Source organism: Lissotriton vulgaris, chromosome 1_1, assembly GCF_964263255.1.
Source record: "Lissotriton vulgaris chromosome 1_1, aLisVul1.2, whole genome shotgun sequence".
Classification (NCBI taxonomy): Eukaryota; Metazoa; Chordata; class Amphibia; order Caudata; family Salamandridae; genus Lissotriton; species Lissotriton vulgaris.
The window spans coordinates 377,756,487-378,909,919 of record NC_141685.1 but is presented as its reverse complement, the minus strand read 5'-3'; the positions used below and the strand labels follow the sequence as shown (position 1 = coordinate 378,909,919).

The window sequence follows — 1,153,433 nt, the reverse complement described above, 5'->3', positions numbered from 1 at the left end:
TGTTCATTAACCTGTTCTCTGAGTTCTCTCTATTTGAAATAAAATTACAATGGTGGAACCACATTTTTTAATTCTCTTTTTATACCACCTATCTGAGAAAGCCAATAAGCTAGACCTGTCTTGGTCATGTTAAATGAATCTCCACAATTTATCATTGTTCCCAAAAAATATATTTCGTCTTGCAACTTGAAAGCACACTTTGCCAGGTACAAAAGCTTTAACCATTCGGTATACAGTAAAATGCTCAATCCTATATAAATCATTGTCTCTGGGTTCCACAATCAAATGATTTAGTATGATTTTCAATTTTGTAACAGTTGCTAATTTGTGGTTGAGAATGTTTGTCTATTTACACAAACGTAATGTTCTTAAAGCACTAGATATACTGTACTGAATATGTAAACACGTCCAGCAAACCAGCTAAACGTTCCTAGAAAGTTCATACTGTGACTCTTTGAACAACCATACCCAACTAATCTCCCATAGGGTAGACTGATGCAATGCCAAGTAAGCAGGGCTAATTAAGAAACTGATCCATAAACCTCAAAGGATACATAGCAATGTGTCTAAGGCAGGTTTTAACCTCAACAAACAGAATCACGTCTCCTGCCCTCAAACTGGTTTCTTTAGCCCTACTCTGTGTCATCAATAAAACACAATGCATTTGGAAGCCTAAAGACCAACTAGCATTTAAAACAAAGTTCCAAGCAGCGCAGCAAAAGGTAAAGATAAAATGTATTGAAAATGAGTCTAGTATATATGTTTTTATTTTTTTGTAATAGAAGTCGTGACAGAAATGTGTTCTCTCAGTGAAAACATATCTAATGAGCAGGTGTCAGAATCTTTTCCCTGGGGAAGTGCTGGATGTTCCTGAGAACAAAATCTCCTTTATTCATAAAATACTAAGCTCATTATTCTCCTAAAATCATATTACCACTTGCCAGCTTTCAAAGCAAGGTTGCTATGCTCGGAAATGTGCAGGATATAACAGGAGCCTTATGGCTTGTGGGCCTACTGGAGCCGTGAGAATTAGCAGGCATGCTCAATGACACTGGAAGCCTCAAACTACTATAAAACAACATCCATATTTGATTAACATTATTGATACCTTCTGGGCTATGTATGTGGGTACTAATACTGCAATATAAAGGAATACCTGAACATGATACAAGCAAAGCATAGGTTTTCACAACTGGCCTCTGCTGGATGATAGAAACAAGTCCAAATTATGTGCACCATCCTTGAAGCATTCAGAGTAAAGAACCTTAATTCACTTCTAGAACTTCCAGCCCTCCTCCAACTCACCAATGACTTAAGTTATTATACTCAAATTTGATCCACTCTGAACTTAATTTGGGCTGGTGGTCACCTCTTGTAGTTATAGCAGGTGGCCAGGACTCTTTCTAGGTGTCCCACTGGCAAAAGTCCTGCTTATCAAGATTAAAATTATTTTGTTGGATTCACTGTATAGGAAATGCCGACATGGAGATGTGTTAGATGTGTGCAAACATCAGGCCCATGTCACCCCAAAGTCAGTTTGTTTTTTGTGGCAGTATGGGGTGTGGCAACAACACATTGACTAGTCACCATACAGATGCCAGTAAAGCATGTGTTTGATTAGCCAGTACATTAAAGGTCAGCAACACACTGGAAGCCCCACTGTGTGTGAGTGTGTGGCAGTGGGACCACTTGGAGATAAATGTCGCTCAGCCACTGTTCATTCCAGTCTGAGTAAAGGCTGGAGTCACTTGCTGTGCTACCCCAGGACAGAACCCTCCCTTCAGTATAGGACAGGACTACAGAGGATACCAGACATCCTTCCCCCAAAGAATGAGCAGTATGAGGTAGGGGGACTCAGAGCTCTGCATAGGCACATACCTGCTTTGTATCAAGGTCTGCCCCATTTCTTCTCTTACTGCTTTCTGCAGTGCCTTCCAAGATGGCTGCTTCTGTTAAAGTGGGAAGATCTGGACCGCCGGCTTGCATTTTGGGGGCCAAAATTGGGACGATAGAGGAAGAAGTCTGGAATTTGCTGCGTCCGCTGGTCTGAAGTCTGCCTGCAGCCTTGTGCCTCAAATTTAAGGTTTCAGGTTTGTGGAGGGCAGTCCCTTGCACTTTAGGCTGCGAGCAACAGGCAGTATACAGACCAAGATGCAATTCAGGACCTGCAGGAGCTATATGGGTCCAACAGTGTTATGTTGTATTGTTTCCTAAAGCTCTCGAAAACCCTGAGGTGTCTTGGCACTGGCTTAAAAGCTAGCAGTGTAATGGGTGGACCCAAAAAAAGAAAAAAACTACGGTCTGTTAAATAACCAGGTTTTTAAAGACTTCCTGAAGTGGACAGTTTTCCACTTCAGCATTGTTCCTGGGGGATGTCCTCCCTTCCTTTTCCACAGGTCATTCTGCCAAAGCAATATGGTTGTTGTGCTCAAAGACATTTAGGGCCTAAGGAGTCCAGATAGGCAGTTCAAACCGTTGGGCGAGAACAAGTTTTTTGCCTGCTTGGTGGTGAGTTGTTAGAACAAGAGGACTCCATAAAGTGCTGTTGGGTGGAGTATCTGGAGGAACTACTACTACACTTATTTCATTGTTTCATTTCATAATGTTTTAGAAATTGGTTTGTGCTGACATGTTATTGTGCTGTTCTAATATATCTTCATATATTCAGCCCTGTGGGCTTTCCTGATGTGGTATATCTGGGCTCCTTCATCACACTCTTTCCGTACGATTGTTGTCGTACCTCTGGTGGATACTAGCCTCTTTCTACCCACATGGCCTATATAACTCCTCTAGTATGTTATGTATAGTGGCCCATTCTTTAACGCGTGTGTTCACATGCATCGTCTTCTATATGCAGTTCCTCTTGCACATTTACACTGTCTCCCATCCACACTTCAGTGGGACCGCCTGTAGGTGACATGTTTGTATCTTAAAGATGGCACTTAACCTGCTGCCTATCGGGCCCGAAGACACCTCCTCCTTTTGGGAGTTCTAAATTATCAGTTAGTACACTCTTCAGTTGTTTTAGATTCCCTGATCCTGGTTGCCACATGTCTGGGCTGTAACCTTACACTGCTTTTGCATGCGCTTTTGCCTTTGAAGTGATACAACACTATGCGTTACCCTTTTTGCTCCCTTTTCAGGAGCATTATTTCCTCTAGTGGGCTTTGTATTTGGCTAGGTTGGTTTCCTCACCATTATCCAGTAAGGCGACTGCTTTTTGTGTGCTTTTGCCTTGGAGTGGTGTGATGGCCAGCGTTGGTAGGCTTGCCTTTTCCTTTCAGGAGCTTTAATTCCTGTATTAAGAATTTTCCTGGCTATGATCTTCCATTGTCCATCAGCGTTAGAGGCGCTAGCCTCCTGGTTACTTCTTCCTGTTCTTCTACTTTCTCATTCAAGCTCTTGTTCTTTGGGGGGACGGTCCCTTTCTTTTTCTGCTTCTATTGCAGATAGTTTGGACTTCATTTTTTACGTTATGGTCCCTATTGTGGCATGGTTAGCTACCTTGTATTACATACCTGCTTATTTCTTCCTTACGGCGTCATTGCTACGAATTAATTTATTCCTTCTGCGGTCTGGAGATGTTTTTTCTGCGTCACCTTGTCGCTTCTATTCGAAACATTTGTGATCATGTTTTTCTGCACTTGAGGTCCCGCACTAAATAGTGCTATGGGGGCTTCCTTCAGTTGCACCTTTTTTCTTATTACGTTACCTGCTTTTATGGTGGTTACCTTGCACCTTTCTCTCCCCTTCGTGGCAGACATAGGGTTGCTTTCTATGCACTGTATTACTTCATTTGCTATGTTGTCATATTGGTGTGTTGTGCCATTATTCCTGCCATTCTTCCATATTATTTGAATATCTTCCCTTGAGGTAGAGTAGCCTTCTCTTGTGCTCTTCCCCCTTTTTCCAAGGGGATATAAGTGTATGCTGGATATCCTTTGAGTATCTTAGTAAGATCCTATGACTGTATACTTCCAGACATAAGTATATTTCAAGGAATTATTTATAGCTCTTTATTATATTTATGGAAGTGCTTCTTGCTGGTAGTTAATGTGATTACTTATTTTCACTATCATGAATACTCCGCAATATTAGCAGATTGTTCATTAGTTTTTTGGAGGTTCTTTGCTCCCCTTTGTCCTATTCAGTGTCCTAGATTCACCCTATGATTGCCATGGGCTTATTAGGTACATTACTGGCATTTCTTCTTGCCTTGGATAATTTCCCTTTACACTGTGGGCTTATCTTGTCTGCCTGTGTTTGTTTCAGTTGTGGTCAACTGATATACCTGGGTCAGATGCTGTTGAGGTCAGAACTTCTTGTTTTTCACTGTTGTCTTTCAGTTGGCTTGCTGTGACAGGTCAACAGGCACTCTATTCCCATGGTTTCCGATGTACAATCCTTCAACTTCTGGTCCCTTTTCGGTGCTTGTGGTGATTGAGTTAGTAGGTGCTGGACGTTTGACTGAGTGTGATATTCTCCTCAGTCATCCTTTTTCCCTGGTCTTTTGTTTTCTGACCGGATTCATCATACTTGTACATTTCTTGTAGTCCCAGTTCGCAGACCCTCCTGCAGGATGGCATGGCTTGGGTATCTGATTCTAAGTAAGGAATCTGCGGCTAGATGTCTCTATCAGATGAACAAGATACTTCAGTAACAATGTATCTGGTAGAGACAGGATCTAGCTGCAGTTTCCTTACGTCCCTTCCAACCTCCCCACACTGCAAACCATTTTTTCTTTCTTCTTCATTTATATTGAGTCTGTGTTTGGGATGTCCTATTGTAGGTATTCTTCTTGTGTTGTAGGCTCCTGAGATATCTTTTCTGGTGATGTCATGGTGTTGCTGGTTCGTTCCTACTTCAGAGTCCTATGTTCATTACAGTGGTACCTTGGTGGTTTTTCCTATTTCTTGGAGGGGAAGAAGGTCATTGCTGTTCCTACTTTTTGCCTCAAGTTTTTTGGACCTCTTGCGTTCTTGACTGTTTCCTTCTTTCCTTTTCAGTCAACAGACACGTCACACATGGTGCCTGTGGTATTGGCACACTGCTCACAATATGAGGTTTCGGCATGTGGCTCCTCATTTTGAGTGCGGATTATTATCGCGAAGAAACTGACATCAGCGTGTTAGTGGAAGGGTTATATGGACTCTGCTGACATTACATCTGGGGACCACGTCGCTACGGAGTCAATAAACACCCTCTGCCGACCAGCAGATGTACGGTGGGGAAAAAAGTTTCCGGATCCAGTCTGGAGCCAGTGGAGAATTCCTAGTAAGGACTCTGTGGCTAGATCCTGTCTCTACTAGATACCTTTAAAAAGGTAAGTAACTTGTTTGTCTGTCCCAAGGGCTTCTGGGACCTAGAAGAGGACAATAGGAGGAAGGTGGTTGGCGGCTTCAGGTAAGTTCTTTTTTCCATTATCACTAACACCCCCCACAGCGCATACCTTCACCCACCCCACCACCCTTTGTTAGTGGCGGCCGCCAATGCAATTCAAGCAAGCTTGTTGGAGCTGGAAGAGAGAATTTTATTTTTGTAAGGTAAAAATTTATGACAGTATTTTTCAGTTTGTATCAAGACTTCAGAATGTTGTTAGGGAGTGAAGGCAATGACAAGTGAATTAGGGGGCAATGCATAAAAAGATTGATATTGTGCTGTTCAGAAGTCAAAATGGGAGGACATAGGCACTGCAAAGTATTGGAGCTTACTATAAAAAGAAAGACCAGGAGAAAGACGAGAAGCACACAGTTTACCAGATGATAATGTTTGATAAGATTATGGGATGTACTGATACACGATAAGGGGTCTCTTGGTAGCTTACATAAAATCCTTTGGATTGATACCGGATTGTGCTTAACAACTGTCCTCCTGCAACGTCAAAGTGTGGACGTGCTTTTGGAGACTTCTGCACTCAGTGTATAGGTGGACACATATGACAGCCCTGAGACAGATAAAACTCCAAAGGACATGGACACAGCACCTGATATCTTTCCCTCATCTGATCGGAATGGAGACCAAACCAGAGGTCATGCTGTAAAAATGGGGGCTGCAAGAGACAGTCGACCGATTTTAAAGTGGAACAGAAAACCAGAAGGCGAAGAATTATCAGAATTCATCATAGAGAAAGATCAAGAGCTGAATTCATATATTCGGAAACAATTAGATACAAAGTCTAAGGACAGAAACTATCCTCCCACTAGTTCAGAGAGCAATCGATGTAGTCAAGAAGAGAAATTGCCTTACAGCAAGGTTTTTACCACATTGTGCTTGTATCACACATTTTTTACCACATAAATGCCCTTACAATGCATTGCTTTTACCACACATTTAAGGTAAGTTGGGGCGGGGGGTCTCTCCCCACAAATCCATTTTCAAAAATATATATAAAGATTGCGTGGCAACAACATGTGTTGAAAAAACATATTCATTCTATGTGGGGTAAAGCATGTGTTGTAAAGGCACGCAAAGTATTTCCCTACTTTGTTCCGTCATACAACTGGTAAAGAATCACAGAGAAAATCAAGGCAAGACTCCAGATTCTTCAGGCACTCAAAGAAGATTCCACAATGCAGACAAATGGAATACTAAGCTAAAACTCCCCATAACAGTAGTAGTGGATCATAAGAACAAAAAATGTCACCCTGAAATAAGCTCATAAGCCTCGCTGCCTGCACGGAGTCCTGCCCCTATCTCTCCCCTAATCCTTGCCATCAAATTTTGGAGGGTGGCTGTAACTTCAAAATATTTTGCTTTAAGGGGCTCGATAAAAAAAAATTGAAGATCTCTTCTTTAGGCATTAGCAACATAATTTGCATGTGAAGATGGTGCTACATTCGGTACATTTGATGGCCGTTAGAAGTGGTGCTGGGCTACTGGTAGGCTACAACTTCAGTATGGGCAGCTGATCAGCCCAGGCGGTGCAAGTTTAAAATAATGTCTGGGTGCAAAAATTGGAAGGAGATTTTGCAAACACTGGAGCGGATAACTTCTCAATTGTGGCTCCCAGTATTAATTGTAAAGCTAAGTAGGAACCATTTTGGACACTTCTGGTTTGAGATATCACAAGATAGAGGACTTTCCCGTGCAGTTGAAGTGTATTGCCTCCATTCCTGTGGTTGGAGGTCGGAAATCCACACACTGAAATTCAGTAAAGACTTTGTTAGCAAGGGGCTGCTGATTAGACTTCCTGGAGCACTGTCCTTTGGTAGATGGTAAGAGTGAGGGGTGGAACTCTAGATTCTGTTTTTTAACTTGAAGAAGGGCAATTAGGTGATGACCAGCCTTCTGTCTGCATTGATCAAACCTTCAGGTGGGCTGATGTCAACCAGTGCAAAACCTCATACAAGATGTGTGTGATTCTGCTGTGGGTGCTCCAAGCCGGAAACTATCCTGCTGTGAGAGATATCAAAGCCTGTGTCTAGCGAGCAGGCTGGAAAGGACATCTGAAAGGAGAGCCACCCCAGTATAACTATTGTTTTAAAACACTCCCTGGCTATGTTAAACCAGCAGTACCAAAACCTAACACTTGGTTACACGCTTTTAACTCATGGATGGTCTGAATTTCTGAATATTTTTTTGGACACATGGCTCTATTATATTTTCTAGATTTCCAAGAGCATCTGCCAGAACAGTTTGTGGTGACATACTGCACGTTCAAGGCACATTCTCATTCGCGCCGAAGCAAGCCTTCACTCTCTCGTAGCACCTGCCAACATAAAGCTACACCATTGAATTTTTGGGTAGATCCATACAAAGGAAAATTGCAATCACGAAGTTAAACACACCTTCAGCAAGGCGCCAAAAAGGAACCCACAACAACACTAATGTACAGAACTACTACTTGCAATCAATTGTAATATGGAACCCTGAGACTGAAAAACCAAAGTAAACATCTGTGTTGATAGATACCCCAATGCACATAACTGTATGCTCGTAACATGCTTGTTTCCAACAGGGACAGGGTCTATTCAGCCTTCAACTCATACAATTGGTATAGCTGAACTAGCCACTAACTGTGATACATTTGGTATTTTAATATGTATACTTCAACAACGGAAGGGAACACATTATTAACATTGTAGGAAGGTGGATATCTGACTATGGTTGCCCCCAACTTTTTGCCTAATGTTTTGCTGGTTTTCGACTTAGTTGGCCTGGGATCCTGCTATTCAAGACCCCATGCTTCCTGCTCTCTCCGATAATGGACTCCATGTACCTTAGGTACATATCTAATTAGATACTGGGTCACCTTATCAGTCCCTGTACAGTGTACCTTCGGTACCCAGGGCATAGGTGCACTCAGAGCCTACCAGGGGCTGCAGCATGTATTATGCTACCCCTGGCTGGCCATCCAAATCTGACACAACTGGCTGATCAATCAGCTGGGGCAAGGTAGTGTAATCACCCTTTGCTTTAGATATAGTATACCTATATCTAAACCTAGAATGGACACATATACTCCTATGAGTCACTCCTATGGCAGGCCTTAACAATCCTGGAGGCAGAGTGCTTGGAATTATGTGAGATAGTGCCCCTGCATGAGCTGAGCCTGTCTACAGCTTTCGGAACCAAGTCCTTTAGCTGTTTCCATGATAACGCTATACCATATACTCTTAAGTGCATTATAACCACGCAGTTATTGCTAATTTTGGCATAGCATTATCAAAACATGCTGAGTAAGGTGTCATATGAATTGGAATACTATACTACCCCCTCGCCAATTCTGGCGACGGGGGTAGTATTCCACCCTTTTAGAGGGACACGACATGTACCTAACTGTGGACCCCGGTTAAAGTTAACTCGAGCCTCAGCATCACAAAATGGATGCTGCCACCACGGACACAAGTCTGACCTCTTGCTGCTGGGAGTCCTTCCAGCGAGTGAAGCTTGGACAAAGAGTTTCCTGCCTTGGGAGGTGCTAGCACCACCCCAGACAGGATTTTGTGTATTAGGTAGGACCGGGCTGAAAGGAATGAGACATGCCTGGGGCACACAAGGTGCCCTGTGCATACACCAGTGTAGTAATCCACTCCAGGATAGTTGATAAAAGAAGATTTATTGCAGCAGAGAAACACAGTACAGCATCTGCACAGCAGGACAGGTCCAGTAGATATACAGTCTGGAACCTAGAACCCTTAACCCTTAGTAACAGATTGTAGTACAAGGTTTGTAAGGCAACAATAGGCAGAACCTACTTAAAGAGATACATACCTAATTGCATGTGAAATACAACACATCTTATCCCTAAAAAGAAAAGAAAAGAAGAAAAGAAGAAGAGTAGCTCAAAGAAAAAGAAGTGAAAGAAAAGGATAAAAGAGAAGAAAGAGAACAGAAGAAACATGAAGAAATTTGACGTATGATGGAAAAGGCAAACATTTTTATAACATAATCAAAACGTGAAAAACATAGAGAACTGAATCAATCTCTAAACCTAAGTGGTACACTGACACTTCTCTTATTAGTTTTGACCCTAGAAGAAACAGAATCATTTTTTACAGGTGGCTTAACATTGTCAGAACCAGGAGAGTGAAGACTAGAACACTTAACGACTCGTCTGACATTCCAGACTTTGCCATCATTAGTTATAATGCTATGGGTGTTAACTTTTACAACTTTTCGAATAGGCCCAAATTTGGAAACACCCTTAATCAAAAACCCAGGTTTGCGTATCCTGACAAGATCTCCCACTACAAAATCAGGAACTCTCACATTGTACTTAGAATCATGATATTCCTTCATTTTTTCCTGATGATGTTTGACTCTCAAAGAAGTGCTTCGCACATCAACAGGAGAAGAAATAGCAGAAGAGCTAAACTTCTCTTTCATCCACCATGGACACAACTTTGACACGGGTTCCCTTCCCCTCAATAAACGGAAATTACTAAGCTCAGTAACTGAGTGAGGAGTTATTCTATACAACCATAACCTTTCTCTGATAACTTTTTTCCACACATTGGGAGTCTTTCTTGCCCATTCAACAGCATCTTTCAAGACGCGATTAAACCTTTCTACCTGTCCATTACCTTGTGGTTCGTAAAGAGGTGTAGTGATGTGTTTAATCCCACAAGACTTGAGATAATCCTCTACTTCAGTAGAAATCAATTGTACCCCATTATCGGTAATCAGAACCTCAGGGCTACCTTCTCTTGCAAAAACTTCTCTGAGGAATTCCACAATCACCTGCGAAGAAGCAGAAGACACAAACCTAACTTCAGGCCATTTAGAATGGTAGTCTATTAACACCAATGCAAAACGGGCATCTTGAGGTAGACAATTGAAAGGACCGGAAATATCAAGTGCTAGCTTCCTCCAAGGATTCTCTGGCCAGGAAATAGGTATGAGTGGGGCAGGATAGGTCTTCAACATTTTATCACTGCTGACACATATAGAGCATTCACGAACCACTCTGTCAATCATCTTATCCATTCCTGGCCACCAAAAACTAGTTCTCACTAATCTCTTCATGGAAGACATACCTAAATGGCATTCATGAGCAAGCCTAATAATTTCCTCTTGCATATCCTCAGGAGGCACACATTTCCCGCTTTTAAAAACCAAATCATTGTCAACTTCTAATTCACTAAGAACTTGATGAAAAGACTTCAATTCTGGAGGTACCATGTTGCCACTAGGCCAACCCTTCAAGATATACTCTTTAAGAGTACTCCAATTCTTGTCACGTGTGACAGCATTATCCCAAACGGATTCTGAAATGGAAGAAAATTCATCTCCTAAAAAGTCCCTTAAAGAAGCAACAAACTCAACATCCTCTTGTCCTCTGTCATCTGCAATAGAATTAGAGTCACAAGGAAGCCTTGAAAGACAGTCGGCTGTAACATTGCTCCTTCCAGGAAAATACTCTACCTCAAAATTGTACTCTTGTAAGCGAGACATCAGTCTAGCAATCCGTGCTGTGGCGTTCCGACCACCACCAGGGGAAAGTATGGAAACTAGCGGTTTATGGTCCGTTTTCAATAGAAAACGACTACCCCATAGAAAATTCCGGAAATGTTCTATTCCCCAGACACATCCTAAAAGCTCTTTCTCAATGACAGAATACTTCCTTTCTGTTTCACTCAAAGTCCGGGAAGCGAAGGCCACACACCACTCATCATTCCCACACTTTTGTGATAGAACACCTCCTAGCCCATACTCACTAGCATCAACAGTAACCACACACAGTTTATTGACACAGAACGGTTTCAATGTAGGAGCATTGGCAATATCATGCTTAATGATTTGAAAGGCAGACTCTTGTTTCTCACCCCAGTAAAACTCTACTTTCTGTCTTGTCAACTCTCTCAAGGGTTCCATTTTAGTTGCAAATCCTTTAATGAACTTGCTATAGTATTCACACAAGCCATTGAAAGAGAGCAACTTTTCCTTGTTGTCAGGACATGGTGCTTTAAGTATAGCTTCAACTAAACATTTCTTGGGAACAACACCATTGCCCGTAAGGGTATGTCCAAGATATTCTACAGACTCACAAAACATTTTGCACTTGTTGTCCTTTAGTGTGAGACCATGCATTCCCAACCTTTTACAGACCTCCATGACATGATCTTTGTGAGACACATTATCGGGAGAAAACACAAGAATGTCGTCTTGAAAGCACCTCACAAACTTGTAAAGATCTTTAAAAATATGATGCATAGTACGTTGGAAAACTGATGCCGCAGAGGCCAAGCCAAAGGGCATTCTCTTATACTGAAATAAACCCTCAGGAGTGAGAAAAGCTGTCATCTGCTTGGATTCATCTGCTAACACAATTTGGTGATATGCTGATCGCAAATCAAATGTGGAAAAAACCTTCGCTCCCTCTAACATGCATACAACCTCATTTATATTAGGAAGGGGATGACAGTCCACTATGATGTTTGAGTTGAGGGCTCTCAAATCTACACATAGCCTGAGACTTTGATCAGATTTTCGGGCTAAAACGATGGGCGAAACCCATTCGGAAGACTCAACTTCTTCAATAATGTCATCATCAATTAAATTTTTCAAAAGTATTTTAAGATCATCTCTGACATTTATGGGAACATTTCTTAACTTTTGTGTAAGAGGAATGGTTCCTTTCTTGAGTCTGATCAAGTGTTGAAAATTATGTAACTTTCCCAGTTTCTTAGAAAAAACTTTTGGAAACAAATTAATGATCTCATTTACCCATGCCTCAGTACCAGTTATAGCTTTAACAGAATGAGTTTCTTTTACACAATCATCAATCATGACAATAGGATCTAATTTCCTGGGATTGAGAGTAATACCGAAACTCCATTGATCCCTCCATCCAAGCACATTCACTCCCTTTGTAGCAACATATATCTTAACAAACCTCATTCGACCTCTAAAAAGCATGTCTGCTCCCAAATATCCTTCCATAGGGATAATAGACTCAAGGAAAGTCTGGCAATTATGTCAGGAACTTTAAGATCCTTAAGATTGACAATGCCCTCAAACATTTCAGTGAAATACTGCTTAGTGATGATTGTCCAAGGTGATCCTGAGTCGGCCATTAATTTAAGATCTACACCTAAAACATGTACTATACACTCAGGTTGTTTAAGGTGAATCAACTCTTGTTCATTGGCATCGACAATTGAAACAACTATTCCTCTTTCACAAACATTCTCATTATCTTCCCCAGGAATATCAACTTCTTGCAAAGAATCAGTAACAAAAGAAACTCTATTCTTATTAATATTTCCCGAAATGGTTCCTGTAGTGGTCTTGCATAAATTGCTGAAATGTCCTTGTCTACCACACTTGTTACATTCCTTTCCAATAGCAGGACATTTAGGAAAAGACGCACCATGACTAGGACTACCACACCTGAAACAATGGAAAAATTTGTCATTCTTTTTGTAAGAACGTTGAAAAGAATAATTGGCACGTTGAGTTTTGTTGGAAGATGACGCAGAAGAGGCGGATGACGCAGAAGAGGCGTCAGATTTGACAGCACATACTTCGGAGGAACTGTCTTTGTCCTTTTTATCCAAACATTTTATCCATTTGTCTGATTGTTCAATAGCTTTAGCTGTAACAATAACATCTTTTAAATCCGTATCTCCCATAATCCATAACTTTTCTTGGATTTTCTTGCTTTTGGTATGGACTATGATTTGATCTCTGATCATCTCATCAGAGATAGGACCAAAATTACAATTAGTAGATAAATAACGTAAAGCTGTTAAAAAATCATCAAAAGTTTCAGACTCTTCTTGAGCTCTAGTATAAAACTTATAGCGATTCAAAGCCACACTAAAAGTAGGTTTAAATCTGGCTTCAAGACGAGTCATAGCATCATCAAACACATTTCTGTCTCCTCCCCCATCATGTAAAGGAAGTGTTCTGAATACTACTTGACCTTCAGAACCCAAGGAATGTAATAAAATGTTCTTTTTCCTTTCTTGTGAAAATCTCTCCCCATCTATGGCTTTTAAGAATGTCAAAAATTCCTCTTTCCAACGAATCCAAGGAATGGGAGGTTCTCCTTTGTTTTGTAGAAACTTAGGGGGGGGTCAAACTGCATGTTTGATAACGTGTTTAAGTTAATGAATATTTGTGAACTCAAAAAATTGTAAATGTGCCATGCAAAATAATGTTTAGTAAGATTACGAGTAAATAACAATAACAAAAGTCAAACCTGTAGAAAATGACTTTCCTTGGAAAAGAAACGATCTTTTTATCTATCACTCGAAGAGTTTTATTCCTTGCGCAAAAGAAACGCGCTAAACGCGATGCAGAGCTTCGTTGCCAAGCAACCGGTAAATAAAGATGGCGTCGGCGTGCGCGTGATGACGTTGAGCACACGCGTAATACCAGTGAGTTTAGCTTGGTAGACTGTCGCGCGTGAAGAAAACAATGGCAGGCAGTTGAGAGCGAGGCGAGGAGAAGCCGTTGTGGAAGCAGAGCAGCAATTCAAAAGTAAGCGCTCTCACATTTGTATAGAGAACAATGCCAAAGTTATTAAAAAGATCGGAAAATACAGCAAGGCACTTGTGTCAAATCGAGATCGTTTCCGAGAGATAGAAATTTGCGAGGCACTCGTGTAGAACTTAAGCAGTGCACGGAAAATTTCAAAAAAAATTTCTCTCAGCCGGGAAACGAATAAAGTCAATAGAATTGTTGAAAATAGTTCGTAAATATTAAGAGTTTTGCGTGGTAAGTAAGAAAATAAGTATACTTAACATGAAAGTCGTTTTGTAGAAGAATAAAGTATACTTAACAGGCAAGTCCAAAAACGATGATTATAATGCAGCGTAGGTAAAATCCTTTGGTTGCTCCTGTGTTTCCAAATGTAGCAAACCAATGAAATCGTCGCCAATTTTGTAGTAATCCACTCCAGGATAGTTGATAAAAGAAGATTTATTGCAGCAGAGAAACACAGTACAGCATCTGCACAGCAGGACAGGTCCAGTAGATATACAGTCTGGAACCTAGAACCCTTAACCCTTAGTAACAGATTGTAGTACAAGGTTTGTAAGGCAACAATAGGCAGAACCTACTTAAAGAGATACATACCTAATTGCATGTGAAATACAACAACCAGTTCAAACCAGTTGCTGGGGCACTCCAGCCCCAGCTCTGGCGCGACACCGGACAAAGGATAGGGGGTGTAACCACCCCCTTCCTGGTCCCACCCATAGGAGGGACCTAGTGATAGTACAGCCCCCTTTAACAGGATAAAGGTAGGAGCTGGACCCATTCCAAGGCAGATTAATCCTGAACTGAAATTCTGCAAGAAGAAACTTTGGACTTCGACTTTCTACACAGAAGACTGAAGAAATCTCCCTTGTGGGCAAGGTGTGTCCACCATGCACGAGCAGGCACCATCAGCGTCCAGCGGCTTCATTTGTCGTCTTCCCTCGAGGATCCAGACTTCAGAACCCGACGAGACCCGGATTCCCAGACCTCTCCGACCTCTACCTACATCTGCAGCACAGCTGAGATCCGTGGGTGCGACGAGACACGTGGGACCGGCCATCTTGGAGAGACTGCACTTCGCTTCCAGCACGACTTCTGAGGTATCCTCGACCAAGTGCCTTGGGGACTGAGAAGCCCCAGCCCGAGCAGCTCCTGCATCGAAGACCAGCCCTCCAGCATCCACGAGATCTGCGTGGGGCCCTTCTGCCAGTTTGCTGCTCGACGCGTTGTCTGGTCACTTGCCGGCTGGCTATTGGCCTCCTGGACGACGATCCACGACATCAACACCGCTGGTCTGGTTGCTCCAGACTGGCCCTTGCTTCCTTCCAAAAGAGAGGCATCCCGGACCCTCCTTGTCCGCACCAGACGTCTTTTCCACTCACCGCGTGTGTTGCCTTTGCCAAGGCCTGTTGACTCCAAATCCGGATCCGACACCGCCGACAGCGAGAGCCTGCGTGGGACAGCTCGTGCCTCCATCCTGGTCGTCAAAGACACCACCTGGTCCACGTGGCTGCAGAGTCAAGCGTCCACTCTTCACCTGATCGCGACGACAGCCTCTGGTTCCTTCCTGGTTCTACTCCAGTCAATGGCTAGTGACTTTGAACATTGTCCCCTCTGCTTTCAGGTCTTCTTCTTCCTCGATCCACCCTTGGGTCGCACCGGACATCTTCCTCCTGGTCGCCTGCAGCATTTTCCTTTCAGGCTCCATAGACTTCAACGCAGGAACCCGACACAACTTCGCACCTATGCACCCGCAGCCCGTGGGTGAGGTAACAAGAGCATTTCGGTGCTCAAGGGTAGATTGACTCTCCTAGTGTCCAGTTTCACAGTCGTTTTAGTCCTAACTAGTCAGGATTGTCAGTACTCACCTTTTTCTTGAACTGTACTGTCCATAGACGTTGTTACGCATCTCGCGTGTGAGTTCACACTCTGCACACGCGTTCCGTGGGCCTCCAATTACTTACCTAAAGTTAGGATAGTGTAGTCCCAGCGATCCTACAGCCTCTGGACAGCTCCATTCCTTCTATCGACTTCCTTATACCATTTACTTAGTATAAGGTTTGTTGTGCCCCTAGGGCAACATTGTAACTCGTGCAGCTTAACGTATTTTTCTTAAGAGTCTTGTCATGTGCTTAGCCCTCTGATCTCATAAAGGGTTCAGAGGTGTATGTTAGTTAATAAATATCTTGTTTATTTTCATAACTACCTGTGTGGTGTCATTTCATTTGGTATTCAAGGGGTTATATGTGGTAAAACAGCTGGCTTCACATGCCAAAAGAGTTTAGCCTAAGACTGCTTTGTCCATGCTACCATTAGGATAGCTGGTCTATAAGGTTGACTTACAACCAATCACCATAAGGGTTGTTGGGACTGATACAAGGTGATCACTAGAACTAGTGAGCATCATATCTCAGGCCAACTTCTCACAAACATGTGGAACAATCTAGACTTTCCAATCCTGTTTGACTCCCTGCGCACTCCTGTGTGTGCTCTGCCATACTCGTGGATTTTTTATGATCTCAGGGATGCCCGCTGCTCAAACCTATTTGTAGGTGTATAAATGCTTCAGACAAAGCCTGCCATTGATATAGGGTTCCCTGGCTTGCATTACTTCCTCACTACAATCAATCACCACTTTTACTACTGGTAGTAGTGTCTGGTAGGTCATGTTTATTGGCTCTGCATAGTACTGTGATGAGCCTGCTATTCGCAGACAATCCCAGCAATGGTGACAGCGTTTTGGAAGTAGATGGAAACGTCACACATATTTTTTGTTTTGCAGACTGTGTTATGTTAATTAATTTTTGTATAGTGCCAAATCACCGGCAGGTCTCTTAAGGGCTTTAGAGAGAGAGGCCTGACGCCAGTTGGTAGTAACATAACAGCTGTGCAGGGGAGGGGTAGTTTAAACAGTACCTAAGGCCTCCCTGAATAAGACAGTTTTGAGATGTTTCCTGAAGGGGAGGAGTGCAGGTTCCCTCCGAAGGTGGTCAGGTAGTTGGTTCCAGAGTTGTGGGAGTAGGACCGAGAATGCTCTACCCCTTTTGGATACAGTGTTGCAGCGTGGAGTGGTCAGGCGACAGGCCTGCAATGACCACAATGTATGGTTCGGAACATAGTTTAGTAGCTTGCCGTAGTGTAAGAACTGATGTTGCCTGACTTTAATAGTGATGTGGGCCTGACCTAAAGAATATATATATATATATATATATATATATATATATATATATATATATCTCCTGACTCCAATTAAAGTAGACCGAGGCTCCATTTTCTGTAGAATCGTCAACATGTCTGCCTTTAATGTAGATGTCATCTGTCTTTATCTTTCCAAGACTTTGTCACTCTGATATAGATATCAACAAGACACCTGATGGCCCATCAGTCTGGAGCAAGTGCATTCTTATCTCAATTTCAAGATCCCCTAAGAACAATGGCCTCCAGAAATGGGAAACCCTCCAGCTAAGTCCCAAACAGTAAAAAGCCTAGGAATCACTTTTAACGAAGATCTTTCGCTTAAAAGTCAGGTAGGGACCGTGGTATCTGCAAGTTTCTTCCAACTTCGTAAGATCAAGAAGATTGCCCACCTATTAACCCACCCTGCTCTGATTCAGGTCATCATTGCTCTTGTGCTGTCCCGCCTGGACTATTCCAATAGCTTGTATTTGGGTCTTCCAGCGGGGCAGCTCAAGAGACTTCAACTGGTTCAGAACCAAGCGGCCAGGTTGATTTGTAAGATTCCCAAGTGGCAGTCCATCAGGCCGGGACTGGCCAGTCTCCACTGGCTGCCAGTAGCGCAGAGAGCAGCATTTAAAGCGGGATGCATTATCTTCAGGGCTCTACAAGGTAAGGGCCCTGGATTCATTAGCAGCCTGCTTGTCAGTTACACCCCCTCTCGTGCTCTCCGCTCAGGTCAAAAGAACTTGTTAGTGGTGCCTCGGATCAGGAAACAACGCCAGGGAGACGGATCTTTTCACTTCTTGGCCTCCTCCCTGTGGAACTCTCTGCCACTGACGTTAAGGCTTCATGTAGACCTGTTAGCCTTTAGACAGGCTTTTAAAACTTGGCTCTTTAAGCAAGCTTACCCTTAGTTAACTCCGTTTCTTTCTGTTACATGTTATTTTTTTGCCAGTCTTCCTACAGCGCCATGCAGCCTACGGGCGTACGTGCGCTTAATAAATTTAATTTAACATAACATAACATAACATAGCCACAATAATGTAGTCTGAATTGTCATATTTTTACCTCATTTGTTTAAAAGAATGTGTCTTAGACTAGCATGTTGATGCTCATTGGTTATACCAGAAATTCCAGCTGCAATGTTGAAAATTCCATCTCGAATTAGATATAGTATAAAATGTCTCCCACCTGTGCCCCAGATTATCGTGCAAGATACTGCCAGAGATGATCATGCCTGACAGAGATGCTGCTGTATCGCACTTTCTACTGAAAGCTGATATTGAGTCTGGGAGGTGCTCATGCTGATGTGACGCATGTTTGCCGTTTGCAGGGAACTCAGCCCCTTGGCAACTGATAATTACAGTGCTTGGTTATACACAAGTGCGCTCATTCTCCCTAAGAAAATCTAGATGCAGGTTATTGTGCTCAATGCTGTACTAGCGTCACGCATAGAAGTAGGTTTTAGGGTGTTAAGTTTTTAGATGGAATTTTTGTTAACATGGAAGAAATGCTCCTTTTATTCACATTGTTCACAACATGCATTTGTGCTCTTTTAATCTAGTTCTGTTTGGTTATATTAGAGATGTTAAGCAACAGGGTGCACCTGTTGAAATATACATGCTTTTTAGTTAGTGTCTTTTTCTTAGCTCAGTTTGTGTGTGTTGTATTGAAGAGAACGAAAAAGGTTTGTTTCTAATCACCACGGTGTCCCTGGATCCCTTTTTAGTGAGTGTTAGTAATCCAAAGCATGGATGCAACTCGACTATGTATTGAGTGGGGTTCTGCAGGGCTACAAAACATGTCTTTCACATTTGATTGTTGGTGCATTGAACTTGGATCACTCATGTCATCTGTGGGTTTGAAAACAAACGTTGTAGAGCTGAGCCAGAGGTTCAGTTAACGCAACATTGGTACCCAACGTCGGGGGCTGGATGCTATTCCCATTTTGTGAATTTTCTAATTCTATGATTCCGTATTCACTTGAATCCATTCATATGGCAGTGTCTATTGTGATAGGAGCCAATTACATGGTAGCAGTTACTCAGCTCAAGATTTAAGGTGTCCCCGGATCAGGGGCGGGGCAGTTATATTTGTACTAGCTGCTCTTGCAGTGTTGCCTTTGAGACGTTTTACTCATGGGTGGAGTTTGAAGCTATAGTTCTCTTCCAGGGGATCCTCATCAATAGTCATAAGCACTGAATATTCCCGCCCATGTGCGGGACCCCGGAAACAATATAAAAATATATATGTATAAAACACATATATCTCGCTCCACATATATCTATGTACATAAATCATTTTTCTCACATCAATGCAGCCCCAAAACTGAGGATAAAACAATGTAAACACATATACATGAACTGCAATTAGTAAGGAATCAAAAAACACATTAGGTCAAAAAACCCTTGAACTTTGTGTTTTAATGAGTCAAACCACTCATAAATCCTGAAAATTGCTTATAAATAGACATTTTTAGCCTCAGGCTGCATTGCAAAACAATATCATAGAAAATGAAACCATTTTCACAAAAAACTGGCACCGTGCCTTTAAGGCAGCCATGACCCCAGGCTTCCCATCATGCCTCAGGGGTGACAGTTAGGTCAGTTGTTCTTTCCGGCTCCTTCAGTCAGGACCCTGGTGAAACAGCTCCTTTTCTTTTTGACTTTCTGTCAAAAAATATTCAACTTTAACTACAATTTTTGCCTTCACTCAACGTCTTTTAGACATAGAGTGCTGCTTAAACCTTTTTTAGGCTTAAAAAAGGTATTTTTCCTGTCAAAGATGCCTTCTCTTTTTGACAAGTGTCCTTCATGTGGAAGAAGAAGGCCAAGACTGACACTCATTCAGTCTGTATCCTGTGCCTACCAGACTCTCATTCCTCTAAAACCTGTGAACACTGCCAGGTTTTAACTTCCAGGACTCTTAAAGAACGGGAGAGGATTAGAGTTTATGGGCTTTCTGAGAGAGGAAGATCTCCCAAGAAGCAGAAAAGTCGGAAGACGCGGTCGACGTCGAGAGAAGCCCCGACTGGTTCACATTCGACGTCGGGATCGGCGTTGGAGAAGCAGTCGACGGCGACGAAGAAGATGTCTTCAGCGTCTACATCGAAGGTACCTCCGCTTCAGTCAGCGTCGAGGGACAGGTCACCGTCGAAGCGGAAGAGCTCGACGTCGAGCCGTATGACGTCGAAACAGCATCGTCATGCTGTGACGTCGAGGCATTCTCCGTCGACGCCGGGCCATCGGCGTTCGGCGTCGAGCCATTCTCCGTCGACGACTAGTCATGGTCATCGGCGTCGAGGGAGCCTCTTTCGACATATCATCGGTCGACGTTGATGCAGCCAACGTCGACGCCTGGACAAGAGCGTTCGACGTCGGAGCGGCATTTGGAATCGAGGCACGCCCAGTCGCCTTCGAGTCAACGGCGATCGGCGTCGAAACAGCCTCCATCGACGTCGAGCAGACAGCCTTCAACGTCGAAGGACAGTCATCGCCACCCGAGGTCGACGTTAGAGAAATCACGGTCGACGTTGAGAGAACGCCTACCTGCTCGGCGCTCGGCGTCGATACAGCCACCGTCGAGGGATCAGCAAAGATCCAGGGAACGAAGTTCTTCACAGACAAAGAACATTACTCCTGCAAAATCAAAGGAGAGGTCACCTTTGAATCAGGTAGTTCGGGACAAGGAAAGTGACTTATTGGACCAGACTCACGTCCTAGAGCCACAGTTGGGTTCTCCAGGTTCAGCATCGGCTGCGGAGGTGGAACAATCTCCAGTGCAGGTTCCTCCTGCCAAGAGACGGAGGATCGCAGAAGAAAGATCTCGGTCGAGGTCTTCCTCTGGATCTCTGGTGAGTCTTTCCTCATCTTCCTCTTCATCTCGGAGTGGCAGATGCTCGGATGGACAGAGCGGCGCATCTAATAGGGGGAGGTCCAAATCCCCTACAAGATCGCAACAGGATCGAACGGATCAACCTCCACGGTCACGTACACCTGTGAAGGATCCCATCCACAAGTCTCCTTCTGTTCATCTTTCCCCAAGGTGGAATAGACCTCTTCACCACTGGGCAAAGGACAAGGAGACGGCAGATCGCCTAAAGCGATATTGAGACCAACCTCTTCCCCGCAGAGAACGGTCTCGTTCTAGGCACTCAAGTAAGAAACATTCTCGTCACAGAGAGCGATCTCGTTCCAAGAGGCGTTCAAGCAGAAGATCTAGGTCCAGGAGGACACGTAGTTCTTCAAGTTCGTCGAGAACACGATCTCACAGGGAGTACTCCCCGACTCTTACAAACAGTCCACGCTCAAGAGTGTCTCCAACTGAGGATATTTTCTCGTTCCAAGATATCTTGGGCAGGGGAGCCCTGAAGCTGGGAGTACCGATGACAGCTCCACAAGTCAAGACGACTGTCATATTCGAAACCCTGCAACATAGAACAGCACCCAAACCGTTGTTGCCGTTGGTTCCGGGTATAATGGAACCTGTGAATGAAGTCTTCCTCACTCCGGCAACGGTGAAGTCCGTTCCAGCGAGGATTCTCAAAAAGTATCGTCCTCCGGAAGAGGATCCTCTGTTCCTCAGAGCTGATCCCCCGCCAGATTCAGTGATCATTACGGCGGCAAGAAAATCCAATGCGGTGGCTTCCTCATCCACGGTACCTCCGGATAAGGATAGCAAGGTGCAAGACTCATTAGGGAGAAGGGTGTGTAACACCTCAGCCTCTTTCCTCAAGGTCTCCAATGCGGAAGCCCTGCTCGGCAGGTATGACAGGTCTCTGTGGGACTCACTTCAGAGATTTACCGCAAAACTTCCTGAGGAAGATAGAAATGACTTTGAGGAGATTCTGATGGAGGGCAGTCAAGTCTCCAATCAGGTTATAGGAGCGGCAGCAGATGGGGCATCACTGGCTGCGCATGGCTTTGTGCACGGAGTTACAGCAAGGAGAACATCTTGGTTACGCCTCACAGCATTAAAACCAGAGGCGCAAGCAAGGATCCTAAATCTTCCTTTTTCAGGCACATCTCTTTTTGGAGCAAGTGCGGATGAGGAGATGCAGCGGATGAAGACCTAGTTGGACACCCTCAAAGCGGTGAGACTCGAGAAGAAAAAGGAATTCAAGAAGAAATTCCGTTCAACAACAAAGGTTATTCGAAGCAGAGGGTTCAAACCCCTCAATGGCAGAAAGGCCAGAACCAGCAGGGCCAGCAAAAGGCACCGTACAAAGGCAAGGGCAATTCCAAGGGAAATGGAAATCAGCGCCAAGGCAACAACTTCAATAAAGCTCAGCAGAAGCAATGAGTCTTCACTTCCCCCAGCGCCGTTACCCACTCCAGTGGGGGGACGCATTGCGCATCACAGGACAGAGTGGCAGGCCATTACAAAAGATCAATGGGTGTTGTCTACGCTGCAGAATGGGTACTGTCTTCATTTCCATCGTCTACCTCCACCCGTTTCCCCGATGTCAACATCAAGCCACCAGCTACAAAGGTTAAAGACAGAAGTAGCGACACTCCTCGAAAAAGAAGCCATCGAGAGAGTGCCGGTGTCCCAAAGGGGGAAAGGAGTGTACTCGAGGTACTTTCTGGTCAGAAAAAAGGGCCAAAAGGAAGAATACAGGTCCATTCTGGACTTGAGAACACTCAATCTGCATGTCCGAAAAGAAAAGTTTCGCATGTTGGCGCTTCACCAGATATATCCACATCTCAGGCAGGGGGATTGGATGTGTTCGATGGACCTTCAAGATGCGTACTTCCATATACCAATACGGCAAGATCACAGGAGATTCCTTTGATTCCGGGTGGGGACCTCTCACTACCAGTTCAAAGTCCTTCCGTTTGGGTTGAAGTCGGCCCTCAGGGTGCAGGGCTCGAGAAATTCACTCGACCACTCGCATTTGCGAGTGAGATTGATTAAGGACGAGCTATTTTTAGGTCCTACTCGCCCTTTCTGGCGAGTAGGAATACAAACTTGACACTTGACCTCTGCCTCTGAAAGCAGAGGAAATGTGACAAGAAAGCAAGATTTAAAGGCATCTTTATTGCTCAGGAAGTAAATGAGCAATAAAAATGCTTTTAAATCTTGCTAACTTGTCACATTTGCTCAGTTTTCAGAGTTTGAGGTCAAGTTCATTTAAGTTAGGTCGAGGAGATTTTGTAGTTTACTAGACCTGCAGGTCTAGAGCATTTTATATGATTTGTCGAGCCCTGGGGTGTTCTCCAAGTGTGTCGCAGTGGTGGCGGCAGCTCTACGCCGCAGGGGAGTCTTCGTATACCCATACTTAGACGATTGGCTGTTGAAAGGTCCAACTCCAGGCAATGTAAGGAATCAATTCCAGACATGCATAGAACTTTGTCAGCGTCTAGGTCTACATGTCAACTACAGCAAGTCTGTCTCACAGCCCACTCAGAGGATCCACTTCCTAGGAGCTCTGCTAGACTCCGAAGTAGGAAAAGTGTTTCCTTCGGAGGAGAGACAGTTTTTCGATAGCCCTCAAGTGCCAGCAAGTTCTTCTCCACAGGTCCCAGAAAGTGCGGAAGATAGCCTCACTCTTGGGGTCGATGGCTTCCTGCATCTTCCTAGTACCGAACGCCAGACTTCAGATGCGTCCTCTTCAGCAGGATCTGGAGGACAGTTGGGACCAACACTCAGATCGATGGGACGATCGGATCACTTTGTCGGAGGTAGCTCAATCTTCCCTCCAGTGGTGGACAAAGAGACAGAACATGCAGGTGGGAGTTCTCTTCCATCAACCTCCTCCAACACAAATGATCATCACAGATGCATCATTACAAGGATGGGGAGCGCACATGGGACCCCTACAAGTGCAGGGTCTGTGGTCTCCCAAGGAAAGCACTTATCATACCAACTTGCTGGAATTGAGAGCGGTTCACCTGGCTCTCAAAGCGTTCCTTCCCTCGCTTCAAGAGAAAATGGTTCTAGTACAGACGGACAACACCACCACGATGTACTATTTGAACAAGCAGGGAGGAACACACTCAAGGACTCTGTCACTGGAAGCTCAGCGCATCTGGCATTGGCTTCTGGCTCGCAAGTTGTCTGTTCAGGCAGTCCACCTCTCAGGAGAGCAGAATGTGAGAGCGGACGCACTAAGTCGGCACTTCGAAGACAGAGAAGACTGGGTTCTCAACGACGAAGTGCTAGACGGCATTTTCCAGTCTTGGGGTCGTCCTTCAATAGATCTCTTCGCGGACGACGAAAACACCAAATGCCCAAGCTTCGCCTCCAGGTTCTATCGACCAGGAACGAGAGGGAATGCTCTTCTAATAGACTGGTCAGGGCAGTTTGTGTACGCCTTTCCACCCCTTCCGCTGATCCCGAAGGTGGTGAGCAAGCTGAACCACTCGTGCACAACAATGATCCTGATTGCCCCCGACTGGCCGAGACAATGGTGGTACACGGACCTACTTCACCTATCAGTGTCTCCTCACAAGAGGCTTCCATGCAGGCAGGACCTGTTGTCGAAGATGAACGGGAGGATTCACCATCCCAACCTTCCGTCACTGAACTTGGCAGCATGGCTCCTGAGGTCATTCAGTACGGCCATCTAGGGCTGCCACAGGACTGCATGTCTATTCTGAAGGAAGCACGACGTCCTTCCACGAGACATTCTTATGCATGCAAGTGGAAGAGATTCTATATGTGGTGCATGCAGAATGGTCACAATCCGGTAAAAAGTCAGGAAGAAGCAGTTCTCCATACTTGTTGTACCTGGCTAAAGCAGGTTTGAAGTTTAACTCCATTAAGGTGCATTTAGCCGCTATTACAGCTTATAGGCGATCACCTTCACAAACGTCTTTTTTTCAGCTTCCAGCAGTGAAAGATTTCCTGCAGGGTCTAAAGAAGGTGTACCCTCCTGTACGGCCTCCTGCTCCGCCTTGGGAGCTGAACCTAGTCCTATCGAAATTGATGGGCTCTCCTTTTGAGCCCATTCATAAAACTACTTTACAGCATATTTCCTGGAAAGCGGCTTTTTTGATAGCGATTACGTCAGCCCGTAGGGTGAGCGAAATTCAGGCCCTATGTACTAAAGAACCGTATACAGTCTTTCATTTGAACAGAGTGGTGCTTAGAACGCATCCTTCTTTCCTGCCGAACGTGGTATCAGATTTTCATGTCAATCAGTCTATCTCTTTACCCACTTTCTTTCCTAATCCCTCTACTCCAGCTGAGAGGGCGTTACACTCTTTGGACCTGAAAAGGGTTTTAAAGTTCTATCTGGACAGGTCCAAGTCTATTCGACATTCTGATCAATTGTTTGTTAACTACGGATCGATCAAAACTGGTCATGCAGCCTCGAAACGTTCTATCTCCAGGTGGATCGTTTGGTGTATCAAGCTTCCTTACCAATTGGCGCAGAAGCCTTTAGGGGGTACCCCTAAGGCGCATTCTACTAGAGGTAGAGCAGCCACGGCGGCTTACCTGCAGGATGTGCCCATGTCTGAGATTTGTAAAGCGGCGACCTGGAGGTCTGTCCATACATTTACCAGACATTACTGTCTAGATTCTGACACGAGAGCAGATACCCAGGTGGGCCAAGCCTCCCTGAGGAATCTGTTTAACAGCTGAAGTTTTTTTGGCTGTTATGATTTGGTTGGGTCATGTACTTCTCATTTACCTGCAGGTGGTTGATGGGCTTGCTATTCTATTCAGTGCTTATGACTATTGATGAGGATCCCTTGGAAGAGAAGGATAAGTTACTTACCTGTAATCCTAGTTCTCTTCCAGGGGTATCCTCATCAAAGTCATAAGCAACCCACCCGCCTCCCCCGGTAAATGAGATTGGGTACTGTTTTCAATCTTGTGGTTGAGCCCTGTCTTCAGGGTTATGCAAAGAACAACTGACCTAACTGTCACCCCTGAGGCATGATGGGAAGCCTGGGGTCATGGCTGCCTTAAAGGCACGGTGCCAGTTTTTAGTGAAAATGGTTTCATTTTCTGTGATATTGTTTTGCAATGCAGCCTGAGGGCTAACAATGTCTATTTATAAGCAATTTTCAGGATTTATGAGTGGTTTGACTCATTAAAACACAAAGTTCAAGGGTTTTTTGACCTAATGTGTTTTTTGATTCCTTACTAATTGCAGTTCATGTATATGTGTTTACATTGTTTTAGCCTCAGTTTTGGGGCTGCATTGATGTGAGAAAAATGATATATGTACATACATATATGTGGAGCGAGATATGTGTTTTATACATATATATTTTTATATTGTTTCCGGGGTCCCGCACATGGGCGGGAATATTCAGTGCTTATGACTTTGATGAGGATACCCCTGGAAGAGAACTAGGATTACAGGTAAGTAACTTATCCACACTACCTTCAGGCAGTTTCAGGCTTATAAGGCTTTACAACCACCCGCAAATTATAGGGCTTATCAAGATTTGGAAATCTCACCAGAACTGTTTGCAGGTACTGTTGCTGGGATTCTCTCAGGAACAGAACTATGGTTGGGACCATAGAACTTCAGTAGGTAGGGACTGAGTCAGCCATACCACCTCAGTATGGACTGAGTCAGCCATACCACCTCAGTACCCATGAGCCAGAGTCTTACTAGCTATAGTGTCTCACTTGCCCCCCAACCCTATCCAGTAAGACGAGTGAATTGACACCCCAGAACACAACACTCCAGACCTTCTCAGGGATCGTGGTAACAAGACATCCCCTTTCGCTCTCACGCTTGTACTCGTCCACAATAAGATATAACATAGAGACAAAGGAAGTTTGAAATATTTTTTTAACTATTGTACTCTAGAATGCGTTATTCTTGCCACAATTAGAAAACAAAGGCCTAACGAAAATAAAGTCAGTAAACCATATATTGTGAGAAGCCCTGTCATATTATAAGACAGATTAGCCTACCCCACTCCCCTTTTACAGAAGCAGAATGATTATACAACAAACATCTCTGGGATTAGTAGCTGTTGAGGGGTGAATTATCCCTCCTGTGGTGGACACAGGCCACTGAAACACTGTCTGTCTAAAAGTAATGAACATCGATGTGAAACAAAGGTCTTATGTTGAAGTGGTACTTTTATTCTTCAAATCATTAACACAGCAGAGAATCTTTTTATCAATTCATTAGCTCCAGAAAGACTATTCAAAACTACAATTGTAATCAGCCAGAAATAGCAACACAAGAATACATGTTTATGACGCTCAAGTGCCTAGAAGGCATGCCCTTAAAAGAAAAAATTAACCATGCAAGAATTTACAATTTCAAAGTATATTTAAATGCAATGAAAGGGTGAAATGTCATGGTCCTGGGGCACTGAACCAAGGTAGCTTAATTTGAGGGGGTACTTCTGCAAATTAATGACAAAGTAGACGTGTAAACGATAGAGAAAAATAGCTTTCTGATGTATATGAAAGAAGAACCCTTTTTAAGATTTAATAACGAGCCTGGGAGTCTTAGCAAAGTCTTGGTATTTAAATACACATTTCTGGAGTGAAGAACAAACTCATGCAATGCAAATATATCTTAAATCAATGGAAATACTTTCAAAATGCAACATACACTTGACTGCAATGCTAGGAATGCACATGTTAAGTTAGAAGGAACAACCGTTATTGCTTTTTAGAATAAGGGCCACCCAGAGGAGAGAGAAAGAGACAATTTCAAAGTACAATAAGCGATTAGAGCTTCAGCCAAAGATGCTTAGATAGAGGGCTGAAGGAAACCACACAGGCGTCAGACCCAAGGGGTCACTGCAGCGGGATAGTCCGGAGGAGCAAATCTTTATACTCTTTCAATGATGAACTATTGACCACAAAATGATGACATTATCAGGTGCCTTTGACCTATAGGACATAACGCATTTTGGTCACTTCTCGGAAATATTTAAGAAAATAGAAGTGCCACCCACGCTACAAGAAGTTTCTCAAAAGGTCACAGGATGTTTGACCATGAATCATAATGAAATTGCACATCTATTGAACAGGATTTGCGTCACTTCAGGGAAACTTTTATAACAAAGTGGAACATTTAGGAAGATATTGGTTGCATGTCTTAGTTACATTAAAGCTAGCAACCGATACAATAATATGAAAGATGATAGATAGCAAGTGGCCCCAACTATCAGGTATTGCATGATGTCTCTTTTAGCTTGGGAAGTTCCCTATTCTTGCGGTATCTAAGTGGGTGTAAGAGACGAAGAGCGCATTGAGGAAGTGGGGGCCCCAGGGGAGCTGGGCCTCGCTGAGGAGATTGTGTGTGAGAGAGACACTTTGGGGCCTATTCATAGAAAAAGAACAGCTGGGACAGTTTGGTCAACTTAACAGATTCCTTTTATGCTAGCTGGTGGTGGCTTATCATGTCTCATGCCTCAGTTGTGGGCAGAATTTTTTATTTTATTTTTTTACTTTATTTATCATTTTCCAAATAAAAAATAAGACATTGTTGCACCTTTTCGTTACATATTGCCGTATAAACATATTATCGGAAGAGAAGTGCGTACACATATAATATAAATTAAAACATCTCGCGGTGCTCAGGCAGCAGAGAATCTGCAATTTGCATCATTGGAGAACTGTTGAGACACAGAATTCAACATATAAAAATAAAAAAATCAGGGAGAAGACAAAAAAGGGGGGGAATTCAAAGACAATACAACAGCGATCTACATAAACACTTTAAAATGCCATTCCATCCATATACAACGCACAAATAATTGAACGATAAAAATAACCCATCAGTCAAATGAATTACAAATCTCAAAATACAATAATACACAACTCCTCAGCCCACTCCTTCCGGAACAATGTGGTTTTCCAGCTGAGACTGGCGTTCAGCTGTAATCTTGGCTATGTATGAGCGATATGGGCCCCAAATGTCAGGGTGTGGGGAGAATTGGCCTGGGGTACTATATGATAAAAAAAGATCCTGCTTCATAGCTGACCCCGTAACTTAGCATACACAGGTGGACGTTCTACATCTCAGGGACAGCCGTGATCTCCTCTCTGAAAGTCTCTTTCTCTGTTTGTTACATTTCTGTGCATACCTTTATGACAGGGCTAATATGCTCACAAACAGCTGCACTCATGTGTTGTGTCTAGGTGCTAGTGCCTTACCAGAACGAAATAACAAGGGACATTGTTGTTTGACCTGGTCTGCTGTGTGCAGACTAAATCCCAGGAAAGAACAGAACACGAAAACAGCTGCAAATTCTGTGTGAAAGTACAATGTGACACAGAAATAAGTGTTTATATAGTAAAGTGCACAAAGCAAATGCAGCCGATATCATGCACTGTTAGGTTAACATAGGGAAAGCCACCATGGGCCATGCACTGAACTCATGACATTGCCACACACGCACAGGATTGTCCATCTGGGAACCTTGAGCAATGAAGAGGCTTCGTGGCCAGTGTTGGCTGGTTACACACCTGCTCATTGTTCAGACACCTTGGTACTTGTTGAGGTGGTAGGGGTCTTACATTGTAAAGTTTCCTTATACAGGAGACTTGTACAGTTTAGTGTACAGGCTTTCCTGTTTTTAGTTTCTATTTTTGGTAAATTATGATGGGGTTTTTTCAATATCTTAAAAAAACATTGGTTACACATTTTCGCTCCGTTAAAAACAACAGAAACAGTGTTTTTCCGGTGTTTGTGGAATTTGAATTTAATTTTAATTATTGCTTGCCTTCCACACTGATAGTGCATATGTATAGACAGCGTGTGCACAGGGTATATGAGGTCCAAATACATTTTTATTACACCAGAATGGACTACAAAGTCACCAGCATTCTTTTTTTTTTTTTTTTAAATTTTTGAAAACCTTTATTGCGCATGTAATAGGAAAACAAATACGGGCCTACAACCATCCGGCCGGCCACAATACTTATGAGCACAGGTGCTAGCAATGCGGTCCCTCAGCGGCATCAGGTGATATAGCAGCAATTAATAACAGTTACACTGGAAAGATCATGTCGCCAAGGAGAAGGAGCAGTAAAGGTTACATTTTAAAGTTTTTCCGATTAAATAGAAAGCAATGAAGGATAGGTGCAAAGGAGATCTGAGTCCGTACTGTAGTTCCCCCACATGAGTAGGCAGCAGAAATAATAGCAGCAATTGCGTGAAGCACCCCATCAGAGTGGCAGTACAGTAGAAAAACAAATTGGACAACAGGAACCATGCTCGTACCACTCCCAGCGCCACCCACTCCCAACCATCCCCTACCAGCGCCACCCACTCCCAACCATCCCCTATCACAGACCCAGAAAGGAAAATAGGACAAGAAAGCGCAGAAAATTGAGAAAAAGGCCCATAGAAACTAAATAAGGAAAATTAAATCTACCCCCCCACCCTACACCAATGCGGAGGCTACGGCCTACCCCCCCCGACAATGTGCCTGTCGCCCATTAAAGAACCCGAAATGCAGTTCAAGTAAAGAAAGAGAAGAAAGGAAAAGATAAGAAAAAATAATAAAAATGTTATTCTTATATATAGAGAGTGAGAAAAGGCCATCCCAATCTACAACTCTCACAAAATACAAGTGAAACGGGAGGAGGAGCAATTCCGAACGGTCCCAGCCCCCCAGTCAACAACACCATCCCCACACAGTTTGCGACAGTTGAAAAACAAGTATTAATACAAAAACAGTTGAGGATAGGCGTTATATCGTGCATGACTTGAACAAGTGTGTAACATTTCTAATCCCAGTCCAACCAGCCAAGCAACCGACAGCATATAAAGAACCTAGCCCTGACCCGACCTCGGACAGATCCCAAAATGAGGTGCATGAAGAAGGCCCGCCCCCACCAAGACAAAGAAACAATATGGCCGCATAACGGAGGAGAGTAAACCAATTACACAAAATGGCCATCGAACATCACCAGTGAATCCTTTGTCCTTCCCAATCAAGTCCCATAGGCCATCGGGGAAATATAGGGTCTCCAACGTGTTAAACGAAGGCCACAATGGGAAATCCATCGAGGGGGTCAACTGCTGCAAGTCCCGGTCACGAGGCAGAAACATTGTTTCAGGTAGCAGAATGGCAAGTCCCGGAGATAAGGGAAACAAAGTATCGCAGACAAATCCACTGGATGGCCGGTGGCGGGCGTCCGTAGAAGCAGAGACAATCACGTCTTCTCCACAAGGAAGGAAAAGCACTGCATTCCCAGTAGGTTCAGATGAAGATATTCCCAAAGTTGGCTGGCCCCCCACACTGCGCTCCCTCCGTAGATCAGACACCATTGTATCGAAGCAGTCACCCAGCACTTGAAAACACGCACACATGTCCGCTCGAAAGTCAGACAGGGCGGCCAGGATAGTTCCATAAGAAAGCGGTGGTTGGAGTTCCTCGTCTTCATGCTCCCGGGAAGAAATGCGCGAACTGACCCCCAGCGCCCGCCGGGCGGCACAGCCGGCAGACAGGGACGGGTGCTCTCCCCCGGTCTCTGAAGCAACAGACCCCGCCATGATGATTGGGGCACAGAGTGAACTCCAAGGCGGGTGCAGCGTGCTCAACCAGTAGTACAGGGCTCCAAGGCCCGTAAAATCGATGAAGGTCGGGCTATCTTCACTGAGGACCTTAGCGTTGCGGGCCGTCACACCGGACCGAGGGAGCAGGCACCCAACGCCCTTTAAGCATGGCCGTGTGTTCCTTCTCTCTCGCCGCCCGCCTCAAACAAAGACGCCGTATTTGCAGAGCGTCTCGAAGGGCAATTGATCACAGGGCGCAGAGTGCAGCGTTCCCCGGCAGGCAGCACAACCAGGAGTCCGTCTCGGGAGGATATTGCCACCTTTCCAGTTTCGGTGTTTCGCGGGCAGCCCGGCCGCCCCTAAGCCTCCCAGACTCGGGGACGGATGGCGGTGTAGTCCCGGGGCCAGGGCTCGGAGTCGTCTCTCACCTATCTCTGGCTGTCGGGCGAGTTGAGAGTCCCGGGAAAGACGATGCAAGTCAGCACAGCGTAACGCACATTCCGCCGCCAAAAATGCCAGGATAGGGTTCAGGATATCAGCGCGGAGGAAAGGTAGCTGGTGGAGCCGGGAGCCTACACGTCTTCACCAGTCGCCATCTTGGCTCCTCCCCCCCGTCACCAGCATTCTTAATTTTTGCTGAAGCTTGTAAATATGCATTCAGCTGACCATCTACCAAGTGACAAGGGTCTTTTTCAGGGAAGCACTTCAGCTCAGCTATCGATTTTGACAGGCCATCATACAACTTTTTCATATACGTAGCTGAATTACTGCAAATAGAAACACTATCACTCCAATCTTTATTGAACTTGGTAGTAACTTTTTCCATGTGACACTGTTTCTGGTGTCATGCTTTCATCACTATCTCAGATGCTTGGTGACAAAATTCTTTTCACATATACCTGTCACTTCATCTTGCATTGAATGTTTAAAGCCTGGGGTGTTTGGCAATTCACTTACAATCAGTACTGACTCACTAGAAAAGGGGTCCGATGTATCAAAGGATTTTACCTATTCTCTATCTATGGGTAAATGTGATGCTACAAAGATTCTTATGAATTTGACCTATCAGTGAAATCAAATATAGCCAAAATATCACATATGATTTTGATATTTCCTGATTCTCTAGAGTTTATAAAATAACTAAGGCCTAAAACATGCATCTAAACACTGCATCTTTAGACCAAAGACCACAAAAATGAAAAAAGCAGAAGGAAGAAGAGACAATCTTTTTGTGACAACCCTAAACAACAAAACTCAAGCAGTGAAATGTTAGCCCGTTCTTTCTTGATGTATTGGGCCCTTCAGGAAAAAATAAAAATGACTCTTACACTCATCTTTTCCATTCTTTGAATGGCACTTAGTTTGTGGTTGTAAAGGTGTTTTTTCAGTGTTTATATGTTTACATCAGTGATGGCTATTTTCCTTATGGTGGGGTTTTATCAGTTATTATAGCTTTAAACCTAAAACCAGATATCCTAAATTTTGTACTTGCCATGAATTCTAGACCTGCTTTTGCAGTAGGACCAGCAGTTCTGGAACGGATACAGACTGTTCCCATAGCATACAAGTCTCACTTGTATTGTCCGACTGAAGCACATTTTGTTTTCATTGAAATAAATCCTTAAAGCTGTGTAAACAGCTATCTTGAAGGAGCGCCCTTTGGCACAGGGAAAACAAATGATTTAGGTTTCTTTCTTACCAGCATGAGAGGCAGCCACCAAGGCAAGCATTCTTTTTTTTTTTTTTTTAATTTTTGAAAACCTTTATTGCGCATGTTGCAGAAAAAACAAATACGGGCCTACAACCATCCGGCCGGCCACAGTACTTTTGAGCACAAGTGCCAGCAATACGGTTCCCCAACGGCATCAGGTGATACAACAACAATTAATAACAGTTACGCTGGAAAAGACATGTCGCCAGGGAGAAGGATCAGTAAAGGTTAAATTTTAAAGTTTTTTCCGATTAAATAAAAGTCAATGAAGGATAGGTGTAAAGGAGATCCGAGTCCATACATTAGTTCCACATGAGTAGGCAGCAGGAGAAATAACAGCAATTACGTGAAGCACTCCATCAGAGTGGCAATACAGTAGAAAAACAAAGCGGACAACAGGAACCACGCTCGTGCCACTCCCAGCGCCACCCACTCCCAACCATCCTCTATCACAGACCCAGAAAGGAAAACAGTATGAGAAAGCGCAGGAAAGTAAGAGAAAAGGCCCATAGAAACTAAATAAGGAAAATAAAATCTACCCCCCCACCCTGCACCAACGCGGAGGCTACGGCCTACCCCCCCCCCGACAATGTGCCTGTCGCCCCATAAAGAACCCGAAATGTAGTTCAAGTAAAGGAAAAGAAGAAAGGAAAAAGGAAGAAAAATAATAAAAATATTACTATGAAATATAGAGAGTGAGAATAGGCCATTCTAATCTGCGACTCTCAAAAACTACAAGTGAAGCGGGAGGAGGAGCCAATCAAAACATTCCCAGTACCCCAGTCAGAAACACAATCCCCACACAATTTGCGATTACTGAGAACCAGATATTAATACAAAAGCAGTTAGGGAAAGACATTATAACTTGTGCGACTTAGACAAGTGTGTACCACTTCCAATCCCGGTCCAACCAGCCAAGCAACCGACAGCATAAGAAGAACCTAGCCCTGACCCGACCTCGGACAGACCCCAAAATGAAGCGCATGAAGAAGGCCCGCCCCCACCAAGACAAAGAACCAACATGGCCGCACATCGAAGGAGAGTAAACCATTCACACAAAATGGCCATTGAACGTCACCAGTAAATCCTTTCTCCTTCACAATTAAGTTCCATGGGCCATCGGGGAAATATGGGGTCTCCGGAGCGCAGAATGAAGGCAACAATGGGAAATCCACCGAGGGGGCCAGCTGCTGCAAGTCCCGGGCATGAGGCAGTAACACTGTTGCAGGCGGCAGATTGACAAGTCCCGGAGACAAGGGAAACAAAGTATCACAGACAAATGCATTGGTCGGCCGGTGGCAGGCGTCCGTATAGAGGCAGAGACAACCACGTCTTCACCGCCAGGAATGAAAGGCACTGCATCCCCCGTCGGTTCGGTTGAAGATAGACCCAGATTTGGCTGGCCCTCCACATTACGATCTCTGCGTAGATCAGACGCCATTGTATCGAGGCAATCACCCAGCGCTCGAAAACCTGCACGCATTTCCGTTCTAAGGTCAGATAGGGCGGCCAGGATAGTCTCGTAGGAGAGCGGTGGTTGGAGCCTCTCGCATTCATGTTCCCGGAAAGGAACGAGCAAACTGGCCCCCAGTGCTCGTCGGCCGACATAACCAGCAGACAGGGATGGGTGCTCGCCCCCAGTCTCTGAGGCAATAGACCCTATCCTGATGAGCGAGACACAGAGCAAACTGCAAGGCGAGTGCAGCGCGAGCAGTCAACAGCACAGGGCTCCAAGCCCGTGAAATCGATGAAGGTCGGGCTGTCGAGACTGAGGACTGCAGAGCTACAAGTCGTCGCACCGGGACATGGGAGCAGGCATCCAACGTCTTCCCAACATGGCCGTGTACTCCTTATCTCTCGCCACCCGCCTCAAACAAAGACGCGTTGCTTGCGAAGCGTCTTGAGGGGTAATAGACCACAGGGCGCTGATCGCGGCGTTCCACAGCAGGCAGCACAACCAGGAGCCCGACTCGGGGGGAGATTGCCACCCTCTCGGTGTCAGCGGATCGCGGGCAAAACGGCCGCCCCTCAGCCTCCCAGACTCGGGGACGGCCGATGGCGTGGTTCCGGGGCCAGGGCTCAAAGTCGTCTATCGCTTATCTCCGGCTGCCGGGTGAGCTGAGAGGCCCGGGAAAGATGAAAGAAGTCAGCACAGCGTAGCGCACATTCCGCCGTCAAAAATAACAGGATAGGAGTCAGGATACCGGTGCGGAGGAAAGGTAGTTGCCGGAGCCGGGAGCCTACACGTCTTCACCAGTCGCCATCTTGGCTCCTCCCCAAGGCAAGCATTCTTAATGCGCGCACCCTACATCCGAGGTGGATGTAGTGGGCCTCTATTTTAAGTGCAGTGGATGTAAAATTTCAGTATGACCCCACTCTTCGTACACCGGCTTTTCTCCAATATGAAAAAAATGTAACTTCAACTACAAAGGCCTTAACCATTGAGTCATATCGGAGCGCAGTCTACACAGATGGCTCTGCTCAACCAGCGGTAGGAGCAAAAAATAAACACTCCACTGCCTGTGCAGCAGTGCAAAGTGTAGAAAAAGATGGTGAATTCTGTCCGCAGCACACTCACACTAAGATCTTGGGCAGCAGCACTGTGCAATATGCAGAACTTCATACCTTGTTGCTTGCATTACAAAAGGCTAATCCATCAGTTCCCACACTCAATGTCGGATTCATCCTTTTATGTGCAGGGGTGCAATGTTGATTTGTACCATTGGCATTTGAATGGATTCAAATATTAAGAATAAACATTTCTGGGGAAAGATAGCTGTCTTACGAGTTAAGCTTCCATTGGTCCTTGTGAGACTCACTTTGCTATCAACGTGATGGATAAAATGCAAATTGGAACTGTGCGGCCGACTTTCCTGCCAAAGCTGCGATTCAGACTGTCAGAGTAGCACCCTTATGCACATTTCAAACGAAGATCAGCGCAGCTACTTTAACATCCATTCATGCCACTAAACAAGGTAGAAAGCCTCTCGCAGTCTCCTCCTAAATATTCCTACTCTCTTAATTTAAACCACACTCCTATTTTTACCCTACTGGTAGTGGGAAATAGGATAATTCCTAACAAGCTATCCAGATTAGATTTAATCAGGGTAGCGCATGAGGGATTGGCATCTGCCCATCCTGGAGTAAATGAAACAGCAGCAGTTCTACAGCAACGCTACTGGTGGCCTTCTTTGTATAAACAGACTACAGACTATGTCAGAAAATGTGATATTAGTAAACAGATCAAACCATCTACTGTTTAGAGACCCTTGCCAACTCCCCTCACAGTCTTCTACATCCCATCCTGGGTAATTTATTTGGGCCATATCAGCCCAATAAATTCTGTTAACCAATATAAATATATGTTGGTAGCTATAGAGTCATGTTCTCTATTCCTCTGTGTGTCACCACAGAGACATATGCATGTTTCAGTGGTCATAAAAGGACTTGCAGTGCTCGGTAGCGGCGATGGGAGCCCTACATTCATTTCACTCGGATAAGGTTCCTGCTTTCGCCTCCAAGTCTGAGTTTGCCTACAGTTCATCAACCTGTTTAGAGCTGTGTCTAGCGGGTTAGTTGAGCTTGCTAACGGCATGATTAAACAATCTTTGACCGCTAGGGTACTTAGTTCAGGACTTAGTTTATACCGTAATAGGTATGGCGTCCACAGAGCATTAAATAAATTGCCTAGAAGAGTTTGGGGGGCGGGGGTGCATTCCATAAGAGGTTCTCGTCTGGGATTCCTCTATCCCTAGCAAATAATAGGATCTACTGAGACGTTGCAAAATCATTATATTTTGAAAGTTTTAATGAACAATGTAATAATTCTTGGTACTATTTTAGTTGACTGGGATACACAGACTTTTAAAAAAAAAGTTGCTTGGCTTACAGGCATATTCCACTTTTAACAATAAAGATCGTTACTTGAATTCGTCAATTACAAAAAAAAAAGGAATTGTTATTATCACTTTGCACATTCTTACATACATAGAACTATCTACCCAAGGGAAATATAGAGTTACTCAAAATAAGCACAATGTGAAGTTCCACCTCATATTAGTCACCCAAATTTGTTAAAGAAATTTCCTTACTTCCAAAATGATGGTAGGTCACATTCCTCAGCTTTCTATTGTCGCAAAGTCCACAACGCCTTCAAAAAAGTTCAACCAGCATGAAAAAGCTGATCTATTCAGATGAATTTAGTCAGAAACTGGCCATCCCAGGCTCTGAGTATTGGAAACATAATATTGATGAGACAAATATTTGGTAGCCAAGAGGCGGTTATTTCAGGTCTGCATTATAACTAAAGAAAAGATTTTTGTGAACAAACCCTTCAAGGGGTTCCCTTGTCTACGATTTGGTACTATGAAAGACTTTAAAATACCTGTACCTACAATGGTGGCCAAGAGAGACATTGCAACCAAGTGGAAAAACCCTATCCCCCCCACAATTTCCCAAAGGTGCAAAGGACTGGACTAGTGTGCCGCCCAAGAACAACCGATGTATGAAGCTCAGGGGTGTCCAACTAAACACAGAAGAGTATGCAGCAAATGGCTGGGCCTGCTGGGTTAATAGACAAAAAAATATTGGTCTAATTCTGAATTTGGGATCTTTGACATATGGACACTTTAAAAGGCCTGGGCAGTGGGTCACTTGGAGTACCTAAACTGTATATGCCAAGCTGTGTGGGAAATAATGTCATGATCTATCGTGTCTGATGATTTTTAGGTCTCGTGGCGTTAACCGCGCAAAAGCGCGGTCTCGCCAGAGACCTATAGTGAGCGACTCAGCTTTCCAGGAGACAAGAGCAGGCCACGCGCATCTTCCAAAAGGGGATCTGAGCAGGCCGCGCTGTGGCCATCTCCTGTCTCCTGGGAAGCTCCAACACACACACAGCCACACCTCCCCCTGCACACATGCCCACACACAGAGGCACACACACGAGGCACACACACGAGTGCACATACACGTTCGCACACATACAGAGACAGCCCCCGCCGCACACATAGGCGCCGGAACTGACCGGTATTAAGAGGAACTTGGTCTGTGAGCAGTTTGAGGAACGGGCACTGATGGGTAATTCTTAAAAATGGTGATGCGCTTAACAAAGAGCACATACACTCCCCCCACCCCCCTCTATCACTTCTGCGCTACTGCTCACCCTCGGTGGATCTGAATATTGTAGCTATTAGGTGTCGACGGCGCTCTTTCATTTGTCTGGAGCAATGTAGAAGTGTACACATATACTTTTCTGACACACTGAAAATCACCCAAAATCTCACAGAGAACGAAAACAATCACCTAAATTCTTAACAGCAATGATTACAATTAAAGAGGCGCCCGTGTTTTGATAGAAAAATGAACCATTAAAGGTAAAAAAAAATAAAAAGGTATACAAATAAGGTGCTCGCACTCAGCCTAGGAATATGGCCAAATATTAGAAAAAATGCGTCTTCCCGTTTCAAACTAAAGTTAAAAAGTTCATGCGACGAGAGGCGCACCTCCAGGGACTTACAGCTCTGGAACCGTGTCGGAGGAGTGTGCCTGTCTTTCCCAGACAGAGTGAACCGATTTACCAGCAGGCAGCTCGTCTGACAGCAGAGGGGCCGGGGCTCGCTCTCTCTAAACATATGTATTCGTGTGCACGTTTTCACCAGGAGACCCCTCGGCGAGGGCCTCTCACAGTGCATAAGTGAAAGCACTGTACAGGAGTAGTGAACAGGCTCAGCTTCATTCAAAAACAACGTTTATATACCAATTTCAAATAAATAAAAAAATTCATGCAAAGCATTGTCATTTACAATGCCAGTAACTCAAACTTTAATGCTGCGAGACCTATTGCATTGCAAATGCTTGTTCACCTTGTTAATACCCAATAAAATTGAGTATTAAAAAACAAACTATACCAAAAGTTAATTTGACTGTTTAATACTTGGCAATCACAAATGAACATTTCTGACTCTGACGTATATGAAAAGATCCAGAATGGAACATTTAATTCCACTCAGTTACCACCATATTGCCTAATGATCCAAAAACCTGCATATGTCGGTTTCTGTCCAACACCCCTGGCCCTAGAGCTAATCGCCCTGATCCACGATAGAGCACACAAAAACCTGTAGTAGTTACTGCATACAGTGTGGGAAAACTATGCCAATGCTGTTTAGTACATTCAAAACCTTCGGTTGTAAAAGAACATTTATCCTCAATCAAAGAAAACATGGATTTTTCTGACTTTCCACTGAGACCACATCTCACTAGAAATAAACGATTTATAATGACAAGAATATCTGTCATTTATAACGAATGGAATAAATACTCTGAAAAAGAAGTAGCAGAAAGAATTAGGCAAATAGATCAAGAAAACCTGCTTTTTAAAGTTATCAACAATGGCATGCAGACACTCCTTAAAAGAGTGTATTCATTGAATCTGAAAGAAACAGGTTAGTATTAGATTCCTTACCTTAGAATATCCCCAGGCGTCAGACTGGATCCGGAAACTTTTGCGTAGCAGTTCCCTTGCGTGTAGGTAGGCGTCGTCTGTGGCTCCGCGTACGTCGTCGGCGTCGTTGGCACCGGGATGACGTCACCCGGAGTACTTAGACGCCGCCCTCGCGCGCTGACGTCAGTTCTTCTTTTTTCCGCACCAGCAAGCGCCGATCCGGAAAAAGTGGTACCCTGAGTCATTTTTTGACTAAACTTTTTCAATCATTTTTCAAAGTCTCTCGACTCCGACGGTGCCGGTAGGGATGCCCGGGTTCAAACCCTGCGTCGACTTCAACCGACTAATGTCGGTTACCGACCCCCATTGCCGGTGCCTTCACTGTCTGGGCCCCAACCACGACGACAAGTCCTGCTCCGACTGCCGGGCCCTGACGTCCAAAGCTCGGGGTCCCGGTCCGAGAGGAGGCTGAGGGACCGGTCGCGGGTTCGGAGTCATCATAGCTTCGGGAGTCATCATAGCTCCGGGAGTCATCACCAGTCTTCGGCCTCGAAATCCTCGGGTAAAAGGCACAAGAAGTCGAAGAGGCGTCATCGCTTTTCCGACTCCCCCCCTACGCTCGCGCGACGCGGCCAGGGGTTCGGGCGACACCGCCCACGCGGCTCCTTCAGAGCCGCAGGCGTCGCGGCCTGCTTCCTACCCGTCGGTCCCTGGACAGAACGCGACGCCGGAGTAGATCGAGGCCTTCCTCATGGCCATGAGGTCATACGCTCCTCAGTCGGGTTCCGCGGTGCCTTCGGACCCAGCGGCCAAACTGGGGGCCCCAGCGGGTCGGGTGCTTCGGCCCCGACGCCGTCTGGTGCTTCGGTCTCGACGCCGCCGGCAACTTCGGTCCCGGTGCTGCAGGTCCCCGGTGGATCCGGATCCGGGTCGTCGCCGGTCGACCTTACGACCTCGCCAACGCCGATCCCCAGGATGTCGCCTCAGGCGACGCCGTCCCCGATCCCAACCTCGATTCGGGTCCGGCGTTGTATCGGCGCCGCTCTCGACGCCGATGGGGATTTCTACTTCTATGACCCGGTCCCATCCTTTGGCCCTGAATTTCAGGAGATGGGTGGCGAGGGGGATTGGGAGGGGTCTGAGGACCCTCTAGCACAGGAGTGCCAGTCTTATCAGGACTGACAGGTGAGCTAGGGGAGGCCAGTGGTCTGGACACCTCGCCAGACACTGGTTTTGTCTCCCCTCCTACCCTGGCTACGGAGGAGGGGGCTGCCTATAGTGTTGTGCTGACGCGGGCGGCCAAGGCCTTGGGCCTGGTGCTCCCCGTCTCGGCCGTGAGGACTAACCTCCTTACTGAGGTCCTTAAACCGCAGGCAAGCTCTGCAGAGCCTCTGCTGCCGTTTATTGAGGCCTTGTCTGACGTTCTTCTGGGCACTTGGTCCAAGCCCGCTACAGGTCCGCCTCTAGATAGGAACGTGGCCAGACGCCACCGCCAGGCTTCGGGCGACCCTTACTTCCTGTCCACCCACCCCACCCCCCAGAGCCTGGTCATCCAGGCCTCTAACATCCAGACCGCACTCCCGACGGCTTCCCCCGATCGGGAATCCAAGAGGTATGAGCAATACGGAAAAAAGGTATTCTCCTCCCTGAGTTTGGGGTTGCGGTCAGTCAACACCGCGTGCCTCTTGGGCCGTTACACCCACTCTCAGTGGGACACGGTCGCGGACGTGCTGCCACAATGTCCGGAGGAGGTCCGGACTAAACTCGCCCAAGCTCTTGCTGAGGGTCGATATGCATAAATAACAATTGATGGACAGAATGCAGAACAATGTCATACTTTCACCCCAGTACAGAGATCTGGGCCTAAATCCATCGTTTTTTTTGCACTCCACACCACCCCAGTTCAGACATGGCCATATGCAAATCAGCCTTGACCCTGTGCCTCATGTGAACAGTCCAGCCCAAACTGCCAAGCCAGGTCTTTCCTGGACCGGAATCAAGTGTTCGGCCTTACCAGCGCCCCACGGGTGTTCACGAAGGTTATTGCGGTGGTCGCAGCTCATCTGCGCAGGTTAGGGGTTTCAGTCTTCCCCTACTTCGACGACTGGTTGTTGAAGGTGGGCTCAACCCAGACAGTCGTCAGCCACCTCCAGACTACGGCCGACCTCCTGCACCAGCTGGGATTTTCCATCAATGTGCCGAAGTCACACCTGTGCCCCTCTCAGAAGCTCCTCTTCATCGGAGCGGTTCTCGACTCGGCGCAGTTTCGGGTGTATCCTCCCGAACAGAGGGTTCGGGATATTCAGGCTCTGATTCCGATCTTTCAGCCTTTATCCCGGGTCTCTGTCAGGTTGACGCCGCGGCTTCTGAGGCTGATGGCCTCCTGCATCCTTCTGGTGCATCACGCCCAGTGGCGGATGCAGGCTCTGCAGTGGGACCTGAAGTTGCAGTGGGCCCAGCATCAGGGCAACTTGTCTGACCATGTCTTGATCTCGGAGGGCACTGCAAGACAGTTGCAGTGGTGGCTCACGGACCGCGATTGGGTCAGCGGCAGATCCCTCTCCCTGCCCCAACCGGAGCACGTAGTTGTGACGGATGCGTCCCTCCAGGGCTGGGGGGGCCACATGGGAGAGGCGGAAATCAGAGGCCTCTGGTCTCTGGCGGAGTCCCGGCTCCACATCAACCTCATCAACGGACTATTCTCAACCTTAGACCTCCTCAAAGGAGACGTAGATCTGTTACAACATGGCCAGTCTTAGTTAAGGGCTATTATACAAATACATTTGGCTCTACAAGCACTCAGATCAGATTATGTGCTTCTAAAGGAAACAGCTATTTTTTAGCCTTATAATTTGACCTTAACACAGAATACAGTTGCTTAAAGAAAATCCACATATACCTTTCTGAGTATTGAACCAATGGAAGAAATACTATTCTCAATAAGTGATCATCCACCTGGCTAATACATGGCATTATTTCTCTGTCAGTCACAACTTTTCACTTTCATGTCTGCCAGAAGTGCAAGTCTTGTGGCTAGAATGAAACTGCACAATTCACATTTGTTCAGTTAATGAAAGGTTGCTATTTCTTACATGTGCTTGAATGAAGATGACCCTGTGCCAATTAGTACATCCATCTGTCTAAATCCATTAGTTCCCTCCCTTCTGTTTCCTTGCATGGAATGTGTAGCATCTTGATGCCAGGTTAAGTTGTATTTTATCAATCACTCCTACCATATCCATCGCCACACACCATAAACTACTGTTCAATGGCTCCTATTTCATGCCAACTAACATTACTTGTTGCGGCTTGAAAAAACCAGGCCTACTATATCTGATCACAGCTTCTAAAACAATAGTGCTGTGAAAGAACCTTGTACCCACTGTCTCAACATGTAGTGAAAAATATCCCTTGGTCTAGTATTCATATAAAAGAGGCATGCGTTTTGACTTTATGGATATAAAAGCCTTTGTCCATTGACACAACCCTCCATACCCCAGTTTTCAACCTCACATATCCATGTCTTTCAAGACATTTCCAAAGTTGACCAATGCTCACGGGTGGCTTTCTAGGGCATAAAGTGGCATTGTTTGCCTCCACTGGAATTCCATTCTGATCCGTTACAGCTCATCTGACTCCCTCTGTACTGGGGTGAGCTGTTGTTCTACTAGGATAGCATTCTGTGCGGCCATTTACAGCAGCATCATGTCAGCTCTCTCGTCTATTTGAAAACCAGCCTACAATAAACTTCAGTTGCGCCATTAGATACTGTACCTGGTGCCTGCCTACTACCCTCTTTGTGCTTCAGTTTCAGCATGAACTTAACACCGCATCACTTCCCACCCACCTGAGGTTGACAGTTGCATCCAGCTCGGTCATAGATAAAGGCTGTGGGACAGAGCCACATTCATCTGCAGTGATATCTGGCCTGCCCATTACACTGCTGACTTATGGAGATTGGCTACCATTCTTGCCAGATTAAGATCATACCTTTCCGTCTAAGTGGTTTACATTTAAGTTTATACTGAGACCCATATATCTAAATACAAGTGTCTCTCATTTACATGGCATGGTTGGCAAACTGCTGCCCATAACTGAACATAGTGAGCCCAGTGAAGTGCCAATTTATCCCATTTGCTCTTTGGTCTTGACAGTCTGCCAGATCTATCTAGTACTGACCACCGTTGTTGCCAGGTGTCTGATATTTATGAGCATGTCATCAGTAAAAACTGAGACAAAATGTTTAATGGTTTGTGCTTCATTGCCTTTGAGTGTCACAGAGCTATGTAGATTGCACATTAAAAATATTCTCGTCGTGACTTTGCCTCACGAGATCTGAACTTGCCCCAGTTTTGTAGCAAAATTACTTTCAGAATTTCATGTAAACAAAGTGATTGTTCTGCCTACTCTTTACACAATTTTGAAATTTCCTTAGCGATATGTTGCATAATCTAGAAGGCACCCATTCTTTCGCTTCTAGCTAAATTGGACCACAGATCTGCACTTATCACAATAGCTTTTTTGTGGCCTTTAGGAGCAATTACGCTTATTGAGTAGTTGCTAAGGTCACCTTTTCTGGATGGATAACTATTGTATACTTTGCATAGAGAACATCCTCCTTTCGGTGTGAGGCTGCTGTTCAATGGGGTGGGGTTGTATCTTTAGAATTTTTGAGACCTATATCAGATCTCTACACTCCACAAACTATCAAGGATTTCTCCTGACTCAATGCAAAACTTGGACTGGATGTTTTCAGCATCCTGTTTACTGGGCAAAAGTTGACGGATGTTGCCATTCTTTTCTCTTTCTCATTCTCATTCATTATAAAACCTCCACCAGGTTGAGAATGAGAAATATCTAGGATGTAAGAGTAGGTTAAAGTTACCTTCACAGTGACTTGCTTTCTCTTACTATGCACGTTCTTTCTCATTTTCAACATCCTTTAGTCGACCCATGAACAAATTCATCAACCAGGCAATTTACACTGATTGGCTCCTTTTTAGGTATCGACTACAATAGATCTTGTAGAAGATATTTTGTGAAAAATACAGTACATAGAGTAGAGTGGACTGTTAGTCAGTCCCTTATACAGGATTTGATGGCTTTCTTTCTCACGTCTCTTTTCTTGGTTCAGTGGCTTTCCCCCATATCCTTGTATTTGTACTGCCCAGGGAGCACTTCAATACTGCCCAGGGAGCACTTCAGTCTTGCCTTGTTTTGAGTAGATGGTGCTGCAGATGTCCGATCTAGAATTGAATTAGAGAGACTATTGTATTTCCTCTCTCTCCCTGCTCATCTTCTCCCTCTTTAAAAAAATGGCCCCCACAGCACCCTCCTGCTCCTCTAGTCCCTTCACACTCACAGTGCCTTCTGCCATTTTAATTGTTTTTAACCACTCCAAGATGGCCACCTGTGTGTGAAGATGTGTGCACTTGTGTAACCTGCATCTTTTAATTAACTTTCTCATGCTCCTCGGCAGAAATATTCGAATTAATTTTGATTATGGTTTATGAAAATCCTTTTAAAGAACTCAGATAGGCACACCTATCCTCACCATTTCGAATGGATTTTTCTTAAAGCATAAGAAAATGAATTAAAGTATGGCCACCATTTATCTGCACACATATGGAGTGCATATAGGGGAAACAAACGATCATCTGCAAAGCCAATAAGTTTCATAGGCAAGGCTTATTGATGTTGCCAAGGCTTGTAAGGGCAGCTAGTAAGGTCATGCCCCTATGCTGGAATGATGCACATAGGACAAACTTGTTCTGGTTTGCACATCTATTAACCTCTATAAGAGCAATTCCCAGATCTAACACACGGTGTCAAGTAAACACATAGTTTACCGAAAGTAAGGAAGTTGACATAAAGGTAACGTTATCCTTTTTAAGACTTATTTGTGCACAGTATTATCAGATCAAGTATCTTATTCCCTCCATTATCTGCAAAGTCTGTTTTTAGTATATTTTTTGTGTGCCTCCCACGAAAATCTTTGGAGAAATCTTCAATAAATTGAATTATGAAAAGATCGAGAGTGTACTCTAAATTATCATTATTATGTTTCCTGTATTTGTTGTTTATGGATGCATTTTGGGCTTGGTTGTTCATTGTTGAATGTATGTGATCTGTCTTCGGAGTGCAGATGAATAATCCTTCCAACAAAATGATAGAAGCTAAGTTGGTATGTATCTCTTCTTTTATCATGGCAGCACGACTGCCTCTGCAGCACTGTTCCTCCAAACACAATAGCAATACGATTCATACCTCCATGCCATTAATACATCAGTGTACATGAAGACAATTCTTTGTTCAACCAGTTGATTGAAATTCAGGTCTTGCTCATTGCTCACAAAGTAACATTTGTTTATTTCTTCCTAATAGGTCTTTTTTCTTCAGGAGTGACAAATTGGTTGGAACAGCACAGTTAAAACTGGACAGACTTGAATCTGAATGCGAAATCAGAGAAATAATTGAGGTGCATCATTTCTTAGTGATATTTGTTTCTTAATAAAAAATTGCAACTGTATTATAAAAACTTTCCACAGTAATTTAATTTTGTAAATTTCAGTTGTGTCTCCAACCTTCCCGAATTGCAAGAAAGGCAATGTCCACATAGAGCATCAGAGTTAATCTAGATATAGGCAGAGGAAAGGAGAAGGATATAAAGGCACATAACCAGTTTGCTCATTATCTGTATTGAAAAAGAGGAAGTTATAAAAGGCACCTAACCTCTGCATTCATTATATGCACTGAAAAAGACAAAATTGTCTGCAGCTCATACCTCACTGACTTACCTGGCTTGAAGTTATAAATGCACTATAGGCTCTAAGCTATATATTGGGTCTGTCATGCAGTCCTCTCCGAAAGTAAGAATGGAATTAGATTTTGCTGATGCTTTTTATTCACTCTCTCTTTAATGATATAAAAGTTCGCATGCTGCACTGGTCTGAGGAAAAAAAGGATGTCCCCAAATGGTCCAATCCGACAGCACACCAGATTGTAGTCTCAATTCTCAATATCTGAAACTATCATTTCTATTTTGGTCAGCTGCAACTTATGGTGGTCTAGCTTGTAGTTTCCTGCATTACCTGGGAAAGACAAATATCTTGCTCCCATTCAGGAGTAAATGGCTGTTCGTGTTGGATCATTGGGTCATGCTTTTCCCCTGCTTGGAGCTCCCCACGCCGGTTTTGATTACCCTGCCTTCCTGACTTTTTGCCTTCTGAGCTCTTTGTGACAATCCTGAAAACTCCATGCTCTTCAGTTTACCAAAGTAGTCAACTCCATACACCTCTGCATTTAAAAAATATTACATCTTCAGTAATGTTCAGGAACGTGTCATTTCTCTCACTCGACAAAATGTTAAAACTATACGATTTTGAAAATGTACAATTTCTTCAACTTGTGGTGATCTCCCGCAGTTCGTGCAATACCCTGTCCCAGTAGTTTTGCAGTTAGGCGCAAACCCAAGTCACATGGAGGAAAGTTGCTGGCTCCACCCTATAGCGGGCGAAGCGGGGGATTATGTGGTGTTAAATCTATGCAGTCATTGAGGAGTTAAATAGGTGGGGTTTAAATGAAAAAATTAGGTTAGCTTGAACCAGGCGTTGCTGGCATCCTCCTGGACCTGTGCGCTGCCAACAAGGAGTCCCAACATTTACTGTCCACTGGCACCGTCTGCCCCTCAACTTCTGTGAGGGGCTCCAGTAGTTTGGCCTACCACCTGCCACAAATTCCCATTGCATCTAAACCTGCAGACGGCGTTCAAGACTTTGTATATGCTGGAGATCAGGCCTCTGAAGGAGTTTGAGTTGTGCTGCAGCGTCCGTGAATCCTCCGGTTCTGCTGCGAAATTGACCCAGACCTGTGTGCATAATCTTAGCATAGTGTAAGAATTGACCGTGTCGTAATTGAAAGATTTCCAGCGCCCCCTCCATTGTGAGGAAGGTACCATTGAGCTACAAGCCCCCAACCGTGCAGCATCCCTCATCGTAAAACTGCGTTTGATCCACTACGGATTGTATTTGCTCTTAACAGGGAAACCATTGAAGGGGCATCAACCTGGCATAGGGGGAACTAAGAAGCATCAGCGTAACCGATTTTCCCAAACCTCTGCGACCTGGCAGAGGATTAACAGGCAATAAACCAGTACCCGTGATCAGGTGGTCTTTAAAAGTGAGCTAATGCTGGCCTGTGTACTCACCGGCTGTCTCGGTGAGAGTATGAGCGGGCCGGCTTTCCCCCTTTAGCAGCCATGCCAGCAATCTCCTCGACTTATCACCTTCCTGATGCAACAGCTGTCGGACAGTCCCACCTTTCCCAGATATTTCCAATCCGCCGCTGTGCTGCCAACAAGGACTTCTGATGCTCACTTTACACTGGCATTGTGTGCTCATGATCCGTCAGGACCCCCTCAGCCAGCTCCAGCTCAACCAACTCTGAAAAAGCATTCCTCACACCTCACCAGCTTCGAGGTGTCCTAATCCAGCCCTCTCCAAGAGGTGGACAGGGCATTGGAATCAAAGTACCAGCTAGTCACCGCGTAGAGTTTCACTGAGAACAGTGTGTGACCCAGTGTCTCCGGGTGGAGCTGCCAAAGTGGGACCCGTGGCCTGGCACCGCCCACACCTCAATCCAGCAACAATGGCACATGGTCAGAAAGCAATCTACCCAGGATTTGGATCTTCAGTATGGCAGTCGGCATATGGCCAGACACCAAAAGCCTGTTAAGCCGACTAGAAGTCTCATGCAAAGGGACATAGCATGTGAATTCCCGCGCATCAGGGTGTTTTACACGGCAAGCAAGATGCAACAAGCAATATGCAAATGGTAACATTATATTGTTAGGGTGCTTGTTACTGTAGAAGAAACACCATGCAGAATTTATTAGACATGAAAAGGGTGCTTGCCACGTGTGCTGAGCACTGTGCAACAAGCAACAGCAATAGAAACTTAAATGGTTACTGATCTTGACACTTGTAGAAGACACTCAAGTAAAAGTGTGCTTTTCACCGTAGGAGAAACACTGCAGCAATTGTCAGACATGCTACAGTACTTGTCACTGCAGAAGAGGCCGCGTTGTGAGGTGTAGAGAGGAGACCAGGCCTGAGGGGAAAAAATGCGGCCACTGAACGCGCGGCAAGGATCACAACAAATAAATGCTATTGCCAGTTGGGCTGGCACAAGAACAGATGTGAGGAGCTCAATCTAATTCTATGCTGTACAACGACAGAAGACCGCGACCTCATTGACCTACTGTTGACTGCCGCAGTCAAAATAATCCTAAGCAACTGGAAAGACACCACAAAAGCGACACCACAGGCATGGCTCAACTGGGTCACTTTCCTAAGAGGGGCAGATAACATTACAGCGAAATATACACCGAAAACTCACAGGCAATCAAACATGTGGAGGCCCTTAGACCTCTACCTTTCATCACACAAACCCCCCTAGGCGCAGACACCAGACACTAGACAGCCACCAAGGGACACAGTACAGGGACCGACACTACAACAAGAGAAACCGGCTAGGAAGTACACTCTCCTATCATCTACCTCTATCACTCTCTATCCTCTCTATCGTCCGGGGTGCTATACCCACCAGGCAGATCAAAGGGGGGAAAGAAGACCACGCCAAGCAAGACTCGGATAACGGACTTCTTCTTCCTTCTTGGACTAGTAGATCTACCCGAACCCACGCACCATGGCAAGGAACGAACTATTGCAGGACAATATTACTATACCCCCCCCCCCCCCCCCCCGGCGCCTCCTTTTTCTCTCCTTTCTTCTTTCTCCTCTTTTCTTTCCGCCACTCATGTATGCTCCATGTAAATATATATTTTTTTTATATACAATAAAAAATTACGGAAATTAATTCTATGCTGTATTGGCAGCATGTATGCTACAGCTCGAAGCAGAGTTAAATATGCTTTAAAACCCCCGGCTGAAAGTTGCTTTCATCAGATGACAGTCAGAGACTCCCGGCTGGAATCATTGCCGTCGTGAGCTGAGACGCAGATGTGCACCGATAAACATGGAAACTTGCAGCGACCTGTAAGAAGATAAATAGAAGTGCTTCCCCCATAGCTTGATAGCTGTTCAACCTGGTGCCTGTGAATATGTCTATTGGTCACTAGATGGTCGTGCAGCTTAAGGAGAGGAGACTGAAATTGGAGGAGCCAGGAAAACATTGTGCCTTACCATGGCAGCAAGGATCATGTCTGAGTCTGACTGTGGCGTCTCGAAGGAGCAGAGAGGTAGGCCCTCTGATTTCAGCAGGAAAGTAGGCTATGTATTCACTGCATACCGCGCACCAGGGGATAGAGATATCGGCCCTGTAACAGCTGCTCTCCGCGCCCCAGGGCGTTCTGTCAAGACAATCTCTCATTAAATCGTAGCGGGAGGCCCAGCTGTTTGGAGTTTGAAGAGCTTGATGAGACCAAAAGTGGCCAGAAAGGATCTCTTTGAAAACCCGCCCCGCAGCTGCATCTCCTGATGAACGCACCATGCAGTTTGCTGCGGCGGAGAAGCCAAACGAGTGGCAAGCAGGGTTCAAAAAGCCGCTCTAGTCGTCGCCAGCAAATCTATGGCGATTGACTACAGACCAGGTATAGAACAAAAGCATGAATTAGTTTATTAAACACCAAGTAAAGAGATGTCCTCGGATCCTGTGGTGATTGAATTAAGTGACCGTGCTGATTCCATCCATACAGAAATTCACGAGCTGACCACTACAGCTGAGGTCTCCAAATATCTGCGAGCCATGAAGAACGACGGTGCCCCAGGGCCCAACGGCCTCCCTACTGGGGTTTTTAAATGTGCCCTGGTAGAGTGGGCGGAATGTCTGACCCCCCTATATAACAACGTGTTTAAGTCATGTCAGCTACCTGACTCCTGGTTAGGCTCGATCCTGTGCCCCATATTTAAGAAAGGAGACCCCACGTCACCGGCCAATTGTCGACTTATCCCCCTACTAGATCTAGAGGCAAAGGCATACGCCCGGTGTCTTCTAAGGTCACTTGAAAAATGGGTCGCAGAAAATAACATCATACCCTATTACCAAACAGGGTTTCGGGCATCGGCCTCCACAATAGACTATATCACAACCCTAGCCATTCTGAGTCAACAAGCAGCACAAAAAAACCATCTCCCACTTTACTGCTGCTTTATAGACTACAGTACGGCCTTTGATAAAGTATCTCGAAACATCTTATGGAGGAAACTGAACAAGTGGGGGATTCCGCAGAGCCTTCTAGGAGCACTCATCTCCCTGCATAAGAACACGTGGGTGCGAATTAAAACTGGCCCAAAGACTATCTCTTCAAAAATTGCTACAGAAGACGGACTAAAGCAAGGCTGCGTTCTTGCCCCTCTCTTGTTCAATCTTTATACAGCCGACATTGGAGCATTCTTGGAGAATAGTAATCTTCTTCCACCAAAACTGGGCCCTGCAAAAAGGTCTTTGCACATATTACAATACGCTGATGACATTGTAATAATGGACCAAGCAAAATCGGGTCTCCAAAGATCCTTAAGTATGCTCCACATATACAACACCGTCAACGCCCTTAAAATCAACCAGGAAAAGACCAAGGTACTGATATTTGGCAGATGCAAGAATAAGAAAAGCTTGAAGTGAATTTGAATTTGAATTTAAATTTAAAATACTTATAAAGCGCTACGTTCACCGTGCGGTTTCTTGGCGCTATGGAGACAAATTTAGCAGAGAGAGGCCGTAAATAACTGGCGCAGTGAAATGGGTTGGTCATAATTTACAGAGAGAAGGCCTGTTTGAACAAAAAAGTTTTAAGGTCTTTACGGAAGGAGGAGAATTGTTGAGCAGACCGTAAGTGGTCGGGGAGGGAATTCCAAAAAGTAGGAGCCAAAGTTGAAAAATTGGCTCCTCCCCACTTTTTGCGTTTGTAACGCGGAATTTGCAGAAGTGATTGGGACGATGAGCGAAGCTCTCTGGCAGGGACATACTCCCTAATCAAGGAGGAAATGAAGGCGGGAGCAGAGCCCTGGCGGGCCTGAAAAACCATACAGCCAGTCTTAAAAAGGGATCATTCCCTGACAGGAAGCCAGTGGAGCGCCTTTAATAAAGGTGTTGAATGGTGAGAGCGGGAGAGGCCATACACCAATCGGGCCGCCTGGTTCTGAACCATCTGGAGCTTCCGTAGGCTGTACCCCGGGATGCCGTTGTACAGGGCATTGGCGTAATCCAGCCGGGAAATAACCAAAGCGGACATGATCAGTTTAAGTGCCAGGGGAGAAAAGAAACGGGAAACAGTGTGAATAGTACAAAGAGTGAGAAAACAAGAAGAAACAACAGAACTAATTTGTGAATGTAGAGTGAGATGATTGTTCATTTTGATACCTAGGGTCTTGACTGTGGAGGAAGGAGTGGGAGGGGGACCAAGGGAAGAGGGCCAGAGTAAAGAGTTCCAGGGACTGGAAGAACCACCCATGAGAACCAACTCGGTTTTGTCCGGGTTCAACTTCAGATGGTTGTGGTTTATCCAGTCCCTGATGAAAATCATAATAGTCTGAAAGTTAGAAACAGAGTGAGAAGAAGAAGAGAGATTGAAAATGAGCTGGAGGTCATCCGCATAGTTATATACGGTGTCCTCCAGCTGCTGGAGTGCAAAAATTAAAGGATAGATATATAGATTAAACAGTAAAGGAGAGAGAGAGAAACCCTGGGGAACACCACAAGTGACCTGAAGTGGGGTGGTCGTGAGATCCCCCAGCCGGACCGCCTGGGTGCGGTCCCTCAGGAAGGACGATAGCCAAACCAGGGCTGAGCCCTCGATTCCCGCCGCTCTGACACGTGAAAGCAAGATGGAATGGTCCACCGTGTCAAAAGCGGCGGAGAGATCGAGGAGCACCAGGGCCTGGTGTTTGTTTTGGTCCATGCCCTCCCTGAGGTTGTCCAGGACCGACACCACGACAGATTCAGTAGAGTGCCTAGGGCGGAAGCCGGCCTGACGAGACGCCAGGCCACCATTTACTTCTACATGGGCGCTGAGTACCGATGTAACATGGCGCTCAAGCACCTTGCCCAGGTAGGGCAGTAGAGAAATGGGGCGATAGTGAGCTGGGACGGAGGGGTCAGCACCGGACTTCTTCAAAATAGGCACTATTGTGGCTGATTTAAGTGCAGGGATCACAACCCCCTGGGCAAGGGAACTGTTAAGGAAAGTGATCGGGGGCTGGGTGCAAACAGAATAAATCTGTTGGAGAATACGTGCCGGGCAGATGTCGGCCGGAGAGCCTGATTTTACCTTTGGGAGTATCTCTAAGAATATTTCTTCGGTAAGGAGAGGAATCGAGGAGAGACAGCACTGGACAGTAGGGGGAGAGGGTTCAACGAAAGTAAGAGAGGGGGGAGGGATATTGGCCTTGATAATAGCAATTTTTTCCAAAGAGTACGAATTTAACGAATCACACAAGGACTGGGTGGGAGGGGGTTTAGGTTTAGCCCTGTCAGAGTAAGCTAGATCGTTAATTATTGTGAAAATCTCCCTAGATTTGTTCTCTGCCACCAGAATTTTTGTTGAAAAGTAGGCAGTTTTAGCAACTAGTATAGCTTTTTTATAATCACTTAATAGTGTGGAGTAGTGAATTTTTAATGAAGGACAATAGTCCCTTCTCCATTGCCTCTCAGCCTGTCGTAGGGCCAGCTTTTGTTCCTTCAGGTCTTCACTGAAGGAGATTAGGGCATGGTCTGACCAGGGACAAGGAGATACAGACATGGGGGAAACAGAGATGTTGAGAGACCAGACCTGGTCTAATATATGACCATGTATGTGTGTCGGAACATGTATGTGAGGGACAAAATTCAAGGATTGGAGTGATTCAGTGAACTGTTTAGAGAAAGTGCACTCAAGGGGGTCCGAGGGCCAGTATTTGAAATCGCCTAGCACTAGGACTGAGGCGTAGTTGACCGCCAAGGTTGCCAGTAGGTCCTGGAAAGCTGGCATAAACAGAGGGGAAGACTGGGGCGGACGATACATTAAGAGACAAGTAATCGAGGGAGAAAATGTAAGAGAGCGGACTACAAGATGTTCAGTGGGGGTAATGAGGGGGGAGGGAAGAAGTTGAAAATTATATTCGGACCGGGCAATTAGAGCCACGCCACCCCCTGTCTTACCCGCTGGGCGGTCTGCACGTAGAGCCACGTAGGGAGGGGGGAGAGCAGCCAAGAGTGAGGGTAGAGAGGAATCACAAAACCAGGTGTCGGTCAGGAACAGTATGTCGGGCTTGTGAGAATCAAGCAGAACAAACAGCTCGTGATAGTGTTTAACCGCTGACCTGGTGTTAAGCAGAATAATAGATAAAGGAGAAGTGGGGGGAGGGGCGCCAGACAAAGAGGGAGACGGCGCCAATGGTACAGACAGGGGAGCAGAAAGCTGCGGGGATGAGGAAGCAAGGCCAAGCGAAGAAATGTGGCTAATGACAGAATCAGATAACGGCCAATGGCCCTGTATAGCTTTTAGGTCCTCCGCTGAATACGACAAGGAATTGGCATAAGGACGCGCCCCACGGACGGGCGCATACGGGCTTGATTTAGGCTCGACTTCGGCGCGCCTTCGTCGCGCCTGCTGCGCTCGTCCGCTGCGCTTCTTCATTGGGGGCCGTTTAAATAGGGGCAGAGCGCGGGGGTGTGGCGCCGAGCTAGGTCGCCTGAGCAGCCCGATCTAAAATGGCGCCCACATACCACCGAGTCCTGAAAAGATAAAGTAAGTTATTGACCTGTTGATTTTCAGGGAAGTTAAAACAAAGTATTGCAGATAAAAATGCAGTGCCCCTGCTCTCAATCAGCAGGGCGCTGCTATCGCATTCAGGAATCTAGTGAAGCTCCTGCCTGCAGACGCGAACGCTCTGCCACCGGGATCGCCTGCCTCCAACAGAGAGCGCTGCGCAACCACTCCTAAATAGGGGCGGAGCGCGGGGGTGTGGAGCCGAGCTAGGTCGCCTGAGCAGCCCGATATAAAATGGCGCCCACATACCACCGAGTCCTGAAAAGGTAAAGTAAGTTATTGACCTGTTGATTTTCAGGGAAGTTAAAACAAAGTATTGCAGATAAAAATGCAGTGCCCCTGCTCTCAATCAGCAGGGCGCTGCTATCGCACTCAGGAATCTAGTGAAGCTCCTGCCTGCAGACGCGAACCCTCTGCCACCGGGATCGCCTGGAACATGGGCCTGCCAGGATTAAAACAACCCTAAAATATAACTACCTGAGAGTCTGGTTCAACGAGACGTCTAGACGAGCAACTCATCTAGCCGCCTTGAAGAAGAGAGCAGGAACAATTACATACTCCCTGACACGATTGAACCTGTCCCTGAGCAGCCCCTCTGCTGAACCCATTTTGAAGGTGACCAAAGCCACTCTACTTCCTGCCCTAACCTACGGGCATCAGGCCTTCCCCGGTGCATGCTCTGTTAGTCTTGATCTCGCTCAAATTTCCACCTTTAAAAAAATCTCCCATCTCCCAAGTTTCATCCAGCGGGCAAGACTACGTTTGGAGCTGGGCTTACAAAGACAATCAATCTACTGTGCGGCAGACACACTGAAATATTTTATAAGGTCACTAAAAGCCGGTGATAATACCTTAAAATCCCAGCTAAAAGAAACTCTTTCTAGTCCTGGTAACCCCTGGAACACTCAGATTGAAAAGGCCATAACAGTGCTAGAGATTGACAACTTATCTCTCCTTTCAGGCACCATTCCATACTCAGTCTGAAAAAAACTTATCAATAAGCAGGTCAAACTAATCTCCCATCGTATGGACCTTCAGGCTGTAAAAGCATCTACCAATTTGTTTCCCTTGAACAATTTCTACCTTCCTGGGAAATCGCAACCTTATCTCCAGGAAAACTTAAATGCAGCAGCACGGAAGAACATAATGTTTATGCGACTCTTAGGCCTGCGTTCGACGGCCTTTAACAGATGGGCTCCAACAAGCGAGGGGGGGGCTTGCAGACTGTGTAATTACCACTCCGAATCATGGCTGCATCTCTTGTGCTGTTGCCCCGCCCTGGCTGCCCCCAGAAGGTCTCTCTTAAAACCTTTGTATTTAAAATGGGGCATCAGAACATGCTGGGAGGCATCGGCCCGTGCTTTACGTCTACAGACATTCAAGTACTTGCAAGGTCTGGAAAATATGTGAGACTTTTGGACAATCTTTTTTTACCTCCTTTGATCCCTGTGTTTCCATCCCCTCCCCCCAAAAAACTCATCACAGACTTTTTCTGTCACCCAGTTTAGAATCTTATGTTATAATTTATTTTTTATTTTAGGTATAGCAAAGTAATATGTTTACCTTGGCAAATATAAGACTGTTTCCTTTACAATTGTAATGGTCATTAAGCCTGGAGAGTTGTTTTTTAGCTTTGTTTCTTTTAATATGATAAACGTGGTAATGCTGACTTTTATAGCAATGGTTTTAAGTAACTGTGCTAAAGTAATAAAAACAAACAAACAAAAAGTAAAGAGATGTCTATTCTAGGGCCTACATCCAAGTACTATTGTCTCCCCCTAGTCTCAAGCGCCAACTGGCAACCCACTTCAAAACCCAACAATACCTCATGGAAAGCATAGAGCACTGAATCTCTTACCGAAAAATAACGCTCTTAACACAATAAAACTGGTTAGTTCGATATAACAGAAATGTACCTAAATGAATACCTGGTGTGTAATCGGTGACTAACATGTTCACTTCTCTAACTCCATAATTCACTATACTAATTCACCACTTTATGGGTTCCAGAGTAGCTTGAAACTCGCCAACAAAGCGCTTCAGCACCCCAGCAGGGGTAACAGGCGCTATATAAATGCAAAACTTTCTTTTCCTTCTATCCCTCCGCTATCCTTCTCACTCCAAATAACTGACTAATATCCACCACTCAAAATATTTTCATTTTTCATCATACTAATTCACCACTAATCCTTTATAAGTTTCCGGAGTAGCGTGCTACTCCCCAAAAAAAGTGCTTCAACACCCCATCAGGGGTAAGAAGCGCTATATAATTACAAACCTTTTTCTCCTCTTCATCCTTCCTGATCCAAATAACTGACTAACATATCCACCCCTTAAAGTTTCCTTGCATGTTTCACTATACTAATTCAACGCTAATCCTCTATGTGTCACGGAGTAGCGTGCTACTCGCCGAAAAGCGCTTCAACGCCTCGTCAGGGGTAGTAAGCACTATAAAAATGCAATTACAATACAATACATATACATAGGGTGAACGGTGGCTCTGCCTTAGAGAATTATTGCTCTCTCACCTCATTTTATTGACTATTTGGTGTAGCCGAGGCAGTACTTGCTTTTTAATGCATGGCTGACTGTTTCACATCTAAAAGGTATATTCAATCATCTTTTATTCAATTATTTGTTAGTAAGTTTAGTCTGGACCTCCTTCTCAGTCATTTGTGTTTTTTTACTGCCTTCAGCTCTTCATGGTTCAGCAATAACCTTTCAGAAACTGCTTGACCTTTTCACTGCAAGATTCCTGTGAATAAATAATTAAAATGATTCTTGTAAATATGACACGACCCAGTAGTTTTTCTTCTGGCTGCTGAATTTGTTACCACTTTTCTATTTAAACCTGTATTTTGCCAAAACATGAATATGTTTTCTTTTTAAAGAGTACAGGTCCTGGCTCTATGCCTCTCAATGTTCTGCTGCACTGGAGGTTCTCATTATCCCATGGTGCTTTCAAAACATGTTCTTCACAAGAATGTAGATCCCATTCCATAGTTTTATTAAACTCTTTTATTTATTCTTCTTAAATTTGATCAGCTTGAAGATTCTCTGGGACATTTTTCAGTCCATTATATTTCTTGATCTGAACTATAAATTATAATGGACTAAAAGCTGAAACCTCTCCATTTTCCCAGATCACACCGGCGTGCCCTCTTGGAGGAGATTGATGATTCCGCTTCAGATGCTTTGCCTATGGAGGATAAGGGATATGATGGAGGATAGTGAGTCAGAGCCTGATCTCTCTCCTCCTTCTACTTTACAGTACTGATTCTGGCCTTTACTTGAACATAAAAAATGCCAGTGACATAGACACTTTATCGGACCTACCCCTCTGGCACTGCTTTGGAGGAGGTTTTACAACAGGCATCTGGAAAGTGACCTAAGGTCTGGAATGGACTTTCCAGTAGTAAAATCTAACATTCTGATGGAAATCATGCAGCCTTTGACACAAACGGCAGAACCATTGCTTCCATTTAATGAGGTCTTCCTGGACCCTATCTTGGCTCCATGGAAATAACCTTTTTCGGGCCTCCAATCCACAGGTAGGTTGACAGACACCATAGTCCCAGTCTGGATGACACACACTTTTTATTTAGTCACTGAAGCATCTAGTTGTTCAAACATTGTCATCAAACGCGAACCCCATTGCCTTTCTAATGACTCTCCTGGACAGGGAGGCAAAAAACCCTTAGGCTTTGGGTTGTAATGTGTTTGCCTTCTGTAGTTTGGCCCTCCAGGCAGCAAATGCCACCTGGCATTTAGGTCAAACGTTCCATTTCTTGTGGGAACTGGTGAAATAGCGATCAGAACATATGAAAAAGCCATTCTTTGACCTGAGTGATGGCCTGGGTGCCTTAAAACAGGCTAGACTCTGTGGACACCATTTCTCGGTCTTTGGGTATGGTTGTCCCTTCGCATCAGCATGTTTAGATCCATTGCACTGAATTTTCATAAGATGTTCTACATTTGTGTGCATGCATTGTGATGGTAAGTGCTTATTTGTAGACAAGGCCTATTTGTCGTTGGAATGATTCAAGAACAGAAAGCCTGGCCACTACTGCACAGCATTTTTACCAACAATATTAGAATTTCCATGGTTTTTCTGGGGTTGTCTAAATAAAGGCAGCTTTCTTGGCCCCTTCAAACTCCACTTCAACTATATCACTCTATTTAGGGCCAGGGAGGATATAGGAGTGTCGCCAGCAGCAGCAGATGCAATCCTCGCTATCCACAGTCGTTTTCAAACCCCTCGGACTGCTCCCCACAACAACACCACCTTTTGGTGGGAGTGAGGGTTTTCCATTGTGGTATCCATTTGTAGGAAATCAGGAGGGCTTGCTGGTTCGTCCAATCGCTGTACTAGAGCTAGTCTTTTCCTTCCCTAATCTCCCCTCCAATCCCCCTCCCTTTCTTCAGGTTGTTCTCCCCAGCAGGCTGGAGTCAACTGCTCGAATACCAGTGAAGTCTCTTGGCTTGGGAGCAGACCTAGTTGGTGCATTAGGATCTGCTCTGGTGGGTAAATGCTTAAATTACCTGAAGGATCACCCCTTTTGCCTTCTGTTGGCTGAAGATACCAAGGTCACAGATACCTCCAAGCTAGGCTTGGATGCTCATCTGGCCAACATGACAGAACGGGGCCTCTGGTCTACATAGGAGTAGCTCCAGCTCATAAATGCACTTGAGCTGTTTGTGGGAGGTCTTGCCATAAAGTGCTTTCTTTCTTGCATCTCAAGAGGCAATGTGCAGATGTTGTCGGACTACACCAGTTGCATCCATCATAAAATCAAACAGAAAGGTGTTGGGTCATGAATCCCATGTTGGGAGGTATTTTGCCTGTGCACACTGGCAAAGGAACCAAAGTCTTCTCTCTAGCTAGCCCTTTCACAAGAACTAGCGCTCTCATCGTCCTTTGCGGCATCCTACGCAGGGGGGCCAGGGCTCCCGTAGCGCGGGAAGCCCTTTGAGTGAACTCACACTTGCCAGCAGCGTTGCCATCACCCCAGACTGTGTGGGGATTGTTGAAGAGCACCACCACCTTTTCCCGCAATATCGCCGCTACCCCAGCCAGACCGGAGACCAGAGGCCGGGTAGGAGAGCCAGGAGCAAGAGAACTACCGCTCCCGTCGTCCTTTGCGGCATCCTACGCAGCGCTGCATCGCCGTCACCGCGCCAGGAGGCTCCAAAAGGGGGGCCAGGGCTCCCACAGCGCAGGACGCGCGCTGGCGTGACCGGCCCACGCCCGGCCAAGGGCGTGCCCGTTCGTGTCCGTCAGAGGCCGGAGGAGGCTCGGCTGGGCCATCCCTCTAACAAACAAGGTACTTGGAATTTTTTGTATACTGACACACATTAAACCATTCAACCCAATTATAGCTCGCACCTCAAATGACTCTATGCTGATAACAAATTTGGATTATTCATTTTGCACGTATTTTCTTATGTGTTTGTTCGAGTTCTTGCACAGACTCTGTGCTGTTTTATCTTTATTTTCTAAGTGGTAGAAAACAAATTATATTGGTGGTCACCCGCATTGTCTCTAATATTGTGTCTGTAGATTCAGGTACTTTAAGTGTACTGGTCCCAGATAGTGCCCCGTATTAGAGGTTTCTCCAACAGGTATCCCAGTGGTTGTGTAAACCCACAGAGTCTTGCAGTAGAGATTTGTAATATTAAGCATCTGTGTCCTCTCTAAATTTGGAGCCTCCTAATCAACGCTAGAGTCTAACCTAGGGATACTGCAGAATGGGGAGACGAACATGCGTTGAAAAGAAACAGGCCCCGGCTATGCCCAAATCCAATACCAAACCAACCTCTATTGATTGGATGTTGGAAAAGGCTTTAGGAGCTGTGGCCACCGAAATAGAGCGGACAGAGAGACGACTGTCCTTAACTCCAAACCTAGAAATCGCAACGACTGACCCTAGCACCTCACAAATTATAGGGGTCTTGATAACTGATTCTCCCAGTGACCAAACATCAATAACTGAAGTAGTTAACCCCAAGCAATCTAGGGCTGTCACATCTAACCAATCGGGCAAAAAAGGGAAACCCAAACCCAAAGCGAGACCAGCAGTAAGAAGGAAGAAGCCTGAAGGAGCGATTTCTGATAATGGGAAATCTGGGAATGGTGATCCAGAAGACAGCACAGAAACCACAAACGATCAGCCAGTGTGGGACACAAAGCTAGTGGTGGATTTGCAGATCCAAATGTGGGATTTAGTCCAGGATGAACTCAGACCATTACAAGAGAGGGTCGAAAGGTTGACTGTACTTTTTATTGACTGTACAAGCACTAGGGGGGTAACTCACTGTAACGCTGGTCCTGAAAGTAGAATAAGAGACCAGTCCACTGCAAGTATTGCATTGGCCATTCCAGACCCTAAGTCCAGTCAGCAACCTCCGCTACTAGCACTAAATAGGGAGACACACACATTAGAGGCTGCCACTCGAGACAGTATTGTAAGGCCTCCAACTCCTACATCTAATCAAGCCAATTGTCCACCTTTACTCCATAAATCTAGAGGACAATGGCAAACAAAAATACAGCAGGTAGGGGCAGGCACCCCCACATGCATAGAACCCGCCAATGGCCTCGTTCCTCCCCCAGTCATAAGTCTACCTCCTGCATCAACCCCTTACGTACTTATCCTTGCAGGCATCCCTGAACTTAGAAAGGACCATTATGAATCCCACTAAGAATTAAAGAATAAATGTATCCATTGGCTTGCAAACCACAGGCACTTTAGTTACGACCATGTGGAAGAGATTTTAACCACACGCAGGGTGGGCTGGATATGCAGGCGACACAAGGATTTGCATGGAGACTGCATAGTAAGTAATTTTAGAAATCCGTTGATGGCCCCTCTAGTGGCCCACAAATCGAACTGCCCCAATCGCCCAAAGGCAAGGGTCCTATTGAGGATCTGAACAACAAGTTAGATGACCCGAACTGGGGCATCTTTATTAAACAACATGAGATCTGCATGTTCCAGGAGACGTGGGCCGGAGGGGACATTTCCAAATTGGTTTTTGCCACCTTTAGTATTCCAGCAACATCAGGAGGAAAAGGGAGACCATCGGGAGGCCTTAGCATATGGGTGGGAGTCCACTTAGGCTGTAGGCGAAGCAGATTGGCACAGCATCCAATCATATTCTGTGTGTTGTACTGTTTTTTCCATCAAAGATTTCTGTAGCGCTCCTAAATGTGTACTCCAGACCAGCCATACAGGGTAAGGAGTCTAAAACGCTGGAAGAACTAACTACTTTTTTAGCTACTATTGCAGATAAACATAGAGTGATCCTAGGAGGGGAATTCAATTGTCAGTTTGAGCCACTAGAGGGAATGCTCCAGGATAGCCTGTATGATGAGGATACATTTTGGACAATCCCGGAGACTAGGTGTCCACCAGTTAAAAAAATGGTGCCCCCTGGTGATCTAGATGAACTGCCTTGTTCTGAAACACTCCTTACGAGCTTGCAACGGTAGAACCCTGTCTGATACATCGAGCAGTTATACCTTCCATAGAAATGAGCGAGGCTCTTTATTAGATTATATCTTAATTGACTCCAAATCCTGGGACAGGATAATTGATTTTAAGGTTATTCCACGGCTCGATAGTGACCATTATGCTCTAGTACTTGAACGACATGAACTTAATCCCGGGAGAGTCCCAAATATTGATAATCCTACTGATGACAGGTTGACACTTTCAAACTGCAGGAGAAGAGATAACAAGATAAACTCAGCACTGTATATGAAGCCCTGCTTCTGACAGCATCTAACTCAATATCTCACCATGGGAATAGTATAGAATCAATCAATCAATCATAACATTTGTATAGCGCACTACTCACCCGGAAGGGTCTCAAGGCGCTTGGGGGAAAGGGTCCGCTACTGCTCGAACAGCCAGGTCTTGAGTTGTCTCCTGAAGGCGAGGTGGTCCTGGGTCAGCCGAAGGTGGATGGGGAGGGAGTTCCATGTCTTGGCCGCCAGTTAGGAGAAGGATCTTCCTCTGGCGGTGGCTCTTCGGATGCGTGGTACGGCGGCGAGGGCGAGGCTGGTAGACCGTAGCTGGCGGGTGGGCGTGTAGAAGGTTAGGCGGTCGTTGAGGTACTTGGGGCCCAAGTTGTGGAGAGACTTGTGTGCGTGGGTGAGGAGCCGGAACGTGATCCTCTTGTTGACGGGGAGCCAGTGCAGGTTTCTCAGGTGGCCGGAGATGTGGCTGCGTCAGGGGATGTCCAGGATGAGTCGTGCGGAGGCGTTCTGGATGCGTTTGAGTCTTTTCTGTAGCTTGGCTGTGGGTGATTGTCTTCCTGGTTTCCGTCGGGATTCATCGGAATATCTTGCGAAGCATGCGCAGGGTGTGAAAGCACGATGAGGAGACTGCGTTGACTTGTCTGGTCATCGAGAGTGAGGAGTCCAGGATGAAGCCCAGGTTGCGTGCGTGGTCTGTTGGCTTGGGTGTGGTGCCCAGGGCGGGGGGCCACCAGGAGTCGTCCCAAGTGGAGGGTGATGGTCCCAGGATGAGGACTTCCGTCTTGTCTGAGTTCAGTTTCAGGCGGCTGTTCTTCATCCAGTCGGCGACGTCTTTCATCCCTTCGTGCAGGTTGGCTCTGGCGGTGTCAGGGTCTCTGGTGAGGGAGAGGATCCGCTGGGTGTCGTTGGCGTAGGAGATGATTTTGAGGTTGTGTTGGCGTGCGATGGCTGCAAGAGGTCTCATGTAGATGTTGAAGAGGGTGGGGCTGAGTGATGATCCTTGCGGTAGGCCGCAGATGACTTCGGTAGCCTCGGAACGAAACGGGGGGAGGTGGACTCTCTGTGTTCTTCTGTGTTCTTCCAGCGAGGAACGAGATGATCCACTCCAGTTCCTTCTCTTGGATGCCGATGTTGCTGAGGCGCTGAACTAGTGTGCGGTGGCAAACAGTGTTGAACGCTGCAGAGAGGTCCAGGAGGATGAGTGCCGCTGTTTCCCCGTTGTCGAGCAGGGCTCGGATGTCGTCGGTGGCTGCGATGAGGGCGGTCTCGGTGCTGTGGTTGGCTCTGAAACCGGACTGTGAGGGGTGGAGGGATCCGTTCGTCTCGAGGAAGGCGGCAAGCTGTCTGTTGACGATCTTCTCGATGACTTTAGAAGGAAAAGGGAGGAGCGAGATGGGGCGGAAGTTTTTGAGGTCGGTGGGGTCCGCTGTTGGATTCTTCAGTAGGGCACTGAGCTTGGCATGCTTCCAGCTCTCCGGGAAGGTGGCGGTGTTGAAGGATGTGTTGATAATGTTCCGGAGTTGGGGTGCGATGGTGGAGTCGGCCTTGTTGAAGACCTGGTGGGGGCCGGGGTCGGTTGGAGATCCGGAGTGGATGGTGTTCATCGTGCGGGCTGCGTCTTCGGTGGTCACCGTGGTCCAGGTGCGGATGGTGGCGGTGGGGGGCGTTGGTTCGACGGTTGGGTGCGTGGATGGTGCGACGAAGCTGTTGTGGATGTCGGTGATCTTGCGGTGGAAGAACGAGGCGAGGGAGTCGCAGAGATCTTGTGACGGAGTGATGTTGTTGTGGCCGGTGCTGGGGTTGGAGAACTCCTTGACGATGGTGAAGAGTTCCTTGCTGTCGTGGGCGTTGTTGTCCAGTCGTTCCTTCAGTGATTTCTACTTGGTGGTGCGGATGAGCTGGTGGTGCTTGCGGGTGGCGTGTTTGAGGGCGGTCATGTTGTCTGTGGTCTGGTCGAGGAGCCCGGCTTTCTCGAGGGTGCGGCAGGTCTTCTTGGAGTCCTTGAGTTCGTCGGTGAACCAGGATGCCTTCTTGCTTCTGGGTCTGCTGTGAGGGTTCTTCAATGGCGCGAGGTCTCTCCAACTCCAAGATGGTTACAATGAACCATGGCAGGTTAGGAGAAGTCACATTAGACTTCTTTTATCCTAAAAAAACGACTCGGCCAAATAGGAAACCCCCCCATCCCTGGTACAATGAACATTGTCGCAATGCCAAAAGATCTCTGGCACTGTCCATCAAGGCCAATAATCGTCCACTAATTAAAACTGCAAGGACGGCCTATAAGGCCGCCATTATTGAAGCTAAAAAATGGTGGGAAATGGGCAAGTGGGATACTTTGGGAAGCTCCTTGGGATCTAGGGATATGAGGACTTTTTGGAAAGTTGTCAATACAGGTAGCTCCGGCGCTAAATCACTGATAGAGCCGAATCTGGAAGCAGAGGTCTGGCGGGAACATTTTGAATCTCTCTACTCCAAGGGAGATATATCGAACGATGAGATAACTGAGGGATGCCCTGGGGGCACTGACTATCCTTCCAACTTGGGGGGAACCACTGAACACTATGACGATAGCCCTAGCATAAGTTTAAATGAGATTAGGGGAGCCCTCTCTAAAATAGCTCCAGGTAAAGCACCTGGATTAGATAAAATCCCTGGGGATCTTTTTCACAGTGAACCATCTGTATGGGCACCATCCCTTTTGGTGTTATTCAATGCTTTCAAGGCATGAAGATTCCCCCCAGCTGGGCCGGAGCCGAAGTAATCCCCATTTATAAAAAAGGTTAACCGCTATTACCAACCAATTATAGGCCGATCATCCTCATAGACATTATGCAAACAAAAATTGTGCGGGTGCTGCTGTTTCGGTTAAAAACTTGGATGGAGGAACGGAAGATACTCACTCCCCTACATGGCAGGGTTTAGAGAAAAACTGTCTACTTTGGAGCAAATACTCACGCTACAACTATTACACTGGAAGACCGTGTGTCTAGAGGGTGGCAGCTTCTACTTAATATTTGTAGACCTGAGGTCAGCCTTTGATTTGGTCCCAAGGGAAAAGTTATGGGCAGTCCTCCACGAGATGGGTATTCCAGCATATTTATCCCAACTCATAAAGCGGCTGCATGAGGAAAATTTCACCAAAATTAGGTTTGGTAAGGATGGAAAACTAACCGCACCCATCCCGATTAAACGCAGTGTTCGACAGGGCTGCATGCTTGCCCCTACTCTCTTTAGTCTATACATAAACAGCATAATAGATTATTTACTTGCAGAGAAAGATCTTGGTGCACCCAAGCTGGCCTCGTGCACAATCCCGGCAATGATGTTTGTCGATGACACTTTATTAGTATCTAAATCACCTATGGGGATCCAGAGGGTACTTTATAGATTTGAAGCATTCTGTAGTGAACGAGGATTACAAATTAACCTACAGAAAACCAAATTCATGGCGTTTAACAGCCCAAAAGCACACGAGCAAACCCGTCCCTAAATGTAAACCCCTCGAGAGAGAGAGAGTTTCCTCTTTCGATTATCTCGGCATTACAATCACAGAGACTATGTGCACTAGGGGGTACAAATTTAAAAATCATCTCTAAAATTGGCGCTATTGTCAGGTGGTATCATGAAGGTTTTCTGTAAGTCCAGCCAGAAACCAGTGAGCCCTGCCATCGAAATCTATAAGGTCCAAGCCCGGGGAGGGGCGCTATATGGCGCAGAACTGTGGGGCCACTGTAGTTCGGAGCACTTAACCCAGACAGAGAACAACTTTCTCAGACAGTTGTTAAATCTCCCACAGAGCACCCCGTTATCTCCGCTCCGATTAAATCTAGGTGTTAGGGCAATCGGCGATGAATCCATCCTTAGACCTTTATTATATTGGCGTCGCTTGTGGGTTACCCCAGAACCTCTAGCATACAGGAAGGAATTAAAAGAAGTGATGAACCTGCGGGGGCAGCCAAACTGCTATGGCTTGTGTATATTAAACACACACTAGCTTCTTTTTTTAATTTTTTTTATACCTTTTTATTTGTGGGTATCACAGGCAGATTTAAACAGAATAATCAGAATTTTGTTGTACATAACTTCCAGTGTCTACAGAAATATTACAAAAAGCAGTTAACCAAAACTTGTAAATAATAAACAACACTCAGACGGGCAAATAAATACAATACAGGAAGGATTTACACAAATAAATACAATCTTATCTAAATTAGAGTTAGACACAGCTTCAAATCAAGTTAGTTAGTTTCGGATGTATAAAACATGCCTCCCCATATTCTCTTTACTTTAATCATTGCTTTCACTCCTCTTTTTCTGGCTAGAGATAGCTTCATACCACCACCATTCATTCGCATTAGGTGCTTGATCAGCTATCCAAGATCTAGCCAGGACTAGCCTTGCACATGCCAGCACAATAAAAATTAGATCTTGAAAAAGTGTAGGATTGGGCTGTATACATAACAGAATCATTTCAGATGTTAAAGGTGCATCAATTAACAATTTCAATCTCAGTATCTTTCCTATACTGTCCCAGAACGCAACTAGCGCAGGACAAAGGACCAACATGTGTTCTAGATCAGCAGCCTGTAGGTGGCATTATGGGGTACTGAGCGGGAATATCGTCGTAAAAATATCGGCTAACCTAAATATCGCCGCAAAAATATCTACAGGAAGAAATATCGATGACAAAAATATAGTTTGACCAGAATATCGACAGACGGGTAAGTAATATCGATTACATTAATATAGTTGTAATAAATATCGTTTACAAAAACATAGTATACAAAAATATTGTTTTTTAAATAATTATAAGTAATGTAGTGTTTTTAATGAGTATTTGTTGTCAAAGTGTTATTTTTTTGTAGTATTTTATTAGTTAATAATGTATTTTATGTTGAATTTAGTGTTAATAGTTCCGTAGCGGGTTGTGGGTTTATAGGGGAGTAGGGTGGGAAGTCATTTAAATATAATTAAATAATAGATTAATTAATGTTTTAAATGATTATAAATAGTGTAATAAATAATAGTTAATTAATTTCAATTAGTTAATTGATTTATAATTATGTAATTAATTATGTTAATAGTTTAATTAGTTTTAGCTGTGTGTACTGGAATCGTTTAGTGAAAATGTAGTGAATTAATTACATTTTAATTGAATAATTATTTAATTAATGATTAATTAAATAAAAATAAAGATTTGTTATTTTATAAATGAGTAAATACATTTAGTAATTTTTACACCTACACTTAGATTAATGTTTTAAATGATTATAAATAGTGTAATAAATAATAGTTAATTAATTTCAATTAGTTAATTGATTTATAATTACGTAATTAATTGTTAATAGTTTAATTAATTTTAGCTGTGTGTACTGGAATTTTTTAGTGAAAATGTAGTGAATTAATTACATTTTAATTGAATAATTATTTAATTAATGATTAATTAAATAAAAATAAAGATTTGTTATTTTATAAATGAGTAAATACATTTAGTAATTTTTACCCCTACGCTATCCAACGCTTTCCCTACTGTTGCACCCTCTGGAGTGGGAATAGTAATTTTTACCCCTACGCTATCCAACGCTTCACTACTGTTGCACCCTCTGGATTGGGAATAGTAATTTTTACCCCCTACGCTATCCAACGCTTTCCCTACTGTTGCACCCTCTGGAGTGGGAATAGTAATTTTTACCCCTACGCTATCCAACGCTTTCTCTACTGTTGCACCCTCTGGAGTGGGAATAGTAATTTTTACCCCTACGCTATCCAACGCTTTCCCTACTGTTGCACCCTCTGGAGTGGGATTAGTAATTTATACCCCTACGCTATCCAACGCTTTCCCTACTGTTGCACCCTCTGGAGTGGGAATAGTAATTTTTACACCTACGCTATCAAATGTTTTAACTAATAATATATTGTATATTTTAATTATATGTATGTATTATTGTTGTTATATAAAGTAATGTGTTAAATATATGTATATGTACACATTTATTAAGTTTATAATGAAAACGTGTAGTTAATTTGTTTTCAATACTTTTAAGTAATGTAATCTATTTTGTTAATAGTACTTATATTTATTTCTTATTTAATGTAATTTTAATTAATTTAAAAAGTCGATATTTTTTACATCTATATTTATTACAACGATATTTAGGAGTAGATATTTATGTACTTACCTGTTTAAGTATAGGGTGTCGATATTTTTGTAAACAATATTTTTACAACTATATTTATATCAACTATGTTTTTGTAATCGATATTTCAACACCCTACCGCATTTTGGGCATTTGGTTCGATCATTAAGGGCATTATTCGGGGACCATTTGCTTATTTGTAGAGGAGTGTGATAAAGTTGGCATATTGTTTTATATGCTTGCAGTTTTAAACTTGAAGAGTAGACTAGCGTATCAATTTTCTTTAAAGAGTATGATATTTCATTCGAGGTGATACCTATGGGAAAGCATAAGGCCTATTTCTCTGCTATTTTTGGACACTCATCTTGTTTATTTTCAGTAAGGCACTTATATCCCTCGCTAATAGTTACTTTTTGGTTTTCCTCTCCCTTGTACTAGCATTGCCAGAAATCCGAATCCAGAATCTCGTTCAGTTTTAATTTTCTTACAAGAAAATCACAAATTTGTACATATTTAAAATAAGTGTGTTCTGGTAGTTTATATAATAACCTTAATGTTTCGAACTCCAAAAAACCTGAGGAGCCGTAAAGATCCCCAAGTTTCAATATACCTTGACTCGCCCATATTTTACACCCAGAGTCGAAAAAAATGCTAAGTAAACCTGGGTTGTTCCATAGACTTAAAAGAGGATGATAAAATGATAGCTTATTCTGATTCATAAGTATCCTCCAAATGTTAATCATGTTCTTTGCGGTCTTGAACCTCACTCTTTTGAAGTAGTTTGGGTCATTACTTCTAGCCAAAAACTGCAAGCAATCTGGCCCCAACATAAATTGATGGAAAAAATATGGGTTGCTGGAATTAAACAAGCTCTGTAGCCGCCCCAAAAATGATGCAAAATAATATAATCGGAAATCTGGGAAATTAAGCCCTCCTTTTATAAATGGGAGTTTCAGAGAGGAGAGTGCTCTTCGGTTCTTTTTATAACCCCAAATGAAGCTGCCCAATATGCCATCTAGTTTTCTTAAAAAGACTGTGTTTATTTTCAGCGGTATTCATCTAAATAAGTATAGATAAATGTTCATTTTAATAAGGTTGATTCTCCTGATAAGATTTAAAGGTACCTTATGCCATTTTTTAAGGAGGGCCTCAGTTTCTTTTAATAAAGCATCATAGTTCAGTAAAATAATTTCCCTTATATTAGATGTTAGCTTAATGCATAGGTAAGTAGCAGCATAGCATACTCCCATCACAGGTATTGGCGGTTTATAGTTGGCTATAATTTGGGTTTTGTCTAGGTTTAGCTTATACCCCGAAACTTTTCCAAAGATTTCTGCCTCTTTAACTATACCTAACATGGATTCAGTCACATCGCTTGTATAGATTGCCAGATCATCGGCGTATGCTGTTATTTTAAGAGAGTTTGCCCCAAATGTAAATGGTTTTATCATAATTTGAAGCTGTATGGCGTTAATAAAAGGTTCCATAGAGAGGGCAAATAAAAGGGGTGATAAAGGGCAACCCTGCCGAGTTCCTCTTCTTATGGGAAATTTGGTAGAGAGTAGGCAGTTGTATCCAATTAATGCATTAGGTAAATAGTAAAGTGCTTTTATCTTTGTAATGAACTTGCTTTTAAGCCCCATTGCTTTCAAAACTGACCACAGGTAATCCCACCCCACTCGGTCAAAAGCTTTTTCAGCGTCAAGTAGTATAATACCGAGTGGGGTGGAGTTAACTGCGGCCATGTCAAGCACTGTGATGGCCGTATTTACATGCTGCGTCGTATCTCTACCTGTTACAAAACCATGCTGATGTTTGCTAACCAACCTCGGCATAATAGGGGACAGTCTCAAGGCTAGTAATTTGGCAAACACCTTGGCATCAGCATTAATCAAAGAGATTGGACGGTAAGATCCGCATTCCGTAGGAGTTTTATTCTTTTTTAAGAAAAATATAATTTTGGCGGTGTTCCAAGATGACGGGGCCCCATCATCTGTAACAATCTGATTAATAACCAAACAAAGTACAGGCACGAGTTCTTTCCAGCATAATTTATAAATTTCAATAGGGAGGGTGTCATCTCCGGCAGCCTTTCCAGATGGGAGGGAGAAGATGGCTAATTTTAATTCTACCTCAGTATAGTCTTAAGAAAGAACCCAGGCTATTTTCTTTTCCCAGACACCTCTTATCTGATAACACGTTCATTCCTTTACTGAAAGCTCACATAAAGGAATTTTTAGAGTTTAATATTGATTCGACTAAAATCACTTTAGTTTGGGACTGTTGTAAGGCCAGTATTAGAGGATTTGCACAGCAATATATTATACAGCAGAATTTCAATCAGAAAACAGAGACTCAATGCTTAATTTCAGGAATTAGAGGGCTAGAAGAACACCTGGCCGAGATTGCTAGAAAAGAAAGTGCAGGAGCCCCTAATAATTTAAACAAGGACAGACTTGAACTTAAAATAACTACGCTGCGCTGCGAGACTAAAAAATTCTCAAGAGATAAAGTTACTGCTAAACTACACAAATATAAAATTACACAGTATGAGAGCGGTGACAGAATAGGAAAGATACTTGCCTATAAAATAGCCGACGAACGAGCCACCTCTCTAAGAGTATAAAAGGAACAGAAGGTACTATTTATACTCGACCTGATAAGATACTGCAGCAATTCGCTGATTACTACACTAAGCTGTATACCCCTGAGAGTGTGCCCTCAACTGATCTGGTGGAGAATTATATCAGAAACAACTGGCAATCGGAGAATGATTCGATAGGTATGGAAGAGTAAACACACACTAGCTTCTATGGGGCTGGGGGAACTCGGGGCTGACCCGGATCTCGCTTGCACCTCACTTCCCAGGAAATTATTAAAGGCCCATTATGGGGAGTATAAACTAGCAGAGCTTTATAGTAACCCTCAAGTAGGCAAATTAACCTCAGCCTTTCTAGAAATCAAAGACAGGTACAGCCTTGAGCCGGCCCTGGATGACATCAAGCCGGCAGCTGCTAGAACGCTTTTTCTTCAGTTTAGACACAGGGTCTTGCCTCTACTGTCTTTTACACACAAGTGGGGGGGGTCCGCAAGTCCTGAATTGCCCAGCATGTGACTGCCCCGCAGAGTCAGTCCTCCACGTGTTTTTTAGCTGTTCTGGTTATCACAAGGCAAGAAAACGATGGTTGGTGCAGATTTATAGAAACCTTGGAATTTGGCGCTGCTCTGAGGCTTTCAAGATACTGAAATGCGATTGTAGTATCCCGATTGTATACTCAGTTGCATGTTTTCTATTTTCTATGTGGTGTACCCGCAGAATATTCTTAAAACTATCCTTAAATAGTTAAGACAATGATTCTGCAAGAAATAAACCAGGGCACCCTCGAGGACACCTTCTTATCACCAAATACCTGGAAAAAATATCCACCTATGGCCACCCTTGACATCTTCAAACGTCGGTCTTATTTTTAAACAACTAGCTGTACCTGAGCTATGTGTGTAATTTTTTCCAATTATGCTATAGGAAAAATTGTTTTTTTTCTTCTTTGTCTTTTAATGTGTGTATATTTTTTATATGCTCCTAATGTTTTTTAAATGTCAGTACTGTTTCCTGCTTTGAGTAGTTTACTAGTCTACTACCATCATTGTTGTGACAATCCCATGCTGAAGTAGCCTGTATTGTGGGGTCCCCAGTGTTAGGTCATGCCAATTGTCGCAAACAACTAGTGGTAATACTAGCGGTCATCTTTTTATGATAATTGTTTTTATCTAAATAATTTATTTATTTGCACTATGCACTTTCAAAAGTGAATCCATGTCCCCTGCTTTGAATAACCCACCATCATTTCCGCTGCCTTCACTTTTTTTGGTTAAGTAATCAGGATAGAGGGCATCTTAAAACTGAGCTTGGAAATTATCAGCTTCACACGTGTGTCAGCAGTGTCTACTTTTGTTTTTATCATTTGTCTTAAACTACATGCAATCGATTTTTTCTGTAGTTCTAAATGTATTTGTATGTATTGTGTTTGCACTTTTAAGATCATATTGACCGAAATAAAGTTTTTATTGAATTATTTGTTCTAATCACTTCATAGCAGGATCTGACATGCCGATCTGTTGCCCCCACTGTTCTCATCCCACACAGAACAACCCTACTCTTGCTACAGAATAGTCCAGTTCTCCACCACAGTTCCCAGACACTGCACATGTGGATATTTAGCTGTACCTGCTAGAAATCTTTTATCTTCCTGATGAGTTTACATATATTATTTTGGCGTCCAGGAAGAATGTCACCAAATTCATTGACACAAGTTCCTGGAACAAATTTGTGCAATATTGTGAGTTGCAAAGCATTATTCCTTTTACAGTTTGCCTAGCAGTATCTACAGTTAATCGTATACTGGTAGCTTTCTCTAAATATGAGTCTTCATGACCAACCATCCCGGTTTCTCACCGCTGGTAGCTCATTTTCTGAAAGATGTGCTTTAGTTGTTCCCTCCCACTCCTTTTATTGTTCCTCAGTGGAACAGGAATTTTGTTTTGGCTTCCTTGCTGGCATCTCCATTTGTTCCAATGCCCAGTAGCCTGGTTCAACTTCTAACTCTGAAATCAGTGATGTGGGCAATGATTACTTCTACATGTAGGGATATAGAACTTCAGGCCCTTTCAGTTTGTCCTGCCTTCAAAGTTTTTCATCTGGATAAGTTGGTCCTCCACACCTTTCCATCCTTCTTACCCAGTTTAGTGCCTGCATTTAATGTGGGCTCGTCCATAACCTTCCCACCTCCAAATTCAATCAGGGAAGAGAAACTTCTGTTTTGTTTAGATCTCTAGAGTGGGACCACATGCCGTGAAGAGTGTTGATGATGAGCTCTTTGATGGATTTAAGGAGAGCAGTTTTCACTTTTAGCCACCCTCTGTACCAATGAGCTCTGTGCCCTGACCAATCAAGAGTCTTTGGAGGGCATCCATGCTCATTCATTCGAGCCATGGCTGCTTTCACGTTCTTTCCAGAAATATTCTGGTTGCTCACATCTACCAGGCAGTTTCAGATCATCCTTGCATACTTTTACAAAGCATTACTATCTTGTGTCTCAAGAACTCCGTGCTTTGCCCGAACTGCGTTGTATGATTTCTGCGTTTCATTGGTACTAGGGAGGTGCTGCTTTGGGACTCTTTCATAAAGTAAGAAATCTGTGGGAAGATGTAGCCATCAGAAGAAAAAGATACTTCAATTCAATAACAATATTACTGTTCGAAAATCTTCCTGCAGAATACTCGTGGCCCTTCTGCCCTCCCCCAACAAGGTAGTGCATTAATTAATAAGATACAAGGCTATGTAACCATGACATGGTCTACATTTGTTGCTTTTGTGGCTCTCGGTCCCTCCTTAAACACCTCAGTGCATTATGGAAAATAAACACCAGGAAATGACGTCCGTGTGGAGGTTGGCACCTTTTCCATTCTTGCTCAAAAGACGTGTAGATGGCATCAAGAATTCTTTTGTTATAGACCTGTGACACTTAAGGGGACTTGGTACAATGTGAAAACATTTTCAAGGTCCTCAGCCTGTGGTGAAACCAAATTCCAAGTGAATGAATCTGTTAGGAGTATTTAGATTGAGTTTTATTGTAATGGGTAACATTTATTAATCCAGACATTATGAATTTTATTTCAGATTTTTGATGGCAGGAAACCAACTGGTGGGAAACTAGAGGTAAAAGTGAGGCTGAGGGAACCTCTCAGTGGCCAAGATCTTCAAACAGTTACAGAAAGTTGGCTTGTACTTGAACAAAGTGTTTCTACGGTAGGACTTTTTACTTTTAAATAGTCTAGCATTTAAGTCTGTTGCTGTGCAAATAATAAAATGGTCTCTACAAGCATGTTCTTAACTAAGATGATATGATATATTAGTTGCAAAGATAATTACTCGCATGTTGATGATTTTGCTTTGTTCAAAATATGGTATACTTTAGGTTTCACACAATTTAGATTTACTCAGCATTTCATCAGTAAGAGGTCATTAAAGATAGTGCATTGGAGTTTGATAGTGGTATTTGCTATTAAAACTTGCAGTGAAAATGTTTAATGCAAGTTAAATCATACAAATAAAATTACTCTTTGAAACAGATAGTGAATGTAATAAGATATTATGGAAAACCTTATAGGGTGCTTCATCTATACTGTCTTCAGCTAAACTTTGGCACAGTTCTTGTTGTCACTTCTCAGACATCCTTTGAAGGGGTTATCCAGTGTAGAAAAAAACAATAATTCTGTTTGCCCTGTTCAGCATTTCTAGCAAAAACATGTAATGAGAATAAAACATCAATTGACAAACATTCGATTAAAAAAGTGGCAGTTAATGAACTCATTAACTGCCACTTTTTTAATCGAATGTTTGTCAATTGATTTTTTTATTCTCATTACATGTTTTTTAACTTTATAGTGTATTAATTGATATACATTATGTGATATATGATTTTTGATTTTAATATGTATGTTTAATAAATAAGAATCCAGCTTGATATTAGATTGTTTTCTTGCATGTTTCTTTTTTTGCAACCTTGTTCCCTTGTTGTTATTCTGTTGCCTAGGATTTTATACACACAATTTGTTTTCCCTGTCCTAAGAATAGCACTATTTCTCATTCAGGGGGTCCTTGTTGTTTACATATGAATATGGCTTGAAGTACAGTAGAAAAACATTCTGATACCATAAGATTCTTACAGAATGACTCCCCAACAAGAATGAGGATGTGCCCCTAGCATAGGATTTCTTTCAGACATGGTTCACAACCACATCATATGCATAACAAAACATTACTCCACTATTGGCATGTACCTCATCATTGTGCTGTCTGGCTCTATAGAACATCTGGTATGATTGTTAGATTATTATATTATATGATATATTTGTTCTGTCTTCTACATCTGTGCTTGGGGTAGCCATTGACACTGCCTTGCAGGGTCTGTTTAGCATACCTTTCTTTATTGTGTTGTCTGTATTAGAATGACAAAAGAAATAGGTGGAAAAAATCTCAGAGAAAATTCAGAAAATTAAGTTGAAAAACTGCAAATTTAAAGTACAGGACAAAACTCTACTTAACATCACCTGCAACCTAAAAATATGGAACTTGCAATTCAGAGTTACACATATGTAGAACGTGGGTTTTAAAAGATTGAAGATGTCTTCTCTTCCAAATCAAATGGCTGAAATACCCAATAAATGAAACACTTTGATTCAGATTTAAAAGCAGGAAAAAAGTTATATAACATGAAAAATAATTTTAAAAACCTGGCAAAAAGATACTGAAAGTAAATGGCCCACAAAACATATACACACTTTTTAAAATAATTTTTTTTGTAAAATTTTTATTTGTATTTTGCAAAGTTGAAAGTAGAAAAAAAAGGAATAGAAAGAAAGAACAAAAAGAAGGGAGAGGAGAAAAAAGGAACAGGCGACATTCTCCCATATAACCCCACACAGGGGGTGCTGAAAAACATTATTGCAAAAGAAACCCAAAAGTACAGCAAAAGGGACGGCAGCCAGCAGAGTCAGTAGGAGTGCTAATGATACGGAACTTCAGTCTACATTGTCCGAAGAGGTGAAGCGCACGCAACGCCGAAGGGCAAACTGCCGAAGGCAAACCACGTGACAAAAACCTTACCAAGGGGCCCCAATTGAACATGACGTTTTTAAAGTTCCCTAGGAAGATATCTGAAAGTCGCTCCATACTCAGTAGTCGCCATAGCCGTGCATGCCATAAAGAAATGGTTTTTCCAAGCGGCTGCCAAAGTCAGCTTGGCCGCCCCCAGACACAGCCACATAATGCGCTTATCAGCTCTAGTTTGATGTTCGAGCTGCGGATCCCTGAGGCCCAACAAGACAAAGTCCATTGAGTCCGGGAGTGGGTATCCCAGCACATCTTTGATGTGGGAGAGGATCTCGGACCAAAATGGCCGGATGGTGGGGCAATCCCACCAGTTGTGGCTGAAGTCACCCAACATCCTGCAGCCTCGCCAACACTTATCTGAGGTAGTCGGGAATATTCGGTGCAACTTGGACAGATACAAATACCAATCGAATATAAGCTTCATATGAGCCTCTCTGAGATCAGTAGAGTGATTATTGTGAAGTAGTGTGGCTCACTGGTTAGAGGCGGCAGACCCGAGAGCAGAGGACGGCCCGGGACCAGGGTTCGATTCCCGGCGCTGCAGGTTTCTGGACCAGGGTCAGCGGACTCGATAATTCTCTCGCCTCGGTGCCCACTCTGATCAGCGATCACACTCGGCAACTCTGGGCATTAGCTTGCCTCATCTTCACTAACGGCCCCCCAGACCGCCGGGGATGCCTGGTCTCACCCTGGAGATACCCATTAAGGGACCATCTCTCAGGGAAGCCAGGAAGGGTTTCGCGGCGGTCGAAGCGCCAGGACGCCTACGGGTAGCAGTGCGCTATATAAATGCCTACACATTTACGCTATATAAATGCCTACACATTTACACACATTATGTGCCGTCACGTCCCGCCATAAGCTACTCCAGTCGCTGTCGGAAATGTCCCTCCCAAGTGTACTCTCCCAGTGATCCATATATCGAGGTCGAGGGGACATCGCTGTGTCCAATAGCAACCCATACAAAAAAGAAATCGCCCCCTTCATGGTGGATGTGCGAAGAATAAAGGTTTCAAATTTCGTCAAAGGTCTAGTAGCTGCATCCACCACTCCAGGGGACGTCGCCCAATGAAGGAGCTGAAGATGACGAAAGCGTTCGGTTGGCAGAACACCGTAGTCCCTCATACAATTATGGAAAGTAAGGGGTGTGGCACCGTGGAACAGATGAGTGAGGGCCCTACAGCCACCCTCCCTCCAGACACCAAAGGGTCCCTCCGTCAATGCCGGAGGGAAGGCCGGGTTGAAAGGGATAGGGGTGAACGGGGACGGGAATGTAGTCCACCGATCATCGCTACTGACCGTGTCCCAGACCTTTAACACCGTGCTGGTGGGGGTGCTAATGTACGCGTTTCTGGGCCGGTCCACCTTAGGTTTCCAAGCTAGATCCCAGATGGATCGACCCGCAACGCTACGATCCATATGGAGCCAGTGCTTCTCCGAAAGCTGCTGGGACCATTCCACCAGGACTCTCAATTAGGCAGCCTTATAATACAAGTGCATGTCCGGGAACCCCACCCCCCCCCTCCATTCGTGGGCGCCGGAGAACCGCATACGAAAGTCGCGCCCGACCACCTTGCCAAACGTATTTCAACATCAAGGTCTTAAGCCGACGGAAGTAATCCACTCTTATCGGAATGGGTAGGGCTTGGAAGAGATACAGGAATTTAGGCAGGAGGACCATTTTAAGCGCATGAATCCTACCCAACCACGAGATATATTTCGGTTTCCATCGTTCCAATTCCGCACGTATCGACGCCAGCATCGGAGGGAAGTTGGCCTGAAACAGTGCGCCTATGGTAGAGGTCAGCCGTACGCCCAAATATAACAGAGAGGAGGTCGACCACGAGAGCGGGGTAAGCGACCGAATCTGGTGTACCTCTCCAGGCGGTAGGGTCAAGTTCAAAATGTATGACTTATCAAAGTTAACTTTAAACCCCGCCACTGTTTCAAACTCGGAGAGCAGTGTATGGATATGGGGTAACGACAGCGCCGGATCCCGAATTGACAGTAATACGTCATCAGCGAAGAGCGAAATCTTATGCTGCTCACCCGTAAAGGGGAGGCCCAAGATCCGCTCATTCTCCTGAATCGCTAATGCCAACGGTTCTATGCTAAGCGCAAAGAGAAGTGGCGAGAGTGGACAGCCCTGACGTGTTCCACGAGAGTGGTGGAAACTCCCGGACCTGTGACCGTTAACCAACACCCGAGAGGTGGGACTGCTGTAATTGGCCTCAAGAATTCTTATGAATCGGGGTGAAAACCCGAAGGCTACCAACGTGCGGTGTAAGAAACCCCAACAACGCGATCAAAGGCTTTTTCCGCGTCGAGCCCTACCAACACCGCCGGTATACGAAACCGCTCAGCCTTCTCAATCAAATGGATTACGCGCCGCAAGTTGTTGTGGGTCTGTCGACCTTTTATAAACCCGGACTGGTCCGGGTGGATCAGAACCGGCATCAAGTCCTGCAGCCTGCTAGCAAGAATAGATGAGTACAACTTAGCGTCCTGGTTAAGGAGCGCTATCTGGGCCGGTCCACCTTAGGTTTCCAAGCTAGATCCCAGATGGATCGACCCGCAACGCTACGATCCATATGGAGCCAGTGCTTCTCCGAAAGCTGCTGGGACCATTCCACCAGGACTCTCAATTAGGCAGCCTTATAATACAAGTGCATGTCCGGGAACCCCACCCCCCCCTCCATTCGTGGGCGTCGGAGAACCGCATACGAAAGTCGCGCCCGACCACCTTGCCAAACGTATTTCAACATCAAGGTCTTAAGCCGACGGAAGTAATCCACTCCTATCGGAATGGGTAGGGCTTGGAAGAGGTACAGGAATTTAGGCAGGAGGACCATTTTAAGCGCATGAATCCTACCCAACCACAAGATATATTTCGGTTTCCATCGTTCCAATTCCGCACGTATCGACGCCAGCATCGGAGGGAAGTTGGCCTGAAACAGTGCGCCTATGGTAGAAGTCAGCTGTACGCCCAAATATAACAGGGAGGAGGTCGACCACGAGAGCGGGGTAAGCGACCGGATCTGGTGTACCTCTCCAGGCGGTGGGGTCAAGTTCAAAATGTATGACTTATCAAAGTTAACTTTAAACCCCGCCACTGTTTCAAACTCAGAGAGCACTGCATGGATATGGGGTAACGACCGCGCCGGATCCCGAATTGACAGTAATACGTCATCAGCGAAGAGCGAAATCTTATGCTGCTCACCCGTAAAGGGGAGGTCCAAGATCCGCTCGTTCTCCTGAATCGCTAATGCCAACGGTTCTATGCTAAGCGCAAAGAGAAGTGGCGAGACTGGACAGCCCTGACGTGTTCCACGAGAGTGGTGGAAACTCCCGGACCTGTGACCGTTAACCAACACCCGAGAGGTGGCACTGCTGTAATTGGCCTCAAGAATTCTTATGAATCGGGGTGAAAACCCGAAGGCTACCAACGTGCGGTGTAAGAAACCCCAATCAACGTGATCAAAGGCTTTTTCCGCGTCGAGCCCTACCAACACCGCCGGTATACGAAACGGCTCAGCCTTCTCAATCAAATGGATTACGCGACGCAAGTTGTTGTGGGTCTGTCGACCTTTTATAAACCCGGACTGGTCCGGGTGGATCAGAACCGGCATCAAGTCCTGCAGCCTGCTAGCAAGAATAGATGAGTACAACTTAGCGTCCAGGTTAAGGAGCGCTATCGGCCGATAAGATGCGCAGTTGGTAAGATCCTTCCCCGGTTTGGGGATAATAGTGATCAGGGCCTCGGCCATGGTGTCCGAGGTTCTTCCCTCAGAAGCCATCGCGTTGAAAAGGGAAACCAGGTAGTCGCAGATGTCTGATGCGAATGTTTTGTAAAACAGGGCTGTGTAACCGTCAGGACCGGGGGCCTTGTGTAGTTTCAGAGCCTTAATGGCGTCCAGTACCTCCTCCCTAGAAACGGGGGAAGACAGCAACTCGTTCCATTCCCTGGAGACCTGTGGGATAGGAAGACCACCCAGAAACGCAGACTGGGCCTCTGGATCTAGGTCGTCGCTCGAGTAGAGATCCGCGTAGAAGCGACCAAAAATGGCCGCCTTGTCTACATCCTTATGTCGAATAGAACCTGTATGGTCCTGTATGCCCCCGATGTAGTCCCTCTCGCGCTTATCTCGAAGCTGCCGGGCAAGGTGGCGCCCAACCTTATTTCCCTGGGAGTAGGAGACGCGTCTGAGACGCAGGAGGGAAAATTCAGCCCGGTTGTTGTAGTGGGCTTTCAATTTCCCTCGTACCGCCGTAAGCGGGCGGAGGGTCACCCTAGAGGGGTTCGACTTATGCGCCTGCTCCAGGGCCGCAAGCTCCGACTCCAGAGCCTCCCTCTCCTTCCGCCGAAGCTTATTAAGATTTGCGTTAAGGGCGAGGCACGTACCCCGTATTGAGGCCTTGCACGCATCCCATGTGGTATACACTGACGTATCAGAAGGTGGGTTAAGAGCAAAAAAGTCTCCTATAGCCTTTCGCAGCTCCTTACAGGACACCTCATCCCGTACCAACGCAGCCGGGAAGTACCACTTCCGCCAGCCGCCCCCACCGACCAATGCAACCCAAGCACCACTAAGCTATGGTCCGACAAGGAGAGCGGGAAGATATCAGCCATTCGAATATCTCCCCTGAGGGCCTGGCTAACAAAAATGTGATCTATGCGGGAGTACGAACGGTGGACGTGAGAAAAGAAAGTATAATCCTTGGCCTGAGCGTGCACAAAGCGCCAGCTATCCACCAGTCCTAATTTGCCTACTTGACGTTGCGTTTCCTCCGAAAAGATACCAGTATCTGCCCTGCGCGCCCCCGAGCTATCCAAATCCCTGTCCCACACCATGTTGAAATCCCCCAGCAGTATCAAGTGCCCATCCACAAAGTCCCCCATCTTGTCCATCAAGCATTGCAAAAACCCATTTTGGCCCGCATTCGGAGCATAAACCACAACAAATGTACACTGGCGGCCATATAGTGACCCCTTCACCATTAGCCAACGACCCTCCTTATCACCGCTCACCCCCAGGGGTTGAAAGTGGAGAGAGGCCCGAAAGAGGAGGGCCACCCCTCTATGCTTCGTGGGTGCAGATGCCCTGTAGATAAGGGGGAAATTCCTATGACGGAGTCTCAGTTCGTCTCTCCTGGCCAAGTGGGTCTCCTGGAGGGCAACTACATCTAGATGGTTTTCTGAAAGATACTTCCAGAGCTTCTGGCGTTTCTGTGGGGAGTTGAGACCCTTCACGTTCCGCGTACCTATACTAACTGGCATGATGACGACATGAGACTCCGTTCTATGCGTTTGCTAAGGTACCCAGAGTCCAACCTCCGAGCCCCACCATTCAGCAGTCCACCCCCCCCCGGATCAGGCCCCCCTCCCAACAGTCCCCCCACATTCTGGGCCATCCCTCCCACCTCAGTAACTCCAGCGTACCACACCTCCGAACCTCACTGGCAAGACGACAGGATAAATTCTGTATACTGAAAGCAATTGTACAAAGACAGCAAGGGTGAAGCCCCAAGGACCCTCCGGTCATGGGGGACCGCATACACCCCTCCCCAGCGTCCCAGAGAGGCCTCCCCCTGTAAATCATAGGAAATGGAAGGAGCACATTGTAGTGTAAGATAAGCAGTGCAAAGAAGAACACCACTAATGCCAACAACATCACATTCACACCATCCTCGGTCGCCACCACACCCCCCCTCCCCCCAGCCCCAACAGTTCCCTTGCAGTACCAACCCCAGAACTCCCTCCTTCCCCCCCCCCCACACCCCCCCCCCCCAGCAAACCAAAAAACAAGAAGACAGAGCTCAAGGCACTAAACCTGAACCAAGCACTCAGCAGTTCCAATGGGCCACGGGCCACAAAGTCCACATCAGACTGGAATCGGGGTGGCGGCACCAGTTCGAGGGCCCCCAGGACCACGGCCCGGGGTGTCTTCTCCAAAAGTACCATAGTACCCCTGGACCTTAGGGCCAGAGACCCTCCGGCGCCCAACCATCAAGGAAGTCGGGGATCATGCTGCTCCAGAGCTCTGCTGAGTATCTGCTAGCGTGGCCGAAGCCACCGATGCCACCGCAGCTTCCCTCTCTTGCAAGCTAGCAGTGCGGTCCGGACGCCCCCGGTCCGGGGAAGAGCCAATTCGATGCCATGAGGAAGATCGATGCCGTCGCCTCGATGGGGAGGGATGCGCCGCCTGAGAGGAGGGAACGTCCTCCAGCCCCAGAAGATCCTTCGCGGCCTGCAGGGAGCGGATTTGCACCAGCCTGTTCTGCCATCGGAATATTATACGGAAGGGGTGCCCCCAGGAGTACGAGATGTTACGCTCCCGCAAGAAAGCAGTTACTGGGCGGAATTCTCTCCTCTTTTGAAGCGTAGATGCCGCTAAGTCTCGGTAGAGTTGCGGACGGTGGTCTCTGAATTGTAAGGAGGTGATGGCTCTAGCTTTCCGTAGGATACGCTCCTTCGTTTGAAAGTCATGCACACACACAAGGATGTCCGGGGGGGGGGGGGGCAATCCCTCGTCTAGGCAGGCCGACTCTGTGCACCCTATCCATTTTAATTTCCTGCACGTCCTCCTCATCCAAGATTTGCAAGTACAGGGCCTGGACATACTCTCGCAAGTCTCCAGCTTCACCGTCCCAAGGGACCGCCCGAATACGAATATTGTTTCTCCTGGAACGATTCTCCAAGTCCTCCGCGTGGGCCTGCAGGTCCAAATTCTGTTCCGTAAGGCGAATAATATCCTGTTGTAGTTGGTGCACATCATTCGCCACACTCAAGTCGTGATCTTCCAGGGTTGCTACCCGTTCACCAATGCCATCGACATCCCTCCGCACCTCCCGGAGATCCGACGCCAGCTGGGCGCGAAGCTCAGAAATGTCCTCCTTGATAGAGGCGAACAGCTCCGTCATGAAGGCCTTGGTAGCGGGCGCCTCCTCGTCCGACTGCCTAGACGAACCACCGGCCCCCTGGGAAGATGGCTGATGCGACGATTTGGAGGCCCCGTCCTTAACCGTCCTTCCTTTGCGTGGTAGATTGGACATCTCGGAGGTCCGGTTGTGCCGTGGGGCCAAGGTTATCGTACCTTCACCGGGGACGAGGAGTGCCCAGGCGTAGCGTAAGGATTCACTAGAAATGCAGGCCTCCCCGCTGCCGCGCAACTGCGCCACGGGCAGCAGCCACCTGATCAAGATGGCGGCGCAGAAGCCAGAGTCCAAGAAGCAATGCAGGGACTGTGTCGTCCGGCAATCAATCCCGGGATTTCCTCCTCTGTAAATCGGGCCCACAAAGGCAGACCCCCTGCTCCAGCCACGTGCCCCCGCCGATCCTCCAAACGATGCTGTGGCCGCCGGTGAGGGGACAACGCGGGCCAGACGGTCAGCTCGCAGGGCAGGATAGGCTTCTAGTTCCGTTCACACGTCGGGCCGGGGCCCACAGCGCAGGGTCAGTACCTTCGGTTCGTAGCTTCACGCCACGGGCTCCACCTCAGGGTGTTAGGCTGCTCGCAGGGGCGAAGAGGACACCCCGCTGCATCAGTGGTCGCAATTGCAAACAAAACAGGTGATGGACTGAATGTGGATCAATGTCACACATTCATCCCAGTCCAAGCAGCCGTCTCTGCGCCGTCCAGAAATAGCCGCTCCCGGGAGCACACAGCTCCGCTGATAGTCCGAGGTACACCCTCCACGTGGCCGGTCGTCCGCCGGGGCCCTCGGGTCCGTTGCAACAGAGCGCCCAATACCGCCTCAGTGCTTCGATAGTGCGCAGCAATACTGGCAGCGATAAGAAGGCAGGAGTGGTCTGCTGCTCTGCGATGCCACGCCCAGCCAGCGTCGGCTCCTCTGCACTCACAGGCCGGCCTCTCCCTCACGCAAGACCGATGCTTTGTAGGCCGGGCGATGACCCTCCCGCAATGGCGCTTTCCGGTCTCCTATGGCCTCGCCGGGGGCTCCGGACCCCTCCACTCGATGCCGGTGATCTCTGCGGGTATCTCGGAGTCAATTGGCACCCCGTAGGCGATGCTGTACAATGCTTAGCAGGTCGGGCGCCGGAGCGACTCGAAAGCACGTCTTACTCCGACGCCATCTTGGCCACGCCCCTTTAAAATTATTTTTAAACAGCTCACAAGAATTTTCACTTGAGTAACAGAGTGGCAATGTGATTTAGAACAAACATCCTGAAAAACAAGCAGCAATAAGGCACAAAATAATTTCCTCTTTGAATACTTTGGACAAAAAGGCCAAAGATTGGCAATAAATGTGCCCAGGCAAAATGCAACAAAACACACCACTAGTAAGTATGCAGGTGAGGCGGGAAGAAGCGTCACATAAAACCACAAGTATCCACCTATGTAATATTGTAGCCACAATCTGCACTCCCACCTCCTATGGTCGTGGTTCACTGGTCCTTCTTGAAAAGAAAGACCATGCACCTGGCTACATCCATGCTGCATCTGGCTACATCCAGGCATTGTAGTACTGCAATAGGCGACACCAGTCCAGCTGGGATTTTGGGCCTCCAAAGTCAGGCCAGTTCCACAGTAACCCAGAGAAACAGGTTACTAATAAGTCTGTGTTTCTGTGGTGTACTGTTTCCAGCACATGCTCATCACTGGTAGAGTATGTGATCCTCCCTCAGCACAACACTGTTCAACATTTACATGGCCCCACTTGCACACGTCGCCCAACAGCACGACCTCAACATAATCTCCTACGCCGACGACACTTAACTGATCCTCACCAAGGACCCCATCACCGCCAAAGCCAACCTCCATGAAGGAATGAAGGCCGTCGCCGACTGGATGAAGATCAGCCGTCTGAAGCTGAACTCGGACAAGACAGAGGTCCTCATCCTCGGCTCCTACCTGCCAGCCTGGGACGACTCCTGGTGGCAAACGGCACTGGGGCAGCCCCGACCCCCACCGACCACGCACGCAACCTGGGAATACTCCTCGACTGAATGCTCTCAATGACCAAGCAAGTCAACGCCGTCTCCCCCTCCTGCTTCAACACCCTCCGCATGCTCCGCAAGATCTACAGATGGGTACCGACAGATACAAGAAAGACAGTCACCCAGGCCCTCGTCAGCAGCAGACTTGACTATGGAAACACCCTCTACGCTGGAGCCCCGACCAAGCTCATCAATCGACTACAACGCATCCAAAACGCCTCGGCACGACTAATCCTCGATGTACCACAACACGGCCACATCAGCCCCCACCTGAGGAACCTGCACTGGCTCCCCGTCAACAAGAGGATATCCTTCAAGATCCTCATCCACGCACACAAGGCACTCCACAAGACTGGCCCAGCCTACCTCAACAGACTGTTCTCTTTTTACACCCCCAACCGCCAGCCACGCTCCGCCGACCTCTCACTCACCATCGCCCTGCGCATCCGAAGAACAACCACCAGCGGGAGATCCTTCTCCCACCTCGCCACCAAGACATGGAACACCCTCCTAGACCCAAGATCTGCTGACCTTCAGGAGGATACTAAAGACCTGGCTGTTCGATCAGTAGCCCCCCCTCCAGCACCTTGAGACCCTCGCGGGTATGTAGTGCGCTTAACAAATGACTGATTGATTGAATGATTGATGAAGATAGCAGTTTTCCTTTATTCATTCGATGCACTGTCTGGCATATCCCTGATACAACAAAAGACGGTAAACTGAGATGCAAACCAATACTTTGGGCAATATTTTCACTCTGGCCAATAACCTTTCATGCTGTGCACCTACCCAAATGTCCCATTTCCACCAAAATGTTTACGCTTTACTGGTCTCACTAACACCACCAATCTTCGCTTGCCCCTCTGTGATCTTATTGGCTAGATAAGAGAATGTTGCAAAGCTCCAAATTAGCACACATTCTCAGCACTTGAACCTGAAACAAAATATAAAACTAAGGCTTGATTCCAGTTGAGGCCGTCTCTCCAGAACTTGAGGAGCACAACAGTACCTGGTTACTGCCCACATCAATAGAAACACAGCCCAGGCAGCCTGTACTCTTCTCCCTCACCCTCCAAAGAAGCCAGTACCTGGTGTACTTCTTCATCCTTTATAGAAACTCCCAGGCATTGTGTACCCCAAGAAAACAGAAGCCTCTTTGATTTACTGGCCCTCTATCCTAGTCCTAAACCTATAGCCATGGACCCCACCCAGTTCCCAAAATAGAGTTTGGAGGTTCTCTTTCAAATCCACTTGCTTGGTCTAAACAGCCAGTTTCTCTGAGAAAGCATACATTTGATTACAATCAATTATCTTTGGATGCACACACAGGTGGATCTTAATTTTTATTGGCTATTTGTTCCTCGGATTCTTTTCATGAACCTCTTTCTCAACTGCCATGTTGAAGCATGGACATTTCCAAGCAGTTGCATTGCACCAGTGTCACATGATTCTGAACTGTGTTGTCTGTGGAAATCACATGATGACATTGGATGTGGCGTAGGCAGCATATGTAAGTTCCTTTTTTCTCTTCACCTCTTCAGTTGTGGCATCAGAAGCACACCAAGTTTTCTTGGTTTTCCTGTTCCTCAAATTATTTCCAGAAGTCCTCATGTTTGAAGCTGTGCGATAGGTGTAGGAAGGAGAAACGGTGCTCACCATTAAATCTCTCAAAAAGAAATCTGAGACCTATTAAAAGTTTTCTGTCAAAGGTGCTTCCCCAAACAACCTCACAGCAAACAAAAGCATTCTTCTTCCTCTTCCCACAAGGATAAAAAGAAGTGAGCAGTGCTGGCGGTCAAGGGATCAATCCAACAACACAGATTCTTCTGCTCAACAAGCATTTGTGCTTCCACCTGTGAAAGTGGTGCTAAGATTTGTGTGAAAATGCAGTAATCTGAAGAAAGAAACAGAGAATTATTATTTGAAAAGCCATATTTTTGCTGATCCTTTATGAAAATTAGAAAGAGTGAGTTGAGACTGCTGGGACTGTGGGAGAGAATTCCAAAGTCTAGTAGCAGCCACTGAAAAACCCTTGTCGCCCGAGAGTGAGTTTAGCCATAGGGAGAAATATGAAGACGAGATTAATTTGTGGATTATAGCAAGTGAGCGTACAACCTAAATTTGTAGTCCAGAAAAGGTGAACAGTTGTTAGACATTTAAACGGTTGTGCTTATTTAGACAGTAAGTACCCTTGTGGTTACATTTTCTTTTACTTTATATGATTAAGAGATGATCCAGAAACTTCCAAGTAGATGATGTTATCATAATCTGACCTTGATTGGATGATGGCAAGAATGACTTGGGTGTGAAAGGTTGAATCCAAGAAAGGCAGAATGTGACGAAGAACTTCCAGGTGGAAAAAACCCAAAAGCTGTCTACTGTGGATATCTGAGATTTCAAAGGGAGCTTTTCATCAAGAGTGTTACAGAGATTGTGGAATGTCTCAGTTGTGGAAAGTTTAGCTTTAGAAAGTTTAAGGACATCCATCATCACACTGCCATAAAGTGGGAGATGAGGTTACCCACAAATGAACAAGATTGGGTGAGATTGAAGAAGAGTTGAGTATTATCTTCATAGAATTTGGCACCAAGTGTGTGCTGCAATTGACAGAGAGGAACATTTAAACATTGCAAAGGAGTGGCAACAGGATAGCACCTTGGGGTGCACCGCATTTCATGGCATGTGGAGATGGAATGGAAGGACACTTGTAGAGCGCATGGCTACCCGGAAGCATCAAAGCGGCAACAGGGTCAGAGCTGATTTGCATATCGCCATTGTCTAACCCAGGGTGGTGTGGAGTGCAAAAAAACGATGGATTTGGGCCCAGATCTTTTGACTGGGGGAATGTGTGACATTGATCCACATTCGGTCCATCACTTGTTGTTTTTGCAATTGCCGCCCTAAGTGCGCTGGGGATGCCCAGACGTGGGTCCCAGGCACTCCACACCACTTGGAGTCAAGCTAGCCGGGCTGATGAGAGGTGTTACCTCGAAACCGGTCCGGTCCTCGGATGCTTGATTCCGTTCTGGGAAGGACATGGCTTTTGTAGTTCGGACTGGACTGTTCCCATGGGGCAACAGGGTCAGAGCTGGTTTGCATATCGCCATTGTCTAACCCAGGGTGGTGTGGAGTGCAAAAAAACGATGGATTTGGGCCCAGATCTTTTGACTGGGGGAATGTGTGACATTGATCCACATTCGGTCCATCACTTGTTGTTTTTGCAAGCACCGCCCTAAGTGCGCTGGGGATGCCCAGACGTGGGTCCCAGGCACTCCACACCACTTGGAGTCAAGCTAGCCGGGCTGATGAGAGGTGTTACCTCGAAACCGGTCCGGTCCTCGGATGCTTGATTCCGTTCTGGGAAGGACATGGCTTTTGTAGTTCGGACTGGACTGTTCCCATGGGACAACAGGGTCAGAGCTGATTTGCATATCGCCATTGTCTAACCCAGGGTGGTGTGGAGTGCAAAAAAACGATGGATTTGGGCCCAGATCTTTTGACTGGGGGAATGTGTGACATTGATCCACATTCGGTCCATCACTTGTTGTTTTTGCAAGCACCGCATTTCATGGCATGTGGAGATGGAATGGAAGGACACTTGTAGAGCGCATGGCTACCCGGAAGCATCAAAGCGCTAGGAACTGACACGGAGGAGACAGAGAGCTAAGGAAACAGCATGGTCTTTAATTGCTTACGGAAAGTCAGGTGATTGGAAACTGTGTGAAGGTGTAAATGCAGAGAGTTCTCGAGTTTGGAGGCGTTATAAGAAAATAGCCAACCGCCACTTCTGGACCAATTGATCCTAGGGATCTCTGCTAGATACAGGTCATCTGACCGGAGATTCATATTGGCTTTATAAGGACGTATTATGGTAGAGGTAATGGGTGGGCCAATTCCCTGCATTGACTTATGTAATAGACACAAGGCCTTGAATCTAATACGTTCTTGCACTGGGAGGCAGTGAAGGGAGCGAAGAGCAGGTTTTGCTGATAGTCTATTGGTGGTTCCAATCAGAAGTCTGGCGGCGCTGTTTTGAACCGATTGGAGTTTTGTGACAGCTGAGATGGGGGCGCCCAAGTACAGAGCATTCCCATAGTCCAGTCTCAAGAGTATGAGTGATTAGACCAGCACTCTCCTATTCTCAAAGGGCAGGAGAGGCAGAACCTTTCGAGCCATTCTGAGTAGGCCATAGCAGAGGGCTGCCGTCTTCCTAGCCTGCGTCCTAAAACTCAAGTCTTGGTCCAACCATATACCCAGGCTCTTAATTTCTAACTTCGGGGCTGGACCCATACTGGGGGGCCACATGGAACTGGGTTTAAAACTAAGGGTATTGCCCAGGATCATAATCTCGGTTTTTCCTCCATTAAGATTGAGCTGGGATGCGTCCATCCAGTTAGAAATGTCCTCTAGAGCGGTATAGAGTATATGAGTTTTTAGTTCTGCTTGGTTTAACCCCACCACCAGCTGTGTGTCGTCGACGTATGTAATCATCCCGATTCCATAGGGGGCCATATAAACATTAAGATGAGGACAACTAAGAGAAAACAACTTTTTGGGATCATTGGAAAAGAAAAGTCTGGCCCATGATAAATGCCTACAACAAAAGCAAGAATGTTCTTGGTTTCTACAAAGGCCGGCAGCTGGGAGGCCACAGCTTTTTCTAGTAAATAACCAAAGTAAGAGAGAATAGAAATGGGTCTATAATTGGTCATGGCTGAAGAATCAAATACAAGTAACCCAAACCGGTTTTGCCATTATGATGGGCTCATCAGCCGGTTATAGATTGATTCCAGTGGCGCAGTGAGCATGGGATCCACCGCTGGGCATACCTGTCACTTTTAAGGAATCAAAAAAATAATGTGATAGATGGAATGCTTGAATTAATCTCAGCCACTGATGATTGCTTAGGCCACATCCAAATCCATCTTTTTTCATCCACTATACGCCTCAGTTTGGACCCAGCCATTTGCAGACCGGCTTTGGCCCTGCTCCAATGGGCATAAGCCAGCCTAAACTTCCAGACCAAGTCCTCCGTGAACTGGAATACAAGCACCACATGACCAGTTTTGCTCTTATTAAGGGCTCATCAGCCAAGTAATCAGCGATGTCCTTTCATCACTTTTTGTATACTTTAGTTAGTATGTCGTCTTAAGTGGGACGGGTATGCTCAGATGTCTGTTCTGTGCACACTGTATCACAATAACCAAGCTGTACTCTGCTAAAGAGCCCATAACAAGATCTAAACCTGTCCTGGGTTGCTTGTGTTGAGGGAGGACCTGTCTTGGCAGTTCGGGCTGGACTGTTTCTAATGGAGCAGGGTCAAGACTAACTGGGTCTAAACTGAGGTAGATTAGTGTGCAAATAATAATAACCAGGGGCTGAGATTAATTCAAGCATTCCATCCATCCATCACTTTTTATATACTTCAGTATGTCATCCCTGGTAGGACGGGTAGGCCCAGACATCGGTCTCATGCACTGTGTCACAGGAACCAATCCACACCCCTCTGATGAGCCCATAACAAAGGCGAAACCAGTCCTGGGTTGCTTGTGTTCTGCTTCAGGGAGGACCTGGCTTGCCAACTTAGGGCAAACAAAGCAATACCAAGGGTTTTGCTTTGTTTGCCCTAAGTTGGCAGGGTATGCCCAGACATGGGTCCCTTGCTCACTTTGCCACTGGATTCAAGATAGCCTGGCTGATGAGGGCTGTGAACCCAAAACCGGTCCCAGGATGCTTGTTTCCGGTCCAGAGAAGACATGGCTTGGCAGTTCGGGCTGGATTGGTCCCATGAGGCACAGGGTCAGACTGATGTGCATATAGCCATGTCTTAACTGGGGTGGCGGAGTGAGCTTAAGAATGATGATGGATTAAACCCAGATCAGTTGACTGCGGGTGAGTGCTTGCAGCGTTCAACACTCCGTCCACCATCCCCTTTGGTTTTGATTTTGCATTGCAGCGCTTTAGGGACAGTTTAGGTCGACCTGACTCTTGAGTCTGTCTATTCTTGTACTGGCTCCCTACTTCCGCAGTTACTCTAGTTGTAATAGAGGACACTCTTTTTTCTTACAGATGGGCCAATGGGGAGGTGGATTCCTCTACTCCCCGTTGTGAGTGGGCTTCATCTCCCCTCCACGGCATACACCTGTATTTTTTTCCCATTCATAGTACCCATCCACCTTCTGGTGGCACCAAGTGTGGTGTTTCTGCCTTGTGCAGGTATTATTATTTCTTACGGCCTGTCGATGACCGCTTTTAGCACCTGCTCTCTGGGAGGTACTTTTTTTGTTGGCCCTGAATGGGTTTATCACCTGATGGCACAGGGTTTTTTTCTTTTTCTCTGAAGATGGGCTTTAGAGTCCTTACAGGGAGCTTTTTGTTGCAATTACCTGGTAGACTTTGTACAGGGCTCACTGCTTTACACTTCAGCCTAATTACGGTGCATCTCCTGTTTCTCCTTGCTTCACTTTATGGAGCATTACTTATGCTTCTTGCTCTGGGGCTATCCTACGTCTCCTGGGAGGTTATGTCAAGTCAAGTCATAAAATTTGTATAGCGCACTACATACCCAGAGCGTTTCAAGGCGCTTAGGAAGGGGAGGAGGATTATTTGTCAAATATCCACGTTTTAAGCTGCTTTCTGAACGCTAGGTGGTTCTGGGTGAGGCGAAGGTAAGGTGGGAGTGAGTTCCATGTTTTAGCAGCCAGGTATGAAAAGGATCTGCCTCCCATGGTGGTCTTGTTGATGCGAGGTACAGTGGCGAGGGCTTGGTCGGAAGAACGTAGTTGGCATAGCAATGGGACAAGTGGTAACGCCATTCTACATCACTGCGTCCTTGCACTTCTTTACCGAGTTGCTCGCACTATAACTCCTCAGGATGGGCTCTTACCGCTGGTCTCTCTGGCACTAGTGGTACATGGGTTCAAATTCCTTCTTGTGTTATCTATGAAAGGGTATTTTTCCTTCCTCCTTTCACCCTGCTTCTCTTCCTTGTTGTGGCATCTTGCCTCCATTTCCAGTGTATGCGGGTCTTGTTTCTTGGCGCTCTTCTCTTGTGCCGCCAGTATTGTTGTCATTATACTGACTCTTCACCACAAGGTCGTCTGTGATACTTACTTATTGCTTAGAGGCCAGGTTGTACGCTTCGGCTGCCACTGGCAACTTTGATGCAAATGTCTTGCACCACCCTGGTCATCCAGATGTTTTAAAAAAAATATCTTATGGTGCTGCAATATAGCCCCATTTTCTGTGATGTCTGTCTTCCATCTTACGGTGAATACCTTATTGTTTGCACATATTCCTACAACATTTTAGTTCGGAAACCTATATTACAACGCAGGAATTACATCACAGTACCTTTACAATGCAGTCAGTACCATATGGTGAGACATATGGCGCGAGTACCACCCCACCGAGCTGAGCTACACTTAAATGACCACAGTTCATGGTTCCCTATCCCGTTTGGACTAAATGTTTACGCCATGTAGCTACATCCATAGATTCGCTCAAGTCTCCCACTTCACTAGGGGGCTGTTGGATCACTTCCCGGTCTCTGTTAAACTCCACACACGCTCCCAAAAACCTCCCTTTAGGTGGCGAATTTCCACATGGCACCTCCGCGATCCTGATTACCAGGAAACTCTCACTATGGCAATTCAGGAATGTCGACATCAGTTATCGCACAAATGAGAAACATAAACATTCCGCCCAATGGGCCGAATTGGAAGCCCGCTATACATCCCTAGAGTTACAATATATACAGGAACCCAATCCCCCACTTCCCCCCACCCCCCTCCCCTCCATCGCAGCCTGCTTCAAATGCAACAGCAGATACAACAGCACCTCATGGGTAAGGCAAAAGAAATCTAGTTGGCTTCGCAACACCGTATTTATCAATGGGGGGTCAAATCCAGCAAAATGCTTCATAGATTGTGTCAGGTGGTGAGATCCCTGGTCGCCATCCCAATTATTCGGGGCACAGATGAGGGTCTGCATTTATCTCCGGGGGCGGTAATCAAGGAATTCGCACATTACTTCTCTGCATTGTACGTGCGATAAGAACCGTTATCGGAAGCGCTCTTCAGGAGTTCCTTAGAGATATCCCCCCGAAAACTTATGGACCAGATGCGTGATCCCCTAGATGCCCCTAACACCAATGACAAACTAAACCGGGCACTTGTAGCAATGCGCCCCGGGCAGGCCCGGCCCCAATGGATTCCCCATGGAATTTCTTCGGCCACACATGCCTACATTAGGCCCTCACTTGTTACAGGCAATACATGACGCCTTTGAACAACAACCGTTACCCCGGGATTGGCTGCATGCTGAGATTGTCCTCTTCCTCAAGCCAGGTCGCTCTCCGGAAGATCCATCCTCATACCGTCCCATCTCTCATCTAGCTAATCGCCTGCGGGCTTGCGTACAGGACCTTATCCAGCCAGATCAATCTGGCTTTATGCCACACCGGGCCACCCGCCGCAACATTCGTCGGGTCCACAATGCCATGGCTGTGGCCCCGGAGCTAGGGTGCCCAGCAGCTATATTACTAGCCGATATTGACAAAGCGTTCAACTCTCTCAGCTAGGTGTACCTTGTCTAACTTCTCGGCGCAGTCCATTTCGGCCCGGTCTTTCTAACATGTCCACCTACTGTTTACAAATCTCACTGCCTCAGTCCACATGGCAGGACACCTTTCTACCCACTTCCCGGTCTGTCACCGTACGCGACAGGGCTGCCCCTTGTCCCCACTCCTATTCGCCCTGGCTGTGATACCTTTGTTGGCGTGGGTACGCAGCGACCCTGAGTGGCCACGGTCGCAAACTGACTGCATCGTGTTATATGCAGATGATATCCTCTTCTTTATGACCGACCCATGGATCTCAGGCCCACGAATCCTGCAGATCCTCCGAGTATTCGGCCAGTCTACCTGGCTCCATACCAACCCTTCTAAATCTGGGCTATTCCCGGTATGCGGAGACCAGGGATAATGCACCTTGGCGGCCCAGTTAACCCACGCGACCGAGGGCTTTTAATACCTGGGTATTTGCATGTCAGCCTGCAAGAAGACTTCATGGGCGCACAATAAAAATCCACTCGTCGCCAGTCTTCGAGATGAGACAACCATATGGTCCTCTCTTCCTCTCTCACTGTACGGGCGATTTTCAAAATGGTCTCGCTAACTAGAGTACTATACCCACTGCAGAACTTCCCATATCTTATACCACATTCCTGGTTTGCACAAATAAACGGCATCCATAATAAATTCCTATGGAATGGTGGGGCGGTTCGGGTGGCATACAAACTTATGCTGTGTCATCACAGCAGCAGATGTATATTCCTATTACGCAGCCTCACCTTTATTGATCATAAATGAATGGAGGTATAACTCACGACGGACCCGGCATTTGCACTGGAGTATGTGACGATGGAGGGTGCCCCCTTCTTCAGCTATTATATAGTGCACAAAACCTTGATTTCTTACCTCATGCTAGCAGAACAGTGGTCTGGCTCTTGATACACGGTTGGGCAGATGGGCTGGCATGGCTGCGTGACCCAACCGACCCTCTTGTGGCATGGCACCTATGCGTCAGGTGATTGCTGTAGTGGGATTTCGCAAATGGGACCTAGTGGGCATATCGACATTGGGGGATGTTATGCAGGTCGCTGCTCTAAAGTCCTTCCACCAGTAACAGGTGGAATTTTAGCTGAATAAGATGCAATTCTATAAATACCTTCAACTACGTCACGCTCTTACCACCTTGATATTCTTTCTCGACACCGTGCCTGAGTTCCATCCCCTCGAGGGCTGCCTGCTCATGGGAGACCTGGGTGCCCATGAAATCAGTCAGATCTATCATACCCTAACAACACACGCCAGAACCACATTACATAAGACTAGATAGGCGTGGCAGGATGACATACCAGACTTGACAGATGACGATTGGGCCAAAGCTTTATCTAGCCCCGGGGGAGCGGCCGTGTCTTCTCGATACCGGTTCATCCAATATAAATACATACACCGTGTGTACGAAACCCGACTTCGCTTCTTGAAGATGGGGGTCGTCCAATCCCCCCAGTGTTTACATTGAAGAAGGGAAGAGGGATCATTGATACACACTGTGGAGATGCACCCCACTACAGCCCTTCTGGCGCAAAGTCTCAGCCTGCAGGGTATTATCCTTGGATTTCCCGTTCGACCCAAAATAATTTCTACTACATGTAAATAAAAATGTAAAAATGTAAAAAATAATTAAAATAGTACTGACGGGATAGGAGGGAACCGGTATAAACAGCATCTGCTCTTCCTGGCCCTCACTATTGCCAATTGTGACATTGCCCAGTTATGGAAGGGGGCTTCTCCCCTGACATGGGGGAAATGGAGGAAAGGCCTAGACAGCTGCATGGGAGCGGAGATTGCAGTATTCCAAGCACGTGGCTGCTCCCAGAAACATAGGAAAACATGGTCCCGATGGGCAACATACCGGGGAATTGACTTTCCCTCCTCCCAGACCCCGTGATGGGAGATCCTGTCTGAGCTCACCTGGCAACACTATATACATTGGACCTCATCACTGCCTATACACGTACCCATTATGAAAAATGAGGTGACCCAATCTGGTCGTGGACCTGGGGTACGTATAGTGTCAAAAACAATGGTCCAGACCTAATAATCAAAATTCAACTTAATGCATACTAGTAATCAATATTATTTCAACTTAGTAAGCCTTCAAACATTTAGGCTCTGCGGTCTCAATCCATCCACTAGTAACTCTGAAAGAAAATATGCAACAACCTGACAAGCGACATTTTAGATGATAAGAAGCAGTTTTAATCAGTCACTCTATCATTAAACTCAATTATATACATTTTAATCATACATTTGCGGTACAAAGGGTGCAAAGAAGGAATGTGCAGTGAGTAGGAAGGAGGTGAAAAGCTAGTAAAACTCGTGACACCGAAGTGTAATGAAAATCCAATTTGAGCTAATTTTGATAAAGCTGGTTAAAGAGTTCCAGCCCTGTGGGCAAAAGGCCAATCCTTGCTATACTAATACTTTAATGTTATTCATTTACATTTATACAGTCCCAAACATGAATTTCAAGATAACATGTAAAATGAGATTGGGTAAAGGGTGGTCCAATTTGCAATTTGAGAGGCGTCGACGTTTCGACCCGACTAGGGGCTCAGGGGTAAGTGAGGGCCTCAGCCTGCGGGTCTTCTTCAGGACGAAAAGGAGCAGCCTTAGTAACGTGGTTGTGACAGAGTCACATACCCATGAAGGTTCGTGGGTGGCCTGGTCCTCTAAGTGGTGCCTTTAGCGATAAAAGCTCACATTGGAACGTGGTCCTTATCCTTGAACAAAGGGTCTACATCGTCTTCTATGATCGTAATCGTTGTGTATGAATGGCCGCTGCTGCGGGGCAAGTCGTGTCTAGATCGTCTTCCTAGGCGTTTACATTGTGCTTGAATCAGCAGGATTCCTCACCGCGCGATCGACTGACAGCGGTTATACTGATTCTGATCAGCGGCACTTCAAGCACAACGTAAACCCCTAGGAACGCACTTAGAGGACCATGCCGCCCACCAACCTTAATGGGTATGTGACCCTGTCCATGTTGTGGAGATTAAGCAAGCTATTGCACAGATTTGCAGAGTGGGACTCCATGATTGGATTAGGCACCGAGGCGAGAATTATCAGGTCCGTAGAATTTTGAGCCCAAGACCCTCCGAGGCGGGGAATTGAACCCTGGTCCCGGGCTAGACCTCTGCATCAGGGTCTGCCGCTCTAAACATTGAGCCACACTTCTCCACTTCTTTCAGAGTTACTAGCGGATGGATTGAGACCGCAGAGCCTAATTTTTTGAAGTCTTACTAAATTGTAATAATATTGATTACTAGTATGCATTAAGTTGAATTTTGATTATTAGGTTTGGACCATTATTTTTGATACTATACACGTACTCAGCTGAACTACTTAAGATACACGGGTATTGGACCTTTCTGCGTCAAATTGTCTTTGTTGATATGGATATATGCTTTGCAATTAATACGGTATACATGCTTGGTACACCCAAATTATTTTTGTCTTCACTATGTATATGCTGGGCTGCGGCCTAGAATGTACCATGGAAATCCAATAAAATGTGTTATTAAAAAGGTCCGAAATTCGAGATCGGCAGATGGATACCTCCAATTGTTTAGTGCTCTGCGTCCAAGGGCATGGAAAAAGTCAAGAAAGAGACTGACGTCAGCTCACAGAGGTGGTTCTTTTATGCAACTCTGCTCTGTCACTTTCAGGGTGAAACAAAGTGATGTGGAGGCATACTGTTGTGAAAGCTTCTGGATCCTGGTTAGTCACAGGGGATAATCTAAAAGTGAAGAATACAGCGATGGCTCTTCCCCCCCCCGCCCCCCCTTTCAGCAGCCAAAAAAAAAAGCAAAATAAAACGATAATAAACTGTGGTTTATTATCATTTTATTTTGTGTCTTGGGGGGTGGGCCAGGGGGGATATCAGGCACCCATAGGTAGTGGTATTTACTGTTATCAGTGTGCATTACAGTTTGGCCAGATGTCTCAGGCCAAACAGTCATGCGCACTTTGCATGTTCTCCACCCAGGCTGCATTACAGCCTGAGTGGAGAACAAGCCCAGGTCTCCAGTCCCTGGCTGAGCGCTGAAAAACTTTGCACAGACCAATCACAATGCTGCCCAACCACAACACTGCATTGCAGTGTTGTGATTGACTCAGGGGAGCCTCAGTGTTTACCAATCACAACACTGATTGTCTATGGGGAGCCTGGGTGCTTCCTGAGAGAGCAGAGGGACGATAAGGAGAGAGAGGTACGTTTTAAACCTTTTTTACTGCTCCTGCCCCCCCAATCCCTCCCTCCCCACCCCGATCCATGCCAACCGATACTGGAAGAATCTACGGTTAGATAGAGTATCCACCAGAAAGAGCATTGCCAAAGGTAAGTAAAGTAAGTGAGGTGTTATTTCCAGCATGTGTAATGAGGTTTCCTCTGTCTGAGAGCCTTCCCGTATCTGGATAATTGAGTTTCACATGCTGCTTTCTACTCGGGCGCATTCAGCTTTCTTAGTGATCAGTGTAGTGCCTTTCAGAAATTCTGAAAACCTCTGTTTTTTAAGGTTTAGGTTGCCTTGTGCAGCACAGTTTCCCGACTATGAATTGGTCAAATGATTCATGAAGGTAGTAGTACTACAACAGGTTGTTAGGTCTAAGCACAAGCGGGCAGCTTTTAGAGTTGATGCATAAGGTAATCAATTGTGGAAAGTCCATATTTTTCCACATCCAAATAGAGGTGCGGCTTGTTGGTTATTCTGAGCTACCATCCCATTGTGTGACAAGCTTGAATTGAATAAGATAATGGTTTGACGAGCCCTGGGAGTTAACCTCCAGATTAGAATAGTCATTCTGAAAGAAACACGTTAGTGTTAGATTCCTTACCTTAGAATATCCCCAGGCGTCAGGCTGGATCCGGAAGGTTTTCGCCAGCAGTACCCCTGCGCATCGGTAAGCGTCGTCCTGTGGCTTTGTGTCCGTTGTCGGCGTCGTGATCGCCGGAATGAAGTCGCTGGAGTACTTGGAAGCCGCCCTCGCGCGCTGACGTCAGTTCTTCTTTTTTCCGCAGCAGCAAACGCAGACCTGGGAAGAGTGTACCCTTTGTCATTTGTTTTACTAACTTTTTGGACATTTTTGTCTTTTTCGAGTCGACTCGACTCCTGGTGCCAGTAGGGATGCCCGGTTTAAAGCCGCGTAACGCCTGTCACCGACTGATGTTGGTTACCGACCTCCACTGCCGGTGTCTCTACGGGTTGGGGGCTGACCACAATGACAAGTTGTGCCCCGACTGCCAGACCTTGCCGTCGAAGGCTAGGCGGGAGCGTTCCCGTAAGCTCCTCGAGCTCTGGCAGTTGGCTCCACGCTGCTTAAGGTCCCGGTCGAGGAGGAAGTCGAGGGACCGGTCGCGGAGCCGCAGTCATCACCGATCATCTGGATCAAAGTCCTCGCACTCACTCGGGTAAGTCGAGGCATGGTAAAAAGAAGTTGAAGAATCATCGTCGTTCTTCGACTTTCCCTCGCCGGTCGCGTGACTCAGCGGAGGGTTCGGGTGGAGCTGCCCACGAGGCTCCGGCAGTGCCCGCGCAGTCGCATCCAGCCCCACACCCTGCGGTCCCTGGACTCGATGCGACTCCAGAGCAGATTAGATACTTCCTGGTGGCCATGAGGACTCTCTTCCTGCCGTCGAGACCCGCTGGCGCGCCTTCAGGACCCGCAGGTCCGACTGGGAGTGCTAGCCCTGATCTTCAGATGGCTTCGGCCTCGGCGCCGCCGGCGACTTCAGTCCCGGCACCGCAGGCCCCCGTGGGATTCAGGCCTGGATCCCGGTCGACGCCAGTTGATCTTACGACACCTCTGCTGGCGCCGACCCCCTCGGTGCCACCTCGGGTGCCATCCTCGGACGATGCCGTCCCCGGTTTTAGCCCCGGCGCGGGCTCGACTTGGGAATGGCGCTGTCTCCGACGCCGACTGGTGAGCTTTCCACCTATGCCCCGGCTCCGTCATTTTTGCCTGTTTATCAGGACACGGATGAAAGGGAGGACTGGGAGGGGTCTGAGGACCCTCTGGCACAACAGTGCCAGTTAAGTCAGGACTGGGCAGATGAGCTAAGGGAGGCCAGTGGTCTAGACACTTCGCCTAACACTGGTTTTCTCTCTCCTCCTTCCGTGGCTATGGAGAAGGGAGCAACTTAAGCTGTGGTGCTGTGCTAGGCGGCCAAGGCCTTGGGCCTTGAGCTCCCTGCAGCGGCCTTGAGGACTTACCTCCTCACCGAGGTGCTTCAACCGCCAGTAAGCTCTTCGGAGCCTCTGCTGCAGTTTAATGAGGCCCTCACTGACTTTCTGATAGGCACTTGGTCCAAGCCCACCACAGTCCCTCCTGTGGATGGGAACGTGGCGCTGTGCCACCTCCCAGCTCTGGACGACCCCAGCTTTCTGTCCACCCACCCCACCCGTGAGAGTCTGGTTATCCAGTCCTCCACGTCCCAAACCGCATTCCCTACCACACACCCGGACCGGGAATCCAAAAGGCTGGAACAGTTTGGCAAGAAACTGTTTTCTTCTGTCAGTCTAGGGTTGCGGTCCATCAATACTGCATGCCTTTTGGCCCGTTACACCCACTCTCTGTGGGATACGGTGGTGGACGTTTTGCCCCAGTGTCTGGAGGAGGCCAAGACACTGCTCGCCCAGTCTCTTGCTGAGGGTCGGGATGCACCACGGTACTCCATTCGATGTGGACTTGACACCACGGACTCGCTGGGCAGAGCGATTGCAACAACGGTAGCAAACTTCTGCCTTTCGCTTCTTTCGTGGCCACAGAAGGGGTACACCTGCACGTTCGTCCAGCCACAGGCCGCAGAACCAGACTCAACACGGTCGCGGACGTGCATTCCGACGTGGCGGAGCAGGGGGTCAGAGAGCCCGTCAGTCCACATCCCCTCCCGCAGCATCTGCCTCAAAACCTTCCTAGTCCAAGCTTTCAGGCCCATTCCAGCAAACTTCTGCCTTTCGCTTCTTTCGTGGCCACAGAAGGGGTACACCTGCACGTTCGTCCAGCCACAGGCCGCAGAACCAGACTCAACACGGTCGCGGACGTGCATTCCGACGTGGCGGAGCAGGGGGTCAGAGAGCCCGTCAGTCCACATCCCCTCCCGCAGCATCTGCCTCAAAACCTTCCTAGTCCAAGCTTTCAGGCCCATTCCACGCCAGTGGGAGGCAGAGTTCATCATCACCTGCTCCACTGGCGTACCATCACTTCGGACAGATGGGTGTTGCAAATCGTCCGAAGGGGCTACTCCCTCCCCTTCGAGACAACCCCTCCAGCCATGCCACCGGAGTACCACCGCATGTCGGGGAATCACTTGCAAGTTCTGCAGGAGGAAGTTACGGCCCTCTTGGCCAAGGGGGCTGTCGAGCGCATTCCTGGCCCAGAAGTAGGGCGTGGTTGTTACTCCCACTACTTTCTGCTTCCCAAGAAGGGCAAATGGGGCCTGCGCCCTATCTTGGACCTCAGGAGCGTCAACGTCTTCCTCCGGAAGGAGAAGTTCAAGATGCTGACATTAGCTCAGGTTCTGGCTGCCCTAGACCCTGGAGACTGGATGGTGGCGTTGGACTTGCAGGACGCTTATTGCCATATTCCTGTCCTGCCGCCGCCCATCGACGTTACCTGCGGTTCACGGTAGGCCACAAGCACTTTCAGTTTACCGTGCTCCCCTTCGGCCTCGCCAGTGCCCCTCGGGTGTTCACGAAAGTGATGGTGGTTTTCGCAGCTCATCTGCACAGATCAGGAGTTCCAGTCTTTCCCTATCTCGACAACTGGTTGTTGAAGGCGAGCTCATCCCAAACAGTCGTCTCCCACCTCCAGCTACGGCCAACCTCCTGCATTCGCTGGGGTTCTCCATCAACGTGCCGAAGTCGCTCCTGAGCCCCTCCTAGAAGTTCCTCTTCATCGGAGCGGTTCTGAACTCGGCGCAGTTTCGGGTTTATCCTCCCGAGCAGCGGGTTCTGGATATTCAGGCTCTGATTCCGATCTTTCAGTCTTTAGCCCGAGTTTCAGTCAGGATGACCCTACGGCTTCTGGGACTGATGGACTCCTGCATTCTGCTGGTACATCACGCGAGGTGGCGGATGCGGGCTCTGCAGTGGGACCTGAAGTTTCAGTGGGCACAGCATCAGGGCAACCTGTCTGGCCACGTCCTGATCTCGGAGGGCACTGCGAGACAGTTGCATTGGTGGCTCACGGACCGCGATTGGGTTAGTGGCAGATCCCTCTCCCTTCCCCAACCGGAGCACACAGTGGTGACGGATGCGTCCCTCCTGGGATGTGGGGGCCACATGGGAGAGGCAGAGATCAGAGGCCTCTGGTCTTCAGCGGAGTCCCAACTCCATATCAACCTTCTGGAGCTGCGGGCGATCCGGCTGGCACTGAAGGCATACCTTCCCTCTGTCCGGGAAAGTGTAGTGCAGGTGTTCACGGACAACACCACCTCCATGTGGTATTGCAACAAACAGGGCAGGGTGGGGTCGTGGAACAGCAGGGCATCACCCTGGTGGTTCAACACCTGGCAGGTTCCCTGAGCGCAAGGGTGGACAAACTCAGCCGTCGGTACATGATGGATCACGAGTAGCGTCTGAACTTGGACGTGGTGCAAGGTCTCTTTCTGCAGTGGGGAGAGCCTTGGTTAGATCTATTCGCCACCGAAGAGAATGCGCAATGTAATTAGTTCTGCACGTTGGAATTTCCAAGGCGGCACTCGCTCAGAGACGCTTTTCGTAGCGAGTGGAGTCTGTTGTACGCCTTTCAGCCTATATCACTTCTGCCCAGAGTGCTGAAGAAGATCAGGCGCCACCGGGCCCAAGTCATCCTTGTGGCTCCGGATTGGGCACGAAGATACTGGTATCCCGAGCTACTCAGTATGTCAATCGATCCCCCGATTGGTCTGCCTCTTCAGGAGGACCTTCTGCCACAACCTCCACCCGAACCTGTCCAGCCTCCACTTACATGCGTGGAGATTGAGCGGCGACAGTTGATGCCATTTGACTTGCCTCCTGAAGTCTGTGATGTTATTCTGGCAGCCAGGCGTCCCTCCACGAAAATGGTATGCGCCTGCAGGTGGAACAAATTTGTGGCATGGTGCACAGCAAAAGCTGTGGATCCCCTCTCTGCCCCTCTTTCAGAGGTTCTCCTCTTTCTTCTTTCCCTAGCCCAGCAGAGCTCTGCTCTGGGCACTATCAAGGGATATCTTTCAGCCGTTTCAGCCTTTTTGAGGCTTCCTGATCAGCCTACTCTTTTCAAGTCCCCTGTTGTAAATAGATTCTTGAAAGGCATTACTCACATGTTTCCTGCTGTTCCCCTTGTAATGCCTCAGTGGGACTTGAATCTGGTGTTAACCTATTTGATGTGTGCTACTTTTGAGCCCTCCACAACTGTCCCTTAACACCTTGGCTGCTAGGCGTTTCCCCCCCCCCGTGCTGGAAATTGCTTTATTACTTTATTCATGACGAGCTCAGCTCGTCATCAGCACAGCTCAACTGTGCATCATGACGAGCTGAGCTCGTCATGAGCATCGAAAGGGTTAAGTCTTCTGACTCTAAAAACTGCTTTCCTGGTTTCCATCACCTCTGCCAGCAGAGTGAGTGAGCTCCAGGCTCTTTCCTCTAAGCCTCCTTTCCTTTCTGTCCATCCGGACAAAGTTGTTCTGACGCGTCCTTCTTTTCTACCCAAGGTGGTTACTGCCTTTCACATCGGTCTGACCATTACCTTGCCCACCTTCTTTCCGCCTCTACATTCTTCAAAAGAGGAAGAGAGGCTGCACCGTCTGGACCAAAAACTTGCGCTCTCTTTTTACCTTAACCGCACACAACAGTTCCAGGTGAAAGACCAACTTTTTGTAGGGACGGGCGGTGCACAAGCGGACCATCTCTCTGTGGGTCGTTTTGTGACTCAAGATCGATTATTCCTTAGCTAAAAGGAACCTCCTGTGGGGCTGCGCGCTCATTCCACTCGGGCCACGGTGGCTTCTACTGTCTTGGGACGGTGAGTCCCTCTGCAGGACATTTGTCAGGTGGCTACGTGGGCCTCGCTGCACACGTTTGCCAAGCATTACTGCCTGGACAGCCAAGTCCGGAGAGACGGCTTCTTTGGCAGTTCAGTTCTCTAGGACTTTCTGGTGTGATTTTGGTTCGCAGACCCACCACCGGGGTTGGTATCGCAGACCCACCACCCGGGTTTGTATTGCTGGGGTATCTATTCTAAGGTAAGGAATCTAACACTAACGTGTTTCATTCAGATGCACAAGTTACTTACCTATAGTAACGATATATCTGTAAGAAACATTAGTTAGTGTTAGATTCCTTACCGCCCCACCCATCCTCCCCTTTCTGCGAACCGATATCTAGGGTTAAGGACTTTCCCTGTCAGGGCCCTAGTTTAATGGCACCAGTGTCAGTTTCTTGCACGGCTCTGCATTCCTGGCACGGAAAGCTATGTACAGAACTGACGTCAGCGCGCGAGGGCGGCGTCTAACTACTCCAGCGACGTCATTCCGGCGATCAAGATGCCGACGACGGATGCGGAGCCACAGGACGACGCCTATTGACACGCAGGGGTACTGCTGACGAAAACGTTCCGGATCCAGCCTGACACCAGGGGATATTCTAAGATAAGGAATCTAACACTAACTAATGTTTCTTGCAGATGTATCGTTACCGAAGGTAAGTAACTTGTGCGGTAGCACCCAATCAAGATTGCGGTCCTTCTCATGTGTGGGCCACTTGTGCACTAATTTACACAAATCAAGGGCTTCCAGTGTTACCAAGTCATCAGTGGGAAAGTTAATCTTTCCCAGTACCGTACCATTACTATATTACAGGAAGGTTAAGCCTCAGTAAGGTGTTTCACATGTCGGCTCCAGCATTTGGGAAGCAGCATACCAACACAAATGTATGATCCATGTTAGGCAATAACTGACCTTGGTAATCTTTTAGTTCAGACTACAGGGCATCCATTCTGGGGATATGGTTACAAGCCAGTGCGTGTTTAAATAGTAGGACTGCTCCTCCCTCTGGACCTGGTAAGGGACGGGCATGGAGAATCATATTGCCAGGTTGCCACAAGGAACAGCAGGTGCAAATAAAGGATGTTCACCTGGACCTGCCAGTTATTTTGGCAACTAACTCTTATCGTATATTTGCATTTTGCACTTCCGTTATTGCTCTGATTTGGCTATCTGAAAGAGACACGTTAGTTATAGATTCCTTACCTTAGAATATCCCCAGGCGTCAGACTGGATCCGGAAAGTTTTGCGTAGCAGTACCCTTGCGCGTCGGTAGGCGTCGTCTGCAGCTCCGTGTCCGTCGTGGGCGCCATGATGACGTCGTCGGAGGACTTAGACGCCGCCTCCGCGTGCTGACGTCAGTTCTTCTTTTTTCCGCGCCAGCCAGCGAAGATCTGGAAAGAGCAGTTCCCTAGTCACTTTTTGACTAAACTTTTTGTGATCTTTTGATCCATTTCGAAGTCTGTACGACTCCGACGGTGCCTTAGGGATGCCCGGATTCAAGCATTGCGACGAGTGCGACCGTACCATGTCGGTCACAGGTCCCCACGGCCTGTGCCTGATGTGTTTGGGCGTCGACCATGACGACGAGGCCTGCTCCGACTGTCGGGCCCTTTCGAGGAAGGCCAGGCGGGAGCGGTCCCGCAGGCGATTCGAAATCCGCCAGTCGGCCCCGCGCCGTGTGAGGTCCCGGTCCCGGTCCCACGGGAGGTCGAGAGACAGGTCGCGGGGACGGAGCCGTCACAGCTCCGGGAGTCGGCGCCACTCCTCCGGGTCCAAGTCGTCAGGTAAGAAGCATAAGAAGTCGAAGAGACATCATCGCTCTTCTGACTCCCCCCGACGCTCGCACGATGCGGCCGGGGGTTCGGGTGACACCGCCCACGCGGCTCCTCGGGAGTCGCGGGCGCCGCGTCTGGCCCCATACCCCCCGGTCCCTGGGCTGAACGCGACGCCGGAGGAGATCGAGCGTTTCCTCATGGCCATGAGGTCCCTTTCTCCTCCGACGGGTTCCGCGGCGCCTTCGGGCCCAGCGAACCCGTCTGGGGGCCCTAGTGGGTCGGGGTCTATGACCCCGACGCCGTCGGGTGCTTCGGCCCCGACGCCGGCGGCGCCTTCGGGCCCGGCGCCGCAAGGCCCCACGATCCCGACACCGCCGGTGCCCTCGGGCCCGGCGCCGCAGGGTACAGCGGCCCCGGCGTCGTCGGCGCCTTCGGGCCCGGCGCCGCTGGACCCTCCTCAGGCGATGGATCGTCACCGGTGGACCTTACGACCCCCCCGGCGTCGGTCCGTGTGGTGTCCCCTCCGGCGGCGTCGTCCCCGATGCCTCCTTTCAATCGGTTCGATCTCGACGCCGTTCAGAGATTTTAGTTTCTATGAACCGACCTCATTCAATTACGACCCTGAATCTCAGGAGATGAGGGATGAGGAGGATTGGGAGGGGTCTGAGGACCCTCTGGCCAGAGAGTGCCAGTCTAACATGGACTGGACAGGAGAGCTTGGGGAGGCCAGTGGCCTGGACACCTCTCCAGACACTGGATTTGTCTCTCCTCCTACCGTGGCTTCGGAGGAGGGTGCTACCTATGGTGTGGTGTTGATGAGGGCTGCCAAGGCCTTGGGCCTTGAGCTCCCCGTCGCGGCCGTGAGGACTAACCTCCTCACTGAGGTCCTTAAGCCGCAGTCATGCTCCATGGAGCCTCTGCTGCCGTTTAATGAGGCCTTGACGGACGTTCTTTTGGGCACTTGGTCCAGGCCCGCTACAGGTTCACCTGTAGATAGGAACGTGGCCAGACACCACCGCCCGGCCCCGGGCGACCCATGTTTCCTGTCCACCCACCCCACCCCCGAGAGTCTGGTCATCCAGGCCTCTAACTCCCAGACCGCCTTCCCGACGGCCCCGCCTGACAGGGAGTCCAAGAGGTACAAGAACTATGGTAAGAAGATCTTCTCGTCCCTTAGCCTGGGACTGCGGTCTTCCAACACCGCATGCCTCTTGGGCCGTTACACCCACTCTCTGTGGGAAACGGTGGCGGAAGTGCTGCCAGAGTGTCCGTTGGAGGTACGGGCCAAACTCGGCCAAGCCCTTGTGGAGGGCCGGGACGCAGCCAGGTATTCAATCAGGTGTGGACTGGATACTACTGACTCGCTGGGCAGAGCGATGGCTACGACGGTGGCGGTACGACGCCACGCCTGGTTGAGATCCGCCAATTTTTCGGCAGACGTCCAAAATACACTCATGGACATGCCGTTCGATGGCCGTCGCCAAGGCAGACCACGCGCTTGAGCGCTTTAAGGACTCCAGGGCTACGGCCAAGTCCTTGGGCCTCTTGGCCCCGCGCCAGCATATGGGTGCCTTTCGCTCCTTTCGTGGCCAAGGAAGGGGCGTCCCCACACGTGCCGCCAGCCACTCGCCGCAAACTGTCGTCCAGCGTGGCGGCGGCCGTAGAAACCGCCGTGGAGGCGGTCGGGGAAACAAGCGGAGTCAGTCCACACCTGCCCCCGCAGCATCCGCCTCTAAACCCTCCTAGTCCGTGCTTTTCGGTCCATATGACGCCAGTGGGAGGCAGGGTTCGCCATCACCACTCTCACTGGCGCACAGTCACTTCGGACAGGTGGGTGCTGCAGATCGTCCGAAGGGGCTACTCCCTCCCCTTCGAGACGACCCCTCAAGCCATGCCTCTGCAACACCACCGCGTATCGGGGGGGGGGGTACATTTGCGGCTCCTGCAGGAGGAAGTTTCGGCCCTCTTGGCCAAGGGGGCCATCGAGCGCGTTCCTGGGCCAGAAGTAGGACGTGGTTGCTACTCCCACTACTTCCTGGTACCCAAGAAGGGCAAAGGGGGCCTACGCCCTATTTTGGATCTGAGGAACGTCAACGGCTTCCTCCGGAAGGAGAAGTTCAAAATGTCGACACTGGCTCAGGTCTTGACTGCCCTAGACCCAGGAGACTGGATGGTAGCGTTGGACTTGCAGGACGCATATTTCCACATCCCCGTCCTGCCGGCCCACCGGCGTTACCTGCGGTTCACGGTAGGCCTCGAGCACTTTCAGTTTACGGTGCTCCCCTTCGGCCTTACCAGCGCCCCACGGGTGTTCACGAAGGTGATGGCGGTGGTCGCAGCTCATCTGCGCAGGTTGGGGGTCTCAGTCTTCCCCTACCTAGACGACTGGTTGTTGAAGGCGGGCTCGCCCCAGGCAGTCGTCAGCCACCTCAGACTACGGCGGATCTCCTGCACCAGCTGGGGTTTTCCATCAATGTGCCGAAGTCACACCTGTGCCCCTCTCAGAAGCTCCTTTTCATCGGAGCGGTTCTCGACTCGGCGCAGTTTCGGGTTTACCCACCCGAACAGCGGGTTCGGGATATACAGGCTCTGATTCCGATCTTCGGGCCGTTATCCCGAGTTTCGGTAAGGTTGACGCTGCGGCTTCTGGGGCTGATGGCCTCCTGCATCCTTCTGGTGCATCACGCACGGTGGCGGATGCGGGCTCTGCAGTGGGACCTGAAGTTTCAGTTGGCCCAGCACCCGGGCAACCTGTCCGACCCTGTCCTGATCTCGGAGGGCACTGCGAGACAGCTGCAGTGGTGGCTCACGGAACGCGATTGGGTCAACAGCAGATCCCTCTCCCTTCCCCAACCGGAGCACGTAGTTGTGACAGACGCGTCTCTCCAGGGCTGGGGAGGCCACTTGGGAGAGGCGGAGATCAGAGGACTCTGGTCTCCGGCGGAGTCCCTGCTCCATATCAATCTGTTGGAGCTGCGGGCGATTCGTCTGGCACTGAAGGCATTCCTCCCGTCTGTCCGAGGGAGTGCAGTGCAAGTGTTCACGGACAACATCACCGCCATGTGGTACTGCAACAAACAGGGCGGAGTGGGGTCGTGGACCCTTTGCCAGGAGGCTCTGCGTCTCTGGCAATGGCTGGAACATCAGGGCTTGACTCTGGTGGTTCCACGCCTGGCAGGTTCTCTGAACGCCAGGGCGGACGAACTCAGCCGTCGGTGCTCGATGGATCATGAATGGCGTCTGCACTCGGACGTGGCGCAAGGCCTCTTTCTGCGATGGGGAGAGCCATGGTTAGATCTATTCGCGACCGAAGAGAACGCGCAATGTCATCAGTTCTGCGCGTTGGAATTTCCAAGGCGGCACTCGCTCGGAGACGCTTTTCGCCGCGAGTGGAGCTGCGGTCTGTTGTACGCCTTTCCGCCTATACCACTTCTGACCAGAGTGCTGAAGAAGATCAAGCACGACCGGGCACAAGTCATCCTTGTGGCTCCGGGCTGGGCACGAAGATACTGGTATCCCAAGCTACTCAGTATGTCAGTCGATCCCCCGGTTCGCCTGCCTCTTCAGGAGGACCTTCTGTCGCAGCAGCAGGGGACGGTCCTCCACCCGAACCTGTCCAGTCTCCACCTCCATGCTTGGAGATTAAGCGGCGACAGTTGAGGCCATTTGACTTGCCTCCTGAAGTCTGTAACATCATTCTGGCAGCCAGGCGTCCTCCACAAAGACGGTATACGCCTGCAGGTGGAACAGATTTGTGGCATGGTGCACAGCAAAGGCTGTGGATCCCCTTAATGCCCCTCTCTCTGAGGTTCTCCTCTTCCTTCTTTCTCTTGCCCAGCAGGGCTCTGCTCTGGGCACTGTCAAGGGCTATCTTTCGGCTCTTTCAGCCTTTCTGAGGCTGCCTGACCAACCTTCTTTGTTCAAGTCCCCTATCGTAAATCGTTTCCTCAAGGGCATCACTCATACCTTTCCTCCTGTTCCCTTCGTGATGCCTCAGAGGGACTTGAACCTGGTTCTAACGTTTCTGATGTGCGCTCCCTTTGAGCCACTTCACAACTGTCCTCTTCGCCTTCTTTCTTTGAAGACTGCCTTCCTGGTAGCCATCACCTCTGCCAGGAGAGTGAGTGAGCTCCAGGCTCTGTCTTGTAAGCCTCCTTTCCTTTCAGTCCATCCAGACAAGGTTGTATTGCGGACTAGGCCCTCCTTCCTTCCCAAGGTAGTCACGGCCTTCCACATTGGGCAATCCATCACATTGCCCACCTTCTTTCCGCCTCCGCACCCCTCGAGAGAGGAGGAGAGGCTCCACCGTCTGGACCCAAAACGTGCGCTCTCATTTTATCTGAACCGCACACAACAGTTCCGGGTGGATGATCAACTCTTTGTTGGGTACGCGGGCGCTAATAAAGGGAAAGCGGTGCACAAGCGGACCATCTCCCGGTGGATTATCTTGTGCATCCAGGCGTGTTACTCCTTGGCTAAGAAGGAACCCCCTGTTGGGCTGCGGGCTCATTCCACTCGAGCCACAGCCACTACTACTGCCTTGGGCCGGGGTGTGCCCTTGCAGGACATTTGCCAGGCAGCTACGTGGGCCTCGCTGCACACGTTTGCAAGACACTACTGCCTGGACAGTCAAGTCCGGAGGGACGGCTACTTCGGCCGTTCCGTCCTCCAGGACTTTCTGGTGTGATTATTGGTTCGCAGACCCACCACCACGGGGATGGTATTGCTGGGGTATCTATTCTAAGGTAAGGAATCTATCACTAACGTGTCTCTTTCAGATGCACAAGTTACTACTTGTGTAACGATATATCTGTAAGAGACATTAGTTAGTGATAGATTCCTTACCGACCCACCCATCCTCCCCGTTCTGCGAACCGATATCTAGGGTTAAGGTCATCCCCTTTCAGGGCCCTAGTTTCTTGGCACCAGTGTTGGTTTTTGTCATGGCTCTGCGCTTCTGGCGCGGAAAAGCTGTGGCTAAGAACTGACGTCAGCACGCGGAGGCGGCGTCTAAGTACTCCGACAATGTCATCACGGCGCCGACGACGGACGCGGAGCCGCAGACGACGCCTACCGATGCGCAAGAGTACTGCTACGCAAAACTTTCCGGATCCAGTCTGACGCCTGGGGATATTCTAAGGTAAGGAATCTATCACTAACTGATGTCTCTTACAGATATATCGTTACACAAGTAGTAACTTGTGCATCACATGGTTTGTCAGTAATCTCAGTGCTATAAAACAACCAATTGAATTGATTTGGAATTTGAAGACTTGTGAGACATTCCATAATGTTTCACAACACGCTTGATGGTCTCTGGGACTGTAATTGGACAAACCCTATGCCTTGTTTTAAGATTTGATAAATATCACACCAGAATCTAATTTGTGTGACAAGCATTGAGAGGTGGCATTTAAAACGGTTATTTAGCATCTTAGGTTTGTTTAACATTATTATGTAAAAATCCTTAAAAGACCCACAAGTCATTCCTCATTCTGATCAGAACATGTCACTTAAATCAGCAATACAACTATGATTCTTTTTGTTATGTTGGAAAGATAATTTATTAGACAACCTCTTTTTAAGTGTTCTATCTTTCATCCGTCCTAGAGTCATATAGAGTTTTGCCCCCTTAGGACTTGAGTACAAGTTAAGCAGAGCAAAATTAAGACTTTTGTTTGTGCTTTAATTTTGAAGCCAAAGCCTCAAGCTATTTTCCCAGCTGAAAAAATCAGGTCAGGTTCTCCCACACCTCGTAAGATGTGGTGTGGAAAAACCTAAGAAGCATAACCAGGGAACTCTAGTCTTTAACAGGCTACAACCTTTTGTGGAGGCTAATACCATTATTTCCAAGCAGGCTTTAGACCAAATCATTGTTCATAACCGGGTATACTCACTCTTCTGGATTACCTAGGGCTGATGGTCAGTGACAGAGGTGTCAGACTGCTTGCCTTAATATATTTGTCAGTGGCCTTAGTTTGATACCCTTGCGCAAGTTACGATCTTCACAAGAATTCAGGACGGGGGTAAGGGGAACACCAAGATTCAATCTTTTCTCACTTCCTGGACACAACCATCTATCTTCCACCTTACAGATCCCACCCTAAACCCATCAGGGAGGGTAACCCACAAGGTTCAACCCTTTATCCTCTTCTGTTTAACATCAGTATGACCCCCATTGGCACAACTCTCTTAAAAGGTGTCCACTTCTACATGTATGCGGATGACACACAGTTTACATTTAGACCTTTCCACCTTGCAGTCGTCCAACAATGCCTAGATCCTTCTCAAAGCTCTGTGTTCCATGCTGTGACCACAGTCTGTCACAGTATAGCTGCAAAAATTCCTGATACTCAATCCTGTAAAAAACGAGCTTCTCATCAAAAAATGAGACCAACAAATGGGACTTTTTTAGATATCCAGAAGTAATGGGATCACCTCCATTCTCTCCCAGAGTGGTATGTAATCGGAGCATCTACTTAGATTCCGATCTCTAGCTTGACCTCTAAAGTTTGAAAGTAGTCAGCTCCTGTTTCTCATAGTTAAAACTACTGAATATTGTGTTGTATATCGACTCTATCACACGTGCCTTAGTGCAATCTTGCCTTGACTACTACAGCTCTTGTTGCTTGGCTCTTCCTGATAAACTCATCAGATGTTTATAAGAAGATATAGCGGCTCTTCTCATTTTATTCAGCCATCGATGGGATCATATCACAGCAATTCTTATATAGTTCAAGTGGCTGCCATCAAGAAATGTGTCTTATTCTAAGTCCAAAATTGTTCCTTCTGTCGTTCATGGTAATGCCCTGTACATTGAGACTGCTAAATTCCATCTTTACCTTTCCCTGTAATCCAGTCAAACTACTGTCCAGTGTTTGTTAAATATTCCATAAACCTGCACATTGAAGTTTGGGACAAAGTATTCTCACTACCCACAACTTAGAAATGGAACAGACTTCAAATTTCCTTACTCTCCATTGCCTCACCATACCTTCTTTTGTGCCTCTCTTTTATATATGTAATTTTCTACTGCAGCGTCAAAAAACATTGGTGTATATGCACTGTAGGAATAATAAATAACATAACATTATCATCAATCCAAGGGTAGTGGATGTTCAGATTTCTGTAGTGGCATTCCAAAGTTGTTTTGCTTTTCGTCTCATCCTTTGTTTTATTTGAAAGAGTTCAAGAGAATAAATTGAACCTAGATATTTTGAACTTTGAGGAGCCTGTATATGTCAGGAAATAAGTGTAGGAGAGTAGGGTCTGCAATCCTATGATCACCCCAGATTTTTGCTTTTTGCTTCACTGGTTTACGACTTCTCTGGCTGTGGGCCTGCTAATCAGACACACAGCCTTGCTGTTCTCTCACTAAATTGACACGTGTACCTTAGGTGCATTTACCAATTGGTACTGGGCCACCTTATCAGACCCTGTAACTCAGGGCATAGGTGTACCCAGGGCCTACCAGGGGCTGCAGCATGTATTATGCCACCCCTGGCTGGCCACCTAAATCTGACACAACTGGCTGCACGACAGCTGGGGCAAGGTGGTGTAATCACCCTTTGCTGTAGATATAGTATACCTATATCTAACCCTAAAATGGACACATAGATTCCTATCAGTCACTCCTATGGCAGGCCTTAGCAATCCTGAAGGCAGAGTGCTTGGAATCATGTGAGATGGTACTCTGGCATGAGCTGAGCCCGTTTGCAGCTTGCGGAACCAAGTCCTAATAGCTGTTCCATGATAACGCATACCATATACTCTTAAGTGCATTATAATCCTCGCGGTTATATGCCAACTCTGGTATCGCTTTATCAAAACATGTCGAGTAAGGTGTCATACGAATTGGAATACTAACCCCTCGCCAATTCTGGCGACGAGGTTAGCATTCCACCCTTCTAGAGGGACACGGCATGTATGTAACTGTGAACCCCGGTTAAAGTTAACTCGCGCCTCAGCATCACAAAATGGATGCTGCCACCACAGACACAAGTCTGACCTCCCGCTGCTGGGAGTCCTTCCAGCGAGGGGAGCCTGGACAAAGGGTTTCCTGTCAGGGGCGGTGCTAGCACCGACCCGGACAGGGTTTTGTGTATCCTAGGTAGGCAGGGCTGAATAGGAAGGTGACTGCAAGTGGCACCCCGGTGCTCACTATGCATCTGCCAGTCTGAACCGGTTCCAGGGGCACACCAGCCCCTGAGCTGGGGAAAGTCCGGCATGGGAGGGGTGTAACCACCCCCCTTCCTGGTCCCACCCATGGGCAGGACCTAGTCCCGTACCAGCCCCTTTCTTTAGTATAAAGGTGGGAGCAGGGACCCCTTCCAAATTAGATAATTCCGAATCTTGATGACTTTCCACGAAAGAACTCTTGAACCTTTCAGAAGACTCTCCCTTGTGGCTAAGGAGTAGCCACCCTGCACCCGCAGGCACCATCCAAGCATCGCGGTTTGCTGTAAGTCTCTCCTCCGGATCAAGACTGCCCAGCTCGACGAGAACCGGCTTTCCTGGCACCTCTGACCTCTACCTGCATCATCAGCCCAGCTGAGATTCGTGGGTGTGACGAGACCTCGAGGGACCGGCCATCTTCAGGACTGCACAACGCTTGCCCAGCACGACCGCCGAGGGATCCTCGAGTGAGTGCTTTGGGGTGTAAGAAGCCCTAACCCTGAGCAGCTCCAGCACCGAAGTCCAGCCCCCCAGCATCCACGAGATCTGCGTGGGGCCCTTCTGCTCTTTGCTGCTCACCGCGTTGTCTGGCTACTTGCCTGCTGGCTTGTGGCCTTCCTGACGACGAACGACGACATTTCCAACGCTGGTCTGGTTGCTCCAGACTGACCCTTGCGACATTTCCAACGCTGGTCTGGTTGCTCCAGACTGACCCTTGCTCCCCTCCAACAGAGGAGCACCCCAGACCCTCCTGGTCCACCCCAGACGCCATTTTAAGTCCACCGCGTGGGCTTGCATTTGCCAAGACTTGTTGCCCCAATCCTGGGTCCAGCGACGTCGACAGCAGATACCATCATGGGACAGCTCGCACCTCCATACTGGTCGCTGACAACGCCTCCTGGTCCGTGAGACTGCAGAGCCCAGCGTCGCCCACTCACCTGGTCGAGGTGACTTCAGCCGGTGCCATCCTGGTGCCCATCTAATCACTGGCTAGTGATTCAGAACGTGGTCCCCTCTGCTTACAGGTGTCTTCCATCTTCGATTCAGGCTTGGATCACTTCGAACTTCATCACTGGTCGCCTGCCAGCAACTTCTTCTTTCAGGCTCCATAGACTGCAACGAGGATTCCCGACGTCTTTCCAGACCTATGCATCCGCAGCTCCTGGGCTAGGTAACCTCAGCACTTCGGTGCTCCAGCATAGCTTAACTATCCAAAGGTCCAGATCCTTTTTCGTTTCAGCTCTACCTAGTCGGATTCGTCCGATAACACTAACTTTACGAAATCTAGCATCCATAGACTTTGTCCCACATCCCGCGTGAGAGTGCACACTCTGCACCCGATCTCCCTAGGCCTCCTGCTAGTAATCTGAAAGTTCAGTAGTCCAGTCCTAGCGATCCTAAAGCCTATTAGAGTAGTATTTACCTGCTAGTAATTTCGCATTCCACTTTAAGAGTATATGGTTTTTCGTGCCCCTCGGGCATTTGCGTAAATTGTGCGACTTTTTGTATTTTCTATAAGAGCTTTGTATTGTGCTTAGCGCCCTGTCCTCATAAAGAGTCCAGGACTGTTGTGTTCTAAATAAATATACTTTATTTTCATAACAACTTGTGTGGTGTCCTTTCACTTGGTGTTCAAGGGGTATATGTGATGGTATAACAGCTGGCTTAACACGCCCTCTAGAGTTTAGCCTAAAGACTGCTCTTGTCCATGCTACTAGGATAGCTGGTCTAACGGTTGACTTACAACCAATCATCAATAAGGGTCGTTTGGAATGATACACAGTGATCACTAGAATAGTGAGCACTACATATCAGGCCAACTTCTCACAATAAGGTTCTAAGAATCAGTTTGTCTGCCTCATTTTAGAAGTCTACCAGATGTGCAGTCTATCAATTAATAACAAATTTATTTTCTGACTTAATATCAATTTTTATGGCTTGATGAACATAGATTAAATCGGAGTCCTTTATAACTAAAGTTACTGTCTCTGCGGCCACGGTTATACCGATTTGATTTACTGGGGCAGAAACAGTGCATATATTAGTAATAGTCAAATCTGTCTGCCGGAGTGCTGCCCGTATACTAGCAAAAGGCCATTTTCAGGTATCTTGCAGTTATTTGTCACTGACACAGAGCGGTGTACCATGGCTGCTGCCATACTATCCATTGCGGAAGGATAGCCACTGCCATGTAGACATCAGTTGCACTCGAAACTAGAGTTGAAATATGGGCAACATTTGCTAGATTGCCGAGATAAAAGACTCCAAATGTGTTTTTAAAGTTTCCCAACCAGTCGTGCATGACATACTCTTTTGAAGTACTGTTAGGCCGGTGCTATACACTTTCCCCAGTGTACATCTATGTGATAGTATGCTCTCAGTACTTTGAGTCTAATTCTTATGTAGTGATTTCACAAGTTTCCTTATATTACACCACCTCTGCTTCAGACTGGTATCATCTCTTAATAAGTAACTTGCTAAGTGTGAGAACTCAATAAGTTGCAGTATGCTCATGGTCTTTTCAAAAATTCTTTGGAGGTGGATGTATGGGAAACTCTACCCCTTGCATTTTCACTACTTCAAAACTGCCAATATTAGTTTTTTTTCTATTTGAATATCCGTATGTAGGTGTGCTTAAAGATTCTCTAAATTAGAAGACATGTTGTTACTATACATTTATCAGTGTTGGATGATTTTGGTGATGTCCAAGATTCTTGATATTCAATTTATAGCCTGCAACCTAAAGTAACAGTATGAACATTTTTTTGATGTTTAATTATGTTTTTCAGGTTGGAAATTCATGAGTAAAGCACTCTAATCTTCTAATGCATAATCGGGTAAGTCTTTCATATAACAATAGTGATTATCATAAACTGTGTTAGGTCTATTTTTGTAGTGGTTAAACAATGACCACTTAATGATAATATATCCAACGTGACTGTGATTTTATTTCTCTTCTACAGATGTGGATTGTGAAAAAGGCTGCATGACAACAGATGTGGTGATTCAAACTTAGCTACAAATGCAAGCGCCAAAGATGAAGCCATTTGCACTACTGAATGTAGCACAGCCCCTTAGCTTGACAACCATTATGGTGCATCACAACCACGTGTTTTATATGGAGGCAGTCAGAGTGGCTGAGAAGGTGTCATAGAAGACCAGGAGAATGTGCTAATGGTACATGATGTAAAAGCATTTGGCTCTACAGACTTGACTGACTGAATGCCATCTCATTACAATGTCTGCTGTCAAGCCAATGCAGTGTACCTCCGCGAGTAGCTGTGGTTGTGCACAGAGTTGTGTGTCTGGATATTGCACTTCGATACATAATGATGACAGGGACTCAATGAGAACATTCTGCATACAGGGAAGTTTCTAAAACAGAGGTATTCAAACCTGTGCTGGTGACCTCATGCTGCCCTTACGATAACTGCCAACATTTATTACTTTTTATTACATAGCACTAAAATGACGTTCTTATAGTGCTGCAACAACAGAATCTGCCCTCTTGTTCCAGAACGTATGCGAACCTCTGCTGTACAAGCACCTTGTCCTCTTTCTACATCACAGGCTGATTTCCCGTTCAGAAGTCAGCAGTTAAGATTTTATTAGTTTACATCTAGCGCCAGCTTTGCCTGTTTTATGTGCCTTCATTATAAGACTGACTGTATTTCACTTTGACTTACCGCTTCATTGTAAATTCAGAAGTTGTAAAAGCATAATTATCATAGTTTTATTATTTTTTATGGGGTGGGGGCAGGTTATAACATTTTGTGTACTTCAAGACACTATGAAAGTAAAACGACTGTTACTGATTAAAACAGAATCTGTTATTTATTGCAAACGCTGGACCAGAGTTGTTAAGATCATGTGTGTAGATACAGTTGTATCTGTACTGTGTTTATATATAAAATTTTATGGGATACAAAACTGTTTTCTGTTTTCCTTTATGCTTTTCCTCAGAATACCTCTGTGTACTGTTATTTAATATCATAGGACGTCTGCCATTGGTAATAATATATAATATCTATATCTATATCTATATCTATACTACTATTATAAAGGAAGAACTTTGAACCTTTGAGGCGGGTAAACTCGGGAACCACAGCGCCAATCCACACACCCGATACATTGTTGTAATCGTCAGGGTGTGCAGATGGACATAGGCTACATAAACGTAATAAATATACGTTATTTAAAAAATGTACCGAAAAAAATAGTAGTCCCTTGGAAGAAGCGCCGGCCGCGACGTGCGTGCCCAACGTAAGGAGCGCGGGGTGGAGCGGCGTCCAGGAGCGCGAGGAGGACCGGCGGACATGGCGTGGGGAGGAGCAGTGATGAGCGGCAGACAGGCGGTGAGGAGCGGCGGACAGGCGGTGAGGAGCGGCGGACAGGCCTGGAGGAGCGGCGGACAGGCCGGGAGGAGCGGTGAGCGGCGGATGAGGTAGGTGATTTATTTATTTATTTAGGAGCGGTGAGCGGCGGAAAAATGAAGCAAAAATGAAAATCATGAGCAAGAGGAAGCTAACGGAGCATTACAAAAGTGAGCCAAACGGTGCATTCCAGGAGGAAAAAGTTACGTGTGCAGGTTAAAAAAGCGTATATCGTGAGCGAGAAAGCAAACGGAGCATTACAAAAGTGAGCCAAACGGTGCATAGCAGGAGGAAAAAGTTACGTGTGCAGGTTACAAAAGCGTAGAAAGTAAACATAGAGGTATAGGAGGAAAAAGTGACGTGTGCAGGTAGCAAGAGGAAGCAAACGGAGCATTAAAAAAGTGAGCCAAACGGTGCAAAAAAAGTTGTGTGCAGGTTACAAAAGCGTACAAAGTAAACATAGAGGTATAATACTGTAATATATGGAGGAAGGCTCCGGGGGACCCACGGACAACGTCGGGGCGGGCGGGGGCCCTGAAGCCTAATTGCTCCCGGACAACGTCGGGACGGGCTGCTAGTATATATATATACATACATATATGGCATGTGAACAAGGGCTTTGTAAGCCCGAAACGCGTCTTGCCCTCTTGCCTACACCTTTCCTGCAATAAAAGGACCTGTGAATTTAGACTAGCGGTCCGTCTCCTGCTTGCCTCGCTGTTCCTGTTCCTGGGTTGCAAGTGGCGTTCTCAGGAGTATGCGTATATATATATATATATATATATATATATATATATATATATATATATATATCCACGCGAAACTCCTCTGTAAACGAAAACCCAGGAGACAGACCACAGGACCAGATGTCAGGTTTCTTTTTTATTTGCTCAAGTTCATGAGAGAGTGCATAACGCGTTTCGGGCTACTAGAGCCCTTGTTCACATGCAACCATTGTTTGTACATTTTTTATTTTTATAGTGCACATTTCACCCAATCACCTACGCCCACTCCATATATCACGTGATCATGGAAATAAAAGACATATTCAAAATAGAAGTGCCTATATGACCGTATAAATACATAGGTACATAAAAATAGAGTAACATGTATATACAAGTTTAAATCAGAAGTCTCTGGATAAATCTATCAAATACTTGTATCTAGAGGGGGGCAAGAAAAAAAGGGGGGAGTGAGTTATAAAAAATCCTTCTTTAAATAGTTAGAATATTTATATATTGATCAACAAGACCAGAATAATAAATGGGTAAGATCTTATAGTGCTATTTTTAAAGTACAAACAGTGCATGTCCAAAAAGTGCAAAAGACCAATTGTGACCAATATTTTGTCCAGAGGAAGAAAAAGTGCCAATGTGCATGAAAAACCAGCTTGTAAACAATTTGCCTCATCATAATATTTCCGACAATTGGGTTAAGAACCACATTTTGCTTAAATTAAAAACCATGATAAAAGCATTTGATAATCCAAGCAAGCATAATCATAAATAGATAAAGATTATAAAAACACCCTGTGTATAAAAATTGTGTAAAAATACAGAATAAATATAGGTAATAAATTACATATATTTACAGATAGGGAATGACCCAAGAGAATTTCATAATTTCCGACTAACAGGGAACCTGACTAGACGGAATGAAGATGTGATAATTATTCGGAAAAACTGTTTTTATACATGAAAAAAGCTAAAGCAACCTCCAGGCAACAGGGAACCTGACTACCTGGGAGCAAAAGTCAGTTACTAACAATCAGACCAAAAAAGAGAAAATCATTATAGAAGTACATAGGGATTTTAAAGGAAAGTGTGCAGATCCTCTGTGTTATTAAGGCCATTCGGACTTTTACTGTCGAATTCCAATATCATATTTGATTCCAACTGCCTTAATTTTAAATCCCTATTACCACCTCTTCGTAATTTTGGTATTGCCCCCACAACATAATAAGATAGACAATTTACATCCCTATTATGTATAGACTCGAAGTGGCGTGCCACTGGATAACTAGAGTCATTATGTAAAATTGCCCGCAAATGTTGCAGGATCCTGACGTGCACTTGTTTGCTAGTACTGCCGATGTAATTGAGGCCACAAGTGCACGTCAGGACATATACCGCAAATTCAGTTTTGCACGTATATTGACCTACAATCGGGATTGCGGTCTCACTGAATGGGGTAGAGTAGTGGGTTTATTAGTACCAAATTTACAGGCCCTGCAAGTTGAGCATTTGCGAAATCCACCTGCTGTCTGCATCCAATTCGCTTTTTGCTTAAGTTCTGGACTTGGCTGGTCCAGAACGGCTCCCATATTGCGTGCCCTGCGGAAGGTTATCGTGGGTTTAGAAGGTAGCGGTGCACCTAAAACCGAATCTGTCATTATAATGGGCCAATTTTTGGTAATGATCTTCCTGATTGTACTCTCCTGGTCACTAAATGCTGTAATGAACCTGGTTTACAAAAGGGGGTGGTGATGAACAGAGTGTCTGAATTGAGCAGACCACTCTTACCCAGTCCAAAGATCAGGGCTTGATCCATCACCGTTATTTATCTCACTGCCCCATCCCAGCTCAGAACCTGGCTATATGCAAATCAGTCTGTCCCTGGCCCAGTGCATCATGGGAACAGGGCAGACTAAACTACCAAGCCAATGAACCTGGGGCATGTCTCATTGTTGATGTCTCTTTTAGAAGAAGAATCTTCTATGACATGATCGACCGGGAGTAGGCTATCTCGAGTTCTCAAACTAGCTTTTTTCAAAGCCTGGTCAAAGATCTTCTTAGAGTAGCCTCATTCCCTTAATCGAGTTTTTAAATCCCTCACACAGTTTGTAAAATCTTCATTGGTACTACAGATCCTTTTCAATCGAAGGATCTCTCCATAAGGGATGCTATGGATGGTCTGTTTGGGATGAAGACTTGATGCGTGTAGGGTGGTATTCCCTGCGGTTGGTTTCCTAAATAGTGTCGTTTGAATTTTGTTGTCATTATCAATATACACTTTAACATCTAGGAACTCAACCTCCTTCTTACTGATGTGGGATGTTATTTTAAGGTTCAAATGATTGACATTGATGTCATTAACAAAGGCAATAGCCTCCTCGATTTCACCCTGCCACACAATGAATACATCATCAATGTATCTGAGGAATTTGATTATTTTTTCATTCACCCATGTTTTGTGTATCCTGTTGAGGACCTGCTCCTCCCACCAGCCCACGTGTAAACACGCGTAGCTGGGTGAGAAGCAGGCCCCCATTGCTACACCTCTCACCTGACGCCAAACATCCTTTTCAAAGGCAAAAAAGTTATTGCACAGACACCACTCTATTAGGCTTAATATAGCCTTATTGTGTTCATAGAATTGCGCAGGCCTAAGGCTCAGAAAGTGTTTAACAGCATTGAGACCGTCAGTATGGGCTATGCTTGTGTATAATGATTCGACATCAAGCGTCATTAACACCATATCTTCCTGCCATTCTACTGTTTCAAGTTTTTTCAAAAAGTCAGTGGTATCTCTCACATAACTCGGTAGTTGTTTCACAGGTTCTTGCAAGAAGAAGTCTATATATTGGCCCACTTTCTCACCCAAGCTGTTTATTGCTGAGCTGATTGGTCTCCCAGATAAGGGCGAGATACCTTTATGAACTTTGGGGAGAAGGTAGAAAACTGGCTGTGTGGGGAATTCATTGTACAAGAATTTGAACTCCTCTCCTGAGATTAAACCTTCTCTTCTCCATTTATTTAACAACTTATATAGGTTATCCTTGGCCTGACCATACTCTTTATTGCTAGACTTGATATAGCACTCGCCATCATACAACTGTCTGTGCGCTTCAATAATGTAGTCCGATTTTGGCCAAAGGACCAAGTTGCCACCTTTATCCGCTCTTTTAATCACAATGTTCGGATTGGTACCTAGCTTCTTCATTAAAGCAAATTAATTTGCCCGTTGCTGACTGAATTCTTGTCTCTTATTTCTGTTAACTTTCTTATAGAGTGTTTTTACCTCTGAAATAACACAGTCATGAAAAGTATCTATCGCATCCTTAGTCATTAATGGTACAAAATCAGACTTGCCTTTGTATGGAGTTAATCCAGCACCTTTCTGTACCATGTTGATTTTACTCAATCGTCTTTGGGTTGAGATTTCTTCATCTTGAGTTGTCGATTGCGAGTCCAATGTTGCATTTAAGTCATGCATATCCAAAAATAAGGGGACATCAGCTGCCACTATTTCAGGAGCCCCTGAGACTGTAGCTGCAGTACGAGTATTTGTGCCGGTTTTCAATTTTTGCAGAGCAAAGAACTTTTTTAGTTTAAGTTTTCGTATATAGCAGAACACATCAACACGAGTTGGTGCATATTTGAATGATTGTGCTGGGCAGTAATTTAGGCCCAGGGCCAGCAGTTGTTCCTCTGCTTTTGTCAGAACAACATCCGAAAGGTTAATGACGGAGCTATTTATTGCTGTTTCTTTTTCCGCCAACCTTGTGGCTTCTTTTGCTACACTTTTTTGCTTTTGCTTCCGTCGTCTCTCGCGTCTTCTTGTGTTCCTGCGTTTCCGGCTAAGTTCTTTTGACGCGGTCGGAGTGTTGAAAGTCTTTCCGATACTAAAACATCAAGCTCCTGCTCTATATTGAATATTGTCTCCGGTTGTTGTTGAGTAAGCAGGTCCACACTTGAGACATATATATATATATATATATATATTATACACACGCAAGGATGGCGTTCTTAAGCCACTTTAAACGGCGGGCTCACGACGGGGTTCGCCAGCCCCTCGATATGCACACACTCCTGGTTCGCAATCCTTTCCACAGAAAAAAATCAGAGTCGGAGCCCAAATATAGTACGGTGCTTGTCAGATTTAATCAGCAGAAGAAAACACCCAACGCGTTTCGAGATCAGCCGATCTCTTGCAGCTTACCGGTACCATCATTCATTTAAAGAAACAAACTTTGTTTTGAATTGCACCAGGTGATCATAGACATAGTGAAAACATTTAGTTAATGCAGTGTCACCAATGTTGACTAAATAAAAGTTTTGTGTAAACATTCCTATCGTGTCATTGTCCAAAACGGAAAACATACACTGAAAGCCACATTTCTTTCGCAGCCGTATTCACAATGCAACAGTCAGCATCAAGGTATATTTGATTATAAACAAAAGTCTATAGTCATGTGAAGTTTCACAATGTCAACATGCTCGGGCTGAGTATCCCCCGGCAACAGTAGCTATATTTATGTTGAAGCACACAAACAGTGAGCATATAATTAGTCCTTGATTCACAATACCGCCCCAGTGGGCTTGTGTCGCATAGTTCAAATTCGCCATTTACAGTGACTTTGCCAATTCAGCCCAAGTGGGCAAAATCACAATAGTGCTCCCGTTCCTGCAAGGAAAGAAAAGAGGACATTGCTATATATAACAGATATTTCTTTACAGATCCGTGTACTGTTAAAAACATTTAAAATACCAGAATTCAGTTACCTAAGAAGCAGCAGCTTAACAATACACCAAGTATAACTCATTTCAGTTTTGGAGGTGAATTGCTAACTCTTCCCTCAAATTATGTCCTACAGGCTGCATAGTGTTGTACATGATAATGTACTTCGATTCCAGTTTTCTCAACTCGAACCACCTGTTACCTCCCCTCTCATTACTCCCAACACTATCCAGGACACAAAATTTCATCAAGTTGGGATTCTTATTATGTTCCTCAGCAAAATGCCTGGCTACGATCTTTTCGTTTGGGGTGTGACGGTGTTTACTCTTTGAAAGTACAACAAATGAATGTACAAGGTTAGCGAGACAACAAACGGATAAGTGTCTTTACACTTGAATTCGAGTAAGATAATTAGCTGCTTTCGTGGTACACAAGAGGTTATAATTTGCATAGAGGTCAACATAATCAGGTTCGCCCCTGATGAAGGCACTAATCTAGTACCGAAATGCATTGGGCTTCATAAAAACTTTGTGATCATGAAAGAATGTAAAACTGTTATATTAAGATACAATTGAATTAATGTAAATTTTGTTTGCTCTTCTAATGTCACAGTTGATGAAGATTATTATTTGAATATTGTAGAACTGTTGATGACAGACTGAATACTGAATAAAATAAACAGAAAGATAGTAAAATAAGGTGTACATTGAATAAGCCAATAAGCTATAGTTAGGTGCGGAAGCATCGAGTGAACAGTGCGTGATTAGATGGGTCAACAAACCCACTATAACTAACTATTGAACCAAGGAGTGACTATCCTTATTAATCACAGCACCAGTGGATTAACAACATAACTTTGAGTACAACGGAGTGCTCCACACAAACCCAATAACTATCACTGTCAGAATCAGAGGCATGCTGGCATTGCGGTTCTTCTAGGGAGCTTGACCACCTACTCTTTTACTGCAAACATTTTAAACCTCTATAGAGAGAGTTTGAGGTTACCTGCAGCAGCTTTTTTTGTTGTGTATTTCTTTATTGAAATTTTCATTTTACATGAAAAACAATTAAATACAAAGTACCCTACTCCAGCATGAATACTTTACTAAATATGGCTCCAAAAAGGAGCAAAAAAGAACTTCGGTAAGAATGAATGAGAAATCGAAAAATTTAAATCCAATAAGGAACACATGAGCACTCTCACTCAACAAATACAGTTGAAGCAATGCCTAAGATAACCTATCCACACACGTAACATACATCCAAAAACAAAATTAATTAAGACATCAATTTCGATGAAAGAACTCCAATAGCCATCACAGTTGAATGGATAAAAGAAGTACACCACAGACAAGGAAGATAGTTAAAATTCACATAAGCTCAGAAATTGCCCCCAAATCTCGTCAAATATTTGGACATTTGATGTTGAATCTTATAAATCAAGTGTTAATACGAAGCAAACCGATAAAGTTCAGCTAGCCAATCTTGATGTGTGAGCACCTTTGCTATACACCAGTGCCAAAATATGCAGATCTCAGCCACTATAAGAGCTGTCAACATCGATCTTTGCCAATAAGAAATCGCACTATCTGAAGAACAAAAATCATGTAACAAGGCCAGCTTGTCCAACCCTTCGAAAGGAATAAAACCAGTTGAGGGTATCGTCTCCCATACATAGCACAAATATATATCCAATACTGGGCATGATGCAAATCACATGCAACATGTGGACACCTCCAACTTCCAGAACTTGGAGCCAGACGAGCCTAATAAAAATTGAAAGGAGACCAATACCAGTTATGGAGGGTTTAGAAATAAGCATACTTTACTAACTCTTCTCTGAGCGAGTGATCATGACAGTGTAGGATATCTTTCCAGTCACCATCTGAGTACGCTACACCAAGCCACTCCTGCCAATGCGATTTAACCTCAAACCAAATATCATGTGAGTAGAGACTGTCACTGAGAATTCGGTACATATTCAACATCCCTTCCTTGGAAAAGCCTCACAACTTGAGTTAGTCTAGAATCTGTGAAGGCAAGAGATGAATCGGATCCTGTCCAAGCTTACAGCTTATACAATGCCGCACTTGCCAATACCTCTAGAGCTGTGACTGGGGAAGCGAAAATGTTGATTTCAACATCTCAAAGGAACTAAATGAATCTCCCTGGTGAAGATCTCCAATCGTTTTAATTCACCCCTCTCTTACCATAAAGACCATTTTATTGGCTGTCGGTCTACAGTGATTACCTCATTGTACTAAAGTGGCGCATCTTTATGAACTGTTCTGTCAACTCTCAAGAGTCAGTCTGAATCTTTCCATGCGTCCCACTTAGCCCTTAACGATGGAAGACAGAGCAGAGCTGCCAAAATGTGAGTATTGTAGAAGATGCCTTAACCCACATGAGCCTGGTCTTTTTTTTTATTATAAACCTTTTTATTGGATTTTAACATGTTACAAGTCGTACAGTAATCGGCTTGACCATTTCGGTAGCACAAATTAACATTATCAGATTTATGACGAGGGTAGCGGAGTAAGCAGTCACATAGTGGATTCGTTGGTGGAGGGGGGGTACCCCTCCCATCATCTCCACCGAAGGTGCCGGAAGGCATCGGGGAGACAGTTAGTGGTAGGATTCCCGCCATTCTCCGACCCCTATGACCGTCTCTGATCCAAAACCCCTGTGAAGGGTATCATTCATAGATAATCCAGTTTTCAAACTAACCTTGGGGGTGTGTAACTAGGTAACTATTGGGGGGGGGGGGAGCCTGGGGTCGCAGAAAGCGTGGGTCAGTGTAGAGGGATCCCATATCGTTATGCTAGCGTCGTGCACTTTATCTACTCTCGGCCAGTGCTATGATTCCCTGGGGATGACCCGGGTGGAGCTGTCTTGTCGTGGATGAGGGGCAGAGGGAGGGGGTGGAAGACAGGACGCGTGAGTGGACTGGGATGCAGGTGAATCTGGTGTCACCTGGGAGTTTTGCTTGTGCTCTGTGCCATTTGTATGCGCTTGCCTAAAGTCTTGTAGGAGTGTCGCCCATTCTAATGAGAGAGGTCGCCGTCGTATACCACGGGCCTCCTCTTGCCCAATAAGATCTTCCTCGGCTGCAGACCACTTCTGCACCGCCCCTCACCATGCAGCTATTGGTGGCCCTTCTGCTGCTCGCCAATGCAATGCCAGGGCAAATTTGCTCTCTACTTTCTTCCGTTTGTTGCGTTTAAAAATGCCTAGGGCACATGCCTCCCATGTGTGGAAGTCTGTGAGTCCTTTGACTGTCTGCAGGGTGGTGTACACTGTCGTCCAGAGGGTTTGTATCACTGGCCATGACCAAAACATATGAGCAAATGTGGCTTCCGGGGTGTGACTTTGGGGGCAGTCAAAGTGGGACGTCGGGTAAACGCGTTTGAGCTGCAACGGTGTGAGATAGGCTCAGTGTAATATGTTGAACTGGATATTTTTTAACCTCTGATTGCAAGACACTTTTTATGGTGTTCTAGGGCCATCCAGAATTCACGATCATGGAGGGCGCGTCCGAAATCATCCTCCCAGTGGAGCCGTAATCGGGTCAGCGGTACCTGTGTGAGTTCCATAATGGATTTATAAATCCATGTGATGTGATGCCTGCCCGCCCCCATTCGTAATAGTGTGTGCAGCACCGGGTGAGTCTTGGGTTCCCCGCTCCCGAGGTCCCAGGTCCGCTTACAGTCTGCCATCAGCTGCCTGTGCAGCAGGAATTGGCCAGCAGGAAGCCAGATTTCTTCGATTAGTTCTGCGAACGGGATCAATTGGCCGTCGGAGAACAGGGTCTCTGTTTCGGTGAGTTGAAATTCGGTCCAGATTCTAAGCTCTCCTGCGGTGTAGAACCCACGCCTCTTAGGGAGGCCATCCAACGGTAGTAATGGGGAATACAATGGTGCCCCCTTGGACATGCGGTGAACTCGCATGGTACAGGCTCTGGCTGCCTTGACCAGCAGCGGTTGGGCTGGATCGGGTCTGGTGCCTGGTAGGAGCATTCGGGTCAGCTGCGGAACTGTCATCTGTCTGTCCTGGGACACCGTTTCCCCGAGGTTGCGATGTGCCGTCCACCACGACATCCACTGCAGCTGTGCTGCCAGAAAATGGGCTTCAAAAGATGGGGCGCCCATCCCTCCCGGATCGAGAGGCAACTGCAGGGCCGAAAGGGCTACTCTGCTGCGGCCCCACCCCCATATCAGGGAAATTAGTAATGAATTGAGCTCCTGGAAGAAGGCCCATTGCGGAACAGCTGGAATATTGGTGAAGTAATATAGAAGCCGGGGTACCATGATCATTTTAGATGAGGCTACCCTACCAATGAGGGCCAGGGGTATGGCCTGCCAGAAAGCAACTTGGCTCTTAAGTCCCCGTAGGGCCCGATAGTGGTTGCCCTTCAGGAGTTCTCGGGGCTCATGATAGAGTCTGACGCCTAAGTACCGCGGGGTGTCGCCCGCCCATGCTAGCAAGGCGTTTCCAATATGTATCTCCCTATGCGGGGTGTTCGGATGTAGGGGATAGAGAGAGGATTTCTGCCAATTCACTCGGAGTCCCGCAGCTCTCTCGAAGTCTGCGAGTGTGGTCCACAGGGTGGTAGGGTCCACTGTGATGTCTCTAACGTATATAAGGAGCTCATCCGCAAACAGGGAGACGCAATGTGTGCGACCTCCCAGAGGGATGCCCCATTCAATTAATCAATCAGGACATTTGTTAAGAGCGCTACATACCTGTGAGGGTCTCAAGGCGCTTTGCTGCTACTGATCGAAGAGCCAGGTCTCGAGGAGTCTTCTGAAGGCCAGTAGGTCTTGGGTCTGCCATAAGTTGGTGGGGAGGGTGTTCCAGGTCTTGGCGGCGAGGTGGGAGAAGGATCTGCCACCGGCGGTCGTTCTTCGGATGCAAGGGACTGTGGCGAAGGTGAGACCGGCAGAGCGGAGCTTGCGGGTAGGGGCGTAGAAGCTCAGTCGTCTGTTGAGGTACACTGGGCCAGCGTTGTGGAGGGCCTTGTGTGCATGGATGAGGAGCTTGAAGGTTATCCTCTTGTTGACTGGGAGCCAGTGTAGGTCTCTCAGGTGGAGTGTGATGGGGATGTCGAGGATCAGTCGTGCCGAGGCGTTCTGGATGCGTTGCAGCTGTCTCAGGAGCTTGGTTGATGTTCCTGCTTAGAGGGCGTTTCCGTAGTCCAGCCTGCTGGAGACGAGGGCCTGGGTAACTGTTCTTCTTGTTTCGGTGGGGATCCACTTGAAGATCCTGCGGAGCATTCGTAGGGTGTTGAAGCAGGATGAGGAGACGGCGTTGGCCTGTTTAGTCATGGAGAGGGTGGAGTTGAGGATGACTCCCAGATTGCGTGCGTGGTCAGTGGGTGTTGGGGCTGTTCCCAGTGAAGTCGGCCACCAGGAGTCGTCCCAGGCTGAAGGGGTCAAGTCAAGTCAAGTCATAGAATTTATATAGCGCACTACATACCCGGAGGGTTTCAAGGCGCTTAGGAAGGGGAGGAGGATTACTTGTCAAATATCCACGTTTTAGGTTGCTTTCTGAATGCTAGGTGGTTCTGGGTAAGGCGAAGGTAAGCGGGGAGTGAGTTCCATGTTTTAGCAGCCAGGTATGAAAAGGATCTGCCTCCCATGGTGGTCTTGTTGATGCGGGGTACAGTGGCGAGGGCTTGGCTGGAAGAACGTAGTTGGCGGGAGGGGGTGTAGAAGGACAGTCGTGAGTTGAGGCATTCTGGACCGATGTCGTAGAGTGATTTGTGTGCGTGGGTAAGCAGTCGGAAAGTGATCCTCTTATTGACGGGTAGCCAGTGAAGGTCTTTAAGGTGACCAGAGATGTGTTCGTTGCGTGGGATGTCTAATATGAGTCTGGTTGAGGCGTTTTGGATTCGTTGAAGTTTCTTCTGGAGTTTTGCGGTAGTACCTGCGTAGAGGGTGTTTCCGTAGTCCAGTCGGCTCGTGACCAGAGCGTGGGTGACTGTTTTCCTTGTTTCGGAGGGGATCCAGCGAAATGTTTTTCTGAGCATGCGAAGAATGTTGAAGCAGGAAGAGGATACGGCGCTGACTTGTCTGTTCATTGAGAGTGAAGAATCCAGGATGACGCCTAGGTTCCGTGCGTGGTCTGTCGGGATGGGTGCTTTTCCGAGGGCTTCCGGCCACCAGGAGTCGTCCCATGCAGAGGGGGATGTGCCTAAGATGAGGACTTCTGTTTTGTCTGAGTTCAGTTTCAGACGGCTTTGTTTCATCCATTCGGCAACTTCTTTCATTCCTTCGTGTAGGTTGGTTTTGGCGGTGCTGGGGTCATTGGTGAGGGAAAGGATCAGTTGAGTGTCATCCGCGTACGAGATGATGTTGAGGTTGTGTTGGCGTGCGATGGCTGCGAGGGGGCTCATGTATACGTTGAAGAGGGTGGGACTGAGTGAGGATCCTTGTGGTACGCCGCAGATGACTTCAGAGGCCTCGGAATTGAATGGTGGAAGGCGGACTCTCTGGGTTCTTCCGGTGAGGAACGAGGTGATCCATTCAAGTGCTTTTCCTTGGATTCCGATGTTATTGAGGCGTTGTAAGAGGGTGCTGTGGCAGACTGTGTCGAAGGCTGCAGAGAGGTCGAGGAGGATGAGGGCGACTGTGTCTCCATTGTCCAGTAGAGTTCGAATGTCGTCTGTTGCTGCGATGAGGGCGGTCTCAGTGCTGTGTTTTGCTCGGAAGCCAGATTGTGAGGGGTCGAGGGATTTGTTGGCTTCGAGGAAGGCGGCGAGCTGGTTGTTGACAGCTTTCTCGATGACTTTGGCCGGAAATGGAAGAAGCGAGATGGGGCGGTAATTTTTGAGTTCGGTGGGGTCCGCTGTGGGTTTTTTCAGAAGGGCGGGGAGTTCAGCGTGTTTCCAGTCTTCCGGGAAGGTGGCAGAGTTGAAGGAGCAGTTGATGACGTCTTGGAGGTGCGGTGCTATGACGGAGTCTGCTTTGTTGAAGATGTGGTGAGGACATGGGTCTGTGGGGGATCCTGAGTGGATGGAATTCATCAGGCGGATGGTGTCCTCAGTGGAGATTGGGTTCCAGTCGTTAAGGGTGTTCATGGGGGGAAGATGATCAGCAAATGGTAGGGTGGGTTAGTTTCCGGGTTGGTTGTCAAAGCTGTTGTGGATGTCTGCAATCTTGTTGTGGAAAAATGAGGCTAGGGAGTCGCAGAGGGTTTGAGAGGGGGTGATGTCGTTGGAGTTGGCCGAGGGATTGGAAAATTCCTTGACGATGTTGAAAAGTTCCTTGCTGTTGTGAGCGTTGTTGTCAAGTCGATCCTTGAATGCTGTTTTCTTGGCTTTTCGGATTAGTTGGTGGTGAGTGCGGGTGGCGTTTTTGAAGGCGTCCTTGGTGCTGGTGGTTGGGTCTTTTTTCCAGGCCATTTCAAGGGAGCGGCAGAGTTTCTTGGACTTCTTGAGATCATCGTTGAACCATGAGGCCTTCTTGCTGCCAGGTTTGTTTTGACGTTTTTTCAGTGGTGCTAAGGTGTCAGCGGTGTTGGATAACCATAGGGTGAGGTTGGCGGCGGCTTCGTTAGCGTTAGAAGAGAGGGCTGGGGTGTTTTGAAGGAGCGATGCGGAGATTTGGTCCGTGGTGATTTTGTTCCAGTTCCTTTGCAGGGTAGGTTGGAGGTGGATGCTGCGTTTTGGTTTGTTGTAGGTGAAGTGAACGCAGCTGTGGTCAGTCCAGAGGAGGTCCGTAGTGTGGCTGAAGGAGACATGGTTGCTGGATGTGAAGATGGGGTCGAGTGTGTGACCTGCGATGTGGGTGGGGGAAGTGACTAGTTGTTTAAGTCCGAGGTTGGCGAGGTTGTCCACGAGGGTGGCGGTGTTGCGGTCGTTGATCTTTTCGAGGTGAAAGTTGAGGTCTCCCAGAAGGATGTAGTCTTTGGAGGGGAGCGCGTGTGGGGTGACGAAGTCCGTGATGTCTTAACTGAATTTTGCGCGGGGTCCTGGTGGTCTGTAGAGGAGGGTGCCTCTGAGTGTGGTTTTGGGGTCGATGTGGATCTGGAAGTGAAGGTGTTCGGAGTTGGCGAGGTTGGCGTCAGAGCTGGTTGATATGCGGATTGATTTCTTATGGACGATAGCGATTCCTCCTCCAGTGTGGCTGGTGCGGTCTTTGCGAGTGATCTTATAGTCTTCAGGGATGGCAATGGTGATGTCTGGTGCGGAGGAAGTGTTCATCCATGTTTCCGTTAGGAAGGCGATGTCTGGAGAAAGGGTGTCTAGTAGGTTCCATAGGTCAATGGCGTGTCTGTGGACCGAGCGGGTGTTGAGAAGGATGCATTGTAGGTGGTTGGGGTCGGGAGTCAGTGGTGTGGTCGTAGCGGAGATGTTGTCGGTGCCGCTGAATTTGCAGGAGTAGCAGGAGAAAGGTCCATGGGTTTGTCCAGGAGCGGCTTGGACGCAGTTGGTGGAGCGGCCGGGGTTGAGGGCTAGGAGGGTGGTGGCATCGTAGGTAATGCGGGAGGGCTGGGCAGCGCGAGGGGCAGGGGGTCTGGCGCTGGGCGCGGTCCAGGCGCGGACGGGCATAGACGGGCTTACCTTTGGCGCACCTTCGGCGCGGGTTGGGCGCGGTCGCTGCGCGTGAATGCTGCGCGCGGGAACTACTGTCATATATGGGTGGTGGAGGGGGCGGGGGCGAGGCAGGGTCAGCTGGGAGGCGGGCGCGGGGTGGAGCTACGGTCAGGGAAACAACAAACAACGAAATGGCTGCAACTACGGCGAAATCGAAAGTAGCCTGGGGATGATTATAAGGCACAATCGGGCACAAAGTGAAGCGCAATCTGTAAACAAAGCGCAGGCTTGGCGGAACAGCCCAAACAATTCACAGCGCACAGTGCATACAATTCAAACAACAAGTACAATGAGCTAAGCAGGCAGCGGCAGTGAAGCGGAGCAAAAGGTCGCGCTGGGGTGTGCTTGTAAAGCGCTACGATACCACAGAGTCAGAGCGTCGAGGAACAGCTTGTGAGTCACAGAGTCAGAGCGCTACGATACCACAGAGTCAGAGCGCCTTGCGAGGGTGGGGGAGCGACCTCTTCCGACCAGGTCAGGAGAGTCACGGCGCAGGGAAGGTGGAGTAGGTCCACGACTATCTGCGGGAGGCAGGGTCAGCTGGGAGGCGGGCGCGGGGTGGAGCTACGGTCAGGGAAACAACAAACAACAAAATGGCTGCAACTACGGGGAAATCGAAAGTAGCCTGGGGATGATTATAAGGCACAATCGGGCACAAAGTGAAGCGCAATCTGTAAACAAAGCGCAGGCTTGGCGGAACAGCCCAAACAATTCACAGCGCACAGTGCATACAATTCAAACAACAAGTACAATGAGCTAAGCAGGCAGCGGCAGTGAAGCGGAGCAAAAGGTCGCGCTGGGGTGTGCTTGTAAAGCGCTACGATACCACAGAGTCAGAGCGTCGAGGAACAGCTTGTGAGTCACAGAGTCAGAGCGCTACGATACCACAGAGTCAGAGCGCCTTGCGAGGGTGGGGGAGCGACCTCTTCCGACCAGGTCAGGAGAGTCACGGCGCAGGGAAGGTGGAGTAGGTCCATGACTATCTGCGGGAGGCAGGGTCAGCTGGGAGGCGGGCGCGGGGTGGAGCTACGGTCAGGGAAACAACAAACAACAAAATGGCTGCAACTACGGGGAAATCGAAAGTAGCCTGGGGATGATTATAAGGCACAATCGGGCACAAAGTGAAGCGCAATCTGTAAACAAAGCGCAGGCTTGGCGGAACAGCCCAAACAATTCACAGCGCACAGTGCATACAATTCAAACAACAAGTACAATGAGCTAAGCAGGCAGCGGCAGTGAAGCGGAGCAAAAGGTCGCGCTGGGGTGTGCTTGTAAAGCGCTACGATACCACAGAGTCAGAGCGTCGAGGAACAGCTTGTGAGTCACAGAGTCAGAGCGCTACGATACCACAGAGTCAGAGCGCCTTGCGAGGGTGGGGGAGCGACCTCTTCCGACCAGGTCAGGAGAGTCACGGCGCAGGGATGGTGGAGTAGGTCCACGACTATCTGCGGGAGGCAGGGTCAGCTGGGAGGCGGGCGCGGGGTGGAGCTACGGTCAGGGAAACAACAAACAACAAAATGGCTGCAACTACGGGGAAATCGAAAGTAGCCTGGGGATGATTATAAGGCACAATCGGGCACAAAGTGAAGCGCAATCTGTAAACAAAGCGCAGGCTTGGCGGAACAGCCCAAACAATTCACAGCGCACAGTGCATACAATTCAAACAACAAGTACAATGAGTTAAGCAGGCAGCGGCAGTGAAGCGGAGCAAAAGGTCGCGCTGGGGTGTGCTTGTAAAGCGCTACGATACCACAGAGTCAGAGCGTCGAGGAACAGCTTGTGAGTCACAGAGTCAGAGCGCTACGATACCACAGAGTCAGAGCGCCTTGCGAGGGTGGGGGAGCGACCTCTTCCGACCAGGTCAGGAGAGTCGAGAGCCGAGGATGAGGACCTCCGTCTTTTCAGAGTTCAGCTTCAGTCTGCTGTTCCTCATCCATTCGGCGAAGGCCTTCATTCCTTCGTGGAGGTTGGTTTTGGCGGTGTGAGGATCTTTGGTGAGGGAGATGATCAGCTGAGTGTCGTCGGCATAGGAAATGATGTTGAGGTTGACGTGGGTAAGGGGTGCCATGTTGAACAGCGTTGGCTGAGGGAAGAGCCCTGAGGTCTGCTGCAGATGATCTCTGTGGCGGTGGAGCGGAAGGGTAGGAGGCGGACGCTCTGAGTTCTGCTGGAGAGGAAGGATGTGGTCCAGTCCAGGGCCTTCTCTTGGATCCCGGCGTCATGTAGGCATGTTCGTAGTGTGCGGTGGCAGATCGTGTCGAAAGAGGTTGATAGGTCCAGGAGGATGAGGGCTGTTGTTTCTCCGTTGTCGAGCAGGGTCCTGATGTCGGTGGCGGCGATGAGGGCGGTTTCGGTGCTGTGGTTGCTGCGGAAACAGGGACTGGGAAGGGTCCAGGATGTTGTTGTTCTCAAGTTAGCTGGTCAGTTGTTTGTTGACGATTTTCTTGGTGACCTTCGCCGGAATGGGAGCAGAGAGAAGGGACGGAAGTTCTTGAGGTCCTTGGGGTCCGCCTTCGGCTTCTTGCGTAAGGTGTTGATCTCTACGTGCTTCCAGCTCTCCTGGAAGGTTGCTCTCTCGAAGGAGATGTTGATAGCTTTTCGGTGATGGTGGGGCGAAGATTGTGCTGGCTTGGTTTAAGACGTGGTGTGGGCATGGGTCAGACAGGGATCCAAAGTGGACGGAGTTTATGATTTTGATGGTGTCATCGTCGTCGGACCATACGATCAGGCGGCTGGTGGACGCGGGGTTGGAGGTCTCGGTGGTTGGTGGGGCGGTCGTGGTGTTGAAGCTGTCGTGGATGTCTGAGACCTTGCGGTGGAAGTACGTGGCCAGTGAGTCGCACAGGTCCTGCGAAGGGGGGATGCCGTTGGTGTTGGAGCTGTGGTTGGAGAGTTCCTTCACGATGCTGAAGAGCTCTTTGCTGTTGTGTCCGTTGTTGATAATAGATCATCGCCTTCACATTGCGAATAGTTCAATTCTATCCTTGATTAATGTCTATTGACCCTGGAGGAGTCTCCGATCATGCCGTGACAGTGCGGGAATTGGATTTAGGGCATGTGTCTCCAGTATCTAAGTGTTGGCGCCTGAATCTCTCAAATAATCATACTCCAGAGAGCAAACAAACTTATTTATGCCAATTCTTATTATATAATGAATCATCAATCAATCAATCATAGACATTTATAGAGCGTTCTACTTACCCGGAGGGTCTCAAGGCGCTAGGGGGGGGAGGGGGAGTGCTGCTACTGCTCGAACAGCCAGGTCTTGAGCTTCTTCCTGAAGGCGAGGTGGTCTTGGGTCAGGCGCAGGTCGGGAGGGAGGGAGTTCCAGGTCTTTGCGGCCAGGTAGGAGAAGGATCTTCCTCCTGTCGTCGCTCTTCGGATGCGGGGGACGGCGGCGAGGGCGTGACTGGCTGATCGGAGGTGTCGTTTGGGAGCGTAGAAGTTGATGCGGTTGTTGAGGTAGCTCGGGCCTTGATCGTGAAGGGCTTTTTGTGCGTGGGTGAGGAGACGGAAGGTGATTTTTTTGTTGACCGGGAGCCAGTGCAGGTCTCTCAGGTGTCTGGAGATGTGGCTGTGTCGTGGGACGTCCAGGATGAGTCTGGGTGAGGCGTTCTGGATCCGTTGGAGTCTCTTCTGGAGCTTGGCGGTGGTTCCGGCGTAGAGGGCGTTGCCGTAGTCCAGTCGGCTGGTGACGAGGGCCTGGGTGACCGTCTTCCTGGTCTCGGTGGGGATCCACCGGAAGATCTTACGTAGCATGCGCAGGATGTTGAAGCATGACGAGGAGACGGCGTTGACTTGTTTGGTCATGGAGAGGGAGGAGTCCAGGATGAAGCCCAGGTTGCGTGCGTGGTCTGTCGGTTTGGGTGCGGTGCCCAGGGCGGGGGGCCACCAGGAGTTGTCCCAGGCGGAGGGCGAGGATCCCATGATGAGGACTTCCGTCTTGCCCGAGTTCAGCTTCAGGCGGCTGGTCGACATCCACTCGGCTACCTCTTTCATCCCTTCGTGAAGGTTGGCTCTGGCGGCGGCGGGGTCGTTGGTCAGGGAGAGGATCAGCTGGGTGTCGTCGGCGTAGGAGATGATGTTCAGGTTGTGTTGGCGTGCGATGGCCGCGAGGGGGCTCATGTAGACGTTGAAGAGGGTTGGGCTCAGCAAGGATCCTTGGGGTACGCCGCAGATGACTTTGGTGGCCTCTGACTTGTACGGTGGCAGGCGGACTCTCTGTGTCCTTCCGTCGAGGAAGGAGATGATCCATTCCAGTGCCTTCTCCTGGATTCCGACGTTGTTGAGGCGCTGTGCTAGGGTGCGGTGGCAGACGGTGTCGAAGGCCGCGGAGAGGTCTAGGAGGATGAGGGCCGCTGTTTCTCCGTTGTCCATCAGGGCTCGAATGTCATCGGTGGCAGCGATGAGGGCGGTCTCGGTGCTGTGGTTGGCCCGGAAGCCAGACTGCGAGGGGTCGAGGGATCCATTTGTCTCGAGGAAGGCGGCCAGCTGCTTGTTGACGGTCTTCAATCATCTATTTCTGTGTTAAATTCACCAAAAAAAGAGTTCTTATAGATCTTTATAAACGAAAATTCAAAATATTTAATAGAATTTCTCATTTGCCCAAGAAGTCTGATCCCTGAAGAGGGCTAGAGTACCTGGCAGGGCCACTTGGCTTCTACCCTTTACAATATAAAACACAAACATAGGATCATAAACGTCCACAAAGAGAGCAGAAGCGTTTGTGTTAGTTGGTGCTTTAAACAATGTATGAGTTGTCTCTAACTGCAGTTCCAGGTGTCTGCTGATGTTAGGTAGAATGGAAAACCGACCTTCGAGAGCCATCTACTTGAAGGGGCAGCACTGCTTTTGAAGGCATGGCACTGAGGATGCAATGCTAGGCATTGATAGTGTCTTTCCACGCCTTGCTTTGCAAGAACAGCACCTCTCTCACGTGCTTTATGAAGATTAAATAAAGATTGAACTTCAAAAACAACATCATTGATTCTGCTATTGAATGTTTCACTACCTTGATTGATAAGCTATGGTCACTATTGTATAATTGAAAAAGAAATTTGTATGCTGGATCAAAATTTGTTCGAATTGAAAGTTGGGACAATTTGTTGTCCTGGGAGATTTAGGGGATATAGAATCTCCGAACCGTGGCACCAACAAAACTAAATAAGGCAGCACTTAGGATAGGTGCAATTGTGCTTAGACCCCTTTCCCCAGTTCTTTTGTTCATAACCTCTCCCACATGAGCAGATTCATTCATAGAGATGCACCCTACAATCATGCGGAGCCATTTCTATACAGAAAGCAGAGAAGCAAGCAGAGGGCATTGGTGTTTTACTACTAGCACTGTAGGGCACTGTTGGACTTGGCCCTTTTTGCAGGGACATCCCTAAACTCTTTGCCTTTCTCCTAGCCTTTTCTCTGACTTGGTGTTGGTGGTTTTAGGACTCTGGGCACTTTAGCACTGCTGTCCAGTGTAAAGTGTGTGTGCTCTCTGTGTTACTTAAGGTAAGATTGGTCTACATCTGTTTGGCCTAATTAATTTACCTGTCAGTCCCTTGTAAAGTGGTATCTCATATACCCAGGGCTTGTAGATTAAATGCTACTGGTGGGCTTGCAGAGCTGGTTGCGCAACCCACCAAAGTAGAATTTCAAACCGATCTCAGGCCTCTGGCATTGCAGGGCCTGTGCGCACAGCGTGACTGCCACTGTGACGTGGCACCTAAAGTGTGTGCCATGTCTGTGACCCCCCTTTTACTGCATGTCAGTCACCCCAAAGGTAGCTCTAGCTACCCCAATGGGCAGGGTGCATTGTTGGTAAAAGATTGGATATGTACCTTAAATGTGTATCATGTCCTGGTAGTGACAAACTGACATTTTGATTTCTCACTACTGTGGGGCTGCCCTCCCATAGGAATGCATTGGGGATTACCTTATAAGTGTTTCAGTGGTAATTCCTGATATGAGAGGCGCAACGTGGTCACGTTTAGTATATTTGGAATGGTAATAATAAATGCTGCGCAATGAGAAGTGTGGCTCAATGATTAGAGCGACAGACCCTGATGCAGAGGTCTAGCCCGGGACCAGGGTTCAATTCCCCGCCTCAGCGGGTCTTGGGCTAAAAAATTCCACGGACCTGACAATTCTCGCCTCGGTGCCTACTCCAATCATGGAGTGCCACTCTGCAACTCTGGGCAATAGCTTGCTTAATCTCCACAATGGCCCCCACAACGCTAAGGATGCCTGGCCTCCACCTTGGGGGTGCCCAGGAGTGGACGCCTCACAGGGAGAGCCAGGATGGGTTCCACAGCGTTATTCGTACAAGCGCCTTGAGACCCTTGTGGGTGAGTAGTGCGCTATACAAGTATCAATTTACATTTACATTACATTTACAATGATGTACGCAGATTTATTATAACTATTTTCTTCTGCTTTCCTCTCTTTTCTCGCGGAGACCCAGCCCCTACCTAGTAACACTCCAGGCGTCAACACCTTGGACACTAATATCGCTCACTGGCTCACGACGGCTAGTGACCAATTTGCCCCCCTGTCCCGTTTCCCTCGCTCACGTCATAGCAAATCCCATAAATGGTTCAACTCAGCTCTGAAATTACAACACCTCGAGCTGCGCCAACTGGAGCGCAGGTGGAGGCGTAATTATCTTAGTACTGACAGGGAGGCATACGTGCTTGCACGTAAAGAATATAAAAAAGCTATCACCACAACTAAGTCTGCTTTTGTCTCCGAGAGAATATTAACTGCCCCTAACAAATCTAAAGAGATATTTAAGGTCCTTGGCGAATTAACATCGGACGCCAGGACACTCCCGAATCTGCCCCCCTCCGCTGAGTCATGTAATGCCTTAAACACCTTCTTTATTGATAAGATCTTGGCAATCAAAAATTCCATCCCCTATTCCCCTTTATCGGCTATAGCTGCAGCCTCCCCTATTAACACCTCTACTCTGACTTGCTTTCCCATACTTGATCCCGACTCCCTAGCCAAGCTGGCTACTCAAGTGAAATCTGGCTCCCCCAAGGACTGTTGCCCTCCCTCAGTGCTTCATGACATCTGCCATACTTTACCGCACGAAAATTAAGGAAACAGGGGTGGTTGGGCCCAGTGGGAAGGAGGGTAGGCAGGGCCACAATTGTATAAACCAAGGGATTTTTGCCTATGCCTCCAAATTCCAAATTAAACACTGAATGGTTAAGGATAAACAAAACTTTATTAGTTTACCCTGACATTGATTTATGTCTTTTAATTATAACTCGGTTAAAGAAAGCTGTTTTTTCTTATACAAACCAAACAAAGATCGCCTTCAACTTCATGTCTGGCCATATATAGTTTGAAAAACACTTTGTGCATATATACAGTGCAAAAAATCAACAATAAACATGTAAAGCAATATACATCAACAGTGGATGCGTGGTTATAACATGGACTGCTAAGTCATGGACATTGTGAACAACATAAATTTTGAACAATGAAACAATCACAATCAACAATGCACAACTTGGGAGAAACAGAAAAAAAAATTTCAAAGTGACATCCCAAGACCTGAGATAGAATAAATCATTGCAATGCAGGAAAAATTGCCCATTTTTGCATCAGTAACGTTAGCATAATTGTCTGAGAGGGAAAAAATGCCGACGCGTTTCGAATCCCGTTACATGGTTTACAGGATTCTCATCAGGGCGGTTTGATTCGGGTCCATGGGAACTATTTGTAAAAAGGAAAAGGATAGTTTTTAGAAAACGGGGTCCTCAAGCCAAATATATTACTGAAAATGTGCGCATCTATGGATGCGACATACCATGTGTAGTTCTTGCCCAAGGTTGCTCTCTTTTATTAAAGGGTTCGTCTATGTCGTGGAGTTTGAACTGCAACAGAATGAGATTTGGGTAAGTGCCCCAAACAAGCGGGAATTGCTCACCTAAGTCGGTGTGTGCGGGATGAGGTGATAATTACCTTTGCTTCTCTTGGTCCAGCGGCAAGTGTGCTGATGCCCGGGATTAAGTCTGTATGTTGACCTGGTTACATTTCTGTAAGGCAATTTGCAAAACATTGGGATTGGTCTTAGTCCGCTAACCCGTGTGATCTCTATAAACACGTGGTATGGAGACTTACTTGTAAACGATTCTGTCGGAGCGGGAAAATTTCTCCGGTGTTTGATTGATTTCTGTTTAGGGTTCTGGGGGGGCAAGGAGGAGGAAAAGTATCACTCACTGGTTGAATACTTTTAGCGCGAGCAGGAGTCACAGTGTCAAAGGGTTCGGGCTTACCGTAGAACTGTGCGTAGAGCACCACTAGTCTGTCTCACTCCAGTACGGCACACTCTGGTTGTAGGTGTCCACGGCAGTGCCGGTTCTGACATACATATCCCATGGGATTTGCATGGGATTTACTCTAACCAATCAGAGCCTGTGGAGACTTGAGATGCCTTCTGGGATATGAAGTTGATCAGTCTTAAGCCCTGTTGATTTCACTGAGACTGTTTAAACCCTTATTGACACTGTCAAATTTGAGAATCAGGTATGCCTCCTTGCGCAATAGCATTGTCAGATTGGTGTTTGGAATCTATCCAAACCAGTGTGGTCCACTTAAAGTCATTTTCGCTGTGGTTGTTGTTTACAAAATGTTCAACCATTGGCGCGGACATGACTTTTTTCTTTATGCGCGAGCGATGTTGGGTTATTCGGGCATTGATGGGTTGGCTTGTCTTGCCAATGTACATTCTGTTGCACGGACAAACCACCGCATAGACGACATTTCGGGTTTTACAGTTTGTGAATGCTTCGTGTTTCCATTTAGTGCCATTATGGATAAAAATATCACCTTCCAATGTTGTAGAACACGACACACAAGTGCTACATTTGTGATGCCCACATATAGGTTTTAGATTCCACTGTGCTATGAGGTCGCTTTTTGGTGGCGGAATATGACTATCCGCTTTTATGAGTTGTTGCCCAATACTTTATGTTTTTTCGCATGGCGAAGATGGGTTTTGATAGAGGGTATTCAAGTGTTTCCAGTAAGTGCCAATTCTTTCGAATGATATTTTTGAATTGGTTTGTGTGTTGACCAAAAGTGGTGACACACACCAATTTGTCTAATTCACTTTTTTCTTTTGTCTGGAGTAATGTCTCCCTTGGAGTGAATCTGGCCCTGTTCCTTGAATGTTTTAATAGTCTTTTGGGGTACCCTCGTGTGGCCATTTCGCCACAAAATGTTGTTGCATGTGACTCAAAGTCAGACAAGTTTGTGCAATTACGTCTTATCCTTAGTAGTTGACCATAAGGTAAGTTTTCTTTTAAGCATTGTGGGTGTGAGCTCGTGTAATGAAGAATTGTATTCCTGTCAGTTTCCTTTTTGTGTAAAATTGTTGTCAACTTAGATTCGCTGGTACCTACAGTGACGTCAAGGAAGGTCATTTTTTGTGGACTGGAGTTCAGCGTGAATTTGATGTCGGGGTGCCGTGAGTTGAGCCATACATGGAATTGTTCGAGTTCCGTCTGGCTCCCCTGCCACAGGAGCCAGACGTCGTCGATGTATCTCAGCCATTGGTTGATGTGACCTGAGAAGGGGTTGCCATTATATATGAATCTTTCCTCATATTGTGCCATGTACAGCACTGCTAGCTCCGGCGCATATGGACTGCCCATGGCTGTCCCTTTGATTTGGATAAAAAAATCATTTTCGAACTTGAAGTAGTTGCTCCGAAGGGTGATTTCTGCCAGTGATACAATAAATGACGTGGGCACCCGATGGGGCCTGTCTCGTTGTTCAAGGTAAAGCTCAATTACTTCGACTTTTACACTTCGGGGGAGTCAAGAGGTGCTCTAAATACATTCCAGGGCAGGGGGGGGGGCGTGGCCAAGAGCCGACAATGGCGGATGTGTAGTTGAGGAGCTCCGTCCTTAGCCCCATATACAAGCACTTTATCCTGGTGACCTGCAACACCAACCACCCCGTTTTTCGACACCCGGAGTCTCAGGAGGCAAACGGCGAATAACTGCGTAGAGCCGCCTCTTCTGGACAGCGCCGACACCCTGGCGAGCGGCGACGACCTCTGAGGCCTATAACAGCGAGGTGAGCCGCGGACTCAATTTGCGCAGGAGGCCGGGCTGTGGCGCGACCCTGGCGAGCTGAGGAGAGACCCCGGAGGTGAGCGGGTCCACTGAGCTCGGGCAAGCTCTCCTGCCTGACGGCGGACGCGGCCCCTGCTGCCGCTGCATTGCCTCCCTCCCACCCGACAAGACCGAGGGGCCGACCCTGACCTGCCTGCCCTGATCGCGGCCCTGGGACTCCGGAGCCGACTTAGCGCCCGCCCGGGCGGGAGGGAGGCGACCGTGCCCGCCCGGACACCGGCGACAGGAGGGGGGTCCGGGGGCAGGAAAAACAGAGGACGCTGGTGCCTAGGGACTGTGGCCGATACCTGAACACACCGGCAGCTCACTGCGGCCTCCCACCAGGGCAGTGCCATAGCCGCCATTTGCCTTCACCCTGCCATCACCCTGGGCCCCCGGGCAGTCAGCGCGGAACCCTGCACTATGGAGGCATAACGGCGAAAGTGCCGCAGCCCTCGTGTCACCCCATCCCACCACCACGGCCCCTGCACCCGCAGCACGGAGGAGGAGGCCCCTAGGCACCGCCATGGAGCACCACTACATAAGGCTCCTACAGTGGACCGCAGGCTGCAAGGTACCTTTTGCTAGACAGGTACATAGCACCTTCCCTTCTGCTACCCGCTGACGGGTCCCCACTAGCGACCCAGCACCCGCACCCGCCACACCACAGAGGCCGGAGCTGCAAATAGGAGGAGGATCCTCCGTGGAACACGGCAGCACGCACTGCTGTCGCTTCAAGGCTGTTGGCCTTGCATCGCCCTGAGATATATCACCATCACGCCTACCTCCTAGAATACCACGGGTGCCTGCGCAGACGTCCTGCAGACGTCCTTTTCATCAGAGCGGGCGAACCGGGAGCGGTGAGCGCGCCTACTTCCACGCCACCCTGTACACCAGATCGATGGGGAAACACAGGGGCAAGACCCAGGACCACAACGCACCCTCAGATATGCAATCCACCGGCTCTGAGGACCCTCTCGCCTCATCTAATGCAGACATTATCCCGCCGACCGGTAAAGGCTCGCAGGACGCCAAACTGGATCTCATTCTTAATGAAATACGGGCCACACGGGAGGCGCTGGAAACACGTATAGACAGCATGGCGACGGGCCTCTCATTACTCCGAGCCGACCATAACAAACTTGCGGAAAGGGTGTCGGAACAGAAAATTGCGCTGAATGACCTCATACCTCAACAGACGGAACACTCTGCGAAGCTGGAAGGTGTGGAAAAGCAACTCAAGCAGCTGTGTGACAGGGTGGATGATGCGGAAGGGCGGGCGCGCCGCAACAACGTCCGCATCATAGGCGTGCCGGAACACAGTGAGGGGAAGAACCCTACCGAATTTGTGGAAAACTGGATCAGGAAGATGGTGGGTCCGGAAGATCTCACGGCGCTATATAGCGTAGAGCGAGCGCATAGGATGCCATCAAGACCTCCACAACTAGGGGCACCCCCGCGCCCCTTAATCGCGCGCCTCCTCCACTATAAAGACCGTGACACAGTGCTGAGAGTGGCACGAGAAAAAGCGCCGGTCCGATATGAAGACAAGAACATCTCCATATATCCTGACTTCACGCCCACAGTGCAACGGGCGAGGTCCACCTTCATGGGGGTGAAGCGCAAGTTACGGGAGAGAGACCTGAAATACGCCCTCCTGTTCCCCGCACGCCTCAAGATTATACACGGGAACAAATCCTACTTCTTTGACTCGCCAGAGGAGGCGGAGGAGTGGATGGAGGTGACACTAACGCCGCCGACCTCCCAGGACCCCTTCGAGGACGCCGGGAACGGCAGACAGCGGAACTCCTTGGGACAGAGTCGCCCCACTTCCAAAGCTGGACGAGCCACCGCATCACGCCCACCTCCGAGGGGACAGGCTGCAGCGGACCCACAGACAGCTCGATCGTCGGTGGTGCAACTGACAGAGGAGGCCCTCGCCGCTCATGACGCGGACACAGCCAGGGGCCAGACCAGCGACTCTGATACACACACTGAAGTGTCCGGGTCGGCGGACAGCCTACAACTGTTCCCCAGGATCACGGCGCAGGCAGCCGAGGACCTTTAGAATCAGCGGCTCGCACTATGAACGAAGCCCGGGTGGTAATGTATGGACAGTGTCTCTCCTTATACAATTGGGGGTTGTTAGCAGGCTACATTACAGTGGGCTGCCGTACCATCGCAAGCCAGTACAAGTCGGGCACGAGTGGCCCACTTCCCCCATCGTATGCACTTGGAACTGTTTAAACTCTGCCCACGTTGGGCACTTTGGTTTGGATCCCGAGTCCGTTGGCCCGGGGACCTCGATGTTCAGGGGCTAACTGGTTGCACGACACTCTTATCCTACAGCACGAAGTACTTGGCATGGTCACTCACGGTCCCATCATGGCCGTACTACAAGCTCAGTCATGGGGCCGCTTAATGTTTATAACTTGTGCACCTGGAACGTGCGGGGCATGGGCTCGGTCCACAAGAGGCACAGGATACTGGCCCAGCTCAACCGCCGGGGAATGATGATAGTCTGCCTGCAGGAAACACACCTGAACTGCACCGAAAGCACGAAGCTGAGGAAGAAATGGAAGGGTCAACTCTTTTATAATTATAACCACAATAGGTATCCAGGAGTCAGTGTTTTACTCGAGGCTTACTACTATGTGACTTGGGCTGTGCGCATTCAAGTGTTAACCAACATTCAGTGTGCAACTAAGGGCAGGAAATATTCCCATCAGTTGCCGTTCTGTACCACCATGTTTTCATCATTTGGGTACTCCATACCCTGGAGTTAGTACACAGAGCTGATCACACTGTGAGTGGTGTGAAGACCGTGTGAGTATGAAGACCGATGTGAGTGATATCTTAAGAATGATGTCGGCAAGGTTTACACTTGAGGGAAGCAGTGCAGTGAGGGATGAGTGAAAGTGAGTAAAATTAGGTGGACTCGAGTAGAAAAATGATTTATTGGTTTCTCTCGGACCCCTAAGACTAAAAACAGGTGCAAAAAGGGTAGATTTAACAATATATCTACATGCAAGTGGTCAACATGTTTCTGCATTTATCAGGAGTGTTCCCTATGCATTCTTCAGGACCATGGTATTGCTACTGCTTGCTTTCAATAGTGAGAAATAAAATTTAAAATGGAAAATTTCACCTGAAAAGCAGGTGTAGAATCTCCGCCACAGTCTAAAAACAAGTCACATAAAGAAAAACGAAAAGAGAAAAACAACATAGAATTATGGAATGCACTTACAACATTACGCTATTCCTGTGCTCACGTATATGCAATTTTGCACGAACATGGTAACACTCACCCAATACTTGTGGGGATGGCGCCTCACCTCACCTGGCGGGAGCTCAGGTAGAAAAGGAGCACTGCTCTGTTAGCAAAACAACAATCACAGGGACATACAACCGTGTCAGTAGGACAAGGCAAGACAAAACTAAGTTGGTAACATTATATTCAGTGTCAGACCGAGATAGCTACGTGTAACAATAAGGGCCGTAGCAAAGTGTACGATGCCTATATTGTTGCTCGAGGAGGACTACCAAAGGCACTCACCTCTCCGTCAGTGTCTCCAAACGTCCCTCTGGGCTCTACTGGGGAGGCACCGAGCAAGGGAAATGGGCGGGTAGGTCTGTGGAGATTATTGGGCGAGTGTGATGCATGATGGGAATTGTAGTTCCTCGCTAGACGGTAAACAGTGGTGTTGGAGTTTTTGAGGAAGACTGTGTATTGTTATAGTGACATCCATGGAATGGGTTCGTTGAGACCATCTTTGTCACTATTCAGTTTGTACACCCATTTTTGCTCAATCTTGAATAGGAATTTACCGACATCCGGACAATGATCGGGTATTGTCGGTTGCTCTAAGACGGTCCATTGGAATTCGCTCGGCCCATGTCCTTTCTCTAGAAAGTGTGCTGTTAAGCGAGTAGCTTGTTTTCGACAGCGGACTGTACTTTTGTGTTCTCCAATTCTAATTTTTGTTTTGCGGGTTGTCATGCCGACGTACCTCTTTGAACAGGGGCACGTGATCATGTAGATCGTGTTTTCGCTGTTACAGTTGGTGAACTTGCGCTGTTGCCAGGGGCGCGATGTTCCAATGTCAACACTGGTGGTTCTCGTGGTTTGGGGGCATGCTGAGCAGTTGCCACAGGGGTGGTGTTCTTGTACGGGTGGCATGTCCCATAATGTTCCGATTTGTCGGGGTGTTCTATTTTTCGGTCTGGTATGGACCAAGTGGTCTCTTATGTTTGGTCCTCTCTTGAATGCAAAAAGGGGTGGTGGTAGTGTGTCTCCACTGGTGTTAAGAATGGACCAGTGTTTTGTTATGATCTTTCGAACTTCATTGGACCTCGTATGGAACGTGTTCACGAAAGTCATCCTCTGGGTCTTCTCTTTCTGAATGGCAACCTCTAAGAGGGCTTCTCTGTTATTATTAGAGGCCCTTTTCTTGGACTGGCGGATAATTCTCGCCGGATACTTCTTTTCTCGCAAGAATTTGGAGAGTGTCCCGGAATGTTTCTCAAATGATTCTTTAGTTGAGCAGTTCCTTTTTAGTCTGAGAAATTGTCCAAATGGTAAATTTTCTCTTAAGGACCTCGGGTGGCAACTTTCAAAATTGAGCAGCGAGTTGCGTGCCATCGGTTTTCTGTACAGTTCTGTGTTGAGCCCCTCTTCTGTGACTACAATTAGAAGGTCAAGGAATGGCAGTTCCCTCTTACTGCATTCCACAGTGAATTTCAGAAACTGGTTACAGTTGTTTAACCAACCGTGGAATTCCTGAAGGCTGGTCTCAGTGCCTCTCCATACCACTAGGATATCGTCTATGTATCGCTTCCAAAGTCGGAGCGATACATAGTGAGGATTGTCTTGATGCAGGATTTTGGTTTGTTCTAAAGCATGAACATACAAATTCGCCAAGCTCGGCGCAAAAACGCTGCCCATGCTGGTGCCAGACGTCTGGAGGTAGATGGTATCCTCAAATTTGAAGTAGTTTTCCTTCATTGCTAGTTCTGCCAACTCCATAATGAATGAGACCGGAGTGATTGTTTGTAGGTCTCTTTCTTGGAGAATGTTGCCCACTACTTCCAAGGTTTCCGTTTGTGGGATAGATGTATATAGGGACTCTACATCGAAGGATACTAGTAGGTCCAAGTTAGGGTCAAATTCTACAGTTGGTAGGAGTCGAAGTACATCTTTTGTGTCCTTCAGATAGGTTGGCATTTCCTTCACAATGGGATTAAGGAAAAAATCAACAAAGGTTGATAGAGGCTCCAGTATAGACCCAATTCCAGAGATGATAGGTCTACCCGGGGGTGGTCTCTGGGGTTTGTGCACCTTTGGCAGACAATAAAAATAGGGGATTGTGGGATGAGAAGTGCACAGAAATTGTCCTTCTTGAGGGGTAATCCATCCTTGTGATGTGGCTTCCTCAACCAGATGGTTGATTTTATTCTTCAATCTCTCGGTTGGATCTTCTTTTAGAGGTCGATAGGATCTGTGGTCCTGTAACTGTCTCAGGCATTCCTGTCTGTAGGTGTCTCTGTTTAAGATGACAATCCCCCCGCCCTTGTCTGCAGGCTTAATTATAATTGATTCGTTGGTCGTAAGTGCTTGCAGAGCTAGTTTCTCCTTATTTGGCAAGTTAACATAGGATCTATGTTTCTTTGTTTTAAACAGTAGGTCAATGTCAGTTTCTACTGCCTCCTCAAAGGTTTGGACCCTTGTTGGTAATCTAATGGTAGTAGGGTTGAAAGTGGAGGGTCTCCTAAAACCAGTGTTGGCAACAGATCCAATGTTATCACCTGGATTTTGTTTTGCAAAAAAGTAGTGCAGTCTCACCTTTCTAAATAATTTTGAGATCTCAATTTGGGTATTGAACTGGTCACCTTCGTAAGTGGCCACAAAACCAAGCCCACGATTAAGGAGATTCTCTTCATCAGTAGAGAGGACATGGGAGCTCAAATTAATCACGAGGCTGGGTGGTCGGATGTCCCGCTCGTTCCTGCTCCCTCTTGTGGTATCCTCTTGCCACTCCTCAAGTCCATGGTCGGTTGTTGTACCGGAGATGCCCAGCGGACTTGTGGTCCTTGACCTTGTCTTCTCCTCCCTCTGTTGCTCCTCTGGCCATACCCTAAAAAAGGCTGCTGTCCTTGGATTTGTTGCATTTGTGGTGGGAAGAAAGGATGTCCCATTGGAGGGAAATTGGGGCCATACATCCACGGACCCGGTTGCCAAAATTGTTGGAAGTTATTTTGACCGAAGTTATTGCCTCTGCGGCCTCTTCTGTTACCACGTCCTTTTGAAGGACCTCCACTACCTCGTTGCGATGTATCGGAGTCGCTGGAATTATCATCCGAGCTAGAGGTGGCATAGTTTGAGCCTCTTCGGCCTCCATTTTGATTATACGTGGGTGGGACATATGAGTCACTAGTATATGGATATACTTTCTCTCTGGAGAACTTGGCTAGGTCTTTTTTGAATTTCTCCATTTTCGTGAAGAGTATTGATTCCTTAAACTCGGTATTTTTCTTATTGGTGTCGTCCTGTCCAGGACGAGGCCGCAGAGGCAATAACTTCGGTCAAAATAACTTCCAACAATTTTGGCAACCGGGTCCGTGGATGTATGGCCCCAATTTCCCTCCAATGGGACATCCTTTCTTCCCACCACAAATGCAACAAATCCAAGGACAGCAGCCTTTTTTAGGGTATGGCCAGAGGAGCAACAGAGGGAGGAGAAGACAAGGTCAAGGACCACAAGTCCGCTGGGCATCTCCGGTACAACAACCGACCATGGACTTGAGGAGTGGCAAGAGGATACCACAAGAGGGAGCAGGAACGAGCGGGACATCCGACCACCCAGCCTCGTGATTAATTTGAGCTCCCATGTCCTCTCTACTGATGAAGAGAATCTCCTTAATCGTGGGCTTGGTTTTGTGGCCACTTACGAAGGTGACCAGTTCAATACCCAAATTGAGATCTCAAAATTATTTAGAAAGGTGAGACTGCACTACTTTTTTGCAAAACAAAATCCAGGTGATAACATTGGATCTGTTGCCAACACTGGTTTTAGGAGACCCTCCACTTTCAACCCTACTACCATTAGATTACCAACAAGGGTCCAAACCTTTGAGGAGGCAGTAGAAACTGACATTGACCTACTGTTTAAAACAAAGAAACATAGATCCTATGTTAACTTGCCAAATAAGGAGAAACTAGCTCTGCAAGCACTTACGACCAACGAATCCCCTATTTTTATTGTCTGCCAAAGGTGCACAAACCCCAGAGACCACCCCCGGGTAGACCTATCATCTCTGGAATTGGGTCTATACTGGAGCCTCTATCAACCTTTGTTGATTTTTTCCTTAATCCCATTGTGAAGGAAATGCCAACCTATCTGAAGGACACAAAAGATGTACTTCGACTCCTACCAACTGTAGAATTTGACCCTAACTTGGACCTACTAGTATCCTTCGATGTAGAGTCCCTATATACATCTATCCCACAAACGGAAACCTTGGAAGTAGTGGGCAACATTCTCCAAGAAAGAGACCTACAAACAATCACTCCGGTCTCATTCATTATGGAGTTGGCAGAACTAGCAATGAAGGAAAACTACTTCAAATTTGAGGATACCATCTACCTCCAGACGTCTGGCACCAGCATGGGCAGCGTTTTTGCGCCGAGCTTGGCGAATTTGTATGTTCATGCTTTAGAACAAACCAAAATCCTGCATCAAGACAATCCTCACTATGTATCGCTCCGACTTTGGAAGCGATACATAGACGATATCCTAGTGGTATGGAGAGGCACTGAGACCAGCCTTCAGGAATTCCACGGTTGGTTAAACAACTGTAACCAGTTTCTGAAATTCACTGTGGAATGCAGTAAGAGGGAACTGCCATTCCTTGACCTTCTAATTGTAGTCACAGAAGAGGGGCTCAACACAGAACTGTACAGAAAACCGATGGCACGCAACTCGCTGCTCAATTTTGAAAGTTGCCACCCGAGGTCCTTAAGAGAAAATTTACCATTTGGACAATTTCTCAGACTAAAAAGGAACTGCTCAACTAAAGAATCATTTGAGAAACATTCCGGGACACTCTCCAAATTCTTGCGAGAAAAGAAGTATCCGGCGAGAATTATCCGCCAGTCCAAGAAAAGGGCCTCTAATAATAACAGAGAAGCCCTCTTAGAGGTTGCCATTCAGAAAGAGAAGACCCAGAGGATGACTTTCGTGAACACGTTCCATACGAGGTCCAATGAAGTTCGAAAGATCATAACAAAACACTGGTCCATTCTTAACACCAGTGGAGACACACTACCACCACCCCTTTTTGCATTCAAGAGAGGACCAAACATAAGAGACCACTTGGTCCATACCAGACCGAAAAATAGAACACCCCGACAAATCGGAACATTATGGGACATGCCACCCGTACAAGAACACCACCCCTGTGGCAACTGCTCAGCATGCCCCCAAACCACGAGAACCACCAGTGTTGACATTGGAACATCGCGCCCCTGGCAACAGCGCAAGTTCACCAACTGTAACAGCGAAAACACGATCTACATGATCACATGCCCCTGTTCAAAGAGGTACGTCGGCATGACAACCCGCAAAACAAAAATTAGAATTGGAGAACACAAAAGTACAGTCCGCTGTCGAAAACAAGCTACTCGCTTAACAGCACACTTTCTAGAGAAAGGACATGGGCCGAGCGAATTCCAATGGACGGTCTTAGAGCAACCGACAATACCCGATCATTGTCCGGATGTCGGTAAATTCCTATTCAAGATTGAGCAAAAATGGGTGTACAAACTGAATAGTGACAAAGATGGTCTCAACGAACCCATTCCATGGATGTCACTATAACAATACACAGTCTTCCTCAAAAACTCCAACACCACTGTTTACCGTCTAGCGAGGAACTACAATTCCCATCATGCATCACACTCGCCCAATAATCTCCACAGACCTACCCGCCCATTTCCCTTGCTCGGTGCCTCCCCAGTAGAGCCCAGAGGGACGTTTGGAGACACTGACGGAGAGGTGAGTGCCTTTGGTAGTCCTCCTCGAGCAACAATATAGGCATCGTACACTTTGCTACGGCCCTTATTGTTACACGTAGCTATCTCGGTCTGACACTGAATATAATGTTACCAACTTAGTTTTGTCTTGCCTTGTCCTACTGACACGGTTGTATGTCCCTGTGATTGTTGTTTTGCTAACAGAGCAGTGCTCCTTTTCTACCTGAGCTCCCGCCAGGTGAGGTGAGGCGCCATCCCCACAAGTATTGGGTGAGTGTTACCATGTTCGTGCAAAATTGCATATACGCGAGCACAGGAATAGCGTAATGTTGTAAGTGCATTCCATAATTCTATGTTGTTTTTCTCTTTTCGTTTTTCTTTATGTGACTTGTTTTTAGACTGTGGCGGAGATTCTACACCTGCTTTTCAGGTGAAATTTTCCATTTTAAATTTTATTTCTCACTATTGAAAGCAAGCAGTAGCAATACCATGGTCCTGAAGAATGCATAGGGAACACTCCTGATAAATGCAGAAACATGTTGACCACTTGCATGTAGATATATTGTTAAATCTACCCTTTTTGCACCTGTTTTTAGTCTTAGGGGTCCGAGAGAAACCAATAAATCATTTTTCTACTCGAGTCCACCTAATTTTACTCACTTTCACTCATCCCTCACTGCACTGCTTCCCTCAAGTGTAAACCTTGCCGACATCATTCTTAAGATATCACTCACATCGGTCTTCATACTCACACGGTCTTCACACCACTCACAGTGTGATCAGCTCTGTGTACTAACTCCAGGGTATGGAGTACCCAAATGATGAAAACATGCTGGTACAGAACGGCAACTGATGGGAATATTTCCTGCCCTTAGTTGCACACTGAATGTTGGTTAACACTTGAATGCGCACAGCCCAAGTCACATAGTAGTAAGCCTCGAGTAAAACACTGACTCCTGGATACCTATTGTGGTTATAGTTGTACGATTGGGGCATGTATCCAGTATAGAGTCGTAAAACAGCCCTCAGACCCTCCCCTAAGTAGTTTTGTTTCGTCAGGGTCAACTCTTTGCCACGTCCTACTCAGCATTCTCTAGGGGGGCCGCTATCTGGCTCCGCAACTCTGTTCCCTTTAAGCTGCTTGAGCAGAGACTTGACAAGGAGGGCAGATATGTGTTTGTGAAGGGCCTGTTGGATGGGGACACCGTTGTCTTGGGCTGTGTGTATTCACCAAATTCAGGCCAATTAGATTTCCTAGTAGAAGTCAATAGGGTGCTTGCGGATTGGGCAGACCACCAATGGGTGATTGGAGGGGATTTCAACGCTGTTTTAGATATTGCACTCGACAGGTTCCACCCCCCACTATATGCCACCGAAAGCAGAAGGCAGGCGGACGCACTAGCGCACTGGGCGGTGGGTTGGGATTTGGCGGATGCATGGCGCAGCATACACCCTCTGGATAGGGAATATACCTTCTTTTCCCCACCACACCAACTGCACACCAGAATTGACCGCATATTCTGCTCTCGCTCCCTACTAGGGTCAGTCGTCCAAGCCCAGCATATGGGGAAGACCCTTTCGGATCACAATCCTGTTGAGCTCTCCTGGCAATGGGGCCGGGTGCTAGCCCCTATCCCGACTTGTAGATTACCCACGGAACTGCTTGAGGACTCGGTCTTCAGGTCATCCATGACGGACGCTGTTGAGACCTACTTTACCACAAACACTAACACCGCCAGCTCTAGGAGAATAGAGTGGGACGCCTTCAAGGTCTGCATCAGGGGAGAAGCGATGGCCTCCAGGGTGGGCAGGAGGAGGGAGGTGATTGGTGATTTAAAGGAAGTGGAAGATAAACTGGCAATGCTAGAAAGCGAGGCTGCGGGCACGAACACACACTTCACCCCATTGCAAGAGGCGCACATTAAACACGCTGAGCTGCTGGAAGATTTGAGATTACTAGATTACAAGGAGTAGACTAACAGACAGCACACACAAGCAGATAGGTCAGGCCCCCTACTAGCCCGTATTATACGCGACTCCCCAATTTCGTGCCGGGATGCCCCCGGGTAAGCTGAGCGCGTTACAAGTTTCATATAATAATAATAATGAACGATCCGATTTTAGAAATACTCGATCAGGACGGTGTACTGGCTTCGACCCAAATAGGGATAAATACCGCATTCCGGGACTATTACACTACACTCTATGGCCCCCACCAATGTCTCCCAGAGGCTGCGCTAGAAGACTTTATGAGGGGATTAATCCTACCCCAACTCACCACTAGGCAATGTGAGGACCTGAAGCGACCTATTACTATCGCGGAGAATAGGCAGGCCATACGCGCCCTCCCGAGGAGCAAAGCCCCTGGAACGGATGGCCTACCGGCTGAGTTCTATGCTACGTTCATAGACCTTCTAGCCCCACGCCTACACGCTGTCTACCTGGAAGCACTACGGACGGCCATGCTACCACAGTCCTCTCTACAAGCTTTAATAACCTCTCTCTTAAAACCGGGTAAAGATGGCATGCACCTAGATAACTACAGGCCGCTGTCCCTCCTTAACACCGACTCCAAAATTCTAAGTAAGGTATTAGCAATGCGCCTGGCGCAGTACATCCCGCACCTGGTACACCCCGACCAATGCGGGTTTGTGCCGGGAAGGAGTACGGCCATGAACCTTAGAAGGCTCGCCCAACTGATGCTGCGAGACCCGGCGGACTTGGGCTCTGAAGGCTGCATCTCGTTGGACCTGAGGCAGGCCTTTGATTCCCTCAGATGTATTTTAATGTTTGCTGCGCTCGAGAAGTTTGGGATTCCACCAGAATATATTGCATGGGTCAAATTACTTTACACCCGCCCTACGGCCCGGGTGCGCACGTCCAAATACATCTCTGGGCCAGTGGACATAGCCAGGGGCACCAGACAGGGATGCCCGCTCTCCCCACTCCTATTCATCCTAGCCCTTGAACCGCTACTCTGTAAACTCAGGACGGCAGCTCCCCGCTGCGGCATTCGAAGGGGCGCGACTACCCACATGGTGTCCGCCTATACCGATGACATTATCCTATATCTCCGCGATCTGAGGGGAGACCGGGCTCCTATAGCTCAGATATTCGAGAACTTCAGACACTTGTCGGGCCTCACCATAAGCGAATCCAAGTCCTACGGGTTCGCGTTTGCCGCCCCTGGCCCACTCGCACCACTACCCTTCGCACCGCATACCTTTCAGATGGCAGATACCACCTTCCGCTATCTCGGGATACAGATCTACAGGGATGCCGATGCCATGCTAGATGGCAACATTGGCCGTGCTATTAGAACGCTTACATCGCAAGTTCAATTCTGGTTGTCATTGCCCCTATCGGTGGTCGGCAGAATAGCCATCTCCAAGATGGTGATGCTCCCCCGCCTCATTTACTATTTTACCAACTTGCCGTTTCTGATCCCTGCATCGACATTCAAATTGCTGGATACGCTCCTCACCGAACTCGTATGGGGCTCGGGGCGGCGGCGCATAGGCCTTCCCAAACTGCAGCTCACTTCTGGAACCGGAGGCATGGGAGTGCCAGACTTCAGGGCCTACAACTTCGCATGTCAGTTGCAATGGCTAGCATACTGGCTAGCTGGTCGGAACCTACAAGAAATTGACATGACGGAGGAAGACCACTCCAGAGGGAGGGTCCATGCCTTGCTCCTGCCCCACTCGGACCTACCCAGGAATACTCCTCCGCTTCTCCGGCTTGATGTCCGATACTGGCGGAAGGCGTTGAAGTACACAACACCGGCGACATCCTATGCCCCTACAATCCCGCTACTAGGTATCCCGTTGGAGATGGGCCCGCTCACAACGCACGCACTCACACCTTGGCTCGATGCTGGGGTGGCAACTATAGGGGACCTCTTTGCTGAAGGGCGAATGCTGTCCTTCGGAGACTTTAGGGCTACACATGGTGTCCCCGGGGGATCCTTCCTTCTACATGCCGGCCTCCGCCATTACGTGGCTGGGAAATGGGCACACGAGGGGGTGGAACCGCCCACGAACCCCTTACCATCGATGCTGTACCTTATGGGGACGGGGAGCCACCTGACTAAATGGCTGGCTGTTAGCATCAGAACGGGGAGAGCAATCCCGCTCCTACCTCTCAGGGTAATGTGGGAGGGTGATGTGGGTAGACCGCTAAGGGACAAGGAATGGGAACGTATTCTCCAATTTACCAAGAAGGTAGCCAGAAACCCCAAATTTAAGTTCATCCAGCTCATGCTCCTCCATAGGGCTTATCTGACACCTCACCACATACACGCTATGTTCCCTACTGCAGTAGACACTTGCCCACGATGCACCGCAGATGATGCTTCACTAATCCATATGTTGTGGGACTGCCCCAAACTGGGCTACTACTGGACCACTGTCAACGAATCCCTCACCAGTGCAGGTGCCCTACCACACCCGCTCACTCTGGAGTATGCGCTGCTGGGGCTGGGACCCACGGCGCGCACTAGAAGTGTGGCGACACGCTTTACTGACATGGCCATACTGCTGGCTAAACGGGCAATTATGATGAGGTGGAAGTCACCCAAACCACCTGATCCCGAATGGTGGAGGGCGGAGTTGTCACGGTGGGGCAAAGCGGAGGGGGTGGCGCTGCAGCGCGAAGAATGCAGGGGCCTCAGGAAAACACTGATTTCACTGGATTGGTTTGCTATATTGGGGATGTTCGAAACGGAGGGAGATGGGGAGTCTGTTGAGTCGATGCCATAGCACTGGACTGAGTCCTGCCACACTGGGCGCACATGTGCGGCACCGCAGGTAGTACACTAGACAATGTCACGGGATTCCCCGTGCTTTAATTACTGCTGTCCATGACTAACTATATAGAGTGCTACTAATGGGAAGAACGGACCCAAGGGTACAGCCAAGTACGATCAGACTTATAAATGTATGTGCTACGAGTGTCGGGGGGGATTTTTGCGGGTGGGGGGTGGGATTTTTCAGGTTTTTTAAGGGGATCGTTTACTTGTTTAGTAATACAACAAAATACAAAATGTGTGATGATTCAGCTGGTATTATGTCAACGGGAGCACGGCTCACTCTGCTTTGAACTCTACTGTTAACTCTGTAGTGTTGCTCGAACCACTATGCTAATAAACAGATTTTCCAAAAAAAAAAAAACATTCCAGGGCAGATCAAGAAATAGATTTATAACATTTTCTGATACCACTTCATCCGACTCTTCCCCTGATTCCAGGCAGACAAATTCCAAAAAACGAGGTGCAGCAGGAGGATCCACTCCTTTTTTATCCAAGGGCGGCCAAACACGAGATCGCTTCAAACAACCATGGCAGATGCGAACTCGCAACAAATACTACAACAATTAGAAAAGTCTACTATAGTGAATCTTTCTGATAAACAATTATCGAGAGATGAAGAAATGCTTTTAAACCTGGGCCTCAAATTTGTTCCTACCAAAAGAACTGATTTCACGAAACTGAAATTAGAGGCACTTGATTTCTGCCGTAAGATTAGGTTGAAAACTTACTTTGCTGGTTCCGAAATGACGTCAACGCAGGAAACTACTGGACTTAGAGTCAAATCTAGGTTCACTCCCACAACAAACATTCCGAAACAGATCATTGCTTTTGAGCAAGCGGTACTGTCCTCTCTCACGAAACTCGAGAAAAATAAAAGTTTTGTAAAAAATAACATCAGCAAAGGACTGAGCAAAGCAATCTGTGATCTCAAATCAGACACATCGATTGTAATAAAACAGGCAGACAAAGGCGGGGCTGTGGTTCTATGGCCCCGTACAATGTACCTTGCTGAAGGCCGATCGCATGTCAATAACCGAGATTGGTACAGACCATCAAAAGAAGATCCTGTCCATGCAATTCAGGACAAAATCGCAACAATTACAAAGACAGGACTGGATGAAGGCTTCTTAGGGCCCAAAGAGTTTGAATTTCTAAACAAGAAATCACCGAGAACGCCAGTTCTCTATTTCTTACCAAAGATACACAAAAATGAAAAGGCACCCCCAGGGCTACCAATAGTGTCCGGGTGTGATTCCGCACTTGAGCCGGTATCGAAATATATCAATTTCTTCTTAAAACCTTTCATTGTACAAGTTTAATCGTATCTCAGGGACACAACAGACTTCATCACCCAAATTGAGGGGCGCACATTCAATGAACACACTGAATTGATGGTGACATTAGATGTCGCCTCGCTTTACACACAAATACCGCAAGACGAGGCACTCGAAGTAATTGAGCTTTACCTTGAACAACGAGACAGGCCCCATCGGGTGCCCACGTCATTTATTGTATCACTGGCTGAAATCACTCTTCGGAGCAACTACTTCAAGTTCGAAAATGATTTTTTTATCCAAATCAAAGGGACAGCCATGGGCTGTCCATATGCGCCGGAGCTGGCAGTGCTGTACATGGCACAATATGAGGAAAGATTCATATATAATGGCAACCCCTTCTCAGGTCACATCAACCAATGGCTGACATACATCGACGACGTCTGGCTCCTGTGGCAGGGGAGCCAGACGGAACTCAAACAATTCCATGTATGGCTCAACTCACGGCACCCCGACATCAAATTCACGCTGAACTCCAGTCCACAAAAAATGACCTTCCTTGACGTCACTGTAGGTACCAGCGAATCTAAGTTGACAACAATTTTACACAAAAAGGAAACTGACAGGAATACAATTCTTCATTACACGAGCTCACATCCACAATGCTTAAAAGAAAACTTACCTTATGGTCAACTACTAAGGATAAGACGTAATTGCACAAACTTGTCTGATTTTGAGTCACATGCAACAACATTTTGTGGCGAAAGGGCCACACGAGGGTACCCCAAAAAACTATTAAAACATTCAAGGAACAGGGCCAGATTCACTCCAAGGGAGACATTATTCCAGACAAAAGAAAAAAGTGAATTAGACAAATTGGTGTGTGTCACCACTTTTGGTCAACACACAAACCAATTCAAAAATATCATTCGAAAGAATTGGCACTTACTGGAAACACTTGAATACCCTCTATCAAAACCCATCTTCGCCATGCGAAAAAACACAAGTATTGGGCAACAACTCATAAAAGCGGATAGTCATATTCCGCCACCAAAAAGCGACCTCATAGCACAGTGGAATCTAAAACCTATATGTGGGCATCACAAATGTGGCACTTGTGTGTCGTGTTCTACAATATTGGAAGGTGATATTTTTATCCATAATGGCACTAAATGGAAACACGAAGCATTCACAAACTGTAAAACCCGAAATGTCGTCTATGCGGTGGTTTGTCCGTGCAACAGAATGTACATTGGCAAGACAAGCCAACCCATCAATGCCCGAATAACCCAACATCGCTCGCGCATAAAGAAAAAAGTCATGTCCGCGCCAATGGTTGAACATTTTGTAAACAACAACCACAGCGAAAATGACTTTAAGTGGACCACACTGGTTTGGATAGATTCCAAACACCAATCTGATGTGGATACAATGCTATTGCGCAAGGAGGCATACCTGATTCTCAAATTTGACAGTGTCAATAAGGGTTTAAACAGTCTCAGTGAAATCAACAGGGCTTAAGACTGATCAACCCCCGCAAAAAAACTTCATATCCCAGAAGGCATCTCAAGTCTCCACAGGCTCTGATTGGTTAAAGTAAATCCCATGCAAATCCCATGGGATATGTATGTCAGAACCGGTACTGCTGTGGACACCTACAACCAGAGTGTGCCGTACTGGAGTGAGACAGACTAGTGGTGCTCTACGCACAGTTCTACGGTAAGCCCGAACCCTTTGACACTGTGACTCCTGCTCGTGCTAAAAGTATTCAACCAGTGAGTGATACTTTTCCTCCTCCTTGCCCCCCCAGAACCCTAAACAGAAATCAATCAAACACCGGAGAAAATTTCCCGCTCCGACAGAATCGTTTACAAGTAAGTCTCCATACCACGTGTTTATAGAGATCACACGGGTTAGCGGACTAAGACCAATCCCAATGTTTTGCAAATTGCCTTACAGAAATGTAACCAGGTCAACATACAGACTTAATCCCGGGCATCGGCACACTTGCCGGTGGACCAAGAGAAGCAAAGGTAATTACCACCTCATCCCGCGCACACCGACTTAGGTGAGCAATTCCCGCTTGTTCGGGGCACTTACCCAAATCTCATTCTGTTGCAGTTCAAACTCCACGGCATAGACGAACCCTTTAATAAAAGAGAGCAACCTTGGGCAAGAACTACACAAGGTATGTTGCATCCAGAGATGCGCACATTTTCAGTAATATATTTGGCTAGAGGACCCCGTTTTCTAAAAACTATCCTTTTCCTTTTTACAAATAGTTCCCATGGACCCGAATCAAACCGCCCTGATGAGAATCCTGTAAACCATGTAACGGGATTCGAAACGCATCTGCATTTTTTCCCTCTCAGAAAATTATGCTAACGTTACTGATGCAAAAATGGGCAATTTTCCTGCATTGCAATGATTTATTCTATCTCAGGTCTTGGGATGTCACTTTGAAAAAAAAAAATTCTGTTTCTCCCAAGTTGTGCATTGTTGATTGTGATTGTTTCATTGTTCAAAATTTATGTTGTTCACAATGTCCATGACTTAGCAGTCCATGTTATAACCACGCATCCACTGTTGATGTATATTGCTTTACATGTTTATTGTTGATTTTTTGCACTGTATATATGTACAAACTGTTTTTCAAACTATATATGGCCAGACATGAAGTTGAAGGCGATCTTTGTTTGGTTTGTATAAGAAAAAACAACTTTCTTTAACCGAGTTATAATTAAAAGACATAAATCAATGTCAGGGTAAACTAATAAAGTTTTGTTTATCCTTAACCATTCAGTGTTGAATTTGGAGGCATAGGCAAAAATCCCTTGGTTTATACAATTGTGGCCCTGCCTACCCTCCTTCCCACTGGGCCCAGCCACCCCTGTTTCCTTAATTTTCGAGCGGGCATTTGCCCGAGTGGACAGGGATTGACGTAAAAAGTGTCTTCCTCATTGTCCCTTTGAGCATTAATTCTCTTGCAGGAGTATTCCCTCCTGCCGAGCTTGGCAGACAAAGACACGCTGTCCTTCACGGAAAGCCATATCCAAAATCTTATTGAGTCCTCGCCATTCTCTTCCATTACTCTCAGTACCTCAGCCAAGCAGCAAAATGAGGCAGACAAACTAATCAGACTCCAAAAAAAGCACATAAGAACCGAACTCCACGGCCACTTTTTACTCAAACATCTAATAGCAGGGACTATTCCCTGGGGCCTCCAGGTCAAGAACATTCCTGTCATCTTTACAGAGGATGCAGACTATAAGAAAGGTTTCAGTCAAATTAACACTAAATGCAGTAGAGACTTAATGGTGCACACCATAGAAACAGCACAGCGTATTTGTAGTCAGGAAGAGAAGGAAATTGAAGATCTGATCAAAACCATCAATGACAATCAGACTAACACTGAAGCGAAGGTGCTTCTAGATAAAATTGAGAAAGAAATTGCACTATTCAAGGACCACACTTTAAATATTAAATCAGCTCAATTCGATAGAGACTCCAAAACATTTAGACTAGAACAGGTTTATTCTTTTCTCAAAGAAGACTTTTACACTTCGGGGGAGTCAAGAGGTGCTCTAAATACATTCCAGGGCAGATCAAGACATAGATTTATAACATTTTCTGATACCACTTCATCCGACTCTTCCCCTGATTCCAGGCAGACAAATTCCAAAAAACAAGGTGCAGCAGGAGAATCCACTCCTTTTTTATCCAGGGGCGGCCAAACACGAGCTCGCTTCAAACAACCATGGCAGATGCGAACTCGCAACAAATACTACAACAATTAGAAAAGTCTACTATAGTGAATCTTTCCGATAAACAATTATCGAGAGATGAAGAAATGCTTTTGAACCTGGGCCTCAAATTTGTCCCTACCAAAAGAACTGATTTCACGAAACTGAAATTAGAGGCACTTGATTTCTGCCGTAAGATTAGGTTGAAAACTTACTTTGCTGGTTCCGAAATGATGTCAACGCAGGAAACTACTGGACTTAGAGTCAGATCTAGGTTCACTCCCACAACAAACATTCCGAAACAGATCATTGCTTTTGAGCAAGCGGTACTGTCCTCTCTCACGAAACTCGAGAAAAATAAAAGTTTTGTAAAAAATAACATCAGCAAAGGACTGAGCAAAGCAATCTGTGATCTCAAATCAGACACATCGATTGTAATAAAACAGGCAGACAAAGGCGGGCTGTGGTTCTATGGCCCCGTACAATGTACCTTGCTGAAGGCCGATCGCATGTCAATAACCGAGATTGGTACAGACCATCAAAAGAAGATCCTGTCCATGCGATTCAGGGCAAAATCGCAACAATTACAAAGACAGGACTGGATGAAGGCTTCTTAGGGCCCAAAGAGTTTGAATTTCTAAACAAGAAATCACCGAGAACGCCAGTTCTCTATTTCTTACCAAAGATACTCAAAAATGAAAAGGCACCACCAGGGCGACCAATAGTGTCCGGGTGTGATTCCGCACTTGAGCCGGTATCGAAATATATCGATTTCTTCTTAAAACCTTTCATTGTACAAGTTAAATCGTATCTCAGGGACACAACAGACTTCATCACCCAAATTGAGGGGCGCACATTCAATGAACACACTGAATTGATGGTGACATTAGATGTCGCCTCGCTTTACACACAAATACCGCAAGACGAGGCACTCGAAGTAATTGAGCTTTACCTTGAACAACGAGACAGGCCCCATCGGGTGCCCACGTCATTTATTGTATCACTGGCTGAAATCACCCTTCGGAGCAACTACTTCAAGTTCGAAAATGATTTTTTTATCCAAATCAAAGGGACAGCCATGGGCTGTCCATATGCGCCGGAGCTGGCAGTGCTGTACATGGCACAATATGAGGAAAGATTCATATATAATGGCAACCCCTTCTCAGGTCACATCAACCAATGGCTGAGATACATCGACGACGTCTGGCTCCTGTGGCAGGGGAGCCAGACGGAACTCGAACAATTCCATGTATGGCTCAACTCACGGCACCCCGACATCAAATTCACGCTGAACTCCAGTCCACAAAAAATGACCTTCCTTGACGTCACTGTAGGTACCAGCGAATCTAAGTTGACAACAATTTTACACAAAAAGGAAACTGACAGGAATACAATTCTTCATTACACGAGCTCACATCCACAATGCTTAAAAGAAAACTTACCATATGGTCAACTACTAAGGATAAGACGTAATTGCACAAACTTGTCTGACTTTGAGTCACATGCAACAACATTTTGTGGCGAAATGGCCACACGAGGGTACCCCAAAAAACTATTAGAACATTCAAGGAACAGGGCCAGATTCACTCCAAGGGAGACATTACTCCAGACAAAAGAAAAAAGTGAATTAGACAAATTGGTGTGTGTCACCACTTTTGGTCAACACACAAACCAATTCAAAAATATCATTCGAAAGAATTGGCACTTACTGGAAACACTTGAATACCCTCTATCAAAACCCATCTTCGCCATGCGAAAAAACACAAGTATTGGGCAACAACTCATAAAAGCGGATAGTCATATCCCGCCACCAAAAAGCGACCTCATAGCACAGTGGAATCTAAAACCTATATGTGGGCATCACAAATGTGGCACTTGTGTGTCGTGTTCTACAACATTGGAAGGTGATATTTTTATCCATAATGGCACTAAATGGAAACACGAAGCATTCACAAACTGTAAAACCCGAAATGTCGCCTATGCGGTGGTTTGTCCGTGCAACAGAATGTACATTGGCAAGACAAGCCAACCCATCAATGCCCGAATAACCCAACATCGCTCGCGCATAAAGAAAAAAGTCATGTCCGCGCCAATGGTTGAACATTTTGTAAACAACAACCACAGCGAAAATGACTTTAAATGGACCACACTGGTTTGGATAGATTCCAAACACCAATCTGATGTGGATACAATGCTATTGCGCAAGGAGGCATACCTGATTCTCAAATTTGACAGTGTCAATAAGGGTTTAAACAGTCTCAGTGAAATCAACAGGGCTTAAGACTGATCAACCCCCGCAAAAAAACTTCATATCCCAGAAGGCATCTCAAGTCTTCACAGGCTCTGATTGGTTAGAGTAAATCCCATGCAAATCACATGGGATATGTATGTCAGAACCGGCACTGCTGTGGACACCTACAACCAGAGTGTGCCGTACTGGAGTGAGACAGACTAGTGGTACTCTACGCACAGTTCTACGGTAAGCCCGAACCCTTTGACACTGTGACTCCTGCTCGCGCTAAAAGTATTCAACCAGTGAGTGATACTTTTCCTCCTCCTTGCCCCCCCAGAACCCTAAACAGAAATCAATCAAACACCGGAGAAATTTTCCCGCTCCGACAGAATCGTTTACAAGTAAGTCTCCATACCACGTGTTTATAGAGATCACACGGGTTAGCGGACTAAGACCAATCCCAATGTTTTGCAAATTGCCTTACAGAAATGTAACCAGGTCAACATACAGACTTAATCCCGGGCATCGGCACACTTGCCGGTGGACCAAGAGAAGCAAAGGTAATTACCACCTCATCCCGCGCACACCGACTTAGGTGAGCAATTCCCGCTTGTTCGGGGCACTTACCCAAATCTCATTCTGTTGCAGTTCAAACTCCACGGCATAGACGAACCCTTTAATAAAAGAGAGCAACCTTGGGCAAGAACTACACAAGGTATGTTGCATCCAGAGATGCGCACATTTTCAGTAATATATTTGGCTAGAGGACCCCGTTTTCTAAAAACTATCCTTTTCCTTTTTACAAATAGTTCCCATGGACCCGAATCAAACCGCCCTGATGAGAATCCTGTAAACCATGTAACGGGATTCGAAACGCATCTGCATTTTTTCCCTCTCAGGCAATTATGCTAACGTTACTGATGCAAAAATGGGCAATTTTCCTGCATTGCAATGATTTATTCTATCTCAGGTCTTGGGATGTCACTTTGAAAAAAAAAAATTCTGTTTCTCCCAAGTTGTGCATTGTTGATTGTGATTGTTTCATTGTTCAAAATTTATGTTGTTCACAATGTCCATGACTTAGCAGTCCATGTTATAACCACGCATCCACTGTTGATGTATATTGCTTTACATGTTTATTGTTGATTTTTTGCACTGTATATATGTACAAACTGTTTTTCAAACTATATATGGCCAGACATGAAGTTGAAGGCGATCTTTGTTTGGTTTGTATAAGAAAAAACAACTTTCTTTAACCGAGTTATAATTAAAAGACATAAATCAATGTCAGGGTAAACTAATAAAGTTTTGTTTATCCTTAACCATTCAGTGTTGAATTTGGAGGCATAGGCAAAAATCCCTTGGTTTATACAATTGTGGCCCTGCCTACCCTCCTTCCCACTGGGCCCAGCCACCCCTGTTTCCTTAATTTTCGAGCGGGCATTTGCCCGAGTGGACAGGGATTGACGTAAAAAGTGTCTTCCTCATTGTCCCTTTGAGCATTAATTCTCTTGCAGGAGTATTCCCTCCTGCCGAGCTTGGCAGACAAAGACACGCTGTCCTTCACGGAAAGCCATATCCAAAATCTTATTGAGTCCTCGCCATTCTCTTCCATTACTCTCAGTACCTCAGCCAAGCAGCAAAATGAGGCAGACAAACTAATCAGACTCCAAAAAAAGCACATAAGAACCGAACTCCACGGCCACTTTTTACTCAAACATCTAATAGCAGGGACTATTCCCTGGGGCCTCCAGGTCAAGAACATTCCTGTCATCTTTACAGAGGATGCAGACTATAAGAAAGGTTTCAGTCAAATTAACACTAAATGCAGTAGAGACTTAATGGTGCACACCATAGAAACAGCACAGCGTATTTGTAGTCAGGAAGAGAAGGAAATTGAAGATCTGATCAAAACCATCAATGACAATCAGACTAACACTGAAGCGAAGGTGCTTCTAGATAAAATTGAGAAAGAAATTGCACTATTCAAGGACCACACTTTAAATATTAAATCAGCTCAATTCGATAGAGACTCCAAAACATTTAGACTAGAACAGGTTTATTCTTTTCTCAAAGAAGACTTTTACACTTCGGGGGAGTCAAGAGGTGCTCTAAATACATTCCAGGGCAGATCAAGACATAGATTTATAACATTTTCTGATACCACTTCATCCGACTCTTCCCCTGATTCCAGGCAGACAAATTCCAAAAAACAAGGTGCAGCAGGAGAATCCACTCCTTTTTTATCCAGGGGCGGCCAAACACGAGCTCGCTTCAAACAACCATGGCAGATGCGAACTCGCAACAAATACTACAACAATTAGAAAAGTCTACTATAGTGAATCTTTCCGATAAACAATTATCGAGAGATGAAGAAATGCTTTTGAACCTGGGCCTCAAATTTGTCCCTACCAAAAGAACTGATTTCACGAAACTGAAATTAGAGGCACTTGATTTCTGCCGTAAGATTAGGTTGAAAACTTACTTTGCTGGTTCCGAAATGATGTCAACGCAGGAAACTACTGGACTTAGAGTCAGATCTAGGTTCACTCCCACAACAAACATTCCGAAACAGATCATTGCTTTTGAGCAAGCGGTACTGTCCTCTCTCACGAAACTCGAGAAAAATAAAAGTTTTGTAAAAAATAACATCAGCAAAGGACTGAGCAAAGCAATCTGTGATCTCAAATCAGACACATCGATTGTAATAAAACAGGCAGACAAAGGCGGGCTGTGGTTCTATGGCCCCGTACAATGTACCTTGCTGAAGGCCGATCGCATGTCAATAACCGAGATTGGTACAGAGCATCAAAAGAAGATTCTGTCCATGCGATTCAGGGCAAAATCGCAACAATTACAAAGACAGGACTGGATGAAGGCTTCTTAGGGCCCAAAGAGTTTGAATTTCTAAACAAGAAATCACCGAGAACGCCAGTTCTCTATTTCTTACCAAAGATACTCAAAAATGAAAAGGCACCACCAGGGCGACCAATAGTGTCCGGGTGTGATTCCGCACTTGAGCCGGTATCGAAATATATCGATTTCTTCTTAAAACCTTTCATTGTACAAGTTAAATCGTATCTCAGGGACACAACAGACTTCATCACCCAAATTGAGGGGCGCACATTCAATGAACACACTGAATTGATGGTGACATTAGATGTCGCCTCGCTTTACACACAAATACCGCAAGACGAGGCACTCGAAGTAATTGAGCTTTACCTTGAACAACGAGACAGGCCCCATCGGGTGCCCACGTCATTTATTGTATCACTGGCTGAAATCACCCTTCGGAGCAACTACTTCAAGTTCGAAAATTATTTTTTTATCCAAATCAAAGGGACAGCCATGGGCTGTCCATATGCGCCGGAGCTGGCAGTGCTGTACATGGCACAATATGAGGAAAGATTCATATATAATGGCAACCCCTTCTCAGGTCACATCAACCAATGGCTGAGATACATCGACGACGTCTGGCTCCTGTGGCAGGGGAGCCAGACGGAACTCGAACAATTCCATGTATGGCTCAACTCACGGCACCCCGACATCAAATTCACGCTGAACTCCAGTCCACAAAAAATGACCTTCCTTGACGTCACTGTAGGTACCAGCGAATCTAAGTTGACAACAATTTTACACAAAAAGGAAACTGACAGGAATACAATTCTTCATTACACGAGCTCACATCCACAATGCTTAAAAGAAAACTTACCTTATGGTCAACTACTAAGGATAAGACGTAATTGCACAAACTTGTCTGACTTTGAGTCACATGCAACAACATTTTGTGGCGAAATGGCCACACGAGGGTACCCCAAAAAACTATTAGAACATTCAAGGAACAGGGCCAGATTCACTCCAAGGGAGACATTACTCCAGACAAAAGAAAAAATTGAATTAGACAAATTGGTGTGTGTCACCACTTTTGGTCAACACACAAACCAATTCAAAAATATCATTCGAAAGAATTGGCACTTACTGGAAACACTTGAATACCCTCTATCAAAACCCATCTTCGCCATGTGAAAAAACACAAGTATTGGGCAACAACTCATAAAAGCGGATAGTCATATCCCGCCACCAAAAAGCGACCTCATAGCACAGTGGAATCTAAAACCTATATGTGGGCATCACAAATGTGGCACTTGTGTGTCGTGTTCTACAACATTGGAAGGTGATATTTTTATCCATAATGGCACTAAATGGAAACACGAAGCATTCACAAACTGTAAAACCCGAAATGTCGCCTATGCGGTGGTTTGTCCGTGCAACAGAATGTACATTGGCAAGACAAGCCAACCCATCAATGCCCGAATAACCCAACATCGCTCGCGCATAAAGAAAAAAGTCATGTCCGCGCCAATGGTTGAACATTTTGTAAACAACAACCACAGCGAAAATGACTTTAAATGGACCACACTGGTTTGGATAGATTCCAAACACCAATCTGATGTGGATACAATGCTATTGCGCAAGGAGGCATACCTGATTCTCAAATTTGACAGTGTCAATAAGGGTTTAAACAGTCTCAGTGAAATCAACAGGGCTTAAGACTGATCAACCCCCGCAAAAAAACTTCATATCCCAGAAGGCATCTCAAGTCTTCACAGGCTCTGATTGGTTAGAGTAAATCCCATGCAAATCACATGGGATATGTATGTCAGAACCGGCACTGCTGTGGACACCTACAACCAGAGTGTGCCGTACTGGAGTGAGACAGACTAGTGGTACTCTACGCACAGTTCTACGGTAAGCCCGAACCCTTTGACACTGTGACTCCTGCTCGCGCTAAAAGTATTCAACCAGTGAGTGATACTTTTCCTCCTCCTTGCCCCCCCAGAACCCTAAACAGAAATCAATCAAACACCGGAGAAATTTTCCCGCTCCGACAGAATCGTTTACAAGTAAGTCTCCATACCACGTGTTTATAGAAATCACACGGGTTAGCGGACTAAGACCAATCCCAATGTTTTGCAAATTGCCTTCCAGAAATGTAACCAGGTCAACATACAGACTTAATCCCGGGCATCGGCACACTTGCCGCTGGACCAAGAGAAGCAAAGGTAATTACCACCTCATCCCGCGCACACTGACTTAGGTGAGCAATTCCCGCTTGTTCGGGGCACTTACCCAAATCTTATTCTGTTGCAGTTCAAACTCCACGGCATAGACGAACCCTTTAATAAAAGAGAGCAACCTTGGGCAAGAACTACACAAGGTATGTCGCATCCAGAGATGCGCACATTTTCAGTAATATATTTGGCTAGAGGACCCCGTTTTCTAAAAACTATCCTTTTCCTTTTTACAAATAGTTCCCATGGACCCGAATCAAACCGCCCTGATGAGAATCCTGTAAACCATGTAACGGGATTCGAAACGCGTCGGCATTTTTCCCCTCTCAGACAATTATGCTAACGTTACTGATGCAAAAATGGGCAATTTTTCCTGCATTGCAATGATTTATTCTATCTCAGGTCTTGGGATGTCACTTTGAAAAAAAAAAATTCTGTTTCTCCCAAGTTGTGCATTGTTGATTGTGATTGTTTCATTGTTCAAAATTTATGTTGTTCACAATGTCCATGACTTAGCAGTCCATGTTATAACCACGCATCCACTGTTGATGTATATTGCTTTACATGTTTATTGTTGATTTTTTGCACTGTATATATGCACAAACTGTTTTTCAAACTATATATGGCCAGACATGAAGTTGAAGGCGATCTTTGTTTGGTTTGTATAAGAAAAAACAACTTTCTTTAACCGAGTTATAATTAAAAGACATAAATCAATGTCAGGGTAAACTAATAAAGTTTTGTTTATCCTTAACCATTCAGTGTTTAATTTGGAATTTGGAGGCATAGGCAAAAATCCCTTGGTTTATACTTTACCGCACTGCATTCTACCCTTACTTAATACCTCCCTCAACTCTGGCACAGTCCCTAGATCGTTTAAGGAGGCCATACTGGTGCCTTTGCTAAGAAAAACCTGGCGCGGACCCAGCGGTCCTCGCCAATTACCGGCCCATCTCCCTCTTGCCTTACCTGTCTAAAATCTTGGAGGCACACGTTACTACTTGCCTCTTGCAATTCATTGAGGAGTCCAACTTCCTTGAAATAAACCAGGCCGGCTTCAGACCAGCCCATTCTACTGAGGCTGTGATCCTTGCCGTATTGGACAACCTCAGAAGCAACGCCGACAGAGGACTCCCCCAGGCATTGGTCCTACTGGATCTGTCGGCGGCATTCGACACGGTGGATCACAACATCTTACTCCACCGTGTCGAGTCCGGCGGAGTCTGCGGGCCTGCCTTATCCTGGGTCAAGTCTTTTCTAGAGGGTAGATCTCAAGCAGTTAGCTTGGGCCCCTTTAGCGCCACCAGTGCTCCTTCATCCTGCGGGGTCCCTCAGGGATCTTCTTTGTCTCCCCTTCTTTTTAATTTGTATCTTCAACCTCTTATTCACTCCCTGGGCAGGTGGGACGTCACCGTGTTCAACTACGCTGACGACTCACAATTTATTTTTCCCCTCTCCTCCCCTGACGCTGTCACCAACTTTCAGGCGGTCATGATACACATCCAGCACTGGATGAATCAAAATCAATTAAAGCTCAACCCTGGGAAAACTGAGCTCCTCCTTCCTGGGAGAAGTGCCTCCCACTGGGGCCCCCAGTACTGGCCAACCGAGTTTGGCTCACCACCTTCTCCTGCTGGCTGTGTAAAGAGCCTCGGGGTCATTATTGACTCTGAGCTTACTCTCAAGGCCCAGGTGAGCGCCGTAACATCTTCCTGTATGTTCCAGCTACACAGGATACGGAAAGTTTCCCACCTCTTGACCCCTGAAGCATTGCTACAAGTCTTAATAGCATTGGTGATGTCCTGTCTGGACTTCTCTAATTCCCTGTACCATCGCCTCTCCAAATCCCTGCTGTCTAGGCTACAGATCATCGAAAACCAGGCTGCCAGACTGGCATTCAAAATCCCTAGATGGCAGCCGGCCAAACCTTTATTACACCAATTACATTGGCTACCAGTCAGCGAAAGAATAGCCTTCAAGGTCTGCTGGCTGGTCTTCAAAGCCTTAACTGGTCCCTCCCCTGCTTTCCTGAAGTCCCTGATCACCCCCTACTGTCCTTCCCGTACCCTGAGGTCCACCCACCTTCAGCTTCTAGTTATCCCCCGTTTCAAACTCACTAAATTAGGCGGCCACAGTTTCTCTCACCTGGCTCCCAAGCTATGGAATTCTCTTCCACTCTCACTTAAGACCTCATGCTCTCTCTTATTATTTAGGAAATCTTTAAAAACTCTGCTTTTCTCACACCCCCACTAAACTCCTCTCGCTCAGCCTCAGTGTCCTATCAGCGCCAGGAAACTCATGGTGACAGTGCGCTCAATAAATTCCCCTTAACAAATTCCCCTTAACTATTTTAGAAATGCCACTTTTAGAAGTTGGCATTTCTGTGTGCTATGTGTCTGCCTGCCTGATGTGAATTGCATGTTTGGCCTTTGAGTGACAGGGGCTGGTGAGGTGTGTGTGGCTCCAGGAGGGGCAGGGCGAGTCAGCACTAGACTGAATGGGACATCTGCATTTGGAGTACCCTGAATAAGATTGTGCCTGCCCTGTACAATGCTGGCTCCTCCCCTTGTGGTGTGTCTGATCACCGTCCCCCACCTGACAGAGGGGAAGAGGAGCCTGGTAAACAGAGTGCTCCAATTCCCCCCTCATCCAGTTTTTGCTGGTTCCCCCAAGCCCTGTACTGCAGACAAAGGTGAATATGTGTATAAGTACTGGGGCTGTGACCCCATGAAGCTCCATTCCCTTTAGAGGGAATCCTGCCGTGGGGATTCCCCCGCATGTCTTTTTTTCAAAGCGAGCGGAGCCTACCGTGCTTTATGAATATATTAAAGACGGGTGCCCACCCTGGATTGTGGTGCCGCTAGAGTGGGTGCCCACCCCTCATTGATGATATACTAATGAGCGGGTGCCCACCCCGCTTTATGCATATTTGATTTGGCGGGTGCCCACCCCGCATTTCTGATTTATTAACGAGCGGGTGCCCACCCTGCATTGCTGCCGAGAAAGGGAGCGCAGAAAACGGAAGTCAGGCACCCACGCCTGACTGTGAGCGGGGCCTGCTGACGACCATGAGAGCCTCGTGGGCTCCATTTCCGCTACTTCCGACCCCGGACTGGAGGGCCGGAGGAGGCGCAGCCAGTGGTTGCACAGGGGCCCTTGTTACCGGAGAAAAGAGCCCCACGTGTCCCTGGTGACTGGCAAGAGGAGGAGAGCCCCGCAGATGCCAGAAGAGGCACCAGAAGAGATGCGAGCCTCCCCAGGATGTCCCGGTGAGTGGGGCTGAATGGGAAGCTGCATTTTATAGAGTGCCCGGTGAGTGGGGCTCACACTACACAGGACAGATGCTCCCCGAGGCACATTGCCGGTGCCTGGAATATTGTTGGTGCCAAATAAAGGCACAGAGAGGAGCCCAGTGAACGGGCTCCAGAGGCGTTGCCAGTGCCTCTTCCTTTTCCTCACAGCTGCACCGCTGTAGCGAGCAGCAGCAACGTTGGCCATAAATTGTTCTTAGGGCCCCAGTGGGGGTACAGAGGGCACTGAGGTGCCCGTGCCTGTTTTTATTTCCTCAGTTGCACCGCCATACTGGACAACTGCAACGATTGGGCACATTTGTTTTAGTTAGTCCCAGTGGGGCTTGAAGGCACAGTGGTATCCGTGTTTCCACTACTGAACCCTACTGCCCTGCGAGAGCACAGGCAGCTGCACCATGGGGCACGTTTGTTTAAGAGTCCCAGTGGGGGACCCAGAGGGCACAGTGAGTGCCAGTGCCCACAGTTACCTGCACAGCTGCACCGCAGTTAGCGGCAGCTGCAACATTTAGGCCAGCGCAGTTGCGCACTTTGGATTCTGCTGCAGTGGCAGCCAGCCCTGACATATGGGACATAGGACATTTGAGCCCTCTAAGAAGGCCCCAGGGGGTCAGTTGGGTTGGTAGGGCGCCAGGCCCTAATATGATTTATGTGGTGCCTAGGATAATTGTGATTTATGCACCATGATTTATTCCTCCGCTAAGTATGTTTAGGAGGTTATTACCTAATCTGAGGATTAGGCTTTTTATGAGGTTATTACCTAAAATGATTTCAGTTTATGAGGTTGGCGTATAATGTGTTTTACTCCTGATGTGATACTGAGTGCATAATATGATGTTATATTGCAGGATATAATGCTGAGTACAGTGTTTTGCCAGTAATTACTGGTTGCTTTTACATTTACTATTTGTGCTTTGTGATGGTTCTGACAGTGGCCCAATTGGCCCCGTCATGTGTATATAATGCCCTGTAAATAGTGCCTAGTGCCAGTTGGCACAGTGTATATTGTGTGATTACTATTCTAATGTGTTTTAGATAATACAGAGGCTATTTTTATATATAACCTTTTGTGGAGTTCCGTTTGTGGTGTGCCTAGTGTGTTGCTGCTGTGTTTTTGTTGCGCAAACGCTTTACACATTGCCTCTGGGATAAGCCTGACTGCTCGTGCCAAGCTACCAAGGGGGTAAGCAGTGGTTATCATCAGTGTGTAACTCCCTTGCCTTGACTAGAGTGGTGGTTTCTGCCTGGCTTAGGCGCAAGCTCCAGCCAACAAGAAATCCCATTTCTAACAGGCACATATGTTTTTTGTTCCTATAGATGAACAGTAAAAATGGCATCCTTACCAATGCTAGTAGATGAGGTAGAAAGAGATAACTATTTTGACAATAATCATCATCAATTCGTATTTCTATATATATTTCCAGTGGAATGGTAGAAATAATCTTTTTTTCAGCATCAAGTAATGGCGCCAGGGCACGCATGAATAAAGGTGTGTTTGTGAAAGACCAAAGCGGTGTTAATAGTTGTTTATGAGAGTAAGCGAGTTTGATGTATATAATTTTGTGCGGAGGTGCATGTTTGTGCAAACAAGTGCACTCACACATGTAAATATGTGTCTGTGTTAACAAATGTGTATTTGTGTGTGTATGTCTGAGTATGTGTGCATTGCTGTGAGTGCATGTGCAAGTGTTTGCAAAAAACTATTTTGTGTTTAAGTATGTGTATACGTGTGTCGGCTTTTAGAAAACGTCTTTATGTGCAAACGTATGGGCCCATGTGTGTGTATATATATGTGCATATATGTGTGTGTGTGTGTGTATATATATATATAAATATATATATATATATATATATACAGGTGACTATTACATGGAGTCAATTCAGACTGGCTGGAAGCTGAGTGTGCTGATTTACAAAGGTAGAAAGTGTGCTCTTCAAAATACCAAAAAGTGTATTTGTTTAACATGTGGAAGGTTTGACATTAAAACGTCACATTATAGCACTGCAATGAGAAGCACTTATTAACAGTAATAGTATTTAAAAATGAACTTAAAACCAATCTACACCGCCCCACGCTGGTGACAGTGCCATTAGTGCACTAAGAGGCAAGACAATTATCATGTAAACATGTATGTGACTTAGATTCTTATAAGCAGAGCAATAATATAGTCTATTAAATCGGACACACTAGTTTTTTTGTACAGCCGGCATCCTGATTGTATTTGAATGTGCCTAAATATGCAATAGGGAGCAAAAGAAAGGTCAAATATAATTTTTGCCTAAGATTACACAATTTGGTTAAGTGGGGAAGCCACGATTATTCCAGTTCTAGTTTTATTCCGGTTCACTTTGCACAAACGAATGAGCCACTAAATGGCTATCCATTTGTGTCTGCTTGTTACCTGAGTGGTTAACACTTTGTTTTCACCTCTGTGCATTATGAGCGTAGAGCGAAAGTAGGATGCAGAAGAAGCCATGTGAAAGCTCCGCTCGTTATTGGTGCTTTGGGGGGGGTGGGGCAGCCGACCACATGGGAGCCTTGCACCCCTGGGGGTTTTGGGCCAATGGTGCAGCCCAGGCCCAATTGGGCTCTGTTTGGGCTATGCCTTTGGGCTGGCAGGCAAGATTATCTCGGGCCAACTTCTGCTCTGTTTTTTTGTAAACCTTTGTATTGGATTTTCATAGTCAACAAGGTGTATATATTACAGCAACAATTACAGTTGGCTTGTTTTCAGTGTGTTGCATTATCATCGCATAATGTTGGTACCAAGACGATTGACTGCCTGGGTGTGTATTATCCTACGCATGTAAAATGTGTTCTTAGTGGACTTTTGGGTCTTGTGGTGGACTGCTTGGTTCTTGGGTCTGATTGATGCTCCCTCGCTGTTCTTGTACCGGGTCAGAAAAAATCCATTTATTCCAACTAACTGGGGGGGAATAACTCGGAGGATGGAGCTAGGGATGGGGGCATCCCGGGCCTATGACACTACATTGTTTTTTCGGGTCTAGTAGCACCAGGTGTGGCTCTCTCGCTGGGACAACACAGAGTTCTATTGGAGGTGGGGGCATTCAGGCAGCTTCCTGTGTGGTGTGGGGTGTTATAGGGCTTGATCCCGCCAGGTTAGCTGTTGAGGTTCCTGCGGGGGTTTCGTGTACCTGCATTCAGCTGTGAAGTAGCATTAACCACTCCATGGATATGGGGGGGGCGGCGTCGTGTTCCGTGCACCTCCACCCGCCTGATTGCATCTTCTTCCGCGGCTCCCCATTTCGTAACTGCCCCTCTCCATGCCACTATCGGGGGACCCGTAGGAGAATGCCAGTGTAGTGTGATGCTTCGCTTTGCTAGACGCAGGGCCAATATCGCGAAGCGGGTTTCAATCTTTTTCTGCTTCGGACTCTTGAATATCCCCAAGGCGCTGGCCTCCCATGTGGCCAGGCCCGCCAGTCCTATGACTGCCTGTATCGTTGTGTGTACTTCAGTCCAGTAAATCTTCAATGTGGGGTATGACCACAGCACATGGACAAATGTGGCGTCCTGCGTGTGGCATCGCGGGCATTCAAACTGTGTTTCAGGGAAGAAGCGCTTAAGTTGCGCCGGTGTAAGATGCGCTCAGTGTAGTATGATGAAGTGGATATTTTTGAAGCGTTGGTTATGGGACACTTTTTTATGGTGTTCTAGGGCTGTGAGCCATTCGTTATCATGCAACGCCGACCCATTTCTTCTCCTCGTCTTTTGATCGGAGGCGCGTTAGCGGCACACACGTGAATTCTATGATTGATAACCAAGTGATGAGGTGTTGTCCTGCGCCCATGTTTAGTATTGTGTGTAATGTGGGCTGCGTTTTAGGTTCTCCTTCCGTGAGATCCCATGTCTTCCTACAGTCTGATATGAGCTGTCTGTGGAAAAGGAACTGTCCAATGGGGAGCCTGCTCTCCTCTGTCAGGCCTTGAAGGAAGACAATTGACCTTCTGTGAATAGGACTTCCACGTCTGTGAATGCGTTTCTGCCCAGGTTAGTATGTCTCTAGATGTGTAGTGTCTGCGTCCCTAGGGGAGATCCACCAATGGTAACAGTGGGGAGTATATCGGCACAGCCAGAGAGAGGTGGTGAATTCTTAGCATGCAGGACCTAGCCACCTTCACCAGAATGGGATGGGTTGAATTAAGTTTGGTTCTCAGAAGAAGCATTCTATGTATCGGGGGAGCTGTCAGACCCTGCTTGTGTGTCCGCTTCCTCCAGGTGTCGCCCAGCGATCTACTGTGAGAGCCACTGTAACTGCACCATAAGGAGGTAGGCCTCGAAGGAAGGGGCACCAAGACCTCTGTCTTGTGGTAGCTGCAATGTCGTCAAAGCTACTCTGCGGTGGCCATTTCCCCATATCAGCATTATGAGTAAGGAGTCTAGTTCTCGGAAGAAAGCATGCAGGGGGGATCACAGGAACATTTGTGAAGCAGTATAGTAGTTCACCTTCAATCCCGCCCTTTCCCAAAGTCGTTGAGTGTGGCCCAGAGAGGCGTGAGGTCCGCAGAGATGTCTCTGATGTATATCAAGAGATCGTCTGCATATAGGGATACACTATGAGTTCGTCCCTCAAGCAGAATGCCCCAAAGTTTGCTCCCCTCCCTAAGTCTTATCACCAACGGCTCCATTGCGAGGGCAAACAGCAGTGGGGATAGGGGGCAGCCTTGGCGTGTTCCCCGGGTCATCTGGAGTGGAGGTGAAATGTGCCTGCCTAAGCTTGCCCGAGTTGTGAGGTCAGCTTGATGTGCGCCATGAGACAAGGGTTCACCCCCACCCGCTGCAGAACCACAAATTAATACTTCCCCACTAAGTTGTCAAACGCCTTCTTGAGGTCCAGCACAAGGCACACGGTGCGCGGGAACCGACCTCGTCCCCTACCTTGGACATGGAAAAGCCTTCATATATTCTGGGAGGTATTCCTTCCCGGCACAAAACCACTCAAGGTGGGGTGCACAAGGTGGGGGAGCCCTCCCGTGAGCCTATCTGATATGATCCTGCTTAGTATTTTGCAATCTGTTGTGAGCAGAGTGATAGGTCGGTACGATGACCTAAGCAAGGGATCCCGGTTCGGGGGAAGTCACCAGTATTGATTCCCCCATGGACTTAGGGAGCGTTCCCGTCTCTAACGCTGCCCTTGTAGACTGTGTCTACCTGTGGGGCTAGTTGCTGGGAAAAGGTGTTCTATTGGGAAGCCGTCATGACCAGTGGATTTGTTTTTGGCTAAGTGCTAGATCGTGCGTTTAATCTCTGCTGTTGTGAGCTGTTCATCTAGGGAGGACCGGTCCTCTTCCATCTACCGTGTCTTAGTGATGGAGTGGAAGACTTTGTGGATGTGTTCCTCCCTGTTTGGGAACGGCTCCCTGTACGGGTCTCTATAATACTCATGGAAGGTTAGCATAATTTCTGCCTGCATGTATGAGATATTCCCTGACGTATTCCTTATGCTGGTGATGGGTTGTGCACCTAGGTTCTGTTGGATAAGCCATGCGAGTAGGGTTCCAGCGCGGGTTCCCTCTCCGTGGGCTCTGGTGGCATTGGCACAGAAGTTGTATCTGCGCAGATCTGCTCAGGCTTCTGCGTACTTGGTCTTAGCTTCTGCTACTTGTGTACGTAGGGTTGCTTGTTTGTCTGCCTCTTTGGACAGCCATCTTGTGCTCTGTATCACCATTTTGTCAAAATCTTTTTATTGAGTTTACAGAAGGGTACAATCTTTATAGCTCCGCCACGCTCAAATGACAAAGGCTCAGAGAGGGGGCTTCGGGGTTTTTCCAGGCAGCTGCTATGGCCACGTTAGCGGCCCCCAAGCAAAGCCACATAGCCACATAATTGAGCGGTCTCCTTGTGTTTGGTACTTTAGGCCGGGTTCATGGAATCCCAAAAGTGTGTGTTCTAGAGAGGCAGGAATCGGGTAGTCCAGGATTTGTTTCATTTGAGAGAGGATCTCTTTCCAGAAGGGTTGAATAGCGGAGCAGTCCCACCAAATGTGACGGATGTCTCCCAAGAGCCCACATCCCCGCCAGCATCTATCCAACGTGTTTGGAAAAATAGTGTTGTTTCGGGGGTGGCGATACAAGTCATACATAATTTTGTAATGGGCTTCTCTCAAAAACATGGAGAGATTATATTTGGTGAGATCTTTGTAGAGGGACCCCCTTTGTTTCTCTGTGGTAGGAACCTGAAGTGTGTCAGCCCACACCCTTTGATGCGGGCCGAGGGTGAGAAGGAGGGCGTATAGGTAGGAGACACAGCCCTTATCTGAAGTGCTGGTTTGGACAAACCTTTCTACAGGGAGCAGGTCCATGGTTGCAGCCGGTTGCACCTGGGGTTGCTGTACCCAGTGTTTCAGTTGAACATAATGGTATTCTTACGTAGGCGGGAGCTTGAAATGGGTTGCACAGTCAGCGAACGTCCGCACTTCCCCTGCCCAGAAGAGGTCCCAAATCATAAGGCATCCCCCCTCCCTCCATTTTCAGAGGGCCCTTCCTCATGCGCTGGGGAGAAATTGGGGTTGAAGTGAATAGGACGATAAGGGGACAGGAATGCAGGCACCGGCAGTGTTTTTGTCACATTGTCCCAAACCTTCAATGCAGTGGCTGTGGGGGTGCTTAAATAGGTGTTATGCGGCCTGTCCGCTTTCGGTTTCCAGGGCAAGTTCCAGATAGATCTTCCCTCAATTTGCCTATCCATATGTAGCCACAGTTTGTTTGAGGCCTTAAGAGACCATTTCCCCAGGACACGTGATTGCGCAGCTCTATAATACAAAAGATAATCAGGGAGAGAGAGACCACCCTCCATGCGTGGCCTTGTCAAGAGACGTTGGGAGAGGTGGTTTTGCTAAATGAATTAGGTGGTCTAACTCTTTAACTCTTTGAATAGGACCATGTCAATTGTGATGGGGAGGCCCTGGAAGAGATAAAGAAGGCAAGACAGGACGTTCGTTTAATGGCGTTTATTCGACCTATCCACGTTAGGTATGCAGAACCTCATATTTTAAGGTTGGCTTTAAGTTGTCGGAACAGGGGGGGTGGGGGGGGGGGGGAATTAGCTTTATAGAGGTCTGCCAATTTGGGGGTGATGTTAATGCCAGATATGTAATTTCCTTGCATGCACACCAGAAGGGGCAAGCGCCCTCAATGCCCCCATGCATGTCTGGGTGCATTGTCAAATTTAGTACAAAGGATTTAGAGAGGTTAACCTTGAACCCTGACACTCAAAGTGAGAGAGTACGAGTTGTACCGCAGGAAGTGAAGTGGTGGGGTTAGGGGACACACTGTCATAAGTGTAACCATGCGCTTTATAAGTGTTTTTATTATTATTATTATTATTATAGTAATAGGTAGTAGGACATTGTCCACAAAGATCCAGATTTTTTGCTCGTCTGAGCAAAAACGAATGCCGCTAATATCCGCAAATGGTTCGATACTAAGGGCAAAGAGCATTGGGGACAAGGGGCAACCCTGTTGGGTACCTCGAGCAAGGCTTAAGAAGTATGTGTGCAATAAGAAGGACCAATCGACCCGGTTGAAGGCCTTACTGGCGTCCAGGAAGAGAAGGTCCACTGGGATGCATTTCTTCTGGACTTTGTCCATCAAGTGGAATACTCTACAGAGGTTGACGTGGTTCTGGCGACCTTTCATCAAGCCCGATTGGTCGGGGTGAATGAGGGTGGGTAAGACATCATCCAATCTGTTGGCCAGAACTTTAGAGTATAGTTTGGCGTCTTAGTTAAGCAAGTCAATAGGACTGTATGAAGCACATGATTGGGGGTCCTTCCCTGTCTTTGGGATAACCGTAATTAGAGCCTCCTCCATGGATGAACACACACTCTGGCTCGCTGCTATAGCATCGAAGAGTAGAGTGAGGTGGGGAGTTAGCTCAGATGCAAACGATTGATAAAACTGGGCAGTTAGACAATCTGGGCCTGGGGCTTTCCGGAGCTTAAGATAGTCTATTGCGTTCTGTACTTCTTCCTGTGCTATGGGACAGCTAAGCTCTTCATCAGTGGCCAGAGAGAACTGTGGGAGCACCAGCCAGTCCGGGTATTGGGTCTGATCTTGTTCCAGTGCGGGATTGGCCATGTACAGGGCCCGATAGAAGTCACAGAAGGCCCCTGCCTTCCCCGTCCCAGTAATGGAGACGGTGGGAGTGTCTCCCCGACCCGTTGTTCACCAGCTAGCAGAGAAAGACACAGGATTACCAGGCATTGATGCGTGGGCTGCGAGGATTTAGGAAATAGCTCTTTTTAAAAATGTTGCCGTATTATTGATTGTGATTGATTTTAAAAATCTAACTTGCCAATTGTTGCAAATACTCCTGACACTCTCCCCGCATTGCCTGGGCTCCATACTGCAGCCTGCCCGCCCCGGTCCGACTCGGCAATTAGTGCCGTAGAGCGGAGGGCGGAAAGGTAAGAGCCAGGCACTTCCGCTAGAGCAGAGGTTAGCGCTCTAGTGGCTACCTTACTCAGGGCTATTTAGATCGGAAGGAGCATCGGGCGATTGCGGTAGGGGGACGGTGGCAGTGTCTCCCCGACCCGCTGTTCACCCACTAGCAGAGAAAGACACAGGATTACCAGGCATTGATGCGTGGGCTGCGAGGAGTTAGGAAATAGCTCTTTTTAAAAATTTTGCCGCATTATTGATTGTGATTGATTTTAAAAATCCAACTTGGGGGGCGTGGCCAAGATGGCGGCGGAGTAGGACGTCTTGCTCGGTCCCTCCGTCGCCGCTTTGATTATAGCGTTGTTTTTGCCCTGCAAAGTTCCTGTCCAGAGGTCCACAGCTGCTGCCTGGCTATCGGACACTGCCTGGGTGGTCCTGGCGGAGCAAGCGTCCACTCTGGAGCGGCGTAACGGGCTTGTTATTCGCGGTCTTCCCTCGGCGCGCGACAGGGGCGTTGTGCTCTGTACCGCTGGAGTCCGCTCCCGGCGTGCCGCTACGGGAGGCCCCGGCGCTGTAAGCCGGGATCGCTAAGGCCCCGTTGGGGGTCCCTGGACGGAGCAGCGCTGCACGGAGGGTCAACGGGCCGCTACTGGAGTACCCGGCGGCGCCTCTGCGGCTGCCCGGTCCGCTGGTGGTGGGGCCAGGTGGCGCAGACCGGACCCGCTCCGGAAGACAGCAAACAGATCCTGAGGGGCCGATTGATGAGACCGCCGCGTGGAGGGCGGCGATGAACCCCCTGAGGTCCGCACTGCACGTCCACCGCCCCCCGACTCTGCAGGTTGGTGCTGGGCCCCGGCGGGAAGCCTCGCCTACGCTGAGGGGCCTGCCCTGGAGAACTGCGGTAGGAGAGCGATCGGCGCAGGCAGGGGCGGCAGGGAGGCCCTGGTGGACTACGCCCCGGTGAAGAGCGTGTGCGGCCATAGCGGACACTGTGCACCATACATTTGGCGGTCCCCTGGACGGTAGGCTTCCTCGGGCCCCACCAAGCGAGGGGGCCCTGGGCCTGCTTTCGAGCCCCACCTGTAGGAATTTGCAACGGCTCGCGCTGGCCTGGTGGCAGGGGCGCAGCTGAGGAGGGGCCGCGGGACAGATCCGTCGACGACAGGCCCCCAGAGGGTTTGATCCTGTGCCCTGGGTGTGCGGGTAGCGGGGGACACCGCACGAAATGACCCGCGGGCGCCGCGCTTCGCCCGCGACCATGGTGCGCCGGAGGAGAAGAAGCGACAGCAAGCAGACCCTGGTCTCGGTACGCCGGAGGGGTTGAAGCAACATGGCGTCAAACAGGACAAAGAAGGATAAACCCCCGAAGGACGGGGCTCCGAAGGGCTCGCCGCTGCGATCCACACCAGTGGCGGATAAGCCCCATAGTCTGGATGACAATGAAGCCCCGGCCACCAAGGCTTTTATGCGAGAGCTCTTCGCAGCCTTGAAGGAGGACATCCAGGAGCTGCGGACGCAGCTAGCCTCAGATTTGAGGGAGGTGAAGAGAGATGTCGACGCCATTGGTTACAGAGTCGCGACCCTGGAAGACCACGACCTGGAGACGGCCGGGAACATACATCAGCTTCAGGAAGACATCCTGCGCCTCACGGAGCAGAATCTAGACCTACAAGCTCACACGGAGGACCTAGAGAACAGATCCCGGCGCAATAACGTCCGTATCCGAGCAGTCCCGTGGAAAGGAGAGGGGAGAGACCTACGGGAATACGTCGACGGCCTCTTTCGCCACATCTTACAAGAAGAAGACCTCCGTGAGATTCAGTTGGAAGAGCTCACAGGATCGGCCTTCCACGTGGAGCTAATGCACCTCCCCCTGATATCCTGGTGCGCGTCCACGATTTTCAGCTCAAAGAAAGGATCCTGAAGAAGGCACGTGAGCACACTCCCCTCATGTTTCGTGACCACCGCCCGGTGCTATACCAGGATTTAGCGGCCTCCACTCTGGCCAAGCAAAGAGACTTCCGGCCGATCACCGCCTTCCTGCGGGAGCAGGGGGTCCCCTATTCCTAGGGGCATCCTTTCAGGCTGGTCTTACGGTGGAAGGGCAAGTTGATCCAGGTGCGGTCCTTGGAAGAGGCTTGTGAATTGTTGGGACTAGATGGTACTGATGCCCAGACGGGGCCCCCATCCTCCCCGTCGAGGCGGCGGCGTTGCTCCACAGAGTGGCAAACAGTGGGCAAACCAGCGAAACCCTCAGGTCCGGATTTGTCTATTAGCCTAAAGGAGAGAGGAGCGGCAGTGGCCTCTGTGGCAAAGGTGACGGAGACTCCTGAGGGGTCCTGATATCTGCTCCTGAATGATTGATCTCTGCAGGATGACTGCTGGCGTCGAAGGGACCTGGCCTATGGACTCTGATGGGTATTTTACTGCCACGTTTCCCGAGTATACTGTCCTGTATCAGGATCTGGGTGGCTGGTGGGGTTAAGTCCATGCCTGCAGCCCTTTGGACTTCTGTGACGAACTATCGTTCCCTCCTCTTGTCTTCTACATGGGAGGGCGCTGTCAGACTGTTGGGGGTTCTGTTTTTGGGGTGGTTCCTGGAGAGGGGAGTAATGGGAAGTTGGGTCGGGGGGACCTGGGGGAGGGGGGAACTTCGCATCAGCCATTGAATGCCTCCTTGTTGATACTGTACGAACTGCTGTTTGGTGGTGATGTGCCCAGCCTTAGAAGAGCTACCTGTGTTTTACCTTTGCGATGGGGAGGGATCTGAAAATTGTTAGTCTGAATGTACGGTGCCTTAACAGCCCAGCTAAGCGTGCGGCGATTTTGTCACTGTTGGAGGGTGCGGAGAAACGCATCTCCTTTCGAAGAACACCAAAAGGATGAGGGACAGGCGTTTTCCGATTCAGATGTGGTCCTCTTGCACTGCGAAGAAACAGGGAGTAGCGATACTGATCAGTGCGAAAGCGCATTGTAAGATACTATCTCAGGTGGTAGATATCAGGGGCCGATTTCTAGCGGTCAGGATCCAATGGGGCGACACCCGCCTCACTGTGGGCTCCCTCTATGCTCCCAATGTACAGCAGGAACCCTTCCTGACCTCAGCGCTTGCAGACGCTCTAGCTTCTCCGGACCCCTGGGTTCTGGTGGGGGGTGATTTGAATATGGTGATGGACTCGTCCCTCGATAGGTCCGAAGCACGCTCCCACCAGACTGGGGCCATATCCAAAGGGGGTCTGTTGTGGCTGCAGGAGGGGGGGGCTCCATGATATTTGGCGTACCTTGCACCCGCTACAGCGCGACTACACCTATTACTCCGCAGCTCATAAGACCTACGCGCGCCTAGACCACTTCCTCGCCTCTACTTCCCTGATGCCCCAGCTCTCCTTGGTGGAGATTGCCCCGCGCTCTTTATCCGACCACGCTCTTATCTCTGTGAAGGTGTCGGGGGGTAGTGGCTTGCGGGTGCCCGAGGGCTGGCGCGACTCTCTCCTCAATTCCGCCTCAGTGGTGGAGCGCCTGCAAGACACGATCACACACTACCTCGCCACTAATGATGTGGACGTCATGTCGCTAAGCTCGGTATGGGAAGTGCTTAAATTGGTGGTGAGGGGCGACTGCATAGCGATCTCGACATCGCTGGCTAAACTGCGCAGGGAGAAACGAGAGGAGCTCGAGCACGATATGCAGGGGTTGGAGGCGACCCACAAGCGAACCGGGGCGCAACGGGTCTGGAGGCAGCTGGAGACGAAAAGGTGCATGCTGAAGCATTTAGATCTTGACCGCGCCGAATACGCACTCTTGCGCCTGCGCCACAAGTTTTATCTTAGCGGCGATAAAGGGGGTAGAATGCTAGCACACCGCTTGAGGGCCCGCATGCAGCAGGCGGCCAAACCGGCTATTAGGGACGCACACGCAGTAGAACAAACGGCGGATGGCCACATAGCGGAGATCTTTCAACACTTTTATCACACGCTGTACACATGTGAGCCCCCTGAACATGATCGGGACCAGGCCTACCTAGCAACCTGGGACGTCACGCCCCTCTCCCAGAGCTCAGCAGCGTCTCTTGACGCTGAGATACGCATTGAAGAGGTTATCTCTGCTATTTCGCGCCTGAAGACGGCCAAGTCGCCGGGACCGGATGGTTTCTCAACCACTTTTTACAAGAAGCTTTGTGGGGTGCTGGCACCTTTCTTAACGCGCCTCTTCAACTCCTTCAGGGAGACGGGGAATGTGACTCCCACTATGGCCGAGGCTGTCATCATGGTCATCCCCAAGGCAGGAAAGGATGCAAGGAATGCGGCTGGTACCGCCCCATCTCGCTCCTCAACATTGAAATTGTTCTCCGGTATCCTGGCCGCGCGCCTTAGCCCGTTTATGGACAGAATCATTGAACCTGATCAGGTGGGATTCGTCCCCTCGCGACAGGGAGGTGAGAACACCAAGAGGCTCCTGCATCTGATGGACTCGGTGCACCGGTCCCGTGCACAGACCTTCTTCCTCTCCATAGACGCCGAGAAGGCATTTGACCGAGTTAACTGGTCATACATGTTTGCAGTCCTGAAAACATTTGGGCTGGGAGACACCTATGCCAACTGGGTTCGCTGCCTCTATGCCTCCCCTAGGGCGTCGGTGAGGGTCAATGGCTGCTGATCGGAGCATTTTCCCATCACACGCGGGCTGCCCCCTGTCGCCCCTGCTATTCGCGCTCTACATGGAGCCATTTGCTCAACGCCTTCGGGACAATGAAGCCATACAGGTGATCCGCTTTGGTGCTGATGAACACCCAACCTCACTCCTCCTTGAGGCACCTCTCTCGCGAGCTCCAAGAGTTTGGGGCGGTGGCCGGCTTCAAGGTTAACTTCTCCAAATCCCAAATCCTCAATCTCTCTGTGCCGGCGGAGGATGTTCGAGATCTTCAGAGGCACTTTGACTTTCAGTGGGTCCAAACGGACATCCCCTACCTGGGAATTCATTTAGCAACCACGATTTCGCAGACTGTCTCCCTCAATTATAGGCTCCTTCTTGACCAGACGGCCAAATCTGTCCCGGACTGGTCCCGGTTGCAACTGGCCTGGTAGCGATAAAGATGAGGATCCTCCCGCGTATCCTCTATCTATTCCAGATGTTGCCCCTGCGCCCTCCTCCGGGAGCCCTGAAGAAATTGCAGAGATTGCTCACCACATTTTTGTGGAATCATAAGCGTCCCTGAGTTGCATTTGCCCGAGCGACAGCACCCCGAGACGAGGGTGGTCTGGGCTTCCCTTGTGTAGAGGCATATTATCAGGCTTCCTGCCTGCGCTTTATCCTCGAATGGAACAGGCCAATGTCCAGCAAGCACTGGCTCTTTATGGACCAGACGGTGGCGGGCCGCAACATTTGGAGCGAACTATGGCTCCCACGTAAACACAGGGCATGGGGCTTATACTCGTCGCCAGTTACCTCCCCAACGATGGCTGGGTGGGATCGGCTGGCATGCAGGCGGGGCTGGACCACCTTCCCGTCACCTCTGACGCCTATAGTGGACAACCCGGAGTTTCCCCCGGGCTGAGCTTCGCCGGTGTTTCAGCGCTGGAGGGAGCTGGGCTGTAAGAGAGTAGGCCACCTCTTCCAACCAGAGGGGCTGATTCCGTTCTCCTCCCTCCGTCGAGAATACTTTGAGCTGCACGAGTCAGATGCCTTCCCTTACTCACAGGTCGCCCACTGGGTCACACTGCCCGCTAACATGGCTGATATGTCGCGCCCCATGACAACGTTAGAGCGCTGGGTTGTTTTTAAGAAAGATGACCGCAGACTTATTTCTGAACTTTATGCCCTAATTATGAAGCGTCCACATACACAGCGCACCAAGGTGCAGGTTCGATGGGAGACGCAGTTGGGCCGCCCACTGACACGCAAAGAATGGGATAGGGTGCACTATCGCGCACACCATACTGCTACTAATGTGGCTGGGGACGAATCAGCCTACAAAATGGTGTCCTACTGGTATCATACACCGGCTAGGATTCACTTGTGGGATCCCAAATGCCCGAGTCTTTGTTGGCGGGGCTGCGGTGCGACGGGTACCCTGCCAAATTTGCTTTGGCACTGCCCCAAGCTAACGCGCTACTGGCAGGTGGTTCTGGATGACATAGACAACGCATTTGGTATTACATTTCCCAGGGCCCCGGAGCATGTGCTACTAGGTCTCCCCCACCCTAAAGCGTTCCCCTTGCGCTCCCTGCGAGGCAGGCAGATAGCCCTAGCTCCATTGGCCGCACGCCTAATTATCCTTGCGCAGTGGCGTTCCCCTGCCGCCCCTGACCCGAGAGATTGGATTAGGCGGCTTTGGTTGTTGTTGGGTATGGAAAGGCTTTCCCTCTGTGTGGATGGCAAGGGGGAGACATATGCGGAGCTATGGGAACCATATATACATTTGCTGTCACGGGATGTGCGGGAGGTAACATGCCCCAAGTTCCTGCAGGTTTTGCAGCTTATCCCGTTGGAACCGGCGAAGAAGAGTCCGTAAGGGGATTGGGATGGCTTTATGAGGACAGAGATGTGATGGGGGCAGAGGCAGAGCCAAAGGCATGGGCAAGGCTGATGCGGAGTGGGAGGGAGGGAGGGGGAGGGGGGTCCATGGTGGGGGGTGGGTTGGTGGGGATGGGTAGGTTTCTGTTTCTTTGTTAGTGTTAATTTTCCTTTTTTATAAAAAGCAGCACCAGCGCACGCATTGGTTGTACCATCTGGCCGCCAGTTTATCTTCGCCGGGTCGCCCTCCGGAATGTAGACCCCATGGCTGTGTTTCAATATTGTCAAACCACGCTCTGCCGGCCGGTGGATGTAGGCAGCCCAGCTGTGTTTTTTGATATGTCACTGCTGAATAAAAAATGTTTGATTCTAAAAATCCAACTTGCCCAATTGTTGCAAATATTCCTGACACTCTCCCCGCATTGCCTGGGCTCGATACTTCAGCCTGCCCGCCCCGGTCCGACTCGGCAATTAGTGCCGTAGAGCGGAGGGCGGACAGGTAAGAGCCAGGCACTTCCGCTAGAGCAGAGGTTAGCGCTCTAGTGGCTACCTTACTCAGGGCTATTTAGCCACAACCTCACAATAAGCGCGCAGCGGTTGCGCGCAGGGGGGCGCCTACGAGCGCGCCTAAGAAGCACCAAAGATAAGCCAGTCTGCGCCTGTCCGCGACAGGACGGGGCAAGGGGCCATGGCCTCCATACCTAGGACTTCTGATCTACAGGTTAGCAATCCAATCTCTTATTCGAGTCAGTTACTACATAGTCTAGAACCAGGGTTTCCTGTAGCTTGTACTCATGAGACTTGGCCGAGCCTTGAGGGTCCTTTCTCATGTATAAACTGACGCTTCCAGGCATCTCCTTTATATTCAGATAGTGGCAACCATATAACCGCCTTTACTACAGCCTCGGTAGGGCAGCACCCTCAGATACCCCTTCTGTCTCAAACAACTTTTAGACACCATGGTAGCTACTCCGCTGAAAAGGGGTCATTAGGGCTAAAAAGCTTTATGTTGAACATTCGCTCCCTGCACAAACATTTCCTGGAGCTGTGGGACCTTATTAATACAGATATGCCAGATATTTGTTTCCTCACGGAGACCTGGCTAAAGCCTCATACAGTCCCCGCCATTATGCTAGGAATCCCCGCCAGATATAAGATTCTCAACTTAGATCGTCCTACTAAGGTAGGCGGGGGTGTAGATGTGGTATATAAAGAGAGCTTAAAAGTCTCTATACTTGACCAAAGATGCAATGCTCATATGGAAATAATGATTTTTAAAATCTCTTTTTCCTCCAAATCTCACTAGAAGGGAGCATTAGTATATCGCCCCTCTGGCCCATGCTCAGATTTCTCACTTACTCTTATGGAGCTTTTAGCACCTTATTTTAAAGCCAAGGAAGATTTTATTCTCCTTGGAGATTTTAACATTCATATTGATTTACCTAATCATTCAGACACTATGGCCCTGGTTGCTGACCTCTCAAGTTTAGGATTTATAATCCAGAACAAGGGTCCAACGCACTCGGGTGGACATACACTTGACCTAATTTTAACTAATTGTCCTAAAATAATATGTTGTCCCCCAATTCCTGTTAGTTGGTCGGATCACTATGTGATAGGATTTACCTTAATAGGATCTCATCCACCTCATCAAAAGCCACTCCCCGCAGTATGGAGAAGACAATGGCACAAAATTACTGTAGAAGAACTTCAGAAAGTCTGGAATGAGCCTTCCCTCTCTGAAGACGATGATATCGAATTAGGTCTGACTAAGTTTAACAAAGCACTCCTAGAGGCAGTGGACCTACTTGCACCACTGAAACTGCATAAACAGTATCCCAATTCTAAGCAGGAAGTTTGGTATACTGAAGATCTGAAGGTAGAGAAGCAGCAATGTAGAAGACTGGAGAAGACCTGGAGAAAAACACATACACCTGCCAGTAAAAAGCTATATCTGGAGGCCCAATCAAATTATCGCAAACATATAAAACAAGCTAGGAAAAATAGTCTTGCGTTACAAATAACAGAAGCAGGGAACTCAGCAAGAGAACTTTATAAATTTCTCCAATCATTCGTTAAGCCCACAGCGTGTGAAAGCCCTGATGATTTTACTCAAACTCTATGCGATGACATTTCCGCATTCTTTGAGAATAAGATTGAACTTATTTATGACAAAATCACCAAGGCATCAAATATCAAGAACAATGTTAATTCTTCCTGTCCTCTACTACCAATGAATGAAAGCTGCCGGTTTACCTCGATTCCAGAGGTTAGACTATCCGAAGTCACTGATAGCCAAATTAAATCAGGATCACCCACAGACCTCCTGTCTGCAAAGATGATAGTCCCTCTGGGTAGCTTACTAGCCCCGAGCTTTCAAACCCTGGTCAACCTTTCCCTTAAGGAAGGGCAGGTTCCCAGTGTCTGGAAAAGGGCAGTTGTGAACCCTATTTGTAAAAATACGGCGCTACCATGGTCAGACCTTAACAACCTTCGTCCGATTTCCCACCTGCCCCATCTGAGTAAGATGACTGAGAGGCATGTCAACACACAGGTGTCGAAATTCATCGAGGCTGCGGACGGTCTGGACCCTTCTCAATCTGGGTTCAGACCAAATCACAGCACAGAGTCAGCTCTCCTCTCCGTGACCGATACCATCCGGATGGCACAGGATAGGGGAGGCTCCATGATTCTGGTGCTGTTAGATTTGTCCGCTGCCTTCGACACGGTGTCACATGACATTCTTATCAGTCGTCTGAAGAGGGTAGGGATCGACGGAGTGGCCTTATCATGGTTAGAGAGTTTCATCACTGGCCGCTCACAAAGTGTTCGATTAGGCTCCCACTTTTCCATCTCTAGGGAGCTCACCAAGGGGGTTCCACAGGGCTCATGTTTAAGCCCCACATTGTTTAATGTGTATGTGGCCCCCTTGGCTGAAAGTTTGAGAGAGTACGGGTTCACACCAATATCCTACGCTGACGAAACCCAGCTTTTGTTCCCTTTCCAGACCATGACACCAGTAGTTAAAAGCTCCTTTACTGCAGGAATGAGAGCCATATCCAGCTGGATGACCTCCAGTTGCCTACAATGCAATGTGGGCAAGACGGAGGTCATGATCTTCGGAGATGCCCCGCTCCTCTGGTCACCTGAGTGGTGGCCTCCTGACTTAGGCCCTGCCCCATGTCCAAAGGAGACAGTGAAAAATCTTGGGGTCAAGCTTGATCGGTGTCTGGTACTTAAAGATCATGCTACCCAGCTAACAGGATCCTGTCTGAGGGTCATTGGACTATTGTGGAGGGTATTTCCCTATTTAGCAGATAGCCACAGAAAAACTTTAGTACAGACATTGGTAATTAGCAGGCTTGATTATTGCAATGGGCTGCTCATTTCCGCCAATAAAGAACAGTTAGGCAGGCTACAAGTAGCTCAGAACACAGCTGCCAGGCTGATTCTAAATGTCCCAGCCAGATCTTCATCCCGCCCTTTGCTAAACAAGTTACACTGGCTACCCATTCGCCAGAGGGTGAAATTTAAGATTTGTTGCATTATTCATAAATGCCTGTTTGGAGTTGGTCCCACATACCTATCCGAAATATTCAGACTCTATGAGCCAGGTCGCTCTTTGCACTCTAAGAGTCAAGCTCTGCTCCAAGTACCTAGGATCAAAAAGGAGAGACAGGGAGGCCAAGCTCTATCTTATAAAGGCCCTATTTTCTGGAACTCCTTGCCCCTCACCCTTAGGCTAAATTCTAGTTTGACTGCATTGAGGAAATGCCTAAAGACTCATTTTTTTCTGACCTGGTAGTCTTTCCAGTATTTCTGCCTGTGTATCCTTATTTAGTTCAGCTTATGGTAAGAACGTAAGCGCAGAGATACCCCTTCGGGGGTCGAATTCCTGCGATATATAAGAAACTAAATATAATAAATAAATAAATGTTTAGGGACCCCCTACTGTCGACTATCTGCTTGACATATAATTTTTCTTGTTTCGCTCTAAGCTGTTGCGCTAGCAGTGGGCATATTTTGTCTTCATCCTCATATCCCCAGGCCTGGAGCCTCAAGATAGTTTTCTATGCCCTGTTGGTGTAGGTGGCTTGTAGCTTCCCTTTTAATGCTGTGACTTTCCGCAGGGAGTGGATGGGTGGGGAATCTTTGTGTGCCCTCTCTGCCTCTATTAGATCCCCTCTCTAGTGTCAATCTTTCTTCCGACTGTAGCTATTTCAGAGAGGTGGTCAGTGCGATGTATTGTCTCCGTATGATTGCCTTGAAGGCATCCCAATTGTTTACATGGGAGATGTTTGCGGGAACATTGGTGGTAAAGAAGTCCTTGATCGACTTTCGTAGATCATCCCGATGAAGCCTATCTCTGCAAAGGATATTGGGAAAGTATCACTTAGCAAGTTTGGAGCATTGAGCCGGTCAGTTTAGTGGACTTGCTAGAAGGGCGTGATCAGAAAGGCTTATAGGGTGGAAATGGGCACTCTTGATGGAGTGCAACAGTGATTGGCTGTTAAAAATATAATCAATCCTGGAGTATGATCTGTGGGAGTGGGAGGGTTTAAGGGTCCTCCAGACATCCAGTTGGCCCATTTGTTTCAGAGATGATTTCAGTGCTTTCCTAAAGACCCCCTCCGTGGCCCTCTACGAGTGCGTTGTGTCTGTTGTGGGATCCCAAATAAGATTAAAATCTCTCATTAAGACAATATCCCCATTGCAAAGCCCTCCAAAGTAGAAAGAAATAAGAGAAGAAAATCAGACTGCTCCGTGTTGGGAGCATAAACCATGGCAATGGTGCAGGATCGCCCCATCAACTCCCCCCTGACCATCAGTGACCTCCCCTCCCTAATAAGTTTTGGTGTCGTGAATTGAAAGTGGATGGAATAATGAATCGGAAAGGTCACCCCGTTCTGCTTTGTCACGTTAGAGGAGCGAAAAATTACTGGGTAGTTTTTGTTTCAAACGGTGGTCTTCCCCCCTGTTATAACATGGGTTTCTTGTAAGGCAACCAAGTGTACCTGTTGATCCCCTAGAAATTTCCACAGATGCTGCCTCTTGTTAGGGGATTTGAGGCCCTTAACATTCCATGACATGAAAGTAACTACCATGGCAATGCAGAGGTGTGTCGTCCTGCAAGGACCCGAGCTCAGCAGGGCCCACAGGATCATCAGCACCCCCAACCTCGTCCACCCCTCCCAGTGATCCATTCAAAAGATACCCATATTAGACACCACAGTGAGAACACTAATGATAAACTAAACCAATAACAATCATTTTGGAAGTCCAGGAAGCCATCAAAGGGCTTCATATTCTGGTGGCTTCTGGGGAGGACCATTCTCGCTCCCAGAGCCCCGTAAGTGTTCGATTTTGGACACGAGATCTGATGAGCCAAGTTTCATAAGCTAGGGTGAGTCAAAAGGAGAGAGCCAGAGAAAAGTCTGATGATCATGTATGATGCAAAAGGCTCTCCCTTTCTCTGGATCCCAGTATCTGGGGTCTTTTGGCGTCACCTCCTCTTCATGGCGGAACCTTTACTCGGGCCGCAGTTGAGGTGTGCTCACCCTGCCCAGTGTTGGCATGTGGATGAGGTCCTGTTGTCAGCGTTTCATCGACTTGCCCCCCTTCTTATGTGTCCGCCACGGAGCAGGCGCATGTCGCTCAGTCGTCTGCTCTGGACTTGCATTCTCTGCAACTGCCTCTTGCTGCATAGGTGAGTTCCCAAGGCTAAGAAGGGCCACCACCCCCTCGACCTCCATGAAATTATGTTGTGTGTTGCTGACGGAGAAAGAAGGTTATCCCAAAGGGGTACGTTCAGCAGTATTTTATCTGGCGCTCTCGTATGGCTGCTGCAATCAGCCAGAACTGCTGTCGACGAGGTAGTGTGACCTGGGCCACGTCTTGGAAGAATGAGCATGTCACACCCTTAAAGTTGACCGTGTTGCTGCTTCTGGCTTTTCTAAGGACCAGTACATTGACCCTGAAGGAGCTACATTTATCCAGGATATCCCTCTAGTGTCCATTCTCTCCTTGCTGTAATGGGTCCACCCTATGTACGCTCTCCAGTTGCACCTCCGGTACGTCACCCCCCAAGAAGAGGCTTACCAGGTCTGATCCTTCACTTCCTTTCGCAAGGCCCCTCACCCTAATATTGTCTCTTCTGGAGTGAAATTCTAAGTCCTCACACTTTAGCAGTGCTGTGTTTAGCTGAGCAGTAGAACAAGGGGAGCTTGGCCCTTAGAGGACAAGTAAGGAGGCTGGGCCTAAATATATAGTAATCAAACAAGAGTGCCTCCCACTAATCAATCACAGCCAAAAATCAAGGCAGGTTGAAGACGCTATTTGTCGTTTTCAACGCGGTACTTTTATTTATACCAGTTACTTTTTTAGTTTATAACATGTTTGTCGTACACAACATATGATAAGCAGAAAAGACCTGTACATAACATAAATTTTAAACAAAGTTTAAATTATTCAATGCAACATATTGTCAAAATTAAATGTAGACCTGAATGTGGTCAACAGACAGAAACATTAAACATATATAACAAATACATGGTGCAACACATTTTTACATCAGTACAAGGTTTGATTAAAGCCAAAAACTAGCAAAGAAAGAAAAGATTAGAAAAAAGGAGCGCGAAAGTGAATTTGAGACTCTATTTTATCGTCAGCAATAGCTTGAGTTTGAATTGTCCTTTTCTAATTCGCAGACGCGTTTCGAATCCAGAGATTAACTGTCAGGATTCTCATCAGGGCATAGTTAATCTATCTGTGAAATTTAAAAAAAGGAGGGGGGGTAAAGGTTTCAGTGTCATGGTTTAATGCAGAGGCAAAACTCCTTACATTGTGACAATCAGCTGTGACCTACCGCTTTTGAAGGAAGCTGATTTCAGCAAGAGAATTAAAGTGCAGACTTGAAAGTGGGTCCAGAAGTGGAACGCCTACAATTAAAATGAACGGACATTTTAGCACAAATTGGACATTTAAATGCTGACACTTAGAAAACAAATTACCACTAAGCGTACCGTCATTGGTTTCAGAGTTGGTGAAAACGGCTGATTATTGCGGAATGAGGGCTCTGCAGCGTGCTCGCAGTTGAAGAGGGGCCAGTGGCGCTGTGTGCAAAAAAGTATATGTATATCGGTACTTGAAAACTGAAGTCTGGGTATTAAAACAGTTCGCTTCCGACATGTGGAAATAGTACCTTTTAAGTTTGTCACTGTAATGGTCCAAAGGGATCCTGTTGCCTGAAAGGACGTCTTGGCAAAGCCGACGTGTTAAGGTTTAATAAACGGGCTCCATCTCCGCTAAGGGAAAACGGAGTTGTTATTAGTATAGATCTTGCATCAGCCCTTTGGAGCGCGCTGGGTCGCGGCGCTTTGCCGCAGGAGCATCGCTTACCTCGGTGTGGTTCAGGTGACGGCTCACAGCATTCTGCCTGGTTTCCCAAGATGGATGCTGCTACGGTTACTATGGCAATGAGTCATTGAGGTGTTGCTTGGCATTGTGGGATTTGTAGTTTGTGCCAATGTCACGTATTTAGTAGGGGATGGCCCATGTTTCGATTAAAAACAGGGGAAAACATACTGAGACGCGACCAAGCCGGTCGTCAGGAAAACAAGACACCATTGGATCAGAGTCTGGCGACTTCAGATAAGCTATTGAGGCCCCTCTGCACACTGTTAAATTTCAATATTAAGTAAGCTTCTGTTTTCAAAAGCATCCTGTCTACATCCACATTGCTCTGTGCCGGGCGTAATGTATACAACACCGTCCATTTGAGATGATTTGCGTCATGGCTGGCGTTTATGAAGTGTTCCACCATGGGGGCAGTCATGATTTTATTCTTGATCCTGGATCGATGTTGGCAAATACGTGTGTTCACTTGTTGTGTAGTTTTGCCAATATAAATTTGATCGCAGGGGCACTGAACCAGATAAACGACATTCTTGGTCTTACAATTTGAAAAGTCCGAATGCTTCCATCTGGTAATCCCATGTTGGAACTCGTCACCCTCGATAGTGTTTGGGCATACAACACAGGTGCCACACTTGTAATGCCCTGTAATTGGTTTAAGGTTCCATTGGCTCAGCAGGTCACTTTTCTTTTTTGGTAAAGTGACGTCCGCCCTCATGATATGTTGACCTACATTTTGATTCCTCTTGTAGGCAAACAGAGGATTAGATAGTGGGCAGTCTAAATTCGCCAATAAGTGCCAATTGCTCAGCACTGTTTTTCTCAATTTGTGGGTGTCTGGTCCAAAGGTGGTGACACAGACCAACCTTTCAAGTGTAGGTTTGGGCCGTACTTGCAGTAGAGTTTCACGGGGGGTGAAGCGTGCTCTTGTTAGGGAGTGCTTAAGTAATTTTTTAGGGTACCCCCTCTCCTGCATTTCTTGGCAAAACGTCTCAGCATGAGACGTGAAGTCTCTCAGATTCGAACAGTTCCTCCTAATGCGCAACAATTGCCCATATGGAAGGTTAGATTTCAAGTTCCTGGGATGAGCACTCTTATGGTGCAAAATAGTATTTCTATCTGTATCCTTTTTATGGAGAGAAGATTTCAATACTCCATTGATGTTTATGATTTCAACGTCAAGGAAGGTCATCCTTTCGTTGCTTTGTGCCATCGAGAATTTGATGTCAATATGCCGGTTGTTAAGCCAGTCATGGAAAGCTACAAGGTCTGTCTGGCTCCCCTGCCACCAGGGCCGGTCCTAGGCATGGGCGGTATGGGCAGCTGCCCAGGGCCTCGCGCTCAGGGGGCCCCCTGCCGGCCCCGCAGAGTAGGGAAAAGCGCACTCGCGCAGGCAGTAAGGCACTTAGAGGGGCCTCACATCTTCCCTTTCGCCCGGGGCCTCAGAAGGCCTCAGAAGGCCTAGGACCGGCTCTGCCTGCCACAGGAGCCAGACGTCATCTATGTAGCGGAGCCATTGTAAGATGTGCTGTTTGAAGGGATTATTGCTGTCAATGAACATCTGTTCGTACTGCGCCATGTACAGCACGGCCATTTCTGGGGCATAAGGGCACCCCATCGCGGTGCCCTTGACCTGCATGAAGAACTCCCCATTAAATGAAAAGTAATTCTTTTTTAATGCAATTTCGGCCAGTCTTAAAATGAACGCTGTGGGTACTTGGTGGGGCCTCTCTCTCTGGTTCAGGTAAATTTCCATCACCTCTAGTGCTTCTTCTTGCGGAATCTGTGCATACAGGGAGGTGACGTCCATTGTGACTAGCAGTTGGGTCTCAGAGTTGAACGCTGTGTCTTCAACCTTGAGGAGAAAGTCAGTCGTATCGCGTAAATACGATTTGACCGTCTTTAAGAAAGGTTTCAAGAAGAAATCCACGTACTGAGATAAGGGCTCAAGACACGAGTCACACCCGGACACGATTGGGCGTCCTGGGGGATCTTGGAGGCTCTTGTGGATTTTTGGCAGGAGGTAAAGCACTGGAGTTCTCGGGTGTTTCCTTAGTAGATAGTCATATTCTTTTTTGCCCAGAAAACCACCGTCTAAGCCATTCTGTAATGTGTCTGCAATTAGTCTTTGGATGTCTTTGATCGGATCTTCTTGGAGGCGTCTGTACCAGGTTGCATTGTTCACCTGTTTGTTGCCTTCTGCTAGATATTTTTCACGGGCCCACACCACCACAGCCCCGCCTTTGTCGGCCTGTTTTATGATGATGGAATTGTCTTCTTTTAGTGTTTTGATTGCTGCGCGCTGTTTATGGCCTATGTTTTGTTGTACAAAATGTCTGCCTTTTTCCATTTTCTCTATCGATGACAGGAGGACCTGTTCAAATGCGAGAACCTCCTTAGGGATATTTTGGTAGGGGACAAACGTGGACTTGTTGCGTAGTCCAGTGACTTCTGTAGTGGGTGAGGAAGGGTGATTCCAAAAGAAGACCCTGAGGCGGATTTTACGACAGAACTCAATGGCTTCCAGCTTGAGTCTTGTGTAATCAGTTTTCCTGCCAGGCACAAATTTAAGGCCCAACGCTAAGACTGAATGTTCGTCTGGTGTTAACGGTCTGTTGGACAAATTGACCACAGCATTGGAACCCTCTACGACTTGTATGAGCGGTTCCTGGTTCGCATCTCCCACGGTTGTTTGAACCGGGCTTTTGGCTGTTGGCCCTGGTCTAAAAAAGCCACCTGTTTTTTGTTTGGATTGCGATTATCAGACCCAGATGAATCGGAAGAGGAGGTTTCCGAAAATGTTGTGAATCTATTCCTTGAGCGGCCTTGAAAGGTTGAAAGGGCTCTCTGGGATTCTTGTTGGGTGTAGTAATCCTCCTTTAAAAAGAGGTATACTTGTTCGATTTTAAAGGCCTTCACGTCTCTTTCATATTTAAAAGTTTTGTCATTAATAGTGTTGTCTCTAAAAGTTCTGATGTCTTTCTCGATTTTCTCCAATAGTGTCTTGGCGTCCGTCACAGCCAGACTGGTCTTAATCGTCTCAGTAAGTTCCTCGATCTCTTTTTGTTCTTGTAAGCACAACCTCTGTGCAGTCTCTATGGTGTGGACCATGAGGTCCCTGCTGCACTTCGTATTAATAAAGCTGAAGCCTTTTTTATATTCTGCATCTTCCACGAATATTACAGGGACATTTTTAACCTGTAAGCCCCAGGGGATTGTGCCCCCTTTCAAGTGCCTAAGGAGAAAATGTCCATGCAGTTCCGTGCGTACATGCTTTTTTTGTAATCGTATTAAACGATCCGATTCATTTTGTTGTTTGGCGGTAGAGCTGAGTGTCACATTTGAGAAAGGAGAGTTGTCAATCAAATTCTGAATATGATTCTCGCTAAAAGATAGCGTGTCTTTGTCTGCCATGTTAATAGGGAAACAGAGGTTCCCAAAGGAAATATCTCACATGTAAGAAACAAGCGACAGGGGTGTCCGTGTTTAGCTGAGCGGCAAGGCATTCAGTGCCTTCCTCTAATGGTTTCAGACAGTCTTCGAGATCCTGGCATTTAGCTTCCACATCCAGGTTGCGGGAGCCAACCAAGTCCACATTCGCCTGTAGTGCGGTTAGTTTTGTTTCCATCCCTGCTCTGAAGGCTTCAAACAAGGCACCAATGTTCGTCTTGATGTCCTCTCTTAGTTCTCTCGAACTTCTTCAGGCTAACCAGCAGGTCCTCCCGAGTGAGTGCAATCCCTGCAGCCACTGTGTTCTCCTCCTCTTCCCCCACACCAGGTCTGAACAAGCCTAAATAGCTTGAGACCTTATTGGGCAGTTTTTTTTTCAGTGGCACAGGGGTGGGTACCACCGTCCTCGCCGTGCCGCCCACTGTATGTCCTGCAGGGGTTGGATGTGGAGGCTGGGGGCACAGGGAAGTCCTTTATTGCAATATCAAGATGGCTATATGGATGAGCTCTTCAGAAGCGAAAATGTGGATCAGGACGATTGTCCCTCCAGGGTCTCCGGCTGACTCGCAGGGTGCTCGATTGGGCTGGTGAGGCCCGCCTCCCACGGCAGAGCGCCGGCCTCTCAGCCCTAATCGTAGCTAGTAACAGGCCAATTCCATCTGGTAATGACATGTGGTGCCTTGAGCTCCCAGGGCACCATGTTAGGGTCAGGCAAGGGTACTCAAACTGCTCAAGGGACTCTCAGGAACTGCCCGGTCCCACTGCTGGAAACCAATAGTACAGGGCTAGCCAGCCATGTCCTCTCATCCTCCGCTATTCATCAAAGATTCCCCACCTGGTCAAAGAGCTGCTGAGCTGTTTGCCTCCTCGGCCCGTAGAAGCATCGGGAGCGCCGCAGGCCTCACCGCGGCCCAGGGCCGGACGCCTTTCTGCATCGACACTGGAGAGAGCGGCCCTACCCGGGCAGTAGCATCGCACGGCAGGTCCCCACTGTGGCCACGGACATCAGGCAGATTCTCGTCTCGGAGTCTAGCACCCGCCACGCATCGCTGCCATCTTGGCCTCACTTCACAGCTCCACCGTCTCCGTCTTTCCCTCTATCTCTTTCTTGTGAAGCTCCCAGCTGTGTCCGCTTGTCATCACGCACTGGGCACCGGCATTCCTGTACATTTTCACTGGGTGCCGCGTACCATAGAGGCCAAACTCACGGGACTCCCCACTGAGCCGGTCGGAGTCACTTCCTCGCGGCCATGATGGTTGGCCACTCCCCCTGTATCACCATTTTGAGTTAGGTAGGTGTCACGGCAGCCGGCCAGGCGGAGGACAATTTTTTTCATGAGAGCAGCAAGCGAGATATGGGTGGGAGGGGATACACGGATGGTAAATCTGGGACTGGGGTGGAGAACAGAAAGCAATGGAGAGGGAAGGGAAAGGAATCGGTAATATAAAGCTTACAAGGAGATTGAACGCAGGGGGTTGGCTAGGTCGGGTGCACTGACATGTAATTGGTGCCGTAGCTCTCCATGAGGTGGTGCGACAGACTTCCCGCTAATGTTCTCCATTGCTGGGGAGACTGAGTCACATGCGGCTCAAAGACCCTGAGGAGAGGGAATGGTACGGCCTGGAGCGGCCAGCTGGAGTGCAGCGAGGGACGGACTCGATGCTGCCATGAAGGTCAGTTCAACACCCCAATTGGGTCAATGCGGCCTCCGGGGGCTCGGGAGGTCTATGGGTCTCAGGAGCAAAAAAGTTGGGACAGGAGGACGTACTACAGCATGCTGGTGTACGGCGAAGGACAACGAGGAGGTAACTCGGCAAAGCCGGGGAATAGCGGAGGCAGAGGTTAACAAGCAGGCTGGTTCTTGGGATGCCAATCTTACAAGGGGCCTCAGAAAGCCAGTAGAGGAAGCAAGGAGCTATATCTCATCGGTAATGTCTTCTGCCTCTGGGGCCACAGGTTCTGGCAGGACAAGAATTTGTATCCCGCCAATTCTGGCAAAGTTTAAGAAATTACTGAGGAGGCAAGGAGGGAGTGCATGGGGACGGGGTGGGAGGGGCACTGTAACAATGTTGTGCCTAGTCTGTTGCAGGCTCTGAGACGAGAGGAAGGATACCCTGCACAGGTGATGCCATTCAAACCCCTTCACGACAGGTTAGGCGGCTTGATCTGGTGCTGACACCAGTGCTTTAAATGGGGAAAAATAAGTGCAGGTACTCATCAAATTAAGCAAGGGGTGGGGCAAGGGGCGGAGCTGAGGGCGCAGCATAATTATATAAAGACACGACTGCCATCTGTCAAGTAATCATTTTGTCCTTAAATTACACTTATCAACAGTCTCACTTTGCCTGCATGTGCAAATTACCTCTGCACATGTGAACATGGCATATGAGACCATTAATAACCTGTCTCCTAATATGCCCGTTTCAACTGTGTAAGCCGCTCATTGTATTGTTATGTTAAAGTATTTATTTAGCGCAATGTTCACCGGATAGGTTTCTTGGCACTTCTGAGGACGGAGCTCTAAATGACGTGAAGACTTTCAGATGGGATAAGCTTGTCGGAACAACCACGTTTTTAACTGTTTTCTGAACTGAAGATGGGAGTGAGTGGAACGTATTGAAAGAGGGAAGAAGTTCCACATTTGGGGAGCCAATGTGGAGAACCGGATCCCGCCATATTTAAGGCGCTTATTTCTCGGGACGGTCAGAAGATGTTGACCAGATGAACAGAGAGTGCGGGAAGGGGTTTATTTCCTGATCCTTTTAGAGATGAACTTAGGACCTTCATCGAGCAGTGCTTTGTGTACGATGCAGCCTAATTTGAAGACACTGCGTTGTTCTACTGGAAGCCAATGCAGTTGTTTAAGTAGTGGCTTAACGTGTTTTCGGGCCGGAAGTTGGAAGATAAGTCTGGCCGCGTGGTTCTGTATTAATTGAAGACGTTGTGATTGATTTGCCGAAATACCAACATAAAGTGAATTTGCATAGTCCAGTCGCGAGATGATAAGCGCGAGAACAACCAATGTTAGTGCCTCTGTTGATAAAAATCTTTTTATTTTCTTTATTTTCCGTAGCATGAGGAAACAGACCGAAACCACAGAGCTGATCTGGGGTTTCATTGAGAGGTCCTTGCTTATCTTCATCCCCAGGCTTTATGCCGAAGATACTGGTCCGGCGGGGGCCCAGGGATGGAGGCCAGTAGTTGGTGTTCCAAGGATTTAAAGAGCTACCTGTCGGGATCAGCTCTGTTTTGTCTAGGTTCAATTTTAATTGATTGATGTTCATCCAGTTACTGATGTAGATCATAATAGCCTGCAAGTTGGATTCAGATAGACTAGTGGGTTGGATGTTGAAAACTAATTGCAGACCATCTGCATAATTGAACACCAGAACATCCATTTCCTTCTGTGCGGTAACCAGAGGCTGCATATACAGGTTAAACAGGAGGGGAGATAGAGAGGAGCCTTGAGGAACTCCACAGGAAAGGCGACCTTTTTTTGAGCAGAAGTTGCCTAATCGAACAGATTGATATCTGTCCGTCAGGAAGGAATGTCTCTAGCTCAGAGCCTGGCTCCCTATGCCCGCGCTACGGACAAGGTCGATCAGGATATTATGATCGACCGTGTCGAATGCAGCGGGCAGGTCGAGAAGAATCAGGGCCTGGGGAGAATCGAGGTCAGCTCCAGTGCGTAGCTCGTCCATGACTGTCAAAATGACAGTCTCGGTCGAGTGAGCAGGCCTGAAGCCAGCCTGGTGGGAATCCAGGTAGCGGGACTCCTCGACTCAGGCAGCCTGCCACGTGCGCCTCCAGGATCTTACTCAAGTAGGGCAGAAGGGATATAGGGCGATAGTTGCTCATCACTAGGTGATTAGCGCCAGGTTTCTTTAAGATGGCGAGAATCTCTGCATTTTTAAAAGAGTCGGGGACAGTGCCGCTGCAAATACAGGTGTTCAAGAGAGATATAGGGGGATCAGGGCAGGCACTGAAAGCTTCGCGTAATATGTGGGGGGGACCACTGTCAAGAGGGGAGCCTGATTTGACTCTGATCAGCAGGTTGGAGAAAGATTCTGGGGTGATGAGGGGAAAATGATTGAGTGGGGCTGGGTGGTGGCAAGGTGAAGCGGGTGGAATGGGCAGGTTACATGCTGGCTTTTATCAGGACAATTTTTTCAAAAAAGTAGTGATTTAGGGCCCGATTCACAGAATGAACTTAAGACTCAATCCTAAACTTACTACTATTTTGGTATTCACAGAATGCACTTACTACTTTCGGATTCAAGCCAGGTAGTAAGATTTTTCGACTAAGTGGGGAGGGGGGTGGCTTGGAACGATGGAGCTGTGTTAGTTAAGATAGTTTTAAATGTCTCGATACAGGCTTGACCCCAGTTCCTAGCTATCATGCTGCTTGGTCTGGTGGTTGGGGCCACAGCGATGTTCGAAATCGAACAGGTTATTAAACTGTGATCAGACCAGGTGCAAGGGCGAATTACAAATTGTGTGATATCTAGGTTTAATGTCCACACTTGATCTAATATGTGGCCTTTATTATGCGTGGCAGTGTGTGCGTGCTGGGAACAGTTTAAACTCATCAGGGTTTCTGTAAATTCTCGGGAGGAGGGACTTTCGTTTGTGTCGCCCGGCCAGTAATTAAAGTCGCCAACGATCAGCACTCTTGAGTGATTGATCACCATGTGGGCGATTAGGTCACCAAAGTCCTGCAGAATGACGGCATGAGTAAAGGTGGACGATAAACCACCACACAAGCCAGGGAGGAATGTTGGGATTCCAATTTAATTATCAAGATTTCCGTATGCGAGATTTGAGTGATTTTAAGCATGGAAAATGTAAGCTTTTTGTGAACTATTGCATTTAAAGGAACATGTTAGTTACGGCAGTTTCAGCACACACCAAAAAACATGATAAATGTATGAACATAAGTGGTTATTTCCTTACAAAAAATTACATCAAGGCCAAACAATGTGTTATGCTTTAGTTTCTGCGTTTTTTTATATTTGCAGGTTCAGTTCTTCGTTCAGCATTCATACATTCTCTTGCCCAGGACTACACACTCACACACATGCCCAAGAGCAAGCAGACATGCACACACAAAACATTCCTCACATTTTTGGTTAAAATACCTTCACATTATGTCCTGATGCTCTCTCTGTGGCTTCCGCTCTCTCACACAAAAGCAGACATTCACTGACACAAAAGGCTCACCACAGAATTGACAAGCATTGGCATAGCCAATAGGTCTCGCCTTTGGGACCTTATAAGTGTAACAGTTGATGTTGTTGCACCAGGGATATTGTGCTGCATAACTAAATATTTATAAGGTCCCAAAAGCGAGACCTATTGGCTATGCCAACACAGAGACATCTCACTTCAAGCCCAAGTCTGAAGATCCCAGAACCCAGCTCAGCTCAGGGATGATCCCAGCCTTGGGTCCACCCCAGCCAAGTCTAGAGCTAATCTCCTTCAGTGAACCAGTCCTGCCCTCAGCTCACCCCTCTTTGCAAGTGCAACCCAACCCTGCCCTTAAATCTATCCTACTCTCGGCTCAGCCCTTTCCTTCTCGCAGCACAGCCAAGAGCCAGTCTGTCCCCAGCTCAGACGAGGGTGGAGTCCAGCTCAGGGCCTAACACAGGACTCAGCCCAGAACACAGCTGTGTCCAGAAGAACCCAGTGCAGAACCCAAACCTGCCCAGAAGAACCCAGTGCAGCACCCAACCTTGTCCAGAAGAACACAACCCTGCCCAGAAGAACCCAGTGCATAATCCAACCCTGCCCAGAAGAACCCAGTCCAGAACCTAACCTTGCCCAAAAGCACTCATTCCAGAACCCAAACGTGCCCAGAAGAACCGAGCCCTGAACCCAACCCTATCTAGAAGAACCCAACCCAGAACCCAGGCCATAACCCAACCCTGCCCAGAAGAACTCAGTGCAGAAGCCAACCCTGCCCAGAAGAACCCAGTCCATAACCCAACCCTGCCCAGAAGAACCCAGCCCATAACCCAACCCTGCCCAGAAGAACTCAGTGCAGAACCCAACCCTGTCCAGAAGAACCCAACCCAGAGCACAACCCTGCCCAGAAGAAACCAGCGCAGAACCCAACCCTGTCCAGAAGAATGCAGTGCAGAACCCAACCCTGTCCAGAAGAACCCAACCCTACTCAGAATGACCCAGCCCATAGCCCTGCCTGGGCCAGAGATAGGAGCTGCTTGCGAGCCACTCCCTGTTCTTGTGAGGCGATGTGTGAGTAGTAAGTGTTGTCAGTCTGTCTTCGGTAGGGCGTATTCTTGCAGGTGGTTAGATATTCTACAGGGAAGACTGACAATTCTGTTGGGCTTCCCACCTTCTAATGTGCGGAAGGTGCGGATCTGTCCCAGTTGTGCTTTCTGTGAGCAAACTCCAGCATCAGCCTCCCGCATGCAGCCATTTTATCACCAGTTTTCAGTGCACCCATGTCTGCAGCTCACTCCAGTCCTGTTCTCGGTCCAACTGGGTGAGGGTTAATGATTCTAGTCCATTCCCAGACCAGTTGACGACCCAGCACAGCTCAGAGCCCACCCAAGTTTAGAGTTTAGTTTTTTTGTCCAGCTCAGAGCCTAGACGAGCACCTAATTCATCAATCACTCCGGCTGGGCGCAAAACCCAACCCAGGCCAACCTGTCTTCCAGCCTAAAACTAGAGACCACCCCCAGTCCCACAGAGACCCTAACTTACAGCCCAGTTCAACTTAGAAACCTGAAAAGATTTCAACTCAGATCCCACCCCAAACACAGCTCAACCTTGCTCGGATTTTCAGGCCAGAGGCCAGGCTCAGGACAGCATGGTTATTACCAGGAGCAGACCTTGGCGGTAAGCTGTGTGTCAACAGGAACAGAGCCTTACATATGTACATCTTTAGCTCCTTCCACTTTCAAATAAAGAACCCACACGATTCCTTTACTATACACCCGTTTTCATGACTCTTGTCAATAATCAGGATTCACCAGAATCCTAGTTTTATGTATGTATGTCTTGTGGTGTGCAGTATACAAACTTTAGCCTTATTATTTGTGCCCGACACTGACTGTCGCCAGGGAAGGGCCATGGGGGGGCGGAGATCAGGGTTGTACAATGGACAAGGTGTTAGTGGGGGCTAAAGTGGGCAGCAAAGCAGATATCAGAGAGGTCCGTCTCCGGAAAGGTTTGTGGGGGAAAAATACTGTGGTGAGTGCAGAGACGTGGATAATAGGTGATGTGGGGCGGGAGAGGGGGGGGGGGAGAGAGATTGAACAAGTCAGGGGTTGACGACAGAGGGGCAAGAGAAAACCGAAATAGACGCAAGCACACAAGGATGAGAAAAAGGTGGTGGAGACGGACGAAAAACAAGGCTGCAGGGTGGAAGGGCAAAAGAAAGTCACGAGTTAAGAATAAAGGGGCATATTATCAACAAAAGGCGATACATTATCGCCGCTTTTATCGACAGAAAACTGTCGATAAAACGGCGATAATGGGCTTGATAATATGCCCTTGAGAATTCCCATAGAAGCCCATGTTCTGGTGTGAACATGGGCTTCTATGGGAATTCTCAAGGAGTTATTATCAAGCCCATTATCGCCGTTTTATCAGCAGTTTTCTGCCGATAAAAGCGGCGATAATGTATCGCCTTTTGTTGATAATATGACCCAAGGAAACTATCTTACGTGGGAGTGACGGAACACCGGGGATCACTTATGTAGCAACGGAAGAGAAAATGCAAAGAGGAATGTAAGGAGGTGTTAAAATTGCTCAGGCACGGTCAAAACAGGAGTAACTAGAGTTCTCTAAGAGGCCTAGGTGCCAATGACAATAAAGGATGGGACTGCAGTTTTCCTGATTTTCGGAAATGTTTAGTTTTGGAAATACCCCTAGAGATGTCTTTATTCAAATACATGGAGCAGGTCAGGAGGGCACAGGTTACGCATGGGCCTATGCCTGCTAATACAACGAGGAGTGTAGGGCCTGGCTGGCCTGGGACCCTGAGGTCCAATGGAGGAAGATCAACTCAGATCTCAACCTGTAGGTGATGTGATTGGGTAAGTTCAGGAAACAACCTATACTGCCAGAGGTCTCCAGTCAGTATACCACCCCTGTCAAAACCGCACCACTATTGAAGGGGGGTGTCTGTGGAGATGCAAAAAAAGAATCCGAGGCTTCGAGGAGTCTGTGGGGACTTTGACCACGGTTTCTGCGCCAGAGAGTAGTGCAGAATCCAATATGAGTTTTGATATGTGTAGGATGACACCCATTTGTACAATGTTCTGGGGCGGGTGGCAACAGTCAAATGACAGCATTTTGGCCAAGGGAGCCAGCACCCTGTCCTCATACAGTGAACAGCAGGGACACCAGATAGCAGGGGGTAGGGGAGGGCATGGGGCGCAAGGTCATAAGGTAGCAGGCTAGTACGCCATTTAAATAACAATTTTTTTGATGCTTGGTTAACACATTAACCCTGCAAAAAGGATGCAATGTTGTTAAGTCGAGGGTTGTGGGAGTGGTTTACTCTAGGTTACGAGGATCCAGGTCCACCAAGATGGCAGAACTCTTAATGTCAGTCCATGCACGTATGGCTGGGTGCGGGAAGAGCAGTTCAAAGACAGTGCGGAGGGAAGAAGGAAGGCCCATTTATAAATTGGCTGATTGGAGATTTGATCATCCCACCCACCTATTGGGGTGGTTCCAAAGTAAGGAAAAGGGGTTTCAGATTGTTGCAGCACTTATCATGGCCGGAGGGAGTCCTGTCAATGATGTTATATCTGAAAAACGAACTTTGGTTTCATACTTACCTGTAAAGTAGCCAGGGGACTGGGTGAGAGAGCGGGAAAAGGGGCAGGGCTGGCATAATATGTAAAAGTTGGCTTCTTGGCTATTGACGTGCATCCCAATTACTTCCAGATATTGGGTATCCAGTTTGATGGACAAATATTTATGGACACAGCGTTACCCTTGGGTGTTCCATATCGTGTGCCTTGTTGGAGTGTGTCAGTGCAATTCTGCAACGGGTTCCTCATTGCAAACGTGTGAAGTGACGGAGACACACTACCTTGTCGACTCCTTCCTGGTGGGCCAAACGGGTTCGACGGACTGTCAGCAACAGTTGACAAGGTTCTAAGAGCTCGTGGGGTGCTGGGTGCCCCTAGCACCAGGGAAGGCGCAAGGTCCAAGCACGGTGATGTCATTTCTGGGAACTGCAGTGGTTTCGGCGACAATGGAGGCACGCCTACCAACAGATGAATAATGGCACATGCAGATGCTGCTGGATGACATATTGGCTAAACTACGAGTGACAGCCAGGCAGGTACAGGTTAGGTTAGTCCATTTGATGTGGCATGTAGAGTAGTACAGGCGGGAAGGACATTGGGTAGGAGATGGATCAGGTCATTCACGGTGCCATCACATGTGTTTCTCCGCAGGGACAAAGGAAGAGTTCCGCATGGGATGCAGGTTCTGGGAAGTTTCAAATGGCATTACCATGACAGCGCGCAAAGAATGGAATGTACTTATGTACTCTGACACTGCAAGAGCTGAAGGTTTGGTTTATACGGGCAAGGTAGAGGGTGCGCAGAAGCAGTAGCCAGGGCACTAGAAACATGGGGGTAGAAGAATCACCTTCCTTGAATTTTCCTTTCGGGTTGCGATCTCGGCATGGGAACAGGAATTACCACACAGGAAAGTCCTTTACTGGGTGGGCATTTGCAGTGATACATATGGCCAGGAAACAGTCTGCCATGGAGGAACAGGTCTAGGCTGCTGCGACTTGAGCGGTGGTCCATAGGCGACAGGTGATGCTGCAATTGGTAGTAGGTTCTCTGGACGTATTCGCTAGGTATGCACATGCCAGGCTTTGCAGGAGTTTTTTGATTGGGGGTGCATGGAAGAGGTCAGAGGTCCAGGTAAAGGAAGAACATTTTGTCCATTTAATTTTGACATTAATTGACAAAGGTTTGTCCAAATTAGGATTGCCGGCAAACTGGCGGGGTTTGCCGGCATGGGGAAACTCTTGTGAGGTTACGCTCCCTCGGCAGGTACACTGGACATGTGCATGCTTGAAGGGTGGGCAAAGGAGAGATGATCTTACCTCGGTTTAGAAATCTATGCCGAAGACAATTTTGGCAACCAGGTTAGGGTTGTGTGTTTTTTTGTTGTTGCAGGAGAGATGCATTTTTTCCCACTTTGATGTCTTGGATGTACGTGGGCACATTTAGGCAGTCCGATCGCTTGGGGAGAGGGGGAATCCAGGGTTGAATTGGTAGGAAGTTTGAGGACAGGGATATAGGTCCTGTATTGCTGTGGCTGGGACACAGCCAGATCAAGGAGGTACAGGTAACGTGGTGCTGATGAAGGATGCCTTCAATCGGCCTGGTGCCTTATTTCTTTGTTTTTTTTGGGCAAAGAAAAATATGTCTGACCTTAATTTGGGTGGTTCTTTTTCTTCAGTCTTTGGAGAGGTGTTGCCTATTTCACAACTACTGTTGGTTCATGTGGAGGGCGTTGTCACAGTGGGTAGGTCCCCCAAGCGGATTTGTCTCACTCTTTCAGGAGTGGAGTTGCTACAAATGCAGCCCAATAGGGTTGGGACAGGGATTGGTTAATGCAATTGTGGCAATTGACTTCTGATTGCTTTTGCAAATATGTTCGCGGGGGGGGGGGGGTGTATGTGTTTTGGTAAAATGTACATTTCCATGATTGACTTGTGTCTCTTTTCACGGGCAGTAGAGGGGACGGATGCAGCGGATCTGTCTACTGAAGATTTGGGCAATATTTTTGTAATGGGTGAACGGCGTGAAGTGCAGAACGGGATGGTCTGAATCTTGGGCAGACTTTTCACTGGAAGGGTAGGAGGCTTGGCACGTGGTTCTGCTTTGTTGGTCAAATTGAGGAACTGCCGCATTTGAACAGCTGTTTTAATATTGCAGGTAGGGGAGTATGATTTGGTGGAAAAAAAAAAGTTTAGCGTTGCTGATGCAGTTGAAGAGGGGTTTACTGGAATTAAGCCAGCAGTGGTCTGGGTGGTTTTTCATCTGGATGGATTTCATTCCTCAGTCACATTGGAGGGGGCAGCACAGCAAGGGTTAAGCAAGGAGGAAGATAAATAGGGACATGAGAAACTTTGTAGGGAATAATGTTTTAGTAGTGTAGAACTCCCTGAGTTGGGATTTGCAGCAGTGGAATTTTTCAGAGGAGTTGGAAGGCACGTGCTCACTTCAGGACAGAGCTGTAAGTGGTTCAGATAAAGGAGGCACTGGACAAAGCTCTGAACATAAGGAGGTACCCTAGCTTTTCCTAGTGGGGAGGTCAGGGAGGCGGAAGGACTTTTCAGAGTGGTGATTGGCAGCTAGTTTTTACATTGTTATAGGTTAAGTTTACAGTTATGAACACCAGGAGGAAGCTATAAATGAGAAGAGAAGATAGAAGATATTTAGATGGGTAGATGTTTATAGAAGTAGGTAAGAGATTACAGGGGTTAAAGTTCAACAGTTAATGTACTAGAAGGGTTTGCAAGGAAAGGATGTTGGAGGGGAACCTTAGGGATGGGGGAGGAGCCAAGCAGGTGAACAAATGTATAGTTAGTTGTAGTTTTGTCAGGCCATGGTTAACATTGTGAGGCGCACCTGTCTTCAATAAAGCGGCCCGGGCCCAATTGGGCTCTGTTTGGTCTATCAACCCATGTCTTTGGGTTGATAGACGGCATATATAACCGGCCATCTTGTGCTCCGTGTCACCATTTTGAGTAAGGTGACATGGCAGCATGGCACATTTTTTCCCTGCCACCCTTATTTTTATTCTGGGGATATTTCATTCAATTTCTACATGGTCTAGCGTATTTGTTGAGCACAGGTGCTCAGAGGTGAGATAATTGTATTTGGTTGTCGCTTGAAGCAGGTGCATGGCGTTTGGCAGCTAGTTTTTGCATGGTTATAGGTTAAGTTTACGGTTGGGAACAAGTTACACCAGGAGGAAGCTATATGAGCAGTTAAGATAGGAGATATTTAGATAGGTAGATGTTTATAGAAGTAGGTTAGAGGTTACAGGGATTAAAGGTCAACAGTTAATGACCAAGTAGGGGTTTTAGAACAGTTGCAAGGAAAGGATAATAGAGGGGAACCTTAGGGGTGAGAGAAAGAGCCAAGTTGGTGAACAAATGTATAGTTAGGTGTAGTTTTGGAAGGCAAAGGCCAGGGTTAACATTGTGAGGTGCACCTGTCTTCAATAAAGCGGCCTTTTTCACACATAAATAGCAAGCTTGTGGTCTGCGCTGCCCCTCCTTTGGCCCAAATTATTTATTATTTTATTTGAAAAGTTTTATAAAGCGCGAACAAGACCCAGACTGGTATCACAGCGCTGTACAAAGAGGAAACGTGCAGAGACAGTATAAGTACAATACAATAAAGCAACATGAAAGGAACCTGAAGCATAAAGTAAATGAGGGTGCTAGAGGAAGAAGAGGTAGTAAGTGAACAGACAGGTAAAAGCCCACCTAGATGGGGTTGAGCCGTTTCAGCATTGAATTGCTTCCAAAGAACGACGAAATACATTTTAAACTCCAAGTAAAAATGATTCTCAAGCACATATTTCAAACACAAAGTGAAAATAATTGTCAAGCATACATTTCAACATACAAAGTAAAAATGATTGTCAAGCACAAAAGGTAAGTGTCTAGCTAATGACATGGTAGAACTTCATCAACAATAGCCTCTAACAGTAGTCATTTGACCTGTTTTTGAATGAAGCAGTCGAGCGGTTGGCTCTGATCTCCGCTGAAAGGGCATTCCAGATTCTTGGAGCCAGCCCTGAGACGGTGCGATTGTAAGTTCTTTTTTTTTGTTGAATTTCGGTGTATTTAGTAGTAGGGTATTGGAGCTTAAGTTTTGCCTGGATCCGGAGAGCTCTCGTTTTTCTGCCAGGTAAACAGGGCTATTGAAATGTATAGCTTTATGTGTCAGACAGGCTATCTTGAAGCAGATCCTTGCTTCAATGGGAAGCCAGTTAAGCTGGATTAAGTCAAGTGTAATATGATCATGCTTTCTGGTGCCTGTGATTAGTCTGGCAGAGGCGTTCAGAGTAGCTCTTAGCAGAGCTAACCTAGATTTAGGAAGTCCAGCTAGGGTCACCAATCCGTATTCTACTCATGAGATAACTCAGGATTGGACTGCTGACGGGATGTCCTCAGGAGGTAGGAAGGGTTTGATTTTCCGAAGAGTGTTGAGCTGATTGGCACTCTTAATGGTGGCACTGATGTGTCCTTGCATGTTTAGAAATTTGTCTAGGGTGACACCTATAGAGCAAGCGGAGTCCACCATATGCAGGGTGCAGTTGATTGTGGAGATTTTTTTGATCCAGTTTTGCTTGGGGGCCTCCTGATTGCGGGGGCTGGTGGTGTAATTAGGAGAAATTCAGTTTTGAGGCTTCCTTCGATGCTCATGACAAGCTCAGCTCGTCATGAGGTACACCTCTCGTACACTCATGACGAGCTGAGCTCGTCATGAACAATGGGAATAAATCGGGATTAGCACAGGAGGGGAATTGCTGCAGCAGTGATGGGCCAGGCCTCAGAGGACAGAAAGACTGCAAGAGAAGGCGAGCTAAAGGGGAGTGCATCAAGTTCGAGTGCTGAAGGTAAAGAAAATAAATAGCACTGTGTTTCATACTTACCGAATAAAAGTTTAGTGAAACCTGAATAAACGAAGTGCACTTGTAGCAAAAATAATAGCTTGATTTTCATTAAGGGTTTCAAGCCGCCGTTCTGCTTCTTTTAAGCACTGTAATTATCTGACCACAAAGTGTGATACCCCCATCTTTTAAACTACCTCACCTACTTCTCAGCACTCAATGTATGTACACAGGGTCACTGAAAAATGTGATTTTGCAGCCATGGATTTTTACGTTTAAGATTGTTTCAGCCACGCTTGGCACATAATTTAAGCTGCATAGTCAAGATGTCTATAATCAATTAGCGATAGTGTCTGACATCTTGCCAATGTTAACTAGTCAGCTTTCAACTGTTGATTATTGAATGTATGTATTTACTGGACTGGCAATTCCGTTCAGATTGAGCAAATATCCCCGTGATGCTCATGGATTGGGCAGCATGAAACAAAATACTTACTTACATTAAAAACAAAGTTATTCACAGACACAGTTCTCATAGCAGTCCTTTCAAGAGAACACAGCGAACATGTCACATCTCTATTTATATATTGTGTTTTGATTCCTAAAACACCACCCTATGAAATGTACGTAATACACTTGAAATGAGCCACAATGCTTTTAAAATGGAAAGCTGTGCTTTAAAAGACCCATCAGATGAACAAAAGGTAAACATGATACTCATATTGTACTTACCATGTACTAAGAAACTATTTTCTGTCATCCTTATCCTCCCGCCCATGTGCATGCTGGGCCAGCGTAGACATTGTACCAACCAATCCAAACACTGTTGTCATGCTGTTTATGATAGTAAAGAGCATGAGAGCATCACTTGGATTTAGCAGAGCAGATCTGATAGAGAGGTCTAGCTGCAGATTCCTTACCTTTGAATTATCCTCAGCGCCAGACTGGATCCAGAAATGTTTCTGCATCAGTACCTCTGCGCGTCCGTAGAGGGCATTGAGCGACTCTGTAACTACATTGTCCACAGAATGTGAAGTCAGAGTCCATATAACCCCTCCCTTGACACGCTGTCAGTTACTTCCTTTCTCCGCTTCCACATGGATTCAGAGAGCAGTACCTCTGGTCATTTTTGGCCTCCCACGATGGAACAGTGTGCTCTTTTCTAGTTATCTTCAAGGTCCAATGGACTATGATGTTGACCCCTCATCCTATTTGCATGTGGTGTCCACGTGCACCCCCTGATTCCAAATGGTGCGGCTCATGTCTTAGGCTTTGGTCGTCGGCATTGCAGGAGCACCACATGACACTTAGCGGCAGTCGACGCCCCTGTGTTGGTCACAGTCCTCTTCTTCCTCCGAGGAACGCTCAAGGGCCAGCTCCAAAAGTCCTTCAACCTCGCTGTCGCCTGGTAAATCACACCGTAGGCAGTTGGTGTTGCGGTTTCCCCCAACTTTACCACGTACGCAGTGTCACTGACTTGCCTCCTATTCCTACAATTTTGGAGTCAGGGAGTGTGTCTATCTCACACTGTCCAAGTTTTCCAGGCAACTATGGCTCAGATGTGAGAATACTATCTATCCCTTCATGCCATTTTTGGTTCTTAGCCTCCTTCTGGTGCGCTTCTCAGACCCAAGGAGGTTGGTGAGGCCTTGACTGACTCCAAACGAGCAGGACCACCCTTGGTATCAGTGGTCCCTTTGAGTCCGTGATCAACTTAGTCTTGGCTCCAGTGCACAGCCCTTTGGGGTTCCCATGTGTGACGCCTGAGTTGGATCTGCAGACACCGACTTCTGAGTCAATGGCACCAGTCGCCTATACTTTGTCTCTCCTCCCCGACGCCGAGGTGTCGCCGTCTTGACGCCGGTCGGGATCGGCACTGATGTAAAAGTCCTCTTCGGGCTACCTTCCTCCACCTTCAGAGGAGCCCCCTGTTATTTTCTCCTTCACACAGGCAATTTGATGATGTGGGTGATCACTTGACTGAGCCTCTACCGGAGTTTCATAAGGGTTTCTGCCCTTAGTGATGCGAGTAGCCTTGATTATTCTCCATCCTCTCTGGCCTGTTTTCTCCACGTTACCTTGCTTTGGAGGCTAGCTCGGCTTTTGCAGAGTTGATGTAGTTCTAGGGGTGCAACTCCCTTCTGTGAAAATAGCCATTGATCCCCTATTTGGGGTGCTTCAGCAGGGCCAGCTGAGAACTGAACCAGCGCTTCCCTTCAGTGATACCCTCTTTGACAGTCAGTTGAGCTCTTGGTCGTAACCCAATTTTAAAGGGCCTCCGTGGACTGGTCTATAGCTCATAGGCACTATCCTGCCCCTGGAGACCCCCTCTGCCTTTCCCGTCAACCTACTCTGCACAACTTTGTGGTTCAGGAAGCTACGGCCTCCCCCTGCATCAGTGCCATGCCTGACGTCCCTTGAGACGGAGAGTCTAAAGGTCTGGATGCTTTGGTCGATATCTCTTTTCTGCTACCAGCTCCCCTTTATGGTCCCTTAATATGGCTTGTGTATTTGGCTGTTATGCTCATGTGTTGTGTGATTCGGTCTCGCGCCTTCTCCCCTCCGTCCTCAATGACTCTCTGGACATTTACTAAGCTGATCCAGGATGGCTGTCAGGTGCTACATTGCTGATTCGTTTTGGCATTTATACCACAAATTGGCCCTTTCAGTAGCTCTTCGACGGCATGCCTGGCTATGTAACTCCGGCTTCTCTGAGGCTGTTCAGTACACCTAAGTGGACATTCCTTTCAATGGTAAATATCTATTTGGCTCTCAAGCTGACTTTCATTTATGCCATTTGTGGGATAGTCTGAGTGGAGAGAAATCTTAATACCAGATCACCATACCGCCCCCCCCCCCCCCCCCCCTGTACTCGGTCGGGTGGGGAATAGTCTCCTGCATTCTCTTCTGTGTGACTGTTATAGGGCAATGCCAAAGGGCTGCTTCTTTTCACTCTCCTCTGCGTGCCATCCGGTGTGGTGCCCCTGCCCTGGCAGGTATGTCCTTTTTTTGCCTTCTTAACCTGTGGATGACAGGTTGTGGTCCATGGTTTTTGGGGGGATGCTTCTTAATTTCTGACCCTGTTTGGTGTCTACGCTGTTAGCCGCATCTTTAGTTTCTACCCAAGTTCTAATTGGGGTGTTTTCATGGTATTGTGCAGATGCACTGTTGCCTTGTTCCCGGTTCGACAGGATACTTTGTCTCTATGTCTTACAGTTATTCATCCTTATGTTTCTGACACCATAGTACCCCTTATAGGGGACTCCACATGTCAAGCTTTGGTGCAAGTTGGAAGATGGTTCATGGGGGTTCTTCCCCCACACCCTCTGTTAAGTGTTTCTCCACAGTGGCCAGGGTTTTTCTTCTCCTCCACTCTGTCTGGTGCCCTTCTTTCCTGGCAGACGCAAGAGAAGCGGCATGGGGCCATATTATCAAGGACCGGTGTTAAAACCGGTGTTAAAATTATCGCCGTTTTATCGGCAGGAAACTGCCGATAAAACAGCTATAATGGGCTTGATGATACGCCCTGGTTAATTCCTATAAAAGCCCATGTTCTGATGTTAACATGGGCTTCTATGGGAATTAACAAGGGCGTATTATCAAGCCCAATATCGCCGTTTTATCGACAGTTTCCTGCCGATAAAACGGCAATAATTTTAACACCGATCCTTGATAATATGCCCCATGGTTCTTTGCCTAAGAGTTCACTGTCTGATCCTGCCCTACGTGGTGTTACTTCTTCCTCTCTTCAGGGGCTAGCTCTTCTGCTAGTTTTCGCTATACACAGGCAAGAAGAGCTCCTGCCTTTCATTTTTCTCTTAGGTTCCTTGCGGTCATGCCTTGCCTATCTTGGCATGGGTGACTTTCTTCATCCACCCTATCTCTTCTATGCCTCTGCATGGCCTGTTTTTTCTCTACTTCTGCCTTTGCTGAAGCTACAGTTGCTTTCGCTTTTTTATTGGAGACGTTTCCAATACACCTACAATACCAACCCCAACGTTTTGTTACTGGTACGGCTGTTCTTCGGATGTGCCTTCTACCCTTTGTCGGGGTTTATGGCTATTTTTCATCTTCCATTTTTCTTTGCCATGGGTTCTTTACCTATCCACTCTGGGTTAGCTCGTAAAGTGGTTTGTGATCCCTTGGGATACTTTTCCAGGGAGTTTCCTCCACTTCTTACAAGCACAGTGGGGGTTTGTTTCCCTTGTACTAATAAGCATACCAAGAACGATGTTGGGTGACATCAGGATGATTCCTCACATTGTTCCCTGGCTTATTAGCCGGGCGCAGGTTACCCCATGCACACAAGGGCTTTCTTTTCCTTCTGGCCTTCATGCTTGTTAGGTTGTGGGCTCTGCCTCTCCATCTGTTACTTCAGTTCTTTTCACTGGCTGTTTGGTTGAGCCTCATTTCTGACATTGGTCTTCCCATTCTATTTTCTTTTGCAATGAGGACTAGTAATCTGACAAGGACTCCCCTGTGTTGGGCCTGTTCAACACAACCCTTTTTTCCAGTTCTCCCTTGAGGTCTTTATTTCTTTAGTCTAGCGGGGTTGTTTCTCCCCTGCGGTTTTCTTTTCACTTGCCTCTTGACTGCCTGATTGTACTCCTTCAGTTAGTAGTGTTGTTTCTGTCTGCTTACTTGGTTTTCTGGGGTGTGTAAATTCTACCCAACCTTCTCATTTTAGACTGGACCATGTGTCTGGTTTCCAGCTCGCCGTTGTCTCACCTTCAGCCCTTGTTGTGGTCATTTGTACGTATAACACTCAAATTCACAAAGTGGATCATGTGAACCTAGCCAGGGAGGAGGTTTTTTCAGGGCTGCCCAGATTTTGGGCAGTGCCGTCTTGGAAAAGAAAATTATTTTCTTGAGTCCCCTCACTCACCCAAGGTTGACCTTAGGTGACATGCTTCATCATTGGGGCCATCCCAAGCATCTACTGCTTGGGGCGTGCTACGACTTGCGAGGCCTAAGACGTAGGAGCACTATTAGTGAAGCTATGTGTACTGCAGTGTTTGGTGTGGTGATGAGTGATAATTAAAAATACCTAGCTAGTAAGCCAACATTTTATTCTTGCCTCTAGTTGGTATGTTAAAAAGGGGTTGGATAAAGGAAAAATAACTTATGTTGTCACAGTCCCTAGTATCCTGTCGACATGTTTCAAGTTGTCCCCTACACCTTTTCTTCAGGACAACATGAGGGCCAGCCCAATGTATGCCACTCCTTTGATTCAACCTAAATATTAAGGCAATATCATATAGACACACCTAATGTGTGTATCTGGTCAGTATACATACGGTTAACATTGTACCAATAGTATTTATTAGTGAGCAATATTGTGCCACATGGTACGCCAGGGTGGAGGGGCCTGTAGACTTTGTCTTAGGCAGCTCTCTAGTAGTTCAACCTGATGTGCCCCTGGCTTGACTGCATTTGTACGTACCCTTCTTGGATACATTTTATTGTACAGTGTTATATATATTTATATATAGTTTTATACCTTTCTTTCTTGGGATTCTTTTTTGCTCAGTCCCAGAGGGCTTTCTTGTCTCTCAAGTGTTCCCTCTACCTCATGTAATCTATGGCTACGATTGTTGTTATTGCGCGCAACCTTAAACTATTGGTTGGTGCTCTGCATTGCCTACTTCTATGGCTAAAAGCTATGGTTGAATAGTTTTAGCTATTGTCCTTAGCCTTCCGCCTCGGTCTCTTCGGCCGGTTGACCTTACGGGAGGCGTTGTAGCGCTATGTTTATAAGGAGTGTTCTCCTAGTCACCTTATTCTCTGCAAACTAGTTCGCCTTTTCTTCCAGATCCCTATTTGCACCCTTGTGCCTTTCGTTGGTAAAAATAAACAAGGGAAAATAAACCGAGCAACCACTAATATTGAATATAAGTGTCTTTCAAAGAGAGGATTCTTTTTTAATCACACTATTTCCATTGAAGTTACTATACATAGATCTGCATTTTAGCACAGAAAGTAGTGATGGAAGAAACTGAAGTCAGGGGAGGGTTTATATGGACTCTTGATGACATCACATCGAGTGGATGACTTAGTTACAAAGTCGCGCCACGCCCTCCCCCGACATAGAGGCACTGCTGTAGAAAAATTAAAGGATCCAGTATAGCACTTGGGCAGCGGCGGCCTTAGGCATGTGCAAGCTGTGCACCTGGGCAGGGCCACCAAACCCCAGGGGCCACCACGCCAATATATATCCTTAATATAATAATCCTCTGAGGATGGATACATATTTGCGTGGCGGCCCCTGGCAGGGATTTGGCAGCCTCCGGCTCTGTTCCACTTCCAAACCCCCTGACCCTGACCCCCCCCCCCCCTCTTCACTTGGCTCCGTGCTCCGCCTCACCCGGACCCACTCTTCCGGGCCCCCTACCTATGCTCCCTGCCCAGGGCCGCCATGAGCCTAGAGCCGCCCCTGACCTGGGGATAATTCAAAGGTAAGGCATCTACAGCTAGATCGAGTCTCTACCAGATGAGGCGTTACCGAAGGTAAGTAACTTATTTGTTACACCAACACTCCATGGGGGCTTGGATCATTGCAGTCCCCCAGCTCCCTGAAAGTGTTGAATAGTGGAAGCCTGGGTGCACATGTCAGACTGGACACAGCCAGACTCCTGTCCAACTGGACATGCGCACTTCAGGTCCCTGGCCCTACTTCGGCTCAACGTAACCATGCCCTAAAAGAAGAAGACTCTCATGCCCACAAGGGGGAAAGAATAAATGTATGTATATGCTGTAATTACGTATATGGAGTATATGAGGCAGGCGGCTCATAGAAAGTGGGGCGATGCTCCAGCAACCCCCTATGAAGGAGCTGCAGCATTCTGTCTGACTGCATTCGTGGTCCCTTTCATTTGCAATGCACCAATCCTGTTCCCCTTCTGCAGACATCGACACTACAGAGAAAAGAAACAAACCAATCATTTCATTTCATAAATCTTTATTTCGGTGAATTTACACCATAACAGATATAAAAACATTTCATTAAAATATTGAGAAGTAAGTTAAAAATTTAGGCTGTACAAGGTCATTAGAGTTCATTAGAACATTTCTTAGTGCAAATTTCACATTTTTGGTACAATAAAGTCAGTAACCAGCTTTAAGGCATTGTCTTCTCAGGGACCACACTGCACCTAAATATTTAGCCACTGCGAAAACGATTTGATCCGACAGATCTGTTTTCAGAACTCTGAACACGGTCAAACCCTCTGAGAATCCCAAGTTTCTGCATGGGGGACAATCCATTTTTTGCGAGTATCATTATAGGCCGGGCAAAAGAAAGTTATGTGGAGCTCTGATTCACTGGCCACTCTACAAGCTGGACACACACTGACTGCTTGTTCTCTCCACTTGCTTGTGAGTTCTCGTAGTGGGAGAGACCCGTGCCTCCATTGCAAATACAATTTCCTGAGTAGGGGAGGATATAACTTGTCTAGAGCCGGCTCAAAGCTGTAGGTGTCCTTGGTGCGTAGAAATGACTCTGTTAATGACCCGTGGTTTGTTCGACAGCTGAGTGCCGTTAATTTGCTGTCGCGATAAGCCTTTACCAGTGTCTTTTTAGGAAGAAGTGGACAAGTGGATAGAGGGTCAGACCACAACTTCAGGAGGCCTAGGCCCTCCAACTCAGTTTTGATGAATTTCAGCCATTTGATTTTCCCTGCATTAGGCATAGCAAGCACCTCCTGGAGTCCCTGCCTGTAGCTGGTCAATTCTGGAACAGACCACAAACTGCGCCAGTAAGCCAGAGGTCGCAGAGCCAGTTCTTCATCCAGAGGTCGCAACCCTAAGTCTAGCCTTAAAGGGACAAGAGGCGTACTGGGGGGAAGAGCTACCACCCTCCGAATAAAATTATTCTCCTCTTTCACCAGGTCAGGGGGGCCTTGGTGTCCCCAAAGCTCACACCCATACATGGCCGCCCCCCTTGCTTGTGCCCTATAGATCTGTAGAGGCGGGCTTCATGATTCCACCCGAGTACTGGATCAGTTTGAGGAGTGCTTTATCTTGGTGGGTGCACCAGGACATTCTCTCATTTAGTATAACTCCAAGGTACTCAAAGGTTCTCACTCTTTTGAGTCTGCTCTGTCCGATGTTAGGGCTAGAGCGGAATTTTGGTGGGGGATTAAACACCATGAATTTTGTCTTTAGGGTGTTGATTTCTAACCCATGGTCCCCACAAAAATCTACAAAGCCGTCTAGGACGCGCTGGATGCCCATCGCAGACTTTGAAAGCAGCAGGGTGTCGTCGGCAAACATGATCGCCGGCACCCTGGAGCCTGCCAGCTTGGGAGCATCGGAGTTGGCAACCCCATTCAGGTGAGAGATGACCCCATTGACGTAGAGGCAGAACAGGGTCGGTGCAAGCACACAACCCTGCCTTACCACCCTGTCAACGGGGAACCTATTCGACAAAGCCCCCTCCTTGCCACACCTCACCTGTGCGAAATTGGCAGTATGGAGACGAATTATCATCTCCAACAAGCCCTTAGGTACCCCCAGTTTGGCCAGCACCTCCCAAAGCTTTCTGCGGGGGACCAGGTCGAAGGCCGTCCTCAGGTCCACGAATACAGTGTAGAGGCTGCCACCCTCCAGCTGTACCGTTTTCCAGAAAATGAGGGCAAGCCGAAAGACCTGGTCTATGGTTGAGACCTTCTTTCTAAACCCCGCTTGAAGGGGACTCAGAATGTCATATTCCGTCATCCACTCCAACAAGCGATCCAGGAGTATCCTAGTGAAAAGCTTTTGTGAGACGTCTATCAGGCTTAATGGCCTATAATTGGCTGGGAGCAGAGGGGAGCCCTTCTTGAAAATGGGGACGATCTCTGCCCCCAGCCAAGTTGGAGGAATCATCATGCCGTTCAGGATCGCATTGAACAGCACCCTGAGATACGGGGCCCAGATTTTAACTTCGTGTCTATAAAGATCACCTGGAAGCCTGTCTAGGCCAGGCGCCTTTCCAGCGACAAGGCCCAAGATCGCCACAGTGACTTCTTCCAGAGTGAATCCATCCATGGAGGCGGCACTTTCAGTAAGTTGGACCATTGAGAGTTCGGATGGGGACACCATTTGGTCCAGGTTGTGCGCGCTATACAGGGGTTTAAAGTGGTCCTCCCAGACACCAGATGCTATGTTTGCCTCTACTGCCGCTAGAGGTTCAGCTGAGCCGTGCTTAACTATTTGCCAGAATTTTCGGCCATCATGCAATGCGAGGGCAGCTGTCATTTCGGACCAGTTTTCCTCGTCCCATTCTATTTTAGCGTTGCGTAGGATGGACTTATAGGCCATCCGCTTTTCCCTAATCTTGCTAGGAGATTCCCGAATTTTGAGGGACTCTAGTAGGACGGCCTTTGCTCTCCTGCAAGAAGCATTAAACCATGAGGCTCTTCTAGCCTTGAACTTCTTCGACCTGGCCACCGGGTTCAGTACTTCTGCTAAGTTAGAGCATAGCTCTGAGTGAATATCCCCAAGCACAGTGAACTTAGCGGCGATGGCTGGCTGGGGAATAATAGTAGCCTTAACTTTTTCTAGAACAGGGGGGTCAGGGGCAGTAGCTAGCTGGGGGATGAGACTCTCAACCTTTTCTATGGCAGGGACCACTGTCGCATACAGCCTCTGGATGTTAGGGTTTTCCAGAAGTTTTAACCATTTAATTCTTCGTCTATTGCTGGTTGCGACTAAGCCAGATGGGAATGTTGGATTTTCTTCTACAGTAACCACGGGCAGTCCCTGGACCACAAATCTCAATGAAAGTGCATTGTGGTCACTGTCAGTCCTATCTATTATCCCAAAGTCCATCACTTTATCCCAGTCCTTCACTGAAACCAGGATGTAGTCAATTTGTGACTCATACCCTGGCCTATTGAATGTGTGTTTTGATGGAATATCTCCCTTGATACGGCCATTGCAAGCCCTCAGCGAGTGGCAGAACGTAAGAGATGTTATTTGGGTGACAAGAGGTGACCAAGACTTTACAGAGGGGCCCACAGGGGTGGGAATCTCCCAAAGATCGTCCTCTTCACTAGTTACTCCTGCCAGATGATCCGGGAGAGGCTCATACTGAGTGTTAAAGTCTCCCCCAACTATAAGTGAAGGACAGAGAGTGGCGGAATCAAGGAACAATGCTAGATCCTTAATTGTCCCTGAAGTGCCTGCTATCCCCACCGCTCTTGAGTATATGTTGATTACTGCTACACTCGTACCACATGCCCACTCCAAAACAACGCACTGAAAGTCCGCTGAGTTGGTTTCAAGGATTCTCGCCCTGCATCCAGGGTGTGAACCCACCCAGATCAAAAGGCCCCCAGAAGGCCTTCCTTTCCCGCCCCATTTTGCCAGAATCTCAAAGGAAGCATATCCCGTACGGGACTGTTTTTCCCTGGCCCATGTTTCTTGAAACAAGCATATATCGTGTGCTTCAATTAATTCTGCCCACTCTGGAGAATCTAATTTATTGGCCAATCCGGCGACGTTCCAGGAAAGTATGGAGACTACGCCGGGGGCCACCCTCTTATCACTATTATTGGATACCAAAGTACACCTGCTTAACCTGAGCTGGCCCTGCTAGAGGAAGGACGGTCCTTCCGTTACCACCAAACATGTTTTGAGCGGCACCTCAGAAAGGGAGTCGTCCTTATGATTTTGATCAATTTCAGCTTTGTTTGTGTGGCTGGTTTTATCTATTGTTGGCTCAGTTAGTGTGGTGCCCACACAGTATTCACCATCATCCCCATCTGTGTGCCTAGTCTCACTTGTAGTTAGATTACAGTCTGCAGGTAGATGATGTAATAGTGGAGGAACAGATCGGCCCAGAGAATAGGCCGAGCAGCAGGATGGGTCTGCCAATGGCGGTGAGTCCATGAACCTATGTGAAAGTCAATCCACTTTCTCAAGACACCCATATCTGTTGTAAGTGGGTGCCCCAATCCACCCACCGTGTGTGTCTTGCCAATAATTGGGTAACCCGCCCTGTACCCCTTTTCTCGCCGGGATCCAGTTCCAATTCCCTTCCGTGTTAGAATGTATGCGTGGCGGGTAAAAATAAGTTAAGGGTCTGGATACTATGGGCGAGTTTGCACCGTTATTACTCCAGGAATGAATAAGATGTGCAGTATTAGGATCCTCAAATGAAACAATAACACAATCACCTGTAATAGACTTGTGCGACGTGCCTATCCAAGGGACCCGTCGCACCATAAGAATTTTACTTCTCAGGTGATTGGGTTTTGGCCTGTTGACATTGAGCCAATGGATTACTTTGTTTTTTAGTGATCCAAAGTCTTCCTGCTGTTGATATGGGAGTTCCGGCACCCCCGTTAATACAACTACATATGGTCTTACATCGGGGGGAAGGTCAACATAACCCCTATAGTGATTTTTGATGGATTTTGTTCTATGTGTAGTGGGTTGGTTGGTGTTGTGGTCTATGGCCCTCGAGGTAGCCGTAACTGTCGGAGCTAGTACAGATTGGACCAGCGGCTGATTAGTGGCCGCCGCTACCCTGTTAGCAGAAGTACTTGTAGTGCCCTTATGCTGTGGTTTCGGATGGGTTTAGCCACGGGGGCTTCAGATGGAATGATGGCAGGTAGTGGTGTGACGTCAGGTAATGGTGGGGTGTTCGTAGTAACTGGTGGACTAGCTGTTTTTTTGTCAGGTATACTCAGGGTGGCTAAGTTTAGGATGCTTTTTTCCGTCTCAAGCAACTGGGTTTCTATTCTCGAGAGTCTAACTTCGAGTGGGGAAAGTAGTTTTTTTAGTGTTTCCCACACGATTGTTAAAAATTCCACATCCTTCCCTTTTATGGTACATAGTGGTACCCCGCCATTCTCACTTTCAATTACGAGATTATCATCATCGTGTTTGCCCACCAGTTTTGCAGAGCTAGATTCTGTTTCTAAATCAGGGGGGCAGGTATTTCCAGTTGGAGGTGGTTCATGGGGTACCTGGGATAATACTTGAGTAGGTAACTGGGCCTTTGCTACTTTGGCCTTTTTTCTAGAGTAGGCAGAAGTATTATTGCGCTTTCTTTTGTGGTTGGGGCCCTTTTGGGGGGTGAGGAAGGTCTTCTCACTCATTCCTTTAAGCTTGGCAGTTGGTGCCGTCTCCAGAGGGGGCCCCATCAACTGTAGGATCCACCCCAGCCACCCAACCCAGTGAAGATGCATGTAGAGACCCCGCCTTGGGTGTGGGGGGCATTGAGGCTGGTGGCAGTTGGATATCAGCCTGTATCACAGTCAGAGTGGGAACTGAGCCCGTTGGGCGCTCAGGTGTCTTAACAAAGGCAAAGTGCCCTAAAGAAGATTTTTTAGCCATGGCCAGCTCCTGGGATAGCCTTCTAGCTGCATCCAGTTCAGTGGACACCTTGTGCTGCATTTTGTTGATCTCCATGTCTATGGCAATGTTGGTTCTAGTAATGAAGTCATCTAATGTCCCATTTTTCAGCTTCCCCTTGGCTGCCCTACTTCTATACTCACGGGTGGACATGTTGCCGTTTCTTCAGCGGGCTCGCAGGCAGGTGGGCCTCAGATAAGAAGTTGGGGCCAGAGAGTGTGGCCCAGTCCAGTCTCAACCGGTCTCTAACGGCCTCAAACGGCCCGCTCTTCGCCCGCGAGCGTCCCGCGATGCGCGTCTCGCTGCTCACTAATATTACTATTAGAGGGGGCGTGGCTCCCTGGGGGCGGGAGGCGTGTTGGAGTGGGAAGAGTCCCAGGCGCGGCTCCAGGAACGCCGCAGGCACTCCAGGGACTCGCAGTTCCACCCCAATGCAGCGCCCGGTGAAAGCAAAGCCCCTGCAGGAAAGCGAAGAGTCCAGGCAGCCCAGGGAATCCAACAGCAGGTCAGCCTTGAGTTTTGCGACTTTGAGCGGCAAACCAATCATTATCTGCTTCTCTACTGGGACGAAAGACTGCTGCTCAATTTGCATACTTTCACATGGTTTGACCATCTGTGCTTTATCTCTCAGATTCATGTGTGGAACCCTTAACTTTAACTCTCTAGGGATGTTAAGAAAAAATATAACCGCAAAAAAAGTCCCACTCACTTGTTTATGCTTTCACATTTGTAGCAGTAGAAGTGAGAGCGGAGCAGGGAGTTGTGCAGCTTGACTCTCTCCCCCCTTGTAGTGTCCTCCCCTGCTGTGCTCTCCTTGGCGTGTCAGCAGGCTTGGGCTCCAGCTTGTGTCACTCAAGAGCTACAGCGTGAAGATGACAAGAGTGGTGGAGCATGGCCGTGAGTTAGAGCAAGCGACAGGGGCAACAGGTAGGGAGGCAGGGGGGCAAGTAGACCTGAACTTTCGGGAGGGAGGGATGAAGGGGGTGATAGCACACCGTGCACCCTGGTAGGGCTCACCCGCCATGCAAGAATGTATGATGGCACAATGCATGCCATTACAACACGGTTGTAACAGCGCAAGTTCTGTTACAAAGCAAAGTTTTACCACGCACAGGCCTATACAACGAATTTCGATGTAATAGCATCAATGGTAAAGGCCATATGCGTGATCAAGGTTGCATTTGAAAATATAAGAATTTTACAGGCAAGTAAAAAAAAAAATTATATATATATATTTCCCTGTAAAATACTTACATTTTTGTGGTAAAGGCATGCATGTTAATGGCATATGTTTTCTTTAAAATATTTACAGGTATTCAGCCCCGTGAAACAGTTTTTTATATAAAAAAAGACAAAGACTGCAATGTCCCTGTATGAAACATTGGAAAGCAAATTGCAGTTCAGCGAAGTAAAATAGTTATGACCATCAAGGTGCATTCTGGGGATTGCAGTATTAACAGTCTACAATGAGATCCTGTAGTCTCAATGGGGCGTATAAAAATTATGTAACGCCGCAAATCCCATGGACTGCTCACCTATAAACAAGGCATTATATGAGCCGAAACGAGTCAGGAGGAAGTGAAAGATTAAAGCAAGCTGCCTTCATTTATTAAAGCACACTTTTTCTACAAAGACCGGTGTGCGACGTTCTTCTTCGTGGAAGTACAAAGAAGACTGTTGTGTGTGTATATATGTATGTATATATATGAGAAGCAGTTGCAGCCCATGAGTCGTGCCGGCGCTCTGTTAGCGTGGTGCATATTTTCTATGACTGGGCTAGTCGTTAAAATATTGCTCAAGATTCCCATCAGGGAAATGAACACGCACTCTCTCGTCTCTTAAGTATACAGCAGGTTATTCATCAACCAAAACCCCACCCGTTTCGCTTTTTGCAAAGCTTGTTCACGGGATGTTGAGCCAGTTTCACAGGATGTTGAGCCAGTTTCTAAGTCCTTCTTTTAACATTGTAGTACATGTGACTTCCTGTGTTACAAGTTGATGCATGCTGGTTGATGAAGTCTCCACTACATCCTCTTCACCAGGGTCTCAATTTTATGTCCTTATAGTTTTTTAAGAAAGAAAGGGGGGAGGAAGAGCATGTTTTTGTTTGCAGATAGTATTTGTGGCTCTTTGGTGAGTTTCCTCCTTTATTTTCTCAGTGTATCTCTCTGTTGAGATAATTCAAATTGACGGTATGGTGCCAAGTAGTAGTTTGTCTATTTGTTTGTCAGCAATGTGTTCACAGATTTATTTTTATTTTTGTATTTCTGTGTTTTGATTTTTGCCCTCCAGTGGGCAAGTATGAGTCGTGCTACCAACATATCTCTTCCCGCACGGGCATGTCAAACAGTAGATGGCATATGGCATGGTGCAGGTCAAAAATTTCTGTATTTTCTTCGGTATAGTTAGGCCTGGAACTTTGATGTAAGGGATTGTTTGCTAAATTTACATGCTTTGCAGCGGATGCTGCAAAGCATGTAAATTTAGCAAACGATATGTTGGTAGCACGACTCATCCGGTCAAAATCCGGATATTGGAACATATGCGAGCTATCAAGAATGTAGATGAATCTTATCCCGTAGCGAGACACTTGGACAAGGCCCATGGGCGCAACTGGGACCGGTTGTCGTACATGTGCATAGATAGTGTCCCTTTGAGTGTGAGGGAGGGGCGATCGATTACAGAGGCTCAGGCGTCTTGAGTCAAGGTATATTATAGACCTGCAAAGTAAGATGCCTAATGGCCTGAATATGCATGAAGAATTGGCCGTACATTTGGGATAGTGAGTTCAGTAAGGATTTGAATGGTTCTGTATACTCAATATATTTTCCTCTTGCTTATGAGGTTTTCTACTGTGATGAAGTATACCTAGGAATTAATTAATTGTGATTGAAGATGAAACATTTGATCAAATAACATTTATTGTTATGACTTAAATTATGGGACTTGATGAATTAGTCAATGGGTGATATAAAAGTAAACAAGTGTCAACGGACGCTATAATACCTTTAAATGTGTAGAGTTTAGTATTGGACGGCAATTAAGCCCATTCAGGGCGAGATCTTTGAGGATTTTATGGAACTATTAATTGAAGGTTATGCCCATCGAGGGCAAGGATGAATAGTATTGGAATATTGTTTACTTTATGTAAAATAAGAATGTATATACATATCATGACGTTTATTAACCTTGTTCCATAACGTTATATAATGTTTGTTCAAATGCACGTTACAATATGGCGGCGCTTTCACGTAAAAACTGTCAGTCCTCTGTTGTTGTCCATGAAAGTAAACTCGGAAATGGTGAAATAAGTGCAATGGCCACCATGCCAACTGTTATACAATTGACGAAGGCTATACGCCGAAACGCGTCTTGTTGATGTGCTGATGGTTTCCTAATAAACATCTTGGAGAAACCACCCCTGCGAGTGCTGCAATCTATTTCAGGTCGTAAATCTGTAGGATGTTTGGAGCGAAATAGAATTGACGGGTACTCCCCCGTTATGCAGGCACCCGCTCGAAGATGCGGCAGGCTGGTGTTTCTGGAGATATATATATATATATATATATACACACACACACACACACACATACATTTATTTATTTAAAACCCCAAAACTCAACCCATACCCACCCTAAAATTACCCTTGCCACCCAAAAACGCATACCCAACCAAAAAGCTTAAATTATCCTTGCCATCCAAAAATCCATACCCACCCTAAACCCTAAAATTACCCTTGCCACCCTAAAACCCATACCCACCCTAAACTTACCCTTGCCAACCAAAAACACATACCCACCCCAAAACCCTAAAATTGCCTTTGCCACCCAAAAACCCATACCTAACCTAAACCGTTAACCATAAACAACCTTATATAAATCCACTTAATACTTATAGAATACATAAAAAATGCATATGCCTTTAATCAGGCCTGGGCGTAGTTCGTGGAGTTTTGCTACGCAAAACTCTGCGAAGTTAAAAAAAAAAAAACTCTGTGAAGTAAAAAAAAAAAAAAAACTCTGCGAAGTTCCACGAGTGGCGGAGTGCAGTGCGAACTGCAGTTTGTGCTAGTATTTCTCCCGCTTGGGTAGAAATTCTACCCGAGCTGCATTTCGTGCTCACAAATGTACTGTTTGCGATGGCGAACTTATCGTTCGCGATCAGGAAAAAAACTCTGCTGCACATCGCGGAGTGGAGTTTTCTGCAATCCGCGGAGTGCAAAGTGCAGAAATCTCTGCGAACAGAGCGAAGTTCACCGCCTAGGCCTACCTTTAATATTCATGCTTTTACAATGAAATTTATTGTAAAGGCATAAGCGTAGTAAACATTTGGGTTAGAACGGTAATGCGTTGTACTGAACGCATTTTAATGGTTGTTTACCCCATTCGCTTTGACAATCTGATAAGGAGTGGGAATGCATCCTCTCCACTACAATTGAGTCAATCTTGCATTCACCTACTTGCGTCTGTGCAATAAAACAGACAAACTCTGTAATCTGAGATTCCATGTTGTTGTACCAATAGGTTAAACCGATCAGACCTATGGTATTTTTCATAATATTTCTCAATCAAACAATCATGCCCATAGCTTTTATCACTGGCTTCTCAACACACCACTCTGGCTTATTGTATTAAGCATAAACGTTGCCACAAAGCAATCATCAGCACACAGTCGTAAAAGACAGAATATGCACAAACTTAAAAAAGGTAAAACAATTTTCAATATATAATTGAAGGGTAACAGTTCACATGTTGTACGACCCGGGTTTGTCACCAAAACACTTGTCTACAACAGTAATCGGAGATTCCGTGTAACAATATATCTGACATTTCTATCTACAGGCTTTAATTTAAACACAATATAAAAAACAATACATAAAACCAATCCACCCTTAAAGGCTTATTGGTTTGATATACAGTTTCACAATAAATAATTTAGGCCTACTGACTTTTCATAATAAACAGATTATATCTATTGTCTTCACCATAGCTTTTCCAATGACCCATCTAATATTTTAAAGTATTGGTAACAATTTCTCTCCTCCGGTGTTATCCACCCCTCTGCTCACAGAGGTACTGCTTGTCTCTTGCACTGGTGCTATTAAGTCTCCCAGGTATGCTGGCCTCCTCCTCTCTCCTCAGTGTACTGATCAGTTCCTCTCCTGACTATGCTACCCACACTTTCTCTTACGGTGTACCCCTCTTAGTGTTGTTTCTCTCTCTCTCTCTCTCTTGCAGCAGCCCACTGAATCTAGTTTCCTCCATTTGGGTGTGCCTCTCGTTCTCAGAAAGGGCTTTCCTGTCACTCTCACGGTGGAACTCTTACGGCGTTGCCTTCTATAAAGGGCTATTACCCACTCTGGCTGGCACGTCCACCTCCTCATTAGTGTGGTATTCTCTCCATTCCAGGTACTGTCCTGTCGATCTGATCATGCTACTACCCATTTGGTTACTCTCTCCTCGGAGGTGGTGTTCACTGCTCTGGATTCCCCACCATGCCTCACAAAAACACACAAACTCTTGAGGTTCTCTTCTCACTGGATGTTCTGCCGAATGTGCCTCTCCGGTACTGCCCCACCTAAGGAAGCCTTCTTATGGTGCTAACGTTCATGGGGTAAGGAGGCCTCATGAGAAACCCTTCACAGGGTGCTACTTAGTTTATTTATGGTGCTGCGGTCCCCTTCATGTGAAACCCCTCTTGAAGAGCAGAATTTCTTGGTATCGCTTCCCAGTCACACCTCTCTTGGTGTATTACTCTTACTTCTGGTACTGCTTTGTAAGGGTGTTGCTGCTCTCTCACTCTGGTGTCATTTCTAAGGCACTGTCTTTTTTTCTGTGAATCCCCTATCAAAGTAATGTTCACTCTACTTTCTCAGATGCTGCAGTCTTTATAATACTGACCTCTTTTGAGGTCCACCCTGACTCTATTGGCCCCTCGAGCTAATCTCCCGTCAATTGCATCAACTTCAAAATAGTGTTCTGTCTTTCTTCTCAATGTGCTGCCCCAGCCCTGAAAATCTCTCTATGAGTAGCTATCTCCAAGTGTGCAGCTCCATAACAATGATAGTCTCCTCAGTGCACTATTGTCCCTTTAAGATCCTGAGGCAGATTTCATGTGAAGCCCTTCTCATGGCACTACTTAGAGTTCCAGCCGAGAGCGGTGTTCTCCGTGTGCCACCACCCTCTCCAATGCTATATTTAAGGTGCTCTCGCTGAAAACAATCCGGATTCTACCCTCGTTTCTCCTTCTGTATGCAGTCTTTTCTCAGGGTACTGCCCCCTTCCTGTGAAATGCCTCTCCGGGAGCAGCTCCCTCACAAGGAGCTTCTTCAACCTAGGAACAGTCCTCAGTGCACTGCTGTTACTGGAACTGGGATGGGGAGCACTGAAGCCCTTTTAGCCCAATGTGCCTGGCAACAAGGAAAGCAGCAACAACGCGGGAGGGAGGGGGAAGGAGCGATGAGGCAACAAGCAACAAAGGAGGAAGCAAGACAACATAGCAGCAACAAAAAAGTACCTCCATCTGAGCAAAAGGACATCAATGAAAACATTAAACAGTACTTGGTCCACGCTCCATCTAAAGGAGGACCACACAAAGAGGAAGTTCAGTCTGCAGGCACTGACCAATGAGAAGCAAAGAAATGAGTGACAATCAAGCCAATCTTATCCAATGGTAAGCACCCTTTTAAGAGTATTGTTTTTCTTTTTCTTAAAAGCAACAATAGATTGTTGTGCGTGCATGCGCACTGCACTGTCTGCAGGCGACACCTAAAGAGGGAACACAATATAACACGGTGTAACACAAATAAGAAACAATCTACCCTCCTGTCAAAACAAAATACGAATCTAAAGATATTTGGGAACCGGTCCGCAGATACCTTTATCACAGAATACCACAACAAAAGGCAGATTCGAGCACATGTAGGGGCAAGATGGTGTCCGAGCAGGACATGTGAGTGAAGGGCTCCGGCATTGCTCCCCATCCAATGGTGGTATAGCCGAGGGGGAAGCAAGATCGGGCCGAAGAGTGTGGCGTTTAAAAAGCAAACATAAGGATTTAACTTACAATCCTCTGGCGGTTTCTACTCCTAATCGATTAGTGGATGATGGTGGCTGGCTGCTCTGTTGGTCAGCAGGAGTGAGGCGTTGAGGAGGCGAGGCGGCTGAGCGATCACAACGAAGGGTGTTTCTCGGCGTGTTCATTGAATTAAGCTGGCAGTTCAGCAGGAGCGAGGAGGAGGCAAGGAGGCTGAGAGACCACGGTGAGGGAGTGCTGCCGTTAGAAGCATTGACAGCGTTAGTGCCACTAGAGGGCTGTAGAAAGGGACATTTTGGAGGAGCAGAGGAGAAGCAGTATTTTTGGAGGGTGTGTGGCTCAGCCGCCTGACATTTTGTGAGTAACTTCCCCGACAACAGGGAGCAGTTACATTGTTGCATTCCGAACCACTAAATCGCCAGAATTTCGGTTGAGTTTCAAAGCAGAGTTTGTCATAGCGCTTTGCTACATTGTATCTCTGTAACTGCCCTAATCGCTTGAGACTCTGTTTTGTCGGTTTCTTCTTTTCTTTGAGATTAAGCGCTCAATTGAAAAAATATAAATGGCGAGTCATAACTGGTGAACACTACTACAGCTCTCTTGATCTGTATTTAACGTTATGCCTCCAAAAACTGGCTGTGGAGGGAAAACTAAGCAACCAGCGACGAGTGAAGAGGCCAGCTCTTTCAGCAAATTGTATAAAAGATGCAGCAAATATAGTTGGCGCTGCAGGTGCTGTGACAGTTGCCGTGACGCAAGAGATGATTAATAATAAGACATCCAGGATACCTCCGATTCCCCTGATACCTCAGATACCCCAAATCTTCTTGCAAAAAAAAGCAGCAACATACTGTGATGTCTAAGCGGAGTCTGGTAAAGGGAGAAATGACAATAAGGAAATATCTATTAATGAATGCTCCGAGGCAGCACAACCGAAGGAGTCCCAGGCGGTCAGAAAAATCAAGATATAGACTATGATGCAGAACCTGTTTCAGAGGACATAGGAGGGACAGCAAATAGGACTATCTACAGGCGCAGCAACTGGGTACCAAGAGGAGACTACCACATCAGATCCAATAACAGATTTATGTCTGGATTCTGCTAATAGGGAGAGCGATTCTGGTGAAGGTAACTTCTTTTCAATGTCAGATCATTCATCTGATGAGGACGAAGAGCTAGGAAAAAAAATCTTTTTTTCTAGAAAGATCTGGAACTAGCACTGGCAGTGAGTTTAATATCTCAAATCCGGATAATGACAATTTTGAAACCACTATGATCCATCTCCTTATACTCTCTTTGTGTATGTAACCGACCAGGCGACTATGAGGGGCGGCACTCCTAGCTTGACTCCAACTGCTATAGAAGTAGTAAAGGGAGGCAATGGAGAGGAACGTCCTCAAGTTCTTAACCAGCGGGCGGAGATATCATTAGAGGCAATTTATCAATGCATTACAGAACATAGGGTTGAGGCTCGCGCAGAAAGTGCTAAAACGCATGCCGCTTGCCGTAAACAACAGAATGCTATGAGGCGGATAGCGAAATCATTTACCGAGTTTACGGAACCAGTAAATGAGGCAGAGGCTAAATCTCTACATTAGAAGATGACATGGTTAGACAAAAGTCAATGGTGGATAGCTCGCAGCAATATAAAGACGACAGGCAGGCCAAACTTCTGAACTTGGAAAACCGAATTCGTAGGCACAATCCGCAGATTTTAGGTATTCCTAAAGGCACTGAGGGACAAGATACCCGCAAATTTGTTGTGGAACTATTCACTGAAGCCTTCCCAGATCTAAAACATTAAAATTGGTCCCACGAAGAACAGAGGGCACATCTTTTTCTGTTCAAACAGAGGCCTGCAAAATCCGGTGATAAGGATGCTAGGCCAAGAGCAATTTTGATTTGCCTGAACAATTTTTTGGCACGCCAGGCGATATATGAACTGACGGCCAGATAAAAAGCGGGCAGCGAAGGGAAGTCAATTTTTTTTCCCGACTAGACTTTTGCCATCAAATTGTGGAGAAAAGGTGGCAGCTACGCCGGCTAACATCTCCTTTTCAGGAGAAAGGAGCGCAAGTGTTTTTGTTAAATCCGGCCACCCTTAAAGTGATTGTTAAAGGTCAAACGCGCTTCTTTACTACAGATTTGTCAACAGAGGAATATTTGGCTACAATTTAATGTTTCAACACATACTTTTGTTTATCTTTTCCTCCCTCTTAGCTTGGTCTAATGATATAGATTTTTTATAGCAGGCACTACTTGATGGGGTTAGTTTTACATTTAGGTTATTTGTATGGTTGGTGAATTTAGAATGCGGTACTGAATGGGGAACCCAGGCAGCATACTTCTTTTATTTTTGTGCTAGCTAGACGCGATACGTAGGATGGGGGTCACAGGGGGAGAACCCACTCTGCATCTACTGGGCCATAGGCCCAACTGCCTCAAAACGGGGGAGAGGGATGGAGGGGTGCTTGGGGCAAGGTTTGGGGGCACTGGGCAGGGGGTGAGGGTTTGGTGTGAGAATGGTGGGGGGTGCATCTTATTAAAATCAATCCATGTGTAAATATTTTTGATGTTTAAAAAGGTCAATTAGATATTTAACAAAGTATAAAAATGCGTGGTTTACTACTGGTTTATTACATGAGATATGAGGAGATATGGCAGCTAAGGAAATTCGTATATGTACTTTTAACATTTGCTGCCTAAATAACTGTACTAAAAGGCGCAGGCTAGCTGCAGAATTACGTCTCATAAAACCAGATATCCTGTGCATCCAGGAAACACATATACCATGGGCCAACCGTAAATTGATAGAAGATTTAGGTTACACACTCCTGGCTGCAACTAGGCAGTCTTCTACTAATAGGGGGGGGGGGGTAGCTATTCTGGTTTATGGCGGCATCATGGGGACAGGAAGGGTAAAGCTGGACAATTATGGGAGATGGGCAATTGCAGAATGCCTAATAGGAATAACTAAGTGTACTATATGCTCTGTTTATGGGTCAAATGTAAATGAGGCTTGTCTATTGGCAGACTTAAATGTTGAGTTGTGGGGATTTTAGAGGGGCACATTTTAAATCCCAAATACAAATATGTGGGCCGCAAACCTAAAGTTCTTAAGGCTTTAGTTCAATTATTGAGGGACCATGGGTTAGTGGATTCATGTAGGACTATTCATCAGTCAGATCCTGGCTTTACGTTTTATTCATATCCGCATCAAACATTGGTAAGATTAGATTACATATTTTTGTCTAAATCACGGATAGCTGGCGCGAAAATGCAGGTCTGGCCTTGAATTACTGCAGATCATGGCCCTCTCTTGCTGGACTTGTATACGATGAGGCAGAGGAAGTGTGGGAGGACATTTTCTTTTAATAGGAAATTATTGAATGATAAGGCATTTAGAGACCATTTGATCTGCTGGGCAAGGGATTTCCTTGATATAAACAGAGGATCTACCTTGGTACCTATCGTATGAGATACTTTTAAAGCAGGAATACGGGGTGAGGCGTTTAGTTTTGGGCTAGCTAAATTAAATCGAGGACAAATAATTATTCACCAGTTGCTGGATCAGCTCCGGGAAGTTGTATTGGAATTACTACAGGTTCTTAGGCAGGGAGTAGATGTCAAAGCTAGAATAGTAAGCTAGCAGTTGCTAAAGCAAAAATAAACGGGATCTGGTGCAAGGAAACTGCTATCCAATATAATACCTATAAACAAAATAGGTACGAATATGGCAAATCGACTGGCACAGAAACTTAGAGCTAGGCAATCCTCTCAAAGGATTTTGGCTAGGATTGATGCAGTGGGTAATACGGTCGAAACAGAGGAAGGTATTTCTTTTAAATGAAATCTATCAAGCGCTATACAAGCAATTTGACCCAGAGGATATAGAAATCGAGCATTTCGGTCATAAATTTGTATCGAATCGGATAAGTGTTGAGGAACAAGCAGCCTTAGATGAATTAATAACTTTTGAGGAAATTGAGGCAGCATTGGGACAATTGGCAAAGGGAAAAGCTGCCGGCTCAGACAAATTACCATTAGAGATTCATCAGCTGCTCAGTCATGCAAATTGATATGCTGAGGGTTTCCATGAAGCACAGTGGGGAGACTCTCCTCCTTCTTGGGACGAGGCTAATATTGTTGTGTTTTAAAAAAAAAAGGACATTAAAGAATTTGCTAGCCCCCACGATAATGATTATTACTGAAGATTTAATCAAGAACGCACAAACAAAGAAACTCTTCAGTTTGTGCAGGTATTTTATTTCAACCTGTTGAAATTAGTTTATCAAATTCAAGTTTTCATGGAAGAGAAAGATACTTCTAAACCATACTTATACATATTTACAACATTTAAAAAAACAAACATATATACAAATATTCGACAATCTTCTTTTACAAAAGCTACGTGTTCACAAATATTTACTCGTTGTGAAATATTTCGTTGCCTTTAGGAAATATTTCTCACTTATGATTACCAAGAATAGAAACAAAAGAAAGCAACCCTTTCATTGCAGGGGAAAATTGATTCAAAAAACAATTAATAATGCAGTCAACAATAAATTTATAACTTTTCTTTAAATGCCGACGCGTTTCGAATCTGAAGGTGAGTGACAGATTCTCATCAGGGCTCTTTCATTGGGGGTAATCTGAATAAAAATGTGAAAGAACATTTAGTAACTACATCTGAAACCTTACTGCTCCCCTTATTAAAGACTGATGCCATAGCCTCTATTACCTTGTTCTATGGGCTACGCGGTCCCGCGGGTCCAATATGTGTAACGGAGCTAATAGCTTCCAGGGTCCTGTTTCTATAACTGTAGACCTGTTGTGTAAAATGAGGGATATTTACTATTTCTGATCATAGCCAATCTAAAAACAGTCTGCTATACAGACAGAAAGGCTGAGGTTTCCTACCTCTAATGCTGTTTGTCATGTGGAGGTGTTTCCGGGGGTGTAGGAGATATCCTCCCTACTTGTACGGGGGTTCGCGCTCCTGAAAAACATGATGGGCAACACTTGTCAAAATATATTGCTTATTTTTTGTTGCGTGTTATTTCACAACCGGAGTCCGGCGTACCTGAGCTGTTTTAATGCTGCACACAAGGTGGTACTGTTCACGGGCCTCGTGTTGCTCGCTGTGTTAAACCTGCCGGTCAGGACCTTCACTCGGTGTCCTTAAACGGTAAACCCGGTCGCGTTTCAATTCACGCTGTAATTCTGCAAAAAGGTATTGCAGTTTTAGAATAGGGAACTAGTGCACAAGTTAGTCAGGCTATTCTCGCCCCATTTTAAGTAAGTAGCATATTCCGTTCGAGGCATATGGGCTGCAGATGGTACATTATGAATAGACTATATAGCAGTTCTCTCCCTAGCGGTGGTCGCCCGTGTCTGTTGCAACTGTCTGAAACAATGTTTTTAATACTGCTTGTCCCACTCTAGCTTGTTGTGTTGTGTGCACATCTACACAATAGTGTTTTGTGAAGGTGTGCGGTGTAACCCAGGTAGCCGCTTTGCATATGTCATCTAGTGGAATGTTTCCCAGAAATGCCATAGATGCCCCTAGTTTACGTGTAGAGTGAGCTCTAGGAGGAACAGTTAATGTTCTCTTTGCCTTTAAGTAGCATATTTGAATGCATTTTACAATCCATCTGGCAATGCCCGCTTTGGAGATGGGATTGCCTTTATGTGTGGGAGAAAACGCAACAAATAGCTGTTTTGTCTTTCTGAAAGTTTGTGTTCTTTCTGTATAGTACAATATGGCCCTTCTAACATCCAGTGTATGTAGGGCTCTTTCAGCTACTGTTTGTGGTTTTGGAAAGAAAACCGGTAATTCCACTGACTGATTGATGTGGAATGCTGAAATAACCTTCGGTAAGAATTTTGGGTTTGTTCTAAGAACCACTTTATTTTGGTGTAGCTGCATAAATGGTTCTTGAATCGTAAAAGCCTGCAGTTCACTTACTCTTCTAAGTGACGTGATAGCTATGAGGAAGGCTACCTTCCATGTGAGGAATTGTATTTCACACCTATGCATAGGTTCAAATGGTGGCCCCATTAGTCTGGTAAGCACTATGTTGAGATTCCAGACTGGGGAAGGTGGTCTTCTTGGTGGAATGACTCTTTTGAGTCCTTCCATGAAAGCTTTAATTGCTGGTACTTTGAACAGTGACAGATGTTGCCTGTTTTGTAGGTACGCCGCTATGGCTGCGAGATGAACTCTGATAGAGGTATATGCTAGGTTACATTGCTGTAAGTGTAACAAATAGCAAATGATTTGTTTAGTGGATGCGTCCAGAGGGTTGATGTGTTTACTGTTACAGTGTATAGCAAACCTCTTCCATTTTGCTGCATAGCATGCTCTGGTGGTAGGACGTCTTGCTTGTTTAATGATTTCCATGCATTCTGGTGGTAAATCTAAATACCCAAACTCTATGACCTCAGGAGCCAGATCGCTAGGTTCAGTTGTTTGGGATCTGGGTGCATTATTTCTCCATGGTTCTGTGTAAGATGCATGGGTAATAACCTTAGCTTTTGATGTGGTACTTGTGAGAGTTGTAGTAGCGTGGTGAACCACGGCTGTCTTGCCCACGTGGGTGCCACTAGTATCATTGTCATTGAATGTTGCTGCAGTTTCCGAACCAGTAATGGAATTAGTGGTAGAGGAGGGAACGTGTAAGCAAATCTGTTGGACCAATTTATCCACAGTGCATTGCCCTGGGACCTTTGGTGTGGGTACCTGGATGCGAATTCTTTGCATTTTGCGTTCTGATGATTGGCAAACAGATCTATCTCTGGTTGCCCCCATTTTTGGAAGAATGGCTGTAGTATTTGGTCGTGCAGCTCCCATTCGTGTACTTGTTCTGACTGTCTGCTTAGGATGTCTGCTATTTGATTTTGAACTCCTGGTAGGTGTTCCGCTAACAGGTAGATCTTTTGAGGAATGGCCCATCTCCATATGTCCTGTGCTAGTCTGGACAGTTGGAGAGAGTGTGTCCCCCCCTGTTTTTGAATATAATACATTGCAGTCATGTTGTCTGTTCTGATCAGGACTGCTTTGCCTGTTATTTGCATTTGGAAAGCTTTTAGTGCTAGAAATATTGCTAATAGCTCTAGGTAGTTGATGTGCAGTTTCTTTTGCTGCACACTCCACTTCCCCTGTACTGTGTATCTGTCCATATGCGCTCCCCATCCGGAGAGCGATGCGTCCGCTGTTATTATCACTTGTGGAATTGGCTCTAGGAACGACCGTCCCTTGGAAATGTTTTCTGTGTTCCACCACTTCAGAGAGCGATACGTCCGGTCGTCTACCAACACCAGATCTGTAATCTGACCGTGAGCCTGATTCCACTGTGTCGCTAGACACTCTTGTAGTGGGCGCATTTGTAGTCTGGCATGTGGTATTAGCAGTATGCAGGAGGACATCATGCCTAATAGTTGCATAAACACTCGTGCTGGTAGTGAGCGTTGTGGTTGAAATCTTTGTATTAACCCGACCATTGTCTGTACTCTGATTGGGTTGGGGTATGCTATTGCCCTTTCTGTGTCTACTGTAGCCCCCAGGTATTGCTGAATCTGGTTTGGTTGCAGGTGTGATTTTTTGTAGTTCACCGTGAACCCTAGGGGGTGCAGCAATTGAATTGTCTTCTGTGTGTTGTGAAGACATTCTTCCTTTGACTTGGCCTTTATTAGCCAATCGTCCAAGTATGGGAAGACATGTATTTGTTGTCTTCTTAGGTGTGCTGCCACCACAGCTAGGCATTTTGTGAAAACTCTCGGTGCTGTTGTGACACCGAATGGAAGGACTTTGAACTGATAGTGTTGTCCTTCTAACACAAACCTTAGGTATTTTCTGTGGGCTTTGTGAATTGGGATATGAAAGTAAGCGTCTTTTAGATCCAGTGTAGAAAGAAAGTCCCCTTTCTTCAGTAAAGGGAGTACTTGTTGGAGCGTGACCATGTGGAAGTGCTCCGAATTTATGTAAGCATTGAGAGGTCTGAGGTCTAATATTGGTCGTAGGGACCCGTCCTTTTTGGGGATCAGGAAGTATAGAGAGTATACTCCTGTGCCCTGTTGATCTTTTGGGACCTTCTCTATTGCAGGCTTTTGTAGAAGTGCTAGCACTTCTTCTCTGAACAATGTGAGATGATCCTGACTCATTGGACGCTGTTTGGGGGGGATGTTTGGTGGGGTAGCTTTGAGTTCTAGGCAATAACCATGTTGGATAATTTGTCTCACCCACTTGTCTGACGTGATGTTTTCCCAGACAGGTAGGAACTGTGATAGACGTCCCCCGACCGGTGTTATGCGGTCTGGGGGGAGTTCTATGAAGTCACTGTTTTGGTGTTGAGGCGTTGCGGTTATTATTATTTCCGCGGCCTCTTCCCTTATTGTTGTTACCTCTGTAACTGCCTCTTGAATTACCTCTGGGTGATGTTGGTGTGAAAGATGTGGATTGCTGATTCGTTCCTGTGTTCTTTGAGCCCCCTCTATAGGTGGATCTACGAAAGGAACCTCTGTGTGTTGGCTGTTGCAATGCTCCCATTGACTTAGCCGTTTCCGTATCTTTCTTCATTTTTTCTAATGTCTCGTCTGTGCTTGAACCAAACAATGTCTTCTGATCAAATGGTTTGTTCAGTAGGGCTGTTTGTACTTCTTGTTTGAATCCTGAGATTCTAAGCCATGCGTGCCTTCTTAGCATGACACTAGTGTTAATCGATCTTGCTGCAGTGTCTGCTGCGTCTAATGCACATTTAATGGAAGTATTTGTTATTATTTTACCTTCCTGTATTAATTGGTCTGCCTTCTTCTGATGTTCTTTTGGGAGATGTGTGAGAAGTTTTTCTAACTCATCGTAATGTGCCCTGTCGTAACGTGCGAGTAGTGCTTGTGTATTGGCTATACGCCAGCTATTCGCTGCCTGTGATGCTACTCTTTTGCCTGATGCATCTATTAACTTCGACTCTTTATCTGGTGGAGGAGCCTCTCCTGTAGATAATGAGTTTGCTCTTTTACGAGCGTTTGAGACCACCAGCGAGTCTAGCGGTACATGCCCTCTAATAAATATTGGGTCCTTTGGAGCCGCTTTGTATTTTTTATCAATTCTTGGGTTTAACACCCTGGCTCTCACTGGGTTTTCGAATATTTCATCTGTGTGAGTAAGAAGACCCTTCAACATAGGAAGAGTACCTGATGTTCTCTGTGCATTAGGTAGAGTCTCTAACAAGAAATCCTCTATTTGAGGTTCTGTATGTATATCTACCTTATGATATTTTGCTGCCCTATTAATGAGCTGCACAAAACCTGTGTTATCATCAGGTGGTGAAGGCTTTGAGGGATATAGCTCTGGGTCGTTGTCCTCATCTGACCCTACATCATAATTTTCCCATGGATCCTCCTCATCTGGGATAGTTTAGTCATCCCCTTGAGGTTCTCCCTCCCCTAGATCACTGTCTACATCTGACTGAGGTGTAGCTGGTCTTGGTGTGGAAGGTGTAGGAATATTTGGCCTATTGTGAGGAATAGGAGAAGAGGGTGTTACTCTAGGACGAGGAGAAGCAGGAGGAGTTATATTCGTCCCCATTGTTCTCTTTTTTGAAGGAAGAGGTTTATCTTCTGACTGTTCACTCTTTCTCTTCTTCGTGACCACTTTCCCAGTTTGTGGATCAATAAACAAGATCTTTTGTTTGGGATCTGTCTGTTGCTCCTGAATCGGTACCGAGGGTCCTGGTTCCGAGAGGTGCTTTTGTTTTCGATCGTCAGATCTTGTTGTTTTCGACACCGAATGTTTGCTCGATTCCGACTTTCTTGGTATCGAGTGTCTCTTGGGCGATAAGTCATATTTATGTTTCGACATGGAATGTTTCGATACCGAGCTCTCCTTTGTATGTAGCCTCGGTGCCGAAGTCGATGTCGCCCTTTTCTCGGATCCGACATGGTGGGAGTCCGAGTGTTTCGGTTTCAGTTTCGGTTTCGTTGCCGGGCCCGAGGGCGGGGCGTCGGAAACTTTTTTCAGCGGTTTGACCGGGCCCGAGGGCGGGGTCGTTACCGCACGGGGTCGGTTTTTCGGTAAGGGGACGTCGTCACTCACGGTTTGTTGCTCGATGAGTTCTTCAACCTCCGACTGGTCCCCTTCCGACCCCGACTGGTCCTCTTCTTCCTCGATTTGTTCGTCTCCGAACAGCTCCGGGATCGCTTCCGCCTGCATTCTGGAAACCTCGTGTCTTCGAGCTCGACGATTTCTAATCGTTAGCTTGGAGGAGAATGCTGCGCAGGCTTCGCAGTCCCTGGATTCGTGTTCAGGCGATAGACAGAGGTTGCACACCTCGTGTAGGTCCTTGTGTGGGAACTTAGCACCACACGTTGGACATTTTTTGAATGGAGTCCTTTCCATGGACTCCGGGCTTGACTGCGTCGAGAAAGGCCTCCTGTTCTTCGACGTAGATCCAAGTTTTTCTCTTCTATTTTGAATTTGTAACGCGTCGGAATGGAAATGAACGCGTTCGAATAACAATACCGTCGAAAGGGAATACGCGCCGAAAATCACTTTCTTCTGAAGTTGATCTGGAGCGTCTCGATCTTCATCCGAACCCGATGGCGGAAAAAAACAATCTAAGGATGGAGCCGATGCCCATGCGCACTACCAACCAAGGGAGGAGTCACCAAGAGACAAAAGACTCTCCAAGAGAAAAACAAAGTGCAATCATCCGAGCCCAACACCAGATGGCGATCTATTCATAATGTACCATCTGCAGCCCATATGCCTCGAACTTTGTGTTATGGGTATGAAATCCAAGCAAGTCTGTATCAATAGGGGAACAAGGCAGGGGTGTCCCTGCTCCCTGCTACTTTTGCCTTATATATTGCCCCATTCGTGCAGATGTTAGGACAAAGCAGTACGATAAAGTCATTCAAGTGTGGGGCTTATCAAATACGTGTAGTAGCAAATGCGGATGATATTATTGTTGATTCTGCTGATCCTGTACAGGCTATAAGGGAGATAGAAAGTTTAGCTGAAGAATTTGGGGCAGTGTCGGGATATAAATTAAATGCAGCTAAGACCAGATAGTATGTACTCATCAAGCCTGCCCAGTTGAGAGTCGTATAACAGATGAAGCCCAATATCTTGGCATAAAAATCAGAATGTCCCTACAAAAATTAATGGAAGCTATCTGGGGTAGTATCACCTTAGCAGTCAATCAGCAGTTAGACCGGTTGGAGTGTCTGCATATGACGCAATGTCCTACAAATGATTGTTTAGCCTAAAGTTCTTTATTACTTTAGAGCAGTGCCTTTGGAGTTAACAAAAAAACTGTTGCAAGCGCTTCAATCGATTTGTGGTAGATTTATCTGGGAACAACATAAAGCCAGGAGAGCCTTTAAATACATGATGCTGCCAATAGGCAGGGGAGGGTAGTCCATTCAGAAGTTTTGCTTCTACTATTATGTTTGTTTACTGCAAAACATGCATATTTTATTGACAGAAGACGCAGCGATAGAGGCAGAAGCTCCTTCAATATATCAATTATTGTTAGGGGTAGAAGCTAGATATGGGTTATTAAAATTTTCCGAGCCGAGTTATTATAAAAAAAACTAGGTTTAAGGTCTTGATCTCGGCCTACAAGGCTTGGAAAAGGGTATGTAAGTGGCTGAATATCTCACAACCAAATTATTATACTCCACTTGATTCTGCTATTAGGTTTCCGGAAATATTCTGGTATTTAAAGATGATGTGTTGGAATAGGCAGAGGATTAGATGTCTGGGTGATCTTAATAAGGGTGGAGTGTTGTGTTTATTTGAGGAGTTAGTTGAAAGGTATCAACTTCAACATCATGATTTTTTTTAACAATTACAGAACTATCTGGTTAGACGGCACTTGTATGAGGGAATCATGGAGCTCTCAATCATAGAGGCTATTAGAAGGAAGGTAAAGATAAAGGCACAATATCTTATGTGAATTGAATCACAAAAAGATGATTTGGCTGCCTATGATCTAAAATGAGCTTTGTGTTTAGGGGTTGAGGCAGAGGCGATTCAGACTTCTATAGATGTTGCAGGAAAAATTCTACTATCATCGAATTTACAAATGCAGCATTATAAGACTATCTTCGATTTATATCATACACCTGAACGCATGATGAAATGGGGTGGAAACAATGATGGTAAATGCTTCAGGTGTTACAGTGACGGCGCAGATAGTGTACATGTTTTTTTAAATGCCCTGCATTGTCGCAACTAAATCATCAAATTGAACTGCTTCTGCAAGAAATCACAGGTACCTCTACATCAATAACTAAGGCAATGACGATATTAGGGATTTGTACAAATATTTCAATTGAGCACCCGTTATCTATTACAACATAATACACCACCATTTTATTAGATGTTACCATATGTAAAAAGGCACTACATACCACTAAGTGTAACGGTTTTGCTATATAACAAAAATCAGTTAAGTAAGGAACAGTATAAGGTGTTATGTTATGTTATATGGGAATTTATAGCGCGTGCAACTACTCTTGAGTATCCTGGCGCGATGCAGTCTCAGACAAGTGGCTAGGTAGAAGACTAATAGGCCTGCGTGAAAAGGTGCGTTTTGAGAAGCTTCTTGAAGCATCTGAGATTCTGGGTGTGGCGCAGCACAGTGGGAAGGGCATTCCAGAGACTGGCTACTTTAACTGAGAAAGACCGGCCACCCATCCTGGTCCGACGAAAACGAAGGGGTGGCCATCAGATGATGTGCCGCCGACCTTAGAGTTCGTCGGGGAGTGTAGAAGGCCACTCTCTTCCTGATGTAAGGGGGGGCCGAGTCGGGTAGTGCTCTATGTGCTAGAACAAGAGCTTTAAATTGTACCCACTGAATCAAAAGCAGCCAATGAAGAGCACTCATTTGTGATCTAATACTAGGTCTCTTGGAGATGCCCAGCAGGAGTCTGGCCGCTGTATTTTGAATAGTTGTAATTTGTTCACCAGGTATGCCGGGACTCCAAGAAAGAGTGCGTTGGCATAGTCTAGGCGTGATAGAATGAGCGCCCGAGCAACCATCTCCTTGGCCCGCTGGGGGAGCAGGGGGAAAAATCTGCTTAAGGATTTGAGAGTCCCAAAGCATACACCCGTTAGCCTCTTGATATGTTCCACAAACCTAAGGTCATTTTCAAACCAGATTCCTAGGTTCTTGGCCGGGCCACCCTCAGATAAAGAGCGGGGGAAATCAGAGGGCCACAGAGCTTCTGTGAAGAGCGGGGGAAATTGCCCATAAAGGATGATTCCCGATTTCCCCTCATTTCATTTCAATTTGGCCTGTGCAAGCCATGTAAATATAGCGGCTAGGCAACTTTACGCTGTATCGGCACAAACATCAGAGCCATCCCAGGTGAACAAGAGCTGGGTGTCATCGGCATAAGCCATAATTTTGGCACCCAGCTCTTCGGCCAGGGAGATCAGAGGGGTCAGATAGATGTTAAAAAGTAATGGACTGAGGGTCGAGCCCTGAGGGACTCCCGTCAAGACCTCCCTGGCAGAGGATGAGAAGGGAGGCATCCAGACCTGCTGGGAACGGGAGCTCAAAAAAGATTCCAGCCAGGCCCACACAGTACCAGAGAGGCCGATGGAAGACAGGCATGAGAGAAGAAGCTGGTGAGGGACCGTGTCGAAAGCAGCAGAGAGGTCCAATAAAATCAGGCCCGCTCTGCCGCCCCCATCCAAACACTCCCTAATAGCCCCCGTCACCTCCACCAGTGCCGTCTCTGTGCTGTAGGATGATCTGAAGCCTGATTGTGCCGGATGAAGAGCCCCCGCGGCTTCAACGAATGCATTCAGTTGGCGAAAGGCCACCTTCTCGCAGACCTTGGCAAGTGCTGGCAGTAAAGATATAGGTCGACAGTTGGCCGTCGTCAAAGGATCCGCGGTTGGCTTCTTTAAAAGTGGAAGAAGCTTGGCCTGTTTCCACTGTTTGGGCATCAGTGCGGACTGCAGCGACCAGTTAACAATGGTTGTAACTTCCAGGCCAACCGTATTCGCCACACCGGCTAGAACTCTGGCCGGACAAGGATCTGAAGGAGATCCTGACTCTAGTGACCTAAGAATAGCGAAAATGTCTGGCAACTCAACCAGGGTGAACTGAGAGAATAGCCTAGTAGGGGAGAAGCAAGAGGAAGGTGCCGGAAGGGAGCGAGGAGGCGACGCAGATAGGGCCAGACTTTCTTCAATAAGTTTTATTTTGCTGGTAAAAAAAGCAGACAGCTCCTCACACCAATCAGAGGAAGCGGGGATGGTCTTTTGCTCAGCTCGGAGTGACAAAGTTCTGTACGATGGAAAAAATCTCCTTGCTGTTGTTGTTAGCTTTCATGATTCTGGTCGCAAACTGCTCACTTTTTGCTTTTCTCACGGCGGTGCAATAAATTCTCTGCGTCGAACGCAATTTAGATTTAGCTAAGGGACAATAGGCCACCCTCCAAAGGCGTTCCATCTTCTCGCAGCACAGTTTCAGATCTTTTAGCTCAGTGGAATACCATGGCTGGGAGGCTGACTCATGCTGGGACGCAATGTGCATGGGTTTGCATGTGGATTCCACCCCCTGTCTGACCCAGTTGTTAAACTGGTCAACTGCGCCCTCCAGATCTACACCAGGATCTACCTGCACATGGGATAAGGCCTCTGCCAGCCCCGAGATATTAATCTTAACGGGCTGTGGGGCCTGATGGAAGAAGTGAGCGGCGGGGGAGCTTTCCCATAGCCCATGAAAAAACACCTATCATAAAAATCTAAGATCCGCACGTAAAAACCACATAGCCAACCAGTTGGAAGAAGCAGGCAATACACCTAAAACACTATTCAATATCTTGAATTCCCTCATCCATCCTAATGCCCGTAATTCGTATGAGGAAGCAACTCAATCACTGTGTGACAAAAGAGCCAACCACTTTACGCAAAAAATAGAGAATATTTACAATAAGATATTAGCCTCTCTCACCAACATTAACTATGCCTCCCTAGTTGGACATGACCCGGCTCAAAAAAATCAGCATACTCTTAACGACTTCCCTTTGCTTAATATCGAGGACACAAAATTATTACTGCAATCCGCCAAATCAGGCTTTCCCAAAGATTTATTACCGACTAAAGAGGTGAAAATACTTGCTGCAGAATTAGCGGAGCCTATCTGCACCATCTTCAATAGCTCCATCACACAGGGCCGTCTCCCTAATGAATGGAAGGATGCGCAGATTATGCCAATTAGGAAAAATCTCAAACTCCCCCCCCCAACGAGGTATCCAACTACCGCCCGATTACCTTGCTCCCTTTACTAAGCAAATTACTGCAAAAACACATTAACGCCACCTCTCCACCTATATGGAAGCTTCCCACTGCCTTGATCAGTCCCAGTCAGGCTTTCGTCCTTTGCACAGCACCAAATTAGCTTTGGTCAATGTAACGGACAATATTCGCATGCTGGCGGACGATGGTCAAGCAGTTATTCATATACTGCTTGACCTGTCCGCCGCTTTTGATACCATTTCCCATCAAATCTTGCTGGATAGACAGAGCTATAGGCATCCAGAACTCAGCATTGGCCTGGCTTCAGGACTTTCTCAGAAATAGGACGCAAACAGTTAAACTGGGACCTTTTTCTTCCAAAACCACTCAAGTCACCAAAGGGGTACCACAGGGGTCATGTGTCAGTCCCTCTTTATTCAATGTATACATTGCCCCTCTCTTGGCCCTTCTCAGGAAGATTGGGTTTATCCCAATCTCATACGCAGATGATCCACAACTTATCCTCTCGTATAAGAAAGACACACCGAATATCCAAAAGTTGTTTCAAGGAAGGATGAGAGTTATAACTTCCTGGATGAGCAGTAACTTTTTACAGCTCAACGCAGGGAAGACGGAAGTCATACTTTTCAAGGACGCTATCACCAGCTGGTCCCCCAGTTGGTGGCCTGATGACCTGGGTCCTTCTCCTCAGCCAAAGACAGTTGTCAAACACTTAGGGGTGTTAATGGACAAGGACCTCAGTATGGACGAAAACAGAGACAATAAAAAAAGCCTGCTTCTTTGCTCTTAGTCTCCTTCGGAAAGTTTTTCATTTCCTACAGGTATCCACAAGCAAAACCCTGGTCCATGCCCTGGTACTCAGTCGTTTGGACTTTAGCAATGCCTTGCTGATTGCCGCTAAGGAGCAGAATACTGCGGCCCGCCTGGTAACCGGAGCTACCTACCGTACCCCCTCTCTGCATCTACTGCGAAAACGCCACTGGTTGCCAGTTCGAAAAAGAATACAATTCAAAATCTGCTGTATTGTTTTCAAAAGGCATGAACCAGATGGGTCCGACGTTTCTTGCAGATAAGTTAGTGAAATATATCCCTCCCCGCTCCCTCCGCTCCGAAGGAAAGGGCCTGCTCAAGGTCCCGAGTATAAGATATGCCAGATTGGATGGAAAGTCCTTCTCATATCTCGCCCCCAAACTATGGAATCAGCTACCCCCTGAGATCCGTCTAACCCCCAGCTACTTAAGATTCAGAAAAAAGCTCAAAACACTACTCTTATTTTGGTTGCCTGTCCTTTCAGCTGTCCTCAGCGCAGAGATACCCCATTTGGGGTGATTCAGGCGCTTTATAAATGACGTAAATAAATATTATTGAATACAAAAATGATCATGATGTTGTCCTGCGGCCAGTGGAGTCAACGTGACATAGTAAACCAGCCATAGTAAACTAGCAGACGTGTGCGTGCAGGCAATTGCTCAGTATGGTCTTCCCAGCTTATATAATTTGTATGGATAGAAAAGGTAGCATATAGCAGTGAATCAGCATTGTTGCTTCAAAGGCCCCCACTTGTGCCTATTTTCCGTTGTCACGGAAGAAGTGCATAACAACTAGAGATTTAAGTTTTTCCATGAGGAGCAGGGTTATCTCTTGTGCATGTTCGCATTCCGGAAAGACTAAGAAGGGTCTCCTTTCACCATTCACAGTATATTTTCGTGACAATCTAAAATATGTAGATATTTAAATTAAATATCTCATGCGTAGACCCAGTAGGAAATCTGCAAGGAATTTTTCCTGGTCACTACCTTCTTCGTCCATCAGATACTGTATTACTTGAAATTTGGTTCACTTCGGATTTTGTTGTTGTCGCTTCTTTCATCTACCACACAGACAGTCATAACAAGAACCTTAATTGCAAATGCAATCAAAATCAGATTACATACGGTAGGTTCTACTCTACCTTTCAGTTTCATCATAGTTTCAATCACACCTCAAATGTATTCTTTTACGTTGGGTTCCTCTCAATATTTGAAAAAAGTAATACTGTACTTGCTTATGTTCGCGATTTGTCACATTAGTGAATGCATTAGCTAGGGAAACTTTTCTCTCTGTCAAGGTCAGGTGGATGGTAGAGGGAAGTCAAGTTGCATTTGCCTTTCAATGTTTTCCTAAGGAAGTTCAACATTTCCTGATGTGAGATTAATCTATGTCTACCCCAAATACTCTACACCAGTAGCGGTAGTCCCCTGCCAAAGTGGGGAGACGGGCCGGAGGAGGGAGATTGGGGGTGGGGGTGGGAAAGGGGCAAACTAAAAAAAAATTACTTACCTCAACGCCACTGCATCACGCTAGTCATTCCTCTGGGCCAAGGCTCCCAGACTTCATTGCGGCCAATCCAGACACTGCCTGAAAGCAGCGTCAGGATTGGCTTGACTGATGGCAACTGGCGCTCCCAGACAGACTGGGAGCTTGTGCCTGCTCTCTCCAGACCCAGCAATGCAGCTGGGGAGGGAGAAAGCTTTGCTGCGCATGACGGTTGGCCGGCCTGAGATGGCCTGCCAAACCTTCATGTGCAGTGAAGGGAGTGCATTACCTCTCCCCTACCAGCAGCGCCATCCCCCTGGAGTAACCCACAAGACTCGGCAGAGTCCTGAGAGATTAAAATAAAACAATAATAAAACGGGTTTAAAGCCCTTTTTTTTACCGTTTATGTGAGGGTGGAGGGGGTCTCCCCCGCCCTAATGGAGGGGCCCCCCTGCTCTGTCCCCACGATTCAGGTGAACCTCCTTGGGATTTGGTGGGCCATAAAATAAGCAACGTTCTGCCAACTTTCCATTTAAGTACGAGCCACGCCCAGAATAACACTCCTTGTTTCCACTCAACTTAATCTGAGACCTTAGAGTGGACCCAATAGCTGACGTGTCCATGTTTTCCTTTTTCTCCAATTTCAGGGGCAAGCAGTACTTCATTCTCCTCTGCTTTGGGCTGCATTCTGTTCCTCAACCAGACATTTTAGCAGGAGAGCGCGTTTCATGCCACATTGCTAGGTTGCCCAGATCTCACAGTGTTAATGCCAAATTAAAGCCATAAAAAGTAAGATATAAGACTACAGAAGGGTAACTGACAATTAGTCTCGTGCTATCGCTGTAGCATCTTCAGCTACAGCAGACAACTAATTTAGAAAAGAACCCAACACATTATCCTCTTCATAGAGTTATTACTGAACACCAAGTTAAATCATGCTGCTTTAGTGGTGGTGGCATGGTATAATTTATTTTTCCAATTATAGTTAAATACTGCTACACACTTCATGATCTCATCTAGGCATTATCTTTCCTTGTACAAGAAAATGTTAAATAAGTGAGAAAAAAATTTCGTTAGATAAATAAAAATAACAGAAATGAAACAAACAAATCATTATACAAAAGTGTAATGTATTTTCTAATAATGATAGTGTTACCAGAAGCCTCAACTAATATATACTGTGTTTCACAAGGGCCAAGCAGTTGCTATAGCATTTAGGCACACCTTATAATATTTAAGGCACACCCGGATTGGGTTAATTGCCCAAAGATGTGTGGGCAAAAAAGAACTAGGATTCCCACTTGAGGAATTCAATTTCTCAGTTCAGTTTAGATCCACACTAGTATGACACTGTGTATCATTTTTATCTCATGAATCCATACTAATCTGTGCAATTTAACTTTGCTAGTCAGACTCTGAAGAGCATTCATTTGACTTCCACCAAGAACAAAAATGTAATTAAAAGGGCAGCTGTGATCCCTTTGATTAAGCCAAGAAGACTATGTCCACTCATCACTGCAGGTCTCTTGTGGAACACAGTACAATACACAACCCTTTATGCTACAAGTTCCAAAGAAATACGTCCTCCCATTAAAGATTCACTCCTCTGGAATCATTAATTTCAGTTAAAATGTCAGTTTCAGAGAGTACATGGCTAGACTAGAGAATCAAAAGATCTAGCAACTTGTAAACTAAGCTCTTTTTGAGAACTCAAGAAAATGTGCGTTTACTAAAAAGTTTAAAAGACGCCGACATCTGACTCTCCAGTTACTATTCCACCACTTCATGGCTTTTTCGGATAACTCAGCTGACAGTAGCATTGATAAGTCTTTTGCTAGCCCAATTGTAAATATGCGAGGTGTTTCTATTATCTAATGTCACAGACAGCAATATACCAACTTTTGAATAGCATGATATCAAAGCTCTTCAAAACATGGGCGGAAAGGCTTAATGGAATTTGGATGCCCGTTATATTTCTCAGCAGGAGTCTGGTTTCCACTCTTAGCAGTGAAATAAAATATATCCGTCCCACCATACCATCGACGGGAGGAACCCTTTATCACCATCTTGGAGTGATATTGAGAGTCATTGGTGTATTACAACTCAGACTAGCTTACAACAATGATGAATGACCATGGGAAAACATACTGAAAACATATTTCTCAGGAAAAGAAGTCAAGATAACAAAAAAAAAATCTTAAACATTAAAAAATAAATACAAATGAAAAGGTGGAAAAATGGAATGCGATGTAATCGCAATCATTAAACATTTTTTCCCCACAAGACATGCATAATTTCAAAATTACATACAGATCTTCCATGTCTGAGGCACAATGTTGTACAGGATTGACAGTGCCAACAAAAGTCTCCAGAAATGCGGGTAGTTTTCCTTACCATTATAAAAATAATAATAAAATTTATTCTGACAGCAACATGGTTGTCAATAATATATATATGTATATATTTACACAAAAATAACTGTCAATTTATAAGGAGCTATTTCCTCTGGATCCTGTGAGAGATGTGTATCTAATCTGGCAACGAATCATGCACTCCCCCTAATTTAGGTCTCTCACATGAATCTGACAGACATATTCTATATGTTATGGCTAGGCATCCGTACCATGCAACATAATATGGATTTTCAAAGCAAATAGCAAATTGTCTTAGATGTCTTTGACTCATGAATCAGTCAAAGAAATGTAAACCGTACTACTTTACAAAGTATGCTGAATAACCACTGGATGTGTCAACAATTAAGATGAGGTTGCATTGCATTGTAGATCTCGATTGACCCTCTGTGAACGTCTCTTTTACATCACTGCGTTCAGTTGTTCCATTAATCCGAGTCCCAAAGAAATATTTCAACCCGTTTAATCTTATAAAGTACATAGCTGTAATTAGGTCTTGCAATTCAGGTGCAGCAAGATTACCAAGAACGAGTGTGAATCATCAGCTGTAGAGGAAAGATACTCTTTTTTTCCTTTTTAGAGGATAGAAGCTGCCCTGATAGTCTTTATTATTAACAATGCATAGAAGATTTAGAGTCATGGAACATCGGTCCTCAGACCTCCCACCTGCCCGAGCCCATTTAGTAGTGTTAACAAAAGCTTAAACTTCCAGTTTTAAAGTGCAAATGATTCAGATGCAATGCAAAAGGTCCGACAGAGAACGTGAAGTCCACTTATGAGATGTTTTCCAGGATATAAAATATAAGCTCCATGATGACTGGTCCCTCGTTCAATTGACATGCACCTCCATGAATCACTGGCACTAAGGCACTGTCAAGATCGTTCATGTACTGTGAAGGCAGGGGTTGCCCGTTACTTCCAGCTTGATATCCAACCTGCAACAAATACAAAAGGTGATGACATCTAGAGTTCCCACAATAATATGCATTCATTACCTTCTAGGTTTCAATTGACATTTAACAAGTTTCATCAGACTGGTACAAAGAAGGCATAGTCCTAGCAAAATACGTCCATATAGCTTAAGAGTTGGACTGCCTTTTGCTCACAATATGGTACATATGGTGTATCTCTATAGTCTAAAGACAAACATCAATTCAATAGCAAAATATCTGGTAAACAGAAATGGAATATCTGAAGACGCACATGAGTAAACATTTCATATGATGCAAAACCCTTTTCACAAGCTACCAAACTGTAGTTTCTTCAATACTATTTTTAATTTAAATTTAAAAAACCCATCTCCAATTTGAAAATGCTACCATTAGCTTGCTGAATATATACAGACACTAATTAACATACTCCCACCATCTCAGCTATGTTTCTCAGATTCTAATTTTGCTTGGCCAATAAGAAAACTAATATTTAGTTGGAATATATATATATATATATATATATATATATATATATATATATATATATATATATATATATATATATATATATATATATATATACATATATATATATATATATATATATCTCCCAAGGGATCTTGACTCCAGAAATGTGATGTTGTCGCATTTTCAATATGTTTACATTGTACATTAGTTCAGAAGAATGCACAGTCAGGAACAAAATAGTAGATTTACACAAATTCAGTCAATAACCAGAAATGTCTCTATAGGAAATTAAAGAGAACAACTTTTGTAGCAGTAGCCAGATCACAGTGTCAAGATCATGCCATCCACTTAGATGAGTAGTTTTAAGAGGTAACTCATATCCTCTAATGATTTAATCATGGTCTTTTGATGAGAGCAAATCTAAAGCTTTCAAGTTCTATTGGATGCTACTGAACAACTAGGGTGTCGGGTCTTTTAGCAATATGACTGGGGAAAAGACCAATGAAGTGACACCAAAAGAAATATGGCTACATTATACTCAACGCTGTTAAAAAATGGATACTGGCCTAACACCCTGACTGTATTGGGCTCCAACAGCTCATTTAAAACATGTTGTGGTCAAATATTCAGTCTTGGTACGTTTCTAGGAGGGTGTGTTCCAAAAAACATAAACCTAACCTGATTTGAATTTGGTTATGTTTAATGGCATGTCTTTCAATAAGACTAAACAGCAAGATAAGAGACTCTGTATCTAAATGCGTAAAGACACAAATTCTTTGTAGCTGATAGAATACATTGCCTAAAAAGCTCTTATATGTTGAGCCATACCCAAAGGCAGGAAAACAGTATTATGAATAGAAACAAGAAAAACTTACAGCATTAGGTATGACACGTTCTTAGGTGTAAATGCATTTTGATAGGTTGATCTTAAAATGTGAATGCTTACTTTTTTACTAGGTTCCCATTCAAACTAGGATTAATAATGAGCTATAATGGTCTATTTCTTTACATAACTCACTGTATCTGTATGTGGTTAATATTTGTGGAATGATGTACTGTATAGCAATAGCGTTTTCATTTCAGTCTGCAATTGGAAAATAATTAATTAATTTGATTTTCTGCATTTAATGTTATGGTATACTATATGTTACTAATAAGACACTCAAATAAAAAGAAGTGCATGTTTCACCGTAGAAAGATGTTGAGATTGTACTGTTAAGGCAAGTATAACATTGGAAACAGTATACATTCTTTCAATGTGAATCATTAAGCGTCTAACAAGTAGGGACCACAGAAAAAAATAAAATATCCCACACTGTAGTCTAGAAGGAAACCGGAAAGTAAACAAATATGGATAATAATGTTCTTCCTTACAGAAGGTATTTCATATGTATCTTACATGCAAACGGTAAAACCCTCATTATACAAAGAAAAGAATAGCTCTCATCTGCATTACATGAAAGGCCTCTGCCATCACAGCCTTTCTTTCTAGACCACATCGAGAGTGAGTTCTTGGATATATGATAAAGGATAGTCAATTTTGTGGCATTATCACAAGCATCAAATAGAAGATATAAAAAGAACAGATGCATCCCTAATCAATTCAGTCCATCTTCCCTAAACCTAAAGAAATCTATACCACAAAAAGCTTTCTATTTCTTACACACAAGTACGAGTCCAAAATGGCAATTTTTTTTTAGGAACGTTGACTAGCCCTCGGATTTCAACAATTAACCGCCTGACCTATTCAGTACCAGTGAGTAGATTCAAAGCAAAAACAATGTGGTAAAAGATGGATTTCCCATTAAATTACTTTCATTTACTTGTCAGTCTAAAAGCTACAAGTACATCAAGAATTCCTAACTCGGGGCGTGGCCAAGACCCGGAGTGAGATGGCTGACAACCACTAGCTCCGTAATATCTGTTCTCCCCACGTCGATCCGCCACACGAATCCGGTTCCCCGAGATTGGGAAACCCACAGGAGGGCAAGCGGGATGTCTTGCGCCACCTCCTGCCGCTGAAATCTGCCTCTACCTGCATCTACGAGTCCCGCAAAGTGACGGCCTACGGAGACGGCGCAGCCAGAGACTCAATTTCTATATCCAGCCGCTGTGGAGCCCTGCAGAATCGGCTTCTGCCGTCCATGCGCACAGAGGTGCTCGCACTTCTGGACCATTGAGATCGCAGCCCAGGCCCGTGGAGAGCTCTGGAGGGATTGCTGAGCCCGGCGACTCGCTGGGGACAATGCGGGAGGCCCGGTGCAACCCCCACACACCATTCGGGTCAGAGGTTTGATGGAGGCGAGATCGGTTTGGGCCTTTCTCTAATCCGCACAGCACACCGGAGCGAGTTGAGGCGGTGGGGGCCCCCCCAAGGTGGCGAATGGAGTTTCGGGACCCTCCCCCCGGTGTCCATCGCACCCAACGCTATTCTACCCGCCTCGCAGGTGACCGACTGGAGGCGCACGGCCCGCCCCTCCCCCATCTTCCTGGAGGCATAGAAGTGACGCGGCAGGAGCAGCACACAGAGCCTGACTTTTATGGACCCTTTGTGTGGAGGCTGGGGCTCCATAGATGGCTGGATAAAGGCTTGTTTATCCTGGACAATAGCGGCGCTCCAGAAGGTGGTGAGCCGGGTTCTGCTGGGTTAAGTTTGGCCGGATCCCATTGCTTGGGTAGCACGCCACGGGAGAGACTTGAAGCTGGTTGCCCGCGCTATGGTGGTACCGCTCCTGGGAGCCGGGAACTGGGGTCCGACATTGCCCTGGATTGAATTGTAGCTGGGACTGGAGAGGGGGGCAAACTTATCAGGGGGCCCGAAGTCCGTTTGAGGCAGCAATGGAGAAGGGCAAATCAGCGGGTAAGAAAGGGCCCAAGACGGTGCAATCGAACAGACTGGACCGCTATACCCTCCCTAAAGACATGCTCCAGAGCCGTCAGTCTGGGGGTAGCTCTTCTAGTCATCAAGGAGGAGAAGACCAAGGGCTGTCACTTGAAGATGTTAACGATGTGATCACCAGGGTTAAGACTTCCCTGGAACCTAAAATGGGCACCATTACTATTGAAGTCAACCTGATCCGAGGTAACCTCACTAAACTTAACGAAAAAGTCAAACAGGTGGAAGTTACCACCTCTAGCCTGGTGGGAGACATTGCCCTGCTCCAAGGGTAAATTAAGGACATACGATCTTTTCATAAATTTGCAAACTCAAACTGGATGATTATGAAGGATGTCTACGTCGCAATAACCTACGTATCTTAGGGGTACCGGAAAAGGCCAAAGGGCAATCCCCAGACCTCTTTGTGGAAGATCTTATTCTGCAGCACTTACAGCCCAAGGGTCTCAGCAAGTTCTTCATTATCGAGAGTGCGCACAGGGTCCTCGGAGGTCGCCCCAAGCCGGGGGCTCCTCCGCGCCCGATACTGGCAAGAGTGCTAAACTTCCGGGACAGGGATGTAATTCACCTAAGCGCCTGGATGGTGGGCACCCTCCGCTACGAGAATGCAGACATATCTTTCTTTCCAGACTTTACACAACGAGTACAGAAACAGAGACGGTCATTCATTACTGTGAAACAGAAGCCCAGAGACAGGGCACTCGAGTACCTTATGTTATTCCCAGCACGTCTTTGTGTGGAAGCAGAGGGAAGAACCTGGTTCTTCGAACAACCTGAGGAAGCAGCGGACTGGCTTGAACTCTGCATGGACCGTGCCACATGTGATCACTCAGCTGGAGAAGACACTGCCTCCCAGCCTCATGGCTAACGAGGCTAGAGTTAACACAGTGGCTCCACTGAACGGACGCATTGCAGTGGTGGGCCGCGTGGTGGCTAAGGGGTTGTCCCCTTCTAATGGCTGTCACCCAGAACTGTGGTGTGTGACTCTCTTAGGGAACTTTACAGTTATTATTGGGTGGGGGGGGGGAGGTTGGAGGGGGGAAGACAAAGAGACGGTATGTCACGTCCTTAAACTTTCTACTTTTAGTTCAAACACAGGGCGAGAGGCACTCAGCAGAGTTTTACATGGGCAGTTCCGCGCCTAGAGTGCAGGGCCGCAGGGCCGCAGGGCGGGGGCTGTTGGGTTGGGGGTTCATGTTCATATGTTGTTAAGGTTTTCACATTGGTACTTGAATTTGAGTGTATATCAGAGGATGCTGAGATCTTTGCACTAACCAATGGGTACACAGGGAGACAAACATTTTAAGATATTGAATTGGAATGTCAACGGCCTTGGGGACAAGATTAAATGTAGTGTGGTGCTCCAATACATTAAACAGCAGGCTCCAGATATTGTCCTATTACAGGAGACACACCTGATTGGAAATTCATGTAAGGCGATGCACAGGTGGGGGTATAAAATGGTGACACATGCAGGATTCACTTCAGGTTCGCGAGGCGTGGGTATCATGATGAAGAATTCATTACCCCTCGCTGTGAGCTCCACATAGACGGGTGATCGGGCAGATAAATTGGAATTTCGGGCATGTGGGAGGGGCGCACATCACACTTATGTCTATATACGTACCACCAGGATTGCAGAATACCACCTTGGGGACCTGGGCTCTGTCCTACTCACCATTCCAGAGGGCCTATTAATCCTCGTGGTGACTTTAATGCAGTGGTCTCGGGCACACTAGACCGACATTCCCCGCTGGAGGTGGGGCCTTCTGCACACTCGCTGCCCGACTTTCTCTATGCAATGGGGTTAGTGGATGGGTGGAGAACGTATCATTCAGATCAGATCAGTCACAATGCACCTTTCATTCCGGGGCTCACCATAGTCTCTCCAGCTTAGATTACTGCCTAATTTCCGCAGCACAAGTCACCCACATATACGAAATCAGGTTCTTCGCAAGGGGCATATCTGATCATTCACCGGTACGGATACATATGTAGTCCTCAACCAGACCGCAGTGGGAAGACTAGCCCCCCATTAATCCATGGTACCTCCGAAAATCCGCAAAGACCTCGTCAAAACCATGGATAATTACTTTTTGGACAATGAGGGGTCCATGTCCTCGTCCCAGTCATTATGGTAAGCATTTAAGACTGTAATTTGGGGTCAGGTCTTGTCTGCACAAAGAAGTCCTAGATATTGAGGCTAAAATTCCCAGGTTAGAGGGTGACCTAGAATCGGGAGCGACACCAGAGAAGCTCCATTTGCTGAACCTGAAGCAACACGGCTATAAGGCTTTAGTGATGGATAGAACCAAGGCACTAGGCAGAGCGCGACAGGGCAGGATCTACGACCTGGGAGACAAAGAAGGGAAACTTATAGCAGTGGTTTGACAAAAGGAATGGGCGAGCAGGCTGGTTCCGGAACTTAAAATTGATGGAGCCACCTCTCTTACAGATGCTTTTTATATTACAAGGGGGACCCAACGGATAGCTAAGTACCATGGGTATAACTAAGTTATCAAACACAGCGGTCCTTAGCTAATTTACGAATCAACATAATACAGTATAGAAACACAATGGAAAACTATACGAATTAAGATTTCCAAACCCAGCCGGGAAAGGAGTTTATTTTCCGGAGACAATGTCCAATCTTAGAATATACACAAAATAGTTTGACACAAGCCTGTGCCATACATAACAAGGAAAAGAAGAATAGAGTAAGGGTGAAAGGGGTGTCTTTCAGGCAAAGGAAGAGAGCTAAGACAGGGTACTGTGAGCAGATCAAAAAATAGTAATAACAGTATCACCTGGAGTGAAGTATACACAAACACATTTACCAATATTATTAGTGTAACCCCACTTATTAGTGGTAAATGTGTTTGTGTATACTTCACTCCAGGTGATACTGTTATTACTATTTTTTGATCTGCTCACAGTACCCTGTCTTAGCTCTCTTCCTTTGCCTGAAAGACACCCCTTTCACCCTTACTCTATTCTTCCTTTCCTTGTTATGTATGGCACAGGCTTGTGTTAAACTATTTTGTGTATATTCTAAGATTGGACATTGTCTCCGGAAAATAAACTCCTTTCCCGGCTGGGTTTGGAAATCTTAATTCGTATAGTTTTCCATTGTGTTTCTATACTGTATTATGTTGATTCGTAAATTAGCTAAGGACCGCTGTGTTTGATAACCTCTCTTACAGAGCCACAGGAAATAGTAGATAGATTCGCCAACCATCTTTGTACTATTTACACAACCGTCTCCTCGCACACCGAAGAGGACTCTCAGGAATTGCTACAAGACATTAGGTTCCCCCAGCTCTCCTTAGACGATCGTACATATATGGAGATTGACTTGAAAACGGATGAGATAGCGCAAGCAATCCGATCCTTAAACCGGGGAAGGCCCTTGGTCCCAATGGACTTCCCATCGAGCTGTACAAAGTTTGACCTGATAAACTGGCACCATATTTGAAATCTATGTTTGAGGAATCCAGGGAGGGTGGAACGCTGCCCAGGAAGCAGAGGATTGCCATCATAGTCCCAATACACAAAGAAGGTAAACCCAAGACTGACTGGGCCACATACAGGCCCATTTCCCTCCTAAATGCAGAAACCAAAATTTTGGCCAAAATCTTGCCTACTTGCCTGGTTAAAATAGTTAATACTGTAGTCCACCCGGATCAATTCAGCTTTATGCCTCACAGAAACACTGCCCTAAACTTGCGCAGAGTTCACGGAGTGGTGGGTTGAGTGTCCACCATTCAAGAGCTAGCTGTGATCGTGTCTTTAGACGCGACCATGGCGTTCAAACACTATTGAATAGCCCTACCTTTGGGTAGTGTTGAATAAGATGGGTTTCGGCCCAAAATACATCCAGTGGATCCGTCTTTTGTAAAGTGAGCCTTTGGCTCAGGTAGTGGTCAACAATAAAGTGTCAGCCACGTTCCAACTTAGTCGGGGAACCCGTCAGGGATGTCCTCTTTCGCCACTCCTTTTTGCCCTCGCCCAAGAACCACTAGCGGCTTGGATCCTCAGAGACCCTATGGGACGAGGATTGAGATGGTCCCCTGATTGGGAAGACAGCATCTCACTCTATGCGGACGATACATTACTCTATCTGGCCTCCCCTAGGAAATCCCTGATAGAGGTTTCTAGATATGTTGGTGATATTCAGTAGATTTTCTGGCTTTACTGTCAACTGGGGTAAGTCCCTTTTGTACGTCCTAGCAGAGGAGGGGTGGGGGGGGGGGGTACCCATCCCTCAATAATTGGGCTTTTTGGACAGACCAATTATTTTTTCAAATTCCAAAACAAGGCTCTTAGCAGATTAAATACCCCTGGAGGAGCATTGAGAATAATAGAATGAACGGATATGCTGGAAATATGAACTTCAGTTATTGAGCATACTGGTTAATGTTAGTTTTCTTTCCAAAGACTATAGTAAACCTTTGCTGCAGTGACAGTGGGTAAGCAAGCACATAAAAAAATGTAAAGCCAGTGATGCGTGGCCAAGGTGGTGGAAGCACTGCGTTGACCTCCCAGTCGCCAAGCAGGAGCTTTAATAATCCATGGTGCTGTCGAGGTCTGCCACACTACACGTGGACCCTTTGGCCCCTCTTGATGATCAGGCTAGGCACTTGGCACAATTCCGGAGCCGAGGGGCCCACGCACTTGCAGCCTACTGTTATTGCCGCGCCGGACACTGATACGAAGCCTAGTTGTTGGCCTTCCTATTGCTCACCAACCCGATCCCCATAAGCCTGTAGGGTTTCCCACTGGGGACAGACCGCAAAGTGCTGCAGAGGGGAGGGGCCTCGATGATCCAGACGTTAGGGAGGGAGCCTGAGCTCACGGAGCCCCTGGTGAGCACGCACAAGTGTGTCTGAGGCAGCCTCTCTCCTATTTAGGCCTGAAGTGCCCAACATAGCGGGCCAAATAGAACTGCCTAGAGGGGCCTGCCACACGATAACAAACTTGGCCTTCACAAACCTCCCTCTAATCTACGGGTGGGTCAAAGTACCACTGGGGGCCAAGATTAGGTGTGTCTCTTTGGTCATCCTAGCAGCCTCACCCCCTACAGATGGCACATAGATCAACCATAGAGTCCGAAGGTGTTGACCGCGCACTGAAGGGCGGATCGCTCTACTCTCCTACCATCACCTGCCTTCCCCCTTCACGTTGGTCCACCCCTTAAGAAGGCCCCACTTGCTTGTCCTACCCACACATGGGCTGGTTGTGGTGTGGACGATCGCCTGCAGCACTACACAGTGTACAACCTGCAGTGGGGAGAAGACATTCACTGCTGATCTGCCACCTTCAACAACAGAGCCCTGCTGCACCTTGGGACATTGGTCTCCAAATTTCAGCCACTCGTCCATCTGATATACTGTGGCAGGCCTTCTGCCAAGGTGGCCTGTGCCACTTCAGCACCTTCGCTGATCGTCTCCTGGGTCTGGGATTAGCCTTCTTTATCTCCGACCCAAGCAAAGATCAACAAATTCCCTGCCCCAATGTCTGGGCACAGAATGTGGCGGAGGGGGCAGGTGGGTGGATGGCTTTGGCCACCACAGCCCCCAGTCTCCTGCCCCTGGATATTTAGATGCTATCCTTCAGGCTATTCAATCCTCCTGACCAGCACAGCAAACCAACATTGGTGAGGTACCCAATGGGCGATGAAGGGGCCTTTTTGCAACAAGAGTTACGCAAGCTACCATTCTCCTGAGGCGGAAAGCCGGGAGTACGTTCAGCTCGTGAATTTTTAAAAAATTGTGTGTGTTGTATTTTAACCTACCTGATCTCCTCTCTCTACCTCGCTCGGGGTCATACCACGCTCCTATCTTTCACCGTGCAGCGGATTTAGCGCTGACACAGGACTATCAGCAAAGCCAAACACCCCGCCGCCATCACCGGCGAGCCCGCTGACCACGCCCCTCTTCGAGGCCACGCCCCTCCTAGCCGTCCTCCTGCACATATAAAATGTGCATCTTCAGGACGCGCAGCGGGCGCGCCTAAGGCAAGCCCGTCTGCGACGGGCCGGGACCAGGGGCCATGTCCCCTGATATTTCATCCCCTGATTCTTCTATCACCTACTCTAGAAATGCCCTTCTTAGCCTCAGACCAGCACACTGTTCACACAGTCTACCCCTGAATTGTCATCTGGCCCCCATCACCTGCTCTATTTGCAACCTGTCCCTTTCCTCCCTCCCCTCTCTAACAAATATTGCGACCTGTAACTTCCCTTCCACTCAACTTCGGTCTACACATATTAAGCCCCCACAAGCTTTTTCGTTCCTTAGTCTAAATTGTAGGTCTCTAGGGAAACACAAGAGAGACATCTTTGATCTTATTTCTATCCAATCAATGGCTTTATTTCTCACTGAAACATGGCTTAAAGATCACTCTGGCCCTGATATTGCATCCGCCCTTCCCGACAACTACACATACATAGGAAAAAATAGAGTGGGGAAAGAGGGCAGCGGCATCACCATAATTTTCAACAGATTATATTCTTGTAAATGGGAGGACTTTGACATACCGAACAGTGAGGCAGGATATTTTAAACTTCAGCTGTCCCCTAATTTTACCTTTTCTGGGATGCTCATTTATCGCTCGCCTGGCTCTGCCAGCTCGTGGGCAACTGCCCTTCCCTAGCTTATTGCCCCTCTACTACAGGACTCCACGAATTTCACGATTATCGGTGACCTAAACCTGCACTTTAATGACTCATCTTGCTCAATTACATCCAATCTTCTTCAGGACCTAGCAGCTCTTATCATTTTACACAACTCTGGCCCCACCCATAAAGCTGGGAATCTTCTTGACCCCATCCTCTCCAATCTTGAATCCATTGTGTGCAGCCCATCTCTACCCATCTTATGGTCTGACCACTACTTGGTGACCTTTTCTGTCACTACTAACTGTTCGCTTAATCTTCCCTCGACCCTCACTGAATCTAGACCTTTCAGAAAATGGACTAATCTGGAACCTACAAAATTTAACGCTTATCGGGAGAATCTCATACCCTGTACTGAAGTTAACAACACTGAAGCAGACATCCCTAGTTAACACCTGGCTAACTGAAGCTGTTAATGTATGTCTACCCCTGCAAAAGAAAAAGCACAACCAGCATCACCGCCCTGCGCCCTGGTTCACAGATGTATTGCAAAAAGAAAAAACTCTATGTAAAAATCTTGAGCGCAAGTGGCGCACACACTACGACACAAGCTCTAAACAACGATACAAGACTGCCTTAAATAATTATCATACACTCTGCAGAACTGCAAAAAGAGACTACGTCAATATCACAATATTCGAGGCACAAAATCGCCCCAAGGCTCTTTGTAAGGCTGTACAAGAATTATCGGGAGCAGCATGCCAACCCAAAGCGCCCTGCCTAGACGCCCCACAGTGCAATTCTCTAGCTGAATTTTTTATTTCCAAAATTGACTCCATTCATGTTGATTTTGACAAGCCGATTTCCCCTTCCCTTTCCCCAAAACTACCCAATCCGGCCACCCTATGTGTCCCAGAGGCTTCTGTGGACAAGCTCACTACTCCTCTGCAACTGAGCAGCTCCACCAACAGGTCGGTTTCTATCATCTTTCCTGAATCCGAACACTTAGAGGAAATCCATATTCCAACTGCCCAGCAAATTAGTACTTGGAACCTTCTCAACAGCTCCTCACTCACCAACATCATCAACAATATTAAATCTGGTTCTCCACTGGATCCACTTCCCCCTCAAATATTAAAAACTCTGGACACCCCCTCTCTTAATATTATTCTGGATTTACTTAATTCCTCCCTCAGAGAAGCCAAGATCCGCTCCGCTGGAAACATGCTATGATCAAGCCACTATTAAAAAAGGCTAATGCTGACACCAACAACCTTTCCAACTTCCGTCCCATTTCTCTCCTCCCTGTTTTCTCAAAAATATTAGAAAAACATTATCACACAACTCACTCGGCATGTTGAATCCAATAAGATCCTCCATCCATCCATCTCAATCTGGTTTCAGATCCAGCTTCTCAACAGAATCCACTCTCTTGGGGGTCTCAGAAACTATTCGTTGCCGAGTGGATGAGGGGGAGACCGTAGCACTCATTCTACTCGACTTGAGTGCTGCTTTTGATACGGTCTCCCACCCCATCCTCATCAATACCCTTAGATCATCTGGCATCACCAGCTCAGCCCTCAACTGGCTCATTAGCTTTCTTTCAGACCGCACTTTTCAAGTATTTTCCCCTTCCTCTGCCTCTCAAATCTATAAATCAGCGCATGGTGTTCCCCAGGGCTCCATCCTAAGCCCCTTACTTTTCAATCTGTACGTCAGCTCTCTGGCCTACATTGCAGAACAGGCAGGGTTAACCATCTACTCATACGCTGATGATACATAGATCATCTATTCTCTCTCAACCGGTTCCCATTCCACCCCTTCCTCCCTCTGTATCGGTCTTAATAACATCGCCAAGTGGATGCACGAAAACAAACTTAAGCTGAATGGGGGAAAAACAGATCTTCTCTTATTTGGCAAGAATACTACCCTGTGGGGCCCCCAACATTGGCCGGAACAAATGGGTAAGCTCCCCGTACCATCTAAAACAGCTCGTAATCTGGGCATCACTTTCGATGATCAACTTTCCATGAAACATCATGTGGTAAAAATCTCGTCCACCTGCATTACCATCATCAAGTGGCTTCGTAAGATCATCGGGATGCTCCCTCAGGAGACCCAGAAAACCGTAGTCCAGGCCTTAATCACCTCTAGACTGGACTACGGCAATATTCTTCTCCTGGGGGCGTGCAAAGAGGTAACCCGTAAATTACAGACAGTCCAAAACATGGCGGCTCGGCTGCTCAGTAAATTACCTAACACATCTCCCACTTCCAACTCACTTCGTAAACTGCACTGGTTACATATTGAAAACCGCACAAAATTTAAGGCCCTCTGCTATATGCACAGGATAAACACAGGCGAGGCCCCACCATACCTCAGTGCATCGATACAGCCCTGCCCGTACCCTTCGATCCTCTAATCAGCATAGGTTCCAAGTTCCTAGAGTCAAGAGAGTCAGGATGGGAGGTCGCTCCTTCTCCGTCCTGGCCCCATCCCTCTGGAACTCTCCTCCTTTATCTCTTCGCACAGAACCCTGTTATCTTAAATTTCGTAGAGAAGTCAAGACGTGGTTATTCAACCAATAATGTCACTTTAGCCATCAATCTGTTTTCCCCTCACTTTTGGTCTCTAGCGCCGGGAAACCTCCGGGTAGCTGCGCGCTGTATAAGCTTAAATATAATAATAATAATAATAATAAAGCTGGCTGACAGAGTCTGTGTGGTAAAGGGATGCGTATCGGAACAGGAGGATACAGTGAGGAACTCAAATTAACAGTCTACTGCCTCTCAGCCACATCTAAAACCATGGAAGAATGAGTGGAAGACATGGAAAACAGTCCACACTGGTGCAACATCTACTTTGTGAGGTTTCAGGAGAGGGTGGAGAGTCCGACACCCAAAAAAATTATGGAAACCAGGATGCCCAAATACCAGCTCTCTACCTGCTTTGTTGTTGAACAAGCTCACGTATCCTTATCGCAGACGCCCCCTCCATGTCCAATGATCACAACCATACTAAATTTCTACTTAACTACAGGGACAGAGATGCGATCATCAGAGAAGCACATAAATCAGAGGAACTCCTCTTCCAAACATGCCGTATCATGATCTTAGTGGACTACAAGCGCCTGGTCCCACAGCAATGGAGGTTTTTTATGAAAAAGTTACAGGCCAGAGCCATGGGGTTCGACTATATGGCCCTGTATCTGGCAAAAATCAAGGTGCTTCACACATCTAAATTTCTCTTCTTGGAGGACCCACTAAGCTTGAAGTAGTGTGGCTCACTGGTTAGAGGCGGCAGACCCGAGAGCAGAGGACGGCCCGGGACCAGGGTTCGATTCCCGGCGCGGCAGGTTTCTGGACCAGGGTCAGCGGACTCGATAATTCTCTCGCCTCGGTGCCCACTCTGATCAGCGATTACACTCGGCAACTCTGGGCATTAGCTTGCCTCATCTTCACTAACGGCCCCACCAGACCACCGGGGATGCCTGGTCTCACCCTGGAGATACCCATTAAGGGACCATCTCTCAGGGAAGCCAGGAAGGGTTTCGCAGCGGTCGAAGCGCCTTGGGACCCTACGGGTAAGTAGTGCGCTATATAAATGCCTATACATTTACATTTACATTTACACATTTACATGGACCTGGGCGACAGAGTAGAGCCTGCTCAAATGTAACCATGGGGTGCAAATATGCAGCCGCATGCCATAATCCCAGGACAACAAGTATGGGGACTAAAAAGATCGCAGAGGTGCCAGACCTCATCTGCAAGCGCCCCATCGGTCTTTGAAGAGGACAAAGCCGGCAGCGGCCCAACATCCCAGGACTCCTACAACGTATGTTGCCCTCTTCTCGTAGCTGAAGACTGGGGAGAGTTATTCACACACCATTTAATGACTGTCTTTCAGCTGTCCACACTTTGTCAATACTGCTATATCCTTTTTCCTGTTACTCATGTAGAGGTTGGCATGGAATACATTCAGTGAACCTATGCCAGGTTTGATTCAGGGAGGGTGACAGAAGCTTCTGGGGAGGAAGTTTGGGAGTGGGGTGTTGTTACGAGGATGGGTATGACCTATGTGCTTTATTTGTTGGCGTTCTACAAATAAACACATGATCTCTCTGGCTACAGATGCTCTATACCATGTTGCATTGCCTGTACTTGCTGCTTCAACCATGGCTAACTCCCAGACACCATCTGGGCCCAAACAAGGACATCCACTTGGCCCGCCCTCCGCTCTCAGACACTGACCTCCCACGGTCATGTAGGCTTGTACCCTTTTGACATGGAATGTTAACGGTAATGTAAGATCACACTTATATAGCGCTACTACCGCTCCAGGGAGCATCTTGGCGCTCAACACCCAACCCCGCTGGAAAAGGTTGGTGGACCTAAGGCAACTTCGAACACATTACAAGCTTTACACCAGTGCCCTGCAGGCCGCATCAGTGAGGGAGAAAATCCATGTCTTCAAAGATTTCCTGAAATGACTCTCCTTAACTATAAGCCGAAGCTGAGGTGGCAATTTGTTCCAAGCTCTAGAGCAGGGGTCTCCAAACCGGTCCAGGAGGGCCGGATCCATGCCAGATTTTTTGGATATCCCCATTGAGATACACGTAGTTATTTTAAAAATCTGGCATGGATCCGGGGCTCCAGGACCGGTTTGGAGACCCCTGCTCTAGAGTCTAATACAAAGAGATTTCCCCCCTTTAGAGGCCAATCTAAATCTGGGGGTTACCAAGAGATTTTGATTAGCAGACCTCAAACAGCGTGCTGGCAGATAGCGTTTGAAGCCATTAGACAAATATCTCGGTCCTTGTAACTGGAAGGCTATAAAGGTAATAACAAGGACCTTAAATAGGACACGCTTATGGATGGGTAACCAATGTAGGGTCTTAAGCGCAGCCGAAGCAGATGACCTTCTTGGCCAGCGAAGTACTAGGCGGGCAGCAGCATGCTGGACTATCTGCAGCCTGTGGAGCACTTCTATGTTGGTACCTGCATACAGGCTGTTGCAATAGTCCAGTCTAGATGTTATCAATGCTACTGCCACTGTTTTCCTGGCCTCAAGAGGAAGAAGGTCAAAGAACTTCCTAAGTGATTAAATAATATGGAAGCACGTGCTAGCCACACCTACCGATTGCTGCTTAAATGATAATTGGTCATCAAACTTGATGCCCAGGTTTCGCGTAGAGGAAATAGTATTAGGCGGAGCTTCAGCATCCTCAGGCCACCATTGTTTAGGGGAAAACAGATTTTGTGATCCAAAGGGCAGTATTTTTGTCTTCCCTGAGTTACATTTGAGGTGATTGTTATTCATCCACTCAAATGTAGCCGTCAGCCAATTTTTCAAGTTTTCCTCTGCCCCAGGCAGCTCCCTGTCCAACACCAGGATCAGCTGCGTGTCGTCAGCGTACGATATGGTACTAATCTGGTAAGAGGCGATTAGCTCAATCAGGGGTACCATATAAAAATTGAAAAGTACAGGGCTCAAACTAGAGCCCTGTTGGACCCCTGCGCTGATGACTTTTTCTTCAGATTTGAAGTCGCCTAATACCGCAACCTGACGTCTCTGGGTGAGGAAATTTGTTAGCCATGCCAATACCACTCCTCCTATACCTGCGTTACTCAAACGGTCGACCAAGATAGTGTGTGAGACCGTATCGAAGGCCGCTGATAGATCGAGTAAAATCAAGACGGCCTTCTTCCCTTGGTCCAATGCCATTCGTAGGGTCTCTGCCGTAAACAAAAGGGCAGATTCAGTCGAATGTTTGGATCGAAACCCTGATTGATTGGTGTGCAGTATGTTATTCTCCTCAAGAAAACTCGTAAGTTGGTTATTAACAAATTTCTCTGTCAGCTTAAACAACGCAGGGAGTAGGGAAATAGGACGCAAGTTGGACAGAGTGGTTGGATCTGGTAGGGCTTTTTTCTGAAGTGGCATGACCGCTGCGCGCTTCTAGTCGCCTGGGATTTCTGCCGTGCCCAGTGAAGAATTAATAATACTGTTGACGGTTGGGTTTATACCCTCAACCAACGCCCGCAAAGCCATAGGCGGACAGGGATCAAATGGAGATCCAGATTTAATTGCTAAAATGGCCTGGTGTGAGTCCTCCAGAGAAATGGGCGTAAATGAGTCAAAGCGAGAGATGTTAATTGTCTCATAGCCCGTCCTCATTTTTTCCGCATTCGTCGGGGTAGATAGCACAGAAGGGAAATCCTTTACAATGTCTGAGATTTTCTTCTCAAAATAATTAGCTATGGCATTGCAGAGCGGGAGAGAGGGGCGAATCTTCTGAGAAAGTGCTGTGGGGTCGGTAAAGCTGTTAACTATCTTAAAAATCTCCTTCTGTCCCTTGCCAGAAGAAGAAATGGCCTCAAAATAATATGCCGCCTCGTAATTTCTTCGCCACCTCCGCTCAAGTGACCTCACTTCGTCTAACTCTATTTTTAAGGCTAATGAGAACCATGGGGCACTCTTTCTATTTTTAGTGCAGCTTCAGTTTTTATTCCTCTTCATTGGGTCCAAGGACGAACCAAATCTTGCCAACCACTCACAGAATTGCTGATTATCTGTCAGAGTGTGACCTGTTAATGCGGGTTTACTGACTCTTAATTTCTCCAAAAGATCGGGCCGGGTGAGGGCATTTATCCAATCCGGTTTACGGCTGACAGAGCCTGTTTTCGTATATTTCACCGGGGCCTTCTGTTTTACAAGGAGGTCAAATGGAATGAGTTTATGGTCTGACCAGGTTAGAGTATATGGGGGTTTAACTATCAAACAGTCAGAGTTAGAGCAAATGCAGTCTAAAACATGGCCTGCTGTGTGAGTGGGTTCCAACGTTAACAAAGTAAGGCCAAGAATATTAATGATGTCCATGAAACAAATAGTACCTGATTCCTTAGGGGAATCTAAATGGAGATTAAGATCTCCCAGCACCGTACAATGGGCAAACCTAAGTGTAAGTTCGCTGAGGGCATCTCCAAAAAATTCAGTGGGTGGGCGATAAATCAAGGCCCCAGAGAAAGTGAAGGAGTCATGGATACCAAGGCAAAAGGCCATGGCCTCTGCTCCTTTAATGTCTGGCAACTCATACGTAGTATTTTTTATTGTGCTACGATGAATAATTGCCAGACCACCTCCACGTTGTAGAGGTCTATCTAATCGCTGAATTGAAAAGGTATGTGGAAGAGCCACGGCTATGTCCGGGTTACACCATGGACGAAGCCAAGTTTCCGTAACAAATAGCCAGTCTAGGTTAATTTCTATAATCAGGCCGTGAATGTGTTGTGCATTTTTGCACATCGACCTGGCATTAATAAGTCCCCCTCGTAATACAGTTGAATAAGTGTCATCATGGGAGCACAACTCAGAAATAAGCTTCGTCTTACAATGAAGGCAGCAAACAGAGCCTTCCCATGTATCTGGGAATAGGGAATCGTGGCAAAAAGAGGAGCACTTATCAAAAGAGCGTAACTACTCCCTAGACTTAACTAAACTATTTACCCCAGAAACGGCGTACCTTGCCTCCACCGCTGACTTGACGCTGACGAGCGCAGACGGTCTGAATGACCAGATAAAGTAAGGGACAGTGAGGAGGGTTGAGAAAGTCCACTCGCCAGCTGCTTTATTTTTGCAAGAGACCTCTTCTGGGCACTTTCCCGTTCCTTACCCACTATGGCTATGATAGGGTGCATCATGCCAGCTACTCCAAAGGCATTAGAGGTGTAGCAATTCTCCTTCATAAAACTCTCACACTTGCCGTCCTGTGTGTACGAGCAGACTCCCTTAGGAAATATGTTGTGGATGAGGGCTCCCATGAGAGCTGCCATTACAACCTTCTAAATGTTTATGGTCCTCCATTATCCCTTCACATCCACTCTGGAGACTCTCAAATGTGAAATACTGCATTTCCCCATGCGGGTTACCATCATCGGTAGTGACTTCAATGATATTATGGACCCTGAATTGGACTCTACTGGCCTCAAGGGGTGCACGGGGCAGGACCCAGGGTGGGTTATGCCAGTGGAATGATTCCCTAGGACTCTGATACGCGCAGCGCATATGGAATCCAGGCACCTTTGCTTATCACCTTGGCTGCTAGGTGTTTTCCCCTCCTGTGCTGGAAATGGCTCTTCCCCTGTATTCATGACGAGCTCAGCTCGTCATCAGCACAGCTCAACTGTGCATCATGACGAGCTGAGCTCGTCATCAGCATCGAAAGGGTTATGCCTGCATGTCAGCTTCACACAAAACAATGTTTCGTATTGACTTACTAATGCTTTCCGCCACTGACCTCATTCACACGACCGGTTCACATATATTACCCAATGTCATTCCAGAACACACTCCTGTGACTCTCCATCTTGGTGTTTTGGGGATGCACTCTCGCTGTATTTGGAAACTCAGTGCCTCGTGCCTAGCTTATAAACAATTCACGCAATATCTGGCCCAGGAGGTGAAAGCCTGCTTTGATCTAAACAAAGATACACTGATATCCCGGGCACACTATGGACATCTGGGAAGGCAACTGTGCGGGGCAATGCTAGGTCCTAGTTGAGAAGTACAGAACGCAAGAAGTAATGACAAGCAACTGGCATGGAAATCAAGGTCTTACCCCTGAAGTTGACTACCTGAAGCCCCAGACCAAGTCAGAGCGATGGCAGTTCGACATCAACAGGGTTTCCCTGTGACAGCTCTCTCTCGGGGAGGGGCCCAATGTTGGACGTCCTTGATGAGGACAGTATATGAATAGAAGGATAAATCGAGCACACTGTTAAACTAGCCAGCCACAAGGGACACAGCCTCTCGGGGAGGAGGAAGCAAGGCCATACCTAGTCTGGGAAGGTGCTACAATCGAGAGAGATGCTTAGTGAGGAAGTCGGAGGCCACCTCGTTGTTAGGGTTCCCTTGGAGAGTGGACTGTACCTCATTCCATGTAGGAAGATTTGACTGTGGGGAGGCCACTGAGGACAGTATTGCAGTCTATGCAGACAATATCCTCTACTTTCTCCCACAACTCTCCCTCACAGGACCTCACTTGAGTCAGATGCTAACCCTTAATGGGAAGGTCTACTGACTTATGTTCAACTGGGCCAAATCCCTCCTGGACCCTCATAAAGGAGGCATATGATAGACTGACACTGGCAATCATTATTGCCTATCCTTATACTCGGCTTCCAATACCAGGAAGTACATATAGCTCTAGAGCCTCACTTGGCTTGGAATATGCACTTAAGACCCTTGATGTTTAAGACGACTACAAACCAAACTTCACTCAATGTCCTGGAAGAGCATCCCTCTTTAAAATTATGTTATTGCCATGACTGCTCTACATCCTCCAAAACCTTCACTTGCTCACCCCCAGACCTTGTTCAAAGAACTGTTGGTGAAAATGTGTACCTTCCTTTGATGCAACCAGCCTTTCTGGCTGGCTTTCGGCAAATGTGTACAGTTACCATGTGACGGAGGCATGGCGAATGTCCACCTCTACTACAGGGCTGCACAGGTCTTGGTGGTAAATGACTGGTTAAGCGGGGAGTGGCATGACCCAGCCTCCCATATTTAGGTGGCACTGCTGGACCAAGAGGCTGTTGTGGAGCTGTTCTATGGGAACCCCATACCATGTGCCCTTTCAGAAATCACCAGGGTAGTCCTGCCTGCCTGTTGCTCTATACTGAGGGGGACCAGGTGGGATAGGAGGATCATGCTTCAGATTACCCTGTGGCGAGGTAACTGGCTGAGGCACACAGTGACCCTCAAGGGCTTTGAGAGGAAGGATGTTATTGGCATATCAAACTTGAGTAACCTTTGGCACGCAACACAAATAAAGTCCTTCTCAGTCTATCAACAGCTCTTTGACATGCAAAAGTCACAATTGTATTGCTACCTACAAATATGTCATACACTCTTGTTCCAGTGTAACTCCTTTGAAATACTAACAGAGTACAGTTCACTCGAGGCCAAAATCTTAGAGTAAAAAGCTCTTTTTTTTCAGCAGAGACACAAAATGGTAGAGAATGGAAGCCTGAAAGAAGGATGAGTATTAATTAAAAATTGTCTTTTCCTGACCTTATCAGGTCACTTTTATGTGACTGACTAGTATAACGAAAGAAAATGTTTTTACATTTTTCAGTCATTGAAGTTTTTCATTTGTGCGCTGCAGAAATAGAAACCCTACAAAACCTACTCGATTGGTGTCAAGTGTAACACGCAGGCCCAGTTTGGTCATTCCATCTTCCTTTAGCAGCTTGAGGTGTGGACAGAGTGCTAAACAGAAGGCCTTGGCAACGTTTTCAGTCAATCTGCTGTGATCAGCCGGGTCACTCAGACCATTCTGCTGGTCATCGTTCTCCAGAAAGAACACCTAAGGAGGAAATGAAAAGCAAACTAATATTGGCCCTTCATACATGGCATGAACATTAATTGATATGCAGCACAAAGGTTGAGTAAAGTTAAAAAAAAAACCAGACATAAGAAAATAAATACTGAAGTCAAGAATTCTCTAGAAATTATACCAAGACAGCAATACCTTTTGATCGCTTGGAGAGTGAGTATTGGAAGTGTCCTGGGCTTAAGTAAACCTATCACAGTGAAGTTATTATTCAGTCAACTGAGTCAACATGAGGACCAGCTCTGTAGAGGGCCATTATGCCTTACTGCAATGTATTGCGTGCTGAGAGCATCTTATTGTAATACATACTTGGCATGAGCCTTCTTTATTCCCTTGATAGGCAGCTGGGGAGGAACTTGAGGGATGTTGGGAGCTCTGTTCTTACCCCTTACATTCTTAAGCAACTGAGCCCATTCCCTTACCTCTGTCCACCTAATGACTTTTCCATTTGCTTTGTATTCCGACCCATGAAAGATTTTAACACTGGTTATGGACTCCATCGATTTACCATCAATAGGACTTACAACTCTGTAGGCCGAGAAAGAGAAAAGAGATGCAAAATATTGTTGAGCTGATTTCACAAAAACTGCACAACTTTCCTACATTTACATAAGTAAATCACATTACCAAAGATAAACTCATTGGTATGGCAAAGTATTCTTTCTTCCGAAACATTACAAAACAAGACAACGCACAACCGAAAATAAATTCACATTGAAAACAAGCATCATCATTAAATTGAATCAGGCCCCAACCTTTGCATCCTTAAAATGTATGATCTCACAACAGAAATGTATAATGAGTGTGTGACAGTCAAATAACCAGGAAGCATGCATCCCTTTCGGAGGATCACTGTGTGACACAATTGCTGATGCTTGGGTTAAAGCCTGCAAGAATCATTACATATACTTTGGTGATTACAGCTTGTTATGATGCCTTCATAAATTTACCTAGCTACTGTAGATGCGATTCTTCACCCACAGTTCTTCAAAAAGATTTGGTTTAAAATTCTGCAGGCTTTTTATATTAAATACTATACCTTAATAATGACCTGAACATAAATATAAAATACAATATGGAAAAAACAAGAAATCCTTGAAAAATAGTATTAAGTAAATGATAGTCACTCAAAATAAAACGTCTCCCTTCAGCTGCTATGTCAAGCATTAAACACCACAAAACACAGACCTAAAGGGAATGCTTTCAAATAACTGCAGGGATAATAGAGTTCACATCTACAAGAGCTATTGCTGTACAGCAGCAAATCCAGCAATTTATGCTATAGTTTTGAATGAAGAATTAACAAGAAAGCCACAAAGTAATGCTGTAAGGAAATAAATGTTAATAATCAGATTTCATAAAAGAGAAAACAAACAAATCAAATACAAACTCAAATCTCTAGGCATTGATGAACCAACTGAGGTTCAGACCATGGGAGAACTTTAGTAACTATGCTAAAGCCGTGCGTGAACAGGTTTTCACATAGGGTCAAAGCAAACACAAGGAGATGCTGGACGGAGCGCTGAAACTTTTCAGACACTCACCTCCAGTCACAGATCTGGGTTGAATCCATCATCGTTCTTTAGCTCACTTTGCCACCCTAGTTCAGACCCAGCTATATGCAAATCAGTCTTGACCCTGTGTCTCATGAGAACAGTCCAACCGAATTGCCAAGACAGGTCTTTCCTTGCCCGGAAACAAGCATCCTGGAACCAGTTTCGGGGTAACACCCCCTCATCAGCCAGGCTAGCTTGAATCCAGTGGCAAAGTGAGTAAAGGGACCCACGTCTGGACATACTCTGCCAACTTCGGGCGAACAAAGCAAACACAAAGAGATGATGGACGGAGCGCTGGGAGAGTGTGGGTGAGTCAGTGCTTATGAGCAGAGCTGCCTCAGATTCCTGAAAGACATGCTGCTGGCACTGGTAGGTTTGCACCTGGCCAGTGGAAATGTTGTCTTAGCCCCGATCTTGGGTTGCTGCCTAGGGAAGGTACCCCTCAGAGAGGCAGATTGCAGGGCGCCCAAAGACTGCCAACTCCATGTCTTCCTTTCTCTTTTCTAACACCTCAGCCACCTGGGGTCCGAATAGATCTTTCATGTTGAATGGGATGTTGAGGTGTTGTCGACTTGAAACCAGATATGTGAAGGCATGTGTGGTGGCTGTGGAGGAAGCTAGTGTTTACACTGTGCAAGGCTGCAGCATAGTGTGTGCAGTGATTAGTCACATTAAATGATTTTTACTTCTGCAACTAGCTCCTCCACTCTTTTTGTAGTCTCAGGGAGGAGCAAGAACAGCAACTCCATCTTCTCCCAAAGAAATCTGGCATAGCTCAACAGCAAGCTAACTGGGTGCCCTGAACAGCTATGCCGACCACACCCTAAGGGCAGCGGTAGGCCAAAGGCTGAGATTTGTTTTTTTTTGCCTCAATGTCTGACTCAAAATTGGAGTGGTGCTCTGCCTCAACATGGGAAGTGCGCAGAGTTTTGTCCCAGGCGTAGTTTCAATAGATATGTCAGTGGTCTCAAAGAATGACTGCTGCTGCGTTTTCTAGTGCATCCAACAATGTTCTCTTTGGTACATTAAGGGCTTCTTACACTGAGAGGCGAGGCACAACTCACATCTCGTCTCCGCTCTGGGGAGAGGCAAAGGTTGGGAACGCCATGCTGGTCCACCCAAGGGTACTTCCTGTCTGCATTCTCTGAGGTGAGATATGAGGAGATTAACTGAGGCTCAGCTGAGTCAAAGAAGGTGACCAGGGCACCGGGCAGTCGAAGTGAAGCAGGCATAGTTCTTGGAGGTAGAGCGATGTTCCCATGGGAGAACCATCAAACAGATTCGGACTATGTAGCAATTTGTCTTCAATCTCGACAAATGGAGCAGTTAGGGATAAAAAAAAGCTGTGAGGATTGTATCAGTCTCAGAGTCATTGCAAAACACATATGAACTTAATGGCGGGAAAAACAATCTTGGGTGAGGAGTCGGTGCCAAAACACATTGTGGATTGAGAAATCATAACCTTATTTAGACATAGCTCATGCAGTCCACCAAATACGGCATGGCTACTTCACTAGTTCCGAAAATCCACAATGATTTCTTGGAAAACTCTGCTTCAGCAGCTAGGGACTTCCCCTTGCTCGAATACTGACTTGTCCAAGAACTCATGGAGTTTTGAAAGAAATGAGACTCTTTGATGACGTTATTATGTTCACCTTTACGTCAAACTCGGCACCTTCAAGGTATAAATATGCCCACACTTACCATAGCAAATACACAGTGGTTTGGAGCAGTTCGACTATCTACTTGCCCGACGCATCCTGCTTCAGCAAGTGCCGAAGGAAGCCGACCCTCCAGCAGAGAAGCTGTCTTTTCTCTTGCCGAGAAATCCAGCTCCAGTGTTTCCAAGCTACCCTTGCGGGTTGTTGGGAAATCGAGTCCTGAGCCTGACCACCTTTATTCTAAACAAAGGTACGGAGCGTATTAGACCCGTAGAGAAATCTTGGATAGATTCTTGGCAAAGAATACTAAATTTATGCTACACCTTACTTACTTCTTCCCTCGTACTCGACCTAGGTTAGGTACATCGGGGTAGGGGTATTTTAGAAGCACCAGTTGGGTACTTTTTAGCCTTTGTTATTTATGTATTTATCTATGGTCTAGGAACCATACAATGCTTTTACAATATTATTTTATTCTACTCTTTATTGTATGCATTATATTTTGCAACCAGTATTACGATTGTAGCAGTTCATTTCTTTTGCTTGAGAAAGAAGACTGTTCAATAAATACTTTTATTGAAAACGCACGTCTATCTACTTCTCTGAAAACTCTGGTGAAACGAAGCATGCACCAATGACTGAGTAAAATATCTATCTATTATTTCCACGACTCCTACGTCACATCTATAGGATATATTATTCCAATGCGCAGCACCTATTGGGAATATAGGAACTACACTACATGGCGCCCATCGTTTGGTAAGGCACTGATTTAACGCTAGATACTAGAGTAACTCAGTTGTGCTTTTCACAGAGACCCCTTTATCCCGTAAAATACTCCAATAGACGTCTGGAGTGGGTTAAAGGATAAAATATCCGCCATAATTCAGTAGGACAAAAATCCTATTTTTTTAGTTTTTCCTTTTGTTCAACGTTGGAGGATATAGTGTTCCAAAATATTGTGCACCTTATCTTTATTTCCTTGAAACTTGTTCTGAAAAACTTTCAACCAAAATGTCGGATACTGACGAGGATAATCCAAGGGTAAATGGAACTGCAGTAAATGCAAACCAACCAGGTCTTGACGGCACGGGTTTCCGACATGACGACCCGGAGGCTATAAACATCCCGGAAAATGTGTGGAAAACCATAGCTATAAAGCTCATAGAAAATGGCCTATCACCAAGAGGTGGTAGGGTAATTTGTGTCATAGAGGCACATGAATATCGGCAGACAGAGGCATTCTATTCATGGATTATCTTTCCACAAGCATATCCAACAACACGTGTGTTCCACTTCTATAAGATAGAGGAACATCCAGCGGAATACGTTCCTTTCGACGACATTGAAATTCCACTAACTTACCAAGAGCAAGAGCTGTGGTTTAAAGGCGCCCTACAACATCAAAATCACATTACCAGGCTCGGTCCACTAGGTAGACCAGGAGTGACATGGCCGGTACTAGTTAGCTATACACCACATCCTGCCATTGAACAAATGACAGGTCCAGAACTATAAGCTCAGCTAAAACAGTTAATTAAAATCTATAGACAAATGTTAAAATATGTCATACGGACTCTAACAGTCAAACCTGCTATAAGAATTCCACAGCACACCCCTCATCAGGGGAACACAAACAAAATTACACCACAGACTATAAAATCAGTCGTCGGTAAATTACCCACAAAGAGGGTGCAAATTCTATTCTGGTTAGCTCAAACAATTACTCAGATCGAGGCAGTATTTCCCGATAGTACCCCTCATGAGAAACACAGAATTCTAACAATCTGTTTACCAATGGGGACTGCACCACACCTCGAGGACTGTGACCGTTGGGGTACATTCTTTGCCGCAATCTACACAAAAACACATGGTGTTCCGTCCATGGCGGTAATACTAGATGTCCCGAGGTGAAGCAGCATCCTTGGCAATCCGCCAAAAACTAAAAGAACTCGATGTAACTTAGCAACCTTATGAACTGGCCAGAATAATTGAAAAATCCTATTAAGAACTATGAAGAGATAGTTTGGGAGGGAAACCGGTAAAACCTGAACTAACAGAAAATCCTGAATTCTTTTTTTAATTAAAAACATACTCACTACTCCTAAAAAGAAGTGTGAAAATGCTAGACAGACACTTCCTAAAGAAAAGCGTTCTCAATCTAGAGGTAGGTCTCCACAAAAAGGAGACCTCTGAAAAGAGGTATAACCTCAGAAACAGGGATAATTTGAGAAAACCTGATAGATATCAAGATATTGATACACGTTCCTCTCGTACCTTTCAGACTTCCTCATAGAAATCCGAAAGAGGACGACGATCAGAACACAAGGAAGAACGTGTGAAGTCCAAAGACTATCAACACGTTCTGAAAAATAAGAAAACTCAATTCACCAAAAAGAAGGTAGCAAGTCTAAAAATCAGACTTGCCGAGGGTCTTGAGGACACAACTCAAGAACGGGGAGTGGGCACAGACAATGCTGGACAGCGCAGCAGAGGTTATCATAACTCGCAAGATCCTGAAGGATCATCTGGAGACAGTGGACCTGAATGAATACATTCAGGTTGAAACTGCAGATACCAGGGTTAGTGTACCACATAAGTTATATGAAGTAACACTCCGAATAGAGGGGGACATAACTAGGAAAATAAAAGCACTCTTTTGGGAAAAACTATCTAAGGGTTATGACATTCTTCTGGCTGAAAAAGACTGGCCACCTGAATTTGTCAGGGAGTGCCCACATGGCAAAGAGATCATTATGCCAGCCTTCTCAAATCATATTCCTATTCATAAAAAATACACCTATGCCAGAAAATGGGCTGTAAATGGGCTCCAGCACTATATAAAAATCATGTGGGATGGGATGAGGATTCTCCTCACCATAAGATCCAGTTAAAAAATCAACCAACTGCTCAGAAGCAGTATCCGGTTAAACAAGAATCCAAAAAACAGGTCAGGGAGATCTTAGATCAACTTGAATACCAAGGGGTGATTGAAACATGCACCTCGTCCATGAACAATCCTTTGTTTCCTGTCTCCAAACCAGACAATACATATCGTCTAGTTTTGGACTACAGACATTTAAATTCTTGTTGCGAAACCTTTGGAGTACAAAATGCACACAGGGCAGGACTAATGAATAACATTGTGCGCAAAAAATACAAAACAACATTAGATATTTCAAACGGTTTCTTCTGTCAAAATATTGCACCTGAAAGCAGGTACTTGACCGCTTTCTCAATAATGGGGACACAACAACACTTTTGTCGTCTCCCCCAGGGATTCAAGAACAGTCCTGGATTATTTTCATCCAGAGTAACAGAGTTACTACAAACATACGATGATGAGGCATTAAATGTCAATGACATCTATCTTACAGACGATGATTTGGACAGGCACTTGACCAGGGTGAACACCATAATACTTGTATTTGCCTCTGAAGGGTATAAATTCAACTTTAAAAAATCAAGGATTGCCCACCTGAACGTCCTATTCTTGGGATACGAACTTTCAAGTGAAGGCAAAAGCCTGGCAGCCAACTTTTCAGAAAAATGTGCGCTGCTCCAACCTCCAAAAACACTGAAAAACTTAGTCAGTTTTAGGATTCCTGAACTTTGGAAGAACTTACATTCTAAATTAAGCAGAAAGGGTTAAACCTCTCTACGAACTAATCAAACCTGATTTCAAACCAACTACTTGCACTCAAAAACACACAGAAATTTTGCATTAAGTGCAAACAGACATGTTAGCAACAACACATTTACAGACACGCGTAAACGAACGCAACCTTGTAATCCGAATCATCCCAGGGAGCTGCGGATTCACATACCTAACCTTTAATGAAGGTGAAAAGGTACCTAATAGCTTACAAATCACACTTGTACACACAAGCTGAAAGGAAATTCACTTCAACAGAAAAAATTCTGACAGCGGTTCAAACTGCGGTAGCAAAAGAGAGCCCTCGCACAGGGGAAACGCATAAAAATCGTTACTTCTGTACCTGCCTTAGTGGCAGTGACAAAGGCAAGCATTCCAAATGCAAAAGCTCTACATCCAAGATGGATAAAATGGGCTAATTCTCTTTCTGCGACAGACGTTGAATACGTTTTTGACCCTCACTTTAAGATACAAGAATTTATCCAATACGAACAAGAATGTCCTCAGCTCACTGAAATTCTGCCTCTAGAACATTACGGCTGTATAATATATACAGATGGATCAGCACAACCCGCAATTGGGGGAAAACAAGCTTATAGTGCTCCGTGCGCGATTGTTAAAGGTCGCTGGCGCGGTGGTAGATTCAGACCTTTGGTCACAAAAACTCAATCTCTCGGAGACTGTACAGCTCAGCGAGCTGAACTACAGGCTTTCAAGATGGCGCTTGAAAATACAGATCGCGAATTTCCCACACTCAGTGTGTGATTCGTATTACTGCGTCCAAACTTACAATGAATATTTGCAGAACTGGGTTCAAAATGGGTTTAAAGACGCAAAAGGTGGCACAATCAAGCATAAAATGCTTTGGGAACGAGTAGTTCTTTTACAGAAGGAATTACAAAAAACTCACGTGATCCATACACTGAGTCATCAGCGTGATGGCGTTCACGTTGAAGGGAATTCATTGGCTGATGAAGCCGCAAAGGCAGCTGTGCAAACGGCTTCGTAGCTGCAATTACTCGTTCAAAAACAAAAATCGACGGTGAAACCATGCTCGCTGTCAATGCCACAAGCAAAGGCAGCGGAGCTGCGTTACCTCTAAATTATCCACTCGAATATACATACATAATTGATGCAAACTCTGTTCATTTTGCTGGAACCCCTGGAGTGGGGGATAGAGTAATCCCAAACAGGAATCAGAGAGGTGCTTTGATTCAAGAAGCACATATGGGAGAGGGTCTGATACATCAAGGGATCTCAAAATCTCTATTAGAATTGCAAGAGATGTACTGGTTGCCAGGGATGAGCGCACACATTTACGAATTTGGTATTAATTGCGATGTCTGCTACAGAGATCACAGCTTGGAGCACCACCAGTTTCCTGACTACAGTGTAGCCAGCCCAGTACAGACACCATTGTTAGATAGCATTAGACTATCCACGCTCAGACGTCCCCATGGACAAAAGCAGTCCCACAAATACTAGGACAAGATTAATCTGGATGTGGCCTCAGCGCTCGGCTGACATCCGAACTGTTATAAAAGATTTGCGAGTCTTCATACGCAATCGGCACGCTACATTCTGACCAGGGTCCTGCTTTTAGCTCTATGGCTTACAAGGAGGCCATGGCCAGCTTGGGCGTTGCATTGCGGTACTCAAGTCCATTCCATCCTGAGTGAAATTCGGTTGTCGAAAGAAACTGACATAAAGCAATCTATAACAGCTAGGGTTAGGTTCGGGTGATGGGTGGGTCAAACATCTAATAAGTTTCCAACGTAGTCTTAATATTCTGCCAAGAAATTCTCTGGTGGAATCACTCCATATGAAATCCTTTTTGGTACTAGAATGATAGTCGAAGACCGCGATCGTCATACTTCAGTGGTAGAACAAAAACCCTTTGATATCAAAGATAGTTTGGCTGTTTTACAGGACTTAAACGAAACAAGAAGAAGTCTAAGCAACATCATACAAAAGCCAACGACCACTGAAGAAAAACCACCTGTCCCAGCAAGACCTGTCTGGATTCCAAAGATTGGGGATCTGGCCAGAGAGAAAATAGCGGATAAGAAGGAATTTGGGCCTTCTTATAGAAAACCAGTACCTGTACTAGCAGTCCACAGATCAAGAACAGTGTTACTGCCGCCCCTTGCTGGAAGAAAGGAGAACCGGTTTGTGTCCATTGACCTGGTAAAACCACACCATGTGGCTGATAACAAGTAGCAGGCCCAGTGGACGGCAAAGATGTAGCAGAAGACCAAATTTGCTACCATCCAAGAGGTTCAAACTGAAAGACTCATCACCTTTGAAGAATCCACAATGAGAAAAGAAGGACTATGCAACAAAGCCATGGAACTTGTGCCTCTTGAAACCCAAATATCAGTTCGTCAAGAAACTCCCGTCGACAATGATGTAGCATCTGACTATACTAACATGTCAAGGGAACAAGCAGCTCCAGCGATTCCAAATAATCCGGATGCAATACCAACAATTGATAGAACTGCCTCTGGCTATTTCATCAACTTCAATACCTTTTCTGAGGATCCCAGTGAACCTGAAACAACGCCAACAAACAAAAACTTCAAGGAACAAGTAAAAGAACTTGGTCACCAGCTTTTAACTACATATCTAACTTCACCATGGGTTGAATTTTGAATTATGTTAGGTGTACTTTTTCTCCTACTATGGCTCATTCTTGTTTTAAGTTTGGGAAAGCTGATAGATGGAAAATATAGTAAATGGACACAGGAAGTGAGAACATCAACTTGCTCCTGAAGCCACACAAATCTGATCGTGAACAACGAGACCTGTCATCAGTGAACATCACAGCTGTTCCTCTACCTGGTGGCATAGCTTGGGATAGAACTGATTATGACATTTATGGCCCGGTTGAGCTGTTGAAGATTCCACACCAATTTAAGGTTTCCTTGAGCGATTTTGTTTCACCGAGTACATTTTCTGATGATTGGGGACTTTGCAACTGTTAATAACATGATGGCAGACTTAGAAATGTCAGCAACATTTGCAAAACATGAATACTTGGAAGGTTCATCAAATTATGAAGAAATGTATTGTTTTAATCATTTTGGTCATCATTATTTGCACAAATCTGCAAATCCTAGAAATGTTTTAACTTATAATCCATGGGAACATTGTCCAACGCCACCAAAAGGTAGCTCTAAAACATTCTACAGGAAGTTCCCATACTTTACAGGTTTTAATGTCACAAATCCAGAAACCTTTTACTTAAAATTTTTTAATAAGACCGGCATAAAAATTATGTTAACAAATACTAAACAAATTTATTCTGCTGCCTTTTTTGCTCAATTGTCGACATTAGGCTTAGACTTTTGGAAAGACAACATTGAGACAAAAACTGTCTGGGGCACAAAAGACTGGCAGGTACAAGGTTTAGAAGCATTATTCAGAGCCTGCACATCCCAGAACAAATACTGTTCTTAAATAAAACTGTTAAACAGACATCTTGTCTTGGCCTGGCTAAGATAAAAGATTTAAACAAACCTTCCATACCTAAGCCTACATCTGATAGTAATAGGACTACAGATGCGGAGGTAGACGTAAATTATATTTTACAACAAAACAGAAGTAATCCTGAATGAAAAAAATGGTTAATCTGCCCACAGACACGAATAACTGTCAAGATAGATTCCTGAACAAGACACAAGGGTTTACAGTAACTAGGACAGATCCAGGATATGTCCAGAGACAACATCCAGGGATAATAACTTACAGTGTAGGAAAACTGTGCCTTGAATGGCTCTAAAAATCCACACTCCCAGAAATAAAACACTTAAATTTACTTAAAAATGACATTGAACTACGAGAATTCTTACATGTACCTTGCAAACCACGGCATAAACGTTTCATATACGCTGGTATTTACGCTGCTTATAATGAAGCATGGAAAGTCACGCAAATGGAAACTGCAGAACGAATACGATAAATTGATTGTATTAATTTAGAGAAAGCACTCTCTGTAGTTGACAATGGATTAACAACTCTGTCGTCCAGATTTATTATTTGGACAGCATTGTATCCTCTGCCATAGACATAATGGATCAAGACTTGCTAATGTTACAACATGGCCAGTCTCAATTACATTCTATAATGCTGCTGGGCTGGACATTACAAAACCTTCGTTCTGGCTATGTGCCTTGGCGTCTAATCAACACCACGTCATTGTTTACTGTATTTAACCTTACAGATAAACAAATCTCTTTGGCACAGAGGGGAGCAGACTATACGGTGCTGAGCCTAGAAAAACTGGAAAGATTATCATGAACCGTTTCTGAGAAACCAGCCGTTGAATGGATAATACATGGCACCATCACGATACCAGTGACGATTTTCCAGTTTCAGTATTGCTTAAAACACATACCAGCAGGCCTGTATGAAAGGTTGGGTTAAAGAGTACATAAAGTCGACCTGGGATTTACCATACACACACAAATGTTGAAGTGGGAAAAAGGAGGTATTTCTTAGTGGTAAAAACTGTAAAACAACATTGAGCGGTACACTTCTTTGTCAAGGCATTATTTTACATGGAGCATGTGATGGTTCTTCAAACAACTTATCATGCCACCTGCAGGGTTCTCCGACAGCAGTGATAGATCCAATTTTTAGGCAGCTTTCCAATGGAAGCTACATAATGCTGAATGATCACAGCTGTTGTGGAATGATGCCAGGGACAGCTCATCTCATTAGTGTGTCAGCCAGGGTCACTTGTTGTATGCAAGTATTTCCAAAAACTAAGACAGAAGGGGAGTCGCCACTATGGCCTTCACTGAACATCTCTTCTATACGAATTGATACTTTAAGCAGAATGAAAGCCATTCTTTTACAAAAAACTGTGCCACTGACCTCGTCCAGAGAGACGTATGATCTGCAAGTTCCTCTGCGGAGATACATGCATTATTATCAACAAACGCCCCATACATTTTGCAGAAATGTTAGGTCGTATCTTAAACATGTCTGATACCAGTGGTATTGTACATGTATTTAAGACTATTTCTCGGGACTGTTAGCACCATTTGAAGCAGTCCTGAGCATTTTTCCTAACTTTGTGCACTCTGTGTTCGGCGGCCTGCCTCTCATCTTGGGACTCGTAGCATGGATACTATTTTCATTCCTTCTGCTTCGTTATGGCAAGTCCAGTCACCTGCGATACCCAAATTACCATGGAGAACGCTCTTCTGGCAATGAAGTATCGTGAACGCATAACACAGATCCTTGGCTTGCCTCGTTTGAGAGATCTGAATACCACGTGGTTCCGGTCATTCAGACCAATCTGGCAAGATTGCATCTTACCTGTTCTACGATGCCTGCTTTGTGGAGAGGAATGCGTGTTAGATATCTGTCTAACACTTCCATCAGCAATGCCAACGGATGTTGGCGCTTTACTGGGTCCGGTAACGGCTCATGTATTGTGTTGCCCCCAACAGTGACCAATCCTGATGACGGGCATTCATTGAGATCTCACCGGCAACTCCAGCTGTAGGTGTGATACGCGGACCAACAGGCACACAGGTACCATCAACCACGAACATTGCTAATGCGACTGACGCTGACGGCGATGCTTCTCATCTGTGAACGATTGAGCTACTAAATGAAGTGGTTCAACTTTCATCTACTGTGGTAGACTATTTCTTTGCCAGCCAAGACGAATTAATGTTTTCTTCTTACACTAAGAATAGCTTTTGAAGTTAGCACACAGCGTTCTTTCGACTCTGAAATTCGACCTTCACTTTTTCAAAACAAAAGCTTCTAACTTTGGAACTTTATTTTTTTATTTGACTTTTTTCCAAATACAATGAACTTTGGCACAAAGCAATCTGCTTAAAGTAGAAATATTCCTAGAGAACAAGAATTCTTTGAATACTTCCTAGAAACAGTACTGACCTAAATTCGCAAACCAAAATAGCTTGTATATTCTGCTATGAGATGGTCTCGGCTTTTTCTTCTGTAACTAAGAGCCATTTCATAAATGTAATTTAATGATGGATTCGGTTAGCATTTCCAATATTATAGTATATGCTTACGATGAAATCATTGCTTTTAAAATGAGTACAGTACAAATGCTAGTTTTTTTCGTGTACAACCATTTTCAAATGCATTTGAATGTGTTTTTGGGTGGGATTGCAAACACATGCTTTATAATATGTTTTAGTGCTTGAACTTAGTAATGTTGAACATGATAAACGTGGAGTGGGTGTTGTATAGCATTTTAGGACCCTAGTGTAAATTTCCTGATTCATGCACTTATAAAGGTATAAATCGCCATATCCTTATATAGGCATGGAAATCATAACCTTATTTAGACATAGCTCATGCAGTCCAAATACGGCATGGCTACTTCCACTAGTTCCGAAAATCCACAATGATTTCTTGGAAAACTCTGCTTCAGCAGCTAGGGACTTCTCCTTGCTCGAATACTTACTTGTCCAAAAACTCATGGAGTTTTTAAAGAACTGAAACTCTTTGATGACGTTATTATGTCCACCTTTACGTCAAACTCTGCACCTTCAAGGTATAAATATGCCCACACTTGCCATAGCAAACACACGGTGGTTTGGAGCAGTTCGATTATCTACTATACTTTTTACTGTATGCATTATATTTTGTAACCAGTATTACGATAGACATCACAGCTGCCGTGTAATAGAATCCTAGTAGACATTTCCATCTATGAAAGGGAAGTGGCACTCACAAAACGCATGGTGATACCTGGGTTGTTTTTGTATGACCATCAGCACAAAAAATATTTCTGAGAAAAAAAGCTCTTAACTGCCAAGTGCTTAAAGAAGCAGTGCTAACATACTCTCATGGTGCAGTAGAAAAAAGAAACCATGGCAGTGTGGATGAGCAGGTGACCATCAGCCTTAAGATTTCTGACATCCATAAAAGGGATGACTAACTTTAACTGTGACAATGAAATGTGAATCACGGCATGGTATCAGTGGGTTATCAGGCTGTAGCAGAACCAGCAGGCTAAACAATTAACACAGTAAAAATAACACAGGCTTACTACACTGCAGCTCTTACGAAAACTCTAAAGCATCGCTGACCTCAAAATATTTCTCACATATTATTTATGGTAGCCTATATCTTTTCATACCACTTGCCTTACCCATTATCCTGTACCATATAAAGAAAAATAGGAGGCATAAAACCATGTGGGTTTGGGAAAGATGATCTTTAAATCACTAAGTCTTACCTCAAATGTGGGTCCTTCCAATTCTATCACATTACTTCCTACGTTGCCCACATGCAAACATTCAACCAGTTTGACAACCCCATCTGCTAAAGATTCTATAAGGTATGCAGCTTAGAAGCATGTGAATAATAAAATAGAGAAACAAGGCTATGTTACTTAGGCAATTATTTACCCCTTGTTGACGTTTCGGTCATCATCCACCCACTGGATGTAAACATGTTCCTGAGCTTCTTCAGCATCTGCTTTTCCACAAGTGATAGTGAAGTCTTTCATTTCTCTTAGTGCCTGCCTTAGTGAATCCATGTTCTCAGCAGTTATTTGGATCATAACTCCATCTGGTAAAATCAAGTTTTACATATTAGGGGAAATCACTCTTAAGTGGTGAATGCCATTCCACAGAAATCTAATCAAAGTTATATTTTTATAATTCTGTATTATAAAATACAAACAAATAATCATTAGGCTATTTAAGCACCGGGCTGTAAGAATAGTTCACCTAACATAGATGGAGACAATCATGAGTGTGAGAATCATCTTAGCTAAGTACTGGCCAACAATATGGGCATCTATATGGGACCAACTTACATAAAAGTAGAACGGATAAGGCTCGCTTGTTTGCAAGGCACCGAGCTGTGCTTTTTCAAAGGAAGAGCATGCTATAGACATTGAAAATGTATTATTTGGCAATTTGGTGTAAGTGTTGGCATAGCAAGAGAATGCTGAAGAGGATTCTCTTCAACTTACATGCAGGTTCCAATACTTTCTGCAAGGATACCATGTTTAGTACAATATATATGGAATCCAGGTAATTTATAGTGTTTAAAGCCCTTGAAAATGGGAGATCTTCAACCTCTGTAGGGTGCCCAAGCAGAATACCTTCAGCTGGTAACAGATTACAGATTAATTCCTACAACCTCTCCAAATACAGCAACTATGTCCATGGTCTTGTGAATATGAGCGGACTTGGCAAAAACATTTAGTAGCAGGTCAATCCCCTATAAACAGATCAGAAATTCCAGCTGTTAATTATTGTTCATGTTCCACTAAGCGTTCTGTGGTACATATGTGCCAATGACTATTATAAGCATGAAGAGTAATGAGGACTGTAGGAGCTCCCAATTCCCCTCTGTAGCTTCCTCTGTACCATTCCATTTGCATGATTGACATTCATCTGTGGCAGCAGGTTTGCACCGTCAATGATACAGAGTGAAATGCGGTGCACATTTTTACCATCTAACGGGTGTGCTGGAAACAGAATGCTGTTTGGGTAACCTTTTGAATTGTGGCCATTGGCCACAAGTGTGTTTCAAAAGACTCAATTTGAAGTCAACAACGGCAGGGAGCTGTAGACATTACATTCAGATTGATAGTATTTTTTGCCACACATCTTGGAAATTGTGATGTAGACTAGAGCATTATCAATAATTACGAGAATGTTCCTGTCTGGTCGTACTCATTGATGGAAATATTATGAGGTTAGCATGTGACTATAACATTGTCAAGCTCCAGAACAGCTTTTATAGGCATGAAACCCATTTTTTTGCAGTAGAAATCGTGCATATTCCCATGTTGTTGCTTGGGCTAGTCAAAAGCACATGGTGCGGAATATGTGGTAATACAACTTCTAGCCTTGCCTAAATATTCACCCACTGTGTTGTGGATATGTACTGGGATCCAAGTGGCTGACTTGCCTATGTCTGGCAAAGACATTACAAATGACTTAAGTGTAACTGCGTTTTTTATCATGTACAATGAAGCTGCGGGTCTGACTAAGAATCCAATGTAAAAACTTTGCAATCCCTACATTATCACTAGATTTCTTGTTGGTCGATCATTCAAATACCTCTTGTTAATTTATTATGAGAACCACTCTAACATCTAATATCTACTGTTTGAAGAAATAACCGAATAACCGAGTAGTTTATAGTAAGTAAAACTGTTAATAGATCAACAGAAAGATTAACATTGATAATAGAACTACGGTAATTCAAATATCCATTTAGAGCGTATTCTGAAAACTATCATTGAGTTTTGTTATAATACTATGCTAAGTGTGTTGTAAAAGCTTAAATTGATGCACTTTAAAAAAAAAAAAAAAAAGAAGAGGGATGCATTAATATAGTCAGCACACATTTAGGTTTTCCATTGGAAGTGGTATTTGATGTGGTGAAATCTTTCCCCGAATTGCATGTTACTGATATTTTAAATAACAATATTACTTCTTTTCTATGCATGTATGCTGCTAGGGTAACTAAATATTCTCTTGTTGAATACTAGGATAACTTAGTTGCCACAAAAGCACTAGCAAATGTAAAATATCTGACTAGAGGCACTAGTACTTTAACCACCATTCTACAATTTACAATCCATGTAGCTAAATAATGAATTCTAGCTGCTGGACTCCTAGTTTACCAAAGGATGTCCACGAGTGTGTGAAACATTGCAAATGCTACTTACCAGTATGCATCTGTTCTCCCTCTGGGTATGTAGTGCGCTATACAAATTTTATGACTTGACTTGACTATATCTGTGCATAGATCGCCGCCTAGTGTTGGGTCCGGATGATTGCACATAGTTGTCCTGGAAGAGTCTTCGAAGTATCACGAGATAGGTGGCTCCTCCCCTGGACTACAGTGCGCATGGGCATCGCCTCCATCCCCAGATTGTTTTTAGCCATTGTGGCCGAGATGGAGTGAACTATGTGAGTGATGACCATGCTATGAGCATATACATGAATACTGCAGCTGCTACAGGCGCCGGGGAGGAGGGCGGGCGATATGAATGTTAGCAGCCCTACATGCCAAGAACAGATGCATACTGGTAAGTAGCATTTGCAGTTCGAGGCATGTGGGCTGCTGAATTCATATCTGTGCATAGAATACATAGCAGTCCCCCCATTATCGGCGGCCGCCCGTGCCAGCTGCAGCAGTTTGGAATAGTGTCTTGAGAACAGCCTGACCTACAGCTGCCTGCTGTTTAGAGTGCACGTCTACACAGTAATGTTTAGTAAATGTATGTGTGGTAGACCATGTGGCTGCTCTACATATATCCTCTAAGGGAATGTTCCCAAGGAAAGCCATAGAGGCCCCCAACTTTCTGGTGGAGTGGGCTCTTGGTGGAATTGTAAGAGTGCGTTTAGCCTTTGCGTAACAGATCTGAATACATTTCACGATCCACCTAGCAATACCAGCCTTGGAAATAGCGTTACCCTTGTGGTGTGATGCAAAGGCAACGAAAAGCTGCTTAGTCTTTCTAAAATCCTTGGTCCTGTCAATGTAATACATTAGGGCCCTTTTAACGTCAAGGGTGTGGAGCATCCGCTCCGCCAGCGACTCAGGATTTTGAAAAAACACCGGCAACTCGATTGTTTGGTTCATGTGGAATTGAGACACAACCTTGGGTAGAAATTTAGGGTTAGTGCAAAGCACCACCCTGTTAGCATGGACTTGGAAAAAAGGCTCTTGGATGGTGAGGGCCTGCAACTCGCTAACCCTCCGTAGCGATGTAATTGCTACTAAGAAAGCCACTTTCCAAGTCAGGAACTGAAGCTCGCAAGAGTGTAGTGGCTCAAAAGGAGGACCCATCAGCCTTGTAAGAACCACATTGAGGTTCCATTCTGGAGCTGGTGGTGTCCGTGGTGGAATGACCCTTTTGAGTCCTTCCAGAAATGCTTTGATAGCAGGCACTTTGAAAAGTGAAAGGTGTTGCCTATTCTGGAGGTATGCGGCCATCGGAGACAGGTGAATGCGGATGGAAGTATACGCCAAATTGCATTGGTACAGATGGAACAGGTAACAGATGATGTTCTGAATGGAAGCATCCAGCGGGTTAATGTCGTGGTTCGCACAATAAATGACAAACCGCTTCCATTTAGCCGCATAACATGCTCTAGTAGTGGGCTTTCTTGCCTCCCGAATGATGTCCATGCAATCCGGGGGAAGATTGAGGTAGCCAAACTCTAGGACTTCAGGAGCCAGATCGCCAGGTTGAGCTGTTGCGGATCTGGGTGCTGAATGTCGCCATGGCTCTGCGTCAGAAGGCTGGGTGTGAGATGAAGCCTTTGATGCGGTACCACGGAAAGTTCCAGAAACGTGGTGTACCATGGTTGGCGAGCCCACGTTGGAGCAACCAGGATGATAGTCATCGAGTGCTGCCTGAGCTTGCGCGCCACCAGCGGTATCAGAGGTGCTGGGGGAAAAGCGTACGCAAATCTCCCTGACCAGTTCATCCATATCGCATTGCCCTGTACGGTTGGAGTACTGATGGATGTATCTCCCACTCGTGCATTTGGTGGCAGTGCCTGCTGAGCAGGTCCGCCATCTGATTGTCTTTGCCTGGGAGATGTTCTGCCATCAGGAAAATGTTCCTCTGAATGGCCCACTTCCACATGCTCTGAGCCAGAAGAGACAGCTGCGGAGAGTGTGTGCCCCCCTGTTTCTGAATGTAGTACATGGCCGTCATGTTGTCAGTCCGGATCAACACGACCTTGTTGCACAGATGTACTTTGAATGCCTTTAAGGCCATGAAGATTGCCATCAGTTCCAATACATTGATGTGCATCTTCCTTTGCTGTAGTGTCCATAGTCCCTGCACTGTGTAGTGGAGTACATGCGCCCCCCATCCCTGGAGAGAAGCGTCCGTCGTCAGGATAATCTGTGGCACAGGCTCTTGGAACGGTCGGCCCTTGCAAAGGTTTTGTGGATTCCACCAATGCAGAGAGTTGTACGCCCGACCGCTCACCAACACTAGGTCTGTTAGTTGCCCGTGAGCCTGAGTCCACTGACGTGCTAGGCACTCCTGAAGCGGACGCATATGTAACCTCGCGTGCAGGACAATGGAGATGCAGGAGGCCATCATGCCTATCAACTGCATGAACACTTTCGCTGGAAGCGAGTGCTGAGGTCTGAATCTCTGGATCAGCGTCTGGATACTGGCGACTCTCACTGAATTTGGCTGCGCAGTGGCCGCCAGAGTGTTTATTGTCGCGCCCAGATACTGCCGTATGTGGGCGGGCTGGAGATGGGATTTTGGGTAATTCAGTGAGAATCCCAGATCGTGCAGGAGATGAATGGTGCGGGACACGTGGTTGGCGCACTGTTGTTCCGACTTCGCCTGAATGAGCCAGTCGTCCAGATAGGGATAGACGTGGATGTTTTGACGTCTTAGATGCGCCGCCACGGTCGCCAGGCACTTCATAAAGACCCTGGGCGCTGTGGTGACCCCAAAAGGCAGAACCCTGAACTGGTAGTGCTGGTCTTGAATGGTGAACCTTAGGTACTTCCTGTGTGAAGGATGCAGGGGAATGTGGAAGTATGCATCCTTGAGATCCAGAGTAGCTAGGAAGTCCCCTTGCCGAAGCAGCGGGAGAACCTGCTGCAACGTGAGCATATGGAAATGTTCTGACAGAATGTACCAGTTGAGGGGCCTGAGGTCCAGGATGGGCCTGAGGGATCCGTCCTTTTTTGGAATTAGAAAGTACAGAGAGTAAACCCCTGTTCCCCTTTCTTGCAGTGGAACGAGCTCTATTGCCCCTTTTTGCAGCATGACTTGGACTTCCTGCTGCAACAAGTGCAAGTGCTCGCCGGACATAGGACGGTGTCTTGGAGGTATGTTTGGTGGAGTGGAAGTGAGTTCCAGACAATAACCGTATTGGATAAGAGATTTGACCCACCTGTTCGTGGTGATGGATTTCCACGCGGGCAGGAACTGCTGGAGTCTCCCCCCGACTGGTGTTGTGTGGTCGGGGGGCAGTGACAAGGCGTCACTGTTTGCTGGCGGTGGAGGACCTGGAGCTGTTATTTCCACGTCCTCTGCCTTTGACGTTGTTGCCCCGGTAACCACCTCTACCCTTGTTGGTGTATGAGGATTGGGTGTTGCTTTTATAGTATTGCGTGGATTGTGACGCTTGACCCCTTGAGGTGCCTCTGTTATTGGAGCGGCGAAAGGAACCACCCCGAAACTGCTGGGACTGTAAGGCACCCATAGATTTAGCTGTGTCAGTGCCTTTTTTCATTTTTTCAAGGGTTGCATCCACTTCTGGCCCAAACAGGTGGTCTGGATTAACTGTTTGGTTTAAGATGGTAGTCTGAATGTCTGGTTTAAAGCCTGATATTCTATGCCATGCATGCCTACGCAGTAGTACGCTAGTGTTTATAGCTCTGGAGGCGGTATCAGCCACGTCCAGTGCGCACTTAATTGAAGAGTTGGTGATAAGCTTCCCCTCCTGAATCAACATTTCAGCTCCCTCTTTGTACTGATCAGGTAAGTACTGTAGAAGGGTTTCTAGGGTGTCATAGTGTGCCCTATCGTAGCCTGCAAGTAGTGCTTGCGTGTTTGAAATGCGCCACATATTAGCTGCCTGCGCAGCAATACGTTTCCCTGAAGCTTCAAAGACCTTCGATTCTTTGTCTGGGGGAGGAGCATCACCCGTGGTCTGTGAGTTTGCCCGCTTACGTGAGTTGGAGACAACCAAAGAGTCCAGTGGCAACTGTCCCTTAATGTACGTTGGATCAGTGGGCGTTGCCTTGTATTTTTTGTCAATACGAGGATTAATGACTCTTGCCCGGGTGGGCTCCCTGAAAACCTCAGGCGCATGCTTTAGCACTCCTTTGAGCATTGGCAATGTCTTGACAGTCTTTTCAGCCACTGAGAAAGTGTCAAAAAGAAAATCGACATCCACTGGGTCCGCATGGAGGTCGACATCATGATTGGCCGCAGCTCTCTTAATTAGAGCGTTGAAGGCGGCAGAGTCCTCTGTTGGGGAAGTTTTTGCAGCAAAAAGCTGCGGCTCGTGTCCTGACTGAGGGTCCTCAGGGTCGCCTCCAGCAGACCATGGCTCATTGACATCCTCTGGATCCGAGTACGCTGGGTAATTGTACTCCTCCTCCTCGTCCCCGTCACCCTCCCCAGCGTTAGAGTGAGTGGGTGAGAGCTCCAGACCTTGTGGAGATGCAGGCTCCATAGGGGCAGATGCACCCGCAGAGTCCAACTTCTTTTTAAGGGGAATATGAAAATGCTCCAACGCAGGCTCCGGGGTGATCTTCCTTTTAAGGAGAGAGAGCTTGCCTGTGTTGGCGTCGATGACAACCTCTCGACGCTCCTCGTCCGCTAGTGGCTGGTGCCGTGGCTTCGGCACTACCAAGGATGCTTTCGGCGTAGACACCAGCTTTAAGGGCACCCCGGCCCCATGTTTCGGAGCGAAAGCCTTCGGCGCCGTCTTTGGCGGCAGTGTGAAGTGAATCGGCGTTTGCGCCTTCGCCGGTTTCTGTGGAGGCTTCGTCGTCACATCCTTCGGCTCGAGAGCCACTGCCTCCTTCCGAATACGCTGAAGGGACTCCGTGACCTTCTTGGTAAATGAGGGGGAGGGCCGGACCGGCTCGAGCGAGTCCGGATTCGGGTCGGCGACCGCAGGCGCAGTCTTCGGAGCCGATACAGCACCTCCCTTTGCTTTGTCGACCGGGATCGGTGCAGCCAGAGACTTGGGGTCGTCCTGACGCTTCTTCGAGGCTTTCTTAGGGTCATCGACCTTCTTGGCGTCGACGCGGCTCTTCAGAGCGTCGACCAGCTTCGGCGCCGACGCAGCCGCGTCGGGCGTTTTCGCCTTCGACTTCGACACGGGGGTCTTCGGATCGGCCATTTTGGCGTGGCTCTTGAGCTCGGCGGCCATCTTGGATTTCTTCGGCGCCGAGGCCTCTGGAGCCTTTGATCCCACCAGTGCGACTTGCACTTTCGGTTTCGATACAGATGGTGTGGACCCCGATGGCTTCACTTTCGGTTTCTGTACCGGGAGTGGCGCATCACCAATGTCCGTGGCCGGGCCCGGAGGCGGGGCCGTGGGACGAGTATTGAGGTCTTGGGTAAGGCCCGAAGGCGATCCCTCGACCTGGGCCTTATGCTGGGGTTCGGCCCCGGAGTCAGTATGAGGATGCTCCTCCTCCGAGCTATCCTCTACGGTGGCAATGGCCCCGTCGTCGTCCCCTACCTCCTCGACGACTTCCTCGAACTCTTCGTCTCCCGCGTCGTAGTCTTCTTCCTCCGACGCCGGGTTAGAGTCCGAAACATTCAGGATGGTGTCGTCTTCAACATCTTCTTCAAAGATGTTTGCCGGTGGGGGTGCCGATAACTGGGCCTGCAGTCTTGCGGCCCGACGTAGCTTGAGAGTCTTCTTCGACCGGAACTTGGAGCAGGCCATACACCTGGCCTCGTCGTGGTCCGGCGACAAGCATCTGTTGCACACTGGGTGCACGTCGAGGTGGGAATACTTTGAGGCACACACTGGGCACCTCTTAAACGGAGTTCGATCCATGTTGAAGTAGTCTGGAGCGTCGTGTAGGCCCGTCCGCGCCGACAGCACGCGGAAGGGCAGCAAGTGTTCGGAGCCGATGAATAAACCAACCCGAACGATAGACAATACCGACGCGAGTCCTAAAGACCTTTTGGTCTCAAGTAAGGAAAGTTAAACAACTATCGATTCCGACAGAGGGAACCGAAACGCATCCGAACCCAATGGCGGAAAAAAACAATCTGGGGATGGAGGCGATGCCCATGCGCACTGTAGTCCAGGGGAGGAGCCACCTATCTCGTGATACTTCGAAGACTCTTCCAGGACAACAATGTGCAATCATCCGGACCCAACACTAGGCGGCGATCTATGCACAGATATGAATTCAGCAGCCCACATGCCTCGAACCTAGACATTCACATTATCCGCAAGACTTCATAACCAATGCTGCCGGAAACGTAGATCATGGGTTGAGATAGACTGTCAATTTCCATTGTTTTGCAGCAAACACCTGCATCAAATATTAGAAACAAATCTGTCTGGCCCATGTTTGCAGTGATAAGGAGTAGTTTCTGTCCTGTAACTCCAGTTCTGTAGTAGGGGTATCTCTGTTATAGTCATAATCTAGTGAATAGTCCCGCCCATGTGCGTGGACCCCAGAGCAATCAAAAATAATCTCTTAAGGTGTCGAAAAATGCAGAACTGCACAGACACTTAAGAGAGAATTAAAGACAGATAATGCAGCCTATATCACCAGGCTACACTGTCCAGTACTTAAACTACAAATTCCACCAAAAATCCACAAACAGCAAAGTCTGTCCAGATTTCCCTTGCTTTAGCAGTAAAAACCCTCTGGAATGATAGAGAGGAAGACAAGCCCCATAGGCTGCCATTATGTGGCTCAGAACAGGATACCGTGCCTTTAGGGAGACATTTCCAGAACTTCACAGTATCCCAGAATGCACTGCAGGTCCCTTTTACTTTCAGTTATTTTTGAAGGCGTAACACGCCAGATCTGTAGCATTCCTTACATGAATATCTCTCTCCACCGGGGAGGAGGGCGGGCGCTTATGACTATAACAGAGATACCCCTACTACAGAACTGGAGTTACAGTACAGAAACTACTCCTTCTGTAGTAGAGGATCTCTGTGTATAGTCAATCTAGTGAATAGAATGGCAAGCCCATCCCCACACCAAAGTGGCGGTGGAGAAACGAGAAATAACACTATTGTGCAAACAGATTTCACAGCGAAGCCTGCCCAACCTGAGCGTCTGCCCTGGCATCAGTGTCCAGGCAGTAATGCTTAGCAAAGGTATGGACCGACTTCCAAGTGGCCGCCTTGCAGATTTCTGCAATTGGAACATTACGTAGCAAAGCCGTTGTGGCAGCTTTGCCCCTGGTGGAATGAGCCTTAGGTCTACCCCCTAAGGTCTTATTAGCTTTTTGGTAACACAGTTGTATGCAGGACACAATCCACCCAGAGATGGACTGTTTAGAGGTTGCAAGACCCGTCCTGACTGATCCATAATTGATAAACAATCGGTCTGACCTACGAATATCCTTGGTCTTATCCAGATAAAATTGCAACACCCTTTTAACATCCAGGAAATGCAACAACCTGTCCGCTGGAGAGGAAGGATTCTTAAAAAACGTAGGTGAAGTTATGGTCTGGTTAACATGAAAATCAGATATAACCTTTGGAAGAAATTTAGGGTGAGTACGCATAACAACCTTAGCAGCATGAAATACAGTATAAGGTTCCTGGCAACACAACGCCTGAATTACACTCATCCTGCGGGCCGATGTAATGGCCACGAGGAACGCCGCCTTCCAGGACAGGTGCTGCAATGAAGCCTTATGAATAGGTTCAAAAGGCTCCTTCATCAATCTGGACAGCACCACATTCAATTCCCATGAAGGCGAAGGAAGCCTGACAGGAGGGAACACTTTCTTCAAGCCATCCAAAAAATCTTTGATCACAGGGATCTGAAAGAAGGAAGTTTGTGAAGGGCATTTCCTGTAGGCAGTCAGCGCAGCAAGATGAATCTTAATGGAATGGACATGAAGGCCAGACTGCGCCAGATGCAGAAGATACGGAAGGATGACATCTTCCTTACACGTCGTCGGGTCATAATACTTGGACTTGCACCAGATGCAAAACCTCTTCCACTTGTAAGCATAGGAAGTCCGAGTGGAAGGTCGCTTAGCCTCCTTCAGTGTGTCCATGCAATCTTCAGGTAGATTTAAAGGGCCATATTGCACTCAGGAGCCATGCCGCCAAACTCAAAGACGAGAGGTTGGGGTGCAACATCTGCCCCCCCCGAACTTCGTGCGAAGGTCCGGCCTGCACGGCAGCCATATGTGAGGAAGGAGAGACCGGTGAAGTTGGTCCGTGAACCACCACTGCCTGGGCCATTCCGGGGCAATCAGGATCATCCGCGCCCTGGACTGGGACAGCTAGATGAGCACTGCCGGAATCAGGGGAATGGGTGGAAAAGCGTACAGAAAGCTGTTCGGCCAGTTGATCCATTCCCCAGCGTCCCCTGCTGGTAGTACCTGGAGGCGAAGTCTCGGCATTTTCGGTTTTCGGCGGTAGCGAACAGATCTACGTCTGGAGTCCCCCACCTTGCGAAGACTTCTCCTAGTACTTCGTCGTTTATAACCCATTCGTGGTTTTCCTGAATCAGTCTGCTCAGTGAGTCCGCCTGAACATTCTGCACACCTGGTAGATGGGTAGCCGTTATCGTCAGTCCTCTGGCCAGAATCCATCACCAGATCGCCTCCGCCTCCTGCGACAGAGTGCGTGATCTCGAGCCCCCCTGCTTGTTGAGGTAATACATCATGGTCGTATTGTCCGTCTGTACAAGCAGAGAGTTGGTCTGGAAAGACGGATGAAAGGCCTTCAGTGCCAAGTGAACAGCTCTGAGTTCCAGGAAATTGATGTGATACGTGGACTCCGTCGGGGACCACGTTCCTTTAATCTGTAAGTCTCCGGAGTGCGCCCCCAGCCGTGGAGAGAAGCATCCGTTACGATAGTCTGAGTGGGAATGTCCTTGTGGAAGGGAACCCCTCTGAGGAGATTCTCAGCTGAACACCACCACTTCAGAGACTGAAGAGCATGCAGAGACAGTCGTATCTTGTCGTCCCAAGACCCTTTCCACTGATCCCACTGATCCTCCAAGCACTCCAACAACGGTCTCATGTGCAGTTGTGCGTGTGGCGTTAGGAAGATACAAGAGGCCATCAATCCCAGTAGAGATGACACCGTCCTCACTGTTGTAGATGGAGTGGTCATAAGAGCCTGAGCCTTCCGAAGGAGTGATAATCGTCGCTCCTCCGAAGGAGACACGCTTGCTGACAGCGTATTGATGGTGACTCCCAAGCACTGAATGCACTGGACTGGAGTCGGGACAGTCTTGGACATGTTGATGTGCAACCCCAGCTTGTTCAAGAGAAAGCACGTCTTCTGGAAGTGTGCTTGAGCTTCAGAGAAGGAGGAGGCCTTGATCAACCAATCGTCCAGGTACGGGTAGACAAACAACTTGTTCTTCCTTAGGTGCGCTGCTACCACTGCTATGCACTTTGAGAATGTTCTGGGCGCAGACTTCAGTCCGAATGGCAGTACTGTGTACTGATAATGATTGGTGCCGACTTGGAACTGCAGGAACTTCCTGTGTTTGTATGCAATGGGCACATGGAAGTACGCATCTTGTAGGTCTATAGCACATAGCCAGTCTCCCTGTTGCAACGGAGGATAAATCTGATGCAAAGACAGCATGCAAAACTTCTCTCTGCGAATCCACTTGTTTGCCTGTCGCAAATCCAGAATGGGCCTGAACCCGTTCTTGTCCTTCTTGCGAACCAGGAAGAACCGGTAGTACAGACCTCATCCTCTTTGAGACAGAGGCACGTCTTCTATCGCCCTCTTCCTTAACAAAATATCGGCGTCTGCCTGGAGCTTGCGCAGCTGAAACTGCGAGCTGACCGGAGGAATCGATGGAGGCGGTCTGGTGAACCGAAGACTGTATCCATTGCAAACAATATTCAGCACACACTTGTCCTGAGTAATTTTTCTCCACTCTGCCAGAAAAAATTGAACGCTTCTCCCCACCGGAGCGGGTAACGGATGTAGGGGAAGTAACCGCTCAGGGTCGAGACCCAGCCGGGCCTTTGTTCGCTGTAGAGGACTGCTGGCCCCCTCTACCCTTCTGGCGCTTCTGGAAGGGTCTCCGGAACTGCTGCTGTTGTTGCTGCTGCTGTCCCGAAGTCTGTCCTCGCCCTCTGCCCTGTGCACCGAACCGTCTCTGGAACGGGCGGTAGGCCTTCTTTTCTTTGGGCTTCTCCAAGTCCACAGCCGTCAGGGTCTCGGCATCCGCCTTCATGCGGGCCATCTCATCGTCAGCATGCTTGCCGAACAGGGTTTCCCCCGAGAAGGGCAGATTGGCCACCCGCTGCTGGGCCTCCGGCTTGAGTGATGTGAGCCTGAGCCAAGCATGGTGCCGCTGGTTGATTCCATGACAATACCCATGGGCCGCCAAAAGAGAGACATCCGCAGCCGCGCTGATGACCTGGTTCAAAACCAGTATCCCCTCCTTGAGGATCTCCTGGAAGTCCTCCCTCTTATCTCTTGGTAGGAGTTCCGTGAACTTCTGAAGGGATTCCCACAGGGCACGGTCATAGCGTCCTAGCAGAGCCGCATCGCTAGAGGCCTTCATGGCCGTGGATGCCGTCCCACAAGCCTTCCTGCCAGATGAGTCGATCCATCGGCTCTCCTTATCAGGCGGTACGGTTGAAGACGGGGAGGTAGAGTGTAGCTTCCTGGCCGCCGTCACTATAACAGAGTCCGGAACCGGGTCTATCCGCAGAAAAGCCGTGTCAGAATCCGGGGCCCTGTACTTCTTTAGAAGCCGGGAGGGGGTGGCCTTCGTCACTGCTGGCGTGAGGAACAGCTCCTCCGCGGGCTCTACCCACCCCAGGTACTTGCGGTAGTAAAGGTCGAGACAAATGCTTCTTGTGAAGCGTCTCAAATATCACGGACGTCGTGGGTGTTGAGCCGTCACCGTGATTCCCAATTTCGCTGCCCTCCTCAGGAGAACATCCTGGAACGTGCTGATGTCGTCCACTGTAGACACCCTTGTCCCCGGGGATTCCGACAAGGTCGGTGAATAGGTCCTGGTCCTGGAGGAGTCCGAGCGGGACGCAATCCGCGCCTCCTATGGCGCCGTCTTGACCTGGTGGAGGATCTATGGAGACTCCTCGATCTCCCCTTCTGTCCGGAGCGTGATCGTGAGCTCCTTGGCTTCGGTCGATCTGCCGGTTCCATAGGGGTGGGCGACCACGGTTTGGCTGGGGCCCTCGGCTGAGGGGTCCCCTTGGGAGGAGTCGGAAATCGGGGCAGCGAGACCGACCGCGGAGGGATCGGAGGCGGCTTGTCTGCTGGCAGCTGAGGTTGAGGTAGAGATTGAGGACGCGGAGGAAGTGGTGGGAGTGGAGGAGGGGTAGGGGCCCGCGGAGGGAGCCCCCCCGGTAATGGAGGCGGGGGCGTAACCGGCCTCTGCGGTATACACCATGTAGTACACCGAACCCGGTGATCCGCCTTCCTTTCCAGCCTGGGACGTTGGCGAACCTCCCATGGGTATTTGGCGCCTGCTAGACTGACTCCTGGCGCCAGACCTACTTCCTCATCTCTTCGGCGTCGAAGAACGGCGACTGGACGACGAGCACCAGACCCTCGACGGCGAGCGTCTTTTCCTCAACGGCGACCGTCTCTCCCTCGACGGCGACCTCCTTCGCCTCGACGGCGACCTCCTTCGCCTCGCCGGCGACCTCCTTCGTCTCGACGGCGACCTCCTTCGTCTCAATCGACCTCCTTCGTCTCGACGGCGACCTCCTTCGTCTCGACGGCGACCTCCTTCGTCTCGACGGCGATCTTCGTCTCGACGGCGATCTTCGTCTCGACGGCGATCTTCTCTTAGGCGCCAAGGATACCCTTGACGACTACCTTCTCCTTTTCGCGGATGGCGAAGTCGCCTCGACGCCGGGCCTCTCTACGTCGATCACTCGACGACAACGAAAAAAAGCGTCACAGGAGATCTCGACGGCGGTCTATTCAGTTCCCTCGACGTCGACCGTTGACGTTGCTTCGACCCAGAGCCCTGGGGAGACGGGGAACAGACTGTAGTCATCCCTCTCGACGCCGTAGTCGGTGCAATCGACCCAGACGGAGAATGGGGACGCTTGCTGGTCTTCCTGCCCCTGGGGAGCCCCCCAGAGGCCTCAGCATGGGCAGAGGAAGCCCCTCCAGACCCCCCTTGCGCCTTCAGCCTTCTTTCCTCAAGGCCCTGAAGCCTGATCTTTCTATCCTTCAGGGTCCTGCCAGAAAAGCCCTGACAAATGACACACTCCTCTGGGACATGGGAAGAGGGAAGGCAGAGGATACACACCTCATGTGGATCCGATTTGGCCTTCTTCCTCGAGCAGTCTGGACATTTGTCAAATAATGCAGGCATATTGACAATTAAAGAGTGCACCAAAGGATTACCAAGAAGAAAGGCATCAAAGACTTGAACAAAAGTGAAAAATCACCAATACATCCTTGAAAAGGGAGAGCTCAATGCTCCAGGGTCCTGCTTGCAGGAGCCGGAAAAAAGAACTGAAAGTAAAATGGACCTGCAGTGCATTCTGGGATACTGTGAAGTTCTGGAAATTTCTCTTAAAGGCACAGTATCCTGTTTTGAGCCACATAATGGCAGCCTATGGGGCTTGTCTGTCCATGTCTTCCTCTCTATCAATCCAGAGGGATTTTACTGCTAAAGCAAGGGAAATCTGGACAGACTTTGCTGTTTGTGGATTTTTGGTGGAATTTCTAGTTGAAGTACTGGACAGTGTAGCTTGGTGATATAGGCTGCATTATCTGTCTTTAATTCTCTTTTTTTTTTTTTTTTTTTAATTTTTGAAAACCTTTATTGTGCATGAGAATGGGAACAAATACGGGCCTACAACCATCAGGCCGGCCACGATACATATAAGCACAGATGCAAGCAATCCAGTTCCCCCAGCGGTATCAGGCAATATAACAGCAAGTAATAGCAGTTACACTAAGTTGAATCATGTCGCCAAGGAGAAGGAGCAGTGAAGGTTACATTTTTAAAGTTTTGACCTAAACATAAATTGGTAAAAATAGAATCAAGGAGAACTGAGTCCATACAATCAACTTCACAACATAAGCAGGCAGCAATAAGTACAGCAGTAGTGATAAACACCCAATAATATGGCAGCACAGAGCTAAACAACAGGAGCGTCAGTCCGCATTTGCGTACCACCCATAGCGCCACCCACTCCTTACTAACCCCCATCACAGACCCAGAACAGAAAGAAGAGAAAATCATAAAGGAGATCATTAATAGGCACCATAGAAACTAACAAAAATTAAATATAACCCCCCACCCTACACACATGCGAGGCTATGGCCTGCCCCCCCCCCCCCCCCAGCAGAGTGTCTGTCGCCCCATAAACCCGAAATTTAGCAAGAAAGAGAAAAGGGGAGAGAAAAAGGAAAGAAAAAGTAAAATCCGAAGTTAGGAAGAAAGGCAGAAAAAGAAAAAACGTCACATTTGACATATAGGGAGGAAGACAAGTGTGCAAACTAGTCTATAACCCCCCAAAAATGAAGAAGGTGGGGAGGAGCCAACAATCATCAAGCGCCCCCGGCTCGCGAGCAAGTCAATGGTCTCTACCCCAAACGGAGCTTCAAAAGTAGAAAATCTCGCAGCAGTTATAAACAAGCAGTCTACCTCCAGACCCCCGTTCCGCCCAGGACCAAGATCTCGACTACGAAGACAACCAATAGGATTTTATGACTGCGGTCGTGAAAGAAGGAGAACACCCACCCCCAGCGCGCAAATCACAACAAATAACATTACAGGCCAGGTCATCACCAGTCAATCGGCAAGGCAGCGTACGAACATCCTCAGCCCTGGCCAGAGCGCCGAAATACCTCCAACCATGTCCACCGCTAAATTACCCATCAGCAACATTCACCCCCGGATCCCAGCTCACAAAAATTCTACCCCAGTAAGCATGACCAAAAAGAACTGACACATAATGACAACCTGTAATGGATAAGGACTGTTAAAAGTAGCTCATACAGAGGCACAGGATAGCGTCCCAGGTGGATCTTCGTCAGCCAAGTCGAGAAAAACAGCGCCAAAGCGGGCGGAGCAGGGGAACACAACCAAGAGGAGAGTGCAGCAATAGAACACAGGCAATCCGGCACACCATAGAAGTGCAGTTCTGATGGATGTAACAGGAAAAACAGTCCGAGTCAAGTCCCACCAGCCAGTGTATAAAAAGCGGTGATAATAGCCCCTTCAGCCCTGGCCAGATCTTGACCGTCGCTTCAAAGATGGCTGACGGGGGAGGTCCGGTCCAAACGATGCAGGAAGACAAGATGGCCACCACTGGTGAAGAAGAGGGAAGCAGAGACAAAATGGACGTCTCCAGTCACTTTCGGCGCTGCAGACGCGCAGGATAAACACCCCAAAACACTGAAATCGATATCCACTCCACCTCCTGGTAAAATGTCTACGTGCGGCTACAGGTTCAAGGGGGGCCGATGTAAGCGAAGGCAAAGTCTGAAGCACTAACCTCTCAGTCGACAAAGTTGCAATGTCTGATGGAAGGGGAAACATTGTAGCGCAACTGGATATGCTGATCCGCCGTGTGAAATCAACTCGGGAAACAGGGAAAGGCAACTTCTCTCCACATGTATCCTGCGCCCCGGCGCCCACCGCCGTGACTGACAGGGGCAAGCCAGCGCAGTCCTGATAGCTGGTCGGCACCTCGGGACTCAAAAAAATGACCTCGTCGAGTCGCTCACACAGCCTTTGGAAGGAAGCATGCCAGTCTCGGCGGAGCTCGGACAGTGCGGTCAGAACGGTCGCGTACGTCGGCTCCGAGTCTAGGCTTTTCAGGTCCGTGGCAGGGGACGGTGTAGTTAGTGTAGCCTTCCGGTCATCGGTGGGCTGGGCGGCAGATTTGTAACACAGGATAGCCCTCTCCCTCTCGGGGAAGGCAGCCGCCATCGTTCCCGCCCCGGGTTGTGCACACAAAGAAGGGGCTAGGCACGGCGTGAAGGCAGCACAAAGCGGGTCTCCAACACGGACACAGCTCACGGTTCTGGAACACCGCATATAGGATGTCGTAGCCGGTCCGCCGCTAGAGAGAGGCACTCATAAGGGTGACCAACAGAAAGGAGATGGTTTCCGATTCAGTGGCTATCGGCGGAGAGGAGGCAAACGGGGCGCAGATCCAGGGTTTCAGCGGCCATCGAAGCTTGCAACGATATCTCCGGCGGGACAGCTCGCAGAGATCTCGGAAGCACACGGGCGGGCTCAGCTCGAACACAGCATCACACTACTGCGATCAAAAAGCAGGATAGTAGGCAGGATAGTAGCGCTGGATGTAGAGGCTCACGGAGCCGAGACACGGCACGTCCGTTCAGGTCGCCATCTTGGCTCCTCCCCCTTTAATTCTCTTTTAAGTGTCTGTGCAGTTCTGCATTTTTCGACACCTTAAGAGATTATTTTGATTGCTCGGGGTCCACGCACATGGGCGGGACTATTCACTAGATTATGACTATACACATAGATCCCCTACTACAGAACCAGTGGAATCTGTAAAATATATTTTATTGAAAGGGTACTGGGATAGAGTTCTTAACCCACTACAGATACAATTGCTGTTTTTCCCCCGATATGGATGAAATAATCTTCCATTACAAGCCAATTATTTACGTACGGGTAAACATGCAGGCCTTGAATAGGCAAGATCTCCACTGATAGGCATTTGATAAGCACCCACTGTACTGGTCATACATGCAAAAGGTAGGACTATCATTTGGTAATGTTTCCATTTACAATGTCTCGATCAGTGATTTCCTGGCTTTGACAAACTCGAAGCTGAACCTGATCTTGATGATCAGAAACACAAAATGGGCTACGGTTTGGCGGTTTTGAAAATGGTGGTAAAATCTCTCCTTCCCACTAAATGATAAACTATCCTTGCGGTAAAAGGGTGAAGAAAAAACATGGCTATTGTTTAACTGGGCTACACCCTTTTGAGTGTGGTTTCTTTCAAGTAACCAACTTTCTTCATAAAAGAACTCTTTTGCAGATGTTCCCAGGTTGACGGTTAACTGAAGACATAAGCCTTCTTGAGGATGTTGCAGCCACACCAAAATTGCTTCTTGGCTGCAGAGCTCCCATTGACTTAGCTGCCACTATAGCATTCTTTATTTAGTCAAATACTTCATTCACTCCTTGATTGATTCTCTTACAATAGTATGGTAACATTTGCTCACACATCTGGTTGGAAGCAAGTGACGTTCTAGGAAAGTGCCTCTTTTTGCATGGTTACCCCCAAACCCCCCTCTCCCCCCCAACACACACCTTTTGCCTGACATCTGATGCAACCTGACTTGATGTGCCCTGAGTCCTTTCCAATCAGGTTCCAAGGGCCTGTGTCCCTCCCCCCCCACCCCCCCTCCCCCCAAGACTGTACCTTTGTACCCACAATTAGCACATCTCTGGCCACAGGTAAGCCCCCTGGAAAAGGTACAATAGAAACCAAAGGCACTGTGACCAAGTAAGGCCTCTAAGGGTTGAAGCACCTATTGTGCCACCCTTAGAGGCCCTGTACCTTAACACCCACACTGCCATTGAAGACTGCGTGTTTTGGTGCAGAGAAAAGTGAAGAGAAAACATGCCATGTTTGCAACCCACTACCTCAGGCAAGTCACCCCTCTAGCAGGGTGCACTAGCCCTCAGGTGAGGTTATAGTGGCATGAGCCCTGTACTCCTACAGTGTCTTAGACAGTGTACGTGTAGTAAAGCCATAAAGAGTATATGGTATAGGGTCTAGGAGTTGGTCATTACGAACTCCACAGCTCCATAATGGCTTTACTAAAATCTGGGAAGTTTATTAGCAAACCTCAGCACTTTACACCCACACTGATGCCAGTGTGGAATTTAATGTTAAATTTACTCAGAGGGCATCTTAGAGATGCCCCCTGAACGAAGAACAGCACTGGCGTAGTTCCCGAATAGCTGCCCGCCATTTGCCAGCAACAGACAGGTTTCTGGACCCCTTGGGTAGAGATCCTCTGCTCTCTGGGGCCAGAAACAGTGCCCATCCTGGGCAGAGGTGTCATGCTTCCTCCCCCAGGATGGGCTGGGTCCATGAAGAGGAAGCTTCAAAGGCCTACCACCTTTGTAAGTTGTCCCTGCCTTTTGCTGCCAGTCAGCAACTGGCCCGCACTGGTACAGCCCCCCACTTTGGGCAGGAAAATTGGCAGGAAAACTAAGCTAGGAGGAGAGGTGTGCCCACCTTTGCCAACCCTACCCCTCAGGTGGGGGAGGCGAGGTGAAGAACACATCTCAGTCCCCTCCATAATGAAGATGAGGGGTCCCAGCCAATTAGGGAGAGGCTCATGATCCCTCCCACTGGAGGGTGGCATAATGGGGGTGTACCCACCCCAAGGAAGGGACCCATTGGTCTCGACCTGCACATCCCTTTAATACCCCTAAATTTAGTATTTAGGGGCAACCCTCAACTTTGCCTCCTCAGAATCGAGGAAGAAAGACCGAAGAGCAGTGCTGACCCTAGAAGAAAAGGTCACCTACTGCTTTGGCCCTAGCCCTACCGGCCTGTCCCGCTTTTAACCTGCCTACAATGAGAACCCCAGTGAGTCCAACAGCCAGCAAGCCACAGAGCCGGGAGGACGTGCCCTTCAATCATCTAACAGACTGTCTCCCGTGAGCACCAGATTTGCTCAAGCTAAGACTCACCAAGAAGCCGGATCCTGGTGGCCCTGTGATTTTGCCCCACTCCACACTAGATGCCCACAGCCTGAGTTCGAGTGGCCCAACACCACGAGGAGGTCCCCCAGCGATACTGACCTGGTGATCTCTGACCTCTCTCAAGCCAACGCCTGCAGCCTCAACCTGGAGGGTCCCATCGAACACTATACCGGAGCTGGTAAATAGACCTGACACCAAGAGACACCCCTGCACCTGACGCCTCACGGCCTCTGGTGGCCCAAACAACAGTGTCTGGGCATCCCCCAAGAACCCAACTTACCTCTCCACACAGTGGTCACCTTCAGGAAGTTTCCCTGACTGAGCCTGCAGCAACTTTGCAGAACACAAGGTCTCCATGGGAATCCACAGGGTTCCCGAAGTCTTCTTGGCACACTGCATCCGGCCACCTCTATGCCGCTGGTGGTGCAGCTCCTGTGCTGATTGTTGGCCCTTGCAGAGCTGACATTAACCCCAGGAGATTTGCTCTCACACCCCAGTGGCCTACTTGTAAGTAGTTCCTAACCAAAGGCCCCCTTAGTTCCATGGGCTAACATTGGGCCCCAGCACTCTGCACCCGGCTGCCCCAGTGGTGGTGAAACTTGAGTGCCTATCCAGACCTTGGGGAACCTTGGTCCCAACACCCAAAACTCCCACTCTTAAGCCGTTTACTTACCTGTGAAACTGATAGCCATTTTTATCATATAGGAAGCAATGTTATAAGTTTTTGTTCCAAAAATGCTAGAAGTGTTGAACTGTTGTTGTAAGGAAGAAAAGTAATTGTACCTTAAACATTAAAAAAGGGCTTACTTACCTTGTATTATGAGATCCCCTGGTGTGGTATCTAGGCATACCACCCGAGTGGTCGATGTAATCTTTTGAACCAATACAAAACTGTAATAATTTCAAATCCATTTCCAATTGCATTTCTGTGTTAAGTCTTACAATTGAAAGTACATTTTACCTACCTGTACCAAGTTCTGCCTAGTTCAAGAAATAAAACAGAAGTATGCTGCAACCTGCAATAGGCTCCAATGATACCATCTCCTCCAATACCCAATGCAACTCCCTGGCAAAATTCTTTATTAATAAGGTGGACCTTAATTACAATGCCTTCGACGCTAAGCAATGCCCGTCCAAACCCACAGGAACTTCCAATCCCTGGGTAGCCCCTGACTGCTTAGAGATCTTGTCACCTGTGTCCTCTGAAGACTTAGTTATTTTGACAGCGAAAGTTAAATCCGGCTCCCCTGACGACCCTGTAAAACCTGAGATATTTAAAATACTTTACAACTGCTTGCTGTCGGAGGGTAGGACATTTATCAAAAACTCCCTACAATCAGCTGGGATTCCTAATTCCTGGAAGCATGCAAAAGTTGTGCCGCTACTTAAAAAGCCTACTCTTGATTCATCCTTACCAGAGAACTTTAGACCTATATCTCTGCTTCCATATTTGGCCAAGATTATGGAATCCCATATCAACACCATCCTGACTAATTATTTAGAGTCCAATTCTATTCTGGACAGCTCTCAGAACGGGTTCCGCTCAAAACAGCACGGAATCAGCGCTTTTAGCTGTTACTGAGCAGCTCCGGCCAGCACAAAATGAGGGTAGTACATCGGCACTTGTTTTACTCGACCTTAGTGCCGCCTTTGACATGGTCTCCCATAAAATTCTTCTCCAACGTTTGGAAGAGATCGGAGTCAAAGGCAAGGCTCTGGCCTGGTTCACTGCATTCTTGTCGGAACGCTCTTTCCAGGTTCACGCGCCCCATTATTTTTCCAATATCTACCCTCTAAAGTGCGGTGTCCCCCAGGGCTCAGCTTTGAGCCCTACGCAGTTCAGTTTATATGTCCGCCCTCTAGCCTTGTTAGCCAAAGAACGTAACATCAAAATGACACCTTATGCGGACGACACCCAGCTGGTGTTCACCTTTAATAACAACCCAGTTACTGACTAACTGTAATTCCGCGAGGACGTCATGGCCATCTCTGATTGGATGACCAATAACTACTTGCAGCTGAATTCTGCTAAAACAGAACTGCTCCTGGTAGGCCGCGACACCCATAAACGGGACTCCCAATGGTGGCCCACGGCATTAGGCTCCCCCCACAACCAAATAACACTGTTGAAGATCTAGGGGTCTTGATGGACATTGCCCTTAATTTTGAGCCTCATGCAAAGAAGGTGGCCGGCACTTGATTCGGCCTCCTGCTTAGCCTCAAATCTATTCTAGGCTTTTTGGACGCCTCTACCCGTCAACTGATAGTGCAGTCGGTGGTGCCATCTCGCCTGGACTATTGCAATGGTCAACTGCTGGGCACTAATAGAACTGTCACGGCCAGACTCCAGCGTGTTCAAAATGATGCAGCACGCCTTCCTTTTGATGTACCTAGGTTATGTCGCACCTCCAATCTTCTTCTCTATCTACATTGGCTGCCCATAAGACAAAGAATTCAATTTAGGACCCTATGTATAGCTCACAAGATCATGCACAGCCAGAGTCCTCTAATTTTGCAGGAGCTTTGCCCAGCCTATGTTCCTAGTCGGGCACTGCGCTCTGCCGATTTACATCTGCTGTGCACTCCATGATTCCGCCACTGTATAACTGGAGGCCTTTCTTTTAAAGCTCAGGCACCTGCACTCTGGAATTCCATCCCCCTGACTGTGCGCAGCACCAGCGACCATCGGACATTTAGGAAGCTGATTAAAACCTGGCTTTTTACATCCATCTAGTTTCTTGCCTTCCTACCTTTCGCTCCGCTAGCGCTGGGACGCCCTATTGCCGGGGCAGCCATGCGCTCTGTAAGTCTCCATAACATAACATACCTACTTTACACTTACCCAATTGGTCTGGATCCTGTCGGAGTCCTTGATTGAGTGAATACAATAAATGCTTAGCACACCCTCTGGATAAGCCTAACTGCTCACCCACAATACTACAAAGAGAGCAGTAAGTACTTACCTAATTTAACCTCTGCTATACCTCTGGGGACTCTCTGGACTCTGTGCACACTATACCTTACTTTGATATAGTATATACAAAGCCAGCTTCCTACATGTGTCTTAGCACAAAGCCTGGAATACACTGGCAGCTTATGCCCAACATGACGGCAATAAAGTTTTTCAAACCTCCTTCACTTCTTAGACAATTGTTTAGCCCAGTCCCTTTTACCTTTCGATATTACTTTTACAAATTTGTTCAGATCATCCAACTGATAATGAGCACATCTACCCAGCGAAATGATGGAACTGGCAAAGTGTCACAGCTTGTCTACCACACTTTGTTCTCTTCGTATCTTTATCTGCAGTGGTTCATGGGTTAACAGAAACTTTTCTGGCAAGTCCAATATTTACTGAATACGAGTCTCAAATCTCCCGATGTAAATCAGGTCCTTATGCATAGATATATCTTTAGAATAAGAGATTTGGATGCACTTTCGTTATTCAGACAACATCTCTGCGTGTGTTTATGGGCGTTCAGGGTCTTTAGCATGGCTAAATGGTAAGAATTTCAATCTAAAATTTAAGTGATAAGTCATGGAAATGATTTTCTGCTTCAATGGACCATGGTTTTGAAGCGGACTCAGCCTCAACATCTCAATGTTCCTACTCATAGCGTGCCTGTGCTCTTGCTGAAAATTGTCCAGCACACAATCTCTGTCTCGACTCAAATGAAGTAAAAAGGGAAACAACTGTTGGCTTACTAAGAGATGTGTATGCTCAAATTAGTACTGTGTCTAAAAGATGTACTAGGTATTCACACAAGTTGAAGAAATGAAAGACATATGTAACAATTCTAAAGATGCTTACAGCTGATAATAACTTTAATTTCCCATGCTAATGGAAGAGAAAATCATGCTAGAGATACCATCAGGCCCTGGAAAGGAGTGACATTTTTTCTAATGGATACCCACTCATATGGATTCCGTAGAAGCCATTTACCCAGATGCTAGACTGAAACCTGAAACGTATGCACCCATCTCACTTCACCTGCACTAAGTGGCATGCTTCAAAGTCCTTTGTGGCATCATGAAACTTTGCCAGAAGTGACTTGTAGAACAAATAGCGCCCAAGCATAGCGAGCACTTCTTGTTTTAGCCGCATCTCCATTGACGGGGGATCCAGAGTAGTCAAAGATTTTCCCTGAGATCTGCTCAATGTTTTCTGCTGTTCCTAAGTCATCAGCTTCAGGCTCAGCCTGATCTACCTATGTCATTTGGCATCATCCAAGAAGGAAGAGTATTGTCAGAGTGTTGATCCCCTGAGTGCTTTGAGCCCCTACAGTGATAGAAGAGTGTTCTTAATTAGGAAAAGCAAGTAGGAAGTAAGCGATTTCTTACCTCACAGTTCACCATTTCTATTAACTGGTTAGCAAGTACTTTTAGGAAGCTTCAGAGTCCATTTGATAAGGGGTACATAGGTCACATTTCAAACAATCTGCAATGCAATAACCTGGTCCTTACCATACCTCTTCTATAAACATTAATTTCTGGCATCAAAGAATTCAGAACAGTCACAATCTGACCGCGATCTCCTGCAGTCTTTCTTACTGTAAGTTAACATGGATTTTCAGCTCACTTACTTTGGATTGCTGTGGGATGAGTTAACCTAAGAAATCTGCAGGAGTAGATATCCAGAAATAGAACAAGTCACTAATGTTCTGTAACATTCTTTCTAATGGATAAGGGAGCTCCCACAGAGGTCTTATGACCCTCAGACTTGCCCACTTGAGGATGCTTGTTGGGCTATTGATTCTCAAATACTTTTCAAAATCTGCTTTCGACGAACAACCAAATTATACAAACTGACACCTAAATGTGCTTCTGATTAGAGGTGATATAATGGATATGGTTCAATTAAAATTATAACTAGCCAATTATCCACACAAATAACGTACAGATGAGATATTTTTTTTAGTTAGACTAAAGTCTTCTGCATTCAGAATTCGTTTCAGTTTCAAATGACCAGTTTTACCAGCAGAAATAGCTAAAGCAAATATGAAAATGAAAGTAGACAGCCTTATTTTGTTCTGGGAGAGGCCGATCTACGCTGATATTCACTGATATATGAGACTAAGGAGTCATCAAAGCTAAAACCTTCATATGATACAGAGTTGACAAAAGGTACCCAATGTTAGACTGTCAAATGCTTTTTCAACATCACTGCTCAAAGCTCAACAACCCCTTCAAACTGGTTAGTTTTCCTGGTAATGTTGATAGTACTCAGTATTATTTCTCCCAAACCATTTTGAAACGATGCCGGACTATTCTTGTAGACCAATGATTTTATGGCATGTCTTATTCTAACTAGCCACATTTTTAAACTCGTCAGTTATCAGATAAATAGGTTGTAGATGGCCTTTCATTATAGGTTTTTGTCTACTGTAGGCAGAAGAATTTAAGTAATATATTTACACTTATCAAAGAAGTATCTAAATTCAATAGAGTAATTATAGACTGATGGCATAATATTGAACAGTGATTTCTTAAAGGGATTATAAAAGCTAATGGAAAACTAAGGGCATGGTGACATCACAAGAGTTAGCAAGTCTGCCGGAGGTAGTCCCCTATTTCCTCTGTATCGCACTATTCATCATGTCTTTTCTTCATCTGACAACTTTGGAATTGGCATGGCTTTCATAAACCCTTACAGCTTGGAACAATATTCTTACTTTTAATTATTTAGGGGTTGATGGTTACTTCAGAGCCCTAAGAGTCTTATCGTAAATCTGTATCAGACGGTTGAGTTGGGCATTAGAGTTTGACTGGAGTGAAGCAGTCTCATCTATTTTTCAAGATCAACAACTTTTCCTGTGTAGACTTCTCTTCAGCTTATGCTTTTTCCAAGATCATCAAATTGTTGTAAACTTAAGAGAATATAGCCAAGAGGGAGAACTAAGTCGCCTCTGCAAGTATGATGGTCTGAGAGACATGTATATCGACTAAATTCCTGCAATGCTGGGCTACGAATGCAATAACAAACAAGTTACAATTTTATCCTGCTACCTCCAAGGTTGAATCACAGTTTATAACTATTATAGCAAATTTAATATAGAAAATTATTTATTTAGACATTAAGATACTGATGAGAGAGAGAGAGCGAGAAAAAAAAGTCAGGCACAGCATCCAAAAAAACAATGTAGTCTAAGAAGTGTTTTACCTTCAACGATACTGGACTTCGCAAGGTATCCTGAAGATGATTTTAAAGCTCCACTGAACACAAAGAAGCTGGCACCAGTCACTAAAATTAATACAAAAGATGTGTTTAAGAAACACTCCTGTAGAATCAGTGACTGAACTTCTGGTGTTCCCCACCAATTCAGGATCTACTTATGCAGTCAGAAAAGATGGAGTTCTGAATCATTACATAAACATCACATTGAAAGGCAAAACAATGTTATAATAGCATATAAAAATGGTTGTAGTTGTGTAAATTAAAGATAAAAAGTTCCAATGCCATATTATTGAACCATTTCTGTGCTTTAAATTCTTTTTTTTATTTACCTTTTTTTTGTTTTATATAGCGCAAAAGAGGCTTAGAATGTTACAACACTGAGTGAGAGGAAGGTGCCCGAATGGTATAGTAAATAGGTTTAACAAACAGTATGGAGATCGTAGACAAAAACATAGCAATGTAAGATATACTGGATAAAAGCTCCAATTCATTTACAATTTTGTAGACAAAAAGTAATGCGGAATGGTAATATTGCCCTAAATACTAAATGCATGTAGGTTGCATGGGAAACGTAGTCTCAATGAGCATTTCTGTAGTTTATGCATCTGCCAGTATATTATTATGGAAGAACGAGTTACTTACCTTCGGTAACGATATATCTGTTCGAAACATTAGTTAGTGATAGATTCCTTACTTTAAAATTACCCCCAGGCGTAAGACTGGAAACGGAAAGTTTTTGTCAGCAGTTGCCCTGCGCGTTGGAAGGTGGCGTAGTTTGGCTATGCGTCCTTCGTTGGCGTTGTGGTCGCCGAGATGAAGTAGCAGCAGCTACTTAAGACGCCGCCCTCGCGCGCTGCCGTCCGTTCTGTACAGGACTTTCCGCGCCAGTAACGCAGAACCATGAATGACACTGACCACTGGTGCATTGCAACTAGGGCCCAGAAAATTATGACCTTAACCCTAGAAATCAGTTAGCAGAACAGGGAGGATGGGTGGGGCAGTAAAGAATCCATCACTAACTAATGTTTCTTACAGATATATCATTACCAAAGGAAAGTAACTTGTTCATCTGAAAGAAACATGTGATAGATTCCTTACCTTAGAATAGATACCCCAGCAATACCAACCCCGGTGATGGGTCTGCAAACCAAAATCACACCAAAAAGTCCTGGAGAACAGAACAGCCAAAAAAGCTGTATCTCTGGACTTGGCTGTCCAGGCAGTAGTGCTTAGTGAAAGTGTGCAGCGAGGCCCACGTAACTGCCTGCCACCACGTCCCAATGCCGTGGTGGCAGCTGTTGCCCTAGTGGAGGCTCCTTTTTAGCCCGAGAATTACAGGCTTTAATCCACAAGACGACCCATCGGGAGATAGTCTGCTTGTGTACGGCCCGACCTTTCTTGGTGCCAATGTAGCCAACAAAGAGCTGGTCATCCACCTGGAATTGTTGTGTGCGGTTCAGGCAAAATGAGAGCGCACCTTTTGGGTCCAGACGGTGGAGCCTCCCTTCCTCTCTGGAAGGATGCAGAGGCAGAAAGAAGGTGGGAAAAGTGATGCTCTGCCCGATGTGAAAGGCAGTGGCAACCTTTGGCAGAAAGGATGGACGGGTTCTGAGCACAACCTTGTCCGGATGGAAAGATAGAAAAGGAGGTTTACAAGAAAGAGCCTGGAGCTCACTCACTCTCCTGGCAGAGGTAATGGCAACCAGGAAAGCAGTCTTCAAAGTCAGCCGGCGAAGAGGACAGTTATGAAGAGGCTCAAAGGGAGCGCACATTAAAAATGTAAGAACCGTTATTTCTATCTTTCTGTCTTCTCAATAAAAATATCTTTAACAAAAAAAATGTAAGAACCAGGTTCAAGTCCCTCTATGGCATTACGAAAGGAATAGGAGGGAAAAGATAAGTAATGCCTTTGAGGAATCTATTTACAACAGGAGACTTGAAAAGAGACGGCTGATCGGGGAGCCTGAGAAAGGCCGAAATGGCAGAAATTTAGCCCTTGATAGTGCCCAGAGCAGAGCCCGGCTGGGCCAAAGAAAGAAGTAACAGAAGAGCTTCTTAAAGAGGGGCAGAAAGGGGATCCACAGCCTTTGCTGTGCACCATGCCACAAACTTATTCCACCTGCAGGCGTATACCAACTTAGTGGAGGGACGCCTGGCTGCCAGAATGACATCACAGACTTCAGGAGGCAAGACGAAAGGAATCAACTGCCGCTGCTCAATCTCCACGCAAAAGAGGTGGAGACTGGACAGGTTTGGGAGGAGGACCGTACCCTGCTGCTGCGACAGAAGATCCTACCGAAGAGGCAGTCGGATGGGGGGGGATCAATCGTCATATGAAGTAGTTCAGGATACCAAACTCTTCGAGCCCACTCCGGGGCCACAAGAATGACTTGGGCCCGGTTGCGCCTGATCTGCTTCAACACTCTGGGCAGAAGTGGTATAAGCGTACAGGCATACAACAGACCGCAACTGCACTAGTGACGAAAAGCGTCGCCGAGCTTGTGCCGCCTTGGAAATTCCAACATGCAGAATTGCTGACATTGCACGTTCTCTTCGGTAGTGAATAGATCCAACCAAGGCTCTCTCCACTGTCGAAAGAGACCTTGCACCACGTCCTAGTGAAGACGCCATTCGTAATCCATCATGCACCTGTGGCTGAGTTTGTCCGCCCTGGCGTTCAGTGCCAGGTGTTGAGCCACCAGGAAAATGCCCTGCTGTTCCAGCCATGTCCAGAGGCGCAGAGCCTCCTGACATAGGGTCCATGACCCCGCCCAGTTTGTTGCTATACCACATGGCAGTGGTTTAGTCTGAACACCTGCACCACTTTCCCTTTGACAGAGGGAAGTAATGCCTTCAGTGCAAAACGGATCGCCCACAACCCCAGAAGGTTGATATGCAGCCTGGACTCCGCCGCTCCCATGTGGCCCCCCATTCCAGGAGGGAGGCGTCCGCCACTACTGTGTGCTCCAATTGGGGAAGGGAGAGGAATCTGCTCTCGACCCAATGCTGGTTTGTGAGCCACCACTGCAGCAGGTGTGCAGTGCCTCTGAGATTTGTATGTAATCTCACAGGTTCCCCGATGCTGCGCCCACTGGAACTTCAGGTCCCACTGCAGAGCCCATAATATGCCATCAGGCATGAGTGACCAGCAGGATGCAGGAGGCCATGAGGCCCAGCAGCCTAAGGGTCATCCTGACCGAAACCCAGGATAGAGACCAAAAGATCGGAATCATAGCTTGAATACTGGAACCCCTGATCTACGCAGTTGAGCTGTGACCACTGCCATCACTTTCATGAACACCTGAGGTGGGCTGGTAAGGCTAAAGGGAAGCACGGTAAACTGAAAATGCTCGTGGCCTACCGTGAACCGCAAGTAACGCCTGTGGGCCGGCAGAAGGGGAATATGAAAAGACTCGTCCTGCAGGTTTAATGCTACCATCCAGTCTCCAGGATCGAGGGCAGACAAGCCCTGAGCCAGAGTCATCATCTTGAACTTCTCCATCCGGAGGAAGCGATTGACGTCCCTGAGGTCCAAGATAGGACGTAGGCCCTTGTCCTTGTCCTTCTTGTGCACCAGAAAGTAGTGGGAATAACAAACACGTCCTACTTCTGGCGCAGGAACACGCTCTGTGGCCCCGTTGCCCAAGAGGGCCGCGACTTCCTGGTAAAGAAGTGCAAAGGATCCCCGACATGCGGTGGTGCTGGGGTGGCATGGCTGGAGGGGTAGGCTCGAAGGGGAGGGAGTAGCCCCTTTGGACTATCTGTAAAACCCACCTGTCCGAAGTGATGGTGCTCTAGTGGGGGAGGTGATAGCGGATCCTGCCGCCCACTGGCGTTTGATGGGTCTGAAAGACTGGACTAGGAAGGTTTGTAGGCAGTGGTGGGCGGGGTGGAGGTGGACTGACCCGCCCGCTGGCCCCCTGACCCGCCTCGGAGGGTCCCACGTCTGCGCTGAGACTGTTGCTGTGCAGGCCTGTGGCTCTGAAGCGAACATGTCGGGGCCACGAAAGGAACGAAAAGCAAAAGGCGGAGGAGGGCGCGACCAAGGGACTTGGCCGTAGCCCGCGAGTCCTTAAAGCGCTCCAATGCTGTATTATCAAAGGGCATGCCCATCAAGGTGTTCTGGACATCCCCGAAAAAAACAGTTTACCTCAGCCAGGCGAGGCGACGGCGCGCCACTGTCGTGGAAATAGCTCTGCCTAGCGAGTCGGCGGTGTCAAGGAAACATCGAATTGACTATTTTCGCTGCATCTCTCCCTTCAGCAATCGCTTGAGTGAGCACTGTCCAGGCCTCCTCCGGACACTGAGGCAGCACCTGCGCCACCGTATCCCACACAGAGTGGGAATAATGGCCTAAGAGGCATGCTGGAATCACAGACCGTAGCCCAGAACTGGCAGAAGAAAAACTCTTCTTACCGAATTGTTCGTTTCTTGGATTCCCTGTCCGGGAGTGCGAAAGGGAATGCGCTTTGGGACGCAGAGGCTTGGACAATCAAGCTCTCACGGGTGGGGTGTTGGGAAAGGAAAATGGGGTCGCCCGGGGCCGAGCGATTTCGTTGGGCCTCGTTCCCATCCACAGGAGCCCCTGTGTTTGGGCCTGGACCAGGAGCCCAAAGGAACGTCTGAAAGTGCATCATTAAAAGGAAGCAGTAGCTCCGCAGAGATAGCCGTCGGTTGAAGCACTTCTGTCAGGAGGTTAGTCCTGATGGCCACTGTAGGGAGTTCGAGGTGGAGAGCCTCTGCCGCCCTACGCAACACTACTGCGTAACTCACACCCTCCTCCTTAGCCACAGCAGGAGGAGTTAGCAAGGTCAGGAGAGGTGTCAAGACCGCTGGTATCCCCCAATTCCTCAACCCAGTCCGGGTCAAATTCACACTGTGCTGTGAGAGGGTCTTCAGACCACTCCCAGTCCTGCTGAACAGGCCAAATATAAGGAGGCTGGACATAGGGTTAGAAAGGCCTCCTCTGCATCAGAATCCCCGTCGAGCGACGCCGTTCCGGGGCCGTTTATAAATTAGTGCTGAAACCGGGGACAACTTCATCCGGGGGCACGGGCGATGTCAGAGGTGGGGTCAACGTCGGTGGAGGTGTCACGAGGTCAACCAGCATCGACCGGGCCCTGCGGCACAAACAGCGATGCCGGAACCGCCAACAATGAAGAGCGATGGCCCCCAGTCGGGCCCGAAGGTGCGCCGGCAGGGCCTGACGGCCCAAAGAGGCAGCCATGGCTGACAGAAATTCCTGCAGCTGGTGCCAGAGTCGTGATGGACCCAGGAAGGGCGGGTAGGACGGCGGCGACTGCATGGTCTCCGCCGGAGCCGCAGAGGTTGCACCACCCGCACCCTGAGACGTGTTGCGCGACGGGAAGCCGGAGAGCGATGGCACTTCTTTGACTTCTTGTGATGCTTCACCTTACCTGACCCTGAGTGCGAAGACTTCGATCCAGACAAACAATGGTGATGGCTCCTCGACCTCGCACGGGACCGGGAACGGCGCGGAGCAGACTGCCAGACTTCAAGCAACTTTCGGGACCGCTCCCGCAAAGTCTTCGGCGCCATGGCCCAGCAGTCGGGCACGACTTGGGGTCGTGGTAGCGTCCCAGGCAGTAGAAACATACATGGTGCGGGTTTGTCATCAACATCATGCGATGACCGTCCCCGCAGGACTTGAAACCGGGCATCCCTACAGCACCAGGAGTCAAGCGACTCGAGAAACAAAGACAAAAAGGCCTTGAAAAACTCAATCAACAAGTGACTGGGGGTACCGCTCTCTCGAGATCTGTAATTGCTGGCGCAGAAAAAGAAAGAAAAGACACCAGCGCGTGAGGGTGGCATCTAAGTAGCTGCCACGATGTCATCTCGGCGACCACGACGCCAACAACGGATGCACAGGGGTACTGCTGACGAAAACTTTCCGGATCCAGTCTGACGTCTGGGGGTAATTCTAAGGTAAGGAATCTATCACAACGTGTTTCTTTCAGATTCACTGGTTAGTAAACATTCTATTTTTGATAACATATAAATCCCAGGGCTATTTCTTTTTTGTGATGGTTTATCATTTTATTCATATTGTTTGTACTACTGTTTACAATCTGGCACTTTGAAATTGGATCTTTTCTGCCATTGAATGTGCTATAGGAAGTTAATAAAAACGAAATCCAAATAAGTAAAAAAAAACTGCATACAGTTAATCGGTACATCTTAAGGAATCTGCTTATTGGCTGCCCAACAGAACCTTCTGAAAAGTAATTTTTCATAAACTTGTAAGAAAAAAGTTCCAATCTTCCTCCATCGCCTACAAACAAGAAAACTGAGCAAGGTGACAGTTATGTTATGTTAATTTTCTTAACTTTCCTTAGTATGAGGATACTAAATGTACAGATTTTTATGTGCTTGCTTTGCACAGGTGCTAAACTGAACACAAGAATTTAAAAGAAGGTCAAACTGTAACATTGAATTGGGGCTCTTGTTTTGGAGGCACACATTAACTACTGGAACATATAATAATGGCATGCAGTCTTTACCATTTGGTCTTTACCAGGTAGGACGTCACCATGCAAGTATGTACCAAGCAGGTTCTTTTTTGAAACTTTACCATGCAAGTAAGTATTATTTTTATATGTCATAATAACTATGCAATTTGTTTTAAAAAAGGAATTCAGGGTTAATGAATGGTAAGGGTAGATAAAGGGAAGATCAGGGCTTTTTAGGGTTCAGAGGGGGATAGTGGTAAAGGGAGGTAAGGTTTTTTTTTAGGTTTCCAGGACGGCAAAGGGAGGTAAGGGGCTTTTAGGGTTTATTGAAGAATTGAGGTAAAGAGTTATTAGGGCTCTTAGGCTTGTAAAGGGAGGTAAGGGTTTTTAGGGATTCGGGTGGGTATTTATTTTATTATTATTTATTTATTTTATTTGGAATTTTATATAGCACGTAGTTACCCTCGGGCATCCCAGCGCTTGTCCAGGCAGCAACAAAAAAAACACAGAGCCAGATCAAACACATCAAATAGGGAAAAGATGTGTCTTCAGAAGCTTCCGAAAACGAAGAGTACAAGTCTCTAAGCGCATTCTCAACGGAAGCGCATTCCAGAGAGTGGCTGTGTGAACCGAAAATCTTCAACCACCAGTACGGGCCTTATGAACTCCAGGAACCTGAAGCAGATGTTTATGATCAGAGCGTAGGGCTCTGTTCGCTTTATAGGGCACCACTAACTTACTTAGGATAGGGGGTCCCTTCCCCTGGAGGATTTTGTGTGCTGTGCAGAGAGCTTTAAACTTAACCCTCTCCCGCACTGGGAGCCAGTGCAATGTTTTCAAGGCGGGTTTAGCTGACTGCTTCCTTGGCACATTCGTCAGCATCCTAGCCGCAGCGTTTTGAACCCGCTGAAGCTTGCTGAACGTAGCTTCAGGAGCGCCGAGGAATATAGCATTACAGTAATCGAGCCTTGAAATGATCAGCCCCTGAATGAGTAGCTTCCTCGATGTCAAAGGGAGGAGAGGCAAAACTTTACGGGCTAAACGGAGGAGCCCGAAACAGACCCCTGCCGTTTTCTTAGCCTGGATCTTGAAGGTAAGGTCTTGCTCCATCCAGACCCCCAAGCTCTTGATCTCCTGCTTAGGTCTGGGGAGCTCGCCCAGACAAATGGGCCAGATGGTCGAGGGGAGTGAGGGAGTCTTGTGCCCTAGCAACATTATTTCGGACTTAGAACCGTTTAATTTGAGCGCCAATTCGCACATCCAAGTGTGTACTTTTGGGCAAGCATAGGCGCAGCGAATCCAGATTCTTCACCAATTGGGATAATGCACCCACCAGCTGAGTATCATCAGCATAGCTGACGATTTTTATCCCAAATGGGGCAACCACATCCTCCAGGGGGGCCATATAAACGTTAAACAATGTGGGGCTTAACGAAGAGCCCTGTGACACACCACACTGGAGGGGTATAGATGTTGACCGTTCGCTGCCTTCCCAGACCGGATAGGTACGGCCACACAAAAATGACCGGAGCCACTGCAACGCCACTCCTGCAACCCCCACATTGGACAGCCGTTGGATCAACACTTGATGGTTTACAGTGTCAAAGGCGCACTGAGGTCCAGGAGGATCACTGCCACTGACCCTCCTGAATCCAAAATGCTCCTGGCTTCCTCAACGACTGCCAATAGGGCGGTGTCTGTGCCCTGCCCTGGCCGAAAACCCGTTTGTGACCCTCGTAACAGACCGTTGGATTCCAGAAAGTCTGACAGTCGGTGATTAACCAGTCTTTCTGCGATCTTACCAAGACCCGGCAGCAGAGAGATGGGCCTGAAGTTTGCCAAATCTGATGAATCCAGATTAGGTTTCTTCAGGAGAGCCTTTACAACTGCTCTTTTCCAGCTCGGCGGCACCACACCCTGGGCAAGGGATGTATTAATCAGGTTCGTAACAGGGGCCGCAACAGAAGATGTCACCTGTTTCAGAAACCTCATTGGGGCCTGATCCCCAGGAGAACCATTCTTCATAGATCCTAGCTCCTTTACGACTTCTGCAACAGGAATTGGACCATAAGTGTCCAATAGGGCACAATCTCCTCCTACCTGACTGCCCGTGTCTGCGCTCTGCGCGACTTGAGGCAGCGCACTTATGATGTTCTCTATTTTTATGTGGAAGTACTCCGCTAGCTCCCTACACTTCTCAGCTGGGTTATCCTGAATCATCAGCGGGGGCTCAGGAATTTTGAGGAGTTCCTTTACCACTTTAAAAGTCTCTCTAGAAGAGTTGGAGGAGCTTTTTATTCTTTCCTCAAACAATTGGGCCTTGGCACAGCGAAGGGCATTTTTATATGCTCTAATTGCTGTGCGGTATTCGTCCCGACTAACCACCCCCCAATCTTTCCTCCAAGCCCTCTCCAACCTCTTACATCCTTTCCTAAGGATTCGCAATTCCTGGGAGTACCATGGGGCAGACCCCGTCCTCTTTCCCCTCTTTGCCACTCTCTTTTTAGGGAGGATGGCATCCAGGGAATTGGTCACCCACAGCTCAAAATCCGCATCAGCCGTTACCGGATCCAAGGCTAAGGGAGGGCACGAACTCTCAAGTTTGGCGATCCAGTTATCTACTGATAACCTGGACCAGGCTCTTTCCAAGGTGTAGATTCTCGGAGAAGGGGCGGTTCTTGGATCAACTTGCAGGATAACCGGGACCAAGAAGTGGTCTGTCCAGGGTAAAGGGCAAGCGGGCAGAGCCCTAAGGTGCGGGATGTTCGAAAAGATGGGATCAAGGAGGTGGCCCTTGGAATGCGAGGGTCCTGGGTTGCTTAGACTGAGATTATAGGCCTTTAAATCACCCTGCAAGTCAGCGGCCACTAAGTCCGCCGGTTCATTGAAGTGTAGATTCAGGTCCCCTAACACCATAAAATTAGTCGTCGAAGAGGCCAGCTGCGTGACCGTTTCCATCAGGGAGCTGACCAAGCTTCCCATGCCCCCTGGAGGACGGTAGATCAGAACGCCTGACACAGTTACCGTGGGGGACGTCCGCAGTGAGAACTGACAGCTCTCACAGTCCTGAACATCACTATTCTGCGCCCTACACACAAACATGTCTCTGTATATAATGGCAATGCCGCCCCCCGCCCCACAGGTCTATCCAGATGGTATATTAGGAAACCTGGGGGGAGGGCTCGAACCATGTCCGCATCTGAACTGGCTGAAATCCAAGTTTCCGTCAGAAACCGGATGTCCAGATCGTAGTCTTGTATCAGGAAATTAATTTCAAGCGCATGGCACGGGAGGGATCTACAGTTAAGCAGAGCCATCAAGAGGGCGTTCTTTCCCTTGTCCGGTTGAATGAGCTGACATGTCCTACAGGAAGAGTAAGATTTAGATCCTTTGTAGATGTACTTACACGACACCTTTTTAGGAGCTCGCAGCGACATAATGTCCTCACGAGAGTATGTTATCCGCATTTCAGGAGATTGGACCAGGGGTTCTGGCCCTAGGCCCGTCTGGGCACAGACGGGCTGGACTCTGGCGTGACTCCGGCGTGCTCACGCTGCGCGCAGGCATGACCGTTTTAAATAGCTTAGTGTGTTCTCGCCGCCTAGCACGCTGCCCTGAATGGCGCTGCCGTGCTAAATTACACCCAAGATGGCGCTACCTAAATTACAGCAAGGGAAGAAGGACCCGCAAAATGCGGTGATAAACGATTATGGAGCAAGTGAAGGGGGCTAAAAGCAAGTTACAACTAAAGTAACAGTTAAATGAGATACAAAAACGGGTATTTTAAAATTATTCACGAGTGCAGGGCTACCTGCTTCAAATGCGCTGCTGATCTAAGCGCTATGCTCGAATTTGCGTCTTGCCTGGTCAAAGGAGTAGTCTGGGGGTTTTATGGTTCAAGGGCGGGTTGAGATAAAAGAAGGTAAGGAGTTTTTTGGATTCAAGGGTAGGTAGTGATAAAGGATGTGTGGTAAAGCCCAGCATGGTATTGCAACACGTTGTATGCCTGTGAGGTACATGCTGCTTATTGGTATTCATAGGTTAACTTGTCATGTTCTAGATTCATATGATGTGCACTCTATCATCTAGTGTTGGGTTCAAAACATTACAACTTGATTTTTCTCAGGAAGTCATTGAGTTTTAGTTTCCAGCAGGTTACAGAAATATATTTTCAAATTTGAACCCTTTTCACCATCATTAAGTGGGTGGAGCAAGTGTCTGCTTTAAGAATTCTCACAAAAATTCCCTGGAGAGAAGGTATTAAATAGCACAATTTACAGCTTAAAATTGGGAGCTGCTTTTACTGTAGAACCTGAACCCATTCATGTTGGCCTTCCGAAAAGGCAGTAGCCCACACAGAGCTTTGGTGACTTATGAGCACAAGAAGCGCATGGCCAGTAGACCGAACCACCTGCAAACAGGGGCCAGTCACCCTGAATGTCTTCTAGTTAGCAAAGACTCCTTTAATCTAGACCTGTAGGTAAAAAGGAACAACCCACAGCACAACCATCAACCATGCTAACTCTCTTCCAGCTAATTCCTTCATTGCCTCTTGCCTAATTTTTGTGTGACTTTGTTAATAAACATTTTAAGTCTGCAAATGCTCTAAAACAAGTGCCTCCTACGCAAGCACCCTACCCCAATTGTCAAGCCATAGTTTCAGAGTTAACTGTTGGATCTTTAATTGAACTGTCTAATGACTGAGGTATTATCAGATTGCGAGTCTAATTATCGAAATTACGCGATTACGCCTGCTCGAGTAAATAAAAGTAATTTGGGGAAACAATTCCCACCTCAGGAGCACAGGAACAACAAGCTTAAGCGAGCATGAGGGACTGCTGGCTGTCGCTGTTCGTATCCTGTCGCATTTAACTATTTTCTTGATGCAAAATGCATTCTTTGGCCCATTTCAACCACAAGGGTGCATTTTGCGCTAAGAAAATAGCACAAATACTGGATGACGCTGCTCACGTACTTTTGTGGTAATTACTCCTAATTACACAAGCTACGCACTCCCATATCTGAAACTGTAGAGAAGCCTATGCGAAACATGGTAAAGGTAAAGCAAAAAAAACATGAAAAGGTGTACTGGAGAATCTAATTTCGGTTAGTTAGCAGTTAAATAAATGAATTACTACATTAAGAATCCATTAATAAATCAAAAGGTTCAGCTACCTGACACCACTGTGAATGACTCCAGTCACAGTGCCAGTACTTTGCTTTAAGGAAGATTGTGAAGGTGGGACTTCCAATCCATAGGTCTCCTAGCGAGCCATGTTGGAATTTGAAGTGGGGAACATCATGGTAAAGGCTGGCTTGTTAATCGTAAATTGTGACCTACATTTACATAATCTGAAAATAATAAATAGACAAGTTGGCAGCTCTAGATTGCTCAAGAGGCCCGAAAGCTTCAGAAACAGCCCATAAGTAGTCATCTCACTCATTTAAATGTTAGTCATCCTTGTCTTTATTTCCCATGTTTAACTAAGGGGATATATTTATAAATAAATACAAATTATAGGGAAATGCTTTCTGAAAATAATAACTGAAATACTGCACTATGATGTTTGGCAGTCTTCAGAAAATAGATGAGGAAAAGGGAGAGATTTTGTATGCAGTTTCCAGTAAGGTGCAGCTACCTTTGGGCACTGATGGAAATCGGAATGTACAGGTTTTCTTTAGCTTTCATGAATAAAATGTTGATTAAACAATGGACTAATCATAGACAAGTGTATAACGGGTTTGGGTCTGTCATTATGAGGAAACTCATAAGACTATTCAAATCTGTGCATGTGCTAGATTTTTGGATGAGTGCTACATGGCTGTGTTAACCTGTACAGAGGTTTGTAAAGAACAACGTTCATACCTTCGATGACGCTCTTTCTAGTAGAGACTATTTAACTGCAGATTTCTCATCTTCTGAATATTCCCCAGAAGATAGACTGGATCTGTGAACTTTTCAGCAGTACTTCGGCACGCTGTCAGGTGGTTCACTATGTGGCTCTTAATTTAGGTCATTCAGTTCCAGAAATAATGTGCAGAGCCCACATAGGCACCACCCTTGAGTACGAATATCAGCTGTTTTCATGTGTGCAGTTTCCTAGACTTGGGATCTTAATAATGGGTAGAGTCCAATCACAGAATGGGGAGGATGGGAGGGCTGGTGAGGAAGGATTAGTTACTTACCTGTAATCCTAGTTCTCTTTCAGGGGTATACTCATTAAAGTCATAAGCACTGAATAATCTCCGCCCGTGAGCGGGAACCCGGAACATATAACAATATACATATATATGTGTAATATATAATAATTAGGACATAGTACTAAACCAAAAAATACACATATACATGTATAAACCATAATATGCAGCCCAACATATTGTATAGGCTAATAAGGCCTTATTACACACTTTCTGCAGAATGAAAATACTCTATACATCAATGCAATAAACAGGCTAGAGCCTAGAAATGCATTTCATAACATAAATACCCTTTATTTTCATCAAATAATCTGTTGTAAAAGGCAATTAGCCTAACAAGGCTGCATATGAATAAATGTCTGTGTACAGAAAATCAGACTGGCACCTTGCCTTTAAGGCCCCAGAGAATCTGAGCACTTTGCCTTTAAGGCCTCCAGGAGCAACCCTGCTCCCATTATGCACCACAGGTGACAGTTAGGTCAGTTCTTTTGTACGGTACAGTAACCTTTAGCAGGAACCTGCACTTGAAAACTTCATAATACATACTGAAAAAACCTCAATGCTACTGCTCGCCCGGGGAGGCGGGAGGGTGCTTATGACTTTAATGAGTATACCCCTGAAAGAGAACTAGGATTACAGGTAAGTAACTAATCCTTCTCTTCCAGGGGATACTCATTAATAGTCCTAAGCACTGAATAGAGTAGCAAGCTCATACCCACAAGACGCGGGCGAACAGGAAACAGCATAGCAACAAATTTAACACAGTGTTCAGCTAGAACTAGCAAACAAATTTCTGAGCGATGCTTGACCAACTTGTGCATCAGCCTGTGTGTCCCAATCAAGACAATAATGGCGTGTAAGCGTGTGCACTGAGCGCCACGTCGCCGCTTTACATATCTCAGACATACACATTCTTAAGAAGAGCTGTGGTAGAAGCTTTTCCTCTCGTAGAATGGGCTTTAGGTCTTCCTGATAAAGACCTATGTGCTAGCTGATAAGCCAGAAGGATACATGACACAATCCATCTAGAGATGGATCTCCTGGATGCTGCCAAACCAGTGTTAGTAGGACCATAATTGATAAATAAACGGTCTGTCTTTCTTAAAGCTTTCGTCCTGTCTAAGTAAAACTTTAAGACTCTCTTCAGGTCCAAAGAATGCAGAGCCCTTTCAGCAGAACTAGAAGGCTTTGGGAAAAAAGTAGGTAATGTTATGGTTTGGTTAATATGAAAATCCGACACTATCTTGGGCAGGAAAGTAGGATGCGTCCTGAGTACCACCCTATTTGCATAAAAGACAGTGAACGGTTCTTTACAACATAGAGCCTGAACTTGCTAACTCTACGAGCAGAAGTAATAGCTACAAGGAACGCTACCTTCCAAGTCAAGTGTTGCAAAGAAGCTTTATGTATAGGTTCGAAAGGAGCACCCATTAATTTGGTTAACACCACATTAAGCTCCCAAGGTGGAGAAGGAGACCTGACTGGTGGATACACATTCCGTAAACCCTCCAGAAAATCCTTCACCACAGGCATCCTAAAAAAGGATATCTGAGTGGGCGACTTTCTGTAGGCTGTGATTGCAGCTAGATGTACTTTAATGGAATTAAACTGCAGGCCAGATCTTGCGAGATAAACGTTTCCACTTGAAACCATAGGATTTCCTTGTAAAGGTCTTTTTGCCTCTTTTAGAATGTGCATACAATCCGGATTCAGCTGCAAGTGTCCATATTGGATGACTGCAGGAGCCATGCTGCCAGGCGTAAAGATGACAGATTGGAATGAAACACTCGCCCCTTCTGCTTGGACAGAAGATCCGGGCGACATGGCAACCTCCTGTGTGGCACTTCCGACAACTGAAGGAGATCTGGGTACCACCACTGGCGAGGCCACTCAGGAGCAATCAGAATCATCCTGGAGTTGGTCTTGTACATTCGGTTGATTACTGTCGGTATCAACGGTGTTGGTGGAAAAGCGCACAGTAAGTTCTGATACCAGTCTATCAAAAGGGCATTCCCTTGCGACCCTTTCTGGAGAAATCTGGACGCGAAGACGGGGCATTTTGTGTTTGCCGCTTCTGCGAACAGATCGATATCTGGTGTTCCCCATGACTGGAAAATACTGTGTACGACTTCTTCGTTGAGTACCCAATAGTGAGCTTTGACGAAGTCTCTGCTGAGATCGTCCGCCTGCGAATTGAGAGACCCTGCTAGGTGGACAGCTGTTATTGACAAGTCTCTTGCTAGCAACCAATTCCAGATGGTCTGGGCTTCTAGGGACAGAGTCCTGGATCTGGTACCCCCATGCTTATTTAGATAATACATTGTTGTTGTATTGTCTGTCTACACCAGGAGGGACCGAGTCTGTAGAGATGGAGCCAGAGACTTTAGAGCAAGATGGACAGCCCTGAGTTCGAGCAGGTTGATGTGATCTCCTTTCTCAAAATCTGACAATAGCCCTTGTACCTGAAGAGGGCCCATATGAGCACCCCAGCCTTGGAGTGAGGCGTCCGTGATCAGAGTCTGCATCGGAGGGTCCTGATGAAAAGGCACTCCTCTCATCACGTGTGTTCTCTTCATCCACCACCTGATGGAATCTTTTGCAGACTGGTGGAGACAAATCCGATCCTCCCAGCATCCCGTCCTCTGCTTCCACTGATCTTCTAGGCACTGCTGCAGAGGACGTATGTGCAATCTTGCGTTTGGAACAATGAAAATGCAAGAGACCATGGACCCCAGGAGAGAGGACACTTGCCGAACTGTCAGGTAATTGGTCTGAAGAAGAAGATGACATTTGGACTTGATCGATAACCACCTCTCCTCTGAAGGACACACGTTTTCTCTTTCTGTGTCCAGCATGGCCCCCAGATAATGGATCCGCTGTGTCGGATTCATGATAGATTTCTGGAAGTTGACTTGAAGACCGAGCCTGCGCATGAGGTGGAGGCATATCGACAGATGCTCCTCCAAGAGAGATGGGGACGAACTCTTCAGAAGCCAGTCGTCTAAGTAAGGATATATGAAAATCCTTTTCCTTTGAAGAAAGGCCGCAACTACCGCCATACATTTGGAAAATGTTCTGGGTGCTGACTTCAGGCCGAATGGAAGCACTGCATACTGAAAGTGATGAGCAGACACTTGAAACCTGAAAAATTTGCGATGTTTCTTGGAAATGGGAACATGAAAATAGGCATCTTTCATGTCGATGGAGCACATCCAGTCCCCCTGATGAAGCTGGGGGAAGATCTGATGAAGCGCTAGCATCCGAAATTTCTCTTTCCGAATGTACTTGTTTAAAAGCCTCAGGTCCAGAATAGGCCTGAATTCCGCTTTCGGACCTTTCTTCCTCACTAGGAAAAACCGTGAATACAAGCCTTGATTTCTCTGCTGAGGAGGAACCTTCTCTATGGCTTTCTTTCCTAGGAGTATTATTGCTTCTTTTTGTAAAAGCTTCAAATTCCAATGTAACATTGTCTTTGGAGGAACGAGAGGAAGTGGCTTTTTGAAACGGAGATGGTAACCGTTCTGAATGATACCAATCACCCATTTGTCCTTTGTCAGTTGCTTCCACTCATTTAAGAATGACACAATGCTTCCTCCTACCGGAGTGGTCCACAGCTGAGGAGGAAGACTCCCTTCATTGTTTTTGAGGTTGTTTGGCAGCAGCGAACTGCTGTCTATTCCCTCCTCTACCTTGTCCAGGGCGTCGCTGTTGGAACTGCGATCTTTGTTGGTTCTGACCCTGGTTCTGCGACCAACTTGTTTGTTGATTCTTTTGTTGAAAAGGCCTCTTGTCGTAGGGACGAAAAGTTCCTAGACGTTTAAACTCTCTTTCCTTCTCTAGGCCTACAGCCTTTAGAGTATCCTACTCCACCTTCATTTTTGCCATTTCGTCGTCTGCATGAGACCCAAACAATGTAGACCCTTTGAACGGCAAGTTGACCATTTTCCTCTGCGCATAGCCATGCCCTGCAAGGTCCGCAGAGTCGGGAGCTGCACTAATACTTTGATTAGCAACCAAACCTCCTTCGCCTACAATTTCCAGGAAGTCTTTTTGATCTTCTTTTGGAAGCTTGTCTGCAAACCGAGCCACAGAGTCCACAAAAGACTATCATAACGGCCCAGTAAGGCTGCTGCACTGGCCACTCTCATCACCAAACCAGCAGTGCTACACATCCTCCGACCTAAGGAATCCATGCTCTTACTGTCCTTCTCAGGTGGGGCAGAGGAAACAGAAGTTGCAGAATTCGCCTTCCTGGCTGCCGCCACTATAAGGGAGTTCGGAGGCGGATCAGAACGTAAGAATATAGGATCTTGGACAGGAGCCTTATATTTCTTCGCAATTCTAGAAGGGCCTGAACCCACCGTGGATGGAGTCAAAAAAGTTTTCATAGCAGGCTCCAACAGACCAGGAACCAAAGGCAGAAGAGGTCTAGCAGAAGTCTTGTGAAGCAAAGTCTCAAAAATGACCGAATATGTCACTTGGGGAACTGCCATCACAATGTTGAACTTGTTTGCTGCACGGCATAACACATCGTTAAAGGTGCCTGAGTCATCCACTGGGGATACCCTCGAAGGAGGACTTGACGATATTGTAGGAGAATAGTCTCTATACGAACTTCTACTTGGAGATGACGATGAAGACGATGTTGTAGGAGTCCTATTTCGCCTTTCAGGAGTAACAGACTTCCGCCGTCTGTGTTCTCTAGAGCGAGATCTGCCTCTTACCAGAGACCGAGAACATGATCTCCTAGGAACCACAACCTTTTGAGGATCAGGAACTCTCATACTAGTTATATTAGCGGTCGGTTGAATCTTCCAGTGTCGTAGGCTTTCCAACCACCTCGGTGACATGCCGCACGCTCAGGAGAGCCCTCCGGCAAAATTTGCACAATCTGAATTCCCAGTGAAGATTTGGAAGACTTTGAAGAGCTACTCCGCTCAGACCGTGGTGAGCCAGATAGAGTTTGTTCTCTGGGAACTAATTGCCTTTCCTCTGACACCAACTGCCTTGAAGTCGAACCAGAGTGAGCCACCACCGAAGAATCCTGGTGCGCAACTTTTTCCTGCTGGTCTTGAGGTGTAGAGGCCCCCAAAGGCAGTGGAATCACTTCAGACCTCGACAAAGACCTATGGGAGGTCCGAGAGGCTGATCTCGAATGTCTTGATGCCGACCTTTCAGCAGGTTGGGGAGACTTAGCCACTGATACTCTCTCTTCATGCCTCAAGCCTGAAGCACGAGTAGACTTCGAACTACGTCTCGATGGAGACTCCAATCTCCTCTTCTTTTCATGTCTGGACGTCTTAACACCTTCGACGTCGATCTCACTTTCTTTGCCGACATCACTTTTCTCTTCAACATCTTTCGTCTTTCCTTCGACGTCGACCGTCGTCTCTCCTTAGACGTCGACCGTCGTCTCCTTCGACGTCGACCGCCGTCTCTCCTTCGACGTCGACCGCCGTCTCTCCTTCGACGTCGACCGCCGTCTCTCCTTCGACGTCGACCGTCGTTTTTCCTTCGACGTTGACCTTCCTTCGACGTCGAGTGCTGCTTCTCATTCGGCGTCGAGTACTGCCTCTCTCTCGAAGCCGAGTGATGTTTCTCCTTCAACTTAGAACTCCGTACCCCCGACGTCGTCCTCACCGCAACAGACACCAGATGTCTTGACGTCGAGAGACTCTTCGATGGCGACTGCATCACGTCGACTTCTGCCTCACTGGTGAGGTCCTCAACGCTGAACGAACCTCTTTCGACGTCGACGCTTCCTGAAGACGCTTTTTCTTGGTAGAAGCTTCAGGAGACGCAGATCTTTGACGATTTACACGAGAAGAGGGCCCTCCACATGAAATCAAGCTTTTAGGCCCCTTTCCTTCTCTCTCCAATCGACCTACAAGCCGCATCTTCTCCCTTTCCCTTAAAGTCCTGCTGGAAAGGTTAAGGCAGTGATAACAATCTTCCACCTTATGAGAAGAAGGTAGACAAACCACACAAACAGAGTGTGGGTCAGATTGACATTTTCTTCCCACATGAAGGACATTTATAAAATAAAGGTGGCATCACTGAGTAAAAAACTCCAACAGTTTAGTCAGAAAAAGAAAAACCACCACTAGAACTAAATCTTGTCAAAAAAGACAGGAAAACACCAAATTTTGACTGAAAAAAGTCAAGTTTAGCCCGGCTCAAGTTCCAGGTTCCTCACAGAACAAGCTGGAAAAAAACTGACCTAACTGTCACCTGTGGTGCATGATGGAGCAGGGTTGTCCTGGAGGCCTTAAAGGCAAAGTGCTCAGATTCTCTGGGGCCTTAAAGGCAAGGTGCCAGTCTGATTTTCTGTACACAGACATTTATTCATATGCAGCCTTGTTAGGCTAATTGCCTTTTACAACAGATTATTTGATGAAAATAAAGGGTATTTATGTTATGAAATGCATTTCTAGGCTCTAGCCTGTTTATTGCATTGATGTATGGAGTATTTTCATTCTGCAGAAAGTGTGTAATAAGGCCTTATTAGCCTATACAATATGTTGGGCTGCATATTATGGTTTATACATGTATGTGTGTAATTTTTGGTTTAGTACTATGTACTAATTATTATATATTACACATTACACATATATATGTATATTGTTATATGTTCCGGGTTCCCGCTCACGGGCGGAGATTATTCAGTGCTTATGACTATTAATGAGTATCCCCAGGAAGAGAATCTGCGGCTAGAGTCTCTACCAGAAAGTGTGTCACCAATGGTAAGAGATTACTCATCTTTTGAATAGATACCAAAGAAGTACTTATTTGGAAGTGGGTCTGTGAATGGACTCAAACCAGAAAGTCCTGCAGGTCCAAGCAGGCAAAAGGCCCCTCTAGGTGGATTGAACTGTCCAGACAATAGTGTTTTGTCAACTTGTGGAGTGACACCCATGTAGCTGCCTGGCATATGTCTAAGCCAGGACAGGGCGACCTAACAGTGGTAGCAGCTTTGACCCTGGTAGAATAAGCATGCAGTCCTTCCTGAGGCTGCTTTTTGGTCAATGTGTAAAAGATCTTAATGCAGAGTGTGATCCAGCAGGAGAGGTTTCTCTCTGCACTGTCATACCTTTTTTTGCTACAGAGAACGCCACGAGAGCGGATCATTTGGTGCACTTTGGTACAATAAATGGAAAAGCTGAGTGTTCTTTTGGGCTCTAAGCGGTGGAGCCTCTCCTCCTGCTTAGAGGAATGAGCTGGAGAATAGAACTTTGGAAGGGAGATAGATTTACCAATGTGTACAGCATCACAACTTTCGGTAGAAATTATGCTCGCGTCTGCAGAATCAGTTTTTCTAGGAAGACGGTTGTGTATATGGTGGTTTGACTCAAAGGGCCTAAAGCTCATTCAGATGTCCTGCCAAGGTGATGGTGACAAGGAACTCCATCTTAATAGTAAGGAGCCGTAAGTTACACCTGTGAAGCGGCTCAAATAGAGTGCACAACAAATAAATCAGGACCAGATTAAGGTCCCACTGTGCACATAGAGAGAAGGGGGAAAAATAAGTTGTAGCCCTTTAAAAATTGCATCACACCTGGTGACTTTGACATGGAGGCCCGATCTGGCAACTGTAAGATTGACGAAAGGGCTGAAAGACAACCCTTATCATGGTCAAACTTAAGTCATGCTGGATAAGAGACAACACAAACAGAACAACAGATAGCTTGGTTTGGAGGGAGTAAATCTGGTGGGTGCTGCACCAAACCACACATTAGCCCCAACAACAGGTGTATATAGTTTTCGATAAGGGATGTCTGGCAGCCAAGATGGTATCAACCACCTCCGGAGGACGGTTGAAGGTGTTCAGCTGCCACAGCTAAATCTCCAAGCATGAAGGTGGCGATTGCGATGGCCGGGTACTGAACCCAGCCCTGATGCTGCAACAGCAGGTCCTCCCGAAAGGGCAGCCTGAACAGAGGACACACGCTTAAGCCCAGGAGTTCTGGATAACATACTCACCATGCCCAATCTGGAGCTACAAGGATGATTTGGGCGCGGTCTGTCTTGATCTTTTGAGAACTTGAGGCAGGAGAGGTATATGCGGAAAGGCATACAAGAGTCCCAAATTCCACTAGAGGAAGACCGAGATACGCTTTGGAAACTCAAACACGTAGAAGATCTGACCGTGCTCGTTCTCATGGTGGCAAACAGATCAAGCCAAGGTCCTTCCTATTTGTGGAAGAGTCCTTGCACCACCCCTGTGTATAAATGCCTCTTGTGATCAGCTAGGAGCCGACGGTGGAGTTTGTCTGCCCTGGCAGTCAAAGAGCCCCCCCGGTGGTTGGCAACCGGAAAAATTCACTGGTGGTTTAGCCATTTCCAGATGTGCAGCACCTCCCGGCACAGGGCCCAAGACACCGCCTGCCGTGTTTGTCACAATTGACATGGCCGTGGTGTTGTCCATGAATACCAGAACTAGCCTCCCCTTGAAGGGTGGCTTTCAGAACCAAGCAGATTGTCTCTCAGTCCCAGAAGATTGATGTAGAGCCGGGGCTCTGCCAGAGAACCCTAATCTCCACCTCTCCAAGATGGACGCCCCAAATCGGAAGTGATCCATAGGTCACCAGTGTACGTTCTGGGTGAGGTAGAGAGAGCAATCGGTCGCTGACTCAATCGTGGTTCAGCAACCACCACTGCAGGTCTTTTGCAGTCTCCTCTGAAATTGGAACGTGGTCGGAGAGGTCCCCTTGATGCTGGGCCCACTGGGACTTCAGAACCTGCATATTCCACGTGGCATGCTCGACCAGGGGGATGCAGGAGGCCATCAGTCCCAGTAGCCTCAGAGTCGACCTCACTGAAATCCAAGACAGAGGCCGAAATAATGGAATCATGCCCTCAATGTCCTGGACTCTTACCCACTGGAAAGGCACAGAATCAAACACTGTCCACAATTTACACATTAGGGTTCACTCTAATGCAGGTAATTTTTCAAACAATTACATTGGGGGTCACTATTTCACAATTAAAAATGTATAAATATTACTATTTTAAAAAGTATTTATGTTCTTAACCTTAAACCTAAATGTTTTTGTTAAAAAAAACACTAATTCTACATGTATTTTCAAACACTGGATTGCAGGAATATTCATTTGAGCAATTTTGAATGAACACAATAAAAATATGTGGATGTTATAATCAATTAACAGTAAATATTAAACAAGTTTGCCCTTTAGTGGTGTCCGGCTTGATACCCTGCATCCACCAGAACGCTCTTTCACTGACAATTTGGGAGGCATCCCATACCCACCCGATACAGGAGATGAAGCAAAAAGGCCTATTCTGACAGACAAAACTCTCCCACTCAAAAACAGAAAAAGCCATTAATCACGCTGAACCCCACTCAATAGAGCTCACTGCTAGTGATGCAACAGAATTGGAATGGTTGGAGTGAGGACCTGGAGGTATCAAGTCTTTGGAACAGTGTTTTAACTAAGTGCAGCACAAGAGTGTGTTAAGCCTATAGCAGCTGAGGGCATCAGACTCTTAATTCATTTTGAGTGTTTTAGGTGAGGTGCATAGACGCAACTCACTTTATCATTATTCAAGTGGGATTGCATGACAAAGACATTACATTTCTTTCTGGGTCTGTAGGGTCGGAAGAACTGGTGGTTCTTTTTTCAGTAGGATGTGGGGGAGGAGTCTGTGACAGCAGATGGGCAGGATTTCATTTTTTTCAGTTCTATGAAGAGATATTTTGAACACGTGTGCATCTGAGTGATAATAAAATAGCAAAAAACACAAAAAAGACTTGTCTCCAGTTAAGCAACGCAATCTGGGAAAGCCTACTGTTTGGAAAACCATCACCGCTCCATCACTCACCCTTCCGAGGCTGGTTATGAATACTGATGGCCTGCGTTTGATAGTGTCCATCATCATTCTGCACACAGACTAGATGAGAGTCTGCTTTCTCGTTAAAGCATGCACCACCTGCAAGCACATGCTCGTTGGACTTGTTCATGGCTTTCATCATCTGAAACACACCAAAAAAAAAACCTTAGCAACCCAAGGACCTTCTTTGATTCGTCACCTTCCTTAATGGAGTCTAAAGGAAGCTACAGAATGAAAAAACACTCTGCAATACACGGTCTTCTAAAAATTATTGTTGCAAGTGATTTGGTTTTGATTGTCCAGTACACACAGTAATACTGAAGAGTTCCCACTCCTCTCAAATAGGTCTCCTAAAATATTTCAAAGCCTTTATATGATGTATTTCTTGAAACCTGAGGTTAATGGAACTTCAGCTTACCAAGTTTTAGATAAAAAATTCAACATGTGCATCTCATGATTATGGGGATGCCCATTAAATGATGCTCCTTAGTCATGAACACAACTGAATGTATAAAGACAGAAGTCTGATCAAGCAATCAGCACGACCCAAATAACCAACTAGACCGCTACAGGAGCACCCAACTGATGCCAACACTAGCTCCTCACACCAATGTACATTTGCTGGGCAGTGGGCATGCATACTGGATGAGACGATATATGTCAAACTCACAACCGACCAAATCACAACCCACATTCACCTGACCCCAGATTCACCTGACGATGGCACATTCTTTGACCTACTGACCTCACAGACTGATCTCTACAAACCTATTTAGATTTTGGTCTGCATTCGAAACCTCAGGCATTTGGGAAGGCATTCCCTGACTCAAGACAGTGCTGCAATGCCACTGTAACGCAGCACTGCTCTGACTACTAGCATCAAGATGCAAGACCAGTAGGAAATGCACATGGAGTCAGCATTTTGGATTCAGACAAGATACAGAGTAAATTCCTATGGGGTGTTTTGCTCCAAATTGAGGTAATAAGTAAAATGTATCAATGCTGATTAAGTGAATTGTGTGTCACATCAGTTGAAGATATATAACTTATTCCTACATGCCCTGTTTCACCTTCTGTTAAATAACAGCACAGTGTGTTGTAAATTGCAACAGTCAGATTAAGGCTAATGACCACATCATTCCTTGGTGAGAATGCTTCTGATTTGCCACCACCTTCTGACACTGGCCCAAATATCCCCCTGCTAGGGCAGTGATGTGCCAGGCAGCTCCCTTTGAAAGAAGGTGTCTAAACAGTATGCTCTATCGCTTCAAATAATGCACCCATCCCGTTTCCAGCATCTCAATCTGAGGCCTATACGTTGGTATCAATGGCACTACCACAAAAGGGTCAAGCCAGACCTACATCTGTCTCCTTTCTGCATCAAAGGCCCAAAAAAGCAATCAGCATAGGCCATGAGTAGCCGAAACCATGACTGTTCCCCAATATGTCCCCCTGAGAAATCAATGTTCCACCATACAGCTCTGTACTGGTGGTAGTCAATGAGGAAAACCTAGAACCACAAGAGAAACATCCTGGGAGGCCACTGTGGCACTATGACGCTAGAAAGACCAATAAAATACTTTTATTGAGGACTTAAGAGCAGAGGTTCTGGCAAAAGGAATACGTTTGGATCAAAGTTCCAGGCCAGGGAGCCTTGTGAGTTGCCCCCTAATTGGCAAGTGGGCAGCTCTGTGAAGAGGGCCACATGGGGAAGCCTGCTGTATATAACTTTATTTTCCTACAACCGACTATGCTGATATGGGAAAGATGGAGCAGGCATGGGCTCTGATGAACTCAGGAGCACCTACAGCACATTTCAGATTGTGGTCCATCAGGGTAGGCTGCATAGAAGTCAGATCACATTACTGGAGTCCCACACACCAGTTTGTTACCTTACACGGCCTACCTTCTTTGCTAGGCAAAGGTGGGGTCAGGGGTCTAGAGTGGGGAAAAGGAATGGGCTCCCACAGGTTCCAAAACCCAGGTGGTGCAGTAGTAGTAGTAGTATAAGGCTTTATTCGATAAAACACATATCTTAAAAGCATCACATTTTATAAAATACATTTGCACATTAAAAAAGGGATTTGATAGTCCATTTACACCAAGCTTAGAGTCGAAAGCAAAAAAAAAAAAAAAATCACGGTTTACAGATTAAAATCACAATTTGACCAAATTCTTTAAAATTTCAAATTAAACATTTTGTTTAAGCCTTTTTGTTCTAATGGATCATGTCCATGATAAAAATTTTGAAAGACCACAAACATACAGTGACCGAGTGTCAGACATCAAAATACGCAGAGCCTCATTATGGTGCGTAGTGCCCAACAGCCGACAAATTGATTTGAGCCAGCATTTCCTTGGCGACGCATATGCCGGACAGGCATACAGGATATGAGCAACAGATTCTGTTCTTGTTTTACAGATGGGGCAAAATGGTGTTGTTTGGGACGGGTCTTTCCAGCGAGCAGTTAAGACGCGTACTGGAAGAGCCCCGACCCTAAATCTAAAGTACAAAGCTCTATCAACAGATTTCCAAACAATGTCAAGGTAGGGTTCCCGAAATGCCACGTCCTTAAACCTTAGGAACTCTTACGTTAATCTGCCAAGGATTGAGTCAGTGCCGGTTCTGGTTGAGACCCATCTCCAGTAAAGGGTCTTAAGAGTTGCCTTCGGGGGGGGGGGGGACCTGCTTACCCAGGCTTCATTAAGGCCCAGTTCACCAAGTAGGAATTTTACATCTTTTAGCCATTTTATTTTATGCCATCCCGCCATCGACATTACTTCTGCCAACCCCTCAGCATACTTTGCCAGTTCCGGCACTTGCCACAGCCGGGCCCATAGCCGCAACGGCCGGACTTTTGCCAGATCATTGAAAGAATGACATCCTAGATCGAGAAGCAAAGGTACCATTGGGGTGCTCTGCGGGAGTGACATAGGGTCCCTTAAAAACTTATTTTCGGACCTTACCAGTTGATCTATATTAGAAATACCCCACAGCTCTGCCCCATAAAGGGCAGATCTGACTCCCCTCGCTTTGTAAATATCGATGACAGGGGCAATGGGTCTAGTTGAAGAAGAGCGCTGTTCCTTAAGCAGCGCCCCCGGTACCCTCTTATCGCTTAACAACATTTTACAAAATGTGGGGTCCACTGCATGGTATTCGAAATGCGTATACCTAGGTAATCAAATACAGTGACCCTTTCCAGGGATACGTGATTTAATACTGTGGTTCGCCCAAGTTTTTTCGGGGGGTTCAACACCAAATACTTGGTCTTATCTGTATTTATTACACGCCCTCGTTGGGTACAAAAGGCCTGAAAATTGTCTAGGAGGCTCTGGAGGCACACAGGGGTCTTAGATATTAAAAGCGTGTCATCAGCGAATAAGAGGGTAGGAATTCGCTCGCCCGCCAGGGATGGCTCATCAGATGGTTCTTGCAGCAAATGCTCAACCACACCATTCACATATAGCGAAAAAAGGGTGGGAGCAAGAACGCATCCCTGGCGGACACCTCTCTCCCCTGGGATTCTGTTTTCTGACCCTCAGTGCCCCACCTCACTTGCGCAAAGTTTCCTTTGTGAAGCCTCACTAGAATTGACAAAATATTAGAAGGAATCACCATATAGGACAACACTCCCCAGAGGCATTCCCGAAGCACAAGGTCTAGGCGGTCTTTAGATCAATAAAAGCGAGATAAAGACTGCCTTTGCCTATAACGACCACTTTCCAATAGATTAACAATAGTCTGCCTGCTCTATTGTCCCGGTGCCAGCCCTGAATCCCGCTTGATCTGAGAGAATCTCATTTTCTTTAGCCCATTGTAGGATTTTCTCAAGTATCACCTTTCCAACAACCTTCTGGGTGGAATCTATTAAGCGGTAATTAGAAGGGTCGTCCCTACGCCCCTTTTTAAAAATAGGGACGACCTCAGCCCCATTCCACGATTCAGGAATGGCGGCACCTTTATCGATGGCGATAAGTAAAGTGTGAATAAGCTTCCCCCATTTGGGCAGATCGAAACTAAGCAGGTCCTCGAGGATGCCATCCGGGCCAGCTACCTTTTGTAGCACAATGCGACTAATTGCGTATTCAACTTCCTTAACTGTGAACGGATATGTTGTGCTATCTCCTGGGGATATATGCAGATTACATGGAGCGGAATTATTTGCAGCTCCTTGCTGGCACATATACAATTTCGAAAAGTGATCGAACCAAGCTTGGCCAGTAATGTTACACGTGATAAGATCGCTATCAGGACTATTCCTGGCTCTTATGGTGTTCCAGAAGTGACCCGCATCCCTCCCATCACTGGCCTCTTTTAGTGTTTGCCAGTACTGGTCCTCCCACTCCTTTTTACCATTTATCACCAGCTTATACGCTTCCCTAGCCTGCTGGATCAAAGGTTGTGACTTCGCCTTAACTGCCTTAATTAGAGCAGACTTCTTATTTCTGCATTTAGATGTATACCACCCCTGCTTGTCCTTGGGCCTTTGAGGCCCTCTCTCAGCCCCACCTCGTATTTGTACCAAGAATAGATTTCCCACCCTTTCAGTGGTATCCTGAAATATAGCCGTCGCCCTTGAGGGGTCACAGTGATCTAAGGCAATCGTGTCCGGCTCACTTTGTGAGGCTACCAGCAATGCCCCTATAGACTGAACTTTCTCTTCATCCAGGGCAACTTTGCGCCACTTAAGGCGCCTTCCGCAGTTCGATGGATAAACTTTTGAAGTGAACTTTATTTTGCTTGGTACAACTGGGCTATTTTCACTTTGCCACAGGTCGTTCAAGCTCAAAGAGAGCAGGTTATGGTCACTATCTATGGTTGGTAATATTACCATATCCTGCACAAACTGCCAAAGCCTTAGATCAAGGAGAATATCATCAATCCTTGACAAATTTTTGACCCCGTTATAAGTATGGGCCCCGGAAGGATCTGAGATAGTTCTGCCATTTGCTGCTCTTAGACCAAACTCCATAGTCAGTGCATTCAGCTGGATGGCCGGTTGCGACCATCTTTTTATTGGCTGAATTGCAAGTGTAGGTATACCCCTCCTAGCATCGTCCTCAATAAGATCTAAGATGTCGTCTGCCGCGAGGGGGTCGAATGTGCAGTTAAAGTCCCTTGCGACCAGGACTTGCATACCATCATGACAATCTCTAAGTTCGCTTTCTAGCATTGTTACTGGAGGGGATAAGGAGCCACCTTTAGTGCCCCTGGCATATATATTAAATATTTCGAGAGTTCTCCCCCTGTGAGGGCCTCTCAGTGAGATCCTTAGGATGTCTGGTGAGTTGTATTGCTTTTGTGTAATGCTACATTCCAGGGAAATGCTCACCCAAATTAGGAGCCCGCCTGAAGGGCGACCCCTACCAGATGTTGGGGGTACCGCGGGTAAAAAATAAGTAGTGTTGTCGACTCTATGGCTGGGTTCCAGACTCCAGGTCTCCTGGAAGATGCAGATCATATATGACTCTACCAGGGTATTCCAATCTGGGAGATCTAACTTCCTGGAAATACCTGCTATGTTCCAGCTAATAATCTTTATCATTGTATCAGCCACTACTTGCTCCTGGGATCAATGTGGTGGTACACTAGGTAGATTAGTTTGCTCTCCTACAGACTCAATTGCCAAACGCAACGGGATGGAAACATGCAATGAAGGGGCATCGCTTAGATCGATAGATTGATCTGCTGGGGTCATACAAGTATCTATGGAGCCAACCTGGGTAACCTGATCACTGATCGGTCCAATCCCAGACTTAGGCTTGTTAGCTGATACCTCCACCTCGGAGCTCCAACAGATGTTCTCGGCAATTGGAAGTTCTGACCCTAGCCCCTCACCCGTTTTGATTTCATCAAGAAGAGCAAGATTGGGAAGGGTAAGGGAGATCCCGTGAGGTTTAGCTGGGGTCCAATGCCTATGGGACCTTTTATTAACATCGAGAACAGGCACGGGATTAGCAAGTGAGTGATCACTTTGTCAATACCCAACATCAATTCCATGACAATCTGGTCCTCTACCAAAGACAGAAGTTGGATGAATATGGGAGTCACCTGTAAACCCTCCCCTAAATTGGTTTCCATTGCTCTGCCTTTGTTGCCAGTATGCAGGCTGCAAATGAAAGTATCCCAAGTCAAATGTGCCAATTCCACTACCATCATGCCCATTCTGTTGATTACAAATGGACCTTACGACTCACACAGCCCTGAAATTAACAAGGATGCAATCACCTGGGATATCCCGAGTTCTGCTGCCGACCCATCTAACTCTTCTAACAAAAAGGACCTGGCCATCAAGTTGCCTTGGAAGAGGTCTATTGTTGTTTAGCCAGTATGTAGTTTTATTTTTGAGTTCGTGGTACGATTCCGATTTACCCGGCGTAAGCTGTGGAACTCCCGTCAGGACAACTACATAGGGCATTGCAAGCGGGAGGCAAATTGATATGAGTAGAACTGGTGTCAGTGATGCCTACCATATTAGGCTTTTGGGGTGGGTTAAGTTGATCTTTTCCCTGCCTTGCTTCGTTACTACGGCTATGTTCACCTTTCTGGCTCTGTATAGGTACACTATCAAGAGCTCCCTTATCCCCTTTAGTCAGTGATTGGTTTATAGGTTTACTGCCGTTATGGGTTATGATGGCTGTCGCTGGGAAATTAGTTCTGCTCTGGGGCCCAGAAACGTCTTTTCGATTTAAAGATACGGGTTCACCCGTTTGTAAGGGGACTATCGATGGAATTCGCTTTTGTTCAGCTACATCATGGCTATTTTTGGAGTGTAATTTAATTAAAGCCTTTATAGAAAAAAAGTTATCAAGGGTCCCTTGTTCGGATCAATCCAAACTTTCTGACAAGACTTTTACCCTCTCGAGTACCGGCAATATGAGGGACTTAATAATATGCTCAATGTGGGCAATAAGGGGAATTTCTTTTACAGAGCTTGAAGGGCACACTAGATTTGGGCAGATAATAGGCAACGGGGCAGTATTAGCGCTAGTTGATTCACTGCTTACTGGAATATTAGGAGGATTCTCAAAAAGAGTCTCCATTCTTTCTCTAGAGCAAGCATCCGATGGTAGACCTCTATCATTGGTTGGGGTGGATACAGTGTCAGATACATTTTTATTAGCATTCTTCTCTTTTGTTATATTGTATTTAGCAACCACTTTCTCTTGTTTATTGCCACCTACATTCCCCTTAGCGTTTTTTACAGTTAGACCTTCCCTGTTAATGCGTTTTGATTTACACCTAGCCTTCTGCCCTCTGGTAGTTACAAGCGGGCGGTCACTGTTTACACTCAGCCGAGAGTCGGAGACCGAGATTGGACTTAGTGGTGTGTAACAGCACCCATTATCTATAGGATCCTCTACCTGAGGAGGAGGATCGGGAATAACCTCGTTTAGGAAAGTAGGGGGGGTCATTGATAACCTTGTTGATAAAGGCAAGAACTCAGGGGATGCATTGCCCATCATAGGAGCAATATCCTGAATTGTTGGAATATGATGGACCCCTGGGAGAGCAACAAAAGATGGAGCCAATATCGAGTCCTGGGAGTTAATGGTGAACATCAATATATTGATGGGGGGAAGGGAACCAGCAGGGAGCGAAAGGCGGCGTTCTGTACTTTCTATGGCATTAGCCACCACCCCAATGGTTTTCTGCAGCATACGGTCAATTGCTGTCAGACTGGGTAGCGGAGGATTTAAAACTACTTTTTGTTTTGGGGCAGGAATAGATATCACAGGGTTATTCTTCCCCATTTTACCACTATGGATACAGGAGTAAATGTTGTGAACAAACGTACTGACCTGTCAACAGACACCAACAGATACAACACTAAATATTGCACAGTAAGAGGTACTAAAAGGTAATACTCATTATCCTATACACGACGATTACTATGTGTCTTGAAGACTTTTTTGCGCTGATTGCTATTAGAAAAGCCTATTAAGTATAAGAGCTACAAAAGCACAAATTCACAAACCCAAGAGGGGTGGCCCGGCCCAGCCTCTCCCGGCCACTAACTGTCACAAACGGTCCCGCCCTTGCCCAGGCTTCTCCCGGGGTGCCCCGACAAAAGTCCCGGTAAGTGCAGCAAGGAGCAGGGGGGGGGCGGAGCCAAGCCCGGCCACGGGAAGAACAACAGGTGATTCCAGCTTCCACAGCCACCCGTGATAATTACACAGCAGTATCATCAAAGAAACAACTCTGAAGGGGTGGGCTCCATCTTGCAGAACCACAACATCCACTTGTTGATGTATCCTGTGCCCCTGCTGTGTGGACCTATCAGTTACAGTGAGGTAGGAAAGACCAATTTAGGAGCCTTCGGTCTTAGCTCTTCTGAGGCAACCTTTCTAAGGAAAGAACCTGGCGCCGGCTGCAGCCATTCAAAGCTGATGTCTTCCCAGCCTACTGCCATGTGAATGAGGAGGCCCAAGGACGGCTGGGTTTAATCGTCAGCCAGCAGTGAGGCACGACCACTGCTCCACCCTTTCCAGTTGCCTGTTCTGCCTCTCACAACCAGCTTGTATGTGCATTGCTGCCTGCTATATTTGAATCCAGCTAGCATGCAGGTGCTATGACTGCCAACGTATGACCACCTATTCTTTAATCACATTGTGCTTGGAGATTCTGTGGGTTGCAAGACTCAGGGTGTGAAAAACCTCCCACCTTACCCTGAGGGGTCAGGTGGGAGGGCCCTGCACTTAAGGACTTTCATTGTAGTGTTCTATCTGTCATGAAGAATGTTGGGAGCGATTGGGTATTCTACAGGTGACGGCTGTTCTAAATAGTCGTCTCTTTATGGTGGTTGTTAAGCTGTCTTCATTGTGGATTAAATCTACATTTTCCGACCTCACCGTGTGCCGCCTCATTCCGACATGTATCATAGCTAGACCCTTTGGTTCGTGGGAGCACCCATTCCAGGAAGGAGTTATGGCTGTAACTCTTTCTTCCTGGTCTTTGCAAACTGCATCTACTACCAGAGAATAACAACCACCAGGAAAAACCAGCCCTCCCATGCTCAACCTTCACCCAGCACTCTACCCCTTCCTAACCCCCAGTAATTCCCAAGCAGACCAATGGACCAATACATATTTCCCCTTCAGCACCTCTCCTCTGTCACCCTGGTTCCCACCTTGCTGGTTCTTCAAATTTATATTTCGTATTCTTTATTGTCATTTCATTTATTAACTAAACCACGACATAAAACAAAATCAAAAAACCCAGAAAGGTTTATCTCAAACTGTAACTTAACCACTGTAATTATTTTTCCTGAATCTCTTCGGGGCTGCTTAGTGCACTATAGGAGTGCATTACTTATTTGACGTCACGCATTATACATCAAAACAAACATAACACCATGACATAATGCGTGTATTTGTAAAGCACACTTCTCACCCATGGGTCTCAAGGTGCTGAATAACAGATGTTTATTTACAAGCCATATGTGATGTGTTCTGTGCACAACTTTCTGCAGGACGAGGCTTGAACGATGAGAAAGCAGGGTCAGTTCAGAAAACCATAAATGTTGAGCTTTCATTGAGGCAACCGGCAGACTTTCTAGAAACGCTTGTTGTTCACTTGCAAATGTGAAATAATTAAGAATGGCTGACACGCCTTGGAATACTTTGGGTCACTCAAAGGGTAGGCTCTGTTTTTGGGTTTGACACATTTGTGCAGACACCTCAAGGAGAAATCTGGGGCCGATCAGATTAGTCTGCAGAGAGAGATAGATCTAAGTAGTTAGAAAGTCAGGTATTTGCCCCCTCGCCCCAGCAAACATCCCCCACCCTCCAAGTACAGTAACTTAGAGTAGTCTCTTAAAATTGTGTCGAGAAGGGAAATTTGACTGTTCTTTCTATCTCCCTCTTTTCTCCTCCACCTCATAATAATTCCAAATAGTGCTTATTGTGTTCGAAGTCGCAGTCTCTTCTCTCAAATGTCACCTCTTTCCTCAGATGCCCAATGGCCTGCCCTAGAAACAATCACCTAGTGACAAAGCCACTGACATCATGAATAGGCTTTTATTATTAGTCAGTAAACAGATCAAAAAGAAATGTAAAGCCTGGGAAATAAAGTATGCTTTCTTCTGTAATTCTATTCCCACGCAGTGACCTACTCTGAAAAATAAGGAACTTTAGTGAAGGAGACAGTTACTTGAGTTTGCAGCTAAACCGATTTATTGGCAGACATAAACAATGAAAACTAAATCATGTTCTCTGCCTTGCTTCAAAGAAGCTGATATCTGCCAGTACATGCGGGAGGAAAGTGACAGGAATTGGAATTAAGGAGTGGAGAAGGGGATCGTTTTTCCTGAAATGGACTCCATGTTGTAGACTATATTACATCTTCGATTTTGCTCTGGGGGAAAACGACAACTGTAAATGTGTGGCGTCTTTATTGCCCACTGGTGTGCGGCCCTGTCTATTCTGAGCCCAACCACCCTCAGGTGACCTCTTCATTTCTGACGTTCACAACATGGCGCCCCTGTTTCTCTTGTGTGGAATCCATTTGCTGTGAGTTCGCGACGTGGATTTATGGCGCCTTACCTAACGAACTCAACTAGAACGGAGAACATTTTTGTACTCAAGGGAACGCTGAAATGACGTGACGTCAGCGCTATTCCTTGTGTACACATACTCTCCCTTTGATTTGTCACGTGCTCAGCTGGTAACACATTCTGAAGCAGTCCCTGGCCATAATGAGTCTGAACAAAACACAATTAGCTTTTCAAATTACCGATCTATTCCAGGGTAATTTTCTTAGAACACACCATAAAGCCAACATGTGCCCCGAATATAAATTTCAAACTTGTGCCTTCATTAATGCGTCTGCTGACACATGCACGTGCTCCTGCGACTCTCATCGCCCCGAACTTAGTTTGATTGACATGCAGCCTGAAATACTATCCAGTGCAGAAAAGACATATGTCTGCTAACAGCAACCACAAGACCTGAACAATTAATTTCTGCAACATACTGACATTGTACTTCGGAAGGTAGGCATACTGCACCTCATTGTATCTGTTGCTGGGAATTTTGATGCAAGTTTTTCGGACTTCCATGTCAACCACCAAACCTTGCACCACTGTCAGCGTATACTGGTAATTTCTGAAGTCCTTGTTGTTGGCAGGATAAAGAAAGGGTAAAAATAGTCTGCGTTAGTATGAAAGGGTTGGTTATTCATCCATACACGAGACAACCTGAAAAACTGTACAATCAAAAGCAAACCCCGCAAAACTGTACAATCAGAAGCACAGTGATACCAGGTCATCCATGGCATTCTCAAGGCCAAAGGGGGCATTAGCCTAATGGAAACCGAGTCCAGAAAAAATGAGTTGGAAATGTAAACATGAAAGAGAATCTGTACTAAGGTGGCTGGCTTGTATTTTGACTCTTCCATTTATGCTTTTTCACAGCAGGAATGAAAAGGATGGGTTAAACCACTGGGCACAATGCAATTCTTATCAGCAAACAACACGCCCAAACCTGGAATTCAACAACCACCTGTTGGCCAAACTCTACCTCTATGTTTGCTGCTCTTATGGTGTGTTGTGAAAAAATCTCCAATTAGGTTACAGTGTTTAACTTTGGATACTGAGGACTGAATAACTGTATTCCGGCAAAGAGCTTTGTATATGAACATGGTTCTCTTCACACTCACACTACACCTGATCTCCTCACACTGGATGTTCTCAACTCTTGCCAGAGTGAGTGAATGCATCTTCCTGCCCTCTAGTTGTTCGCGTAATCCTAGTCAAGCTTGCAGATGATTCGGAAGCAAGCAAGCAGACCTTTCTGAATACACGCAGGGCGCGATTCAATACGCAAACATTCATAGGCACGACTTTGCAAAGTTACATGGACCTGTTCACATTGTGTCTGAACTGTCAAGTCTGCAATTTCTACAACTGGAAACCAGAGCAGGCAGCAGATGGGAACGATGACCAACTTTTTATAGGGTTTTGCTTAAGTGGAGGGATAAGGAGAAAAAGAGGAAGGTAAGTCATTAGATACGAAGGAAGAAAACAAAGTAAAAATAAAGTTATCCAGGGTCAAGTAAAGCATAAGTGCAAAGTTTTGTAGGTTTATGCGTAATCAGTTAAGCCACTACATGCTTGTTTTGGATTTTTGGAACCTGTAGTCTTATATAACGTAATTTAAAACTAGGAGTACAAGTGTTACAAACTAAGAAGAACTTGGGACTAAATAACTAGTGACATATAGACTTGGGAAACTTTGCCTTTAGGGTAACAGGCCAGGATCTGTAAGCATAGCATAAGATTATAATAGGTGTTTGCAAGAAGACAGTGTATGCTGTTTGGCAGGGGACAAATAAAAATGGCAATATATAGGTGATTGGTATGTATATATTTTATGGAATCCCGTAGAAGGGTAAAGGCAGTGTTTGTAGTGATAGTAGAAATGCTGTGTGTTTAGTGCATGCCTCCACTTGCCTAGTGGAATGAATGTTTAATAATTTCTTTTTAATTTGGTTTGAGCATTTGTTTTATTTTTTGGAAAAAGTTTTGTGCATGTGTAAATTTGCAGTTTTTTTGAGTTATCGTATTAGGCAAGTGGTGGTTACAGACCCATAGTGGTATTACACATATCACTGCTATATTTCTTAAGTGAAGTTATTATTGTATGTTTTTTATTGTAACGTTTTAATTTGCATACATGCCTGTCACGTTTAAAAAAAAGTGACTTGCCCGGGATTTGTATGGAACTTTTAAGGCCTCCTCTAATGATGTAATAGTAACATTTAAAGATATGGTAAATTGATTGCTTACTGTGATATGATATGGGCATTTAGTTGTGGTGCATGGAAATAATTATTGGCTTGATTTATTGTACATTTTGCCTACAACTATAAAATAAGTAACGTCAGAAATTCTTTACATAGGTTTCATTATTTTTTAACCCCTTCGATGCTGATGACGAGCTCAGTTCGTCATCAGCCACGGGTGACGTGTGCGGATGACGAGCTGGGCTCGTCATGTATCGCGGTTAATCGAAAACAGCCGCACAGCGCAAAAATCACAGCAGCATCGATGCGGTTAAGAGATTAAAGGATTGTTTTGTGCTATGGATGCTGGTTTGCATTCAAGGGAAGTCATAAGGAAAGCGGATGTGTACATTTTGAATACGACTGTTTATGGCAGCGCAGTGGCTATGTTGAACTCTCCATTCCTTGTGTCCTGAAAGAGTGAGCTTTGGAGATTCAAATAATGTGCAGAATATTTTAGCTAGTGATTTATGCCCTAGAACCGTTTTGGTGTTTTAATTTTTAAGGAAAGTCACTAGGAAGGTGTGCCTTGGACACACGCAGGAGTCCGATGACGCATTTGCGTCTGAAGCTGCAGAGGGAAAGCTAGGACTGCCGTGTTGGCTTGCTATTAGTTTCTACACTGAAACGGATCCGTGGCAGATAGCGAATCCGTTGTGTTGAATCACTGGGTTCGACCATGCCCGAGACATAAGTTAAGGGGATGTGTGTAACTCATGAATGGAATGAGATGTAGGAGAAGTGTAGAGTTTTACCCCCTTTTTCTGTGCGACTTCCTATATTGCTTTTGCCCAGTTGTTGTAGTGATTCTACAGTGATTTCCTGGTCGAGAGTTGACCATTTTCTTTTTGACATCGCCGACTTAAATATAGAGACGTAATGTATAATGTAGTTGCTGTTTCTCTGGAGTGCATTTGTAAAACTATTAGTACTACGATGGGATTCCAATATAAACTGTACTTAATACCCTTTGAGCCCTATGCTCAAGAGGAACTTCCTGATAGTAGTGCTGTATGCCCTGTGCATGAAATGTGTTTGTGAGCACACCGCTGTTGTACTATGGAAGATATGGCATATAGTGTGAAGTTGTTGGCATTTCTCTGAGCTTTATTTTATAATTATGCTACTGATACATAGTTGATGATATTTCTCTTTAAAGGGTTTAACACATGAATTACGGGGTTTAGTATTTGGCACATAGATGAATTGGAGGGAGTTGTGGTTCGTAAACATAAAACATTTAGTTTATAATTATATTTTGGGGCATGGTTGGGGTTTGTAGGAACAGACTAATTAGCTAAATAATGTATTTTTAACAATCTGACATTGTCTAAACTAGTTGTCTTCCAAGGAACTGTGTTTTAGGGTGTGTGAAGATGAAAGAGGAAGGAATAATAAGATGAGAGTAGATGTAGGGAAGTAGTTGGTTGAAAGTATAACCTAAATATAGGGGTTAATGTAATACAGTCTATAATGCATGAAAAAATAGGTGGAAACATGTTGAAAAAACGAAGGTAAATATTCCTCTCCAACAGCACACCAGATATTTAATATCGAACTTCTAATTTCATTTAAGTCATGCCACATATGTTCACTCACGTCGTGCCACTTCTAGGACTTGACTTTGATCCAACATGATCTTTCATCGTAATCCCCATAATCAGAAAGACAGACAAGGGGGTTGATCTCTGATTGTAGCTGTGGCGACGATGTGGAATTCTCTATCATTAGCCATTCATGCTCAAGTGAACCTTCTCACTTTAAGGAAAAAACTTAGCACATTTTTGTTTTCTATAATGGCTAAATGAAGGTTCAAGAGGCAGCTTCATCGCGCGCTTTCAAAGTTCTAGTTGTCTCTTAATACAATTCTTTATCAGTTCTGTTGTTGAGTAGGCCATGGGAGTGGGACAACTGTCTATTTTAGATTTTCCTTTTAGTGTCAGGACACCTCCTTGAAAGTAGATGTTATAAGTGGCTTCTTTCACTCATTCAATAACTTGGTTACTGCTACTTTTATTAAGTATGTTCCCTTGATAGTAGTACTACTTACTGCTATAATGTGATGGTATCTACTCTTAAAATACTATTTTCCTCTTACTTAGGCACTCTCCTATTTGAAGGAACAGTTCTCAACACTACACTCTCCTTTTTGAAGCAGCAGTTCTGCAGCTAAGCAAGCCAAACACTGCAGGCACATATTAAGCCCACTTTTATTAAGCCATTTCCGCTTTGTTCTGTCTTTTTAGACACCTCTATAATCCAGCACATTAGGAAGCACTTTTAGTATTCTTTATGAGTGAAAGTTTACCCTAGAAGGAGATATAGCTATTGAACTAGAATTGTCTGTATTTAGGTTATGATCTTTTGACAGTATGCTAGGTGTTGCTTAGGCATTAAATACATGTCCTGATGATGATCCCCATAATGTTTTAGTGGGATCGAAATGCCGTCGACATTATTGCACACCTTATACGTTTATGAATCTTATGTCATTTGATATGTAAAGGTGTATGTTTTCTCTGTTCCACCATTGAAACTGTGATAACAGTAACGTAAGCTTTTGCCTAAAAAACCCCTTGTGTTTCACGTCTACCTACTGTACGTCTCTTGAATGCTAAGGCCTGTGCCCCACCTTGTAAATTGCTGATGAAATTGTTGATATTTCCAAGAAGTAAATATTAGACCTCTGTCTGGCTGAACATGTCACACCAATATAGAAACAACTGTGTCTATATTTATTAAAGTGTATTCTTTTTCTTGTAAGGGACCACTGTTGTTTACAAAGTATGTTGAAATCTTGGCAAAACGGCCAAAAATTCCTGTACATGGATTTTCTTCCCAATCGCTGGTTAAGGAGAGAATTGTTAAAGATAAGGATTGGGATTAATCCCTACTGTGAGAATTATATGATTAAGAGGTCTATTATTGACCCAGAAGGGAAGTGCACCTGCAGTATAGGGACAAAATGCAATATTTTGCACGTTATTGGACTGTCTAAATGTTCTTGATGCACGAAAACTGTGGTTACGTCTAATTTTCCTAAAATACGAGGTTAGGAATCGGGAATAGGCTGTAGATCTGTTATTAGATTTGCACACAATAGATGTAGCATGTGCAAAAGTTGTGTGTAAAAATGAGAAATTACTTTACATTACTTTAGTGGGTGAGCAAGTGTTATGCATATGGAGTAGTACCCGAGTGTAGTATTTCTTATGAATAGGTGTAGTTGTATGTGCAAATTGCAAATATAAATTAGTAGCACACAGGGGTGCATTTAAAGTTGTAAAGGAAGAAAAAGGGCTTGGGTCATGGGGTCAAATTTATTGTTGGAATGCAAACAAATGGATGCAAGGAACGCAGTAGGAAAACATATGTATGCAGATAGCTATAAGGCAAGATGGAGGTGTCAGGGCAGAAGGGAATGGAGCAGAGTTGAGAGTTATAGCATTGGGATCTGTATCTGTTTTTTCATGGGCCAATAAATGGTACACTGTTCAAATTGTTGTGGTTGTTAAAGCCTAGTTGTGTGTGGGGGTGAAGACACAAAAGAGTCTGTTCGGAAAAGAGCAAGGTGTGATGAGGCAAATTTGCAAGTAAGAGATATAAATACAGTTTATATGCAGTTATATGTGATGAATGTGTATTTTGAAACGTGAAGTGCAGGTTTATAATAGTGTGTATGTCTGAAAGAAAGAAAAGCAAATAGAGGTGTGAGTGAACATAGAACCTGTTGTTTTGGGAGTGTTGGAGGATAGGGCAGGTCTACAGTGTTGCTTAAAACTATGAAGTGTAATATTTATTACTTTTAATTTAAGTAAACAATTGCAATGGTGAAAAAGTGCCCTTTTAGAGGAGCCTTGTAAAGTGTTTGACAGTGAAGGAGCAGTGTGCTAAGAGTAACTGCCATCTGTGCTGATTCCGTGCTGTATGTGAGTCTAAACCCGGACTGTAAACAGTCCAGGAAACCAAAAGACTATGTATTCTGTACGTTTTTTGTTCAAATATAGCCTTGTAATAATTTGCTCATCAGAGGAAGAAGGGATATAGGGCGATAGTTAGATCAGATGCCGGGAGATTCACCTTCTTACGGATAGGGATTACCTGAGCCGCCTTCCACTCCAGTGGAAGTTGGCCTTCCCTCAAAGACAGATTTATTATTGGGCAGATGGATGGGGAGCTGAGTGGATAGCAGCGAGAAAATCTTGGCTGGAACAATATCAAGAGGCGACACTGATTTGGCCGATTTCAGCATTCCTTCCACAGTGTCCACCTGAAGAAGAGTGACATTTTCTAAAAGATGGGCATTATCCTTACTCAGTGGCGGGAGGATGGTTAGTTCTTTCGAGATATCACTGGCGCTAGGAAATTTATCATGAATCAAATTCTCTTTTTCTGCAAAGTGGTTAGCGATAGCGTCACATAATGCTTGAAGAGGGAGAGTAACGTCCGCGCCATGGAGGGGTTAGTAAAAGATTTAAGAACTTTGTAGAGTACTTTGAATGAGTTCCCTGCTCAACTAAGTTGAGATGCAATGTGGCCTTTCAGAGCTTTTTAGGTCGAGCCTAGAGTCAGTGAGCATACGCTGCTCTGCAAAACTAGTTGTAGTGGAGTAGGTAATAGAAGCCCCGCCCACTCTCCACCTATATTTGCCACTGACTTGTGTCATTGTACTTCCTTAATGCTTGCTTCTGATTCATAAATAGGCTTGTTAGTCCCTCTTTAGTACCGCCTGGTGTTAATTTCTAATCTACAATGGCGACTGGCCCTTTTACTTTGGTTGTTACACAGTAGCCATTATTTAATTTGTAAGCACTATCTCTAACTGCAGGCACAACGTTCTTACATTCAGTCCGTAGTGCCTTCTTTACAACCCCACCCTCCCTCCCATTGTTCGTGTCTCTGCTGAGCAGAATCACTAAAATAAGTAAGCCATGTCTGCTTTTTTGACGAGTTTTAAAAACAATCAAACCATAGCCAAATCGTTTCAGGTCTGAAAAAATTTCACACTGACAAAGAACTATCCTATGAGACACTGGATACAGTTCACTGTTAAGGTCCATTGTATATCGAATATTGCACTCTATAAAAACACATAAATAAATACATCTCGAGGCTGCTTGTCAAGCATGCCTTGGCCCGTCCATCAGAAGGCTTGCCCCACCCTGCTCCAGGCACTGGTGTACTCTCTGTGCCATGTTGACTCAAGGGGATATGAGGCAGTAGGCACTTGGTATGTTTATGTTTCCCTTGGCCCGCCCATCATAAGGCTTGCCCCACCCTGCTCCAGGCACTGGTGTTCTCTCTGTGCCATGTTGACTCAAGGGGATATGAGGCAGTAGGCACTTGGTATGTTTATGTTTCCCTTGGCCCGCCCATCATAAGGCTTGCCCCACCCTGCTCCAGGCACTGGTGTTACCTCTGCGCCATGTTGACTCAAGGGGATATGAGGCAGTAGGCACTTGGTATGTTTATGTTTCCCTTGGCCCGCCCATCATAAGGCTTGCCCCACCCTGCTCCAGACACTGGTGTTCTCTCTGCGCCATGTTGACTCAAGGGAATATGAGGCAGTAGGCAGTTGGTATGTTTATGTTTCGGAGTGGGGAGACGGGATAATGGGGAGGGGGTGCTCACCGGCCCAGCCAGGCTTCTCTCTGCCCCGCTTCAGCAGAGATCTGCAGGGCGTATGGTGTACATACAGAGGTATGTAGAGGTGACATTGTGTTATTTGTGTGTCCTGGGTCTCTCTCTCTCCCTAAGCAACATGGCTTTCTGCACACTAGTTGCAACTGTTGAGGTGCCGGGTTTTTAGAGACCCGGTGGTGCCAGGGGACCACACCCGAAGACCTCTAGGTTCTCCCTGTTCTGGACTTACAGAAACACAGTCTTCTAGTTGAAGTCAGAGATTGAGTTTTATTGGCTGCAACCAAGTAACATGTGTCCTAGAAGTACGACAGCACGGGCCGTAAGTTCTCAGGAGACTGTTCGTTTTTACAGAACCAGACTTCTCCTTATATACATAAATAACAGCTGCAGGCAAGAATTCTTAAGTTTATGATATGGCAATACAAATATTTCCACAATAATACAAAGAGCGAAGTCATGCTGGTCAACACATATTTCAGATGTCCAGTTGGTGATGGATTACCCCGCCAGATCCAGAACTCCCATCAGATATCGATGAAATGCCAATAAGGTCGAGCACCCTCCCATCATAAGACGGGTCATAAACAAGAATCATGGACAGGTGTGTGTATGGAAAACAGGGTCTGTATGTAGTAAAGGGTTTATGACATGTCGTGCCTTGATGATATCTGGCTCGGCCACTGGGCGAGGAGCTGCCCAAACAGGCTTGGCTAGAGGCAGTGGAGTCAGCTTGGCCAGGTCATGGGGAAGTCAGCTACGGTGGACGTGTCCTTTCAGATCAAACTCGGTTTTAATCAATTGACTATATGAGGGCAAGTCATAAGATGGATGCCGTTTACAAAATGGAGTCTGCGGGTTCGAGACGGAAATCAAGATTTGAGGGTGTTAGCATCATTTAATCATGACGCAAATGCATAGGGATGATGTCCTAATCATTACCGGTTCGTAGATACCAAATTCGTCATGGTACGACGGTATTTTATAACACGAGTGTTGGACCTCGATATCTGTGGAACAGCAGGGTCCAAATTTACAGTACCACACTGTCCCTCTTTAGTTAGAGTAAACATATAGTAAGTGCTGTTAGCCACTCTTCAGTTATGGTCGCATTGTATAATTATTGGCATTTGTATAACGCACAGGTGGCGATTAGTTTGGCTGTGCTGCACTTTTTATCTCTAACCACTAGTATTTGTAGTAGATGTTTATACTTACTACCATTCTTATGTTGGTTTAGAGTTGATCGGTTTGTGTCTTTTATATAATTCGTGTACTCTGAAGTCCTTATGTAATGTAACTTGTTCTATTGTAAAGCGCTCTGACACCTTCAGGTAAAGTTTGCACTATAAAAAAACGCATAAATAAAGAAATTGAGAAGGCATGCTGACATTTTTTTAATTGTTCAAAAACAGGGCGCCTCACAAGGCCATGAAGGTCAGCGTCTTCCAATCAACTTTGAGACTAAAGCCTTTCCTCTAGCTGGAACTTGGGTCCTAGGTCGTGCGATTCAGCAGGAGTTAAAGGTGCTGTGCTTGCAACAGTGCTAGATTCTTTTGTAAGCATTTGCTAAATATATTAAGTTTCACTTTAAAATGTGAACGTTCCAAAAATCAATATTTCGTGTTGAAATGGTTACGTTACAGTTGGACAAAAAAGTTGTAATAATTTATTAACTACAGTGTTTTCTGGAGCACTGCCATGTTTTCTAATAAAATTAAATGTGAAGTTCATCACCAACGTATGACAATTTCTTACTGGCAACGCACGGGACAGATAAACCGATCAGATAATATGGAAATGAGCCTGCAGGTAAAAGTTTAATTCCCTACATGCAAATGACAAAATTCGAGCCAAATACATCTCTTGTACCACAAGTCATCCTTTAATCAAGCATTTGCAATGGAATAGGTCTAGCATTTGCGAGAGTTTGAGCTATTGCCATTGTAAATGACAATGCTGGTTATTTATGTGTTGGTTCTCAAAACTGGTAGTATGGCCGGACCATTCCCCGACTGATTTTTAGGTCTCGCCTGTCGATGCGCATGCGCATCGAGCTTGCGAGACTATGGGGGCTTATCCACTCTTTACCCAACTTGCAAGGAATCGTGGCGATTTCTTGCAGTGCACGAGAAATTTAAGCTCAATGCGCATGCGCATTGAGCTTAAAAGCGCGTGCACATGCCCCCAGCCGCCTGCCTTGCCTACTCTCTCTCTTACAGCCTCCCCCAGCTCCGCCCCCTCACTTCCTGATTGCACGGCCGCTAGGCCGTGCCTCCCCTACTCTCCTCCCCCCTCCTCCTCCTACTCTCTTCCCCCCTCCTCCTCCTACTCTCCCCCCCTGCCTGCCGTGTCGCACCTCTCAAAGATGAAACATGAACATTCGGGAAGTTAGAGCAAAATGAAAATTTGGGCCCATTTAAATACTCCGGTATTTTATTTTCTACGTATTGAGATGTAGTCATTACCTCGTAGGTCATTCTTATTTGAAGCAGCCCAGCCGTAGAATAAGTAACAATAGCCTACACAGGGCACAGGCAGACAGTCGCCAACCTTCGTCAAAATGGATTTGATTGCACACGCACGAGGTGCTGATTGACCCAGCCAAGGTGCTGATCGACCCAGCCCAAGTGCTGTACATGTTTAAAATGTTGAGGGCTGCCAGTGATCTGTAGCGTATACAATCGGGTTTGGCATGCGTGCTTCTTTAGTCACAGGAATACACCATGACAGTCTTGCTTCTACGAACAGTCACCCAGCAACACCTCACCGCACGCTCGTACGTAGCCTCTTTTCAGCGACTATAGAATTTACCTTTAGTAAGATGGCCGCTCCAGCTGCCGGGAAACCGCTGACCCTCCCCTTCTCCCATCTGCCCCCGAGCTGCTCTGATTGGCGGCACCGCTCTGGCACTTCCGGTGTCCTCGCTGGTTGCAGTTGGGAAGGTCCAGAAGTTTCCTGGCAGTAGAGATGGCAGACTAGGCTTCCAGGTCAGTGTAAGCCAAGTACTTACCCGATGGACCTTCTTTCTGTTCCCCCAAGAGACACCATCTCAGGCCCCGTAGCGTCGCTTACGTAATATACGGGTGTCGGTGAAACCTGCATCTCATGCTAGCTAGCAGTCAACTTGACCACTAACTAACCCCAGCACCATGTATGTGCATTAAGTAGCACTTAACTAACAAAAGATGCCGGTGAGTAGTCCCCATTATCTAAATAAAAAAGTTAGCACAAACGAAACAGCATCGCAAGCAGAAGCATTGCCAGGCTCCCGTTGCTATCCTTTCCTAGCAACAAACAGCCCACTGTTGACAGCACCAGCAACGTACCACATTTCCTCGTCAACAAGCCATTAGAATTTGCGTGTTATGCATGCTTTGGGCATATTTGTCGTGCCAACCACCACTGTTGTTGAAAATGAATTGTTGTTTGACTTTTGTTTTTTAATTATGTATATCTATGAGAATATCGATATTTTAACACACAATTAACTGATGTTTTATCAACACACATTGCATTACAAATGCTATAGGTGTCACATTTGCAAAAGTTAAAACTATTGACATTGTAACTGACAAAGCTATTAATTTTGCTACTTTCAAAACCAACACATAAATAAAAAAAGTGTCATTTACAATACCAATAGCTCAAACTTTCCTAATGCGAGACCTATTGCATTTCCAATGCTTGTTAGATAACTGGCACTCGTGTGGACATTGCCTCCAACAAGACCACTCACAGTCTTAGGAGACTCTTTCAAGAACGAGTTCACGGCTCTTATGATACAGGATTCAGGTGATATTAACTTAAGTTTAGACAACTAGTATGATGCTCTAAAATCAGCTACTGATATCATCGCCCCTTTAAAACAATACAAAGATTCTCAGAGGCGGCTTGCGACCTGGTACTCGCCTGAATTGCGCAAGGAGAAGTCAATTTGCAAACAACTGGAGAGACGATGGCGACTAACAACCTGAACGAGAAGGAAACCTACAAAATTTCTTTAGCACTTTATCACAAGAAAATAAACCAGCATTTACAATACAATAGGTCTCACATTTGCAAGAGTTTAAGCTATTGGCATTGCGAATGGAATGCTCTTTAACTGTTTTGAAAACCAACAAAAATAAAAATTGAGAAATTAAAAGATGCGGTAAAGATTGAAACATTATTGTTGGGGGGGGGCAGGAAGTTTGGAAAGAAGGAGACTTGATTTCGCCTCTCTTTTTGTGTAGATGATTTGAAATGTAAATGTCATTTTTTGGAGTATGGTTTAGAAATAAAGGGAAAGAATGAATGTAAGAAAATGGTGCATGTGATATTACGAATATAAATTGGTAGGATATGTTGCATGAAAGCATGGGAGAATCATAAACTTGGCGTTATGGTTCGGAGGGGGGAGGGGTGAACAAAAGTAGTATAATGGTATAAAAGTGCAGTGCATTACAATTTCAGGATGTGGGAAGATTAGGCATGAAGAAAGAGTAAAAGTTTGTCTATTGATGCTAAGTTGTAGCCTAAACTGCATGTTCCTTTTTTATCCTTGTCTCATTTTAACCAAATGAAGGGGCATGCAGAAGCATGGAAACATGGCCATGATGCGCATACAAATAAAAGAGTATTTAGAAGGCTAAAGGTTGCAATGAAAAGGGAAAGAATCTATAGTACGTTGGCACTGTCCATGTGTAATAACTGGGTTGTAGTTATAAATCTGTTGAAAGGCACTGGATGTAACGGTATATAATGTATCCTGGACAGAAGTGCAGTGGGAAGTGGGAAGCTGTATGAAAGTGAAAAATGCATGTCTGAGCATTTCTTAGGGCGAATGTGTTCAAAGAACAAATCCGCAAACGTTATACTGACAATAAATGTGCAGGCAGAAGCAAGCATGAATAAGTTTAGAAAGGCTGCAGTTTAAATAATTGGACGGTTTAGGTGATTGCAAAGGAATTATGTAAAGGACAGAAACAGGTAAATGAAGGCGGAAGCTGCTAAATATGTAATACATGCAAAACACATGTAATGTTATGCAGTGCTTTAGGAAAGTCCATTTTAATTAAATAAAGGTGCCCGAAGGCGTATGTAAAAACAGACATAGTAGGCATTGGAACAAAGCAGCATTTCTTAAGGTAAAGGTCGCTATGTAAGCAAATAAAAATGTATACGCTAGTGGTGGTGTTACAAACTATAGCAGTGGTTTTTAATCTTTTGACTTCTGTGGAACCCCACTACATCATTGCTGGAATCCGGGGACCCCCAGCAGATTATTATTGAAATCAGGGGACCCCCACTGAGTGGCTATTTTAATCATGAGACATTGGCCCAAGCAAATTTGATGATTTGAATTTCAAACAATACACAACTATACGGAAACAAGCATTCATCAAACACATACAAAATAAGATGAAATATTTAATTTACAAATAAATATAAGAAAACAATGTCATGTTGGAGCTTTCCTAAATTTAATGTAGGCCTTCCATTGTCCATGCTATATTGTATTTGATGCACTTGCACTGCTCCCACAAATTGATCTAAGGGTACCAACTTAATTTTTTAGTCTCCAATTTCAAACTCCTTCATCATTTCAGATCATCAATTTTTTTTCTCTACAATTTCCTGTTTATTCATATGTACCTTATTAATCTGTTAATGTAATTTAATTTTCTAAACATACACAGACCCCCGGAGTAGAAGTCACGGACCCTCAGGGTGATTTCAGAAAAAGTTAAGAAATGGAAAGCAGCGAGACATCTGCTGGAAGTGTCAAGTAACAATAACAAAAGAAAAAATTGCACAGGAGTGCAGCTAAAAACACAAGGCAGTTAAAATGACAAGTGCAATTATCAAATAATAAAATAAAATATTCAGGGAAAAGCTCTTAACACAGAGAAGTGTTAAATGGCGTGTTAAGGCCTCATTAACTATGCCACCAAGAACCCCTCGTGTGAAAAACAACAACATTTGATACCCACCAATCTACAAGTGTTTATATAGCAATACTAGAAATGGCCAGAGAAATTAGAGGGAACAAGGTTTCCCTTACACAGTAGTAGAGGATTCCAGTACGCTTGCATCAATCTTCTGGCTCTTGTCCTTTGAACCCTTTTACCCTCTGCGATCATCTTTCCATTTGTCACAATATGCTGATTGCACCATCATTTTTCAGCTTTTCTCTCTCCATTGTTTTATTCACTTTTTATGTCTCTTTACCTAGAACTCCCTTTCTCCTCGTAGCCCTAATTGCCCATCCATTTTCACCTGCAGTTTTCACCTTCTCCTCCTCTCGCTTTCTTTTCCACTCTGACTCTCGTCCCTTTCCACTCTATGATCCGCTTGCTACCACATTCTCCCTCAGGTCTCTTGATTTCTCTCTAATATTATTTATTCTTGTCTACCTCAATTCATCTCGCAAGTCAAAAAGAAATTCCCTTTGGGCGAATTTGCAAAAGTACATAAATACTCACAGAACATACATTAAACTGTTGACATGGAAGCAATGTAAACACTTGAAAATTACAATGTATGTGAAAACACTCTGGCAAAGAAATGAAGTATAAAACAATTTATTAAGCAAGCATTACATCAATTAAAAACTAAAAATTGGGAAACATATATAGGACGGTACAATAAACAATAAAAACAACATTCCAATTAAAAAGGAGTACACAGGGAAAAGGATTAAACCCAAACACAAGCGTTAATTTTGAATTTCTCCTTGACTTATAGTCCCTGATTAACTCCTAGGGCGTCGACGCGTTTCGGCGGTACAATCAATCAGATCCACCTTCATCAGGACATTATACAAATAATGTTTCCCAAACAAATTCTGAAATTTAAACAAGATCAACTTTAGGCATGGAAAATAGGCAAAATAGATCCAAATGAAATAACAGAAATGTGAGGCCAAAGAATATTTTAACAAATGTTTAAAAAATGTAATGTTACAAGCTTTACAGAAGAACACATCTTAACATTGCTTCCAATACGAAAGAGAGACATACAACATGATCACACATAAATATCACATTATCAGAAAAAGCCTTATATGATCACATTAGTGCTTGGCACCCAGACATGGTGCATAATCCATTAAACTCATAGTGCATCAGTTATCTTCCTACACACTATTTCTGAAGAACCATCTGTTAATAACAAGATTAGGAACCAGGCACAGATTGTTTGCCATTAACTGACACCAGATTTAGTTAGGGGAGAGGTGGCGAAAAAACCAACGAGCAGTGATACATCACCTACCTCGAATAGATGATAGATATAGCAGTGTGTCAAAAAAGGGGTATTCCGCCTCATTATCTATACGTTGAGGTTTTTCGTCCAGCGAATTTTCCTCTGTTTGTATTCAAAATATCTATTTATAACAAGGATAGACAATGTATTTAACTAGTTCAAAGGACAATTGTTCATATTATCCAATCATAGCTAGTAATCTTCTCAATATGGCTTCGTGGCAAGTATGCAAACTAGCATGTATCAGCTATTTCTAATACACCCCTCCTGGATGTGTGAAAAGTAGCCTAAATTGTCTCTTACCCGGCTTGTTATATTTATTATGCGTTTTATTTAAAGAGAGTCATTTTATACTGCTTTTCAGACTCATATATGTTAGAACAGCAAGAGACATTCTCAGACTCATATATATAAGGGCAGAAAACGACATTGTATGTTTCCTAATTCGATAAACCCAACGTTGAAATTTTAAAGTAAGTATAGGGCAAAATAAATTGCGCCCTGTCTTGCGCTATTCCATGAGTTGTTTGGCGTCTGTATGTTTCCTAATTCGATAAACCCAAAACAGGCAATGTCGTTTTCTGCCCTTATATATATGAGTCTGAGAATGTCTCTTGCTGTTCTAACATATATGAGTCTGAAAAGCAGTATAAAATGACTCTCTTTAAATAAAACGCATAATAAATATAACAAGCCGGGTAAGGGACAATTTAGGCTACTTTTCACACATCCAGGAGGGGTGTATTAGAAATAGCTGATACATGCTAGTTTGCATACTTGCCACAAAGCCATATTGAGAAGATTACTAGCTATGATTGGATAATATGAACAATTGTCCTTCGAACTAGTTAAATACATTGTCTATCCTTGTTATAAATAGATATTTTGAATACAAACAGAGGAAAATTCGCTGGACGAAAAACCTCAACGTATAGATAAGGAGGCGGAATACCCCTTTTTTGACACACTGCTATATCTATCATCTATTCGAGGTAGGTGATGTATCACTGCTCGTTGGTTTTTTCGCCACCTCTCCCCTAACTAAATCTGGTGTCAGTTAATGGCAAACAATCTGTGCCTGGTTCCTAATCTTGTTATTAACAGATGGTTCTTCAGAAATAGTGTGTAGGAAGATAACTGATGCACTATGAGTTTATGGGATTATGCACCATGTCTGGGTGCCAAGCACTAATGTGATCATATAAGGCTTTTTCTGATAATGTGATATTTATGTGTGATCATGTTGTATGTCTCTCTTTTGTATTGGAAGCAATGTTAAGATGTGTTCTTCTGTAAAGCTTGTAACATTACATTTTTTAAACATTTGTTAAAATAATCTTTAGCCTCACATTTCTGTTATTTCATTTGGATCTATTTTGCCTATTTTCCATGCCTAAAGTTGATCTTGTTTAAATTTCAGAATTTGTTTGGGAAACATTATTTGTATAATGTCCTGATGAAGGCGGATCTGATTGATTGTACCGCCGAAACGCGTCGACGCCCTAGGAGTTAATCAGGGACTATAAGTCAAGGAGAAATTCAAAATTAACGCTTGTGTTTGGGTTTAATCCTTTTCCCTGTGTACTCCTTTTTAATTGGAATGTTGTTTCTATTGTTTATTGTACCGTCCTATATATGTTTCCCAATTTTTAGTTTTTAATTGATGTAATGCTTGCTTAATAAATTGTTTTATACTTCATTTCTTTGCCAGAGTGTTTTAACATACATTGTAATTTTCAAGTGTTTACATTGCTTCCATGTCAACAGTTTAATGTATGTTCTGTGAGTATTTATGTACTTTTGCAAATTCGCCCAAAGGGAATTTCTTTTTGACTTGCGTCATTCGTGGAACCCTATCCCTTTGGTTTTGGGGTCCCTCTCTCTTTTATTAGAGTACCTCAATTCATCTCCCAGTGGCTTGGACCATTTTTCCCTATCGCCTGCTTAATAATACTTTGTTTGCCTCACTCTGTCCTGCTCCGCCGCTGTGTCCAGTCTCGCTCCTTTTTAGATCTCCTCTTTGACTCCATTTGCCTCTCCTCTATCCTTGCTTAGCTATATCCTAGTATATTTTCTGTTCATCTGTATCTGTAATTTCTCTCCCCATCACTTTACCTTGTGCTTTTTCTCTTTCCTTCAATTTATTTGTCCGATTCTCTCAATGTTCACCTCTCAAATTCTTTTCGTCCAGTTTAACTTTCTCTTGGACTATTTCTTTTTTTTAAATAATTTCTCATGTCATCTGTCTCACTCTGACACACATATATCAGTCTTCAACAGTCAATTCACTGTTACTATATGTCACTCTACCATCTCTCCAAGTCTCCCTGTTTCCTTCTTTGCATCACTATCTACAGCTCACTCTTTATGTGCTGATCTTTCTTTGTTCCGATCTCTTCATCTGCCTTCTGCATTTGCCTGTCTCTCTTATTTCCTGCATATCTCTCTCCTTTGCTTTCCTCATCTCTGCCAACTTTCCGCTTCGTATCCGTCTCTCCAAATATACCTTTCTGGCTCTGTCCCTCATTATTCGATGAAATTCTCTATTCTTCGTCCCTCATTAACCTACACTCCATTTCCAAATCTACTCCTCCTTCCATCTTTCTCCATCTTGGTCTCTCTGCACCTCTGAGAATCCACCTAGCTCTCTCGCTCTCTCTCTACCCCTTCTGAATCTATCATACCGTCTCCTGTATCTTCCCTATATCTCCACCCATCTCACCTACTCCGTCTACTAGATTACTCTCCCAGCCCCACCACAGAGTTTCCAATAAGGTCCTTTTGCTCACTCACAACCTTGCAGGTGCCTCAACAGTTCTACCTTGCATCTTCGGGTTAATCTCCTGTAGATTCTTTCACTTCATCTCCATGCCCCACTCCCTCCTGACGCTTTAAAGTCCCAATCAATGTTTATATTTCTTTTACTTTTTTCACAATTTCCCCATCGCTCTTGTGTGTGTATCTACTTGCATTTACCATTCTCTTACCATCAACCTGGCTCTTTTTGTTCTTATCTTGATAAACAATGGCAAAAACTTAACAGAGAATGGAATCGGACACATGCAAATAGTACATAATAGGACCGGTCTAAACCTGTTTAAACCCATCCATACGGAATGTCAAGCAATGTGGGGAAATTACTAGTAACAACTGCCTAAGGTAGCATCCAGGACACATGGATTTGATCATTAAAGAAAAAGATCAATCAGCCAAAGGTTTCTCAAAAGTGAACACAGTATCCTCAAATTTCGTGTTCTCAGGTAAAGCAATTTTTTATTTAAAGCTAGAGTTGCTGAGGTTGAAAATTCTTTATAAGCTTGGCCTAGACTACCTTAATCTGTTCACTTTTGAAAATAAAAAGTTGTATTGTGCCTTTCATTCAGTTTTCATTACATATGAAATTCCCCCAAAATATATTCAAAGATTCACTTACTGCAAGAAGGTTCATTATTGTATGCCCAGTCTCTCCAAACAATGGCTTCCGAAATCTCACACTAAAAAGTGGACATGGATACACTAGGAAACAAGGTACAGGATATCATTAGTTGAAACATAAGCATCTTAAACAGAAAACAATGGATATACACCTATGTTATGCTGTATGTATGTACGTAGCACAATCCTACTAATAGGATACTCTGTACTTTTAAAATCTGGGAGCCATTGATGATTCTGGGATTCTCACTAACCAGAGTAAAAGTAGTCTCTTGACGTTCTAACTCATTGTGTTTATACTGGTTAGTAGTAAGTCATATCCGTTAATGATGGCAAGGTTGGAACAGACTAATATATTGCTTAGTTATGTTAAGTTAATTAGCTTTTGTCTTGAGTGCCAGCAGTATACCACCATAGCACTCAAACAGTCTGGAGCTGTTATAGACAAACATGTATTTTGGGTGGGGGAGGTGTCATTCACAGTATGTTGAAGTGGGAAGACGTGGGTGTGTTGTTTGAGGTCCTAACACATGCTCTGGTCATACTGAAGCGAACCTGATGCTGCTAGCATGCATGACATTGTTTATAGCGGTATCTGTGAGGATAAGATTATGCTTCATGCAGCATTTATCACTGTGGTGATGGTGAAACCAGGGAACCAACAAACAATACAGTATATGGGTCTATGTGTTTGACCCAGGGTCTACTCACAGGGCCGAGTGCTAATAGGGAACTCAGGTGCGTAGATGTGAATAAATAATCCTGCGGACAGTTCGCAGTTATATTCAAGAAAAGAGAGAGTGGTGACTAAGATGTTCATAGAAACGTATAAGAGTGGAAGTCATCAGGGGAGGGTGCAGACCCCAGTCTCCACCTGTACCAAACGGCAAAGAAAGTCGCTACAGGAAGTCGTCCTTAGTGTCTCCACCCTTTATCTGGATGACTGGCCTGAGGACCCTGAAAATAAGGGATAAGTAAAGGAGAATCCAGGATTCTGAGGCTGTGTCACTTGATCAATAGGCAGGCCCTAAAACTAGGGTCTGCCCTATAATAGAGAAAGGTCTCTATGTTGTTTACAGAGAGAGGATGGGGACTGGGAGTGGGAGTGGGGGTCAGGAAGAGGCCCAAACTGCAGGCACATTAGCAGAGGTGGAAAAAGGGGGGAGCAGAGGCAGGCAGAGAATAACAAGACTACACTGGATAGGAGCCGGCTAAATCAGGTTGTCGGTAATTATGATTAGGAATGAATGTGCTAAAAGAGTTTAAGGCTTATTTTTCTTCTTCTGCGGTGTATAGTTAGAATGATCTGTGTTGCAAAGTATTGAAAAACATAATTCACTGTGCTGTTGAAAAATTTCCACATGCAAATAGCACATCTCCAGAACTGCTTATCCGAATGGTTACAAAAGATTTAATTTGAATACTTAAATGCATTAAAATTAGAACAGCACAAGCAAAACAAAGACAATACCACCACTCACGTCTGTATTCAGCCCCAAGCCTCAGCATCAGTCGGATAGGGAACACTTTTGCCCACGGAGTCTCCCATTTCTGAATCAGAATGCCAAACAAATAGGGAGGAGCCGGGAGCACCAAGTCCTGCAGAGATTGATATGTTGATGTAACGTAGAGGAAACCACCATGCTCCTTGCTGCCCAGAAAACTCTGGCTGAGAAAAGAGTGTCCGAGGTTCCCTACAACAGTGCCTGAAAGTACAATATACGAGTCAGACAGTGTGGGACAGACAGGCACAATATCTCGCGTAGTAAATAAAAAGCCAAATTAGATTTGTTAATGTAATGTAAGAGAACACCAGTGATAGGGTTTGATATGAACATAAAATAGTTTCAATTTTTCAGAAAATTACTGCCAAGAAATATGTGCATTTTACAATGCTAATTAACATTTTAGGAAAAATTACTTTGTGCTGCCACCTCAACTTCTCTTGTACAAGACGACAATTTGCTGCCTGTGCAAGCAATCTGCCATGCCTTGCTGTAACAATTGTCTTTACTAGAACAGAGTCCACTGACAGTATGTCACAAATATAGAAGATTTTGGTGACTTAGACAATAGTGAACCATTGGAGAAATGGAGCTTGTGCAGAAGCAGGACCAAAACGGGTAAGATTGAGCATACAAAGTGGAGTGAAAGGTAAAGCTCTTTCACACTGCTGCTTTACTCCTTAATACGATTTCAAACTTTTCTGAGCCAGTTTCTAACATACAAGCGTGCATGTAGATTCCCTGAAACAGGTACTGCTAGCTTCCAACATCATATACTACTTCACTTCAACTTTTTCAAATAAAACCATACTTGAATACTCCCAGATGGAAGCAGTTAGGTGGACAGAAGGCAGGAATGGAATGAAAAGGACACCTATCTATGATACAAGTTTATCAGCTATAAGATTGTGAACAAAATCCTCTCCTCCAAAACGTGAGCAGCCACCGATATCAAACCTCAGATACAGAGGAGTACTAGAATAAAGTAAACAATATCTACTATGCTGCTTCATGTTGCAGCAGCATAGTACAGCTTTCCTCGTCACCGCTTCTTTCCTGGGAGTGATTTGTTTCATCGATTACCAAACCCCTTCACTCCAATGCGGGTGAATATATCACCACTGGACTTGGTGGTGTCTCAAAAGCTTCACTAGCTCCCTCTTAATTTCAAACTCGACTACGGGAGCATATTCTACACCATCTCCTTATTGTTTTGTTGTTGAGGCAGCGGAATTAGAAACTGGACTCTTTAGGTCACTAGAATACTTTGTAAAAAGGTTTGATGAAAGAGAAGAACAAAGTTCCTGAATTCTTGACTTGCCTCTGTGGCAGCCCCTAAGGACAGGCACTTGGCAAAAAAGGACCAACTCCATTTTAGATCACCGAATCTCACCAAAAATCACACATTGCAATACGTATTCATCATGTATCTGAAAAACTGGTCTGCTTGAAGTAATACTTGCTGTGCAGAAACCACTACAAAGTTTCAATAAAAATGCTGTTTATTGAAATACATTTAACAGATTTCTGGAAAAATTCTTTAATAATGTGTTTTGGCATAAGGAAATCCACTTGTCACAGAAAAATTATCTTTCTTGGTTGTTGCCAAAACATCTTTGCTGTGCAGAACTGTAGGGTCTGCAGTGGTTTAAGATCTAACTGTAGTCATTTGTCTGTCTGAAATATCTTCAGTTTAACCAAGCATGGTTGGCAGAAAATTAATTTAGAAGACAGATCTAGGATAATTACTGGAAGGTAATTAATTGTAAACGCCACGTGTTGAGTATTTAATTACTAAATTAAAAGCACAGTATTTGCCAAAGAGAGAACCTTGACTTAGGGTAGGCGACCAACCTGAACACATAGGGGTATCCTGCAAATTCAGGAAGAAAGAGAAGCTTATTGTGGCAAAAAGAGCCATCACCATGCGTTGGAAGTTAGCCAGAGCTCCAACATTATACGTGTGACAAAGCAAATTGATCAGATGGGCAGGGGCAGAAAGCGATGCGCTGCGTAGTGAGGAGGCAAGAGGAATCAGGAAAACCACGATCTCTCTAGACTGGGATACAATGGTTGAAGCATGTAAGAACAATGCACCGGACACTCCCTCTGGCGCTTCGAGTACTCAATAGGCAATGGGGGGCAACGACGAGGGAGGACTATGTGCAGCTCAAAGCTCCTGTTTTTGTGAAAGTAGCGGCATACCCATTGCTGAAAATATAGAAAGTTAAGTGATGCAGGACGAACAACAACAATAAGACTCTGCATAACATAGTTGGAGTGGTGGGGTGGGTTCCATAGGGGAGGGGGTTGGGAGGGGTAGTGGAATGGGTGTTAGTTTAATTCTGCAATTGGAAAAGATACCATGTATAACATTTTTCTCTTGATATTATCACTGCTTCATGTTGCATGCTCTTTTGTGGGTTGCAAAGGGGACACCAAGACATCCATAGCTCCTTTTAAGCAACTATATCGGATTGTCGATGTGAAAGCTTTCACAAGAATGAATACCAATGACTGTATTAAACGTGAGACATTATGATAACAGAAACAAAGAGAAAATAACAAATAAAAAACCCAATAAAGTTTGTTTAAAAAAAACATGAGGAAGAGAATATGTTTCACATGAATAATGCAATCATCCAAATCTTTGGAATCAGCAGAGATCTTTTATTCGTAGATCTTGTTCAATATTCATGTAGCCATCGTTTGTTTCGTCGGTTTAGAGACTTCATCAGGCCTACAAGTAAAGATAAAAATCAGGGATCCATACTCCCAAAGTATGCCTAATTCATTTAGGCAAATTCATCACAGTTACTAGCTGGCGTGAGGTTGTGATTGTCACGTGCCTATTTCCGGTATATACATATCCAAAGTTCATGAGCATAGGTGCCACATCATTTCAAGTCACATTTATAATGATTAAATGAGATACAATAATATGGTTCATGTGTATCCGATTCATGAGTAACATTGAAATCGGCATGTACAATTTTGCTTTCTATTCTTTACAATTACTAATATGCATGTTAATAGCTATGAATATGTGAATACCTCACAGAGGAATACAGAGGTGCAATAAAGATGGATAAGATAGTATCAGAAAAATGCACCAAAAGAAGAATCAGGGAAATGTTGATTGTATAGAACTTTATAGCCCTGTGCAATAGTAGTTATGTGATTGCTGATCACATACCGGATTTAAATAAAGTAAGGTTAGATGATAGGTACGCTCGTACTCTGTCAGTAAGCCACACAGGCTATGTTCCTGCTGTGCCAATTGAATAGCTAATAATATGTAATTATATGTTACGAGCCTGTGGGGAACCAATAAGAGTAGAATCATATAGTATATATGTAATAGCTGCCAGCAAAGATCACAAACTATCTGAATTGCTAGTTCTCTATTGATTGCAAACAAAAAAATGAAATAAAATTTCTTAGGGGTAAATATGAAGCGACAAACTTAAGAGGTAGATGACCTACAACTCACTTGTGTGGCGTAAGATACCTGTAGCAATCCAATAATTGTTAACTCACAGTTTGTTATGGGCTCCTAGAACAAATTTTACAATTCTATTTTCCAAGAACAGCAAGAGCTGCCAGGTGTTACATGTAGCCCATCTATTTGTATAATGCTAGGTAAAATATGTGCCAAAATGATGAGCTATTGGACCAAAATTATATTAGTCATCGTGGTCATAGATTGTAAAACGGGTCCAGGGATATCGCATTGGATCTTCAGTAACGTTTAAGTGGAAATCTTAAAGCAAATAAGAAATCTGTATTTAAAGACTCAAGGTGGTAGCCGACAAGTCAATCAATCAATACATACATTTGTAGAGTGCGCTACTCACTCGCGAGTGTCTCAAGGCGATGAAGGGAGGGGGGGTGGGGTGCTACTGCTCGAATAGCCAGGTCTTGAGGTGTTTCCTGAAGGTGAGATGGTCCTTGGTCAGTCGTAGGTGTGCGGGGAGGGAGTTCCATGTTTTGGCGGCCAGGTAAGAGAACGATATTCCTCCGGTGGTGGCTCTGCGAATCCGTGGGACGGTTGTGAGGGCGAGGCTGGCGTAGCGGAGCTGGCGGGTAGGGGTGTAGAACGAGAGGCAGTTGTTGAGGTATTTGGGCCCATGTCGTGGAGCGCTTTGTGTGCGTGGGTGAGAAGCCTGAACGTGATACTCTTGCTGACGGGGAGCCGGTGCAGGTTTTTCAGGTGGGCAGATATGTGGCTGTGGCGAGGGATGTCGAGGATAAGTCGTGCGGAGGCGTTCTGTATGCGCTGAAGTCGTTTCTGAAGTTTGGCTGTGGTTCCTGCGTAAAGGGCGTTCCCGTAGTCCAGTCTAACTCGCACTGCTGAAAATTAAAGACAAACCATATCAGCATTTCACCCAATATAATTAATGTTAAAGGTCCTGGCGTAGTGAGTAAGTCTGTCAGTTCCAAGAATTTACGAAGGCGCAGGAGTCTGTGTGCGGTCCCTAGAGCGGAAGAGTATATGCTATAACATCGCAAATAAATAGAGTGCAAGTCTTAAAAGTTCCTTAAGCTTATGTGTGCTTACCTTTAATAGTCCTCTTGTGGCATGACCACTGGCGTTCTGCGTAGGGGCCAGGTTTGGTCACATTATTCGTAGATGAAGAGAAAAGTGGGCCGTTTGTTACTTAAGTAAATAAGCGCCATATTGAAATGTCTAATAATTGAGCCCAGTAGTAGAGAATAGATATAGTAGAGTTGTCGGAATACAGTAAGATTGTATATCTTGTGTGAAAGGACGAACTATTGTATATTTGGTCACGTAGTAACTTGATATTGTAATTCATATAATTCTTTTGTATATATCGAAGAGGTATCAACATTTATTTATAAACATAGGTGAAAGAAAAGGCCTATCCGTGGGATAGAAAACCAGCCATAACCTTACTTAACGGCGTACGCAACATCAAATTCATGTTGATATAGGTAAGCATGTAAGAAATTGCCACTAAACCACTTATAGCCGGGCACCATATTGAAGTGGTAAATAATGAATCATAGTGCATGAACCATAAACTTTAGAAATTAGAAAGGAAGTTATGTACCATTAAGTGATTGTATCAATATATAGGTCAATGTATAGTTTATTGTATATTAGTGTAGTAGTCAGCTTGTTGTAGGGGTCTAGCTTGATGATCACAGGGACTCCAGGGAAGGGGTCCTAAATCCATATCGGTTGATTAGAAGTAAACAACTGCATGACTAAATGGCATATCTAATATATATACGTAGGTGTTAAAATGGAACTCAGTCCTTGGTTCCCCAGAGATCGAGGTTGGTGAATTTAGGCAGAAACTCTGATAAAATAAATTGATAATCCTAAAAACTGGTTGTTTCTAGGTAAGGCTATAAGGAAAGATATGATAATACAAGGAAACAAAGAGGTTCTTAAGTGAAGAGACCGTTCAGAGGGCATAATCGTTATAGTACAGAGTATATTTACAGTGCAGGTATAGCCGAGTGTTAATTGCTTCGTATAGGTCGTCCAATACTGTTCCACATTAATACATTATGAACCTCAATGATGTATACTCTTAATCTCAGTTATCATCTGACATAGTTCATTACAGTTCAATACAAATACCCACACGTACAGGTGTATCAGATTCCAGGTGGGGATTCGTATATTCTTGGTTGTCAAGAACTCACAAATAGAATAAAATAAATTACAGCAAAGGCATATCAATCACCTAGGAAGTATTGGAGTTCATGGTCGATATTCAACCTGATTTCTACGGATCTCAATTTTAATATCCACATTGCCTCCCTACGTCGTAAATAGAGTTCCGTATTCCCCCCACAGGGTCCCTGGTTACATGACCAACACCACAAAATTTGAAACTCCTGTGTCCCTTTTGTGCCAGACAATCCATTGCGTCGGTAGCAATAGGGTATCGGTTGTCATGCGACTGGATTGCCCTCATATGTTCTCCCACCCTTTCTTTAGGGCATCTGATTGTACTGCCCACATATGTAAGATCACTTTGCAAAAAATGAGGTACACAACATTTTTGGTGTTACAAGTGATGTTATGTGTAATGTCGAAGTTTCCCCCATCTTTAACCATAAATTGCTTTGTTTTGTGCATTGCATGTCTGCACATCCCGCAATGTCCACAATTGTAGAAGTCAGGCATGTGCATAGTAAGCCAGTTCTCTTTAGGTTTATGTTTGAGATAGCTCGGACGAAGCAGATTTCTGAGAGTTTTCCTCGGTCTTACAGAGATGTGGTATTTAAGTAGTCGGTCTGTAGTTAGCAAGTGCCAATGTTTTTGTAGGCACTTCCTGAATTGAGAGGAGAGTCTGCTGTAGTTTGTTATAAGTCTAACTTCATTCTGTCCTGTATGTATCTGTTGTTTAATGGAAAGTGTCCCTGCTCTACTTGTCTTGGTGATTCGCTTTCTTGCAGTGTTCAACACCTAATTACTATATCCTCTATGAAGGAACCTTATTTCAATGTTGTTGAGTACTGTCTCACATTCCTAGTCATTACTGCAGTTGCGTCTGGCCCTGGTCATCTCCCCAAGGGGATAGCATTGATTTGACATTTATGATATGCACTCAAAGCGTGTAATATTGAGTTGCAAGATGTTGGTTTACGAAAGAGTCTGCTCTCTATTTTATTATTTTCAATGTACAACTCTACATCAAAGAAAACAATATTATCTCTGCTTTAGTGAATGTAAAGCTAATGTTGCATGTGTTACTGCTAAGGAATTTGTAATAAAGAAAAAGCAAACACTTCAGCAGTCTGCTGACAAAACACAAAGTTAATGAGTGGCCAAAAACACACATCAAAAGTATGTAGCACTACCTCAAATCAACCTAAAATATGTTTTATAGCAATACATGTAGAATTCTGCATAATGCATACGTTTGCTGAATGTATTCCGCAAAGAAAGAATAAGAACTTGCAAGGTTGGAGCTGCCTTGGTTTTGAATCCAGCAGCAAGTGCAAGACACATCATGCTTTTTCTCATTTCAGGGTCACATAATTAAACTTATTAGCAGAGTGGGGCACAAAACAAACCCGGTAATGAAATTACTTTCACATAAAGAAAATACAATCACCATTACACCGTCTCCAGAGTACTGCTAAATAAAAAGTGATGCCCTGTAAAAAAAATCGTGGAGAGATGTACCGTTCTCAATAGGATACACAACACAGAAGAGGGTAAAGTTCTCTTTGCCCTTAAATTTGGCTTCTGAGTCTTCTTATGCTATTTTTATGAGCTTTGCAGAAACCTTGGCCAATCAGAGTAGTATAATTTTTTTTTACAGGAAATGACCATTTTTATACCAGTATTAAATAGTAGATTACCTTTATTTCTGTACAATAATTACAATTCAAAATTGAAGCGCTTGTAAGTAAGGTTAAACAAAAAATATTCACATTTAACGGAAAATCTAAATAAAATGTGCAATTCTTCACAAGAAAGATTTTGATATCTTGCAAATAACTGACATCAACCACTTCCCTGGACTTCATGTAAAGGCATTTTAATACGTCTCTCTGGGTAACCTCAAGAGAGGCCCTTCATTTATTAGTCAGTTAATTGCCTGTCTGTTTTCTTCCAAGTTTGTGCAAAGCAGAGCCCGATACATCTCTATTTAATCAGAGAACAGAAATCCCCTTGTAGACAGTTCCTTCTTTCTCAGATGATGAATGAAAATCCTCATCTCAACAAGTCTTACTCTCAGTGATTACATTTGATATTTCTAGTCTTTGGAGGAACGCCTGAGCTCTTTACAGCTACCCCGAAAGCCTTTACTACACTAAGCTCAGAAAAGAAGAATATGGCCGGGTATAGACTTTACACATCACTACATTACACCCACGTTGTCCAGAAATTTCATTTTCATTTCCAAACTAAAATGAGATGTTCTCCCTAATACACTGTCTGAACATATCCTCAGCAAGGGGTCCTGCGGTTCAATGCTAAATAATGGGGTTTGACTGGAAAGTAAGAATTTTACATATAGCAACCTGTTCAAAGATCTGCACATCCATAAACAACAAATCAATCCTGGGATGAATTTGGTACATTATCCCGTGCGACAAACCACGCAGTATTTCAGACATAAAACTCAAGCAACTCAATTGTTTTACCCGCCCAAAAGGAGAGACCCCACACAGTTACACAGGCTTTTCCCAGTCTAACAGAAATGCTGAGATATAGTCACCTCCCAAGATAATCTTGTAAGCAAGCACTTAATGTTTGATGTGTTGGCCATCTCCAGTAAAAATCTGGAGTCTCAACATTCAGATGCTAATAACTCCTCATTACTTCAAAATCCTAACAAGTCACTTTTCACACCACTGAAGGGGGATAGGAGCACAATGCGTGACCTCCCAGCACAGTTCACCCCTTAGCATTATGGTAAATGCAGTTCACTTTAAATGCTTACTTGAATTTTTGCTGAAGTGTTTCACTAAAGTTGGTGCCAGTTAGTGCTGTGAATCTCTAGACACATGTTTCTGGATTTTATCCTTCATCAGTAGAGATAAACAAGCATTTACAATGCAATGGTCTCGTCCTTGGTAAAGTTAGAGCTATTGGCATTGCTCATGGCATTCTTTTTGTTTTTAAAACATATAAATCAATGGCATTGCTATTTACAATGCCAATAGCTTAATCTCTCGCAAATGCGAGACCTATTGCATTTGCACCCACACACACAGAGCCACCCCCACCCCCACACACACAGACAGAGCCACATGCAGCCACACGCACACACACACACAGACCGAGCCACACACACAGACAGAGCCACACACACAGACAGAGCCACACACACAGACAGAGCCACACACAGAGACAGAGCCACACACAGAGACAGAGCCACACACAGAGACAGAGCCACACACACACACACACATACAGAGCCACACACAGACACAGACAGAGCCACAGACAGAGACACACACACACACACACACAAGCACACACACACACGCACACACACACACGCACACACACACGCACACACACACGCACACACACGCGCACACACACACACACACACAGACACACAGACACATACAGAGCCACACACAGACAGAGCCACACACAGACACAGACAGAGCCACACACAGACACAGACAGAGCCACACACACAGACAGAGACAGAGCCACACACAGACACAGACAGAGCCACACACAGACACAGACAGAGCCACACACAGACACAGACAGAGCCACACACAGACACAGACAGAGCCACACACACACACAGACAGAGCCACACACACACACAGACAGAGCCACACACACACAGACAGAGCCACACACACAGACAGAGCCACACACACAGACAGAGCCACACACACAGACAGAGCCACACACACAGACAGAGCCACACACACAGCTCTCTGCCCAGTAACACCCTAGGGTACAGAGGAACGAAAAACCTGATCACAAGCAGGGAACAGAGGCACAAGAAGGGCACAAAGGCACAAAAACCGGATCCAAAGCAGGGCACAGAGGCACAACAAGCAACGAGGGGGCAGGAGAGCAAGCACAAGCAACAAGGGGGCAGGAGAGCAAGCACAACCAACAAGGGGGCAGGAGAGCAAGCACAACCAATGAGGGGGCAGGAGAGCAAGCACAAGTAACGAGGGGTCAGGGGAGCAAGCACAGCGGCGGGGGCGGAAAGCAAGCACAACAGGGGGGAAGCAAGCACAACGAGGGGGCAGACGCACAACAGAGGGGACAGAGGCAATAACACGGGCACAATCAGGGAAGAGAGGCAAGAAAAGCAGGCACTCACCGGAGGACTCGGCAGCTTCTCAACTTCTTCCAGCGGCAGAAATGGCGTCAGAAAAGCGCCGCCATTTTCGCATACGGGGGCGTGGTTTTTGCTGAGTGACGGATGAAGTCACGGAGTTAAAAACTGCAAAAAACGGGGAGACCGCCGGATAGACACGAATCATACCGCCCTATCTCTCTCCTAAATATAGAGGCGAAGGTTCTGGCGAAGGCGCTTGCCAATCGTCTCCTGCCCCTCATTGCCACTCTGGTCCATCCGGACCAGGCTGGTTTCATGCCCCACAGGGCCACTAGGCACAACGTCAGGCGGGCTCAAGTAGCTCTGGAGATGATGAAAGCCACTGGCACCCAGGCGGCGCTCCTATTGGCTGACATTGATAGGCCCTTCGATTCGCTGAGCTGGACGTACCTACAGGCACTTCTGCCTCGCTTGAATCTTGGCCCTCACTTCCTCTCGTATGTGCGACTGCTCTATACAGACCTGACGGCGTCCGTGCGGGTGCGATTTCCGACGCCTTTCCCATCGGGCGGGGCACCCGGCAGGGCTGCCCGCTCTCGACATACCTGTTTGCTCTCGCAATGGAACCCCTTGCGGCATGGGTGCGAATTGATGCACAGATGAGGGGGGTTCGAGTGGGAGGCTGGGCCGTCGGACCGCATCGCGCTATACGCGGACGACGTACTGTTTTTTCTTACAGACCTCGACAGGTCAGGTCCCAGAATTCTTGAGATCATGAGAGTGTTTGGTGAGGTGTCTGGGCTGAATCTCAATGTGAGGAAGTCAGTTTTGTGGACCCTGGGCAGCGGGGTAGCTCCCGGTGCCTGGGCATCGGCTCTACAAATAGCGACGGGAGGCCTTAAGTACCTAGGGGTGTTCCTGACTGACATCCCTGGGGTATCGTGGGAGCGTAATATTGTTCCGGTTTGGGACAGAGTCCGATCGGACATGAAGACGTGGTCCCGTATGCCCTTGAATCTATATGGCCGATCTGCCATCTTTAAGATGGTCGCCCTCCCGCGCCTGCTCTACCAACTACAGAACCACCCATATCCTATCTTGCCACAATGGTTCCGCCAGGTCAATTCGGCCCTGGGCAGCTTCCTCTGGGCTGGGGGGGCGGTGCGTGTGGCCCTTCGCACCTGCTTCCTGTCTACCTACTGCGGTGGCCTGGCGTCTTCGGACATTCTATCCTACTACAAGGCGTCCTATCTCATGATACTTAATGAATGGTGGTATGGGGATCGGGGCGACCCGGCGTATGCTCTGGAGAGGTACTTAATGGAACCCGACACCCTGCACACACTTCTCTACTCAGCCGGGAAAAGGAAAAAGCTCCCGGTGGTTACGCAAACTGTCTTCCAGGTCTGGCGTCGGGCACTTGGTCGCATGGGGTGGTGGAATAGGCTGACTAGGGAGACCCCGCTGTGGCAGAATGGCCGCCTGCCGGCTTTGTCAACCCTATCGGGGTTTCGAGGCTGGGACTCGATAGGCATCTCGGCGTTGGGACACGTTATAAGGGGCACGACCCTTAAGTCCTTCCAGGAGTTGAGGGACGAGTTTGAAATGCCGAGTACCCAGTTCTTCAAATACCTGCAGTTTCGCCATGCTGTCTCCCCTGCTTTGGAGGGGTTGGACTCCCTACCGGAGTTCAGTCCCATAGAGGCAAAACTGTTCATGGGTGAGTTGACGGAGAAGAAGATATCATGCATATACCAATCCCTAGTCACACACTGTGCGTCCTCCTTGGATGGCCTACGGTCTAAATGGGAGAGAGATGTGGGTGAGATTGATGAGGAAGGGTGGAGGGAGGCTCTTGCGGCCCGAGGGAGGCGGCTATCGCCGTGCGGCTACGCTTTATCCAATTTAAGTACCTACACTGGGCATATTACACGAGAGAGAAGCTGTGGCGGGCTGGACTGATTGCATCCCCTGACTGTCTGAGGTGTGGTAGGGAGATGGGCACGTTTTTGCATACGGTGTGGACATGTGGGGCTATAGCCCGATATTGGAAGCGTGTTTGGGACTGCTTGGATGAGGTCCTGGGCTGGCAGCTCCCGCGCACGTCGCAGCTGGGTCTTCTGCATGTCTTGGAGCAGGTGGGCGGCAACATCTATAAGAGGCATCTCTTGCTCCTAGGCCTTACTCTTGCTAAGCGGGACGTGGCCCGTGCATGGAAAGCTCCGGGGGCGCCCCCGATTGGGGTCTGGAAACGGGGCATGGACTATTGCATGGGACTGGAACGCCCCGTGTTTGAGGCCCGTGGCTGCCCCAGAAAACATTATAAAATCTGGAAGAGGTGGGCAGAATATAGGGGGCTGTAGCTGGAGCCGCCACCGCAGCAGGATACACTAGTGGATCAATTGCCATGAGTACCGGGGCAAGAGTGAGAGTGCATCAACATCTCTGTACAGCTTATGTTGTTTTAGATTCTGGTGACCATCGTGAACGGGGTGGGGGTGGTGACCGGGTGGGGGGATGTTGTGGGATTGAAGGGGGGATCCGGGAGGTTAATGTCATTTGTCTTATCCAGCTTTTTATGCTGACTGCTGCAACTGTGATTCTTGATTATTTGCTTACAGCCTATCCAGTGTCTGGAGGGCTGTGAATGTTTCCGCAATCCATATTTGAAATGTCAATAAAAATCTGGTTTTGAAAAAAAAAAAACTGCAAAAAACACACCCCCGAATCCGAAAAAGACTGGGCTTGAACGGAGTGATGCCCCTCTCCTCCAATGGCTGGCCTCCGTTTAGGAAGCTAGCCAATGGAGAAGAGCGGCGGGTTCAAGCCACCATACTTGTAAACATAAAATCTCGGCTGCTCGACACTGCTGCGCAGTGTACGCTAGGGCGAGACCTAAACAACGAAATCTATCTGTGGTTGCTGAGTTTTCTCATCAACTCTTGATGAAATTCGTTTTTATCTCTACTGATGAAGGATAATATCTAGAAACATGTGTCTAGAGGTTGAATAGGTTTAGGAAGTGTACAGATCCCAATGGAACACTGAAGTGGCTAACATAAAAGGACCTAACTTAACTCTCTGCGTGTGGACTTTAACAAAAGATGTAAACCAACTGATGTCAGTATCACCTCATGTGATCAACAGTGTAAGATGCCACTTACAGATCTAGCAGAATCACTGCACTGACACTGATGAAGCCAGCAGTGAAGGATAGATCATTGAATGCTGCGCAAAGCACACTTACTGTGCTGTAGCCAGAAGGGAAACAAATCCGAGGATCATGCAGCACTCCATTAGTTTCCAGAAAGGTTCAGAATTCTGTAGTCAAATCAAGGTCCAATACTTTGGTAACTGCAGATGAGATATTGGCAGGTAGTTGGCCGAAAAGTCCAGACCTGCTTTTTTTTTTAATCAGAAGGACAATATACCTATTTTGAAGGAAGTGGAACAGTGACATAAGAGAATAAAGTGGTTAGAAGAGAATGGAGGGGTATGTTAAATCCTTGCGTGCTCAGGCCGGCCGGGGGCCTTTCTACATCACGCTGGGTGTGTGCTCAGGCCGGCCAGGGGCCTACCAAACGTCGCCGATTCCCCAGCGCGGCGTGAATTCCGCGCATGCGCTGGGGATTTAATTAGTGGGCAGAGTTCGGACGGCCCCCGTTCGTTCTGCGCACACACCCAGCGTGACGTAGGACAGCCGGGGCCATCCTGAGCAGGCATGGGGTTATGCCCCCTAAATACATCCCCGCACCGCGGCAAAATTATCGCTGCAGTGAAGGGGTTAAAGATTTCATCTGTACCAAACAAAATGGATTAAAATAGGGTGCACATGAGTGCCATATTTACAGTGTCAACTAAAGGAACTGGGAAGGGCCAAAAAACCATTTCAAAACAATGACAGTGAAGTGCTTTTAAGGATAGCTTTCCCAGAGACACCCTTGCAATAAAACTGTGCCAACAAGGGGGAGAAGGCGGTCCCTGGTCATGGGCTACCTTAGGCAGGTTTTGGGAGCACAAGAGAACGCCACCAGCCCTCTATTCTGCTATCTTGGAAAACCCTAGAATGTGCTTACCCAGGAGCAAGAAGTGCTGAAAAATGTTGGTGGGGACACAATGGAAATTTAATAGAGAAATGTTCATAGGTTACCACAGATTATAACCACTGGGAAACTAAGTAGTGCTGGAATCTGGGACTGTGCACTCCTGCCACCTAAAGAAAAACAACTAGAAGGAATATGCTACTTACCAGTATGCATCTGTTCTTGGCATGTAGGGCTGCTGACATTCATATCTGTGGTACAAAAGGGGGTGGTGATGGACGGAGCATCTGAATCAATCAAACACTCACACCCAGTCAAAAGATCTGGGTTTAATCAATCACCGTTCTTTAGCCCACTCTGCCACCCCAGTTCAGACATGGCTATATGCAAATCAGTCTGACCCCGTGCCTCATGGGAACAGTCCAGCCCGAACTGGAAAGCCACGTCTTCCCTGGACCGGAAACAAGCTTCCGAGGACCGGTTTCTGGCATTCCAGCCGTCTTCAGCCCGGCTTGCTTGAATCCAGTGGCAAAGTTGGCAAGGGACTCACGTCTGAGCATACCCTGCCACACTTATGGCGGCCAAAAGCGGTACAAAAGGGGGTGGTGATGGACGGAGCATCTGAATCAATCAAACACTCACACCCAGTCAAAAGATCTGGGTTTAATCCATCACCGTTCTTAAGCCCACTCTGCCACCCCAGTTCAGACATGGCTATATGCAAATCAGTCTGACCCTGTGCCTCATGGGAACAGTCCAGCCCGAACTGCCAAGCCACGTCTTCCCTGGACCGGAAACAAGTTTCCGAGGAACGGTTTCTGGCATTCTAACCGTCTTCAGCCCGGCTTGCTTGAATCCAGTGGCAAAGTGAACAAGGAACTCACGTCTGAGCATACCCTGCCACACTTATGGCGGCCAAAAGCGGTACAAAAGGGGGTGGTGATGGACGGAGCATCTGAATCAATCAAACACTCGCACCCAGTCAAAAGATCTGGGTTAAATCCATCACCGTTCTTTAGCCCACTCTGCCACCCCAGTTCAGACATGGCTATATGCAAATCAGTCTGACCCTGTGCCTCATGGGAACAGTCCAGCCCGAACTGCCAAGCCACGTCTTCCCTGGACCGGAAACAAGCTTCTGAGGACCGGTTTCTGGCATTTCAGCCATCTTCAGTCCGGCTTGCTTGAATCCAGTGGCAAAGTGAGCACGGGACTCACGTCTGAGCATACCCTGCCACACTTATGGCGGCCAAAAGCTGTACAAAAGGGGGTGGTGATGGACGGAGCATCTGAATCAATCAAACACTCACACCCAGTCAAAAGATCTGGGTTTAATCCATCACCGTTCTTTAGCCCACTCTGCCACCCCAGTTCAGACATGGCTATATGCAAATCAGTATGACCCTGTGCCTCATGGGAACAGTCCAGCCCGAACTGCCAAGCCACGTCTTCCCTGGACCGGAAACAAGCTTCCGAGGACCGGTTTCTGGCATTCCAGCCGTCTTCAGCCCGGCTTGTTTGAATCTAGTGGCGTGGAGTGCAAAAAAACGATGGATTTAGGCCCAGATCTCTGTACTGGGGTGAATGTATGACATTGTTCTGCATTCTGTGGTTTTTGCATTTGTCACCCCGAGTGGGATGGGTATGCTCAGACGTGAGTCCCATGCTCTCCACACCACTGGATTCAAGCAAGCCAGGCTGAAGACGGCTGGAATGCCAGAAACTGGTCCTCGGAAGCTTGTTGCTGGTCCAGGAAGGCATGGCTTGGCAGTTCGGGCTGGACTGTTCCCATTAGGCACAGGGTCAGACTGATTTGCATATGGCCATGTCTGAACTGGGGTGGTGTGGAGTGCAAAAAAAATGGATTTAGGCCCAGATCTCTGTACTGGGGTGAATGAATGACATTGTTCTGCATTCTGTCCATCAACTGTGTTTTTTGCATTTGTCACCCGAGAGGGATGGGTATGCTCAGACGTGAGTCCCATGCTCTCCACACCACTGGATTCAAGCAAGCCGGGCTGAAGACGGCTGGAATGCCAGAAACCGTCCTCGGAAGCTTGTTGCTGGGCCAGGGAAGGCATGGCTTGGCAGTTCGGGCTGGACTGTTCCCATGAGGCACAGGGTCAGTCTGATTTGCATATGGCCATGTCTGATTTGGGGTGGTGTGGAGTGAAAAAAACGATGGATTTAGGCCCAGATCTCTGTACTGGGGTGAATGTATGACATTGTTCTGCATTCTGTCCATCAACTGTGGTTTTTAGGTCTCGCGACCTATCAATGCGCGCATGCGCATTGAGCGGAGCGAGAATTCAAGTGCTCAAAATGCTAGTCAAACCAAGGGCTTTTTGGTGCGGTTTTCTTTGAGTTCACGTGAATCACGTGACCAAACAAGCACGCCCATCAGCCTCCCTCCCTCCTAATTGCATTTTATCACGGCCGCACAGCACATCAAAGAGCTTCTCCCAGCGTGTGCTGTGCGGCTTCTCCTCCCCTAATTATGCATGGCTGGCCGGTGGCCGGCCGTACTTTCAGTTTCTGGCGTTCTGTATGCAGCTTTTCTGAAGTGATATTTTCCGGCCGTACTTTCAGTTTCTGGCGTTCTGTATGCAGCTTTTCTGAAGTGATATTTTATCATTACAGAGACGTTTTTGAAGGTGAGTGGATGGAAACGCTTTAATATAAAGCGGCGATTTCCACGATCGTTGTTTGTATGCGTTCCGCAGCTTATTTATTTATTTTATAAGTTTTATATAGCGCGAACAAGATCTTTGCAGATATCAGAGCGCTTTATAGAAACAAAGGGTAGGGGCAAATGGAGGGTGAATTAAACCACCTATTGGGTACAATACAGTAGTAGATAGTAAATGAGTAGCAAAATAGTATAGCAAACAAGTAAACAAGTAACAATATAATACCAAATAAGCGATCAGGTGCCAATAATACACAAATGGTGCAAAGTCTTAGATCCAGCAGTAATAGCGTTCATGTGAACTTGGCCATGAGGATGGCTTTGACCTCCTTCTTAAAAAATGCAGAGGAGGAGATAAGTCTAGTTTCAGGAGGGAGTGCATTCCAGATCCTGGGTGCCATTCCTGAGAAGGAGTGTTTGTATGTTTTTTCCTTCCGAAATCTTCGAGGTTTCAGTAGGAGATTTGTTGTGCTTCTATTGGATCTCGTGCCACCAGATATAGTCAGCTTTTGAGTGAGGTAGTTGCGAGACTTGTGGTGTACGGCCGAATGTGTCATACAAGCAATTTTCAGCTGTATTCTGGCTTCAACAGGCAGCCAGTTCAGGGATCTGAAGTCAGGGGATATATGAGAGTGTTTGCTAGAACCAGTGATGAGCCTCGCGGCAGCGTTCAAGGAGGCTCTTAGGAGAGCGATTGTTGAAAGGGGGAGTCCACTTAGGGCCACGATTCCGTAGTCTATTCGAGGGATGACTAAGGCTTGTACAGCAGTTTGGAAGTCCTTAGCTGGGAGGAAGGGTTTAAGTTTCCTCAGTGTGTTGATTTGGAAATTAGCTCCTTTAGTTGCTTTGCTAATGTGCTGCTGCATATTAAGGTTGGCGTCAAGTGTGATGCCTAAGGATTTCGCGGATTCCACAATAGTGGGTTGGACATTGAGGGCAGTTAGATGATTGAGCCAGGATTGGGTGATGTCGATTTTCTCGGGAGGTGAAATCAGAAGGAACTCAGTTTTCAGAGCATTTAGTTTGAGGTGATTATCGGCCAACCATGATTGTGTGTTACTGAGTATGGAGTTCAGGATTTTGATGTCTTCCGGGGATTGTAGTTTGAGGTACAGTTGAGTGTCATCGGCGTACATATGGAAGTGTACATTAGATGCTTGCAGCAAGCTGGTGAGTGGTTCCATGACGAGGTTGAACAGTGTGGGGGATAGGGAAGATCCTTGTGGGACGCCTAGAGTTGCAGGTACAGCTGAGGACAGTACGTTGTTGATCTTGATCTGAGACCGGTTATGTAGGAAGGAAGTGAACCATTTGAGAACAGTCCCGGATACACCCATACTGGTATATAACAACTCCAGTAGGTTTTCATGTTTGACAGTATCAAAGGCTGAGGAGAGATCAAGAAGGATGAGGAGGCAGGAATCATTGCGATCAAGGATTTTGAGGGCATCATCAATTCTGTGCGTCATAGCTGTTTCCGTGCTGTGTTTCGCTCGGAAGCCTGATTGATGAGGGTTGAGGAGGTCAAACTGATCAATGTGTTTTGTCAGTTGGAGTTGTACGCATTTTACCAGCAGCTTGGCCAGAGTGGGGATATTAGTGATAGGGCGGTAATTGTGTAGGTCAGCCGGGCCCGCTGTAGGTTTCTTGAGTATAGGCGTGACTTGCCCTACCTTGAGGGAGTCTGGGATGAGTCCTTGCTGAAGGGAGCTGTTAATGATTTTAGTCCAGAGTGGGAGGAGGAGGGGGGTGAAGTCTTTTACTGCATTGGCAGGTAGGGGGTCTATGAAGTGATTAGAGGGCTTCAAGGTGCCAAGCAGTTTGTGAATTGTTTCTTCAGAGTAGGTGTCGAAGGATGACCATGATGCGTTGTTCTTAAGTAGAGTGGTGGTCATGCTGATGTGGCTGGAGTATCGGCTTGCATCAATGAGGAGATCACATCGTAAGTTATCAGTCTTTAGTTTAAAGAAAGCAGAGAAGTCTTCACAGTGTGGAGTATCGATTGCTGTGGTGTTTGCTTGTAAGGGTTGCATCTTGCTTTGAGTTTTGACTAGTTCGAATAATTTTCTCGGTCGGTTTTTTGCTTGGTCCAGCTGGTGACTAAAGAAGTCAGATTTCGAGCGCTTGATTTTCCTAAAGTAGGCATTTCTCTTGTTCTTAAGCGTTTTAAGGTGCAGTGCTGAGGGGTCAGATCTCCAGGTGCGCTCAGCCATTCTCATAGCACGCCTGTCTTCATTGAGTCTACCATCATACCAGGGGTTCGAGTTCTTGGAGGAGACTCTTCAGTTGCAAGGGGGCGGCTTTGTTGATTATGGAGCTCATAGAATCAAGGTAGAGGTCGGTCAATGATTGAACATCAGAGGCGCCCGAAGGGGGAAGGAGGAAACTGCAGGTGTGGGGCGGCAAAGAGTTAGGGTTAAGATTCTTCATGTCCCTTTTCCAGATCTTGGATTTGGTGGGTTGAGCCGGGTTAAGTTTAACTTTTTCATTGATGAAGAAAGTGATAATATGGTGGTCTGACCAGTCACAAGGTTGGATCCCCCCCAATTGGGTAGTGCCCTCTTTGGCGATGATGAGGTTGAGGATCGAGCCTTTGTTGTGTTTCGGGCTGTTGCAGATTTGGACGAGGTCAAGCGCATTAAGGAACGATTTGAGACTATTCACCACTGCGTCTTTCTGATCGTTCCAGTGGAGATTGAAGTCACCCAGGTAGATTTGAGTGGTCTGCCGACCAGCGTTGGATGAGATCGTGTCCATGAGTTGTTGGGTGAAGGAGAGGTTGTCCCCAGGCGGGTGGTAGAAGACATGTAGAGAGCATACCAGTTTGCCCTCGCTAGAGATATCAAGGCAGAAGAGTTCACAGGAAGTGAGGGAGGGGGAGGTGACTTTGGTAACCGAGAGGTTGCTCCTAAAAATGCATGCAATTCCCCCGCCCGTCTTGCCGGGCCTGTCGAGTCTGATGATGTGGTAGTTGGGGGGGGGACTAGTATGTCCATTATAGGTGTGGAACTTTCGGTTAGCCACGTTTCAGTCAGTATGGCTAGGTCAAGATCCATTGATATGATGAGATCCGCGATGTCGGAGGAGTGTCTCGGGGCCTATCTGCAGTTGAGTAGGATGCATTTGAGTCTGGGGGTGAGGAGGGTGGACGAGTGTTCTAGAGAGAGGGGGATTTTTCTGAGATTATTAGGGACGGAACTTCTGTTGCTCAGAGTGGGAGGCCTAAGGGGATTTGTGTGAATTGTGGGTATGGGGTGGTGTGCGGTGTTTGTGTGATTTAAGGGGCCTGGGGCATATGATCTGAGGAGGGTGTATAAGTCGTGGTACGAAAGGGTATTGGGGGCGCGACGGGGGCGATAGGTGTGGTTGCGAGCGGTGATAGAGGGCCAGCGCGGGGAGTATTGATTGAGAGTGTCTGTGGGGCGGATGGGCAACTTTTTGGATGAGCAGGAGGTGGTAGGTAGGGGGTGTCTGGGGTTTGTGATAAGAAGTTCTTTGATGGTGTGGAGATCATCTTTGACTTGTAGGAGGGTGGATATAATCATGTCCAGAGTTTGATTGGGAATGGAGTTGGGGATGAGAGGCGTGGGCGATTGGTTGACCAGGAAGCTAGAGAGGGAGTTGGAGAGGGATGGTGGGGGGAGGGGGGGGGGGGGGGAGGGAAATGCTAGCGTGAGTGCAGGGTTCTGCGTTAGTAGTAAGTGGGGTGACAATCGGTAGGTGGGACAAGTTGTGGGTGAGGGGTGTGGATGAGGTAGGGGGGAGGTTGGAGTCATAGGTGAGGACGCTGGTGAGAGGAAGCGCATGTGGGTTGAGGGAAGAGTGAAGGCTGGGGACGGCGGGGGTGCGAGGAAGGTAATGGGGGCTGAGAGTGGGGGGGGAGAGCGGAAGGGGGATAAGGTGAGGGAGGTGGTATGTTCTGTGAGTCTAGTTGGGAGAGTGGGGTAGTGAGGAGAGAGAGTGGGGGGGGGAGATAGGGTGGGAGATGGACCTGCCGAGGGGCGGAGGGGATAAGTTCAGAGCATTGGTGGGCGGGGGGGGATAAGTTCAGGGCGGTGGTGGTGGTGGTGGGTTCTGCAAGACGCGGAGGTGTGAAGTGGGGGGTAAGGGGGGGGAATGGAGGATATAAGACGGGGAGTGATCCTCGCCAGTGCGTGAGGGGTGAGGGCAGGTTACATCGGGTGGGTGACTGCTTACAGTGCTGGGGGGATGGGAGAGATGTGAGTCGTTCAGCTGTTGTGATAGGTTTGGCAGATTAGATTTAAGATTGGAAGTGGGGGGTGTTGTGAGGTCTGAGGTGTTGGGAATGGAGGTCCGCCGGTTGGAGATGTGTTCCCTGAAGGTTGGGAGCAAGTTGTCGAGTAGGTCAAGGTTCCTATCAGTGGATTGGAATAGGATGGTCCCGTTGTTGTAGATGGTGATGGTGGCTCTGCCTGAGAAAACTTGGGAAGGTGTGACAGAAAGCGTTAGGCCATGAGCAGATTTTCTGGTGGATGAGATAGTAAGAATGGAGAGTAACGCTTTTCTCCACTGTGCTCTACGTAGAGTGTAGAGAATGATATCGGTGTTCGTGGCTCCATTGATAAGTGAATAGTAGGTGTCCACGAATGGTGTTTCAGGGTGGGCCTTCAGGAAGTTGTGTTTGAAGCGTTTGGCGTTTTTTTTGGTGAGCTGGGGTGGGTAGTTAATTTTGTATGTGTGCTTGCCCATGCGTTCCATGGTGGAAGAGGTGTAGGTAGACGAGGGGGGGGGGGGTGTACGTGGGTGAGTGAGACGAGGGAGGGGTGTGCGTGGGTGAGTGAGAGAAGTTACAGGGCTGTAAAAATGTGGAGAAGGAAGAATTAAGGATAGCCTTAGGTATGGGCAGTAGATGAGGATGACTAGTCAAAGATGGCCGCCAAAGTGGAGGAATAGTCAAAGATGGACGCCAATATAGCAGATAGAGGGACAAGAGAAGTAGTCCTTTGTCTATTGTTGTAGTGATTGCAGTTTAGTTTCCCTTTCTACTCTGGGTAGGTCGAATTAGTCCAACTTCCATGTTGCTTGAAGGGGAGGGGAGAGTTCAACTTCTATGCTGCTAGATGGTGAGGAGAGAGGCTTATCTCTGTTATGCTGAACCCTGACCGCATTGGTATGTACCCTCATGGTCATCTGGTGAGCAGAGGGGCGATTTATGGCTCCAGTTTATGGCCCCAGCTATATTGGCCAATGGAGAGTGAAGCGACCGCAAAGCCCGCGAAAATACAAAGCATACAGATACCGGTTTAAAAATCCGGGCATAAAGTGAAAAATCGGCATGAGTGTTTAAAATAATAGTTTTGCGTGCAAAATTCCGGGCAGAAAGTGAAAAACCGGCATGAGTATTTAAAATAATAGTTTTGCGTGCAGTTACCTTCCGAGTCGCCAGGCTGCACTGACGCTGCTCAAATCAGGCACCTCCAAAGCAGAGCTGCGGAGTGGCTGCCCAAACACACAAATAGGGCACACCGGAGACGCTCTAAATGCCAATTGCTCCGTTCTCGTTGATCCACTGGGAGGAGGGAGGGAGGCATCCAGCCGGAACGCCCTCTATCATCCGCGCCGGGTCGGTCCGCACCAACACCCGTCCGCTTGTCTCCCGCCCCGGCGGCTCCAATGACACTGATTGGGATGGGGAGCGGGTGGGGGTGGGGGGGGCTTAGGCGACGAACCCTCCGTGGCAGCAGAGCGCCCCCTTCTCTGGGCGCCACCGGGGTGCGAGGGATCCAGCCCCCGGAGCGAGCAGGATGTCGAGCCCTTTAGCCTTGATGATGTGCAGGAGCCTCTGAGTATGGCACACACCCCGATCGCCGGGACATGCAAACTCTCCGTGGCAGCAGTGCGCCCCCTTCTCCGGGCGCCACAGGGGTGCGAGGGATCCAGCCCCCGGAGCGAGCAGGATGTCGAGCCCTTTAGCCCTGATGATGTGCAGGAGCCTCTGAGTATGACACACACCCAGATCGCCGGGACATGCAGGTCCAGGCACGAGCATACAGGCACACAGACCGCCGAGATAGCCACACCGATCTCCCGGCACAGCGATGACAGGACTTCCCGCCGCGGTCCAGTCCGGGGTCCCCGGGCAGGGTGGGGGTCCAATGCAGGCGGTGATTGCAGGCAGGCAGGGCACCTCAGCACTCACGAGGGCAGTGAGATTCAATAATCTGTCATAGACGAGGGCAGTGGGATTCCGTCGTCCGTCAGGAGCCTCCCAGGCGTCCTCAGCAGGGATCCGGGCTCAGGTTCATACCCACCAAGTCCGGTGCAGGCGGGTCGGACACCTCCGGTCTCAACTCCTGGGCTCCGCCGATGCTCCGCTGCAGGCTGCAGGGGTCCCAGCCGTCAATGCTACAGGTACGTGTTTTACAACTATATCCAGTTACTTGTATTTAATCCAGTTACTTGTTTACAATCCAGTTACTTGTTTTCCTCGCCGAAGGTGATGCGTGCTAACAGGGATAATTCCAAAAAGGGATCCCAAGCACTATGAGCTCTGGACTAGAGCTCCTACCAGGCGGCCATCTTGGTGTCATTCCAATGATAAATTGACTTCCCAAACCTTGCGATCCGATCAGAATATATTTCCAGTGTTCTTATTAGATGCAATACCTTTTTCGCCAAGTAAACACTCCTTTACAGATAGAGTTCCAAAACGTGTAAAACACTGCAGTTGACTGCTGTTTCCTCCTGGGACTAGTTACTGGTGTCCTACAGTTGATTTTTTTTTTATTTCACCATATTGGTTTTTCTAACACACAACTACAGCCCTAGTATAGAAAAAAAACAGTAACCCATCAGAAGCCACTCCACTAAACATCCACCTCGACATTAACAACCGATGCCGCCTACAAATCCCTATCATTAGGAGAAGTAATTTCCTAGGAAACAGATCTGTGCAGTTGTAGACATATACCTCCAGCCATGAAACCAGAGGGCACACTAATGACGAATGGCCGCCGTGCCTTGGGGCTGGCTGCTGATTGGCGGCGGCGCGCGTCAGCAGGACCTCTGTGCGTGCAGCGCGCGCCCCGGGACGCCTTCCGTCAGCCTTGGTGTAGCAATCTGTCTGACAAAGTAAGCAGAGCGGCAATTTGAAGTTTAGTGGCCGGATTAGCGCTCTGCAGTCGGCTGGGATACTAATTACAATATATCTGCAGCTCTGGAGCGGCCTGCCTCTGGTTTAGGATGCAAGGCGTCCCCCTTTTCTGCCCCTCCCCTTACCCTCATAGGTTTTTGAGTGCAACCTCCCTGCCTTGGGAATGCCTTGGGAACGGCTAGAGCGGTCGACCTCGAACACCCTCTGCTATACAAATCCCATCATGTAATACGAAGGCAGAGCCCTGGCTTTTCCCACCAGGGCCTCGTTACCTCTAATGAGGCTGTCTTGGCACTTTCGGAAGCAAGCCCTGACCCGCGCGTGCTCCTTTACCATTCCAAACACTGGAGGTATAAAAGTAAGTGTGTTAAAGGAGACAGGTTCCAAAAGTGGTGGAGGAGGGGCAGAGTTATTACAGCAAATTACTGGTTGCTCGTAATATAATTACGTACTCAAAGCCCTGTGTACAATTGAGAAAAAAGACTTCACCCACATAAAAATCTGATGACTCCAAACAGATAAAAGCATGGCTCTGAAGTTGTTCTTTGCCTGGTGTAAGGTGTCTAGGAAGTTCTGGCATTTTAGCTCACAAAAACCTTGAGTTAACTTGGATGGCGGTGCTTTGTTTACATCAGGAAAAGTAAAAGCCACATTGCTGCTGGAAAGCTGGCTCAGCGAGCTAAGGACTTGTTGCTTACCCCTTAGGGACAGCAACCAAGAGAGCTCTCTCAGCTAGCAAGTATTCCTTCTGCCCTCACGTTGTATCTGAAACCCTATTGCACTGAGCTCTGTTGCTTTACAGCCTGCTTTGTGCTTTTTCAATATCCTGCGTGCATACATGACCGAAAGCCAGCAGGGCCAACCCAGGCTTCCATCCTTCTGAAACAGATTGGGTATCCTTAAACATTGGATTATAGTGGCACCTGTTAAATACAGAACTTACTGAAAACTTAAAAAATATTACAGAAAGCGATTTATAACACAAGATTGTTTTAGGTGTTGATGAGACCACACACTGGCAGTAATAGCTGTACAGCAACAGTTACAATTCCAAGTGCAAGGAAATAATCTGCAGGTGTGTATCAATTGGGAAATGTTTGCATAAATTAGCAAAAGGGTTCAGATCGCAACAAGGCAGCCACATTTCTCATTCAACACATGCACCGGGGCCAACTCACCACAATCCATTACAACCCATCACTAAACAGCTCGCTGGTCAGTTCTAACCTCGCAGGCCACTATCTCATGCGTCTCACCGCTAGATAGGAAGCAGAACCAAATGAAAGTTAAACACACTACTCCGAGTTGGCCCAGATTTACAAAGTGTAACAGGACCATAAAATTGCATTAAAGCACTATACAAATGCAGCTACCATGACATATTATTGGATCAGGATGAGGAAGAGTTTTTTGTTGTTGCCACAGTGTGCCTGAGACTGAGACACAGTAGCTGGGCACAGCGGGAAACAACCTTTACAACTCATGTGTTTACAACGCAAGTTGATACAACGATGAGTTGTTACATCGCAAGCCATTACAACGCAAGTCGTTACAACGACTTGCGGAAGGTGTTGGACTTTCAATCCAACACCTTCCCTACTGTTGCACACACTAGAGTTGGAACAGTAAATTATACTATTCCAAACTCAGGCGCCCCCCACCGCAAGTCACTGTAACGACTTGTTTTGTAATACCATGCGATGTAACAACACGTCGTTATAAAGATTTGCGCTGTAAACGCATGCGTTGAAAAGAGTGTTATTCACCCAATGTCTGAGGTTGTGTGAAGTCAGAACATCAGCTGGTTTTGAACAGGAGAGCAGTCCCATGGCTTTTACAGGCGAAGCAAGAATGGACCCCAGTTGGTGCAAACGTTGTCCAAATTTGATTACTACAAAATAACCTACATCAGAGCACCAAATGACCTATCCAGATATTCCAAAAGGGTCCAGATTCAATCAACTGATTAATAGCAGAACTTTGGCTGGTCAGGTCATATTCTCTAGAAAATCACACAGATCACACAGCCGCAGCTACACTCACCCTCACACACACACACACCGTCACCATAACACCCTCTACATCATACATAGGCACACGCACACACCTTCATCCTCACAACACCACACACCATCGGAATACACACACCCTCCCCTTCACACCACTTCACACACACTCACCCTCACACACAATTACACTCAAAGACCCTTACACACCCTCAATAACATTCTCAAAAATCACACACACTAACACACTCACACACCCTATCAGCATCACACATCATATCACAATCAATCACCCTTTTCAGACTCACTCACACTCTCTCACATTACACAAATGTCACAAAAAGACGTTAATATTTCACCTCTGTTCTTTTATTTTCCTCACAATAAAATACACTGAACATAATCTTCACAAAAGGTATTTACAGCAGTTTAAGCTATTGCCATTATAAATTACAATAACTTATTTAAGTATTAATTATTTAAAAAATTTCATAACCATTGATATTTGTAATATCAATACATAAGTCACGTAAATACAAAACATTTGCATTACAAATGCTATGAGTGTCACATTTGCAAAAGTTAAAAGTATTGGCATTGTAAATGACAAAACTATTAATTTCGCGATTTTCAAAACCAACACATAAATATAAAATGTGTCATTTACAAAACCAATAGCTCCAACTTTCCTACTGCGAGACCTATTGGCAACGTCAGTGCTTGTTGCATTTGTCACCCCGAGTGGGATGGGTATGCTCAGACGTGAGTCCCATGCTCTCCACACCACTGGATTCAAGCAAGCCGGGCTGAAAACGGCTGGAATGCCAGAAACCGGTCCTCGGAAGCTTGTTGCTGGTCCAGGGAAGGCATGGCTTGGCAGTTTGGGCTGGACTGTTCCCATGAGGCACAGGGTCAGACTAATTTGCATATGGCCATGTCTGAACTGGGGTGGTGTGGAGTGCAAAAAAAACGATGGATTTAGGCCCAGATCTCTGTACTGGGGTGAATGTATGACATTGTTCTGCATTCTGTCCATCAACTGTGGTTTTTACATTTGTCACACCGAGTGGGATGGGTATGCTCAGACGCGAGTCCCATGCTCTCCACACCACTGGATTCAAGCAAGCCGGGCTGAAGACGGCTGGAATGCCAGAAACCGGTCTTCGGAAGCTTGTTGCTGGTCCAGGGAAGGCATGGCTTGGCAGTTCGGGCTGGACTGTTCCCCTGAGCCACAGGGTCAGACTGATTTGCATATGGCCATGTCTGAACTGGGGTGGTGTGGAGTGCAAAAAAACCGATGGATTTAGGCCCAGATCTCTGTACTGGGGCGACCACTGCGCCTTCCTAGGCCTGGTCGCCCCACGCTCCTCTTGCCTCCTGCTCACCGCTGCTCCTGGTTTGCCGCTGACTTCTTTTGCCGCCGACTTCATTTCCCTGCAGGCGCCCCAGCCGCCGCTGAGCCGCCCGCACTCTATTTTCCCGCCGCTGCCTCCCTGCGGCCCCGCCCCCGCCAGCCGATTGGCTCCCACGCTCCCGCCACCCAGCGGACCCTCCCTCCCGGGTCCCTTCTTATAACGCCCCCACACACGTGCAGCGGTGACGCGCCGATTGTGCGCCGAAGGCACGCCAAAGGTAAGCCCGTCTGCGCCCATCCGCGCCTGGACCGCGCCAGGACCCCTGGCCCCCACCGCTAATGCAAGACTACACGACAGACCTACGACACCGCCACTCTCAACGCACTCAATGCCGGCCGGAACCCGGCCTGCTACCGAGCCACCCTGAGACGCACCCACGGACCCTTCGCCTGCAGAGCCTGCCGATTCACCTGCTACCGGACCTGTACCACCCCCACCGAGTCCAACACCAACAGCAACCACCTGAAATGCACCCGCTCCGTCCACAGGCACGCCATGGAACTCTGGGACCTGCTCGACGCGACAGCACCAGACGTCGCCTTCCTCACCGAAACCTGGATGAACGCCTCCTCTGCGCCCGACGTCGCCATAGCCATCCCGGACGGCTACAAGATCACCCGGAGGGACCGCGTCAACCAGACGGGAGGAGGCGTCGCCATCGTACACAAGAACACCATCCGCATCTCTACTAACTCCGACGAAACCTTCACCGCCGCCGAACACCTGCACTTCCAGATACACACTGACCCCAAGACCACCCTCAGAGGCACCCTCATCTACAGACCACCGGGACCATGCACACAATTCAGCGAAGACATCGCAGACTTCATCAGCCCGCATGCCCTTCCCTCCGCCGACTACATCCTCCTAGGGGACCTCACCTTTCACCTGGAGAACAACAACGACAAACACCACCGCCCTGCTGGACATCCTCGCCAACCTCGGACTCAAGCAACTGGTGAACACCCCCACCCACTACGCCGGCCACACGCTTGACCCCGTCTTCTCATCCAGCAAGCACATCTCCTTCAGCCACGCCACCGGACTCCACTGGACCGACCACAGCTGCGTCCACTTCATCTTCAGAAGAACTACGACCCACCACCACCCGCAACAGGTTCCCTACCGAAGCTGGAGCAAGATCACCTCCGAGCAGCTCACCGCCTCCCTCAGCCAGAACACTCCGGCCAGCGCAACGGACCCCAACGAAGCAGCCAGCAACCTCACCAAGCGGCTGACCGCCTGCGACGATGACCTCGCACCACTAAAGAACCCTCCCAGCAGACCCGGCAGCAAGAAAACCCCCTGGTTCACCGACGAACTCAAGGAATCCAAGAAGAACTGCCGCACCCTCTAGAAAGCCTGGCGGCTCGACCACACCACAAACAACAGGACCGCCCTCAAGCACGCCAGCCGCAAACACCATCAGCTGATCCGCGCCACCAAGAAGACGGCACTCAAAGAACGACTGGACAACACCCAAGACAGCAAGGAACTCTTCAGCATCGCCAGAGAGTTCTCCAACCCCAGCGCCGGAAACAACAACATCACTACCTCGCAAGACCTCTGCAACTCACTAGCCTCGTTCTTCCACCGCAAGATCGCCGACATACACAACAGCTTTGACGCACAGACCACGCACCCTACCACCGAACCAGCTCCCGCCACCACCACCCTCCGCAACTGGAACCTGATCAGCACCGAAGACACCACCCGCACGATGAACTCCATCCACTCAGGATCACCAACCGACCCGTGCCGACACCACGTTTTCAACAAAGCCGACGCCACCATCGCACCCCATCTCAGAGACACCATCAACTCCTCCTTCCACACCGCCACCTTCCCGGAGAGCTGGAAGCACGCCGAGCTGACCGCCCTCTTGAAGAAACCAACGGCGGACCCCACCGACCTCAACAACTACCGTCCCATCTCACTCCTTCCTTTTCCGGCCAAAGTCATCGAGAAGGCCGTCAACAAACAGCTTGCCGCCTTCCTCGAGACGAACGGATCCCTCGACCCCTCTCAATCCAGGTTTCGGGCCAACCACAGCACCGAGACCGCCCTCATCGCCGCCACCGACGACATCAGAACCCTGATCGACAACGGGGAAACAGCGGCCCTCATCCTCCTGGACCTCTCTGCAGCATTCAACACCGTCTGCCACCGCACCCCAGTGAAGCGCCTCAGCAACGTCGGACTCCAAGAGAAAGCGCTGGTGTGGAACATCTCGTTCCTCACCGGAAGAACCCAGAGAGTCCGCCTTCCGCCGTTCAGATCCGAGGCCACCGAAGTCATCTGCGGCGTACCACAAGGATCTTCACTCAGCCCAACCTTCTTCAACGTCTACATGAGCCCCCTCGCTGCCATCGCACGCCAGCACAACCTCAACATCATCTCCTACGCCGACGACACCCAGCTCATCCTCTCCCTCACCAACGACCCCACCACCGCCAGAGCCAACCTACACAAAGGGATGAAAGACGTCGCCGACTGGATGAGAAACAGCCGCCTTAAACTGAACTCTGACAAGACGGAAGTCCTCATCCTGGGATCATCACCCTCCGCCTGGGACGACTCCTGGTGGCCTCCGGCCCGGGGCACCGCTCCCAAACCAACGGACCACGCACAAAACCTGGGCTTCATTCTGGACTCCTCCCTGTCAATGACCAGACAAGTCAACGCCGTCTCATCCTCGTGCTTCAACACCCTGCGCATGCTCCGCAAGATCTTCAGATGGATCCCCACGGAAACCAGGAATACTGTCACCCAGGCACTCGTCACCAGCCGACTAGACTACGGGAACACCCTCTACGCCGGAACCACAGCCAAACTTCAAAAAAGACTCCAACGCATCCAGAACGCCTCCGCACGACTCATCCTCGACATTCCCCGACACAGCCACATCACCGGACACCTGAGAGACCTGCACTGGCTCCCCGTCAGCAAGAGAATCACGTTCAGACTCCTCACCCACGCACACAAGGCTCTCCACAACCTGGGCCCCAAGTACCTCAACAACCGCATGACCTTCTACACGCCCACCCGCCAGCTACGATCGACCAGCCACGCACTCGCCACCGTACCACGCATCCGCAGAGCCACCGCCGGAGGAAGATCCTTCTCCTACCTGGCATCCAAGACTTGGAACTCCCTCCCCACCCACCTTCGGCGAACCCAAGACCATCTCTCCTTCAGGAATCAGCTCAAGACCTGGCTGTTCGAGCAGTAACCTACCCCTCCCTCAGCACCTTGAGACCCTCCCGGGTGAGTAGAGCGCTATACAAATGCCTTGATTGATTGATTGATTGAATGAATGACATTGTCCTGCATTCTGTCCATCAACTGTGGTTTCGACATTCATATCTGTGCATAGATCGCCGCCTAGTGTTGAGTCCGGATGATTGCACATTGTTGTCCTGGAAGAGTCTTCGAAGTATCACAAGATAGGTGGCTCCTCCCTTGGACTACAGTGCGCATGGGCATCCTCTCCATGCTCAGATTGTTTTTTGCCATTGTGGCAGAGATGGAGTATAGTACAGTAAGGGATGTCCATGCCAAGAGTGAATGCTACAGCTGCGACAGGCACCGGGGAGGCGGGTGGGCGATATGAATGTCAGCAGCCCCACATGCCAAGAACAGATGCATACTGGTAAGTAGCATATTCCGTTCGAGTCATGTGGGCTGCTGAATTCATATCTGTGCATAGAATGCATATCATTATCTCCCTTGGCGGTGGCTGCCTGTGCCAGCTGCTGCAGTCTGAAAGAGAGTTTTGAGAACAGCCTGTCCCACAGCAGCTTGCTGTTTGGAATGTACATCTACACAGTTGTGTTTGGTAAATGTATGTATGGTTGTCCATGTGGCTGCTCTACAAATTTCGTGTAAAGGAATGATTCCTAGGAAAGCCATGGATGCCTCTAGTTTGTGTGTAAAATGCGCCCTAGGGGGAAACTGTTAAGGTGCGTTTTGCCTTTAAGTAACATATCGGAATGCACTTAACGATCCATCTGGCTATCCCGGATTTAGAAATAGGGTTGCCTTTGTGTTGTGGTGAGAAAGCAACAAACAACTGTATTGTTTTCCGAAATGCTTTAGTTCTATCTATGTAATAAAGTAGAGCTCTTTTGACGTCTAGAGTATACAAGGCCCTTTCAGCAACCGTCTGTCGGTTTTGAAAGAACACCGGCAGGTCTATTGTTTGATTTATATGGAACTGGGATACCACTTTTGGCATGAATTTTGGGTTGGTTCTGAGAACTACCCTATTTGCATGTACTTGAATGAATGGCTCCTGAATAGTTAGGGCTTGCAGCTCACTAACTCTTCTAAGTTAAGTAATGGCAATAAGGAAAGCCACTTTCCAAGTAAGAAATTGTAGTTCGCATGAGTGTAGTGGTTCAAAAGGTGGTCCCATAAGTCTGGTTAAAACGATGTTCAAATTCCAGACCGGTGAAGGCGGGTGCCTTGGGGGGATTACTCGTTTAAGTCACTCCATGGATGCTTTAATTGCTGGCACTCAAAATAGTGAAAGGTGTTGCCTGTTTTGGAGATATGCTGCTAACGCAGCTAGATGTATCCTGATGGATGAGTAGGCTAAATTGCAACGTTGTAGGTGAAAGAGGTAGCAAATGATGTTTTGTGTGGAAGCGTCTAATGGGTTTATGTCGTTGTTTCTGCAGTAAATGACGAATCGTTTCCACTTTGCTGCATAACATGCAGTCTGGAGGCAAGTTCAGGTATCCAAACTCTAGGATCTCAGGAGCCAGATCGCCAGGTTCAGCTGTTGCGGGTCTGGGTGTTGGATTTCGCCACGGTTGTGAGTTAGAAGACTGGGTGTTAATCGCAGTCTTTGATGAGGCACCACTGACAGTTCTAGGAACGTTGTGTACCATGGTTGTCTCGCCCATGTGGGAGCAACTTGGATAAGAGTCAGTGAATGTTGGCGCATTTTGCGTGACACTAGCGGTATTAGTGGAGCTGGGGGAAAAGCGTACGCAAATTTGCCTGACCAGTTCATCCATATCGCATTGCCCTACGACTGCGGATGAGGGAACCTGGCGGCAAAGTGTTGGCATTTTGCGTTTTCGCTTGTGGCAAACAGATCTATCTCCGGTTGTCCCCATTTCCGGAAGAATGGTTGGAGCACATTGGGGTGAATCTCCCATTCATGCATCTGTTGACTGTGCCTGCTGAGCAGGTCGGCCATCTGATTGTCTTTGCCTGGGAGGTGTTCTGCCATGAGAAACATGCTCCTTTGAATGGCCCATTTCCACATGCTTTGAGGTAGATGCGACAGTTGTGGGGAGTGTGTCCCTCCTTGTTTCTGGATATAATACATTGCTGTCATGTTGTCCGTCCGGATCAACACAGTCTTGTTGCATAACTGTTTTTTGAATGCTTTTAGTGCTGGGAAGATTAGCATCAATTCCAGAAGGTTGATGTGCATTTTTTTCTGTTGCATAGTCCATAGTCCCTGAACTGTGTAATGCAGGACATGAGCTCCCCAGCCTTGCAGGAAAGCGTCAGCTGTCATCACTATTTGTGGGACAGGCTCTTGGAACAGTCGTCCTTGCAAAGGTTTTGTGGATTCCACCAATGCAGAGAGTTGTATGCTCGACTGGTCACCAACACTAGGTCTTTTAATTGCCCTTGAGCCTAGTTCCACTGCCTTGCTAGGCATTCTTGAAGCAGACGCATATGCAACCTGGCATGGGGGACTATGAATATGCACGAGGCCATCATACCTACGAGTTGCATAAACACTCGAGCTGACAATGAGTGTTTGGGGCTGAACCTTTGGATTAAGGTTTGCATTCCGTTTATTCGTGCTGCGTTGGGATATGCCTTTGCTGCTAGTGTATTTATTGTTGCTCCCAGGTACTGTTGTATGTGGGAGGGTTGCTGGTGGGATTTTGGGTAGTTTAGCGAGAACCCCAGGCTGTGCAGGAGATGAATGGTCTTTGACATGTGGCTGGCACATTGCTGGGCTGATGGCGCGTGTATTAGCCAATCGCCCAGATAGGGGTACACATTAATGTGTTGTCTTCTGAGATGTGCTGCCACTGTTGCCAGGCATTTGGTGAATATGGGGGGGTTTTGGTTACACCGAATGGTAGGACTTTGAACTGGTAGTGCTGTCCTTGAATTGTAAACCTTAGATACTTTCTGTTAGCAGGGTGTATTGGTATATGAAAGTATGCATCCTTGAGGTCTAGAGTTGCTAGGAAGTCTCCCTGTTGAAGAAGCGGTAACACTTGTTGTAGAGTGAGCATATGAAAATGCTCTGACAAAATGTACATGTTGAGGGGCCTGAGGTCTAATATTGGTCTGAGCGAACCGTCCTTTTTCGGAATGAGGAAGTATAGTGAGTATACTCCTGTTCCCTGATGTTGTAGTGGGACTGGTTCTATGGCCCACTTTTGTAGCATGCTGATGACCTCTTGCTGCAGTAATGTTATATGTTCCTGCGACATTGGACGGTGTACGGGTGGTATGTTGGGTGGTGTTGACGTGAGTTCTAGGCAATAGCCATGTTGGATAATGCAAATGCTACTTACCAGTATGCATCTGTTCTTGGCATGTAGGGCTGCTGACATTCATATCTGTGCATAGTCCGCCACCTAGTGTTGGGTCCGGATGATTGCACATTGTTGTCCTGGAAGAGTCTTCGAAGTATCATGAGATAGGTGGCTCCTCCCCTGGACTACAGTGCGCATGGGCATCGCCTCCATCCCCAGATTGTTTTTAGCCATTGGCAGAGATGGAGTGAAGAATGTGAGTGATGACCATGCTATGAGCATATGTGTATATATGAATAAATACTGCAGCTGCTACAGGCGCCGGGGAGGAGGGTGGGCGATATGAATGTCAGCAGCCCTACATGCCAAGAACAGATGCATACTGGTAAGTAGCATTTGCAGTTCGAGGCATGTGGGCTGCTGAATTCATATCTGTGCATAGAATACATAGCAGTCCCTCCATTATCTGCGGCCGCCAGTGCCAGCTGCAGCAGTCTGAAAAAGCGTTTTTAGAACAGCCTGACCAACAGCTGCCTGCTGCTTGGAATGCACGTCTACACAGTAGTGCTTAGTGAAAGTGTGTGTGGTAGACCATGTGGCTGCTCTACAGATATCTTCTAAGGGAATGTTACCTAGAAAAGCCATAGAGGCCCCCAACTTCCTGGTGGAGTGGGCCCTTGGTGGGATAGTGAGAGTGCGCTTAGCTTTAGCGTAACAGATCTGGATGCACTTAACTATCCACCTAGCAATCCCCGCTTTGGAGATAGCGTTTCCCTTGTGGTGCGTGGCAAAAGCAACAAAAAGCTGTTTGGTTTTGCGGAAATCTTTTGTCCTGTCTACATAGTACATCAAGGCCCTTTTCACATCAAGGGTATGGAGCATGCGCTCCGCCAGCGTCTCTGGGTTTTGGAAAAACACCGGCAATTCAATTGTCTGGTTTATGTGGAATTGTGAAACCACTTTGGGTAAGAATTTAGGGTTAGTGCGGAGCACCACCCTGTTAGCATGTACTTGGAAGAAAGGTTCTTGGATAGTGAGCGCCTGCAGTTCGCTAACCCTCCGTAGCGATGTAATAGCTACTAAGAACGCAACCTTCCAAGTTAGAAACTGGAGCTCACAGGAGTGCAGTGGCTCAAAGGGAGGACCCATCAGCCTTGTAAGAACCACATTGAGGTTCCATTCCGGAGCTGGTGGGGTCCTTGGTGGAATGACCCTCTTTAGTCCTTCCAGAAAGGCCTTGATAGCAGGGACCTTAAAGAGTGACAGGTGCTGCCTATTCTGAAGGTATGCTGCCATAGCAGACAGGTGAATGCGGATGGAAGAGTACGCTAGATTACATCTATACAGGTGAAAAAGGTAACAGATGATGTTTTGAATGGATGCGTCTAGCGGGTCAATGTTGTCGTTAGCACAGTAGATGACAAACCTCTTCCATTTAGCCGCATAACAAGCTCTAGTAGTGGGCTTCCTTGCCTCCCGAATGATGTCCATGCAGTCAGAAGGAAGATTAAGGTAGCCAAACTCTAGGACTTCAGGAGCCAGATCGCCAGGTTGAGCTGTTGCGGATCTGGGTGCTGAATGTCGCCATGGCTCTGCGTCAGAAGGCTGGGAGTGAGATGAAGCCTTTGATGCGGTACCACGGAGAGTTCCAGAAAAGTGGTGTACCATGGTTGGCGAGCCCACGTCGGAGCAACCAGGATGAGAGTCATCGAGTGCTGCCTGAGCTTGCGTGCCACCAGCGGTATCAGAGGTGCTGGGGGAAAAGCGTACGCAAATCTGCCTGACCAGTTCATCCAAATCGCATTGCCCTGTGATTGGGGGTGTGGGAACCTGGCGGCGAAGCTTTGGCATTTTGCGTTCTCCCTTGTGGCGAACAGGTCTATCTCTGGATGACCCCACCTTTGGAAGTACGGTTGGAGTACTGATGGATGTATCTCCCACTCGTGCATCTGATGGCTGTGCCTGCTGAGCAGATCTGCCATTTGATTGTCCTTGCCCGGGAGATGCTCCGCCATGAGGAAGATGTTCCTCTGAATGGCCCACTTCCACATGCTCTGAGCCAGATGAGACAGCTGCGGAGAGTGTGTGCCTCCCTGCTTCTGAATGTAGTACATGGCCGTCATGTTGTCCGTCCGGATCAACACGACCTTGTTGCACAGATGTACTTTGAACGCCTTTAAGGCCATGAAGATTGCCATCAGTTCCAACACATTGATGTGCATCTTCCTTTGCTGTAGTGTCCATAGTCCCTGCACAGTGTAATGGAGTACATGCGCTCCCCATCCCTGGAGAGAGGCGTCCGTTGTCAGGATAATCTGTGGGACAGGCTCTTGGAATGGTCGGCCCTTGCAAAGGTTTTGTGGATTCCACCAATGCAGAGAGTTGTATGCCCGACCGCTCACCAACACTAGGTCTGTCAGTTGCCCACGAGCCTGAGTCCACTGACGTGCTAGGCACTGCTGAAGCGGGCGCATATGTAGTCTCGCGTGCGGGACAATGGAGATGCAGGAGGCCATCATGCCTATCAACTGCATGAACACCTTCGCGGGAAGCGAGTGCTGGGGTCTGAATCGTTGGATCAGCGCCTGGATACTGGCGATTCTCACTGAATTCGGCTGCGCAGTGGCTGCCAGAGTGTCTATTGTTGCGCCCAGATACTGTCGCACGTGGGCGGGCTGGAGATGGGACTTTGGGTAGTTCAGAGAGAATCCCAGATCGTGCAGGAGATGAATGGTGCGTGACACGTGGTCGACGCACTGCTGCTCTGTTTTTGCTTGAATGAGCCAGTCGTCCAGGTATGGAAAGACGTGGACGTGCTGGCGACGTAGATGCGCCGCCACAGTCGCCAGGCATTTTGTAAATACCCTTGGTGCTGTGGTGACCCCGAACGGCAGGACCCTGAACTGGTAATGCTGGTCTAAGATTGTGAATCTGAGATACTTCCTGTGGGAAGGATGCAGGGGAATATGAAAATAAGCATCCTTCAGATCCAGCGTAGCCAGAAAATCCCCCTGCTGAAGCAGGGGAAGCACCTGCTGCAACGTGAGCATATGGAAGTGCTCCGAGAGGATGTACCAGTTCAGGGGCCTGAGGTCCAGGATCGGTCTGAGTGATCCGTCCTTTTTGGGGATCAAAAAGTACAGGGAGTAAACCCCTGTTCCCCGCTCTTGCAATGGAACGAGCTCTATCGCCCCTTTTTGCAGCATAACGAGAACTTCTTGCTGCAACAAGGTCAAGTGCTCGCCGGACATAGGACGGCTTTTTGGTGGTATGTCCGGTGGAATGGATGTAAGCTCTAGACAGTACCCGTACTGGATAAGGGACCTCACCCACCTGTCCGTGGTGATGGCCTTCCACGCTGGCAGGAACTGCTGGAGTCTCCCCCCGACCGGTGTTGTGTGGTCGGGGGGCAGTGACAAGACGTCACTGTTTGTTGGTGGTGGTGGACCTGGAGCCATTGTTTCCACGTCCTCTGCCTTTGATATTATTGCCTCTGTAACCCCCTCTACCCTTGTTGTTATATGAGGGTTGGGTGTTACCCTTGTAGTACTGTGTGGGCTGGGATGCCTGTCCCCTCGTGGTGCCTTTTGAATTTGAGCGGCGAAAGGAACCACCCCGAAACTGCTGACTTTGTAAAGCCCCCATTGACTTGGCAGTTTCGGTATCCTTTTTCATTTTTTCCAGGGAGGCATCCACCTCAGGGCCAAACAAATGGTCAGGATTCACTGTTTGAGCCAATAACGTGGTTTGGATGTCGGGTTTAAACCCCGAAATTCTGAGCCAGGCATGGCGTCTAAGTAACACACTGGTATTGATAGCTCTTGAGGCTGTGTCTGCCACATCCAGGGCACATTTGATGGATGCATTTGTAATGAGTTTACCCTCCTGAATGAGCATCTCTCCCGCCTCCTTGTATTGGTCAGGCAAGTGCTGCAGAATGGCCTCTAATGTGTCATAATGTGCCCTATCATAACGTGCAAGCAGGGCTTGGGTGTTAGATATTCTCCAGATGTTTGCTGCCTGCGCAGCAATGCGTTTGCCCGAGGCCTCAAAGATCTTCGACTCTTTGTCTGGGGGAGGAGCGTCACCAGTAGTCTGCGAATTCGCCCTTTTCCGAGCGTTGGAAACAACCAAGGAGTCCAATGGCAAGTGTCCCTTGATATAAGTGGGATCCGTGGGCGCCGCTTTATATTTCCTGTCGATGCGAGGGTTGACCACCCGTGCCCGGGTGGGCTCTTTGAAAACCTCTGGCGCATGTTTCAGCACCCCTTTAAGCATCGGTAGCGTTTTGACTTGCTTTTCGGCTACCGAGAAGGTGTCGACTAAGAAGTCCGCATCCACGGGGTCCGAGTGCAGCTCGACGTCATGGTTCGCCGCAGCTCTCTCTATTAAGGCATTGAAGGCCGCCGAGTCCTCCGTCGGGGACGTCTTGGCGGCGAAAAGTTGAGTGTCCTGACCCGAATGCGGGTCATCTGTGTCACCTCCTGCGGCCCAAGGCACCTGCTCCTCCTCCGGATCCGAGTACGCAGGGTAGTCGTACTCGGCATCTTCCTCGTCCGCATCAGCCACGGGGGAGTGCGTCGGCGAGTGTTCCAAGGCCTGTGGGGACACGGGCTCCACCAGAACCGGAGAGTCCTCAGAGTACTTCTTGTTCTTGAGTGGGATCTTAAAAGGTTCCAACGCCGGCTCCGACGTAATCTTACGTTTGAGGAGCGACAGTTTCCCAGTGTTCGCGTCGATGAGTACTTCACGACGTTCTTCCGCCGCAAGCGGCTGGAGCCGAAGCTTCGACACCACCAAGGCAGCTTTCGGCGTCAATACCTCCTTTGAGTGTCCGCCCTGTTTAGGCGCGAAGGCCTTCGGCGCCGACTTGGGTGGAAGGGTAAAACGAATGGGCGTTTGCTGTTTAGCAGTCTTAGGTGTGGGTTGAGGCACTACAGTGTCCTGATCGGGAACCACAGTGGACTGTTGGATCCGCTGGAGGGATTCCCCCACCTTATTTGAAAAGGCTGCCGAGGGCTGAACCGGCCCGAGCGACCCCTCTTCTCCGAGACCCTGATCTCCGGTAGGCTTCTTTTTCGGTGCCGACGCCCCATGGCTATGCGCGCCGTCGTCTTGACGCCTTTTCGGAGCCGTCTTCGGGTCCACGACCCCTTTCGGCGCCGACGCAGCCGCATCGGAGGCCTTCACCTTCGGCGCCGACCCAGAGGGCTTCGGGTCGGCCATCTTGGCGTGGCTCTTCAAGTCGGCCATTTTGGTTTTTGTGGAAGTTGACGCCTCCAGAACCTTCTTCACCAACGCCACTTTCAGTTTCGGTTTCGCATCCGAGGGTGTGAGACCAGTTGGCTTCACTTTCGTTTTCTTCACGATAAGTGATGGCTTAGAAATGTCCGTGACCGGGCCCGAAGGCGGGGACGTAGGACTTATAGTTAGATCTCGGGTAAGGCCCGAAGGCGATCCCTCGACCTGGGCCGTATGAAGGGGAATAACCCCTGAGTCTGATTGGGGATGCTCGTCCTCCGAGCTATCTCCCATCGTGGCAAAAACCTGATCGTCGTCCCCTACCTCGTCGGTGCCTTCGTCAAAGTTCTCCTCACCCGCGTCGTAGGTCTCACCCTCGGATGCGGGATTAGAGTCCGAACCTTGCTAGTCGTCTTCTCCCTCGACAGATTCTTGGAAAATGTCGTCTGGTGGGGGTGCCGAAGCCGACAATTGAGCCTGTAGCCGATTTGCCCGGCGAATCTTTAGAGTCTTCTTACTTCGGAACTTCGAACACGCCATGCAGGTGTCTTCGCGGTGATCGGGTGACAAGCAGGTATTGCACACGGGGTGCACATCGAGGTGTGAATATTTAGAATGACACAGCGGACACTTCTTGAATGGAGTCCGCTCCATAGCAAAGGGTGTAGTGTAGGCCCGTCCGCGCCAAAGCACGTGGAAGGGCAGTAGGAGATCGGAGCTGAGAGTCAGAAAGAAACCCGCACGCAACTATACCGACGCCCAGCCTAAAAACCTTTTGGTCTCGAGTATAAGTTGAACAACCAACGGTTCCGACAGAGGGAACCGAAACACATCCGAACCCAATGGCGGAAAAAAACAATCTGGGGATGGAGGCGATGCCCATGCGCACTGTAGTCCAGGGGAGGAGCCACCTATCTCGTGATACTTCGAAGACTCTTCCAGGACAACAATGTGCAATCATCCGGACTCAACACTAGGTGGCGGACTATGCACAGATATGAATTCAGCAGCCCACATGCCTCGAACTTTGCCTTACCCACTTGTCTGTAGTGATGTTTAACCAGACTGGCAGGAATTGTAGTCTTCCCCCGACCGGTGTTATATGGTCTGGGGGTGGTGGCAAGAAGTCCCTGTTTGGTGTTAGTGGAGGATCTTTTGGCATTGCCTCCACAACCCCTGCCCTTTGTTTTATTTCCTCTGTATCCACCTCTGTTAGTGTTTTTATTGTATGTGGATTGCGTATTAGTTTTGTAAGCGGAGGATTGCTGCGATGCGTTACCTCGCGCCATCCCTCTATAACTGGAGCGACGAAAGGAGCCTCTGTGTTGTTGGGACTGAAGGGCTCCCATGGACTTTGCTGTGTCGTTGTCCTTTTTCATTTTGTTCAGAAGTGAGTCAACTGCTGGACCAAACAAAAAATCTGGATTTTATAGGCTGGTTAAGAATTGTGGCCTGTACTTCGTTTTTGAATTCAGATATGCGAAGCCATGCGTGCTTTCTAAGCAGCACGCTTGTGTTAATAGATCTGGCAGCTGTATCTGCCGCGTCTAGAGCACACTTAATGGAGGCATTGGTGATGAGCTTTCCCTCCTGTATAAGTTCATCTGCCTGCTCTTTGTAAGGCTCAGGTAAATGTTGGAGAATTCCTTCTAAAGTGGCATAGTGTGCCCTGACATACCTGGCCAGCAAGGCCTGTGTATTGCCTATTCTCCATGAGTTTGCTGCTTGAGCTGCTACTCTTTTGCCTGATGCTTCTAAAATCTTCGACTCCTTGTCTGGAGGAGGAGCCTCACCAGTTGTTTGTGAATTTGCACGCTTTCGTGCGTTGGATACCACCAATGAATCTAAAGGCAGTTGTCCCCTGATGTATGTAGGGTCTACTGGTGCAGCCCTACACTTCTCTATTCTGGGGTTGATGACACGTGCCCTAGCGGTGTCTTTGAAAATGTCATTTTCGTACTTTAGGACACCCTTTAACATGGGGAGTGTTTTGACACTTCTTTCTGATGTTGCAAGTGTGTCAAATAGAAAGTCCTCTTCTATAGCATCAGAATGCATGTCTACATTATGGTAGGTTGCAGCTCTGTCTATTAATGAGTTAAAAGCCACTGTGTCTTCTGTGGGTGATAGCTTAGCTGGGTATACAGTAGGGTCTGTAATGGGTAGAGGCCCCCTCATTGTCTGGCTCACCTCCATCCCCCCATGGTTGTGTATTGGGGTCTACATATGGGTGTTGTACATCTCCAAAACACCCCTCTGCATCCTGATCCTCATCTAGGTTGTAGTCAGAGCGTGCAGGTGAGTGTGGCGTGTATGGAGTAGCAGGCATAGCTGGAGAGATAGGTTGGAAAAGAATAGGAGAGGTAGCACAGTCTCTTTTCTTTTTGAGGGGAATTTTTGGCAAGCCTTCACTTGGCACTGGTCTTTCTTCCTTGTATAAACAGTCACCTTCCCAGTATTTGGGTCAATATATAGTTTTGACTGATCTTCTGTGGATGGGTCTGGATGGATGATCTCCTCTTCCACAGTTTTTTGCTTTGGCGCTGTAGTTTTTGGTTTGTCCTTTTTCGGTTCGATACCTTTATTTGGTTCGACCGCTTTCGGTGCCTGGATTGGTTTTTGAAGTTTGCAGACAGGTTTTGTCGGTCCGACGTCTTTTACTGGCTTTACCACTGTTTTTGGACCGAGCACTTTTGTCGGTTCGGTAACCTGTTTAGGTTTTAGAGTTGCGTCTGGAGTTGTTTGTCTTGGCTCAACGCCCCTTTTCGGATCAATAGTCTTTGGCTCGACAAAATTTGGTGTGGTCTACTTTTGGTTTCTGTTTCGGTTCAATGCCCGCATTGGGCGTAGGCCTTTTTTGTTCGTCGACACCCTTTTTTTCTTTTTCGACCGTCGAGTCCGAATTGCTTGAGTCGACGTGCTTTGGCTTCGAGGTCGATTCAACGGCCCTTGGCTTCGAGGTCGATTCGACGGCCCTTGGCTTCGAGGTCGATTCGACGGCCCTTGGCTTCGAGGTCGATTCGACGGCCTTTGGCTTCGAGGTCGATTCGACGGCCTTTGGCTTCGAGGTCGATTCGACTGCCTTTGGTTTCGAAGGTGTTGATGGAGCGGTAGCCCTCGGGTCGGCGCCCTTTGGCTTGACGACGTTCGGTACAAAGACTGTTGTGTCGATGAGTTTCGGTTTCGATGGGCTTGGCCTTGGAAAAAGTGTCTCAGATGGCTCTTTTTGTATGTTCTTAGCCGGGCGGTATGGCGGGGCTGTAGAACCAGTATATTGGTCTTGGCTAAGGCCTGTTGGCGATGCCTCGACCTGAGTCTCTGATATTGGTGTAGTGTCTATATGGGGCGGTGTACTCACGGTTGGCCCCTAGTCGCCATCGGAGTCTTCTTCGACAGCTACGATATCTTGGTCGTATTCTTCGACGTCGACGATTTGTTCGTCGTCGATGTAATAGTCTGAGTCGTGCTCGGCGAATTGATCTTCCTCTTGATCCGAGTCTTCGGCGTCAACCAGTTCTTCTTCGTCGTCGAAGATATACTCGGGCTCCGGTGCAGACCTCTGCATTTCTTGCCTTTGCGCCCGTCGATTCAGGATAGTCTTTGGATCGAAACTGGGCACAAGCTAGGCAGCTGTCTTCATTGTGATCTGGAGACAAGCATTTGTTGCACACTGGATGTTTATCGGTGTGCGGGAACTTAGAGTTGCACTGCGGGCAGTACTTGAATGGACTTTGTTCCATCGACTGTCGGTCCACGTGGCGTCGAGAAGGCCTAGCGCCCGATTCGACGACCTGAGTGCAAATTAAAGTTAAAGAATGTTATCGGTACCGATCGTAAACAATACCGACGAAACTGAAGGCCTTTTGGAAAAAAACAATCTGAGCATGGAGAGGATGCCCATGCGCACTGTAGTTCAAGGAAGGAGCCACCTATCTCGTGATACTTCGAAGACTCTTCCAGGACAACAATGTGCAATCATCCGGACCCAACACTAGGCTGCGATCTATGCACAGATATGAATACAGCAGCCCACATGCCTCGAACACCAGTTTTCGTTTAAATCTTCTGAAGCTCATTTTTTTTAATGGAGTTTTAAATAGCGCAAACTTGACCCGAAGGTATCGGGTATCAGAGCGCTTTACACAAGCACCAGTTGCATTACATGAGGACACATTCATTTTATTTTAGGTACAGGGAGATTAAATGATTTGCCCAGAATCACAGGATTTGCACGTCCTTGCAGAGGTTTGAGGTCGACAGCTCTAGCTGTTAGCTCAATTCCTCTCCCCATTCGCTGGGTCAGGGAAACTAACCTGCTTGACGTCCACACATAGAAGAGAACACACAGAATCTCTGCAGATGAAATATGAGGCTAGTTCACCAGGACCTTTCTTGGATCCCTGATTGAAAACGGAGGTTGAGATGTCTGCACCCCATTGTAATCTGTAACCTGATTGCATAGGGTGTGTTTGTTAAGTTTGGAAAACTTGAACCCAGAAGAAGACACTTAGATCTTTAAGAAATTTTGACTGCAAAATGTTTCAGCTCCCAAATGCTGAGCTTACTCAACAACAGGACAGCCTTAATAATAAAGTTTTCCTAGATCAATCTGTTCTAAGCCTTTTGATGCGAATTTCAATTTTTCAGCTAATAAAACAAGGTAATTGATCACAGGAAAATTTGCCAAGTCAACCCTCCTAGTGTTGCTCTGCTTAACTCCATGGCTGCTAAGGCAATTCCCCTCCTGTGCTGGGAATTGCTATTCTTCATTGTTTTATGACGAGCTGGGCTCGTCATCAGTGTACGAGGAGGCTACACCATGACGAGCCCAGCTCGTCATGAGTGTGGAAGGGGTTAAGAATTATTTTGTTTACTTAAAAATAGAGGAAAAAGGGGTGGGAAAAGTTGTTGAAGTGTGCCAAATGCCAACACAATCTTATGGTTACAGTTTTCAAGTTTATCCCACTAGGAGCTTCTGATTTCAATCTTCAAGGCTTCAGCTGGATCACAAATATCAAATATATCAGACCTAGGGAAGCCCAGTTCAGCCACAGTGTCCTCCCTTGCCCAGCTGGAAGATAACGATTAATAACAAAGACTGAGTCATAAGGTGAAAATGTTTTTCAGTTCAGCCGGAAGTGTGGCTAAGACCCAGTAAACAGTGCCACACAGTACAGCACTGAATATAAGTTATTGATTATTTTATTTAGCTGTTTTATTTACCATTTCTCTGAAAATGTATATTTCCTAAACATACAGTATGCACATACCATACTTAAAAAAATTCTGAGAGCTGCTTGGGCATCAAGGTACCAACCCTACTTTGAATCTTAACCCCTTTGGTGCGGATGACGACCTGCGGATGACGGCCCCCGGTCGTCATCAGTTACGGTGGGCGTGTGTTGATGACGTCCGGGAGGCGTCATGACCATGCCCGCGATCGGAATGTGCCGCACAGGCGCAGAATTCCGTCCGCGGCGGATGGGTTAAGTACTAAACTGTTTACATTTATAGGAACTCAGCTCCAGCTCACACCAAAATAGAGGACTCTTCCCCCTAATTATTAATCCACTTTTCTACGCAAACACGCAGAGGGAATTTAACAAGAAACAAAAGGCACCTACTAAAACACAAGATAGGTTCTCATTAATAATTTTTACCTGCAAGGGCATCCCTATAAAGCTGCACAAAGTGGCTGAAGATATCCTTGGGAAGACACTTTTCATCTTGCAAACACTGCAAAAGAATAACTATTTCGGACTGGCCTACTGCATGCATTCCCTTGGTAGTGAAACACCAGCATTTCCTGTTGACATCTGTGGAGAACAAAATAAATAAGTGAGGCTTGGACCAGCATTTATCAGCAGTATCTTTCACAAGAATATCAATGCACCATTGCAAATATGGGGCAAATGATAAACTACTTTTCACCACAAATGTAATAACCGTATTTAAGATTTGAATTAAGAAATTACGTGAATGGTTATAAAACTAATTTAATGTTCTTTTATAGCGCAAAAGAAGCTGAAATATATCTATAAGCAATCATTTTTCTCCACTGTGGGTATCTGTCATATTTAAGACCACTGATTTATCAACAACTTTATTTAAATTTTGTTCACATGGATATTGGTTATCACGTGTCACTTTTATAATTTAAAGAGTAGAGCAGGCCGCTGAGACCAAAAAGTATACATTTCCACTATTTCTAAATCTTCTGTTATGGTAAGGGACCATAAACATTGCTTATTGCCAAAGTATATCATCAGGTCACATGGCAAACATTTCACAATCCCTTCTTCCCTTAAGATGTTGGAGTAGTATCATCATATCTTGGGAAGACATCCCCCTCACACACTGGCACAGAACAATACATCAAAGGGGACAGCGGGTCACATCTCAATATTGGGATTCCCTTCATATGTGTAAAAGATGGGAGCCACATCCTCTCAACTTTGTGAACTCCTACATGTACAATAGCCAAAAGCTTTTCCATTGCAGAAACATTCCACACCTTTCCCCATCACATGTTAAGTTGAAAAGCTGTTAGCAATTTCCAGAACTGGGCAGTGGAAAATTTGTCAGACAGTAGAAAATGGGGGATTTATTTCCTTATCAGTGAGAACAAATGAAATATAATATGTCTTCGGGGCCCCCCACAAAATAATCAAGGATTGAAGTGTTAAAGTAACACTAGTTACGGCCTTCATTTCTGACACTTCCCACAAGTATCGGGTCTCGGAGACATTGCCTTCTATCTGGTGGGAGAGAGATACCACCTGATAACCTTAACAGAGTTTGCTGTATGCATTTTAAGATTTGGAAGGTATCTTCCAGATAGCCAAATAGGTCTCATCTGGGATTTCCTTCCTCAAAACTCTTTCCCAATTTATTACATATTTGTGTTTAGGCTACAGAGTTCTTTAATGTATCGATAAACCCATGTGATCCACTCTTTTCACCCAAAAAATATTACTAGCTCGCGTTTTCTTTTAGTTCTCAGTTAACCGAATAGGATATTCACGATAGACTATATTCATCTTCTACAGTCAAATCAAATCAGTCTTATTACCTCGCAAGACAAAGAGTACCCTTTTTCCAAACATTCCCCCAGCAATGGAGTGTTATTTGGGTTCCAGTGCGGATCAAATAGGCCTTTGTGGAAAGGCCAGATTATGAAATACTGGCCACCTCCTACTTTGTGCGATAGTGTTGTTCTAGTCTGGGTGATCAATCTTTCCAAATGAAACCAAGCATCATCTTTGGAATTTGGGTTATTGTTGATCTGGAGAAGTTAAGAGGCAGTGATTTGGCTACATATAGGAGGGTGGCAGAACGTTCATGTTTCGGCTGGCTATCATCCCCATCCTAGATATTTCTAATTTGCCACAGCACTACATGTATTTTTATAGTGTTTGTCGAAGAGGATGAATATTGCAGTCGTATATGCTCTTTGTAGCAGAAAGTAAAGCGATGCCTGGGTATCTATTAGGATTCTCAGCTTGTATTAAAGATTCCTAGGGCATGTTAAGTGGGTTTTCTATGCCTTTGGCCGGGGATTTCAAATAAATAATCTGCAACCCAGAAATGTCAGTGAATTGGTCAGGCTCCAAATCCAAAGCTTGCAAAGATGCCCCCGCATGGGTTATAAATCAAAGGAAACTGTTGGCCAACAGTGCTAATTTGTGCTCCACATCTCCCACTGTGAGACTCAATGTCTGGGTCATGTAAAATTCTAGAACCAAGGGTTGCATTGAAAACACAAACATGAGGGGTAAGAGATTTCCCCAGTTTCATCCCTCTCGGTCTAGGTATACTAGCTAAATATCCACCATTTATATTTCGTTTGGTGGAGGGATTTTTATAGGAGACTTGAATTCGAGTTTTCACCTTTGGGCCTAGTTGTGCCTTGTCCAAGGCTTTCATTAAGTAGGGCCCATCACCCTGTCAAAGGCCTGCTATGCATCAAGCTAGAGAAGGATAATCAGCTCATTGCTCTGGTCTGCCATCTCCTTCCCTTCTGGTTAATTGCCAGCCTTACCACCTGCCTTCCAAGTTTTGATGAAACCCAATAGTTGGATAGATATCAGTTTGGGCCATAATGAATTAAGTGTCTCTACTCTAACAGAAGCAAATCATTTCAAATCACAATTCAGCAGTGCTAATGGGTGGTTGGATCTGCAAAGCAGAGGATCTTTTTGTCAGGCTTCAGTAAGGGAGATGAAGGTGTAGCAACCATAGTGTCCACGACTTTCTTGGATGTCCGGAAATAATTAAAGTCTCTTGTGACGGCTATCTGCTAGAACAGTCATGAAGGTTTTAGAGAATGAGTCTAGGAAGCCGTCAGGCATGGTCAGGAAGGCATGTTTTTGACAGAATCCCTAGCCTCATCCACTGAAATGTCATTCTCCAAAGCCTCAATATCAGGCTGAAAGGTTGTAGCCACTGAGTTAGTCATCTTGTTTGGTTGAGTCTATTCTTTGGTGCTGAAAGTGAGTAGAAGAACAAGAAGACTGAGGATCTCGGAGGTGGTGGAATATTTACTGTCCTCATCCACTATCTAACTATTGTGGTTTTGTGCTCTTGCCTGTCTCAGTCTATAGGCAAGACGTATGTCAGCTTTATCCCCTGTTTCATATTATGTCTGCTTGACATAAAGATGGTTGCTCAAATTCACCTTTTATTCTGTGCAGCTCTCCAAGTGACCTCATACAGTGCCCTTGTTTATGACTAACCTCAGCTTGAGGAAGCAGTGCATCTAAAACTACCCTTTTCTGCTTGGCAAGAATTTGAAGGTGGCTGTAAGTAACATAAGTTCCACTCTTATCACTGTATTCACTACCTCACACAGAGTAGATTGGTTTACCTCGTCACTGCCATTCTCCATGAAGTATACTCCTATCACTTCCCTTTTGCTTACCCGTAGTGCTGGGGCTCACAAGGCTATTTCATTTACTAGCCAGGAGTGTGGGTGGAGCCCCTGCAGGGGGAGAACGCTCATCTGTAGCGATATAGGAGCACGGTCCGACAGTTTTGACACCAATATAGGAATCCAGGATTCTAGGTAATAAAGATCTAGGATTTTGGAAATAATCAATCCTAGAGTCGGATTTGTGGGCACTGGAATAGAACATGTAGTCTACATCGCTCTCGCGGTGAAATCGCAGATATCCAGGAGATTTGAATCACCAATTTCCAAATGCTAAGGGTGGCGGGGCTGTTGTAGTGCTCTGCCTCGTCTGAAATCTGATAGGATGCCCAAGTCTATTGAAACAAATTCCTCCCCCCGCCCACATTATTAGTTCCCCTCGAGCAAACTGAGCTAATCTAGGGAAAAATCGTAAAGTTGCTCTTTGCCTCATTAGGGGTGTAGATATATATTAAGGCTACAGGAGCGTGACGAATTCTGCCTGTGATTTCCACGGATCTACCCTCTATATCTATGTGTTTAGCATCTATAGAAAGGTCTACACCCCTTCGAAGAATAGCCATTGTCCTCGTCTTAGGTGGCGTGGAATTGAGAAGGGAACTAATAGGATTGTAACCTTAAAACATCTTCAGCAAGGAGGTGGGTCTCTTGAAGAAAGCCTGTATCCGCTTCCTTGCACTATGCCACTGGAGTATCACTCTGTATTTAATCAGGGCATTAAGACCTTGTACATTCATAGAAACTAAAATCAGTGGAGCCATCATCTACATATGTATAGGTTTGTGCTGTAACGATCCTGTTATCGACAGAATAGGTTAAGAATATTTTTCAGGACATTAATTGGTTTAGTCCTGACTAACCCCTTCCTGATGTTGACCCTCCGCCACACAATTGTTTATGTATTGACCTGCCCTACCTGCTAGTAGTATAGAGGAAAAGTATAACAAACAAAAACAGCAACCAGTTAAATTAACCATTTTACAGTAAACAAACAGCTTGATGACCACTGAGGGAAAGAGTATCTCCATGACCATCAAAGAGTGTTGAAGTTGTAGCTAAGGGGGATTATTGGGGCCACCTGCCCCCACAACAGAATTCCATATTCAAATAAGTCTTGAATAGTCAACATCTTTAAAAGTTATTCAAAAGAGCAGAGTATAACCAGTCATTCAAAGGTGATGTTCTAGGCTTCTTCTAAGGACAAGGGAGGGCTTTCTCTCTCTCTCGTTGACAGAGTCTTTAGCTTTCTTTAAGTCTTGCATTTGATTTATGACTGTGCCATCCGCTCGATATCATCCGCGGCAATCTGCTCAGCTTCTTGTTGAATGGATTTTGTGATCGGTAGACCAAAAGCCTCCTGTGCCTCTCACACCTGTTTTACTGCTTGACATTTCCTGCTTATCATGAGAAAGAGGCAGACGGGCTAACACCATATTATGGATTTTTCTGCCTTTGTACATGAGATTTGGCAAAATTACTTGAGGAACATGTAGTCCGGCATCTTTGTTAATTTATAGAGGATTCAGACTTCCTGTACTTGCGTCAAGCGGGATTCCGGCTGGCACACTACACAGAAGCAGTGATCATGTCAGTAGTAGATGACATGCAAAAGGAAGTAGACTGTGGCAATACTCCAGCTTTGGTGCTACTTGATCTGTCTGCGGTATTTGACATGGTCAACCATATCCTTTTGGCTGACCAGATAAGGGCCGCAGGTCTACGGAATTCAGCCTTCAACTGGATCATTTCCTTTCTGAGGGATAGATCTCAATCAGTTAGGTTACCCCCTTTCAATTCGATTCAGAAAAGGGGGTGGGGATGAACAGAGTGTCTGAATTAAGCAGACCACTCTTACCCAGTCCAAAGATCAGGGCTTGATCCATCACCGTTATTTATCTCACTGCACCATCCCAGCTCAGAACCTGGCTATATGCAAATCAGTCTGTCCCTGGCCCAGTGCATCATGGGAACAGGGCAGACTAAACTACCAAGCCAATTCTTCACCAGAGAGGAGACAAGCTACCGGGGACCGGTTTCTGGCATTTCAGCCGTCTTCGGCCCGGCTTGCTTGAATCCTGATGGTGCCAGTCACACAGAGAACAATGTTCAAAGTGTGCTGTACAGTCTTTAAGGTTTTATATATGAACTGTCCTGCCTTTGTTAAATCCAGAGTTATTAAATACTTCCCTACCAGAGAACTGAGATCCAGCCACCTACACCATCAAGTTAGTTCCTCATGCAAAACTAAACAAAAAAAAAAGGACAGCAGGACGTAGTGTTTCCGTCATTGCTCCATGAGCATGGAATACATTTGTCACTGGAATTTAGGACTACTACTAACTATGCTAGATTTAGACAACTACTGAAGACATGGCTCTTTAAACAGACCTACCAATAACTGTGGATCAATGTCGAATCAGCTACCTAGCGTTAAGAGAAGGGTTTGTTGAAAGTGTGCTCTTCTGGCAGTAAATTCATCATTTGTTGAAACACAGAATCTACTGTATGTGTTGTAGATTATCTTGTCTTCAGGTAGTTAAAGCAGCTTGGGAAAGAGGGCCTGCACACAGGATTTAAAGTCTGTGTTTGCTACTTCCTTGGAGATACGAAGGAGGTATACATTATTGCAACTTGAGCGATTTTCAGTGTCATCAAGTTTCTCTAGTATTACTTGGTGTTGCCGTTCCAAGGTATCAGTATGAAGGGCCTGTTCATCTTTTTTCATGCGCTTGTTCTGTTTTGGAGTGAGGGATCCAGTTCTAATAGCACCTTGTTGAAATCCTGAAGTAAGGAGGAAATATATTTTCTGAATTCCGAAAGAAAATATATACTTTTTAGAACTTTTATGGACAGGGCTCGAGATGCGCAGCATCCAACATTTTAGGAATCTAGGAATGCTGCTCACCACCTAGTAAGTGCTAGTTTTTTTGGGTGTGAAACATTTCTTTAATGGATTTCGCTTTGAGCATCTTAGGTTGATTTGCAGCCATAAAGAGTGAGTGGTGTGCTAGCCAAGTGGATGTGCTAGGCTTCGTGCTCCAAAACGGAGGTCAACTTAAAAATTACTATCTCACAACGTAGCTCTGTCCCCATTTTTCTATGTCCTCAGCGCAATCCAGTTCATGTTCTTGCCTTAGATCTTTACCTGAGGGCATTCCCGGGGCCCTTCTAATGGGACTGGCTTTTCATTTTCTGATAATCCGCGGTTTTATAAAGCAGTGCCTCACCATTTGGTCGCCAGAGGTGTCATACTAGAAGACTAGCGGCTTAAATCCTTTGGGGCACAGGTCAGTATGTAAAGGCAGCTCCTCACCAGTCGTAGTGTAAGCTGTCCACTCCGCTAACATAATGGAGGGAGGATTAACAATCAAACCGCCATACACCCATTCCCCTTGCCACCCATCAGCACCAGAGATTAACTGACGACAGTCCTCAATGGCTCCCAATCACCCGATGTTCCCCATAATGCTGCAATTCATCTATCCTTCCTCTGGGCCACGGTCTTTTGCTGCTACAGACATGGCAGCTGCAGTTTTTTATCGTCTGCCCCATTGCCTCAGTCTGCCCTAGTTGGCCTCCCTAAAGCTGCAACTCACACTGCTGCCATCTTGGAAACCACTTCTCAGATCCTCTGGCTCTACTTCTAAACTAGCAAATTGTCCATGTTGCTGGATGTTAAGATCATGAGGCTTTTGAACCTTTATTCTTTCCTATGTTGGCGGACTTTCAGCAGCATCGTGGGCTTTTTTTTTTTGTCCTCATCTCACCTATAAGCATATAGCAGAGTGTTACAGCGGTTGTTATGGCTCTGGGCTCCCTCCAGCCAAATGCAGTTGCCTAGGTCTCCCGACCAACTCCTTATACTGGAGTTAAGGTGTAATTATAGGACCAGGTACCTTCACTGTTGATTACCTAAAACAGTCTTAGATCCTGGCCCATGTTAATAAGGGGTTGCCAGAGGTTGATCCGAGTACTGGGGCCAGCGAGGTCAAGGCGGGCCATTGCAAATGCCGATTTGAGCCAGTCTTCCGTTCTTGGGGGGCTTGTGTCTTTCCACTTCACACAAATGTCTCTATGTGCCAACAAGATAAGACATAGTAGTAGTCCTTTATCCCTCTCTGCCAGGTCCTTTGTTGAAACACAATTGTCAGCAAAAAAAAAAAAATAAAGACCCATTTACCACAATATTCAAGTCAAAAATCCTGCACAGGAAATTCCCAATCCCTTTCCAAAACAATACCAACACCGGGCACTAAAAAAAGAAAACGTGGATGTTGTGGGCTTTGACAGGGGCCAGGATCATGGAGCTCAATGGAGAAGCGTCTTAGTCACGCCCCCAAGACCTCCGATTCAAATGCAAAAGAACAAATAATTTTAAAACGTGAAAGTGACACTCATACTGTAGATGGATGTTAGCAATTCAATGGTTCGCGGAGGGGCTCAAAAAAACCTTGCTCCCTCTATTAGGACTCTTTCCAATCACAAACTATGCATACAAACTACAGCACACTTCTCTTGCTATAGTGGCAGGTATTTTGCCACTGGCCTTGCCAACACCTAGCACAAGCACCATTCCTCAATAATATGTTCGTTAGTGGCTACGTCAGTTCAATTTGGGCCAACGTGAGGGGATGTCAACAGCTTCTACAAAAATTAAGCATGAAAGATAAACTGGTCACAAATACAATTGCCTTTATAAAGAACTCTGATCACAAGAAAGAAACCTTTTCTACATTTCCTTTTTATCATCATAATTCATAACATTTTAGAACTGAATTGCAAGCGGTCTCATCAAATATGGGTCAAGAGGATCAGAATTGCCTCTGAATTGAAAAAATTACTTCCAAAATCTGAATACCAAGACTTTTCAAAGCAGAAAATACAGATGCTCCTCCAAGTGGCAGCATTCTCTGCCTGGTCATAGCTGAGAGTACATGAGCTACTAAGCAGAGAATAGCTTACTTTCTTAGAATGCAATCTTATATGAACTCAATTTGAAACAGCTTAGAGGATGTCAGATTCGCCCTTACAAATAGTGGGAGCTACAATATATTGTATTGGTTGGCCCAAAGTCCTCTAACACCAATCACCACTGCCTACCCCAGGCCCTCTTGCCCCTGCTTACCATGCCAAAAGAGGCAAGAAATCTCATAACAACCGGTGTTTGCCAGCCATGCAATGCTGGTGCTGCATATTGACCTTAACAGAGTGCCTGCCCCTAGGTGAGAACAGGCTGGCTTGCCAACTTAGGCAGTGCTAGGGCAGGTGAGCAGTTAGAGTCTAGCATGTTCAGCCTTCAGAATGTTAAGCAGTAACCCATGCACAGGCTAGGTTATAAACAACTCAGCCACCAGAGCCAGGGCATGATGGGAAAACTAGAGAGGCATCCTCATAGCTCCAATAGGCAGCCATTCAGTATCACAACCTCAGAGCATGCCAGGAGACCTGCTGAAAACCCCCCACTTGGGTCTTGGCCAGCACCAGGCCGACCACACCAGCCTCAATTCACTACAGGCCAAGTAGGATGCAATTTATTTTCAAATTTAGGGAACGGTATGCGAGATGGGCTCTGGCATTCATGAATCTGTGCTTCCTGTCCCCCAAAGGCTAGAACTAGCAGAGTTCCCGGCTCAGGACAGGTCATAGAGACTACTGGTATGCCCCACAATTATGTTATGTTTATTTGTAAAGCACAGTCACCTTCGCGGGTATCCTGGCACTGAGTAGGTACGAGTCTGGCCTTGCCTCGGGTGGGAGATGCTAATCAAAGAGCAAGATCTTCTGCTTCTTGCAGAACTCAAGGAGAGAGGAGGTGGCTCTGATGTGTAGTGGTAAATCCTTGCATGCTTTATTAGAGATGTAGGAGAAGGCCCAAACGCCAGATCTGGTTCTGTGTATGCATGGATGTGTGAAAGTAGGAGTCTGGCAAAGGGTAGGTGTCTGGAGGGTTTGTGAAAGGAGATGCGACTTTTGAGGTAGGCTGGGACAGCGTTGTGTAGTGCTTTAAAGGTGTGAATGAGGAGTTTTAACTGGACACACTTGGTTACTGGGGAGCCAGTGAACCTCTTTGAGGTGCAATGTTAAGTGTGATGTATGTACTGCATGAATGGTTCAGACTGATTCTGAATACCTAGGTTTTGGATGGCTTGAAGTCTGGTGAGCTGTTTGCTCATCCCGGCATAGAGGGGGTTCCCAAAGTCCAGCTTGCTAAGGATGGGAGCGTGTGTAATGGTTTTGCGGGTGATGCTTGGGCACTATTAAAAGATTCTCCTCAGCATCTGTAAAGTGTTACAGCAGGAAGCTGTAACAGTCTTGACTTGGGCGGTCATGTTGCGATTGCTATTGATGACAAACCCGAGGTTTGTGGCATGGGAAGTGAGAGTGGCTCCTATGTCAGCAGGCCACCAGGTGGCATTCCATGGTGACGGGTTCCTCCTGAAGATCATGACTTCTGCTTTGTTGGTGCTGAGTTTGAAACAGTTGGCCTTTATCCAGTTGGCAACTTCAGTCATACAGGTGATGAAATTGTTCCGGTTGACAGTGATGCATCAAACAACAGTAAGCAGAGCCCATGCTAGGAACAGTGCCTAATATGTGCACCATGGCAACTGGAAACCCCACAGGACAACAGGATGTCTTTTTGTGTGTGGTTGCTTCAGCTAATTCAGTTTATGGCTTTAGGTCTGTTCACACAGAGGCAGGCCTCAGGCAGACCATGTCATGAAATAGGAGAACTGAACTGGTTCTGACAAGAAGACAGGTGCTGGTCACTAGTGGTGTCTGAGGACAAGTGTTATGGCCGACATCACAGGGGCAGTCCAGAGAGAAGATAGCCATTCGCAGAAGTAACAAGCATTTGCAATGCAATAGGTCTCGCATTTGAAGAGTTTGAGCTATTGGCGTTGTAAATACCAATGCCTTTTACTTATGCATTTTAAAAACCTGCTAGCAGTGCGGAAATACGCACTTTGTAGTTACAGTTATTGCTTGCAAGAAGCAACGCTGGCAGTAACTATGCCTCTTTTACTGCCAGCCTTCCATTTCGTAAGCAAGGACTAAAAGTCCAAAGGGCATGTTTATACACCGCTTGCAGCTTTTCCAACCACATAAATAAAAGGCATTGTCATTTACGATGAAAATAGCTCAAACTCTCAAATGCGAGACATAGTGCACTGCAAATACTTGTTTTTAACAGGATTACATAAAAAGAGAAGTTCAATCAATGTATAAAACCTAAGAAAGAGCCAAGCAAATGGCAGTAATTGTGCTTGGGTTGGTGTGAGAAAATAAAAGCTTTCGCTGTAAGTAGTGAATTGAATGGGAAGGCACCTAATGGAGAGCGCTACTGAGGCCTGCAAGTCTAGAAATACCAGACACGGAGGATAGCCGTTAAGATAATTGCGTCCACCAGTCCATGGAGTCATTAAAAGACGAGCAGGGCTGTGATTAACAAAGGTAACAAGCGCTTTGGTCAGCAGTTCTGTGCTCTCTCCCTAAAGGCTCCCTTACACTTGCTTCTTCCTAACCAGTACCCAACATAAAAAGAAACCACAAGCAGCAGATTCACCCGTTTTTGCCGATGTCTGAAACAATTTCTTTCAGGGTGCAACTTAAGCTAAGAATGTGGTTAGCATATTGTTTGGGGTTAGTTCAGCCAAGAAGAATTTGCTGTTAAAGCGTGAACAAGCTGATTGGGTGCTACACAAAACTGCCACTTTTACTTTCTGCAATTTAAGGGAGACCCAACAGGTGTTCCTCGTGTATTTGCTCTGCTAGTCTGCAGTGACTTTTTCAAGCCCCTTGGCCGGTTTTGGTCAGAAACTCTCGGCAGACGTCAGCGTAAGCGCTTTGTCGGAGCGGAGAAGTCGGCTAAGGGGGCGTGTAGCTTATCCAGTTCTGAACTTGTTCAGTTTCAAAAGCTCCCCGGAATGAGTAAGAGCAAAACTTACTTGGCAGTTTCAGTCAGGATCAAGTTATTCACCCTCCTCGGCGCCCAGAGTTCAGCCTGACGGCTTTAGTCTGCGACCAAGGCAATTAAATGAAGCCTATGATGAAGTCCGCGCCACCTGCCTCTTTTCTGCTTTCTTCAGCTTCTAATCTTCAGCTGGAAACAGACCAGCATGAGAGACTCTTCGAGTCTCAGTGTAAACAAGATCCCCACGGCAGCACACGCGACCAACCTAGGCGTAGGTGCGCCTTGTGGACACAGGTGCGTCCTCGGGTGCTCCTCCGTCATTTTAACTTTGATATCCAGTGGGCATTTGGCAGCTAGCAACAACGACTGCTAAAAGCACATTGGAAGGTTTCACAGCTTTCTTGATGCCAGCTAATGAAATAGGCCGGCCTATTCTACACAACTGAGGGGATGCCTTCAGCAGCCCAGGGTGTGGCAGCCTCAGGTGTACAGGTAGATCAGATCAGAGGGGTTGGTGGGGGGTGGGGGTGTGGGGGGGGGTGAACGTTGTCCCATGCTTGGAAATTGAGGGTGAGCAGAGGGACCTCGAATCGAGGATACACGACCTAAGCCGGACAATTGCAGACGGTCTCGAGTAGGGACTGTCACCGCCTTACACACAGTCTAGTCACACTTACCTATCCAGCAGCACGAGACAAAATGAGAACACAGAGTTCACTCATCAGCACGGCCCACGGCAAGGTTCAAAATGTAATAAAAATGCATACGGTCTCTCAGAATAACAAGAAATGGGTAAAAAAAAAAAGCAAAACAGAAAGCAACTTCACATCCGGCTAGGGGAGGAGACCTGGGAGGGCGAGGGCTGCCCGCGCATGCGCAGTACCTGCAACTTTTGTGTGCCCTGCGGCTCATGCCCAGTGGCGGCGTGTGCAGCCGGTGCAGGCAGAGCCTGTCCCCTTCCGGGGCTCTCGTGCTAAAGAGAGAGCCCCATCGCCAAAAAGGAAGAGCAGCACACAGCAGTGTGGGGCTCCCATACCTATGGAGAGAGCCCTGCGTCGTGCAGCCAGATATGTAGAGGAGCTGGAGTGCTCCGGCCGCAGCCAGCCACCGTTGAGGAGGAGGATCCTCCCCCAGACCGGGTGAGTGGGGGATTCTCAATTTGTGCCGATGAAGGCACAGTATCAAGTTTATTTCCTGAGCATACTCGCCATTGCGAGCTGCTCCAACAATGGGGCGAAAGTGAAACTGCATGCTGGTTAGGTCTCTATGCATACTGAAATTAGTTCTTCGCTGTAAACCAACAAATGTATAGCATACGAGCAGCATCAGACTAAGTACGATTTGTAATATCAGGTAAAAATTAATGTCAAATGGAGCTTCTACCACAAGGCGCCAGTGAGACGGCCGCTCATGCCCTCACAACAAAGCAGAAATTAATTATCTCGGCATGCCGCCAGGCACCCCACATGCTGCTGAATCCTAGCACGTCTTCCGGAGCGCGTTCACACTGTTGACTTATCCCTAATTAAAGCGCACCAGCTGTAAACACTTTGTGGCAAGCGCGTCTCAGAAGCGCGTCCACAGACCACAATCGGCACGTGCCCGAGTCTGTACCACTTGGGAGGCAAGTCGATAACAATAGATCTCGCTGGCCAGAGCGCTTTCGCGCTGCATCGCCAGGTGAAACCTAAAAATGACATCCACTATTGCGTACATCAGGGATTGGTTGCATAGACATGACAGTCACCGATGGGAACCTTCAGAAAAGGCTTCGGGGCATTCTTGGAGGATCTGCGGAGAGGGATGACTTGCTGTCAGGATTTTTGCCATCAGGCCTGCGTCCCTTTCAATCCTCAGGCTATTGATACACTACTTAACAGCAAGTGGGAAAGGAAACGCCCTTCTCAGCGTAAGGGTAAGCACCTGTCAATGTATATGAATGCAGCTGTAAAGTCACTGATCTGTCTGCCTTCCGATCGAGTTTGTATCACTAGTTACTGCAGTCCAACAGCTGTTGCTTAAACTGTACGCACTTCATTTATTTTACATTTTTAATTGGAGACCACATGAGCTGGTGAAACACAGATGAGTGAGCACTTTGAAGGGGTCTGTCCATTTGCATTTTTGTGGATTCAGATAAGGCTCAAGTATCCAATCTGCTCAGCATCTCATAAATAGTTACCAAGTTAAAATCCGTCCATGTAGTTAATACTTACAATTCACAATTTTCACCATAGCTAGCAAGTTTGCATTTAAGACAAACACAAGAGGGTCAGGGCCACCATCTTCCAACTGTTGCATCACAGACATCTGGGATGGCCGCTCTTCTACTGCATAGTCTAAAGGAAAACAAAAAGAAAATGGTTTACTTGGGCAAATGGGCTGAAACTGTAATTTGATTTCTTAAAGCAAATTCACCAACTTTTGATTTGTTGTTTGTTTTTATTTCCAGAGGGGAACTGAACAGAGTGCTTTTGGTCCTTTTTCAGATCAACCTTCAATATCTAAGCATGCTAGCATAATCTTGCGTGTAAGAGTGCCTGTCTTTAGAAGCTTATCAAATCAGAATCCCTCTAAGATATGTTCCTCTGTGCTACCAACTGGCCACCTGAGCTAAGGAGCCTCTGGACTTTCATCACAGAGGGTAGATGCAAGCAAACTATGTTATCTTTACCAGTGTGGTTTTACAGCAACACTTCCACATTGCACACCACTTTCAACTGAAAAGAATGTTCTTCTCTACTAGTGCTGGCACCTACAGATTCATCAAGCTGGTCCTCAGCAGGACAAAACTCAATTCAACTTCAGCCCTCGAGTGAATTGTATTCCTGCCATGTTGAGATGGTGCCTAGTATGTCTTTGTTTAACCCACAAGCAGTCTTCATAAGGATGCTTTAAGCTGCCTACTTCTAATTACAAGGCCCAGAACCTAATAAAGCTCATTAACATGCATTGTCTTCTCAATGAACACAAAAATATCCTTACGGAAAACATGTATTGTTCCATGCTTTGATATTTGATCATTTTATGTTATTTGGTAAGTCAATGTTGGTTATATGTTTCGCTTTCTGAATAACATGGATTACCATAAACAATTAGAAGGTTTCAGAGCTGGAATATTTTCTAAGTGCCATATACAAGTATGGACATAGTGAACCCAAGAGCGAGCATGGTGTTTTTTGAAGGGTGGTCGTGGCTAAGTGCTATGAAGTGCCACTTGGGAATTGTGGCCGGGGAACAGTGAAGAGAGGCATTGCTCAATCTGGGGAGAGGAAAAGAGCATTAAAATTGGACATACAGTCACTTTAGACCAATCTGTGCAAGTGTTTCATTAGTGGTGATTAAGTACACTCGCTGCAGGATTTTCTTTTTTCAGGCAATAGAGTTGGGGCTGGGATGGGGAGGCTAGGTTTTATGTCATGTCATTTACATACGTGTTGCTTTGGAGACACTTCAGAGCACTTTCCTACTGCTACTCAAACATTCAGTGGATTGGATAACTGATGGTAGAGTCACACCCGACTAGGGACACCCATCACTATGTGTTGCTGGATGGGTAGCTGTGTTTTAAGACCAAGTTTAAAGACTAAATTAAAATTGGACATGTTAAGTTGTGGATATTAACAAAGGGCATGCAGACTATAAATGACAGATCAAAGTAGGTTAAGAGTCCGCAAGGATATGGTGTTCGTTCCTATGAGGTGCTCTCAGTCACGGTGTTACACCATTATTCTAAGTTTTTGAGTAAGTGGAGGAGACTCACTCGAGGCTCTTGACCTATCTAGCCTCAATTAGGTACTGATGCGAAATTAATTGAGTATTTACTCCTCCTTGATTAACATTTTTCTGTGATTGTCCACAGAAGAATCCCATTCGATTTTTGGACAAACGCTTTATTTTATTATTCTTTTTGTATTTTCTTCTTAAACTTTATCGGTTACATCCTCATATATCCAGGTTGTTGTATGGAATACATTGCAAGTACTGTACTAGAAGGGATTCTTCTGTGGACAATCATAGAAAATGTTAATCAAGGAGGAGTAAGTACTCAATTCATTTTGCACTGTGTTGCACGTAAAAAATATCAGTTAAAGGCTTGTTTGAACTGTTTGTTTTTCAGGAATACTGTAGATCGCACATGGTTTGGTTGTGATAAAGAAGTGTGTTGAGAGCACTCCATAGTCTAGGGTTTAAACACTGAACACATTTTTCAATTGATCTACTGATAGCGAATTCATCTGGTTGACCGTAGGTTCCTGGTTGGGACATGGCGAGGTACCAGCACCTGCAATTACCCAAGACTATTAGAACAATTTTGTGTGTGACAAAGGACTTGATCTAACTAGCAGTCAGTACATATTAGCTGAATTTGTGCACTTTTATATTGATATTGACTGCCTGTAAACATTTGTTTGGGAGACTAGTATAAATAACATACTAGTAGACTTTCTGCACAAGTACTGGGGTTGTCCAAGTTATGGTCCTGAAGAACAGAATGACAATGGCCCCTCAGTCATTACTTATGCATCTGCATTATTAAGCGAGTTGTAGTTTTCTTTACAGCAGTTGCACAAATGGACCAGGCAATTTAACCATCATTCCTTTACGTTAGGTTTGTTGCATGCATTATCAAAGCCAGACTGTAGAACATGTTACTTTTATTTGGTTCTGAAAAATGTTTATATGTAGTCTTTCTTTACACACCATAATTGGATTGGCTGCCATTATTTTTTGGGGGCCTATCCTGGGAGAAGTGTTCAGTGGAGGAGCAGAGTGCTCCATTTAATCTCGATATTGTAATGGGGCAGGAGATACTCTGGCACATTTAAGGAGCACCCAATGAAAGCTCATCTATGCTGGGTCCAACCCCTGGCAGGGAGCTGCAGAATTTAAAACATAACAAAGGTGTTTTTTTCCTCCAATTCATGGGACATGCGGCTGCATTTCTATCATATAAAGCACCTGGCAGCTACCATGCTTGCAGTTATTTGGGAATGCCAAATAATTTGTACCGGAATCCATACCCACAGCGTCTTTCACAGTTATGTTTTCAAAAAGTCTATCTCATGTCCTCATAGCCAAGAACAGTCTTGGTATCGTACTACTAAGTAAGCAGAGGTAGCGCAGGTTTTGGTTAAGGCAAGTTCAGCAAACGCCACATACGTTCAGAAAATATTACCATTATATAGATCAAGAATGCTATATATTTTGATTTGATACCCCATAATAAATTTGACAGAAACAGTGTAATACATATTAAAACAAAAAGCCTTTTGTATTCACACATCTGGTATTATTTGTGATAGGCTTGATTACACTTCCCCTACTCTTGCTTGAGAGAGAAGTGAGCACAAGAGAACTACAAGGGCTATTGAAGAAAAAAAAAAACAGAGGAAGTTAAGTGAGTGCTTTGGACATTTAATTCAAGTGGAAAATTCCAAGCATTGCTCGCTTGGATGGAGGCAAGCAGAACTGCTATCCTCCTAATAGGCTCTTCTTAGACAGAAAAAATGCTTTCATTCTATGTATTGCTCTAGCGGATAAGGTCACAAGTGGAAAATAAGTTTTAAGTTGTCTAACCCCGGGGACCTTACAAATAAGCCTGAAGATGTGCCGATTGTGATATTTGCACTGGGCGACATTTAACTGGAACTGTTTGAGAATTAGATAACTTGAGAAATTATTGTAGAAAAAAATGACAATGTAAAGTTAAAGCCATGAATGTATTTGATGATTGTTACAACTGCATTAACTGATGATGGCTCATGTCAGTGCAGTGGTGATCAGTGGGAGTTTGTCTTACCGAGTTAATATTAAATAATCTGTGGGCTTACAAGTGCTCTGATGAAAAATATTCTGAGCTGGGCTCCTATGTAAACCCGAGCCCTCTGATCGTCGCCTATCTGCTTCCAAATTCCGAAGCAAAGGAATGGGAGCAGGTCCATTATGTCTCAGGAAGTAAATCCACTTAATCTACATGCTGACATTAGAACGGTTACTGCTTAACATAGTGTTTCAGGAACACACAAAAAACTTTCTATTCTCAGCACAAGCTCCCACTATATTGTGTGGTAGATTAATACGACGAAGAGGGTGACAAAACGTACAACACTGCACCGTTGCAATCGCTCTATTTTGTTTTTCATTTTATTGGCATGCCTCGTCAGCTCTGCAGCTACCACTGAACACAAATACATTTCACAAGGGGAGTACCACACTGGAGCAGTTTGCAGAGTTACGTAAAGAAATAGGTCAGTCAAAGCTGGTAGGGAGCAAACTTTGTAACGGGCAGTCTCAAAAGACTACTGATGAGAATGCCACAGATCAGGGGACATAAAAAACGACTGACATCCGCTGCTAGGCCATTTTCAGGCAATAGCAATGGGTATCAAAAAGTTGGGGTAGGGGACAGGGGAATTCATAGGTGGGGATACAAAAAAGGGCAGAATTTTGCAAAAAACTGGAATCATTAAGAGCTAAAATACTACTTTGCTGCTTCACAATCTCCAGCACATGTTGCCGAATGCCACAATACACAGGAGAATAAATGTAATAAATGGTAAATACAGCTTAACTTTAGCATAGTCAACGCAATGTGAGGTTAAAAGGATAACGTTACTTACCCAGTAAGCATCTGTTCTTGGAATGCAGAGCTGTAGATTCACATGCTTTGCATACTCCTGCCATCTAGTGTTGGGTCCGGATGTTTGCAAGTTGTTTTTGTTCGAAGAGGTTTTTCCAGTCAAGAGGTAGGTGACTCATTCTTTTGGTGATAGTGCGCATGGACATCAACTCCATTGACTGTTTTCCCACAAAGGTTGAGAATGGAGTTAATATGTATAGAATAGGGATGTCCATGCCTATGAATGTGAATTAGGAACTACAACAACTACAGGAGACCGGGGAGGTGGGGGCGCATGTGAATCTACAGCTCTACATGCCAAGAACAGATGCTTACTGGGTAAGTAACATTATCCGTTCAAGGCATGTGAGCTGAAGATCACATGCTCTGCATAGACTATATAGCAGTAAACTCCCAACGCGGTGGCTAACCTTTTGTAGTTGTTTGGAACAGTGTTTAAAGTACTGCTTGGCCTACATTTGCCTGTGGTCTTGCTAACACATCTACACAATAGTGTTTGGTGAATGTGTGAGGTGTTGATCATGTTGCTGCCTTACAAATATCAGCTATGGAAATATTTCCGAAGAAGGCCATAGTAGCCCCTATTTTGAAAGTAGAATGCGCTCTAGGGGGTACTAACAAAGTTCTCTTTGCTTTAACATAACACGTTTGGATATATTTTACAATCCATCTTGCAATACCTGGCTTAGATATAGGATTGCCCTTGTGAGAAGGAGAAAAAGCAACAAATAGTTGCTTTGTTTTCCTAAATTCTTTGGTTCTTTCTATGTAATAAAGTATAGCACGTTTAACATCAAGTGTGCGTAGAGCTGGCTCTGCTACAGAATCAGGTTGAGGACAGAACATAAGTAACTAAACTGATTGATGATATGAAAAGCAGTAACTACTTTAGGGAGAAATTTAGGATTGTTATGAAGAACCACTCCATCCTTGTGAAGTTTAAAGAAAGGCTCCTGTATAGTTAATGCCTGAAGTTCACCAACTCTCCTTAGTTAGATTACTGCTATGAGGGAGCAACTTTCCATGATATGAATTGTAACTGACATTTGTGCATTGGTTCAAAAGGTGGACCCATTAGTCTTGTAAGGACTGACATTTGTGCATTGGTTCAAAAGGGGGACCCATTAGTCTTGTAAGGACTATGTACAAGTTATACTCTGGAGCAGGGGGAATTCTTGGTGGTATTGCCCTTTTTATTCCTTCCATGAAGGCTTTACTCACTGATACTCTGAATAGAGATAAGTGTTGTCTATTTTGCAAGTATGAAGCTACCGCTATTGGATGTAAATGAGTGGATGTGTAAGCTAATCCACATTGCTGTAAATGCAACAGATAACATGATGGTCTGTACAGAAGAATCAAGTGAATTGATATTGTTGTTGTTACAATAGACAACAAACAATTTCCTTTTTGCTGCATAACATGCTCTAGTAGTAGGCTTTCTAGCCTCTGAGAATATTCATAGCAAGTTGTTAGTTTAACTTTAGGAGCCAAATAGCTACGTTGAGTTCACTGGGATTTGGATGGAGTAGTTTCTTACCGGTAACTCCAGTTCTACTTTTGGAGGGATATTTCCGTGATAGTCAATCATGTGAATAGTCCCGCCCATGTGCGTGGATCCCGTAGCACTTCATTAAATATATCTTCAGGAAGTCCTGCATCGACACTTAAGAGATAAAAAGACAAAAATGCAGCCTAACCAACTAGGCTACAATGGCCAGTAAAAGTCTCCATTTCAGTCTTCATGCGGGCCACCTTGTCATCCGCATGGGAGCCAAAGAGAGTCGTGCCAGAGAACGGTAGATTAGAAATGCTCTGTTGCGCCTCCGGCTTCAGCGAAGTAAGACGAAAGCAAGCATGTCTCCGTAGAGCAATACCGTGGCAATTAGGACTGGGCGGTAAATTCCATTCTGCTCGCGGAATTTGCGAAATTTGGGTAATTTTGCGTTCCGCGGAGAACGCGGAATTGCCCAAAAATTTGACGATCTGCAGCTTCGCAACATTTTTTGCTTGTTGGCGCTTTCAAAATGCATGTTTATGATATAATTCCCCCCCAGCACGCAAACAGCATTAGCGTACTCGAGTACCAATTCACCATCAAGGACGCCTCCTGCTCCTCGTCAACCGGTGGCCCTGCCAGTGACACCACCAAGTCCTCCGCCGCCTCCTCCACCACCACCGCCTCCTCTGCCTCAGCCTGGGCCTACAGCTCCTCAGTTCATCCGTCCTGCCGAGCCTCGAAGACCAAGGTCATGGTCTCAGCCGAGATATCGTTCTCATATACACCACCGGTCTTCCACACAATCTCATCACCATCTCAGGGCTATTCACATGATTATGACTATATACTGAAATCCCCTACAAGAGAAGTCTGATTTCTCCATGGCTCTGAGTAAGGAGACAGGGTGGTGAGTGAGGGCCCTTTTATAAAGAGAAAGGCTTGTCTTTCTCTTTTCCTTTAAACACACAAGGGCGAAGGTTGCCCATTGTGGGTGTTTCCTTAAGCTGGTTCACCGTTTTTTGGTGGGGGTAAAATAGATTAACACATATTTAAATATATTTTTCTTTCTCACTGAGTCACTCCTAAGTTGTTTATGATATATTTGATATATACCTTGTGTGGTGTGCTTTCATTTGGTACTCAAGGGATTATAATTGTTAAAACAATGCGCTTAATTCGCTCTCTGAAGTCTTAGCCTGAAGACTGCTTGTCACTGCTACCCCTAGGATAGCTTTCTAGAAGGTTGACTTTACAACCCCCATCAATAAGGGTTGATTAGTCTGGTGCAAGGTGCACACTAGAACTAGTGGACATCATATGCCAGGCTAACTTCTCACATTAGGGTCATTTCGTTTGTTGTGGGCGGCTTGGTCCGGTTTTAAACATTGGCGGGACCCCGCCTCGCCTTAAAGGGGACTTGTCAAGGTTTGTCTCCTTTTAATTGCAGGTTCCCCGCCACGGGAGTGCGTTTGTTCCTTTCGCGGCTGTCCCAGGATAGTGCGGTCATCCATTACAACCGCCATGGGGAGCTCCCGCGTCTCGGTCTCCGTGGCACGCCTCCTCAGAGGAGATTCGGTGCAAGATCAACGGTCCGGAGAGCCTTTGTCCCCTACCGCCACACCTGAATGCCCCTGGGAAGGGGGTCCGTATTTTCAAGCAAACTGATTTACACCCCGGCGGGTGTCCGTACTGCGGCGCTGCCGCGTGGACGCCTGCGGGCAAGTTTGCTTCTTTAGACTCCATAAGCCTTGAGCGCGCTGGGTGGCAGCTGAGGTCCTGTCAGGATTACCTGAGGAACTGCGCGCTGGAGGCCTGAGCACCCTAAAAAAACGAGGTTTAACCCCGTCCCAAGATCTTTGCAGCCTACCAGGCTGCCCATAACAGATAAAGGGGATATCCCCCTTTTTTCCCAGTTAGCAGGCCCCCTTTTGCTGAGAGGGAGGGTACTTTTACCTAGAGAGTCACGCTTTTTGGCTGGGGATACAATTTATTTTTACTGTCTAATGGTTTTTTAGGTCTCGCCTGTCGATGCGCATGCGCATCGAGCAAGGCGAGAGTATTGGCACTTATCCGCTCTTTATCCACACTGCAAGGAATCGTGGCGATTCCTTGCAGTGCACGAGAAATTTAAGCTCAATGCGCATGCGCATTGAGCTTAAATGCGCGTGCCACATGCCCCCAGCCGCCTGCCTTGCCTACTCTCTCTCACAGCCTCCCCCAGCTCCGCCCCCTCACTACTTGATTGCACGGCCGCTAGGCCGTGCCTCCCCTACTCTCCTCCCCCCTCCTCCTCTCCTCCCCTGCCTGCCTGCCGCTAGGCCGTGCCTCCCCTACTCTCCTCCCCCCTCCTCCTCCTACTCTCCTCCCCTGCCTGCCTGCCTGCCTGCCGTGTCGCACCTCTCCCCTCTCCGCCCCCTCCCCTGCCCGCCGTGTTACGGTGAAAGGCTTGTGTATTGATGTTGACAGGAATTGTAGTCCAGTCTCTCCCGGGTGCAGCAAACCAGAAACAGCCATACAACCGCACCACAGAATTCAAAGACACCCCCTGTGGTGGAAAGGGGCTGCTCCCACAAATTCAGACGCTCCTCTGGAATTTTCTGGGGACACGTTGAGGGCCCTGATAGCCTCTAGTCTGCTGCTCTTCTAGGTACTACGGGCTCCGAAACGTATCCCAGTGTTCAAACATCCCCCAAATCTCTGCATCTTTTCAGGGACCACCATCCCACTCTGGCGACCTTCTCGTTCCTGGCTCCGACTTTCTCCCGACTACTGCCCTTCTCCTGCTGTCGCGCTACTCCTAATTTTCTCCTAAACTTCCCCTGGTAGGCAATCTTCTCCTGATTTCTTCCGGACTCCTAATCTTCCCCGGACTCCCGATCTTCTCCTGCCTCCTGATTTTATCCTAATCTTCCCCCGGCAGACAATATTCTCCGGATCCTGCCTTCACTCTCGATCGTCCCCTGGCTCCCGATCTTCTCCTCAACTCTCCGCCTCCCGATCTTTTCCTAGCTCCTGATCTTCTCCTGCCGGGGTTCCGATTTCCCTTGCACCCCCGATCGTCCCCTGATTTCCTCTTGTCTCTGCCCTCGCCGGATCCTCGGTTTCCTACTTCCTGGCTCCCTTTTCCCGGCTTCCTGGTTGCGCCTCACCGAACCCGGGGCATCTCCCGGGCGTTGCACCCTCCGGTCGGCGGAGCCTGAAAGTGAAACCACGCGGGCTCTTCCTCCTGACGCTGCTTTCGGTTCTGAAGGAACACGTGTGCAGACTACAGATGAAAGCCATCTGCCCCGCGCCCCCTCCCCCTAGCACCCCCAGCCCGAGGCAGCTTCCCCTGCACAGACCTGCTCTCGGAGGTTCAATTATCGATCCTGTTTCCGGTGCCTTTGTGTGTCTCCGAAAGTGGGAATTGTACTGAACGTGAGAAAAACACACACAGCTACTGCTGCCTTGGAAGACTGCAAAAAGGGCGCTGACGCTGGCCACAAACTTGCACCTCTGCATTTTCTATTCTAGTCTTTTAGTTTCACTTTCATCAACGCGCACGACAGCTGGGACAGAAAACTTTCTTACAACTACATGGCCGTGCGTGTTCTTGCCGCCTTTCAGTAGCAGCAGCAGCTGCGTAATGTGGTTGTAGTTCCCCACCCACCTGCAATGCTGGGAACTGCAGCTCGGTTTACATGTGAGCAGCGGCGCGCGGGGCTGCAGCTCGGTGCACGCGGCTGGAGAGGCGCGAGGCCCGTCCCTAACGCTCAGAAAAACAGGAAACTGTGACGTCTACTCGTGTTCACGCCTTTGGTCCATGTACTTTGTAGCTACGCCTGCGTATGCAGCACCTCTTGATTGTCTCGTTTTGTATTACGGAGAACAAGCCTTGCGCTCTTAGGTGTAGGGCTGTCCGCGTTTCATTCTACTTCTTTCTTTGTTGCGGTAAAGTGTTTTGGAAAACTGTAAGATGGAAAGGCAGTAGTGACCAGGATCTCTATTTTCTAATGAGCTGACGAGAACAAAAGGGCGTTTTTCATTAAATGGACTGTAAAATGAAAGCACCCTGATACCTTTTGTGATAGACTGAGGGTTCTATTAATTATTGGCTTCAGATTGCGGCAGCGGAAGCACTTTTAAACGGTCGTTACCACTGGGCAGATAGGACTGCTAAAGTTTCGCAAGCTTCTCGCTATACTTTGCTACAAAGGCATTGGAAAGAACATTTGAATGTCGTTGTTGTTTTTGGTGGTTTTGTCTTAATCAGAAAAATCTTTATTTTGGCGCTGACATGATCAACCAGTGACAACTCCAAGTTTTATGGAGTCAATTAGTACTATTTTTGTGCCACCATTCATCACTTTTTTAAATAATTGCTTTGGTAATTGAAGTATAAATCTGTGTTCTGTGTGTTCGGAATTGATGGTCTTTAGAATGCAAATGGGTCTGCTGGAACCCTAACAACCCCAGGACAGCGTCCCCGCGGGGCGTATTTAAGTTCGGGTTCACACTGCTCTGTTTACTCTTGCTTTGGCAGCTCACCGCGGCGCCCTGCTGCCAGCCTTTCTCTGCGCTCTGAAAACAGGCACGTTGCTGACATGGCGGTCATCGATCGCCCTCCGTGGGGCAGGCTCCGCCCACAGCACTGCTCACAGACAGGAGGCGCTGGGGTCTGCGCCGACTGTGATAAAACACCCATGCCCATAAAACTTGGCTCTTTCTTCAAGGCCTAGTTGCAGAAAACAAAGGAACATGCAAAAAGAAACTTTTATCGTTAACTTCTTCAAATTATAGTAAGATTTCAATAACCCCATCTTGTATTCCTCGCTGTGTGCCTCACATTTAGGACAAATACATGCATATATATTTCAAGGGGCCGCAATCGCAACCCCTCAACCCCTCACCCTCAACCCCTCACCCACCCCCAACCCCTCCCCCTCAACCTCTCACCCTCACTCACCCTCAACCCCTCACCCTCACTCACCCTCAACCCCTCACCCTCACTCACCCTCAACCCCTCACTCACCCTCAACCCCTCACCCTCAACCCCTCACCCTCAACCCCTCACCCTCAACCCCTCACCCTCAACCCCTCACCCTCAACCCCTCACTCACCCTCCCTCACCCTCCCTCACTCACCCTCCCTCACTCACCCTCCCTCACTCACCCTCCCTCACTCACCCTCAACCCCTCACTCACCCTCAACCCCTCACTCACCCTCAACCCCTCACTCACCCTCACTCATCCTCACTCACCCTCAACCCCTCACCCTCACCCTCACCCACCCTCAACCCCTCACCCTAACTCACCCTCACCCTCACTCACCCTCACCCTCACCCTCACTCACCCTCACCCTCACTCTCACTCACCCTCACTCTCACTCACCCTCAACCCCTCACTCACCCTCAACCCCTCACTCACCCTCACTCACCCTCACCCACCCTCACCCTCACTCACCCTCAACCCCTCACCCTCATACAGTGCAATAGGTCTCGGAGCATTTGAGTTAGAGCTTTTAGAATTGTTTATGGCTTTTTTTATTTGTAATTCTTTAGCATTGGCTACAGGAAACAAAAATGCTAAAGATTTACAAAAAAACCCCATAAACAATTCTAAAAGCACTAACTCTAATGCTGCGAGACCTATTGCATTTCCTCACTCACCCTCAACCCCTCACCCTCACTCACCCTCACCCTCACTTACCCTCAACCCTTCACCCTCAACCCCTCACTCACCCTCAACCCCTCAGCATCACCCTCACTCACCCTCAACCCCTCACCTACCCTCACCCTCAACCCCTCACCTACCCTCACCCTCAACCCCTCACCCTCACCCACCCTCAACCCCTCACCCTAACTCACCCTCACTCACCCTCAACCCCTCACTCACCCTCACTCACCCTCACCCTCACCCTCACTCTCACTCACCCTCACTCTCACTCACCCTCACTCTCACTTACCCTCACTCTCACTCACCCTCACTCACCCTCACTCACACAGTGCAATAGGTCTCGGAGCATTTGAGTTAGAACTTTTAGATTTGTTTATGGCTTTTTTTATTTGTAATTCTTTAGCATTGGCTACAGGAAACAAAAATGCTAAAGATTTACAAAAAAACCCATAAACAATTCTAAAAGCACTAACTCTAATGCTGCGAGACCTATTGCATTTCCAATGCTTGTTTTTTTTAACAAACAGGAGAAAATGAGTAACAAGGAATTTTATGAAGAACAGGTCCAGTACTTACATCTAGATGACCAGTTCTTTGAGGCAGTAGATGAATCAATATTCAAATGTGTGAGTGATGTGGTGGGACCCATGGAATAGCGTCTGTCGAACCCCATCATAGTGGAATGGACCACCCTAGGTCAGTATCTACCTTGCCCACAGGGGTGGGTCCCTAAGTACCAACAAAGGGTCACATGGAGGAGGGACGGGGAGGGGAGGGTCCCAGGGGGTGGATTTGGACGCTTTCGACCGCCTCAAGATCGCATTTATGGCAAAGACGTCCCTTCCACCACCTGTGCCTTCCCTGGTCCCGACCCCCGCGGAATCCGTTGGCCCGGACTCTCCATCTCTTGATGGGGGTTCCCCAGCGGATTTGGATGATGATGCCAGGTCTTCGCGCTCTTGACGACCGGCCAGTTCTAACGCTGCATTGCCCAGGGATTCCTCAGGAATGCTTGACCCAGATAAGACAGTTCATCCACGGTCGGCAGCCTGGGGACAAGGTGGCTAAGTTCGTGGCGGGCCGCCTCCGCAAGCCCTTGGAGAAGGATGCTAGGGGTTGTTTAAGGACGGAGTGTCCTCGCCCCACCTTGGAAGGGAAGGTGGCCTACACACCGGAGCTTGACTCCAATATGGCCACCTTCCAGGCCAAATATATAAAAGACCCTCGTAAGGGTATAGACCGCTCCTGTCAGGATAAGCTCCTTGACGTGGTAATGCCCATGACCAAGATCTTAGATATGGCGGAGGAGGCGAAGATGTCGGGCTCCACCATATTTCCAGAGGTTCTCTCGAATTAGGCCCAGCGGGCAAATATCTTTTTGGGGAACACCAACTGTGCCCTATCAACTTACCAGAGGTGCTCACTCCTTATCAAATTGGATCCTAAGTTAGGGGGCTTGGCGTCCTCAGAGGCAGGAGCAGTGGTGCAAGGCAGTCTTTTCGGGGACCCCTTTGTGAAGGAACTGGGAAAATTTGTGGCCACTTTCACTAGTCTGGGCAAGACCCAGTCCAACATAAATAGGGTTTTCCAGTCCCGTTTTTCCAATAGGGCCAGTCTTGGCAGGAGCCGGGCGACTGGCCGTGGCTGACAACACAATCCCGGTAGGGGACAAGGCTCCAGGCAGGGTCAATACAATACTACTGTCAATTATACCAACTTTTACCCGACCAGAGGACAAACATTCTGTGGCCGCGGAGGGTACAAGAACACCACAGGCGGACCTATGCCCGGCAGTAAGTCTTATTTCTCCTTCTCAAGTCCGCATTGGGGGTCGGCTAGCGTCCTTTCAGGAGGCTTGGAAAGCCATCACAAACGATGCTTGGGTATTGCAGACCATTCGGGGTTTCACATCGAATTTTATGATTCACCCCGTCAAGAGGTGCTTCCTCGTCCCATCTCCTTTTCGGTGGCAGACGCCCTCCTCGTCAACGAGGAAGTTTCTGAGCTTCTACGCAAAGGGGCAATCTGCCAGTCTGTTTTACATCCCCATATTTTTTTTTTTTTTAAAACAGATTTTATTAGTCAAATAATATATATCGGGCAGTACCCTGCAAGTCCGGGGCAGCTGCAAAAACATTTTAGAACATTTTCAACAGCGAATGACTTTATTTCATATTCTTTCATCCCCCCATGAGCAACTGCCCCGTGTGCTGGAGCATAAAACAGTTTCCCACCCTTTCCCCAACTCACCCTCCCTCCCCCGGTCACACAAGTCCACAGGTCCATATTCACAATTATGCATAGTAGATCCATACAGAAAAGCACCCCCAAGGTCCCTTCCACCACCCCCTCTGTCCGCTCCTCAATATTTATACGTAGTCTCCCACCTAACCTGGCAACAAGGGCTCGTCCATCACCGGGGGATCCAGCCACAGACCCCGATACTCCGTCCACCGATTCCAGATTTTATAGTGCTTGCGTGGGCACCCTCTGGCCACAAATATGGGCTGCTCCAAACCCATGGAAAAATCAAGACCATTTATCCAAACCGCCACCGAGGGAGCCCTCGCTGCCTTCCACGCTTGCGCGATATCTCGCTTTGCCAATGTAAGCCCCAACAACAAGAGAAGTCTTTTATATATGTTGCCCCCCACCCCCTCCATCACATGTAGTAGGGCCAACTGCGGCGTGCGGGTAAGCTCCCAGCCCAGAACCTCCGAAAGGCATGCAAAGACCCCCATTAAGAAGCAATCTAGTGATGTACAGTGCCATATCGTGTGAATAAATGTGCCTTCCACGTGATTGCAGCGCAAACATACAGGTGAGGAGATCATCCCCGCCCGCCAAAGGCGTTTCCTAGTAAAGTATAACCTATAAAGGTATTTAAATTTGACAAGGTAAAGTCGCATAGCGATAGCGCCCCATGCGGGGACGCCAGGGCTTCCACCCAGTCCTCTTCCTCCAGCTCGCCAGCATCAGCTGCCCAGTCCCCCCCGGAGCTTCTGAAGTGTGGGAGAGCAATGGATCACCAGGTTTTGGTATATGCGCGATATCTTCCTGTCTCCCAAGTCCCCCATAAAGAGTTTGGCCAAGGTAGGGCTGAACTCTGGGAAATTCTCCAGGCCCTGCAGACTAGGGGAAAGCGCGTGCCGCAGCTGTAGATATTGATAGAACTGTGTCGGGTGCAATTGATACTCCTCCTGAAGATCCCAAAAGGATTTAAGAGTTGTATAAGCCACTACATCACCCAGTGTGGATATGCCAATGGCATCCCACCCTCTAAGTCCCGGTAGAGCCGTCAACTGGGGCAGCCGCCCGTTGTTCCACAAGGGGGTTTCCCGTGTCAGAACACCCCACCAACCCATACCCCGAAGCACCTGTTTCCAAATCATGAACAACACCCTTGTAGCCGATGGCGGTGCGTTACGCAACCTAGCTGAGTACAGTATTGTGGCAGCGTGCGTCGACCCATTAGACAGCGCTCCAGCGCGTACGCTGGGTCCACTCTGTCCCATACCACCAGTCGTTGAGGACCAGCAGGTGCAAAGCCTGATAGAATGAGAGGAGGTCCGGTGAGGCCAATCTCCCGCTGTAAGTAGAGAGGAAGCAAGTACGCACCGCCACCCGCACCCTCCCTCCCTCCCTTCCATAGGAACTGCCCTAACATTGAATTTACCATTCGGAACCATCAAACTGGAATCGGATACGGGTGGTTCTGTAGTTGATATAGAAGGCGGGGAAGCGGCACCATTTTAAAAATTGCCGATCTACCGAACAGCGTCAAGGGCATGCGAGACCAGGACTTGATGTCTGCCCGCACCCTCTCCCACACTGGTGCCACGTTTCACTCCCAGGCCACTGTTGTTACCTCCGACAGCACTACCCCCAGGTACTTCAATCCCCCAGCCGCCGACTGGACCTTGATCGCCCACGATCCCACCCTCGTTTGCCCACCCAGGACCCATAGTGTGGATTTGCGGGGATTCATGTATAGACCCGACGTCTCCCCAAAAATCTGCATAATACGCAGCAGCCGTGGACCTGTTCTATCTAGGGCCGTTAAAAAAAAGAGATCATCGGCGTATAGGGCTATTCTATCGGAGAGCCCCTCGGCCCACTCAAACCCATGCACCTGTGCATCTATGTGCACCCAAGCGCTAGGGGCTCCATAGCTAGAGCAATAGTCATAGCTAGAGCAAACAGGTACGGCGACAGGGGGCAACCCTGCCGCGTGCCCCTCCTAATCTCAAAGGCAGAGGATACCGCGCTCGCAACCCTGACTGTTGCTGTTAGGCCAGTATATAACAATTTTATGTATGAAGGGAATCGCGGGCCCAGGTTGAGTAAACCCAGCTCAGGGAATCGAACGCCCTGTCCATGTCAGCTAAAAGTAAAGCTGCTGGTTCCCCCAGTTGCCGGATCGCCGCAACCGCCATATGTGCCCTTCTGATATTATGTTGCGTAGCCCTCTGGGGCATAAATCCCGCCTGGTCGGGGTGTATCAGGGATGCCATGTGTGGCAGCAGCAGATTGGCTAATGCCTTCGCCAAAATCTTGGCTTCCACGTTTAAAAGGGAAATGGGGCGATAGGATGCGTGGCTCTCCGATGGGCGTCCGGTTTTATGAAATACCACCACCTCCTGTTCAAGGTTTTGATTATAACATTTCGAGCAATGCACAAAACAGGACCAATATATCTACAGAAAAAATTCAAGAGATACTGCCCAACCAGAAGCCTACGATCATCAAATTCCAATACTCTGGTGATTCCTAGGTTTCGTTTAAAAACCCGTGGAGGAAAGTCCCTGGCAGTACTGGGTGCAAAGGCTTGGAATACTCTGCCTCTTGCCCTGAGAACTCTGGATAAAGAAACAGAGTTCCGCAAAGAATTAAAAACTTGGATATTTAAACTGCAAGATAGCATGGCCAGAACTCTAGTTTGATGCTTGCCTCTGTTTTTGGTCCAACTCTGAGTCACCTTGTCATCTGGTAATTTGCCGGAGGTAGCGCCTAGATGCTCCATTGGAGCGATTGCTGCGCGATATAAATAAAATTTTACATTACATTACATTACCTACGCATGTCTCCGACTCGGGTGGGAGCGCCCCTTTATCCCGGGCCTCATCCACCACAGCCATACAGCTGCAAATTGTAACGACGGAAAAACTCGCTCGGGAACCCGTTTGGTCCAGGCACCTTCCCAGACCTCAGTTCCCCCAGCGCCGCCCTCAGTTCCTCCTCAGATAGGGAGACCTCCAGCTGGTCTCGCTGGTCATCCAACAGCGCCCTGGGCGGCAAGTCAGCTATGAATTTCTCAATTGTGGTAGCCTCCAGACACTCCTGAGGAGCGTAGAGATCGGCGAAGTACTCAGCAAAGCTCTCCGCAATAGCCAGGGGTCTGTAATCTGGTCCCCTACCATGTCCAATATTTCGGGTAGGGTCTGAGTGTGCAGGGTGCCCTGGCACAGACGGTGCAACATTTTCCCCGACTTGTCACCCCATTGGTCCACGCTACTGCGCATAGCCAGCCAGGACCGACGCGCCTCTTCCATGAGCAGGGCCACACATTCCTGTCTGGCCAGACGCAATTGCCTCACTCCCAGCTCGCACCCAGACTCTTGGGTCTGCCTCTCAAGCCGCTCTATATGAGCCTCTGCACAAGTAAGTTCCTCCGTTCACTGCCTACGGGCAGGGGGGAGGTGGGGGGTTTGGCGACGTCCGGTCATCAATCTGAAAGAATTCAAGGGATGGTTGGTGTACCAGCACTTCAAGATGGAGGGGATTCATCTCCGGGATGTTCTTCTACCGGGCGATTGGATGGCGAGGTTAGACCACAAAGATGCGTACTTGGTCGTCCCGATCCATAGCCCACATCGCCGTTTCCTACTGTTTCAATGGAGACACCACGGTAAAGAATTCTCCGCCCTTCCGTTCGGACTGTCCTCAGCATCTTGGTGCTTCACCAAGGTCCTCCACCCAGCAGTGGAGTTCCTACAGAGTCAGCGTGTTTGGATTATTGTCTATTTCGACGACATCCTCCTCATGGCGCAATGTCCTCAGACACTGTTGAGTCAGGTGCAACAGACGGTGTCTCTGCTGCAGGGTTTGGGGTTCATCGTCAATGGGGACAAGTCAGTTCTCACCCTGACGCAAAGCATAGTGTTCCTGGGTTCGTGGTGGACTCGGTCCATACGTCCTTGGGTCTACCCTCTTGGAAGATGGCCAAGATTCGGCATCTATTATGTCAGACTGTCTCAAAAACCCACATCTCCGTCAGGTTGCCCGGGTGATAGAGCTGCTGTCATCGTCCATCCAGGCAATCTTTCCGGGGCCCCTGCACTATCATGCACTGCAGCGCCTCAAAGCACACCATCTCAGGAGCGGTCTGTCATACGATCAGTTGGTTCCTCTGTCCGACGAGGTCAAAGAGGAGATGTCCGGGTGACTTGCTCACATGAACGACTGGAATGGCAGGACTATTTTCGGGGCCGCACCCGACATCGTCAGAATCCGACGTCAGCAGGTCTGTGTGGGGAGCTCGCTGCAGAGATTTTTCTACTGGAGGCGCTTGGTTGTTAGACAGAGCAAGAGCTCCATATCAATTGTCTAGAGCTTTTGGCAGGATCGTTTCAGGTCCAGTGTTGGACGAGGGACAGAGTTCGCTCGTGCGTCCTGCTGGAAATGGACGTCTCCGCGGTGAGTTACATCAACCACCTAGGAGGCTCTCGCTCCCAATCCCTAGCGAACCTGTCAAAGGAGTTCTGGAGTTTTTGCTGAGCTCACCATATTTCGGTGACAGCAAAATACCTGCCAGGCCAAGCCAACCAAGTCGCGGATTGGCACTCCCAGCATTTGCAGGACTTCAGTCAGTGGAAGCTGGATGCTCGGGTCTTCCGGTGGTTGGCTGGCCTCTAAGGGGCCCTTTCTCGGTGGATCTGTTCGCGTCCCGCTTGGACCACCAGCTTCCGAGATTTTTTAGTTGGAGGCTGGACCCTCTAGCGCATGCAACAGAAGATTTCTTGCAGGAATGGGGTCAGGAACGGAGTTACGCATTTCCTCCATTCTCCAAGACTATGCAGCTGGCAGCTCAGGTCCGCTGTCAGGAGGCGGAGGTGGTGCTGGTGACACCGCTTTGGAAGTACCAAGTATGGTTTCCAGTTCTTCTAGAACTTTCTTGGGATTTTCCAATCCTACTCCGTTTCCTCACACTCTTTGGAATCCGGACGGAGAGCAGCATTACATGGTCGCCCAGGGCACTCTCCACCTCATGGCTTGGCGCCTTTCAGGCGACGCTGGTCGCTCTCAGGCCTTTCGGAACTGGCTGAAACTCTTATCAAAGGCATGGGCTAGCAGCACCTCAAAACGGTATCGGTCCGCCGGGACGAAGTGGCTACGTAAATGTAAATGTACAGGAATTTATATAGCGCAAATCACCGAGCGGTTTCTAAGCGCTTGCTTAGGGAACCCGTCCTGGTATTCCCCTGTGAGATAACCCCGGCAGGGTATCTGCAAGGTGAAAGCCAGGCATCCCGCCGCGAGGGGCCGTTGTGGAGATTAAGCAAGCTATTGCCCAGAGTCACAGAGTGGGTTGGTGTCTTCGACGGGTCCTGGATGCCGTGGTCGCAGGAGTCATTCTGAATTTTTGGGCAGAATTGGGGACAGACGACCTAGTGTACAGAACCATCAATGCTATGCGTTCTGCTATCTCAGCGGGCCATGCCCAGATTGATGGTACTCCAGTGGGGGAGCATCCCTTTGTTTGCCGACTCTTGAGGGGTAGTCGTCTGTCATTAACCCTTGAGCCGTGTTACTCTGTCTTGTGGGATGTTAATGTGGTCCTCAACTTGTTTCTTTCTTGGCAGCCCATCAAATATCTTTTCCTTGAAAGAGAAATTGGCTAAAATGGCAATGTTATGTTTGGTCTCGCAGGGTTTCGGATGTGCGAGCACTAGACATTTCTGCACGAGTTTTCTCCCCGGATGGGGTGACTTTTATGATTGGACGGAGCCCGAAGTCTGCTTCTAGAACTATTTTGTATCCGGTCTTTGCCGATATGCCCAAACTTTGTGTTGTGCAGTGCCTCAAGGCCAACGAGGACTTAACCTCAGAGTTACGCCCCATGAGCGAAAGGCAACTCCTTATTGCTTTCATGAAACCGCACAAAGCAGTCTCTTCCCCCGCCATTGCTAGGTGGGTGCGCTGGGTCATGCAAGAAGCAGGTATAGACACAAAACAGTTTGGTGCTCATTCAGCCAAGGGTGCGATGGCTTCGAAGGAGTTTTCTCTTGGAGCTCGCTTGGAAGATTTGATGCAAGCCGCGGATTGGTCTTCGGATTCCACCTTCAAACGGTTTTATTTCAAACCAGTGGTGGATATTGCGCATTTGGTGGTAGTTAAGCTTTAAACTAGCATAATTAGAGCCTCCGGTCCTGACATAGAATCGAAATTTGCCTAGCTTAGTAATGGTAAGTTTCAATTCTATTAAGGACACAGAGGAGAGGATTATCCCCCCACGGCACGGTTGTGCGAACCCGCCCGTATGGCGGTAAGTAAACCTTTTTCCTTATGCCTGTATGATGGATATATGACTGCTTGCCTTTATGAATATTCTGTTGTTGATGTTCAGCCTTTACCAGAAACTTTACATGGTGTTTTTGTTTTAGGACATGATGGTTCCAAACAAGACCAGTGATTCTGATGCATACGAGCGAAGAAAGAGGAGGGACAACTAGGATGGAAGGACTTTCGAAGGCATACTGACACTAAGGAAGGACTAAAAGACGGTGTTGCCATATAGACTCATGGGCATTGTAGTCTGGCTCAGACTTGTTGTACTTTGTGTCCATTTCGATGGTATTTTTACCCTGATGGGGATAAAAGTTAAGCATAATCTTCACCTCCGCGTTCTTAATAGAATTGAAACTTACCGTTACTAAGCTAGGCAAATTTAGATTCATCCATAAAGCACTGCCTTTGGATGCTCGAAGTGAGAACCTGGATGCGAAGTTTGGGCATTTTGAGTTGTGTACTGTGGCAAACAGATCTATCTCTGGAAATCCCCATTTTTGAAAGTAGAGAAGAAGGACTTGGAGATGAAGTCCCCACTTGTGTACTTGCTGCTGTGTCTGCTGAGCAGGTATGCAATTGGATTGTCTACTCCTGGAAGGTGTTCTGCTAGGAGATCGATTTGCTGATGAATAGCCCAATTCCAAATGCTTTGTGCAAGGCGCGACAGCTGGAAAAAGTGTGTCCCTCCCCATTTCTGCAGATTTTATATTGCTGTCATGTTGTCCGTGCAAACTAAGAGTCTTGCCTACAAGTTGGGTTAGAAAAGCTTTGAGTGCTAGGAACACTACTAGAAGTTCCAGGTAGTTGATGTGGAGACATTTTTGATTGTCCGACCACAGCTCCTGTACTGTGTAATGTTGAAAACGGGCACCCCAACCTGTTAACTATGTGTCTGCTGTCTGCTGTCAGTATAGTCTGAGGAATTGGGTCTATGAAAGGCTGCCCTTTTGCTAGTTTCACCACTGCAGAGATCGATGGGTGCAGCTGTCTACCAACACTAGATCAGTTAACAGATTCTGTGATTGATTCCACTGACGTGCTGGACATTCTTGCAGAAGACGCATGTGGTGCCTTGCATGAGGTACGATTGCATTGCAGGGTGCCATCATCCCCAGCAGCTGCAAGAAGACTCTGGCTAGTATTGATTGATTGGGTGGAAATTGTAATATTGTGGCCTGAATATTGTGAATCCTGGCTACATTGGGAGTGGCTAGAGCTTTGAGAGTGTTGAGGGAAGCTCCCAGTCAAGATACACATGTGAGATTTTTGTGCATTTATTGTGAAACCCAACTGATGAAGTAGGTGTACTGTTGTCTGAGTGTCTAGTATACAGTTCTGGTAAGTGCCCGCTTTGATAAGCCAGTCATCCAGGTAAGGAAAGACATGTATACATTTTCTTCTGAGATGAGCGGCTACTACTGCGAGACATTTGGTGAACACTCTCTGTGATGTGGAGACGCCAAATGGAAGTACCTTCCACTGGTAATGTTTGCCTGGTATCACAAATCTGAGGTATTTGTGATGAGCGGGATGAATTGGAATATGAAAGTGGGCGTCTTTTAGAGCTAGAGTAGACAAAGTCGCTCTGTTGCTACTTGTTGAAGAATTATCACGTGAAAGTGCTCTGATAATATGTATTTGTTTAACTCTGAGATCTAGAAGCTTGTACTTAGATGGTGGTTTAGCATGGATATGCCCTGTGTCAGGGGGAATATACAGTTTTTTCTGTTTCAAATCCAATTTAAGAGGTAGAGTGTATATGTTTGGATTCGGTTGTGTTGTAGGCAAGTCTTTGCCCTTCGGCACCAAAGCTTTCAGAGCTGAGCCGGAATGTCCTTTTGGTGCGGAGGGTTTCGACTCTGAAGGTTGTTTATTGGGTTCCTGTGTCGAAGGTTTTGGTTCCGAACCCATCTTGAATTTAGGGCTCGAAGGTTTCGGCTCGGAAGTAGGCTTTGGCCGACTAGGTCCCGAGCCGGAAGTTTTTTTTTTTAGAGTGTTTCGGGTCCAAAGCCATGAGGCGGAGCATAAGAAACCTCTTCTCGTGCCGACCTTGTCCTTGAGGCGGAGGTGGTGCCGAAGCCTTAGATTTTTTTAGGGACGGTAGGAGGGGGGAGAAGGTGTTTTCGGTACTCACGTCCCCGTGTCCCTGCGGCACATCATCGTCTTCGAGGTGGATCTGTAAGTCTGATCTAGAGTCAGACGCAGCTGAAGCCAGCACTTCCTCTGCTGTCGATACCTCTTTCTGTTCGGAACCTTCAACTAAGAGGTCCAGTGTGACATCCAACCGCTGCATCTCTCGACATTGAGCCAGACGATCACAGAGAGTTTTCTTTGTTCTGAAGAATATGCACACATCGCAGTCTTACTCTTTGTGCTCGGGGGACAAGCACAAATTACACATCGGGTGAGAGTACGTACGCGGATATTTACGCGTGGCACAGGGGACAGAATTTAAAAGGAGTCCTTTCCATCGACGAGGAGCAGAGCGGACGCCTATGGGTCGGAAGGCCGCCTGCAGATCTTCCGGTCGAAATTTTGAAGTCTTGAAATTCAAATCAAACTTTGGAAAGAGAAAGCGCATTCGAAAACATTACAGAGAAGTACGCACCGAGGGGGAACCCGATGATCGATTCCAAAGAGGAGCGCAGCAATACCCGTCTGAACCCGATGGCGGAAAAAACAATCTAACAATGGAGTCGATGTCCATGCTCACTATCACTGAAAAGAGGAGTCACCTACATCATGACTGGAAAGACTTCTTTGAACAAAAACAACTTGCAAACATCCAGACCCAACACTAGATGGCATGAGTATGCAAAGCATGTGATCTATAGCTCACATGCCTCGAACATAGTATTTTAAATTGCAATCTAACAGTTTAATTTACTTCATCAGATGAAAATAATGGCAAATGATACACATTTTGGGACAGGACAGCTACAACTGTGTGCCTTCTATGATGCCCCTATCAACTTCCCTTTAACATTATTTGATCAAATGAAGATAAACATGAGAGCTCTTCAGTGATTATTATTCTGCAAAACGCCTCACTCACCTCCTTTGACTCCGGTAGAGATGAGAATTGGAGGGAGACCATCTTCAGGAATAAGATTCATTGCACTTCCAACTGGACTTCCGACCTGAGTAATACTCCCAGAGAAACCGGAAGTGTTCTCAGTCTAAGAAAGAAAAGAATTAACAGAAAGTGAGTGAAATGAGCAAGAAAGGTAAATAAAAAAGCATTTAGGTAAGCGATAAGGTTCTTAATTGTTTAACTACAACAGGAATAGAGTTCACATTCAGTATTCACTATTTGAAAATGGACAAGGACATTTGTGGAATGACCACTTGAACAAACTAATGCACAACACAGGCATACAATTCCACAGATAATCAAGGCCATACTATCAGAACATGTAGTGGAAATGTGCTTGTTAACGCCTGGCACCATGTTATATTCAATCCATGCAAAATAATCACCTTTGAAATGAAAAACAAATGCTTGAATGTAATTACTGAGATCATTTTCCAAAAATAATTTTGAGTTGTTGTCCGCAAAACCTATTTTTTCTGTCCATTTAAAAAAACCTTTGTGTTCATACGTCATTTCCCAACAGTGACAGATGGTTGTTTTATCAAATCAGTAGTTGTGATAAAAATAAAAAATTCAATAACACAGCAAACAGTACATTATATATATAGAAAGCACTGCCAGTGCTACAGATCTGAAGTTTTGACATGTTCCCAGCAGTACAATTAATTAGTCAATCATTAGAGGGAAATGAAACTCCAGTATGATGAAGTGACCTACTTTTCGCCTGAGGAAGTTGCCACAGTCCTGAAGAATTTAAGTATTTTTTAAAAAGTTCTTATATGACAAAGTGCACTATGTTGCTGAAGAAAAAGATACCAAAGTGCTTAAATCAGTTAAAAAAAATTAGCATTGAAGATTCGAAGCTCTACGTGTGTGTGTGAATCCATACAAAATGCAGTCAAAGAATTAACACACGTCCTTCAGAGCCATACTCAGCAGACCTTTGTTAACATGCTTAAGGTAAATGACTGGAAAAGTCAGCATTAAGTTATAGTGCAGCCAGCGATGGTGCACACACAAACAAAATGAGCCCAAATAACTAGGCCTGAGTGAAATTTAAAAGACCTGGGGGAAATTTAAAGTGCGCTAGTGTCATTTTGGCAATTTCGAGTTACGAAGAGCATAGAACAACACGTACAACCAGAACGTGAGCAACTGTTTGCAGAAATTGTGTTTTTTGTGTATTTCTTAGTGCAAAATGCATCCTTGCATCCCAAAAATTATGTGAGGACGCATTTTGAGCTAAAATATATGGCTACATTTTGGATGTGTTTATTGCATAATTTCACATTTCCACCAGATGTATCTTATTTACACAAAAGCAAATTATGTGAATTTCTCACAACCCAACAAATAAGTAACCAGTGAAATACTGTGTATGTTGTAATACTCAGCAGGTTAAACATATTGTTTTTTAATTCATGCAAGACAAATTAAAGTAAATGACCCACACTCTAAAAATACGGCCCACTTCTGACAGGTAGACGTTTGATAGAACACTGAGGCAATGATGACCTTACTTACCACACTGAACATTTAAAATATGCATAAAGTCCTCAATAACAGTACAAGCCAGGTAACAGTGCAAAATGTCTTACTATGGAGGGCAACATGTATAATTAAGCAGCTAATATTGGAGAACAAGCACACAATCACTTGTAAAGTCAATAAGTTTCACTTATGTGAGATCTATTGTCTTTGTATATGCATTTTTAGGTCTAGACTGGCAGCGCACATGCGCTGCTCTGCGAGGTATGCTGTATCTGCGTTATGGGATTGATCCCCACCCCTTGCACGCCCCTCACCTTTATTATTATTATTATTATGTTTCTTATATAGCGCCTGAATCGACCCCCGAAGGGGTATCTCCGCACTTGCCTTGGGAACCCGTCCTGGCTTTTCCCTGTGAGATAGCCCCTACAGGGCATCCCCAAGGTGAAAGCCAGGCATCCCGCCGCGGGGGGGGCCGTTGTGGAGATTAAGCAAGCTTAATGCCCAGAGTTGCAGAGTGTGAACCCATGATTAGGTCAGGCACCGAAGCGAGAATTATCGAGTCCATGGACATTTGAGCTCAAGACCCTGCCGCGTCGGGAATTGAACCCTGGTCCTGGGTCTGACCTCTGCTTCAGGGTCTGCCTGCTCTAACCAGTGAGCCACACTCCTCCACTTTCATTGGGTCCCTTCAGTGTCTTGTCTAAATACGGTTCTTTTGTGTGGTAAATGGGTCACATTACACCCTCCTTTAATGGTGTGGTTCACGCCCATGGCGACTGCCGCACTTACACGTCTCATCTCTCCAAGGGGCATTTAGGTCACTTGAGAAGGACTATTCTTACTTTGCGTGGCCTCGGGGGTTGGTTTGTTGATTTTTAAGGATGTTCGAATACAACCACACACAAGCAAACATAAATTTCCCCATGGCATTCCATCCGCCGTAGCCCCACCCCACTTCTGCTCTGATCACTGCTTCTATCAGTGTAGTGACCACTTCCTGCCTCCATTCGTCATTACCTACATGGGTACAACATTTTGAAGGGGCTAACGAGTGTGGATATCGCAAGATCTGCCCTTCTTCATAATGCTATGCTGAGAATAAATTCATTTTGCCTTTCTGCATGGTGGGCATATGATAGCATTAGCTAAAAAATGTGCCACACAGAGGAATAGGTGTTAACTTTTAAAGTAGCCTTCACCATAAAACACATGCACTGTTGTGACCGCTGAGAAAATAGGACCACTATTGTGACCGCTGAGAAAATAGGACCCTCTGACGAACGCCGACATTACATGAGCTACGTGTCCCTTTCCTCAAGGCATAGTGTAAAGGAAGAGCGTGGCTTTCGTCTAATATTCCTAGGCCATAACGATTTCTAAGGCTAGCGCTGAGGTAAACTCCTAATTTCAGCCGTCTTTATATAAGGTATGCGCCCCATTCCTCAAGGCATAGTGGGGAGGAAGCGCAAAACCTTCATGCAACATTCCACAGGCTGTAATGTTTTATCAAGTAGCACTGAGGTGAACTTCTGTCAGCCCATTCACCTCGTTGTCACTAGCGCCATGTTTGTGGGCTAAACAAAGTACAAATATTCTTTCTATACTTCAGTGCCCTCAGCACATAACTTATTTGTGGAAACTATCTCGTCCCCACCTCCCTTAAGGAAATCAGGAGAACTCGGGTGGTTCCCTTCCTGTACACACCCATTGTGTAAATATAGGCAATTCTCCATTGTACACACCATATGGTACTAGAATTACGACTTCTAACACACCCACTGTAATAAACAGAGAGGACTATCTACAGTGTGTTTAAAAAAACCACTATTTGGGGGATACAAGCAAGCGTACTGAACGAGCATTGGTAATTACAATAAGCATTTGCAATGCAATGGGTCTTGTAGAACTGAAAGTTTGAGCTATTGGTGTTACAAATAATAATGCAACGCTAACAGCTAAAACCTTCAGTAATGCAAGGCCTACTGCATTGCAAATGCTTGTTTAGACCGGTTGACCGGCATTTGCAACATTTGTACTTATTTTTTCTTTACCATAAGCCATGTTGAACAGCAGCCTGGGCTGCTGTGCAACATCACCTAGGACGCTGCAAGCGTTGAGGCATCATACACTTATTTTATCCTTTTAGTTAAAGTCATGTTGCACAGCAGCCCAGACTGCTGTGCTATATGCAACAAAAAAATTAAAGAGCAAGCCACACGAGCAAGGTGCAGGGAAGGAGGGAGGAAGCAGCAACAACAGCAAGCGGATGTGGAGGAAGCAACAAGAGGAAGGTGCAGGGAGGAAGCAACAGACAGCAGAAGGAAATTGGAGAAAAGCAACACAAAGGAAATGCAGTGGAGGAGGGAAAGAACACTAAACAATGGACAGTGAAAGGAGGGGACACAAGCAACATGAAGGCGGTGCAGATGAGTAGCAAGGGAGCACCAGGACAACAGAAAGTGGGAGACGGGCAGAGGGGGACAAGCAACTTGAAGAAGGGAGTAAAACTAAAGGGAGGAGACAACACTGAAGCCCAAGGAGGAAGCAGGAAGGAGCAGTAGGCGCTGACCAATCAGAAGCAAGGAAAAAAGAACGATATGCAACCCAACCACTGGTAAGTATTGGGCGGGCTTCAAGTTCGTTTATAGCTTTATTTGAATTTTTTTAACATTGACTTTAGCTGACAGTGCAGGCAAAACCTAAAAATGAGGCTCATAATTACAAATGTGCATTCTAATGTTGAAGTTACCATTTTGTTACATTAATAGAAAACATTGCCTTGAAAGTGCTGCTAAAAAGAAACCTATGAATTACTGGTCTCTTAAGGCTATAAACAGTACACTTTTGTATTTTAAGGGTTCATAAATATCAGCAAAAGGCATTAGCGGATTATAAGAAACGCCTGCATCCAAGAATTGTTCACAAGATTTAAAAGCACTGTGATTTAACAATTGTCTTCAGTTCTCATTCACTTGATGTGTTTCAAGTCAAAGTAAACACAGGCAAGTAAAAAACACGTGATGTACTGTTTGTAAAAGGCAGAAACAAGCAGCCTCTTTGAGGAAAGATTGTTATCATGCCTTAATAGCTCTGGCATTAGGCAAGAACTTTTGATTTTACTAAAATTATATGTATAAGACACTTACCTAAAGGGACTTTCAGCCAGCTCCCTTCATCCACAGGCCTATTATTGGGACATTCATATTTTGCTACAGCCCACTAAGGGATACAGCATGGTGCAATGTGCCAGCCTACTTCAGCCACTGGCTAACTTGAGTTACAGCATTTTGCTCTTTCACAAGGAGCACATACACACACAAAGTAGTTCCTTTCAGTCCCAGTGATTTTTAGGTCTCGGCTTAGCGTACACTGCGTTGTAGTGTCGCGCAGCCGAGATTTTAAGTTTACAAGTATGGGGGCTTGAACCAGCCCCTCTTCTCCATTGACTGGCTTCCTAAACAGAGGCCAGCCATTGGAGGAGAGGGGCGTCACTCCGTTCAAGCCCCGTCTTTTTCGGATTCGGGGGTGTGTTTTTTGCAGTTTTTAACTCCGTGACATCATCCGTCACTCAACAGCAAAAAGCATGCCACCGAATGCGAAAATGGCGGCGCTTTTCTGATGCCATTTCTGAACGAGGGTATCAGCGACAGGGCTTCGCCACAACCCCCTCTCTTGTGGACATAAACCAGATATGATAACAGCAACTGCCGAATAAAAATATTGAGCAATTTTAAAACAGAAAAAGAAGTTGATGAATGCCATTGATATGTACCGTCTGCGTGCACTAGTTATGCATTGACCGGTTGGGGTGGCCGATTGCGCAGGTGATATTTTTGTGAGTCTTTCTCTGCCTCTTTGCACCACATCTGCCCGCCAATCTCTGCTTTCCTCTACCCCTCCTAATTTACCTCGTTGTCCCTCTCATCTGTAACAATGTGCACCCGCCTGTGTAATCATCACTGTCCTCAGACCATTCTTACCGATGTGCAGCCTTCCCTTTCCCCCTACAGTTCTTGTACATCATCCATGTTTCTCCGCCTCGCGTCATTTCCGGCAACACCTCTGAAATCAGTTGCCAAGAGCAACTGATTTCGGGCCACGCCCCTCACATACTGTTACCAGCATTAAACCCACCAACATTTGATATAATTGCGCTGAATTTTGCCTGAACTATTCCCCCAATTCCGTTAGCGGTTTCACCTCTGAGGGAGGGAGTTTGGCCTACCCCCCCCCCCCTTTGGTTGTGCTTGCTCTCCTGCCCCCCCCACGCTAGTTGTGCTTGCTGTGCTGCACCCTCGTTGCTTGTGCTTGCTGTCCTGCCCCCTCGTTGCTTGTGCTTGCTGTCCTGCCCCCTCGCTGATTGTGCTTGTTCTCCTGCCCCCCCTCGTTGGTTGTGCTTGCTCTCCTGCCCCCCTTGCTGGTTGTGCTTGCCCTCCTGCCCCGCCTTGCTGGTTGTGCTTGCTCTCCTGCCCCCCCTCCCTTGTTGTGCTTGCTCTCCTGCCCCCCACCTCGTTGCTTCTATTTGCTCTCCTGCCCCTGCCCCCTTGTTGGTTGTGCTTGCTCTCCTGCCCCCCCCTCGTTGGTTGTGCTTGCTCTCCTGCCCCCCCCCTCACTGGCTGTGCTTGCTCTCCTGCCCTCTCCTCGCTGGTTGTGCTTGCTCTCCTGCCTCCCCCTCGCTAGTTGTGCTTGCTCTCTTGCCCCACCCTCGCTGCTTGTACTTACTCTCCTGCCCCCCCCCCTTGTTGGTAGTGTTTGCTCTCCTGCCCCCCCCCGTTGGTTGTGCTTGCTCTCCTGTCACCTCGTGCTTGCTGTTCTGCCCCCTCGTTGCTTGTGCATGCTGTCCTGCCACCTCGTTGCTTGTGCTTGCCGTCCTGCCCCCTCGTTGCTTGTGCTTGCTGTCCAGCCCCGCCCTGTTGCTTGGGCTTGCTCTTCTGCCCCCCCCCCCCTCGTTGCTTGTGCTTGCTGTCCTGCCCCCCGTTGGTTGTGCTTGCTCTCTTGCCCCCCCCCTCGTTGATTGTGCTTGCTCTCCTGCCCCCCCCCCAACTCTGTTGTTCCTGCCCCCCCTCGTTGGTTGTGCTTGCTCTCCTGCCACCTCGTGCTTGCTGTCCTGCCCCGTCATTGCTTGTGCTTGCTGTCTTGCCCCCTCGTTGCTTGTGCTTGCTGTCATGCCCCCTCGTTGCTTGTGCTTGCTCTCCTGCCCCCCCCCTCCCCTCGTTGGTTGTGCTTGCTCTCCTGCTCCCCCCTCCCCCTAGCTGGTTGTGCTGGCTCTCCTGCCCCCCCCCATGTTGGTTGTGCTTGCTCTCCTGCCCCCCTCGTTGGTTGTGCTTGCTCCCCCCCCCCCCAATCACTGGTTGTGCTTGCTCTCCTGCCCCCCGTTGGTTGTACTTGCTGTCCTGCCCCCTCATTGCTTGTGCTCTCCTGCCCCCCCTTGTTGGTTGTGCTTGCTCTCCTGCCCCCCTCGTTGGTTGTGCTTGCTCGCTCTCCTGGCCCCTCCCCTGTTTTTTGTTGGTGCTTGCTCGCTCTCCTGCCGCCCCCCTCGTTGGTTGTGCTTGCTCTCCTGCCCCCCCGCTGCTTGTACTTGCTGTCCTGCCCCCTCGTTGCTTGTTCTTGCTCTCCTGCCCCCTAGTTGGTTGTGCTTGCTGCCCTGCCCCCTCGTTCGTTGTGCTTGCTCTCCTGCCCTTCTACTGGCATTGTAAATGACAATGCCATTTATGTTTTAAAAACAAAAACATAAATAAAAATGTCATGAGCAATGCCAATAGCTCTAACTTTAAGAATGCCGAGACCATTGCATTTTAATGCTTGTTACTTTATTACGTTACAGTTGCCTTTGTTTTTAGCGACTGATATGCTAGTAGGACACATTCTACGAGCTCACTCATGCACAGGGGCACATTCCAGCTTTATCAATGCCGGTCTCCTACTAATGCTGTTGTAAATTCATTTGGAAGTTACCTTTTAACTGATTGCTGCTATTTCACATCACACCAGCTTGTGTCCATTTGAAACTGTTTTTATAAAGTTATCTTTTTTGTAATGTGCACATAACTAAGTGTGTTTATAACTGCAGGCTTCATGTCATGCTAGTATGCATTTTTAATTGAGAACTACAGTCATACTTGTAAACTGTTTTAGTCTGTATGTCTGCTTGAATGGCTTTCTAGTTTGCTTTCAGTGCTCTTGTATGCCATGCTTACATTCAACTATGATATTACTAATTGGAGCTGTGCATTTATTCCAATTTTCAGTCTCATCAATCTTGCTGCCTCTTTACACCTCCTATCTGCCCAATATATATCCAACTTTCCAAAGCTATCACTATCTCCCTATCTAGGCAACCCTATCTGTCTCGAACTTTGCAACCCTATCGATCTCTATCTTTGAAACCCATGTTATCTATCTTTGAAACACTACCTACCTCTCTATATTTCTATTTCACTAACTTTATCTTTCTAGCTACCTCTATTTCTCCCCAACTCTCCATGTCTATCCTATCTGTCTTTGAAATCCTATCTATCCATCTCTCTATCTCATCTGTCTGTGCATGCCTCTCTGTTTGTCTTTGTACACCTCTATTGGTAATAAATGTTTACAAAAACATTACAAAGGCAGCTGGCAGCCAATGTTACAGCGATTGACTGTTTAAGGTCTGGTGTTACCCAAGACCTTTCAATTTTACCATAATTAGGTGTACAACACAATTATAGGGAATTTCAGCCAGACCTGATCCATTAGTCTGTTGTGTCAGTCACATTTTTCTTCCACTCACAAGGGATCAAAGGTAATGCGTCCACTTCAGCGATTGGCTGATTTCGCTCTGAGGTATGACATGTTTCTCATTCACAAGGACCACATCCACACACAAAGCAGTTTCCTTCAGTGCCAGGGACTACTATCTTAATTTGTGCTTTTTTGAGACACTAAAAATATTTTTGCATTTAGGTTTTTATTTTTTTTAAAGATTGATGAGGTACCACAGCTTCCAAACAATACATTTTTGCAAAAATCATGACAGACCAAAACAAGAATTGCTAAAGCGAAGAGGCTTGTGACCAATACCAGACCTATTGGCTTAGCCAATCCTTGTTCAGATAAGCCACCACAGTGGAATCCCTGTGCTTGACCCTCAGCATGCCTGAAAATGCTAAGAACCTTCTTCGTGTTCACCAACGATTTTCCAGTCCAGAATGACAATTTAAACAACACTTTTAAACTAGTCGTCCATTGGCCTTAACCTGGAAACAGAGTAGCGGAAGTCACATAACTGCAGATAGTCTTTTGTCACGTGCTAAAGGAAGGCCCGATCATCCACTGTTTAACCATATTTGTAGTAGTTACCAGTGCTTCATCATCTGCATTTTGCCGAGAGGTCCTGTTTAAGAGGCAGCAGCATGTATACAGTGATGATCATGGTGCCACAAATGTAAAGATTAGTGCTTAGTATATGCATATCTATCAGCACAATGCTCAGCAACCAGAAAAAGAAATTTGACTATTACTGATAACTAAAATACATCTCTCTATTGTGCCATGGAACCCTCATCCATACGTGCGGTTTACAAATACCTATATGCAAATGGAAATAAGAGCAGGGCAACTGCAGATATTAAGAATAGTTAGTGATATGATATATTTAGTTATTACCTCTGAAGACGCAGGACTATTTGGCACAGGTTTGACTGGTTCATGTGACAATGCTAGAGATCCTGCAGCAGTAGTCCCAGTAACTGTCAATTTTGCTTCATCTGCAACTTCCCCATTGGGCAATATCCCATCAGCAAACCAGACCCGCCTCTGCTCTCGAGGTTGTGTCACTTTTGAGATAAAAAAAAAGAAGATTGAGAAAAAATACTTATAAACTTGGCTTCCCATTTAATTACATCCTTTCTGGTCACAGGTTACCACACAATCAGTTACTAAGCAGGAGGAACAGATGAATTACCGAATAAGATTCATGTGCAACTTACTTCATTGTGTGCTGGTATTACAGCATCCCCTACAAGTACATTTTTATACCCATACCCAGCTCTTGGTTCATTTTGTAAACTAATGAAAGAAACATGCAATAGCAGAAAGCAAATAAAAAGCCACCACTTTATATTGACTTCCAACCGCCATTCTATCGCCACATGACCACTTTTTAACACGTTCAAGCTTCTTGAACCATCAGCCAGACTGCTGCAGCTCTGCTGCATAGAACCACCCATCAATCCGGATACGGGATAGCGGGGCAAAATGGCGACCGAGTGAAAGTCGATCGTAGGTGGCTACCTTGGGATGGTGTGACAGAATTAAGAAAAGTATGAAAGTGGACCTGAATGGCGCACCTTCAAGCAGGATATATTGACTTTGAGAAGCAAGCAGTGACGGAGCTGGTCTTACCAGGGATTACGCGCTGGGCTTCTGTGCTGGCGGACATCGCGTGGCAGCTGATTGCCGACTGCCGGGGTCTTGAGCGTGAATTGGCCAGGATACCGAACTGGAGTGGCGGATGCAGCGCAGCCTCTAACACAGACATCATGGCTGCTAAGGCAGGAGGAAAGGGGAAAGGTGGTCCCTCTCAATCTGCCCCCTGGATTCCCCGCAGCAGAACTCTGCAGACGGGGAGATAGTATCTGCTTCTGCAATTCAAGGGCGACAGCAGCGGATGCGGCCGGAGAATCCCCTGGATGGGAAGGGGAGGGTCGCAGGTGTGCAGCTTCGGCCCACAACAATCATCAATCTGTTCCGAGGTGCAGGGACTGGATCAGCCTCCGGCCTGCCAAGGGAGCAGCTTGTCAGTATGGACCCAGTAAAGGGAGATGGTCAGAATGCCACCGTTGGACTTCGGGGGGAATCCTGAACAGGGCGAAACAAAGGCAATAAAAGCATATGCGCAGGGGGCCAAGGGGGTCATTTAAGGACAGACATTCCAAGAGGGTCAAATTCATGATACTGTTCCGGCTATTAATGGGAGAGAGGGCTTGGGAGAGATGGGCCTAGCTATTGCTTTTAAGGATAATGAGCTGTTGGGGGAAAATGAGATTCAAAAGGAGTAAGGACCCGGGCAGCATCTTAGTGTCCAAAAAACAAGGGGAGGCAGAGCGAACGTAAGGGTCCCCCAAAGCCTCGCAGGATACTGCAGGAAGGCAGGGCGAGAGACATTGCCTCTGAGGCTAATTACTTTTTTTCTCTCTCAGATGCCACTTGGTCTGGTCTGGGCTCAGAACGCGGGTCCAATTCAGACTCAAGGAGGAAGAAAGTATTTCTGGTACTGACGCTAGAGGTCGAGGCAGGATTACTCCCAACAGGAAACCATTCCCCTGGACAGGGAGAACTTGGGCTATTGTTGATCCTGTACATACTAAACACATCTGACAAATAAAAGAAAACTGTCAACACAAGAACTATCTCGTCGACTTAAATATGCCCATCTGATTTGGGTGTTGTGTGTTGCCTCTCATCCACAAATCGTTGTTTCTATTTTATGATCTACTAGCAGCAGATCATTTGAGGTGGGCAACACAGGGGAAAAAGGTTTGTGACAACATCTGGTTGTGCGGTCTCCTAAAACCCAGCTGCTTGCTCTATCCAAGAACGGATAACACTCAGCAAACTGATCTCAGATGGGATTACTCTATGGGAGATCAATTGGTGGGGGTTAGCAACAGCCTAACCTGGAAGAGGCTGCAGTAGGGTCCCCGGTGCTCGCTCCTTCCCTAGAGTCTATATTGAAGTGTGTAATGGGGCATAGGGAAGAAGCCCATCTAGAAAGGAAACGTTCCCTGAACGCCACCCGGAAACTCCAGGACGCAGTAAGAAAAATTGCGAAAACCTGCAATGATATAAGTGATCGGATGACGGAACTAGAAACAAGGACAGCCGCATTGGAAGTGGATATAGTTGGCTCAAGGAAGCAAGTTATTGCGCATGAGGAACAACTCACGGATATTCCGAGGAAATTGGAAGAAGGCGAAAACCAACAAAGAAGGAATAACCTACACTTTCTCGGTATTCCAGAGGGGAAGGAGGGGTTCGATGCACCCTTCCTTATGGTCCAGCTCCTGGAGAAATCCTTCCCAGTGCTGGTAGGATGGAGCTGGGCACAGGAAATACAAAAGGCGCACAGAGTACCCTTCAATATCCGACAGCCAGTTCGCCCAGATGCCAAACCTCGGGCATTTCTGGTCTATTTCGGCAACTTTTTGTTGAGATAAAATGTGTTCGAGAAGGCAAGACCTGAGGTACAACGGTTGGTAGATGGATTTCCGTTTTTTACTAGGCCAGACTTTTGCCACACTATTGTGGAGCGAAGATGGTGTCTGCGGCAAATGATTACCCAGTTCCAGGAGAAGGGAGAGCAGGCCTTAAGTAATTAAGAAAGATCAAATTTGTTTCTTCACATCAGAAATGAAGGCCAAGGAGTTTCTAAACACTGGGGGGTGCGCACTTCCTTCGCTTTTTTTTTTCTCCTTCTTCGAGCCAGATGAACATAAGAAATAGTTCTAGACTAATTTTTTGTTGTTGTCTCCTTTGTATACTGTTTATTGATTATATGGGTCCAGATATTTCACATGGGTGATATTAAGGCACAAATTGGTTTAACTTGTCACCCTAGGAGAGTGAGCCACCACTCATCACCCACAGACCTAGGAGGGTCTGTTGCTTCACCTAGTAGGGATGGCGGGGGGTGCAAAGGGAGTAGAGTGCAGGGGGAAGGGTGGGTGGGGTGCAGGGGGAGGGGGGAAGGGTGGGTGGGGTGTGGGGGGGGGGGCGGGAAGGTGCGGGTAGGGGGGTAAAATGCAGAAAATCCAGGAAAGCAGCGTACGGGGGCAGGTAAAGAGATGCACCAGACAAAGTACTAATACCAGAAGTAGGATAAGGGAGTGGTTAAAAGGGCAATACAGAAACCAAGAAAGTCGTAAATATGGGTAGGCTGACTATTTCTACAATTAACATTGGGGGGCTGAATGATAGAGGGAAAAGAAGCAGGGTTGGGGAGGTGTTGCGAGCACTAGGGGCTGATATTATCCGTCAGCAAGAGACCCACATCCCCTGGCAGAAAGGAAGGCTTAATATTATTTCAGGGTATTCCCAAGTTATTTACTCATCTCAGTCCACCAACACTAGAGGGGTGGCTATACATGTTTCACATCGATTTTTACACATTAAGCAAGTCAAGTTGGATAAATGGGGTCGGTGGGCTATTGCTTTCATTCCAAATCAGCTTACTATTTGTACAGTATATGGCTCAAATATCGACGATGCGGATGTGTTGTCAGAATTGGAGATCGAATTAGCCTCTTGGCCAAAGCCCTTAATTATCTGCAGGGACTTCAATATACATTTAGATAGGGGTGATTGGGATAAGGGCGGTTATACGGGGAAGAAACCTCAAGTCTTTAAAGCTTTAAAGGCACTCATGGCTAGCAATGGTCTGGCAGATATAAGGCCATTTAAAAAAATAGGGTATCCAGGTTTTACTTATTTTTCGTGTCTACACAGGAAATACGTTAGACTTGATTATTTTTTTGCCTGCGTCTCTCTTTTAGAGGGAGCACAGATTAAAGGACTCCCTAAGGTCCTGTCGGTCCATAATCCACTGGTAATGAACGTTGAGATCCTGACATACGCAAAGGTATACACAAAATGGACGTTTGATAAAAAACTGTTGGCTACAGAAGTGTTCATAGGACTCTACAGTGTTTACATATGAACAGATACAGCACATCAAGAGAAAATGTTTGGGATACAATCAATAATACAGCATAAATGTTCCTTATGGAATCATTTCATGTTTTTTTAAATTTCAAATTCGTCACATCAGTGAACACAATTCCATCAGACTCAAGTAATTTTTATCAAAACCATATATTTTAATCATAGAATTAATCTAGATACATATACACATATCTTTGTAGCAAAGCATAGGCATAAATCCATCAATCAAATCATATATGGCAACTTAATGTCTACTGCTTCATAGTTTCTGGCATATGCAGTAGTTTCTGACACTTTTTAAACACATGTATATGGACAACATTCACATTTTAGCCATATATACATTACTTATCAGTATACATACAATTCAAACACATTGATTAGTAATGATAAACAATAAAAAAAAGTGTCATAGCGTTGTTAAAGTAGGGGTTAGTTTTGTATCGAATAAATGCTCTATAAGCTGGATGGTCTTGAGCATTGAGACCGCCCTAAAACATATAGATAGATTAACGAGAGAAATAGCTGATTTGGAAAAACAAGTCTTAGAAGATACTACATCTACAGACAATCAGGAGTTTCTGAAGAAACTGGAAACCACCATAGTTGATTTTCAAAGAACAAATATAATAAAAAAGACTGAAAAACTTCAGAAGGATATAAAAAACTATGCTAGAGAACGCACATATCCTTATTTAAAGAAATACTTTTTTGCACCGAATCAATCCAATTGGGCACCAAAACATACCAATTTCTCAGATACAGTGTCCTCTAGCTCTGATGAAAATACTGACAGAGGCAACACTTCCAATTTCAGATTTGGTAGAGGACAGAACCCCTCTTTTTTAGGGAGAGGTCAAGCACCGCAGAGAGGCCGGGCTCGGAATACGCAGAGGGGCTGGTTCAGGAACCAATATAACCCTGGTTTTCGCCAAACGAGGAACAGCTATTATGAGTGGCAGAGTCTACTTTGGGCGATAATCAATCTACAATGGTCAGTCAAAATAATCTTACATTGGAAGTAGTACAAATTTTTAATTGTCAACTCATAAACTGAGCAAAAAAGAAATTGAGGTGTTAAGTCATGGTTTATCATTTGTCCCTACGAATAGAAATGATCTATTTAGTACTCCGGTTGAAATGGATATATTTTTTAGAACGACACACCTGAAATATTTCTTTAACAAAGCTCCACTACAAACACAAAAGAAGGTCACAGGATTACGTTGTCCCTCTACATTTTATCCTGCAACTAACCTGATACCGAAGGAATTAATCACCTTTGAAAACGTGGTACTAACTGAAATTGAACAAATGTTCTGTGAGAGGAAGTATGTTAGATACAATTTCTCGAAAGATGAATATCAACCCTTAAAAACACTTGCCAGTCGGAATGAGATTGTTATCAAACCGGCTGACAAGTGGGGGAGTATTATCATACAGGACAAAAGTGACTATGACCATGAAGTGTTGAGACAGTTGCAAAATAATTTACACTATGTCAAATTACCTAGAGACCCTACTGATAAGATTAGAAAAAGTATTTTAAGTCTTACCAGTTCAGGATTGGATGGCCTGTGGTTAAGCCAAATAGAATGTAATTACCTGAATAAAAAAGACTTCTCGATTCCGGCATTTTATACGCTACCTAAAATCCATAAGGCCAACAAAAAACCCCCGGTAGACCAATAGTTGCGGGGTGCCAATCTATTTTACAACCACTGGCTGAATATGAGGACTTTTTCATAAACCCTGATGTGGCTCTTACAAAATTCTTTACTAGAGAGACAGTACAAGTGCGATCAATCTTTTAGAAGGAAAATCATTCGACAAAAAAACAAATGTCCTCGTTACGATGGACATAGAAAGCTTGTACACAATCAGAACCCCTAAACGTCATCAGAGGAGTTTTAAATAAAATACCTTGTCCTCATCAGGGTCCAACAGACGTTATTGTTGAAGGTGCGAAGACTGCACTGAAGGATAATTACTTTTCTTCGAGGGGGATTTTTATGGCCAAATAAAAGGCGTGATTCAGAAAGGGGGGGGGGGGGGGGGGCAATTTTTTCTCCGGATGTAGCAAACTTTTTCATAGCCTCGTTCGAAGAGAAAGTAATTTACAACAACCCCTTCAACAGTTGCATAAGAGTATCTACGATATATCGATGACATTTGTTTAATCTGGGAAGGATCTATCTCACTTTTACAGGAATTTCATGTATGGTTAAATGAGCAGGATAACAACCTGCAATTTACAATGGAATATGATAATGATTCCATACATTTTTATGGATTTAAGAATCTGGAATGTTGAAGGTAAACTCTCCACGAGTCTTTTTACCAAACCTACAGCCAAGAATACGCAATTAAAATACACAAGCCACCACCCACGTAATTTGCATGATAATCTCCCTTTTGGACAGTTTTTACGTATTAATCATAACTGTACCAGAAGGGAGGACTAGTTTAAGGAAGCTAAGATCATACAAACAAAATTGTCAATGAGAAATTATCTGTACAGACTTGTGAAACGCTCGATGAAACGGGCCTGGTACTATGATCGACAGGCCCTGTTACAACCAAAAGTTCAGCAAGAGAATGTGTGCGATGCGATCATGTGTGACCACTTTTGGGTCAGAATCGAATATGATCAAAAAGATAATGACCAAGACATGGCACCTCATATAAAAAAATCGAACCTCAGCTTAAGTCACCATGGTTCGCTTTAAAAGATCACGGAACCTGAGGGATCATCTTGTAAAAGCATACAAGGAACCAGTTGCTAACACAATACAAAATATGTGGGGATTAACGCCTGTTGTTGGTCACTATCAGTGTGGTTCTTGTGTAGCCTGCCAAACAACATCAGTTGTAAAGTCCTGTGTCTTAAATGGAAAAAACTGGGTACTGCGAGAACATTCGAACTGTTTAACGAAAAATGTTTTTTACTGTATACAATGTCCCTGCTCCCTGCACTATGAAGGTAAGACAACACAGGAAGTTAAAAAAATAATTTTGCAACACCAGTCTCATACGTTTTAAGGTTGAGACTGCACCATTGGTGGAAAACTATATAGAAAAGCATCATTCCCCGGGTGACATGAAATGGTTCATTTTGGAAATTGTTAAAAATTCAAGAAGAAGATATAATGTGGATCGTCTGCTCACACAAAAGGAGAACAGGTGGATATGGACAGCAAAAACGGTAGAAAAGGGATTGAATTAGTTTGTGGAATGGCAAACGTTGGCCACCCTCCAGTAACTTGATTGTGACCTCGGATATATGATAAACTTCCAATAGGAATTTTCTGTTATAGAAAGTTTTTGGCAGTCTGATTCACAGTGAGATTGAAGGTTAATGTAACAACCGAGGGTCTTTTGTTTTCCGATTTTCAATACAGAGTTAGATGTCTACAGAGAGAAACTTTCCCAATTTGGGTTATACCATAATTTATGACCATTATATGTCATCCTGTCCAACTTGAGTTTGTGATAAGCTTTCACTGCCTTTTAATCTAATCAATGGTAGGCGGCTATGAGGCTTGTTTAACATTTTGCCTGACTGGCTGCTGCTTTCGATGGAAGGTCAGGCAATACATTTTGTCCCAAGATTGCTGACACGTTACATGAGGGCCAATCAAGTGATCCGGAAAGGCTCATAGAGAGTGAGAGCGATGATGGTAGCACTCTACTGGTTTGGCGAGAGAGAGGGGAACGGATTGAGACAATGTTCCATTAGTAAATTACTTGACTAATACGATGCAGAGAGGATTTGGGTCGCTATGACGATTCAATATTGTGTTTATAGCAGCGCATTACGTTTTTGTCTCCTCTGTAGATAATATATGGGCAGAGGATAGCGCAATCTTCGTGTGTGAGTACAGTTTTGATTTGTTAAGTATGTGCTGACATAATATCTTTGGATATACTTAGAGTACCGGAGACCTTTGGACTTTATGAGTTTATATCATTTTTGTTTGTAGACCTATCACATAGATGCAATAAAGAGGCGCAAGGTAAGATAGAAGGGCCAACATATTGGTTGTTCAGCGTTGGTTCCTTGTGATAAACTAAGTTGCTCATGGTTGGTTGTGATTACTTTTTAGGACATGACAGTTGAGGTTTTAATTACCTATCGTCCATGTGATTACCTAGGTTTACTTGCATATCTATGTGGTTTGTGCATGTCACAATAACATAATAGGTTGCACTGTGGTGTTATTGGACTATAGGTGTAGAGGTGTTACACACGTATTACACACATGGTAGTACTTTTGATTAGAGGTGTAGTGGTTTAGTGGTGGTGTTATGTACACCTTGGATCACCTGGTTTGCTGAGGGCAGACGATACACATTTATGTACTCAAGGGATTTTTATAATATTTTTTATAAATATGCTTCTGATAATGTATATGTTGTTTTATGCAAGATTCATGGTGCAACACATGTCCTGATGATGGTCTCGAAGAATAACAGTTTGTGAGACTTAAACGTCGACGCTATGACACTTTTATTGTATCAGTCAAGAATTGTGGGGTCAGAGGGCCACTGATCCCATCCTCGTATGCACACTATAGTTCCTCTATGGATCACAGAGGTTTCAGAGGCTTTAGGTGATGATTACAATTTTAGGTTTATTCATGAACTTCTTTGGTTAGAATCATTGACATTCTTCGTTTGCACAATGCGATACAATCCTTATGTACATCCAATGCATTTCGGGGTTATCGTACACCCCTTCATCAGGGAAAGGACACTGTAATCAAAAACATAAGCATCATAAATAATAACATAAGTAAACACATGAGTGAAAACATGACCTGAATCAAGGTGGGTGTTGGCGCTAGTGAAAAAGGTGATAGTCGTTTATGGGGTTCACCTTAATGTAACCCGAATGTTCCCGTGTAAAGAGTATTACGTGCAAGGTCGGCGGAGCTTTGCTTACGTGTATCACTTTAATCAATTGCGCATGGTCCTGTGAATCAAAACGTAGGGAGAAGTGCATTAGTCATTGGTTAATGGTGCGCGGAGTTTAACAGCGATAACGTGATTCCCGGTGTTTACAAGGTCAGACTAACCTGTGTGTTGTTAGTGGATTCCTCCGTTCGTGAATGCTGGTTCGGGCGGAAACGCCATTGACCGCGTTTCGTATCATTAAAAGGATGCGATCACGTGTGCTATCCGGAAGAGGATGGGAGTGTGCTCGAATGTTAAAGGGACAGTGTGGTATTAGTGTGAGTTCGGGTGGAATCTAAAACCAGGTACGGATGGGAGGTTAGTGTTGTGGTAATGAAACTGATGTATAGGATGAGCGAGTGTGGGGTGATTTAACCAAATACAAGCCAAAAACTATAATGTTAGGGAGTAAATTACTCGGGTAGAACAATCATGTACATTATCAACCAAAATAAATTCAAAGTATTCAGAAGGTGAATAAGATGAAAAATGATAAGTGATCCTTAAATTTCGCAGGAATTACTAACTCAGTCCGTGGGCAACTTTAGAGATAACAAGAGAGTTCAATTCTTTCGTTAAGCCCAAATGGCTTCTGTGTGGACAGTCTTTGGATCCATGTATTTTCTCTTTGGAGGAGAAATTTGGTATTGTCTCTACCCTCCTGTTTGACGATTGTTTCCAACATGGTGAATTTTAGTTGGGAAATGTTGTGTTTCTCTTCATGGAAATGAACTGCCAGTGCAGATTTGGTATTCTTCAGGCGAATGTTGGATTTGTGTTCTGTAAGTCTGGTTTTGATTTTTCGTTCTGTCTTCCCGATGTATAGTTTTCCACATGGGCATTTTAAAGCATAAATGACATTGCTGGTGTCACATGTGGCGTTGACCTGGAGTTTTATTTTATGGCCTTTCATTGGATGGTTAATTGAATTGCCTCGGATGATGCTGTTGCAGTTTCCACAATTGAAACATGGTTTGGTGCCTGAGTAGTTGACGAGTTTGCTTGGTTTGTGTTGTACAAGTTCTCCTAGGTTACGTGATCTGGTAAACGCGAATAATGGAGGTTCCTGGAAAATCTGGTTGAAGTCAGGCTCCAGATTCAGTAACGGCCAGTGTTGGTGAATGATCCTTTTGAACTTTTTGGTAGCAGTAGAAAATTTGGAGACGACCACTATGCGTGTCTGTTGTTTCTTGGCGCTTGGTTGTAGAAGTTTATGTCTCTCTAGGTTTTTGATCCTCTGTATAGAGTCTTTGATAATGGTTTCAGGGTAACCTCTATTTCGAAATTTACCTGCGATTTCTTTGATCCGTTCTGTGGCATTGTCTGGGTTTGATGTGATCCGTTTTGCTCGTGCCATTTGTGAAAATGGTAAGTGTGTTTTTAGGTTAGATTCATGAAAACTGCTGTAGTGTAACATATTGTTCCTGTCGGTGGGTTTGGTGTATAAATCGGTTTCGAACACTTGGCCCTTGATGGAAACTTTGACGTCCAAAAAGTTAACACAGTCTTTTGAAATTTCCCACGTTAATTGTATTCTTTCATCGATCTGGTTAAATTCCGTCAATCGGTGTTGTAGTTCTTCCTGTGTACTTTTCCAAACGATGAAGATATCGTCTATATATCTTGTGAAGAGTAATAGGTGATCCGTCCATTGCTTGTTGTTGAGTATGTGGTTTTCTTCAAATTGTTGCATAAAAATATTCGCATACGCGGGAGCCGCTGAATTGCCCATTGCCATTCCCACGAGTTGTTGGTACCATGTATCATGATGTTTAAAATAACTTTGGTACAGCGTAAACAGCATGAGTTCCATCAGGAACATCTGGAAGGTTGTTTCCATGTCCGATTTGAGTAGAGACTGTTCAATTGCTTCGATCCCCAAAGAGTGGGGTATCGACGTATACAGTGAACGTACATCAGCTGTACATAGGATAAGTTCGTCGTTTGTATCTAGCTACAGATTCATCAGTTTCGAAATGAAATGTGTGGTATCTTTGGTATACGTTCTCATTGTTTGTACCATTGGTTGGAGGTATTTGTCCAATAGTTGCCCTATGGGTTCGTGGAGGCTCCCGCATGTGGAGACGATTGGTCTCATGGGGGGGTCCCTTAGGTTTTTGTGGATCTTAGGAACCATTCTCAGAGTAGGGCTCTTGGGGTTAGACTTAGTGAGGAAATTCTTGGTTTTTTCATTTATTGTTCCCGTCTCATGTGCTTTGTCCAATATGTTGTTTAGAGTTTTCATATATTCCATTGTAGGATTCTTGTCCAGTTTCATATATGTTGTCGTGTCACTTATATGTTCCATCACTTTGGATTCATACATGTTCGTGTTCATGATTATGAGGGCTCCGCCCTTGTCAGCTTTTACGCACGTGATCGTTTCGTTGGTGGATATTTTTCTCAATGTACTTAAATCCTTCTGTGTGATGTTCTTGGTTTTTTTATTCGTGTGATTGATTTTAAGTAGGTCTTGTTTGACTCTATTTTCGAATAGATCCAATGTTTTGTGACTGACTGGTGATTGAAATGTACTATGTGGTCTCAGTCCCAGTAGTTGGTCCGGTTCAACTTTCGGATTAGGTGGTAACACGTTGTCAAAAAAGTGGCGAAGTCGGAGTTTGCGCATGAGTTTAAAAAAACTGACTTCAAGTTCCAAGTTGGTTGAATCGGTCGTGGGTACAAACGATGTTCCCTTTTGTAAAAGTTGGGTTTCATGTTGGGTAAGCTGGTAGTCGCTGATGTTAATAACTAATTGTTCTGTGTTTTCTTGGTCTGCTTGTCCTTGATGGTTCCCGTTGTGCTTCTCGTGGTAGGTGCAACAATTTGAAGAAAACCACATACTCAACAACAAACAATGGACGGATCACCTATTACTCTTCACAAGATATATAGACGATATCTTCATCGTTTGGAAAAGTACACAGGAAGAACTACAACACCGATTGACGGAATTTAACCAGATCGATGAAAGAATACAATTAACGTGGGAAATTTCAAAAGACTGTGTTAACTTTTTGGACGTCAAAGTTTCCATCAAAGGCCAAGTGTTCGAAACCGATTTATACACCAAACCCACCGACAGGAACAATATGTTACACTACAGCAGTTTTCATGAATCTAACCTAAAAACACACTTACCATTTTCACAAATGGCACGAGCAAAACGGATCACATCAAACCCAGACAATGCCACAGAACGGATCAAAGAAATCGCAGGTAAATTGCGAAATAGAGGTTACCCTGAAACCATTATCAAAGACTCTATACAGAGGATCAAAAACCTAGAGAGACATAAACTTCTACAACCAAGCGCCAAGAAACAACAGACACGCATAGTGGTCGTCTCCAAATTTTCTACTGCTACCAAAAAGTTCAAAAGGATCATTCACCAACACTGGCCGTTACTGAATCTGGAGCCTGACTTCAACCAGATTTTCCAGGAACCTCCATTATTCGCGTTTACCAGATCACGTAACCTAGGAGAACTTGTACAACACAAACCAAGCAAACTCGTCAACTACTCAGGCACCAAACCATGTTTCAATTGTGGAAACTGCAACAGCATCATCCGAGGCAATTCAATTAACCATCCAATGAAAGGCCATAAAATAAAACTCCAGGTCAACGCCACATGTGACACCAGCAATGTCATTTATGCTTTAAAATGCCCATGTGGAAAACTATACATCGGGAAGACAGAACGAAAAATCAAAACCAGACTTACAGAACACAAATCCAACATTCGCCTGAAGAATACCAAATCTGCACTGGCAGTTCATTTCCATGAAGAGAAACACAACATTTCCCAACTAAAATTCACCATATTGGAAACAATCGTCAAACAGGAGGGTAGAGACAATACCAAATTTCTCCTCCAAAGAGAAAATACATGGATCCAAAGACTGTCCACACAGAAGCCATTTGGGCTTAACGAAAGAATTGAACTCTCTTGTTATCTCTAAAGTTGCCCACGGACTGAGTTAGTAATTCCTGCGAAATTTAAGGATCACTTATCATCTTATTCACCTTCTGAATACTTTGAATTTATTTTGGTTGATAATGTACATGATTGTTCTACCCGAGTAATTTACTCCCTAACATTATAGTTTTTGGCTTGTATTTGGTTAAATCACCCCACACTCGCTCATCCTATACATCAGTTTCATTACCACAACACTAACCTCCCATCCGTACCTGGTTTTAGATTCCACCCGAACTCACACTAATACCACACTGTCCCTTTAACATTCGAGCACACTCCCATCCTCTTCCGGATAGCACACGTGATCGCGTCCTTTTAATGATACGAAACGCGGTCAATGGCGTTTCCGCCCGAACCAGCGTTCACGAACGGAGGAATCCACTAACAACACACAGGTTAGTCTGACCTTGTAAACACCGGGAATCACGTTATCGCTGTTAAACTCCGCGCACCATTAACCAATGACTAATGCACTTCTCCCTACGTTTTGATTCACAGGACCATGCGCAATTGATTAAAGTGATACACGTAAGCAAAGCTCCGCCGACCTTGCACGTAATACTCTTTACACGGGAACATTCGGGTTACATTAAGGTGAACCCCATAAACGACTATCACCTTTTTCACTAGCGCCAACACCCACCTTGATTCAGGTCATGTTTTCACTCATGTGTTTACTTATGTTGAACTCACGCTCTATAGGGATATTATTTATGATGCTTATGTTTTTGATTACAGTGTCCTTTCCCTGATGAAGGGGTGTACGATAACCCCGAAATGCATTGGATGTACATAAGGATTGTATCGCATTGTGCAAACGAAGAATGTCAATGATTCTAACCAAAGAAGTTCATGAATAAACCTAAAATTGTAATCATCACCTAAAGCCTCTCAAACCTCTGTGATCCATAGAGGAACTATAGTGTGCATACGAGGATGGGATCAGTGGCCCACTGACCCCACAATTCTTGACTGTTACATTGGATGTCGAGGGACGCCTGACATCACTTGTATAGCACCTTAAAACTAAAGGAAAACCTTTTCTCAAAATCGCTGTGCGCCAGCCCTACCTACATTTCACTTTTTTATTGTATATCATTACTAATAAATGTGTTTGAATTGTATGTATACTGATAAGTAATGTATATATGGCTAAACTGTTAATGTTGTCCATATACCTGTGTTTAAAAAGTGTCAAAAACTACTGCATATGCCAGAAACTATGAAGCAGTAGACATTAAGTTGCAATACATGATTCGATTGATGGATTTATGCCTATGCTACAAAGATATGTGTATATGTATCTAGATTAATTCTATGATAAAAATATTTGGTTTTGATACAAATTTCTTGAGTCTGATGGAATTGTGTTCACTGATGTGACAAATTTGAAATTTAAAAAAACATGAAATGATTCCTTAAGGAACATTTATGCTGTGTTATTGAATATAACCAGTTCCTTGGGGAATATTGGGTTGCCCTATTTTTGTGTTGGGATACATTCAATGCAGGGCTTATAGGTGAAATAACCAGCTTTGGGATATTTCATAGGAAACAGAGGGACGAGATACAGGCACTTACAGAGGACCTGAGTTTTTATGAGAAACAACATATGGTAGCCATTGGACAAAAAAAGACAGACCTACAAGCTAGCCTAGAACTTAAAGTAATCAGTACTAAGGCCAGAATTAATCAATCAATGAATCAGAGAACTTCTAAATCGCGCTACTTACCCGTGAGGGTCCAAAGGCGCTGAGGGGACAGGGGGTTGGGTGGGGTGCTGCTACTGCTTGAAGAGCCAGGTCTTCTGGAGTATTCTGAAGGCGAGTAGGTCTTCAGTCTGCCGTGTTTAGGTAGGAAGGGTGTTCCAGGTCTTGGCGGCGAGGTAGGAAGGATCTGCTGCCGGATGTCGTTTGTTGGATGCAGGGGACAGCGGCGAGGGTGAGGCTAGCGGAGCGAAGCTGGTGGGTGGGGGTGTGGAAGCAGAGTCTGCTGTTCAGGTAGGCTGGTCCGGCATTGTGGAGTGCTTTGTGTGCGTGGGTGAGGAGCTTGAAGGTGATCCTCTTGTCGACGGGGAGCCTGTGTAGGTCTCTCAGATGGGGGGTGATGCGCTGCGGCGGGGGACATTGACGATCAGTCGGGCGGAGGCGTTTTAGATGCGTTGTAGTCATCGTAGGTGTTTGGCTGGGATACCTGCGTAGATAGCGTTGCTGTAGTCCAGTCTGCTGCTGACGAATGCCTGTGTCACCGTTCTTTTTGTTTGGGTTGGGATCCACTTGTAGATCCTGCGGAGGGTGTTGTAGCAGGAGGAGGAGACGGCGTTGACCTGCTTGGACATGGAGAGGGAGGAGTCTAGGAAGAATCCTAGATTGCGAGCAGGGTCGGTGGGTGTTGGTGCTGTTCCCAGTGTGGTCGGCCACCAGGAGTCTTCCAAGGCTGAGGGGGTGGGTCTGAGAATGAGGACCTCCATCTTGTCAGAGTTCAGCTTCAGACGGCTGCTCCTCATCCAGTCGGCGACGGCCTTTATTCCCTCGTGGAGGTTGGTTTTGGCGGTGTGTGGGTCCTTGGTGAGGGAGAGGATGAGCTGGGTGTCGTCGGCGTAGGAGATGATGTTGAGGTCGTGATGGCGGGTCACTTGTGCGAGGGGGCCATGTAGACGTTGAACAGCTTTGGGCTGAGGGATGAGCCCTGGGGGACGCTGCAGATGTCGGTGGCTTCGGATCGGAAGGCGGATGCTCTGTGTTCTGCTGGAGAGGAAGGACGTGGTCCAGTCAAGAGCCTTCTCTTGGATTCCGGCTTCTAGGAGGCGTGTCATTCGAGTGCGAAGGCAGACTGTGTCGAAGGCGGCTGACAGGTCCAGGAGGATGAGGGCTGATGTTTCGCTGTTGTCTAGTTGGCGTCTGATGTCGTCTGTGGCTGCGATGAGGGCTGTCTTGGTGCTGTGGTTTCGTCTGAATCCGGACTGGGACGGGTCCAAGATGATGTTGTCTTCCAGGTGGCGGGCCAGATGCATGTTGACAATTTTCTCAATGATCTTTGCCGGAAACAGGGAGATGGGCCGGAAGTGCTTGAGGTCCTTGGGGTCCGCTTTGGGCTTCTTCAGGACGGCGTTTATTTTGGCGTGCTTCCAGCTTTCCGGGAATGACGCTGTTTCGAAGGAGATGTTGATGACCTTCCTTAGTTGGGGTGCGATGGCTAAGTCTGCTTTGTTGAATACGTGGTGTGGGCATGGGTCAGACGGAGATCCTGAGTGGATGGAGTTCATGACTTTGCGTGTCTCGTCTTCGTTGACGTTGGACCAGGAGGTCAGGCGGTTGGCGCTGGTGGTGTTCACAGGGGAGGTGGCGTCTGGCGTAGTCGGGGCGGTCGTGGTGTTGAAGTTGTCGTGGATGTCAGCGATCTTGCGGTGGAATCTATAACAAAAGAGTAGCTGAAAGATTTCAAACGGGGACATAGGATAACTACGAATATGGAGAGATGATGGGGAAGCATTTGGCACTAAGACTCAAACAAAGGGCGGCGGCAAATAACATCCTAAAATTAAGAGGGAAAGAAGGGCAGATAGCTACAGATCTACAGATCTTCCAGATATATTAAAAATACTTCGATTTTTTTATCAAGATCTATATCGCTCTAGGGACTCTCCATCAGGTACAATTGAGGTAACAACAGGTAATGTGTCCCCTCAGTTGCTGGAGCTTGAAGCTGATATTTCACTGAATGAGGTCCTAGAGCATTACGGACGATGGCCTTGGGAAAGACATCGGGCCCGGACAGAATCCCGAAGGAGATATATAAAGCCTTACAGGCAAAGCTGGGCCCCCTCCTCGTTGATTTGTTTTTATCGGTTCAACAGAAGGAGGCCCGCCATGATCTTGGCATTAGACCAATGTAGTGATCTTTTTAAATAAGGGGAAGGAGCCTGAAGACCCCGCCTCATATAGACCAATATCATTAATCAACACTGATGAGAAATTATATTCTAAGAATTTGGCTCTGAGACTATCTAAGATAATTGGGTCCCTAGTGAGCCCATGGCAACATGGCTTCATCCCAGGCAGAAGCACAACAGACCACGTCCGAAGGGTAATTTCGCTATTTGATATAGCCGAAGCCTCAGGTACACAGATGTCTCTGATACTATTGGATGCGCAAAAAGCATTTGACCAAGTAGAATGGGCATCCTTGTGGATCTAAGGGCTTCGGCCCACGTATTTTAACTGCCATCCAAGCTATGTATTTTGAAGCACATGCAAAGATACAGGTAATGGGGAAGGAGTCGGGTAGGATTAGGATCACTCGCAGTACGAGGCAGGGGTGCCCCTGCTCCCCTATCTTATTCGCGCTGTGTATAGACTCCTTAGTTAGATCTATACTGAACGACCGTGTAATCAAACCGATGGAGGTTATGGGCTAGAACGCCAAGGTGTTGACCTACGCCGATGACATCGCGGTCGTTCCCCCTGCAAGCTGCAATAGATAGATAAGATTGAAAGGTGGCTGAAGAATTTGGAAAACAGTCGGGTTATAGTCTGAATACTGACAAAACACATTGTTTGTACTAGGACCACGCAATTTCAGGATCCGCGAAGGAAGGAGTCAGCCACCTATTTTGGGATTTCTATTACAGCGGAGGTAGACACGACATGGGAAATAAATTCGGCTCCTCTCTTTAAAAAAAATGGAGGGAGATTCTAAAGAGATTGGATAATCTACTTCTAGCCATCATTGGAAGAGCAAATGTCATTAAAATGACGATGTTTCCTAAGCTGTTTCATCTATTCCGGTGTATACCTTTGGAACCAGCAACCTCAATATTCAAAAAGGCAGATGGGCTGTTTTCTCAGTTTATATGGGGGTATAAGATGATTAGGAGATCGTTAAAATTAATGACCTTACCGCAACATCGTGGGGGGTCGGCAGTTCCTAATCTTCTATATTATTTCTGGGCTGTAATGTTGCAACATATGAGTATCTTATTTAGGCCAAAAGATTGGGATTCGACTGGGGCAGTGGATTTGGACAATGAAATCCTACCATCTATCTACTAATTAGCCATTGGTAATCTAGCACCAAAGCTAGTTTTAAGACAGCTGGAGGGGAGCTATTATAAAAAAATAAACACGTTTTAAGATCTTAAGAGCGGCCTGGAATGTATGGCGGAAGGTTAGTAAAAATTTGGAAATACCCAGAATCCAGAGATACGTGTCTCTATGACGCTCCTCTGTCTTCCCGGCACCAATATATGATAATATAAGTATAATTTGGGAAAAGGCAGGTGTCAAAAATATAGCAGATATTACCGACCTGAACGGGGTCGTTTCGTTTGGGGAACTTCAGAAACCATATGGGCTCGATCCTAACACTTTTTTCAAAATATATCCAAGTAAGGGAGATAATAAAAACGGTGGTCGTACAACCTATTAACTTTGTTTGAATACCGCTTTTAGAACACTTAACGAAAAAACAGCTTTGAGTTAAGGATTTGTATTCAATGCTGATGGAGGCTACTCCGGATGATATCGCCAGGGTGGAAAGTGGGTGGGGGAGTAAATTGGATAACTCTGATGTAGATATATGTAGATCATTAGAGCTAGCTAAAAAAACGTTATCGGCAAATCCTAAAGCCCAAATCTTTGAAACTATATTTAGGCTCTATTTCACCGCAGCCAAACTTTGGGCATGGGGGAAAAGGGATAACTACAAATGCCCTAGGTGTGGTCAGGGCACGGCTGATATAGTACACAGGTTTTCTGATTGCTGTAAATTAGATGCATTGAAGAAAGGTATTAAATTGTTTTTATGTCAAAATCTGGGGCGGGCTGTTTCTCTAACTCATACCATGTTGATATTTGGATGTGATGAAAGCCTACAACTAGAATGGTCTAAAGTCTATCTATGCTTTGTGTATATAGCCATTTATCGTATAATGATTGCTTCTATGTGGAAGGATGAAGACCCTCCAACTTATCAGGCATGGTATGCCAGACTTTTTTATATATTTAATTTGGAGATGGCATTGTATAAATGTAAAGGTAGAAGTGGGAGAGCAAGGGGTCGACTGATCTAGGGGCCATTGATGGAACAGTAGGGGGGAATCGGAGGAGAATTTGTCTGTATATCTCATGGTTTTGTCTTTCTCTTTTTCTCTATATGCTTTTGTGTTAAGAAGTCTGTCCTCTGTGGGTTTATTTAAAAAAAAAATTGGTATGTGTTATAGCAAAGTATGCAACCACTGCTTCCTGGAAATAATAAAATAAAAAAAAGAACCACCCATCAATCCAAACAATTGTTACAACACATTAATTCGAAATCATGTTGATAAATTGGATCAAGACCTCCACGTAACCAATGTGAAAAAGTCAGTAAATGGGAACGTTAATTCTACCTTCTGTGTCGTTATGCAATTAAAGAGGTAATTTCAAACATCATGTGAAAGTTTGTAGAACCTCAAAGGTGCATAGCTATCTTTACTTGCAATGCTAGACAGTTTGGGGCCCTGTATGATGAAATTATTATAATATCAGTGGACACTGATTGAAGGAAATTAAAACTTGTTTATACTAACCTAGCCCCATTCTTCCCCCAGGCAGCAAAGATTACCATTCCTTTAATTATAGCTTTTTCAGTGAATATTAAACCATTCGTAAGCCCATCAATGGAATATTGCACACCTAACTGTACTTTATAAAGATTTTCAAAGTCGTCAAGGAGTTACAAGAACATAAAGAGGAACAAGACCACAGGCTGAGAGCTATTATGAGGTCATGGAACTTCAAGCTGACTTGAAATGTCCTTTTGAAGCTAGTAAGGGGTAAAATAATGCACATAGCTCCCCCTTCTTCCCCCATGCCACAGACAGTTTTCCTGGTCACTCAGATGTGGCAGGAGTAGTTAATCCTAACAGTTTTCCTTTGAATCTAGGAATTTGTAATTTACTTAGATCTAAAAGCATCCTTCTATATTCTTCAAGAGCTCCAATAACGGTAAGCAGTATCAAGCAAGGAGCATGGGTCAGGAAGGCTCTAAAAACAAGAGCATGCAGGACCTAGCTCTTGACAGCTATCCTTTGCAGAGTTCCATATGTTGGAACTACTTGTTTTCATATGGACTACCATCCTGTCACAGTCTCCTTTCTCTGTGAGAGAACAGGAATTTGAGTGGGAGACAGAGGAGAAGGTTTAATCAAGCAAACAAGCAGTCATGTTTTTGTTGTGTTGTTGCCCTAGTTTGTTGTAGGTGCTAATGCAACACAGTCTCACGACGCTGTGTCTGAAGGCACGGCTGCAAAGAGTATAAGATTTAAAATGATCAGGAAGGATGCAGCTATTTAACCAAAAGATGTGAAAGTGCATCCTACTGGAAAGCCCATGTCTGTTAGGACCAGTCTCCTAATCAGAAAGTGTGACTTCAAACATTTAGGATCCACAGATTGACATAAAACCAGCAGACCATGCCATTTTGGAGACAGTTTAAAGGCTCAGTTCAAGTTGTGAATATATTTCACTACATTTGGCTTAAGTCTCACTGACCTAATGTTGCAATAGCTCTCAAATTGCTGTTAGTAATCTTACATCTGCCTGTTAAAGTCCGAGGATCTGACCACACTGGAGATTTAGGCCATCATCATTACAAGGCATATTAAAAATGTAATTATTGTGTAAATCAAGTTAATTCTAAATGTAATTTTGTTCATACAAAATCCATTTAACTGTTGCAATGACCAATAGCCCAATTCATTTTCCTACATTTTTTTCTACACCGCCCAATTAAAATTAAGAACTGGGAAAGATAACATTTCAGATTTTTAAAGAGAGCTATTACAAACTGAACACCAAACAGAGAAAGATCTGAATATAGGTTTTAACCAAACATATTTACAGTTTAAAAGAACATGAAATTCCATACTGCAAGGTTCCATCACAAAGACAGGGACAATTCTGTCTCTTAGAAGCAAGGTTGTTCTTCTATAATGTGCATATTTATTTTGACAAATGGAAAATATCTCCATGTTCTAGTGTATTGTGCAGTAGCTGGACTTTATCTCGACTCTGATGTGCTCGAAGCCCAACAAGTTAAAATCCAGATGTGTCACTGACCAAGCCAGCATTTTGGAAGTCCACATTATGCTGTGCAGCACATGTGGTTCATTTTTAAAGCTTTCATTCCCTCTATATCTAGTGCTGGTCTTGCATCATTGCTTGGACAGATAATGTTCTAGAAATTGATGATTTTTAAATTAAATCTTTGCACATAATTGAGGACACTGAAGAACTGATGATCTTTGAGGATAAAGCACACTGATACACTTCAGTGAAGTACAGATTCTAGGCGTTTAACAATGCATGAAGTTCATTTTGTCTCACCACTTTACCCACCGCTACGCTGCTGCTTAGATCCCACGGGTCCTATTATCGCTCCATTCAATGGAATGACGCAATTGTTTCAAACGTGCACCAACATTTAATGTCAGAGAAAAGAAAATCAATGTTATGACTTACCTTCTGCCCCAGGGTGCTTCAGGACTCCCACGGGTACCATGACAGTGAGAGGAGGAGAGCTAAGTGCGCCTGATGCTTGAGCTTGCTGCAGCGGTGGGATTGTCGAACAGTATTCGGCAGGATTGTTGGGGTTAGGGCTCTGGCTGTTTGAGGCACTCATCATGTTGTCCCATGCTTGAGCTGAAGTAAACAAAGGGGAGAATGCATTACAACACCCTAACAATAACTTACTTCCAGTAAATATTCGGCAATATTAAAAAGAAGAACTCTAGGAAGTCCTATTTATGTAGAAGCGAAATATGTGATGTAATGACTGTCATGAGGTTTCTTGAACTGCTTAAGTATTAATGATCTAAAGTATCTGCTGTCCAGCGAAGTATTTGATTGCCTAAATTATGCTGATCAACCCTATCCGTCTATGTGATCAATGTAATGTCTGCAACTGTTTTTCTTCAATAAAAACAATAAAAAAGAAAGAAGAACCCTTTTACTTACCAAGGTATTGTTTCTAACTCTGCAGATCAGGCCTCAGTAATAGTATGCTTCGGAAACATCCCCGCAAATTTGCCTAAGAAAGCTGTGTTTGAAACCATAGGTACCCGCAAAATACCAGTCAACCCATCTTGAAAAGACATTTCTCTTACGACTGAAAATTATTAAATGAAATTCCCACTGAATATGTGTAAATAACTCGTAAATAACAATGAGGTTTAGCAATGCCATTAAGCACTGTAGATTATTACATAAATAATAAGTGAAAAAATATCAATTATAATACATTGGTATTTACTTCAGTATCAAGGAATAATAAATATCTAACTTTGGTTCCCTTAAGTCACTATATCCCTCATATATTTGCCTATTGTAAATGTTGCCGTGTCGTAGTGAGGATAAGAAAGTGCCTGTACAATTTTAGAATTAATCAGTGTATTTCCTGGCGTTATCTGGTCGACTCAATCTTTCCTCTTTTCCTGTAGCTCGCTGTTCCAAAAAATGTAGGCCGTCATTAAACCCTTGGCAACAGCTTATTTGGGAAGAAGGGTATCGGCAATACGAGAAATGCTGGAGCTACTAGAGTCACTTTTCAGAAGCTCCCTCCGCTGGGAATGCCCTTGACTGTGAAGTCTGAGGCCTTCTCTATATATCCCACCCCTTTTTAATATTTACTTAGCCACTGTGTTATCTATGCTGTCCAGCTTTAATGCTGTACCAGTCCTCTGCAGCCAATACCCACATCTATATTAAAAATTAACAATTCCAGAGCATCGGACAGTTACAAAACTGCCTGTTGTTCACCAAGTATTGGACGAAGACCAACAGGCTCCGATACTCACTAAGGGAAAAATAAAATCATTACGGGAACGTAAAATAAAATTTAAAAAACACAAACAAAAAAAATTTCATAGGAACCCCTCCAGGTGTCCTCAAAGAATGTCTCCAATCAGCTGCTACCACCCAGTGTTGTACTCTTGAGCTAAAACAAGCGATGCACTAAGAGAAGTAAAGATGCAATACAGGGGATGAAGACCCAATGTTCACTGGTGGCGAGTAGCAAAAGCTGAGGACTACAGCAGGCTCCCAGGCCATAGCCGACTACTGAGTAAGGCCAGGAGCATCAGTCCTTCACGTGCAAAGAACACAGCTGCTGTGGGGGTGGTGAGGAGGTGATGGAAAAGAGTGAGGAGCCATTGATGAAAATGAACCAGGAGACAGAAGCCATTTAACTGTCATCTGGCTTCCTGGAACCACTCAAGGAGAATTGAGCTTCTGTGAGATCTCAACAGCCATCTTAATTCTTCTGTAAGATGAGGACCTGTATGAGCATTCCATTTAGGGTGGTTAGATGCCAAAATGCCTTTTTAACTAGGAACAGTCCAACTGACATAAAATAAATATCACAAATAACCTTTAAAAGTGTCCACTGCAGGTCCTTGCTGGACTAAAGAAGGAACAAAAGAGAATCTGAAAGCCAGGCTTGTAAGGCATCAGTGTTTCAGACCAGACTTTGTAAAAGGGCTTATGCCCACTGAGATAACATCAACCACTTTGGTTGGCAAGTCAAAAGCATTTGTCACAGCGCAATCTCGATGCATTGAGGAGTAGGTTGTGGACAGACTGATGCAGGACCCTGTCCTGGTGCTCAGACAGGAAGTCCTCCTGCAGCCTGACTCGAAGGCAAATGCTCCGGCACTCTCGGTGCAACACCATCCTGGCTCAGTCTGGGGCTACTAAGATGATTTGTGCCTGATTTATCCGGATCTAGAGGCAGGAGAGGTAACAGTGGAAATGTGCATAACAGTCATTTGTACCATGCCCACTGGAATGCTTCTCCAAGTGAATGCCTTGGTCAAAGATGGCCAACATTGCCTCATGAAACTCCTTCTGTTGTTGAGGAGCAGTCCTGGGAAATTCAGGCTGGCATAGGGCTGGAGCTGGTTCTGTGGAATTACTTCCGGAGCAGGTCATGGAGACACAATGACGCAATAATGCCCTTTCAGGGGACATATGGCAGGATGGGGTCAGAACCTACTTTGGCTTTTTATGTTACTTCATGGACTTACTTGAAGTCTTAGATCTCGATGACGATCCACTGCAGGAAGGGCTTTGGGAGCTGGGATGGGATCTTCCCCATGAATTCAACCAACATGAATCTTTTGGTGTTTGGTGACAAAGAGCGTTGCCCTCCTGAATTGTCTGCGGGTGCATCAAGGAGCAGCTGCTACAGGTCCCAGTTGTGGTCCGACCCCCAGACACCACAAGCAAATGAAGTGGGGATCAGGCATTTGTTTGTGCCATTCCATATAAAGTATAACCCTGTTAGACTTAGATGGAGATATTTCCCTAGCAAATTGGAAAAAATAAGGAGAAAAGTTGGAAAAAAACTAATTGAGACAAAGGATAGCTCTGGATCCCCATCTATGGGTTTGTAAAGAAAGGTATTGATGTCATGCACATGGGTGGCACCTATATAGGCCAACGAGCATCAGTTATGGTGTGGAGTGATGCAGACCCACTGGTGCCACCGGATGGCGAGCATGGGTACTGACTATGATTTTCAGATACAGTCGGACGCCTGAAGAAGTATACAAAAGGTGAAGAATCTGCGGATAAAAGCATCCATCAGAAACAGGATTTACTTTCTACTGTGGATTATGTTTCTAGTGCAAGCTGGATTTCTTATCATGCATATCAGCGCAGAAAGACGAGAATGTGAGAGATAAATGCAAATTAGCGATTATGCAGGAGTTGGAAGTGCAATATCAAAGGAAGAATAATCACATGGTTACAAAGAAGATGTAACACTTATCAGAGCAAGTACATGGATTGTGGGAGGGTGGTTGTGGCCTAATAAGAAATTGAGTAGTCATAATAGTGCATCAACAAAACCATGAATTAAGACTCCGAGTCTGAAAGAAGTTCAGTCAACGCCTTTGGGAATAATAATGGTGTACCCTGAAGATCACCTTGACCCAATGGAACAGAGTCCATAATTCAGTGACACATTGGGTTGTTTAATGTAGCAAACCAATGAAATGGTAACCAGAAGCTCAGTTCTCCATGAAATTAAAAACTGAAGGAAACCACTCGTTTGAAGCATTTATGCATCATCAGATGTGATCCTCACATTTGAAAGTAACAAACATAGCGATGGGAGCAAAATTTGAATAATTCTCTGCCACTCCCATACAATCGAGCAGCATTCCAGCCTATAATTTTTTACCCACTGTGCCACTTTAGACAGGACCAGTCCATGCTCAAACTGCTAGGTAACGTCACCTCATCAGTGAAGTACACCTGGAGTCTTGTGACATAGTGAGCATGCTATTCCTATTAGAGCAGGACCAAGGATGATTTTTACATGACTGGTTTGTGTTTAAAGTGGATTGCAGCCCAGTGGCTCGGATTAATTCATGCAGTCCACTCATCACCTTTCGATTTTTTCTCACATTTCAAAGTAAGCATTCTGACTGGAGGGATGGTACAGATCAGTTTAATGTCGTTTGATGCCCTTGCCAGAGGACTAATTTCTGTAAACTCAGATTGTACAAGCATCCTCTTGCTAGTCTTCAAATTGGAGTAAATGATGGGAGTGACACTTTGGGAATTTCGCAGGGGCAAAACCGCAACCATTTACTTTTGAATCAAGACTTTTTTGTATTAGTGACTGGTAGTCACGAGGAGATAGAAGAAATCCAAACAAAGGAATGGGTAAAGTCCCATATTATGAAACATTCAGAATGATAGAAGTAATTTACATCCCCCTCTAAATGGAATACAAAAATCAAAATAGGGAGGGGACGCTGCACTCGATTGGGGAAGCGGGCACGGCTGCAAATACGTTCACACAGACACTAGACAGTTGTGCAATACTCTTCATTAACAACACTGAGTTGCAGCGAACAGTACTGCCTCTACGTGACATGTTACTCACAGGTTTAGACTAGAAGCACTATATACAATTTCATTACATATTAGATTCTAAACACAATTTTGATGAATAGCTTTATTATTCCACACCAACATCGAGCTGTGGACATTTATTTAATTATTTTCAAGTTTTCATTGCTTTCCATACTCCTAATCAGGATGTATAATTCCAGACGTTAGTTAGAAGTAGACAACCTTGGGGTGCAAAAACACAACACATGTTTTGCCCCTTATTGGCACACAAGTTTAGGACTTTTTCAAGGTTTTGGAAGGAGATCAATATGCTCCAAATACTTAATAAAGAGGATTGAGGCTGTCTGTCTTCAATATATGAATCTCGCAAAATCATCAAAGCGAAAAAATAATTTTATGAAATATATGGAATTATACAAACTGATTAGGACTATGAAAAGCAATGAAAACAGAAGAATGAACTAAAAGGCTACAACACTATATCAGCGTGAAATAATGTAGCCTTATACCCCGCCGTAGCGGGCTGTATCGACCATTAAAGGCCGGCTTCAGCGTTAAAGGCCCGAGCCAAAGGCGAGGGACTTTAACAAGGGAGCAGGACATTAATGGCCGGTATAGCCCAGCCACAGAGGGCTACAAGGCTATTAGATCATTCGGCCACTAGGTGGCAGAATGTTCTAACAAATAAAACAAAGGCCTCCATGAGCCCGAGGGGGTTTAAATTCCCTTGGGCTCCGAACAACATGGAATGTTGCTCTGTGGGCTTTTACCAGCCCGTAGAAGCACGGAGCACATCCACTGTATTCAATGGAGTGCCCCACATTCCAAAGCTCTAATTATTGTTACTATCACAATATAGCCTTAGAGCTCAACCTAGCGGGGTCTACTGGCCATTAAAGGCCCGCTGCAGCGTTAACAAGGGAGCGGGCCTTAAATGGCAAGTACAGCCCGCTAGGAGAGCTTTAAGCCGATTAGAACACCTCACCCCTAGAGGGCAGAATGTTCTAATAACTAAAAAGAAAGGGCTCTCGGAGCCTGAAGGGGTTTAAATCCCCTCGAGCTCCGAGAGACCTTTTTTCACAGCAGCAGCTGTGAGATGAAAAAAAACATTGAAACATTGCCCTGGCAGGCTTCTATCAGCCCGTAGAAGCCCAGAGCACTCCATTGTCTGCAACGGAGCGCTCAACATTCCAATGTTCTAATGGGGTTTAGATCTCAAGGTCACTGTATTTAATGTTGTATGATAAACGTAAAAATATTATTTTTGAATTAAGGTGACCGCGTTGCAAGATATAGTCCCAAAAATGACCAACTAGCTGACCAGATGGCAAAGCTGCCTTCCCAAAACTTGCTAGTTAGTTCCAAGTGTTTGAGTTCCTTTCCTCCCACTGAAGCAAGGCTTCGGGAAACCACAACATTTTATTATGAAATAAAGAGAAGGAATACATTAATTTTTGTAATTTAAAATGGTTCTTTCCAAACAAGATTTTAGCAGTTACAGATAGAGTATTACATCTCAGAAGAATTTTAATTCCCTTAAGTGCAAAGGCGTTTAGCCTGAATGCACAGCCTATCCAAGGTTTGCATGCAAACAAGGTAAAACTTGAATGAAAACCCCTGTCCCCAAGGACAAAATAGAGCATGGCTAGACCCGGCATTATCACTAGAACACCAGATAACTGCTGTGGAGGGAAAGTTCTTTACCACCTTGAAAATGTTAAAAAGACTTTCAATGTCCTTCCACTCTCGGCAAGGAAAATCATACAGGCATCAGTCACCTCCCAGTTGGACTACTGTAATGTACTCTACTTGGGAACTATTAAATTGAGATTACAGAAACTACAGTGAGTGCAAAACTCTGTGGCCTCCCTTGTCCTAAATCTGCCGACACGTGCTGCTACTAGGCCTGCTCTGGCTAGTCCACACGGGCTACCACAAAGAAAGAATCTTATTTAAAGCTATGTGCTTCTGTTACAGAATCTTTAATGAAAAGGTCCACGGTACCTCGTCTCTTTGGTGAAGTGCCACAAACCAAGCTGTAATCTCAGATCCTCTGAAACAAACCAGGCAGTTATTTCGTGTATAAGGAAAACTAGATGGGGCGGTCGCTTCTTTGCATTTCTCGCAGCTCAGACATGGGATTCCCTACCCCTCCATCTGAGGATAGTACCATCAGAGGTACAGTTCCAAAGGAGACTAAAAATATGGCTATTTCCCCTAGATCCTAGCGTAGTCATAACTCTCCGCAGACACCACCACCTCATCAGATTAGCCATGAGATCCTCCTTCAAAAACCGCCTGGATAACAACGCACACGACAGCAAAGAGCTCTTCAACATCGTAAATGAACTCTCCAACCACAGCACCAACGACATCCCACCCTCACAAGAACTGTGCGATTCACTAGCCATCTTCTTCCACCGCAAAATCGCTGACATCCACAACAGCTTCAACACCACGACCGCCCCGACCACGCCTGACACCAACTCCCCTGCGAACATCACCAGCGCCATCCGCCTGACCTCCTGGTCGAACGTCAACGACGACGAGACTCGCAAGGTCATGAACTCCATCCACTCAGGATCTCCGTCAACCAGTGCCCACACCATGTTTTCAGCAAAGCAGACGCAGCAATCGCACCCCAACTTCGGAAGGTCATCAACATCTCCTTCGAAACAGCGACATTCCCGGTAAGCGGTAAGCACGCCGAAATCAACGCCCTCCTCATGAAGCCCAAAGCGGGCCCCAAGGACCTCAAGAACTTCCGACCCATCTCCCTGCTCCCGTTCGCAGCAAAGGTCATTGAGAAAATCGTCAACGGACAATTGGCCCGCCACCTGGAAGACAACAACATCCTGGACCCGTCCCAGTCCGGATTCAGACCAAACCACAGCAGCGAGACAGCCTCATCGCAGCCACAGACATCAGGTGCCTACTAGACAACGGCGAAACATCAGCCCTCATCCTTCTGGACCTGTAGGCCGCCTTCTACACAGTCTGTCATCGCACTCTAAAGACACAACTCAAAGAAGCCAGAATCCAAGAGAAGGCCCTTGACTGGACTACGTCCTTCCTCTCCGGCAGAACCCAGAGCGTCCGCCTCCCACCCTTCCGTCCCGAAGCCACCAACATCATCTGCGGCATCCACCAGGGCTCATCCCTCAGCCCGACGCTGTTCAACGTCTACATGGCCCCCCTCACACGAGTGGCCCGCCATCACAACCTCAACATCATCTCCTACCTGGCTCTTCCTACGCCGACGACACCTAGCTCATACTCTCTCTCACCAAGGACGCACACACCGCCAAAACCAACTTCCACGAGGGAATGAAGGCCGTCGCCGACTGAATGAAGAATAGCCGCCTAAAGCTGAACTCGGACAAGACAGAGGTACTCAACCTCGGACCCACCCCCTCACCCTTGGAAGACTCCTTGTGGCCGACACCAAAACCCACCGACAACGCACGCAACTTAGGTTTCATCCTTGACTCCTCCCTCTCCATGTCGAAACAGGTCATCGCCGTCTCCTCCTCTGGTACAACACCCTCCCGCAGGATCTACAAATGGATCCCGACCGAAACAAGTAAAACGGTGACGCAGGCCCTCGTCAGCAGCAGATTGGACTACGGCAACACACTTTACGCAGGAATCCCAGCCAAACACCTACGACGACCTCAACGCATCCAAAACGCCTCTGCCCGACTGATCCTCAACGTCCCCCACCACAGCCACATCAGACCCCACCTGAGAGACCTACACTGGCTCCCTGTCGACAAGAGGATCACCTTAAAGCTCCTCACCCACGCACACAAAGCACTCCACAATGCCGGACCAGCCTACCTCAACAACAGACTCAGCTTCTACACTCTCACCCTCCAGCTCCGCTCCGCCAGCCTCGCCCTTGCCGCTGTTCTCCGCGTCTAACGAACGACCTCTGGCGGCAGATCCTTCTCCTTCCTCGCCGCCAAGACCTGGAACATCCTCCCTACCCACATACTCCAGACCCAAAACCTACTCGCCTTCAGAAGACTCCTCAAGACCTGGCTCTTCGAGCAGTAGCAGCACCCCCTCACCCCTCAGCGCGTGGAGACCCTCACGGGTAAGTAGCGCGCTCTACAAGTACACTGATTGATTGGCAGGTAGATAGACATGTGGCATTATATCTCTTTATCTGGTCACTCTCTCACAGCGTTGGGACGCGCCGATAGGCGCCACCAAGTGTTTTACAAATAGCCTAATTATTACTATCATGGACAGTAAAGGGGTAATAATCAAGAGCGAGTTAAGTACATAAGCTGCCTTTACGGTTTACTAGAAGTAATTACACACAAAAGGTCCTGAAGAATATTGTGATATCGTAGTTGCAAATCAATAAGCATGCCAAAAACATCCGAAGGGCAACAAGAAGAACTTAACCATCATGTGCAGGTTGAAAATGTCAGAGAGGCAGCTAAGATGGTGAAACCTAACAGTTAACTTTTACAAAGCTCATGGTTTTCCAGACTTTCACTATTTCGGAGCTCTTCAATATGTTTACCATTGATTGTGGGAGGGTGGGTTATAGAAAACTATAACTGTAGTGACCACTGCCAACATTATCATTGAACCACAAGCCAGACAAAGAAACTACTGAATAAAACCTCACACACTCAATTGTTCTGATCAAGTCAAACACCAAATCCTTTTCAAAAATCCTGGCCAACCGACTTAACAGTGTTCTTCCACAGCTGACAAAGGTGTTCGAATGGACTCTCTTAAAAGCAGACAAACCTAAGACAATGTGAGAAATACGGCCCTCTAATTGAGAAACTCCAACACAGATGTCTTTGTGCCACTACATTGACCTCTGAGAGAGGCAAGGCATTTGACTTAGTCAAAGCCAACTATAAATGTATAAAGTAGGTCAGAGTCAACTACAAATATCCCTAGTCAACCATCATACTTAATGGCGTGAAATTAGAATCTCTCAGGCTACCGCACTTGACAGGGATGTCCTATTTCCCCATCACTATTTGCAATAGCAACAGAACCTTTTCTCATAAGAATTCACCAGAAGCCCAAGATCATACAGGTACCTTTGGAGTGACCTGTTTAAAATCTGCCTGTTTGCTTAAAATACTCTTTTTGTGCTGTGGAAGCAAGAGAAATCTCTTGCATCCCTCGTGGGTGAGCTGGAGGGGTTTGAAATCACCTCACGGTTTAAAATAACAAGTCAATGTTTCAACTGTCAGTGGGCCTTGGAAAGGCATACAGGTTCATTACACTACTTTTTTATTTGCATATTTGTTTCAGTTGTTATTACAGTAAGCAACTTCAATAACAAACCAAACAAAAAAAACTGTGAGAATCCATAGAAGTTTGGACATTCAGCGGCTCCGGGCGTTAGCAACCCAACACCCACACTTGACACTCTTCCTTGGGGAAGATCACGAGCCCTGGCCACGGTCCCCGATTCCCCACGACCTCGGGACTTGGTGGGGTACAAGTGGCAGCGGATGCCAACAGCCAACCCAGCAGTTCCCTCAAGACGTAGCCGTGCAGCAACACCCGGAGACAGAAGCCAGGAGAAGGGGGGAGGGGGGGGAGAGCGCGAAAACTGTGAGAGCACAGAGGGACCCCCCCCCCCCCCACCCGTCCATCCCTCATTCACCCGGTGTAAGCAAGGGGCGCAAGCGAGGGATAAGTATCGGGGGACCACGGAGGAGGTTGCTGAGGGTCTGAGACTGTTGAGGGTCAGGGGCAAAGAGCAGCAAGTGTAGCAGCCGTAGCAGGTTGCCGTGAAGTGTGGCCCCCAGCTGCAGCGGAGGCGGCCTGGTTAAACCGTGCACAGTTTGTGGCACTTAGGCCCGCCGCCACTTGCTGATGGCCACTGACAGCACTCACCCACAACCGAGCATGCAAGCGCACTAGCTCGCAGCGGGCCAAGTAGAGCCCTTGAACTGATCAGTGGCTGCACCAGCCCCTGCAGAAGCCCTAGGTCCAGCCCCTCAAGTGCCGGCTGTGCAGACTCATCTGCACGCAGGGCTGAGCTGAGCGCAGAGAGGAGCGCTGAGAAGCTGTGGGCAGCCGGAACACCCTGGTACTAGCATCATTGCCAGCAGCCCAAGTTGGAGGTCTCCCCACAGTTTAGCTCAATAAATCGTGGATACGACTCAGGGGCATGACTACCCTTCTGACCCCCTGGCATTTCTCAAGTCTTCGCAAGCTCTTAGCAATCAATTACTACACATTAGTCCAGCCAGTCAAATTACTATTTGGTGTTTTATCTAGCAAGATGGGACTTAAAAAGAAGGACCGACCATGCACGACCCCTGAAGAAATGGCCAATAGACAAACCTCTACTAAAAGGATCATAAGGAGTAAATCTCTGTCAGAAAGTTAAATGAAATTCCTCAAGACGCCGAACAAAGGAGGTCGATTAGGCACTTCAAGAAAAATGGCAACCCCAGTACCAACAAGGGCATCATTCAGGGCTGGCGAAAGCACGAATCCCAGGATGCACTATTTTATGGCTACGACTCGTGCATCTTACACGAGTGCAGCACCAAAAGTCCGAGCAGAAAGCCCTCCGATTGCACCTACACCCTCAAGGGAGTATCACCTCCTAGCTCGGCGATCCGCAACGAGCCGGAAAAGGTTGACATTGTCTCTGTTCAATTTGATTGAGCTAAAATTAATGGATTACCTCCTGACCAAATTACATCTCCACACACAGAAAAGATGCCCGACCCCACAACTGGCAAGAAGCATGAAACAGCTCTGCCCAAAGAGGAACATGTCCCAGCTACAGTGGCTCAAATTTACTGGACTAAATACCAAGACCTCCAGAACGCAGTGAGCACTAATCCCTTTCTAACAGCTACCAGCCAATTGTCGCATCTAGATGACCGGATTCCAGAGTCACCAGTGGCAGGGGACCTCACAGCTTTGTTCCTCCAAAATCTGGCCCAAAAGATAGAAAGAACCCTAACACTAAAGCTGATCACCGCACCTATAACGATAGTGCAAATAAACATCTGCAGAAATTATCCACGCGAGATAAACAGCTCTACCAACAGAGCATTATTGTGGCAATCATCAAAGATGGAAGTCCAAATATACCTCGTGCAATCGATTGCAGTTTGCCTAGTCAACGTAAGCACCAGGGTGGAATACCTGGAAAACAGGACTGCTCAGTACCTGGTCTCCAACTCTGGGGAATGTTCCTGTTCCTGCTCAACCCTTATGGAAAAATGGGCGCCTCTTCCTGAGGTCCTTGTGGATATAGTGGAGATAGTTAACGGAAGCCGACTTCTAGCACCATGGACGACAGGGCAAATGTAAACTACTATCACCCGGCTGCGAGCAAGAAAGAAGGCATTGTCATAGGCCCAAAGACAACAGACTGAGCAGAACAAAATCTGGCACACCCGATGGAGAACCCTGCTCATGGGCCCAAGTAGCCCAAGGTATACAAAGGGCCAACAGCGGAGGAAGTGGGGGTAGCGATGTCTCTGCAACTGATTCGCAATAACCCACTCTCAGTACAATGGATAGGCACCCGATCCTCCTCTATAAAGAAGAGCAAAAAAGAAGCTGAGGAAACAACTGAAAAAAACTAAAATAAGGAGGGAGACAATCGCAGCTATGGAAGATTGACCACTACCCCCACAAGGTAACGCTAAGACAGTCAGTCAAAAACTGGGGTAAGAAGGATGTTTCATCTGCTCCGTCTCATGGAGACCAGCAAATGCAGACAATATTACCAAGCAACCCCGTTGCGAAGGGCTAGAAGACACTTATAAGATCAGGCCCGCCTACAGCACAGCAACCAATAGCTGGAACAAGTACCACACTGGAACATATAATTCCCCAGGCATTCACAGCCATCACACCACCGCAGCTGGATGGTTCAACACAACCCCAGCCAAGCCTCGAGAAGCAGACCGGCACCATGAGAGAACAAGGACCGAGATTCAGGTCCCAAGTAAGAAATACCTCGAATCAACAAGGAAGCTTAAGTCCTGTATCAAGCCCCGCAGAGCATGCTTCAAGAACAGGAAAAGTGGCTCAAACCTCGGGCACACCAACAAATGTCCAAGAGGTGGTTCTCACCCGAGATTTCATAGTAAGGGACAGAACAACATTATGAACCAGAGCAATATTCTTTGCTTTTTTAAATATCTTGCCACCCTGGACCAGATACAAACAGGAGATCTGGAATGGGAGAGATTATTGAGAACCAAGGGGGATACCCATGGCGAATCCACAGTGGTGGGAATGAAGCAAAAGGAACTACAAAACGCCATTCTGAACAAATCAACACAGCTTGCTGAGTGGGGCATAGATGTTCAGATTTTGCCATACCCAAAATTTCCACAAGTCCTAGCATTAAATAGCAGAGGCAAGGGTCCCTGGTCGGTCCTGCAAGGGAAAAACAGCCTAGGTACGTACAGCAGTAGTCGGACGGGCTCCAAGGACCCCATGGGCGTCAGGATTTCCTGTTGAAATAACCATAAGGCCATTTACACAAGCACTTATGCTCTGGATCAAAACAGAACTCCAAGAAGATGGCAGCACTATCCCCATCAGCTGTGGCACTAGGCTTGGTAGGACGGAGGCCAATGGAGCAATCTCATCCAAGCAGCAACTAACCATAATTTCATGGAATATTGCAGGGATCAGTAAAATCATAGAAGACGAAAACATGAAGCAGTTTCTAGAAAATGGAGACATGCTGTGCTTCCAAGAGACTTTGGCTCTGACCAGCACTCCACTTGCAGGGTACCATGAACACCATGTACCAGCAACAAAAAGGAATCTCTTTGGCAGTCCGTCCGGTGGTCTATCAATCTTCATAAAACACGGCAGCAGCCTTGCGGTTACAGACATCAAACTGAACACATCCAGGTTACAAGCTATGCAGATCGGAGGCCTGAATCTCAACTCACATCCACTCCGCCTTCTAATAATTAACTGCTATATCAAACCAGCACAGACCATCATGAAAGATTGTATACAGGCACTATCACAGAAACTAGATGATTTTCTAAATAAATATAAATTTCATCAGGTAATACTAGTTGGGGACTTCAATCTGAAGGATCTCGATAAAGCTAAATCCCCTTCTCGGGGCCAGGCGAAACCCCTCTATAATCTCCTCACAAATCATACGTTGTCCACGACTCATGCACTGAAAGGAGCACGTACGACATCCAAGCAGCAATAACCAACCTTCCGGGATATCTCAAGAATCAACTATATCATTGTCAGCGAAGCAATTGCTGCCAGATTGAAAGACTTAGAAGTTGAGGACAGGATGGAAAACGACCATAGGCAATTAAGAGCGGTGATTCAGTTGGAAGTACCGACAGCTATCATCTTCCAAGCCATTGGAGAGTTGAGAGGGGATGAAAAACACAAAGTCTTGAGGAGGATTAAATGGTCAGAAAAGATAGGCAAGAAGATGCAAATTTGGCTTGATCAGAAACTGGAAGGTATTCCAACAATGCACCTATCATCCATAAAGGATTGGGAGAATATCGGAGAGGACCTACAATTGAAGTTGGGAAGCCTGCAGCCACAACGCTCCTGCTTTAAAGTGCCACCAACAGTATGAAGTTTTCACCTAACGAAAGACATACTTTAAAGCAAACGAGCACTGCATAAGGCCCTAGCAATAAAAAGTTTGACTTTCTCCTTCATTGGACGTGTACCTGTTTGAATAGACGACTCAAGTACCATATCGGGTAACTGCTCTGTAGCGGCCCTATTGCTTTTAATATTTGGACTTAGTTACCTTGCCCCTTACTAAACAGGCTTAACAATTGTGCCAAAACCATTCCCCCTCCCATTTCTTTAGATCGATCAAAGACGATCTCCACATTGACTGTGATTCCCATTTACTGCGTCTATGCCGCATGGACTGCGATTGCTGCATTCTTTAAAAAGGTAATTTAATCACGCTCAAATTAATGAATTTGTAGCGAGCGCCTTTATACTATGGGTATCACATTCAGATCACGATATTTCATTTCATAACCCTATAGATTATATGATTCAACATCTTCCGGTTTTTAAAGCGTCTTGACAAACTGACGGTCTGAGGCAGTTTCGATGTCCATACAACACGATCACTTGGATTCTTATGAGGTAACCATACAGAATATTTCACCTCATTAGATAGATTTGTTCTAGCTTATGTCCCGCAGTTTAATTAATCTTCAGTATTACACATATGCCATTTCAGATCCATCAACTGTGCCTGCTCGTGCGGTTTCAGTTGCTCCATTAACTTGACAAAAAGACGTTCCCATAGGTATGACCAGGAAGTAATATGTCCTATTTCTAATTATAACTCAGAATTTAGGCTCTTATACAGATTCCTTTAAACTTTTTTCGTTTAGCACCGAACGCCAGAATCTAATTGTGTTGTATTAGCAACCTTCTCCACCACTCCGTGGGCCAATATTATAAGGTATTGATTTTCTTGATTCTTGTAAATACACGAGCCTTGCCTAGGTTGCTCCACTCCGTTTAATATGCAACTAGTGGACCAGCATAACAATGTAAATAGTTAGAATAGATACAGCCACATGAAATCGGTATTATTTTACATGCCGATTAGAATTCCCTATAGGACCCTCAGTTAAATACATTATCAGACTCAGAGGCCCTAAATGATGCTACAAAAAGTTTTTTCATTGTATAAAATGTAGCAAAGTGTTGTCTTTATATATTTGTATAATTTTATGTATTGTTTAGTGTAAAGTTCAGTCATTCATGTTACTTAATTATGTTTTGTTTAGTCCATGAGTAGTTTGTTATGTTAACTCTAGGTGTATGATGCTCAATGAAATCATATGATTCGATCTAATTGTAAATATTTCTTTTTTCATTTTTACAATAGGGCTTTACAAATATTAATCGATCAGTCCTGATGATGGTCTCAAGGAATTATTCATAGGAGACCGAAACGTCGACCTTTACCTTTATCCTATGGAAATTAATAACATTTACATTTTGGATAGGTGTTTACAGGCTCTACAGAGAAGTTAACTGAAATTCATTGCATTCTTCCTGTATTCCTGTCTATATATTTGTATTTTAAACCCCTTGTGACTTCTTTTGATAAAATCTAATATTTTGCATATACACCTTTTTGTTGTCTTTCTTGTTCACTGTTAAATGTTCATTAAATACATCTAATACATATGATTGACTGAACTAAACTTCATTAGGACCATTAAATTGTCCTGCATAAGAAACAATTTCAGAATATCAGAATACTCTTTTGAATAAACTCCCTTGGAGGCACTCCTTACCCATTTCATGGTGGAAATTAGACAACTGGAGAATTCCATCTAAACTCCTGAAGGCAACTAGATCCTTATATGAAGACACTTGGGTGTGGGTTAAAACAAGCGCAGGCACAGTGTCTCCTAAAACGGTAACGAATAATGGGCTCAAACAGGGATGTGTGTTGGCCCCCATCCTTTTTAATCTGCACACCACGGACCTGGGGGATGCTCTGAAAGGTGCCAATTTAGTAGCACCTAGGCTAGGAAGTGTGAGGCTACCAGTGCTACAATATGCTGATGACACAGCTATAATAGCTAGAATATGCTGATGACACAGCTATAATAGCCTACAAAGAGCCCTAAATGCACTAAATAGCTTCAACAACGACAACTTCCTGACAGTCAACCAGGGGAAGACCAAGATAATCATCTTTGGGAGCTACCATCTCAAAAGGAAAGCACAGTGGCTACTGGGAAACCTGCAAATCAGTACAGTGACTTCATACAACTACCTGGGTGTTTGGCTCTCAGAACGGGCCAAGGCGAACATCGATCAGAAACATCGGATCTCCAAGGCCAATAATGTTATGCACTTGTTAAAAACAACTGAGCCAATACCTGAGAAGCCCTTCTGCTGGACCAATACTGACTGTCCTAAAAGCGAAATTGCTTCCAGCCATAAGCTACAGCCACTTGGCCTTTCCAGAGTCGCTGGATGCCTTTTTAAATTCAGCTCAAGCCAAAGCATATAAAACAGTGCTCCTCATCCAGAGGGCAGCTAGGAAATCAAGGCTGAGATTGGAGCTAGGTCTCGCAAGGCCAGATCTGACGTGTCAGAGGCAGCTCATAAAGTTACATCTAAGGATTCTAAGGGCTCCAGTTGACACCAGAGCTCCGACACTAACCACCTGAAGTGCATCCTGCTCAACACCCGCTCGGTCCACAATCATGCCACTGAACTATGGAACCTACTCGACATCACAGAGCTCCGCCACTAACCACCTGAAGTGCATCCTGCTCAACACCCGCTCGGTCCACAGTCACGCCATTGAACTATGGAACCTACTCGACACCACATCGCCGGACGTCGCCTTTCTCACAGAAACCTGGATGAACACATCATCAGCACCAGACATCGCCATAGCCATTCCGGACGGAAACAAGATCATCCGAAAAGACCGCACCAAGCAAACAGGAGGAGGCATCGCCATCGTCCATAAGAACACCATCCGCATCACGACCAGTTCCGACGATCACCTCGCTGCCGCCGAACACCTTCACTTCCAGATCCACACCGACCCCAAGACTACACTCAGAGGCACCCTCATCTACAGACCACCAGGACCTCGCGCACAATTCAGCGAAGACTTCGCTGACTTCATCAGCCCTCACGCCCTCCCCTCCGAAGACTACATTCTACTGGGAGACCTCAACTTCCACCTGGAAAAGAACAACGACAGCAACACCACCACCCTTCTCGACAACCTCGCCAATCTCGGACTCAAACAACTTGTTAACACCCCCACCCACTATGCCGGACACACGCTCGATCCAATCTTCACCTCCAGCAAGCACATCACCTTCAATCACACCACAGCTCTCCAGTGGACAGACCACAGCTGCATTCACTTCAGCTACAAAAAGACTACGACCCACAACCTCCCACAACCAATTCCCCGCAGAAACTGGAACAAAATTGCAACCGACCAACTCTTCACATCACTGCACCAAAACCCCCCTGCAAAAACTTCGGATCCAAACCTTGCAGCCAACAACCTCACACAATGGATCACCCACAGCGCCGACGGATTAGCAACCTTGAAAAAACGTCAAATCAAACAAGATAACAAAAAAGCCCCCTGGGTCAATGAGGACCTCAAGAAATCCAAGAAGATCTGTCGCACTCTCGCGAAAGCCTGGCGAAAAAACCGAACCGCTGACAACCTGGCCACCTTTAAGAACGCCATCCGCAAACACCACCAACTGATTCGATCCACCAGGAAATCAGCATTCAAGGACCGACTCCACAACAACGCCCACAACAGCAAGGAACTATTCAACATTGTCAAAGAAGTCACCAACCCCACCGCCGGCACGAACGACATCACTCCCTCCCAAGACCTTTGCGACTCCCTAGCCTCATTCTTCCACAACAAAATTGCAGACATACATAACAGCTTCGTAAACCATGCCGGAGTCCAGTCCACGCCACCCACCTCCGAACTAAAACACCCCTCTAACAACCTTTGCGCCTGGAACCCAATCTCCACTGAAGAGACCATCCGCCTGATGAACTCCATCCACTCAGGATCACCTACCGATCCATGCCCCCACCACATTTTCAACAAAGCAGACTCCATTATCGCACCCCATCTCCGAGAGGTCATCAACTGCTCCCTCAACTCCGCTACCTTCCTGGAAAGCTGGAAACATGCCGAACTCAGCGCCCTCCTGAAGAAACCCACAGCAGACCCCACTGAACTTAAGAACTACCGCCCCATCTCGCTTCTCCCATTCCCGGCCAAAGTCATTGAAAAAGCCGTCAACAGTCAACTCGCCGCCTTCCTCGAATCCAACAAATCCCTCGACCCTTCACAGTCCGGCTTCCGAGCCAAACACAGCACTGAGACCGCCCTCATCGCAGCAACAGACGACATTCGAGCGCTACTGGACAACGGAAAAACTGTCGCCCTCATCCTACTTGACCTCTCCGCAGCCTTCGACACAGTCTGTCACAGCACCCTTATACAACGCCTAAGCATCGGAATACAAGGTAAAGCATTGGAATGGATCATCTCGTTCCTCTCCGGAAGAACCCAGAGAGTCTGCCTCCCCCTTTTAGATCAGAGGCCTCCGAAGTCATCTGCGGCGTACCACAAGGATCCTCACTCAGTCCCACCCTCTTTAACGTATACATGAGTCCCCTCGCATCCATCGCGCGCCAACACAACCTCAACATCATCTCCTATGCAGACGACACACAGCTCATCTTCTCCCTCACCAAAGACCCTAACACCGCCAAAACCAACCTACACAAGGGGATGAAAGAAGTAGCCGAATGGATGAAGAACAGCCGTCTAAAACTGAACTCGGACAAAACGGAAGTCCTCATCTTAGGCTCATCCCCCTCCGCCTGGGACGACTCATGGTGGCCAGCGTCCCTGGGAAGCGCACCCATACCTACGGACCACGCACGTAACCTGGGCTTCATTCTCGACTCCTCCCTCTCGATGACCAGACAAGTCAACGCCGTCTCATCATCATGCTTCAACTTCCTACGCATGCTCAAAAAAATCTTCCGTTGGATCCCCATCGAAACAAGAAAGACGGTCACCCACGCACTGGTCACAAGCCGACTGGACTACGGAAATACCCTCTACGCAGGAACCACAGCCAAACTACAGAGAAAACTCCAACGAATCCAAAACGCCTCAGCCAGACTCATACTAGACATCCCCCGTCAAGCGCACATCTCCGGTCACCTGAGAGACCTCCACTGGCTCCCCGTCAACAAGAGAATAACATTCCGTCTCCTCACCCAAGCATATAAAGCCCTCTACGACCTAGGACCCGAATTCCTCAACACGCGCCTGTCCTTTTACACCCCCACCCGCCAACTGCGATCATCCACTCAAGCCCTCGCCGCAATTCCCCGCATCCACAAATCCACCATGGGGGGAAGATCCTTCTCCTACTTAGCGGCCATAACCTGGAATTCTCTCCCCACCCACCTCCGCCTTACACAGAACCACCCATTCCTTCAGAAAACAACTGAAAACTTGGATATTCGATAAGTAAAGTACCCCCCTCCCTCAAGCGCCTTGAGACCCTCTGGGTATATAAGGTGCTTTACAAATGTTAAAACTTAAACTTAAACTTAAGACACCAATTAAGATCCATTTTCGAGGAGACCGGTTCGGTCTGGCACACCGGCCTTGGCAAAGCCATTAAAATACTGAAGGTAGAGGAAGCAAGTCTACAGACACCAGAAATCCCACGTAATGCTTAGAAAAAAGCAAGTGTGCAAAGTATCTTTTGATAAAGACACTAAGTCTCTCCGCACAAGCTCTCATCTTGATCCAATGAATAATTCTTATAAGTCAGGAAAAGCCCAACCCTTCCTAAGCGAGGCCCTTTCACCACAAGCCTGAGGCAAAATATTTTTTATGAGACTAATCACACTAGGAATCGCTGATTTTAATCCAGCATGGGCCCGCAGGAGGGAAATCACAAATTGTAAGCTGAGCTCCTAAACGAGGGAATCCTGGTTGCACCTCCTATGCTGCTGTCACAACCTTCACAACGAACGTTGGCGACTCCTGCGCCTGATCTGGATCATCAACGGAATAAAGACCTGCAGCAAAGAGTCAGCCTTGTTTTTTTCCAAAACAAAAACTATGACTTTAGCAAGATTGGGGAAATTCACTCATCTGATCAGGGTTGCCTTAAAGGTCTCAAATGAACTATTCTGGTGACAGGCACAACAAACCCTGCGGAACCAAGCAGACTGGTCCCTGATAAGTACTGAGGAGCGTGCCTCCCTTTTATTAGCCCTTTCATAATTACGCTTATTAAATGTTTCCAATGAGGTGTTTTTAATTAGGAGTTTTATAACAAGAGGGCGCCAGGTAAAGGAGGGTGGTATTTTGCATTTTTGCTAAATATAAACAAAAGTTTTTGTTTTGGTTTCTCCTGGTCTCTCATATAGCATATGTTTTTTGTGATTTTAATTATTTCAACAGTCAATACAATTCAATTCACATTCATGAGTAGGAACGTCAGCTGCAACTTCCTGTACATTTTATGAATATTCATCAGTCATGTATTTGGTGCACTTCACCACTATCTTTCCTTTACCTGGGTACATCCCTTTATCCATATAATTCTTACAAACAGGGCATCCTAGGAAATACCCCCAACCCACATTTCAACTGTATTAATACCAAATTATAGGCAACTCTATACAGTATGTTATATATTGAAAAAACTGCTGTATTTGTCGCTGTCATTTTCAGATACCAAGAAATACCTCAGTGGGCTCCTACTCTACCTATTTCTCATGGCCCTCACTAACCTTCTTCATTACGAACTGGAACAGTTGCAGGCATATATAGGTATGCTAAAAGGTCCAGACTATTTATATAAACCTGACAGCTCACAAACAGAGCTTGTCTCAACACAGTGCGGTACTATACAGCAAGGTCACCATTAGAGTGGCTCCCATGTGAAACAAGTAATGGCAAAGCTAATAGTTCCGTTCTAGCTGCCAGCATGTTGGCTTTGACAGTACTATTATTATGTCATGTTTTATCTAAAACTTTATTGTAGGTGGGAAAAAAACAGTGCATTGGTTAACTGCAATTAGTTTTTTTTCCGTTTCAAAACTTAAAAGGGACACATAGTCATAATAGTGCTGAGTACTGAAGGGAACTACCTTGTGTGTGGATGTTCTTTTTGTGAAAGAGCAGAATGCGATCGCTCTCAGTGAAGTCAGCCAGTGGCATGAACTGACCCACTGCCCCATGCTACATTTGGCATAAGAGAAATTTTAATGATACAACAACAGACCAATGAATGAAGAGGGGTGGCTGAATGCCCCTATATGTATGTATATTATACATATTATTTTATAACTGTTTCAAGATAAGCAGGGATCAGAGGTGTTATTGCCTCTTTGTATTGTATGGGGCCATTTCCAAAGTGGAATTATCAACACCAACTGGAAACAGTTCTGTGAAGTCAAAATATCCAACAGAGATACACTTGCCCTTAATATACAGAGCACCGTTATAAGCTAATGTTCCATGGTAGATGATACAGAACAGTCAGGTGTAAATTCTCTAATCACATGAGCTCTTGCTGAAGATACGGCAGCGGAAGAGGGAGACTGTGTGTGGGGTAGTTCTGTCTGCTGCTCCAGTCCTTCTCTGAATGACATTACTTATGATTCTAGTGAAATTCTGTTTTGCGTGAGAACAGGGGTGCTACAGTCAATTTACCGGAGAATCAAATGCTGGTACGATGCTTAGAGCTGGGGCATGGAAGCAGTCACAAACACCAACAAGTATTCATGGGTACCATACACTTTGGGAAATCTTAACACTTGAGAAGCTTACTTATCAGAATTGATATAAAAAACTAATTCTACAGGATTTGTAGTTCACAGCAGAAATATTTTTCCAGCAAAGATACTGCATTCACCTGACGACAAGAGTTCAGGTCCTAGAATATTTTTATTAAAGTAGTGCATAAAGCCAGTGGGATTAATCTAGGCAAATGTGGTTAATGGGGCATTCAGCCCTTCACAATTTCAGAAAGTAGAGAAAATGGGGGGAGAGGGGGATACTGATTCTGGAATTGGTGTGTTCTGTTTACTATAGTGTTTAATTTCCTGAATGGGGTACGTAGGTATTCAAGATAACACTGATCCTTCTTTTGATTTCATTATACTGTTTTATCGGAAACAAATAAAAAAACGATTTGGTCTAAAATACAACTTCATGGCTCTACACAATAAAAGAACTCATCAAGGTTTAATGTCACCTCAAAAAAGTGTACTGCTGTAATCGTTCAGCCACTGTCATAAAATGCCATTTCCTGATCTGGTGTTGATGTCAATATAAGGACACCAGAGGTTGAGTGGCACTTGACAGTTTCTTTTGCTAAAGACGGTGAAAGCTCTCCACTCTATTGCACAAGACAGCAATTAACACATTCTTGCTTCAAAATGTTTCTAGCTTCTTCAGACTGAGGAAAAAAGACCTACACAGTGTATTGGTCTCGGTAGAAACCTATCACAGCTGCAATTTTACTAAACTGATTAATCTAAAACATATACTTGATTCTTGACTCGAGATGGCAAAAAATCCAGTACCTGACGCTAAATTATAACTGACTGCCTCATCATCGAAGTATGGCTAACATGTAATATCAACACCATCCACATTGAATGGGTTCCATGTAGTACCATTTAATACATAGAAAAACTAGTTAAAAAGGTGAGGGAATAGCTGTGATCTTTGAAACCAACCTCATGGTTACGTTACCACTATTCAATAGCCCATTTCTACCTTTAGTAGAGTTTCACAGCATATCAAAATTCCCTGAGCAATTCTGTGCAGTTCTGAGAATTTTTATTTAAACATGGTTATGTGGAGTATTTGCTTTTGGTCAATAACATTTATCTGTCCAATATGTTGTTTACTAATTGTTTGCTATAGTTAATGGGAAGAGTATGCTGGATTTAGTTTGGTTCCAAGATAACGTAAACAAGCGAGTAAAGACCAGCAAACAGTAACTCCATTATTTTTTTTAAAAGCCTTGTACCACATTGCTAAAATTGTCAAATAAAAACTGACCTTATGATTCTTTGTTTGCTAAGCAGAGTGGCCCAAGACATGTATGTATGCAATTCAGACAGGAATTCAAGAAATACTGCCATCAAGGAAACAGAGTACAACAGAAATGTCAAAAAGTGGAGTCAGGGTCACCAAGCGATGGTCCAATGACGACATAATTTGGTTTTGTTTTTAACCATTAGCAAAGACAAAACCAAATATCATAAGACAAAACCAAGTATCATCTAACATAAATGATCAGATCAATGCCCCAAATCCTGCTTCCAAACTGTTAACGACACGCACCCCAAAACACCCTCGAAACGTTTGTGATCGGATCTCTGCTGCACTGATATATTAAAGAAAATCTACACATGGTATCAAAGAGGGATGATGTATTTCAATAATCTCATTCACTAAAACCAGTACCGCAAGAATTCAATTTTGCACTTATAACCCAGGGTACTGTAAAATATTTTATAGAACTATGAAACCCAGTAGTCCAAACATAACCACCCTGCTCCTTCGACAGCCTCTTCTTTTCCTTCAGTCTTCTTTCCAATCGTTGTGCAATTATTACACCAATCTAGTCCCAATCTCCTCACTGGTGCATTATTTGTACCATTTCAGTAAAAGACTAATTTCCACCTAGTGAATACTAACATCTACTCCATAGCCTGCCTGACAACTTTGATTTTGATGTTGATGTTTGCTGTGACAACATCTTGAAAATCTTCATTCTCCAAAACATGATACCTGCAGTCAGATATACAATGTACAGGGACAGGTGATGAATGAGAGGTCTCTGTATTCAAGATCATGAACATAAAAGTATGGGGTTCAATATCTGTGATCAAATCATTTCAATGAAGCTGTTCGTCTCGAACAGCTGTCTAAATAGGTATAGACTTGTTGACTGCAAAGCATCCTAGAGTTCAATTAATTCAAAATTAAATCCCTTCCAAAACAAAAAGACTACAACCAGAGCAATCTCAGAGCCACAAATGATCTATATATGGACATCAAAAATAGGTAAAGGGTGGTCCTAAAATACTATTTTGACGTGTTTACAGCTCATGGTCCAGTACCACAAACGTCAAAGGCAGCGCCGGACTCGCCTACAGGGTAATCAGGCAGTGCCCCGACTGTTTGTAGGCCTAATGGATAATCTGCTGGGACACTTATGATCTGCCTTTATAGCAAAGCTGTAACCAGCCAAATATGTGAGAATCACCAGGAGAGGGGCTATGGCTCTGCATTCACATTGGGAGCCAAGAGTACATATTTTGATTGGGCAGATATGTGCTTCAACAAAAAAGTGCTTGCCCTCCACACACCTGTGATCATTTGGTTTATTTATACAGCTGCTTGAGCTTGAACCTTCATGGGTGCACACACGACTTTATAATGCTATTAAAGTGTCTTAGAAAACTAGGTAATTATGTACTTTTTTTCTGGCAGCAGCACAGATGTGAGAAGGGCAGTCAATCAACCTGTATTTTTAGGTCTGGTTTGACAGGCAACCGTCACCTGACAATTTAACCTCCATCAATATTAACCCCTTGGGAAATTAAGAGTGGGCGGGGTTCCGACGGCCCCTGGCCATCTCCGCACACGCCTACCGTGACGGCCGGGGGCATTCCGCAGCACGCAAGGTGTTAATCTACAGTGGGAAGACGAGCGATGATACTCTTTAGAAGAAATACCACTTTGTACATTGCAAAAGGTGGATGTACCTCTCACACATTTATTTCGACACAGCTTTGAAGCTGTACTTTAAATCAATGACATCAGATAGGTTTCAGCTCACTTCCATCGTTGCTAAATAATCAAGGCTTCTGCAGTGGACAGCCCAGCAGATATAAAACACCACACTTCCGGTCACCCTCGGGCTGTAAGCAGTCCCCATACCCCGAACAGCCTGGGGACAAAAGCTGCTCAAGTGTCGCAGCAGCCAGCCTGCCTGTGCTTCTCACAATTAGGCCTTTATGACACAGGGTCAGACTGGCCTGCAGGGCAATCTGGTGGAGCCAGAAGGGCTGGTCTGGCAGGTCAGTATGTGGACTGGTTTTATTAATTGTTTGTGGAGACCTGTTTTATGGTCTTGAGGCTCAGTTTTACTGTATAATTTCCAGATATCACCACAAACATTGCCTGCAGCAAGAACAAATCCAAGCAGTCTTCATACCTTGCAAAATACGTATACAGTGTGTCTTTACATGTCCAAAGCTACCTTGATTTGCAAACATGGGCCACCTTTTTAGAAATCTAAATCACTAATGGGGGGACCCTTTTATTTTAGTGCCTGGGGCCTATTTGCTGTCCAAGTCCAACCCCGAGGACACACTGGCATGCGTGGAACAGACAACAGTGGCAAGTGGCCAACTCGAGCAGGCACTAAGTACTTGAGATCAAGAGACGGGCAATAAACCCATTCTTTAATAGCATCCAAAATCAATGTAGCGGGCTGAAAGATTTGTTATACATACCCATATTTCCAATAAAGATGAAACATTGGGCCAGCATGCCATGATTTCAACTGGTTACTTAAAGGCAGAGGCGATTCAGAGGATGCGAATCTCAAATTTCCGAACTAAAAATGCAGTGGGTCGCAGGGTGAATGGGCAAGATGAACAAAGTTTAGTATGGACTGTTCCCATAAAGAACAGGGTCCATAAATTTGTACTAGATGGTCCTCTGGGATGATTAAGAGTTTGGTAGACAGGTATTTTGCTGCAAACTGTGATGGAGTACCATGTACGTCAAACTCCAGGTCCGGTCTCCAAATTTTGAGTTGGGTGGACCGCAAGTTTTATGCCAATAGAGTAAACTACCTCTAAAGGGCCAAAGGAGAAAGTCATGCGGATGTTTGTCCTATTTAGAGTGGATGGCAGGACGGCTTTTTTCCCTCATGTCCGTCACCACGAGGTATATTATGGGGGTGAGGGACATTAAAAAAAGGAAAATGTCTCCCACACCATGGGAGAAAGCTCACATGGAATCCGGGACATAAGATTTTTTTTTCACTCTTTTCAAAAAGAAACTCGTGCTTTGGGAGTTTTTGTTTATTTTAAGTAAAAATCTTTTTAAAGTTTGACGGTAAGCTGTCATGTTTGACTGAGCCATCCGTCAAACTTTACCTACATAGACAGGAACTGCGATGATGGCGTTGCCAATGTATAGAGATGTCCATGAGGTCAATGAACATCTTTAATTGGGTGGGCGGAATAAAGGCAGGGAGGTGGACGTAAAGTCCTCTGCCACTCTGTTTTCTTTTACTTCACCGGTCAAACTGTAAATCCGGCACTCTGTAGAACGGCACAGTGGTTGAAAAACTGTTTTATGATAGCCAGTGGTTTTGCTATTTCCCGATATTCCTCCCATCACCTTTTAGGTGGTTAATTTCCAGTAGTATTGCCTGGAAAACTGAGACTGGTGCAACTTCCCACGGCTACTGCTGCCAAGGTTTGTATATTCTCAAAAGTAGTAAATTGGCATCCATTCAAGAAAGACTTTTTTTGTACGTGTGTGTATGTATGTGTGTGAGTATATATATATATATATATATTACCTACTGGCGGTCGCCAGTAGGTATATATAGTTAGGATTTTTTCTCTATGGGATTTTTGAAAATTCTATGTCTAATAACTTTGGCGTTTGTGGACGGAATTGGCTGAAATTTTCAGGAAAATGGAACATTTTGTTTCTGAGCAGCCCCTGACAATTTGGGGGGGTTTCATCAAGGGGGGGCCGAGAAAAAAGGGGGGTCCCAAAACGCATTTTTCCCATGTTAATTTCCATAGGGCGGTTGGCCTCACTTTTAGCTCGAACGGCTGAATGGATTTGCACGAAACTTGGCAAAATTGTAGGGACTGTTAGCCTGATGTGCCTTTGCTAGGTCTCAATATATGTGCTCCAGTGGATTTTGAGTAATTTAGGTTCAAAACAATATATATATCTGGGCGGAGCCTAACCACACATCTGATCTGATTGGCTGTCAGCACTTCATCCAAGAAGTGTTGGCAGCCATCTTGGGACCAATATACATGATAGCACCTCATTAAAAAGCATTGTAGTTAATAGAGGGTTTTAGGACTTTAGTTACATTATAAATCATTTGTTGATGGTACCATACTCGTTTTAGGAATTGTGGTGGGTTCTAAGGTGATTTTACCATGTGAAAAAACCTTCTGCTGTGATATCATGAATATTGTTTGAAAGAAAACTAATATCTCATGATTTTCCCACAGTGGTTTGGAAGGGGATCTATAAGCTAAACTGAAAGCATATTTTCTGTAAATTCACATTATCTTTCTCAGTCATGTGAAAATGAAGTCTGACATTCTCAGTAAAACATGTACATCCAACAAGGACAGAGACTGTCAGTTGATTCCTTTGTGTTCTACTGCAGCCTCCTAGAGTGTTCTAAAGAACAACTAGAGCGCTAACAGTCCTACTTATTACAAAGGTATGGCACACCTGAAGCCATCTTGATTGGAATAAAGTGGTAACTCTTAAAACATTTAATTTAAAAAGAAACAACATGAGGGGGTATATTTTGCCATAGAAAGTATGATTAGTGCTGCAGAATGAAAAATTAGGGCACATTTTGAGTGACTTCTCAAATCCTTTTCTATTTCATTAAAACATTCTGACATGCAGTCTCCCAAAATGGCCACCAGAGACAAAAGAGCCCAAATGTAGCCCAAATATCACCCAGATGTAGCCCAAGTATAGCCCAATGACAGAATGTCCCAGAGTGTTCTAAAGAACAACTAGAGCGCTAACAGTCCTACTTATTACAAAGGTATGGCACACCTGAAGCCATCTTGATTGGAATAAAGTGGTAACTCTTAAAACATTTAATTTAAAAAGAAACAACATGAGGGGGTATATTTTGCCATAGAAAGTATGATTAGTGCTGCAGAATGAAAAATTAGGGCACATTTTGAGTGACTTCTCAAATCCTTTTCTATTTCATTAAAACATTCTGACATGCAGTCTCCCAAAATGGCCACCAGAGACAAAAGAGCCCAAATGTAGCCCAAATATCACCCAGATGTAGCCCAAGTATAGCCCAATGACAGAATGTCCCAGAGTGTTCTAAAGAACAACTAGAGCGCTAACAGTCCTACTTATTACAAAGGTATAGCACACCTGGAGCCATCGTGATGGGAATAAAGTGGTAACTCTTAAGACATTTAATTTAAAAAGGAACAAAATGAGGGGGTATATTATGCAATAGAAGGTATTATTAGTGCTGCAGAAAGAAAAATTAGGGCACATTTTGAGTGACTTTTCAAATCCTCTTCTATTTCATTAAAAAATTCTGACATGCAGTCTCCCAAAATGGCCACCAGAGACAAAAGAGCCCAAATGTAGCCCAAATATCACCCAGATGTAGCCCAAGTATAGCCCAATGACAGAATGTCCCAGAGTGTTCTAAAGAACAACTAGAGCGCTAACAGTCCTACTTATTACAAAGGTATGGCACACCTGAAGCCATCTTGATTGGAATAAAGTGGTAACTCTTAAAACATTTAATTTAAAAAGGAACAAAATGAGGGGGTATATTTTGCCATATGAATTATGATTAGTGCTGCAGAAAGAAAAATTAGGGCACATTTTGAGTGACTTCTCAAACCCTCTTCAATTTCATTAAAAAATTCTGACATAGTCTTGCAAGATGGCCACCAGAGACAAAAGAGCCTAAATGTAGCCCAAATATCACCCAGATGTACCCCAAGTATAGCCCAATGACAGAATGTCCCAGAGTGTTCTAAAGAACAACTAGAGCGCTAACAGTCTTACTTATGACAAAAGTATGGCACACCAGAAGCCATCTTGATTGGAATGAAGTGGTAAGTCTGAAAACACTCAATTTAAAAAGGAACAACATGAGGGGGTTAATTTTGCCATAGAAAGTATGATTAGTGCTTCAGAAAGAAAAATTAGGGATCATTTTGAGTGACTTCTCAAATCCTCTTCTATTTCATTAAAAACATTCTGACATGCAGACTGAAACATGCACTTTGAATACCAGCAGCAGACGTCCCTGGTGAGCAGTAGCTTTACTACAGTGATCTAATGTGCAACTAGAGTGCTAACATTCAGAATTTATGGCAAATGTGTGACACATCTGAATGCCTTCTTGATGGAACCAAAGTAAACAAGCATTGAAAATGCAATAGATCTCGCCCTCGTTTAAGTTAAAGCCATTCTGTTTGTAATGAGGTGGCTTTTTAGCTTTGCTTTTATTAGTGTTTTTTCAACTTTCATGTAAATAACGCACCGTTTTCACCAAATCGACTTTGCCCAAGCACACCCTTCCCTTCGGCCAACAAATCCCAAAAATTCGGCACACCTGTCGATCCACTCTCCCTACAGCTCACCCAAGCCCCGTCCCTCTAGCGCAACTGGAACAACCCAAATTCACCTTCTCCATGCGCACCAAAAACTCCCATTGAATAACATGACAATTCGCTACTCCGCACAAAAATTGCTCTTTAAAGCACTTCCACTGCTCCGATCCGCTTCAAACTTGGCTGGACACTAGTTCCAGCGATTCCCTAACATCTCACCAAAAATCAGCCCAATCCATCCACTGGAACGGGGACGAATTTCAACCCGAATACGCACCCCCCGCAAACACAAAAAAAGCCATAAAACGGCCAAATCTCGACCAAAAACCGCCAAAATCCCTCAAAACCTTGCCAACACCAATACGCACGAAACTGAACCGGCCCCTCAGCCCTAGGCTCCGGGAACCCTACTTAATTGACCCAAAAGCCCTAAAAAAGCAACATAATACACACGAAAACGCCCTAACAACCCTAAAATGCATATAAGTATATGTATGCATGCATTTATGTTTGTATTTATATAGATATACAGATGATATATGTTTATATATGTATGTATATATATATATTCACTGAAAAAACCATAGGCTATAGACCATATATAGTTAGGAATTAGCATTTACAAAACCTTGAAAATTCACTGAAAAAAACATAGGTTATAGACCATATATAGTTAGGAATTAGCATTTACAAAACCTTGAAAATTCACTGAAAAAACCATAGGTTATAGACCATATATAGTTAGGAATTCGCATTTACAAAACCTTATTTTACTCACACAAAACCATTGAAATTCCATATATAGTTAGTTGCACTAACTATATATCGCGCACCCGCAATCCACTGCTGATGATGTCACATATTACATCATTCATGACATGGTCAGTGACATCACTGATGACATCACTGATGACATCTCAAATGACATCACTGATGACATCACTGATGACAACATCCAGTGACTGTATGTTTCTGTAAAGTTAAAATATGTCTTACATATTGAAGAATGAGTGGATGTATAAGTGTCTGGATGAAGGATTTAGTAGGTGCATGACTGACTGTACGAGTGAGTGATTAAATGTGTCTCACTGAGTGCATGGGTTAGTGACTAAACTGTCTTAATTTGTGCATCATTATGTCTGTTGTTCTGTAAACTGTTGCATGTGTTGATAAGTAGCTATATGAGTAACTATATGGGTTATTGATTGGTTGCCCAAGTATTTGTATGGGAGACTGAGTGTGTGTGTGGGTGGCTGGGAGGTGTATAACTCTGTGCATAGATGTGTGAGCAGTTGATTCACTAGATGTATGGTTTCAAAAGTGCATGTGGAAACAGCTGTATGGGCGGTTGACTGTGTGCATGAGTGTATTGGTGAGTGAATGGATATCTCAGTGCTACATGTCAAAGTAAGTACATATGTAAAACACAGTACATGTGAGAGTTGACATATATAAATAACTGTGCATAAGAGCCAGTGAATGCGTGAGTGGCTGTATGGATCATTGTGAACTTGTATCAGGGATTGTATAAGAGAGTTAATATGTGTTAGTATATGTTTGAATAAGTAAAGTTTGTATAACTGTATAGTTGAGGAAATGGAGGTGTGATTGATTCTTTGATTGACTGACTAGGTGTGTGAGTAACTCCATGGATGAGTGACAGTCTGTGAGTGTCTGTTTACACTGATTGTATCTAAGGTTATATTAGAGTCTGAAGAGGTTCATCGTATTATCACATGAATGATATCATCAGTGATGTGATCAGTAATGTCAAATGAGATGTCATCAGTGATGTCATCAGTGATGTCATTTGAGATGTCATCAGTGATGTCATCAGTGATGTCATCAGTGATGTCACTGACCATGTCATGAATGATGTAATATGTGACATCATCAGCAGTGGATTGCGGGTGCGCGATATATAGTTAGTGCAACTAACTATATATGGAATTTCAATGGTTTTGTGTGAGTAAAATAAGGTTTTGTAAATGCGAATTCCTAACTATATATGGTCTATAACCTATGGTTTTTTCAGTGAATTTTCAAGGTTTTGTAAATGCTAATTCCTAACTATATATGGTCTATAACCTATGTTTTTTTCAGTGAATATATATATATATATATATATATATATATATATATATATATATATATATATATATATATATGCAATCCATGTTCCAGTGATCCAGTGAGATGCCACAGTGCTTCCTTACAGGCGAGGTGCTTGTGATGCAGCGCTCCGAAGTTAATCAATTAACAGATTCTCACTTGTATCAAGAGAACCGCAGCACTCCAGTGATGCTACATCTAGTTATGCTTTAGTCGGAAGAAGCATCTGTGTGTAGATGCTTCTTCTGAATAAAGCGTAACTGGATGTAGCAGCACTGGGAAGTCGTAGTTTCTCTTGATACGAGTGGGAACCTGTTAATTGAGATATATAGATATAGAGATATATATATATAGATATAGAGATATATATATATATATATATATATATATATATAGATATATATATATATATATATATATATATTCGAGGTCTTGATCCAAAAAAATGAACAAGTTAAAACCTTATTGAAATCTAGAAATAACACAGGCATAGCAGACCCAACTCAGGGCCCCCAAACCTAACTAACACGCCAAGAATGCATTTACCCCTGAAGTTACTCCCCTCATGAATGTGCAGCCACAAAAGTGTCTTTTTCTTCAGTTGAATAGCAACGCTGGGAACAGAAAATGGTAACTTTAGACCGCAGTGAGTTGTTTGGGGTTATGTATATTCAGAAGTGTTGTTCTCGCCATACAACAGGGCCAGTGTCTACACAGACAGCAGAGGAACTTCAGGCAATCTATTCAAGTAAAGGGAATGTGGGTCTCAGGAAACAAATCCCCACCCTTTACCCACCCCTATAAAAACCGTCAAAGGTAAGGCGCGGGGAGGTCACATGTACTACAGGATATGACAACCCTGCTCACTTACCATGGCTTTGCTGCAGTGTCTTTATGATGTGTGCACAAAGTACCACTGACTGGCTGTCTGGGGAGAAGCAGCAAGTGCCTAGTCAAGACGCCCCTATTCTTGCGCACACTTACCATTCATGAGTACAGAATGGCAGATTACACACACACGGGCTTCCTTTTTGTCCATGTACAGAAGCTGGCATTTCAAGCTGCAACACGCTGCACAGAAGACCTGAAGCAAAAAAAGAGAAATAAAAAGACACACAACACACAAAATCTAGCGTTACCATATGATGACAAACCTCACTTCACAAAGTTGAATAGACAGAAACAAATGAAGAACATTTAAGTACAACTTGAAAAAAAGAATAGCAATTTCAAATTTGCAATGATACACAAATAAAACGCACTGTACTGCAGACAACAAAGAATGTGTTTAGCTGCATGCAGGGCACAGTTGCAGCGGCTGCTTCCGGTGGCCAAACTGAGGAGGAATAATTAATTAAAATCCATGGAAGCTCTCAACACCTACACAATAGTATGTACTATGTTCATTTCTCTCAGTCTAGTTGTGACGTCACTAACCTGCGACAGGGAAATGATATTACTACTCTACTGGAATAACTTAGAGCTCAATTCTGACGTCGCAATGCCTGCTCCATGCGTCAGACAACGTGTAAAGCAGCCCACCCTGACGCAGCTGAAGAAATAAAAATAAAGTCTATCTGATAAGAAGACACCTACACTAATACTATGTGATAGCAGAACGTTCAAAACATTAATGCAAGAATCTAGCTGCTTGTTACCACACATTTAAAATACCTGATTGAAAAACAAAATACAAGCTATTTATCTCCATAAAGGAAATTCTACAGGTATTCTGGTATCTGCAGCCAAGAGAATATTTGCATGGAAGGGAGCCGGGACCAATTACTGGAGGGTGACAGCCATGAACTCCAAGATGCCCAGCGGTATCCACCAAGCTTGGGAATGCTGCATCCCGTACAAAAGAAATGCTCTAAAATGGCGGTGCACAATAGGTTCCTGGCACTGTAAGGTCAAAACTTCGCATGAAGGCCAGCTTCGTGTGATCTTAAGCCTATTTCGTGACAAATGGCGTGTGCCTCCACTGTGCCCAAAGTGGAGCAATAGGTGTAAAAACACGCAATCAAGGTTTAGAATCGCTACGTCCACTGTAAATTTCTTTCAGCACTGCCTTCTTCTCTACCTGTACCAAGGTTTTTCCAGATGGACCGCTTCCATAGAACTCTGGAACCAGGATTATGGAAATTCATGATAGGAAATTCTCGAAGTAAAGGTGGTCTGAAATGCCCGCACACCATACCCCAAAAAACAGCCCCTGAGAACATGCCCAACCTGACTTGAGCCTCTGGTGCGTGCGTATTTTAAAGACGAAATAAGTGTCAGAAACCACAATTTTTATTAGGTCAAGTGACACTCACACTGCAACCACTTTCGGAATTCGCATCAGAGGTCTGGTGGAAGGGAGGGCCCAAAAGAAGGAACGGGAAATAGTAGTATGTGGTTGCATGGTTCACTAGAGGGCTGTCAAACAGTATACATTTATATCACAGTAAACTTCGCATGCCTTTGAGAATGGGACTGGTAAATGGCAACTGGGTTCACACTCTGTATGTATTGGGCATCGGACCATACTGGTTAATGCTATAAAAAGGGCTGTTACTGGACAACGCCCGGGCACAAAGTTGAGGTAATAAAGGATTTAAGTTTCTCTTGCAAGTAACTGTTATACCACCTCGGCTGTATTTATTCACGGATACCTTATTTTGTTTTAGAAGCATGATCATGCCAGACCGATTCCAGGTTTTAGTTGTGCCTTTCATATTTTTACCTTTTGCAAGGGGTTGTAGGTAGCTCCAGCAGCCAGAATATCCAGGTGAATTTTTATGCATTGCGTCCTGCTTTACATTGCCTTAAAACATTTCGACCAGTCAATGTTAAGCGGGAGACAAACGATTCCAATGTTAAGCGGCCACCCGCTTTGCTTTATTTTTTTTATTTGCCCACAGTGAGAGCTGTGCAGGACATCGCAGATTATAATAATGCATTTGTTCTTCCCGTGCAGCAACAGTGACCCACCATGCGAACAGGCCATATTTAGAACCACCTACTCCCTTCCCATGCAGCATCCATGCATGGTCACATGTAGATTTGTAAGGCAAGGGACGTGATGGGTATGGTAATGTGGAGATTTTGCAAAGGTGCAACGGCCTTAGTGTGGAAAATGCTAGGACTTTATGCTGGTTGGTTTGGTTATGCACCCATTAAGAAATGCCGTATGTATTTTGTGTTAACCTAAAATGTATGCTTTGAAGTAATTACACAATAGTTCAGCTCGAACAATTAAAAAGGCCAGTGCACTTGAAGTATATCAGTTTTATTTTATCAGTACTCACCCTGATGGATTCTGAATATGTTTCATGGTGGTTGTTACTAAGCACAAAAATCATCCTCCTACAAGCAGTTTTGTACTGAAAACATAATCACTAAAGTCTGTGTATTTTACTGCGCAATTTGCACCTTTTTTTTGCTGGGAACTGCCTCGGATTAAACACACTGTTGCAATATTTCTCAATAGAATGAATCATATTTTAGGTACACGAATACCACGTCCAGGAGCAATCTGCATGCCAAAGCCCTGACCACAGTCCATGCACCACATGAACAGTGAAAGCCTGAAGGAGAGTTACTGACTGCAAGTCAATCTATGAGACATCGGACATCTTGGTGGGCTGTGACATGCGGCTGCACCATGACAGTTTAGGCAAAAACGTACAAAAGAACATTTAAAAAATGCATTTTCCATTATTTGTGCCTACTATAGCAGCATCAGCCTAGAGTGCAGGGGTACAAAAATACCTCCTGGTGGCTCAACACCAACTAATACCATACAAATGAAGCAGCATCTGTAGTGCTTTAACCAGAATGCATAAAGTCAATCTTCTATACAGAGAGCACGAGATCTTTGCCCCCCCCCCCCCGAATTAAAGCAGCCTTTTACACACTATCAAGTAATCAGACGTTCTTGAATGCACCATCCCGTCCAATGGGTGATGGCCCCCCCTTCTTGTGGAATCTTCGGGTGGGTGGATGGGTTCAAGAGCAGGGGGCAGTCCTAATTGGTTGGCGGGCGTGTGGGCAAGCTTATCTATGTAGTTAGGGACATGCAGACCGTTGCCGGGTGCCATTTTCGTTCTATGGTGCACCGGCTGACAGGGACATTTTGACAAGATTTTTTTTTAAATTGCTCTGCATAGTTGCGGTGGCTTGCTGTAAGTTGTTCTGTGGCTATTGTGGCGGATACCAAAGAGGAAGTGCGGCAGGCGTGGATGATTCTTTGTGAGGCGGGTAGAGCGGACCGGTTAGTGGCTGGGGCACTGGCTAGCGTAGAGCCTGTGGCAAGTCCCCGCAGAAGATCAACAAGAGTTGCGGTGGTCAATATGGCCTGCTCATCTGCTCAAAGGAAAGTAAGGAGAAGACATTGGGAGGGTGGAGGAGTGTGTCATGCAGCGCAAGCAGAAATACAAGCTCTGCAAGGAGGGAGAGGGGGAGCCCTGAACATTATACCCAAAAGGAATGGAGGATAGCGGAGCCTGGGCCAAGCTTGGCTGGGGAAGGAGTGATGGGCAGACAGCAGACTGGGTCCCCTATTGGTAGTGGAGATTTTGTGGGGAGTGACCCAGTTGGGCAAGCTGCGAGATTGACTTCGGGGTTTTCAGTGTCTGGGGGTGGGGAGAGGAGATACAGAGACATGTCACTGGTTCCCATTGTGTGTTCTATGGCGTGGGTGGATGGGGCGGTTTTTCAAGGTGGGGGCCACGGAGGTGGGTATGGTGCCATGACCCCCTCCCCCCATTCAGTTTCACGGGCCAGCTAGGAAAGGGTCAGGGAATCAGCAGAGTTGACAGTGGATGAACCGGGAGTGTTTACTGCGGTCTGGCATCTATGGCCCGAAGTCAGAGTTTGCTTCAGTGCAGCCGGCTCTGGGATGATGGTGGACCGATCAGAGAAGAGACACGGTTGAGGATCTGTGGCCGCCTTGCAAGATGAAAGCCCATCTCAGGACCTTTATGAGGTGCTGTTTGGTGATGGCACAGTGAGTGATGGAGAGGTGCTGGACATGCGTGCTGGCAGTGGGCAAATGTGTGGTGATGGACTGGAATTGGATTATGGTGAGGATAAGGTGTAGGAAGGGGAGATTGTGTAAGAAGAGGTGGGGGACAGTGAGTCGTGGACAGCACCTCAGGAAGTGTAAGGGGCGGGGCACAGTGTTGACATTTTACAGCCTGTTATGGCTCTAATGACAGCGAGGATGGTGTCCACTCAGAAGGAACAGAGACTGGAGCCAGGACAGATGTCTTTAGTGCGAGCATAACTTTGAGGCTAGGTAAGACAGGTTCTGTGGGGGCAGTGGTACAGGAGGTGTAGAAGTTGGAGTGCAGAGGCGGTGGGAGTTGACACACAGGAGCAGGGAGAAGGGATTTTGCGTTTGTCAAAAGTTAAGTACGTGCAGGATGAAGACACAGGCACAGAAGAGCCAAGGGGGATGGGAAGGAGAAGGAGGGAGTGAGCGCAAAATCTCAGGCTGAAGGAATACGGGGTGAAGGGGACATGGGTGAAGGGGACAAGAAGGAAAGTAATGGGGATTACAAAGCCCTTAGGAGCACATCTGATGTTAGCAACTAGGGAATGAATATGGAAAGGGGAGTATGTTGAAAATTTTAAGCTTCTGCATCAGAAAATAAGGGCAAAGGAGGGCTACAGAGAAAAGAAGTAGGAGCTGTCCCGTAAGCTGAGGGTGCTTGTTAATATTGAGAAATGCTGCTGTCCAATTCTCATCTATCCGAGTGTGTATTGTGAGATGTATCTAGAGAAGTGTGTGGCTTTGTTTAAATACCTCGATGTAGTGCGTAAGGCGCAGGTTACTTTTGAATGTTGGGCTTGGGTCAGATATGAGGAGGAGTTTCAGGCACGCCTTGCGGAGGATGCAGATGGGGTATTGGGGAGCTGGATTATGAGCTATTCATCCAAACAATGATGCCTGAATGGCCAGCTCCATCGATTTATACAGTGAGAGTCTGGCCGGTTATCTATAAGCCCTTATGGTGGTGCCCCGCCCCAGCTTGGGTGGGTGAGGCAGGCAGAGGACAGATGGGGACCAGAGGGGCATGCTGGTCTTACAATAGAGGACTGTGTTCACTGGAGTTCAGTAAATACCGACACGAGTGTTCGAAGTGTGGTGGTCAGCATGGGGGTCAGTGGTCAGGTCCCAGCAAGCGGGGTAGAGGCAGGGGGACCGAATCCCATGGGCAAGAGCGCGTACTCCAGTTAAGGTGGCGAGGTTGAGGCATTGGCTGGAGTGGCTGGGGTTGCAGGCAGAACTGGATTTGTTATTGCCCAGTTTTCAGTTTGGTTTTAGTTTGTGTTAGGAGGGTCCCAGGGTGTGCCACTGGGCCACAATTTGAAGTTGATGAGAGGTCAGGAGGAATTGATATGGAGCAAACTGATGAAGGAAATGGGAGAAAGGAGGATGAAAGAGTCGTTTGCTGATTGGCCAATAGAGAACTAAAGGATCTCACGGACTGGGGCGAATTCTAAAAAAAGAGCAGGGGACGTTCATTTTTATTTATCACCTTTCGTGGCCGGATAGCTTGAAGGAGAACGATTTAATTCCTGAGGTGTGCAGGACAGGTGCATTGAATGTCTGCTGACACAGTTGTTCAGTTGGCGACTGTCGGGTTGAAAAGGCATTTTGATGGTAAAATGTGATGTTAAATCGGCTTTCCCACTACTGCTGGTTCACCCTGCGGACGAGTTGATGGGCATACAGGTTGGAGCGTAATTATTTATTGACAAGTCGTGGCCGATGGGCTGTTTAGTTTAACGTTTCTTGTTTGTAGCTTTCAGTTCCTTTTTACAGAAATTGTTTACAAATGTAGCGGGGAAAGACATCATGACACTACTTGGATGATTTTTTCTTAGTGGGCGCAACAAATTCACAGGATTGTCAGGGGAGTTAGTTGTTGTTCCAAGGGTTGATGGAGGATGTCTGCTGCTCTCCATTAGCTATCAAACTTTTATACAAAGTTTACTGAATGTAGGCATTACATTTCTTGAAATGAGGTTATTTAATGAGCACAACTCACTGACACTCACTTTATGTTATATCATCGTCGCTGGTTATTACATTCTTTGATATGTTTATAGTGCAAGCAGTTATGTAATCAGGCAGGATGTTCTTTATAGTATCTGGCCTGAGTGTTTTCTTTCTTCCTGTGTGAAACAAAAACGTTCTTTTGAAAACTTTTGAAACCGTTCCAAGTGAAAAGAAACAAAAATTGTCATTCAAGAAAAAAATGCGGTCATGTAAAGTGCTCAGTTACCCAATGGTTTGTGCCAGCGCTTTATAGAAGGCTAATAAAAAATAATGATTACTGCAGCCCTGGTTTAGTGTTTGAGCCGCTCTAGGTTGCTTTGGACACATGACAGCAGTAAGCATTTCTCTCACTATATTACGACACAAATCTAGTTAAGGTCTCATAAGAACCGCATTCCTTAATCATTGTGGAAAACAAGCAGGGGCTTATCAGCCACAGGAACCTTAAAACCTAACTTTCTTATCATAGTGCAATCGAAGTTATAATTGGAAAAAGCCCATACACTGAAAAGAAGAGATCAAACAGATTATCTTATATGAAAATATAGTAAGATTAAGTTGATTATACTGCAGCAGAAGAATATGTAATGGCTTGCAAAATATATAGATTAAATTATCTTTCAGACCGCGGGGTACTCCACCAGAAACAAAATATTTTCCTCCGATAAACTATTCTCTCAAGGAAAATTGCTACATAGATAACTGAAATGGGAATAGGCTATTCTGAGCTGGACGAACAACTACAAAGCCCTGTGTCTGGTCGGTGTTTTGAAGGAGATACGTGATGCCCTTGAAGCGAAACACAAAGACAACTAATTCGTAAAGACAAGATCTGCAAGTATTAGATCATTTTTAACAGCGAGACAAAAGATAAAGAATACTGAAATCTGAAAAGATCCCTACTTCTAGTCACTGGTTTAGCTAACAGCAAACAAACAGTTTGACTGGGAAATGAGGTGTTTCCAAAGAAATGTCAATTAGGGAGGCATTATGACAATTAAGTTGAAAGAGTTGCCTAAAAGCAAATTCTAGGAAGTCAACAGATTTGCGGAAAATCCAAGAGGCAAAATGTAGTGCTGCACATCTGTTGGCTACTCACAAATAAGAAATATGAGCCACCGACAGTGTCCTAAATCATGGTGCTCAGATCAACACTGATGTGGACTTGCAAGGGGTCCTCTGAACATCTGCATGTTCACTGACCACCTTACCGGCGTCTCGGCTCTCACAGCCATCAACGTCTTTCCACAACTTTCAGTTGAGTGAAGAGCAGGCGGCTGCTCTTTCGATAAAGTCAGAGGTTACTGTCGCTTGAACCTCCACCAACGCACATATGCGCTTTAAATTGACAATTTCACTTGACTGTTGCTAAGCGGGGACCTGTGCAATCATCAATTTAACCGTGATATAAACACAATTGTTAAAAATAACTGTAAACTCACTGACTCACGTAGATACTTTGACTGCGATGTGCATACAATTCATATAGTGCTCACTTCCTCACAGACTATTCTGTGATGCACACAGAGTTTTCCGAGTACAAATCCTAAATTAGATCTATGAGCACACAACCAAACTAGGACACCCTTCTCTATATGTTCTTCTGTAAGTAGCACACAATTGATAACAATTACTATTCCACTGACCAAAAAGGAGCACACGAGAATTTGGTCATATTTTAGTTCAATCAATTGAGTTCTCGGATACAAATACATTAACAGTCTCACATTAAGACTTGGTAATTGGTGATTTCTCCATCTTAAGTGAAATATATAGTTTTTCTACTGTTGCTTATATTTCATTTTTATTGCTCAGAAATAAAGTTTGATTCTCCTGCCAAGTTTTTGCAATCCAAAGAGGTCTCTCAGTCATGGTGCAAATATAAGAGAGTTTTTAACACATGTATATGACATTGAAGTAAACTGATGCAAAAGCATTTTATTACATTGTTTGGACTCTGCCAGCCAAAAGTGTTCAGTGCATAATCATGTATTACCTCACATGAAGGTCGAGGAAGGGTAAATGATTTTCAGAAAGCATCAGTAGTACTAGGTATTGAAATGAGATGCAAGCCCAACACCAATATCGCCTTGGAAATGTATACATTTTATACCTAAACTTGAAGACAGTGAATCCTGTGATGATTTCCTTCCAAGTTTTGTCATTTCGAATCAATGGCAGACGAGAAGGCAAGTGATGAAATAATTGTTAATTTGAGGAGCAAGAAAAACAGGGAACAGTTATGGGGATGTGGTGAGCCTTCCTTGAAAGAAGCCATTAAAACTGCAAAAGAAATCAAGCAATCAGAGTCTTGGGTCAGACAAGTCATTGAAGAAAAGTGAGAAAGAAAGAACTTCTAGTATGCAGAGTTTCGAGCAAGGTGTCCAGGGAAGACTCAAAGTGTAAGAAATCTGCTATATGAAATATGTTCTATAAATGTGGCAGTTCTTCAAATATTGCATTTTTAAAATGGTGTCCTGCTAATGGAAAGGGCTGCAGAAACTGTAGGCGATATACACTTTGCAAGAATCTCGAAATAAATAGGTGAGAGGGTTTAGGCTTCTGTTGCCTGTGTATATTAAAGTGCAGATGAAGTTCACAACAGTTCTAAAGAAGCACAGAAAGCACATGGTTTTGTTTTATCAACAACGGAAAATTTTGATCACTTTGAATACATACCCAAGCAGAAACCTCCTGCATGTGTTGTATAGATTTAAGAAAGGGAACTGAAATTAATGGTGGATTCTGTTTCTCCTTGGACAATCACAAAAAAGAGAGCTTTGGAACAATTTGGTGGCATATTCATTTAAAATGAATATATTAATCAAGAAAATCTGAGACGCATACAATGGATACTATTGGTTTCTGAAGGGTTGAGACTACATTTAAAAACAGTGTGGCATAAGTATCTGTGAAAGGGGTAGACATTTTAGGAGGTGAAATCAGTGTGATTTGGAATCCTTTCTACACCATGGAGCCAAGAAACAAGCATTTTGGGGTAGGATCATAGAGAATGCATAGAAAATACTTTCCCTAAAGCTTTTACCGATAAGCTGGATAGACTCAGAAACCTACGTACAGTATTAAACTTAAAAAAGGTAGCAAGCTGTCAAAGACTGAGAAGAGTACCTATCAGTAAAAAAGCAGAGTTCAGAGATAAACGAATACAGGAGGATATCGCAGAAGAAATTGAATCCTCTGGATGGGTTTCACCTACAGTCTGTACAACAAGCATTTGCAATGCAATAGGTCTCGCATTAGGAAAGTTTGAGCTATTGGAATTGTAAATGACAAATTTTTTTAGTTAGGTTTTGTTTTTGAAAATAGCGAAATTAATAGCTTTGTCATTTACAATGCCAATAGTTATAATTTTTGCAAATGTGACACATATTGCACTTGTAATGCAATATGTGTTGTATTTACGTGACTTACATGTATTGATATTACAAATAACAATGGCTTTTCATTTTTTTTTACATAATTAATACTTAAATAAAAGGTATTATAATTTATAATGGCAATAGCTTAAAGTTTTGTAAATAACTTGTGAAGATTATGTTCTGTGTCTTTTATTGCTACAAAACTCCTAGAACAGAAGTGAAATATTAACATGTTTTTGTTACATTTGTAATAAAGCTTGAAACATTGAGAGAACATATTTGAAGTAGTTGTTGAATGGTTGCACAGATTGATGTTGTGGTGGCGAATGAGTGATGCGGGGTGAGGATGTGAGAGGGTGTTTGAGGGTGAGAGGGGGTGTGAGGGTGAGAGTGAGGGTGAGTGAGGGTGAGTGAGGGTGAGTGAGGGTGGGTGAGGGTGGGTGAGGGTGGGTGAGGGTGAGAGGGGGTGAGGGTGTGTGTGTGTGTGAGGGTGAGTGTGAGGGTGAAGGGGTGTGTGTGGGGGTGAAGGGGTGTGTGAGGGTGAGGGGGGTGTGAGGGTGAGGGGGGGTGTGAGGGTGAGGGGGGGTGTGGGTGAGGGGGTGTGTGAGGGAGTGTGTGAGGGGGTGTGTAAGGGTGAGTGAGGGAGGGTGAAGGGGGTGAGTGAGGGTGTGTGGCCAAGGAGGTGTGAGGGTGTATGAGGATGAGTGAGGCTTTGATTGTGTGAGGGTGAGTGTGTGATGGTGTGAGGGTGAGTGTGCGAGGATGTGAGAGGGTGGGGTGATGTGAGGGTGTGTGAGGGTTGTGAGGGTGAGGGGGGTGTGAGGGTGAGTGAGGGTGTGAGGGTGACTAGGAGAAGCTGGCAGTGTAGTTCTCCGGTTCCACACCTAGTGTCACAACAGAGATCTTGATGTTACTGCAAAAGCCTATTGCCTCCAACACAACACAGCTGAGTGTTTCAGATTTAAAAACAGACAGGGATGGGCATGTAGTGCAGGTAGTGGGCACCAGTACTTATTTTTAAGGTCCAAGAATTATTTTTCGTCATCTGACTTTGGTGTAGAGCACAACAGAGAAAGGCTAAAAAGGAAGAAAGGATAAGAAAACTGGTACTAAAGCAGCAGGGGTAAGAAAAAGAACCTGGAAAGTGAGGTATAAGAGAGGAAGAGTAAAGTGGTGTAAGAAAAGTTGATGAGGTGGAATCAAAACAAGGCAGCCTCAGTATTCAACAATCCCAGCATTCAGTAGAATCTGTGGTTAACTCCCGAGAAAACTGAGCTCCGGCACTTTTATGCATATATTATTTTACAAATTAAGCGCCGGAATAAAGGTTTAGCTAGACTCTTTTCATTGTGTAAGTGTTACATCATCCTCCGGCTCAACAGCCACATCTCTACCGGTGAAGAAAAGAGAGCAAAAGAGCTTCCAACCACACACACACACAGAAGGTGCTGACTGGTTGTGCAAGTCTGCTTGTACATAGCTGTGCTCAGTCACTGAGTTCAAATACACTCCCTTGAATAGAACCAGACAGCAGGGAATCTGAAGAACTAGGGATGGATCTATGTGTGCCCACCTTGTTTCTGGCAGCAGCAGGGTAAAAGAATGCCTGTTGCACCTGGAGTGGAAAGGAAGCATGTAAGAGCGGCCTGGGGTCAAATGTCATGAACTGCAAACCGGAACAGTTAACAAGACTCAGAGGGACGCTAGTGTCCCACACCAACGCAGGAATTCCAGACACATGAAGCCACAAAACAAACAAGAATGTTTCAGCCAATAAATTACGCAGATTCTCCATGACTTGAAACGTGAGAATAACTGTGAGACTGCATGAATATCAACGTCAGCAGAAACTGGTCTGAGGCGGGGACAGAGATAATGAATGACACGCGAAGCGCCATGACATTCCCCATTCAAAATGCAAGTCACCCGGACGAGGGGCTCCCCCGGGTCTCTGCAGCGCAGGGAAACAAGGAAGTGTCAGCACAGAAAAGCGGGCGAATAAAATAAAACACAACTTTTACACATATCGAAGTCCTATGTGCTGTTGCGGTGCCCAGGGTGACGTGTCTACAGACAGGAAAGGGTTACAAAGCAAACTCACCGCAGCAGCCCGGCTTCAACAGGAAGCCAGGCAACCTTTGTTGGGACGGGGGCGGGGCCGGACACGCGACCGGCGCTTCCCAAGAGGCAGGCTTCAGTGGCTGGCGCATGGCTCCGGTGCAGAGAGGAGAGCCCTGCGTGCAGCCGGCGTCCGCCCGGGAAGCCAAGGAGCGGAGTGCCGTGTCCCTGTGCCCGTTGACGTCGGAAGAGTCCTGCGGAGTAGAAGTCCCGGTGAGTGGAGCTGCAGCGTGTGTATGTGTGTGTGTGCGCGCGCGCCTGTGTGCGTGCGTGCATGCAGAGGGGTGGGGGCTGGATGTGTCCGGTGAGTGGGGCTCCGTGCTTGCGTGTCTGTGTGTATGCAGGGGGGTGGGTGGGGGCGGCAGCGTGTGTGTGTGTATGCAGGGGGGTGGGTGGGGGGCGGCAGCGTGTGTGTGTGCGCGCGCGCGCCTGTGTGTATGCGTGCATGCAGAGGGGTGGGGGCTGGCTGTGTGTGAGCAGGGGCTGTGAGTTGATCTGCGCAAGCGCGGCTCAGACGCGCGCTCCCGCGGTCAAATCCGAGACTGCAAAAGCGCGCGTCTGAGTCGTGTCCAGTCTCCTGAATACGGGCAACATTAGGTCTGTAGCAGACACTCTCAATGCTCACGCATTGAGCGTACGTCTGCTCGACCTAAAAAAGGAGGCAAAAGTGAGATTATGTATTGTTTTTAGAGTACTCAACAATGGCTAGAACGGTCGACTTTGAAGCTGGGTAACCAGGGTCGAGCCTGGCAGGTGGCTCAAACATCCTTTTATTCTAGGCAAATCACAATCTCCCCGTGCCAAAAAATGAATGTGTCCTTCTGTAATGCAACCGGTGCTCATGTAAAGCGCTCTAATACCTTCGGGTCAAGTTTGCACTATATAAAACTGCAAAAAAATAATACAGCATTTGTCAGCCTCTACCAAGGAACAATGGGGTACTTACCGGACTGGATGGAGCAAAAGTATTTTCCAGATGAGAGTGGCGGATCACGAGAAAGAGCCGCCCAAATCCAAATCCTTGAATGCATTTATGACTTTTTATGGGTTATTCCAGTACAAGAGAATGCCATACTCCCTAGCTTCGATATTTCATGAACATGGAAAACTGCATTGAAATGTTTTCTGGATGGCATTCTGTTTTTTTGCCTCAGATGTGGTGGAGCATAAGTTACAAACTTGCAAAGTTTGTGAAAGACTTCCACAGACTAGATTAATCCTAAAACAAAATGAGTGGAGATTACGTTGTAAAGAAGTTGATTAACTAGGGCACTCTATTTCTGGCATTAAACTGAAACTTTTTTTGGTTGAACCCATTCAGAAGTCACCCCTATTTAAAAAGAATATCTTTTGTGATTACTACAGTCAATTTATTGAGTATTTTGCAAAAAAGTGTGACCCTCTGAGAATTTGGTTTATGAAATTAGCAGAATTTATTGGCGGGTAAAGAAAAGCAACAAGAATTTGATAGTAAAGGACAAACAGCAAAGGCTGTAAGGCCTGAACCTTTCTGTGTGGGAAAGAAATGCAAAGGCAGGTCAATGCAAATAAGTATGGGTTGGGCGTAATCCTATCCCCAAAGACATGTAGCTGATTAATTCCATGTAGATTTTGATTCTCTTACTTTAAATGCTGCAAAAAGAAAAAATGATGAGATTGAAAAGGAAGTCGACATGTGCATGGGCTACTGACTATTTGAGATAAAATAGAGGGAATCCGTATTTGTGTTTCAACTAGGCCAAAAAGCCTCATTGCCATTGATCAGCATTCCCAGTGAAAGATCCGTTTTCAAGCCAGGCTGCTTCGGAAGATGCAATCAAGTTTTGTTCAAGAGAGTTTTCGGGAACCTACTGTTACCAATAATGGAAGTCAACTGGAATCTGCTGAGATTTAAGGATTTTTGAAGCAGTACTGAATCAAACATGTTACACCACGCTTTAAGACCCCCAGTGTAATGGACCGATTCAACCAAGTTTGAAACGCATCTTTATGTTGATCCTACAAGATATACCGTGTTTGGAAAGAAAGACCTTATCCAAAGGTTTGGAACAATTTGCTTGTACAGAATTATTCCTCCCAGCAAGACAGAAGTGAACCCATTTAAACTTTTGAAAGGGAGGCAACAGCCTTCCGAGCTATGACCATTGTGGTTCAAGTAGAGGGTTTTAGAATTTGATGTCAACCTTAAAGAACAAGTTACTTACCTTCAGTAATGCCTTAACTAGTAGAGACTATCTAGCCGTAGATTGCTCATCTTAGAATTATCCCCAAGCATCAGAATACATCTGGAAACTTTGAGAAGTACCTCTTCGGATCTCATAAGGATTATCCACCATGGAAAAATCCTCTCGCAGAACAGGGAGGATCAGTAAGGAATCTGACGCTACATAGAGTCTCTGCCAGATAAGCTGTTACCGAAGGTAAGTAACTTGTTAATCTGATAGAGACTTGTAGCTGCAAATACCTTACTTTAGAATAGATACCCAAGCAATACCTCTCTGGCAAACAGATTTAGACCAGAAAGTTCAGCAGGACCGAACAAAGTGCCCGTCACAACGGACCTGACTGTTCAGGCAATCATGTTTGGTAATCATGTGCACAGACGCTCACGTTGCAGCCTGACATGTCCAGGACAGGGACAACTATTGTAGTGGTCATAGCCTTGGCTCTTATAGAACGAGTAAGCAAGCCCTCAGGGAGTGCGTAGCATATCTTAATGCAGACCACCATCAATCGTGAGATGCTCCATTTCTGCACAGCCTTCCCTTCTTTTGCCCCAACAAATCCAATGAACAGTTGATAGTCTACCTGAAACTCTTTGGCACGACCAATGTAGAACGAAAAGGCTCTTTTTGAGTCGAGTCAGTAGAGTATCTCCTCTTCTTTAAAAGGGTGAGGGGGAACAAGAGGCAAGTGTTCTCAGCACCAGTATGTCTGGAAAGAAAGGTGTTTACGGAGTGAGCACCAAAAGTGCTTGCAGCTCACTAATCATCCTGGCTGATTTGATGACCAGTAGGAAAGCAGTTTTTAAGGGTAATAAGCAAAGAAGGCAATTGTGCAAGGGCTCAAAGAGTGCACACATAAGAAATATTAAAACTAGATTCAGATCCCACTGGGGCATGATGGAGGGGTTTGAGAGAGAACAGATGCAGTAGGCCCCTCAGAAAACAAGTAACAACTGGTGACTTAAACAGAGAGGGCTGATCCAACAACTGCAATAATGCAGATATGGCTGACCGGTACCCTTTAACAGGACCCAGAGTCCTCCCGGGCCAATGAGAGAACAAAAAGCAACCCTCCAGGTAAGGGTGCAGTAAGGGGATTAACTTGTTTGCATGCAAGACCAAGATACAAATTTACCCCATGGCATGAGTAAGCTGTCTTGGTTGAGGGACGCTTAGCTGCTAGAATAACATCACAGGCTTCAGGGGGGAGGTCAAAAACGTACAACTGTCACCTCTCAATCTCAGCACATGAACTTGCAGAGTGCAGAACCCTGCCCTGTTGCTGCAAAAGTTGCAGCCTTCTGAAAGACAGCCAGACCGGAGGACTGATGCTCATGATTTCTGGATACCATACGCTATGTGCCCAATCCTGAGCCACAAGAAAAACATGGGCCAGTTGTTTCCGATCTTCTTGAGAACTATGGGCTGGAGTGGAATCGCCAGAGCTCCACTCAAGACGAGCGAGAGTCACCTTGGCAACTCCAGCACGCAGAAGTGCTGACATTGAGTGTTCTCAGTGGTGAAAAATTGATCTAATCAAGGTTCTCCCCAATCTCTGAGGAGACCTTGCACCACATCCGAATGGAGCCACCATTCATGATCTGCTAGGCATCGACAGCAGAGTTTGTCCGTTCAGGTGTTCAGAGGACCCAACAGATGTTTAGCCACCAGGGAAATGCCCTCTTGATTCCGCCATGTCCAGAGATGCAGGGCCTCCTGACACAGGGTCCATGACCCCCACCCTGCCTTAATTGTTTCAATACCACATGGCAGTGGCGTCCGTGAACACCTGAACTAACCTCCCCTTGATGGAAGGAAGGAAGAAAGACTTTCAATGCCAATTAGACCGTTCTCAAATACAGCAAGCTAATGTGGGATCAGAGACTCCACCCAAGATCAGAGTCCTCTGATTGCCACCTCTCCCAGATGGCAGTCCCATCCCAGGTGTTACATATCCATCACAACAGTCAGCTCTGGTTGGGGACGGGAGAGGGGTCTGCAGCTGACCCAACTGTGGTCAATCAGCCACCACTGTATGTCTTTTGTAATTCCCTCCAATATCGAGACCAGTTCAGAGAGATTTGCTTGAAGCCGCGCCCACTGGGACTTCAAGTCCCATTGCAGAGCCTGCATATGCCATCAGGCTTGTGTCTCCAGCAGGAGGCCATTAGGCTCAGTAGCCTCAGAGTCAGTCTTACCAAATTCCTGGACAAAGGCTGAAACATCCAAATCATAACCCAAAAACCCTGGACTTGCTGTTCAGGAGGATAGGCCTGAAACTGAACTATATCCAAAACAGCTCGGATGAAAGGAAGCGCCTGAGAGGGAGTCAGGTGTGACTTTTTGCATGTTTATATTGAATCCCAGCGAATGCAGGTGGTACGCCAGCCTGGAGGTGGGAGAAGACTGCCTGGGGCGAGCCCGCCTTCAACAGCCACTCACCGAGGTAAGGGAAAGACTGGAACCCCAAACATCCTCAGGTGTCCGGCAACAACTGCCATCACTTTGGTGAACACGGGAGGGGTACTGGAAAGGCCAAAATGTAGCACAGAAAACTGATAAAGCTCAAAGCCCACCATGAACAGCAGGTAGCGCCTGTGGGCCAGCAGTAAGGGGATATGGAAACCAGTGTCCTGCAAGCCCAGCGCAACCATCCAGTCTCCAAGCTAACATTAACATCTTTAATTTCTTCTTTTTCAGATAGAAATTTAGAGGATGCAGGTCTAAAATAGGCGGAGGCCTAAGTTCTTCTTGAGAACCAGTAATTAGCAGGAATAGCAACCATGACCTACCATGACGTACTTCTGATGCCAACACACTCAATGGTTCATTTAGCCAAAAGTATACAAAACGTGATGGATGGAATGCTTGATTTTTTCTCAACCACTGGAAATAACTAAGGGCCACATCTCAGTGCATCATTATTTTGCACACCATCCCACTTCAGTTTGGACCATATATGGGCTACATGCAAATCAGTCTTCACCCTGCTCAAATGGGAACAGTTCAGCACGAACTGCAAAGTCAAGTCCTCCCTGAACCGGAACACAAAGAACACAGGACCAGTTTCGTCTTTGTTATGGGGTCATCCACCAGGAATAGTTTGGTTCCAGTGACAGTGTGCACAGGACCCACTTCTGGGTACACCCATCCCACTTAGGGCGACATCCTACGGTATACAAAATGTGATGGACTGAATGTTTGAATTAATCTCAGCCACTGGTAATTACTCGGTCCACATCAAAGTCCATCGGTATTTTGCACACTGTGCAACCTCAGTCGAGTCCATTTATATGAAAATCATTCTTGACCCTGCTCCAATGGGAACAGTCCAGCCCGAGCAGCCAAGCCAGGCCCTCCTTTGGACAAAAGAGCCTGTACCTCCTGATGAAGCAGGGAGAGGTGGTCCTCAGTCAGCCAGTCTGAAGATGATGGCATGGGTAGTGAGGTTTTTAGTAAAGGTATAGAGTAACCCCCCTTGAATGATCTGAAGTATCCACCTGTCCAATGTTATGGACTGCCAGTGGGGCAGGAGATGGCGAATCTTGCTACCAACTCTGTGTCCATGATATTGCAAGGTCTAACTAAAGTGGCTTGGAAGCAGTGGCTGCTAAGGGGTAGCCAACTGGAACAACCTATGGCTGGTTGTCCCACAAGGCTTGTAGTAACTGCATCTACGGCCTCAAACCAGCTAGCCATAATCAAGGCGGCCGATGAGTAAGGCTTGGGTGAGTGTCTTGCATGAGCTTGTAATTTAAGGGAGTCTTACCATGTCACTAAAGAATATAAGAGCAAGACTGTAGTCTCACAAGAACAAAATGTCTTCAGAAAAAATTAAATAATTTAAAGGTAGACCGCTAGAAGCTTCAATTTAAAATTGAAGAGAGACTTAGTTTATTTTGAGAAGATGAATAAAGAAACAAAAACAATGAAGATCCCTGGAGAAGTTTTATAATACTAGGAGGCAGGCTAAGATTTCCGGTACCACATGTTTGAATTATATTAAGGGTGTAATTACCAAGCAATATTTTGAAGAGTATGCTGGTATTTTCCTGCAATGCAACAGAAACCCAATTTATGGGAGATATCCACAGGGCAATGTAATTAAATCAGTTTTTGATCTCACCAATTACAGTAGCGATTACATGAGGCCCAGTGAAAATTTATTAAGAAGGCTGCAGTTCTTGGTGAGCTTTTAGTCAAGGATACAGCAGTCACTGTAAATTTAATGGACAAAGCATACCCAAAATTAATTAAGATTTTCCTTAGCAGTCTTCACTTGAATCACACAGCATCTACTCTGATGCTTTCGAGAATTGAACTCAAGTACCAACATAATAGCTATTCTTTCCTCGTTTTAGCACATAAATAAAAATCAGCAATTTTATTTGGAGGCCACAAGATAAACTAGCTTAGAAGATAGCACTGTCTTAATGTCTAAGGTATGGTCAGACACACCCAGGACAGCTCTCTTTGTGCTCTTTTTGTGTTTCCTCTTCCTCTCCATAAAGGATTTTAAAACTGATAGAATTCGAGGCTGACGTTAACTGTGGTTGAGGCTCTTCATGCACAAGGGCTATAGAAAGTTTGGCCATTCATTCTTTAATGGTCTTGGTATTCATGAAGCTGCATTTGTTACACTGACTTTGAATCGTGCTTCAGCCCCAGGCACCAGAGGCTGACTTTGTGGGGTTGGCATATACATTTCTGTCCATTGCAGGAACAACAGGAGCACTACACACAACACTTTTTTAATGAACATTTTTAATGAAAACTCTGAAGACTGGAGCAAATTCACAAATTGCAGCTCTGGATCCGTTGTGATGGGTGTGGGAAAAGGGGAACTGATGTGTGTGTGTGTGGGAGGAGTGAGGGGGCGGTGGATTGAGACAAGATGCCAGTATATCGCTCCAATAACATCACACATGCACCATTTCTGGAGCAGAGATGGAGCAACCTCTACTAGTAGACAACGGAGAACGCTATGAAATTTGTTGGGATTCAGTCTGATGCCTGGGAACACTTATAAGGTGAAGAACCTTCAGCTGGAACATCCATCAGAACTACTGATGAGAAATAGACCCTTGCGTAGTTCTAGTGTAGTAGGTGCAGTTCTGATGGACTGACCTTGCAATATACATGTGACAGACAATGGAAAGATAGACCGAATACCCTTCTGACTTGAATACTGCAATATTAATAACTTTGACAGTTCACTAGAATTATGCTGCTTGAGGCCTGAGAAGGCTTATTGGCCATTCATGGATGCCAATGAAACAGGTGGCAACTGCAAATCAGTTAATCAGAAAGGAGAATGGACACTTAAAGCTTCATAACCATTGGTTGTAGAGGATCACCTTCATAAACGCTATGATGTTAAATGCAGTATATATCTGTTATCCGCCCCACGTTCAGAGTTATGGCATAGTCATCGGGTGTCCAATTGCGTGCTATATGCCGGCCTCATCCTAAGGCAACCTCTGGTTTGGGTAGCAGCGTCGAGAGATTAAGGGACACCCCCAGAGGGCAGGTGAAAAAAGAAAGAAATTTTTCAACTAAAAACAATACCTCTCCAGTGAAAAACTTTAATGTGAAATGCAGAGGTAATGTTATTAAAAAGAGTTGGATATAGTGGTCAATCAAGTTACTGGATCACCTTGTATCTCTTAACAAATGGTCGACATGTTTCTGCTCTTTCTGGCCCAGCCAGGTCTATAGAGCATTCGTCAAGACATACAAGACAACAAGAAAATACTTACACCATTTGTGTAGTATTCAAAAAAAGTGTGTGGTTTTCAACACTTGATTGCATATATATTTTTCATTCCTAAAATAGAGAAACAAAAGAGAAACAACAAAACAACACAAACATCCACATTATGAATGTAAGGGGTTTTACAATATAGCACTGCAGGTATTCTCTGTTTTCAGAGAGTTAAACAAGTACACGTGCTTCATATTCGAAGCACTCTAAAATAAAATGAGAAGAAAAAAAAAGAGAATTTGTTGTCCCAGGGGCGCTAGGTTGCGCCGGACTGCAATGGCCGCTCTGGCTCTGGCTTAAAGCTCCCGCCGATCCGGGTGGATTTCTACACATAAAACCCCATCCTGCCACCTCATATTGCTCTGCGAGTGTCACCATTCGTTATCGGAAGGTCCGCTGGTGCTGCAGACCGAAATTGGAGAAATACAGGAGCTACGTGCTGGGGACGCGGCGGTGGAGCGCAGGCTGAACGCCCTGGAGAGCTGCTCTGGCCACGAGATCTACTGGAGGCCGCTGCTGCATAGGCCCAAACGCGACGCAGCTGGTGACACAGTGCAGGGGCTCGTCTGTTGCTGGAGAACCCAGGGGGACCTCTCCCCTGCTGAACGGATGCATAGAGAAGGGTAACGGACTGCCTGCTGAACACCCTTGCTGCCATATTAAACTTCCCCCTCTGGCGTGAGAGGCGACAGAAGGCCGGAGGGGACACTCGGGACCCGGCTGAGGATACGGTGAGGGGAGCTGGAGGCTGGTGACACTGGGGGCTCTGGAATAACGGCAGGGCCCTGGGAAAGGCTGTGGCAGTGCGGGAGAGGCTGCAGGGACTCCCTACACGGGGAGGACCGGGAATTGAGGCTGGAGCCGCCATTTTAAAATCGGGCTGGTCGAGTGAACACTGGAGCTGGTGCAGGCACGCACTGGCTAGGCTAAAGTTGCAGGGAAGCTTCACTATCACCATTAGAGCTGACCCACTGGATGCTCCTCCCCTTGGCCGGCGGCCCCCCTCCCTTGTCGACCACCTCAGGGGCGGAGTATTGCAAAGGACATCCCCCCCCCCAGGAATTATCGGGCCTTCGTCGCCATTTGGTTGGCGGTACGGCCGAAAGCACTTGCGAGCGGGAGAGAACACAGACGCAGATTGCCAAAGATTCTTAGACTTGCAAGCGCCCTGTGGCCCGGACACGAGATTTGCCCGCTGCAGACCTCCCCCGGATCTGGATCTGACCTGGACTGACAGCGTTGCTGCCCTGGCCCCCCTCTAACCTGCTGGGTGGAAATACAGGGATGCTGCAGGAGCCACGGGAGTGAAGGCGGCCTGCAAGGACCCTTCCGGCACAGACCACGACTGCCTACCTGACAGCAGCCAGACTCAGGCTGACTACACCAGATCGACATGGGAAGTACAGAACCCAGACAGTCGAAGCTAACATTCGACACCCGCAAAACACCCCGCTCTGCATCTAGGGATCAGGGTGATGAGGACCCTCCATAAACCAGGGAGGAGGGATGGCAGGCCTTGCTGGTGGTGATGCAGCAGAGCCTTACCTCCATCGACTCTAAAATCGACTCCATGAGCAACAGGCTGGACAGCGGCATGGCGAAGTTGGATAAACCTGAAGAGAGGCTGAAGGAGGCGGAACACAGGGTAGCAGACTTGGAGGATGGAGCGGGTATGAGCAGGCAGCACATGCTGCAAATGGACAAACTCCTAAAGGTCATTGAAGAGAAGAACGAGGAGTTGGAAGCCCGCTCCAAGAGAAATAACGTACAAATGCTAGGCCTAGCTGAGACCACCAACACGGGGAGGCTCGAAGACTTTATGGAACGACTACTGGCCGACCGGTTCAGGAAACACTCATTCTCTGCACATATGGTTATCGAAAGGGCTCACAGATCTTTGGCGATACGTCCCCCTTCAGGAGCCCCCACCCGCGCTCGGTGATAATGTGGTTCCTGAATTACCGCGACAGAGATACTGTGCTGCGCCTGGCGCATGAAAAAGGGGAAGTGCGGTATGAGAACACAACTCTATCCTTCTACCCAGACTTCACTCACAACGTGCGGGACACCCGTCGCAAATTCGTAGAGGTGGAAAAGAAGCTGCAAACCCAAGGCATCCAGTACGCTATGCTGTACCCCGCGAGGTTACGGATCCATCATCCAGGGGCATCGCACATTTTCAATACACCGCAACAGGCGGAGGAGTACCTCAAGCGCGACAGACGATCATCTTCTGGGGAGGAGGCTGCGCGACGGCGCTCGCGATCTTAATCACCACTATCGGAGCCAGCCTGACGACGAAGGCCTGCATAGGACTATGCACTCGGCGGCGCTGCCATTGGGCCTGTACTGTATAAAGTCAGAAGTTGATATGTTGGTATAATTGGCCGCCTGGACACTCACCTCCATCCCGTCAGACCGACCCCTGTGGCCCAGGAGGTTGCGAATGGGTGCGATAGAGAGGTTGAGTGGCAATGGCAGTAGTACTTAGTGGCCCACAATTGAGGGCATTGCCCCTGTTTCTTTTTGGCATGGTTCGATGGTTGGGAGCGCGGAAGCTCTGTTTTGGGGAGGTTGACTGGGGAGGGGGGGGGGGAGGGGATATTTCTTCCTGGCAAGTTGGGGTAGCCGGTGTGGGTGATGGAGGGAGGGACGGGAGGGGGCTTAGTGAGATGAGAGTGAGCGGCGTGAGACAGAGAGGTGAATGTGACCACGACAGTACACAGAATGCACAGTACGATAGTCATGACTGACGACCACAATGATAGAGTAGCCCTACACATCATCTCCTGGAATGCGAGGGGACTGAATGACCCCAGGAAACGAAGGCAGGTGCTGGGCTATTTAGACCGCCATCAAGTCCACATTGCTCTCCTACAGGAGACTCATCTTGCACAAGGAAGCGCGCCCCGGTTTGCATCACGCTGGGCATCACATAGATGCGTTACTCAAATTACACTAGGGGAGTGGCCATACTTATTAAACAAGGAGTCAGATTTGTTGAGGGTGGGATGGATGTGGACCCCGAGTGGAGGTACTGTTTGTTGTGGGGCAGGCTACACTCGCACGATGTTGTCTTTGAGAATTACTACGGGTCTAATGTTGATGATGCTCACCATCTACTCACACTACGGGGCAAACTACACACGCTTGGGCATAGGTATGTCTTTTGGGAGGGGAGACTTTAACACTGTAGTGAACCCTAGCATAGATCGGTCAAATGTTACTGCGGCGCACTACACCACATCTCAACGCACATTGCAGGACATCGTAGCCACCGATAATTTGTTAGACACATGGCGCTATCTGCAACCTACATTGAAGGAAGGGACTCCCCATTCTGCTATGCACAACACCTGGGCCAGATTGGATTATGTGTTCGTCTCCAGAGGCATGGCACACTGGGTAGGTAAGGCGGCCCACCTGGCTAAATTCTCCGATCACTCCCCAGTGACGGTCACCGTGAAACCCCCGGTGGAACTGGCCCCCTACATCAACTGGAGGCTCAACCCCCTACACTTACAGGACGTAGTCTTTAAAGCAGAGATAGAGCAGGAGATAACGGAATTTTCCCCCAGAAATACGGTCTCAGTAGCTAGCCTGACAACAGAATGGGAGGCATTTGAAGTGACCTTGCGAGGGTGGTGCATTTCCAAAGGAGGGGGCATATTGAAGGATCTCAGACGGACCCCGAACACACTGGAGAAAGAGCTGAAGGGATTGGAGCGGGAGATATCAGTCGGGGACGAGTCAGACGCCCTAAAAGCTAGCGTGCAGGAGAACATGCCGGAGTATAAGGAGGTTGCCAAACGGGAATGTACATTTCGGGGGAAACACTGCACGGCCTGGATATATGGGGAGGGGGACAGACCCGGGAAGTCTCTTGCGGGAGCAGTTAGACCCCCTAGATTCCGAAACTATGTCACCGAGCTGCAAAACGAGCAGGGGATGACATGCAGGAACCTTCCGGAACAAAAGTCTACCCTTACGAAGTATTATAAAAAGCTTTATACGTCACAGAGACAACGCACGCTGGACCTTAGGGACTATTTCGAGGACGTAGACCTAGCATGGCTGGGAGACGTGCAACGTACATTTTTGGCTCACAAACTTGAAGTCGATGAGATCACTGAGGCTATAATGAGCATGAAGACGGGAAAAGCCCCGGGGTCTGATGGAATCCGTATAGATTTCTATAAGACCTATGTTTCCATTTTAGCGCCATTCTCAAAGCAATATTTTATGAGGCACTGGAATAGGGGTCCCTTCCAGAGACCATGAGAGAGGCCCAAATTAGGTCTTTGCTTAAACCCGGTAAACCTCCTGACCAATGAGACTTGTTCCGACCCCTGTCCCTTCTCAACAGCGATACCAACATTTTGGCAAAAGTCCTAGCAACAAGATTGAACCTCCTCCTAGAACAGTTAGTGCTGCCTGATCAGGCGGGGTTCGTGCCAAACCGGGCCACAGCTCATAACCTTCGGACCCTCCTGGCAGTTCTTCAGGATATAGACTTGCGCTGCGGTGGCTGTCTTTCTAGATGCCACAAAAGCGTTCGACTCTGTAGAGTGCGACTATGTGATGGGGATGCTGGCGCACATGGGGATGCTGGAACCTTTCGTATGCTGGATCAAACTGCTCTACACTGCGCCACGTGCCAGGGTTCTACTCAAAGGGTCACGCTCAGAAACCTTCCCTATCACTAGGTGGACGAGGCAGGGATGGCCCCTGTCTCCCGTCCTATTCGCCATAGGGGTTGAGCCCCTAGCGGCTAAGTTGCAGCAGCACCACAACCATAGAGGCCTTACAAACCCCTCCAGGCAAGTGTTAGTGTCTCTATACGCGGATGACATTACTTTGTACATACACAAACCTCAGGATAATCTTAACCCAGTCTTGAGGGAGATCACTAGGTTCCGGGCAATAGCCGGGGTACAAATAAATTGGGGCAAGTCTGCAGTTTTCCCCCTAACTGACCACACGCTCCCGCACCCACTGGACTACCTATTAACGTGGGAGGAGGATGACTTTAAATATTTAGGTATTTACATCACCAGGGATAAAGAGGCCCTACTGAGGACGAATTACGGGTGTGCTATGACTAAAGTGACGGATGACATCACGAGCTGGCTCAAGCTACCCCTTTCGATGGCTGGGAGGGTATCACTAATTAAAATGGTAATAGCACCCACATTTTTATATTTATTCATAAACATCTCCTATCATCCGGGTGCTCACTTCTTTAAAACTCTGAAAACACAATTGGTCTGGTTAATATGGGGGGGGCAAGCAAGCACGACTGAAGGTAGACACCCTTACTCTGCCGTACCATTACGGGGGATTCGATGTGCCCGACTTCGAGCAATACTATCATAGTGCGCAGGCACACTTCGCAGTGTACTGGTTCCATCCTCTCCCATACATGCCCCACCTCGCGGTAGAGGATGGGCACATGGCCCCGGTTCCCCCATCGGGCTACGTGTTTACGCCATACAAGGAGCGAGATAGGGACCCATCCACTGTAGACTGCACCGTCAAAGCGTGGCACTGGCCTGCGCAAGCTGAGGGAGTGCTCCAGCTATATTCACCCAGAAAATCACTAGGCAGCTGTCCTCTGCTGCCTGTCATGACTGAAAAGATTTGCCAAAACTTGTTAACTAAACTGCACTATGTGACTTGGGGCGACCTATATCTCGGGGGGGAATTCCGGACCAAGGACCAGTTCTTTCGGGAGGCCCTGTACTCCTTCATGGACCTCTTCCTTTACACCAGGCTCAGAAAGAGTGTAAGGGCCAAGACTCCGGATTTCCCGAGCCGGAAACATTTACCTCCTTCCACCTGATGCTTCAGACGGATGCCACTGTGCATGTCACTTCTATATTGTATGCGCGAGTACGCATCGCCTCTCCGAGTTCACCAGTGAGGGCCAGAAAAGTGTGGGATAGAGACCTAGATGACCCACTCACAGATGAACAGTGGGAGCTGGCCTGCCTAAAGACTGAAATGACGTCTGGTAGTAGTAGGCTACAACTGCTACATTTTATATTTTTGCACAGACTGTACCACACGCCAGCGCGACAATATAGGCTCCATCTTCGAGACGATGATAGGTGCTCTTGGTGCGGACAGAGCTCAGCGGATTTTATACATCTGGCATGGAACTGCCCTCAAGTTGCAGTGTACTGGAAGGAGGTTTTCTCGGGACTAGCTGAAATGCTGGGGACCCCTATTGAGCCACACCCCGCCAGAGCCCTACTGGGCCTGGTTGCTGATATAAAAAGACCACATCAAAAGTTCCTAGTTCTGGGCCTACACCTAGCCATACGACAGGTGGCGTGTAGATGGGGCAGGGGCAGAGCGCCTAAATTTAAGGGGTGGATACAGGACATGTCCACTTGGCAGGAATACTTACATGCATATGCAGAACAATTGCCGATTAAATCCTGACCGAGGGATATTTGTGGCCCCTTGATATCTTACCTTTCGGGTCAGCAAGTGGGGGATGACGTTGCCGCCACTGGATCAGAGGCTGGATCTGTTATTGACTGAGATGTGTGACTGTGAGGCGAACTGAAGGGGGGGGGGGGGGGGGGGGTGCAGATTTGAGGAGGCGCGAAGGAGGGAATGGAAGGGCGAGGGGTATCCGAGCTGCCTGGAGAAATCTATTCCTTTTATTCTGGAGCGAATACTGGATGGAGGAATGTAACTATGACATATGCGTACTGGACTCAACTAAGATTACTTTGGTCGAACTTTTTCATCTCACAGATGTTCACTTTCGAGAGAAACTATAGGGGAACTGTTGGGGGGTAGGGACGGGGGGGAAGGCTGGAAGTTTGTTTGGGGGACTGTATACATAAATCTGACTATTTCTGCAACTTCACGTATGTTGACCGGGTGGTCATTTGTTGTAATATGGAAACTGACTATAAATAAATTTTTTAAAAAACACAAAAAAAAACAATTTGTTGTCCCAGTTTATGATGGCCCTCACGGAGATGCTGTAGTAGCTCCTCCATCTCATCCCAATGGGCGCTATGCCTGGGAATTCGCAATGCGCCAGTGATTAGCTTCCTGCGCTGCTACTCTTATCCTCGCTGCCTTCATATGCTTACTCTCCTTTTCAGGAGGTGGCTTAGCCTGGCTGTTGGCCCTTTTACGAACAATAGTGGCAACTATGGAGTCTAGTGGTACCGGAGTCCCTCTGAAGAGGGAGTTGGACTGAGACACTTTATATTTTTTATCTACCCGTGCGGTAAGAACTCTGGCATGGACTGGTTCTTTGAAGATGTTGTTAACGTGTCATAACATGCCAAGAAGCATAAGCAAAAATTGTGCATCTTTGTGGGTTGATGAGAGGGTATTGAAGAGGAAGTCTTGTTCCAAAGACCCTTTGTGTAGCTCAACTCCATTATAAGTAGCTGCTCTAGCAATGACCTGTTGGAAAGAACTAGCATCTTCGGAAGGGTCAGGCTGGATAAAAATCCGGATCATTTATTGATTATTTATTTTTGAAGTTTATAAAGCGTGCGGCTACCCCCGACGGGGGTGTCCCGGCGCTGCGGACGAAAGGCAACCAGAGGGGTTCAGCGTGGCCTAGATGTTGGAGAACAGCCAGGTTTTAAGTTTACTCCGGAACAACGATTCTGATGTAGTTAGCCTAAGGTCTAAAGAGAGGCCATTCCAGTACTTTGCAGTGGCCACAGCAAAGGCACGACCTCCTGTTCTAGAACGGCGAAAACGAGGGGCACAAAGAAGGCGGAGATGATTTGATCTGAGGGCACGAAAAAAGTGGACAGGTTTGAGCCTATGTCTCAGGTAGGCAGGGCCTAGACCATTAAGGGCCCTGAAGGCAATAACCAGAGCTTTAAATTGTATGCGATAGGTCACCGGCAGCCAGTACAGCTTAGCTAGATATGGTGTGATGGAGTGGCGATATGGGATGTTACAGATCAGCCTGGCAGAGGCATTCTGCACAATCTGCAGCCGTTTAATCAGGTAAGACGGGGCTCCTACATACAAGCTATTCGCATAATCCAAATGGGAAGTAATTAAGGCATGAACAACGGTCCTCCGAGAATCAAGCGAGAGGAAAGGGAAGATTTTCTTGATCATGCGAAGCTTACCGAAACAAGCTGCAGTGACTTTGTTGATTTGGGTTTTACAATACAGGGCATTATCGAATTGAAAACCCAGATTATGAGTGGTTTGGACTGGAACTGGTGGGGGGTTTAATTCCGCAGGCCACCACAGCTTAGAGGGAGGGGGGGATTTTTGGTTGAAAAATAAGACCTCGGTCTTATCCGTGTTGAGTTTCAAATTATTGGTAGTCATCCAGGTGAGATGTTAACAAGGCAACGTCGAAAGTTGGACAAGTTGCCGTCAGAGTGGTCTCTAAATGAAAACACAAGCCGAGTGTCATCCGCATAAGAGATCACTCTGACCCCCCAGAATTCCACCACTTCCGCCGAGGGAGCGAGGTAGATATTAAAAAATAGGGGGCTGAGTGCCGAGCCCTGTGGGATCCCACATAGCAGCGGTTTCTCTGACGATACATAAGGCCGGAGAAAAACCTGCTGAGATCTGCCCCTCAAAAAAGATCTCACCCATGCCAGTGGCGTCCCCCCGATACCAATATTGCGCAAACGGTCCAATAGAATGTCATGCGAAACGGTATCGAAAGCCGCGGATAAGTCGAGGAGGACCAACATGGCCTCCTCACCAACATCCACGCACTCCCGAATGGACTCAAACACCTCCAGTAGTGCAGACTCAGTACTAAAACCTGACCTAAAGCCAGATTGGGAATCATGTAGGAGTTGTTTAGATTCCAGATATTCGGCGAGTTGCTACTGCACCACTTTCTCTAGGATTTTCGCTGGCTTAGGGAGGAGTGAAATAGGCCGATGGTTACTGAAGAGTGACGGGTCAGCCTCTGCCTTTTTAACACCTTGAATGCTACAGCAATTCATCCCGGATGCTGACCTACCTTGAATCCCATTGTTCATGGCGAGCTCAGCTCGTCATGAGCACACGAGCAGTGTACTGCATGACTAGCTGAGATCGTCATGAGCATGGAAGGGGTTAAGGATTGGAATCAGCATGGCCTGTTTCCATAAGGAGGGAAACAGGCCAGAGAGTAGTGAGGAGTTCCAGATCCCAAGAAGCGGGTTAATCAACAGGGGGGCCAGGCTGCCCAGTACCTGTGCAGGGGCTGAGTTAAGGGGAGACCCAGATTGGCACCGGTATAGAAAAGTCCGCGCATATTCCGCAGTTAGGGTTTTAAATGAGACAAATGTTTCCTCATGAGTGGTTTTGAGGACAGGCAGTGGAGGAGCCCTATTCTAATTAAATGTGGACGAAATATTAATGATTTTCTCATGAAAGAAATCCGAAAGACCATCACAAAGGGTCTGACTAGGGGCAATCGGGCAGGCCAAGGCTGGAGGGTTAGAAAATTCCTTAATATTATATAAGGTTTTTAATCAGTTTTCAGCAGCCTTAATTTTCTCTACAAAGTAATCCTTCATAGTAATGCGCTTAAGTTTGTGGAAGTTCTTGAGGGCAGTTCTATAAATAGTTTTGGCGGCCGGATCATATGACAGTCGCCAATTACGTTCCAATTTTTTCACCTACTCCTTTCCTCACGCAGTTCCGATAAGAACCATGGGGCAGACGGCTTAGATCCTAAAGAGGTTAGTGGTAGCATAGGAGCAATTTGATCAATAGAGGATGAAAGACGCGAGTTGAATTTGGACACATCTAGGTTCAGATCATTGGAGGGCTGCCCTATAAGGTTGGAGAAAGTAGGTTCAAGGGCAATACAAGTGACCTAGTGCCATTTTCTACTGTGGTCCCTGACTTTACATGGGACGCCAGGAGACACTGGCACGGTCAACTCAAAAGGGATCAGGTGGTGATCAGACCAAGTGAGGAGTAGGGAAGGTAGGATAATAAGGCCAGGGTGATTCGAAAATACAAGATCAAGAGTGTGGCCTGTTGAGTGTGTAAGGCCCTCTACCAGCTGAGTCAGGTTAAGGCCGAGCATGGTATCCAGACAATTACTAGCTCGTGAACATGTGCCCACATCTACGTGAAGATTAAAGTCACCTAGAACGGTAAAGTGGGGATGCTTTAGCGATAGATCCGCAATCGTGGCCAAAAAAGCAGCAAGCGAAGAAGGTGAAACACCTGGGGGATTGAAGACCAGGACGCCTGAAAATATGGTAGAGGAGGCATCTAGGATGGAAAAATACATCGCTTCAATGAGGCCTATGTTAGCAATTTTCCTGGTGGTGATTTTTAGATGGGATAGTAGAATAACAGCGACCCCCCCCCACCCACCTTTGTACCCTAATGATTTATTCCCACAAGATGGTAGCCAGGGGGGATGGCCAGATTGATATCAGGATTTGAGGAATCCTTAATCCAAGTCTCTGTGAGAAGCAGGATATCCCAAGCGTTGGTGAAAAGCAGTAGCCAGATATCACTGGTATGGCGGGGGAGAGAGCTACAGTTGAGCATGCCAGCTGTACTGGGGTGAATGTATGACATTGTTCTGCATTATGTCCATCAACTGTTTTTGCATTGGTCTCCCCAAAAGTGGGAATGGTATGCTCCGACGTGAGTCCCATACTCTCCACACCACTAGAGTCAAGCTATCCTGGCTGAAGACGGCCGATAGCCAGAAACCGGTCCTAGGATGCTTGATTCCGGTCCAGGAAAGACATGGCTTGGCAGTTCGGGCTGGACTGTTCCCATGAGGCACAGGGTCAAGGCTGATTTGCATATGGCGTGGAGGGCAAAAAACGATGGATTTAGACCCAGATCTCTGTACTGGGGTGAATGTATGACATCAACTGTTGTTTTTTTCAGCCGTGAAGGTCACAGCATGACTGGGTGGCATGGGGTGATTAACCTGTGCAATAGCACGTTTTCTGGGGGCTTCCAAGATAAAAGCGCAGCATCTGCATTTGAAATGAGGCAGTTCAGGCTCCTAGAGTTTGCAACTTACAGTGGGGGTGCAGGCCCGTTACTAATCTTCAACAGCTGAGACCTAGACCAGCAGCGCCGAAAGATGGAGGGGCAACCGGTAGCAAGACTGGCGCTAGGCGCGGGACAGGTGCAGACGGGCTTGCCTTTGGCATGCCTTCTGCACGCCAGCGGCGCACCTGCAGCGCGTCGTGAAGTTCATGCAATTAAACACACTAGCCCGCTAACCCCGACTCCACCCTCGTACCCGGAAGTGGGGGAAAACGGAGAGAACGCCCACACTACCCTCCACAACAATCGGGCGGAGCCCGCGGTGGACCGGGGTAGGGGGGAAGAGATGGAGAACCAGGTAAGGCAATAGTGAGTTTCAGAATAAGAGTGCCAAATTCAGTAGTAGTCAGCAAAAGTTAAAATCGTTATTAAAAACAAAGCACTGATCATGCAGCTAGCGCAAAACCAACCTCATGGAAACGCGCGTCCGCTGCGCGTCGTCAAGTTCATGCAATTAAATACACTAGCCCTCTAACCCCTGACTCCACCCTCGTACCCGGAAGTGGGGAAAAACGGAGAGAACGCCCACACTGGCACCTAGGGATCCATATCATATGTATCTCGTGGACCAGGATTCCCTAATGGCTCTCCTAATCCCACAATGTTTGATCTTGGTGCCCTGGAGGTTTAGCATCGAGAGGGTCATGATGTTGAGATGCAGGGCAAGGAGGAGGAGATGGTTATGGTGGAGGTGGTGGTGGCAGAGGAGGTTGATGAGTAGGACTGGTAGCTTTGTCCTTTTTGGGAAGAACAGGAGCGGCCAATGTGTCCTCAAAGGTTGATTGCCTCTATGGTGGAAGGGAGGCCATTATTTCTCCAGTGCATTCTAGAATATGGATCTTACGTTTTTGAACATCCATTGCTTTAAGGATAGGCTCAACAGGAGACCTGGAAACAGAGGAATGCTTTGAGGTTTTGGTCTCAAATGGTTTCGGAACCAAAGGTTTTGAGATGGATGAATGTACGTTGCTCAGTACTGAGGTTGATGGGGTCGGTTGCTGGGTCATTCCCAATGCGCTCAATCAGAGGAGGTCGACACTGAGGGCTTAGCCTTGGTGGAAATTTTGGGAGGAGGGGCATCCAAAGTGTTTTTTTCGGATCTGACCATGACCACCACAGCAGTGGTGGTCCAGCGACCTCTGATATTGGAAAGGACACATTTTTTAAGGTCTGCTTGAGTTGGAGAGCAGGGTCTGGGGCAGTAGTATTCATGCGCTCTCCGGGTGACAGTGTGTACTCTAATTCCTCCTCCACGTCTGAACCAGAGATTTCTTTTACTGAGAAAGCCCTTTCTTCCTCTTCCGCAGCTGGCGCCTCCTGGGTATGTTCCTCCCCGAAAATGTCGGGAGTGTTGTCTTCACTCTGACGAGACATTGACAACTGATGAGCCATTTGGGCACAGCGTGTCTTTTTGGGATGGAAAGACTTACAGGTATCGCAGTCGGGCTCGCAGTGGTCGGGCGAGAGGCAGAGGTTTCACACCGGGTGCTGATCAGTGTGCGGATATTTGGAGTTGGACTGCGTGAAAAATCGAAAAGGTGGTTATTCCATCAGGAAAACTTCTTGTACGTAAGACTGTGTAAGCGAGATGGTAGGCTGAGACAGGCAGCGCCCCGTAGGGCGATCGGTCAGTGTCCGAACTGACAAAGACTAAAGCGGAGCAGTAATAGAAAAGCATGATCGAGACAAACTATACCATCGAAGACAGAATAGGACCGAAGACATGTACCAAACAGAGTTGAAAATGGAGGAGAGGCACACACGTTGGAACCAGACGGCAGACAGAAAACAAAGTAATCAATGCCCATGTACAGTATTACCGAGAGGAGTCGCCGCTCGATCTCATAATCGAAAATCTTCTTCGAAGAAAAACAACTTGCACAACTCAGAATCCAACATTAGATGGCTGGAGTATGGAGAACAAGTGAATTTACAGCCACACATGCCATCGAACATATGCTTATGTTTACCTGAACAGTTTCACAAACATGGAAACAATGATAGCGTCACAATGCGAGAAGTGAAAAGGAATTCTAATACTAACAAAGAACAATGCAGAACATAAACAAAATAGAGGGTTACATATTATAACAGCAAGGGGGCATCCGTTGTTCACAATAGCTGCTAAACGTATTTACTGGGCAGCAGTGAGAAACCCAGGCATGCAGAGACAGCACCTACAGAATAAAATAATGAAAGGCTGTTCTGATTCAAAAACATAATAATACCTGCCTTGACAAACACTGAACAATTGAAATTGCACCTTGCAGCACAACAGAGGCTTACACACGTGACTAAAGAATCATTGCACAGAGGCATGGGAACCTTTATAACTGCCTTCCATGGTTGTGCCACAAACGCATAAGAGTCCCAGACATGGAGGAAAAAACACTTATTTGAACTGCTACAAGACAGACAAGTTTCAGAAGCAGCATGGCCAAACCTGCCTCAGGTACCAGACGTCTGATAAACAGTTCCTAAGCTGAGGCTTTGATGAAAGAATCATCATGGCAAAGGAACTTGACTTCCTATTCTTCAGGGTCTGTGCAGGAAAGTAGGATCAGCTTTTAAGGTTACCCGCCACTTTTTGCTTGATGTAATACTGTTTCTGACTAGTCTGACTGGGATCCTGCTAATCAGGACCCCAGTCTCTGTGCTTTATCCCCTACATTGGTTTGGTGGGTACATCCCAGATTGCACACTATGTTATGTTATGTTATAGATTATTTGTATAGCGCTTATCACCGCCGGTCTCTAAGCGCTTAACAGAAGAACATAGCATAACTGTTACCCGAGCCCTCAGCTGTCCCCCAATTAAGCCGGAGTCATTGCCTTTCTGAATAGGTGAGTTTTCAGTTTTTTTCTGAAGCGTAGTAGCTGTGATTCTTCCTTCAGAGTGGCCGGAAGCTCATTCCACAGTTGCGGTAGAATCACGGACAGGGCCCTGCACCCTCTGGTTTTTAGTTTAAATCTGGGTTGGATCAGATTGGAATTTTTACCTGAGCGCAGGGATATACCAGGAACATATCTCTTCAGACGTTGCATAATGTACTCTGGGGCTTTCCCAAAGAGTGCTTTATGGGCCACACAGAGACACAAACTGAACTCTGAATTTCACAGGTAGCCAGTGCAGCTTCTGTAGCAGAGGGGTTGCGTGCGAATTTCTGCGCACAGAGTAGATCAGCCTTACTGCGTCGTTCTGTACCACCTGCAGCTTCCTCAACAGGTTTTGCGACAGGCCGAGATATAAGGCATTGCCATAGTCTAGTCTTGAGATAACTGTGGCAGATACGATCAATTGCAGGGTGGAGGCTGATAAGATGGGGACCACCTTTCGTAGTTGCCTCAACACACCCGTGCAAGAGCCAACCACAGCTGAGACTTAAGGGGCCATCGAGAGGTCTGCATCCATCTTTAGTCCCAGACTTTTTACCACCATCCCAGGGGTAGGGGTTGTTCCTAGGTCTGGGGGCCAGTACAGGTCACACCAGGGATTCCCTCGATTGGTGATCACCAGCACCTCCGTTTTCTCAGCAGTCACTTTCAACAGTGTAACCTTAACAGCCCCTAGTACATGGTACTAACGTACCCAAGGCATAGGTGCACCAGGGGTCCACCATGGGCTGTAGCACATATTATGCCACCCATGGGAGGCCACTCAATTTGTGATTACAGGCCTGCCATTGCAGCCTGTGTAAGCTGGTGCTAGCACCACTTACACAATATATAGGTTTCTCTATATATCGAAGGTCACTGAACTTAGAACCTTTAAGTGACCCCTAAGGCAGGCTTTTCAATTATAAAGGCAGGGCGCTCAGTTCTAAGTGTGAGGGTTTCCCTGCATGAGCAGGACACCCCTACAGCCTATGGTGTCCATTACCCTGAGATTTAAGTGAGACAGCCATAAGACATATAGAGGGGCACCGCATCATTACGCGATGACCATCTCGAAACTGGCTGTAACTAACCTTATCATGTTTGGGATCAAACATGTTGGAATCATAACCTCACACCGTAAACTGTGTGGGAGGTATGATTCCATGCACCGTAAAGCTCCTTTGGGAGGCCCTTGGTGCTCCCAATACCAGTTTTCCAGACCCAAACAGCCATCTTGGGCTGCTGCCGGCCACACAAGTTTCTGCCCTCCTGCTGCTGAGCCAAGCTCGGGCAGGGGAAAGCAGAACAATAGGTATCCTGTCACAGGGAGGTTTGACCGCCTCCCAGACAGTGTTTAGTGTATTGTGGCAGGGTGGGGATGCTTGTCAGCGTCACAGAATCGGCGTGCAGGGCACACTTGATGCCCTCCATGCATAGTCCAGTTCAAACTAGTTCAGGGAGCCGTTGGCTCCCGCTCTGGCGCAAAACTGGACAAAGAACAGGGGAGTGTCCTCCCCCTTGTCCAGCCCATTCGTTGGGTGGAACCACTTAATCATCCCAACCCTTTCCTTAGGGTTCTTAAGGGCTTACCTGAATGTGGGTCCCTAGATTCGAAAGGGCAGCATGCAGTCTCTAATAGTGAAGGTAGATAATGGCTGATGCAAGCTAACCCATTTCTAAGGGAATAGGAAAAATGTGAATGACACAAACCTACCAATGGATGAATAGGGCTGGCTGAAAGCCTCTATAGGCAAGTACAGTATACATTCAATTTTAGTAAAATGAAAAGATATTGGCAAACACCACACCTGGAAGCCTGTCTTTAACTTTCCAGAGAAATCAGAATTGGGAAAAAAATCCACCCGCCTTCACTTCGTGGGTGAACAAGAAAAATAGAATATGTATCTCGTCCAAATGGAAAAAAAGCTTCTGCTTGAACTACCCACTTACGAATTAAACTGCAAATCACGGTCTTGCGAGGAGTGCGTTGCTAAGAAGAATTACGTCTGGCAGACTGCCCCAAACATATGAAACATATCAACCAATCACAATAGGGCCATGTATTAGGGTAATTACGAATAGCTGTTGGCCAACTTATCAGAATGGTACAGTAAGCATAGTGCCCGAAAATCTTGCCTGATTGTTATTGCATTATGGTGCAGTGGATGTCTGCTAAATTATTACGTACAGGTTGCCCCTACTTTTCTGATTCTTATAGTTGTATTTGGATCATGTGTAATTTGCCAATTCAAATCCCTATACCACAGACAAAAACAAGTTTATCGACCACGGTAGAGGACCCATCCCAAAGCACAGGGGGGGCAATCCTCAGCATTCCACTGGCAGTACCACAGAGAAAGGGTCACCCAACCCAGGTTCTTGGAATCTGGCATGAATCTTATACCGGATGGAGGTCTAACCTCCGCATATTGTGTCTCAGGCAGCATCTTCTCTCAGTGTCTTGGTCAATTCACTGTTCAATTCGTCACTTCAGCACAGAAACTGGCCAAGTACCTGGAAAAAAGGTTCTTTTTCGGCCACTTCTGAAAAAGACCAATACTGATGCATCATTTTTTATTAACTATAGATTTATCTCTTGATTGCCAGCAATGGGAAAAATGCTAAAAACTTTGGTCAATGCCCAGAGTACTAGTCCTATTGAAACGAGTGGCATCCTTCACATGAATCATCACTTTTAGAGGTTACAGTATTTATTTGAAGTAACTTAGAAAAAAAGTCAGTGGTCATTCTTCTTGATCTATCTGCTGCATTCGATACAGTGTCCCATGATGTCTTGCTGCAGGCGGGCATTGTGGATAAATCTTTGCAGTGGATCAACTCTTTCTTGACAAATAGACAACAAGCTGTCTTTTTACCACATTGAACCTTTTCTTTTAGAGAAATAAGATTTGGCGTTCCACAGTGGTCGCTCCTTAGTGACATATATATGTAGGCTTTAGAAGTTCAGCCATGGGGTTTCAATATAGCATCATTTGCAGATGAAACTTCGCTGATGCTTGCATTTCAGCAACTGAATGACACTACGATTGCACATTTTCAGGGGTGTTTTCAGCGATAGCAGGCATGCACAGAAGCGTCCTTCAGCTGTATTCAGACTAATCTGAAAATCTAGTCTTTGGAAAAGTATCACCGTTGGACGTGGAGACTATGGTCAGAGTTGGGGGAATCTCTAGTTCCAACATCCGTGCCCAGAAATATAGGGGTGCATTTGTACACTGATCGATTGTTTCGGCCAGAGGCGCAGTCAACTGCAGGGGTCGGTTTTACCCTTTTAAAATCTTTGAAAAAGATGTTAACAATTTCTCCCAGTTGATATGCGGAAGATTATTTTACATGCCCTAATTACATCCAGGTTGGATTATGCTAACATACTGTACCTGGCTGCACCAATTAAATTGTTAAATAGGCAGCAAAGAGCGCAAATCATGGCAGCTAGACTGGTCTTGAATATTCCTAGAGAGCGGATCATCCAGAAAGATCAGGAGCAACTACACTGATTACCAGTCAAGCAAAACATGAAGTGTAAACCTTTAATGATCACTGATAGGGTCAAAGACAAAAAAGTGGATCTTTCATACAGGAAAAAGCTTTAAAAAATATAAAATACACCTCTGAGCCAGGGCTCTTCTCTCAGCAAGTCAAAATCTACTTTGAATTCCCCAGATACGTAAGATCAGAGCGGGTGGAAGGTCCTTTGCTTTTCAAGCAGTTAATCTATGGAAATCTTTGCCTGACCAGCTTTTCTAGCCAGCTTTACAGGCCAAATTGCTAAGTTTTTTGTTTAGAGAAAAGTAGAGCATCATGGTAGAGAGTGAATATATGATGTTGTTTTCATCTACTGCTTCGCGTTGGGACTCTTCCTTTGAAACCAGCTGTTCGCGTTTAGAAATATCTTTCATACATTCAATCATTCATCTATTATTAATTTGGGAATTAATTGAGATTACTTCAGAGGGATGAAAGTCTTTTCACAAAAGTCTTCATTTGTTGGCTGAGTGGGCCACCAAAGTCTGATTAGAAAGGAGGAGCCTCGTACAAAGATTCCTTAAATTGTTATACCGTTTTAAAAGAATTAAGATATTGGCAGACAATATATTTCCGGGTATTTTTTTGTTACCGATTAATTTAACACTTTTTCTAAAATACTGAGCTTTGAACATGCAAAGAGTAACATTTAAGAATAGCTTAAATGAAAGATACTTTATTTTATTTATTTCACAGAATATCTGAAATGTACGTTAGCGAGATATGGGACACACAGGTTATGTTAGGAGACTAAGTGAATTAAGTTAATGGCCACAAGCCTGACGTTCACTACCCTTGAGCATTCCGATATACGATCAGAAAACCTCATAGAAATTAGTCTTGTAATATCCAGATGGCTTTTCAAAAAGCCACCGATGCAAAACACTAGGGCTTTCCTTTTGTGTTCGCGCAAAGCTGAATTTTATTTCTGCAGCTAAATTGAAAATGTTCCCCAAGGAAAGGAAAGGAGCACGTGGAATACGGAAAATAGCTGAACTGTGTGTCAATTAGAAACCATTAAGTAGATCCGAATTATCACACAAAACAGGATTTTTGCCTTCAAGTGTTTTCTGCTCAGAACATTTGAAGTATCAAGATTTGGAGCGGATATCCGGGTTAATATATAAGCCTCTTTGCTTATAAGTGACATACTTCTAACCACTGAATGCATTCTTGTAACTGGGTCACAGTAAACAGGGTAGTGGCTAACTGTATAAGCACTGGCAACGCCAATAGGTCTGGTTTTAATGTGTGATGCAAGTAAACAGGCATTCACAAGTGCTGTTTAGCGCAATAAAACCAGCCCTTCCAGCTCTGCCAATGTTGGAAAAAGGAATGATTTCTGCATACAAACTGTAGAGGAGATGAATGTGAGAAACTGTGAGGAATGTCTGTGTACTTTGTAGGTGTAAAATAGTCCCTCGTGCCTTTGAGTGGAAGTACTTCCCAATTAGTGTAATAATACACTAAACAGTTAAAAGTATAAGGAACGAGAAAAATATTCCTTTGAATGCAGCCAAAACACACTATGTATATTTGAAATAGCTGACATTAGTCGACCTAATAAAGCCGTGCTCAGTTAGCCGTCTGCCTTTACATGTACTGAACTCCATTAAGGTGGTGTCTGCATGTGCGAGTGGGTGAAGGTCGGGGCACATGCACGCATTTTTTTCTCCTGCATGCCCATGGTGGTCGTTTTTGCAGAAATATGCCTCCAAGTGGGGTATACATATTTCATAAAAATAATTTATAAAGTCATAGTACGAATTAGTGATAGAAAACCCTACATAAAAAAAAGAAGGCAACATTAACCGATTCAGTTTAAATTCTAAAATTCAATGGGGTCCAACCGTAGGATACACGAGGTGGATAAAAATGAAAGGAAATTAATTTGAGTAGTTTAGGTTTGTGGACTTAAATGAAACAGTAAACAGGTACTGGTTTGATCTAGTCTGATGTGAATTACCTATAGAAAGAAGTGCTGCCTCTGGGTGGGGCAGATCTAATCGGTCAAACAGAATAACTTAGGGTTTGGTGGCAATTTGAAAAAATGGCGAGCAACACTTCCAGCCGCATCAGGTGCAGAGTCGAAGGAAAAGGTAACACCCCGGTGTCTTGTGGGAGAAGGATCACACTTCTACTGTATGTGTTGCACTTGCTTGTAGCTACCTTCAGAGCACCAAGGACCCAGGGTAAGGGGGGTCCTAGCACTAGAGACGAGCAGCGAGTAAACTAAGATGTAAATACGTTTTAATGGCTTGTGAAAGCTGGGACAGCAAATGACTGAGTGAAGGCTGAGGGGGAGAGGTCCAGACTTCGGAGGTGATGGCGGAGAAAGCCCAGTTGCCCAAGCCTAGCATGGAATGCCCAGAAATGTCCAAGAGATTAACAGAGACAGAACGAGGGGCTCGACTCAGCCTCTTGAGTTTAAAATGGAAGAAATCTAAGGCATTTGCTTTGAAAATGGGATGGAGGGGAAACTAGAGCAATGGCTATTCGGAACCAGAATGAGGATAGAAGCAGTATTCTGAATGTGCTTCAGTCTGGCCGGGATTGGTATAACAACAGAAAGCGCGCTGTAATGGTCCAAGTAAGATCAAATAAATGCTTGAACTATGGTTTTATGATCTGGAATAATGGAAAAGACTTGATTACCTTCTGTCTAAAGAAGCAGGAAGCGATAGGGGAGGGGGTGTAGTGCCTCATAAAGGACTCCAGTATTGTGGGTGGATGAAATAGGATTAGGTGAAGGGCTAAGATCTTCAGACCGCCAAACCAAGGACCACACACTGGAATTTCCAAACAGAAAGACTGTTTTGTCTGTGTAGAGATGGAGAATTAATGTTTAGCCATTCAAAGACTGAAACACACACAATTTTAGAACTGGGATAGTAGAGAAGATAGGTCGCCATCAAGTCAAATGATTACCTGTGTGTTATGTGGATATGCTCTGAACTGTAGATTAAAGGAGGAAATCAGGGGACCTAGTGCTGAACCAGGTCAGGTTTACCCCATGGGACACCACAATAGACCTCACCAAAGGAAGAGTATTAGAGCGTTAAACCAGAATGTGGCATGGCCTCTTGCACAAACGTACTACTATTCCCCCACCGTCAGATACAACAAGTCTCTACTTAGGTGCTCCAAGGAAGAGGGTTGCAACTATTGCCCACATAAGCTTACTGGAAACATCCAGTCCTGTACAGTCAACAGATTATCCCGAGCACCAAAAATGTACAAAGAAAGTATTTACAGTTCTTCGTGTTTTCAGTTTGGTTTATTTCCAACAAAACTTCTTCAGAAGCCACAGTCTCTCGTCTTCAGAAACCACAGAATATTCTTCACATAGCCACAGCCAACACGTGTTTCGTCAGAGTTGATGAGTATACAGTATACATAGCTGACTTCTTCAGGGCTTTAAGTCAAATAAACACCATAAGTCTAAGCTCCAACTGGAGCATTTCATAATACTCTGTCACCTAAACACCCTGGTGTGTAATGGTCTTACACAAACTTCAAAATTGTAAGATTCATTAACCACATATCATACATAGTGAAGGAAGGAAGTTATAAGTGGTCAAATGAAAAACAAAGGCATCTAAAATTTAAGGTAGTCCTCAAGTGATCTTAAAAGATTTGCAACTTGTGTGTGTAGGAAAAAAAGACAACATGTAAAACAACATAAAAGTGAAATGCATGAGAGACATGGTTCCCTATATTACACAGTGAATAGTTTGCGCGTTCTATACCACAATTGATAACTGGGCTCACCTATCATACAATCTCAAATCGGTCCAATCGTCGCAGTGTTAATATCTAGATAATAAAAAGATAAAGAGGATATATACACATGTATTGATGACATATTACGAGGACCACTATTCGTCACTACTCAGAGTAGCAAACTATACCTCTTAAATAAATGTATTTCGTCTCACCTCAGATAGTTTCAATCTTCTTATCCAAATAAATGAATATTCAAATGTATGCTCGTTCACCTGTGGCCAAATGTATACTTTAGAGAGATAAGAAAATTCTGGCGTTGCCCAGACCGTAGTTCTCTCTCTACTGCACAAATATATATAAAATTAAATTAGACGAAAGAAATTGTGGGCATCTCCATCAGTTTCAAACACCAAATAGTTACACTACCTGGGTTAAAACATGAAGTCTATCCACTATGTACATTGTACAGCCATATCAAGTAACACCCGACATCACTCACTGCAGTCCTCCCCGGACAATAATCCTCTCTCTGTAATCTGAATTTATATGTATAGATAAACTGAATTTATCAGGGGGAAACAGGGTCACCGTCAAGGTTCCTAACATCATTCTACTTTATTCCCATCAAGTTAACTATTCTAAAACACGTATTCCATTAATTACATGTGTCACTCAAGTCTAAAATATAGTGTCTCGTTGCCGCATGGGCACACATAAAACACCTGCCACCACATACTTGTAAACTGGAAAGGACTCCTCGAACAGTCCTAGACGACGTGGTAAACAGACACCATGTCGGTAATCCTCTTTATAAAGCATTTATAAAGCGTTCAGAAAGCATGGTCATTATATCAACTACCGACCTACTTAATTCATTCCTGTTCCACCATACCTCACATAATCACTGTCTATCTCTCCAATATGGCATGTCCTAATCTAAAGTTAGGTTCACATATGTTATAATGTGTTCCTTGTAAGATAACCACGAAATGCTTACACAAGATGTCCGCCTGTGACTTCATCCTGTCCATTTATACATAATACCAAAAAGGAGTACCAGGTTTCCAGATATCAACACTCCTTTAATTCTAAAAAAAATTCTTCAGTCTGTATTTATATTCTACTCTATTGCATCTATGCTCCTGTATTACAAGCGAAACGCCTTACTTCTTTATACTGAGTTCACCAAAATTTCTTAACCGGTGATAATCGTTGCTCATTTACATAAGGCATCTGCCTCGATGCCCACCATTTGTATCTACTCAAAGATGGCGGACCCAGCAACAAAACACGTCATATTAACACCAAGAGTATCTATGCTATGTGAAAGCTCATTTCTGAATGAATCTCGTAAATGTCACAATCCTCATTTTGTACATTTTTTATAATAGTGACTTATAATTCAGAACGTCGTGGATACTCATTCTCTAGATACACTCTGATTTTAACAGAATGTATCATTTGATCCAAACAAAATTACCATCTCGCTAAAAGTCTCAAACAAGAAGTCCTCAAATTACAGTCAAGAACTGCTGTGCTACTGTTGTCTGGGATTAGACATGAGTATCCATTACAACTTAATATTTCCAATTTATCCAGACAAAACACAAAAAAATGTGTAAAAAAAGTATAATCCACACCTTGACATGCGAGCCCAGTGATCAATATGACTATTCAGATAGCAATTATCTTACAGTAGAGTCACGTACTTCAATTACAATGCGTGTTAAGGCGTATCCAAGAGGGATCACAGCATTGTCACACACTGTGTTTTGATTCTATTCATGGCAAATACATTATATCTATCCACAAGCCAGACTTCAATAAAACCTGCCTATATCCATACTTCATCCAACATTGATATCATTTCAGTTAGCATTGCTGATATCTCACATATATGTACCTAAAACGTATTGCATTTCTTGGTCAATGTTGAGCCCCTGCTCTACAGTTTTTAAAATCATGATCCATCGGGCTTCACTCTGTCTTAACAGGAGTTCCCTATTGCCCCCTCTATGGTTGCTTGGTATCATTTGCAACCCATGGAACCTAAACTGTAGATGTTTATCTTGTGCCATACATTTACACATGTTTTGGGCAATCGGGTATCTCATGTCCCGCTGTTTCACTGCTCTAAAGTGTCAAGTAATTCTCTCTCTCTCACTGGTCTGATTGTATTCCCTACATATATTCTGTCACAATCGGATACAAGTCCATATACTACATATTTCGTAGTGCAGTCAATAGGAGTCTTGATTTGCAATGTACGTGAACCATTAAAGCTGAATTCCTTGACCTTATCTAGAGCCAGTTTAGACATAGTGCAATGTCCGCACTTATAGAAGCCACTGCTTCTTGAGTGTAGCCATGTCTCACGTATTGGTGGTGTCAGGTAACAGGGGGATCAAAATATTTCGGATCGTACTCCCTTTCTTACATGTGATGCTAAGTCATGCTCTCACAAACGTTTGTAAATTCCTGTCCATTGTCAGTAAAGTCCAATGTTTGTTCCATATGTTGTACAGCTTATGTGAATAGGGATGATAGTTGGTAATCAGTCTGATCAAGCCCCCTTCTCCTGCCTGCTTGTGTCTTTCTTGTCCTTCAGTGTCAGCTCGATTCAGTTTGCGTGCTCTCGTATCTGCCTTATTAACCACTTCCTCACTGTAACCACGTTTCACAAAACGCTCCTTCATGTCCTTCAGGTTCATGTTCAAAAATGCATGCTTGGGATATGGCGAGATGGAGATCAAACCAATAGATGAGAAGTAGAGGTATTGGGAAAGAAGGTAAAATGCTGCCTTGAGAAAGTAGGAAAGCAAAAAGCAGAATGATAATGTGGAGAATGAGAAAGGTATTTTTTAAAAGTGACCAACAAGGTCATACAAAATGGTCACAAAATGATTTTGGCTGGTAGAATAATCGTGGAGCTTAGGTTAAATATTAGGGCCAAACAAAGGGAAAGTGACATGAGTGTAGGTGGATAAAGGGTTATACATTTGATGGAAGAGAGAACCTTGAAAGGCAGGTATTAAAGCTAATGGTGTGGGAAGGGTAGACTTGGAAGAACAGGTTTGTGGTAAGGATCTGAGGATTGTTAATACCAAGGTCACAGAAAGTAAGGCTACCTTAATTCAAAACTGAAATGAGTAAGTTTAACTCTGTGTGGCTGCTGGGTTTAGGAGAGAAAGTGCTTGATTTTTTATTGAGCTTGGGAAGCAAGAGATTCATGGACATTACGGGTCTTCTTCTGTGCATAAATGGTGGCCAATACCAGGCAGGATCAAAGCTTTCTAAAGACATATTGGCTCCTAAGTTCTTTTGCTCAGGCTTGGAATCATGTTTCTACGAGAACAACCTATGCTTTTCTTGGACTTACCTAGCCAGCAAATACATTCTTTCTTCTTCCAACTGTGTCACTGGTGCCAATATCTGTTATTCCGAGTGTTTGGCACGAGGAACTAACTGGAAATGCCTTGTAAGTGCCAAGCAAGAGTTATGCTGGGTTGTAAGTATTCTGATGAGTATGGGAAGGACGACACTAATAGAATGCACTCAGGATAGAATGACAAATGATCTTACAATTATCTGCTGAGCTTCTGTTAACTTATTTTATATTATGTTCATAATGAAGAGGTCAACCAACATGCTATGTATGGATGTCAAAGGCGCAGTATGTGAAAATAGAATAATTTAAGATGAGACAGACGAATGAAATGGTTCTTACCAGACGAACGCCCGATTCTAGTTTCTCATAAATTAGTAATCTCAGCATATTGTGAACAAAATACCGGTTAAAATAACACATAAATGAGGATTTCTAAGAGCCAACAGAATGTTGTCAGGTAGAAGAGTCTGAACGTCTCATGTTGTTTGTATTTTCATCAAGTTAATTTTGGTACTGTTACTTCATGTCAATTGTTTTTGTAAATTAGTTTTAGTAAAAGGTCCCAGCATAAGCTTCACAATTCCCATAGTCTAGTTCCTTTTAGAAGCCTAAATTGGGAGAGGATGTAACTTTACGGCTGGAGCTGTCGACCTTGAAGCTGGGGAACTGAGGTTGAGTCTCGGCAACGACGCTCAACATCCTGTGATTCTGGGTAAATCACTTAATCTACCAGTGCCGAGCAAAATATGAATGTGTCCTTGTGTAACAAAACTGGTGCTCATGTAAAGCACTCTGATACGTGATATCTTCTGGTCTAGTTTGTGCTATAAAAAAATATTAATAATTGTAGTATAAAAAAACTGCTCAAGGCGTGACCAAATGGCTGACAGAACTCAATTGTAGGCTACCTTTGCCTACTTCAGACTAATTAATTAGCATATGTGCAGATGCTGTTACTCTTACCAGACAGCACTCACAGTGCGTAAGCAAAGACGGACATGGCCCTTACATATGATTATAAATTATTATAGCTAGGAGTCTTCCCCTACATATTTTTGATAGAAAGTAGAAGTGGTGCAAATTGTGTGTATTCTCTTCTAAAGGTGGTTTTAAAGTATGGTGACGCCAGCTACCTCCATTTTCAAGATTACAAACTTGTTATAACTGACTGATTTAGGTCATCCCGCCAACACCTGTTTCTGAATACCCAATAACAACGAGCGGCTCCCCACATAGACTTGTAAAATCTTGTTTAAAAAGGAAAATAGACATTCTTAATACACCACTCTGTTTCCATGAAACCTTTCAAGACGCTTAAGTGTAGGGTCAAGCCGGAAAATAACATTTAACATTCCACAAAAAAAGAGGCCAGCAGAATAGTCCCTTAGAAAAAACACTTGTGCCAAGGAGATACTTGAAAACCTAGATTCTAACGTTGACCGCACACTGGCATTATTTATTACTCATGTCTGCCTCTGAAGTCGACTTACCTTCCCGCATGCTCTGCAGTGATGTCTTCTCTTTGTGAAAGTGAACTTAGCCTCACACTTCATACAGTTTGGTGCCTTTGAATCGGGTACCCACACTGGAGCCACCTCTCCCAGAGTGGTAAATGGCTTTCTTGTGGGGACTCCATATTGATCAACTAAAAGGTCATTGTCTGGACTATCAGGTGTTGCAGCAATGCAAGGACTAGTGATGATCGCAGCGTCAAATTCCCCGAAATGTTGTCCATTAGATTCGGGAGGTGGACTATTTACTGATTTCCTATCATGACATTTATCAGCTGCAAGACTGTCCCCCAATTTTGCTTTACAAAGTCCATTTTTATTTTTACTGGTAATCCCGCAGTTTGGGGGTACCAGGTCACTTTGTAAATGGTCTGACAAAGGCTTTGGAATTGGCAGTTTAAGATTTGTGGGTTGTTTAGGCCGGGCACCACCAAAAGGAACACTTGTGGTGGGCAGATTATTTGACGTTTTTGGTGATGTTGGGCCTTGCACTGATGGCGCCTGATTGCAAATATTATGTGCATAGTTTTTCTTCATTTGGTCACCACTGCTGTGCACAAGCATGTCCCTCCCTTCTAAAGACTCATCAACTCTTTGTTGTTCATAAATAGTGATGTAGCTTTCAGACTTGCTCTCCTCAATCTCTTTCTCCTCGGTTACTGAATCTTCTTTAGAGGGTAAAGTCTTTGGAATTGGAGACACCACTGAGTTTTGTATTCCATAGGAATGAAAACCATTTGACAGAGAATCTCCTGTTGATCTACTGAGAACAACAGAGAGAATGGATTCTTCAAGCTCACTCGTACATGTTTCTTCTACCTCCATACGTGGACATGATTCCATTTCGCGGTGTCCCTTCTCTCTGGGGGTGCCAGATGGCTCTTCAAAGATTGTTTTTTCCTCAAGCCTTTCATCATCTGCCATTTTCTGCTCTTCGCTCATTCCATTCAGCAAAGACCCTTTACCATTAGCCATCTGCTGAGGTTCAGAGAAGTGCTCTTCATGGCTGGATAACCCCAAGGTACATGGACTGTTCTGCTCTTTACCAACTTCAGTTTCCATTCCACTGACATGACGATCAGTAATTAACAGATTCCCGACCTCATCCCTCTCAGACACACCAGAATGCACGTCAGAGAGCTTAGGCTCTACCACTTTCAAAGGTGCTGTAACTGTTGTGGCTTCGGTGCAAAATTCACTGATTGAGCTCACCTCACTTGAATGCAGAGGTTGCTTTTTGACTTCAGATTGTGTTACCAGAGTGATGGTTCCTCTAAAAGAATCTTCATCTGATGCACAACTCTCATGCATGTTAACTGCTTCATCTATGGTTTTCTGTGACAAAGTCACTGAATTCATGCCTGGAGATTTAAGTCCGTGATGTAGAGAATCTTTACCTCTAATATTTTCACAATTCAACTCCAAGTCAAGACGTGTATTGGCTACACTGTCCACTGACTTATTACTAGAATGACTAACCAAATTTTCTTTAACAAGTTGCTCATTTAGTAATATTTGGTGGACCTCTAGATTGGCATCTCCAAAAGTAGGACTATTCCCAGTTACACTCAGCTGATCACATTGTCTATTTTTAAAGTCTGGTGCAAGACCAACAGAATCCACAAGAGAACCACTGTTGGAATTGTTACAGCTTAGCAAATCCCCACTTGGTAGCGTCCTATTGTCACAGTTGTGCGTGAATGCTACTATATGTAAATTTTTCTCTTCTGGGAAGCAGGTTACGTCTGCACACACTTTTTCGGATGTCTCTGTGGAGCTGTTGCAGAGGGCATCAAGTCTACTGCTTTTGTTATTTAATGGATCCTCTGCCATGGTCTGATCACCAATCAACATTGTGGGTTCTTCTGCCCTGCCTTTGCCATTAGCAAAATGTCCTGTACTCTCCATAGACGAAGGTCGCAAGGTGATCGATTTGATGATCTGGTGCTGTGTCTCAACAGGTACTTGACTCAAACTGGTCAGGGAAGGATTGCAAGACAGCCGGTGGGAGGGAGGGTCCAGAATTTGACTCCACTTTGCATTCGATAAGCGGGATGCGATGTTCTCATCTGGAAAACAAATATTTTAATGTTAAGCACATAGGAAATACCCTGGATAAGAAATCTGGTATATTTGCACATTTTAAATCCAAGCATTTTTCACCGTTTGGCCACCTAAAAGAGGTGCAAAGCTTTCTTGACAAAGGAAATGCTATTAGAATGCCACCACCCTTTATTGTTATAGAAGCTTCTTTGTGAAAGGAAGTCTGTGGCAAAGTCGGAGAGCAGTATGAGGAAAGGCAACATTGGTGAGTAATGAACAACTTCATTTAGTAGCGCAGAAAATACATATGTTAGCTTGACTTGATATTCTTTAAGCTTTTGTCTAAAGTTATAGATCATAGCAATTTGAAACAAATAGCCATTGCTTGCCGATTTGCCCAATTAAGTATAGATTGGTGAGGCCACTTGAAATGATTAAGAAATGTGTGGGGAAAAAGGTTAGAAATGTATGAAAAAAAGAGAACACACTGATTTGGACCACGACGTTTTTTACCTGTATAATAAAAACATTTGTAACAGCTCACATTGAATTGTTTAGATATTGAAGTCAAATTGAGCACAAGTGTTTTCAGGTGTCAAAAACGATAATAAATGGGAAAATGCTCTGCAGCCAGTATTTGGCACATACACGTTAGTATTTAGCATGTTTCCACATTTTCAGTATCTTGGATTTATCAAAACTGAGGAATGAGGTTCCAGGCGGTAGATGAAAGAACTTGAGCCTGTTACAGTGCAAAAAACACAGCCATGCAAAGGACCACTTGGTGGTGCCATGCATGATCATTGTGAAATTAATGAAGTACGTGGTGATCAGTCCTGTAGGCAGCGCCGCACGTGAGCCACATTGGAGAGTTCACATGAAGTGAATGAGTGCGTGTATGTATGTATTGCAGTGTGCAGGTGGGAGCTCATCTGTGTGTATGAGAGACACCGAATAAGCCCCTGCCAAACTAATATACACGAGGCTGGCCATATGTGCGGTTATTCGGAAGTAGAGAAGCTAATCGGTTCCCACTCACCTAAGTCACCTAACAACTCAAATTCCCCTTCCTCGATATTATCCCTGCTCCCTCCGGCACTCACTGTCCCTGATCCTATTATGTCCTCCCAGCTGTGCTCCCAGTAAGCTGCATCAGTTCTCCACCCCAGTCCTAGATCACTTCCCTGCTCCGGTCTGTTTCTCGGGTCTACTCATTGCACCCATTTTTTTGTGCTCCCAAAACACATCCTTAACTTACACTGTACTATTACCGGATACTGTTATAGGCCAAAGACCTAGCTACAATAATCAGAAATCCAATAACTATTGTGGCGCAACAGTAACAAAGCTACAAACTCTCCCTCTGAAATCAAGCAATTTGCAAGCAAGATTTGAAAAGGCACCCACACCATTTCAAATGGTAAATACTGTTGAGGACAGTTGTGACATCTGGGGTTATGATCCTGAACACATGATCAGCCACAAAAACAAAGCAACCATGCATGTGAATTCCTTTCTAGTTTTTGTCGTGTTTTATTACTAATTACAAGATCCCAGATCACAAAAGACAAAGATTTATTGATACTAGAACTGCTCCAAGCCCAGTTCAAAATCATCCGTTGCTTTTCACGCATCTGAGGAATATTCCAAAGTATTGTGTAAATTGGGGATATTACATTACAAATCAAAGTATGAATCATTGCATTTAATATGTACATGAATACTTCAGTAAGGAGCCAACGTGTTTCTATACACACATCAAAAAAGAAAAAAACTGTTAAAGGCTGATGACTTAGTGATAATTATTTATTTGTTTTTAGGTTTCGCCTCGCCGAAGGATGCGCTCTGCGCATCCTTTTCGGCGCAGGCGAAATCCTGTTGAGTTCCATAGTGTGGCTTGGTTCGGCCCTCGTCCTTGATTGGCTGGCTCCGTAAACGGAGCCTTGCCATTGGACGAGGGGCCTGTCCGTCAATGCCGGACCAGACACGGGGGCGTTCCCGACATTCTTTGGCTTTTGCCGACGTCACGGGACGCCGGGAACGCCCCCGTGTCTGGTCCGGCATTGCCGGCACTACTGCATCCTACCACTTTGCATTGGGTGGCCCAGGGAGAGTTGCCGCGCAGCCATTGGCTGTTCCCCGGAAGCAGAGGTCCGGCCCGCCGCCTGGTTGTGGGCGGGGCCGGGAGGACGTGTTGTTCCGCTTCCCCCTGCCTGGGGGAAGCCTTTGCGGGAGTTGCCGGTCTCCCGTGCCCAGAGGGAGACCGGGGAAGAGGAGAGGTCGCGTCGCCGCTGCTGGGGGCTCCCGGCGCCCCGGAGGAGAAGTGGATCGGGAGCCTGGCGGCTCCACTCGGGAGGACGACGGCGGAAGGAGAAGGCGGTGCTTCATTATGAGGAGGAGACCCGCCGCCGCCCAGCAGAGAGGCCGCCGCCCGGAGGAGCCCGCCCAAGAGAGCCCGGTGAGTCTGAGCCACTATCGAAATCTGAAGCTGTCTGAGTTTATCACCGGCCGCCCGCTCTCTGTCCCCACCGCAGGCCCGGAAGTGGGGCGCGGGGCAGCCGGGTCCGTGTTTCCGTTGGCCCTGCTGAAGATCCCAGACCCCCCCAGTTCAGCCCGCCGACGTTGCCGAAGCTGGTGAGAAGCATGGAGTGGGGCGCGGGGCAGCCGGGTCCGTGTTTCCGTTGGCCCTGCTGACGATCCCAGACCCCCCCCCAGTTCAGCCCGCCGACGTTGCCGAAGCTGGTGAGAAGCATGGAGTGGGGCCCGAGCGTTACTTTTTGAAGCGGACTGTTTGCTCTGCAGCTGAGCGAAGGTAAGTGTAGATGTGAGTTAGGTGATGGGGCTTTCATCTGCACAGGGTCATTGGGGAAGGTACGCCAGTGCTAACATGCAGCGGGGTCATTCACCCTTAGCTGCCGACATGCATTCTAGTTTTTCTAAAAGGCTACTACGTTTGCCCATTCTACTAGCCACAAAGGATCCCCGGGTCAGCTACCCACCACATTTCTTCCATCAATGTACTGGCCAACATTGTTTTCGCTCCGTCTATAAGACTACAGCGTATGTTTTCCCCGGCCTGTTTTATCCCCCACCTCCTTTGCAAAGTAATGCCCCCTCGCTTTCTGTCAAGTGTGCTCACATGTTGGCGTGCGTTTGCACAAGTAGAAGGTGTGCCCTTCCGTGCAATCTCTTTCAGACTTGAGGTGCACATGGCGGATATAGGGGAACATGACGGGGTCCGGGGGCCTCCGAAGGCACCCCCTCTGACCGGCTAGAGAGGAGGTAAAGTTAAGCAGGAGGGGCTCGGACTGGAGGGGGTGGAGGTGGGGGTGTCGGGGGAGGACGGGGCGCCGCAGCTTTCTGTTCGGAACGAATCGTGCATATGCCAGTGTTCACTGCAAACAACCCTGACGGGGCCTTTCATTGCCGGGTCCCCGCACCCCAGCTGCAGCCCCCCCCAGAACACTGTCAGACCCCGCAAAGGGGGTACCAGGCCTCTGAAGCGAGAGAACTCCGCACCCCATAACAGACACCCTAGCCCCCACCAAAAAAATGCGGTAGACCCCTGCAACAATACCCCACTGAACCCTTAATGCACCACACAAGAAAAACACGGCACACTGTCCTTTCAATGCAAAAGACCCACAAAAAGCAATTCTCAGTGACTCCCGCCTGAGACCCTCGACACTTGTCCCCGCAGAAACCCCACGCACCAGCCTGAGGCGGAGGCCCTCACGGACAGGGAAGGCGCAAGGCCCCCACAACAGACCAGCAGAAACAAATTCTTCTCATGGACTCGCGGTTAAAAGGAAGGCACGAGGCCCCCGCATGTCAGCTTCACACGAGGCTAGCTGTTTTATTTGTCTACAACAAATTCCACATTTTTTAAATTTCAAACACGTGTCCTATATAGTTACCAAACACTGATCCACAAACCTGCCTTTACCTAAAAACTTCTATTTTTACATTTCCGCTTTTCTTACACATTGCTTTCTCTTCCTTGCTTCTCTCTCTTTCTACCCATGACTGTTTCTTTCCTTGTTTGTTTTTCTGCCTCCTGCCATACTTCCTTTCTCTCTTCCGATCATTCTCCTAATTGTACCCTCATTTTCAGTTTTAATTCCTTCGTTTGCTGGCTTTCTTTCTGTTGCCCATTTTCTCTAGCATTCTCAATGTCTCGAGTACCTTTTCCCATCCAATAATCTCGAAACCTACCCCTTCTTTCCACTTCTCTGCGTTTCTATAAGTGCCGGACTCGTGACTACCGAAAGCCTGCCAGGGCTGATTGTACCTGTGTCTTTCCTACCCCAATACGCCCACTGGCACAATGGACGCACGCATCATAAATAAATGTACAGTTTATAAAGAACAGCAGCTTACCAAAGCCAAACAGAAAAAAATAACTTCAAACTAATAATATGAGCCTAAGTGCGTTTGCTGATTTTCACGCGCACTACTGCATGTACGCCTTCCATACTAATGTATCCTGGTACATTTATTTGTATGCATCGCAAGGGTTCTGTAACACTTGAATGTTTTATGCACATTACTTTTAAATGCCAATAAAATATTTGAAACAAAAAAACCTAGCAATATTCAAATGGATCAACGTTCGGGCGGGGGCAGGCACACAATATGTCATTCATACCGAACACAGAAAATGTAGATTTAATGACGTGTTGTGATATTAAAAGACCCTCCGCACTTGTAAACTACAATTCCTGGTATATGTTAGAGACATTGTTTCCCCCACATAAACCTTGGCAGTGAAACACGCACGTCGCACGTTTTGAAATTATAAATGCACTATCGTCCATATAGACACACACAGGCCCATAATTAGCTTGTATTGGAAACAGTGGTCCCAACCAAAAATTTTTTATATATATCAACAGACAAATCTGTACAAAAATGAATTCGTTTAGTGAGCTTCCTAAGTCAAACGCTCTGTTGAATCAATCCAGATTACCACTCGGGTAACCTATACACAACATAATTCTTATACAATTACCTGACACAAACCAAGGATTTATTTTGAAAAAACGAAGGAGTTTTATGCTCATTGATTGATTGAAACGTGGGGTGTGGCAGTGCCTTCAAAGGCTGGGGTGCGTGGGACTTCCTGTCTTATGGTTTGAGTTGGGGGGTACACGGCGTTGACCCTGCTAAGGGGTCCTCTCCCTGTGAATCCGTCACTGCTGTGTCAGCGCCCAGGCGTGGGGTGATGCTGTTGCCAGGATACCTTTAAATCCAGGGCTGGTAAATCTGTGCAGCCTTCTCGACAGTGATATTGATTAGATGGTTTGAACTGTGACCTTTCTCCTCATTGACTGCACCATGACCACCTCTGCACAAGTCATTCAGCAGGAACTTGAGGCGCAAGAATGAGCATCGTTAAACATGAATATGGGATAAATGTCATTATGGGTGCATGGTGTACAATTAAAAATATGGAATATGGTCTCTTTTTTAAAACGGCTCATTTGTGGTATGATAACTGAGGTGAAATAGTCTTGCAAAACAGGGTTCCCTTGATGCTTTGTTGAGATGCTTGATAAACGTACGTTGTCGTCTTAGACACACCGGGGCTCCAGGGTGTGTGTGTATGTGACTGCTCCAGAGTGTGTGTGTATGTCACTGCTCCAGTGTGTGTGTGTGTGTATGTGACTGCTCCAGTGTGTGTGTGTGTGTGACTGCTCCAGTATGTGTATGTCACTGCTCCAGTGTGTGTGTGCGTGTGTGACTGCTCCAGGGTGTGTGCGTGCGTGTGTGACTGCTCCAGGGTGTGTGCGTGCGTGTGTGACTGCTCCAGGGTGTGTGTGTGCGCGTGTGTGACTGCTCCAGGGTGTGTGTGTGTGACTGCTCCAGGGTGTGTGTGTGTGTGTGTGTGACTGCTCCAGGGTGTGTGTGTGTGTGTGTGCGACTGCCCCAGGGTGTGTGTGTATGTGACTGCCCCAGAGTGTGTGTGTGACTGCTCCAGTGTATGTGTGTGACTGCTCCAGAGTGTGTGTGTGTGTGTGACTGCTCCAGAGTGTGTGTGTGTGTGACTGCTCCAGAGTGTGTGTGTGTGTGTGTGACTGCTCCAGAGTGTGTGTGTGTGTGTGTGACTGCTCCAGAGTGTGTGTGTGTGTGTGACTGCTCCAGTGTGTGTGTGTGTGTGACTGCTCCAGAGTGTGTGTGTATGTGACTGCTCTGGGTGTGTGTGTGTGTGTGGGGGGGAGCTCTGGGTGTGTGTGTGTGTGGGTGGCTCTCTTCTGCCCTCACTCTCACCTATGCCCCAGCCGTCCCCTCTCGCGTTTCCCCTCTATTTCCTCGTTGGTTCCTCGCTCTGCCTTTCCCTCTCGTTCTTCTACTCGCACCCTGACCAGCTCAACCTCCTCCATTCGCCGTCCCTCCTGCCCGCTCACCGTTGTTCTCACACGCCCCTCTCCACTTAGTATGCCCCCTCCTTTCCTTTCTCCCTCCCATCCTCTCACATCCTCCATTGATACATTGTACTCGCCCTATCTTTCTTTTGCTTTCCTCTTCCAAATCTACCGCTTGTTTTTAAAATGTATATTGCCTGTCCACCTCCTGCCCCTTTCCTGTACCCCCCGAACTATCGCCTTCTCTCCCTTTCGTTTCACCCTTCCAGACTCTTCCCCCGTTCTCTCTCTGTCCCCCATTTCTCTCTCTGTCCCCCATTTCTCTCTCTGTCCCCCATTTCTCTCTCTGTCCCCCATTTCTCTCTCTGTCCTCCATTTCTCTCTCTGTCACCCATTTCTCTCTCTGTCACCCATTTCTCTCTCTGTCACCCATTTCTCTCTCTGTCACCCATTTCTCTCTCTGTCACCCATTTCTCTCTCTGTCACCCATTTCTCTCTCTGTCACCCATTTCTCTCTCTGTCCCCCATTTCTCTCTCTGTCCCCCATTTCTCTCTCTGTCCCCCATTTCTCTGTCACCCATTTCTCTCTCCTATTTCCCATTTCTCTCTCCATGTACCCCCCCCTTCTCTCTCTCTCCCTCCCCCCTTCTCTCTCTCTCTCCCTCCTTCTCTCTCTCTCTCCCTCCTTCTCTCTCTCATCCCCCCTTCTCTCTCTCATCCCCCCTTCTCTCTATCTCCTCCCCTTCTCTCTATCTCATGTTCCTGAGACCCATGGCGTTGGCTGCAGGTGGGTTGGCACAACTCCTGTCAGAGAAGTGTCTCAATCCTGCTGTGGATTAGGGGCACGTGCCCCTGCTTGGTCCATGGTGAGGTGCTTTTTACACAGAAAAAGGTGTCTCTGTTAAACCGTAGTTTGAGAGTATTTTTAGTTATTGTGTTTTCTTATTGTACAAAACGAATCATGGTGGAACCGGGAATCTTATGCCAGAGCATCCCGGAAAACCCAAAAAGTGAAAGTGAAAAAAACATTTTGGAGAAAAATCACGTGATGTCACAGAAATCGCTTCATCTCTTAGTGGTGTTTAATGTAGGTGCATTTACAAACACCAGCACTCACATAAGATGTCTGAAATGACTCAGACCTGGCAGATTCTCTTGATGCCCATGAGCAACAGTAAAGAGCATGTTCACAGCTGAAGAGTGACCACTTCACCATTCATCCCTTTGTGCCTGCAGACAGAGCTGAATACTTCACCTTTCACCACTTTGCATCTGCAAACAGAGCTGACCACTTCACCAGCTGAGCATCATTTGCATAAGCGTCATTGACACCCCATACTACCGATTTTTTTTATTACATATGGTTTCCACAATTACTTAAAGTACGTATGTTGTGATCGGTAGTCTGTCACCTGCTATACATTCCACCATACAGTTTAAGATTCTTTTTGGTATTTGTATTCATCCATTTACACCCTTTTATGTTAAAATAGCTATAGCTTTACTGTATAGTTGCTATAAAAGCTTATAATATGGTATAGTGGGCACTTAAAAAGAAATATCACTCCACTGCTAACAAAGCATGAATAAAAAACATTGCCATTTACAATGCCAGTAGCTCCAACTCCAACAAATGTGAGACCTATTGCAATGTAAACAACAATGCCATTTATTTAGAAGTAAAAAAAAAAAAAGAAATGTCATGAGCAATGCCAATAGCTCTAACTTTTCCAAAGGCGAAACCATTGCATTGTAAATGCTTGTTCTTTAATAGTAACAGAGCAGACCGAAGCAGAACAGCCAGCAGAACAGCAACACATGTTTCGCCCTGTCGCGGCGTGCAGGCCTGGGACATTTTCACAGCTTTGAGGCATTCAGATCAGATAATGTCTAAGTAACTAATTTGAAAAGGTATGCTCCTGAAATGTCTTCAGAAAATCTGTAACAATGGGCTGTAATTAGTGGTTCTGTTCGGAGAAGCGAAAGTAGCAGTCAGTATCCCAATCAAGGAAATGGTGTTTCATGCGGACTGTACTCACACAGACTGCATGAGACCTACTTCCAAAACACTTCGGAGTAAACCCATTTCATGAGGGATGGGGTCATACACTCAAAGGGGAGAAATATAGAGGTGTAAAACTGGCAATATTAGAATACTAGGATCCTAAGACCCCTCTACCTCATATGCGGTAGGTTTAAAATTCATCTATTCCGAATGTTTCTCTGCAGGCGAGATTTTTTGTAAAGAAAATTGGCATTCTTCACCTGATCATAATGTGAGCAAGTTTTATCGGAACCTTTAGGTGATGAATAAAAACAGCATCTTTTCATCCTAAGTAAAGGTTTAGTTTTCCCCAATGACTCCTTGCCATTGATATATTAACTGTTTACTGAACTAGACCAAATGCGAGCGATATAACAACAGCAACATTGCCTATTCTGTCCTAGCTCCTAGTAGGAAGAACGATCACTCAAACCCACATGGCCCTTTCACTGGATCTCCAGTTAGCAGATAAATAAAGGCTCACTTTTATCATAACAAATCAATTCTCAAGATAGTTTCATCTCTCGATTAAGCTAAAAGAAATTCAGGCAACTACTGCATTGGTAACAATGAACTTGCATCATGCTTACAGAACCATCCTTTCCTCCGCATTAATGCAAGTCTGGCTCTATGATTTTCCCTGGCAGCAGCCTGTTTCCACCAGATTCTTTTAAAGGTCTAACTTCTCAGATATGGAGAGTGTTCTCTTAATTGTTTTTACACAACCTCCATCCTGGTTAGTATGGTTAACTGAAAGAGACCCATTTAGGGTCTCACCCTTAAGAGTTAGTCCCCATGAAAAGGGCACTGCAGTCTTACATAAAGACAGAGCCCACAGCAATGCAGGACCAGTCACAATTCGGTTTTGGTGCATTAACTGCCAACACTTGTCCCCAGAGTCAAGGCTTTAGTCCCCTTGAATGCACAGAGCTAACTCCTGGCAGGCCGTTTGAAATGCGACGGAAGCCTCTGGGCTTTACCCAGAAATATATATCAAACCGATTAAGCCACTTAACTGGGTTTCAGCCAGGCAACATTCCATATTCAATGTAAATCAAGTTTAAGGAGTTAAAAAAAGTACCATAGTTCTGATGTAGTCCTTTCATGACAAACTACATATGAAACACTAGTCTAGTACCATTTGCTATCATCAAAGCATGGATAGGAACCAAAGGTAAATTATATGTTTTTATTAGAAGACTGGGTTGGGCGCACGCACAAGCTAATGGTCTCTGTAGGGCTGCCACTCTGCATGGCACTTTCTTTTTTAATCTGCAAGCTTCTTTTTGCCTCCAGACTAGACTAATTGCCAGGGATCAGTGAGTGCTAGTCTAGTGCCAAGACATTCAAGCAGGCAGCGGCATGCAACCATAGCTGTAGCCCAAAATATCCAGAAGTCCTGGTCAAAACAATCGAGGTCACCATATTAGGCATTAGAAAGAAAGTGTAATAACAAGCTTAAGTATGAGCTTTAATGTTCGTGCCACTGGAGAGCAAAATTTAGGAGCGTCGCTCAATGGACAGCATTTCACACAAGATAATGCAAACAATGGTAATAAAGTTGACAAGGATATTAAAATGCTAAATGTAATCTGAATACGTTTGTAAAAGGAATGTACTGTAGAAATAAAACAGGCTACTATAGAATTAAAACGTCATACTGGTGACAATATTATGACAGTACGTTAGCTGAAGCACCAAATGATCACCAGGTCTTCAAATACAGACAGTTCATTTGTCTTGAATATCACATCATCTAATGTCTAATGCATGGAGCAGGGTGTGGCAGGATGAAGCTAATGCAGCAGAAAATGGGCAACAAAAGGGGTCTTGCGGCACAGACGGAAGATTTAGCAGTGTGCGATTTTGGTGTTGGATAGATCATGCACTGGACCTATTGGGGTTGAACATTTGTTATGTCTCAAGCATTATGATGAAAAATAGGACTAAAAGATTAAAACTGATGAAAGGAAAGAAAAAAAATACTTAAGTGTTAAGGTATTTGATGTTTAACTGATTCACCTCTAATCACACAGCTTCCTGAAAACTACATGGAAGAACAGCAAATCCAACCTTAAATTTAGATGCACATAGAATAGTAATTTAATTACAACATTTACAAGGTGACAGCATCCTAAAATATTTTACGTACAACAAAGATATTAGCAATCCTAAGCAGGTCCTGACACTATATTTCGAGTGCACCTCATAGTAACGGAGACATTACTGTTAGTTTTCCCAATTACAGCAAGCCCAGTTTTCTCAAAGGAATTATTAGAGTTTAACGTCCACAAATGAGTTTCCAAATCTTCTCTAATTTATAATTCAGTGATCTATCTCCTGACAAGTAGTAGGAATGATTCATTTTGTTTAGTCAAAGCTCTTAAAAATCAGTTATTTTCGCTTAGACCATACACGTATCAGCTGACATTTCCTTTTAATAGTCTAGCAGTCTCAAAACAAAATACTGCGGTGAAACACAAACTAAAATAAATTGACAGTCGCAAGTGCATAATGTACTTTTCAAACATTAAACCAACTTCAGATGGTAATGAAAATTACGGATTGTGGAGAAAGAATGTGTGAATTAACAATCATGGTTAAATCTACAGTTATCTAAAGATGCCAAAGAATGAATCTTCCACGGTCGGTAGGTACACTACCATTAAAATGGATAACAGTAACGTGTGATATTTACAGCTCTTAAAAACAAAGCGAGTGTGGTATAAAGAGCTATTTCAAACAAGTTATTAACATTAACAAGTAACTCCCATGGTAGTGCGACATTTCATGAAGGGTGTTTTTGCCTTAAGGTCCAGCACCCCAAGTCTTCTCTACCAAATGCCTAAATGCTATATAAAACTTCAAAACAAAATAAATCTGCTCTATGTGGGAAACCGAAAACCTAACAAGCATTTACAATGCAATGGTTTCGCCTTTGGAAAAGTTAGAGCTATTGGCATTGTAAATGACAACATTTGCATTTATGTGTTGGTTTTGAAAACAGATAAATAAATGGCATTGTCATTTACATTGCCATTAGCTTAATCTCTGCAGTCACTCTGCACTCCCTAGTCACTCTGCACTCCCTAGCACTCCCTAGTCACTCTGCACTCCCTAGTCACTCAGCAGTCACTCTGCACTCCCTACCCCTCCCTAGTCACTCTGAAAAGTGTTCTTCCCTTTCTTCTCCTAGTCAGAACCTCATGTCTAGCAAAACAGACAGAAGAAACAGAGGGTATGTAGAATTGCTTGAACCCCGCCCAGATCACAGAATCGTCCTCGATTAATGCTGAGTGACAAAGGGAGTCTGTGTGGATCAAACATTCTCGAACCTGTCCTTTGGGACCATTTATCAGTCGCCTAGTGACACTCAGCATTGTAAAGTTGCTTTTTAGCCACATGATGCCTATGGTACAAATAAATACATATGCATAATTATATAAATATGGTGTGGAAAACAATTAAGAACAAGGCCCACTGAAACTAAAAAGTCTAACCAGTGTAATAGGAAATTGCATGATTTTCCCAGCTCTATAACCTTTCTATAAACCATGTAAACATATTTATTAACTGTTAATTGTAAATAAATAAATAAAATAAAGTTAGTCTTCACAAGTCAGTACAATCTAGCACATAAGAGTAGAAGGATATAGACAAAAAAAATCATACTTGTCAATAAACTTATAAAGCCTGCACTCTCATCATGATTGGACTACATGCTAACCTTAACATGCATGGTCACCGTTCACCCCACCCTGTATGTGCTATATAATGCGTCTCAAACAATGAGGCACTTACTTTTAGATATGTTCCTCAGCACTTTGCAACACTTTCAGTAGCATGAATTCCTTTCCTTTTTATTACACCACGAAATAATATGGACATGCCAAATCAGAATGTAGAACCCATTATTAATCAAGGTTACACAATAATGAACTTGTGCATATGCTCTTCAAGCAACTGAATATCTTGACTACCTATAAAAAAAATCCCCCCAATTGACTGAAATTACTGGGTCCTCATCTTTATTAAAACACGATTTTTGATCACCGGGTTTAGCTCTCATTCGACAAACTTGCAACCTAGTTACACTTTGCAGATGTAAAGCAGAAAAGCCACCGTGCCCCCCTCACCCACCCGTTTTGAAACATTAATAATAAAAAAAAAAATTTAAACAGGGGAAGGGACAGCAGTATAGTTCTATTTAAGCACAGTGCTGAAAAACAAGCGTAGCCCACATTTTAGGCAAAAACAGCAAGATGTATGTGGTTGTAAGCACTGCACTCTTACGGGGCCAAATCTGTGCCAGCCAAAATAATTTATCAAGGTCGGCACAGTTCGTCCCACTTAATACGTGCTTGAACCCACTTACACATGCTATGCGCACATCAAATGTTTCCTTTACATGATCCATTACATCATGGCGCACTGTTTGCTCACGATGACGAGCATTAATAATTATTGTCAGCACCACGCGCTGCTATTGGCAGAGCTTCTGAAGCTATTATGAGGCTGGTCTGAACTGGAAAGTCATGTCAGCTGTGGCTAAATGAACTTGCGCCGGTGTTGTGCCCAAGCTACCACACTTCCCCTGCAGAGGCTGCATCCGGAAATGACGTCACCTCGCCTTAGTCGACCAGCCACAGATGGAGCCTCACCCTTACAGTTTACAAACACCGCATTTCTACTAAGACAGATACATTTTATAACAAAATGGATCATCAAGACGGCTAGAAGGCGGGAGCAGTCAAGGGGTAACTGTGCCATGCGTAGCAACAATAGTACTACTACTTCAAATGTATATACATAAACGGAAGGCAGTGGCACAGAGGAACAAGCACCTACGGACAGCGGAAGGGGGTGCAGGAACGGACAGCGGGAGGGGGGGGCGGGAACGGGCACAGGAACAGCGGGAGGGGGGCAGGAACGGGCACAGGAACAGCGGGGGGGGGGCGGGAACGGAGAGCGGGACATCGCGCAACCCACCCCTGAAAACGACACTTCCAAAATGGCGAAAACAAAGCTTATAAAAAAAATAAATAATCCACCGCCGCATGACGATCGCAAAGGGGCGGGATGAGTAAAAATCGCAGGAACGCCCACGAATCTGCTCCGGCAATGACGGACAGATCGCTCTTCCAATGGTTAGCCTCCATTTATGGAGCTAGCCAATGGAAGAGAAGGCGGGACCAAAGCCAGTACTGTTCTAACATTAGATTTCGCCTGCGCGAACGCTGCTACGCAGCGGATCGCGAGGCGAAACCTAAAAAGGTATTTGAAACAATTGACCCCAGCTTTGAACACGTTTACTCTTTTGGCAGATTTAACCAAAGACAATAATGTTTTTTTCATACAAGATATTTAAGAAGACTTGAAAGATGTACATTGTGATTTAAGCAGCCTAAAAGAAGCGAGCTCTATAAGGTTCTTGTTGTGGCATTCCATCTCCCCAGCAAAAAACAATTAGCCTAATTCAGGAGCACCACCCGACTCGGTAGAACCGACCATGGGATATTATATAGGATTGTCTCCAAATTAACAGCCCCTAAACAGCCCCCAAAACCAGCCACGGTGGGACCTGCTTTGTGTTTGCAAATATATATTTACTATAGATAGGGATTTTCAAGGGATACTGCTGCACCACATCCTCTGACACAAAAGCAATGAACAGAGCTCACATGTACAAGTGTAGCTCATTTTGTTTTGTTATGTTCTCTTCTCCATTGTCAGTCAAATCTAAATCCCTCATTATTGGCATACACTATTGAATGGGCTAGATCTTTCCACCCCTTGATGATGGCAGTCTTGCATTGACCAATTTGACTATGCAATACGTGTTGCCTAGATTTTCACTCTTCCCAACAGCTAAAAGTCGCAATCCTGTGACAGGTCAACCCAGATTATGGGGTTAATCTGTTACAATACTTCTTTACAAAAGGGTCTGATTTTATCCCATCTCTGTGACAAATAAAATAATGGCCTAATGTCTGCATATATCATTGAACAGCCATCAGAGGCGCCTAAGAAAGCAGTGCAAAGTCTGTTTTGGGGTACGTCACATCTATCATTGATTTTACAAGTAGATTTCATAAGCATCCTTCAGAGCGTGGAAATAAGAACCCCCCCCCTCCCTCTGTCCTCCAATCTGGTATCTAAGGATAATTACAAAGAACCCTTTCTCAGTTTCTCAGTGCCCCATGCAAGTGACGTGCCACAGAGTTTCCATTTATTTTCAGTAGTAAATATATATGTTAGTGATGGCTTTCTTGAAGATTCCGCTCTCCCTCCAGGATGGGTTTGCAGTACATGCTTAAAGGTTTCCTCACTGAACTAAACCTCACTCAAGCGTGCACACTACCCACACACTCTAAAGGAGCGACATTAGACTGGATTATCTCAAGAAACAAAGTTGCAACAATCCACTCCATAACACCATGTGACTGGTCTGATCATCACGCCATAACATTCATGATACCTTCAATGAGAAAAGGTAGGATCAGGCAACCTTTCAAGGCCAAAAAATGGACCCGAGACACAAAAGAAGCAAATATGGAACTACTGGTCGAAAGCTGGGAAAGAGACTTAAAGCCACCCAACAACCTGGAAAAAGTTAACGAGCTGACGGATCACTACATAGCAGCTGTCGAAAATATTGTTAATAACACCATGCCATTAAAATTGAAAAGAATCTCAGAGAAGACTAAAAACCAGTGGTTTAACGAAGCACTAAACGAAGATAGACGCAAATTGAGAATGGCCGAAAGAAAATGGAGGCAACACCCATCATCTCCTGAACTGGAAGCCCTCAGAAAAATAAGGAACCAATATAATAAAAAGATCATCAACTCAAAAAAGAAATTTATAAGAGCAGAACTGGATAATGCCAAAAACAGACCACGAAAACTATTTGAAATCCTAAAGGAGCAATCAAACAAACTAGCCAAATCAGTGGTAGAAAATTCAAAAACACCTCTAAGCTGTGATGAATTTTCTACATTTTTCACGGAAAAGGCCAAAACACTCGAAGTAGAGCTTAGAAACTCGGCGTTGAACCTTCCTAACGAACCTCGGTCTACTAACGATGCAGACTCTACAACGGATTGCACCATGGCAAAAAACAAGGCGAGTTGGGAAACATTCGAACTGTACGACCAACACATGATTGCTAAGACGCTCTCAGGAATCAAACCTAACAACCACTACCAAGACCCTCTGCCTGCAAAATGCGTAAAAGAAATCAATCACATCCTGATTCCAATATGGACCGAAATAATAAATGCGTCACTTTCACAAGGGATCCTTCCCGACTGCCTAAAAACAGGTCAAGTCGTTCCCATAATCAAAAAACCCACAGCGGATGCATCAGATCCAAATAACTTTCGCCCAGTGACCAACATCCCTTTACTGGCCAAGCTGACTGAGAAATGTGTGCAGAACCAACTGAGCCAACATCACCAAATTCTCCTTGCTAGACGAATGTCAATCAGGATTCAGAGCAGGGCACAGCACGGAAACAGCGATTCTCCATATTATTGATGACGCGCTACAGGCCCTTGACCAAAATCAAGCATGCTTACTGATTCTCCTAGACCTGTCATCGGCATTTGATACGGTAAATCATGAAGCATTACTGACCAGGCTACGGGACAGGATGGGATTATCGGGAATTGTGCGGAAATGGTTTGATTCCTTTTTACAGAAAAGAACGCAGCGCTTCCTGGTTAACCAATCAACCTCACTTCCATGCCCTATCTCAATTGGAGTCCCTCAAGGATCGACACTATCCCCAGATCTGTTTAACCTATACGTCGAACCACTCACAGAATTTCTCCAAAAATCTCAAATATCTTATCACATGTATGCTGACGACACGCAAATATACTTAAAGATCGCATCCCTAAAAGATTTGGAATTAATGAATGAGACACTAAAAATGGCACTTCAATGGTTAACCACAAACCACCTGAAGCTGAATGCATATAAAACAGAGTTCCTACTAATTTTTCCACCAAGGAGCCATACAGAAATAAAGGAATGGACGAAAGTCGTGACTGCGCTAAACTGCACCCCAACCCTTGTCAACTCAGCTAAATCTCTAGGAATCACCCTAGACATGAAAGCCCACATTAACTCAATGGTGAAAAGTGCCCGCTTTCACTTGAAGTACTTAAGAAAATTGAAACCATTCATCACAGAGTCTGACCTCAAATTGGAAATCCAATCCTTAGTTATCTCGAGGATTGAATATGGTTGCACCACCTTGGCTGGATTACCAAAAACGTCCACAGCACCACTGAAAGCCTGCCTTTACGCTGCGGCAAGGCTTATCGCCGGAACCAGGAAATATGATCATATATCCCCGCACCTGAAAGTATTAAACTGGCTACCGTATGAAGCAAGAATCCAAATGAAGATAGCATGCATCACACACAAAGCATTACACGACAACACCCCAAGATATCTAGCCAAGAAAATTCAGTTGTCCGGTGGCAACCGACCAGCTAGGAGTGCTGAGGAGTTGCTACTACGCCCAGCCTTCTTCCGAAAGAAAAAAACCTATGACAGAGCGTTCTCAGGAGCTGCCCCCAGAATTTGGAACTCACTCCCTCCAAACATCAGGAAGATCCAGAATCTGGTAACATTCAAGCGGGAAGTGAAGAGCCTGCTGATGAATAGAAACATTACTTAGTGAAGAACACTGTTCATGGTTCTGATATACTACTGCCTTAGTACAGATCATGTACGCCATTAGAAAGGGAGGCATAGACAATACTATAATGGAATACGTATCCTATGATATGAGAACAACCTAAAGGCCACTAGTAATGGTTATTTTGATTAATAAGGAGAACAGCATCTTTCATGAACCTATACCGAGCTACCTCATATTTGTTATATATACATGTTTTTGTTATTAATTTAGTCATAGCATATTTATTTACGCTAACGTTCACATGGGTTACGAATATATATATCATCTACCTCACAGCGGTTGCTCGCTAACTGTTTATATATATGTTAACCCTTTTCCTCTCTCATGTTAAGCGCTCTGATACCCACGGGTCTTGTTCGCGCTATACAAAACTTTATAATAAATAAATAAATAAATAAATGTTGGGCTTGGTCTGATCAGTTACAAACAGAAACCTCAGGTTGTACTCATGCTTACCTTCGTTTTGCTCAAATTCATCTAACACCTTGTCCAGATTATACGACTCCGTTTGAAAGTAGTTCTCCATTTGTCAAAAAACACCATCCAGTTCTTTACCTAAACCTGACAAAAAGAGACAGATTACTCAATAAGTTTGTTTTGCAATCAAGTAAGGTTATTTCAAACAAACACACAACTGTAATATTCTAGGAATCAATACACTTTACAAATTCCACAACAAATAAGAACAAAAAGAAAACTGACAGCAGATCAAGCCAGTCAGGCTTATCAGGTTCCCATTTCAAAGACTACACTAGAATTCCAGAACACGGTCCGTTGGCCGACTTTCCCCTTAGTAACTCTGCAATACGGATTTTCAATTCATGTACTGTGTTTGTCTACACCACTTCTTGTAAAAGATTGCTCATTGGGTTTTTGTAGAGAGTCCCGCAAGGAAATATTCTTCCCTGAACAAGCATCAATTAATTGCAATCATCACAACAATGATGCACTCGTCCTTACCTCACCCTCCCTTTTTCTTTGTAATGTAGAGGCCATGTTTTTAGTGCCCAACGCCACTTAAATTATTTTTCGTTATGTCAATTTTTTGTGTTGAAATTTCCCTTGCCTCGTTCCTTACTTCTGGACGTCCGTTTTGATGACCCAATGACCAGTGAGGCTCTCGCTCAGGTGCTTTCAAAGAATGCAGGCATTTTCCCTTCCAGCACCTCACAATGATCAATAATTATCTTTCTTGTTACTTCTCCCTAAAGCTAAAAAGGCACAAGCAGAGATACAGACAGCACTTACATTGGAAATGTCTGTCTACCTGGAGTACAATAGATGCCCCATTTTCCAAAGCTGGCTTAGTCACAATGCTATTCGGCACTGATCTACTAGACTTTTCCGACCCAGTCCCGCATTTGATTCTTAATAAATTTCCCTTTCGGTATCCTGGTTCTCCAATACCTTCAAACTCTATTAGGCAATATACTCTCCAGCACTCCAGGTAAGACCACATCAGTTACATGGGAACTCACATTTTACCCTTCCCAAAGAGAAAAGCATTTCTCTTGCTCTAGGTGTGGCATTCATAATTCCTTCAGAATCTGGATTTTATTCAGGCGGCCACCCAAGATTATGTGTTTGTATTCTAAAACTTCAGCACCTCACCTTCGCCTCTTGTACAATCCTCAAAATGTATGCATTCCAAACAGAAGCCCGTGCTTGGCTACAGTTTTGATATATAACAATGGTGTTTGAAACAGACAAAATGTAAAAACACTTTAATGAACTGGTACCCCAATATTCAAGCAGGTACCCATATGCTACCCTCTGAGCTTGCAAATACAAACCTGTGCCTGGATTAAAGCAGGGATTATTGGACGATCTTCTGAACAAGGAAATAAACTGCAGCTAAAACATCAAGTTTCAAAGAATTAGATGAACCCTCCCTAGTCTACATGAGTTTAATGAGGAACTGCTGGACATCACAGACCTTTTAGTAAAGTGGCAAATGGGTTGTACGATTGGGTTCACAGATATACAACCACAAACATGTATGAAGAGAACAGCTGCCAATCACACATGGTGAGGTCTACCCGAGACGTTGGATAAGGGAGATTCAAGAGGGATCAAAGCCCATTTAACAGTTGCTTTATCTAGTGATACTGTGACAAGGCCTGTGTTAAGGGAGGTGGCTATGGGAATTATCACCTTGTTGTGATGGTTAAAACCATACAAACATTTTGAACAAACTACTGAATTTATGTCAGGTCACGTTTCTGAACATCACAGGAATTTTGGCGAGTAATCTGCACATACACAAGGAGACTGCCATGCCGAATGTCCTCATTTTTCTAGTCGCTGTCCTAAAAGTATTGTCCATAATCCATTTATAGTAGCACGTAGATATCTAGGAGTCTGTATCTTGAAGCTATGGTGACATTGCAATCAGGACCAGATACTCAAATCTCCAATGTGATGACTCTTTTGTTATGGTGACTTAGAAAACTAGTAGATGTTTCAAAGTTTGAACCCAAACATGGCTCCTCTAGAAATATTATAGGCTACTTTCACAGTTGAGTTTTCATTGAGACTTTAGACTTTCAGCATGGTTGGACCTGGCCCTTTTTGCAGGGTTATCCCCAAAGCTTTTACCTTCTTCCTCCTAGTTTTCTGGCCTTCTTTTAGTTGGCTTTAGGAATCTGGGCACTTTACCACTGCTAACCAGTGCTAAAGTGCATATGCAATGTAATGGTAATTGGTCTTTCCACGATTCAATATTTGATTTACTATTAAGTCGCTAGTATAGTGCTCTGTGTGCGCACAGGGCCTGTAGATCAAATGCTACTAGTTGGCCTGCAGCACTGATTGTACCACCCACATGAGTAGCCTTGCAAACATGTCTTGGACCTGCCACTGCAGTGTTTGTGTGTGCAGTTTTAAACTGCCACATCGACCTGGAAAGTGCACCCAGTTGCCAGGCCCAAACCTTCTCTTTTATTACATACAAGACACCACTGCGGTAGGCCCAAGGTAGCCCTATGGGTAGGGTGCAGTGTATTTAAAAAGATAGGACATGTACTCTGTGTATTACCCAATGAATTTCGAGCCATGTTGGCTCTTCGTCAGGGGTCACTCCAACACATAAAAAGGCCATTTTAACTTACTGTTCAATACAAGGATGCTGCGTAAAATGAAACACTACATCCCCCAGTGCTCCACCCTAAACAACCCTCTTGTTACCTACCCCAGCCATATCTTTTAGACAAAGTCCCCTTACTCCAACTCGTCTGAACTCGTAACCTTAACCCTCCCGCAATGTCTCACATCCTCAAAAAGTAAATCTAATAACAAATGAAAGAAAACATGCTCTCCTTTTATCACTCTAAAATCATTTTCCCAACCCCGACTTTCCGTGACAACCTGGCTACCCCATTTCACCTCTAATTCCAAGCTAACTAACGCGTGTTACCTCTTTCAGAACCTCAATCGGCAAACTGCTCCACCTCATGCATTTCACTCCGTAAAAAAACAGTAACCATCCCTACTGCTCAAGCCGTTATTTAAGGTGTGTCCTCCTACATCTGCCCCTCCCTACATCCTGATTAGTTAATCGAAACTGAAACGAACTGGTTTTTGAAGGAGTGAAATGCATGAGATGGAGCAGTTTGCCGATTGAGGCTCTGAAAGAGGTAACACGCTTAAGCTTGGAATTTGAGGTGAAATGGGGTAGCCAGGTTGTGATATAATACGACGAACTTTGGAGCAAGTGGTTTACTAATTAGGGATTATTTCCCATTTCAGCAGTGCGATGGTGGGGTTAATGAATAATGTGACTGTTTTCCACATATCTTGTTAATAGCCTGGGACGGTTCTCAGCACCCGTCAGCACGCACTACAAAGATATGATATTAAAAAAAAATACAGATAAAGTAATGAATAAATAAGGGAAGGAGTGCAATCTCTCTTACATATTTTTCTCACTTTTGGAAAGTTGTCATTTTCTTACTTTAACCATTATGTGCCTCTGCCTGTCGGCAGAATTTATGTCTGGGTTAGGATGATAGTTGGGTTGTTTGTGCATTCATGCTAGACAGCCACACAAAAGGAGCTGAGGTGGGCCCTGCATATCCTGATGGCCCATCACCAGACTGATCGGTCTTCCTGAGCTAGAGTGGTAGGAGGAGTTGACACTGACACCTGAACAGGGATGTGCCTGTCCTCACACAAAGCTGTCTCCACCCCCCTGTAGTGTGTCTGGAGCCAGGGCAGGGAAAGGCTGGGTCTTGTGCACTACAAATACTTTTCTTTGAAGTTTGCCTACTTCAGAGACTGGAATGGGTATAAGTAATACTGGACCTCTGACACCATATAGTCAGAACACTTCTGAGTTGAGGACATTCTGCCAGGAAGAAGAGCTGGATTGCTGTCAGAAGATACTGCCACTTTGGTGGGAGCTTTGCTGTGCTGGCCTGCTGTTTCGGTCCTGAGATTGAAAGGACTGGACTTTGCTTTCTACATCCTGCTTCCAAGGTTCTCCAAGGGCTTGTGTTTTCTTGCCTCCGGTTAAGAAATCTAAGGGCCATCAAAGACTTCACCTGCATCTTGCTAGCAGTACCTGGACGTCTCTGCTGGGAGTTCTGATTGCCAAGTGGTGGCACTGCCCAGACTTACACCGCTCGGGTTTTGCCGACGCAGCAAATTATCTACTCAATCATCAAGACCACTATGCACTGCCCCAACTCACACCGCAGCCCTAACCTCCCAGATTTGGGAGGCAGGGTGGGGGGGGGGGGGGCTGATATATATATATATATATATATATATATATATATATATATATATATATATATATATATATATATATATATATATATATATATATATATATATATATATATATATATATATATATATATATATATATAGAGAGAGAGAGAGAGAGAGAGAGAGAGAGAGAGAGAGAGAGAGAGAGAGAGAGAGAGAGAGAGAGAGAGAGAGAGAGAGAGAGAGAGAGAGAGAGAGAGAGAGAGAGAGAGAGAGAGAGAGAGAGAGAGAGAGAGAGAGAGAGAGAGAGAGAGAGAGAGAGAGAGAGAGAGAGAGAGAGAGAGAGAAATTCACTTTGGGATCAGCCTGCCTGCTCTGTGCCTAGCTACCAAGGGGGAATGAGTAGGGATTATCTTAGGTGTGTAACCTACTTAACCTAATTAGAGTGGCATTCCTGTCTGGCTAAAGTGCATAACCTAGCCAACCAGAACCACCATTTCTAACATTCATCAACAGCAAAGCAGTGTTTTGAAACAGCATTTTGTTAAAGGCTTATGATGTTTGTTTTTCACAGCACAAACAGCCTATTGGTTTAGTTGGTTGTATTATGTAATAGGATGGCTTTTGGAGATGTTGCTTCATTGTGCAGCGCAGCTTCTAGTATCGCATCTGCATTTTGGCTAGCAGTAGAATTAAAAGGTCAGACTCCTTGAAACATGAACAGCAAGTTGCAGTAGCCAAGAGTAAGCAAGGGATAAGCTGGTTGTTTAGAGATTGTTGTGGAGCACACGACATACAATCTGAGACGAGGCCCGAAAGGTGATGGAGAGCCGAAAGCTGGTTTTCCCAGGGATAATTTCAGGGAGGACAAATCATGTTATGTGGGTCTAATGTAGATAAAGGGAAGTAATTATGCGTAATATGCCCCAGAGGCTTAACTGCTGAACTCTGTTAGTGTATTCAGGCACAGACCTTTGGAAGACATTCCTTGACAGTAAACAGTGGCGATGTGAGAATGGTTGTGCTAGAGAAAATGGCTCAGATAATATTCCTTATTAAATTAATATATGTACAAGAGTTTGGATATCTTATCAACAAAATACTCTTTACCCTCAGAAATACAACCACATGAGGAGAAAGCAAGGTGTTAAGTAGGGCCTTAAATGGATCTCACCTTCACCTAGATTAAAAAAAAAATGGACTTCAGCAATATTTCTGCTTTACATTTGCAAACCATACCAAAATACAATTTATAAATGTATGCATCAAAATCAGTGCACTATGAACCAAGAAAATCCATGTACCACTGACTTTACAATCAATTGTGCGTCATATATATATATATATATATTTATATAGTTAATGTAGTTTCTCAGCTGCCACCAAGTGACTATGATGCACTGGGTTTAGTAACTCTTGTTGAAGGGAGCTTATTTTCCCAGCTTTACCCGTTTGACCCAGGTCCAAGAAGACTATGGGGTGAAGATGAAGAAGAAAGTGTCACTGCCGACGATGGCATTGTGGAAAACATTTAGAGTGGGCACATTTTACATCAAGTACTGCGTTCATGCTGCAGGTTTCAGTTAGTTTGATTTTCAGGCCAGCAGTGAATGCAGTGGCAATACTGTGCATAACCAGTCATAACTAGGAATTAATAAATTACAATTTTGGAGTGCTTTTGAGCAGCAATTACCAAATGTCGTCAATGAAATTAGAGAGACCTGTATAACGTGTGGGTTCCAGAGCCACCAGTCTATACAGGGAAGGGGCTAAAGGAGAGGGGGTCCCTTGCTGGGAAATAGATAACCGGGTATTGGTGTTGCATTCAAACTCACCAACACCCAGTACATTTAAGCTCCTCAGAAGGAATTTAATAAAAAGTTGAACATCATGATGTCCTGAGATTACTGCAATGAAAACGAAACTGTATAACCTATTTGAATGAAAGACTTATCACAATGAAAATTGATGAGGATTTTATTGTGTAAATGTAGAATGAAGTGCAGGCCTTTTTTTCTGGCATCCAAAGAACTCTAAAAAGTACCCTATTCAACATCCTGTTGATTCTCATTGATTTTCATTGGGGTGTCCTCTACTGAGGACATCTTCTAAGGTACCCCCACAGTGGTGGAAATCTCCTGCCAACTGTGCAGTATGCTAGACTAGCTTGGCTGAAGGTGGCTGCATTTACTAGGTTGTTGCCTTATCCGTAGAATCTGTACTCTAATTTATGAAGAATAGCCGTATAAACTTAGGGAAACTTGAGGTGCATGTTTAATAAAACGTTGCAGTTTCTTGTTGTTGGATTAATGCTATATTTTAAGAGTTAATACCCCGTGATGTAATTCAGACTTCGCTGGGGCTCTTAAAAGAAAATGAAACTAAGTATAGAGAACCTTTCAATTCCCTGATGGCTTAAATATGGGGGAAAAACATTTAGTGTATCACTATTATTAGAATTTCTTCTGATACCTCCTCATTAAAGAAAAGCTCAACTTTCATCTTGATCCGAAACTGGGTGATGGAGTAGCAGATGCTTGTTGGCAAACATACACTGGAATATTCAAAGATGTTCTAGAGATCTAATTACTCAATTAAGATGGAAATATATTTGAACAGGCAAAAGCTTTAGCTCAGAAGAAGCCCAAAGATGGTGACAACACAAACATGACCTTGAACATTCATACTTGAAAATACTGATAACAGTAGACAATGACATGATTTAATTGTAGGTTCAACAGAACAACACAGCGTGCATAATGACTATTAATTGCAACTGAAGAAATAGTCAACAGTATGGAGAGTGAAATACAGAGGGCACTGATCACATTTCCAAAGTCCTATGATCAGACATCTTTTTGGAGCAAGTGGATAGATATTTATGGACAACCTAAAAGAAAGTATGCTTGTATGGTACCCACAAGAGCTCACTGCTGCTTCTTTTGCTAAATACATTAAGTCATATAGAAAAGCACTGACCACTTTCTTAGTTTGGTAAGTGTTACTTACCTAGCCTGATTTGCAGATTTAGGACAGCCTTTTCACTTAGAACAAAGCTTTGGATCTCACTGAACCTCGGGTGCTCGACATAGCAGCCTGCTTGGGTGGCAGAGGCCCTTTCCTCTGCTCACCCATCAGAGGCCCACCTGCCACATCTTGAGATCCCTGTGTCAGTAGGGATGTCTTTACAAGCTTGCATATGCCAAAGCTGAATGCCAAGTGGCCTACTATACATTCTTCTTTCCTTTCATTTTTCACAATCGAACCCCCAAAGTAGATGTTTATTTCTAAAAAATAAAAAAAAATTAAAAAAAATGTAAACGCCCGCAATGCGCAGTGAGTTTTCTGTTTATTTTTCCTACTTGCGTCAGCTGGGAAAATATGCATCAGGAAGTCAACCTTAGCCACCCTAATTGGAAGGACCTCCAGATGCATCAGAGACAAAGGACCTGTGGTGGATGGCTTTACTGACAGTCGATATGCGGTTCCCCCACCTAAAAGGGACAGTGGAGCTTAATGCAGAGCTCCTGTAAAGCCAAACTCTAAATGAGTGCCTTAGCATTTTAAACGTATGGAAGAAAAAATGGACCTGACCAAGAAACGTCCCCTAAAGCAGAAACTCGGTGACTTGTTATAATGGACTTTGAAACCAAAGATTATCAAATCTTTTCCAGTGTGTATTCGAGTGGTGTGTGCAGAGAAGAGTGCAGAGAGTAAAGGGAGCAAAAGGGCAATCAAGGAACCCAGTACGAAGATGAGGTAAGCCAGCAGCCCTAGCAATATGACTCAATTCGAACAGTTGGGATCCAAGAGAGGGCAATCTTAGAACTATGTGCTAAAGGGGTATTTCTGGACGCTCTGCTCTTTAGAAAATGAATTTCAAAGTCTGTATGGTGCTCCGGGGTATCGCCAACAGTTGACTGGAACCTCAATGGGCAATTCGGCAGCTCCTGCCTACGCGAATATTTTCATGCATAGATTTGAACAGGAACACATTCTCAGCAAGACAACATGGATTGAACATTTGAGAATGTTTGTAAGATTCATTGACGACATTTTTTTAATATGGCAAGGTCCCGAGAGCACCTCGAAAAACGAACTTAGTCAACTAAATTCTATTGACCAACGCATTCAATTCACTTACGAAATACAAAGAGATTCCATCACCTACCTGGATTTAAAGATCAGTAATACCACCACCGGATTTGAAACAAGCTTATTCCGTAAAAAAACTGATAGGAACAACACTGTACATTATTCCAGCTTTCAGAGCCAAATGAATAACGTCCGATTCAAACAAATTCAACGAAGAGGTCAAAGCACTGACATCACGTTTTCAAGCCTGTGGGTACCCACATCAGATCCTCGAACAGGCCAAGCAACGCTGTGCCAGTAAATCCAGGAGTGACCTACTGTCTAACATCACTAAAATCAAAAAAGACTCCATCACCATGGTATCTAAGTATTCCACAGTCAGTAAAAAGTTCAAGCAGATCATAAAAAGACATTGGGATATTGTTAGAGTTGAGCCAGATTTCAATAATATTTTTGACACTGAGCCTATCTTTGCCTACACTCGAGCAAAAAATCTGGGTGAACTGATAAAACACCCCAAATCCACCCCTACTGAATTCAAAGGAACAGTCCCATGTTGGAATTGTAATCACTGTAACAGTGTCATCAAAGGCACAACTATTAACCATCCCATGAAAGGGCACAAAATAAAAATCAGAGCCACAGCAACTTGTTATGTTATGTTATGTTATTATCATTTATTTTGCGCACAGATGCTCCAGCTAAGTAAGGAGCGTCCTGGCGCAAGGAAAAGGTGAACATAACACAACGCAAAAGGAAACAGAAAAGTGCAGAAGTCAGTATAAGAGAAATTAAAACAAGTGAGTTTTCACGGCCCTACGGAATGCTAATAGATCCTCTAACAGGCGGATTTCCAAAGGGAGGGAGTTCCAGAGAGCCGCAGCTCTCACACGAGACTTGTGATACATCCAACGTTATTTACATGTTAAAGTGCCCATGCGGCAAAGTTTATGTTGGACAAACTGAGAGTAAGCTCAAAATAAGACTGAATGAGCATAAATCTAACATCAGAACCAAGCAAGCTAAATCAACAGTCGCACAACACTTTCTCGAAGCCAGCCACAGCATTAGCCAATTACGCTACTGCGCTTTGGAGACAATCAGTAAAGAAGAAGGCAAAGACAATCACAATGAACTGTTGAAACGTGAGAATTACTGGATTTTCACATTGTCTAGCATGAAACCATACGGACTCAATGATCGGGTGGAATACTCTTGTTACCTGCAATTCTTTATATATTATTTCTAACACAGTTTCCTAAGTGTGACCTAGTGGTTAGCCCTACCAGTATACTTGTATTTTTCTACCGAAGTAATGTTGATTTTTTTGCGCATTTTAACTTTAATACCTTTACCCGATTTATGTGTTTCATCACCTTGTTATATCTTCCTATTTAGCCGTCTTTGATAGGTTACGTATTTCACTTACATTCTCACCCGCATTTAACTCTTTTTTGTTTTCCACGTTTTATTTTTCGCCATAGTAAACCTTCCCGATCCTGTTCGTCACTCCTTAGCAACTAGTCACATAGCAACCTATTGCGCACACACTCTTAAGCACTTCCGGGAATCAGCCACGCCCCGACCCGGACCCGGACCCGGCAGAGATAGTCGTACCTTTTCCCGTGCACGCCACGGTAAGCATTTACCATTTGTAAACTGCCCGCCTCACTTTTCAAACTTATAGGCATGATTACGTTCCGAAGTTTAGTACTTCTTTAATCCTATGTTTGTTTCAGCACGTTTTCGGTGTTTGGCGGACATTACCTCACCACCTTAGTTACGTCGCTTTTAACATTATCACGGTTTCGATCACCGTCACAAGTCATTTTTTCCCCATAACTCTATCGTCACAGACGTTTAACACTGGGTGTTTAACGTTTTTTAACGCTTGGTACTATCTATCACTTCTTTAGAGACTCACCACAGGTCACCTTTACGGACATTACTTCTTACACGTATATTGCTTTTCTTTGTTGACAGAAATTAATCCCCAGATGAAGGCATTTTGTGATATGCAGAAATGCATTGGGACCATTTGAGTGCACCATCTACATGTGGAGGAACTTGTTTCTATTAAAATCATTCTTGTGAAAACAACAAGATGGATTAAAAAATTTATCTGATATCAACAAACATTCGTATTAACTTTATTTCTTCTAATAGTGAAACCTTCATATGAGGACTTCATAGGAGCCCGAGGGACACTTCACATTGCTTGAGAAGTGCTACCTAGTAATCTTAGAACTATCCCATCAAAAGCTGCACACACAAAAAAATGTAGAATTGCTGCCAGAGCATACTTGACCATCAGGAGAGCCCACATTTTCTCTAGATGAGCGTTGAGACAGCTAAATGTGCCCAATTGAGAACTAAAGGAAAGGTAAAGAAAGGTGGTGAGAATTTGTTCAGGCCTGGATACCAAACAAGGGATGACCATCAGCAGTAAACCACAAGTATGGTCAATAAGTGGGCACGCATCTTGATTTCAGGTTGAATTCCTAATCCAAAATACCTTCAATAATAATGAACTTAGGGTGATGGACAAAGTGGGAGTACATGTCTTTAGAAAAAGTGTTGACTGAGCAAAATATAAGAGGGATGAACCAACACAGTATTGGTCTTGGACGTCAACTTGTTGAATTATGCCTAAAAAAGGATCATATTCAGCTAACTTAAAGAGTGTCAGTAGATGAGGGACAAATCTATTCTGTTTAGTTTTTATTGTTATAGCACCGAATAGACCCACAGATCTCTTTACAATAGGAGGGTAAACTTTAAAGTGAGTGAATGTTACAGATACACAGGGAGGAGTAAAACAATATTGCATAACATAGCTGAGAGAGCATAATATTAAACATTCAAACATTAATCTTAAGGGAAAAATAGCAACGTTAATTTATTCTCAAGATTATGAAATAAAAGTTCAGAGAAAGAATATGTTTAGACATTTGTTGAACATTAAAAAGGAGGGCCCATATTTGACCTGAGTGGATAGTGTGCTTCAGATTCTAGATGCATTTTCCAAAGAAAGAATGTTCAAGAGAAGGTTTAATCAATCAATCAATTGGGGGTTTTGTAAAGAGCGCACTACTCACCAGTGAGGGTCTCAAGGTGCTGGGGGCAGGGGGGGGGGGAAATCGACTGGAGTGAGAAGCTTAGTTATGGACATTCGAAGAGCGAGGTATTGAGGTCCCATCTGAATTGGTGCAGTGTTGGGCTTCATCAGAGGTGAAGGGGGAGTTCGTTCCAGGTCTTGGCTGCGAGGTAGGAGAAGTATCTTCCACCAGCTCTGGTCCTGTAGAAACGAGGGACGGTGGCTGGGGCAAAGTCGGCTGAGCAGAGGTTTCTCTTGGGGGGTGTGGAAGGAGATTCTGTCCTTGAGGTATTGGGGTCCGGTGTTGTGGAGGGCTTAGTAGGCGTGTGTGAGCAGCTTGAAGGTTATCCATTTTTCGACGGTGAGCCAGTGGGGGTCGCGGAGGTGTTGGGTGATGTGGGCATGTCGTAGGATATCAAGGATAAGTTTGTCTGCGGCGTTCTGGATGGTCTGGAGTTTGCGGAGGTTTTTGTTGATTCCGCCGTAGAGGGAGTTGCAGTGGTCCAATCTGCTGGAAAGGAGTGCGGGTGACAGTTTTCTTGGCGTCCTAGGGGATCCACTTGAATGTCTGGTGAAGTATGTGGAGGGTGTTAAAGCATGTGGAAGGTACAGCGTTTATCTGGCAGTTCATGTTGAGGGAAGAGGCGTATATGATGCAGAGGTTGCGTGCGTGGTCCGTTGGGTTGGGTGGGGGTCCAGTAGGTGTTGTCCCATGCGGAGGAGGTGGAACCGAGGAAAAGGACTTCTGTTTTCTCTGAGTTGAGCTTCAGGCAGCTGGTGTTCATCCAGGTTGTGACGGCTTTCATCCCTTCTTGGAAGTTTTGCCGGTGATGTTGGGTTCCTTGGTGACGGAGGGGAGAAGCTGAGTGTCATCGGAATAGGAGACTATGTCAAGACCGTAGTTTCTGACAATGGTTGCTAGGCGGCCATGAAGACGTTGAAGAGTGTGGGTATGAAGGAGGATTCTCTCTGTTCTGCCGGATAGGAAAGAACGTATCCAGTCTAAGGCCTTTCCTTGGATGCCTGCTTCGAGGAGTCTGGTGGCTAGTGTGCGGTGGAAGACCGTCAAAGGCTGATGATAGGTCCAGGAGGATAAGGGCTGCCGTGTGGCCTTGATCGAGGAGGGTGCAGATGTCGTCTGTGGCGGCAAGGAGAGCAGTATTGGTGCTGTGGATACTGCGGAATCGAACTGAGAGGTGCCAAGGATGCTGTGGGTTTCTATGAAGCGTGCTAGCTGGGTGTTGTGACTTTGGCAGCAAAAGGAAGCAGCGAGATGGGCCTGAAATTATTGAAGTCTGAGAGGTCTGCGGAGGGCTTTTCTTTAGGAGGGGGTTGACTTTGGGGCGCTTCCAGTTGTCATGGAATGTGGCTGTGTTGAGGGAGTATTACATCTTGAAAGTTGATAGGCGTTTTAGAAGAAGGATTTTGCAACCAAGATGTGTAGAACCAACAAAGTGATTTTTTTGTGTAAGGTACTTTGTGGTAGAGATATGATCCGCTCATTTATATACAGGGAGAATCCAACCGTTCCTTAAATAGGTAGACATGCCTATGCACTACTACTTCTCATGAGAGGATTGCATGGAGGTGAGAGAATAACTGGTGAGGACTGGGGGCTGTAATCCGAACGGAAACACTGTATCCACTGTGATAAGCAATGCAAACAAAGAATTCAGCCTGACTGTTGAGCTAAAAACAGATGCATTGCTTAGGAGGGTAAAGGTGCTCATCTTTCCAGACAAAAAACTATATCCACAGGCAAAGACTGCAGGGTGGAGCTGCTACAACTGGAGACAGACACATCCGTTCAACGAATAATGGTATGATGGCTCTAAAAAGAGGAAACACTCAAGTTAAAACATGCGACAGCTAGCCATGTGCTACAGTGTAGAGATGGGTGTCCATATGATCACGTTAATTGTGCGGGAGGTAACCCCTGCATAAGCCTGTAGAAGCTGAGCTTTGTAAACCAATGGGATAAGGGACTGAAACGATAAAACAATGTTTTTTCACACTAACACAGTGCTGTCTCTTTACTATTTCTCTTTGTCGCTCTCAACCCCAGCCCCATTTGACAGCTATTTTCTCCTTTCCAACTGATGGAGACCATACTGGCATATAGGAAATTTAGTACTGTTCAAACCTGGGAAAGACGGAGATGCAGATATGCACTTACTAAATATGAAAAAGAGCCATGAGAGGTATAGATTTCTTAGCTGGTTTGCTCAATTAACACACAGCTATCAGCTGCTACCACCCGATGGTGTTTCAGTAGAAGAGACAACCCAAAGTATCGTAGGTAGCAGAGGGGTCCTGGCAAAAGTAAGACTAACAGTAACCCAAATCCACGGTAAAACAAATCCCGCCCTGGGTTTGCAGAAGGGCAGTCGATGTTACATCCTGTGCAGTCAACTCCTACTGTTGATATTCCAACTTATGGCTCTGTTACACGTGGAGCTGCAGCAGGCAGGTTTTGTACAAAATTAGTAGACCTTAAAAACTGTCAATATCCTTCATCAAGAGGTCGAACTTATTTTAAGGTAGTTTTTAGTAGAAGAAAATACTGCCCTTTAAGGTTAGAGCTAAAATGTATTGGCCGTTCTAATTAGGTTAGGCGGAGATATAGAAAACCAGAGCAAGGGAAAGCAGACCGTGCACAGCTGGATGCAACATCACAACAGGAATCAAGGTGCTGAACGAGGCATTGCCCTGCTGTGATCAAAAAGGAGACCGTGTCTGAATGAAGCCGATCGGACAGGAGCTGCTCAGATGACCAAAGGAGGTGCAGTGCCAAGAACATCGTCCACCAGTTGCTTGGTGTCCGAAATGATGGACTGAACCTGAATGAATATAATTAAGTCAATTATCACAGCATCAACCTAAGCAGAACACCAAAACAACTGTACACGGACCATCGCAAACTGTTCATATAAACTGGTAACACACATGATATTTTGGGTCATGTGTGGTGACCCTTGTTTTTTTCTGGTGAGAGGGGTCAAACTATGGCACCCCGTGTTGGTATCAACGAAGGAACAAGAAAAATAACACCAGATAACCAATGCGCAGCAGAAATAAAAGGGGTTGAAGGAGAGTTTACATTTCAGTTCTGAATATCTGCTGCAAAGACCTTTCATCAAAATCTACTAGAGCACGACCTCAATGTCAGGGATAATTTGGCAAGTACATCTCTTGGGTGCAATGACCCTTCGCGGGGCGGATTAAAATAAAAACAGAATTATACAGAACGGGATTTTACTTCAGAAAGAACATATTCAAGATAGGCACTGCCATGAAACTTAAATAGAACAACACATGGGGTCGGTAGACACGTCCCTGATCAAAAGGAAATATTTCTACTAGAAAAAAGCACTGAAGCTTTTCCTAACTCGCAAATGACCAGAGCCAGTGGCTGGACACAAGCAGCCGTGAAAGTTCAAATATTAACTTTACTAACATGGTACGTCTTTGTAAACTTATTTCAAACGGAATGTGCAATGAAACAATTAAGGGATACTTCACTAGGTTTAATAATAGTCACTAGGGAAACTGGGATTATTAACAGAATTAGGTGTGTAAAATGTAGGTATGAGATTTCTCGATTGATAACTATTCAATACGTAGCTAGCCCTACCTGAGTCATGATGGCCTCACAATTAAACACAAGTAAAACATAAAAAGGAGTCTTTGTTTTAACCCTGACGATTAATTTACGAAAATACACCAAGTGTGGGAGGACTGGGTAAGGTACCTGATTAGATAGTATGCTTCTTCTACAAGTATTTTAAGGAACACATGACAACCTGATGCTCATTTTAGCACCTAGCAGACCTGGTATGCAGTCCTGGGCAGGAGATCCAGGTCGCAATTCTCCTGACAAGAGCTGAACAGGATTTCGAAATGCTTCTTACCAACCAAGCGCTACACTGTGTTGGGTGACAGAGGCACACCGAATGTCACTGTGTTTAACTTGGCTTGGTAAGGTCATTCCGATTGGCAGCAGCTGACAGCAATGGGATACAGGCATGTGGGTGACTGCCTGCCAGCTTTCCCTGGTTAATCCATGAAGTAGGTCCTGGCAAGGTTCCCAGAATCCCCAGTCATATGTGGAATGCTCGAGATTGCCTGGGTACATAGGAGGTGAAGATTGCACAAAACACAGTTGATGGACAGAATGCAGAACAAGGTCTTACATTCACCCCAGTACAGAGATCTGGGCCTAAATCCATCGTTTTTTTGCACTCCATACCACCCTAGGTCAGACAATGGCTAAATGCAAATCAGCCTTGACCCTGTGCCTCATGGGAACAGTCCAGCCCAAACTACCAAGCCATGTCTTTCCTAGACCGGAATCAAGCATCCAAGGACCGGTTTCTGGCTATCAGCCTTCTTCAGCCTGGATAGCTTGACTCCAGTGATGTGGAGAGCCTGGGAGCTGGGACTCACGTCTGGGCATACCCAGCCCACTCAGGGTGAAAATTGCAAAAAACACAGTTAATGGACAGAATGCAGAAAAAAGTCTTACATTCACCCCAGTACAAAGATCTGGGCCTAAACCCATCATCCATACATAGGAGGTGGAGTACTGCAGAGGTGGTTGTATAAAAAAAAAAATTTTTGCTTTCCAAAACCGAACAGAAACAATAAAACTGTCGGCAGGGTTCAAGCATGAAACTATAGTCTCCAAGAGGCATGCAAATCAGTCATTCAGAAACATTAGATGCATCAGGTGATGAATGTCGCCTCATAAGAACACCATCCTGGCAGGGAGACATGGCCCAACGTCCCTTCACACCAGCCCTCTACAGTCTCGCCAAGGGGAGCATGCTTTCTCCCATTTTCTGGGGCAGCCAATGCTTTGGCAGATCGTTTTTACTGCCAACATGCACCAGTCCATATCATTCTTCCATTCATTTCCCTTCCTTCTGGGGATTGTTTTGACCCCCACCCCTCACTTTCGAGCTATTTTCCTTTTGGCTACTCCCAAGCCAAGGGACAGCCACAATTTGATGTACCTGGGTGGGGAATCGTCCCCCCAGATGTTCAAGAAGCCGCGCTTACCTGTATCAGCTATGAAGCATCCTGTCGCAGTCCTCATCTCCCTGCGCTCAGTCCAATAGGTTTGTATTCTGGGGCAGCTTTACGCAACGGCCCTGAGAGTATGCAGTCCTTCAGTGGGGAGGGATTCTCCAGCACTGTTTCCCTGCGGGATGTGCATCGCCAAGGCGTGTCTGAATTAAATACAGTTATAGGTTTCCAACTGTGCAAGTTGACACTTGTCCTTAATTCCGGCCAGCTCAAGTAGTGCATCCCTCCTCCACACATCTTCTAATCCAGATAATAAGATCCCATGTTGCAAAGCCCTGGAACTTCTCCCCCATCGGCCAACATATCACCCACCCACAGGGGCCTCCTTTCGGTCAGTCATCCCCTCCAACCCAGATAGGCAGTCGTCTCCTGCCAAATATGCACCACAGATTTTGTATGCACCAACAGTCTCAGTGAGGTCTTAGCCCTGTACAGCGCCCCATCTTAGCCCTCCTGCCCCAGGCCAGTCTCCCTAGAATCACTATCGGCTCATCCGAATCTGCAAAAACCCAGTCATTAATTACTGCTCATTGCGTGGCCTAGTAGTATTTTCTGTATATCTGGCAGGCCTATAGCTCCATCATATATCCCTAGTGTTAACTTCTGTATAACTATTTGTGGTGGGCTGCTGTTCCTGAGGAGTCTAAGCGATGCCTCCGTCTTAAGGAAGAACTCCCTGGGTTCCTATTCTGGAGGGCATAGATCATCCTTGACAGTGTCATCACTTTGAACATCGCCGCTCTGCTGAACTCCAGCCGCAAACCAATCTAGGATAGGAGCCAGGTTTTTTCAATAGAAAAGCTGTGGATCCTTTTGTTATGTATATGCCCAAATACCTAAACCCCTCTCCGGCCATCGGCATGTTTATGCTGCCCTGCAGGCAGGGTCTGGGACCCGTGAGGAAACAAGTGACTTATTCTAATCAATAGGGTATCCCGAGTATTCCCCGAAAATGTGGAGGATCTGCATCAGCCTGGATCTAGTGGTGGGTAATGTCTGAGACGTAGAACATGATATCATCGGCTTATGACGAAACACTCCTTCCAGGTTTCCCCCCAGCTAATTCCACCAACCAAGGGATCACCTTTAACACATAGCAAGGGGCTGAAGGACCAGGTCAAAAATCAGTGGGGGGATTGGGCATCCCTGTCTAGTCCCTCAATGGAGAGCATCCATAGATGGTTGTAGCAGGTAATATGATTTTGTGACAGCCAGTGCTGCCTCCTCCTTATCTGCGTACATGCTGCGCTGAGCTCCAAAAAGATTACCCCCCCATTCCTTCGGTAATCGGGGCAGATCAAGGTAAATGTCTAGTTTTGACTTCACAACCTTTGGATGGAGAAGGAAGGACCTTTTGTACTCTATGGTACTGGGCCAATCCAGCGCCAGCAGGTTAACTTCTGGGCTGACGAAGCAACACCTGAATAAATACTACCTGATCCAGCATACAGGTCAAGTGTTCCAGAGTGCTTCCTTGAGGAGTCCAGGAGAACTGGCTTTGCAGACATCAAAGCCTACGATCACACTCCAACTGGAACACTAGCTGCTAGTGGAGAACAACAACAGCTGTCAGTGCATAAACTCATGTGCCTTAACCCAATCACGAAACCTGTGGAACTTTTCTTGAGCCACACTGAAAACACTGTGGGGTGAAGCCAGGCAGATGTCAGTGTGAAACCCTGCAGACATCAAAGCCTACGATCACACTCCAACTGGAACACTAGCTGCTAGTGGAGAACAACAACAGCTGTCAGTGCATAAACTCATGTGCCTTAACCCAATCACGAAACCTGTGGAACTTTTCTTGAGCCACACTGAAAACACTGTGGGGTGAAGCCAGGCAGATGTCAGTGTGAAACCCATCTGCCTGCTTCCCACACTGCCGTGTGCATTTTTTGTTTCCTTCAGTGGCGCAGATGTCAATGTGAGGCCCGACTGCCACACATCTCGCACCGTGGTTTAAAAAAAACATGGATAAAGATGTTAGCGAGAAGATATCGGACAAATATTGGTACCCTAAAAGGAGGCATAAAATGATATTGTTCTAGTGGAGGCATAAAGTTATAAAAAGTTATGCATATCCTCCCCTGTGTTAAGGGCGTGTGGGTACTTGGTGTCAAGCTCGTTAATATACTTTGACTCTAATTGACGTAGCCTTTTCGCTCGGTTTTCTCCTCTCTTGTCTGGCGGGACTGTATCTATCACAAAATATTTAAAACATTTAAGAGGATTCCCATGTTCTGATTTAAAAATTAGGGCCATAGGGTACTTTGGTTCAGAATTTACGATGGCCCGTAGATGTTGCAAGATACGAACATGTACCTGTAACTTGGTGTTCCCTACAAATTTATAGCCACAGTTACATTCTAAAACATAGACCGTATATTCTGACATGCACGTGTAATGTCCTTTTAACTCTATGATGGTAGAAGAGAAAAGCGTAGTGTATGAACTCGTATTGAGTCCGAATTTACAGGCACGACGGGTGCTACACTTGTAAAAACCTTTTTTCGGAACCAACCAACTGGTTTTATTGTCCAGTTCTGGACTAGTTTTGGCCAAATCGTTATGCATGGAATATGCTTTTCTAAAAGTGAAAGCGGGTTTCTCAGGGAGCACTGTTTTCAAGGTACTGTCAGTTAAAACTATAGGCCATTGTTTCATGATTATGGCTTTGATCTCTTGGGCTTGTTTACTGTATGTGGTGATTAGTCTACACGTTGTAGTGTCTGTATTGATATTCTCACCACTGCTCTTTTTAGATATATAGATATATGCTTGGCTTTGACTTGATGTTTCGCACCTTTCAGTAAATCTAGTTATTCATTTTGTTGGCTTTTTTCATGGCTGCATCTAGTTTAAGCGTGTTATAGCCTCTTTCGAGAAATCTCTGTTTTGCTGCTTGCTGATGATACATGAGATCCCCTTCCGTGCTACATGCTTTGCGGATAGAAGAAATTCACCGTATGGAAGGCTGATGATAGTGTGGGCCAGATGAAAACTCTTTGCATGCAATAAGGTATTACCGGCGGTGGGCTTACAGTATAAGATGGTTTCTATTGGGTCTGCGGAGGCCTGTACTTTGATGTCTAGAAAATTGGTACTGGCTTGATCTATGTATGCCATGAAGTGCAAATTCACGTGCTAACATTCAATTTATTTACAAATTCCTCGGCTTCACTGACTGGCCCCCGCCAGATGACAAAAATGTCAAAAATGTATCGCCACCATTTCACCACATGTTTTCCCCATGCATTGTAATGTTCTTTGCACAGAACATGCTCCTCCCACTAGCACACATGAAGGCAGGCGTAGCTGGGAGGAGAAGCATGCCCCCATAGCTACTCCTTGTAGCTGTTGAAAAATGGCCCTATCAAATGTAAAAATATTGTTATATAGTCACCATTTGATCATGCTTAGCAGAACCTTGTAATGAGAATATAGTTCGAATGGTCTTTTTTTGAGGTAAAACTCTACTGTATTAATGCCATCTTGGAGCCTTATACTGGTCCCGTCCCGACCTTGTCCGGGCGCATTCGGGCTTCCCCTACCCCCGCCTGCCCCGACATTGGCAAGCAGCCTGTGCCCCCGCCCGCCCCGTCCCCCGCCTGCCCTGACCCCCGCCTGCCCGGACATTGCCTTTCCTCAGCCGATCTGTTTTCCCGCCTGGCCCGACCCCCGCCTGGCCTGAGCCAATGGAGGTCAGACAGTACTACCTGCACAATGTTCCACCCGTCACCTTGTTAGACCCTGTCCCCCGCCTGCCCCGACCCCGCCTGGCCCGACATTGCCTTTCCTCAGCCGATCTGTGTTGTTGTAACTCCCCGTCCCCCGCCTGGCCCGACACCCGCCTGCCCCGACTTTGTCCCCGGAGCCTTACTTCAGCTGCCGCTCCTCAGTTCACCGCTCCTCGCCGCTCTGCTCCTCATCGCCTGTGTTGTTTTAAGTCCCCGTCCCCTGCCTTGCCTGACACCCGCCTGCCCTGACATTGTCCCCGGTGCCTTACTTCAGCTGCCGCTCCTCAGTTCACCGCTCCTCGCCGCTCTGCTCCTCATCGCCTGTACGCCGCCGCTCCTCCCCCGCGCCATGTCCGCACCGCCGCTGGCCTGTCCGCTGCTCCTCAGGTCACCGCTCCTCCCCCGCGCCATGTCCACCGCTCCTCGGACGCCGCTCCTCCCAGTGCTCCTGACGTGAGCACGCACGTCGCGACCGGCGCTACTTTGGAATGACAACTTTTTTTTTAATAAAAATTTTGTAAATAACGTTTATTTTTTACATTTATATAGCCTATGTCCTTCTGCTTGCCCTGGCGTTTTCAAACATGTATTGGGTGTTTGGATTGGTGGTGTACTTTTCGAGTTTACCTGGCTCAAAGGACATAGTTCTCTCTTTATAATAGTAGTATAGATATAGATATAAGGATGTGATATCTAAAGTAAGAAACAAAAAACTCATTAGACCATATTTGCGTGCTTAGCTGTAGGAGGAAATCGTTAAAATCTTGGATATATGTAGGCAGGGAAGCTACAAACTCTTGAAGATAGTAATCAACATACCTAGATGTATTTTCAAAAATACATTTTCTGCCCGATATTATGGACCTACCCGGTACTGGACTAACCCCTTTTTGCACTTTTGGTATAAAATACATAGTAGGCATTAATGGATAAACATTGTTTAAAAGTGTTGTGTTGTGAAAAAATGCAAATTCGTCCTTGCTGATTAGGCCTTCTTTTCTCCATTGGTTGAGATCAACTTTGTAATTTTTACAGATTTTCTTTGCCTCAGCCTGATAGATTTTGCGATAACAATCCTGATCGTTTTAAATGCCGATAAGCCTACGTTTTGTACTAGTGTTTGTCCCATAGTACAATATTACCACCTTTATCACTTTTATTGATAATCACTGAAGAGTTGTTTTTTAATTTTTTCATCAGTTGGAAGTATGGTGCATTTTTCTTGGGAGAAACCTTGTTGTGTTGTTCTGTTAAGGTATACAGTTTCTGGAGTTCGCTTTCACTCCCCAATAGATTGAAAGTTTTCAGAAGTGGCACATCTCGAGCTACTAATCCCATACTGGTGCCGAAATCTGTCTGTTGGGAATCTAGGACTCCGGGGGGATTGTCGTTTAATGGTATAATATTTAGTGAGTTTGAGCTTTCTAATGAATGTAAAAACGTCTATCCTGTTTTAACCATAATTAAAACTGCTCTTAGGACAGAAACTTAAACCCAAAACAAGCAATTGTTTTTCCGCCTGGTTAAACTGTACATTTGTTAAGTTGACGATGGTTTGGTCTATATCGGTTAGCGCTTCTGTCACCTTTTGTGCTGTTGCCCTCTTCCTTTGGATTTTGCAGCATTTGCGTCTCTCTCTCTCTCCTTCTGATATTCCTTTTGTGTTTGAGGCACTTTTGATAAACCGTGGTTGTAGGGACTGTTTTCTCTGTTCCCGTACAAAAACCGTCTCCTCCGCATACGTTAGCACCTCCAAGTATGCTGGGAAGGAGGAGTTATTGTCTCCACTCAAATCTGATTCAGAATCACTTGGGACAGTGCTACTTTCGGACAATGAGAGACCTGTAACTTGGAGAGCCAAAGTTGTGGGACCGTGTTAAAACCGCTCAACTCTGACCACTTTCTGCTTTCACAACGAATCAAATTTGCGCGCAAAGGTAAACACCTGCCCCAGTTCGTAGTCGTTCTTGTTGCGCGCAAATTTGTACGCTTTCCTATTTTTGATGACCTCTGCTTGCTTTTTTTAGATGCTCATTCATTTCAATGATGCTTTTTTCAATAAAATATGTATTGCTTGGGTTTTCTCGCTTACCTATTTCAATGTTGATGCAAGCAATTTCTTTGAGGTTAGTGACCCGATCTATTTTGGCATATTTTATGAGCAAACCATGAGACGCATGGAGGCCTCCAAATTGCTCTTCGCCCATTCTTTCAAGAGAAGAGGATTCAGACTATCGAAACTAGGGGCTAGCATTATTCGAAGACCCCGTGGAATTCTTCCTGCTTCGTGGTATTTTTCTAACGATTTCACTAATTCACTTCACACCATTTTGTGAGCTCGCTGCGGTTGTTTTTTTCTAAAAGTCGCAATAAGCTCTTCACATCCACATGTATATCGGTGTCAATTTTACTCGTGCTGGCGTCGTCACGTACTTGAGGTAGATTAGTAAATAACTCCTCTGTCGCAGTCTCTTCCACGTAATGCGTCGTGAGACATTGCACTAATTGTTATAATGTTCATGTTGTGTGATATATATTCTTCCACACGTGGTTTCGGGCCTCAGAAAACAGCACCTCCCCACTTGCAAACGCTATCCACTGTAAATTTACTGCGTATACACCGGCGTCACCTTGGGTTTTCCGCCCTCCGGAAACTACCTCCGATACTGCAGTCGTAATCCGTTAGTTTTGCAAGGGGAAGCATAAACAAAGGATAAATGCTATGTTAATGAAATAATGCAAATTCTTTTAGAATGCTTTATTGGTTGTGTTTCACCCTAAGTGGGACTGGTAAACCCAGATACGGATGCGATGCTTGATCTGTCACAGGACTTGAAGTGCACCTCACTGATGAGACAAACACAGCTGAAACATGTTTGGTTTTGTTAGTGTTCCTTACGGGGGAGGTGACCTAGAATCTTAGGCAGAGTGTTTCTTTTGAGTATGGCCAAACAGTGTTAAAATTGATTTGAACACTATTGATCTTTGAGTGCGGTCACATGGTTCACAACAAAAAAAGATGAACAGGAATGAGGCTCAGATTATTGATGAAAGGCTAAGATTCATTCAAGCATTCATCCATCACGTTTTGTTTCACCAATCTGGGTCACAATCAACTTTGTTTTAGATGAGGAAAGTTAGAATTTTGTCTAACTTAGACAAAGTATACAATTTGAATGCAAATCTTGATACAACAATCTATACTAGGTTGTACTAGTAGTGGAGTGGAGAAGTGTGGCTCAATGGTTAGAGCGGCAGACCCTGATGCAGAGGACTAGCCCGGGACCAGGGTTAAATTCAGTGCCACAGAGCCACACACACACACACAGAGACACACACACAGAGCCACACACACACACACACACACACAGAGAGCCACACACACACACACACAGAGAGCCACACACACACACAGAGAGCCACACACACACACAGAGAGCCACACACACACACAGAGCCACACACACACACACAGAGCCACACACACACACACAGAGCCACACACACACACACAGAGCCACACACACACACAGAGCCACACACACACACAGAGCCACACACACACACAGAGCCACACACACACACAGAGCCACACACACACACAGAGCCCCACACACACACAGAGCCACACACACACACAGAGCCCCACACACACACAGAGCCCCACACACACAGAGCCCCCCACACAGAGCCCCACACACAGAGCCCCACACACACAGACAGAGCCCCACACACACAGACAGAGCCACACACACACAGACAGAGCCACACACACACAGACAGAGCCACACACACACAGACAGAGCCACACACACAGACAGAGCCACACACAGACAGAGCCACACACAGACAGAGCCACACACACACACAGAGCCACACACACACACAGAGCCACACACATACAGAGCCACACACACACAGAGCCACACACACACAGAGCCACACACACACAGAGCCCCACACACAGAGCCCCACACACAGAGCCCCACACACAGAGCCCCACACACAGAGCCCCACACACAGAGCCCCACACACAGAGCCCCACACACAGAGCCCCACACACAGAGCCCCACACACAGAGCCACACACACAGAGCCACACACACAGAGCCACACACACAGAGCCACACATACACACAGACAGAGACACACACACACACAGAGCCACACACACACACACAGAGCCACACACACACACAGAGCCACACACACACACAGAGCCACACACACACACAGAGCCACACACACACACAGAGCCACACACACACACACAGAGCCACACACACACACAGAGCCACACACACAGAGCGAGCCACACAGAGCAAGCCACACACACACAGAGCAAGCCACACACACACAGAGCAAGCCACACACACACAGAGCAAGCCACACACACACACAGAGCAAGCCACACACACACACAGAGCAAGCCACACACACACACAGAGCAAGCCACACACACACACACAGAGCAAGCCACACACACACAGAGCAAGCCACACACACACAGAGCAAGCCACACACACACACAGAGCGAGCCACACACACACAGAGCGAGCCACACACACACAGAGCGAGCCACACACACACAGAGCGAGCCACACACACAGAGCGAGACACACACACACAGAGCGAGCCACACACACACACAGAGCGAGCCACACACACACACAGAGCGAGCCACACACACACAGAGCGAGCCACACACACACAGAGCGAGCCACACACACACAGAGCGAGCCACACACACACAGAGCGAGCCACACACACACAGAGAGAGCCACACACACAGAGAGAGCCACACACACACAGACAGAGCCACACACACACAGACAGAGCCACACACACACACAGACAGAGCCACACACACACAGACAGAGCCACACACACACAGACAGAGCCACACACACACAGACAGAGCCACACACACACAGAGCCCCACACACACACACACACAGACAGAGACACACACACACACACAGACAGAGACACACACACACAGAGCCACACACACACAGACAGAGACACACACACACAGAGCCACACACACACACACAGAGCCACACACACACAGAGCGAGCCACACACACACAGAGCGAGCCACACACACACAGAGCGAGCCACACACACAGAGCGAGCCACACACACACAATGCGAGCCACACACACACACAGAGCGAGCCACACACACACACAGAGCGAGCCACACACACACAGAGCGAGCCACACACACACAGAGCGAGCCACACACACACAGAGCGAGCCACACACACACAGAGCGAGCCACACACACACAGAGAGAGCCACACACACAGAGAGAGCCACACACACACAGACAGAGACACACACACAGAACCACACACACACACAGAGCCACACACACAGCCACACACACAGAGCCCCACACACAGAGCCCCACACACAGAGCCCCACACACAGAGACCCACACACAGAGCCCCACACACAGAGCCCCACACACAGAGCCCCACACACAGAGCCCCACACACAGAGCCACACACACACAGACAGAGCCACACACACACACAGACAGAGCCACACACACACACAGACAGAGCCACACACACACACAGAGCCAGATACAGAGCCACACACACACACACAGAGCCAGATACAGAGCCACACACACACAGAGCCAGACACAGAGCCACACACACACACAGAGCCACACACAGACAGAGCCACACACACACAGACAGAGCCACACACACACAGACAGAGCCACACACACACAGACAGAGCCACACACACACAGAGCCACACACACACAGACAGAGCCACACACAGACAGAGCCACACACACACAGACAGAGCCACACACAGACAGAGCCACACACACACACACAGACAGAGCCACACACAGACAGAGCCACACACACACACACAGACAGAGCCACACACAGACAGAGCCACACACACAGACAGAGACACACACACACACACAGCCACACACACAGAGCCACACACACACACACACACAGACAGAGACACACACACAGAGCCACACACACACACACACACAGAGCCACACACACAGAGCCACACACACACACACACACAGAGCCACACACACAGCCACACACACACAGAGCCAGACACAGACACACACACAGCCACACACACAGAGCCAGACACAGAGCCACACACACACACACACACACACACACACACAGAACCAGACACAGAGCCACACACACACACAGAGCCACACACACAGAGCCACACACACACAGACAGAGCCACACACACACAGACAGAGCCACACACACACAGACAGAGCCACACACACACACAGAGCCACACACACACACAGAGCCACACACACACACAGAGCCACACACAGAGCCACACACACACACACAGAGCCACACACACACAGAGCCACACACAGCCACACACACACACAGAGTCACACACACACAGAGCCACACACACACACAGAGCCACACACACACACAGAGCCACACACACACAGAGCCACACACACACACAGAGCCACACACACACACAGAGCCACACACACACAGAGCCACACACACACAGAGCCACACACACACAGAGCCACACACACACAGAGCCACACACACACAGAGCCACACACACACAGAGCCACACACACACAGAGCCACACACACACAGAGCGAGCCACACACACACAGAGCGAGCCACACACACAGAGAGAGCCACACACACACACAGAGAGAGCCACACACACACACAGAGAGAGCCACACACACACACAGAGAGAGCCACACACACACACAGAGAGAGCCACACACACACACAGACAGAGCCACACACACACACAGAGAGAGCCACACACACACACAGACAGAGCCACACACACACACACACAGAGCCACACACACACACACACAGACACACACACACAGAGCCACACACACACACACACACAGAGAGCCACACACACACACACACACAGAGAGCCACACACACACAGACACACACACAGCCACACACACACAGAGCCAGACACAGAGCCACACACACACACACACAGAGCCAGACACACACACACACAGACACACACACACACAGAGCCACACACACACACAGAGCCACACACACACACAGAGCCACACACACACAGACAGAGCCACACACACACAGAGCCACACACACACACACACACACACACAGAGCCACACACACACAGACAGAGCCACACACACACAGAGCCACACACACAGCCAGACACAGAGCCACACAGAGCCAGACACAGAGCCACACAGAGCCAGACACAGAGCCACACACACACACACAGAGCCAGACACAGAGCCACACACACACACAGAGCCACACACACACACAGAGCCACACACACACACAGAGCCACACACACACACAGAGCCACACACACACACAGAGCCACACACACACACACAGAGCCACACACACAGAGCCACACACACACACACAGAGCCACACACACAGAGCCACACACACACACACAGAGCCACACACACAGAGCCACACACACACACACAGAGCCACACACACAGAGCCACACACACACACACAGAGCCACACACACAGAGCCACACACACACACACAGAGCCACACACACAGAGCCACACACACACACACAGAGCCACACACACACACACAGAGCCCCACACACAGAGCCCCACACACAGAGCCCCACACACAGAGCCCCACACACAGAGCCCCACACACAGAGCCCCACACACAGAGCCCCACACACAGAGCCCCACACACAGAGCCCCACACACAGAGCCCCACACACAGAGCCCCACACACAGAGCCCCACACACAGAGTCACACACACACACACAGAGCCACACACACACAGACAGAGCCACACACACACACACACACAGAGCCACACACACACACACACAGAGACACACACACAGAGCCACACACACACACAGAGCCACACACACACACACAGCCACACACACACACAGCCAGACACAGAGCCACACACACACACACAGAGCCAGACACAGAGCCACACACACACACACAGAGCCAGACACACACACACAGAGCCAGACACAGAGCCACACACACACACACACACACAGAGCCAGACACACACACAGAGCCACACACACACACACAGCCACACACACAGAGCCACACACACAGCCACACACACAGAGCCAGACACAGAGCCACACACACACACAGAGCCAGACACAGAGCCACACACACACACAGACACACACACAGCCACACACACAGCCACACACACAGAGCCAGACACAGAGCCACACACACACACACACACAGACACACACACAGAGCCACACACACACACACACACAGACACACACACAGAGCCACACACACACACACACACAGACACACACACAGAGCCACACACACACACACAGACACACACACAGAGCCACACACACACACACAGACACACACACAGCCACACACACAGAGCCAGACACACACACAGCCACACACACAGAGCCAGACACAGAGCCACACACACACAGAGCCAGACACAGAGCCACACACACACAGAGCCAGACACAGAGCCACACACACACAGAACCAGACACAGAGCCACACACACACACACACACACACACACACAGAGCCAGACACAGAGCCACACACACACACACAGAGCCAGACACACAGCCACACACACAGAGCCACACACAGAGCCACACACACACACACAGACACACACACAGCCACACACACAGAGCCACACACAGAGCCACACACACACACACAGACACACACACAGCCACACACACAGAGCCACACACAGAGCCACACACACACACACAGACACACAGACACACACACAGCCACACACACACAGCCAGACACAGAGCCACACACACACACAGAGCCACACACACACACAGAGCCACACACACACACACACAGAGCCACACACACAGAGCCACACACACACACACAGACACACACACAGCCACACACACACAGCCAGACACAGAGCCACACACACACACACACAGACACAGAGCCACACACACACACACACACAGACACAGAGCCACACACACACAGAGCCAGACACAGAGCCACACACACACACACACAGAGCCAGACACAGAGCCACACACACACACACAGAGCCAGACACAGAGCCACACACACACACACAGAGCCAGACACAGAGTCACACACACACACAGACAGAGCCACACACACACACAGACAGAGCCACACACACACACAGACAGAGCCACACACACACAGAGCCACACACAGAGCCACACACACACACAGAGCCACACACAGAGCCACACACACACACAGAGCCACACACAGAGCCACACACACACACAGAGCCACACACACACACAGAGCCACACACACACACACACAGAGCCACACACACACACACAGAGCCACACACACACACACAGAGCCACACACACACACACAGAGCCACACACACAGAGCCACACACACAGAGCCACACACACACACACAGAGCCACACACACACACACACAGAGCCCCACACACACACACAGAGCCCCACACACAGAGCCCCACACACAGAGCCCCACACACAGAGCCCCACACACAGAGCCCCACACACAGAGCCCCACACACAGAGCCCCACACACAGAGCCCCACACACAGAGCCCCACACACAGAGCCCCACACACAGAGCCCCACACACAGAGCCCCACACACAGAGCCCCACACACAGAGCCCCACACACAGAGCCCCACACACAGAGCCCCACACACAGAGCCCCACACACAGAGCCCCACACACAGAGCCCCACACACAGAGCCCCACACACAGAGCCCCACACACAGAGCCCCACACACAGAGCCCCACACACAGAGCCCCACACACAGAGCCCCACACACAGAGCCCCACACACAGAGCCCCACACACAGAGCCCCACACACAGAGCCCCACACACAGAGCCCCACACACAGAGCCCCACACACAGAGCCCCACACACAGAGCCCCACACACAGAGCCCCACACACAGAGCCCCACACACAGAGCCCCACACACAGAGCCCCACACACAGAGCCCCACACACAGAGCCCCACACACAGAGCCCCACACAAAGAGCCCCACACAAAGAGCCCCACACACAGAGTCACACACACACACAGACAGAGCCACACACACACACACAGAGCCACACACACACACACACACACACACACACAGAGCCACACACACACACACAGAGCCACACACACACACACACACACACACAGAGCCACACACACACACACACACACAGAGCCACACACACACAGAGCCACACACACACACAGAGCCAGACACAGAGCCAGACACACACACAGAGCCAGACACAGAGCCAGACACACACACAGAGCCAGACACAGAGCCACACACACACAGCCAGACACAGAGCCACACACACACACAGAGCCACACACACACACACACACAGAGCCACACACACAGAGCCACACACACACACACAGAGCCACACACACACAGAGCCACACACACACAGAGCCACACACACACACAGAGCCACACACACACACACAGAGCCCCCCACAAACATACACACACATACACACACAGGGGCTCCCCACGATGTGGCACAGCTGAGGCTCCGACGCAAGCAGCACATCTGCGTGTAGGATTTAAACTATGGTGTAAAGTGGTGGCAAACGTGTGCGATATTTTGTAAGTTGCAAGAAGATGGGCGCGAGAATGATGTGATCTGGGTCAACAGCAGATACTGAAAATGAGATATTTTATTTTTTTGGTGCATACACGTAATGAAGCAGATGTGGTTCTAAAGCCATGGCATACTTTTTCAAATCACCCTCCAAGCCCCAAAACGATGATGGTGGCTTTCTGATTGTTATTAATGCAATAACCGCCATCAAACCTCCACTCCCACCCATGACACAACACAAGCAGCTGGTACTGAAGGAGGACGAATACTTCAGAGTTAACCCCCACCACGCATGTACCACAAACACCTACCTATGGTTGAGATGAAGGTGGTTTTGAAGGCATCGTCGGAGAAGCGGAAGAGCACACAGGTCTTGCCCACCCCCGAGTCGCCGATGAGCAGCAGCTTGAACAGCAGGTCATACATCTTCTTCGCCATGGGGAAGTGGCTGGGGGCTAAGGCCGGTCACCGGACAGGGGGAAAGGGAGACCTGTCACCGACAAGGGGGGGAGTGGGGGTGAAGCAAGCCTTTAACCGGGCTGGGGCAGGCGGGGATCTTGGCTCTACACAGGGTCAGCTCTGGGGGAGGTGGGGAGCTGGGCCTGTCACCTGGAGCACGCCTGTCACTGGGCGGGCGGAGGCTGTCAAATGCAGAGAGTAGGAAGCCAGGCCTCTCGGGAGGGAGGGCAGGGACGCGGACTCTCAACCACAGGGGTCGAAGCAGTCTTCCTTCCCGCACACTCAGCGGAGGAGGCAGGCGAGCGAGACTGCTACAGGCCGTGACAATCCCTCATAGCTTGAGCTCTGCTCTCTCTGCCCCTTCAGCCCGGTGCAGTCGCAGCCTACTTTTCTCCGGCAGGCTCACTCGGGACAAAACACAAAGTGAGGTCAGGCAATCATTTAAAGAAAATAGTAAGAAAAATGGGACACCTAATAGATTATTTATTAAATCAACGCATTATATCTCTTTGTTACTTTATTGGCACGTCTAAATGAAGCGGTTGTCAACTTTTATAACATGGCAACCAAAAAAGGTGAGGAAACTGGCGGGGGGATCACAGAGAACACCATGCTTACATACAGGCAAAGTCAGGGCACACCGGGAGAGACGTCCCGAGAGCGCCTCATCAGGTACTACCCTACGGCTCCAGAGAAGTCGGCCCCTGTCCCGAATTGCCCAGTGAGCGTGACACCGATGCCTTGTGTTCCCCTTAATATATATATATATATATATATATATATTGCTGCACGTTTTTCTGCATCCAGAAAAGAAAGGCTGGCACACTGGTATCCGAGTTTTCAAAAATTTATTCACCAAACCCCCTCTCACCCCAAGCAGACGCGTTTCGCCTTAGCAGGCTTCGTCAGTGCAACGTTAGTGTTGGATTTGAAACACCATTTTAAAGCCATTGGTTCATTACATATTAGTCAATATGGAAAAGGGACAATTTTCTCCACATTATTATGGGCGCCATCTTTTAACGTGCAAATGCTAGTAATGCAATGGCTAAACCTGGTGATTACGTGAAAAGTGCGTAGTGCTCATTTAAAAACAAGTAACGTTGTTACACAATTCATATATTTTTTCATGATTAACATATTCACAGTACGCCAAAATAATAAGCGAACAAATGAGGTATTTACAATTCTCTCATTTTTTGTTTCCTTATTGAGCGCTGAATGGGCAATCATAAAACAGTGCAAGATAGAAAAAAGGGAAGACTAAAGGTTAGCATGATAGGCATGGATGGTTGGGAAAGTAGAAAAGTTCTTCAGTTCAGTGTTTTACTCTACTATGTATTCCCTATACTTCAGCTGTTCACAGATGAACCCAGAGTTCTTCGTTATTATTCAGACCCCACGGAGTGATGGTTTTTAGGCCAATGATGTGTTTTGACTCTAGAATCCTTAGAGACTTGTCTCTATCCCCCCCTCGTTCTAATTTGGGGGCCTGATCTATGCAGTAAAAGCTTAGTTTTTCCCACTTGCTCTGGTGTTCTTGTGCAAAGTGGCGGGCTACTGGATAGGATCTATCGTTGTTAGTGATAGCCCGCATATGTTCAAGTATCCTAAGCTTTACAGGCTTGATTGTGCTGCCGATATAGCGCAGCTTACAAGGACAGGTGAGACAGTAAACCGTGTATTCCGAGTTGCAATTCAGCAACTGCTTGATTTTTATGTTGGGTTTACTGTCGCCTGTACGATTAGGGTAATCTGTCATTTTTCGGCTGAATTTACATGCTTTACATTTAAGACAAGGAAAAAATCCGACTGACTGTGATAGTTTGATGGGTTTAGCCAAGGATTTAAAATGGCTGTGGACCAAATGATCTGCTAGAGAGGGGCATCTTCTATAAGTTATTAAAGGTCTCTCCGGCAGATCCTTTTTGAGGACTCTGTCTGCAGTGAGTATGTGCCAATGTTTTCGTAAGATGTTCACTAATTCCCCTGATTTGGTACTAAATTCTGTGATCATTCTGACCTCCTCAGGGGCTGCTGGTTTAGGTTTCGAAACCAGGAGGTCCCTCCTGTTAGTTTGCGAAGCCTTGACCCTGGCCTGATGTAAGATGTTAACATTATATCCCCTATGTACAAATCTAGTATTAGCTTCCAACGCTGCCTGTTCATAGTCTTGGTTAAGAGAACAATTCCTCTTAAGACGTAAAAATTCACCGTAAGGTAATTTTTTTACGAGACTTTTGGGGTGGTAAGATTTGGCATGCAGGACCGCATTGCCTGCCGTTGGTTTCCTGTACAAGCGTGTGTGCAAGGTGTTATTGTGCACAAATATTTCCAGGTCCAAATAATTAATGCTGTTGGAGCTTATGGTACTGGTGAATTTAAGATTGTACGTGTTCTTATTTAATGTAGTGATGTACTCTTCTGCTGATTGACGATCCCCTAGCCAGATTATGAATAGGTCGTCAATATAACGAGTCCACATGAGTATTTTATCGGTCCATTTTTGTTTGGAGTCACTCCATGCCTCGTGCTTCTCCCACCAGCCCACGAATAAATTCGCGTAGCTGGGGGAGAAGCACGAGCCCATCGAAGTGCCCCTCTTTTGTTTATACAATGTCCCATCAAATAAAAACATGTTGTAAAATAGGCAAAATCTGATCATGGACAGAATCATGGTGTTATGGCTTCTGAAATGTTGTGGTTTTAGATCTAAGAACCATTTGACCGCATCTAAACCTTGTTCGTGGTTTATGCAAGTATATAAGTTAACCACATCTAAGGTGATTAATAACATTTCTGAGTCCCACGTTACACTGTCCATGATATTAAGAAAGTCCTGAGTGTCCTTTAAGTATGATGGAAGATTGATGACAAATGGGGCCAGATAGGAGTCGACAAATCTCGAGGTGTTTTCGAGTAGGCTATTAATCGAGGACACTATGGGGCGTCCCGGAGGCATAGTTGGATGTTTATGCACCTTTGGAAGATGGTAAAAAGTTGGAAGTATCGGTGCATCACATTTTAAAAAGAGGTATTCGTCCATGGTCAACATACCCTCTTTGTGCCACTCGTCCAACATATTATGGAATGACAAAATACTTCTGTTATACTCTGATCTTTGTATAGTAGTGTAACAATCTTTGTCTTTGAGCCTCCATGAAATAATGCTCCCGGTCAAAGATGACAATGTTCCCTCCTTTATCAGAAGGTTTGATTTCGATCGTTGTGTCCTCCTTTAATGATCTAATAGCTTGCCACTCTTTTTTTGTTATGTTTGAAGACTTCTGGTTAATCTTGTTTTTCGTTTCCGATGCTATTTTGTCCAAATCTTCCAGGACTGCTTCGTTGAACAGGTCAATTGCGTCAAAACTGGATATTGGAAGTTTTTTTGATTTGTTTTTCCAGTTACTTGGATCCCGTTTTTGTTCAGTGTCTCTAGGTGATTGGGTCACCCCAATATTTTGATTCGACGTCAGTTCTTGAGTTGGTGTCAGCATGAAAAAAAAAAAACATATATATATATATACATATATATATATATATATACATATATATATATACATATATATATATATATATATATATATATATATATAGAACAATCCTCAGCAACCTCTCGCCCGGAGCCCAATGCAGGAAACCGCTGCGCAGGAAAGAAGACGGAGACCTCAGGTGCAGTGAGCAAATTTCATCTTTTATTGTACCCTCGAGGAAGCGGCACACAGCATGACGTTTCGGCCTACACAGAGGCCTTGATCACATGACGCACGCTGGGAAAAGGCTATATTTAAAGTGCTAGTGTAAAGTGGAGATACATTCCAATTGGTCAGACTGTGGTCACATGATGCACCTAACAATGGATACTGACAACAGACTTTCTACTGACAATCATATCTCGGGATAATCCCTGACTGGTCACCTGTTGCTACGGTGGCAATTGTATCAGTAAAGTGCATAAAGTAATTCATATACACACACGTAATGTAAACAAAGATGACTGGATGAATCCAATTGTGCAAATTGCAAACGATGTAAACGATGTAAAAAGTGCAATGTGCTACACATAATGTGTACAGAGATGACTGGATAAATCCAATTGTGCAAATGGCAAATGATGTAGACGATGAAAAAAGTGCAAAGTGCCACATGAAGAAACGACTTCACAGTAGTGTACTATATAAAATATACATTCTGTGCACAAGGTCATGAGAAACATCGCAATAAGTTAATAAATACAAAAATATATCATAAATATATATATATGTTAAAAACCATGACCTTAAATTGCAAATATAATAAATATGCAAATGAGCACCACATCGTTCCTTTAGGATGAGATCTATGATGTGCAAGATTAATCAAACAACAAGATGTTAAAATACTCAGATCGCAGCATCCTATAAAATAAATGCACAGCCTTGTCTACACATGCAGCGAGCTGGATAGAGGACAGGCAGAGGAGAAGTTGACCCCTCCCGAAGGAGAGAGGGGAAAACCATCGCAGCCTCTGCCATGCTTCCATCCACTAAACTCTTTAATTACTTAGACCAACCACAGCTCGGAATTGAAAGTATCACAGTGAATAGTGAATACCAAAAAGAAAATCAAGTGCACTATTTTTATGTGAAGTTTTTTTCAACTGGTTTTTTAGTGACTTTGTGACATTGTTTTCTCTTATTCATAACAATAGAGCTAAACTGTTCTTAAACAAGTGAGCAAAGTTCTTGGTACATCTTAGTGCAACCTAAGCCTAGGCTACACCTCACTATGTGGAACCATCCAACCCTTTGGTATATACAGTATTAACAGCACTAGTCTCAATTCGAGGACAGACAAGTAAAACACAGAACAGGAGCAAATACAGAAGACGTTATTGCTCAACAGGGGAGACAGAAGAAGTGTGTGACAGTGTGGAATTGTCATAAACATGTGTAAAAATCTTCTGTAGAATTCAGACCCCCCGGAGCTCGACAATCCATATCCAGGATGTACCTGGTTTCCAGTTTTCTAAGGGCACCGTCCCTGTCACCTCCTCTCCTATTGGGACCCACACAGTCGATCGCATAATAGCGCAGAAGGGAACTGTCATTATTATGATGTTCCTTGAAATGACGGGCCACCGGATATGCCGGGTCACTGGTATTGATCGCCCTGATGTGCTGGAGTATCCTCTTGTGCACCTGCAGTTTGGTACTCCCCACATAACGCAGGGCACACGGACACTCCAGCACATACACCACATATTCACTCTTACAAGTAAGTTGTTGTTTGATCTTGCGTGCCTCAGGAGTGAATGGAATAGTGTACTCTGTTTTGTTCACACCATGCTGGCAAGCCTTGCAGGATGAACATTTCCTGAAGCCCTTACTTTTGCCAAGCCAATTTTTACTGGTTAAGATTTCAGGGCTTGACTTGACCAGGGCATTCTGCATAGAGTACGCTCGCCTATATGTGATGGAAGGGGTACTGGGTATTTTGTCCCCTATCACTGGGTCACATTTTACTAAGCTCCAGTGTTTGGAAATAATCTTCCCCAGCGCGGCCTGTTGCCTATTAAAGGCCCAGATCAGTCTAACTGGTTGGTCATTGGCGGAGGTTTGTTTAGTGTGGACTTTAGGCTGCAAGGCCTGGCTACGTGGGATAGAATTAGCTCTAGCTATGGCTTTGTCCACCATTGCTGCCTGATATCCCCTAGCCAGGAATCTGGACCTACTGGCTTGCTGTGCCCATTGGCATTGGACTTCTGTACTGCTTAAGCGCCTTATACGGAGCATTTCTCCATATGGTATGCTTCGTATAAGATGAGCAGGATGGTGACTGCTCGCATGGAGGATCGTATTCCCTGCCGTCTCCTTACGGTATAGCCTAGTTTCCAGACTAGTTGCTCCTGGTGTAACCGTCATGTCCAAGAAGTGCACCTGATCCCTACTGATGTTAGAGGTGAAATGCAGATTATAGTCATTGTCATTTAAAATCTCGACAAAGTGTTCAGCCTCCTGACGAGTGCCCTTCCAGACAAGGAACACGTCGTCAATATAACGATACCACCTAACAATAGATTGTCTGGAAATGTCAGCGTGCGTGCCATGGAGAACCTGCCTCTCCCAGTAGCCCATGTGAAGACAGGCATAACTGGGAGAGAAGCAGGCCCCCATAGCCACGCCCCTGACCTGTTGGTAATATCTATTGTTAAACAAGAAAAAGTTGTGGTGTAAACAAAATGAGATCATAGTTAATAACATGCGGTTGTGGTCGGCCATGATGATAGGTCTCTGTCCTAGGTAGAACTCTATGGCTCTGAGTCCGTCTTGGTGGTTAATGCTGGTATATAAAGACGTAACGTCTAGAGTTATGAGCCACATGTCCCTACCCCATTTTATTCCCTGTATTTTTCTTACAAAATCGTTGGAATATATATAAAAATGCCCAGAAGCTTGAGGCCGCACAGCACTGCAGGGTAGTAACAACTCTATTTAAACCAAACAGGCAGCTTAACATCCCTTTGAAGTCCATGGCCTGACGCATTTCGATGCCGCTGTTTGCATCTCCTCAGAGGCCATGTCAGCGGAGGTGATTAGTGGCTAGCTGCCTGCTTGGTTTAAGAGTTGTTACTCACCTGCAGTGCTGTGCAGCCTCAAGCTTCTGGGCGTTTTTGGTTACATATTATGCAGCGGTTCCAGGCCGCAGAGGGATCGCACTACTCGAAACTAATGGGCATTAGGAGAGAGGAAGTTTCCTCTTTCCGAAGCTGCAGGGCACCTTTAATGAAGCCGGCAGAGTCTCATCCAAGGCTCAATGGAGGGCTGAGAAAAATGGTCCATAAAAAAATTGTCCATAATTAGCTGCAGCGGAGGTAACCCACAAGAGGGTGTTAATTGGCAAAATGAAACCTCAAATCCAGGCGTGCATTTAAAAATGAACTGCCACCTAAGGAGGAGCACTGAAGCCCCCTATTACGGAAACACGCAGGGGAGATGCGGTAGCCACAAATCACCTTCGCTGACAAGACCTCTGAGGAGATGCAAACAGCGGCATCGAAATGCGTAAGGCCATGGACTTCAAAGGGATGTTAAGCTGCCTGCTTGGTTTAAATAGAGTTGTTACTCACCTGCAGTGCTGTGCGGCATCAACCTTCTGGGCGTTTTTGGATATGGAGTATATGTATATCTATCTATCTATCTATCTATAGATATAGATATATCTATATCTATATCTATATCTATATATATATTTTGGAAACGCGACCTTAAATAAAACCTTGTGCCCAAAAGAAACGCTGGATTTGCGTGGTTTCTCTGTCGCTTTGCTGGCGTGGTGGGAGACTGCAGCTGATATATATATATATATATATACATACACACATTTTTTTCCCACAAGATTATATAGCGCTAACACGACCTGAACGTAAGGAGCGCTTACATGAGCCCAGTTTTTACAAAGCACCAAAAGGCACGGGAGAGAGGAGCTTTGCCCAGAAACACCAGACGTGAACGCGACCCCCGAGGCTCGAACCCTGGTTCCCGCACAAAAGTCGGCAGCGCGAACTCGTCCCAAAGTATGGAGCTCGGGTCGCTGTGTCGGTCACTCCAAAAAGGAAACTACGCGGGCCGCTCCGGAGCGACACCACTAGCCTGGGGGCAAGGGAAGGGCAAAACAGATGGCCCCATAAAGAAGATAAGAAAGCTTTTACCGCTGCAGTAAGTCAAGTAACTGTGGGGTTGTCCCTTGGTAGACACTTTCATTCAATCACAGGATTTTATCTATGGTATTGGATGTAGCGCATACCATACAACTATTACCTCAAAGCATACACAATCCAAATCAGATTTAGAATATTACAAAAGTATTTCTTTATTTAAAAAAATATTTCTTGTGTTATATGATCTGCAGTTAAAAACATATTTATTTAAAAAAACACAGTTCATAATGCCCTCTATGTGTATCATAAAAAACAATTGATCATAAAACTAATACAAATCAATATTCGCATGACAAAGAATACAAATACATATTTCACATGTGGAAACTAATAAACCCACCCTTCTACTATTCAAAAGCACAACAATAAACAGAGCGACAAAAACATAGATAATTCAATTTGTCATTCTACGCACATCGGGGGTCACATTAATGTTTCAAAACAATCCTCTTAGCATATGCCCTTAGCTTGTGTTTAAGAATTGGTCACAGTCCCAAATGATTGTGTCTATTAATGGCGTTGACGCGTTTCAATGGCTTTCTCTTTTTCAAGACCCGGATACGTCTCTTTTTCGGGCACTGATTGGTTACCTGCTGAGGTTGCGCCTGATCTCATCTTACTGCTGTATTAACACTCCTTGTTCATTGGACATGCTCTTTCTAGGGTTTACAAGATTGTTATTATTGGGAGCCGCTTTTTTTCTCAATTGCCTTCTATTGCTTAATCTGTTCCCTGATAAAATTTCCTTTTTATTAAAACATTTTTCTTCCGCTTTTGTCTTTAATAGCAATCTTTTGAAGATCTCTTACACTGCCCTGTTCCAATTTTGCTCTAGCGGTTGTGCCAAGGTTAGGTTGTTTTGCCCGCTCCCGTTTTCAGGATTATCTTTTCAGATTGCGATATTCCTTCGTTAGCACAAAGCCGCCGGAGAAGTCTCCTTCGCGTTTCCCAAAGTACCGCAGTATCCCTCTCAAATGCAGAACTTCGATTTTGCCCGGGTTATGTTGTGCCGTTCATCTCCCTCGTCTTCAATGTGTAACACTGAGCACATACAAGGGGCTACCAAAATACCTACCAAAATAGAAGGCTTGGTGTGAAGCCTAAGGCCCCCATCCCCGCTCTGCAGTAAGATGACCACGACCAGGGGAGGGGCCAGTCACCCTATGCAAACTTTGAGGAAATCTCGGCAATTGTCGCAGGCTGTGATGTCGTGATTTTCTGTTTGCCTGCCGTCCCACGTGGACGGACTCGGCCTGACTTACTGCTGCGGTAAAAGGTGCCTTATCTTCTTTATGGGGCGAAACAGATGGCCCCATAAAGAAGGTAAGAAAGCTTTTTGCACAGCAGTAAGTCAAGTAAGCCAGTCTGAAAAGGACGGGGCTTACAGAGAAAGAAAAACGTCACTAGGACCTCTTCTCCAATGGCTGGCCAGCGGTTTAGGACGCCGGTCAATGGAGAAGAGGGGCGGGGCTTACCTCGCTAGTGAACAATCCTCTATCTCATTAAGTCTCGCCAGCTCAACTGCGCATGTGCGCAGTCTTTCGCAGGCCGAGACCTAAGAAGCTGCTTATGGACTTAGACCAGAGGGATGCATTTCCCGACAACAAATATTCCCTTAAAACGTCACCCTAAACAGTGGGGACTATTTTTAGGTCGAGCCTGGGCAGTGCATGCCCTGCAAGGCATGCTGTATTCGAGTATGGAGTTGAAGCTCTCCCACTCTTCACCCTTATTTTTCATTGGCTGTGTCATTGTTTTTTGTAAATGCTGGCTTCTGATTAGTTATTAGGCTTGATAGTTCCTCCTTAGTATAGCTTTGTCTTAATTCGGAACCTCCCATGAAGACTGGTCCTTTTACTTCTGTTGCTACATAGCATGTCTTATTTAGTCCGTAAGCAGTATTTTCTTTAATGAGTTTCTCATACTGCAGGCAGGACATGTTTTCCTGCAACATTCAGCGAGCCATGCACGCTTTCTCTTTCCAAGCAGCCCGGACAATGGCTGCCGCTACTTGGATGTGAAATAGGTCTGGCATTTACAAGAGTAAAAGCTTTTGGCATTGTAAATGACAATGCCTTTTATTTATGTGTTAATTATCAATAAATAAAAGGCATTGTTATTTACGATGCCAATAGCATAAACTCTCGCAAATGCGAGACCTTTTGCAATGCAAATGCTGGTTTCTAAAGGGGCTTCTCGCTGTCTGACCAGCTCATTACAAGGTCAGGCTCGCATATTCCTGCCCCTGGAGATTGGAGTCCATAATGCTATGATGTCTAGGGGTGTTTGGACTCCATCATGCTATGATGTCTAGGGGTGTTTGGATTCCATCATGCTATGATGTCTAGGGGTGTTTGGACTCCATCATGCTATGATGTCTAGGGGTGTTTGGATTCCATAATGCTATGATGTCTGGGGGTGTTTGGATTCCATAATGCTATGATGTCTAGGGGTGTTTGGACTCCATCATGCTATGATGTCTAGGGGTGTTTGGACTCCATCATGCTATGATGTCTAGGGGTGTTTGGATTCCTTAATGCTATGATGTCTAGGGGTGTTTTAATCTGACCACTGAATATCCTGGACCAGGCGCACTTTCTTAGGGGCTTGAAGGACCTAAGTGTGCTGTATTCATATAGCAAGCACTGTACTGTTTAACTAATAAGTAATAAGTGCCAATAGCTACTGCTTTCAGAACACACGCCTCTAGGCCTACCTAGTAGACACCGGAAGTGCTGAAGTGGAAAATGCTGGGTCAGAACCAGGGCCTTGTTAAGTGGAACAAATTAGGCAAACATAGCTTAATTTCTAAAGAGAGACCTTTGCAAGGCTTGGTCCTCTCTGAAGAAGCAAAATAAACATCCAGAAATTAGCAGCGAGTTTTTGTTCGTAGATGTTTCACTTGTAGTCAGAGTCAACTGAGGGTAGCCTTAGGAGAGGGGAATAAACATAACCCACTGCAGGAAAAGTGCACGAAATGCTTTTTGTCGTATTATAAAACGTACCAGTAAGTGCCAAGGCAGGCTTGTGGATACAAATCTATCCTTAGTCCAAACTCGGCCCTCTGGACATCTGCACTGGTCATTTAGAAGCATTCTTTCTTGCACAGTTCAGCAGAGCTGCGGACATTCATGGTCACTTATTTAGGGGTGAGTGACTGCATGCACATCAAACCATTTCAGTTTGCAACTTCATGCGTTCAATAGATCTTTCAATTATACATTAATTGCCAAAGAAACTACGTGGAGACGTTCTACCCTTTTGTAGAGTAAACATAATAAACCCTTACCGCTTTCTAGCTTTTCAATTATAGGTCTGACCTAGAAACAGTTTTAGCTGTTTCACTAGCCTCATGTTTTTCATAATAAAAATCATAATACAAATACGTACAGGGGCTTTCTGTAGCCCTCTCCATCTACTAATATGCTTGTGTCAATCACATCTTGCTTCCGCCAACGGCTCAGCCTAGTTCAGCCACTGACTCTTCAATGTGAGCGACTGTATTTTGCTCTTCCAAATGTGCACCTTTCCCTAGAAACTAGTTCATTTCAGTGCCAGGGCAAGTAGGCAAATCTCTGGTCACTTTCTTTTACAAAAATACACACGTCATTTAAAAAAAAATATATATATATATTTACACATTTAATGTCTACTACAGGTTCGCCAAACCTATGAGCTGTGTCAATGTTAGTATATTTCTTTTAATAAAAACGCCTTACATAATCTGCAAAGCTGCACTCCGCCACTCTTGCCAAAAATCCTATAACACTATGTGTGAAGCATGAGAAGCAATTATAAATAAAAAACAATGAACAATCGAGGGACTCTCGGTTTGTGTGTACCACACAGGTGAGTAGCTCCGACAGTTTAGAGGGGGATGGAAATTTGGGCACAAAGCGGTAAAAGGATGTTGATTGCTATTTGCTGGGGCTGGACAAATCTTCTTTTCGTCCAATCAAAGACTGAACACAAAGAACAGTTATTTCTAAACCAGCACTTTGCCTGAACCATCAAACACTCCCTATTTCTGAATGAAGGCTGGAACCAGAAATGTGCAAAACAACATTTGTCACAATACAGAGAAAAAGAAAAGGTATAAAAATTCAATGAAACATCAGAATGAGATGGAAAAAAAACTCAACGCTTTCAATTGTCCCAATAATCTGTGAAATAGCTACACAATGAAACCAGCATTTTCAAAGGCAACAAGGGCGTTTGGTGGGGGATGGAAAACGCAAAAAACATATTTTTATTATTCTTTATTGGGTTTTAACATCATATACCACAAACTCAACGCTTTCAATTGTCCCAATAATCTGTGAAATAACTTCACAATGGAACCAGCATTTACAAAGGCAACAAGGGCGTTGGGAGGGGGGGGGGGGGGGGGGGGGGGCGGGGGAGAGGGATGGAAAACGCAAAAAACGTATTTTTATTATTCTTTATTGGGTTTTAACATCATATACCACAAGCAAAAACATCTGGCCAATAAGTGCTACAAGCCTATGCCTTATAATGCCATAGAGGCGAGCTCAAATCAAGGTATACCTGCCCTAGAATCACAAACACAGTCTCGCACACTAGGCCACATAGGACCTTGTAAGTAAAGGGGCTGTAAACGGGCTCCAACTGTCTTTTGGTCTCAAGGCCATGGCTGTTCTTCCGCGTACAGTTCAAGTTGGTCTCTGCAATATGCCAAATCAATGAGCACTTTTTAGAACCGATTTTGTCCCCCCAGTGTTCGTTCAGTGACCCGTCTCTTCGCAAAGAGGGGGGCCACTGCCGGATGTTTACGGTTGGCCAGCTGTGGTGGCTTAACCAATCCAACAAGCACATTTGAGGGTCGCACTCCACCACTATATCAGTAAGAGCATTTACTACCTGCTCCCAGGCGTGTCGCATAGGAGCGCATAGCCAAGCCAGGTGCAGAAAGTCAGTCTCCAAGGTCCCACATCGCACACAATCTGCATCCTCACAAAGCCCATATGTAAACAATCTTACAAGACTATAGTTCATTTGCTGCAAATATTTGCAATGGATAATTCGTAGGTTACAATTAGATGTGAGCATACCGGTTAGTGCACATCAAAAGCCTCACGGTATCAAGCATGTATCTAAAGTTGTGTGCAACGCTGCTGTGAAGCATTATACAACTTAGTACTAAGATTTCTACGTATGGTGCTAGTAAGTAACATTTGTAGCACACAGAGTCGGGGGTTCAGCAGGGAATTGAGGGTATCCGTCTTGGTGCTGCGTCTGTGACATGTCAGTCGTAGCAACAAAGGTCCCCCTGGGATATGCATCTCCCATTGTCTTCAACCATGCCTCCACAAGCATGGCAAGCAGCCCCCTCCATGCGTGAGTGAGTTAGCTGGTAGATACAGCAATGGGAGCGCGGCTGAATAAAGCGGAGTCTTGAAAGTTCATGCACCAAGAGCTCTACATTGCCCGTGTAGTACAATTGATGGTGTTGATCTCTTCTCAGGACCCCTCCAGCTGTCCGTGTGGCGAAATAGCGTATTGGGGAATGGGATATGAATCATTGCTTTTAACACGAAGATGTGGCATATATGTAAGGGGATAGAACCAATAGTGGGCAAATTGTGCCTGTGCGCACAAGTAATAAAGGTGTTAGTCCAAAGCCCCAAATCCACCTTGAGCATGGGGAAGTGTGCGTGTCCCAGCTAACTCTAGGCTGCTTCCCAACCCAGGCTAGGGTGATCACATGAGATCTAAGTGTTTTGAAAATTTGCTTTGTTAGAGCAATTGGCATATTAATAAAGAGCGAGAGAAACTTGGGCAGTTCTATTATTTTCATGATTGCCACCCTGTCGGACAGGGGCAGTCGAGACCACCAAGCAACCTGATCCTCACAATTCAAGATGGCTCTACCATATTTATAAATAAACAGAAGAGGTGAGGTAGAGTAACTGTTACAATCTTATGTTATATATTTACACCTATTTACAACATGATGTATTATTAATTACACCTATTTACAACGTGCCCACCTTGGTATGTTCCATCCGCCCCATGGTGATAGCGCACTTGGTAGCTTCCTGTGAAGCTACTCTTAGAATGTTCATGTGAGGTGTTTATCATTTGCCGGAGAGCGGAGCAGTGAATAAAGGCAGTTATTTACCAGACGCCTCAGTTTTCTACTTTTAACAGTGGCGACGGTCTGTGTAAGGGGACAGAATCTACTGCTCCTCCCCTTTTTAATGGACTCTGGCAGCAAGGAAGTACTAGGAAGATAAGAAACGCTGTGGACAGCCTCCATCAGGAAATCATCACAAAGATTCATCTAGCAACTTATCTGGTGAGGTCTTGTTAAACTAAACCGTCAGGATATGCATGGCGAATGAACATAAAAAGGGCAGCTGACAGTGTTAAGTCAGTAGAGAAAACGTCCGAACAGCCCCTAGTACTGCGGAGTTAATTAAAGGAAGCTCCTGGTAAGATAAATAAACACAGAGTATTATACAACTTTCATAAGCGTTGTGAGTATTAGTGTAGCGTTACCAGTTAAGGGGTGTGGTTTAATAATTTTTACATCAGTTTCCAAGGAATTCTCAGGTCATCGGAATACCCTCTGTCACAGAACCTTCTCAACCTATTCTGTTAGATCATCATGGCAGCCGCAAGTATGACACAACCTGCATCATTCTTGAATGAATGTGGGGAACCCAGTATGCCTTGGGAAGAATGGGAAAAAGTTTTTGAGTCATATCTAGTGGCAATTGGTGGAGAAAAATTCAGTGAGTTTAGGAAGCAACATATTTTATTGCACAACTTGGGTCTAACAGGCAGAAAGGTGTTTGAATCACTCCCAGAACCGGAAGATGAAGATGATGAGGAAGTTTACAACATCGCATTGATAAAACTAAGAACTCATTTTGGTGATAAAATTAACATAGTGTTAGAGAGGCACAAATTTTTCAGCCGCATACAGGGAAAGCAGGAGAGTGTTTCTACATATGTAGCTATACTTAGGGGTCTCAGCAAATTGTGTGACTTGAAGGACTTAAACGACTCCTTAATTAGAGACCAGCTCGTACGTTGTACAAACAACAAAGAAATACAAAAGAAGCTTTTGCATAAACAACCAGACCTGCAGGAGGCAATTAAAATTGCTAAGTCCATTGAACATACCGACGTGTGTATAAAAGAAATGAACAACACAGAGAACAAAGTAGCGGAAATAAGTAACACAGAGGAAGAAAATGAAGTATGTAAAATTAAGGATGATACCTACAAACCACAAAACAAGAAGGATTTTGGACGAAGCCAAACAAGTGATTCAGAAGGTTCCAAGTTAAAATGCTACCGCTGTGGTAGCAGCAACCACTTAGCAAATGACCCCAATTGTCAAGCAAAGTCGACGTGGTGCAGGAAATGTAATAAGAAAGGGCACCTGGCAAGTTTGTGTGGTTGCTTTCCAGAGAGATCGCGGAGCAATAAAGGAGAAGACAAGGCCCAAGTGAAGGAAATAATTCTACAAGTCAAGAAAGTGGGGGAGGAGAAACAAGAATATCCAGAATGTGAAGTCAACATTGATGGAAGGAAGATTAAAATGTTTGCAGACTCTTGCTCTCCATACACCCTAGTGAACTATTCTGATTTCATTGCCATAATGAGCCAGGAACAAAAGAATTTAACAAAAGCAGACATAAATCTTAGCGGATATAACAAAGATCCTATTCCTATGAAGGGAATGCTCAAATCTATAATCGCCTTCAAGGACCGCATCACAGTAGGCAAAGTTTACATTGTGGAAAAGGGACCTAACTTACTAGGGTGGCGTCACCAGAAGGAATTGGGAATTAAATTGGACCCCAATCATTCGGAGCTAGTACTATGCCTCAACCCGGAAAACGACTATGAACATGTCGTTAAAGAATTCAAGGAAGTTTTCTAGGAAAAGCTAGGGCTGCTTAAAGTCTACCAACATAAAACCTAATTGAGGCTGTAATAGAAGCCCTTGCATTGACCAATAAAGTAGAACTAAAGTTTTTAGGCCTGGCAGAGTACATGGCAAAATAACACGCAAGACACCTGTTCGCATAAAGACTTTCTTGTTTACAAATGAACTTCCTCCAGGTGATATATTATGTGAAACTGTATGGAGGGAAGTAAATATTGCAATGGTTATAGGGGGAAAGATGTGCTACAATCCTATGTTATATATTTACACCTATTTACAACATGATGTATTATTATATACACCTATTTACAGCGTGCCCACCCTGGTATGTTCCATCCACCCCATGGTGATAGCGCACTTGGTGGCTTCCTGTGAAGCTACTCTTAGAATGTTCATGTGAGGTGATCATCATTTGCTCCTAGAATGTTCCTGCACCAAGATATGTTAAACGGTTTTGAGGGTAGTTATTTATTGCAATGGTTATAGGGGGGAAGATGTGTTACAATCTTATGTTATATATTTACACCTATTTACAACATGATGTATTATTAATTACACCTATTTACAACGTGCCCACCTTGGTATGTTCCATCCGCCCCCATGGTGATAGCGCACTTGGTAGCTTCCTGTGAAGCTACTCTTAGAATGTTCATGTGAGGTGTTTATCATTTGCGGGAGAGCGGAGCAGTGAATAAAGGCAGTTATTTACCAGACGCCTCAGTTTTCTACTTTTAACAGTAACACAGAAGGATTCTTACTCCACAAACTTACTAGCATAAACAAAAGGAATCCCACTAAAGGTGTCTGGGAAGTGTTCACCACAGTGGTATGGGAGCACTTAGTGTTTTGTAAAATACCCCTCACACACCAAAAGGCCCATTGTTGTCATGCTTCATCATGGGGTCTTCGCACCCCTCTAACAGTATGCGGCGTGCTACGACTACGCGGGAGCACTTTCAGTTTCGACTATATATGGTGCATGTGACTGGGGATATTTTATGTGAGTGGTGGGACTAGGTGAAAAAATTAAAAAGCACCTGGCTCGTGGGTATAAAAACGATTTTTATTTATGACCCCGGGCTGGTAGTAGTAGAAGTGAAGTGCGAGGTAAACCTGTCGTGAGTATGGACAGTACCTCATGTGTGCGTCGACATGTTTCGGAGGCAGAGCTCCTTCTTTAGGACAGGGGCACAACTTCCCCACCTTACTCATGTTTCACTAAATTGTCCAAAAATGTATTTATGTTATTAACAAAAGTGAAATATATAAATATATATATGTGTGTGTAACTACAGGCTACTATGTGCCTACAGCGGTTTGGCTCAAGTTAATGCAATTTGCATGACCTGAGAAAGAAAAAAGAAACAATGGTCACCCTAGTAGTGGGTAGTTCTGACTGGTGCAATCACCTGGAACAAACCATGCGCTTATTAGTCCTGTGGACACTTACATGACAGACAACATAGAAACATAAAACACACTCTAGTTAAGTTATAGAAGCTAGGTTCATACTTGTCAAGTGTTGCTTTCTTGCTTCATGAGCATTCAGAAACGTCTGGGGGGTGATTGCTGTTCTGCAATCTAAATAAGGGAGAATGTAGGTTTAAGTGCGGTCCTTAACTTACTTTGTTAGCCTGAATATGCATTTAGCAAAACTCTACACTCACGAACTCGGGATTAGTTGTCCTCCGTCTTACCCCACACGCTGCTCCGCTGGACTGAAGTGAAAGCCCAGGGCGTGTGGTATTTATACCCGAGTTGCGTTATAATTGCTTTGCATCAGTAACACCCAGGCGGATGTAAATTCATGCCCATACATGGGTAATCCTGCGTTAATCAGGTGTTTGGCGTGCAAATTGAATAATTGCAAGCCCTTTTAAGGCAGATCCGGTAAGCTTCGGTGAATTTCATGGCCTCATATCCAAGTGTGCAGTATTAGCGCATGCATAAGAAGCGCCGTCTGAGCGACACAGGACGTGTTGTCTGTAACGCGCATCTGATAAAGGATCGGAAACTTGTCCTTTTTTTCCAATGATGTATATAGATACAATATAACTGGCTGTGAAAAGCTATATTGATATACAGTTAAACACATTGTTTCAAAGGGTACACACTAAGGTTGGGGATCATTGCTAAACCATGGGGGACCATTTTTGACAGCGTGGCAGGTTAGGCGGACAGCTGTCCCCAAGGAACCTCATCATTAGGTCCAATGTTTTGGGTGCCCAGCCGGAACACCCATCTTTGTTCCTTCTGGAAAAGGTCTGCTTCTGATGGAAACTGTTCAATTACTGTCCACCTTAGATCATTTACACAGTGTTTAGCGTTAAGGTAGTGTGTCGCCATCTTTGTTGTGCTCTGTCTGCAACGGACATTACTTTTATGCTCGTTCATGAATAAAAATCGTTTTTATACCCACGAGCCAGGTTCTTTTTAATTTTTTCACCTAGTTCCACCACTCACATAAAATATCCCCAGTCACATGCACCACATATAGTAAAAACTGAAAGTGTTCCCGCGTAGTCGTAGGTCGCAGCACGCCGCATCCCATTAGAGGGGTGCGAAGATCCCTATGATGAAGCATGACACCAAGGGGCCTTTTGGTGTGTGAGGGGTATTTTACAAAACACTAAGTGCTCCCATGCCACTGTGGTGAACACTTCCCAGACACCTCTACCATATTTATGGCAGGTAACTAACTCTGGGTCTCTATGAACCCAAATCACTAAATATTTGACTGGGTCCATGCTCCATTTCTAAGGAAAATCCAGCAAATGTGGCACGGTGCCTGGAATCAAAGGAAACAGTCGATTTCAACCAATTAATACTTAATCCTGAAAAGAGCTCACAGCGGATTTATTCTCATTTGACCGGCGCCAGGTACGTGCCAGGGGTCTCAGACATATAACACCATATTATCTGCGTATAACAATATGGCGAGTGGGCGCTGGCGGATTCACAGTGCAGCTGCAGCATGTCGCTGCTGAATCACATACGCCTGGGGTTCTAGAACCAACGCAAATAAAATCAGGGATAATGGACATCCCTGTTGCATGCCCTTATATATGTGCGATGCCTCAGATGTACTACCATTGACCCGCACCCATGCCAGCGGACTACTGTACAGCAGGTGTACCCACAGTAGGAACGCTGGGGGATTCCCATTCGATGCAGGACTGTGAACATGTACGTTCACTCTATGGAATCAAAAGCTTTGGCGCCATCCAGCAGGACCGCAGCCACCTGCATGGATGGGTCTAGCTGATGGGGCAGTGCAAAGAGTGCACAAATTATGCAATGTTGAGTGAGTGGGAATAAAACCGGACTGGTCCGGCAGCACCATATTGCTAAGTAAGGGTTGGAGCCTTGTGGCCAGGACTTTAGCATCCATATTTATCAGTGATAGCGGTCGGTTAGACTCCCATCCTTCAGGTTGTTAATAAGGCTTTAACAAAGCGATAATTGGGCCTTCTCTGGGGGATGGATGTAATATCTGCTTAGTATATATAATCACTTCCTTACTGCTTGAGGGAGCCGACTTTGGGCTCGTGATTACTACCGGCCTTAATCCCCACGGCGCAGACTTCGGGCGCCATCTTACGGGAGGACCAGGTCAGCGCTCTAGTGCTCCGGCCGATTTGGGGCCCAGGTACTACAAAATGAACGTCACTTCCCGTCCACGCAGGGGGCGCTCCGGAGGCGCGCCAGAGGCAAGCCCGTCTGCGCCGGTCCGGGCTTAGGGCCAGATATTTTGGTCACTTCGCCTGAGGACCGCATAAAATTCTCGCGTGAAAAGCATCTTCGATTAAAACCTAGAGGGACCCCCTCGGAACATTTGACATTTAGCGCAGATGATCCCCTTCCGAAAGGTAATCGATCTGCTGACCTTATTTTGAATAAAGAAAGCTCCGAACTAATTAAAAGACACGTGAGTCTTGCACTCTTAAACTGTAGATCGGTCCAGAAACACTGTGTAGAAATTAAGCTATTAATCCAGGATGCCAAATTAGACATATTATTCCTCACAGAAACATGGTTGTCCCAAAATTCAGAGGCAGACATTGTCAGTGCGCTACCACAAGGATTCCTTATGCAGTACCAGAATAGAGCCCAGGGGAAGGGAGGCGGGCTGGCCATAGTGTACAGGGATAGGTTTGTATGTAGGTTGCTTGAGGGCGGTGTCGCGGATTGCGAAAGCGTTAACTTTAACCTACAAATTACCCCTAACAAATCTTTATCTGGCCTTCTTATATATCGCCCTCCTGGCAGTCCAGGACAATTTGTGGGATCCCTACTGGAAACTACGATCGCTCTTGCCTCTGCATCATCTAATTTCATCTTACTAGGGGACCTAAACCTCCACTTTCACGACTTATCCGACAAAGGGGCAACAGAGCTTAAATTGGAGTTAAAATCACTTGAGCTACACCTAAAAAATATAGACGCTACGCACACCAAGGGACATCTCCTCGACCCCATATTTTCAAACATTCTACAGTTGGAATCAGGTCCCCCCCGGCCTCTACCCTGGTCTGATCATTTTCTGGTCCCGTTTGCCTGGCAAACTAATATTGACTGCTCACAGGCACAGGTGCCTCGTACCCTAGAGAGAGTATGGTCCAAGCTCTCCGTTGAAAGCTGGACCCTTATACTGGAGCAGACTGCCCCCCTTTCTGATCCGGACCCTTTGATGACTGACAATAACTTTACCAACTGGCTGAATAGCTCCCTCGGATTAGTTCTACCCAGGAAAAAAATGGAAACGAAGAAGAGCAGGGCCTTTAAATCGCCATGGTACTCTCAAGGACTTAGAGATCTAAGGAAAACCTGTAAAAAATTGGAACGCACGTGGAGGAAAGATTGGTCCTCCCATAATAAAGCAGAGTATAGAGCGGCCATGATGACTTATAAATCATCTCAGAAAGCGGCCCAGGCCATCTTTTTTGAGGAAAAGATTAGAACGTCCTCTAACTCATCCAGGGAGACATTTAAGATCATGAAGGAGCTCCTCAAAATCCCTAGCCCTCCAATGCTGCAGGGTACGTCGGAAGCCAGATGCAACCAATTAGCACTATTCTTTGAAAATAAAATACAAAACATACTAAAAACCCTGCCGCAAAGAGCTCAAACATCTGACCCGACTGAATCCATGGCCCATACTCTTGGCCCTCTCTTAGATTCTTTTGATTGCGTAGCGAGGGAAGACTTCCAAAAAGTTATGTCCTCCATTAAGAGTGGAGGCCCCAATGACCCTGCGCCTATGTATATTCTGAAATGTGTGGCATCTACCATCTCCCCCTTGGCTACGGACCTTATCAATGCCTCCTTTGCATGGGGTTCTGTTCCACCTAGTTGGAAACAGGCCGTTGTAAAGGCAATATTAAAAAAGCCAGAACTCAATCCCTTGGAGATGGCTAATTTTCGACCAATCTCATTGTTACCAGGCCTTAGCAAGATCGCGGAGGAGATTGCTAACCAGCAACTTTCCCGCTTCTTTGAAACCAATAGGCTACTACGCACCTCTCAAACGGGTTTCCGCCCAGGCCAAGGGACTGAGTCCGCTATGATAGCAGTGGTTGAGGAAGCAAGGTGCAACTTGGATTCAGGAGGATCAGCGGTGGGGATCCTCCTGGATCCAAGTGCGGCCTTTGACACAGTGGACCATAAGATCTTAATTCAGAGCTTGTCTAATCTTGGAGTAGCGGAAAGAGTGCTGTTGTGGTTCACGTCCTTCCTGAGGAACAGAACTTTCCAAGTCGGGGAAGGCAGCGCACGCTCCAAACTAACCTCCTTCCAGTGTGGGGTCCCACTGGGCTCATCATTGAGCCCCACCTTGTTCAATGGGTAAATGGCCCCACTGGAGGATGTGGTCACTCCCTTTGGGATTAAAGTAATAACCTAAGCAGACGACACTCAACTTGTCGTCTCACTCTCCCAAGAGAAGGACTGCACAGAAAATCTCTACGGCTGTCTGTCGGAAATTTACTCTTGGATGAGCAGTTCGCGTCCTAAATTGAACGGTGCAAAAACGGAGCTTATGCTCTTAGGCCAGCAGATAACATCTCTCCCTAAATCCATCTGGCCCCCGTGCCTGGGGGTGCCCCCCACCCCGAAGAACGAATTAAAAAGTCTCGGGGTATGGCTTGAGCAGGACCTCTCCTTTAGGACACAAGCAAAAAAGACTGCAGGCACCTGCGTGGGCTTACTGCTGTCAGCCCGTAAGATCCTTCCTTTACTACCTCCCCAATCAAGGAAGCTGCTTGTTCAAGGGTTAATTTACTAGATTATAGCAACGCCCTTTTTCTAGCTGCCCCAGAAGCGACTATTAACACTCTTCAACGCGTTCAGAATTCGGCGGCCAGGCTGCTTACCGGTACATCCCTTAGAGTGTCGGCTAACCCGGCCCTCAAAGCTCTCCACTGGCTGCCAATACGGGATAGGATCAAATTTAAGTCCCTGTGCATTGCTCACAGATCCTTACAGGATAAGGGACCCCTATCCTAGGGAGCCTGGTCCGCCCCTATAGGGCTGCCAGGTCCCTGCGCTCTGACCTCGGAAATTTGGCTACAGTCCAAAGAATCAAGAAGGCTCGGACGGGGGACGTCGATTCTCGGTTAACACGGGGACCCTGTGGAATGCCCTCCCTGTTAGGCTTCGCACTGAACCAAGTTACTTAAGATTCCGAAGACTCCTTAAAACGTTTTTGTTTCCCCAGAATGCGTAAAGGCTAGGGCCCTCCTCAGCTGTCCTGGTTCTTTAGCGCTGGGACGCTCCCGGGCAGCCATGCGCTTTATAAACCATGTTTCATTTCATTTCATTATATGCCTCCCTATATACTGCATGAAGGTGTGGAGCTAATATCTCCGCAAATTCTTTGTAAAGCTCGCCCTGTAGGCCATCCTTGCCCGTGGCCTTGCTATTTGATAGGGAGCGGATGGCTTCTTTGACCTCATCCACCATAACAAGCTGGACTAGATATTCATGTTCTCCCAGGCACAGCCATGCTAAAGCCACATCATCTAAATAGTTCGCTATTGCCATCTCAGAAGCAGATTCATGAGTTTCGTATAAGTGGGTATAAAAATCTGTGAAAGCGGACAGAATGGCTGGGATGACGTAACAGGTCAAACCCTCATGCGTAGTTATACTTGTAATGCAAGTATGAGCCGAGGGCTCCTTCTACTTGGTATCCAAGCTATGGCCCAGGCGACCTCCATCGTATGACCAGCCATGTGTTGTCGGGAAAGCGAGCACAACTCCTGGGCCACTGTGTCAGTGTAATTTGTGATCTCATCCGTAATTGTAAGTCATAAGTCATAAGTCATAAGCTTTTATTCGATACGCAGAGATATCTTATAAGCACATACATAGTACAATCAATACAAATATACAAAAAGTTTTATGCCATAAGAAGTCAGTAGGAATATTGGAATATTTAAAAGTGATAAAAAGGTATAAGGTCCATTAATAAATTAGCTAAAACAAGTATTAAACAGCTACTGACAATCTCTTAGATCGAATGAGCCAAAACTGTTTTAAAAATTTAGCTATTCCACAGACTATGGGAGGGGAAGTGTCCGTACTTAGGATTCGCAAGGCTACTAAGTGACTGCGTGTGCCCATGTTACGGCAGAGTGGTTTCAGCCAAAAACTCCTAGGCCTTGCATAGTCCGGGCATTCGAATAAGACGTGCGCAATAGACTCAATCTTACTCGGGCAACATGCACAGTTGGGAGAAGTGCGATCCGCTGTAGACCATTTCGATACCAGGGCACCTAACGGAAGGGAACCTACTCTAAATTTAAAATAAAGAGCACGGTCAAAGGGGAGAGTGATCAGGTCCAGGTAAGGTTCAATGGCCACAGTGTCTTTAATTTGTAAAAAGGTGGCAGTGGACCTGCAGTGATTGGAACTGGAGATTAGACGCTCTGCAGTCCATTTCCAAAAAAGCGCCTTGACAACTTCTTTTGGAGGCGCTGAGCGGGATGACCAACAATCCCCTAGTCCAATATTCTCCAACAGCTTTTTAGTGTCCTTTAACCATTTTATCTTGGCCCAACCCCCCTGGCTCATTATGTCTCTCAGGGCATCAGCATAGGATTTTAGTTCTTCACACCTCCAGATCCGTGTCCACAACAGGAGCGGGCGAAGCTGGGCCTGATCTTTAATGTTTTTACATCCCGTGTCCATCCTCACAGGTACTGACGGTGTACTCAGAGGAACAGCAATGAAGGATTTCAGTAGCTTGCTCTCAGCCGTAACTAGGGCATCCAGACGGCAATGGCCCCACAGTTCTGCCCCGTACAAGGCTGATGACACTACTTTGGCCTTGTAGATGTCGAGTACTGGGGTAAGTGATCTCCTGGCTGAGGCCCTGTATTCCCTCATGAGAGCTCCTCCTACTCTCCTGTGATTAAGGACCATCTTTTCAATGTGATTTGCCCAAGTCATCCTGTCTGTAATCCGAACACCAAGGTATTCAAATTCGGCTACTTTCTCCAGGGGAATAGAGTTGAGTGTAGGCGGGCGGCCCAATTTTTTAGGTGGGTTGACAACTAGGTATTTTGTTTTGTCCACATTTATTATTAGCCCTTTTGCAACACAGAACTCCTGAAATCGTGTTAAAAGTTTCTGTAGTCCTTGTGGGGTCTTCGAAATCAGGAGAGTGTCGTCCGCAAAGAGCAGGGTTGGGATACGGACACCTCCAAGACAGGGGGCGTCGGCTGATTCTTGTTGAAGGTGTTTTACCACCCCGTTCAGATATAACGAGAATAGGGTGGGTGCCAAGACGCAACCCTGTCTTACGCCCCTAGACACTGGTATTTTTTCCGTGAGCTCTCCGTTACTACCCCAGCGGACCTGTGCAAAAGTTTGGGCGTGAAGGCTTCTAAGAAGGGACAAGATGTAAGGTGGTAGCCCCAACTCACAAAGGACCCTCCATAGCTCTTCCCGGGGAACTAGGTCAAAGGCAGTCTTCAAGTCTATAAAGGCTAAATAAAGACTACCCTTGCCCAGTTCCACCACCTTCCACCCCAAAAGGGACAACCTAAACACCTGCTCTATAGTCCCCATACCAGCCCGGAAACCTGCCTGAAAGTCTGATAGGATTTTATTCTCCTCCACCCAATGGAGGATCCTACCAAGGATGGCTTTACCAGCTATCTTTTGGGTGGAGTCTATCAGACTTATTGGGCGATAGTTACCCGGGGTTTCCCTACACCCTTTTTTATAAATGGGGACAACCACCGCCCCCTTCCAGGATTCTGGTACAACTCCTCCCCTCATGATATCATTTAGGAGAGCTGCTATAATCCTTCCCCATTCCGCCGGGTAAGCCCTCATCAAATCACCCGGAAGGCCGTCCGGGCCCGGTGCCTTACGTGGTGCCACCCAGCCTATAACACCCTCAATCTCTAAGGGAGTGAAGAGGTCGTAGGCATGAGGTTCGATTGCTAGTGGGAGATCCATCCCCACAGACAGTTCCCCGTCTGGTGGGAGGTATAAAGACCCAAAGTGTTTTGCCCAACTTTGAGGCGGGATGCTGCAGGGTCTCACAACTGCATCGGATTTACTCCGTTTTCTTATGAGATTCCAAAACACCCCAGAATCCCTAATTTTGCTAGCCTGGAGTAGGTCTTCCCAGTAATTTTCTTCCCACTCCCTTCTAGCCAAACTAAGGGTCTTTTTGTAAGCCTTCCTAGCTTCCTGGATCGCACTCTGGGATTTAGATTTAACTGACTCAACTAGCTTTGCCTTATGAATCCTGCATGCTTGGGTATACCACCCCTCAACAGATTTTTTAGCTCCTGTATTGCCTGACTTTTTAGAATTCAGGGTAAAGACGTTGGTTAGGGCTTCAGTCAGGGAGAGAAATAACCCACTCACTTTACCCACCCCTTCTAGCGAGGATTCCAGAGATGTTAGTGCGTGGTTTAAATGGGATTGGATTTCCCCAACCTTCGCCTCGGATAGGACCAGTTTCGCCCATTTGATTCTTCTACCACATGGGGAGACTTCAGATTCATCGAGTGGTACGAGTGCCTCTTTAATGTTGGCCTTCCTTAGGGGTTGCCACCATTGCTCCATTTCTAGGGAGAGAGGGTTGTGGTCGCTTTCTGTCGAAGGGACCACCTGCATGTCCCTTACGTAGGGCCATAAGCACATGTCTATTAGGACATAATCCAATCTAGAGGTGTGCCCTGGTCTGTTGTAGGTATGTGCACCCCCCCTATCCGAGGAAGTCCTCCCATTCGCTGCCCTTAAATTAAGATCAAGAGTTAGGGAGTATATTTGGAGCGCCACTTCTGTCCACCTTTTAATCGGTGCGATGTCCAGAGCCGGGATCCCCCACCTGCCGTCCTCCTCATCCTGGTCGAGGGAAACGTCCGAGCCCAAAGGCTCGAACGTGCAGTTCATGTCTCCTACAACCAGGGTGCGGGACTTATGGGGGGTGTTGTTTAACAGAGTCTCGAGGAGAGCTATCACAGGAGACTTTCTCCCACCCTTTGTACCCCGAGCGTACACATTAAAGATGTTTAGTACAATTCTTCCCCTTTGGTCAAGAAGAGTAATATTTTGGATGTCTGGGGAACCTGTGGGAAAATCCACTACTCTGCAGTTTAGAGAAGCCGCGACCCAAATAAGAAGGCCGCCCGCTGGGCGGCCTCTCCCGGATTCCGAGACCCGCGCAGGGGAGGAGTATGAGGAAAAACCCAACCTATGAACCGGTATCAGGCTCCAGGTTTCCTGGAAGAGGCACAAAGAGTGCTTATCAACCCATGCAGTAAAGTCTGGGAGGGCCAGTTTTCCAGCAATCCCTGCAATATTCCAGCTGAAAACCTTGAAGACTAGGTCCGTCACAGCTGGATGATTGCTGGGCGCCTGAAAACCCCTGTCAGATGGGCTCCCCCTATCTATCCGAGGGGAGCAGGGATCTTGTGGAATTATTATAGGGTCTCCCATTCCATTTGCAAGGTTTATTTGGGTTGGTAGAGCTTCTACTTGCTCTGCTCTGCTCTCTGTTTCCAGTCACCAGGGGCCAGTTGCCCACGTTTGTTTCTCCCTATCACTTCCTACAAACCCAGCCCAGTTTTGGCCAAAATTAGGAGAACTTTCACTTCCTCCGTTTGGGCCAACAATTTGCCTAGGGTAAAAATATGAGAGGTCTACTAGTTTAACCCCCGGGGCCCCCATGTTTTTAATAGGAGAACAAATGGATGGCACCACTCTGTAATCTTGGAAGTTTATAATTATACAGTCTCCCTCCAACATTTTTTTGCCTTGCCCTACCCATCCCACTCTACGGACACTTAGAATAATACCGTCCATGCCCGGGGGGATTGGTTTATTTGCCTTCAGCCAGTGTATACACTTGTTCTTGAGTGATTGATGGTTTTCCAGCTGCCCATCCTTTAGGGGAGGCACATTAACCATGACTGCAACAAAAGGTTGACAGTCTGGTGGGAGATTAATTGGGGGGATCCGTCGTGGGGGAATAGAGGGGGCCTGTGGGGAGATATTTGGGGCAGAACATTGTGTTGCAGGCCTGGGGGGTTTCCTAATCGTTGGGCCGCTAGGTTTGCTGCTGCCTTCTAGTATTTGTTTACCTTCCTTATTACCGTTAGTTGTCTGTTGCTGTTTTTGAGGAAGAGATTTTGGCTTATTTATCTCAGGCTCTTTATATATTGGGGGTCCTTTGTGACTTGGACCTGGTTTCAGGTGGGGAGGAGATTTGGGAGTTGGGATTTCTGGATTGTTAGGAGCAGCTTTATTTTGGGTTGATGGGGGCCTAGGGCCTTTCTGCACTGGTAGATCATTCCCTTTTACACCCACATCCTTACTTACAGTCACTGTAGTTGCCAGTTTGATTGTTGTTTTAAGTGAGTGTATCCCATCCAGAGTTGACTGTTCTAATTTGTCAATCCTCTCCCCTAGGCCCTTCACTTGAGTTAGTAGCGGTTTCAAGAGGGTGTAAACCTTCTCCAGAATATTTTCGACCGCTACCAAATCAGCTCGCTTTGAGACCTTGGTTGTGTGAGGGCCCTTTGGTGAGATCAGTACATCCCCTTCTGTGACGGTTTCATTCAGCATAGGGGCACCCCTTATAGTTTTTATAGTAGGTACAGGAGACTTCCTTACTCCTCGGTAAAGGGCGGCCTGCCTCACTAACCTACCCTTCTTATGTTTGCGCGATTTTTTACCTACGAGGGGAAGCTCCTGCCTAGTGTCCGGTGTCACAATGATAGGTGAGGCCCCATCTAGGTTTCCATCTGGTACAACTGTGGTAGGTGTAGGGGAATTAGGGGACTCGAGATCTTTAATAGCTTCACTTGGCGGAATAAGTGGTTGTGAAATGGAGCAGTTACTGAGGCCACCGCCATCCATTGTAACTATAGGGAGGAGAGCGGCCAAGGTTTCCAGCCTATCTATATTCTGCTCAATACCAGACAGATGGAGGGGTTCTGTGGGAGCACTGACCGTGCTAGAGGGGGTACCTGCTTGAACCTGGGTGATGGCTGGTGTGAGCGACTGGGCGACTTCCCCCAATGATGAACGTCTTGCAGGGAGGTATACTTCAGATAGGCGCCGCTCAGACATGGCGATCTCCTTTTCGATCACCGCCGCTACCCTGGTAATAAAACGGTCCATTGACCCTATGACAGGGCTGGCGGCATTAGATCCCCTTTCGACCTCACCCCTGAGAGGCTTACCGGAGCGTGTAGACATGGTTTAGGCAACAGTAGGGCAACAAACACCAAGCGTGAGTCGTCGCGGTTGGTAAGAGGAAAGAGACGGGGCCCAGCCCAGCCTCTGTCAGCCCCTGACGGCCACAGACGGCCCGCCCTTTGCCCGGGCTTCGCTCGGCGTCCCGCTCGCGTCCCGCTGAGCGGCTGGCCGTTGTTAATGTAGAGGGCGTTGCAGGCGGGTGGGCGTGTCTCGGTGGGGGCGCGGCCGTGCACACCTGTGCAGCGCAGGGACTCCTGGTATTGTGAGTCCCTGCAGGCGCGCTCCCTGGGCCGGCTATCACAGCTCCCTCCACGAACCACGAACCAGGAAACACAGAAGCCCTGTCAGCCTCTACCCCTCGCCGCGCAGCGGCACCCGGGAAGCGGGTGCTGCAGGATGTCAACAGAAAGCGGCAGGCGGCGGATCCCTCCTGGGATAAGGGGAGGCTCGAACTGTGGCTTGGCAACGAAGGTCTGTAGTGGCGGCACCCGGGTCAGAGTCACCGCAAAAGGCTCCCGCAGTTGTCAGTAAGCTCCCGCCTTAAGTTGCTGGTCAGGCGGGGGGGCGTGTCTCGGTGGGGGCGCGGCCGTGCACACCTGTGCAGCGCAGGGACTCCTGGTATTGTGAGTCCCTGCAGGCGCGCTCCCTGGGCCGGCTATCACAGCTCCCTCCACGAACCACAAACCAGGAAACACAGAAGCCCTGTCAGCCTCTACCCCTCGCCGCGCAGCGGCACCCGGGAAGCGGGTGCTGCAGGATGTCAACAGAAAGCGGCAGGCGGCGGATCCCTCCTGGGATAAGGGGAGGCTCGAACTGTGGCTTGGCAACGAAGGTCTGTAGTGGCGGCACCCGGGTCAGAGTCACCGCAAAAGGCTCCCCGTAATTGTAGCTTGGTGTGGTCTCAATCATGTTCCAGGTCCCAGATATTCTGCTTTATTTTCTGTAGTTGCATGCCTAAGGTCCTCAAGACACCCGCTGGTGTACCTATACATACCTCTATGAAAGTAGCCATAACTGTCTATCAAAGAGTGTCCGCCCCATCACAGAGCCCACATTTTTCTCAAAATATTCAAGTATTGCTGTCTGCAATCCCTCTCAGGACACTGGGTCGAGTAGTGCTGTGACATGAAATCTTCATGTAAATTGCATTGGGACAAGTGAGGGTATCTCTACAACCAGTTTCATCGGTGCATGATCGGATAGTGTTCTGGGCATAAGCTGCATGTCAACTGCCTAGCTGCACACCTCCCGGGTCACCTACCAATAGTCTAGCCTGGACCATGGCCAAGCACAGAGAAAGTAAACGTACGCTCTCTTCCTGAGTTCCGCAGCCTCCACAGATCAACCAGACCAAAATCTTCCATTCCCAACTGGAGAACCTGAGCAGTGTGTATACCCTGCCAAGCCGCCATGGCAGACCGGTCAAGTACCGGGTCCTAAATATGTGTTGAGTTCCCTGCCCATATACATGTGCAGGTGACGACACAGCTGTGTATAAAATTTAGGATCATCGGTGTTTGGCCCATAGGAGGTTACTAGAGTTATCGAAGTGCCAGGTAGGTTTCCATGCACTATTGCATAGCGACCCTGATCATCTGTTTCGGAATGGCTAATCGTGAAAGGTACCCCCTTTCTGACCAACAATAGAACCCTCCCCCTAGAATAGGAGCAGAATGAGACTACCCGAATACCTGCCCAGTGAGCCTCAGATAGCACCCTACGTGTGTTGTGTGAGAGGAGTCTCTTGTAAGAGGTCAATTTGTACATGATGCCTGTATAAGTATGTAAGTACCTGATTTGTTTTCCTGGGGTTAAGCCCCCAGACGTTGCATGTTAGTAATGATTCACGACCTATGGTATTAAACATTGCAAATTCATAGTCATTAACTGAGCCCACCATCTTCCCAGGCAATTTACGGCCTGTCCCATGAAAACAGCAAATTGAAGCACATTTGTGGTAATAAAAAAGGTGAATAGCAAAGCCCCTCCCCCACCTACTTCAGCATTCCAATCATGCAAGACATCACCATATCCTAAAAGAAAATATCACACATGCATAAACAACATTACAGCACATATCAGTCGATTGCATATATACTAATATAATAAAGAGAGCCCAAACCTTTGAGGAGGGTAATCTCAGGAACCAGAGCACCAATCGCAACACCCAATACGGCGTTGGAAAGGGCAGTTGCAGCAGAAGGACATAGGCTATGCAGACGCCCACCATATACATTTAAAAGGTAAAAAAAAAACGTGCCAGCAAAGTAGTCCCTTGTGGTCGTGTCTGCATTGTGCTGGGGGCGTGTGCTGGGGGCGTGTGGTACGTTCCGCCCTTCATGCCATGTCTCATATCGTGTGCTGTGGGCGTGTCCTGTGGGCGTGCGCGGGGCACGTGATTACGGGGAAAAAAAGCTAGCATTGTGCCCAATATTTCATTGTTTTTTCTTCCCAGGTTCTGTACATTCCAGCTCCGGGTGTGCGTCCCCCGCGCTCCCAGTGATGTGCACCTGCTTTACTGTATGGAGGTCAGGCATGGCGCTATTCCCAAGGGCCGATAGGAGCGCAAACAGGGGCCATTGTGCAGGAAATGTATCCCCGCCTTAACTTCCGGTGACGCCTGAAGCGCACACTGGAGATTTTCCACTTCTGTTGCACCCATGCCTCGCGCCACGCACATCCGGACACAAGGCCCGCCTCCACAGAAATAGCAAGAAAGGGACTATCCCTCCCCCGGGAATATGTGATGATATTCGCAAACCAACATCCCGCATACCATCACTCCGCAATTCTTATAACGCGGGACTATTACTCCGCAAAGACATAATTTCTAAAACTTTTACAACGCATATGACTATCACGCATGCCATTATAACGCAACTGCATGTGTGGTAAAGTCATATACATTGTAAAAGTACATTATTAAAACAGCAAATATATGTTTGTATATATGTGTATATATGAAACGAAATGAAAAATTATATTTGTATAGCGCGTAACTACCCGGAGGCCTCGCAGCGCTTTTGACTGATTACTGTGGCGAGCTACAGGGTAGATTAACACGCTTTTGCAAACAGATGGGTTTTCAAAGCTTTTCTGAATGCCATCCGGTTATTATTCTCTCTAAGGTCCAGAGGGAGAGAATTCCAGATTCTCGCAGCGGTGTGCGAGAATGAACGGCCGCCCCATCGGGCCTTGTTGATTTTATTTGTGGTTGCTAGATGCCCAGAGCGGAGGGCTCTGGAAGGAGTGTAGGGCACAACAAGGGGAAACAGGATGGCAGGGCCTGTTCGATGGAAGGATTTATGCACAATGCACATGGACTTAAACTGTACTCTAGCAGCCACAGGGAGCCAGTGTAGTTCTTTTAGGGCTTTCTTGGCTGACTGTCAACGGGGAATGTTAAACAGTAATCGGGCAGCGCAGTTTTGAGTGACCTGGAGTCTGTTGGTCACTGCTGCCGGGGCTCCTAGATATAAAGCATTTCCGTAATCCAGGCGGGAGAGTATCAGGGCTTGAACCATGATTCTCCTCGCCTGGAATGGAAGCAGAGGGAGCACTTTGCGGAGCAATTTCATTAGCCCGACACACGTGCATGGCGCTCTGATGGCCTCGACCGAGAAGTCTAGCGCTTTATCGAGGCAAATTCCAAGGCTCTTTATCTGAGGTTTGGGGGAGGAGGAGCGCCAAGACATGTGGGCCAGATGGAAGCCAGAGTGGTCGGTGCAGGGTTGCCCAGCAGCATAATCTCCGTCTTCTCCCCGTTAAGTCTGAGACAGGAGGATTGCATCCACTTAGCTACAGCCTCTAGACAGGGGCCCAGGGTGTTGGACGACCCATCAGTGTGGTCCAGAGAGACCACCAATTGGGTATCGTCCGCGTAGGTGACAATACGCACACCGAGGGATGGACTATCTCTGCTAGAGGTCTCATGTAGACATTAAAAAGTGTGGGGCTTAGGGCGGAGCCCTGGGGAACCCCACAGCTGAGTGGTTGCTTGGGGGAAACTACCTCGCCCTCAAACACCTGGAGGAAGCGCTCATCCAGGAAGGAGGTCAGCCATTCCAGGGCCGCGCCCGACACGCCCATGCCCTTCAGACGATGTAATAGTGTGGCCTGGTTAACCGTGTCGAACGCGGCACTGAGGTCTAATAGTATGATGGCTGCTTTCCCTTCCCGGTCCAGCACAGATCTTGTTTCTTCCGTCACTGCTAGAAGAGCAGTTTCGGTTCCGTGTTGAGGGCGGAATCCCGTTTGAGAGGCACATAGCAGATTGTTAAGATTCTAATTAATCTACTAAGATGTTATTAATGTGCCTCTCAAGCAGCTTGCTCATCCAGGGGAGTAGGGAAATTGGGCGAAAGTTGGCCAAGTTGTTCTGATCTAAGGTAGGCTTTTTCAAAAGGGCTTTAACCATCGCACATTTCCACGGAGCTGGGACAGAGCTAGAGGTGATGGAGGAATTAAGGTCATCTAGGATGAACGGGCAAATGACATCAATGACCTTAGTGAGGGTCTGCGGGGGTGCTGGATCATTAGGAGATCCCGAGGTGACTTTAGGGATCATTCTGTCTAATGAGATGGAGTCTAGAAGAGGGACCCCATCAAGCGAACAGGGAACTGAAAGGTCAGAATCTGTGACGGTGGTAGTTCTCGTATCACTGCTACCAGTGGCGAATGAGGAGTAAATGGCCTGGATCTTTTGGGAGAAGAAGGTGGCTAGGTTGTTGCATCGGGTTTGCGCGCCTTCAGATGACAGACGCTCGGGGGAGGGGGAGATTAGGGACTTTGCAATTTTAAAGATTTCTTTGGGGGAATTTGCAGCTAGGTTGATTTTGGATTCATAAAATTGGGCTTGTGCAGATTTTAGTTCATTTTTGTATAACTTGATTGCGGCTCTATACTCTGCTTTCTTAGGTTGCGAATGTTCTTGTCTCCACACTCTCTCTAGTTTGCGGCAGGATTGTTTCATAGTTCTGAGGGCGGGGGAGTACCAGGGGGCAACTTTAGATCTTTTTATCGAGTGCAGAGATTCCTTCGGGAGAACTTGGTCAAGGGTATTAAGAATCCAATTGTCAAAGTTGGCAGTGGCTGTGTTGGGGTTTATCACCTTCGGAGGTAAGTGTTCGGTAAGATCCGATTTCCACGTGGAGAAGGGGAGCGAGACCCATTTTCTCCCCCAGTTTTTGTTATGATTTTGTGAGATGGGGGGAGGGGTCGGGGGGGGGGGGTGCTCGAGGACCATATAAAGGGTATTAAGAAGTGATCGGTCCAGGGCAGTGGTATGGGTAGCTCGACATTTAGGCGGTCTAGATTACTATAAATGTGATCTAGGAGATGCCCCTTGGTATGCGTCAAGTGAAAACCTTTCTGGAGCAAGTCAATGGCCTGGAGGTTCAGTCGAAGACTGTTGGCAGATGAATCAAGGGGATCGTCCAGATGCAGATTCAGGTCGCCCAGCAGGGTAAGATTTGCCTAGGTTAGCACTAGGTTGGCAGCTATATCCGTCATATTTGTGACAAAGTCGCTAAGGGTACCAGGTGGTCGATAGACTAGAATGCCTGAGAAGGTGGTGGTGGGGGTGAATTTGAGAGTGAAGTGTAGGCTCTCACAGACGGACGTAGTGGAGGGAGTGATGCGCATCTATAGTTATCTCTGTAAATGATGGCCAGCCCTCCACCTCTGCCTGTCTTGCGATGCAGTCGCTTTAGAGTGTAGCCCTGGGGGGTGGCCCATACTGTTGCAGGATCGGTTTCCAGCTGGAGCCACGTCTCCGTTAGAAAGAGGACGTCAGGGTTGAACTCCTCTATCAGCATGGCCAGTTCAGTAAAATGTTTCGGCAATGACCGACAGTTAAGAAGGAACATCCTCCACTTGTGCATGGGGGGATGTTTCCCTGAACTTGGGGTGGACATACCCCAGTTACATGTTTTACAACGGGCCTTCGTGTTTATAGGAAGGACCGAATGTAAACATAGAGGGTTGGCGGTGGGTCGTAGTGCGTGCAGGGAGGAGGCGCTGTATATGAGGAGATTTCCTACCATAGTGCCGGGCTGGGACTGGGATCTGGGCGCGTCTGGATGCGGACTGGCTTCTCTTAGGCGCCTCTTCGGCGCTCCCGCTGCGCGTGCCGCTGCGGAACAGGAGTCTTATATAGATTGGGCTCGAGTAAGACTGGAGCGTCAACCTAGTAAGATGGCCGCCGAGTATTGGCACCACCAGGAAGTATGAGCGCTCTGTTCTCCTTCCACAACAAACCGCTTAAATCGCTGCGGGGGACCGGGGAGTCAGCGCACAATTCGATTTTAGCAGCAAAAGCAATATTTTTAAAAACACAAGAACGTACTTTAAAAACACTTGCAGCAATACAAAACGGTGTTGTCACCCAGAGCGCTAGCGCAGGAGTGATCAGTTCAAGATTTACTCGGCGCGTCAGCTCTGGGAGCCTAAGTAGTCAGGGCTCGAGGAAGACTGGAGCGTCAACCTAGTAAGATGGCCGCCGAGTATTGACACCACCAGGAAGTATGAGCACTCTGTTCTCCCTCCACAACAAACAGCCTAAATCACTGCGGTGGACCAGGGAGTCAGCGCACAATTCGATTTTAGCAGCAACAGCAATATTTTTAAAAACACAAGAACGTACTTTAAAAACACTTGCAGCAATACAAAACAATGTTGTCACCCAGAGCGCTAGCGCAGGAGTGATCAGTTCAAGATTTACTCGGCGCGTCAGCGCTGGGAGTCTAAGTAGTCAATATATATATATATTGTGCTCCAAATTCTTCCCCACTTGCAAAAGAATCATCCACACTCACGGGGCTGATTTCCAAAGGTTGTTTTATTTTTCAACAACAGACACGTTCGCGTTTCGGCACACAGCCTTTCTCGATGTCGGTAGCCACTAGACATCGGCATGTATTTAAAACATTAACCCCGCAATAAAGGAAGGACTATAGCTTACTGACATTAACCAGCGCCATCTTGGAGTGATATATGTTATCAAGTTCAAGTTCAGGAATTTATATAGCGCACTACTCACCCAGAGGGTCTCAAGGCGCTTGGGGAGGGGGTTCATTATTTATCAAATAACCAGGTTTTAAGTTCTTTTCTGACGGAGATGTGGTTCTGTGTAAGGCGAAGGTTAGTGGGGAGTGAGTTCCAGGTCTTGGCCGCCAAGTAGGAGAAGGATCTACCTCCCATGGTGTATCTTTGGAAACGCGGAACTGCGGCGAGGCCTTGATTGGAGGATCTTAGTTGGCGGGTGGGTGTGTAGAAGGATAGTGGAGTGTTGAGGCATTCGGGCCCTAGTTTGTAGAGGGCCTTGTGTGTGTGGGTGAGGAGACGGAATGTTATTCTCTTGTTGACGGGAAGCCAGTGGAGGTCTTTCAGGTGGCCGGTAATGTGATCTTGGCGAGGGATGTCCAAAATGAGTCTCGCTGATGCGTTTTGGATGCGTTGGAGTTTTTTCTGTAATTTGGCTGTAATTCCGGCGTAGAGGGTGTTTCCGTAGTTTAGTCGACTCGTAACCAGTGCGTGGGTGACAGTCTTTCTTGTTTCGGCGGGGATCCAATGATAGATTTTTTTGAGCATACGAAGTACGTTGTAGCAGGAGGATGAGACGGCGTTGACTTGTTTGGTCATTGAGAGTGAGGAGTCTAGGATGAAGCCAAGGTTACGTGCGTGGTCTGTGGGTATGGGTGCTGAGCCCAGATCCGAAGGCCACCATGAGTCGTCCCAGGCAGAGGGGGATGATCCTAGGAGGAGTACTTCCGTTTTGTCTGAGTTAAGTTTTAAGCAGCTGTTTTTCATCCATACGGCTACTTCTTTAATGCCTTCGTGAAGATTGGTTTTGGCGGTGTTGGGGTCTTTGGTGAGGGAAAGGATCAGCTGGGTGTCATCAGCGTAGGAGATGATGTTAAGGTTGTGTTGACGCGCGATGGAAGCGAGTGGACTCATGGAAACGTTGAAGAGGGTGGGACTGAGTGATGATCCTTGTGGTACACCGCAGATGACTTCGGTGGCCTCTGATTTGAATGGGGGAAGTCGGACTCTCTGAGTTCTCCCAGCTAAGAACGAGATGATCCAGTCCTAGGCTTTACCTTTTATGCCGGTGTTGCTGAGGCGTTGTATGAGGGTGCTGTGACAGACTGTGTTGAAGGCGGCGGAGAGGTCGAGTAGAATGAGGGCCACTTTTTCTCCGTTGTCCAGTAGTGTTCGGATGTCGTCTGTCGCTGCGATGAGGGCGGTTTCGGTGCTGTGTTTGGCTAGAAAGCCGGACTGTGAGGGATCGAGGGAGTTGTTGGATTCGAGGAAGGCGGCGAGTTGGTTATTGGCGGTTTTCTCAATGACTTTGGCCGGGAATGAGAGGAGGGATAAGGGGCGGTAGTTTTTAAGTTCAGAGGGGTCTGCTGTGGGTTTCTTCAGGAGGGCGCTGACTTCGGCATGTTTCCAGCTTTCTGGGAAGGTAGCCGAGTTGAAGGAGCAGTTGATGACATCACGGAGATGCGGTGCGATGATGGAGTCTGCTTTGTTGAAGATGTGGTGGGGGCATGGGTCGGTTGGCGAGCCAGAGTGGATGGAATTCATTAGGCGGATGGTGTCTTCAGTGGTGATAGGGTTCCAGGCGCTGAGGTCGTTAGAGGGCGGTTTAGGTTCTAACGGAGGTGGAGAGGATTGTTCGTTGGAGCTGTTTTCGAAGCAGTTATGTATGTCGGCAATTTTGTTGTAGAAGAAGGAGGATAACGAATCGCAGAGGTCTTGGGAGGGAGTGATGTCGTTTGAGGCTGCGTTGGGGTTGGTGAATTCTTTGATGATGTTGAATAGTTCCTTGCTGTTATGGGCGTTGTTGTCGAGTCGATTCTTGAATGCTGATTTCTTGGTGGATCGAATCAGTTGGTGGTGTTTGCGGGTGGCTGCCTTGAAGGTGGTCATGTTGTCGGTGGTTGGGTTTTTTCTCCATGTTTTCTCGAGGGTACGGAATAGCTTCTTGGATTTCTTAAGGTCATCGTTGAACCAGGGGGCCTTTTTGCGGTCTTGTTTGGTGTGATGGTTTTTCAAGGGTGCTGATTCGTCAGCGCTGTGAGTGATCCATTGTTTGAATTTGATGGCAGCTTGGTTTGGGTCCGATAAGAGGGCGGGTGGGTTTTGGTTGAGCGATGTGAGGAGTTGGTCGGTGGTGATTTTGTTCCATCTTCTTCGGGGAATAGGTTGTGGGTCGAGGTGGTTTTGTAGCTGAAGTGAACACAACTGTGGTCCGTCCAATGGAGAGCTGTGGTGCGATCGAAGGAGATGTGTTTGCTGGAGGTGAAGATTGGGTCGAGCGTATGTCCGGCTACATGGGTGGGGGTGTCAACCAGTTGTTTGAGGCCGAGATTGGCCAGGTTGTCAAGAAGGGTGGTGGTGTTGCTGTAGTTTTTCTTTTCCAGGTGGAAGTTGAGGTCTCCTAGTAGAATGTAGTTCTCGGAGGCGAGGGCGTGTGGACTGATGAAGTCAGTGATGTCTTCGCTGAATTGTGTGCGGGGTCCTGGTGGTCTGTAGATGAGGGTGCCTCTGAGTGTGGTCCTAGGGTCGGTGTGGATCTGGAAGTGGAGGTGTTCGGCGGTTGTAAGGTTATCGTCGGAGCTGGTCGTGATTTTGATGGTGTTCTTATGGACGATGGCGATGCCTCCTCCTGTTTGGACGGTGCGGTCTTCTCGGATGATCTTTTAATTGTTCGGGATGGCTATGGCGATGTCGGGTGTTGATGAAGCGTTCATCCATGTTTCAGTAAGGAAGGAGACGTCCGGTGATGTATTGTCGAGTAGATCCCAGAGTTCGGTGGCGTGTCTCTGGACCGAGCAGGTGTTCAGCAGGATGCACTTCAGGTGGTTAGAGCCAGAGCTATGTTTGGGGTTAGTGGATGTGGTATGGGTCTTGTTGCTGGTGAATTTGCAGGAGTGGCAGGTGAAGGGACTGTGGGTACGTCCCGGGACAGCTTCGTAGCATTGTGGTGTGCGTCCGGGGTTAAGGGCGAGGAGGGTGGCGGCGTCATACCTTAAGCTGGAGGAGTGCGGTTTGCGGGGGCCAGGGGGTCTGGCGCTGGGCGCGGTCCAGGCGCGGGCGGGACCGCTGCGCGTGAACGCTGCGCGCAAATGCATCCGTCATAAATGGATGGTGGAAGGGGAGGGGGGGTCAGCTGGGAGGCGGGAGCGTGGTGGGGTGACGGGCTGGGATACACAACAACAAAATGGCAGCGAGCCAAAAGGGAAACAGGACGCACTGAGTAACTAGCCACAAAGCGCTATGGCAAACAATGCTGGCAGCAGAGCGCTATAACAATTACTGCAATTATTGATATAACAAATTACTTCAGGCACCAAAACGCTGCTTGGCAACAAAGCGCTATGTTAATGTAGTGTCAAATTAATTCAGGCACCAAAACGCTGCTTGGCAAAATGTAGTATCAAATTAATTCAGGCACCGAAACGCTGCTTGGAACAAAGCGCTATGTCTATTAATGCAAGGCACGCTCAGCAAAGCGCTACGATACCAGTTGGTAGGGCGGGAGGGGAGCGACCGTCTCTGATGGAGTCAGGAATGGTCACGAATGGTCATGAATATGATCGGTCTTATGTATGTTATTTGTTTTCACATACACTTTATATACTCCATTACCCAAGTACAATCAACTGCGTGAGACATAAGCAATTTATCATCATCATCCCACATGTAAAATTCTCATTTATATGTGTTGAATTACTTGGTTTCAGAACAAAATTGAGCCGTGTATTGGCTATTATCCTCCCTTTGATGTTATTCAGGTCTGTGTTCAAACAACTCAACAATTGACATACCATCTTTTTCGTATAAACATTTCTATACTTTTCTCTTATTTCATTTTTTCTCTTATCAAATTCATATTCATAGAGCTCACCAAGGCACATCTCTTGACTTGAAATGTAAATTCAAAATCAAAAGTTAATCTCAAATCCAAAAAGATAACATTATTTCATCCAAAAACACTGTTTCTTATATACATATATACAAATTGAGCTGTCACAGTCACTGCGTCTTTAGCAGTATCATCGTGTTATTATCAAATACTTATGTTCCAGTGTGCACCATGAGATCCTCCCCACTGTTCATACCCTAAGGGGTTTTGGTATGGAGGTCAATAATGTACCTCGATTCCAGTCTTCGAAGTTTCTTTAAATCGATCCCCAATTATCGGGAACTTGGTCAAGTCCAAAACAGAGTAACTGATTCCGATCACTTTTATTTTTTCCGCAAAATGTCTTGCGCCCGGATATGCTTGGTCCACCTTGTCTATTGCCCTCATGTGTTCCAATATTCGCATTCATTTTAAATGGGTGCACTGTACTACCTATGTAGCTCAACCCACAGGGGCAAACAAGACAGTACACCACATATATATATATTTTTTTAAATGCCAAAAGACCACCAGGGAGGCCGATTGTTTCGGCAATTGGCAGCCTGTTAGAAAACACTTCTCGCTTCATTGACACTTATCTCGCACCAATTGTGAAGGAGTTGCCCTCTTATGTAAGGGACACGCAGGATTTCCTGCGCATAATGGACAGTGTCTCTTGGGAAAAGGATATGTTATTAATAACACTTGATGTTGTTAATTTATACACATGCATTGATCATGAAAAAGGACTAGGGGCCACGAAGTGGTTCCTAGATAGAAAACAAGCCAAATATCGGGCACACAGTGACATGCTTTTGTGTATGATGAGATTTTGTGTTTTTAATAACTTTTTCCTTTTTGCAGGCCAACTGTATAAACAGATCAGGGGCACTTCAATGGGCTTGTGCTTCTCTCCCAGCTACGCGAATTTATTCGTGGGCTGGTGGGAGAAGCACGAGGCATGGGGAGGCAATAACGAAATGTGGAATGAGAGAATATTGATGTGGACCAGATACATTGATGATCTGTTTATTGTTTGGCGGGGAGACAGGACCTCGGCTGAGGAATATGTCTCAACACTGAACAATAATGACCTGAATTTACAATTCACCTGTACAATCAGCGAAAAAAGTGTATGTTACCTAGATCTAGAGGTGTTCGTGGAAAATGATCATCTCCACACCAGACTCTATAGGAAGCCAACAGCAGGAAATGCTGTATTACATGCGGCTAGCCACCACCCCAGGAGTCTGGTTAGGAACGTACCTTATGGTGAATACTTACGACTCAAGAGAAATTGCTCAGGGGATACTGATTTCAAAGATGCCCAGAAAGAAGCCAGCAATAGATTTCAGGCTAGGGGTTACTCTAGGAGCATCTTACAACAGGCAACCGTAAAAGCAGAAACCATCAACAGGAGGGATCTCCTGGTGGTAAAAGAGCCGGAAAAAGAGAATGATCAGGTTAGAATGATCACTACATTCAATATGAAATCAGGTGATCTGGTCCATGCTTTTAAGAAAAACTGGCATAAATTGAAAACGGATAACATCTTGAAGAAAAATCTATCTGATAGACCTATGATAACATATAGGAGATGCCAGTCACTCTCAAACCACTTGATCCATAGTCATTACTCCCCCGAAATAGAGACCCCGACCACCAACAAGATCAAAGGCTTTTTTCCATGCCTGCGCTGTAAAGCTTGTAAGCATAGCAAAAAAGTCAAAGAATACCCAGGAAGAACAGGAGGGGACAAACCAAACTGAATAATCATGAAACATCTGAACTGCAATTCAGAATACACAGTGTACTGTTTGGAGTGCCCATGCAAAAAAAGATACATAGGCAGTACCATTAAACCTACCAAAATGAGAATCCTGGAACACATGAGGGCTATCGTGAACACTGATAAGACCTATCCGATAGCCCCTCATTTTGTCGAATACCATCGTAGCAACAGGGATCTACTCAGTTATTACTGCATAGATCAGATTTCACGGTCAGAACGTGGTGGGAATAGGGAGAAAGCCCTCCGCATCATGGAATCTGGATACATTATGGACCTCAAAACCATGACACCGTGGGGTCTTAATAATGATGCAGAAATGTGGGTACACCTTTGAAATATCCTGATCTACAGCACTGACAATAATACTCTGTCAGGAATCTATAATAACAGCCTGGAAGTAAATAGAATCAACAGTTGAAGCTTTGTGAATATGTATGTTTGCTCCCCATGAATGCCTTGTAAATATATAAATATGTAAAAAGTGGTACCATACATTTTTTGGATACCAGCCCATACAGGGCTTCAAAGTAAGAACTGTAATTGAACTGTTCAATTGCTGTGTAGATAACACTTGTAAATATCTGTATAGGACTTATAGGGCTCTATACTGTAATATACTATATATGTAAATAATATCTGCACAGACGTCTGTGATAGGAATCAGGGGATACACCCCCACACAACGAACTGGTAGGAATCCAAACGGACTGAACTAATTTGTAAATATATGGTACCCGATATGAAATAGCAAAAGTGTGCACTTTATTGAAATAATATTTGTTGTTGTCAAACACTTTTAATTTTGCACTTAGCACTTTATCTTTCGTCATTTTGAACACTGTGAAAACCCTTGTATTAACAAACTACAAGATGGCCGCCACGAAAAATGTAATTGACCATCATCTATTTTGATGATATGAAGGAGGGCAGATAGTTTAAAATGGCGATGAAGTTTGCACAATACTGACGAAGCCTGTGAGCGAAACGCGTCTGTCGGGGGTGAAGGGGGTTTGGAAATAAATTAACTTTGGATCACAACATCGGAGTGCTTGCCGTTTTTCTGGACGTAACAGTTTGGAAGTGTGTGGCTATATATATATATATATATATATATATATATATATATATATATATATATATATACACATACATACATATACATATATATACATATTTTCTTTTTTTAATTTAATTAAAACATTCTTTTAAATTGCATTACTTATATTATTTTTATTTATTATTTCATTTTATTACCCTTTACACCCTAAAAACGAATCCCACCCTGCTCCCTTTAAATACCCCTCCACCCCATAACCATAGCCCACCCGTACTCCTTAAAATACCCCAACACCCTTAAACACTAACCCATCTTAACCCTATAAATATACCCTGTACCCCAAAACCCAAACCTATCCCTAAACCCTAAAAATACCTGTTCCCCAAAACCCAAACCTAGCCCAGAACCCTATAAATACCCCTGTACCTCAAAACTCAAACATACCCCGGTACCTCAAAACCCAAACCTAGCCCTGAACCCTAAGAATACCCCTGTACCCCAAAACCTAGCCCTGAACCCTAAAAATACCCCTGTACCCCAAAACCCAAAAACTACCCCTGAACCCTAAAAATACCCCTGTACCCCAAAAGCCAAACCTACCCCTGAACCCTAAAAATACCCCTGTACCCCAAAACCCATACCTATCCCTAAACCCTAAAAGTACCCCTGTACCCCATAACCCAAAGCTATATCTGAACCCTTAAAATACCCAAACACCCCAAAACATATACCTCAGTACCCCAAAACATATACCCCTATACCCATACTTACCTTATCCAAACATTTTTATAAAACATGCTTTTACCATTCATGCATTTACAACGAATTTCGTTGTAAATGTATGCGTGGTAAAAGCATATAAAATGTAATGCCATGCGTTATAATGGCATTGCGGAGTGATGGTATGCGGAAACAAAGTTGCGGAATAATAGGTGTTTACCCTCCCCAGGTAAGTACATTGGTGGCACGGGGGCCCACATCTCCAGCAACATACTCATATGTTTTCACCACCCATTTAAAAAATGCACAGGCCTCTCTCATTGATGGCCAGCACCGACATACACTTTTAGACACACCTCCCGCCACAAGTTCTAGAATTGCGAACTTTAGAGCTGGGGAGCTACGTTCGAAACTCTGCATCAGCTCAACATCCTGTGATTCCAGACAAATCGCTTTGTCTCCCCATACCTACCACAAATGACTGTTTTCTTCTGTAATATAATTTGTGCTCATGCCATGTTGTCGACTTCGCGCTATATAATATTGCAAGGACAAATAAAGTAGGGAAACTCGAGTTCACACACTACTGAGCGCGCACTCATAAGTGCATCAGCAGTGCACTGTGAATCGGAGCGTTTCACAGGTCTGTCACAGATAAGAAATGCTATCAAAACGAAATCCTACAAAACAATATACTACTGACCGGCAGCAATTCATACCCGGACAACGTCGGGACGGGCTGCTAGTAACAGTATAAAGGTGTATGGGGCGTACCCTCTCAGAGGCAGCTAGAGGCTCATAACCCCTCCAGGTGGATGGAGGAGGCTAGGATTGACAATAGTGCAACAGCTATGCAATATTGTGTCAGGTGTAGGACCTGCCGTGTTAAACTAGACCGAAATATCCATGCAGTCTACTCAGGTAGTGCACAGACCACAAACAGCAGACGAGCCACAAAGCCCCCGGACGTCCACAGCAATTGTGACTGAAACATACTCTGCAACCCCCTCACCACAAGGGGACTGGATGCCCCCTCAAGCATGAAAGCATTCTAGTGACCCCTTGGGAAGAGGTGCGTTCACGCGCTAGGCAATGTCTGCGTCAATAGAAGTGTGTTAATTAATTGTCAAGTACATCCAATTCCGATTCGGACAGCTCACGATTCTTCGAGGGGAGTCTCTTAACTTAGTCCAAATCTGCTTTGGGGGTGGCCAGTACTTTGTGTCCCACGATGATCGCTGCATAATCTAGTAGAGTAAAGCATAACATATGGTATGCCCGTCTGCTATAGTTTCCATTCTACGGCACTGCCTCAGTGATGTCTGGGAAGATCACAATGTCATTACCCTGATATTGAATGCTCTTCTTTGTCTGTGACACACGGAGCCCCGTGTCAAAGTCACAGTAATAGTAGCTTGCATATAGTTGGGCACAGAGGTGTCCCTGGAGGCAGCCAAGCCATAAGAGACTTATGTGCTCTTTCCAATACCAGCATGCTTGCCAAGTTCTCCGTTCCAATTATCTTGCAAAGCATGGTTTCTACGAAAAGCTACATCTTACTGGTGTCGGTGGATCCCGGAACTACGGTGATACATAAGTTGTTCCAGGGGGTGATTGCCTCCAGATCTTTATTTTTGGCTTGTATGACCGCTAGCACTTTTTTCACACTTGGTGGACATTGACTGCAGGTCGTTCTCAGCTGTCAAAACGTGTTGCTCCACCGTGGTTATCGCACTGACTGCTTGTACAGCTTGGAAGTCACGGGGTGAATACACACATTCAGGGTAGCAAGTTTGCCATCTATAGCTTATGAACTCTGCCGTATGGCTAGTAATATGCTCTTGAGCGCCAATGCGCTTTGGGGCTGAGGATCTTGAACATGGTCCATGATGGTGTTGAGCTGGGACTTGGTAGTGCGCCTAGCCTCAAATGTGAAGCAGGTTTGGTTTGTATCAGCTTTCCCTATCTTCGAGTCAGGCCCTAGAATGTAGCAGAGGTGAGTATAGGCAGGCACATTCCACAGGCCTCTACCAAAGCGGTGTAACCCTTAATGTCTTCAGTAAGACCAAAGTCCCAATAACTCAGGAGGCTATGCTGCTGAGCCTGTAGTTTCTCCCCTCCCCTCCCGTCACCCCAATTTCCAGATTCAGAAGCAGTTTAGGCCCAATCTATGCAGTTCAGGTATATCACTCTGGGCCGCAATGCAAACTATACAGCTGGGCACTCTCCAAAGAGGTAGCAAGGTTATAAAGTACATTATAAATGAAGCGCCCCTCTAGGGAGCTTCCGGCAGCAGCAAGTGAGTGGCACAGACCACTGCAGTCCCAGTGGGATGTGACAATGGCCGAAGCTCGATCAGGTGCATTCAGAGCAGAGCCAGCTGATGCCCCAGGCTCGAGGCTCCTCGCAGCTCTTTAGTCGGCTGCGGAACTTTTACCGATCTAGAGCCATGCTGTGGCCTCCCCAGTCTGATTTTCACCACTGGCACAACCTGCTCACGCCAGTTTCCCCGTACCTGTAATCTTGGTGGAGCGGATCACGCCCGGAGGCCAAACCAGTGAGCAGCAGCTCCTTACCACCTTGGTGTCTCCTGCTCGGCCAGCATCATCTCTGCGGCGCCACCAACAACGCAAGCCGCCCAATTCCCAATGAGGAGCTTTTCCAAATCTTTGGCAGCAATTAATCTTGCAGCAGCGTGCCGCAGCCTCACACGAAGAACCATGCTTAGCGGAGTGGCCCCTCAACACAGTAGTTCACTCGGCCACCGTTTTAGCTGCAATAGGCTTCACATGAATTTAGAAAGGACAAGGGGAGCCGATAATTGGCTAGGGACCACGGGTAACAATTCTATTAAGAGGAACAATGGTCCTTAGCAGACTGAAGAATGAAAAACGAAAATACAATATAGGCCACAATAGGTTACTATATGAATAGACAGTCCAGCCGGACGAGGAGTTTTATTCAACAATAGTTAAGATTATAGTCAAGACACTTGTAAATAGCACCACAGTTTTCCATTGTGCCTAACTTGTGTGGTTTCAATTTCTGGTTGAATTCTCTGCATAATATAATACATGCGAGTGACTACAGCTCAAAGTTTTTGCCTGTATTTATGTTTATATGTTTTGTTTGATTAATCTGTAATGTTCTACACACTCCTTTTCCTATATAGGGTACAGGCTTGTGCCCTATCATAGAAACCGTTGTTTCAGAATTATTGACTATATTCTTAACTATTGTTGAATAGAACTCCTCATCTGGCTGGACTGTGGATTCATATAGTAACCTATTGTGGCCTATATTGTATTTTCGGTTTTCATTCTTCAGTCTGCTAAGGACCATTGTTCCTCTTAATAGGCTTCACATGTGGCTCATCCTCACGGGTCAGACGTCGTGCACCACACTTAATTTTGTTACACTTTTATGGTACATGGACTCTCAGCACCTTCCTGCATGCCAGGCCCCCCATTTCTGGGGCTGATGCGTGCCAGAGATCAATAACTGATTTTGGGTCCCAGCCGGCGGAGTATGGCCATCTTGTGGGCTCTCTAGCACCTCCCCACCCCCATGCGCCAGAAAAGGCAAAAAAGTTTGTAGTGTGCAAAACAATTAAAACCATCATTGGCATAGCCAATAGGTCTCGCCTTTGGACCTCATAAGTGCTTAGCCATGCAACAGTTGATGTTGTTGCACCAAGGATATTGTGCTGCATAACTAAACACTAATAAGGTCCCAAAGGCAAAACCTATTGGCTATGCCAATGCTTTTTTTTTTACGGGAGCACACATTTTCTGCCCAATCAAACATGTTCCCATTATCACCAACATGAGGGCAGAGTCAAAGCCTCTCTCGTGGTGGTGCTTCTTAAAGCATATTTTTTAGGTTTATTACATAATGTCTGAAAACAGCCGAGCTATCAAACCAGACCTAAATCGGATAGAAACAAATTGGAAGATAAAAGAAACAGGGACACAGTGCAAAAAGAAGAAAAACGAGAGACGGGATGGAGTGTGGTAAAAAGAAATATAGCAAGCAGGGGAAACAAAGGAAAAAGGGTAATACAAAAAGGTAGGGCTAAAATGAAAACAAACATTGTCAATGCCAATACGTCTGACATTAAAGAAATGTCATATGGTAAAGTGAAGCATTACAAGTAAATAGCATGGGAATAGATACGGTAATACTGGTGTAGGTTTAAAAACAGAAACACAGGTGTCAGTTGCACTATCAAGGCAGACCTAGAACTCCATGTAGGTTAAGGACTGCTCTCTTCCCATCCGTACTGCTGCGAGAAAAAAACAACGTAAATTATCTAAGACACTGTAATAGTATTAAGCTGAAAGTTCGAATTTAGGCACCTGCATAAACAAAAGTGATCACAGCTGTGTGGAGGGCAAGCACTTTTTGTGCAACACACATCTGCCCAATCCTAAAAGAGAATAAAATATTACATATTAAATGATGTACAGGAGTGAAATCCAGAAGTCTAACACCTTGGTAGTCAGAGATAGGGTTCCAAACAGTATAATAGATCTTAAGCACTAGGTGCTATAATTTAATTAACATGGAGGCCTGTGCCAAAATTATCCAAAAGTAGGTGTTCACCAAGTCCAATATGATGCTACATGGTGCAGCGCACCCAAAATTAACCATCATTGCAAAATTCAACACAACACAGTAGACCAACTCACACTAATGCAATGCTACACTTAAATGGGTAGTTCTCTCGGTTACACTTCAAAGGAAAAATACGGATTGGTGTGAATCTTAAAGTAACTTAATTCAATTCATTGTGGTGGAATTTTTATGCAGTTTCATTGCACCTGTTACAATTTTTTTTTTTAGGAACTGGAACCACCACTGGAAGGATGAATTAGGCACCCTAAACCTGGCAAACACATTTTCTTTTTTGGGGTCACTTTGGTGATGTCTGGTAATTTGACCAGTGTCTGATGAATGAGGTAAGGGCGTGGTCTACTAGAGTCCAACTCTTCAGTACCTACTGGTATCCCAATACGGTAGTGTGAAATGTACAACAGAACATAAAATGTGTATTTGTAAAGCACACATTCACCCAACGGGTATCCTGGCGCTGAATAACAGATGTTTATTATTACCCAACTCAATGGTACTCACAAGGGATGGTAGCATTACTTCAGGGATGACGAAAATATGGCAAGAATAAGCATTTTGCCAGGAAAACCTAGAGAAAGTTTTCCAATGCCAAATATATCCACATTTGTCCAGGAATAATCATCATTATGTCCTCAGTGGGCAACATCATGACAGGCAAATATTTATTGTTATGCTAAACATGGACTAAATAATGCCTAGGTGGTTTGAGACAATGCCAAATTTCCGAAGACACTTGGAAATACAGACCAATTGTGGGCTGCTCATTGTCTTTGCCTACCACATTTGCAAGGGTCAGCTTCACTTATTAAAACGGATTTAAAAACAATACAGATCGATAACTACATCTCAGTTTAAGAGACATACTATGTTATTTTTATCTTCGCTACCACTCTCCTTAGCTTCACGATGCCATTAGGCAAACGTGCATTCGTAAAATAAATGTACTCAACTAAATAATGTGAGAATAATACGTTGCCACAGTCATTAGATGCCAATATCTACCCAATGTGTTTACAAGGCATGCATTAGACTGGGATGAATGAGCTCACACCCTACGCCTTAATGCAGGCTGGTGCATGAATAATAGAGCACAAGAGTAGGCACCAGACGGCCATGGGTACCGTTACACGTAGGAAGGTGGCTAGCAGATTAGTCACCTTTGTTTTGTCTGTAGCCCAAAAGTGTCTGCATATTTAGAGTTCCGTGCAGGTCTGGCGCCTCTTACGTAGGGGTAGGTTGAAGTAAGGAGATAAGATAAAAATAATCAACTGCAGATAAGTGGTTGAAAAGGAGCACTACAGAATGATGCGTGAGACACAACAGGCGCTTAAGGCTGGGGGCAAGGGCGAGACTGGTGAAAACCCTAAGTGCCCGCGATGATGGGGGGTGGAGGGGTGAGCCTTCATGCATTGATTCTACAAAGAGACTGACTGGCATGGCAAGCGCCGTAGGGTGAAGAGATACAAGGGCACCAATGTGTTCTAGAAAGTCATAGGCAACCAAACTGAGCTAGTACCTGAAGGGAAATTTGCAAGTTTCAGAGTCGATAATATGTTGCGCTGAAAGAAGGGGGCTTCATAAGCAGCAGAAGAAATACGCCAGCACCACAAGATCCAGTCGGGGAGCGGCAGTGTCCTTCAGAGGTAGGTCTTCCTTTAAGAAGCGAAAGGAACGGAATCCAGTAAGGGGGCAGAGACATAGAGAGAAGAAACTGAGATAGCCTGAGGCAGCGGAGGGAGGAGGAGGAGGAGATATCACGCAACAGAGGAGTAGTGGCCAAACAGGAGACTAAACCAGACAGGAGGAGAGGCCATCGCACTGTAGTTGCGAACGGGATAATTACAAGGCCCGTGGCCGCGAGACGCGCTCTGTGGTGGAGGCCCGGGAGGGGCATTGAAGCGCGAGCAACACAGAGAAGCGGAGCGAGGTGCGTGCACTTGGGAGAGCAAGAGGAAAGCTGGATGGCGCCTCTGCTCGTAACTGTGCTCGGAACCGCACGCTCTATGCCGCCCAAAAAGATGTGATCGGCTTTTTAAAGCCCACTCACTAAATGTCTCGCCAGAGCACCGCATGCGCTGCTTCAGGCGAGACCAAAAAAAGAGTGCTCTGAATATTCAATTCTATACAAAGAATAAGATTTGTTATGACAGTGTACCTTTCAGATGTACACAATAACAGTCTTTCTTGCTTTTCAATGGAGTGGGAAAGATGCACCCCATCACCAAATGAAAGAAAGTAAAATTGAAATACTACTAGGGCTGATCAAATATGTGAATGATCATGTCTCAGGCCAATGGCTCAAGCTTCCTGGGCCAATGACTAGAGATCGCTCAACCAAAGTCCCTTGGAGTAGGTATAGAGTAAAATATGTCTATCATCAATGAGGCAAGCAACATGGCACAGCACACCTAAAAATGAACATTTGCCCACTCCAACATAAAGAGGAGCAAGAGTACTGTGGTTGATCGATTCAACAGCTGGAAGGTTTTTAAACAAGGGTCTTATTCAGAACGTTGACGTGACACCTGCAAAACAGATATTTCTATATATTTTTAAATGCCAAGAATTGATGAAAAAGTGACTTCTACAAAATTAGAAAAAAATCTAGATGAAGTACTTACACAGCTAAATTATAAAAAGGTACCACAGGCTGAATTAGGTTAGTGGAGACAGAAGGAAGGTCAGGACTGCAGGAAAATAACCTTAAAGGGGATTGCAACTCAACTTCTTGCTTCTTCAAAACTAGTCAGGAATTCTAGCTACCACAAGCCAGGGTTAAACTATACTTCCCATCATTCTGCCACATTGTGCATCTGTGAGCATCACTCCGTGTGCCTGGGCCATCCTCATATCGATGTGTCAGTTACATACATCCAGTTCGAAAGTGTTAGGATGTTGCACATCATAAAAAAAGGTATGGCTAAGCAGAACAGGGTGACACTGATAAAGAAAAGCAAAACATACCGGAAGACAGTGATGTAAGGAGACAGGGACACATGGACACACCAACGCATGGATACAAGGACAGGGGTAGGTGTATGCAATGCATCCCTCCAAAATAGATTCTAGACTGCGGAAAGACATCAGTTCAAGCAGAAACACACTCCAGGATGCTGCAAAGTCAAAGAAATGGCAGAAACTGACTACACAAATGCCAAATAATTTCAGCCTAGCAAATTTCTTACTTGAGGGATGTTGTGAGTCTTTTACAGGATGGGGTTATGTGATCCCCTAAGCTCTTGACAGAAGTCTCTTCGCTGGCTCACTTTGAGTGAATGACACGAGTGTGTACTGTACAGCTGTGTAGAATAATACAGTGTGTGGTTGGTGCATAACATCTGAAGTGATTATGTGAAAATCTTGAGTATAAAACAAAGAAAATTACTCAGGGCAAAAAACAAAAAACAAAGACCATAATCATGAATTTACAAAGGGGGAAATAATAAGTAAATTATTTACAGCATAGGCAAAACGTGTGAGAGACATTTCATTAAAGAGAGAATATATAAATTCCATTTAAGATTCAAATGATTAAATGAGCTAAATATAATGCATATATATGTACGAACATTTTCAAATGATATCAAGAAAAAATTAACATTAGGATTAAAACATGTAATACAAAGTTTAATCAATTAATGGAAAATCAATAAGGTGGTAAACAGGACATACAAATGAGGATTATATGTTAATAAATATGAAATTTCAAATAAAACGCATTATGAATGAATAAGGTGTTGGAGGGGTTGCCCGGCGATTTTTCATCCTTGTAAAAGAAAAAAAAATAGTTCGTCATGATTTAAAAGGGAAAAAACGTGGTAACATTTTGCGATTCGGCAATTGAAATGAGAACGAAGTGAAGCAGGGTACTTTTGGGGTAAAGCTAAGGGATGGCAGTAATTATACCAAAAAATGTAAAGGCACTTGGGGTCTCCTGCTAGGTCTACCAGTCAATAAAAGTAAAGTAAGCATTTCATGAAAGCACCAAGTCAGCGAACCGAAGGCTGATGTATGATACCAAATTGTAGGTGCACTAATGTACTACCACCTGCCTATTTAAAGTCTTCCATCTGTTTTACCTACTAGCTCCATAGCATATACAGGCCAGCATAGAGGAAATACAACAAGAATAGGACAAACCCTTAAAGGGGTCCGCGTGTTCGTTTCAGCGCCACTGCCTGGATCTTTCATAAAGAGGTAATCGACTGATAATGTCTGAGAAGGAGAACAGCAATGCAACTGTAAAAGGTCAATATGGTGGCTTCTTTTGTCCAAACACTGCCAAAGGTTTGAGCAGCATTAACAGCGTGCGCTTGCCAGACTCCGCAATTAATATTTTACTTTGCTGCTGTAATTGATCTGAACACTGCATTGTCTGAAATGCTGATGTCACCTCTTGGAAAGGAAGAGAGATCACAAAACGGAAAACAACCTGGTTCAAATAATTCTAACACAAATTCGGATAAAAAGAAAAAGTACTCAAACATTTTGGCATGAAATCCCGGCAGCAGTTAAAACATTAATAGCATTCAAAGTTATTTTTTCATGAAAATTTGCAAATGCCTTTTTACTTGTCATATGAGCACAATCCTCTAATTTACACTCCCTCACTCGTGGACCAGACACTAGGGCCACCATTTTCCTACAACTAAACAAGGTAAGGTTTTAAATTTGCCTTTTAGTACACAAAATTAATCATGCTGCACTTTCATTCGACTTTCAGATACAGCAAAAAATATACGTATATGCATACATTTATTTCTTCTTCCAACTTTTGCCCTTCTCTAAACAATGCATGCATCTTTACAGCTAAATGTGTCTTTCTACGCTCTCTGCAACTCACTGTTGGGCAGGTGTCGAATCCACTCATACCTTGTATATAAACTGTGATCCTGAAATAATTCTACAGTTGTGCTCATGCCATATCTGTGTGACCGTCGTCTGCTCCTATACATACACTGGGGTAAGTCTCGCAGGAAAACGTACTATTCGAGACTGTCTCCCCAACACCCTCATCAACAGAGTCTACAACATAGGCATACAGCAAGATGCCCTCAAGTGGATCACCTCCTTCACTTCAGGACACACACAGAGCATCTGACTGCGTCTCCTTACATCCGCTCCCAAAAACATCATATGCGGCATACCACACGGATCATCCCTCAGCCCCACCCTGTTCAACATCCACATGGCCACCTTCGCAGATGTTGTCAGATCCCACGGGCTCAACGTAATCTACTACGTAGACAACACTCAACTGATCCTCTCGCTCACCAAGGACCCCTCCAACGTCAAAACTAACTTCTGTGACGCCATGACCAATTGAGCCAAATGGATGAGAAAACTGCCTCCAACTCAACTCCGACAAAACTGAAGTACTGATCTTTGGGAAGAACACATGCGCATGGGACGATAGCTGGTAGCTTGCTGAACTTGGACCTACACCCACACCAAACCATGCACACAACCTTGGCATCATCCTCAACAGCCAACTGACCATGAAATGAAAAGTGAACGCAGTCGCCTCCTTCTGCTTCCACACACTTCGCATGCTTCCCAAAATCTTCAGATGGATCCTAAGCAACACCAGAAAGGTCCTAATCACCAACCGCCTCGACTACAGCAATGCCCTCTGCGCCGACATCTTCACCTAGCTCCTCAGAAAACTCCAGACCATACAGAACTCCACAGCCAGACTCCTCCTGAACCTCCCCAAACAAACCCACATTGCTCCCACCTGGGAGACCTCCACTGGCTCCCCACCCAGAAGAGTTGTCAATTGAAGATCCTCACACAAGCCGACAAAGCCATCCATGACCTAGGACCTGCTTACATCAACCAATGACTTAACTTTCACCAATCCTCTAGACACTTGTGCTCCTCTTCACTCACCATCGCACAGACTCCCCTGCATCAGACGCAGCAGTGGCAGCTCCTTCTCATATATCGCTGCCAAGACCTGGAAAGATCTTCCCCTCCAGCACTGTACAGCCCCCTCACTGGCAGACTTCAGAAAGAGACTTAAGACCTGGCTCTTCGATGGACACACTGCCCAGATACCCCTAGGGGTGACAGTGTTGCACTTTACAAATGCTGATTGATTGATTGCAGATGAATGGGTATTACATGTAAATTGTGGTATTTTGTTCTGTAGCTACTTCCATGGTGCTTTAGAGTCACTAAATCAATCAACGGCTTGTAAAGCGCGGCTACTCCCCCGTAAGGGTCTCAAGACGCTAAGTGGGCACATGGGAAATGTGGATCCGCTGTCTGGTGTTGTAGCCACATCACTTCCAGGGTAAGAGGGACTACCACAAGACATCTGCTACTGGCACTATGATCTCTGGTCATGCTGTTAATCTTAACTACATCAGGCGAACCTGCAGGGCAACAAGTTTTTCAGACACCAAGATCTGCCAAGCTCCTTAAGAAGATCCTTCCAAGTCTGCTGTATTGGCACCTGCCTACTTCATTACTCAGTCTCTTTAAATCCCATTTACCTATCCTCCCTTTCAACCCTCTTTCCATTACTTACCACTCTACTTCTCTCACTTGTTCTTTTATTACTAATTCCTATCACTCCTCTGTAACTTATCCCCCTAATGTTTCTTAAACACACAGCTCCGATCCAACTCACTGCACTCCAAACACACAGCTCCGATCCAACTCCCTGCACTCCATCGACACCTTTATTCCACTCCATTCCAATGCAACAAGTTTTTTTGCCACTTCTACAGATACTTTTCAGCAGTGGCGGCCGGCAAAGATCAGGGGCGGGGCTGGTGGTGAAGGTGTGTGCAAATAAAAAACGAAATAAAAAACGTATCCGATTGCCGCATTTCTCCTCGGTCATCCCTCATTCGTCTCTCCTGGCCAGAACAGGAAGCACCAGGCTCCCCATAGCCAACCACAATACTGCAATGCAGCGTTGTGATCGGTCTGAGTGCTGTGGGATCTTGGGCATGTTCTCCACCCAGGCTGTGATGCATCCTGGGTGGAGAACATGCAAAGTGCGCACTTTGAGTGGACAAACCACTCCTCTCCCTGCTCCTGTGTGTGCAGCCCTGCCCCACCCCACCCGCAAAGCTGCCGCAGCGTAAAGACATAGAATGATAACATTGAGCTATTATCACTTTGTTTCCTTTATTTCACTGTTGCAAAGCAGTGGTGCTATACTCCTCCGCCTTAGCGAAGGAGCCGCCACTGCCATTCTGTCATGAATCCAAAGCCTGTCTTGGCAGACAAACGCTTCACAGATGCTTTAGGATTTTCTGGCATCGCACTCACTAAGTTAAACCAGGAAAATGGTTCTGCTTCTAGATTCCACAACCCCGCTTCTACCTTCATCTGAAGACTAATCAATATTATCAATACTAGTGTCACCTTCTGCTCTTTCCCATAGCTTTCAGAGGGGGAATTCTTTTTATGAGGTTTTGCAGCAAGCAGAGTTTCTAAACGGACTTTAACACTCCAGGATATCATCCTAGCTACCACAGCAGAAGCGGTTATCAAGACCAATATTCGCTTCTCTTGCAAAAAAAAAAAAAGGTTCACTCAAGATCGCCACAGATCTTACTTCAGACACATCCTAAAAAGGCACGGACTAGATATACTAACAAAGGAAAACACCAACGTATTAAAATATGTGCAGAAGAAGCTAGCAGATTTTGAATTAATCTGAATGTCCACATGGATTGCCTAAAAGTAACTCTTGCTGCAAAAGGGAAAGCTATCCTCATTCTATTGGTGTTTTCTCAAGTCTCCTTCAACACTATAGTGCTTATCTGTGGACTGAAACACCCAATGTAAGGCTCCAAAATGGAAATACAGACTTCAAGTTGTGATATATTTCTCCCACCATACTCGCCACCGCCAATGCAAAATCAGGCGTTCCATAAGGCTCCACCATAGCTCCTTTGAAATTCAATGCTTACCTCAATCTTTGCTGGTGATGAGACTGGAGAAAGACAATCACTGCACTATTAGCTGATGTTTGATGACAAATGGAAAATGGATCTGAATTGCAACAACATAAAATGCAATATCACCAAAAATGAAACACCCAAATGCAGGAGCTTTCCCTCATACCAGCCAACATTATTTACGCTGCTCACCTCTGGTAGGCAAGTCACCCTTGTATGATCCGAAAACTCAAAGATACTCTGGATAACAACTTCTACTTGGCATCTCGGCTTTAATAAAATGTGGCATCCTCCTTGAACAAGCTGTGATTCCTTTGAAGGATAATCCCTTGTCTCTGATTACCACAGTACTTGTGTTGCCCAACCAAAAAAGCACAACTGGCTGTATATAGGGGCACCAGAATGATTCCTGTACAGAACAAAAGATGCAGAAGTCTGCTGCAAGACAGCATTTGTATCTGAAAGCATAGGGCAATATCTCTTAAGGTTTACAAGATCTTTGGGGGCGCTAGAGGGCGCCGAGCAAGATGGCCGCACGTATGTGAGGCTCTGCCGGGACCGTCTATAATTTGCAATAAAATCCTGCATTTTCCGCTGCCTTCTTCCCCCAACTCGACGGCAAAGCACTCCTACGACTCCAGGGGCACGGTTGGTGAACTTTCCCTCGGCTGAAAGACTGTAGGGCTGAGATATTGGTCTCACCGTCGGCTGGCGGTTGGACGTCCGGAGCTGCGCGGGCTGGTGGCGCTGCCTGCACACCGGCTGGGGCCTTACGATCTGCTCCTATCTCCCTGCCTAATCGTCTGCTTCTGTGCGGCCTGGAGCCTGGGTGCGGAATCGACAACTGCCTGACGGCGACCTGGTGCTGAGGACTGGAGCAGTGGAGACCTTGCCCAGCGGGCGGCGGTGAGTGGGGAACTAGCCGACGCGAGGTCGGGGCTGCGGAGGTGGCGCTAGGCCTCGCGGGGTTTTTCCTGCACGCTGCGCTCATCTGGGAGGCGAGAAGGAGGCGCACCCCGGCGGCCGCTGGCTGGCTGTGCACACAGTATTGGCGTCTTTTGAAGGCTTCTCCCACGGCAGCCCTATCGCGCTTGGTCTCTTGCTGACCCATCGGCGGCTGCCGGTGCGCAGTTCGAGGGGACCCACGACCACGTGGGCGGTAGATCCTACACCCGGAGGGCCATTATAGCTGCAGCATGGGCAGACCGGACCGTAACCAGCCCAAGATCAACTTCGAGGCGAAGAAAACGGCGACCTCCTCATCGCAATCGTCGCCGGACACTGGGACCTCAGGGGCCGTTGGCGGGGCCCCGAGCCTGGAAAACACTTTGGTTGCAATGCAGAAAACGTTGCAATCCATAGAATGCACCATGGAGGCGGTCAACCATAGGCTCAACCATTTGGCAACGCAATTCGATCGACAGAATGAACGGATGGGAGAGGTGGAGCAAAGGGTGTCGGCGACGGAGGATGGTCTGGCCACTATGACCACTAAGGTATTCAACATGGAGAGGGTACTGGCGGTCATCCAGGCCAAGAACGAAGACTTGGAAGGGAGGTCCAGGCGCAATAACATCCGCGTCACGGGCCTTCCGGAGTCCACAAATATGGGCCGCATGGAAGACTTCATGGAGAGAATGCTGGTGGACATTTTTGGCGCTGAGAAGTTCTCGAAAGTTTTCATATTGGAGCGTGCACACAGATCTCTGGCTAAGCGGCCTGCGCCTGGCGCCAACCCACGCCCAATTATCGCCCGGCTCCTCAACTACAGGGACCGGGACCTTGTGTTGCGTTTGGCCAGGGAGAAGGGCACCATTGACTACCAGGGCAACCGTCTGGAGTTCTTCCCAGACTTTACTATGGCGGTTCAAACCGCGCGCAAGGAGTTCGCTCCGGTGAAACAACTGCTGAGGGACGAGAACATTCCATACGCCATGTTGTACCCAGCGCGCCTACGGATAGGGCCGCCCTCGGATAACAGAATTTTTGCTACCCCCAAGGCGGCCATGGACTACGCGAAGAAACAAAAGAAACGCAAGAGGGACGCTAATGTGCAGCAGGGTGGAGAGGAGGACGTCATGGATGATGTCGAATAGCTGTGTGTAGTCCGAGGAGGTTTGCTATGCCGTTTGGATGCGTCATGGTACATTGATTCTTGAGATCTTGACTGTTCCTGCCTTTATGCATGTTCTAGTTGGGCCGGGGGGCCACGTATGTTATACGGCTACACGCCGCTGCTGCGACGTTGGGCTCTGCTCTTATAGTTGACTGTTCACACCTTTTTTTTTGTGTTGCATTGTGCTGAGGCTTAGCGTGGGACACTGCATTCCTATCATGGGGCCCTCGTGGCATTGCTCGTAGCTACGGGCCACAGATCTGATTGTTCTTTTATATGCTACTGCTGAGAGGGACGGTTGCTTGACTGGAACCACTGGGTGGTCAAATTTGGCAGGAATGATAGTTGCTTTGCTGTTGGAGAGGGGGGGGGGGGACGGGGATGTCGACTATCGCTTGTACGGTCCGCTCTCTCGTCAGATTTCTGGCGGGAGAGGTGTGCCGCTACGTCCCCGAGTATGGGAGATCCCCACACAGTTTTGAGCTCACAGTTGGGGTTGTTGGGGGACAGGGGAGGGGGTCGGCTTTGGCAGGTTGGGGATGCTGAAGTGGGAGGTGGGGGAATGGGGGGGGTGTTTTTATCCTGGGCTCGGTCACGGTGTTGCACTCGAAGTGCTGGGAGGTATGTGTGGAACAGGCCTTGGTGGGGGGTGGAGAGGGCCTGGTATTTTTTGACGGGGTATGCTGTTCTTACTGCACTGTTGAGATCTGTACGAGGTGCCTGCTCTGCTTTTGTGGGGTGGACTGTTCTTCTTAAGACTATGTTACTGGGGTGGCTGAATGGCGGGGGGGGGGGGGTAAACTTGTTTGTGTTACATGGAATGTCAGGGGGTTGAATCGCCCTCAAAAATCTAGACAGGTGTTGGCGTTTCTTAACAGACATGGTGCGCATGTTGCTTTTTTGCAGGAAACGCATTTGTGGGGCACAGCGGCAGACACTGTGGGTAAGAAATGGGCGGGGGTTCGACTAGCATCCAGTTATTCCTCGTACGCCCGCGGGGTAATGATCCTGGTTAAAAAATCTGTGCCTTTTCTTGTTCAACATGAAGAAGTTGATGTGGATGGACGCTATATAGTTGTACATGGTACCCTGTGCGGCTCACCGGTTACGCTCGTGAATGTGTATGGACCTAATATCGATGACCCCGATTTCTATGTTACACTCTGGAATAAGTTACATATTTTGCCTCAGTCGGCTGTGATTTGCGGGGGTGATTTCAATGTGATCCTGGATAAGGAGCTGGACAGGAAGCAGGACAGACCATGGGTGCGAAAGAGGGCGACTGCTGAGATTCTAGGGGGTATGCATGAGTTGGGACTGGTTGACGTGTGGCATATGAAACACCCTGGGAAGAAAGAGGGTACTTGCTATACTTCTGCCCATGACACTTGGTCGCGTCTAGACTATTGGCTGGTGACTCGAGATGTGAGTGGATGGGTGTTGGATGTCGCTCATCTGCCACGTACGCTGTCTGATCACGCACCGGTCCGCATGCTATTGCAAATGCCACTGTGCACGCCTGCTCCGTTCACTTGGCGATTATCGCCGGGTACTCTGACTGATCAAGTGCTCCGTGAGAGGCTCAGGACGATTATCGCGGAGTTTTTTGACAAAAATGTCGGCTCGGTTGACGATGCATGTACGGTATGGGAGGCCTTCAAGGTGACTATTCGAGGGGCATGTATAGGCCTGCGCTCTGGGGTACTCATGTCTTTACGTGACTCCATGTCCCGGTTGGAGAGGGAGTTGACGGGGTTGGAAAGGCGTTTGGAGGAATGTCCTGGGGATGCCCTTCTGGCCGATATTCGGTCGAAAGTGACTGAATATAATGAATTGGCTGATCAAGAGGTTAAATTCTTGTCCAAGCACACCAGGGCGCGCTACTATGGCGAGGGGGGCAGACCGGGTAGGGGGCTGGCGGACCGCATACGACAGCCGTGGGCCAAGCATTGCTCTGTTCAGGAGATTGTGGAGGACGGAGTGGTCGTCACTGACACTCCTGGCATCTTAAACTGCTTTACCAGATACTATGAAGGCATGTATGGGTACACTGAGACGGTGTCGGAGGCCGAAATCGCTGACTACTTTGCTGACATAGCTTTGGTATGGCTCTCGAGGGGGCAGCAGGAATTCTTGATGCATCACATCACCGAGGAGGAGATGCGGGAGGCAATTGCAGCTCTACCTAACGGGAAGGCTGCTGGCACAGACGGCTTGCCGGCTGAATTCTACAAGGAATACGTTGATGTTCTGCTCCCGCATTTGGCGATGGTACTGGAGGAATCTGTGGAAAGGGGCCGTTTCCCGTCCACAATGAGGGAGGCCTTGTTGGTTGCGTTACCGAAACCTGGGAAACCCCCGGACCGCTGTGAGTCCTATCGCCCCCTCTCGCTCATGAATACTGACGTTAGAATTATAGCTAAGGTGCTGGCCACCCGGCTGCGGCTACTGCTCCCGGTGATGGTTTTACCGGACCAGTCGGGGTTTATACCGCTTCGCTCGACCACCCACAACCTCAGGGCCCTTTTCGCTGTGTTGCATCTCCTCAAACCGGACCTGGCCGCCGTGGCGGTGTTGTTAGATGCTGCAAAAGCGTTTGACTCAGTGGCATGGCGGTACAGGATAGCTGTCTTACATCGTATGGGTGTTCCCTTTTTTTTCACGTCGCTGGTGACTCTTCTATATACCGACCCTATGGCACGGGTGCGTGTTAACGGCCATGTCTCCAACTCGTTCCCGGTGAGGAGGGGTACCCGACAGGGCTGCCCTCTCTCCCCTCTACTGTTTGCACTGGTTATGGAGCCATTGGCTTGCGTACTGAGGCAGAGGTATGCTGCGGCGGCCTTGAAGTTTCCCCTTCGCTCGTTGGCTGTCTCTATGTATGCTGACGATATGGTGCTTTATGTGCGTGAGCCTGCCCTACATCTAGAGCCTGTCCTTCGGGAATTCATTCGATTTGGGCGCCATTCCGGATTAACTATTAACTGGGATAAATCTGTCCTGCTACCGCTCACGGATATCACCGTGCCATTCCCCCTGGAATTCCCTCTGGAATGGGCCGAGGACTCGGTGCGGTATCTTGGGATCCAAGTCCACCGGGACAGTCAGGAGGTTATCAGAGCCAACTATGGGGTGGCTGTATCCAAGCTGGTGGACCAAGTGGCCCGATGGATCAAGCTTCCTCTCACCCTTGCGGATCGTGTGTCTTTAATCAAAATGGTTGTCTTACCGAAATTTCTGTATCTTTTTGTTAACATTCCGATCCGTCTGACTTCTCACTTTTTTGCACAATTGCGCTCTTTGCTGATCTCCCTGGTCTGGGCGGGTAAGAAGCCTAGGGTGACGTGGGAGGTGCTGACTAAGCCCTATGCTCTTGGCGGTTATGCTGTACCGGATATGAAATTGTACTACCTCTGTGCACAGGCGCATTTTGCTGCCTATTGGATATCTGCCCCCCCGTATACCCCCCATGTAGCGCTTGAAGCCAGTGCCGTTCTGCCGTTTCCGTTGAGAGCCATGATGGGTAATACCCACTCGGTGTTTGAGAAAGGAGAGGTGGATACTGTCCGGTCCACGGCGGCAGCGTGGCATGAACTTGGCAGGGGAGCCGACAGACTGCCGCTCTATGCTCCCGCTATGCCGTTGCTGTACCATTCCGATATTTCGGTGTCGAGTGAAATTGGTGGTCTACAGGTTCTCCAGGGGGCCGGACTCCACACTATGGGGGCTCTCTTCCCGGGGGCAAAGTTCCTTCCACTACGCACAATGGCGGACCAGTCCACCAATGAGGTCATGGCTACTTTCCTTTATGTTCGGCTCCGTGCGGCCGTGCGCTCCTTGTACCCTACCTTCCCGGAAGAACCCCCGACGTTGAGCGCTTTGCAACTACTCTATAACACGACGGACAGGGTCAAGTTGCTCTCCAGATTGTACCGAGCTGCTCAGGAAGATGAAGGGGGGGGGGGGCGTTGCTTGCCAGGGCCAGGTGGGACAGGGACTTACCCAAACCTCTGACGGACGAGGAATGGACCGAATCTTGCTCCATGACCGGGGGTTACGTGGCAAACGGCAATTTTCGCTTGCTTCATTTTAAATTTATCCATCAGTGGTATTACACTCCCAAACAACTGGTTCGGTACGGCCTTAGAGATACTGCGAATTGTGTTCGGTGCGGAGCAGACGATGCGGACTTTGTGCACTTAGCGTGGGGTTGTCCTACGGTGTATGATTTTTGGCTGGCTGTGACGGACGCCCTCACTAAGATGGCGGCCACGGAGGTGCCGATGGATATGCGCCTGTGTTTACTAGGGATTGCATCCGGAGTGCCGAGTAAAGAGCAGAAACTGATTGTGCTGGCATTACAGCTTGCTAAGCGGAGAGTGGCTGTGGGTTGGGGAGGTAGGAGGGCGCCTGCTGTGCAGTTGTGGTTGAAGGACATGGCCTATTGCAGGGACCAGTTAACATGTTATGCCGAAGCTCTACCGGAGAAGTCCCGGCCCCGGGATATTTGGGCCTCGTATACTGCCTACATGCTTGGGTTGGAAGATACTGACAGCTCTGACGATGGGGATGGGGGACTCTTGCCTGTGGACGGTGTGTCTGAGGATTAGCCTGTATGCCTGTTTGATTGGTGCATGTCGAAGTGGGATGTCTTGATTTGCTGTGAATGTAGCTCCTGGGGGGTGATTTGGGTTTAGACTCTTTCCTGATCCTGCGCAACGACTAGTGGCATGGGATGCCTCGTGCCTTTGTGATGACGCCACATATCTGCTTGTTAGCGGACTCGTGCGTACCTTTTGCACTATTTTTTACTTCTGCACTACTACTACGCACTTTCATATGACCTGAGACCGGGATTGTTGGGTTGGGGGTGGGGGTTTGTTACTGTTCTTGAAAAACAATGCAAAATAAGACCTACAGGGATTAAGTGGGGAATACTTGTGGAGGCTCATTTCTATCTGGACTGTGGACATTTGTTGCCCTCTACAGACTTGGCTAGTCCCTGCCTGTTCTCCTCAATATATGCTTGCAGATCTACACTGTTACAATATTAGCAGCCGGCCCTATATGGGTTGTAGGCAAATTGCTGTGTATGTGAGCGTATTTCCAATAAAGGTCTTGCAAAAAAAAAAAAAAAAAAAAAAAAAAAAAAAAAAAAAAGGTTTACAAGATCTTTACTTTTGTTTTTATTCTAGGCACACGATTATTTGTAAGTTATTCAATGACATTGGCTCTGTATCTACAGCCTCGACAAAACATCATGACAAAAACCAGCGGCAGCTCGGAGCACTGGCTCAGAACCAGCAGCTAAAAAATAAAACTATATTTTATCATTGTTTTATTTTTCATCTGCTGGCTGAGCCAGCAGGTGTAGGAAGGGGCGAGGTCAGACCATGGTACGGAGGGGGAACAAAGTGGTGTGTGCACATTAAGTGTGTCCTCTTAGGCCGGCCAAACAGACATGCGCACTTCGGTTTCTCCAACCCAGCTGTATTGCACAGCCAGGTTGGAGAAACCACACAAACTCCCTGTGCCCGAGGGAGAGTTAAACCAACCCATTAAGGCCAATCTCTGCTCAGCTCTCATGCTATTCATATTAGCATTAGAGCAGCACAGGGATTGAAGAGGGAGTCTGATGCTGTGATGCTGCCCCAGTGTCTGCTGGGACCAGAAAGATCATCTTAGTAGTCCAGAATTAGACAATGACAGGGGCTATGTCCATGCCAATTTATTTAGCATTGGGACTGCCATTTCCTCAAATAATCACAGGCTGTCCGTACTGGATTCAATAGTACTGGAATCAATTGATCAAATGGAAATCTCACATGGAGAACAAGCACACCACTTTCACTGAAAAAGGACCTTATCGGAATAATTGCAATCGGGCTCAATCCAACTATTGGACGAGTTCACTACCTTCATTGACTGTCTAAATGCTTTGCCGCCAGTCCTGACGACGACTCTCTGTGATGTCTTTACAGTAACACATACATCCTGTGTTGAAACATCGACGTCCAGCTACTACACGTCTTTAGTCACTCCCTCTATCAAAACAATTGTGAAAGTAGTATAGGGTGGGAGTTGAACCACATTGGAATCTGAAAAGACAGAACACTGATTTTCATGAAACTTTATGTTGTTGTGAAATTGGATATTTTTGCAAATGTCTGTCACTATTTATATTATTTGGGATTGTCTAAAAAGTATTTTCAATGTCTTATAAATTTGATTGTATAGCAGCTATATTTAAGACATGACATAACATATATATGTTAATATAAGTATGTTGTGTGATGTTCCTTTGATTTTGTCTAATTAATTTGAATACGAATTACTATTGTGACAAAGTAATTGCGAAACCCAACAGAACAAATTGTAGCACGAATCTACGATACCCAGGTTCTGAGGGATGCCCTATTATATGTAATGGGGACAGAAAGCAGCAGAACACAGAGGAGCGAGGCAGTCGGCATCTTCAGGTAAGTCTTTTTTTTTTTACCACTGCACTCTCTCCCTCCCTCCTGCGTCCCTCCCTCCCGCGTCCCCCCCACCAAACCCGCTCCACTACCTTAGTGTTTGTCAGCCACCACTGACAGAAAACAAGCCTCAAACTGATTTCAAATTGGAAACGCATCCAACTTCATATCAAGAGGGGCTTTTTCAAAACAAACTTTCATTTTTCTGAACCATTTTTCTTAAACAGGAAGTTAATGATAATGTGTATCTATCTATACTAATATAATAAAGAGAGAGCCCAAACCTCTGAGACGGATAATCTCAGGAACCTCAGCACCAATCACAACACCCAATACAAAGTTGGAAAGGGCAGGTGCAGCAGAAGGACATAGGCTATGCAGACGCCCACCATATACATTTAAAAGGTAAAAGAACCGCGCCAGCAAAGTAGTTCCTTGTGGGCGTGTCTGCGTTGTGCTGTGGGCGTGTGCTGGGGGCATGGCAAACGCTGGGGGCGTGTGGTACGTTCCGCCCTTCATGCTATGTTTCATATTGTGTGCTGGGGGCGCGGGATTACGGAAAAAAGCGAGCGTTGTGCCCAATATTTCATTGTTTTTTCTTCCCAGGTTCTGTACATTCCAGCTCTGGGTGTCCACCCTGCTCCCTTTTTAAATACCCCTGCACCCCATAATCACAACCCACCCTGACTCCTTAAAATACCCCAACACCCTTAAACACTTACCCATCTTAACCCTATAAAAATACCCTGTACCCCAAAACCCAAACCTATCCCAAAACCCTAAAAATACCCCTGTACCCCAAACCTAGCCCTGAACCCTAAAAATACCCCTGTACCCCTGTACCCCGAAACCCAAACCTACCCCTTAACCCTAAAATAGCCCTGTACCCCAAAACCCAAACCTAGCCCTGAACCCTTAAAATACCCCTGTACCCCAAAACCCAAACCTACCCCTGAACCCTAAAAATACCCCAGTACCCCTAAACCTAGCCCTGAAACATAAAAATAACCCTGTACCCCAAAACCCAATAACCCTAAAATACCCCTGTACCCCAAAACCCAAACCTAGCCCTGAACCCTAAAAATACCCCGTACCCAAAACCCCAAACCTAGCCCTGAACCCTAAAAATACCCCTGTACCCCAAATCCCAAACCTAGCCCTGAATCCTAAATATACCCCTATACCCCAAAACCCAAACCTAGCCCTGAACCCTAAAAATACCCCTGTACCCCAAAACCCCTACCTATCCCTAAACCTACCCCTGTACCCCATAACCCAAAACTATATCTGAACCCTTAAAATACCCAATACCCCAAAACATATACCTCAGTACCCCAAAACATATACCCCTATACCCACACTTACCTTATCCAAACATTTAAAAAAACATGTTTTAACCATTCATGCATTTACAACGAATTTTGTTGTAAATGTATGCATGGTAAAAGCATATAAAATGTAATTCCATGCGTTATAATGGCATTGCGGAGTGATGGTATGCGGAAAGAAAGTTGCAGAATAATGGCTGTTTACCCTCCCCCGGTAAGTACATTGGTGGCACGGCGGCCCACATCTCAAGCAACATACTCATTTTTTTCACCACCCATTTGAAAAATGCACAGGTCTCTCTCATGGATGGCCAGCACCGACATACACTTTTAGACATACCTCCCGCCAAAAGTTCTAGAATTGCGAACTTTAGAGCTGGGAGCTACGTTCGAAACTCGGCATCAGCTCAACATCCTGTGATTCCAGGCAAATCGCTTTGTCTCCCCGTGCCTTCCACAAATGAATGTGTTCTTCTGTAATGTAAATTGTGCTCATGCCATGTTGTTGAGTTCGCGCTATATAATATTGCAAGGAAAAATAAAGTAGGGAAACTAGAGTTCACATACTACTGAAAGCGCACTCTTAAGTGCATCAGCAGTGCACTGTGAATCGGAGCATTTCACAGGCCTGTCACAGGTAAGAAATGCTATCAAAACGAAATCCTACAAAACAATATGCTACTGGCCGGCAGCAATTCATACCCGGACAACGTCTGGACGGGCTGCTAGTACTAATATAATAAAGAGAGAGCCCAAACCTTTGAGGCGGGTAATCTCAGGAACCACAGCACCAATCACAGCACACAATACAGCGTTGGAAAGGGCAGTTGCAGCAGAAGGACAAAGGCTATGCAGACGCCCACCATATACATTTTAAAGGTAAAAGAACCGTGCCAGCAAAGTAGTCCCTTGTGGGCATGTCTGCATTGTGCTGTGCGCATGTGCTGGGGGCGTGACAAATGCTGGGGGCGTGTGGTACGTTCTGCCCTTCATGCCATGTATCATATCGTGTGCTGTGGGCGTGTGCAGGGCGCGGGATTTGGGAAAAAAAGCGAGCGTTGTGCCCAATATTTCATTATTTTTTCTTCCCAGGTTCTGTACATTCCAGCTCCTGGTGTGCGTGCCCCTTGCTCCCAGTGACGTGCACCTGCTTTACTGTATGGAGGTCAGGCATGGCGCTATTCCCATGGGCCGGAAGGAGCACAAACAGGGGCCATTGTGCAGGAAATGTATTCTCGCCTTAACTTCCGGTGACGCCCGAAGCGCACACTGGAGATTTTCCACTTCTGTTGAACACACAGGCCTCGCGGCACGCACATCCGGACACAAGGCCCGCCTCCACGGAAATAGCAAGAAAGGGACTATCCCTCCCTCGGGAATATGTGATGATATTCCGCAAACCAACATCCCGCATACCATCACTCTGCAATTTTTATAACGCTGGACTATTACTCCGCAAAGACATCATTTCTAAAACTTTTACAACACAAATGACTTTATCACGCATGCCATTATAACGCAAATGCATGTGTGGTAAAGTCATATACATTGTAAAAGTACATTATTAAAACATCAAATATATGTTTGTATATATATATATATATATATATATATATATATATATATATATATATATATATATATATACACACACACGTACATAGATATACACACACAAATACAATTATATATATATATATATATATATATATATATATATATATCCAACGTAGTTCTTGGCAAGAAAACAAGCCACAGTTAACGGCGGGCAACACGGCAGGGAATGCCAATCCCACATGTACCAACGTAATCCAGCTATGGAAGAATAAATAAATCCACTGGAGCCATGGCCACAATTCATAAACGGTCTGTTTATTTTCGGCTTCGGGCAGACCCGACGCGTTTCGCAGTTACCTCACTGCTTTGTCAAGGGTCCCTTGACAAAGCAGTGAGGTAACTGCGAAACGCGTCGGGTCTGCCCGAAGCCGAAAATAAACAGACCGTTTATGAATTGTGGCCATGGCTCCAGTGGATTTATTTATTCTTCCATAGCTGGATTACGTTGGTATACATATATATATATATATATATATATATATATATATATATATATATATATATATATATACACATATATATATATATATTTTTTTGTTTGAATAGCTTTATTTCGATATATATTTGTCATATCATAAAAGCATTACAATAAAAAGTGAATAAAAATACAATGCAATCTAGCAATACATTCCTCACAGACAATATACATTATATGTAATCTAAAAAACAGTAAGAAAATGTCGTAAAAAATAGCATTATTGCCAGAATAATAAGAACAAGCTAGGGGATTGATCATGCAGCACATATTACTGGAGCAGCAGTTTCTTCATAGATCTAATCCGCCATACCCAGCCCAGGAATTTTGCCAGGCAGCAGGCGAACAAAGGGCGAGCATCGGATCGTAATATACTTAGAGCCTCCAGATGTGATCTAGTGCCCAGGCTCCTGCATAATGGTTTCAGCCATCTAGACCTGGGCGCTGCATAGGCAGGACACTCGAACATTAGATGGGCAATAGACTCAACCCTTGATTCACAGAAAGGGCAAAACGGAATGGTTTGCAACAATGGCTTCCAACTCGATGTTAGCTGCCCTAGAGGTAGAACACCCACCCTAAATTTAAAATACAACGACCTGTCACCCAAATTAAGAATCAGGTCCAGGTAAGGTTCTCTAGAGGGGAGCTCCTTGATTGATAGAAACTCTACAACAGATCTACATAGTTTGGAGTTGCTCGTTCTGTCATTGGCCGCCCATGTCCAATATAATTTCTTGAGCATCTGTCTGGGTGGAGCTGTTCTGTTAACCCAAGCGTCTCCTAAACCCAATTTACAAAGCAGTTGCTTGACTTCCCTAAGCCAGCCGACCTTGTGCCAGCCGGGTAGTGAAAGGAGTTCTCTTAGGGCGTCAGCATAGCTGGACAATTTCGGTACTTTCCATATCCGAGCCCATAATAAGAGGGGGCGTAGCCTAGCTTGCTCACTTATTGGGCGTGTACCTGCATCCAGTAAGAGTGGGAGTGTAGGGGTACAGTTTGGTAGCTTCATAAGATCCTTGTGGAAATTGTTTTTGAGGTGAGTTAAGGTGTCGACTCTCTGTACACCCCACAATTCCGCACCATACAGAGCCGCACTCACCACCCTTGCCCTTTAGATGTCTAATATTGCCCCAATGGGTTTGAGGGATGAGGCACGTTGTTCTTTTAGCAGGACCCCTGTAACCCTCTTATGCGACAGAAAGACTTTTTGGTGGTGGGCCTTCCAATTCATGGAGTCACAGAGTCGAATGCCCAAATAATCAAACTCCTTTACCCTTTCAAGTTGGACTGAATCTAGAGTGGGAGGGATTTCAGATTTCCTAGGGGGGTTTAGAACGAGGAATTTGGTTTTGCTTATATTGATAGCTAGGCCCTTGGTGTCACAAAAGTCCTTAAAGCTTGAAAACAACTTTTGGATGCCTGCTGGAGTTTTTGAGATTAGGAGGGTGTCATCTGCAAATAGGAGGGTAGGTATTTTTCTGCCAGCCAGGGAGGGTGCATCTGATGGATGTTGGAGAAGATGCTCCACCACTCCGTTAACATAAAGTGAGAACAGAGTGGGGGCTAGCACACAACCCTGGCGGACCCCCCTATCTACAGGAATGCGAGATGTTTTTTGCCCCTGGTCACCCCACCTAATCTGTGCAAAGTTGCTTTCAAGCCAAGAGTAGCCAAGGCTATAATACTCTTTTCCATCTCTAGCAGGTTATTTTCAATGCGTGATAGTCTCAGGTCTAGGGGAGAAAGGAGCTTCTTTAAAGTTTCCCAAACTATGCCTATAAATTCCCCATCTCTCCCATCCTGACCCTCAGAATGTAATCCAACTTCCTCTGCACTTATATTAGGGATAATAAATGCAGAGGTTGCACCATCTTTAACTTCCTCTCGGTGTACCTGTGGCACGGAGGCACACCCTCCTGAAGTGTTGGTCACAGGTACACTTCCAGCGTTAAACTGATGTGCCACAGCTATTTTAGCCTTCTTACGAGAGTAAGCGGACCTAGAATTACGTTTCCTTTTGTGTAGTTTGCCTTTGGAAGTGGTGCATGCAGGTTTACCAGGTGTTACCAGAGTAGGAGATTTGATAGTAGTATCCTGATTGGGGATGGCCACAGGTGGATTCTGGGTATCAAACTGGGTTATAGGACACAAGGATAGAGGTACGGCAAGTGGCGCCGGAGTGTAATGGACATCTGCCTGCGTGATTACGCAGCGCGGAATGGCCAGACACTCCGGAGTTATAGCAGATGCGATATGTCCCAAGGAGGATTTTTTAGAGTTAGCAATGTCCTGGGACAATCTCCTAGCAGCAGCCAAGTCCAAGGAGACACGAGTTTGCAGTTTGGAAATTTCCTTGTCTATAGCTAGATTTGTGCGTGTAATAAAATCATCCATAGGGCCGTTTGTTGGCGGCCCCCCCTTAGCAGCCCTACTACGGGTTGCACGAGTGCACATATCTAGGCAAGGTAGGCGACCCACCTATGCAAAAAACGAGCTTTATGAGTAATCCAAGTGGCCGAACAAAGGGCGATAGGGGATGGCCCAGTCCAGTCCTCTCCGTACTCGAACGGCCTCAAACGGCCCGCTCTTTGCCCGGTCTTCGCCCCGCGCTGCGGGAGTTTGAGACTGTGATATAGGGGGCGTGTTAGGGAGGGGGCGGGCCAGTAGGGAGAGCGGACCGGATGCTGGTTACCGGTCTCGCAGGGACTCCTGGTTGTTGGAGTCCCCGCACGCTCGCAGCCCCGCCGAGCCTCACACCCAGAACCGCCTAGTAGTTCTACTCCTTCAGCTGATAAAGTCACACGCACACCTGCGTATATATACACATATATATATATATATACATATATATATACACATATACATATACATACATATATATATATCCCAACAAACACCTCCACCAATGATGAAGGAAGGAGCCTCAAGCGGGGATTAGTAGAGGAGTTCTTTATTTGCAGGTAGATACGGCGTTATGCATTTCGGCGTGAGCCTTCGTCAGACGCCTCTGCCCAACTGCAAGCTCATTCACCCAGGTGTTCTCTGCCGCACCCTTTATTGACGAGTGCACGCCTCCCCCTACGACATGATCGGCAAATGCAGTTGGACTGCAACTCCCAGAATGCTTTCACCCTGGGCGGTATTGCTGGGGGAAAAAAACAGTCAAATCTTTGTAATGCCAGGCGTATGCAAAGTACGGGCGATGTTCAAAACAGTCAATATTTGCATTGAGAACGCCTCCAGTCCCCGCATTCGCTTCCACCAACAGCCCATAGGTTTGCAGGATCGTGAGCGGGTAAAAGTTCACCAGCAGCATCGGTGAAGTCACCGACTGTATGTCCAGCGTTCCTTGCTTTCCTGCTAGCTGCGGGTGAGCTGCCTCATGCCAATCCCTTGGCGGAAAACGAGAAACTGCAAACGCAGGTAACCAGAAGAGAGGCAGCTGACTTTTGAAGCGTGGGCTCCCAACCGTGTCTCTGGCCGACACGCAAAATATCCCAACAAACACCTCCGCCAATGATGAAGGAAGGAGCCTCAAGCGGGGATTAGTAGAGGAGTTCTTAGTCTTTAGTTTATATATAGTCGCTCCAAGGTTGTCCACCTTTGAGTAGCACACGAGCAGCAGCTTGATTTATGTGTAGGTGAGGACGGGGATCCGCTTGTAGATGCCGCTCCGTAATGGATCTGCCCGACGCATTTCGAAGCTCCTTATGCTTCTCTTCAGGGGCTTGAACGGAAGCGGTGTGCGCAACCGCTAACCCACTTCTCCATTTTCCATATGACACACCCACCAATGGGAGGCTCAAATGAGACTGTATTATGGGAAGTGTGGTGCGGAAAGCACACAATGAAGTCCTGTATGGACCCCGCAAGTGGGCCCGTCCTCGATCCTGTGTACGGCTGCTGTTTCACTTCCGTGACCCCCAAGGATGACAGGGTGGTGCATACTCCGCGGCTGGACGGCCGCGTATAAATTGTCGCTCCAAGGTTGTCCGCCTTTGAGTAGCACACGAGCAGCAGCGATATGAATGTCAGTAGCCCTACATGCCAAGAAGAGATGCATACTGGTAAGTAGCATATTCCGTTCGAGGCATTTGGGCTGCTGAATTCATATCTGTGCATAGACTGTATAGCAGTATCTCCTCTAGCGGTGGTCACCTGTGCCAGCTACAGCAGTTTGAAAAAGAGTTTTAAGAACAGCCTGTCCTACAGCAGCTTGCTGTTTGGAATGTACGTCTAACCAATAATGTTTTGTGAAAGTGTGTATGGTAGACCATGTGGCTGCTCTACAGATATCCTCAAGAGGAATATTCCCTAGGAAAGCCATGGATGCCCCAATTTTGAGCGTGGAGTGTGCTCTTGGGGGGACTGTTAAAGTGTGTTTAGCTTTTTGATATCATATTTGAATGCATTTAACTCTCCATCTGGCTATTCCTGACTTTGATATGGGATTTCCTTTATATTGTGGTGCGAAAGCAACAAACAACTGTTTTGTTTTTCTGAATGCCTTTGTCCTGTCAATATAATATAGCAGAGCTCTTTTGACATCTAGGGTGTGTAGGGCTCTTTCAGCTACTGACTGTAGATTTTGGAAGAATACTGGCAGTTCTATAGATTGGTTGATGTGGAAATTGGATATGACTTTTGGCATAAACGTAGGGTTTGTTCTAAGTACTACCCTGTTTGTTGTATTTGCATAAAGGGTTCTTGATTAGTTAGTGCTTGTAGCTCGCTAACTCTTCTAAGTGAGGTAATAGCAATAAGGAAAGCCACCTTCCATGTAAGAAATTGTAGTTCACATGAATGGGAGGGGTTCAAAAGGAGACCCCATAAGTCTGGTGAGTACAACGTTTAGATTCCAGACTGGTGAAGGTGTTTTTTTTTTAGGAATTACTCTTTTAAGGCCCTCCATGAACGCTTTTCTTGCTGGTACTCTAAACAGTGAAAGGTGGTATGCTGCTATAACAGCTAAGTGTAGTCTTATAGAAGAATAAGCTAGGTTGCACCTTTGAAGGTGCAATAGGTAGCATATGATATTTTGTATAGAAGCATCTAATGGATTGATTTGGTTATTGTTACAGTAAATAACAAATCTCTTCCATTTAGCTGCATAACATGCCCTAGTAGTTGGCCTTCTTGCCTCCTTAATGATGTTCATGCAGTCTGGAGGCAAGTTAAGGTATCCGAACTCTAAGACTTCAGGAGCCAGATCGCTAGGTTCAACTGATTGGGATCTGGGTGTTTGATTTCTCCAATGCTCTGAGTCAGAAGGCTGGGTGTGAGTTTTGGTCTTTGATGAGGCACTACTGGGAGTTCTAGGAACGTTGTGTACCATGGCTGCCTTGCCCATGATGGAGCAACTAGGATCATTATGATTGACTGTTGCCGTAGTTTGCGTGCCACTAGCGGAATTCGTGGAGCTGGGGGAAAAGCGTACTCAAATCCGCCTGACCAGTACATCCATATCGCATTGCCTTGTGACAATGGATGTGGGAACCTGGCGGCAAAGTACTGGCATTTTGAGTTTTCTTTTGTGGCAAACAGGTCTATTTCTGGGTGCCCCCATTTTTGAAAGAATGGTTGGAGGACTTGAGGGTGAATCGCGCATTCGTGTAACTGCTGGCTGTGTCTGCCGAGTAGATCCGCTAAACGTATTGGCCTTCCCTGGGAGGTGTTCTGCCAGGAGAAAGATGGTATTTGGAATTTCCCACTTCCATATGCTTTGCGCTAAGTGAGACAGTTGTAGAGAGTGCGTTCCTCCCTGTTTCTGTATGTAGTACATGGCTGTCATGTTGTCCGTCCGGATCAACACAGTCTTGTACAGGTGTTTCTGGAATGCTTTTAGAGCTAGAAATATTGCTAGCAACTCCAAATGGTTGATATGCAATTTTTTATGCTGGGTTGTCCATAGCCCTTGCACTGTGTATTGGAGTACGTGGGCTCCCCAACCTAACAGTGATGCGTCCGCTGTTATCACTATTTATGGAACCAGCTCTTGGACCAGTCGTCCTTTGGAAAGGTTTTGTGGGTTCCACTACTGCAGAGAGTTGTATGCACGACTGTTTACCAACACTAGGTCCTTTAATAGTCCTTGAGCTTGGTTCCACTGTTTTGCCAGGCATTCATGCAGTGGACGCATGTGAAGTCGGGCATGAGGGACAATGAAAATGCAGGAGGCCATCATGCCAATGAGCTGCATGAAAACTCGAGCTGACAGGGCGTGTTGTGGTTGGAATTTGCGAATGAGCATTTGCACACTGGCTATCCTTGCTGCGTTTGGATATGCCTTTGCCAGCGAGTTATTTATAGTAGCTCCCAGAGATTGCTGTATGTGGGATGGCTGTAGGCTGGATTTTGGGTAGTTTATTGAAAAGCCTAAGCTGTGTAGCAGCTGAAGTGTTTGAGATATATGGCTATTGCACTGTTTGTACGATTTTGCTTGTATCAGCGAATCGTCCAGGTATGGATAAACGTGAATGTGTTGTCTCCTTAGATGTGCAGCTACCGTCGCTAGACATTTTGTGAACACTCTCGGAGCTGTGGTCACCCCAAAGGGGAGAACTTCAAATTGATCGTGCTGGTTTTGGATTGTGAACCTGAGATACTTCCTGTGAGAAGGATGTATAGGTATGTGTAAGTATGCATCCTTGAGATCTAAGATTGCTAGGAAGTCTCCTTGCCTCAGCAACGGGAGGACTTGCTGTAGAGTGATCATGTGGAAGTGCTCCGAAAGTATATACAGGTTTAGGGGTCTGAGGTCCAGTATTGGTCTGAGGGACCCGTCCTTCTTGGGAATGAGGAAGTATAGTGAGTATACTACTGTTCCTTGTTGCTGGAAAGGGACCGGCTCTATGGCCCCCTTTTCCAGCATGCTTTTCACCTCTTGTTGTAACAGGGCGATGTGTTGCGTGGACATTGGACGGTTTCTGGGTGGTATGTTGGGTGGAGTAGAAGTCCGTTCTAGACAGTAGCCATACTGGATAATTTGTCTTACCCACCTGTCTGTGGTAATGTTGTTCCAGACTGGTAGGAACTGTTGTATTCTTCCTCTGACCGGTGTTATGTGGTCTGGAGGTAGTGTATTGAAGTCACTGTTTTGTGGCAGTGGAGGCTCTGTTATTGCCTCCACATCCTCTACCCTTATTTCTATTTCCTCTGTATCCACCTCGAGTGGGACCTTTATTGAAGGTGGACTGAGTATTGGCTTTATATGCCGAGGCACCTTGTAACGTGTTGCCTCGTGCAGCTCCTCTGTATGATGAGCGCCGAAAGGAGCTTTTATGCTGTTGGAACTGCAGCGCACCCATTGATTTTGCAGTTTGTGTCTTTTTTCATCTTATCCAGAATATTATCTACTGCTGGTCCAAAGAGGAAGTCTGGATTGACCGGCTGGTTTAGAATAGTAGATTGCACCTTGCTTTTAAAGCCTGAGATGTGTAGCCATGCGTGTCGTCTTAGCAAGACACTAGTATTAACGGATCTTGCTGAGGTATCTGCTGAGTCTAATGCACATTTGATGGAAGCATTTGTGATGAGCTTCCCCTCCTGAATAAGAGCATCAGCTTGTTCTTTGAATGGCTCAGGTAAATGTTGCAGTATGCCCTCTAGTCTATCGTAGTGTGCCCTATTGTAGCAAACTAGTAGAGCCTCTGTGTTAGCTATTCTCCAAGAATTGGCTGCCTATGCAGCTACTCTTTTTCCTAAAGCTTCAAGAATTTTAGATTCTTTATCGGGAGGTGGTGCTTCTTCAGTTGTTTGAGAGTTAGCCCTCTTTCATGCATTAGCTACAACTAGTGAATCAAGTGGTAGTTAACCTCTAATGTATGTAGGGTCTGTAGGGACAGGCCTATATTTTTTCTGAACCCTAGGGTTGATAACACGTGCTCTAGCTGTATCCTTAAAGATATCAGTGGCGTGTTTTAGTACACCCTTTAACATAGGGAGTGTTCTAACTGTTCTATCAGAAGAGGCAAATTTATCAAAAAGGAAATCCTCCTCTATTGGGTCACTATGCATATCAACATTGTGGTATAGTGCGGCCCTATCTACTAGTAGGTTAAATGCCACTGTATCATCTGTGGGTGATGGTTTAACTGGGTAGGAGGAGGTGTCAGGGATGGGATGTGTATCATATGGGTCTTGTTGATTGTCCCATGTGTAATCTTGTGTCTCTGGGTCCTGTGGATAGTTATAATCCTGCTCAGGATCCTCTTCTGCATAATCTACATTAAACTCCGATTGTGTAGGAGAGTATGGGGCATAAGGCGTGGTATGCATAATAGGAGAGACAGGTTCGAAAGGTCTAAGTGGAGAAGTGGCAGAGTCTTTCTTTTTCTTTAGAGGAATTTGTGAAGAAGGTTCAGTGTCCACTGGTCTCTTCTTTTTGCGGTAAACTGTTACTTTGCCAGTCTCAGGGCCGATGTACAGTTTTGTTTGTTCCACTTACATAGGATCAGGGTGAAAGAGTTCTTCTTGCACTGTCCTTGGTTTTGGAGTCGAAGCCTTGGATTTTTTGTTTTTTTGGATCGACGTTCGTTTTCGGATCGACAGTTTTTGTCTGTTTGATAGGCTTAGGTATCTATTCAGCCTTCTTCGGGTCGAGGCTTGTTTTCGGATCGACCGGACTTTTAGGTCGGACCGTTTTTTCGGAGGTTCGACCTTTTTTGGTTGTTTGTCCTTTGTCGAATCGATTGCTTTCTTCGGTTCGACTGGGTTCTTCGGAGCAGTTGTTCCCGGGTCGATTGGCTTTGGCGCAACCTTCTTCGGTTGGACTGCTTTCAGTTCGTCGACTTTCGGTTTCAGTTCGACCGCCTTTTTCGATGCGACGTTCGAGTCGACACCCTTTTTCGGGTCGACGGCCTTAGGTTATGAAGGGTTACGCGGTACGTCGAGCTTCGGCTCGGCGGCCTTTGGGTCTGCAACTTTTTGTACGATGACCTTCGGATCGTCAACCTTTGGTTTTTTGAGAACGTGACTTGGGCCTGGTGTGTCAAAAGGCTTTTTCTTGGTATTCGTAGCTCAGCTTGAATGCGGGGCTATCGGATCAGTGTCTTGATCTTGGCTAAGGCCTGTTGGCGATGCCTCGACCAGAGCCTTTGTTCTCGGTAGAGTGGGTTTCAGGGGCAGTGTACTCACGGTTCGCCCCTGCGGAATCTGCTAGTCTTCCGAATCGTCCTCGACGGCCACGATCTCTAGATCAGAGTCTTCTACGTCGACGAGCTCTTGGTCGTCGTCGAAAATGTTTTCCGGTTCTGGTGCTGGTCTCTGCATCTCTTGCCTAGCGGCCCGTCGATTCCGGATCGTCTTTTTGGAACGGAATTGGGCACAAGCCAGACAATCTTCTTCTTTATGGTCCGGTGACAAGCACTTGTTGCATACTGGATGCCTGTCAGTATGCGGGTACTTGGAATGGCTTTGTGGGCAGAATTTAAATGGACTTCGTTCCATCGACGATAGGCCCACGTGGCGTCGAAAGGCCCAACGGCCCGCGTCGACGACCGGAGAGAAGTAGGAAGTTTAACCGAGGTAATAGGCATAGAGCGAAAACAATACCGTCGAGGCCGAAGGCCTTTTGGCCTTTAAAAAAGTTTTGTTTCGATTCTGAACTTGAAGGGTAGGAAAAACATCCGAACCCAATGGCGGAAAAAAACAATTTGAAGATGGAGAGGATGCCCATACACACTGTAGTCCAAGGGAGGAGCCACCTATCTCGTGATACTTCGAAGACTCTTCCAGGACAACAAGATGCAATCATCCGGACCCAAAACTAGGGGGCGATCTATGCACAGATATGAATTCAGCAGCCCACATGCCTCGAACATATATATTTGGGTGTAACTGCGGTCATAGAAAAGTAGAAGAAGATGGTTGAACAGCTGTCCCCTACTATGTTTTGTAGACTTTTGCTACTCAAGACGATTATATTCTTGTATATCCTGATCGTGCCACTTCTTCTGGAAGTTACTTGCACCTACCTAGTGATTTCTTCAAAGTTCTTAAGATCATAGCAGCATTCCTTCTCGGGGACCATGGACCAAATACATCATGATTTTAATCCATGGATAAGGCATATGGTGACACTGGACTGACAGCGTTGACCTCTACGGTTTACTTTGTAATGACAAATGGTGGCTTACTATGATCCATCCTATAATGTGCTGCAAATCCAAACAGAATCAATGTCCACAGCTGCTTGGGATATTGTGACACTCTTAGTGAACATTTTCTGCGATAAGCTAAACACACTAAATTCTTCTAACAGTTCCTTTACTGTTTTGTTGTAAGTTCTGCGATTAGAGCGAGTGGTGTAGATTTATCAGTATTTCCTGATGAATAGATAACATTTATTTTGAATTCTGAGAAAGCCAAAAAGTGATAATGTTCAACTTAATCGTAAAAAAATGGTAACTGCGCAAGGCAGCATCCTATCCTTTGTTCACTGGACAGCCTCCCCAAACGAAAATCTAGAATTCTTCATCAATAGAATAGTAATTGTATTGATGTTTAATCTTCATAACATCATTTTAGCAAATTAGTGTCGGAATAGAGACGTCATTTAATAATTCATGTGTTTCGAGCGGACTCTAGGAGGCATAGCGTGTCTCATACAACATTACATGTAGTACTGTAGTATGCACAATGATAGTTGGACCAACTTCCCACCAGAGATTCCAATTGTACAGCTTTTCATTGGCACACGATCACAACAAACACCGTAAACCACTCCAAAACGGTCTTCTGTGCTCCCCTTCCGTGCAAGGCTAATTTGAGTACAGGGGCTGAAATCCAGGGTGGAGAAAAAAAAAAACCTTTGACAATGGACTCGGACATTGGTTCGTATTTCTGTTGGGCTCGGGTCATCTCACCAGTGTGGCTGTGTTCACTTAAAAGCATGTAGGTTCCCCAGGTGATATCAGGGGCATTGGTAGACGTGGACTCCTACACTGCCATCACCTGTCTAGCCTCAGATGTCAGCTGAATGTGTGCACTGGGTTAACAATGAACAAATTACAAGAATGTCTTTCTAAGCGACAGATATGGCCAATGGAAGAGGGAGAGTGATATTGTTTTCCTTTATATATACGAGGTCTCTGTTTAGAGGAGGACGATGATTCCTCCCTTGGTTAAAATTAGCCTGTCGTGACTGCGCAAGGGTTCAGAGACTTTCATGAGCATTACATTATTTCTGATGCGAAGAGAATTTTGAAGATACCACATGCAGCCTCGGTACCCTGCATGTTCACTATATCTGGAGTATTCTGACATACTTTGAGTGGTAAACCTACTTTTACATAATACCGACAAAAGTTTCATCTAGATAAAATGCTACCATGTTAAAAAAGAGTCAATCCAATCTTTCACAACACTGCATACAAGACAAACATAACTTAAAATGGGCAATTTAAAATGTATTTTTACATTTTATATTACCAAAAATCTATATCTTGAACCACAGTACAGCAAACTCATTTAAAGTGTGAATGTGTAATATTTCAATCAATCAATACATTTATAGAGCGCACTGCTCACCCGTGAGGGTCTCAAGGCGCTGAAGGGGGGGAGGCGAGGGTGTTGTTTACTGCTCGAATAGCCAGGTCTTGAGGGGCTTCCTGAAGGCGAGATGGTCCTGGGTCAGTCGAAGGTGTGCGGGGAGGGAGTTCCATGTCTTGGCGGCCAGGTAGGAGAACGATCTTCCTCCGGTTGTACTTTTGTGGATCCGTGGGACGATGGCGAGGCCGGCGGAGCGGAGCTGGCGGGTGGGAGTGTAGAACGAGAGGCAGTTGTTGAGGTATTCGGGGCCAATGTCGTGGAGTGCTTTGTGTGTGTGGGTGAGGAGCGTGAACGTGATCCTCTTGCTGGCGGTGAGCCAGTGCAGGTTTCTCAGGTGGGGAGTTATGTGGCTGTGGCGAGGGATGTTGAAGATGAGTCGTGCAGAGGTGTTCTGTATTCGCTGCAGTCGTTTCTGGAGTTTGGCTGTGGTTCCTACGTACAGGGCGTTCCCGTAGTCCAGTCGGCTGGTGACGAGGGCCTGGGTGACTGTCTTTCTGGTTTCGGTGGGGATCCACCGAAGATCTTTCGGAGCATGCGCAGGGTGTTGAAACATGAAGAGGAGATAGCGTTGACTTGTTGGGTCATCGTGAGGGAGGAGTCCAGGATGAATCCCAGGTTGCGTGCGTGGTCTGTGGGTGTAGGTGCGGTGCCCAGTGCTGTGGGCCACCAGGAGTTGTCCCAGGTGGATGGGGATTGTCAGAGGATGAGGACCTCCGTTTTGTCTGAGTTCAGTTTCAGATGGCTGAGCTTCATCCATTCCGCGACGTCCATCATTCCTTCCTGGAGGTTGGTTTTGGCAGTGGCTGGGTCTTTGGTAAGGGAGAGTATCAGCTGGGTGTCGTCGGTGTAGGAGATGATGTTGAGGTTGTGTTCGCGTGCGATGGCGGCTAGGGGGCTCATGTAGAAATTGAAGAGGGTTGGGCTGAGCGAGGAGCCTTTGGGTACGCCGCAGATCTTGGTGGCTGTGGAGCGGAAAGGGGGGGGGGGGGGGGGGGGGGAGGCGGGCTCTCTAGGTTCTGCTGGAGAGGAACGAGGTGATCCAGCCCAGGGCTTTTCCATGGATTCCAGTGTTGTGTAGGCGGGTTATTAGGGTGCGGTGGCAGACGGCGTCGAAGGCGGCCGAGAGGTCTAGGAGGATGAGAGCGGTTGTTTCCTATTTGTCCATCCGGGTTCTGATGTAGTTGGTGGCTGCAATGAGGGCTGTCTCGGTGCTGTGGTTGGCTTGAAATCCGGATTGGGATGGGTCGAGTGCATTGTTTGCTTCGAGGAATGCAGTCAGTTGTTTGTTGACGGTCTTCTCGATGACTTTAGCCGGGAAGGGAAGGAGAGAGATGGGGCGGAAGTTCTTGAGGTCTTTTGGGTCGGCTGCGGGTTTCTTTAGAAGGGCATTGATCTCTGCGTGCTTCCAGCTTTCGGGGAAGGGGGCTGACGCGAAGGAGATGTTAATGATTTTTCGGAGGTGGGGTACGATGATGGCGTCTGCTTTGTTGAAGCTGTGGTGAGGGCATGGGTCCGAGGGAGAGCCAGAGTGGATGGAGTTCATGACGTGGGTGGTGTCTTCAGTGCTGACGGGGGTCCAGGCGCTGAGGGTGGTGGGAGTGATTGTTGGTTCGGTGGCTGGAGGTGGGGTCTGGGTGCTGAAGCTGTTGTGTATGTCTGCAATCTTGCGGTAGAAGAATGTGGCGAGGGAGTTGCAGAGGTCTTGCGACGGTGCAATGTCGTTGTTGCTGGCGCAGGGTTTGGAGAGCTCCTTAACGATGTTGAACAGTTCTTTGCTGTTGCTGGTGTTGTTGTCCAGCCGCTCTTTGAACGATGTCCTTTTGGTGGTGAGGATCAGCTGGTGGTGTTTGCGGGTGGCGTTCTTGAGGACTGTCATATTTTCTGTCGTCTGTTTGTGGCGCCAGGCTTTTTCGAGAGTTCGGCAGGATTTCTTTGACTTTTTGAGGGCGTTGGTGAACCATGTGGTTTTCCTGTTGCTGGTCTAGCCTGGGGGGTTCTTAAGAGGAGCGAGGTCGTCGGTGCAGTTAGTGATCCACTGTGCGAGGTTTCAGGCTGCGTTGTTGGTGCCTGGGGAGTCGGCTGGTGGGTTCTGGCTCAGCGATGTGGTTAGATGGTCTGTGGTGACTTTGCTCCAGCATCTGCGGGGGATCTGTTGCGTGTGGTGTTGGGAAGTGGTCTTCTTGAAGGTGAAATGGATGCAGCTGTGGTCGGTCCAGTGTAGTCCGGTGGAGGGGCTGAAGGAGACGTGATTACTGGCGGAGAAGATGTGGTCGAGCATGTGGCCGGCGTAGTGGGTGGGGGTGTTCACCAGTTGCTGGAGTCCGAGGTTGCTGAGGTTGTCGAACAGGGTGGTGGTGTTGTCGTTCTTGTTCTCCAAGTGGAAGTTCAGGTCCCCTAGGAGGATGTATTCGGGTGAGGCTAGGGCGTGTGGGCTCATGAAGTCGGCGATGGTTTCGCTGAATTGTGAGAGTGGGCCCGGGGGTCTGTAGATGAGGGTTCCTCTGAGTGTGGTTTTGGGGTTGGTGTGGATCTGGAAGTGTAGGTCTTCGGCGTTGGTCGTGATGTTGATGGTGTTCCTGTAGATGATGGAGATTCCTCCTCCGGTTCGGTTGGCACGGTCCTTCCGGGTGATTTTGTATCCGTCCGGGATGGCTATGGCGATGTCGGGGGCTGAGGAGGCATTCATCAAGGTTTCCGTGAGGAAGGCGACGTCTGGTGTTGTTGTGTCGAGGAGGTCCCAGAGTTTGATGGCGTGCTTGTGGACGGAGCGGGTGTTGAGGAGGATGCACTTGAGGTGGCTGTTGTTGGTGTTGGGTCCGGTGGGTGGGGGGCAGGTGAATTTGCAGGCTAGGCAGGTGAAGGGTTCCTGGGTGCGCTTAGTGGTGGCTCGGTGGCAGGTCGTCCGGTGTTGAGTGCGTTGAGGGTGGCGGAGTCGTAGCTCAGTCGGGTTCTCTGGCTCCGGCGAGGGCCAACGGTACTGCCACTGGGCGCGGTCCAGGCGCAGACGGGCTTGCCTTTGGTGCGCCTTTGGCACGGCCGCTGCGCGACCTTCATAGGAGGGGCTGTGGGAGGGCAGAGCAGCTGGGAGTTGGGAGCGGGTTGGCGAATGGGACAGCGGGGGCGGCCGCAGGGACGCAGGGACGCAGCGGCAGGAAAATGGCACGGAGGGAAAGGGGGGTGAAATGGGACACAGAAGGCAAAACAGGGGAAGGGGAGCACAGAGAGGAAACGGCGGAAATACAAGGGAATTAAACCAGGCAACAAGTGAGGGGGGCACACTCAAAACTGGGGAAGGGGCGCAGAAAGCAAAATGAGGGAGGGGGGCACAGAGGTTAAAAAGTACGGCGGAAATACAAAGGGAATGGAGACAGGCAACAAGTGAAGGGGGCACACTCCAAAACGGGGGAGAAGGGGCACAGATAGCAAAACGAGGGAAGGGGCACAGGGCACAAGGTCCAACAGCAGAGAAACGAAGGAAAGGAACAGGATACTAGTGAGAGACCAAGGAAGACTCACTCAACACGAGGCAGGCAGCGGGAGCAAGGCGACAGTGGGGGGCAGCGTCGCAGGAGGACCATGTGGCGGCTTGGGGGTGGGGGGGGGGGGCGACCTACCTGCGGGCAGGGTAAAGGAAAGATCATTGCAGATAAGTGTTGAGGTTTTTAGAAATTAGGGCCTTTAAAGAAAACATGTTAAAGTGTCTCACAAGGAGTCGCACAAAACATGCATTTCAGAGGCAAGGAAGGATTTTGGCCCAAGCTCTCTCAATAACTAATTACGAGAGGGATTGAACATGTAATTTCTTAAAATATAAGCAGTCCAGTACCTCTGAACTCTGAACAAAGCTTACTGCTAACATTTTCACTTACACATCCCAGTCTATTGATGTTTGTAAGCAAGCGACTACAACACAGTTGATAAAGTTATTGATCAAAATGCAAACAAATATTTGACATTCTCTTCACAGATAGTACGGTGCACCTGAAATGACACTGAACATAGTACTCACTCTGTGACACGTTCACGCCTGTGCCACAGATTACTTGTGCAGCATCGTGAGGTTCCTATGACTGGTGACAGAACAGATAAATAAGAGGTCATATCCACACTGAAATGCTAGTCTTAATAAAGTGTTAATTTCAGATTGTCCTCCCAGGTATGTAATACATGAGTTACAAAAATCATGAAATAGCAGATACAGAATAGTCCGTCATATATAGTGCTGACTGAAGCGTTCTGGAAAACTATACATGCACACCAAATACAATGTCATCTTGTTAACTGAATACATCACAAAGCAGGGTGCACCAAAAGTACAAATCTCATTCTCTTTGTTGAAGCGACGCTTTTTAGTGGGACTAAACAAAAACCCACTAAGGGAGGAAGACCTGGCTATCGGATGTGGACCAGCCGGGGAAGGATTGAGGAGACAGAGCCTTTGATAGATAGGAGCGATGGACTTGGAACATGGATGGTGGGTGGGTTGTGTAGGGCTAGGGGGGGCGTGGGAGGGTTTTGGTTGTTTTTGGTTCTCTTTGTTTATGGTAAAAATTGTTCGCAGGTACAGTGTGCCCATTCTTGGAATTGACCCCATAGCGCGCCATGGCTCTGCTTGTGTTACTGTCTGAGCTGTCTATTTTATGATGTTCTGCGGAGCTGGGGTCATCATTGTTTATGTATGCGTCTTGAAAAGTCAATAAAGAAATCTAATACTAAGGGAGGAAGACCTGACGGCTCCATGTGGAAATGATGGAACGGCTTGGTGCCGCGCCGGCAGATGGTTCAGCAACATATGGGGAGGACTAGTTCAAGACAGTCATAACCATTGCAGAAGGCAGGCGTCAAGTGTGCTTGATTACCTTGAATATATGCACATCCGGGTGTAATTAACTGAGAAGTCAGAACCAGATCTTTGGTTGGAATGGCCCTTTCAAGAGATCCCTATCAACTTAAATACACTGCAGATAGTTCAAGCGATACGGTTCAGTTTAATAAAACAGGAAGGAGTGGAAGGAGATCCTGGGAGAGAGTAGACCACGAATTAAATATATAAAGGGCCAACACACAAAGCTTTAGAGTATACAAAGCAAGGCAATCTTTAGCCTCCATTAGCACTGGATTCTCATGAATAATTACCTGTTAAATTTGCAGGGGATACTTCATATACCATCCCATATCGAAATCGAAATCTCCACCCAAACAAACAACCAGTTAACATGAAACACTAATATGAAAACCTATAATAACCTCAGGTGAAGGAGGAACCCACCTCACTTTTTATAGACTTGCGGTACAGATTCCAAATGACGCAGATAATCTTAGATTGTTTTTTAAAAACAATAAGAAGGAAGGAAGCAACCTCCTGTCCATCAATGGGAGGCCTTCAAGGCGCTATTCAGAAGGACAGCAATGGCAATGAGGAAGGTCAGACAGCCAAAGCTTGGAGACTGAACTGGTAATCCGCCTTAAACAGGCAGAAGCTGAGGACAAGCAACATTCCACTGAGGGATCTAGACGCAAGCTCACAGGACTCGAGGGCAACGTAACCTTCCGAGATCAAACAGGGCGGAACAGGATATGCTAAAAAACAGCCTACAGCCCAGACATGCTTATTTATAATTCAGAAAAGGGGTTGGTGATGAACAGAGTGTCTGAATTAAGCAGACCACTCTAACCCAGTCCAAAGATCAGGGCTTGATCCATCACCGTTTTTTAGCTCACTGCACCATCCCAGCTCAGAACTTGGCTATATGCAAATTAGTCTGACCCTGGCCCAGTGCATCATGGGAACAGGGCAGACCAAACTACCAAGCCAATTCTTATACTGGGAAGGAAACAAGCTACCGGGGACCGGTTTCTGGCATTTCAGCCGTCTTCGGCCCGGCTTGCTTGAATCCTGATGGTGCAATGAGCAAGGGACTCACATCTGAGTATACCCTTCCACGCTTATGGTGGACAAAAATGATTCAGAAAAGGGGTTGGTGATGAACAGAGTGTCTGAATTAAGCAGACCACTCTTACCCAGTCCAAAGATCAGGGCTTGATCCATCACCGATTTTTAGCTCACTGCACCATCCCAGCTCAGAACTTGGCTATATGCAAATTAGTCTGACCCTGGCCCAGTGCATCATGGGAACAGGGCAGACCAAACTACCAAGCCAATTCTTATATTTATAAGCCCTAACAAGGACCCTCCTTGAGATTTGGGCAAATGTCACTAGAGGGAGCAGGCTCACTACCTCAGTCCCCTCACCAATCACTCCGATTACCCACATTCCACATCAGGCCCCTAGACAGAACACGTAAGGAACTGGATTGTGGGTAATTGTTGAGTACTGTCTGGCCTATTTCATAATCAGCAGATCGATGTTTATGCAATGCAAACTGGAATACAAACTCAAACAGTCTGACGGCTTACGGAATATTTAGATTTGTCACTGGCCGATGTAACACCCTAAATAATTGCAATCACAAAATTGGTAACCAGGTCATATATCCGACGCACAGCTGGATGTAAAAACAATATATCATGAAGTATGATTACCGTGAACTCCAAGAGAGAAAGGGATAGGTTACCACTCTATCCCAAAGAAACCCTGAATGAAAAATTCAGTTTGTCAAGAAACATCACTAGTTACTCCCTGAGCTCCACAACAATTCAAATCCACAATACGTATATTCATGTATTAGATAATTATTAAGTAAGTGCAGAAGTAATGTCTTTAAAGTTCTCCTTTAGTACATAATCAAAAGAATATCAAAGATGGTAGATCCACTGTTGTATAGGAATCCACAAATCCAACTTGATAAGTCGTCCAAAGTAGTTTAATAGTCGTTTTCCAAAACAAATTCTTTCGCAGCCAGTATTTTAATAGTCGTTCTCCAAAACAAATTCTTTCGCAGCCAACACGTGTTTCGTCATATGCTTAATACATGCATCAAATGACTTCAGCAGGGCTGCAACCCAGAAAGTTAAAAAACAATATCAATAATTATCTCATATACTCAACTCTTGAAACACCATCACCAAAAGAAAGAAAGATTTAAACAAATCAGAGAGACGCATAAGATACTAAGTCACCCTCTGTGCAAATCAATAAGTGGAAGTCAATAAAGACGGGAATACGTTTAAATAAATCTCTACTCGAGCCACACCGAAATTGAAAGGTGTACTGTGATGAAAAGTCCAAAAAGATCCCAGTACCAGAACATAAGAATACCTGTATAAAGTAGTTACCTCAAACAATATCCAGTCCATCCTTGGACCTATAATAGATCAGTTCAAAAACAAAATACGAATCTGAAAGAGTCTGGAATAAAGGCAGGCTATGTCCGTTACACTCAAGCTGTTTCAACAGTCGACACTCCTAGATAGATCTTGGTATTTGGGTTCTAATCTTCAACTAGATGGCGTGTTCATAGCATAACATCTCATATTTAATTAATGCCACTGTATCTCCTAAAAGTGGAAACATATCTACGAAATCATCATTTTATTAAAAACTCCAACGCAACCCAAATTCCGAATTCTTTATATATTGCATCCCGACTACCCTAAGTGATTTAAATATTATAATTCACCTCAAATCAAAACAGGGAAAACAATAATATAATTACAAACCAAATCTATATCTGTAAGTCAATCCTCCCCTCGATGTCCATACTTGCCTATCCTGCGATCACGGGCTCGCGTTGTCCTCAAGCGCCATCTTTTTATTACAACCGCTTCTACTCGAGAAACGGGAGGCGCCATATTGCACATTATCCACAGTATATATATTACGTACACAAGACCTTCTCTTGGTCGATAATACAAATTAATAAATTCCAGCAACTGAAAAAATATACTATACGTACTAAAATCCTCATCTCACGTCTCTTAACTATCTCGAATCCAAAATGTATATCAGATTCAAATTCACCCAGTTATTCCCGTACAAACATAGCATGTATATTTTCAGTTTATATACTCTAAGAACTTGCGAATACCCTAAAAATGTCTTTGCATATCGGACAACCTTGGGAAGGATACATAGTCCTCTCTCTAGTCTCAGTCGAACAACAGCCACCAGGACTTACAATATATTCAATGGATGGATACGTAGTCCTCTCTCTAGTCTCAATCGAACAACAGCCACCAGGATTAACAATATATTCGTGAAGTATTTAAATTAATTTTGAGAATTGTCGAAATTATTTGTGAAGTATTGATTCATGTACCAGTGAGCAGATAATTCACTACTTTACGAATATATTGTTAATCCTGGTGGCTGTTGTTCGATTGAGACTAGAGAGAGGACTACGTATCCTTCCCAAGGTTGTCCGATATGCAAAGAAATTTTAGGGTATTCGCAAGTTCAAGTACATAAACTGAAAATATACATGCTACGAGTGTACGGGAATAACTGGGTGAATTTGAATCCGATATAAATTTTGGATTTGAGATAGTTAAGAGACGTGAGATGAGGCCTTTTAGTACGTATAGTATATTTTTTCAGTTGCTGGAATTTATTAATTTGTATTATCGACAAAGAGAAGGTCTTGTGTACGTAATATATATACTGTGGATAATGTGCAATATGGCGCCTCCCGTTTCTCGAGTAGAATTGGTTGTAATAAAAAGATGGCGCTTGAGGACATTGCGAGCCCGTGATCGCAGGACTGTTTGTACTTTGAGATAGGCAAGTATGGACATCGAGGGGAGGATTGACTTACAGACATAGATTTGGTTTGTAATTATATTATTGTTTTCCCTGCAGCTACATGTACTCATGTATCTGGATAAATTGTATGGACAAGTTACTAATATTATTGTAACATTGGAGATTGGATATTAACGATTTGCCTATCATACAGATGAGGTGAGGCAACTCTCGGACTGTTTTGATTTGAGGTGAATTATAATATTTAAATCACTTAGGGTAGTCGGGATGCAACATATAATGAATCCGGAATTTGGGTTGCGTTGGAGCTGTTAATAAAATGATGATTTCGTAGATATGTTTCCACTTTTAGGAGATACAGTGGCATTAATTAAATATGAGATGTTATGGTTATATATCTGTGTATAATTTGGACATGTATTATGACTTACTCTACCGGTTTTGATCAGGCCGGTGTGCCTTTGTTCCAGACTCTTTCAGATTCGTATTTTGTTTTTGAACTGATCTATTATATGTTCAAGGATGGACTGGATATTATTGGACTTCATCACAGTACACCTTTCAATTTCGGTGTGGCTCGAGTAGAGATTTATTTAAACTTATTCCCGTCTTTATTGATTTCCACTTATTGATTTGCACAGAGGGTGACTTAGTATCTTATGCGTCTCTGATTTGTTTAAACCTTTCTTTCTTTTGGTGATGGTGTATCAAGAGTTGAGTATATGAGATAATTATTGATATTGTTTTTTAACTTTCTGGGTTGCAGCCCTGATAAAGTCATTTGATGCATGTATTAAGCATATGACGAAACACGTGTTGGCTGCGAAAGAATTTGTTTTGGAGAACAACTATTAAACTACTTTGGACGACTTATCAAGTTGGATTTGTGGATTCCTATACAAAAGTGGATCTACCATCTTTGATATTCTTTTGATTATCTACTAAAGGAGAACTTTAAAGACATTACTTCTGCACTTACTTAATTATCTAATACATGAATAAACGTATTGTGGATTTGAGTTGTTGTGGAGCTCAGGGAGTAACTAGTGATGTCCCTAAATAATTGGCAGTCAGAGAATTTACCACTTTAAAAAAATATATAAGGACAGACCTGGGCTCTAGGTAATTGGTATCAGGCCTGTACAAGATTCTGGGTACTGAATGCACCACACAAAACTGGAGATACCAAACCAATTGAGGAATGGCTCTCAACAAAGAAGTAACTAACAGGAACAGGAAGAAATCTGGTGTTTTATCCCCATACGTTTTAAGGCTATCTCCAAAAGGGAGGTCAACTATAAGTACTTCACTGATTGTATCTCACTCCCACAAAAACTATACCATATGCATCCGATATCCCAGGACACTTACTGGAGATGTGATACAGGTGTTGACATCATGCTACCGTACTTATTTTTTGGGAATTCTCAGAAATTGTTATTTTCTGGCAAATAATTCTGAGTCATCGTAAGAAGTGTTGGGTTACCAGGTCACAAGATCTGGGATTGATTTCCTGGGGTCCCTGGGAAAATCCCGACATTCAAGTCCATCGCTCACCTCGTGCAAGGTGACTTCTAGACATGATGGGAACAGTTTGGGACCGATTGCAAGGCATTAGAGGAATAGGAACCCCAAGCTGCCTACTGCCTCTCCAAGTTTGTCTCAGGAGTTTTACAACCTATGGCGTTTCCAGTGCCTAGAAAAACTGCCCTTCGGTCTTTGAAAGTAAGAAAAGCTGTTTTGGAAAATATGGCTTTTGTTCCTGGACTATCTAAATAGTACTGAGCTGTTAAGTTATGTGCCAACAAGACTATGAACACGCCATCTAGTTGAAGATTAGAACCCAAATACCAAGATCTATCTAGGAGTGTCGACTGTTGAAACAGCTTGAGTGAAACGGACCTAGCCTGCCTATTGATATTTTTGTTTTATTGTGTTGTCCCTTAAATTGGGACTACGCGCACATAGGCTGGTTTGTGGGGTGGAAAGGGATAGTGTACGCTTTTTCATTATAATATTGTTGCGATGTTCTTTAAAAGTACTTCTGGGGTACTCTACATGTGTTCCTTTACCTACTGAAAATATAATTTGTTTTAAAAAGGTCAAATAAAAATCTGTCCTTACAGGTTTATCAGGCGCTCAACTCGTATACCCCTTGCAAAGAAGTCCAGTTAACATTTTTTTCGAAGGTATATAGAGTTCATCTAACAAAACAAGCCCCCACAAGAGACATATAGTAGCTTCCAAGAAGAAGCAATCTCAAAAAATATTTAAAGCTTACAACTTGAATGCACCAACAAAATCTGTTGATTTGTGTGGTTCTCTTCCCAGTCCTGATGTTGGACTGCGCTTGCAGCTGCAGAAGTATCTTAAGGTTATGTTAGAGCATGGGTACTCGCACATATTGGCACAGGGGCCACAAAGTATGGTCTGTGATGTGACCGAGGACCACACTGATGCTGTCATTATTTGCAGGTTAATAAATATTTGCCCGTTTATTTAAATAAAAAAATAAAAAATCTGAATATTAGTGCTCAGCAACTAAACAGCAGCTGTTGCTGCTATTAACCAGGAGAGGAAGGGGGGCATGTAAAGGTCAAGAGGGCCACAGGCTGCCCCCAGGCCGAACTTTGCGTATCACTGTGTTAGATGGTTGTGTAGTAGACTTATTTATGTTCTCTTCTTTTTTTGCTTACACAACATATAAAATTCCTTGAAGTTATAAAGGGCTAAAGGCCGGTGTGCTAAAAAGAGAAGAGGACTCGCCTGTAAAGGAAAGACATGGTTCAAAGCAGTATAGAGGACGCCGAAGGATTGCATGGTCAAGAACAGAACGGATCCCGCCCTTTAAAACCGTCAGATGTCACTGGCTGCAATCTACATCTTTCCTTCAGCGTCTCCGGGGCCATCTTACTCTACGAAGTCCTCATATAATGTACAGTATTAAAATGAGATATCTTTCCATATGCTGGTGCCTATTATGTGTGGGTAGGTGCTGAATTCTTCTACTTGGGTGCTTACGGTCTGCCCAAAGATACCTCCAGAGAGGATTTTGCCAGAGAGCTGACTGAGCCAATAAACTGTGTTCTAAATGTTCCACACAATCTTGTGTGCTCTCTTCCCAAGGGGTGAGAAGCCTGCCAGCAACAAAGCTGGACTCCCACTTGCTGATAATCTATTATCACTCCAATGACTAAACTTCGAACCCTGCTCCACAGCATAACACAAGCCATAAACACATGCGCACCCAGCACACCAATGGATTCTCTTACCTCTATACATTTATTCAGCGACACATGATTCTATGCGTCCACGTGGCGGCGTGTAAAAAAAGCGCTTGTTCCGCTAAGCCACTATGTTCGACTTTATCCTATAAAGAAAAAGGAAACATAAGATGTTTGAGAAACTGCACAATGTATTACTCAAACATATACAATGTACTTTGAGGCGTGAGTATCTTTCATTTCTGGAACTATACTGATCAGATCAGAATACGCTTTATTCGATTTAGAAAAATAATAAACCATAAAAGCAGAATACATGTTGAAAAGACATACATTACATCAAGATAATTTGAATAAAATAGATTAAAAAAAGGACAGTTTAAGAAAGAGGGGGACCATCCATTGTCATCCGGTGTCTAACCACCCCTTTCAGATATTTGGCAATATGATCAGTCACTGGTCTGTCATTCAAATATTGCAGCTTTAGGAAGGCAGGTCGGCATTGTCTCAGGCCATACCCCTTTAAAATAGGTAAAATCATTATTTTTCTGGGCTTTGAGAAAAATTTACAAAAAAACTTAACATGAATTGTCGACTGAGCGGAGATGTTATCACACAGACAAACGTAAAGAGCGAGACCAATCGTTAAGCTTCGGAAAAGTGACCCTGATGTGAAAATTACCACGGCATAAACGGGTCAATAACAACCTATCATAAGCTCCTATGGTATTTAAAAGGTACGGTTGTATTCCTGGGTGAGTCAGAAGTAGTTGGTGTGCATTCACTGACGGTTTTGCAATATTACTAGCTAAATTAATAGACTCCAGGTGATCTAGAAATAATGATTTAAAATTATTTCTATTATTGTTTTAACTGTCAGGGTTGGGAAAATACTCGGGGTGTCCTAAATCCTCTAAGAAGTTTTAACGTAGGTCAACCAGGGAATGCGGTCTGCCCCATCAAGGGACAGGCAATAGTTAATCAAGTCCCTGTTCAGGCCAGTAGACGAACCGGTCCAGGTCTTATACCACAGCAGGATAGGCTGCAGTTTGATCAAACCTGAAAGATAGGGCAAACCCAGCTCAGCGTGGCATATGGATACGGCTGTACTGTTATGGACCGCTTGGAGATATCTTAAGAAACCTATTTTCTACTAACCACTGGCACTCGACATTAGCATAACCCCAAATGCCTGCTCCATACATGGCAATGGGTGTACATTTAGCTTTGTAGATTGTTAATAGATCAGCGATTGGGCGCCTCCCTAACTTCCTGGCAAAGTGAATCAATGCACCAGTTGCTTTGCAAAATAGCAATTTCCTAGATTCTATAGCTTTAGCCCATAGATCCCTTCTTTCAAATACAATGCCCAAGTATGAAAAGTGAGCTTTAAGTTAGAATTTCCAGTTATCAATGAAGAATTCTCTGCATCTAATACTGGGCTTGCAGCATTTCATTGTGAATTTTTTTTATGTTTACATGGACGTCGAGATTTGACATATAGGCAGAAAAGCTAGAGATCACTTTTTGTAGGCAAAGGGAGGTACGGGCCAATAGGTCGGCATCGTCCGGATATAACAATGCTTCGATTGGTTGTCTATTTATACATGGTAAGTCCTGACAGTCACTACTTAGTTTTGCTCCCAGGCTGTTAATATAAAGAGTGAGCAAGAGGGGTACTAGCACGCACCCCTGCCTCACCCCCTTCTTTACAGGGAAGCTGTGGTTGAGCTCGCCACCTCTTCCATAGTGCACCCAGGCCCTGGCATGTAGGTAGGACTGTTTTCAAAAGTTTAGGATAGGTGGATCAACCCCCCATGGTCTCTAAAATGCTCCATAGCTTCTGGTGGTTGACACAATCAAAGTCTGAACTCAAGTCAACAAAATATAAAAATAGAATCCCCTTTTAGCCTGTAGATATTTTCCTAGCAGCAAATTCAGATTCAGGCTCTGTTCGACGGTTCCCATGCCTTGACAGAAACCATACTGTAATTCTGAAATTATGCCCTTTTCCTTCCACCCAGAGCTGGAGGCAAATTAGGACAACACGCCCGGCCACCTATGTAAAAGGGTCCAATAATGATATTGGTCTATAACAGGACGGGTTGTCACGATTACCTTTCTTGTAAATAGGGACGAGTGTCTTGTGGCTGTGAATCCCAGGGTAAAGCAGGCCTTTAGGACCAGGGCCAACAAGTGTCCCCAGAGCACTGGACATGATTTAAATATACCCACTGGTATGCTATCTGGGCCCGGGCCTTACCGCCCACGCATACATTTATAGCTAAAATCACCTCCTGGGGATCAAAATCAATCTCGAACAGAAGATTATTTGAGTAGTTTATGCTTAAGGCTGCTTCGCTTTGGGGATCCACCAGATTGTTACAAAGGCCAGAGAAGTGAGTCACCCATTTATCCTTCCCTATTGTGATTTTGAGCTGGGCAAATTACCCGAGGCAAAAAAGGGGGCATTCACTGCCTTCCAAAAACCTTTTATGTCTTTTAAATCTGATGCTTGTTTTAGATTTTGCCATAATTTGAGCTTTATGGCCGACTTACGGTCCTTAAGGGACGTCTTGTAAGCTAATCTAGCCCTTTTTATTGCTCCTCGATCTTTAATGGGCTTATGTAAGGCGGTTATCAAAGCGGCATGAGCTTGTGAACATTCAGAATCAAACCAACCACTCCTTGTCAGCCCGCTTTTTGCATTTTACCCGTAATCTATTTTGTATAGACTGGGATAGGTTTACAAAGGAGCTGAGAACGTCAGATTTGTTAGCAGTTTCATCGAGGCAGATCATAAAGTCGTCTTTACAAGTGGTTAAAAGAAGCTTGAATAATTCGGATTAATTTACGCCTGCTCATTTGACTGTATAGCTGTTTTGTCTGTTAATAACAATATCTTCCGCCGGTGGGTTATCATTATTTTACTAGTTAACACCTTGGCAGGAAGATCTACAAGAATGCTAATGTGGTAGTGGTCAGTAAAAGCAACGGGTGTACTTTAAAATAGTGTATTCTAACTGCGTATGATACTAATATGTGGTCTATAACTCTGGACAGGCCACGTTCATTAAAAGTGCTACTAAAAGGAGTAGGGAGCGAACACACGTTGTTAGCAAATCCCAACGGGCACAGAATGTATAAAGTGGGACGAATCATTGACATCTAGTTCTATACCACAAAAATACCCTATGGTATGTGGGCAAGGGCCACAGTTCAAGTCCTCACCCCAGATTATGAAGTAGTCTTTGCCTTCTTTGAATCTTCTCCAAGTCTCTCTGCAGGTGCATTAAAATGTGTTGGGTATCCACAACAGGTATATTGTTATAAAAATGTATTAAAACTAAGTAATAAATGTTGTCTATATTAATTTTAAGCACCTGATAATAGATCTTGGACTCGGCGAAGTCTATCCTGCGTACATTTAACCTATAGGACACATAAGTACAAAGGCCCTCCTTGTTCCTCCCCTGACTCGAAGAGACTGCTGGGCTGAAGAATTTTTTGTAAACATTAATATGTAATATAGTATCAGTCTAGGTTTCTTGAGTGCATATGATGTCGAATTTATGAATAAATTCCAGCCATGAAGGTTTGGTCAATTTGGCTTTAAGACCTGCCACGTTCCAAAACAGGATTTCAATTGCTTCAGTTCTAGGCCCAGGCTGATATGCGCCCTTTGTGGGGGAAGGGGCGGAATAGGGGCCATCAAGGCTATTTGGTATTTCACGGTGAGTGATGCTTATGGTGGATTGAGTTATTCCATTCCGAGTATTACAATTATTAGCAATATCTCTTGCCTTGGTGTCGACTTGCTCGACGTTGAATGGGGGGACTGTGCATGGCAAGGGTATTCCCGTGGTTTGACATAGGGCTGTGTTATTGCTACTGTTACTGAGTCAATCAATGTCTTCCAGGGAAGAAAACACCAAAAATCTGTTAGACATGGGTATACTGGGTTGGGAATAATTCATGGTCTGCTGTCTTACATAAGGAGGATAGTTATTAGGAGGATAGAAGTAGCCATGGGGCAGTACATTTATATCATAATTGGTTACATGAATGGAACCCTGTCGGTGCAACATCTCTTGTATTAGGTTTGGTGTTCTAAATGTGAGGACAATGCAGTCGCCAGGGATCCTCTTATCGCTTTTCCCCACCCATCCTACTCTCCTTGCCATTTTAAATTCCCTTAATAGGACATCTGTTAGGCCGGTTTTAGATCCGAGCCAGCAGAGGGTCTTATTGCGTAAGGACTCCGAAGGTTCAGTTGATTTAGAGGTTGGTTGTGGTACATTTGCCAATATTATTGTGTAAGGTGTGGCTTCTGGTGGTAAACTTAAAGTCACCCCCTCTCTGTTTGCTCTGTCCCTTTCCGTAAGGATAGCACACAAATTAGGCATCCTTTGAGAGTCACTGTGTGCTATTTGAGGTGGCACTTTATGATGATTTAAATTAGGAGGACTCCTTTAGCCAACACTTCCCCCGAGACTGATTGTAAGATATCTGCCGAAGGGGGGGTTGGCTGACATATCGTCATTTAGTGTACTCACTGGGCGATTATGCAGTGTGTTATTTATGCCTCCACCCTGTACTTTACTCAGCAGGTCCTCGATGACCGATGTCATAGCCAAGAATTTCTCTAGTGGAATCAAGGCTGAGTTTTGATGGTCAAAAGTATTACCGGAGCCCTGACCCTCCCTAGACACCTGGGGGTTCACAGGGGTGGAAAACAACTCTCAGGGCCCCGACAGGTTAGTCAATATGCCATCCAGATGCTCTAGACGACCGTCCAATAGGGCAAAGTTTCTGTCTATGGATTCCTTAATCCGTTCAAGGGCAGTGTCCAGGGCGGTCACACCAGCAGCAATGGTGTCAGTGTTATCCTCCAAGGGGCAGGGTTGCGTTAACGATGAAGCGTCCGTGGTCTGTGAGCCTATAGAGCAGGTCCTCACCACAGATTTAGACTGAGTGTTACGCTGAGGCTCCTTTTGGTGTTTTTGTGGACCCGCACCCTTCTTGCGGTTGTTGGATGCCTTAGTCTTAACCCTTGTGCTCTCTGTAGGGAGGTTTAAAGTCCGGGTCCTAGAGGCTATACCGGGCCAGTTAGAGGTGTCCATATGTGGTGCTAACTAGACATCATATGCGAGGGCCTGGGTATCCGAGGCGGCCGGTGCTGTCCCTGGATTAAGTGGTGATGAGCAAAAGTGAGTTAGGATTTGATTTTGAGTAATGCCAGCCAGATTATGTGTTCCTAATGAGGATCTCCTCGGGAGAAATGAAGGGTCTAGAGACAGCCTTCCCTGTTAGTTCTGTTTCGTGGAAGAGCAGTGATTCTGCCCTCATTATAAAAGGCATCCAAAATCCCCTTGGCCCCTTGCTCTCAATCGCTGCGGGATTGCTCTTTTTTTTGCGTCTACGTAAATCGCTTTGCAACAACAAGTACCAGTCACACTGCACACAGAACGTGGAGGCAGAAAGTGTAATCAGGAGACAGTACGTGGAGATCGATGAAGAATTGTGGGGGGGCTGTTAGATGGGGGCCTAGCCCAGCCTCCTCCGGGCTCCTACGGGCGTGAACGAGTCCGCTCGCGTTGCGGCAGACTGGCCGCAACTTTATGCGCCTCCTGGCGCGTTGCGCTGATGCTGGCGGTGCAGGCGCTGCTCGGTATTGAGGTCCTGGCAGCCCCGGGTGATGGATCCTCCACTCACGGGACTGGGAGGACCCCTGGTGGCAGGGCAGGGCAATGGCGGCAAAGCAGGTACGTTGAAACTCCCCAAGTGACTCGCCCCCAAACTCCTGGCACACACTCCTCTTACCACAGGGGGCAGAGAAAAGCCACACACAGGCCAACTCACAGAGGTGGATATATGAATATTGGTTCCGTTTGCGTTTCCCAACCACATGTGAAGCTGGGGTCATCATAAGCTTGGCACACCCAGCCCGAAAGCTCCATACATATCCATTCAGTAGCAACAGTGATGGCAATGTATAGAGACGCTTTAGAGAACCACGTGGTGACAGCATTAAATCGGCAGGATAGTAAACTCACTGCGAGCAAAGCCGCATCGCCCCCAACGACCTTGAACGTCATCCATGACGCCAATGCAAGTAAAAAGTTAATGACTTGAAATGACAATAGGCAGCGCGAGGATGCACAGCAAATCGGCTTCACGAGAGTGGCAGCTGGTACTAGCTTTCCTTTCTGAAAATGCGGATTTTTTTGTGTTCGGTTCCCGCTCCCCGCTGCGAGCTTTAATAAATACAACAGCTGCCTGCTGGGGCCTGGTTTTACCACCATCTGATTAATCTGCTATTACATCCGTCGTAAGTGGCAAAGCGCTTCGAAGTATCACAGGCACGGCTGTTTATCTTAGGAGCATTTATATTTGGAAAGCCTCTGCTTCGAGTCACCGAAAAGCACAAAGGCAAAACCCAGTAAAGCAAAATAACCAAAGGGGGCATCTCACATTTCGTAAACCATAACAAGAATGGCAAAGAACACATGAAGCAAAAAACAGTTCTAGCACCGTATTCCAAGGCGAAAAAACAAAACGGACCCGACCAAGCTAAGATTGATAAGGTTAGGATTTAGATTGCATTTTTACGTTAGTGATTCTACAACACATTTTGGAACCAAGGGCCTACCTACTGTTCCTTTCATTGGAGTGCAGCGTGGTGAATGTTTCACGAACACCCAGGCTGAAACCGAGAGACGGCCACATCTGCACACAGCGCTTGAAGTAGTTGGTATACTTGTCAAATGTCACAAATAAATCCATCATCACCACGGCCAGTAAGTGTGGTCCCTGGCTGTGCCCTAAAGACGGCCCTCTAGCCAGAAAGAGTGAGGCTGGATGCACAAGAGGCAGTGGTTACATTGCTCAATTTATATCCGTTTCTGAGCCATACACCCGACACGGCCAGCACAGGAAATATAATTCAGAACATTAAAGGACAAGTATTGACAAAGTCAATAGGTCTGGTGTCGGATGCCAGCCTTTTGACTCTGCCTGTGCTTGTTTTTCTGGTCTTCGATTTAGTAAAATATAAGGTGCTGGGCGCTCAACAGTATTAAACAAAAACTTTGGCTATAAGCAAACATGTTTTTTAATCTCAGAAAGTACACAATGCTCTTGTAGGCTCTGGCACTGAGGGAACTACTTTGTGTGCGGATGTACCTCTTGTGGAAGGACAGAATGCAGTAATTCACAGTGAGGTTAGGCAATGGCTGAAGGTGGCTACCCTGCTGCCCATGGAGTAAACTGTAAGCGGCCAGAGAAAAATGTGAATGACGCAAATGACTAAATGAAGAAGAGGGATGGCTGGAAGGCCCTATAAGGAAGTACGTTATACATCTAATTTTACTCCAATCAATAGTTCTTGGTTAACGTCTGACCTCAAGAATGACCAAAACAAAGACGCGCAGAGCTGACCAGAGAGCTTTGAGCATGCAACAAACTACAAAACAATAAAAGTATGTCTATCTCTTACACTTCCATCACACCACTAACCAATGTATTCCCAAAACATTACATCTTGGTGATCTTCACACACGACATGGTAACACCTCCAACTAGGCTAAAGACCAAGACCGCATTCTTCCAACGAAAACCCCCATAGTACAGCATGTTGCCCTTATGGAGAGGCACTTCTGGGCCACACGGTAGAAGTGCAATACAAATGCAAAAATACATGTGGTCATGGTAGGGATCTAAGGCTATTTCATGAAATGTTCTTTAAATTAGTGCGGAGTGAATTATCACACTTGTAAATATCGTGGTGATCCAGTCTTCAAGTCTCTAACAAACACACTCTTGGATTTTCCTGCTGTTGCTGTATTGGCTGCCCTACAGTTTGGAGTGATGCCCCTTTTCCGTCCCCCGCTTTTTTTTTTTTTAACACCCACTTGATTGTTAAGATAGCTGCCCACTAGGTACTGTGGTGTCATAAGCTCTGCCACTTTTCTGATTGTTTATATCGTGGAAATACAATATTGCCAGAAGCCGATGAGAGATCTATGTTCCCACTCCTTCTGCTCTCTATTCTAGTTGTCCACAGGTCACTGTGGCATTTGGAGCTGCAGCTAGAATTGGTGTTTTCTGGAATGTCTTTGTGAAGTAGCGATGTCCCCATTTTGCAGCACACCACCAACTCAATTGTCACTTTCAGTCCTATCGCTGTTTGACCACATCAGTAGTCTACAACGAGCAGCTTCGTGAGCCACTGGCAGCTCTCCAGCTACCTGTAAGTAGCTCTTCTAGGTTCAGCCAGGCTAATAGACTAGATGTATTTGATTGGATGAATTAACATATGTAGACTAAAATTGAAAAGGGTGTATTCCAGATGAAGGAGCGGATGCTTGGAGAAACCTGGTTGAACTTCCAAAATATATTTAAAGGTTACATTTAAATGATATATCATGTGGCGTGAGCGAGGCTTATTACTCATATTACAACTTTAGTGCGAGGGGCTTTTCGACTAGGTCTGGTATCCACCCAGGTAGAGGCATTTCAAGTTGAGCAAACTTCTTTTGCATTACTGCAGGCAGGCAGGCCTGCCTGATACACCAAGGTGAGCACGGCTGACAATTGGACCACGGGTGCCCACTTATGTGGTCACTATACAACACGAGTAATATTAGGAGCTCCACATGACTTTCACTGAACAGAAGTAGCTCTTCATACAGAAAAGGTTGGAGACTCCTGGACCACATCGTTTAGCAACTTTTTTTCTTATACATGCTCTTGGTCCAGCAAAACTGGAAGGACTTGAGAAATACCCATATCCTTAGTTTATGGTATAATATATGAAGGAGCGGCAGCGTGGAGTCCTAATTAAAATCAGTTATCCTGCAGGGGGCTCGCCACTTTGCTGTGTCCTTCGAGAGAAAGACGAGACTCCAAATTGTTTGAAATAAAATGTTGGTTTAAATGGTTACAGCAAAGGAGCAACACCAAACTGGTCTTCACTCTCCTCGGTCTCTTCCAACTGTCAGCCATTACCCAAAACATTTCAGTGACAATGAACAATCCATTACAGAGCAGATGGAAACGAGGTTAATGCAAAACAATACTCGCACTTCCCAGTTAAAACCTTTCTGTGTTGCTCCATAATTGATTGATTGGTATTCACAACCTTAAAAACAACACTGTTGACCCAATTTCAAAAGAGGAAACCAGGTACAAGTTCTGATACTGAACACAAACCTTTACAGAAGAGATGGGCTCTAAGCTGTCAGCACCAACCCTTAAGTTCTGGAAAGACAGTGGTCATACTTTTTAAAAATTATTTTTGACAATGTTGCTCAAAACCTTGCCAATACAGTACAGCATCGCCAAAAGGCACTGGCAAGCCCAATCATTAACAAAGGCAAGAACTTTTGGCTTCATCAATGCTTGATTACTTCTGGGATTATTCTACTATGGCAACTGAGAAAATCCCGAACGACTCACTACTGTGCAAGGCTGCCAATATATTTGAGAGTTGAATAGTACATGAAACCTCTTTACCCCATAGCGAGCTTCCCATTTAGATATTCGGTACAATGAACATGCCTCCAGAGCATAGCTGAACAATTCATTGCCTCCTTTTTCGTCAGACTTCAAGTCATTAAACCAAGGCGTGCCTCATGAGTCTGCTTTAAGCCAGACTGTTTTTTAATATCTATATTGGTCTACTGGCCCAATTAGTTAGCTTTTTTGGTCTTAACTGCATGAATTATGCAGATGATACCCAAATAATTATTGCCATTTATCGGTTGGGCGCGGATCCTTTCGAATCAATCCATCAGTTTATGTGGGTAATCTACTCTTGGCTGCAACACATTTCCTGTCAAAATGGAAGTGCTTTGGAGAAACCATTATCATTTGATCCAGCCTGTAGGAGAGTAGGGTCTGCTTCCTATGGTTACCCCCAGTTTTTGCATAGATTCACTGGTTTTTCGACTTTAGTATGGCTGTGGCCCTGCTAATCAGGCCCATAGCATAGCTGTACTCTCTCTAAAGTGATACCCTGTACTTTAGGTACATACCAGATTGGTTATTGGGTCACCCTTGTGAGCCCTTGTATATGGTACCTTAGGTACCCAGGGCATAGGTGCACCCTAGGCCTACCAGGGGCTGCAGCATGTATTGTGCCACCCCTGGTTAGCCTTCCAAACTGACACCACAGGTCTGTACTTACAGCCTTGGTAAGGTGGAGTAAACACCCCTTACTTAGATATAGTATATCTATATCTATCTTATATATAGACACAAAGTAACCTTTAAGTCACTCTTATGGCAGGCCTTGACAATCCTGGAGGCAGAGTGCTTGGTTTTATGTGAGAGGGTGCCTTCGCATGAGCTGAGCCCCTCTGCAGCTTTCGGAAACATCTCCTTATAGCTGTTCTATGATATAGCCATACCATATACACTTAAGTACATTATAATCCTCGCGGTTAATGCTAACTTTGGTGTGGCTTTATCAAAACATGTTGTGTAAGGTGTCAAACACTTTGCAATACTACCCCCCACCGATTCTGGCGGCGGGGGTAGCATTCCACCCTTCTAGAGGGCGAAGACATGTAATTACTGTTAAACTCAGTTCAAGTTAAACAGAGACCCAGCATCACAAAATGGATGCTGCTGCCACAGACACGAGTCTGCCCTCCTGCTGCTGAATGAAACTCCAGCAGGGGAGGCCTGGACAGTAGGTTTCCTGTCCAGCACCTCCCCAGACAGGCTTTAGTGTAATTGGAGCATGGAGGGTTTCATTCAGTGAATGCTTTTCAGACACTGCCTGGGGCACACAAGGTGCTCCATGCATTTCCCAGTTCAAACCGGTTGCTGGGAAGCTCAGACCCAGCGCGAAACTGGACAAAGGGGAAGGGGTGTAACCAACCCCTACCCAGGTCCACCCATAGGAGGGACCTTAAAGTTAGTCCAACCCCTAAACTTACTATAAGTATAGAACCCCAGGACTTTAGATTACCCTGGACGAAACTCTGCAACATATACCTTGGACCTTCGACATTCCATATCGACTGGAAGACGGAAGAAATCTCCCTTGTGGTCAAGGAGTGACCACCCTGTTCAAACAGGCACCAACTGCATCTTTGCCAGTCTGCATTTTCGAGGCTCCCGCCGGTACCCGAAGAATCTGTGACACAGGACACGGACTTCCAGACATCTGACGCTGACCTGCGCTCCCAGCAAAGCGGAGACCTGTAGCGGACATGAGACGTGGGACCGGAACTCCTTGACATCCTGCATTTTGCAACCTGCACCTACTTCACGAGGTATCCCGAAGTTGTGCATTGGGGTGCTTGAAGCCCCAGCCCCGAGCACCTTTTGCACCGAAGCTCAGAGGCCCACACTCCATGAGTGTACCGTGGGCCCGCTTTGTGCACTTCAGCTCGACGTGTCTTCGCGGTTCCTGGTCAGTTGGGTAGTGAGCCCCCCAAGAAGACCAATCCTTGATTTACTTTGCTTTCCTGGTTGCTCCAGGCTTGCTCCAACTCCTCTCCAAAGGAGGAGTTCCACAGACCTTGCTGGTCTGCACCGAAGCCCATCTCGACATCTTGCATGGATTGAGTTTGCCAAGTCTTGTTGGGTCCAATCCGGATACCGACACCTCAGTCAACTACATCCTTCGTGGGACAGCTCGAATCCAGCTCCTGGTCATCGTCGACGCCTCCTGGTCCCCGTGGCTGAAGAGACAAGCTTCACCTTCTCACCTGAAATCACCAGACATTGGCTGGCATTTTCCTGTCGCCATCCTGGTCACTGGCTAGTGGCCCAGACTCTGTCTCCTCTGCTTTCAGGTTCTTCACATCTCCGATCCATCCTTGGATTCACCCGGACACTTTTCCTCTGGTCGCCTGCAGCACTTCTTCACAGCTCTCCATTGGATTAGACGACGAAACCCAACACCAAAAGGCACCTATGCACCCAGCTTCCCTGGGTGAGGTAACACGAGTACTCCGGTGCACGCGTCTCCTGTGGGCCTCCTACATCCTAACCTTTGGTGCTTCTAGGCAGCCCCAGCAATTCCACAGGCGGAGGCCCTAGGCCTGCTTTCTAACTCTCACGTGGCCCTTATACTAATATTTTAGTATATGGTTTGTGAGGCCCCTAGGGCAGAAAGTATACTGTGCAACTTATCGTATGCTAATTAAGTTCCTGGTATTGTACTTTTACCTCTGACCTCATAAAGAGTGCAGAGGGGTTGTGTTTAGAATAAATACATATATATTTGATAGATACCTTGTGTGGTGTGCTTTCATTTGATCATTCAAGAGATTATAATTGGTAAAACAACTTGCTTAACTCGTCTCCAAGTCTTAGCCTGAAGGCTGCTCTCCACAGTTACCACTAGGATAGCTTTCTATAAGGTTGACTTTATAACCTACCATCAATAAGGGTCGATTGGACTGGTGCAAGGTGCCCACTAGAATAGTGGACATCATATACCAGGCCAACTTCTCACACAGCCCTTCCTATCCGATCTCTGGCCTCAATCTGTGACCGATTCCCATGTCCAGCAAGGGCTGTGCAAAACTTAGGCTTCTACTTGGGGCTGGAGAGATTGCTCGAAAAGATTGTCAATCATTCTACTTCCACCTTTTTCTTCTCGCTGTGGGCAACGAAGAACTTGCTAGGCCTGCTGGATGGCGATGCAGGGAACTATTTTGATTTGCCTCCAGTATTGAAATTAGCTACTTCTTGACTTATCAGAACTCACGAAAGAGCTCCAAGGATACAAGACGCAGCTGGAAAGCGTGCTCTTCGCTTACACCTTTTCCGCACTTGACAACCTGCACTGGCTCAAAGAGGAAAAAAGGATTATTTGTAAATCCCTGCGTCACGCCTCTAAAGCCGTTTATGATATTGGCTCTGCTTACTTGAGAAAACAATTCAGAACCTTTGTTCCTGGACGCTCTCTCTGCTCTAAAGATGCATTCCTATTAATAGTACGAATATTTAGGTGAGCCTGTTCCGGATGTAGGATCTTTTCTGTGGAATCAGCCAAACTTTAGGATGCACCCCCTCTTACTCTGTGTAAAACACAGGATCTGCTGCAGTTCAGGAAAGTCTGGAAGACCGAAGGGTCTCCTTTTTATTTTTCATCTTCATTATTCGGTTCTCTCAGCCCCAGGACACCAGCATAAGTATATGTATGTTTTATAACATAACAAAATATAACTTAACATAACTTCGTTGCATTACTATTAGGGCTATTACTTAGGGCCTGATGTTTTTAAAGTACTCAGACTCATTGGGGTTGCATTTTACTAAGAACAGCTTAGGTTTTACAAATCAATCATCGTACTTAAAGAAAATTTCACTATAGATTTTCAGGGTTATGAAAAAATACTGGCACTTTCAAATAAATTGAGAAATGTAAACTCTTTTTGGAACTCAACCATAAAATGTGGCAGTCATTAGCATGTTTCGGCATTACAAATTCCTTTCCCCAGAATTAGTCACACAACCCACTCCTGGACTTTTACATTTTGGCTGGAGGGATCTTTGACAGTGGAGCAGTGTGTTTTTTTGTGAAGTGAGCAAGATGCTGAAACCCCTCTAGATATTGGCAGAGAAGTCAACAGAAACCAGAGGTAAACACTGATTGAAGACACAATAGTATGTATTCATTTTAGCTGGTGTCTTAACATATTGCCTGTCAATATCCCTAACTAGGGTGAGAATGTAGCTGGATGGCAAACGCACAGCATACCATAAAAGCGATTGATTATTACATCAGCATCGAGCCTCGAGAAAGCATAAGCGGTTTTGCTAGTGTCATGGAATCATACACAGAGGGGCTTTGGTCTACACTTTTCATACTTTGATCTGTACAGCTGTAATTATATTTTTTCCACTCACCACAGCATGGAAGAAATGGTCGGCTTAATTTCAGCTACTGGCTGACGGCATTTCACATGGTCACATGGTCACATCCGCCTACAATGAAGCACACTCCAGTGTCAGTGTGCAATGCTTTACTTTGCCAATGTTTATTTCATTCCCTTCTTTATCATTTTGCACATTTGCATTCACCCGTATGAGATTAAACTAGGCCTTCAGGTTTCAATCATTCAGAACCAAAAGTAGTTTCTTTGCCTCAATAATTGCAAGCAGATGGTCGCCACATTTCATCTTTGTTGTGTGTTTCAGGGAACGTCCAAAGCGTGACAGGCATGGGTCCCACGAACAATGTGCCACTTGACTCATGCAAAACCTCACTGACAAAAAGGCCTAACTAGGCAAAAAACTGTCTAGGGTCGCTTGTGTTCCCAACTGAAGCCCACATGGCCTGGAAGATCAGGCTAGTTTTACTTACTAGAGCAGGACCAAGACAAATTTGCATATGGCTAGTTGCTGCCTACAGTGGCATAATGGGTAAAAAAAAATGGACTGAAATGTGGCCCAAGAAATCACCACTGGCTGATATTAACGAAAGCATTCTTTCCATTATTTTTTGTTTGGTATGTTTAAGTGGTGATGTCTTTTCCTTTTTTTGTGTGAAATGCATGAAAAAAATATAGAAAATTGTTACCATGGCACAAGCTGTCCAAAGAAACAAACAGATGTGATGAAGGGTCAAAGGGATATTTACCGGCCAGACATGGCGAACTTCCCCAAAACTTCCAAAATATAACAACCAATCCAGAGGTCTGAAAAAGGGGGGTGCGCCCTACACAAAAAGTAACACTTGGAGTACTATATGAAATATCTTACAGATTGCAAAGAGTAGAAAGAGCCCGAGGGAAAAGTCGGATTACCATCAATCACCATAGTGATCATTATCATCATCTGGGTATCCTCCAACCATCCACTGTTCCTCTTTATCATAGAGGTCACCTCCATTTCTGGTTCAGTCTGAGCCAGAGGCAACGACGGGCAGAGCGGGCCTCTTAGACCCGAGTTGTTGCGAGGTGAGGTCCATTCCTCGTTCAAGACGGGTGCCATCTGCATCCCTTGAAGCTAAGGATCTGAACAAGGTTGTATTTATTCCAACCTTTCAGTTTCGTTCTTTTTCCTTCTTTGAGTGGGCACTGTTTAGTCACTTCTTTTAATGCAATAGCAAACTTAGATATAAATAGGTCCTGAAGAAAGCCGAGGACTAATTGGTCAGAAGGCTAAAACATGTCAACCTAACTCAAAAGCAACTATTTTTGAAAACTGCTTCTTGCACTGTTTTTATTAAGGATCAAAGGAGATATCTAAAATAAAAAAAACAGTTCCTCTCTTATAAATCCTTATTTTAATTTGCACTTTCACACCATTGCACTGCACTCACTTCTCCCAGACACCATTTGTGAGTAAACCTCTGTTCTGTTAGAGTGCTCTATTTCTCTCTTTCTTTTCCTCCTCCTTGACCCATTTGAGACCAATTATTATTTATTTTATTTTATTTAAGAAGTTTTATATAGCGCGAACAAGATCTTTGCAGATATCAGAGCGCTTTACAGAAACAGGGGGTTAGGGGCAACAGGAATTCTACGGAGATAACCTCTATGATCAAGAGGGACAGTGGATGGTTGGAAGGATACCCAGATGATGATAATGATCACTATGGTGATTGATGGGAATCCAACTTTTCCCTCAGTGCCTTGACTAGCTTTCCAAGGCCAAACTTACAGCCAGCCTGGCTGGTGGCGCTGCGTGGAAATACCTAGCCGCTTCCCCGCCGGACCGCATCTTAGTGTGTCTCAGGCATGGGGTGTTTTTGTTCGTTTGGCATTTCCTGGTATGCTGGGAAAAGAGATTACTAAACCGCGCTACTGGTTCCCGGCGTGCGGCCATTTTAGGAGGGTGCAATATTACTCATCAATAAAGTTTGTTCAAAAGCTCAATGCTCTGGACTTTGTAATGTTTTACCCGTAGTTATGAAACCTGAGTCGCTATTATTTATTAATCCTATCTTTATTTTATTCAGTGTGATTAACAAAATAAATTACTGGTGAAATATATTTTAGAAAAAATATTTTTAGAAAAAGTAGTGGTGGGTGGCGGTATTTACAATATTGTATGCAATATGTTATTTAGGCGTTTGTGGACTAAGTGGCTTATTCTTTTGTATGAAAAAACGATTTTTTGATCATACCTCAGTTCCGGGTTTATCCGAGAAAAACTACTAGACCGCACTTATTGGTTCTTGGCGAAGGCGGCTATCTTTGGGGGTGTCCTCATTAAAGTTTATTCAAGAAGTTCCGAACCTGGCAAAGTTTGTTTTATCTGAGTTGTAATTGATGCTTATGTTGCTTTGAAAAAGGGGGGAGTCTAGATCCAGGACATCCTATGTGTTATTTTGAAAAAAGGGGGGAGCAAAACTGAAACCTAGGATACAGTAGTAAACCTATGTGTTTCCAGGTTAAGTGTGTGTTCTCAAAAGTTTCCATTAGTTGTTGAATGCACCCTAAGGGATATCTTCGTTGAGCCCCTGTGTATCAGTGCGGAGTTTAAAAACCCATCTCTGCTCGCGTTCATGTAGAGTTCTTTCAAGGTTGTCTTTGTTCTTGACGCACTCTAACACCACCCAAGTGAGGTCATTAGGTGTATGGTGTTTCTCAATAAAGTGATTGGTCATGCGTGTGGTTGCACGCTTACAGCGGATGTTACTTCTGTGTTCCACTATGCGGGTGCTCACCTTTCTTGTGGTCATGCCCACCTAGTGTAAATTGCAGCAACAGGTAATCAGATAAACTACCCCACATGTGTTGCAATTTGAGAAATGACGTAATTCCCATGTCGTGTTGTTATTAAAAGTGACTGACTTCGTAGTTGATGTCAAATGGCACACACTGCAATTATTGCATGGATAGTGGCCACTTGGTAATGGGTGCAATCTGATAGTGGTGTCTGCTGGTCTTGGTCGGGTATGTACTAGAGAGTTGTTTAGGTTCATCCCTTGACAATGACTGAACATAGGCATAGGTATGTTAAGGTCACCACTGTTGAGTACCGGCCAATGTTTCTTCACTATTTTTGTGACCTGATCTGACACTTTGTTAAAGGTGGTAATTCAGATGGGTCTGTTATTTTCAGATGTGTTTCTCACTTTGGGTTCCAACAGGGCATCCCTGTTGTTGTTGCTTGCCCTCTTGTTTGCATTTTTGACCAGTTTCTTGGGGTAGTTTCTGTCCTTTAGTTTTTTGCTCAGGTCTTCCGCTTGTGACAAATAATCCTGTTTGTGCAGTTTCTTCTCAACCGTAGGAACTGTCCTAACGGGAGGTTTTGTTTCAGATGTCTTGGATGGGAGCGGTCATAAGTTAGTAGACAGTTCCTCGCGGTAGATTTGAAATGGGTAGTCGTCGTTAGTGTACCAGATTTTGCCCAGATGTTCAGGTCCAAAAACACTGGATGTGATCTGCTCATAGTATCCGTGAATTTGAGAAATCCGTCCTGCTCATTAAGCCAGGAGAAAAAATTCAAAGCTTCTTCTTCATTCCCTTGCCAGATTAGTAGGATGTCGTCTATATAACGCTTCCTTAACTTAAGATGGTGCATGTAAGGATTGTTGATATTCAGGCTCTTCTTCTTCTCCAATTGGTGGACATATAATCCAGCCACGCTCGGCGCAAAAGTACTGCCCATGCTGGTCCCGTGTTGTTGGCGGTATAGTGTCTCCTCAAAACGAAAGAAGTTCTCGGTGAGGGCTAGGCGGCAACACTCGCACAACATGTCTATGTGTATGGTACTTCCAATTCTCTTCAAATAGGACTTCCTCCAGTATTTCCAGGGTTTCTTTGTGCGGCAGGCTCGTATAAAGACTTTCCACATCTAAGTTGATGAGGATGCTAGATGAGGGGTCATAACATTGGTCTTTCAGTAGACAGAGGACATCTTTTGTGTCTTGGAGGTAGGTATCCGTTTTTTGTACTATTGGTCTTAGGAACGCATCAGCGTATTTCGAGAGGGGTTCCAAAATAGACCCTATTCCAGAGACTATCGATCTCCCAGTTGGGTTCTCCAATCGCTTGTGGATTTTAGGGATTGTGTAGAAGTAAGGAGTGACAGGTTTGGTGTTGACTAGGAAATCTGCCTCCTTTTTGCTCATCCAATCATTGGCAATAGATTCTTCAATTAGGTATGCAATGGATACTCTCGGGCGTTCTGTGGGGTCTTCCTTTATGATGGTATAGTTCCTAGCGTCCGCCAGGAGGTGTAGACATTCCTGTCTGTAGAGTTTTGCAGGACGATTGCCCCGCCCTTGTCCGCTGGTTTGATTGTAATCCTTTCATTTTTAGATAGTTCTTGTATTGCTTGTAATTCGATGTTACTTGTGTTCTGGAACACCTTTACTGTGCGTGGGTCCAGGTCCTTCACCTCTTTCATGATGGCCTTTTCAAAGGCCAATAGCTCAACAGGTAGGTTGCTAGATGGGGGAACGAAGGTAGATTTTTTCTTCAATCCTGTGTCACTGCTAGTTGGATTGATTGGTTCCTTGTCTTTGAAAAAAAATTTGAGTTTTAATTTTCTTAGGAACTCTTTCAGTTCGCAACAGAGTTTGAATTTATCAGTTTGGGAGGTAAGTACAAAACCTAAACCTTTCTTTAGTACTTGTGTTTGTACTGTTGAGTGTGTCATGGTGGACAGATTGACCACTAGGCCTAGTTGCTGCTCGCTGTTGGTTCCGGGGGGCCTTGCTGCGCGTGTGGTATCCAGCTGTTTCCAGCAGTTGTGCCCACTGCAGGTGTTGACCTGTTATGTTTTTTGCCTGCTGTGTGGGTTTGCCCCCGCCTAAAAAAGGCCGACTTTGGTTCCCTTGATTGTTACCCAAATTTTGAAAGGATTGTTGGTGGTACATTGGAGGGTATTGTTGAGGGCCATAGTAAAATGGTGGTGGGGGTGGACCGTAGGGTTGCGGGCCATGGTATGGAGGCCACATGGGGGCCTGGTTTCCTCAATATCTTCCAGAGTTCCCTCTTCTAGGTCTCCTGTTCATGGGGTAGTTGTAGTTGTTAGAGGAACCTGAACTGTCAGATCCTGAGTCAGACCCATCGCTGTCCGTGTTATATCCTGGATTTCTATTACTTGGTTTATAATCATCCCTAATGTAAGGATATACTTTTTCATGGGAAAAAGATTTTTGGTCCTTAGACAGTTTAACATATTTGGTATCTTTCAGGCTTATCTCAAATTCCGTCATACTTTTATATAGTTCATCAAGCCTCTTTTTTTAGCTCACTTGGGGTTTGGAAAGTTTTTAGGCGAACCTCTAGGGAGTGGATTTCCTCTTTTAGTGTCTCAGAGAGGCGTGCCGCTGTTTTTATTATCAGCACTAACCAGTCGCTGGTGCAGTGCCACGATATTAGTGACTAGTCTTTTTTAAATTGCTTGTCCTGCTGAAAAATAAACGGTTCATTCCTTACAATTAGTCCCCTTGGTGCTGCATTGGTTTTAAGATACTCTGCCATCATCACTCCGTGAATCAAGGTCTTAATTTGTGTTCTTTTCAACTCTGTCCGTTCGTCCCAACACTGGCTCGCATCGCTATTGTCTCTACGCGGGGCCCCTGCATGTGGTAGTATAGAAGCTATTATTCGGTCTACCTCTTCTTCTAGTATGATAGGCCTGTAATTTCGCCATTGTTTTTTGGAGAGAATCTTTTAGGTTTGCTGGTAAAGTGTGTCTCAGGTGAAGTCACTAAGGTTTGAGGATCAAAGGATCCCGTGAATGTTTGCAAATACTCCCGCAGCCCAGCGGCTGCTACAAACATGTAAAACAAAGGGGAGAGAAGGAGGAACTGAAGACTAGGTCGCCATCCTAGGATATGACATGAAAGTAGACGCCCAAAATATTGGGTTCCGAGACCTAGCTTGTGTTGTGGCTACTGACCAAAGTAATCAGGTAGAGCCAAGTAGAAAGAAAACTTTCTTTCTAGAGTCCCCTCACTCACCGGGGTTGCCCCACGGTGACATGCTTCATCATTGGGGCCATCCCAGTTCTCTACGAAAAGGGGCGTGCTACGACTTGCGAAATACGGAGGAGCACCTGATTGATCAGTAAGGATATCCAGGATAGTAATTCCAACAAGCAATGAACTTCTTTAAAACATTAAGTGCTAAGTTAATTGGTAATGATCATTATTTTTCAAATTACAGCCGACACGTGGCCAAGGCTTTTTCAAAGCAAAACTAAAGGGGATGATGGACGGAGTGTTGAACAATGCAAGTACTCCACCCAGTCAAATGATCTGGGTTTAATCCATCATCATTCTTTAGCTCACTCCGCCACCCCAGGTCAGACATGGCCATATGCAAATCAGTCTGACCCTGTGCCTCATGGGAACAGTCCAGCCCGAACAGCCAAGCCATGTCTTCCTTGGACCGGAAACAAGCATCCTGGGACCGGTTTCTGGCTAATCAGCCGTCATCAGCCAGGCTAGCTTGAATCCAGTGACAAAGTGAGCAAGAGACCCACGTCCGGTCCGAGGATGCCTGTTTCCAATCCAGGGAAGACCTGGCTTGACAGTTCGGGCTGGACTGTTCCCATGGGAAACAGGATCAAGACTGATTTGCATATGGCTGGGTTCAAACTGGAATGGCATGGTGTGCAGAAAAACGATGAATTTAGGCCCAGATCTCTGTACTGGGGTGAATGTATGACATTGTTCTGCATTCTGTCTATCAACTGTTGTTTTTGCAAGGCTTTTTCAAGGTAAGAATCTTGTTTGTGGTCATGTGATAATTCAGCTCTGTTCTCAGTAGTCGTCTCTGCAGTCCCGAGCGGTACCATTTTAGACTGCAGAGACGACAATTTGAAAAAGCCTTGGCCTGCTGGCCGCTGGGCAAAACACGTGTCCGGTGTAATTTGAAAAATAACTATCAATACCAATTATTGTACTAGCAGGTGTACCCAAGATTAAAACAAAATCAGAGGGAACCCCAGCATGAATTAAACAAATGTCTGTTCTGGCTGGCCAGACACAGGCAGTTTGCTTAGGACCAAGCAGGGGAAATTCTCATGACCCACAGGGTTAGTGGAGGAGGAAATAGACAAAAAGACTTGGAAGGGAACTGTGTTTTGATCAATTTTAGAATGCATTTCAACTGTGGCGCACCCAGCATGGGCTGAGTCTCCCTGGGCACAATAAAAACCCCGTGAAGGGTTTATCACTTCAAATGATTAAAAATGAAGAAAATAATCCAAATTTTGTAGTTGAATATTTCTTTTATTTTTCAATATTTTTTCGACATAGTGTGAACATAAGTTTCAATCCGTAGTAAAAAATTGGCAATGAATCATTGTTAGACTTGGCATCTTTGCCGTGGTTTTCCCTGTCTTTTCTCCTCTACCACCTGTCTTTTTTATGCTGTGCTGGATTTCGTTTTTGCTGGTTTACATGCTTTGGGCACTTTGCCACTGCTGATTAGTGTCAAAGTGCAAGTGCTCCCTGAGTAAATTATAAGTGTAATTGGTTATCCATGATTGGCATATTTGTGTTACCAAGAAGTCCATAGTAAAGTGCACTCAGTGTGTCAGGGCTGGTAATTCAAATGTTACTAGTGGGCCTGGAGCACTGATTGTGCCACCCACATGAGTAGCACTAAAATGGTGTCTCAGGCCTGCCACCGCAGTGCCTGTGTGCACTCTCTGGACTGCCCTGTCAACCTGGCCAGTGTCCCCACTGACCAGGCCATACCCTTCCCTTTCTGTACACATTGGACATCCCTATGGAAGGCCCAAGGAACCCCCCTGGGCAGGGTGCAGTGTATGTGAAAGGTAGAGCATGTGCTAGTGCAGGTGACATGCTCTGGTAGTGAATTACAGCCGTTTTCGCTTTTAGGTCGAGCCTAGACGTGCAAGCAATGCGAAGCATTGCTTGCTGTCTGCTCGACAACTATTGCTGTCCGTTTCTGGGACTGTAGACACGAGTCAGACGCGCGCTTTTCCATTCTCAGTTTTGACCGCGGGAGCGCGCTTCTGAGACGCGCTTGCGCAGATGCACACACAGCCCCAGCTTTCGCTTGGCTCGCATGCACTAACGGCGCACACACACACAGCCAGCCCCCACCCCCTGCACACACACACACACACACACACACATACACACGCTGCCGCCCTGCCGCCCCCCCACCCCCTGCGCGCACACACACACACAGACACGCATACACACACAGACACGCATACACACACAGACACACATACACACAGACACACACAGACACGCATGCATACACACGCCGCCGCCTACCCTCCCTGCACACACACACAGACACACACCCCCGCCCCATGCCCTGGGAGATCTGCCATACCCCCGAATCGGTACTTACTGGTTAGGCGCCTGAGCGGTCAGCGGAATCTCCACCTCTTACTCCTCGTACTCCGGCCCGTCTAGAGAGTCAGGCTCCTCTGCAGCTCCGGAGGCTCCGGTGGAGGAGGCAGTGGTGGGAAGGCGGGCCCGGCTTCAGGGGAAGGACCGATAGGATCATCTCCCGCTGGGGAAGAAGGTGCCAAAACCAAAACAGGGTCTGGGCTCACTGGCAATAAGGACAAGCCTCACTATCAATAACTATAAACCAAAACACAATACCAGTATTGCCAACTTAATTAAACTTGGACCACAGATGGTCGCTCGAATCGCTGACTGAAACAGTGACTCTCGGAAACCAGTTTTTTCGAAATAAATCAAAATGTTTTTAATTTTTTATATCACATATGCCATATCGATGGGCAATTTTTTCATTTTTTAGATAAACATTTAGATAACTCCACAGAAGTATGTCAAAATCACAAATAATGAAAAACGAATAAAAAAGACACTTTATAGACAAATTGACAACTTGCATTTATTTCGAAAAAACTGGTTTCCGAGAGTCACTGTTTCAGTCAGCGATTCGAGCGACCATCTGTGGTCCAAGTTTAATTAAGTTGGCAATACTGGTATTGTGTTTTGGTTTATAGTTATTGATAGTGAGGCTTGTCCTTATTGCCAGTGAGCCCAGACCCTGTTTTGGTTTTGGCACCTTCTTCCCCAGCGGGAGATGATCCTATCGGTCCTTCCCCTGAAGCCGGGCCCGCCTTCCCACCACTGCCTCCTCCATCCGGGAAACAGCCCCGTCTCCACGCTTCAACTTTATATCTCCACTTCCTTCACGAATGGATGTGAACAAAACCCTTTGAGAGCGCGTCTCGCGCAACACTATTCTGAATTTCAAAAGAGAACCCAGCAACTTAAAGGCTCTTGGTCCTGACGAGATTTCCCCACAACAAGGGGTCATCGAAACGCGTAGACCTCCTCTATCCAGCATTAGGAATTGTTGATTTACTCTCAAACACATGAAAACTGTTTAGTTGCTTTTTTCCAATGCTTTGCTTTTCAAAAAACATGCTGTAAATAGAATCTTTCGAATGTGTATATATGTATATTTATCCGTGTGTTGTCCCGTATGAATGTTGAATGCAAGTTGTCAATTTGTCTATAAAGTGTCTTTTTTATTCGTTTTTCATTATTTGTGATTTTGACATACTTCTGTGGAGTTATCTAAATGTTTATCTAAAAAATGAAAAAATTGCCCATCGATATGGCATATGTGATATAAAAAATTAAAAACATTTTGATTTATTTCGAAAAAACTGGTTTCCGAGAGTCACTGTTTCAGTCAGCGATTCGAGCGACCATCTGTGGTCCAAGTTTAATTAAGTTGGCAATACTGGTATTGTGTTTTGGTTTATAGGGGAAGAAGGTGGCCAGAGTGGCTGCAAAACCGGCAGCTTTCCCCAGACCAGGGTCGCATCCCCGCCAGCCTCCGCCAACATCGCAGGGAGCGGCGGTTGCAGGCCCCCAGCGTAGGAAACAGGCCCCGCAGTGCACACACTGGGTGGGGTGGGGGGGGGGGTGGGGGGGTGGGGGGACTACCAGGAGCGGAGTCTTCCAAACGGAAGAGGAAAAGGGGACGAGACCCACGACACGCGACACGGCACAGGGAGGCGGTGCGCGCCAGACCTTTGTGGCTGCCTGGAACCTGTGCATGCGCTCCCCAGCCTGTCGCGAGCACGCCTCCTTCTGGCTACTAGCTGTGGGTGCACTGTCCCAGCCGCCGCGGTCACAGCGGGCCGCCTCTCCTCTCAGCTGGATTCGCTGCTGGAGGCGGGGTGGGAGTGCGGTTCATAGGTTCTATCTGCCTTCCCCGTTGAAAAAGAGGGCTCTTCCCATTCTTTTCATGTCTGGACTTGTTATTTTTTTATACTCAACATTTGTATAGCGCACTGCTGCCACTTTTGCATTCTCGAGTCGAATCGCTCACTCAATCATATTTCGTTTCAAACACTGGAGCCACCTTGCAAGGTTGGAAGTGTGCGTGGTTGCAATGTGGCTAATCAGCATGGGAATGTTAAGGTGGCCTCTAGAACATTCTAAGTGCTACGTCAACGCCGCAGATTGTTTGTGCTCTTAAGCTTAAGGGCGTAATCAAGGCTTTATCAATTCTGCAATATGAACGTCACGGGCTCGATTACAGCAGTAGGCCTGCACATTGATTGTGTAAATTGTACACCCACTCATTAGCATTAGCGCGGGGTGGGCTAATAAGCAGATACTCATGTAATACCCCATTCCTTAGAATGCAGAATAACATGCTATAGCCATTCCGATGTCTGCAAAAGCTCATATTTGCTCTTTTGTCCTGTCATTTGCACAAGGTTTGACTTGTTTAGTTACAAGAGCAAATTTGCTCCCGACTTTAAGCTATTGCCATTATAAATTACAATAACTTATTTAAGTATTATTTAAAAAAATTACAAGCCATTGTTATTTGTAATATCAATACATCTAAGTCACGTAAATACAAAATATGTTGCATTACAAATGCTATAGGTGTCACATTTGCAAAAATTAAAAATATTGGCAAGGTAAATGACAAAGCTATTAATTTCGCTATTTTCAAAACCAACACATAAATAAAAAAAATGTCATTTACAACACCAATAGCTCAAACTTTCCTACTGCGAGACCTATTGCATTGCAAATGCTTGTTCACTATTGTAAGGGAATCTTGCCCATAGGCTATAATGGGGAATGCTGTGTACAGTGGTTACCTGCATATCTTCCCATAGGAGCCAGAGAGGACATAACAGTCCGGTATCCCTGAACTCAGAATTTAATAACAATCTTTTAGGAAAGGTGGTTTTTAAATAAACAGCACTTTTAGAAAGTGGCTGTTCTCATGTCTGACCTTTCTGTGTGCCTTGGCCTGTTTGTGAATTGACTGTCTGGTTTGTGAGTGACAGGGGCTGGGTGGCTCCCATAGGCTGAGTGGGCCATCCCTGGGCTGAATAGCTCCATCTGCATCTAGAGTGGTGGGAGGGGGTAGCACCTGGGCCTGAATAGGGCCGTGCCTGCCTTCCACAATGCTGGCTCCACCTCCTGCTGGGCGGCTGACGACCCTGCCCCTCTCTCTGAAAGGAAAGAAGAAGCCAGGAAAACAAAGTGCTCAAGGAACACCAAGAACTGGTTCAGACCGGGCTCAGAGCCCTCCTGCACAAAGGGAACAAAGACTTTTAGGGGTATAAGTATAGGACCCCAGACTACAGAAAATTAGATCATCCTGGAATCAAGAAGGAACCTCTGCCAAGGAGAAAGCTGGAAGACTAAAGAGGAAGGACTGTCCTGCTGTGTGTTTGTGGGCGAACTTGCAGTTGCTTTGCTGCCAAGGAGCGGGGAAGGACTTTGGTGTTGCAGTGACCCTTGCTTTAAGAGATCTCCAAGGGCCTGAGTAGAGCTGGTTCCCTGTTAAAAAGTCCCAGGACCAAAAAGGACTTCACCTCCAGCTTCCCCCTAAACTCTACTGAGATAGTTCTGTCCTTCCTAGAGTGCTTGGGCCAGTTATAGTGCCTCTGGAAGTTGTACCTGTTGTTTGGGAAGCTGGACAAGAAAAAACTGAGTCTTTGAACCAAGTTTAACGCATTGCTCACTTGCGGAGAGCATCTGTCAGTGTGAGGAAATTCCTGCCAACGCGAAGATCGAGATCGTCGTAGCGCCTGTTGCCGCTGCAAGAACAGACACATCCTTCGCTAGCGAACGCATTGCTCCGGTGCGGGAAGAATACCATCGCTGCGAGTATCATCGCAGAGCCTGTCGTCACTGGGTGAGACCGTCGCACCGCTTGCTTGCGGACAGCATCACACCGCTGCGAGAGCCATCGCATTGAGGGGCCGCGAGAGGAGAAGATAGACGCTGTGCCTCGCTGCCTCACCTGAGATCGCCGCCGACCGGAAGATCGCCGCATCGTACCTTTGAGAGACGTTTCCTACGAAACCTGCGCACCGGAATCCACACAAGGTATCGAATCCCTCCCCATACAGACCGGAGTCATCGCAACATGCCGGCTGCGTCCAGCGGGGTGGTCGAATCGCCTCCCCAGGGTCTCAGGAGTGACGCATCGCTTGTTTTTCATCGCTGCAGCTTTCACTTGGAACTTTGGTCGCAACTAAAGGTACTGTTGGCTAAAACGTGACGCAACTGTGGACTATTTTACCGCAACTTTAAGAACTCTTTTGAAAACATATTCTTGAACTGTGTATGTTGGATTTTTGTCATTATGGTCTTGTTTAGTTCAGATTAAATACTTTTTTTCTAAACTGGTGTGGAGCCCATTTGTGGTGTTTTCACTGTGTTACTGCGAGTGTTGGTACAAATACTTTACACATTGCCTTTGATAAGCCTGTCTGCTCGTGCCAAACTACCAAGGGGGTGAGCAGGGGTTATCTAAAGAGTGTATCCCCCTTACCCTGACTAGAGGCCAGGGTCCCTATTTGTCACAAGTACCTACCTGTGCCAACTAGAGACCCCGAATTCTAACAATCATCAATAACAAAATCTCTAAATCATGATTGTCCTCCTTTGTTTTATAAATCCCAATGCATTTCGGGCGCTTGGCCCTTCCTCAGGGCACAAATGAGTACCCCGTGTGGTATCTCTCATGCATGTGCATGCAAATTCAATCTTCTACGTTCATTTGAAAACACGTGTACTGAACACAAGGTTGTGAGCATACATCTACTTTACAATTTTAGAATGCCACATGCTTGAAATGGAAATAGAAAATGGCGGTTACTCACTATACTAGAATACTTGTTAGTTACTTGGACGTGGTGGTATTTCCTTTCAAATTAAAGAAAGTGCAGGTACTCGGTTGCTTGGAGTAACTTCGCTTTAAAGCACAGACATGCATGCGTCAGCTTGTGCTTTTGATACTTGTTTTTTCTGATAGTGCTTCATACCACTGTTTAAACGTTTCTAAGTGCTATAAATGACAAGTGTTACTTTTACATTTGCAATCAGATACCCAAAGGAAAACATGTATAGCTTCTGAAATAAAACATTGTTAAAAACAAAGTACAAATGTGTTAAGATTCTTTTTATATAAAAGATACAATTAAAAAAATATGTGCAGCCTGAGTAATAAACAGATTATTTCAGACTTCAACAAAACGAAGCCAGTCCAGTGAAGCTGTAGAAATGAAGTTAATCTAAAACACTCGACGGATCTCTGTCTTGCAAGCGTCCAACACAGTGGCCATGCTCTAGCTTGGTGAGGTTTTTTCGATACAGCTCACTAGGTCTGGTATTCCAATGGTTTACTTCCTTCTTCCACAACCGGTCCCTAAGAGTCAAAGTGAACCATTACCTATCTCAGCCCTCTACAGTATCCATGGGAGTTCCACAAGGGTCTGCCTTATCACCCATACTCTTCAATTTATTATTGGAACTGTTAGCAAATGCACTAAATTCCGCAAACATTCTTTTTCATTTGTATGCGGATGACACTCAACTCTATCTGAAAATCACTTCCCCTGAAGACTTCACTTCAGTCAACACTACCCTGACGAATACTCAAAACTGGCTAACTGAGGATCACCTATTGCTCAACACCTCCAAAACAGAATTTCTTCTCATTTCGCCTCCTAATCACACCCCCAAGAACAACCTCTGGATGCAACACATCACAGCCTTCAACTGCTCTCCCCACATTATTGAATCTGCTAAATCCCTTGGAATCACACTAGACATGCACTTGAATATACAGAATCATATTGGCAATGTAAGCAATGGTGCTAAACACCAGATGAGTATACTAAGGAAGCTCAAAAAATTCCTTCCACAAGATGACTTCAAGCAGGCGGTTCAAGAGCTTGTACTTCCTAGCCTAGACTACGGTAGTGCTACTCTCTGTGGCCTTCCCAAATTTACCTCGGCCCCCCTGAGGGCCTCCTTGAATGTCGCAGCCAGATTGATTACTGTTACAATAAGAAACACGCACATACCCCCAGCCCTAAAAACTTATTTCTTTACGAAGCAAGAATACAGCTAAAGAGTGACTGCATGACTCACAAAGCCCTCCATTTTAAGACCCCATTTTAACTGGCTCAAAAGCTAGAATTATCTAGAGGGGGTAGACCATCACGAAGTGCAAGTTCATTGCTCCTGAAACCACAGATTTTCCACAAAAAGAGAACTAGTCACAGAGCTTTCTCAAGCTCTACCCCTAAGATCTTGAACTCTCTTTCAGCGGAAGTCCGCTGAATCTCTTCCACAGCTTCTTTATAAAAAGAAGTCGGGGAGGAGCCAAGATGGCGTCCAGATCGGACGCGTAGTCCCTCGGCTCCGGGGACCATCACCTCATTTTCAACTATCCTGTCGACGATCCTGGGCCAAGACGGCACACCGCGGAAGCAGACGGGCTCCGATGACCTGTGCCGAAATTCCGAAGCTCGTACTGCAGCGCAAGTGGGCGAACCGTCCGACTGCTGTTTGAGGCCTGCTGTTAAAGGCAGGGGAAACCCAATAAACCCTTGTAGGCTTGGGCACAAAGTAGTTTAGGTCAAAGGGTGCTACAAGGGACTTATTTAAAACAAATTTGCATTCATTGATGAGTCGTACCTATGTAACGCACTCTTGTGTATCCACAGGATAACCGGTTTATATCAACTATAACAGATATATTGGTGGAAGGCAAAAGGAACAAATAGAGCAAAAATCGTATTGAGTATTCAAAAATATTCTTTATACTGCAACAAAAGTAGGGAGACAAATACAAATGAAATAGGGCAGAACAGTCATGAACAGAGATAAATCAAATTTTCACTGCAGTTCATAACTAAGAACATCAACTCCAGATATTTAAAGACACAACCAAAATTAGTTAATAAAAAAGGGTTGCGAATTGGTGACAGAGTAACGTAACAGGAGATGATGGAGTGTCGACGTTTCGGTCTAGGTAGCAGTCGTCAGGTAGACCATCATCAGGACGGTGTTTTTCTATGCAGAAAAAACTCCCTATGTAAAATAATACAACGTAATCAATAATTGTCTTAAAAATTAGAAATACATTAGTAAAAAAAATGCATGCTCTATACGTCAAATAAAACTTATATAACCATTCTAGCTCAATGGTCACTCCTTCCTAGTGACCAATGAGAAACAGTTTCTTAGGTAAACATGAGGCAATATAGCTCAAATCGTGAAATTATGTATAATTCACATAATAAAATTCGATAAAACAGTAATGTATACTAGTTCATTAATAAAAGGGAACAAATGTTCATTAGAGAAGCTTCACAGCGATTTCATTTGAATTAAAAAGAAGTATTTACAGACATTTCAAAGTTACCACACACTTGAAATTGCCAATCTAAATACATTTATAAACATTGGTGCATATCTAAAAACATCAATCTAAAGAAGTTGGTTTGGTTTGTCACCTTGAATCCTCCAGTGGGTCTTTAATGTGCACGGAAACAGCAGTACCAATGGGAAAGCTGAACACAGCAAAGGCGTGTGGCAAAGATGTCCAACACGGAGCCTCAACTAGAGAAAGGATGTGGAGTCTTGTAAGGAGCAGGGTTAGACAACCTTACACTGAATTCGTATGATTGAGCAAAACATTATACCTTAAATTTAGGCAGTACGCGCTGTAATTGATAACCAGTTTGCACGTGAAGATTTAACATCCGAAGTTCCTAAAGGAATATTAATTCTTTCTTACTGCACATTAAAGACCCACTGGAGGATTCAAGGTGACAAACCAAACCAACTTCTTTAGATTGATGTTTTTAGATATGCACCAATGTTTATAAATGTATTTAGATTGGCAATTTCAAGTGTGTGGTAACTTTGAAATGTCTGTAAATACTTCTTTTTAATTCAAATGAAATCGCTGTGAAGCTTCTCTAATGAACATTTGTTCCCTTTTATTAATGAACTAGTATACATTACTGTTTTATCGAATTTTATTATGTGAATTATACATAATTTCACGATTTGAGCTATATTGCCTCATGTTTACCTAAGAAACTGTTTCTCATTGGTCACTAGGAAGGAGTGACCATTGAGCTAGAATGGTTATATAAGTTTTATTTGACGTATAGAGCATGCATTTTTTTTACTAATGTATTTCTAATTTTTAAGACAATTATTGATTACGTTGTATTATTTTACATAGGGAGTTTTTTCTGCATAGAAAAACACCGTCCTGATGATGGTCTACCTGACGACTGCTACCTAGACCGAAACGTCGACACTCCATCATCTCCTGTTACGTTACTCTGTCACCAATTCGCAACCCTTTTTTATTAACTAATTTTGGTTGTGTCTTTAAATATCTGGAGTTGATGTTCTTAGTTATGAACTGCAGTGAAAATTTGATTTATCTCTGTTCATGACTGTTCTGCCCTATTTCATTTGTATTTGTCTCCCTACTTTTGTTGCAGTATAAAGAATATTTTTGAATACTCAATACGATTTTTGCTCTATTTGTTCCTTTTGCCTTCCACCAATATATCTGTTATAGTTGATATAAACCGGTTATCCTGTGGATACACAAGAGTGCGTTACATAGGTACGACTCATCAATGTTTGAGGCCTGCAGCAGCTCCGAGGCCGGGACCTCGAGTGGAAGCTGTGACCGGCCGCCAGGTGAACAACATCGGGCTTCAGCGCTTGGGACGGCCCGGCCGGAACATTTACCGCGCAACAGATGAGCCTGCACCATACGCCACACTGGACTACAGGTACAGAGCTGCGTGTGCCTGTCAGTTTGCTTATGTGAATCACCCGTCCGCATGAGCCCGGATTATTGCCTGCCCTGAGACTGCTTGTGCACTCTCCCGCTATCGGCGGGTAGCTCCCGGTTTTTCAGCTCCCTTGACAACGGATGGGGCGGCATTCTATGGGACGATGTCTGTGGCTATATCCTGGTTCTGCCTGCCGCTCCTTGCCACCCATGTGAACTGACGACCCTTTGTGTGTAACTCAGCCTGACTCGCGGCGTTTTTAATGAGGACTATGGAGGGCATATTGGATTGCAGCCCTGAGATGCCTATGACACAGTGGGACCGCGGACATGTGGAGCAGCGGGCCATGTTTGAAGGGGCAAATAGAGGTGTGCAGGGCTATGGTGATTTATTGGCGGCTGTTGTTTCCCTTCGCCGCGATATCGTGGGTTCTGCTCGAGCCCTGGCCAGCAAGGTGGATGGCATAGTGAGTGAACTGAGTTGCTTCAAAATGGCTGTCACACAGGTTCACAGTGGCTCTCCTTCCTCCATGTCCGCCAGCAACAAGATGATTGCCGCATGCGATGGAGACGGTTCCGATACCCCATGTCCCGAGATGTCTTACGCTGTGGATGGTGTTTCTCCGGGACGGAGTGCGTTCAGGGGATTGCGACTGCAACGGGAGTGCTCTCATCATGTCATGCCCCCCTGGCCCTCGGGGTCCGCTCCAGGAAGGGCTGAACACTGGGACTCTCTCCCCTTGCCCGGCTACGCCTAACAACATGGAAACTGTGTACTTTGAACTCATCCTGGGATCACTGGATCTGCTTGTGCCTGGTGTGGTTAAGTGCTTGTGTCGGACTGACTCTCGCCTTCTCGCCTATGTTCCCCTGGGTTGCCGAGGCTCGCAGTGATAGACAGGAGAAAACCGGACAGGGATGAACGCTTCTATTCATAGCTTGGCAATTTCCTCGTTACTGACCCGGGCATGTGGGTGGTGTGTTGTTGCTCTTGATTGCGCTCTGTGCCGCCCTTGTGCTTTTCGATTGTTTTGCTCGTAATGCTCAATGTCACCGGATTTTCTATTATGTGCTGTTATTGGATTACAGGAGGGTGAAGCCGAGGGACGGGTGGTGGGCTCCTCCCCACTTTTCTTATTTAATGGGAGTTAAAGATTAGGACACTCTTTTCTTACTCTCTATATTTCGGGACTCCTTTTTGTCCACCCCTCTAGCACACTGCTAGAGGGGGGTAGGCCGTAGCCAGCTGCAGGGGTGCAGGGTGGGGGGTGGACGGGGGGGGTTTGTTTTTTATTTTTGGTTCTATGGGCCTTCTATTCTTTTTCCCTTTTTTCGTTTCTGGGTTTAGACTTTTTTTTTATTAGTGGACAGCAGCTATTCCGGCAACTTGTTGCAATGTGTGTTTGTCTATCCTGATCCTACGAAGCTGGAACTATCTCGTTGTTCTGCGATATCCTGATCCTGTCTATCCTTCAGAAAAAACCTTGAAAATTAGACCTCAATGCCTCTGTAATTGATCCTTCGCTTGTTGTCGTGTTGAAATGTACTGCATTCGTGTGCCCTCGGGCTCTTTGTTGGACTGTATGTACGACTTTCTATAAATAAAGGTCTTCCAAAAATTAAAAAATAAATAAATAAATAAAAAGAAGTCAAAATAATGCTAATGAACAAGTTCCTGCCTTAAACAGCCTTGGCTCCACTCCTTACTCACCATCCCCCGATTGTTTACTAGTATGATGTACACCTGTTAATTCCAGCGTCGCCAGACATGCACTGTTAAGTAATGTATGCTCTTCTCCCACTACGGTACATGTCTTACTCTAAATGTGATGTACTTAGATACACTCTGGGAACCTGTTAGTGTTTGAATTTTTAAGTAACTCTGGTCCTTTCCCACTATTATTTCATACCAATCCAATTTGTGAAGCGCTCTAATACCCACCTGGGTCCTGTTCGCGCTATACAAAACTTTATAAATAAATAGGTGTGATGAAATAGTTGTCAATAGTCATAGCAAGGTTATCTTTTCTAGTACAAGCTGAGTAAAACGAATATTCTGATCAGAGCGCAAGTTAAGTTCGTGGACTGCTGAGAAAGCAAGAACCACTTGGTAATAGCAAGGGATGCACAGATGAGGCAGCTTTAAATGAGTGTTTCACCGATTCACGGGGGGGGGGGGGGGGGGGGGGGGAGGGGGGTTCCACAGTGCACGGAAGTGCTCACAACTTAACAACGCTGACGCACTAATGCAATCCTGCCCTGTTCATTAGAGGAGTATGCAGATTAGACCCAATGTTAATTGGACGAGTGCATTGAACAATGACTGCTTGGAAAATACTCACAGATGGCATGTATGGAGAACCGTCCCATAGGGGCCAATAATCCCTAGAGAACACTGAAACAGTCAACAAAACGGATAGAGAAGTCCATACACAAGTTATAGAGTCAGGGCCGTAGAGACAATTACTCGTTGGAAAATGTAAGTAAATGAAGAGGCTAAGAGTACAGGGGCCCGGGAGGGCAGTACAGCGTGTCCCCCTTTCCATTACTTTCACTGCAAATAGGCGGGTTAATGGCGGAGCTAGTGGCCATTGCCTGCCCCGAGGAGAGTGGAAAAAATGTACAACACCGCCAGGGCTGATGCATTAAAGGCCAGTCCGCAATGTCCGGGAATTGTACAGGAGCACAAAAACAAGGACAAATGTACACATGTAATGGAGTTTCTCCAGAATGCTTATGCTGCTTTCTCGAGACACCGAGTAAAGGCTGCACAATGACAGACAGAGGGGAAGTCGTTTGCTGGTACTAAAAGGCTAAAGGCTCGTGCGATAAGGCACAGGAAACACGGAACTGTTAGTACCAGCATTAAGCAGAGGTGCGCGAGGAACCGCCTTTTCCTGGCAGCATACGCCCATGGAATTCTGGGCTTTTAGCCAGAGCTCAAGAGTCTTAGGAAGGTAATCAGAGATGTTCACATTTTAAATACCGGAGTGAGCCCGAGACAATAATATCTATATATATATATATATATATATATCTATATCTATATCTATATATCTATATATCTATATATCTATATATCTATATATCTATATATCTATATATCTATATATCTATATATCTATATATCTATATATCTATATATCTATATATCTATATATCTATATATCTATATATCTATATATATATATATATATATATATATATATATATATATATATATATGAATGATTCACTTCCTTTGAAAAAACCGGGACACTCAGACTGCGGTGCAAGTTCAGGGTCAAAAAATATATATATATATTACTTTTTTTAAGAAGTGCAAATCCCTGAGCTCAGTGCAGCACTATAAGCCCCTTTTACAAATGCTTTCCGTGGTTTTGTTACGATATATTTTGGTACTTCAGTCACATTCCCAGCCTAGCCCCCCTACCCCCAGAGCCAATGCCCATGGAGGTTGGAGCACAGTGTCCACACTGGCACCAAATACAGGCTGTGACCTTTTGTAATACCCAGTCCCAGTGTCCCCAGAGGCCGCAACACTCTCTGCCTTTGGCGGTCTACAGTAAGCTCTGTGCACACCCTGAGTTCATGCTCCCATATCCTGCTACACACATAATTTTTATTTTGTTCAGATCGTGCCCCCCTGACCACAATGTATAGTGCCTTGAGGACTGTCCAGTGAACTCTTAACTGATAGGATGCTATGCATTTACCTCCCTCCCACACCCAGGTGTTAAGCCCTTTCATGGATGTTTGGAGTAGTTCACGCTTAAATCTACATAACATTTTTCCACAAACGATATCAATAGCAAACTTGTGTTCCTTTATTCACTATTTGAAAAAATAGCCACACTATACCAACGTCTTATTCGCTTGGAGGGGGTGGGGGGGAGGGAGGGGGGGTAGCTTTTCAGGGCAGGGGTGAGTTAAAGTGCAAGGTAAGTTTTTATTTTCTTCTAACACTGACACCAACGAAAAGTTTGCCTGTTCCTGAAATATAGTGATCCTAGCACAGCAGATTTGTTGAAAGAAAAAAAAACTCGCCTTTGGGACCTTATATGTATTTAGCTATGCAGCACATTAGCCTGGGTGCTGAAACATCTACTGTTCTTTAACATGGAGGGAAAGTAAGCACCAAACTGCGTGACCCACCAGGTATGGGAACACAGAGACATATTGCCTTTCAGCTGGAAATGGTAATGTCCAAAGCTCTGTTTTAATACAAAAGCATGGCCTTCGGTGGTCATATCACTGAAAATACAAGATTTGAAAAAATATTGTCTACGAGTGCTTGTGGACGACAATTTCTATGGACTGGAATCTAGAGACTGCTAAAGTGATTCTGGTATTTTACTGACCTCTGCTGGTCGTTTTCTATCAAGAAAGTTAAATGAAGACAGTTGCCACAAAATTTTTCAAAAAGAAAGTCCCTCCGCAGATCTCTGTCAATGCTACTCTTTCTAGCACTCTCTCTGGTACAAAACACAAACCATGGTGCCCAATTTATTTATTTATTTATTTATTTTAGAGGTTTTATATAGCGCTGGCTGGACCCAGGGGTATCAGAGCGCTTTTCATTTTTGAGGCAGGAAGGTCAATAATACAGGGGACATACATAGCATCAATGTATATAAACAACATAAAAAGTCACCGCCTGACAGATTTCACAATAATAAAAATGGGACATAAGCACACCAAAATGTGGAAGATACGATAATCAAAAATATAAGGCACAAATTGAAAAGAGAGCCGGAAAATTGCACAGTCAGGATAGGAAGGTTAGTGGTCCGTTAGGTTGGTAAGGAAGAGAGCGGGAGTGGCAGAAGTGGGGGGTGGGGGGGCGGTTGGAGGGGCTGAGGGCTGAGGGTGGACAGGGGAAGGGGGGTGTAAGGAGCAGTGAAGGTGGTAAACAGGGAGGGGGACGTGACGAGGAGGAAGGGCGAGTAAGGGACAGATGTGGCCAGTGGGAGAGAATCCAGGCCCTGACCATTTTGGAGACCAGCAGGAGTAGCACGCAGAAAAAGGCTGCAGCAGAATGAGGCAGTTTTGAAGATAAAAGGCAGCTTTTTTTAGATTGGAACATTAACTAACAATACAGTGAGCAGCAAAGAGAAAGAGGAATTGGTACATTGATAAGTTACTTTATTAAGCCAGTATGAATTAATGTGTCAATCTCCACGTCCACAGTTATGGTCTCCCTTGGCGATCCAGATCACGGCCCTTACTTTAAATAATTCCTTAAGGGCATGTAACGGGCGTACACCGTCCGATACTCCATCGATCTGTACTTTCAACAAGAGGGGCCAAGAATCTCGTTTGAACTACATCATGGTTGAAACAAGGATGTGGTCTAAAGTAATTGATTTCAGGGTAATCCCCAGGGCTGACAGTGATCACAACGCACTTATCCCTGGAAATGGTTTTTCCGGGGCCGATGGAAATTCCATCTCCAGATCTGAATGACCCGGGTGATGGGCTGACCCTTTTAAACAATAAACGTAGAGTAAAATGGGGTAGAATATTACAATGTAGAGATGATTTAAGTAAACTATATAATATAGTCCTCCTTCGGTTATTGAAGGTGGAAGCCTTACTTACCCAAGCCCCAATCTCAGATTTTAACGGATTACTACAGTCAATCCACTCGGATTTGGTCCTTAGTCTAGCGGAGATTTTTAATCCCCAGGTTCCTACGAGGAGGAAAAGAATACCAGTTTCATCCTGGTACAACTTAGCCTGTAGAAAGGCTAAGTCGGAGCTGATTAGTGCAGTTAAGTCTGCTAGTGACAAACTCAAAATCCGTGAACTGAGATCGCAATATAAAGAGACAATGGCAAATGCAAAAAAAGATTGGGACATGGATAGGTGGTCTAAATCTTGGAGTCAAGGGATGCACGCAGATTTTGGACATTAGTTAGCACAGGCTCGGGGGAACCAAAATCAGCAATCGAACCAAATATTGATCCATCTGCATGGGAAGCACATTTTACTGCCTTATATTCTGATGACCATGCACTGATCAGTGTGTCGACGACCATGCACTGATCAGTGTGTCGACACCCACGGTTTTAAATAACCAGCTTGAGGCAGAGTTTACCCTAGGGGAGGTATTACACGTGATGGGTAAACTTCCAGTGGGCAAGGCTCTGGGACTTGATAAACTCCCGGGGGACCTTTTCAGGCACCAACCAGGGATTTGGGGCCCTTATCTGCTTATTATTTTTAATGCAATCCTGAGAGGCATGGAGGTACCCTGTACTTGGCTGGGAGCGGAGATAGTCCCGATCTACAAGAAGGGGTCTCCTCTGCTCCCAGCCAATTACAGGTCCATCAGCCTCATAGACGTCCCGCAAAATTTTTTTGCGCTGCTTATTTTAGATCGACTGTTGGTATGGATGGAGGAACATGATATTCTAAGTCCCATTCAGGCGGGGTTCAGGAGGAACACGTCCACCATGGACCAGATCTTTCGTCTGATACTATTGTATTGGAAAACGGCAAAGATCGAGGGTGGCAGCCTCTACATGGTGTTCTTGGACCTCTTGTCCGTGTTTGATCAAGCCCCAGGGTGTAAACTCTGGGGGGGGGTGCTTAATGAACTTGGGGTTCCGCCACAAATCCTGCTTGTGCTGATGAGGTTACACGAGGGCAACTTCGCCCAGGTTTAGATGTGGTAGGAACGGGGCGCTGTCACCAAGGTTTCCAGTTGATAGAGGTGTGAGACAGGGCTGTGTTTTGGCACCGAACCGGTTCTGCCTCTACGTTAATGGTGTAATTTCACACCTGGACAATGTCCCAAATAATGATGCCCCAAGGTTGGCAGGTAGGAGGGTCCCGGCGATCATGTTCGCTGATGATACGCTCCTCCTATCTAAGTATCCCATGGGAATCAAACGCATACTAAATGGTTTTGAGGATTTCTGTCAAAGCCGTGGCCTTGAGATAAACGCCAATAAAACAAAATTTATGATATTTAATCCTCCGGCAACAACCCGTCCAAGTCCGACACTGGGTAGTGTGCGGTTGGAAAGGGTTACAACCTTTCAGTATCTTGGGATCACTTCATGAAAATCTCTCCTGGGGACCCCAACAGGTTAAATTACAACTGAAATTGTCACAGTTGGCGGGTGGTATTCTCAAGGTCTCGAATACATCAACTTATAAGCCAGTGAGCCCAGCCTTCGAGATCTATAAGACCCAAGCAAGGGATGTAGCTCTTTATGGTGGGGAGCTGTGGGGCCATTTATGTGCTTCAGCAATTGCTAAAGTAGAAACTAAAATTATTAGGCAGTTGCTGACACTCCCTCAAAGTACCCCGCTCCTCCCCTTAAGGTTAGATTTGGGTCTTGGACCAATAGAAGATGAGCTAGCATTAAAGCCACTTAGGTTTTGGTGTAGGCTATGGTCATCGACAGATCTGCTATATTACAGGCAAGAGCTAGCTCAGTAAAGATTCCCTGGTTGGCATTTATAAAAAATGAATTTCTAAGATTAGGCCTACCAGCTCTCTGGCACAGTCCGGAAAGTGGCTGTCTCGCGTAAGTCACTTACTCCGATTTTTAAGGGAAAAAAAAGGAATCTCGTCATTTGTGCCTCTAATGCTGTGATTCTGACTAATTCGTTCTTAACTTTTAAAAATTATTATTGTTTTGAGAATTTTATGGATGTAGTTTTTCCGATTTTAGCAAGGAAACTTTTTATACAATGGAGATATGGTACCTTAGCTCTAAAAGCTTTTACTAGTAATTGGTCAGCCTCTACTAATAAGTCATGCCCAGGATGTAGCTGTGATGTAGAGGATGAACTTCATGTTCTCTTCTTCTGTCCAGCTTACAGCTAATCTAGGAAGCATTGGCTAGTTCCACTATGTAGAAAATGCGGTTTCAAAGATTGCTTACATGCTTTTAGAAACCTTAAGAGTGATACATCAAGTCCTATTGTATTTGCACTTTCGAAGTATCTGTTAGCCATGTGGTCCAAGAGGCGTCAATTAATTGATACTGAATGTTAAGGACCTGATATTCTGAATCTATTTTTACATGTAAAGATGGTGAATATGTTTCCATGGATTTTATTTTGATAATGTGAATGAACTTTGTATATAATGTTTTTTATTATGGGTTATTCTGTACTCTTATGGTCAGAAAGGCCGAAATAAAGAATTTTTGATTGGTTGATAAGTTATTTTTTATTAAGCCAGTATGAATTAATATGTTTTAAATTACATACTATAAGCATGCACCCACATCCAATTTCATAATGAGTAATTTGCCCCCAATCAAAGTCATCCAGGGACTTACACACCCGGTTACACTCCCACAAAAGAACTTATGAACCCACCACTCATATAGCCAGCCAGTGACTGACACTCAATAACACTGCCACAAAACCATTCACTCACCTATACATCAACTAACAGTCATTCACACATTCATACAGGCATTGTCACACCCACTCACACACCTTTGCAGCTATTCATGTACCCAGCACTCAGTTACACATGCACTTACACACCCAGTTACTCACACATACAGCCACGCACACACCCAGACAGTGACAGAGGTACATACACATCCATCTACACACCCCCACAGCACTTATGTATCCAGCACTAATATTGCCACTTGCACACACTATTACTCACCCAAACATCCACTAACACAGCCAGTTACCAATGCATACAGTCACTTGCATTCCCATTTAAACACCCACACAGTCGCTAACAGACAGTCACCCATCCACACAGCTACTTACACATCCAGTGACACACCCACAGAGGCACTGATACACTCACTCACATATCCACTCACACACCCAGGCACCACTCATACAGCCACTCAAATACCCATTTATTCACCCATACTCCGACACACAGCCACTTACCCACTGACAACCATTTATGTAGCTACTTACTTGATTATAGTATGTAATCTAAATAGTATGTAATGTCAAGTTAAATGTAGTCTAGATTTGCTTTTCAGATGTATACTTGTGTTTAAAGAGGAATGGAAGATGAAACGAGGAGGTGAAAAAAGAATGAACAATTATGCTTATTAACAGCATCCATAAACAGGGCAACAGATGACATTTTTAGTGCAACTGGCATTTAGCATTTGCAACAATAAGTGACCATGTCTTATGGTAGGTTTTAACTTCACTCTCGACCCTACGCGAGGCACATCACACAGTTCAAATCCCCTCCTCCCCCAACTCCTTCACTATTAGCAGGTATTAATCAATGTTATCAGGCGCTCACAGTATCCTGAAGAGAAATTATACTTTCTTTTTCATTCACAGAACCCACTAAAAGGATGGCATTCTCCCACACTTAGGGAGACAGCATTCACTACAACAATTGACACTCAAATATTATCAGACCATAAACCAGTTAGATTAATGCTTAACACTCCCTTAAAATAACCCCAACTAGAATACGGAAAATGAACGAAGTGGCATTTAGCGATCAATAATTTATTATTATTATTATTATTATTTATTTTTATAAAGCGCATAGTCACCCGGAAGTATCCCAGCGCTGAGGAACCTAAGAGACATGACTGAGGACTGAGTTAACGGGAGGAGCATAAGGGCTAGGGGAAAAGATGTGTTTTTAATCGTTTCCTGAAACGGAGGTAGTGGGGTTCCAGACGAAGATCTCGTGGGAGGGAGTTCCAAAGACGGGCCGCATGAACCGCGAACCGTCTTCCTCCTGATCGTGCTTTCCTAAACCTTGGGGCATTGATAAGGTTTTCTGCATTAGAGCGAAGGGTTCTTGTGGCTATGTAAGGGGTAATGAAGTTTCGGAGAATTGGAGGGCCTTGGTTATTCAGGGTTTTGTGCACCAAACACAGGGCTTTAAATTTAATTCTCTCCCTTATGGGGAGCCAATGCAGGAGTTTGAGGGCAGGCTTGGCCGAAGATCTGGCCGGGGTGTTGGTAATGATCCGAGCAGCGGTGTTCTGGATCCTCTGCAATTTAGTCAATGTTGCTTCCGGTGCACCCAAATAGATCGCATTACTATAGTCCAGTCTAGATATAATAAGACCCTGGACTAAAAGTTTTTGCGATTTCGGAGGAAGAAGGGGCAGGACTTTCCTCAAGGATTTAAGCAGACCGAAACAGGTCCCTACGACCTTTTTTGCTTGTGGGGCGAAGGAGAGCTCCGAGTCGATCCAGACACCCAAGCTTTTTACCTCTGTCTTTGGGTCTGGGGGGGGACCTAGACATGTTGGCCACATGTCCAACGGAAATGAGGTTCCTTTTGGGCCGAGTACAAGGACCTCGGTTTTTGCCCCGTTTAATTTTAGCGCTGATGTATTCATCCAGTGATGGACCTGCGTGAGGCAGTTAAGGAGATCGGCTTTCTGTTGTTGAGGGTGGGACAACGACACCACTAATTGGGTGTCATCAGCGTAGTTGATGACACTCACTCCGAAAGGGGTAATGACTTCCTCCAATGTGGACATATATATGTTAAATAATGTAGGGCTCAGGGAGGAGCCCTGAGGCACACCACATTGGAGGGGCATTTCGGAGGAGCGGGCGTCTTTCTCCCAGATCTGATAGGATCGTTGTGTCAAGAAGGATGAGAGCCAGGATATGGCTGTGCCTTCTAGACCAACTTTTGCCAGCCTTTCGATGAGGAGCTGGTGGTCCACGGTGTCGAACGCTGCACTAAGGTCGAGGAGGATCACTGCCACTGATCCTCCACCATCTAGCAGCGTTCTGGCTTCCTCTACCGCCGCCAGGAGGGCGATGTCCGTGCCCTGTCCTGGTCGAAAGCCCGTCTGGGAGTTTTTTAGCTTGTTGTTGGCTTCTAAATACTCTGAGAGTTTCTTATTGATGAGTTTTTCCGCAATTTTGCTTACTCCTGGGAGTAAGGAAATGGGCCGATAATTTGCCAGGTTATCAGGGTCCAGAGTGGGTTTCTTTAATAAGGCCTTTACCACTGCCTTCTTCCAACTCTGGGGCACAACTCCCTGTTGAAGTGACGTATTAATCAACTGGGTGAGGGCGGGGATGATGGAAGGGGCTACCTCTTTAAGCATCCGAAGAGGAGCAGGGTCTCTAGGGGAGCCACTTTTCATAGAGTTAAGCGTTGTTTGCACTTCATCTGAGGTGACCTGGCCCCATGTGGATAGGCCGGTGAGAGAAGTCGAATGAGGAGAAACGGTTTCTTCCCTCGGGTGCAAGGGGGGAATTGAATCCAGGATTAATTGTATTTTGTCCTGAAAAAAGTTAGCCAGTTGTTGGCATCTCTCTTGATCGGCTATAGGGTCAGAGGGGGGTCCATGATCTTGTACTGGTGGTTTTGAAAGTTCTTTCAGGATAGCGAATGATTCCTTCCCGGAGCCACCTGCTCTCTCTATTCTCTCCTGGAAGAACACGCTTTTGGTAATCCGGATAGCGGTTTTATAATTGAGAAGAGAAATGGAGTAGATTTTTTTATTCGCTCCTGTTTTCTCACGTCTCCATGAACGTTCGGTCTTTTTACATTCTTGCCGTAAGATTTTAAGTTCCGGAGTGTACCACGGAGCAGGGGATATCTTTTTTGGTTGCTTGAAAGTGGTGATTTTTGGAAGCAGAGTGTCCAGAGACGACGTAATCCAGTCACTGAATTGTTTATCTGCCAAATTTGGGTCCGAGGAAAGCTTAGGAGTGGACTCGGTCAGAGAACGGGCCCAAATATCCAGTGGCAATTTATGCCATTGGCGATCAGTAACCTGGGTTTTAGGCATAGAGTAATTAGACCTGGGGGTTTCCCAGAAAAAGGGGACGAGGAAATGGTCAGTCCATGGAAGGGTCACCGGAGGCTCGGTGGTCATCGTTGGAATATTGGAGAAGATAGGATCCAATAAATGGCCCTTCTCGTGGGTGGGCTCGTTGTTCATCAGACCTACCTCTAAGGCTGTGAGGTCATGTCTAATGTCCGCGGCCACACGATCCGTTGGGTCAAGGAAGTGGAAATTGAGATCACCTAATAACAGGAAGTTGGAAGTGGAGGAGGCTAGTTGAGAGATGGCTTCAACTAAGGAGTTGGGGAAATTGCCTGGGGCCCCCGGGGGGCGATAGGTCAAAAGTCCCGCTACAGTGAGGGCTGGAGTGATTTGAATGGAAAACTGGCCGCACTCACAATCTTCAATGTCAGCGTTCGTCATCCTGCAAACGTATCGTTGCCTGTGGATTATGGCTATCCCGCCTCCCCTCCCTTTAGGTCTATTTAACGTTTGGCAGAGATAGCCTGTGGGGAGAGCTGCGACAACATCCGGATCAGTGCAATCCGAGAGCCATGTCTCTGTGAGGAACATTAGGTCGTAGTCGTGGTCCTGGATTAGGAGGTTTATTTCGGTGGCGTGTTTCGGGAGGGAACGGCAGTTGAGGAGCCCGGCTTTCAGGGCCGGTGTAATGCTTTTGGGGGGAGGGACCGGATTGCAGTATGGACAGGTCAGAAAGATTTTACCTTCTGTAACCGTGTGGTGGCAGGGCAGGGTGGTTTTAGGACGCAGGGCTCGTAATGTGTCAGCTGTATACACCACTCGCTCCTGAAGGATGCCTGGCAGAGTAACGGGGCCAAGGGCCGTCCGGGTCCGGACGGGCCCAGACGGGCTTGCCTTTGGCGCGCCTTCGGCGCGCTGACGGCGCGCCCGCTGCGCCCGTCCGCTGCGCGTCCGGTGTTTGCACATTGTTTTAAAGGGTTAAGGAGGGGGGTGGGCGTGGCCTCAGGTGGGCGTGGCCTTGCTTCCTCGCCGTAAATGGCGGCGGGAAATTGTTTGTCAGGGGTTTGCTCGTTGCAGCGAGGGAGTCGCTGTTTCAGCGTGTCTCTAGCCCGCTAAGCCTGTTTGCCGGGTGAGTGCGCTTTTTAAAAGGTACAATTTTAACGTGACACAGAAAATACAAAGGTGATTGTTTTTAAAATCAAGTTTTTCAGCGTGCTCCCGGCTTCCGCCTCAGGAGTGTTTCAGGTTCTGTCAGTTACACGCTTCAGAACGCGTATATATACTGAGGGGGGTGGGCGTGGCCTCAGGTGGGCGTGGCCTTGCTTCCTCGCCGTAAATGGCGGCGGGAAATTGTTTGTCAGGGGTTTGCTCGTTGCAGCGAGGGAGTCGCTGTTTCAGCGTGTCTCTAGCCCGCTAAGCCTGTTTGCCGGGTGAGTGCGCTTTTTAAAAGGTACAATTTTAACGTGACACAGAAAATACAAAGGTGATTGTTTTTAAAATCAAGTTTTTCAGCGTGCTCCCGGCTTCCGCCTCAGGAGTGTTTCAGGTTCTGTCAGTTACACGCTTCAGAACGCGTATATATACTGAGGGGGGTGGGCGTGGCCTCAGGTGGGCGTGGCCTTGCTTCCTCGCCGTAAATGGCGGCGGGAAATTGTTTGTCAGGGGTTTGCTCGTTGCAGCGAAGGAGTCGCTGTTTCAGCGTGTCTCTAGCCCGCTAAGCCTGTTTGCCGGGTGAGTGCGCTTTTTAAAAGGTACAATTTTAACGTGACACAGAAAATACAAAGGTGATTGTTTTTAAAATCAAGTTTTTCAGCGTGCTCCCGGCTTCCGCCTCAGGAGTGTTTCAGGTTCTAAGCAACAAAGTGGACAACAGATTGAGGGTCATGATTAGGGATGATGACAAAGCAGTAATCAGGGATGAGTTTATTTCACACACCCCTCTACATTCTTGGAGTGTCACGAGTGAAAAGAGCAGAGCTTGAAAAAGAAATAACATAGCTAGGGCAGCAACAAAAACAACTGCTCAAGAAACACATATTGAGAGCTTCATAGTGTGAAAAGAAAACTTGAAGCACTACTAAATAAAGATGCACAATCTACTGTGAGACAAGCCTGTTATGGAGGAAAAATGGGGATGAGTCAGACACAGTGTTTGCCTATAAAAGTAGCCAAGAACAGAAACTATATATACACTTCATAAAATATGAAAATGGATACATTCAAATAACAGACCAAGGAAGAATGAAAGCTTTAAGATACTAAACAAATCTACACAAGCAAAATTCACGACCCTGACATCCAGGATGAATACCTAGAGGGAATACCATTTCCTACTATAACCCCAAAAGAATGAAAGGGAGTGAAAGCGCAGATTATTGCGATTCTAAATCCCTGTAAACTCCACTCCGGACAATAAAGCTCCTAGACCAGATGGATTCCCAAGCTTGTTTTACAAGGCATTTATTGATATCCTAACAACACAGCTAACCAAGGTGTTCAATTAATTTGTAGAAACAAGACAGGTGACATTAATCATGATGGAATCGACACTTCCCCCTCATACTAAAATGTAGCTCCTACAGACTGATAGCACTTTCACTAAATTCTTGACCACAGGAATTAGGAATATATGGCCTAATTTGATCCCACCCGGCTGGCTTTATACTAGATAGGCATGATGGGAATAAACAGATTGACAAAAAATTATCAAAGAAAAAACACACCCTAGCAAACGCCCATCTACTCCTCATTTGTTCTAACCCTCAACAAAAACAAAAATGCAATCCCAACTATAAGAACTGGTGGTGCAGCCGAGAGAAATGAGACTGTGCTGCTCGGTCTCTCGCGATATTCGAACTAATTATGTAACCCTTAGTACAAAAAATAATGGCTAATCCCCAGATAATTGGATTTGCTAAGAAGTGAGAGAAGATAAAACTGGTGCTGTTTGCAGACAATGTTCTGTGCTTCCTGACAAATCCTGGAGCCCCGCTCCGAAACTTGGACCAAATATGGAAGTTCCAGTCAAACAATTTGAAAATCTGTAATTTTGAATCGAATAAGGGGGAGGGGGAGTAGACCACCACATCGGATAGCAAAAACATAATGAAATCTAATGGATTCACATGGGCCCTAAAATGTCTGAAATATGTGGGTGTTGATTACACCACCCCAAATCATAAGCCCTTATAATCTAAATATACACTTCTCTTAGACGTACTGTACACGAAGGACAAAATGTATGAAAATGAATTTCAGACCTAGACTTTTATATGTAATACAGTCACTATGGAAATTTCACCAATGACCATTAAATGTATTCGAAGAAAGCTTTGGTGCTTTATTTGGGATAATAGTACGGAGTAGAGAAATCTATTCTTTGTCAAACAACATACTGAGGAGGGTAGATGCTCCGTATCTAAACAGACATTCTAGTAGTCCATAGATAGTATTAAGCAAAAGAGTGATTCACATGAAATACCAAAAGCCAAAACGTCATTAACCGCATCGATGCCGATGACGGAACCGCTCCATCATCAGCCGCGGTGGCGCTGTGCTGATGACGGAGCGGTTCCGTCAAGGCCCAACCGACGTGCCTGTTGCGCTGGGCGTTCTATTGAGCGGGCGGGGCCATGACGGAACTGCTCTGTCATCAGCACAGCTCACCCGAGGCTGGTGACGGGGCGGTTCCGTCACCAGCGTGTGAGCGCCGCGCGGCCCTCCCCCGCCCCCTTAGCGCTGCAGCGGAATAGCGCCGCAGCGAAGGGGCTAAACCATGGTTTTATGTACAACAACAGATCTGCACCATACTGCTGAAAAGTTTCAGAGCTTCATCCATCATCTACTTGTGTTTGCTTTGTTCCCTTTAAGGTGGCAGGGTTTGTCCAGACGTGGGTCCCTTGTTCACTTTATCACTTGATTCAAGCTAACCTGGCTGATATGGGGTGTTACCCCAAAACCGGTCCCAGGATGCTTGTTTCCGGGCAAGGGAAGACGTGGCTTGGCATTTCGGGCTGGACTGTTCCAATGAGGCACAGGGTCAAGACTGATTTGCATATAGCCAGGTCTGAACTGGGGTGGCGAGGTGAGCTAAAAAAAATGACGATGGATTCAACCTAGATCTGTGACTGAGAATGTGTGTTTACAAAAGAGGTGCAGGATTCTGTTTACAAAGTTAAATTGAAAAGTCGATGTCAATATGAGTAACGATACATTTATGTGAAATTGAAGTTGCATCTTTGTTGACAAACTTGCCCATTATGAACTTTACGTCAACCTCAACTCAGAAATACATATTCAGGCAGGCTCTGAGAGACCGGCCCAAGATCACTGATTGACAGGTCACAGATGGGGTGGCAGATAGGGTCGGCAGACAAACCCGTGAACAGGAAATGCCAGATCAATTCCACAGATAGGTGCAGCGACACCTAAATGGTCCAGAGAGATTGGACCCAATAATGCACACATGGCCGGAGGGGTACGCACGTTCCCAAAACATCATAAAGTCAGATGCCACATGATATTCGGAACATATAGTCTATCAGGACAGTACACCAAGTGATAATGCGCTCCCCATGCCGAATATCTGGACACAGTACCCACTGGCTGCACTTTGTCCACCCAAGGTTGAGGCCCACCTGGATTCCTCACCCAATACATTAATTTATGGCTCCAAAGACAGATGTCCGCATTCCTTACCAAAAAAGTATTTTCTGAACTATTTTATTGCATTCAATGAACTGTATAAAACCCACGTTAGACCGATTGCAAATTAAGACAGTATTCAGACCATATGCTTGTGGCGGTTCTCACGGCTGTACTGTAAATGAACAGTTCCTGTTTTGCCAAACACCTCTTGTCTTTCCAAGGTATTTTATGTTCAAGCAACATTTTGGCGAGCCAGCCAGGAGCTAAATGGTACCTCGAACCCTACTGCAGCCAAAGGAAAGAGCCAAAACCAGATGGATTCACATTAGCGCATTAAGGAAGGGGAGCAGACACCGTAATTGATTGGAAGTTCTGCTGAATCTGCGGGGCAGAGGTTCGTTCTGAAGCACCCATCACAGAGGGTAAGAGACTGCATCACAACCTTAATAAAGTATGTGGCGTATGGCTAACTAGGAAGAAACGTAAAGATAACCTGAGCGCCCTGCCACCAACAGAAATCTGACATATTACCTATTTTATATGTAAAGTAGTAGCAAGGCGGCCTCTGAAACTATCCCACAGAGGCCACCCTTTTTCAATAGACAACAAGTTAGGAAAGGTTAATATTAATTGCATTCAATGTATAGCCCTTTATGGCTCCCAGGACACTACTGTTGTGGTAAAGCAATCCTGATTGGGCAGACTTGGCACCTCAATCGTATTTTTTTATTCTAAAAAGGTTTTATCAGTGTCACTGGTTTCTAAACGCTGTTGGTATCTGAAATGAGTGAGAAGTATTGGTTGCTTGGACCGCTGAGTATGACACACATAGTGCACTTTTCCGCTGGGCGTTACACAGCAGGTTTGCTTGGATGCCTGAGTGTGCCACAGGTGGTACGCTGCTCTGAAAAACAAGGGTCCTTAGCTTATCAAAATCAACAAGAACAAGATAATATAGGCCATAATAGGAGACTATATTTTCCACTGCCCAGCCGGGCAGGGTATTTATTTCAAAAGATAAGAAGGTGGTAACTGGTTAGAAGGCACAATCCTGTACCGTACTTAAGACATACAAACAACATACAAGGAAAGGGGTTACACAGGCAAATTTGAGCAATGTTGGCCACTTTTAACTCAGTGTTACAATTTAAAGTATTGCCAAAAAATGCTAGACACATCAAGTTGAAACACAATGGTTAGGCTGTGAAAGCATTAACAGTCGATGTTTCGATCCCTATTTGCTCTAATTAAATGGGGCCATCTTCAGGACTAAGGTTTGACAGCATTTGCCTGCCTGTATTACTTTTGCATCCGCTGTTTGTAGAGCCATCTAATTAGTAGCGGTTTACCTCTGTGCTACTTGGAATTAGCTGAAGTCCGGGCAGTCTAGGTGTGCTGCAAGGTCCGGATTTGTTCTCGGGGAGTCCTTCGACTCGGAGTAGTGGGAATTCAGGATGAGAACCGAGGTCCGGATGGGTTCGCCGGGTGTTGTCTCGGGAAACCTGAGGCTCCGTAGGATCGGGAGTCAGGAGGCTTGAAAACAATGTCCAGTCCGTCCGCTGCTTCAGATGGCAGGTGGTACGCTTGGCCCCTGGTTGTGATACAGGGTGAGATTTGGACATTTAGGGAAAAAGATTTGGACCTGGAAGATTAGGAATAACTTGCGTTTGGCCAAGAGGGGCTTGTGGTTTTTGAGTTAGTCCTTTTTTCTGTGAACTATTATTATCATCTAAGTCCCCTAGCCACATTTTGACAGACTTTCAGGCTCACTTAGTCCCTTGTACCGCGCACAGCTTTCCCTGGTCACAGGTTAGAATGCGCCTGAAGCAGGCTAAGGGATTTATGACAAAGTCCGTTTTTTGTTGAGATTGTTTTTTTTCCCAAGTTTTGTGTTTTGTTGATGACAGTGTTTCATATGAGGATGCTGTTATTTCTCACAATCTGCATTCGATGCCAAGATTCAATATTGTTCAGATACTGTTTTTATTGACAAGCACACTTTTTCTATGTTGCAACACTTCATATGCATTATTTGTGTTTATGAAACGTTCATGTTGAATTTTGAATGCACCTGTAGATGGCGCTCAGCTCGTAGTAACTTAATTATAAGCAGTAACCCCCTGTGTATATTTTCCCCACGATTAAGATCAAAACCAAAGATTCCATAAAACAAAGAAAGTAAGTTATCTCGTCCTCTAAAACTGCCAAACTTATCATAGAGTCACCATTAAAACATATGCAAATGAGATTCCTCACACAGGCCTAAAAACATCATAAGGTTTGCCAAGAATGACAAGTACACACAAAGGCACATATATTTCCCTGGCCAAAGGAGGAAACTTTTGACACTAACGCAATTGAACACCTGAGAACACATATACAAACCAACTAGGGAGGTCAAAAAAAAGACAAAGGAGAGGCATTATGAGAACTATGGGCCATCTTGAAAGATCAACAGTCCTGCACTAAAGAATGCAAGCAAGATGCCAGCACCACATGCAGGCATTGAGGTGCTCTTGTTGGCTCTTCCCGCATTAGGATACTCCAATCCGTCAGTTAAAGAAGTCGGAGGGCCCCCTACCAAACAACTAACGTTTAGGCCCAGGCATGAGAGACTAACAGGCCAGCAGGCCCAGGCAGTCCCAGCTCAAACCCAGTCCAGTGAAAGGGCTCCCAGAAGTTCGACCCTCAGTCCATCACGCCTGACACATAGAACTCAAGCAGCCCTGAGAAAAAAGCACTCCCAATGGATTAGGCAAACACACAGAGTGACCGGGAAATGTTTGGCGGTTCTAGACAGTGACACAGCTAGAAGAGTGAGGAAAAGGGTCCCAGCGCCCAAGGGTTTAATGGCAAGGGTGAAGTTACAGGACTTGCCCAACCAACCAAGGGAGAAATACGGGGACGGATGCTTGAGGCAGGAGGGAAACAACCACACGCCTCATATCGTCAACCACGGGCCAACCAGAGGAAGAACCAGTAGTCATGGTACTTGTGGCCCCTGTGTCTATTGCAAAGTTGTATGGTGTATTGGTCCCAAGGTCCTGCCTAAGGGAAGGGATGGTCCCTTTAATGAAAGGCACTACAGTCATACAAGGCTTCTCGAAACCCCTCAAACTAGAGATAAGAGGGAATCATGTGAGAGGACAATTATTACATTCTACTTCATCCCTGACTGATCGATTAGGATGAGATTTGCTGATCAAACTAAAAATGACCATCTAGTTTTCTGACAACAGGGCCATGGCCTGCTCCTCCTACACCTTTTGAAACACCAAGCACAGGCAATGTCACCACACAGCACCTCTATGCACCTGGCAGTGGCAAAGAGGCGGCTTCCTGGTGCTAAGTTGTGCACGCATAACTATAGTTGAAAATACTGCACATAAAGGAGACAAAAAAACAAGATAAGGAAATGTTCCTGCCGACTGCATGGGGAGGAAAGCAGAGTACAAGACGGGCGGGCAGACTCACACACACACACCCCCCACTCGGAGACCCACAAGGACGATCTCCAAACTAGAGCAAGCCCAGAGAGACTGCTAAATTGGTCCAACAGAAATTGAAAAAGACGTCCTGGAGGGGGCAGCCTTGGCCACAAGCATGCAAATAGCATCAGTCTTGAAGGAAGTTCCACCACAAAATCCCAGAGGGTTTCAACCTAGCTGTAGAGGCTGAGGTCAGGGAGGTTGGTAACAACCAGACCCTAGGGAATGTTACTAAGCCACGGGATGGCCACTTGGCAGACAGATGCCAGTTAAAAGCATACCATGAACAAGGACCGATGGGCCAGGGACCGCCACCAAAAAATCCTTATTCACAAAACCAAGCACAGGGAAACCCAAATGCACCTTACATTCAGCCGTATGGAGGTCAGTCAGCCACTGCAACAGGGATCAGGTAGTTCAACAAACATGTGGCAACAGCAACCACAGACCGGGTCATAGACTATGCAGGGAGGGTTAACTGTCAGGGGAGGCAACACCTTCACACAAACACAGAGTCCAAATGTGCATTAGGATAAAATCCCAGAGTAAAATACCTCCCTTTCACCCACAACCCAAGAATTAACTGTACCAAAAGCAAAAGAAGGACTAATGAGACAACGTTGGGAATACAACCTTTTACTTGCATCGGAGGATTCAGGGCTTCTGTATGAGTTCTGTTGATGAGGGATCCTCACTAAAGTTCGCCATTAAGGGTGCCTGCTGGAACCAAGGCCCCACTCAGCTGCTGATCCCCCAGGGCGGGGATGGCCAGTCACACCCCAGGGGGAGGGCAGTGTGATGAGGCAGCAAGCGGCTCCCAGACAAAGGACTTAAACAGGCACACTGGTCCCGCATCCAAAGTCAATGGGACAAGTTCCAATTAGGAGGTCAAAAGGTCCCCATTCCCAGGCATCCAGCCCGGGGTCCAGGTTTCCTTCAAGGTGTGTAGCCCCAACAGCGCTCCCAAAAACTATCGGCCTCCACCCAAATGGAGGCCCTTTTTTAGTTCTAAAACAAAGCTGTCCGCAAGTGAAGGGAGTCAGGAATCCTGTACGCCTGAGATAGTGAAGCTCACATAACCTCCACAGCACACACACAAGAGCCAAGAAGTTTTGAGGCGACCGCGTGGCGTCGTGTCAGTCGAGAGGTTCGTCAGGCTAGCCAGACAGCCCAGAATTGCGAGGCAGTCCCAGTCCAGTTATCATCCCATGGCAAAGTTCAGCGAGGGTTCTAGGCCTGGGGCCTGGGTTCATCATGTTCTTATAATCCCAGCTTTGTTTTCTTTTCTTTCCTTCGGGTTTTTCAAATCTCCAAAGTCTGGTCACCATGCCATAAGCCTCAAAAATAGCAATAGGAGCATGCCCGCTAGTTAGAAGTCCCCAGCCACAAACTAGGAACTGCAGATCCAAACGCACAAAAAAACAAAAGAAGAATGCTTGGGGGCAGGGGCAATGCCCATCACAGATCCAGTTGAGAGTAGAATCCCCATATCAGGCCTAGCAATTAACAAACGCACCAGGCCTTACATCAGGCCTAAAAAAATCCTAAAAAGCTTACTAGACCTGCAGGTCTAGTGACTTAAAAAATCTATTCAACCCAATTATAATGCTCTTGACCCATAAACTGGTTTCAAATTATGTGATCCTGAGCATGATCGCTGATTTGCCTCAGTTCATTAACCACATTGTCATCAGTGCGAGGGCTGGAATGTTTTTCAACTCTTGTTTAAAAACAGGTCACTTTTGATAAATACATAACTAATGCATAAAGAAGAAGCACACTGATTACCAATCAGCAGATTTTACAATGAAATGCCCACAACAAGTGGTTTTTAAACTATATAGTGCACAATGTCTGGAAATCAAGTTTCTGCAAATTTTGTCATTTGCACATCACCAAATGTTGTGATTTGTTTTGCTCCAATGTAAATCTTTGTTTGTATCACACTTTTGAATTACAAAACAAAGTGCTTTCATAACTCTAGATCTATTTTGAAATAATTGTACTATTCATTTACGAGCTGTTTAAACGCTGTTTTGGGAAAGAAAAATTGACATTTTACAGCATTTTGTATCACAAATATTGTTAGATAACTCACTTGACAAAAAACACTAACTGTAAGAGAAAGAAAAGTAAAACCATGTTCCAGGAATATATAACCAACAATTAGTAAAAAGAAACTGACATTTGACCTCTGTCCTTGAACAGACCGCAAAAGAAAAAAACAAGAATTAAAGGAGACTTTCATTTAAGTTAACTCACCAGCAATACTAACAAGCACTGGCGTTGCCAATAGGTCTCGCAGTAGGAAAGTTTGAGCTATTACAATTGCAAATAACAACAATGCCTTTTATTTTTGTTTTCTTTTTAAAAACATAAAGGGCTTTGTCATTTACAAAACCAATAGCTCCAACTTTCCTACTGCGAGACCTATTGGCAACACCAGTGCTTGTTATCATTGGGCACTCACAGTAACGCTATATTACTTTAGTTCCACTGCTTAATAGGACTTCAACCTTAGCGTTCAAGGGTGTTTTACAATTCAAATATGAACGAATGGCTTCGATTTTGCACAAGGTGTTACTGAGCAGAGCAGGAAGTGGATTCACGGTAACCTTTTCCCTGCAGCAGTGCCAGGCGTGGTGACTAAGCACTTATCCCCATGCCAACAGTTAAACGCTTCTGACCTCACCGTCACCGAGTCTGTAGAAGTAGGTTGTCCGAGTTGATCCATACGACGTATTTTATAGTATCTGAAACCCGTATTGGTATGTTGATCTTTGCATGGCTACGGTTGTGTCCAAAGGGGTTCGTTCGCCACTCCCAAGTGTCCCTAGTAACACCTGATAAGTACACTGAATAGCAAACAAACCACTATGTGAAGCTGAAGAACGCAGAATAGACATTGAGTTCGACTGGAAGTTCAGGGCGTGTACCTTGTGATTTAATTGCAGATTAAAATCCGTGCTTTTAGTTTGCTGGAGGTGCAGGGGGAGGCGGGGATGACTTGTAAAATGTTATAGCTACTGGAGATCAGCTGGCCTCATTGCCAGGACCACTTTGGAGTAGTAGGATAACTTAATCTCGGGTGTTATTCAGCAGCGAGAATTATGATAACCTTTTGTAAGCTGCTTCAGATCAAATGTTTATTTAACATGCATTCTTTGTGAAGTGCTAGAGTTCTGAAATACTGAAAGCATATCCGACGTGGTTTGATGAAGAACAAAGTAATTTTTTTTAAAGGTAGGGATAGCAAGTGACTTCGATTGGCAGTTTGAGTGTATGCAGAGGCGGTTTGTGACGGGTTGTGAAGGAAAGAAAGAGATACTAAGAGTTCTCAATATACGTATCCTCCGTTTTCATCGCTAATTTATGTCCGCTGTCAGCAGTTGAAGTTGATGCATTTTTATAGTGGTCTTTTTGATCTCTGTTTATTTTCGTAGAGTTCGGAGGGAAGCCGGATGGGGGCGGGAGAGCCTGGGGCGGGATTCCGAGCGAGGGGAGGCAGGCGGATTAGGAGGGAAGCCGGATGGGGGCGGGAGAGCCTGGTGGGGGGGCGTGAATAAACAAGCGTTAAGAGCGGCCGGCCGGGAAACTGAAAGTACGGCCGGCCTGCGGCCGGCCATGATTCAATTAGGGGAGGAGAAGCCGCAGAGCGCACGCTGGGCGAAGCCCTTTGATGTGCTGTGCGGCCGTGAATGCGCATGCTTGTTTGGTCACGTGATTCAGGTGAACTTAATGAAAACCGCAGCGCAAGAGGCCCTTGGTTTCACGAGGATTTCGAGCACTTGAATTCACGCTCCGCTCAATGCGCTTGCGCGCATTGATAGGTCGCGAGACCTAAAAATAGCTGTGGCTGATAAAATTTCAGTAGACAATGCAAATGGATTTTTTGAACATGTATTTTTTGAACGCCTGTACATACAACACCCGGAGATTGCAGTAAGCCACGACCTCGGACACAAGATGGCATGAGAAGGGGTGCATAAGGAGCACGGAACAACTTTGTGAACCCCCTACGCCTCATGATGAGATACCACATCATGAAAGTTAGGGAAGCACATAGGAACCCAAAAAGGAAGCCCAAAGTTAGCCCACAAAGTCTCTAGACAAAGGGTGGAGTTGAGATATCTGGTGCCATAAGGGAGGGGCACTATGCATGCCGCATGCTGAGAATAGAGAAGAGACACACGTAGTCTCGGGGTATGTTGCAACCACCACCACCACTTAGGAGCGACAGGACACGTCCTAGCACAGTCTTACACGTTTTGGTTGAAAGCATGCCACACTGATGGCGCCCCATGCACACACCAGGAGAGATAGGTTCTTGGAAAATTGGCGGCACACATAAAACACTAGATAAAAACCCGGCCCAGGCTGAGAACACAAAGCAGCCCTGGCAATTTTATTGGACCAGCCCCCAGAGGGGGGTGCAGGGCAGGCAAGCAGGTGGGCAAGGGTACAAACGGAAAACACTGCTGCATAATTAAACCGGCCCCCCAGCACTGGTGTTTTTGTTTCTGGGTGCCAGTAGTGCAGCACCACTGCAAAACCGTCCCCTACCCTTCCAGCCTCCCATAGAAACACCAGATGCCCGCTACAGCCAGTCTAGCCCGGGATACGATCCATCCCTATGATAACAAGACCACTCCATAAAAAAAGCACCCAGTTAGTGGGATAGGTCAATTGCTCATAAAACAGATTCATTTGCCTGATCACCAATAAGCCACCTTTAAATGTAACCATCAAAAAGATACCATGATTGGGGCCACCTTCCGGTGCCTCTCTAAAAATTGCATAGATAGTGTGTGGAGAACACACCCTAAAGGAAAGTACAGGAACCCCGAAGAAAAGATCATTACCGATGACGTACATGCAATGTTTTTCTGAATTACCAAATTAACCAAGCTCTAATCCAACAGGTCTTCAATCAAACCTCCAAGTGCACCGCTTTTCAGCTGCCCCATCAACACCCCAACCCGGATCTAGAGTGTGTAAATCAAAATTACGAACTGCACCTTGAACTTTTTTTTAACTGTTAAACGAGAAACCTCAATCACCAGAAGACCACAGAAACCTCCCCTGGGTCCATGCAAAGACCTTCAATATTCAGTAACAAGTTATGCATCATTGAACTTCTATGTACCCTCTGTATTGTTTGGGTGCTGCCACACCTATTCACTGTTAAAAAACCGCCTGGCCAAATTGAGACGGTTCAAAAACTATCACAGGGCTTGCGTAGGGATCTCTCCCATGTCACTTATAATTACAACAATCCCAACACTAGTATTCCACATGCACTACACAGTGCCCTTTTGCACAACAAATGGTATAAGCACATGACCGCCGTGGGCTCCAAGACATCAGCCAGGTAATTTTAAGTCTGTTCACTGATACCACCTGCAGTAGGCGCAGATCGACTTCACTTGTCCCCAGAGGTAGCCCCCGAAAAAGCAAAATGCCTTCTCCACTTACACCTTTGCAGAATTAGGGCTAAAATCCAGTCCAACAAGGTAGAACCCCACAGAGTAGTAGGGAATCTGACCTAATACGAGACCAATCCAATGGTTCTATACCTTTTCAACGAGTGAAATGATATTCAAACTTAGCTGGACGAGATTATCAGGAAGGGTACCATAGGGGAGGGTACTGTTTGGAACAGAGACTTCCCGGAAAAGAGATCCTTGAAGTTAGCGAAACCCCCAACTCAATGCACAAACATGTACGCTCCTGCCTCCACTTGTGGTTCAAGGGTGGCCGTTAGCATATCTGCGGCAGTCTTCTTTAACAAAAACGTGGACCCCAGACATGGAGTGCCTGTGTAGGGCGGTTCAGTTCAAAGACACTAAGAGAAAGGAGTCTCATAGGGGAGGGCTGAACAAAAGCATAGACACACTTGACTAGAAGGGAAGGGGCAACCCCTAATTGTATGGAAACGTACACTGTATTTCTTATGTTTCAGAGGTAAAGGAACGCTTCCACTGGACACTAATCAGGGCTCGACAAATCCACTCGACAGCTCGCATATGCAAGCTAAATTTAACAAGGTCGAGCTGCTTTTAGGTCCTACTCGCCCTTTCTGGAGAGTAGGAAGACAAACTAACTTTTATCCTCTGTCTGTGAAAATGGAGCAAAAATGACAAGATAAGATTTAAAGGTATTTTTATTGCTCACAAAGTTAATGAGCAATGAAGATGCCTTTAAATCTTGTTATCTTGTCACATTTGCTCCGCTTTCAGAGACATAGGTTAAGTAGTTTGCAGTTAGTCGAGGATATTTTTCAAGGTACTAGTCCTTTTTTTGGATTTTTCGAGCCCTGCTAATGAAAACTGTGGCATGATCCTGCACATTCTAGATATGCAAAGGAGCACCTCCACGCTGATGGATATGTACTAGCAGAGAGGTAAGTTGGTCTACACTCCGATCGTCCCTGGATTTAGAAGACTCTTTTCCCTGGTAACAATACACACCACTACTCATTTAATTCCCGTAGAAGAACAATCGGAATTGTACCAGCACCCGCTAAGGAAGAAGACCATCTTACTGCATCAGACTTGTGAAAAGAGAACTGTGGAATATGTTGGCTGGGCTCAGTATAAGGAAATAACAGAATCATTTAGACTGTTCTCAAAATCACAAGTTTCAGTGGAAGGGTCCATTCCCTTCTTCACTGTGCAGATGAAAGCTAATGCCCACTGGCTCCAAATAACCAGGTAGGAAAATCATAAAATAATAAACAGCACTGTGCTTGGCCTCAACTCAATCAAGGAAGAAATAAGAGCAATCACTCTCATGGTAATGCAGCATCAGTATGTGTTAGACTAAATGACTTGTGATGGAGGATGGGGTGTTCTGCTGTATGTTCATCCCAGGTAATGACCTGCATAATGGGACATTGATTCTTGCAAGCCAAGCACTGCAGTGTTTACAAAGACATGAGTGAGGGGGGACTTGCACCTGACAAGGAGTGGTTCTTGAATTGGTTCTCCTGGCTCCCCCAGTGGCTTTCTGGTCTGTGCTCATCTTTGTTGCCAGCTTTCATTGTGTGGTTTCTTGCAATTGAGATTTTCTGCTGTAAAAACAGTCTTAAAATTGGGTAGAATGCAAGTAACTAGGAAAGTAGTAATTATCAAAACTGAAGATTAACAGACCCCCAATAAAGTACCTGTCATGAAGTATAGGTTAGATAGTGTAGTCGAAAATTCAAATAGAGAGGGAATGTTAGTAGTGAGAAAGTCGATGTCAATATGAATAACAATACATTCATGTCACATCTTTATTGACGAATTCACCTATTATAAACTTCAAATCAACCCAGACTCAGAAATACATAGTAAGGCAGGCTTCGAGACCCAGGCCCAAGGTCACTGATTGACAGGTCACAGGTAGGGTGGCACGAAGCCTGCAGGAAAACGAGTGAACAGGAAACCCCAGATCAAGCCCACAGATTAGTGTAGTGAAACCACAATGGTCCAGGGAGACTGCTCCCAATAAAACACACATTGCCATAGGGGACGCGCATTCCCAAAACACCAGAAAGTCCGATGCCACAGGAAAACACATAGCCAATCAGGACAGTGCATGCAATGATCACACGCTCCCCATGCCAGAAATCTGGGCATGTTACCCACTGGCCGCATTGTGTCCACGCAAGGTCGAGGCTCACCTGGATTCCTCATCCAATACATTAATTCATGGTTCCAAAGACAAAGGTCGACAATCCTTACCAAAAAAAGGATCGCCTGAACTATTTTATTGCATTCAATAAACTGTAAAAAAAAAAAAGTTAGACCAATTGTAAATTGGTAAATTGAGACAGTCCTTAGACCCTAAGCCTGTGACTGTTCTCGAGGCAGCACTGTTTAAGTTTCCTGTTTTGCCAAACATCTCGTTTTTAGGTCTCGGCTAGCGTAGGCTGCGCACATGCCCAGTCTCGCTGGCGAGATTTAATGTCTGAGTAGCGAGGTGAAGCCCCGCCCCTCTTCTCGATTGGCTGGCCTCCTAAACGGCAGCCAGCCATTGGAGAAGAGGTCTCAGTGACGACATTCTCTTAATGTAAGCCCCGTCCTTTACGGATTGGGGCGTGCTTTTTAGTTTCTTTCTACCCTCTTCTCCATCGGCTGGAATGGAAACAACAATCGAAAACGCGCCCATTGTTTACATTCTAGCCAATGGAGAAGAGGGGAGAAAGAAAAACACGCCCCCAGTCTGCAAAATACGGGGCTGTTTTGCCATTTCTAGCTTCATGTACACACGCAAATGGAACTTGCACATAAAATATGCAGAGTTGTTTTGCGGGTTGTTGCATTCCGGCACTGCAGAAGGCATTAATATTGCAGGTGCCCAGAGAGCAGCCAAAGCCGGCATTCCTCTGATGCTGTCAACAGCAAAGCACCCGATCAAACCAGGAAACTTCCTACTCTGACGTTAAGTTGGAGGCTTGGCTCATGTCACGAGGCAGATGTCGACCCTGCTGATAAAAGTTAACAGAATTTAAGTATTAGTGTTCCACATACCAGTGCCAGGCCTGAGAGACAGCCGCCCCTATTAGGAAGGCAATGGTGAGCCCATGACTTCCACTCTATCAACACTCCGGGCCGCCTGTGGTACCCTGCGTCAGGCTGGTTGGTTATGAATTGTTTCTGTGACCTGTGACACTTGTTTTCCTTGGTGGTTGATTCCTGTGTGATCAGTTGTGCGGTGAACGACACGGCGCGATGCTCCTCGAGCTTTCTGACCTCAAGAAACAAAGCCTCGCGAGGGCAGAGTGCCTCTGCTCCCTGCCCCCCTCCCTGAAAACAACGCGTCACGAGATGCCGATATTCTCGGGGTGTGGGAGAGGGCTGCGCTACTCCAGCCCCCAGTAACCCATCGCATTCCAAAAGCGGTGCAGGCCGATATCGGGAGGGCATCCCCACCACACACAAGAAAGGCAAGCTCCACGGCCTCCTGGAGCGGGGGGGGGGGGGGGGGGGGGGGGGGATCAGAGTCTTTCCGAAAATAAGTCTCCCTCCCCGGGCCGGGAGCCCGACTTAAGCCCAGGCAGTGCCTTCCCCCGGCTTGCGGGATCTGAGCCAGCTGCCCCTCGAGGAGCCCCGGGCGCGGACAGCTCCCAATGCAGGCCCCATCTCCCACAGGCTGGAGAGCTTCATAGGGGACAGGGATGGCAAGGAGGGTCGGACCCCGGCCACCGGGCCCGGCTCCAGCCAGCCACCCGAGGGGCCTGCTCCAGCCCGAAGCCTTCCCGACAAGAAGCAGAGCACAGAACAAGAACCGGTTACTGCACAGCGGAGCCCCCGGCCGGCCTCCCGCAGCCACAGGTGGCTGTGGTACGGGCCGAGATGGTGGTGCTGCTCAATGAGACTTCGGACAGCGGTGCCATCAAGGTGAGTTTTTTTGTTGTTGTTGTCGACTTTGTTTCCTTTTGGTAAGTTTATTTTTTTTCTTTAATGTTGTCTTATTTTTAACAGGTTATCCTAAACCGGTTTTATGTGCTACGTGCAATGATGCTTTGATCGGTTTCTTGTAGTGAATTACTTAAACATGCAACCAACGGGGTGATTTGCATAGCACGTGATCTAAACCGCTACAAAGACACTGACCTGATTTACTGCATTCCGCACTAACTAGTTGACACGCACCCAGGTTGAATCTGCAGTAATGGGTATTTTAGAGTTTTGCATGCCAGTCAATAAGTAATGTGCAGGTAACTTAATTCGTAAGTATTTGATTTGTCAGCGTAATTCTTAGAGGCCAACAAATGTTTTTCTTTGAGGTACCCACAGTCACTACCACACCGCCGTTACTTTGACGGACGCGTTAAACTGGCATCCAATTATTTACAAATTAGGCACAGATTTTATCAACGGACCACGTCTGGGTGAAAGGCTGAGACAGCTGTGTCTGTATTTATGCCAGCGACTTGCACACCATACCCAGATCTCGCTTACTAGCGTTTATTTTGTTTTATTTTTTTTTAGGGAATGAAGTAGGTCTGTGTTGAGTGTAGGCGAGCTATATTTTATTTAGGTGTAGGTGCGCGTGTGCGGGCTGTGTGCGGGGCTACCTGCGTGTGCGGGACTCAGTGTGTGGGACTCAGTGTGTGGGACTCAGTGTGTGGGGCTCAGTGTGTGGGACTCAGTGTGTGGGACTCAGTGTGTGGGGCTGTGTGTGGGACTCAGTGTGTGGGGCTGTGTGTGTGTGGGGCTGTGTGTGTGTGGGGCTGTGTGTGTGTGTGTGGGGCTGTGTGTGTGTGTGTGGGGCTGTGTGTGTGTGTGTGGGGCTGTGTGTGTGTGTGCGGGGCTGTGTGTGTGTGTGCGGGGCTGTGTGTGTGTGTGCGGGGCTGTGTGTGTGCGGGGCTGTGTGTGTGTGCGGGGCTGTGTGTGCGGGGCTGTGTGTGTGTGTGTGGCTGTGTGTGTGTCTGGCAGTGTGTGTGTGTGTGTGTGTGGCTGTGTGTGTGTCTCTGTGTGTGTGGCTGTGTGTGTGTGTGTGTGTGTGTGGCTGTGTGTGTGTGTGTGTGTGGCTGTGTGTGTGTGTGTGTGGCTGTGTGTGTGTGTGTGTGGCTGTGTGTGTGTGTGGGGCTGTGTGTGTGTGTGGGGCTGTGTGTGTGTGTGGGGCTGTGTGTGTGTGTGCGGGGCTGTGTGTGTGTGTGCGGGGCTGTGTGTGTGTGTGTGTGGCTGTGTGTGTGTGGCTGTGTGTGTGTGTGTGTGTGTGTGTGGCTGTGTGTGTGTGTGTGGCTGTGTGTGTGTGTGTGGCTGTGTGTGTGTGTGTGTGTGTGGCTGTGTGTGTGTGTGTGGCTGTGTGTGTGGCTGTGTGTGTGTGTGTGTGTGGCTGTGTGTGTGTGTGTGTGGCTGTGTGTGTGTGTGTGTGTGGCTGTGTGTGTGTGTGTGGCTGTGTGTGTGTGTGTGGCTGTGTGTGTGTGGCTGTGTGTGTGTGTGTGGCTGTGTGTGTGTGTGTGTGTGTGTGTGTGGCTGTGTGTGTGTGTGTGTGGCTGTGTGTGTGTGTGTGTGTGTGTGGCTGTGTGTGTGTGTGTGTGGCTGTGTGTGTGTGTGTGTGTGTGTGGCTGTGTGTGTGTGGCTGTGTGTGTGTGTGGCTGTGTGTGTGTGTGTGTGTGTGTGTGTGTGTGTGTGTGGCTGTGTGTGTGTGTGTGTGGCTGTGTGTGTGTGTGTGTGTGTGGCTGTGTGTGTGTGTGTGGCTGTGTGTGTGTGTGTGTGTGTGTGTGTGTGTGTGTGTGTGTGTGTGTGTGTGGCTGTGTGTGTGTGTGTGTGTGTGTGTGTGGCTGTGTGTGTGTGTGTGTGTCTGTGTGTGTCTGTGTGTGTCTGTGTGTCTGTGTGTCTGTGTGTCTGTGTGTCTGTGTGTCTGTGTGTCTGTGTGTCTGTGTGTCTGTGTGTCTGTGTGTCTGTGTGTCTGTGTGTCTGTGTGTCTGTGTGTCTGTGTGTCTGTGTGTCTGTGTGTCTGTGTGTCTGTGTGTCTGTGTGTCTGTGTGTCTGTGTGTCTGTGTGTCTGTGTGTCTGTGTGTCTGTGTGTGCACAAATGCAATAGGTCTCGTTTTTGCGAGGGATTAAGCTATTGGGACTGTAAATGGCAATGCATTTATTGATCTGTTTTCAAAACCAACAGTGGCTCACTGGTTAGAGGCGGCAGACCCGAGAGCAGAGGACGGCCCGGGACCAGGGTTCGATTCCCGGCGCGGCAGGTTTCTGGACCAGGGTCAGCGGACTCGATAATTCTCTCGCCTCAGTGCCCACTCTGATCAGCGATCACACTCGGCAACTCTGGGCATTAGCTTGCCTCATCTTCACTAACGGCCCCACCAGACCGCCGGGGATGCCTGGTCTCACCCTGGAGATACCCACTAAGGGACCATCTCTCAGGGAAGCCAGGAAGGGTTTCGCAGCGGTCGAAGCGCCTTGGGACCCTTCGGGTAAGTAGTGCGCTATATAAATGCCTATACATTTACATTTACATACATAAATAAAAAGTTTGTCATTTACAATGCCAATAGCTCGAACTTTTGCAAAGGCAAGACAGTTGCATTGTAAATGTGTGTTTGTTTTTTCCAAAGCATTCCATGTTAAAGCAACAACCATAAGTCTTGTTTAATGATTAAACAGCAAATAACGGAGGAACCCCACACTGTCATGGGACACCTTCGGAGTATATGAAATTGAACCCTAAAATAAAGCCAGTGGAGATGGACAGAGCATTTAAGGGAGATGAAATGCCTTACAGAGAGGCTTGCAGTATTTCAATATTCTGATACCTACATCTGTAATGAGCAATTTTATTGGAATATGGGAACAAAATGTACACTCAAAATATAGGTTCATCTAGCTGAATTGGTGAGAAACGGAGGAAGCAAAATTACATGTTTCCACTCACACAAACGTGGGATTCAGTGATTGACAGATGGTAAACTCAAAACAAGAAGGGCGACCAAGGTAAGCCATGAGGACGCTAGCCAGGAGACACAAGTGGTGCTTGGAATGATATATATATATATGTGTGTGTGAGAGAGTGAGAGTGAGTGTGAGAGAATGCGAAAACAGAGCGGGTGGACATGCATTCAGAAGGTGAAACCCCTGAAATACTTAGCTCCCCCCCTCAGTGTCTGGTGAAGACAAGTCAGGAGATTCCTCTACAACAGCCCCATGAACTCACATGATAACATGGGGAAGTCACTGTACTTTTATGAGCGCGCACACAAACACCAAATGTTTGCATATTGTGAAGAAAAGACATTTAAGTGAATACTGCATTTCTTCGAGCAAAGGACGATCAACAACACAGCAGGTACACTAAGACGTGTAGGCTTCTGCACTTCTGAAACGCGTAAATCACTTGCACGAACGTCAGAAGAGAGAGAAGCAGGAGCTTCATCAAAGGCACGTTATAGGCCTGAGACACAGGACGAAAGAAACACACACTGATTCGGGTGCGATGAGCCCATGGCCAGTCATGCCCTCAAAGCAATAGTGTAACAAGCATCCTGCTGGGTGTCTGAGGCAGTGGGCCGGATGGGTTGAAGACTGCGCTACGGGGGTGGCATGGGCCCGATCCGTGGCAGGTAGATAGAGAGGCGACTGACGAGGCATTGCTGGTACAGCCCGCAGCTGCCTAGGTTGGCAAATTCCACTGCAAAAACATCCAAAAAGTAACCCGGAGCACACCTGGATGCATGCTGAGGCTCTGAGTGTTAGCCATCGGTTAACACTTCACTATGGCATAAGGTGAATCTCCTTGCACCTATGGATGAAAATCAAAGCAGGCTGGAAGACAGCGTGTTGCTCCACTCCCCACAAAGCAGAGATGTTGATTTTTTGACCAGAATTGGCCGAGCCACGGCCGCCAGGGTTTGTTTAGGTTTCAGTCGGCTGGGACTACATGCAGCGTCTGTACTGTAGGTAGAAAAAAATGCACATTAACATTTAACAGCAATAAGGAGCAGAGAGTACAAAAGCAGGCACATTGGTGCAACGTAAAGTGCAGCACCCTTGTTGTGAAAATAAAAGCAGAGATGTTTAAGTGGAGTTGGGTGAGCTGCGCGGCCGCCAATGTTCGCTTAGTTTCCCGGTCCCATTCACGAATGGCCTCTCAGAACGGGTTAAATGGAGGAGCGTTAGTGTGAACAATGGTGCGTTTCAATGACACTCTAGCACTCCACAAAAGCAGTTTTAAAACCATTTTTCAACCTCATTAACTTCTTGAAGCCTGATAGTTTCGGAAGTTGCACGGGGCGCAGCTTGGGAGAGAAAGGCTCATGCACGCTGACCGGCTCACATCCCAGCACAACACACTGGGTTAGCAATGCCGAAAGTGAACACGATTGTGAAAGTGAAAGCGATCGCAATTGCTTTATTTGCAGAGGAAGGCAGGCATGGTGCGCGTGTTGTTGTGTGAAGATTGGCATTCACGAGGAAGAAAGGAGGCAGTCACCCACACAGGGGGAGCCAGATCCCAGCATTACTAGATGCACAAAAACAGACGGACGGAAATGTGGGCATGTATACGAGATATGAATGTCATGAAAAGGTTGGCAATGCTGAAAGTGAACGCGATCGCTAAAGTGAAAAGCGATCGCAATTGTAAAAGAAGCAGATACGAGCAGATAAACAACCCCAAAAAGTACTTTGAAATGCGTGGAGATAGGAGGAGCCGAAGAACTTACAACAAAAGGTGTTGGGGAGAGAGAGGGGAGGTGCTGGGGAACAGATGGCCGTGAAGCAAGGGGCAGGGCAGCGGAACCCTTTGAAGTCACGGCCTGCGCCGTGAATAAGTGACGGCGGGGGGGGGTGGAGGGGGCGGGGCAGCGGAAGCCTTCGATTGCTGCTGGCAGGGGGAAGCCTGTGGGGAAATGCAAGCTTGTGCACGAAGGAGCTTGTGGTCACGTGATTTTACGTGAACTGTTGAGAATCCGGATCGTAAAAAAGTGGGTGGATAGGAAAAGGTCTCTCTACGAGACCTAAAAACATTAATGACAAAATAGGACTATCTATTCTTATTCCTTTATGGCAAGTATTCCGTATTCCTATATGGCAAGTTTGTTCCTATTGATGAGGTAGAGATTATGTTGGTAGCTGGCACTCAACTATGCCCCACTGAGAATGAGCATTAATAATGACAATGTTTCAGTGGGAAAACATTTTACATGAGTTAGTGTATATTTACACAGTTGATTGTAGCTTAACCAAATGATAAAAATCAAAGCAAAAATGTGATATGTTTGGCAAGGTCTTCCTGTATTTTAGAAAATAAAAAAATTAAAAACAGACGACGCTTTCTTTTGGAAAAGAGATTTTAGAGAAAGGATGTGCTCTGTGCATTAGGTGATCACACAACGCAAAAGCCACGGCACTCTTTTTTTTACGCTTGAAAGTTAATAAAGACCCGGAGCAAGCAAATCAATTGTTGTGAGCCGTTGAGAAAAGAAATCCTCAACCACATCTGTACTCTTCTCTAAATTAGGTCACCGGTACCCTCAAAGTCGATAATTTCAGTCTCAGTGTGGTCCCTTTCTGTGCGCCTCTTTGTGCATTTCTGGAGTCCAGGGCATGTATATAACTCAGAGCAGTCAGCCGTAGATTAGTTTCACAAGTCATGCACCGGGATGGAGAGAAAGGTCCTGAGTAAGCAGGATATGGGCTGAAAGGCACACCCACTGAGAACAATGGCACACTAAAGCCACATTGCCTAATCTATGATCGCAAATTACCAACTTCTGGTTACAGACAAGCTGCAACAGCACATCCCTCAACAGCCATTAACCCACAGAATACAGCCCGACAGTAGCAAGCACTGAAACGGCGATGTCTTGCATCCTATGTGTGACTGCCGGCGACTTCTGGAGCAGCAGTATTACAGAGACCTATTCCTTGCCAGAAACCCATATCACTCCTAATTCCAAGGGATGCTCCTTTCACAGACTACCAAACTGACACCACTAGGATTAAAGATGGCAGAGCACTGGTTCAAACCTAAAAGTGTACAATGCTGACAGAAATGAGGCTGCCCCTTTTAAGTAAGCATCTGGATGTAGGACTTCTTGTGAACAAGAGTGGAAATTACTCTGCTACGCCAAACTGTGTTAAATCAGTCATATCTGCAAGAGTGTCTGCTTTGTTCTTTTAAGGTGCAAATGCACATATTTATTTACATAAACGTAACAGAAAGTCAAACTGGACATTATGTATACCTGTGCGATCTACAGTGTGCTGCATCTTGGAGAGTGTGGTGGACCAAGAAGGACTCCACCGCTCTTCACCATGCCGGTGACTCTGGGCTCCTTTGCCCAGGCTGGAATGCGCTTTTACACCATATAGGTCTGAACTATGTGCGTGAAGGAATAAAACAACCACTTTTAAAGAAATGACTGGCTATCAAGATTTTTGTGTCAAGAAGAGAGTCGCCAATTCTTATTCGTGTGCCTTTCTGCATAGAGTGTATCCACATGGACACATACAGAAAAGCGATGGACAGTGCTACCCTAATCCTGTTTATCACAAGCAACAACTGAGGGACAGGTAGTGGGAATACAGAGTACAGGCATGTAGCAAAACACTAAACATGATCAGGGAGGCGGAAGCAGATATTTGATCAATATTGATGGCTACATCTGAAGAAAATATATTATCTGTATGACTGACTGGCCTTTGAGCGGGTTTAATCAGTGTCTTACACAGCAGGGATTAGTGCACAATGCACCTTCTCCACCAGACAGCAAGTAAACTATCTATGAAGGAAAGCCAGAGCCACGAATAAAGAACTAACATTGAAACAGGAACAGTGGCAGATGGCCCAGTGGAAGAGGCGGAGGCAAAAGGCTAAGAAAGGCTAATGGAGCAATCTCTCCCAGTAGTGGTGGAAAGCTTCAATTGAGTCTACTGGGTGAACGGTGCGAATCCAGTATCACAGCAGGGTAAACAACAGAGAGGCACTACAACGGATGCCTTGTGTTTAGGGTTTGCTTTTAGGACACATTCCTAGTCACCCAAAGGAAGACTTTTTTAAATACGCTGGTTCTGGGGTGATCGCCATCACATCCTATTCCCAAGTTCCAATAGTATAATTTGTCAACAGTACACCAATAGTAAGTCTGTATGACAGACTGTCAAAGGGGCCTGAAAGTGGTGCCCTGGCGCAGAACTTGCTCTGTGCATTTATAGAATCTATGCCTGACAGCCACATTCCTCAAATGTTTTGGCAATATACCAAGCGCTTAAATCTAGACACCTCATCAGCACAACTCCTTTGCTTATTATTAGACAGTGCGGCCGGCCACCTTCTCGCTCCAGTTACACTGCATGCACTCTTAATTGTGAGGATGAAGAAAGGTCTTCCTGAAGCTTTTGAACCCTGTAAAAATAATGACTCCATTACAGCTACAGAATATTAGCCCAGGAAAAACTCCTTCCTCTGCACAAGCCCCAGGCATGTACACATTTATATAAAATTGTACAGAAAGGCGAGTTTCCCTACAAGGATTGCTTATTGCAGCACCCTCGTGTGTGTGGGGAACCTCGGAGGCTAATGACACCTGTGGCAGGACAAAAACTGAACTGGGATCAGCAAAATGCACTTCCAAAGGGTCTTTAGTGTATGCCAGAGAACAATGAAGTGGGAACTTCCAAATAAAGGCAGGCATTCCAAGGCTGAACTTCCACTAGTGAGTGGAGCTGACCACCCACAGAGGGGCTTCAACGAAAAGGGGACAGGAACACAGGAACACAATTCCAACTTTTTTACATAACCTCTGAAACGATTTAGAATCGTTAAACACCTCAACTTTTAACAGCGTCTGTTATCAAGTTGTTACCGGGTTGCAGCATTAAGAGGCATGGTATGTAGTTCCATCTTCAATATTCGACTAACAGGCAAGTGATTCTAGGTAATCATCCTTGCGTGTCACTGTGCCTTAATTCATAAAATATCAACGTGCTGAACACTACAAGGCTTCTGGCTGCTCCTGCTCTTTATTCCAGCAATATGAGCATGTCTTTGTGGCTGGATAACTTGGCCCATGTGCTCTGCCAGTCAACACCTTGTGCCTCCAGCTATGACTCCCGCATGTACTAGAATACTGCAGTCTCTTTGCCATCATGGCCCTTCCCTAACCTCCACCCCACCATTAACACTTGGATGCAATAGAAGTGCCTGCTCCTCTCCCCCACCCCCACCACCCCTTCCCCCCGGAGCTCAGATTGACTCCACGCTGTGGAGCTCTGGCATGTGGGACATTCGGCTACTGGCGGGCCTTCACTGAACGTCGAGCCTGGCGGCCCTGCCTCATTACTGCTGCTGCCCTGTGCCCCGGTCGGGTCTAAAGGCCCGGGGGCTGGTGATCCCCAAACTAAAGCATCTACACAGAGACCCACAGCTTGCGGCTGTTGCTTGCCTCGCTTCCCTAGTTCCCTGGTTCAGGACCGGACACACCAACATCCATCAAGGGGCCCCTCGACCCCGCCTCCCGCAGCTAAGGGGCAACCAGAGGGCAAGCAGGCCAAACTCTTTTGAAACAAAACGCAGCACCAGGCAAACTGACCCCAAGACAGAAAAAGGAGCCGCCTCCCACCACCCAGATGATGATGCCACTAAAGATCAAGATGTGTACCTGAAAGAAATACTCCTAGGGGTACAATCCAGCCTGAAAAACAGGGATGCCAAGGTGAACCTTTTAACTCCTGCCCGGACAAGGTTAAGAATCGGGTTGATGCGCATGATTCCCAGCTTGACCATTTGAAGACCAGAGTAGGCCACTTCTGAGCGTCTCCTACAAATGGACAAAATCAAAATACTAGACCTTATCAAACAAAAAAACGAAGACCTCAAAGCCCGCTCAATGCGCAACAACCTCTTTGTGGTGGGCGTGCAAGAATCTACAGCGATTTTTAGGATGGAGGACTTTATGGAAACTCTGCTGCAGGACCTCTTTGGCTCAGACCTGTCACCGATCTTCATTGTCGAGAGAGTGAACAGATTTCAACCAGACTTTACCTATCATCACTGCACTATTCCTTGGCTGCCTTCCCCTTTGTTACCTACCCTGCACTTTGAGCAATTCCTCAGGGTGATGAGACTGCTTTTCTAGTTAATTGCATCGTTTTTGCTCCTATCCCTTATAGTAGTCAAATATGATGACGGTTTGTTTTACCATATACTGTTTCTATTTGTTTCCTGGACTCTCCCCCCTTTGTTTTGTATCCCACCTGATACTACTGTAAAGCGCTCCGATACACTCACGGGTCTGGTTTGCGCTCTATAAAACACTAAATAAATAAATCACTGGGTCCAAGACTTCCTCCAGGGCCCCCCCACCCCACCAGCGCCCAATTTTGGCACGTCTGCTGAACTACAAGGACCGTGACACAATCCTCCAGCTGGCCAGGGAACAGTGCCAAATTCAGTATAAAGGAGACGCTCTATCGGTTTTCCCCAGACTTCACCATGGCGGTGCAGGCGGCCTGCCACGATTTTCTACCAGCCAAACTCTCCTACAGCAAGTGCACATCAAGTACGCCATGTTATACCCCTCTAAACACAAGATCACCCTGGACGGCAAAACACTCCATTTCACGGATCCCAAACTGGCCCTCAAGTTTGCCAAGCAACAGGTCAAGAAGGACCGCCCTCAGGGGGATCGTGCTGGTTCCCCCTCATCAGAGGCGCGGCTTAGCAACAACGATTAGCTGCTGCTTGACGACACCCCCAGCAGAGTACAAGAACTCCAGTACTGGTGTACAGAACAGATGTCGCTTCCCCCTTACACAAGACTGATCTAAGATGAAGCAATCCGATAATGCCAGGCTAAGTTATCTACGGTGCTATTGCAGCATGGCCCTGGGCAGTGTGAGATGCGGTCCCTTCTCCACACCTGTTGGAATTGGCCCTTCTGGCAGGTTCACCCCTAATCTTTTTACTTTTAGTATGTGATCTGTGTTACCGGTTTTTGGTCTCTACGCACCTTTTCCCTGTGTCCCAGAGTAAAGTGCGTGCGTGTAGTGAGGCTGGCCTGCACTCCCATAGGAATGAATGGGGAATGTGTCTGTCCATGTTAACTCCTGATGTGTGGGGAGTGCAGGCTCGAGTTTGGTATGTGCGAACTCGTGAGATTGAATGCTGCGCAATGATGTATGCGGCGTGTATGTGTCTAGTGTGGAAGCGCCACTTCTAGACATTGGTGTGTATGTGTGCAGTGAGTGTACTGGAGTGTGATTGGCTGGAGCTGGCTGGCGAGCCTGGCTCCAGGAGTCTGGATGGGTCTGCCCGGTGGTGAGTGGAGAGATGAGCATGAGTGATGTGAGGGAGGGGTGCACCTGGGTCCTGAATAGGGCTGGGCTTTCCCCACACAATGCTGGCTCCGCCCCCTGTGGTGCGTCTAATGACCTTAGTGAATAGAGTGAGGGGCTGAGCACATCAAGAGTGCTCACAAACCAGCTGCGCCTGGTTTTTCCCCTCACCCTGAAGCCAGACAAAGGATTTTACAGTATAAGAAGGGGCTGTGTCCCCTTACATTTTGTTCTCTTCCTGGATCCTTGTCCTGAGGGGGGCTGCTGCTGGGCGCCAGGAAGATCGCCACTGGGGATTGCCTCCCTGCCTAGGAGGACCCTGTGAGCTGGCCCCTGGCAGGCCCAGCCTTGCCCCCCCACTTCCTAAAGACTTTTGCCTGGACTTGTGGCTTTGTTCTACAGCGCCAGGAGTGCTGTATTTTCTACAAAAGGGAGAAGGGCTGCATTTTCTCAGGAAGGAATCCCTGGACTTCTGTTGCTTCCCCTAGCGCCTGGGAGCGCTTTATTTGCCCCTTCTCGTCCTAGGTGAAAGCGGCTGCCCACGCCGCCTAATTGCTGATTTTTGGTGCTTCATGAACAGGAGGCCACCCTGTTTTATTTATTTATTAAACGGGTGCCCACCCCGTATTGCCGCGCAACAAGCCGACGAGGTATCCCCCCCCTGGGCCGCCGCGCTGCCTGCGGCGACCCGGAAGCAGAAGTCACAAACCCGGAAGTCCCGCCCCGCAACCTCAGCACGGGCGGAAGCAAGAAGCAGGCGTCTTCTCGGGGCTCCCGAGAGAGAGGGAGAGCCCCGCGGTGTCCCGCAGAGGAGCCTGCAGCCTGCGACGGAGGGGCGCGAGGTACAGTACCGTACCTGCCCCTGCCGCACCATCAAAGAGGACCTGCCGCACCAGCGGTCATCGCCTCCAGAAGCGGAGAAGCTGGTGAGTGACGAGGCAGGAGGAAGCACGGAGATAGTGAGAGCCCATGAGGGCTCCGGGCACCATTGTCAGCAGAGGGGGAGCCGGGGCGCATTGCTGGTGCACGCCCCTCCTGCAGCTGCTCAAGTGTGAGTAGGGGGCATTTGTGTAGTGAGAGCCTGCGAGGCTCCCCGAGGCCCCAGTTGCTTCTGTCGAGCCCACGAGAGGCTCCGAGGCATTTCTCTGAGCCCTGAGAGGCTCAAGGACTTTCCTGTGGCGACAGAGCGGCCCGAGAGGCAGCGGGCCGCTCCAGCGTGCATTTGTAATTCGAGCCTAAGAGAGGCTCCAACGAGTGGGGCATTCTTGTGTAGAGCCCTGAGAGGGCTCCGGGGGCATTTGCATTTGTTTCTGAGTCCCCCGAGAGGGACACCCCCGTAATCAGGGGCATTGCTTATTTAGAGAGAGCGAGGCTCCCAGGGGCCATTTTGTTATTTAGAGCCTGCAAGGCTGGTGGGGGCATTGTGCATGTTCCTTGCCTGGTAGAGTGGCCTCAGCAGTCAGCAGGCCGCTCCCACCCGCCCCCCACAGTTGTTCGAGAGCCCCGAGGCTGTTGAGGGACAGTTAGTTGGTCAGAGCCTGCGAGGCTCCCACGTTGTGGTTGGCCCCTTTGTTGTTCTTGAGCCCATGAGGCTCCAACGTTGGCCCCATCAGGGTTTACAGCTGCCCAGCACTTAGTGGGCAGTTGCCACGTTTAGGTTTGTTCTTGGCTGCCTGCGCAGCCTGCCCTGACATTTTGGACTATTTCAGCCCTTGAGAGGCCAGTTGGCCTGAGGGACAGTTCTAGTGTTGTGCCTATGTGCACCTTGCGCAATTTGTGATTTACTTGCTAATGTAATCGATCTGGTCCCCCGAGGGCGGCTGTGGGCGGTCCTTCACGAGATGGGGTTCCTCCGCCCATCCTGCACCTGCTGGCCCGCATGCACGATGGAACCTACGCACGCATTCGGTGGGGCACGAAGGAGCAGTTAACAGAAAAAATTCCGGTGAACAGAGGTGTCCGCCAAGGATGTGTTCTGGCGCCGACACTTTTTCCTATTTGTTAATGGGGTGGTTTCTTTTTTAACTGACATCGATGCTGATGCCCCTAGTCTGGCTGGTGTGAAGGTCCCCGCCATGCTCTTTGCCGACGACACATTATTAGTTTCCAAAACGCCCATGGGGCTCCAAAAATTGCTAGACCGATTCTGTGACTTCTGTAAATTAAGGGGCTTGGTCCTCAATACTTCCAAAACAAAGCTCCTTTATTTCAATCCCAGCAGAAAAGCTAATCGCACGCTCGCCCTCAACGAAGAGCTGCTAGAGCGGGTCAAAACGTTCGATTATCTTGGGATTAGGATATCTGACCAACTCAAGTGGAAACCCCACATTGAAAAAATGGCCCTAAACCACAAACGGGTCGTGGGCGCCATAAGCAGGGAGCATAGATCTTCAGTTTCTAGACCTATAGTCCCTGCCCTAGAGATCTATTCAGCAAAAGCAGTAGGCAGTGCACTGTACGGGGCAGAGCTATGGGGTTTTAGTAATGTTGACCTGCTAATAATGGCTGAAAACCAATTTTATAAAGAGCTGTTGTCCATCCCCAGGAGTTCCCCTAGCAAGCCCATTCAATACGATCTTGGACGCAGATCTATCAAAAACCTTATAATTCTGCGTCCGCTTCTTTATTGGGCTCGCCTGTGGCGTACACCAGAGCTAGAGAGCTACGCAGACGGCCTCAAAGAAGTCATGAGCTTGCAGGGGTCACACAAAATAGCCGGCTTTCTAAAATAAAGGAACTCCTGTTGGCCATCGGCCTTTGGGTGGCATGGGAGTCCGGTGCCTCATTGTCCAAACTAGAAGTCAAGCGGGCTTACTGGCGGTGAGTCGACACCCAGGAATCTAGAGCGGATAACTTGGGCAGGCTCACCGATGAGTTTCGACTGCACAAAACTGTTCCCTTACTTGAACCCTACATGGACTTTATTAGAAAACCAAAAGATGGGGCATTGTATGTACAGTTTAGAATAGGAACCCTACCAGTCCGTGAACGCACCTCTAAATGGAAACCCCCTTACCAGACGCCTGCTCAGACGTGGGTCCCAGGCACTCCACACCACTGGAGTCAAGCTAGCCGGACTGATGAGAGGTGTTACCTCGAAACCGGTCCGGTCCTCGGATGCTTGATTCCGTTCTGGGAAGGACATGGCTTTTGTAGTTCGGACTGGACTGTTTCCATGGGGCACAGGGTCAGAGCTGATTTGCATATCGCCATTGTCTAACCCAGGGTGGTGTGGAGTGCAAAAAAACGATGGATTTGGGCCCAGATCTTTTGACTGGGGTGAATGTGTGACATTGATCCACATTCGGTCCATCACTTGTTTTGTTTGCAATACCGCCATAAGTGCGCTGGGGATGCTCAGACGTGGGTCCCAGGCACTCCACACCACTGGAGTCAAGCTAGCCGGGCTGATGAGAGGTGTTACCTCGAAACCTGTCCGGTCCTCGGATTCTTGATTCCGTTCTGGGAAGGACATGGCTTTTGTAGTTCGGACTGGACTGTTTCCATGGGGCACAGGGTCAGAGCTGATTTGCATATCGCCATTGTCTAACCCAGGGTGGTGTGGAGTGCAAAAAAACGATGGATTTGGGCCCAGATCTTTTGACTGGGGTGAATGTGTGACATTGATCCACATTCGGTCCATCACTTGTTTTGTTTGCAATACCCCATAAGTGCGCTGGGGATGCTCAGACGTGGGTCCCAGGCACTCCACACCACTGGAGTCAAGCTAGCCGGGCTGAGGAGAGGTGTTACCTCGAAACCGGTCCGGTCCTCGGATGCTTGATTCCGTTCTGGGAAGGACATGGCTTTTGTAGTTCGGACTGGACTGTTCCCATGGGGCACAGGGTCAGAGCTGATTTGCATATCGCCATTGTCTAACCCAGGGTGGTGTGGAGTGCAAAAAAATGATGGATTTGGGCCCAGATCTTTTGACTGGGGTGAATGTGTGACATTGATCCACATTCGGTCCATCACTTGTTTTGTTTGCAATACCGCCATAAGTGCGCTGGGGATGCTCAGACGTGGGTCCCAGGCACTCCACACCACTGGAGTCAAGCTAGCCGGGCTGATGAGGTGTTACCTCGAAACCGGTCCGGTCCTTGGATGCTTGATTCCGTTCTAGGAAGGACATGGCTTTTGTAGTTCGGACTGGACTGTTCCCATGGGGCACAGGGTCAGAGCTGATTTGCAGATCGCCATTGTCTAACCCAGGGTGGTGTGGAGTGCAAAAAAACGATGGGTTTGGGCCCAGATCTTTTGACTGGGGTGAATGTGTGACATTGATCCACATTCGGTCCATCACTTGTTTTGTTTGCAATACCTGGCCGCACTGCAGCACCGAACTGTAAACTATCCCACATGTTTTCTTTGTCTGCAGTGCCTACAATAAGCCCAGATCCAAATGGTTAAAACCTGTTGGTCTCCTTCTTGAGATCAGATGTTATGCCCCAGCTTTAAAAATTTTGCAATCTGAACCTAACACAGTACTGGCGTGTGGGGTAGCCAAATTCCTTAGTTGGGCGTGGGTGATCAGATGTAAAGCTATGTGACGAACCCTCTTTCAGGCAATCCTTGGCTTCTTGTTTCTTTTAAACTCAAAGCTGTAATTTGTTTAATACTGTTTTAAACTGTCTTTTTAACTATTTATTGAGTGTATTTGAATAATATGAATTGTATTTTAACTGTCCTGTGCTTTTAAGATATTATATCGAAATAAAGCTTTGTACTACTAATGTGATTTCTGCGCAATTGTTATTACCTACACCTCAATGTTTTTATGCATCATATGTTTTGCTTCTTTCGCTTTGCTATGTGTTATATGCTTAGGTGATTGTTTTTCCTTCTATAGGTCCTGCTAGTAAGGTCCTGGTTCCCTGCGTGATTTTCCTAAGGTGGTTAGGGTTGCGTAGGAGGTACTTACCCTTTACCAGTAATTACTGGTTGTGTGCTACATGTACTATTTTGGTGCTACAGTCATTATATTTTCTATGTGCTAGTGTTGTACCTACAAGTATTATTATTCCTACAAAGTGCTAATTACAACAAGTGCTAGTTCTAAAAGTGCATACCCCTGACAGTGGTCCATGTGGCCCTGTCCTGCACATAATACCCTGTAAATTCTGCCCATGCCTGTTGGCCCATTGTAACATGTGTGTTTTTATCTAATGTGTTTTGGTATAATACAAATGCTATTTTCATATATAATCTTGTGTGGAGTTTCCTTTGTGGTGGGCCTTGGGTGTTGTTGCTGGGGTGCGTGCGCAAATACTTAACTCACATAGCCTCCAAGTTTAGCCATACTGCTTGTGTCACGTTACCAAGGGGGTGAGCAGGGGTTACCTTGGCCTGTAACTCCCTTGCCCTGACTTAGAGTGGTGGTCTCCGACTGACTTTGACGCAAGACTTGGCCAGCCAGAGATTCCATTCTAACACTACTCATGCTCAGCCACCCAGCCTCACGGCGGGTAGACCCCGCAGAGATTCTGCTGCCCCCTGGGATGATTCCCGGAAGTTTCAGTTATGGGGGGATACCTCAACCTACTTGGGAGGTTGGAGTGGAGGGACAATTGGGAGGGAAGGGATCATTGAGGGTTAGTTATTTGAGTTTTGTTTATTGCATAAAAAATGTTGTCACACTGGCACACGCATGCACATTCCCCCCCAACACCTGGCGAAGACATACAGATACATCAGGCTCCCCAGGACAATTTCACAGCCCTTCCTAATATAGATGGATACGGTTGCATCGATTAAACTACTAACATGGAACGTAAAGGGTCTAAATGATGGCAGGAAGATACGCTTAGTACACTCCTACCTGAGCACACACGCCATAGACATCTTCTTGCCCCAAGAAACCCACCTCATTAGTAATAATCTACAACACCCGCTCGCCAGAGGTTGGGGATTAACATACTCCTCCACGTACTCCAACTATGCAAGGGGGAATGTGTCCTTATACGAAAGGGTCTGGCCTGGCCACTGATTCTAGCTAACATTTGCAGTAAGATGGCGACATACCAAGAGGAGGCAACTAGAGAAGTCCACTTCCTAGGCAAAGAAACCCAGGCGCGCAAATATGTCAAGGGAGAACGCCCTGGCAGAACACTAGCCAGGATGCTCCAGAAACCACGTGCCTCTTCCTATATTTCCGGTCTTGTCGACTCGGGGGCCGACGCAATTACTCCACTCGATATCTGCTATGTACCATGGTCCACTTCTTTGCCCAACCGTACTCCACCTCCCAGCCAGATCACCCCCCGGAACTACAGGCCTATTTTGACACCATTGAGCTGGTGTGGCTCTCAGACTCACACGGGAATTCCTAGACTCCCCCATCACTTCCGAAGAGGGGCGTCAGGTAATCACCGGCCTCTCTCCAGACAAGGCCCCCGGCACGAATGTGCTGACAGGGGCCTTTTATAAAGAATACTCTGACATTTTAATTCCCCAACTGCTGGAGGTCTACCATGACGCACTGGAGGTGGGCTCGCTCCCCCGACAATGCGGGAAGCTGTACATTTTATGCTTCTCAAGCTAGCTGACCAAGGCTATTCTTACAGGCCCCTGTCACTCATCAACATAGATAAAATATTTGCGAAGGTCCCTGATATCCGCAAATATTACTGGGCCGCACACCTCTCCGCCATTAATCAGTGTACTTACGGTGACGGTGACGACCCGGCATACGGAATGGACCGCTAGCTCTTACCAGGCGGTAACTTTGAAGCGGCGCTCTAATCCAAACCGGGACGATACCCGCTGACGGGACCAACACAACACTCGGTACAGCTATGGCATATTGTGCAACGCAAACTGGGCTGGGCTGACACCCTCACGATGGCCACCCCCCTGTGGGTTTCTGAGAGACTCTGAAAGCTAGGCCGTACCAAGAGGTTCCGTAACTGGGACCTCATAGGCATATCTCATGTCGGGGACCTATGGGGCCCGAAGGAGATTACACCTTTTGTCTCACTCCAACACACCTACGAACTGGCTCACTCTGAACACTTTAGATACACGCAGATCATGCACTCCCTCCAGGCCAACATTCCGGCGGGAACACAGCCCCCTACCTCCTCACCGCTGGAGGATAGACTTCTCGATGGCCATCTTCCCGAACACGCCATATCACTCACGTACAGGAAAATCATTAATCATTCCCCAGACCTATTGCTCCCCCTCAAGGGTAAATGGGAAGCTGACGGTCTAGAAATAGATGAGGAGGAATGGCAATCTGCACTAGCCTCCCCTAAGGAGATGGCCATTTCGGCCAGACTCCTGCTCATTCAATTAAAAATCTTACATCGTGTTTACCTCTCAGGGACTAGACTACAACGAATGGGCCGAAGTACAGACGGGCTCTGTAGACGGGGATGCGGAGAGGTAGGGACCTTCTTCCACATACTCTGGGAATGCTCAAGGCTGCAGCACTACTGGACCTGAGTTACCCGATGCATGCAGGAAGTGTGGGAGGTGGAGGTCAGACTTTAAGCTAAAAGGTGCCTGTTAAACATTTGGGAGCCCACAGACTTGTCGCAGAGTGGGAAGGTGTGGGCCACCCTGGGATTTGAGATTGCCAAAAGGAACATTGCTAGGCTCTGGGGGGCGGCTCGACCTCCTAAGATCGGCCAATGGAAACGGGACATGGACTGGTGCATGCTCCAAGAAAAGACAGTGTACGAGGTACGGGGCTGCCCTCGGAAATGGACACAAATTTGGACCACCTGGAACGATTAGAGGGAACATTTGCGAACCCCCTCAGAACGCCTCAATTGACGAACCGCTTGTACTATAAATGTTCTTTGATATGCTTGTGTATCCCTCCATACTGTTATCAGTGTGTGTGCCCTGGAACTCCCTGCGCTTGAATGTAGAATATTATTATTGCCTTGATTGTGATGATTGCCACCTATCTTTTTCTTTTGTTGGTAATAAAAAGAATTTTAAGGCTGCAACTTCTGCTACCTGTAATGATCAGGCCTGATCAATCCGGTTTCATACCGGGTTGTTCTACAGCACACATCCTCCGGACTATGTTTACAATTATGCATTATCGACATCCTCACACCACAGGCTCGATGCGACCAAGGCCTTCGATAAATTGGAATGGGGATTTTCATTCCCGCTACTGAAGAGAATGGGCATCGGTTCCACTTTTCTTTTCTTGCACAGATACGCCTCCTCTATATCTCGCCCACCGCCTGGGTACGCCTCAATGGGCAGATATCGGAACCCTTCCCGGTTAGCAGGGGTCCCTGCTCTTGCCATTGCGATGGAAACCCTGGCTGCACAAATTCGCCAATATCATGCAAACAGAGGAGTGGGTTTTACAACCCAGTGCTCACCGTGTCCTTATATGCAGACAACATTACTCTCTACGTGAGCCAGCTGGAACACAACCTCTCCCCGCTAATTTGTGAAATCATATTCTTTGGAGGCCTATCCGGAGTTCAAATTAACAGGGTGCTGAATCAGTAATCCTCCAAATAACTAAAGCAACAATTCCATTCCCTTTCGAATACCCACTCTAGTGGGCCACGGATCCAGTTAAATACCTAGGGATCTACGTCATCAGAGATACAGCGGAGCTATGGAAAGCCAATTATGGCAGAGCAATGGCGTAGTTTGAGGATCGTATTCCCTTATGGTACAAGCTCCCACTGTCGCTGGTGGGCCGGATCGCCATCACGAAGATGGTTGTACTGCCGACATTCCTTTACTTATTCATAAATATTCCCATCCCGATCACACAGGTTTTTTTGAAACGGCTGCGTTCCAATCTTATTACGTTGGTCTGGGCAGGCCAACAACCACAGGTTAAATATGAAATGCTGACCTTACCGCAAACTCAAGTTGGACTGGGTGCACCAGATCTACAACTTTACACGCTATGCACCCATGCACACTTCCTACGCTATTGGACACAGCCTACTCCTTTTCAACTGCACGATGCAGTGGAGATAGATGCAGTTTCACCATGGCCACTCTCGACAGCCCTGTTTATTCCATATAAATGTCCCACTTCCGAAATGGATACTTTGCAGTGTATGCAGCGGCCGTGGGCTGGGTTGGTGTGCTGCGCAGGTGTCCCTCTCTTTTATGCCCCATCAAATCCGGTGGGAAGATACCCCCAACAACCCACCCTACATGAAGGGAACGTGTGCGGTCGCAGTAGCAGGCTTAACATTCAACAATCTTACCAGATGACCAATTGCTGAGTCCTCCGACCCCGCAACCTGCTTCCAGCACACCCTTGGACACCCCTCTATATTATCAACTACGGGAGACGTGCCAAGAGCTATTCAATACATTTCCCAGCTCTCCCCCCCCCCCCCACCCCGGCAACACCCACAGCCTTAGACTACATATATACTACTGCATCACCCCAAAAACTAATCTCGTCCCTGTACAAACATATACAGCACACCGCACCTGCAACGTCCACACCTGCCCGAGATTCTTGAGGGAAGGATATCGCCCTCCCCTCACAGATGCACAATGGGCAATCTGCTGTGGCCAACTTCAATTGCTAGCTCCAAACTACAGGCTACAACTCATCCATTTCAATGTTCTACACCGTACCTATCTCACCCCAGTGTTAATACATCAAATGGGCATATCCCCAGACTCCCACTGCTCAAGCAGTCACGCTACTTCAGCAGATTTTATCCATTGCGCCTAGCCCCGCCATGGCTACATACATGGTGGAGGTCTTTGATGTATTAGAGAAAGTCATAAACATACGGTTGCCAGCAGTTCCCGCAAACTTTCTGCTCTAATGCTCCTCCTTGACAAAAAAAGGGTCGCAATGTGCCGGGGCAGCACACTGGGGCCAAGGAAATGAAACTGGATCAAAGACATTTCCTATTGTCATGAACAATTATCTAACATTTGAGCCTAATCCCCAAAGATCCCGCACTCAGGACATTTGGGAGCCCTTTAGAAGTTACATTCGCCAACAGGATCCTCCCCTTAACACATGCGACACTCTGTTGATTGGACCAAAGAGTAATGGTTCTTCATGTATTCTTCACACTATTCACTATAATACCAAATTCAAGCATGTCATTGCTGAAACTGCTATGCCCTTTGAATTGCTCTGTACTCATGTGTATTGATTGCCAACAGTTCTAACTAAAATGTAAAAAATTAAAAAAAGAACACTGGCCACTGTTGTGAAAAACTAGGGCCCTGAATGGGGAATCCCTTGTCCATAGAAATCTATTCACATAGGAGGTTCGTAAGGAATCTGCAGCTAGATAGAGTCCGTACCAGGTAAGGCGTTACCGAAGGTCACTAACTTGTCTATCTGATAGAGGCTTCTAGCTGCAGATTCCTTACCTTAGAACAGATACCCAAGAACTACCCCCCGGAGGTGGGTCTGCGAACCAATTTCACACTAAAAAGTCCTGCTGGGTCAAACGGGCAAAGTGCCCATCCTGACGGACCAGACTGACTAAATTTTAGTGTTTTGTGACTGTGTGCAAGAAAGTCCACATTGCTGCCTGGCGGTTGTCCAGAACCGGGACTCCACATGCTAACGCAATGGTTGCAGCCTTGGCTCTGGTGTAATTAGCAGACAGACGCTGAGGGTGTTGCTTTTTGGTCAATGCATAGCAGATTTTAAAGTGGAGCATGATCCATCAGGAGATGGTCCACTTCGGCACAGCCTTTCGAATCTTCACTCCAACATGCCCCATGAAGAGTTGGTTGTACACCCAGAACTCTTGTGCTGGCATAGTAGAACAACAACACTGTATTTGGGGACAGACGGTGAAGCTGCTCCTCTTCCTTAACACCATCGCTGCTGATGGTTTTCCCCTCCTGTGCTGCTTTCCATCCTTTCCCATTGTTCATGACAAGCTCAGCTCGTCATCAGCACAGCTCAACCGTGCCTCATGACGAGCTGTGCTTGTCATGAGCATCGAAGGGGTTAAAGGGATGTGGCGGAAATTAGCTTGAGTGATCGACTGCCCTACATGAAAGCAAGTGACAACTTATGGTAGAAAGGAAGCTCCAGTCTGTAGAATCAGCTTATCTGGGTCTATGTTCAGGTATGGAGGCTTAGATGACAAGGCCTGAAGCTCACTGACCCTCCGGGCAGAAGTTATAGCCACCAGGTATGCTGCCTTGATAGTAAGAAAGCTGAGAGGACAGTTTTGCAAGGGCTCCAAGGAGTGCACAACAGAAACGTTAGGACGCAATTAAGGTCCACTGAGGCATGATAAAAGGAAAAGGTGGAAAGACATGTTGTAAACCTTTCAGGAACCTATTTACAATAGGGTATTTGTAGAGGGATGGCTGGTCAGGCAACCGCAAAATGGCTGAAATAGTAGAAAGATAACCCTTTAAGGTACCCACAGCAGAGCCCTGCTGGGTAAGGGAAAGAATAACAAGCATTTAGGTGGCAACACATGCCCGCTTTGGCAACAAAAAAAGTTAGGGTTTTGGGATTAACAGCAGAAGGATTAAAATACCAAAACATATCCCAAAGTGTTCAAAAAGCAATAAATAGCAGCCAGTTCATAAGCAAAGTATAATCCAATATCCAGCTTCGACAGAGTTCAGTTTGAAATTAGCAGCAAGGGAAGGTAGTGACAGGGCATATCCTATTCTGTACATAAATATTTTCATTAATGTATTCAGTCAGCAATCGGTTAAAAGACGTGTCATTAACATATGAACTTTAAAAATCATATCGCATTCTGTTTTATGAAAAGTTACATCACGAAAAAACAAGTCTATTCCTGTTTGAACCGTCCAGTAAATGAGTAACTAACGTACCATATTGTGCCTGAAAAACTGCCAGCTACACTGTCACATTTATCACCAAAGGAGAGCTCCTAAGTATGACGTCAGCAAGCCTGGCCACCATGCTCTGTACAATCCTACTCCGGGTGACCTGCCATTTGACAGTGACAGCTCTTTTTTGCAGTAGTTTTGCCGGCGATAGAATCCTCTCAGGGCTCTGATTATAGGAAATACGGGTCAGACGGCAAACTCTGAGCAGGCTGAAAGATGTTACTTGGAGCTAAGTTTAAACAGCCCAGAAGGGTACACAGTGCCACGATAAATGCCTTAAGCACGAACCATGAAACGGAGAAAGAGGAGCGCGCATCATAAGGGAAAGAGGATGTGGCGTAAGGGCCAGAGCTGCCCTATTTGGCATTTGGGAACCAGGTTCGAGCTCGGCGTCGGCTCAACGCACTTTGATTCTTGGCAAAGCACCTTATCTGTGAATGTGCCTTGTGTAGTGTAACTGGTGCTCATGTAAAGTGCTCCAATACCTTCGGGCCAACTTCCCGATATATAAAACTGCAAAAAAAACAAGCACTGGCGTTGCCAATAGGTCTCGCAGTAGGAAAGTTGGAGCTATTGGTTTTGTAAATGACATTTTATATTTATGTTTTGTGATTTACAATGCCAATACTTTTAACTTTAGCATATGTGACACTTTTAGTATTTGTAATGTCACATGTTTTGTATTGCCTTTACTTAGATGTATTGATATTACAATTAACATTGGCTTTTAATTTTTTTTAATAATTAATACTTAAATAAAAGTGATTGGAATTTTAATGGCAATAGCTTAAACTTTTGTAAATAACTGTTGTGAAGATTATGTTCAGTGACTAAAATCCAAGAACAGAAGTGAAATATTAACATTTTTTGTGACATTTGCAATAAAGCTTCAAACATATTTGAACCAGTGATGCTGTGGTAGTGCTGAGTGATGCTGTGGTGGTGCTGAGTGATGCTGTGCTGGTGCTGAGTGATGCTGTGGCGGTGCTGAGTGATGATGTGGCGGTGCGGAGTGATGCTGTGGCGGTGCGGAGTGATGCTGTGGCGGTGCGGAGTGATGCTGTGGCGGTGCCGAGTGATGCTGTGGCGGTGCCGAGTGATGCTGTGGCGGTGCCGAGTGATGCTGTGGCGGTGCTGAGTGATGCTGTGGCGGTGCTGAGTGATGCTGTGGCGGTGCTGAGTGATGCTGTGGTGGTGCCCCTGAGTGATGCTGTGGTGCCCCTGAGTGATGCTGTGGTGCCCCTGAGTGATGCTGTGGTGGAGCGATAGATAGATAGAGGGCGATAGATAGACAGAGTGACGGCGATAGATAGATATACAGAGTGAGGGCGATAGATAGATAGACAGTGAGGGCGATAGATCGAGTGGGCGATAGATAGATAGATTGATAGAGAGTGAGGGCGATAGAGAGATAGAGTGAGGGCGATAGATAGAGTGAGGGGAATAGATAGAGTGAGGGCGACGGATGTGTGTGCTTGTGTGTGTGCGGTTGTGTGTGCGTCTGTGTGTAGTTTGAGTGGTTGTATGTGTGGGTGGTTGTATGTGTGGGTGGTTGTATGTGTGGGTGGTTGTATGTGTGGGTGGTTGTATGTGTGGGTGGTTGTATGTGTGGGTGGTTGTATGTGTGGGTGGTTGTGTGGGTGGTTGTATGTGTGGGTGGTTGTATGTGTGGGTGGTTGTATGTGTGAGTGGTTGTATGTGTGAGTGGTTGTATGTGTGAGTGGTTGTATGTGTGAGTGGTTGTATGTGTGAGTGGTTGTATGTGTGAGTGGTTGTATGTGTGAGTGGTTGTATGTGTGAGTGGTTGTTTGTGTGAGTGGTTGTTTGTGTGAGTGGTTGTATGTGTGAGTGGTTGTATGTGTGAGTGGTTGTATGTGTGAGTGGTTGTATGTGTGAGTGGTTGTATGTGTGAGTGGTTGTATGTGAGAGTGGTTGTATGTGAGAGTGGTTGTATGTGAGAGTGGTTGTATGCGAGAGTGGTTGTATGCGAGAGTGGTTGTATGCGTGTATGGTGGTGGGGTTGTGTGGGGTTGTGTGTGTGTGGGTGTTTGGGGTGTGTGTGGGTGTTTGGGGTTGTGTGTGGGGTTGTGTGTGGGGTTGTGTGTGTGGGGTTGTGTGTGTGCGGTTGCGTGTGTGTAGTTGTGTGTGGTTGTGTGTGTGGTTGGGTGTGTGGTTGGGTGTGTGGTTGGGTGTGTGGTTGGGTGTGTGGTTGGGTGTGTGGTTGGGTGTGTGGTTGGGTGTGTGGTTGGGTGTGTGGTTGGGTGTGTGGTTGGGTGTGTGGTTGGTTGTGTGGAGGCTAGCCAAAATGACTATGTGAAAGTTTTAGTGATGGAAAAACGACTTTAATAAATGGCCCAAAAATAAGCTATACAAATGACATAATTAGTTGGCCACAAACCAGCAAACCTTCTGAAGTGAGAAACCTCTAAAAAAACTGCAAATTGTGTTCTGGCTTAGTTCAACTGCTGATTGCAATCTAATAGTCTTTATTGATATTTGAGTGCCTTCTTGTTGCCCAGCAGCAGGCAGACCCAAGGACTGATCCCAGCCTCTGCTCCTGCTGTGTGATGAGCACTGACACGAACTTCAAAGGACCTGGATATGCTTGCAACGATCATATTCTTTGGTGGTTGCTGAGGTTGTGGCTTTCTGTTTGTTTGATGCTTATGGTCGTATTCAGTCAGTGTATTGGCCAACAACACCGTACTTGTTTCCACCGTTTCACACAGGGATGACTGGTTTACTCTCAGGCTACACTTCCAGATTAATTTCCAATCAATTTCCAATTATTTTCAAACCTTGATGTAGATCTAGATGGTATTTGCATGTCTGTAGACAGAAAAGCAGGCTCATTGATCCTAAACTGGTCTGCCTTTCGTACAAACTGACATTGTTAAACCTACATAACACTCTTGGATTTGAATGTATGAGAGACTGCCACCAGCCCACCAGCTAGACCATGCGTCTTCAATTTGCGAAACAAAATGTGCAGGCCACTGGGTGAGCACACCCTCAAGCGCTGGGCTATGCATGATTCTCTTCTCCAAGAACCCAATACAATCAAGGCTCTAATCGTCTATCACGAAACCCTACGTTGACCTTTCTTGAAAAGACTTCAATCAGGTGCATGCATGCTGTACAGGATCATCATTGCCTTTAGAAACACCAGACTAAACCCAAGACTGCCATGTGCATCAATTTCTTACTGCATTACAAGAAGATCAAACACGGATTACAACCACAGACAGAATTTACAGACTAATAATGTAAATCAGCAGGCAGAGTTTACCAGTGTATCAGATACTAATAAACACTGCTTTCGTTGTAAACAAATAACAATGGGCTGTTCTAATGGCTAATAGGTTTATTTCCTGATAGGAAGTGTCTCTGCTGGGCATTTCCGGCTTAGGCAGTGTCAGTCACATGTCAGCCTCTGCTTCCAGAGGCGTCTGATTGTCTGGAAACCTTGATATGCGGGTATAGTCCTGCCTGCCCCTCTGCGAGCAGAGCAAAGTCTTTCCAGAAAGAACCGACCAGGGTTTAGGAAGAGGCAGAGATGATTATCCAAGCATGGCAGAGTCACAATGAAACATATGTCTTCAAAAGGTGCTGGCTGCATGTCAAGTTATCTATTAAACATTAGTCTATTGTAAAATGCAAGGTTGGCCATATTAAAGACTGTTGACGGACTACGGATAACATCACTTTATCATAGGATAATTTCTAGCGCTGTTCGAGAAACTGATTGATAATTATTGGACAGAATTTAGTATAATACACATTTTCAGGAGTTTGTGCTAAATACTTTTCAAGTGGTGAGCAAGCACAATATTATTCTATGGAACAAGCCGGGTACTAATATTACCCTTAATTCTGCCCTAGTTTATTACAATAAAAGTATATGTTACTACTTATTACATTACACTAGCCGTACAAGGACGCATATAGTAAAAAAGCAGTGTTTTTTTAAGTGTGAACCATACATAACATGCTGTACAAAAAGAATTTCTTCCAGGCAACTTCCCGTTCCTTTCACTACTCGCTGTGTTAAGGCCAGAGCGCTGTGAAGGTGTAAGGAAACTTGGAAACGCTGCCCAGGTGCCATTTTTGGAGCCCTGGTCACCTGCAGGTGATAAAGTAAACTTGCAGAGAGCGACGGGCTCTAGACATGCGATAACACACAGCCTCTACAGGAAAAACACAAATTGTAACATTGACAAACTCGGGGCCAAGAAACCTACTCCTGCATCCATCCGAGAGCGACAGTTCACGTCACCAGGTTAATTCTCACTTCCGCCTCTCGACTGTGACTTTCAATTCGCAATAATGAAGAATGTGTGCAAATTGAACATCAAAGTAATGAGCAAGAGAACAGGGCGCCCGTGCTGGTGCCCGGTATTGCGATTTGGCGACTAATCGCCATGATTAATCGGAGGCGGCTCCCTAACTGGCTAGACAGGGCTCGCGTCTGCCCCTAAACCCAATATAATCCCAATGAAACGCGCAGTAATTCTGTCACACGCAGACAGGCACCGGCTAGCAATGGCTGTCCGTCTGACTGCTGCCAGCAGCCTTGTCAGCAGAGTTTTTTGGAAGTCCTGCCGCTGCCCCCTCCCCCCGCGGGCGGGCGCGCCCTCAGACTCCATGTCTGACGTGTATGTACCTGAAACTGGAGGCCATGTCTGGCGTGTATGTACCTGAAACTGGAGGCCATGTCTGGCGTGTATGTACCTGAAACTGGAGGCCATGTCTGGCGTGTATGTACCTGAAACTGGAGGCCATGTCTGGCGTGTAGTCGGGGACCCTCTGCTGCCGGAGCCCATGTTGCCACGAGAGGCGGAGAGGGGAAACGCCGCCTCACGTTTCCGCCTTCATGCTGCTGGAACTAGTCTGAAGCCCACGAGCAGGCAGGGCGGCTCGGCACACACAGCAGGCTGTAGCTCATCAGAACAGGTTCTGCTGACTAAGTCAGTCCTGCCTGTAAACACACGCGCACACTTGCAAGCTGGGAAGCACGGGGTCGGAGATGCTGGGCTCTGTTGGGGAAGGGGAAGCGATGGAAAACGGAATGGGGGAAGAAGGAAAGAAAGGAGATGGTGGCGAGAAGGAACGGGGTCATGAGAGGAAACTAAAGAGGGACGGGGTAAGAGAGAAATGTTAAGTGAAAGTCAAATTCAAGGGAAAAGATCAAACAGAAAAGAGAATGCAAGAAGAACAAGCACGCGAAAAGAATTTAAAAAAAAGACGCGAGTGGTGCGCGCGCAACGGCCTGTACCTCACTTGGCTGATGTCAAGATAAAACAAGAGCGGCCGGGAAACTGAAAGTACGGCCGGCCAGCCATGATTAATTAGGGGAGGAGAAGCCGCAGAGCGCACGCTGGGCGGAGCCCTTTGATGTGGTGGCGGCCGTTAAAAAATGCAATTAGGAGGGAGGCTGATGCGCGTGCTTGTTTGGTCACGTGATTCACGTGAACTCAAAGAAAACCGCACCAAAAAGCCCTCGGTTTGACGAGCATTTTGAGCACTTGAATTCTTGCTCCGCTCAATGCGCATGCGCATTGATAGGTTGCGAGACCTAAAAACCCTGTCCAAGTGACCTCCATAATAACAGCGGTCGCTGAGAAAAACCAAAAACTGAAAGGCAAGGGTGGTTGAATTTAGAAAGTCACTCATTCGATTTCAAAGGCTACCCAGCATGAGTTGCTGCCAAAACAGGGTTTCCCTTCGAATTTCTTTAATTCCACCAGGGCCGATGTGGCAAGCATTAGTGAATTGCCTTGATGCAGAACCAACAAACCGGCATCCTGCCAAAAACAAGCCTTGCATATAAAAACCTGTGAATTGTAGAACTGCAGCTCATTTCATTTTAATAGGTAGGTGCAAAGGGGTCCTGGAGAATGGATGTGGCGTGTCGAAATCTTTACGAGCTGCAGCCCTGGTAGAAAGAAACAATATGGCTTTTGGCACATCTAATTGCTAACCTTGTCAAAAAATGTAATCAGCTATGTTCCACTAGAGTGAACTTTCAGGCAAGACCACTTAATTTAAAGGAGGGAAGCGGGCAAACCATCCCTTAGGTTAAGTCAAGCAAAAAAAAAAAAAAAAAAACCTAGACACGGCCTGCCGGCCATGAAAGTGAAAGTACGGCCGGCCGGCCGTGAATAATTAGGGGAGGAGCAGCCAGGAGAGAGCAGGAGCGGAGGCGCCAAGCTGGGTTAACAGATGGCTGGCGATTTGATGGTGTGCACACGCATTTTAGGTCAATGCGCTTGCGCATTGACCTAAAAGCGCACGGGCACAGCATCAACTCGCCAGTCTAGGTAAACCTCTATTTAAGCCCCTATAGTCTCGCTCCACTCAATGCGCATGCGAATTGAGAGGCGAGACCTAAAAAGGAGAACATGAGAAAGAGGAGAAGAAAGGGGGGGTCAACCTGCTGTTCTGCACAGCATGCCACAAACCGGACCCAATGGCAGGCTTATAGCAGTTTAGTGGAGGGAAGCCTAGCTGCCAGAATAACCACACAGACTTTGGGTGGAAGGTTGTCAGATTTCGCGGCCCAATCTCAATTCTAGAAGTTAGAGTGGACAGGTTCGTTGGAGAACCCTCCCCTGCTGCTGCGAAAGAAGATCTTCCTGAAGGGGCAGCCTAATCGGAGGGCAGATGGCCAAATTTAACAGCCCAGGGTACCATGCTCTCAAAGTCTAGTTCAGAGTCCAAAGGATGACTTGGGCCCGGTTGTTCCCAATCACCTTGAGAACTTGGAGCAGGAGGGGTACGGGTGGAAAGGCATACAGGAGGTTTGAGCTCCACTCAAGACGACAAGCGTCTCCAAGCGAAAGCCACTTTGGGAACTCCAATCGCACAGAGCCCCTGACATTGCGCGTTCCCAGTGGTGGTAAACAGATTTAACCAAGGCTCTCCCCACTGCTGAAAGAGACCTTGCACCACCTCCGGATGGAAATGCCATACGTAATCCGTTAGGCATCTTTAGCAGAGTTTGTCCGCCCTGCCATTCAAAGAGCCCGCCAAGTGTTGAACCACCAGGGATATGCCCTGCTATTCCAGCCGTGTCTAGAGACACAGGGCATCTTGACAAAGGGTACACGACCCCACCCTCCCTGCTTGTTGTAGTACCACATGGATGTGGTGATGTCCGTGAACACCTGCAATAGTCTTCCCTTGATGGAGGGTAGAAAGGTTTTTAATGCTAGCCAGATTGCTCAGAGCTCCAGAAAGTTACTGTGGAGTACGGATTCCGCCGGAGACCAGAGACCTCTGATCTCCACCTCTCCAGATGGCAGCCCCATCTCAGGAGTGGCACTACTGTCAGATTTTGTTGGTGGAAGGGAGAGGGGTCTGCCGCTGACCCAATCGCGGTATGTTAACCACCAATGCAGATCTTTTACAGTTCCCTCCAAGACCTGGACTATGTCAGAGCGATTTCCCTGATGCTGTGCCCACTGGAACTTCAGGTTCCACTGCCGAGCCTGCATGTTCTAGCAAGCATGTGTCACAAGCAGGATGCAAGAAGCCATGAGGCCCAGCAGTCAGAGTCAGTCTCACCGAAATCCAAGACAGAGGCTGAAACATCGATATCTTAGCCTGAATACTCTGGACTTTTTGGGAGGGATGATAGACCCAAAGCTGCAATGTGTCCTGAACAGATCCGATAAAAGGAAGCATATGGGGAAAAGTCAGGTGTGACTTTGGCATGTTAATAGTGAACCCCAGCGAATAAAAGAGGTCCACCATAGTCTGGAGAAAAGAGACGAAGCCTGGGGCAAACCCGCCTTCACCAGCCAGTCGTTGAGAGAGGAGCAAGACTGGCACCCCTGATCTACAAAAATGAACTGCAACCCCCACCATCATCTTAGTGAACACCAGAGGAGCGCTGGTGAGGCCAAAAGGGAGCACAGCAAACTCAAAGTGCTTGTTGCCCACCATGAACCACAGCTAAATACTGTGGGCAGGCAAGACGGGAATGTGTGAATATGCGCCCTGCAAGTCCAACTCTACAATAAAATCTCCCAGGTGCAGGGCAGACAAGACTTAAGCAAGCGTGAGCATTTTGAATTTCTCCTTGAGGAAGAAATTGAAAGGGCACAGGTCTAGGATAGGACAAAGGCCTTCGTCTTTCTTGAGCACCAGAAAGTAGCAGGAATAGCAACCACGACCTGCTCCTGGCATCGGCATCCTCTCTATGGTCCCCTTAGCAAAGACACCAGTCACTTCCTGACAGAGCAGAGAAAGATGGTCCTCCGTGAGCATGTCCCCAACAGGTGGTATGGATGAGGGTGTATTCATAAGGGGGAGGAGGTAGTCCCTCTGGTCAATCTGCAAAACCTATGGACTGATGTGATAGACCATCAGCAGTGCAGGTGATGGCGGATCCTGCCTCAAACTGGGTGCCCATGATAAGGGGGCAGACTATAAGGACCTGGAGGCTGCGGCTACCGGAGGATGGTGGTGGTGGTGGACTGGCCAGACTGCTGGCTGACCAACCCACGAGATCTGTGGGTAGAGCGTTTTTGGCCACGCAGAGGCTAAAAAGCTTGTGCACTGTGGTGGCTGGGCAGGTATAGATGCCGCTTGAAGCCCCTTCCATGACCACAAAAGGAGTGGAAGACTGACTGGGGGTGACGAGGGCCACAGAAAGGCCAAAAGACCTGGCCCGGGCCCTTCTGTCCTTAAAGCGCTCCAGCACTGAATCTGACTCATCTCTAAAGAGATGTGAGCTATCAAAGGGTATGTCCATAAACAACGCTTGGACATCCCCAGAAAAGAGGTGATGTAAGCCAAGGTCGATAAAACCGCTCTACCCAGTGAATCTGTGGTTTCCAGTCCATAACGTATGGTGAACTTGGCTGCATCTCTCCAGTCAACAATAGTCTGGGGGAGGAAGGCCTGGGCATCCTTTGGGACCGTTGTAAGTCCTTGTGCAACTGGGTCTCTCAGAGCGTGGGAGTAGACGCCCACAAGGCATGCGATGTTCCCCGACCGCAGTGCCATGCTGGAGGAAAAAAACATCATCTTCCCCAAGATTTCCTGCCTCCTGGATTCCCCTATATGAGGGTGCAGAATGGAAAGTGCCATGGGAGTTGGAGGCTTGGATCACTAAGCTTTCCGGGAGAGGGTGTTGCATTAGGATGTTGGGGTCCCACGGGGTGACGTACGATTGTCCTGTTCATAGGAGCCCATGTGCTGGGCTTGGACCAGTTCCCAAGCAGGATGTCAGTAAGGGCTTCATTAAAGGAGAGAAACGATTCTGATGTGGGCAGTCCTGGTTGAAGCACCCCTGTCAAGAATTTAGTCTGGTGCGCCACTGAGGGCATATTAAGGTCCAGGACCACAGTCCCCTTTCTCACCACCACTGCGTATACTCCCTTCTCCATAGTCATAGTAGGAGGAGAAACTTAAGAGCCTCCGGGCACACTACTAAGTGCCAGAAATGGCAAATATAATTCCACCTCATGCCTCTTCTTTTCACTAAACTACATTTCTGGTCTCTTTATCGGACTCCTGCAGGTTCTTTCCAAGCCAGCTTTCTCTATGTCACAGTTTTCCTATCTTTCTCTTGCTACTTTTTTCTCCCCATTTTGCCTTTCTCTGTCCAATGATGAAGAAGACGTACTGGTCCACACAAATGAGTGCCAGTATCCACAACATGCAACCACTTACACAAATTAAGCCATGCATAAAAATTGGCTGGACTACAATAAACTAAAAAAAGAACACACAAGGTGTTTGTGATGCTGCTCCTAAAGGGCCATAATTATGTTTCTAGAACACAAAGGGGTTTCTGTTTGGTCCTGCAAGGGGTAGGAAAGCACTATGCAAATGCTCCATCCAATACAAGGTTGTATTACCTAACTATACATAACATGGTCAGCGACAATTCCAGTGCTTAATTTGAGCCGGTGGTTTCCAGTGCTGTGCACTGGCACTTTTTTGTCAACACTGGCTCTTATGAAAGCCTGTCACATGGTTGTGCTGTTTGTCTTATTTGTTAAGGAGCACAACAGCTGTTGTTTAATAAATAAATATACATTAAAATGACTAATACCTGCCATCAAAAGCTATACGAACAGCTTGGGCGGCATGTATTATTCATTTTTAATGTGCATCTTAATTGTCACACTTATATGAGTGTGATGGCTAGTTGTGACAGCACTGGCAGGGCTAGTTGCAGCAGCCTTCTTGCCTGAATTATTCCCCCCTGTCGGAATGTAGCAGCACGAGTGGACATAAAACCACACGGCAATAGACAATGCAGACACGAGCAAGAAGTCACTGGGGAAAAAAGTACATACGAGCCAGCAATGACGAAAAGTGCCGAGTTCACACTTGTACAGTTCTAGGACTAACGCTTTAATTAAAAGGACTCTCGGCTGACAGTTCCGCGTCTGCTGTCAGCTCACATAACAACGACTGGCTGCAAGATGACGTTTTCTATCTCAAGGTTAAAGCACCGCAGTATGGTGGCGACACTTCTTATACAAAGCCTGCACGTTTTAGTGGCAGAGGGGACAAGCGAGATGTGCACAGTGTGAAATATTGGAATGAGGACAGTCTAAAAGTGTGTGGTGGTGACCTCATCCTGTGCTCTCACACTAGCCTGCCACATTCAGGAGTCGGCGCGCGAGTCATACTTGAGTCGGTTTCCGGAATGCGGATGACTGAAGTCCCCTTCCTTCGATGAGCCGACAGGAAGACGCTGCAGCTGGGAAGTGGCGAGGTCTGTCCCATGCTTTTCACAGGCATATCCATGTGAGGATTCGTGTTTTCAACCATGTTAACTGTGAACTTGTCTTTGTGCCATGCACAAGCTAGGCAGTAACCTAATGCACCTCACAGAGGTATCTACTAATCACGCCGCAGTAATTGGAGTCATTTTGGCAATTTCGTGTTCCTCTTTCAACGCGAAATACTGAGGCACACCATTAGGAGTAAGTTGCCACAATACACCTACCACAGAGCGCAGGAGTACCGAATTTAGCTAGCGTGAGCGGCTCTTGCTTTTAGCATCATGTTCTTGCATCCTTCGACCCATTTTGAACGTAAGGTGATTTTTTTGCAAAGAAAATAGTCTAAATGCTGGGTTACACTCCCCAGATAAATCATCCTAATCGTGCGTAATTTTGCTGTAATTTCGCGTCATTCCGCTTCAGGAAATTGCGCCCAACCCTATCTACGTATCTTTGCATCCTTTTTTGTGATCCTTAAAGCCCCAGGGGTACTCCAAGCAAATCTGCAAATTTTGTAAAATATCCCAGTGAACATCCACAAGGGAAAACATTTAGAAATGTAGAAATTCCTTCTCCCACACCTTCAAACAAAACAAAGGTTTGGGAAACTTTCCATCACACCCACGCGCCGAAGCCTTCCTCTAATCCACACCGTTACCGATGTATTCCTGCGCTGTGCCAAAATTAAGTGTCTTTTCAGGCCGCACTAATCGTGCTGTGGGGATTTGCCGCCACGATGCAGCAAAGTAACCGACACCATTCCGGAGTCGCGTTTGCACGGTGGATTAGCGAAATTGAGACTAGCGTGGCCGATAGTGGCTGAACTCAAGCCCACCACAAGCAAGCCGGTGTCGTCCCTGGCGAACGAAGCACCGTACACAACATGTTTCTTGGCGCTTTAGAAAGGTACTCCACAGCAGGAGGAATAATAGATCCACATGAACCTTTAACAGTAGCCAGACCTGAACATGAAGGCATGGCAGAGACGAGACACTGAGGTGTTTTGTCGGAAAAGACCGGCATTATCATTTAACGAGGCTGGGCACAATCTAAGGCGGACTATAAACAAGAACAAACACGCATTTACAATGCAATAGGTCTCGCAGCATTAAAGTTTGAGTTACTGGCATTGTAAATGACAATGCTTTGCATTAATTTTTTTAATTTGCAATTGGTATATAAACATGGTTTGTGAATGGTTAGCTGTTGCTTTTGCTAAGCAAAGTTGGCAGTAATATAGAGTGCTAGTCTTGCTTGTTATAAGCATGCTGATTTAATGCGTTCTGATACCTGCGGGTAAAGTTTGCGCTATATAAAAGTGAAAACTAATAAATAAAGAAAGCCTACCTGTACCACGTCCGTTCTTATTCTACGATGCCACATATCTTTAGGTCCCTGTACTTATTAATTGCACCCGGCTGTGGGAAACCTCCATGGCAGGAACAACGCGTTGCGGGGCAGACACGGACAATGTAGCCACTGTCCTGTGGCTGCACCACGGGGTAACAGTGTAGGGCCAGGAAGGGAGGCAGTTGGTAGTGCTGTGCCATAGCAGTGTAGTTCTCGGTGTATGCTGGGCATGGGGGTGCTATTGGCTGACAAGAAGTGGTGAGGAGGTGCCGGTTCGGTGTGCCTGCTTCCTGATCTTGGGCAGGCGACAGGTAAAAACAAGTACAGGTGGGGTATGGAATCACCAAGGGGGAGGTAAGACGGGTGGGGGAATCAACTATGGTGGCAGGTTTGTGGAAGCAACAGCAGGGACTTGTGGGGGTTGAAGCAACATTGGGGACGGAAGTAACACAAAGGAAGCATGTGAGGGGAAAGCAACATGAAGAATGCGTTCATAACTTTCCCAAAAAAGCATGCATATACATTATTAGTAAACAAAGTTTATTGAAGACAGATACCAATTCAGTTATTTATCCATCCTAGGGAGGTTTGATAATTAAATCATAGGGTTTCAAATCCGTACAGCGGGGTTGCAGCTTACAACTTTGCAACCTCTCATGTAACCAACCTCTGAACGCTCGTTGAAGAAAATATGCCTTTACCTTTTGCTTGATATAGTGAGTTGCATTTCTGTCTTTTACAATTCCATGTATAGAAATTTAATTTTACATGGGTAAATGTCCAGTGGCTTCTCAGTGCCATATACCTGCATATAACTGGTATTCCCGGAACTTGACATGTAGGCTTCGTTAAAAGGGGAGAACTAGTAGGTCAGGGGTGGGGCAAGAAGGTTGGTGGTAGGTTTATCTAAGAAGAGGCAGATAGGATAAGTCATGTATTAATTCACTGTTTAGCGTAGTTCTGTAAAACAATGTGAGGACATTAGTATTGTTTGAAAGGTCACGACGGGTCACAGATTCAAGCAAGAGTCTGCTATTGATTGTGTCCTGAGCCGCTCTGGCTACATTTGTCGTCTCCTTTCTGATTCCTATCACACTTGATGCCAAGCTCCTGTGGGGTTTGCCTTGTTCTCTAATGCTATTCACAATCACAACCCCCTGCTATTAGCAGATCTTCCAAGCGGCGCAGGGCTGGCCTTATGCGCCTTATAAACACTGCAGTATCACTTTCACTGCTGCCTTTCTTGTCCCTGTACTTATGCGTTGGAGTGAGATAATCTGATAGTCTGGCCTGCTGATGAGTGACTGGATCATAGCTGCCAAGGTTTCAGACTGCTATGTGTGACATGTTCATAATTTCAGTGCAAATATGGGTGACATTCCAACGACTATGAGTGACACTTTTCGTGATCAAAATCAAGCAACGGATACGAGGAAACATATAAATTATCAGAAATTACACCCATTGGGGCACTGAGAAAATTCAAGAAGATTTTAAAACTGCTGCAAAGCACCAGAAATGGAAGGGCAATTAGATGGGAATATGTAATAATAATAATCCACATTTGTAAAGCGCACACTCACCCGTAAGGGTCTCTAGGCGCTGGGGGCCGTCGGAAAGATTAAGCAAGCTATTGCCCAGAGTCACATGGTGCTGGGCTAATCTGTCGCTGGTGCCGGGGATCGAACCGTGATCCCAAGATTTCGGAGTCAGTCGCCCTAGCCGCGGCGCCACACCTCTTCGTGAAACACTCTGCTTCTAAGCACCTCATGCTACTGACCCCCAGGACCTCCAGCCCTCCCCAAATCCTGGGGCACTCCTTCCGCCCTATCCTGCCACTCGCACTCTTAAGAGAACACCCAGGCTGCAGGCACAGAGAGCAGGTGCAGTTTGTGCTACTGGTGTAAATATGCGAAGCGCTCTGCTTCTAAGCACGTCATGACACTGACCCCTGGCATCTTCAGCCCTTCCTGAGGTCCGAGGAGCTCCCTTTATCCTATTATGCCTCTCACACTGCTAAGGGGACACCGAGGCTGCAGACACTCAAAACAAACTCATGCAGGGTCATGCTGCATGTGTGAACGTGTGTGCCGCTCTGCCTCTTAAAACATACCATTGCTAACCTGGACCTCTAGCCCTCCTTGGGTTCTGTGGCGCTCTCTCTGTCTTACTGCGCCTTACGCACATGACAGATGAGCGGCCTACATTTAAAATTAAGAGTCCGTGAACACAGCTGACTAGTGGACACCGTCACACACAGGCACCGATATTGATTTGGCAAGAAGTAGCGCTAAGCAACTGAGGCATACATGTCACTGACAGACAACAGCATTATTTAAAAAATTACCCCTCCGCTCACTGACACAAAAAAAATAGATCACTGGCTTGGCCTAATTAAAATGAGTCCGTAAATGCTTTGAGACTTAACTTATGCCACGAGGATGCAGGCTCTCTCCACTCCGGGACTCCTGAATAGCACTGTATATGGAGCAGCACATTCTGTGCTCACCCTGAAGCATGGCTGCCAGTGTTCACAGGATGGGGGGGCCAGAGATGAATGAGCCCTCAATCTCTGCAGCTGTGTATTCTCAAGGCAAGAGGTGGTACAGGCAAGCAGTGCGAGTATGTGAGAGAGTTATGTATGGGCACTGGCAGGGAGGCAGTGTGACTGCCGTCGGGGACTGCAAGAGTGCAAGGCAGGCTCTGCCCGTGGTCCACTCCCCTTCCCCGCTGCAATCGCCTTCGCATTTTTATTCGGCATATATTTCTAGGCACAAACAATATAAGCAGAAGAAACAGAAAAGGATCGGTTTATTTTTTGTTGTTGTTTAGAACGCGGCTCGCCTAGTTAGTCCAAGCAGCTGACTGCCCCTGCTGTGAATTCGGTCTGTCCTGTCAGCCACTGAATAAATCTTATCTTTCAGCGCGTGGACAGACGAGTCCACGATGTCCACTGCACTGTCCCTCGGCCAGGCTCGGCAATACTGAATTCACAGCAGGCAGCAGCAATCATAAGCCCCACAGCGCTGGTGCCCAGGCCCTATGAGCACCCCACAACAGAGACAGCAGAGACATGCCAGTGCCACCGTAAACCAGTAAGGCCCCATGGCGCCGATCCGGCTTTTGAAGCTTCCTGGGGCGCTCTAGTAGCCCGTGACGTAATGTTCCCTGCGGCGCCACCGGCCAATTGTAGCTAACAAACCTGCCTGGGCCCAGCCCCGAAGTCAGCTTGTCTGAATTATAACTGCGCTGCGTCTCAGAATCATGACATTAAATTACATTGTATTACTGTGAGGCTGCCTGCCGCGCTTTAGCTTCCCTGGGAGTCCCCATGCCTGCAGGAGCAGCGCTCACAAGGCACAGGCAGGGAGCTGCCACCTACCACACACACTGGATTGTCTCGTAGGCCAACGTCTCCTGGTGCCACGGGGCTACTGGACAATCTGGCCACGTGTCAGGCTCAGTTAAGCGAAGGCTTTACGCACAAAAGGTGACACCAAAGATCAGCCACTTACTCCGGCTGACAAAAGCGAACAGGCTACCTGGGACGATGGGTTGTGGGGGGTAAACACAGTGATGGGCTTATCCCGCGAACTCCCGCTGGGCTGGCGGCGTCGATCCCCCCGAACCCCGCTCAGGGCAGTAGAAGTCCAGGGCCCAGAGACGAACTCTGACCCCACGGTGACCTCCATGGCTGCGGTTGGGAGCAGCTGCTTGGCAAATTCTAATTTGCTATTCATCACATACCTGCCAATAATCGGCGCGCATAGAGGTATTTGTAGGGCAGGGCCATTGAAATGATGCGTTTTTACAGCTGCGGCGCTTCCGCATAACTATGAATTTGCTGTATTTGCCACATTGTCCATAATCTGCTGTACAATCCGCAGAGTTTTAACAAAACAATGTTGATCACACACAACCTTGTCCTGCCTGAAAAAAAGCGTACACGTCTGGCTCTCATGTAAGAAGCTGTAATGCCCACGAGACACGTTTGCGCTATCTAAAAGTGCAAAAATAAAGTAAATACAAGGGACAAAGCTGTGTAATCGCTCTGCAGCCAATCAAGTACCGGTCGGCGGCAGTACAGCCAATGGCAAGGTTAGGAAGAAAGAGGGGGCGGGCAGACAGAGTCGAGGGCATGACTCACTGTATGAGGAAGAAGAGAAAAGCACGCCGAGACTGCAAGTGCCAAATGACCCGCTGCGGAGGGAGAGGGACATGCAAGAAGCGCACAGTGAGTGTGGGGGAATGAGGGGTTTGGGGGTTCTTTATGTGTGTGCGTGTGTGTGCGCATGGCGGCGGGGGGGAGGTTCTCTATGTGTGTGTGTGTGCGTGCGTGTGTGTGTGTGTGTGTATGCGCGGCGGGGGGGTCTGTATGTGTGCGTGTGCGTGTGTGTATCTGCTTCCAAGGAGCCATGGGAGACAGGAAGCGTGCGCGACCTGATCCGTTTACGCGCGCGTGCACATCACTTGTCTCCGGTCTCCCTTGACTCCTTGAAAGCAGAATTGATTGCAATAGAGTCTTGCAGCGACGATCGCTTCGCGATCTGTTCGCAGTGCGAGACCTAAAAACCACTACTTGATATTGACTTGTCTTTTCGTACGGCTCATACTCAAACTTGTCAACATAAATCCCACTTTCCAATAAAGTTTGATATTAAATGTAACATTATTTGTGGAACAATTCTTTCGAGGGTCAATCTATACACTAATTGTTAATACAGTTTCTAGCTCCTTTCACATTCTCTTTATTTTCCATATTTGACTTATCAGTAAGCAAAAGATTTGCACTTCCCTTATCTGAATATGCTCTTCGTTTAATCTTGTAAACAGTAGTGCGCTACAAACGTTGCCATCCAAACGCGCGCATACCCTACCTAAAAGACAACACCAAAACACGCAAGTAAAAACATTTGAAGAAATACCAAAATGTTGAGTTTATGACCTATTGAGTGACTTTCATTCCTAAGTAACATTCCATAATTTTGCCCAAACCACAAAGATTGTTTTCCTCCCTGGACTTTATCAAATTAGCAGCCACCAACATCCATCAATTTGCTGACCTTAGATTCCTTCCTGAAAGTCAACGAACAAAATGATTGGAGATACTCGGGGGCTAATGACCACAGGGCTTTGTGGGTCAATGTTGGCAATTCATACATAATTCTCTATGAACCTGGAGCCTAATGGTTGGGCAGAATCTACATCCAGTGCCAACTACTGCATTCTGTAACTTCTGCAACCAGGTCAAGGTTTCTTATGCAGGCTCACAAAGACAGCATTACAGTAATACAATATCGTGATCAGTTCTTGCTATGACAAAGTAAAAGGAGTTAAGACTGGAACCAAAGCACTCTCTGGCGTATATTAAACAAGAAGTCAACTGTCCAAACAGTATGGACTTCTATAACAAGCACAGTTTATCATTTATTGCAAAATATATGTAAGAATTTGATTCATTACAACATGTGGCTTGTTATAATGTGATTTATCTGACTTTTATTCAGAAAAAATTAACAGCCAAAACGTGTTTCGTCACCTCTTCTAGGCTAGAAGAGAAAAAGATGTATATACATTTCAGAATCCAATCAGAGGTCCACGCTGCAGTGGTGTTTGTAGTCAAGAACTCCTAACAAAAGGTAAAGAGCTGCAATATATTCCTGAGTATTAGAATCTGAATGTATGTTAAAGCCGAAATGCATTGCGATATATCTTGTGAATACAGACAGTAAGAAGAAGAACGTCTTGGTCTCACTGCATAAGATGGTACATGTAACCCGGTAGTTGTAAATCGAGAACTAATCACCCCTAAGGGCCCCAAGGTGGTGGGGGCCATCGGGGAGATTAGGTGAGCTATTGCTCAGTCACATGATGCTGAGCTGTGCTGATCTGCCTGTGTCGCTGGGGATTGAACCGTGAGCCTCGCGCTCCAGAGTCAGTCACCCTGGACGCTGCACCACACCTCCTACAAATGAGAGAGCAACAATAGTTCGGCTGGACGTTTTGAGGTAAAATATCTGGTTAAGCTAAAGAGGCGGCCATGGTGAGCTCCACTGAGTCCTGTGGGTCCGAACCGTGCTTCTCCGCGGTAAAGTAAAAGTATTTCACTTCAAATATCCCATTGAACAATAGGTGCTCTCATCTGTAGGAACAGTCTATGCAGTGAGGCCAAAACGGACTACTTCTTACTGCCCATAGTTCATAAGATATATCGCAATCCATTTCAGCTTTGACATACATTTGGATACTAATACTTGGGAATGTAACGCAGATCTTTACTTTTCTCAAGGGTTTCTTTACTACAAAAATCAGCTTCACAGATGACTGGAAGCGGGCAGTGGTTAAACCCCTCCTCAAGAAACCAACGGCCGACCCTACAGACCTGAAAAACTACCGGCCCATCTCTCTCCTCCCTTTCGCGGCCAAAGTATCGTGAATGCCCAGCTGACCGCCTTCATCGAAGAGAACTACATCCTAGAAGCCTCCTAGTCTGGATTCTGCAGCAACAACAGGAATGAGACGGCCCTCCAAGCCGCCACTGACTACATCCGCATGCTACTTGACCAGGGACACACTGCAGCCCTCATCTTTCTAGACCTCTTCGCAGCCTTCGACACAGTTTCTCATCGCACGATCGCAGCCAGACTTCACAACGCGGGGATTCAAGGTGCCACCCTCAACTGGATTCAATCCTTTCTCTCTGGCAGAACCCAGAGTATCAAAATAACTTCCTTCCTCTCCAAACCCACAGATATCAACTGCTGAGTACCCCAAGGATCATCACTCAGCCCCACGCTCTTCAACATCTACATGGCTGCCATCGTTGATCAGCATGGGCTCAGCATTGTATCCTACGCTGACAAACAGCACATCCTTTCACTCATGAAGAATCTCGAAGACACCAGACTCAGCTTTCAGGAAGGAATGAAGAACGTGGCAGCTTGGATGAAAGACAGCTGTTTGAAGCTCAACTAAGAGAAGACCGAGGTGCTCATCCTCAGTCCTCATCCTCGGTCCTCATCCTCAGTCTCATCCTCTTACCCCACACCTCTGCCTGGGACAACACCTGGTGGCCCTCCGCCCTCGGGACTCCACCCACTTCAACAGACCACGCTCGAAACCTAGGCATCATCCTCGACTCCTCCCTCTCCATGAACCGCCAGATCAACGCAGTCGCTTCCACCAGTTTCAACTGCCTGCGCATCCTCCGCAAGACCATCAAATGGATCCCCCCCGACTGCAGAAGGACCGTCACCCACGCGGTCATAACCAGCAGACTGGACTACGGCAATGCCCTATACGCCGGAAATAACAGAACTCTTTTACACAAACTCCAAACCATCTAGAACGCCACAGCCAGACTCGTCCTCGGGACAACACGCCCCGAAAACATGACCCAACACCTATGAGACCTCCACTGGCTCCAGGTCGACAAGAGGGACACATTCAAACTCCTCACCCACGCCTACAAATCCCTCAACAACATCAGACCCAAGTACCTCAACAAGAGTCTCCTTCCATGTACCCAAGAGTAACCTCCGCTCCGCAGACCTCACCCTGGCAGAGGTCCCCCGCATCCGCAGAAACAGAGCAGGTGGGAGAGCCTTCTCCTACATCGCTGCCAAGACCTGAAACAAGCTACTGGTGAACATCAGACGCTCCCCGACCCGGCACACATTCAGGAAGGACCTCAAGACCTGACTTTTCAACTGAGCTAGTTTGCAAAGCGAGGGAAAGATCCAGTACATCACGTCAAGAAAACAAAATGGATGCCAGAAAGTTCCAGAGATGTTCCAATCACACCCGCAAAACCAAGCAGCAACATCAGTTGAGGCAATTAGAAACGGAACAACATCTCTGGTCATCAAATTCCTAGTCTAAACGTTTGCCACCAGCAGTGTCAAGCGACAGTGAGGAAGATGGGTGTGCGATGTCAACGTTGACTGCTGGATGACATGAAGATGTAGGATTAGCTACTTGTAAGGAAGAATGGCGGTCGAAGCTAGGTTGACAAGGGAAAGTGTGAAATTCAGTTGGACACTGTCCTAAGATCACACTGAAAGTGAATGGATGCTCCATACCTTTATCATAGACAGCGGAGCGTTGATAAACATTATGCCAGTGGAAATGCACAATGAACTTTCTCCAGTGCTCCGTTTAACCCTGTCAAAAACCAAAGTGTATAAATGGCCTACTTCGATGCTGCTGTAAAGTCAAGCTTCAGTCACAGCAACTCTGAAGCATAAAAAGATGAAAATTCAAGCACCAATTCATGTCTTACCAGGCACTTTACTGAGTGCATGTTAATTCAGTTTCTGTACTGCTGTGGGCATGGGGCTGGTTTCTGTAAACTACAATGTCAATGCCTATCATGAGATAGAGAATCATTTTGCATCCTTGTTGCATGGACTTGGAAGACTTAAGACCATAAAAGTGCAACTTCACATAAATTAGGACATCCGTCCTGTTGCTCGTCGAATTGCATTTCATTTACAAGAGGCTGTTAAAAAATAACTTGAGACTATTAAAGCATGACATCATTGAGCGATCCACTGGTCCGACGTCATCGGTTTCACCCAAAGTGGTAGTGCCGGAAAAGGATAGTGGAGGAGCTGTGAACATCTGCGTTGATAAGTGAAAAAGGCAATAGAAAGAGTACGACATCCAGATCTGAACAATGCCGACATGATTACGCAGCTGAACGGAGTCAAAACCTTTTCCCGCCTTGATTTGAACAAAGGATATCACCAGCTTGAACTGGAGAAGACTTGCAGGTACATTACAACCTTGGATTCATGTTGGTTTATTCAGATATGAAAGGCTACGTTTCGGAGAGTCATCAGCTGCCGAACATTTTCAGGATGTCATTTGCCGCATAATGCAGCCAGTCACAAATACTTTCAATTACAGAGAGGACATATTAGTTTTTGGGGCCACACGAAAGTATCATGACAAATTTCTCACATAAGTGTGTCGTATAGTTGCCGATCTCACTTAAAATGCAGCAAAGTTTGAGGTTCATAAAATGAAACCCAAGTTCTTTGGTCATAGCGTTTCAGATGGAGGAATGACTCCAGATCTAAATAAAGTACAAGACCTGTCATCCACTTCTTCCCCACAAGATGCAACTATGCTGCGATTCTTCCTTGGAATGGTTAGTTACTGGTCAAGGTATATGCATGACTTTGAAATGTAAGTTCCCCAACGAGAAACAAAATGTCTCATTTCAATGGTCAAGTGAATGTGAAAAAGCTTCAAGAATATCAAGCATGCAATTGTGAATGCCACTGAAATAGCATACTTTGAACCAAAATTACAATCGGTGGTTGTTGTTCATGCAAGCCCAGTGGGGTTGGGTGCCATCCTTGACCAGCACACTGGACATACCAATGCCCCAAGACACATTGTGGCTTATGCTAGCAGAAGTTTTTCATAGACAGAACATGCCTATTCTCAACCTGAAAGTGGGGGCTTGTGAGCTTTTTCATTTGTTCTTGTATGGAAAACATTTTACAGTTATCCAATGACCAAGCATTGCTCACCATTTTCGGCAATCCTAAAGCCAAGATGCCCCCTTGCATTGAGTGGTGGGGGTTACGATAGCAGGAGTATGATTATACGATTGTGTATCATCCAGGAACTTCTAATGTGTACCCATACAGCGTCATGGCAATACTTCTAAAGCGCCTGATGGGGGGGGGGGGGCGTGGCCAAGATGGCGACCGTGGCAGACGTGTGTCCGTGAGGCTCCCGGTCCCGGCCCCAGTTTATGCCCGCAAAATAGCTTATAACCCCCCCCCACCCCCCCCATCCAAATATCGCCCTGTGACGATCCCGGCAGGCGAGTAGCAGCGCGGATTTTGCCTGTGAGACTGAGGCTGCAGAGGCGGACGGAGGCGGCGGCTCTCTTCCTGTCGGAGCGGCCGCGGTCCGGGAACTAAGCGCCCCCTAAGAGCGGCGGACTCGGGGCTGGCACTGTCTGGCCTGGGTGCTCGCGAAGCACGGGAGGCTGTCGCCGTGAGCAGCGGAGGCGGGCAGCGGCTCCGGGACGGAGACAACAGCAGAGGTGAGAGGTGGGGGTGGCACCCCCGGATGGGACGTACATAGACCCCGGGGGCGCGAATATCGAGGCCCGGGATTAGGGGCCTACCCCTGGAAAGAAGGTCAGCCCAAGGGATACCAGCGCCCTGGGGGCTGAGGAAGAGGTGCCAGGGGTCCCAACGAGGAGTGATAGCCGGTCGAGGACGGGAAGATATACGGCTAAAGCAGCGGGAGGAGGCACGGCCCACCTGCAGACAGGAGGCGTGGGTGGAAATTGAGGCCCGGGCTTCGGGCCTGGGTCTGGACGATTGCTTGAAAGCAGCAGGGTTGAATTGGAGACGAGCGCCTACTGGGGCCAGGGCTCGGAGGCTTGGGGAATTACTCCGCCGGCCCCCACTGTCTGGGAGCCCGCTACGGAGCAGCGAGGGAGCGCCATCGGGTTGGCAGGACCACGTGGCAGTGCATAGGGGATCCCTGAAGCGACCACTGAGGAGTGAAAGTGCCCGCTGGGACTCTGTGGTCCACCCATAGTGCGAGACCAAAGATAAGGGTCTGGTCGAGAAGGGGCCCCTCTCTGAGGATTTAGCCGGCTGGTGAAGCGCAGGATCGGGGAAGGAACACAAAACCGAGTGTCACATCTGGTGGAGTGCAAGCGACTACCCCCACCGAGGACCGGGCAGTGACTGGGACCCGGAGCACAGTGGTCACTGCAGACCACGTGGACGGCACTCTCGGTCTGCAGCGGCGCAGGGTGGGTGCCCCTGTTGGAAGCGGCGGGCCCGGGTGACGGTGGTGGGCTCAGAGTGGCTGGAAGCTAACGCAGTAGTTGAGATCCTTCGTGGAGCAGGTCAGTGGTATGCCTCGAGATGTCGGGTGGGTCGCGCAAGGGCGGCCGCACCATACCGGAAATGTTAGCGAAGGGATCCGCTAAGGGAGAGAAGAGCCCTGTGGGTCCGGCGGTGGTCGAGGACTCTACGGGGCGGGAGGATGGAGGAGCCCCAATTACTAAGACATTCCTGGAGTCCCTGTTTAACTCATTGCGGGATGATTTTCAGACTTTGTAACAAGAAATGGGGGGTGAATACAGAGAACTTCGCCAGGACTTGGACGGCTTGGGAGAGAGGGTGGCCGCAGTCGAAGGTGCTGCTCAAACGCGGAGCGAGGAAGTTGAGCAGCTCCAGCAGGAAGTACTACGCCTGCAGGAGCAACAACTGGAGTTACAGGCTCATGCTGAGGACCTCGAAAATCGTTCCCGGAGGAACAACATACGCGTCCGGGGGATGCCATCCAAGGCGGAAGGGACTGATATCACGCTGTTCCTAGAGGGCCTCTTCAGAAACATTCTAGGGGAAAGTGAGGACTTCTTGATCCGCATTGATAGAGCTCATCGAGTGAGCTTAACACGCAAAGCACCCGCTCCGTCCCCGGATATATTAGCATTTTTGCCTGACTCCCCATTAAAGGAGCGGATAATGCAAGCAGCTCGTCGAAAACAGCCTCTAAGTTAACAGGGTCAGCAAGAAGCTCTATATCAGCCCCTTCTTTTCGCCATCTGTTGCCCCCCCTGTGCTGTTTCTCCCCATTGTTGCCCCCTGTGCCCTCCCGCCCCGCTCCCCGCCTCCGTGAGGTTGGACACACCCCCTTTTCTTTCTGTGCCCTCCCCACTCCCGCCTCCCAGCTGCTCCTCCCTCCCTCGCACTTTGCCATAAATGGCGACCGTGCGAACGTGCAGCGTTGACGCGCAGCGGGCGCGCCGATTGTGCGCCGAAGGCGCGCCAAAGGTAGGCCCGTCTGCGCCCGTCCGCGCCTGGACCACGCCCAGCGCCCGGACCCCCGCAGGCGCCAGCCCACCCACCGGACCTACAACGCCACCGACCTCAACGCACTCAACACCGGCCGAAGCCCGGGATGCTGCCGAGCCACCCCGAGACGCACCCACGGACCCTTCAGCTGCCACTCCTGCAAATTCTCCTGCATCCGGAAATGCACGACACCCGCACCCACCAAGTCGAGCACCAGCAGCAACCACCTGAAGTGCATCCTGCTCAACACCCGCTCCGTCCACAGACACGCCAATGAACTCTGGAACCTCCTCGACACCACATCTCCAGACGTCGCCTTCCTCGCGGAAACCTGGATGAACGCCTCCTCAGCGCCCGACATCGCCATCGCCATCCCGGACGGATACAAGATCACCCGAAGGGACCGCAGCAACCAGACGGGAGGAGGCATCGCCATCATCCACAGGAACACCATCCGCATCACAACCAACACCGACGACACCCTCAAAACCGCCGAACACCTGCACTTCCAGATCCACACCGACCCCAAGACCACCCTCAGAGGCACCCTCATCTACAGACCCCCGGGACCACGCACACAATTCAGCAAAGACATCGCCGACTTCATCAGCCCACACGCCCTCCCCTCCGCTGACTACATCCTCCTCGGGGACCTGAACTTCCACCTGGAGAAGAACAACGACCGCAACACCACCACCCTGCTGGACAACCTCGCCAACCTCGGTCTCAAGCAACTGGTGATCACCCCCACCCACTACGCCGGACACACACTCGACTCAGTCTTCTCATCCAGCAAGGACATCACCATCAGCCACGCCAACGGACTCCACTGGACGGACCACAGCTGCGTACACTTCAGCTTCAGAAGGACCACGATCCACCATCACCAGCAACAGGTTGCACGCAGAAGCTGGAACAAGATCACAGCCGACCAGCTCGCCGCCTCCCTGAGCCAGAACCCTCCCACCATCGCAGCGAACCCCAGCCAGGCCGCAAACAACCTCATGAAGTGGATCAGCAACTGCGCAGACGACCTCGCCCCTCTGAGGACCCCGCCTAGCAGACCCGGCAGCAAGAAAGCCCCATGGTTCACAGACGAACTCAAGAGCTCCAAGAAGAACTGCCAGGCCCTCGAGAAAGCCTGGCGCAGAGACCCAACACCAGACAACATGACCACCCTCAAGCTCGCCACCCGAAAACACCACCAACTGATTCACGCCACCAAGAAAACTGCATTCAAGGATCGACTGGACAACAACGCACACAACAGCAAGGAACTCTTCAACATCGTTAAAGAGCTCTCCAACCCCAACGCCGGAAACAACGACATCACCCCATCACAAGACCTCTGCAACTCCCTTGCCTCCTACTTCCACAACAAGATCGCAGACATACACAACAGCTTCAGCTCACAACCGACGCACCCCACGAACGCACCTACGCCCCCCACCACCACCCTCCTCCTCGCCTGGACCCCGATCAGCACCGAAGACACCATCCGCACGATGAACTCCATCCACTACAGATCTCCAACCGGCCCCTGCCCTCACCACGTCTTTAACAAGGCCGACTGTCATCGCACCCCATCTGTGGGACATCATCAACACCTCCTTCGACACCGCGACCTTCCCGGAGAGCTGGAAGCACGCCGAACTCAGCGCTCTATTGAAGAAGCCTTCAGCGGACCCCACTGAACTCAAAAACTACCGCCCCATCTCGCTCCTCCCATTTCCGGCCAAAGTCATCGAGAAGACCGTCAACAAGCAGCTGGCCGCCTTCCTCGAGACGAACGGATCCCTCGACCTCTCGCAGTCTGGCTTTCGGGCCAACCACAGCACCGAGACCGCCCTCATCGCAGCCACCGATGACATCCGAGCCCTGCTCGACAACGGAGAAACAGCGGCCCTGATCCTCCTGGACCTCTCCGCGGCATTTGACACTGTCTGCCACCGCACCCTAGTACAGCGCCTATGCAGCGTCGGAATCCAGGAGAAGGCACTAGAATGGATCAGAGAGTCCGCCTCCCCCCGTTCAGATCAGAAGCCATCAAAGTCATCTGCGGCGTTCCTCAAGGCTCCTCGCTCAGCCCCACCCTCTTCAATGTGTACATGAGCCCCCTCGCGGCCATTGCACGCCAACACAATCTCAACATCATCTCCTACGCCAACCACACCCAGCTGATCCTCTCCCTCACCAACAACCCCGCCACCGCCAGAGCCAACCTGCACGAAGGGATGAAAGACGTAGCCGAATGGATGATGAACAGCCGCCTGAAACTGAACTCAGACAAGACGGAAGTCCTCATCCTGGGCTCCTCACCCTCCGCCTGGGACGACTCCTGGTGGCCCCCCGCCCTGGGCAGCGCACCCAAACCAACAGACCATGCACACAACCTGGGCTTCATCCTGGACTCCTCCCTCTCCATGACCAGACAAGTCAATGCCGTCTCCTGGTTGTGCTTCAACATCCTGCGCATGCTACGTAAGATCTTCCGGTGGATCCCCACCGAGACCAGGAAGACGGTCACCCAGGCCCTCGTCACCAGCCGACTGGACTACGGCAACTCCCTCTACGCCGGAACCACTGCCAAACTCCAGAGGAAACTCCAGCGGATTCAGAACGCCTCAGCAAGACTCATCCTCGACATAGCCACATCTCCGGACACCTGAGAGACCTGCACTGGCTCCCGGTCAAGAAGAGAATCACCTTCCGGCTCCTCACCCACGCACACAAAGCCTTACACAACCAAGGCCCAGGGTTTGTTTTGGGTTCACCGGGGGTGTGGGGGGGGGGTTTCTTTGCAAGGGATCCCTCTGTCCACCTTGGGGATTTTATTTTCTTTTTTCTCTCTCATTTCCTGCATTTTTGCCGCGACACACACTACATGGAGCTTCAGACCCTGTCCTGATTTATGATGGCACACACTAGACTCAAGATTCTCTCTCTTAATGTACGGGGCCTTAATAATCCAATCAAGTGCCGAGCAGTCCTATCACAACTGGAACACTCCACAGCTGACATCTGCCTTCTCCAGGAGACACACCTCCTGCCCAAAGACTGCCATAGATTAAAATCTTGGGCCTTTCCTACACAACTCTTCATCTGCCTCTAAAAAAGTAGCCGGGGTAGCTATTTTGGTTTCCAGAGCATTTAAGGGCAAGGTGCTGCAGAAGGAAGCGGAATTGAAGGGGCGATTGTTGGTGTACCGCTTCCTAGTTGCAGGTGTGACACTCTTGATTGGCTCAATCTATTCGCCCAATGAGAAACAAGAAACATTCCTCTGAACAGCGCTAGCAGCAGCCACTGCCAACACAGAACGACACTTGCTGATAGGCGGAGACCTCAATCTAGTCTTCCATAACACAGCAGACCGCTCATGCCAGCGAACAGGGCAAGTGGGAGCTCTCTCTGAATCGGGCCACGCACACCTCCGGGAGCTCGGGCTCACTGAACTCTGGCGGCATCTCCATCCACGCAGCACAGCCTACACATATCACTCGGGGGCTCATAGATCCTATGCGAGGCTAGATTACTTTCTTTGCACATCTCACCTGGTGGCACGAACCCAAGACGCTTGACTTACTAAGCTCTGAAATCGTATTTATCCCCATCGTTTGTGCCCCTTGTATCTTAATTTGTATTTGTACTACTCAGCTTGATTCACTAAGCTTGACTTTTTAATTGTTTGCTACGTTCTGCTTGACCCATCAAACTTTATTTTTTAAATTGTATGTTACGATCTGCTTGATTAACTAAGCTTGACTTTTTATTTGTATGTACACGATCGGCTTGATTCACTAAGCCTCTTACCCTTCGGTAACCAGGAATTGCCTATTGCACTTTGCTCTCCTCCCGCCCCGCTTGAATCACTTCGCGGTCTCAGCACCTCCCCACCCCCGTATTTTCACACTCACCGGGTCAGTCTCAGCCGATTTAGGCGCTGAGGGCATTTCAACATCCCCGGGCGAGCTCAAAACCGCAGCGGCCATCTTAGGTGGGGGAAGCGTCAGACGCTTTCTAGTGGCCAGCATAAAAGGGGACAGGCATGCCTCTGCGCAGCTGACGCGATCAGCGGTCGCGCCGGAGTCATGCCAGAGTCCTGCCCGTCTGCGCCTGTCCGCGGCCAGGTAGGCAGAAACTCTGTCCGTCTCTGCCTTCCTCCCATCATCTCCTATGGTAGGGAGCTACTTCTAAATCTCTATTCTAAAAATTGTACCTTTACGCATATTCCTTTTCATGACCTCTCTTCACTACCTTACAAACCCTGTAGCGCACGAAATGGTGACAATAACCCTACGATACACTGTCCCCTCCTACAGGCTCCCACCCGTCACCCTCCTGCTCTTAAAAATATAACCATAAAAGCGGGCCTGATCAACTGCCGATCACTAGTGAAACACTCCCTAGACATAGCTCAATCACTGGAGGACAACAAGTGGGATCTCCTTTTTCTCACCGAAACCTGGTTAGGGGATGAAACTAACCCTGCCCTATGCCTAGCCATACCGCCAGAATACAACATCCTGTGCGCCAATAGACAGAACAACCATCCTGGTGGAGGAGTAGCCATAATTCACAGATCACAATGGTCCAACTCCTCCTTTCCTTATACCCAAATAGAATGCATTGAAGCACTACCTTTTTGTATTAATCTGGCAGCTAACCTCACATGCTCAGGCTCATTAGTCTACCGTCCCCCCAAATCCAAGACTGTCCATCTCCCTGCCCTCCTTGACTATGTCCTGCAGGCAACCTCCCGCTACGCAAACTTTACTTTCATTGGAGATTTCAATCTCCATGTAGATAACGCCAATGACCCCACCATTCTTAACTTTCTTTCTACCTTATCGGATGGCGGTCTAAATCAACTCATCTCCGGCCCTACCCATAAGGCCGGACACACTTTGGACCTTATCTGTACTAATATAGCCGATATTTCTATGAGTGATCCTCTCCCTGTGATCTGGTGTGATCACTTTTTTATCCCTTTTTCCATTTCCTTACACCACCAAGACCGACCTAGACTTCCGGCCAAAACAGTAGGCCGCAATTGGAGCAAGATCTCCCCAGACAGCTTAGCTGCTCACCTTCCCTCGGCTGCCCCTAAGGAAGCCTCAGATTTGGACACCAGATTGTCCAACTTTAACTGTTGGATTTCCTCCGCTATTGACCAACTTGCCCCCATCAGGTCCATTAAAACCTTCCGAGCCACCCCCACTACACCCTGGTACTCTGACGAACTCCGCAAATGCAAATCGGCCTGTAAACAGCTGGAGAGACGCTGGAGACAATCTTACTCTCTTGGCAGCAAACCTAAATACAAATCTGCCCTTAAAGACTATAGGAAGAGGATCACCGACCATAAAAGAATCCATCTAGAGGAGAAAATTAATCGGGCACAAGGCTCGTCAAGAGAAATTTTTAATACCGTCAGAACCTTCACTGACCCATTGGCCCTCAAACGTCAATCCCGGGTGTCACAAACCCTTTGCGATCGCCTCTCCGACTATTTCGAAGACAAAATCGCCACTATATATGATTCCTTTCCTAGTAATACCAGCTCAGGCACTAACGAAATACGCATAGCCCGCTCCGACTCGGTCTTCACTAATTCTGATTACCCTAGATCGCTCTATGGCAGAATTATTAAAATGCAGATCTGGCTCTCCCACGGACCCCTGGCCGGCCAAACAGTACAAATCCCTGGCGCCCTTGCTCAACCCCATTCTAAACGGTATATGGAACGACTCCCTGCAGACCGGCATCTATCCTGACTCTTGAAAGCACGCCCGACTGGTTCCCATCCTTAAAAAATCCAATGCAGACCCTAACGAACCAGCCAATTACAGACCCATCTCTCCAATTCCCGCACCTGCCAAAGTACTCGAAAAACTAGTGCAACAGCAACTGGCTAATTTTTTTGAAGCCCATGGCGCTTTTCATGACTCACAACACGGGTTCAGACCCGGATACAGCACCGAGTCCGCACTAATTGAGATGGTCGATTCCGTACGGTGGAAAATGGATGCGGGATCAAGGGCGGTGTTGGTGCAGCTCGACTTGTATGCAGCATTCGATACTGTCTCCCACCCCGTCCTTCTCAATAGTCTCCAGGCAAAATTCATTCAAGGCAAGGCCTTGGAATGGCTTGCTTCTTTCCTGTCCCATCGGACACAGGCAGTGTTTACCCCCCCTTATATCTCGGACAGCCGCCCGCTTAGGTGGGGAGTCCCCCAAGGCTCCTCACTAAGCCCCCTCCTGTTCAATGTTTATTTCACCCCCCTGGCCGAGATTATTGCCCAATCAGGAATCAAGGCTACCTCATAAGCTGATGACATTCAGCTTTTGTTCTCCTACGACAACCCCTCTCAAACTACCTTTGATCCTCTAAAAAACTGCCTCCGTAACATCGCACGTTGGATGGATAACAACTTTCTCCGGCTTAATGCCGGTAAAACCGAGGTCCTCTTTTTTCACCAGCCCGCGCCACTGGACTCCAATCTGTGGTGGCCCCTCGACCTGAGTATGCCCCCTTTACCAAAGGAATCAGTAAAAAAACAAGGGATCAGATGGGATTTCAGCCTCTCATTCTATAATCAAGTTCAGACGGTGTCCACTGCCTGTTTTTCCAAAATCAGGATGGTGAAAAAGTTCCTCAATTTCCTCCCAAGCCACACCAGGAAAACAATCGTTCAGGCACTGATCACTTCCCACTTGGATTATGCCAACGGCCTGTACACAGGACTGTCCTCGGGCCTTTACCGCCGCCTCCAGACAGTCCAGAATGCTGCAGTACGTCTGGTCTGTGGCATTCCCCTCCATAAGCACATCTCACCACATCAGCGAAAATTACACTGGCTGCCAATCCAAAAAAGGGCAGAATTTAAAGCGCTAACTCTGGCCCACCGGGCAGTAAAGGGAAAGGGATCTGCATACCTCTCCTCCTGCCTCCGTCCCTACAGCAATGCCAGACTTCTCCGTTCCAGCTCAAAACATCTTCTTACCACCCCCAGATTTAAACAAGCATTTACAATGCAACGGTTTCGCCTTCGGAAAAGTTTGAGCTATTGGCATTGTAAATGACAAACTTTTTATTTATGTGTTGGTTTTGAAAACAGATAAATAAATGGCATTCTCATTTACAATGCCAATAGCTTACTCTGTCGCAAATGCAAGACGTATTGCATTTGCACACACACACCCACACAAGAGCCCGCCACACACACACACACAAGAGCCCCCCACACACACCACACAAGAGCCCCCCTTGGTCTTGGTTGGAATCAGACCCTGGCCTTGGGAGTCACTTGATGCTTCATCTTATAGAGATGTGAACCCTGACCTTGGGGCCTGAGTCCTGGCTCTGTGAAGGAGCTGCTGCTTCACCTTGATAAGGATTTGTGCCCTGTTATTAATCAATATTCCAGACAATACATTTTAATTAAAGACAAGTATCGCATACATTTATACAAAATGCAGTGTACCCAAAATTACGTAAAAGGGAAATAAATGCAAAGATTGAACAATAATTGGAGAACAAAAGGACTACATAACAAAAGATTTATAATAATGCTGTTTGTATTACAAGTTCGATACAAAAGGGGATGATGGACAGAGCGTTTGAGCAAATCAAACACTCACCCCCCAGTCAAATGATCTGGGTTTAATCCATCACCGTTCTTTAGCTCACTCCGCCACCCCAGTTCAGACATGGCTATATGCAAATCAGTCTGACCCTGTGCCTCATGGAAACAGTCCAGCCCGAACTGCCAAGCCATGTCTTCCCTGGACTAGAAACAAGCATCCTGGGACCAGTTTCTGGCATTCCAGCCGTCCTCAACCAGGCTAGCTTGAATCCAGTGGCAAAGTGAGCAAGGGACTCACATCTGCGCATACCCTGCCAATTTAGGGCGAACAAAGCATTACAAAAGGGGATGTATTAAAAGTTCAGTATGTTTTACATGTCAAACATATATACAAGGTGTATAAAGTATCATTTATATATTACAAATAGAGCAAGTATGGAAGGTCTATATCAAAGAGGCTAATGTAAGTTTATACAATTTACAAAAGCTGCAGTGGGGGCATCAGCTATCAGGCACAATGATTTTATAGTCTTAATCCTCAGTATGGTTGACAGCGTTTCGACTGAATCAAAATTCTGGGGTCATCATCAGGATAAAGATGAAGACTGAGCACAGGAATGAAAACGTAGATATAATGATTCGTCCAGCAGCGCAATTGTACTTGGTATTCTTCATGTGGGATTGTAGTGTAAAGTTCCATACAGTAGTTCAGAACATATATTGGCAGTACATTGTGGTTCAGCAGCCCCTGGGAGTTATTTTCTGAAGTGCTGTTAGTGCTGCCAAAGATGATGAAGCTTGAGACCAATCAAAGTCCATGTTTCCCACTCAAGAATTCCAAGTGGCCCTACAATTCCTGAACTACAACACAGAACTCCCTGTTCCACTCCACAGGTCTCCCTTTATCCACTACCTCCTCATTTTTGGCTGACTTTCTCTCCCTTGCCCCTTCCTACCTTCGCATAGGCCTCTTTCCTTCTACATAGTTCTCTTTTGTTCTCTTTTCTTTCGCTTGCCCCCTTTCTTTCCTTCTCTTGCTTCTTTCCTCGTCTCTCCCTTTACCTCACTCCCTCTGTCTCCTTCTCTTTCACTCGCTCCCTCCCTTCCCCGCTCCCTCCCTCTCTCTCTGCCTGGCTCCAACACCCTCCGTCTATCGGTAGTGGCGTGTGGCGCAACTCCCTTCTGCCCTTTCTAGTGTTCTGAAGACTTTTCTTCTCTCCCGCAACCAAACGTGGCTCTGAAGCCGCGTTTTGTGTAGGGGGAAACAGGCGCTTGGTTTCCCGTCCTGTCGAATGTTTGTATCCCCAACAGCTGTTAACGAAACCAGAGATAAAGAGACCCGCGTCCCTTCTTGGCTTTCAGTGTTTCTCCATCTGCCCCCGCTTCGGCCCCCCCTTCCCAGCCTACTGTGCTTTGTTCTGCTATAACACCACACCTTTCACACTGCAGGCTTAATTAAAGTGTGCCTGCAGTTTATTTAAAAACAACTAATTACCCCGTGCTACACTGCGAGTCTCCATTAACTCCTCCGAGCTAAACCACGTACGCGGCAATTACAGGCGAAAGATTACAGAGGCCGGCCTGCCACAGAACCGGCGCCATTATTAGATTACTTTTGTGGCTGCAGCTAGAGGGAGCTGGGGGAGAGCCGGGGACAGGGGAGGGAAGGGAAGAGAGGTGGGAATGCGGAAGGAGAGAGGGGAAGAGAGCCCGGGAAAGGGAAAGGAAAGGAAGAGAAGAGAGTAAGGAAACGGAAGGAGAGCCTGGAAAAGGGAAGGAAGAGAAGAGAGGTGGGAGTACGGAATGAGAGAGGGCAAGAGAACTGGGGAAGCAAGAGAAGAGAGTTGGGAAACGGAAGGCGAGCGAGCGCACAGCCCCCCAGCGCTTCCTCTCTTCAGCCGGTGTCAATACCGGGTGCGGGGTGGAAGGCGATCTCCCCCAGCTTCTGGGCCGAAGACTCACCCTCGCAGGCACGGCCCCCGTCGCAGCTCCCACTGGCCTCCGCTGACGTCGAGGGTTCCCCCGGAGTCAGCCACTCACAGCGCGGCTCCCGGGGCAGATCCTGATGACGCGGCGAGGCTCCAACCAACGGCGGCGCAGCTCACAGGGACAGGCCCACTGCAGCGGCCAATCAGAGCGCGCCTCTGCCGACGAGCCTCCGAAAAGCCACCAATGCAGTCGCAGCCCCTTCGTGCCTCGGCCAAGGTGCCGAGCAGCTGCCGGTTGACCCCCGGACGGGACGGGATACCACTATTTGTGAGGACACGGGGGGGGGGGGGCGGGAGAGGACGAGGGGGGCGGGCGGGAGAGGACGAGGGGGGCGGGAAAGGACACGGACATCGGGAGGGAGGCGGGAAACGTGGGGACGGCGGGAGGAGGGACACAAGGCAGGACAGCAGCAAGCACGGCCCGGCCGGACCAGACTCGGGGGCGTTCCCGGCGTCGCGTGACGTCGCCAAAGCCAAAGAATCTCGGGAACGCCCCCGTGTCTGGTCCGGCATTGATGGACAGGCCCCTCGTCCAATGGCTAGGCTCCATTTATGGAGCTAGCCAATGGGACGGGGGGCGTGTTCCATAGTGCTTACTGTACTCAATAGATTTCTCTGGAGGAGGAGCCTAACGGCTCCGCCCCCCAGCGAAACCTAAAAAGTATATATTTTTGTGTAAATTAACTTGAGAATATTTGATATCAGCTTAAGTACGTCTACTTGGCATGATTATTTGAAAAGCCACATCTACGGTAACTAGAGAAGTCAAGAAGCAATGAAGAGGCTCTGATGTGGTGAGGGAGGCTGTTTCATGCTTTGGTGGAGATAGAGATCTATATATCAGACAATACTATTTATATAGTGAATAAGTCTTGCTGTACGATAATTTCCCAACTGTTCTATCGTAATTACATGTATAATAAAAATTGCATGTATAATAAAAATTGCAGAAAAACTTATTGCATTTGTACTTTTGTAAAAGAAAGCAAGTGTTTATAATACTAACAGCAAAGTCAAAGATGAAAAAAATAGAAAATGTTTCTACATATTGTAAGTTTGTAATATTTTTAATGATCATCCTTTATTACTTTTATTAACGATCACTTTGTAACACTGATGATCGGAGGGTATGGGCAGTGCCCCCTTGTACTAGTACTGAAAACCAAGACCAGAAGACCATGCAGGTAAATGCCTGCCTATTTCGTAAGAGAAAGCAAAAGACACACAAATGATGGACGGAATGCAGAGCAAATCAAACACTCACCCCAAGTCAGCGATCCAGGGTAAATCCATTGTTCTTTTGCTCACCATGCCACCCCAGTTTAGACGCAGCCATATACAAATCAGTCTTGACCCTGTGCTTCATGGGAACAGTCCAGCCCGAAATGCCAATCCATGTCCTACCAGGACCGGAAAGACGCATACTGGGTCTGGTTTCAGGGTATCACCCCCTCATCAGCCAGTGGCACAGTAATCCCGGGACCCACGTTTGGGCATATCCAGCGCACTTAGGGCCTAGCCGCCGCACTTAGGGTGAGAAAGCAAATGACACACAGATGATGGATGGAATGCAGAGCAAATCAAACATTCACCTCCAGTTAAGTGATCTGGGTTAAATCCATTGTTCTTTTGCTCACCATGTCACCCCAGTTTAGACCCAGCCATATGTAAATCAGTCTTGACCCTGTGCTTCATGGGAACAGTCCAGCCCAAACTGCCAAGCCAGGTCCTACCCTTGGCAGTTTGGGCTGGACTGTTCCCATGAGGCACAGGGAAAAGACTGATTTGCATATGGCTGGGTCTAAACGGGGGTGGCATGGTGAGAAAAAGAATGTTGGATTTAACTCAGATCTCTTGACTGGGGGTGAATGTTTTGATTTGTTCTGCATCCCGTCCATCATTTGTGTGTCTTTTGCTATTTCGGAAAAGAAAGCATGAAGCATAGCATGGAGCCTAAGTAAATTATAAACCTCAACTAATTACAACTAAATTATGTGAGGCTCTTGTGCTACCACCTCCATCACAGTGTTATCCACTGCACTACAAGACAAGATGAAAGCATATCTGCGGTCATTAAGTTAAGACACCAAGGATGACAACAAATACAGCATTCTGCAACAACCGTGCACACCTCAATTGTGTAGGTCCGCACATGCGAAAATAGGCCCCACAACGATATACGAAAAACTATATAAATGCTACACACTACAATACTAATGTGTCCAGTTTCAAATGTCAATTGTGGCAAAGAATATACCCTGACAAACTTCCTTTGCGCTGACCTTTAGTCCCCAAATAATCATCTTTCACAAGAGAGGAATATCCTAAGGGCCCGGCCAGCAATCTTCCATCTTTCATTTCAATGTTCACAAAATATATTTGCATAATACAGTTAAGCGTAATTTTGACATTTAGGTCTTCTACGCTTAATGTTTTATGTAGGGTTCAAAACATTGCCCAAAAAAATAAAAAATCCGATTAAAGGCAGCATGAACAGAAGTAGAGATAATAGAAACGTGGGCCAGCAGGGAATAGTCAGCGCAATCCGGAAGGTAGCAAAGAATACATGGGGGGGTCAAGGGGTGAAACAGTGAACGACGTAGTAGATTAATAAGAGGTGCCATGAAATTAGAACGTGAGAGAAAAGAGACTGCCAGGTAATATCAGACATGACCAGCGGGATGTGGAAAGTGACCGCAGGAGGATGATGGAGCCGCAGTGGGACCCTGAGGGACGAAAGTTTAGTACACTGGAGTCTAATAGGGATGAGGGAAGCAAGTGAAATTCTGGTCAGACGGGTGGGTGAAACAGGTTCCATGGACTTGATATGGAGTAAGTGTAAGATCGGCAGTGGGACAAATGACAAGTGGTCAAGAAAGAGGCATAAGGAGGTGAAATGACACTATCTGAGGCAGTGAACAACAGCAATTACAATCAACTGGGTGAAGTGGTATGAAGAAGATTCTATGTCATTGGGACACAACGCTTGCAGTCTTGATCTTTTTTCCACTAAATAATATAGTTATCCTTTGAGCTAGTTCAGTTTAACAGTCGCTAACTAAGCTTACTACAACTCACAGAAAGCATTTATTAGAACTGCAAGACTGCGGGGTGGACCTAAAATGTCCCTATGACAAAACAACTCTCGGAGGTTTCAGTTGAGGAAGTCTGGCGAGTGAAAGGTCAGCAAAGGGGAAAAGTGGAGGAGTAGAAAGATAATAAAAAGTGAACGGAAGGGCGGGGGGGGGACAAGATATGGAGGGAAATACATGATTGGGGAAACTAAAGTAGCAGACTGCAGGGGCAGTTCGTTGAGTTTGACAGAGTGCAGGGTAAATCAATCGGGACCAAACAGGACAGTGGAAAGATTGCAACAAGTTAAATGACTGGAACGATCTGTATGGGACGAGAGAGAACGCAACAGAGGCCCTCCGCCGTTCGTATGGGAAATACCTCACCGTTCTTTGCTCCCGTCTGCTCCCTTACCCGCCTCCGCTGCAAGGACTCTTCGAGAGAGAACGCAACAGAGGCCCTCCGCCGTTCGTATGGGAAATACCTCACCGTTCTTTGCTCCCGTCTGCTCCCTTACCCGCCTCCGCTCCAAGGACTCTTTCGTGCCGACTGTAAACTCCCAGTCCTGCTCCCTGGTCCTGCTCCCTAATCCCGCCCTCGTAACCCCGCCCAGCAGAATATTCAGGCTCTTTAATAACCGCGCCTCTAGTGAGTTCGCGTCCGCCCCCGAGGGCAAAAGCGCAGCCTTACCGATTCTGTCAGTCAAAATGTTACCAGCCCAAGCATCTTCACGCTCAAGAAAACGTATCATTCTAAGAACATCAACATCCCAGGCCATTTCTAAAAAGATAAATACAATTCATAACAAACGGTCAGCCACTGTAAAGTACCGCACCCGGCACTGCCCTTCAAAGCTTTTTCAGCGGAGTCTCTGAGCGCTAAAACCCGCAGAGTTCCCACCCTTCTAAAATCTCGGCCTAACCTTCAACTTGCTCCCAGACACCTCAGACTTATTTATTTTACCGCCACTTAACCCCCTCCCATCACATTTATCCCATGTTACACATGACCCCCCTATCCGGCTTACGTTGCGACTTTTCACCCGACTTCCCATTTTTCTTTAACTATAGTCCACTATTTGTGAGGACAGGGGGGGGGGGGCGGGAGAGGACGAGGGGGGCGGGCGGGAGAGGACGAGGGGGGCGGGAAAGGACACGGACGTCGGGAGGGAGGCGGGAAACGTGGGGACGGCGGGAGGAGGGACACAAGGCAGGACAGCAGCAAGCACGGCCCGGCCGGACCAGACTCGGGGGCGTTCCCGGCGTCGCGTGACGTCGCCAAAGCCAAAGAATCTCGGGAACGCCCCCGTGTCTGGTCCGGCATTGATGGACAGGCCCCTCGTCCAATGGCTAGGCTCCATTTATGGAGCTAGCCAATGAGGCGGGGGGGGCGTGTTCAAGTCACCCATACTAGAAACTACAGATTTCTCTGGAGGAGGAGCCTAACGGCTCCGCCCCCCAGCGAAACCTAAAAAGTACGCTCTGGGGGTAAAACCTTCCAAGTCTGTGCCTCTTTCCACTGGAACAAGCTTCCCATCTCCATTCGGACGATACAGGAAGAACTCCCCTTCCGTAGAGCTTTAAAAACCTTCCTCTTCTGCTAGTTCCATCTGAATTGGACTTAGCTTAAGTATACACAGGAGCGCCTGGACACCCCGTTGGGGTAGCTGCGCGCTATATAAAACACACTAAATAAACAAATAAATAATATTACACTGGAGGGGACCACTGTGGACGGCTGTTTGCAAACAAACTGAGGGACCAACGCATAAGACAGGGAATACAGGCCCTACGAACAGAAAGGGGTGAGCTAGTCACGGAAGACGTTGACATAGCAGAGACCTTTGGAACATTTTACCAATCCCTCTATGCGAGTGACGACCTCGACATCCAATCAGGTCGGACATACCTACAAGACACACAGCTCCCATCCTTGAATACAGCCCAAGCCGACTTCCTAGATAGGCCAATAGCCCTAGAGGAGGTGGTGTCCGCAATCTCACGCTTAAAACACGGGAAATCGCCGGGACCTGATGGGTACCCGGCGATCTTCTACAAGACCTTCTGCCACCAGGTGGCCCCCCTACTCCGGGATCTCTAACTCCTTTGACCAACCAGGCGCGATCCCCGCAGACCTCCTGGAGGCATCTATCTCGGTCATACCGAAACCTGGTAGAGATAAAACCAACTGCAGCTCCTACCGGCCGATCTCATTACTGAATATTGACTTTAAACTTTATACAGGCATCCTGGCAAATCGGCTTGCGCCATACATGCAGCAGCTTGTCGAACCCGACCAGGCCGGGTTCATACCCCAACGACAAACAAGCGACAAAACCAAGACGGTATTAAATCTCATTGAGGCCGGATCATGAACAAGGCCGCAAGATTGATAGGGTGCACTGGCCCTATCTAGAGCAAGTTCTGCGTCTTCTTGGTCTCGGGGACGCCCTCTGCACCCGCATCCTAAACTGCTATAAGCAACCCAATGCCACAGTGCGCGTTAATGGTCACACCTCTCCCAGATTCCTGACTGGCAGGGGGACTAGACAACGATGTCCCCTTTCCCCAATCCTGTTTGCCCTATATATGGAACCACTAGCACAGAGAATTCGACAACATGCTCTCATTAAGGGTATTACATTCGGGGGTGACATTCATAAGATCAGCCTCTACGCCGATGACATCCTGCTATCCATCACCGATCCGGTTCCCTCACTTCCGCTCTTCGTGGAACTCCATAGTTTTGCGCTAGCCTCGGGATTCAAAGTAAACGAGGACAAATCGATCGCCCTCAACATTTCACTATTACCCGAAACCCTGGCTGCGGTACGGGACGAACACAACATACAGTGGTCAGACACCACTGTCCCCTACCTGGGAATCTTATTAGGCCCCACCATCCCTGCCACAGTAGACGCAAACTATATTAAACTCCGCACACAGCTTCGAGAGGAGCTGCGAAGGTGGAGCGCCTTCCGCTCTCCTGGCTAGGGAGGATTGCGGCCACCAAGATGACGCTACTACCGCAAGTCCTCTACCTGTTCCAGACCCTTCCCCTATGCCCACCTCAAGGTTGGATCCAGCGGATGCAATCTGAAATAGAACGCTACATCTGGCAAGGCCGCCGTCCGCGATTCAAACACGACATTGCGGTTTTACCACCTGCACATGGCGGAGTAGGGATCCCAGACCTCCAACTCTATTTCAACGCAGCACAACTGCGGAGCCTTGTGGAATGGTACCAGCTGGAATCAAGCAAGCTCTGGCTGTTCCAAGATCAGGCGGAAGCCGGTATGCCACTACAAGGAATCCCCTTTCTTCCGCGACGACACAGGCCTCCCAACCTTTACGCATCCCAGATCACCAGCACGGTCAGGTTGGTATGGGACCGAGTAGCTACCAAACATGAATTGACAACCTTTCCCTCCCCAATGACACCCCTATTCGCTAATCCCGATTTCACCCCCGGTCTCGACCCGAAAGCATTTGTGAACTGGCGACGCACCCCCTGCAAAGAACTGGGGCATCTCTTCGACCTAGAAGGCATCCTATCTTTCCAACAACTGAAGGATGCCTACACTATCACAGAGAGAGATAGGTTAGCCTACCTGCAGGAGCGACAACGGACCCTCCAAACCGGTGTAAAATCAGGAGCCCATCGATACCTCACACCGTATGAGAAGTGGCTAGTCACCCGCACCTCTGAGAAGAAACTAATCTCTGATCTATATCAGCACCTCCTTCTTACAAACACACACACACATACAATGCGGGAAGATGTCGGTGGCAGCGGGAACTGGACAGGGCCCTCACACACAAGAAGTGGAGCGGGATCTATCACCGGGCACGACACTCCGCATACCACTCTGGTCTTACCGAGACCCTCACCAGGGTAGCAACATACTGGTACCACACTCCAGAACGCTTACACCAGGCGAACCCCCAGATAGGCGTCCGCTGTTGGAGAGGATGTGGGGAATTAGGCACATTTGCTTTGGAGCTGTCAACATATACGGGAATACTGGTACACGATTATAGATGAGGTGGACTCTCACCTAGACACTCAATTACCCCGATTCCCCGCCTACATCCTGCTGGGACTGCCCAATGCCCTGATGTACCCACTGAGATCCCACAGGGGCCGTCTCATAGCTATTGCCCTAGGGGCAGCTACCCAAAACATTGTGGCACATTGGAGATCACCACACTGTCCCCCCGCACACCAGCCGGTTGCACAGGTTATGGATGGTGCTTGGAATGGAAAAGCTGTCGCTGGTACAAGCCGGTAGGGGGGAGGAATTTCCAGAGTTGTGGGCCCCTTCCTAACATTGCTCACAAGTGAATTTCGTGAGTTGAGCTGTCCCAGATACCTACGTCTCCTACAACTGGCAGATACGCCAATTCCGGACCCACAGCCCTCGAAGAAAACACAAACACGCAGGGCCAAATAAACGCTCCTTTGCCTCCCCAAACAGATTATTATGAAACAGACTTTTTCTTTGGTGGACAAAGGGGGGTGGGAGGGGGGAGGGAGTGGTTGTTAAGTTCCAAGGCACTTCAACAGCTTTATGTCACTGCATCGGCCCTGTGGGCACTATGTTCGCTCCTTGTTAACGCATGGTCACCGAGCAAGACTCGTATGTCTGACATCGCAATGCCTTCTTGTTTTTTTTCTCTTGAAAATTCAATAAAAGATTTAAACCATAAAGCGCCTGATGCTTATTTTAACTTTATCGTGAAATTCAGGACCCCTGCTGCTATAAGCACTGACAGACATTTGCTGATACTCAAAGACATTATTACACATTAATCGTGGAAAAAACCGAAATCGATCTCATCATGATGACATGGACTACCAGAAATTCAAACAGATGTAGAAATAACTTTCAATTACCCCAGAAGGCATCAGTTTATGATCGTCGAGAATGGTCATACACAATGAGCCAATAAGTTATTGAAGTGGCCCATGGGTAAAATTGTGGAGTTGCTCCTAAAGAACGAGCTCTAATAGACCGAGTGTAGTTCCCTCTTCTTGATGAAAGAGTTGAAAAAATGTTAAAGGCATGTCAGTTGTGCAACTGCTTGTCATCCAAGACCAACTGTATCGGTTAAACATGTGTTGTCTTCCAAAGCATGCCTTATAGAAGACTGCAATTGATTTCTTTGGACCCCTTGACAATGGCCATCATCTACTAGCAATTGTTAATGAATATTCCAGTTTTCCCCAAGTGGAAGACCTGTTGTCAAGTTTTCATGACAGTCATTGAGAGACTAGAAATCATTTTTGCAACCTGGGGTGTTCCTACGATTTTGAAATCTGACTATGGCCCGCCTTTCAATATTCGAGAATTTAAAGATTTTCACATTCATCTAAATGCCAAGCATCAGAAAAGCACACCTCTCTGGTCACAGGTGAATGGTGCGGTCGAGACATTTATTAGCACCCTCTAGTAGGCCACTCAGCTCGCTGTGCTAGAAAAGATTGAACTCACATCAGCTGTTCAGTCTGCGCTTCGTGCATACAGGTTAACTTTCCATTCTACCACAAATGACAGCCCTGTCACCTTAATGTTTGGGAATGCCATAAGTACCAAATTGCCACAATGAACCACAGAGAGATCTAGTGACATTAATAAACTTCGCATTACTGATTTGTCTCACAAACACAAAATGAAGACATGAACAAATAGACACCACTGTGTTCGAAGCACTGTGTTCAAAAGAGAAGATCAAGTCATCGTCACTCAGAAAAGAAAATGCAAGACTAATGCTCCTTTTGATGTTGACTCACTGAGTGTTTTGATTAGTAAAGAACAAATGGTGACTGGTAACCATCTTGGAAAGGCCATTAAGCGAGATTATTCGCATTTCAAGTCAGAAGTGAGACTTATCCACTCGAGAATCCAGAGAGCCTAACGACTGTACCAGTGTCTCCGTCACCAGTGCCAGTCATAGACACTTCTCCTGTATGTCCGCAACCTCACATGATCAGATGTGGGCAATTGATTTGAGCACCAAAACGACGTATTGAAGAGCTGTGATGCATATATGTATTATTTGTACTTTAACAAAGGGAGAGATGTAGTGTCTTGTGAGTTAAGAGATGACGGGACCCTTTTGGTTCCTGACAGACCGAATGTTCCGTTAAAAGTTACATGCTGAGGAATAAAGACGTGTAATACACAGCTCCTTGTGTAGCGTGATCATTTGCATGTACCTGGGCGGAGGAGGAAATTAAATGCATACAGTGGTAATACTATTTGAAAGGAAAGGCAATTAGCATTAAGCTTCTGCTTGAGATAAGATTAACAACCATTCAAAGTCAGGTTGTACGGTTCTTAATTAGATGCAGGGGAAAACAGCATTGATTTGTTGGTCTAATCATGAAGGTACCCTCTATTCTTTGTCAATAATACTTTTATTATGGTTACAAGTGGATATCAGGTGTAAGGAAGGTGAAGAGTCCCACAGTACTCCAAATGTTAGAATTGTAGGAAAGGTTTTCACCAGTCACGCTTAAAGTCAGTCCGGAAGAAAAGATTGAAAGATCTCACCAGCAGCTCTACAATGGTTTTTAAGGCAACAATCATATGGCATCAAATGTGTCCAGCTGGTCAACATCTTCACCAGTGATGGACTGGCCATACCAGCTTACAAAGAAACAGCTTACAAAGAAACGTATTTCACAAGGCCGACTCAATATCTCCCAAGTATTACCTTTTATGAAGGGGTTTCCTAACTAACAAAACTTCCAATTCTCCAGGACCTTTGCTCACAAAGATACTTTGGCAAGAGATCTATAGTTGGTGGGGAGAAAACACATGGTATCCCCCAATAAGGGTAAGTTCAAAGGTTGTTTGCATCTACTCAATTATTGTACATTATTTTTATTGACATAAAGGAATGAATGATACAAAATGTCAATATTGGACAGCATGAAACTATTAATATGGAAAAAGTTGATGCATATATGAAAAACAATACATTTATTTATGAGAACAAAATCGCGTCTTTATTAACTAATTTGCCCGTTCAGAAGTAAATTTCAACCCGACTCGCAAATACGTAGTTAGGCAAACACTAAGACCTAGGCCCGAGGTCACTGATTGGTAGGCCACAGTGGGGTGGCATGTAGCCGGCAGACAAACGCAGGAACATCAAACCTTAAATCAATCTCACAGATAGGCACAGTGACACAACAATGGCCAAGGGAGCTTTGCCCAAATAAAGTACACATGGTCGGATGGGGTATCCGCGCTCCTAAAACACCATGAAATCAGATGCCATAAGTTAGGTACATATAGCCAATAAGGGCACAGCACACGCAGCGATCACATGCTCCCAATGCTGGACATCTGGACACGTTACATACTGGCCATATTGTGCCCACGCAGGGTCGAGGCCCACCTGTAATTTCGATTAGACAATTTATGACTTAAAAAAGGCAACAACTTGCGTTCTTCACCATACATGGATCCCCGGAAACTTTTATTGCCTACGAAGAACTATATAAAAGGAAGCCACAGACGGATTGTAAATTAAGACAACCCTCAGACCCTTCGCCTGTAACTGTTTTCCCGGCTGCAATGTTTAATTAAACAAACTGTTCCTGTTTTGCTAAACACCTCTTGTCTGATGCTTTTTCAAGGTATTTCATGTTCAAGTAACAAAACCTCAGTGCCCCATTCAAATCTTCAACTAATGATGAAGGTCTTTGAAAGTGATTGGTGAAAAGTTAAAGAACTTGTTTGCCACCATGAGCGCCACTAAGGATCACCGGTCCAGACAGGAAGCCAATCCTGTCCCCTAACTCCATTCGGCAAATATTTTAGTGAAAAATGCTTATAATGTTATGATAATGAAAACTTGAATTTCTCTATATTATATAAATGATGACATTTCCAGCACTTGCTGTATCAATGAGAACAGTAAAATGTCTCTTGGTTATTCAAACATTAAAACGCTGTACACCTTTAGCAAGTCCATATGAAATGGTTACTTCTTTTAGCCACTGCTTAGTAATAAATCGAAGGGAAGATGTTTAAAAGAACAGCTCAGGTGTAACACATGTCTTAGACTGTCTTGTTAGCTTTTTCTACTTCCAAGAGATGCAGAGAGGAATGGAGTATCAACAGCCATTACTACCCTCTCCCTGGAGAGTTGATGGGATGGGTCTCCATGCTCATCCGCTCATTGCCCTCTGTGAAATGATCACTTGTAGCAAACAATGCATGCAGTCAGCTTGCCCGCTGCACCATTGGCATAATTGGTGTGATCATACCTAAGCTGCTCTGCAATTCAGTATTTGTATCCTATTAGTACGAATAGGGTACATTTGGGTTTGCTAGATGTCTCCATGTAAGTGAAATAGAATCACCCTGATTCACAGATGCCTTTTTAAAAATAAAATTGTATTAGCCTCTTTAATCTAACTTCAGCAACAGACTACCACTCCCAGAATGCACAGATTAGTTCAATGAAAGCCCAGGAGTAGAAACAGCGAGACCTATTTACAAACCGTATGTTTCGGACCGATGTAGCATTACAGTAGTACTACAAAATGCAACTCACCAACCTACAGGTGGCGAGCTACACCTCTTCTATCATTTCTCAAATATACTGTTTGGAGTAAATGCGTGAGTACCAGAGAGATTGATTAGAAAATGAGGAATACTTATCTGTAAAGTTGGAAGGGATTATGTAATAGTAAGGAGGGGTTGAAAGAGGGACATGGTAACACAAACACCAGCCCACCCACAAAAGAGAATGGCAATTGCTATTCACAAACTACACTTCTAAAGTTACTACTGCCCAAAAGCCACAAAAGTCACAAATGTACTCCAAACGAGCCTAGGAGTATGTTGCTCACCACACGTACACGGCAAACACACTACCATAGAAAATAGTGCAGGCATGGAATAAAAAATAAAAAATAAAACATAGAAAACAGGTTAAGTTTATTAAATTATTTATACATTAATATTAAATATATAATTGTTGGCAATAATATGAAGTTAAATAGTAACACTTACATTTATATATTTTAAAAATAATTAACTTATTTTAATGAAAGTTAATATTCTCCCCCAAAATTAAATTACACAAATAACCTACTTAAATCTGGTAAATATAAAATAAATATTAATACGTTAGTGAGTGAATTTTTCAATTCATTTAAAAGATCATTCTAAAAGAAATTATATTTCTTTTATTTAAAATATTAAATATTTAATTCAAAAAGTGAATGCCCTGTAAAATTTTATTAGATCTATTTTTACATTAACATACACTTATTTTACAGTACAATAAACGTAATTAATTTCCCTATACTTTACAGTGGAGAGATCTCCACCCAAATGTGAAAAGTTACTAGTATAAATGTATACTCAAATGCTTCGATTTCCCGACCCCCTGGTTTCAGGGGGTAAAGACACAAAAGTCGAACCTTGGGAATAAATATACACTTTTGTACTATTACATTTTTTACATTGTAGATTTACACCAGACTTCACAAACGTGTAGCTTGTGAGCCATTAGTAGCTCTCCACCTACCTTTAAGTAGCTCTCGTTTGTGCAGTATCACCTACCAAATTAGAAGGTTTTGCTTGGGTTGAATTATGATATGCAACCCAAAATTGAAATGGGTGTATACAAGCCTAAAATGTGTGCATTTTCAGAATCCATAAGCTGATGTTTAGAATAAAATAGTTGGATGTCCAAAATATATTTAAAGCGGATATCTCCATAATTATCTTAGTGTCAGAAGCACTCCGGCTACGGCTGACATGTATTACCCATGTAGAGGCAGTCCAAACTGATTAAGCCTTTTTACATGACTGCTTGCTACCCTATCTGATGTATTGGGGTCATCACTGCTGGTAACCTTGCATGGAGTGGGCACTAATCCAACCTTGTCTGACATGTTCACTATTACAATCCTAACAATATGAAAGTAAATTTACACACAAGTATCTACACATTTAAATTTATCTTTGTGAATAAGACTCCATGGTGTCTGACATCACCCCACCAGAGAATTGATTCACATATCTGTTTTACACTCTGTAATCAGGCAAATATGGCAATCAAAAAATGTAGGAAACCAGCATAAACCACTGCAGAGAGCAAAGAGTTTCATTTGTTTATAAAAAAACACGTGCCTGACCCCATTGCTGGTGATGATGAATGCTGGGGTGCCACATACTAAAGCATAAACATTTTTATTTACATAAATTACCAGCTGAAAAAAAAACACTTAAAATAAAACATATTTTGAAATGGAATTTTTTTCTCTCAATTAAAAAATTCCTATCAGGAATTAATGTAACTTTTTTGCTTCCGAAAAAATAGTTTTACTTTAACCTTCTAGACGTAGGGAATAAAACACTCAACTTCAAAATCTTAGTTGGATCGATGCCCAGTGCATGGATATGAACTGATCTAACAACTCTAAGCTAACGATACACTACATGAAACAAAAACACTCACTTTCACATGTTTAAATGCATAAAAATATATAAAATGGCATTTACAAAGTTCATAATGAGACCTCTATTAATTTCTCTGCTCTTAAAGTTACTAAATGAGTTTCCTATCTTTGCTAAAGGCATATTTGCCTATCAAACTATCTCCCAATATCAATCAATCAAACACTTTATTCGGTTTACAAAGTAGAAAACCATAAAAGATTACAAATCTCATAAAAAAAACAGGGCATATCCAAATCCTAAACATATTAAACGACAATCCCGTTGTATACATAAGATATATAAAACGCCATATATAATTTTTTTTAAAAACACGCTATTATTACACAGTGGGTGGGCCATCCAGTTAATAAAAGGAAACGCCAGCATTACAGATGAGTAAATTAACCAGTTAAATAGGCCATGTGGCCTCAACACTGTATTACAGAAGAGATGCAGCCGTCAGTTAAAAATTAATTTTCCAAACATTTTCTATATTTCAATGAACATTTAAAAAATCCAAACACGAACGGGATGCATTCAGGCTTTGTAAAAAATAAAGGGCTGGGCGCACTTTAGAAAATTAAAATTTTTTAAAAAGTGATTTTAAAAAGAATCTCCGGGGAGCATCATAGAAACTACAGAAGAACATGAAGTGCAGCAGGTCCTGTGGAGACACTCCGTCGCAGCCACAGGGTGCTAGCACTTGTCCTCTATGGCACCCCAGAGGAACAGCAAGTAAAAAATGGAAATAATCTATTCTAAACCTGGCCAATAAAAAACGCTTGTGGTTCGACAGGGGCAATAAAAGATGAGGCACAGTAAATGGAGTAGTTTTAAGCATCACAAATTTCCGGACCACTAGTTTTTGATAGTTCTACCCCATCTCGGTTTGCTTTTTTGAGCAGGATAAAAGATTTCTTTACAAACACCACGTCTTCTGCAGTTATAAAACCAGGTCTTTAAAACAGGTCTGGGCGCCCCAGATCCCCAAACAACGCTTAATATATTTTAGCCATGGGATATCAAGCATATGGTCCAGACTCATTACTTCTTTCAATAGCTCAGGATTGAGGCTTAAATCTTTATTTATCCAGCAATTGAGACAGAAGAGCAATGGATGTATAGCCTGAGTGTCAGAAATAAATGCAGTCCCAGTTTCTTCATGTACTATTAGGTTAGAGGTACCTTTGGGTACCCCCAGCAGTTGTTTTAAGAAATTATTCTCAGCCACCTGTAGTCCCTCCGAGGCTACATATCCCCATAGTTCACTAAATGGCAGTTGCTATGCTTTTTGCCTGGTACATTTTCAGTAATCCCGCAATTGGGCGCTTGCCCATCTTTGTGGCAAAATTTAGAATAGATGCATTTACTCCTCACCTCCCCCTTCCTTCTCCCAACCAGGGCACTCCAGTCGTAACGATCATCCATTAGGACGCCTAGGTAATAGAAGGTTGGAGTTATAGGCACCTTCTCTGCATTCACCCTAAAGGCATACTGCTTCTTAGGGCATGACCCAACTTGCATTACAGATGATTTTGAGTTATTTACGGACAAATCGCGGTCTCCCATAAAACTGCAAATGGTGTCCAACAGGGTTTGCAGGCTTTTTGGGGTTCGGGCTAGGAGAACCGCATTGTCCACATAAAGCAGAACGGGCAGACCTCTTCGCCCCACATACGGAAAATCAACCCCTGTTTCTAACAAAGTCCTATCTAAGTCATTAATATAAAAGGTTAAAAAGAAACGGGGCAAGGATGCACCCCTGTCTTACACCCCTTTCAATACTAAAATCCCTCGAGACCCCTAGGTCCTGAGCAAACCTAATATTTGCCCTCGTATCACTATGTAGGTCCCTCAGGAAGTCCACCAGGTTGTCCTCCACCCCCATGGCCCTCTTGGATTGCCACATTCTCCACCGATTGACACAGTCAAAAGCGGAGGAGAGATCGATGAAGGCCATGTAGATTGTCCCTTTTCGGGCAACCGCGTACTTTCCGAGGATCAGGTAAAGGTTGAGGCATTGGGCTATCGTAGAGTGCCCTGGGCGGAAACCATATTGAATGTCTGAAATGATCATTATCTTCCGCCCAGGTAGCCAGTCTATTCAGTAAAACCCCTCCCACAACCTTAACTACGGAATTAATAAGGGAAATCAGCCTGTAGTTCAGTGTACTATAGCGATCACCTTTTTTGAACACTGGTACAATGGTGGATGTGCCCCAAGACTTCAGGCAACCGTCTTTAGCCGCCGCATTAAGCACACCCATTAATACCGGGGCCCAAAGCGAAGGATTTGATTTAAATAGGTCCGGCAGAATACCGTCCGGACCTGGCGCCTTTTTAAATGACAAACCAGCAATGCCTTTCTTCACTTCGCTCTGGGAAAATACAACCAAGGCATTATTTGCTGCGCAAGCTTGCGATTGGACTAGGGATAAATTGCTCTTAAAAATACAGCTAAAATGCGACACCCAATCCTCTTCCGATATGTTGGTACCAAGACCTTCATCCATAACACTTTCAAAAAGAGGTCTATTGATAATGCCCCAAAATCTTGCACTACTACCTAATGTACTGGGGTCTACCAATTCCCGCCAGGTTGCTTCCTTCAATTCCGCCTTACGGCTTGCCAGTATCTTTTTATAGTTAAGTCGAAGGGCGCGAACCCGAGGTAGATCTCTCGGGTTAGCTTTCAGAGCGTCCTTCAATACTTTGGCTGCTTTAGAGCATGCAGGATTAAACCATTTAGGATCACTAGATGATATTTTTCATGCAGAGACAGAAAGTAAAGCCCCCACCTTAGCAACAATCTCTGAAAAAGAGTTGAGGACGCCTACTGCTGAAGAGTCAGGGGACACACAAAATGCAATTTCTGCAACACAAGACTCATGGACTTTTTCATAGAAAAGGTTTGGAGTCACCTGGGACCATTTAAGACGACACCTACCATCTTTCAATTTAAGCTAGCCCGGCACTAACTCCCTGGCCCTCCTATTCAATATACCACCCCCCAACTGCACACACACTGGATTGTGGTCACTGAATAAGCTCTCCATAATTTCAAAACCCTGAAGGATAGCCTGAAGGCTAACAGAGATCAAAATATGATCTATAAAAAAACCTCCACTGCGCCCTTTAAAGGACGGCATAGGCTGTTTACTAGATGGAGAATCAAAAGACAGACGATAGCAGATCATATTCGGTAAGCAGATTATTAAGTACATGTCCTTGCGCTGTGTGCTCAAAGTGTAGACGCGTATCCTTGCACATGCCATATCACCCATCCTAGTTGATTCAGGATCACCACACGGGTGGACCTTAAAGTCTTCCACTATCATAAGGCTATGAGAAACATGAGCACAATGCTGCCTAACAAGACCATTCAGCAGTGTTATCTGGCAGACCCCCTGTCTTTTCAATGCATTATAAAAGTTAATTAAACACACACTAGCGTTTCCATGCTTTAATAGAATAGCTTGGGAGTCACTTTGAGCAAACGGGAGGACCTTAATCCTGCAGTTCAAAGCTAGAGATGTAAAAATAACTAAACCACCCCTAGCCCTTCCACTTGCTGAAGGGGCAGCAGGGACATAAAAAGCTTTGTAACCTTCCAGATATAGGATGCATTTCACCAGCCAAGTCTCCTGTAAGCATATCAGGGAGAAGTGACTGATAAACTGCACCTACATCGGATCTGCAATCTTCTCTGTCAACCCAGCAATATTCCAGGACGGAACACTACCCATGGCAAATCTCTAGATGGTACAATGGGCAAAACCTCCAATGATTTTAAAATAGGGAGCTCAAACGATGTCTGTACTAAAGACCCTCGCACTTATAACAAATGAATGAACTGGTTCTAAGGCCTGGACGATTGAAGGCCTCTAAACCACCAGACAGTCAATCACAGTTGTTCAGCCTTGAAAGTACTGCAAATCTGTTTGGACCCTGCGTGATGGGAGGAAGATGGCAGCTCCCCTGTAATTTAGACAAATCTATCACTAAAGTGTCCCGGTCGAGATCGCTCTTCACAGCTCAATCCCTGCTGGCCAGAGTTCTCCCTACTCATTACAGTAGTATAAAAGTAACTGAAATCAAAAGGTTGAATAGCGGATCTCACATTCTGGTTAAACCCTCCACAAATATGATGCACTGCCCTGCTATCACTGAAATTAATAATTATATAATTACCCTCTATATCGTTTGTTCTGCGTCCTATTCAGCTTACCCTGCGAACAAACAGAATTTTACTGTGTACATTCAAAGGGAGGGGTCTATAAGTGTTCAATCAATACACGTTTTTGTTATTTAACTCAGTATAAGACTCCACCCTACCCTTGGCAAGTTCTGGCACTCCTGTCAGCAAATCAACATAGGGTACAGACTCCGGTGGTAAATCAATGTGTGCCAACAAATTCTTTTGATAATCAATAGAGCGTTGTGGTCCCATCAGGCTTCCCTGCTGCTTATTACCATTCCCCCCTCCCGTCAGTTGTTGTTTGGCACTCTTTCCTTGGGGGCAATCTTTATTTCCCTGAATATTCCCTCCAGCCATAATACCGGGCCGGCGACAATGTTCCCGACCAAGTTGCCTGGAATTGGGTTCAAGGCGAGCGTATGAGAGGCAGAATAGTGCTCGAACTGTGGCCTAAACCATTCCTCTGGAGATCTTCAGCCTCGGGACACTTTGGAGAAAGATTCTTAATAAGAAAGAAAATGTGTTGTAGATAGCTGTTCTAATTTCATCAGTCTATCCTGAATAGTCAACAGCTTTTCATATACAGGCTTTATAGAGGCGGATATGAGCTCGCCTAATCTCCTCCAAAAACCAACATCAGTCGAAGGCAGAGGTCCATCTTGTAAAGTCAGAGGAAGACTATTTGGAAACGAATCATTCTCGCCTGGTAGTCCTGGACTTGAGGGAACCACATCCACATTTACCAATTTAACCTTGTTATTTGATTCGGGCTTCTTAGATTTTTTTCCCTTCTGTGCTCCCCCCCTTGCTTCTTTTTAGAGGTCACTCCCGATGATTTTTTTGCTGCAATGGGATAGACTTTTGGGATGGCCCCTGAAGAAGCACGGGCAGCTACCCCGCAATCCACATTATCCTGGTCTAACAGCAAAACCTGGGGGGGACCGAACACAAGTCTGGCCGGTGGCCGTTAGTTAGACAGCTGCAGGATTATGCGGCACCGGGCTACGAGCCAGCGCCAGGTCCCCCAGAGAAGAAGGTTTAGCAAATATCGGGTCATGAGACAGTCGGCGCTCAGTAATTGCTATTTCCTTTGCCAGAACTGAAGTAGCCCTGGGAATAAACTGATCTAATGTCCCGGCTAAATATCCACCCTTAGCGGCTTTCCTTATCTTCCCTTCACGGCCAGCCATTTCACCCACAGATAGTTCTCAAAGGTATCAAAAAGATGATATCAGGTTCTACACTTACAGCCAGGTCATAAACTGGGAGGATTACCTTTACAGAATGACGATGTTAGAGGGGGGCCCAGCCCGTCCTCTTCCGTCCTGAAATGGGCTCAAACGGGCCCGGGCTTCGCACGGCGCGCGTCCCGCAAAGCGGGAACCCTGTAAGCCTTTTAAGCGACCCCCTTGCCGTTTCTGAACGCATTGGCATCGTGCGCGCCGCGTGTGCAGCCGTGTATTGTGGTCCTGGTTGGATCGGCAATGGCGGCAGGGTGCCGAATGGCTCAGTGGCGTGGCTGCGTGTCTCCTGTCAGGTAAGTGCCCCCGGTATTCAAACAGAGCTCCCGCTCCACCGGAGCCCTGTAAGCCTTTTAAGCGCCTCCTGGCACTTTCTGAACGTGTTGGCGGCGTGAGCGCCACGTATGCTGCCGAGTATTATGGTCCCGGTTGGATCGGCAATGGCGGCTGGGTGCCGAATGGCTCAGTGGCGTGGCGGCGTGTCTCCTGTCAGGCAAGTGCCCCCGGTATTCAAACAGGGCTCCCAATAAACATTAAGGGGCAAAGGGGCAAACAGTAGAACAAGATTTGTCAATGCCAATAGGTGTCACCTTTGAAAGGGCTTAGCTGAAAATGTTTGCATTGGCAAAAATAAAAATAAAAGGCTTGTTGCTACTAATAAATATCATCAGGGGGAAAAAAAATTAAACAAAATCTGGCTCTATCATGATAGAGTATATGTGTGCTTACGTCACCACGCATGCACATGCATACATCATGGGGCAAAGGATATTTTGGCTTATGATCCAGCATGATGAAATATGAGCACATGCAACATACGTCAAAACGCAGCAGCCTTTTTAGGTCGAGGACCGCCACACTGCGTAGAAGTGGGCGGAGCCGAAGATTTTATTTTTCTTAGAGGGGGCTGGAACCTGCCCCTTTTCTCCATTGGCTGGCTTCCTAAACGGAGGCCAGCCAATGGAGGAGAGGGGCGTCAACCCTTTTAAGCCCCGTCTTTTTCGGATTCGGGGGGGGGGGGTTTGCGTTCTTTCCATCTGTGACGCCATCCGTCACTCAGCAAAAAACACGCCCCGAATCGCGAACATTTCGGAGCTTTGCGGCAGCCATTTCTGCCCGACCTGCATATGAATCGGTTGCATTGTGTAAAGCGCTCTGATACCGCTTATCTGCCGTTTTTGTGCCACCTAGCTCTCAGGAGCACTTTCTTTTAAATTTGTGCTTAGCCCCGTTTTATTACTTAAAATACGTGTGCTCCTGACTGAGGAGACTCCGCTGTGGCGAAATGGCGTCTACCGGCTCTGGCGACCTTACAAGGGTTTCGCGGCTGGGGCACGATAGGGATTTCGGCACTGGGACATGCCATGAAGGGCACAACCCTTAAATCATTCCAGGAGCTGAGGGACGAATACGATATGCCTAACACTCAATTTTTTTAATACTTGCAGTTTCGACATGCCATTTTCCCTGCCCTGGAGGGACTGGACTCCCTACCGGAATTCAGCCCGCTAGAAGCTAAATTATTTATGGGGGAACTGGTGGAAAAGAAAATATCCCGCATTTATCAGTCACTGGTTATTCATTGCTCCCCCTCTCTGGACAACTTGCGGTCCACCTGGGAGAGAAACGTAGGAGAACTAGATGAGGAGGGGTGGAGGGAGGCTCTCGCGGCTCCGATGGAGGCAGCAATCGCTGTACGATTGCGCTTTATCCAATTTAAATACCTGCACAGGGCTTACTATACGAGAGAGAGACTGTGGCGGGCCGGTTTGATTGCCTCCCCCGACTGTCTGAGATGTGGCAGAGAGGTGGGCACCTTCCTACACACGGTGTGGTCCTGTGGGGCATTGGAGAGATACTGGAGGCGTGTGTGGGATTGCTTGGATGAGGTACTGGGCTGGCAGCTCCCACGTACATCGCAGCTGGGCCTTCTACATGTCTTGGAGCAAGTGGGTGGTAACATCTACAAACGACACTTACTACTTCTGGGCCTTACGGTGGCCAAGAGTGACGTGGCCCGCGCCTGGAAAGACCCTAGGGCTCCCCCGATAGAGGTATGGAAACAGGGATTGGATTATTATATGAGAATGGAACGTCCAGTGTTTGAGGCCCGTGGCTGCCCCAGAAAGCACTACAAAATATGGAAGAGGTGGGCGGAATACAGGGGGTTGTGGCTGGAGCCGCCGATACAGCAGGATGTAACTGGTGAACAATTGTTCTGATGTCCGGGGCGAGGGTAAGAGTGTATTACCAATTTCATACAGACTGATTTGCTTAGACCTAGGTGGACATCGTGAACGGGGCTAGGGTGGGACCCGGGTGGGGTAGTTTTTACAGGGCTGGGGGGGTAAGGGTTGTTCGATACCAATGTTTTATCTTGCTTACTGTGTGGTAAATAAAATAATTACCCTGTCAGAATTTCTATACATTAACAAGGATCATGTCCGTGGTGTCCGATTCAGAAGGGCTTTATTCAGTAACTCGAGTTAAAGGAGAATCGGGTTCCATCACCACTAGGGATCAGGAAGGATCGTCATCTGAACTTTATTCACAGAGTTCATTATTTATAGTTAAAACATACATTAACATGCATAGAGAAGGCGGAGCGCTGCAGGAGGAGCAAGTGAAAGAGAGATAAGAGCACATGGGCGTGAAAAAGGGCGTGTAAGAAGGCGTACACGTGGGTGTTCACTGGATGAGTCATAGGTGTGTCATAGATGGGTGGATACATGGAGGGGGTCTGCATGGTCAGCAGGAACCTTTACCCTACTTGTGTGCGCAAACTTGGTCATGACGTAGAATTGACGTGTAACTGGGGGAAGCTGGGGGGAGCTGACTTAAGTGCTAGTAGAGGAGTCTTGGATGTCAGGACGACCTGCACTTCTGGTATTATCTGATATCTTGAGTTTGGAGGATGTATTATCTGACTTAAAGGTCGCTCGAGCAAAGGCTGCTCATCACTAAATTCTAGTGTGTGCATATATTTCTTTGTGCATTGCGTGGGACCATGGGCCTTCTATGGATGCGGGTTCTGTAAATCACTTGGATGGAGACAGAAAGGCTAGGCCCTATCTTCTGCAGGCGGAATATGTTTACCCTTTTCATTAAGCAGGAATGTGTTTCTGTAGAGCAGAGCAGATAACTGTAGGCAAAATACTGTCTTGGCAGGCCGAGCTGGGCACCTCTCGGCTGAGCAGGAAGTATGTGAGAGGTCAGGGATACATAGCTGAACTAAACTAAACTGCAGTTTTCAGAGTATCAGAAGGCTTGGAGCCTGAATTCGGGTCCTGGCTCGGCTGAGCCACAAAACGTGCTAATTTCGACTTTTAAACGTGCACCATGTAAATACATTGGCAACATAGGCCTCAGTGCAGAATTGACGTTTCTTTCATGGAGGGCCTGGTAACTAACATGTTAACATTGAACGGAAATGCAGAGGCATTATTATTACAGGCATGAGAAGGGAGCTGCACGGTGACATGGACATACATGGGGTACATGTAGGGGACACACTGGCCACGTAAAATTTCTATTTCCTCAACTGTATTGATTGCTATTCTTTGCATTTTGATCTTATACTCACAACTCCTCCGGTGTTCGGAGTACTGTGGATGTCTTGCAATCTTACTCAAAACAACAATAAAATGTTGTTCTGGAAAAAAAAATACGGGTGCTCACCCCGTTCTGATCCCTCATCTACCGGGTGCCTCCCCCGGATTGCTGCCGGAATCCATTTTTCTCCCTACGGGCCGCCGCGCTGCCTGCGATTACCTGCGACTACCCGGAAGTAGTGGGCAGAGAAACCGGAGGCGGACGGGAGCCTACCCCGCGCTCCTGTGCAGAGGAGTGAGGCAGGGAGCGAGCAGGTGAAGTCCGCGGGGCTCCCGTGTTACGGTAGAGCCCTGCCTGCGGCCGTGAGGAGAAGGAGCAGGGACACAGAGAAGCCACCTGCTCTGCGTCGGGGTTCCCGGGTGAGGAGAGCCCCGTGCCCTGCAGCAGCTGTGTCCGTGAGGTGGAGGGGGCCCGAGGCACATTGCCGGTGCCTGCCCCCGCCACGGTGTAAGGAGACGTGCTGCAGCTCCAGGAAGCCGGTGAGTGAAAGCGGAAGGGGGGGAGAGAGGGGGGGTTGCGAGGTTGCGTACCCTGCCAGTGCCTTGACTCGAGCAGCCCCGCTCTGCAGAGGGCTGCTCCTACGTTGCTGTTGGTGTCTCAGGTGGCCCAATTTGGCAGTGGTCCGCTCCACCGTGATTTGGGAGCACTTTTCACTTCAGAGTCCCCCGAGAGGGACTCCCACGGTTGCGGGCAATATTGAGGGTAGAGCGGGCCGCTCCCCCAGCTGGCAGTGTTGTTCCTCGAGCCCACGAGGCTCAGGAGGGGGCATTTGGTTTTTTGAGGACGCTCACATTATCTTTACGCCTTAAAATATAAACGTAATGTTTTTTTTTACTTTAAAAAAGAAAGGGGGCTCCGCTGAAGCCAGGTAAGTCTGGACAGAACGCGAAGGGTACTAGTTTGAGAAGTGTTATGGGCAATATCTATAAAAAATAAGATTTGGGGTGTTTTCGTAACAGACGGGTGCCAGCTTTCTCCTCCGTGTCTGCTAGCTGGGCCTTCCCAGGGAGGGACAGATGCTGAGGTAATTCACACTGCACGCAACTGGGTTCTTTCACAGTTACAGCACACTTGGCACCTGGGCGGCAGTCCCGACCTGTCTGTGTTGCAGTATAAAAAAAAGGGATGATGGACGGAGCGTTTGAGCAAATCAAACACTCACCCCCAGTCAACTGATCTGGGTTTAATCCATCACCATTCTTTAGCTCACTCAGCCACCCCAGTTTAGACATGGCCATATGTTGCAGTATGGGCGACACCTTTGAGTGATGCTGTTCGGGATAGCCGCTTTCCCACAGGATATCCCTCAAACCCCTTTCCCACCCCTCTTCCCACGGTGATAGGATTATAAGGAGGAAACAATCACGTGCTAATTAACCAGGAAAGTACCACCAACCCTAGCAGCACACACAATGAATGCGTAATAACAGGAGTGGGAAACGAATGCTTGTATGTTTTTAGGGGGAAAAATGTTTGAAATGTTGTGACAATTTATGAGGTGACTAACGTTTGCGTTCCACAACCCACTGGAGCTGCATTATTTATTTGGAGGGATACATGGGCCCAACACTACAAATTAAAAGGCCTTTTGCCATTTTTTATGCTTATCTATGCTCAAACCGTTTGCTACAAGTAGGTTGTTTTAAGGCTTTGTCATGAGGAAGCCCCATACCCCCATTTTGGCCGCACCCCCACACCACCGAAACTAGGCACCAATAGCACTTAAAAAGAAAAACTTAGTTTATGATGGAGCAGCTTTATTAAAATTGGCAAACCACACATGAAAAAACAGTCATAAAAATTCAAAGTGATAAAAGGCATGTGAGTAATGAAAGTGATCCGGTTTTTGTGCCTTTGTGCCTCTGTGCCCTGCTTGTGATCCGGTTTGTGTGCCTCTGTGCCCCCCTGCCCCCTTGTTGCTTATGCTTGCTGCCCCCTCGTTGCTTGTGCTTGCTCTCCTGCCCTTGCCCCCTCGTTGCTTGTTGTGCCTCTGTGCCCTGCTTGTGATCCGGTTTTTGTGCCTCTGTGCCCCCCTGCCCCCTTGTTGCTTGTGCTTGCTGCCCCCTCTTTGCTTGTGCTTGCTCTCCTGCCCCTGCCCCCTCGTTGCTTGTTGTGCCTCTGTGCCCTGCTTATGATCCGTTTTTTGGGCCTCTGTGCCCTGCTTGTGATCCGGTTTTTGTGCCTCTGTGCCCCCCTGCCCCCTCGTTGGTTGTGCTTGCTCTCCTGCCCCCTCGTTGGTTGTGCTTGCTCTCCTGCCCCCTCGTTGTGCTTGCTTTCCTGCCCCCTGTTCCCTCGTTGTGAGCGTTTTTTCTGGCCTCTGTTCTCTGTGCGTGTTGGGCTCTGTGCGTGCGTGTTGGGCTCTGTGCGTGCGTGTGGGGCTCTGTGCGTGCGTGTGGGGCTCTGTGCGTGCGTGTGGGGCTCTGTGTGTGGGGCTCTGTGTGTGGGGCTCTGTGTGTGAGTGTGGGGGGCTCTGTGTGTGCGTGTGGGGGGCTCTGTGTGTGTGGGTGTGTGTGTGTGTGCGTGTGGGGGGCTCTGTGTGTGTGGGTGTGTGTGTGTGTGTGTGTGTGTTGGGCTGTGTGTGTGTTGGTTGGGCTGTGTGTGTGTGTGTTGGTTGGGCTGTGTGTGTGTGTGTGTGTGTGTGTGTGTGTGTGGCTCTTTGTCCGCAAATACTCTTTACTACTCTCTAATGCTCACCTATTGCCATTGTAAATGACAATGACATTTATTCATGTTTAAAAAAAAAAATGTCATGAGCAATGCCAATAGCTCTACCTTTAATAATGCCGAGACCATTGCATTGTAAATGCTTGTTTTTTCTTAACTTACTGTTCCAAGATGACGTCCACCCACCTTGGAGTAGAATATATATATACATAAATGGTGGGAGAAAGCTCATTCCGAGAAAGAGGAGGCCTAGTAGCAAATTGCAGATATCCGGATATCTTAAAAAGTAAAAACAAAAAAAAACGAATACTTTTTTGTAAATTCCTGACAGAGGGGAGTGGGAGAACAATGGAGAATGGGAGTGGAAGATTGTCAATACTTCCACCACCAGCGAGTGGCAGTGAGAAGAGAGGGACGGGGAGCAACGAAGGAATAGATGTTGCAAGGGTGATGAAAAAATTAAATAAAACGACAGAGGGATGGATGTAGAGGAAGAATCAAGGGCTGAGCTAGTGGATTGGAGAGCAACAAGGAGGGCGTGAGGGCGGGGGCATGAAGGTGGAAGCAGCATACAGGGGGCAAGGGGGTAAGGGGAGAAAAAGTATAAAAAGGCATGGTCTTCCATGGAGAGCTGACAGCAGAAGAAACACGCATCTGCAATGCAATCGGTATGGCATTTGCAAGAGTTTAAGCAATTGCGATTGTAAACGACAATGCCTTTTATTTATCTGTTTTGATAATTAACACGTACATAAAAGGCTTTGTCATTTATAATGCCAATAGCTCCAACTCTCAGACCTATATCAATTTCAAGAAGCGATCGCCATTGTCCCAGGCTGCTTGCAAAGTGAACGCACGCATGGCGCGCTGAATGTTGCAGGAAAACATGTTGTGTCTGCAGTAAAAGAACGCACAAAAGAAAATAGAGCTTACAGACTAAATCAGACATACAATGTAACAAACGAAGTAAAAGGGCCAGTTCTCATGGGAGGTTAAAAATAAAGACAAGGCAGCACGAAGGAAGGACTAACAAGCCTATTAACGAATCAGAAGTCAGCATTTGGGAAGGACATCGTTTGCCATCAGTATTTTTTTTTATTTATTTATTGATTAGAAAGTATTAATGGCTGGTAAACGCTGATGGCACCCATTCATTCTGAAAGTGTTTACTATCCCTTTTAAGGCAACTGATGTTTGCATTCCGATTCCTAAAATGATTAGTGAACATAGTGGCTTTGAGATCGTGGCCAAAGCATGTATTTTAAACTTTTCAAGAAAAGCCCACGACAGGGAAAAAGCAAAGGACGGCATCACAAAAAAACACATTTAATAGAAACCCACAAGCTGATGGCATGAGGAACAGGCCGTTAGCAGGCCTCAAACCGACCCAACAAGCTGCTGTCACCAACTTGTCACAACTCTCACGTTTGTCAACCACAGTTGGGGAAACGCTGTTCCCAACGGTCAATCAGCCCCATGCTGTAGTAAATGTAAGAGAATCGCGAATACCAGATCAACAGAGCAAGAGATGGAAAACCCTGACGAGAGAGAGAGTGTTTTTCAGTCGGTCAGTCAAGATAATGTTTATTTAGACCATTGGTCAAAAAACAACGGAGTGTTTTTAATTATTTTTTTGTATTTACAAGCGGCTTGCGCAACAGATAAACATCTACCATTTCTAGTGCTCCTAAAGATATCTCCAAAATAAATATATACTGTCTGGGCCACGTTAGTTTCACAACCCACTTTTTAAATATCAGACCCAAGGGTTTTCCACATTAAATAGACTTTGCAGGGCAAAAGCTAAACTGCCCAGAGGAACTGAAGGGAAAATGACAAATACTGTGGCGCATACTCCCCAATGCAATGGACTCAAGCTCGCCTGGGGCGCTCTTCAGTTTAGCCGGTCAATGCGCAGCTTTAGAAACGGACTGAGTTATGGTCTATGCGAAGCTTTTAGCTGCAATGTCCCCAGGTGGCACACGTCAGCTAAAACACGCAGGTCCATTTCGAAATGAAGAGTTGAAGTGCATGCGAGTCAGAGGGGGGAGGTGTTATGGCGTGGTACCCATCCCTCTGAACAGGGGTTGGAGGGTCTCCTCAGATGAGAAGGATGCTGCAGAGGCTCGATGACCGTCATCCACCCACGCGCACTGAAGAGATGCTGACTCAGACCTGTGACTCATGCTAGAGATGCGGACACAGACCAGTGATGAGCCCAGGTCCAAAGGGCCTTACAGCTCTCCACGACAAAGCGTCTGCTCAGCTTTGCTAATAGACTAGTAAAGCGTGCATTCCTCTCACTAACTCCTATGTAAAACAAGCATTAGCAATCCCAATAGGTAGCGCCTTTGAGATCTATTGGCTACGTCAATTCCCTGTGATCCTAGTGTACAACAGTGGCAAAAATGAAGAGATGCTGTACAGCATGAACAAATGATGACAAGCCTGTCATTCATTTACCGTGCACAAGTCATAAGGCATGTGTGAGACTTGGTGTCTTTTTAAATTTACTGATCTGGAACGGTTAAATAAAATCTCTCTCTCGAGATTGGGGTGGGCAACGAGTGGGACAGCTGGAAAACACAAACACTCAAGGAATGCTTAAGCAAAAAGAAAAAAGTAGATACCTAAAAGTGAGAAGTGGAGGAAGCTAGCGGATAGGCTATGACTAAGGTGGGGAACAAATACAAGATGGATAAGTCAAGTCATCAATTCAGAAGCAATCAAAAAAGGGCAACAAAAAAGCCAACCAATGATAAGCAATGGACGGGTTTTAAGACCACTGTAAGTTCTTGATAAGATGACAGAAGGTATTTTGCAACCACAGTTAGGTCTCGGCTAGCGTAGGCTGCGCTTGCGAGATTTTATGTTTCTAGTAGTGAGGCTTAAACACGCCCCTCTTCTCCATTGGCTGGCTTACTAAATGGCGGCCAGCCATTGGAGAAGAGGTTTGTCTTTCAATTTAAGCCCCGTCTTTTTCGGATTGTGGGGCGTGTTTTTACGGTACTTTCTCTCCGTGACGTCCTCAGTCCAAAACAGGCCCCCCATCACGCTGCCTGCACGCCCAAGTCGTCTCTCTGATTCGTTGGGAAGTACTAAATAAACACTACCATTGGTGTTCCTTAGTAACCAATCAGAGGGCCGACTGGCGCGTGCAGTCAACGTGAGCAGACACACTGTAGACTCTGTGTTCCACCCTGCCGGGGTTCGCACTCTGCCTCCTCTCCACACTGCTGGGCGTGCGGTGAGGAGCCACGCCATTGCCGTCTCACCTTCATCCCCATTCTCCTCCCTTCCCCCCACCCCGCAGAGGGAAGCTGCTGAAGCGGGGCCGGGAGCCGCGCCAGGGCTGGGGAGCGAGGTGTGCTCCGCGGCTTCGGCTTCCGACGGATGATGGTTTTTAATTGAGCCCTCTCGGGCGGGCGGGGCGCTAATTATCTGCTCCTCCGACTCCCCCGCACGGCGCCCACGGAGGCATCAGAGCAGACGCGGAAGAGTAGTCTGTGCAGCGCTGCGAGGCGGGCTCGGAGCCAGGTGGCGCTACACAGCACCACCGGTGTGTGTACGAGCATAGACAGCCCGGTTAAGAGGCGTTGGGACCAAGGTCTCGGGCTTTTGGGAGCTACGTAAAGTTGCAGGCTTTTGGGAGCTATGTTAAATTGCGGGCCATTGCCGCCGTCTTCCCTTCATCCCCATTTCCCCCCCCTCCACCCGCAGAGGGAAGCTGCTGAAGCGGGCCTGGAGCCGCGCCAGGGCTGGGGAGCGAGGCGTGCTCCGCGGTTCCGGCTTCCGACGGATGATTGTTTTTAATTGATTCCTCTTGGGCGGGCGGGGCACGAATTATCTGCTTCTCCAACTCACCCGCATGGCACCTGCGGAGGCTTCAGAGCAGCCAAGGAAGAGGCGTCTGTGCAGTGCTGCGAGCGGGCTCGGAGCCAGGCGGCGCTAAATGGCGCCACCATTGTGTGTACGAGCCCGGTTAAGAGGCGGTGAGACCAAGGTCTCGGGCTGTTGGGAGCTATGTAAAGTTGCAGGCTTTTGGGAGATATGTTAAATTGCGGGCTTTTGGGAGCTATGTTAAGCTGCGGGCTTTTGGGAGCTATGTTAAGCTGCGGGCCTTTGGGAGCTATGTTAAGCTGCGGGCCTTTGGGAGCTATGTTAAGCTGCGGGCCTTTGGGAGCTATGTTGAGCTATCGGGGACTCAGTCCTTGCAGGGCGGAGCCTCAGAACAGGGGAGGCGGATCATTCTCTGCGGTAAAGCTGTCCACCCGGCGGCCGCATAGAGAAGTCATGAATAACCAGTGAGCAGGGACTTCTCCCGCTACGCTTCAAGAGACCCTTCCACGGGTGGTACATGGGTGTGCCCCACTCAAGGTGGGCGAGCCGAGCCAGAGCCTGGATCTTAGAGCCCGTGCACAACCTGAAAATGTTGCTGTGTTAATTGTACAACAAACAAGTGTATTTCTTTAACATGGATTATTTTACATTACAGTACTGCGCTGAGAAGTACTTGTTGGAGGTGATAGTTTTGTACAGCGGGTAGTCTGAAGTTAAATATTTGTTCCGCCGTGTTGTTTTTTGCTAATAACATATGTAAGTGGTGTTTCTGCTTGGCCTCTGGAAAGCAGGTGTTCGATTTATTTTCTTGCTGCAACTTTTTTTATTTTGCAGTCTCCTTTCTCTTATGTCATTATGTTGCAGGGATGTCACAGTCTGATGTCAGTTCCACTTGCCATCACGGTCTGTAACATCTGAGGGAACCCGACGTCACACTGTGAGACTGCTGCCGGCTCATGATGTCACACTGTAAAACGCCCTACAAAAACTTCGCATTATACTATGCTACCACTGCGAGGACATGACGTCAGTCTGTGCATCACTTCAGGAACCTGACGACAGGCTGTGATACCATTGCAGACAATGGCAATATTTCTAGAATTTGCATCAGATTCTGATATTACTTCGATTATCACTTCAGGAACCCACTTCTGGGCTGTGACATAACTGTAGGAACTGTGCCTTAAACTTTGATATGGTTACAGAACCTTGACACCAGACTGTGACATCCCCGGTGTGTGCGCGTGTGTGCCTGTGTTGCAGGCGGCTACGTGCCTGTGGTGCAGGCGGCTACGTGCCTGTGGTGCAGGCGGCTACGTGCCTGTGGTGCAGGCGGCTACGTGTCTGTATTGCGGCGGCTACGTGTCTGTATTGCGGCGGCTACGTGTCTGTATTGCGGCGGCTACGTGTCTGTATTGCGGCCGCTCTGTGTCTGTATTGCGGCCGCTCTGTGTCTGTATTGCGGCGGCTCCGTGTCTGTGTTGCGGCGGCTCCGTGTCTGTGGTGAGGCTCGGTGTCTGTTGTGTGGCTCTCTCTGTGTGTGGCTCTGAGTGTGTGTGCAAATGCAAAAGGGCTCGCATTTGCGAGAGATTAAGCTATTGGCATTGTAAATGACAATGCCATTTAATTATCGGTTTTCAAAACCAACCCATAAATAAAAAGTTTGTCATTTACAATGCCAATAGCTCTAAACATTTGCAAATTACTACTCACTCATTAATACTCACTATAATACTCTGTATTAAAACTCTATAACACTCAAATACACTTTACTAACTACTCACTCTACTACTACTGTAAGCTACTCACACTTTACTCAATCTGTAAGACTCTCTAATACTCTCAATTCACACTACTACAATCTCAACTAATAACACTCTAATACACCCTCAAACTACTCTACTACATACAAGTCACACTCCACACAACTCACTAAATTACACTATCCACAGTTTTATACTCACCCTCTACTACTATACTACTATCCACTACTGCTCTATAATATATACTCTATTTTATAAAGTCATTCGCTAATCACTATACTACATAAACATACTAATCCATACAAAACTCACTACACTAACTCTATTCATATCTCTGTGTGCGTGGCTCTCTATGTGAATGCAAATGCAATAAGTCTCGCATTTGCGAGAGATTAATATATTGCCATTGTAAATGACAATGCCATTTATTTATAGGTTTAAAAAAAATAATAATGTAATGAGCAATGCCAATAGCTCTAACTTTGACAAAGACGAGACCATTGCATTGTAAATGCTTGTTTGTTTAATGGCTAGTACACGACCTCCAATTGTGGGGCGAAATTTCACTCGTCAGCAAAGCATTCAATACAGAAGATAATGATCAGGTCGAAAAATAAACTGCCGGTGCATGAAAATGACCATGACATCTAGATACACGATCTTCCTGCGTTTTGAACGTGCTCATTGACTAAAGTGCTTACAGTTAGACCTTTACAGTCAATAGTGCATATGAACCATTTTGTTTGGAAATGTAGCTGACTGATAGTTAAAACAAACTCATATAGAGCTGTTTGGAACCATCATCCACGAAAATTGCAGCTAGCAGACAATGGGCCCTAAAATGGAGAGCATTCAGATTACGATGAAACAAAGTACTTGTACTTATGATAAGAGAGGCATCAGTTGCAGGGCTTTAATGGATTGTTGGATGAAGAAGTGCCAGGAGATCAAATCGTGGGGCTGTTTTTCAATTATGTGCCAGCACATGTGGGAGATTGTGTCTAATGCGGCAGATCTCAGCCTCTGGCTCGATTTAACTAAGGCTCCATTCCTTACAGGGCCAAGGTGGTGGAGGCCAAACTTTAGCCCGATCTGATCTTGTGACAAATACAGTGGTAACACAAACAACTTTTCGATGAGGTTTGAACCATAAGAAAGTGTTGGCATGAATTTTGCACTAATTACCTGAAGGAGATAATTTTCCGAGGTGTTGCAGGTCTTTTGCTGTAATGTTTTGATTGCAAACCAAGGTTTGTTCACAGTTGCTCTTCTGGATGCAAGGTGGGCTTCAAAAGTTAAGTGAGAATCCAAATAAATGCCAAAGTACTTGTACGGTTTTTGCCGATTCTACAACACGACCATTTGCCCACCAAGTGAATTTGGGCTTCAATTTGACGAAGTGACTGGAGAAGCAAACTACCTTAGTTTTGCCAAGATCGGGTTCCAGATGCAGATTTTGAATGTATTCGCTTCATTGATCAATTAGAAGCTGCAAGCTGATCAGTGTTTGGCAGAGTAAGACTAGGTTGTCACCCCCAGTTGTGCCTGGGGGTGGGAGGGGGGGGGGGGGATTGTTTAACACCTAGGCCAGGTCACGGTCAAGATCAGCCATGTAGATGTTAAATAGATGGGGCGCCAGGATACATCCCTGTTTTCGACCTAGGCTAGTGCTAATTTTACATGTAGCTTTCTGGCCATCACAGATTTTGATGTGTACCCAGGTGTGAGTGTAAAGTTTGACGATTGTGTCCAAAGGTTTCGGCGGCAGACCCCAGCGTGTCATCTTTTCCCCTACAGCTGTTCCGGCAGGATCTTGTCGAATGCTGCCTTTCACACAAAAAAGCAGGAGTATAGCTTGTTGGATTTTGCTTTTTCTGCATGAAGAGTTACCGCCAGTAAATTTGTTATTGTGCTCATGCCTGCTCTGAGGCCAGTCCGTGCTTTCGGAATAATATTTGGCTGATTGACCCAGGGCCTCAGATCCAAGAGCACTTTTGAGGCGTAAAGCTTTGCTTCTACATCGATTTGGACGATTAATCTGTAGTTTGCGGGATCTACGTGAATGCCTGATTTGTAAATTGGCTGAAGTTCCGTCAGGCCAAGAGTCTTGGATGGAATTAGTTAAACATGTGTGATTGAATAGCAGCGTTAAAGGGGTGGCCTAAAATGAGAGGTCTTTTTTAAACAATATATTTGGAAGGCTGGTAGGCCCTGGTGCCCCCTCGGACCGGAGCCTTTCCAGGATTCGTACTGCCTGTGTGTGGTTCAGCATGGAGTAAGATACCTGTGGTGGTGGTGAACATTGAGAATTAAGCCAATGGACCTCCACTTGTGGCCACGATGGCTAGCCTAGATCTGCCTGGGTGTAAACTGCAGTGATGTGTGTTGACGGGGCGGACTCAGTGATGTCAGCATTATGATGTTGGTTGGGTGCCATTTACTAATTTGTTTATTACGGCCCAAAATGGTTTGGATTTTTTTTTACTTGTGTGGAGCAATTTATTCCAGAAGCCCGTCATTAAGTAAGTTTGATTTAGCCATCCAAATCGCTTTTTTATATACTGGTCTAATTTCGGAAATTTTAGATTACATTCACTATTGGATTAACAGCCCACCTTAAGTGCTCATCTGTTTTCCGTATTGAGTTGCTTTGTCATTTTCAGCAGCTGTGACGTGAATCATTTAGCACACGCCGGTCCGCAACTTTCCTTGAGAGGAGGCTTAGTTGTATATGCAATTGCAAAAGCCTTGATTAACCTTCTCAGGCCAATGTGGGCGAATTGATGGTGATCGCTCTCAACGGCTTAGTATTGAAGTAGACATTGACGAAGTCCATGATCCTAGCTGCCGCTGTATCTTTCCATATGAGGCACCTCAAGTTGAACATGTGTGCAGACGAAGATAGTCGAATTGGCTCTGAGGCCCATGGGGGTCTGATCTTTAATGCAAATGTTTGAGCAGAATGGTCACTTTCAAGTCTGGCATTTATAGAGAAATTGATGAGCCACGCAAAACGTTTGGGGTCAGAGTGTAGTCCAGGATGAAATTTGCTTAGTTAGTCTGGTGAACACTGCTGGCTAGTTCCGAGGAGGACACCCATTTAACATGTGGAGACCTATGGTTTCAAGTGCATTGATGCACGCCTTACCATGCTGGTCTGTTCTTGCCTGGTTACAGATTATCTGTGGAATTTGAGAGGGAGGCTTCAGATGTGGGCCTTGCAGTAAATTCATATTGACGTCTCCATACAGCATAATATGGACTTGAGAATGGATGCATTGGAGAGTTTTAAGTAGGCCGTTCAGGGTCTGTATCTTTGCAGGTTTGTTCTACTGGCCTGGGTGGATGTACAGGTTCAAGATTAATAATGTGAACCGTTTGGGGGGGCGGGGTGATGCGGGGTGGGATAGAAAGTTTAACTCATTTTATCCACGATAAACCCAGGTCTAGGTTTTAAATGTAGGCGAATAGACATCTATTTCTCAATTAAAGCAATAACTTCCTGTATGGCCAAGGTGGCCTAGATGGCAGTCAAGCCCTAGAGTAGCTCCCATCGCCCGACTATAATCCCTTATCATCCTGCCCGACTACAACTGCCCCCCGGATTCGGTGCACGGTGGCTTGCTGCTGTGCCTCACTGCCCTATCTAACCCTTGTGCGCCCCATGGACGCCTCCCAACTGGCCATATCCTGATTGCAGTCTGCTGTGCTGCAGAGTCACTGGCGTTGCCTCCCGTCGCAGAGGGTGACACGTCTGGACCGGGGCCGCTGGCCAGCTCCTGTTTGAAGGCGGAGTGGGCCCCCCACTTGCTGAGAGCAGTAACAGGTGGAGTGGCCGAAGCAGACTATGCTTGACGGTGCGGCCGCCTCACTAACCTGCAACGTGGGTCCCGAGACTGTGGCGAACTAAGGCTGGGCTGCACCGCTTTGAATCAGACAGTGGGGGGGGAAATCTGCCTCTCGGGTGGTACCTGATGCTGCGGGGAGTCTCGCACCTTTAGATCAACAGGGGCCTCACCCACCCTCTCCTTTTGGGCGTTCCACGCTGAGTTTCACCACGACGGGCAGGTGTGAAGGACATGCCACTTAACCTGCACCAAGAGACTTCCGGAGCGCTGGCCCAGTAGGGACGTGTGCGGCCCTCCCCCAGCCGCTATCCGCGGGTCGTGATTGGGCACCGACTGGCATTAGAAACAAAGAAGTGCAGGTATCGGCGCACTGTGAAGCCGGCGAGCAGCCTACCCAAAAAGATCCAGAGCCAACAGCACTGCACTGGTGGGTGGACCCAGCTGCCACCCCTTACCAGGAGTCAGAGCTATGAGGCCGCAGAGAATTCTACGGCGAGTTCCTTGATGGTACTCCTGAGGGCCTGAGAAACGGCTGCAGACCTACCTGCACTGGGACTGCAAAGCTGGGTATTTGAGGCAGACTGCATCTGGGGCCTTGAGTGCGGTGCCTCTGCGGGCCCACCCATACCCAGGAAGGCGGGCAGAGGGCCCTGAACTTCAAATGAGATGCCAATGCTCACTGTGGAGTGTTGGAGTCTGGAGTGGATCCTGACAAGGGCATGGGGACCCTCATTTCAGTGCTGGGTTGGGGACACGACACATGATTGAAGGTCGAGGGGAGGCCTATTTGCGTACCTGGTTTCTCCCCTGGCCATCTGAACTGTGTATCCCGTGGTCTTGCCCAGCTGGGCCTCTCTTTCAAGTCCAGTGAGAATCCGCTCGGCAAGTGGAACACAGCATAAGCTGTGGTTTTGCTGTGTAGTGCCTGGGAACCCACCAGGTCGATAGTGGGCCTCCATTCCCCCCTGGCAGGCCGCCGACCCGTGGCTCCTCTGGAGAATGGGGCGCGGGAAGGTGCCACCACAGACCCCAGTCAAAACCAAGATGGACCAGTATATGGCCCCAACGCCTGACCTCAGGGAAGGCGCAGATGAAATTGTAGTGGGAGCGCCTGCTTAGGTGCAGCAGGGGGTTGGCAAACCTAGGGGTGATCCTTAAAGCCATTCAAGACTCGAGGGAGGCAGTTGAAACTAAAGTCGACGGTCTTCGAATGGACCTCTCTCTACTGGACAGAACAACAGAAGTCGAAGCTCAAGTGTCCATCGCGAAAGATGAGATCGCCTCTCTTAAAACCCAGATGTCTAAAATGTCCGCCTGTCAGCGCTCACGAACCTTGTAGAAGATGCCGGAAACAGATCATGGAGCAATAACCTCAGACTTGTTGGCCTTCCAGAGTCCCTGGGGCAGGTGGGTCTAGCCAGGGTACTGGAAGACTGGTTCAAATCATGGATCCACGGGAACAACCGGTCCACCTTCTTTGTCATAGAGAGCGCGCATTGCTCCCTGGCGACGAAGCCCCCACCTGGAGCCCCTCCTCGACCAGTGATCTTACAGCTCCTTAACTTCAAGGACCAGGACTTCATCCTGCAGGAGGCCTGAGCTCAATCAGACTTGCAGTTCTCCTCCACAGTCATTATCTTTCCCGTTTACACCAGGTCAGTGCAGCAGCGCCAGCGATCATTTGCCAAAGTGAACCAAAAGCTCTGCGCACTCAACCTGTGTTACATGCTCTTCTTCCCTGATCGCTTAAAGTTATCTTTCAATCTAGGAGTCTCTTTTTTGACACACTGGACCAGGCATGGCAATGGGCGATGGAGCGGCAGAGGCATTCTACTGGGCGGCTTCGCTCGGGTGATCTGGTGGAGCATGCCCCGGCACAACCTAGTCGTCGGTGGAGGGAAAACTGTACCTGCTTCCAGAGGTCCTGGGCCGAGCTGGACATGGCTGGGAAGGGTCCCAGTGAAGGCTGCCTCAATCCCAACCCTCAACAACATTGAATGGCAACTTATCAGACACTCCCATGATTTTCCAATCCACAGACACAGACCTGGATGTCGTCTCCCAGCTCGTCATACCACCTTGACTGTTGGTTTTGCTGTACTTGACATTATCCTGTTCTGATCTTGGGAGGATCCTTCGGCGGGCTGGACTGGGGTAGGTGTGCTGCTATATAGTGCATCTTTCTATAGCACCCCAACCGGTCGGCTCCTTTCTTCCTTATTCAACATTGATTGCGGTATGCGCCAGGGGTGTGCGCAAATCTGGGGCTGGCAGTGGATTTGAGGACCGCATTGCGATAAATGCAGAGAACATTTTTTTATTTTTGCAAAATACGGAGCGCTCTTGGCCCCAAAGCCAGTCCCTTCTTCAGTTACTTAGCGAGGCATCCGGCCTCTGGATTAATGAGGGCAAGTCTTGCCTAGTGGAGGCGAGGGGTGATGCTCAAGGGCGGGTTTGGTGCCCCAACATTCTCATCCGGTGCAACTACTTTAAATAGTTAGGGATCATTAAGTCCCTCTTCCCGGAGCTGGCGTGGGATCTTAATGTCCAGGGGGTGACCCAAATGCTCAAACGTGACCTAAGCCATTGGGCGACTCTTCCGTTGAACCCTATGGGGCATACCACCCTCTTTAAGAGGGTGTACTAGCCGCGTCATTTATTTGTTCTAGGTAACTACCCCCACCCCTTCCACCGCAAAGGGTTTTACTACCTGAGCGCCAGGATCACTAACTTTGTGAGGGTGGGTGCCAGGCATGGAGTAGCTTTTCAGACACTGCGCAACTCCGCCTTTGATCGCAGCCTGCGGCTATCGGACATATACCTTGAATACCTTGCAGCCCACCTGGTAACGATTAATGAATGGTTCACATGTGGGTGGGAAGACCTGGCATTCTACTTGGAGATTTATTTACGGAGCTTGGATGGTCTGCTTGACCTCCTCTACGGGTCTCGTCGGCCCACTACACAGCGCTCTTGTACGCGAATGTCTCTTACCTGCTGGAGTGCGGCCCTTCGGCTCATTAACTGGGACCGTCGGCTTACAGAGCAGACTCCTTTGTGGTAGGAAACGTGCTATGTCAGCTCTCAACTTTGAAGGGCTTCAGCAGCTCTCAACTTTGAATGGCTTTGCCCCCAGGGACTGGATTGGGATTTCTTACCTGGGAGATGTCTTTAAAGGGGCCACCTCGAGATGTTCCAAGATTTAAGGTCTCGTACTCCCTCTCCAAATGTCAGTTTTTTCGGCACCTCTAACTATGCCACGCTTTGCAGGTCCACGCTCTCCCAAACTGGTCCCTATCTGAATACAGTCTGCTAGAGACAAAGATCGTATCTCAAGGATCTATTATTCGCTGGTCATCCACACCCCAGATGGGCTTGGGTGCGCTAAGCAGCGATGGGAGGCATGGGTGGAGACCTGGATGATGATGAATGGAGGGAGACTTGCATGGCGCCCGGTGAGTTCGCAATTTCAGCGCGGCTGAGTATGGTTCAATTCACCTATCTGCATGCCACATATCTCACCACTCCAGCATTTGCAGCGCTTCTCTTCTGACACCCCTGCCGCATGCGCTTTCAGGTGCGGACTTTCTAAATATGGCATGGAACTGTCCAGTGTGAAGGCTCTGCTAGGAGTGAGTGGGTCGGGAGCTTTGTCCAGTTCTGGGTCGCACAGTGAAACTCATCCCTCATAATGTACTGCTGGAGCTGGTGGAGGACTTTGGAAGCCCGTATGCGAAGCGGCCATTTCGGGGGGGAGGAGGGGGGCAGGCGTGATCGCCAAGAGGGACGTAGTCCATGCCTGGAAGCAGCAAGCTCTACTAACTATCAGGTGCTGGCGTGAAGGGGGGTACTGGTGTGTGCTGCTGGAGAAGCCAGTTTTTGTGGCTCGTAGCTGTCCTCCGAAGCAGGGCCGAATAAGGGGGAAATGTAACTATTATGGGCTATCATTGGAACTCTAAGCAGGTTGGCTATAATTCCTGCAATGTCATTCATTGCCTGTCTGCGATTTCTGTTATGGAAAATTATGTTCCTTGCCATAAAACTTTCAATAAAATTGGTTATACATTTTTTTTTTACTTCCAACACATGCAAGCCCACCAGTCAGATGAAAAGTCCTAAGGCAGATTGTCATCTACAACATACTGTCTCATGGTCTAAAGGCCACATCTCCCACTGTCTTTTAGCGTTTGTTTCTATTATTTATAAATCACAGAACAGCTTCCATCAAAGAACGTTTCAAGGAGCAGCATGTATACAAACAGAAGGCTAATTAAAAAAAACTTTATTTAAAAGAAAAAGAGAGCTATAACTAAACACGGTGAATAACCAGTCATCAAACCATGTTATAAAAGCTTAAAAACAGAGGTGCAGCTGGAAGGAGAGCTGGTTTTGCATACATTATTTAAATGATTGATTGACTGCTGGAGTCATTTAGTTCAGGAAAAGAGCAGCTGATCAATTTGACATCAGTGTGACTGCTCACAAGTGGATTTGAAGATCTACAGTCCGAAAGTCCAGATCTTTAAACCAGTGTATCAAATAATCATTCGGTTTTAAGCCACATATGACCCTCTCTTGTGATGGGCCTGGAGCTGCCCAATCAAATTACCACGCAAATTCCAATAAACTGGAATACAGTACCGCTGACACGAAGAAACAACTAGGTGCCTTTTGTGTCTTTGAGTAAGCCTCCGAAAAGAGGGTACAAATTAAAGTGTGCAATTTTCACCACGGTCATCACCAGTGAATTGAGGAAAAGGTTCCATGTACAGATCATTCAGATTTTTTGATGGACCTACTCAGTGGGGATATGCAATATTTTGCTGGCTACTGACAAAGTAGTGGCATGCAATTGATTCATCCAAAGAGCAGAGCCTCTGTGCTGCACCATTCCACAAATAGCTACCCAGAAGTAGCTTGTCATCATGTGTCTCTCCAAAAACGTATATGATCGGAGGAAAATATGGCGGCAGCCTGCTAAGCTGCCGCGGCGCTCCGCGACCAAGCTCCCGTTAGAAGCCACCCTGTCAAGACTTTCCGGTATGGCGAGAGTTTGATTTGTCGAGGATGATTGCGCTGACTCCCCGGTAGGCGAAAATCTGTTCTGAAGCTGGTTTGTGGGGGCAACTCAGCACCGCGCTTGTCACCTTTGACCCGAGTGGAGTCTGTTTTTCTTCTCTATGCCGGATCTTCATTGTTGTGCGCACGTTGGAGCTCCTGTACTGCTCTGTCCTCCGGTGGCGGAATTGGCGTTTCCCACGCTGCAAACAACCCTGCTGAGCTTGTGGCTTTGGTCTTCGGCCGCGCTGGAGCTCAGAAGGGGCAGGAAGGCACGAAGTCTTGAGCATGCTACCTGCAGTAGCTCCGCTGGGACTTACCGGTACGAGGCGGTGGTGGAGGAGGCTTTGCCGGTCTCCACCGTGGCAGTGGAAGGATCAGAGGTAGCCTGTTTAGAAGAGAGCGGTAAGACTGGCGTTTCTGCTCATCTTCTTGCATTACTTGTGTCGCCTCAGCTATCTAATCATAAAAACAGAAGTAAGCGTGGGCGGAAAAAGAAAGAGGCACTTTTAAAGCCTGTTCCCTTGGGTTTGGGGTCTGTCTGTAGCCCTGTGGAATCCTCAATAAAGAAGACGCCTTTTTCATATCTATGCACTGAGGTAAAGACAAAGCAGACCAGGTCCTCTAAAGCCACAAAAACCTCAAGGCAGTGCTTAGTTTGGGAACTAAAATCACTCCATCGCTTCGTTACAATTTTAAAGCAGTCCCACAGGTATTAGATCTTACAGAGGATCGGGTTATGTCTGGTCCATTAAATACTACCACTACCGCTGCCGCTGCCTCTGCCTCTGCTTTTAAGCCAAACACTCTCTCTACAGGTATCGATCCTGTGTCGTTTTGGTTGTTACCATCTAGCCCAGCGCTGTGCAACGTGTTAGAATTGCCCGGTCTTGGTGAAAAGGTCTCCCTTGAACTGGGTGCAGTATCTGTGGGGCCGACCTTAGAGATGGCTCAGTCTTTGTTAGATCCGCTGTCATCTTGGGCCAACTTTCGGGGAACGCCTATGCTCACAGCAGGATAGTTGGTGAATCTTCTACCTCTAATGAAGAGCTTATAGGTGGCTTAGGAGCACATGCAGTTGCAGGTGAAGAGGAACGGAATGACCAAGGTGGGTGTCACCAAGGCGGTCCCACTATTCTCCGCAGCACCGATTCAGAGTGTCCTGATTCTTGCATTACTACCGCCTCCTTACAAGCAATGTTCTCCTCTTTGTCTTTGGACATAAAAAAGGGTTTTGATGAGTCTTCGGCAAATCAGATTGAGATTAGGAACCTGTGTGACTCACTGGGCAACAAGATAGACGGTCTTTCTTCAAGAACAGGGAAACTGGAGGAGACTGGTGCTGCATTATCGATTCACCTGGATCAGGCTAAAGAAGATATTGTCAAGCTTAGAAGGGAGGTCCTGGCTTTGTCCGGCAGGATGGAAACGTTGGAAAATAACGCCAGACGGAGTAACATCAGTATCCTTAATGTTCCTGAAGGGTCTGAGGGGTCGGATATCAAACAGTTCATTACCCTACTATTGAAGGAGTCACTTTGTTTAGACCTATTGCCTGAAGATCTGGCTACTGACATCCAGCGGGTTCATAGGGACCCTTTCAGCCGAAACCCTCAAAGGTCTATACCTCGAAAACTTTCACACTTATTCACTTAAGGAACAGATCCTTAATCTGGCCCTAAAACAGAAGTCCTTGGCTGGGAAAGGATTTAACTTTCAAATAAGGTCTGACCTCTCTAGGGTCACTTTAGAAAAACAGTGGGAGTTTGGCAGGCGGTTAGATGCATTTAGGAAGTTAGGTGCGACCGCACAAGTCATGTTTCCTGCTGCTTTAAAAGTAATGCACAGTAACAAGATGTTTAACATCAGAGCAGTGCAGGCAGCAGATGAGTTATTGCTGGATCTGGGTAATATAGGTTAGATATAGTAAGGGTTTTCCGAGGGGTGGGGGCGGTGGGAACGGGGCATGGGTTGTGGGAAAAATTTTAAAACTTCCTAATTTCCAAATGGAGCTTTGTTGGGTATGGTATTAAGCAGGTATCGTTTAATGAATTGTTTCTACAGTTAGGGCAGGATACTGGTAAACTCCTTTTACATGGGTGGTTAGGTGGATTCTGGGTTAGTTCTTATGGGTAGTTTAAAATGTATCTCCTGGAATGTTAATGGCCTCCACACCAAACCACGAGCAGATAAAATCATGCAGTATCTGCGTGACTCGGATGTGCAGGTCAATATACTCCAGGAGACCCATTTGACCCAGATTGAAATGCTTGCTCTAGTCGAAAAGAATAGGTGGATTGACTTTTCGGTATCGACATCACAAACTATGAACAACAGAGGGGTGTCAGTTATCTTTAAGAAACAACTAAAGGCTAGGTTAGTATCCCAGTTTGATGACCCAGGTGGCAGATGTGTCATTACCACGGTCATCATTGCTGGGGTACAATTCACAATTCTGGGCTATTATGTGCCTAACCAAGATGACCCCTCAACCTTAGAAGCTATTTTTCTCATTGTTGGACAGGCCACATGAAGGGCTCGCTCCCTCCCCGCATGACAGGGCCCGGACACCGGCCCTCCAGGTGCTACCCACCGAAGCAACCCGCTCCCCGTCCCCTACGGGACTCCTGCCCCCGGACATCTCTGTATCATTGGGCCGGGCCACTGTCAGCTCCATTGTCCGGCCCGGCCGCGATCTTGGACACTGCACCACGAGGCCGCGTGGCCTCAACTCGACCCTAACCCTGGGCCTGGCCAGGCCCCGACATCCCGGCACCCCCATCCACCCAGGAGGTGAACGGACCACTTGGCAGGTCAATGGGAGAAAGAAGTGTCGATGGCTCTCCCCCGCCAGGTGCCGATCGCCCCCAGCTTCCCCGGGCGCTGGCTCCACCCCCCTGCTGGGTGTCTGGACTCCCTCATCCCGGACCTCCCGACCTCCAAGTGCGAGGGTCCGGATATCAAAGGGCGCCAGACCTATAACTAGGGCAGCTCCAGAGCAGGAAGGTAGTTGTATCCTGGAGTCGAGAGACACCGTGAAGAACTCATCCTTGACGGACTACTGGCGCTGCCGTAGCCCTGCCTTGTGAACTGTCGTCCTGCCCGCTGGCGCTGCCGCGGCCCTCTGCAACCTTCATCCTCGTCGGGACCTGCTGGGGCTGCCGCGGCCCGTCCATCTAGAACACCAAGCTCGAGGATTGTGAGCTACCCATCATCTCATCGTAACTACCAGATTGGTAATAAGACTGTCCCGCTACCCCCTTTCCCTAACCGAGACACTATAATCGAGGGGACCCCGGAGTCCTGACCTCCTTGTACCATTCTACCGTACCTCAAGTTTGCTTATAAAGAACGTTAAACTTTATCTTTGTGTGGTGTCCATCTGTGGGGGGGGGAAGTTACTTGTCTGTACGATCGCTGGAGACGGCCCTCACCGGAGGCCTCTCCCCTTGTCCTCGGCCGACCCTCCAGGTCCCGTCTAACATTGGTGGCCAGCGGCGCGATCTGAATCAACGCGTACGTACAGAAAGTGACTCACCCCACGACTAAACCACAATGACAACCAAAGAGAGCACAGAAAAATTCCAGATGGAGAAATTGGAAGAGTACAACCATCGTGAGTTAAAACAATTTTGCATCGAACTAGGCATTGCTACCACCGGTCTGAGCACGAAAGACGATTTCAAGCACGCCATTGAGTCTTGGGCGGAAACCGGGGCTGCCAGACCCCCGGACCAAAACCGTGCAGCATCAGAGATCAACACCGCTGCTCCCGAAGAGCGGAGAACGGGTCTCTCACAGGAAGAGATCCAAGAAAGAGAAAGAGAAAGAAACAGACTACACGAATTAGAGATGGCACGACTCAAGATGGACGGTGAACTAAAGCTAGTGGAACAAAAACTGAACTTGGAACACCTACGGCTCCGAGAAGAGCGGGAAGAAAAACAAAGACAAAGAGAACTCGAAGAAAAAAGACTAGCGTATGAACACGAGCGCAAACTGGCAGAGATAAAACTAGGGAAGCAAAACAAAGACCTGGGGGTGCCCGAGCAACCGCGCACCCCAGGAGCTACAGAACCAAAGGTCCACATCCCCAAGGATGTCGTCCGAGAGTATTTCCGAAAAGACGACATACAACAGTGGTTCAAGGCCTACGAGATCGCCATGACCTCCCACCGGATCGATCGAAATGACTGGGGAGCCGGTCTATGGGGGAGGTTCGTCAATGAAGGTCGCGATGCCCTGTTACAGCTGCCAGACCATCAAATGACGTCCTATGATCACATGAAGGCCGCCCTCCTCACTCGATATGGACTCACGCCCGAGATGTACCGCCAGAGGTTCCGCGACTGCACCCGGATCCCGGGTACAACTTGGGTAGAATATGTGAACTATTTTAGCCGAGCCTTCGAAGGATGGATCAAAGGTAGCCGAGTCACCACCTACGAGCAACTCTTCAATCTCATTGTATGGGAGCACCTCTCCAACAACTGCTTCGTCGAGCTCAGGCAGCACCTCCTCGACAGTAAATGGACTGATCCACGGCAGCTCGCCGCCGAGGCTGACCGATGGGAGAGCACCCGAGTGGGCCGGGGTGGACCGAACGAACAGAACCGAAACAACCAAGGTCAGCACCGTCCCCGAGGAGGAGGAGGAGGAGGCCAGGGCCGGGGGAGAGACACCGTCCCGGCCGCTCCCGCTACCAGCACCCCGCCCCCGGCCAGCCGGGGCAACCCCCCGATGCGCCCGGGGTTCCGAGCCAATGTCACTTGTCACCGATGCCAGCGAGTCGGCCACTACGCCAATGATCCGAACTGCCCAAAGAACCAGACTCCGGGTCCCCGCCAGGTAGCTGCCGCCGCCCTGGGAGAGGAGCAAATCTCCGAAGAGCATGAAGAATACGAACAGGAACACCAAGAATGGGAACCGGCCGCCATGGTTCTGGCGTGCCTAGGGGGAAGAGACATGATCCCGTGGGCTCCTCTACCCGCCAACACCAGAAAATACAGTCAGTGGGTGAACATAAATGGGCGCAGGGCTGAAGCCCTACGTGACACGGGGGCCAGTGTGACGGCCGTCCGCTGTTACCTGGTGACCCCAGAACAAATCCTGCCGAACGTTCTCTGCCCCGTCCGTTCAGCCGACAATTCTGAGAGCCTGTGTCGGATGGCCTGCGTCCCATTCGAGTGGGGAGGAGTATCTGGCATGCTGAAGGGGACAGTCCGCGATGATGCCCCCGTGGACTGTCTCCTGGGGAACGATCTCGAGAGTTCCCCGTGGGCCGCTGTGGAAAGAAGAGAGCACCTGGGGATGTTGGGCCTCCCGGACTGGGCGTGCGTAACCACCCGGTCCATGGCCGCCCGTGCCATCCCCCGACCTGAAGAACCCGAATGGCCAGCACCTCCTCCCCCGATCACTCCAGTGGAGGACACCGACCAGACCGACCCCCCAGAACAAACCCAAGAAGGGCTCGCTCAGCCCCAGGACCTTCCAGATCTGGCTCAGTGGCGACAAGAAGGGGGACCCACCCAGGAACAGTTCCGCCAAGAGCAAAAGACCTGTCCCTCCCTCGAGGGACTACGACAGCAAGCCCTCGCCCAGAGTGCGGGAGATACGCCGGGGCCCACTGGATCTATTGGGACCATGATCTGTTGTATAGCGAACAAAGAATCGCGGAGTTGGGGGCCAGTCGAGTGTTGGTGGTGCCCCTCCGCTTTAGAGACTTCCTGTTGAATTTGGCCCACGATGTCCCCCTGGCTGGACACTTGGGACAGGACAAAACCTACAACCGCCTGGTGACCCACTTTTACTGGCCAAGAATGAGAAATGACGTCCTCAACCACTGCCGGTCCTGCCCCACTTGCCAGGCCAGCGGGAAGAGCGGCCGCAAACTCAAGGCACCCCTGCAACCATTCCCGGTTGTTACCACCCCGTTCGAAAAGGTGGGAATAGACATTGTGGGGCCCCTGGACCCCCGAACAGCGCAAGGACATCGATTCATCCTGGTACTGGTGGACCACGCCACCCGTTATCCCGAGGCTGTTCCCCTGCGAACGGTAACAGCCCCGGTGGTCGGCCGAGCCTTAATGGGGATCTTCTCCCGGGTGGGCTTCCCCCGGGAAGTCGTCAGCGACAGAGGCACAAACTTTATTTCAAAATATATGAAATCCCTCTGGCAGCAGTGCGGGGTCACCTACCGATTCACGACCCCCTATCACCCTCAAGGAAACGGACTGGTCGAGCGGTTCAACCGCACACTCAAGGGAATGATTATGGGATTGGAAGAGCCCCTCCGCCGCCAGTGGGATGTGCTACTCCCGTGCCTCCTCTTCGCCTACCGAGAAGTCCCCCAGAAGTCCCTCGGCTTCAGCCCCTTCGAACTCTTGTACGGACACCCTGTTCGGGGGCCCCTCAGCCTAGTCAAAGAAGGTTGGGAGATGGCCCCCCTGAAAACCCCTCCAGACGTCTACAAGTACCTCCTGACCCTACGCAATCAAACCAGACGATTCAGAGAAATAGCAAAAGCGAATCTTGAAGCCAGTCAGGAGGACATGAAAAAATGGTACGATCAGAATGCCTCCTCCATAGAGTTCGAACCTGGCCAGCAAGTATGGGTGATGTCCCCCACCGAACCTTGTGCCTTGCAGGACAAGTGGGCCGGGCCCTTCAAGGTAATCGAGCGCAAGAGCCCCGTCACCTATCTCATCGATATGGAATCTCCCCGGAACCCCCTCCGGGTCCTCCACGCCAATAGACTCAAGCCCCACTTTGTGCGCTCGGAGCTCAGCCTACTGATGGCTACAGACAGTGGAGCGGAAGAAGACTCCGAGCCCCTCCCTGACCTACTGAGGACCCGTGAAAAAGATGGTTCAGTGGACGGGGTCCAACTCTCAGAGGCCCTAACCCCGGAACAGCGCCAAGACTGTCGGGGCCTCCTGCTGCAATTTGCGACCCTGTTTTCCCTCACCCCAGGGGTCACCCCCTGGTGCTTGCACGACGTGGACACTGGGGACAGTCCCCCTATCAGACATCGGGCGTACTGCGTACCAGATCGGGTACGTGCCTGCATCCAAGAAGAAGTGTCAAAAATGCTCACCCTTGGGGTCATCGAGCCCTCGGACAGCCCCTGGGCCAGCCAAGTCGTGCTGGTCCCCAAAGCTGCTGCCCCAGGCACCACTCCTGAGCTCCGATTCTGCGTCGACTATCGGGGTCTGAACGCCGTCACCAGAACCGACGCTCATCCTATCCCCCGAGCAGATGAACTGATCGACCGCATGGGGGCTGCCCGCTACCTCAGCATCTTCGACCTGACAGCGGGCTACTGGCAGATCGGCCTCACCCCCCGGGCCCCGATCCGCTTTCTCCACCCCCGATGGCCACTACCATTTCAAGGTCATGCCATTCGGCATGAAGAACGCTCCAGCCACTTTTCAGAGACTGGTGAACCAGGTATTGGCAGGTCTCGAAGAGTTCAGCGCCGCCTACCTGGACGATATCGCTGTGTACAGCCGCCACTGGTCAGACCACCTCCGCCACCTCCGAGAGGTCCTGCAGGCCCTCCAACAGGCCGGCCTCACAATCAAAGCCAGCAAGTGCCAAATCGGCCAGGGGTCCGTGACCTACCTCAGACACCAAGTGGGGAGCGGTCTGGTGGCCCCCCTTCAGCTCAAGATCGCTGCCATCCAGTCCTGGCAGCCTCCCGTCACGCAAACCGAGGTCCGAGCCTTCTTGGGGCTCACCGGATACTACCGGCGGTTTGTGAAGGACTATGGCAGCATTGTGGGGCCCCTTACAGAGCTCACATCAAAGAAACACCCGAAAATGGTCAACTGGACTCCAGACTGTCAAGCGGCCTTCGAGAAACTGAAGGCCGCCATGTGCACCGCCCCGGTGCTCCAGGCTCCCGACTACAGCCGGGAATTCATCGTACAGACTGATGCCTCCGACCATGGCATCGGGGCTGTCCTCTCCCAGCTGAACCCCGATGGACTTGACCAACCAGTGGCCTTCATCAGCAGACGCCTACTGGCCCGAGAACAGCGCTGGAGCACCATCGAGCGGGAGGCCTTTGCAGTCGTATGGGCCCTTAAGAAGCTCCGGCCCTACCTCTTCGGTACCCACTTTCGGGTGCAAACAGATCATCGCCCCCTGCAATGGCTAATGCAGATGCGGGGGGAAAATCCCAAACTATTGCGCTGGTCCATCTCCCTGCAGGGGATGGACTTCACTGTGGAGCACCGACCTGGCCAGGATCACGCCAACGCGGATGGCCTGTCACGCTTTTTCCGCCTCGACGAGGAGAGTCCCCAAGAAGATGGGTGACTCTTCCCGCCTTCAGCTGGGGGGGGGGGGACGCATGTTGGACAGGCCACATGAAGGGCTCGCTCCCTCCCCGCATGACAGGGCCCGGACACCGGCCCTCCAGGTGCTACCCACCGAAGCAACCCGCTCCCTGCCCCCGGACATCTCTGTATCATTGGGCCGGGCCACTGTCAGCTCCATTGTCCGGCCCGGCCGCCATCTTGGACACTGCACCACGAGGCCGCGTGGCCTCAACTCAACCCTAACCCTGGGCCTGGCCAGGCCCCGACATCCCGGCACCCCCATCCACCAAGGAGGTGAACGGACCACTTGGCAGGTCAATGGGAGAAAGAAGTGTTGATGGCTCTCCCCCGCCAGGTGCCGATCGGCCCCAGCTTCCCCGGGCGCTAGCTCCACCCCCCTGCTGGGGGTCTAGACTCCCTCATCCCGGACCTCCCGACCTCCAAGTGCGAGGGTCCGGACATCAAAGGGCGCCAGACCTATAACTAGGGCAGCTCCAGAGCAGGAAGGCAGTTGTATCCTGGAGTCGAGAGACACTGTGAAGAACTCATCCTTGACGGACTACTGGCGCTGCCGTAGCCCTGCCTTGTGAACTGCCGTCCTGCCCGCTGGCGCTGCCGCGGCCCTCTGCAACCTTCATCCTCGTCGGGACCTACTGGCGCTGCCGCGGCCCGTTGCAACTACCATCTTCGTCAGGACCTGCTGGCGCTGCCGCGGACCGTTGCCACCTACGATCCTCTCGGGACCTGCTGGCGCTGCCGCGGCCCGTCCACCTAGAACACCAAGCTCGAGGATTGTGAGCTACCCATCATCTCATCGTAACTACCAGATTGGTAATAAGACTGTCCCGCTGCCCCCTTTCCCTAACCGAGACACTATAATCGAGGGGACCCCGGAGTCCTGATCTCCTTGTACCTCAAGTTTGCTTATAAAGAACGTTAAACTTTATCTTTGTGTGGTGTCCATCTGTGGGGGGGGAAGTTACTTGTCTGTACGATCGCTGGAGACGGCCCTCACCGGAGGCCTCTCCCCTTGTCCTCGGCCGACCCTCCAGGTCCCGTCTAACACTCATCTATTGTCCTTCCCTGAACCAATCATCCTGGCAGGGGACTTTAATATAGTATTGGATCCGGTTTTAGATAAAACTCCTAATAGTCGTACCATAGTCCTTTCCAAAAACTAGGACCTTTTTGCTTAACTCTATGAAACAATATGGGTATGTAGATATCTGGAGAGTAAGGTCAGGGCAGCAACAGGGTCTCTCTTTCCGGAATTATAAATATCATCACCAGTCTAGAATAGACTTTGTATTAATCAGTCAGAGAATGGTGGAGTCCGTTGAGAGTATTATTTGCCTTCCTATACACCTATCTGATCATTCAGCTGTGTTTATGATCTTGTGGGGCTTCCCAATGCTTCCCTTAAGAGTTGGTCATTTGACCACTCTTTACTCTCGCAGCCAGATGATAATGAGTTTCTTAAAACCAAAGCCCAAAACTTTATGAGCATTAATATCGGCTCAGCTGCACTTGGAGTTGTTTGGGACTCCTTCAAGGCTTTTTTGAGGGTTCTCATCACTGGTAAGGTGACATATCGAAGGAAACAGTATAAGGAGGAAGTTGTTTCCATTGAAGCAGACATAGTTAAAACACAACTTGATATAGATGTTAATGCTGCTTCCCCTGACTCCATTTTAAAGCCGCTATATAATAAACTACTTTCTCTGAAGGGCCATTTGGGCTCGGTTTTAAATCATAGAATTCAGCAGAAATGGGAGGCTAGTAAGATGGCCCATTTTCAGTATGGTGAGGGTGCACGGAAGCTATTGGCCTGGAAGGCCAAAACAGACCAGGTCCGCAACAATGTTGAGTCTGTTACTGTTAGTAATACTACTTTCTCCTCAGATGAAGATATTAGACAAGCCTTCAGAGAGTTCTTTCAATCAATCTATCACGAGGATAACAAGATCGATCCAGAGGTTATTGAGGCTTGGTTGAGTGGAATTTCTCTCCCGGCACTCTCTGTGGAGCAGCAAACATTCCTTGAAAGTATTATCTCGGAGGAAGAGGTCAGGATAGCCATCCAGAGTAGTAAGAAAGGAAAGGCGGCGGGACCCGATGGGCTACCAGCCAAAATCTATAGAGCCTTGGAACAAGAGATAGTAACTCCTCTCACCATTTTATTCAATCAAATCTTACAGGATGGCCTGCGTCCCCCCCGTTTCCTGGGACAGTGCATCAATTACCCTGATTTTGACACCAGGGAAGCCAGCTTCTTGCTGTGGGTCTTATTGACAATTTCAATTCTTAATGTAGATTATAAAATCTTTGCTACAGTTCTTGCAAAGAGGCTGGCGTTGGTGGCCCCCGATATTTTATATTGCGACCAGAAGGGGTTCGTTAAGGGGCGGCAATTATACGAGCTGACATATGACCTGGTGGGGGCTATCGACATGGCATCGGCCGAGGCCCTCCCTCTGGCCACTATCACGTTGGATGCAGCCAAGGCCTTCGACAGGGTAAATTGGTTATACCCGTCGGGGGCCTTGGACAGATTCGGCGTCGGTGGGGGCTTCTGTCGTGCTGTCGGTCTCTTGTATCAAAGCCCCACGGCTCGTGTTCTGGTCAATGGAGATCTATCGGACCCCTTTAACATCACAAGAGGGACGTGGAAGGGCTGCCTGCTCTCCCCCATCCTATTCGATTTATACATCGAACCCATAGCTCAATATTTGAGGGAGGATGTTAATATCAAACCTTTCGTGTATAGGGGATGGGAGAGGAAAGTGGCCCTGTACGCGTACGATGTTCTTATTTTTTCATCAGAAGCACATAGTGCACTTCCTGCAGTACTCAAGGCCGCTTTAGAATTCGAGGAAGTCTCTGGGTATGAGGTCAATGCCTCAAAAACCGAGATGCTTGTCTGGAATGACGAGGAATGTGATTTTAGCATACAGCCTGGGTCTAGCATGTGTTATCTAGGTCTCAATATAGTGAAATACATCAATCAAATTGCTCTAATTAATTTCACAGCTGTCGCAAAAGCTTGTCGTAAACTTATGCGATCATGGGCACAACTTCCACTATCTTTATTAGGGAGAGCTAATTTGATTAAAATGTCTATTTTACCTAAAGTTTCCTTTTTATTTAATACCATCCCTCTTTTCTTTGATTCTTCATTATTAGTAAAATTACAGGCGGAAATTACTTCCTTAATTTGGGATAAGCACCTTCCTGGGATTGCTTGGAAGAAACTTAGGAGGCACAGGCAGAAGGGCGGGTTGGCAGCTCCGGATCTGCAGATGTATGCATGGGCGTTCCAGCTTTCCCATGTCCGAATGCTGTTAAAGATCCCTACAGATCTTGGGCTTGTTTTCAGCTCTGCTCAAAGGGGAAGGAGTTAGTCAGTCAGGCTTTCTGTTTAAATTTGGTGACCCCAAGTACACTAAGAAGATCAAATTGAAGGTCTTGCAGGGGTTGGCAAAAACTTGGGCTAAACTAACGAGGTCTATAAAGTTGGGGTACTTCTGTAGTAGGACACCTCTATGGGGTCTTCCTGAGAGCTCGGTGTGGCTGGGAGACAGTTTAGCTGTTCAGTTGAGAGAAGCAGGGCTGGAGGTTTGGGGAGATCTTTTTGTGGAGGGGGGCATTCTCCCATGGGCATGTTTAAGGAATAGGATCGGCCCAAATTTTGCAAAGTTTAAATATATGCAGATTGCCAGCTGGACCCACTTTTATGTTTCCTTGCCTTCCCGTGGGAATAGGTTCCCTCTTGGTGGTGACAGTCAATTGGTATCCCTATTAGTAGACAAGCCCCCTGCTAGGAAGGAGATCTCCCTATGGTACAATCTGATCCTGAAAGAAGTTGACGGCGATTTCGGCTACCAGATTTGCTGTGGGGCTCCCTCTTTACTGGCCGCAATGTGCATGATCTGTGGATTACATTGTGTAAGGTTTTGTGGGACATCGTCAAGCCTGCATGGTTACGTAGGAACCATCTCTTTACACTTCACAGAGCATACTATTCCCCTCTCAGACTTTCAAAATTCTCTCAAGGGAACTCAGTTGCTTGTGCTAAGTGTGGACTGGTTGCTGCCTCAGACGCCCACATGTTTTTTGAATGTCCCCGCTTGGCTTCATTCTGGGATGCTATAGGTAGCACACTCTCTGCATCTCTGGGTTTTCAAGTAGTGCTAGAGCTCCCTCTTGTGACCTTTGGTATATTAGATGGGGTCCAGAGCCCGGCAAAAAGTTTGCTGTTTTATTCCATCTTGCTGGCCAGAAGGGAGATCTATAAAAAAAAATGGAAAGAGTCTACATCACCTTCTCTTAATGACTGGTATTCTTCAGTCTTGCAGGTTTCCAGACTAGATCTGGCTAGGGCTGGCAATCAAAATAAGAGAGCATTTTGGCACCTGTTGGTCTGGAAACACTGATCTGGCTGGGGTTTTTTTTCCCCCCCGGGTCTGATGATTACACAGCTGTGGTTCACTCTCCCTGTTAAGCCTCTACTCGGTTGCAAGCCCGGTACCTAAATGGCTGTATTTTCCACCTGCTATTATACTTTTTTTCTGGTTTCTTTGTGCTGGTCTCTGGAGGAAGAGTTATTTGCTGAGGGATGTTGATAATCCACCCTAGTTAAATCCCTGCCAGTTTTATAAACTGTGACAGAATGTTCGTATTCCCACCTGCGACTACACCTGAAACCATGGTGGTAAATGAGGACCAAAAAAAACCGTATATGATCATAACTGATGGAAAATCTGTAAGAAAGGTTTGTGCCACTGCAGCCATATACCTCACATGTCCATCCGATGGTTAAAACAGTTGACAACAATATTGTCGTTCGTGGTGTCAAAGGTACTGATAGATCTTAGGTAAGAATAAGTTTCAATTTTTGATTATTTAAAATCATAAATATAAATTACAATCTGAAAAAGTTCAGAAAAAAACTATAAGGAAAAATAGATAAGAAAAAGGAGAGTAATTGGTGCAAGTTCACATTGTGCAAGAGCGGACAAGATACATGTAACAGTTCTACGACCACAGCTAATACATTGGTTTGTTGCAATTTACCAGGGAGCTCATCTGGGATCGGATTCAGCTCAACGGCCTGCGCTTAAGACATGCTTTTCTTAAATGTGGGGTGGGGCCCATTTAAATCACCTTGTGGAACCAGTTCATCAAAACCGTTGCTAATTTGCGGATTAGTTACGAAAGACATTTTAGGAAGCAAGCTGTTAATGGACTATTTTCACCCTTTAGGCACCTTACCACTGCTTTAAAGCAGAATCGAATTTTAAGACTTTATGAATACTGTTTTTAGGTCTAGCCTAAGGGCAGCGCACATGCGCTACTCGCTCTGTGAGGCATTCTTTATTGGGATATGCAGTGGAAGCCTCTCCACTCTATGCCCATATTTGTCATAGGCTTGAGTCATTAACCTTCATAAATGCTGCTTTCTGATTCGTAAGTAGGCTTGTTATTCCATCCTTCCTACGGCCTTGTCTGCAATTGTTACAGCCCATGACGACTGGACCTTTTACTTGGCTCGTTACACGGTCTGCTTTATTAAGTGGGTGAGCACTCTTTTGGTTTTTGGCACTGATTGGGATAATGACGGCTCCTTTGTTTGCTATTTGCATAATGAGCGCCGTGCCCGTTTTAGGGAAGCTGCAATCGTTTTAAATTTTACTTTTATTAAACTTTCATGTTAAGCGCAGCACACACTTCTGGGATACCGCGCTCTGTTTAATTATTATTATTATTTTGCTTTAAAACTGAGCACGGTGCCCGCTTCAAGGACATTAAAGCTGGCGCTGCGCTCAGTGTTAAAGTTAAACAACCATTTGCAATGCAATGGGTCTCGCATTTACGCAAGTTAAGCAACACGGAAAACCTTTTAGGCAGCATATTTCTATACCCAAAACGATGGGCCACTGTGCTTCACCAATGAGTTGCAAATCTTTTCAAACTTTTTTAGGCAATCACTCCCCTTACACCACATCTCCATACACCAGTGCATTTTACAAGCCCGTTAGTCAGTGGTCAGACAGGGTTAGACCACCCTATTGCATCTATATCCCTTTTTGCCACTATGACGTCTTGGTTTACAATGTCTGAGACTGGGTTGCATTTGCTGCCCGGTATTTTCCTATAACCTGACAGTCCAAAATGCGCTTCCGACCACAGCCACCTAGGCATCTCTCAATTTTTGCCCACCTAAATTTCATTAACTGAATTCTTGTATAACAGAATAATAAGAATTTTCAGTTAGACGAGTTCAAAACCGGATTTTATTGATACTTTAAACAGCGAAGTACACGTCAACCTCTTCTTCCCTTCTAAACTTGAGGCCATTAAGTTTTTGTTTGTGTGTGCATTGTGGGCGTAATGTATGTCCTTGATGGCACTTTCCTGATTAATTCAGCATCTAACAGTATTTATTCAAATGGTGACCATTCCAGTGTACTTTGAGCCATGCGGTTAGTGATGTTTGTGCTGCATATATTTAAATGTCTATTTGCTGTGTAGTTGAAACAGGAGGTGGGTGGAAGCATCCCAGCATTCAATTTGCCCCAATGCATCATGGTAAATGCAGTGCACAATAACACTTACTTCAGTAGTAGTCTTTCATTTTTCATTCTTGTTGGTACAGCCTGTGCTGTGTAACTCTAGACACGTGATTCTGGGTTAATTCCTTCATCAGCAGAGAGAAACAAGTAAATGCTGCACTTACTATGATGCACCGTGGAAAACTGAGTGATCGGATGTGAGGCAGTGTCCTCCTACCGTCCTGTTTGAAAAGGCTCCCTTGAGCTACTGAGCTGACAAGCTTGTGCTGATGCAGCTGCGCCCAGTGAGTGATACAGAGACCCAAGACGACTTAGGGCAGCATTTTCAGCACCCCCAAAATGACTTGCTTCTCTCTACTGATGAAGGAACTATTCCAGAAAAACATATCTAGATTTACACAGCACAGACTGCACCAACAAAGGTACACATTTAAAGACTACTACTGAAGTGAGTGTTATCATGCATTTACCATGATGCACTGGGGCAAATTGAGTGCTGGGACGTGAGGCAGTGTGCTCCCACCTTCCTTATGTTGTGCATTTTATATTCAGTGTGTAATCTGAGAGTGGTACAATTTGAACCAAATGCCTCCAAATCTAGATATCTCTGTATTGTCATAAGTTAAAATCCTATTGGGGCAGTCAAGCCTCAAAATATAGTTTCTACCTAAAGCACTGTTTTGTGTCGGTTTTCCTTTCAACTGTTTAGTTTGCAGATGGAGTGCTATCCAAAGCTTCACCAATACTTAGTTGAAGACAGGTAATTTTGGTAGGTGAATGCCCTGTCACTTACTGGTGACAACTGCAGTTCCTTAATATTTCCTAATATTAGGAAGAGCTACTCCATCTTCGTATGAGGGTTTTTGAAACACACATGGTCCATGCAATTCTGGCTGCACCATCCTACCCAGGTGATCCAGCTTCTAGAAGTATTTGGGCACACTGTAAGGCAAGTTCTGTAACATACATCTTCATTTCGGAAATGCAATTAATTGAATTATAGTTACACAACCCATGAACCTGCTGGACAGCTGTGCCCTCGACCTCCTCTTCTACACAGAAACTTGGCTAATCCCAGTATCTTCACCAGACCTCGCCATGACCATCCCTGTCAGATATAAGCTTGTCAGCAAAGACGGCCAACACTCGCTCAGGGAAGGAATTATCCACAAGGACAGTCAGCTGCACTGCATCCATCTGCTGACACTAAAACCAACTACATAGAGCACCTCGGCTATAAAATGAGAATCATCAAGCCCAGATGATGTAGGGCAGATTCAGGCAGGTTTTTGGTTATTTTTCAAAGTAGATTCTGTACTGGCGTATTGACTCCCAGATACTATTTGTAGTTATATACTGTTAAGCAGGGCATGTACTTGGTGTGTCGGTAAACAAGCCCTCGGACCCCATACAAAGTTAGTTGTTTTTCTGAATCATCAACTTCACCTTATGCGGCACCCTGGCCTACCAACTACCAGGACCCTGCGCAAACTTCACCAGTAGCATCGTAAACATCAACGCTCCACTAATGTACTTCATCACCTTAACCCTCCTAGAGATCTCAATTTTCACTTAGAGCACCCCACTGACATTAATCCAGTCACCCTCCTCGAAAGCCTAAGAAACCTCATTCACACAGCATGTATCGGACCTCTTCCACACCGCCACACACATTGTGGACACAGTGTTCACCTCATTCATGGACAACACATTCAACAAACCAACACCCATAAATGGACAAACCACACCCTCGTCAGTTTCAAAATCAACATGCCACACCAGAGAAAACCTACAACTATCGGTCCAGCTAACCACTGCTGGAAGAACATAGCAGAGAAGGATTGGGCTTCCGCCCCCTCCAAGAACCATCCTGAACATACAAGCAACCTACCAATAGACATCAAGAACTTCAATGACTAGATCACCCCCTGCACCGACACCTCACTCAGGCCAGCTAGTACACAGTACTCCGGATAACCAAGCAGCACTACATGCAACTGCAATGCAGGTGACGACAGCCACAAAGCCGTGGACACCTTCAATATCACCTTGAGTCACTACCGCTAACCAATCTGGAACACCAAGTGGAAGGCCACTGAGGCCCGCATTAATGCCAGCTTCAACAACTGCAAAAAAATCTTCTCCATTATCAAGGACTTAACCACACCACGACCACAGTCACATCATCTCATCTCAAGAACTATACAATGACCGTTCAGACTTTTTGTACAACAAAAATCACAGTCATTTATGACATCGACCTTCAAACTGACCCTTGAGACCTTGCAGCCAGTCTACCAATCGCAGACAAACAACGTACCATGACAACATGGAACCTCATCACCAGAGACGAAAACGCCACAATCAAGTATTCCATCCACATTGGGCCCCATCAGACCCTTACTCCCACCACACCTTAAACAAAGGACTCGCCTTATCAGCAAAGTCCTCACCCACGTCCTCAATATCTGTATCAACATAGCCACGGGAATCTGGAAGCACACAGGTGTCAAACACCCTACTGAAGAAGCTTACAAACTACCCCACCCAGACAAGGTCCTAAAGATGGCCATCAACCGATGACCCACTGAATACCTTGTTAACCACCAGCTCATCAACACCTGGTATATTGTATCAAGTGTCCATGCAATAAAGTCTATATTGGACAAACGACCCAGACTGTTAAAACTAGGGTACTGCAACACAGATCCCGTATCAAGTGCATGACCATAGGGGCCCCTTTGGTCAGCCATTATCAGAGTTACAATCACTCATCCAATGACATATACTGGACAGTATTATGTGTGGTATCTAACAGAAACACAAGAGATACTGAGACGAAATTAAATCAATTGGAAGCTAGACTCATTGAAAAATATCAGACTTCCAAAACTGGACTGAATGACAGGGATGAAATATGGTCACTTATCTGTTAAAGGGTTTAGCTGACTCATGTCACTGTTTAAATACTAGTTTTTTTTATATCAATTGTAATATGTATGAGTATGAAGTATGTTTTAGTGTACGTATAATTCATTGATAAATGTATAATATGTATATAATGTGGATTTTTGTAAATCTAAATTGATTTTAGAATGGAAGAGGTATATGGTATCACACTGGGAATTGGGGTGCTTGTTTTAATTTTAATTTGCTTTCCAAATTGTAGTAGTCGTTTTCTTTTATTTCTTTTGCTTTAATTAATTGTTCTTTTTGATTTGTTTTCTTTTCTCTCCACTCTCTCTTTACAACTTTCTTAAGAAGGAATGAGTCTGTAGATACACAGAATAATCAATATGAATGAGATAGGAGTGTGAATAGAGGGCGTCCATTTTGGTTGAGGGACGCAAGTCTTTCTAGTCCGTTTTTTGTTTTGTTTTCCCCTGACCTGGAATTGTCCGGTTGGTTCAGTCAGTGTAGGCGGAGTTCCGCCTTGTAAAGTTTTTTAGCCCAGCATTTCATTTCCCAGTTGGCTGAGATACACGCCGAGCAGTTGGAGACTCTGGCCCGTTTCCCTAAACTGATGTGGGTTTATACTCCATGCGGTTGCCGGTAAGCCTGGTTCGACTCGTACACGAAGCCCTGCTACATCCGGTTTAACGGTGTACGTTTGATTCCGCTTTTTAATGGTTACGCTAATAATTGTTTACTGACCCGGGCGTAATCATCAGTAAGGGGTTACTTTTGAGCATAGGTAATTTGAATGTTAAGCACTTTTTTCATTTTATTTTTTAGTATAAAGCCTGACTCTCGATTAGTGTGGCATTGTTATGTTCTGTACGATATTTGTGTAGCAGAATAGGGTCATTTTATGACTATATTTTTATTATCTATTGTTATAGGTGATTGGATCACAGGCTTGAGATTATAATGAAATCTGAATAAGCACAGGTGTGCACAATATAGGAATTTCTTCCTGGCTTGAGTGACATTTCCTAATATATCCGCAGCATTGGACGACCATATCCCAAATTGATTTTTGTAATTGGATAATATTCCTTTGGTATGTATGGCAGACTTGGCTAGCTTAATCGCTTTTGGGTTTATTCACTCGTGTAAGCACACACTTTTTGCATTAGACACGGTGATGAAAGGGCCCTCTTTTCGAATGACTTCATTGCTGAATGAGTGTAAATAAGAATAGTGCATCTTTGGTGATGGTTTTCAGATCACATTTTCTTTTTCCGGTGTGTAAATAGCCTCTCTGATACCTAAACCTTGAGTATTTTTTCTTCTTATAGTGGTAGTGGCTTTTTTAAGTTGATCAATATTGATTGTATTTAATTTTTGTTTTTTGTAGGATCATTTAAATGAAACTTTGTTGCCCTTTGTCCTGATGAGGCCTAATACTGTTTGAAAGGCCGAAACGCGTCGACAGTTATTATTAATTTCGACACCTGCTTTGATTTGGAGATTGTGTGGATATATTCCCTAGGAGCATCATTTGGTTTTGAAGCTACAAAAAACTTGTTTAGTTTCTTATGCTCCTTGCTATTTTGGTGTTCGAAAAGGAAATCAGGCTAAGAAACGACATTGCCATTTTTCCTTGTAAAAAATAACATTGGGCTTCTCACACAACCCTTGGATTTAGGGTCCACAACAATAGGAAATTTGGACTGCTTGGATCTAGAATAAAATATTTGGTTTTTGGATTCGAACACGTCATTCCTCACAAGATTGAATATTGTGTTGTGTTGTTGACTGATTTGTATTAATAATGCATAAAATGAAAAAGGAACTTTAAAAAAAATAATAATTGACAAATCAAATTTTTGTTTTGTTGTGTTTTCTCCTTATTTAATATATATATATATTTTTGTGCAATTGCTGATAGTAACCATTGGATGAACGTTAATTAGATGATAGATATATATCATACAATTTATGGTGTGACGACAGATAATTAATAGTTTTTGTCCTTATAATTAAGTTTCTTGAAGAAATCACCTTGGCATCACTTTTTCGTAATTTACTTATTTTACCCAGATGCCGTTTGGTTTACCGGGTACCCCCTGTTATTAATAATAGTCATCAACACCACACAGTCAGGATTTAGTCCCAACCATAACACAGAGACAGCTTGCAATGTAGCAACAGACGACATCCGGATGATCCCAGACAGAGGAGATCTGTGGCCCTCTTCCCACTGGATCTCTCAGCGGCGGTTGACACAGTCTCTAACCCCATCCTGATCAGACTACTTCACAGGGCCCGGCATTCAGGGACCTGCTCTTCAAAGGATCTGCACATTCTGAACTATAGGAACTCAAACAGTCAACCTGCTACCTTACTCCTCTAAAGCCCGAGAACTTCTCTTCCGAGTACTTCCAGACTCCTCACTCAGCCCCGGCCTCTTCAACATATACATGATCCCACTGGCCAACACCATTCATACCCACAACATCCTCTCTTACATAAACATCAGGAGAGAGGCTGTAGCCTTACAACTAGAGCAGTCGACCTCGAAGCTGGGGAATCAGGTTCGAGTCTCGGCAACAACGATCAACATCCTGTGACTCTGGGCAAATCACTTAATTTCCTGTGCCTAAAAAAAAAAATGAATGTGTTCTTCTGTAACAGAACTGGTTCTCAAGTAAAGCTCTCTGATCGATGTCACAGGTCTAGTTTGCGCTATATAAAACTCTAAAAAACAAAATGTTAAAACAAATGCAAATTATACTGTGTCTCTCGAACAAATATCCTAACATAAGGAACAAATGCACTGCCTGCATGACAGAAGTGGCCACTTGAATGAAGTCCAGCTGTCTCAAGCTGAACACCAACAAGACAAGTCATCATTTTCAGAAAGGATTCCTCACCATGAGACTCCACCAGGAAGCCAACAGACCTCTGACCCAACGCAGTCCAAATGCAAGAAATCTCATGTTCATCTTGTTGTTGATGATGATCCTGTCTGCACAGGTGAACGCGATCACAGCGTCCTTCTTCCACACGGAGGATGCAGAGTAAGATCTACAAGTGGCTACCGAACAAAACCAGAAAGACCAACACCAGTTGGCTGGACAATGTCAATCCCTGCCTACAGAAAGCGGCTAATCACTTCACAAGGAGACTGCAGAACATCCAGAATGCATCAGTCAGACTCGTCCTCAACCTCCCAAGCTGGGGCCACATCACACCTTAGGGAGCTCCAATGGCTCATGTTTCATAAGTGCACACAGTCAAACCCCTCACCCACACTAGGTACTGACTCAGTTTCTTTCTGAAAGTATGCTTCCTATGAGTGTTTCAGCATTTCCACTGCAGTGCAGTTAACTAGATACCATGGATCTAGCCTCCAGTTGTCAATGAGTTTCCCTTGCAGGTAAGATATCCTCACCATATGAAGTGAATTTACAGATTTCAGATATAACCTGTTCCAGTTATAGCCAGGGATAGATAGCACCTTTCGTCCACAGGGATATGGATGACAGTTCTACTGAATCTTGAAATGTACTGTTACAAAATTTGGTGGTTAAAAAAAAAAAATCTTGAGAGCCTTAATTGTTTAAAAAAGGCTCTCTCTAAACCAGTGGTTTCTGAACCTATGGCCAGGGACCCTTGGGGGTCAGGAAAGACTACTCAGGGGTCAGGAATGACTATTCAGGGGGCCTGCAACTCGATAGGAAATTAAATATTAACATATTAATAAGGTGTGTATAAATAAAGAAAAAAATGCAAAAATGAAATATTTTAAACATTCTGTAAATGTCAAGGAATCTTAAATTGGAGGCTACAAATTAAGTTAGCATCCTCAGATTGATTTGTGCGAGTGAGTGGCCTCAATTGAAATTATAAAAGCTCCAAACGCATTAAATTTAGTTTTTTTATATTTTTCATATTTGTTTGTCAATATTTCATTATTTGTATTTTTCAATGAAAGCTTGTTTCTGTATTTTAGTCTTTTTTTGCGGTTAAAAAATACTTAGGCTGTGGTATGTGGCTTAGAGTAATGGCTCATTGTGGATCCCTGGGTTCCAGTAATGATTAAGAGGGGGGTCCACTGAAGTCAAAATGTTAAGACTCACTGCTGTAAACCATGGACTCCTCTCCTTGGTCATGAAGTCCCAGAGTGAATTATCTCCCTCCCCACAATCCCTTTTAATTTCAAACATGCAGAAGACGTAATCCTTCCTGTGGCATATTTGTTTACGGAGTCTTCGATGACCAAGCTAAAATCCTCCAAACTACCCCCACGCCCCCTCACCCCAACCTAACACCAGTGTCACCTGGGGGAGTTCAAACAAGACTAAGCCTGAAGTAAGCAACATAACCGTTTCTACTGCAGAAGTTAATCAAATGAAGTGTTCCCCTTCCCATGTCCCCAGGTATATCTTCAGTCTGCATATGCCCAGGTCTGTTGCCAGTGGAATGTTATGGGCTTCCTAATCAGTATTGTCACCAGCCATGAACCTGACGCATAGCAAGGAGCTGCATTATAGTTTAAATGTACCTCAAAATACTAAGTAAAAGTGTTTGCCCAAAAAAGTGGCTTCTGTAGGTAGAGAACGTCTGTTTGGTCAGACAACAATACACCTCTCCTGTCGTAAACTGGTTTCCCAAACCGTTTATAGTCCGCATTATACAATTCAAGAATGAAGACACTGCGTTACAATAACTGTAATCGCTGTATCAGCCATTAGTAGTCAGTCTCCTTACTTATAACCATAAACAACATTAATATCGCTCACTCCAGTTTGCAAAATAACCCAAATATAACCCAATAACCCAACATTACCCCGTCCCACACAACTTCACCAGAGGCCCAGAAGTGCAAACTAGCACAACAATGCACTTTATGCTTTTCATACTGGAGGAAAGATAAATTGTGTGATATTTTGCCAACAATGACAATGGTAGTAAGGAAAATTCCTTTCAGTGCCAGTCAAGTATCTGAGTCCTTGTTCTTGTTGGATGGTGTCCAGTTACCATTCTCTGCAGTCAGTAATTCAGACTTCATATGAATTTATTTTCCCTTTACAGCAGTTATTCTTGTGGTCAATGGAGATATATACGACCTGTGTCATAAGCTGTGTATCTGTTTGGGACTCTCAGTGCTTAGAGGCACAAGGTCCTTGTTTTGTTCTGAAAGCTGCAGGACTATTGTGATCGCTGGTTCCACTGCTGGGTCAGGCACTAGTGTCTTTCCCTTTCTAATGTTATCTTTAGGATTTGTTGGATGTCAATACTCCAACCATTCCCACACCTCCTCCGGTGCTGTGAAGTGCCAAGATCTACCTGTTGATGTAATGAGCAGTCTCACAAAAAACTTCCTCCTGGACCGGATGTTTTTTTCCTTTAGAGCTTTTTTCATCAGCTTAAAGCTTTGACACCAACATTGTACAGCCACAGGAAAGTCAGGAAAGAGTTTCACACTGAATTAATGCCACATTGCATCACGATCTAAGTAATTAAAGTAGTGAGTTCTGAGTGGTGTTTCTAGTCTTGGCGGCGGTACCCAATTCCCCTCCCCACAGAGAAAAAAGCAAATAAGCCATTATTGTGAGTATTCAGTTTTCTACAAAAAATTCCATGCTCTGCTTTCTGTTGGTTCCTTCAAGTCCAGCAGCTGGGTAATGTTTCTCCTAGACCTTTCTTCCGTGTCTTCCAGATATGCAAAGAAAATCAATCTGTTACCCAACTGTGGCTTTATTTTCCTACCGACTGCAGTGGTTTACTTCAATAGACATTACTCTGAGGTTCTCTTCACTTTGTCCCACACTTTAATATTCATCACATCAATTGTTTGAGGTATAATACAGTCCTTGATTCATGCACTACCTTCAACATTTCTTTCAGCTTTGGTTCAGCCATAGAAGGAGGCTCTACAACAATACTGGATGGGGCCCCTTGAGGATGATTATGTCCACTGTGCCACTCAGTCCAGTGTTACCTTCATCAGCTGCCTTCATGACTTGTAAAGGAGAGCAGCACAGGGCGGGCAATACTTGTATTCAGTGGTGTCTGTCCTAGTAGGCCACCTACTGAAGGACGCTTGCAACAGAGGCCAATACCTCCATTAACCCGGTTACCCTGCAAATGTTATCAAATTCCCTCTGTGACCATCAGCTTTTTCTGTACCCATCCACCAGAGCCACCAGTCTCTTTATGTACGGGAAACGAATATGGTAAGTGTGTAGCTTGTAAAATAATCTCCCTTAAATCCTGTTCCACTGTGCATCGTACACCAACAGTGGTTGGCGATGGGGCCCAAACATAGGTTTTCTTTAAATTACAGGTGGCTTAGGGAGTGCTCAGCCCAACAGCAACTGTAATATCTATCCCCATTCTCATTGGCTTCCTTTTGTCTACAGTCTGCTTCCATTCAGACCTTGCAGTCTCTGCACATTCACTCAGGAGCTGATCCGATTCCTACTGTACTGTTGATTTATTTAAAGTGGTTGGAGTCTGTCTTTTGGGTATCGCTTCTGGTGTCTCAGCGCAATCGCGACGGCTTGTGGTGCTGGCGCTACAATTGGCTAAGAGGAGAGTTGCTATAGGATGGGGAGGCAGGAGGGCGCCTGATGTGCAGCTGTGGCTGAATGACATGGCTTACTGCAGGGACCAACTGCACTGTTACTATGAGGGAATGCCGGAGATGTCTCGCCCGCGAGACGTGTGGGTTCAGTTTACGCTCTATATGCTATCCCTAGCTGATACTGATAGCGAGAGGAGTGCGACTGCCGACTTGTCAGGGGGGGACCGGGAATCTGCTTGAGTGCTACCCGAGTGTGGGAGAGACGAATGTCCTGTGTAGTATGTCGGCGCTGTGGTACTCATTGGGGTCTTTACGTGTGCTATGGGAGGTTGGCGTGGCCTAGCTGCCTTCCGGTGCCTCGCTATGGTTTGTGTACAGTGGGAGAGACTGTTTAATGGTTGCCTACCCTATTAAAGTGCTTCTTGCCGACTACTGGACCGGCTGACTTTTGGACACTGTACATATCGGACTTGGAATGCTCACTAAGACCAGGATTGGAAGGGTTGGGGGAGAGTTGGGGTTGGTTGTTGCTTGACTTTGTTTCTGCAAAACTTGAAAATGAGACCGAGATCACATGAGGGCTATACGGCCAAAATCTACTGGTGTGCTTTGAACACTGCATTTAGATCATCTGTGGTGCCTTCATGAGCTAAGTTTTCCGGATCATGCACTTGTGCCGATGTTGTAAGTTACTAAGCTCGTCTATATTGTATGGTACACTGATTGCGGCCGGCCCTGCCAGTGGGTTGTAGGCACACCGCTGTGTATATGAATAATGTGCAATAAAGGTCTACCAAAAAAAAAAAAAAAAGTGGTTGGAGTCACTTCTCTCCTATCTGTGGGCTGCTCCCCGCTGACAGGCTCGTATTCAAGGGGTGCAGCCTTTCACTTTATGTCGGATGTGCCGTCACATCAGGCTTCAGGTTCTGGGAAGCAACAGCATTTCTCTAGGCCCGGGCAGGCCAGTGAGCCATTTGTCCACTTCTGATACCTCAATTCAAATTGCTGTAAAGGAAGTGGCATGTCATGGAACTAGTTTCTGCTTCCAGATGGATCTGTAAATTGGAAGAAGGAATTAAACAGATGACTGTATTGCACTCTTGCAACCCGCAGCCATCTTCTCTGGCTTCATCTGCACCCACCACAATTTTTTTTTAAAGTTAATTTATTCATCTTGCAGTATAATTGTTTAATCATCAAATTATATCAACATTTGTATCCTATATAATGTCATTGTTTTGTAAAGCACTAGCTTGTGATGAGGCACTTCATATCACTGCTGGGAAGGAAGGAAACAACTAAAATCAATCCAGCTCCCAAGTGAGGCAGGCTACATGGCTGAGGTTGGCCAGGAATTTCTTGTATATTCAATGAGATATTGCCTTGGTCACAAGTTATGCCATGTTCCACAGGCATGGGTACCTATTTCAGGTAGCTATGGGAGAGCATCCTAATTGTCTTGCTGAAGGACAAGAAGCATCCTTCAGCAGGCAGGTTTTCTTAATGAAATCAGACTTGGATAGTTCCTCGAGTATCCCATATGCAACTCCCTCTGTACTTTTTGCCACTTAATATGCACAGAGTGATAAGGTGCGATTTGTTTGGATCTCAAGTTGCAGTTTTGAATACAGGAAGGAAATAGCAAACTGAGGGTACTTTAGACTTTTGAATCCCCCTCAAACCACCACCACCACCCAGTGGCTTGGAAGACAACCTTAAGTAGCCACGGTAGTTCTTTCACGGCTAGTGTGGTATGATCAGACTTTTAAGTTTCAAAACGCCTGGATGCTAAATTCTGCAGACTTTAAAGTTGAGCAACCAGTAGCATTGAGGCTCTGCTACAGATGACACTACAGTAAGTGAGTCTTTCATAACGCCAGTGCCCTCATTAGTTCATTGTGATGCATTACTTGAATAAGAGGAATTCATCTTCTTCGAACCATTAGGCTGAGATTAGTGTTCTTAACCACCTCAGTGATTTACCAGCCAAAAGATTCTTTATAAACGAGTGCGGTGATAAGGCAGCTCTTATGTCCACATGTCAGGTAAAAGGTCCTGAACTCTGAGAATTTCTCTCTTGGAGCCATTCAGGGATAGCACCTTTCGTCCACAGGGATATGGATTACAGGAAAAAGGCTCAGTCTTTTGTTTGTATTTATTGGTTGACCAGATGAACGTGTGTTTAGATATCATCTGCTTACATGTTGAATGGATGGCATATTGAGAGATAAAATGTAACAGGGTGCAGTCTCACATAAAAATAGAAACAGGGAGGGGATGATGCCGATCGCAGTGGGACACCTTGTGCTATGTTTTAGGATGATGAGCCAATTCGGATTAGTTGGCTGCAATTTTATAAGAAAGACTGGCCCCATTGGAGAACTGTTCCATTAATACCAGGCTATTTTTCCAAGCAATACAGACGTGTTTTGAGGTCCACTCTGCTATGCGATGCCTAAAGGTCAAGTAGTTTCATATTGAAATTCATCAACAGGGGTGATCTGGTCTTCTTTACGGAGCTTATGTCAGCTGCTGTGGTTTCAGTCACTTCCCCTGATCAAAAGTGTGATTATTCCTCATGTAGAATGTTTTCGGATTCTATAAGAATCTTTCCAGATTTCTAAAGATGAAGCAGGCGACTTGAATAAGGTATATCATTTTCTGGGTCATGTGGATTAACCAATGGTTTCTTTACTAGTGGTGGGTTATTATAGAGGGTGGAGATGTTATAATTTATTATAGAAGCCGAAAATGGTTCCACACAAAGTTGAATGATTTGGTTTACTGGACAGTCTGAGTAATAGCTCCACTGTTCTACTCAATGAAAGTCTTTTTTCTGTGATATAATTTTCTTTTTAGTTCAATGGGTACTACTAGGTCCACAATCCAGTACTTTTGTGAAGTAATGAAACAAGAACAAGTGGACTGTATTCTGTTGACAGGCTGGGGTAGTCCTCAGCAGTGACAAAATCATGTACCTTTTCAAAAATACATTTTCAGTAGCCCATTAAAAGGTTTTTTGGTTTCAGCTGATTACAATCAGATGTAGATTTACATCCAATTAGTGAGAACCCTGTCCAAAATTGATCTTGATAATTATGGTTTGAAGTCACATTATACACACACTGAAAAACTTAACAAGAATCGTACAGTGTTATAGAGTATTAACACCTGGTCACATTAGTTGAGATGTTAGAGCAGAACTCCATAATACTTAATTGACAGCTGTGAACGATAAAAAAATACTCAAATGAATATAAAAAAAAGTCCATCTTTTCCGTGTGCTGGTGTTCTTTTACTACCAACATTTTGTATTGTGACTTCTGCTGTGACTGAACTCCCCTGGGAGTGAAGAAATTATTTGATAACTCCCAGCTAGAGGTCTTCTACTGGGATGGTGTAAATTATTTTCATAAGCAGGACAGTTGCATTAAAATGCTTCCATTTCACATCTCTTCCGGATAGCGGGAGTAGGTCTAGAATACGGCCCGAATGGAACAGGGAAGGATGAGTGAATAGGAAGTGAATGAGGGGGTCGGAAGATAGCATAAGAACAGAGTATCTCCAGCAAGCCTCGGTGAATGGGATCCCAGGGGACTGTAGAGAGAACAACTGTGTCAGCCATGCAAGGGCGAGGCAACAGTGGTAAAAGCAATAAAGTACCTAATGAGTAAAACTTCTCAGGTAGTCTGCTTATATAGCACTGAGCATGACTGACGCTTGGAATTGGGTCTCAATGGAGTGGGTGACTTCCCATAAAAATGTAGCTGTCTGCCAACAGATATTATCCTTCTAAATCATTTGCCGGACTCAAGTTAGAGCTTGTGAGTGTTCAAGCCCAAGTTGCCTACTGCAATATCCGAGGGTATGTTGTGAAGTTACATAACTTGTTCTTTGTCATTGCCTTTCTTCTCTAATGGTTCTTACCTGCGTTGGAGCTTTCATGTTCATCACGCTCCTTGCCTCGCTCCTAGAATGTAAAGTTGACAGCACTCCACAATCGACAGTTGCAGCTGGGTCTTTGAGGTGGTCGGATGCCAGGTTGTGCTTTACAGTAAAGATCTTCTTTTCATCCACGGTTTGCTGGTCTTCTGTTCAAGGACCTGTCTCAACAATTTTGGCGACAATTTTCTTCACCTGTTCCTGTTCTAACCACAACCTGGCGAAGTATTGGTCTAATTCTGGAGCTTTTTCCCCTCTCTCCTGAGTCTTGCGCATTATGCCGTTCCTGGATGATGTTCGACAGTATATCCTGCATCGATGCAGATTCGCCTCGTCTCTCCGTCAATTCTTTAGGTATTTGACCAGTTTTCTTGCGCTTTGACCTAGCGCTACCATTTGAGGCACGCGCTGCTTTGCCTAGCCCCCTATGTTCCACTGCACAGTGACGTCATCGCTAGCTTTCTGCATCATTGGAACCACGATGCACACTTTCAGCTCTTTGCATGCCGTGCGCAACGTACGTGCCACGGCGCAATGTACGTGCACGTGCCGCCATCTTTAATTTTGTCTCTACTACTTGCGTGGTTTGTCTCAGTTCCACGCTCCTCATCTGCTTCAAGTATTGATCTACTCAGTCTCCTGTATTATTGGTACAGGTTCTCGTTCCCCTCCGCATCCATTGTACTGCATGTTCGATATCCATTTGCTCCCCCGCCCCTCCCCATCAGACTTCAAAGGCTGCCACTTCCCCCACCCCCCTCCCCATTAGACTTCAAAGGAATGCACTTCCCACTATCTTGTTCTTTTAGCCCTACACTTGCCATGCATTAGCTAAAGCTCACCAGTGGGCCTTTTGCCCCTCACTAAAAGCTCCTCTCCTCACGTCTTTCTCGATCTCGCACCCACGCTCTGTTACTCCTTCCTCTATTTATCTCCATTCCACCCCTGTAGTTCTGTCTCATTCTCGCGCTCTCTCTCACTCTCCCCGTAAAATCCCTCTTGCTAACCTTCTTTCCCTTTCAATGCTGAATATTGAAAAATATAAGCAGTCGCCAGGTGTTTTTAACTCAATTTTTTTCCCTTTCTATGTCTCTTTCTCGCTCTCGCACCCATGCTCTCTGTTACTCCTTGCTCACCCTCCATCACTCGGGGGCACCACCACATCACTCGGGGGCACCACCACATCACTCGGGGGCACCACCACATCACTCGGGGGCACCACCACATCACTCGGGGGCACCACCACATCACTCGGGGGCACCACCACATCACTCAGAGACACCACCACATCACTCAGCCCAACCACATCATCACTCAGCACCACAACAGCACTGTCCTTGCTGGCTACCAACAAGCATTGCCATAGCCAATAGGACTCTCATTAGGAAAGTGTAAGCTATTGGCTTTGTGAATAACGATGTTATTAATTTATATATTTTCAAAGCAACACATATTTAAAAAAAAGTGTCATTTACAATACCAATAGCTCACACTTTCCTAATGCGAGACTATTGCATTGCAAATGCTGGTTTGCCTTGGATTGTATTCTTGTTCAAAGTCGGTGAACTCTGCACTCTTCATTCATTTTCAATAACCTTATTTTTGCATCTTTCTGTGCAGTTACCTACGGTGATCTGCACACCTATTTTAACTGCAGTTTACTACTCTGTTGGTACATATTTAACTTATTTTCTAACATAACATTTCTTTCCAAAGGTTATTGAGTCACTCATTTTGACACCAGGTCTGTCAATTCTGCAAATGTTATACGGCCATCAATGTTTCTTTCCCAACCAGGTCCCCCACTAATTATTTGGGAGGATTGGATATAAATGCTTGATAATTATATTACAGCTCTTGATGGTAATAATTTTTCTCCAGCTAGAAAGCTTTGTTATTGAGCGCTTTGGGTAGTGAGGGTTAACTTTTTTTAAATATTTACCTGTGGCTTTGGGACCTACTGGGCAACTTATGGATGATTTCTAGAAAGAAGCTATTAAGAGACATGAAATAAGATTTTCCAAAGAGGTTAATTTGGTGTTAGTTAGATATAGGTTTTATACTCTGCCTCAACTTGAAGGAGAAAGCATTGATGTATTTGTTGCTAGGTTACGAGAGCTTTCAGTCAAGTGTCGCCTTTGGGACTACGTCAGAAGAACGGATTCATGATCAGTTCATTGTACAGTGCCGCGACAGAAAAATACAGGAAAGGTAGTGGGGTGCCAAAGACCCATCACTGAAAGATGCTGTTGACATGACCAAGGGCATCAAATAATCTCAATAGTGTATTAGAGAATTGAGTAAAAAGGACAAAATTTCACAAGAAGTAGGGGAAGTAGACAACAATGCTGATGATGTGAAAGGGGCGCTAGGTGGCGCCAGACCAAGATGGCCGCACTGGCGTGAGGCTCCTGCCAGATCGAGCACGCCTTCCCCTCCTTCAGCTATCCTGACCGGAGATATTCGAGAAAACATCGTCCCATAGTGTCGGGGACGCCGAGCCGCATCTAGCGATACCTTGCTTTCCGTGGTGACGAAGATATCTGCCACGGACTCCGCGGCGCGCTGCTGCCTTGATGCGCCTGACTCCCTGCGGCGGCCTAACCTACTAAGAGAGCCCGGGGATCTGAGGCCTACCCGAGGCGGGCGTGTGCGGCCTGCTTCCCCTCCGGCGACACGGGGACACCTGGCGAAGCGGAGACAGGACCGACGCTAGACCGGCCTGGATCCTAACTGCGGTGAGCGGCGCCGAGGGGGGTGGATGGGGAGAGGGAGGGGGGGGGGGCTCCTGGGGCATGGTAAAGGCCGGAGTACATGTGCGCTCCCCGAGTGCGGGCGTTGGGCGAATTCTGATGCCGGAGGCCGGGACGATTGAGCTGTGGGGTGCGCTGGCTGGACACCCGCGCCTGCTGCCTGCCTGCGCGGCGCCTGGGTGACCTGGTCATCTGTTGAGGGTGCCGCGTCCCGTACCTCCCCCCCCCCCCCCCCCCCCGCTATACACTACTGGGGCCCCCGGACCTTAGGTGAGGAGCCACCGCAGATACAGGCCAGGATACACCAATTGTGATGACGGACGCCAGGACAGGCTGCTTACCCTCCTCCCCATACGGTGCGACCCGTGGGTCCCACACTAACATACTTGGAACCCTGCAGGCAACATTTGGAGGGAACTGGTGATTGTCACTGCCCTCTTACTTCCTAACGGCGGATCATCGGAGTAACTCTTGCCTATGACTGTTGGTCTGGGCCTTCCCTCACTCCTGATAAGGCGACTGGACACTCCTGCTCCCCCTCACGGCCTACAACAGCACAAAGCCTACGCTGCTTGCGGCCATTGCGTGGGACATCGGTCCGCAATGTGACCGTTTCCCGCGCTTTTGTTCCTTTGCCACATAGCGCTTACTTTGGGAGTGAGGAACACCTGAACATTGTTTTGTCCACGTGGTGATAGATTGCCCTTCCCTCCCCGCTCCAGTCGGTTGGGGGAACGCTGGAGGGCTTGTCCACGACGACCTACACCCTCGCCCAACCCAAGAAACCGGCTGGAACTCAGGGCACCTTCCCTTCTGCGGCCTTCATCTCTTTGTATATACGACCCTCATGGTAGTGACCCGAGTAGACTGTTGAAGATTCACTACCTGTAACCAGACAGTAAGCGGCACCTATTTGCCACACCAGTAGTTGTAGGAGGGTGGATACCTGACTATGGTTACCCCCAACTTTTTTTGCCTGGTGTTTTGCTGGTTTTCCGACTTAGTTGACTTGGGACCCTGCTATTCAGGGACCCAGGCCTACTGCTCTCTCTGTAAAATGGATTCCATGTACCTTAGGTACATATCTAATTGGTACTGGGCCACCTTATCAGTGCCTGTACACAGGGCATAGGTGTACCCAGGGCCTGCAGCATGTATTATGCCACCCCTGGCTGGCCATCTAAATCTGACACAACTGGCTGCACGACAGCTGGGGCAAGGTGGTGTAATATATAGTATACCTGTATCTAACCCTAAAATGGACACATGTATTCCTATCAGTCACTCCTATGGCAGGCCTTAACAATCCTGAAGGCAGAGTGCTTGGAATTATGTGAGATGGTGCTCTGGCATGAGCTGAGCCCGTCTGCAGCTTGCGGAACCAAGTCCTAATAGCTGTTCTACGATTACGCGTACCATATACTCTTAAGTGCATTATAATCCTCGCGGTTATTTGCTATCTTTGGTATCGCTTTATCAAAACATGTCGAGTAAGGTGTCATACGAATTGGAATACTAACCCCTCGCCAATTCTGGCGACGGGGTTAGCATTCCACCCTTCTAGAGGGACACGACATGTATGTAACTGCGAACCCCGGTTAAAGTTAACTCGAGCCTCAGCATCACAAAATGGATGCTGCCACCACAGACACAAGTCTGACCTCCTGCTGCTGGGAGTCCTTCCAGCGAGGAGAGCTTGGAGAAAGGGTTTCCTGTCAGGGGCGGTGCTAGCACCATCCCAGACAGGGTTTTGTGTATCCTAGGTAGGCAGGGCTGAATAGGAAGGTGACTGCAAGTGGCACCCCGGTGCTCACTATGCATCAGCCGGCTTGAACCAGTTCCAGGGGCACACCAGCCCCTGAGCTGGGGAAAGTCCGGACAGGGGTGAGGGGTGTAACCACCCCCCTTCCTGGTCCCACCCATGGGCAGGACCTAGTCGCGTACCAGCCCCTTTCTTTAGAATAAAGGTGGGAGCGGGGACCCTTCCAAATTAGATCATCTTTGAATCCTGAAACTACTTTCTACGAAAGGAACTCAAGACTTCTTCTCAAGATTTCTCCCTTGTGACTAAGGAGTAGTCACCCTGCAGCAGCAGGCACCAACTAAGTATCTTGCGGTTTGCTGAACGTCCTTCCTCCGGAACCAGACCGACCAGCACGACGAGACCCGGACTCCCTGCCCTCTCTGACCTCTACCTGCCTCTACAGCACAGCTGAGAACCGTGGGTGCGACGAGACCAGAGGACCCGGCGACCATCAGAACCAGCACGACACTGACCCAGCACGACCGCCGAGGGACCCTCGAGTAGGTGCACTGGGGTAAGAGAAGCCCCAACCCCAAGCAGCACGAGCACCGAAGACCAGCCCACCAGCATCCACCAGATCTGCGTGGGGCCCTTTTGCTTCTGTGTCGCTTGCCACGTTGTCCAGTCACTTGCCCGTTGGCTAGTGACCCTCCAGACGACGTCCTACGTTTGTTTCCCTGCTGGTCTAGCTCCTCTAGACTAGCCCTAGCCTCCTCCTGAAGGGGACCTTCCTCAGACCCTCCTGGTCCACTCCAGACGCCATTTTGTGTCGCCACGTGGGCTTGCCGTAGCCAAGGCTTGTTGCCTCCTTCACCGGATCCAGCATCGCCAGCACCAGACATCCGACGTGGGACAGCTCGCAGACCTCCAGCCTGGTCGACATCAGCGCCCCTGGTCCGTGCAGCAGCAGAATCCAGTGTCACCTCTTCACCTGGCTGAGTGACCTTGTCCGGTGCCATCCTGGTGCCCACCTAATCACTGGCTAGTGATTCAGAACTCGGTCCCCTCTGCTTACAGGTACTCTTCTTCACTGATCCATCCCTGGATCAGCCCGGAAAATCTTCACTGGTCGCCTGCCAGCAACTTCCACTTCAGGCTCCTGGTTTGTCAACGAGGATTCCCGATGACACTTGAACCCTATGCAGCCGCAGCCCCTGGGCTAGGTAAACCAAGTACCACGGTGCTCCAGCGTAGATCCACTCTTTAAGTGTCTAGATCCACTTTCGTTTTTGACCTACCTAGTCAGGTTCGCCCGTGAACACTAACTTTGCATTTACTAGCATCCATAGACTTTGTCCCGCATTACGGGTGAGAGTTTCCACTCTGCACACGGCGCTCCTAGGCCTCCTGCTTCTAATCTAAGGGTTCAGCATTGTAGGCCTAGCGATTCTAAAGTCTCTGAGAATAGTTACTTACCTGCTAGTAATTCGCATTCCACTTCCATAGTATATGGTTTTTCGTGCCCCTCGGGCATTTGTGTAAATTGTGCGACTTTCAGTATTTCTTTAAGAGCTTTGTATTGTGCTTAGCACCCTGTCCTCATAAAGAGTCCAGGGTTGTTGTGTTATAAATAAATATCCTTTTATTTTCATAAACACTTGTGTGGTGTCCTTTCACTTGGTGTTCAAGGGGTATATGTGATGGTATAACAGCTGGCTTAACACACCCTCTAGAGTTTAGCCTAAAGACTGCTCTTGTCCATGCTACTAGGACAGCTGGTCTAAAAGGTTGACTTACAACCAATCATCAATAAGGGTCGTTTGGACTGATACATAGTGATCACTAGAATAGTGAGCACTGCATATCAGGCCAACTTCTCACAGTAGTGACCTCTTGACCCTAAGCCCCCCACTGCCCAACTGAAGCTGGGCACACGCGACAACATCAGACCTGGGCCCTGCTCTCCTGCCTGGTTGGCGTCGACCTACCCCCCATCTGCTTGATCCTCCCGAGAGCTGGCGGCCACTCCTTCCACTGCGTCGCGGACGCCAAGGAGAGACATGGGCCGCAGCGATGCAAGGCAGTCGAAAATTCCATTTGAAGTCAGAAAATAGTCGAAAACGACGCCGGAGGACGGGGGCAGCCCTACCACATCGGCCCCACAAGAGGAAGACTGGAAAACCCTCTTGCTGGGTATGAAGCAGAGCCTCTCGACAATAAACTCCAAGATCGACACCATCAACACACGCATGGACAGTGTGGTGGCTAAATTGGAACATCATGACACACGCATTAAAGAGGCCGAAGACCGGATTTCAACATTGGAAGACGGGGCTACATCTTCCACCAAACAGGTCACTCAAATGGACAGGCTGCTAAAAAATAATAGCGGACAAGAATGAAGATTTGGAGGCGCGGTCTCGCCGCAATAACGTTCGTATTTTAGGCCTTGCAAAATCAACCAACACCAGGAAAATGGAGCCCTTCGTTGAAAACCTTGTCGTGGAACTGTTCGGAAAAGACTCATTCTCCCCCACCTCATAGTGGAGAGAGCCCACAGATCCCTAGCAGCCCGGCCCCCTCCCGGGTCCCAACCAAGACCCATCATTGCGCGCTTCTTGAACTACAGAGACCGTGATGCAGTGTTGCGGCACGTGAGGGAGCTAGGGACTGTAAATCATGGCATCAAGATACTGTCCTTTTTTCCTGACTTTACTCCTTCAGTCCAAGAAGCTAGGCGCAAATTTGCCGGAGTAAAAAAAGAAGCTACAAGCACAGGAAATCCCGTATGCCATGCTATATCCTGCAAAATTGAAAGTCTCCTATCAAGGCAAGCAACATCTGTTTCAAAACCCACAACAGGTGGAGGACTTCCTAAAACAGTGCAGGAAAGACCAGCACAGAGAGGAATCGACTCGCCAACGCTCCAGATCACAGTCACCTCTGTCACAACAAGACTAGCCTAATGTACTGATTTGATGGGCCCCGAAGTTGCGTGGCCCCTGCTTACTGGGTATGTACACTATGCCTCCTGCATATTCAGGGTGAGATTCCCAGGCTATTTTGAATATTTTGAATTTTACTGGTCTAAAGTATCATTGAGTGCTCGATCACCCCCCTCCGTCCCACATGACCCGACCGGGGTAAGCCTGGTCGTACGTGGGTGAAAGAAGGGAGGTGGTTCGCAGGTCTGGTGCCCCTAGTTCTGACCCCCAATGGGCGAACCCCTACATTTGCCCTCCCCCCTGAAGATAGGGATATGCGAAATGCTTCTATTTGTTATGAGATGTTGTTTCTTAATGTTCTTTTGGGCAGGGGTGGGTGCTCTTTCCCCTGCGGGTTGGGGTAGCCGGCGTGGGTGGGTGGGAGTTCCGACATTTAACGCTCACAATCACAATGACTCTGATGAGGTTTTGGGTCGAGAGAGCTGGACTGAGATATTGGGTCTCCGGGTACACTGTTGCTTTTGTTTCTAGTACGAACTATAATGTCTTGTTTTTATATTGCACATTTCTGTATCGATTGGGATGGGTGACGTAACAGACACACAACCTATCCAACAGCTGCAACTAATTTCGTGGAATGTACGGGGTCTTAACAACCCGAGGAAAAAGCGACAGGTATTAGGCTACTTAGATAGGCAGGGAGTTTCCATCGCAATGCTTCAGGAAACACATTTAATGTCCGGTAGTTCCCCACTGTTTGCCTCCCGCTGGGCATCCAGCAGAGTATTCTCGTCATATTCCAATTATGCTAGGGGGTCACAATCCTGGTTAAACGTGGTGTACAGTTCACCCCCGCTGGTACTGAGACGGATGCAGGAGGTAGATATTGCATGGTATGGGGTAGGCTCTACTCCCACACAATCCTATTTGCATGCTATTATGGGCCGAACTAGGATGACCCTACACCACTCCTTACTCTACGGGGTAGGATCCTATCGATGGGAGTCGCGCACATCATCTAGGGTAGAGATTTCAACACGGCACTGCGGCCAACTATGGACAGATCTCACCCTCAAGCTGTGCATTACACACGTACTCAGCGCACCCTGTCGGACATCATAGAGGAACATCGCCTAATCGACACTAGGAGACATATACACCCCACACACGCGCAGGGCAAACACCACTCAGCAGTGCACTCCACCTGGGCACGTTTGGACTACATACTTTGCACCACCGGACTCTCCCCTTGGCTGGTTAAGGCATCCCACCTCGCACGTACCTTCTCTGACCATTCCCCAGTATTGGTAACTCTGCGCATTCCCCTCGATGCTTCCCCCTACTTAAATTGGCGAATTAAGCCGGCTCATTTAACACCTTGGCTGCTAAGGGGTTTTCCCCTCCTGTGCTGCAAATGTTTGAATCCTATAGTTTCATGACAAGGTCAACTCATCATAAGCACAGCGCAGGTAAAACCCATGACGAATTGACCTTGTCATGAGCATGGAAGGGGTTAACAGACTCGGCCTTCAAGGCGGAACTCGAACAGGACATAAAAGATTTTTTTGAACGCAACATATCCTCGGTGTCCAGTTTGACCACAGTTTGGGAGGCCTTTAAAGTCACAGTAAGGGGCTGGTGCATTGCTAAAGGGGGAGGAGTCCTCAGGTCCTTGCGTGATGAGTTGCGTAAACTCGAACTTGAACTAAAACATCTAGAGCGGGATGTCGATGATCCTATACAGGGCCACTCGGTTAAAGCTAAACTCCGAGAGAAACTTAATGACTATGCAGAACTTTCAGCAAAGGAATGTAAGTTCCGGGGGAAACCGTATGCTGCACGCAAATACAGGGAAGGGGATAGGCCTGGCAGAGCACTAGCATCCACTGTTAACCCCCCTAGCTATCAAAACTACATTACTACCCTACTGGATGAACACAATGTGCCGCAAAGGAATCTGCCAGACCAGCTTAAGGTCCTCACTGAACACTACTCTACACTATACACCCCCAAAGATCCACTCCAGTAAACCTAAACACTTATTTGGATCATACTGCACTCGCGTGGTTGGGTCCATCCCAACAAAAATTTCTTCACCATGTAATTGAGCTGGAAGAAATAACTGATGCCATAATGTCCATGAAGTCGGGTAAATCGCCGGGATCAGACGGGTTGCCAATTGATTTTTATAAAACATGCATGCATATTTTAGCCCCAATCCTCCAACAAGTGTATTATACAGCTCTGGAGGAAAGTATTCTGCCACCCACTATGCGGGAGGCCCCAATAACCTCACTGCTAAAACCAGGCAAGCCGCTGGAATCTTGTGATTCATATCGACCCCTCTCCCTATTAAACTCGGATATTAAAATACTGGCTAAAGTTCTGGCGTCACGCCTTAATCTGCTGATTGAAAGGTTGGTGTTGCCAGACCAGGCGGGCTTTGTCCCGAATCGTGCGACGTCCCATAATCTGCGTACCCTTCAAGCTGTGACACAAGACATAACCCCCACCTGCGAGGCGGCCGCTATTTTTCTCGATGCCACGAAGGCTTTCGATTCGCTAGAATGGGACTACCTGCTGGCGTTACTAGAAAGAATGGGTTTTCCCTTCAGTTTCCTTGACTGGATTCGATTATTATACCGGTAACCCCAGGCCTCAGTGGTACTAAATGGATCACGCTCGGCCCCCTTTGAGATCCACCGCAGCACACGACAAGGTTGCCCATTGTCCCCAGTCCTTTTCGCCATATCGATCAAACCATTAGCAGCCAAATTGCGCCAACACCACAACCATCGCTCTCTCATTTACCCGGAACGACAGTTACTTATAGCATTATATGCTGACGACATGACCCTCTACGTACATAAACCTCAGGAGAACTTAAACCCCCTGCTGCGTGAAATTACCAAATTCGGAGGGATCTCGGGCATACAAATCAATTGGTCGAAATCAGCCCTATTCCCACTGACAGACAAAACCACGCAGTTTCCCCTGAATTACCCCTTAGTCTGGGAGGCAGAGGAGATTATGTATTTAGGTATAACTGTGACTAGAAAGCGAGACACGCTCATTCGGGCCAATTACGGGACGGTTATGGACAAACTGACGGATAATGTCACCAGATGGATACATCTTCCACTATCTATGGCGGGGCGCATCTCACTGATTAAAATGGTAGTACTACCAAAACTACTGTATCTCTTCACTAATATACCGTATAATCCAGGTGCGCACTTTTTCCGCACACTAAACTCGCAAATGTCGCAACTCATTTGGGGTGGGAAACGGGCCCGAATCGGCTTGAAGACACTGATGCTTCCCTACCACCAGGGCGGATTCGAAGTGCCTAACTTCCGACGCTACTACGACTGTGCACAAGGCCACTTTGTTGCATACTGGCTTCATTCCCTTCCCCCCCCCCTTTATGGCGCACCTGGCGGTCGAAGACGGTCACATGAGGCCGATGCAAACATCGGGCTACCTCTACTCCGAGGCCAAACTTGCTGACCGAGACCCAACCACCGTCTACTGCACGATACTGGCCTGGAGACGCTTGGCGGAAGCCATGGGGACGCCATTCCTGTACTCGCCACTTATGACCCTAGCGCACGACCCACGACTTAGCATAACCTGTGAGGAAATCGGCCGTAAACTGCTTACAAGATTGGCACTCCATACGTGGGGGGACCTATACCTACAGGGCTGCTTCCGCACATCAGCGCAATTCTTCGGTGATGAATCCCCCTCCGTCATGGATACATTCCTATATGTACGACTGAGGCAGGGAATGAGGGCGGTCACCCCAGCCTTTCCGGATGAACTGGATACAGTCCAGCCCCACCATTCTCTACTCCAAGCTGAAACCCCTAAGCACGTAGTCTCCATGCTCTATAAACACACGCAGGCAACCCCATCCCCTCCTACCCTTAAAGCAAGACGAGACTGGGACGACGACCTAGAAGCCCCTATGTCCGATGAACAATGGGAGGACAGTTGCGCGCACACTACTGCAGTGACGGGTAACACACGTCTCAGGCTGGTGCATTATAAATTTCTGCACAGGTTTTATTGCACTCCGGCCAAACTGCATCGTTTTCGACTCCGGAATGATGACCGGTGTCTGCGCTGCAAGGCCGAGGGAGCGGATTTTCTCCACCTTGCATGGACGTGCCGTGGCAAGTTTTTGGGATGAAGTGTTTAAAGCCATGTCCGACATGGTTGGAGTGACTGTGTCACCCTGCCCGAAGATTGCGCTACTTGGCCAGGCTTGCCCAGAGTTGACCGCGCACCGTACATTTTTTGCGCTAGGCCTTCTCCTGGCAAAGCGACATGTGGCATGTCGTTGGGGGCGAGGACGAGCACCTAAGTTCAAAGATTGGCTTACCACAATGGTCACATGGCAAGACCAACTGCACAATTACGCGGAGCTACTTCCCCACAAGTCAAGACCCAAGGACATATGGGGTCCGCTTACCGCGTACCTTCTACGACTGCAAGCCGACTCTCAGTCAGACAAGGACGAGACACAAGAGATCGCCCCTTCGACTCTAGATACAGCACCTCATGCCTGATATATCACACTTGTTGTCGTCTTCCCCAATACACTAGCCATGCCTCTCATGTAAACTTCTACCTGCATCATCGCACACTGAAACTCCTGTGTTATACTCCAAGCAGGGGTGTGGAATTTAATAAAATATCTACATGTCCAGGGGGCAAGCTGCTTAATAAATCTACTTGTCCTGTAACAAAATCCACTTGTCCCCTTTGTGCTGTGTAATGTGGCAACAAATTACGCAAAAATCTCATCATACAAGAGTTCTGATATAGCCTCTCTGATTATGCCAGGGTTCATACCACAGTAGTGTTTGAATACTAGCGAATCCCTTATGCTGCTATGTTTCTGCAGGTCTACATACTGGGGCTGAAGGTAGTGGTAAGCAATAGTTCCAGGGTTGGAATGCCCTTTTTAGTCTGTGCAAACCTACTAACGTGCACGTTTTAAGGGTTTTCACCAATTCTTCTCTAATCATTCCCGATACTGAGAATAGTTGGAAATTTATTACTGGCAGTGGCAGACTTAAAACTTCTTCCAGGGTTGGGAAAAAAAGTGGTTGGAGGAAAAGTGAACTTAAAAACATTCAGATTTTCACATAAGCAAATCTACACCTGCATATTTGCTTATGCTAAAATGTAGTTCACAAATATTTTCTGGGAGTACTATTTCTTGGCCTACTTCTGTAATTTTTTGTGAAATCACGGAAACTGTACATATGCACTTAATGCAAGGATATATACCATGGATGCACTTTTGAGACTTTCTTTAATAATTGGGCTTCTAATTCGGCCTGGAGTTAACAATGATCTTTTGTTTTGCTGTGGCAATGTATGCTGAGACCAACATTTTGTTTTGCTTTTGCCAATGCTTGTTAGAATGCTGAAGACCCAGCACCTCCCACACTGTTAAGGTTTTACAACAACCATGCCTAAACAAGTCACTCCTTGACAAAACCAAAAGGCTGACCACCAATTTCAGACCCACTAGCTTTGCCAATGCTTGTTTATTTGTGTTTTCCATATTCGTATTTAAACTGGTTACACTGATATTCCATTCTGAATATTTTTGGGAAATACTAACATACATCAACATGTTACTAAATGATGCTGCAAAGATACAGTACCTAAATTCTTACAGTAGTTTAGCTAAATGTTTTCTTTTCTTACGTGCATTTTTCTTGCTTTCAAGTTTCTGCAAATATTTGCATATAATCAGAGAGCATTATGGGGGCATTATACAGAGCCTCATATTACTAGACTTTGAAAATGTGTGTACACTTTTATACTGGAACCACTGTCAGTAGTGCAGGCTGAGATTAAAACATTTACTTTTAGTGCTCACCCTAATAATAAAGGCTTTGCGTTTATGAACCATATATACAAGTTCAAACAGCAATAACATACATATTAGACACACTACCTTAATTGTAGAGAATTCCCTTCCCTGATCCACAATGTGGTACTGTAAACTGGCAGCCAAAGGGTTTGTGATGCAGGGGGTTGGGCCTACTTGTCCCAAGGACAAAATGCACATTAAAACCTGTTGCCCTTGACCCCAAACAATATGTCCTGGGCGTCGGGCTATAGGAATTCCCCATCCCTGGGTGTATACTCTGTATGAAGGGAGGTCTTAACTGGTAGGGCTCCTCACAAAATGCTCTATTTCCCTGTTTGCACTGCTAGGGAGTCAAGCATTGGAAATGCAATAGGTCTCGCATTAGAAGAGTTGGAGCTATTGGTCTTGTAAATCTAATAATTTTTTAAGTTTTAATTTTGTTATTGTAAATGCCAATATTTATAGAATTTGCAAATGTGACACCTATAGCATTATTTAACATTTTTTGTGTCGTTTGTAATAAAGCATATCAGTAGTAATATCAAATCGAACTATCACTGTTTTGTCCGGCAGAAAGCACTTTAGTTGCAGAACGAATGTGCAAACATAAAAAAAGTTAGGATGAAAGCCACATACGTACGAACACATATAAAAATACAGCACCAAACGTAACTCACATACATGTCTTCATATGCAATCACCTTGCCTATAGCCGACTCACTCTTGGATCCTCGAGGCGGACAGACTAAGTCACATTACACTGATGCGCTTGAATTTACAGCACTTGGAAATCTGCCATGAAACGCTATACGTTGTGGCCACCTGAAGCGCCACCTCACGCAGTTTGCAGCCCTTGTCCCTTTGCATGGATGTAGGTGGCATTCATAAACAACAAATACACATGTATAAATAAACTTTTTTCACTACTATGCCCTTAGCGCCCTCGACTAAATAATTGAATTGTTCTGCTTTCCCTTGTATTTTGGACCTTATATTCTAATGAGACCAACAGTGTTCCCCGACGGAAGTCTTGCACCCCGAGGTTGTGAAGACACAGACTCACAGCCGATCAAGTATGCAAAACTACATAAAGGGCTGGAAAAAACATTGAGGCGGAGGGCGTACGGACTGCGGGGGGGGGGGGCACAGATCGGGGGGGTGGGTCGGGATGACGCAGCAGGGGACCAAAGTTGCGGTGGGATGGAGGTTGAATGGTAGAAAAAAAGTGCAGTTGCAAGGGAGCGGGAGGTTCAAGCAGGCGAAGGTGGCATGGGCTTGGTGGTTATGCGGATGGGTAACGTCATGCGAGGAGGAGGGTGGAAAGCGCGTCAGTGAACTCGGCAGCAAGGGCTTTGTCAATTAAACGTTATTGCTAAATACAGCGTTTGCCTCGAAGTTCTGATACAAACTTCATAAGTGTTGAAAGAAATGCAGAGCACATTAGACCATATGCTGCACACTTCCAACAGTAGAAAACATTGAATAATGGGCCAGTCTACAGGTCATCGGGTCGGATTGCCAGTAAAGGAGGGAAGGACCGGGTTGGAGGGGAGGGGGGGGGGAACTGTCCAGGAGAAGGTGGGGGTCGGGGGGCACGGTGAAAAGCGAGCAAGGGGTAGGGGAACGAAAGGGCGTAAAACAAGTTTAAAATAAAAAAGTACACTGGGGGGAGGAGAACACAAGTTAAAACGAGACACGGCCTGGCGGCCGTGAAAGTTGCAGCAGAGGAAATGAAAAGTGGACGCGGACGATCTCCCAGCACTGCATTTCTCGACATAGGAAGTACCCAACAACTTTTAGGAGAGCTACAGGCAGCGGGAATGCAGAAAAAGAGGCCATACCAGCAGCACAGTCTGGACGGATCAGAAGCATGGGCAGAACAAGTTAAAACGAGACACGGCCTGGCGGCCATGAAAGTGAAAGTACGGCCGGCCGTGAATAAAAATGCGAGCAAGGGGTGGGAGAACAAAAGGGCGTCAAACAAGTTTAAAATAAAAAAAAGTACACTGGGGGGAGGAGAACACAAGTTAAAATGAGACACGGCCTGGCGGCCTTGAAAGTTGCAGCAGTAGAAATGAAAAGTGGACGCGGGCGATCTCCCAACACTGCATTTCTCGACATAGGAAGTACCCAACTACTGGTGGCCTGAGAAGCGCCCGTGAAGTAGGGGGCGAGGAGCCGAACCCTTTGATGTAGCTCACGGTCAGGCGGCTGTGAAAAAAAGCAAATAGGGGGAGGAGAAGTGAGGCCAGCGCGCACTGCGCACGCTGGGGAAGCCTGTGGGAGGGAGGCTGATGGCTTTGATGTGGGGAAATGCGCGTGCTTGTGTCCACACGCACTGCATGAAATCACCAGTTTAGTTAAGCTCTGGATAAGCCCCTATAATCTCACAAGCTCAATGCGCAAGCGCATTGACAGGCGAGACCAAATAAAAACATGTACTTCGGTCACACTGGGGGCGTGGGAAGGTCGGCTAATAAAGAAAGGAAATTAATTATAACTTAGGCTCCTCTGCTTGTGCGCATGCCTGCTCAGGGGTGTAAGGATCCACTGAGTATAGGCGAGTGGTAGAATGCTCAGTTGGTGAGGTGGCCTGAGCAATAAAGCTTTGTGCGCCTGAGAGGAGGTGTGTACTGTTACATAACTTCATGTAACTGAACATACAAGGGTCTGCCAAGGGCGTCTGCTTCTTACAATAAGCTTTCCCATGGCTCAACGTATTCCACCACTGAGCTAGGAAATAACTAGACAGAGGAGTGAGAAAAACACAGTTTCTATTAGGCCAATAATGTGGAATCCTTGCAGCATTGCTCAATTAAAGGATTGGAAATAACCAGTACACCTTTAACAGAGGGCACACAGTCATGTGAGGTTTGCCTCGGATACCACCTTGAATCTACAAAGTACATAAAGTAACTCATCAATATAGAATCCAGATAAGAGGTGATAGTAGTGATGTGTCACTAGAAGGCACCTACTAGAGTTGCTTTTTGACCAGAAGTGAGACTTTCAGGTGAAATGCATCCTTTAAATTAATTTCCAGTTACATAAAATGAATACATGAGGTTTGCAAATACATTAACATTACATTTTAGACTAAAACTTTATATTTTCACTTGCTTAAAATACTCCCTACGGAACTAGAGCGGCTTTTGAACTTCAGAAAATCATTACACCATCACCTTCTGAAAGCAGGAGTATAATATTCCCACCTGCAAACCTTATCCTGAACCCTGCTAGGTCCCAAGTAATTCCTTACCACTCTTCCCAAATTCCTGACGTGAGGAACCTGCTGATGAAGCAGGAGTGAAACGGGGACTGGAGTTTACACACTTTTGCTGAATTCCATCAGCCTAACTCAGTGACAAAGCAACTAAAGAAAGCAACTACATAAAACACTTCAGGCTGGAGAAGCCGCTTAAATGGCCCGAAGCAAGATACATGGCTGCTGGATCTATGCAGTGGGCTTGCCCTTTTCACAATTCCACAGCAAGCTGGAGAAAATATCACTGGGGCGTAATCAGGTCACAGGAAGAGTCACAGGAAGAGTCCATCAAGAGTTACAATGCTAGGGTCGACTATGGGAGTCTGTGTTAAAGAAGTTTGGAGAAGAGGAAAATACTTTTGAAGGAGGTGTTATCTAAGACCAAGACTAATGCAGAAGTAGATGACGTGTGAAAATGTGGAGCAGGACGGGCGTGGAATTCCTATAGCCGACTCCCAGGGGATACTGTTTGGGGTCAAGGACAAAAAGTTTTCATTTTTATATTCTCCTTAAGACATGTAGGTCCAACCCCCTGCAGCAGAAACACTTTGGCTGCCAGTTTAAAGAACCACATTACGGATCAGGGAAGGGCATTGTCTGCAGATAATATATGTATCCATATTTTGATGCTGTTCTTGTTCAAACTTGTATTTATGGTTCATTAATACAAAGTCTTTCCTATTAGGGTGAGCGCCCTAAGGAAATGTTGTAACCTCGGACTACACTACTGACAGTGGTTCCACTGTAAAAATGTGTACACGTTTGCAAAGTTTAACAATATGATGCTATTTACATTGCTCCCAGAATGCTCTCTAATTAGATGCAAATATCTTCAGAAGCCTGAAAGCAAGATTGCTTATCCTTGGTTTTCAAAATAAAATGTTCACAAAAAAAACGCAACTAGGAAAAAAAGATGTTTTGATAAACTAAAGTGAAATAGTAGGTAACATTTTTTTGAACCATCATTTAGTAAAATGCGTTAATGCATGCTAGCATAATGGAAAATCAGTGCAACCAGTTTTAACAAGATAATGGGAAACATGAAAATAAACAAGCACTGGCAAAGCCAATAGGTCTGATATTAGTGGTCAGCCTTTTGGTTTTGTCAATTCATCTTTGAAGTGCTTTTTTTTTTTTTACAACTGTGTGGGAGCTGCCAGACCATCGCCATTATAACAAATTCTTATAAAAACAATATGTTTGGGTCTTAAAAAGCACACATTGCCACAGTAGTCCCTGGCACTGACCAAAACTACTTTGTGTGCAGATAAGCTCCTTGTGAAAGAGCGGAAGCCAGGTCGATGGATAGATGGATTTTTAATACAAATTAAACGTCTTTGTGGGCTCCAGACCTAATTAGGGGCCCTATTTTTAAAGAAAGTCACACATTCGAATCCATGCTATATGTCCTTGCATTAGTGCAGATTTATGGCTTTCATGAATTCACATGAATTTCCAGAAGTAGGCCAGGAAATCTTACTCCTAGAAAATATTTGTGAACTCCTTTTTAGCACGAGCAAATATACAGGCGTAGATGTGCTCATGCCATAATCTGTTGAGCGTTTACAAGTTCACTTTCCCTCCAACCACTTTTTTCCCCAACCCAGGACAAAGATGTACTTCTGCCATTGTCTGGAGTAAATTTACAACCTTTCTCAGGATGAGAAAATATTAGCGAAGAGGTGGCAAATCCTTAAAACATGTAGCTTAGTAGGTTTGCTCAGACTCAAAAGGGCATTCAAACCCTAGAACTAGTACTTAACCCGTTCACTGCTTCTGTTGGCCAACGGTCAACGCAAGCACTACCTCCGTAGTGCTGCGCATGTCCGTTGGCCGACACAGCCCACCCACTCTTTAAAGCCATCACACTGCAGTGCATTTTGGGCCGCAGTTAAGGGGTTAACGCAACCTCCAGCCAAAGTATGTAGATCTGTGGAAAGGTGGCAAAATAAAGAAATTGCTAAAATGTAAAACCTACTATTGTATGAGCCCTGGCATAATCAAAAAGGCTAATATGTGAGTCTTCACATAATGCGATTGTTGCCATAATTTGTTGCTGCACTACGTGGCACCAAAGGAACAAGTGGATGTTTTTACAGGACAAGTAGACTTATGAAGCAACCTGTACCATTGACAAGTAGATATTTTATTAAATTGCTCACCCCTGGGAGTAGGCAAGCTGAATTGGACATCCAACAAGGTTGTACTGTTTTTTGCTGAGCTTGGGGAGTCAAAACGTCATACAGTCTTTCTGACTTAGTTTAAAAAATGTTTTTCTTTTTTTTAACTCTGTTCTCAATACTGACCAAATAAAAGTGATGGGTGTAACGCTTTAATTAAACTCACCCATTGGTTCAGCAAAAGCTGCATTCCATTCAATCGTATTATAGCCAGGGCCACTTGAATTATGCAGCAGGGGAGGGTCAAATTATGAGGCAGGGTTGAGTAAATTATGCGGCAAGAAAAGACATTTTGAGGCACATTTTGTGATAGTATTACTTTATTATTTGGAAATGTTTAAACTTGTTAACACTGTCTGGGCATTAGTTTCACCTCAATAGTACCAGTTTAACACCCAAACATAGCAATAAGCTGCGTGTTTACTAACTTTTGAACAGTTTGAGCTAGAAACAATTTATTTTCGTTAAAATCTGCAGATTATGCGGAGATGGTGGAATATGTGACGAATCTATGATTATGCTAAAATCACAGTACAATCTCATAATTCCAGTGGCCCTTATTTTGCTGTGTCACTATAGACATGGACCAACCATAGGCAAACCAGACTTAGCACTACCCCAAAAAGTTCAGTCCAGCTTGAGGGGTTATGCCATATCCCTTCTGAATGTAAACACAAGAAACTTCAACCACTTTCGATCTTGTTGGGCCTCATCAGTGGCAGGCAGCTGGTTTCTTATGGCTTAGTGAACAGAGGGCATCACGCCTGGCATACCCATCACACTTAGTCCGTCTCTCTAAGAAAGACAAAGAGACAATCTCAGCCACCAGCATTCAGTCTGGGCCACTCCACTATTAACAAAAACAATGATTCAGCACACAACAATGTATTCCTTAGGTTTACCAACAACGGAATATCGCTTGTTAAGTGACTGCTTAGTGGACTATTCCAAATGATTCATTTCAGTGCAGCCATGGATTTTTTTAGCCGGCTACGCGGTGGGAGTGGTTCTAGTATACAACAAAGATATACATGGGCTAAAAAAAAAATTTAAAAAACACATGGAATAAGAGATCCAACTGGCACTCCTAGCTAGAGTGAGGGACGAAGTCGAACTCCAGGAAAGGATTCTTAATGGACTAAGATGGACTACTGTTATAGCCCTGAAGAAGACCACTTGGGTCAAAATGCGTTGGCTACAGTCGTTTTTAAGATTTATTTCAATAAAGAAACAAGGAAACAGGAACCTGCTGAATTGATGTGCTTCTCTTCACTTTGCTTGTACTTGTAGAATATACTAATCTTTGCACATGTTGGAGTGCTGAATCATTGTTTTAGTCGTAAATTTATAGGATCAATATCCATGGATGTTTGAGGGGTATTGAGTCTTTGGATCTTTGCACCCTTGTATATTATAAACTATTACCACTATTGACATTGAGATAGGTGCATTTGCAAGTACCCCCTAACCCTTGTTGTGTGTCTATTATAGCCACTCCACTTATAATCAATAAGTGGTGCCATTGTCAAACACTTCCTGTGTTTTTGGTGCAGTGCTTTGATGTAAGGTCTCAACTTAGAGGAGCTTCTTTTTAAATATTCCAATTAGAACCTTCCTGTCCCATCTCACCTTAAGAGACTGATCACTAAGATCACTATGGCTGTACTCACTGGGTACACTGGCATGAAAAACCCTAAAGCAGACCTGGGTGTTCAACAGCAAAGTGAAAGCCACTAACAAAGCTGGGGGGTGAAGCAGAGAATAGAGTCTACTAACTAGACAAAATATACTTCAGTCCGAAATTAGTAAAAAAAAAACGCTCTTCACCAGTCAAGCAGGAAGAAACAGCGTCTCCAAAGATGTTGCGCTTTGTGACACTTAGATTCGCTCTTAGTAGGAAGATGCACTCCTGTAACTGGTGTAGGCTTCCAGTCTAGTAATCGTAAAATAGCACTTTTTTCCAACACCAGTGTCAACCCACCTTTAACCAATACCAAAAGGGAGAAACTGTGTCTTGTTTAAGGTCCAGCACATGTGCCCTGAAATAGACTAAGAACAAGCAGTGTGCAATTCCTGTGTAGGGATCTAGGTCTCCTAGTGTGGTAAATACAGGGGAGTGCTTCTATTATGAGCAAGGGTCTTCAAACAACCCGAAATGTGTCATGCTTGATCATCGGGCAGCTCCTCATTGGGCAGGCCCTTCAATGCCCAACAGGCCCCTCAGGTCTTGGGAGTATTTTTTTTTCTTTTTGACGACGTGAGGAGTGAGGTTTGGATGTGGTGGGTAGAAGTGTGCTGAATGAGAGGAGTGTGTGTTAAAAATGACTAGCAGGATCCAAAAACTATTTTAATTGTCGAGTCCTTTTGTCATGGTTAAAAACGTGGGTTTAAGCTAACGATAGATATAATCTTGGCTCTGATTTAGTATAAGTCAAGGGTCGCCGTGTTTCATGCCCATTACTGTCCACAAGGATCACGGCATTTCATCAGGACCAATTCAACTTTATCCCCTCAAACAAGGATGAGCTTGTGAGATATGTGCACCATGCCCTGTATACCTTACATAAATATACAGGGTATCTCCTGGGGACAGACCCAAAATTAGTAACGTGTCTGGCTCCAATCAGACCGGTCAGGGCAAAATGATATTGTGCGCACCGACGGTTAGTTGCCGATGCACGATTTGGGCTTCCTGCCTACCTCTTACTCTGCAGACCCGCTTACCTTTAACTACAGCATGATTATCAGCAACTCTAATAGGTGTGCCTGTGGACACCAGATAAAAAAAATATTTTTGGAGGAGAATGTTGCTAGTCTTGTGAAGAAGGTCTGCTAGATGCAGCAATGGGTGTATAAAGTGGCAGCTGGATGTAGTACGATTTAGCAGTTCAGCAAGTAGCAATGATAAAAAGCAAAACTGAAGAAAAAGTGGAATATAGCAGTCTGAGGTTTGAGACAAACGAACACAGCTGTAAGTCTGACTTCAAACACTATCCTAAAGTGCAGTAAAAAATGAAAACATGATTAATCCCTGCCTCTACATTCACAGAATGTCAGTGTGAGAAGGTACCAATATGGAAACAGCAGCACAAAATGTAAACAGTATGTGGAAGGGTGCAAGGTAGGTGAGCAGAGATGAATAAACATGAATTCTGCATCACAAAATGTTGTAGGGGGTGCAGTGTGGTGAAGCAAACAGCAAGTATTCAGCAGACAACGCACCTAGACTGTGAAGCAAATGCACAGCAAACAATCACTAGCACCCACTGTAGACAGAGTGAAAGGGCTTACAGGAGGGGCAGGTCAAGGAACAGAAATGGATACACATCTAATCACCAGCATGTAATGTGCATAGAGTTGAGAAACTCAGGAGGAAAAAGCAAACAGAAGGCAACAGACCAGGATTAACGCAGTTGACAGCTATGTGTATGCAGTACACTGCAGCAGCGAGAGGTAAATAAGCAGCAGCATACACGGTCTGTGATGGGATACACTTCAACTGGGGGTGAACAATAAACAGCACACACAGTGGGTGAAGGAGGTACTTAGCAGCAAAGGAATAACATAAGAAAATGCACACATTACATACATAGAGACGTGAGGCATCAAGAACCAGAGAAGTAGGAAGATAAATCAATCTGAAGTGTACAATGAGTGGACAGAGGCGGTAGGAAGAGAAAAATACCTTAAATTCTCAAAGTATGAAGTGTTACAGGTCAGAAAAACAAAAGGAGCAGCGTCATTGCCATGACTCCAGTAGCAGTGTTAGAGGATAACAGAGGAGGGGCCAAGCAGTAATCCTTGAACAGAGCGCATTTGGACACAGGACAGAAAAAAAACTCGGTAGCAAAAGGGGGTCACGAGGCATTAGCTGTAAAGGGAGCATGCAGTGGTGCAGTGGCAAGGGTAAGGCCCCGCAGCAGAGGTGGATAAACATCCAATCAGCACTCAGAAGTGTAAACAGCGTGAAGGGAGACATGACAGGAAAGCACAGCCAGCAAAAGAGGTGGGTCGACACGCCAAGGGAGAGTGCAGATGGAAGCACAACATGCAGTATGAGAGACACAATCCATTATATTGTTCGCCTCCTACTTTGTTTTATCATTCAAGTTCGCTGGACTACACAAACAGAATAACAAGCAAGCACATTGAGCAGAGAAGGGAGGTATGAACTATATATACCCTGGAGCAAGAGAAGACCCACCAGCAGAAGACTGTACAAAAGTTATAGCAATTTACATATTATGACGATAATGTACTGTCGAAAATGCATATATAAACATGCGAATCAAGCCAGACAACAGAAGAGTTGGATACACATCAGCCGTGAACATGGTACATAGGTAGCGTAAGCAAGCAACATACAAGCAAGGGAGGGGGGTCGTCAGAGCATCGAAGACACACGGACTGCAGGAATACAGGGGTGCTAAGCGACCTAGCTGCAGACAGAAATAAACAAGAACCCAGGTACATGAAGAGTGGGTCTATGATAATTAAGTCTATCTAGGCAGCAGACCTAGCCAAGGGGCGACATGGCCCAGGTACAAACACTATGCTGAGGGAGAGAAAATGTTGTAAGACTCTAGATAGAGGGGGGAGGGGCTCTTTCCCTGCACCCGAATGTGTTCTTGATAATCCACTACTCCAAAATCGCCGTAGAGGGCTGGCTCCTTCTTTGGACACTTAAAGAAGTTAAAATGAATGCTACATAGGTATGTCTGAACCAGTGCCATATTCATCTATCTGCCTCATTAAAACAAACAACGAATCCAACGCATTAAAAAGTGGTACAGCCGGAGCCGTCCCCCAAATTAAAACGTCCTCTAGTGATCCCCAAATCATATATAGCGTCACATATTCCCATCACGTCAACCAAGAGATTCATTAATCCAAAGCAGCCACTGCAGAACCCTGAGGCATTACCTTGCTCTCAAGCAGAGCGGAAGCTAAACCGTCCCAGTACCTGCCTGTGCCGCCCCAAAAGTCCTTTACATGTACCCTAAACGGCGCAGTAATCGCCCCCCCACCAAGTGCCCTTCCTATGGATATTAAACTACACCCGCACGTGCCCTTCAGCCCCCCTTTCACTGCCACCACGTGGCCCCCATCATCGGACACCCCACCCCTGCAGTGCCAGTGCCCCCCTCTCCCTGCTGGGCTGTGTTTGCAGGTCCCCTGCAGTCGCACTCACCGGAGCCGGGCGCTTCATGCTGCGGGGGCTGCGGCTTCTCCCCCTCCAGGCCCCGGGCGGGTGCGGTGCTCCCCGCCTCCTCTGCGGCTCCGTGCTCTGCCCGCCCGCGCTTAGAGCCCCAGTCCGCTGCCACTTGGGCGCCCCCAGCTCCCGGCCAAAGCCGCCGCCATCCCCAGTGCCCAGGAACCGCCGAACGAGTAGATGCGGCCAGGCAGCCAGAGCGGAGCCTGCCAGCCGGCGCGAGGGTCAGGCGGGCGGACGAGCGCCCCCTGGCCGCGCCTGGCGGCAGGGACTGCGGCAGAGCAGAGGACACGCTGCTGCCGCTGCTGCTGCTGAGGCGGCTGCGACTACTGCTGGGTAACCCTGGGGGAACTCAGCGCACATGGGCTATTAATAGCACTCGGGGTTGGCATACCTGGCAAACACCCCTCTTGGGGCTGTACGGCCCCACTACCTGGTGAAAACGCCTATTTCTGACAAAAGTGTACACGTGCTCGCCTTTGTTCTGCTTTTCTCTGCAAATCTCGGAGTGCATTGTAGTGGCATTTTACTACCGGTGATGGTGTGCACTATGCAGTCCCTCTGCAGCGCCCCAGCGAGAGAGCAGCACCATAGAATCACAGCACAGGCAGATCTTTGGTGATGCACGTTTTTACAAATGAAAATCTACTTCTTGATGATCTGTGATTAGGACCAAAAGCCTAGAAAAATGAATAATTGGGCACAGCGCAGTGCATGCCGCACCTGTTTTCCTCGGCATCTTGTTGACAACCCAGTTTTCTGACTAAATAGAACAACAGATAGAAGATATACATTGGTGATATTTGACATACTGAAATCAGACACACGTTCCAGGTTTATAGTGGCATTGTATTGTGGATGATGTCTATGAAACCAGGCGTGGTCTTATTAAACAAAAGAGTGAGAGAGCGGTTGTATGTTTGTCTGTCTCTCCCCACATGAAGCTTTTTAGATTCATAAACACTCTATATTCAAAATCAAAGCCTGACTCAGGACAATGCAAAAAGTATGGCCACAAGCGTCATGAGGCAATGGAGGATTCAATGATGCAGTAGATTTTACAAAATTATGCAGACATAAACGCCAAATGATGTGACATAATGCGGCATATTCTGTGGCTGAGTCATTTCGATAGTGTGGCATTTAAACAAAATAGTACCATGATTATTTTCATTATTATCTTTATTTCGGCCGCTTTAGCCATAAAAGATACATACATGAAAAAACACAAGGTCATATCAGTTTACACATACAAGTCTAAAAACAGTTAAAAACGTATCTACCATGATTATTGACAAGAGCTTCCTCTCATTGCTACCAGTTCAGCACCTGTCCACAGCCATCAGCACCGAAAGTTAACCAATTGACCTTTGCCAAGGGTCTGTCACTGCGCAAAGCCGCGATAGAAATCAGGTTTGAACGGAAATCTGCAAATTATTCAACAAATACATATTTATGTGTTAAATGCAGTAAATCCATAATTATGCGGGAAACGCTGTGGTCACTGATTCGTAAAATTCCAGCGTTCTTGGCAATATGCAAAGCTGGGCATCATCCTAAATCTGCTGGTTGTATTGGTCAATTATTGCACGTTAAATAACTTGTCCATTAATTGTACTAAGACAAAGATCGTGATTTTTAGGCCCAAGTGAATAAAAAGTGGGTCTTAGGCCACATAAAAAGGTTCAGTTGGGATGATGGTATTTTGTAAATACCTAGGAAACTGGCTGGATGAAGAGACCAAATTACCCCACATGTTAAGGCTCACCAATGCCAATTCCCTGATGACTTGGGCATTTTGAAAATTGCACAGGCCCCTGCAATGTCTCGATTTAAGAGCATTGTTGAAGGTGGTAACCAGCAAGTTAATGCATTGTCCCAGTGCTATTCCTAAAGCTGCAAAGGGCCATGACTGGGCCATTAAAACATCTTCTTTAGCCTGAAATAGCACAGGAGAACTTCACATGGGAACAGTCAGTTCTGGATTACCAAATAGGCAAAATAGGACCCGGCCTATGGGCCCCAATCCTTTTAGGGGCCCGCGACAACGGATCAAATAATTTTGATTTGATCTTGAAAGAAAATTACAATTAAGCTGTCTTAAATAGTTTCCAGTTAATTTTGTTTAATTACATTAATAATTGTTAATTTTTAGTTTTGTATCATAATATAGGTTCATTAAAATTGTTGGTTAGTAAGATTAAAAGCTTATTAGGAAATAATTTGTGAGGGGGGGGCTAAATTTCGACTGCCTAGAGACCTCACAGAGTTTAATCTGGCACCCGCAACAGTACTTGAATAGTTTGTCGAAAAATCTGGAAGCACATAATATCTAATCTGCTAAACTCCAGCCAAAGCAGATTTGGAAACCTCTAATAAAGTAAGAAACAAATATCTCAACAGATCTCGATAGGAAGGTACTGAATGAGAAATGTCATGCAAGTTGTGCCGCCAACCTTTATGTTCCTGGAGCGCTTCCAATGTATTCGTCCCAGCCCCCGATAAAGGGTCTGAAGAAGCCGTTGATGAGAATCATGAGATTACGATTTGATCCCATTGAAAGCATATTAGTATGGACATACAGTGCAGATTGTGTCACATAGATTCAGATTCTCTTATTTACATAGTCTACATTTGTAAGTCTTATTACCCCTTACAAAATCTTGGTTCAATCCTATTTTAAAGTCTCTGGATATACGCACCTACGACGAGGCAATCAAATCCTGCTTAAAGAGGGGATCTACCCAGTTGTCTGCCCATTTCCTGAGCTTTCTAAAAATTGTCACCTCAGCCCTTCAGGCCTCCCTGGAATCACCAGGTTCTTAAGGAGTCTCCTCTTGTGGTTTTGATTCCCCATGATATGGGGTTCACAGGGAATTACCGTAACTACTTTGTACTGACTATGCAGGTAGGTATCCCCTTTAACAAGCTTTGGGGATACAGAGTTGAGACTTATAGCACTTTAAATAGCGCCTAGAAGCACCCCAATTTGCACCTTAACCTGCACTCTGACTAGCAGCTCATACATCAACTACCACCTCGGCCCCTGCCGAGCATTGCCCATTTCTAATTTGCACGGTACGGCATGCACAACACTTGAAAATCTCATAGTAGCCTTCAAGTGGTCTCTTTCCCTTTTGATGTCCGCACAGCTCAACTTTTTAACATTCTCACAGATATTTTTAGATGTGGTTTTATCCAATTTGCACTTTACCCAGCCCAGCACTCGTACTAGCAGGCCATATAGCATTTACCCTGCTAGTAGTCCTTGCTGGGCGTAGTGGTCCATTCCTAATCAGTACTGCATTGCATGTACAGCACTTTAAAATCCCCAAAGTAGCCATCAAGAGGCCTCTTTCCCTTCTGATGTCTTGCACAGCTCTGCTTTTTATCACTTTACACAGCTATTTTTAGATATGGTTTTATCCGTGTTTACCAACTCAAAGGTGTAGACGCATACTGTCCGAACCCTGAGGCGCCCTACAATTAGCCCAATTTGAATCGTGGGCTGAGCCCAATCTGCGGAGGGAGCTCCAACTTTAAATGTCCTTCCTTTATCTCTATGAAGGTGTATAGTTATGTGTCACCCCATTTGTCATCCGTTCAAGTCCCTCTTAGTAAAATAGATTATACAGCAGGTGCAAGATTAATACCAGTGTTACAAGTCCTGCTATTGGCTATTGCAATGTCTTATAACGAACACTCAATTTTATTTGCTATACATCTGCGTTCTTGCAATCAAATGATACCTTTTTTGCAGCACTACAGCATTGTCTCTAAAAAATGCTCAATTTAATTTTTTATGCTTTTGCGTTCTGGCAACCAAATGATATCCTCTGTTGCAGCATGATGGCCGTAGGCACTGTGACCCTGCAATAAAGCCACACCACACCGCTGGACCTAGAGGACGCTTGGTGGCAACTGAATGATCGCCTGGTTGGCTATCGTCAAGTTTTTAACAAACATTTACTTTTATTAGAATATTTAGTAGTGGTGATCTGGTATTGTAATGATTTTTAATAATTGCATATTTTTTCAATAAATCTAAATCCAAGACCGCACTGTTAAGGTTCTCTCCTTGCTAGGGGAAGGTTTTGCAAAAATGCTTGCATCAGTCATGACTGTGTGCCAACTTGGGACTAATGTGCTCTCTTACTAGACTTTGATTCTCGCCTGAAACTCTGGCAGTATTCCCAATCTTCTGGTGTTCAGAAAGGCAGTAAAGACTTCTTTGTTGTTTCAGTAGCTATAAACATCACTTTCTCCTCTCTCCCCGATCTTTAGCAATTGGACGGCCCTTTGCTGGAGCAGCCATGCACTTTTACCAAATCGCCTAACATAACATAACTTCTAAAATGGTAGGTATGCCCGGCGGCATCTATTCTCACAGCTCTGCTGCACCTCAGACGTATGCACAGGGACTTTCGCCACACCATGTTTGGACGTGTCTTTTAATACCGAGCAGCTAGCCCAACACCTCTCATGTTGGCCAAACTTCATCCAGTTCTCCAGCGGCCATGCACTTCAAAGAGACACCAGGAGCCTGATGCGATGCAAACTGGAACGCTTTGTGGCCTTGTCAGGATTTTGAAGCGATACATAAATGCCACCATGGCATGGAATACAAAAAAGTGGTTTTAACCTTTCCCATGCAGGGGAGATGGGAGGTTAAGCCAAAGCCTGTGGGTAGCTATGGACCTACATAATACAGTTTGGAACTTAGGGGTGTCTTTCCTGTCCCGTGCAGCATCCTCTTGGTCGGAATAGTGTTTCCTCCAGGAAAATGTGCCTGCGAGCACCTGCTATTGGATCACCTTTTACAGGTGAGAGGGGAAGGCCTAAACTTGTATAAGTAACCAATAGACAAGCTGATGCAATCTTTTTGAGAAAAGCCTGAAGTACCTTTTAGAATAAGAGTAATTTCGATTAATCCATGGGCCGGACACACACCTTAATACTTAAGCTGTCTTGCACAAAGGTTAGTGCTTAAGATGACTAAACCTCACCAGCTGGTTAGATTCAATATTGGTAATTTCTGATTATTTTTTCCAAATCTATGGCTAAGTATACATATGCACGCCACCTGTGAGGTGGCCTTTCTTAGGTGTTTTTACCTCCATGGCGGATCATTCATAACCTTCTAATAATAATGAATGAATGACTTTATTTGTGCGGTTAATCAAAACCATTACAAAACGCATCATATTTTTAAAAGAACAGGAGAAAAAACACTTTTAGAAATGTAAAACAATAAATATTTGTTCGAAAAATTATTAAAAACCACCATTTGTTTTTGTTTATAAAATAAGACAGAAATTTGAGAAAAAACCCTTTCATGGGCAAAGCAAGTCAAAAGTTCAGTATTGTCCAAGCCTCCACAACTCAGGCCCAGCTTTCTAGAGAACTCCAGAGGGTGCTCCTGACTCAGCATGTGCGAGTGTGGTAAACAAATTTCCCAAAGCTCGCCATGTGCTTTACAATGTCCAAAGTATAAAGTTGTTAGACTGCCTTTTTTGCTGTACCGGTGCCCAGTTGAAGGAGGATTGGTCTAAGATAAGTTCTTCGAGCTGGCTGGAGGGCTGGACAGCAGAATAGAATGTGGGCCAAGGATTCTCGTTTGTAATTTCAGAAGAAGCACTCCCTAATACTCGACCTTGGGTTCGCGGTTGGATATAGTTCTTTTAAAGGAAGAGGGTGTAATCTGGCAGCTAAGATCCTTTGTAAGGCTGGCCTCCCCACGTCCTGCCTAAGGAGGAGTTTCTGGCTCGACTGTGTGTGTGGGAGACTTTGGGTCTCATGAAAGCTTCTTGCTGCTAGGGATTCCATATCCAAAGTGCGAGAGCGTAGCCGCAATTGCTTTTTTATAGTTGCCTTGATGATAGCATAGTTAGTTAAACTGGGGTCCCAATTCTCTGTGGAAAGCTGCAGAAGATCTTTGGCTAAGGCAAGACAGGCAGACCATGGGTTGCTGGTTTGTAGGAAAATAGATTTAAAAACCGCCTTCATAGAGTTTATGGGGGTGCCATTGTTAAGAAAAAGTATTTCGAGAGAGTCGCCAGCTCCTCAAGTATTTGTTGATTGAGGTAAAATTCCAGGTGCAAGCTGGTGGACGGAATATCTTTTTTTAGGCGTTGCAATGTATTTTTTCCAGGTCTTGCGCAAATTTCCCTGGAAATGCCTGTTGCGCGTAATTGCGGGACAGTAAAAGTTTGGCCCTCAGGACTCTTTGTATGGCCATTGTTGTAGGGCTATCCAGAGTCGCGTATAATTGGCAAAGGGCATAGGTGACAATTTTCCCCTTCTGCTGCAGTTTGGGAGGTGCACCTGTGGGCGTCCCGATTCGCTGATCCAAACCCCCAGGTAGTTGTAAGATTTGACACAGTCCAGAGTCAGCGTGCCCATCTGCCATTTTGCCACCTTTTTTTCCGAGTAATAGCCAAAAATTACTATTTTGGACTTCATTGAATTAGCGACCAGCTTGTTCTGAGTGTTGTATACCGAAAGGGCCGTAAGCGCTTTTTGAAGCCCCATTTTAGTATGGTCAAAAAGAACCAGATCAATGGCATATCCCTGCTTTAGCCCCCGGCCCGTGGTAATTTTCCCTGTAGCGAACTGACTGGTGAGTTTGACCTTTACCCAGGTACGCGAGTATAGTGATTTAATGGCTTGTAATAGGGGTGGACTGATGTTCCAGCATGCCAGTTTCTGCCAAAGGATGGATCGGTCTACACCATGGAAGGCCGCAGAGTAGTCCATGAAGCAGGCAAAAAGCATCGAGATGCAATGGGACACTGCTTGCTGGGCTAGATACGACAGGGCAACAATGTTATCCACAGTTGAGCTCCCTGGTCTAAACCCGGTCTGATAAAAGGGCAAAAGTCCTTGCGCCTCGACCCAATCCACTAATTCAGCCAAAAGTAAGCTGGCAAAGGCCTTGCCCTCGATGTCCAGGAGGGCGATCATTCGGTAGTTCCCAGGGTCAGTGTTTGGCCCTTTTTTATATATTGGTTGCAACAGTGAACCCCTCCAGGAGTCTGGGACTTCCCCCAGTAGCCTACATTCTGCATATAATTGCCCCAAGGTGTCTGACCAGAAGTCTGTATTGTCCCTTAAAAGGGAACCTGGTAGACCACTAGGGCCGGGGGCTCTGTTCTGTCATATCTTTTTTAGAATTAAAAAGACCTCCCCTTTGCTTGGGAAAGTTGAAGCGGCTGGAGGGACTGCCGGCTCTGCTGGGGTGTTTCCATGTCCCTCTTCAGATGTTGAGGCACTATTCTGCGGGGTGCCATTCGGGTCATCGGTATACAGTCTTTTAACATGGGCTACCCATGTAGCTGCATCAAGAGGATTCTCTCTGTTTGAGGTCTCGTGGAATAGTTGGTTTAGATAGCGCCAGAATTCTTGAAGTTTACACAGTACCAATAGGTCAAACATTTTCAGCCATTTTGCCTCAGTGAGTTCATGTTTTGCCTTCCAAATCTGTTGCGAATGATTTTTAGCGGCTGATTTGAGTTCCCTTTTGGCTGACTCTGACCTAGTTTTTTGAAAGGCCCTTTGTTTGGCCTTTAAGAGTTTAGCGCATTGCTTTATCGCTGTAACTTGACCCAGGATGTATGTTGGATTTGAGGGGATACTGTATGTGGTGTGCCCCCGCAGCAGTGTGGCCAGTGCGTATGCAAGTTTGTCCCATTCCCTTATACAACCACAGTTATTGGGGCCGTTCTGCCATCCGATCCATGATGTTTTCCATAAGGCAAATTCATTGGTTGTCCTTGCCCCCCATTTAATCCTTCTAAGGAGCCTATTCTGTTCTTCACCATGGGATGCTCTGATGCAGGGGACGGTATAGCGGATGTCTGTTCTGATGGTTAAGTTCAGAGTTAAGGCGACATGATCACTTTCGCTCTGTGGAAGCACTTCGAAGTTTAGCATGTATTATTGTAGCCTCTCAGCTAATAGAATGTAGTCTATGGTGGTCTCGTGTTATAAGTGGGTGCGTGAGATACCCTTTATAGATAGGGAGTGCGTGGTGGCCAGGTTGTATGCCCGTATAAAGGCATTAAATCTCCCTGCGCTCCCAACGGAATGGCTTCCCGGCACACCCTCGCCTTTTTTATGCACGTTGAGATCCCCAAGGATGATAGGTTCCATAGAAGCAAACTGTGTGAGCAAAGACTCAATCTGTGCAATCAATTGAGTTAGCTTGTCCTTGGGGACCGGCCCGTGGGGGTTGTAATATACATTGATTAAGAGAAGGAATAGGGGACCCTCGCCCGTATTAAGCCCTTTCAAGATCCCAGACAGGAACATGTCAGAGTCATTCTTTATCTCAGTGAAATGGACTTTCAAGGCATGTTTGATGTATATGGAAACGCCTACCACAGGTCTCCCGAATATAGTGCCTTTGATTGCAGGTTTGAAGTATTCCGCATAACCTCCTATTGGAATGGACATGGTTGACCACGTTTCTTGAGCAGAAAATAAATCAGCCCCTGGAAGGAGCGTGTTAGGGCTTAGGGGCAAAGTGGGAGACATTGAGCTGCGTTCAGCGCCGGATCGCTCACAAGGTGTCTGCACTTTGCAGACACTCCCTAATCCCTGTAAAGAGACGCCTCTCACGTAAGCCTATGCTTGGCTTACTGACCCCGGCCGTGACCACGCCCTTCCTTACTTCCGTGTTTCCCGAATGGCGTTCTGCGTCCCCTCCCCTGTGCCTCTTGCTCGATCCTGATTCAGCTTATGCCGAACCCTGAAGCTTTCCCGTTCTGGTGATTGGTATTTGTTTTTGGCAGCGCTTCTCCCTCGCTGCAATATTTTCTCTGCTTGGGCTGCTTTTCATGTTTGTATCGAGGGCTGCTACTCCTTGCTCAAGCCCTTGTTACTGAATCTGCCTAAGTCGTCTCGAGAGTTAGAGTTGTTCCGCTCTATCCCTCCTTCTAGACCCGGACCCTTCTCCTCGTAACCCTTACCTGAGTGTGTCGCTGTTCCGCTCCGTTTGTCATTCCGGAGCCAGACGGCGCACCTCTTGAGTGTGTGTCTGCTCCGTTCTATCCAGTCGGTAGAGCCGGTCGGAACACCTCAATTCCTACCTCTGGTCTATTGGCCGCCACTTATTCCCTGTCCTTGAATATCATTTAGTACTATCAGGAGGTCCACTATTAGTTTCTCCTTGTTGGTGGTACTTCTTCTTTGTTGTTATCGTCCACCACAGTTCTCTCAGTATGAATGATTTGTGAGTGCCCCAAAATCAGTACATTTAATTTGTGATACTAAATAATCCCCTGTGATCACATTGTCCACTGAAAGACACAACTGTGGATCTGCTGCTGAGACTCCTATATATTTTGGCATCTGAAAGACGTGGGGTAAGTGAAAAGGCTCTGAACGCATATCAATGTATAAGAAGAGTGAGAGTATATATAGAAAATTGTGTTGTTATTGTTTTTTTCCTTCCAGCACCTGTTCCTGGCTGACCTAATTTCATCAACACCATTCTACCATGTATGGGGAGAGTGGTGGACACACCTTGGTTTTAATTCCCCCATACTTTTGGAGAGCAGTTCCTTAGCGTGTGTGTTTCACAGCCCACTCTGGGTGCTGCTTTTTGGAAGTTGGGGGTATTTATCTTTGCTCCTGTGGAGTTTGGATATTCCTTAACCTGACAGAGCGTGGTCGCCAAAGTACTTTGCAGAACCTTCGTCATCCCTGCGACGTTCCAGGTCATTATGTTTAGTGATTGGATGTTGGCAGAAAAGGGCCTGGGGTGAGCAGGACTGTTACTTGGGACGAGCCAGGCCTTTGTCAATCCAGACCCCTCATTTGATGGGGCCTTGAGTTTTGTTGGCCAAGTTGGCTGCGACCCACCCCCAATAGGCCGAATTTGGAGAGGGTGGGGAGCAAAAGGGGGTGGGGGGTTTTGATGTGGAGATGGCCAGTCTCCCCCCAAAGGCCCATCAACCGTGCACTGAATGTTCAAGTTGGCTTGAGCAAGGGCGCCCTCCCCTCCTCGGATCCCCTTCAATATGCTAACCATTGGGGGGTTCTTTGTGGGTGCCTGGAGGATATATGGATACTTTACCTGTTCCTACCTCTGCACTTTGATCCCTCATTCGGCAAATTGTTCTTTTTCCATGAGGACTTTGTCAGCAATGTCTGTGTTGGCCCAGGTTACGATGGTTGGTCTTTCCCTATGTGTGAAGGCAGGGAGGCAAATTGGACCCTGACAATGTCCCTGGTTGAGATCTGGGAGAGTGTCTGTGTATGTTGGAGGAGGGTCAAAATATTTGTTCAATTAAGAGAATCATGATTGCCCTTTGACGTATAGCTTGGAATCATACTCGTTTTTGAGGAATGGGCCTCTCCAAGGTTCTGGTGGGGGGCCTTGTTGACCCAGGGTTGAAAAGAGGCCATTGCATAGTGAGATTAGTGCCCACGTGGGTGGATCTGGGCTGGAGGGCTTGCAGGGAGCCTGGGGGGTCAAATTCCGTTCCGTGCTTTGATCTTGGAGACACAGTTCTGGTGGGGGCGACATTAGGCTGATAGAGTTTAACTACTGGTCCTTGAACATTACCCGGGCAGGTTGTTAAAATTCCTCTGTGCCTGGTGTTATTCTGGGTACTAGTGGAGGAGGTTGGAATCGGGCTGTTAGGTTGATAGAAATGTACCATTGGTTGGCCTTGTACTTTTTCCGGCCAAGTTGTTAGACAGCCTCAATGTCTGATGTGATTCTCGATACTGGTGGGGAATGTACAGTTAGTTGGCCTTGTACATTCCCAGGGCAGGTTGTTAAGTGTCCTCCATCCCTACTCTAGTTCTGGCTGACATTCAGGGTTCTGGTAGGAGGGATTGAAGTCCTGGTAGGGGACCCGATGGTTCCTGAGTTCCTGTTCAACCGTCGTACTGCTGAGTTGGTGCTTTGTGCACTCGACATCCCATCATTGATGTTGTTTAAGTTGGAGGGGGCTGGCTCACTGTCCAAGTCCAATGTTGGCGCAAGCCCTACAGTGTCAGGCCCCCCAAAGTGTGGCTCCTCGACTTCTTAGGGCCATTCCCTGCCTCTGCAATCTCTACTGAGGGCTGGTTAATGGTTTGCGTGTTCAATGAAAATAGGGCAGGTGAGGGCTTGCCGTTAGACTTCTTGCAGAAAATTGGGAAAAGAGGCTGATTGTGTCTCGGCTCAGTTGTCCAATTGAGTGCAGGATTTGTTTGTTCTGTGGCCATAATATTGCACTGGCGATTTCTTAGTGCTAGACTCCTGAGTTGCTTCTTTTGTTTTTTGAGGCGTTTCTTCTCTCTCCGTGTTATTGGCGGAGCAACCTTGGTGTTAGACCTGGCACCTTGGCGTGAGTCTCCCGTCCACTTTTTGCTGATGTGCCTCAGATGTTTTTGCTGCTGTTCGCTGCTCAGGACACTGCGCCACGGCCAATCCGTGCCGTAGTGCAAGTGCTCCCAATGTAAAATGATATGTGATTGAGTTCCATGATTGCCTGATTGGATTTACTGTCAGTCCCCAGTAAAGTGCACCAGGAGTGCCAGGGCGTGTAAATGCCAATACTGCTAGTGGGCCTGCAGCGCTGGTTGCGCCATCCACAGAAGCAGCCTTTGAAAATGTCTATGGTCTGCCATTGCAGAACCTGCGTGCAGTCTTGTACTGTCATGCTGGCTTGGCAAGTGCACCCACTTGCCAGCCTCAGAACCTTCCCTTTGCTTCATGTTAGTCACCCCTATGGTAGGCCCTAGGGCAGGGTGCATTGTAAGTGTAAGGTAGGACAAGCCCTGATGTGTGTGGCATGTCCTAATAGTGAATTACAGCCAATTTCGTTTTTCACTATTGTAAGGATACTTGTTCTCTTAGGCCAAGATGGGCTGCTGGAATTATTACACCCTATAATCCCAGCAGGCTCAGGGAACATGGTAGAAAGTCAAGTTTAGTATGCCTGAACTCAGAATAATAAATGACTTCTTTTTAGTAAAGTTTATTTTAATATCCTTTGTTTACAAATGCTACTTTTAGAAAGCTAGCATTTGCTTGCCTAACCATTTCAGCCCGCCTCTGCTAGGATGTGTATCTGCTGTCTGGGTTGTGTGAGTGACAGGGCTGGGGGATGACAGGTGGTGAATGCAAGGATTACACCTTAGTGGGAGGTGGGAATGACCCTGGACTCTTAATTGAGCTGTGCTCTGCCACCACAATGCTGGCTCCACCTCCTGGGGAGCAACTGATGACTCAGCCCGACACCTGGCCCAGGAAGAGGGAGGACTGTCGACAGAGTACTCCTGGCTGCCCCTGTCATCACAATGCTGGCTCCACCTCCTGCAGAGCGTCTGATGTGGCTGCCCCTCACACTGAAAGGGAAAGCCAGGAACAGCACAACAGAGTACTTCAAAACTGAATTAGGCTATGCAAAGGCCCCCCGGGCCTGAAAGAACAAAAGAAACTGAGTATAAGTATAGTAGCCCTGCTCCAAAGAAACTAGATCCTGTTTCCCACAACGAACCTCTGCCCAACTAGAAGGAGAAGAAGAAGCTGGAAGGACTGGCCTGCTGTCTGCCTTGCTGAGGAAGGAGAGGAGAAGACTTACTAAAAAGACTTTGCTGACTTGTGCTTGAAACTTTCTCCAAGGTCTTGATTGAACTTGCCCCTGATCTGAACCCCAGGACTAGTGGGTTCTTGGTGCCTTCGCTCGCCCTCAACTGAACCGTGTGCTTTCTCCCCTGGAGCTGAGGTTTGTGCCCCTTCACCCCTCCCAGGAGCCTGGCCGCCCGTGTCCTGTGAGAGCCCTGCTTGTGCAGAGTCGCTTTCTTCGCCTTGGACCGGGCCACCTGCTCCCCTGTCGCCTGCCTGCCACTGGAGTGCGTTGTGTGTCCTCACTCGCCCCCTCCCGCCGGAACTTCCATCCAGAGCGCGATCTACGCCTCGGATGGCAGCCGTACATCTCACTGTACCCGACCGCCCCGCTTCGCCCTCCGACTTGGAAAGAGGCCGTGCCGCCCCATGAAGCGCCCCCCGTACGGACCGTACTGAAGGACCTGGGCCGCATCTGCCTCACGGAAGCCACCCGCCTGCTGAGGGTCCGAAGGTCCCTCCAACACGCACTGAAGTAGTACGAGTCGTCCCTGCTTCCCACTAAAGTACTGTAACCACGCCACGAAGTCTACAACGGACTTGGGGTCCACACCGTTCTGTTTTCCCCATACGACTCGCACAGCCCGTACCGTCCAGCTCTGTATGCCGGATACGCTTGTTGTGTGCCCTTTCCAAGCCTTCCGGGTGCACTGGTAGCGTACGCGGCGTACGCACGAAACATATCATTTCGCACCACCTGTGGGTGCCGTTGGAGCCATACTGCGAGGAGCTCCTGACGAGTATGTCTCGTAAGCTGCCGGCGCTGTTCGCCTCCCCTGCCACCACCAGTACGCCTCGTAAGTAGAAGCGCGCCTCGGACGTCCTTGTCCGCGAGGCGCGTGAGGTGGAGAGGGGTTAGCCTAGAACGACGCACACAGCCGGTGCAGGCGCTAAGGAGCGCCCAGGAAAGAGACGTACAGCTCAGAGAGACTAACGCTGGCGTGCTAAAGTTACAGAAGAAGCAGCCTAAAGTGAACTGAACATTACAAGAGAACTTTGGCCCATTTTAAAATCCTGTGGTCTGGAACTGTGTTATATTGGTCTTGTGATAAATCACTACCTGCATAGATATATTTTTACATAAAGAAGAAGTATTTTTACATAACCACAGCCTGGTGTCCATTAGTGGGGGGATTGATATATTTACTGTGTGTGTGATTACAAATGCTTAACCCAATAACGCCTGAAGATTAGCCTTGGCTGCTCACGCCACGCACCTAGAGGGTGAGCAAGGGTAATTCTAAAGGGGCCATCCTTCGCCCTGACTTAGAGGAGAGGGTCCCTGCTTGTCACAAGTGAATACTTGCGCCAACCACAGACCCCTAATTCTAACACTTGGCAACTTCTGACCAATTAGGGGCACCTTCCGACCGAGTAGTGGACCCTGAATTGTTGGAAGTGGTGTTCCCTGTAGTGTTGCTCAGTCCCGTTGAGCCCTCTAAAGCTCCCAGAGGGAAGGGCTGAGTGGCCGATGTTGATTGCTGATGTGATTTTATGGGCTTTGGATTTTTATCCCCGGTGACTGGCGTGTGGCTGCTGGTATACTGCTCCATGTTAGCTGCGACAAGGCATGTACTAATACTGAGCTTTAGTTCCTCCACCAACAAGGAGAGTACCGTCTGGAGCAAAGCCAGTTTGTCTATTAGGACTGGACATCGGCAATCGGGGGGAGGAGAGGAAAGAAGAAAGTTGTCCCTATTTGCGGCCAAGTTATCTATTTTTTTGTCCATCTCTACCATTTTCATTGCCATGATTTGCAGGGTGTCCATTTGCAGCTCGAATTTCTCAGATTGCCATGTTAGCATGTTAATGGCGGAACTGAGGGATGTGCTGACTGATCTTAGCAAGTTGTCCTGAGGGCATGAAAGCTCAAAAGGCAGGAGTGGTGGTGATCTGTATAAGGAGTCCCTTGTCGGGGGGGCGCTAGAGGGCGCCGGACAAGATGGCCGCACTTGCGTGAGGCTCTGTCGAGACCTAGTAATATTTGCCCATTTATCCTTACAAATCTCATGCCTGCACCCTGCAAAGACGCCGAGAGAACCCCACTGTCATCGGGGGTCGGATGCGACGCTTTTTTCTGGCGCCTGCGGTGACTCGGTGAGCCCCTGGGGGCCGGAACGCTCTGGACCGCGATCACGCTAGTGCGGTCTGGTGACCTCGTGGAGGAGACGACCCGCTGCCGCCCGACCTGAGGACTCCGCTGCCTCCAGCGTGAGCTGTCCCGGAGGCGTGGAGTCGGCGGACTGCGGAGGGGCGACGGAGGCGGTGCACGACAGCGGAGAGACACCGGAGTAGCAGCGGAGCGGCGAGCGGCCTGGACCCGGCCTGCCGGCGTTGGTGAGTGGGGCGGGGCGCTACGCAAGCCCGGGGCTGCGGAGGTGGCGCCGGGCATGGTTGGGCCGCGCCGCGCGAGCTAGGGCTGGCGGGGGCAGGGCGGAGGGGCTACGGTGCGCAGAGATGGCAGAGCTGCGACCCTGAGGAGTGTTCTAATCGCCCTGGGCTGAGGCGGTAAAGCGTCCCGAGTACAGCGGAACCGCTGGGGCCCTGAGCTGCACTGAAGGACTGGCGACCTGAAGCACGTCCGCCATTTCAAGGGGCAACATCCAGATCGGAAGACCTTGGCCTTAGATGGGAGCTTCATACAACGTAGCCACAGACTGTACACGCGATAGTGGGGTTATGCTCGAATCCATCGGAAATCGTGCTGGTTGTGGCACATAAAGCTGTGGAGAGCCTGAAATTGCGACGAGGTGCGCTTCTGCTTTCTTAAACGAAGGGCGGTTGGCCTGCCAGCGCTATACTGAAGTGCACGGAGAGAGGCTGGAAATAGCACTGGGCAGTGTTCTGGACCCGACCTGAGAGCATAGCCTGAAATAGCTGCATAACTGATTGGCATCTCTTCTTGGGCTGAACTAACCGCCACCATGGGCAGGCCAGACAGGACTCAGCCAAAAATAACATTTGAAGCAAATAAAAAGACTGCGCACACATCTTCCCAGGCGCCTGCTGACCCTGATCAGGGGGGGGCTGTGGGGGGCGCCCCAAACTTAGAATCCACCCTGGTGGCCATGCAAAAGACCTTACAATCAATTGAAGGCACCATGGAATCTGTCAACCACCGCCTCGATCAAATGGCGACACAATTCGACCGCCAAAACGAACGCATGGGGGAGGTAGAACAGAGAGTTTCTGCCACGGAAGATGGGCTGGCCACAGCCTCTTCTAAAGTGTTCAGTATGGAGAGGGTGTTGGCGGTCATACAGCCCCAAAAACGAGGAGTTGGAAGGGAGGTCCAGAAGGAACAATGTAAGGGTCACGGGCCTGCCGGAATCCACAAATGTGGGTCGTATGGAAGACTTCATGGAACGCATGATTATTGATATATTCGGGGCTGATCAACTGTCCAGAGTCTTTATAGTGGAGCAGGCCCATCGCTCTCTAGCCAAACGGCCTCCGCCTGGAGCACCACCGCGGCCGATAGTAGCCAGGATACTAAACTATAGGGACCGAGATACCATTCTTCGGCTTGCGAGGGAAAAGGGGGCTATCGAATACCAGGGCAACAAACTCGAGTTCTATCCTGACTTCACCATGGCGGTGCAGACGGCTCGTAAAGAATTTGCTGCGGTGAAGCAGATGCTGCGAACTGAGGACGTAGCATATGCCATGCTTTACCCGGCACGCCTGCGGATCGGACCCCCTGCGGACAATAAGATATTTTCCTCCCCAAAGGCGGCCATGGACTACGCCAAAAAACTGAAAAGAAGAGCTAAAGGGCCGAGGGACCGTCGGGACGACGACGATGGCGGGCAGGAAGAGGCCGCCTGATCTGAAAATGTGCAGTTGACTGTGGAGGGGGAATTGCTGCGAGTCACTGCGATATGCCACCTCCACTGTTGCTCGGGCTGTTATAGCTTCTAGGACTCGGGATCCACTGGGGTCTGCTTTGCCCTGTTCAGCGACTATGTACATTGTGGATGGAGGGGCATGCTAACTGATGGGGACTCTGTGGACAGTGCGGCACTGACCCTTTATAGGTCATTTCACCTGTGTGAGCAATGCTAGGCCGGGCTGAGGACCGCTGGGGTTGTGCGCTGTGTACACGTGCTGCGGTGCGCATGCGGTGCCCCTTTGCCTATGAGTTCTGATCTATTTGCTGTGGACCCGGGCTGGAGCAAATCTAACAATGTGCTGGAGTTTACTCGATTGTCTGTTACTGTTTTATTCACGGAATAGGGTTGCAGGTATGGGGATGTAGTTCTAAATGTTAGGTCTACGCTCTCGTCAATACCTGGCATGAGTGGAGTGCCACTACGCCCCCCAGGACGGGAGATCCCCACACGCAGTTGTTGGTATTGTTGGGGTTTGGGGCAGGGGGGACAATGGGATTGCTTTGGCACATTGGGCACGCTGAAGTGGGTGGAGGGATGGGGGTTGGGTTTCTGGGGGATGTTGGGGGACTGTTATTTTTCCTGGTCAGGGAAGTGAGATCTGTGTTGCTATTAGACTGTGCTTGGAATTTCTGGTACTGGCTCGGTCTCCGTAGTGGAGGGTCTTATGTCCTTTATGTGCTGATGGTGGCTGTGGATGGGCTTCTGAGATGGAAGCCGGGGAAAGCCTATTGCATTGAGGGTGGATTGCGGGATAGGTGTTATGGAGAGGGGGGGTAAGATTAAATGCATTACTTGGAATGTGAGGGGACTCAATAGGCCGCAAAAGACTAGACAAATGCTTGCCTTTCTGAATAGACATGGCGTACAGGTAGCATTCCTTCAGGAAACGCACCTTCAGGGTAAGGCGGCCGAAAAGGTGGGCAAACAATGGGCGGGGGTGAGACTGGCTACGACATACTCTTCCTATGCAAGAGGGGTGATGATCCTGATAAAGAGAAATGTTCCATTTGAAATTATGCATGAAGACATTGACCTAAATGGTAGATACATCATAGTACAGGGTAAATTATGCGGCACACTGATAACTCTGCTCAATGTTTATGGGCCGAATGTGGATGACCCTGATTTTTATGTAACTCTCTGGAACAAGCTCTATTTACTTGCACCTTCGGCTATCATTTGTGGGGGGGATTGGAACGTCACTCTGGATTCGGACCTAGATAGGAAACAAGATAGACCTCCTGTGCGTAAGAAGGCAGTGGATGCGGTGTGCGAGGGTATGGATGGGTTGCGACTGCTGGATGTATGGAGACTACGTAACCCGACTAAGCGAGAGGGCACCTGCTACACCTCAGCACATGATACATGGTCGCGATTGGACTACTGGCTAACGACACGAGATATCAGTGGTTGGGTGGTGAGTGCTGACCATCTACCTCGTACTATCTCTGATCATGCGCCCGTCACACTGGTGCTGCAGCTCCCATCTCATGTCCCCACTCCTTTCACCTGGCGGCTTTCCTCTGGGGTGCTGACGGATCAGGTGTTGTCTGAGAGACTGAGGCAGATAATTGAGGAGTTTTTTGTGAACAACGTGGGATCTGTAGACAAAATGGGTACGGTCTGGGAGGCCTTCAAGGTGACGGTGAGGGGTGCGTGCATTGGGCTGAGGTCAGGGGTGCTCACGTCCATTAGGGGCTCCATGACCAGGTTAGAAAGAGAGTTACTGATTCTGGAGCGGCAACTAGAGGAGGGGGTGGATGGCACGGTCCTTGCTGACATTCGAACGAAGGTGGACGAATATAACGATCTGGCAGAGCAGGAGGTAAAATTCCTCTCCAAAAAAGCCACAGCTAGGTATTACGGCGAAGGGGGTAGACCAGGAAAGGGCCTGGCGGATCGGATCAGGGAGCCATGGGCACGACACTGCACAGTGCAGGAAATTGAGGATCAAGGGAACGTGGTTACTAGCACAGAGGGTATACTGGCCTGCTTCTCCAAACATTATGAGCAACTCTATGCACATAGGGACACAGCTGATGAGGAAGAAGTGAATCAATATTTGGAAGATGTAGCCTTGGTGTGGCTATCTAGGGGGCAGCAGGAATTCCTTATGCATCACGTCACTGAGGCCGAATTCAGGGATGCAATAGCAGCCCTCCCTAGTGGTAAGGCGGCTGGTACGGATGGCTTGCCCTCCGAATTCTATAAAACATATGCAGATTTACTGATCCCGCAGCTGGCACAGGTGTTGGAGGAAGCGTTTGACTGCGGACAATTGCCGGCAACCATGAGGGAGGCGCTGCTGGTGGCACTACCTAAACCGGGAAAACCGCCTGATAAGTGTGACTCGTATCGCCCCCTTTCACTTATGAACACTGATGTAAAGATAATTGCAAAAGTCCTGGCCACACGGTTACGGTTACTACTGCCTGTCATGGTCTTACCGGACCAATCGGGTTTCATACCACTCAGATCCACTACACATAATTTAAGGACACTCTTTGCCGTACTGCACCTGCTTAAACCAGAACTGCCTGCAGCCGCGGTCATGCTGGACGCGGCTAAGGCCTTCGATTCGGTGGCATGGAAGTACATGATGGCTGTCCTGCACCGGATGGGGGTGCCGTTCTTCTTCACGTCACTCATCGCCCTCTTATATACTGCACCCACGGCAAGAGTCAGGGTCAACGGCCACGTATCTTCCTCGTTCCCGATACAGAGGGGAACGAGACAGGGATGCCCTCTGTCTCCGTTACTGTTTGCCATCATGATGGAACCCCTGGCCTGTATTTTGCGGCAACGGTATGCTGAAGCTGCATTGAAATTCCCGCTTAGATCTCTGGCGGTGTCAATGTACGCGGATGACATGGTCCTGTATGTTAGGGAACCGGCTCTCCACCTGGAGAACATCTTACGCGAATTCATTAAGTTTGGTCGACACTCCGGTCTCACTATAAATTGGGACAAATCTGTGATCGTGCCGCTCACAGAGGCAACCCGCCAGACCCAGCTGGAATTCCCCCTGGAATGGGCAACAGAGTCAGTTCGGTATCTGGGGGTCTGGGTGCACAGGGACTGCCAGGAGGTTATCCGGGCCAACTATGGTGTTGCCGTATCTAAACTAGAAGATCAAGTAGCGCGCTGGACTCGTCTCCCGTTGACTCTAGCGGACCGAATATCCTTAATTAAAATGGTGGTGTTACCAAAATTTCTCTACCTTTTCATTAATATTCCTATTCTGTTGAAGTCGCATTTCTTTGCAAGGATCAGATCGCTCCTGATAACTCTCACATGGGCTGGCAAGAAACCAAGAGTGACTTGGGAGGTGCTGACCAAACCGTATGCACTGGGAGGGTTCGCCCTGCCGGACATGAGGCTGTATTATCTCTGCGCACAGGCGCATTTTGCGAGTTATTGGTTGAATGCTCCGCCATACACCCCGCATGTGGCACTTGAGGCGAGTGCGGTTCTGCCGTATCCGCTGAGGGCCATGGTAGTTAACGAACACTCGGTTTTTGAGAAGGGAGAGATAGACACAGTGCGGATTACGGCGACAGTTTGGGAACACCTTGGTCGACGGGCGGCCCGCCTGCCGTTATATGCACCGGCTATGCCGTTACTCTACCACTCTGATATTTCAGTATCTGGTGAGATTGGAGGGTTACAAGTCTTGAGGGAAGCCGGATTGCAATCCATGGGGGACCTTTTTCCCGGGGCGTCGTTTCTCTCCTTGCAGGCCATGACGGCTGGATCGACTAACACGTGCATGCCTACTTTTATTTATGCCCGACTGCGGGCTGCGATAAAGGATTTGTATCCAACATACCCAGAGGAGCCACGACACTCGGGGCATTGCAGTTACTCTACACAGCTAAAGACAGGGCTAAATTGGTCTCTAAACTGTACAAGGCTGCGCAGGAGGATGAGGGAGGGGGGGCGGACCTGGCAAGAGCACGGTGGGATAGAAGTCTTCCTGACCCTCTTAGTGATGACGAATGGCATGAGTGTTGCAACATGACGGGAGGATATGTGATAAATGGAAACTTCCGTCTCTTACATTATAAATTTCTGCATCAGTGGTACTACACACCGATTCAACTAGTGAGGTATGGGCTTCGTACTGCTGCACGGTGCGTGAGATGCAGTGAGGATGATGCTGACTTTATACATCTGGCCTGGGGGTGCCCGCGAGTGTATGCCTTTTGGAGGGCGGTAACTGCGTGTCTGACGGTTATGACTTCAGTTGAGGTTAAACTTGATGTGCGTCTCTGCCTGTTGGGTATAGCCTCTGGGGTGGCAGCACACTCACGACGACTAGTGGTACTGGCGCTCCAATTAGGCAAGAGGAGAGTCGCTATGGGATGGGGGGGAAGGAGGGCACCAGACGTGCAACTATGGCTGAAGGATATTGCTTACTGCAGAGACCAACTGCACTGTTATTATGAGGGACTGCCGGAGAGGTCTCGCCCGCGAGACATATGGGCTCCATTTACGCTGTATGTCTTGTCTCTAGAGGATTCAGATAGCGAAAGGAATACGACTGCTGACTTACCGGAACATGATCATGTATCGGATTGAATGTTGTTCGAAAGCGGTGGAGATGGCTGCGTTGTGAAATGTGCTCGTGCTGTTGTGCTTCATGTGTCCTGGACATTTGCTATGAGAGATTGACCAGACCAGACTGCCTTCTGCTACCCAGCTGTGATCCGAGTATACGATGTAAGAATTGCGATACGTTACCTACGATGGCCACGCACACTGTGCCGTTTCCTGCAACAGCTAAAACTTGAGCGTTGTGTATGTCCAAATAGTAAGGCTCACTAAGACCAGGAGTGGGAGGGGTGGGGGGGAGTTGAGATTGTTAGTCGGTTGACTTTGTTCTACAAAATCAGAAAATGAGACCGAGATCACATGAGGGCTATACGGCCGCCATCATCGTGTGCTCTGACCAATGCAATTGGAACATATATGGTGCCTACAGGAGCTCAGTCTGGGACTGCTATTGTAACAAAGATGTGTGTTACTGAGATCCACTGTGACTGTATGGTGCACTGATTGCGGCCGGCCCTGCCAGTGGGTTGTAGGCACTCCGCTGTGTTTATTCATAATGTGCAATAAAGGTCTACCAAAAAAAAAAAAAAAAAAAAAAAAAGGAGTCCCTTGTCCCCGGATCAAACTTAGGAGATGATCCTATAGAGATGCATGATCCACATTTGCTAGTATGGGCTATAATACCCGAGGTTGAGGTGGCGTTGGCCGTGTCTTCTTTTGGCATTAGGCAAGGAATCGTCTGGATTTTTTTAATGTTATGCGGGCTACAGGAGCCGGTCAGAGTCACCCCGGCTGTTCCCGGGTCCAAGCCCTCTTCCTGATTTACCGCCTGTTTTGTTATATGTGGATCAATTAAAGCTGGAGAGGCTTCCAAGTTGTGGCAAGATAGAGATCTTTTCGTCTGCCCCCTGAGCAGTGTGGAGGAGAGACAATGGGAAGAAGACTTTGTCCCCTTTAATGGGGGGGGGGGTGGATCTGTTGATCGTTCACCTGTTGTTGTACTGACCCTGGGAAATTTGTCTTTTGCAATTATGGCTCCAGGAGATGTTGTAGCTGTAAAAAGTTCTGGGCCCTTAGGAACATGTTTGTCATCATATATGAGTATAGAGGATGTTCTGTCAATGGAGATATCTATACGCTCTGAGGGCTGATCATTCCTGTGTCCAGCGTCCAAGTTTGTCTACTCTAAACTGCCTGCTACTGGGATGGGGTTCTTGGTCCTTGCCCAGCTGCGCAGGCCATATATATTCCCACTCTTTGTGTGGCCCTTTGGCTGGACCTTCGGCCTGTCGGGGGCCTCCCCCTTAGCACCCTTGTTGGTGGACATGACCACAGCAGTGGCTACAGCCCTCCTGAAAGGTGGTGGAGGTGAGGCAGGGGGGCAGAAGCAAAACAAGATGAGAGGAGAGAGTCTGGGGACTTCTGGAGTGTCAAAATTATGGGGCTTGCAATCAAACCTCCTTACTGTTTTGAATGGCAGTAAGGACCCAAAGATGGAAGTTCCCGGCTGGTCACAGCAAGGAGGAGAATTTCAGGCAAGCACAGCAGGTGGGCCAACACAGTGGTCCGCGTCACACGCTGCTGGCCGTTCCCGTTTCTGAAGCCTCTGCAGGGTGGCGGGCTCGAGCTCGCAGGATAGGTAGATTGGGAGGCGCCGCTCCGAGTTCGCGGCACCCCACAGTTGGCAGGTCTGGCTCACAGGGCGGACAGGATAGGGACTGCTGTCAGTCCAGTCTGTGCTGCCCCGCGCACTCCAGCTGCCTCTACGGATAACAGGTAACAGGGATGGGGAAGAACAGTCCCGCAAGGCAAGGCTGCAGCCCACCACACCCCACTTTGAGGCTGCTCTGCTACGAGGGCGCACAGAAAACTCCGGTTTGGATTCTCTGCAGCTCACCGGAAAGATGCAACAGTTTACCCCCGCTAATGGCTTTTGCTGTTCTGACAAAGACTTGTTTAACTTATGGTTAGTAGGACCATGGGCAATTGAAAATTAGCTGAAGATTAGGTCGTAAGGAGGCCTGTGAGGAGACCTGTGGCAGGGGCAGCGGCCCGGGGGTCCAAGGTCCGGGATCAGAACCCACCAGGCTCTCTGACAACCCACAAGCACACCACCCCCAGCTTGGCCACTCCAGCCAACGCCTGCCAAGGCCTGGTTATGTGGCTAGCTGAGTACAGCTAGCCTTCAACAAGGCACCCCCAATGTGGCAGGCCGCCCCACCACACCTCAGCTCAGTTCGCCTTGCAGCTGGCAGTCTGGAGAGTCTGGAGAAGTGGGTGTCAGTTGCAACTGTTTGGCAGTTGGACAGTTAGACTGTTAGGGCTATAGGACCAGCAAGACTTGTCTGCAAGTGTCGCTCAGGGCGTGAAAAGGGTGAAAATTGGAGCTGCAGGGAGGTTTGTGGTGGTGCCCGCACCACACCGCTCCGTCCGGCCCCAGAAAATCGGCTGGAGTCGGGTGAGAAGCAGTGGGAGGTGGCTTCTGCCTCAGCAGCCCGGCACCCCCTCACCATCCATGGCTCCGGCCGCTACTCTCTTGATGTAGCATTAACCCCTCAGGCGTTCCTTGCAGCTCCTCACCTCGCCTCACTTCTCCTGCCACCAGCCTCTTGCACCTCGTCACTCGCCACTGCTTAGCGCTTGTTGCTTGTTGTTGCGGCCACTGTAGCGGTGGCGGTGGCGGAGTGCTTCTTGCCGAGTATGCAGAGAACTGAGAGCTGGAGAGCCAAAAGACCTTGAGCGGATCGCTGGCAGAAACATCTGGGTAGCCGTCTACCCCCATACCTTCTAATATTAGACTCTCGAGACCGAGTTTCTTTAAAATATAGTAGGGTGATCATTAAAAAAAAATTGTGAGTGTCCAAGAATTCCAGACACGGGATGAACACGTCCTCATTCCAATAAATACAATCCAGAGGTGGATCCGCAAGAACAACTCTATTATTAACTCTGTTTGGGACCAACTTTACTTTCTTATTCATAAGCCCCGAAGCCACCCAATTATTATTGCACTCAAAGGCTGTGGGCACAAAATACACTGCAATTCTACGCAACCTATCAGCCGCTTGCTACATGGTAGACAAGAACATCCAGAAAAAAAGGCTACAGGGTTGGATGGAAGGGAAAGCGATTGGCTTCAAATAGATCGAATTGTTCCTCAGAAACATCAATTAACCCCTCCCATGCTCGTGACAGAACCGTTCCGTCACGAGCCTCGGGTGGGCTGTATTGGTGACGGAACCGTTCCATCACGGCCCGCTCGCCGCGCCTGCGCGGCACGAATTCCGCGCCTGCGCTGACATTCTAAAGAGCGGGCGGGCCGTGACGGAACCGTTCTGTCACAAGCACAGCTCACCCGCGGGCCGTGACGGAGCGGTTCTGTCACGAGCACGGAAGCGCTGCGCGGCCCCGCCTCCCTCTTAGCGCTGCGGTGGAATAGCCGCCGCAGTGAAGGGGTTAAAGATCAGGCTTGGGATCCATGAAATCCTCCCATCAGAGGGCGTGACATGGCTTACCCTAAGGGCCATCTTCAACTATCCCTTCTACCTAACACGTACATGTGCCTAATCGCTCATCAAATTGAGTACTACCAGCTGGGGCTTCCGAAAGAAGCGCGGAAACCGACCTTCATCTGGATACAGAGCTCACTTTTTGAGCCAGCACCATGAAATGCATGGATGACATCTATCATTGAATGCAAAATCAGTTCTTCTGTCTCAACCGAGTCAAAACTGATATTCTTGAATTGGGAAACCCACAATATATCATTATCCCATTGCAACAACCTATCTTCCTCGGACCAGCTTTGATTCCATCGCAGAAAGACTGACATGCTGGTGTAATATTTGAATTAGGGCTTACTTAGTCTCTCCAAGGAACACCGATGCAACAATTTCCAGCTGTTTATGCTACATATAGACCCCCACCACAAAAAATAAGACACCAGGTAAAGGCGATCAAATCCCTATCAATGACACAGCTACAAGGCTGTTATATAGAGTACAAACACAATAAAAATCTGATTTTCAGCTATCTGCTACCCAGTACCCCTCCCGACGTATGCCGTACACATTCCCAACACTGTCAACCTGCTTCTAATACTAGGGTCAGACTAGTCTATAGGGCAGTCTGGCAGTGCCTGAAGGGCTTGTCTGAAACGTCAGTATTTGGGCGGGTTTTTGTTGGCTGTTTGTGAGCCTGTAGGGCAATCTGGCAATGCCTGAAGGGGTCGTCTGACAGGCCAGCGTTTGAGCGGTTTTATTGGCTGTTTGTGAGCCTGTTTTATGACCTGGAGGGCATTGCATTTTTCTCTGGTATTACCACACACAATTCCTGCAGTTAGTACAAATGCATGCAGTCCCTAATACAGAGGTCTTCAATCTGTGGGGCTCGACCCCCAGGGGGGTCGTGGAGTCCTTGGAAGGGGGTCGCAGATTCTGTCAGAGTGCAGTTCCTGGCTTGGGCTGATCGAGGGTGCTCACGGTGGAGGCCTAATTCACACCGACGTGTGAAAAACATCAACGCCTCATTAACAAGTAAAAGGTCTTTTAAAGACCTTTCAAGTATTGGGTGTGGCTGTGTGTGTGTCCCTGAAGCCGTTTCGAGCTGGGGGAGGAGGGGAAGTGGGGGGGCGGAGGGGGATGGATGAGCAGACTGTAGTGTAGCCCTTTGAGGTCAATGGATATTGCGCACCTGGAGCTGTGGTTCCCGTGACACGTCCCCCGCCCCCAGCAGGGAGGCACAGAGATGCCCTGCCATGGGGAAAGAAGGAAGAAGATGCAGAGAGATACTGACCCCCCCCCCCCCCCCCCCATGAGAGATGCACAGAAAAAAGGTGTGTGAATGAATGATGGGTGGATGGATGGATGTAAGGATGAAGGATGGATGGATGTGTGAAAAGGTGGGTGGATGAATGATGAATGGATGGATGAAAGGGTGGATGGATGGATGAAAGGATGGATGGATGAAAGGGTAGATGGATGAAGGATGTATGGATGGATGGATGGTTGTGTGAAAAGATGGGTGGATGAATGATGGGTGAATGGATGGATGAAAGGGTGGATGGATGAAGGATGGATGGATGAAAGGGTGGATGAATGGAAGAAAGGGTGGATGAATGGAAGAAAGGGTGGATGAATGGATGAATGAGTGGATGGAAGGATGAAAGGGTGGACTGATGAAGGATGGATGGACGGATGGAAGGGTGGATGGATGTATGGATGGAGACAAGGTTGCATGGATGAATGATGGATGAATGATGGATGTGTGAAAAGGTGGGGAGACGAATGATGGGTGGATGGATGGATGGATGTAAGGGTGGACGGATAAAGGATGGATGAATGGAAGGATGAAAGGGTGGATGGATGAAGGATAGATGGATGAAGGATAGATGGATGGATGTAAGGATGAAAGGATGGACGGATGAAGGATGGATGAAAGGGTGGATGAATGGATGAAAGGGTGGATGAATGGATGGATAAAAGGTTGCATGGATGAATGATGCATGGATTGATGTGTGAAAAGGTGGGGGGATGAATGATGGGTGGATGGATGGATGAAAGGGTGGGTGGGTGGATGGATGGATGAAAGGGTGGGTGGGTGGATGGATGATGGATAGATGTATGGATGGGAGGATGAAAGGGTGGATGGATGTATGGATGGATAAAAGGTTGCATGGATGAATGATGGATGGATGTGTGAAAAGGTGGGTGGATTAATGATGGGTGGATGGATGTAAGGGTGGATGGATAGATGTAAGGATGAAAGGGTGGATGAAGGATGGATGTATGGATGTAAGGATGAAAGGGTGGATGGGTGAAGGATAGATGGATGAAGGATAGATGTAAGGATGATAGGGTGGACGGATGAAGGATGGATGGATGAAAGGGTGGATGGATGGAAGGATGAAAGGGTGGACGGATGAAGGATGGATGGATGGATGGATAAAAGGTTGCATGGATGAATGATGCATGGATGGATGTGTGAAAAGGTCGGGGGATGAATGATGGGTGAATGGATGGATGAAAGGGTGGGTGGATGGATGTATGGATGAAAGGGTGGATGGATGAAGGATGTATGGATGGGAGGATGAAAGGGTGAATGGACGTATGGATGGATAAAAGGTTGCATGGATGAATGATGGATGGATGTGTGAAAAGGTGGGTGGATGAATGATGGTGGATGAATGATGGGTGGATGGATGGAAGGGTAGATTGGTAAAGGATGGATGTATGGATGGAAAGATGAAAGGGTGGATGGATGAAGGATAGATGGATGGATAGAAGGATGAAAGAATGGATGGATGTGTGAAAGTGTGGGTGGATTAATGATGGATGGATGTGATGAGGTCTAACAGGTGCATTTATGGTTGTCAAAAGATGTTGATGAGGAGTACCAGTTTCTATAAACTTTTGTCGGAAGGGGTCCTTACCCCTAAAAAGGTTTTACAAGGGGGTCTCGGCATCAAAAAGTTTGAAGACCTCTGCCCTAATATGTTGCGAAACACACATATAGATTGTCTTCATATGTTCAAAATTGGCCTATTTTGCAAATGTGGGACACTTATTTAGCTATCTGCGGACAATAAGTGCCCCAGGGTCGCCACAGGCATTTGCTCCCGCTTTGCGATCCCCCCAGGGCACTTTGGTATTATAGAAGGGGGCGCAGATGCTTGTGCGTCCCCTTCTATAATACCGATAGCGCTGGCGCACTTAAAGCGCCAGGGCTATCTCCAAGGGTGTTCCCTCATTTACATAGGGCGTGCCCTAAGCAAATGAGGGGATTCCTTTGACACTGCGCCCGCACCATATTACAGAAGCGGGTGCAGACTCAAAGGAGCGCTCTGGAGGTGCACTGACAGTGCGCCATTTAAAAGGTGGCGTATTGTCAGTGCACTTCCTGACAGCACCCCTCTGCAGGGGAAAAGGGGGTCCCATGGGTCCCCCAGACATCCCCTTGCAGGCAGGTGCAGTCAGTGAACGGGAGGGGGAATCGAACCCTGAGCCACAGTACACTTTAGACCGGCACCACCATCTTGGGAGACGGTGCGGTCTAGTTGTTTTCCTTGCCCTCATGCCCTCACGCTGCCCTACTTAAACGGGGACGTTGCGCGAGCGCGCTAGACCCAGAGAGCAATTGACAGATGACCTGCTTGCTATACTTGCCAAACACTTGCAGACCACCTTGCTGACTATCGAGCATTTTAAAAAATTGAATTGAGAAACTATTTTAAAATTTGATTACATTGATGATTGAGATCTTTGTGTTCATTTTGTGGGAATTCTGCTTTGGGTGGGCGTTATCGGAATGGGAGGGGGAATCGAACCCTGAGCCGCAGTACACTTTAGACCGGCACCACCATCTTGGGAGACGGTGCGGTCTAGTTGTTTTCCTTGCCCTCACGCTGCCCTACTTAAACGGGGACGTTGCGCGAGAGTGCTAGACCCAGAGAGCAATTGACAGGCGTCCTGCTTGCTATACTTGCCAAACACTCGCAGACCAACTTGCTGACTACCAAGCTTTTTAAAAAATTGAATTGAGAAACTATTTTAAAATTTGAGTACATTGATGATTGAGATCTTTGTGTTCATTTTGTGGGAATTCGGCTTTGGGTGGGCGTTATCGGAACGGGAGGAGGAATCGAACCCTGAGCCGCAGTACACTTTAGACCGGCACCACCATCTTGGGAGACGGTGCGGTCTAGTTGTTTTCCTTGCCCTCACGCCCTCACGCTGCCCTACTTAAACGGGGACGTTGCGCGAGAGTGCTAGACCCAGAGAGCAATTGACAGGCGTCCTGCTTGCTATACTTGCCAAACACTTGCAGACCAACTTGCTGACTACCAAGCTTTTTAAAAAATTGAATTGAGAAACTATTTTAAAATTTGAGTACATTGATGATTGAGATCTTTGTGTTCATTTTATGGGAATTTTGCTTTGGATGGGCGTTATCGGAACGGGAGGGGGAATCGAACCCTGAGCCGCAGTACACTTTAGACCTGCACCACCATCTTGGGAGACGGTGCGGTCTAGTTGTTTTCCTTGCCCTCACGCTGCCCTACTTAAACGGGGACGTTGCGCGAGCACGCTAGACCCAGAGAGCAATTGACAGGCGACCTGCTTGCTATACTTGCCAAACACTTGCAGACCAACTTGCTGACTATCGAGCAGTTTAAAAAAATTGAATTGAGAAACTATTTTAAAATTTGATTACATTGATGATTGAGATCTTTGTGTTCATTTTGTGGGAATTTTGCTTTGGGTGGGCGTTATCGGAACGGGAGGGGGAATCGAACCCTGAGCCGCAGTACACTTTAGACCGGCACCACCATCTTGGGAGACGGTGCGGTCTAGTTGTTTTCCTTGCCCTCACGCTGTCCTACTTAAACGGGGACGTTGCGCGAGCGCCCTAGACCCTGTCATCCTCACATAAATTTACTGGAAGCTACTTACCCCGCCCAGTGGGCCGTGTCAGAGGTGGGTTCTGGGATTCAAATGCAACACGTCATACTGAAGCGCAGCGGGCGTGCCAAAGGCAAGCCCGTCTGCGCCCGTCCGCACCCGGACGGAACCAGGGGCCAGCCAGAATGCCCGGATTATTACCTACTCCGCAGCATTTCTACAAAACTTGCACACAACCAAGTCGATCCCAAACAGGTATACGCTGGACCTGTTGTCTAAAAATGATATCCTTGCAAATAGGACCCTCTTTCCAGAAATGTCAGTTCGGACAGTCCCTACTGGGATTTCATCAATCCATGACAGGTCAGGAATTAGCCAGGACCTGATGGTATACTACCTAAACACTCGCTCGCTTGTTAGGCACCAGCTAGATATTTCCTCCCTATTACTCTCAGACAGCCCTAGCCTCTTACTGTTAACTGAGACATGGCCCACTGAGTACTCTAGTCCAGACATGTTGGCAGCCATTCCCAATAACTATTATATTATACATGCAGATCGTCCCTCTAATAAGGCAGGAGTGGCGTGGCAGCTATCATTCATAGTGATTATAGGTTCAGTTCCCTGCCTAGCCTTGTCCTTAAAGATACTGACAACTTGGTATTAAAACTTGAATCCTCACATGAATCCTTAGTCTGTGTACTTATTTATAGGCTCCCTAATAATATTCCCTCCTTTCCGTTGGAACTTTGAGAACAGATAGCTAAGTTGGCTACCGACCACGCCAGGGTACTACTCATGGGTGATTTTAATTACTGGTATAAAGACCCTGAGGAGGGACCACACTCAGCTGAAATGACGGACCTGCTCATGAACTTGAACTTTACCCAGCAAGTTCTGTCCCCTACCCATCAGAAGGGACATCTTTTAGACCATATCTGGACAAATGGGGTGGAGATTTCCATCCCTATCGTTTCCCCCTGTACGTGGTCTGATCACATCTACTGAAATTTACCCTAAGGCTCCCATCAGTTGTGAAATCTAGCACCATGGAGGGTGGCTTCGCCAGAAGATGGAATTCGATTAATAAGGGTGATTTTCTCAGTTCGTTGGCCGACACGCTGCCCCAGGTTGGGCCAAACATAGAGACGATGGAAATAAATATCTAGAACTGGCTCATGAATGCCAGTAATAAACATGCCCATCACACAAGATTAAAAACCTCCCGACGCTCTGATGCTACCAGATGGTTCTATACTGAACTTAAAGATCAGAAGCTACGGCTCCGCAAACTGGAGAGACAGTGGCGTGTAAAGTATGGCCAGGAAGAACGACTGATTTATGTGAATGCTAGGAAAGAGTATAAAAAAAAACATCTTGGCAGCCAAAGCTGCCCATTTTTCTACTCGCATTACCAATTCAAATAATAATTCAAAAGAGATTTTTAATGTTGTCGATGAACTGCACGGCTGCTCTGGACTGCACAGCCCCATTGGGCCGGCCAACTAAAAGTGTCCACAGACAAAGAACTGCTCCCTGGTTTAGCGAGGCGCTGCGCTGCGCCAAAACGGACTGTAAACGAGCAGAGAGACAATGGAGAGTGCCATATGATGACCGGATGAAAGAGGCCTATCTCATTAAGAGACACACCTATCATAATAAAATCCGGATAGAGAAAGCCACATATTATGCAGACAGAATCCACGGGGCAGAGAATTCTGCCAGGGAACTGTTCAGCATATATAAGTCCTTAGCCACCCCAAAAACCTCTACTCAAGATGAAGATCACTCAGTAGCAGCATGCAACCGCATCGCTAATTACTTCAGTGACAAAGTGTCTAAGATTTACTCTGCTTTTCCCGAAATTCCACCTGCAGTGGAAGAGCCTGCAGACCCAGTTGCAGTGGAAGATGATCAAAATCTGCTACTTAATTTTACCATCCCCCCACCGGAAGATCTAGTTAAAATCTGCAGATCTGTGAAATCTGGCTCCCCCCGAGATCCTGCATCCCCAAAAAGGTTGAGTGACAGTCTGGAGACCCTTGAACCTTTCATAAGGCACGTGCTGGATGTCTCCTTCCGATCCAGTTCGATACCTGAGGATTGGAAACAGGCGGTGGTGCTTCCCCTCCGCAAGAAGCCTAACATTAGCTTTGAGAAGTTGGACAACCTTCGCCCCATCTCTCTGCTGCCTTATTTTTCTAAGGTAGCGGAGAAGGTGGTAAACAAACAGCTAATGAAATATGTGGAGGAAGGCAACCTTCTTCACCCTACCCAATTCGGGTTCCGGCCCCGTCATTCTACGGAGTCTGCCCTCCTCAGGGCTACCGAATCCCTCAGGCAGGGTGCAGACGAGGGACAAACCATGGCCCTAATCCTATTAGATCTCAGCGCTGCGTTCGACACTGTAGCACATTCCATCTTGCTACAGTGTCTGAACAAAGGTGGGGTGAGAGGGGCAGCGTTGAAATGGATTTATTCATTTCTTACTGGCCGAGGTTTCCAAGTGAGGCAGGGTGACCACTACTCTGAACGAATTTCCTTGGACCAGGGGGTGCCGCAGGGCTCGTCCCTGAGTCCAACACTTTTCAACCTTTATGTCGCTCCGATTGCCACCCTAGTAGAGAGTCATGGCCTCCGTATGGTGTCGTGTGCCGACGACACGCAGTTGGTTATCTCCCTGTCGCGCGCACCCGGTCTCTCGGCGGACATCTTTAGAGCCTGCATGCAAGATCTAGCTGCCTGGATGTCGGCCAACTGCCTCAAGCTCAACGGAGGCAAGACCGAGGTGCTGGTCGTGGGGGGCTGCCAATCAGCGTGGACGTCGGCATGGTGGCCACCTAGTCTAGGCCCTACACCCATTCCGTGCCAGAAAGCAAAGAACCTGGGCATCTGGTTTGATACATACCTCACCTTCGGCCCCCAGATCAATCAGGTGGTCGGATCATGCTTTGGGACCCTCAAAAGTCTCAGGAAGACTTTGAAGTTTCTACCTGTGAGAGCCCGACAAACCTTGGTGCATGCACTAGTCACATCAAAGATGGACTATGGCAATCTTCTCTATCTAGGGACCTTGGAGAAAAATCTTAGCCGCCTGCAGGTCCTACAGAATGCCGCTGCCCGACTAGTGCTTAGACTACCCAGAAGAGCCGCATCTGCAGCGGCCCTCCGGTCTTTGCATTGGCTCCCGGTCAGAAGTAGGGTAGAATTCAAAGCACTATGCACGTGCCATCGGATCATCAATGGGAGATCTCCTCTCCCTTTGCAAGGACTCCTGACGGCCTACGAGCCGTCCCGCTCCCTGAGATCTTCCGGCACTGGACTCTTGATTATTCCCAAGGTGTCTAGAGCACGGATGGGCGGAAGATCCTTCAGGTACCTTGCAGCCTCTAGATGGAACAAACTACCCATGGCATTACGATTAGAGCCATCAGAATCAATCTTTAGAGCCAAGCTTAATACTGCACTATTCGCTCAGTAAGGTATGCCGCTTCTGTAGGATCCAGTTAGAATCTCTCCTCAGCGCGGGGACACGCCGTTGTTGCATCACCATGCGCTTTATAAAACCCCCTAATCAAATCAAACTCTCTAATTCAGAGAGGATATTATTGAAGGTGGCACCATCACAGGAATTATGTAATTCCCTCAATGATTATTTCATTGACAAGATTATCACTATTAAAAATAATATTCCCAAACGTTCCGTTGTACCTAGTTCTGATGATCAGTTTAAAAACACTCATACGTTAAGTCAATTTCCCAATATTGACCTGGAAACTTTTTATAAGCTCCTAATGAAGGTAAAATCAGGAGCTCCATCTGACTGTTGTCCGCCGCATATCCTCAAAGACTGTTTTTTGGCTTTTCCCAGCCCCATACTGGCCCTAATGAATGAGTCTCTCTCCGAAGGGAAAGTCCCCCCGGCCTTCAAGAAGGCTATAGTCGTTCCCCTTTTGAAGAAACTCGGGGCAGATCCTACATTGCTACCCAATTATCGCCTGATTTCTTTGCTGCCTTTTGTCGCAAAGCTACTGGAAACTCATGTAGGAAACTGTCTATCTGACTTTCTAGAGGAGTCTGGATATCTCGACCCCCACCAGGCAGGCTTCCTGCCAGCTCATTCGACGGAAGCGGTCATAGTGGCAGTGTTGGATACTCTCAGAGAACACGTGGATGGGGGCTCCCCACTGGCTCTGGTACTATTAGATCTCTCAGCCGCGTTCGACACAGTCGACCATGAAATTCTAGTGGACCGTGTCGAACTGGCAGGTGTCCGGGGGGCGGCCGCCTGTTGGCTGTCGTCTTTTTTGAATGACAGGTCTCAGGCAGTCCATCAAGAGCCCTACTTTACCCCCCCCCCCCATAAAACCTTATGTGGGGTTCCTCAGGGCTCAGCACTGTCACCTCACTTATTTAACATCTATATCTCCCCTTTGATTTGATCACTGAAGATGAGAAACGTGACAGTTTTCAACTACGTAGATGATCTGCAGCTGGTCATTGAGATCGATGGCTCCGAACGTTAGTGGCGGACTTCCATGAAACACTGCTGTTTATACAACAGTGGATGGACTGTAACCATCTGAAACTGAACCCGGGCAAGACAGAGCTTGTCTTGACCGGGGACAGTGGTAAATTCTGGGGTCCTCACTACTGGCCCACGGAGCTCGGTCCATCCCCCTTCCCTGCTAGCTTGGCAAAAACGCTAGGAGTTTCCCTTGACAAGGAACTAACACTGAAATCTCAGGTGGGCAGTGTGATTTCAAAGTGCTTCTTTCAGATGCGCAAGATCCGGAAAATCCACTGCTTTTTCACTCAGGACGCTCTGGTTCAGACTATAATGGCCACTGTCATATCCCATTTGGACTATGCGAATTCTGTACACCTGGGGATGCCACTTTATTTATCGAAGCGATTGCAGTTAGTCCAAACCAGGCAGCTCGGTTGGTCATGCGTCAACCCAGATGGCAACCAATCAGCCCAGCGGTTCAGAAACTTTACTGGCTCCCCATCTCTCAGCGCTGTGTTTTCAAAACTGGCTGCATGGTGTTTAAGGCCTTGCATGCCAAAAGCCCCGCTTTTATTACTAACCTGTTACCCAGATATGTGCCCAACCGGACCCTTTGTTCTGCCGATCTTTCTCTGCTTTCTGTACCCAAGTTTAAACGTGTGCGTCAGGGAGGCGCCATTTTGCGGTCATCGCGCTTAAACTTTGGAATTCGTTTCCTCTGGAGATTCGGTCTTGTAACGACATCATGCAGTTTAGGAGGTTCCTCAAGACCTGGTTGTTTCGGCTAGCTTATAACTTAGGATAATTGACAGTTGTAGTCTGTTCAGTCCGCCTTCAGTATTTTACTGCTCTCTGGTCAGCGCCATGAAGCCACCCGGTGTAAGTGCGCTTAATAAATTCCCATTAACATTAACATTAACATTAACACTCGCCTGCAAGGGGATCTCTATTACCCTGTAAAAGTGCCGGCGGGTGCCAACTGCACTGTGAAAACATGAAGCAGCTGCTCCATGTTTTCACATGAATGTGCTGCCCAGAGGAAAGTGCAAGTTTGAGGCGGCCCTGGGGGCAATGCATACATCATAACAGACACCATTGTGATTGTTTGCGCCTGGCGCAACTTTCAAAAGGTGCGCAGGGCGCAAATAATCACAATACATAATACAGCCCCTGGTTCGCTGATGAGGTCTACTTTTATTTTGGTGCCCAGGCCTATTTTCTGTCTTAGTCCGACCCTGCAATCGCCAAAGCGGAGATACTAACGAAAGCTTCTGCAGCTACCCGCAATACAATCTTATCAAGCAAGATCACCAGGCGCTCTAATGGACCCATTTTTATTGTCAACATCAAACAAATACAGTGCCCTGAATTAACCATCATGCGACAAATGTCAAAGGTCTGTACAGACTGAGTAATGGAAAGTGCATCAACAACACGGACTCATTTACACCAGACATCATTCCAAACAAACACTAATGTGCTTTTAAAGGATGCAATCATGGCATATTTAGACCTAAGTAAATACTGTGAACTAAATGTAGGCAGCATCTACCACTTATGGCAGTATTGATGCAGGCTAGTAAACCAAAGGTAAACATCACCAGGAGCCTGAGTCAGAAGGCCAATCACCCCCTTAGAGCAACACAAGACACACATTAAGCAACATGAAATTGCTATTTAATGAGGCAATCATAACTTTCTCTTAATGTGTATCAGAATTCTTTCACTGAAATATTTTTCCACAGCCCATTGGTAAAAGTTTTCAAGATACAGCGCAGCGACTCATGAGAAGAATTAAAAAATGGCTTCTGGTCTTATCCTCGGTGTGAGGAATTGGGGTGTATTATATGATGTGGTTGTTGGACCTCGCCATGTAATACACTTCCAACCCCTTTAAAACCAGCCAGGTTTCATTTGTCAACCTTAGCTCAACCCTGGGCACCTGTGGTTTCGAGCAGTCAGGCTTTAACAAAGGAACAAGTGTAAAGCATTTAAACAACAACAAAGCAACTGAGGAAGAAGGAAGCACGGCTCTCAGGAAATCGGACACCAATTTATAAAAAATAGACTGTATTTGGACACCAAAAAAAAGCGCCACTGGAGTGTTTCTGAGAAGTAGATTTTTAAAGGAACGATAAATCAAGAATTATCACTTCACCACGAACAAGCATTGGCAAATTCAACAAATTTAACGCAAGAATCTTTTCAGCAAAGGTTACATTAATGGTGAATATGGTTGTGTGGAGTTACTTTGGCCAATCAACTCCAGCAGTGAGCCAGGAGGGGGCCAACAAGGGGCAAAGAAACAGTTACCTTTACCGGGTAACCAGCCTCCAGTTCTGTTCCTGCGTTAGTTGGCAGTTGCCATTAACTTCTATGGAGTGGCCCCGATGCAAGGGATACAGGATAGTGAAGATGCTGTGTGGTCGAGGGGGGTCTTCCTGGGGCTGCTCCTCAGTCACATTTAGCCAGAGGGAAATGGAGGTACTTAAGAACAGGTCGCCCTCCTAAAGCGTCATATGAAAAAGTGAGCCCAAATTCTGGGTTCGGAGACCTGTCTTGTGTTGTGGCTAAACACAAAATATTTTAAGTGCAGCCAAAAAAGAAAGAAAGAAAAAATATCTTTCTTGAGTCCCCTCACTCACCGGAGTTTCCTCACAGTGACATGCTTCATCATTGGAGCCATCCCAGTTCTCTACGAAAAGGGGCGTGCTACGACTTGCGAGCTACGCAGGAGCACTTTTGTTGTGAAGGACTATGTGTAGTGCAAAAAAGTGTAGTGAGGTGAAGTGGGTGAGCAAGTGAATTTTAAAAATACCGTGCTAGTGGGCCTCAATAATTTATTCTGCTCCTAGGTTGGTATATTAAAAATGGGGTTATACTGAGAACCGACCGACTATGGAGGTGGGTTCAGTATATGGTCGACATGTTTCACGCTACCCCTGGCGTTTCTTTAGGACCATACAGGGACCAGCACTGTATATGCCACTCCTAGAATCCTAAATGAAGGTTAAGGATTGATTAATATAAGTATTTACAATGGTGAACGCTGTTCAATATAAACACATGCGTGGTTCAAAATACATACGCGGTAGTTTACTGACGTATGTATTGCTCATTGAAGAACATTTGTGGGTGCTTAATAGCACTTCATGGTCTCTGAGGGGGGCGGTGTCGCTTCGGTGGAAGCAATGCTCCTGATCAGCAACGACGCACGGTATTACCTAGCTGTTGCCCCGTCGGACCGCATCTTATGAGGTCCGACGGGGCAACAGCTAGGTAATACCTAGGTAATACCGTGCGTCGTTGCTGATCAGGAACATTGCTTCCACCGAAGCGACACCGGCCCCCTCAGAGACCATGAAGTGCTATTAAGCACCCACAAATGTTCTTTAATGAGCAATACATACGTCAGTAAACTACCGCATATGTATTTTGAACCACGCATGTGTTTATATTGAACAGCGTTCACCATTGTAAATACTTATATTAATCAATCCTTAACCTTCATTTAGGTTTCTAGGAGTGGCATTTACAGGGCTAGTCCCTGTATGGTCCTGAAGAAACGCCAGGGGTAGCATGAAACATGTCAACCATATACTGAACCCACCTCCATAGTCGGTCGGTTCTCAGTATAACCCCATTTTTAATATACCAACCTAGGAGCAGAATAAATTATTGAGGCCCACTAGCATGGTATTTTTAAAATTCACTTGCTCACCCACTCCACCTCACTACACTTTTTTGCACCACACATAGTCCTTCACAACAAAAGTGCTCCTACGTAGCTCGCAAATCGTAGCACGCCCCTTTTCGTAGAGAACTGGGATGGCCCCAATGATGAAGCATGTCACCGTGAGGAAACTCCGGTGAGTGAGGGGACTCAAGAAAGATATTTTTTCTTTCTTTCTTTTTTGGCTGCACTTAAAATATTTTGTGTTTAGCCACAACACAGGACAGGTCTCCGAACCCAGAATTTGGGCTCACTTTTTCATTTCACGCTACTCCTCAGTCCACAGTTCTTGTAGGGCAACTTTAACCAAAGCTGTTAATATCCCTCGAGGTCCTTTTTGGTCCATCAAAAGTCCAGTCACCACCACCGGTTGCTGGACACAACAAAGTCAGCGGTTTTCTTCTTTTGGCAATAACTCTCCTTCTGGTGACCAAGATGCACTCTGACAACTCTCCTTGGTTCAGCCGACTCGGTTACAACTTTCGAGAATCAGGGCACCACCTTCCAGGATGCACAGGGGCAAGGAGCCATGATCCAATGATCTTGGCTAGCAACTCGCCTGGTGGGCTTATTCAGCTTTTGTGGCCCTGTGTTATGAATGGGTAGTCAGACAACTGACTCATAGAGTCTCTCCTTCTGGCTGAGGCCTGGGAAGTCTTCTCCTCGAGCAGGACACAGCAGGCACAGTCCTTTTCTTCACAAGCCCAAGGAGCAGCAGATGCAGTCAAACTTCAGTGCAGCCTCTCTTTGCCAGGTGAAAAGTCAGCAGGGAAGTCCTTCTTTAGTCCTCTTCTCCAGTCCAAACGAGATCTGAGTTCTGGAAGCTAGGGGGTGCCCATTTTTATGTCCAGAAAGTGCCCTTAGGAAAGGTTCCAGTCACTTGCCAATGGGATACCTAGTTCCCTATTGCATGATGGTAACTGACTGTGAAGTGTGGCGTCTAAAAATACTAGAATTCTCTATTCTGCCCATTCTCAAGATGTCGGGACCCTTTTCTGGTATGTGGAGCTTGGTAGCAGCACTATAGGTGTGGCTACCTAGGGGCTACATGCCCAAACCATTTTTTTCAGTGTGTTCCCCTCCCTGTCCCCCACACCAACATGTAAATGAAGAAAAAAGAACAACGCCTCTCAAGGGTGTTCACCATTTGTGCTTCGAAAGTGGCTACCCCATTGAAGCTTGCCTTTTATGCAAATATCCTGTGTAGCTTCCTGTCAGATGGAGGTACCACCTCCTAAAGCGGCAGGCCTCTATTTTATCCTGTCCTGAAAGCCGTTTACGCATCTTCCCAGGCGGGCAGAAGACTGTCTCTTAGTCAGCATCTGTAGTTGGCCACTGGTAAACTCGGGCAGCAGAGTAGGAACTTTCCAAAATTTGCATGTATCAAAAAGTTACATTAAATTTGACTTGGGCATCAAGTCAGGTTTAAAGTAATAAGAGGTTTTATACCTTGAAGTACCAACTTTAGTAGTCCCATTCAGAAGTTAGCACAGCTGACTTGTCAGCATGTAACCCTGTACTCGTAAATAGGGCTACTTGCCTCTCACTGCAAAAAAATTGTGCGTTGTTACTGCTGGAACATGTAAAACACATGCCATACTTTTTAATATGATACACCCTGCCTTATGACTTGATAGACCTGCAGAAAGGGTGTCTTACACCTATTACAATGGAAGATATGGGCCTTGCCATGACATTAAATGGTTGGGTTAGAAGTTAGAATAACTCTTCCAGGCTGCAGTAGCAGGCTGAGAGACATATGTTTATCCTGTCACCCTCAGGATAGCACAAACAGTGCTGCAGTCCCTGGGGGGGGGGGGGGGGGCACCTTTACTTACAGGCCCTGGGTATCCGTAGCACCATATACTAGGGAATTACAAGTAAGTTAGCCTATGCTATTTGGGTACTAACCAATTCAATATGCACAGTTTAGGGTCAAGACCCTGGCACTGAGGTCTAGTTAGCAGTCCTCAGTGCACACCCAAAGTCGAAATTCCAGCACCATCAGTCCAGAACTTTGGGGGTAAACATGCAAAAAGGAGACCTTTCCTTAAGTGGCCCACTCTAGACGAAAAGGTGATAAACGACCAACTGTTATCCTGGTAGTTCTGATCATCTAAGTGGAAGAACCTGGACAGGCCATCTGAATTGGCATGGTCAGTCCCAGGCCAGGTCTGTGTTCCACTGTGAAGTCCATACCCTGTAGGAAAATGGACCACCACAACAGTTTGGGGCTCTCTCTTATCTTCTGCATTAGCCACCTGAAAGGTCTTTGGTTACTTGGAACTCTGAAATGAGTTCCAAACAGGTAGAGTATCAACTTCTTCGAGGACCAAATCACAGCAAAGGCCTCCCTCGCAATGGCGCTCCAACACTGCTCTCTGGGGAGAAGTCGCCTACTGATAAGGGCAACTAGTTGATCATCCACTTGTGACAACACTGCCCCAATTCCATGTTCAGAAGCATCTGTTTGGACAATAAACTCTTTACAGAAATCAGTGGCCATCAGGTGTAGAAAGACAGACCTTTCCTGGGCTCCTGGAGTGAGGGCTATCTGCCAATAACCTGAAGTCAGATCAAAGGTACTCAGATAGTTTTCAGACCCAAACGTATCAATGAGCTTATCAGCTCTAGGTATGGGGTGGGAATCAGCCTTGGTACTTGGATTTAGGCCTCTGTAGTCCACACAGAGCCTCATCTCAGGCTTCCGTCCTTTTGGATTGGGGTTGGACACCAGTACCAATGGGCTGTCCCAAGGATTATTAGAGGGCTCTATCACCAGCACCTCTAGCATCTTGGCAACCTTAGCCTTAATGAAAGCTTTCACCTGATCTGACAGTCTGTTAATCTCACCCTTGACCAGTTAGCTGTCACCTGTGTCCACATCATGGGTACAGCAAGTTGTCAGATCTTGGTTCTATGAGAAAAACCCAGAAAACTTGTTCCAGTAATTGATAGTAGCCCCCCCTTTTGTTGGTCTGTGAAGGTGGAGGATAGATCTACTCCAGGGGTCTCCAACCAGTCGATCGCGAGCTACCGGTAGCTCGCCGAGGCCCCATGAGTAGCTCGCGATGGCATTTCCAATTTGGCCACTGACGCCAAATCATGAACATCGAGGAGGGATGCAGCCAAAGGGAAGACGAGGCACCCTTAAAGGGGAAAGCCTACTCCGCCTCCGGGAGACACATCTGTGCTGCTTTGCAATGGTGAACGCGAGAGTCCCCGCATTGGGATGTTTTTGTTCAAGATCGAAGCATCGGAGAAGGACGGGATTCACAAACCCCATATTTTAAAGCCTCATTCCTAAAACAACTGTGGGGTGGTTACGGTATCAACAGGGCAGAGGAAGGCCACTCCTCGCCCTCTCTCCCGGGGAGCCTGCGACAACACCATAATAAGCCACTCAGCCCCGCTCCGCTGGCGTCATCAGAGGGCACTTCTCACCTCCTCATCACCTGGGAATGGCCCAGGCCGCTGCAGCTGGGGCCGGGCTGCCAGAGTGGCTGACCCCTGCCTTTTCAGAGCCTCAGCTGGGGGCCGAGGGTTCAAATATAGGCCCCCACTCCGCTTACCAAAACACTGAAAACAATGACGCCCTCAACCCACGTCGGGGCACAGAAAACAGAAGTGGGTATTTCAAGAAGCAAACAAACATGCGTAAGGCAAGTCTATAAGAATTATTTGTAGCAGCACCCAGACCTGGGAATGTATCAGAAGGTTGCTTCCCAACTTGGAAAAATTGGTGCACAAATGTACAATGGGTCATATTGGTGCTGTTATGTGTTTTCTGGAAATTTTAATGTTTATGGCATTTTTTAGTTTTTTCCCGAACCTTTTACAACACTTCCAACCGTGATTTAAACCCTCTCCCCCTACCTTCCTCGGAATAGTCGCCTCGACCCACAGCAGTACATGACGTGGAGTTCCTCTGGCAGTGTTGTAGTCTCCCAGAAGCCTCTGCGCCTTGCTGCACTATGTCTGCTGGTGCCCGCTGGTGATCTGGCACCGCCCGGGTCCTCGAGGTTAGGTACCCTGTAAACATCGACCGACATAAAGATTTAATATGCCACTTGGTAAGGCCTCGCAAGGGGTGATAAGTGATTGTAGGGCCTGAAGGTCTCAGAAGTAATCTTCGGCGCGTAGGCGCGTGGAGTTTCTGCTTTAATTCGAATAATATCCGAAGCTTTCAGTGGCCCGGGTCGCTCCGTGTCCCTGACCCAGAAATATTTTAAAACACATTCAAATGGGTCTCTATCGGGCCCTATATTCACCTCATTAACTTGACCGGTAAAACACTGACAATTTCTGAACACATATTGTAAAAAACGTTAAGGTAATTTATGTCCGTGCTTTAGTTCCTGTTTACATTTCACGTTTTACTCAATTTTGCACTCCATAAGCGTGTTGGCTATTTCCAGGCTGGTCAGTTTTCATATTTTTTGATGTAGTCTATTATCTTGTGTGGTGCACATACTTTGAACTGAGTGGCCTCGAGGTGTACAGAACTGGACGCCATGGGTGCTCTGGAGCTGCGGGAAGACAGTTTCTCACAGTGCCGGACATAGGGTCAGAGAGGAGTTCAGAACACAATTGTCTTCGTCTTTGGCCTCTCTGCATATAGCACAGAAACAACCACTATTCCTGGCTGGTTTTAGGTGTATGCCAGTTGTTGTTTTAAATGCCTGGATACAATAACAGAAAGCTCAGACACACACCAGCTGCCAGTCTGATGGCACACTATGGAAATCCCAGAAATTTAGTTCACGTTTTAAGTCATGCCTATAATTACATAGGCCACTCCCCTTTTAGAGACCCCCCCCCATCAGTGGCATAGCAAGGTCAGGTGGTACCCGTGCAACAAATTCCTTGTCACCGCCTGCCCACATTAAAATTATTAAAATACAGGAATAACAATAGTTACACATATTTTTGCCATTTTGTCAGGACCCTCAGTGACATGATGGCTGAATATTTGAAGTGCAGCAGAGAGCAGGAGCTCTGTATGTGAGGTGAAGGGACAGATAAACACGAGTCTATGTGTGTTGTCGGGAACACACGGATACTGCAAATGTGGGGCACAGGGAAGGGGGCAACTAAGAAGCTGCATTTGAGGGGCTGGCACACATGATGATGACAAGCAGAGATGACACTATGCATGTGAGGGGCAGGGAAAAAAAGTTACATGACAGTGAATGTGAGGAGCAGGTACACAGGCTGAACATGTGCAAAGCGGGGAGGCATGCATGAGGCTGTGCATTTGAAGTACAAGGACAAGCTGGCATGATGCTTTGCGCGTGGGGAGCAGGGAGCAAACAGAGGACTACATGTAGGATATGGGGAACAAACTTATGATATCGCATGTGAGATGCAGGGAGCAGGCACACATGAGGCTGTGCATGTGAGGTACATGGAACATCCTGTTTCTCCTGCTGTTCAATAAGTGTTGTACTCCAAGGTATTGTTTTTAAAAGCACATGAAACTCAATATGGAAATACTGAGACACCTTCAATACCAGCCTCCATCCTCCCATTCCATTCCAGGGATCAGAACCCCATACTCAGCTGCCCAGTTTAATCCTGGAAGAGCTTTTGTCTCAGTTTATAACAGCATTCAGGTGTTTTCCTTTCCCCTCCAACACTCTCTGCTTTGTTTGTGGCTCAACTGGAGGGTGTACTACTTGAGTGTGACGGTGACTTGTGATGTTTTATTAATCAAAGATGGAATGAGTACTATGGAATCATTGAAATAAAGCAGACTTTTTAAAAGAGTTTCATGTGCCCTAGAGTAAAATGTGCCACATTAACATATATTCTAGGGAACTCTTAAGTATTTTGTTCAAACCACAGTATGGGTTCCAAAGACATTAGACTTAAAGTCAATGAAGCTGGGTAAGGGGGGTCCCTTGAAAAAATGTGCGCGTTCCTTCGCCTTTAGTAGCTCGCGACGATTTTCACTGATCAGAAGTAGCTCTCACTACAGAAAAGGTTGGAGACCCCTGATCTACTCCATCCCCCATCATCTTGGGCATTTGATGACAGAAGGTCATTGAGAACCTCACTCTCCTCCTCCTCCCCTCCATCTGTCACCATGTGCGTTGAGATGTCTACCATGTCATGGCAATGTTTGAGCCTGTTGACATTAATAACCCTGTGAGGGTTCCTGAGTCTACCAGAGAGGCGATTCCCCTTCCAAGATAAGAAAGGGCCCGATCCACTTGTCTTGAAGTGCTCTGGGGGCTCTCAGTCTAAAATTCGTCCCAGCTGTCCTGGCTGGTTCTTCTTGCGGATGCATGCACCGTTCCTAATCGTAGTACCAGCACTCTTGAAGCTTGTGTACTTGATTGCATTCTTTGAATGTAACCTCTGGTTTACTGAAATTCTTAATAAATAATAATTGCAAACAAAGAAGCTGAGACCTAGCCCAGTCAGCTCAGCGTCTGGCCGGAAGCTAGCACTTCACTCAGAATATGCTGACAATAGCTATAGAATTAGAGAAGACCTGATGTAATAACACTTCTCAACACAGGATCAGCTTGTGCAATTTGCACATCAACAGCTTTGCAAACGAGCGTGCAATTTGCAATGCAACCTATTTAATAATAGATTGCATCACACATTGTCTATTAGTGGTTGGTCACAAAACAAACTGACTAATGAATATTAACTAGACAGGTTGCAATGTGTGTTTCTCTGTGTTGTAGCACGCCTACACGAGACAGCAGAACTACGTCCCTGCATTTGCATTTACAAATGAAAAAACGTTTTTTAAAGCAGCCCATGTTTATTAAAGGGACAGGTGCTGCTTTAAAAAAATTTTTCCGGGGGAGGAGCCAAATCTGCGACCGTGATGGCCGCACTGTGGCTCGGCTCCCTCAACCTTCCTGCCTGAAGCGCATATCCTGCACCTCATCCTGCCCCGGGGAGACACAATCGACTAAATATGGGAAGGTAAAACTTTACTGGCACTTACCGCCCAACCCGGGGGCTCCTGGGTGCCGCGGATCTGGAGTTGTGCCCATGCTTGTTCCGGAGCCTCCGTGGCATTCAGGTCTGGGACTCGCCTGCGACGGTCAGCCGGAGTGGTGTGCTGACGCCGGCCCCTGGTGGTGGAGAGGGGTCGGCTGAAGAGGCCGTTGTGCGGTTGTTCCGGTTGTGACTGACCGGGCCCGGTCTGGTGGCCCGAGGGCTCTGTGGCGGGGCGCTGCCCGCCTCCGACGGGGGTAGACCGTATAGGAGGCTTGTCCCCCCCCTTTGTTGCCTGGTCCGGCCATCTTGAAGCCCTTCGCCCGGATTCGGCGGGCGGCGCCCGTGAGACAGTGGCGCCAGCGACCCCTGCTTTTTGGTGGCCCATCTTTCTGCACCAAGATTGCCATTGCTGCGGTTCAAGGAGACTCCGGTGGGCTTTATTCGAACGCCCGGTCCAGAAGTTAAGGTGCGGAGAGTCCCTGCTGCACTGACAAGATGGCCGCCGGCGCCCCGGGTCACAGACCTGCTTGGGGCGGCGAATCTAGTTTGTCGAACCACACGATGGCTGAGGCTTGTGAGTGTGAGTCCACAATTGGTGATGTCTTGGCCGCCCTATGTTCTTTGCGTGCGGCCATGGCCTTCGACGCTGTTGCGCGAGATAGCGGTTCTGCCGCCATGCCTGTTGGCCCATCCCCCATGAGTGCGGCTCGACTGGTGGAGTGTGCTGCTTTGCCCCCCTTGGCTGCTGCGGCGTGTGATGCCGCCGTGCACTTATGAGATTGTATGTCAGCGGCCCCGAATCTCCAGGAAGTTTCAACTGTAGCGAACATGAACGAGGGCCCCACGTTGGGACCCGTCCATGCCGGCCAGGATGGGGAGCCCGGCAGATGTTCGATTCGAACTGCTTTAGTGAGGTCCCGCGGCTGCCTTGCAGGGGCTACCTCACTGGTTTGTACGGCGGGACCGCACCCAATCTGTTTGTTGCTCCTGATGTTGCTACTTGACAGTCTGGTATGCTGCAGCCACTACTTGCTTTGCTGTCCGAGACTAGGGTCCTCTAAACTGCACCCTTGGCCTGCCTTGTTTCGATCCTGTGTGTACTCCATGCCGAACTGTTTGCTACCTACCACCTTATTACGCACGAAAGCCATGATCAGGAAAGGACAGGGGTGAGACAGAAGTGCTTCGGCGGACTACTGGTTAACTTACGTGGATGAGGACTACCCGCAGCTGTGACAATATGACCGATTCCTTTTCCTGTTCCTGATGTTTGAGGTTGTGTCCTTCTCGCTCTGATGTGGTTTTTAGCTGTGTTGTGGCGGGGGGTAGGAGCTGAATGTTCGATTGCAGATCTCCTCTCCCACTGGATTCCTTTCCCCCTTCCCTGTTCTTCTTCTTTTCGTCTGTTGTGTTCTTTTTCTTACTTTCTGATTCTTCTATATTTCGGGTTCCATTTAGGGCGACAGGCACACTGCTGGGGGGTAGGCCGTCGCCTTCTGCAGGGGTGCAGGGTGGTGTGGGAGGGATGGGGTCTTTCTGTTGTTGGTTTTCTTTTTCTTTAGTTCTATGGCTCTTTTGTATCCCTTTATCGGGGCGCTGTGTCTGCGCGCATCTTCCATGGAGTGTTAGCGGATAGTGGAGGAGTTGCTTTCCCGCTTCCACGATATTGACTGCACATATAACATGTCTTACATGACTTGGCCCGATAATGGGTCCTCCAGTTTTGCCTGCTTTACTCGCCGTGGGGTGAGTGCAATGGCGCCGCGTTCTTTCTTTCCCTCTTTCTGACATTCTCCTCTCTACCCCTCCCCTCTTTCTTTCTTTACTGGGGTTAGTATAGTGGATGGTTATTACGTTGCTGCTCTGATTCTTCTGATTCGTGCTAGCTCGCTTCAGGCGGTGATGGGTGTGTGGCGGGCCGTGGTGTGAACTGATCTGCAATGGGGCGACCATATACTGATTCCAGTCAATTGCTGCTATTATTTCCATTTATCACAGCCCCTTTGTATTGCTGCTTTACATATAGTCCGCCATGGGAATTTAAATGTCGAAAAGTTGCAAATGATCCTGCTATACTTCCTCTTATATTATAAAAATTAACCTTCTTTAATCCTGCTTCTAGCGGTTACACTCGGACTCTTAATGTTTGATTGTTTGCCTGTATACCACTGGGTGACTGCCAGGGAACTTCAATGATGACTCTTGTGCGTTTATAATGTGTCGTGGCCGGTCTGATTGGTTGTAGGCCCGTATTTGTATGCCTCTATTCGCACAATAAAGGTTTTTTTAAAAAAAAAAAATGTTTCCAGTTTAGGAAGTAATGCACATAAATGGCATCTGCACTTTCCTCACAAGAAAGGGCAGGCAATGTTTTACCTTATTTTATTCTATGTTTGCCATAGCTTAACGATTGTTTTTGACCTATGTGGGCTGCTTGCAACATTTCAGATTAGGATGGCTCAATATTCACACGTGACCTATAAATATCTGTAGATAGAAAAAAGGAAGCTCAAGAACCTACTGGGCAAAATGTTGATAAAATATCAAACCCCCGTGTGTACAGGCTGGTATTGTATGGTATTGTTCATTGAGGAACATACTGTACTGGAACCACTGAGCAAAGCCGAAATAGTGTATGCGAACACTAAAATTAGTTCTTGAAATGGCCATGGAATACTAGACTAGAAGCAGGGGCGGCTCTAGGCTCATGGTGGCCCTGGGCAGGGCGCGTAGGTAGGGGGCCCCGGAACAGGGGTCCAGGCGGGGCGGAACCCCCCCTGAGCTCAGGAAGGTGTTTTAATAAAACGTACAGAAAAGGCGTTAGATGACCAGTACCTGCGGCTGCTCCTACCCTTCCGAATTTGTCCTAGAACGATAAAATTTAGGAGGAGGAGCCAGATTGCTCCTTCCTGTGATGCTACGAAAGCCTGCTGATCCGCCTTTTTCTTTAGTTTCAAATAACTAGAATTGTGAACTCGAATTCTCTTCATTTTGCTTGCAATGTTATATACGCCTGTACCAGCAGGCCAGCAGTGGGTAGGGAAAAAAAGAAGCCATACAGGAACCAGGAGGAACGCAGGTGCGGAGGCCAGTGAAGAGGGGGGTCAGGGTGTTTGGAAGTGGAACAGAGCCGGATGCTGCCAAATCCCTGCCGGGGGCCGCCACGCAAATATGTATCCATCCTCAGAGGATTATTATATTAAGGATGGTATACACTTGTTACAACGCATTTTTTACTCCGCACTACCATTACAACGTGACTTTTACAACGCATACCATTACAACGCATTGTGCTGGCGGGCGCTCTAGGATAGGGAATAAGTATAATTTACTATGCAACACCTTCCCTAGGGTCCACGGGGACTGGAGTTAGAATAGTAAATTATACTTACCACTATCCAGCACCTCAAAGCGCTATGCGTTGTAATGGTATGCGTTGTAATGGTCGCGTTGTAATGGTAGGTAGTTGTAATGGTATGCGTTGTAACGTCATACATCCATTAAGGATATATATTGGTGTGGTGGCTCCTGGGGTTTGGCGGCCCTGTGCAGGTGCCCAGCTTGCAGATGCCTAAGGCCGCCCCTGCTAGAAGGTGGAAAGATCGGATAATGCAGAGCAAACACCAGAACAGAAAAGCACAGCATGTATTATGTGCCCCAAATACACCCCGAGGAAGGAAGCTGTGCTACCAAATGACTCCAAGCTTATCAGACCTTAACTGGGCTTATTTTGCTATTGATGGACACTGGTTAAATCAACAATAGCCCTACAAACATTTCAATCGCTTTCACAACACTAGACCATATCAAATACTTTGCACTCTGAAGAGCAGAACCGCCATTATGATTAGAATTCTAAAATATGGGCAATGTAATATTACATCAATATTAAAACAATTCTCGGTCTGCGAACATCTCTCATGCATTATTTTGAACTGTATAACAGTTCCATTCTTGATCTCCTGAAATATGAAACAAATATTTTTTCTTTTTATGTGGAATCTGAAATGAATTTCAAATAAGTGTGAATCAGACTAGTGTTATTTCACTTCTTATTTCACATATTATAGCACCTCTAAATTGAGCACACCTTGTTAGACCCAGTGGTCTCAGGCTTGATTAGACGCATCAAAGTCAGTCAGAATCCACCATTCCAAATAGGATGCGTACGATACATTTGTCCGATAAACTGTGCTCATCCTCTGGTAGCTTGGCATTGAGCAGTCAGGCTTATCCTTAGGTTTCAAGTGCAAGGCATTGGCACAACACCCCCCTTGCAATACACTGCGTATGCTACAAAAAGACTCCACACTGTATATAAAAAACACTTGTCTTTGTATTACACACACTGAAATCAAAACAAGATAGACATTGTATATGCACTCTACAGTTACACACAATGGTCAAACCTCTCTATTGAAATCAAAACGAAACACTCATTGTATATACACTTTACAGTTATATGCAACTGTTGGACTTTCCCACTGCAGAAAGGTCAAATAGTCACCAATCTCTGACCACGCATCGTAACCCAGCCCTTCAGTCCTTCAACTCCACCACGCCAACGATACATGTTGCTGTGACTGGCGGTACAGAACGGGAATATTGTCGTAAAAATATCGACTAACATAAATATCGCTGCAAAAATATCTACAGGAAGAAATATCGATGACAAAAATATAGTCTGACCAGAATATCGACAGACAGGTAAGTAATATCGATAACTTTAATATAGTTGTAATAAATATCGTTTACAAAAACATAGTTTACAAAAATATCCTTTTTTAAATAATTATAAGTAATGTAGTGTTTTTAATGAGTATTTGTTGTCAAAGTAGTATTTTTTGTAGTATTTTATTAGTTAATAATGTATTTTATGTTGAATTTAGTATTAATAGTTCCGTAGCGGGTTGTGGGTTTATAGGGGAGTAGGGTGGGAAGTAATTTAAATATAATAAAATAATAGATTAATTAATGTTTTAAATGAATATAAATAGTGTAATAAATAATAGTTAATTAATTTCAATTAGTTAATTGATTAATAATTATGTAATTAATTATGTTAATTGTTTAATTATTTTTAGGTGTGCGTAGTGGAATTTTTTAGTGAAAATGTAGTAAATTAATTACATTTTAATTGAATAATTATTTAATTAATGATTAATTAAATAAAAATAAAGATTTGTTATTTTATAAATGACTAAATACATTTAGTAATTTTTACACCTACACTATCCAACGCTTTCCCTACTGTTGCACCTTCTGGAGTGGGAATAGTAATTTTTACCCCTACGCTATCCAACGCTTTCCCTACTGTTGCACCCTCTGGAGTGGGAATAGTAATTTTTACCCCTACGCTATCCAACGCTTTCCCTACTGTTGCACCCTCTGGAGTGGGAATAGTAATTTTTACCCCTGCGCTATCCAACGCTTTCCCTACTGTTGCACCCTCTGGAGTGGGAATAGTAATTTTTACCCCTATGCTATCCAACGCTTTCCCTACTGTTGCAACCTCTGGAGTGGGAATAGTAATTTTTACCCCTACGCTATCCAACGCTTTCCCTACTGTTGCACCCTCTGGAGTGGGAATAGTAATTTTTACCCCTACGCTATCCAACGCTTACCCTACTGTTGGACCCTCTGGAGTGGGAATAGTAATTTTTACCCCAACGCTTTTCCTACTGTTGCACTCTCTGGAGTGGGAATAGTAATTTTTACTCCTACTCTATCCAACGCTTTCCCTACTGTTGCACCTTCTGGAGTGGGAATAGTAATTTTTACCCCTACGCTATTCAACGTTTTCCCTACTGTTGCACCCTCTGGAGTGGGAATAGTAATTTTTACCCCTACGCTATCCAACGCTTTCCCTACTGTTGCACTCTCTGGAGTGGGAATAGTAATTTTTACTCCTACGCTATCCAACGCTTTCCCTACTGTTGCACCTTCTGGAGTGGGAATAGTAATTTTTACCCCTACGCTATCCAACGCTTTCCCTACTGTTGCACCCTCTGGAGTGGGAATAGTAATTTTTGCCTCTACGCTATCCAACGCTTTCCCTACTGTTGCACCCTCTGGAGTGGGAATAGTAATTTTTACCCCTACGCTATCCAACGCTTTCCCTACTGTTGCAGCCTCTGGAGTGGGAATAGTAATTTTTGCCTCAACGCTTTCCCTACTGTTGCACCCTCTGGAGTGGGAATAGTAATTTTTACCCATACGCTATCCAACGCTTTCCCTACTGTTGCACCCTCTGGAGTGGGAATAGTAATTTTTACTCCTACGCTATCCAACGCTTTCCCTACTGTTGCACCTTCTGGAGTGGGAATAGTAATTTTTACCCCTACGCTATCCAACGCTTTCCCTACTGTTGCACCCTCTGGAGTGGGAATAGTAATTTTTACCCATACGCTATCCAACGCTTTCCCTACTGTTGCACCCTCTGGAGTGGGAATAGTAATTTTTGCCTCTACGCTATCCAACGCTTTCCCTACTGTTGCACCCTCTGGAGTGGGAATAGTAATTTTTACACCTACGCTATCAAATGTTTTAACTAATAATATATTGTATATTTTAATTATATGTATGTATTATTGTTGTTATATAAAGTAATGTGTTAAATATATGTATATGTACACATTTATTAAGTTTATAATGAAAAAGTGTAGTTAATTTGTTTTAAATAGTTAAAAAATAAAAGTAATGTAATGTATTTTGTTAATAGTACTTATATTTATTTATTATTTAATGTAATTTTAATTAATTTAAAAAGTCGATATTTTTTACATCTATATTTATTACAACGATATTTTTGAGTAGATATTTATGTACTTACCTGTTTAAGTATAGGGTGTCGATATTTTTGTAAACAATATTTTTACAACTATATTTATGTCAACTATATTTTAGTAATCGATATTTCAACACCCTACCGTGACTGGCGCCCTGTCGACTAGATAGTCGGAACCACCTAACACGGACAAAACAGTTACTTAGTTTCATCCATCTGGGTTAGAACTCCAGGCGCCCAATGGCACCCGCATGCGTGCGGGATCGCTAACCCCTTGCCCGTAAACAAAAGTTTGTGACCCAGAATGCTGGCGCGCTTCCCCTCAAGCGGAGGTGTGACCTGATATAGACCCCCAACAGTCAGCTGCAGATGCCCACAAGTCATACGAAACCTCCTGGGTTTCATTACAATTTTTTCCAAAACAATGCACCTTGTGGAGTGGTTCCAGGGAGAGGGAGCCAATACTTCGGACCGACTTTGCAATGTCAGGCACTGTCGTCCTCCCGATCTGGAGGCCGAAGGCAGTCTCAGCTCCCGGTTCAGGTTCCCCCAACACCCCTCGGACACTACATATTCTGAAGCGCTGGTGAGCACAAGTCCCCTGGTTGCAAGCACAGGTCCCTTGAAATCTGTAAGCTTTCCTGCACTCCTCAAACTCCTCACGCCCCAGCACTATAAATGCTGCTGATCTTGTGCACACACCCTCTGGCACAGCAAGATGACAGTGTATGTCAAGACTGTCCTTGTCTCTATCACAATCACTTCCACCTGTCTCCTCTGCACCCAGTGCGGTCCTTAAGATCTCGAGGAGACAGTGAGATCTTTTATGTCTCTGGGATCTCGTGGACGGGAGGCCAACTCACCAATCCTTTGAGAGTACTTTAAGATCCAGGCCATGAAAGTTCACCCTTAGCTGAAGGCCAGGAATATCTAGGCAAAATCCACCAAGTGAAAGTCCCCTTCTTGGAACACAACAAGCTCCAAGCCACCACAAGTCTGCGGATAGTCCAGTTGCAGTCTTTGCTGTCCTAATGAATCCTCTTGTCAATGTCCTAGTATCGATCCAGCGTAGTATGGTTCCAAATCCAAAAGTGTATCTACTTTCGGAGGCTGAAGACGCAGTATTTATTCCCACCACTGAAGATATGATCAGTTGAAAAGGCCACCTTTGAAATGCACACGCCCTCTCTAAATGTTGTCCTGTCTGTCATCCTAGCCAGGGAGGTTTGATCACAATCTTTAGTGGGGCCAAGACCTTGCCCCTCAGAAATGCAGGTGACAATTCCACCCTCACATAACCGTAGCAGAAAGGCCCTTAGAGTCAGAGGTCTGCAGTCTCCTTTGAAAGCATCCTTTATGGTCCTCTATCAGAAATGGCACAACCAATGCGGCAAGCCCACGGAGGCGCATTCAAGATATATGCCCCTGGTATAGGTCTCACCCCATGTAGGAGAGTAGGATCTGCTTACTATGGTTACCCCCACATTTTGCTGGTGTTTCACTGTTTTTTCAACTTTAGTCTGGCTATGGCCCTGCTAACCAGGACCCCAACCTAGCTGCTTCCCCTCTAAATTGATTGCATGTACATTAGATACACTCCAGATTGGTTACTGGGTTACCCTTGTGAGTCCCTAGTATATGGTACCTTAGGTACTAAGGGCATAGGTACCCCAGAGGCCTATCAGGGGCGGATGCATGTATTATGCCACCCCTGGGAAGCCTTCCAAAATGGCACCATAGGTCTGCTACTGCAGCCTGGGTAAGGTGGTACATGCACCCCTTACTAAGATATAGGCTACCTATATCTACCTTATATCACTGACACATATAAACCCATAAGTCACTCCCATGGCAGGCCTTGACAATCCTGAAGGCAGAGTGCTTAGTTTTGTGTGAGAGGGTACCCATGCATGAGCAGGACCCCTCTGCAGCTTTCGGAATAACTTCTCTGTAGCTGTTCTGTGATGCAGCCAGACCATATACTCTTAAGTGCATTATAACCTTGTGGTTAATGCTAACTTTGGAATGGCTGCATGGAAACATGTCGTGTTTTGTGTCAAACACTTTGGAATCCTACCCCCCCCCCCCGGCTAGTCCTGGCAGCGGGGGTAGAATTCCACCCTTCTAGAGGGAGAGACATGTACACACTGGTCTATCCGGTAATAGTTTTAAAGAGCCCTGGCATCACAAAATGGATGCTACAGACACGGGTCTGACCTCCTGCTGCTGGACTAAACTCACCAGCAGGTGAGGCCTGGACAATAAGTTTCCTGTCACAGGGAGGTGTAACCACCTCCCAGACAGGCTTTAGTGTATTGGGGCTGGGTGGGAGCATTCAGAGAATGCTTTTCAGACAGTGCTGGGGGGCACATTTGTTGTCCTTGTGCATATTCCAGATCAAACCGGTTGCTGGGGCACTCAGACCCAGCTCTGGCGCGAAACGTGACAAAGGGGAAGTGGTGTAACCCCCCCCGGTCCTCCCATAGGTGAGACCTTAGAGTTAATCCAACCCCTAAACTTAGTATAAGCATAGGAATCCTGTCCTTAGGACTTTAGATTACCCTGGACGAAAGTCTGCAACATATATCCTGGAACTTCGACATTCTATTTCAACCAGAAGACAGAAGAATCTCCCTTGGGGTCAAGGAGTGACTCCCCTGTTCAAACAGGCAGCAAACAAGCATCATGCCGTTCTGCATTTCCAAGGCTCCCACCGGATCCCGAAGGATTTGCGATACAGGATCCAGACTTCTAGACATCTCAGAGGCCGACACGAGATCACAGCAAAGCTGAGACCCGCAGCCATCACGCGAGACGTGGAACCGGAACCCCTGGACACCGTGCACATATACTAGTGCATCAACTTCCCGAGCATTCCCGAAGTTGTGTATTGGGTTACTTGTAGTCCAAGCTCAGAGCACCATTTGCACTGAAGATTGTGGGCCTAAACTCCAAGAGTGTTCCGTGGGCCCGCTTCTAGCATTTCCGCTCGAGGCTACTTCGCGATACCTGATCCGTCAACTGGTAGGTCCCCACAAAGGTAACTCTTCTGTTTCTTGGGCTTTCCTGGTTGCTCCAGATGTGCCCTGACTCCCCTCCAAAGGGTGAGTCCCTCACACCTTGCTGGTCTGCACCGAAGCCAATCTTTGCTTTCTGCATGGGTTGCTGTTGCCAAGGCTTGTTGGATTCAATCCGGAAACTGACAACGCAGCACTCAACATCCTTTGTGGGACAGCTCGAATCCAGCTCCTCGTCTTCCTCAACACCTCCTGGACCTCGTAGCTGAAGAGTCAAGCTTCACCTACGTCACCTGAAATCACCTGACATTGGTTCGCATCTTCTCCTCACCTTCCTGGTCACTGGCTAGTGACCCAGACTCTGTCCCCTTTGCTTCCAGGATCTTCTCTACTCCGATCTAGGCTTGGATCCATCCGGACACTTTCGACTTGGTCGCCTGCAGCACTTTTCAGCAGCTCACCATTGGAAACGACGACGAAAAACGACACTAAAAGACACCTATGCACCCAGCTTCCCTGGATGAGGTAACTCGAGTACTCCGGTTCTCCCGTGGGTATTGACTCTAGAATGGCCTAGTTCTAAAGGGGTTTGCTCTAAGTCCTCTTCTAAGTGTCCTTAACTTGTAACTTTCCCACCGCGACTTTCCCCATAGAAGTTAATGTTGATGGGGACATGGCCAACTGCTGAACATGGCGATCGCCCTTTGAAATAGCTCCGGACCCGGGCTGAAATAATCCTGTAGACCTGCCGTGTCTAACGGTCTCTGCCACCAGATGAATCGGGCGCATCAACAACTGACTGTCACTGATCGGAATAGCGCCTTTTGGGTCCCGGTGTGATCCGGATTGAGGAGCGGGTGGACCGTGACGATTGAGGCCTGCGGAGCGGCGTACGTCCTGGGACAGCCCGGACCGCTGGGTGACAGGACCTGCCGAGGGTCGGCTCCGCCGGGAAGTGCAGCAGGGTGTAGTGGCGTCACAGGGATCAGGCGGCGCCGCAGACAGAAACTGGAGGAGTGTGGACGGCAGGACGTGACCGGCGCGGCTCAGGTGGGCTGGCCTGGAGCGCGCGTCCCGGGAGACGCCTATGTTAGCTCCGAGGATCCAGTGTGGCCTACATGGGCCTTTACAGCTGAGGGGGTGAGAGGGGTGACGCAGACGGCCCCCGGTTAGCCGCTAGTGGGAGCCATTCTCAGGACCCACGAAGAAGGAGAGCCCAGTGGAGCGACGGCCCAGATAGGCGCTCTTACATCTGGTCTGTCGCTGCTCCGGGCGGATCACGCCAAGTTTGCGGATAGGGTGAAAGACCATGCGGTGGAACTACAGGCCTTGTATCCTCACAAACCAGAAACACCGCCGATTTTAAACAACTTCGGTCCCAGGTGGAGGATGCGGAAGGTAGTGCACGGAGGAACAACGTCCGTGCAATAGGAATGCCAGAGAGAAGCGAAGTGGCTGATGTAGCAAGATACATGCAAGATTGGCTAAGGGAGCATGTAACCACGGAGGGACTATCTGACCACTTCCCATTGAACGGGCACACAGGATCCCTACGGCCCGAAAACGGGCCCCCCGAGACCGCTAATAATTAAACTGTTAATATACAGAGTTTGGGATGTGCTGCTTCAGAAGTCAAGAGAGATGCCCCAAATTAACTTTGAGAACACCAAAGTCTTGCTGTACCCAGATTACACCCTTCTAGTGCAGAAACAACGCTCCTCCTTTCTGTCGGTCAAAAGGAAACTACGAGAGCTGAACTTGCAATACGCCCTCCTCTTCCTGGCGCGGTTGAGGATTATCCATGAACGGAAAACGTATTTTTTCCAGAGCCCAGGCCACGTGGAGGAATGGCTGGAGGTAATGGAAATGGGGATGCAATCAATGGCTAACTCTCAGTCCTCGACATCCACCATGCAAGGAGACCGCGCGACGGACTGCCGCATTTCCAGACGGCTGCGCAAGAGGAACACACAGTTCCGGCCTACAGCCCAGCAGATGCAAAGCGATAAGGAGACAGCGATCCTGTTGGTCTCCTCCTTCCGGACTACAGTGCAGATCGGAGACCAGACTACGTCAGAGGTGGACACCCAGAAATCGGACTCGGACTGGAGTCTGGCCCTGTTTCCCTCAGTGACCCCACAGACTCCGGACGGACTGATCCCCTGAAGCGAATGGACAGTATTATGAACTTGCAACTGAACAGTAATGCATATTGATGCGCTACCTTTGCCAACAAATTTGTTATACAAGCATTGTATCCCTTGTAATTATGGCCCAGGGGCCGTTTGACATTCAAGGTAACTCAGAGTAAGAGGAAGCGCTACATGGGAAGGTTTGGTCACGTACCCCAGTATGAGAACGCTTTGCATAGACGTTACACAGGTTTCTTTGTTTCATGTTTTGTTGGGTGGTTCAGTATAGTTCCACGACCGGAGCGAGTATTGGGGAATGTTGGGGAGGTTAATGGTCCTGCGGGGTGCACCCTCCTGCGTTGGCGCGGCACTACGCCAGCCTTACTGCCTATACGGTGGCCACATCCAGACCTCTGCTGCAGATACAGAACAAATTTACCATAATAACATGGAATGTTAGGGGTCTGGGGTCAGTTCAAAAGTGGCACAGAATACACGCGTAATTGTTAAGACGCAAGGCGCAGATAGTGTACCTGCTGCGAAAAAGTGGAAAGGGCAGATATTTTCAACCACGTGCTCAGGGTTTGCGCGAGGCACCACGATATGGGTCAGGAATGGAATACAATTCCCGCTAGTGGAGCAGAGAGTAGATCAAAAGGGAAGGTACGTCCTGGTCAGGTGCACCCTGGATGGCCAACCGGTAGTACTGGGCTCCATATATGTGCCAAACTTTGAACAGGATAAGTTCTTGTGTAAATTGTCTGTGGCACTGGTGGATTGGGAGACTTATCCGTGGATTATTGGTGGTGATTGCAATGCTGTGATGTATGTATTACTGGATAGGTCACACCCTCCTCTGCATGGGACGGGAGTCTGTAAGCAAACGAAAGCATTATGTGACTGGGCGGAGGGATGGGGGCTGTGCGATGTGTGGAGAATGAGGCACTCGACACACAGGGAGTACTCTTTTTACTCACCAGTACACATGCTACATACACAAATTGACAGGATGTACTGCTCCAATAATATTGCAATGCAGGTGCTGACCACCACATATTTAGCGAAGTCCTTCTCCGATCACAGTCCATTGGAAGTGGTAATTGGATGGGGCAGGGTGCCCACCTCAGTGCCAACATGCCGGCTGTGGCCACAATTGCTGGAGGACTCAGTGTTCCGCACTACCATGTCGAACACTATCCAGCAGTATTTTGCAGATAACAGCAACACAGCGTCTACCAGGCTGATCGAATGGGACGCTTTTAAAACAGTAATTCGGGGGAAGGCCATTGGAAGGATGGTAGGTGCAAGACAGGAAATACATAGGTCTTTGATTGACGTTGAGAAGAAGTTGACTAACTTGGAACAGGAAGCTGTACTGAAGGAGGAACAGCAAGCCCCCTTGCAGGAAGCTAAAATCAGACATGCCGAACTTTTGGAGTCCCTCCGAGTCATAGACCACCAAAGATACACTCAAATGACCCACACAGTTGCTGACAAGGCAGGGACATTTCTGGCAAAACTACTGCGAGATGACCCCCCTACTGTGGTGATTAATGAGATTACTACTGCCACGGGGGGTGTAGCGGCCACCCAGGGAGAAATTAACGAGGCCTTCAGGCAATATTACGCTAGCCTTTATAGCGCGCCAGAAGAGGGAGTTAATACGGATATAGATGAGTTTTTATCCGCAGTTCAATGCTCCCAACTTACAGCGGATGCTCGGAAAGAATTGCTGGGACCGGTTACTCAATCGGAAATCAGGGCTGCCATTGAGGGCCCCCCCGTAATAAGACCCCTGGGTTAGACAGCTTACCAGCCGAATTTTATTCCTCCTTTGTGGATATCATTGTACCCCAATTGGGAGTCCTATATAGGGAGGCCCTGAAGGAGGGAGCTTTGCCCCTCACTACAGCTCAGGCGCTGGTGGTATCACTCCCGAAGCCGGGTAGGGACCTCACAGACATGGCTAGTTACCGGCCTCTATCGCTACTGACGACGGAGTACAAAATACTCAGCAAAGTTCTGGCCAATAGACTTCTACCAACGCTGCACAAGTTGATCCATATAGACCAGACTGGCTTTCTGCCAGCGCGTAGCACATCCATGAACACTAGAAAGCTGCATCACCTGCTTGCAGAGGCCCCGAATCGATCAGACTTTGCTGTTTGTATCTCGTTAGATATGCGCCAAGCGTTCGACGCGATTAACTGGGAATATATATTCAGGGCCCTAGCACAATTTGGTTTGCCGGAGGAGTACATTGCTTGGATCAGACTTCTATATCCTGCTCCCACGGCTAGAGCAAGGACAGGAGGGCATATCTCAGCGAAGTACATAATCCATAGGGGCACGAGACAGGGTTGCCCTTATTTTTATATTAGCTCTTGAGCCCTTGACAGTAAAGATTAGGACAGATCTGCTTGACATGGGGATAACTGTGTGCGCTACCACACATCTGTTCTCGGCAAATGCTGATGATATCATACTATACCAATGCGACCTCCGCTCCCCCACGGACGCTACGGCTGCACTATTTCCCTCCTTTGAAAGACTGTCAGGCCTCGCTATTAACCCTGCAAAATCGACGGTCTTCTTCTTTAAAGAGCAGGGGTCCATGCCGGATTTTAGATTTGGAACGCTGAGATTTAAGATCGCTTCCCATACGTTCAAATACTTAGGCATCCATGTATATAGGACCCAGGTGGATATGCTGGAGGGGAACCTGAATAGAGCTTTGAGAGCCATAAGGTCCAGTGTTAGCTTCTGGACATCCCTGCCGTTGTCGGTGGCAGGCAGGGCAGCGATCGACAAAATGGTGGTCCTTCTGCGACTGCTCTATTATTTTATGAACATACAGGTAATGCTTCCAAATACTACCTTTAGATTGATGAATACCTTGCTAGTTGAACTTATCTGGGGGTCGGGCAGGCGGAGGATCAGCCTGAAGAAGTTACAACGCGGCACGTCTGGAGGGGGACTGGGGAATGCCTGATCTCAGGGCATACTTTTAGGCCCGTCAATTACAGTGGCTATCCTACTGGTTAGCAGGGCGCAATATGCAGGAGAGATATGGGGATGACAGAGCGAGATATTAGCACAGGGGCGTTATATACACTTTTGTTGCCGCATAGTAAAATACCGCAGGACATTTCCCCCTTCTACATACGGCGCTGAGATGCTGGAGGGCGGCGCGGCAGTATTTGGGGACACCCTAATTGCGGATAAGGAGTCGGAGAGGGTGCTGGAGCACCCTAAAAAGGTATCACGGAATGCGCGCTTTAAATATATCCAAACTATGATCCTACACAGGGCGTACCTTACGCCACGTAAACTTGACAGGATGTACAGCTGACTGATCACGTGCATTTTTTCATATTATATCACATGGTGTTATTTAAAGATTAAATTCACAATACTTTCTTCTGTCATGTCAAGGGTCTTCGATGAATTGAGCTCCTCTTTCTCTGTCTGACTCCTAGACACTCTGTATGTATTATTGAGTGGATCTAGCACCTATGGTATGGTACTGTCCACGGATCGTTAGGTTTTTGGACCTGATCAGGGGTCACACAGCGAACATCACAAAAAGGGAGGTGGCTGATGCAATGGGGGACTGTCTCCTTGGACTGTGGAAGGGAGCTTCTAAGCACAAAGTGCAATATAGATTTGAAAATCTGGCGCTTCTATTGGCAGTGCGAGCGATTACCATGCGGTGGAAGTCAAAGACACCACCCACAATACATGCACAGTGAACTGTTGAGGTGGGGTGTAGCAGAGAGCGCTGCATTGCGGCGGAAAGAGGCCAGAGGACTGTGCAAGACCCCAATTGCACTGGATTGGGACGTCATGTTGGAGACATGCAGATCTTTGGACATACCCTTAGACGAAAATGTTAGCCATTCCTAGGGTAATAAATAAACCTATGAGTGAGAGTGCCATGGTCCTGGGTATCTGAAGAAGTGGGACGGATGTACGGACAATGATCGAGCCAGTGCCGGCGGCTGTACCGGGAGAGGCTCTATATGTATGTAAGCAGGATCCGTGGGTGGGGGTGGGCGCCACACAGTTACAGTGTTTTTCTTTTTTTCTAAGTATGATATGTTCTGTTAAGTCAGCAATATAAAGGCACCCAAAGTTATGTTATGATAGAACAAGCTGACATAGCATAATAACATTCTTTCCCCGACTAGGACGGGGTTACACCATAGTGCAACTGCAGATGATATTATACGACAATGGATCTTTGAAACGTGAACCAGAAGCACTGCGATAGTATGTGGTAGATAATGTAATAAGGTATATGAAACACAGATTTGCTTTGTTTTTTATAAGCCTGTATGCTGTGAAGAAAAATGAAAATCAATAAAATTTTGTTTAAAAAAAAAAGAAGTTAATGGTTATTCATGGCTGTGTTAAGACACTGCATGCGTCCCCCTTGGATCCACCGTGTCACTACCTTGGGTGGTTCCTGGTGGCCCAGCAGTTCTACAGGCTCTAGGTCTTGTATCTATATCAGTGGTGGTTCTTCTACCACTTTCTTAGTATATGGTTTGTGAGGCTCCTAGGGCAAAAGGTATACCTCTGCTAATTTACTGTGTGCTGAATAAGTTTACTTGATGTACTATTGCCTCTAGCCTCATAAAGAGACTAGAGGAGTGTGTTTAGAATAAATACATATATTTTATATATGTATATACCTGGTGTGGTTCTCCTTTCATTTGGTCATTCATGAGATTATAGACTGGTAAAACAAGCTGCTTTACATTCCTTCAAGACTTAGCCTGAAGGCTGCTTTCCACAGCTACCACTAGGATATCTTTCTATATAGGTTGTCTTTAAACCTACCATCAATAAGAGTCGTTGGGACTGGTGCAAGGTGCCCACTAGAATAGTGGACAGCATATGCCAGGCCAACTTCTCAGAACCCATGACCCTCAAAAGGTGTAATTTCACATTTTCTAGCACCATTCTCTTTTTAATCCCCTCAATTAATATCAATTCACAAGAAGGTCTTGTCAGGTAATCAGATCACCAATAAAGAAAGGGAGGGGGAAGTGGTAGAGAAGAAAAAGAGTATTTCCATAAATGGGGTAATGAATCCCATGAATATAATCAAGTGTAAAGATTGAGAGTGACACAGCAAAGAATGGTTACATTGGCTTGTCAATCAAGTCACAACTAAAGTGCTAATGCATTCAATATAAAAAAAATCATCCACAATATAACTCACTAAGCACAAAGATTAAAAAATGAGGGCTATATTAGATTGTCAGTCTTATCATACACATTTACATTATTGAAGTGCTGTTTATCAATGCAAAATGCTCATTCCCAAAGTTAAAAATGGTAATTCTTTTTGTGCTGAAAGTGCTTCAGTGCTGCAGTGAGTTGTATGCTATATTAAAGTCAGTGTCAGGATGAATCTCACATTGTATTCTAATTCATATCCACATTTTTTAAACTTGGAAATAAGCAATGAAGTCATAACAATTCAAAAATAAGTACAATTCAATGTGAAGATAATTCATATGAACGTTAACCTAGATTTCACTGTTAATTCAATAAATCTTTATTCGGCAAACAAAATCACCATAAAAGAATCAAAGTCAAATGTCAGTAATATTAATTTCATACATAAAAATAGACAATAAAATTGGCCTTGAAGACAATGTTATTAAAACAATTAATACAATAATCTGGTCTCAACTTTTTGACACCCAGACAGCTTGTAAAAAAGATGAAACCGAAAAAATCACCAGTTTGGAGAAAAACATGTGAAGATACATCAGGGAAGACCTAACTTGTTTAACAATCAATGATTTAAGCAAGAGGATTAAAAAACACTTCCTAGCAAACAAAGGAGATGATGTAGGGAGCGCTGAAACCTTTCAGACACTCACCTCCAGTCACAGATCTGGGTTGAATCCATCATCGTTCTTTAGCTCACTTCGCTATCCCAGTTCAGACCCAGCCATATGAAAATCTGTCTTGACCCTATTCCTCATGGTAATAGTCCAGCCGTAACTGCCAACCAGGTCTTCCCAGGACCGTAAACAAGCATCCTGGGACCGGTTTCGGGGTAACACCCCTCATCAGCCAGGCTAGCTTGAATCCAGTGGCAAAGTGTGCAAGGGACCCACGTCTGCACATACCCTGCCAACTTAGGGCGAACAAAGCCAACACAAGGAGATGATGGGTGGAACACTGAAACTTTTCAGACACTCATCCCCAGTCACAGATCTGAAGTAAGGGTAAAACTTTATAAAATGGAGCGTATTCTGCGGAGACAAATTTGTGCCTTCTCGCACCACGAACCCATCCACATGGGGACACCAGCATGTAATGCAAGTGATTAAATCAAAACCTGGCCAATAAAAACCTGTCATGCTTTGATCGAACCAAACCCAAATACGGTTCCATACCCTGCACAGTATTCAAAAGTATGTGACCCTTAGTAGAAAGCTTCTGGAGTTCTAAACATTCTCTCTCCATCCTGGAGCGTTCCAACAACAACCTTTTAACACTCCCCAATTCCTGGACGGAGAGTGGAGTGGAGTTGGTACAAATGTCTGGCCTACCTATAGAAAACAAGACCGCCTTAACATGCACAATCCACGGTATGCTAGTACCCAATACAACACCAGGCAGTCCTCAAGAATCAAACGACTTAACTTCACCTCCGCCCTGCTCCAAATCTTGATCTAGCACATGAGCAGGCTTAGAGCTATCAAATCCGAGAAATAATCAAGACACAGTTCTTCATGTACAGAAAATGCTGGGGTTGAGTGGGGCCTGAATCAACTTACGCAAGAAATTATTCTGCATTGTTTGAATCCGATCCAACTTAACATAGCCTCAGGCCTCACTTCCATACCACAACTGTGCAATACACTAGGCCTGATAAATCTTTAGAAGATCCCTTAGTACCCTAGTGTGGGAGGGCAGGTCGGATAAACAGACGCGGAGGCTGAATATACTTTCCAAAGGTGCGTTTTTTATTGTCAGTGATAGGGGCAGCAGATGGTACGGCAGGTGTTCCTTTTCCCTCTTCTCTCTCTTCCATCCTAGTTGAGCTTGGCTGGGAATTGGAGATGGTTGGTCCCAGCTCCTCTGTCTTCTTCGTGTCACCCCGGAGGCTCATAAGAGAGGAGAAAAGGGAGCCGTCAATCACTGTGATGGGGAAGGTAATTAAAGTCTAACCATCACCACACCAAGTGCTTGCTCGTTTAAGGGTTCGACGAGTCTTTCTAAACCACTTGTTCAGGGGTTTTTGGGTACTCAGTATGTGAGGGGAAGAGCGAACGCAAATGGACCTCAATCAGTATTAGTGCTACCAAAAGACAAACAGGACTCCGTCGTCCTCGTCTTTCCTCCCGTAGTCGCCGTCTTCTCTCCTTGGTACTCCCTCATCCAACTTCCCGCTTGTTTCTACTCCGTAGTCGGTCAAAGACCCCTCCTCTTCATGCCGCCCTCCTTTCATTGGATTCGGGGAAGGACTTCCGGGTTCATCTCCTCCTACTTCCAGTCTCGAGTTGTAATCCTGCTGTGGAGAGATAGGATAGGAGGGTGTGTTTCATGGTTTTGTGTTGGCCTCCGTCTTCCGAAACTCACCTCTCGGGAATCGGGTGTCAAGAGAACCACTGTGTCTACGGAAAAGGTCCTTATATGCAGGTAGGAATGTGATCCCCGCGTTCACCTTCTCACACCTGGACCGAAACCTATGTGCCAAACTAAAAACAGCCCCCATAGTTTTTACAGACTCTGATCTTTTGGCTTCAATCAGAGGTTTCCAACAATTAATAACATCAAATAAAACACCCATATAGGGGAAGACCTAGACTTTACTCAGGGTAAAATGTGATACCTTGAAGGTCTTGCTCCTTGTTGCTTTGCGGCTCACAGACATTTTGTAGAGCTTCGTAAAGTTAACCAACAAGTCGAGAAGCCCCATAAAAGACACGTACTTGGCCAACAACAGGTGCAACCCCTGTGCAGTCCGGCCATTAGAACCGCGTCATCCGCATATGATAGGACAGAGAGAGATCTGTCACCAATCTTAGGACAGTTGACCGAAACTGAAGAAACGCATACTCCAATCCATTCACCTTTAAAGAGAACATAAAATGGGCCAGTAAGCACCCCTGCTGAGCCCCACAACTCGTCCCAAACTAAAGAGTGGACTTATCACCTTGAGAAAAGCGCACAGAGGCTGAGGTCATTGAGTGGAGACCAGCTAAAAGACCCACAATACTGGGATCGACCCCCATCTCGCGGATCAAAGCCCAGAGTTTTGCTAGGTTCACCCTATAAAAAGCAGACGTCAAGTCCATGAAAGCCAGGTGTAAGGATTCAGGCTGAGTCACTGTATACTTATTAATAATTAAGTGGAGGTTCAAACATTGGTCTGAAGTCGACCTACCCACCCTAAAGCCATACTGGACATCACCCAGAATCTTCCTTTCACCTGCCCAGCTGCACAGCCTATTTAGGATCACCCTACCCAAGACCTTAACCGTAGTATCCAGTAAAAGAAATTGGACGGTAAAATTGTGGGTTCTCTTTATCCCTCATCTAAAAAATGGGGACAATCACCACAGTTGACCAAGAGGGTAGTGTCCCCTCCTGCACAGGCGCATTCAAGACCTGCGTTAATAAAAGAGCCCAGACCTCCATATTTCCTTTAATAAGGTCAGGTGGTATCTTGTCTGGACCTGGGGCCTTGTTGCTAGACAGAGCTAGAATGCCTTTTGTGGTTTTATCTAACGTGAAGGCCACTTCGTTATCAGTGGACAAAGTTGCAGCATGGATATTAACACTCCGATCAGCCCCCTGATTATAAAGGCCCTCAAAATGATCCACCCACTGTTCCTCTGAAATATGATGACATGGAAGTTGACCGGAGCCCTCAGCAAAACAAGGCCTGTTAACAACGCGCCAGAAGAGAGTGCTGTCCCCCTTTTCACTGGCTTGACAAAGCTCCTCCCAGGCTGGTAGTCGAGTTCATGTTGGCTATAAACCACAGATGAAATGATAACCTATCCTGCACACGGAGGTCATGTGATCAAGCTTCTACCCGAGGCGAAACGCGTCATGGCGGGCGCGCTGGCATTCATGAAATTATAAATAAAAATCACTGCACAAGCTACTGATGGGTTGGCTCTTCGTCATTTGAAGGATTCTACAGCGTGGGCGCTGCATGACGATTTTAAGGGTGTTCAATCTGTATACAACTGTTTAGAGTAAAGCAACTTCCTACAGCCCTGTTACTTAACTAATGGCCTACTATGTAAACACTTTACCTGTATCAAACCTCAACAGTCACTGAACTTACATCGAGAAATGAAGTGGATATGAGTTGAAAAGTGGGTTTACTGGTAACAGTGCTTACTCTATGGAGAGAGTTTACTCTGTACTACACTGTTTGAAGACAGTGAAACTCTCATGAGAAATACACCACAGAGTATTAAAAAGTATCTACTAAGTTCAGTGTACGCTCTATGCAAAACTTGTCCAAAGAACAACTGTTCTTTTAAAATAACCAATGTGCAATGGTGCTAAAGATCATACTACCTGTAGCCTTCATACTGTCGTGAAAGCTTGACAGATAGCGGATGTTCTGAAGCACAACAAGCACAAGTACATGGGTTAGTAACTGGTGCACACTGTCTTCTCTGTTAAGTAGACATTTTCATGCTGAGATGATTCTCTCTAATAATTCAAGGCTGCTTACTATACTTAGTATGTATAATAATTGCCCTGTTGAAAACTTTCTGTGCAGTACCAAAAACCTTGTGTGGAACATGCTGTCACCAATACCCAGAGTTACTCTTCAATACAAAGATTTGTAAAGTGTTCAATACCTCTCTGCGCCTATGATGCATTAGAAGCTTATGTGTTTTGTAAACGCTTGCACCCAATAGCTGGACACAGGCTGTTCAAAATTAGGTAGAAAAGTAATATGGTAGTTTCCCGCCACTATGTAAACTATGAAACAAACTAACACACTCATTGGATGATGGTAAAGTACAAGTCATGAGTGATGTCATATGTGAGGTCATAAATCAAACAGAAGTTCTTTGGCCAAGTGTAGACTGATGGAAAAAAAAACAGAAGGAAAGGAACTCTATACTCAAGAAGGACAAGTGCTATCTAGAAATGTATGAGAGGGGAGAGAGATCCTTCAGGACGAGAGCCCTCACTCACCGTTAGGTGACATGCTTCATGATATGGGTTCCCTCCTCACACTGTGGTGTGGGCTACGACTCCCCGAAGTGAGGAGCAGAGGTGTTTTCTCAGAAGATGAGCGTTAAAAGATGGGTGAGTTAAGGGCAGAGTGCAAAAGAGCAAGAAAGTGGGGTTTAAAAATGTCTGTCTGGGCCAACTGAAAGTTTGTTAAGTGGTCACAGCAACATGATTAAAATGCAAGAGGAACAAGGGCGTCAACAGATATACCCTGGTCTTATAAAGTCAACATGTTTCTGCCAACAGGCATTCATCAGGACCTATAATGTCAGTCACTCTGCAAATAGTGATATATAATGAGATATAATAGAAACAGTACAAGCCACCACTGGAGCTGTGTGGCCCGTTATCCAACGTCCCTTTTCCTTTCAGGGGGGTTTGTGAAACTAATGTGCAATACAGTCACATGTACTCTCCAAGCTCATGTACCATCTCGTGGTGCCCAGGTAAATATCTGGTGCCCAAACTGCATGAGAGGACTGGCGAGAGTCATACGCAGTGCATGACAGGGGCTCAAGCTATAGAGGTGATTGTGTTTATTTATTTTTTGGTTCAAAAAGGTTATTTTGCCACTGACAAATTCACCTAGCTATAACGTTACTTTAACCTTTGTTTTTGAATGAATGCATGAGTACGCTGTGCCGGGATTCCGCCCCGAGTGCAGAGACTCCACTCTCATATATTTACTACACATAAGCCCCTTTGTGAATCGGGCCAACATGGTCCAGCAGCAAAGTGCTTGGTTGAAGTCATCCAACCCAAAGGCTAGCTCACATTGCTGGAAAAAAGAGCTGGAGCAGCCAGTAGCCTTGTAGTATTCTGTACATGTGGATGTTTTATGAATTAAGGTAGAGTGATCGCAGCAAAGACCTAGAACAGCCTCCCCACCTCAGACCATCCCTTCACCTTGGAATTCCGATGGCCCTCAAGACCTGGCTGTTCGAATAAGCCTCCGGGACCTGCAAGCGCCTGGATACCCCATCGGGTGATTAGCCTCTCTTTACAAATCCTGATTGAATGGATGAGGGACAGGTAATGATGCTTGCCCACAATCAATTGACTGCCAGTCGAATACTGAAGATGGGACGGCACCCCATGCCTCTTGTTGGCACAACTGGTCACCACTGGACACCAGGCCCTGCTAAAAGGTGAAGTCCTTAACAAGTCTCAATCGTTTCAGGGTTTTTAGAAAAAGGTGGACTTGTTTGTTTACAATGTTCAAAGATGTTTGCTGTGTTTCAGTCCATTGACATGTTTAGGATTTTTTTACGTTTAAATTAGCTTGTAAAGAGTTATAGAAAAATCTGCTCTTTTGAGAGACCTTAAATTTCTGTGAGTCCTCAAAAATCACTTCAGGGCTGTTGCTAGAAATGGACGTGTCTTCACGAACCCCGTGGGGTCTCAGATACGTATGGGTTTGAGTGAGACATTCTGGTCTCTATGAATGAAGGCCGTCACCTTCTACAGTAATACACCTGGATCATTTACAGTCAATCCTATTACTCTAAGTCCCCCTCCCTCGCCCCAGGCTTGTTCCCTCCCTTCTTACTCTACAGCTCTGGCTGTAGGCTGGGGTAGGTACAACCCTGGCTGCATAAGGGAGCAACAATCACAAATAAGCAGGGGGTGACAAGGGGGGACGAGCAAGTACTTTTGATGGAAACTAACATTACTGATCTGTGTGAAATCAAACCGTCCCACGAGCATATTCAGAAAGTCGTGAAAAAGGTAAAATAAAGGCCTTAAAATAGGTACACGAAGTAATGCTTCTGGCCCAGATCTCCTACAAAACCCGGGTTCAGGAGCACCCCACCGGCAGAACTAAGCAGGATGAACGGCGCGGCTCCTCTCGCGACCTGTAGGTTGTGCATTGAAGTTTTAGATTTACTGACTTTTACTCAGTGTTTGTCTTTTTAAATGGAAGTGATTCTCTTCTTTTTTTAAAGGAATTTCACAACACAGACATGTAAAAAGTTAGATGCATCAATAGAAGGAAGTAACACCCGCAACCAATCTAGACACAGCATGGCGTGAAACATGAAGCTGTAATTAATGTAATAACAGAGCCAGTCTGGCGGTAAAAGACCTGCTTTACCAGGTGGGGTGAGCCAAGTGTAGGCATGTAATATGCTGTGTTCTTACTTCACTCAGCTGAGAGCCCTCAGAACGGGAGCGGCTATACCGGCAGCAGCAGGGGTGTCCCAGCGCCTGGAGGCAGGAGTCCCTGGAGAGGTGTGGTGTGGGATTTAAGGGATTCCTGCTCAGCCTTCTTGAGTTGGGTGTATCCGATCTCACGCCCAGTGAGCGATGGCAGTGCCCTGAAGGCACCTCACGCCCAGTGAGCGATGGCGGTGCGATGAAGGCATCTCACGCCCTGTGAGCGAAGGCAGTGCAATGAAGGCATCTCACGCCCTGTGAGCGATGGCGGTGCAATGAAGGCATCTCACGCCCTGTGAGCGATGGCGGTGCGATGAAGGCATCTCACGCCCTGTGAGCGATGGCGGTGCAATGAAGGCATCTCACGCCCAGTGAGCGATGGCGGTGCGATGAAGGCATCTCACGCCCAGTGAGCGAAGGCAGTGCAATGAAGGCATCTCACGCCCTGTGAGCGATGGCAGTGTAATGAAGGCATCTCACTCCAAGTGAGCGATGGCAGTGCAATGAAGGCATCTCACACCCTGTGAGCAATGGCAGTGCAATGAAGGCATCTCACGCCCAGTGATTGATGGCAGTGCCATGAAGGCATCTCACGCCCAGTGAGCGATGGCGGTGCAATGAAGGCATCTCACGCCCAGTGAGCGATGGCAGTGCAATGAAGGCATCTCACGCCCGGTGAGCGATGGCGGTGCAATGAAGGCATCTCACGCCCTGTGAGCGATGGCGGTGCAATGAAGGCATCTCACGCCCTGTGAGCGATGGCGGTGCAATGAAGGCATCTCACGCCCTGTGAGCGATGGCGGTGCAATGAAGGCATCTCACGCCCTGTGAGCGATGGCGGTGCAATGAAGGCATCTCACGCCCTGTGAGCGATGGCGGTGCAATGAAGACATCTCACGCCCAGTGATTGATGGCAGTGCCATGAAGGCATCTCACGCCCAGTGAGCGATGGCGGTGCAATGAAGGCATCTCACGCCCAGTGAGCGATGGCAGTGCAATGAAGGCATCTCACGCCCGGTGAGCGATGGCAGTGCAATGAAGGCATCTCACACTCGATGAGAGATGGCAGTGCAATGAAGGCATCTCACACCCTGTGAGCAATGGCAGTGCAATGAAGGCATCTCACGCCCTGTGAGCGATGGCGGTGCAAGAAGGCATCTCACGCCCAGTGAGCGATGGCGGTGCGATGAAGGCATCTCACGCCCAGTGAGCGAAGGCAGTGCAATGAAGGCACCTCATGCCCAGTGAGCGAAGGCAGTGCATTGTAGGCATCTCACACCCTGTGAGCAATGGCAGTGCAATGAAGGCATCTCACGCCCTGTGAGCGATGGCGGTGCAATGAAGGCATCTCACGCCCAGTGAGCGATGGCAGTGCGATGAAGGCATCTCACGCCCTGTAAACGATGGCGTTGCAATGAAGGCATCTCACGCCCAGTGAGCGATGGCAGTGCGAAGAAGGCATCTCATGCCCAGTGAGCGAAGGCAGTGCAATGAAGGCACCTCATGCCCAGTGAGCGAAGGCAGTGCATTGTAGGCATCTCACACCCTGTGAGCAATGGCAGTGCAATGAAGGCATCTCACGCCCTGTGAGCGATGGCGGTGCAATGAAGGCATCTCACGCCCTGTGAGCGATGGCGGTGCAATGAAGGCATCTCACGCCCTGTGAGCGATGGCGGTGCAATGAAGGCATCTCACGCCCTGTGAGCGATGGCGGTGCAATGAAGGCATCTCACGCCCAGTGAGCGATGGCAGTGCGATGAAGGCATCTCATGCCCAGTGAGCGAAGGCAGTGCAATGAAGGCACCTCATGCCCAGTGAGCGAAGGCAGTGCATTGTAGGCATCTCACACCCTGTGAGCAATGGCAGTGCAATGAAGGCATCTCACGCCCTGTGAGCGATGGCGGTGCAATGAAGGCATCTCACGCCCTGTGAGCGATGGCGGTGCAATGAAGGCATCTCACGCCCTGTGAGCGATGGCGGTGCAATGAAGGCATCTCACGCCCTGTGAGCGATGGCGGTGCAATGAAGGCATCTCACGCCCTGTGAGCGATGGCGGTGCAATGAAGGCATCTCACGCCCTGTGAGCGATGGCGGTGCAATGAAGGCATCTCACGCCCTGTGAGCGATGGCGGTGCAATGAAGGCATCTCACGCCCAGTGAGCGATGGCAGTGCGATGAAGGCATCTCATGCCCAGTGAGCGAAGGCAGTGCAATGAAGGCACCTCATGCCCAGTGAGCGAAGGCAGTGCATTGTAGGCATCTCACACCCTGTGAGCAATGGCAGTGCAATGAAGGCATCTCACGCCCTGTGAGCGATGGCGGTGCAATGAAGGCATCTCACGCCCAGTGAGCGATGGCAGTGCGATGAAGGCATCTCATGCCCAGTGAGCGAAGGCAGTGCAATGAAGGCACCTCATGCCCAGTGAGCGAAGGCAGTGCATTGTAGGCATCTCACGCCCTGTGAGCGATGGCAGTGCAATGAAGGCATCTCACGCCCTGTGAGCGATGGCGGTGCAATGAAGGCATCTCACGCCCAGTGAGCGATGGCAGTGCGATGAAGGCATCTCATGCCCAGTGAGCGAAGGCAGTGCAATGAAGGCACCTCATGCCCAGTGAGCGAAGGCAGTGCATTGTAGGCATCTCACGCCCTGTGAGCGATGGCGGTGCAATGAAGGCATCTCACTCCCAGTGAGCGATGGCGGTGCAATGAAGGCACCTCATGCCCAGTGAGCGAAGGCAGTGCATTGTAGGCATCTCACGCCCTGTGAGCGATGGCAGTGCAATGAAGGCACCTCATGCCCAGTGAGCGAAGGCAGTGCAATGAAGGCATCTCACGCCCTGTGAGCGATGGCAGTGCAATGAAGGCATCTCAAGCCCTGTGAGCGATGGCGGTGCAATGAAGGCATCTCACGCCCAGTGAGCGAAGGCAGTGCAATGAAGGCACCTCATGCCCAGTGAGCGAAGGCAGTGCAATGAAGGCACCTCACGCCCAGTGAGCAATGACAGTGCAATGAAGGCATCTCATGCCCAGTGAGCGAAGGCAGTGCAATGAAGGCATCTCACGCCCTGTGAGCGATGGCAGTGCAATGAAGGCATCTCACGCCCAGTGAGCGATGGCGGTGCAATGAAGGCATCTCACGCCCAGTGAGCGAAGGCAGTGCAATGAAGGCACCTCATGCCCAGTGAGCGATGCCGGTGCAATGAAGACACCTCCTGCCAAGTGAGCGATGGCAGTGCAATGAAGGCATCTCACGCCTAATGAGAGATGGCAGTGCAATGAAGGCATCTCACGCCAATTCGAGATGGCAGTGCAATGAAGGCACCTCACGCTCAAGGTGCGATGGCAGTGCCAAGAAGGCATCTCACGCCCAGTGAGCGATGGCAGTGCAATGAAGGCATCTCACACTCGATGAGAGATGGCAATTCAATGAAAGCATCTCACGCCCAGTGAGCGATGGCAGTGCAATGAAAGCATCTCACGCCCAGTGAACGATGGCGGTGCAATGAAGGTATCTCACACTCGATGAGAGATGGCAATTCAATGAAAGCATCTCACGCCCAGTGAACGATGGCAGTGCAATGAAGGCACCTCACGCCCAGTGAGCGATGGCAGTGCAATGAAGACACCTCACGCCCAGTGAGCGATGGCAGTGCAATGAAGGCACCTCACGCCCAGTGAGCGATGGCAGTGCAATGAAGGCATCTCACGCCCTGTGAGCGATGGCGGTGCAATGAAGGCATCTCACGCCCAGTGAGCGATGGCGGTGCGATGAAGGCATCTCACGCCCAGTGAGCGAAGGCAGTGCAATGAAGGCACCTCATGCCCAGTGAGCGAAGGCAGTGCATTGTAGGCATCTCACACCCTGTGAGCAATGGCAGTGCAATGAAGGCATCTCACGCCCTGTGAGCGAAGGCAGTGCAATGAAGGCACCTCATGCCCAGTGAGCGATGGCAGTGCAATTAAGGCATCTCACGCCCTGTGAGCGATGGCGGTGCAATGAAGGCATCTCACGCCCTGTGAGCGATGGCGGTGCAATGAAGGCATCTCACGCCCTGTGAGCGATGGCGGTGCAATGAAGGCATCTCACGCCCAGTGAGCGATGGCGGTGCGATGAAGGCATCTCACGCCCAGTGAGCGAAGGCAGTGCAATGAAGGCACCTCATGCCCAGTGAGCGATGGCAGTGCAATGAAGGCATCTCACGCCCTGTGAGCGATGGCGGTGCAATGAAGGCATCTCACGCCCTGTGAGCGATGGCGGTGTAATGAAGGCATCTCACGCCCAGTGAGCGATGGCGGTGCGATGAAGGCATCTCACGCCCAGTGAGCGAAGGCAGTGCAATGAAGGCACCTCATGCCCAGTGAGCGAAGGCAGTGCAATGAAGGCATCTCACGCCCTGTGAGCGATGGCGGTGCAATGAAGGCATCTCACGCCCAGTGAGCGATGGCAGTGCGATGAAGGCATCTCATGCCCAGTGAGCGAAGGCAGTGCAATGAAGGCACATCATGCCCAGTGAGCGAAGGCAGTGCAATGAAGGCATCTCACGCCCAGTGAGCGATGGCGGTGCGATGAAGGCATCTCACGCCCAGTGAGCGAAGGCAGTGCAATGAAGGCACCTCATGCCCAGTGAGCGAAGGCAGTGCATTGTAGGCATCTCACACCCTGTGAGCAATGGCAGTGCAATGAAGGCATCTCACGCCCTGTGAGCGATGGCGGTGCAATGAAGGCATCTCACGCCCTGTGAGCGATGGCGGTGCAATGAAGGCATCTCACGCCCTGTGAGCGATGGCAGTGCAATGAAGGCATCTCACGCCCTGTGAGCGATGGCGGTGCAATGAAGGCATCTCACGCCCAGTGAGCGATGGCAGTGCGATGAAGGCATCTCATGCCCAGTGAGCGAAGGCAGTGCAATGAAGGCACCTCATGCCCAGTGAGCGAAGGCAGTGTGTTAGACGGACCGGGAGGGTCGGCCGAGGATAAGGGGAGCGGTCTCCAGGGAGAGCCGACTCCAGTGACCGTACAGACAAGTAACTTCCCCCCCACAGACGGACACCACACAAGGGTAAGGTTCAACGAGATTTTATAGGCGATTCTTAAAGTACGATAAAATGGTACAAGGAGGTCTGGACTCAGGGGTCCCCTCGATTCTGGTCTCTGGTTTGGGGAAAGGGTAGCGGGACAGTCTTGGTTACCAAAAGATGGAAATAGCTCTCAATCCTCGAGCTCGGCGTTCTAGATGATCGGGCCGCGGCGGAGCCAGCAGGTCCCGAGATGGACGAAGGAAGCGACGGTCCGCGGCGGAGCCAGCAGGTCCCGATGAAGATGATGGTTGCAAACGGTCCGCGGCCACGCCAGCAGGTCCCGACGACGATGAAGGATTACGAAGGTTACGAAGGTTGCGGCAGCACCAGCAGGCAGGGCGATGGTGCACAAGGCAGAGCTACGGCAGCGCCAGTAGTCCGTCAAGGATGAGTTCTTCTTTACGTCTCTCGACTCCAAGATACAACTGCCTTCCTGCTCTGGAGCTGCCCCAGTTATAGGGCTGGTGTTCTTTGATGTCCGGACCCTCGCACTTGGAGGTCGGGAGGTCCGGGATGGGGGAGTCCAGACACCCAGCAGGGGGGTGGGCCCAGCGCCCGGGGAGGCGATGGGCGAGCGGCACTTGGCGGGGAGAGCCATCGACACCTCTTTCTCCCATTGACTTGCCAAGTAGCCCGCTCACCTCCTGGGTGGATGGTGGTGCCGGGATGTCTGAGGCCTGGCCAGGCCCAGGGTTGAGGTCGATCGGGGGCCAGGCGGCCTCGTGGTGGAGTGTCCAAGATGGCGCCCAGGATGGGCGCGCGGGCCAGCAGTGGATCGGGTCCACGAGGTCGATATGTTCGAAGGCAGGGGTCCCTGAGGGGACGGAGGACGTGCAATGGTGGTGTGTGGTACCTGCGTGACCGGGCTCGGGCCGGGTTGGGCCGGGGGAGAGCGGCCCTTCATATGGCCTGTCCAACACAGTGCATTGTAGGCATCTCACACCCTGTGAGCAATGGCAGTGCATTGTAGGCATCTCACGCCCTGTGAGCGATGGCGGTGCAATGAAGACATCTCACGCCCAGTGAGCGATGGCAGTGCGATGAAGGCATCTCACGCCCTGTGAGCGATGGCGGTGCAATGAAGGCATCTCACGCCCAGTGAGCGATGGCAGTGCGATGAAGGCATCTCATGCCCAGTGAGCGAAGGCAGTGCAATGAAGGCACCTCATGCCCAGTGAGCGAAGGCAGTGCATTGTAGGCATCTCACACCCTGTGAGCAATGGCAGTGCAATGAAGGCATCTCACGCCCTGTGAGCGATGGCGGTGCAATGAAGGCATCTCACGCCCTGTGAGCGATGGCGGTGCAATGAAGGCATCTCACGCCCTGTGAGCGATGGCGGTGCAATGAAGGCATCTCACGCCCTGTGAGCGATGGCGGTGCAATGAAGGCATCTCACGCCCAGTGAGCGATGGCAGTGCGATGAAGGCATCTCATGCCCAGTGAGCGAAGGCAGTGCAATGAAGGCACCTCATGCCCAGTGAGCGAAGGCAGTGCATTGTAGGCATCTCACACCCTGTGAGCAATGGCAGTGCAATGAAGGCATCTCACGCCCTGTGAGCGATGGCGGTGCAATGAAGGCATCTCACGCCCAGTGAGCGATGGCAGTGCGATGAAGGCATCTCATGCCCAGTGAGCGAAGGCAGTGCAATGAAGGCACCTCATGCCCAGTGAGCGAAGGCAGTGCATTGTAGGCATCTCACGCCCTGTGAGCGATGGCAGTGCAATGAAGGCATCTCACGCCCTGTGAGCGATGGCGGTGCAATGAAGGCATCTCACGCCCAGTGAGCGATGGCAGTGCGATGAAGGCATCTCATGCCCAGTGAGCGAAGGCAGTGCAATGAAGGCCCCTCATGCCCAGTGAGCGAAGGCAGTGCATTGTAGGCATCTCACGCCCTGTGAGCGATGGCGGTGCAATGAAGGCATCTCACTCCCAGTGAGCGATGGCGGTGCAATGAAGGCACCTCATGCCCAGTGAGCGAAGGCAGTGCATTGTAGGCATCTCACGCCCTGTGAGCGATGGCAGTGCAATGAAGGCACCTCATGCCCAGTGAGCGAAGGCAGTGCAATGAAGGCATCTCACGCCCTGTGAGCGATGGCAGTGCAATGAAGGCATCTCAAGCCCTGTGAGCGATGGCGGTGCAATGAAGGCATCTCACGCCCAGTGAGCGAAGGCAGTGCAATGAAGGCACCTCATGCCCAGTGAGCGAAGGCAGTGCAATGAAGGCACCTCACGCCCAGTGAGCAATGACAGTGCAATGAAGGCATCTCATGCCCAGTGAGCGAAGGCAGTGCAATGAAGGCATCTCACGCCCTGTGAGCGATGGCAGTGCAATGAAGGCATCTCACGCCCAGTGAGCGATGGCGGTGCAATGAAGGCATCTCACGCCCAGTGAGCGAAGGCAGTGCAATGAAGGCACCTCATGCCCAGTGAGCGATGCCGGTGCAATGAAGACACCTCCTGCCAAGTGAGCGATGGCAGTGCAATGAAGGCATCTCACGCCTAATGAGAGATGGCAGTGCAATGAAGGCATCTCACGCCAATTCGAGATGGCAGTGCAATGAAGGCACCTCACGCTCAAGGTGCGATGGCAGTGCCAAGAAGGCATCTCACGCCCAGTGAGCGATGGCAGTGCAATGAAGGCATCTCACACTCGATGAGAGATGGCAATTCAATGAAAGCATCTCACGCCCAGTGAGCGATGGCAGTGCAATGAAAGCATCTCACGCCCAGTGAACGATGGCGGTGCAATGAAGGTATCTCACACTCGATGAGAGATGGCAATTCAATGAAAGCATCTCACGCCCAGTGAACGATGGCAGTGCAATGAAGGCACCTCACGCCCAGTGAGCGATGGCAGTGCAATGAAGACACCTCACGCCCAGTGAGCGATGGCAGTGCAATGAAGGCACCTCACGCCCAGTGAGCGATGGCAGTGCAATGAAGGCACCTCACGCCCAGTGAGCGATGGCAGTGCAATGAAGACACCTCAGGCCCAGTGAGCGATGGCAGTGCAATGAAGGCACCTGACGCCCAGTGAGCGATGGCAGTGCAATGAAGGCACCTCACGCCCAGTGAGCGATGGCAGTGCAATGAATGCACCTGACGACCAGTGAGCGATGGCAGTGCAATGAAGGCACCTCACGCCCAGTGAGCGATGGCAGTGCAATGAAGGCACCTCACGCCCAGTGAGCGATGGCAGTGCAATGAAGGCACCTCACGCCCAGTGAGCGATGGCAGTGCAATGAAGGCATCTCACACTCAGTGAGCGATGGCAGTGCAATGAAGACACCTCACACCCAGTGAGCAATGATAGTATGATGGAGCAAGGATTCGCACTTACAGCGACTTGCTCTCATTCATGAACCTCGTTAACTTGTAATAATAATAATACATTTTGTTTGTCATTAATATCGCACCTTTTCAGTACTCGCGGGTGTCCTTAGGATGCTTGCCTATGTGTCTATTAATCATAATGATGCTTGGCTATAACAGAATGGCTGCTTCGCAGAAATCCAGTCTGCGCATGCATCGGTCATACCCATGTGATGTGACGCACTCGCAGTTTTGGAGGGATATGTCGCTCATGCGCATTGTAGCTAAATATGGCCGTTTGTCTCTAACACGCTCTCTGCTTGCCTAAGCTGCTTTGCACATCCATCAATTTCAGCATAATTCCAAACCGCTATAGTTATTATAAAGTAAGGGGTACAGTGTAGATTATCATGGTGTACAGTGTATTCATTTTTTCTGTGTTTCTAATTTGTTTTCGCTTACTTTTCATGTACCGCGTATCTGGGGGCCTGGGAGTTGGAGAGCTTCTCCATCTTAGAAGTCTATGTGGACCCTGTCACGTGATGAGGGAAATCCCACACAGCGCAGAAGCAGAATCAAGCCTGCTGGCTTCTGAAGCAAGATGCGCCTGGGAACTCACCTCCACGATACTGAAAATCACCTAAAATTGATACATTTGTTTCTTTCCATTGTATGCACCATTGTCTCTTTCTACATGTATGCCTGGGAACGGGAATGTAAGGGGTGGGTACTGAAATTTAAATATTAAGCATGGGAACACAGAATTTTAGGAGGTGACAATTACCTAACCACCTCGCCTGACCAATCATATAGTAGGACCTTGTCACTTGCAACATTTGTGGGTGGTCTGGAAACCCAGGAGGGGTATATCTAGCCTAGTTAGTTAGGGAAAATTGTCCGACTTGTCCGAATAGCTGACCTGTCACCGACCCCACGATTCCATAGGTGATTGATCCAGAGAGCTGCGGAGCTTTCTGTCCGAAATTATTCCACAAACTCCAAGGGGTGGAAATAGTCTTAAGTGCTGACGGAGCACTTTGCTGGGAGATTCGATAACCCAATCGGGGTTACTGGCGGATTCCGTGTAGTGAGGGGGTAACGCAGGCGTTGCATCTGAAGCTGCAGGTGTTGGTTGTGCCCTTTGGTGAGCCCAGTCCTGACCCATATTCCTGAGGGGTATCCTGTCCTGATTTTCCGTGAGCTGTACCTGCTCACCTTCTGGCATCTTAATCCTTGAGGGTCCTAGTCCTCGTCTTTTCCTGAAGCTGACCCGTGGCCAGGGTTAGTCCTATTCCTGTCCTAGGTAAATATACCTGTGGGTGTCCGTCTACTGTCCTTTCCTCCCTGCCTGTTAATAAAGCCTCTATGCCCGTGATATTTTCTCGTTGTTCTCTCTATTGATGCACTCACAGATTATTTGTTAGCATGTTCCATTTTTCCCCTTCCCTGTAGGACGTATTTGAAAACTGTCTACGTAATAAAGTGTGAGGAATCGTTAGGACATAAGTTAGACGGACTAAGATTAGGGTTTGAATCACTGATAGGCCATTGCAATTCACTGACTAATGTGTTCTAAACTTATCGTCCCTAGTTTAAGCCTAAACTGAATAGCATGTTTCCTGTTACCCTTACCCAATAGAAACCCAGTTGCCTTAAATGGTGATTTCCCTTATCCATAGTTACATTGTGATTTAATTTTGATAATTTGTGTACTAAGCTGTATCTGCCTCACACTCATGGCATATTCATTCTAAAAAACCTTTTAGATAAACCTTTGAAAACTCTTCAGGTGTCTGTGGTCATTTAAACTTTGAAATATACATAATGAATAGAGTAAATGTTTAGAATTATCTTGTCGCCTGTTCTCAAACAGCTCCTGATCCGTCAGGAAGAGTAAGTGCCTGGGGTAAGTCAGGTACTATGGTAATAGTGTTGCAGGAAACACACATAGAATACTGATAGTGGCGTGTAAAATCACCCGACTTTTCAAAATAGTAATTTCCAATCACGTCATGGGCCCGAGTGCGTGAAAATCTGGTAAACTCTGAGCCGGGTGACCTGCGCGCTCTATCAGTATTTTCTGGTAGCAGAGCTATGGTTAGGACTAGTTAGGATAGGTAGATAAGATAGTTACTGTTGGACCGTGAAAATTAAAATGTGCTGCTGATTGTTCTATATATATGCTGCTATAAAAGAATTGTTGTTTCATTTAAAAGTCATAGAATAAGTTTATTATATTTCATGAAGTATTGAGTATATTACTAACCAATTGTGAGTAATTGTTTTATGTTGTGGGGATCCCCGGGGAAAAGAAATAGCAGGTGGTGAGTAGAATCCACTTGGCTGTAAGGTCACTGGCCAAGGGAAAGGTTAGTGCATGGTTAGGTAGAACTGGAAGCGCTAATCAGGTTTTCTTTCTCTTAAAATGTATTTGAAGTATAAATGTTAGCTACCAAAACCGTGGTGAAACTCTCGTTGTGATATTCCCTAGTAAGGGCCACAGACGGCAGGAGTAATAGGTTCTTGGAGCTTGAGTGACAGCAAGGGAGGACATTGGTGAACATTGACTTAGTATATATCCCGGAAAGAAGTGGATTAGTCAAAAGAGTAGCAGGTTCTCTATTGCTTGTGTGGAAAGGATAGGCGGAAGGGATCTATCCGTAGTGAATGAAAAGTAGACAGAAGTGGTTTACTTGCAGTGAAAGAAAAATTCTCTTCTTTTCTAAGACCCTTAGGCACAGTGGCAAACGTTACACGGTATTAGTGAAAATCTGCACTCGCACTTTACGGAAGATTCAAAGTTTCCGTTACCTTGTAAAGGAGGGAGTCGGTCGCAAGGCTGCACTGACGTCACTCCGTGCTGCGCTGGTATTGGTAGAGCCAGCGGGTGTGTAGCGAAGCCAAAATTGTAAAGGAGGGGTGAGCGCCGCAGAGTGAGATCGCGTCTCACGAAGGGGCCGCGCACCCATTGGTCAACAGATTTTGAAAGCCCAGTACTGGTTGGTTAGTTGAAGTCGAAAGACGCACTAACATTGGAAGCACAAAAGTAAACAAAATTTTCCGAACCGAGCTTGTAGGCTGTGTCGAGAGGTGTATGTGGTACCTGAATTTTTACCTGATCCCAGGAATCTAGGTTGTCATAAGGAATTAATGAGCAGAGGTAGACCTCACAATATGTACGGAGTCAAGAGGAAAATGTCTTTTGCCGAAAAGATAAAGAATTATTTCAAGAAAGACAAGCCCGTTAGAACTAGAGAGGGAGTAATCATTCCCCCTCCAAATACTCCCGCCTCATTTATGATGTTTGATAAAGGGTACCATACTTGTGTGTGGATAGAAAATTGGGTAAAGTATACAGAAGATGATGGAGTCCTAGCTTTCCCTCTCGAAGGTACTTTCAATGGTAGGATCTTGTTTAACTTGAGAACCCGAATGAATAAATTACACCCTCGACCCAGATTAACGCAGTATGAAGCTTTAGAGGAATGGGAAATTGAAGCTCTAGAGCGAGACAGGCCCCGAATGGATAAGGGAGTAAGCAAGTGGTATCCTAAATTACATCGGGAGACAAAGGAGCAGAAGATGAAACAGTGGAGACAGAATATGATGGTTGAGGGACTGTTTCCAATGTTTGGGGTAACTGAACTAGCAGGTGGGAAAAAGACAGAGAAAAGTCGACATTTAATGGCCATGGGGGACTCAGAGGATGAATATCTGGAGGATTTATTGATGAAAAATCCACCTCCTTATGCTGAAGCTTCCGGAACACTAAGTTTGAAAAATCCTTTTCTCCACCATGCCAGGAGCAGGAGGGCAAGCGAGACAGACATAGCGGGTATTTGTGGTAAATCCAGAAATAGTGATGAGTTTTGCAGACCTAGTACAGCAGTCCCAAATTACCGACCTTTTGGTGAGGATGGACCAGGGTCAGCCGTCCCCACTGCCCCGAATATATACCCTCCTTTGGTGCCTCAAATACTGCATGATAACTCGTCAGAAAGAGTGTTACAAGACCGGGAAAGAGATGTCCTGATTAAGCAAAGAAATGAACTAATTCAGACCATAGCTCAGATACATCCCAGTCCTGATGCCCTGACGATCCCTGTAACTATTGGTCCTGCTATTCCCCTTTATGGGGATAGGCAGACTAGCCCTAAAACTCCTGTCCTTACTCCGATGCCAGCTCCCCCCAGAAAGGAGCCACTTATTGTAGATGACCAGGCAAGCGAATGTGAGTCTGTAATCTCCCTAATGGATCTGCCCATAAGAGAGCTAGGTACCAGTGGATCCCGGTCAGGGAGTCAAACCAGGGCCAAGGAAGTTTTAATCGAAACTACATCAGGAATTAGGAGTGCCACAGTGGTAACTCCAGAAGAACTAGATAGATGGACGAAAGAAATGAATCGAGAAACTTCCCCGCCCAGACCTTTGGATATTTACAGATTAAGAATAGAAATAGAGGAGTTAATGGCTGGGAATGTGGGATTAGACAGATTAAACACTCTTAGCGAGGAAGAGTTGCTGTTTATCAGCAAAAGCCTTACCCGAAATACTAGAGTGTTCCATGAAAAATTAATGGACGCTGCTGCCGACATGGGAATCGATGTAAGTCGATCCAAAGTCCTACAGAAACCGTATAGGGCAGAGTTTTCAGACAAAGATTTAGAAAACATGAATGTGTCAGGAAAAAGAACTCAGATAAAGGAATTATTAAACGTACTGCAGAAATGGGGAGATCTGGACAAGTGGAAAACTCGGTGGGCAAAGAAAAAGGAAGAGAGTAGGACAAAACCAAAAGCTTCTGAATTCGTGCTAAAGGAAGTAGGTCAAGCAGAAAAACTGTATCCCATGAGGGAAGTGCCCGGGGGAAAATATGTACATGTTCCGTGGTCTAGGCATGACATTGTGTCGTTTACCAATGACTTCCCAAAATTGAGGGAGAAGCCAGTGGAATGGTATAGACAGGTGGAGCGGTTTGTGAAAGTTCAGAAATGTCTCCTGAAGGACTTAGATGGGTTCTTTGACATTGTAGTTCCGGTAGATTTATGGACTGATTGCAAAATAGATGTTGATTGGCCCAGTGAAGAATTACCAAGGAACCCCCAAACGGGAGCTCCTTCCCCAGAAGTAATGAGAAAATATGACCAAGTCATACAATTTCTGAAGAAAAAGGTACCAGCAAAGGAAACTGATTGGACCCGAATAGATAGAACTACCCAGGACCACAATGAAACGGTTCATTCATATTATGAGAGGCTATTGCAGATATTCAAGACCTACAGTGGCATCGATAATATCGAAATGAAGGACATGCCACATTTTATTTATCGATTTGTGCTTGGGCTGAAACCAGAAATATCCCAGTGGATCAGAGACAATAAAATCTGTTGGCAGGGAAAGCCCATAGATGATGTCCTCAAGTACGCTAAGTACTGTGAGGATGAAATGGAGAACAAAAAGAAAGCCCTGAAGGAAAAAGTGATGTGGGCACAGGTGAAATTGGCTGAGCACCAAGAGAAACAGTTAAGTAAAATAAATAACTTCGCTCCAAACACTAACTCTGGGGGGGGAGGGAAACCCCGAGTTAAAATGAGTAAAGAAGAGGCTAAAAAGAAATTTCCCTGTCACGGGTGCGGGCAGATAGGGCACTGGAGAGACGAGTGTCCACATTTACAAGCTGGTAATGCCCCCGTAAATGGTTTAAATCCACAGGTGCAGAAAGAGGGGGCCACAAAAGAATCAGCAACAGGTAAATCCACCTCCATTGCCTAGAGCTCCTAGACAAAATTTTAAGAATCAGGCTCAACAGAATGAGAGGGTTGAAGTGTGGGAAGGACCGAGTGAAAGAAATCTGACAACCTCACAGTTTCTATTAAATGATACATTCCTCTGTGATGAACAATACTGACGGGGCCTGAGGGGGGAGGAAGGGGAGTGCGTGCTTGGCGCTTCCCTACCGGTAGACCAGACAGGACCATACATTGAAGGAAAGGTTGAAGGAAATGATGTCACCTTTCTGTTGGACACTGGTGCTACCCATCGACTGTAAGAACAGCGGACGTTCCAAACCTAACCCTCTCGGGAGAAGCTATCCAAGTAGTGGGCGTATCAAACCAGATAATTAGCACTCCTGTAACGGAACCCATGGAGATTTCTATAGGGAATTTCAAAGAAATGCACAGATTTGTGGTCTGCGATTCCAGTCCTGTAAATCTGCTGGGACGTGATTTGTTGTGCAAAATGAACTGTACCATCTTTTGCACACCACAAGGTGTTGAAATCCAGACCCCAGATGAAGATGGCCTGTACAAACTAATGTTGTTAAGGCCTGACACAGCAGTTAAAGCTCTGACCATTCAGGACCTACCTGAAGAACTACAACAAAGGGTGATACCAGAGGTGTGGGATTTCACCGGGAGAGATGTAGGATTAATGGCAAATGTGGACCCAGTTAGAATAGCCATTAAACCCAATGCTACCTACCCGAAAATTAAACAGTACAAGATGAGTGCAGAGGGGAAAGCTGGAGTCGCACTCAAAATAAACAGACTATTGGAGGCAAACAAAATACAGGAGGTAATGAGCAGTCCTTGTAATTCACCCATAATTGGAATTAAAAAGCCTAGCGGAAAGTACAGGGTAGTGCAGGATCTGCGAAAGGTAAACCAGATTGTTGTACCTTGTTGTCCCATTGTGCCAAACCCTGCTGTGACCCTGTATCAGATTCCTTGGAATGCAGAATGGTTCACTGTTATAGATCTATGCCACGCATTCTTTTCCATCCCATTGCATCCAGACAGCAAATTCCTTTTCTCGTTTGAATTTGACAGTCATTTCTATGTCTGGAATCGTGTCCCTCAGGGGTACACAGAAAGCCCCTCAATCTTTAATCAGATCCTAAAAAGATGCCTTGAATCTTTAGTCCTATCGAAAAATTCCGTACTGGTTCAGTACATAGATGACCTTCTCGTGGCATCCAAAAGTCAAAGTGACTGTGTTACCGATACCATTGCCCTGCTGAATCATTTGGGCAAAGGAGGACATAAAGTATCGCCTTACAAATTGCAGTTTTGTAAGAACTCAGTGAATTATCTGGGACACCAAAGAGAGAAAGGAATTAGAAGAGTTACTTCAGAAAGAATTAGAATAATTCGAGATATGGAATTGCCCAGAACCCAGAAGGAAGTCAGAATGTTCCTAGGAGTTGTAGGGTACTGCAGACAGTGGATTGCGGGATTTGCTTTTCTAGCTAAACCCCTGATAAAAATGACAAAGAAAGGGGCAGATGATCCAGTTAGTTGGGATGATGAAAGCATGACAGCCTGGATAAAATTGCGAAACTGTCTGTGCTCTGCTCCTGCACTAGGCATGCCTGATTACTCCAAGAACTTTGAGTTATTCTGTGATACACAAGACAATTGTGCACTCGCAGTCCTAACCCAAGAACATGGTCTGACTAGACGTCCTGTGGCCTACTTTTCAGCCACTCTGGACCCAGTGGCCGCTGGGCTTCCCGGGTGTCTGAAGGCAGTAGCTGCCACATGCACAAGTCTGGAACAGAGTGAAAACATTGTCATGGGACATCCCGTAATGGTTTTTGTTCCACATTCAGTTGTGATTCTGTTGACCCGAACCAAGACCCAGTATCTCACTCCTAGTCGGCTGATTAAATATGAGATGATTCTGATTGGTGCAGAGAATGTAATAATTTCCCGATGCAACATTCTAAACCCTGCAATGCTGTTGCCCCTCACCCAAAATGCAGAAATAGAGGGTGAGATTGAACATAATTGCATTGATCTAACTGAGTTTAGTACAAAACCACGTCCTGATATAAAAGAAACGGCCCTTCCCATAGCGGACCTTGTGATGTTTGTGGATGGTTCCTGCTTAAGACATGAGGATGGTGGGTTGAGTGCTGCCTACGCTGTAGTCACACTGGAAACGACCCTAGAGGCCTCCTACCTAAGTGAAATTAAATCCGCCCAAGTGGCAGAGCTCATCGCCTTCGCCCGAGCTTGCAAACAAGGGAAAAATAAACGAGTAACTGTATACACTGACAGTCAATACAGTTATGGGGTTGTTCATGACTTCGGCCAGCTATGGTTGCAAAGAGAATTCATGACCTCCTCTGGTACCCCTATCAGAAATGGAAAAGTGGTGCAAACCCTACTGGAAGCAATCCAGTTGCCCAAAGAATTGGCGGTAGTCAAATGTGCTGCTCACAAATCTGGTAATGACGATGTGACAGCCGGAAACAGATACGCAGATCAAATTGCCCAATTCTGCGCCCGATACAAAATGTCCCTGAAAATCAAATTATGGGGGGGTGGAAACAGCTGCCAACTTATGGTGTTTGAGAATGTATCTACCTGGAGGGAACTGAGAGAGTTGCAGCTGGCAGCAGATGATAATGAGAGACACAGATGGGAGACTGAGGAATGCCAGCTCAGAGAAGGGAATGGTATCATGGTTGATAAGACCGGTGTGCCCGTATTGCCAGACAGTATGGCTGACCCAATGGTTCGGATGATTCATGGAGATACCCATATTGGAAGGGATGCAATGTGCCGCGTGTTTGACAAAAGTGTTCTACAATTCAAAATTCAGGAATATCGCGGAGATGCTTTGCCAGAGGTGCCTGGTGTGTCAGCAGTTCAACGCAGGAAAGAGGACTGTGGTAGAGCAAAGTACAATTGGAAAGGCAGAAGGTCCCTTTGTCAGATTACAGGCAGATTTTATACAGTTGCCCTTGTGTAAGGGATACAGATATGTCTTGGTAATAGTTTGCCTATTCTCCAGGTGGGTGGAAGCTTACCCAGCAAAGAAAAACGATGCCATTACCGTGGCTAAGTTGTTACTCAGGGAGCTAATACCTCGATTCGGTTTCCCAGAGACAATTGAAACAGACAGGGGTGGGCACTTTGCCAACGCAATCCTAAATGAGCTCTATAAAGCCTTCAAGATTGAGCCTAAGCTGCACTGTGCATATCGACCAGAGGCTTCTGGAATAGTCGAACAAGTGAATGGCACAATAAAGTCAAGATTGGCCAAAATGTGTAACTCCACAAAATTGAACTGGATAGAAGCTTTGCCCCTTGTCTTAATAGGGTTGAGGAGCATCCCAAGCCGAAATACAGGCCTGAGCCCCCATGAAGTACTAATGGGAAGAATGATGCGACAGGCATGGGTACCTGGACACAAACTGCTGAGTATTTCTGATGATTTGGTGCTAGAATACTGCAGGCAGCTGGGTGACCAAGTGCGTTCTATCTCTCACCAGATTGGGGAGACTGCTGACGAATGGCCAACCACTCCAGCCCATAAACTGAGACCTGGAGATTGGGTGGTGTTGAAGAAACACACCCGGAAGAGTTGCCTTGGACCAAAGTGGGGAAAACCGAGGCAAGTGATCCTTGTAACTACCACTGCGGTAAAGTGTGCTGGCGTAGCGAAGTGGATTCATGCCAGCCATACCAAGAAGGTAACCGAAGAAGAAGCGGCTGAAGCTGAAGGTGGTACAGCTGAAGAGACTCCAGCCGAGGGTCCAGAACTAGCTGACGAAATACTACCGAGCACCAGTCAAGACGAGTGGTTTCCAGCCGACGATCTGATTCTTGATCCAATAAGAACCAGAACATATTCCTATCTAGATAGAGAGTGGGATAGCGAGGGTGAGACAGGACTAGAAGAAGAAGGTCAGGTTATCGAGAATCACATCAGACCTGATCAGGAAATAGGCCAAGTAGGGACAGACCAAGTCATCGACACTCCTCCAGAGACTCCAGAAACTGGAAAGGGACAGTTAGTAATTAAAGCTGAAGTTCATGCGGAAGAAAATCAAGGGTTCGAAGTGCATGAACAGGAACAGATAGAAATAGACGAACGTGTTCAGGAAGCAGAGACTAAACCAGTTGAAACCAAAGATCAAATACAAAATATACCTGAACAAGGCCAGCTTAGAAACCAGGCAGAAGAAACTGATGAAAGACCTGGGACTAGTCAGACAGGAAGGGAAAAGGACATTGCCAAAACAATAGTGCCACAACGTAGTGAAAACAAAAGAGTTCACGAAGAGGGCCAAGTTTCTACGACTACTAAAAGGCTCAAGAAGAAAGGTGAACCAAGATACGTAAAGAGGCTGAAACTAAGATTGAAAACAGTAGAGGAGAAACTAGAGGAACGGAAAAGAGCTGCAAGTGAAAAACAGAGAGACGGAGATCAACAAAACAGACGCAGTACCAGAGCAAAGAAACTAAACAAAAAACTATCGGAGTCCTGAATGGACGTTTTTAGTGTTGGAAGAAATTGACGACACTGAGGAGAGTAACAGAAGTGATCAAGATCCGATCAAGGATCAGAGCTCTGAGGTAGAAGACCCTCCTTGAAAAAGTGAAACTGCGTGCGCCTCTTGTATTGAGAAACAAAGAGGGGTTGGAAAGCCACCTATAAGCAAAAATGTCTGATTCAAATGTAAATGGAAGACCTAGAGGGAATTGTTGCAAAACTTGCTGTAAAATATGCTTATGCAGTGTAGCCATGGTAATAGTGGTTTGGATAGGACTGACAGTCCTTATACCTTTTATGATAAGTAAAGATACTAACCTGTACCCTACTAAACCGCTGAACCCTGCTTCAGAGGTTGTACATACTGAAGAAACACCACGAAGTGTAGAAAGACATGACAACTCAGTCAGCATGAGACAAACACGACCTGACTTAGAAGCACCAGATGAGGAAGGACTACATTTTCACAAAATGAGAAACAGATCACATTTAAATGTCTTTGCAAATCTTTTAGTGCATTACGTAGAAGCTATGGAAATAGAAGATTGCTATGTTTGCATGAAGCTACCCACTTCAGTAGATGAAGGTGTGACCTATCACCATTTACCCCTGACCTATGGTATTTCCTGCAGTATATTAGCAAGCTTATTTTACAGAAACACTTTACAGTACTACTATTCAAACACTGACGTGATTTTTTCTGAACTGCCTATTCGGGGAAACCTGAATATTGTTCATGTGAGGAGCGAAGTAACCCGTTACATGGGAGAATACTTTCTGACTATAGGTGACATAGATTTAAATGAAGCTCGTAGAGAAAATTTGACTTGTACATTACAGGAGCAAGAAAAGAAGTTTTTGAAAATGGCAGAAAAGAGAAGGGAGAGTTACCAAAGAAAGGCCAATGATAAGATACAGAAAACTCCTAAATGGGCTGAGAACATGGAGGGTACCTCAAATGGCGAAGCAAATCCTGCGCTGTTGCTGGATTTTGAGCGGAAAGGGAAACTTTGTCTTCATAGGGAAAAGACTAGTTATTATAACAATGTATTCATCGGTTCCAGTGAATGCGAACATAATTATAAGGTAATTGGAGGTTGGGGTTTCAAAAATGGGTCAGAACCTGTGTTTCCCGGAATTTATTATATATGTGGAAACAAGGCTTATTTCAAATTACCGGATCACTGGTATGGAAGCTGCTATTTTGGCATTGTTTTCCCGAAAATATACCATGTGAACAATGCCGCTGGAAGCAATGAAAATACTAATGGTTTAGTGCGTAGTAGACGTGAAAGTGTAGGAGAAATTATAGGTGATATATTTAGTGCACTGATACCTGGAATGGGAGTGGTTCTGAATACTCATCGAATTTGCAAATTGTCTACAGTAGTGGATCGGTTAACAACAGACACTGCTGCTGGATTCCTACTGGTCAATACTGAATTGGTTGCGATAAGATCAATGGTTTTACAAAATCGCCTTGCTCTTGATACCCTATTGGCAAAAGAGGGCGGAGTCTGCAGAATGCTGAAGGCGCAACATTGTTGCACTTACATTCCTGACAATAGTGTAGAAATTAAAAGTTATGTGCGGAACATAACTAGTTTGGAAAAAGAACTTAAACCATTGGAGGTTGATAGTGCCTGGAAGAGACTGACAGATGGTCTCTCTTCTGTAGGTAGTTGGTTTTCTAACATAGGTCGTAGTATAGTGGGAAAGATACTGTTGCCCATAGCTGGAATAAGCCTGATTATATTCATTATAATGATTTGCTGCAAATGCCAAAAGTGCAGAAAGAAGTATACTATAAATAGGAGGGAAGTGAAACGAAATGTGGATGAGTTGGAATTAGAGCAATTAAGAAACCAAATTTACAAAAAGGCCAAAGGTTTCCATCCTAATAGGGATGCCGAGAAGAGGCTCAACAACAAATCTGTTGAGATAGAAATGAGTGAAATGTGAGAAAGATAAAGATGGTATCTGTTTCCATTAATAGTGATGATAGTAAATATCATCAAAGAGGGGATTGATGGAGCAAGGATTCGCACTTACAGCGACTTGCTCTCATTCATGAACCTCGCTAACTTGTAATAATAATAATACATTTTGTTTGTCATTAATATCGCACCTTTTCAGTACACGCGGGTGTCCTTGGGATGCTTGCCTATGTGTCTATTAATCATAATGATGCTTGGCTATAACAGAATGGCTGCTTCGCAGAAATCCAGTCTGCGCATGCGTCGGTCATACCCATGTGATGTGACGCACTCGCAGTTTTGGAGGGATATGTCGCTCATGCGCATTGTAGCTAAATATGGCCGTTTGTCTCTAACACGCTCTCTGCTTGCCTAAGCTGCTTGGCACATCTATCAATTTCAGCATAATTCCTAACCGCTATAGTTATTATAAAGTAAGGGGTACAGTGTAGATTATCATGGTGTACAGTGTATTCATTTTTTCTGTGTTTCTAATTTGTTTTCGCTTACTTTTCATGTACCGCGTATCTGGGGGCCTGGGAGTTGGGGAGCTTCTCCATCTTAGAAGTCTATGTGGACCCTGTCACGTGACGAGGGAAAGCCCACACAGCGCAGAAGCAGAATCAAGCCAGCTGGCTTCTGAAGCAAGATGCGCCTGGGTACTCACCGCCACGATACTGAAAATCACCTAAAATTGATACATTTGTTTCTTTCCATTGTATGCACCATTGTCTCTTTCTACATGTATGCCTGGGAACGGGAATGTAAGGGGTGGGTACTGAAATTTAAATATTAAGCATGGGAACACAGAATTTTAGGAGGTGACAATTACCTAACCACCTCGCCTAACCAATCATATAGTAGGACCTTGTCACTTGCAACATTTGTGGGTGGTCTGGAAACCCAGGAGGGGTATATCTAGCCTAGTTAGTTAGGGAAAATTGTCCGACTTGTCCGAATAGCTGACCTGTCACCGACCCCACGACTCTATAGGTGATTGATCCAGAGAGCTGCGGAGCTTTCTGTCCAAAATTATTCCACAAACTCCAAGGGGTGGAAATAGTCTTAAGTGCTGACGGAGCACTTTGCTGGGAGATTCGATAACCCAATCGGGGTTACTGGCGGATTCCGTGTAGTGAGGGGGTAACGCAGGTGTTGCATCCGAAGCTGCAGGTGTTGGTTGTGCCCTTTGGTGAGCCCAGTCCTGACCCATATTCGGTATCCTGTCCTGATTTTCCGTGAGCTGTACCTGCTCACCTACTGGCATCTTAATCCTTGAGGGTCCTAGTCCTCGTCTTTTCCTGAAGCTGACCCGTGGCCAGGGTTAGTCCTCATTCCTGTCCTAGGTAAATATACCTGTGGGTGTCCGTCTACTGTCCTTTCCTCCCTGCCTGTTAATAAAGCCTCTATGCCCGTGATATTTTCTCCCTGTTCTCTCTATTGATGCACTCACAGATTATTTGTTAGCATGTTCCATTTTTCCCCTTCCCTGTAGGACGTATTTGAAAACTGTCTACGTAATAAAGTGTGAGGAATCGTTAGGACATAAGCTAGATAGACTAAGATTAGGGTTTGAATCACTGATATGCCATTGCAATTCACTGACTAATGTGTTCTAAACTTATCGTCCCTAGTTTAAGCCTAAACTGAATAGCATGTTTTCTGTTATCCTTACCCAATAGAAACCCAGTTGCCTTAAATGGTGATTTCCCTTATCCATAGTTACATTGTGATTTAATTTTGATAATTTGTGTACTAAGCTGTATCTGCCTCACACTCATGGCATATTCATTCTAAAAAACCTTTTATATAAACCTTTGAAAACTCTTCAGGTGTCTGTGGTCATTTAAACTTTGAAATATACATAATGAATAGAGTAAATGTTTAGAATTATCTTGTCGCCTGTTCTCAAACAGCTCCTGATCCGTCAGGAAGAGTAAGTGCCTGGGGTAAGTCAGGTACTATGGTAATAGTGTTGCAGGAAACACACATAGAATACTGATAGTGGCGTGTAAAATCACCCGACTTTTCAAAATAGTAATTTCCAATCACGTCATGGGCCCGAGTGCGTGAAAATCTGGTAAACTCTGAGCCGGGTGACCTGCGCGCTCTATCAAGTACAATGAAGGCACCTCACACCCAGTGAGCGATGGCAGTGCAATGAAGGCATCTCACGCTGAAGGTGAGATGGCAGTGCAATGAAGGCATCTCACGCCCATGAGCGATGGCGGTGCAATGAAGGCATCTCACGCCCGTGAGCGATGGCGGTGCAATGAAGGCATCTCACGCTCAAGGTGCTTTGGCAGTGCAATGAAGGCATCTCTCGCCGGTCCCGGTGCCAGTGCCGGTGCCGAGCTTAAAGCCTTGGTCCCCACAAACAACAACTGCTGCCGCAACTCTCCATGCTCAACAGCAGGACCATATTTATGCCACCACTGTCTTTTCTCCTGCAACATCAGAATACCCGTGCATGGAATCGCCACCACCAAGCCAACCTGACTGCACCTGGACAACTCCACTGCCTCCTGCTCAGTGCCTTATCCCTTTGCAAACACACCACCGAGATTTGGGTCACCATCACCTCCCTCATCCCGACGTCATCTTCCTCACAAGACCAGGCTCAACCCTGCACCTGTGCCCAAAATCTCCATGCCTTACCCTACGGCTGCAAGATAGCTCACCAAGACAACATCAACAAACACGGAGGTGCAATCACCTTTATCCACAAAGTAGCCATCCCCTGCACCATCGCTGCAGACAACACCCCCGATCATGGCACACCTCAACTTCCAACTCAAGACAGATGGCAAAACCACCATCAGAGGCATCCTTGCCTACAGACCTCCAGGACCAGACCCCGGTTTCTGCGACACCATCCCCGAATTCATTGCACCATAAGCCATCAACAGAGAAAATGACATCTTCCTCAGAAACCTTAATTTTCACCTTGATGACTCCAATGACACCAACACAGCCAACCTCCTCCAAAGCATCGAGAACATAGGCCTTACCCAACTGATCACCAACCCCTCACACAATGCCGGACACAGGCTCAACCCTATTTTTACAGCAAACAACAGAGCCAAGTACAGCCATGTCACCAAGTTTACCTGTTCGGACCACTCAATCGTCCACTTCACCATCACAACAGCCCCGTACACCACTACAAAGCCGCCCAACACCTCACATCGCAGCTGTTACAAAGTATCCAAAAGCTAATGCACTGACACCCTAAACACCTCCCACCCTAACACCATAATCAACCTTGAAGAGGCTGTCAAGAACTTCACCGACTGGATAACTATTTGCACAACAGAGTCGCCCCATCAAAGCCACCATACTCAAGAGATCCACTTAACATGCCAGCTGGTACACCCCAGAACTGAGAACCCCAAAACGCAACTGCAAGTAACTCGAAAAGAGATGGCGCTCAAGCAAGCAACCCGCAAGCTGCACCACTTACAAGACATCGCTAAATCACTACCACCAACTCCTGAAAGAGACTTATAAACGCCCTAGCTGACCGCATCGAAGCCAGCTCCAACCACAGCAAAGAACTTTTCAGGATTGTCAAAGAGTTCTCAAACTCATCAGCTACTGGAAATATCATCACCCCTTCCCAAGAACTCTGCAACACCCTGGCGAATGTCCCCTATGTCAAGATTACCACCGTCTACAAACATTTCAAACCCCAACCCTCTGCCACAGGATTATTGCTCTGGACCAGCTCACCAGACAGAGCACCACAGCCATCATGCACTCCGTCCACTCAGGAGCATCCATGTAGCTCTGCCCCCACCACCTGTTCAACCTTGGAAACAGGACCGTCAGCAGCAACTCACTGCCATCTTCAACACATCCTTTACCTCAGCCATCTTCCCAGAAGAATGAAAACATTCTGAAATCAATCCCCTGCTGAAGAAATAGTTTATTGACCCTAACAAGCTCAAGAACTACAGGCCCATCTCTCTTCTCCCCATTCCCGCCAAAGTCCTCGAAAAGGCCATCAACCGCCAACTCACCACATACCTAGAGAACCATGATCTTCTGGATCCATCCCAATCCAGACTCCTCGCTAACTACAGCATCAAAACCACCCTGATTGCAGCCATTGACAACATCAGAACTCTCCTTCACCAGGGAGAATTGGGCGTCCGAATACACCTTGACCTTTCAACAGCCTTCAACACTGTGTCCCACCACACCCTGATCAAGAGGTTTAATCAGATTAGAATTAGAGAGGACGTCCTCAAATGGATCACATCCACCCTCTCCAGGGGAACTCAGTGAATCCGTCAACCACCATTTTCCTCAGAACACAAGAACATCATCTGGGGTGTCCCTCAAGTCTCATCCCTCAGCCTTACCCTGGTCAGAACCTACACGACTCCCCTGGCCAACATCGTCAGAACCCATGGACTGAACATCATCTCCTACACAGGCGACACCCAGCTAATCCTCTCTCCGAAGAACCATCCACCACAAGGGCCAACTTCTGCCTGTGCATGACCAGCGTCACCGACTGGATGCAAAACAACTGCGTCAAAGTCAATACAGACAAAACAGAAGTACGGATCTTCGGGAACAATGTTTCCCTGTAGAACGACTCCTGGTGGCCTGCTGAACTAAGACTCTCACCCACTCCCACAGACCATGCCCGGAACCTCGCCATCATCCTGGACAGCAAACTTACCATGAAAAGCAGGTCAAGGCAGTCTCCTTTGCCCCTGCTTCCTCACTCTTCGCAAGCTCTCAAAGATTTTTTAATTGCTCCCAGTCAGTCACAGAAGTACCGTCACTCAAGCCCTTGTCACTATCCGCCTGTACTACAGCCACACAGTCTATGCATAAATTACCTCTCATCTCCTAAAGAGACTGCAGACCATACAGAGCTCAGCAGCCAAACTCATCCTCGACCCTCCCAAATGGACCCACATCACCCAACACCTCAAGAAACTCCACTGGCTCCCCGTCCACAAGAGCTGTCAATTCAAGATGCTGACCCACATTTAAAAGGCCCTGCACAATCGAGGACTGGCATGCATCAACCCCTACCTGAACTTCCACCACCCCTCCAGACACCTGCGCTCTGCCTCCCTCTACCTCGCTCACACCCCCGTGATCCAGGGCCAGACTAAAACTGCTCGGCCAGCCCCCCCTGGAGGGAGGGGGGTGTAGCCGAGCTGTTTGCAAGGGCCGGGTTCAGCCAATTCTGTTACAGGGGGCTGAAATTGCTGATCCCCGGTAACAAAAACGCCGCCCAGGGGCCACAATACGGCCCCCACCCTGACGGCCCACTGGGGAAATGCCCGGTGCCCGGTACAGCCAATCCGGCCCTGCCGGGATCCACTGAAGCAACAGTGTCAGACGCTTCTTCTCCTACCTCACTGCAAAGTCCTGAAACAGCCTTCCCTTCCACCTCCGGAGCTCACCCTCGCTTCAGGAAATAAGAAAGGGACTCAAGATGTGGCTGTTCAACTGATTCCACCAGAGCAGTATGGCTCTCAGCACCTGGACAGCCTCAAGGATTATTAGCAGTGCTCTATAAATCCTGTTTGATTGATTGATAAGACCAGCAAGACATCTGGCTGACGCGTCCCGTGCTCAGCTATCTTGTAAAGGAACTATGAAGACCTATCTCTGTCATATGATACATTATTCTCTGTCCAGAAAGAACTCATATTAGCAGTGGTGAACCCCATTAAGAAATTGTGTCTGAATCCCTCTAATCATGGCAATGGCATTATAGGTGACTGTCCCCATTCAAAGACTAACAAAGAAACGTTGTACCTTCGGATCGTGAAGCACTTCTACATATTTTGCATTCTTTGTTTGGTATCTCTGGAGACAGCTCCAGCTGCCTATCACAGGCTGAATTATATGCAATACTCCACAGAGCCAATCTGATCTTACGATTAGATGGATTTCTTGTCACTCATCTGCCTTCTTCTTATTGATGGCTTTCCTCCCTATTCCTTTTTTGTCTCTGAGAAAGGGACGTTTTGGTTCAACATTTTTCTGTAACATTTCCCCTCGCTCCCACTTTTTTCTCATGGATCACATTTCTGAAAGGCGCACAATTTCTAGATCCAACTTTTTTTTCTTCATTTTGTTTGAGAGCTAGAAGCTGCACAATGCTATTGCGTCTATCCTACATTCGCCCAGGGCTCTAGGGCTGTTTTGCTCAACGGCGAACAGTGTGGTCTTGTGCACATGGGGTGAGTTTGGACTAGACAAGTACAGGGGAAGCCTGCACAGCAATGATGGCAAGAAAGAGTTCAGTAAAAATAGTTGGCTCAGTGAAATAATTCATCCATGGGAGAGAACAATGTGTAGACTTACTCAAGTACATGTAGTTGTCTATTATTATTTTGTGATGTACAGTGCCTCATAAAGAGTGTTTGTTGCACTCTAGAAAGCCGCTCCCTTAACGGCTGCTACCCCTTCAAGATCACTCATGGTATCTGAGGCTCCTCTAATCTGGAGCTTTGTCTAGCGCCCCCTGGCTGCTGTCTGTTGAGAGGAGCAGGTCAAGGCACTGACCACACCTCTCTGGTAGCCAAGCCCTGGCCTATCAGAGGCCTGAGCACAAGTGGACCCTGAATCTGAACACTGATTCTGGGAGAACTCACCTCTCCTTATCTGTCATTCACAGAAGAGATGTCCTCTGAGCAGGGCATGCTAGCTTTCTGAGTTAGATGTGCAGCAGCAGTGTAAAGGCAGAGAACAGAATCATGACAAAGAAAACAGGTACAAAAACAGGAGCAGCTTGTATTCGGTGTCTGGGTCTCCGACCTCCAGCCGAAGGAATGAAGGCAATACACTCCAATGTGGAGATATCCTCGCCCCAGTCCTGTACTATGCTAAACAAGGGCTTTCAAATGGATCCCACTTTGCTTTGGTAGATAATACTGGGAAACAAACTTTAAGGGTAAACATCTGAAGACATCCGCTCCAGCGTTACAGAATCTCCTTTTCAATGTTTGCAGTAGATGTTTGCTTTGTTTACCACATATATTTACTAATGCTGCTTTGATCACGAGGTTACTGCTTCAGTCAAGCACAGAAAAAAGCTCTTGATATTTCCATAAATATGTGTCCAGCCATTACTTTATGCTTCCAACCCCTGAGCTTATCAACTGTCCATGCTGAAGCAGTGGAACACATTGTTCGCCTGATTCTGATTCCAGAGCCTATGAAAAGTACCTCAAATAGCACTATCTCACATTAAAATAAGGATTTTCCTTCAACAGAGTTGCATCCTTAGAGTGCAACAATCTAAAAAATCTACCCTATGTTCCTAAAACTTTGTATGAAAATGTTGACCTTGGCTTAACATTTCTGATAGTCGCACCTCCTTTTTTCTTCGAATTACCCTCTCCTTACTTTCCATCCTGTGATTGCCTCCTCTCTCTTAATACAGGCTACTCTAAAGCATGTGCATCTTTGCTTTAATCTATATTTTTGTACTTTTGCAAAATTCCCACAGCTCATCTTAAGGATCACAACCTGTGCTTCTTTGAAAACCATACCCTGCAACCTGGCAATAACTAATCTCCTCTAGTTCATCTACGAATTCCTCCTACCACCTGAATTAACTCACACACTCTAACTAATGACCACACCTAACTCAGACTACTTTAACCTACTGCAAAGAGACTGGAGTAAATGCATGCAATGGTCTCCTTGAGAGCACAAGACTTCAAGATGCTTACCAACAATAACCATTGAATCAATCACTAAACTTGGGTACCAGAACAGGGTGCTGCCTGGCATAGAGCACTTTAACCCCTCATCAGGGATGGTAAGCACCAACTTAATGCAATTACTTTTACAATATTGTATGTGGTACAGGTGCTGACTTGGGAAGATTTGGTCTGACTTACTATACTTACTTCTCTGCTTGACCAAAACAGTGTGACCCTGGGCAAGTCGCTTTATCACCCTCTGTCTTGGGTCTCATCTGCAGAAATGGGACTGCTTAGTAAAAGGCTGAGCCACAGTGCTCTATGCGATTTAAAACAGATGGGCATTTGTTGACCATGTTCCAAATTAAAACATAAATCACCCCTTTCACTGGAAAAAGCAACTGCACGGGCAATCAGGCGGGACATCTTAAAGATTTTGGGGGCCCGGGTCAAATATACTTTGGTGTCCCCTGCTCAGAACAACTCAGAATGTCTTTTATCAATGTTCTTCTTACTCATCCCTTCGTGAACAATGATCAGCCATTTACCACCCTATTCCATGTCCAGCCTACATCTGGGCCCAACCTTTGAACCAACAGTCTCCCTCTGGCAGGCTGGCCTGCTGGATGTTGTCCAGGAGAATGGCCGTGACTGCACTGGTGTGGCTGCACGAGGCAGCAGGCTGTGATTGCACTGGTGTGGCAGCAGGAGGCAGCAGGCTGTGATTGCACTGGTGTGGCAGCAGGAGGCAGCAGGCTGTGATTCCACTGGTGTGGCAGCAGGAGGCAGCAGGCTGTGATTGCACTAGTGTGGCAGCAGGAGGCAGCAGGCCATGATTGCACTAGTGTGGCAGCAGGAGGCAGCAGGCGGTGATTGCACTGGTGTGGCAGCAGGAGGCAGCAGGCGGTGATTGCACTGGTGTGGCAGCAGGAGGCAGCAGGCTGTGATTGCACTGGTGTGGCAGCAGGAGGCAGCAGGCTGTGATTGCACTGGTGTGGCAGCAGGAGGCAGCAGGCTGTGATTGCACTGGTGTGGCAGCAGGAGGCAGCAGGCTGTGATTGCACTGGTGTGGCAGCAGGAGGCAGCAGGCGGTGATTGCACTGGTGTGGCAGCAGGAGGCAGCAGGCTGTGATTGCACTGGTGTGGCAGCAGGAGGCAGCAGGCTGTGATTGCACTGGTGTGGCAGCAGGAGGCAGCAGGCTGGAGGCAGCAGGCTGTGATTGCACTGGTGTGGCAGCAGGAGGCAGCAGGCGGTGATTGCACTGGTGTGGCAGCAGGAGGCAGCAGGCTGTGATTGCTCTGGTGTGACTGCAGGAGGCAGCAGGCTGTGATTGCACTGGTGTGGCAGCAGGAGGCAGCAGGCTGTGATTGCTCTGGTGTGGCGGCAGGAGGCAGCAAGCTGTGATTGCACTGGTGTGGCAGCAAGAGGCAGCAGGCCATGATTGCATTGGTGTGGCTGCAGGAGGCAGCAGGCTGTGGTTGCACTGGTGTGGCAGCAGGAGGCAGCAGGCTGTGGTTGCACTGGTGTGGCAGCAGGAGGCAGCAGGCCATGATTGCACTGGTGTGGCAGCAGGAGGCAGCAGGCTGTGGTTGCACTGGTGTGGAGGCAGGAGGCAGCAGGCCGTGATTGCACTGGTGTGGCTGCACGAGGCAGTAGGCTGTGATTGCACTGGTGTGGCAGCAGGAGGCAGCAAGCTGTGATTGCACTTGTGTGGTAGCAGGAGGCAGCAGGCTGTGATTGCACTTGTGTGGTAGCAGGAGGCAGCAGGCGGTGATTGCACTGGTATGGCCGCAACAGGCAGCAGGCTGTGATTGCACAGGTGTGGCAGCAGGAGGCAGCAGGCTGTGATTGCACTAGTGTGGCAGCAGGAGGCAGCAGGCCATGATTGCACTAGTATGGCCGCAAGAGGCAGCAGGCTGTGATCGCACTGGTGTGGCTGCAGGAGCCAGCAGGCTGTGATTGCACTGGTGTGGCAGCAGGAGGCAGCAGGCTGTGATTCCACTGGTGTGGCAGCAGGAGGCAGCAGGCTGTGATTGCACTAGTGTGGCAGCAGGAGGCAGCAGGCCATGATTGCACTAGTGTGGCAGCAGGAGGCAGCAGGCGGTGATTGCACTGGTGTGGCAGCAGGAGGCAGCAGGCGGTGATTGCACTGGTGTGGCAGCAGGAGGCAGCAGGCTGTGATTGCACTGGTGTGGCAGCAGGAGGCAGCAGGCTGTGATTGCACTGGTGTGGCAGCAGGAGGCAGCAGGCTGTGATTGCACTGGTGTGGCAGCAGGAGGCAGCAGGCTGTGATTGCACTGGTGTGGCAGCAGGAGGCAGCAGGCGGTGATTGCACTGGTGTGGCAGCAGGAGGCAGCAGGCTGTGATTGCACTGGTGTGGCAGCAGGAGGCAGCAGGCTGTGATTGCACTGGTGTGGCAGCAGGAGGCAGCAGGCTGTGATAGCACTGGTGTGGCAGCAGGAGGCAGCAGGCTGGAGGCAGCAGGCTGTGATTGCACTGGTGTGGCAGCAGGAGGCAGCAGGCGGTGATTGCACTGGTGTGGCAGCAGGAGGCAGCAGGCTGTGATTGCTCTGGTGTGACTGCAGGAGGCAGCAGGCTGTGATTGCACTGGTGTGGCAGCAGGAGGCAGCAGGCTGTGATTGCTCTGGTGTGGCGGCAGGAGGCAGCAAGCTGTGATTGCACTGGTGTGGCAGCAAGAGGCAGCAGGCCATGATTGCATTGGTGTGGCTGCAGGAGGCAGCAGGCTGTGGTTGCACTGGTGTGGCAGCAGGAGGCAGCAGGCTGTGGTTGCACTGGTGTGGCAGCAGGAGGCAGCAGGCCATGATTGCACTGGTGTGGCAGCAGGAGGCAGCAGGCTGTGGTTGCACTGGTGTGGAGGCAGGAGGCAGCAGGCCGTGATTGCACTGGTGTGGCTGCACGAGGCAGTAGGCTGTGATTGCACTGGTGTGGCAGCAGGAGGCAGCAAGCTGTGATTGCACTTGTGTGGTAGCAGGAGGCAGCAGGCTGTGATTGCACTTGTGTGGTAGCAGGAGGCAGCAGGCGGTGATTGCACTGGTATGGCCGCAACAGGCAGCAGGCTGTGATTGCACAGGTGTGGCAGCAGGAGGCAGCAGGCTGTGATTGCACTAGTGTGACGGCAGAAGGCAGCAGGCGGTGATTGCACTGGTATGGCCGCAAGAGGCAGCAGGCTGTGATCGCACTGGTGTGGCTGCAGGAGCCAGCAGGCTGTGATTGCACTGGTGTGACGGCAGAAGGCAGCAGGCTGTGATTGCACTTGTGTGGTAGCAGGAGGCAGCAGGCGGTGATTGCACTTGTGTGGCAGCAGGAGGCATCAGGCTGTGGTTGCACTGGTATGGCCACAGGAGGCAGCAGGCTGTGACTGCACTAGTGTGGCAGCAGGAGGCATCAGGCTGTGGTTGCACTGGTGTGGTAGCAGGAGGCCAGCAGGCTTTGATTACACCGGTGTGGCAGCAGGCTGTGATTGCACTGGTGTGGCTGTAGGAGGCAGCTGGTTGTGGTTGCACTGGTGTGGCGGCAGGAGGCAGCAGGCTGTAGTTGTACTGGTGTGACAGGAGGAGGCAGCAGGTCGTGATTGCACTGGTGTGGCTGTAGGAGGCAGCAGACGGTGGTTGCACTGGTGTGGCCGCAAGATGCAGCAGGCCGTGGTTGTACTGGTGTGGCAGCAGGAGGCAGCAGGCCGAGGTTGCGCTGGTGTGGCGGCAGGAAGCAGCAGGCTGTGGTTGCACTGGTGTGGCAGCAGGAGGTAGCAGGCCACGGTTGCACTAGTGTGGCAGCAGGAGGTAGCAGGCTGTGGTTGTACTGTTGTGGCGGCAGGAAGCAGCAGGCCGTGGTTGCAGGGGTGTGGCAGCAGAAGGTAGCAGGCGTGGTTGCACTGGTGTGGTGGCAGGAAGCAGCAGGCCATTGTTGCACTGGGTGGCGGCAGGAAGCAGCAGGCCGTGGTTGCACTGGTGTGGCAGCAGGAGGTAGCAGGCAGTGGTTGTACTGGTGTTGCAGCAGGAGGCAGCATGCCGTGGTTGCACTGGTGTGGCAGCAGGAAGCAGCAGGCCGTGGTTGCACTGGTGTTGCAGCAGGAGGTAGCAGGCCGTGGTTGCACTGGTGTGGCGGCAGGAAGCAGCAGGCCGTGGTTGCACCTAAGTGGTAGCAGGAGGTAGCAGGCCGTGGTTGCACTGGTGTGGCAGCAGGAGGTAGCAGGCCGTGGTTGCACTGGTGTGGCGGCAGGAAGTAGCAGGCCGTGGTTGCACTGGAGTGGCAGCAGGACGTAGCAGGCCGTGGTTGCACTGGTGTGGCAGCAGGAATTAGCAGGCCGTGGTTGCACTGGTGTGGCGGCAGGAAGCAGCAGGCCATGGTTGCACTGGTGTGGCAGCAGGAGGTAGCATGTCGTGGTTGCACTGGTTTGGCAGCAGGAGGTAGTGAATTCACTGTGTGAATTGGGCCAACATTGTCCAGCAGCAAAGTGCTTGGTTGAAGTTATCCAACCCAAAGGCTAGCTCACATTGCTGGGGAAAAGAGCTGGAGCAGCCAGTAGCCTTGTGGTATTCTGTACATGTGGATGTTTTATGAATTAAGGTAGAGTGATCGCAGCAAAGACCTAGAACAGCCTCCCCACCTCAGACCATCCCTTCACCTTGGAATTCCGAATGGCCCTCAAGACCTGGCTGTTCGAATAAGCCTCTGGGACCTGCAAGTGCCTGGATACCCTATTGGGTGATTAGCCTCTCTTTATAAATCCTGATTGAATGGATGAGGGACAGGTAATGATGCTTGCCCAGAATCCATTGACTGCCAGTCGAATACTGAAGATGGGACGACACCCCATGCCTCTTGTTGGCACAACTGGTCACCACTGGACACCAGGCCCTGCTAAAAGGTGAAGTCCTTAACGAGTCTTAATCGTTTCAGGGTTTTCAAAAGAAGGTGGACTTGTTTGTTTACAATGTTCAAAGATGTTTGTTTTTGCTGTTTCTCAGTTCATTGACATGCATAGGATTTTTTTACGTTTAAATCATCTTGTAAAGGGTTATAGAAAAATCATCTCTTTCAAGAGACAGTAATTTTTTGTGAGTCCTCCAAATCACTTCAGGGCGGTTGCTAGAAATGGACGTGTCTTCACAAACCCCGTCCGGCCAGTCCAGGATGGGGTCTCACTGGTACATCTGTAGTGAGGAATTCTGGTCTCTATGACTGAAGGTCGTCACCTTCTACAGTAATACACCTGGATGATTTACAGGCAATCCTATTACTCTAAGTCCCCCTCACTCGCCCCAGGCTTGTGCCCTCCCTTCTTACTCTACAGCTCTGGCTGTAGGCTGGGGTAGGTACAACCCTGGCTGCGTAAGGGACCAACAATCACAAATAAGCAGGGGGTGACAAGGGGGGACGAGCAAGTACTGTTGATGGAAAATAACATTACTGATCTGTGTGAAATCAAACCGTCCCACGAGCATATTCAGACAGTTGTGAAAAAGGTAAAATAAAGTCCTTAAAATAGGTACACGAAGTAATGCTTCCGGCCCAGATCTCCTACAAAACCCGGGTTCAGGAGCACTCCCCTGGCAGAACTAAGCAGGATGAACGGCGCAGCTCCTTTCGCGACCTGTAGGTTGTGCATTGAAGTTTTAGATTTACTTACTGTTATTCAGTGTTTGTCTTTTTAAATGGCAGTGATTAGATTCTTTAAAAACAAGCATTTACAATGCAATGGTCTCGGCATTATTAAAGGTAGAGCTATTGGCATTGCTCATGACATTTTTTTTTTACATCATAAATAAATGGCATTTTCATTTACATTGCCAATAGCTTAATCGTTAAATAAATGGCATTGTCATTTACAATGCCAATAGCTTATTCGCTCGCAAATGCATGACCTATTGCATTTACACCCACACAGAGCCACACACACAAAGCCACCCACACACACATACAGAGCCACCCACACAGAGCCGCCCACACAGAGTCATTCACATAGAGCCACCTACACAGAGCCACCCTCACACAGATAGAGCCACCCGAACATAGAGCCACCTACAAAAAAGCTATCCACACATAGAGCCACCTACAAAAAAAGCTATCAACACATAGAGCCACCTACAAAAAAAGCTATCCACACAGAGCCACACACACACAGAGCCACACACACAGAGCCACACACACAGAGCCACACACAGAGAGCCCACACACACACACAGAGCCCCCCACACAAACAGAGCCCCCACACACACCGAGCCCACACACACACACACACACACACACACACAAAGAGCCCCCTCACACACACAGAGCCCCCACACACACAGAGCCCACACACACACACAGCCCACACACACAGAGCCCACACACACACACACAGAGCCCCCCCCACACACACAGAGCCCACACACACACACAGAGCCCCCCCACACCCACAGAGCCCACACACACAAACACAGAGCCCCCCCCCCCCACACACAGAGCCCACACACCCACACAGAGCCCACACACACACACACAGAGCCCCCCACACATACACAGAGCCCCCCCCACACACACACACAGAGCCCACACACACACCCAGAGCCACACACACACCCAGAGCCACACACACACACCCAGAGCCACATACACACACAGCAAGCACAGCGAGGGGGCAGGAGAGCAAGCACAGCCAGGGGCCTGGAGAACAAGCACAGCCAGGGGCCAGGAAAAAAAACCACAGCTCCCCCACCACCCCCACCCCCGAACTGAAAACTGGAAGATACGAGAAAAAAACCAATCTGTAATAATACGTATAACGAGATACTAACTTAGATAAAGCCAAATACACACTTTCTTTTAAAATATCACAAGCCAGACAGGTCAAATCATGGGGCGTTTAAAGCATAACAGTTTTAATGCAGCAACATGACACTTTCTTCCCCCTCAACACTGCTTAATGATGCCCGGTCGTAACACACTGCCAACACTGTAAAACCTCGACTGCAGCAACGCTTGAAAAAGAAATACAAAAGTTACAAAATAATTTGCACTTCTGTAAAACTGACTCTTTTTCTCAAAAAACCCCAAATCATTTGGCTGCCACAACCATTGCTTAAATAACAATAATGCGCTTAACACCCAAGTACGCTCTGGGTATACACCACTTTTCTTCCGGTTGTGTTCTGTGCTACATCCGCACTCTTGTAGTCATAACAATGCTCACGTTTTAGGTTCTGCCTACTGCTCGTACTGAAGATCAAAGAAACTTCAGATAACCTCAATCACCAGGGGTGCTGCACAGGGTCGGATTGGGATCACAATTTGGCCCGGGCACTGAGGAAAAAAGTGGCCCACGTTCAAGGGGCGTGGAATACATTTAGGGGGCGTGGCCTCTGGTTGAGGGGCATGGCCCACATTCAAGGGGCGTGCCCTTTCACGAAACACTATTTGGTTACTCTTTGAGGTCTAATTCGTTGAGAAATATTTAGTAAATTAAGCTTTTTAAAGCTTACAGAGCAAGTATTATTGGTAAAGACTAGGAGCACTGCAGGTCTGATAACTGAATACTTACATGCAGTCTTAACGCCCTGCACAAGGTCGTTAGATACTCTTTCCCAACCAGCTAATCATCACATAAATCAGAAATCTAGTACAAAGTCAAGGAGAAAGGGTAAGACTAGAATCTCTGGGAACAGAACATGTAATAACAAAAGTAAGAATTCACAGAATTCTAGTCATACATTTATTTCACAGCCAGCAAGTGATGTCTATATACAAAAAACACAGTTTTATTCACATCTGTTGCTGCCTTCAAGTCTGGGCCATGAGGAGACTGAGGATTACTCAATTAACCATGCAAATGATATAAAATCTGCAAAAAGGAATTCTAACCTGAACATGCTAGAAAAGTTAATTCTTCTGCACAGAGAAAGAAGTGCCAAGTTTGCAAATTTTGCTTAGGCCTCGAACAAGGCCTAGCATAGAATGAGGCTAAACAGCTCTCTTTTGAAAAATTACATTACACAAAGTCTTAGACATGTCCTGAAATCATCACACAAACATGTTGCCACATTCTGGCATAGGACCTAAAATAGAGTGCAGTCAGACCTACACACTACAAACAAAAACTAACCGAAACTTACTAATTAATATTTTTGGCGTATAGAGAAATATGCCCTTGTCTGCATTTTGGATGTTTTCCAACAATCATCCGGTTTTTCAAAATATAAATTTGTAAGGGGAAATCCCTAAGTTTCGAAGTCGGGAGCCTGCAGGTCGTTCCTTCCGCTTTCGCGTATGCATACGCGACTTCGAAACTTAGGGATTTCCCCTTACAAATTTATATTTTGAAAAACCGGATGATTGTTGGAAAACAGCACAATAATGAGGAAGAACTGCAATGAGCAGATTGATATGTAAATAGCCTTGAAAAAGCCCTGGCGCGAATCGCCAAAGGGGGCGAAACACGTGTCGGCTGTTCATGTTTTTACTAGAATCAATAAAGATCTTCTTTCTACATAAAAATGGACTTTTGACTCAATCTATATGAGTAAGGATTCAGCCTGATGATACAAAGAACTGTTGTAAACACACTCACTACCCCCTTAAAAACGTTATTGTTCAAAACTCAAGAGGTCCAGAGTTTTTTTGAGTGTGTCCCTCTTACACAAAACCACGTGAAGACTGATATAGCCTTGGAGTCTCCTTTGGACCCCCCCTCTTTTCTAGAAACTTTCAGCGGCTGTGTAGCACGCTACCCCATACATTCTGAACCATGAGCGAGTGTGTGTACTAGAATATTGTCTTTAATTCCTGTCCTAGTCAGGTACAAAAATGTCCGTGCCTGCACCTCCTTGGGCCGTGGCTTTCGAGGTTGGAGACCAGACGTCTACATATGCCAAGACAGTCTGGGTTTTTCGTCATCTGATCTAGATAATGTCAGCAAAATTAGCACGCCTCGGTTTTTAGAGACAGTGGACTGAGCACGGAGGGAGGAAAGTTTCCAGTGTAAGCTTAGTTAGCTGCTCGTAGCAGGAAGCAATGTAGTTAGCACATGTGATGTGTGTACAGTTGAATTAAAAAACCCATAGCGCCTTTTTTTGTGTTTTTTGCATTGGCGAGTCCTTCAATTGAGTCGTTTGATGCCCCTTCGCCAGGGCACCCTTTAAGTCCTACTTCTTTGAATGTGGGTTGTCCTGGTTCTACGTTTTAAAAGTCTGGCTACCCTTTTACGGGGTGGGTATCTTACTTCATTGATAATGCTTCAGGGTCGGATTGGGACCAGATACAGGACGCCCACCACTAGTAAAGGGGCGGGGCTTAAAAAAAGAGAGAAAAACGCCCCCGAATCTGCTCAAAAGGGGGCCTGAACTGAGTGACGCCCCTCTCCTCCAATGGCTGGGCAGCATTTACGAGGCCAGCCAATGGAGAAGAGGGGAGGGTTCAAGCCCCCATACTGCAAAACATAAAATCTCAGACTCCGCCCACTGCGTGGGACGCTAGTCCGAGACCTAAATAAAGGAATTTCACAACACAGACATGTCAAAAGTTAGATGCATTAATAGAAGGAAGTAACACCCACAACTAATCTAGACACTTAAACAAAAACTACTGGGTTTGGGCTTCCAACAGCACCGCTTGCCACAAGCTAATACTAAACAACAGAAGATGCATGTGCTGCTAATGACTTACCTGCCTTATTTTTGGTTAAACATCAGAGATGAAACAAATGTTTATATTGACCAAAATGTGTCATTTGTTTATTTTATTTCAAATTGAATTTATTTATTTTTATCTCAAAAGAAATCAGATTTTTTCAAGTTCATTATTTAAGACCTTATGTACAACATAAACAACAAATGGTATATATTCAAAAATAAGCAATTTTTTACAAATAGAAAAATTAGGACACTTTGGACAACACAAGTAACACACGATCAGTCATACAACTCTCAAACCACGCTATTTACACTATATATACAAACACATCAACAAGAAACAATGTAAATCATTTCAAACAATGTAATCACTTAGATTTACAAAGAAGCCAAAAACATTCGTATTTTGTCAAAAACTGTTTGAGAATTTTATCACAGTTTTAGTTTTTTAGTTTTAGGCTTAAAAAGAGTTTTAACTTTTTAAGCCTAAAACTAAAAAACTAAAACTGTGATAAAATTCTCAAACAGTTTTTGACAAAATACGAATGTTTTTGGCTTCTTTGTAAATCTAAGTGATTACATTGTTTGAAATGATTTACATTGTTTCTTGTTGATGTGTTTGTATATATAGTGTAAATAGCGTGGTTTGAGAGTTGTATGACTGATCGTGTGTTACTTGTGTTGTCCAAAGTGTCCTAATTTTTCTATTTGTAAAAAATTGCTTATTTTTGAATATATACCATTTGTTGTTTATGTTGTACATAAGGTCTTAAATAATGAACTTGAAAAAATCTGATTTCTTTTGAGATAAAAATAAATAAATTCAATTTGAAATAAAATAAACAAATGACACATTTTGGTCAATATAAACATTTGTTTCATCTCTGATGTTTAACCAAAAATAAGGCAGGCAAGTCATTAGCAGCACATGCATCTTCTGTTGTTTAGTACTAATCTAGACACAGCATGGCGTGGAACATGAAGCTGTAATTAATGTAATAACAGAGCCAGTCTGGCGGTAAAAGACCTGCTTTACCAGGTGGGGTGAGCCAAGTGTAGGCCTGTAATATGCTGTGTTCTTACTTCACTCAGCTGAGAGCCCTCAGAACGGGAGCGGCTATACCGGCAGCAGCAGGGGTGTCCCAGCGCCTGGAGGCAGGAGTCCCTGGAGAGGTGTGGTGTGGAATTTAAGTGATTCCTGCTCAGCCTTCTTGAGTTGGGTGTATCCGATCTCACGCTCAATGTGTGATGGCAGTGCCCTGAAGGCACCTCACGCCCAGTGAGCGATGAAAGTCTGAAACCAGTCCTAGGATGCTTGTTTCCAGTCCAGGGAGGGCCTGGCCTGGCAGTTCGGGCTGGACTGTTCCCAGGGCTTTAAGTGGGATGAAAAAACTGGGGGGGATATCTCAAAGGGGCGTAGTCAGTGTAATTAGGGGCGTGGCTTTAAAACACTAATGCAAAAAATTTGTTTAGCATAGTGTGCCACCCGACTTGTATTTTGCCGTTTCTGTCAGTGCATCTAGATATGTGATACAACAAAGAACATCATACTTACAAAAAAGTAAGTACTATTTGCTTTGTCAATGGTTATTAGTTGCATAAGATAAATAAGCTGCAACTATGGCTTGTTACATATAATATTGAAAAAGCTTCCAATTAAAGCCCTGGTGACCCTACCACAAAAAGAGACGGGAAATCCATAAAGAAAATGACTCTTTAAAGGATTTCCCTTCCCGCAAAACGCTCACCTGGCATGACATCATGCCGTTACTTCTCCGCTAGTGAGCAGTGTGGGCAGCTCACATCGATGTGCTTGCTGTCTCGAAACGGATCTCTATCGGGCTGTTTTGCGCCTTGACACTTTTTTCCAGACTACAGTGAAAGCAAGAAAAACGGAGGGGCTGTGCCAGGGCTCAAAACAGAGCCCGATATAGACCCGTTTCGTGGTCCCCTTTAAAAAACTGCCGGTGCTCAGACCCCTGGAGACCCGGCCCACTTGAAACCCTGGTCTGTTCCCATTGGGTGCAGGGTCAAGACTGATGAACGATGGATGTGCAATGAAGGCATCTCACGCCCAGTGAGCGATGGCAGTACATTGAAGGCATCTCACGCCAAGTGAGCGATGGCAGTGCAATGAAGGCATCTCACGCCTAATGAGAGATGTCAGTGCAATGAAGGCACCTCACGCCCAAGATGCGATGGCAGTACAATGAAGGCATCTCACGCCAATTGGAGATGTCAGTGCAATGAAGGCATCTCACGCTGAAGGTGCGTTGGCAGTGCAATGAAGGCATCTCACGCCTAATGAGAGATGGCAGTGCAATGAAGGCATCTCACGCCTGATGAGCGATGGCAGTGCAATGAAGGCATCTCATGCCTAATGAGAGATGGCAGTGCAATGAAGGCATCTCACGCCAATTCGAGATGGCAGTGCAATGAAGGCACCTATCGCTCAGGGTGCGATGGCAGTGCCATGAAGGCATCTCACGTCCAGTGAGCGATGGCAGTGCCATGAAGGCATCACACGCCCAGTGAGCGATGGCAGTGCAATGAAGGCATCTCACGTCCAGTGAGCGATGGCAGTGCAATGAAGGCATCTCACGCCCAGTGAGCGATGGCAGTGCAATGAAGGCATCTCATGCCTAATGAGAGATGGCAGTGCAATGAAGGCATCTCACGCCAATTCGAGATGGCAGTGCAATGAAGGCACCTATCGCTCAAGGTGCGATGGCAGTGCCATGAAGGCATCTCACGCCCAGTGAGCGATGGCAGTGCCATGAAGGCATCTCACGCCCAATGAGCGATGGCAGTGCCATGAAGGCATCTCACGCCCAGTGAGCGATGGCAGTGCAATGAAGGCATCTCACGCCAATTCGAGATGACAGTGCAATTAAGGCATTTCACGCCCAGTGAGCGATGGCAGTGCAATGAAGACATCTCACACCTAGTGAACGATGGCAGTGCATGAAGGTACCTCACGCCCAATGAGCGATGGCAGTGCAATGAAGACATCTCACGCCCAGTGAGCGATGGCAGTGCAATGAAGGCATCTCACGCCCGATGAGAGATGGCCGTGCAATGAAGGCATCTCATGCCCGATGAGCGATGGCCGTGCAATGAAGGTATCTCTCGTCTGAAGAGCGATGGCAGTGCAATGAAGGTATCTCACGCCCGATTAGAGATGGCAGTGCCATGAAGGCATCTCACGCCCGATGAGCGATGGCAGTGCAATGAAGGCATCTCACGCCCGATGAGAGATGGCAGTGCAATGATGGCACCTCACGCTCAAGGTGCGATGGCAGTGCAATGAAGGCATCTCACACCCGATGAGAGATGGCAGTGCAATGAAGGCATCTCACACCCAATGAGAGACGGCAGTGCAATGAAGGCATCTCACACCCGATGAGCGATGGCAGTGCCATGAAGGCATCTCACGCCCGATGAGAGATGGCGGTGCAATGAAGACATCTCACGCCCAGTGAGCGATGGCAGTGCCATGAAGGCATCTCACGCCCGATGAGAGATGGCAGTGCAATGAAGGCATCTCACACCCGATGAGCGATGGCAGTGCAATGAAGGCATCTCACGCTCAAGGTGTGATGGCAGTACAATTAAGGAATCTCACGCCCAGTGAGCGATGGCAGTGCAATGAAGGCATCTCACGCCCGATGAGAGATGGCGGTGCAATGAAGACATCTCACGCCCAGTGAGCGATGGCAGTGCCATGAAGGCATCTCACTCCCGATGAGAGATGGCAGTGCAATGAAGGCATCTCACACCCGATGAGCGATGGCAGTGCAATGAAGGCATCTCACACCCGATGAGCGATGGCAGTGCAATGAAGCCTTCATTGTCTTTAAGGCTCTGCACGGACTCGGGCCCAGACCCCTGCAAGCTCTGTTCTTGTGGTACACTCCGACCAGAGATCTGCGATCATGCTCGGCCTGTCTGGTAAAAGTGCCCAGATTTAACAAAGCCAGAACTGGGGCCAGATCTTTCAGGGTCGCAGCGGCCAAATTATGGAACAGTCTGCCCATCGACATACGCCAAATCTCACAACTCCTTCCCTTTCGGAAACGGATAAAGACTTGGCTATTCCCTTAATTCCTCCCACCTGTCACTCACTCTGGTTTCTCCTCCGTAGAGTATTCTCCAGCGCCAGGAAGCCTGCAAGGTATCAGCTGCGCTATACAAATACTCAAAATAATAAATAATAATAATCTCAAATCCGATGAGCAATGGCAGTGCAATGAAGGCATCTTACCACCGATGAGCGATGGCAGTGCCATGAAGGCATCTCATGCCCGATGAGCGATGGCAGTGCAATGAAGGTATCTCACACCCAGTGAGCGATGGCAGTGCCATGAAGGCATCTCACGCTCAAGGTGCGATGGCAGTGCAATGAAGGCATCTCACGCCCAGTGAGCGATGGCAGTGCAATGAAGGCATCTCACGTCCGATTAGAGATGGCAGTGCAATGAAGGCACCTCACGCTCAAGGTGTGATGGCAGTACAATTAAGGCATCTCACGCCCAGTGAGCGATGGCAGTGCAATGAAGACATCTCACGCCCAGTGAGCGATGGCAGTGCCATGAAGGCATATCATGCCCAGTGAGCGATGGCAGTACATTGAAGGCATCTCACGCCCGATGAGAGATGGCAGTGCAATGAAGGCACCTCACGCTCAAGTTGCGATGGCAGTGCAATGAAGACATCTCACGCCCAGTGAGCGATGGCAGTGCCATGAAGGCATATCATGCCCAGTGAGCGATGACAGTGCAATGAAGGCATCTCACACCCGATGAACGATGGCAGTGCAATGAAGGCATCTCACACCCGATGAACGATGGCAGTGCAATGAAGGCATCTCACACCTGATGAGCGATGGCAGTGCAATGAAGGTATCTCATGCCAGATGAGCGATGGCCGTGCAATGAAGGTATCTCACGCCAAGTAAGCAATGGCAGTGCAATGAAGGCATCTCACGCTCAGTGAGCGATGGCAGTGCAATGAAGGTATCTCACGTCCGAAGAGCGATGGCAGTGCCATGAAGGCATCTCACGCCCAGTGAGCAATGGCAATGTAATGAAGGCATCTCACGCCTAGTGAGCGATGGCAGTACATTGAAGGCATCTCACGCCCGATGAGAGATGGCAGTGGAATGAAGACATCTCACACCTAGTGAGCGGTGGCAGTGCAATGAAGGTACCTCATGCCCAGTGAGCGATGGCGGTGCAATGAAGGCATCTCACGCCCAGTGAGCGATGGCAGTGCCATGAAGGCATCTCATGCCCAGTGAGCGATGGCAGTACATTGAAGGCATCTCACGCCCGATGAGAGATGGCAGTGGAATGAAGACATCTCACACCTAGTGAGCGATGGCAGTGCATGAAGGTACCTCATGCCCAATGAGCGATGGCAGTGTAATGAAGGCATCTCACGCCCAGTGAGCAATGGCTGTGCAATGAAGACATCTCACGCCCAGTGAGCGATGGCGGTGCAATGAAGGCATCTCAAGCCCAGTGAGCGATGGCAGTGCAATGAAGGCATCTCACCCCAATTGGAGATGTCAGTGCAATGAAGGTATCTCACGCCAATCGGAGATGGCAGTGCAATGAAGGCATCTCACACTTGATGAGAGATGGCAGTGCAATGAAGGCATCTCACGCCTAATGAGAGATGGCAGTGCAATGAAGGCATCTCACACCAATTCGAGATGGCAGTGCAATGAAGGCACCTATCGCTCAAGGTGCGATGGCAGTGCCATGAAGGCATCTCATGCCCAGTGAGCGATGGCAGTGCAATGAAGGCATCTCACGCCAATTCGAGATGACAGTGCAATGAAGGCATCTCACGCCCAGTGAGCGATGGCCGTGCAATGAAGACATCTCACACCTAGTGAACGATGGCAGTGCATGAAGGTACCTCATGCCGAATGAGCGATGGCAATGCAATGAAGACATCTCACCCCCAGTGAGCGATGCCGGTGCAATGAAGGCATCTCAAGCCCAGTGAGCGATGGCCGTGCAATGAAGGCATCTCACCCCCAGTGAGCGATGGCGGTGCAATGAAGGCATCTCACGCCCGATGAGAGATGGCGGTGCAATGAAGGTATCTCACGCCCGATGAGCATTGGCAGTGCAATGAAGGCATCTCACGCCCGATGAGCGATGGCAGTGCAATGAAGGCATCTCACGCCCAGTGAGCGATGGTAGTGCAATGAAGGCATCTCACGCCCAGTGAGCGATGCCGGTGCAATGAAGGCATCTCACGCCCAGTGAGCGATGGCAGTGCAATGAAGGCATCTCACGCCAGATGAGCGATGGCAGTGCAATGAAGACATCTCACGCCCAGTGAGCGATGGCGGTGCAATGAAGGCTTCTCACGCCCAGTGAGCGATGGCGGTGCAATGAAGGCTTCTCACGCCCGAAGAGCGATGGCAGTGCCATGAAGGCATCTCACGCCCAGTGAGCAATGGCAATGTAATGAAGGCATCTCACGCCTAGTGAGCGGTGGCAGTGCAATGAAGGTACCTCATGCCCAGTGAGCGATGGCGGTGCAATGAAGGCATCTCACGCCCAGTGAGCGATGGCAGTGCCATGAAGGCATCTCATGCCCAGTGAGCGATGGCAGTACATTGAAGGCATCTCACGCCCGATGAGAGATGGCAGTGGAATGAAGACATCTCACACCTAGTGAGCGATGGCAGTGCATGAAGGTACCTCATGCCCAATGAGCGATGGCAGTGTAATGAAGGCATCTCACGCCCAGTGAGCAATGGCTGTGCAATGAAGACATCTCACGCCCAGTGAGCGATGGCGGTGCAATGAAGGCATCTCAAGCCCAGTGAGCGATGGCAGTGCAATGAAGGCATCTCACCCCAATTGGAGATGTCAGTGCAATGAAGGCATCTCACGCCAATTGGAGATGGCAGTGCAATGAAGGCATCTCACACTTGATGTGAGATGGCAGTGCAATGAAGGCATCTCACGCCTAATGAGAGATGGCAGTGCAATGAAGGCATCTCACGCCAATTCGAGATGGCAGTGCAATGAAGGCACCTATCGCTCAAGGTGCGATGGCAGTGCCATGAAGGCATCTCATGCCCAGTGAGCGATGGCAGTGCAATGAAGGCATCTCACGCCAATTCGAGATGACAGTGCAATGAAGGCATCTCACGCCCAGTGAGCGATGGCCGTGCAATGAAGACATCTCACACCTAGTGAACGATGGCAGTGCATGAAGGTACCTCATGCCCAATGAGCGATGGCAATGCAATGAAGACATATCACCCCCAGTGAGCGATGCCGGTGCAATGAAGGCATCTCAAGCCCAGTGAGCGATGGCCGTGCAATGAAGGCATCTCACCCCCAGTGAGCGATGGCGGTGCAATGAAGGCATCTCACGCCCGATGAGAGATAGCGGTGCAATGAAGGTATCTCACGCCCGATGAGCATTGGCAGTGCAATGAAGGCATTTCACGCCCGATGAGCGATGGCAGTGCAATGAAGGCATCTCACGCCCAGTGAGCGATGGTAGTGCAATGAAGGCATCTCACGCCCAGTGAGCGATGCCGGTGCAATGAAGGTATCTCACGCCCAGTGAGCGATGGCAGTGCAATGAAGGCATCTCACGCCCGATGAGCGATGGCAGTGCAATGAAGACATCTCACGCCCAGTGAGCGATGGCGGTGCAATGAAGGCTTCTCACGCCCAGTGAGCGATGGCAGTACATTGAAGGCATCTCTCGCCCGATGAGAGATGGCAGTGCAATGAAGGCATCTCACGCCCAGTGAGCGATGGCAGTGCAATGAAGGCATCTCACGCCCAGTGAGCGATGGCAGTGCAATGAAGGCATCTCACGCCCAGTGAGCGATGGCAGTGCAATGAAGGCATGTTACGCTCAAGGTGCGATGGCAGTGCAATGAAGGCATCTCACGCCCAGTGAGCGATGGCAATGCAATGAAGGCATCTTACGCCCAGTGAGCGATGGCAGTGCATTGAAGCTATCTCACGCCCGATGAGCGATGGCGGTGCAATGAAGGCATCTTACGCTCAAGGTGCGATGGCAGTACATTGAAGGCATCTCACGCCCAGTGAGCGATGGCAGTGCAATGAAGACACCTCACGCTCAGTGAGCGATGGCGGTGCAATGAAGGCATCTCACGCCCAGTGAGTGATGGCAATGCAATGAAGGCATCTCACACCCAGTGAGCGATGGCAGTGCAATGAAGGCATCTCACGCTCAAGGTGCGATGGCAGTGCAATGAAGGCATCTCACGCCGGTGCCGAGCTTAAAGCCTTGGTCCCCACAAACAACAACTGCTGCCGCAACTCTCAATGCTCAACAGCAGGATCATATTTATGCCACCACTGTCTTTTCTCCTGCAACATCAGAATACCTGTGCATGTAATCACCACCACCAAGCCAACCTGACTGCACCTGGAACACTCCACTGCCTCCTGCTCAGTGCCTGATCACTTTGCAAACACACCACCGAGATCTGGGTCACCGTCACCTCCCTCATCCCCGATGTCATCTTCCTCACGAGACCAGGCTCAACCCTGCACCTGTGCCCAAAATCTCCATGCCTTACCCTACGGCTACAAGACAGCTCACCAAGACAACATCAACAAACACGGAGGTGCAATCACCTTTATCCACAAAGTAGCCATCAACTGCACCATCGCTGCAGACAACACCCCCGATCAGGGCACACCTCAACTTCCAACTCAAGACAGATGGCAAAACCACCATCACAGGTATCCTTGCCTACAGACCTCCAGGACCAGAACCCGGCTTTTGCGACACCATCCCCAAAATCATTGCACCATAAGCCATCAACAGAGAAAATGACATCTTCCCCAGAGACCTCAATTTTCACCTTGATGACTCCAATGACACCAACACAGCCAACCTCCTCCAAAGCATCGAGAACATAGGCCTTACCCAACTGATCACCAACCCCTCACACAATGCCGGACACAGGCTCAACCCTATTTTCACAGCAAACGACAGAGCCAAATAAACCATGTCACCAAGTTTACCTGGTCGGACCACTCAATCGTCCACTTCACCATCACAACAGCTCCCTACACCACTGAAAAGCCGCCCAGCACCTCACATCGCAGCTGTTACAAAGTATCCAAAAGCTAATGCACTGACACCCTAAACACCTCCCACCCTAACACCATAATCAACCTTGAAGAGGCTGTCGATAACTTCACCGACTGGATAACCATTTGCACAACAGAGTCGCCCCATCAATGCCACAATACTCAAGAGATCCCCTTAACATGCCAGCTGGTACACCCCAGAACTGAGAACCCCAAAACGCAACTGCAAGTAACTAGAAAAGAGATGGTGCTCAAGCAAGCAACCCGCAAGCTGCACCACTTACAAGACATCGCTAAATCACTACCAACAACTCCTGAAAGAGACTTAAAAAACACCCTAGCTGACCGCATCGAAGCCAGCTCCAACCACAGCAAAGAACTTTTCAGGATTGTCAAGGAGTTCTCAAACTCATCAGCTACTGGAAATATCATCACCCCTTCCCAAGAACTCTGCAACACCCTGGCGGATGTCCCCTATTTTAAGATTACCACCGTCTTCAAACATTTCAAAACCCAACCCTCTGCCACTGGATTATTGCTCTGGACCAGCTCACAGACAGAGCACTCCAGCCATCATGCACTCCGTCCACCCAGGAGCATCCATGTAGCTCTGCCCCCACCACCTGTTCAACCTTGGAAGCAGGACCATCAGCAGCAAACTCACTGCCATCTTCAACACATCCATTACCTCAGCCATCTTCCCAGAAGAATGAAAACATTCTGAAATTAATCCCCTGCTGAAGAAATCGTTTATTGACCCTAACAAGCTCAAGAACTACCGGCCCATCTCTCCTCTCCCCATTCCCGCCAAAGTCCTCGAAAAGGCCATCAACCGCCAACTTACCACATACCTAGAGAACCATGATCTTCTGGATCCATCCCAATCAAGACTTGTTGGACAGGCCACATGAAGGGCTCGCTCCCTCCCCGCATGACAGAGCCAGGACCCGGCTCCTCGGATGCTACCCCCAGAAGCAACCCACACTCCGTCCCCTACGGGACGCCTACACCCGGACATATCTGTGTCCCGGGCCCGGGCCACCGTCAGCACCATTGCCCAGCCCGGCCGCCATCTTGGACACTGCACCACGAGGCCGCATGGCCTCAGCTCTACCCCAACCCTGGGCCTGGCCAGGCCCCGACATCCCGGCACCACCATCCACCCAGGAGGTGAACGGCCCACTTGGCAGGTCAATGGGAGAGAAGAAGTGTCGATGGCTCTCCCCCGCCAGGTGCCGATCGCCCCCAGCCCCCGGGCGCTGGCTCCACCCCCCTGCTGGGTGTCTGGACTCCCTCATGCCGGACCTCCCGACCTCCAAGTGCGAGGGTCCGGACATCAAAGGGCGCCAGACCTATAACTTAGGCAGCTCCAGAGCAGGAAGGCAGTTGTATCCTGGAGTCGAGAGACACCGTGAAGAACTCATCCTTGACGGACTGCTAGCGCTGCCGCAGCCCTGCCTTGTGAACTATCGTCCTGCCGCTGGCGCTGCCGCGGCCCTCTGCAACCTTCATCCTCGTCGGGACCTGCTGGCGCTGCCGCGGCCCGTTGTAACTACCATCTTCGTCGGGACCTGCTGGCGCTGCCGCGGACCGTTACCACCTCGATCTACCCGGGACCTGCTGGCGCTGCCGCGGCCCGTCCTCCAAGAACGCCGAGCTCGAGGATTGTGAGCTATCCATCATCTCATCGCATCTACCACATTGGTAATAAGACTGTCCCGCTACCCCCTTTCCCATCCAAGAGACTAATATCGAGGGGACCCCTGAGTCCAGACCTCCTTGTACCATTCTACCGTACCTTACGATTGCTTATAAAGAACGTTAAATCTTATCCTTGTGTGGTGTCCATCTGTGGGGGGAAGTTACTTGTCTGTACGATCGCTGGAGACGGCTCTCCCCGGAGACCTCTCCCCTTGTCCTCGGCCGACCCTCCAGGTCCCGTCTAACATTGGTGGCCAGCGGCGCGATCCGAACCAACGCGTAATCGTACAGAAAGCAACTCACCCCACGACTAAACCACAATGTCGACCCAAGAGAGCGGGTCTACGGAGAAATTGCAAATGGACAAGCTGGAGGAGTACAACCATCGAGAATTAAAACAATTTTGTATGGAACTGGGCATCGCTACCACCGGTCTGAGCACAAAAGATGACTTTAAACACGCCCTAGAATCGTGGGCAGAAGCAAATACCGCTGGTCCCCGGGACCAACGCATCGAAACACCAGAGACTAGCACCACTCCTTCCGAAGAAAGGAGAACGGGTCTCTCCCGGGAAGAGATCCAAGAGCGAGAAAAAACAGACTGCATGAATTAGAGTTGGCACGGCTCAAAATGGATGGAGAACTAAAACTAGCGGAACAAAAATTGAACCTAGAACACTTACGGCTCCGAGAAGAGCGGGAAGAAAAACAAAGACAAAGAGAGCTCGAAGAAAAAAGACTGGCATACGAACACGAGCGCAAACTAGCAGAAATAGAACTACGTAAGCAAGGCAAAGACCTGGGGGTGCCCGAGCAACCCCGCACCCCAGGAGCTACAGAACCAAAGGTCCACATCCCCAAAGATGTCGTCCGAGAATACTACCGGAACGACGACATACAGCAGTAGTTCAAGGCCTATGAGATCGCCATGTCCTCTTACCGGATCGATCGAAGTGACTGGGGAGCTGGTCTATGGGGGAGGTTCGTCAATGAGGGCCGTGATGCCTTGTTACAGCTCCCGGATCATCAAATGACGTCCTATGATCACATGAAGGCCGCCCTCCTCACTCGATATGGGCTGACACCCGAAATGTACCGCCAGAGGTTCCGCGACTGCACCCGAATCCCGGGTACAACTTGGGTGGAATATGTGAACTATTTCAGCCGAGCCCTTGAGCGATGGATCAAGGGGAGCAACGTAACAACCTACGAGCAGCTTTTTAACCTCGTTGTGTGGGAGCACCTCTCCAACAACTGCTTCGTCGAGCTCAAGCAGCACCTGCTCGACAGTAAATTGACTGATCCACGACAGCTCGCCGCCGAGGCTGACCGATGGGAAAGCACCCGAGTGGGCCGGGGTGGCCCGAACGAGCAGAACAGGCCATCACCGTCCCCGAGGAGGAGGAGGAGGCCAGGGCCGGGGGAAAGACACCGTCCCGGCCGCTTCCGCTACCAGCACCCCACCCCCGGCCGGTCGGGGCAACCCCCCGATGCGCCCGGGGTTCAGAGCCAACGTCACGTGTCATCGGTGCCAGCGAGTCGGTCACTACGCCAATGACCCGAACTGCCCACAGAACCAGACTCCAAGGCCCCGCCAAATAGCTGCCGCCGCACTAGGAGAAGCGCAAGTCTCCGAAGAACAGGAGGAATACGAACAAGAGCAACAAGAGTGGGAACCGGCCGCCATGGTCCTGGCGTGCCTAGGGGGAAGAGACATGATCCCGCGGGCTCCCCTACCCGCCAACACCAGAAAATACAGTCAGTGGGTGAACATAAATGGGCGCAAGGCTGAAGCCCTACGTGACACAGGGGCCAGTGTGAAGGCCGTCCGCTGTCACCTGGTGACCCCAGATCAAATAATACCGAACATTCTCTGCCCCGTCCGTTCAGCCGACAATTCGGAGAGCATGTGTCGGATGGCCTGCGTCCCCTTCGAGTGGGGAGGAGTATCCGGCATGCTGAAAGTGACGGTCCGCGATGATGCCCCCGTGGACTGTCTCCTGGGGAACGATCTCGAGAGTTCCCCGTGGGCCGCCGTGGAAAGAAAAGAGCACCTGGGGATGTTGGGCCTCCCGGACTGGGCGTGCGTAACCACCCGGTCCATGGCGGCCCGCGCCATCCCCCGACCAGAAGAACCAGAATGGCCAGCACCTCCTCCCCCGATCGCTCCAGGGGGGGACGCCGACCCCCCGGAACCAACACAAGAAGAACTCGCTCAGCCCCAGGACCTCCCAGACCTAGCTCAGTGGAGTCAAGAAGGGGGACCCACTCCAGAACAATTCCGTCAGGAACAAGAGACATGTCCCTCCCTCGAGGGACTACGACAGCAAGCACTCGCCCAGAGCACGGGAGATACCTCCGGGGCCCACTGGATCTATTGGGACAATGATCTATTGTATAGCGAACAAAGAATCGCCGAGCTGGGGGCCAGCCGAGTGTTGGTGGTGCCCCTCCGTTTTAGAGACATCCTGTTGAACTTGGCCCACGACGTCCCCCTGGCCGGACACTTGGGTCAGGACAAAACCTATCAACGCCTAGTGACCCACTTTTACTGGCCCAAAATGAGAAATGATGTCCTCAATCACTGCCGGTCCTGCCCCACCTGTCAAGCCAGCGGGAAGAGCGGCCGCAAACTCAAGGCACCCCTGCAACCCTTCCCGGTGGTTACCACCCCGTTCGAAAAGGTGGGAATAGACATTGTGGGGTCCCTGGACCCCCGAACAGCGCAAGGGCATAGATTCATCCTGGTACTGGTGGACCATGCCACCCGCTATCCCGAGGCCATCCCCCTTCGAACTGTAACCGCCCGGGTGGTCGGCCGAGCCTTAATGGGGATCTTCTCCCGGGTGGGCTTCCCCCGGGAAGTCGTCAGCGACCGAGGCACAAACTTTATTTCAAAATACATGAAATCCCTCTGGCAGCAGTGCGGGGTCACCTACCGATTCACAACCCCCTATCACCCGCAAGGAAACGGACTGGTTGAGCGGTTCAACCGCACACTCAAGGGAATGATTATGGGGTTGGAAGAGCCCCTCCGCCGCCAGTGGGATGTGCTACTCCCGTGCCTCCTCTTCGCCTACCGAGAAGTCCCTCAGAAGTCCCTCGGCTTCAGCCCCTTCGAACTCTTGTACGGACACCCGGTTCGAGGGCCCCTCAGCCTAGTGAAGGAAGGTTGGGAGATGGCCCCCCTGAAAACCCCTCCAGACGTCTACAAGTACCTCCTGACCCTCCGCAATCAGACCAGACGATTCCGAGAAATCGCCAAAGCCAATCTTGAAGCCAGTCAGGAGGACATGAAGAAATGGTACGATCAGAACGCCTCCTCCATAGAGTTCGTACCTGGCCAGCAAGTATGGGTGATGTCCCCCACCGAACCTTGTGCCTTGCAGGATAAGTGGACGGGGCCCTTCAAGGTGATCGAGCGCAAGAGTCCCGTCACCTATCTCATCGACATGGAATCTCCCCGGAACCCCCTCCGCGTCCTTCACGCCAACAGACTCAAACCCCATTTTGTGTGCTCAGAGCTCAGCCTACTGATGGCTACAGACAGTGGGGCGGAAGAAGACTCCGAGCCCCTCCCTGACCTACTGAGGACCGGGGAAAAAGATGGTTCAGTAGACGGGGTCCGGCTGTCAGATGCACTAACCTCGGAGCAGCGCCAAGACTGTCGGGCTCTCCTGCTGCAATTCGCAGCCCTATTTTCCCTCACCCCAGGGGTCACCCCCTGGTGCTTGCACGATGTGGACACTGGGGACAGTCCCCCCCATCAGACATCGGGCGTACCGTGTTCCAGATCGGGTACGTGCCTGCATCCAAGAAGAGGTATCAAAAATGCTCACGCTCGGAGTCATCGAACCTCGGACAGCCCCTGGGCCAGCCCAGTCGTGCTGGTCCCCAAAGCTGCTGCCCCCGGCACCACCCCTGAGCTCCGATTCTGCGTTGACTATAGGGGTCTGAACGCTGTCACCCGAACCGACGCTCACCCCATTCCCCGAGCCGATGAACTGATCGACCGCATGGGGGCTGCCCGCTACCTCAGCATCTTCGACCTGACAGCAGGCTACTGGCAGATCGGCCTCACCCCCAGGGCCCAAGAACGATCCGCTTTCTCCACCCCGGATGGCCACTACCATTTCAAAGTGATGCCATTCGGCATGAAAAACGCTCCAGCAACCTTTCAACGCCTGGTGAATTAGGTATTGGCGGGCCTCGAAGAATTCAGCGCCGCCTACCTGGACGATATCGCGGTATACAGCCGCCACTGGTCAGACCACCTCCGCCACCTCCGAGAGGTCCTGCAGGCCCTCCAACAGGCCGACCTCACAATCAAGGCCAGCAAATGCCAAATTGGCCAGGGGTCCGTGACCTACCTCGGACACCAAGTGGGGAGCGGTCTGGTGGCCCCCCTCCAACTCAAGATCGCTGCTATCCAGTCCTGGCAGCCCCCCGTAACGCAAACCGAGGTCCGGGCCTTCCTGGGGCTCACCGGATACTACCGACGGTTTGTGAAGGACTATGGCAGCATTGTGGGGCCACTCACGGCACTTACATCTAAGAACCAGCCAAAAAGAGTCGACTGGACTCCCGACTGTCAAGCGGCCTTCGAGAAGCTGAAGGCCGCCATGTGCACCGCCCCCGTGCTCCAGGCTCCCGACTACAGCCGGGAATTAATCATCCAGACTGATGCCTCCGACCACGGCATTGGGGCCGTCCTCTCCCAACTGAACCCCGAGGGAGTCGACCAACCAGTGGCCTTCATCAGCAGACGCCTACTGGCCCGAGAACAGCGCTGGAGCACCATCGAGCGGGAGGCCTTTGCAGTCGTATGGGCCCTTAAGAAGCTCCGGCCCTACCTCTTCGGTACCCACTTTCGGGTGCAAACAGATCATCGCCCCCTGCAATGGCTAATGCAGATGCGGGGGGAAAAATTCCAAGCTCTTGCGATGGTCCATCTCCCTGCAGGGGATGGACTTCACTGTGGAGCACCGCCCTGGCCAGGATCACGCCAACGCGGATGGCCTGTCACGCTTTTTCCGTCTCGACGAGGAGAGTCCCCAAGAGGATGGGTGACTCTCCCCGCCTTCAGCTGGGGGGGACGCATGTTGGACAGGCCACATGAAGGGCTCGCTCCCTCCCCGCATGACAGAGCCAGGACCCGGCTCCTCGGATGCTACCCCCAGAAGCAACCCACACTCCGTCCCCTACGGGACGCCTACCCCCGGACATATCTGTGTCCCGGGCCCGGGCCATCGTCAGCACCATTGCCCAGCCCGGCCGACATCTTGGACACTGCACCACGAGGCCGCATGGCCTCAGCTCGACCCCAACCCTGGGCCTGGCCAGGCCCCGACATCCCGGCACCACCATCCACCCAGGAGGTGAACGGCCCACTTGGCAGGTCAATGAGAGAGAAGAAGTGTTGATGGCTCTCCCCCGCCAGGTGCCGATCGCCCCCAGCCCCCGGGCACTGGCTCCACCCCCCTGCTGGGTGTCTGGACTCCCTCATCCCGGACCTCCCGACCTCCAAGTGCGAGGGTCTGGACATCAAAGGGCGCCAGACCTATAACTGAGGCAGCTCCAGAGCAGGAAGGCAGTTGTATCCTGGAGTCGAGAGACACCGTGAAGAACTCATCCTTGACGGACTGCTGGCGCTGCCGCAGCCCTGCCTTGTGAACTATCGTCCTGCCGCTGGCGCTGCCGCGGCCCTCTGCAACCTTCATCCTCGTCGGGACCTGCTGGCGCTGCCGCGGCCCGTTGTAACTACCATCTTCGTCGGGACCTGCTGGCGCTGCCGCGGACCGTTACCACCTCGATCTACCCGGGACCTGCTGGCGCTGCCGCGGCCCGTCCTCCAAGAACGCCGAGCTCGAGGATTGTGAGCTATCCATCATCTCATCGCATCTACCACATTGGTAATAAGACTGTCCCGCTACCCCCTTTCCCATCCAAGAGACTAATATTGAGGGGACCCCTGAGTCCAGACCTCCTTGTACCATTCTACCGTACCTTACGATTGCTTATAAAGAACGTTAAATCTTATCCTTGTGTGGTGTCCATCTGTGGGGGGGAAGTTACTTGTCTGTACGATCGCTGGAGACGGCTCTCCCCGGAGACCTCTCCCCTTGTCCTCGGCCGACCCTCCAGGTCCCGTCTAACAAGACTCCTCACTAACTACAGCACCAAAACCACCCTGATTGCAGCCATTGACAACATCAGAACCCTCAATCACCAGGGAGAATTGGGCGTCCTGATACACCTTGACTTTTCAGCATCCTTCAACACTGTGTCCCACCACACCCTGATCAAGAGGTTTAATCAGATTAGAATTAGAGAGGACGTCCTCAAATGGATCACATCCATCCTCTCCAGAGGAACCCAGTGAATCCGTCAACCACCATTTTCCTCAGAACACAGGAACATCATCGGGGGTGTCCATCAAGTCTCACCCCCCAGCCTTACCCTGGTCAGAACCTACACGACTCCCCTGGCCAACATCGTCCGAACCCATGGACTGAACATCATCTTCTACGCAGGCGACACCCAGCTAATCCTCTCTCTGAAGAACCATCCACCACAAGGGCCAACTTCTGCCTGTGCATGACCAGCGTCACCGACTGGATGCAAAACAACTGCGTCAAAGTCAATACAGACAAAACAGAAGTACGGATCTTCGGGAACAATGTTTCCCTGTAGAACGACTCCTGGTGGCCTGCTGAGCTAAGACTCTCACCGACTCTCACAGACCATGCCCGGAACCTCGCCATCATCCTGGACAGCAAACTTACCATGAAAAGCAGGTCGAGGCAGTCTCCTTTGCCCCTGCTTCCTCACTCTTCGCAAGCTCTCAAAGATTTTTTAATTGCTCCCAGTCAGCACGAGAAGTACCGTCACTCAAGCCCTTGTCACTATCCGCCTGCACTACAGCCACACAGTCTATGCTTGAATTACCACTCATCTCCTAAAGAGACTGCAGACCATTCAGAGCTCAGCAGCCAAACTCATCCTCGACCCTCCCAAATGAACCCACATCACCCAACACCTCAAGAAACTCCACTGGCTCCCCGTCCACAAGAGATATCAATTCAAGATGCTGACCCAATCTTAAAAGGCCCTGCACAATCGAGGACTGGTATGCATCAACCCCTACCTGAACTTCCACCACCCCTCCAGACACCTGCGCTCTGCCTCCCTCTACCTCGCTCTCACCCCCGAGATCCAGGGCCAGACTGAAACTGCTCGGCCAGCCCCCCCTGGAGGGAGGAGGGGTGTAGCCGAGCTGTTTGCAAGGGCCGGGTTCAGCCAATTCTGTTACAGGGGGCTGAAATTGCTGATCCTCGGTAACAAAAACAAAAACGCCCAAAATACGGCCCCACCCTGACGGCCCACTGGGGAAATGCCCGGTGCCCAGTACAGCCAATCCGGCCCTGCCGGGATCCACTGAAGCAACAGTGTCAGACGCTCCTTTTCCTACCTCACCGCAAAGTCCTGAACCAGCCTTCCCTTCCACCTCCGGAGCTCACCCTCGCTTCAGGAAATAAGAAAGGGACTCAAGACGTGGCTGTTCAACTGATTCCACCAGAGCAGTATGGCTCTCAGCACCTGGACAGCCTCGCGGATTATTTGCAGCGCTCTATAAATCCTGTTTGATTGATTGATAAGACCAGCAAGACATCTGGCTGACGCGTCCCGTGCTCAGCTATCTTGTAAAGGAACTATGAAGACCTATCTCTGTCATATGATACATTATTCTCTGTCCAGAAAGAACTCATATTAGCAGTGGTGAACCCCATTAAGAAATTGTGTCTGAATCCCTCTAATCATGGCAATGGCAGTATAGGTGACTGCCCCCATTCAAAGACTAACAAAGAAACGTTGTACCTTCGGATCGTGAAGCACTTCTATATATTTTGCATTCTTTGTGTGGTATCTCTGGAGACAGCTCCAGCTGCCTATCACAGGCAAAATTTTATGCAATACTCCACAGAGCCAATCTGATCTTATGATTAGATGGATTTCTTGTCACTCATCTGCCTTTTTCTTATTGATGATTTACAAAAGGGGGTGGTGATGAACAGAGTGTCTGAGTTAAACAGACCACTCTTACCCAGTCCAAAGATCAGGGCTTGATCCATCACCGTTATTTATCTCACTGCCCCATCCCAGCTCAGAACCTGGCTATATGCAAATCAGTCTGTCCCTGGCCCAGTGCATCATGGGAACAGGGCAGACTAAACTACCAAGCCAATTCTTCACCAGAAAGGAAACAAGCTACCGGGGACCGGTTTCTGGCATTTCAGCCTTCTTCGGCCCGGCTTGCTTGAATCCTGATGGAGCAGTGAGAAAGGGACTCATGTCTGAGTATACCCTGCCACACCTATAGTGGCCAAAAACGATTTACAAAAGGGGGTGGTGATGAACAGAGTGTCTGAGTTAAACAGACCACTCTTACCCAGTCCAAAGATCAGGGCTTGATCCATCACCGTTATTTATCTCACTGCCCCATCCCAGCTCAGAACCTGGCTATATGCAAATCAGTCTGTCCCTGGCCCAGTGCATCATGGGAACAGGGCAGACTAAACTACCAAGCCAATTCTTCACCAGAAAGGAAACAAGCTACCGGGGACCGGTTTCTGGCATTTCAGCCTTCTTCGGCCCGGCTTGCTTGAATCCTGATGGAGCAGTGAGAAAGGGACTCATGTCTGAGTATACCCTGCCACACCTTTTCTTATTGATGGCATTCCTCCCTATTCCTTTTTTGTCTCTGAGAAAGGATCGTTTTGGTTCAACATTTTTCTGTAACATTTCCCCTCGCTCCCACTTTGTTCTCATTGATCACATTTCTGATAGGCGCACAATTTCTAGATCCAACTTTTTTTTGTAAATTTTTTTTTGAGAGCTAGAAGCTGCACAATGCTATTGCGTCTATCCTACATTCGCCTAGGACTCTAGGGCTGTTTTGCTCACCAGCGAACAGTGTGGTCTTGTGCACATGGGGTGAGTTTGGACTAGACAAGTACAGGGGAAGCCTGCACAGCAATGATGGCAAGAAAGAGTTCAGTAAAAATAGTTGGCTCAGTGAAATAATTCATCCATGGGAGAGAACAATGTGTAGACTTACTCAAGTACATGTTATGTTATGTTATGTTATGTTAGCTGTTTTTGTACAGCGCACAGCTGCCCCAGCAAAGGGGCGTCCTGGGGCCAAGAAAGGTATACACAACATCGCAAGAAGCCGCAGAATCAGAGACTTTTATTAAAAAGAAAGGTTTTAATGGCACGTCTGAACTGGAGTAAGTCTTCCAGAGCTCGAATTTCAATAGGAAGAGAGTTCCACAATTTTGCGGCTACTACTCGGAATGAGCGGCCGCCACTCCTACTCAGCAAGAAACGTGGAACAACAGACAGGTTCTGACCCATCGATCTCAGGGATCGAGAAGGGACCTAAGGGGTCAGTAGATTCATCAGTATAGGAGGGGCCGTGCCTTTTAAAATTTTAAAAGCCAGGCAAAGCACCTTAAACTCGATCCTCCGAGCAACAGGCAGCCAATGGAGCGCCTGTAGTGCTCTTGAGACTGAACATCGCCTAGGCAGTCCTAATATCGCTCTTGCTGCGGCGTTCTGCACTCGCTGCAGCCGCATGAGTTCCGCCTGGTTCGTACCTGCTAGCAGAGCACTGGCATAGTCTATCCTAGATAGTACTGAGGCCTGGACCACAAGCTGTCTAGTGGGGTCATCGAAGAATTTAAGCACAGGTCTGATGCCCCTGATAATGCCAAAACAGGAGGCAGCCACCCTCTTAGTATGGCAGGTCAAACTGAGGGTGGGGTCCAGCCAGACCCCGAGATTTTTTATCTCCATGACAGGAGAAGGGATCATTCCTAACTCGGGAGGCCACCAGTTGTCATTCCACCATCCAGGTTGCTTTCCGACCACCATGACCTCCGTCTTCTTAGTGTTCAATTGGAGACAGTTCTGATTCATCCAATTGGCCACCGCACGGAGCCCCTCGCAAAACTTGAGGGCCTCCACAGCTGAGTCCCCACTTAATGTGACCGCCAGCTGCGTGTCATCCGCATAGGAAACCATTGTCAGGCCCCAGCGTTTGACTACCGCAGCGAGCGGTCTGACGTATATATTAAATAAAGTGGGGCTCAAAGATGATCCCTGTGGGACCCCCGGAGTGAGCGGGTGAGAGGTAGATTTACCGGGTGGGATCGCAACCTGGAAAGATCTGTCGGAGAGGAAGGAACGGAACCAACACAAAGCAGACCCCCTAACGCCTGCTTCCTCTAACCGCCGCAGCAAGATCTCGTGGGACACCGTGTCGAACGCGGCACTCAGATCTAATAACAGGAGTGCCGCTGTTCGTCCGGTATCCAGCACGGAGCGCAGATGTTCGACCATAAACAACAAGGCAGTCTCCGTGCTGTGGCCTGCACGAAATCCATTTTGAGTGGGATCCAAGATATTAGCTTTGGCGAGATGGTCAGCCAGGATCCCATTCACGTGGGCTTCGGTGACTTTGGCAGCCCACGGCAGCAGTGAGATAGGGCGATAGTTCTCAGGTTTTATCGGATCTAGGGTAGGCTTTTTTAAAATAGGTGTTACTACCGCTTGCTTCCACTTGGTGGGTACAGTCCCTGAAGCCAGTGACAGGTTGATGAGAGCTAGAATGGCTGATGTAGTTGTCTAATATTATTTTGTGATGTACAGTGCCTCATAAAGAGTGTTTGTTGCACTCTAGAAAACCGCTACCTTAACGTCTGCTACCCCTTCAAGATCACTCATGGTATCTGAGGCTCCTCTAATCTGGAGCTTTGTCTAGCGCCCCCTGGCTGCTGTCTGTTGAGAGGAGCAAGTCAAGGCACTGACTCCACCTCTCTGGTAGCCAAGCCCTGGCATATCAGAGGCCTGAGCACAAGTGGACCCTGAATCTGAACACTGATTCTGGGAGAACTCACCTCTCCTTATCTGTCATTCACAGAAGAGATGTCCTCTGAGCAGGGCATGCTAGCTTTCTGAGTTAGATGTGCAGCAGCAGTGTAAAGGCAGAGAACAGAATCATGACAAAGAAAACAGGTACAAAAACAGGAGCAGCTTGTATTCGGTGTCTGGGTCTCCGACCTCCAGCCGAAGGAATGAAGGCAATACACTCCAATGTGGAGATATCCTCGCCCCAGTCCTGTACTATGCTAAACCAGGGCATTCAAATGGATCCCATTTTGCTTTGGTAAATAATACTGGGAGACAAACTTTAAGGGTAAACATCTGAAGACATCCGCTCCAGCGTTACAGAATCTCCTTTTCAATGTTTGCAGTAGATGTTTGCTTTGTTTACCACATATATTTACTAATGCTGCTTTGATCACGAGGTTACTGCTTCAGTCAAGCACAGAAAAAAGCTCTTGATATTTCCATAAATGTGTCCAGCCATTACTTTATGCTTCCACCCACTGAGTTTATCAGCTGTCCATGCTGAAGCAGTGGTCTTTAAATAGTCTAGCAGTAAACACTTTGTTCACCTGATTCCAGAGCCTATGAAAAGTACCTCAAATAGCACTATCTCACATTAAAATAAGAATTTTCCTTTCAACAGATTTGCATCCTTAGAGTGCAACAATCTAAAAAATCTACCCTATGTTCCTAAAACTTTGTATGAAAATGTTGACCTTGGTTTAACATTTCCGATAGTCGCATCTCCTTTTTTCTTCGAATTACCCTCTCCTTACTTTCCATCCTGTGATTGCCTCCTCTCTCTTAATACAGGCTACTCTAAAGCATGTGCATCTTTGCTTTAATCTATATTTTTGTACTTTTGCAAAATTCCCACAGCTCATCTTAAGGATCACAACCTGTGCTTCTTTGAAAACCATACCCTGCAACCTGGCAATAACTAATCTCCTCTAGTTCATCTACGAATTCCTCCTACCACCTGAATTAACTCACACACTCTAACTAATGACCACACCTAACTCAGACTACTTTAACCTACTGCAAGAGACTGGAGTAAATGCATGCAATGGTCTCCTTGAGAGCACAAGACTTCAAGATGCTTACCAACAATAACCATTGAATCAATCACTAAACTTGGGTACCAGAACAGGGTGCTGCCTGGCATAGAGCACTTTAACCCCTCATCAGGGATGGTAAGCACCAACTTAATGCAATTACTTTTATAATATTTTATGTGGTACAGGTGCTGACTTGGGAAGATTTGGTCTGACTTACTATACTTACTTCTCTGCTTGACCAAAACAGTGTGACCCTGGGCAAGTCGCTTTATCACCCTCTGTCTTGGGTCTCATCTGCAGAAATGTAACTGCTTAGTAAAAGGCTGAGCCACAGTGCTCTATGCGATTTAAAACATATGGGCATTTGTTGACCATGTTCCAAATTAAAACATAATTCCCCCTTTTCACTGGAAAAAGCAACTGCACGGGCAATCAGGCGGGACATCTTAAAGATTTTGGGGGCCCGGGTCAAATATACTTTGGTGTCCCCTGCTCAGAACAACTCAGAATTTCGTTTATCAATGTTCTGCTTACTCATCCCTTCGTGGACAATAGTCAGTCATTTACCACCCTGATGTGGCTGTAGTAGGCAGCTGGCATTGGTTGCACTGGTGTGGCAGCAGGAGGCAGCAGGCTGTGATTGCACTGGTGTGGCTGCAAGAGGCAGCAGGCGGTGATTGCACTGGTGTGGCAGAAGGAGGCAGCAGGCTGTGATTGCACTGGTGTGGCAGCAGGAGGCAGCAGGCCGTGGTTGCACTGGTGTGGCAGCAGGAGGCATCAGGCAGTGTTTGCACTGGGGTGGCGGCAGGAGGCAGCAGGCTGTGGTTGCACTGGTGTGGCAGCAGGAGGCAGCAGGCTGTGATTGCACTGGTGTGGCAGCAGGAGGCAGCAGGCTGTGATTGCACTAGTGTGGCAGCAGGCTGTGATTGCACTGGTGTGGCAGAAGGAGGCAGCAGGCCATGGTTGCACTGTGTGGCAGCAGGAGGCAGCAGGCCGTGGCTGCACTAGTGTGGCAGCAGGAGGCAGCAGGCCGTGGCAGCACCGGTGTGGCAGCAGGAGGCAGCAGGCTGTGGTTGCACTGGTGTGGCTGCACGAGGCAGCAGGCGGTGATTGCACTGGTGTGGCTGCAAGAGGCAGCAGGCGGTGACTGCACTGGTGTGGCAGCAGGAGGCAGCAGGCCGTGATTGCACTGGTGTGGCAGAAGGAGGCAGCAGGCCATGGTTGCACTGTGTGGCAGCAGGAGGCAGCAGGCCGTGGCTGCACTAGTGTGGCAGCAGGAGGCAGCAGGCCGTGGCAGCACCGGTGTGGCAGCAGGAGGCAGCAGGCTGTGGTTGCACTGGTGTGGCTGCACGAGGCAGCAGGCTGTGATTGCACTGGTGTGGCTGCAAGAGGCAGCAGGCGGTGACTGCACTGGTGTGGCAGCAGGAGGCAGCAGGCTGTGATTGCACTGGTGTGGCAGAAGGAGGCAGCAGGCTGTGATTGCACTGGTGTGGCAGCAGGAGGCAGCAGGCCGTGGTTGCACTGGTGTGGCAGCAGGAGGCAGCAGGCTGTGATTGCACTGGTGTGGCAGCAGGAGGCAGCATGCCGTGATTGCACTGGTGTGGCTGCAAGAGGCAGCAGGCGGTGACTGCACTGGTGTGGCAGAAGGAGGCAGCAGGCTGTGATTGCACTGGTGTGGCAGCAGGAGGTAGCAGGCCGTGGTTGCACTGGTGTGGCAGCAGGAGGTAGCAGGCCGTGGTTGCTCTGGTGTGACTGCAGGAGGCAGCAGGCTGTGATTGCACTGGTGTGGCTGCAAGAGGCAGCAGGCTGTGATTGCTCTGGTGTGACTGCAGGAGGCAGCAGGCTGTGATTGCACTGGTGTGGCTGCAAGAGGCAGCAGGCGGTGACTGCACTGGTGTGGCAGAAGGAGGCAGCAGGCCGTGGTTGCACTGGTGTGGCAGCAGGAGGCAGCAGGCTGTGATTGCACTGGTATGGCTGCAAGAGGCAGCAGGCGGTGACTGCACTGGTGTGGCAGAAGGAGGCAGCAGGCTGTGATTGCACTGGTGTGGCGGCAGGAGGCAGCAGGCGGTGACTGCACTGGTGTGGCAGAAGGAGGCAGCAGGCTGTGATTGCACTAGTGTGGCAGCAGGAGGCAGCAGGCCATGGTTGCACTGTGTGGCAGCAGGAGGCAGCAGGCCGTGGCTGCACTAGTGTGGCAGCAGGAGGCAGCAGGCGGTGATTGCACTAGTGTGGCAGCAGGAGGCAGCAGGCCGTGATTGCACTGGTGTGGCGGCAGGAGGCATCAGGCTGTGGTTGCACTGGTATGGCCACAGGAGGCAGCAGGCCGTGATTGCACTGGTGTGGCAGAAGGAGGCAGCAGGCTGTGATTGCACTGGTGTGGCGGCAGGAGGCATCAGGCTGTGATTGCACTAGTGTGGCAGCAGGAGGCAGCAGGCCGTGATTGCACTAGTGTGGCAGCAGGAGGCAGCAGGCCGTGATTGCACTAGTGTGGCAGCAGGAGGCAGCAGGCCGTGATTGCACTAGTGTGGCAGCAGGAGGCAGCAGGCTGTGATTGCACTGGTATGGCCACAGGAGGCAGCAGGCTGTGATTGCACTAGTGTGGCAGCAGGAGGCAGCAGGCCGTGATTGCACTAGTGTGGCAGCAGGAGGCAGCAGGCCGTGATTGCACTAGTGTGGCAGCAGGAGGCAGCAGGCCGTGGTTGCACTGGTATGGCCACAGGAGGCAGCAGGCTGTGATTGCACTAGTGTGGCAGCAGGAGGCAGCAGGCTGTGATTGCACTAGTGTGGCAGCAGGAGGCAGCAGGCCGTGATTGGACTAGTGTGGCAGCAGGAGGCAGCAGGCCGTGATTGCACTAGTGTGGCAGCAGGAGGCAGCAGGCTGTGATTGCACTGGTGTGGCAGCAGGAGGCAGCAGGCCGTGATTGCACTAGTGTGGCAGCAGGAGGCAGCAGGCTGTGATTGCACTGGTGTGGCAGCAGGAGGCAGCAGGCTGTGATTGCACTGGTGTGGCAGCAGGAGGCAGCAGGCTGTGATTGCACTGGTGTGGCGGCAGGAGGCATCAGGCAGTGTTTGCACTGGGGTGGCGGCAGGAGGCAGCAGGCTGTGGTTGCACTGGTGTGGCAGCAGGAGGCAGCAGGCCGTGATTGCACTGGTGTGGCTGTAGGAGGCAGCCGGCTGTGGTTGCACTGGTGTGGCAGCAGGAGGCAGCAGGCGGTGATTGCACTGGTGTGGCAGCAGGAGGCAGCAGGCTGTGATTCCACTGGTGTGGCAGCAGGAGGCAGCAGGCTGTGATTGCACTGGTGTGGCTGCACGAGGCAGCAGGCTGTGATTGCACTGGTGTGGCGGCAGGAGGCAGCAGGCTGTGATTGCACTGGTGTGGCAGCAGGAGGCAGCAGGCTGTGATTCCACTGGTGTGGCAGCAGGAGGCAGCAGGCTGTGATTGCACTGGTGTGGCAGCAGGAGGCAGCAGGCTGTGATTCCACTGGTGTGGCAGCAGGAGGCGGGTGAGAGGTAGATTTACCGGGTGGGATCGCAACCTGGAAAGATCTGTCGGAGAGGAAGGAACGGAACCAACACAAAGCAGACCCCCTAACGCCTGCTTCCTCTAACCGCCGCAGCAAGATCTCGTGGGACACCGTGTCGAACGCGGCACTCAGATCTAATAACAGGAGTGCCGCTGTTCGTCCGGTATCCCGCACGGAGCGCAGATGTTCGACCATAAACAACAAGGCAGTCTCCGTGCTGTGGCCTGCACGAAATCCATTTTGAGTGGGATCCAAGATATTAGCTTTGGCGAGATGGTCAGCCAGGATCCCATTCACGTGGGCTTCGGTGACTTTGGCAGCCCACGGCAGCAGTGAGATAGGGCGATAGTTCTCAGGTTTTATCGGATCTAGGGTAGGCTTTTTTAAAATAGGTGTTACTACCGCTTGCTTCCACTTGGTGGGTACAGTCCCTGAAGCCAGTGACAGGTTGATGAGAGCTAGAATGGCTGATGTAGTTGTCTAATATTATTTTGTGATGTACAGTGCCTCATAAAGAGTGTTTGTTGCACTCTAGAAAACCGCTACCTTAACGTCTGCTACCCCTTCAAGATCACTCATGGTATCTGAGGCTCCTCTAATCTGGAGCTTTGTCTAGCGCCCCCTGGCTGCTGTCTGTTGAGAGGAGCAAGTCAAGGCACTGACTCCACCTCTCTGGTAGCCAAGCCCTGGCATATCAGAGGCCTGAGCACAAGTGGACCCTGAATCTGAACACTGATTCTGGGAGAACTCACCTCTCCTTATCTGTCATTCACAGAAGAGATGTCCTCTGAGCAGGGCATGCTAGCTTTCTGAGTTAGATGTGCAGCAGCAGTGTAAAGGCAGAGAACAGAATCATGACAAAGAAAACAGGTACAAAAACAGGAGCAGCTTGTATTCGGTGTCTGGGTCTCCGACCTCCAGCCGAAGGAATGAAGGCAATACACTCCAATGTGGAGATATCCTCGCCCCAGTCCTGTACTATGCTAAACCAGGGCATTCAAATGGATCCCATTTTGCTTTGGTAAATAATACTGGGAGACAAACTTTAAGGGTAAACATCTGAAGACATCCGCTCCAGCGTTACAGAATCTCCTTTTCAATGTTTGCAGTAGATGTTTGCTTTGTGTGGCAGCAGGAGGCAGCAGGCTGTGATTGCACTGGTATGGCCACTGGAGGCAGCAGGCTGTGATTGCACTAGTGTGGCAGCAGGAGGCAGCAGGCCGTGATTGCACTAGTGTGGCAGCAGGAGGCAGCAGGCCGTGATTGCACTAGTGTGGCAGCAGGAGGCAGCAGGCCGTGGTTGCACTGGTATGGCCACAGGAGGCAGCAGGCTGTGATTGCACTAGTGTGGCAGCAGGAGGCAGCAGGCTGTGATTGCACTAGTGTGGCAGCAGGAGGCAGCAGGCCGTGATTGGACTAGTGTGGCAGCAGGAGGCAGCAGGCCGTGATTGCACTAGTGTGGCAGCAGGAGGCAGCAGGCTGTGATTGCACTGGTGTGGCAGCAGGAGGCAGCAGGCCGTGATTGCACTAGTGTGGCAGCAGGAGGCAGCAGGCTGTGATTGCACTGGTGTGGCAGCAGGAGGCAGCAGGCTGTGATTGCACTGGTGTGGCAGCAGGAGGCAGCAGGCTGTGATTGCACTGGTGTGGCGGCAGGAGGCATCAGGCAGTGTTTGCACTGGGGTGGCGGCAGGAGGCAGCAGGCTGTGGTTGCACTGGTGTGGCAGCAGGAGGCAGCAGGCCGTGATTGCACTGGTGTGGCTGTAGGAGGCAGCCGGCTGTGGTTGCACTGGTGTGGCAGCAGGAGGCAGCAGGCGGTGATTGCACTGGTGTGGCAGCAGGAGGCAGCAGGCTGTGATTCCACTGGTGTGGCAGCAGGAGGCAGCAGGCTGTGATTGCACTGGTGTGGCTGCACGAGGCAGCAGGCTGTGATTGCACTGGTGTGGCGGCAGGAGGCAGCAGGCTGTGATTGCACTGGTGTGGCAGCAGGAGGCAGCAGGCTGTGATTCCACTGGTGTGGCAGCAGGATGCAGCAGGCTGTGATTGCACTGGTGTGGCAGCAGGAGGCAGCAGGCTGTGATTCCACTGGTGTGGCAGCAGGAGGCAGCAGGCTGTGATTGCACTAGTGTGGCAGCAGGAGGCAGCAGGCCATGATTGCACTAGTGTGGCAGCAGGAGGCAGCAGGCGGTGATTGCACTGGTGTGGCAGAAGGAGGCAGCAGGCTGTGATTGCACTGGTGTGGCAGCAGGAGGCAGCAGGCCATGATTGCACTGGTGTGGCAGCAGGAGGCAGCAGGCCGTGGTTGCACTGGTGTGGCAGAAGGAGGCAGCAGGCTGTGATTGCACTGGTGTGGCTGCAGGAGGCAGCAGGCGGTGATTGCACTGGTGTGGCGGCAGGAGGCAGCAGGCTGTGATTGCACTGGTGTGGCTGCAAGAGGCAGCAGGCGGTGATTGCACTGGTGTGGCAGCAGGAGGCAGCACGCCATGGTTGCACTGTGTGGCAGCAGGAGGTAGCAGGCTGTGATTGCACTGGTGTGGCTGCACGAGGCAGCAGGCTGTGATTGCACTGGTGTGGCAGAAGGAGGCAGCAGGCTGTGATTGCCCTGGTGTGGCAGCAGGAAGCAGCAGGCGGTGGTTGCACTGGTGTGGCTGCACGAGGCAGCAGGCTGTGATTGCACTGATGTGGCAGAAGAAGGCAGCAGGCTGTGATTGCACTGGTGTGGCAGCAGGAGCCAGCAGGCGGTGGTTGCACTGATGTGGCAGAAGGAGGCAGCAGGCTGTGATTGCACTGGTGTGGCAACAGGAGGGAGCAGGCCGTGGTTGCACTGGTGTGGCAGCAGGAGGCAGCAGGCCGTGGTTGCACTGGTGTGGCAGCAGGAGGCAGGAGGCTGTGATTGCACTGGTGTGGATGCACGAGGCAGCAGGCTGTGATTGCACTGGTGTGGCAGCAGGAGGCAGCAGGCTGTGATTACACTAGTGTGGCAGAAGGAGGCAGCAGGCAGTGATTGCACTGGTGTGGCTGCAGGAGGCAGCAGGCGGTGATTGCACTGGTGTGGCGGCAGGAGGCAGCAGGCCATGGTTGCACTGGGGTGGCGGCAGGAGGCAGCAGGCTGTGGTTGCACTGGTGTGGCAGCAGGCTGTGGTTGCACTGGTGTGGCAGCAGGAGGCAGCAGGCTGTGATTGCACTGGTGTGGCAGCAGGAGGTAGCAGGCCGTAGTTGCACTGGTGTGGCAGCAGGAGGCAGGAGGCTGTGATTGCACTGGTGTGGATGCACGAGGCAGCAGGCTGTGATTGCACTAGTGTGGCAGCAGGAGGCAGCAGGCGGTGATTGCACTGGCTTGGCTTTAGGAGGCAGCAGGCCGTGGTTGCACTAGTGTGGTGGCAGGAGGTAGCAGGCCGTGGTTGCACTGGTGTGGCAGCAGGAGGTAGCAGGCCGTGGGTGCACTGGTGTGGCAGCAGGAGGCAGGAGACTGTGATTGCACTGGTGTGGCGGCAGGAGGCAGCAGGCTGTGGTTGCACTGGTGTGGCAGCAGGAGGCAGCAGGCTGTGATTGCACTGGTGTGGCAGCAGGAGGCAGCAGGCTGTGATTGCACTGGTGTGGCAGCAGGAGGCAGCAGGCCGTGGCAGCACCGGTGTGGCAGCAGGAGGCAGCAGGCTGTGATTGCACTGGTGTGGCAGCAGGAGGCAGCAGGCCATGATTGCACTGGTGTGGCTGCACGAGGCAGCAGGCTGTGATTGCACTGGTGTGGCAGCAGGAGGCAGCAGGCTGTGATTCCACTGGTGTGGCAGAAGGAGGCAGCAGGCTGTGATTGCACTGGTATGGCCACAGGAGGCAGCAGGCTGTGATTGCACTGGTGTGGCAGCAGGAGGCAGCAGGCTGTGATTGCACTGGTGTGGCAGAAGGAGGCAGCAGGCTGTGATTGCACTGGTGTGGCAGCAGGAGGCAGCAGGCCGTGGTTGCACTGGTGTGGCAGAAGGAGGCAGCAGGCTGTGATTGCACTGGTGTGGCAGAAGGAGGCAGCAGGCTGTGATTGCACTAGTGTGGCAGCAGGAGGCAGCAGGCCGTGATTGCACTAGTGTGGCGGCAGGAGGCAGCAGGCTGTGATTGCACTGGTGTGGCAGCAGGAGGCAGCAGGCCGTGATTGCACTAGTGTGGCAGCAGGAGGCAGCAGGCTGTGATTGCACTGGTGTGGCAGCAGGAGGCAGCAGGCTTTGATTGCACTGGTGTGGCAGCAGGAGGCAGCAGGCTGTGATTGCACTGGTGTGGCAGCAGGAGGCAGCAGGCCATGATTGCACTGGGGTGGCGGCAGGAGGCAGCAGGCGGTGATTGCACTGGGGTGGCAGCAGGCTGTGATTTCACTGGTGTGGCGGCAGGAGGCATCAGGCAGTGTTTGCACTGGTGTGGCAGCAGGCTGTGATTTCACTGGTGTGGCGGCAGGAGGCATCAGGCAGTGTTTGCACTGGGGTGGCGGCAGGAGGCAGCAGGCTGTGGTTACACTGGTGTGGCAGCAGGAGGCAGCAGGCTGTGATTGCACTGGTGTGGCGGCAGGAGGCAGCAGGCCGTGATTGCACTAGTGTGCCAGCAGGAGGCAGCAGGCTGTGATTGCACTGGTGTGGCTGCAAGAGGCAGCAGGCGGTGATTGCACTGGTGTGGCAGCAGGAGGCAGCAGGCCGTGATTGCACTAGTGTGCCAGCAGGAGGCAGCAGGCTGTGATTGCACTGGTGTGGCTGCAAGAGGCAGCAGGCGGTGATTGCACTGGTGTGGCAGCAGGAGGCAGCAGGCTGTGATTCCACTGGTGTGGCAGAAGGAGGCAGCAGGCTGTGATTGCACTGGTGTGGCAGCAGGAGGCAGCAGGCCGTGGTTGCACTGGTGTGGCAGAAGGAGGCAGCAGGCTGTGATTGCACTGGTGTGGCAGAAGGAGGCAGCAGGCTGTGATTGCACTAGTGTGGCAGCAGGAGGCAGCAGGCCATGATTGCACTAGTGTGGCAGCAGGAGGCAGCAGGCGGTGATTGCACTGGTGTGGCAGAAGGAGGCAGCAGGCTGTGATTTCACTGGTGTGGCGGCAGGAGGCAGCAGGCCATGATTGCACTAGTGTGGCAGCAGGAGGCAGCAGGCGGTGATTGCACTGGTGTGGCAGAAGGAGGCAGCAGGCTGTGATTGCACTGGTGTGGCAGCAGGAGGCAGCAGGCCATGATTGCACTGGTGTGGCAGCAGGAGGCAGCAGGCCGTGGTTGCACTGGTGTGGCAGAAGGAGGCAGCAGGCTGTGATTGCACTGGTGTGGCTGCAGGAGGCAGCAGGCGGTGATTGCACTGGTGTGGCGGCAGGAGGCAGCACGCCATGGTTGCACTGTGTGGCAGCAGGAGGTAGCAGGCTGTGATTGCACTGGTGTGGCTGCACGAGGCAGCAGGCTGTGATTGCACTGGTGTGGCAGAAGGAGGCAGCAGGCTGTGATTGCCCTGGTGTGGCAGCAGGAAGCAGCAGGCGGTGGTTGCACTGGTGTGGCTGCACGAGGCAGCAGGCTGTGATTGCACTGATGTGGCAGAAGGAGGCAGCAGGCTGTGATTGCCCTGGTGTGGCAGCAGGAAGCAGCAGGCGGTGGTTGCACTGGTGTGGCTGCACGAGGCAGCAGGCTGTGATTGCACTGATGTGGCAGAAGGAGGCAGCAGGCTGTGATTGCACTGGTGTGGCAGCAGGAGGGAGCAGGCCGTGGTTGCACTGGTGTGGCAGCAGGAGGCAGCAGGCCGTGGTTGCACTGGTGTGGCAGCAGGAGGCAGGAGGCTGTGATTGCACTGGTGTGGATGCACGAGGCAGCAGGCTGTGATTGCACTGGTGTGGCAGCAGGAGGCAGCAGGCTGTGATTCCACTGGTGTGGCAGAAGGAGGCAGCAGGCTGTGATTGCACTGGTGTGGCAGAAGGAGGCAGCAGGCAGTGATTGCACTGGTGTGGCTGCAGGAGGCAGCAGGCGGTGATTGCACTGGTGTGGCGGCAGGAGGCAGCAGGCCATGGTTGCACTGGGGTGGCGGCAGGAGGCAGCAGGCTGTGGTTGCACTGGTGTGGCAGCAGGCTGTGGTTGCACTGGTGTGGCAGCAGGAGGCAGCAGGCTGTGATTGCACTGGTGTGGCAGCAGGAGGTAGCAGGCCGTAGTTGCACTGGTGTGGCAGCAGGAGGCAGGAGGCTGTGATTGCACTGGTGTGGATGCACGAGGCAGCAGGCTGTGATTGCACTAGTGTGGCAGCAGGAGGCAGCAGGCCATGATTGCACTAGTGTGGCAGCAGGAGGCAGCAGGCGGTGATTGCACTGGTGTGGCAGCAGGAAGTAGCATGCTGTTATTGCACTGGTGTGGTGGGAGGAGGCATCAGGCTGTGATTGCACTGGTGTGGCAGCAGGAGGCATCAGGCTGTTATTGCACTGGTGTGGCAGCAGGAGGCAGCAGGCCGTGGTTGCACTGTGTGGCAGCAGGAGGCATCAGGCTGTGTCTGCACTGGTGTGGCAGCAGGAGGCAGCAGGCCGTGGCTGCACTAGTGTGGCAGCAGGAGGCAGCAGGCCGTGGCAGCACCGGTGTGGCAGCAGGAGGCAGCAGGCTGTGATTGCACTGGTGTGGCAGCAGGAGGGAGCAGGCCGTGGTTGCACTGGCTTGGCTTTAGGAGGCAGCAGGCCGTGGTTGCACTAGTGTGGTGGCAGGAGGCAGCAGGCCATGATTGCACTGGGGTGGCGGCAGGAGGCAGCAGGCTGTGGTTGCACTGGTGTGGCAGCAGGCTGTGGTTGCACTGGTGTGGCAGCAGGAGGCAGCAGGCCGTGGTTGGACTGGTGTGGCAGCAGGAGGTAGCAGGCCGTGGTTGCACTGGTGTGGCAGCAGGAGGCAGGAGGCTGTGATTGCACTGGTGTGGATGCACGAGGCAGCAGGCTGTGATTGCACTGGTGTGGCAGCAGGAGGCAGCAGGCTGTGATTGCACTGGTGTGGCGGCAGGAGGCAGCAGGCTGTGATTGCACTGGTGTGGCAGCAGGAGGCAGCAGGCCGTGGTTGCACAGGTGTGTAGGCAGGAGGTAGCAGGCCATGGTTGCACTAGTGTGGCAGCAGGAGGGTGCAGGCCGTGATTGCACTGGTGTGGCAGAAGGAGGCAGCAGGCGGTGGTTGCACTGGTGTGGCTGCAGGAGGCAGCAGGCGGTGATTGCACTGGTGTGGCAGCAGGAGGTAGCAGGCTGTGATTGCACTGGTGTGGCCACAGGAGGCAGCAGGCGGTGGTTGCACTAGTGTGGTGGCAGGAAGCAGCAGGCATTGGTTGCACTGGTGTGGCTGCACGAGGCAGCAGGCTGTGATTGCACTGGTGTGGCAGCAGGAGGCAGCAGGCGGTGATCGCACTGGTGTGGCAGCAGGAGGCAGCAGGCCGAGATTGCACTAGTGTGGTGGCAGGAAGCAGCAGGCGGTGGTTGCACTGGTGTGGCTGCACGAGGCAGCAGGCGGTGATTGCACTGGTGTGGCAGCAGGAGGCAGCAGGCCGTGATTGCACTGGTGTGGCAGAAGGAGGCAGCAGGCTGTGATTGCACTGGTGTGGAGGCAGGAGGCAGCAGGCCGTGATTGCACTGGTGTGGCTGCACGAGGCAGCAGGCTGTGATTGCACTGGTGTGGCAGCAGGAGGCAGCAGGCCGTGATTGCACTGGTGTGGCTGCAGGAGGCAGCAGGCGGTGATTGGACTGGTGTGGCAGCAGGAGGCAGCAGGCGGTGATTGCACTGGTGTGGCAGAAGGAGGCAGCAGGCTGTGATTGCACTGGTGTGGCAGCAGGAGGCAGCAGGCCATGATTGCACTAGTGTGGCAGCAGGAGGCAGCAGGCGGTGATTGCACTGGTGTGGCAGAAGGAGGCAGCAGGCTGTGATTGCACTGGTGTGGCTGCAAGAGGCAGCAGGCGGTGACTGCACTGGTGTGGCAGAAGGAGGCAGCAGGCTGTGATTGCACTAGTGTGGCAGCAGGAGGCAGCAGGCCATGGTTGCACTGTGTGGCAGCAGGAGGCAGCAGGCCGTGGCTGCACTAGTGTGGCAGCAGGAGGCAGCAGGCCGTGGCAGCACCGGTGTGGCAGCAGGAGGCAGCAGGCTGTGATTGCACTGGTGTGGCAGCAGGAGGGAGCAGGCCGTGGTTGCACTGGCTTGGCTTTAGGAGGCAGCAGGCCGTGGTTGCACTGGTGTGGCTGCAGGAGGCAGCAGGCGGTGATTGCACTGGTGTGGCAGCAGGAGGCAGCAGGCGGTGATTGCACTGGTGTGGCAGAAGGAGGCAGCAGGCTGTGATTGCACTGGTGTGGCAGCAGGAGGCAGCAGGCCATGATTGCACTAGTGTGGCAGCAGGAGGCAGCAGGCGGTGATTGCACTGGTGTGGCAGAAGGAGGCAGCAGGCTGTGATTGCACTGGTGTGGCTGCAAGAGGCAGCAGGCTGTGATTGCACTGGTGTGGCAGAAGGAGGCAGCAGGCTGTGATTGCACTAGTGTGGCAGCAGGAGGCAGCAGGCCATGGTTGCACTGTGTGGCAGCAGCAGGCAGCAGGCCGTGGCTGCACTAGTGTGGCAGCAGGAGGCAGCAGGCCGTGGCAGCACCGGTGTGGCAGCAGGAGGCAGCAGGCTGTGATTGCACTGGTGTGGCAGCAGGAGGGAGCAGGCCATGGTTGCACTGGTGTGGCAGCAGGCGGTAGCAGGCCGTGGTTGCACTGGTGTGGCAGCAGGAGGCAGGAGGCTGTGATTGCACTGGTGTGGCTGCACGAGGCAGCAGGCTGTGATTGCACTGGTGTGGCGGCAGGAGGCAGCAGGCTGTGATTGCACTGGTGTGGCAGCAGGAGGCAGCAGGCCGTGATTGCACTGGTGTGGCAGCAGGAGGCAGCAGGCCGTGGTTGCACTGGCTTGGCTTTAGGAGGCAGCAGGCCGTGGTTGCACTAGTGTGGTGGCAGGAGGTAGCAGGCCGTGGTTGCACTGGTGTGGCAGCAGGAGGTAGCAGGCCGTGGGTGCACTGGTGTGGCAGCAGGAGGCAGGAGACTGTGATTGCACTGGTGTGGCGGCAGGAGGCAGCAGGCTGTGGTTGCACTGGTGTGGCAGCAGGAGGCAGCAGGCTGTGATTGCACTGGTGTGGCAGCAGGAGGCAGCAGGCTGTGATTGCACTGGTGTGGCAGCAGGAGGCAGCAGGCCGTGGCAGCACCGGTGTGGCAGCAGGAGGCAGCAGGCTGTGATTGCACTGGTGTGGCAGCAGGAGGCAGCAGGCCATGATTGCACTGGTGTGGCTGCACGAGGCAGCAGGCTGTGATTGCACTGGTGTGGCAGCAGGAGGCAGCAGGCTGTGATTCCACTGGTGTGGCAGAAGGAGGCAGCAGGCTGTGATTGCACTGGTATGGCCACAGGAGGCAGCAGGCTGTGATTGCACTGGTGTGGCAGCAGGAGGCAGCAGGCTGTGATTGCACTGGTGTGGCAGAAGGAGGCAGCAGGCTGTGATTGCACTGGTGTGGCAGCAGGAGGCAGTAGGCCGTGGTTGCACTGGTGTGGCAGAAGGAGGCAGCAGGCTGTGATTGCACTGGTGTGGCAGAAGGAGGCAGCAGGCTGTGATTGCACTAGTGTGGCAGCAGGAGGCAGCAGGCCGTGATTGCACTAGTGTGGCGGCAGGAGGCAGCAGGCTGTGATTGCACTGGTGTGGCAGCAGGAGGCAGCAGGCCGTGATTGCACTAGTGTGGCAGCAGGAGGCAGCAGGCTGTGATTGCACTGGTGTGGCAGCAGGAGGCAGCAGGCTTTGATTGCACTGGTGTGGCAGCAGGAGGCAGCAGGCTGTGATTGCACTGGTGTGGCAGCAGGAGGCAGCAGGCCATGATTGCACTGGGGTGGCGGCAGGAGGCAGCAGGCGGTGATTGCACTGGGGTGGCAGCAGGCTGTGATTTCACTGGTGTGGCGGCAGGAGGCATCAGGCAGTGTTTGCACTGGTGTGGCAGCAGGCTGTGATTTCACTGGTGTGGCGGCAGGAGGCATCAGGCAGTGTTTGCACTGGGGTGGCGGCAGGAGGCAGCAGGCTGTGGTTACACTGGTGTGGCAGCAGGAGGCAGCAGGCTGTGATTGCACTGGTGTGGCGGCAGGAGGCAGCAGGCCGTGATTGCACTAGTGTGCCAGCAGGAGGCAGCAGGCTGTGATTGCACTGGTGTGGCTGCAAGAGGCAGCAGGCGGTGATTGCACTGGTGTGGCAGCAGGAGGCAGCAGGCCGTGATTGCACTAGTGTGCCAGCAGGAGGCAGCAGGCTGTGATTGCACTGGTGTGGCTGCAAGAGGCAGCAGGCGGTGATTGCACTGGTGTGGCAGCAGGAGGCAGCAGGCTGTGATTCCACTGGTGTGGCAGAAGGAGGCAGCAGGCTGTGATTGCACTGGTGTGGCAGCAGGAGGCAGCAGGCCGTGGTTGCACTGGTGTGGCAGAAGGAGGCAGCAGGCTGTGATTGCACTGGTGTGGCAGAAGGAGGCAGCAGGCTGTGATTGCACTAGTGTGGCAGCAGGAGGCAGCAGGCCATGATTGCACTAGTGTGGCAGCAGGAGGCAGCAGGCGGTGATTGCACTGGTGTGGCAGAAGGAGGCAGCAGGCTGTGATTTCACTGGTGTGGCGGCAGGAGGCAGCAGGCCATGATTGCACTAGTGTGGCAGCAGGAGGCAGCAGGCGGTGATTGCACTGGTGTGGCAGAAGGAGGCAGCAGGCTGTGATTGCACTGGTGTGGCAGCAGGAGGCAGCAGGCCATGATTGCACTGGTGTGGCAGCAGGAGGCAGCAGGCCGTGGTTGCACTGGTGTGGCAGAAGGAGGCAGCAGGCTGTGATTGCACTGGTGTGGCTGCAGGAGGCAGCAGGCGGTGATTGCACTGGTGTGGCGGCAGGAGGCAGCACGCCATGGTTGCACTGTGTGGCAGCAGGAGGTAGCAGGCTGTGATTGCACTGGTGTGGCTGCACGAGGCAGCAGGCTGTGATTGCACTGGTGTGGCAGAAGGAGGCAGCAGGCTGTGATTGCCCTGGTGTGGCAGCAGGAAGCAGCAGGCGGTGGTTGCACTGGTGTGGCTGCACGAGGCAGCAGGCTGTGATTGCACTGATGTGGCAGAAGGAGGCAGCAGGCTGTGATTGCCCTGGTGTGGCAGCAGGAAGCAGCAGGCGGTGGTTGCACTGGTGTGGCTGCACGAGGCAGCAGGCTGTGATTGCACTGATGTGGCAGAAGGAGGCAGCAGGCTGTGATTGCACTGGTGTGGCAGCAGGAGGGAGCAGGCCGTGGTTGCACTGGTGTGGCAGCAGGAGGCAGCAGGCCGTGGTTGCACTGGTGTGGCAGCAGGAGGCAGGAGGCTGTGATTGCACTGGTGTGGATGCACGAGGCAGCAGGCTGTGATTGCACTGGTGTGGCAGCAGGAGGCAGCAGGCTGTGATTCCACTGGTGTGGCAGAAGGAGGCAGCAGGCTGTGATTGCACTGGTGTGGCAGAAGGAGGCAGCAGGCAGTGATTGCACTGGTGTGGCTGCAGGAGGCAGCAGGCGGTGATTGCACTGGTGTGGCGGCAGGAGGCAGCAGGCCATGGTTGCACTGGGGTGGCGGCAGGAGGCAGCAGGCTGTGGTTGCACTGGTGTGGCAGCAGGCTGTGGTTGCACTGGTGTGGCAGCAGGAGGCAGCAGGCTGTGATTGCACTGGTGTGGCAGCAGGAGGTAGCAGGCCGTAGTTGCACTGGTGTGGCAGCAGGAGGCAGGAGGCTGTGATTGCACTGGTGTGGATGCACGAGGCAGCAGGCTGTGATTGCACTAGTGTGGCAGCAGGAGGCAGCAGGCCATGATTGCACTAGTGTGGCAGCAGGAGGCAGCAGGCGGTGATTGCACTGGTGTGGCAGCAGGAAGTAGCATGCTGTTATTGCACTGGTGTGGTGGGAGGAGGCATCAGGCTGTGATTGCACTGGTGTGGCAGCAGGAGGCATCAGGCTGTTATTGCACTGGTGTGGCAGCAGGAGGCAGCAGGCCGTGGTTGCACTGTGTGGCAGCAGGAGGCATCAGGCTGTGTCTGCACTGGTGTGGCAGCAGGAGGCAGCAGGCCGTGGCTGCACTAGTGTGGCAGCAGGAGGCAGCAGGCCGTGGCAGCACCGGTGTGGCAGCAGGAGGCAGCAGGCTGTGATTGCACTGGTGTGGCAGCAGGAGGGAGCAGGCCGTGGTTGCACTGGCTTGGCTTTAGGAGGCAGCAGGCCGTGGTTGCACTAGTGTGGTGGCAGGAGGCAGCAGGCCATGATTGCACTGGGGTGGCGGCAGGAGGCAGCAGGCTGTGGTTGCACTGGTGTGGCAGCAGGCTGTGGTTGCACTGGTGTGGCAGCAGGAGGCAGCAGGCCGTGGTTGGACTGGTGTGGCAGCAGGAGGTAGCAGGCCGTGGTTGCACTGGTGTGGCAGCAGGAGGCAGGAGGCTGTGATTGCACTGGTGTGGATGCACGAGGCAGCAGGCTGTGATTGCACTGGTGTGGCAGCAGGAGGCAGCAGGCTGTGATTGCACTGGTGTGGCGGCAGGAGGCAGCAGGCTGTGATTGCACTGGTGTGGCAGCAGGAGGCAGCAGGCCGTGGTTGCACAGGTGTGTAGGCAGGAGGTAGCAGGCCATGGTTGCACTAGTGTGGCAGCAGGAGGGTGCAGGCCGTGATTGCACTGGTGTGGCAGAAGGAGGCAGCAGGCGGTGGTTGCACTGGTTTGGCTGCAGGAGGCAGCAGGCGGTGATTGCACTGGTGTGGCAGCAGGAGGTAGCAGGCTGTGATTGCACTGGTGTGGCCACAGGAGGCAGCAGGCGGTGGTTGCACTAGTGTGGTGGCAGGAAGCAGCAGGCATTGGTTGCACTGGTGTGGCTGCACGAGGCAGCAGGCTGTGATTGCACTGGTGTGGCAGCAGGAGGCAGCAGGCGGTGATCGCACTGGTGTGGCAGCAGGAGGCAGCAGGCCGAGATTGCACTAGTGTGGTGGCAGGAAGCAGCAGGCGGTGGTTGCACTGGTGTGGCTGCACGAGGCAGCAGGCGGTGATTGCACTGGTGTGGCAGCAGGAGGCAGCAGGCCGTGATTGCACTGGTGTGGCAGAAGGAGGCAGCAGGCTGTGATTGCACTGGTGTGGAGGCAGGAGGCAGCAGGCCGTGATTGCACTGGTGTGGCTGCACGAGGCAGCAGGCTGTGATTGCACTGGTGTGGCAGCAGGAGGCAGCAGGCCGTGATTGCACTGGTGTGGCTGCAGGAGGCAGCAGGCGGTGATTGCACTGGTGTGGCAGCAGGAGGCAGCAGGCGGTGATTGCACTGGTGTGGCAGAAGGAGGCAGCAGGCTGTGATTGCACTGGTGTGGCAGCAGGAGGCAGCAGGCCATGATTGCACTAGTGTGGCAGCAGGAGGCAGCAGGCGGTGATTGCACTGGTGTGGCAGAAGGAGGCAGCAGGCTGTGATTGCACTGGTGTGGCTGCAAGAGGCAGCAGGCGGTGACTGCACTGGTGTGGCAGAAGGAGGCAGCAGGCTGTGATTGCACTAGTGTGGCAGCAGGAGGCAGCAGGCCATGGTTGCACTGTGTGGCAGCAGGAGGCAGCAGGCCGTGGCTGCACTAGTGTGGCAGCAGGAGGCAGCAGGCCGTGGCAGCACCGGTGTGGCAGCAGGAGGCAGCAGGCTGTGATTGCACTGGTGTGGCAGCAGGAGGGAGCAGGCCGTGGTTGCACTGGCTTGGCTTTAGGAGGCAGCAGGCCGTGGTTGCACTGGTGTGGCTGCAGGAGGCAGCAGGCGGTGATTGCACTGGTGTGGCAGCAGGAGGCAGCAGGCGGTGATTGCACTGGTGTGGCAGAAGGAGGCAGCAGGCTGTGATTGCACTGGTGTGGCAGCAGGAGGCAGCAGGCCATGATTGCACTAGTGTGGCAGCAGGAGGCAGCAGGCGGTGATTGCACTGGTGTGGCAGAAGGAGGCAGCAGGCTGTGATTGCACTGGTGTGGCTGCAAGAGGCAGCAGGCTGTGATTGCACTGGTGTGGCAGAAGGAGGCAGCAGGCTGTGATTGCACTAGTGTGGCAGCAGGAGGCAGCAGGCCATGGTTGCACTGTGTGGCAGCAGGAGGCAGCAGGCCGTGGCTGCACTAGTGTGGCAGCAGGAGGCAGCAGGCCATGGCAGCACCGGTGTGGCAGCAGGAGGCAGCAGGCTGTGATTGCACTGGTGTGGCAGCAGGAGGGAGCAGGCCATGGTTGCACTGGTGTGGCAGCAGGCGGTAGCAGGCCGTGGTTGCACTGGTGTGGCAGCAGGAGGCAGGAGGCTGTGATTGCACTGGTGTGGCTGCACGAGGCAGCAGGCTGTGATTGCACTGGTGTGGCGGCAGGAGGCAGCAGGCTGTGATTGCACTGGTGTGGCAGCAGGAGGCAGCAGGCCGTGATTGCACTGGTGTGGCAGCAGGAGGCAGCAGGCCGTGGTTGCACTGGTGTGGCAGCAGGAGGCAGCAGGCCGTGGTTGCACTGGTGTGGCAGCAGGAGGCAGCAGGCCGTGATTGCACTGGTGTGGCAGCAGGAGGCAGCAGGCTGTGATTGCACTGGTGTGGCAGCAGGAGGCAGCAGGCCGTGGTTGCACTGGTGTGGCAGCAGGAGGCAGCAGGCCGTGATTGCACTGGTGTGGCAGCAGGAGGCAGCAGGCTGTGATTGCACTGGTGTGGCGGCAGGAGGCAGCAGGCTGTGATTGCACTGGTGTGGCAGCAGGAGGCAGCAGGCCGTGGCTGCACTGGTGTGGCAGCAGGAGGCAGCAGGCCGTGATTGCACTGGTGTGGCAGCAGGAGGCAGCAGGCTGTGATTGCACTGGTGTGGCAGCAGGAGGCAGCAGGCGGTGATTGCACTGGTGTGGCAGAAGGAGGCAGCAGGCTGTGATTGCACTGGTGTGGCAGCAGGAGGCAGCAGGCGGTGGTTGCACTGGTATGGCCACAGGAGGCAGCAGGCTGTGATTGCACTGGTGTGGCAGGATGAGGCAGCAGGCTGTGATTGCACTGGTGTGGCAGCAGGAGGCAGCAGGCGGTGGTTGCACTGGTGTGGCTGCAGGAGGCAGCAGGCAGTGATTGCACTGGTGTGGCAGCAGGAGGCAGCAGGCTGTGATTGCACTGGTGTGGCCACAGGAGGCAGCAGGCTGTTATTGCACTGGTGTGGCCACAGGAGGCAGCAGGCCGTGATTGCACTAGTGTGGTGGCAGGAAGCAGCAGGCGGTGGTTGCACTGGTGTGGCTGCACGAGGCAGCAGGCTGTGATTGCACTGGTGTGGCAGCAGGAGGCAGCAGGCAGTGATTGCACTGGTGTGGCAGCAGGAGGCAGCAGGCTGTGATTGCACTGGTGTGGCAGCAGGAGGCAGCAGGCCGTGGTTGCACTGGTGTGGCAGCAGGAGACAGCAGGCCATGATTGCACTGGTGTGGCGGCAGGAGGCAGCAGGCCGTGATTGCACTGGTGTGGCAGCAGGAGGTAGCAGGCTGTGATTGCACTGGTGTGGCGGCAGGAGGCAGCAGGCCGTGATTGCACTGGTGTGGCAGCAGGAGGCAGCAGGCCGTGGTTGCACTGGTGTGGCAGCAGGAGGCAGCAGGCCGTGGTTGCACTGGTGTGGCAGCAGGAGGCAGCAGGCCGTGATTGCACTGGTGTGGCAGCAGGAGGCAGCAGGCTGTGATTGCACTGGTGTGGCAGCAGGAGGCAGCAGGCCGTGGTTGCACTGGTGTGGCAGCAGGAGGCAGCAGGCCGTGATTGCACTGGTGTGGCAGCAGGAGGCAGCAGGCTGTGATTGCACTGGTGTGGCGGCAGGAGGCAGCAGGCTGTGATTGCACTGGTGTGGCAGCAGGAGGCAGCAGGCGGTGGTTGCACTGGTGTGGCAGCAGGAGGCAGCAGGCCGTGATTGCACTGGTGTGGCAGCAGGAGGCAGCAGGCTGTGATTGCACTGGTGTGGCAGCAGGCGGTGATTGCACTGGTGTGGCAGAAGGAGGCAGCAGGCTGTGATTGCACTGGTGTGGCAGCAGGAGGCAGCAGGCGGTGGTTGCACTGGTATGGCCACAGGAGGCAGCAGGCTGTGATTGCACTGGTGTGGCAGAAGGAGGCAGCAGGCTGTGATTGCACTGGTGTGGCAGCAGGAGGCAGCAGGCGGTGGTTGCACTGGTGTGGCTGCAGGAGGCAGCAGGCAGTGATTGCACTGGTGTGGCAGCAGGAGGCAGCAGGCTGTGATTGCACTGGTGTGGCCACAGGAGGCAGCAGGCTGTTATTGCACTGGTGTGGCCACAGGAGGCAGCAGGCCGTGATTGCACTAGTGTGGTGGCAGGAAGCAGCAGGCGGTGGTTGCACTGGTGTGGCTGCACGAGGCAGCAGGCTGTGATTGCACTGGTGTGGCAGCAGGAGGCAGCAGGCGGTGATTGCACTGGTGTGGCAGAAGGAGGCAGCAGGCTGTGATTGCACTGGTGTGGCAGCAGGAGGCAGCAGGCGGTGATTGCACTGGTGTGGCAGCAGGAGGCAGCAGGCCGTGATTGCACTGGTGTGGCTGCACGAGGCAGCAGGCTGTGATTGCACTGGTGTGGCAGCAGGAGGCAGCAGGCCGTGATTGCACTGGTGTGGCTGCAAGAGGCAGCAGGCGGTGACTGCACTGGTGTGGCAGAAGGAGGCAGCAGGCTGTGATTGCACTAGTGTGGCAGCAGGAGGCAGCAGGCCATGGTTGCACTGTGTGGCAGCAGGAGGCAGCAGGCCGTGGCTGCACTAGTGTGGCAGCAGGAGGCAGCAGGCCGTGATTGCACTAGTGTGGCTGCACGAGGCAGCAGGCTGTGATTGCACTGGTGTGGCAGCAGGAGGCAGTAGGCCGTGATTGCACTGGTGTGGCTGCAGGAGGCAGCAGGCGGTGATTGCACTGGTGTGGCAGCAGGAGGCAGCAGGTGGTGATTGCACTGGTGTGGCAGAAGGAGGCAGCAGGCTGTGATTGCACTGGTGTGGCAGCAGGAGGCAGCAGGCCATGATTGCACTAGTGTGGCAGCAGGAGGCAGCAGGCGGTGATTGCACTGGTGTGGCAGAAGGAGGCAGCAGGCTGTGATTGCACTGGTGTGGCTGCAAGAGGCAGCAGGCGGTGACTGCACTGGTGTGGCAGAAGGAGGCAGCAGGCTGTGATTGCACTAGTGTGGCAGCAGGAGGCAGCAGGCCATGGTTGCACTGTGTGGCAGCAGGAGGCAGCAGGCCGTGGCTGCACTAGTGTGGCAGCAGGAGGCAACAGGCGGTGATTGCACTAGTGTGGCAGCAGGAGGCAGCAGGCCGTGATTGCACTGGTGTGGCGGCAGGAGGCATCAGGCTGTGGTTGCACTGGTATGGCCACAGGAGGCAGCAGGCCGTGATTGCACTGGTGTGGCAGAAGGAGGCAGCAGGCTGTGATTGCACTGGTGTGGCGGCAGGAGGCATCAGGCTGTGATTGCACTAGTGTGGCAGCAGGAGGCAGCAGGCCGTGATTGCACTAGTGTGGCAGCAGGAGGCAGCAGGCCGTGATTGCACTAGTGTGGCAGCAGGAGGCAGCAGGCCGTGATTGCACTAGTGTGGCAGCAGGAGGCAGCAGGCTGTGATTGCACTGGTATGGCCACAGGAGGCAGCAGGCTGTGATTGCACTAGTGTGGCAGCAGGAGGCAGCAGGCCGTGATTGCACTAGTGTGGCAGCAGGAGGCAGCAGGCCGTGATTGCACTAGTGTGGCAGCAGGAGGCAGCAGGCCGTGGTTGCACTGGTATGGCCACAGGACGGAGGCAGCAGGCTGTGATTGCACTAGTGTGGCAGCAGGAGGCAGCAGGCTGTGATTGCACTAGTGTGGCAGCAGGAGGCAGCAGGCCGTGATTGCACTAGTGTGGCAGCAGGAGGCAGCAGGCCGTGATTGCACTAGTGTGGCAGCAGGAGGCAGCAGGCTGTGATTGCACTGGTGTGGCAGCAGGAGGCAGCAGGCCGTGATTGCACTAGTGTGGCAGCAGGAGGCAGCAGGCTGTGATTGCACTGGTGTGGCAGCAGGAGGCAGCAGGCTGTGATTGCACTGGTGTGGCAGCAGGAGGCAGCAGGCTGTGATTGCACTGGTGTGGCGGCAGGAGGCATCAGGCAGTGTTTGCACTGGGGTGGCGGCAGGAGGCAGCAGGCTGTGGTTGCACTGGTGTGGCAGCAGGAGGCAGCAGGCCGTGATTGCACTGGTGTGGCTGTAGGAGGCAGCCGGCTGTGGTTGCACTGGTGTGGCAGCAGGAGGCAGCAGGCGGTGATTGCACTGGTGTGGCAGCAGGAGGCAGCAGGCTGTGATTCCACTGGTGTGGCAGCAGGAGGCAGCAGGCTGTGATTGCACTGGTGTGGCTGCACGAGGCAGCAGGCTGTGATTGCACTGGTGTGGCGGCAGGAGGCAGCAGGCTGTGATTGCACTGGTGTGGCAGCAGGAGGCAGCAGGCTGTGATTCCACTGGTGTGGCAGCAGGAGGCAGCAGGCTGTGATTGCACTGGTGTGGCAGCAGGAGGCAGCAGGCTGTGATTCCACTGGTGTGGCAGCAGGAGGCAGCAGGCTGTGATTGCACTAGTGTGGCAGCAGGAGGCAGCAGGCCATGATTGCACTAGTGTGGCAGCAGGAGGCAGCAGGCGGTGATTGCACTGGTGTGGCAGAAGGAGGCAGCAGGCTGTGATTGCACTGGTGTGGCAGCAGGAGGCAGCAGGCCATGATTGCACTGGTGTGGCAGCAGGAGGCAGCAGGCCGTGGTTGCACTGGTGTGGCAGAAGGAGGCAGCAGGCTGTGATTGCACTGGTGTGGCTGCAGGAGGCAGCAGGCGGTGATTGCACTGGTGTGGCGGCAGGAGGCAGCAGGCTGTGATTGCACTGGTGTGGCTGCAAGAGGCAGCAGGCGGTGATTGCACTGGTGTGGCAGCAGGAGGCAGCACGCCATGGTTGCACTGTGTGGCAGCAGGAGGTAGCAGGCTGTGATTGCACTGGTGTGGCTGCACGAGGCAGCAGGCTGTGATTGCACTGGTGTGGCAGAAGGAGGCAGCAGGCTGTGATTGCCCTGGTGTGGCAGCAGGAAGCAGCAGGCGGTGGTTGCACTGGTGTGGCTGCACGAGGCAGCAGGCTGTGATTGCACTGATGTGGCAGAAGAAGGCAGCAGGCTGTGATTGCACTGGTGTGGCAGCAGGAGCCAGCAGGCGGTGGTTGCACTGATGTGGCAGAAGGAGGCAGCAGGCTGTGATTGCACTGGTGTGGCAACAGGAGGGAGCAGGCCGTGGTTGCACTGGTGTGGCAGCAGGAGGCAGCAGGCCGTGGTTGCACTGGTGTGGCAGCAGGAGGCAGGAGGCTGTGATTGCACTGGTGTGGATGCACGAGGCAGCAGGCTGTGATTGCACTGGTGTGGCAGCAGGAGGCAGCAGGCTGTGATTACACTAGTGTGGCAGAAGGAGGCAGCAGGCAGTGATTGCACTGGTGTGGCTGCAGGAGGCAGCAGGCGGTGATTGCACTGGTGTGGCGGCAGGAGGCAGCAGGCCATGGTTGCACTGGGGTGGCGGCAGGAGGCAGCAGGCTGTGGTTGCACTGGTGTGGCAGCAGGCTGTGGTTGCACTGGTGTGGCAGCAGGAGGCAGCAGGCTGTGATTGCACTGGTGTGGCAGCAGGAGGTAGCAGGCCGTAGTTGCACTGGTGTGGCAGCAGGAGGCAGGAGGCTGTGATTGCACTGGTGTGGATGCACGAGGCAGCAGGCTGTGATTGCACTAGTGTGGCAGCAGGAGGCAGCAGGCGGTGATTGCACTGGCTTGGCTTTAGGAGGCAGCAGGCCGTGGTTGCACTAGTGTGGTGGAAGGAGGTAGCAGGCCGTGGTTGCACTGGTGTGGCAGCAGGAGGTAGCAGGCCGTGGGTGCACTGGTGTGGCAGCAGGAGGCAGGAGACTGTGATTGCACTGGTGTGGCGGCAGGAGGCAGCAGGCTGTGGTTGCACTGGTGTGGCAGCAGGAGGCAGCAGGCTGTGATTGCACTGGTGTGGCAGCAGGAGGCAGCAGGCTGTGATTGCACTGGTGTGGCAGCAGGAGGCAGCAGGCCGTGGCAGCACCGGTGTGGCAGCAGGAGGCAGCAGGCTGTGATTGCACTGGTGTGGCAGCAGGAGGCAGCAGGCCATGATTGCACTGGTGTGGCTGCACGAGGCAGCAGGCTGTGATTGCACTGGTGTGGCAGCAGGAGGCAGCAGGCTGTGATTCCACTGGTGTGGCAGAAGGAGGCAGCAGGCTGTGATTGCACTGGTGTGGCAGCAGGAGGCAGCAGGCCGTGGTTGCACTGGTGTGGCAGAAGGAGGCAGCAGGCTGTGATTGCACTGGTGTGGCAGAAGGAGGCAGCAGGCTGTGATTGCACTAGTGTGGCAGCAGGAGGCAGCAGGCCGTGATTGCACTAGTGTGGCGGCAGGAGGCAGCAGGCTGTGATTGCACTGGTGTGGCAGCAGGAGGCAGCAGGCCGTGATTGCACTAGTGTGGCAGCAGGAGGCAGCAGGCTGTGATTGCACTGGTGTGGCAGCAGGAGGCAGCAGGCTGTGATTGCACTGGTGTGGCAGCAGGAGGCAGCAGGCTGTGATTGCACTGGTGTGGCAGCAGGAGGCAGCAGGCCATGATTGCACTGGGGTGGCGGCAGGAGGCAGCAGGCGGTGATTGCACTGGGGTGGCAGCAGGCTGTGATTTCACTGGTGTGGCGGCAGGAGGCATCAGGCAGTGTTTGCACTGGTGTGGCAGCAGGCTGTGATTTCACTGGTGTGGCGGCAGGAGGCATCAGGCAGTGTTTGCACTGGGGTGGCGGCAGGAGGCAGCAGGCTGTGGTTACACTGGTGTGGCAGCAGGAGGCAGCAGGCTGTGATTGCACTGGTGTGGCGGCAAGAGGCAGCAGGCCGTGATTGCACTAGTGTGCCAGCAGGAGGCAGCAGGCTGTGATTGCACTGGTGTGGCTGCAAGAGGCAGCAGGCGGTGATTGCACTGGTGTGGCAGCAGGAGGCAGCAGGCCGTGATTGCACTAGTGTGCCAGCAGGAGGCAGCAGGCTGTGATTGCACTGGTGTGGCTGCAAGAGGCAGCAGGCGGTGATTGCACTGGTGTGGCAGCAGGAGGCAGCAGGCTGTGATTCCACTGGTGTGGCAGAAGGAGGCAGCAGGCTGTGATTGCACTGGTGTGGCAGCAGGAGGCAGCAGGCCATGGTTGCACTGGTGTGGCAGAAGGAGGCAGCAGGCTGTGATTGCACTGGTGTGGCAGAAGGAGGCAGCAGGCTGTGATTGCACTAGTGTGGCAGCAGGAGGCAGCAGGCCATGATTGCACTAGTGTGGCAGCAGGAGGCAGCAGGCGGTGATTGCACTGGTGTGGCAGAAGGAGGCAGCAGGCTGTGATTTCACTGGTGTGGCGGCAGGAGGCAGCAGGCCATGATTGCACTAGTGTGGCAGCAGGAGGCAGCAGGCGGTGATTGCACTGGTGTGGCAGAAGGAGGCAGCAGGCTGTGATTGCACTGGTGTGGCAGCAGGAGGCAGCAGGCCATGATTGCACTGGTGTGGCAGCAGGAGGCAGCAGGCCGTGGTTGCACTGGTGTGGCAGAAGGAGGCAGCAGGCTGTGACTGCACTGGTGTGGCTGCAGGAGGCAGCAGGCGGTGATTGCACTGGTGTGGCAGCAGGAGGCAGCACGCCATGGTTGCACTGTGTGGCAGCAGGAGGTAGCAGGCTGTGATTGCACTGGTGTGGCTGCACGAGGCAGCAGGCTGTGATTGCACTGGTGTGGCAGAAGGAGGCAGCAGGCTGTGATTGCCCTGGTGTGGCAGCAGGAAGCAGCAGGCGGTGGTTGCACTGGTGTGGCTGCACGAGGCAGCAGGCTGTGATTGCACTGATGTGGCAGAAGGAGGCAGCAGGCTGTGATTGCCCTGGTGTGGCAGCAGGAAGCAGCAGGCGGTGGTTGCACTGGTGTGGCTGCACGAGGCAGCAGGCTGTGATTGCACTGATGTGGCAGAAGGAGGCAGCAGGCTGTGATTGCACTGGTGTGGCAGCAGGAGGGAGCAGGCCGTGGTTGCACTGGTGTGGCAGCAGGAGGCAGCAGGCCGTGGTTGCACTGGTGTGGCAGCAGGAGGCAGGAGGCTGTGATTGCACTGGTGTGGATGCACGAGGCAGCAGGCTGTGATTGCACTGGTGTGGCAGCAGGAGGCAGCAGGCTGTGATTCCACTGGTGTGGCAGAAGGAGGCAGCAGGCTGTGATTGCACTGGTGTGGCAGAAGGAGGCAGCAGGCAGTGATTGCACTGGTGTGGCTGCAGGAGGCAGCAGGCGGTGATTGCACTGGTGTGGCGGCAGGAGGCAGCAGGCCATGGTTGCACTGGGGTGGCGGCAGGAGGCAGCAGGCTGTGGTTGCACTGGTGTGGCAGCAGGCTGTGATTGCACTGGTGTGGCAGCAGGAGGCAGCAGGCTGTGATTGCACTGGTGTGGCAGCAGGAGGTAGCAGGCCGTAGTTGCACTGGTGTGGCAGCAGGAGGCAGGAGGCTGTGATTGCACTGGTGTGGATGCACGAGGCAGCAGGCTGTGATTGCACTAGTGTGGCAGCAGGAGGCAGCAGGCCATGATTGCACTAGTGTGGCAGCAGGAGGCAGCAGGCGGTGATTGCACTGGTGTGGCAGCAGGAAGTAGCATGCTGTTATTGCACTGGTGTGGTGGGAGGAGGCATCAGGCTGTGATTGCACTGGTGTGGCAGCAGGAGGCATCAGGCTGTTATTGCACTGGTGTGGCAGCAGGAGGCAGCAGGCCGTGGTTGCACTGTGTGGCAGCAGGAGGCATCAGGCTGTGTCTGCACTGGTGTGGCAGCAGGAGGCAGCAGGCCGTGGCTGCACTAGTGTGGCAGCAGGAGGCAGCAGGCCGTGGCAGCACCGGTGTGGCAGCAGGAGGCAGCAGGCTGTGATTGCACTGGTGTGGCAGCAGGAGGGAGCAGGCCGTGGTTGCACTGGCTTGGCTTTAGGAGGCAGCAGGCCGTGGTTGCACTAGTGTGGTGGCAGGAGGCAGCAGGCCATGGTTGCACTGGGGTGGCGGCAGGAGGCAGCAGGCTGTGGTTGCACTGGTGTGGCAGCAGGCTGTGGTTGCACTGGTGTGGCAGCAGGAGGCAGCAGGCCGTGGTTGCACTGGTGTGGCAGCAGGAGGTAGCAGGCCGTGGTTGCACTGGTGTGGCAGCAGGAGGCAGGAGGCTGTGATTGCACTGGTGTGGATGCACGAGGCAGCAGGCTGTGATTGCACTGGTGTGGCAGCAGGAGGCAGCAGGCTGTGATTGCACTGGTGTGGCGGCAGGAGGCAGCAGGCTGTGATTGCACTGGTGTGGCAGCAGGAGGCAGCAGGCCGTGGTTGCACAGGTGTGTAGGCAGGAGGTAGCAGGCCATGGTTGCACTAGTGTGGCAGCAGGAGGGTGCAGGCCGTGATTGCACTGGTGTGGCAGAAGGAGGCAGCAGGCGGTGGTTGCACTGGTGTGGCTGCAGGAGGCAGCAGGCGGTGATTGCACTGGTGTGGCAGCAGGAGGTAGCAGGCTGTGATTGCACTGGTGTGGCCACAGGAGGCAGCAGGCGGTGGTTGCACTAGTGTGGTGGCAGGAAGCAGCAGGCATTGGTTGCACAGGTGTGGCTGCACGAGGCAGCAGGCTGTGATTGCACTGGTGTGGCAGCAGGAGGCAGCAGGCGGTGATCGCACTGGTGTGGCAGCAGGAGGCAGCAGGCCGAGATTGCACTAGTGTGGTGGCAGGAAGCAGCAGGCGGTGGTTGCACTGGTGTGGCTGCACGAGGCAGCAGGCGGTGATTGCACTGGTGTGGCAGCAGGAGGCAGCAGGCCGTGATTGCACTGGTGTGGCAGAAGGAGGCAGCAGGCTGTGATTGCACTGGTGTGGAGGCAGGAGGCAGCAGGCCGTGATTGCACTGGTGTGGCTGCACGAGGCAGCAGGCTGTGATTGCACTGGTGTGGCAGCAGGAGGCAGCAGGCCGTGATTGCACTGGTGTGGCTGCAGGAGGCAGCAGGCGGTGATTGCACTGGTGTGGCAGCAGGAGGCAGCAGGCGGTGATTGCACTGGTGTGGCAGAAGGAGGCAGCAGGCTGTGATTGCACTGGTGTGGCAGCAGGAGGCAGCAGGCCATGATTGCACTAGTGTGGCAGCAGGAGGCAGCAGGCGGTGATTGCACTGGTGTGGCAGAAGGAGGCAGCAGGCTGTGATTGCACTGGTGTGGCTGCAAGAGGCAGCAGGCGGTGACTGCACTGGTGTGGCAGAAGGAGGCAGCAGGCTGTGATTGCACTAGTGTGGCAGCAGGAGGCAGCAGGCCATGGTTGCACTGTGTGGCAGCAGGAGGCAGCAGGCCGTGGCTGCACTAGTGTGGCAGCAGGAGGCAGCAGGCCGTGGCAGCACCGGTGTGGCAGCAGGAGGCAGCAGGCTGTGATTGCACTGGTGTGGCAGCAGGAGGGAGCAGGCCGTGGTTGCACTGGCTTGGCTGCAGGAGGCAGCAGGCCGTGGTTGCACTGGTGTGGCTGCAGGAGGCAGCAGGCGGTGATTGCACTGGTGTGGCAGCAGGAGGCAGCAGGCGTTGATTGCACTGGTGTGGCAGAAGGAGGCAGCAGGCTGTGATTGCACTGGTGTGGCAGCAGGAGGCAGCAGGCCATGATTGCACTAGTGTGGCAGCAGGAGGCAGCAGGCGGTGATTGCACTGGTGTGGCAGAAGGAGGCAGCAGGCTGTGATTGCACTGGTGTGGCTGCAAGAGGCAGCAGGCTGTGATTGCACTGGTGTGGCAGAAGGAGGCAGCAGGCTGTGATTGCACTAGTGTGGCAGCAGGAGGCAGCAGGCCATGGTTGCACTGTGTGGCAGCAGGAGGCAGCAGGCCGTGGCTGCACTAGTGTGGCAGCAGGAGGCAGCAGGCCGTGGCAGCACCGGTGTGGCAGCAGGAGGCAGCAGGCTGTGATTGCACTGGTGTGGCAGCAGGAGGGAGCAGGCCATGGTTGCACTGGTGTGGCAGCAGGCGGTAGCAGGCCGTGGTTGCACTGGTGTGGCAGCAGGAGGCAGGAGGCTGTGATTGCACTGGTGTGGCTGCACGAGGCAGCAGGCTGTGATTGCACTGGTGTGGCGGCAGGAGGCAGCAGGCTGTGATTGCACTGGTGTGGCAGCAGGAGGCAGCAGGCAATGATTGCACTGGTGTGGCAGCAGGAGGCAGCAGGCCGTGGTTGCACTGGTGTGGCAGCAGGAGGCAGCAGGCCGTGGTTGCACTGGTGTGGTAGCAGGAGGCAGCAGGCCGTGATTGCACTGGTGTGGCAGCAGGAGGCAGCAGGCTGTGATTGCACTGGTGTGGCAGCAGGAGGCAGCAGGCCGTGGTTGCACTGGTGTGGCAGCAGGAGGCAGCAGGCCGTGATTGCACTGGTGTGGCAGCAGGAGGCAGCAGGCTGTGATTGCACTGGTGTGGCGGCAGGAGGCAGCAGGCTGTGATTGCACTGGTGTGGCAGCAGGAGGCAGCAGGCCGTGGCTGCACTGGTGTGGCAGCAGGAGGCAGCAGGCCGTGATTGCACTGGTGTGGCAGCAGGAGGCAGCAGGCTGTGATTGCACTGGTGTGGCAGCAGGAGGCAGCAGGCGGTGATTGCACTGGTGTGGCAGAAGGAGGCAGCAGGCTGTGATTGCACTGGTGTGGCAGCAGGAGGCAGCAGGCGGTGGTTGCACTGGTATGGCCACAGGAGGCAGCAGGCTGTGATTGCACTGGTGTGGCAGAAGGAGGCAGCAGGCTGTGATTGCACTGGTGTGGCAGCAGGAGGCAGCAGGCGGTGGTTGCACTGGTGTGGCTGCAGGAGGCAGCAGGCAGTGATTGCACTGGTGTGGCAGCAGGAGGCAGCAGGCTGTGATTGCACTGGTGTGGCCACAGGAGGCAGCAGGCTGTTATTGCACTGGTGTGGCCACAGGAGGCAGCAGGCCGTGATTGCACTAGTGTGGTGGCAGGAAGCAGCAGGCGGTGGTTGCACTGGTGTGGCTGCACGAGGCAGCAGGCTGTGATTGCACTGGTGTGGCAGCAGGAGGCAGCAGGCAGTGATTGCACTGGTGTGGCAGCAGGAGGCAGCAGGCTGTGATTGCACTGGTGTGGCAGCAGGAGGCAGCAGGCCGTGGTTGCACTGGTGTGGCAGCAGGAGACAGCAGGCCATGATTGCACTAGTGTGGCGGCAGGAGGCAGCAGGCCGTGATTGCACTGGTGTGGCAGCAGGAGGTAGCAGGCTGTGATTGCACTGGTGTGGCGGCAGGAGGCAGCAGGCCGTGATTGCACTGGTGTGGCAGCAGGAGGCAGCAGGCCGTGGTTGCACTGGTGTGGCAGCAGGAGGCAGCAGGCCGTGGTTGCACTGGTGTGGCAGCAGGAGGCAGCAGGCCGTGATTGCACTGGTGTGGCAGCAGGAGGCAGCAGGCTGTGATTGCACTGGTGTGGCAGCAGGAGGCAGCAGGCCGTGGTTGCACTGGTGTGGCAGCAGGAGGCAGCAGGCCGTGATTGCACTGGTGTGGCAGCAGGAGGCAGCAGGCTGTGATTGCACTGGTGTGGCGGCAGGAGGCAGCAGGCTGTGATTGCACTGGTGTGGCAGCAGGAGGCAGCAGGCCGTGGTTGCACTGGTGTGGCAGCAGGAGGCAGCAGGCCGTGATTGCACTGGTGTGGCAGCAGGAGGCAGCAGGCTGTGATTGCACTGGTGTGGCAGCAGGAGGCAGCAGGCGGTGATTGCACTGGTGTGGCAGAAGGAGGCAGCAGGCTGTGATTGCACTGGTGTGGCAGCAGGAGGCAGCAGGCGGTGGTTGCACTGGTATGGCCACAGGAGGCAGCAGGCTGTGATTGCACTGGTGTGGCAGAAGGAGGCAGCAGGCTGTGATTGCACTGGTGTGGCAGCAGGAGGCAGCAGGCGGTGGTTGCACTGGTGTGGCTGCAGGAGGCAGCAGGCAGTGATTGCACTGGTGTGGCAGCAGGAGGCAGCAGGCTGTGATTGCACTGGTGTGGCCACAGGAGGCAGCAGGCTGTTATTGCACTGGTGTGGCCACAGGAGGCAGCAGGCCGTGATTGCACTAGTGTGGTGGCAGGAAGCAGCAGGCGGTGGTTGCACTGGTGTGGCTGCACGAGGCAGCAGGCTGTGATTGCACTGGTGTGGCAGCAGGAGGCAGCAGGCGGTGATTGCACTGGTGTGGCAGAAGGAGGCAGCAGGCTGTGATTGCACTGGTGTGGCAGCAGGAGGCAGCAGGCGGTGATTGCACTGGTGTGGCAGCAGGAGGCAGCAGGCCGTGATTGCACTGGTGTGGCTGCACGAGGCAGCAGGCTGTGATTGCACTGGTGTGGCAGCAGGAGGCAGCAGGCCGTGATTGCACTGTTGTGGCTGCAGGAGGCAGCAGGCGGTGATTGCACTGGTGTGGCAGCAGGAGGCAGCAGGCCGTGATTGCACTGGTGTGGCAGAAGGAGGCAGCAGGCTGTGATTGCACTGGTGTGGCAGCAGGAGGCAGCAGGCTGTGATTGCACTGGTGTGGCAGAAGGAGGCAGCAGGCTGTGATTGCACTGGTGTGGCAGAAGGAGGCAGCAGGCTGTGATTGCACTGGTGTGGCAGCAGGAGGCAGCAGGCCATGATTGCACTAGTGTGGCAGAAGGAGGCAGCGGGCTGTGATTGCACTGGTGTGGCTGCAAGAGGCAGCAGTCTGTGATTGCACTGGTGTGGCAGAAGGAGGCAGCAGGCTGTGATTGCACTAGTGTGGCAGCAGGAGGCAGCAGGCGGTGGTTGCACTGGTGTGGCTGCAGGAGGCAGCAGGCGGTGATTGCACTGGTGTGGCAGAAGGAGGCAGCAGGCTGTGATCGCAGTAGTGTGGCAGCAGGAGGCAGCAGGCGGTGATTGCACTGGTGTGGCAGAAGGAGGCAGCAGGCTGTGATTGCAGTGGTGTGGCAGCAGGAGGCAGCAGGCGGTGGTTGCACTGGTGTGGCAACAGGAGGGAGCAGGCCGTGGTTGCACTGATGTGGCAGCAGAAGGCAGCAGGCCATGATTGCACTGGTGTGGCAGCAGGAGGCAGCAGGCCGTGGTTGCACTGGTGTGGCAGAAGGAGGCAGCAGGCTTTGATTGCACTGGTGTGGCTGCAGGAGGCAGCAGGCGGTGATTGCACTGGTGTGGCGGCAGGAGGCAGCAGGCCATGGTTGCACTGTGTGGCAGCAGGAGGTAGCATGCTGTTATTGCACTGGTGTGGTGGCAGGAGGCATCAGGCTGTGATTGCACTGGTGTGGCAGCAGGAGGGAGCAGGCCGTTGTTGCACTGGTGTGGCAGCAGGAAGCAGCAGGCCGTGGTTGCACTGGAGTGGCAGCAGGAGGCAACAGGCTGTGGTTGCACTGGTGTGGCGGCAGGAAGCAGCAGGCCGTGGTTGCACTGGTGTGGCAGCAGTAGGCAGCAGGCTGTGGTTGCTCTGGTGTGGCGGCAGGAAGCAGAAGGCCGTGGTTGCACTGGTGTGGCAGCAGGAAGCAGCAGGCCGGAGTTGAACTGGTGTGGTGGCAGGAGGCATCAGGCTGTGGTTGCACTGGTGTGGAGGCAGGAAGCAGCAGGCGGTGGTTGCACTGGTGTGGTGGCAGGAAGCAGCAGGTCGGGATTGCACTCGTGTGGCGTCAGGAAGCAGGAGGCCGGGGTTGCACTGGTGTGGCAGCAGGAGGCATCAGGCTGTGGTTGAACTGGTGTGGCGTCAGGAAGCAGCAGGCCGTGGTTGCACTGGTGTGGTGGCAGGAAGCAGCAGGCGGGGTTGCACTGGTGTGGAAGCAGGAGGCAGCAGGCTGTGGTTGAACTGGTGTGGCAGCAGGAGGCAGCAGGCTGTGATTGCATTGGTGTGGCTGCAGGAGGCAGCAGGCTGTGATTGCACTGGTGTGGCAGCAGCTCCACAAGGACGATTCAGTAATAGAAGGGGCACACAATGCCACTCTTTACTGCATCGTAAGTGTCACATGCTCCTGAAAGTAAAAGGCCTGGAAAGATGGACTAGGACTGTGAAGTTTAATGGCTAAGAGCCCTTTGCCATTGGTGGGTGACCAGAAGTCGTCACGGTGTATGAGACTAGGGGAGGGGGCGCAGTAAGACCCTTGCACACTAAAGATTCACGCGCTTGCTAAATCTAATTTCACTTGCTGAAATATTGATCCAATACTGTCTCTCGAGTAGGGACTGGGCTGGCCGAAAAAAAAGTAACACTGGTTGTTGTAAAACTTTAGACAGTCTGAGATTGTCCTGAAAGCTTATCAAGGGGGCTCATGAAAGGTGGTGGCCTTGGGCAATAGCCCACTTTGCCCATGCCTTAAAATGTCTTTGAGTGGAAAAGGTTTGAGGAATGACTGTCAAACATGACAGCCACTCTTTAAAAGTTTCCAAAGTTTGTATTTTTCAAAAACAAACTTTGAACAAAGTAGGCACACATCATTCTGTCTCTTCACCTCTGAATATTACAACACATTGACCCATGTCCCTGAAAGCCATATCCTACAGCGTAAGCAGACCTGTTACTGCGAGCTTTTTATCAGCAGGCCATGAGAAATTTCAGGAAGTTTCTTGATCCACATAAGCCACACCACTGCCATCCCACCTGCTATGGAAGTGCTCCGTTTAAGTAAAAAGCTTTATCCAGCACTCCAGTTCTGGAGCTCGGCATCAATATATTTTATGGAAATTATGAAAGATAGTTAGTAGTAATGATGTATTGTACTCAGACGCATACGTCAAAACTAATCGCAAATATTTAAACTAATAAAACTATTATATCATGCTTAACACAGTAAACCCCATTGTAGCTCGTGTCCATACTATATCATAAAATAACACAAAACTTCATGACAAGGAAGTAACATATTTTTTGTGAGGCCTGGTCAACCTCCTTATAAGAATCTAGAAGCAATTAGTTAGTAGTCTCGGTTGACTGACAGTATCCATCATAGTAAACAGAGGGGAGGGAAATAAATGGTATAGAAAATAAGAATACGCTGGTGATATGTCTTAATCGATCACTGATTTTTTTTAAAACAGATTTTATTGATTTTTCTTACCGTGTTCATATGCCTCATACATGTAATCGTACAGTATACAGTAAACCTGCAAGACCCATCCGACAGTTGTGATCACAGCATATCATTGCCTCGCCTCCCATTAGCTAGTCTAACCCACCTGCACTTTCAGCGTGAGGAGTGCGGCCTTTCCTGGGCCAAGAGTTATATCTTAGCTGTCATGTGGTATAGCCCTGCGGGGCCCAATCGAGTTGCTCCTCGCTTATACAAGCACTGTCGGCATCCATTCATCAGATCAGATAACAATGAAAACAACCCGTCCCCTCAACTCAATCCCACCCTCCCTGGACCCCCTCCCCCTCTTGGCCCCACCACCCTCCTCCCCTCAGACATGTCGCTTCCCTAACATCGCACTTATTACTCATTATGTATTCCGCACACTCCATTCCATTCCTATGGCAGTAACCCATGTCCCACCCGGGAAGATGAGCCCACTTTAGTGATCTCACCACCCACTTTCTCACCCCACTACCTGCGGCTGAGGTCCCATGCAGCCAAGGGAGCGCGCAAAGCCGGAGGGATCAGTCATCATCGTCAGTCGGGTTTTTAAGAAAATCTGTCATCGCCACCCAGGCTCTCGAAGTGTCCCACAATTTGTCATTGTCAGTTCTCTCTGCTAGTTGGAGCTGGAGGGTCCCCTCACATTCCACCCACTTGATAAAGTCTCTGAGCCAGCGCGCAGAACTGGGGGCTGTGACCACCTTCCAATGGCTAGTGATTTCGCGCTTGGCTAGAACCAACCCCAAGTCCAGGAACATACTGGTGGTTTTGTTGCGGGCAGTGTGGGGAAACCAGTGCAACAGGCACACCCCTGGAGTATGTTGCAGGTCCCTTTCCATACCATTTGTCAATTTGCCCATTACCTCCCCCCAGCACCCCTGAAGCAGTGGACAATCCCAGAACATGTGCAAGAACGCTGCGTCCTCCAGTCTGCACCGCAGGTAGGCAGTGTGGGAGCCAAAGAATTCATTATTTTGGAAGGAGTGAGATACGCCTGATGAAACACGTAGAATTGGATGAGTTGGAATCTCGCGTTTCGGGAACACTTCCATGCTTGTTCCATCAGCATTTCCCAAGGTTTAGGCTCTATAGGCGCTCCTAGGTCAGCCTCCCACTTAGTGTGCAATTCCTCTAGCGGAGTCCTCAAGCACTGCGTCAGTCTCCGATACAAACACGTAACCGCCTTAATTTTACCTGCGGAGGTGACCACAGATTGGCAAGCAAGGAAGACTCGTGGTTCCTCCAACCCTTTCTTCCAATGTTTGCGCACAGCAGCCATCACGGCCGCGTGTATAAGAAAGTCCTGAGCAGGCAGTTTGTGCCTTTCCATGAGATCTTGAAATGGTAGAAGTGTACCATCTTCGTACAGATCTCCAATGGTGGAGATCCCCAGCTCCTCCCATTCATGTAGCCGCTGCCAATCCCCTCCTTGAGGGAGCTCCACACAGAACCACACCGGAATCTCATGCGTATATGCCGGACTCCCTTTATTGCATCGCAGGGCCCTATACCAACATTGCCTCAAGACCCAGAACTCTCTGGACATCTCCCTTTCTCGCACCGGAAGCTATAGCAGAATCCAAATCAAGTGGCGAAGCTCTAAGTCCCTGCCTCTCTGATCTATCTCCATTTCCAGTTTCCCTGCCATCCGCTGAGTGAACCATTGGAACTGGGCCGCATGATAGTAAGCCTCGAAATCAGGGGCTGCAAAGCCCCCTTCCTGTCTTGGGCGCATCATAGTAGGTAGTGCCACTCAACGCCTTCCTGATCCCCATAAGAAGCTCGAAACCATGGAGTTGAGTTGCGCAAAGTAATTCCCAGGTATCAAAAGCGGCAGAGTAACAAAATAATAAATCCCATCTCACGTCAATCCACTCAGGAGGATCGCCTCGTTCTCCTCGCATCGGGAACTGACCGGTCTTGGCCCAGCCTTAATCGATCACTGATGTATGACAAAAATATACACCAACCCCCTGTGGTGCTTGCAACCAGGTCCACATCAGATCTGAGCCGAGTGGAAACCACTTTCCCAACCCTTTGGCTACCCTGGGTACCATATTGTAAAGAATGCTGCATGCAGAACAAGTCACACGTTATACAATATTGAACCCTCCCAGGACATATAGCGATAACTCGCTCAACATATCTTACCTTTTGGTCTGTGTAATGTACCAGAAACCCACCAGAATGCGCTCAAAATGGTTTGGCATAAAACAGGAAATCGTCTTTTCAGAGTGGCTAAACGAAAAAAAATCCTTGTACCGTACATCTGGGACTCCAAAGGGAGCTTTTCAGCCAAACGCAACCAAGATTTTTTTTAACCTTTGAACGTGTGGGCATTGAACGGAAGGTTCTAAGTGTATTCTTCAGAGACGGTCCATAGATCATAAAAGTAACTGTCTCAACCCGCCCTGTTGTAGAAACCTCTCACTACGCTTCATACACTACTATCGTGCCAATCAATCTCTTACCACCAAATGTTAGACACTGTGGGCCTCATTTATGAGGCTGTGCGTCACTTTTACGCCGCCGGTGCGTCACTTCTTGTGACGCACCAGTGGCGTAAAAAATGCGCCTTGTTGCACCATATTTACAAAGTGACGCATCTAGGTAGATGCGTCACTTTGTAAACCCCGACGCCACATTATACCTGCGCCAGGTATAATGTATGCAAGGGGGGGGCGTATTGACGCAAGAAAGGGTCGTATAAGTGACGCAGTGAAATCTATAAGACTACACTGCGCCACTTCTAGGATGCAAATGTGTCAATATCTTACGCCTGCCTCACAGCAGTCGTAAGACTGACGCAGGTCCTTTCACATGGGGCTTGCCCCATGTGAAAGGACGCAATGCGTCACTTTTGCGCCAAACAGATACGTCAGAAATACTGACGTATGTGTAACTCCTTGCGCAATGATGCATCATACTGTAAATATTACGCATCATTGGTGTCACAAGGAGGGCGCAGTGGAAAGTGACGTATCGCTGTTTTCACGCACCGATGCGCACTTTCCATAAATGAGGCCCTGTCAATCCAGGTGTCCGGGGCCAGGCAGGTGCAAACTTGCGCAGTTGTCGACCAGGGGGCTTCAGGGAGAGGGGGTTGGCTGTCCACAAGAGCCCTAGTAATGTTTTCATGTGTTGGCTATGTTATGCCTGGATAAATGCACCGTTCATTACAAAATTGATCTTGTATACTTGTGGAATGTATTGGGCGCTTGTTGCGCACGACTGTCGGACGTTTAATTCATGTCTAAAAACACTTTAAAAATGCATGCACCCCTGTCTGCCAGCGTAAGTTACCTGTGCTTTGCTGCAACGCTGGTGTTTCAGCAAGTGAACAGACGCAGAGAAGGAGCGGCCAAAACCTGCAGCCAGTCTTGAAATCTGGGCGAATTCCACGGGGTCGTATTTGTATGTTTGCATGGCCTACCATTCATTCTTTCAAAATGATTTTCCATAGTTTGGCCCCCAGTACTGTACGTGGGCCCCAAGGCACGAGCCTTTCTTTGATTCTCACAATCCTGCCAGCCGTCACTGCGGCTGGGCTTGAATCGTGCATTGTGTCAGGAAATTAATTTGAATATTGCTTCACTCTCCATTAAACCATCACAGCTTAAAGAATATTCAAGTGGGCACGGAAACCACTGCATAGCATTGAAGTGAGTTAATAAGCACGCATCCATCTATGACTCAATGATGCTGTTTATGCAGCGAACAGTCATCTATTTACATGCTAAAAAGGTCAGTGTTGCTGTTGTTGGTCAAAGCTGCCCTTGGAGAAGCATGTACTGCTCCGTGCACACATCAGAATGTCAACGCACCAGGCACGTTCCCTTTCTCTTTGATAAAATATGCAGTAAGGTAGAACCGCAGTGTGGCTTGTTTATCGAGACACAGTGCTTTAATATGTGACCCATGTCCTGTTACACCTCCTGACAACATTTCGAAAGCAGTTGAAATAGAATAGATCAGAAGGCCAATGCCGGGCCCCGGGGGAAGCAAAGTCGCAGACTAGTCTTCCCCCGGGGTCATTCGCGCATTGATAGGCCAGGTAGGGGAAGGGGAGGAGTTAGGGGGTGGGTATTTAGGCGCAGGGGAGGAAGGGAACTTCCTCTTCCTGCGCCTGGCACCATCGGGAGGGAGCAGAAAAGGGAGGTTAGTTAGTGTGAATTGTAGGCAGTTAGCTTAGGAAAGAGGTTAGTGAGTGTGCTTTTGGCAGGCAGTTTAGCGTTTTTGGTTCTTTTAGGAGCTGTTAGATCTGCTTCGGGGGCTGCTGTTCGGCGGCCGTTCTTTTCCGACGCCTGAAGCGTGATAGTTGGCAGGATGTCGGGCGTCTCGGCGGAGGAGGTACGGGAGACTTATTGTTGGTGGCGAGGGCCGGGCGGGAGGACCTTCTGCAGCCCGGGGTTCTGGGACAGGCGTGGGTGGGGGCCACCAGGGGCACACGCGCTGCCTCAGCAGGGGTCAAGGCTGCGGTCGTGGCCTGTCAAGAAGACGAGCCCGACGCGCAGGTGTTTGTCAGCGATCGGAGGGGGGGCGAGCGCCCAGGGACCCGGCGAGGGGCGGGAAGCGCAAGAGCCTGCCCCCGCGGGCCTTCCCTCCGTGTTTATTCCTGGGGCCTCGGGGGCTGCCGTTAAGGCCTCGCCCCCCGTGCCCCAGGCCCTGGGGCCTGTGCACGTGCCGGCCGGTGCTGCACAGGGGGAGGGGCGCGAGGACATCCTCGCTAGGCCCTCTTTGGCGGAGGAGGCCTCTGGTGAACACATGGACACCGAGTTGGACGGCCAGATTTCTCTCCCCACTCTGAACACTGCCCTGTCTGGGGACCCTGTGAGGGAGGAAGAGGGGCAGAACGAGGAGGCCCCCATCGACCTGTCCATTAGTTCCAGGGCGGGCACCCCGGCCCCGGCGAGGCAAGCTTCGGTGGGGGACCTGGGGGGCCGGGGTGGGCCTTCCACCCTGGTTCCCATGGAAGGGGGGCCTGGTTGGGTTCATGGTTTGCCGCAGGTGGGTTTCTTCCCCCCGGGGGCTGAATTCTTTGGCTACTGCCCGCCCCCTCCCCCCCCCAGATCTGGGGCGCCACTTCCTGGGAGGACAGGGCCCGGGGTGAGAGGATCTTGGCCCAGATTCAGGAGGTCAGGTGGGCCGAGGAGACCGGAGCCAGGGTGGGTGCTGTGTGGGGCCTTGAAGTTGAGGGCCCTCCCACCCCGACCTCTGAGGAGGAAAGGGAAGCGGAGTTGGAGGAAGAGCTAAGGAGGGTCAGGGCCAGGAAGGCAGTGCAGGACAACCCCCCCAAGGGGAGTATGGCAGGAGTAGGGATGGCCAGGACCGCTTTGAGGCCCGATGGTGCTGGGGCCCGCTCAGGTTGGAACGACCTGAGGGGTGGGAGGGGATCCAAGCCGGCGGCTGTCGGCAGAGCCCGGGGGTGCCTGGCGGGGCACAAGACGGCTCCAAGACGCAGGAGGGAAGCAGTAGGGCAGTCCACGGCGGCGTCCCTCCACCGAGGGCTCGGGCTCCTCCAGCACGTGTGGAGGCTGGGGTGCGTGTGCGGGGAGGTGTGCAGAAAGGAGTGAGGCGAGCTGTGAAGGAGGTGGACAATTTGCGTGTGGATCTGGAACCGGTGCTTGAGTTGGATTATGGTGCGGAGAGTGATGAGCTGGAAGATGGGGAGGTGCGGGATGACTTGGAAGGCGTAGGGGGCGCTGCGGACAACGGCGACCTTGGTGTTTTACTGGCCACGACGGCGACGAAGACCAAGGCCAGGACGGCGGCGGTCCAGGTGACAGCCTCTAGAAGAAGGCCCCGGGAGCTGAGCTCGGCACTCACAGGTGAGGGTGCCTGGTGGTCGGCCTGGGAGGATGTTCCCAGAGGGGGGGAGGGGCGGAAGAGGACTTGTCGGTCGGAGGGTGTGGGTGATGGTTTGGTGCGGGAGGCGGTGAAGCCATCGGGCGGTCCACCCGAGGATGGTAAGGAGGTGGATGGTAAGTCGGTGACTTTGGGGGTGCAGACGGACAAAGAGGATGGTGGGGAGGAGAAGGGAGGGAAGGTGCCTAAGAAGCTGCCATATATGGGGCTGGCTATGCCTTTGGGGTCCCATCTCTCGGAGAAGCTCAAGGATCGGATCTGGAAACATGAGTTTGTGGATGTCTTTAAGTTGTTGCACAGGGAGGTACAGGCTAAGGAGGGGTCGAAGGAGGAAGAGTGGGAGCTGACGAGGCACCCTAGGGTGCCGGTGACAATGGAGAACTGGACGTCGGCGTTCTTGATCTATGCCACTGTTTATTGCCAGAAGTATTTGGACAGGGCGATCGCGCTTTTCAAATACATGGACATCATTCGCGAGGCCCAGATGCAGTTCGGGGGTTTTGCCTGGCAGAGCTATGACAAGGAGTTTAGAGCCAGGGTTAGCGTGAATCCCGGGAAGAGTTGGGGGGAAGTGGATCAGGAGCTCTGGGTTCAGTGGATGGCGTCTTCGCACTCCACTGCGTCCACTCACACGGCCAGTGGCCTACCAGTTGTATATCGGTCTTTTCCGCCGCGTCCCCCCCAAGGCGGGGCGGGTGGTGGAACAGTGCCCAGCACCATTGTCTCAGTGCAGCAGTCCAAGCCCGGGGGTTATTCCACGGGGGCCTGTTGGAGCTACAACAAGGGGTATTGTTCCCGGTACCCCTATAAATTCAAACACGGGTGCTCGAAGTGCGGCGGGAAACATGCCCTCACTCAGTGCCTCACGCTCACCGCACCCTCGGAGCAATGGAGGAACGCCAGAGGGCGGGGCCACCCTGGACCGAAGGGCGCCTAAACCGGTTAGGGTGGAGGTGATGGCCCCGTGGCTCTCGTGCTACCCGGATCAGGAGGCGGCGGCGCGACTTTTCTGGGGTTTCACTGAGGGTTTTAGGGTGGGCTACCAAGGTCCCAGGGAGCGACGTTGGGCCGACAATTTGAGATCTGCCAAGGAACTGCTGGGTGTAGTGTCTGCTAAGTTGATGAAGGAGGTGGAGGAAGGAAGGGTGGCTGGCCCGTTAACTGACTGGCCTTTACAGGATCTGATCATCTCCCCATTGGGGGTGGTGCCGAAGAAAGAGGAAGGGGAGTTCAGGATGATACACCATCTGTTGTGGCCGGAGGGCCAGTCAGTGAATGACTTTATTGCGGAGGAAGATTCCAGAGTGCTCTACGCGTCGGTGGACGATGCGATCCGCCTGGTGCGGGTGTGTGGGACGGGAGTGGAATTGGCGAAGTGTGACATCAAGTCTGCTTTCCGTTTACTGCCTATTCACCCGGCGGATTTTCCGCTCTTAGGCATGCAGTTTGGAGGGGCCATCTACTTTAATGTTAATGTTAATGTTAATATGTATTTATTAAGCGCACGTACGCCCAAGGGCTTCATGGCGCTATAGGAGAGAACATAACACAACAGTTAAAAATAGTAATAATACAACTCAGTAGTAAGCCTGTGAGAATAGCCAGGTTTTAAGGGAGTGTCTGAAGCTAAGAAGATTACCGCTCAGTTTTAATTGTAAAGGAAGGGAATTCCAGAAGGTGGCTGCAAGATGATCGAAGCAGCAACCGCCTAGACGCTTCCTTTTGTAAGAAGGAACACTCAAAAGGGATTTTTGAGCGGACCGAAGATTGCGGGAAGGATCGTATCTGAGGAACAGATCTCTTATGAACTTTGGGCCAGAATCATGTAAGGATTTAAATAAAATACACCCTGTTTTAAATACGTGGACAAGGTTTTGCCCATGGGGTGCGCCATCTCCTGCGCTCTTTTCGAGCTATTCAGCACGTTTCTGCAGTGGGTCATGGTGCGAGTTAGTGGGTGCCGTGAGGTCACTCACTACTTGGATGATTTCCTTTTCCTGGGGAGGTCGGATACCAGGGATTGCGGCAGGGCCCTGTCGCGATTTCAAGAGATGGCTTTTCAGTTTGGGGTGCCTCTGGCGTCTGAGAAGACGGCTGGTCCCAGCTGTTGCCTCACCTTCCTGGGGATTGAACTGGACTCGGTGCAGTGGCTGGTGCGCCTTCCCGCGGCCAAAGTGGCGGAGATCCTGGCATGTCTGGATTGGGCAGTGGGGGAGAGGCGGATTCCTTTGCAGGCAGTGCAGAAACTTCTAGGTTTCCTTAACTTTGCGTGTAGGGTAGTGCGGGCAGGACGGACGTTCTGCAGGCGGCTCGGCATGGCCATGTTGGGGGCAGTGCTTCCACATCACAGGATCAGGATTTCTATGGGAGTGAGGACGGACTTGAGGACATGGATTACTTTCTTGCAGGACTTCAACGGTGTGTCTCTGGATTTTGACGAGGAGAGGGCGGTCTGGCAATGCCAAATTTACTCTGACGCGGCTGGGTCAGCGGGGTTTGGTGTCTTCTGGGATGGCAGGTGGTGTGCGGAGAGCTGGCCGGCCTCCTGGATCAAACAGGGGAGGAGCATTACCTTCTTGGAGTTCTTCCCTTTGCTGGTGGCACTGGTGGTGTGGGGGGAGGAATTTCGAAACAGGTCTGTGCTCTTCCACGTGGACAACATGACGGTGGTGGAGCTGGTGAATCATCAGAGGGCAAGGGACCTGAGAGTGTTGCGGCTGTTGCGGAGGTTCATGTTGGCGTGTCTGCGGTTGAATGTGGTGTTTCGTGCTGAGCATGTCCCTGGGGCGTATAATGACATTGCGGATGTTTTGTCTCGTTCGCAGTGGCAGCGGTTTTGACACCTGGCACCGGGAGCAGATTCATGCAAGACAGAGCTGCGGCCGGCATCTGGGCCTTGGGGGAGTGCGGATGATTGGACTGGTGGAGGGTTCGCTGGCAGAGACCACAAGGAGGACTTATCGTTTGGCATGGTCTGAATTTAGTGCTTTCATGGGCTGGACGGTGAATGGCGTCGTGGGTGTGGAGTCGGCAGTGGAACAAGGGCTAAGAGGTTATGTGTTGGATTGTATGGATCGGGGTTTGACCGCGGCTACGATCTCTGGTATATTGGCAGGGATATCGTTCTACTGTGTTTTGTTTCTGGGCTTTGACTCGACCAAGGATGTGATACTGAGCAGAATGTTGCGGGGTTGGGGCAGGGAGCGAGGGAGTGGGGGGGCAGGCTGAGGGAGGCGGTCACGTTTGAGTTGTTGGTCCGGCTGGTTGGGGTGTTGCCGGAATGTTGTTGTGACTTGGTTGAGGTTGGCCTTTTCCGCTTGTGCATGGTGTGGATGTTTTTCGGGGCATTTAGGGTGTCTGAGCTTTTGGGTACAAGGCGAGGGGCTGGCAGGTTGTTTGAGGAGATTCGAGTGGATGGGGGGCGCTTGGGTATTTGGTTGCGGTGCTCCAAGACTGATCAGTTGGGCAGGGGCAAGTGGGTATGGTTGAATGAGACAGGCGGGGCGGTTTGCCCAGTATTGGAATGGCGGACTTTCCTGGGGACGGGGAGTGTGCGTTGTGGGGAGATTTTTTGTCATGCGTCTGGTGCGAGAGTGACGGCGGGCCAGTTGTTGGCTGTATTGCGCAAGGCTTTGAGGAGGTTGGGCATGGATGAGGCTGGTTTCGGGACCCACTCCTTCCGGATCGGGGCTGCGACAGCGGCGGCCAGGCTGGGGTGCCCCTGGGATAGGATTAGGAGACTTGGGCGATGGAAGTCTCGCTGTTGCGAGAGGTATGTGAGGAAATAGGGTGGTCCCAGGCAGGGTGTTGGTTGATGCTGGCTGTTTTTCTTGTTCTAACATCTTTTTCTTCGTAGGTTGCGTGGGTGGACCGGGCGGTAAGACGGTGACATGGATTGTTGGGCACTCCTTCGTGCATTGGGCATCCAAATATGCGGAGCAGCAGGTTTACGGCCGTAACCTGGGACCTAAAGGACATTTGCATGAGGTACAATGGTGGGGCAAAAGTGGCATGCGATGGGGGGCACTACTGCCCTGGCTCGCGAAGACGATCCCACAGAGGGGATGCCCTGATTTGTTGATCATTCATCTGGGGGAGAATGACCTGGTACATCTGTCCGGACTGGCACTTTTACAACTCATGCAAAGGGACCTGGAGGTGTTGAAAGCGATGCTTGCGGGGACCTGCATTGCCTGGACTGAGTTGGTCCCCAGGAAAGTGTGGAGGGGGGCTATGAAGCATGGGGCCATCGAGAAGGCACGAAGGAAGCTCAATATGGCGATGAGACTTTACTGTGGTGACAAAGACATTAAAGGTATTGCACATGGCGGGATACAACTGGAGGAGCCTTTAGTTTTCAGGGACGACGGGCTGCACTTGTCCCAGCTGGCAATGCGTATTACATGATGGAGATGAGAGATGTGGTGAGCAAGTTGTGGAATGAGGCTATCTGGTGTCGCAGGGAGTGAATGCGGGAGTGTGTGTTGTGGACTGGCGGACCTGGAAGGGGGGTGGGGCAGTGAACCGCACTACAGGGGGGTTCACTGGTTGGCGGGACTTGAAGGGACAGGGGGGTCAAGAGCGGGCACAACCATCCCTTAGGGGGGGAGTTTGTAGGGTGGATAGAAGCATGAATGGCAGGCGCAAGGGTTGGGCTGGATGACAAGTGATTGAGGGGCAAGAATAAAGCATGGTTAGAGCTTCTAGGGCTTTGTGATGAAGCGTAACGAGTGAAACGAATGAGAGGGGACTGTGAGTGGGGGTTTGTTGTTATTATTATGTTTATGTTACTGTTATGTACAGATTATGCAGTTCTGGTCTAATAAAATGGCCTTTTACGCTGACACTGCGTGGTCTGTTTATTGCGCGATGCCGGGCCCCGGGGGAAGCAAAGTCGCAGACTAGTCTTCCCTCTGGGTCATTCGCGCATTGATAGGCCAGGTAGGGGAAGGGGAGGAGTTAGGGGGTGGGTATTTAGGCGTAGGGGAGGAAGGGAACTTCCTCTTCCTGCGCCTGGCACCATCGGGAGGGAGCAGAAAAGGCCACCCACCCACCCGGCAGCTGGAGGTGTGTTTGGGTCGGTCTATAGCGTTGCCAGTTTAGGCCAGAGCTGCTTTAGGCGGGACTTGAAGGGACAGGGGGGTCAAGAGCGGGCACACCCATCCCTTAGGGGGGGAGTTCGTAGGGCGGATAGAAGCATGAATGGCAGAACGCAAGGGTTGGGCTGGATGACAAGTGATTGAGGGACAAGAATAAAGCATGGTTGGAGCTTCTAGGGCTTTGTGATGAAGCGGAACGAGTGAAACGAATGAGAGGGGAGTGTGAGTGGGGGTTTGTTGTTATTGTTATGTTTATGTTACTGTTATGTACAGATTACGCAGTTCTGGTCTAAGAAAATGGCCTTTTACGCTGACACTGCGTGGTCTGTTTATTGCGCGAGAGGACGTGCAGACTGGACTTCACCCGGCCAGGAGCAGAGGCAGTGAGACAGCCCTGCATTCATCTGTGTCCAACTGAATTCCATTTGTTTAAATAAAGGTTTAAGAGCTGCAAATGGAAGGACCCTAGGCGATAAGAATGGGGCACATACCTTTAAAAGTGGTTCACGCAAGAGCAGAATAGATTATATTCTGCTCAACCTGGGCCTGTGGAAACACCTCCAAGACATGACGATAATTGACAGGCTCGAGAGTGACCACAATCCCCTGTCTATGTACCTTACCTATTGGGAACCTTTTGTACACCCAGGGATTATAATGGCTCCTACCCCCACTCATGATACTTTGATATCAAATGATTTACGCCACGTCCGATGGCCTAAAGTTTCCCTTCATAAAGAGAATATGGATTTTATATCTAGTAAGCTTGGACAAGCAAAGTTAGATTTATTGTCATTATCGGAAGGGGAAAATAACATTTTGAGCTTGCAGGAAGGAACTAGGATCCACGAAATTCTTTTTGATGAACTAAAGACTCTATTTGTTAAACCCTGTAAGCATAAAGGTCCACACGCAATGGAACCGCCGCGGTGGTATACAGGGGAATGCAGGAAGGCCCGTCTAGATTTGGGAAGGGCAATTAAATTTGATCCCGCTGAGAACATCAGAGCAGCCAGGCTGAGGTATAGAAACGCCGTTCTAAAAGCCAAGCGTATTAGGGATGAGAAAAGATGGACAGACCTTAAGGAAGCAGGTTCCTGTAAAGACACTCGCAGATTTTGGAATGTCTATAAGTGGGGTGTGGAGGGAAACCCTGATAAGCCACAAAACTGGGTTCCCCAAGAAAAGTGGGTAGAATACTTCCAGCCCCAATACGCTAAAAGGCAGGATACCCATCCATCAGTGGAAGTCCCTCTTGAGCCCCAAACTAATTATTTTTTCACGCTGAAGGAAGTTCATCATGCTTTAGACTCGGTAGTCCCTGGTAAAGCGCCAGGTATTGATGGTATACCTGCAGATCTTTTTTTAAATGACCAGAACTCTTGGGGTTGCTATATACTTCTTCTGGCCAACCTGATCGCTAGGGGAGCCCCAATACCGATAACTTGGAATGGGGCGGAGATTATACCCGTTTTTAAAAAAGGAGACAAGTCGCTGCCAGGTAACTATCGTCCAATCAGCCTGATAGACACTTCCCAAAAAATATTTGGTAGGCTGGTTTTAAATAAAATCCTTGACTGGGAATGTAACAATAAGATCTTATCCCATTTGCAAGCAGGGTTCAGAACTTCAATCAGCACGGTGGACCAGGTGCTGCATTTTGTCATGCTGTACTGGAAGACCGTGCTGATTGGACGTGGAAGTTTATATGCAGCTTTTATAGATCTTAGAGCGGCATTTGATCTGGTTCCCCGCCCCACCTTATGGAGTGTCCTTAGTGACATGGGACTGCCACTGCCCCTTTTATCGTTGGTTAAAAAACTCCACGAACATAATTATGCACAGATTAGGTGGGGGAGCCCCGGGAATGTCACGCCACAATTCCCAGTGGAAACTGGAGTACGCCAGGGCTGCGTCCTGGCGCCAACTCTCTTTTCCTTATACATTAATGACGTGGCAAAGATTTTAATTAACTCTAGCATTGACGCCCCGATCATTGCAGGAGCAAAAGTTCCGATTTTAATGTTTGCCGACGATTGTCTCTTAGTATCAAAAACTCCTAGCGGACTTCAAAAGGGCCTGAAGCTCTTTGAAGATTTTTGTACCGCACGGGGTTTAGAAGTAAACGCACAGAAATCAAAGTTTATGACTTTTAATGCTTCTAAATCTTTTAAGGGTACAGTGAATATGAATCAGCGTCCACTGGAAAGAGTCCAAGCTTTTACCTATTTGGGTGTTTGTATAGACCGTAATTTGTCCTGGAAAGATCATATTGAATTGGCCACCTTAAGACACAGACAGTTAACTGGAGCCTTGACCGCAGAACATCAGAAGTCATTTACTAAGCCAATAGCTCCGGTACTGGGGGTTTATAATGGTAAAGTAGTCAGCTCGGCCTTGTACGGAGTCGAAATTTGGGGATGTGAAAGTCTGAGAGGGATGTCAACCTCTGAAAATTCCTTTTTAAGGAATTTAATAAAATTACCGCAGAGTACCCCCATGAAACCCCTCTATTATGATTTAGGGTTATCCCAATAGCGCTCATAGCATCCTTTCGTCCTGTTTTATACTGGAGGAGAGTCTGGACTACACCAGAATTAGAAATCTTCGCAAGGGGCCTGCTCGATATTATTAGTAGTGACACCTTTCACAAGGTCAAGTGGTTAAATCACATTCGGGGCCTCCTAACTAGTATGGGTCTAGGGAACCTGTGGGACGACCCCACAAACTCAAGGTTCCCACCAAAAAAGATTCTAAAGACTCTTTACTGGCAATTTGTGGCCTCAAGGACTTTTAGGTCTGTTGACCCTGGGTCATTGACCGGAATGTTTTTGGATATTAAGGATGTCCCAAAACTGGAAGCCTTTTGGGACATTATTTTAAAACCTATGGATCGCAAATTATATTTTCAGTTGAGGGTTGGGAGCCTCCCGGTTGGGACATTCACTAGTAGATGGTCTTCTGGGGCCAAGGATGATTGTCCGGTATGCTTGGCTCGCCCTGAGACCATTGGTCACCTGCTATTCGAATGCCCAGTGTACAGTGAGCCAAGGAGAGCGTGGCTCCGCCCAATGTGCAGGTTAATGAGCCCCATTAGTGGGACTATGGCAGTTCGCATCATCCGATCCTGTACAGATATGATAGTCTGCATAGCTGTGGCAAAATATTTGGGCTGGGCTTGGGCTATCAGAAGTAGAATGCTCAAAATTTAAAATGCAAAATGTATTCACATTACCGAAACCAAATTTTAATGATCATTTTTTTATTATAGTCATTTGATGAATTTATGGTTTTATGTGTACATATTTGTATATTCCAATGGAAAACTTTTTTACTATTTTTTAACTTGGTAATCTTATATCTCATAAACTTTATATGTATGTATTGTTTGCTTTTATGACAATCGTCGAATAAAGCTTGTCTGAAGACATCTGTGACACCCCTCTCTTTGGCTGCAGGGTATGTCCCACTTGGAGCTCAACTCCGGGTGTGTGGCGTGGTGGGTGACAAATGTGCACAACATTGTATGCGGGTATTCGAAAGACACGGACCGTCCTTTGTCATGTTTCGCCCTATGGAACTCCGATTCCTATGTGTCACCAAGAGACTGGAGTGAGGTTTGAGCAAGATTTGAACCGTCTTGTAGAGCCAGCTGACAATTTTTTCCAATCATCCCCCATAATAAATACAGTTTGTAATAAAATTCAAGCTAAGATTCAGCGTCAAAGACAGACCACTTGGCTCTAAGGGCATGTCTACTGACCCATGTATTAAAAATTGTCCCTTATGTAGTCCAAATTGATCCCAAAGTGAAGAAAAGGATAAAAGATCCCCGCCTTGAGAATGGTCGCCAAGGGTCATATTGCAGGCTGACCCCTAGTGATGTAGATCGGGCCTAGTGATGCGACCCAACTGTTTAGGTGCACCTAATAGAGGTATTGCAATGGCATGCTGAGGTATGTTTGGTAATGTGAAGGCTTGTGCTCTGGTGCCTGGAAGCATTCACTCATTTATAAATCGATGTAGCACATGTTTCTGTTTATTGTGGATGTTTCCTCCCATGGTCGCCTTCAGAGCCAGCGCAGTAGCCACTATAATTGTGGCGTGAAGTAAAAGTGTTCGAAATTAGAGGCGGCCAGGCCTCTGGGGTCAACCAGGAGCCTAAGCTTGGCCATCGTCATCCTACCAGGCCCTGTATGCCAGATGATGTTTCCTCATATGGTGTCTGGTAACTGGAAAATACTTCTGAGGGAGGAACAGCAGAATTTTAACAAAGCAGTACAGGAGGCGGGGCAACAAGTGCTACACGTCCTGCTACTGACAACAGTAATGATCTCCAAAAGGTCACCTGCGCATTATGGCTTGACCTGGGAGGTAACCACCTCCCAAGTCAAGTCATATCTGCGGAGTGGAGGAGTTTATCGATTCCTTCCCAAATAACTATGAGCCTGATTCACAAAGGTAGCTTACACTTTTGAGTGACTTACACTTTTAAATACCTTTACTACTACTTTTTGGCTATTCATAAAATCAGAGTGCAAATTTACTCTAAAAGTGTAACTAACATGTTCCCACCAATTTGAAGGGCATGTGGGCTATACCATTTTGAGTAATTTAAGAATTTTTTTAATTTATTTTAAAAAAAATTTAAAACCTTTATTATGAAAGAGCACACAGTTATTCAGCCTAACATCCCGGAGGCAAGGCAGCATGGTGAACCAGGAGAGCAAAAGTGCAAGAGCATTATCAACAGTGCATTGAAGGTTGTTTTTATATTTTATATAGAAGAGAACTGAAACCAAAGGAAGAAACGCCGAAAGGCGCAAAAGAGAGGCAATGGAATTGAGAAAGCTGTCAGGGTATTGGCAGCGGGCAGTGGAGAGCAGGCAGAGAATCACAAAGTCAGGAGAGTAAAGCAGGATGGCAGAAGGGAGGAGGAAAAACAGGATCAATCAGTTCAGCATGTCTCAGTTGGTGACATACGCTCATCAAGAGAAACAGGTTCCGGCGGCAGGCACACATTTCCCCTGTAAGCATTCCAAGCTCCCCAAACTTTATTCCATTTCTGAGGCCTACCCCTGGCAACATAGACCGTCTTTTCCCTGAACATACACCAATCCATGTTGGCCTTCCATTGCACCACAAGGGGAGCTGTGACAGCGCCCCACTTTTGAGCGATGTCCCGCTTGGCCACCATGTTACCCAGGGTTACCCACCGAGTCTGCGCCGTGTTATGATCGGATGTTTCCCAGATGTTGAGGAGGCACCGTCGAGCCTCTGCATTAGACACCACCCCAGTAACTTCACTCATTATACGGTGCACCCTCCTCCAGTAGGAGGCAATAACGGGGCATTCCCATAGAATGTGTAGGAAAGTAGCGAGGGCACCACAGCCCCGACCGCAAAGTCTGTCGGGCGAGTATCCCATACGCACAAGCCTAGGGCCGGTCACATACACTCTGTGCAGGATCTTGAATTGCACTAGCCAAAGGCGAGAGGAGATAGCGACCTCTTTAGGGGAGGATACTGCACTCTGCCAATCCTCATCGTCAATCTCTAGGCCATCTCCCACCCATTGATCACGCACGCCAAGGAGAAGGTCAGTGCGGACGTTAATTAGTTTTTTATATGACAGGGAAATAGCACTATCGGGCATATGGCCATCCAACACTCTGTCTTCCAAGGGAGAGCTCTCTGGAATATCTCCCTCCGGTGGTTTGGCAGAGAGCAGCGCGTGCCGCAGCTGGGCGTAGCGGAAGAACTCCGAGTCACCCAACTGGTATTCGGCCTGCAAATGAGGAAAGGTCTTGACGTCACCCTTAGAAATCATGTCGTCCACCCTGGAGATGCCTATGAGGTCCCACTTATCGAAGCCCTTGGAGTGCCATAGCCTACCCAAAATATCAGAGTCATACAGAGGGGTGAATCTGGTCAGTCTGCCCCGCCAGCCCTGCGCCTTGGTGATCGCCCACCAAATGTGAACCGCTGTCTTCGTTGGACCCGACATCCGCCGATCTAAGGACCTCGAATACAGGGCCCGGTAATAATTACCACCGCCCAAAAGCCACCTGTCCATGGCGTATTCGGGACTGTTCACAGGACCATAAAAACCGTGATTGAGAGCCGCGAGCTGGGAGGACCAGTAATACCGACGCACGTCCGGAAGTGCTATGCCCCCGTCGTACCACGGAAGCGTGAGCTTCGTGACAGCAACGCGGGGCCGACCATCCCAGAGCAAGGCCCGTTGAAGACTCTCAATCTCACGGAAGTAGCGGGCCGGAACCGGATCTTGGGTGTTTTGTAAGGCATACAAGAACCTGGGTAACGACATCATCTTGAATAATGCCGCACGGCCGAGCAGGGAGAGCGGAAGCTTGCGCCAACTGTCCACGTCGCGCCGGAGACGCTGGAGAGGAGGGAGCAAGTTGTGGTCATAACGCGCCCTAGAACTCCCGGAGATGTAGATCCCCAAGTACTTGAAACCATTTCTGGTCACCTGGATGTCGCAGCCTCTGGGGAGGCGCGGCGTATCCCCTTTCAGGACGTATAAGGAGGACTTGGCCCAGTTAATAGCTAGGCCAGAGTACCGTCCGAATAGTCTGAGTACGTCGCAGGCCCCGATGAGTGACTTGCAGGGGGAGGTTAAATATAGCAGAATATCGTCGGCATACAGGGAGACTCTGTCTTCAAAGCCAGGGGCCCAGGTTATGCCGTGTAGGTCCGGGTGCGTCCGCAGCATAGCCGCAAGCGGCTCCAGGGCTAGGGCGAACAGCAAGGGCGACAAGGGGCACCCCTGTCTGGTGCCCCGATGAAGGGCAAATGGCGCCGATAGACGGCCATTAACCGCGACATTAGCCAACGGACTAGCGTAGAGGAGTTTCACCCAGCCCACGAACCCCGGACCAAAACCGAGCTTCGTCAACACCGCCCATAGGTAGCTCCACTCAAGAGAGTTAAAGGCCATTGTGGCGTCAAGAGAAGCAAGGACTGCCGGCTCCTCGAGGGTATGGACCCTGGCCAGGGCGCCGTGGAGTCGACGCAAATTGAGGGCGGTGTTGCGGTGTGGAATAAAGCCCGACTGGTCCGGATGCACTAAGTCACCAATAACTCCAATCAGTCGATTCGCGAGTAGCTTGGCGAGGATCTTAGGCTCGACATTCAAGAGAGAAATGGGACGATACGACCGACACAAGTCTCTCGGCTTCCCTTCCTTATGGATGACCACCATGGTGGCCAACCTCTGGTCTGGGGGAAGAAGGCCATCGTCCAGTGCTTCTAAAAACATATCACGCAGGCGGGGGGAGACCACGTCCCGCCGAATTTTGTATAACTTGACCGGGATGCCATACCTGATCTCAATGAACGAATCGCAAGGGCGATTTCATCAGCGGATATGTCTCTATCCAAATCGGCCCGGTCATCCTCAGAGAGACAGGGAAGGTCAACTGTCGAGAGAAGCGCCATTGAGTCAGCCTCGGAGCACTCCGAGGTAGAGGTGTAGACACCCCGGAAGTAATCAGCAAAGGACTCGGCAATGGCACTCGGGTCAGTGACCGCAGCCCCGTCGTCGCCCAAAAGCTCGGGCACGACTCGACTAGCCATCTCTCTCCTGTCCAACCACGCCAGCAGCTTTCCAGCCTTGTCACCAACATCGTAAATACGACCTTGCTGTTCCTTAGCCAGGGTCAGGGCAGCATTTGTGGAAAGAGCATGGTATTCCGACTGTTTAAGGGCAAGGGCGTGTAAAAGAACGGGGTCGGGTTCGGGTCCCAACTGGGAGTCAAGATTCATGATCTCCTCCTCGATGCGTAACAAGTCGGCATCTTTGACTCTCCGGGCCTCCGCTATGAGAGCGAAAGCCTCACCCCTCAAAACAGCCTTAAATGCCTCCCACAGGGTCGCGGCCGAGCCAACCGAGCCCTCCTTTTCAGAGAAATAAAGGTCGATGGCCTTGGCTAGGAGGGTGCGAGTGGTAGGATTACGGAAATACCACGGGTTAACCGCCACTGGCCGGTCCAACAGGACAATGTCGAAGTCGAATGAAACCCACAACGGGGAGTGGTCGGAAATGCCCCGCGCCAAAAACCGGGCCTCAGACACGGCAGGCGCCTGTGCTGCTAAGGTGAGGATGTAGTCTATACGAGAAAGGCTTCCGTGGGCACCCGATAGGAAGGAGAAGTGGCAGAGCGTGGGGTGTAGAAGCCGCCAACTGTCCACCAAGCCCATGGACTCGAGGAAGGAAGGCAGCCATAGTTGGGAACTCCGGAGGTCTCTAGGCGGATGTCGGTCCAGGGAGCGAGAGCAGACTGAGTTGAAGTCACCCCCCACTACCAGCAAGCCAGCAGGCAAAGACAGAACGGCGCCACCAAGGTCCTGGAAAGTACTAGACTGCAGGCCCGGGGGAACGTAAACCGAAAGCAACGTAAGGGCACGCCCTTCCCATCTCCCCGCCACTGCGGCGAAGCGTCCTCTCTCATCAATCTTGGTGACGTCTACCTCAAACGGCAGGGACGTACGCACCAGGACACCCGCCCCCCGAGAGCCCGAGGAGAACCCAGAGTGGGCCACCATCTTGTACCCTTTGCGGTTGAGTGCCTTGCACGAGTTACCAACCAAGTGTGTTTCCTGCAGGAGGACAACATCAGGCATATGACGTTTGAGCAGTTGAATCACCACCCCTCTCTTGATACGGTCACCCAGCCCATTAACATTCCAACTGATTACTCTTAGTTTCCTACCCCCCATCATCCAACCGCCCTCCCCACCCAGCCCCAACAATCCTCAACAGCAAATAAAACTCAACAGCGTACAAAACCCATTGCCTAAGAGAAAGAAGAAAGAAAAAACGAACAAACAGATAAACTTCCCCAAACCCACCCCCCACCCTGCACCCCTGCATAAGACTAAAGAGCCCCCCCAACCAGCAGTGTGCCTGTCGCCCCATTAACTAGTCTACGAAAAGCCCCCAGAGGAGTAAGGAATCTCTACGAACACCTCCCGCCACCCTCCATGTAAACGACAGGAGAATCGGCAAAGTCAATAAAAGAATAGCATCGACAGTCACATACAGCAGGGCCACCAACCGCCAAAGTTTGTCCAGTAGAGCCAAGCCTCATTGATCCGAACCACCAGTCGCGCCCCCAGCATGTCCATCCTGATCATCCCGGCGTTGAGGCAGAGTGTCCAGCCATTCACTCACATTTTCGGGGACATCAAAGAACAGGGCATGGCCCTCATGTTCAATACGAAGCTTGGCAGGGAACAACATCGAGTACTTGAAGCCCATGTCCCTCAGTCGTCGTTTCACTCCCACATAACTCTGTCGCTGTCTCTGTACTGCCCTGGTAAAGTCAGGATAGAAATGTACTTCCGAATTCTGGAACTTAAGCGGCCCATGTTTTCTGGACGCCTGTAGGATCGCGTCCCGGTCACGGAAATTGAGGAGCCGTGCTAATTTAAGAATTTTGAGTAAGTTTGCTACTTTTTGTCTATTCACAAAATCTGAGTGTAAGTAACACTTTTGGAGTAAATTTACAGCCAATCTTTCAGCGCCGCCCATGCCACTTTGGACCCCTAACCATGTGCTAATCTTATGCTTAAAGACTTTGCTGTAGAAATGGCAAAAGACTTTGTACCTTTCTATCTCTGCATGAATAGCACTGTGGTAATCCTACGCTTAAAGACTTTAATAGAAAAGCAGACATTTGAGATGAGCACATTTAGAGTGTCGCTGGTGTTGAGAGTGCTCTATATTGGAGATGCTTTCCACCTAAACTCGAGAGCTACCCAGAGTTCTCTGCTTCTTTTTTTGCATATATATAACACTGGCTAGCCCCCAGCGTGGTGAAATCTACTAAAGAGAGGATTGTGAACAGCAGGGAAAGGTTCAACGCTGAAAGCCGAGTGGTTGTGTGATTTACCGATGCCAGAAGCAGGGCACAGTGGACATTGTTCTGAGGTGGGGACGATTTATATTGCACACTGAGCAGCATGGAGGACAAGCAGGCACGTAAAAGTGTTGTTCCAAGTAAGACGCTAGTTATAACATTGATTTGCCGCAAAAACAGAATACAAGCCATGAAAATGAAATTGCATTGCATTATTTTAATGCTGAAACTAATGAAAATGAAACTTTTATCGTTTTGATGAACTACTGCACTTTTGAGTACTTTGTTTATTTTTAATAACGAAGGCAAAACTTGAAGACCCAGATATGGGTAAAGAAACAAATGGCAAATTATCAAATTGACAAAGGCTGCAGAGCCAGCCAAAACGCGTTTTTGGGAGCCGTAAATCTTGAAAAAAGAAAAGTGCTGTAACATGGATTGTGTCAATGTGCAATAAAATAAGGTTTTACCAGTCCAGAGTGCCGATTTCTTTCAGATGGGAAAGGGAATGGTTATATATATATATATATATATATATATATATATATATATATATATATATATATATATATATATATATATATATATATATATATATATATCACCACACTTCCTTTCTTGGTTAGAAAAGAATTCGGGCGCACTCCATTTGGGTTCCACAATATGGTTTATTTAGATCTCTTAAGCATGAAAAGCAGATGATCTACGTGTTTCGATGCTACAAGCATCTTGCTCACGATCAGCTTCCCGCATTTTTTCAAACCATTTAAAGCATTCAAAAGTATACATTTCGTCATTTCCTGTGTTACAGTGCTAAGCATTGTGGATGTTGTAGTTTTATATAAAAAGAGTCTCTAGGTAAGATTTATACCAGTCAATTTATAGAAAATAATAACCCCTTATTTTCAATTTATTGTTCTTCTGAGTTCCTAGATCAAATCCCAATTTTTTCTTCTTGGCATTTGTAATTTTAGCATTTTGGCGGATTTGCGCTATTTTCGGCTTAGTTCTCATTTAGATCCCTCCAGTGGGATTTGTTCTCTTGTTTATTAATTTCCTTCGCTTCGGTGGGGTCATTAACATTTTAGTTTCCTTGTTTAGGTTTTCTTTTTGTTCTTTTCCTTAGTTTTAGATTTTTTTTGTTTTCCGATTTTCCACTCTTTTGCTTTGGTATCTTCCCTTCTTAGATTTCTCATTGAGGATTGTCACTTATTATCTTTTCAGAGATGAATGTATAACTCTTCCGATTGATTGAGGCCGTACGGACTTAGAGTCCTAAATTTATAATGTGGCGTGACTCTTTTTGCCTTAGGGATTTTTCCTGGTCACCTCCTCGTATGTGTTTCGGGATCGTTTCTATACCAAAGAATTTCAACTTTTGCTAATCTCTATTGTGTGTCTGCTCCATGTGTTTGGCAACAGCATTTGCTCTGTCCTTATGCGTGGTTGCTCTGGCATGTTCCATGATGCGTTTTTTCAATTCACCCTTTGTGCTGCCTACATACATGAGTGGGCAGGGACACTCTATTCCATAGATGGTATACTCTGTTTTGCAGGTGATTAGTTGGCGTATTTCCCACTTTTTGTTGTTAGGCATCTTTGCTTCCTTAGTTTGTTTTGCAATTTGACACATTTTGCATCCATGACACTTTATGAAACCAGTAGTTTTGAGCCATTCCTTTTTGTTGTCTTTTTTCATCTTGCAGTGACTATGGATTAAACCAGGGGTCCCAAAACTACGGCCCGCGGGCCAAATCCGGCCCGCCTAATGAAATCAAGTGGCCCTCCTGGTGTGTCCAGATTCACAGGGTTATTCATGTAAAAATTGTATTCCTACGCTCTAGAAATGATTTTGCATCGGGACACATGCGCAGATCAAAAGCGCAGATGCCTGCACTTGACTGGCGTACGCGCGCGTCTTACGTCACACGTATCTGTGCGTGGGGGAGGGTGCGCGCGAAGAGTCCGGTGTCGGGGACAGGCGCGGAGACCGGCGGCGCGGGAGCCTTGTGGGCCTTGTGAGCCGGTGAGTGTTACCCCAGTTTACCCGGAGCAGAGGTGTGATTAGCTGGGTGGGTGGGGGCCCATGGTGGAGACTTGTTTTATTGATGTTCCTTTTTTTTTATGTAGCGCGGCCTTTACCCATTACCTACCTATATGGGGAAGACGCCATTTTCTGATCGGAAGTTTAATGTGATATAGTGGTGTTGCTAATCTGCATAGGGCGGGTTTTCAAGATCTTTGCCCGGCCTAAAATGTTTTGTAAAGTGTCTTCGGTGTCGGAAATCTGGTACTCAGTTGCCGATAGCCATTCATCATGTCCTTCCAGATTTTCCTGAAGCATAGTCGAAGCGCAGCTTAAGAGCATCGATCTCCTCATTGCATCGATCATGGCCAAACTCTCTTGCATCGATTTGTAAGTGTCTTCACTTAGTAATCTTTTGTTTTAAATTAGTGTCTTCACCCCCTTACCAGTGTTAGGCTCTGCAAGTGAGTCTGTTGCCAGGCATGGTAGGATCAGGTGTTTCTCATGAGAGCGGGCTGCCTTTTTAGAATCAAATTGTAGTCTGCCCTGTCTAAGGTCCGCCTTGCAAGTATACATTTTCTGGTATATTTCAGGGTCGTAGCCAGCGAGAGGGGTACATTAGAGCCTGCTTAAATTGTATTGTTGTCTGCGTGTGTTTCTCAAACAGTGTAGTACAAAGCAGACCGTTAGGGGTATCCTTCCTGAAAATGCTTTCTTGGCACACGGCTCTCCCGGTGAACCTCAATCCTGACCTGCAGCATTCACACACCCCTCTTCTAAAACTAGGGTCCCAGGCCCGGCTTAGCAAGTGCACCTCAAGCCTTACCGGCATCAGTAACTGCTTTACAGTTGTGGGGGGGAGGGTTGTTATGACAATTTTGAATACTGAGGCCTTACCCCTTACCTCCATGCACCCCACTACACCTCAGACCGACATCATTTAGTTTAGTATTACATGGATAAAGAGCATCGCAAACCCACTGTGGCCTGAAGGCTATGGCGTTCGACTTCAGGGGAACCAGGTTCGAGTCTCGGCACCGACGCTCACCATCCCGTGATTCTGGGCAAATCACTTCATCTCCCTGTGCCTAACCTCGACCTTACATGCAACATCTCCTGTGAAACTGACCCAGCTCGGCCAGAGCACCTGGTATTAACCTTCGAAACTCCTTGTGGTGAATGTGCCAAACCTGTACCCTGACTCACAGAACCCCAATGTTTACTACAGCAATGTTGAATAGAGCTCTGTTAGTGCAGCCCCAGCACCCCTTGCTGCTAGCGCAATGATCCTGTGCCCATTACCTCTTTCTTTTGAAGAGCTGTGAACTGAACCTGTGCCCAGTACTCCTTGCTATTCTAGCGCTGTGATCCTGTGCCAAGCACTCCTTGCTGTTCTAGCGCTGTGATCCAGTGCCCAGCGCTCTTTCCTATTCTAGCGCTGTTATCCCGTGCCCAGCGCTCTTTGCCAGCTCACCACAATTGTAAACTTCTACGCTCCCCTGCTATGGTGGATCAGAGATTGCCGATCCAAGTGTTAGTGCGCCCAAATGCACCTCAATCCGGACTTGAAATGTGCCATGCTATTCTGTTACTGTGAGGCTGCAACCAGCTCTCTCAGTGCGCCTCGATTTTGACGTGCAGAGTTCTCTGGCCTTCAAGTGCATAGAAGAGCTCCCACAGTGCAGAAAGCGTGTCGGTTCCTCCGGTTTAGGGTCCGAGATATTTCACTTCAGCGAGGGGCCTTTCACACAGGTGAGAACGAGAAGGTATATTAGACTTCCCCAATGACAATATGCAGACCTTGAAGCAGCTATGGGTGGTCGCGATCTGAGTCACAGGATTTAATCACATACTTGAATTGAGGAAACAGAATGCTGGGTACAAAGTACAAGTAGAGATAATACTGCAATAAATGAAGGACACAAGAACAAACGTTACTTGGGCAGTGGTGGCATTTGTGCAAGTATCGAAAGTGAACAAGAGGTAGCAAATGGTCAGTGTGTTACAAGAGAAAAGTACCAAACACAGAAGGATAATACTGCAATAAATGTAGTATTGTGAGATAGTGTTTTAAAAATAAAATCGCTGCAAAAAATGTCATTGTAATCTCCACAATGAAATTGGTTGTCACTTTTTGTCCCATATCATTTCCTGTTATAAGACTGACCCCGGCCCTTCATCACAGAAAGAAAAGTTGATGTGGCCCCCGCCTAAAAAAGTTTGGGGACCACTGCACTGGATTAAATGATCCTTCAGGTTAGGTGCTCTTCGGTAAGTTATGGTTGGATGTTTTCCAACTATTTTTCCAACTGTATCATCTAAGTGCAGGATTTTCCATTTTTTTCTCAGGATGTGCATGAATTCTCTGCTGCCTTCGGAATAGTCCGTGATGAGTCTGATTGGTTCTGGTTCGATTTTTTACATATTTTCAGTTTGGCGTTTTAGGCACTCTGCTCTGGGTTTCTGATTTGCCTTTTTCCAACAATTTTCCACATTTCCTTGATTATACTTGCGGTTTTTGAATCTCTTTTTCGTTAGAGCACTGTGTTTTTGCCACTTAGTTTCTTCGCTGCATATTCTTTTAATGCGGAGGAACTCCCCATAGGGGATGCTTGAAATTAGTGGGGAAAACTCACTTGCACCTACCTACATAGGACGAGGTCATCAAACCACGGTAGACTTTATAATTATATCAGCCTCTCTGCAAACAAGAGTAAAGAACTTCGAAGTGCTACCGAATTCTCAGAGTGATCATGCAATACTAACTCTAAAAGTCCTATTAATTCATCAAAAATGTTGCGCAGCAATAATAGCAAATGCCCTGACTCAGGAAAACATCAATTTGGATAAAGCAAATGGGTATACCATAAAGTGGGAGAGGATCAATCCTGATGAACTCACCAAAGAACTAATAAGGTCAGTTTACCCCCAAATTGAAACCTGTTTGGACATAGCTACTAACGATATGGAGCTTTTAACTAACTTCGCCCAAATCATGGAAAAAACAAAGACGCTACTTATAAGAAAACAAAAAACTGACTCATCGCGGACCACTGGTTGGTTCAATCAAGAGTGCACTAAGGCACATACAAGACTAAAGTTAGCCTTAAACAAAAATGATAGGGACTTCAGTACAATAGCCACTCTCAGGAGCGAATACCTAAAAACAAGGAAAAAGAGGAAAGAGGAACTGAAACAAGCGCTGTGGCACGAACTCCATACTAGCGCTCAAGAAAAAAATTCAACAGCATTCTGGAGAATTATTAGAACTCCTTTCCTGGCGGACGACTCGGGCCCAAAAATCGAAGTCGCCATAGATGCTGCAACTTGGGTATCACATTTCACTAGCATCTTTCAAAAACCAACTTACGACCCAGAGCTAGAAGAAGGAGAAAAAACACTCCCACCATACCCAATAGACATTAAATTCGAAATTTCTGAAATTCTCGTGGCACTGAACTCCACCAAAAAAGGTAAGGCTCCAGGGCCGGATGGCGTCCCAGCTGACCTTTTTAAACACCAGACAGACCTCTGGGCACCAATTTTAACAAGGGTTTGTAGCGCTACGGCAAAAGTAGGAATTTTAGAGTCCTGGACCAAATCCATAATGGTCCCGATTTTTAAAAAAGGTAATCGTATGGACCCCGCCTGCTATCGCCCAATCTCCCTGTTGGACTCGCTGGGGAAAATAGCAGGAAGAGTGATACTAGAAAGATTACAGGACTGGGCGGAAGAAAAAGGTGTCCTATCCGATCTCCAATTCGGATTCAGAAAAGGATTAGGCACTGTTGAGCAAGCCTTAAATCTATCAATAATTGTCGGAAAATATGTGCATGCAAAGAAGGCAAAACTTTACATGACTTACGTAGATCTGTCCGCGGCTTTTGACTGCGTCTCCCACACAAAATTGTGGTCCCTTCTAGCACAGATGGGGGTAGACCAACCACTCCTGAACTTTTTAAGGGAACTCTACTCCAACCCATCCGCAAGAGTTCGTTTCGGGACAAAGGGAGAACTGACGGAGACCTTCACAGTAGAGCGGGGGGTCAGACAGGGATGCGTCCTGGCACCCTTTCTTTTCTCCCTCTACACCAACAACTTGGAGGTTGAGCTACTAAAGGGTGCCTGTGACCTCCCAAGGGCCAAACACCGCCCGATCCCCGCTCTGCTGTATGCGGATGACGCCGTCCTCCTTGCACAAACTCCCCGTGAACTCCAAAGGTCCCTAAACAGATATTCCCAGTATATGAAAACTCTTGACCTCCACATAAATGTGAAAAAAACTTTCGTAATGAACGCTGGGGTCGGGAAAAATCAGCAAACATCCATCTACCTCGACAGCCAAAAAATTGCCTCAACAAACGATTATTGTTATCTGGGGGTCACGATAGACAATAAACTTTCCTGGAAACCAGCAATAGAAGCTAGAAAGCATTGTTTTAAAAGAGCACTAGCAGCTTTGGTGTCGTTTTCCCAAAAATTAGGAAAACGTCCACCCAGAGAACTGTTAACCATATATAGAGCCAAGTGCCAATCTACAGCCCTATATGGAGCAGGACTATGGGGTTACACGGACGTTACTTCTCTGCAAACCGCAGAAAATAAGTTTTTTAGATTTATCCTATCTGCCCCCAAAACATCCTCCGTTTACGCCTGCCACTTAGAATTAGGGGCACCACATATTGAAGATCTTGCCAAAATCCAACCACTTCTACTCTGGCGACGTATTTGGGTATCAGACACAAACGACATCACAAAAACAATATTGACGGATGCAATGTCTCTGCACTATGCTTTTAAAATCAAATGGCTGGCCTATATCCGGACCTTTCTTGGCGACCTTGGATTGGAAAAATATTATCGTAATCCCGAAAAAATCGGAGAACTCGCAAACGACAATTTAAAGAAGCGAGCGTTGGATCATTTGACAAACATGAGACTTCAGGCAGAAGCTGGAAAACAGTCGGTGCAGCATGCTACGCTGGTCCAATCTACTCTTTCAATGCAGCCGTACTTAAAACTTGACATTGGTACCTTTGAACGCTTTCTCCTGATAAGATTTAGATTGAACATATTTCATAAACTGGTGGCCTTTCCAACGCCAAACGTGTGGGACTCAAATCCACCCCCATGCCCATGTGATGGGACATCAAGTCAATCTTCTATTCACACAGTCCTATTTTGTAAATTTTATCAGGAACACCGCAAACTCTGGCTACTGACCCTTTTAAAATCTTGGGGTCTTAGACAATGCAGAGCAGCCATGCTAAGTTTGCAGCTTTTGGACACCGAAGCCACATGTTACCATGTCCTTAATTTTCTGAAATGTATTTATAGACATCGGAAAAACCTTTAAACAGTACTGTAATTCATTTTCTGCTTTTTTAACTTGCAAATTAGACCTCTTTGAAAGACTTTTTAATTGTAATTGTAATGCTTTTATGGATCGTAATAATCCGAATAAAGTTTATATTGAATTGAAATTAGTGGTGCTTGTAGCTTCCAAGGTGGCATTGTTTGCAGTGGATTTTCTATGCAAGGTTGATTGTATTTGATTGTCCTTGATGTAGATGCGTGTGTCAAGGAAAGTTATTTCTTGGTTGTTGATCTCATATGTTAAGTTTAACCCTGCCATGCTTCCATTGATGGTTTTGTGGTATGTTTCAAATTCCTCCGGAGATCCATCCCAAATGATGAATAAATCATCTATGAACCTTATCCAGCAGATGATTTTGCTGGTCATGTGGTCATTTTCCGATGCCCAGGCAACTTCTTTTTCCCAATAGCCCATTGTGAGGCATGCGTAATTTGGGCTGAATGAAAAACCCATAGCGGTTCCATTGCTTTGCCGGTATAATTCCTCTCCGAACAAGAAAATGTTTTTTTTCCGCAAAAAAAAAAAATATATATATATATATACATATATATATATATTTACATATATATATATATGTGTGTGTGCGCGCTCGCGTGTGTATATATACTATATACAACCACACACACATTGTATATATATATCTATATATATTACCTACTGGCGGTCGCCAGTAGGTATATATAGTTAGGACCTAGTTACCATAGGAAATCCTCAACATTCTTTTGGGAAAAACTTTGGCGCCGATTGAGGAATCTGCATGTAATTTTCCTTAAAATTGCTTCGCTCCGCTCCTTCCCTGAAAGTTTCGGAGGGATTCGTCAAGCGGGAGCCGAGAAAAAAGGGGGGTCCCTAAACGTGTTTTCCCCATTTTCATTTCCATAGGGACCTTTATACACGGCTACAGCCCGAACGGCTGAATGGAATTACACCAAACTTGGCAAAATGGTAGGGCCTGGTATGCAGATGTGCCTTTGCTATGTTTGGTGAAAATCCCTCCAGTAGGTCTTGAGAAAATTGAATTTGAGCAAATTATATATCTATATGCGCTCAACATTCTATTGGGAATAACTTTGGCGCTGATTAAGGAATCTGTGTGTAATTTTCCAGAATTTTGGCCAGCTCCGCTCCTTCCCTGAAATTTTTGGGGTAATTCGTCAAGCGGGGGCTGAAAGGGGGGTCCCAAAACGTGTTTTCCCCATGTTAATTTCCATAGGGACCTTTAGACATGGCTACAGCCCGAATGCCTGAATGGAATTACACCAAACTTGGCCAAATGGTAGGGCCTGGTATGCAGATGTGCCTTTGCTATGTTTGGTGAAAATCCCTCCAGTAGTTCTTGAGAAAATTGAATTTGAAATTTTTCACATCGCATTTTCTATGGGACCTTTAGACACGGCTACAGCCCGAACGGCTAAACGGAATTACACCAAACTTGGCAAAATGGTAGGAACAGGTATGCAATAGTGCCTTTTCTATATTTGGTGAAAATCCCTCCGTAGTTGTTGAGAAATTTGAATTTGAGCAAATTATATATCTATATGCGCTCACCGTACGCGCACTGTACGCGTACGGTACGCGTAACGTACGTGTATGTGCGCGTACCCTTACGTGCGCGAGTGAGTTTCTGATTGGCTGGCAGTCGACTGTCAACATTCCAAACTGTCCAAACAAGGAAGTGTTGGCCACCATCTTGTTTTTCAGGAGAACTGAGGCACAAGAGAGCCCAAAACAAGAGTGGAAAACACGAAAAGGGGGCAGGGTAGACACCCCCAACCCTCTAGCCCTTCTCAGGGGGTCCTAAAAGGACCCCCAAGGGCAAAAAAAAAAAAAATCGCGGGGTTTGCGCACCGTATGCGTATGGTACGCGCCTATGCGCGTAACCCGCGATTTAAAAAAAAAAAGAAATTTTCTTTGCACTTGGTGGTCCTTCTGGGACCCCCTGAAAGGGCTAGGGGGTCAGGGGGTCACATCCCTGCACCCTTTTCGCGTTTTCCACTCTTGTTTTGTGGTCTCTTGTGCCTCACTTCTCCTGAGAAACAAGTTGGCTGCTCGGGTGGTCCCAGAAGGATAATAACATATGTAAACGTTATCCGCTGATAGAATTAGCATTTACAAAACCTTTGAAATTTATTGAAAAAAAAAAGGGTTTCACGCCTGATATAGTTAGGAATTAGCATTTAAAAAACTTCTTGCAAATTCACTGAAGAAAAACATAGGTTTCAAGCCTTATATAGTTAGGAATTAGCATTTAAAAAACCTTGTAAATTCACTTAAAAAACCATAGGTTTCAGGCCTTATATAGTTAGGAATTAGCAATTTAAAAACCTTGCAAATTCACTTAAAAAACCATAGGTTTAGGAATTAGCATTTTAAAAAACATTGAAATTGCTCCTATATAGTTAGTTGTACTAACTATATTTCTCCCACCCGCAATCCACTGCTGATGATGTCACATATTACATCATTCATGACATGGTCAGTGACATCACTGATGACATCACTGATGACATTTCATTTGACATCACTGATCACATCACTGATGATATCATTCATGTGATAATACGATGCACCTCCTCACACTCTAATATAACCTTTGATACACCCAGTGTTAAATACAGACTACCATTCTTGAAACCATTGACACACCAATACCAGTTACTACATACGCACTCACTGATTCCTAGGTCTACACACACACACATTCACTCATTCACCCATAGAATCACTCATACATACAGTCACTCATCAATACAACACTATCATATGCACTCATACACCTATACAGACACTCACACACTGCCACTCATCCATGGAGTTAATCACACACCTAGTCAGTCATGCAAAGAATCAATCACACTTCCATTTCCTCAACTATACAGTTATACACACAACACCTTACTTATTCAAACATATACTAACACATACTTACTTTCTTTTACAATCACTGATACAAGTACACAATGATCCATACAGCCACTCGCACATTCACTGGCTCTCATGTATAGTCATTTATATATGCCAACTCTCACATGCACTGTGTTTTACATATGTACTTACTTGGACATGTAGCACTGAGATATCCATTCACTCACCAACACACCCATGCACACAGTCAACCGCCCATATAGCTGTTTCCACATGCACTCTTGTACTCATACACCTAGTGAATCAACTGCTCACACATCTATGCAGTCAAACACCTCCCAGCCACCCACACACACGCTCAGTCTCCCATTCAAATACTTCGGCAACCAATCAATAACCCATATAGCCACTCATATAGCTACTGATCAACACATGCAGCAGCTTACACAACAACAGACATACTGATGCACACATTTAGACAGTTTAGTCACTAACCCATGCATTTAGTAAGACACATTTAATCACTCACTCATACAGTCAGTCACGCACCTACTAAATCCTTCATCCAGACAATTATACATCCACTCATTCTTCAATATGTAAAACATATTTAAACTTTACAGAAACACACAGCCACTGGATGATGTCATCAGTGATGTCATCAGTGATGTCAAATGAGATGTCATCAGTGATGTCATTTGAGATGTCATCAGTGATGTCACTGACCATGTCATGAATGATGTAATATGTGACATCATCAGCAGTGGATTACGGGTGCGCGAAATAGAGTTAGTACAACTAACTATATAGGAGCAATTTCAATGGTTTTATAAATGCTAATTCCTAACTATATAAGGAAGTGAATATATATATATATATATATATATATATATATATATATATATATATATATATATATATATATATATATATATATATATATATGACTGGAACTTCGACATTCAGCGGAAGCCAAATAACGAAAACGGACCCAAATGAGATCATTTCAAGCGTCTTTATTTCAAACTGTGCACCCTCACGATCGCCATGACGCGTTTCGGGCCCTGGAGCCCTTGATCACATGACATGGTCAAATTACACCCTGTGATTTGTAGTGCTGGTCTGGTCACATGGTCCCAAGCCTATAGAAATAAAGAAAATACTTCAGCCTGGACCAGACTAAGTAACCTACAATTTTTTCATTCATTTTTCTATTAACAAACCCCATTTGTCAATATTCTTAACGACAAACAATCCTTAAAGATGTGCAAATTTATGCAATAAATATGTTAAAAACAATATTTACATTTGTGCAAAATTGCTAATATTACTATGTACAATCAATCACAGTGGATATAATATGTACAAACATTTCCTGTGCAATATTTAGCAAATAAGTAAAGTGCATTATGCGAAATTTACAAAGGAAGGGATTTGATTAATATTGCCCAAGTGGGCATTGGTTAAAAAGTTCTTCTGGACCACTGCTTCTACATTGCTTGGGTATTCATGTTGACTCCCAACACTATTAAAAAGAAAAGTGTGATTTCCCAATTGTGTTTCATATACTATGTGTTTAAAATCTGGCAGAAATCAATAAATAAATAAAATAGCCTATACAGATGACTCTACGCCTCATTTCCAATAATCAATACATTCTCAAGACTCTGTGTGCAAGCAAGTATATAAATCTTCTGTCGCGTTCAGACCACTTGGAGCCTTAGTGTCTAATTCAAGAATGTAACGGGTTTCTAGTATGCGTAAAAGTGCCTCCCTGTTCCCTCCTCTACGGAGCGGCTCCACCATGTCTATAGCATAGTATTTCAGGCAGTTGACATCACCCTTGTGGCAAAGATTAACATGCCTCGCTACTGGGTAAGCCTCATCTTTGTTTATGACTGCCCTCATATGCTGCAATATGTGTTTATGGACTTGTAGTTTAGTACTACCAACGTAGCAAAGTCCACAAACACATTCCAAGACATAGATGACAAAGTCTGATTTAAAGGTTATTTTCTTGGTGATGGGGAGTTCTGTTTCACTAAATGGGGAATAGTAGGTGGTCTTACTTTTTCCTATGGTGCACGCTTTGCATACTGCGCATTTCAAGAAGCCCTTACTTTTCCCTAGCCAGTTGCCTCGCGCTGGTACCTCCGGGCTGCTGCTGACTAGCATGTCGCTCATGGATCTGGCACGGCTGTATGTAATAGCCGGGCATGTGGACATAGTTTTCCCAATCACCGGATCCCCTGTGATTATATGACAGTTTTTCTTCACCATCCTCTGAAGTTGTCTATGCTGGCAACTGTAACCAAGAATAAATCTTGGTTGGTCCACTGCTGCATTAGTCACTATTGTGTCTGCCCCCATTGATGTTTTTGGAGATAATGCTGTTTTATTTGCCCTTTCCATTGCTTTAGACACTATATTTTCCGAGTAGCCCTTCTGTAGGAACCGCATCTTGCTTTTTTTCTGTGCTTCAAGACAGTCTTCATCGGTGCTACATATTCTTCTAATCCTCAGCATCTCCCCGTAGGGGATGCTGCGGATCAGATGGTTGGGGTGCTGACTAGAGGCATGGAGGATGGTGTTACCTGCAGTCTCCTTACGATGTAATTTTGTCTGCAGTCCCCCTTTGTCTACAAAAACCTCCACGTCAAGGAAATTTACTTTCCTGTCACTAATAGTGCCTGTGAAATGCAGATTCAGTTCATTCTGATTGATTTCACTGATGAACTGTTCTGCTTCACTTGCAGTCCCTTTCCAAATTATGAATAGGTCATCGATAAACCTGTACCACACTAGCACTTTGCTGCTCATGACCTCACTAAAGGCATTGCCTAGGACCTGCTCCTCCCACAGCCCCATGTGCAAACATGAGTAACTGGGGGAGAAGCAGGCCCCCATTGCCACACCTCGCAATTGCTGGAACATCTGGTTTTGAAACATGAAGTAATTATTGTACAGGCACATTTCTAACATTTCTACAAGCATGTTATTGTGTTCCAGCATACATATGGGCCTTCTGCTCAGATAATGTTTTACTGCTCTCACTCCATCCACATGATTGATACTTGTGTACAGAGCAGTAACATCAAGTGTGACCAGCAAATACTCTGTACTCCACACTACTGTTTTTATTTTTTGCAGAAAGTCCATAGTGCCCCTGATGTATGAGGGCAAGGATTTCATATGATCCTGAAGGAAGGGATCAATGTATCTGGACACTTTTTCAAATGTCCCCCCACAAGCTGAAATTATGGGCCTCCCCGGTGGCTTTGCACTGTCAACTGCTCACACATCTATGCACAGAGTCAAACACCTCCCAGCCACCCACACACACACTCAGTCTCCCATTCAAATACTTCGGCAACCAATCAATAACCCATATAGCCACTCATATAGCTACTGATCAACACATGCAGCAGCTTACACAACAACAGACATACTGATGCACACATTTAGACAGTTTAGTCACTAACCCATGCATTTAGTAAGACACATTTAATCACTCACTCATACAGTCAGTCACGCACCTACTAAATCCTTCATCCAGACAATTATACATCCACTCATTCTTCAATATGTAAAACATATTTAAACTTTACAGAAACACACAGCCACTGGATGATGTCATCAGTGATGTCATCAGTGATGTCAAATGAGATGTCATCAGTGATGTCATTTGAGATGTCATCAGTGATGTCACTGACCATGTCATGAATGATGTAATATGTGACATCATCAGCAGTGGATTACGGGTGCGCGAAATAGAGTTAGTACAACTAACTATATAGGAGCAATTTCAATGGTTTTATAAATGCTAATTCCTAACTATATAAGGAAGTGAATATATATATATATATATATATATATATATATCAGCATCCAAAGTGATCCCTCAGCCCTGTGGGCGCGCTCTGCAGTGTGTGCTCTGCCCAGGGGTCGGATCCTGACCCAGGTAATTTTTTGAAACAAAGGATGCGGCACAATCAGGAATCGATTAAAGCCTTATTTATTACAAGACTTCACCCCACCAACGCGTTTCGGCCTCACTCGGCCTTGCTCACGGTTGGTTAGTCCCTCTACAGTGTTTGTATTTATACTAGCCCATTTCTAGCCATTTATGAGGCATTATGGGAGATGTAGTTTCAATGCATTTCAGTGATTAAATTAAAAAAAGGAAAGAAAGACTTTGCATGCTTTTAAATTATAGCACTTTGGTAACAGTCAATGTTCATAATAGTGGGTTTAGTACCCATTGTCTTATCTTGATGTTTATTCATTTATCCGTTGTTGTTAAGGGTTTAGTACCCATTTTTTATTCTGAGGTTCTTATTCCAGGTGAACATGCAGATCCTCTCCAAAGTTCATCCCCTTCGGGTATTTGGTTTGGAGTCTGATTATCATGCGAGACTCCATTTGTCGCAGTCTTCGAACCACATCACCTCCTCTTTCCATTTTGTCCAACACTTTTGCTCCAAAGAAATGCATTTGCCTCCAGTCTCCGTTCTGGCAAGTACTCATGTGCTTCGCAGTGGCATATTGCATGTTGGAATTTTTTACTGCTCGAATATTTTCCAAAATTCTTTTCTTCAACATGCAGGTTGTGCACCCCACATATTTCATTCCACATTTACATTCAATTATGTAAATAACATTTTTTGAGGTGCATGAGATTTGTTGATCTATTCTCATTAACTTGCCATCCGGTTCCTCAATTACTTTGATACTTTTTCCAATCTTGCAGGCTTTGCATGTGTTGCAGGGTTGGAATCCTTTTCGCTGCATTTCCAGCCAGTTCTGTTTCGGCTTTTCTTGGAAGTGGCTTTTGACCAGTAGGTCTTTCAGTGAAGTGTTTTTTTTGTATGTTATTTGTGGTGAATTGTCAATGGTACTGCCAATATCAGGGTCCTTTGTCAGAAGATGCCAGTATTTTTTCATGATTCGGGCAATGTTAGAACTTTCTTTGCTGTAGGTCATTATTAGTCTTGGAGGTGTGTGGGTTTCACTTTTTTTTGGTTGTTCCATCAATGTTTGGGTGCGTGTTTTTTGGTCAATTTTTCTTTTACAGTTGGTCAATACTCTTTCTTCATAGCCTCTCGCTCTGAATCTGCATTTACTTTCTTCAATGATTTTCTCAGCATCTTCAGCTACCGAGCAGTTTCTCTTAAGTCTTGTGAATTCACCATACGGTATACTACGCAGGAGTGGTGTGGGATGAAAACTTGTCCCATGAAGTACACTGTTTGTGGCTGTCTTTTTTCGAAACAGAGTTGATTCCAACTTTTCATTGAGCACATATATTTTAGTGTCCAAGAAATCTATTTCCTTAGTGCTGGTATTGCATGTGAATTGTAATCCGACATCGTTGTTGTTGAGTTTATTGAAATATGTCTGAAATTGCTCATTCGTGCCGTGCCAAATAATGAACAGGTCGTCGATGTACCGAACCCATAACATTATCCATTCCAGATCTTGTTGATTTTCTTCATTCCATGCTATGGTTTTCTCCCACCACCCCATAGTGATGTTAGCGTAGTTCGGTGATAGAGAAATGCCCATAGCGGTGCCGCAAGTTTGTTTGAATAGTTGTTTGTTGAAGAAAAAAACATTATTCTTCAAACATAGATCAATCATTGACATTAGCATTTTCGAATGGTCCAGGTATATGATATTCCGTTGTTTGAAATAGTATTCACAGGCTTGCATTCCGATTTCATGGCGGATTGAAGTGTAGAGTGAGACTACATCAATAGTTACTAGCAAAAATTCGGGGTTCCAGGTCACATTCATCAGAATTCTCAAAAAATCACCAGTGTCTTTTATATACGATGGGAGACTTTGGGCAATGGGGGCCAAGAATTTGTCGACGTAGTTGGAAATGTTCTCGTATAATGATCCACATGAAGAAACAATCGGCCTCCCTGGTGGTTGATTTAAGGTCTTATGAATTTTCGGGAGAAAATATATGCACGGTATTATTGGGTAATCAATGGTTAGGTACTTTTGCTCTTCTTCATCTATTAAACCCTTTTTGTGCCATGTTTCCAAATGTTCATGTAGCTCTTTTTTCATCTTTTCATATGGGTTTATTTCTAGTTTTTGATAGTTGTTTGCCTGGTTTAATTGTCTCATTGCCTCCTCTATGTAATCAGTTGTTTTCATGAGAACAATATTGCCCCCCTTGTCCGCGGGTTTTATGGTGATTTTGTCATTGTTCGTTAGTGTTTTGATAGCTGCACGCTCACTTTTCGAGAGATTTTCCCGTGTCTTATTCCTGACTTTAGAGAGATTGTCCAGTTCTTTCACTATTGCTTCCGAGAATAGGTCTATTTTATTCCCCGGTGACAGTATTGGATAGTACCTTGATTTTCTCTTTAATCCGGTCGCTGGTCTGGCGTCTGTTGGGATGTTGAGCTCCTCTAACAGTTCAGCATCCGATATAGAGGTACCATCTAAGTCAAATAGTGATTCAAAACTGTTTTTCATATCTGGGATGTCTGCAATGGTATTGAAAAGAACTCCCTCTGTATTATCATCTACAGTATTAATGGGCTCTGTTTGTTTGTTGGCGTGCACTTTTGCTAGTTTTAACTTTCTCACATATTTGTAGAAGTCTATCCGGGTTTCCGTGTAATCAAAATGTGCTTCGGGACAAAATGATAATCCCTTGTTTAAGACACGCTTTTCAGTCTCTGTCAGTTGGTGGTCTGAAAGATTTACTATCAAGTTGGCCTCGGATTGCGATTGCGCAGTGGGTACTGGCGTTTTTCTTCGTTTTTTTTTTTTTTAAATCACTGAAATGCATTGAAACTACATCTCCCATAATGCCTCATAAATGGCTAGAAATGGGCTAGTATAAATACAAACACTGTAGAGGGACTAACCAACCGTGAGCAAGGCCGAGTGAGGCCGAAACGCGTTGGTGGGGTGAAGTCTTGTAATAAATAAGGCTTTAATCGATTCCTGATTGTGCCGCCTCCTTTGTTTAAAAAAAAATAAAAATATATATATATATATATATATATATATATATATATATATATATATATATATATATATATATATACTTTATACTACAGGAACAGGATTTTCACTCTGAGGCCCACTGGAGGGCTATGTTTGGGTCCTGGCAAAGTTTCGAATTTGCACGCATCCACTGGAGGATTTAACTAACTTTAAATGTAAACCACAAGTTCCGGCATGCCTGGTAATTATTTTCACCAAGAAGAGCACACCGGATGCTCATTAAGCAATGTAAAATGCAGGGAACTGTGGGAGAGTAAAATGTGCACACTCGAACTGGCTCTGAGGAAAGAGCTTGTAAGCTCTGAAACGCGTCAGGCAGCAGGACAAAAGTATTGAAGTGAGGACGCCTGTTCCTTTCGAATAAAATGATTTTGTTTTAAATCACCAGCTGGAAGAGTGCATGTCTGAATGCAAGGGCATTGTTTGGAAAGATGATATCATGGCAGGTCCAAGCCGGGGGAAGGTCACACACCACCCTTCAGAAAGTTCACAAGGGGCCAGTCTTACCTGAACTTTTCAGAGAGAAATACGGCGCAGCTGGCTCTTTATACTACAGGAACAGGATTTTAACTCTGAGGCCCACTATAGGGCTATGTTTGGGTCCTGGCAAAGTTTTGAATTTGCACATATCCACTTGAGGATTTAACTAACTTTAAATGTAAACTTCAAGTTCCGGCATGCATTGTAATTATTTTCACCAAGAAGAGCACACCGGAGGCTCATTAAGCAAAGTAAAATACAGGGAATTGTGGGAGAGTAAAATGTGCACACTCGAACCCTCTGAGGAAAGAGCTTGTAAGCGCTGAAACCCGCCTGTCAGCAGGACAAAAGTATTCAAGTGAGGATGCCTGTTCCTTTCGAATAAAATTATTTTGATTTAAATCACCAGCTGGAGGAGAGCGTGTCCAAATACAAGGGCATTGTTTGGAAATATATATTGGCCATTGGTCATGAAAGACCCTGTTATAGGCAAGGATTTGCCCAGCAGGGTCTCTCTGACATACAGTAGAGCTCCTTCCCTAAGGGACCAAATTGTGAAAACTAATCCTGAACCAATCAGAGGCAGCAGCTGGTGGCAAACGGGCAGAGGCTTTTACAAGTGTAAAACATGCAAAGCCTGCCCCCATGGGGTCAATACCAAAGAATATAAAGATGGATTCAATGACACAGTTCATCCAATAACACAGGTATTGACATGTAAGACCGACCATGCGGTGTACGTCCTACAATGCCCTTGTCCGCTGATGTACGTGGGAAGTACCAAGCTACCTGTACATCAGCGAATCCTCCAACATCTAAGAGCAATCTCCAATGGGGACAATACTTATCCTGTTGCCCGCCACTATCGGGAAGTACATCAAAGCAACAACAAAACACTTACGTACTTCGTGATAGACAGTGTCAACACAAACAGGCGGGGGGGTGATAGAGAAACCAGTTTGAGAAAACTTGAGACAAAGTATATCCTCATGTTAAACACTAAGACGCCATCAGGTTTAAACATCACTGAAGACTTATACACATGTCTACTTTAAATATGTTAGTACTCTGAAACCTAGGATGTTACTTCGTACCCCTTTTGACAACACAGGAAATATCTGGGCTGGGACAGAAATTTGCATCAATCATGTACATAGGATTACTTAGAACATCCCATATCGGTCAATCAGGATACTGCAGGATGTTGCTGCAACTGCTAACTAACAGAAAAATGAACAATAAGATATGATAAATAAGATAAGAAATGAGAAAAAAGTTTCAAACAAAATGATAAGAAAAACAGCAAAAAAGATATAACACAAAAAAAGTACTTACTATAGGAATAATATTATCTGGGATTTTCAGCTAACAGGTCCTTATTCCTGGGGCTGGGTTAATGCACTTAGAATAGGTATGATTTATTTTGCACTTTATATGTACTTTATATTGCACTGAACTTGCACTTTATTAATGACATGGAAGTAAATATAGATTCTGTAAGTGTAATTTGACCCTGGGGTCAGTTTTTGGTGGTGCAGGGGGATAACACAAAAATTAAATTCATTGCATTGCCTCTACATTAAAAACACGGTAACGTTTACATTATAAATCTGTAAAAACCAGGCTGGAAAACATCGGCCTAAAAGATGAAGCCCTCGAATGGGTAAGGAGTTTCCTAACCAATCGGACCCAACAGGTAATCATGGGCAACTTTCGGTCAGAGGAAGTTGAGATCACTAAGGGGGTGCCACAGGGCTCATGCTTGAGCCCAACTCTTTTCAACATATATGTGGCACCCCTGGCTAACATCTTGAGAGCATATGGATTTGTTCCTATATCCTATGCTGATGATACTCAACTCCTCTTTCCCTTTAAAACCTTAACACCTGAAGTCAGGAACTCCTTCTCCTTGGGAATGAAAGCGGTAGCACACTGGATGTCTTCCAACTTTTTACAATGCAATGTTGGAAAGACGGAAGTCATGTTGTTTGGGGGGGTAAGACAACTCTGGACTCCGGACTGGTGGCCCCAAGATCTTGGCCCAGTACCAGAACCGAAACCATCTGTAAAAAATCTGGGGGTCCGGCTGGACCAGGAACTTTCCCTCAAGCAACACGCCAACCAGGTAGTGGGATCCTGCCTCCACATAATTGGTATGCTACGCAAAATCTTCCCCCTCCTGCCAGATGCCAGCAGAAGAACATTGGTACAGGCACTAGTCATGAGCCGTCTTGACTATTGTAACGGCCTGTTGCTAGCTGCCAATGAGGGAGTCATGGCAAGACTGCAGGTAGTCCAGAATACGGCTGCCCGGCTAGTCCTAAATGCACCCCCTCGCTCCCCTTCTAAGCCCCTACTGGAAAAGCTTCATTGGCTACCCATCAGACAGAGGGCTAAATTCAAGGTATGCTGTACCATACACAAGAGTCTCAACGGTATGGGTCCGACATACCTGGCCACCAAATTTGTCCCCTATCAGCCCGTCCGCCCTCTTCGCTCGAGCGAACAAGGCCTTTTAGTAGTGCCTAGGGCGAGGAAGGCAAGACAGGGCAGTAAAGCTCTCTCAATAGCTGGACCGTCTCTTTGGAACAGCCTTCCTAATTCCTTAAGGCTTTGCACAGAATACCTTCCTTTCAGGAAGATGCTAAAGACCTTCCTTTTCAGCTTTTAGACAGCTTACGTTCTCCCGATTGCACTGTGGCAGATGTCAAAAGCGCGGAGATGCTCCCATGGGAGTCGATACCAGCGCTATACAAGCCAGTAAATAAATAAATAAAAAATAAATAAATCTGCTTGGATTTGCACTTGTTCAATTTAACAATGGATATTTAACATCAAGACATTTTCTGGTGCACTGAGTGCAAATAACTTAAATGACCATACGGTTATAAAGCACAAACACCTTGTTGGTGATTATGTAAATATGTAAATATGTTATGATATGTAGATATATGTAAATAATATATACTAACAGGTATAACTATGAACGTGTTTTAATCTACTTTTGTATTATGAAGTATAATGGGGCAATTTTCTATTATAGAGTGATTCTCACAATTTTGTATTTAACCCATAAATAATGAATTCAAATGTATTTTAACCACAATGCACCAGATGGTATTACACCATGATATCATGTGTAGAATGTACTTTGTAATTACAATCTTTCATTTTATCAAGAAAAGTATGTTATGCAAATCACAACGGAAAGTATTTCTTCCATGTCTTTCACCATACCGAGCATGTGATCACAAACTTTTTTCTAATGGCTGCTCCTTTAAAAGAACGGCTCTAAGATTATGACACTGTCATGTGAACAAGGCTCCTCGGAGCCGAAACGTCATGCGTTGAGCCTGCTCAAAATAAATAGATTGCACAAAATTGGACCGTGTCTGCGTCTCTCTAAGGTGTGGGAGAACGCCGCACCTGTGTGGAAACTCGAACGTGGATTTCGTGTATATATATATATATATATATATATGTAAGGTCACATCCTCTGCACAGTCGCCGGGACACCAGGACAGCGGTGCATCTCAGGGGCAGAGGGAGCCCTGTGTCTAAATTACCGTTCACAGCGCGTAGCCACCGCTACGCAAATGCACTCTTCTTCGATAGGAAGTAGATCACTCCAGTCACTTCTTGCGCTTTCCAAATTAACCTGTGACCAAGGCGAGTGCTTCGCCGAAACGCGTTGGGGTTTTTTCCTTTGCCCGTATTCACTATGTAGCAATTGAAACAATAAATTATTTTGGAAAGCGCAAAAAGTGACGGGAGTGATCTACTTCCTATCGAAGAAGAGTGCATTTGCGTAGCGGTGGCTACGCGCTGTGAACGGTAATATATATATATATATATATATATATATATATATATATATTTTTTTGAAACAAAGGAGGCGGCACAGTCAGAGATCGATTTCAAGCCTTATTTATTGCAAGACTTCACCCCACCAACGCGTTTCGGCCTTACTCGGCCTTGCTCACGGTTGGTTAGTCCCTCTACAGTGTTTGTATTTATACTAGCCCATTTGTAGCCATTTATGAGGCATTATGGGAGATGTAGTTTTAGTGCAAGTAAATGATTAAAGAAAAGAAAGACTTTGCATACTTTTAGCACTTAAATGATAGTTATTGTTCAAAATCAGGGGTTTAGTACCCATTGTCTTTGTTCGATGTCTTTATTCGATGTTGTTCCGGGTGTAGTACCCATTTTAGTTCTGGGGTTCTTATTCCAGATGGACATGCAGATCCTCTCCAAAGTTCATCCCCTTCGGGTGTTTGGTACGGAGTCTAATTATCATGCGAGACTCCATCTGTCGCAATCTTCTGACCACATCACCTCCTCTTTCCATTTTATCCAGAACTTTTGCTCCGAAAAAATGCATTTGCCTCCAATCACCATTTTGGCATGTACTCATGTGCTTCGCAGTGGCATATTGCATGTTGGCATTTTTTACTGCTCGAATATGCTCCAAGATTCTTTTTTTCAACATACATGTGGTGCACCCCACATATTTCATTCCGCATTTGCATTCGATTATGTAAATTACATTTTTTGAGGTGCATGAGATTTGTTGATCTATTCTCATTAGCTTGCCATTTGGTTCTTCGATTGCTTTCATACTCTTTCCAATCTTGCAGGCTTTGCAAGTATTGCAGGGTTGGAATCCTTTTCGCTGCATTTCTAGCCAGTTCTCTCTCGGCTTTTCTTGGAAGTGGCTTTTGACCAATAAGTCTTTAAGTGAAGTATTTTTCTTGTATGTTATTTGCGGTGAGTTGCCAATGGTATTGCCAATATCAGGATCATTTTTCAAGAGATGCCAATATTTTCTCATTATTCGGGCAATGTTGGAGCTTTCTTTACTGTAGGTCATTATTAGTCTTGGAGGTGTGTGGGTTTCATTCTTTTTTGGTTTTCCATCAGTGTTTGGGTGCGTGTTTTTTTTTTTTAATTTTTTTTTTATTTTCTGGCAGAGGTAATACATTCAAGGATAAAACAAAGATGATGAGTCCAACATAATTCTTTGCACAAAGCAGCCATTATACATTTTAAATCCAATTATCAATTGGTAGCCATAGCTTCCGACCAAAAGTCTTCTTTTTGAGTCCTTTAAGTTTATAAACTGCTTTATCCATTCTGTATACATTTAGCAGCTTTCCCAACCATAACTCAAACGTTGGTGGTTCAACATCCAAACATCTAGAGGTAATACAAGATCGATAAATAGACATTCCCATAAACAAAAAATGTTCTTGATCTGCACTTAAATTCCGAGAGGGAAAATAGACACCAAAAATAATGATAGTTGGATGGAGCATAATCCGTACATTTAGCAAATTAGACAAAAACTTCTCAACCTTCTCAATATATACAGCAAGTTTAGAACAGCTATAAAACATATGAATTGAGTCAGCTGCCAAAGTTCCACAGCGGCTGCAGTTAGTACCTTTTACAGATTTCCATTTTACCAGTTTTGCAGGTGTGTAGTAAAGATCTAAGGTGGACATAAAGTGTTGACTCTTAAGAGAGCTATTGATTAGTATCTTGTTACTCATCTCAAACACTTTTCCCAAATCGATCCCTGCCGTACCAATCTTTCTCTCCCATTTCAAGGTGTGATGATCAAGATCGTTCTGCATCCTATTATTCATTAACTGATAAATAATACCAATACGACTGTTCTTCCTGGAGTTTTCTAGAATATCACTTGTTTCTATGGTATCGGTAAATAAAGCATTTTTTTTTTCCAGAAAACTACGGATCTGTAAATATTTAAAAAAATCGTTCCTAGATAAGCCAAATGTCTCTTGTAGTTTAGAAAAGGACATAAGGGACCCATTTTGGAACAAATGACCTAGTATATATAACTCATTCAAACGCCATCGGTAAATTATAGTATCTTGAAATATTGCAGGTAAGATCTTGTTGTCAAGCAGTGGTGTGTAATAATTCAATTTTGGGATTATACATAAAATTTTGTTCATTTGCCTCCAAATTAAACATGCAGCAAGGAGCACCTTGAACTTTGTTTTTTTATAGTAGCTGGGTTCGATGACTTTCACCAGGCACTGCCGCGCATGACTACCTAAGAGCATTTCAAAAATAGAGGGTGAAATGGCTGGGTCTGCTACATAATCATGAAAGAGCAGAACCCGAAAAGATTTCAAAGCAATAGCCCAGTAATACATTTTGAAATTCGGAAACCCCAAGCCAGCACACTCCAATGGGAGAGTACACCATTTTAAAGATCTTCTAGCACGATGATACCCCCACAAAAACCTCGACAGCATTCTATCAATTCTGTTGAATAGAGACATTGAAAAAAACAAGGGAATAGTACGGAAAAAATACAAAAATTTTGGAAAAATCATCATCTTGATAACGTTAGTTCGACCATACAATGACAAGTGTAGATTATTAAATCTTTCTAGCGTTCTATTAGTAGATATAAGTAGGGGATCTAAGTTTAATGCAACAATTTCCTCAACCTTAGAAGATAGAGTGACACCGAGATATGAGCCAGTAGAGTTTAATGGGATATCAGTGGGTTTGCCCGCTTCCGAATGTAAAATCTGAGTTTTTGTAATATTTAGCTTATAACCGGAAACCTTCCCAAACTCATTGGCCAGATCGATTATTGTGGGTAGCGCAGCGGAGACATCAGAAGTGACAATTGCAACGTCATCCGCGTACGCTAAAACTTTATGGTCAATTTCAAAAAGGCGGACTGGTGAAATATTAGGTTCCAAAATAAGTCTACTCAAATAGGGTTCTAAATATAACGCAAATAAAAGCGGGGAACAGGGGCACCCTTGTCTAGTCCCTCTGGTGATTGGGAAAGATCTCGAATAATCCATGCCTAATCTTATTATACCCTTAGGAGCAGAGTAAAGTGAACGCACCGCTTGAATAAATTGCTGGGGAAACCCCTTCCCTTCTAGCACAGTCCAAAGGAAACCCCAGTCTACTCTATCAAACGCTTTCTCAGCATCGAGTAGGATCACCCCGACAGGGGATTCCTTTGCCTGTGCCCAATCTAAAAGTGTAATCACCCGTTTAACGTGATCAGTAGTATCTCTCCCCCTAATAAAGCCGTGTTGGATGTTAGACACTAGACTGGACATTACCTGATTAAGTCTATTTGCAAGAATTTTGGAGTAGATCTTGCTGTCTGCCGTAATAAGTGATATGGGTCGATATGAACCCAATTCTTTTGGATTCTTGTTTTTCTTTAGAAACACCACTATAATAGCGGTGGACCATGAATCAGGTGGTCTCCCTTGAAATGCTGAATTAAAGATCTTTATCATCTCTGATTTTAAGATATGTCTAAAAGTCCGGTAAAATTCGAGGGGTAACTGATCGAAACCCATGGCTTTGCCAGCCGCTAGACTCAGAATAGCTTGCTCGATCTCTTCCCAATTAATTGGGCGTCGAAATAAATCAGATTCTGCACATCCCAATAATGATTGATTAGTACTGTAAAAATAATTTAAAGGATTCAGAGTCTTATCTACTTCATTATTGAAGTCATTGTACAATGTTTTATAAAATTCCAAAAATGATTCTAAGATTCCTTCCCTACATTCATGAAAGTCCCCATTCATGTCATTAACACCTTGAATTTCATTAAAAGAGGATTTCTGACGGAGACGTTGTGCTAAGATTTTACCGGTGCGCTCACTATACTCGTAGCGTTCTGTTTTGTATTGCTTAAAATCCAATGCTACTTTGTCTGCAATATGAGTCCGTAGACCAGAACGTTCAATTACTAAACGTAATTGCGCGTCTTCTATGCCCTGGGCAGAGCACACACTGTGGAGCGCGTTCCCATGGCTATGGGATCTCCTTGGATGCTGATATATATATATATATATATATGTTCCGACAGAACTCCCAACGCGCCACTTCCAACCCTCAGATCGGCGAAGCGCACAAACAGGAGACGGACCACGAAATGGATGACAGGTATTTAATCCAGTTTAAGAAGTTTCAAGCAGGAAATGCATAACGCGTTTCGGGCTACAAGCCCTTGTTCACATGCATAAATAAGTCTGTCACTTTTTTTGCTTTTTATAATGCCTGGTGAAAAAATGATGATAAGTGCATGCCCCTCCCACACATCATGTGGTCAAAACCATGGTAAACACACTATGTGTTGTGACATATGGAAAGCAGACTGGATACATGATATAAATACCAGTATTTACATAGTAAAGCACTTTCTTTTAGCACAAGTAAATAAATAAATAAATAAATACATGTTATATATATATATATATATATATATATATATATATATATATATACCAAACACTTCCCAGTATTCACCGCCCAACGGATTCCGACCAGGACACGGACCACACGGCAAGATTTCCACATTTCAAAGTGCTTTTATTTTCTCATCCAAACAGATATATATATATATATATATATATATATATATATATATATATATATATATATATATATATGTCTGTTTGGATGAGAAAATAAAAGCACTTTGAAATATATATATATATAATGATACATGTCTCACAATGTTGAAATATAAAAGGCACTGTATGTGAAAGTTGGTGTATATAAATAAGTATATATAAAAATCAGTGGTTGTCTGACTAAATGTACGGAAAACTGTACACTTATAATAGTGATTGTCACGTGGATGATGTCATCGATTATGTCATCAGTGATGTCATTTGAGATGTCATCAGTGATGTCACTGACCATGTCATGAATGATGTAATATGTGACATCATCAGTAGTGGATTGCGGGCGCGCAAGTTATAGTTAGTTCAACTAACTATAACGGAGGAATTTCAATGATTTTTGTACGAGTGAAATGTCCAGCTAACTATAACACCCCAAAACCTATTGAAAATTCACTTAGCAAGTAAGTAGTGCTATCGTCACTTTTTCTTACTTGGTGGATCCTGGATGCAGCACTAGTGCTTCTCCAGTAAACAGTTGAAAGAATGCGTTTAAGTCAGACATGCAATTTTTTAGGAATATTGTTAATTTGTGAAAATAGACACTTGTAAACTTTTCTGGTGAAAACCAGACAATTGATTCCTCTGGAAAGAAATACAAGTTACTGGTAGGTATGTTTAGAATTACTTTTCAGGGTCAGTGCTGGGCTAAAAGATGTAGCACTGGGTTACTCCTGATAACAGGTGAGTAAATCGGAATTCGTTGTTCGGATGATTTTAGGTGAATATTTTAAAGTTCCAAAACTCGACACACAAGATTTTCCAAGTGAAACCAGTCAATGTTAGCCTATGGAAGGAAATTCAAGTTACTGGTAAGTATGGTTACAATTACTTTTCAGGGTCAGTGCTGGGCTAAAAGACGCAGCACTGAGGTCTCTCCTGATAACAGGTGAGTAAATCGGAATTCGTAGTTCTACAGATTTTATAGGAATATTTTAAAGTTTAAAAACTCCGCACTTAGAAGAATGTCCAAGTGAAACCAGTCAATGTTACCCTATGGAAGGAAATTCATTTAGCAGGTAAGTAGTGCTATCGTTACCTTTTCTTACTCAGTGGTGGATCCTGGATCCAGCACTGCTGCATCTCCTGTAAACAGTTGAAAGAATGTGTATAAGTCATATAGGCGATTTTGTAGGAATATTTTTATTTGTTAAAATAGACACTTAGAGACTTTTCGGGTGAAAACCAGACAATGGATTCCTATGGAAGGAAATACAAGTTACTGGTAAGTACAGTTAGAATTACTTTTCAGATTCAGCTCTGGGCTAAAAGATGCAGCACTGGGTTCTCTCCTGATAAATCGGAATTCATTGTTCGGATGATTTTTGGTGAATATTTTAAAGTTCCAAAACTCCACACTTAGAAGAATTTCCAAGTGAAACCAGTCAATGTTAGCTTATGGAAGGAAATTCAAGCTACTGGTAAGTATGGTTAGAATTATTTTTCAGGATCAGTTCTGGGCTCAAAGATGCAGCACTGAGGTCTCTCCTGATAACACGTGAGTAAATCGAAATTCGTAGTGCATCCAGTAAGCGCCACAGAACTGCGTAGCAGAGAGATGTAAAAAGGGGCACGGCCTGCACCACCTCTCTGCAACGCAGTGGCGCTTCCTGGAAGCACCTAGTGGGCTACTTGGCCCCCATGGTCCCTCAGGTTTGTTGTAGAATTTTTTCCCCAACTTAAAAGGCACCACAGGGCATGTTTGCACATATCACGTCAGGCCCCTTCACAACTGTTTAAACGTGCCCTGTCACCGTTTTAAGTTAAGAGATTAAGTCCCTTTCAATCCTAAGGGTCCCTAGGGTCAAACTAGCCCACTAGGTACCTCCAGTAAGCGCCACAGAGCTGCGTTGCATAGAGGTGTAAAAAGGGGCGTGGTCTCTGAACACCTGTCTGCAACGCAGCACCCTGGTGCATATTGGAGATACCTGTTGAGCTATTTGACCCTCAGTATTGAAAGAGAATTAATTCCACAACTTAAAATGCGCCACGGGCGCGTTTGCACAGTGGTGAAGGAAGGGGGCGTGGCCTGAGGAGATATGTCTGCAAACACGCCGTGCGGCGCGTTTTAAGTTAGAGACTTAATGCCTCCTCAATCCTGTGTGTCCATGGGGGCCAACTAGGCCACCAGGTACCTCCAGTATGCGCCAGGAGGCTGCGTTGCAGAGAGGTGTTCAGAGGCCATGCCCCTTTTTACAACACTCTGCAAAGCAGCTCCGTGGCACTTACTGGAGGTACCTGGTGGGCTAGTTACTTTGGGTGACAAGTTATAGTTACTTGAGATGACTATAACTGGTGAATTTCAGAGCCTTTGTTAATTTAAAACAGTATGTTTTAACTGATATTTTCACCTAACTATAATGTACCTTTAACCTTTGTTTTCTTCAGTGAATTTCTAAGGTTTTTGTTTAATGGAAGATATTACTTCAGTTCCTGGCTATAATGTCAATTTAACATTAATGTTTTTGCAGTGAATTTCTTAGGTTTCTTCAATGGAGAGTACGATTTTCATTGCCAGGATGTACGCCCAACCTCCTCCCTTGCAGATGGCCTATCAACTACTAAATATTAATATTGCTGTGGGTGTCCCAGTGCCCATGTGGGACACCTACAGCAATTTCTGGTCATGGAGCCAGTTTGCAGGAGCACTGGGAGGGGTGTTTAAGCTCTCCGTGCCTCCACTCTTGCAGGCAAGGAGCTGCAGTGTCCCGGGGGTTAGTGTCCTCAGAACACCTTTTCCATCAGCCTCGGGAGATGGGGTCTCCAGGGTCAGTGGAAGGGGCTTCACATTCCCCCTGCTCAAAAAAATGCTTATGACCACAGGATGGGGTTTCCGGGGGTCCATAAGAGACTCAGAAATGGGGGCCACATCCCCCTTCCCCAAAGAAGGCACTAGGGATAAGGTCCCCAAGACCCTTGAGAAGCTCACTGAGTGAGGCCACAGGGCTCGAGAGTTGCAGTACTTCTTCGTTTGTGTGGAGGTATGAGAACACCCCAGTGTTGTAATATGAGATTCAGAGTATTAATTAGAAGCACTGGTGTTTAACTTGATTTTCATATACATATTCTCAAGGTTTTGCAGTGTATTCCTCATTTTGGGTACATTATTACCTGGACAGGTGACATAAGTTCGACCGCGTACACAATTTATTAAAGCCCCTGGGGGTGGCGGTCCCCGGGGCTGCAGGGCCCCTCTGGGCACCCCTTTACATATAATACATTGGCCCCGGGATTTGGCCCCCCGGGGGCTAAATACCAATTAAGCACAGGAGTGGATCCTGCGCGCATCATCCCATTTTTTAAAATAAAAATAAAAATTTGGGGGGGGCCTTGGTGGTCTTTGTGGGACCCCCTGAGCAGGCCTAGGGGGTCTGGGTGTTTCTACCCTGCCCCCTTTTCGCGTTTTGTGAGTTTTTTGGGGGTTTTCTTGTGACTCTTATGCTATACATATAAACATATTCCTCAGCACAGGCTGCAGATATTTATTCACTAATCTCGGATATACAGACCTTCAGCAAACAGAGTGGACCAGCCCCTCAACAACTACGACAACTGGAATTTTTCAAAAAGGCATACAACTCCAGGTTTGATCTCAGACACATGGGTTTAATTTTATTCTTTAATTTTTCAAATTCTAATTTTTTTTATTCCATTCTGTATAGCATGACTTGAGTGCTAATCACTTTTTTATACACACATACACACATTACCCGCCGGTTTACGTCATGTTGAGATTGGAGCCTCTTTCATGTTTTGGAACGTTAGGCAATCAATGGAAACAGTAGAAGGACAGGCAGATCACATTTCGATCTGCCGTTTTAAGAATAAACAACCCGTAATGTTAGCCGGTTACGATGGGCAAACACCGCGGCGGTCGCCGATATGAAAGTATGATACGCGTCGATAGATTTGATAATACCTTAGTTTTAAGGCACATTTTTGTGTGGTCACCAATCTCGGGACCACTGTATCATGGCGGCAATCAATGATGGTTGAAACATATGACAGGAGTCTGTTTTCGGTGTAAGTGGTAGTCCGTTTTCTGTAACATTAGCCGGGAGTACTTTAAACAGAGCGACGCTAGAGCGTTGTTGTCCAAGAGTTTGAGCGTACACGAAAGATTGTGGGGGTAACTTGCAGTCTTCTTTAAAGACACGGCTGGTATGTTTATGTATGATTCGGGGCACGGAGGCTGGACATGCGTGCTTTTTTAAGCCTTTAGTCAAGTTGATCTGAAAAAAAAACCTTTATATTTGTTGATAGAGTGGAGAGAAGGGTGCGGAGCTAGAGCAACGCCAATCATGGCTATTTAGAAGCTTAACTACGAGGTCATGGTGAACTCAAAGGTATAGTTGTGAATATTATTACGATTGATATTTGACTATCTGTAATTGGATCTTGTGGACGAGGTTTTCTAAAACGCGTCTCTATTTCCAGAGACACTGAAGGGCCGGTAAAATTAGGAAATGCTCAATAGTGAATTTAACAGTGAATATCTATAGTGCCAGATGACTGCTTAAATTTGAGGTACTTGTGCAATATTATGTGGTAACTTATGGTTCAGAGAGAGTGTAATTACTTGGTCATCTAGAACACATGTTCATATTGATAACTTTGTGGATTTCAGATGACCGTTTTTCAAGGTGCCAGTTATCAGCATTAACAAGCTCGAGAGTTGCAGTACTTCTTCGTTTGTGTGGAGGTATGAGAACACCCCAGTGTTGTAATATGAGATTCAGAGTATTAATTGGAAGCGCTGGTGTTTAACTTGATTTTCATATACATATTCTCAGGGTTTTGCAGTGTATTCCTCATTTCGTGTACATTGTTACCTGGACAGGTGACATAAGTTCGACCGCGTTGGTAAGCGACTCTTCATTTACATTCACACAACACCGACTGTTATCACTTTCTTTTGATGGTGAGCTTGGTTTTGATATTTGGTGGAGGCTTTTTATGTTCATAGTTGACTCAATGATGATTTCTGTGAAACCATAATAGAAGCTCTGAGTTTGTTTCTTTATCTCTGACAGAATTGATCAAACGACAATGTTTGTGGAGTTTAAGTGCATTTTGTTTATAAAGATCAAATACTCACCCACTCTGATTATCTGATAGAAATGTGATGTAGTATGTTTTATTTTCACAGTTCTCCTGAAGAAGGGATCATTTCTCGAAATGCATTGGGACCTACAACAACGTTGATGCAAAAATGTTTTTTATATTGTATCGTAGAACACAGCAATGTCATGTTTTTGTTAGGAGTTATGACATTAACATATACAGAATTGTGAACTTTGGATTATTAAATATAGTGATTGTTCACTGGTTGTTATTTACTTTGTGTAAATTAAACTACATTGAAAAGCAAAGAACGTACGTTGAGAATAGTAAATTGTGGTTTAGAGTAAGCAAACAATAGGGTTTGCAATTGCAGTGCAGGCAGGGACAAGCGACATAAAGTCACTTGTAGTATAATCTGTTTTTCATGGTGGAGGCCAGCTACCTCCTTCCCTCCTAGCACGCCTGTTCTAAAATTGAGTTAATTGATAATACTAGTACAAACTACAAAAACAAGGAGTGCACAGTACAATCCATTATTTACTTAACTAAAATGGCTGCCACAAACAAAATGGCTTCAGCTCATCCTAACAGCAATTTTAGCTACTTTCCACAGATGGCCGTTTTAGCATTAGCTGAAGACATGTGAAAATAATTAATTGAAGCATGGAAGTTATCCTGCACATTTATCCTCATAAATCCATTAATATCCTGATCCATTGCCAGGTGGGCATTCACATTTTGAACATTTCGCTTAACTGGTGAGATAGAAGTAGAAATACATGGGGAACAGAGCATTGGGTCATAATGAACACACAGATTATCACAAAAACTATTTTCACTTCAGGGGACCAGGAGGACCAAACGGGGCCATGGGAATTGGGACGAGGAGCCGCAAAGGGCTGTTCTTCCTCAAAATGGGACGACCAAAGGGGTACATTGCCAAAAAGTACTTGAAGAATAGAAGCCGCTGTACAATCAGCCTGTGTCCATCTGAGCCTCACACGCAGGCTCTTATTGTTCATCAAAAGTTCTTTTACAATGGTGGGGCTGCCCGGCTTGCAACTCAAACAGACAATCAGTGCCCAAAGTTCTTTTTTTTTCTTTCAGGATAGGGCACCCACCCTCCGGGTCAAATGCCCTCTGCAATCCAGTCCAGTGTCTCAGGCAGTGCACCAGTTTTCTTCACTTTAATCTAACAGGCACCAAAGGCACAGCACCTATACCCTGAACTCAAGTCATTCCCTAACTCCTGTGCTGCTCCGCTGGTGCACTGCTCTTTTGTCGGGGTCACAGATTGTACCCAGTGTGCCCAGGCACCTCTTAATCAACAAACAGAGGTGCAGACTTGCATTCACTGGGGATCCAGGACTCAGAGGCCTGATGCTGAAGTATCTGAAGCAAACCTTGTTTCAAAGGAGGTCACCTCAAGCAAAATCCTCCTTGCCGTCCTTGTCGGTCTGTGACTCTTTCAGCTGGGCATTAAAAACTGGATCCACGCAAAGAATTCTCCATGCTGATTTGTGACCCCATCTTTAGTCCAAGACAGTAGCAGGGGTACACACTTCACTGTTTTGTTACAGGCCCCAGTACTTCCGGCCTTCTACCTTCACTGTGGTCCTAGTTGCCAGCAATGCCTGTGCTGGTTCCCTTTACCTCGACTCCAAGCTGGATCGGCACTGACTCCCCAGACTGAATCTGATGTCCAGGCCCCTCTGGCAATGGTTGTAGGGCAGCAGATATCTATTGGTAGACAGAACAAAAAATATTTAGACAAGACATACAAATAATCTATCAACAGAGAGGATACTCTATTTCTTTAGTCTTGGGGCGCCCCATACATTAGCAAGGCATCCAAGAACCACTTCATCTATCTGAGAGTAACAAAAACAACCTGGGCCTATTAGCGAGTATAAAAGGAACTTTTTGGTGAACTGACAAGAGTAAAACGTATAGTTCACTACACTTCTACTTATGAACCTTCCACTACTTGTGCAGGACTGCAGACACTTCTAAAAATATTTTTCTTACGTAAAATACCTACATTTTACACTTAGAACCATGCTCTCATGTTATAGGCGTAGCGGAAAAATCTAAAAACTGCTAATTTAACAAGGATTCTTATTACATAAATAACTAACAAAATCTCAACATAGTGGGTACATGAATTTCGCCAGCAGATTCTGTTGTGGCAAACAAACTCCTATAAAGCAATATTTTCCTTCAAAATGTTTGCTGAGGATCACACGGGCATCTTTCCTAACATTGTAAACCCTTGGGCATTCTACTTTTCACGATCTGGACTATGTAACATCTTTTTCAAAGAAAAAACCCTATTCATCAGCTCTAATAATGGCTGTCAGACCAACTAATAAGAGACTAGCAAATCCCTTGCAAAACTGTATATAGCATGAGAATAACATAAACAATAATGGTGTTATCGCGTGAGAATTTTAGAGCAAAAACTACCAACATACGGTTCCCCTTAAAGGTCAAATAAGGGAATATCAATCTAGACTACTCATTCTTTCCTAATTTCATTTTACAGGATGGGTAGTAACATGGCATATTTTTTTACTCATTTTACTAATCTTAACAATTTTAAAACATTATTACTGAATAACCAATACGATGTCTCATGGCCGTTCCTAGACAGCTTACACAGGCTCAAGAGAGAGTGAGAAAGAGAGAGTGAGAGAGAGAGAGAGAGAGAGAGAGCGTCTCTTCCCCCATTCGACAGTAGGTAACCGAAACATGTGACCTTCTCTCGACAATATTTACCCTCCTTTTTGGCAGCTGGGCACAACCTGTGTAACATAATAGCACATTAATGCAAACTTTATTTCATAGCCTTTTGATCTGGCCCTAGCACAACAATTTTGAGTGAAAACCAGTATTTCTGTATGCATGGCAGAGCTATTCTCTGCACAAGGCCTACAGACGCAGCTACCCCTTGATAATGTTATTCAATAGGATAAACCCCACCTGCATATCTCCTACACTTGTATTATTTCTCAAGAAAATAGTGATATCCCCATGCGCTCCTAACAGAATATGCAATATTTCCTTTAGCAAATGTTACCTAAAACAGATCTGTAATATTTTACCCTACAATGTTAGAATCAGGAAATGTAATTAATACAAATAAATCAGTTGATTAAACTACTCTTCAACATTACAAGCTTTCATAGGGTAATGTAGAAATCACACACTGACAGTAGGTCCCTGCGTGGACATTTCAAGTTCAGTAGTACTGATCAGTTCTAAATACAGAACTTGGCCTGTGACCCTTAAACCTGTTGTTCCCTGTCTGAGAAAGGCTATTTCCATGCAGCTTTTACAATTCAAAATAACTCTGGAGAAGCAATCAATCAATCAATCAATCAAGCAAGCATTTATATAGCGTGCTACTCACCCGGAGGGTCTCAAGGCGCTTAGAGAAGCACAGCTGAAAAGCATTCCTGCGTGCCTGTGTGCCGATAATTTGAAAGGTAGGATGCACTTTTTGCTGTCTTATTTTAGTTTTTATTCCTGTGAAATGTGCGTTCTAGCACCTAAAGAACTTGCTCAAAACTTCAGCCTTCTGAATGCCCTTGTGCGCCCAGAATTCTTGTGCATAAAAGTAAAAAATTGCATAAAGGCTTGCAATGTAATTCTCATGTCTGTACAGCTACTCATTGCATAACTTTGTAAATGCCAAAAGATTCAGTAATATTGTCATTGTTAGAGAAACTAATATTCACATTTTTCATTTTGATGCACAGAATATTTTAACCATTTAGACATTGAAATCTTGACACACTTTGCACAAGGTAATTTTCTGTAGTGCTAAATATTATAGAATTTTCACAATAGTGATATTAGACATCATGAAAATCCTAATAGTGCAAAAACGATTTTAATACAATGATTTTTAACAATTATTTTCATGTAGCAATTTTTTTGAATAATGATCACTAACCCTTTTGATGTTCCAACATATGAAAAGCAAGCCTTATTCATTTCCTTTTGCCTTTAAATGCACTAAGCACAGAAGCTTTACTGTAACATAAAAAGTGTGTGTCACTTTTTAAAAGGCAGTAATTATTTACCATCAAATCCACCGATGTGCTTATTTAGAAAAGCAACAAAAAAGAAAGTTCTTACTTTTAATCCTTTCTCTTTTATCCAAAATAATGAAGCTGTATTTTTAACTTTTAAAATCAGTAATCTTTAATGGACGTGCCTTCATAACATGCTGTACTAACTTAAAACCTAGCTCCCACAGATTGATCTGTAGCTTGTGGCTGGGCACAGCCATGTGTTTACTCAGCTGTGCTTTACGACCAGCAGGTGTTATCATCTTAAGCTTTTTCAAGAGAAAAAGGCCTTGCTGTATTGTAATGTAATAAAAAAGACGATAACCCATTCATTACCTCTGTTTATTCTGACAGACAGCTTCCTTTGGACAGACAACTTTGAACAGCTGTTTAAAAGCTCTTTTTCTAGCGCAGGGAATTGAGCACATTTCAGTCTATTTAAAACCCAGGCATTCCAAGCCAGTACAAATCTATCTTTTTGCAATGTGAAAAAAGGTGCCTTTATTTCAGCAGCAACCAATTACTCAGATGATGTGAATGCTTTTTAAGATTAATATTTAAGGATAATGCTGTAACATTTTGTATTGAGTCCTAGAAGTTTAAAGCTCACAAAATGTGTTTTGTTCTATGAAGCCTATTTTTTTCCATTTGAGTGTTAATTCTAATGTTTCTTTACCATTGTGGCAATATTCACACATCTATACTTTGTTACTGTTTTACTTCTAATGGTAGCATGCAGCTGTTTAGCATATGTTATATAATTAATTCCTTGAATTTTAAAATGTAATTCTTTCAATGACATTTGCAGAATAGAATTACGACAACAAACCAAATTGAGCTCATTCCAGAAATTTTCAAGAAACGGGCCACACACTCAGAAGACACAACACTGCTTGGTAAGGCAAGCCATTCTCACACAAAAAACATAGTCACTACTCACTGAAACAAGTACTTCACAAGCATCACCACCGGTGTCAGTCCACAAACCACATAGACACTCCAAAAAAAAATAATTAACCCACAAATCAACACAAAAGCAAGAAACATCCCAGAGACCGTACTCAAACCAAACCATTTGTAAATACCATTTGTAAGTCGTATTTAGAAACGAAGGACTCTAAAAAAAAGTACAGAGATTACATCAAGACAAATAGACAGCCGAAAGACTGCCATGTTAAAAAAAACAGGCTCTAACCTCATATATTTTCCAAATTACCAGTTGGGCTGGTAGAACATTCAAAAGCGCTCCATATCACCACTTATGAATTTTACTAAGTGCATATATCAGGATCCTTTTTTAATATATATTTGTTCCACAGTGTACTATACATTATAGAAGAAATACCATATTTAATGTACATAAACCTATTTAGGTATCCCCTCTTAGGGGAGTCAGCTGAGTACTTTCTAAATCCATATTGGCACCTCCAAGACAGCAACACTTTCTACGAAGTGTGCTTGAAACGGGCATGCCAAAAATATTATGGTATATATAATATTATAACAAATTAGCATTTAACACATATAGTGTACCGTTCAAGATTTCAAAAATTAGAGAAAAATCTCCACATTGCCTGCTTTATTTGCTGCAGCAAACAAACAAACAAACCAAAATCTTGGCCAAGCTATACAAAAGTGTTGCATCGCGACCTTACCAAACAAAAGTCTCCAGTTTCCAACTCCCAAGTTCTAAGTGACCTAACGGTCGTTTTGAAATACTCAAGCCAAAGAAGATCTCAGTCGGGACCGGCCATCACTTAGAGGGTCAGATCGGGAAAACAGGAGAATACATCGGTCTGCAAATACAAAGGGTCTCCTCGTGCAGGGTACCTTCCTCAGTGGATTCCTGCCTTCCGTCACGACCGCACTCTTGGATGGCCATGTCTCAGATAAGTCACATGTCCAGGCGCCTTTGTGGAATAAAAAGCCTTTTTAGGGGCACACTGATGCACCGGCCCTTAAACCAACAAAGATGAAAAAGGCACGGAAGCTGTAATATTAAAGAGAATACATTTTTTACCTGACATGAGGGAGACTGCATCAATACGGTACCCTCAGGCCACTGTATGAGGCAGTCCTAGGAGTACAGAAACCAAGGGTCTTTTATGGCCAGTTTATAGCTGAGTAAGCATGAAGACTCAATAAGAGGCGGTACAAGTATACACAAGAATAGTTATTTTACATATATGGACTAACAGAAAATACTTATTCAACAAAGTAGCAGGAGTAACAAAGTTGCTGACATTAGTTAAAATAGCCTGACAGTTACTTCAAGAGCAGGTCAATTCTCCCAGCTACAGGCCTTACTGAGCATGAGCAGTGCTCTGGTTCAGTGCTGAAGGAGTTAACTATAGATGATGACTCAAGCATAATAGAGAAGCAGGCAACAGTGAAGAGGGAGAACGCACATGGCATGCACATGGCTATCTAAAATGGCTGCCACAAACAAAATGGCTTCAGTTCATGCTAACAGCGATTTTAGCTTGTTTCCACAAAGACAGTGAGGGATCAAACAGATCAGTGTTGGGTTTAAATGCATCACAAAGCATACAGTTCTTTTAATGATATTGGGCAACCTCAGTGCGGTAATTTCTTTCAGACAGGAGAATTTGTTGCACGCCCCCCCCCCCCCCCCCACACACACATACATACACACACATATGTATGTACATATAAGCAATAGGGACAAGTGTGTGTTGAATCATCCTGCACATACGCCACAAAAAGCTCTTGGCAACTCTAATAAACATTGTTGTAGCCTATAGCTATAGGGTAAACATTGGAAGCTCAAGAAGATGGAAGGGTTTCCAAGCATGCAAGACATGCTTACTCTCTACTGAACATCCAACTTCCAGGTTGGGAATAGTACTTCCAGGGTAATAGTGCCAATCAGTATAAAAGGCCAGCTTTTCATGTAGTCTTTGACTGGCAGCGCTTGGGATAGTTATTTGGGTATTCCACTCCTGCACTTTTGCTTTTCCTCTATCAGTTGCCACAGTTCTTTCCTACCTTCTCCATTTCCAACCTTGTTGCTTTGTGTACTTTTTTCAAGTGTTTTGCTCCATTTCTTCTTGCTCTCAGCTATTGCGGTGCAGTAGTCTCCAACGTTTCTGTGGATGCTGAAAAGGATCCTGGTATTTTCGTTGTTCATCAATAACTTGTCCTTTTCAGAGAATCATAAGAAATATTTCATCGGTTTGCTATATGATTACAACAATAACTAGTAACTTTTGTAATATAATTCTCTGGTGCTTTAGTGTGAAGATCTGAGTGCCAATTACTTATATTTTGCCCTGGTGTGAGAGAGACTGTACTATCGAACCAATATCAAAGAATTTTGTGTTTTCTCTCTTTTTCTCGTCCCTAATCCCATTTTCTCTGAGATTCCTCTTCTTGTGTCAAGCTCCTTCTTCTATCGGTTCAGAGAGATTCAGGGAAGGTTTGGATAGATGACAAAATTCACAAAAAAAACATATATATATACATATATATCTTTTAATTTTTCAGGATTGAGGCTGATCTGATTAAATAAAACAGATGCTGTATCTTACCTGCCTGGAGTCCGTGTCTCATTCTGTGGTAGTTGGTTGTATGTTATGTATATACATATATGATCAAGGTCACCGTGGAGTGACCGAAACGCGTCATGCTGGCGAAATCGTGTGAATAAACTTTGAGAATATTTCATCTTTGCGCTGTGGAGTGGTTTGTACCTGTGGCATCCGGTGTGGCAGATTGGATCTTGGTCCTGATTTGAGGCAGCGGAACAGGACTGTGAATTGCATATATATATATATATATATATTCCAAATGCTCTGCAATGAGTGCGCACTCGACAGCAGGAGGGAAAACCTTTTCTTTATTGCATCTCTGAAAGTGGCTTTACATCCGTCATTGAAACCTCTCCACCAACGCGTTTCAAAGCTGTGCGCTTCTTCTGGGTGTGGATGTTTTGCGGTAAAACTGTCCCATGTGTATTTAATTGCTTATAATGCCTTCAGTGTGCCTCTCTTGCTTAGTAGCATCAATGCATTTTGGGAAATGTAGTTATTTCTTACCCCCAGTGGGTTCCGCAATAGTCATCTCAATTTAAAGGTCAAGGTGATTTATTATACAGTTCACAGTGATTATTCAGGCCCTCCAGTGGGCCCCGGTGTCTAAAACTCCACTTTCAATATTTCGCACTCGCTGTGCCACGGACTCGGAAAGTTCCTTCTCCAGCGGCTCCATCCTCATTTTCCTACTACTACATGTCCCAAAATGCATTGATGCTACTAAGCAATCAATGTATTTTGATGCTCGTTGGTGGAGAGGTATCAATGACGGATGTAAAGCCACTTTCAGAGATGCAATAAAGAAAAGGTTTTCCTACCTGCTGTCGAGTGCGCACTCATTGCAGAGCATTTGGAATAGAATATATATATATAACGTGATAAAGTCGAAAAGGGAAACGCGTCGTTTCCTGCCAATTAAATTTTCGTGCACCAGCAACTTAAGTGTTTCGAGTACGTTTATTTCTTACGAAAGGAACGTCTGGCTGGATAGCCCGACACTTATTGGACATGATTTACCATTGGTACAGGACTTGGAGAGTTTAAGATATGAACAATCTTTGACACAACAAACTGACATTTCTCCTGCTGCCACGATAGGTAGTCTCATTATATTCAAACCCAAATCAACCTACACACCTCAGATGTTGCATGATAACATCGATATTTTCCAGGAGGCTGCAGTGAAAGACATTAAGGCATTATATTCACTGACACTAAGGAACAACAAATACAAGTACAATTGCAACAAAAAATATACAGATTTGGTGGCTAAAATCCAAAAGAATGGTAATGTGATTGTTCTCCAATCGGACAAGGGGGGGTAATATCGTATTATGGGCGAGAGAATTGTACTTAGAGGAGGCAACTGCACAGTTGAATGACACCACGTGTTATAGACATTGTGATCTAGCAGTCATCAAGAAAGCCCAGAGTACATTTTATTCCATGCTTATGGGTTGGAGATCATCTGGACTCATCAGCATGGATGAACTCAAATACCTCAAGAACGATTTCCCCATAATGCCTGTCCTCTATTTGATCCCCAAAATTCACAAGAACTCGGAAAGGCCTCCAGGCAGACCGATCATCTCTGCATGTGGGGGTTTTCTTGAAAAAACTACGATCTATGTGGATTCATTTTTGCAGGAGTATGTTGGGGGTTACCCTCGTACGTTCAGGACACAAGTGACTTTCTAAGGAAGCTCAGCACTGTCAATTGGGATCCATCTTACCTGCTGATTACACTTGATGTTACCGCCCTATACACCAGCATCATCCACGCGGATGGACTTAGGGCTGTAGCACATTACTTGGGGTATCGTCCGATTGGGTTGGTGGAACACAACAAGATGCTGTTGTCTATGATAAATTTCTGTTTAAACAACAACTATTTTATGTTTAACAAACAGCATTTCCAGCAGGTCAGGGGGTAGCCATGGGGGCCTGTTTCTCTCCTAGTTACGCCTGTCTCCACATGGGGTACTGGGAGAGACAGGTCCTCAGCGGCGAATACTCTGACATATGCAGGGATCATATTGTTCGGTGGTTCAGATACATCGATGATGTTTGTATGATCTGGAAGGGAACCACTGAACAAGCAACAGAATTTATCGCCAAGTTAAATGTTAACAACTATAACTTGTCATTCACCTCAGACATCAGCAATTCACATGCCACCTTTCTAGATGTAGAAATTGATATCAACAATGGAGAGATTGAAACATCATTGTTCAGAAAACCCACAGCAGGCAACACAGTGCTGCATGCTCATAGTCATCACCCACCACATCTAATCCGAAGCATTCCCTATGGGGAAATGCTGAGGATTAGAAGAGCATGCAGCACTGAAGTCCAAAATAAAATAGCGCAAGAAGCATGCAGACAGCGATTCTTGGCTCGGGGTTATGATGAAAAGGTAGTTTCGGCAGCAATTAGAAAAGCAAATGCCATACCCCGGTCTGAAGCCCTAGCACATAGGAGGTTGCATAATTCCATCATGACTCCTGTGCAACAACCTGTCAGACTCATTTGGTCTTTTAATAGCCAACATGGTGCTTTACTTAAGATGGTTAATAAGCACTGGGGCTTAGTAAAGTGTGATCCAATCATAGGCAATGATATGCCCACAAAACCGGCAATAACATATAGGAAAGCCTTTTCACTGCAGGACGCACTGGTGAAATCAAGTCCAGAGTTAGTGGTTAGACAAGATTGGTTGGCTGACAGTAAAGGATTCAGAAAGTGTGCTTCGTGTAAGGCCTGCATACAAGGGGTAAATAAGACAGAGTATTGTACTCCTTTCTCCGATACCCCATGTAAGATCAAGAAGAAGCTCACATGCAAGAGTGAATTCTCAGTATATGTTTTGGAATGCCCATGTGGGTTAAGATACGTGGGCAGTTCCAAACTACAGGTGCAGAAAAGGGTCTTACAACACCTAAGGGCCATAAAGACCAATGACCCAGTGTACCCCGTGGCCAGACACTTCAGGGAAAAGCACAACAGCAACAGTGCGTTACTGAAGTATTATGCCATAGATTCCATCGCACCCATGAGAAGGGGTGGCAATAGAGAAGCTGCATTAAGGAGGTTAGAAACAAGATACATCCTCATGTTAGACAGCAAGTCACCGAATGGGCTTAATGCATCGGAGGATTTTTATACCTGTCTGTAGACTACTTACCTTTTCTCCATCTTGTTGTATGTTTGATTCTTGAGGACATTACTGTGAGTCAATTTAAATGATCCCACATTACGGCTATGTATATGTAATTCCAGCTTGGCCGATGAGGTCGTTGGATCCAGTTTTTGTCCATTTGTCTTAGGATATGCTCAGTGATCCCATCATTGTATTTGACAGACCTGATTATAATCAACTTAACACCGGGGTCATACTTGTAATCAGATTGGATTGTCTGTCTTTGTTTTTAATCACATTCACTTTGCACTTCATGCCCACATTTATCTAAACAACCAACGTAGCGTCCTTATTAGTTTTGTTTGCCAGTTTAACCTGTTATATTTGTTTTTATGCCATTGAGGGGTTAATATCTTACTTGTCATTTATAAATCATAATGTATTTTAAATCACTGATCCTCGCAAATGGCTTTGAGTGGGCATCAACAATGGTCGTACTTTGGTTATACTAGTGGAATAAATAAGTATTACCTAGGGGCAAATATGGATTTAGCCATACATAGGTATGTTACTATATACCCGGACCGTGTTGTTGTAGTTGCTGATATATGCACTGTTCACCAGATACAGAGGTGCCTTTATACACTTTCGACCAGAATGTTACAAATGGATTTAACCGGGTATTGTACATTCTATTTGTATATACAGGCTTGACAGGGGTTCTCAGGGATTTATCCCAATACTGGCAATCTGACAAAAGTGACAAAAATGTGAAGTGTATATTCAATGTCAGAAAGGAAATTGATGAGTAGTATTTTTACTATGTTTATTACACTGTTGCACTTTACGCTAATTTGGTTGGTTACCACTGAATGCACTTGCACTTTAAATTCTGCCGTTTCCCTGTGTAACACCATGTGACCAAGGCCTCTGGGAGGCCGAAACGTTTTGCTGTCGGTTGTTGCGGAATAAAAACAACTCACGGAAAATCTTTGGGTCTGCTGTTTTCTTGAGGCGGCGTTGTTGCAGATTGCTTCGCGTGCTTTGCTGAGAACCCGTGTGGATATATATATATATATATATATATATATATATATATATATATATATATATATATATATATATATATATATATATATATATATATATATACACATATATATATATATATATATATATATATGTATATGTATATGTATATATGTATGTATGCATATGTATATATGTATATGTATATATATATATATATATATATATAAACTTTGAAGTAAAAATTGGCAAAAGACTTTGTCCATTTCTAACTCGGCGTGGATAGCACTGTGCTAATCCTACGCTTAAAGACTTTGATAGAAAAGCAGACATTTGAGGTGAGTAGATCTAGATTGTTGCTGGTGTTGAGAGTGCTCCACACAGAAGCTGCTTTCCATCTAAACTTGAGAACTACCCAGAGTTCTCTGCTTCTCTTTTGCATAATTTATTTGTCACTCTATGCCTGAAAGGGTATTTTTTATATATATATATATATATATATGCCGATATTTTGTTGTGGTTTCGTGATGAATTGCGAATGCATGTGTCAACGGGAATGCTCTGATTGGCTGGCTGCAATCTGAAAAGAAAGTTGCAGCTGTCATTTAATCTATCAGGAATGGTTCCACAGGCTGAAAATCTGTGTGAAAGCTCACATAAGGGGTCAGGGTGGAGATACTCTGACACCATGGTCGAGAAGTGGAGGTGTTAGTGACACAGGTTATGTGTCCAAAATAGATTTTTTTATTGCGTGCGATATTCGCGTTGATGCCTCAACCGCCAGCGTGCCCCCCCGTGTATCATCCTGAGGATATCGTGACTATCAATGTTGCCGCGAATATTGGTGAAAATATTTTTAAATATATCAATGAATCATTAATACTTTGTTATTGAGATATTAAGAATTTGTTATGGAGTTAATTATATAGTGAGTTATCTACTGTGATAGTTAGAATTAATTAATTAATTAATATATTTTTGGGGATGTTCTTATATAGCGCTCGATCACCTGGGGAGGTATCTCGGTGCTTGCCTTGGGAACCCGTTCTGGCTTTTCCTTGTGAGATAGCCCCTACAGGGCATCCCCAAGGTGAAAGCCAGGCATCCCGCCGCGGGGGGGCCGTTGTGGAGATTAAGCAAGCTTAATGCCAGAGTTGCAGAGTGTAAACCCATGATTAGGTCAGGCACCGAAGCGAGAATTGTCGAGTCCGTGGACATTTGAGCTCAAGACCCTGCTGCGTCGGGAATTGAACCCTGGTCCCGGGTCTGACCTCTGCTTCAGGGTCTGCCTGCTATAACCAGTGAGCCACACTTCTCCATCAATCATATAGTTATCTTTTTTTTTCTTTCAAATTTGTCTTTTTATTAAGCATCAAACCATTTTACATACAAAAGACAGCACCCACAAGGGTACAATGGGGCAGGCAGATCCCAGGGTTGCAATACCAATAGCTATGATGGGTTCAGCTCCGCAGACACCCCTGCCGGCCACAGTCCCGTAAAGAATGGATGAAGCCTGTTTCAAGAACATACAACCCCCCAACCCCAAATCAAACAAGTCCCAATACGGTGGTGCTTAAATGATATCAAAAACAGAATGAAAATAATACTTCAAAATCAGCGTAAACTATTGGTGCATCAACTATCGGTGAGATTCAGGTCTACCCATAGTAAAGCTAAGGAGCCCCTTAGGGCCAACGGGTCAAGGTGAGAGAGTCTATAGTTGGAAAAGGTGCATGGCCTGTACTGTCGGTGGATAGACCGCTGAGGGCAGACCGCGAGACAAAAAGGTCACCAGGGGACCCCAGCGAAACACAAAGTCTTCATAATCATTCTGGAAAATGTCCGCCATGCACTCCAAGGATATGATCCTCCATAATGGAGCATGCCACAAGGAAATTGCCGGGGCCTCCGTCTTCTTCCATGCAGCTGCTAAAGTGAGTTTGGCCGCCCCAGGCATGTCCACAAGATTGCTTTTTTAGCCTTAGTTTGCCTGGCCAGGAGGGGATCTCGGAGGCAAAGGAGGGTAACGTCAATGGAGGTTGGTATCGGGTAGCCTAGTATGTCTTAGATATGAGAAAGGATCTCGTCCCAAAAAGGCAGAATCTTAGGACAATCCCACCAGATATGCTTAAGTCCCCTTGGAGCCCACATCCCCTCCAACAAAGGTCTCAAGTGTCAGGGAAGATACGTCGAAGCTTTGTAGGGTATAGGTGCCAATCGTATCAGGGTTTATAGTGGGCTTATCGAAGTGCCAATGACCTATTATGCTTAAAAATATCCCTCCAAAGATGGGCCCATTCCCCATCCGTAACGTCCCTCCCCAAAACTTGCTCCTAAAAGGACATATATCGTGCTGGGGGGCGGTAAGCCGTACAGAGCAGCATAGCGTAAATAGCCGAAATGGCACCCTTCATAGAACCCGGCCTAAGGGCTACAAACTTCTCTATATCTGTAAGCTCTCTAGTGGCTGCCTCTTGAATGGAAGGTGTCAAGACCCAGTGTTTGAGATGCAAGTTGTGGTATTGCTCACTCTGTGGAAGCGCAAATTCTTTCCGGCATTCAGTGGACGATAAAACCTCTCCGATACAAGTCAGCGATTTTAAGGCAGTCTCCCCTCCTCCAACTATCGAAGGGCCCCTCATGTAATGCCGGGGGGAAATCTGGGTTGAAATGAATGGGCATGTATGGGGAAGGGAAAGAGGTCCATGCTGTTCTCTTGGTAACCTTGTCCCACGTGGACAAAGTCGTACGGGTGGGAGTGCTGAGATAAGCATTGGGAGGGCGATCCTTTCTGGTTTTCCACAGTACATCCCATATATACCTCCCCACCACAGATCGGTCCATGTGAAGCCAATGCTTATCGGATTCCCTAGCTGACCACTCGGTTATAACCCGCAACTTGGCCGCCTGGTAATATAGAGTGAAGTCAGGTAGGGCTAAACCACCTTCGACTTGCGGACGTCGGAGTACATGATGGGGTAGGCGCGCCCTTACCCCTTGCCAAAAAAACCAGAGTGCGGGGGTTCGGTAGCAGAGTCCCCACCAGATCAATAGGGAGCGCCTGAAACAAGTATAAGAATTTAGGTTGGACCGTCATTTTTATTACGTTGATTCGCCCCAGCCAAGAAATGTAAAGAGGCGACCACCGTTTAAAATCTTGCTGAAGTTGAGACATTAAGGGTGGATAATTCAGCTTGTAGAGATCACTCAATTTAGCCGTGAGGCGTATTCCCAGGTAAAGCAAAGAGTGCTTAGCCCATTGGAAAGGCGTCAAAAGTTTCAAACGGGACACCTCAGCAGGGGAGAGGATAAGATTAACTATGAGTGAATTCGTATAATTTATCTTGAAGCCAGCCATTTTCTCAAAGCTTCGTAGTTCTCTTTGCACCGCTGGCAACGAACGGGCCGGATCTTCAAGCGTGAGTATGTCATCGGCAAACAATGAGGCCTTATCAACAGCTCCACCCAAGGGGATGCCCCGGATCTCCTCGTCAATTCGAAACCTAAACGCCAGAGGTTCGATACTCAGGACGAACAAAAGAGGTGAGAGGGGGCACCCCTGACAGGTGCCTCTACTCAGAGCAAAGTGGGAGGAGGAGCAGCCATTAACCATCACGTGGGAAGTGGGATGGTGATAGTTGGCTTTCACCATGTTGATAAAAGAATCCCCGAACCAGAATTTCCGCAAGGTTAGGAAGAGGAAAGACCAGTCCACCTGGTCAAAGACCTTCTCCGCGTCGAGGACCACCAGTACCGCGGGAATCCGAAACCTTGTAGCTTTCCCAATCAGGTGAACCGTACGTCTGATGTTGTCATGCATTTGCCTGCCCTTTATAAATCCCCACTGGCCGGGATAAATTAGGGCCGGTATCAGAGATTCCAGACGCGCTGCCAGAATCGCAGAATACAGCTTGGCGTCCAAATTATTATAATTTTTATTATGTGGTGGTGGCTTTGAATTCCTGCTTTTGCTTTCTGCTTTTGAGATGTAACCGTGGGGATCACGATTACCGACGTCATGCAATCTCCAGCCTCGAAAATGGAAAATAGGTTTTAGTTATGGGTGTTCTAGAAAGTTTGAACTGTACAGTAATAAACCCCTATTGTGTAAAAACCCTGTAATGTATGTGCATAAATGTGTTTTCACTTTATGGAAAAGATGCAATTGTCGCGGTTAATGTTATCATTGCAACGTCCCGAATAACCGCAAAAATGGAAAATAGGTCTGAAAGATGTTTTTTAAAGAAACGTAGTACAAAGATATACGTTTAAACATGCTTCGAAAGAATAATGTATATAGTAATATGTGTCTGGCAATGTTTAGAATGGATTTTTTTGCATATTATTTTCGGATGTGTTGGTGGCCATTGAATGTCTGCTTTTGTTTTCCGTCTTCACAATGTGTTCGTTTAGCAGTGATGTTGACAGTTATGTAATTTGAGATATCATCAGTGATGCCATAATTGATGTCACTGACCATGTCATGAGTGATGTAATATGTGAGGTCATAAGCAGTGCATTGCAGGGGCACGAGTTAACCTTTGATTTTTCAGTGAATATATATATCAGCCAACTATAACGTCCCTGTAACCTGTTTAGGAAGTTATAGTTAGGACCTAGTTTCCATAGGAAGAGCATTTTTTGTTTTGCTTATAACTTTGTTGTCATTTGATGAATCTTAATGAAATTTTCAAAACAAATCTTTTGTTTATATCCGCTCCAATGTTGAAAGTTTGGGAGTGATTCCTCAAGGGGGGGGGGCAGAAAAAAGGGGGTCCCAAAATCTGTTTTCTCCATGTTAATTTCCATAGGAAACTTTAGACAAGGCTACAGGTCGAACGGGTCGAATTTGGCAGGGAGAAGGGTCTTGGTCAAGAAAGCACGCTTTTGTTTATTTGGTGTAAATTCATTCAGTAGTTTTGGAGAAATATCGAAATTTACAGATATCGATATCTGGGAATTCTGCCATCTGATTGGCTGAGGCGTTACGAGCATGAGCTTGCTGCTCATTGGCTGCAAGCGGTGCGAGCGGTTGCAACTAGGAAGTGTTGGCCGCTATTTTGTGATTCTGTTGAAGCTAGTAAGGGGAAAAAAGGGCGAAAAGAGTAGGAAAGAGGAGGGTAGGAGCGCTGTGAGCTCTGTAGGGGGGATAAGGTGTGCTATAGAGGGAGTGTGAAGCGAAGTATTTACTTTTACCGGTGTGAAAGTGGTGTTTTGCCCAGAGTGAGATGGTGGTGAGTTGAGGTGCTGGTAAACTCGGGGATGAAAGCGTGCGCCTAAACCATGAGCTGAGTGCTGTAAAGTGATGTGCTGAAGTATTTACCCCTATTTGTTTGAAAGTGCTGTTTTGCTCAGAGTGAGATGGTGCGGAGGTGAGGTGTCGGGGATGAAAGCGTGCACCTAAACTGTGAGAAGAGTGCTGTAAACTGATGTGCTTTGGGCGCTGTAGGATACTGGCCGCTGTACCATACCTGTGTAAGTAGTGTTAGCATGCGTTTATACTATACAGGGAGTGGGAAGCAAAATACTCACCCCTACCAGTCTGAAGACTCTAATGCAGTGTTTTAGCAAGCAGGAATAAAGAAAGAACGTGAAGAATATAATGCAGGATGTTGCAATGCCACAGAAGACAAATGGTGAAATCAGGTGTATGTAAGAAAGTGCCTGTATGTAATAAAGCGATGGAGTTTGAAAGTTATATAGAAAGTGACTTTATTTAAGTGCCATAAATGGACCCACTGGTGCAATAGCTAAGGCATCCAGCTAAGGCAAACTGTAAGATGTTTTACTGGATGCAAACGTAAGCTTCTGTATCAGTGAATTCCACATTACATGTTACAGTTCCAGGTGACATCAACTATACCTATTAGAGTTGAATGACTCTAAATTTTATAAGGAAACTAAAGGCAGGATACGATTACCATATGTATCCTTTAAGAAAACTAAGAGAGAAAAAAAATGCAAAATGTAATCACCACACTTTTTAGGTCCCCTGGAATTGCTTTTTTGTAACACAAAATTATCAACAGTAGAACAGTCAGGAATCTGTTGTACAGTAGATTCTATCTGGTGTGTGTCTGAATTGGTAATAGTTCTACCTACTTTGGAACTTTAAGGAGGAACACAAACATTGCGCTTCTGAGAAGCATATTCTGAACCCTTCTGGTCAAACATACATTATTGTCTTCAGCTCTTTCAAAAAAAAATTCTTGTGCAGAGAGCTAAGACACGAGCAGAGGAAAACTCCAACCGCTTCTGCTGTATTGAAACCGAAGTACCTGCATCAGTGAATTCCACATTACATGTTACAGTTCCATGTGACATGAATAATAGCTATTAAACATGAATGACTAAAGTGTATAATGAAAATAAAGGTAGGATACGATTACCACAGTGTGCCAACCAGTTCCTAAACAATGTTGTGTTTTTTGATCAAGATCGGCAGCTTGTGAGCCCAGGCTGAAGAAGAGTAAATTTGTGTGAAAGGGCTTTGTGGATAACAGGCAGGCAGAGAGAGACGTATGCACAAAGAATAGACATGGTTTCAAAATGGATGTCAGGTTTAGGCTAATTTAGTAAATAGCGTATTTGCATAGGCAATACGTCACCGATCCCTGGTTAGAGTGGAGACGTAAGGGGCAAGAGTGGAGACGTAAGGGGCAATAATGAAAACAGAGTTCAAATGCGTGAGCATACTTAGAAAGTTATTATATGAAAATAATTGAATTTAAGTGTATTACATTTTTTTGTTGAAAAAAGTAAAAAAAAGTTGGAAAAAATCAATCCAAAAATAACGTGAATTTCTTACAAGTCTTGGAGATTGCAGTCTGGAAATTCTTCAGTGGTTTGAAATGCGTAATGTTCCAAGAGGTCATTGTTGCCATTGTGTGAGAAAAGTGAAGCGATCCAATTCATATCCTCGAAGGGACAGTAATGTAACTAGAATGTTGGAGCGGCAATTAGAATTGGCAGGCAATCTGCGATGCTGTCAAAGGTCGAACGTTTCAGGAGATCTTTCGCAGCTGCGCAGAAATCCAATTCCACCATGTTACTTTCTTGCATTGCATTCGCCATTGCTCCACTGCCTTAAAAATCAAGTTCATGGCTTTCAAAATACTCGATTACTTGCTAGATATCTGGAGCGATTGTTAGGATGTTGGCAAGGCAAAGATCCATTCGCCAATCAAATGGGCAAGTTTTGCAATAAAAAGATGGTTGTACGCAAATTGCATATGTGTACATAAATGTCATGTTGTAGCTGGCTCCGATGATAGACAGAGGCAGGCAGGCGAAAAGTTGTTCAATTTTTTGACAGTATTGATGTAGCTTCGCGTAGAGGCCTATTCTGTCGGAAATTGTTGTTAGCACAGGGATCGCAACCATTCTTTAGAAATAAAAATAGTCGTAGGATGGCCGCAAAGAGAGCGGGTATTATAGGCACTGTTCCTGTTATTCCATAGAACGAATAAATGAAGTCTGGTATTAAACTAAAAGCGGTTTGAAAGATTGTGAGAAGACCTGGGGAGACTGTGTTAAAAAAAGTGTGCCAGACCTTGAGTGTGACAATTTACAAAGTGTAATAGGAGGTTCGTATTTAAAAGGGGCTGTATTTTACTTGAAGTTCATGTTTTCTGCAGTCGATACATATCTTTTGCAGAAGTGAGGGACACTTCTGTTCTGAACAAAAGCTGTTTCAGTTTGGTTAGTTTAATGAAATTTGTTTTCAAAGTAGATTTTGAAGGTCAAGTTGAAGTTTGGGAGTTGTTTTGTGTGGGTGGGAATAGACATTGCCACAGGAAATTACTCAGTTTGAAACAGTAAGGACAGATGGTATGCCAGCTCATATTTTGTAGGAGTGCATGTTATTGAGAAGCAGATAAGTGCTGTTAGAAGGCTGTGTGAATTTTCGGCTGACTGTGGGAGTTGGCGTGGTTTTAAGAAAGCACGCAAGATTGGGGGCTGTAAACTTAGAAGCGTCGTGCAGTTGTATATTCTTGGATAGTAATGAATGACTGCCATTGTGGTCGCACTGTTCACCGGTGAGGAAAAAGTTCTGTATCCTCTTTAAGATAGCGATATGTTAATGGGAGAAACCACTGCTCATGAATAAACGTGGTACCTTATATAATGACATGCAACATGACAAACAACATGAACACCTAGCAGACACAACGACAGTACATACTGTGGGGACCGTGGCTAGCCATGTATGCAAACCAAACATGGCATGGCACCTCTGCCACACAATGCAGAATGCGGTGAGGGAGGGGAGCAAATTATGTGCAAAGGTGGGAAGTGATTATTATAAAAGTATACAATGCAAAGTGTTGAGGGGATGTGCCAGACAGACTTGAGTATGCAGAGCACAGACATGTACATGTGAACATACACTTATGGTCTATTGAGTGAAGTAGACAGTGGATGCAACCATGATAGTACAGTCAGTAGGGAAGATTACGAAAACATAGCGTGTACGTGCCCCCTCCCCCCCAAATCTTTAGCGTAGTGGGCTGGCTCGGTGTACGCAAGGCTAGCGTAGGGGTATGAATAAAAGGCACGTTTGTGTGGGTGTGGTTTTGCTCAGGAATGGTGAACGTGTCTGCCAGGTCTGTGCAGCTTACACCGCCATGAGGTTGAACCCGTGAGCGAAGGTGGCTTTGTGAATGATGCTCTCAACCTGCTGGTATCCAGAAAACGTCATGGCCGCTGCGACGCACATATGCCCCACAGTTCACCTTTCACTACCGCATCTGCATTATGTGAAAGCTCTTGGGCCGAGATCTGCGAGCTCGGAAGGTTCCTCAGATCAACGCTGGCTACCGCGACACAGGCACTCAGTGCCCAGTCTATGGCCCAGCACCGTGGAGGGCTCTGTATACTACTAACACAGTAGTCCAATAGGTACCAACAGTGGAACGGTGTTTGGATACCATAGTGGACGATGTTAAAACTGTATCTGAGATTAGTGATGAAGGCACTTCTTTCGACCAGGTGCAAACAACTCTAGGTCCTAACAGTGGAACGGTGTCTTGATCCCACAATGGGCGATGCCCGATATTACCCCCTGCTTGCTTTTCACAGAACTCCCTCCATTGAGGTGCATCACACCCTGTGCTTCCATAGTTAACTGCTGCACATGATTATTTGCTTGGCTGATGGCAGTCGCTGGACTTCACCGTGGTACAGCAGGTCCGAACAGTGAAACGGGGTCTTTATTCTATGATTGAGGATGTCAGAAGTTAAAGTCTGTGATAATTTTTGTGTACCCCCTCTGACCAGGTCAACCAACTGTAGGTTCCAACAGTGGTACGGTGTCTTGATCCCACAATGGAAGATGTCCGCTATTACTTGCTGCTTGGTTTTCATAGAACTCCCTTCGTTGAGGTGCATCAGAGTCTGTGCTTGTGTAGCTACCTGTTGCACATGATTATTGGGCTTGTTTGACTGTAGTCGCTGGACTACAGTGCGGTAGAGCAGGTCCGAACAGTGAAACAGGGTCTTGATTCTATGATTGAGGATGTCAGAAGTTAAAGTCTGTGATAATTTCTGTGTACCCCCTCTGACGAGGTGCAACCAACTGTAGGTCCCAACAGTGGAACGGTGTCTTGATCCCACAATGAACGATGTCCAATACTATCTGCTGCTTGGTGTTCAAAGAAGTCCCTCCATTGAGGTGCATCAGACTCTGTGCTTGCGTAGCTACCTGTTGCACATGATTATTGTGCTGGGTTGACACCAGTCGGTGGAGTACACTGCGGTACAGCAGGTCCAAACAGTGAAACGGGGTGTTGATTCTATGATTGAGGATGTCAGAAGTTCAAGTCTGTGATTATTTCTGTGTACCCCGTCCGATCTGGTGCAACCAATTTCATGCTTTCTAATTCAACTGTACATGACTGTGAGGCATTAATTAATAGGGCCTCTGGCCTACACTGCAGTCAGCAGGGCTCACAATTTAGATAGAGAGGTGATTGTTTAATTACAGAATCCAGTAGTCAAGTAACTAGAACGTATATTGAAATATACACAATATCCTTTTAGTTTACTTGCATGATGATTTTTTTTAGATGACTTATAGGTTTACTATAATGACCAAATTCATCTTGCAAGTCCAAAGGAACACTGACTAGTCTACAACGTGGACAGCAGAAATCTATATTTAAATTGTTTTTGATTTATTTATTGTGGAGTTTTCTGCAATTTATGTTGATTTTTTTGTGAAGAGGAAGTGAGAAAAAGTATTTATGGTTGTCTGTGTGAGTACTGCCTGCAATTAACACTGCAGACAGCAGTGTTCACAATTCAGATTGAGTCGCTATTGTAGATGACGCAGTCCTGTAGGAAAAGACATTGCTCCAGAGCGCTCTGTCTGCACCATGCATATGTATCATTACAGGCTCCGCACACGCTTTTTGCTGCTTTGCTTACGACAAACTGGGGAGCTCAAGTCCACGTTTCTTAGCTGTGGGTCCTTGTTGACCACTCTCTCTGGCCTGCACTGCAGACAGAAGTGTTCACAATTCAGATCGAGTGGTAATTGTTCAAGTATAGAATCCAGTAGTCAAATAACTACAACGTCTATTGAAATATACACATTATCGTTTTAGTATACTTGCTTGAAGACATTTTTTTAGATGACTTATAGGTTTAGTACAATGACCACATTTATCTTGCAAGTGGAAAGGAACACTGAATATTCTACATTGTGGACAGCAGAAATCGGAATTTGAATTGTTTTGATTTATTTATTGCAGAGTTTTCTGTAATTTATGTTGTTGTATTTTGTGAAGAGGAAGTGAGAAAAAGTATTCATGGATGTCTATGTGAGTACTGCCTTCAATTAACACTGCAGACAGCAGTGTTCACAATTCAGGTCGAGTCAGTATTGTAGATGAGGTAGTCCTGTAGGAAAAGACATTGCTCCAGTGCGCTCTGTCTGCACCATGCATACATATCATTACAGGCTCTGCACACGCTTTTTTTTTGGTTTGCATATGAAAAACTGGGCAGCTCAAGACAAAGCCACGTGGTTGTGGGCCCTTGCTTAACTCTCTCTCTGGCGTACACTGCAGACAGCAGTGTTCACATTTGATATTGAGTCGGTATTGTAGATGATGCAGTCCTGTTAGTAAAGACATTGCTGCAGTGCGCTGTGTCTGCACCACTCATATGCATCATGGCTGGGTCCGCACAAGCTTTTTTGTTGCTTCGCGTACTATAAACTGTGGAGCTCAAGTCAATGCCACGTGGCTGTGGGCCTTTGGGGACCGCTCTGTCTGGCCTACACTGCAAACAGCAGTGTTCACAATTCAGATCGAGTGGCTATTGCAGATGATGCAGTGTTGATGGCAACAGATCTTGCTCCTAGTACGGCCAGCCCGCAGCATGCATCATTGCTGGCTGTGCACATGCTGAATGCTTTTGATGTGGCTATGTGAGTGCACTGGAACTGATTGAGCATTTATGATATAATCTTTTTGTGTATTATTTCAGATCTTTTGATTGTTTCTCAGTATACCACAAGTTGTGGTTGTTTTGCTATAGAAGTTTTTCTGTATTACTTCACATCTACTGTCCCTACCTTACTACAGCACAAACTATTGATTCTTTTAATATTGAATCTCTGTGTGTGATCTAATGATTACTGTTGTAGTTGATGCTGGTAGCAACCATTCCCTCAGGGCTGCTTTACACTCACCCCACACGCATCCAGCACAAACGTCACTGGATATGTGACCCTGGTAATTAAAAGGTATCGAGCGCACGTGCCCGTACCCCCTTCCACTATCTATCTGTGTCCGTGTGTTCCTTATCTATGGATGATACTGCCTCTGGGCCGTACTACATTACATTGTGCTGTGGACAGCGTATGCAACCATGTTACCTCTGGTAGTGAAGAAAACTTTGGTTAAGTAACTTTTAGGTGTATGGCTATCACAGGTGGAAGGCTACTTTATAAAGTAGGAATATTGATGAAGATGATTGTTGCATGTTGTGTGTAGTGTAAGATATGTGTACATTGCAAAAAGTTTAGAAAAAAAGCTCTCTAAGCAGAAGAGGTGTGTCTCATCAAATGCAGTACAGAGATTGACTAAAATGGGTGGCGTTTTCCAATGTTACAATGGGAAATGTTATGAACTAATGAAGTGCTTTTTCTTATGTCACATGGCAATGGCGCACCCAGAGCGCAAAGAGACTGCACCCGACGTGATTTTGAGAAAATATATTTACTATAATATAAGTTTATTACATTTAGTAATATATAAATGTTTAAAATATTTTTCATTATCGCTTCCTCTCATATACACTTTAAAGTTATTTAGATATAATTTTGAGACAAAAAAACATGAGGGAATGGCGTACGCGGCGAGACACCGTACGTCCATGACTTAACACAGGGTGTGGCAGCGTGCACTCGTCGCATACGCAACGTGCAGTGGGCGTGACCCCATACATATATGACGTAACGTGCGGCTTGGTAGTGCGTACCAGTCGCATATCAAAGTAGCAGGTTGTGTGACCTCATATGTATATGTTGTTAAGCGGGACGGGGTGCCACAAACTCGTCAGATACAAAATGCGCATTATTTAAATGTGGTGGACAGGATTCAAGTGCTGATCGAGCTTGGTAGACTACCGGTATGGGACTGTAGTTTTCTAAAAAAAAAAATAATATACATTGTTTTTTGTGGAGATATAAAACAGTACATCATTTTTAAAGTTAAAAAAAGGATAATAGAGTTGCAAAATATTAAAAAACCATTAGAAAAATATAGGTTTTATAAATATTAAAATATGAAATTGACATTTAAAAAACCTTTGAAATTCACTGAAAAAACCATAGGTTTTACAGATGTTACAGTTAGGAATTAGCATTTAAAAAACCTTAGAAATTCACTGAAAAAAACATAGGTTTCAGGGACGTTATAGTTAGATGGACATTTGACTCATATAAAACCATAGAAATTCCCTCAGGAGCCGACATTGCTTTGGGATCCAGGAAGCTGCTGACATGCAGCTCCATGGATTCCAAAGCAGTATCTGTTTCCCTGCTTTCTTCACAGTGGGCAGGGAAAGAGACATGCTCTGCTTTCAGCAAGCGAGAGCATTTTGGCTCTCGCTTGCTGAAAGCAAAGCAGGTTTGCTTTGGCTTGGCGGGAGAGATGCTAACCATGTGCAAACTAAAAAAATGCATATTTATTGTGGCATGAAGTGCACATATGCGCACTTGAACACTAGGGAATTCGGGGTGCCTTTATGGGTGTCTTAAGCACAGAGGCACCCTTGGCTTTATATTTCTTAAATTGTGATTTCCTATTAGCGAATTGCAATTTAGAAAATGCACACCATTTTCAGTTTCGGCCATAGGTGGGAATGTAATGGCATTTCCTATTTGCGATTCTCTAATGGGGATTCCTAATCTGTAGGAATCGCAATTAGGGAATCACAAATTGTGTACATACCCTTTTGTATTCCTATGGAACCCCTATTTCAGAAATGCAAATGGGAACTTTAGTACATCTGGCTCTTGGTATTTTAAACATTCCTAAGGTATCCACTCATTGCTAGTTATGATGCTTACGAGCAGTTACTGCTGAAGAAGGGATGTCAGCACACCCAGTGAGCGCCTGCAGAGAACATCAGAGCTGAAGAACGATCACTCCAGCAGCTGCTTCAAGCATGAATACCACCTAAGTAGAATTGGTTCTGTTACTGAGCAGATGCTGCAAAGAACAAAACATGCGATTAGAAAAGACACTGTCTGCTGGCAGCGCTCAAGATAGGTGCCAGCCTCAAACCACCCCTGGCTCGGGAAAAGAATCTTTCATACTAAAAGGTGTCATCCTGCTTTAAAGAATAACTTTGCAGTTGCCATCACTGACAACCTGACGGTGTTGTGATGCGCAAGAAAGTGCTTTTTGACAAGGTTTGTTTTCAGCTGTTTCTTGAAGGCCTCAATATCTGGTTAGGACTTAAGGTCTGGGGTTTAGATCCTTCCCCAACCCTTCCCCTGCCCACCAAACACTCTGTGACTTGCGGTTGAATCTGAGAGGGGGGGCCCGGTTTGCATTGCTGGACTTCAGGGTCCGGCTATAGCTATATTGTGAGTATATATGAATTAAGGAAAGTGTTTGTAGGTATTGAGGACTTCTGTCCTTCCGTGCTTTGGAAATGGTGGTTCTGTAGGGTTTTGAGAGTCACGATGTGCTCCAGTCTTTTATAGTGGAGCTCCAGCTGCCTGATTTTGTAGTCCTTGGTATTTTATAAACTTTTTCATTTGGAGAATGCAGAAATAATGTTGCTGTAATTCAGTCTCAACATGTTAAAGGCCTTGATTAAGGCAGCAGGGAGTAGCGAGAGCATCCTTCTCAGCAGCACGAAATAAACGTTTTTGTGTTTTTAGCCACAGTTGAGATGTGTTGGTCAGAGGATAGTTTTGTGTCAATTCACGCTCCAGGATTTTTTACTACTTTGGACCGGTGGGTTGTAGCTCCTAAACTCTCCAGCCAGTGGAATGGACAGCTGTTTCATCTTCAAACCATTTGATTTAGGCAAAAGTAGTGCACGCTGCTAGAGATATTTTCCTCCTGTGCTGATAATCTATGAATCCCATTGTTCATGACGAGCTGAGCTCGTCATGAGCACAGGTCAACCGTGCCTCATGACGAGCTCATCAAAGGGGTTAAATCAAAGATTCACATACGTGTTTCAAGCAACTCATGAAGCTGATCTTTGTGCTGTGCTCAGGATGAGGAGTTGGATATCATTCACGAACAACTCGAAATGGTGATTACTTGAGCCAGTAGTTTTATGCAGAAGAGGAGAGGCGGAAAACCCTGTGAGACCTCCTCATGAGACAGACTTCCCTTTCGAAGAGGCAGCATCAATTCTAATTTGCAGACTATTGAGTGACTCTGCCCTTCATTGGGAGCGAAGGGCAGATCCTATGATCCCAGCTAATTTTTCCAAGCATTCTAGTCGAGTTTTACGATCCAAGGAAGGAGATCACTGATGAGAAAAGGGGTTCTGAAGGAGAAAATTAAACCTCTCTTACCAGAGTCAATAAATTTCAAGCGAGGCCGAGTCCCCAATAAAAGACGGGAGAATACCTCTGAAGTGTGAGGTCTGGTTGTTCTTGATAGGTGGATTAGCCCTGGCCGAGTGTTTGATGGAAACCTTACCTGGCCCTCACCTAGACGGGGCTTTGTCATGATGGTGTTGTTTCAGGGAACAAAGCTCTGTGTTTAGATTTTTCTTTATCCCTTTAAAAGCAGGTCATCTGATAGCTCTGCCAGAGTACAGTCCTAACTCTCGTAGTTTTGGTGGTGGTAAAATGAAGTAAATATATTTATAGAGTGTTCTTGGTTGACTTCTTTGAGGCGCATCCTATGAAGCAAGGCAGAAAGTATCTGATCTGGGTGGGAATCTTAGAGCTTCTTTAGTGGCAGCTTAAATTTCTCAAGCTGGAAAAAACTGAATATTGGCAATGAGGGTCAGAGTGAGTGCATACCTCACACAATACTTAATTATACAACAATTATGTAAGAGATCATCTCGAATCAAAGATAATCGATACTAAGAGCAGGGAGATTACCTTTCAGGCAGACAGAAAGAGCTAGGCATCGATCATATGCTGAGGAAAAGTATGTGATTTTTTTGGGCCCAACTAAAAAATATATATGTGGTGTCTCTTTGAATGAATGAATGAATGAGTACATGCTTAAATAGCGCATGGCTAACCGGAGGCATCCGAGCGCTTTTAGACTGGACAACAGGACAATACCAATCAGTGAAACAGGAAGGTCTTCAGCCGTTTCCTAAAAGCAAGATGGTTTGAGGCCAATTGATCTTTTACTAGCATTCCCATGAATGAAATGATCATTTGTATAGCGCGATAGCTACCCTGAGGCGTCCTAGCACTGCGGACAAATGCGTATGGATGAACAGTAGGGACCTAGTCTTATTTGTTGAACAACAGGGTTTTTAACTGTTTGTGGAAAGGCAATAGATTGGGCTCTGATCTCAGGTGGAGGGGAAGGGAGTTCCAGAGTCTGGCCGAGTTATAGGAGAACTAACGGCCCTCCCATCTGGCTCTCTTGATGATGGGTACTGTGACAAGGAAGGAAGAAGCTGATCTGAACTGTCTATTGGGGTGGTAAGGGGATTATCAGAGAATGATTAATGGTGGCGCCCGTTTTCCAGAAGGCTCAGTGAGCGATACACAGGCCTTTGAATTCAATTCGTTCCCTGACTGGGAGCCAATAAAGATCCTTAAGTTTGGTTTTGACAGGGAGGCGACGAGGAATCTGAAGGAGGGTTCTTGCTGCACAGTTCTGAGTGACCTGGAGCTTGTGTAGGGTGGCCTGGGGGGCCCCTAGGTAAAGGGCATTCCCAAAGTCCAAGCGTGACAGAATGAGACCCTGGATCATAATCTGCCTAGCCTTGAAGAGTAGTAAGGGGAGGATTTTCCGGATAAGCCTAAGTATACCGAAGCAAGTGGCTACAAGTTTAGCTGCTTGGTAGTTAAAATTAAAAGACTTACCCAGCCAGATGCCCAGGCTCTGAATTGTGTCCTTGGGTATGGGGGAGGGTCCAAGACAAGTAGGCCACAGGGAGTCAATGGTGGGATTGGGGGAGTTACCTAGGAGCATCAGCTCGGTCTTGTCTCCGTTTAGCTTGAGACAAGACAATGTCATCCATGTGGTCACCGCTTCTAGCAATCCCTCAGGTTGTTGGACTCGTGTGAAGTTGGTTTAGGGCCACCACTAGCTGAGTATCAGAGAGTGTTTGGACAGTGGCGGCAAAGCGGCGCTAATATTATTGGACCTCTCTGCCGCGTTTGATACTGTCCCGCACTCTCTTCTTCTGGCACGTTTGGCTGAGATAGGTGTGGTGGGTCCGGCATTGAAATGGGTAGGATCCTTTCTGTCTGATAGATCTCAGCAGGTTTGGCTTCCTCCATTCTCTTCTTTGGCCAAACCACTCACGACAGGGGTACCCCAGGGATCCACTCTGAGCCCCCTGCTTTTTAACGTCTACCTTACTCCGCTCATAGTGTTGGCAGAACAACTTGGGGCCAAAATTATGGCGTATGCGGATGATACGCAATTATTATTTACCTGGCCCGGTGCGGCCCTTGGCACGGAGGTCATTCGCTCTTGCTTGTCTTCAGTTTTCAGTTGGTTAGCGGCGGCGCAACTGAAGTGTAACGAAGATAAAACTGAAATCCTGCTATATGGGCAATTCCCCCCAAACTAGAGAACTCCTGTGGCCTGTGGATTTTCCCCAACCTTGCTCAGTGAACATCCCTGCAAAGAACCTAGGTGTATGGTTTGGGGAGGATCTGAGGTTCGAAGCACATATAAAGAAACTTACGGGCATGTGCTTTGGGTCTCTTAAGGCTATGAGGAAGTTCTTTCCGTATCTTCCTTCCGCAGCTAGAGAGTCTGTCGCGAGAGCTCTTATACTCTCACGGCTCGACTATGCCAATTCTCTCTTCAGTGGGACTCCAGCTTTTTTGGTTTCCCGTTTTCAGGTCATTCAAAACGCTACAGCGAGACTACTTTGTAATGTGCCTAGCAGGGAAAGTGCTAGAATCCATCTGAAACAACTACACTGGCTACCAGTCTCTCAACGAATCACTTTTAAAATATTGACATTGGCATTTAAGGCAGTTAATGAGCTGGGGCCTTCGTATCTGAAGAAAAGATTTAGACGCTATGTCCCCAATCGCGCTCTTCGATCGGCTGATCTGAGTCTGCTGGAGGTTCCGTGCTTTCAGCGGGTACGACTTGGTGGTCAATCTATCGGCGTTCTTGCCGCTTCCGCCTGGAATACTTTACCACTTTCTTTGAGATCTATCCAGAATTTTGTCCCTTTCAAGAAGGCCCTGAAAACCCATCTTTTTAGGTTTGCTTATTAGTTTAACTCTCAATCTCTTTTATTTGACCACATGCCTGTTTTTCCTACCGCGCCAGGACACTCTGGTAGTAACGGAGCGCGTTATAAAACAGCTAAAAATAAAATAAAAATAAATAAATAAAATAAAATAAAGTATCGTCTGCATAGGTGATGATTTTTATTCCGAAGGGGCGGACAATCTCAGCTAGGGGGCTCATGTAAATATTGAAGAGCGTAGGACTTAAAGAAGAGCCCTGCGGCACACCGTAGCGAGGAGGTTTGCTGGGGGAGGTGATTTCACCCTCAAGGACTTGGAAGGAATGATCAGACAAGAAAGACTCAAACCAGGTGATTGCTTTCGTTGAGACTCCTAGATTAGTAAGTCTTTGCTGTAAGATGTTATGATTTACAGTGTTGAAGGCGGCACTTAGGTCAAGGAGGATAATAGCTGCAGTGCCTCCTTGATAAATGATCTTTCTTGCCTCCTCTGTCACAGAGGGCGGTCTCAGTCCCATGCATGGGTTGGAATCCTGTCTTGATGAGGGGTCGAGCAGGTGGTTGATCTCTAGGAACTCCGTCAGCGCCTTGTTGACGTGTTTCTCACGAATCTTGCTTAGCCAGGGTAGTAGGGATATTGGTCGGTAGTTCCCTGGGTTGTTTGGATCTAAGTTGGGTTTTTTAAGGAGGGCTTTGACCATTGCCCGCTTCCAGGGGAGTGGGACGGTTCCAGTGGATAGAGAGGCATTGAGCAAATCAAGAATGGTGGGTAGGATGTGCTTGGTAACTGTCAGCAAAGTGCACGGGGTGCTGGCTCATTAGGGGAGCCGGATTTCACCTAAAGCATAATGGATTGTAGCGTGGTAGAGTCAAGAAGGGGAAGGTTTTCGAGTGTTACTGCGGGGTGGAGCCCTAGCTCATGAGGTTTGATGGGTGAACTGGGGATCTGAGTGTGGGAAAAGGAGGTATAGATGGTTTGTATTTTATTGTAAAAGAACTCAGCCAGGTCATTACAGCGGGGTTGGGCATTAAGGGGATTTTGTGGTTTTACTGGGAGTTTAAGAAGGGTTTTTGCGATTTGATATATTTTCTTAGGCCTGGATTGCCATCACTCTTTGCCCATAATTCTCGAAAATCTATAAATGTACAGATACAAGAACATGGGTTTGCTTACTTTGAACCACACATCTCAATGTTATGCCAGTTATAAAGCGACAGTTTGTTTGGTCAGTCAGCATCTGTGGCCGGGGTGCTCTAAAGGTGTGTAACACCTACCCACCAAAGTGCCAATCAGTCCTAGGAATCAAGCCTAGGTCATACAAGCAAATTCAGAACACCTGAGCACACCAGATTCATTATTTCCAAAAAGAACAAATGTGTAAATATTTCTCCAAACAATCCAGTGGAAACACCACGTCTTATATATTATAGATCCACAATGTCATAGATAAAGAAGGAGAAAAAGAAAAAAAATCTCAAATGATTCAATCAGATCTTCTTATGTTGAGGTCTGTATTTAATATTCACAATTCACAAGAAGCACCACAGCAGCCGACGCGCGTTTCGCCCACAGGGCTTTCTCAAGGCTGCAAAGAAGATGTTTATACATGTCCATCAGACAATGTATTTGTATCACGCTTATTGACATGTTGTTTCAACATTTGTTATCATGCAAAATCCCTTGTGATAAAGAATAGTCAACCTGATTTAGTATAACAAAGAAAACTAAAGGAAAAGGAATGTGTCTAGCACCCTTGTGGACAATGTTTATCAGAGACCATTTGTTTATGCCGGTGGAACGAACAGAAGGTTTAAATCATCAGAAAAAACAACCGAAAAGTGTTTCATAGAGCACGCACCAAGAGATGTGCAGTGAATCCATTTGTATATTGTGAATATTGTAATCAAGAGAGGTACACCTAGCCCGTTACCAAGTGCATGTAATGTGCATCAGTTGTTATATTATGTCTCACCTCATTTGTAGTGACTTCGGGGCCTGTGATTGAGAGTTTGTTTTCCTTCATATATTGCGTATCACTTGCGGATGGATGGGGATTCAGTTATTTATGAGCACGCTTGCAATTTAAGAGAGAAATCATGTTTTAGATGCCATTCTGCAAGCGTAATGCCATCATATTTATTACCATTGTTCAATTAGTATTTCAAATTACATAATAGGCTGCTTACATATCTATTTTTCAGATTGAATGAGTATCAGCCACTATTTTCCTTCAATCATCCGCATACCTTCAGTGGGCCATATTAAGAAGTCATATCCTGGATAAAACTATATATCCATAGTTGCCCATTTGGTGTGCAGTGTGAAAATAAGTTAATCCAAGCCAAATAGGAAAAAATATATTTCAGGTGTGACAATTCTTTTTAATATATGGTTGACCCACATACTTCTTATAAAACTAACCTAGGACATTCATCCCGTGTTCCTACACTTTTTAAAATACTAATACGCATTTTGTCTAAGATTCATTAATTTATAATAAAAGCGGCCTTACCATCGTCAAAGTAGTTTAGGCCCCAATATATCGGCAACAGGTATTGTTGAATATTAACCATCCAGTTCTAATGTCCAAATATCATCATTGATGTTGAAATATATATGGTAGGGTCGTGATAAATCCCAACGTCTGCCAAAATCAGTGTAGTTCACATCCACGTTAAATTTGCACACGATTATGGAAAGCAAACAGAGAAAGATAACACCCATGTTAGTCCTGGGTATTTTACGATCCGCATGTCCTCATATATACTACATAGTTCTTTTACCGGCAATACAAAATATTCGTGCCGTTACGATTGAAGAACTCGTTCTACTTTATTTCCTCCGTTAAATCCCCCAAAATGTATGGCCCTCACCTTCTGTCGTGAAAAGAGGTGCCAGTAATGTAAACTGGTGTTTTTCGTGCTGGAACCGAACCGAAGAATGACTTAAAATGGCAATGCATGTAAGTGCACTGCAAGGGTGTATTTGATGATGCCGATGTTGATGATTTTTTTCTCTCTCTCTTGTCAATGTAAAGCATCCTGTGCCTTTAATTTAGATTGTATTGGTGAATGAGTGTTCAGTCAGTGCTTTCTGAAAAAGGAAACATACATTTATTATACACACATTACTAAATACTTTGCATTAATGTACAAATATCTACATCAGGCAGATGGG

At 46.9% G+C, this 1,153,433-nt stretch overlaps 2 protein-coding genes across 2 annotated transcripts in view; one reads left to right on the top strand and one right to left on the bottom strand.

The window, feature by feature from the left end:
* CC2D1B (coiled-coil and C2 domain containing 1B) overlaps positions 1–117,396 on the top strand; it is a 555,234-nt gene extending 437,838 nt beyond the window's left edge. Inside the window, exons 19-22 of the mRNA XM_086925080.1 lie at positions 46,084–46,177; positions 74,040–74,168; positions 116,365–116,412; positions 116,539–117,396. Of these exons, the coding sequence (XP_086781206.1) occupies positions 46,084–46,177; positions 74,040–74,168; positions 116,365–116,379 (238 nt within the window). The 3' untranslated portion in view covers positions 116,380–116,412; positions 116,539–117,396. The remainder of the gene's footprint in view (positions 1–46,083; positions 46,178–74,039; positions 74,169–116,364; positions 116,413–116,538) is intronic.
* Positions 117,397–248,917: 131,521 nt separating this feature from the next.
* On the bottom strand, positions 248,918–905,205 carry ZFYVE9 (zinc finger FYVE-type containing 9). The gene is made up of 19 exons (XM_086952440.1): positions 905,003–905,205; positions 697,028–697,125; positions 574,720–574,824; positions 555,075–557,164; positions 509,451–509,550; positions 476,976–477,155; positions 455,478–455,647; positions 446,301–446,424; positions 423,096–423,218; positions 409,696–409,851; positions 365,222–365,446; positions 363,739–363,821; positions 345,643–345,747; positions 334,622–334,772; positions 312,096–312,176; positions 285,967–286,129; positions 272,114–272,219; positions 271,488–271,664; positions 248,918–251,318 (listed from the first exon to the last, which is right to left on the bottom strand). The coding sequence occupies exons 3-19, from the start codon at positions 574,787–574,789 to the stop codon at positions 251,157–251,159; spliced, it is 4,266 nt and encodes a 1,421-aa protein (XP_086808566.1). The 5' UTR covers positions 574,790–574,824; positions 697,028–697,125; positions 905,003–905,205; the 3' UTR covers positions 248,918–251,156.
* Between the last annotated feature and the right edge of the window lie 248,228 nt (positions 905,206–1,153,433).

Coding starts and splice junctions, on each gene's coding strand:
- ZFYVE9 (XM_086952440.1), bottom strand. CDS start 574,789: ATGGAGAACTACTTTCAAACGGAGTCGTATAATCTGGACAAGGTGTTA. Junction 446,425..455,477: donor ATAGTCCTGCGTCTTCAGAG/GTAATAACTAAA, acceptor TTTCTTTCTTAG/ACTGAGAACACTTCCGGTTT. Junction 409,852..423,095: donor TATGGTGAAAATTGTGAATT/GTAAGTATTAAC, acceptor TGTTCTCCACAG/ATGTCAACAGGAAATGCTGG.